The 1,153,433-nt window shown below is 36.8% G+C and overlaps 5 protein-coding genes across 33 annotated transcripts in view; 2 read left to right on the top strand and 3 right to left on the bottom strand.

The window, feature by feature from the left end:
* Positions 1 to 143,783, top strand: part of LRMDA (leucine rich melanocyte differentiation associated) — a 688,525-nt gene extending 544,742 nt beyond the window's left edge. For both annotated transcript variants that reach the window (XM_074907186.1, XM_074907185.1), the window contains 2 exons: positions 33,609 to 33,693; positions 141,626 to 143,783. In XM_074907186.1, the coding sequence (XP_074763287.1) occupies positions 33,609 to 33,693; positions 141,626 to 141,705 (165 nt within the window). In that variant the 3' untranslated portion in view covers positions 141,706 to 143,783. The remainder of the gene's footprint in view (positions 1 to 33,608; positions 33,694 to 141,625) is intronic.
* A 129,522-nt stretch (positions 143,784 to 273,305) lies between these two features.
* Positions 273,306 to 805,913, bottom strand: KCNMA1 (potassium calcium-activated channel subfamily M alpha 1). 25 transcript variants are annotated; one of them, XM_074907159.1, is made up of 31 exons: positions 805,281 to 805,913; positions 804,392 to 804,606; positions 657,350 to 657,514; positions 535,998 to 536,059; positions 471,573 to 471,666; positions 471,028 to 471,139; positions 446,692 to 446,767; positions 441,416 to 441,491; positions 439,546 to 439,716; positions 437,595 to 437,686; positions 423,855 to 423,965; positions 421,866 to 421,971; positions 420,245 to 420,327; positions 417,973 to 418,042; positions 416,003 to 416,158; positions 403,997 to 404,106; positions 394,239 to 394,307; positions 381,739 to 381,825; positions 377,559 to 377,635; positions 367,964 to 368,137; positions 340,980 to 341,073; positions 329,054 to 329,177; positions 325,940 to 326,164; positions 322,547 to 322,739; positions 297,978 to 298,091; positions 294,582 to 294,712; positions 285,998 to 286,192; positions 284,308 to 284,426; positions 282,353 to 282,577; positions 280,144 to 280,172; positions 273,306 to 274,627 (listed from the first exon to the last, which is right to left on the bottom strand). In XM_074907159.1, the coding sequence occupies exons 2-31, from the start codon at positions 804,572 to 804,574 to the stop codon at positions 274,473 to 274,475; spliced, it is 3,678 nt and encodes a 1,225-aa protein (XP_074763260.1). In that variant the 5' UTR covers positions 804,575 to 804,606; positions 805,281 to 805,913; the 3' UTR covers positions 273,306 to 274,472. The 25 variants fall into 25 exon arrangements, with proteins under 25 accessions (XP_074763260.1, XP_074763259.1, XP_074763257.1 ...); XM_074907173.1 differs by lacking the exons at positions 280,144 to 280,172; positions 367,964 to 368,137; positions 437,595 to 437,686; positions 805,281 to 805,913 and adding exons at positions 297,191 to 297,274; positions 374,046 to 374,054; positions 390,190 to 390,201; positions 437,790 to 437,881 and having other exon boundaries at positions 274,486 to 274,627; positions 804,392 to 804,858; XM_074907158.1 differs by lacking the exons at positions 437,595 to 437,686; positions 805,281 to 805,913 and adding an exon at positions 437,790 to 437,881 and having other exon boundaries at positions 273,306 to 274,624; positions 804,392 to 804,858.
* A 67,869-nt stretch (positions 805,914 to 873,782) lies between these two features.
* Positions 873,783 to 985,840, bottom strand: DLG5 (discs large MAGUK scaffold protein 5). Of its 2 annotated transcripts, XM_074907154.1 has the most exons (33): positions 985,198 to 985,840; positions 942,727 to 942,795; positions 930,654 to 930,819; positions 925,377 to 925,520; positions 922,606 to 922,789; positions 918,890 to 919,149; positions 914,818 to 915,130; positions 910,762 to 910,992; positions 908,545 to 908,729; positions 907,741 to 907,866; positions 906,892 to 907,024; positions 903,884 to 904,011; positions 903,123 to 903,298; positions 902,479 to 902,582; positions 901,667 to 901,759; positions 899,735 to 900,754; positions 896,076 to 896,214; positions 894,183 to 894,330; positions 893,538 to 893,659; positions 892,833 to 892,922; positions 891,397 to 891,565; positions 887,357 to 887,519; positions 886,259 to 886,392; positions 885,534 to 885,698; positions 884,996 to 885,179; positions 883,888 to 884,036; positions 883,409 to 883,579; positions 882,118 to 882,314; positions 881,245 to 881,388; positions 880,925 to 881,052; positions 879,988 to 880,097; positions 878,102 to 878,211; positions 873,783 to 875,746 (listed from the first exon to the last, which is right to left on the bottom strand). In XM_074907154.1, exons 1-33 carry the CDS (start codon positions 985,496 to 985,498, stop codon positions 875,643 to 875,645), a joined length of 6,060 nt encoding a protein of 2,019 aa, XP_074763255.1. In that variant the 5' UTR covers positions 985,499 to 985,840; the 3' UTR covers positions 873,783 to 875,642. The 2 variants fall into 2 exon arrangements, with proteins under 2 accessions (XP_074763255.1, XP_074763256.1); XM_074907155.1 differs by lacking the exon at positions 910,762 to 910,992 and having other exon boundaries at positions 894,183 to 894,327.
* A 16,668-nt stretch (positions 985,841 to 1,002,508) lies between these two features.
* On the bottom strand, positions 1,002,509 to 1,040,369 carry POLR3A (RNA polymerase III subunit A). 2 transcript variants are annotated; one of them, XM_074907152.1, is made up of 32 exons: positions 1,040,235 to 1,040,369; positions 1,039,598 to 1,039,733; positions 1,038,950 to 1,039,087; positions 1,038,239 to 1,038,410; positions 1,036,761 to 1,036,915; positions 1,035,563 to 1,035,802; positions 1,034,400 to 1,034,562; positions 1,034,068 to 1,034,204; positions 1,033,415 to 1,033,518; positions 1,032,580 to 1,032,721; positions 1,031,902 to 1,032,042; positions 1,030,612 to 1,030,681; positions 1,029,795 to 1,029,922; positions 1,028,169 to 1,028,307; positions 1,026,082 to 1,026,246; positions 1,025,650 to 1,025,822; positions 1,024,854 to 1,024,965; positions 1,023,623 to 1,023,741; positions 1,022,126 to 1,022,263; positions 1,020,336 to 1,020,506; positions 1,019,412 to 1,019,525; positions 1,018,199 to 1,018,234; positions 1,014,704 to 1,014,790; positions 1,014,536 to 1,014,618; positions 1,012,256 to 1,012,426; positions 1,011,568 to 1,011,661; positions 1,011,365 to 1,011,457; positions 1,010,756 to 1,010,920; positions 1,009,804 to 1,009,968; positions 1,009,354 to 1,009,485; positions 1,007,856 to 1,007,988; positions 1,002,509 to 1,004,476 (listed from the first exon to the last, which is right to left on the bottom strand). In XM_074907152.1, exons 1-32 carry the CDS (start codon positions 1,040,276 to 1,040,278, stop codon positions 1,004,328 to 1,004,330), a joined length of 4,209 nt encoding a protein of 1,402 aa, XP_074763253.1. In that variant the 5' UTR covers positions 1,040,279 to 1,040,369; the 3' UTR covers positions 1,002,509 to 1,004,327. The 2 variants fall into 2 exon arrangements, with proteins under 2 accessions (XP_074763253.1, XP_074763254.1); XM_074907153.1 differs by lacking the exon at positions 1,018,199 to 1,018,234.
* Positions 1,040,370 to 1,040,929: 560 nt separating this feature from the next.
* RPS24 (ribosomal protein S24) lies at positions 1,040,930 to 1,046,949 on the top strand. Of its 2 annotated transcripts, XM_074907149.1 has the most exons (7): positions 1,040,930 to 1,041,000; positions 1,041,727 to 1,041,792; positions 1,042,120 to 1,042,329; positions 1,042,808 to 1,042,918; positions 1,043,801 to 1,043,818; positions 1,045,875 to 1,045,911; positions 1,046,748 to 1,046,949. In XM_074907149.1, exons 1-5 carry the CDS (start codon positions 1,040,998 to 1,041,000, stop codon positions 1,043,804 to 1,043,806), a joined length of 396 nt encoding a protein of 131 aa, XP_074763250.1. In that variant the 5' UTR covers positions 1,040,930 to 1,040,997; the 3' UTR covers positions 1,043,807 to 1,043,818; positions 1,045,875 to 1,045,911; positions 1,046,748 to 1,046,949. The 2 variants fall into 2 exon arrangements, with proteins under 2 accessions (XP_074763250.1, XP_074763252.1); XM_074907151.1 differs by lacking the exon at positions 1,043,801 to 1,043,818.
* The last annotated feature ends 106,484 nt before the right edge of the window (positions 1,046,950 to 1,153,433 follow it).

Raw genomic sequence — 1,153,433 nt, 5'->3', positions numbered from 1 at the left:
CTATCCACATTTAAATACAGTGTTTTAGAGGAAACTCGCGTATTTTTAAGGAGCGAATTTCATAGTCCTGTGAAGCTTCTGTAATTGTATGAGGTTTATTTCTGTCCCCAGATGTCAGCAATCAAAATCTGCATAAATATATTTTGTGTAAATCTGTTGGCAGCTGCTCTCCAGTCAGGTTCCTCAAGATATTAGACCGTCTTTGAGTTTATGACAAAGTTAAAAATTATTCATTAAACTGACCTGCAGTATATTCAGTAACTGTAAAATTGCCTTGCAGTTCTATTTGGTTTGTAGATGTGATCACGAGTAAATTTTTAACTTAATTAATTGGCCGTTTCTGTTGACAAGAAATTTATGTGGTAATAATTTGCTCGAAATAGATGCCGACTGTAGGAAATGAGATATCCATCATAGGCTTGTGTTCCACCAGCTGCACAGTGGCTATTATGAAAGTATTTCAGGCTGCGACGACCCCACTGTTTGTGCAGTCAGGATTATATATACCCACGATCCATTGCCTGCCTGAGAGGCGCTCATGGAGGTCTATGATAACAAAGACTTTGTGATTTATGGCTTGCTGTGAAAGCAGAGCTTGATGAGATTAAACAATTTCATAGCACAAGTGTTTCTTAAGACCTGATTTGTAGTTGCAAGCTGATGGTAAATCACATTTATATATCTGAAAGCATGCTCAGCAGAGGAGTGCAATTACAGTTTAAGACAGCTACTTTTTATTTAATTTTTATCCTGGTTTTGTCTCTTTTATATCCCCTTCGTCTGCAAACCATTCACCTTCACAAGTCCTTTCTTGGTTAGAAGGCCAGAGACTGAAGTCACTAGTGTTCTTCCTGTGTTGTGTGCAAAAAAGAAAAAAACATAAATCTTTGAGTCGTTTCAGAGTAGCTTTTACTGGTTCATCTTGGCTGAACTGGATTACTGGGTTCAGCTACAGTTCTTGATTTGTTATCATGTTCAAAAACAAGCACACTTTTAGGCAATTTCTAATCACACACATTTAAATTTTAATTACAATGGTTAAAATATAGAAAAGTAAAAGAAAACAGTTGTAGCATCTTGTACTTTGTATTTTATATCTAATCCTTTTTTCTTATACAAAATAGAAACCAAGACTATTTCTAGTAATATCAACCTGGTTTGAGTTTGATTAGATATTGGCATTATCAGTGACACCTTTGCTATGCTTCAGAAGCAGCTCCTGCTAAATATTGCAGCAAAGCTGTTTGCATCAGTATTAAACCATGATTTGTGGGGATGCGTACTTCAAAAACAAAATCAAATGCTTATGATTCACTTGGCTTAGATGGATAAGTTTATTACTCTTTTGATGCTAGATCAGATTGGAGTCCAACATGAAATCCCCAATAAAACTGAATGTTTTCAGCTGTTGCTACAAAAATACTTCCATGTTGGTAAACACATTAAAATGAGAAAAGTAGAATAAGCCACAGAGTGAGTTATCATTCAAACTCTTTCTCCATTTGCTGTTATAGTAGAAGACCTAGATTCTCAATATGCCAGATATCTCCTGTGGGGCTCTGAGCAGCTCCTCAGCTCCCATCTGTTCTCCCCAAAGGCACTCATCATCTCTAGTAGGCAGGCCAAGGTTAGTTTTTTTATTGAGAGAGGTGGTGAAGAGAAGTTTTTCATAATTCAGTTTCTGCATTCTGTAATCTTTTGTTTATGCATCATATTCCTTGGAATAAATTTCTGTACCACAGATAAAAACAATAATCCTATTACAGGATCAAATAGAGGGAGAAGACCTAATTTCAGGATGGTATTATTCTTTAAATTTCTTTATAATAACTCAGCACTAAAACCTTGTAAGGCACTTGAGAGGTAAATGCATGCTTTTACAGATGTTTGGATGTTAGAAATCCTAATGATGAGAAGTATAACTTAGGCATATGTTTTATGGTCAGTTTTTCACACCCGTTTCTCATCACAGACAGTCCACTTGGAATTAGCTGTCGGAATGATAGAAACTGAGATGTCTTTGCCATATCATCTAGAAAGCTTAAAAAAGAAAGTGGCTTACAAGGAATATTACATTAATTTGAATGGTTTTTTTCACAAATTTTTAACTGAATTTCCAAGTTTAAAATTTTAGCGAGGTGATAAATTGCTGGAAAATGCACAAAACCTGAATGGATGTATTTCAAAATTAAATCCTCTATTCAATATCCCACCTCTCAAGGTATTAATTGTGAAATAATAGAATGGAAGACCATGTTCATGGAATGGTTACTCTTTCACATTGCTGTGATAAGGTTTTGAAAGCATGTGAGATTTTATCCAAACTTATTTGAAATAAAAAGCTCAATTTTGTGGATTTTGGGTAAGCCCCATGATGATTCTTATCCAAAGTTGTAAACTTTATTGAGAAAACAAAACCTCGTGGCATCACAGTTAAACCAATGCCTGCTTATCATATGCAGTTACTGAGATTACGAATCCATTTTGCCCCAGATGATGACAAATTTATTCTAAATAAGACAGTATAGTCAGCAAAATGGGATTTATAATAAACTGTGCATTCAAGCTGTAGGAAAAAACAATTTCATAGAGAAAAAAGATGGGCAACTTGCCACCAGTGCTCTTTTTTTTATCAGGTACTAAGTACCACATTCTACCTTCTCTCTCATCAATGGGAAAAAGATGGGAAATGTACTGAAATACCTTGTAGGATGTTTGCTATTTCCCATGCAATGGGCAGTCACTGGAGAATAATCAAGATTAGCTCTTGAGGTGAAATGCCTCTTGCAACCAAAGTGAATTACCGGCCCTCTTGCTAGTCATTTTTGCCAAGATCCCCCCGGCTCCGAGTTACCTTTCCTAGAGAAAGGCAGTGGGCATTGTGTGAACTCGGCTGGCAGCCAGTCACCACACAACCAGTCACTTACCTTTTCCCACCCTTTTCCCATTCCTCCTGCCCTCCCCCCCCCCCCCACCCCCCCCCCCCCCCCCGTGTAAAATAGGGGAGGGACAAAAAGGGAGAATTTGTAGATTGAAAAAAAAAACAGGTTAGTCATAACAAAGTTAGTGTAACAAGTTTAGTGTATAACAAAGCAACAGTAACAATAGGAAGTCTGAACAGGTAACACAGTGTGGTTGCCTACCACCTGGCGACCAGCATGCAGCCTGCCTCCAGCAGTGATCCTAACAGAAACAAAGATCCCACTTCACCAACTGGAAGCAGATATGAGAGAAAACCCGCCTCCTTAGTATACTGAGCATAATGTCACATGATATGGAATACTCCAGTGGCCAATCTGGGCCTGGACCTCCAGCTGTTCTCCCTCCCGGCTCAAGGAAAGTAAGCTCTATACTGGCTGAAACCAGGACAACCAGAATGTGCCATAAGGGTTGGAAGACCTAATGTAAATGATACTATACAAGGTGTAGTTAAAGAAAGAAAAAGGAATGCTTGGCTTCTGCTGATGTTAGGCAGATGCCTTGGGTTGGTTCAGGCTGTACAACACATCTGCAATTGAGATGATCTCTTTATGTCCAGGTCTGACACTCCCATTTCATTTTATGATTACAGAAAACATGTTATGAAAAGGCTGCTCAGTGCTGCACATATTTGTTGCCTACGGGAAAAAAATTTAATCTATTTTATCCTCTTAAATTTAGGCTAGTCCACTTCCAGTTACCCTTTTCAAAGCATCTGACATAATAAAAAATACACTCAACATGCATCTGTCCTTTAGAAGTTGAATTTTGGCAAGAATTTGATGGTTTAGGACAGAAGAATTCTAATTTTTTTGATATAGGCATTAGTGTTTCCTTGACTAGTGTTCTGACAGATTGTGGTATCAGACAACTATGCTTTTTGGAGAAAACTCTGTGTGTGTGTGTGTGTGTGTGCGTGTGTGCGTATTCTGGAGGGCTTTCTTGCATTCGTGTCTGTTCTTATTATTAATATGTCTGCCAAGAACTGTGGCCAAGAGTATATAAAGATTTCTTTGGACATTTTTCTGGTGATTGGTGATTGTACTAATTTGAGTCTCTGAATTATTTACTTGCATAGTTTTTAAAGCCACACTACAGTGTTATTCTCAGTCATAAGGATTAAGAAAAAATGTTGTAGGTGTAATGCTACAAGCAGGTGCAGTGTCACATCTGACAAAATAAATTTTTCCAAGCTCCAAATGGTAAACATTAGTATAAACCAAATTTGCAGAACGGGAGGTAACAATATGGTTCCAATATAATTCTGAGTTTCAAGAACTATTCCATTTTGCAAATCTTAACACTTTCTTGTGCCTCAGTTTTTATGGCTGTAAGAATGACTTAAGAAATTCTTACTTGTGGAAAATTATTTCTGGATTTTTTTAATCTCTCTACATGTTGAAACCTTTTTTCTCTTTTTGATTTTCTTTTTTATTATTTGTTCTTTTTTTTCTCTCTCTCTCTCTCTTCCTTTCTTCCATTTTCCTTTTTTCTTTCCTTTTTTATTTGTTTCTTTTTACTTTTATTCTTCTATTTTTTTCCCTTTCTTTTTTCTTCTCTGCTCTTATCTTCTATCTAATTATGAGTTAATTATCAGATTTAGTTCACTTTTTTTTTTTCTGAATGGGTTTTAAACAAAGCAATGTGTTCAGGTAGGCTTTAGCATGCAGAGACAAAGTTTTCTTCTTTGAAGTGAATAGTAGCCTCAACATAGTGTATCACAGCAAAGAAACCATGTAAAAAACATGGCAGAGCCTTGAAAGAACTGGGAACCCAGAAAAACCTGAAGCCCAGATGGTAAAGGAGTGTGTTTGGCAGGAGCTGTGTAGATTTCTTGTCTTTTGAAGTCAATATCATCCTAATATTCCTTAAGAGTAAGCTAATACATTTGACCAGACATGCTAGAACATATCAGTTCTCTTAAGTGCAGGAGAAAGTGATTCCATTCTTTTTGCCTTTCTCTGAGGTAAATAAAAATAATGTTGTGTGGTATAGCTAGAAAACTGGGATATAGTTATGTTAAAAAGGATGTGTTCTGGCTAGATTTCATAATTTTTAATTCATTTTTTACTTACATATTTTTGAAACATAAACCAGTAATGTTTGCAGCATGCTGATGCTTTGGTCTTGACTGATTTATTACTGTTCATGAGTTATGAACCTTGGTGACAGTATTTGAAATAGTTTATATTTAGCTAATCATGAACATTAAAAACATTAAAGAATGAAATCTGTTTCTGTTGGATTCAATGGCAAAACTTGCGGTATTTCACTCCTAAAATTAAACAAAAAGTAGAAAAAGCAAAAAGTTGGGAAAGCTGTGCCTGGTAGTAGGGTAAATTGAAGAGGTAAGTCTCTTGGTTTTTGTATACTTAGAGACTGTGGTCCTATTAGAGAATATGTTTGCATGGTGTGTGTAGATCATGTATATACACAAAGTGACAAGCAATCTTGTATAGATGAACTGAGTATTCCAAAGACAAGACTGACAAATGCTGGAATGGGGAACAGATGTGCGGAGAGATGAAACAGTGAGTGTGAGGCTAGCAGGAATGCCAGGAGTGGAACGTAAGACTCTGCATCAAGTCACCAGTGGGTCTACTACTAGACAACACACTGCTGTGTCGTGCCTTTCCTGTCGTTTTTCAAACAAATACTGGTTTACCTTGTTGGATGTTCTAAGACTATGCTACCATTGAAAGAATTGGTCCTCTTCTCTACCCATGTTTTTGGCTAATGACTCTACAGTGGGTCAGTTTAGTTTGTTGACCTGATGGAAAATTAACCTTCTTATTTATGTATTACTTTTCTTAGCAAACTTTCAGAATGCTCAGAGAGGTGATTCAACATGTTACGTGCAAAATGCATTTCAGGCATGACGGGGAGGGAAGAAAAACTTTTTTTCTTGCTGACAATACATCTTAACTGGCTTAATCCAATTGTGAAATTGCATTTTTTTTAGCACAAAGCATCATTGTGCATCTCTAGCATGACAGTGACTGTCCAGTACAAACTTCTAGCTCATAATAAATGCAATGTAATTTGATTTAGATCAGCTGTTTTCTGTTCTAGATTAAGTTGACTCAAATTTCTTCACACTGACTGTGTGTTGAGCTTGCCCATTGACAGTTATGGGAATACTGGTGATGCTCCCTAATTTATTAACTCATAAATTTGATCATGTGCCAAAGCCAAAGGGGGGGAGTGAATTGCAATATATTTTATTGATAAAATTCAAATCTTGTTTGACAGTGTAGATAAAGAAAAACATAAGTAAGCACAGAAATTATTTTCATGTACATAGGCAACTAAATTTGTGTAAATAGCATACTATTGCAAGGAGAGAGAATAATATAATTTGAAAAGTCCATCTGTCTTTTGTTATTAAAGTTGGCATCAAAATGTGCAGTGTTGGATGTTCATTAAATATTTTTGTTATTTGGAAAACAAGAGTTTAGGAAATATAAGGTTTAAAAATCTTTGATTTCTTTTACTATTTCACATTCATTGTGTGAAATACTAAGGCTGACTTAAAGCTTACAATGAAAGGAAACAAGACCTCATTTTCAGTGATATAATAGTAAATGAATGAGCATCGTTACAAATCTGAAGTTCTCTTCTGTCTCAGGATTAATGTTACATTTTCTACATCTGGCTTTGTCTCTCTTTTCCTTAAGTTCTTAGAACAAATAATACATGCACTTCATCTTTAACTTCAGATAATCAGAGTTACCGACACCTGGGATAATGTGATGAGCAATGTAAATTTTATACACATATAGTCATAATAATTTAGAATGTCATCTTAATCTATTTATGATCGGCTAATGACTGAAATGTTTTACCATTGTGTGGGATATTTTATAACTGAAGTTTTAATGGGTGAATCAGTAACACCTGGCTGTCTGGAATGCTTTTCTTTTCCCCCTGTTAGACGTTTAAATACATCTCTGGAAGGCCCAAGGGGTGTGATGTGACATATAAGCTCTTAAAAGGAGGAAAATTAGTTCTTGATACAATAATGATCAGTGGGATGAACGTTTGCATACTTAGCATTAATGCTGTTAAATGTAAGACTTTGATTAAGACTCTTCAGAAGGTGCATTTTTTTCTTCCTCTCTTTTAATGGCCTTTCTAGTTTCACTTTGTGAAATTGCAAAAGGAGCTGATGTTTTTGCTTCTGCCTGTGGAGGAATCCTGAATCTTTTTATAGCCTTTTCTCTCTTAGTGCCATTGTCTATGTTTTCTTCTCAAACCATCTATAACACCAGCAGAGCTTCTTAGCTGGTAAGCATATTAGACACCTATGTGCAAATAATGCAAGAATACAAATTCAGTGAGACACTGCTCCTAGCAGAGTATTTAGTATTGCATTCTTAAATCCAAAAATATCATTCTAGTGGTAATCCACTTTCTATTATTGTAAGAAAACAGTGTATTTGTAACTTTTTATTTCTTCCTCTTCTTCCTCATAAATGTTATGAGGAAACATAACATATTATGCATATTATGCATAAGTGTACATACATATATACTCGTGCTAACTTTATTTTCTTGCTTTAGAGTGCCTTCTGGGTAGACGTAACTGTTATTTCTACAAGAGAATACTGAGGGTCTCAGCAGTCTTTTTACTTAGTGGTAAGAACTTTTTTTTTAAAAAAACATGTGTCTCATATATAAATTTCCAGTTAAGTAGTTAGTCTTCTCAGGCATTTTGATATTGCAGAGTCAGCCCTATAACTATAAAGTAAGAAATAGTGGCATTCTTCTAAGACTGTAGCCACTGTAGTAAACAGGAAGATTTGGAGGGGAAGAACTGTGCTGTAAATAACACAAGAGTTATTAAATTTTGGGAATAAAGGTATACTTTGAGAAATAAGAAGGAAACTTTTTTATTGTATTCTATACTGTTATTTTTTCAGAGAATACTCTAAAATACAATTGCATTGTGTGCCAGATCCATCAAGGGAGAAAATTGCTTTAAAATGTGGGTGGATTGTCTTGCTCATATATGTTTTGGGAGGAGATTTGTGGTCTTTTGGACCTTCTGTTAGGCAAACGAATGGATGACAAGGAATACCTAGTTTCTAGAACTGTTGGCACCTTCCTTGTCTCATTTCGTTGTTCAGGTGAAATATTTGAGAAGTGGGCATCCAGCTTTGTCTCAAGTTCTCTGGTCTGTGATAGATTTGGACTCTGTATAGTTAAGTGCCTTATGTATTTAGAAATGTGATTTAATGGAGACAATTAGATGATTTCTACCATATTTTTCTTCATGTTTTGTGGAGAAGTTTCATGGTACACTTTTGATCCTCTCTATTCACTTCTTCCATAGAATGACCCCCTAATTACCCCTCTAATTACTTTTAAGGGAAAAGTATCTAAACAGAGCAATTTGCTGTGAAAAATCTGCTCTTACGAGTCTAATATATATAAGCGTTATATCTGCTTGATTTCCACATGCCTCAATGTTGTTCATACTCATTACTGTGGCAGTACTTTCCTGTTCCTTCTCTTCCCTGCTGTTGAAGAGATGGTCTCCAGTTTGGAATAGAAATGAAGTGGACTTTTGATTTGTAGAAACTCTCAGGTGCATATTTCTCAGATAGAGAAAAAAGATGTCTGATGTACATTTCAAAAGCAATTTTGACAAAAATATTTTTAGGTACCGGTTATCTAAGAGTACATGAGCACCCAAGTGAGGCTGTCCAACATCACTGGTTACCTTCAGTGTAAGACACTGAGATACTGGATTTTGACTCATCTGTTTCTAAGTATTAGATTGCTAAATGCAATGGAAGGGATAGGGTGGCCATGTGATTATTTTCCTTTGTTCTTGCTTCATGGGATAGATTTTCTAGGAATCTGACAATTTGTGGCTACTTTATGACAGTTACAAGTCCTGGGATGTTAAGAAAGGCTGACAATTTTAATTCCTCTTGTGATGTCTCCTGTTGGTGTCTGTCACCTTAAGTGTTTTTATATGTACAACACTTAATTTTAAGGTTCAACATGTGTTATAAATAAAATAGATGTGCTTCCAGTGTACTGATTTATAATGATCAGCAAAGAAAGTTAGGCTTTTAATCTTTTCTGTAAAGTAATGAAAATAACATTTCTTCTTCTTTTAATCATATTTCTTTGGAAGCACTACCTCTGATCACTGCAAATAGGTAGTGAATTTTCATCTTTAGTTAAATGATAAGAGAAATAGAACACTTCACATGAGTCTGGAAGGCCAATGTATTATGTATCTGTGATGCATGGAACTTGCATGGCCCTTTTCTTAATGGATTTCAAAGCACTTTGCAAGGCTGATTAGGAATCCAGAAACACCACAACCAGGTAAGCATTAAATTCCTTAATTTACAGAAATAATTTAGTGATTCTACAGAAAGATTTAGTAGTAAGCTAGAGACAGAAACCAGATATTCCGTTATATTAAGGCTCCTGCTAACCAACAGACATTTGCTTTCTAGTGAGATGCTGAAACAGTTGCGTTCCACTTTGCACAGAAAACTTATGTCCACAAGATACTGCATGTATGCCCTCAGGCTCTCACAGTTGCATGTTTATTTTCAGAATCAGCCTCCAAACACATATAAGGGAATAATTTGATCCTTTTCCAAATCAAACTCAACATGCAACATTTAATATTTTTAATAGTTTAATGTGCAAATAACTATACAGATGTTGTTTTTCCAGTCTTCTTTATTATTGAGTTAGGCTTTGTTTCTGAGTCTCAATTCAAATTGTAAACAAATTATTTCTGCATATGGATCAACGTAAATTTAATAAACTTTATTAAAATTTTATATTAGAACCAAGATACTTTTTTCTGTATCATGGTATTTTCTACCTACATTAGAATGATGAATATAATTTAAATATAAGGGCCTTTGTTTTGCTGTTAATAGTTAAAGTATCAAAAAACCTGTGGATGGCATCATACAACAGCTAGCAAGTATTGCTTCTGGTTATTGAATTATTTATGCAACTACATTCAAATAAATGAATGATTTTTAAATGTTCTTAATTTCTGATCATTAAATGTTATTTTAATTTTCTTTTTTGAATGTTTTAATACATATCTGGTAATTTAAGGAATTTTGACATCGTATCTTTTGTATTCAAAGTGTATTCAAATAGTTTACAGCTAATTAGAAAGTAAACAGTAGGATAGCTCAGCAAAACAATTAAGTCTGTGCTCAAATTCCAGCAGGTTCTCCTGATGTGAAATAATGCTATCAGTTTTTAGATTTTTGCCTTCTGGCTGGTACTGTTTCTGTTTATGTCTTGTACAAGGGCCTTTCAGACACTCATGGGGGAAACTCCTTCTAGCTATTGGTTCTTGTCAAAACAGCTCCTCGCAGAGTGTCTTTACATCTTTCCAGGAGCATTCCCTAGCTCCCAGGTACCCCTACAGAAATCTTGAACTGCAGGTGCCCCAGGGTTGCCTGCAACACTGCTTTTGTTGAGTTTCTCTTCATCAGATTCATAATGCCTTCAGGGAAGGTGGAAATTCAAATCAGTTACACTCTGATTTACTTATTCCCCAACATCAGGTTGTCTTACTAGTAAAACAAAGATCTGTATTAAGCAAAATTTAAGGCTAAGCATTTAGGTACCATGCTGGAAATGAAGTGTATAAGTGGTGCTAGTAAAACCTTCCCTTTCTCCTATATCATAGTCTGTCCTTAGCTTCTGAACACTATTCTCACCATTACCAAGAAGTTCCCAGGTGAATCCAGTCAAGGCTCTTCCTCAGGTACACACTCATCTTTCTTAAACATGCTATTTTCTGCCTTGTCCCTAAAGCTAAGTTGGATCACTCTACTTTCCAAATTCTCCCCATCTTCTCTTTTATCCTAATGACTGTTTCTACTTCATATATCACTGTGGCCATGATGAGTCATTTTCCTACTGTCTTTAGGAGTTTAGGCCTTAAGTGGAGGTGTAGATGCTTTAAACATCTCTTAGTAAAAACGGAACTGTTTTATTCTGGATGCTTTGTGACTATGAGTTCTTTGTTCATAGCTTTACTATGTCCTTGTTTATCACAAAATCTGGACAGTCTTTCAGGACCAGTTGAGGCCTGCCGGCATAGTCCTATTAAATCCGATGCAAAACATCAGTTAAACATATAATCTTGTCATGTTCTTGATGTCTAGACAGACAGCTTCTAATGCATACGGATAATAGGTGTGGCAGCAAGTTGCTTTGCCACATGCTTCAGCAAGACAGTTCCTTCTTCCCCCTGTGTTTATTAAGGTTTCTGTTTTGCAATGATCATAAAGCACATAGGTAAATGTTGTCAAGAAGCTGTATCCAAACAGGCCTTATTTACAGTAGTATTTTAGCAGAATGCTTCTTTTCAAAAGGATCGACAAAGGATTAAAGGTTCTATATTTTCTAACACCTTTGCAGCTAAAACCTGTCTAACTTTGGTTAGACCAGTGTGAAGGTAAAGTTTTGACCTGAATACAGATCTTTTCTTCAAGTTGAAAAGCAGTTGAGAATTCTTTTTAACCTGTTGAAAATCTATGATGTAGTCTTAAATGATTGAGGACAAACTTTTAAAACTGCAATTATATTCTACTAAAACTTAAAATTCTTTAGGAAAGGCATATTCCCAATCTCCTCACTTGTCTTTTATTCATGTAGTATCAGACATAATACTTGCATTTAGGTGCCTGATTTTGTTAGGTGCCCATAATAGATTTTCCAAGAATGGGCTATTCCCTTTGTAGGTTGCATTCCAGACAGACATGCAAGATTGAAGAGAGAAAGGAACTGTTGTATTCTGCTACATGATCAAAATTTAAACACAAGAAGTACAGGTTTGTGCCCTTTCATTTAAATGGAGTGCTGTTGTCTACTAGATTTTAAAAATAATGAATGGAAGTTTGATGCTCTTTTTGGGTTAAGAAGTACAAGATACTGACTTTTATGATGGGAGGGATCTTGCTGCTATGTTGAATTAATGGACTGAAGAATAAATAAAGAAGAATTTAAAATTCTAGGGTTTAGTGCATGTACTTAGAGTGAAGAGAAGGTTTGCAACGTATGGATACTAGCAAGTCATCAAATATCAGACCCTAGACTGTCAGCTAGAAAATAAATGGAGAGCTGTGGAGTGCATTTTTTCTACCATGTCACTCAACTGAGATGATGTATGCTTCATAGTGGCTGAGAGCTACATCCCCCTTCACCTTTCTTCTCTTCCTCCAACATCTGTTTATCATGTATCTTAAAATGTATTTGTCTCTGCACGTAGAATAATACTGGGCAGCTATGAAAGTTATGAAAGTGTGGCATTGTTATTCTGTTATCTACAAAACAGATGAAACATAGGTTGCAGAGAAAAATAACAGAATAAACTAGGGAACCTAAAAAACCCTTTTACCTAGGATAGTATGCTAAAATTCACATGGAATGATCTGTAAAATGAGTAAGAAGTCTTTAGCCCAGAAGCTGGCTTTGTCCTTAAAACCTTTTGACCTTCCTCACAGAGCTAGTTCCAGTTCTTTATTCTATGAAATAGCCACACGTGACAGAGAAATCCATTAATTTTTCATTAGTTTCAACATCAGTACTGAGAAAAATATTAAACACTGACATGAATGCATAGGGCTGAGGATCACTGCCTTATGTCTCTTATGTTTAGATATCACTTGTGTTTTCTGCAACATGAATGATGAACATTTTTATTAGGTTCAAGCTATGTAACTAGCACTTTGCTGATCACTTATTGTTTTAATTTCATCTACATGAGATGAACCTTTCTGAGCTAGTTTGGTTTATATTGTATTTATCCCTTTTGCTGTGACTGTAAAGTTTCTATCATTTTTAGAAAAATTCATTATGTATTTAATGGCTGAAGCACTCATTAGGAATGGAGGGTAAGGCAACGCTGAGTTTAAAATTAATGGAATTGTTTATTGCAGTTTTACCTTTGTGTTACCTGAAGCAGAGAATATTTTTGGTTTGTTTTGTTTTCGTTTTAAGTCCTCTCATCCACAAAGAATGGGGATTAGCCTTTGGCTAAAATAGTGCTTTCAGGCCCTTTCAGCGTTCAGTAACTGTTTACTTATCTAGGTATAAATGGGTAAAAACACAGTTAAAGCTCCCAGCTGCAAGGTCAGCTACCTTTTTAAAATTCAGCCTCATGAGCTCCACTCATTTGAGGGCTTGCTGGTATGAGCCATTAACTGCCTGTTGCATGTAACCTTCCCTTGTCTTACACAGAGCTGCACACGAACCTCTGGTACTGTACAACAGACCCTCGGTTCATGCTATGTGAGAAACAAAAGCAGTTTAGCTTGTGATCAGTGATCATATGATCCATTTACAGGGTGCAAGCTCAGTCAAGTAGAACTAGTAAATCATTAAAAATTCACTCAACACCATTCCTGCGGAGTAGAACATCACAATAATATCATTTTCTCAAAGTTGCCAGTCCAACACTATTAGCAGCCTTGACTGGTGTAGCAACAAGCTTTTCAAATCATAAACACTTTAAAAATTATAAAATCCATTGTAAAACACAGATATTAGTTAAAATCTATAACAAGTGGGGAAAAAAAATAATTCTTGGACTAAAATTGTCTCTGTGGAAGCTGAAACACTGGGACATCCACACTATAACATGACAGTAGCTTCTATGACTGTTGCATCAGGCCTACTTCAGGAAAATTCTTAAACTCACCTCAGTTCAGAATATCATGTAAGCATATGGTTAAATGCTGGCCTGGACAAGAAAGCTATGTGGAGTTCTCCAGCCCTGACCAAATGGTTTCTGTATGTTTTACCAAATGTTATGCAAAGTTTATTGCCTTTCTCTCTCTTTTTTTTTTTTTTTTTTTTTTTAATTTTTGCAATGCATGATCTGGAATTAACATTTTTTCTTGGTTTTGTTAGCTTGGTTAATTTTTCTTTAAGTGTGGTTATTTCAGAAAGCAGCTTCTGTGCATGAAAAAAATAACATTTTCATCAGTCTTCTAATGTTTCAGTTATTCTGGGAAATGTATTTTGGAGCTGTATTAACTAGTGATAGATGGACTTTGCTGGTTTAATTCCTCTTAGATGAGTATCCAGCATTCAGAAACATGTCCAGTGCTCCTTGTTCTGTGAAAATGGAAAAGTCTGCCTTTAAGATTCATTCACTAAAAAACTGCAAGAGTTTTTAAAACAAGCAGCTTCTTTGTAGATGGAAATGGAGAGAAAGGGAGTGGATAAGGTAATGTTTTAATATTAAAAGTAAGTAGGAAGTACAAGCAGTAGTCAAGTACATTCTACAAGATGAGAAACCAGTAGATGAGTATTTGTTTCATTGAAAGGCTTCTGCCTATTACAGCTTCTTTTTCTCAATGAATCTGAGCCTGATGAAAGAGGTTCTGTACAAGTAGTAATGGTGGTGTGTGATGATTGCCTTTTTATTTTAAATAGGTGAGCTGGAAATAGATTATTTTCTGTCTCCTGGTAGATTTCTGATGTTCCTGTATTTGTGGCTGTTGATTTCAGAGAGGGGTGACTGTGGTTACAGTAAAATATAACTTGGAACTATGTTGAAATGTGTAACAGGCTTTTATCAACCTCAGATGAAAATTGGAGTTAAATTGTTCATACATTAAGTACTATGTTTATAGCAACCATTACCTGGTTGTTTCTCTTCTTTCAACATTATATCGATAGACTAACAAATTAATTGAGAAAGCATCTGTATTAGCTTCTTTCACTAGTACAGAAGAACACTTAGTAGTTCAGTTTCAGAGATGCTTTATACAGAAAAAGAAAATAATTTTAATAACCACAGAGCAATTTGAAAAATAGGACGTTGAAGAAAATAAGATACAGAAGAATTTTATATGTATAGTAACATTTTACACAGCAAAACAAGATAAAGGATGGAAGAGTCTTAATAAAGCTAACATCTTAACCAACCTAGGATATATAATTTTTTCTCTTATACTGATGTACTCGAAGTTCTGCTACGTATAAATGCCTAAACCTCTGTGTTTTAACATGGGAATAATTTGCTGAATGATGCAACAGTATAAACTTAATTCCTCTGGTGTTTCAGTAGGAAATTAATGAGGTGATGCTAGCCTCCACGTGTCTACCTGCAAGTGAAAAGCCTATGTCTTTCTGATCTTCTTTAGCCAAAACACATAGAAGTGAGACTGCTAAAAAGTTACCATCTGTTGGGTGCTTCTCTTGGGGAGCAATGTGAAATAGCAAATGTTGGGCATTTTATTTGATACATAACTGGATGTTTCTCAGGTACTCTTTGTGATGATGGCACTGCAAGAAACAAAATAACATTAAAAGCAGAAATTCAGTATGTATAACTATGGAAACTACTGGGGACATTTTTCCTTTCCTACCCTAGGAAATTGTATTGCCTTGCCCTATTAACATGTAATCTTCTGCCTGTGGAATCAACAGGAGCTTTGACTTCAGTTTTTTGAGTTAACATTCACTATTAAGTGAGACAGTTATTGAAGGCACAATTTAATAATATATTTTGCAGTGGAAAGTGCAGTTTTATTGCAGTAATAAAGTATTTCTGAGTAATAAAATCACTGTATCTAAAGTGCCAGATTCAGTGAAAAAAAAAAAAAAAAAGTGTCCTTTAGCACAAAGATGCTTCAATGAGAGAAAATAAGTGAACTCCAGATGCAGTAGTTGTACTTTAAGGAAATGAGCAGTTTCAGTTTTTGAAATAATGCTGTTGGAGCAATTGTTTTGTAAAATGTTTAGTGCATTGGTTTGTTTCTAATAATTTAAAGTTATGAGTAATAGAAAATGAGTTCTGACATGAATAGTTAAAATATGTAATCTTCTTTTACTTTGATACTTTATGCAGCCTATAGATACAATATTAACAAAAAAAGTCATGCCAGGAGGTAGGTGCTGAGACCGAAGTCCAATGCTGAAACAACAGAATGTTATGAATGATCGTTTTTTAGCATTTCTTCCAAAAGTTCTAAAATAAGTGTAACTGGAGATAAATCTTTCATTGAAATCTGAATGTCTGAAGATATTTGCTGTGATATTTATTTCTGTTATTCCACGCATGAAGCTGGATAACTGGAGCAGAGGAGTCAGAGATATGAAAGCTGGCTCTGTTCATTTTGTTTCATTATGGTCTGAGAATTTATGGTTACAGAACAATTAACTCAGTGTTCTAGAAAGTAGACCTAAATGTTAGATTCTCTACCACAACCCCCTTCATCCATTTCTGTATTAATAGATAAAAAACCCTCAAACAATCAAAAACAGGCAGATAAGCATTTTTGAGTATAATTTATGTAAATTCATAGAGACACAACTTGCAGAATTTATTTCCCCTCCTCCCCCCAAACTAGTACTGCCAACAGATGCCATAGCAATGGCATATTTTCTGTTACTATGTAAGAGACTTATATTTGGGCTATGATCTTGAGGCACTTGTCAGAATGGAAGAAAGTGGTCAGAATATGATGTGCTGGTCTTGTGGAGAGTACAGAATTGAAATACATTTTGCATCAGGATTGTGTTAAAGTCTACTATGAGAAGTTCGCAGACACACTTACCAATGTGAAACTGAGAGAGCAGAGTATCACCTCTTCATTTGTGAGGCTACCAGTCGTGCTTCAGATGAGTATGTAAATTCTGACCCTATGCAAACAAGGAAAAAAAAAAATCAAACATTGATGGAAATGGAATTGCCCTTTGTAAAGCTAAGGTGATGTAGGAAATGTAACTTCTAAGGAATATATGACTCATGTTCAAACAATGGGAAGGACTCTTAAATGCTGCTGTGCCTTAAGAAACCACTGTCAATGCAGAATTGCAGACAGTGACAGATCTTTATATTTGCTCGGTTAGCTGAGTTTTAAACTCACAGTATCTCTATTGATCACACAGAAACAGTAGTTTAGGAAAAAGTCTATTTATGTAAGTACAGTAGAATAATTTTGGATCATTTTCATTTTATGCCGCTGTTTTGTGCACTTGGTTGTACTCCAGGTATGAATGCAAGCAGCTCTTGAAATTATCCATTGTATAACCCAGGCTTATTTTCTCTTCCTGTTTAATCTCAGTTCCATAGTAGTTTTACTTTGTTTGAAGTAATTCTGAGTTGTCTGCTTGTGGTATCAGTATTGTTTCTACCCAGTTTTGTATATTCAGGGTCGGGTAAAGGAAAATATTCTTTCCACTCCCTCTACCCACCCAGTTTAATGATCCATGCTTATATCCATAATTTTCAGGTTTCCTTTGATATTTCTACTATTATAAAATGAGGATACCTCCAACTTCTGTGAACAATATTACAATTCACAATGCATTTGTTACATTCTGTAAATGTGTATGCTTCTTCTGAAAGTGTCTTCTTATTGACAGGTGGCAGATTAAACTGCTGTTGAAAAGTAAGAGGCACAGATGAGAACAGGAATGGGAGAAGGATGTCTTGTTCCTTTAGTCCATGTTCTGTTTGGTCAGTGCAAGCTGTGAGCTTCAGTACTGATAACAATTACTTTAATCTGGTTTTGTAATCTAATTAAGCAAATATGGCATACATTTTTTTTGTTTTGTTTCAGAGGCTAGAATAGTACAAATTCAACATGGCATATGTTCAGTGAGTTAAGTACCAGTGAACATGTTTTATATTGATAAAGTGAGATCAGTTCTTTACCTGGTACTGTGTAACCTGTTTATTAGTGAGATAAAACAAAATAATTAGATTTTAGTACATGCATCTGGTACTCCTATAACGTATCAAGTATGAGGAGAAATTTTCATATTATCATTGTAATTTTTGGTGGTACAACTGCTACTAGAACACCATGTGTAGATTTGGAGAAGCCTGTGTTTCTAGAAAGTTGCTGGGAGGCTGAAGAGAGAACTGAGGTGGACAAGGCAAGTGATTTCTTAGGAGACTGGATAATATAAGTTATGGTGAGAAGTTCCAAGAAATTCTGTCTATCTTGGGTAGCCAAAGGGGTGTTAGGAGGAGAGTTCATCAGAATATGTCAATAGCATCGCCTGAAGTGAACAGCGATATGAGGAATAAGATTCAGAACTTCCATCTAATTGGCAGTGGATATGAAAAGAACAAGCTGTTGTAACTGAAGTTTACACACCCAGGGTAGAAAAAAAGAAGAATTTTAATGGCAATGCTGATTTGTTGGAACAGATTTCCTAGAATTGTGACAGACTGTACATAGATGGCAGTTTCTTAGCCAAGACTGGAAGTGCTCAGTACATGTCAGCCATGTAAGTAACCACAGTAACAGCTGAAACCAGAAAAAGTTCAACAGTCCTATAAATGAACAGTTACTCTGTCTTACAAAAGCCCTCCCCTCATCCCTAAATTGTAGTATGTCCTGAAGTTATGCAAATTTGGGGAATAGTTTCTAGAGCCGAGAGATAGACTTTGTCAAGTGCTTTCTGGATTTTATGGATAGGAACCAATAGTTAGAACATTTCTTCATAGAAATGTCTCTCAGACAGAACCCAATGCATTTTAGGACAGTATTCATTAACTCCATCACCTCAAAAAAGAAAAAGTTCTCACATACCAGTATTTCATGGCCAGTCTGAACTCCAAAAACCCACACACAGAGCTTGGAAACAGACTTTTGAGATAAAACAACTCCTCTGCTATTTTTTCTCTCCTCTCATACAGGGTGAAGGTATCTTCCAAATATAAAAATGGACATAATTTATTAATAAGTTCAAGAAAAATAATTATAAAATTAGTTAGGTTAAGTATGTTATGGAGCTCATCTACCATTTGTTGTACATTTCTGATATATAAATATGGACAAGAAGTCTCAGGCAGCTCTGAACTACTTTATGTAGGACATTATTTTAGATAGCGTTAAGAAATCCTAAATCATTAGCACTGCAACAGTGTTTTTTGTGTACTCTACTTTTGCCTTTGTGTTTTTTGTTTTTAACAAATTGTATTTTCTGTGGCTATTTCTGACTGCCTCCTCCTTTCAGAGTGTCTAGTATCTCCCACTGTTTTTAGTTTATTTTGATTCGATAAAAACTATGTAAATAGACTGATGCGATACTGCTCATTGGGCACTGTAGTTTAATGCTTTTGTGAGAGTTCTTATCTGTCGTTACTTCATTTATGAAGATCCTGAAATTCCTGTTCCTGTGGTTAATCATTCCCATCAGAGTTTATTTTCTAAGCAGATGCTTTACAAATTAATAATATATTGGTTAATCACATGATTTATATCCCTCAAATTTCTATATTTGTATTGTATTATGTTGTGGTAGTCATAAGGCCTAAATGCTCTTTCCTTTAGAGCTCAGCTTTTAAATTGTCTGTAACTTTGCCTTCTTTTGGCTATCCACTGTGGAAACAAATCTGGACATAAACACTCTTTTAAAATCGTCAGCTTTCAAGATGGTTTTAGATATTGACAGGTGGTAGCTGAAAAGCCAAAAGGGAGAGGCAAAGTGTGACTTTCATATATGCTGAGTCTTCTGTCTAGGAAAGAAGAAGTCACAGAAGAGGGAAATCTTACTTTATAAACATATGAACAGTTCATCCTGCCAGCTGTCAGGGCATGAGAAGGACTCCAGTTCTTCTAATTGAGTTCCAGATATGAAACCCTTCAGAAGATATTTTTTTCTGCCTCTTGCTCCCTCCACATCCCCACACCTTGCCAAGTTTATCTTCAGTCAGGTCATCAACTCTGTAAAGGAAGACAGAAGGAGGAACAGAGACAAAAGCAGAAATCTGTTCTGTATTTTTCCTTTCTTTTTTTTCTGAAGATGCTGTTGGTGAGTATTTCTAATTGGAACAACACTAGCTTCATCCTTGCCTCCTCTCTGCTTCCTGTGAGCATGATCAATTAAATATTATTTTTCATGTATCTGGAAAAAGCTCCTTTAAAGTTTGCCATTGTAGACCAGTGCTCCTATTCCTATCTTATTGTGTGATGGATTTGATGCAGTGGACTTCCTCTTGTATTACCATGATGATACAGCTCAAAACTATGAGGCAGTAGGTCTTTTTTTTTGCAAATCTGTCAGTGTTTTTTCAGTTTGCTCATGACTAAAAGTACTTTAAAATCCCTTTGGACATTTGACAAATACAGCAAATTGCACATACAAACTAATTCAGAAAAATTATCCCTAGAAATACTGGGATTGATGTCATGTTTGAACTACTCTTATGACATTTTCCAACTGGAGTTTCTGGAGTTTTGTTTTGTTTTGTTTTGTTTGTTGGTTGGGGGGGGGGGGGGCGGTGGCTTAACATCATTTTATACCCTCTAGTATGTCCTGAAGGAAATGATGCTTCTGTAGGTTAGCACCCACAGTAAGCAGTACCAACACTAGCTTTAAAATTCAAACCTTTCATTAGACTACCTTTTCACTGGCAGCTTTCCTTATATTCTGAAATCCTTAAAAAGACACTGTAGAACATGAAGCTATCACATAAAGTTGATTTTATGTTTTCCCAGTCTCAAACTACTTAGTGCAAATAAAATTTTGTGCCAGTCAGCCCAAGATGTGTTACAGCACTGTTAAAGCCCAGCCTTTTAATTACAAATGTTTTGCACTGTTTGTGTGATGCACAGATTTCCTGGAAATAGGTTTCCTTTGGCAGTATGTAGTTTTACAGTACAGTCAACAGAATGTTGTGGAATAACAATTATGGGAATAAGGAGAATGCACAAGCTATTGGAGTGAATGCTTTAATGCTGATGCATTTTTTCTGATGAAAGCAACTCAGATAAGAGGATATTCAAGTTATTGTAGCAATTAGTTTTTCTAAGATGTCTATCTATATGAAATGTTTCGTGGTAGGGAAAAAAACACAACTCTAGTAGAATACAAAGTTTATTACATTTCTAGACTACATTATCCTTGTCAGCTGGATTAAAGCATTCTCCTAGTTTCTGTCTTATATTACCATAACAAGTGAGGAAATAATGTAGTGTTGTTACACAGAGCAGCTTATAAATTTTGACATAAGTGTGAGAGAAATCACTTGAAATGTGAAGCAACCAAGAGGAATAATTAGGAACAGCAGAATGATCTCAGTAATATGACAACAGTTTCTAAAGCACCCCACAGGATTGAAATCATCAGGTCTGCTTGACCTATATCTTTAATAATACAGCTCATTGCCCTTGTATTGAAGCTAGAGGGTAGGACAAAGTGTAAGCTTTATCATGTTTTAGGAGAAATTGCAAAAAGTTTATTTATTAACACAGCACAAAATGGCCCATTTCTATGATTACCAAACAGGAAAGCAAGTTGGGCCACAGTTCACCACACAGAACACTTTATAGTCAGGCTTGGCTGGCAAAAAGTATTATGTAACACTCAAATAAGATAAATGGCTGCATTGGCAGTGGAAATAACCTTCTGTTTAATTAGAAAATAAGAGCTATATGGGACAATAAAAATGGTTACTGCTGCCCTCAGTCAGTGTTTAATAAATATGATAGTGCTGAAGATAATACTAAGTGTTATTTATTTCCGTAATATCATGGTCTCTGTAATTGTTCATGTTCTTGATAGTTACCCTGCATGTAGAATGAGTCCATTTCACATTTTCTTTGTTTAATTCTTAAAAAAGAAAGAGGATTTTTTTAAACTGTTTTTAGGAGCCAAAGATGTGTGATCAAAGTTCATTCGCCTCTCAGTGGTGCTGTAACTGAACTACTGGTTTTCTTGAACATGATTATGCTTTGAAACTAATTTTTTCATACATTTCAAGCTGGATTGTCTATCTGTCTTGAATATGTCTCTATGTCTGTGAGATGAGAATATTCAAATTTTTAGCTGTCCATTTTATCATGGCTGTATTTATGACTAGTGTATTTCTAAGGTCTGATTTTAGCATTGGTTTACCATCCTTTGGCTTCATTTGGAGTTTTAAGCACTAAACTTGTACAAATCAAGTCCTGCAGGGCATGGTGTGGAAGACTGATGATTTCAATGAAAGCTTCTCTCTAAAGGGAATAGTTTTTACTAGTAAATCAAGCATCAAAGTGTGGTGTGTGTATATGTATCAAAAGTTTCCTTCCTCTGTAGAGCATGTTTATTCGATATGGACACTGTTCCTGGTTTCACATATTTAGGAATGTACATGTATTTATCAAAAGCAGGGCATGGGATGCATTTTGCAATATCCTTTTAACAGGCTTTTGTATCCCAGCCCTATTGCTTTTGGTCACAATCTTTTTATTTTGTATCTACAGTAAGTACAGCGATTTGGAAAAGATATCAAAGACTTTGCTTGGTTTTATCCAAGGGGAAAATTCAGAAGATGTTTCATTAACTAGTTTTAACCCTTCCTTCTTCCCCTACTTCCCCCCCACACCCTGCCCCTGTATGTCAAGAGGCAAACCAAACCAAACCAAACCCCCTTTTCTTCACACAATTCACTTTAAGCTTCAAAATCCTCCAAAATCCCCAATCTCCTTTTGCAGTCTGGTTCCCACTCTCCAGATTTCCTCATCTCCCTCTGAAAGAAAAAAGCTCTTCTTTAAGGGACTGATAGGTTGTACAGCGATGCTTAGCAACAACATTCCTGTGCCTTAAGTAGCTGCAAGCCCCTAGCTGAACCCTTTGATGTGACTGTCAGGGCAGATTTATTTTGTTTTAGCACATTGTCTACTTGTCCAGATGTATCAGGAGATAAAAAGGAGTCATGTTTACACTCTTTCTGGGAGGGGAAGGTGGAGGAGGAGATGTAATTAAATTGCATTTTTGATGAATCTCTGAGAGATCGGGATGAAGAACAGAGGAATTGGCTTGAATATATAGAGGAAACCCAGTCGCCTGCCCCAACACCTGACATTGTAGGAAAATGAAGTGTAAAGCTATAGCACAATGTGTTGATTTGGTTCTGCTGAAGCCTTTGACTTTGTGTTTTCTCATATGCTGGTAGTTCATGAGAGTCCAGAAAGGCCTATTAGAAAGTAGTGGTTATGCACCATAGACTCTTTCCTCTGTGTGTTATTCAATAGATTTATTTGTCCAGGTTGAAAATAACTGTGTTTTTCTCTAGAATGTTAATTTATGGATCACATACCCCAGAACTTCTGGCTGTGGTAGGTGGCTGTCAATCAAATAGTTAAAAAATTTTTTTAAAAAAATGAGCCTTAGTGATCTTGGATAAACAGGCGTGCAGTGTAAGGCAGGCCTTCCTGAATTCTCCCAGAGAACAAATACCACAGATAAATCCATTTTTGTTTATTTGCTTTTAACTTGCACATTTAGCAACACCATTCTGAGCTCTATTAATAACCTGCGGTGTGCAGTGACAAGTCTGATTCCAGCAGTCAGTATGCTGTGGGTATGCCAAGTGAATAAAATGCTAGTTTTAATCTGTTACAAAAGTTACTCTATTTGCATTTTAAATAGGTTACACTACAGCACCCCCTTCTGCTGACTAAGTAGTGTGACAAGAGGTTTTAGCTGCAATTCAGTTTCATTCCCACAGGACAGAATGGAGATGCCTTGAAAGCATTTTTGACTTTCCAGTTTCTTAATTCCTGTGCCTATTAAGCAAGAAGATCAGTGCAACTCAACAGAAGTCATTAAACTACTGATATAATTTTTAGGATCTAGCTTTAATTTTTGTGGCATTGTCTGTGCTTCTGAAAAAACGAAGCATGCAGGGGACGGCAGAAGGAATAACAAAGCAAAGTAAACCTCTAACATTGCAAGCACTTATGCTTGGTCAATGAGACATATATGCAGTTCTGCATTTCTCTGAATATTTGCAATTTATGATATTACGTTACTAATTTAATTTATGGAACAGTCTCAGAGGTTCCTATCCAAAAAAAGCAATTTACCTTGCTGAATCTGTCTGCCTTCGCTTTTCAAGAATCTATGGACATCAGATTGGAAAAAAACTGTATTTCAAAATACAGGTCTATGAAAAGTAAGAAGTTACTGTATTGTATGTAATGTGTATTTGAGTTCTGCATCTGTGTTTATATGTAGTTTGTATACTGTTGCTATGTGGCAGCATAGCATAAATCTCAGCAATTACTCTAATAGTGTTATTTTCTAGTTGTGATATAATTAGTTGAAAAATATTGCAGGGAAAGACTGAAGTCGACTTGGAATCTAATACATTATTAGCGTACTTCCCTTACATTAACTTCCTTATGCTTTTGCACCTCCTGTTGAAGTTGTAATATCTAAAAACTCAGTATTGTTCTTTCATTCCTTCAGGGCTGTTGGACAATGAGTGAAATGCAATAAATGGCATGTTTGAGCACTGATGTGGCAAAAACTTAGGAAAAGGTTAGCATCTGCTAGCATCTAGAAGTTCATTTGAGGTTGGCTTTACAAGACAATTCAAAGGATAGTTGTCTATGACAACTCAAAATTCTCTAGCAAATGTTGCAGAGTTTTCTGAGTTGAGGTATGACAGGCTTATTACTTTTTTTTTTTTTTTTCTTGCATTTTGTTTAACTAGCATGTAAGCCCATTGGATCCTGCATACTCTAATTGTAAAGAAGGTAGCATGTGTGTTCCCAGAAGATGAAGAAATTAAAGATGTTGGTAAAGAAATGCAAGATAAAATGTATACTTGTTGCTTGGATGCTTTCCCAAACTCAGAACGGAAGTCAAGGCCAGGAGATTTTCCTTTATTGTTTTATACTTTTGGGGGTCTTTAGATTTCCTGATTTTCATTAATACCAGTCTAAGAGAAAAAAAATCAAAAATCTATTGTAAGGACGAGTATGATTTAGCAACTTTGAATTTATTTTGTAGTGTGATTTTAAAGGAATTTATTCTTATTTTAAAAGTAACATTAAGTTTTACAGTGAATAGATTGTTGGATTATATTAATGGGTATTCCTTTCATTCACTATTGTGTTGCTAGAATGTTTAAGTGCTCCTTTAGAGACAGATCCTGTTATCTACCATAATGCAAGATACTGAGCCAGTTGAGCAGTAAAGTTTATCTCATCACAAGTGAAAATATTAGAATCTGGTATATGATTAGGGCGAGGTGATAATAGTGAAGTTACTTTCCTTCAAGTCATTAAACTGAACTGAGTGATCAACAGAACCTTTTGCATCCTTCTACTTTTAAATGTAGGTAGCTAAGATACGCTTTTTAAAAAGATACAAGGCAAATGCCATGCAATAAGTAACTTTTTTTTTTTTTTCCTGAGATTGAAAAAAATAGTATTAAGAAGATGCTAAAATTCTTGCCTTTTGAGTGATATTAAGTTGAAAAAGAATAGTCCTGGAAGTCAAAAAACCTAATGGGTGTTTTTGTATGCTATGTGTTACAGTAGAACAAATCAATTCAGGCTCCTTAGATGCAGTCATTGCCTTGTGATTATATTTGTATAAAGTCTTGGAGCCTTTGATCAAAGAAAAGCATTTGTGATGAGGTCTAATCCAAGCTCTTTAAGGTGTTTAACTTGTGCGGGAGGCAGAAGAGGTTGATAAAAGCTGGGATTTAAATTTAGTTTTGCTGAACTTTTGTTTTGAAAGGATTTCTGTTATACACTGCTTCCTTTTCCATACAGAAGATGGATCATTGAGTAAACCTAAAAGGGAAAGAGGATATGGGAGGAAATGGGTGGGGACTTGGAATTAATCTTCTGAAGAAAAATGTTTGATCAGTGGGTAGGAGAGGATGAAAACCTCTGATGTTGACAGCAGGCAACTTTCTGGATAGTGTGTGATTGACAGCTTTGATGCTCAAGTGGGGAGCGAGTGTCCAGCCGTGCTCAGGCATCCTCTGTCTGTGGGTGGTAGTGTTAATAATGTGGCAACTGGAAAGATTAATTGTGGACAAGCAGCAGGATTACGAGGAGGGCTTCACAGGTCTAAAAGGAACAGTGGTAGGAAGGCCTCTGATCTGTCAGCCCAAAAGGAAATTAGTTAGGGCAGGCTGGAGCAGGCTTTAAAAAAGGGAGGGAGGGAAAAGGGGGAAGATGGAGTAATGGGAGAAGGGAAGCATTTAGGATATTAAAGCAGAATGAAGAGGATATTGGAAAAGGTCATAAGGGGATGGGCTGATGTTCTTGAAAGACCTTAATACGCCACATCCTCTTACAGTACATGCTGAGTTCATCTTGTTTTGCAGGGAACCTCAAAGTGACATTTGTAGTGGATAGACCTACAACGTTAGGTAAAACCTATTACTTGTTTTCAAAATGAACCTGTGAATAAACTCAAACTGCAAATATTCAAATATATCTAAATGCAAAATATATAGGATGGAGTTTACTTCAGCTGTTTCTGCAAGTTACGAGCTGCTGTGTGTTTTACTTCCCACCCTTTTTGGTAGAAGTAGGGATTTTGCCAATAAATTCTGAGTTACCATTAAAGAGGCCATTCATCATGCTTACTAATGTTATTAATCAAGATACACCACAGTACTCTTAAAATGAGATCATTTTGATAAATCATGTATGACATGAAAAGACTTTATTCCTTTTAAGTGCAATTTAGACTGTAATTTTTTTACTCATTTATGATTCATGGGAGAAACATGGATAAAATTCCCTTGCACATTTACACCTTATCTTCAGTAATAATTCAAAACTGCTCTTAGATGAAAATTCAAGGTCTGATTCACCAAAGCTGAATGCCAGCTCATTATTTTCTGGCATTCAGTAGTCCAAAAATAATGTCCATACATTAGGTGCTTTTCACAATAGTTGAATTTGGCTGCACACCAGACATATCGATTACACTCAATTAAGCCTAAATGCATAAGAATTATCTGATGTTCATTTACATTTTTGATCCAGTTGCACCCTGCTTTCAACCTTGCAATTTAACATTAAGTGAAAAGCAAAAGGTAAATTCAAGTGAGAAGTGATATTCTCTCTTATATGAGAATAAGGGAGATATATTCTGAAATGCTTTGAATCTTCTTAAGCTCCACTACTTCTGTTAAAGAAGCAAAATTCTCTTGCTTTTCTTGTTAAAGGTTATTAGAATTGGAAGGCCAACCAAAATATAAGATCACTGTTCTCCTTGTCTTCCTGTTACTACAGTAATTTGGCCTACTCTATTAATAGCATCACATACGAAAATAGGCTGCTAAAATGTCCAGAATGAATATTTGCTAAGTTCAACATCACAGTCTTGATTATAGCCGAAACACTTGTGTTATTTATTAAATTTAAAAATGTCAGAAATGGGTTGCAGCATTTTTTGCTAACATAGGTATAAGTATTAGATACATTTTTGTTTATTCCTGTGTTTAGAAATACAAAAAGGAAGTGTCTAATTTGGAAAGCGGAGCCATTTAAATTTTACTGTTTCTCAAACCACGATTCAAAGAGAATTGGCTTTTCTGAATTACAGTCCCCCCTTCTTTGAGCAGCTGAAATTATTTGAAAGAATGTGTGTGGTTGCTAAAAATAGCAGACCATTTGTGTTTTTGAACGATTGGTCTCTACAAATTTGTTTCGCTGCAGCAGATGTACAGTATATCCTGATACTACACAGGATGTTCCCTTACTAGTACCATCCAAGTATGGGGGTTTTTATTCCTTGAAAAGTGAAATTGGGGGTTAAACATATGAAACTTTTATGTTTAGTCTAATTAGTTTCCCAGACCCTTGAGAGCCAGTGTGTGGCTGACTTATTTTTTTTCTAAATGTTACAAAGTTGTGGGTTTTTTTTTTCCCTTCACACTTTACTTTGTATTTATACCAGGAAAACAATTTTCACTTCCACATCATACTAAAAGCTATGCATCACAGACTTAGAAGGTCAGAGTCCTGATGATTTTTTAAAAGTTATTATTGTGAGTATTAGATTAGTAGGTAAAAAAATCATAAAACCCCAAAAAATCCCTTATCCTACCAATAACTGCCCTTAAGTTCCTTTCTTGTCTCATAAATTCTCTTTATTAGTAATGAGAAAAAACCTTGGGAAAAAGACCCCTCATAATTTCCCTAGGAAATTCTTTCTAATGAGATACTTTTATAAAAATAAATTAAAATGGCATATTAGTTCAGAGTAATCAAATTATGTTTGTCCTTATTGACTGGTTAAACTACTACTTTTAATTTTCTTGAAAATAGCTGCTGATGAAAGAAAGTGGTTCAGATCTTTGCAACATTTGGCAAAATGTGAGGACAGTTTAAGGCATGAGATTGAGACAAAAGTGGGTGGAAACCTTTTCCTTCCCTCCTTCCCTCCTTCCCTCCTTCCCTCCCACCTTCCATCCAAAACTCATCTTCTTTGTTCTCTTTTTCAGTACTGTATTCAAATGTCTGAAACCAAATTTGAAAATAAATCACTATTGCTATGCCAGGTTAGGAGGTCTTCTCAGTAAGCCTACAGAGATCAGGAAAGTTGTGATAACACCATGCATTTATTTCCTCCCCTCCCCCTTAATTAGAGTGACTCTAATTTATACTGGAAGTTTAGGAAAGGCAACTGCTAACTTGTAGTTAACTATGCTTGGCTGTGAAGCAGGAGAACTGGGAAATCCGATTTCATCAAGGACAGCTATCTCTCCACATAAGCATGCCATGCCAGCTGTTGGTTTTCCAGAACATAACAATGTGTTGGGATGGGTCACAAACTTTGGCTGGCCCATTCGAGACTTCTAGCCTAGTTCACATCTAGGGAGAAGAAAGACAGACCTTTTGTAGCCTGACATATACAAGTGGTGCTGTCAGGTCCTGCTTTTGCCTATTTTCTAGCCTCCTCCTTTATCCCTTTCTTTCACTGGCTGTATGGTTCCTGAGTTCATAGAAAAGCAAATACATTATAAATAATGCTGTTTTTCCCCAACCATTCTCTAGGACAGAATGGTTAAAGACTTGGTGTATTGTTGTTTCCTGTAATATTTTCTGCAATCACAAGCTCACATTGAAATCGGAGCCCTATTGTGCTTGGTACTCTGCAAACTCGTGGGAAGAAGCGGTCGCTCTAAAGCAGTGTTTTGATACTCTCTGCAAACATGTAATAAATTCAACCCAAAATGAATGCATTTAAATCTTTTTCTGTTATTAGGCAGACTGTTTACCTCATTTCAAATTTATGCACGATTTTAATATAGATATTTAATCTGTAAACAATTAATTTCTAGTTAGTTATCTCTAAAATTTTGGGGAAAAAAGTCTTGAGGAGGAGTTCCATGGAAAGTTCCTGTACGTTTTATCACAAATGTGAACAAGTCAAGATGGTCCAATATACTTCTTAATATTTCTTAATATTATAATAAGCCATGTATCTGTTAAAATATGATTGATTTTAAGCATTGAGTGCATTTGAGACAGAATAAGCTTATCAGGAAAATATTACCGTTTAGTTACATAAAAGGAAAAGTTTTTCTAAAGCAAGTATGAGTTGATCCTTTAAGTTGGAACTATACCACAGATTGTCCCATTAATCATATACCTTTCTGGAGAAATGTTTTTGTCAGTTTAAAAAATGGATGATGCAGTGATTTCCTTCATTCTTAATTGTAGTTTCCCTGTGGATATATTAAAAATCTTTTGAAATAAATCATACTTTCTTACTAAATCCAAGTTTTGCATCTGATAATGTGATATGTACCATTGGGCTGATCACTGCAATGTCACAATATTGTTTTCCATTTTTTATTTGAATGTAAATCACCAAATGAGAAGCAACAAGCTTTCAAGTTGCTAAGGTCATTTCTCTGTGACCTTACTACTAGATGACTTTGACAAGTGTTAAAACTGTGATGAATGAAAATAAACAACAGTATCACAGAAAACAAGTTTTCTTGATAGTTATGGGTCATACTTAGAGAAGGAGTATCATGCTGACCCCAAGAAATTTGCCTCTTCATCAGTTCCCTGAAAAAAAATGACTCACACTCTGAAATGCTGGAGATCTGAGATATTCCCAGACTAGATGAGAAACATGTTGCAAAGGAGAAATCCCAAGCACTTAAAATCTTTCTAAGGTAACACACAAGAGAATACTTAGTCTATGCCTTGAGCTCTATAATAAATAATAGTTTCTTAATTATTTTGGGTTTTGCTACCACATCTCATTCTGCACTCTACCGTCTCTCTTTTGGATGATATTTTGGTCAAGCTAAGATTTCTCTTTGTGATGTCCCCTGAAAATATTTTGGAATTAAATGTATTCGGCTAAGGAAATCTTCGTTTGTATGTATATGTGTGTATTGAAATAATTTTACTTACCATAAATGCACTGTATATCTGTTGAACCCTTGTCAGGAATGTGCCAACGTGCTGCTGGTCTTCCTGTATTGTAAAATTCATCAAGTATAATACATTAATGGCTACTACAGTTACTGGTGTCTATAGGTGTGTAAATAATTAGTGACATGCCTTAGAAATAAGGGTAAATATTAGTAGAGAAATACTAGGTTACAAATACAAGCTATGTGACACAAATAGAGGAATATCAATGGGTATTAATGCCAATATAGCCTAATATCAAGCCATATCTTACTCATCAACAAAACCTAAAATTGCCTAAGCAATAACCATTGCTTTACTTAAAATTACTCAAAGTTTATATTTTGGAGGGGTTTTTTGGTTGGGTTTTTTGTAGTTGTTTTTTTTTTTCCTCCTGAAGTTTCTACAGTATGTGTAATTTTGATGAATATGGTTTGAAAATACGGTACTCTTTTGTAGTCTTGTCTATTTAGTATCAAGTACAACAATTCTCGGCTTGGACAAAACTTGCAAATTAATATGAAGACAGAGACACTGCAATTTAGCAAGAGTTTGGTTATGTGCATAAGCTGTGAGTAGTCTTGCCTTTATTGGCCTTGTAACTTTTATACCTTATTCTATGATATACTGCAAAACTTGGATGACTTTTACACTTGCAAGAACACAAGTTTCTCCAGTAATAATTCTGTTAGAATTTCTTTACTGACCTCTTCCTATAAAACTGAAGCTACCTTTTTAACCAGCTTCCCTCAAATTTGTATTTGTAGTTACTTTCCACTGCAACAATCTGATGCATATGTCACAAACACTTGAAGACATAACTGTCATTTGTCAATACTGTCACTATCAAAATCTTCCTATGAATATTAAGACTAATACAATCTATACAAATCTCTTTGGAAAATGGCTTAGGGTCAAACGTCAGTATGTGGTGGGGAAAACAAATAGTTGTTTTTCTGCTGGTTCACAGGCTTACTCAGAAATGTGATTCAGAACTCCAGCTAGTGTTTGTGCAAAGCAACTTGATGATATTCCATAGAATTAAAGTTGCTCCAACTGAATATTTAGCTAAAAGGTAATGAAAACTGTTCTATATTTGACAGGGAATTATATACTGCACATGAAATAACAGCAAAACACCAATAAACAAACCTTCCCATTCTTGCTTTTCCTAAAATTGGAAATAAAGCTAAATTGCTCCTTCACTCCAATATCCTTTTTAGAAGCTCTTGAATTTTGCTCACTCAGTGGTATATTGCTGAAAAGGCAAAGCCTCTTCCAGTAATTTTAGGAAAACCTATCATCAAGCTGTCAGCAGTCTAAATTGAGATTAAAAGTACCAAAGAGAATCCTTCACTATTATCAGAGTCCCAAATAAGTACACTTGAATAGGCAGATAACATCTAGAGTGTACAGTTTGAGACCACTTATTCCTCCATCTTTTGGAGTGTTTTACCAGGATGAAGTCTAATGTTAAATAGTTAGTGACATTCTTCTTCTTGTTAAGACAAGAAGAACTCAGCCCAAAGAAAACAAATAGTTGTGAACTATTCTTGGATGCCTGTTCTTGGAATTCTCTTCAGTTGTCACATTGCTGGGTGTTAGGAGCATCTATCTCATCTTCTGAGATGTTATGTGCCCTCAGTTCATATTGGTCCTCAGAGGGAAGATTTCCAGTCCAGCGTAGATTAAGCTGCATGTTTAAAGTTCACTAAAATCAAAGTATTATTCACTCTAGCTGAAGGTGAGAGTTGTGTCTATAGCATTACCTCTCTGAAAAGGAGATACCCTGAAAAGGGTGTATTATCACTGGTGAATCAGCAGAGGCAGGTTTTTCTAGGTTTTTATTCATATATTCATATCTGATAAGTAGCATCCTTGCTGTTAAGGCAAAACTATCTCTATTAAAATAGATGTTTGTTTTGATGAAATTGATAGCTGGTCACCAGAACAAAAGCTTAATGTACTTACCTCTTAACATTTTAATATACTATCATCTAGGAGTTCAACAGCTATGACAGAAGATTTCTAAGTTACAGCCTTTAACAAACTATTACCATGATTAATTTTCATTACTATAAATTTCTGATTGTTGTTCTCAGGTTTAGTCTGGCAATTAAGATTTGAATTAGTATTGAAGTTTTTTTTCTTCTCCAAAATACTATAGTCCTATTTTATACTTTTATCTTAACCAGACATTGTAAATCTGGTTTTGAATTAATTTCAATTTTAAAAATTATAAATTTTGAGGATATGATTAATTATAAAATAAGAAGTAAGATTGAGGTAGATTCCTTTGATTGACATTTGCAGTTTATAAACCAATATATCATTAAGGAACAATTGCATAGAAAATAGCAATTATTTTTTCAAGACTCCCTCTTGTAAATTATCATGAGATTCAAGAAATAGTTTAACTTCTGTATTTATTTTCTATTAGAAATTACCATGTAACTTTTAGTGAACACTGCCCTTTGTGTCTTCCATTAAAACCCATCATTTTTTTTATGCATGTTGCAATGGGTGGATTGTAAACACTGCAGAGCTAACTCTATCCCTGAACGTGTTATCAATCCATCTAACTTTAACTGAATTTTAAAAACTGTGATAATGACTAATATTCAGCAACAAGATCCTTTATTTTCATATCTCCTCTTAACAGTGCAACACTGTTGCTCTATAAAAAATAAGATGGTAAATGTGACTTGGGTTTACATTGCTCTTTTCTTTAGAGGAAACATCCAACTGGATGAAGATTAGTTTATCGCAAACTATAGCTCCACAGTCTAATCTTTTAAAATTGGAATCATAGAATCTTGAAATTTTTATGATGGGGAAAGATTTGGGTTTCCTTTCCTCTCCCTTAACATTTTGCTTTTAAGGATTCTGAGCAAGTTGTCTTGGTACTTACTTCTTCAAATGTATTAGACTTCTGATGTGGGTTTTTAGTGTTTATTATTAATAATTCTATATACTTGTCTGCTTTCTTGCATTATAGGCAATATAATTTTTAAGAGATTCCTTCATTTAGGTCACAGGACAGGGGAATGGCAGAATAATTTTTTAGTTTGTTTTTGAAAAGTATGGTATCTTATCCTAGTGTTCTATTTTCTGACTCCTTTCTTACATGTGGACTTAGTCATAATTTCCTTTGTGTAAATATTAATCTGTCACACCAAGAAGAACATTTTTAACATTGCCCAGAGTTTTCCTGATAAAGAAGGAAATTTTTTGAAGCTGTGAGCTGTATGAAAATATTCTTTTAGTAATGATACCTAAGATCATTCTTAACTCTTGTGAGTACAGCTACATTGAAGGATTGCAGGCAGTCTTAAAAACAAATTAATCCTCCACAGCTGGTGACTCTGTGCACTTGTAACTAAGTTATAGCACTCGTCCTTCAGGTGCATCCTCTTTGTGTAGTCACTGACTTTCACTCAGAGTACTGATAATATTTGTTTTATCACACAGGCCTCTGGTGACACTGCCTCCACCTCTCCAGAGATACACTATACACCTCTGCCTTTGGGATCAAGGGACCTTACCAATCACAGAGGTATGAACTAGACTTTTATTGGTATGAACTGCTGGAACGTGGTAAGCTTTGCTGTAAGGCCTTCTCCGTACTGGTTCCTGCTCTATTGTGTTACAGATAAAACTGTGCCTTTCAAGTACTAGATGAGAAAACCATACCTGTCATGACTAGAGATTTTAACTCGTATTAAATAGGATTTAAAGGCAGTCTATTGGGAAAGCAAGTAAATGTGTGGATAATAATATTCAGTGATATGTTTTGTATGTATGAGAGAAAAATGTAAAGAGATTAGAGTACTTCAGTATTGCTATGATTACATACAGCATTGGTAATTTTGAGAGAATTTGTAAACTTTCTAATATTTTCAGAGAGAGAGCTTTTTTGCAGTTTAAAAATTTAGGGCTATAATTTTGAAATGTTAACACACTTTCATTGCACTAAAAAGGGAATCTTCTTTGTTTTTCAACATTAAAGGTACATCAGCATTCAATTTCCTCTTTCACCAATCCTTAGAACTTAAAAAGCACCTTGGGCAAATTCTCTAATTCCTTTTCATACCTGTAGAGCAAAAGTTCAGTGAACAGGTGAAAAACTGAAGCAGTTGGGAAGGGTGAATTCCAAGCTATTTCACCTTTGTTCTAAAAGGGAGAAATTTATAAAGCTTGCAGCATTTTTCAGCTTTAAGCCAGAGCAACAATACTCTTATTTATTGCCCATGTTGCACTTGCAAATCACTTGTGCGGAGGCAGGTTCTGCATAGGATACCAGAATCAAAGTCAGTATTACATTTATGAATTGATAGGACCTTAGTTTTACTGTGTGTTCAAATTCTGCAGCACTGCAGAAGATTGAGGCAACATTAGTAGCATACCTTGTTACTTGAAACCTTCTGAAAGAATCAGGCAGGCAATGCAACTGAATGAGGATCCATGATACAGGTGGGAAGGATGAGGAAAGGAACTGATTAGACTTTGATTTGTTACAGCCTATATCACTGTCGTTGTGCCAGGGCTAAAGATGGGTGTGAAGCTAATACATCCTGGTCTTGGTGTAAATTGATATGGTGCACTGGAAATCAGACGTCCTGAAAGTGCTGTAGTGCATTGCATTCTGACACTGAGCTCATATGGTAACTGATACTTTTTAAAGAGAAAGGACCAGACCAAAATCCTGAATTTGAGCACACACCTGGTCTTCAGAGGTTAAAAAAAAAAAAAAACAAATGAAAATAATCGCAACCCACTGCCTCCATAATTCCCAAGATATGTGTTGTGGCTTTGATTTTTAGGCCAGCATATTTGCTTTGAGATTGGATTTCTGGTGTTGGATTAAATGGATAGGGTCTACTAAGGCAATATGTAGAATGACAGAATGTTGTAAGTGCCCAAGTTCTATAAAAATACATGAAAAGTACCATTAAAAGCCAGGTATCCTCAGATTTATTTATTTAGATGATAGTGAATGAGAAGTGTGGCTTCATGGCTTATTTTGGAATCTGTCTTGATGAAAGAAATGCCAGAAGTATTCAGCATTAAAAGTTGTGTGCCTGAACTGATCTCTCTTGCAACAAAGCAATTGTGTGGCTCTAGTCATCTCTGCAGACGTGTCCATGTGGGTGTCTATTTAGAGCTGGAGCTTACCAGGTTCAAAGTACCACTGTCTTTGCTAGGGCTTGGGAATGCCCACTCTCTTACTTTGAAAAGGAAAATTATATTCCTTAAATTATCAACTTTTTACCCTTAGCTGTTCACATAATTCTTTATTACTTCTGTCTTTACTCTTCCCAGAACTATTCTGCTTTGCATGCTAAACATGTGCTAAAAAGTTCATTGATGATTAAGCACAGTTATAAATAAAGTGAATGGAGAAGAGAGTGTCATCCAAAAAAAGGGTAAAATTGGCCCTAAAAAGACTTTGTTATCATGATCTATTAAGTATTATATATATATATATATATATATATATATATAAAAGATATATTCACAAGGAAATAATTAAGAAAACTTACAAAAATTCCAGGTGTTGTAAATAAAGCTTGGAACAACCTGCTAGCAGGGCCCATTAACTCAACCAACTTCTTTTATACAAAGAAAAATCTCTAAGTTCACAAGCCCATAAAAGATTAATTGGAGTCAATAGAAAAATCTCCAAGAAAGGAATTAAATACTTAAACATGCTATTTTAGGTTCTGAATATCTTCATTTTTTATTCCTTCACTGAATTCTTTCAGTGTTGTAAAAAATGATTGAATCAACTGTTGCATATGTAAATATTGGCAGTTCTCAATGCAAGCTGGAAAGAAGAATGCTGTAAGTTTGCGAGTGCTTTTATTTGTCCCTGGAGAAACTTGTTTACCAGAATCTGAAAGTCTGGCAAATGGTTTGGTACAGCTTTAAATTGATTTTGCGGGGATTGGGCGGGGAAGCAGAAGCAAGCTGAATATTTTCATTGTGATTTCAGTCAGAAATCTTACTTGGACATTTCTTACTCTATTTAGCTATGAATTTTGCAGGGAGAGCAAAAGCATGTGTTGCACCATGCATCTTATAGCCTTCATCTTTATGCATACAGTATATTATTTCCAGACAGGATCTAGTCTTTTTAGGTTGACTCCATATTTTTTACAGACAATGTTCGGGAATTGTAAAAATCTCTTTCTCATTTTCAGAGCCCACAGAAAGAGCATATGACAGTGTGGAATCAGTGTGGAATGATAGAAAATAATCACTGTAAATATTCTTGAGTGTATATATAATAACATGAGACACACATTTTTAAGCTTTAGAAAATTTCTCCCCATCTCGGGAAGATTTTTTTCCCTTAAATTACATTGTTTAGACCCACTTTTCTAAGTTGAACCTTTACTCAGTCCCACTAAGCATATTTTTTATCAAAAAATGTATTGTCCTTCTATGCAAGTTTTAGAGACCTGACAAAAATATAACTTGATTCTTTGAGATCTAATTGCTCTCCCATTAGGCAAGCCTTCCAAAGTGGTAAATTTATAGCTAGCTTTATTTTTGTTTTGATTCCAAAGAAACGATGCCTTCCTTGATCTTTGTTAAACTAACATTTTGTATTTCATTTTATATGGATTTAGACACCAGTGATTTACTTGTGTGAAATTTGTACAATTCACTTATTGGGGTAAAACAAGTCAGTTTAAAGACGTGTCCTATTGTTGTACAATGTGCTTCATTTATTTTTAAGTTCTGTTGTTTGTGTAGTTTTTATTTTCAAATTTTCCAGTGAAACAAGATAAAATGGGCCCCAACTTTGTTTCTGCTTGTCCAGGTGTACCTTTACAGGAAAAAAAAAAAACAGTTATTGTTTTTTTAAATAGAAATGGCCATAGTCCCAATACAGAAAAGTAATGAAATGTAGTGCATTTTAGTAGCAATTTGCTCCAAAAATCTGGTTTGTTTATGTATTTTTTCTTAAGTGGTTTGTCTCACAGAATCACAGAACCGTCTAGGTTGGAAAAGACCTTGAAGATCATCCAGTCCAACCATTAACCTAACACTGACACCTTGCAACTACACCATATTCCTAAATGCTGTGTTAACCCCACTCTTAGACACCTCCAGGCATGAGGACTCCACCACCTCCCTGGGCAGCCCATTCCAATGCCCAACAGCCTGTTCTGTAAAGAAATGCTTCCTAACTTCTAGTCTAAACCTTCCCTGGTGCAACGAGGCTATTACCTCTTGTCCTATTGCTTATTACTTGGTTAAAGAGACTCATCCCCAGCTCTCTGCACCCTCCTTTCAGGTAGCTGTAGAGGGTGATGAGGTCTCCCCTCAGCCTCCTCTTCTCCAGACTAAACACCCCCAGTTCCCTCAGCCGCTCCACGTACGACCTGTGCTCCAGACCCTGCACCAGCTTCGTTGCCCTTCTCTGGACACGCTCGAGTCATTCAATGTCCTTCTTGTAGTGAGGGGCCCAAAACTGAACACAGGAATCGAGGTGCGGCCTCACCAGTGCCGAGTACAGGGGCAAGATCCCTTCCCTGTCCCTGCTGGCCACGCTATTGCTGACACAAGCCAGGATGCCATTGGCCTTCTTGGCCACCTGGGCACACTGCTGGCTCCTGTTCAGCCGGCTGTCAATCAACACCCCCAGGTCCCTCTCTGACTGGCAGCTCTCCAGCCACTCCTCCCCAAGCCTGTAGCTCTGCTGGGGGTTGTTGTGGCCCAAGGGCAGCCCCCGGCATTTGGCCTTATTGAAACTCCTCCAGTTGGCCTCAGCCCGTGGCTCCAGCCTGTCCAGGTCTCTCTGCAGAGCCTCCCTACCCTCGAGCAGATCAACACTCCCACCCAATTTGGTGTCATCTGCAAACTGACTGAGGGTGCACTCGATCCCCTCGTCCAGATCATCAATAAAGATGTTAAACAGGAGTGGCCCCAAAACTGAGCCCTGGGGGACACCGCTTGTGACCGGCCACCAACTGGATTTAACTCCATTCACCACAACTCTCTGGGCCCGGTCATCCAGCCAGTTTTTTACCCAGCAAAGCGTGTGCCCATCCAAGATGTGAGCAGCCAGTTTCGCCAGGAGAATGCTGTAGGAAACAGTGTCAAAGGCCTTGCTTAAGTCAAGGTAAAAAACGCCCACAGCCCTTCCCTCATCCAATAAGCAGGTCACCCTGTTGTAGAAGGAGATCAGGTTTGTGAAGCAGGACCTGCCTTTCATAAACCCATGCTGACTGGGCCTGAGCATCTGGTTGTCCCACATGTGTTGCGTGATGGTGCTCAGGATGAGCTGCTCCATCAGTTTCCCGGGCACCGAAGTCAAGCTGACAGGCCTGTAATTTCCTGGATCATCCTTCCGACCCTTCTTATAGATGGGCATCACGCTGGCCAATTTCCAATCTGTCGGGACCTCCCCAGTCAGCCAGGACTGCTGGTAAATGCTGGAAAGTGGCTTGGCGAGCACCCCAGCCAGCTCCTTCAGCACCCTCGGGTGTATCCCATCTGGTCCCATAGATCTGTGTGTGTCTGTGTGATGCAGCAGGTCACTGACTGTCTCCTCCTGGATTGTATGGGTGTTGTTCTCCCAGTCTCTGTCTCCTATGTGAGGAGGCTGGATTCCCTCAGTGCAACTAGTCTTGTTATTAAAGACTGAGGCAAAGAAGGCATTAAGCACCTCAGCCTTTTCCTCATCACTTGTTACCATGTTTCCTCCTGTGTCTAGCAGGGGATGGAGGCTCTCTCTGATCTTTCTTTTGCTGTTGAAGTACTTATAGAAACATTTCTTGTTATCCTTGATTGCTGAAGCCAGATTAATTTCCAGCTGGGCTTTAACCCTCCTGATTTCCACCCTGCATAGCCTCACAGCCTCTCTGTAATCACTGTGTGTGGCTAGCTCCTTTTTCCAAAGGCTGTAAACTCTCCTTTTCTCCCTAAACTGCAGCCAAAGCTCCCTGTTCAGCCAGGGTGGCCTTCTCTGGCATTGGCTTCTCTTAGAGCACCTGGGGACCACCTGCTCCTGTGCCATTAACACTTCATTCTTAAAAAAAAGTGTCCAGACTTCCTGGGCCCCTATGATCTTCAGGACTGTCTCCCAAGGGATTCTGTCCAGCAGGTGCCTAAACAGGTCAAGGTCAGCCCTTTGGAAGTCCAGGATGTCAGTTCTGCTGCCCCCTCTCCTGGCCTCTCTAAGAATAGACAATTCTATTATTTCATGATCGCTGTGCCCTAGTCGGCCTCCAACCACCACATCATTCACCAGTCCTTCTCTGTTCACAAAGAGGAGATCCAGCAGGTCACCTTCTCTGGTCAGTTCACTCACCAGCTGTGTCAGGAAGTTCTCTCCCACACATTCCAGAAATCTCCAGGACTGGTCCCGCCCTGCTGTGTTGTATTTCCATCAGATGTCTGAGTGGTTAAAGTCTCCCACAAGAACAAGGGCAAGCAATTGTGAGATTTCTCCTAAGTGCCTGTAGAATATTTCATCCATGTTTCTGTCCTGGTTGGGTGGCCTAGAGTAGACTCCTACTACATCATCTGCCCTGTTGGCCTTCCCCCTGATTCTAACACAAAGACGCCCCATGCTGTCTTCACTATACTTGTGTTTGAAGCAATCATAACAGTCCCTAACATACAGCACCCCCCACCACCTCTCCTTCCTTGTCTATCCCTCCTAAAGAGCTTGTAGCCATAAACTGGCGCACTCCAGTCATGAGAGACATCCCACCATGTTTCTGTGATAGCCACTACATCATAATTTTGCTGCTGCATCATGGCTTCAAGCCCCTCCTGTTTGTTACCCATGCTGTGTGCATTGGTATACATGCACTTCAGATGGGCTGATGTCCCCAGCACCTTTTTGCATTTAGAGGTCCTAAGTCTAGCCTGACCTTTCACAGGTGTTACCATGGTCAGTGATCCATCAATATCACTTGCATCTTTGTTTTGCTGCATTTCTCTATCCCTTGCCTCCACTGAGATGGCAGGGTGGGTGTCATTGCTGTCACAACAGCCCACAAACTCTGGTAACCTACCCTGGGGCTTATGTCTGGGAGTTCCAGTTTTGTCCCCTTCCCCCTTCAAATCTAGTTTAAAGCTCTCTCAATAAGCCCAGCTAACTCCTGCTCCAAGATCCCTTTTCCCCTCTGGGACAGGTGCATCCTGTATACAGGATTTGGCACCCTGTATAGCAACCTATGATTGAAAAATTCAAAGCCCTGCTGCTAACACCAGTCTTGGAGCCACAAGTTCATCTGCTGACTTCTCCTGTAATCATCCTCATCCATCCCTACAACTCAAGGGATGGAGGAGAGCATTATTTGTGCCTCTGACACCTTAACCAGTTTCCTCAAGGCCCTGAAATATCTCTTTATTGATACAGGGCTTCTCCTGATAATATTGTTGCTACCTCTCAAAAAAAACAAGAGAGAGTATTAGTCCTTAGGTCTCACTGGAGTGGGGAGTTTTACGGTGAGGTCCTTTACCCAGGCCCCAGGAAGGCAGAAAACTTCCCTATGAAGTGGGTCCAGTCTGCATATGGGGCATGCGACACTCCTTAGAATGGAGTCACCCATTACCATGACCTTTCTGTGGTTCTTTTTAGAATTGGTTTTAATACATGGTCTAGAGAGACCTGACCTTGGTGGTACATTTTTGTTCCTTATTGACAGTTGATTAACTGCATGCATACAAAATCTTGAAATAGAGCTTTTGGTTCTCAACATAGTTGAAACTGATGGAAAAAGAAATTTTAAAATTGTAATAATGCAATTTTAAGGATAATTTGCTTGATATGTGGAAAAAAGCTTCCCATCCTCCACTCCCCTCAGATTGTATATTCCTTTTTCTTAAAGGCATCTTTGGTAAGGAAGTTCCTTTGTTATGTGTAAGCATTCAAACTAAATTGCCTTCTAAAAAGAACAGTGCTTTCCAGTTGGTGGGGAAAATAGTAATTTATCATTCTCTTTCTTGAGAAGCAATATTACTAAATCATGACTATCATGAAAATCTGTTTTTCCATATTAAAAAAAGTGCTGGATGCCCTTTGTATAAACAGTTATTTTATAACATTGTCTATTACCTGATTTACTTGAAAACCTATTCATTTGCCAAAGCCATTTGGTTTCCAGTAACATTTTACAAATTACTTCTTTTCTTGCACTCTTGCTTCTGGGAACAACCAGTGGTAAGTCTGTCCCATAGCTTACTGGTAAAAGGAAGAAGAAGCAGTTTCCATTAAAAACTAAGCCTGTATTTATGTAAGTAGTTTTTAGAGCCCTTAGCTTGGATTTATGCCAAGGTTTAATAGTTCCAATCTATTCTGGCTTGTAAGAACTTCCTGAACAAATCCACTGTCCTGTTTTGGTGTCTATTCTGTTAATTATCCAAGTGTTCTGGTATGCACAGACATTACATTTTCTCATTTTATATTTGAATGATGAGTGCCCAAATTGTTATTTATTCTACCAATATGCTTGAGTCAACCGATAGACACATTTTCTTATTTTTTGAAACAAGTCTAATCTGAGTTTGAAACTCATAAACTGAGCTCAGAAGCAATGGCCAGAAATCCAGGGACAGAGTACTTTTAAGCTTCCTATTAACCCTCTGAAGGTAATATGATAAAACATTTTTGAACAAAGGAAAAGAGAGGCTCCTTCTGTTCTCAGTTTCTCTTTTTGTCTGATAGGATTGTGCTGGACATTCGTTTTGGCATGAAGATCTTTCCAAACTTTCCCATTCCTAAGCAAGCAAAAGCATGTAGGCATATAATCTGTTAGACACTTGAATTTGATCTGTCTGCTTGTTTTCTATAATCTTTATACGGTGCTGCTGTACTCAGAGTGTTTGGCATATTAAATTTTCAGTAATGACTGGTATGACTATATGGAATGCATTCTGATTGATTTTTAGGGTGTACCATACATAAAATCCAACTACTATCTTTGTAGGAATTGAGATATGCACTAGGTCAAGGTAGAGTGTACTTTAGAATGCACAGCAATCATTTAGCCATCCATTTGTGCTGGAATTTACAATCCAGTAGATGTCAAAGAACATCTATTCTACTTTCAAAATTTGGTGTTGGAGGAAAAAGATAGAATTTTTGGAGAGCCAGAGAGAGTAATGTAATTTATGTGATGCATGAAAGCCCCAAACTATCCTCTGGGGATTTACTTGTTCTACCTCAATTTGCTCAGCCTGCTCATACTTTAGAAATTAACATTCTCAGGTTCATCTGGAACTAATAATGTCTATTGATCTTTCAAGAATTTAGTCTAGTATTTTAAGATAATACTTTAAACTTTCTGAAGTAAAATTATAAAATTGACACACGCTTCTTAATGATAAATGTTAATACCAAAAGTTCTTATTTTTGAAGGCTTTTAACTCCATACACATTCATTATGAAAAGCCATGCTGTCTTTATATCACAGACATAAAAGGAAAAGGAAATTGGTTTGCATGAAAACTTACTTCCTGAAAACTTACTTCCAGAAAGATAATTAACCTGTTTATATTATGATTGCAGTCTTCTCTGTTGTTATTGACACTGTTGGTAGGTCCTTGTATTTTCAAGCCAGAGGCTTATTTAGAGTTTAAAGTTGATGGCTAGGAAAGTCACAAAGCAATTTATGTAGCTAGTTATCATAATTAGTTAGTTTTCTTAATGTGAAATGCACTTTATGCTTATCCGTTGATTTTTCTGTTTATCTGCAGCAGCTCATTGTAAGCTGTCCAAAAAGAGAACAATAATAAAAAAACCTGCAGGTAGTACTTTATTGTTTAGTTAATCTAAGGAATCTTAAACAAATTTTTAACAAATGGTGCCTGATATGTCTGTAAGAAGTATTTGCTTTAATTTGTCTAACAACTAAGAATAGGATGAATGAGAACTGCAAGCAGATGCAATGTATGGAAGTTCTGTATCAAGCAGAGGTGCTGTCAATAGTGAGAAATTTTCTTTGTTGGTTTACATGAGGTGTCCTTTGTAAATGTAATAGTTTTTAAGCTGCATGATGTTGTGATGAATGATAAACTGCATACCTCTTAGGCCAGGATCTTCTGACCATGAGATGAATAACCTTTACAACAAACAAACAAACAAAGTTCACAGTAACATGGGATAGACAAGATCATATTTTCCAGGGGCAGGAACTCTCAAAAATAATCTGTGACATATCCTATTAATGCTAGGAAATATGTCCCAACAGTGAGTTGTGCTGTGCTCATGACAGCCTTAAGGGGAGTGGGTGGAAATCCTCATCTTTTGTCATGGTGGGAGAAGATTAAAATAAGGAGTCTGTTATTGGCGGGGGAGGGGGAAGGAAAATATAAATATCTCATTTGGCTTGCCTTTATAAAATGAGAAAGTGGGTTCTAGTCCTTTGGTTCATGTGTCAGTTTGGGAAATTGACGTTAATGGAAGCACGAGACATGAGAGAAGCATGGAAAGCTAAGCGATGGCAAAGATGAGTGCCAATGTGAGATAACACTTGGTTAAGAAAAGATTTTGTTTTCCTGTCTTAGTTTTCCTTAGTTAATGGAGTTTGAAAGAAAAAAATCTTTCAGAGGTGGATTGGAGTCCTTGTGGTTTGGAGGTGTGAGAAAGTAATGTCAGATGTTTAAAAAAAGTCTGTTGTGAGTTGTTTTGGTGCAGCTGAGAGAAAAGCAGTCCAAGCCTTTCTCATAGCCACTGCTGGATGTCCCCTGCTTATGCTTGTAGACCTGTCAAATCTTCCACTTGGAGATGAGATGAACATTACTGACTCATGTCTGTTTCTTCAGTGGTGCAGCTAATTTCATGCTTCTTTGATTTTTCTCTTCCAAGCTGCACTCTAGTTTACTGTCTCCTCAGCTTTTCTAAAATGGTTGCTTTGGGGGGAGAAGAATAGGTAGAAGGGATGAGTGAAACAATGTAGGTGGGAGGAAATGCTAAAAGGCATGTTTCCTTACACTGGCTTACTGCCATGAAATGCTTTCATCTGATAACAGAAGCCCACCTGTATTGGTATTTGCTCCAAGTCTGCAAATGCATCAGACATCTGTCCCAGTTGTGTGAATTAACACACAGTCAAAAAATGTTGCCTTTCAAAGGAATTGAGAGGTCCGGTACACATACACATGATCCATTCAGCTCTCAGCCATGGAGTGATTTATCACTAGGCAGTAATGAAAGAGCAGATTAAAGAGGGTTTCATGTAGTACCTCTCCTGAGCCCTAATCTCTTTGTTTACTGGAGTGGAACGACCATGGTGGTCTTTTGCGGACCAGTTTACCTCACTTGGTCAGTAGTGATAGTCTCTGCCAATGCCTGCATGTTTCTTTGTAAAGCACAAAGACTTTCTCATATGTGGAATAAATTGTGGCTGGATTTGAGTGTGACCTTGACCAATATGGTTCAAGAAATACATTATCTGGATCATTGGGTTCATGTTCTTGTCACTTATAGGGTGAACACTTTCTTGTCTGTGTATACAAGGAATGTTGGATTTAAATCAGGAGACTGTAGATTATTACAACTTCAGCACTAAAAAGTACTGTTATCTTGTATATTGCAATGATGAGAGCAGCTAGTCATGTGAAACTTGGGTGGGGTGAATAAGTTAGGGATGATATATAAAGTGACTTGCAGTTTTGTGCAAAGACTTTCCTGATGGTCAGAAAAGTTAAGATTCGGTTTTAATTGGCAACATATTTTAATTTGTGAGGCTTCTTTGTGTTCTGTGGTTTGAAAGTGAATCCAAGGGGTGTGACCAAGTTGACCAGAAGTGAGTTTTAGGAGGATCACTTTCCTGGCGCACTATGTCTCTGTGGGAATAAAATACAGTTGCTTCTTTGCAGCAGGACTTTAAAAGACAAAACAAGAGTAATTAAGTGGGTAATCAAGTTTAGATTAAAATTTTAATAAATGTCTAAGGAGTTGGGCACAAATTTCCAATTCTGCATCTAATGGGAATAAGGAGTCTAAGTCTCAGGCAACTTTTCAAAATCGTCAACATTTTTTTTCCAAATATTACCAAGACTCATTTTTCCGCAGTGCACATTCCCCAATCTGACTGTTGAAAACCTGACCATTTTCCATATTTTTGTCACTATTCCCATAATTTCTGAGGTTTTCATTGCAATGTTTCCCATATTTGCCAAAAGTAACCTATCAGCCTAGGCCCCAGTCACCCATACAAGTGTCACATCAGAGGGAATATGATTAATGAGGAAAAAACTGTAACTTCATATTTTTGGGTAGACTAGAAAGTGTCTGATATTTCACAACATAGCTCATTTTGTCATGCTGGCAGTAAGAAACTCAAGCTCCAAGCAGTGTGACTATAAAGTGGCAGAAAAACATAGAAAACATTGGCTTCTCTAAGTGGAAACTTGGGATCCAAAACCATAAACCTATCTAAAATCTTCTTTAGGTATGTAGGAGAACTAATGATGCAATGAGTCTGCAACTGGCAATTTAAAAAAAAAAAAAAAAAAGTCTAGTAAATTTGCCATTGGCCTTAACAATCCTTCACAATAAAGAAGTCCAGTCATGAGCTGCGGTATTATAACCCTTCTAGAGAAATCAGGTTCAAAGCACATACAGTGCTGTGTAAATACAGTCTCCTGAGAGATCCCCATGTTTAGTTAGCACTCCAGCCTAGCCTGTTTTTGCAGGAGTCCTCCAATTTTATCTTTCAGGCATTTTTACAGCCTCATTGGAACAAATAAACAAACATCTGGAATCATGTGGTATATTTAATTAAAAACTTTTTGTTTGGCCAGAAATAGTAAAATCATGAAAAATTGCCTGTCTCCAGCTCAGAAAGGCCAAATGATGAAGCTGTTGGCTACAGACAGTTTTACAATGTACTGAAATTCATACATATGCACACCTGCTACAAGCCCCCCCCCCCCCCCTTTATTTTGATTCATAACCATTAATGACTGTTTAGTGCACAGATTGTAACCCTTGTTTAAATGGGAATTTACTGTTTTTAATAACATACAGACACGTGTTGCTATATTCCATACAGCCTGTACTGTTCTGTAGTACACAGACAGTATAAAGCTTTATACCATTGGTTAGAAAAAAATAATCTTTACAGTACATGTTCCATTTGAGTATTCTGTCTTATGAGTGTGCTTTAATGCCAGAGGCAGTAGATATCTGCCCCATGCTAAGAGTCTGTGTATCAAATATTGCAAATGTGAAAGATGGTGTTTTCTCATTAAAATTAATCTGTAATGAAAATGTAAATTTTCATTGTTTCATTTAATGCGTTTTTTTGAGCAAAATTTCAGGACATTCTTGGTGCTTTTGCAGATGAAACTGCTTGCTGTCATCTGAGATATTACTGTATGGTCACAAAATATTCTACAGACCAGGATTATTATTTATGAAAAGTAATTTGCCTAATGGACTGCTACCATTTTGGATGCAAAAATATAGGCCTTTGAATATATGGGACATAAAAGATTATTTTTGAGTTTGTACATTTCAGTTTCTAAACAGCTGAACCTTCTCTGAGAAAAAAAACCTACATGCACACAAAAGTACTACTGCATCTGAATATTGTTCACAATTCTTCATATTGCTTATGATTGAAATAATTTGGACATACTGTTTTGAGTTGTATTTCTCTGAGGATTTAAACTACTGAGCAAGATAGGATTCTTACGTGACCTTGGCCACTGTCCTGTGGTTAATGTTACTGAGTTGAATGAAGAGGACATGGGTGTCATTAGAAACAAAGTACTAATTCCCACATAGTGAATACATGTAGAACCCTACTTTAAGATTTGGAGGGGCAAAGGAATTTCCTGCACAGTCAGAAGGGCAGCTATCTGCACAACAGCAATGAAACTATTTTATCGCCTTGTGTGTTGGTTCTTTATAGTGCACGCAACTTGCTATAACATAGTTACACGTTTTGGAAGAAATGTTTCTTCCAAACTATGAACACCCACAAAGATGCAATGTATTTTGCATTTGTTTATTCAGTGTCTGCGCTGTGCTAGTATTTGGTGAATGTTCCTTTCTTTAATTTTGTCTTCAGGAAAGACAGGGGTATCTTTCATTGTATATTATTATGCATGAAGAGAAAGCTGTCAAGATTTGATAGGATACAAATATCTGTATTGATGATCTAATGATATGTTTGTTGATCAAAGTTCCTTCCAGAGCTCTGAAAGCAAATGTTAAGTAGGTTGACAACTTCCCTTTTCCCCGTTTTTGTGGTATTTTTGTGGTCTGTTAGTAGCCTCAGTGTCAGAAAAGCAAATGATAGGAAGTACTGTGACATTGTTCATTAGCTTTGTATGCCCTTAAGCAGAAAGATCACACCTGGGGAGAAGAAGGGGAGGAGACAGAGAGGTAAACAATAAGTATAAACAAGTGAAATTGTTTTGTGTCCCTTATCAAACAGAGGATGACTGATGCTTTTGTTGATGTTCATTGTGTTGCCTTTTACAGTTTGAGAGATTTTGAAAGTTATTTCTATTTATACAGGATGAAATTATTTTACTGCATGATTGACAACATTGGTATGTTTTCTAAGACCCTTTTAAGAAAGCTTGTCTGTGACTCTAAAGTGCTTAGTAAACCTAGGCAACCACCTGAAAGACCCCCCACCTGTGGCTGCATAAACTGAAATGAAGAATGGAAAATAACCTATTGAGTATGCACTTTCCCACCTACTGAGAGCAAAATGCAATGCAGTGCAATTTTAGTACTTGCGTGCCACTGGGAAAAATAGACTCCTAAAATCACATAGTGAAGCACTGGAAAAATTCAGCGAATTTGTACTAAGCGCTATGTTATAAAACCTAAGGAACCGTAAGCTTTGCTTCTCAAGTGAAACAGATTTGTATTGCAGTTCTGTTAGAATGCCTACCAAATGTAATGATGATATTCAGCACAGTAGTCTGAAGAAATGTAAGGCTAGTGAATAAGAGTCCTTTCACAGAAATTCTGTGCAGAGGATGATGCCAGCAATCCTTGTGATGTCTACTTAAAGACCAAGCAAGACTGCAATCCCAGGATTTATTTTCTTTTGCTCAGCGTTGGGTGACGTACAGAGAGATGGAAAGAGCATGTGACCCAAGCTAGTTCTTTCAAAACAATTTGTGGTAGTAGACAAGGCTTCTTAAAATTAATAGAGAACTAATCATGTCTTTTCTGAGTGGAGTTAGGATATGCGTGTACCAAAATTACAGGGCTACCATGACAATGTGCTGGATTTCTTTGCATTAGCTTAGCTTCCTCACCATGAGCTGCTGCAGTAGTGGCAACTGCAGTAGCGTTTAGGACTGTATTTAGTCAGACATGTACTTAGGAAAACTGCATCTATCCCATTTCTACCACTTCCTCATAGGAGGAAAGCAACTCCCAGACAGTATTTTTCCTGAACTGTGAGTGGGAGCAGCCTGTCTTAACAGTCATTTTTGTTTTCATTAAATCAAAGGAGCAGGCTCAATGGAAATAATCCCTTGGGCCCTGGTGGAAAAGCTAGAATCTATCTTCAAGTAAAAAGGTTGGCAAAGAGCCCCCCTCCAAATCAACCAAATGCACCCCACCACCCCTCCCAAACTCACCCAATTAATTAAGTTGTCAGATTGTCTCCTTCTTAGAGGAGGTGAATCATAAATTCCATGAGGTGGAAAAAAGAGAGCAACTTTATAATAGATAGATTAAATATAAACTATTGGATCATTCAGACGTAATTGGGTGCTGTCTAATGCCAACCATTACTGATGTAAAGTACATGATGTGTCAAGAAAAAGAAATACCAGGTGAAATTACACTAAGGTAAAAAGGAGATATATAGGCATCCATTCAGCTGCTAATTGTGGATGTAAAGTTCGCCTCTACCCTGTAATCTGATGCTAGATAACAATGACAGTAGAAACGTGTAGAATAGCTGAAGGAGTCCCTCTCCTAACTGTTAATCATCGCACTACTTTCTTTTCACTTTTGTTCCGCTCTGTCATAATAAAAAGTAATCCCTTTACCAAGGTGAATTTAATAATAAAGTAAAAGAGAAGCTGTCAGCTAAATTATTTTTTTGTGTTGAAAAATGTGTTTGCTATAAAGGAGTATAATGGCTCTATTCAGTGGTCCCACAAATGTGCAGAATTAGAACATTAAGAGATGCTATGAAGGAGAAAGTGCTTGAAATGTTGTTGATGTCTGTAAATTTTCTTATTCTGCCAACCCTTATGTGCTTTTTTTCCACTGTCTGAATGTTTAGGGAAGATAGCTGTTCAGATCTGGACAAAGTGAACCAGTTAAAATAGATTGTGAGACTTGTAAATGGCATTCATTTGGGAGGTTTAGGAAAGAGGCAGAAGAAGTTCCCATGAGAAACTAAAATATGAATTGCAGTTAGATAAATAAAAAGTGTAAAGTGCAGGTATGTTCTGCAGAGTGCAGAGAAAACTTGGAAGCATTCTAGTGGTTACTTGGTCAGTGAGAATAGATACTAGCTTGCTGTGGCTGATACGGTAGCTAAAAATGCACTGAGCAGGAGATCTGTGTAAGAAAAGTCACAAGCAGGAAAGCCGGAATGCACCTGTAACCATAAATCATCCATCCCCTATAGAGACAGTATTTTGATGACAGATTAATATTTAGGATCTAAAATCATTCCTTGACAACATGCCCCTAAAGAAACTATGGTGATTCAGCAGGGAGTCGAATCTTACTGTCATTCTTTTTTTCACTACCACAGGCAGGAAAGGTGAAGCATTAATACTGCTACTGTGAAGTTCTGGAGGTTGTTCAGGATTTGATTTAGGGTATGTGAGAGACCAAACATAGAGGTATTCTGCCAAAATTTTAGAAGGTGCCCATTTCTAAATTAGCTAAAAAAGTTGTGCACTACTTCAGTCCCATGTAGCCAGTTTGGGAAAGCAAACAGTATCTGATGCATAAAATGAGGTCCTGAGAGTAAGGAACCCAGTTTTAAAATCTGTTTAACTATTTTGGTTGGTGTTATAGGAGTTATTAACAATTTAAACAAACTTATTCTGATAACACTGAGTTTTAACTGGTTCCTTCTTCAGAAAATACATTTAAGTAAATAAAGGTGCAACAGCAAGTTCTAATAACTATGATATGTGAAGCTCAAACTCACTTTACCGTTTATTCTAAGTATTTTTAAGTATGGTGATGGAGCAAAGAGTGAAATACAAGCCAAAAACCAAAATAGGGGTGGTCAAGCTAACATTTATACTTTTTAATTAAAAGATTTAGTGCATTCCTTATCTTAAGTTTTTACTTGTTTTGTTATTGTTTTTTCTTCAGAGATTTGGAAGATTTTTCTGAAGTTGCAAAGCAAATTGTGTAATACCAGTTTGTAGGTATTTTGAAATACCCTAATTTATGGATTTTGAGAATTTTTTTTTCAAAATACTATTCTATTATTTCTTAATTTTTAAAAGTCTGATTTTTGTTTCTTGTTGATTCCCAGATTCATAAGCTTAATAGAGAAGATTTTTCAGTCAGTCTAGGGGATGGTTTTTCTGATCTATAGTGGAAGCATATATGTTAGTACAAGAAGGGAATCTCTAGGCAGTTTCTCTCCCTGGCTGTAGTTAAATTTGCAGAAGATTATGGGGAGGAGATCCATACACATACTAGGTATCTCTATGCTTTAAACCAACTACCTGCAGGACTTTTAGCCATGCACATATGGCTGGATATATGATGAGGCTTTTCAGATTTTCAGCCAAGTCTTCATTTACAGGGTAATGAAATGTTGAGGGAGGGGTGGAAACGAGATACATACACATGTAGAGATTATGATGTCATATGTAGTGAGGTATTGCTGTGTTGATACTTCTCATAAATTCATTCCAAAACAATTGCTGAGCAATATTTGTGTTAAAATCTTTGAGGATGAGAGGTGCTATGTATGCATACGTGTAATATCCTCTGTATTACCCATTGTCTGCTGAGCTTCTGAGGAAAGTGCCTTCATCTCCATAGAGCTTCCCTGCCTACTCACTAAACTACAGCTGTATTCCTTACTGCTAAGCTCAGGCATCTTGGGAACAAATTTATGTCAGTGGAAGCATCTAAATATTCTTTCCCCTATAGGTAAAATGTAGTTGAGCATCACAGCTAAACAATATGTCAGTTTTGTGTTGCATCCTAGAGCCTAACCCCAAGTAGCTTAAAAGTTTGTTGACAATATAGCAGGAGAGTAACTCCAAGAAGAACTTCTTCATAAGTGTGAACATTTCCTGTAGTGTCTACATAGATACTAGGAAACTTTTATCTGAATATTGATCTTCAGTTTTTTTATTTTGTTTCCCAAGCTCTACATGGAAACAGAATAAAGGGAAGCTTATGGGTAAATTCTACCCAAGACATATGCATGATTTCTGCTCCTCTTTTAAAGTAGTTTAAATGTTTTGATTGGTCATCATCAATACTAATATTTTGGTGATTCTTGATTTGGCTATAGTCTTGGAGATGCCTAAGAACAGCTTGATGAGTTTAACCTCTCTAATGAGAGCTTGATAGATAATGTTTAAATTAGAAGAGGGAGGGGGGCAGTGTGAAATAGATCATATTGTAATTTCAGTAATCAAATGCACTGAAATATGTAATTGAAAAGATAGTTATGAATCTTAAATCTTAGGATGGCTGTCATTTCTTTTAGTCTATGAACAATGACAATCATAATTTGAAGATGAAATACGGTCAGAGCTTCTGTCTCCTTGACAATCACTGCAATATTTAGACAAAAAAGTGCACTCTCATAGATTTCATTAGTCAAACTCATGCTTTTTACCTTTTCCCTCATGTAACTCTAATACCCTGTGAGAAGCCTAGACAAGCAGAATTGAGTGTTATCTCATACAGACATAAAAGAAATTACATATGACTATGTAAAGCCAGAGAAATTTTAAGGATGATCCCAGAATTTGCTTGTATGACCCAGGAAATAATAGGGTTGCATTTGAAGAGTTTCAGTTTGCTTTTAAGCAATTACAAAACCTCCTCTAACTGATTTAAAGCCTCCCTCTACATTTTCCTGTGCATGTTGCATAGATGAATTAAGTTTTTTAAGATCATTTTTTCATATGTTGTTCCCTTGATACTTAATAAAGAAAAGTTAAAAAAAAAAAAAAGAAAAAAGAGAAAAACTAGCAGCACTGGGAAAGGCTTGAAGAGCAACTTTGGCTAACGAGCTAGAGAGAGTGAAGAGATTCTGATTAAGAAAGCAATCTGCATTTATGAAGTATCTTGTATGTAGAGTGTCTCTGGGCACTTACAATGCAATAATCTGTGGAGCTTGGCTAAGCAAGTGAAAAAGCTTGAAAGAATGGGAATTTTGAAAGCAGGGAAAGAAGGGAGCTTGATCTAATGTCATAAGGCAGGGAGCTTTGGAGCCTTGGGGCACAATTAACAAAGGGTCTGGCACCTGCCGTCTCCAGTCTTTGTTTAGAGAAAGATTTAGGAATTCTGCTCATGGATTGATGGATTGTGTTTCCTTTTCTTGACTTCAACCCACCATGGCTCAGAATCTATCTGAATACCTGTGTGGTAATAACACATCATATGCATCCTTGACTCAAGAGTATTAGGGAAGGGTTGCTTACTGAAGCTCATGAGAGAATTCCTCTTTTTTTGTCATGCCCCCCCCCCCTTTTTTTTTTTTTTTCCCCTGCTCTTTTTAACATCAGAAAGGTGATTTTAAGAGGAAACAGGCACAGGGGATTTTTGCTGCTTTTAACTGTAGGATTATTGCAGAATTTACCTAGTTTCATTTTATTTATTTATTTTTATCTGCTACTGACGTAGATGGTATGTCTACTGAAAGGTCAATGCTGGCCACTACTGTTTCTTACTAAAACACAGGAAGAACTTTAATTACATATATTCTTCTTTGGAGGGAAGTTGAGGGGTCTGGGTACTACTAAGTTTCCTTTACTGTTCTTGAGGATGTTAAGCTTTTTCCTTTTGAATGTATAAATGAGCAGTTTTCTCTTACAGCAATATTGTCACCTTATTTGAGTATAATGAAATCTTTTATGGGCCCATTGTCAAGCTTGTGTAGCAAGAAGTTATCCATGGCCCAGTGAATTTACTTAGTTAAATGGGCAAGATAGGCAGTGAATTAAAAAAAAAAATGCTGTTTTCCTTACTTTTATATTTTAGAAGGTGAGGCAGAAAGCACTGTGTACAGTGGGTAAGCCAAAATGGTTGTGGCACTGTAGGGACTTAAGTATCCTAATTCTTGGTCCATGGATTTAATAATGAGAACACCCCATCCAGTATGAATTTTTACAACAAATGCACACATGCTGTTTAGATAATTTTAACAGTATGTCCTTTATCACTGCTGTCTACAGAGTGCTTGTTTTCATGGTACTGAGTTAGTTCTCCTGTCGGGATCATTCTGACTTTCCCATATCACTTCTATTTTTGCAATTTGGCAATGTATTTGTACATCTTTTAAAACTTCCTACAGGATAGAATGAACATATTGAGCATGATCAGAAGCACTGCATAGTCATGGTAGCTTGTGTAGTTCAAAACATAGTTAATGCTGATGAATAAATCTCATGAAGTATAAAAAAATAACAGAAACAGGTGGGAGGGGATATAGACAGGCAGGTGAAAGTTAACAATGCTGAGCATCTGACATCATTATCCTCCTGAATATGTCAAAGAGCCTTCAATGCAGATAGGCTACAATTTTCAAAGTAGCCTATGGAGGATAGTTTCTTCTAAATCATATAGATCTTTGTAGGAGAATTTCATCTGTAGTGTGTTGTTGGGGCTTTTTGGTGATGTACAACTTGCATTTTAATAAATGGTTTTCATTTGCATATATTATATACTGCTGTTAAAAAGACATTTTACAAAAGCATCCCTCTTTTTGTAACAGCCTTTCTTTTCAGCAATTACAAAACACAGTTTCAGGAAAGGAGCAATACCATATCATTTAGTCTGTTCAAACCCAGTTTTCTCTAAAGGTATTGTGAGGAGAGTGACAGCAGCCCAACTCAGATTTAATGGGTAGATGATGAGCAAGTCAAGGGCTTTTTCATCAAAGCACAAGTTTTTTCCTGTCCAGTAAACCCAAAAATTGAAATGATCCACACTATACTTTTCTGAGTTGTTCACAAAAATAATTAAGTGTTATGTGATCACTTCTGATGCTGTGTCATTTCTTTGCTGAAGCTGATGCTATTATGGCTATAAACTACTATAGCGTAACAGCTGTTTATCAAAATATTCATGAAAATTTTCTGTGACAGGAGAAATGGGCATACTTGTAATACTGTTTCCATGGAGAAAGATGCATGTGCTTAGATTTAGTCAAAATTATGGCATACTGTTCTAAACTTGACAGAACTAGTTCAGCACATAATCCATAATAAAATAGGAACTGTGGTGTTTAAACACTAATTCAGTGCATATCGGTTTGTATGCAAAGACTCTGTTTAAGATATTGCAAAACAGGTTTTCTTAGTAAATGCTACCCAAGTTATGGCATATATCCCAGTGCTGGGATATAAGTAAGGTCTTTATCTGGGATCCAAGCTATGGTCCCATGGTTTGCTGTCCCTGCCCAGTGTAACAGCTAGTGGATGTTACATGCATTTTTGATTGATGAGGTACTGAGGAGGATTTTGAAACCTGAAAAACCATATTATTATAAAGATTACAGAACAGTGGGAAATGGAGCCAGGAATGTACCTATAATTTAGGGTAAAGAGTAATAATGAGTGCCCATAAAAATAAATAACCATGATGTTAAATAGACTGCAGATCATTTGCACCTTGAGGCTTTTCTCAGATTTTGTGCCAGTAAAGAAATGTGGTAATAAGCCCTCATGTTTTTAGCCAAAAGGGTTTCTTATGAACAAATTTTATTTGTTTTAAGTAATTTGAATAGTCCCAGAAGAATTTAGGAGCATGAAGGGGACAAGAGGAGGAAGATGAAGGTAGAAGTCATAAAAAGCTTGCGCTACTTTGAAGAAATACTTTATGTTCAGATTGTCTTTGATATTTTTTTTATATCTCCTTTGACTCTTTCGTTGCTGATAATGCCATTCTGAAATCTGCTCTGAGCAGTTGTAATTATTTGAGTTCTGTTCAATGTGAAATAGTTTTTGATCACTGTAAACATGCAAAAGGAATCTGTGTGGTTGCTGGCCAATTCTTATAACAATCTTGAAAGTTGTCTCCTAGCTTGTCCTTGTCAGTCAAAAAGAAAAATGTTTTGTGTCTTCCTTCTCTTAGAGACATGTTCTTGCATGTGGGTACTTTGGGATACAGAGTGACGATTAGCTTTTCCTATATTCGCAAGTGTATGAGAAAGTGTAAGATCAGCTTTCATAGCTGAGGAATTAAAAGCTTCTGATCAACGTGTGGCCTAATTATTGTTTATGTTTTATCACAGAATTTGCCTGATAAAAATTGCCACACCGCTGATTTTTAAATAACATTCATTCATGTCAATATTTATTCACAGTACATGTAATCAGATTTGTTTATAATGTAGTAGGGTCTGTATGTGCCAATCAACATAGGAACCACATTTTGCAGCTTCCTTTCTTTTAATTCCTGGAGTTTCATAGAATTTGTAAGTTAGTCATGTGTTTAACATTGCAGATAAGTAATTTTCATCTTCTGTACACATTCAGGCAGTTTACAAATCACATGGTTGTCATACTGTTGTGTAAGAATTTTTGTGGACATCTTTCTGTCTGACTGAATTTATTGAGCCACAGTGAAAGGAAATTTGGAAAGCAGCATGTTTTAGTAACATGTTGTTAGTTCAGTGAGAGGTGGAATGGTCAACAGCTTTCTCCATACTTCCAGTTCCCAAAGCAAAAAGGAAATTTATCCTCTCCATTGAGATATAAACTAGTTTATTTTTGGTCATTTATCTGAAAAGTTGATGCTCAGCACAGTAATTCATCAAACATTTTTTGTGAAGTGTATCTGGCAGGGCTTCTTGGCATCAGCCTTTGAAATTCTGAGTTCCTGCATCCTCTGGGAACAGAATGACTCTCTTCTTATTGCACATCTGGAAGGAATGTTGCTGCCTTTTGTTTCAACGGGGAGAGTTTGTTAGGATAGTCATTTAACTTCTCTAAACTGTGTGCTAGTATCTTCAAATTTTTGAAGACGAGAGGAAAAATGCTATTATTTATAAAATATATTCATATTGCAATTTCTAATTGTAAACCTTGAAATGATAATTATTGCACAAGAATAACAATGGGAGCATAAATATAGTGGGAAAGATTTGATTTATTGTTATCATTAAAGATTTCACTAACTATATTAGTACTTTAGTGGGCCTTTCATTAGCTGTGAGAGGCTAAATTCTGTGGGTATATTTATTTAATGTAATGTGTATTTTGTTATTTAACCTCATCAGGCATTTTGGTTAAACAAAGATGCTTACTTCTGCTGAATATAATTGTCATTTTTAATGATCTAGAAAGCTTAGTAACACTTCAGACCATTAAAAAAAAAAAATAATTGTAAAGTTAAGATATTTTTTAACAGTAAATTTAACTATTGGGGAAAATACCCCACCCAGGATTCAATTCTACAGCCTTGTCTGAATAACAAGAAAAGTCTTAATTCCTTGTTGCAAAAAATCAGTTGTGAATGTTTATGCTTAATTATTTAAATTATTCCAATTTAAAAAATCTGAATTCAGTTTACTAATGTAAGCACCATCTAAATGTTAATTCTTCTTACTGTGAAGGTTGGGGGGGGCGTTATTTAATACATTACATTACTTACCCTAGTCCAGCAAAACATCTGAACTGGCACTTAAATTCCATTATGTGCTTTTGTCTTTTGCTGAATATGGACAGTTTTAAGCACATGCCTAAAAGACTTATTGAATGAAAGACTATTTATTGGAACAGGGGTTAATGCTGTTTGCAAGCTTTGTTACTAAAAATCTAGAAAAGATTGAATTTGGTTTAATATATCAATGAAAAATGGTACAAGGCAGAATGCCAACAGGAGATGTATTAATAACCCATAAACCTGTGGTGGCCAACTAATTTGGGACATTATAGGAAATCTTGGCTTTATGCTGGCCAATATTTCTAATGTGAGTTTCCATCAATAAGTGCAGGATATACTAAGATGGGTTATTAATCTCCAAGGAAGAAACTAAAATTCAGAGATCTGATTTCTCTTCAGGAAGAACTTTTCTTTTAGGCATTAAATTTAATCCAGTGTATTAAAAACAAACAAACAAAAAAAGGAGTTCTATATTGTTATTGTAGACTCCATCAGAATGTTTTCATGTTACTAATTGGTGGCAAAATGTGAGTAATCTTTCATAAGAGAGAGTCCTTTTCCTTCTATTTCTGATTCAGCCTCCTACATCTCTCCATTCCTGACTGGAAGCCTTTGCATAATGATCTAATATGTATTCATTACTACAACTAAAAGGAAGCATCATGATGCATGTACACACTGTATTATCAGTCTTCCTTCTTGCCACTGCACTACCATAATTAAGTTGTCTATGGTACAAGGAATTTTGCAATAGGAAATGCAACATTTTCAACAATATACTGAGAAGCAGAATCCAAATATAAATCAATTAGAAGAGTTAGTGGACATTTATGATCTCACAGTCTTTACTGTCCTTGGCAGATGTGTTTGTTCCTTGTGGCTTGCCAGCAGAGTTTCCTATATTGGCTGCTAAAATTTGGATGTGATGAAATATCTCGTGTGGATGGTATTTGTTTTGAAATGAACACAGTGAGCTTTTAGGCTGAATAATAAGTTAGATTTGATTTCAAAATTCCATGAATGATTTTTTTTTTAAGTAAAAATATTTTGGAGTAAATTTCAACTTGTTGTTTGATGGGAATGTCATATGTTCACCTTTCTCATAAAATTTCCACAATATTGGTCTCAGTTGTCATATGAACAACTGTTCCCATGTTCTATATCCATTGTGGAATATTCATGTTGAGATAATTCATGCTATTTCACCTGTAGTCTTGTATGCTATTATTGTTTCCACAGCATGGATTTATCTTGGTTAAGATATCTAACTGCATGAAGATGTGCTGCTTTACTAATATTAACGTCTTAAAATTTATCCCTTAGACTATAATATGTGAATACATTCACCTTCAATAAACATGTTTGAAAGGATAAATTTTATCTATGGTTTCACATTCCTTCTCCATGAAACCTGTGAAACAGATTGAAGGTTTCCTCCCATTGTTTCACTTAATCAAGTGAATTAGAGTATTACACAGACCTGTTGGTTTGGTTGTTTGTTTGGGTTTTTTTCTTTGGTCTAACAAAGACAGAAGAAAAGCTTAATGCTTCTGTCTCATCTCTTTGGACCCTGACACTGTATCCTGGATTTTCCCTATCTGTTTCAAATTACACTGTTTTTAATCTAGGAAGATTTGGAAACAGCACCAAAGTGATATGGAATGTGATCTGACAGGGGTCAGAAACTGTCCCTGTGGAACTGTATCCATTAGGTCATCCCTCTGAGACTTAGATTGCCAGGCTCTTAGTCTCTCTCTGAACATTTTGCCTTTGCTGACTCATCTGAATTTAATAATTCTGTCCTCAATATTAGTTTGCTGTCAATGCATCAACATGAAGAATATAGCAAATATATTGACTGTTTTGAGAAGAATATGAAATCAACAGCTTTATAGTAGTCCTTTTAGACTGCAAATTCTCATTCAACACCTTGGTCACTATGGATTCCATGACCACTGATCTCTTACAAGAGACTAACTAATATTTTGATTCTATTCCACATTACTGAAAATAAAAGATTTTCAGAGAACACTGCATCGTTTCGTAGAAATTGCCTTTTCACTTGTGTGAAAGCTTATTAGAAGCTTGCTGATACATGCACTGGAGTGAAAATTGATGATGTCACAAAATATTTCTATATAGTTTTGTTAATTTATCCTTGGGCTTCCCCCTTGCTGTCCCAAAGTTTTCTTTTAGTGGATTCTACAGTGCTAATCTCCTTGAAATTTAGCGATTATTGCACGCAAAGTAGGTATTAAGTGTGCCATTACAGAAAGGATTATCACCTTCTATCATCTATCTGAGCAGGTGCTATGACTAGCACTTTTGTTTTCAGAGAACAGACAAATGAGGCATTTCTACTTTCAAATCATACTGCAGTGACCACCACTAGAAAGTGAGGAGGAACTTTCTGTGAGCTTCTGCAGGCACCAGAACAGAGATACATAATCCAGGGGTGGATTATGCTCTTTCCACCATTCATACTTACAAGAAGCAAATGGAAAACCAGGGTGATTAAGGATGATGTTTATTACCAGTTGTTTTTGTTCTTGATCTGTATATATCTCATCAAAGAAATTATATACCTTTCCCTGCTTGATCTGAAACAGATAGCAAAATCTACGGTAAAGACAGTGTGATACATTTCCTTGTGAATGGAACAGTGCTTATTCCATTAAATTTATTGAGTTTTATGTTTCCAACAGGGTTACCCAAATGATGCCTTCAGCCATAGGTGGCCTGCTAGAGTGGTTTGTCCATCCTCAGCTCTGTTTCTCGCTGCTTCCTTTCTCAGGAGCTCCCTCCAATGCTGGCATGGAGTATACTGTAGCCCTGATGAACTGTTCTGGGAGTGACAGCCTGTTCCTGGATAGTCTTTTCCCATGAGCCCTTCAGGAATGGGCAAAGACTTAGCTGTGTAAATGTGCTATAAAGTTAATACTTAAAGTCTGGACCTGCTGCTCATGTACAGATCAACTTGCTGTACTGTGTATGGTCTAGTCACTTGACAGAGAACTTGATCAAGCTAGGGCTAATAGCTGCCACAGAAAATCTGGATGTGTACTCCTGGTTTACGGAGTGGATGAAAGCTGAACTTTCTAGGAATATATTTATTGTTCTCATTTTCCACCTTAAATTGAAAATTCTGATGTAGTTTTTGAAATTTTAAAAAAGTATTTATGATTTAATTATAGAAAGTTCTTAAAACAGTAAATACAATAAAATCAAGATTAGTAGAAATAAAAATGTAAACAATGTAATTAATAAATGGTAAAACTTGAATTTGGAATAAAACATTTAAAAATTTATATCGAACTTTTTGAGCTGTTGGTTTGCTAATATTTTCCTGCAAAAATTCTGAGGTTATAATCCAAGCTTTTGAAGGGATCTTTTCCAGTGTTGAAAATACCCTAGGTATGTAAGAACTTTATTGTACCCAGGCATCATTGAATCTAAAGTTCTTGACTTTACAGTAAAAAAAAACCCACAAACAAACAAACAAAAAACCAAAACCAAACAACTCCCCAAAAAAACCTTTTTAACCACCGTTTGAGCATTCATTTGGCTTTATGTTTTTGGTATAAGGACAATCTTAAAGTTATTTCTAAGTTGCAGTACCAATGTTTACAATTTGCTTTTGCTTTTACTTCCTTAAGGGTACAGCAGTAAGATTACAGTAAGTGGTGTTTACACCATTTATTGGTTACAGTAGTAAGTACACTATGAAAGGAAATTATATTTATATTGGATTTTATAGTAGTTAATAAACATAATTTATGTTTATAACACTCAAGAAATTAGTACTACTGATGGTGTATTTTGTACTGAAACAGAGAAGTGATGAAGTTTTGCCTCATACACTGTTCCAGACACGGTGCTCAGTTCTAGTCCAGCAAAGACTTTGTTAAAGAACCTTTAGGTCATGGTGAAACAGTGAGTGAAAATTAACCCTCAGCTTTAAGCGCTAAGCTGTGTTCTTGTGTATGTTTCTGGTTTTGTTTCTTCTGTTGTTATTAGTTTGTTTTTCCCTAGGATTTGTGTGTGTGTGTGTGTGTGTGGTCTAAACTATTATCATAGTTCTGTTGTGTAGTTAATTCAGTCATTCATTACTCTGGATTTTTAGGGAACTGCTAGAGGGATTGATTGAACATGAAGTGATCAAATATTAGTGAAAGTCTTACAGCAGATAATTCAGTAATGGAATGTGTTATCTGCAAGTAGAAAAAAAGAGTTCTATATTTCTTTTTTTCTTCCACTTTCAAGTAATGATGCCTATAAAAGATGCAATGTATTGAGCATTTCATAAGATATTCAGAAGTCTATTTATAAAGTATAACAGTTTGGATACTAAAAGTTAGATTGGATTTTGAAGCAAATGAAATAGCACAGATCTTTACAATAAGATAAAAATGTAAATTTTATAGAAGAGCATCAATACAAACATTGATCTCCTGTCCCTTTGTAGTCTAGTAATTGCTGAGGAAAAAGCGTCTTCCCATTTGGATTACAGCTTTCACTGGCATGTTGTAATCACTGGAACAGGGTAATGACTTAATCTCCCTAAGGAGTTATCCCATTGTATTTTTCTGAGAGATATTAGGTATTTACCCACATGGTGTACACTGTGAAATTCGAATTGAGCAATGAAAGAGTTGGGGTTCAGTTCTCTACTACCTTCTGCTGGACACAATTCTCAGTACAACATTACATATAAAGAATGAAGATATGTGCTGCCTGCTGGAATGCTTGAATATCATTCTGATGAACATGAATTGAACGTGGATTGCATGTTGACTTCTTCACTTGGATCCAAACAAAAAGTAGAAATAAATGATGGGAACATGAATGGATCATCTTGTGAAATCCCAGATGTTGCCTAAATTTTCTGCACACTTGTCCTTTCCCATATGCCTATTTCAGTATTTCTGTCTGCCAGAGTAGTGCAGACTTACCATTTTAAAGTTATAGGCCCTTTGGATTTGTCCCACAACCTTTTGTCTTGATGGCATTTGCTTAGTTTGGTTCTGTAGATCTGCTTCTCTGTTTATCTTTGCCAGACCCTGTACTAATTTTATCCCTTTTATACCTTAGCATCCTAATCCTTAGTGCAAGATTTGAGTGATGCTAGGTGCTTCTTATGATTTTTTTGTTGAGGATGGGGAAAAAGTATTTATGAGGACGTAGGGGAACTGAACAGGATAAAAATATGATTACTCTTTAAAACAATGCAAGTTAAAATTGTAGAAGAAAGTGAATGGTTTAAATAGATTAACAGAGACAAACCTAGAATGTGTATGTATATGTCATGGCATCCACTGATATATGTGAGAGTGAACAGGACTGGAAAATAAAGGCAGATGTGTTGGAGACTGGACATGTGTAACCCCTATATTACCCTTCATAAGTGTCTCTGAGAGATCTGAATGTTGTAGTAACTCAAGTAACTTGTTTGAAAGATATCTGTAGGCTGTTAGGAGTTCAATATATGGTAATGAAAATGGTCAGATGTTTAAAAAAATTGCCTTTGCACAAAAAGGAGAGTTAAATACAAGACACAATATATCTTTGCTAAGCAACAGGAAGAGCATTGGTTGATTAGGAGGCAATAATTAAATACTGTATATATAAGCAAGGACATAGAAGAATCATCCACATCTTTCAGGACTGATGAATAGCTGAACAGTAGAATGGAATGAGCAAAGATAAAATTAATATCCAGAAACATACGGGGAATAAGGAAAAAAATAAAATAAAAAAAAAAAAAAAAGAAGGCAGGGCCTACCAGAGAGAACTGTTGAAGAAAGGTGAAAATAACGTGTATCACTGGCCAAAAAATTCTGTAACTGCCTAGTAAAAGGAGACGGAATTATCACTGGGATGATTGTCTGTGGTATGTACAATGAGGAAATTGAGAGAAATTGAGTGAAGTAAAGGCAGAAGCCGATTACTGGGAAAAGCTGCAATGTTATTACCTGCAGAAAAGCCTTCTAAATTTAGTTACAGAACCTTTACATTGAAATGGACTTTAGCCAGCAAAGGTCAATATGTAAGGGAGAGGGAATTTAGAGTTAACCACTTAGATGCCTGAGACATTACAGAGAGAAGTTTTGAGAAATTTTTTGTACTTCCTATCTTGTTTGGCTAAACAATGAAAAGAAACCAGGAATACCTTTTCAATCCACAAGAATGAAATAAATGTTGGTGAAAATGTTGATAGCTGAAAAGATTTTATTCACCTTTCACGCAGTTTACAAAACTTTGGGTTATGTCCCTAGAAGATTTTTCTCTTTCATTTTTTTATTTTTAAAAAAATTAATTAAAAGTGCCCTCTGCTTGGTTGAGCTGCATTTGACATTTTTAGGTGTCATCAATTGGAGTGAACAGAAGGTTTGCCCTTTTTTCTATTAGAAACATTGGCGTGAGAAAATTAAGACAAATTTTATACCAAAACTTGATTTTGTACCTTTGGATAAGTGGAAGTTTTATTCTCAGATAGTTGAAGTTTATGTGACTTTTTATCTGCTTTTATTATTGTCTTTGCTATAACCCCTCAGATTTTCCAGTCTGATTTAATCTATCTTTAATAAATCATGACACAGTGACAAAATATGAATTGAGTTATCAAAGTATGTCATAATTTCTGTCATGGCCATTGCAATCTTTGTGCTTTGTCTGGATGAAGATGGAATTGTAAGGATAAAAACAAACCAACCAAAAAATCCCCCAAAACCAAGCAACAAAAAAACATGCTCCAAAGGCTTCTTTGGAAAACTCAGGACATCTAGTTACTCATCAGCAAATTGTTCTGAAGCTGTGTATCTGGTAAAATGCAGTAAAGAGACTTTTGCTGAATTTTTTTTTTTTTTTTAATATCTCTTTCTATGAAGAGAAATTTTGATGAATCCAAACTTTTGTTGTTGTTGTTGCAATCAGGTTTTCTCTAAATATACTCTGCCCTGCAGGTCAAAATGATTTACTTCTATATTTTGGACATCTGAGTTTTATTCTACTGTTGCCAGTGTGTTTTCAGTTGTGCCAAAACTGAGCAGGTCTGTGTTTCCTTTGTAACATCAATATGAAGACATTTATCATCAAGATTTATCATGGGACAGCCAGCCAGATGGTTTGGTATTTTAAAGGTGAACTGTTTCAGTCTTGATTAGCTCATGTGATCTTTTAGTTAAAGAAAACTCTATCAGCTGCTCACTGGAAAGGCTTTTTTTTTTTTTTTTTTTTTTTTTATTTTCCCCCCTCCTGTTTTAGTAATGCGGAAAACTTTAATATAATGGCAGATGTGGCATAGATTGTCATGTTAGAAAGGAAACCCAGTCATAACCCATTCTACTGATTGCATTCCAATTATAATATGACCTCCTGTTGCTTTTCGTTGAAGAAGCATTCATTTCAGACACATGCTGATAAACAACATAAACAATAAATGACCCTTTAGAAGGGGCAATTGCAAAAATCAAATTTGGAATTTTTGCTCATACCAAAGGCATTTCTTTTGCCAAGTCTGTAGTATTAGGCCAGAAGGAATGCATTTCATTATACAGAGGCCAGACTTATTGGGAACAAAGCCCTGTGAGCTTTGAAATGTTTTCATTCAAACTATATTCAGTTTTTAAGTCATTATCAATTGTTATATAGAATAGCTAGTGTAAAGCACTGAGGAGACAAGTGAAAGACTAGACTCTTGTCCATTTTCGTACTAAAGTTCGAAGAATCTTCAGCTGTTTGTGTGTTTTGGTCCCTATTGCTAATGAAGATGAGCATGAGCATGCTTATTTGACCCTTTTGGAAATCTCAAGAGAAGTCTACTTCCCATGAGATTTCTTGTGCTTCCTGGTGCTTGTCAAAGTGGAAGTGTCATGACAGTATCTGTTCCTATAGCACTTTTGTACTTCTGATTCTGGTCTTTGTGTGACTAAACAATACAGAGGCAAGAAGAGATGCAGGTATTTCTTCCTTTGCATCTGAATTACTTGATAGAATTTTCAGAGTTTGTGCATGACCTGAAAATCAACTGAGGCAAGGTTTACAATGACAGGTAATACTTTTCATTAGAGCAACTGATGTAGAAGAAATGTTTAAACTTTGGAAATAAATGCCCTTCTCCAGGTTTGTTGTCAGGCCACAAAACTTATCTGTTTAATCAACTGACAGAAATAAATAAAATAGACAAGGTCTGGGAGGAAGAGCAAGCTTGAAGAAGGGAATATGTGCCCAAAAGCTTGATAACTCTTTTCTCTACATTAGTTTCTCTAATAAAAGGTATTACCTCTTGCTGCAAATGATACCTTGCCTAGATCCTTACAGTCACATCTGCAACCACACTACTTTTACAGCAGGCGATGGTGACATTTAGGTGAAAGATCAAATCTAATTGTTTCTCCCTGTTACTCCTTCTGCTCTTGATTTTACCTGTTTCATTGTTTCCTAATTTTCCATTCTAATTCTGGTGTTCTCAAAATCTGTTGTATACTACAATTTAGCAGCCTTGCAATATCTCTGACACACTTCACAGTGGAAATGGGACTGTTGACTTGAGTGGCTTTTTCTATAGCATGATCCCAGATTAGAGATAGAAGGAAAGGAAGTATGAAGTCCCAACTGATGTCTAAAATGAGCTGTTGTGGCTTTAAGGGTATTCTTTCTTTTTTATATCCAACAATTGCATTTACAGAATCCTAATAAATGGTATCAGACAGATAGTGAAGATAATCTGGCAGCAGACAAATTTTTAGTGTCTTTATGGGTGATTTTTCTTTTTCTTTTTTTCATTATTTGTCTTTAGAGTTGAGACTGCATTTCAATTAAAAACTCCTCTTTTACCTGCCACCACCTCTGCTTGGAAAGTATATCAACAAGCAGATTGATAGATTCTGCAGTTGTCACTCTTTATTCAACATTTCCAGCCTTGGATACCATTGATAATATACAAAGGCACTAAGAAATTTTGGGCCCAAAACACCTGAGCAGTAACCTTTCCCACTTACTGTCTTGTGCTTTGTTTGCAAAGTAGCTGAAGTCCATGGGATTTGTCCTGCTCACTTTTGCATTTTTCAGTTCTTTCTCAGTTAGAAGCATTTGCCATGCAAGGTTTGACTGCATTCAAGTTGGAGTTTGTTTGTTCTAGGTATATCACTCTTGGTCGCTTTTAAGAGTAGTTCACTTCCCATTAGAATCTTGTTTCAAATCAGAGTGTTGCTTTTCATTTCACTATCTCTTTTTGACAATATTTGTCCAGTTGCAGCCATACAGTCTTCAAATAATTGGTTCCCAAGCCTCACTATTTTTTTTTTCTGATTTCACAAGAAATTTGTCACTTGAACTGTGTCTCAACTAGTCTATGAGATTGCAACATTGCACACAGACATAGTCTGTTATACACAGTTGACTGAAATTAAATCTGTTCATAATCAAAATTACTTCATAACTCTCCAAACTGCTTAAGGCCTTCTTATAAATTCTGTGGTCTTGGGAAGTGAAGTTAGACTGTATGTATAATATGTTGATGGATCGGAACCAGCATAAGACTGATTATTCAGAAAAATGCATATTGCTTGTTTTTTAACAAATATGGAAGGAATGATAATACATTCATATAGGTTGGCTGTGTATATTTAAATAAAGTCAAAGCTTCCTTCCAACTTTAATACTTTAATATTCAAGGATTTTTTTTTTTTTTTTTTTTTCCCCAAAAGGAAGGCATTCTTCTTCTGTATATATCAGTGGTGGATAGTTAAATGTCTTTTGGGAATTGCAAAGTGAATTATCAGATTATTTTGTGCTTCAAAGCAAAAATTTCTTATTCAATGAAAATAAGAAATGTGTTGATAAATGTCTACTGTAGGTTTAAGTTTTAACTTTTTGTCAGATTGCAAAACAAGAGACAGAAAAGAATGCTTTATTGAAATAGTTTTCACTGTTGGTAAGTCAGAAGTAGAAAAGTTTATTTTATTGACACCTCCATACTGTTTACATGTATTAAGTCTCATGGGCTACATCTTGGTTATCAATCCTGCTTCAGTAGCAGATACTTCTTTTAAATGATGTTCAAATCATTTTACACTTAGGACCAGGATCTTAATTTCACATTAAAAAAAAAAAAAAACACCTCAATTTTTTACATGTCTGTTTCCTGTTGAGAATAATTGGAAAACTTTCTGCATTGTTGAGCCAAGATAGAGTACTATGGAGCACAGTACTGAAAAGTCTTAAAATCTACACTCCAACTTCTTTACTCATCTAATACTTGTGTTTTTCTTTCTGATATTACTTCTTTAACAGGAGGAGTTCTGTCAAATTTTTATGGAAAAGTCTTTCATTTAGAAAAGAACGATGGAATCTTAATTCTAATTTTAGTAATTTAAGACCCTGTTCTGTGCAATGTTGCAGCTCACTCTGTAGATTTAAAAAATTGTGATGTTTGCCAATTTCAGTAACTGATACACGTATTCCTGTCAGATTATTTAGAAGTCAAACAGGAATGTAGTATGCACAGCTTTGTCTTGTGATGATAGTGTAGCAAAGCAGGGATGCAGCAATGCCTCCTGCAGGGTATATTAGAGGTGAGTTTGGCATGCAAAGAGTAATCAGGAATATCACACTAGATAATCATGTCAGATATCTATATTTAATACATTTTAAGAAAGTATCAAGTAATATTCTATTTCCAAGGATCTCTTAATTATTCCTTTGTGTCAGCTTGTATCAGTATGTGTGTGTATAAATAAAAGAATGATGGAAAATAAGTTAGAAGGAATGGAAAACTAATGATTCAAGAAATCACATAGCATCAGATAATTCTATTTTGAAATCACAGCAGTAGCACCCAGAGGCATAAACTCCCCAAACTGTTAGTAAGAAACCCCTTTGATATATCCAGTGCTACAGAAGCCTGAAGGCACTCTTTTTTTATTAGTGCCTAATGTTTCCTGAAAGAAACATTTAGCAGACATTAAAATATATATATACCTGTTTAATTTTATAATCCAGTTTCTTTGACACTCATTCACTGATGCTTTATCTTGCTACTTGGCTTTAATGTTCGGTATTATCTTTACAGCTTTGAGTATTTCAGGATTCCCTAATGGATTGATACATGTAATTTAGGCAAGCAATTTTTATCCTGTCTTCAAGACTGTCTTTTACTTTCACCTTTCCATGCACCTTTTTACACACCCCTTTCCTACCTACTGGGCTAAGTGAAAGCCTGGGAAGCCTATATCCACATTTCTCAGCCAAGTCTCTAATATTTGCAGGGGTATTTATCTTCAGCTGTAGATGGTTTTACTAAACTCCCTTTCCTCTCTCTCATCTAGTCCCATGACACGAAGATGAATTAGTTTGTGTTTTGACAAAATGTTCCTCATGCCTTTTCAGCCTTTTCTCTGCCATCACATTTATGCAGAAATATGTAGTCTAGGTTTGTCATTTAGAAATTCAGTTGGTCTTAAGAGTCTTAGACTCATAACATTCTGGTCACCACTAAGTATAGAAGTGGAGGAACAAATTAAATGGACAGACATTACTGAACTACACCTTCTGAAGAATCAGCTGTTGTTCCTAATGAATTAGGCCCTCCTCTAGCTTTTCCTAAAATAAGATTCATAAGTGTAAGCTCTCTATACAGGAAAATATCTCTTCAGAAGTGATAAATGAGCCAATGCTTTCATCCTACTGAAGTAAGACAAGCACAGTTTTCTGGCAGACTGGATAGAGGGTTGGTATCTCAGTTTTCAGAAAAGTTTTGTTTGGACTGGGCTAACTAAACTGAAGAAATGTTGTTGGGAAGGGACCAGTTCTGCTTACACTAATATCTCCATCAAAGAGAGAGGTTTGTAGCCCTTTTCCTGAAAAGGACAGAATTTATTGCCCTGAAATTGAATATTGAATATGTGGGCATGACAGGAAGGATGAGGTTCAGGGAGAGTCACTCCTGAGGTTTCAGAAACTGGCAAGAGTTCCTCTTTTTTTCCCATCTGCTTTAAAATGAAGACATCTTGGAATACAATAGAAATATTCTCACCTACTTTATCACTCATTCAAATTGTGTCAGTTCATCAAAGAGAGTTTTGATTACATGCCTCCTTCCCTTGTCCTTTGGAAGATTAAGGGATAAATATTTGGATTGTGATAAAGTTCCTGAAAATGAAGTTGGTCCTGACAGAAAAGCACAATGCAACTTTTGTATGGAAAAACTGGGGTAAGATATCATTTTAATTTGAGAGGACAACTCACTTCAGTTTAAGAATTTGATTGGCTAATAAGTTTTGACAATCAATGTCACTTCAAGAAGATTCAGATGAATGAATTCCAGTGGTCAGATCTAACAGCTGACTCCAAAATACTGTAACTTTGCCTAGTAATGGATTGATTTGAACCAGGAGGGGGGGGGGGGGGGGGGGGGCGGGGAAGGTATGTAATTATGTGGTTAACCTTAGCACTTAGGTTTTCTTTTGTCTTTGCAAAGCTAGTAATTTAAGGTGATCAGAACAGCCAAAAGCCTCAGATTTTCCTTTTTTCATTCTTGTAAACATCTGATTAATGATGGAACTCAATGAATTACAAAATAAAAAAGTCAAGCTGGTAGATTTAGTTTAGAGTCGCATGTGTTATTTATTTAAAAATTGGATTGCACTGGAAAACTGACTCTGTGGGCAAAGGAAATATTGGTGGATGGGTCAGAAAAGGAGATGTATAACTGTATATTTGTTTCTATTAATCCGAGTTATTGAAAAAGAGAAAGGATCATGTTTTTGCAACTGGAAGCTGAATAGGCAGGGAAGAAGCAGCTTGATTCTAGCGCACTTCCTTTAAGCTGCTGCAGTAATTCTGTGTGTCAGTTGTTGGTCCTGCATATCTGACTTACACATACTTTTGTGAGGTAGCTGTTCATTCAAGCTTTACATTTGTATAGAAAAGTTGTTTTACGTGGGTGCAGAAAAATATGATAAATGCTTTTCTTGGTCTCTACTCCTTTTTAGATTTGACTTTGGAACTGTTGTGGTCAGTCTGTGACAAGGTAAATAGGTATATTTTACAGCAATCTGAGGAACAATCCAGAAGCAATCTACATCTTCAGATTTTGGCAAGAGGGGGTGTTATCAGTTTCATTCCCAATATTTTCTTCATTACTGTTTGATTATTCGTTTTTAAGATCACTTTCTTTTCCTGCTGTAAGTTTATTTGAATTTTATTACAATTCCCTACTAGTTTGTGTAAGGCAAACTCATGAAATAGGTACATGGCCCATGAAGCCATGACAAAAGGGATCATTAAAATCGAAATCATAAAGGTTGATAATATTTGCTGGACAAATTTTTAATAAACAAAATAATTTAATAGACAAAATAATTAATTTAATAGGTCACTAAAACAATGTCTCTATTTGTTATTTATTTCTTATGGCTTTTGGTTTCCCTAGCCTTTTCCCAAAACATTATATCCTCATTTAACATTCTCTCTAACAAATGGTGACTTGGAAAATCATCTGAAGGGAGGAGTTATTGCCAGAAGGATTCCAAAAATACAAACTGGTGAAACTATTTGAGGTAACTGTCATAGCTCAGAGCTTAGAATTTACCTCTAAAGTTCTTTTGAGCTCTTTGAAGTCAATGAAGAGTTTTGCTATTGACTTTATGGATTAGTCAATTGGTCTGTGTTTCCACAGAGTGGAAATGGCAGAAATTTGTTACTATTTTTAGTTTGGTTTATTTGCAACACTTTCTTGATAAGCTATAACTGACATTACTGATTGACATACTAATTTTTCATATTTCTAGTAAAAGAATTTAGATTCAAGCTGTAATTTGGACAACTTTGTGCTATTGTTGGGCCTTCGAAAGTGTTATGACATATCCCCTTAGTTCCCCCTCTCTCCTATGCCATATTAGTAACTTTTCTCTTTGGAAGTCTGTATTTGCAGAGGTATGTCTAGCTAGCAGGCAAGTTTTAAGTAAGATTTGGCTGAAAACTTAATTTCAACAAATAACTCTTATTGAGAACTGTGTGTTTTCCACAGTGATGTTTTTAATAGCTCTGTGTGTGTCTGTGATGGGGTGGATAAGGAAAGTGGGGTAAACCAAAATATATATTAAGGTATGTTGGAACAGTGCCACGTGGAAATTGTAATTTGGTTCCCTCATGTCCTCATTCTCTTTGGTCTATGAGTCTCAGATGGACTAGAAATCTATTTTATAGACACATTTCTCTCCTTTGCAAGTCAGTACTGTGTCAATAAAATAATACTTTTTCAATTCATTGGCAATTAAAAATAATTTAACAACTTGGAAAATTTCAAAACTGCTTTAAATCAATATTGGAAATAGTTAAACAATAGTGATACAAAACTTTGTGTTTTTTTCAAGATTTATTTCAGTGTGTATCCCTCTTTTTACCAAATTTAATTCAAACAGACGCATTTACAAAACACTTTAGTGACAGTAAGTTACTATTTTATTGCCAAAGGAGTTTTCTGTCAAAAGTTTTGTTTGGCATTGAGCACTATATCCTGGTGATACTTACAACAATTAATTTTATAGAAAAGAAATATTAGGAAATGTATTGAAAAAAAAAGCTGTGCCTTACTCATCTCTTAGATTTTAGTATTGAAAAGGAGAGCAAAAGACCAAGTTGTTTGTGGTTTTTTACAGCACCAGTACATTGTTCTGTACTTATGGTGTATTAATCATCACTTCGTAGCTGATGTTACAGAAAAGTCTCATGTCAAATGCTGAATTTTGCTATCATCAAATTTTAAATCCTATGTAAGAGTAGCTGATAATTTCTTTAGAGGCAGAAGGTGAAAGTTTGGCTTTTTTTTTTTTCCCCGTAATCACCTTAAGGAGAAGATTAGAGACTATCCAATATTCTCTAAGTATATTTTGAAAACACTTGTATTTTGCACAGTATCCCTGCATGTACAGCTAAACAAGGAATTATTTATTTACTACTTTTCCCCCACTGTAGATTAAACCGTAAATTTTTTATAACTGGGATAGGCTTATACATTCTGTACCTAAACAGTATTCCCAGTTTGTTTCTTGTTGACATGTTCTTGCCAACTTCCAAAACTTCTTTGTAAAGATTATCTGTGTTACCAGAAGAACATGATGAAGAGCCTTTGTTGCATGTTTCATTCAGTATTCAATACTGAATATTTCATTCACTAATTGTATTTTATATTATCTAATGTAAGTGCTAGGAATCTATGGAAGCAATTGTATCTTTTTTACCTTGTTTTGTACTATAAGTTTCCTGTTCATTTACTTGTCTTTTTGGTCATTCCCTTATCATTGCTTCTTTGTCTTCAAAATTGAATGCACAATATGGGAATCTCATTTCCCCTTTTGGTTACTTCTCTTAATTGTCATTCTATTTTTTAATTGTGTTTTCTGAGGAGTGTCCCAGTTCCGTGTCTTCTATCGTTGATATTATCAATATCATGTTGTCCACATTAATTACTGCTAGGTGGAAAACACCTAGTCATGTGTACCTCACATTTTGTAACTTGAATTAGGTGCCTTGCAATCCATAGCTCAGAAATATATTGAGCTGATATCATGTGCCTGGCCCTGTTAGTTTCAAAGCAACTTTTGGCAATAAAAATGTTTTGTGGTTTTGAGCATGACATTGACATTTGTTTTCCCTTAGTTCTTGTTCCATTTCCTTGATAAAAAGCCTTTGATGCCCAAGACGGTGACCTTTTCCTTCATATTTCCATAAACTGAGTATTCACATAGTTGCTTAAGAAATTACATGTGTAGCTCGTCTGTTCACAGTCTGCTTTTACGTCTCTGCTTTGCCTGAGTTTCGGTGGCTCTGTTTTCCCTGCTTGCATGTTAGGGTCTCTCGATGTCAGTCATATCTCAGTTACCAGAAGCTTGCAGGACAGTGGGAAGTTTTAAATTAACCACTCACTTTAAAACGTAGAATTTTACAGCTGTCACACAAGACATTTTTTCTCTCTTTCATAGTTTAATGGCTCACTACGTGACTGGTTTCTCATCATTGGAATAACTGCCAGTCTGCCAGCTATTGCTGTACTATTCTAGGGTTGGGGTTTCTTTTCCTCTGCTGGGTTTTGATTACTTCACTGTCTCCTTTGTGTCGCTGGAATCTAACCTCATCAAAAGATGGTTTTAACCATGAACGTTATTCTTAGAGAGAGACAGGGCCTAACATCTTCCTATTTGTATCTGCAGTCATATTCCAAGAACATTTTATACCCCTTTGCTGAAACAGAGGTGAACATGTGAATCAAATTCTTTCACGCTGTGGGAGGTGTTAAATACAAAATCATATTAGCTTTATACATGCCTACCCAACTTCAGATGGGATTCTTTCAGAAGCAAAACACAGTAGACATAGTTAGCAAGATGTAAACTTATAAAAAAGATTGGCAGACTAAGTTATTGTTAAAAGGGTGGCATAATATCTGACACATCATAGTTTGTAAAACTTACTACATTTGGAAAAAAGAAAAGATATTTTTAATAGTGCACTTACCAGTGCAGTGAACTTTTTATTTTTTTTTAAAGGGTAGAGTGTTAATATGTTATGGATAACCTTTTTTTGACAGGAGAACAATTTCAGTAAATTAGATAACTAAAACCACCTAGATGTGAGGTCTGAGCCTGGCAATATCACTGAAGTTGCATGTATATGCCTATGTTGAATCTCACTGTAGGCAAACAATGGTGCAAAGAGTTACCGAGATGCAAGATGTTATCTGGTGTTGGGATCCATTAGTTGGGATGGCTTCTATACCCTCCTTCAAACAAGAAAAATGCAGACCCTTGTACAGCATGATTTGTCATAGAATCATTGTGTCATACTGATTAGGGTTTTTATAAAATAAGAGATGCTCCCATAACAAGCATACAATATTGTTTACTTTAGGGCTCTAGCAATTCTGGAACTATTGCAAGAGATGCAAGAGAGAAGTTTGTGTTTCCCACGTCAGAGGTAGACATGAATAAAACTTAACAAAAAGTTGAAATAAAAAAATTAATTTAATAAACTAGAGGGTTTTTTTCAAAAAAACACGAAGACCCAAAAGAATCCTCAAGCAGACTGCTACTGGTTCAGTGTAGTAATTTATAGTTATTATTTATCTAAAGACACAAGAGATGCATTACTTTTTGGCTGTTCTCCCTTTTAATGTAAGGGAACGGTCAGTAAAAGATTAGGAATTGCATTTGCAACAGTCATCCTGGAGCAGAAATGGACTATGTCTAAGTGCCAGGTGACAGAGTATTAGTAGGCATTACATAGAGTAAGGAGGTTTATTGGGAAAAGGAAGCTGCTACAGAGAAAAGAAAGATGACAACTGATTTATTTTGCAAAATGAGAGGCTTGGAACACCATTGTAATGTACTTTTCTCAGTTTCACTGAAGACTTACATGGTTTTGGACATGTAGAAAATACTGTGGCAGTGTATAGTAGCTGTGTTCAAATTTTGGACTATCTTTCAGTTTGCCGTGTTTATGTATATGTGTAGATACACTTTTGGGGGGTGATGGAAGGGCAGGAAAAATGTGATTTAAGTCTTACAAGTGAAAAGGACTGTATTACTGTGAATTAGTCTTTGGTTTCTTGAAGAGTTAAGTACATCCAAATGGAAATAGAGTTGAGTTCAGAAATTCTCACAGCTTGCTTGCTTGCTTATGAAGAGTGTATGAAATAACATGTATAAAACATTAAACAATAGAAGTAATAGCCTCTAAGGGAAAGGGAATTATTTTCTTTTGAAACCATGATGTCATGGTCTTACCTCACCTTTAGTTTCAGCCAAGCAAATAATGCGTACTGAGCTCTCTATCATGTACCATTATAATTAGCTCTGTCAGGTCTTAGCCCTGCAACCCTCATGCAGATAATATGATAATATGTCTTCATAACCAAGTGACCTTACATGCACAATATTTCTCCCCTTATGAAGATTGCATGTCAATAAAGTAATTGAGTCTCAGAGGCTGCAGCGAGTAGAGATTTAGATGATTGGACTTTCAGGGCAGTGATGTATGACCGTTATTATTCTACTTGTCAGAGCGCTGCATACAAGCAAGGATGGTCAGAAGATGACAGGGATGAAAGGTTGTGTTTCATTAAAAAAAATATTGCTGTTAATCACCACTTTATTCTTTTCAAAGTCATGGAGGAAAGAAACTCCTTTTTCATTTTAGCTCTGGTTAAGAATTTAAACATGAACACGTAGCAGGCTGTCAGAGCCCAGTTATCCTATCCAGCTTCATTATTGCTTAATTAGGGAAATAAATTATTATTTCAGTTAATAAAATACAACAAAATGCTAGACACTGAGACCACCTGTATACTTTTATCTCATCTTTTTAAATTAACATTAAATGCATCATGCTAAGCTTTAAATCACATTTTGCCTACAGCTTTAAGTAATTATAACAAGTGCTATGAAGCTGGTACAAAATCAAACCATACTGAATTCAACTATTTTTGCTTGTACTAATTTGTTTGGACAGTTGCAGTGCTTGAAATATTTATATTTCCATCCTTTGTAAAAGCAAATATTTTTTTTCTCACCAAGCTGTTTTGTAGCTGTAAATTTATCTTATGATATCATAACAGCTGGAAACTTGTAGCTTGACAAGGTTTTGTTTCATATTTAAACAGCTCAGAAATTATGTTTGAAACATAGTATATTTCTTTCTCTCTGTGAGACTTCTCTCATTTTGTTGCACATTATCTTGGAAGTATCTGCAATATATTTTAAGCCACATTATTTATGCAATCATTTAGTTAATAATTCCTAATGATTTATATATGCAGCAGACCTTTCTTACATGCATAAAAGAAAAAAGAGTAAAAAGCCCAAAATAGTATTTACTGACGAGTGCTATATAATGAAATACGGATGTAGGTTTTGGAAGGCTGATGAGCAAAGAAGCTTGACAGTGCTTTTAGTGAGTGGAAAATCCTAATAGAAGTACATCTTTTCTGAAGAACTAGTTTCAGAAGTCTTTAAATCTTCACAGTTAAGAAACTGACTGAGATATAGTAGCTTTGATAGAGAAAGAGCTTATCAGATGATTTTTGGCTATACATAGTAAACCAATAATTTATTAACTAAAATTAGCCACTGCATCTTTTCAACACTGACTCCCACAAGGACAATTTTATAAGCACAAACAACAAAAAGAGAATGAAATCTTTGTATGAAAACTGAAAAAAAAAGTCAAGTTCTTTTACTCCTGAACACATTTTTAATCTAGCATGTAATTATAAAGATGCAGCGTCAAGTTTGCTCACAACACTCATCTTTACTATTATTAACGATTTTTGAACAGTAATGCTCCATGTGATGAAGGCCCCATTGTTCTATGCACTGTATGAAAAGTGATATTCTCTGTTACAATATAAAATGGATATTTAAGTAAGAAAATACAATCTCCCAAAATTAAAATTATTTAATATCTGTATTACCATGGTGTTGGTTAGTGGCAATCAGGAAGACAAGCCTCAGTCTCCTGAGTTCTCCGTTACATAAGCTGACTGGTTCTTCTTACCTTCTTCCTGTATATATGTGTAGCATTAAGGGTACAACTAATGGTAAACCAAGCAAAATTAATTCTTCATACTTAAAGTTGGTGTCTCTTGACAGAGGTTTTCTTGAGTCAAATTGCTATACCGTTGTCAGCCACAGCATTAACAAGAATGTTAGTTGCTTTCACTGATGTGGCTGTAGAACAAAGCAAAGTCCTGAAGCATTCAAAGCACACAGGGGTCATTAAGAAACTGTAGGGGAACGATGAATTTACCAAGACTAACTTAAACAGCAGTGCAAAAAGAAGACTTAATACACCATTGTATTTTTATATGTCCTTTTAGATAAGGCAAGTAGACCGATACCTTCCAGTCAAATGGAAGACTGACATGAGTGATCTGACTCCTCTATCAATGTGACATCTGACTCGCTGTTAACAGTTATTGGTGTTGATAGGCACACCCCACACAGAGAGCCAAATGCAGTTGTTTTGATCCCTTGTTCTTTTATTTCTATCCGTTCTCCCTGTTTTCTGTCACAATGTCATGTTGAATCATTGTTCAGTGGCACATGCAGGACCTCTCAAGTACTGAGGTATCAGACTTCAGGAACCACATTGAAATGAATATAATAATGAGAACCAGAAGGCAGCACAAACACACTTCTCGGGGAAGGAGGCAGCTAGTAAGTGTTGTTAGTGGATTATGAGGAGAAGAACCAGAGGTACATCCTGTGGACAATCAGGTGTAGACTGGCTTGTCTCAGGGTCCAGTTACAGGCACACTGAGAGATCAGTGCTGATGTCTGTCACATCATACACATCAAGATGCTTATTTGAGAAAACAGAATAGTCAGTGGTTATCTTGTAATAAACCCTGGTATGAAGAACAGCACTATATAAAAAATAGAGAAAAAAAGAAAAAAGTACTGCGCTTTTTAGATTTCTAGGTATGTCTTGCTAAGTGAGCTTTCTATATTCTTTTGAAAGGGAACGGATCTATATCTTCCTCCCCTTGTTGTTTTTACTAGGCTTATTACCCCTACAATTCCAAACTGTCTAGATCTGTACATATGTATTCAACATACTTATATAATGTGTGTTCTTTTCTCACACTGTTTAGGCATTTAGTTGGGACTCAGTTTTCAGATCAATAAATGGTGCTTTCTGTGTATGCCTTTTTGGAGGGTAGATAACAAATTTGCTTTCTGATTTTGTAAGCTTTTAGCTGGAACTTTGGATACTTGTTCCATTTTGTCCCAGTCAAAAAGTTTGACAAGGATGAGGAGTTTGAGTAATATTCCAGCTATAGCCTATTTCTGTATGTGTTGATGTGTATATATACATGCTTGCACGACAATAGTTCTATTTACAGCAATAGCAACAGCAATGATTGATGTGGCCTAATTGTTTCCATTTGCTTATATGACATTTTTGGCTTTATGAGATAATTTAGTGCCTTATTTCTGTCCACATGAGAAGGTTCTTTCAGTATTATTTTCTTTGCTAATACTTAATGATACCATTGTTTTTCACGTTTTCAGATTCATGCAGTCCAAAACTATTCAGATTGGCTTGATGTTCTGTACCTCACAGGCCTTGCATTTCACATAATTGTCCCTTAACTACACTCAGTAAGTTGTATTTGCTAATGCCTATCTTCCACAAGGCTTGATTCAAAACTGTAGGCTCCACTGATTTACCTGATGGTCTGTTCAAGCTGTTAATCACCACGTGGTAAAAAAATGTGTCTAATTTTGTCTGGCTTCTACTGTCAGCCTTGAGAGCTCCTTTTGTAATACTAATACTGAATATTAGCGCTTTAATATTTAGTATTTTGTCCTTGTGTGTGGTAGCTATGTAGTGTAATGAAATAGCCTCCCAGTCATTATTTCTAAAAACTGAAAGTCTTTTACTGTTTAAACCCCTCACTCTAAGGTATTTTCTCCAGTTCTTAAGTATGGATTGTGGCTCCTTTCATCACCTTTTCTGATTTTTCAACGCACTTTAAAAAAAATCTGGCCATCAGAACTTTTTGTACTACTCTAGTCTCACAAATGAACTGAACTAAAATAATTTTCCATGCATACTGTTTCTGTATTAATTTTCTCTTTAACCCGCAAAGTAAAAACAATTACTTTAACCCATCTTGTTTCAACATCATGTTAGGACTGTCTGTTGAATTGCTTGCCCACCATGTTCCTTCTCCCTAAAATATTTTCAAAGGCTCTGCTTTGTGTTATACAGTCTCACATTTTATGGATATGGCTAGTCCTTAAATCCCTGGTAAAACACCCTTAGATGATGATGGCACATTGATGACTGGCATTTCAGCCAATTTCTAATGTATTTAACTTTTATTGCTAATGCAAGGTATGAATTTAGAATTAGTTATTTGTTACAAAGTGAATTTGTATCTCCCTTTTTCTTTTCCACCAAAATTGAAACCATTTATTGCTAGTGACTTGGACAAGGATCTTTACTGTTTGTAAATCAGTCTCTACCAGGTGCTTCCAACACCACTGAAACCTGCGAGGTATTCTGTGCCCAGGCAGAAGTAGGAAGAGGTGGGATGTTTGCATAATGCAATCATAGTGTTCATTCACCTACCTTCTAGAAGTGCCTAAAGGTTGTGCCAGGAGGCTAGATAGGTTGTACTGGGGCAGAAAGTGAGAACACCCTTGAAGCCGTTTTTTCCTCCTGCCTCATCTTAATTTTGAGAAAGTGTATAATGAGAATCTGCCTTGCTTTGTCTCTAGCAGCATGTATCTTTCCTTATAAATATGAACTGTACCACCTTTCCTTAAATTATGAATATATTTATCTGTTTTTCCTTAATGTAACAGCTCTTTCTTCCAATCCTTTCTGCTTCTTTTAACTTGAACTTGCAGCCTGTCTTGGGTTTAGTCTTTAATATAATTAGTTTGTAACAGAAATAAAAATGATTGGTGGCTCACCAATGTTTTCTTCATACCCATCTGTTTTCTTTTCTGCCTTTTAGTAGTGGGGAAAGAATGCAGTCTTTCATTAAATCTAGCACAACTCAAAGGTCACTTTTAATTTGCATTTTGAAAAAGAAACTATAAAAATTAATCAAATACTCTTGGCCTAGGCACAGACAAGTCTAGGGACAAAATGTCTTAACTCTGTTGTTTGTCTTTCTGAGATAAAGTCAATTTACTTATAGATCATTTTGCTTTGTAATCCCAATCTCAACGTCACTGACTTTTACATTTTAGGAGTTATAATTACATGCAGAAGTATTTGTAGTTTTCAAGATTGTGTCAGGAAGTGTGCTTTATAGTTATTTAATATCAGAGAGATATTATCTGTATGATCCAAAAGTGTTCCACTTAGGATACCTTTTAAGTGTCCCTTCTAGAAGACAGTGGAGACCTTGCAAAACTGAACAACTTCTACATGATGATGATCTTGAATGGAAAAAGACTAGCTGGGGAAGTTTTTTCCATTTCCATATTTATTTCTTCCTCTAAGTTTTGCTAAGAATATCATAATTTGTATTTAAAGTCTCTTTACAACTATCATGGAGGTTACCAAAAGAATGATTTCCAAAAACATTGAAAGTAGTGACATTTTACTAATCATCTGGTAGTTAAACTATCTGAATTATGGAATGACATCCGTAGGACAGGACAAGACACTGAACAATTCTTTCTTCAACAAGAGGATACTGGCTGCCTAGTGTGTATCTGGATTTTTATTTTTGAGTATGTCTTTCACTAACATATCATCTTCTGGCCAATTCTTAATATGGGTAAAAAACAGCTGCTGAAAGGGTCATGCTGGACTGACCAGCTGAAAATATCCACAGGAAACCTCTAGATTTTACCAAAGAAAAGTTGTAGTTTTCTTCATCTGTGTCAGTTTCGCATAAGCCCAGTCACCATCTTTTTTGTGTGACTCAGCATTAGAATTCAACCATTGACCAGGAGCATTTTTTGGTGGCTCTGACATATTTTGTCAATCAGGGTATGCCCGTGTAGTTAACAGGTGTTGACTGAAATTCAGTACTCTTTTTAAATCAACCTAAGTGCTATTTTTTAAGTAGTTAACTATGTTAAAAGCTAAATAACATTTTTTAATAGTTAACAGTGGAGATACAATTCAGTTTTTTAAGGTGTTATTGGTGTTTTGTGTCCATCCATGTGGGTTTTGTTCCTCGCTTCCCAAGTACTTCTGGGGTTTAGAAAGAAATAAAACACAAATTACTTCCTTTTAAAATATTAGTCTTTAACTTGTTTTTCTACAGGTTGTCTTTGATACCTGCCAGAATAAAAAGCTTTCTCCAACTAGAAGTCTTCGGCTTTTTGACCCAACCTCCAGCACAGCAGAACAAAGCACAAGTACAAAGATATTTTAACAACTGAGTACATGTAGCTTCTGTTTAAATTAACGGCTGGGCGTAAAGTACTCTGGTAGCCAAAGGAAAAGTAGCAGGCTTTGGAGAGTGGGGGTGAAGTGTTTCTTCACAAAGCTGATGCTGTTTGCAGAAACAGCAACTTGGATCCAGACTGTTTCCTCCTTAAACCTGGAGATATGAACAGCAGGGTTATCTTAGTTTATGAGGATTGTGGGTTTTGTTTCATTTATCAATACCTGAGGATAGTGCTAATAAACATTAACAAGAGGATGAATATGATATTAGGTTACAAGTTTTAAGCAGATTAATTGCAAGTGAAAATCAGAAGAAATAAATCTTATTTTATGTAGTAATATTTTACAATACAGGGCTCTTTCAGACAAGAACAATAAAGTGCAAGATTTTGGAATTAGAAGTATGTGTCAGCAATCAGTGTTTCCTCATTGGGTTTGTGATACTTTTGTATCTGTTCTTTACACCAATGAGAGTTCCAAATTATTCAGTTAAAACACTAGTATATATTCAGCTAATTGTATGTGTAAAAAACCAAAACCAAACTAACAAAACTAAAAAACCCAAACAAAACCAAAAAACAACCAAACAAGACATGATAAAATTTGGTGCTGGTTTACAGTAGAGGAAAAAAATGCAGACTGCTACCAGTTCCTGAAGGTATCTGAATTTCTGAATGTGACTGAAACTTAAAAGGAGTATTTAAAAAATATATATAATAATTAGTTAATTGTTTAAAAGGGATTTGAGAAACAGTTTGGCTTCTAAGAAAGTGTAAATAAATTAACTCTGCTAAGGAAATCTGAAGGTATTAGTTTATAATCCTGTCAGGGTTGGAAAGGGGTCAGTCTCCAGAACAGAGAAAAATTTGACCAAGTTGAAATATAGTTTCAGTTGTGTTATGTACATGGGAAAAGTGCAGCAAACTATTTTTAGTTAATCTTCTGGTGCTGTGTATTCAATCTAATGAATGCTTACTTCTTTAAAGTCAGTGATGTGACTTGGATGAGATGATGACATTTTTCATGATTTCTCTCTTCCTAACTAGCTAGGCTCTTGCAACCTAATTTATAAGGTGTGAAAGTTTTCTGTCTGATGTGTATTTTGGATGTCCAAAAATGTAACATTTTTTTGTCCTTTATTCTACCTCATTGCCCCATCTTTTCCTTTCCATAATATTTCATTTGAAAAGTCAATAGTGGGAATGATTCCCAGCCAGCAGGGGTGTGGCAAACAGTTTTCTCAGACAATATTCTGTCTCATAATAATGCTTGTGATATCCTATATGGCTAGGTATATTGCAGTTGACCCTCCTTACTATAGAATAAGCACATGGTAAAGATGAGAGGACTCTGTATTTGATGTTGTAAAATCAGGAGAACATAACATGGCAACCCATATATCAGGTCTTGTAATTCACCTCAGAGATAACACAGTGTATCTTTTCTTGCTGTTGGAAATTTGTAGAAAATTAGAACTCTGAGCAAATGGACTGTCTGGGAAACTGTATTTGAAAATCTGAATTTTGAAATTTAATGCAGTGAATTCCATATACTTACTTATAATACAAATATAAAAATATATTAATATATAAGCAGAAGAGGTAAAAACAAAAACATGCTATCCTAACAAAACAATCCACTGCAAAGGTGACTGCTTCCTTAGTTGTTTTCACTTCCTAAAATATCTTTGACAAGAAGACTTAACTTTATAGACCTTTCTAGCTATCATAATTTGAAAATAGTGTTGCATTTTTATTATTCATATCTGCTATGTAAAGAAATACCAAAATCTAAGAAGCAAAGGACTTTCCTAAGATAGAAACCTGACATTGTTTACTGTTCTGTAGCTAATGACAGGTTACTACCTTGACAAAGAATTATATTAATAAATGTCTTCAACTGGGAAACTCAATCTGAGACAACACACTGAAAGGACCTGTAGGAAGGGGGATATGAATCAGGATTATCATCCAGAATTCAGGAAAGGAAGGAGAGACCTAAAATGACCTGACATACCTGTCAAAGGGAAGCTGTATCACTTGAGGGCTGATGCTCCAGTCTCCATGCCACACATTCTTCTGTGCTCCACCTACCTGGAATACAGACAGGACTTTTCACAGAACCAGTCAGTGTGTGACAAATGTTTATTAGGCTTAGGTAGCTAATAGGTCTGATGCCTCATGGACTATTTCTATTCTTGTGTTTCAACTAAGTCATTCTGCATTCAGATGAACATCTGTGTAGACTGCTGTCATTCAGGATTTTGAAGAATGCTACCTTTCTTTGACAGTTTGTTTTGGTAGCAATGGAGCACAGGGGTTTTTTTGGACCTATTTTCAGCAGCCTAAGGCTAGAAAGCTCAATTTTTCAACAAGATTGTTCACTGGAAAGAAAAGGCCACATGATCTTGGTGACAACTTGAAGACTGTTGTCTCAGTAACTAGTGATAGGACTCTGTTACAGATAGTTCAGTGCTAGCAAGAAACTGCTCCTTTTTAAAACTGTGATGCTATGATAGCAAGATTGTAAAACCAGGATAGCACTAGAGAAGAATATATTAAAAGAATTATAAAGTGTGATCTCGTGTGCTACACTCTCATGTTAGAAACTGTTCCTGAGAGTGCAAGAAATGTTATCTGTGATTGACACTAAATTACTTGTAATGAGTTCTAGTCTTACTTTTGCTATCCAGACATAGGACAATATATCTGAGTCTTTGTTTACTCTTTTAACTGAAGTGAAAAGCTTCATATGGGAGACCTGAAATGGACATTTGTTTAGTAAACAGGTAAGAAATAACTGAGAGGTGGTTCTGGAAAACAATAGGTCATTTTATTGCTGTTGCTGGAGCTGTAAAACAAACAATAGTTTCAGGTGTTGTGAAAAGTTAAAAGAAATTTAGAGATTTCTATTATCTAGTTCAGGTTCATCAAAAATACTGACTAAAAATGCATGTTAACAATCAACTTTTCTTAGTTTTTACCTAAATAAAATCCTAGCATCCAATAAACATTTGGACATTTGGGTGTCTCTTTTTATTATTCAGTGTTTATTCCTAATCGATCTTGGCTGATTAGAAGCATAGCGTCCTTAGCCAGAGATGACAGTCCTCTATTAAATGCTTTTTATAATAGTGGAGTCAAGAGTTAATGCTATAATTTTATCTATTTCAGAGCACTGATTACTTCAGCAACTTGGGGAGAGATTTGCCTGACCCAGGACTTCTCTGGCTTTCAGTGTTTCTTTGCTTAAGAAAAAGTCAGTAATTGTAGTCTTGTATATGCTTTCTGGGAAGTTGCAGCCAAGAAGATTAGTACTGGCCTTCATATAGGAACAATAAGATGGTCATCATAATTACTGATATTTCTTTTCGGTTACATGAATCTTTATAATTCTTGTTCTGTTGTTGTCTTTCTCAACTCCTTCTTATTCTATCTTGAAGTCACTTTTGTCTGATGATCATACTGCCTGTTGTTACTTCAACACTTTTTTTTTTTTAAGTTACTTCTCTCTTCTGAAACATTGCTTATGGTGCCACCTGAGACTGTCATGATCTTTCATGACCAGTGACCACCTGGCTTCAGAGATGAGCAGAACAGTGATGTCAAAACATTAACAACACTGCGCTAGCCCAGTTATTTGTTTAAAACAAATCCCAACACCTGAATTCCTGATCAGGGAGAAAAATTACAATTTCTGTAAATGGTGTATATTATCCATGTGTAATAATGAGAAGAGTTCTCTAAAATTTTGTTGGAATTGCTAAACTGCTGCACATATCATATGGAGCACAAGTGATTTTAAAAAATGCCCCTGTACAACCGATGGTAAACCTCATCTCTTTCACCATAGTATTGCTGTCATTTTAGTCTGGCCTAAATGGTTTTAGTTCATTATTTAGCTTTAACAGGAGGTTCCTGATGTCTGCATTGTAAGACTGCTGCTTGTGTATACTGCTGTAGCATTACTAAGACCCATGAATTAATTTGTCCACCAAATCAGTATCATCATATCTACTAAGGATGTGTAAGTTCACACTCTATAGAAGCATTGACAACACTACAGGAAATGAAAGGTCATATCAAACTGAATATCAACAGCAGCTTAATAGGGTTTGACAAAATAGAATAATTACCTGAAATATGATTTTGACACTATTTCAAAATTGATGAAGAGATCTTTAACCCTGAGATCTTGAAGCTAACCCCAAAACTTTTAAAACAAAATTATACCCTCTCCCCCACACCCAAAAAACCTCTTATGTAGGATTCTTTCCTTTATATTACAATTTCAGAAAGAAATCTATATTCAGGTTAATTTTAAAATTTTTCTTAAAAAGCAGGAAACTTACACAGGTATGTCAGAAAAATTATGTCTTCATTCCAGCAGCTGGTGGTTAAAGACAAACAGACTTGGAAAAGAGTAGGATTTACAGTGTTACTGTTTCAGATATACAGCCATATGACTGACTTAGAAACATTAATGTGTGGGTTCATTGACAAATTTCATAGAATATTTCTATTTAAATATCAGGTTATAAAAACACAAACAAACCATGCATTCCTAGTTTGTATAAATAAGAAAGTGGTTAGTTTGATTGTGGGTTTGTTGGGGTTTTTTGTTGGTTTTTATTTTTTTTCCACATAATGTGAGCTTAAATTTCTGCATATAAATAAAATTAAGCTTTTAGAAACCATAGCAATATAGCTGGAATTCTGAAATTCAGAGTTTAAAATAGTGGTATCATAGTAATCAGTTTTGTGTTTAACATATCTTGAAATAATCATCTTTGCCTTTTATCCTTAGCTGAAATTTTTTAATGACCTTGTTTTCACAGGAAACTAAAATCCCATCAACTTCCGATAAGACTTAGGATGTACAGTGCATTGGAAAATGGAACCAATCGAAAAATACCTTGACAGATTCAAACATTTTTTTTCCTCATGCCCTCCTGGGGATTGGATGAGGTTGGATTTCTTTTTACATAATCAATGATATTTTAGGATACATAAATAGAACAGTAAAGCATGCTTACTGGAGATGTTTACTAGTCTTGTGTCACTGACCTTCAGCATAACATTGGAGCTGCTTTATTTTGAACCCTGAAAATAAGCTTGCCGATATCAGGCATTCTAAACTGCAGCTGCTTTTTTTTTTTTTTTTTTCCTCTTAGGTAAGCAAGCAGCTGCAGAATTGAAATGTTGCAAAGAAATTTACTTGTGCAAGCATTTTAGGAGTTACTGATATTCTTACCAGCCACTGAGGCTCACATAGACAAGCTAGTCTTATGCTGTTGAATACCAGAAGATTACCTGACTGCTGACGATCATTTTAGGTTATGGCAGGAGGAGATTAGCTCAAATTTATAACAGCTCACATTTTCCATTTTTTTTCTCGGTTTTCAGAGTGGCATGGAAATTGTATTTGTGAATCCCTGGGGACTCTCACACTGGTGTCAGTTTTCAGATTTTCCCAGATACATCTAAATGTAGACATAAAATGTAATGGAATGAAATTGAAAAAAATATCTGTTTCTTGATTCTTTATTACTGAAGAGTTAAGAAAGCAATTCCTCAGGCTATTACACAAATCTTAAACTGGGAATAAATGTTAGGATTAAGTCAGATTGTTTAAGATTCTTTTGCCTGTGTATGTCTTTAAAAAATCATATCAGAAATATAGCAGACACATGCGCTTTGATCATTTTTTAAAGGTTGTACCCCAATAATAATTTGGATTAAATATTTATTTCAAGACCAATTTTATAACAATAGCTAACTGTATTATACACATAAGGTGTCAAAGAATCTTTCATCACCTCACACATTCAGCAGCTCTTTATCCACCTCAGTATTAACAGCTAGTGAGCAAAATATATTGAAAAAAAAGAAAAATTAGAAATTAGGAAATAGTAATTTTAAATTGGAAGTATACAGGAATATGCTGAATTAAGCAAATAAGTGACATAAATTTATTTCTGTGCTATGTTACATATAAAAACTGTGCATTAAAATGGAACTGGTTATCCTTCTTGGAAAGTACTGTGTAAGTGGTACGTAGTATCAGTACATAATACAAAACATGTCAGGTACTTTCTCTAGCTTTCTCCTTGTATGTCCCTATGGAAGCTAATATTGTAAACACAGATAATGCTGCTGCCTCTGAATTGAAGCATTAATAACGACAAAAAAGCATTTCAAAAGTTTGAAGTGAAGGTTGACTCAAATTTCATTTTTCCAGTATTTGGAATCAGTCAAAATAAAGAATTGTTTTTTCCAAATACTCCTGGTCTTTATGCTGAGTTGCATATACACATGCTTGCTTCTGAACTTTGGAAATTTTTATCTTCAGATACTGAAGTTTCTTAGAAATTTTAACGTATATCTGAAACTATAAAAAGAGAAAGCTTTTATAATTCTTAAAATTAACATTGGAATGTATATTGAACTCAATTTAAGATATGTTGGAGAAGCCAAAGGGAAGGAAAAGGATCTTTATAATGTCAGTGGTATTTCATCAGATTTCAGCTGGCCAAAAGTTGGAAAAGTTTTGGGACTTGTACATGTGGAGGTTCAGAACAGATAAAAGAAATATTTTACTATATAGCAATCTCTTAAAAAACACCAGAAGCTTGCTGAAATAGAGAGAAAAAGTGCCAACAAAGTAATTACATTATTATTTTTATGTATCTCACTTGATGAAGAGAAATTTCTCATACACGATTTAAATAGTTCCCAAGAAAATTGTTTTGATGAGTGGCCACATTATACCTTTATATTTTTTATAGGGCTTCTGGTGTATAGGTGAAGTCAAGTGGGGAGCATCCTGGGTGACCAATCTAGAGCAGATTACAATGTCTCTCCTATCCTTTCTTTTCCTTGTCCTGGCCCTCAGTCAAAACTTCACTTTATCCCACTTGTAAGAGACGAATCTTCCCATAATCCACTTTCTTCCCTCAACCTCCCCAATATAGTCCTGCAACAGGGCTCATAATTTAGTCCACATATATGTATGTATCTTTCCTTTTTTTTTTTTTTATTTTGTAGTGTCTCTTGTAATGTCTTAAGCTGTGTAGAAATTGATTGATTTTTCCTGGGAAGTCTGGACTAATATTTGACAGCTGTATCTTGGAAATGCATCTGAACTTGCTGGCTTATGTTATAGCTTAAAGTGATCTACTGCATTCGATTTTTTGAAAGGTGCTACAAGAAACGGTTTGACAAATAATTCCTTATAGCAGGGTAATTAACAGAAGAAACTTTTACATTCTTCTAAATAGCACTATTACTATCCTAATTTAAAGATGCTGACCTTACTTCTAAACTATGTGTATGCTCTTCAGTGCCTTTAGTAGGATATGTCAAATACTAAAACTCCGTCAGTAGATAGGTGTGTGTTATTTACAAGTTCCCAGATGTAAGAAACATACTTGCCCAGTTCAATCCTTATAATATTTTGAAATGTGCCTGTTCTTCTAAAATTTAGATGTTACTTTATAGTAAATAAAAAAATTACTGACGGAAATATTAACATTATTATTATTACTTACATTTCATGTTTTACAGTTAAGCCACCATGATTAGACTGTTGTGCCAGTATGTAGCTGAATCTGTGAAAACTTTTTTTGATACTTGCATAGCACAAAGTGGTGACAGTAACTGTAGTTCAGGTTCTGTTATACGTGGATTTTCAGTTACTCATAACTGAAATATTTACTGGGTGATTTTTTTAGTTACATTTTCCCCAAAGGTGAGCATTTTATTAAAATGAAAATTTAAAAAATGCTCAGTAACATGGATGGGTAAAGAATTTGAGATATAAAAAGAGGAGTAATGCAAGGTACAGAATGAAAATTCTTTTTCTTAAGCAGAACACCTTTCGAGTTCTAAAGTTGGTTTGTATTTGATTTACTACATCCTGAAAATTATCATTCAAGTCTCAGATCTTTGTGCTGGATTTCAAAAAGCATTTGTATGAAATCTTATGTCAAGGAGGGTTTAACCTGAGTTCACATGCCTATGCTATTTCATAAACTTGCTAGAAATTTGTGCTTAATCATTTAGTGCATGTCAGTTTGCAACCCTCTTTGGGTGTGGGGTAAGCCAGACGACTCTCCAAGGACAGGAATTCTGTAAGAGGAATTAGCTTGAATCTGAACTTTGTTTTGATGGGGGTCAAGATGGAATAGGGTTGCCTTAAATCATATGGAACTGCAAACACAAGCCTGCTCTTAGATTCAATAAAAGGAGTGTATATAGATTAATATTAGGGACTATTTACATTTCTAAAACTGAACTTGCAGTTTAAACTGTATTAAGGAAAAGACTGGAATTATTATTTTTATTTTTAAATTGCATTTGTGTGAAAACTTCCCTTTGGATTTCAAAACTTAAGTCACCTGTGCAAACAGACAGTAACAACTCAATTCTCATTAATTTCAACAAAGGACAGGTTTTGTAGCAGTCTGTTATGGATATTTCAATTGCCTTTTCTCAGAAATCCTTTAAGTATGTAACCCTTACAATAAGGATGTTAGATGCGTGTACGTACTTAACTACCTGGTAAAAATTATCCAAGACCTATAATAACTTCAGGCAAGATGCTTATTCCTATGATCCTTGATCTTTGCCACACAGTACATGTCTGTATTTGATCTAATCTAATGTGTTGGACCAATCATTCCTTTTTCTTATGAACGAGAAGAGCTTCAAAGTCTTGGAGAGTGCAATTTATGTTTTAAATTTTGAAAATAAACAAAATGAAGAGTTCCCTATCAAAAATACTTTAAAGATTATGTTAATGTTTCACTTTTTATCTAAAAAAGGCTTTATCATTTAATTGTTCAAGTAGGAAGGGCTATATTAAAAATAATAATCTCAATTTTCTGCTTTTGCATATACTCATGAAAGACATGAAAGATCTGAGAATATTGTACAAGTTAGATTCAAGACAAAAGTATTTACTAAATAACTTGGAATGCATTGTAAAAAGTACAGTGAAGTCCTTTCACTTAAAATTACACCAATGTCTAAGTCTTCTCAACTTGAAGGGCAGATTTATGTGATCTGCACAGAGATTCTTTTCTGACATGTGCTAATAACGTTCATGGCTTTTTTTCAGAAAATCTAAACAAAACAGACTATAGCTTTTTTAGACTGAGTAGTAAAGAGATTTTATATCTGTATTTGTTACTTCAAATGAATTAATTCTTTGTTTGTTCATAAGATCATGATCTACATGAACACTAGTAACAAAACTTAGTAGATACTTTCTTCTACACAGTGTCTAGAGATCACTGTTACCTGTCAGTAAAAAAAAAAGTAGCAAATGCAAGTAGCAAATATTTTCTTAATATATTATTATTGTTAAATATAATTTAAATAATTAAAGGTTTATTTAAGTACTTGTATTACATATTATTTAGTATGTTAACAACATAAAGAAAAAGTTTATGTGAAGTAGCTGGAAAGTAACTTAAATAGTATTCAGATGATGTGCAGTATTATCAGAGAAATAATGTGGTACCGTTTGACCAAGAGGTATGAAATCAGTTGGTCTGAGCACACAGAATGGCATTAAAATTTCAGGCAGGGAGCATTAATTTCCCTTTTCCTCTTTTTTAATATTTTCAGAGTTTTCACTATTTATGTGATCTATCCACACGTTGAGTGGAAGTCCTCATTTGGAACTGACTTCAGTTTTCATTGCATTCCAACAGTTTTGTACTTTTTAGCCAGAAATAGGGAAAATGAAAATGTCTGCATGTAACTCTCAATTATATAGTTTCTTGGTATTTTTAGGACTTTAAGGTGTGTAATGGCTAGTTATAAATTTGCAATTTGGATTAAGTGACTATTAATATCAAAAGGGTCACAGATCTTGATGGGCTGAGCTAATTTAAGCATCTTAAAGTTTTTACATCTGAAAATTATTTTAAATGTCTAAAAGTTTTAACAGTGGTCAAATTTCTGGTGTATATTGCATAATTTACTAGTGCTAATACTAAATATATGTACTGCTCTCAGTCTTTATGCTTGTTTTCCTATATCAGTAATAGGTGGGGCATAAAAGAACTTGAATCAAATTAGCATTTTTATCTGTTTAAGCAAGTTTTTCATATAGCTTCACTATCAGGATTCTGCTTGTTTCATATCCATAGTAAACTCTCTTTCTCATCACAGCTAGTTTTATTTAGCTTATTTCAATCAATCCTCTTTATTTTAAAAAGATTTCTTGTTTTGTTTTAAATAGTGAGATTTCTCCTCATTATTTATACAACATTGCCATGGTTTTGATGTAACTTTGTATAGTACTCATTATACACAGTTTTGAAACTTGCTTTAATTACTTCCAAAACTGGTGATTTTGATGATGTGTTTTCTAGTAGCCACCGGAGTTGCTTTTAGCCAGGGCTGTAGCCTTTAGCATCTTGCTGTCTCAGCTATTCAGAAAAGCTAAGAATATTGAACAAGCACATTGTTTTTAATATCAATTCTATTCTCATCTGTTCATGGTAGAACTGAGTCAAAAGTGTTATTATTTCTGCTTATTCTAGTAAGTCCTTTGCATCTTCTTATTTAGCTGAGTTGGTGGTTTCACTTTCCCCTCCAGCTCTACAGTTTTTGGTCCTTGTTCCCTTCTGGATATCTGACACTGGTCAAAATTTCATAGCACCAAGAAGTTAATTTTTAAAATCTGAGTGAACGTTACTATTTTGATATTTTTATGTGTATTTTATCTGTCTCTTTTATACAATGTTGTTTGGGTGCTTAAAGAGTGTATGTAGACTTGGATCTTGAAAATTACCAGCAGCCTATAAAGTTGATTATATGAATAATACTGCTCAATTCATATACTTCTAGTGCAGCATAGATGCAAGGGCTGGTAAGATTCATTCTAAGGTGTTCACTAATAACTAAAAGCTGTATTCATGCAGCTGGAGGCTGATATGGACCCTGGTAATTAATCTGCTACATATTCATACTACAACATCCATACCTTATTCCTAATACTGCGTCTTATGGTGCTGTATTTTTTTCATTTTTTCAATTAGCTGGCACTCTTCTGGCTGATGGAGTAAGAACAAGATGCGTTGTCACCTCAGCATCTTTTTCATTATAGCCATTAGTATCCTGAGCAACTGCCACGATAGTTTTTGCCATCAGACTTGGGGGCAGGAAGAGAGCAGAGCCAATTTTGGGTGGGGAGGTGTTTTACTATAAAGGTCTCGTAGGTAACTTTCTATGGCTGTGTTCTGTTTGTAACTATCTATATTTCAGGTCAAGACTCCTCCTTTCCTGTGAGGAATCCAAATGAACCTGGCACTTCAGTATTTACCACTTCTGTCAGTATTGGTAAATACCTAAGTCCCCCTGATTTGCAAAGTGCAATATCCTGTGTGCTTTGTAGCTGTGTTAGAAACAACAGAAATACTTCTGTATAATTAGCTTTATATAGAATGTGTGTGAGGAAAAGAGAATAGTTGCCTTAGTTATATACTGATCTCTCATGCCTGGTCCTTAAAGCTTACCCACAGTGTTACTGCTACAGTAGCACTTGCTTTTTTTCCCTTTCTTGCCAATAGAGTTATGAGATGCTGTATCAAGGAAGTGCTTTTTCCTTTTTCTCTGTCAGGTCATCTTCATCTACTGTGGTCATGTTAGAAAGCCTTTGCTGTCTCAAAGGACAATTACTTCTTTTCTCTTTATTTCAAGGCCTTTATCCAGCTCAGACTGGTAAATTAGTACAAAGTGCTTGCTCAGAACAAAACCAGAATGATGTGATTTTATTAAATGGGGTTTGCAAAGGCTACCGTAAAAGCGAGGAATGATTTTCAGTCACTTCTGGACTGTGTTCAAGTTCATGTCCCTGAGAGAGCTTAGAAGAGCTGCAAGCACTAATTGTTTGTTTAATGATTTGGCCACCTTTATAAAAACTGCAAAACTAAGTTTTTCATTACTACTTTGGGTTATTGCTCTAAAACCTCTGCATTATACAGTTAATCATAAATCTTGAGTCTATTTTTGATGGTACTTTTTGATATTTCCTAGTACTTTCACAGCCATCCACAATTGTCATTAAAATAATGAATATGTTAGTAAAGATACAAGCCAAGAATAAAACATAACTGATGGGTGATCGCAATGACTGATTTTACAGTCTTGTTTTTGATTAAAAACATAATGTTTCATGTAATGCTAGTAAATATTCATACTATTACCTACTGTAAATTGCAATTTTCTTAACCTGTATCCCCAGGATTTTAACAGTGGAACATCTGTTTTATTTTGAGAGAAATATGATAAGCATCTGTTTGCATGGAGGATGTGAATGAAACCAGACCACGTTTGTTTGCAGTGTTATGGATTATCTGGTCTTACACTGTTTATGAATAAATCATGCAGGATGGATATTGCTGGTAACCACCACAGTATGTTTTATACTTGGTTTGAAACATAAATTTATGTATTTGTGATTTTTCCTGTAGACACTCAAAAAATTTATGTTTTAAATAAAGAAGCAGCCTGTTGCATTTCTAGGCCAGTATTTAAGCTCATGAATACCAGAAATTCTTTTAAGCTAAGCCATGCCCACTCTTGTTATTATGTATGAGAATATAGCCTGAGTCTTAAAAACAAAGAAAAAAAAAAATCAAATCTGCAATTCATGAAAAAAAATACCATAATATGTTTTATTATTTGAGAAGTAGTCTGCTCTCATGTAACTGGATTGTGGTCTAACGTACATGTGGATAGAGTAATATTTGCATGTGTAGCCTGGAAGTCACATCCTGCAAACCTCCATGCCTAGCTGTGGTACTTTTTGTCATGAATCCTTTGTATAGATTTCAAAATATTTCATATTCAAGGGAGTAGGTGGCTGTACAAACCTTTTTGTGTTCAAAACAATGGGGAGATGCTCAGGTTTGAACAGGCCAGTAGTTTGTGGTTTTGAGTTATGTCCACTTGTCCAACAGTATCTGTGCTAATGTGTTGAAGGAGTTCAGACTGCCTTTGGTCCCAGCTGTCAAACTAACAGGATCTGTTGGTTCTGCAGTATGAAAAGATGTGTTCTACAGGACAGTTTATGGGCTGATTTTATACTTAGCCCACCAATGTCATATGGATGCTTTGGTATTGTTGCTCTATCACTTCTGATATTCCTTAGAGCCACTGCTGCTGGGCTCAGTGCTTTCAGAATACCTTTACAAAGGCAACCTAGTGAAGCCTTAATATAACTTGTAAGAATATGTAAATCTTTTGGTGCATATGTAGGCTTAAGTCCAGCATGCATGAAGGATTCCAGTGGAGAAAGTAGATCAACACTCTAGACCTAATGCTAACCACTGGCTTTGTGAAATGTGGACACCGAGTTCAATGCTTAACTGTTAGCTTCACTAGCTGCAAGATGATTTAAGGCAACTGCTGCTTCTCAGCAGTTAATTACTGTCTTTCCTTTGGTGTGTTGGGTGTAACTTTGTGTGGATGATATGGTACATATTAAGATGTCAAATATTAGCACAAATTTGGTGTGTTAGCATGAATGCTGGAATGGGTTTGGGATTGAGTAAAATCTCTTAACCATGTATGCACACCCTTTAATCTTAGCCACTGATTCACCTCTTCAGCTACTTGACTAGAACTGGAGATGAAACACATATTTCAATTAGGCAAGTGTGCAAAACCTAGTGCAATATTCCTCTAACATTATAAGCTGGATCCAGATTTCTTTATCCTGTATTTCAGTGACATGAAAATACATTGCTCTTCTGGGGAGGCTAAAGTTAAAAAGCCAAGTGAAATAAGTTATTCATGTATACAGGAGATGGGAAAAGAGGGTTTGACTGAAAAATTGGTAGGGGGAGGGAGATACTGGATAACTTCATATCATGTTCCCTTTTACGTTTTTTAATCAGTTAAAACAAAAGGCCTTCCTTCCCCAATAACTCCAGCTCTTAAAATAAGATGAATCCTTGCTGTAAAGGGCCAGTGGAGATTTCCTTTTATGGGAACACTTGTTGATGTAAAGTGACTGGGGTCAATGTTGAGGTCAGGAGGATCTTTTTCTCTTCTGCCATGGCTTCCTAACAGCGGGAGAAAGGGAGGTAAGGTAGAATTTTACCGTGCTGTGTCAGTTCACAATTGATTTAAGATTCCTAGAGGAACGTGTACTAGAGAAACAGCATAGAAAATACTTATGTTCTGACAGCTTCTGCAAGAGCAGAATAAAAACTCTCTGTGCTGCATCTTTCCTGTGCAGCAGCCCAGCTCAGTTGCTGAGAGGATCAAGCCAGCTATTTTGAGATTTTTTTCTTAAAAGCTGGTGTTTAGATATAAACAAGTGCTTAAATTATATCAGTTTGGATAATACACAATAATTACTATAAAGTGGAAGTCTTCAGAAAGGTGTCAAATATCTGTGATTTAAACTATGTTTTTTGAAACGTTCCTACATATTTGTTGTTTGGGAATAGGGGTAGGAGCAAATAAAGTAATCTAAGAAAACATTACAGACTTCTTTGTTTACTTGTGTATACCACTTAATTAAGCTGGTTGTTTAGAAGTTTAGTATGACTTTTGCTGCTCTGTACTTAACATTTTGACAATACTGTTGCTTTTTAGCTATGATAACTACAGACTTGGGGAGGGAAGGGAAAGGGTAGGTTATATTGGACTTGCCAAAAGAGTTCCCTAACAGTGACCTTCAAAACATTTTAGTCAGACTCTTGAAAAATGTGTCTTTAAATTCCTAAGAGTTAAAACTAGTGCACTTGGAAAACTTAGGAAAGTTTAGTCCTAAAGCATTTCTAGTGAAAGCAAATAATTCCTTGTTACCACATGATTCAAGAAGTTGAGGTTTAATGAGGAGCACTAAACTGAACAGGAATTGACAATATTGGAACTTCTTCCTTCCCAGAGGAGTCTTGAAAGGACAAAGTGCAGAGACTATGTTACAGCAGAGAAGAAAGATTATTGACTGTGGTTGAATACTGAATGGGACAGACTAATCAGCAGCAAATCTTGCTTTGCTAGAAAGGTCACATCTATTTTCTCTGTCATGTTTTTCCATTGGTATTACAAGTACTTTTTTTTTTCTTTCAAATCCTTAGGGGGGGGGGAAAAAAAAAGTGTAGGGTAATTACATTTCCAGTACTTTAATTTAGACCAAAAATCAAGTCCTGGAACAGAAAACTTCCCAATGTATACATCTACTTTTGGAAAAGTTATTTCATGAAAATCAAAACTTTCGGTCAGCAGATCAAGTTTTTGACTCATGATGTTTGAAGTAGCAGAGGTGACACCTTAAGCTCTTAAAGTGTAACTGCTAAAGCAATTATAGAAGAGTATTAATGTGATGAGAAGAAAGATCTGCTCTCATGCAAGCCAGTTTGTATGAGTTGATAAGAATAAGGAAAATTCCAATAACATTTAACATTAAAAATTGGTTTTGAAGTAGAGATGTGATTTAGCCATCTATATTTTTTATATTATAGATATAAAATATTTATAATATATTACGGTTTACAATGTATATTTTTATATATATATATTTTATAATACATGAAAATAACCCTGATTAAAAAAGGCCTTTTATTAATGGAATAACTTTTCAATTAAGTTCATATTACAGATGCAAATGCGTGGTGAGATACAATTTGATACTAAGTAAAAGAAACACCCACACAGATGAGATACTCTTCTGTTCCTATGATAGTTCTTGTCTTGGTTTGTATTTTCAAGAGCTTCTTTTGTTGTTATGATTGACATTTTTCTCTCCTCTTGGATCTGTTGTTGTAACTGAGACATTCAGCTGAAGATGTTTGCTTAGTATCCTGTGGGATAGTGGAAGTTTGACACTGTATGTGTATTTTTTTACTCTCTTTAGAGCCTATCTGTCTTTATTCTTGCTATTTCTATGGTAGTTTTGTGATGGGACATGTTCACTTTTCCCTCTTGTGTAGGCCATAACTCTCCTACCTGGAGGGAATGGAGTAATGACAAGGAGCTGTGTGTTATTTCAGTGCTGCTTGTTCTAATTCTTCCTTTCAGGAGTCTCTGGCAAATGTACTGGAGTAGAACACTTGAGGCAGAAAGTCTCCAGACAGGTTGTGAATGCTTGAAAGCATTTATTCACATGTTGGACAAAGAGTCTGACAGCTCATGATTATGTCTGTGATGACTTAATTGCAAGCGTAGAATCCCTTATCCATAAAGTCAGTTAACACCATATTAATCATAGACTTATAAGTATGGAGGTGCTTAAGTCCAGAGAGAGAGGGTTATGGTTGGGTTGGTAATATCACCTGTGGTAGCACTCATCTGCACCATAAGGGAGGCATGGAGGTGAGCTTTTTTTAAACTCTCTAGGGTTTAACAACAACCCAAAACACAGAACAAAGCACCACCTCCCAGAGTTTAACAGCAACCCAAAACGCTCTCTCACTCACCTAACAAGTGAGGGCTCTCAACCTTGAGGACCTTCTCAGAGCAGCCCAAGTCACCTCCAGGAGATTACGTGGGCAGCGTTCCGACCCAAAGGGAGAGTCCTTGACCGCAGCATGTTGCTCCAGGGAACGAGCTCCAAATGGCTCCCCCCAGGGACTCCATCTATACCCAGGCCCAAACTGACCTGTGGTCAAGAGCGGTTCCCATTAGCCAAAGGCCCCAACTACCACGAAGCTCCAAGAACAAAGGCAATTAGGAGCTGCTATACTTCAGCAGCCGAGAGGCCCTGTTTTCATTAAGCAGGTGCAGCTGCCACACAAGTTAGTACAATATGGTTGAAACAAGGTGAGTGAACTTCATGTAGGCCTTGGCAGTCCCTTGCAAACAGGGAGAAAATGGGCGTTTCCTATAAAAATACATCAGAATGGGGAAGAATTTTGCATGATCAACCCTCCTATCCCTTTTTTTTAGCTTATTGTATTGCTTCCAGAAAGGATTATTGTTTGTGTCCGACACCCAGGTCATGTTCAGGACATATTTGAAACCTGAATGCCAGGAAAGGTTTATGAGAAGATAATATGGATTTTATTGAGTTCTAGGTTAAAGTTCAGACTGATAAAATAAATCTTAACAGTCAAAGCCATATTATCTAATATTCAGTACTGTTTGTATTTCCAGTACTGTCAGTCTTGAGACTCTACTATGTTTTTTACTTACACATAAACATTTAGATAAACATTAAGGAACTTACTGATTTTCTATACACAGAATGATTTATTGATACTTCTCTCAGATTTCATAATATTCATTTACTAATAGCTCCATTGATTTGTTTTCATCAAAGAAACCCCCAAACAACAAAAAACAAACCATCCAAAACCTGAGGGAACTGAAGATGTTCTTTTTCCATGTATGGGCAGAAACATGTATTTAGAGCTAACAGGAACACAGGTAGCAGTAAACCAGAGTACTCTGTTCTGAACACAAAGCCACAATCACCGCTAGGTGCATTCCTGTGAAGAGTCAGCAGGAATCTGTGTGCAATGTTACCATAGGCTGCACTGATGTCTTTGCAATTTAATTGTTCATATTTGAAGGAACATTTAACCTCCTTTGGGACTGTATGCTTAAAGGAGACTGATATGAGTTTAGGGTTTGGTGGTTTTTGTGTGTGTGTAGGCAGGCTCACCTGCCTGGGCAGAACTCTATTAATGTATCTCGGATTTTGGGCAAGTTCTGCCACCCCCCTTTCTGTAACAACTCACAGAAGCTTGTAATATAGGTTCCCCCACATCAAGGCAGCTGCTTCATGAAAGAAGTGGAAGTTGCAGCTTTCCAACCATGAAGACTCCATTTTAAAACATTTTCATCCTGCATTTAATCTTTAGTATATTGAATAAAAATACAACTGCATTGTTACCTAAATCAGCACAGCAATGGCCCATTGTTTGTTACAATGTCTTAGGATGATTTATTTATTTAGATAACATATGTTAAATACAGCATTTCTGAACTTGCCTTTTTGTATTTACTTGGCAGACAAAATAATAATATTTAAACATTGAATTTCCTTTTGTTGCTATCTCAAAACTTCATCAAGGAGACAGTGGAGCTGAAAGCTTCAAAACTATGAAAGTTTTTAACCTCAGGTGCATGAGTTAACTCATCTGCACTCATGGAATGCAATGAGTTCAAGGAGACATAAAACTGAGCGTGTACTTCACAGTTTTCAGAATTCAGGCTAAATTGTGTTCTGAAGTAGTGTTTGTCCTTTAAAGGTAACAAACTGGAGAAGAGAGTTCCACTGGCTGTTAAGTTCCTGCAAGTCAATATTTTGTTCCTAATATTAAAAAGAGTGTATGTGTTTTAATATTGGGACCAAAGTAGCAGTAAAAATCTCATTACTGTCTCTCACAGAATGTACTGACTTCTGTTGCATTGTGTGATCAGTAGTAGCATGGAACTTAAGTGGAGCATTTTAAGTGGAGCTGTTAGTACTGTATCACTCTGTTCCACAATGCAAAACCTAATTAGTGCGTTCAAAGAAGCGTTAAATAGATTTCATGCTGTTTAATAAAGGCATTACGTGTTTTTGTCTATTGCAAAACATTAGAGGAAACGTTCATAGGGCATGTTTCAGCTGCCTCTTTCACAATTAAGGTGTAGTTTTACATTGTATCTGCCTCAGGAAGGCTCAGTAACTTTTCTGCTCATCAAATCTTTCCTCTCAATGTTATGCTCTATTTGTTTTGGTGTTCTTGCATAATAGTATTGAAAAAGACTCTTAATGAACGTCTTTGTTAGTCATTTCAAATTGGGGGGACAGCTCTTAGCGCCAGAATGTATCAGGCTGTCATGACTTGAGGTTCAGTAATTCTTTTTTGGTGCTGATTTTTAACTAGTAACTGAGAAGGAAGAGTTTACTTTGTGACATCTGTAGCCTGAACCTTTTCATTCTTGTGAGTTCTCATTAAAATGTGAGATTTCTTCCCGAGGGTCACCATTACTGTCAGGTTTACACAGCCCTAATGGTGACGTTTTGTTTCTGATTTCATCCCTTAGCTGGCCTTGTCTGGCCTAAAGTGTCTGAAGTGCAGACCTTCTAGACTATATATGCGGAAGTTCAAAAGGAGAAAAATACCACCTTAGGGAAGGGTAGAAAGGCTTCTTGAATTCAGCCAAATCTTGCCTTGTTGTATGTGAACCTATAAAACTATCTAAGCAGCTCATTAAGGAATATCTCATTGCATCTAGCTAATCTGTTGCCTGCCTGTTGGCAAGGTCTCCATTTGATTTTTTTTTTTCTTTTTTTTTTTTTTTCTCTTTGTTGGTTTCTCTGTGGCTTTAGCTCAGTTTCTTCAGATGAGCTTAAGTGATCTGGTTTTGGGGTTTTATTAGAAGGTTTGTATGAAATGTTATAAATTACTCATCTAACATGTTTTGCAAAACATTTCTAAGACTTTGCAAATTGTACTGAGTTAATCTTCATGACATGTATTTTATCTAGCTTCATGGCAGTGTGAATTGATGTGAAGAACATTGCTGATAGAGCTGTGAACTGAATCTAGAGCTTCGGTTTCCCCTAGCCCACTGTAGACATTTGATCAGGATTTAGTGATACATGAACATAACTATCATAATATAACTTCTACTTAGAGTATTTTGAGAACAGGTACTTGCCAGCCCAATACTTACCTGGAAAGCAGCTAAAGCTGAACCACAGCACTTCAAGATTAAAATGCTGTGGGAACTGTTCCATCATTATGCTCTCAGCTGTTGATGTAATATATAAATTTGCTCATGCAGCATTTTGCTGCATCTTGTTCAACTCATCAGCATAAAATAGGTCTGAATTTTGCAACAGTCTTTGTTCATAGCTAGCACAACTTCCCATCTTGGAGTTGCCAGCTCTTTAAACGTATGTTGTTGCAGGAATACTGAAACAGCTAGCTGCTTCCAGAAACACTGAAAACATAATAAAGGGGAACATAAGAAAACACTTAATCAAGTCCAGAGACAACCTGTGTCCTTATGTTGTTACTTTGTGTGAGACTACAAAACCACACAAGTAGGAGTGTGATCTGAAGGTCACAGAGTGCAGTGAATTTTCCAAATGTTATACAATTAAAGAAACACCTGTGTCCCAGCCAAATAACTTCATGCTGATCTGCTGTGAAAATGTTATGCTTAATAACCCTAAAAATGTCTAATTTCTTATGCCTGGTGGAGGTTGCAAACAGAGCAACAGTATATAAAAAGTTAGAGACATTAGTTCAAGATGTCTTAAAGGGTCTCTTAAGATTGATTTACTAGTGTCCCAGTGTGTGTTTCTTAGTTTCTTGCAATGTGCAATTATGTTTAGCACACTTCAGATCAGACAAAATGGGATTTAAAACTGGCAATGATTTATGAAGACTTAAATTCTACTCTTGAACTCCTGATGCTCTTAAACCAACAGAGGTTTTAAAGGTCACATATCCTTTTCTAAGGAGAAAGCAAAAAATCCATAGTGCTTGATGTTATTCATGCTCTCACTTTGCACTAAAGAGAGTGCTGTTGATCAGTCATCTGAATGTTATAGGTTCATATTGGGAGGGAAGAAAATTGGTGCCAAATTTCAGACTTTCTTGGGGGCATGTAAACTTTTCTATACGGGAGGAAGGAAAGAAGAGAAAGGAGGGATGACATTGTTAACATTTCAGAACTATGAAAAATCTGTAGAAAGTTGAAGAGAAATTCTGCATTAGTGAAATAAGATTCCAATAGGAGTGGAATACATTGAAAAACAAGACAAACAGGACAAGTGAAAAGGCAGGACTCATCAGCTGGATGGATATTTTTCTGTCTCTGTTACTTACATATTTCTTTGAAATCTTCCCCACTGAGTGCCGAACTACTGACTACTAGGTTGTGCCTCCAAGCAGATGAGGGCATAGCAATAAAAGGTGTGGTGACAGTTCTTTATTCATAGTCATTTCATCTCAAGGTGCATGTATCTGTGCATGTTATAGGTGTAGAGACTTATTTTGCTATTACTGACCCCATTCAAAATTTTAAAGCAGATTCATAAGCATACATTGACAAAGGATACTTCTGATTTCACAACTGAGAAGTTTTGCCGATGACCGATAACAGCGCTAGTTTGAGGAGAAATGCAGATCTACCTGCTTCCCTCCCCCAATCTGGAACATATCCTCTCTGTTATTAAATTCAGAAAACATTGTTAATTATCTGCATAATTGTAAATTACTAAATTATATAGACTAGGTACTTTGTGGGAAGTCATGGAATGACTGATCCGGGCTAATTAGTTGTTTTCATTCAGTCTTTGGTTGCTCTTGACTGTAACTGAAAACCACAGTGATATAATGCTTGCTAACTGGAAATTATTAAAAGAGTGAAGGCCATAAGCCAGTGAGTAATGGTGATATTCAGATATTTTTATCTCTGAACCTGCACATCACCTGCTTAAGAAAAACAGTAATAGATCATCTTATGTTTGAAAGGTCAGAGGTTCAAATAGCTCCAAAGACAGTTTTACAGTCATTACTAGTTCCTAAAATGTGTGGTCTGGAATAAAGGCCTGTTGGAAGATAAATGGTGGTGGTATTGAATAGGGCAAGTAGAAGGAAACACACAAAAAAAGTCAGGTGGGTCCCAGATCCTGAGCAGTGAAGATACCTTTGAGATTCACTGGTATTCTCTGTAGAAGTAGTCCCCTGTCTTTATAGATCACAAATAGAATGAGGACCTGTGGGATTAGTCATTTACCAAAATTATATGGAACTGTGAAGATGAAGGCAGCATCCTTGTTTGGACCAGAAAACACGTGCATGTACACACTGCACTCTGCAAAGCGCAGATGATTCATTTGTGAAATTACTCATGGCATTAGTAATTACACAAGTAGCCTACTTCCACACAGTCTGAAGTTTCTTGTGGGTCCTCTTGAGTAGCTTCTGAGAGGAGCATGCTGAGTTATACATTTCTGAAGTTGCAAAGGTAGGAATAGCAGTGGTGTCTGAGGACTCTGTTAGCCAGAAAAAGCTTGTTGGGTATCTAAGAGCAAGAAAAAGACCTGCAGGAATCCACTGCTGCATATGTCATTAGCCATATTAAAATAGACAGTCCTTAGAACTAGGAAAATTCAGTATGCCCCCTATCCTCTCCAGACAATTTGCCAAATCCTCCAGTTGTGCTGCTCTTTCAGTGATCTGCTCTTCTCTAAGTAAAGAAGACAGAGCAGTGGGATCTGAACAACTGGCCCCTTTTACCAGTTCTAATTTTTTCTCAAAATCTGGATCTTTACTGACCATTACTACCCAAATACTAACTTGTTTTTGAGTCATCTCAGATTTAGATATTCTCACCCAAGATATTTTTTACTCTCACTATATTTTTTGGTTTATGCATTGTAGGAATTTGAGATCACTGTGAATATACCTGCTTTAAATTCATAGTGATACAGATTGCACTTACAATTTAGCTGTGATTTGCAATTCTTGCTTTTTTAATTTTGAAACTCTTTGGCCTAGCTTATTTGACTGTCTTCCTTGAGTATGGAAATGTATGAAACTTCAACTCTCTGCTGCTGTCATCATGTTCTTCCTCTTTTTTTTTTTTTTTTTTCTGTCAACATGCTTCAAAGTACATACCAAAGTTCTGAGGTCATTAGGGATATCCATAATGTGGATGTGTTATATCAATTCAGTACATATCTCATATGGCTTCCTCCTGTGGGAGGCCTCTTCTAGACTGCTCTTCCTAATCAAGATGTGGGATTTATGTCCAAACCAGAAGATAGTTTAAATCAGTTTGATATTTTCTTTTTATATTCCCTCCTCTGACAGTTGATAGGCAACCATGTCTTGCCTTGCATCTGAATGATGCCATACCTGCTTCTTTCTGATTTATTCTGGAATTTTCTCTCATGGAAGATATCAATATTATAGTTTATGTTCTCAGGTGGACTGAACACAGATCTTAGGATATTTAAATCCTTTCTAAAATAGAGGTTTTGTCCTTTACAGCCATAATAGGCTGAAAATAGAGAAAGTGCAAATAAATGGTGTTCAGGAAGAGGGAGTATATTTCTGGGTTTAGTAGGGTGAATAAAGTGGTTTCTGTACTCCAAATGTATTCCTCCAGTAATAATTACATCAGTTGTTAACAGGTCCTAAATTCCTCCCCCCCCCCCCCCCCCCATCCCTTTAGACACCTAAACAAGCAGGCTGATTTTTAGAGATGAGGTATGCAGCAGTTCTTAGTCAGTTTGGCTATGTCATTGAAAATTGCTGGACACCAAAACAAGGATTTAATATCTTATTTATAAGCACTCATTTTTGCGGTGTTGCCTAACAAAGAATAAATAAAATATTTGCAAATTAGTAGTTGCTCAAAAACCAAACAGACTTTGAGTACATCAGGAATAATACAAAGCTGAACACTTCAGCAAAATGAATATGGTGACTAGTTTTAGTGTTTGAGAGCACTTAGATCAAAGCAGTATCTGCAGTAACATTGTTTCTGCTGTGGTTGGAATAGGAAGTGATTTTGTGATGTGTTTACACACCTTTATGTGATAACTCTGTGTGAATGTTGGCTCTTCAGTGAAGATCACCGTAATCTACTCCACCAGTCCTATTTAGCAAAAACTAATATAACCCCCGTGCTGGTTCTTTTATACCCATTAAAGGAGTAGTTCTAGTTTTTGCACAGTGAATTCATGCATCTGTTCTATGATGTTCTGAAATGGACCTTGGATCTTGAGGTCTTGAAAGTTTTATTCAGAGTGTATTTTTTACATGATGTACTTGCTGCTTGGAGGACAGTTATGATTTATGACACCCAGAGATTTTGGTCTATTGTAGCATTCATGTAGGAAGTAAAGGGCACTGGTAATAGCAACAGAAGGGAAAGAAGTACTGGGGAGAGAAATATCAGGAAAAGAGAAATTTTCCACTTCTGAGGCTGGGGTTTATTATTTCAGTATTGGATATTAGCAAGGACACTTTCAAAATTATGCCAAAGTGTCTGTTTAAGAAAGTGGTTATTAAAGAATAATGGATAATCAAACATTGGTGGCTTCATGCTTTTGGCTGAGATACTGTGTACTAATGCATGAAAGCAAATCTTAGATGCCACCATGTTTTTGAACCAAGCACAAAAAGTGTGGTTTGCCTGCAAAGAAACCTTGATTTTTTCCAATGTACAGAGTTATAGGCAGGGCTGGTACATGCATATATATGCCACTGTTACAGAAACCAGAATGTTGAAGCCATAAGGAAAACCATTTTTAATGCCCTATAAATTTGTAAAGACTGACTGTTTTCAGTTCTATTATTACTTTCTAAAACTTGGGATAGATGATTAAAAATTCACATGATAAAATAATACATCATACTCTTTTCATTTTTCTCTAGGAATACCATGTATTTTTGACACAGATTTAGTAATTTCTGTTTTAAGAATAGCATGTTTGCAAAAATTTGCTTTCCAACTACTGTAATTGAGATTTGCAGTTTAAAATTTTGATAGATGCTAATATGGTCTACATGACCTCTAAGGGAGAGCTTCTTACTCTTTGTAGGCTTTTATTTATTAATTTGAAAAAGAATACTGCAGTAATCTTGCACATTTTGTATTCTGTTTCAGATGCTAGTGATAAGCTAGGGCTTTTTATCCAACCAAATAAATTGATAAATACAGCTGGTTCAGAGCGTTTACATAATCTTTCCAATGTCAACAGTCATTTAAATTATCCTAAATTTATATTGAATCTCCAAAATCCAATTACCAGCTAATAATAATTGTCAGTTTTACTCTAAACCTTTAATGATAGGTCACAAAGGATGTTGTACCAGAAGGATTAAATCGTTGTAGACTGTAGCTATGCCCAGCCTTAAATTACTAACCTCTTATCTCATGGTAACAGAGCTACTATATGTTTTGTCACCATTTTTGCTAAATAGAATAAATGTCACCAAAATTAATTTCATCTTTCTTAAATTAGCTTCTTAGTGTGATTTCTCACTTGAGTCAAAATTTATTTCTTGAAGAATTTAATTTCCTTCTTAATCTATTTTATTTGAGCAAAAGGAGGAAGAACATTCAAGAACAAATGCCTTTTAAATCATTCTGTGGCTAATTTTGAAATTCACCCATCATTAATAATTGCTGACCCCTGCAGGACTGAGTTTTTTAAGTCACTGTATACTTAAAATCAAACTAGTTCTGCTTTGTTCATCCTGGCTGTATTCAAGGTACTAAAAGATAAAAGGGGATAAATCCTGCTTGTAAGAAAAGGTAGTACTTAATCATATGAATACAAGATTTCCCATGTGATGGATGATCCAAGGGAATGTTGTAATTAGATGGCTTAGTTTAGTTGCATTTATTAGTTTTTAATCATATTAAGGACACATGCAAGTAAAGGAAAATATATTTAATGTAAAGAACAGTATAGTTGGAAATACTGCCTTGAAAAGAAGGCATTGAGAGTCGGCATTGTCATACAATATAGTGGCAGCATTTTCTATCTTAATTGCTGGCATTCTTAGAAAATATTTCCAATGAAATGTGCATTTTAGAATAATTTAAAAATGCAGCTATTGGCTTTTTATTACATTTCCTATTCTTTTGGGTTTGATGAGCTCAGACAAAAACTTTCTATAAAGTTACAGTGTAATAGTTCTTATAAAGAAAAGAGATTGAAGGCATGGAGCAATTGAAAAGGGGAGAATTCTAAAGATAAACCTGAAGTGACAAGCTCTGTCTGAAATTATCAGCTGGTGATATAAATACACAGCAAAATGGGGGGGGGGAGGATTTCTAATGCTCATAAATAAAATCTATTTGAAAATGTTGACAGTTAGAGGGAGTATATTGGCTGGAATAGTAAAATCTATTAAATGGCTATGATTTTCTTTTGAAAACATGTTTCTGTTCAAGAATCTATAGCATGAAGCACTTGGATGATTAGTACAAAATAAAAGTAATTTCTTCTGTCAGCTGCACATGATTATCAAGTTTTTGTAAACTTAGTTATTAGAGAAGAATATATCCAAAATCTGATTAAATATTAGTGCCAGCAGGGCAGAAAATTAAACAGAGCATACACATTAATAATCTATTAAATGTTCTATCAACTTTGAACAGCTGTAGCAGTTGTAATCAGGCATTTCTTTGTGGTATCCTACAGATTTGTATAGGACTTGGAAGTCACTACCAGATTGTTGCAGTGGGTGGGAAGTCAGAAGTGTCTGTCACTCTTCTGATCATGGAGGTGATCTGTGTAGGAAAATATTGCTTTTGTGTTCAGCAGAGCTGTCATCTCCACTTTTATTTGAGGTGTTGATAGGTATCTGTATCATGGCACTGTATCTGTACTATGATATTTGTCTTTAAAATGGTTGAAGTATGACCTCAGAGAAGAGCATTTGAAAATCATTAGAACCTATGCAGAATTATGGCAACTGTTACTACCTTGCCATTTCTAAAAGAGAAATTATACCAGTCAGGTTGTTAAAATGGTAGGTTGGTTTGCAAACAGAAATATATTCTGAGGAAATGAGCTTTTCATTCTTTCATAGAAAGTGTATGATACCCACTAGCCAAAATAATTGAAAACAGAAATATGGATAGTCTCCAAAAGAATAGAATTAATTGTGAATTCTTGAGTTAAAGTAGGAAACCAAATGATTGATAATTTTAGTGCTTTTGAGAAGGCATTATAGGGACTATAAAGGGTGCATTTGTATTGGTAACCAATCCTGTGCATGATGGGGAACTGCACCAAGAAAAATGAAGTAAGCTAGTGAAGGACCTTGATGACCACATGCTTCCCAAAGCATAATGTAAAAGTACTCAGAATGCTTTCCCTGGTTCAGACAAGCTCCCTACCGGCCCAATATTCTCTCTTTAAGTGTTCCTAAAAGCAGATGTCTGGAGAGCAACTGAGCAAGTATATATGATACTTCCCCTTAGTACTCTTCCAGCATTTTACTTTTTTCAGCTAAGTTTGTTTACTACCCTGTAACAGATCTCCAGTCTCCCTTGGAGTTCATATAAGGTTCTATGTCAAGCAGCCTCTGTCAAGGAATTTCACAGGTCTATACTTGTTATGCAAAGAGCCATATCTTTTCGTTTTGAACCAGTTTCCCACCACTTTCTCTTGATGAGACCCATCTCTTGATCTGGAAAAGACAGTTGAAACTTAGTATTTCCTAACCCATTTTTAAATCATCTACCATTCTGTAGGTCTTCAGTAATTTTAAGCCCAAACCTAGTATGGCAAGATTTCTGTGTGTTGATCATTAAGCAAAACTGAACATGTGTATGCCTGGGTTTTTGACAAACTTAGTATATATGTCTGTGAACATACTTTATATGACATAACCCTATATGTACAATTCCAAAAAAAGGTTTTAATTTATTACATCTTTTGTTTGTTCGTTGCTTGTTCTATTCCAGACTGTATTTATATGAAGTGGGCTGTGATCCTAGAGTACCGTCTCCAGAATAAGTAATTGATCTGAATCAGTCTCTACAATCGCTTGTATTGCATGTGGTAGAAAGACGGGCTCTTTCATTAGTCAGTCACTATTTGCTCTCAAGTCCTCCTTCCCCTGTCTTTATATAAAAACAACAATGCAACAGCTACCACAAACAGATTCTGAAAATGGACCGAGGTTTCTCCTTTTTGTAAATGCCCTTTCTTTTTTGTGGGGTGGGGGGTGGGGGGGTATTGTTTTGGTATACCCTTAGAGTTTGTTTGTTTATGTGGGGTTTTTGTTTGGTTTTGTTTGTTTGTTTGTATTAATTAAGGTTTGTTTGCTTTGTTTCTGATTAATAGAAATGGAAGGGGACAGTATAACTTTGGAAAAACTGAAGTCTAATATTTATGAAACCACAGAAGTCTGTGTTGGAGTGAGAACCTAGAAAGGGTACAAAAAACCAAGTTTGGGAATAGAGCAGCAGGTTGAAGTTCTAACTATAATTTATGCCTGAGAGCCAAGATATAGCAGAGTTTTGCAAATAGTTCATGATAACTAATAATATGTTTCTTACATATTCTATAACATATTCAAAAGAGTAATTTTCCAAAATATATCTCTGTTCTAGTTTAATGAAACATTTTGATTTATTAGGAAGTGTTTACTGTGCTCTGATTGTTGTAAATAATCATACTAATTTGGACAATCCTAAATGTTTTCTTCCAAATTCCAATTGTAACTAGGTTTAGTTATAGTCACATTCAGTTAAAAATCATTTTTGTCAGATTTGAGTGCATATTTCTAACCTAGGACATGTTCTGGACTGAGTTATGTGGCATCATTTCTAATAGCTTTTACAGTGACCATGACTAATCCTTATTATATTAGCCATCTACCCTTTGTTTCTTTTTAGTCTTTCCTTTGAGTTGGTTTTCTGTTCATCCTTATACTGGCTAGATTATAAAGGAAAAAGATTGTTCTGTTTTGGCCTTAAAAATCCAAGTGTATTTCTTTCTCTCATCTTTTCACTTAGTAGGAGTACAATTTACTGCACAATGGCACAATCCCAAATGTCTGTGCTGTTCAATGAACTCAAATTAGGATTAAAGATTGTCAATTTTATTCTAAAAAGCAATGCTAGGGTAATACTGGCCATCTACCAAAGCTGTACAGGCTTGAAAAATTTTGCTGAATGTGCACAGAACTCCATTCAAGCATGGGCAGTTCACACTGGCAAAGGTCAACTCTCTTTCTCATTCTGCAAGGCCTCTAATTTTTCATCATTAGTGTCTTTAAAGATTGCTAGGGGGGATTTCACAGGAGATAAGGGGTGAACACTGGTTTGTAGTATGATGGCATAAGAGCTAGGTGTCAGGGAATATCTGGAGATGGAGGAGGATGTGGTGAAAAATTGGAGCATTACATTCTTGCCTATAGAAAACTGGGCTTTTCACAGAATAACGTATGTAAAGTCCATGCTGGTACGATCATATATGTACATTTCTCATTGCTTGGCTATATGAATATATGCAACAAACATGGGAGTTATTCAGTTTGAGGGTGAGAAAGTAGGGAAATTAATTGTGTGGTAATAAAGAAATAAAATATGTTGTGAAACTCTCAGCCTCACGAGCTGGGCGATGGGGAGGGGAAGCAGAATGACATCAGCACAGTTGAATAGGAGGTGGTCAGAGACCTGCTGCATCACTTGGATGCACACAAGTCTGTGGAACCAGATGGGTTACACCCAAGGCTGCTTAAGGAGTTGGCAGATGTGCTCGCCAAGCTGCTCTCCATGATTTACCTGGTCATGGCTAAATGGGGAGGGCCCATTGGACTGGAGGGTGGCAAATGTAACACCCATCTACAAGAGAGGCAGAAAGGATGATCCAGGAAACTATAGACCTGTCAGTCTGACCTCGGTACCAGGGAAGGTCATGGAGCAGGTCATCTTGAGTGCCATTAAAAGTCATATAATGGACAGCCAGGGGATCAGGCCCAGTCAGCATGGGTTTATGAAAGGCAGGTCCTGCCTCACAAACCTGATCTCCTCCTACAACAGGGTGACCAGCATGAGGACGATGAGGGAAAGGCTGTGGATGTTGTTTACCTTGACTTTTGTAAGGCCTTTGACACCATTTCCCACAGCATTCCCCTGGTAAAACTGGCTGCTCACAGCTTGGATGGGCACACACTTTGCTTGGTGTCCCCCAAGGCTCAGTTTTGGGGCCACTCCTGTTTAACATCTTTATTGATGATCTGGACGAGGGGATGGAGTGCACCCTCAGTCAGTTTGCAGATGACACCAAGTTGGGTGGGAGTGTTGATCTGCTCGAGGGTAGGGAGGCTCTGCAGAGAGACCTGGACAGGCTGGAGCCATGGGCTGAGGCCAACTGGAGGAGTTTCAATAAGTCCAAATGCCGGGGGCTGCCCTTGGGCAGCGCTACAGGCTTGGGGAGGAGTGGCTGGAGAGCTGCCAGTCAGAGAGGGACCTGGGGGTGCTGATTGACAGCCGGCTGAACAGGAGCCAGCAGTGTGCCCAGGTGGCCAAGGCCAATGACATCCTGGCTTGTGTCAGCAATAGCGTGGCCAGCAGGGACAGGGAAGGGATCTTACCCCTATACTCGGCACTGGTGAGGCCGCCCCTCGATTCCTGTGTTCAGTTTTGGGCCCCTCACCACAAAAAGGACACTGAATGACTCGAGCGTGTCCAGAGAAGGGCAACGAAGCTGGTGCAGGGTCTGGAGCACAGGTCGTACGGGGAGCGGCTGAGGGAACTGGGGGTGTTTAGTCTGGAGAAGAGGAGGCTGAGGGGAGACCTCATCGCCCTCTACAGCTACCTGAAAGGAGGTTGCAGAGAGCTGGGGATGAGTCTCTTTAACCAAGGAATAAGCGATAGGACAAGAGGTAATGGCCTCAAGCTGCTCCAGGGAAGGTTTAGACTGGGTATTAGGAAGCATTTCTTTACAGAACGGGTTGTTGGGCATTGGAATGGGCTGCCCAGGGAGGGGGTGGATTCCCCATCCCTGGATGTGTTTAAGAGTGGGGTCGACATAGCACTGAGGGATCTGGTGTAGTTGGGAACGGTCAGTGTTAGGTTAATGGTTGGACTGGATGTTCTTCAAGGTCTTTTCCAACCTTGACTATTCTGTGATTCTGTAAGGAAACAGGACCAAACCCAAGTACTCAAGAGTGAATGTTACATCGCATATTGTTATGCAATACACAAGTTGTAGCAAATAGCAATAACTGACTCCTTACTGCAGGTTTTCTGTTTTTACTTCCTCCCCACAGATAAAGTAGTGTTACACTGTGCTGAGATGCCTTCTTACTTTTAGGTGGGAGTTATTTCGTATCACACTGAGTTATGTTCTATTTGAGTTCTTGACCTTTTCATGTCAAGGATGTAATGGAAACCTTTCCTCCATTATCTTTTATAGTGATATGGCTATGTAAACATGGATATATCTCTCTAGAGGAGAGACAGCCTATGACAACAGACAGGATTTTTCTAAATCTAGGCACAGCATCTCCTTGAACAATATAAGCTAATTCTGTGGTGTGATGGTCACTACAGAAACATCTGCACTGGTTTGCAATGTTACAAATTATGTGCAAAGTCAGAAGGTTAATCTGCATCACAGCTAAACTGGAAGAGGTTAGCTAAACTCACTGTTGAAGATTTTGCAAATTCAGTCAGCTGACTTCATAGTGGAGCAGATGATGGGTCTTGCACAGGCTGTTCCACTAGTTCAGATGTAATGATAGTGACCCTCAGCAGAGGATGTCAAAAGCAGTTAGAAACTGAAATGGGGATTAGCATCCTAAATAGTCACAGGTTTATCTGTAGTGGCCATTTGTCATGGCTTGCAGGGTTGATAGATTCAGCAACAAAACTACATTGTAGAATTCAGTGTTGTCCTGAATGTGGAACATCATCAAATGGTCTACTTCTTTGCACTGACCCTGTGCATGTATGCAGAGATAGCTACGAACATTTGTTTTCAACAATAGGCAAAATCTGAAATATTGGACGAAAGGGCTTGTAGGGAATATCTCAGTTGAGCTACTCACCAAAGTTCACTAACAGATATCTCAAATCTTGATATTCCAAGCCCATTGCCACAGTGCTAAGTATGTCAAAATCTGCTCAACTTCTAAAAGCAGTTTAGCTGCATTCAAATGAAACAGCAACAAAACTAAAAGCTCTTCTCCACTGACAGATTGACTAGTTTAGGTGAATGTCAAAACTGCTGCTTTTTCTGTAATAGCATAATGACCTGAATCTCCCTTATAGTCTGTTGCAAGAGGTAGCTATGCTTCCCTTCACTTTTCCAGTGGGTATTGTGTCTATTGTTGTTTTCTTTTATATGGTGCTTATGACTTCTCCAGGAAAAAGGAAATGTGAAAAGAGATACAGTCACATTTTTTGAGTCTGCATTTGTGTCATTAATCAGAATATATTTCCTTCTGACCCTGGGGCTTGGTGATTGCAGGTGACTCCTCACTCTCTCAAGCTGCATCCATATATCTCCTTTCTAGACATAATGAAGGAAACATGATATTCATGGTACATTCTGTTTCTTCCTTTGAATGTGTGTAGGCTATGGGCAAATCTTTGCTTCCTTCTCTGCTTGCTATTTCCAGCAGCAAAGTAATATACTAACTTGAAAGGCAGAAGGACATGATGTGTCCCCACCCTAGCAAGTAGTACAGGGAAACCTTCTCTGTGCACCAGCTATTCCCTCCATGTGGTAATAAAATAGTTTCTACTGCCATTAAATCATTCAAAGAGAAATCAGAGGAGTAGAACTGTGTTCTTTTTATAAGGCCCCATGCCTCATGTAACTGGTTCCCAAGTCCTTAGCCACATCCAGTGTAGTTTCAGTCCACCTGTAATTCTGACCAGAGCCAGATCAGTTATGCTTAGTGAAGTAGAATCTACTGTGTGAAAAATGAGAAACCGTATGACAATAGACATCTCTTTCTTGCAGTGCTGAAAGTTTTTATTTGGCTTACAAAATTTTGAATAGAAGTTTAACAGGCTTGGGGTGGGTAGGGGGTGTGTATAGCTTCACTGGATGCAGTAATTAAATACAATGCTGACTGGCTGCTGAATTTGAAGAGGCTTAGATAATATGATGTCTTTTCAGTTCTTACACAGACGAGATTTACTATGTATGTATTATAAATATATGATTTATAAACCTCATTGACTTCATTAGTCCCTAGGGGCTTCACTCTTGTTAGCCTGGAAATGCCTGTTAAATTTTAAAATTTTCATTTATTTATTTATTTTAAATTATGACTTCATTACAGTGAAAACATGGCTCCAGATCCTTGCATCATGTAAATCAGCCAAATCTTGTGTCTAACCCCAGCTGAAGATCCAGGCTGTAAATTGCCAACTTATCCTTTCCAGTTGCATCTTCCAGTCCCAAAGGCTGGCCCTAGTGTTAGAAACATCCTCGTACTAATATAAAAGGGCATTTCAGTAACTCGTTTTGAGTGGCTTCTCCTAGTTAAAGCAAGAGTCTTTCAATGTGCCTAAGATTTAGTCAAATACATGTATGAGATGTAACGCAGTAAATTACTTCAAAGGACGTAATAGTAGTAAGATGTTTAAAAATAACATGCAAAACTGCTGAAAACTGGGATTGCAAAAACTGTGAATGCCAAGTAAATTAGGTTTCAGTCTGTCTCATTTTTTTTCATGGTAAAATGAGCTTCGTTTTCATAGTTTTCTATGGCAGTGCAGTTAATCTGAAGAGCATTTCATAAAAGTTGCTCAAGGTAAAACAGAAAAATGGCTTCACTAAAGTTGTCAAATTCCACTTAATGAGGGTTTGGGTTTTTTTGGTGTTGTTTTTGTTTTGTTTTGGTTTTTTAATGCTCCATTATTCAAATTCAAAACCTTATTGAGATTATTGTTGGATTTTGGCAGTTGTACCAGCTGTTGGGGGTTTGCTTTTCATAACAGGTTTCTTTTTCTTTCTCTATTTTAAGATATTGAAAAACCCTTCTACCTAATCTTTTACACAAAATCCCAAACAGTTTTATTTGTAGTTGCCAAAAGTAGGTTCCTAATGTCATCTTAATTAGAAACATGTGGTGAAAAAAGAGGAAACTTTTAAGCTGACACTATTTCTGAGTTAAAATCTGGCATACCCTTTCTACTGACAAGCCTGACAACTGCAGCAGCAATCACCTCATCAAATCTCTCCGTTGTGTCTCTCCTGGTTTTTGGCATCCTTCCTGTCTAAATTTTTATCAGATGAGTGCTTTTTTTCTTGGCAAGTATTTTAAATACCTTCTTGTTGCTTTATCTCTGCACCGTCACCCTTTGCCCTTAATGTCATTTCTCACATGTAAGACTGTGGCAGAATTTGAAACAAATTAGAAACGTAGATTCAAAAACCAGTTTTTCCTCTTGGCTCACTAGTCTTTCTCCCCACACTTTTTAAACTCCAACATGTCACAGATACCACGGGAACACCCAGTTTTTAAGATTAATTTTTGATGCTTTAAATCCTCAGCGCTGCATCTACCTTTTTTCAGTTATGGTGTGTCCTGTGTTGCTTTTCTTTATCTTGCTTCTTTGCACCATTGAAAGGTTTTCAGCTGGTGATATCTGCATCTTTAATCCCGAGTTTTGGAAATACTCAGCAGGCTATGTCAGAATAAGAATCTTTAGGTATAGATGCTTTAGACCACAGCCAGGCTAGATACAGCTGTAGCTTTTCTCAAAGCTGGGCTAGAATAGACTTTCTTGGAAGAATTCTGGTATTTCCTCTTCTTGTTGCTGTGATTGCAAAGTTGATTCTGAATTTGAAATTCAGATGAAAGCAATAAAAATGTTTTTGGGGAAAGTTATCAAATCGTTTCTTTCTTCAAAGAAATACATAAATATTGGATGACGTTTGCAAGCTGAATTCATATGAATAAGGATAATTTTAACGTGTCTGAAGAAAGTTCTTGTTTATGCTACAAGAATTTTTTTTATCCTACAATGTTTTTGCGAAAGATAAGCAAAGTGCTGAATCTCAAATGACATTTTTAAGTCAGTAAAGGATAAGTAGAATTCTGTTTTCTCCTTTATATACAGTTTAAAAAGGAAAAATCAGTTTCATGGAAGCAGAATCCTATTGGCCTTTTATTTCCCATTTGAGGTGTATGGTTTGTCAGACTCTTAGAATTTATGGTTCAACACTCAGCCTAAGTTGAGACTGCTTTTTGTAGCTTAGATGGGAAAAAAAAAAAAAAAGAATAAAAATAGAAGAAAGAAAGGTAAGAAAAAAATTAAAACAGTTTTTGAGCCTTAAACAAATTTGTGGTTCCCACAGTAGTGTTATGAAGGCAACCTTATTTTGTAATAACCTGATTTAAGAATTTTTATAGAGTTAACCTATCAGCAAAACAGATTTTGACTACAAGGGTATGGACAAGTAATGTGGGCTTTTGTGGTCTGAGCCTTAGATTCAAATATGCAGTCTACAATGTAGATAAAATGTCTTGTGTGAAAAATGCAATGCATAGGCACAATTAGCAATCATTGACCAATATACTATGGACAGGAGTCTTTAGAAGAAAAAACATTGTCACTAGTACTATATTCAATATAGTACTAGAAAGATGTTAAAAACTTCTCTGATGCCTTTATATCATATAACTTTTGTGACCAAAGGGCTATTTGATGTTAAACAGTCTGACTCTGCAAGTCTTCATTAAGTTCCAGTTGCTGCCCCACCAAGTTTTTGTGAGACTGTTGCATTAATGTAAAAAGTGAGATACAACTGCCATGAAATGAGTTTTAACCCTGAATAGGTACAATAAAATTAGCGACAGTACAGACAGGTCTAATTGCTGATGTCAAGGATAGCCTCTGTGGGCAAGGGTCCATGTCCAGTAATTTCTGCCCAGTAATGAGAGTTGGTACCAATGGTTGTTGATGTGTCTGCAAAACTGAATCAATTTCTCATAGAAACCATATCAACATTGCAAAATCCTATTTAGAAGCTGCTAGATTGCCATTAGGTTTTCATGTAGTTATTCTTACATTACTAAACAGTAGTATTAAAGCAATTGAACTCAGTGATGAAAGTTGCTTGCTCTAATTCCCAACTATTTCTCTATTGTTAAATTGGTCCTTCTTATGCACAGTTGTTCAGAAAACTATTTCTCCCATTTCAAAGGAGAAATTAAAGTTTTGATTAAAAAGAGGTAATTTATTTACCAAATTCAATTTTATTTGATACTGGCATCTTCATTCTGTAGGATTATAGTAAATAATAATTATTTGATGTCTGAGGTGGGGTCTGTTTTGAGTTGTGCTCTGTTTTGAAATTAAATTTTTGAAGATGCTGTGTTACAATAGAAATTAGGCTTCTTTGCTTGCAAAAAGTAAAATGAGGTGTTCAAGCTGGAAAAAAACAATATTCAAGTTATTCAGCCACTTTTTCAAAAGTACTTTTAAAGCAAAAAACTGTAAAATATAAGTTGTGCTGTTCTAAATCTGCTTTCAGAGGGCATAGTACATCATAACACCTCTTCATAATTTGTGAATCTGTACTGCCGTGCTGTCATTTTATGGGTGTTCTTGAAGTGTGCAAAATGCTGCCTAAGAATATGTCTTCTGTGGGCCCCAGGTTGTCCGTTTGTCCCCTCCACTGTATGGGAAAGGAGTGGAGGAGAAGCTAAGTGTGCTTTAAGATGTAATCCATTCTATTGAAGTAAAGTATTCCTTTGGTGTGTTGTGATTCTGACCTGTGTCATACTTGAAGGTTAAGTTTTTCAAAATGTGAGCCTGAAATGAATATTGCACAATTGTATTTTCAAAAAATAATATGGTAGCTCTCACTGAGAACACTGTAAGCTGCTGAATGTTCAGCAAATGAAACCCCTCTTCAGGGTGCCATGAACAGGCAATAAACTTCAAATGTTTTTGAGTTTGAGTAATGGAGCATTAAGGAAACATACTAATTAAGGTAAATTTGGCAATTTTATTGGAGCCAGTTTTCTGATTTCTATAGTTGATGAAGAACAGTGTAAGCTGCTGGACACAGAGCATTTTGAGATGCTGGCTGCTTCTTTTCATTGCCTAATGGGACTTAAGCTCTTCTGAATATCCAGCCACAGCTGTAGCGCTAAGTCCTTTTGAAAACCCCAGCTGTAAATCCCAACTTAGGCAACTAATGAAGTGGGCTCATTTTCCAATGCCAGCATCAACCCCCTGTGAAGGCAGTAGAAGCAGCTAACTGCAGGGTTCATTTCTATAGGTATATTTCTAAACTCTCGGGGCAGGCATTCTTAAAGTGGCTAAGCACTAGGCTCTAAGAAGACGACCAATGTGGCTCAAGCTTTTAAGAGCAAGAGAACAATGATCAGGTGCATAAGTGACTAAAAGTCTCTAACTGTTTTCATTAGTGAAGTTGCCTAAGCATTTAATGTTCTGCTGCTGCACATGTCAGCAGAGGTTGCCATTTTGACTGTGTTGAGGCTTTGATAGCTGAGCCCTCCCTTGGCCTCTGTGATTTGCAGATTCCAAGTTTCTTGAGAGTACATGTCAAAGTGGGCAGCATGCAATTCAGTGTAGGTCATGGCAGTCACACACACATTCACTCCCAAACACCAGGCAGGAGGATACTGGCACGCTAGGCACTGGGTTGGAGTGTATTCTGAATGTCTGGAATAGAAATAGGATTTTCCTCTACCTCTCCAGTGCTACCTGACAATTTTCATCTTCCTCTCTCGCACTGTGATCTCTAAGAATCTGAGATATCTCTCTCGCTTATGTTGTGGGTCACAGCACTCGCTGATGTGCCCCGTTGTCCTGATTTCAGCTAGTGCACCCAGGCCGCACACCAACTGGAGGGATATGTTCCCCGTGGAGAACCGTGGGGCTCAGGCTTGTCCCACCAGAGGCTGCATAGCAGCTTCTTGCCTAGATGGTCAGGGAAATGGAGCAGAGACTTGTTTCTTTCCAGTACAGAGATGTGGGGAGGGGACCAGCACTGCAGTATATTGCAGAACACAGGTTGAGCCTCTGGATATATATTTTTCGTTATAATCGTGTTATAGTGATCTTAGGTGTTAGATGTTAACACAAGAAGGTGTAATGGTTCCCGTTGTTGGCAGTTTAATATCTTTATAGGTTTAGGCCTATGTGTGATTTTTTTTTTTTTTTTTTTTTTTTCTCGAGGACCTATATTAGCAAAAAGTAGGATTTAGGTACTCTTGTAAACGTCATCATAAAATACTTCAAATTCATTTTAAAATATAATCATATGAACATTTATAATATTTTCTTTGACACCCATGGTATAATATGCAGTTGTTTTAGTAAATCATGTTACAGAAGAGTAATCAACCATTAAAATGCGTACGATCTTGCTTCATAGTGTAAAGCCTTCCTACAATTGCACTCCCAAAGGGTGGTTTGCATCACAGTGCCATGTTACTTAACAAGCAAAAATATTTTTGAATGCTTTGTATATGACAACCAAGGCTTTAACGGAACTGTCGCATGGAAATGAGGATGAATGGTAACTCTTCAGTCTGTTAACAATGTTATTTGTAGTTATTTTCCAGTCTTACGTAGAACATGTGCTGCAAGGCAAAGGCCATGGCACCAGTGGACCATCAACCTTCTTTTGAATTTCCAACTCTTTCATTTTGAAACTCAATTTTGATGTAACTTAATTTGGCATGTAACTATGTGAAGAAAAAGTTACAATCTTATGTGTTAATAGAAGAAAGTGTTATGACTTTAGATGCTGATTTATTACAAGGTTTTGTGGAATAGCAAGTCAAAGCTCTTAAAGCCTTTGTTCAAAGGGATTGCTTAATACAAGGATTTAAGATCAAATGTACTTCTTTTCCAGTATAAGGTAATGCTGATTTGTAGAATCACGGCACAGAAAAAATATTATAACAATAATGTTGTTGGAAGAAGGTTAAGCACATCTTTATGAAAAACCAACATCACACGAGCAGTCTTATGACTGGTATTGTTCTCTTGTTGCATTGTAGCATGTGCAACATCCAGGTCACTGCCAGTGCAAACCAGACAAGCTTAAGCTGCGATGAGTGATACTGAAGGGGGGCAGGGTAAGGGGGACTGTGTGTGTGGATCTGGATTGTCTCAAACTCAGACCCCAAGCAGAGATCCTGTGCTGGCAAATACAGAGAGAGTCTGTGGGGAAACTCTGCAACTGAAGTCTGCAGGGAATGGGAAAGAGTAGTTCCAGATAGGCCACCTTGACAAAGGTATTAGGTGTAGCAGGACATGCTGGTGTTGTGAACACATTGACAGTTATGAGCTTTTTAAGCAAATGTTTCTCATTTCTTTTTTCTCTTTGTTAGTTAAGTTGAATTGGGTGGCTGGTGCTGAAACAATTTAATCCTTGTCTACAAAGCAATTTATTGCAAGTTATTGCATCCTATTGAAATTGATTGCTTTATTGTTTTTGGCGTGTTCTGTGCTTTTTCTCTTAGAAATTTCATTTTGCAAATGTAGTAATAATATTTTACATGTGTAGAGTGCCTTTCATCACAAAATACTTCACAAACTAGATAGAATTTTTGCAGTCATTTGTTTGAAAGGGACTTATGCTGGTATCAGGACACATAGCTATCTTTGCCCATGCTGAAGCTTTATCATGCTATCTATTTTCTTGTAACCTATATTGTCACTGTGCAATAAATAGCCAACTTCCATTCCTGACTCAGATGCATTTACTGCTGTGACTCAAAAACTATAATACTTGCTGGGTAGGAAAGCAGTTTCAATTACACTGGCTGCCATCCTGTTTGCCTGATTGGCCACAAAACTAAGGAAAAAAAAAAAAAAAGTGTAAGAAAGAACTCGAGACCTAAACAAATGTGGTTTTAAGTCTTGTTATTTTCTTTTTGTGCATTGTTTTAGGTGAGTATAATTTTTAAAAGTGTTACTGATCCAGATCCTGTGTTTATTTGACCAACGTTCGTTGGTTTTAAAATTTGCATTTGTCTTATATTTGTTTTATTGTGTGCTATGGCCTAAAGCTAAGACACAGTATTAATAAAGTTGACCAGCTAAAAGTAAGGGCACAAGATTCTTGCTCTGTGGTAAGCTGGCCTTAAATTTGAGTAAATCCTTGGAAGTTCTATTGCATTCAGTGAAAGAACTGAATTAATCTAAACTGAACTGCACACAACCTTTTTAAAAATTAAATCTGCTATATATATGGGTAATACTACTCTTATATATTCAGCCTCTGTTACTTACTTTAATTCAGTGGATTTTTCACTGTCTCCACATAACTTCCCTGTAAAAGGAAAGGCTAATCTACTGGTTCAGACAAAAGGCTTAGGCTCAGCTGATGTGTGTTCTGTTTCCTTTTTGTCATGTTCTTGCTTTTTTTTTTTCTCCATCTGTAAAAAGGAGATGACAGCACTTCACTGCCTTGTGATTATATAAGAATAAATACATTGATTGTGAGATGTTCGAAATGATTGGGCCAAGTATGTAACTATGCCAATTTATATAGAGAGTTGTTTTCAAATTAGAAGTTGGGATATTTTGTCTTGGACAAGTGTGGAGAAACAGATTAGCTATCTTGCTCAAAGTATTTAGTACTGAAATGGTTAATGAAACATATATATACAGGCAATGTTTAGGTTTCAGCGTTAACACCCTATTGAGATGATTGAAAATAGTTCACATCTTGCTGAACTGTCATTTTGAGCTGTCTGCCAATTTAAGAACATATTGCTGCCTCAGTTAACATATGGTTCGAGTTGATACAGTTTTCTCTGCAAGCATGAGAGCTAGACACATCATTATATGAAAATGAAAACAAATGGCTGAGTCCTGAGCTCGATGCTTTAGGCCCCCCTGGTGTAAGCACGAGTTCAAAGCCACCTAGTCTTCCCATTTGGAGATTTCTGAAGCATGAGAGAGTCAGGGTGCAATGGTGAGCCACAGTAGACTGCTGCTATGCCACAGAGCTGTGGCACACAGCCTGTAAGGGATGTTCTCAGGAAAGCAGTTTTACAGTGTGGGCACAATGGCAAATGATCCCCTGGGTTGCTGTACCTAATCTGTCAATATTTAATTAGATCCTGGGATTGGTGAGCCTCCCTTTGGGATTTCTACTCCTTTTTGTATCACTGGTGTTGCAAATAAGTTATGCTGGACACATTAAACAACTGAACCCCAAGCTCTTGCTGCATTTTGACTGTGCTGTACTGTAAGTTAATACTATCAAATAGAAAAGTAAAGGTGAAAATTTCTAAGGAAACACTCTCTTTAGTGAGAACTGTGAGATAGCTTTTGATATCTGCAGAAATAAGATTTAAAACTTTTCCACTGAAATTGTTCAGGTTCTAGGACACCTGCAATTGTTTTGCATACTGTCTAAGATATTCTTTCTGATGTGATAGAAACTCCATGGTTGTGCTACAATTTGCTTTGCTTAATTTAAGTTACAGTTTTAGCACTGTATCTTTTTTCTACTTAGTCTAGGTAAATTTTGTGATATTTCCAACTCGTTAGCCATGTATTTTCATTGCTGAGGTTCCTGGTATGCCTCCTGTCATAGTAGAAAATTAATTCACTACAACAAATTATATTTAAATTTTTTTGAAGGTCTAACTAAAGCTGACAAAACCAAAACAAAATAAAAAGTTGAAGCTGAGATTTCATCTCTTCCTTGTGCAGTGGGACAAGATGCAGCCCAGAGTGACTCAGGTTATGTGTACAGCATAAAAATAACCAGATTTGGATAAATGGACTTTTTTCCTTGTACATGTGGCTTTGTAACTGGCTCACTTCCCAACATTCTTTTTGACTCAATTTTCAGATTCAAAGGGATCCAAATGCCTGACCAAAACTCATTTAATTTTCTCCTGCCTATTAGAAGTAAGTATCTGTGCAAAATAAACTTGGGTTTGCTTGTGGGATTGATGAACCATAATGAATCTTTAGATTAACTCAGTCTAAATTTCAAGCATGTAATAAAACACGAAAACATATCCAAAAGTCACTTTGACTATATTCTTGTGTTTCTGGTAATCTCTTTTTAGGTCACTTACTTTTGGTCATTTACAAGCCAGTCAACTGACAGAGATATGCAGTTTAGCAATCCTACCTGCAGATAGCCTATATATGTACTGTATACAAATCGCAGAGGCATGCCACCAAATGGCAGATTTTTGCCTGATAAGATAATGGCAGGGCAGCATTTATTTCTTTGGAGATACATTGCTGGAGGATATAGGCCAAAAATCTTTTGCTGCTCCACAGGTCAGATTGTTCAGACACATCGTCATCTCCAGTGTGTTCCTTGGACTTGATTAGAGCCTTCTGCTCCATGCTGTGCCTTAGCAGAGCGTCCTGCAGTGAGATCACAACTCGCTCACGCTGTAAAGAGGCCAGGCTGGACTGTGCAGGCAGGTTGAGCATGGCACTAGCCTTACATTGTGAGGTTTACAATAAACAGGGCAACACATTTATAACACATGTTTTGTCATTCACACATATAATGTTTGCCTTTTCTAAATCTTTGCGGAAAATCTTTATTTGGCCAAGTTGGCAAGCCATCTTCCACAATTTCAGGGCTATGATTTTGATTGTCGTCTTCAGTCCCACAAACTTTTTGAAGCAACATGCTTGTGTAACTAATTGTATTGGTTCTTTTGCACCCATGCTATGGCTGGAATTATGCCGGATTGGGTGCTTTCTCCAGGGTTCTCTTCCCCCAGGTTGATATTCAACAGCAAGCTGATCACTGATATTATAAGCAAATTGTCTCATTCTTCCTTGTTTTCAAAGGTATGCATAAATCCACATTTTAAAATGGCAGCAAAGCGACTGTTGCTGTTATGGAGAGATCATTGCGTCCTAAATGATGTATTAGGCCTGTGTGGAGATTTCTCTGTTACAGGGTGCTATTATGCTTATGTTCCTGTCTGCAACAGGGAACTTGTCAGATTTGTCTTATATGAGATCTTCATTTTTGGAATCTATATTACTGCCATTAGGCTTAATGACTCTAATGCCCTACCAGTATGTGTTTACCTAGCACAGTGACAATACTCTATTTATAGGTAGCGAAGAGGAAAGAAACCAGGATGCATTTCATTGATCTTTCTATGTTGTAAATGTAAAATTCATGTGCATTTTTGTTTGCTTTATAGCTGTTCTCTTCCCTTTTCCTTATTTAATATGCACTTCATACTGTGCCAAGGGGTCAGTAGGGCAAATCAAGGAGCCAGATGGCTTACTGCTACCCTAAGGAAACATACCAATATTTAGCTGGGCATTTTACCAAATAAAGGCAGGACTGGAATCCACAATAAATGTGAGAGTTGGTTAAAACTGCATCCTTTTCTTAGATTCACAGCTACAACCTCCTTGAGGCATAAGCTTTTTATACTTCACTGCTGCTTTCTAGCTTTCTCCAAGTAACTGCATCTTACAAGATATTAGAGGGGGGTGAAACTCATTTTATTTATGGCCTTTGCACAGAAACAAGTTTAAGTTATTTTAATCTGACTGAAATAAGAAACCATAATCCATGGATGAAAAGACAGTGGACAAACTCAGTTAAATCCCTAGTACCCTGAGGATGTATATTTTGTCCATTTCTGGTTTTTATGTTCCCTTTTTTTCTGCTGTTATTCTCAACTTTAACTTTTGAAAAGCCAAGCAGTTTAAGTGGCCGGGCCTGGGGAGCTTATTTGTATGCAGCACAAATTTCAGGATCTGTTCCCAAGCCTGTGCAGAGTGAAAAATGGCCTGCATTTTCTTGATAGCCCATGTGGTTGTAAAGAATAAATGGCTAATGAATTACAGATGAACATTGACGCAAATTAATCTTCCTGATGTCCCTGGGTTATATGGCAGCCATTTAAAAGTTTAATCAATACACTAAAGTTGAAAACATGCAGGCACTGCAGTTGTTTGGATGTAATAAACATCAGAGGGAAACGGGAGGCTTGTACCCAGTCCATGTATCATAATGACAGGTATTTATGTTTAATGGACTAAATATTTTTTATTGGAAGAGAGCAAATGTCAGCTTAACTTTGTAAGCCCTGCATTCAACTTTCCTTTGAGGTTGGTGAGAGACGTCTGACATGTCATTGAAAATGAAATGTAAAAAAACCAATTGAGACAAAGCGAGGATAAGGAGCTGTTTTGCCGACGAGATGTTGCTTTAATGCTCTGCAACTATTCATTAAATAAAATGTAAACTCTACCATTTCAAACGTTGCAGTAAAATGGTTTACTAGGGCAGACTTTTAATGGTTATTAGGGAAAACAAGAGCCAACTGCTGCCAAATATTCTTTTCTGGGAAACATTTTATTTGAAAAGTCTTTTCCTGAGTTACAATTTCAGAAGATTTATAATTATGGACCAGTCATCCCCCCCTCCCCCTTTCCTTTCTGAGACAAAGAAAAACAGAAAAATAACTTTCAGAATATCCATTCGATGGTCCTTTTTTTCCCCTTTGAACAGAGTAATAGCTTTATATAAGCTTCCCAGAGGGTTAGATATTAATTGCACTTGAAGTCAATAAATTTTAGAGCCATATGTGTCCAGGACTTACCCATCATTGCTATAAATGGGGAAGGAGTCTATACAAGACTGTCAGATTCACCAGGCCTGCACAGTTGCTTGGCTATGTGAAATACACATGGATTTATTTTCTTTAGGTAAAGAAAAATGGTGTCATATAATTTGGTCTTAAGACAAGCTTCTTCTGTGTTGAACAAAAAACTCTAATAAATGGAAGAAAAGGGAAAGATCATGTTTTACTATTTCTGCAATCTGTTTTAGCACCCCATTTGTTGGCTGATCTTGCCTGAATGGACCCTTGATGGTCTAGAGTGGTCTCATGAAGCTTCTGGTAATGTATACTGTGGAACCACTGTATGAGGCAGGCAATTTTATTTAACAATTTTATTTTGTCTCAGCATTTCCTTGTTATGTGGCATCAGGTTCTATTTCAGATAAGGTGGCTACTAATACTGTGAATAAAGCCAGATTTGGCTAAATAATGTTGTAGATCAGTAGTGTCATGTTTATAAGAAATCATATGCTGCTTCCTGATAATAAAACAATGTTGAAGAAGCATCTGAAAACGTTGCTCTTGTCTACTCTCTGGATGATGAACTATTTCAATTTTTGAGCAAGACCATAAATAAATATGTGTTTACGCCATGAAAAGTAAAAGAATCAAATTAGTACATTGGCCAGACAGTCTGTGAAGGCTGAAGAACTCATAGTGTAGCACAAGACTGAAATAATGGAAAAATGGCCCTTTTTTCCCCTCTTTTGCTGGCCCTGTGTCACTTGTCCCAAACAGAGTAGCTTGCTACTCTCAATGACCCTATATGGCCTAATCTGATGATGCTTCCAGATATGCTACTTGCTCCTGATCTTACATCCTCAGTAGGGAGTAGGTTTCTCCTTCCGTTGTGTGACCACACTGTGCTATGGCTAAGATTTACCTGGAATGCAGTGCAAGGCAACTGAGCCATGACATACTGTTTCATGGCCATTAGAAATGGTCTATTGAGTAGTTCTGAGTTGACTTCAGTGTGACTGGTCAATGGGAAGGTTGGAGCCTTATTATTGTCATAATGAAGAACCAAAGACTTAGAAGCAGGGTTGCAGTGTCCTGCTAAATTAAGTTACAGTTTGGTTCAGTTTCAAAAATTGTCTTCTGTTTCATAAAGCTCAAAAGCAATAAGCTTTAGTGGCATGTGAAGTAAAGCATCAGGTATCTACAGCAAAACATTAATAAGATTACACCAGACAGAGGTGGTACTAGTAGAAAATTGGAGGTAGAGTGGGTGACATTAGATTAATTCTCTCTTTCAGATGGAAAACTCTCTTTTCAGCAACTATTCATAACAAAATATGAAGTCCTCTGTAAAATGGCATGTTATGGAGTGTAAGCTGCCACTATCCAGCATGCTACTCCCACAGCAGAACACATAACAGGTTATTTTCTTGGTCAATCTAATATATTATTTGACTAAACTACTCCGAGTTAGATTTTTACAAGAAGAAGCTTGAATTTCAGAAAAAGAAATCCCTTTTACTGTGGTTTCTGAATATTTAAATTCTGTAGAGAGGCTGTTGCTACGTATTATAAGCTTAATGGATAAAATACAGAAATTCAATTAAAAAAAAATCCTCTGTAAAAGATTTAAAGCAAAAAGCAGAAAATGTGAGAACTCTGATACTTCACGTTTGAAGTGAGGTTCAACTTCATTGAGAGAAAGTATCTAAGGATGTATGAAAAAATATTGTCAAATGACAGAATTATTAGCGACTAAACATGGCTTTTTGAGAGCACTTTTCTTTCTGTTCAAAAGTTGCGTGGGTGTATATATGTACTTAAGTACAGCAGCCTCATACAACTGTCTAGAAGATTTACCAGCCCAGACACACAAATCTACCTGCTCACCCTTTGCCTTAGTGACGATGAAAAAATTTAATGGTGTTTTATCTGTCCATCAAAAAAATTGCCTTTGACTACTGGCTGGATAATGTTTTGCAAGGCTGATGCTTACTGTGCATTTAAGTACATATTTGTTTTCCATTTTTTCCTACATAATACCAGTGCAATAAAAATACACTGTATGTCTGTCATATACTCAAATTCTTTAAATAGCAATACAAAACTATTAATGTAAAATAGTTTTAATCTAAGTGAAAAAGAAGATAGGGAATGATGATTTGGCAAAGTACCTGTTTTTTTTTCCCATGTTTATTTTTAATTCCTCAGGAAGATGAATGTGATGTTAAAGGGTGAAAGCAGTTTGAAAATTATGCCGGTTGCAGCCTTCTTGAACTGGGACCCACAGCCCTGACAGCTATTACAAAATGAAGTAACTTTTGGTTCTGATTTTGTATAATGACTGTATGACAAAAAAAAGTTTACTTCTACATTATCCTGCAGGTGTAACTCTGCTGTCTGTCAGTTTATTCCATCTTTTATTTTGACGAAGAGAGAACATTAGTGAGAAAAAAAAAATTCTCCTCATCAAAAACCTTAACAGGAAAGAGAAAAGTCTCAAGACAATGTCATGTATTGTTGGTTATTTGTGATGGTTAGAAGAATTATCTGAAAACAAAGAAGTCTTTCACAATGGATCTAAAACACAAAAGCTTTAATAACATTTACATCTGTGTATCATCCATGTCTCCAAATGCAAGTCATGAATAACACATAAACCAGAGTATATAGGGAACAGAAGTGCTAGCACATCATTTAAAATCCAACACACCCCATCGTCAGTGGAATCAAATACACAGCAGGAATGGTTCCAGTTGATAGACATACAATGAAGTCATTGAAAATGAAAACATATTAATTATGTTCCTAAAGGTTAAGATAGTAATGGCTGAATTCTGTAATCCTGTTTTAATATTACTGCCCAAAATCCATGCAGGAAAAGTGTGTACCATTTCAAAAATTGTGGAAAATTTTAGTCACCCTTGTTTGTGTGACATCCACGACTGACTCCATAGCATGGAGAGTAGCAGGGTGAAGAGCAGGAAGTGCAAGACAAAGACAAAAACCAGGGAGAATTATCAACAAAAAAACCATGTTCTTGGTCCAGACAAGCCACTTGCACTACATGAGCTAATTGTAAGGATAGACCATTTCTAAACTGCAGCTGTTATGTGCTTAAGCAAACCCTGCTGGGAGCACTGCTTTGTAGAATACCTCTGCTAGCACAGACACACAGAGAACCCTTCAATAGAGGAATTCAAAGTGCTGTGTTTAAGGGAAACCTTGTCTGCTTCCAAATTTTCCTGAGCTTACTACAAGATGTGATCCTAGCTTGTCATTCTGACACAGGTTTCCCTTAAATGTTTTCTATTTTGATTATCTTTTTGCCTATGTTAAATCAAAACAACCGAGGCCGAAGGCTGTGTACATGTGTTGGAAAATGAGTAAGGGGGGGACTGAGGGGGAATGCTCAGGTTGTGTGACAGAAAACGATAGGTGTCACAAAAAGCCACAAAACACCTAGTTTGGTTGTGGTCATTTTAATTGTATAACATTTTTCGTTTGTTTGTCCCTGAGGATTAGTAACATCACTCATACGGTAGTTAATTTTAGATTTCTCTACTGTTTTCTTCTCCTTCCCCAAATCCTCATCCATGCATCTCTGACACAAGGCCATTGCACCTGGGTTTCTAACTATATTAACTCCATTGTGCTGGTGTGCTGAGTGCCCCTGATCCTTAATATCTTTATGTTAAAATCCAAATCCTCCCAACAGCAATTGTCTGCTTTCAATGCACTTTAAAACTCTCAGCTCTTGGGAATGATGTTTCCATGAGGGTTGAATGTAATTAAAAAATAATAATAGGTACTCTGTCTTATTTTCAGTGAGTGATGCTTAAGTCCTTGCTGTTGTTGCTGCATGTGTTTATTATATTGGGGCTCTTCCTTCAGTGTACTTGATGCAAGGTATTTCCAAATTTGAGCCTTTGGACTTTAAATGTTGTACTGCTTCTTCTGTTCCTCATTCACTACAGATTATGTATAATTGATGACCTGCATTTACAGACATGGGTGGTATACAGATGTAAATGTTATTATAGCTTTTATATTTTATGTTCTCTCTGAAAGATCATTTTGTCTTTGAATAATACTCCTGTTCAGATTTTGGGGGGTTTATCTCTAAAAGAGAATATGAAATGGATATTGCACATCGTATATTTCTTAAAAGTAATTTGGAATTTTAGGGTATGGGATTGGTGGTGACTGATACACTGCCTGGATGAGATATATCCCTTTGAAAATAACAGCGCCAGTACATGCCTGCATCTGTCTAACCTCATAATTCACTTTCACATTGGGTTATGGATGTCTGCATTCAGTGAGTCTATCTTCCCTTTAGGTATTATTTCAGCCCTTTGAGATAATAAGGAAAGTTTAATTGCGTTGTTAATTGATTTTTTGCACAACATTATTACCTTGATTGATTGCAGAGTTGATGAAAATGTTAGACACAGGCAGTGTAAAGTATCGGCCCAGTAAGGAGTGGGAGCCTTGTGGAGAATAGATAACCTTGATGTTAAGAGCTATATCCTTCAGATATGTCTTCCCTTGACATATTGATGGCCCTTGAAAAGGGAAAAGCTGATTGTATGCAGAATGCAATCATTAAACTCACTTCAGCTGGCTGTTGATTAATTTGTTTTTTCCTGAAGGATCTAGTTAAAGAGAAGGCCTCACTAGCATCAACAGCAGCCATTTTCCAAGCTTCAGATTATTCTTAACCCTCTCCTAGAGGAAAGAAAAATGATACTGTCTTGGTTTAGACAGGCAAATTGTCTGAAAACATTCAGTCCAACTGCAATTTGGGGATTATAACACTCACTTTACCCCGTTAACTACTGCTTCCTCTATGACCTCTCCTCCCCCTGCCTTCAGTATTCAGCTTCGCCACAGCCAGCAGAAAGTCACGTTTGATGTTTTCTGAGTAAGGCCAGTGTCTGTTCTCAGCAGAGATGCCAACAGGGATGTCAAGCTTGTTTTGCCCAAAGACTGAAATACTTCAATAGCACATAGCTGCTTCCCAGGAGCCTCTCTGAAAAGACCAGAGGTTTCACTGCACACACATAAGTTGTTAAGCTTTCCTTACCCCTGGAAAGATCTTTCTTATATAAATTTTTGTTATTGATTTTGAGATCTTTGAGGTCTTCAGTAGGGAAGTTGTGAGTGCAAAGGATGCTGTGGAGTCGGTGTGTCCAGTGCTTACTCCTTCACGACAGAAACTGTTCAGTGCTTCCCCAGGATTAAGAGCAGCACTCATGTACCCTGCTGTTGGATATGTTTAACCAAACAGGGGCTGTATGTGACTAGCTTTCCCACTGAGAATTCATGATAGTCTAATCCTGGACTACCTGCTACCTTTAGAGCACTTTCTGTTTTAATACCACCCACTCTGAGAGTGAAGGTAAAGACTATTACCTGTAAGAGCCATTGCCTAAATGTTCTTCCTGTGGCAGATGGGGCTTCCTTGGCTGAGAAACATTCTCTGGATTGAGGGACAGCTTCTGCCTTAAGCATTTATTTCATTTGTATCAGCAAATGACCCAAGACATCTAAAATATTTATGCAGCTTTAACCAAGCAATTGAATGTCTCAGAAACAGAAGGGGGGGGGGGGGTGTTTATCCTTCAGTTAACCATTTAAAGGATATTTGGTAAAGTAGTAGGTAGCGCGTTATTTCTTCCTGTATAGTTTGGTAGTCTCAAAGACAGTCACCATTAATTTGTGCTTGTGAGTGATACAGTGATCAGTGTTGCTTGATTGTTTGGCCAGATGTGTTTTATTAGGTCCAGTGTGCATTTGCCAGTTGGCTCCTTTTTAATACGGGGACATGTAAACTTATGACATAGTCAAGTCTGACAAATTTGAACCAGCCAAATAAGTGAGTAATATTTCAATCTGTCAAAGCAGGTGAATACTGATTAACTGACACACTCCAAAAGCTCTCACCAATATCCATGCTCCAGTGGAAAACGTTTGCTAAGCATAATACTTGTTAGAAAGTCTTTGGTGCTTTGACTAAACTTTAATGACTCTGACCCTAATGGAGGGGTTTTAGTATGCCTCTCTTGAGCTATTTGTTAGCCCCCTATCTTTTATCTTTAGCAAAAGCTTCCACAGAGGCTAAAAGTGCACTTATAAACTATGTTCTGCTGTCCACTGTGATTTAACCTTCAGCCTCCTTCTCATTATCATGTTTTTAAGAGAATGCTGAGGAAGGGGGACAACAGTTGAGGATAGGGAACAATGACAATGGTTTGGCATTCGGTACTGGAGGCAGTCAGTGTTTGGGAGCTATACTATGGCTGGTAAATATTTAGCAATAGCAGATGGTGTTATATGCAGTATAGCATAGAACAAAATTCTGCCAAGAGGCAGACCCAGTCTTAGTCCAGAGAACTAGATGTTTGCTGAACACTTTGGGTGTTTGGATCCAGATGCATTTCTGATTTCCTTTGGTGCTGTATTGTGGATGAAAAACTTACTGTGACCCAGAAAGGAGCACTTGCAGCTCAGAAAGCCGACTGTATCCTGGGCTGCATCAGGAGAAGTGTGGCCATCAGGTCAAGGGAGGTGATTCTTCCACTCTACTCTGTTCTCATGAGACTCCACCTGCAGTGCTGTGTCCAGATCTGGGGCCCCCAATGTAAGAAAGACATGAGCCTTCTCGAGCGAGTCCAGAGGAGGCAATGAAGATGATCAGGGGGCTGGAGCACCTCCCTTATGAGGACAGGCTGAGAGAGTTGGGGTTGTTCAGCCTGGAGAAGAGAAGGCTTCAGGGACACCTTATAGCGGCCTTCCAGTACTTAAAGGGGGCTACAGGAAAGATGGGGAGGGACTTTTTATCAGGGAGTGTAGGGATAGGATGAGGGATTGCAGTTTTAAACTGAAAGAGGGTAGATTTAGATTAGATATCAGAAAGACATTCTTCAATGTGAAGGTATTAAGACACTGGCACAGGTTGCCCAGAGCAGCTGTGGCTGCCCTCTCCCTGTCAGTGTTCAGGCCAGGTTGGACGGGGCTTTGAGCAACCTGGTCTAGTGGAAGGTGTCCCTGCCCATGGCCAGGGGGTTGGAACAAGATGATATTTAATGTTCTTTCCAACCCAAACCATTCTGTGATTCTGTAACTATTAAAGAGAGAAAGGAGCTCAGGAGCTCATCATTTGTGTGGAGTCAGGATGTGTCTTACGAAGTGCTAAATGCCTTCAGCTTCCACTGGAAATCAAGGGATTCCAGGACCTTGTAGTATCAGCTTCTTAAAAAAAGCTTGGTTTTTCATTAGGAAAAATCACAGCGATCTTATTATTAGCAATTAGTTAAATGTTTCTTTTGTTTCTGAGGAAGGGTTTGTGGAAAGGAGCAAGTAATGGCATGCAAAGAAAGTTCCCTTAACTGTATCATAATGTGACAGCAGCACTTTTTCATTATGTTCTTTAATTTTATTTGAGATACTTTCTTTTCCAGCTTTAAAATAAAAAGCAACTTGTCTTTATTTCAGATGACTCTCTTGAGAAATTTCAAACCAGTTGAGCCAGACTGAATTTTGTATGGCGCTTTTTTTTTTTTCCTAATGTGAACTCCTCCAGCAGGAACAAATTTGAGATCCAAAAGCAAGTTTTACTCATGAGATGAGCCAAATTTATGTCTAAACTCTCCAGAAGGGCCCTGCTGCTCAAATTTTTTTCGCATAAGAATTTGTAATTTTATTGGAATGCTTGCAGATTTTCCAAATAATTATTCCAAAACTTTGTTTTCTGCCCCATAAATCATGGTACATTTGTTTAATTCTATCACAGCTACTAAAAGAGCTTATTTCCCTCTTTTTTTACCCTCACATTTTACTGCTAATGCAATCTGTGCATGGTTAAGGTTTGTGAAGTACAATATAATTATACTCACTTTCTGTTTTCTTAATGACCCTGTCATTCTTTATGGTTTAACTCCATTGCTGATTAATATAAGTATTATTGTTAGAATATAGCCCAAAGTATAGAGCAGCCTACAGAAATGCCATTTTTGCATATGTTAGCCAAATTAACTGAAAATCTTCTAAGTTTATATGGTGATTGTATGCTGAACAGCTAGACTTTAATATCTGGTAGGGATGGGATTTTACAAACACCTTTTCCTTCACCATTCTGAATATATTAAAAGTGTCTCATGTCAATTCAGTGATCATACTGTTGCGTTATCAAAAGTAACAGAAAAATCATTCAAAACAATGTTAGAATTTATGATGCAAATGTGAGAGAGTAACAAGTGCCACCGCAGCTGCAGTGGAAGCCTGTTGTGTAGACGGACAGTCACCCACCCACCTCACCACACCCCCCAACATTTTGAGCCTTTTGTTTAGACCACTACCCATTGACATCCTTTTGTAGACATCTGCATACACAAACTGATGCTCACTAAGCTTAGTCCACCAGAAGTCAGGCTCCCGGGCAAAAGACTGAAAGCAGAGGTTGTATAAATATAGGCTTTGATCATGACAGAACAAGAAATTGGCTGCAAAACTAATAAACAGTATTGCTTTAATTGTCATATTGGAATATTTAGTGTGCTGGCGTGGTCCGTTTTTTACACAAATGCATGCTGCCCTCTAGTGCTGATGCTCTCGGTTTGAAGCTGCTTGGCGGGAGGGAGACTGGGGGAGATAGGTCGGTTTTGGCAGGGAGTGGCTTTTTGCCTGGTTTCTAAAATTGCTAGTCCAGTTTGAGATATTTGATCATTAATAGAAAGCTATTAAGCTCTTGTGACATTGCTTTAGAGATGAAGGGTATTTAACAGATGTAACCTGACTTGCATTGGATATTTACAGTAATTTGTTCTGCCTTTACTACTTTTAATTAGACCATATATGAGAGAAAGAGATATATGGAGTGTTTTAAAAGACTGAAAAAACTGTGGATCTATACATTTTTTCCTCAATCTCCTTCAAGGGTATTCAATATCCAAATTTGAGCATCAGTTAATTCATAATATCTGGCATGCTGATGCTTTCTGTGCATTTGGGTTTCTTTGACTGCAGTACCTAGCTGACTATGCAATTTATGTGTCTGAGTAATTAAAAAAAATCTGGTTTAAAATTTCAACATAGCCAACAGAAATATTTTGTCGTGAAGTCGGCATGAATTCCATATGTGGCATTATTTCAGAATGCAAAAATGGTAAAGATGCACTGAAGAAACAAAAGCATTTGGGTTCTCTGTTTGGTGCTTTTTACTTCATTTTCACTAGAGAGAGACATCCCCCCACCACAACATATTTCTCTGATGATGGTTACAATAAGCATGGAAAGATTCCAAAGAAATCCCCAGCATAGGACCTTAAATTGTAACGATGATACCCAGAGGAGTACAGAACTGGTTAATGATTTAAAGTATTATGCCCTAAATGCTCCTATTTTAGCCAACAGTAGAGAATCTGTAGGCAGTACATGGCCAGATCAAAGCTGATCATGTCAATGTCATTCAAGGAGGGAGAGATACCCTCCTTTCCCCCTTCTCTCCCCCTTACCCTTTTTTTAAACAAAGTATGACATCTGAGGAACAGTGTGTTGATTGTTCCACTGCCAGGATACGCATAATGGAAACATTAGCTCCAAGATAACTTTTAATCTGTCAGGCTAATGGCTCCTTAATGTGTAGAGGGCTTTAAATGTATGTCAGCCAGGGCTGTATAAAGTAATATAGTTTGTAGCCTGAATGGATCTAGATGACTCCACACCATGACACAATATGGTTTATTATTAAGTATCAGCTCATCAGCTTATTCCCACGGACTTGGACAAGCTTCTCAATTTTCCAGTAACAGATTATGTGAGAAAAAGCTTGCGGTGCATTTTTTTCTTTCCTCTTTTTTTTCCCTTTTTTTTTTTTCCTTTCCAAATTACAAGTTTCATCCCCAGCTGCACTGGGAGCCCTGAAGTGTATTTACAGCAGGCTGCACTTTATCACACATCAGCTTGACTGCTAGTTTACACTGAACATTTATGCAGCTCCCTTGGCCCTGGATGCAAACTTCACATCTTTGTGTTCCTATCACCTCCACTGCAAATTTTTCCAACATCCTCTCCCTGTTGACTGCTTTCCTTCCCTCCCCTACTTTCACTTCCCCACATACTCCCCTTTTTCTCCTCCCCCCACCCCGCCTTCCTACAAACAGACCAGTGAGGCTTGACATGGCACAGTACTTGTCTGTGCAGGATACTTGCAATAATTCACTTAGTTGGCCTGCTCTGATTCCTCTCAGCTCTAGTTAAGGTGTATAATTCCAATGCTTTTGCTGTAGACTGGATACAGATTTGATTTTGTGCCTTTCAGTTATTTCCGTCTGAAAGACTAGTTCATGCCCCATGCTGTAGGGTGTCCAGAGGAAAATGTTACCACTATTTGGCCTCCCTGTGCAGGTTGCAGAGCAAAGAGGTAATTCATCTCACCTGAATGTGAAGGTTACCTTCTTTAGTGTTGTTACCCACAGAGGGAGGAGAGAATCAGGATCAGCAGTTTGTTTCTGAAGGAATGTACTCCTCCTCCAGGAAATCTACAATGGACCACATTCCCTAATTCATGGGGACCTCTTTGGGAGTGTTTGGGATCCGTGGTGTGGGAATTCTGCTTTAGCTACAGTGAGTTCCATCCTCAGCCTTCTCAAACACAATCTCATCCCTTTATGCACAGATAGTTTTGGAGGAATTGTGTGTATTTTGTTTCCATTTAGTGTTTCTATCTGCTTTAAAATAAATTAATTAGTTTATAACATAAGGGAAGTTAATTGCGCGTTTGTTATTTGAACATTTTTGAGTATTTTATGACACTATTTTATCTTCTAAGTGATCTTCTCAGATTCCTGTGTCAGAGAGTTCATGGGCTGGATCATATTCAGTAAAAATAATTGTTCTGTTCCACCAAAAGTCAACATTAAGTACAAAAAGACTGTCTATCATTCACTCCCTTCTTGTCCTCTAAGTTTATAGTTTTAAATTTTTTTATTAAATTTGGTCCATTTTACAGAACATGGACTAACATAATGAGTGTTCTTTCCACATTTGTCCCTAACAAATCTCAAAAATTAAGAATTTCTTGTTTCTAATTGGTCAAACTATTGTTTATAAAAATGTATTTCTACATAAACAATTATGAAGGCCAACTATAAATAAGTAAATGTCTGCAAGTTAAAGCAGATGAATGAACCTTAGAAGACTGAGTGACTTGGACAAACTCAACATTTTGGGGAAAAAAAAAAAAAAAAGTTGGGGTTTATTGCATTTGTAAAGTATCTCCCTGATGTTACAGCCACAAGACTCAGTAGAACTAAAAGTGCACTACTTGAGCCCAAGTAAACTTTCTGTTTATTCTTCCTTTTTCCTTTCATTGCCCCCCTTCTCTCTCCCCTCCCTGCTCTCTTCTCCCATCATGTCCCAGGCCCCCACTCTTGCCTGCTGTGAAGCTTTGCATGTATCTGTGCTTCCCAAATTTCAAGCTGATTTAGCTGAATGTCAGACTAATGTTTTTGTGGGTTAGGTTTGGGTTTGGTTGGTTTGGGGTTTTTTTCTGCTGTGTTTTGGGGGCTTTTAAATTATTTATTGAGGATTACAAAGCAAATATTTTGAAGGAGCATGTTTGGAAACCTTTTGATACTTTTTACAAAATTCAGTTGTTTGAATGTTCTTAATGGTGAATATATGGTGAATATAAAATAGCACAGGTACAATTAGATGCAGTGATTTATTTTTTAAACTAAAATGACTGTGAATATATACACTTTCATTCTCCTGATTTAACAGAAAAAAATAACCAGAAGGTTCCACTGAAGGTGAGAGTATTAGGCTCCTAGTTTCTTGAAAAATATCTAGTACTTCATTTCTCAGAAAGTCAATAGAACTGAAAATAAGAGTAGACAACTAGATAAAGTTTTTAGAATTTCTATGAAGATAAATATAAAGTGAAAAATTACTGAACTCCTGTACAGAAGGATTTTTTTTTTGTTTGTTTTTAAACAGCTTTACTTATTCCTTAGATTAAAAAGTTTTTAAGAGTTTTAAATTAATTCACCTGATGGAGGTGTTTAGCCTACATCAGTAGCATTGCAGACTTGAAACTGTAGATAGGTATTTATTCTCCTCTAAATGCTGTAGGTAGGGAATTCTTTTCCTTTAAAGGAAGTTTATTTTAATATTTAAGGGAATTTTGCAACTTCTGTTCATTAATTGTAGAATATGCCCAAGTGCCTATAAAAAAATGATAACGGTATTGATATTTCATCCTGACGGGTCTCAAAACAATTTACAGATTGGTAGTATAACCACACTGAAATGCACCCAGCTTCTTGGTGGAACATGGCAGCTGTTTAATAGCCCATAGCAAAACTATACAACAGCAGGTTGTGGAAAAAGAGATGAATATGGATCAAATACAAATTGGCAGTGGAGGATTTAGATACCGTACTCAAAGTTAGATGAAGTGGAATTCCACTAGAATATTGAATCTGTGGATGAAGTGCTGTAGTTTATCTGACCACAGTTCCTAGTATGAGGACCTGTGGTTAGCCAGTGCAAAAGACAAGCAGAGGACTGTATGCTGAAATGTAATCCCTGATGTATACTGTAGACCACTGTGTTTGACAAACAAATTTAATTGTGAAAACTTTGCTGTTTACACTTGCAGAGAGGTTTATTAAAAACATTTGATGTTAAAATGGATGCCTGAGGGGTAGCTTGGGCAGATGTAGCAATAGGTTTTGATGGGGGTGACAAAAGTTTTGACTACTCTAGTTTTAGTAATTACTTTTTAAAGAAAACGGAATGCTACTGGAGAAGGCCATGTTGCTAACAGCTGCACCAGCTGTGATGGCTGAGAGGTGGTTTTTTATAGATGTAGAGCATTTATTTGGTAGGAAAAAGAGCAAACCAAGAAAGGCATCAAGATGCTACCAGATAAAAATTGTCTGAGGTCACTGTTGGCCTGAGCTGAATTTTGACCTGTGACTGAGGCTGTAAGATCTATAGGTCCTGCACATCCCATTGTAGCTTCTTTTTACCATTTTCCATATAATACAAGGAGATCTGCAAACTTTTTTTGAGTGTTTTGAATATTTTTTGAACGTGTATGGAGCTCCAATTGCACCATAGCTCTCTGCAACACATGCCAAATTTAAAAGGAGCAAACATGACTTGAACAATTTTTCATGTGCTTTAGTATGCATGTATGTATGTATTTATTTATTCGGATAATTGGGTTTTCCCTCAGCTAAGGAAAAGCTGATGTTGCTGACATTACAATGTGTTTGTGAAGAAAGACTGATACCACAACACATGCAAGGAACTGCAAGGTCATTACTTACCCAGCATAATTAGAACATCCATTGCGAAGGGGGAAAACATTTAAATGATAAAGAGTGAATTTAAAAATTATTCTTCCCAATGCATTTTTTTCATAATTATAGTTTTAACAGCTTGTGGTGATGGTAGAAGCAACTACTTAAGAAAAATTAGAAGCCTCATTCACAGAAGATGATCCCTCAAGAGACTTTGTGTTGTCATTTCTTAAGAACCATGAGCAGAAACCTCATTCAGGATGCTGTGTGTTGTTTTGATGTATAGGAGGTATACTTAGCTTATTATGGCCAATGCTGGATATTTTAATTAAAAAACACTACAACAGCCACAGATGTATTGTTTCCCCCTTATTCCTCCCCTTCTTTGTGTGCAAAACCACAAGCATACTCCTGCCCCTGAACTTCAAGGAATAAATGCCATAGCAGACAGTCAGGAGAGAAGCAGTAGATTTCTAAAATTCATGTGTGAAGTATATTTGCATCAAAATTCTCATTGCAGCACACAAGCCTTTTGTAGTTCTCCAAGTACTCTGTGGTCTCCAAAGGGAGGTGGTAAATGGAGAGGAAAAAGAAAACAAAAAAACCCGACAAGTCACCACATTTAATTTATGAGCAAGATTATTGTTTTACAAATAACCTTCATGATAAATAAAGTCTCATGGCAACATTTTCAACCGTGCTTTTATCGAGACTTTCTGAGCGGTGTGTGTAATATGCCTGGCAATCGAATCACAGTTGTGTGCCTGGGTAGGGAATCTCTGCAGAGACAACACTTCCTTAATTTAAACAATTGTAGGCTGCAGGAGTTCAAAAATTTCAGCTGACTTTAACTGTCACTAGCCCAAGCACCTTTATCCCCAGGCGAGCAGCAGCAGCTGGATTTCATTTCCTGCTGCCAGAGTGTCCGACATCTTTGCTGAACATCCCAGGAACTGAGTGTCTTTACTTTAAGGATTTTATTCAAGGTGACAGCTCCTCACACTTTAGCGTTCAGATCACCTCAAGTAGCTGAGATATCAGTGAAAATGAGAGCACTTCTTCAGCAAACTCCAAATTTAGAGTGACTGAGGTTATCCTTAGGCCTCTAGACCCAGCCTCCATGACAGTACAGGCCTGCCAGTAACTTTAAAACTACAGTGGAGTTTGTAATGATGTCTAGGGAGAAATATTCTGCTGGAGCAGTGGAGGATACTCTAAGCGATAGGAAATGATGTCAGATTTAGTTAGGGCTGGAAACAGCGTTAGAATATACTTGGCATAATATGGCACCGGTATCTCTGTCAGCATCTCTGTTTTCTGTCACTGCACACAATCCCAGGCCTGTCTGTAGTCCTGACAGTGTCTTTTCAGATCAGGTTATTGCCAACTCAGAGACTGGCTCAGCACAGCACCATACAGCCCCCTTTGTTTGAAGTCTGCCCTTTTGTCATTAATGCACTTGATGTCTATTTAAATCTGATGGTGAATGCAGTATCTGTTTTCCTGTCAAGAGATCATTGACAATATTAATACCTCATGTCCTTGCCTCATTTTCTAAGCACTGACACCTAGCTACAGTCTCCAGCATTCATCAAACAGCACTCTCTCACCAGCATCTCTATAAACAGTCTTGCTTCCAGTCCTTAAGAAATGCAGCAGACCTCAAACAAGACTTTTATCAATGCCAGTGAGAAAGGAGTCTGAAGAATGCCATTAATAAACCGTTCGTATCCTTTACATTTAGAGCTCTAAATGGCCTTGTTACCAACCTAATGCCTGCTGCAATTTGACTTAGAATATCATCTGTTTAGGGGGAAAAAAACTTGCTTTTCATTAGGCTCATGTTCAGGAATGATAATATCATCCCTTGAATGTGGAAAACTGCTCCACTAGTAAAATTAGTGAAATTTAAATTATTGAAAAAATCTCCATGGAGGGAGGGAAAAAGGATCAGGCACTGCACCACATAGTCCCCATTTGTGTTATCCTGAAGAGGAATGTGTTTTTCACAACAAATGACAGTCCTATCATTTTTTTTTTTTCTTTCCCCATAGGAATGTGTCACTATCATGATGTCTTTAAAAGGAAAAAGAAGAGCATGGGTTAACATTAATCTTGCACAGTCCATGCCTTTCAAGGCTTTATTTTCTTACCTGATATACCATGTTGTACTGGAAAAAAAGATGCAGAATATAAAAGCTTGCATACTTAATTGATATTGCAGGTTGGCACAGTATTTGCTATGTGAGTACTTGAAAGCTAAAACAGGAATGAATTGAGGATCGGCTCCTCCCCCATCTTTACTCTTTATGTAAGGCAGTGTTTGCCTCATTTGGGTTAGGTTATGTTTGCCCTTATGGGTGAGCTAGGTACTTCAGTGACTGCTTCAGTGACATTCCCAAGGTAGAGGAGACACTTTCACCTTCCTTCCATGCATGGGAGATGATTTTGACTACACGTGCCTGGGGGCACAAAGAACAATTCTGCTTGTAAAATTTAACATCTTTGAGGACGTTCACAGGTGGGATGTGACTGTGAATGTATGCTTTCACATACCACTTAGTGCCACCAGAGGGGATGCTTTTGAATAAGATAGTGAGATCTGCAGGTATGTGTGTCTCACCTGTAACAATTACGACTTCCTTGGGCATCTTGCCACCTGTACCCACTGAGAATAATGTGCCTTGTCTCCCAAAAGCAGTGTTCTGCTAATTTTTTTGAAAGCATTCTCCATGTACTGATATTTAGCATAATTTATAATTGTGTATTGCTCATGGGATGTTGTTTGGAGACGTATTTTGGAAATGTTTTTATTAAATGTTTATTTGTATGTCTGGGAAAAACACTGGAGTCTGTAGGACTAATGGTTAAGGAAGTCCCAAGTTCTAGCCCATGTCTGTCGATGCCTTCCTGTGTGGATTTCAGCTGGTCACTTCAGTTCTCTATACTGCAAAGCAGGGATGGCTTTAGATATTTGCAGGGTGACTTTGTGAAGGTTTGAAAGGTTTTCCTGGATCTACATTAAACTAACTACGTGCTGCTTTTTTCTTTTTGGTTTTAATGATCAGGAAAACCCTGTAAACATGTGGGAGATTACCAAGATTACAAAATGTAACTTCAACCCAGACTTTCTGGTTTTCAAAAGCAGAAGTAGTACTGTGATTTGAAATACAGTGTATGATGTTTCAGTGTTATGTCATGCCATTTTTGAAGACACTTGTGGATGTATGTTTAACAGCATAGGTCGTGCAGGTTATTTGAACACGTTTTCCCAGTGGATTCAAAACTGCCAGTTGAAATGGTAATACTGAATATTTCAACTACACAAACTTTCTTTTGCAGGACAAGATAAAACTATTTCCTCCCCTACTTCAAATTTCTCTAGTTATTTGCTTATTTGCATATTATGCCACTGCTGTCCTAACTGTAATTAATTTTCTTTTTATTGTAGGCATTTTGGGAAAATGCCGTTACATTTACTATGGAAAACATTCTGAAGGCAACCGATTCATCCGAGATGACCAGCTATAAAACACAGCATTGTGCATCTTCAATCCATCCACATAAGAAGCACAAATTGCATCTAAATTTTAAGCATGTAACTAAAGTCCTCTAGTGCCTTCTGCTGACTTTGCCAAGCCTGTCAAGATCATCTTTCTATCTTAGTCTGAGTAGTCACATAGAGATTGACATGATTGCCTTTAAGCAGGTCCCATTCACCAGTGTGACAGACAGCTGCAGCCAAGCACCCAGTCTGACAGGAGCACCGTGATGGATTGCCTGGTCCAATTGCTGCTCACAGAAGAGCAGGGGTCACACCTGGGGCTGCAGTGAGCATGCTCTGTCAGTCGGCGCCTTAGCAAAAGCACCCCGTTTAATCTCCAGCTTGCCTGTTGAGTGAAAGTGGCTGGTGATATCAAAGTGTTTATAAAGAGAAAGGCTATAACTTCAGATGAAAAAGCCCTTATCTGTTTTGTTTGGGGTTTCCCCCCCCCCCCCGTGAATTAAGTGCTTGTGTTTCTATCATCTCGTACATACTTACACAAATCCTTTCACAGTGGTTTTATTGGTTTGGTGTGTGTGAGTCCTGCCCCAAAATGGATTATTTTTTCTTTCAACAGGGAAAAAAATATATCCTGAAAATATTTCAGTCATGCAAAGTATCATCAATTTGTATAGTTGTTTATATGCAGAGAAAAAGGATTTAAGCAATTTTGCAGACAAACAAAATTTCCTAATTCTTAAATTACATCTCAGCATTTACTAACTATGACCTTCAAAAAAGTGATCATTTTTTAATGCTGTAGAATCCTGGCATAGCTTAACTGAGGGCTTGGAAGAAGCCCTCAGTTCTGATACTGACAGTGTGTATTATTTCTGGTTTATTGAACAAGATATTTTTAACTTTTGCAGAGATTACATTTAGAATTAAATGCTTAAATTTGGAAAGAAAAACATACTTAAAAGGAGTGATTTAAAATAAAATTGCCACCAGATGGGTATGATTATTCAGAGGGGGGAAAGAAGTCAATAAAAGTAACTGGTGGAATTAACATAATTAACAGCTTTACTAGTATGTTATAGAGATGAGTTCTGATTAATCCCTTTTGATGTCAATGTAAGAAGTTCTATTGTCAAATTTTCGGTGGAAAAAATAAAAAAGCATGGCATATTTTCTGCTTTTCAGATAAACAGGTTGGACATATTTAGAATCATGAAGTTGTTCCTGTGAAAAAAAGTCCCAGTACTTCATGCATATATAGTGTTAAGTGCTACTAGATATAATTGGATTGACCAAGGAATATGCAAAAATTCTGACCTCTGGGCTGTTCCAAACTCATGCATATTGGTCCCAGTTGAGAGCCATCACTGGCTGTTCTTGGCTTGTTTGAAATTACTTGGTGGCATTTATTCGCTTTCCCGGTTGAAAAATCAGTTTTTAGAAGTTGCCTACTTTTGAAGGCCGTTACCAGCTAGAGTTGCAGGTGGAAGTGAGCTGGATGTTGAAGCCAATCATGAAAGCAGGTTGGACCAATGAAAAAGAATGAGACACTGGCCGAGTGACAAAGGGAAAGCTTACTGCTGCTGAGCATTTTAGGCCTTACTCAATAAATGGAAGCCTTCACTCACTCTTTAACAGATACATAGAATCAGTGATGAACATAGAACAATCCAGTTCACAACACCTCTTGTTCAAATTGAGATCTGAGCTGTTTGCCATACAAATTGGTGTCTGAAAAGCACGTTTTGGCCACTTGTAACATCTCTGCTAATGTCATACATGGCTACAAATGAAATGACAATTCACATTAGAAGTCCTAGGAGATATTAGATAAAGGAATACTACATGCCTCTTTTTGTAATCAAAAATACAATTAGAAATATTTAGGGCACTTGTCATCTCTCTTGGTTACCAAAATAGCAGTCCTAGTTTGTTCCTATCATACTGTCTGTTTTGAAGCCTCCACACATTTTGGTCATGGCATATTACAGGCAGCAGAGTTCTGAATAGGGATGTTTAGAATAACCTAATGTCACTTTCAGTCTAGCTGCATGTATGTTCTTGTCTTTATAAAGGCTTTAACCCTGCCTCAAACAATAAACAGCACTTGCAAACTGACCTCATGATTTTTCCATCTTTATTTTGCTTGTTTACTTTTCCTAATGTCAAAACCATTTGTATCATTTCAGGAGTGTTTTCTTCTCAGCAAAGCTTTGGAGGCAAAAATATTTTTGGAATGAGATGTGATCAAAGCCTTACCATTTTGATTTTTGTTTTCACTCAGGAGATTATATACCTATAGTTAAATATGGTAAAGCCCTAATTAAAATTTGCTCAAAGGGGATTCACACTAAATGTCACTGATTCTGGAAAATCAAAAGGATAATCTATGAATACTTATTTTATTTTGATACTATGTATTATGATGCTATTTAAAAAGAAGCATGGATGTTTATTACTGGTTTTGCTAACATTTTTTTTTTAATATGCAGAGCATTTTATTTTCAGATGTCTTCTGCTGAATTACTGTTTAAAGAGATGACAAACTTTTCAAACCTGGGACTTCTATCTATACTTGGTTCTTTCGTCAGTGGGAAGTGTGCCTGGATTTCTTAACTGAACTGTATCATTTAGGATGATAGTTGCAGTAAAGTAATCTACGAGATTCCACTCTCTCTCCTTTACTCCCCCTTCTCCATATATGACACATCTTTCCCTCTCAAGATTAACTAGGCTGTTAAAAAATTTGCCTACAAAGCTATAAGGATGTTAAAATGTGTATCTTTCCAAGGAACCACCGCATTCCTAGTCCTTTGTGTTGTGACAAGAAAAATTTTGGCCAGCCATGTTTCTTGACAGTTAACAAGGTTTGAGATCCAAGGTGTGCTTGACTAAGTAATCTTCAAATGCTACAAATGGGATTTTTTAAATATCCAAACTCTTCAGTCTTATGTTCAGTCTTGTGATGATTAGTACTTTGGCTTTTAGCAGACATCACATGTGTTCACAAATGAAGACCAAGAAGCAAATGGTTTTACTAGGAGCTGCCTGTAGTAGCTTAGTGCATTCCTAACTTATGTACTGAAATGTTAATTCCCAACCTTTTAATTAAATATAAGGAAAAATCCAAACTATAATATTGAAGTGAAATATTAAAGATAAATGACCTTCAGTGAAAATCCTACTGTTATGGATACACAGACCTAACTTTAGAGCAAACTGGCTCTAATTGGACATGTTGCATTGATAAATGATTTATAGGATTGTTGAAGGTATGTCACCACTGAAACCACTTTTTTCTCCTTTGTTAGGGTGACTCTTACAATACTTATTCTAGTATTTGCTTTACTCAAACCGTGCATCCCTTTGAAGTCAATGTTGTTATTTATGAGAGTTAGGGTTACTACTATTGGAAGATTGGTGTGCAGTTCCCTTTTTAATATATTTGTTTTTTTGAGCAGAGCATTATATGATTACTGAATGTTCAATTCTCACATCTTCTCTGCAGGTGAAAAATCACTCTGTGTTGGTCTAATGTTGCTCTCATTTAAGTCAGAAGAAAGAAACAAACCTGTCTTGTGCTTTTGAAAATTCTTTCTGTAAATTACAGGGTTCGCTTGCTGCCAGTTGATGTATTAATATTTTTTAATATTCTGCCCAGTATGAGTATGTTGGGAAATGTTTACCCTCAGCAGAACTTTGCTAGATGCAGCCTTTATGGTGAGGTTTGGAATCAGCCCATTTTATAGTGACTCGCACTGCGTCTTGCTACATATTTCTTCTTTATGTGGTATGATAGTTGGTACACAAGTCTCTGCTTGCCCGGTTCAGGAAAGTTTATTCTCTTTACTCGGTGTGTCTTTCTGCTTTGTTAAATGGTTGACATGTGAAAGAAAGAGATGAAATTCACCTTTCCACAGGTGTAAGCATATAGCCAAGTTTGAGGTTGTATGTTTGACACTAGATTTCTAAGTATCCATTTTCAGTTTCAGTCTTGGGAATCTGACAGTCAGTCAGGTGATATGAAGTTAGGGGTCTTGCATGGCTTGCTAGATGTTGTCCTCTGTTCCTAAAGATCTCTAGCTGTGTCCTTGTCTGCTTCAATTGCCATGTCATTGTTCTGCAAGTGATGGCATGAAACAGGTAAATGCTTCCCTTTTATTTTTAAAGTGAAATTTTTGCTTCACTGCTTGTAGTTTAACAACTGAAATGCATAGTTTGCTTTTTCAGTGGTTTTATATGTATAGCTGGTAACTGTTACATCTCACTAGCTAGTCTTTTTCTGCTATTTAGTTAAAATCTGTTTTCTGCATTCCTTTCTACTCCTAGTAACGGCAATAAACCAAAAAAACAAGATATGATTGTGAGAAAACAGCCATCTAAAGACGTTACTGAGGGACAATGCCTATGCTAACAATTGTGTGACAGGTGAGTATTGTTATACAAAAACACATCTTGAAGGAGGGAGATGTCTTCTGGTTTGGAGCCTTCTTGGAGTCAGACCATGATTGTGAACAACTGATAAAGCCTTGAATTTCCTTATGCCACTCTAGCAGTGTAGGTGGTTAGAGAATGTTGTCTTACCTAAAATGAATTAATGTTCATTTTACTTATAATATTATCTGAATAACCTACCAAGATCTTGGGTTATATGAAAGTTAGGCCCAAGAAAAATGGCTTCTTCCAATCATTTATAACCTGTTCTTAAGAAGTCTTAAGGGTATTTTCTTTGGCATTTGTTAAGTGAGAATGTTCAGGATATACTCAGCACTCCTACTTCATCAAAGTTGGTTGAATTAATATATTTTCCATATGCAGTACTAAAGCAGCTGAATCTTTCTAAAGGTTACCTTTTAGGTTAGGTGACTCTGATGGACTTGCCTCTGGTGTTGTTGTCAACCTGAAGCTGACCCTTTCTTGGAGTTGCTGACAATTAGATTAAGGTTTCAGATCAGGATTTTCACAAGCCTTCAAGGAGCAGATATTTTTAAGGAAAGCTAAGTCATGGTCATGGCACATTCACAAAGTATCATCATCATCTCAGCATCCTCAGCATTTTAAGGGAACAACATGTTGGAAAATATGTTTAGTTCTAGGTTAGTTGTGTTGATAGGTTTTAATGTAAAATATATTCAATGTTATCACATTATAAGTAATGCTTAGGCTGTGAGAGCAAGTTTCTAAATGTGTTCAAAACATCCTCCCAGCACAAGTTTAAATTTTCTTGCAAATATTTTGCATTCTGATTGAAAGTTTTGCCACTAATCAAAAATGAAACTGTAAAGTCAAGGGGTTTTAAAATTAGTTATATCTTAATCCAGAAGTTTTTGAACAGATCATCTCACCTCTTATCCACAATTACATAGATCCTCTTAGAACAGAAACACATCCTTATGGAATTACAGTTTTATAGTAAAATATATAGAAAAGGAATCTGTTTGGAGATGTCAGTATTAAATGTAAGTTTTAATTCAGTATTATATTTGGAAATAGAGAGGAGCTTCATGGGATTTCTTCAGATCATGCTCTGGAGAAAATCAGGGACAGAAGAGTGCAGCTTAAGAAATTCTACATTACTTTTACATTTGAATGGGGAAAACCAAATAAAGAATACCGAGGTAGCTGAAATGGATATAGCTGGCATAATTTTTATCGGTAATTGCCTTCCTACTTTTAAATTAACACTATTCATTCAATTGAGTATTTAAGATTCAATATAGGGAAAACAAAGAAAGAAGATTTCTGAAGACAATCTGCTTATTCATTTTATAGGCTTCTCTGATTTTATAAGACCTTTGAAACAATGTGTGCACTCAATTATCTAGCATTCAGTGTATCTACTGAGTAAGCAGACAGTTGTGGACTTCAGGGAATTTTCAAACACACGTGCTGTTCAACCTTAGCAATTTTCTTTTACCTAGAAATTGTTTTCAGAAATTCCCATATAATGAAATTTCTGTTTGAGTTGATAGCTGTAAATGAGGGCACAGTTGCTTCATTTCCTTTTGACTATAAGCCAAATTCATCCCTGGTGGAACTCCATTGATTTAACTCTACTTGAGCTAAGCTACACTGGGGATGAATTTGGCCCAGCTTGAGATTTTTTTTATTCATCTTTTCTTTAATTTCCTTTAGCTTAGTAGTCGATTTAGGGCTAGTCAGAGGATTACAATGCAAGAGAGGGGAAAAGCAAAACTTCTCTGCTCTAGAGTCATTTCCTTTTTAATACTCTACTGATTTAACTGTGACTTGTAATGTGTTTCAGGTAGCCAAATTTCAACATCAATTTTGGAAGAAAGTTCTCCATACTTTGAGTCTCCTTCCTTGGCTACCTCCCAAACCACCAAATCACCACCTACTATACAATGCACATATTATAAAAGGCAATGGAAATGTCAGTGCACTGGGAAATTATTTGGATAAACTGCAGTTATCAACTGATGCCTGATATGGTTAGCTTGAGCTCCACTGAATACAAACCTCTTTGGCTATTACTTCAGATGATGGTGGAGCTGCAAGACCTCAACATCTGTAGTGCCTAACGTATCTTCTGCCCGGCTACTGCTTGCTGTACTCGGGTTTCTGGGAGTCTTGGGTGATTTCTGTCCATGTCATGCTCATGACAATTTTTTTTTTTTTTTTTTTTTTTTGTAAGTTTTGGTTATTGTGGGTTCACACCCAATAATTTTCAAGTTTAGCAAAAGCTGAAAGCATCATTCAGCCAAAACCACTATTGAGATGTGTGTGGTTTTCATCTGAAACTGTAAATCCACTACATTAACTGAGAGGTTAGGAAACCTGGCCTGAATGTCAAACCTCTAGCAGCTCTCCCAAATGAGGCTAGTTCTGGGTTTCATTATGGAAGGTTTGCACAGCTCTAGCTAAGCCCTCATTTTCCACTTTCAGATAACTGCTTTTTCAGCTGTATTTGAGGCTTAAGAGTAAAAAAAGAAAACTACCAGCTGTTAATGTTAATCACAAGTTTATATCATAAGCACATTCTGACTCTTATCCTCTTTCCATTCAGTGGCAAAGCTTTCAACATCAACAGCAGTAGGAGCAAATACCACAAAATATAGGAATGCACACCCAGTCTGAAAAATTAGAGGTCTGCCTCCCCCAACACTGCCTTAAACTAACAAAGCCAGGAATAGGATGCTGTACCTTCAAATGTTTTATTCCATTTGCACATTCACTTTACACCAAAAAGTACTTAGTGACAATACAGAAGCAAGCACAAGTTTCAGCTTCACGCTGGAATGGTTCACATTTTCTTGTAGGGCATCAAAATACACATCAAAGTAGGGCCTTGACAAAGGAATCTAAATATATGATAAAAAGAACAAGTGTCTATCACCCATGCTAAGAAAGAAACCCAGATTTGTTAGTTTTGAAGCAGCTGCTGGCTGATAAATTTCTGGTGCCTTAAACAGTGGAAACATTCTGTTATCTGTCAAAATGGAAATTAATATTATTTTACAGAATTTTAATCTATTCCAAAAGTAATTATATTTAAGCATTTAGTGCGGTCTGATGGGTTTGATTTGTGTTTTGTCTCAAATAAAAACATGAAGGATTTGGTCCATAAACCATTCTGCTACATTTGCCATTTGGGTTTTAAGGCTTACTAAATTCACATTTTACCTAACTGGAAGGCCAGCTTCACTGAAATTTTTGAAATTGGAATAAATGCTCTAGACGTACAGACTGTGTAATGAATGTTTTACAGGAAGATATAAAAGTAGATTTCAGGACTATGAGACAAGATAGGTGGTTTCAGTTTCTGCCTGTTTCAGTGGTTTACTTTTAAAAGTTACTAAAATAAAAATATATGTCCTAGTTTCCCTATTGGAATAATATAGCTAATATAACCTTACCTGAGAGGATGCTGAGGCTTAATTAACTAAAGCATTCCCATCTCTGTTGCAATAACATACTAAAACAATTGTGTTCTAACTCCATTTATATTTTTACAAAATGCTATATTTAAAACCTTTTTTTCCCCTATCTTTAGTAAAACTAAATCCTCAATAAATGTCACTGTTAATGCCATTGTTGAAATTAATCCTTAAGGGCATTCCAACATAAAATACAATTATAACATGCGGTGGACGGAGGAAGCAAGCAGTCGATTCAATGTGAATGATAGAACAGGCTTCAACTTTATTAAAAGAAATCACACCTTATATAAGCACTCCATAATAATCATGCATACTACTCGCAAATCTATTGGATACATCTAAAAAGTTACATTATAATATCCCAACCCCTTGTGGCATTTCAGGTATGTCACAACATCCTCCTTCCTCTGGCTTACTTTCTTTCCCAAGGTCGTTTACCATCATAATCAAGGCCGTTGTGTACCTCAGTTTCTCCCTTTGTTAGCATAACAGTCCTTTGTTAGCATAACTGTGCCCTGAATCTCCTTCCATGTTAGCATAACTGTACCCTGGGTTTTTTCCTTTGTTTACATCAGATGGCTGTAATCAGCTCCTGCACAGACCCATGACCTTGTTCTGCAAGCCATTCTCCAGCAATAACAGTTGTACCTTTTTGGAGCAGTTTGAATTTGAGGCCACACTATGCCATATTTTCTGAAAGTTATTTTCATGTATCCCTCCTGCTCATGTGTTTGAAAAAGTATCTGTAAGTGCTGAAAGCTGTGGCTATGTTTTCTTGTTTAATCATGGCTGTGTCATGATTGCATAAATTGTAGTAGTTCTTGGCTAGAATGCAAATGCAGAATGCTACCTTTTATGAGAAGCCTCATCTCCTACTAGTAGGCTACCTCTCCTCATTCCCATGGAGAAGAAAGGTAGCGTCACGAAAGATCTGGGAATCTTGTTTATCCTTAACTAACCATAGCAGTGTAATTGAGGATAATAAATATATTCTGGCCCTTCCTACCTTTTTCTCTGCTACTCAGTCACTGATTTCCTAATTATATGGAATACTGAAGTAAATTCTTAACTGTGTGCAGTGATTGTTCTGGTTATATGATTCTATGATTTGTTTGGTATTAACTTTTTCATTTAGCCTTCAGTGCAGCAAAGAAAAAGGTGATTAGAGAAGCATTTGTTTTTAGCGTAACTTACCTGGAGTTTAATATGTTTGGAATTATGGCCTTTCATCTGGCAATGACATAAATGGTGAATCAGTGCCTCAGAGGAAAACCAAAACATAAACACTGGAGGCTCTGAATGTTGGGATTGAATGCACGGTGTGTTGGGTACCCAGCGAAGGCTGGACACAGCACTGAGGACTGGAACGCTCACCCATCCAGAGGGACAGTGGCTGCATTTTATTGGCAATTTTGGCAATGCCCTCTGCAACATCTCAGGTTACCCTCTGCTAAATGAGCATCTTCCATCTGAGCCCAACTTTCTCCATAGGCAGGTGTAAATAGGCAGAATGCTTCCCCTAAAAAGCAATTGATCCCTCTAGGACTAGCAGGTAATGGATACATATATGTTATATCCTCAAAAAACAAAATTAAACTGCATATTTGCATGTATGAGCAAGCTCATGTGCCATCATTGCATTTCTCTTCTTATGTTTTTAAAAATAAATTTAATAAGGAATCCAAATAATTATTTAAAGAAGACAATTTTTTTTAAAGTCTAACCACTAGTCAAATCCAGCTGAAACGTAGCCAATTGAAATGGGCAAAGAGAGCCCTAGAGTAAAATTACACAGTGTTTAACTGTGTGAAACATGTCTGACTGCCCTTACACAGTCACAAATAACTCTAGGAGAATCTAAAGAAACTGACGCTTCCCAGTGACAAGGAAAAAATATTACTATTGATTATAACAATTAAACCCAAAGGTAAAATGTTGTAGTCAAGGAGACCAGAGTTTTAGTCTTTTTTAAAAAAATAAAAATAAAAATTGAAAGACTAAGAAAACTCAGTCTGATCTTAAAAATTACATGTATTTCTTTTAAATAAATGATAATGATACAAGGCTGCTCCCTCCTTCTTCTGAACTGTGTTTTCAACTCCTTGAATCCCGCCCTGAGCCCCCTTAGTGTCCATTAGCAGATCCATTTTCTACCCTTAAACTGTGTATTCTTATCAAAATGTTAATTCTTCCAAGCCTTGAAAAAACCACCCCAATACACTGTGTATTTTATATGCCAAATTATTCCACTTTAATGGAAAAAGAACAGAAATGTTAAGGAATTCATGTGTATCTGAGTTGTGCACATCAATCTTCTAAGGCAGCACATAACAAAGGTCAGAAATAGCCTAGCGCTGTGTTTTGTGTAGCTCATCATTCTATGAGAAAATGTGCCCAAGTTCCCCCTAAAACATTGTTTTCAAGCATGGTTACTACTGAATGTATTTCTAATGACAAGTTTTATTTGTCTGTATTTTGATATGTTTAGGGGAAACTCCGGCTGACAGTTAGAGGAGGCAGGAAGAGGGAACCACAACAAGTTCCACCCAAACACAAAATGTCATCTCTTCCCTAGCTAGGATATAGAAGCATCCTGATGAAAAAAAGAGCAGACATTTAAAAGTTTCTGACATGTGTCACAGATGTAGCCATTGAGCTACTGTTCCTGATGTAGCTCAAAATGACAGCATCCAAGCCATTGGAACTGGCTGCAGGACATTCAAAGTTTGGTGTGTGTCGCATTTAATCCTTGTCATGGCACATCTAGAGAATAAAAAAGACAAATGGACACAGGCAGTACTGATAGTTCAAAAAACTTAAAATAAAACTTCCCAGTCTAATTGCTATTATCAAGTTGTGCTAACATTTACCAGCCACCAAGTAGACAGACAGGAGGTCAGCAACATTTTTCTGCAATTTTCCCCCAAGTCAGAAGGGTAAGTCTTTCATGCTTTCTCTAAGGGTGACCCAAATGCATGAACTGTTTACTCAGAAATAGCACTGACTTGCCAAAGATACTCCCTAATAATCAAAACATATAAAGACAAAAAGGCTCCAGTCACTGGTGAAGCATGGCCCATGTTATTTATTTAGACTGGCTTAGGACCCAGCTAATAATGACAACTGTTGTACCAAAAAGTTGATAATTTATTGACTGTACTACCTCTGGATATTTTACAACCTTCATTTCTGATTATATCCTTGTAAAATTGAGGTGTAGGCATCATAAAATAACAGTCTTTTTGAGTTACCATGCTGGCATCTCCTTTAAAGTAGTGTGTCTTTTAATGCTGGCCCAAAAAGTTTGTGTAAATAAAACTGAATGTCTGCAGTGGCTCAAGGACTGCAGCACAGATAACTTGAATCAAGAGCTTCGTATCCAGGTTTCCAGAGAATTTATAGTCAGCAGCCCATTAGCTTGTCATTGATTGCAGGGGATGGTCTTCATCTAACTTACAGTTTAACATAGGGGATACTTTTCTATTTAGCAGCCTGGCAGGTGAATACGGAGGATTCAATTTTAGCATTTTCCAGATACAATCAGACTTTGATAATGTGAATCCCCTGGCAAGTTGAAGTAGAAAAAAAAAACACTTTTGTATTAAAAAGTCAGTGGTAGCTACAGGCTATTGGACTAGTTTCTACTTAAATCTTTTGGCTACCTAGGCATAGTGATAAATCAAGCATGGGTTTAACAGTATGTTAAAGTAGACTTGTAAGACATCCACAACATTATAGACATTAGGGTGGTGGAAGGGAAGGTTCGATGAAGGAACGTGTTTAAGATACACATTTTTGTACAGTTTTATTAGAGGGTTGACAAATATATTTGTTACTACCCATCTATCCATCACATTACTGGGAAGGAATGTTGTATTGTTTTGTCATCTGAAGTTCAAAAGTATTTTTAAAATGCCTTTTTTCTCTTTATCTTTGCATCCAACAGCAGAGCCAAAATCTTGAAAACATTGTAAAAAACCATATGTCGGTATATTTCTATCCTAGGTCAAACATATGAAAATAATATATCCCAAAAGACCCCTTTTTTTTTCTCTCCTGTAAAACATAGCTTCAGGAGAAGTCAAATTAGTGTGCTAACTTAGACCTGAACTCTGAATGTTTTGAGGTTTTCCCCTTGACAACCTTAATACTAGCTACACTGACATTCAAACTTGGTTGACTTGGTTGCCCTCTGGAAGAAAAAGATGCTCAGAATTGGACATCTCTATTTCACATGATTTCTTATGCCTTGGAGGGTATGCTCATGAGGTATTTGCCTGGTTAACCTCTTTCTGTGTCTAAATTAGAGAATGGTGAGGCTCATAGTTCAGTGGGGATGTTGTAGAAAGCGCCAGTGTTGCTGAGGGACAGGACAAGTATCTGCTGCCTTACCCACAGAGATTTTCTGTGTAGGGCAGATAGTCCCCCACAGTACCAGTGACAGGAAAACAGGTTAGCTTGAAGGTCTGTCCTTTCTGCATGTGACAGGTAAATTGGAGCTCTCATTGACTCCAAAATTCTCCTCCTGGAAGAACTGTAGTTGAGGTCTGCGAGGATAGCACAGGAAAATCCAAGTAATGTATCTTTCTTAATGGCACCTCCCAGAGGAAATAGTCTCAGACATGTTTCAGCTGGGTCTGACTAACAGCATAAATGTAAATCAGTACTGTTCTGTGACAAGTCAAGTTGCATCTTGAGATGCAAATCGTATCCCTTTGTCCCCATTTACAGTGGCACAAGGTGGTTCCATTGCTGGTAGAGAGTGACATTTTAAATTGTTTTGCCCAGGCTATGGACCATTTCTGTGTTGTGGAGATTGATGCACAAAAGACTCAAAATGGGAAAATGTGGTGTAAGCTGAGATGGTAGATTCTTTGCTTTTTGGTGATACTGTAAAGTCCTCCTGTTAAGCTGCTTGGATTGTGGAAATGTGGCTGTACATCTACCTCCTGCAACAAAAGCTTTTTAATGCATTATGTTCCTACGCACAGGAAGATTAGAAAGTAACAACAGAAAAGTAAACTAGTAAGAAGAGGTAGAAGGAAAGTAGACATAGAAGTAGAAGGAAAAAGGCAGGAGCAATGCCTCATTCTTTTACAGTAATGACAGTGATGAACAGTATAAAAGGACATAGTGGGTGGAAAAAAAAAATTTAAAAGTTTTTATAATATTGGTGGCTATACTTGGCATAAATCATGTGTGTTTCATGACCTTTGGTAATAACTGGATTCCATGGACAGAGTTAAGATTGTGGCAGAAAGCCTATTCCAAAGTTTCTTTCTTCATTGTGCATCATCTTTGTGTTGATGAGCTCTCATCTCAAAGAAACTAGACTAAAGTGCAGGAGAGGAATTCTTCATTCAAGTTATCATGTTGGAATCTATCCACTCATTTTTGTGTCATTGCAGAACATGTTTGCATATTTGGTTCATTATTTCTCTCTGCAACAGAAATTCAGTTTTCTTTTCTGCCAGATAGTTCTAGAGGATTTATGTAAGCTAGGCATTTCCCATTTGCTTTAATGGGAGCTACCCCACACTGTACAATAGATCGGTGGCAGATAAGATACGATAAGTCAAGAGACCCCTAGAGAGCAATGTTGATTTTAAATATTTTTCTTCTGCTATAATAACTTTCATAGTATCCTATGCATTATGAAATGCCTGATTGAATTAATTTGCTACCTTGTAAAAGAAAGCCATAATTATTATTATTAAGTGTAATTAACTGTACATCTGATCACTGTGAAGAGCAGAAAAAGACCAATATAGCATGAAAACACTTTAATATCATAAGCAAATCATAATGGTCCATTTGTATTTTTCTTGTTAAATATGCATACGCTAAATTATTTGATTTAATGTGTTGAGCTATGTTGCACTTTGCTTATCCGATGTTGATTACAAAGACCCAATCCTTTCAAGGAACATTTTTGGCTCAAGACCTATTTTAATGGCAGCCTGAGGGAAGGAATGAAAACAAAGAACACTGTAAAGTTTTTTGGGGCCACTCCATAATGTCCACCATTTCCTAGACTTGTACTTTCTAGTAAAAATATTTTAAATAACTTCATGTATTTAATATGTAGAGTCAAGAATTCCAGTGGTAAAACTAGTTCAACAGAGATTCAGTTGGAAAACAGTCTTTGCTAGGGAAGAGGAAGGAAAATAATCTTGTGCTATACAGCAGCAAGTCACAACATTGTCAACCAGATCCTCTAGGTTAATGGAACAGCCTTAACTGCAGGTCCAGCGTGCAGTTAGTAGTTTTACTGGTCTGTTGAGGACACTTGATACCAGTGCCAGTTGTCTTGCTACTGAAAAAAAGGAGAGTTCTGAAGTTTTTGTGGCCTTCAAGATGTCAGCCTTAGAAAAAGCTTCTCCCCTTTAAGCCCCAGACATTAAGATGGGCCAAAGCTTGAAAGGTTTCCTAAAACTAAATAAAATGGACTGGATCTTTTTTGGTTTGGGATTTAAGCATTTTCGTCTGCATTGATTAGAGTCTAAATTCAATGAGATTGTTTGGGGAACGAGCTAATTAATGAGAGAAGATTTCAGGATTTGGCACTTTTGTAGTAATGTCACAGACTTAATGGGATTATTGACCAGGGGAAGAGGTTGCAGGACCTCACCATAGGCAGTTTATGTAAAAGAATCCATTTGACTTGCCTCTGAACTGAAACCACTGTAATGATTTGCCTCCTTTTCTGGTCAGGTGCCACCTCTTTTTTTGCAGTACTATTATAGCAGCATTATTTGTAGTATTTTCTGCTTCGGTCAGAGTATCACTGATTCCCAGAAATGTCAAATGTCCAGTTTCCCTTGAGATCTGGTAGTGATGCAGCTAAGGTTTGGGGTGCTCTGTTTTGGTTTATTTCTGTAACAGTCACTCCAGTAAGGGGCAGTAGCAGTTACAAAAATGTTTCAGTGAGGAACATCTGGAGGGTCACTAGTGGGAAATTTGTCGACAAATTGGTAAGCACCTTACTGTGGTGCTGGAACTTTTCCTGTGCTCTCTCAGAGGTCGGTTACCTTTTTTTAATATAATAAAGGACAAAATAGTTAAATACATCACAGTTTTGCCAATAATAGGTGTTGGTGTATAAGTCTAAGTGGCAGTCAGACTGCCCAGGTTATTGATTTTACTGTCTAATGGCTAAAAGAGATGTTATCTTGATTAATTAGAAGTCAAAAACAAATGCATCTTGCTTCTGTTAGATCTCCTGGCATTTGCTTTCTTTTTTCCTTCACTCACCAATGTTGTTGTACATGTACCTTTAAAATGCTTTAAACTAAAAAGCTATCAAGGTCAGCAGTATACAAACCCTAGTGACTTTATTTCAGCTGTCAATGAGTCCTTAAAGCATACACTGATTTTGGTGGTGGAAGGTACTCTTTTAAAGGATAAGGCTATTCATTTAATCTCAACAAATGAAAATCCAGTAGGCTATTATTCTTAGTGTTTTTGAAGTAACTTATCACCTCATTATGTTATTGGGTAGAAATGCTGACATGCTATCTGACTATTACTTTATATATTTACTGTTGGTTTTATGGGAAAACATATTTTTCTCTTTTCGAGAATTTAATATTATGCAAAGATGTTTAGTGCTTAATGTGAATAAGCTTTATAAAGACCACTGCATTAGTAAAACAAAAAAATAGACAATTTTCTATCAGCTACTCTGAATTATGATCAGTAAGATGATAGAAAAAAAATGATAGATGATAGGAGGAAAAAAGTCTGGGGTTAGTCAGCAATAACAAAACCTGTAGAGGTACAATGTATCATATTAACAATCACTTCCTGATATTTTCAGAATGCCAAGCACTAAGTAAAAAAAAAAAGGACTCTTGCTCCATTTATAAACAGTTTACATCTCATAGTTTACTTCAAGCACATGAGTAGTCATCTGGTTTTACTGTAGTTTTATTTGTGTTTAATATGAGCATGATCTAGAACTAAAATTACCTTACAAAGTATACAGAAATATAATATATGGCACATGCTGTTGTGAATCAAAGCGAAATTGCCATGTTTTCATTTTATAACTTTAGAATAGATCCTTGTTGTCACAACTGGCCTGATTCTGACAATTGTCAAAAATACTGGGGACACCTTTAGTATCTTTTAAAAATCTTGGGAATCTCATAAACGTAGTAGCTTTCTGCTCACAATAACGTGTAATGTGTTATAGAAAAACAAAGCACTGACACGAACTTTGCTGCATCATCTACTGAGCAGATGGTTTACATGACTTTCTCCTTACTTTCTCCATAATATTTTAGTTTACGGTTCATCTGTTTATCGGGTTCTCGGTTCTCTCTAGGTCTTGTTGTCATGAAAGATAGTGTCTAATGAAAGATGGCCTACAGCACTGCACAATTTATAGGTGTGGAGTGGTTTAAGTAGCCAATTTGTAAAGCTTCAGACTCAATTTATGTGCTGCTTTTCCTGTGGACTTTACATAGAAAAAGTGTAAAATCCACAAGACTTCTACTCAGCGACAACCCCCACTTTGCTTGGCCACTTGGTGTTCACAAAGAAAACCCCAGGAGCCTGTTCAGTCCAAACAAGGAACTGCAAGTGTTTTCTGAAATAAGGATTTAAAAGGACAGGATGTAAATCAAGGCAGCCCTGTGGTCATTTTAATTGGCATTCTTACCATTTATGCAGGTCCATGCAACTTCTTACTGTGCTGTTGAATAAAATGAGAAGTTACCACAGCAACTGCAACATCCATGACCATTTTTGACTATAGGCCTGCTGAAATATTGACCTCAATTTTACTTAGTTGAAATTCACAGTACAATTTCAGTAAATTGAGTGCTCCTGATAGTTGTCAGATTGAGTGCACTGGATAGTGGGTTTAGGTAGTGGTAAGATTAGCTATCTTGCATTGTACTGCCACCAGAATACCTTGCCTCTGATCTGAAAGAGCTTACTCTAGGCAGGGGTACAATTCAGTATTTGATTTTTGTTTGGTGACTACCTGTGAGGGGTTCTCTGCTAGTACCAGTTGTAATGCTGAACCCTGTTCTGTAAAAACTGGACTTAAATTCACTCTATATCAGCTGTATGTAGTATATATATATGGTATGTATATGGGTGTTTCCATCCAGAAGAGAGATTGCTATGTTACCAGCCACCACATCCATTTTGAATGCTTCAACAGACAAGGAACTGAACTGAGAGCAAGTGATACTGAGGAGTGCATACCTAAATTGGTGTTGTGATCATCATCATCTTTATTACTCTGGCCTCTATGTGAGTGGCACCCAAATCTGTTAAGAATTAACAGACTGTCACAGCATAGGTGTTCCAGGGTCTAATCTTTAAAATAAAGAAGCAAAAAACTAAACAAAACCTAGAGATGCTTAAAACACTTATGGTTCCAAATAAAATATTAAATATATATATATATATATTTCTATATATATAAAGAATATTGAAAAATGGAAAAGAGCAACTGGCCTTGGGTTAGGTGGTGCGTAAGAGTTTACATCAGCTCACTTCATGGCACAATGATGCAGGGGCCCTGAGCAGGTGAACATCCAGGGCACCAGTCTGCTTTAATGTGATCCTGAGCTCTGATGGAGGTGAGAATGTCGTGTTGACCCGGTTCTTTCTTTTCCTTTGGCATTTACCCTTATTTCCAGGATGGCTACCTCCTCACTGCAGTACTCCTGAGCAGTACTCCAAAGGAACATTTTTTTTCTGGGCAATGTCATTCTCCATTTGTGGAATGAAGGGAAATAAAAGCTGTAAAATATTGATTCTGGAAGTTTACATGAGGGAAATACAAAGTCTTTCTTCTGAGCCCTGGAATGGCTGTCAGAGGCCTGCCTCAGCTGTTAAGAAGGGCCTGGCTAATGCAGTCAGGTTTGCTCTGTCTGCCATGGCTTTGAGTGACAGCTATGGCCCAGTGCACATCCACTGAAAACTAGCATCAGGGAATGACATACCGTTTGATAACATAAGATGCTTAGGTTTTTTGGCTCAAGTGAGATGTTCAGAGCTAATAGCCCTGTGAGCAGAGTTTCAGCTGTGATCTGTACCTTGAGATATCGGTTGTGTCTGGCTCAGGAAAAAGGGGAAAGAATGAAAGCTTATTTCTAGAAAGGTTTCCGATGAGCAGCATTTGTCATTGAAGGGGAAGATGGGTATAATTAGCTTGTCAGTCTAGTTTGGGCTGAGCTGGCTTTCTGTGGTAAGAAAGATGGACTAACTGCCAGAAGAGCTGACAGGCAGTCGATAATGCAGCAATTAATGTCATAAATAATTCTGGAACCAATTATATCAAAATGGACTCCAAGCTTTAAAAAGGAACAGAATTCCCTTATTCTTCCTGCTAACAGCAAGAAGCAGCTTTCATTTTTCTCTGTAATTACTTTTCATTGTATAGAGCAATAAAGTAGGGCTTTTCTGTCCATATTTAAAACTTGTCTTTCTTGCCTTCCCCCACCTCCTAAACACTCTTTACCCCATAGAACAAGGTTGTTACAGCAGATCTTCACCGAGGTGAATGTATAATCTTTTCACATGGCTATTACATGATAATTTCTGCTGCACCTAAATGACTAAGAGCCGAGTTTTCTCAAATATTATGGGCAATGACAGCAGAAAGGACCAGACAATGGCATTTGGAAATAAAGACATTTGTGAAATAAATTGATTTGTCTTATTATTTTAAAGGTTGCTCTGACTTGCTTACACTGAAGTTATTGATTTTTTTCTCCCCTCCCGTTGTACAGTTACAGCTACGGAATCTGAGCCAAGCTATTCCCATTATGCTGCAAACACAATTCAGAACAGCCCCGCAAGTTAATGGGCATTCCCGTACAAAAGACACCGAGTTACAAACACTCTCTAGAGTGATATTCTCCTTAGTGGTTTCTCCATGTGCTGTAATACAGGTGTAGATAACACAAAGCCTGTACTGACAAAACCCCGCAGTACTACTTTTGCTAATGGTCTTTTCTGTAGTCTCATCTGCTGTTTTTGTTGGGTTTTTTTTTAAATGGACTGTAGAAGTAGTAAAGTACTGTAGCATTCATTCACAGCTTTGTTCAGAGCCTGATAAACATTTCCAACTTTTCAACTATGGTGGCATTTACTCCTGGGAGGTTGGGGAAAACAGTTCATGAAGTTCCCACTGTTTTAAAACCAGAAACATCTGTTGGTGTCACATGCAGTTTGTTGGCTGGGTCCAGGAGTAAAGAAATCCTGCATCTGATCAGCTCTCTCCTTAGCAGTAGGTGTCAGTATGGTGAGTAGTAATTACAACAGAGAGTTTTAGCGGACACACCATAATTAGGGCAGCTAACAAAAACATATAAACACTGACATTTACCATACTTAAAACCAGAAACACGTCTGCTCTGTCTGTACATTGTTTCAGACCATGACAATAGAGCCATAACTAGTTTCATCAAGCTTTCAAGGAACGAAGGCTTTCAGGTTTTGGATATATAGCTCACTGTTTTAGCAGGAAGAATGGGAGAAAGAGTGAGACGATCTGTGGTATGCAAAGCCCAGTGCAGCAGAGCAGAGGTGGGAGAGCTGGGTTCCCTTCCAAGCCGTGCTACAGGGGTGCTGCTGAGTGACTGCAGGGAAATGGGTGTGTCTGTCATCACAGCTTCCCCAGCCAGAGGGATGGACATCCAACGCTCACCTTGCGAAGGCGATGTGCTTATGAATGCGTTTAAGGTCTTTTTAAGCACTTGGAGATTGTCTGTACGAAAGGGCAATGGAAAGTCAGTATTACTGAGAGGAAAGACCATCTGTTTCACGTCTCATTAAGAAATATATCGTGTTTCTACTCTGCAGCCCAGTAAGGCCTGAAAACAAGAAACTGTGTTTAAACAATACTACCTCAGTTAAACTACAGGGTATATAAATTAAACTCAGGTTTTGTCCAAATGACCCACTTTATACAGCTCACAGGAGTTGTTACAAAAGGTAGCAGTAAGATTTTGGCAGAATCTTTGCAGGTCAGCTCTGTAGCCCTTCAGTTGTCTTGCTGTCATCATTTTCTTTGCTATGCTTCTGCATTTCTAGTGAAAGCACTTCACTGTCCTCATGATTCAGATCATTCAGTGCACTGTATTTTCAACAGAAAGGAGGTTTCAATGCTTTCCGTCTACTCATGATTTCAAGCATAAAGGTAAAAGCAGTTTGATCTAGTCTGAAAAGAGTGATCTAGCAGGTAGATTTTTGTCTATTTTGTCTGCAGACCTATGGACCTCCATTCTTGGGAAATTCAGTTCCATGGTGAAGTGGACTTTATAAACAAGCCAAATGATTTAGCATGAAATGGCAAATTAAATGAGTTTAATTTACCCACCATCATCTGTGATGTTACCCCAACAATTCAGCTTTTTTATTCTGTCAATATCATTTATGCTACTGTAGGAAACTTACGGCTATGTAATGACTATGCTTGCAACAACTAACAGATTTCCAGTTCATCAGGAAGGTGAGTTGTCAATTAATAAATATTACCTAAGACTTCTAGTATCATCACTTGTTCTTCCAACAAAAATACAGTTGTTTTAATTTATTATTAAATATTTTTAAATGATCATTTTTATTAGTTATATATTAATGATTTCTAAAGAAAGAAATTAAAATTCTATGAGATATTTCATAGTCCTGAAAGGCAAATACAGGGTAAACTAATGGCACTACTTAGATACTGCTGCTCCTTTATCCTCTAAATGCCTGAAAATAGCTTTTTGCACAGGTGAAGTGCAGAATCCAATGGCTTTAGCACCTTGGTTTAGCTCAAGATGGGAGATATTATCTAGTTTTATTCTGTGTGTCAGGATGTTATGGGTTTTTATCTGTTGCTTGAAGCTGCACACTAAAATTCCAAGCTCTTATGGCTATTTACTACTGAGACCATTGAAATTGTACATACTCGTTATAACTTAATGACTTCGGGCTGATAATACAATAATGACTAGGTTTTCATCGTGAACTGATTTAAGCATTCCTTTGGATTATCCTTGGGGTATTCAAAAGCACAGTGCCTTATGTCTGAAACAAATGCAGGAGCAGTGGTGTTAGTGTCGTAACACAACAGAGAAACAGGAAGGTGGGAAAGAGGCAAGAATTCGACTTCAGTAGGTAGATTAAAGAGGCTCACAGACATCAATATAATTGATGTGATATTCAGTTACTTCTTTTTTTAAATATCTGACTAATTTACATAATCACATAAATTTTTAAACACAGTCCTCCTCTTTCCTTTAGGTCTAATTAGCTGCCATTCACATCAGAGTTGAGTTTCCTCAGACCCTCTTTTGCTGCATCACTGTTTGCATTTCTTAGATCTAACTTGTCAGAAGGGCCCAGCATGTCCAAACAATGACAGATTTTTCTGATGTTCAGTTCTCTATCATGCAGCTAATTAAGAAGCCAGGATGATGGTGGGCAGAGGATGGAAGGGGCAGGGGAGGATTGATGAAAAAAAGTCTTACTTCAGCACATTTAGATCTCTGAAATCTGGTTGTACATATCACAGACGTTAATTCTGGGGGTTTGAAAACCTGGCCTTCATTAGGTACTTAAGTTGGAACTGAGGAACTAATATTGTTCTCTTTGGAGCATGAGCTCAGAGGGCAGTGACTTTTCACGTGAGCTCATACAGCATTGTTTCTGAAGGGATTTTTCTGAATGACTTTAATAGAAACAATAAATAATACAGCATGAGTGCACAGGATATGAGTTTCTCTCTAGCACTCTTGTTATTGAGAGGAGTGTTTTATCTTCTACAGCGTCTCCAGCAGCCAGACTAACATACATTTAGTTTTAAAGCTTCTATCATACTTTATGGTTTTGGTAGATAGGTGTGCTTAAAAATGTTTTGATTCTCGGTATATATTTTCTTTACTTTTCTGAATCTTTCTAGATCAGTTCTTGAAACTGCAGGAAACAGATCAAGGAAAAGGGGGAATAGAGAACAGGTTAATTGAGAGCATGATAGTTACTAAAATCAGTAAAACCTAGTATGTACCATAATGTGAGCAGGTTGATGAACCTATCTTTGGCTAAAAAGAGAAGGAAAATAAGTCTTGATGAAGAAAAAGGAAATTGGGGCAGGTGGGTAGAGTCCTGTCTACGGCAGCATATAGGGACCATTGTCTACCAAAATACCAGACTTCGTAACAGCTAAGTTATGGGGGATGATGCTACCACTTCTGTTGGTGCTGATCATGTAGTCAGCATAGAGAGATGAAGGATTCATATTATTAAATGCTGCAATTGGTTTTATTTTACACAATTATTGAGTAAAGAGAATGGACATCTAAGTTAGTCTTATTACAAGATTACAAATCCTCGTCAAAACTTTGCTCTTGGAGTTATTTTTGGATTTTTAATAACTTTGACTTTCTTGATTGTTGAAGGAAATCTTAAAAATTTACCAGTCATGTGCCCCTTTACAAGATCCCTTCTAATGCTGCTACAGAAGTTATACATTTTTAATGTTTTGATTTTTGAAGAAGAGTGACTCACCACAACTTGAATTCTTGGAATCAGCAGTCATACATTTCTCTGGATGAGAAATAATGTCAGCTTGGATGAAAGATGAAAAAGATGTGGTCTTAGGAAAATCTTGAATCTGCTACTTTCAGGTAAGACCCAGTTGTGAAGCTACACTGGGACTCAGAGAGATCATACCTTCCAGAATTGAAAAAAAAGACAGCACAGTCAAAAGGTATACAAAGAAATGCAAGAGAGTGATGCTGAGACTGTCTTTTCTCATTAAAAGTAAAATCTGTTGATAATATAGTGCTAGCTAGCTTTCTCTCAGGAGAACAGCTTGCATGCTGTTCTTCTAAATGGAAGAATAGTAAAGTCACTAAAAGAATTAGGGCACCCTAAGAATATAATGATGTTATCTCATCCAGTTCCTCTTCAGAATGGAGGGTAGAAGGGTATTAAGTTACTACCCAGAGTATTTAAACATTTTCCTTTCAGGGACTTTTGCAGGATTAATGCAGATATCCAGTAATAAATTTGAATTTCACCCATGTTTTCTCCTGAGGTGCCTTTTTTTCTTGGCAGACTCCAGATGAGGTTAATTGCTCTTGATTCAACATTAACAGGATTAAGTTTTCTCTCCTCCTGCTGATGGGGTTCAGTTTCTTTCCTTTGGTTAATGTGTTGAACACCAATCCACCTCCCTCTCCCTTTACGCTTTCCAGTAAGTAACTATGTTGAAATACATAAGACAATAAGAGAATACACTGCATAATCAAGAATAAAAAATAATATTATCTACCACAGTAAATCATAGCCAAACAACACAGTTATAATAGAAATACCTTTTCTATGTCTGATCCACTAACACATACTTAGTCAGATAACAACTTATTCTTGGAGAGAGTGCCCTGGTTTTGATTTATTTCTGAGTGTAAGTAAATATGAAAAGGCTGCCAAATCTGCCTATATAAATCTCAGCTATCTCAATATGTCATGTATGAGGGAAGTGAAAAATTAAGAAAGTGTTTCTGTCCTAATAGGGTATGGAGACAAAAGGTTCTGCTTTTAATACTTCTTAGAGATGCTATTTCTCTGGTTGATACCTGGGAAGAATTAAAGTGGAGCTGGAAAAAATACATACATATATTGTGCCAAATTCTAGACTTATTTTTGCTGATGTAAATCTGGAGCAGATCCACTAAAGTCTCTGGAATTAGTCTGACTTTGTCCCAGTGTAGCTGACAGCAAACTGAAAGCCTTTCAAATTAAATAATGGTTAAATCTCAGCGTTGTTAAGATTTTTCATTTTGGTTATAGTGGCCATTGTTTGTTTGAACAAATGGAACTAAAAGAAATCATCTGACCATACTTATATACAAGTGAGAATAGAAAGAAGACTGGGCCAATGTGAAAATCAAGGGTAAGAAAATAGTTTCCAAAACCATTGTTTGCATATGTGTATTCTTGTCTGGCAACACCACACAACACTTAAGGGTCCATTTAGACAGGAAAGAAAGAGGAGGCATGCAGGGCTGAATTATGCCACTTTAACTCAAGTATTAAGTAGTATCATAATCCAGGCATAAATCCTGCTACTTTGTGAATTCTCACCCATGGACTTTATATTTCTCTCTTTTAACTCAGTGAACATAGTTGGAGTTATTCCTGACTTGTACCAGGGTGGTGAATGTCAGAATTAGTCCCTCTGTCTCCTGTGTGGGTTAGTGAACCCGATGCTGTGTGTGACAGTGTGTGAATTAGCCTGAAGTACTTACTGAGCCTCAGTCCATCTGGGATTCAAAGGTAGTTTGTTACCTCCGAGGTGGGGGGTTATAGTTGAATGTGTCATCCTACTCAAATTCATTAGATGAAAAGTGAGTATCATCTTACATTACATAAGTTCAGCTGGAATGTATACAATGTCAGCAGTATGGGAGAAGAAAACATGTGTTGAATACATCTAGTGTGTCTTGGGTCTCTGAAGGTCACTCCACTAAAGTAATATATAGTGCTAGTGTTAGTGGCTCAAGGTCAAGTCAGCTTGCTTTTCATAATGCATAAACCTGAAGCTTGCTCAGACACCAATCATCTGACCTAAACCTTGGAACAAATATTTTACTAAGTAAATCAGTGAGCATGCTGGCATTTCTATTAACCTTCAATGCACTGGTGACAGAAAATGAATAATGATAAATAATAACTCAGGCCTGTAAATCATGCTTAGCATCAGAGGAAAAAAAAAAAAAAAAAAACGAAAAAGAAAAAAAAGGAAAAGGTCTGGTGTACTACCATCTGCTAAACTGGATGAGCCTGTAGGGAGAAACCCACAATAAAAGGAAACATGCTCTCCCTCCCACAGCAGTACCCTGGTCTTAAAAGTTGGGGGTGGGATGGAGGGGGCATTGCAGAGACTGTTGAAGGAACACTTGAAAGTAAAAAGCTGAATGTACACAAACTGCAGGGAGTCAGTGTAAGAAGTGCTCAGTTACACAAGGTGGTAGGGTTGTTTAGCAAGCCTTGAAATGGATGAACTCTTTCCTTGTCCTCCTCTCCCACTGTCTGACCGTCAACAGCTGTCTGATTGTAAACGGAAGATAGCAGACCTACAGCAATTTACCAGGGTTGAGGAGCTGCTTGTTTTTCTTCTCCAGTACTCTTCCTTTTTTTTTTTTCTTCTGTTTTTCCCCTTTCAGTTGTTTTGCTATTGGTTAGGGTCACCGTAGCCACACAATGGCCCTAAAAAAATTAAGCCCATAAAGTAGGAAGAACTGAAACATATTTAGGTACGTCTTCTACCCTATGCTACTTTAGAATGTTTCGTCTTCATTCATAAGTGCTCTGTTTCTCACATCCTTTGGATTTTTAGTCAGTCTAATTTTAGATAATACAAATCTGAACATCTGTTTATTATAGTTACAAGGAGGGTTTTTCCTAGCCATGTTGTTTAAATCATTTGCACTTCACAGATTTGCTCAGAATCTTTTTTTTTCTTTCTGAACTACTTTTGATTAAAAAAAATAAGTGCTGATGAATCAGTGGTTCAAACTACTTTCCTACACTTTTTTGTTCATGCCTCCTATGACAGTAACCTCCACAATAGCATATTAGTTTTCAGAATGAATGGTACAATACATACACCATGATGTGAGTAAATTTGCCTTCGTGAAAATGTATTAAATAGCTCTATTTACTACCTCTTTTTGGAAACCTATTTTCCTGTCAGATATCGTTAATCGTATTGATATCAGTTGCCAAAGGTAACTCTTGCTATCAGCATTTAAACTGTTTTATCTCTACTGTTTGGTTTGTAACTGAGCTGCTGCTGAGTGAACGGCAAAAGTTGCATCTCTGTTCCTGAGACAAACTTTATTTACCTACACAGATGCAATATTAATGTAGCCTAATTTCATATGTGAATGAAAAAATCATTCAGTCGTTGACAGATTTTTTTGCTAGAAGTATTTTTAGATGTCTCAGTTTTCTTTCACCTGCATAGGTGGTAATGCATGTAGAAAATATTGAATGCGGTTATCAGTTTGCTTTGTTTGCTTTTGTTTCTAAATATTTTGCTATCACAACATATTATAGGCCACCTATTTTTCTGTAGATCAGTTTCTGCATGTCTGAAAATTTTACTTGTAGCATTGAGACATGCCAAAACACACCACTACCACTTCAGGTTATGGATGGAAGCTAGAAAAGGTTGCATTAAAGGTATGATGGTATATTCACCAAGAAGTGGGGACATCAGTAGGAGTGACTAGAAGATGACTCGCAGCACGATGGAAAGAGTAAAACACTAGATAAGAACATATGCTATACAGCTCCAGCTACACATAGTGGGAAGGCAAGCTGCACCAGGTCCTGAGCATGCCACACGTGAAAAGATAAAACTTTAAAAACAACCTTTGCATAACTGAAGTGAAATTGGCTTTGAAGCAAGTGTTGTAGGTTTATATCAACTATAACATAGTAGGTTAGTCATCATATGTCCATTGGCATATATAAACCCTTATTTGATTCTCATGACTCATATGCTATGGAAAACAATAAAGTATGGCAAGTCCAGTATTTCTGGCATTGCCAAAGTTTAAAACCAATTTGAGCAAGGGCTTTAACATAAAAAAATTAAGTGAAAAAGAGTGCTATAAACCAGCCTCCTCATGCCAAACTCCAAGTAAGTGGAATGAACAATAATCAAATTCTAAACTTCGGCTAAAATGTTTTATTAAAGGTCTGTTTTGTGAAAAATGTCAGAACCTCAGAAAAAGACATCAACAGATTATTTCACTGAAATTAATGTGTGGACACTGCTTTCAAGAGAAAACTTATTATCCTGAGAAATAATGTAGAATTAGCAGCTGCATTAATATACTTGCATTTCACAGATCTCTTTAGGAAAAATTAGCCTTATCCCAAAGGGACCATCACTAAACATAATTTATTCTGTCCTTTGCTACATCCCGACTTGTCCCTGAGAAAGCATTGCCCATTAAGCAAAAGTAAGCTTAGCTTGTATACGCTAGGTGTCTGATGTTGACCATTTCCAGTAAAAGACTGACAAATTCGTTTTCAAGTCTCAGCATCCTGTAATGGAATTAGTAATGTAAACCTTAGCATCTTTATCCTCATATTTTTCTGAACAGAATAGAAATAATCTAACCAAGACTGAACAAGCTCTTAAAAAGAGTAATAAAACAAGTCAGGAATAAGATTTTATTTTATTTGTCCTTAATTTAGATAGGCCTCATTCCTGAGGTTGTTCACTGCTGTCGTGGTTTGATCTTGACTATCAGTCAACCACCATGCAGCCAGTTGCCCACTCTCCCCTCATCCAGTAAATGGAGGAAGACAGTGGGGGGACACAAGGAAAACTTGTAGGTTGAGATAAAAAAAACCCCAACCAAACAGTTTAGTGATTGTAATAAAACAAAACAGTAGCAATAATAGATAGTACAAACAGGTAATGTGCAATGCAATTCAACACCCACTGACAGATACCCAGACCACTCCTGGCCAGTGATCCCGACATAATGAAGATCCCACTGTTGCAAAGACCAGAAGTGAGATAGAACCTGCCTCCTTATATACTGAGCATAATGTCACATGATATGGAATATTCCAGTGACTAATCCAGGCCAGGCACTCCGCCTGTGCTCCCTCGCAACTCAAGAAAAGTTGACTGTATCATAGCCAAAATCTGGATCAGGTGCTCTGGCCGGCTCCCTCCCAGCTCAAGAAAATTAACTATCCAAACTGAAACCAGGACATCTATGTCAGGGATATTTTTTTTATTCTCTTTTGTGCCTGAAATTAACTATGGCTGAAAATAATAATTCAATTAATATACCATCAACAATAGGTAGATTTATATTTGTCTTAATAGTAATACCTAAAATCCAGAGACTTTTTGCCTATTAGTTCATTTCAAGTGGTGAAAATAAATTAATAGATATCATCTGCTTCTTACAAATTAAGAAGCTAAAATATAAAGAGTTCAAGTGGTTTATCCAAGGTTTCACAGCAAATCCATACTAGAAACATAAATTATTCTTTCTGTTAGCTGCAAACTGTAATGAAGAATTGAAGATATTGTAAAAGTAGAATCCCAGTTTGCTTAGCTAGGAAGTACTTAACCTTATATCTGTGGTATATTTTTCTTTTTGACCCAGTTGTTGTCAGTTCTATGCATTTACACACATACCACCGATAAAAAACAAAACAAACAAACAAACAAAAAACCCCCACATGAATACAAGTCGAAATAATCATGCACAAATGAGCACTCTGACCTTCTTTTTAAGCTTTAGAGGAAATTTCCCTTACCAGCTGTAGGAAGAGAAGGGGAAAAAAATCCTTAATATTTACTAACTGCTTTACAATGGGACAACTCTATCAATTTAAAAATGATACTCTGTAGTTAAGATCTGGTGTGTATCTTTAGCCATTTGGATTTCTATTGAAAGCAAGGACAGTTTACTGAGCAGAGTTTTTGGGCATGTGATGATTACTTACCCAACTTATTGAAATCTTAATACAAAGCTATTTTTTAAAAATATCATTTAACTGTAAGCATGCACACAGCAGGGCTAGGGTGAGAGGCTGGAGCATATACGGGTAGGCTTGCATGCATACAGGTATCTGTGATTTGGTAGTGGACCTATCCAGAGTTATGTGCTCCTCATCACATAATTGGAGACCTAAGTGTTATTGAGCATTGCTAATGGGAGAGAAAAAAACTGGTTCTTTAAATATAACCATCCCCTTTCCCAGTAAATTTGCCTTAGTGTGTGTACATGTGTGTAATGAAAAAGAAAGTTATGATTAGAGTAGGGCACAGCATCTTTTGTCTTCTTGTGAAAATCATGTTATATATGGAAAACCTTCTAATAACTAACCATTACCATTTTCATCTCTATAAGCAGAACTGCTTACCAGTTCTGAGGAGTTCATAAAAAGAGCCCAAAGATTTTGCTGGAAATACATTTTGAGTTGGGAGAGCAGTGAAAAAAAACAGAAGTTTTCAGAAAAATATTAAACTCCTAATTATGAAGGACCAGCATATTGTTTTTTCCTCTGGTGCCACCTTTTCAAAAACTTATTTTCTGAAAAGAATGTGTATGTGAAGATGGTGCTACATAAAGGAGCTGCTCTTTTTTTTCCCCCAAATTGCCTCCTCTCTCCAAATTTGGCTTTATAACTATTATTATCACTATTTTTTTGGTTTTTTAACATGGATTTTCAAATCCCCAAAGTAAGTTTCTTTGTGCATCAAACTGTTCAAAATACAATACACTTACAAGAAAATATAATATACTTACAAGGAAGACAAATATTTGTTTCATAACTGAGACAGGCTAAACTGGTTTGGAGTATGTTTACCTCGTGATTTGATACTGACAAAACCCATTATTTTTTACATGATACTTGTGCATATCTCTCTTTAAAGAATTCAGTAGTGTTGATGTTTGCGTAATAATTGTTGCACAAAATACCTGTCTCTGCACCCCAAAAATTGATTTTTCCAAATATGAGAGTCATGCACTGGGTTTAATATTAGATCAGAAGAGAAAATAAGTGTCTTCTGATGTTGTGTCTACCTAGTTTACACATCTGAAAATTCCCAGGGTAATAATATATATTTTATCATCTAGAACATCTACGCACTCTCTGAACAGGATATGGAGAAGGCTGAGGTACTCAATGACTTTTTTTGCCTCAGTCATCATCAGCAAGGGCTCCAGCCACACTGCCTGAGAAGCAGAAGTTAAAGGCAGGGAGTGGGAGAAGGAAAAACTGCCTACTGCAGGAGAAGTTCAAGTCTGAAACCATCTAAGGAAACTGAAGGTGCATAGGATCTGATGAGATGCATCTGCGTGTTCTGAGGGAACTAGCAGATGAAGTGGCTAAGCCAATATCCATCACATTTGAGAAGTCATGGCAGTCCAGTGAAGTTTCTGCTGACTGGAAAAAGGGGCAACATAACCTCCTTTTTTAAAAAGGGAAATATATAAGACCTGAAGAAGAACTACAGGACAGTCAGTATTACCTCTGTGCCCAGCAAGATCATGGAGCATATCCTCCTGGAAACTCTACTAGGGCACATGGAAAATAAGGAGGTGACTGGTAACAGCCAACATGGCTACACTAAGGGCAAATTATGCCTGACAGATTTGGTGTCCTATGATGGGGCTACAACCCTCCCTGGTGGACAAGGGAGGAGCAGCTGACATCATCCACCTGGACTTGTGCAAAGCTAACACTGTCATGTATGACATCCTTGTCTCTAAATTGGAGAGACATGGATTTGATGGATGGACCACTCAGTGGATAAGGAATTGGCTGGATGGTCACACTCAAAAGAGTTGCAGTCAATGGCTCAATGTCCAATGGAGATCAGTGACGAGTGGCGTTCCTCAGGGGTCATTGCTGGGACCACATAACATCTTTGTTTGGAGACACAGACAGTGGGTTTGAGTGCACCCTCAGCAAGTTTTCTGATGATGTGAAGCTGTGTGATATGGTCAATACGCTGGAGGGAAGAGATGCCATGCAGAGGGACCCTGACAGGCTTGAGAGCTAGGCTCATGAAAACCTTATGAAATTCAACAAGACCAAGTGCAAGGTCCTGCACATGGGTTGAAGCAATCCCAAGCACAAATACAGGCTGGGTGATGAGTGGATTGAGAGCAGCTCTGTGGATAAGGATTTTGGAGTAGTAGCAGATGGAAAATGACAATGAGCCAGCAATGTGCACTGGCAGCCCAGAAAGCCAAACGTTTCCTGGGCTGCATCAAGAGAAGAGTGGCCAGCAGGTCGAGGGAGGTGATTCTCCCCCTCTACTCTGTTCTCATGAGACTCCACCTGCAGTGCTGTGTCCAGATCTGGGGCCCCCAACATAAGAAGGACACAGACATGCTTGAGAAAGTCCAGAGGTGGGTCATGAAGATGATCAGAGGCCTGGAGCACCTCCCCTATGAGGACAGGCTGAGAGAGTTGGGGTTGTTCAGTCTGGAGAAGAGAAGGCTCCAGGGACACCTTATAGCAATCTTCCAGTACTTAAAGGCGACTACAGGAAAGGTGGGGAGGGACTCGTTATCAGGGAGTGTAGGGATAGGACAAGGGGTAATGGTTTTAAATTGAAAGATGATAGATTTAGATTAAATATAAGGAAGATATTTTTCACAGTGAGGTTGGTAAGACACTGGAACGGAGAAGCTGTGGCTGCCCCCTCCCTGGCAGTGTTCAAGGCCAGGCTGGACGGGGCTTTGAGCAACCTGGTCTAGTGGAAGGTGTCCCTGCCCAGGGCAGGGGGGTTGGAGCTAGATGGTCTTTAATGTTCTTTCCAACACAAACCATTCTATGATTCTGTAACTCTCAAAATAATATGTCAAGTACCCAAGCCTCAGTAGGCCCTGATCCACCTGAATGTTAGCTGGAATTTTCTGAAAGTACCTTCATTAAAATTAAACAGTGGCAGCTTCTTTTGCATTGTTGAATCTGTGTGACTGATAGCCCTGATATTTGTGTCACAAATAAATGATTGGCTCTTCAACTATTTCACATGTCCTTACAGGCAGACAAATATGATATATGGCATTGACAGAAATCTCAATGAACATAATCATGATATCACAATATATCATGTTACACTAGTATATGTTCAGGTTATATAATTTACCATCAGTGGTGTGAGGATTAACGGGGCTAAATTATATGGATGCTGCATAGAACAGTTTGGGGGCATTATGCTGATGCTTTGGACTTTAAAATGTTAATATTGCAAATGAAAAGTATACTTTGTATATCATAAATCTAAATGTCTATTCTTCCTCTGTGCTCAATAAATACACTTCTCATCAACTTTTAATTATGCTGTTTGCATTATTCTGTCCTGAAGAGGATAACACTCTGTAAATCATCCACTTCTAATGTACACTACAGCATAAGTTTAGTTAATTAAACCATATATTTTATTAGTACTTGCACTTCCATCTTGTAAAACTGCTGGGGAAAAATAATACAGAGAGGTTTTAATTTATTGTGGCTGAATTTAAGATGGCATTAGAAAAGTTTAACAGGGTTAGATGTGCATATTACTGTTGCCTGGTAGTTTACTTATGAATATCCAGCTTCAAAAACTTATTGTTTACCTATTGCTACAAGAGGGAGAATCTTCATGAACAAGTTGACTTTCCCACAGAACCATCTGAGTGTATTTAATGGTTGGTATTATCAGAACTGAATCAGGTATATGCTCATCCATTTACATAATTTGTTATGTTAATTTGCCAAAGAGAGATTTCTCTTGTGATGACATTCACAGTTAGTGAAATTAGGAGATCCTTTCTATTCTTCTTACTTTGGAGTTTCCCCTTTTTTATTGGACTGAGGGCCACCTCCTGTTTTTAAAGGCACAGTTTTCAGAACAGAATCATTTTATGGTCCAATATAGATGCCAGAACAGTGGAGAGTCACTCCCAGGAGAGAGGATCCCAGGAGATTCCATGGTACATATGAAAAGTAGTAATAAAACTTTGTGTGACATTAGCATAATTTCATGAGAAATGTAAACACTTGCCATAGCAGCTATAACTCTCTGAGGATTAAAACCAGCTTTGGGCAGAGTCCCTAGTATTTTCTGTTCAGATGTAAAAAAAAAATAAATATATATATATATATATATATGCAGTTTTTGAACTTCTAGGTACAAGTGCCCAGAGAGAAGTTTTGACTTCAAGAAACTGTTTCTGGTTGACATAAAGACACTATCATACTGCCAAAGATGATTTTAAACTAAATCTCCTGAATGACCTGGCACTTACTGCTACAGCTTGAACATCTTTGTTCACATGAGTTGTAATTAAAACTCCTAATTTACTTGCACTTGAATTTGATAAGGACTTTAGTACTAGGTTGCTCAACTCTGTTTAATGACTATTGTCTATATTGACATGTAGGATGGTTTAAATTAAGGATTAAGCCAAATGAAAGAGGTTCCTTTTCCACTCATCATTCTACAGCACCATGCCCTAAAGAAAAAAAATTAAAGGAGCAACCTTGCAAAAAAAGTGGGAGTTGAGGAGGCTTATTTTTTGATATCACTTCATAGTTGATACAGTCATTTTAAGTCAGACCGTTTTTTTCTTTATGTTTGACTTCCACACATAGAAAAGGGGCTCAATATTAGTGTAAAGTATATTAGGACAGGGAACCAATTCTATTCTTTTTTTTTTTCTCTTTTGACACAACTGCCTCAACATGTTTTGTCATGTGGTAAGTCATGACCTAGCACCACTGATTAAAGCACAGTGACATTAGCTGGTCTCTTCCATGTTTGTTTGATTTTTGCACAAAGTTACATATTTTTAGTTTATATAGTGGCATGAAAGCACGAGGACATAAAAGGGAAAAAAACTATGGTTGCTAGACAGCAAAAGCACTTAGAAAACTGGTGAGTTTTAGGGGAGATTTTAAATGCTTATAAGGAACTGCAACGCCATACAAATACTGGTGGGATATAAGTTTGATTCAGTCTAAAACAGCATAGGAAGATTCCTTCGTTAGGAACAACAAAAGCTTGTTTTTTCTTTTAACTACTGCTGAGGCAGTTAAGCACCCCATATGTTTTTTATACTCCTCAGGGTGCCTGTGTTTTATTGATGGAGTGGACTCTTCTCTAACCTCACTGTACACTGTGGCTAACATCAGGCTGGCCTGGAGCTCTGAATCAGCATGCCAGACTTTAAACACAAGCAGCAATGCTGCAGCTTGCTGCAGACTATGACATTTACTCGCATTATTATCACCAGCCAGAGAGTGTCACAGGAGGGAGAAACTGCTCTTTCTTCCGACTGCGGGGGGGTGGGCACTGTGCCCCCTGAGGCAGATGTTGCCTCTGTAATGGATGCCAGATGACCAGGGCTGCTCTGTGATATTCTCCAGTCACTGAGCACCTACAGCTTTGATTTTGTGTGCATAGGGTTGGTGTGTTGGGGTCTATGATCCTGAAGCAGCAGCTGTGGGCTGAAGAAAGCTGATGATTGGAAAAGAACCTCTGCAAAGCGGCTCCACTTCCTCTCTCTCATCAATATTTACAAGCCTCCGTTTCATCTTCAGGGGTGTTTTAAATATGTTTTTCATGTATTTCCTTCTGCAGACTGCAATTAATTGAAATGCTTCAAGGAAAGTGGTTTCTTTCATAAAGTCACTAGGATGTCTTGAAATGTCAGTTTTGCTCTGAGTGAGGACAGTGGGAAACATCTGACTGGGCCATGGTCACGCCATGTCAATAAGCCCCACAGATCATCACATACAGAGATTGCCAGGCTTCACTCTGAATACAAGTGCTTAAACACTAAGATTTTCTCTCTATCTGTCCTACACACACATATGAGCACATTCTTTATTCGTATCAGCAGAGCTGGGATTTGGGAAGCTGAGGAAAGTGAGACTGAAGAGTTAAATTCTAACGGGGATTGCAGGGCCTCAGCTGGAGAATCTCCACAAGCTTGGAGCAATCAAATGCAGCTGAGGCCAATTTAAAACAAAACAACAACAACAACAAAAAATCTGCCTGTTCTCAAGGCAGGACTAAATGGGGATTTGCAGAACTGTTCTCAGAACAATAGGTCTAACTGTATAAAAGACAGGATTGAAACTTACCCCTTTTTAAGCACATTAAGATAGGTGGAGAGTAGGATGTCTGCTGTGCAAGTGTGTGTGAGTAAGAACTGGGTATTTGTTTGGATAAGAAACCCAGAAATAAACATGTAACATTCATTGTTTAATCAGAGTACCAGCTGATACTTCTTACAGCAGTTATTTCCTGACCTGCCATAAAACCTGAAGGATGGGGGAAAAGACAGTATCTGTCCTTTTTTTTTTCAAAATACGAAGTTTCTCTGACCATTGAAAGCTCTCTTGTTTTATATAATGCTTGTTCAAGATGTTGAAGTTCAGATTTATTTTTCTAAATTTTCTAATTATATTTCCTGTAAAATTTTGCAAGTGACTGAGAATTGTATTCTATTCTTATGAACAGTTACTGTATTTAGGATTTGAGCTTTGATAGGTTGATGTGGATACACATTTATTTTCTTCTGTGAAGTATATCTACTAGAATTAGCGTATGGTTAAGTGCCTTTTAATCCTCAATGCTATACTTATTTAAAATTCGCCATTTCTGCTTGCACTAATGTCAATAGACTGATTTGTTAGGTTTAAGAAAAGCGTGCAGTAAATCTTAACGCTAAATTTTAACTGGTTCTTTCAGCAGTTTGAAAAAAATTTTTGACCTTTGGGGGGGGGGGGGGGTATGGGACGGGATGACACACTTAGGATTTTTACATTTGTTTCACTTTTTCTCTCTTCCAGGTAGGATAAAATAAGTCTCAAGTGATTATATTATCAATTGTATCACACTACCTTACACTATCTTAAAATGCCCTGCTTATATCTGGTGTCACTGTAGAAGAGAATTCAAATTCAAATATCATGGTAGTTGTACTTAACAGAAATCTGCAATTTGCATTCCATCTTTCTTTTTTTTTTTTTTTTTTTTTTAAGGAAAACCTCATGCTATAGTCATTCAGAGCTTTCTGAAGCTTTGTTTTTTCCTTAGAAGATAGCCTAGATTTTATTCTTTAATGTCATTCCTGATTTATTGAATGTCCATGTTTCCCTGGATAGTACCATCTTTTGAGTTATACATCATCAGAGTGACTCATTCTGATGATGTATTGCATTAATACATCATCAAAGCGCCTTGCTCTGCTGTTGCACTAATGATATGTTAGTATAATACATCATCAGAGTGAACTGCACTGATGATGTATTACTTGGATGATGATGGCATTCTGTGAAGAAAAGGTTGAGGAGCAGGTTCAATACAGCCACAGGAGAAAAATTAGTCAATGCAGAGTATAACTGTTTCCCTGGTAGTGATGCTGATGCTAAATTAGCACCATAGCCCCTGATCTGTACCCTTGCAGAAATACCGCGACATGCATTATCCCCGAAAGAGGAATGAATTCAGAACACTCAGCTAAAGGATTTTACAGAAGATAGGAGAGGTGTAACTATACATATTACGGCAAAGCTAAAGGTTATACATATAGCTATAATTACTGGCTACCAAGAGATCCAATGAATCAAACAGGGCCAAAATAGGACCAAAGTCTATATATGTTCAGAAGCTACCTGTCGGAAAACAGGACACACAGGAAGACAGAGATATAAGGGCTATAAAAATGCTGTCTGAATTGAATTGTCTGAAATAGCTGCTGTTTAGAAACCTCTAACAAGAATATTAAATATTCTGAGGCATCTAGGAAGGCTATGCCGTGGTATTTTTTTTTTTTAATTTTTAATTACGTACTTGTTTTAGTCATGCCATGTCAGAATAGCAGACAGAACATGTCACTTCCTCAGTGCTGTGTAGTCTCTCTTGAGCTCCATGTACACTCAGTAATAGATAACATTTCCAAGTTTGGTGTGCACAGCTGGTATACATATAAATTAAAAGGGGTCAAAAGTTTTGGTCTTCAAATTGCTTAAAATTGTCTTTGTCAGAGACTAGAAGGAGAAAATTGTGTATGTTTATGTATGGTTGAAAATACTCTTGCAAAGTTGGACTATATTATGCTGGTATCTTTCTAAAAGTGACATTTTATATAAATCACACTTAATTTTTTTTATATATATGTACATATATATCTGTTCAGGTTTTTGTTTATTTGGAGGGTTTTTTCTACGAAATTACATTTTCTCTTTATTCTTTTTGTTTAATTAGGAATATTGAGTTATTGACTTTTTCACTGCTGGGGTTGTCCAACTTCAGAGAGGGCAGTTCCTTTTTTCCTAATTCTGACAGTGTTAGAAGGTGCTGGAGCAGCTACTTTCTGACTTCACTTTCCGGACAGGTGGAGGCAAAAACAGTGTTAAAATGAAAGTGGCAAAGGCTGTAGAAAACAGACAGAAGATATTATACCTGGATGTATTTATTTAATACAAGGGTCAGGCTGTGACATACTTTTCTGAATGAGAACAAAGTATAACACAAAACAGGTTGTGGCATTGTGTTCACGTCCCTCCAGACCTCGCCTTCCCATTTTCTCCCTCATTCTGCTAACTCCTAATTTCCTCTTTAATTATTTTTCATCTTCCTTCATTCCTTTTCAGCTGCTTTGCAGTATGCCACCCGGGCTTTGTGCCCCACCATTCCCTGTGCACTGTTTCCACCCAGAGCAGAGCCTGGGTGGGCCTTTCTCTGTGATGTGAGGGAGCACACAGGGCCCATAGGGCCCTCTTCCTTCATGGGAGAGTCTGTCCACAGCCTGGTGCTACTCTCCTTGCCCCAGAAACATACTTAGGCTGCGCTGGCAACATGTTCAGCTCCCAGGCCGGGTAACTTTCATCTCTGAAACTGTGGGAGAAATTTCCTTTGTAATCATGGATTCCCCTCATATCATCATACAGGTGATTCCCACACTCACCATCACCTTCATAGTCTCCTTCTTTATGCCAGACAAAAAAGAAATAAAGTGACTAGCACTGCTTTTGTCTATCCAGGCAGCTTTGAAGAGTGGTAAAGCAGTGAGGTTGGGCAAGCATTCCACTGAGGTGCGCAGCAGTGTGCCATGCCTCCTGACAGAGTGAAGAAGAACACTCTTGCCTGTCTCAGCAGTGTCCTTACAAAACTATTTGAGGACTCCTGTTCTTGTCTGGTTCACACTGTGTAACATAAACTTCCAAACCAGCTTTTCTTTCTTCCATTTCTCTCCGGATCATGTCTTCCACAGCTTGAAGACAGACAGGGCAAGACTGGCTTAAGATACACTTTTGTTTTCTCTCTCTCTTTTTCCTTTTATTCTCCTCTTCCTTTCCTTCTATCTCATTTGTTTCCTGCTTCTGCTCCAGCTCTTTCTTTGTATAGATGATTGCTTTAAACTTGAATTATGTAGTCAAGATACACTTTAGATATGAGTTAGCTTTTAAAATAAACCATATTGTACCAGCTCTTAAAAAGCCACAATACTTTCTGGCAATATTCACAAGATATTTATCAATGCAGCAAGTCATTGTTTCTCATTACTTTCAAATATTGCTAGGCTCTGCTCTCAGGGACTGAAACCACCGTTTCAAGCTTTTATTTGGAAATGAATGTATCAGGGCTACTCAATATTTCTGTCACTACTGCAGGTATTTTCAGAACAGCTCTCTGTTCTGATCCTTTACTGTCTCTTCATAAGAAACATAATAATAGAAAAGATTTTTTTAAAAAATCAGGAAATTAATGAACTAATTTTGTGTCCACAGATTTCTGATGTTACTGTTAGACAAAAGAAATTCGATAGTGTTCCATAAAATGCAGCAGAAACAGCTGAAATATTTTAAAAATTATGTTTTCAGTAATATTTTCAGCATTCAGATTTAGTATCTGATTTGTCATATTCCATTTGTGGAGTTGCACTAAAGTCGGATGATATTGCAAACACTGAGGCTTATTTAAGAAAACTGCAGATGCCATGAAAAGTAATGAAGTTCCCACTAAATATGTATAAAATATTACAAACCTTTTTCCTGAACCTGTTTGCTTAACTTCCATATCCTAATTAGTGGTAATGACTTTTAATAATATAAAAACTAGAACATGCCCTTTGGGTCTAGACAAGCTAAGCTTTAGTTTTTAATGTGCCTCATGATATTTTGTATCATCTAAGACTATTCCATAACACAGGACAAAATAAGATGTTCTAATTTTTTATAAAGAAAGCTTGCTTTCTTTAAGATAGAAACTGCCAATTGCAGAAATACACACGTTCATAATTTATAAACAATAAACACTCCTTCTGGGAGGCTGACACGTAGTTCCTTTTCTGCTCAAGGTCTAAACTGTGAATGAGAAATGATGTGAAAGTTATGGATCGTATGGCTAAGGGACCTGGCAGGGTTTGAAGTGATATTGGTGCCAATTCAAATCCATGTTAGAGTCCATTAGTATAGGCCAGTTCAAAGACATAATACAACTTACTGGAAGTGACTATATCAATGAAATGTAAAGTGAAATATATATAGTAGTCTTATTGCCATGTGGTAATGACAGAACATCATCTGAGGCTTTTCTCATTCCTGCCTTTAATGTCACTGTAGAGAAGCAGATAAGCAGTTACTTGTGCATCTGGATTTCAAATGGTTCAAACTTCAGTTAGCTTTATGTTTATAAGGTCAAAGCTGCATAAAATTAACCTTTTGGGGAAAAATGGGGGTGGGGGGTGGTTAGGCATCAGACATGCCATATCTGGTAAACTTTGAGCCTGCAACTGGCCCTTCTGAAGCAGTTTGATTTCCTTCTCCAGCCTCCTCTGCCCTGGCTTGCTTGCAGCTGTAGCTTGAGATTGCCTCTAGTGTTGTCTCCTCTGTCTCCTGCTTTCCCTGCCGGCACAAAGGGGATATCATGTTTGAAATTGGTACCCCGGTCTGCCTTATGTCATGTGAACATCATGCTCAGGCTTTTTATGTGAGTAGAGGGCTGTTTTTCCTGTGCTAGAAATCCCAACACTTTTTTCTTCCCACTCCTTGGGGGGTGGGACGTGCTAACCATTCGGGTTTTTCTACTTGGCTTTATCCATGTAGAAAGTAGTCAGATCTGTGGGGGGAAGCCCTTCTTTTTAAAATGTTTATACTTCTATCAAGTGGTCAGCATGTCACACTGCTCTCATAGCCTTCCTGGACATGAACACTTGCAAAGCTGTGCTGTTAGAGGTCTGTTGTAGCAAGAAACAATGCTCTCAAATTATTCTGAGATGGTTGGGTTTAGGTAGGCTTTAGCATTTTCTTGCCTACTCTGAGAGTTTTCCTGGGTATATTTCCTATAGCCTATTGCTACACTCTAGCGGTATATGTACTTGACCTGGTTTTCTGACACCACACAAAACATGTTCATCTCCTCAGGGAAAATATGTACAGTTTACTGAAGTTCGTATATTTAATGAATTATTTTTAAGTGTTGACTTTAAGTGAATTAAGAATCTGAACATTACTGCTCATTTGCAGTTTACCATCTCTATGCAGAATCTGTATATCTTTCAGATGCAGCATCTGCTACACTCCCACTTCTGTAACCTAATCTCCTCTTCCTGTTTAATTTATGTACTGGAATTGTAATTCTCCATTGATTTAAAATCAAAAAGCCCATTGATTTTCGTCATTTCTCTGTTTCAGAAATGGTTTGTTACATTGACTAAAGGCCTGAGCTGAAGCTCACTGAAGTCAATGGAAGTCTTTCACCTGACTCTCAACAAGCACTGGATCAAATTCTAAAATACAATGCTTTCTACTAAAAACAAAACAGCAAAACTTTTTCAGATCATGAGTAGAAGAGTGCTGTAGTGAGAAAACCAAATTCATGTGTACACACGCATTTGCCCTCAGGAATGTTCCCCTAGAATTGCAGACAACAGTATAATAAATCAATTATCTGATTAAAACCAAAATAATTAATATGCAATTTTGACAGATGTCAGGTCAATTAACATGTAAATATTCATAAACCACCTGACAAATTGCACATATGCAAGAAGAAATCTTTAAACGTGAACATCCCACTGTGTTTGCTGAACATAAGGGCAGAATGTTTCTAATTTGGTTGGGGAAAATATAAATATGTATTTCAAAATAATTTTGGTTTTGTTTATCAAATACACATTCCCAAGAGTGAACAATGAGCTGTGATGTGTATAAATAAATAAAGTCTTTATGTATCTCTGCAGTCCAAAAATTAAAATGTTTACTTAAAATTGGCAGACCTAATATAAATCTGAGAGTCATTCAAGTTATGATAACATTAAAAAAATATATACTTGTTCAGTTAAGAAGCTGCAGTTGTTCATGAAGCTAACTAGTTTCACTAGTTAATTACTTATTAGTTAGCAACCTGAGTTAATTGGTATTCCCCCATCAATCATTAATTTTTTTCATTCACTGATCACTTTGTTCAATTGTTAATTCATTGCGTATTAACCATCCATAACCAGATTTATACATTCACTGCTTTTAAGGTAACCTACACAAATTAATTTTCTGAGTTAATTATTAGTTAATTCCCTTGATAATTATTCACTAGCTCAATTATTTTCTACTTTACAATCATTATCTAATCTTCAGTTAATAATTGTATAAACTCTTTTCTCTGTTAATTTTTAACTCGACACCCCTTATTAACCATTAAATAACCCTATAACTAACATATCTGTTCCAAACCTGTTTACTTATATCTGGGCTAGTCTCATTGCCATGTAGTAGTAAATTAACCCTGCATTTGCCAACTCTGCTTAATATAACAGGCCAATGTCTGAGCTGGATTAAATTATGTCTTCTTTACTAATGACTATCCTGCTGTCAGGATGAAAGAGCTGCTTAGGAATGAGTGATATTCTGTTTTCAGATGAAACATGGACATAGTGATTTCTATGACACTTCTTGTCTCTTCTTTACAGAATGAAGATTTCCCCCAGCTTTGCCATAGCTGCAAAGGAGACTTCACACCTGTGTCTATTAAATCCAATAGCAAGAATTTTATTCAGTCAGAGATAAATTGCTTAAGAAAATGTGGCAAGATGGATGACTAGGATAAGCATTGTGAAATCTCCAGGGAAAAAAAAGCTTAATGACAACTCTTCTGTAGACACTTTTTTCAACATGGCAGAGAAGGGTAACTCTTGTGAGTAATTAAATCCCTTTTTCTCCTAATTTAACAAATTCTGTGACTGTTTGGCTGGAGACCCAGCCCTGCTTGGAGATGTACTGATGATGATTTCTTCATCTACACACTATGGATCTCATATAAACAGATATAACTAGAACTGGTTAGTTTCCCTATTAAGACATTTCTCTAAGAATACAGAATCTTTTCTAAGAAAGTAGCTGAAAAAAATGTAGGTTTTACACTGTAGAAGATATAGGCCATAGCAAAAAGTAATACAAAAGCCCGTAGAGAGAAAATAAATGCTAGGTATCTGTGAGGTACCTAATCTTGTGAAGCAATCAGTTGGATTGGTGTAATATAAAAAGTTTTGTTGTTTTTCTTTAATAATTTTCCACTCCATAAACACTTTCCCCGTGTTTTCTTCTAATTTCTTGTAGAAAATAATGTTGCAATTACATTTTCTGTACAGGGATAGATTCTGTGAAGGGTTGAATGTTTTTCTTCTAACTCTGTGCATAGATTCAGACTGCTACTGAGAATATATCTTAAATGTTATTTTGAAATCTATTATTTAACATTTTATTTGAGACCTTTTAATCAAGCTTTTGAAAACTGTAAATTATTCCATGGAGTGTAAGTAGAGGTTTAGCTAAGAAGAAAGCAAGCAGAAAATAAGTCTGACGTCTTCCAATACCACTTTTGGGTTGCATAATCTGTCTCCCTGACAAAATTGATGCATTTTGAATTTTCTTTTGGAAAGGTGGGCATTTGAAAATAAAAGTTAAGTTGACTTCTTAACAGTGACATTGTAGATTCATTGAGGTTTCAAAACACTGGCATTTATATTAAATTTTTTTCTTTAATTTTTTTTTTTTTTTTTTTTTTACCAAAAGAATGTATTTCAAATGGGCTAAACATGATTTCCTAAAATAAAAAGAAAATTACTGCTTTCAGAGTTGGTGACTGAATGAGAAGACAGAGTGCAGCAGAGAATAAATTGAAGCATATTATGTGTTAAACGCAGTTGCTTGAAAATTATTTTTTTAATTTTTTCAGTATTTTCATATTATGCCAGCTGAATTTTTGCAGAAAACCAGAAGAAATTCTATTGGTTGCCAGTAATTTAATCTATTTATACATATATTTATATATAAGTTTAAAAAAAACCTTAGAAGTGCCTATCTATATATTAGCGAGGGTGAGATCGAGATGCATTTTCTTTTCCTCCACAAAACTGAAAACAAAAATACCTCCATAGTGTTTATAGCCACTTTGATGTCAAAAGCAACTATTGTAAAATTTAAAAAATCTGATTTTGAACACAACTTTTCTGTTTCTTTGGGAAAGTACAGTGGAATCATGATGTGTTGTCATGATGTATGTTCAGAGCAGAATATGTTCTTATGGTTTCACCCTTTGAGTGAATTTAAGTATAATAAGCTTTTAGACTTCTCAGTGTTAGGCTTTGCAAAGCAGTGATTTCATTCCTTGGTTTGTTTACATTAGTATCTAAATAATGATGTGGACCCGATTTTCTCCTCTTTCATAGTACCTAGTGTAATAAACAATACCTTGTTTCAGTCAGCTGAAAAAAGAAATGAAGAAAAAAAGAAAAAGAAAAGAAAAAGTACTACAGCTGAAAAAAGAAATGAAAAGGTTAAGTGTGAGACGTAATATATCTGAGTTAACAAAAAGAAAAAAAGAGGAAACACTAGGTACATAAAATGATGTTCTAGAGGACCAAACTGTTTTGTTAAAAGGAAAGTACACTCCAAGTTAGCAGTGTTGTTTTATTAGTATCAGTTTGCTGAGTTTCTACACACAGAGACTAGAAATGTTTTCTCAATATGCATGGCTGAATCTCTGGTCTTTGATTGAGAATGAGTGTGTGACTAATTTATATAGCAAAGGGGTGACGGCAGATAGCAATTTCCTTGCCCTTTAAATTTTCTGTATGAGAGTTCAGAGAGGGTGTCTGGGTAAATGAGAAAGGGAATCGTTAGCAGTTCTCAACACAGAAATGATTTAAACCTTTTTGCATTAAGAATTGGGGCAATGGTGTCTGTTTGCTTCAGTTGAGTTAAATAAGATAATTATATTGTACTTTATTTACTTTTGATTATTAAAACCTATTCCTAAATTATCCAGGGAAAGCTTTTCAAAAGGGGCTAAGTGACTGAGCATGAAGTACTCCTGGATAACCTAAATACTTAAAAAAACCCCCAAACCTGCTGTGACTTTCCTTACTTATAAAGCACTACTCTGCAGTTTCTTAAGATGCTAAAAGTTGTGTTATATAGCAATTTGACAGTCTTATCTGGTGCTGGCCTTTCTTTCCATAACAACTGGCTGATCTGAATGTATCATGGTATATACCTTCAACATCCAGCAACAGTTCCATCCATATCATCTGGGTGTTTGTTACATAGATCTTTTAAATGTTCAGAAGAGAAATCCCCATATGTCTACATGTTAACTATGACTTCACCTCAGTGCCAGGTATCTCTTGGCATTGAAGAAAGACAGTTACAGAAGCTCTAAAATCATGCATGTGATTAAGTGCAGATCTAATAACTATGCAAGAAATTACTTTCATGGGCTTAAAGACACTTCTTTTTGAAGGTAAAACAAACCACGAAATTAGATGACAACAAGGTTGAGATTTATACATTAAATCCCTTCCAAGCAAAGCTTACAGTCAGAAGAAAACTGTCTTAAGATACTCAATATGACTAGCAGAATATTAAAAAAAAAAAAAAAAAAAAAAAAAGAATGTTAGAGATGTGAGGACCTAGCATAAAAGGGAAAAGAAACCACCCTAAACAAGTCAGAAGCTACTTTTGAAATACAGCCTTCGGTTATGAAGATAAATCCATAAACAACCCCTACTGGCAAAAAGGAGCTATTTAAACATTTTTGTAAAAGGGAATAAAAACAGGGAAAGTGAATAAACAGCTGAAAATCCGAAGAGGTGGGTGAATTCCATCTGTGACCAAATGCATCAAAGGGCAAACTAAAACCAAGCTGCTAAAGTTAAAACAAGTTTGGTAAGTCAATAGTTTGTTGCATTCATTCTTTTGTTATTTGCAAGTTGTCTGCAAGCAGTTCCTTCAATCTTTTACCATGCAATTTTCTTAAAGCAGTGTTTTGATTTTCTAGTGAACCCAGCTTTTCCTACAAACTCTTGTTTCAAGTTTTTGTAATATATTTTTGATGTTGTCAAGTTATCTGACTCCATGGAAAAAGCTTAACACTTGGACAAGACTGTACTGGATCTGCACCTGTCATGAAAGAAAATGCTATGAAACTCTTTTCAAGGGCAATAGGAGAAATTAATTTTCAGATAAGCATTTCTTCTTACTAGCTGTTTTTTCAGGACCAACTTGCTCTTTCTACTGCTTCTTTACAACTCAAACTTATCTGTCACTACTTCAGTTTCTTTCCTCTGGTAATGAATCTCCCCACACCATCCTAAAATGTGCTTTGTACTAAGATATGGCATTTCTAGACTAATGAATCTCATCACAGCTTTGATGGCGTAGACTGAGTGCTCATAGTGTGTTATTCTTTCTTTACAGATTCTTTTCCCTTACATGATGTAAGGCATAAAACAGTTTTCCCAATATGTATTGGAAAATATAGCCTTAATGTATTGGGCTTGTTCTCCAGGTTCAAGGAGATGGACAAAGTGGCATTTCAGTATTGTCACAGGCAAGGATTATAGCTAAAATGAGGAACTAGGACTATCCAAATCCATGTTACTCATCCCTTTCTAAATCATGTTTGTTTCTGATAACAGGTTTGTCTAGGATGCTATTGCACTAAATTGTGGAATGTATATAGCCATCTGTAGTTAAAATATCTAGTAATACTTTCAGTTCCTCAATTCAGTGTTGGTAGGCTTTATGAGTAGTTTAGGAATCAATAATTTGTTTATCTCACTATTTATTGCTTCATTTAATAGTTGACAAAAGATATATCATAAAAGCTAAGTCCAAGTGAAATAATTTTATATAATTATTAATTATATATATGTAATTACTGTATATATTATTTAGGTGTCTTACATACAGATTTCTGTTGGCTATACATGGAAGCAGGCTCAGAATTACACTTTTTTTCATATTTGGTCTGTCTAAATTCTTATAGCTACAATGGAATAAAGAGCACTAAACTTTGGTGTAACTGATGACATATTACCTTGTTAATTAGCTGCATTTGGAATAGAGGATTTTTATGAAACTGAGTACATATACCTGCTGATAGCAAGACTGAAAGTATTCAGCTTCTAAGCTGTATCACTTCAGTAAGAATAGGAGAGGTAGGGGCCTATTACACTAGAAGGCTTTTGTATATGAAGTCATGGTCAGATAGGTAAAACAAAATTCCCAGCACCAGCAGCTAGACATGAAAGTCTGAAAGAAAAGACATTGTGTATTATTACTCTGACTGAAGTTTGTTACAAACCAAAGTGTAGAAAAATATATTTTTGTATTAAGTGGAATTGTTTTGATAATTAGGCCATTATTTACTTTTCTTTTTCGGCATGTTTGAGAAAACTAATTAGACAAACACTGTTGATGATTTTTTAAAGATTTTTAAATGGTTCAAGTAAAAACTAAATATAGAGATTAATCTGCAAGCTGCATTTATTAAAGACTGGTAACACTACATTTTGTTATTATGAGATATGGAAGTAGAAGAGATAGTATGTTTCACTTTGGATTGCAAGTCTGAGAGCCAGACTTGAGTTTAAAGATGCTGTTAGTTAATCCAGTTGTAAATGGGTATCTGATCTTCTGGGTTTAGGAGTTCCAGGTAGACCAATACTATCCATTCTTGATACACTCTTCCTTCATGTACCTTTGGGTACAATGACCAATGCTATTTTTAACAAGATCAAAGCAATACTGAAATGGCTGGATAGCATGAAATTATATACATTTCCCAAATATTTCCCCGAAAATTATTTTCTTGGGGGGAAGAAAACATGTTCACTGAAATTAAAGTATACTTTAATTTAATTCTTTGTAAGGTAGAATACTGATTTACTGCTTTAAAGAAGTGGCAGTTTCACAGATGCAGCTCTTAAAAATAGCCAAACTAAAATTGTCCTTGGTTTTTTTTGTTTGGTTGGGTTTTGATTTTTTGTTTTTCTTACAATATAAAAATTTTGAATAGTTTTATTAAAATTAAAGGATTTAAAAAATATAAACTGGAGTTTATATTTCAATATTCTTCTCGCATACTTTAGTCCAACTTTTTTTTTTTTTTTTTACCTTTTTAGGGAAAAAAAAGTCTGCCTAACCTGAAACAGATCGTTTTGTCTGTACAGGATCTTGTGTAGATTTGATTAACACTACACTGTCAAGTCTTCAGGGTCAGGGCAGATTGTATTAGAAGCATGACAAGTAGTTAATGAATTTGCATTGACTAATCCATACAAAGCTAAAGATTTTTCTGTCAGCATTAATGTTCAAAAAGAGTAGGACACACTATTTGATACATTATCTTACACTGAATCATACTATTATTGGACATAAGATTAAGGAACTATGGTATTTTGTCTCCTTCCATAGATATACAACTGTTTTTTGCTGTGACACTGATGTATAGTCATTGCATTAAGAATTCATTTAATCATCAGTAATGTCCTGTTGTAATTTCTCTGTATATGATATGTGTACTTGCAGTAACTGGATAAGTACCGAGCCTTACAAACATTCACTTTATAATAGCTCCTGCTGTGTAGCTATTCAGAATGCAGCATGGAGTCAGATGTATGTTCCAAATTTTGATCTATGCCTTCAGTTTGAACTGAACTGTCAGAAGACCTGGTGATGAAACATATTTTAAGCTTTCAGATGCTGTCTAGATATATTGTGATCAAAAGAGTTGCTGTTTCTTAAAAATTTAGTGGCCTAAGTGAAATGAATACTTGGTGATCCTGTGATATTTCAGGAGGCAGAATTTGGTGCAAATAATTGCTGGAATGCTTTTTCCAGGGAAACTAGACATGCTAGTCTTGTCAAAATGGTAAGAAGAGATAGGGTAAACCCTTGGTTCTGAAGAGGAGAAAGGGATTAAGAAAGATGTTTTATCAAGTTTTGAATAACGTTTCAGAGACTATGCAAAATAAGGAAGTGAAGTGTAGCACCCTTCTCATAAGGGGTGTCCATTTAAATGCCAATAAAGAAATTACAGTCCACAGTAATGGCAATAAATGCATGAAGGGAGCACAAGAGGGCAGAAATAAGACAAGTTATTATTTTTTAACAGTTTGGGGGTTTTTTTTAGTTTTTAAAAGGTGAATGTTTTGTTTAAGACTAAAGCACATAAATGGTTGACAAACTGAGGCACTCATCAGGTCTAATGCTGCACCCTTATTGCCATTTGTGCCAGTTATAACAGGACAGTGGAAAAAAAATATAATTAATTTTTATTAAATATGGTTATTTAAAAAAAAAGTTATGCAAATTATTAGTTGACATCTTCAGTAGATCCTGTTGTCCATGTCATACATAGGAATGTCTATGTAAACAAAGCAAAATTCCCAAATAATTAAACAAAGTGATTATTGTATTCAAAATATGTTCAAATTAAATATCAAGGCAAAACATATTTCTTAGCAAGGAAACAGGTGATTTGGTTGGCTTTTTGGTTAAATTTAGAAAGTAATATCTTGATCATTCTTTAAAAATATTTCTTACGGAAAACATAAATGATATAGATTGCATTAACATTCAGAATAAAGTCTTTGCTTTTATGATAGCTAAATGAAAAAGGTAGTTCAGTTCTCAGTAATGGTCAAAAAGAATAGAATATTAGGATTTACTAGGGGAATATAATAAAGCAAATTAGGAAATTATAATCCTGCTGTACAAATCCAAGGTGTGCCTGCATTTTTAGCACCATATTCAGCGCTGATTATTCCAATTTAAAGAAGATGAAGTAGAATTAGCGAAACTTCAGGAAAAAAACCACATTCAACATGGATGATGTAAGGGATTTCCATGTGAGCTAAAAATGTCCATGTGAGCTAAAAACTAAACTGAGTTTAGAATTTTCAATCTGGAATGAGAGAAATGAAGAGATGTTCAGAGAGAATATGAAAAAAGCTTGTCAAATTGTTCCAGACATAGAAAGATGAATAATTATTCACTCTCCCCTCCAATATGAAACCAAAGTTGCATCAAGTGAAAGTAATGGTACAAACAAAAATTGTTTCTTTTCCCAAAGCAAACAAACTGTGGAACTTCTTTGCCATGGGCCATTGTGACTACTTAAACTGCATATGGCTTTTAAAAACTACCTGATAAGGAAGAAATTAAAGTTCTTAAGTGCTATGAAGTCCAAAGATTATGCCTCTAGCTCAGGGATTTGTTGGAGCTTAGATGAGTGTGAAGGAAAGGTGTTCATGTGCTTTGCATTATTTTGTGAGAACGGGTAGTAGATGGAAGTTATTTGATTGCGAGTCCAGTTCTCTCCCTCTGACATCTAAAAGAGTAAGTTCAGATCTTATGAAAGAATATCTGTAATTAAGTCCTCTTGTTTTTCCCTTTTAGGAGGTAGCTACAACTTTTAGTTCAACTAGTTGAGTTGCTTTTTGGGAAATGTTTTGTTGTCTGAGGCCTGAGTCTAGTTTACTGCATATATGAAGTCATTGCACAGGAAATGTCTGGCAACGTCTGAAAAGCTTCAGTAGGCTCAGTGATGCTTAAAAGTATCCAGAAGAATAATATGATAATATAAAGGCTAAAAATTAGTTCATGAATAATATTCGCCTATAAGATAAGAGCAATGGAAGGTTGTAAATTAATATTTAAGGCACATCATTCAAAAGTGGAGGATGCTAAATATGATTTACCTTGCTAGTAAAGCTGTTGGCTGTGTGGATTACATTCATCATTATCACTTATTATAGCCATCTCAAGATGAATGTCACAGGCTGACACCAACCATTTGGTTCCTGAGGTGAATATGATCGTATGCTTCTTATAAATAGTACTCATTCATGTCTCCAGCCTTCTTATTTTTGATCAGCTCCCTGTTCTAAATACCAGTTGCCTACTTCCATACCACATGGTACATCATAGTGCATTTAAATATTGTATTTAAGTGCTTTCACAGCTGCTGCAGCATTTTTATCTCTGTAACTCAGATAAATCAAATAATAACTATCTCTTCAGACAGAACTTCACCACTTCCATTGCTCAAGAGCCTCCTTAGACTCTATTATATCTGTGTGCTCCTCATTTTCCCATTCGAGACCATGCAACTCATCCATACCAAATGTTGTCTCTCTTTATACACTCAAAATGTTAGAGAGTTGGGTTTTTTTGTTTCTCCCAATTGTGTGTATATTTTGCAAAATTATTGTTTGTGCACCTCTTTTGTTCTCTGTTTTGCCTTTGACTTTTTGAGTTTGGTGGGTTTGATATTCAATTAATATTGTTTGCAAATTGGAAATGTCACAGAGTAGTGGTTTAAAACTTATTTAAAATAATTTCACAGGTTAATTCTTGGAGCAAGTGCAAGGAGAATGAACTTCGCCTATGGAATTTAGAAGAGCTATCATTTGGTTTCATTCAGAAATCTTGAGTATTCTTCCTTTGCTAAGATGTCCTTCCTAAAATTCTGTAACAATTTCTTTGATGAGAACAGAAAAAAATGTATAAGAAGTGTTGTGCTTCAGAAGAGCACTACAGATAATATTGCTATTTGCATTCTTTTAAGACATATATGAAATTGAGGCAAATGAGATAATGGTAATGGTGCCCCATTAAACTTCTAGGAACTGTGAGGGGAAGGAACATTCAGAAGTGTAGTGGTGGCAACAGTTTTAAGTGCTTTATTAAGGAAGTGATGCACTACTTAGCTTTGCCATCAGATTCAGAAAGATTTCTGTGTTTAACCCATTAAATACTGTATTTTTTTACATAAATCTCTGTTGTAGATATCTGTGTTTTGAACATACTTGATTTCCAGCTATATAAGAGATGTCGTTGGTGAATAATCACTTAAGTGGGAGATCATATCCATGCCTTAGTCTAGTATGGTATGACATGCTGCGTACTGGCACACAGAGAGAATGAAATCAGAAACATTATACGATTGTGCCCTGTTGTGTGCCACACACTGGTACTAGTGATGAAGGCTGTAGTTACCATGGCCTGGCCTATACCCTCCATACCTGCCCTATTAAAAGCTCTCTGTAGTTTAAAACGTTTACTCTGTGTCAGCCAATGTCTGTTATGAGGTACAGACTGTTTATGATTTTGTATTAATAAACATGGCAAAATCTCCCATACGGAAAGCTGTTACCACATGCTTTAAAGACGAATATGTATTCATACTGCTTATACTGTTTGACTTTTTCTTCCTCTAGTTAATCAAGCAGCAAGAAAATGAGGAAGTCTGGGTTAGGTGTCATGAAACTGTAAAAATACAAACAAAAACTCCTTTGGCAGGTTACTTCCCACTACCAGGTATGGTGCAGTGGAAGGAAAGATTCCTGCTTGCTTCACAGCTCTTGTCTGCAGCTGCCTTACTGCTCAAGGTGATCAATAACTGTTTAGCCCCACAGATCGATGGTTGTAACACAGTTTGTAAACATAGGGACAGATGACTGTGGACATTTTAAGTTCTTATTAGATCTAATTTAAATAGGGAGAGGTAATGCAATTCTACTCAGAACTGCATTTGTTCTCTAGTTTCAGTCATTGCAATCACTTGTCAGTTGGCCCTTCAGTATGAGTCATGGCAAAATTGTAGAAATGCAGAATGCAATCAGCTGGGGTTCAGTAAATAAAAAGCCCCACATTATCATGCCTTGTATCTTTGCAGGTTGCTTTGCCATTAGGAAAAATACCTTTACTAGAAAGGTAGTGCAGTGCTGAAACAGACAATGAACAGAGCTTCGAGATCTGCTTGAAGGCTTTTAGCAATTGCCTAGACAAAGGTACAGCTGACCTAATCTACTACTTGCAGTAGTCTGCCTTGCAAAGAAGCATAGAAAGTTCTTGTAATGGAAGCAGTAGGGTTCATCAACACAAAAATTTTAGAAACCTCCCTAAAATCTTTTGTTGCTGGTCTGCCTTAGTAGCTGCACACAGTGGCAAATTAGTGCTATAGAGGTTTAGGTCTGTTGTACAGTGAAGTAAACTACAAACTTGTCATAATGCGTAATGAGTTTCAGAATGATTCAATACTGCAGAGTTACTCTGCGTTGTGGTGTTCTCATGAAGCTGTGTGCTTGCTTAGTAGGCCTCTGGGGGGTTTGGAAGTGTGCATTTGGCAACACAGATGACGTGAAAGAACAGGCATGTAGGAAGAAGTTACTAGGTCCTTTAAAAGGTAATGGATGTTTCTTTTCTGTTTTCAAGCTTATACCAAATAAGTATTCTCACTGTCACCAAAATCCGGGATAAAAATAACTTATCGACACCAATTTGATGCAGATAAGCAGACACTTCTTTATTGATGGCCGGACGTGTAGGGGAGTGCTCTCACCAACAACACGTGCCAGGCACCAGAATCATACACCTTAGATAGAACGTACTCATACATATTCATTGTCTTCATACATAAGCACACAACTTCCAAGAAATCATTAACATATTCTTCTCCTATTTCCGATTCTGCGCAGTAGAGATTAGAAACGTCTAGAAATGGGTCTGGGGTGTAATGGGAGGAGGTGGTCCATGTGTCGGTGGTCGCGATCTCCCCCTGCCGGAATTACCTTTTGCTTAAGGACACAGTTTTCTTGGCAGGTACCTGCAAGCTGTTATGGTTACTTGCCTCAGTTCCCATTAATCCTGGACCCTGACAACTACTTGCATTCTTGTAGTCCTATGTATGTATTATAAATCAGTTTACAAATCACCTCATGTTTTGTTACCTAGGTTCTAACCGTTCCTACTAAACAATTATGACCAATCCCTTCAGCCTTGGTACAGGGCTGTACAGGGGATTTTAGAGTAGCTGTCGGTTGCTAGATTAAAAATACAATAAAATAAATGATTTTTACTAAAATATCCCTTAATTCTATACTTATATTAAAATCAAACACAATTTAATTTCAGTTGATAATAAAATCAGTAACATAATCTTGTTAAAGAGTAACTGATACTGTCTTGGCTGGTACAATACCGATCTTTTAAAAGTTTTACATTATAAGTACCTGTGCGCTTGTGTAAGTGCAGGCATGCACACACATGTGTAAAATGTACTGGAATATTTTCTGTCAAGATTCCCACCAGAAGAAAGCATTAGAGCTACCACTGAATGTGAGTCTGGGCTGGATAACCTCCAAAGATCTAAAATCAGTCTCTGTGTCACTCTTCAGGAAGAGCTGAATTCTGTCAGACTAGAATTAATTGAAGACTGTTTTAAGGTCAGAGTCAGGCAATTCTATAGGTATTTTTAACCATTCTAACACATTAACAAGCAACAGTTTGCACACTAAGAATTCTTGTTTTTCTTAGGGATTTATTTAGCTAATGAGTCTCCACACTTGCAACCAAGTGGCATTGATGAAGCAAGTATATGGCTGTCTACATTTTTGAGATTTAAAGTTTTCTAAGGAGTTCAGAGTAGGCACTACTCTTTATGTTTACATGGCCCATAATTAGTGTCTCCCAGCACTGTTATTTTAGTAAATGAAAAAATGTAGATAATTTTTGCAACACAACTTCTGTAATGCTGTAACTAAGTATCCAGGAAAAAAAAAAAAAAAAAAAGAAAAGAATCATATCTTCATGGTATGACAATAAAGCTACTCAGGATCAAATTCCAGAAATTTTCTTGATGCAAATGGGTATAGTGATGAATAATTCATAGATATATGTATATCTATAAATATATATATATATATTTAAAATTATGGGTTACCAGGCTTTTTTCATAGTTCAATGAAGCTCTTATTTTAAAAATATATAGCACCATTGTCAGTACTAGTTCATTAATAACATCAAAGAGTGGGCTAATTTCTGTTGGCTCAAACTCTTCTTAGTCAGAAGGATTTAGAAAAAAAAGCTCTTGATACGTTTTTGTATTTCACTTTGCTTTTAAGAAGTTTTATTTCTAGTATTTATATAATGACTTACAGAGGAACTTTGAATCTCCTATATTCACTAGCACGGCAGAGAGAATACATACTAAGATATTGGTAGAAAATAATTAAGTGGATTTCACCACTTGACATCAAACTGTAATGAATCTAGCAAAAATTCCATTGTAGATCTTATTAGATTTTAGATACATCATGGCTTATATTCAAGAGAATACAAGAGGATTTCATAACAATGTTGTAAGAGGAAGCTGTGTTATTAGGACAAGAAATTTTAAAGTGAATGTTTATTTGTGTGGGCTTGCAGCATTATTTTAATGTCTAAAACTGTGGGGTTTTTTTCAGAGATAACTGATTGTGCCTGCTTACACTATGTTTTAATTGTGTGTCCTTTCCTTTCCTTGCACACTGTGGAAAATACGGTATTGCTAATCTAGGCTGAGATTTTTCTGCTGTGTATAACTTGTCATACTTAATGTGAGTGAACCAATGCAAAAGAAAGATGTTTTAATTGCGTGCTTCTTTCCTGATGAGATTTCAATTCCAGAAGTGTATCAAAGTCAGAATCCCAAATGCTTAAATTCACTGCCTCTTGCTTTGTGTACTGTTTCATGTAACTATAAAAAAGAAGATTCAATTTTCTTTTCATTAGACTTAGATTATTAAACTCTAATTGACTTCGGAAGGTTTTAGGCATATGTACAGAATGAAGGCAAACCAAGAAAAAAGTGAAAAGATTTATTTTTCTACTAGATGTCTATACTATTAATATGTATGTGAATTTATAGCTTTACATACAAAGTGGTGAACTTGTAACTCAGATGGGTTGTTCTGGTACTGTCTGAATAGTGATTCAAAGGGGAATGCATTTCTTTCGGTCCATCGAGGGAGTTTGCTGCTGCTCTTCATCAGCTCACACAAACTGCCAAAGCCAATGTCTGCCTTGCCCTCCCTATATCTAATGCACTTTCTTTATAAACTCTGGGGATTACACTAAGCTTTTATAACTGGCAGCATGGCATAGAAAGGGAGGAAGGCAAAGGGAGAAAAAAAGATATTAAATTTCTTACTAAGACACAAGGACCATCGTTCATCATCAGAGCTGTCCTTGTGAAATGGTGATCCTTCTAGCAGCCCTTGGAAAGTCATACTTTGCCACTAAATGGAAAACAACAATTATGCTGTGATAGATGTTAAAGATTACAGTATTTCTTATTCTCAATTTTTACAGTTTCAAATAAATGTCTCCCTTGTTTCCTGCTGTCTTACTACTCCCAAAGAATACATTCACGTGAGTGAAAAAATCCTTATGAATGCTCACAAATTTGCTAAACTATTTGTGTTATGTCTTTTTCTACTATCATGAGAAGTTAATATTTCATATTAATATTTCAATATTTCAATATTTTAGTCATTTCATCAATGACTAAAACCTTCTCGGAAAAAGTAAAGTATCTCTATTATATTTTCCACATAGAGACCAATTGTTACAGCTCCTGCTATTCACCCACAATTATTTAGCCCATCCTATTCCTTTGAATTTTTTCTGCTTGAATTTATTGACTGCTCAAGGAAAAAATCATCAGGATGTAGACATCTGATTACCTTAGGTTTAGTTTTCAGGTCCTGCATATATTTTTGAGGGACTAGACTAAAGTCATAGATGGGTATAGGCTGTGTGCTATAGTTATTTATTAATCCTTAGATGAATCCTTCCTAGACTGGTATTGAGACCCCTAAGTAAGATCTCTAAATTCTATATTGAATGCATGGAAAAAGTTAGGAATTTCACTGTGGCACCTATAGCAGATACCCCACTGAGTGGGAACACAAGTGGGAACACTAGGAAATTCAGAAGAAAGGAGTGCCTGACTTATATGGAGATATGCCCCTCCATAAGGACTATACATATCTTCATAAAGATATGCGTATCTCCATAAGGAATGTAGAGTCTTAAATCCTGTCTGGGTTAAGGAGGAAGAATATGCCTTTAAAATTATATGCATCCCACTCCTTCCACTTCCACGTAGCCTACTGGTTCTTTGACAGAATCTCCCGGTCCTTAGTCCTGCATAGGATTTTCTAGCCTGTAGGTACCTTCCTGGCCTTAGGGATACACCATCCATTTTGCATAAAAGAATTACAGATTCACTGGTGAAATCAGTGAGTTCCTTTAGCCCTGAAGCTTAATGATAATGTGGCAGAAGTCTGTGTAAGGTGTAAAGTTTCAGTTTCAGCCTTCTTCAGGGACTATCCTGTACTGTGGGAAGGTGAGGAAGTTTTTCTTTGCTGATTGTTATGAAAAGTATTCAGTTATGAAAAACTAAAAAAACCCCATGGATGGAAGCCTTGATGGCTCTCTTCTGATTAATTTGTTAAGCTCCACAAACCAAAGAACTTGTGATACAACCAATGACTCTAAAAATACATTTTTTCCCTCAAGGAGATCCCCTTTGTAAGTGTGATCTACAGAGCAAGTCAGCTATCAGATTTTTGCATCCTAATTATTCCATGGGTTCAGATGAATTGACTGTAGCTGCAGTGCTGGTAGTTTGCAATTAGTCTATGTGCATTTATAAAATCATAGTATATTGAAAACAATATACTTACACCATATTTGAAGCTTTGTCCTGTTTTTTGTTGGGTTTTTTTATTTTTAATGGCCTCTGTTAACATCTCATAACAGACTTTTAAACAAAGATCAGAAAATGTATAATGACATAGAATTAGGATCACTGTGAGAGTGCTACATAGTTTTATAATTTCAGTGCTTTACACCAGTATAACCAGGTTGGTGTCAATGGGGTGTCTCCTGATTTACATTGCTGAAAGACAGAAGACTCATTTCATATGAAAATAAATTTCACACGCTACTTCTCACTTTCCTGTTACTGCTGTTTATTTGATGTGGTATCCCATCTTTTTCAGTAATTTTAAAATTTCTCCTTCTTTCATCCCTACACATGCATTTATCAATAGATGTCTCATTTATTCAGAGACACTGGGAAAATAGCTAGAAGACTTCTATTCCTAAAAGACCCATTTCCCTTTCCCACAAACAGTTAAAAACACAAGCAAAGAATGAGTGAGAATAAAATGTTAAAAAGTATGTACAGATGTAGCTCTATAATGGTCTCTCAATGTTTCCAAGGTAATGGAGCTGTTAGATCCACATCAGATCATGCTTCCTTATGAGTAGCCAGTACAGTTTGTCTGTTGCTATGAGATCATGTATTGGGAATTCTTTTAATACAGATTTTTTTTTTAAGTCTGTATTGCTGCCTAGATTTCTATTTCTTCTTACCTAGTAAGCAACATCCATTTTCCCCTTGTATTGCAGATTCCTTCTGCTTACTTTATTGACTTCATGCCTTTATCAGAATCAGCACAGCTTTTAACGTAACTAGTAAGCTTGTCATTAGGGACTTGATGGAAGACTTGCTCAAATTGTAAATAAATTATACTTTATGTACAGCCATTATCATCTTTCCCTAGGGGTTACAATGGCTCCAAGCTTTTGTGGTATAGACCATATCCCTTTAGGCAAGATATCCCTTCAGGATATTTCCCTTCAGGCATGATATGCTGGTTGTAGGCATTACAATATTACTGTGATTATTCTCTAAATTGCCTCTCATTACTGTACATTTTCTTTGCTTTTCTCATTATACATGTAAACATTGGGTGTCTGTTGTGTTTTCAGTCATCCTATCATTCAACTCTTTAATACACATCTCAGTGATTTTTGATGGATTAAAAAAACACTAAAAACTGTGTTTCTAGCCATGTATGCTAAGTTTAAAATACAGGGAAATCAGAATATGTTTTGTTATTTAATTTAGTGTCTTTAGGTAACTAATTAGCTGCACTAGCATATTAAAAGGTATCTTTATGGCTCTGTTGGGAAGTATTACAAAAGAGGCCTTGCTCTACATCTTGATTGTCAACTGACCTGGGCTCTGTCAAAGAGAAGTGAATTCCAGAGGTGAAGGGCTTTTGCTGAGCATTTCCTGTCGACATCCCCTGACATTTATGTTTAGGGACTCAAGTGTTGCAGCTGACCTCAGCTGTCGTGGTGGAACACAAGGGGAGAAGTAGGCTACTTAATTACAGTCACTCAAAACCTTACCAATGTTTAACAAGTTCTCTGTTAGGATTCCCATTGGGTTACACGATTTCATGGACATGAACACTATTGTCTGTTACATCACATCCTATGGGAGCATATGAGGATTTATTATAGAGAGTAAAATTTGTATGACAGCATCTTAAGCTGACATATTCAGAAAGTTTTTATGACCTTAATAACTTCATTTGTAGTTCTTTTTAATGTAAGAGTTATGCTTCTAGTGCACACATGTAACAGATACATTTCTGTCAGTACCAGTCTGTAATTTTGCCAGTTTTTAACAGAATTCTTGAAGTTTCACAGAAATTTTAGTCTCCATTTAAAAAACCTTATTTTTTCAATGGCTATAGCAGTACAAAGACCATTTATGAGCGTCAAGTGTTCCTCTTTTCATCACTTTTTATAAGCTCATAGGTTAATCTTCATTTCAGCAATCTTTTTCCTCCCTCCCTCCCTCCCTCCCTCTCCACATATAATGTATGTTTCCACAGAAGACATTACCCTTGTATTTGAATTTGTGCTCCAAAGAACTCATGAAAACAGATTCTCAGATAGGTTTCCTCTTCCTTTGGAGGAGTCTGGGTTTTATAAAATTCACTGGAACTACCATTTTTCCATGAAGTAGAATTAACAAAATAGTTGCTGCTGTACACTGTTGTTTGTTGTTTGGGTTTGTTTTGGGTTTTTTTGTTTGTTTTTTTTTTTTTTCTCCAGTGCTTGATAGTGTTGAAATTTCTCAGGAGTATTAGTCATACTTTCAGGAAGAATCCTAGCACCATGTGGAATTTCAACATTTTTGTTCTAATGCTGACTGAGTCCCACTTTTGATGTCAGACCATGCAGCTCATATCAGCAGTGATGGTCATGAACACAGGGTCCAAACTGACCCATGAGATAGTACCACAGCTCTCTGAACTATTTCAGTAGCTGATGGAGTGTCTCCTCTAAGCAAAGCTGTAAGTTGTGAAGGATGACAATACCTTTGATGATCATTAGAGATTTCTTTGTGGTTTCCCTTTATTTTTTGCTTATTAGTTTATATTACCTTTATGCGGTTATATCCAGGTTGTTGACAGGCTAAATTATGTCATAATGAGAATGTCAGAATACATTAGGTATGACTTTTCCACCTTCTTTCAGTGAAGCAACAAATCTTTGCTTTTGAACCTTAAGGTGTATTCTGCCAGGACAAAAGAAATGTTTGCTTCCGTCCTCATGATTCTTAAAGACCAATTTTTGAGGTGTTTGAAGTGGCTACATGTAGAATCTTACTAGCTTTTATTTGAAAATATGTATTTAGTATGTCATTTAGGTGAAATATCTAGTTGAAGAGACCTTTCAGTCTCTGCCTGGTTCTGTCACTACCATCTAGAGGAAATTTTGTTTGTCACATGGACACATACAGGATAAGAAACTAAGGTCACTTATCTTACCATAAGCTGGTTCTTTGAGAGGTTGCAGTATCTATAGCTCCTCAGTTCTGCCCTCATTGTGAGCCTTTGAGTGTTGTGGTGTTAGCAAGGAGCTCCGAATTGAGACAGAACTGTGAAAAAGTAAAGAATAGTAAAGGCTCTTGATGCCTTCATGTGGAACTTAATAGATTTAAGCAAATGTATAGTTCTGAAGAACACTATTAGTTTTAAAAACAGCCTTTCTCCCAGTCAGGCCTTTTGTTCTCTTTTGAGTCACAATTTTCATGGAATTTGCAAGAACATTTGTAAGGATTGTCAAACTTAATTTACGTGGCCAAAAATTCAGATGTCACTCTTGGGGGACTGAGGTCTTGCTCACAGAAGAAACATGCCCTGTGAGATGTGCTTAATGATTGCAACATCGAAAAGGGCCTGAAATGACAATGTAAGATTTGCAGGGGGTTTTGTTCATTCTCTAGAAACCCTGATAAGATATAGACCTTCCTCCTAGTTTTTCTAACTGGCCATTTCTTGGTACTTCTGAGCATAATTTCATTTCAGTTCCTGAAGGTTTTTGAATTTGTGGCAGCGCTTCAGCATCAATGTGGCTTTGCTGCAGGTAGAAGATGCTTGGTCCTAGCTTTAGCTTGACATACATGAATGATTATGCTAATAATTTTAGGCTGATGTTTTGTCTTGTTAGTTAGCTTTTTTTGGGGAGCCTCCTAAAAACATATTCTACAATTTTAAAAAAATTAAAAGTCACTTTAAAAAAAATGTGCTACTTGTTGCTAAAACCTATTTGCTTTCAGTATAGAGGACCCTGCTAAAAGGGATTATTAAATATTTACATGCACATATACAGTTATATATGTGTGTATAAAGGAAATAATTGTTTAGAAAACTTGTTCTGGGACTTTAAGGTACAAACTGATATGTTCAGAATAGAAGTCTAGATTTGGGATTTCTGAAGCAATAATATACCCCAATTTATTTTTGCTAAGAGTATTTAAACCTTCAAAGTCAGTTCAAGGTTTTAAAGAGAGCATGTGCTAATTTCCTCAAACTCTGCTTTCAAAATTAAGCACTTTTACTTTACATTGAACAACTAATTCTAGATTTTGGGAGCAGAGGTCTGAGGTTTTAGTCTCTCTAACCTTTTCTTTTGGTAAGATAGGATATCATCCTTAAAGTATTGGTTGTGTCTTTGGAAGAATTATGTCCTACAGATTATTATTATTATTATTATTATTATTATTATTATTATTATTATTATTATTTAAATAGTAGCACTGCTTGAACAAGAACTTTAAATATGCATGCTAAGAGACACATTTTCAAAAGATTCTTCTCTAACAGGGATTCTTTAAAGCTTCCTTTGTTTTTTAGTTTGTTTGATCTATGATGGATAGTTTAGTAATAATTTTAACCTTTATACACAAACGTCAGGAAAGGTATATGTCTTTTCTCACTAATTCTTCTAGTTGGTGTTTCAAATTAAAATTAAAATATTGTCTGATACACTGATATACTGATAGAGACAGTAATTGTCATCACTGATGATTGTGAACTACCCAGAAGAGTTCCTGCCTAACAGTCAGGAAGTGACTCAATTTTGATGTTATCTATGCTTGTTAAAAACCTGAAAGAAATGCCTCTTTATTGTCTTTTACGATCTATATGGTATCACAAACACAAATTTTTGTCTTCTAGGAGCTAGTGCTCCAAGAATATATATGGAAAATATAAGTTAAATTTAAGAAAATCAGCTTTGTTTTTTCAGTTGGTGGAATTTTAGTTTGTTTGCCTTTCCCCATTACCCCTCTCCTTTTAGATTCGTCTGCCATCATGTCAGATTTAATTTGAGATCATTTTACCTCATTATTTTTTGGCTAACTTGGAGTTTCAATCATCATATAAAATGAGAGCTCTTAGTCACATTTCAGAATTAACATATAAAATCCTGTCTTTACCTCAATGTTCCTTCTTATGCATGCATGCACTGTCAGATTAGAAAGTAATTCAAGATTAGTGAAACATGGTCAGGTTGATTAACAACCAACAATTAAATCATTCCCCAGTGAAAAACCTTAATACTTTTTAATTCTTACTATTGGGTTGTATAAATCTAGTATCTATTACACAGGCTGCCACTAGAGACACAGGGGAGAATAGTATTAGCTGTACTTTGTCAAACTCCAGCAGAGAATGCTGGAACACAATGGGCAGTATACCTGTAAATGTCTATGATTTTATCCAGGGAATATTTTATGAAAAAAAAAATCAAAATAGTAATATATTATTAACTATATCAATGAAAATTTCATGCTATAATGGTAAATTTGTACTTAACTAACAAATTTTTACTTTGCTTGAAAGCAAACTTCACAGGTTTATTGTTGGGTATGTGCTTTACCCAATTATGTAAAATAATGAGCACCGACATGAACTTTTTGGGCAACGTAAACTAATCAAAGTGAGTGCAATTGTCAACTGGTGTAGAGAAATGTACATCATAAAATCTAATGTTGAAAGAATTAAAATAATCACTACACATATGACGACATATGATACACCACTAATAAGTTATTTAGAGCACAGAATGAAATCTTCAGGAGGAAGTCCAAGATTCTGTATATTTTCAGTCTAAGGCTTGCTCTCACTGTGAATGTTACTGGGAATTCACTCTTAAAATGCTGTCTGCTCCTATTTGAGGTTGTGTGAGTGAGCAACTGTTTAAAATTTTTGATGACTGTTGAATAAAACCAGAATCAAGTCCTGAAATATTTAAATGGGTATTTAAATATTTTCTAACTTGTGCAATTACAGTTCAAAGCCTGCTAGATTTGAGACATAGCAAGTCCTCCCTCACAGGCAGCACAGCCAGCATTGTGTCAGCACTGCAAACTTTCCTGTCTGATCTGTCAACCTCTGGAGGGCACGATGCTCAGCAGCTGATAAATTGCTCTACGCTGAAACCAAAATTATGGGTTCTAATGAACCTCAGAAATGCTGCTGTCTTTGAAATGTGACTCCCTGTCCAGTGAGAAGTGGGCTGTTTCCACAATATTGAACAGCTACTGGATGATAATGACCTTCAATAGCTACAGCTTGGGGCTAGATTTGAGTTTGATACTAAAAGGTGAAAAGCTTTCAAACTCAGTACCAGTCCCTTGAGCTATTTAGTCCTTCCAATGACTTATTTTGTGGTAAATATAAATCCCCTTTGTCCTCATCATGCTTGTTACTCTGCAGCAGGCTTTGTACAGGCTTTGTATCATATCTTTATGGTATATTTTCTGCAGATTTGAACCCTATTCTATTCTCATTCACATCTTCTGGAAAAAAGAAAAAAAACCAATAGTGCTCTTGGAATGAGGATTTGTTTCAAAGTCCACCAACATCAATTAACTTTGGCTTAGATGGGCTTTGAGGCTTCAGTGAAAAGAATTTGGGCAGCTGAGTATTTCTTTGTCCTTTTCCTCAGTGCAATCCACAGCTCAGACTCAGTGGTGTGGTGCATATTTCTCAGAACTCTAACTGGTTAAAGTCAACTCCACTGTGTTGCCAATGTTGTGAGCAAAAGTACATCTTTAAAACAATAATCTCTCAGTTTTACTAACAGCTCTGACTTTCTCTTTAACATATATAAAAGATTCTGCCCAGGATTCTTTCCCCCTTGTAACTTCTGTATTCTTCTTGATTGAGTAGGTCAGTAATGTAAACTGATAAACTGCTGAGAAACATGATGTGAAGGTGAAGACTTTCATCAAGCTCATCAGTTTAGAATGGCCTCAGGTGAAAAGCATGTACACCTACATGCTTACACCTTTGCTTTATTTTGACTACTTGTTAAACATTTTCATGATAGCTACAAAATAATAAGGTACATACTATGCCCCTGCATTTTGGGGTACACTATGCATTCACAGGAAAAGCTACAGATCTAAAGCATCTTTAAAGCAAGTGATGTTTGTATGGAATGTATCCTTTCCATACATGGACTATCACCTGTGTAGGCTGGCAAGTATAGCATAAGTTTTCTCCTTTGAACATTTCCTTCACTTTTTTTTTTTTTTTAAACCTGTATGGCTGATTATTACTGTATTTAGACCATACTTTGTCTTTGCACATTTACTCACTTAAAATAGTGTACTTTTACGAATAGATTCATTCAGATCCGTTCAAACAAAACTTGGCTTGATATACATATTTACATTGTACTTGATTGTAAAGACCCTAGTAAATTGCAAGCATTATCAAACTAAGAATATAAAACATAAAACCTTGTGTGCCTTTGTTGTTGTACTTTAATTCTATTAATCGCCCTAGGTAAAGATTAGCCGCTGTTGTCAATTTAATTCAGCTTCAAACAAAGCAGCAAGGTCATTTTTTTTTTTTTTTTTAAAAAAAAAACCAAACAGGATTGAGTTGTCATGTAGTTCTAATAGGCAGCACAGGGAATCATTAGTCCATCTCAGCTCCCTGACTGATAGGCATTTCACTTCAGTCATCTGACTGAGCACTAGTGGCCCCGTACTATTGACACCATGTCAGAGCTGAGAGAAGATGCCTTAATCGGCTCAGACACTCTCTGCATTGATTTGACAAGCTGCTGTAATGACCTTCTTGTTTTTCTGAAGGATTAGTGTTTATCCGGGGAGGTGCTGTTGAGCGCCTGTGCTGCATTGTCATGGAAACTATTATTGTTGCATCTTGATCCCATTAATGCTGTGGTGTGTGACACTGATATCAGACACTAAATTTTTCAATGAAGTACATTCCACCTCAATACTAATCATTGACCATTCATTAGGCTTACAAAATTTGCAGCTAGTTCTACATAGCTTGGACAACAGGAATTAAAGGGCTATGTCTGTTGAGGGCACTTTCCTGCCTTGTTTGGCTATTTTTTGATGCCCAGGTAGCTTCTTTACTTCGAAGGAAGAAAGTGCCACTGCTTATTTTGATTGTTTGCTTTCTTTTCTAATTTTTGCTCTTTGACTTAGGTAGCTTGCCAGTAATTTGGGGTGCTTCTGGATGGAGACAGAAATAAGATGGGAACAAAAAAACCTCTCATACTTGAGACATATATATCCATCAAAGAAAAACAGTATTTTGGGGAGGAGAGGATTAGGTTCTAACAGGTTAGTCTGTAAGACATGATAGCTGATTTCTTGGAAAAGAAAGTCTAGCAGGCTCTCTTGCAGGATAGATCTAATGGTTAAGCTGCAACAGAAGTGGTTGTTCTGACAAATTTGAGCAATTTCCTGTACATCGATTTGTGATGAGAATAAAAGAAAATCCCAAAGTTTTTTACGTGAGAATAATCTTTCATACACGGCTTAGTAATTGGGAAATATTGTTTGAAAACATGTCGATAGAAGATGAGCTCTTAGGTAGTGGTCATGAACTGTGAATGAAAGAATGATGCTATAGAAGTAGCACTTTAGGAAAAGGGGCTTTTATTTGAAAATTAAGAATTATTTCAGTTTTATTCTTCGCTCTTCATCTTACATGTTGCAAGGCTACCTAGGCTTAGGACCTGTTATATCTTAAGGTAGCTGACTGAATGAAATATTGAAATCAGTATCTAGCTTCAGTAACACCACCTATCATTTTTCTCCATTCAATCCAATACACAATCAGTCAGTCAGCAGCTAATTGTTCAGGTTATTGACAGATGTGTCTTATTGACTTCCTTGTTTAACCTAATGAATAATGAAACGCCTTTCACAATATTGGAGAAAGAACTGAGTAATATTTCCCACACCATGCAATCAGTTTTCATCTGATCACACAGCCATTAATATTTCTGCTTTGATTCTAAGTTTTCTTGGCAAGGTATTGTCACAGTTTCTTAGCACTTCATTGCACAGTACAGTATACTGAATGCTCTTTGCGACATTCTCCTTTGAGAAAGATGTGCAAAAATCACAGTTTTTGAAGGATTTGCTTTTCAAAACACAAACTAGGAAGGTTTTCCAGTAACATCATCTGGAACCAAAAATACAAACATCTAAGGTTTTTTCTGTTGGCTCTTTCAAATGCTGTACTAAGGTCAAAGTTGGTTATGATTACATTTCCCTTTCTATGGAGAGGAATAAATCCTTCACAAGTATGAAATGTCCCAGAATCTTTTGAGAAGAGCTGTTCTTGGGAGGCAGAATACAAATGGCATTTATAGTTATTTCTTGGTGGCCTCTGGGGTAATTCTTAACATGGGAAATATTCTCTTCGTGTTAAGAAAATTCTTTGGTTTCATGTCTGCTCTTTACTTGAGCCACGCTAAGATTATAAAATGAGTTCTGGTTTAGCAAATACTTGTCAGGTTCAGATTCTGAGCTTTTGCTTGCTTGAAACTTCCTAATCCTCCACTGCTACAATGAAAATTCTGGATAGCAATAATTTAGCAAATGCATCTTGAAGTGAGTAAGCTCTGGAACTAGCCAGAGTCTGAGACTATAAGGAAGCACTGACTTCATTGCTTGACTTTCAAAGGTACAGATGTGTTCTTGGTTTCATTACACAGAAAAAAATCATCAGATTGCGGGGAAAAAAAAAAAAAAAAAAGTTCCTCTATCTTCTGCATTCAGCCCAGTATACAAGCAGTTGCTTGCTACACAAAAGAGAAAATTGAGTCCAGAAATTCTTCCTACCCTAATTCAAGCAAACCTGCCATTCTCTATGCCACACACACTTACTTAGTGAAAATACAGCCTTCTGTTGTCAACATGAAATAACCAGGCATAAATAAATATAATTAGTAGTATTCCATATTTTAAAATTCTTTAGGGGTTTATTTCATGCATTTAGAAATGTATTTATGTGTGAGATATATACATATTTCATGTATTAAATGTGTTTCTATACAGTGAATCAGACAGGAAAAGACAAGAATATGTACTATGTTGAAGTAGATTATGCGCAGTTCAGTTAAATAAATATTAAAATTACAGACTCCAGAAAAGATTCACTGTAAAACTGCTAGTAGACAGTATGTTGTCTGCTATATCCATATTGCATTACCTGCAATTCAAATTAAAGACTGAATGAATGTGGGATTATTATATCACTTTAAATTGAAACATATTTCAAAGTGATAGCTCAGCGTAATTGAAGAATACCTATATGGATCAGAATGTTGATTTAGCCAAGAGGGATACTGCATGCAGCCAAAGTAGCACTTAATGACATTGAAATTAGCAGTGTAATCAACTTCTTTTTTTTTTTTTTTTTTAAGACACTCTTGAATGAGACCCTTTAGGCTAAAATAGAATATTGAGGCTCAAATTTTTTTGCTTGCCTATCTACCAAAATTTGCCTTCATTTTGTTCAGGAGCTGAAGTGGATGTTTTTACAATTGGAAGAAGCTTTTCCTGAATGCTAATTTTGTGAGACTTTGAAAGTAAAGGCATTTTTAAGGCCTTTTCTGTCTGTCAAGACAAAGCAGCATGCCCCTAACTCTAACTTGCTGTTCAACCACTCAGTATGTTTGTTCCTATTTAAACCATTCAGTAGAGTTGTATAACAGGCTCATCCTGGAACTACTTTGAGGTGGCATGGTTCTGCCCTAGTATATTAAAGGACTTTGTCATAATCTAAACCTAGTTTAACCAACTAATGAATAAGTTCTCTTGCTTTACTCATTGAGCCCCTTCTTGGAGAGTTGGCTCCTATATTTGGCTAGAGTACCTGGATTTGGAACTACCAGATTTCTACTGCAATTTTAAAGCAAATAACTGTTATGACTCGTGTTCTGTGGAAAGACTAGGTCATGACAACTAAGCACTAATCTTTTGGAACTCCATACTTTATAAATTATCTCCAAAAACTAACAACTGAAACTTCAGGATGGATCTGCTGAGGAGGTACAAGGTCTGGGAAAACAGAAAGACAAAGTTGTCTATTGAGCTTCCTTATTCTATTGTTGTATTTCTGCCCTTCATACAATCTTGCTGTTACTACAGTTTAAAATTATGTTTAAAAAGCACTGGTGAAGCATTTGATATTATTAGGTACAAAGTGCGAACTTTAAGGTTAGGCTGACACAAAGATAACTTGACACCTCACATAAAGACAAACTGCAAGTAGACGAGCTGCTGCCTTGAATCTGAATAAGTCTGAAAGATGAGAAGATGATTCTTCCTACAATCAAGCTGTGAACTTGTCTCGACTGAGCATGAATTGCAAATCTTTTTTTTTGAGGCATGAGTCAGCTCTTGTATTGATTCTGTGTTTCACTTGCCATGTCTCAGCTCTTGTAAAGGTCTGCTTTACCTTGGAACAGTCTTAGAAGACTGTTGTTATGCCATGCATTCATGAGGCTGTTCCATCTCCCCTGCTGACCTTTTAAAGTGTAATCAGCCATAAGACGTGCCAGGTTTTGTGCCATTATAAAAATGGTGAGAATGGAAAATAGGCCACTAGATACTAAGGTGTTTCTGTTTGGGATGAGATGTATTAGACCATATCTGCAGTAAGACTGTTAGAGGCTAGGTTTATACAAAGAACTTGTAAATGTAGAATGGTGAATGAGTTTTTACGGGAACAGCAGTGGGCTACTTATTGTAATTTCAGTGTCTGTTTGAGATGATTATATTTGTCTATAATATGTAATTTCACAGGGCCAGAATATTCAACATGAAGCCGCAGAAAACACAACAGAGATTTTACAAAATAAATCCCTCTTGTGATATGTCAAATTTGCATTAGCTGCAATATCTAGTCCAAATTTGAACAGCTGTTTGTTGCTGGCCAAACACTGTAACCTTTTTTTTGCGGTGAGACTTCAATAGTCACTAGATTTCTGCTTTCTCCTGAATACAATATACTTGCTTGTTGAAATCAGTACCTCCACATTTTCAACTAGATGTTCCAATTGCCAGTCTCACAGCATTGAAAGATTCCTTATACCAAGATTAAAATTTTTTGCAGTATTTTATAATATATGAGATACAAATTGTGATTTGTGTTGCACACAAAGTATCTAATTTACTAGGTTCTGAATTTTCTTTTATGAGGTTCCCTCTTGTTTCTCATAGCAGGGTATTAAATATTCTCAAATTGAAATCTGATCAGTTTTCATTTTGCTGTTTGTAATCAAGTATCCTGTAGCTATCCCACTTTTCCAAGCCAAATAACTATTAATTTTTCCAGTTTTCAATAGATGTAGGTTCCATCATGCTTCTCAAAAGCTCTGTTTCCCTTTTGTGGATCTTTTCAATTCCACTCTATTGTACTTCTGATGAAGTAAAAATATACAATACTTTATATGAAGGCATCTTACTGTGCAGCACAAAGAGGCCTCAGGTCTTCTAAACAATTTCATTAGGCTTTTATTATTATTATTATTACATATTAACTGCACTTCATCTAGTAGTCACACAAAATAAGAATTTCCCACAGATGTTTCTGTTGAAGGCAATTGGGAAAGAATAAATCTGTTAGCAGTTAGGTGGAGCTCCTAGAGAGTAAGAACACAAGCAATTATTCCTCTGAATATTTTGTTGAAAATGTAACTTTGCTGGCACACTTAAAGCATTTGTTTAGCTAAGGGGAGTTGGACAGGGAGTTGGCTTTTTTTGTTTGTTTCGTTGTTTTTTTTTAAGGAGAGGATATAAATAAATTATTGTTTGTGGCTCTAGCAGACCTGCCATAATTAACATTGCAGTGGGAAATCATTTTAGGCAGCCACAGGGAAGAGACTTAAGTCTCCCTGTGTCTTTTGACAGCAAACAGTTTCATTGCATAACTATTCATAGCAATAAGTAATTGTTACTTTACAGACTTTATTTTTGCCTCTTTGTTTAAAATGATACTTTTTTTCATTCCCAAGTTTTTTGATTCCTTTAGTACACTTGATATTTTCCCTTAGCTGCAATTTTCCATTATGTAAAGGAACAGCACAAGCCGTATTTCATTACAAATCTGTAGAATTTTGCTTCCAGAATCTGGGCTCATACACTTATGACACTGCTCCTCAAGGTACTTTTCATATGTTATTAGGATGAATACCCTCGTTGTTTTTCTTTCAGTAGAACACATCACAAACTCTTTAGTCTTTTCCTGCATTTGATTATTTAAATCTAGGCTATGACTATACCAAAAGATGTCCAGAAAGTAAGCAGGAATACACTCATGAAACAGCAGTTGTGCTGTGGTAGTCACCAGCATGCATGGTGGGTGTGACACAGCTCATGACCTGGGTGATGGAGGCAGGTGACAATGTATTTGGGGTTTAGCAGGACATCCACAGTCCTGGCTGTGGCTACAGAGTAGGGAAGCACATGTGATTCCTCACCTTAAGGTAACACTTTTACATATGATACCTTTGCTTCTTCAAGGAGGCCTTAAAGTATTCTTGGTAGAATAACCTTTCAGGTTGCCAAGGTAAATCCTTTTGAAACCAATAGTTGGTATAATTCTTTGGCAGCATTCCTGGCTTGACTTTCCTCTCTTGTGTCAGTGTGAACAACTAACAGGCACATCAAACTCAAGAACAAGTTTGGGCTGTTTCCATCCATATTTTACTACCTTTATTTGCATGCTTTTGAGAAGTTGCAAATTTTTTGATGTTGTCTCATTCCACCCTTTTACAAGATGCTTTCTAAGGTTATTAAATCATATCCTACATATGGTGAGATTGTGGGTGGTTTTTCTTCCTTTAGCAATATGTCTAAATAATACTATTTGATTTATTATTTTAAATGCCTCATTAGTACATTGATCTGTTTCTTTAGCAACTTTTCCATTTTGTTTGTTTCTGTGTTTGCTATTGAATTGTCTGGTCTTTGTAAGATATTAGAACTTTGAGGAAAAGAATATGGTATTTTCTGCTCTCTTTCAAAGTCTCTTCTTAAGAATATTTCCAATGCCTCTTAATATTCTAAATTTCTTAAGAACAAACTTGCTTAGATTAACTACATGTAGTTTTGCTAACACACTTTGGCAGTGCTTTGAATTTTTTGTGATGAGAGAATATATTTGGTGACTTTTCTTTAGCTATGTCTATGTACCACACAATCAGAGAACAGATATTTTCTTATAATTTTGTGATGGGCCTTTTACATTTTCTGTTGGGATGCCACTGCCTTTAGAATTTTTCTGTGTATGCTACCACAGAGCAGAGAGTCATACACCTGTCAGCAGGGAAAGGAAAAGAGCCTTTGATGATACCGCAGCTTACAGTTCATCGCATTGTGTCACAGAAAATGTTATTTATTGATTGTGCTGGCACTGGCAGTAAATGGACCTAAGTCTGTTTTACATCACTGATGAGAATGAGTATCTCGTAACTTTTGATGCACACTCTGACTTCAAAGGACTTCTCCTTATCACCTTCCTCCATTTAAACCAAACACATATTTTTCTATTTCATTATGTGAACATGAATTAATACAGAGAAGAAATAAGAGAAGTAATTTTTGCATATTTTTTCAACATGCAAGTTTTCTTTGATTTCTTAGTAAAAATTAACAATTAAAAATTCCATTTCATCTGTGAACTCTGTTATAGATTGTATTATTCACTCAATTGACTGAAATGGTTAAGACGATTACCATCTGTGATCTAAACATATGTTTATATTGGAATGCAGAAAGTATTTTATTATTAATGCCTTCTTATAAATCCAACTCTCATTTAGATGACAATCATTTCACTTTATGACAACCAGAATGTGTTCCAGTTCTTGCTTGTGTTTGATCATTGTGTGCAAGTTGCAGATTAATTGAAAATGTCTTTGAATAAGGCATACAGGTGTGCATTAATCTTGCATTTTCCTAGGTAGATTACATGTCCATGATAGATGTAAAATCATACACTAAAATATTCATATCAAGTTTATGTAAAGGACTGTGAAATATTGTATCTTAATCAAGAAAAAACAAAACAAAACATTTAGTTTGCAGTAGTTGGAGTAACAGTTCATGAATGTGATTTCTCAAAACTGTGGAGAGCCCATTGTCATTTATTTAAACAAATATTCAGTCAAGCAGAATTATTGGAGGGGTTTTGATGCATAAGGACCAACAAGCGGTCTCTAGTCTCAATCTTGTTTCATCTTTACTTTCAATCAATTTACAAATGCATCTTCAAGGCTAGATGGATTTTATACTACTATAGTTTCAATTTCTGGGTGTCTGCCATGCTAATATATTGGTTCATTTAAAAGAAGTCAAGCAGAGTTAGTACAATTTACAGGACATTTCCTGGCCCCTTTTTCTGATACCTTTGCATTATTGTAGAAAACTAAAGAGACTGGGAAACTGCATATTTCTTATAGTGGTTGGAAATCTCTCCAGCTGGCAATAGGTGGAGCCAATGGTGTTTTGTTGCCCTGCCAACATCTCTGAAGCTCTCTGGTCAAGAGTGACACAGGAAGAAAGACGGTGCACGGATGGGATCATCATGCTCATGCCTAACTGAATGTTCCTTTTGGAGCACAAGCATTTAATAAATGCTTGGTGAGTCCTTAAAGGTCCTAGGCTGTACTGGAGCTTGATACTGCATTTTCATTACTTTCAGAAGTTTGTTTTTGCTGTAAGTAATGAATCCTTTCTTTATCATTCATCCCTAAAAGATTTGCCAGTTCTTTCTTTATTACAAATCCTGCAATTGCTCATATTTAGAAAGATGCTGTATTTTAGGTTCAATATTGTGTGTTCTGTAGTTGTCCCTTCCCCTCTAATGAACTCCAGAATTATCACAAAGCTATGCCCCATGAATAATGTATATAGACCAATTAAATGAAACTGCTGTATTAGTTCTCATGGGATGTATTTGATGGAAACAACAATCTTGAAGGCAATGGCACTATGCTTTGACACCTGAAGCTAATCACTTGTAATGTTTTAAACCCTATGAATTTATACCTCTTGTTTTCAAGTAAACTTATTTATTGTAATTTTAAATTATGAGTGTCTGAATTGATTTCTTTGCATTCTCTGAGGCTGTAAAATAATTTACATTGCCAAATTTCAATGAAGTGTAGTGGGCCTGACTAATGCTGGATTAACTTGGGAAGTAGGAGTCCAACTGAAAGATTCCAGCTGTGAAAAGACACATTGATTTGATATCTGCTTTTCAATAAAAGTAATGTCTTGAAAACAATAGGCTCTTAAAGTTTTACTGAAGTTGCTGCAATCATGGCAGATGAGGAAAACTCTGTGAACAGGACTCCATTGCTGGCTGCAAAGTGCTAGAGATGTGTAAAGCTCCATCAGCCATATAACTGGAAGAGTAACGTGAGCATAGGTGTTGAGACATCCAATTCACTACAGCCTTGTCAGCTCTGCTCCAAAAACAGTACAGAAAGAAATCACTGCTGCCAATGGGTCTTCCAGTTCTGAGCAGGTGAATCTATTCAGCATAGCCTTGCTTAACTGTTCAGATTCCCAAGCTGCTTGGAACTATGATCTTCATGAGCTTAAAATTGATAATCCACAAAATCGGTTTGTTCTCTCAAGAAGACATCTTGACATGAAAACCTGAAATTCAGTTTGCTTATAGTTATTAAACCACATATGGTGCTTTTTAGATCAGCCAATGGACAGAATAGTCCAAGGTGTGATTTTCAAAAGTGCTTAAGGCACTTAGGAGTATAACTGACACTAAAAGTCTATGGGATTTACACTCTTACATGCCTCTGGCACTTGATTTAAAAAATCCAATTTCAGTAGATAGTACTCTGGGCTGTTCTGTTAAGTTCTGTTGATTCAGCTACAACTTGCTGTTATGGACCTGCCTGTTTCAGCCCTCTCTGCAACTCTCATCCTATCTTGGCCTATTTAGGCAGGCATTTTCAATGACCCAGTGGAGTTCTACCATGCAATGGAATGTCCATATCTCCCTGCGTCTTTCTTTTGAAGTGATCAGCTTCGGACTGCAGTTTCCTAAAGTGAAAACTATGTCTCAGAATATGTTTATGATGGGCATAGCATGGACCAGGGTTTTGATTGTGGCATCTGAATAAAGCTACAGTTCAAACAACAATATTGCCTTTCTTCACATGATTAAGATGCTTTGATTGCTCTGTCATTATGAAGACTTTTATTTTCTTTTATGAAATCATTTTAATTTCAACTAACAATGTTTTTTATTCTAACATTTTTTGTGTTTCAAGTCTCATTACCATACTAATGGTCTGGATTCATAGTCATATGGAGAAATAACTCTCACTTGGGCATGTTCACTTTATGTGAACACATAAAGGCATATAGAGTATTTCACCTCTAGGTCACTACCTTGATTTTGGCTCCAAGATTATTGACAGAATATAATTATCATCTGACAGTTCTGTGTTGGCCTATGTGAAAACCATTGATTCCAGCCTATGTGGTCATGTTGCAAAAAAATCCCAGCTTCCTGTGCTGCTCTGAGAATACACTTAACCTTGAAATAGAGATATATTAAGATACTTTGGAGAATTGCTTCCATCACTGCATAACAGTTTCAGCATTCAGCAGATGATCAATATGTGTTTGACATAATATACCCATTACATCAATTTTTAGAAGAACTAAACAGGAACTCCTTTGTGGAATAATTAACTGAATATAACTGAAATATTGGCTGAGAAACTCAAAAATGGAGGAGGAAAAAAATGAAAAAAAATCCCCAACTTTGTTCATTTGTATACTTCCCTAAAAGAAGTCTGTCATAAGAAACTGCTCAATCCAGCTATGACCCACATACATGCTCAGTTTCCTTTGTCCAGATTTTTCATGAAACATGAAAAATATTTGTGCATAATTTCAGCATATTAAGATAAGGAGTAGGTCTTATTTCTTCTCAGAATAGGAGGAGATGTCATTACTTCACACAGATCCTAGAGCATCCAGAAATCCTCTGAAGCCCTACACCCAATGTTTGGGGCATAGCTATGTCTTGCACTTAAAAGCAGAAGCGTTGCATATGCAAAGTTTTTTCAAGTGGCTCAGAACTCTTGTTTATTTTTCTTCTTCACAAGCACCCAGCCTTAAATTAAAAGCAGTTCTGTAAACACTAGCATTAAGAGAATATTAAATATTTGAGTCTCCTTGTTAATTGCACTTTTGATTAATCTTTTCCTTGAGGTTGGCACCCACAGGATCAATTTTGTTAACATCTGGAGAAATTTTAAAGGGATATATAAAATAAGCCAGTAATATCAATGACGTTGTTAGGAGAAGCTTGCTGGAACTGAGCACTAGCAAAGGGGAGTTCTGGAGTCTCTCTTTTTGTAGATACTTTCTTAAATGAAGGAGACACAGCTAGTGTCTCAACATTTAGATGAGTCACTGTGTCACTATCATCCTTTTAAGAAAAGGAAAGTTGTAAGGATTCAGGTGCAGAAGAACTACATTTATTGCTTCCTTCTTCAAAAGACGTGAAGACTATATTATTCAAGGAATTAGCAGTTAACTTTATTTTCAAGTCAATAAGTTGCTATCAAATCATCAAGCTACTCTATTGCATATTATCTGCTGTTTATGGCTTTTTTGTGGTGGAGCATAAGTCTATTTTTCCCCCAATTTTCTTTACTGGCAAGGCCAACAGAAGGGCATTTATGTTTACATTATGTTTACATTCAAATTATATATCAAATCATGAAGGATATACAGCCAAGCACAAAGCACATGCTTTAGTGTATAAACTGTACCATTGCACTGTATTCTCATTGAACATCACATACTGCCATTACTTTCCATTTTGAAAGAAATGTGTACTTTTATTTTATGTTGACAGTTTATTTCACACTCCATTTTGTCAGAATTCTAACGCTGCTTCAGGTCTGCCTATAGATTATTGTTATTGATATTACAGCTTTGCTGATCAGAAACTTTTTTCCCACCAATTAACTTTTTTCAAAACTCAGAAAAGATAAATACAGTAATTACATGTAATAAAGTCTTGTGTAATGAAGCAAGAATTTTAAGATTAATAAATAGCTGAATGTGAGCCTGATAGCCTGTTTAATTAATCACTAAACTGTGGAACCACTACAATTCATATGTCAATCCAGTCTCTTTTATGGAAGTGATTTGAATCAGTTCCTAATGAAATTGAGAAATTCAGAAGCAGCTTTCTGACTTTCAAGTGACAGGGCTCATATTTAACTCAAGAAATGTGACAGTTAATGACAACATAAAAGTACTGTGAATTATTTGCCAGATCATGTGAGAATTACAGCATCAACCTATTGAAATAGCTCATAGCCGATCAGTGTGAAAATAAACAGTCGTAATGACATATTTAGAAATCTATGATGCTTCTTAAAATATGATAGAGTCTGCCTGAAACAAACCAAGGATATAATCTTACAAGTATATCAATAATGTTTCAGAAATTCTACTTTGCCACATAGACATATCTACTCTTACTACTGTTAAAACTGTAATCCTTTAGAAATTATCATTATCTTTATCAAATCAATTACTTTTTAAACTGCCAAAGTAGTTTCATGGCTAAGTCTTCTTTTTTAATGTAATTAACATGTTTAGTCTTACTCAGTTACCTGAATTTAAAGGATTCTACTGTTAAATTTGTTTCCTTAACTTTGCACTTCCAGCCACATTTTAATTAATTAAAACTTCATCTGGATATAAAGAGATGGTTATTGTGTGTTAATGAAATATCAGTGGAAAGTGCACTAATCAATAATTAATTAAGGTGTATATCAGACAATATCGCTATATAATTAACTGAAAATCATATAACACATGCATATTTAAATTTTCATTCATAGGTCTGTTAAAAATTTTAGATCATGCTGTTTTATGGATTTACATGAGATGTATAAAATTAAAGTCAAAGAGATTCTGAAATACACCTTAAATGCAGTCCTGGATCATTTTGATAGTCATGTAGCAAATTTAGGCAATTGAAGCCACACTAAGAATGAGAGTGTGTCTTACTGAAAATGAGAGAAAAATCTGCAGCAGACTTCTTTTAATGTTTGAGAGTCAGATATGTAAAGAACACGGAGATGAAGTTACATGTAAGAAAACATATGCTATACTTGAAAAATGTGCCTTAGAAAAGATTACGAATAATGGAATTATTTTTGCAATCCCACAGCTAAAGTGGAATCATCTCAGTAACATGTTGATTCAGCCAACCTACTTATTAAAGAATATATTAGAATAATATTGAAGTTATCTCATTTGCTCATTGTGAATGATTTTTTAAATGACAATTTACCAATGAGTCTGCTCTTTAAAGGTGCTGCTTATTTGATACATTTGCTAAATTTTTAAATTCTAAATGAATAGTAATCTTCCTGTTTCCTCTATGTTCAAAATTCACTGCAGTTTGTGTTATTAATCATTGTTTGACCTAACAGGGACTATTATAGCAAGATATTTCAAATCCATAAAGTTTATAATTAAAAAGACAATCTCCTCCTTGGATATCCTAATCATATTTTATCTACGAGATGTTCACCACAAAAGCTTGACTTTATGGAGGACTTTTAAATTTGGGGTAGAAATATGACTCTCAGACCAAGAGCCTCTAAGTTAAAACTTTATTATTGTGCATTAACAATTGCTAATGAAGAGTTGTACTAGGTTAAGTAATTGTCATGAGAAATAGTTGTGTTTTTTGTAATGGAGCCCAGTCATAGTTAGCAGATGAAAGATTGAGAGATTCATGATGATGAATGTCTTCTATACAAACTGCAGCCATTTTGGATCCACTAAGTTGTGTTAATGTGCATGTTCTTCTTCTCTTTAAGTGAAGCACACTATCTGTTCTGTTGGTTTTGTTTATTTGGAGACCTCCAGCAATCTTGGAAGCATTCAGTTGTCCTCAAGCATGAATGAGAATGAATTTTTTTTTTTTTTTCCAGACTTCTATGCAAAAAAAGCATAGCAAGAAAGAATCTATTCAGTTCAAGCTACTGGTGGTTGGTTCAGGCTATATATGCTTCAGAGAAAGGTGGATATGGAAGGCCAGAGTTTCCTACTGTAACAGATTACAGGTGTCAGAACATTCTATCTGTTATTTCAGAGGGAGCATTTCTAAGTGAGAGTAGGCAGTGTGTACTGTAAGATGTCTCACATTTTTATTTCATTGCTTTTACAATTTGTGCAAAGTGTGTTAGCTGGCAAGGCTACTGCAGAAGCAGAAGTCTTGACACTTGCCAAAATTTTCAGTGGACTTTTTTTCTTCTACTGTATTCAAATATCTCCAAACCTGTTTCTTTGTTTGATGGGGTTTTGTTTTGTGTTTGTTTTGTTTTGAGTTTTTTTGTTAGAAATTAAAAACTGTAGCCCAGTAAATATCATGTTGGCATTGCTTGTTACAGGCCACAGACTTTGTGTTACCTCACAACAGAGACCTTGGGAGATGTCAGGACCTTGCTGGATTTATTTGACCACCCTGGAGAATTATTTTAGCTAGTAACAGCTTATCTAAGCATTGGGTGATTATTTTTCTGATTTGTTTTAGATTTGGCCTAGCACAAGATAATTTGTTTTTAATTATTATTATTATTGTATATATTTATGTATCTGATAGACAGCAATAGCAAATAATTATTCTATGTAGGATGAACCATCTGTGACCCTAGAACAAAATGGAGCATGGAAGAATCTTGACTCAGAAGGTGCATCTTCACCAGGAGACTGAGCATAACAAGAAAGCACAGATACTGGCTTGGAATGATGACAGGGCTGTAAGTCACTCACCAGCTAGTTGTCATTGAAGGAATGCACCTTTGGGAGAATGCAACCAATTTTAGGGATAACAAATGGAACAACGAACTTCATAATCAAAACTATATAAATAAATAAATAAATAAATAGTAAATTCAGATGTAATGTGAAGTTTCTAGCCGATGAATAAAGAGGAAGGTATGACAATATTTTAGGAAAAAAATTACCAAGTCAGTCTTAGAATGAGGAGGAAAAAATTGTCAATATCAATATCATGCCCCTCACAGCAAAGAGGTAAAAAAACCACCTACCATCAACATCTTCTATTGGAGAAGCTGGTAACATCAAAATCCTGCCATAATACACTCTGCTGACATAAAACCTCAACTTCAGGATATGGAAGAGTAAGTATGATAGCAGAGAAAGGAATAGATATGAGGAGTGTGTATAATAATTTCAACTGTAATATTATTATTATTAAGATTTATTCTGTAATACTGTTATTTACTTTATTTTTTCCTATCCTTTTCTGTAATAAACTTGAGCTAATGTTAATTCTTTAATTAGACTGTTATTATTTTAGTTACACTATTAATTCTTGTCTTCATATGCAAAGCAAATTGCCTTTTTGCCCATAACAAGATTTGTGAGTGTAACAACTGAAAAAAAAAGGCTATATCAAACTCTGAAAAAATAAAAACTCTCCTGAATGTCAGTGATGTCTCCTGCAAGATGGAATCTGGATATCTTATGCCTTACCCAAACTCTCCAAACTTCCATGAGGCTTCGTGGCAACAGAACTGGAAATAGATTTACACTTGCACTGATCCGAGACTAAATATATTGGCTCAGTTCCATGAGCAGCAATACTTCAATTTAGATCCCTTTCAGTCAAATCTAATAATTTTATTTCAAATGTCAAGGTTTTGGTTTATTTCCTTTTTTTTTTTTTTTCATTTTGAATCATAAATATTTACAGGGCTTTTGATTTTCAGTGGAAAATTACCTTTCAGGGGAATCATTTTGGTAAATTCTTTTTTTCTGCTTTTTAAAAAAAAAACTGTCAGAAAATAGCCCAGTCAGTTCTACGAACAGTATAATGTTCTTATATAAAACTAAACCATACTGCAACATACACAAGTAATACATACAAGTCCTTACCAGTAAACAAATGAGCTGAAATAGTTTTTAAAGAGGTAGTTGGAGGTAGCTTAAGTAGTTGTCCCAAGAATTAGCTCAGTCCTGTTTTATAAGGAAAGCACGTCACAGGATGTTAAATTTATGGTCTCAGAGTAAAATTTAAAAAAAAAAAAATTATCTCAAGGAAGAATAAAGGTGATATTTATTTTTATGTCTTATGGATCATATCTTTTGTCTCAGGAAAAACTGCAAGCATATGGTAAGAAGTAAAAAATTTTGACATCACAGGAGTTTAAAATGAAATTTTAATTATACCTGTTTGGTATTATGAAATAAGTACATGCCACTCTGAAATGCTGGGGTTTCAACCCCAAGCCCCAAATGAAGGTTGACATGTGGGTGATTCCCGCAGCCCTTCACAAAGGGGGGTGAGTTTACCTTTAAGCTTCCCTCCAGGGTGCGGCCGGCCTTGCAGGGAGAGCCATGAGGTAAACGAGCCCCGGGAGTCCCGCATTAAGTAAACAAAGGTCAGGTGTCCCACTTGGGGATAAAAGCTGGGACCGCTTGCAGGAAGGGGCAGTGTCTGTCTGTGAGGTGGATGCACTGTGCAGAGTTCTGTGCTGGAGAAGGGCCTCCTGCCTCCCTGGAACTGGGCTCCAGTCAGGTCTGGCTTTTGTAAAGGTGGGCTGTGTAGAGATTCAGTATGTGGCTTCCTTGGTCTTATGTATTTGGCTTGTTGACTCAGTTGTCTCCTGTCCCTTCTATGGGAGACTTCATGTCACCATTTATTCCACCCGTTGTTGGGGTCAGTGGGATTGATGTTGATTATGTATAATCTGACTTGTTTGTACCCCCAGTGCTCACCCATGTACTGACCCTTTTGTATCAAATACAATTTGGTTATTGGTTCATCTTTATGCTGGCTGTGTCCTTTAGGCTAGGCCTAATAATTGGCAAAACACACTCATGTCATCTATTGTACAGATGAGATTGTTTTTTTCAGCTGAGTTCAGGTTTCACATGTAAAAAGGGAGAGTTTTCAAAGGTTAATTTACCTCTTTCTGAAAGAATTGTTTAAGATGTAGCAAGAATAAATTGTCCTCAGCAGATCACTTTATATCTCAGTTTTAGAGGGAGACTTGATAACTAGATTACAGTTGTTGGCTAATTTCAGATGGCCTATATTAGGTGAGATGAATTTTCACCTATATTGCTTGCATATTCAGTGTACAGATAGAAGTAATTTAAGTTAATAACAGATGGGATTTTTTTAGAAGCTATTTCATGTCAATACAATAGCTTGAACATTAGCTTATAAAATTATTCACCTTAATTCTCTGGCCAACTGCTGTGAATCAGTAGACCCATTAATTACAGGATTTTTTTTACATGTTTAGCAATACAGTTTTTTGGATTGGGTTTGTAAAGCACTATTCTCTATAAGCATTTATTAATAAGTGTTATAATATTTTAAAGGGATGCTATTTACATAGAGATGTCATAGTCACATGCTTATACTGCGAAAAATGTATAAACCTATTTTAATCCTAGTGAGAGGAAAGATTGCAAGCTTTCTGTTTCAAAATGTTGTATATTAATTATACATTACTTATACAATATGGGTTTTTTTAATAAAATACCTGAGAAATTTCTCACACAACTACTCTCCACTTTGTTAAATCACAAGTTACAAACGCTGCTCAGTACTTTTCAGGAATCTGTTAATCACAGTAATAGGTAAGACTGTTTCTTAAATACATATTCAGAATATCAGATTCCTGTTCAGCTTTTAAGTTAGAATATACTAGTCCTCTCTTGGTATCTGACCTGTTATGTAAAGTGGAAAGTAACACTGGAAATTCTAGTGGTGTGAGATGTAACTTCACAGCTGAAGTTGAAAAACTTACCCAGAGACCTGTGCCTGGCTGGTTTTCTGATGTCTGCTCAAGCTCATGTCAGCTCCTCTAAAGCCCAGGTGTGATCTCACAACATGGGATGGCGAAGACTCCATTCAAAACTGAAAGCTTTTTCTTCTTGACAGGTCTGCTGATTGACTGAGCCTCCAGTCACAGCCATCTCCTTGCAAACACAGAGACTCTGGTAAGTTCCCACCTGGGCAGGGAAATCTTCCCAAGGAGTCACACTCCCAACTTGAAGAGTCCTGATAGCCTAGATCCAGGGTTGTCCTCAATATCAAATACTTCCTGCATTTTGAGAATGTAGGTCTCCTGCTCATCTCTGTTAAAACGTCAACTTGTCTATTTCAGGTCTTCATTCAGTTGTAATTACATCTGGTTTACATACAGGTTGATTTTCAAATTGAAATACAGAGGGTTTCCCCTGCAATGTGTCTCAACATGCTACAAATACTGCCTTGGTACCAAAAAAAAGTCTTCCTATCACTACAGAGACAGTAAGCTTTGAGCACTCATTGTTTCACAATGTCCCTTGGTGAGAGAGGGAACTCAGATGTCACCATTCATTTGATAGTAATTTCATGACTGCCTGAGCTGAATACAGACATGTCTGTCACCTTCTCAAAATCACATTTAACACAGCGAAAGGATATATACATGTGACTTAATTACTCCAGGAAGCTACATCCAGAGAAGATTGGGCAGTTCCTTTCAGAAGAAGGAATGGGGCAGGCAGACAAGCTGCATCCTCACAGAATCCTCAGAAAACTGTATATAATAATTGTCAAAATAAAACCAAACACCATCCCCACCCCCAGTAAGAATACAAAATACCTCATGCATTTTTTTCCCCCTATGTGTTTTCCTGTAGACCTCTATCCTGGGATCTAGTGTTGGGGTAATTATCTGTAGAGAAACTGTTTTGCATTCTTTCACTGCTGATGCTGGACATGAAAACATAACACTAGCATAACTTTTCTTCCATACCCAAGTAAACTAAATTTATTCTCTGAGATAAAACAAGGCAGAAAATCTAGGGCATCTTATTGCCATGCTTTGTAGCAAGTGGAGTGTCACACTGCTCTTGTTGACCCATATCAGAAAAGACAGGCTTTTGCACCAGTCTTAAGATTTGTTTGTGTTTAGCTGTTTCTCATTAAGCTCATATGGTATAACTCAAATGCTATAAAAATAATGACTGATAGATGGTGTTTCTTGTTCTTCATGACAAAACAGCATCCCTGTTCATTCTTCTTTTTCAGGGCTTGATGATCCACTTAAGCTTTGTTTCTAAACTTGTCCTCCTTTTGCTTCTCATCCCAGGAAGAGACTAGTCCTTTTAAAGTATTGTGCAGAAATGTGGAAAAAAATGTTCAAGGAGGATGAAAAAATTACAATTTGTTCTCATAATGTCTCAGATTCTATTTTTCTATAAGACAAATATTTTCTGGTAAAGAACTAACATACCATGTCATACACAGTTCCTCATGAGACCTTGGTATAGTTAAGGTTTTTAATGCTCATTGACACAACACAAAAGGGTCTTCCCAGTCAGGACAGCCCATTTGTTAACACAAATAGACAAATGTCATCTTGTAGCTCTAGCACGAGAGGGTGATGTGGCTAGATCTGTCCAGACTCTCCATTTAAACTCCCAGTTCATATTACATCCTGGGCAGTTCTGAGATGACAGGCATATTTCCATTCCTGGTGCCAAAGCAATATATCTTAACTGCTCTGTTATGATGCTTTTTATAATAAAGATAGTACCAAATATAAATTACTGCAGAGAACTTCTAAGGGCTATGGGGGAAAAAAGATATTCTTCAATTTTCTTACTTTTCAAGCCTAAGGATGGTGACATGACATTAGTCCAATTTACTAGGTATAAAACTGAATTAAATCAATGCTTGAACCTTTCCTTGAATATACATCAAATTCAGTTCATCTACCATTATTGAAAGTATCACATTTAAGTCTTAATAATTCTTTACACTAGAGTGCTATTAATGTCATCATTATTATTATACTTCCCTATCTTTGATATATTATAGCTGTTAGAATTCAAGTACAAAAATCAATGGGAAATTTGCATTTGCTATAAAATATTCTAATATATCACAATTAATTTCCTTCCCTGAATTATGTTAATTTTCTTCTTCCCCACATGGGAAGAAACCCCTATTGCATTCTTGACTAGATTTAGACCCAAAGCTGGTTCCCTGGAGTGCAAATCTTTGATAAAAATTCCATACTTTCTTTTCTTCTGTCTTTTGTACACATAGCACAGTGAGAAATATTAAATGAAAGGTTTTGGTTGACCAACAGTTTTTGAATACAGAAGACATCTGGTCTTCCTTGAAATAAAAAAACCCTCCCTCAGTCCTTGCCCATGGGCAGTTAAGCCGTACATATGCAATTTCAAGATTAAAAGCAAGTACTAAAAATCCACTCGTGATTGACTGCTTAACAGTTTATACACATCTAAATAAATATTTTTGACATGCAGTTTTCTTTCAGTTATTTAAAAAATTAACTTATCTCCTCTTCCTAGCTTGAGAACTTCTCATCTCCAAAAGTCCTAGAAACAATTCTTTATTGAGTTCTTTTAGATAATTGATCAGTTATTGTTTGAGGACCTACATTCCTCAGTGAAAAATTGAATGTTTGACTTATCATCAAGCAAATTCCTTTAATCTGTTGACAATCAACATCATACTAATAATTGCTGGCTTTACCAAACCTTTCCCCAAATGTCAGAGTAACAGAGTTTGCATCAGTTACCACCATTTACACTGTTTAATGTAAGTTTTAGTTATCTCTATTTTTCACTTTCTCCTATGATTTTTGCTTAAGGAATCCATCTTTCCACCTTGTTCCTCACATCTGACTGAAGCTGTGGTCATTTCAGTTTAAAACACTGTTTCAAATTCACCAAAATATTTATGGCCAGCACTTTTTCTCTCCTCCAATTTTCCTCACACAGATGAATCTCATAGTGCATGGTCATGAACCCTGGTCAGCCTAGGACCTTGAAAGAGGTATATGTAGCAAAGCAAAGTGATCCATCGAAAATAACAGTTCAGTGACAGGTCTATAAGAACAGGGCTTTAGTCTAAAGGTTTAGTCTGGTTATTTATCTGCCTCTTTGCCCATTTTTAACAGCTTATTTACTTGATTATAAGGCTACCACCAACAACAGAAAAGACTTACTATGCTGACATCTCCTCAAATACTAAGTTTCTTCTGAATTGACCGCCAGAAAATGTTTGGGTTTTTTCCCCCACTGGCTTACAGTTAGTATAAGAACATTTTCTAGTGCAATTTGTTAGTTCTTTTTTTGTACACTGGATCCAGGGAAATTTTATAAAAGACTGGTGAAACGTCACCACATCTCTCACTTTAGAAATCGATTTGCAGTTCAGCTCAGGTTATGAAGGCAAAATACAGGACAAAGTGGCTCTTCTGACTGCAGCCAAAACATATGAGGGAAAATCTAGTTCTTTAAACATGTAGTTTTACTGGAATCTGTTTTCTTGGTATGTTGCTTTTGTAAAACTATCATTTACAGAGAGTCACAGGTTCAGAGGCTAGTTAACACAGGAACTGTTTGGCGAGGTTCTGAGTGGTCCAGTGTTACAGTACAGAAATAGTTAGGTCATGGATTACAGGGATTATGTGGTTTTTTCACTTCTCTGACCTCATTTAGTACTTTTTTCCTTAGCAAATAACAGATAACTATGGAATAATTAATCTTTCTCTGGAATTACTAGCAATTATATTTTTGAAAAAGAGTAGTGATTGTTAGCAACCTACAGGGAACAAATAAAAATTCTTGTGTACTTAACCTATACGTCTGTACTTAAAAGGAAATATATTAGACAAATAACAAAAAGACACGGCTTTCTATTAAGTGGTTGTCTATGAGTATCCTTGCGTGTATCTGAAGTTTATTAAAATGAGTCTTTTGGTGGCAGCTTGATACAGTTCAAACAAACCCTGGCTGGGTAGGTGATAAAAGGACTGGCGATTTCATCCTTGTTTGAATTAGTTTGCCTCTAGTTAGTGAGTGATCCTCAACCTCACTTACACACAGTGCAATGGTGTTTTCTCAGAGCTCCACGTGTCTGTGTTTGCAACATACTTAGTGTGCTCAGGGTTATCCTTTGAGTGTTCAAGTGGCAATAGACTTATTCAAACAGTACTCAGGAAAGAGCATGAGAAATGTGTAAGGTAGTCTGTGAAATATGAAGGTGATGGTGTGTTTTCAACTGTTTTGATAATTTGACTCCAAAATACATTAAAGAGCTGTAAACAAAAGGTAACTCCAAGCCACAGCACACCAGCAGCACTAGTACTGCCTTGTTCTAGGGAATTCTGAACCATTTAAAAAAAGATTTTACTGGCTGAAACAGACTTTTCATAGACATGAAACTGGTTTGATAGCAAGACTTACTAGTACAGAGTTAGGTGTATTGCATTTAGTCATTTGGTTGTGATATCTTAGAATACCACAGTAGCAGATCTGGTGAGAAATATGTTCGTTAAAGTTGGATTTCAGTCAACTACTACTTCATTTTGAAAGATATTCACTAGATGCATTGACTAGAAAATTGCAGCAGTTGAAGCTTTTGCATTAGAGTTTGAGATGTCAACTACATTCACAATCCATGTTTCAAAGAATACAACTGCTGTTAACAAACGAGATGTTTCTTATTATTCATGTTTTCAATCATCTTTTAACTTTTGGGTGGAAATGAGATATCTGTGATTCTTTATTCCCAGGGGCATCAGATTGGTTGTGAGAGACTGTGGCAACACTGTGGGAGGTGCCCAAAGACATATTTTGGTCAAAAAATAAGAGCATGAGACTGAAGAAATTAATGAAACATATTTTCATTTCTGATGGAAAAGTACTTCTGGAGGTATCATCTTCTGTCCTTGTTTCTTCTGTTGATACATAGTACACATGCAAAGGGCAATACAATTGCATTGGTGCTGCACTACTAGCATGTTAGCAGTTTCTTAAGCAGGTGCAATGCCAATATTAATCAGCAAGATGATGGGGAAGATACATCATTCTAATCTAAAATCAGCCTTAATGGTCCCTTGCTTATGGCAGAAATTTTATTAACTATTGGTTTCTATATGTGTATAATGTATATATTATAAAAAAATGTGGGAAATTTCTGTCTGCTGCCCAATTGTTTAAAAAGAGCTAGTTAAGACCTCTGCACACTAAAGGTTGATTTTCAGTTGGTTTTGAAACTGCGGAAGTTCCATAGAGCTGGAAGAACACTTCTCTTTAGAAAGTGTGAAGAGGATGAAACATACTGTCAGACCTAACACTGATCTTGGGGAAATAAGGTTTCTGTTGATGTAGGACTTGATTAAATTTAAAGACTGTAGTGCAGATCAACAGTTTTTGATGAAAAACCCTGAGAACAAAAGGGGTAACTTCTATAAGAGGAATATTGAATGAGAAAGGGAAAATCTTCTCTGTATACTAATGCATCTGCTTCTGGAATGTATGTCTGAACTTGATGTCAGTTAAGAAGAAAACAGAAAAACTGGAGAACCTAAAAAGAAGTGTTAGACAAATGATTAAAGGTTTAGAAAATATGCTTTATGGTAAATGAGTCTGTTTAGTTTACAAGAAAATGGCTAAAGGTCTGTCTGATATCACTTGCAAGTATATCCACAACGAGTTTGGCAGGAGTTGCAATGTTGCTGAATTCTTTAGAACTTCAGCTCTGATCAGAACAGATTCTCCTATGTAGACTAACTGCACAAGTATAATGAAACCACTGAACATGAATTTTGACCGATTTTTTTAAATAATTAATAGTATTTACTCAGACCATCATGTATTTTTTGTAGTGAAAATTAAAATCTTTTCCCAAATTGTGAAATGTGAAAATTAATTTAGGGAAGTCTCAGAGAAAGGTCTGCAGTCAGTGTGGGAAGCTGGTGACATCATCAGGATCCAGAAGATGTAAAGCTGTAAGGATAGTGAAACCGTCAATATGCACTGGCTCAGTTTGGAATTGCTATTGCTCTCCTCTAAACCTAGAAAGTAACTGGTTGTATTTTGGGATTCTTCTTCCTCTTTCATGACTCATCATCCCACATTACTTGGATAGTTGAGAAGTTGTTTCTTGAGTTTTCCACTAGATTTTGTTTTGTATAGTACATCCATGTATTAATTGTCTTGGATAATCAGGCAGCAAAGTTTGAAGTATGTCTCTGTTTCTGTACTACATACATGTGGACCGAATTCTGTGATAGATCATGCTCAATGACTGTGCTTGGTTGTCCAGGAAGTGGCTGTTTTTGAATTGCCAATATTATCTTGAAGAAACATGTCTTGTTCAGTTCAGAACCAGGTAGCTTATCTCACCTCTGAGACTGCACATCAACCTGAGGCCTGAAGTGAAATGACTTCAGCACTATCAGATCAATTTCCTGTGAACAGTTCACATCACAATACCAGTGCATATAATTCAGCTGGCTTTGGCAGTTTGCTTAGGAAAGAGCTAGGTCTACATTTGCAGGAACACTGAATTATTTCTTCTCTCTGGAGACAGAGAGTCAGAAAAGATCCCTTCAGGTCAGGGTTGAGGACTCAAAAGGAAACCAGCAATGAGGCAGCTAAATTTTACTTCAGTATTTTGGGCATTCAACACTTTTCAAGGCTAAAACAGTAAAGATCAAGAGGCTAATCTTCTCAAAAACAGATGATCATAGAAACTAATGTGATACATCCACAGGTGACATGTGGCTTCCTGATTATCCTACTTAAAAATTAGTCTTTTCTTTTCTTGGCAAATAGTAGCATTTATTCTGAGTATCCACAGATGTGATTGATTAGCTCAAGAGTTTTGTTTTGATTTTCTTTTTTAGACAGAAATGTATTGCCCTTCACGAACTTATTTCATAATAAAGACATACTGGACTATTTTTGATACTAACATTCATGTAGTAATACAGGTAATATATTGTTTTCCTTTATTACTGACAAGTTTTACTTTCTGCAGCAATAAAAAGTAGCTTTAGCAGTACGTCTGTCAAAATATTTACTTCCTAGGCCAACCAAATTTAATAGCATCTGCTTAGTGTTTTAATTTCTAAGTTATCAATACCAGAGGAAAGCAGATGACAGTAAAACAGTACAATATGCATCTCAAAAGTTACAGCAAAATAACAATTTCAATTTGGGGCGCATCTTGGGGTATCTCCTTAAACGTGTGCAAATAATAAGTCAAATTAAGATAGTGATCTTAATGCTTGCAGGTCTGATGTACCTAAGTGCTACATTTCCTTAAGATAAACACTGATGTTAGTGCAGCACTTTTCAGTGACTGTTTTTAATTTCAATCAGTTTGGTAGGTATTGACAGTTGTCAGATGGAATGGTTTTGTTTGGTTTTAAACCTCAGGTGCCATGAGTTGCTCTCAGACTATAAATAGCCACATAAAATGTCCCTAAAATTTGTAACAGTTTCCACTCTGTTCGTCAAGCTTTACAGAGAGACTAAGGACTGAACAAGTTTGAGGAAACTAAACTTTTTTCTCTCTATCTCCTTTTTTCAGGTAAGCATGAAAAGGCTGGTGAAGGGGAATGTTTTGCTAGGTTAGTTAAAACTCTTCTAGAACTGTCATCTCTACCCTCTACTGTGAACAAGAGGAGAACCTCTCTTTTGTACTGGGGCATACTTGGTATTTTTCAGCAGCTTTAAATGTAATTAGCATATGGGGTAAGTCTATGCGAGAGGGGGAGGAATGAAAAGAAGTAAAAAAAATTTTAAATGGCAGATATGTTGTATGAAGGAAGCATTTTAGATGTGAGATGGTTAGAATTATTTTACTAAGCCCCCACCCACCTCATACCCCTGTTGTTATTATCAGCTCTGAGGTTGGCTATATCCAGTCTTCTTTCACTTACCCACATACATTGTGTTCCCCATGGAGCTTTTTATCTTGTAAAAATGACATTTTCAGGGATATGACTGTAGAGGCTAAAATGCTGATTACCTAGCATTAACCATTTCTGGAAATACCAGTCTCTAAAGCTGTTAGTTCTCTGGTGTGCATATAATACGCACAGAGAGGGACGGACTGATAGGGTGTGTGGGAGTTCATGGGACAGAGGAGGAAGAAATAGTACATATTTATTCTGGCCATTTTGGCACTGATTTATCCTTTTGTGGTCACATTTTTAAAATATTGTTGACTTCCCACTCCAGTTCATTAATCAAAGGAGTTGTCCTCATTTGGTGGTGCTCTCCACTGATTTCATTAATACGTAATGAAATTTCCCCTTATGCCTTTATTGTCAATGTTTCTAAGCACATCTGCAGCGAAGGCTTTATACCATCAGTCTGGAATCCCACTTCTCTCTCAGCTGCTTCTCTCCATATTGATGGCATACAGGATAAACAGAACAAGTTAATTTGTAATCTTAGACAGAAAATGATAGCTGCACTGTTTCTGTCATTGAGCACTCCACCAGTTTAAACAGCTGATTAGTCAGCTTCTGTGGAATCGATCTGAATCAGTTCCACCTGCGTGCACCCACCAGGAGCCACTTTATTGTAAATCAATCATTCTGAAAACATCTCACAAAGGGGCCAGTCCTCACTAACAAGCCATCAATTTAAACTGTCTGTCTGGAGCACTCTAGAAATTAGAAGTGCAACAAACATTTATTCTAAAATTATGGAGAAGTTGTGGTGTTTTGGCTTGGTTTGTTTGTTTTTTAAACCACAGCCTGTAAGTATTTGGTGTTGATTTTCTTGCTTTTTTAAAAAATTAATTTTATTCATCAGGTCACTTTTCAGACATCCCAAAAGTGTGGGTGCTTTCTCATAGGAAAAAAAAAACAACAATAGGTTGGGCATTTTAACAACAATGGATGGAATGGATGGCCTTTATTACTAGAAGGCAACGTTAACAGTAACTCAGAGACTTTATATCCTGCCCTTGTGCCCCTTGGGTGTTAAGATCGATCCCCAGAGTCAGAGAAGTTCTCCTTATTCTTTGACATGATGAATTGCTGAATTTTGTCTGTGCAGAGAGTGGGTCTTCTAGCTGGCAGTGGTTGGAGAAGCTGCCCCGGGGGGAAATACAGATATATGGCTTGGTCTCCAAACTCTTCCTTTAAGACACTTCATACTACCCTAAATAAAAGAGAGTGGAGAAGGTATATTCTGAGTTTTTTTTTTTTTATTGGCCTGTCTAGGTATTTCACTTATGTCAATAAAAAAGCTGAGAGAATCATGTTTTCAGGTTGAGTGCATTGTTTAGAATCTCTGGAGCCTTATTCAGCTTGAGAAAAAAATATGGCAGCACATAGTTTGCAAGGTGTAGTGCAAAATACTGCATAGGATATTATGCTGTGTAATTACACATTGCCATATGATTGTATTGTCAACACTGTGTCTGATTACAAGATAATTGCTTAGTTACTAGTTTTGATGCAGAGCCTCTCAGAGACTTACATATTAAACAAGTGTCCCACTCTTGGAAATGCAGTCAAAATAAAAGTTCAGTGAGACTTCCTGTGATTGTATGAAACTAATTTTGTATTTGGATTCTGCTGGGCCTGATCTATGATTAACCTTGGCTGAAATCCTCTCATTTATTGTAAGATACTTTGGTGAGACAGCTCTTATCAAAGAGTATTCACAGCAAATTGGAGCTTCAGCTTCTCCCTCTTGAAGGGCTTGATTGTGAGGGGGTTTCATATGTTTAATATGGCTGCACGTCTCCTTATCTTCCAGACCACATGTGACTTCTGCAGTTAGTCTCTCTAACCAGCCTTGCTTATTTTGAAAAAAGTGATAAATATGGTCAAGGCAACATCACCTAGTAAACCATATTATCTTTTGACTCTTTGACTATATGAATATCCCCCCCAAATGTACCATGTTGCTATTAAAAACTGGGGTGTCAGGAATTTGGGTGACATGTCTCTTACATGTACTTTGCTAACAGCCATTTGTGTGTCAACCACATGTCACTGAGTGGATGGGCTGTGCCTCCAGATTAAAGCTGGAGAACATGGCAATGCTCCCTTCCCCTTCCTGAGCACAAATTCTGCCTTTCCTTGCCTACTGGTGTCATGTTGTTTGGGAAGCCTCTTCCTTCTATGTTGCAGAAATTCCCTTCAGCAATCTGTTGGAAAGGAGATGAGTGAAAAGCTGTGCATCTGCCTTCCCTGAACCTTGCCTCCCTCTGGCTTTTAGGCCACAGAGGGCAAACCATATGAAAATGCAGTAATCATGTCCTTAGGTGTTGCACTCAAGATGCTCTGAAACTGTGGCAGGATGTGTCTGATGCTATTTTCAGGTAGAGCTGGTCTAGCTGTTTGCTGAGTCTGTAAAGGTGCTCTGTTTAAATGACTTCCTCTAGTATGACAGGCTTGTGCTACACAAGCAAGATGACTGCTGTTTGGTCTTATCAGTCAACTCATATTTTCACACAAGTAATATTTTTGTCACTGTTGGCCATGATTTCTATTTAATTCATTTTGTACTATCTGATCATCAGCAAAATCCCTTAGCTCATTTGTCATCATGATATTTATAATGACAGGTTTTGAGCCAAGTATGAGTACTGGATAGATAGAAACTGTGCAAGAATGGTTATGGTTTCCTGGAAGGGGAATTATTTCAACCCAGAGATGGAAAAAGAAGAAAAGTAATTCTCCTACACCTAGTTAGGAAGATAATTGATTTCTGTATGTGTATTATTTACTGTCTGCCCACTCCTTTCACAGAATTATGCTGTATATCCTTATTCCAGTTCCATGGACCACCATCAGGGTGTGGATCTTTACTTCTACCTCATCCTCCTGTGGCCGCTGAAAATTCCCCACAAGCCAGTAAACTGTGGATGCAGTCAATGTAAATCTTCATGACCACAGTAGCAGATTTCAACACCTCAGAATCATGAAAACCTGGATATTCCATCAACATTATTGAAAAGATAGACTGTATTATCCAGTGAGGCAAATATACTTACAGAAAATGTAAGTTAAATCATATATGCACCATAATGATTTTAAATAGTAAAAAAACAAAAACAAAAACAAAACAAAACTCCCCAAAACTAACAGATAATAAAAACTTCTAAGTACCAGAAGGATGAGGCTTCTTTAAATACCTGATTATGTTACCCTGATTCTTTGTGCAAATGTTTTCAGAAGAAAAGTCTAAGAATTAAAATATATAGTTCTACTGGATACTAAAAATGATAACTTTAGAGGCCCTGATGTTCTGGCTTGTAAGATGATATCATGCTATAGACACCTGGTCTGTGACTAGGGCTCCCAGGATCTACAACAACAGAAATAATAACACATTATTATATATGACTAAGTTTTTCAGCTCACAAAAGTAATACTACCAATAATCTTACCAAATTCTGTGCTTTCTTTAATATAGTTGCCTACTCTCTGGCACTGAGTTTTGTGTCCTGTCTGTGCAGGATATAGCTTTACAAATTTGGTTCCTTACTACTATTTTGATATGACAATCCTGATGATTTTAAGTGAGTACTCACCTGATCCTGTGTGTGGAATGCCTCACTATTGACACCTGATGATCATAATGAAAGCTGTAGACATAGGGAAGAAGGAGATTTACAAAGCAAGGACTTGTCTGTACATAGTAATCCCAAGGTAAATGAAACAGGAAAAAAGGTAGGGGACAGGTATGCAGCTCAAACTCAGTACAGCAGAAACATAAGCAAACTAGTTTTAAGCAGGGCAATTCTGATTCTGAAAGTGCAGTACAGGTTAGAGAAAGTTAAGCTATGTACATAAGCATGGGCTTACTAAGGTGATGGCATAAAGTAGCAGAACACTGATGTATTAATGAAACCCTGGCAGACTAGTTTATTCAGCTCTGGTATCCTACTGGACGTCGCACAAGATAAGAATGTATGATGGGCTGTTATTGGTAGTTTTGCAAATTATCTTTGGCATGTTGTGTGAGTTATGTAGTGATTGCTGGGTGCTTATAAGGATTTTCTTTCTCCTTGAGCTCTTTACAATAAGGCAAATGCTTAAATGAACAATGCATTTCAGTATCTCTTTCCTGAGTTATTTTTGGCTAATTAGGACTTCTTTCCTCTGTGTCCTTTATCTGTTGGTGTTGAGTGCTTTGCACTATTTCATAACTGTTAGTACATTTTTTACTACTGTTGCTGCTAGTTAGCAGGAATGTTATACATTGATATTATTGGACTGAATGCTCAGAGGGTACAAGAGGGTATAAGTATAAATTTTTTTTTGTTAATGACAGCAAATTCTAGAATGTTTAAACTGGAAAATGAAGAATAGGAAAAGTGCAACATAGTTACTTTCAGATCATTTCATTACCACAGGATGCTGATTTATAATAAACCACAGTTTTAATGACTGCATTAAACTGATTCTGAATTGTAAATGCAACAGTTGAAAATATAATGAAAATTAGAACTATTTTGTGATGAAAAAATATTTTAATTGCAAGAGATGTCATTAAGTTACTGAGGGAGATTGTTGATATCTGTAGGCATCTAGCTCATGGTAGTTACTTCTGAAAATGATTTTCAAAATATCTAATCTCTAGATATCTAATAATATCTAATCTCTAGATACTGTAGTCTGACCCTAGTGGCTGTCTTACTGTGTTTCAGTGAGCTTCAGGATGAAATGGGACAACTGAAAACACGGTGTAATATGAAAAGCCATCTATCTTCCCTTCCCCATCAAATAGTTGATGCATTATGGATTATTTTTCATGCTTTTGATCAGGAAACAAGTAAGGAGGTGACAGGCAAAGACACAATAATGTGTGTGAAGGGGCAGTGTGATTTTATTGAGTATAACAAATTGCTTTTTCTTTGGGACCCTGGTATGCAAGATCCCACAGTGGGATGTGCATGTTGGCAGCCTGAGACTGTGCAGGTATCTCCTGAGATGTCAGAGTTCCCTGGCATGAGATGGTGACTTTCCTAATATAAAGCAAAGCCCTGGGCATATCTGCCATTCAGCAGCTGCCAGAGTCTGGAAGAGCTGCATTAACCAAAAAAAAAAAAGAAGCTCAGAAGTGCAAGGAATTGCATTGCAGGTACAGTGAAGGTTATTAGTATGATGATAGCTTTGCACAAGGGATCAAAGGGCTGAAAAATGAAAACAGCTCCATCTGTTCTTGCCAAAAGGAACCTGAGTAGAAAATTACTAATTTCTTACTGTATTTAGCATTCAAGGTATATGTTCCCTTGGTCAGCTTGCTCAGATTTCCAATATAAAAAAGAGGCTTTAGTGAAACAATGCAACACTGTCATAATTTTAATCCATACTTACCCATATTGTTTCCTAAATCATTGGTTAGAACACTTTCTGTTGTAGCTCACCCACACTCTAACTGCATATGTAGTATAGCATGCATATGTAGTGTCGCATTGAAAGTGGCTCCACTAAATGTCATTTGGGGCTTCATATTTATTATTTTGCAGTGTCAATTTTGGTCAGTTTGCAAGTGAAATAAACCATATTTACTTTAAATGCCAATTCTGCAAATTCAACTTGGGAACTGGGAATAACAGTTTCTTTTTGGAACTGTGTTTTGACTGTGGCAATAAAAGTTGAGAATTGGCAGAAATTTCTATACCTCAGTTGAAGCAATTCTCTGGTCCAAAGTCTAAATAGAGAACATATTTCAAAATAGTATGGATTATGCGTGAACTAAAAAGGATTGTGCTGCAGTCACTCTGGTATTTCAGAGCCAGTTGAGCTACAATAATAAAAAGTGCTAAAATGCATTTGTACCAGTCAAGTGAGCAGGTCTAAACTAGGATATGCATGCAAGAAGAGATAAGCAAATTCTGTTCTGTTACTTTAAGTCTTTATTATTCCATTGATTTAAACTGAATTTCTGAGAACTTAGCCAGTGTAACTGTGATCATATTCAAGTCTGTGAAGTAAATCTCAGCATTGATGTGAATGATGATCTAAACTACACTACTTGTTCATTTATAATGTCTTTTTGATCAACCAACACTTGATGAACTTCTTATCAATGCTGTTTCACATCCTGATACATTTTGGCCAAGACTACTGCCTAATATATGTAGCCATTTATCCCAGGCCACATTTTAACAAAATTAATTTCAAGTGGGACATTTCAACCTCCTTTTTTGCAGTGTAATCTAACAGTGTTCTGTGATGTAACGGAAGTCAGAACAAAGGCTGAAGGGCAGCGAGAATTAAAGCAGATAAAGATGATAGGATAGGGAATAAGATAAAAAGACTGAAATCTGCTTAATTGTAAAAAAGCACCAAATGGTGTCTTTTCTGTCATATCCTTTGCTTATATTGGAAATCCAAATGTAATATGTATCTCTGATGGAGACCATCATTGAAGCACTTCGATTTGTTTATTTGAGAAAAGTTTGGGTTTTCTCAGGTCTCAGCCAGTAATTTTTTGGATGAGATGGATCGCTTGCTGAATTAGAAAGCAAAGAAACAGAACCAATCTTGGGAAGCTTTGTACTTCTGTTATTTACTGATATGATATTATTACTGGACTAAATACAGAGCTGTGTGTAAAGAGGAATAACTCTCTGCTTAGGCATCCAGTCCAACATAGCACTCTACAAAAGACTATTAATTACAAAATATATTGGTCTCACTAGCAAGAACAACAAGACTGATCAATCCTCAGCAACGAAAAATCAGATGGTCTAAAATCTAGTATGACAACAATGTATAGTTTGGGACCTAAGAAATGCAATGACAATAACAATAAAAATCCCCATTTATGGGGCACTTTATCAAACATCTCAAGGCACCACACAATAAAAACATAAGAAAATGAGAACAAACAGAGCTGTGGGCTTGACTGAAGGGAAATCATTGATCCTTATTCCTAAAAGCATAATGAAAAAAATGTTTCATCTCTTAAGGTCTAGCAGTTAAAAATCTGTTTCAGAGGCCTAGTACTAATATCCTAGAGACTATTTATTTTCTTACCCATTCTAGATTTGTTCTGTGATGGCATAGAATAGGGTGCTGGAAACAGTAGATTGAAACTCATTTAGAGAGTAGAGATACTGCCTTCTAGTCGAAAAGATTATTAATGACTAAAGAAATAATGCCTTAAATTTGAGGAATAGTGCAAGAATTTAGCTCAGATAATTTCTGATCGTTTATTTTTTTCTGTCCTTTTTTGATGTCCTGCCTTCTGTCTTTGCTTCAGATTGATGCAAGTGACTCTACTATATGGCTGTAACAAGTCACAAAACAGTCCTGTCCTTTTTTCTGCTTTTCCAGACCTCAGTTCCCTTCTGTTGATACTGGGATTCCTGTCCTGCTGCATGATGCAATTATGCCTGTAAACCCAACTACACAGCTTTTTTGTCCATTCTTCATATGCAAGAGTAGGCATACCAGAGACTGCCAGTTTTCCCCTTTGAAGATATGCTAGGTAAAGACACTTAAATATAGAAAATTTCATCATTAATGACTAATTCCACTGCCCACCAGCATATGAGTTCAAAGGAAAATATTCTATTAGTCATTTTTGGAAATCTCTTATAATTGAGTGAAGCACATATTACCCAAGGAGGCTTTCAACAGTAAAGATTAATATATGGAAACCAGGGGTTTGTTGATGCTTTGTGTTTCTGTATCAAAAACAAATATCGTTAGCTAAAAAATTTAAACCAAAAATGTACACAGAGTTTGTATGCAGTCACTTTCTGAATAAGAAGATAAATTATATATATGTACAAGGCAAGTAAACTCCTTCAGCCAGGCTCTGAGTAGATATATTTAACATTTGAATAAATCTTCATATGAAATGTTGTTTTCCCCCTCAAATTTCAATTTTCATAATTTGATAGTGACATATCTTTGAAAAGTATTTACTGTAATACTGCGGGCCAAGCTGTCAGTGATGATTCTAATTTGAGTAGTTCTTACTGCCCAGAAGAGTTGAAAGATTCCTTTCAGAAGACTTAAAAGAACTATAAACAGTTATGCATTTTGGAAAGGAAAATCTGTTATCATCAGCATTCTTTGCTTGGGCATCTTTGATTGGGTCCTTGGGGATTTTGTGGACTTTGGTGGCAGGGGGGCGGGGGTGTGGAATCACAGAATCATCTAGGTTGGAAAGGACCTTGAAGATCACCTAGTCCAACCATTAACCTAACACTGACCATTCCCAACTACACCATATCCCTCAGTGCTATGTCTACCCCACTCTTAAACGCCTCCAGGCATGAGGACTCCACCACCAACCTGGGCAGCCCATTCCAACACCCAACAACCTGTTCTGTAAAGAAATGCTTCCTAACATCTAGTCTAAACCTTCCCTGGTGCAACTTGAGGCCATTACCTCTTGTCCTATTGCTTATTACTTGGTTAATGAGGCTCATCCCCAGCTCTCTGCAGCCTCCTTTCAGGTAGCTGTAGAGGGTGATGAGGTCTCCCCTCAGCCTCCTCTTCTCCAGACTAAACAACCCCAGTTCCCTCAGCCGCTCCTTGTACAACCTGTGCTCCAGACCCTGCACCAGCTTCGTTGCCCTTCTCTGGACACGCTCGAGTCATTCAATGTCCTTTTGTAGTGAGGGGCCCAAAACTGAACACAGGAATCGAGGTGCGGCCTCACCAGTGCCGAGTACAGGGGCAAGATCCCTTCCCTGTCCCTGCTGGCCACGCTATTGCTGACACAAGCCAGGATGCCATTGGCCTTCTTGGCCACCTGGGCACACTGCTGGCTCCTGTTCAGCCGGCTGTCAGTCAACACCCACAGGTCCCTCTCTGACTGGCAGCTCTCCAGCCACTCCTCCCCAAGCCTGTAGCGCTGCTGGGGGTTGTTGTGGCCCAAGGGCAGCCCCCGGCATTTGGCCTTATTGAAACTCCTCCAGTTGGCCTCAGCCCGTGGCTCCAGCCTGTCCAGGTCTCTCTGCAGAGCCTCCCTACCCTCGAGCAGATCAACACTCCCACCCAATTGGTGTCATCTGCAAACTGACTGAGGGTGCACTCGATCCCCTCGTCCAGATCATCAATAAAGATGTTAAACAGGAGTGGCCCCAAAACTGAGCCCTGGGGGACACCACTCGTGACCGGCTGCCAACTGGATTTAACTCCGTTCACCACAACTCTTTGGGCCCAGCCATGCAGCCAGTTTTTTACCCACCAAAGCGTGTGCCCATCCAAGATGGGAGCAGCCAGTTTTGCCAGGAGAATGCTGTAGGAAATGGTGTCAAAGGCCTTGCTGAAGTCAAGGTAAACAACATCCACAGCCCTTCCCTAATCCAATAATCATGTCGCCCTGTCGTAGAAGGAGATCAGGTTTGTGAAGCAGGACCTGCCTTTCATAAACCCATGCTGACTGGGCCTGAGCATCTGGTTGTCCCACATGTGTTGTGTGATGATGCTCAGGATGAGCTGCTCCATCAGCTTCCTGGGCACCGAAGTCAAGCTGACAGGCCTGTAATTTCCTGGATCATCCTTCCGACCCTTCTTATAGATGGGTGTCACATTGGCCAATTTCCAATCTGTCGGAACCTCCCCGGTCAGCAAGGACCACTGGTAAATGATGGGAAATGGCTTGGCAAGCACCCCAGCCAGCTCCTTCAGCACCCTCCGGTGTATCCCATCTGGTCCCATAGATCTGTGTGTGTCTGTGTGATGCAGCAGGTCACTGACTGTCTCCTCCTGGATTGCAGGGGGGTTGTTCTCCCAGTCTCTGTCTTCTGGCTGAGGAGGCTGGATTCCCTCAGTACAACTAGTCTTGTTATTAAAGACTGAGGCAAAGAAGGCATTAAGCACCTCAGCCTTCTCTTCATCACTTGTTACCATGTTTCCTCCTGTGTCTAGCAGGGAAAGGAGGCTCTCCCTGGTCTTTCTTTTGTTACTTACATAGAAACATTTCTTGTTGTCCTTGATTGCTGAAGCCAGATTAATTTCTAGCTGAGCTTTAGACCTCCTGATGGATGGGATGGTTGAGTCTTTTTGTTGTTGTTCCTTAAAAGCCTTTAAGGATTTTTTAATCAAGCGGGTTTTTTTTCCTAAGAAAATCTTGCATTTTGAAGCCACAGCTGCTCATGCTAGCTGGTTTTATTTACATTTAAGGATACCCCCTCACAAATCCAATGGGATAATAATAATGATGATCAGGATAATGACATAATAAGGATAATATTGTGTAAAGAATTTTTTTTTTAAATTTCAGTTAGTTGTGATTTTAAAGTTGAAGTTTTATGCAAATAAACTAATAGATAGAATCTACCACCAGTAGTGCTACAAGATATTATTGCTATTGGAGGTCTTCTGTGGGTGCCCTATGATAATTGCTAGAAAGTATACACCAATATCTGTTGTGAGAAAGAACCCTGAATGGGCTTCACAGTAATTATTTAATTATTTGGAGTGTGAAGTCATGAATAATGAATCTCCACTTAATATAGAATATGACTGATTTTTATTTTTTTTTTCACATTTCTGAATGTGTAATCCTTTCCACTGGTTTTACTGGTTCCACTGATAAGGAAAAACATGAGCCATAAAGTCCTGAAAAGTGTGACAGAACAAATAATTGATGCTAATTCTGAGCCTAAGATAGCATTTATTTTATTGCCACTGATGTCTAGGAGGAGCAATTCTGTGTTTGGACAGAAAGCAAATACAGTTTCTGGACATCTAAGTCTGTCCTATTCATGCATTTACACAGTGTGGACACTGTCTCACCAGGAGCTGATGCAACCATACCCTCTATCCATGGCTCAGAACTCTGAAATAGATACGCTGTAAGGTATCAGAATGAAGCTAGAATGAAGCTCTGATGAGTAGTATTTCCAGGGCGGCAGTAGAAACAGTTATAGGGTTTCCTGCAATAGCAAATTAAGACCAGTGAAAAAATATACACTGACAGCTGAATTCATTCAAGTTTATAAATTTTACAAGAAAAGTATTTGGAGTCCCTTGGCAATGACCCCATCTTCCCTTCAGGCAACCAAGACCCTGTTTCCTTGATAGGTAGCAACTGCTGGAATAGTCATCAAAGCTTTCTTGGTTCAAAGCCTGCGCTTCATGAACTTTAGTACCATGAAAAACAAAGAATGGGCCAGACAAAATTGGCAGGACACTGAGTCCAGAGACTGCCACAGACTTTTATGGGTCCTGGTCACACAAAATCAGCCCAACTAAAACTGAATCAAGTGTTTCCTGAGGCTGAAGGTCAGCAGATGTAGCTTACATCTCATCTGTGATTCCAGTGCATCTGGAGAAGCCTGTATGCTGACAAACTGCTACAAGCTTCCTCTGTGCCTATCCCTCAGATGTAGCATGGGTTGGCAACCTATGGCCACCAACCTTTTAAATGGTTCAGGTGGCTGTCTCAGTGCTGAACTGATTGACAAAGAAGCTGCAGGAGTCTCTGCCGGTTCCATAAAAAAAAAAAAAAAAAAAAGACAACACTCATTTCCATGCTCAGTGGAATGTCTAATGTCAACTATTAGGTGCAATGAATAAGCAATAATCTCAAAAGAGCTTTCCATCAGTATCCTTTTTCTCAGGTTCAGCAATCATTGACATTTCTCCCATGATTGCTTGAACAGTCTGCTACCTTCAGTTATCTTTATTTGTATGAACCCAGACGCTGCGTAGAAAATATGCTGGGTGAACAAAGACATCTGTGAAGTCATCACCAGTGACGAGTTTCATCAAATTGATCAGTCCAAACTGCATTAACTCTGTTGTGTGAATTCTATCTGAGAAGCACAGTTCAATCCTAGAAACTGTTCACTAGAAACAGAAGACAGATGATTCTCCAGGCAAACAGTCCAGAAGAAGAAGCTGGTCATCTGCACAAAGAGTTCATTCTCTTGTTCAACAATAGAGAAAACATTCATACGAAAAAACCTATAAATAGGTTTGACTTCTCCAAATTTGAAAATAAATTTCACTTCTGTAGATAGTATAGGCACTTGCAAAAGAGCAAATCTGTTTTACTAACGGTAATGAACAAACGTGCTTTTTTCTCAAGACAGTTTAATCTCTAAGCTATTAATTTTTAAAAAACATTGTTTTACTCAAAGCATATTGTAAAATACTAAAATTTGTGGCTTTGGACAAGATTGTAATAAGCTTCTGTAAAAAAGTGGTTGAATTTTATCTAATTTGAAGTCTAAGGAAAACTAGAAAGAAACAGATTCCTGAATGTATTTTGCAGCAGTTGCAAACATTAATTTAATTCATTAAACATTCATTAACATTCATTAAATACCCTCCCTGGAATATTAGTCACCATCAAGAAATACTATGCTGACTGTGTACTGATAGTTGGAAATTTTACCTCTGGATAGACTATAGAGATTACAATAGGTTTTCCTTACTTTTTTTGATCCAAATACACTGATATGAACAAACTTCTATTAACTTTAGTAACTTGTTAAAGGAAATTTCCTTTCAGATCTCTGGAACCATTCTCTAGTTCTGAATAACTGCAGAAGTTTTATAGAGGTTTGTCTAGGCTAACTGATAGGGCATACTCAGAACAGTGGCAAGCATAGTAAGGGGTGCTCTCAGGTTCTTGCTGAGGCAGAATGATGATGAAGGAGAGCAGATCCTGGTCCACCCAGATGTCTTCTTATGCTTATCAATGGTGAATCCAAAATACTGACAAGACAACATCCAACCTGCATAGACATAAAATATCAGCTATTTTAGATATGATAATTTTTTTTTTTCTAATTTGCACTAGAAAAATCAGTGCTTCACTGAGGAAAATGTTATATGGTAAAATTCAGTTTGGCAAAGTTCAGTGAGGCAGAACTCCTACTCTAAACTTTCAGTCCTACTTTGCATTCTTTTCTTATATGTCTACAACTAATGTATTTTTTTGTAGGTCCCATGTTATCACTTTGTAGGACCATCAAAAAAAAAGACCATTTTTGTCCCAGTGGGTTGTGCAAACATGCAGTATTTCTTTTTGCAGTCGTTCATACCCTGCCATGGTAGTCACACTGATCTGACAGGTTGGAGAAAACATCAAAAATTTTCTCTCTCTTAGAATTAATTGTTAGAATTACCATATCTAATATTGTTAGAATTAAGAAATCTAATATTGTTCATATTTAAAGATTACATTGTCAGATACCTTTCTGTTTTGGGCTTGAAATAGACCATGTGCTATATAGTACATGCAATGGCTTAATCACAAGTCCTTTCCATTAATGACAGTTTAAATATGAAAGAATCCAAGGACTTTCTGCCCCAAAAGAGAGCTGTCACATGTACAGGTTGAGAAATCTAAATTTTAATAATCCTCTATTTTGAAAGGTAAAGGCCCTCTAATGACTGATTTTAATTAAAAAGCCTTCTAATTAAAACTTTATTAATGTTCTATTTTAACACACATCCTTTTCTATATAAGATCTTTTTAATGACAGTGAAACATATATGCAATGTTTATGTTTTAATACCATTTTTAAATGAGAAAGTTATTAAAACATGAGTCATGTTGCAGCTAATAAAAAATGCGAGGAATCATAGAAGCAAAAGCCCAGTCAGAAAGCTGTGACAGAAATATTTATTATGTGATACTATTAAATGAATCACAGGGATGAATCTTTTACTTCTTTACCAAGGCCTATACAGGAAGAATGAGATTCTGACTAGATACATATGCTCCATGGGACTGCATTTGCATTTGAGTCTTACATAAAAACTGTATCTTAACATGCTTCAAGGAACTGACTATTATAGTTCAACAAATTGACTACCAATGCAATGAATGAGTTGTGAATTAATAAATTGCTGTTTGTTTGTACCATTGATAGAACATTTAAAGAGAGGAAACCGAAGGAGTAGATACTGTGGTACGTGACACACCTGTGAGAACAGCCTCCCCTAGTTTGGGGTTTGAAAGCCATGGGGACAGACTATGGTGCATGTGGGTGGAGCAAGGAGGACAGAGGAATGGGAAGCTGAAGTAGCTAAGAATCCTTTGAACTAACTCTCATCATTTTTCTAGCTTTAGTTAATAGCAGGAGGTGTCACCATTGGCACCAGTATACAAGAACCAATAAGGGGAAAGAAGGAAGGGTGTGCACCAATAGGGAATTTTTATTTTTTTTTAATGCACAGGTTCGTCAAAACCTGGCAGCCTGCAGTGATGGGAAAGATACATAATACGATAAAGCTTGGTAACCGGCATGTGTGATTGAACAAACCAATGAAGAGATAACATTTGAAAGCTTTACAGCTTGGAAAGCTGTTAGCAAGCTGGTGTCCCCTTCATCATTTTTAATTTTACTTTTACTGCCCTTCATTTGCTTTGACGGGTTGATGTTGCCATGGTGCAGTTGAAATTCTCATAAAAGTGCTGTTACCCTTTCAAGATGGCTATTTTTTCCTAGGGTTTATACCACATTTTATAGTTATGTCAGAAGGTTTACTTGGTTTATGAATTCTCCAAGCTCCGAGACTGCTTTAAAAACTCGGTTGCAGTTCAGCTTTTGCCTTTTAATTTGTGAGATTTAACAACCACTACATCAGTGTATTATATGCCTACATAATTAGAAAACTCATTTTAAATGTATCCTTTTGTAAATAAGGGTAAATAAAATTTCAGCTTGTCCCTCACTACTTTGATCTGTACTTTCTTTTTAAAAAAAAAAAAAAAGGCATTTTTTCTGACTAAAGCTATGTAGTTCCTTTTTATACTAATGCTCCAACTTTTAAATTATTTATCTCATGTAGGAATATAATTTTAAAAGGTCTTTCTACTCCCTGTAAAATACCATATCCAGTGTTCATTGAGATACTCTCATGCTTGCAGTGGAAGTTGATTCATGTCAGATGTGAATTGGTCCCATGGCGCTTTTGCAATCACAATTAATTTCCCCTTTGCTTGCTCTGTAGCAATTCAGGTTAAGGATCTATGAAGAGAAACTCTTCTCAATGGTTTTGTGAGTTGAGCTTTTTGAAATATGGGGGTTTTTTTAAGAAAATTACATGTTTTGATAAACCTGAAAGCCTGTTAGTCATTAAGAACTGTGCTACATGACCCCTACTCATGGTGAAGAACAGACCAACTTCACAACTTGGGTGGAACTTTGGGCTGGGAGAGGATGGAAAGAACAAGAAGAGGCTTTTCTAGACTTTACATTAAAGTATAGAAAAATTGTTCAGGAAAGATATGCCCTGTAAGGGCAGATGGTGAGATTTGTTCATTAAATACCATTTCAGTTATTGTTTTGTAAGAAAAAAAATGAATTTAATAAGTGCACTGTAGCTAGCTTTCACAGGAATACTGATGCTAAAGGAAGGAAAGAAAGTTTCAGATAGAACTCTATTGAATTGGTATTTATTGCCTTCAGTGGAATTAGAAGCAAAAATTAGAAGCTCCAATTCTGCTGTCTCTTCCAAAAATCCCTCCTATAAGGCTCTGGGAAAGATATTAAGCAGTGTCATTAAAGGCAGCACAGACTAATCCAGATATGAATGCAAGTTGCACCTGGACATAACTTTTGAATCATCAAAATTTTCAATCTGCTCAGACCCGGTTTGGTCCAATTTCTCACACTAACATAAAATTAAATGAGCAAACAACACTTAAATGTGAAGTCAGTGTTGACAAGCAAACAGAGTAAGACCTAGAAATAGTATTAGATACATCAATTCTTGTAAGTACCTTGCTGGAACAATCTATTGAAGAGCAATAATTAGGCATAATTTCATGATGCTTTGGGAAAAAAAAATAATCTTAGATATCTACACCTAAGGAGATCTACATTGTAGTCTAATTCTAACAGGAACAGCTACTATTAGTGCCTTTCACAGCTTTGCTTTTATTTCCTTTCACTTACTTATTTTACACTATAGTGTACTTACCAGTACTGTCATATATATATTATATTTGTGCATAGCACAAAGACTGTTTCCTTACATAGACTGAGTTGTATCCTCTAAGCAACAGAACTCAGCTAGTTTTTCTGGGATTTATTATGCATTGAAGTAGTTTACCCCAAATTTGAATTATACATTTAAAACTCTGGAATTTAGAAGAAAACTTCTCTGAAAAACAGATTAGAAAATCACATTGAGTCATCCAGCTATAGATTTGGTCAGCTCATCTGAAAAATGAACTTATATTTTCTCCCCTTTGCACTTGTAATTTAGGAAGGAGTGAAAAGGAAGTGAAAAAGAAATGTTCTTGATTCAGAGGTATTATTACAGCATGAAGTGGGTTTTTTCCTCCTAAGTTAATAGGTTTGATCCCATCACCCTTGCCAGAGTCCCATGCAGCTCTATGTTGTTATTTTATTTCAGCTGAACAACAGTTTAAATGTCATTGTAATCATGATCTGTCCTTAAAATCGTATCATTTTGTTTTGGTCTCTTGTTAAATATTTTCCTCCTTAAATGCCTTTTCATTCAACTAAAAGACGTAATGGTAACCACAGCACAGCTGAAAAACAATTCACTGTATCAGTCACAGACTCTCATAATGGAGCACCTTAATAAGAGCAAGTTCTGTACTTCTTGAAGGCACAAGATAAATTAGGTTCATAGTCCATTATTTGAACAAGGGTATCTGACTTATGGCAAATCTATCTGAAAGAGTACTGTAGAATTGTATTTTATCTTTAAGAAATGTGTTTTCTAAAAGTAAGATATTTACTTCTGTTGCAGTAAAGGATTTAAACAGAAGAATTTCTCTCTAATGTTTGTTGAATCATACTAGAATGATGAGGTAGAACAGAGCCATACATCAAACAACCAATGTGAAAAACTTAGCACTGTATTTTATTTCAGGAGAGAAGGCTGAGCGCAGAATGCCCAATGGTTTTGCCAAGAGCACGGTCTCTCTTCCTTATTTACCAAACTATATATACAATGAAGAAGGTGACAGCACTCTTAAACTTTTTCTAGTGATGAAATTTATGGATGTGCACACTTACTTTTTCTTTTGCAAAAAACATCCAACAACAGTGCTGGAGACTGCATTTCTCTAGCTCTGTAGAATAGCTATAATGTAAAGAGAAGTGAGACAGTTGGTGGGTTTTTTTCTGTAGATGCCCTATCAGTTTGTCCTCTTTGTCAAGTAGAGAGTTGAGAACGGGTGAAAAGAGAAATCTGTCTTTCTTCCCAAGCCTATTTTTTGGGGCTTTTCCTTGCTGTGTAGTACAACTAACAAGTACCAAAGGTAGTATTTTCTCTAGTGGACATTTTCTAATGAGTCTTCTACCTTAAGCATTGAACTCACATCAAGAACTCAGTTTTTGGGTGCCTGTCAGGCATCACTGGAGAACTACTAGGTCTAATATGACCTAGAAGGAACTCAGACTTACAGTTTAACATCTGAGAAATGGTATGATGCACTGAAATTTCCTGTAAAAGTTCCTTTGGTTTTGGCTCAAATAACACTGTCAGATTCAATCTTCTCATGTAAACACTTGCTCCTAATCTTTACCAGAAGTGTCAAGAGGTCAGCTAATCCTTTCCTGATATTTTTTGATCTATGACTAGGATACAGATAAGATTTGAGCCAATCAGTTCCTCATTATACAAACTTTCTTAAGGTATAAATGGAAAAGAGGCTTATGTGATTTTTGATACTGTCTTACCAACCTCTTCATTCAACGGCCTCAGTGTCCTTGGCTGCCATTTTGAACTCCTACTCCTGTAGTAGGGCTATTTCACTTAGAATAAATAGATGAGATAATGAGATATCAGGTAAAAAATATGTGTTTATTTTAAGGATGTAGCTCACCGTTCTTGCTACCTTATCTACTGCTGTAATTCTGTGTACAATTTTACTTTTTAAATACTGAGCAAGTCAACTGTGCTCAATCACTCACAGTCTTCTTGGTCCTAGTGGGTAGACATTCTGTAGACTGAGTGCCTAGTCAGTGAAGTAAAGTGGAGACTTAGGAATAAAATCAAGGTGCGTCAGTAAACCCTGGCTGCAAATGTGTCTACTAGAAGTAGGGTTTCATGATCATCACACTCTTAACAGGGGTTAAGTTCAGTGGTACAGTTTCTCCCTGTCATGGATATAGAGTGCTTCCCTAACCAGGTGGAGATAACAGACGACTTAAGTCCTTCTGGTAAAGCAGCTTTGATTCAGAGTATGTAATGTTGTAGGGACTGACAGTGATTATTGGAAAATCTGCAACAGAAATGATGTATGTGGAAGCAGGGTGCAGGAAGACTGAGAACACCCTTATAGCTGTTAAGGGTCTCCCAGCTGTTAAGGGTCCATAGCTATTGGGTGCCTTTCTCCTTTTTCTCTCTTGCATAAGGAAACAAAATTCAGCACTTTCCTAAATGCTGGGCCAAATGCTGTTCTGCTATCACAGCTGCAACATTGCGTTCTGTTTCCTTTGAGTTGCAGACACAGATTTCTGGCCTAAAGATCTGTAAGTGAAATCAGGAGGGCTGTGCATTAATGTATAATTATTGCTGTTGTTGCAAGACATCTGACATTTATGAAGCTGCTTTGGGAACAGGCTTCCTAAATTGTGAGAATAATTAACTCCTTCCCTTCTTGAGACTTTTGATTTGCATATGGCACTCCTCCCTCTAGTATTCCTCTATGCTTTCAGTGCCTCCTGGGTCAAGCTTTCTGTCTTCTGTGTGCTTTCTAGTGGTTCAGGATGGCAATACCCAGCTAACACATCTTCTGAGAGATTCTCACTCTTTTGGGACTTTTGTTATGTAGGCTTGTGGTAAGTTCATCTTCCTGGCTTTTAAAAATACATTTTTACTACCAAGATTTCAGCTGAATTTCTGGACTGTCCCATGTCCTGAGAGACAGACACATCTTAGTCTGTGCAAACTAAAATAAACATGAGATTTGGGGTGAAAAAAATTTTTTTTGAACAGATGAAAGAGATTCTGATGTCTCTTGCATTGCAGCATGAGGAACAACAGTTCTAAATTGAACATGACCATTAGATACATCATGGTTTGCAGTTACAATAATGAGTTTGTCTGTAAGGTACATGGCAAATTTCATGGAGAACCCTCTTGAATACCTGTCCAAGACAGTGCCCAAGGTGCAAGGAAGATCTCCATAAATATTGCAGACTAATATCTAAAGTAGTACTCCTACTGGAATGTAGACTTTCATTACATTTACTCATGGTGATAGAGACACTTTCCATGATGTGGAAATGTTACCAAAAATTATATCAATTTTGAGTGTTTATTGTTACTTTTTGGGTAACCCTTTTCTCAGAAGGGACTAAGAGTCCTGTTGTTTTAGCACATTTTTATATTGAAAAGTGATGTGGTTGACATGACATTACTTCTGCAACCAAATATTTTAAAATACTAAAACATCTACTGGCATCCAATATCAATAATATGATCAAACACAAAAGAAAATATGTGGTATCATGATGGGAATAGAGGCAATATTACTGCCAGAAAAAAAAAATATTGTCGGGGAAAAAAAATCACTAGTGTTGATTTTCCTTCAAAAACTTAACAAACAGCGTTATATTTGCCATACTGATGATACAGACCTCATCTTATGCTTTAATAGCAATCATAAATGGCAAGATTAGGATCACAGCAACATCTGAACATAGGGTCAGCTCTGCTAGATCTAGCTTTCTGTTTAACGTGCACATGCACAATTGCTAATGTAGTGGACCTCTGATCTAGAGGTTTATACACTGGAAATAATAATGCTAGATAGTGTTTGCTTGTTTGCCTAAAATATATGCTTCTCTTGATTGAGACAGTGATAGAGATTTTTGGGATTATCAGTGTTCAGGTGTACAAATGTTTGTTTTGCATGATTTTGCTAGGCTGCTCTAAATGAAGAATAGGTTACCCCGAACAATAAATAGGAGGAAATTGTCCTGTTTAATTTTTGAATCTGAAGTCATTACATTTCTGAATCCTGGGGTAGTAATTTTGTTCTCAGCTTTTCCTCTCCAACCTTTATTGTATTTTGAAGTGTCCGTGCCTGATTTTACATCCAAGGCTTTCCAAGATTGGAGTTTGGGGATCTGGGGAGTGTGCTTCTGGTGAAGATTTTTTTTTAAGGAAATTTATCATGAATAGCTGGGTGGATTCTGGTGCAGCTGAAGTGTCTGATATCAAGGCAGATGACATTGCTTGAAAATGATGGCCAGGAAATCCAAGTACATTGCAAATCACTCAGCTGCAGTCTTGGAATAAGAGCACTGCAGAGCTGATGTATGGACTGATGTTGCCATTTAATGTGGTTTCCCAGCAAACCTTTCATAAAATTCATGACTGTAGCTGACCTCTGTTACTGTGTTCCTCTTAGGGGGAAAAAAACCCAAACCTATAACCCAGCTTTCTACAGCAGTGCACTGAAAAGTGATGTGTGATGTGAAGCAAGGTGAGGAGAATCATGTTCACTTCAGCACAGACGCTAGAGGTGAGCCTGTAGTCAAACAGTTGATTAAATGTCACAGCATATTCGACAGTCTTCCAGACTGACAAGGTTCTATTCTGACCAGCTTCAAATTAGGAGACTGATTCACATTTTCTACCAGCTTTACTCTATTGCCAGTGTTGCTTTACTCCTATGAAAGCAAAAGCAGAATTGGCCATCAGATGCCAGCAGGAAACACCCAGCTTCTTTTATGTTATTATTACCTCAAAATATGAGACAAGTTATTAGATATAGGTATGCGGCTTCTGGTTTATGTGTGGCTGGGAGTGTTGATGTTTCCTGAAATCAGCAATTCTGGTCTTTTCTAGAAGGTCTTGGCTTCTTGTGTAAAAACTGGTGCACTATTTTTCACTTCCACTATAGTTTACAGTTTGCTGATGCTGTATGTTAAGTTAATGAATGCCACAGCAAGCTGAATCTGAGGCAAAAGGACTGGCTGACATGGTCATGTCTGAGCCACTCTCAGAGAGAGTGAAAAGCAGTGCAGATGGGGGAAAATGCAATAGCTAGAGGTGCTCAGGTACCATGAAAATGTGAAAAGAAGCAAATTGTATTTAGTCAGACAGATGGCATATTTAAAAGGGAGGGGAGACATGCTGAAGAAGCACTTGTTCTCTTCCTGCCTGTGTAAAATGGTAAATCAAAATGCACCTCTCATTCCTATTTCCCTCTCTTCAACTTCCCACCCTTCTCAGAGTACCTCTTTGAATTATGAGAGCTGAAAAGGCATAGTGTTTCGTATGTAAGAAGATTCACATATTTTAGGAAATGGAAAATTAACAGTTACCAGTACATACCTTTGTCATTATTACCAGCTAAAAATAATTTAGCCCTTCCATTCCCTCAGTTCAAATTAATAAACAAATGTGTGCATAAAGCTTTTGCCCATGTGTGAATCTCTATCCTCCTGATCAAAATGATTTGGTAATACAAATTGAGGGTACTATATGTCTCCTGATCACTTGTGTGATCTTGATACTCACACTATCTATCAATAAAGCATGTCACATTGTACTTGCTTCTCTAGGAAGGTGATGTATTAGTCTCTAAAGGTCTCTGGCACAGTTGAGAGCAACTGCTTTCTTCTCCCTAACTCCACCTTATCTCTTACAGTGCGTGTGTGTGTGTGTGTGCGCATGTGTGTATAATGAGGGACTTAAGGCAGGAAGATTTAGAAAATAACATGTTTCCTTAGAGGAAAGGAATATCTCTTGTTCTAGTTCAGTGATGAATAGCATAGGGTTTGCTTATTGAACAATGTGACTAAATTTTTTTCAGATTAGCTACCAAAACTCTTTTCCCCAGTAGTGATTTAGTAACATGTGGTAGCAACTGCAAGTCAAAGCTTCCACGGTTCCATCCCATTTCTAGCCAAAACAAGCTGTATGTATAGTAATACCGTGAAACAGTGTAAAAGAAAAATTACAATTAATTTTTTTAATTCTAGTTCTCTCTGGGATATATAGTCCCTGACTGTTGTTTTATTTACTCCATAGTTATTCTTGTTTTGTAGCTATTTCCTTTAGCTGTAGCTCTGGGGTCAGTCTAAGGACAAGATGTTGCTTTCAGAGATGAGTTGTGAACAGTAGTAAGTAGGCTGTATAAATGCTTCTTTTCCTCTGTGTCATTCTGAAAACCTAGCTTGGGGAAGAAAAAAGTCTCATTCAGCTCAGAATTCAGGTCCTGAATTCAGATTTTGAGGTTGACATCATTCCTTTGATGCCTTTGAGTATATTAAAACAGAATAGTTGCAAGGTGATCCAAAGCCATGTCCATGTAAGTTGTAATTCTCCAGGTTGAGACTGTTTTTTGTAGCCGCTAAAATGTACAGGATTTTTTTTTTTTTTTAATAATTATTTTGCTAGATTATTTTTTCAATAATTTCATGTCATTGTTTCTATTTTTAAAACAATGTCTTGATTCATAAACAGTGTTACAGACCTTGCATCATGCTGTAATCATCTGCACTTTGCTAGGGCATTAATACAAGTGTAATGGCTACTGTTCTAAATATTTGTTCCATGAGGGCAGAGGATTTTAACATCCAGTCAGAACAACTGATTAATAGAAACGGAAAGAATAGTAGTACCACACTCAGCTCTTATTTCTCTTTCTTCTTCCAGACACTATAAATGCGCTGGTGGTGCTAAATGCCCTCATTCATAAGTGAGTACAGTAAAGATTAGTCTTTAATTATTTCTGGCATATGTCCTTTAAATTCAAAGCCTGTAAATCGCAATGGGCAAAGGGTAATATGTCTTAACAGGTTACACCTCCCAAAGGATTTGTTGATTGACATCAAAATTGTTTCCCCTCCCTGTCTTCTGACTGACAGAATGGCAGGTGTGAAGTGATGGCAGTGTGCTGTAATAATGTGTCAAAAGACCTTAAATCAAGACTAATGTGGCTTCAATGATAAGCTCCCAAACGTTTGTATGGCAAAAAATGGAACTGTAGAGCAGATTCATCTTGGGACTATTACATCTTTGCACTTTCTAAAAGCACTTTTTAGTTAGGGTCCTTGGATGATTATGGGACACAGGTTTTAGCAGTATTTCTTCTTACAAAGTCATTGTGAGAAGAAAAACATTTCTGTGCTTGCTACTATGAAGAACTTACATCTAGTAGGTTTTTTGCACAGTAATCTTTTAATATAAATGTAATCCAGAACCAAAAATAGATAAAAATATACTTGTTTCAGCAGCTACTGATGGCCACTCCTTTGAAGAAAACTCAACATTTAATGCTTGAAGAAACAGTAGAAAGGCAGTGAGCATAAATAAGAGTGGCTACACAGAGAGACACTTCCATTCATGTAAGCCACCTCTGCTGTGCAGTTTTATACAGAATTTTCTGACCTACAGGGAAAACTGAACTCGGAGTTGATAGGATAATGAGTCATTAAATCTCCATTTTATTGTACAAGAGTGGGTCTTTGCATGAATAAATATAAAAAAATGAACAAAATATGCAGAAGTTGCTGAAGTCCAGTCAAATGGTTATACAAAAAAGACAGACTCTGTGTAAGGAGTCCAGCAGTGTTCTGAATTTTGCCCTAAGGGGCAGACAGATGTTATCTAACCTTCCCAAAGTTTCAGATCAGGCCCTTATTCCTCAATTTCTGTATTTAGGGATACTCCTCTTCCCCCCCCCCCCCCCCCCCCCCCCCCCCCCAAGGAGAGACGGGGAGGAAATTCAGGGAAAAAACCAACAACTTGTGCGTTGAGATAAGAACAGTTGAATGACTGAAATAGAAGAAAAATATTAAATAACAGTCATAATAATAATAGTAATGAAAAGGAAGATAACAAAAAGAAAGAGAATTAAAACCTAAGAAAGACAAGTGATGCACAATGCAATTGCTCACCACACACTGACTGATGCCCAGCCTGAGCAGCAATCAGCACCTCCAGGCCAACTGCCCTCAGTTTATATACATCCTATGGTATGGAGTATTCCTTTGGCTAGTTAGGGTCAGCTATCCTGGCCACACTCCCTCCAAACTTCTTGTGCACCTCTTCACTGGCAGTGCATGGGAAACTGAAAAATCCTTGACATTGTATAAACACCACTTAGCAACAACTAAAACATCAGCGTGTTATCAATATTACGCTCATACTAGGTCCAAAATTCGGCACTGTAACAGCTACTAGAAAGAAAATTAACTCTGTCCCAGCCAAAACCAGAGCAGAATATCAAATGCAAATTTTTGTGTACAAAACTCAGAATGCTTTTACACGTTGTTGCAGTGTCTTTCAGGACAAGAGATTTTGCATTTGTTGTACAGGTTTAGCCAGAATGTTATGAATTTTAATGAGGAAAAAATGGCAGTCCTGTTGATTATTTCTGTTCTTTGGAAAGCAATTTTTGTGCATTAAAACTGTAGGGCATTTTAATGTAATCATTATCCAGAGAACTTCATGCTGAAAATTCATAGAAAGTCTGCAACTGGACTTTTGGTGTTGTCTATTTAAGTAAAAGCTTTTCTGTATTAAAAAACATAAATATATATATTACTTATATATATAAACAAACAGGAAAATCATTTTACAATAGGTAGAAGGCATGGGTGTGGGAAGACAGATTTTTCCTTTAAGTTTACTACTCAGCATTTACACAGGATGATAACGGTGGATGGTAAACCACCACTGTTTCACAAATGGTGTGAATGGTGTGATGAGCACAATCCCGTTGGAAGTGAACTAATGTTATAGTAATACCGTGTCAGTGTGGGGAGCATATGAAGGTTAAATTAGAAACTGAGTATGAAACACCACACAGGCAAATTATTGCTTTGGCCTTAGACAACATTCACTACGGGTAGGAGATGAACCATGTTGGCAGGGCAGTTGGGAGAAACTACCAATAATTCCTCGTGTGCCATTCCTGACCTGTGAGAAAACAGAGGTTTTAGGTTACCAGGGGTCTCTGAATAAATTAAATCAAAGATAAAACAATTTAAGATCTTTACTTAATGCTTTTATGTGTGGCCTCTTATTTCAGGTTCAATTATCTGCTTAGTGACAATTAGCTAGGTCAAGAGGCACAGGAGGGCAGGTCTTTATGGAGAATTGAAAGGAGTTGTATATTTCTTGGAGACAGCATTGTTCGGGGGTGTTTCCCAGCAGGTCTATATGGAAATCTTTTAATTAGTTCTCAGTAATATGATGATAGATACTGGAAAGAAAGAAGGACTTGTATGATAATACTGCATTCTGGGATAGTAAAAACCCTTACCACTCTGTGGTTTTTGGAAATGCTCAGAAAAGACTTCTGTTGCAACTCCAACTGCCTGCTTTGGTACTTATTCCTGATGAAACAGGTATAAAAAATTGGGATAGAAGATAAGCTAACTCAGGCAAAAAATAATAAATAAATAAAGTAAAATCAAATAACAAAACAAAAGGAAGCCGAGGCAGTCTTGTTACAATACAAGTGTAGATCAGTTTAAGAAAAAAAAATTACACCAAAAATTTTTACTGACAGCAAAGTAATGATCATGACAACTTTGGAGAAACCTGCTCTACTCACCTTTCAGAGCACAATGGGGAGCTATTTCTGACAAAGGGGCGTCTATGCATAGAAAGATAAAAGAGCTGTTTCCAACTTTTATACAGTAACATGAATTAGATTGGACTTCTGGAAGGGGGAGGAAAGGGTCTGTGGTCATGGACATAAATTAACACAAAGCAGAATGCAAAATTAAGACTTCATAAAAATTGTTGCACAAGTAAGTTCACTTGAAAGTAAGAGTATTAAACAAAAAAAACCCCTTATTAGTATGTCCTAGTGCTTCTTCAATACTACAGCTGACAACTGGTCTAGAAAGTGAAGAAAGTGTTGGCAAAGAACTAAATTGTGTCACTACTGCTGAAGAAGGTACATGGAAGCATCTATTTATTTGAAGAAATAAATTGTTTCATTCTCAGTCTTCATAAACAATTCTTCATATAGCGTGAAGACATGTCTGGCAAGACACAATATAATACTAACAAATACTGCCAGACTGATTGCTCCATTTGCATCATCCACCCACAGTTTGTTTCCAGTTTTCATTTCATATAACTACATTTTAAAGATGACCTCACCCTAAGCTCACAGTCACTCTTCATCTCCCCAGCTTCCCAGCCACAGAATCAACATGTATTTAATCATTATTTTTTAACAACCCCTCACTTAATTCCCTCCTCCTTATCCCAAAGCAAGGCCTAGAAAGTAAGCTGCTATTGCCCCCTTCATTCCTTCCTCCTCTGCAATCACCCTTTACTAAACCCACGCTCCGAGCTTCATAATTTCAGCTGCTTACATATAATAGTCCTAACTAAAGTAACTACTGCCAAAAGTGACTCCAACAGTCCCAGACTCTAACAGAATTCCAGCCCCTGCCCCAGGGGCTTACAACAAAATTTTCATTCTGTGTTGCTAGTTTCTGTTTTCTCTCTTCTACATCAAGCAACCAAATTTCCTTCCTGTTTGATAGCCTGTGTGAAATGGCATACTAATTTCATTTTGTATATATTTATACATACATATATGTCTCAATAAACATATGTATGGTCCACTTTGTTCTGGTTTACTTGGCAATCTGGACACAAGTAGTGAATGCTGCTCGTAATTTATTTCCATTGCTGAAGAGGGTAACAAGAACTGGAAGGGTGTCAATCATTCTCCTACCTATCACAACTTTGAGATAAATAATTTTTAAAAACCCAACAAAGCAAAAAACCACTAGATAATCACTGAAGTTGGCAGTGCACTGTATTTAAATGTACATAGCCTCTCTGTACCTCTAAAATTCCCCACCCTGTGACCCACTTTCATGGAAGTATTACGGTTCCCTGGCTGAGATCAAAATCTGATTCACAGTACTGATTTTCAAGTTAGATTTCTCAAATATGTCTACAATCAATAAATGACAAGGCCACCAGCGCACAAAACAAAGCACAGCAACATACAGTCAGTATACACTATTCAAATAGCAGTAAGCTGCTAAAGGCCATGGAAGAACATTTTCTTTTCACCATTAATCACCGCTTAAACTGAAAAATGGGGTTTGAAAACTTTTTTTTCTTTTCAATTTTTTTTCCATTCCTTTATTTATCTTTTTAACTAAGTCCTCCTTACCATGTTTGTGGAATAGCAATAATAATTGAAAAATAGATCTGTTAAAAATAATTGGTCTTTTTCCCAAAGAAACTTTTTTTTTTTTCCTTTTTTTGGGGGGGTGGGATGGGTGGGTGGGGAATGTGTGTGTGAGAAAACTGTTGGGATTTTTTTTTTTATTGCTTATTTTTGGTATAAAACACTGTGAAAACATGCACTATAGTGAAGTCTCTATCCTCCACCAAAGCAGCCATTACAGGAAATATTTCCATTGGCAAAGTTGGAAAAATATGACAATATTACTAAACCTAATTTTTTCTCTGAAGCTTTACTTAACCCTCAGGCCATAAATTGAGTCACTGACTTGAGAAATGGACCCTTTTAATAAGTCTTTTAACTACACATATTAATGAAACCTATACAAATGGTGTCCCTGCCACTATGTTGGTTGCATGTGTGTTTATGTATACTACGAAAGCAAAAGAAATATTTTTCATTCTTAGATATTTATTGTTCTATGGTAATTTCCAAACAGCACTGGAATATAAACAGACAATTCTTTCTCTTTAAGAACTGTAGTTTGCCAGCTTTCTTCTTTACGTGACTGATGACCACCAGGAGGGGCTTCACAGCAGCTTGGTTTATTACTAGATCCAGAAAGTATGTGGTTTTGGCTACAAGGACAGTGTGTGCTTTTTAAGGTACATTTGCCTTTATTTGACTCGTTCATTCATGTGTTTGTTTGTTTCTTTAAAGACAACTTGCATCTCTGACCTCTGACACTAGCTAACCTATGCTGTAGGCTCTGCAAACAGAAATTTCCTACGTCCAGGCATTCATTTTGCATTACTTAAATCCCTGCATGTTACTTTTGTCCACCCTCCTAATTCCAGTGAATTTTGTGATTTATAAAATCAGGCTGTTTCAAATATGAATAAATCTGTATGTCAAACCCACCCTCTTCCCCACAAATACAAATCTGAATATGAATGTCAGGACCTATGCACATGCCTAGTTTTTGTATGAGAGCATTCTGTCTATCTGGAGAAGTGATTTGACTTCTCTGTATTGCATTAGACCACTGTCATTAACGATAGAGGTGTCATTTTGATGTGATCTGTGAGGCAGTAGAGGCTTTGAAGTTGAAAGATAGAATAGACATGGATAAATTGTGCTCTGAGTATGCTGCTATTGCACCATTATTGCTGGCAATTATTTCACCAAGTGACACATCTGATAAAAAGTCATTCGCCTTGCTATGGAAAGAAACCACAGTTTGCAGAAGCACATGGTAGATCTGTTGATTTTTGAGCTTGACAAAAAGCTCATTAGTTTTGGCCTGATCATTCTGCACCAGTCCTGAAATCTTTTGCGTTTTTTCCCCCCACTCCTTGTATTTTCAGTTGGTTTCCTTTTCTGAGATATCACTTTTGCTTTTCTGTTTTAATGTTTGGCCATTTAATCTCTCTTCTCCACACTGCTTTCCCCAACACATCCCTTCCTAATGATGTTCATATGCCACCCCCTTCTCTCATCCCTTCCTTAACTGTCTTGAACAATGTTTATTTCTCTGTTGGTCTTGTCAAGTGGGATTTTTACAACTTTTTTTTTTTTTTTTTAATCTGCAGAGCACGTGAAATCTAACTTCTCCAAATACATAGCAGCGGATTCAAGGTAATTAAATTTAAGGATAGTTTTAAGTTAAACATGGAATACAGATTCGTTCCTTCAGCTATGCCCCATGGGCTGAGTTCTTAAGTGAATTCATATTGTGGGCCTCCACCTAAATAAATACTTTAAATAAGGGGAGGCATGTAGAGCTACTACCAAAATTCCCATAGGAATTTTTTTATATTGATTCCTTGGATGATGATATGTCTGTGATGGAGAAAAGGGATCAGGAGCATGCAAGCAGGAATTCTTTAAATAAACTGTGTGATCAAGAAAAAGGTAAATGAAAGTACATCTTTAAGTGTGTAGGGTAACGAGGAGATAAAGGGCTATAATTTATCAATTTATCATCAGATGTTTTTATCTGACTAGCAAAAAAAAAAAAAAAAAAAGCCAGTGGATGTGTAGCAAAAGAACAATTACTTTCTTAGAGGATGAACCATATGTTACTTGTCACATTAAAGGATTCTGGGCAAACCACTCTAAAGCACAAGTTTTGAGGAACAGAGGCATGGATTGTATAGCAGTATCATAGGGTTTAGAGGTTCTTCCTATTTCTAAACTGAAGAACACAAGCTAATGTTCTGTTCTTCAATTATTCTATTTTCCTGAATAGGTGAGCTGTAAAAGAAGGTAGACTCAAGCCATCAAAAAGGTCGTTCATCCCGTCATATCAGAACTGGTCTTCCATAAAGGGATCACACAGTATGTGGCATAGATTCATTCACCTAAACTCAAGTGTCTCAGACATCCAGTTACATTAGGCTCCCTTCATAGATAAACTGATCCTCATCTTCAAAAGGCAGTTAGTATTAAATAACTGCTGTTTGCTGAGATAAGCATGGTCCATGTGCTTACTAAGCATGCTGAAGGTATTATGCAATGAGACGATGGTAGAGTCCATTGTGGGAAAGCAACTACAGCTTTGGAGCATGCTCTGTTGAGACTTGGACACAGCAATAGGTCATTGTTCAACAACATAAGCTTTACCAGGATTGTGCTACTCAGTCTGGAGGATTTAAATCTTCAAAGCTTTACAGACAGTATTATTTTTGCTCTAAATTAATGGTTTCGGTCTAATCCCTATAATTATGTCTTCACAGCATTTATAGCCAAGGGATAGGTGATTTAACTGGCTGGAGAGTCTCAGTCCCACTAGGAATAGGCCTCTAGGTCAGAGGTGTATTTAATGAGAGAACTGCTGGAGGATGATGAGCCAGCTGATCCTGCAGCCTCTAACAGCACTCAGTTGATTACAAGGGACTCTATAGAAAAAGAATTCCAGATAATAAGTATGCAAATCATGCTGCAGATAGAACTATTATCATGACTGAGAGCACTTTTGTTTGCTTTGGACGGGGCCAGATGTATCAAAGCCCAGCCCACCTATAAACTCTCCAGTGGTCACTGTGTAGCACACCACAGTGTTTGAGAAGGGCAATAGGAATAAAGTTCGCATCCATTTCTTCCGGGATCATATCCTGTGCTAGCTGAAGGTGGAACAAATCCTGTTTTGTAAAGAGCGTCTCTGATCAGTATTCTTCAGGTGTATCCTAGTAGTGGAAAGTAGTAATACAAGTATTAAAATTACAACATACAATTAAGCTACATGATATAGGGGATAAAACTAAGCATGTTCTGCTGCTAGTACTTGGTACTATTTGCATTAGAAGAGCATGTTGTATTGAGGCATGTCATACCCCAAACCTTTTCATTCTGAAAGGGATGTCCAGGTGTATCTTGGATATTTCTAACAAAGGTGGAAGAAAAGCATTCTTTTAAGTTTATAACAAGTATAGATTTTTACATTGTTTATAGACAGAGTTTTGATTTGTTAGTTGCAAGCAAAGGGTGTGAGGCTGATAATTGACTAGAACAAAGAATATAAACTAGAAAGGACAATAATCCTTTACTTAGAGCTTCTGCTGCAACCAGCAAGCAGTTGGTTTCATCCTGGGTAGAGCAATGGTTTTCAGTGAGATTCAAGATATCCAAGAAGCATTACAAAGCCCAGCCTGCTGATTTCGCTACAAAACACCCTGCAGGCATTCAAGCACACATTAACAGAACTATTTCTTGAAAGTCCAGCTGCAACAAATTGAACAAATGGGTGTAAGGAGTTTCATTGCTTGGTGTTATGATATTCCCTGTAAATTCTTTGGACAGAGTCCAGACACGAGGAAGCATCTGCAGAACCTGAAGAAACTGATCCAACACTGCAGGAAAAGGTGAATGCTGAAGCAATCAATGAATTTAAAAGGGTTTCTTTGTCACACTTGCCACCCATGCAAATGACTGAATTACCCAGCTACCCAAACCTCTACCCAGCTCCAAATCATCTCTTATTAAGCCTCTCCAGCTCCACTGTCAGGTGTAATTGCCCACACATCTAAGCATCAATTCTTCTCCTTTCAGGTTTCCCAGTCAGTCCATGAGTTTTTAAATAACTTAATAATCTTAATAATCTGCTTAGATTTGATTATGTAAAATGCTGTTTGTCAAGAAGTAATTCATCAGTGTGAGAGACTATATGGTAGCCTAACTTGATGACTTTCTGAGTTTCCCAAAATTCCACTGTCTTGCACATTTTTATTGTTTCTCCATTGCAGCTATGTCCATATACAGGATGATGAAAGGATGGGAGTTTGCATTACCTGACTAGAATATTGCAGAAAAAGCGATGAAGTTTGCACATTGTGAAAAGACAGAACAGAGATGGCTGATCACGTGCAGTGGGAGGATAGGAAATTAATTTTACAGCACACTTTAGAAAGTATATCATAAGGAATGATATCTTTGAAGCAATCTCCTCCTCAGTGGGAAAATATTATATGTATGTGCAAATTATGGCCTTTCTTGGCTTTAACTGGTATCACCAAAGTTATCTTCGAAGTAAAGGAAACAGTGCCATTTCCATGAATTGCAAACATTAAAACACTATGGTATTGCCTTTTAAAAACCTTTGCATTTAAGATGCAAGCCTGGGGTGGAGGACTACCTAATTTAGCCTGCACACGTGGATTATGCACGCTACATGTAAAGTCTTTGATCCATGATAAAATGAACGTTTACTCATTTGCTTTGCACTGTCCCTTGAGATATTTCAAAATATATATTGTATTGTATCTGCCATTTAACTAGAAGAGTTTGCTGGATAACACTTGAATGAGTGCACTGAAGAAAATAGATATGTTCCCAGTTTCTCAAAAATCAGAAGTTTCAAATACGATATATTATTTTACAAGTCTTTACTGTGGTTTGATTTGCAAATCTCTGTGGAGAGTCTAAGGAGACAAAGGTGTTGGAAATAAGAGTTTCTTTATCCAAGCAGGAAAAGGAAGTGGAAGCTAAATAAAGTCGGGGAAAAAAAGGTGGTCTGGTGTGTTCATCTCTCTCCAACACATTCACTGGGACACTTTAAGCTCAGTCTCCCACTGACTGTAAGATCTTTTTGACAGAGACTGAAAGTGTCTGGTTACTGTACAATAGTGTCTAGTTTCTGGAAATAAACGAGAAAGTAAAACCAGGCAAACTGCACCCAGATGTAGATGAAAATTTTTGCATAATAGATGTTCTGGAACAAAAAAAAAAAAAAGTGTTTTCAGGGAGAAAGTTATTTCAAGAGTTCAGTCAAGCACATATAACTAAAAATCATGCTTAGGACCTAGATGAATTGCAGAAACACTACATACTTCAAGCCTTCATGGACAAATAATTAGTTTTTTCTGACTTAACCAAGACTGCACAAAATCTTTGCCAGTGAAATCTGTCTATGTTATTTCCCGTTTTGTTATATTTGGATATTGTTTAGTATTTGCCCCTGATCTTCTTTTCCTGTTTTCTTTCACAGCTAGAGTTTATTAGATACATAATGCCTATTTGGAAGGCTTAGGTCTTTCTGCTAGGTAGTCAGGGACAGTGAACTCTCTTGCTGTATAAATGAATAAAGATCACATAGAACCATTAAAGAACGCTGGAAAATTAATTTTGAGCAACTGACTTAATAACAGCCTGTGTATGGCAGCACAGCTGCATTTTAAGAATAAGCACTGACTTTAAAATGGAGTTCCTCCTTAGAAAGAAGCTATGAGACAGAGGCTGGACAGGAGACTATCACATTCTGTATTTTCTCCTTTTGGTCCCTTGATAGGAATAGTAAGTGGTTTCAATCCCCTGTCAGTCACTGTTCTTGAAGGGGATGAGAAGGGAGGGAAGAGCCAGGATCAAAACCTGCATAGTCATGGTTATCCATGAGAGAGCCAGAAAACAGCCAGCCAGGTAGCAAGCAAGCCCAGAAAAGGGCTCTGGGTGAGAAACCATGCTGTTGATTTGGGCCCAGAGCCTCCCACCTTTCATCCACTCTATGCCCTGAGCGAGATGCCTCACATCCCATCTTGCTTAGGACAATTCTAGGCTGGTGTGTGTTTTGCTTTTGTCCAGGAATAATTTACCTCTTGCACTGTAGGACAACAGAGGTCCCATTGAATATGAGTAGCAGGATTTGCTCATGTCCTTTGTCTGCCTGGCACATAGCTTTTGAGGAAATAACATGTCAAGCCTTCTGAGGCTATTCAGATACTTTATTGCAAGTTATATCACAGCTCTTGTGTACATCTACAAAAGATGTCCATGGTCCAGGAAAATATAATATTGTTAACTTTTTGAAAGCAGTGCATCATGTCACAAAATTTTCATCCATACCTCTGTCATTAACTGAGTCCTATTTCACTGTTGCTGACAAAATTTGTGAGCTTGCAAAGATGAAAGTTGGAATGGCTGTAGTGCACCGTTAATTGGTTAAGGACTCACTTAATAAAACCTTTGATTACCGTTCCCTTAATCCTGGAAATATGACTGAACATCCTCTATCTTTGATAGATCTTTGAGAGATTTACAGTCTTTCTTAAAATAGTTTGGGTTTTGGTTTTATTTTTTTTTCTAAGGGCTGCTGTTGAAGCAAATGGTGGGGTTGTGGTAAGTGAAGGAGGACCAGAAAGAGGCTCATTTTTTGTGTGTGTGTGTATTTTGTATTGCTATAGATTATGGCTATTGTTTGATCTTGTCTTTGGGCTGCGAGGCAAAGGTTCGTCTCACAGCTATCCTGCCCCCTCAATGCCACTCCTTCAATGCACAAAGTTATGCTTATGAAATCACCTCCCTAGCTTGAGCCATATATTCACAATTAAAATAAGTAACAAAATTTATCACAGAATCATAGAATGGTTTGGGATGAAAAGGACCATCTAAGGATCATCTAATTCCAAACCCCTGCCATGGGCAGGGACACCTTCCACTAGACCAGGTTGCTCAAAGTCCCGTCCAGCCTGGCCTTGAACACTGCCAGGGAGGGGGCAGCCACTGCTGCTCTGGGCAGCCTGTTCCAGTGTCTCACCATCCTCACTGTAAAGAATGTTTTCCTTATATCTAAGCTAAATCTTCTCTCTTTCAGTTGAAAAATATTACCCTTTGTTCTATCACTACAATCCCTGATAAAGAGTCCCTCCCCACATTTCCTGTGAGTCCCCTTTAAGTACTGGAAGACCGCTATAAGGTCTCCCCAGAGCCTTCTCTTCTCTAACTCTCTCAGCCTGTCCTTGTAATGGAGGTGCTCCAGCCCCCCGATCATCTTCATGGCCTTCCTCTGGGGCTACTCAAGCATGTCTGTGTCCTTCTTATGTTGGAGGCCCCAGAGCTGAACACAGCTCATGAGAACAAAGTAGAGGGGGAGAATCACCTTCCTTGACCTGATAGTCATAGTTCTCTTGATGCAGCCCAGGATACAGTTGGCTTTCTGGGCTGTGAGTGCCCGTTCTGCATCATGTTTTGCTTCTTGTTAACCAACAACCCCTGAGTCTTTCTCCGCAGGGCTGCTCTCAATCCATTCTCTGCCCAGCCTGTATTTGTGCATGGGATTGCTTTGACCCATGTGCAGGACCTTGCACTTGGACTTGCTGAACTTCATGAGGTTTGCATGGGCCCACATCTCAAATCTGTCAAGGTCTCTCTGGATGGCACTTCCCTTCCCTTCAGCATGTCAACGTAACATGGTGTCACTGGTGAAGTTGCTGAGGGTGCACTCAATCCCACAGTCTGTGTCACCAACAAAGATGTTAAACAGTGCTGGTGCCAACACTGAGCCCTGAGGAACATCACTTCTCACTGATCTCCACTTGGACATGGTCTCCACTTGAGTTACTCCACTGGTCTCCACCCAAGCCATTAACCACAATCTTTGAGTGCAACCATCCACCCAATTTCTTATCCACTGAGTGGTCCATCCATCAAATCCATGTCTCTCCAATTTAGAGACAAGGATGTCATGCTGGACAGTGTCAGAAGATTTGCACAAGTCCAGGTGGATGACATCAGTTGCTCCTCCCTTGTCCACCAGTGCTATAACCCCATCACAGAAGGCCACCAAATTATCAGGCACAATTTGCCCTTAGTGAAGCCATGTTGGCTGTCACCAATCACCATATTTTCCATGTGCCTTATCATAGTTTCAAGTAGGATCTGCTCCCTGATCTTGCCACAAAGTGAAGGTGACTGGCCTATAGTTGTCTAGCACTTTCTTTTTTCCTTTTATTAAAATGGGGGTTATGTTTGCTGCATACAACAATAAATTAAATTTATAATGAATAATATATATAGTATAATATATATACTATACGATAAAGTAGTAATGTGAGAGTAGCAGGACTGCCTCATAGTCCAGAAAAGGTGTGAGCAGCCTGTTCATTCAACTATATCATTTTGGGGAACTGCATAGGGTGCTGCTCAATCTAACCTTTGTACTGACGGGCTGGAGTACTAGAGTAGGGCTGTAGATACATAAAACAACAGTTTCTTAATTTAGCTGTTCAATGGCTGAGTTTAAGTGGGTTTTGGCAAGAAGATATGCCATCTAGGAGTCAAGACCCTACAATACTAGTAGGTGGTGACATATTTGCATAAAGATACTTGTCCAAATGCACACACATATATTCATGGATGACTGTGTATGGATAAATACCTCTTTTGTGATATGGCTCCTTGTGCTGGGAGCAGCCACCTGACGATTAAACCTGGGATGAAGAATGATCTTCCCATCTTAAAATGGGGACCTGTTCATGGTGACTTATATGGCTGTTCCTCACTTCCTTGTAATCATTCTCCTTCAGCAACTAGAAGTCAATCTTAGTAGGCAGTGCCTGCCACCACGAAGGGGTGAGGCCAAGGAGTAGCACCCTGCCCCGGTGCCGGCCAGGCCCGCGCTCCCCTCGCGCGCGCTGAGGGGGCACAGCCGGGGGGCGGGTCCTGACCGGCCATTGGCCCGTCCCGCGTCACGTGAGGCCGCGGCTCGGCCTGGAGGCGGGCGCGCCCCGCCGGGCCGTGCGGGGGTCGCGGGGGGTGTCCGGGCCGGCGGGGCGGGGCTGGGGCCGGGCCCGGGCCCTGCGCCGCTCGCCCTTCGCTGGGACGGTACTGCACTTGGCCCGGTTTGGACTGCTGTCGTTACTGCTGGTTTTGCTAGTAAAGTTTTGTTATTTAACCTACAGATTTCTTTTTTTCCTGTCCCTCCCCTATTTCACCTGGAGGGGGGGAAGTAAACAACTAGCGCGTGGCCATTCCCACCGGCCGAGTTCAGACCACAGTCTCCATGCAGATTTACTAACACAGAGTAGTCCTTTCACTGAACTGTTGTAGAAAGACATCACGGCTTTTATGGTCCATAAACTCCCTTCGCCAGTACCTAAGCATGATTTTGACAGGTGTCCTCAGTAAGGTACACTCAGTTTGCTTCACTGGTGCTGAGCCTGTTTGTTAGAGTTCTCCATAGTCTTGCACAAATACTGTTGTGTGTGTATTTTATTTTTTTTCCTCCCTCAAAATACTCTATTTTCTTAGAAAACACCAGTGTAACCATTTTATATCAGGTTCTTTACGCTATTTACCCCTGAGTGAGGACCAATTATGTATGTGTATTTTGGAGGGTTTGGGGATGCTTAAGTCTTTTGCAGTGCTCTTCATTCCAAGATTCAGAATCAAACAAGGTTTATCACACTGCGGCTGATTATAAATCAGTGTGGTGATGATGCTGCACAGAAGATTAACGATGTCAATTTTGAAGACAAGATTATTTTAGATAGCAGAAGGCAAGCCACATGAATACAATTGTATAGACTGCAAAAGGAGACAAAGTTTAGCTTAAACTTAAAAACATACAGTTGCATGTAGGAGTATATCTAGATCCTGTGTTCCAAATCTTGCAAATAACTTTTAAATGTGCTCATCATGAGAGATTCAAAAGTCTTTGGACTGCTTAGCAAAATTATCAATCCATCATAACCTGGCCTATCAGAGCTAAAAATGGCATGAGATGTTCTGTTCAACCACGTAAACTAGCTAAACTGGACCAGATTATAATTGCACTTGACCACATAACTGGTATTAGGGTTATGTTTGTTGTTACTGTGGAATCATTCACTTATAGCCCTCATAGCATCCTCCATGGCAGCTGCTATCATTAAGGAGGGGCTGATTCTGGAGAGTGAACAAGAAAGAAAGACAACTGGGTTTGTCTTAGTTCAAAGTATTCGTAGCATTGGTTTTGTGAATAATGTATTATTCGTGACTTGGTGATATGTGTTGCATAACTTTATGGGACACAGCCTGTCTTGAGAAAAAAGAAAACACAGCAATCTCTCCTTCTTTTAGAACACAAATACATAAATTTTAATCTGAGAAAAATACAAAATGAAACCATGTACAAGTTATGTACAAACCCTTTTTACAGGACAATATATTTATCACTGGATATTACATATGACAAAGTCAGGTAGATCATTTCTGAGCACCAGCGTTTGTTCTCTCTCACCAACCCAAAATGGTAAAAAGTAAAATGATAAAGTCATACTCCTTTTTCTTTATGAGCTTTTAAGATGATAGCTGGTTCTCAGTGTACCCCCCCATCCCTACTCCTAAATTATAACTAAATAGACACATGTAGCCATCAAAATATATTGCGTATATGTATTTGCATGTCTGTGTGTCTTTTTTGAAGGACAAAAAAAAATCAAACTTCAGCCTTGAACTCTATAGAAATGCAAAAGTTAAAGTTATATCAACTTTTCTTTTTTGGGGAGCAGAGGTTAGATAATTTGCATTGACTAAGCGTGTGTGTTCCAAGCTATTCCATGCCAGAAGCGGCATTTTTTAATTGCTGCTTAAGGAAAACTTGAGATAACTTCTGCTCACCTTTTCATGTGGTTCCTGTTAGTTATTGTCCAGTCAACAAAGTGCTCATATGCCAAATTTTTGGTTTCTGAAAAACCTATTTTTTCTATTACATGTATTCAACTGCGTATATGTTGTGTTGTTTTGGGGGTTTTTTTAAGTTACAAAGCTCTCTAAAATGTATTGACTTAAGCAGTAAGAAGCTTTCTCTCAACCTCACTAAGGCTCTAATTTGATGCAGCATTACTGTGTTTAGCTTCTTAAGTTGGATGATGTTCTAAATTAGACCCCTTCTCATTTTGCCAGTTAACAGTAGAACACTATTATATAAAACAGATACATTAGACCAGTAGTCCTATTTATTAACTTCAGTGGAATTTACTTGGTTATAGACTACTGCATGTTATAGACTATACAGTTTCAATGTGGCTGCATGTTCTATAGCAGAGAATATCTGTGCAGAATAGATACATTATTTATATAAATATAGCTTTGGTAAATGCTGGGGCAGAACTGTCAATGTTATAGGCCTATGTAACATCCTAGGCAGTGTCCACAGCAGAACAGCTACTCCAGTCCTTTTATTATTTCTGATGGGGGCTTTCCCCACACCTACTAGTATTGCTCTACGAAAGTACTACAAATATTACATCTGCTAACTGAATATTAGGAGACCTGGTGTGCATACATATTGAATTTAAAAAAAAACCCATATCATTCGCTAAGCCTGGGATTGTTTGTATACCCTTAGAATTAAAAAATAAAAAATTAAAATTAAATAAGTGCTTGTTCATATTTTGGGGATATTGGTGGTTCAGATGGTAGGGAGAGAAAAACAAAAGAAGAAATATAAAGAAAGAACTCTCCTTTCCTCTTAATTTTTCTATGCATCTGCCATTGACTTTGACAGATATTACCAGGCCAATCCACTATAACACAGGAAAAGGTTGCTGTTTTCACTTTGTCTTGTTCATCGCCTTTCACATACTAAGTTATTTTGTTTCAGCACATTAAAAACAAGAACTGAAAGGTGAGACACACACTTCTTTTGGTGCTAAAGAAATGTACAACGATAACAGCTTTAAAAACAAAATACCTCTCCTTCCAAACACAGTATGTATTCTTCTCAAATACATAAGGATCCTGAAGCCCTTATGACCTTGTTTAAGCACCTACTCTGCATTTAACTTTGAGCCCACATGAGTCAGCTAGAACAGGGCGGTTGCTAGCATGTTTATGGATTCACCGGTGCATGACCAAGCAGTGAAAACATGCTTAATTCCTCATTTTTAAATTACTGCTTTTTTTTGTTATGCATTAGTTTATGCAGCCAGTTATTGCAGTAGTGATTAGATGTAGTTTACACAGGCACAACAAAACTAGTACTCTCTGAATGAGAACATGTTATTATACTTTCCTCTTCTCTTACTCTGTGGAAAGTTCAAGAAATGCAAATCTTCCTTACACTGGCCAAAAACTCCAACAATCACCTCCACCACCACCCAACAACCTGTAATAAAAGGCTACAGATAATACTTTTGTCGTGTCTCTTGTACATTACATGCAAATTAATTCTACCCTTGTCCACATTTGGCCGAGGCCAATTAAGGCTTTTCATATCCGTGCTGCCTGATACATTGGGTGGTCTTTTTCTTTAAAATTCAAAAATAGGGGAAAAAAATTCTTTAGTATGGCTAAACCTGGCTTCTTGTACAGCCCCAGCTGCTACAACAGCCTGTAAGCTGCTGAAGACTCATCTTTCAAGACATCCGTGTGGCTTAATAAGGCTACACAGAATCCTCATTATCCTGAAGCTCATGGCCTTCACCTTGCAAAGCAGTACTGGCTTTCCCATCAAAGATGAATTGGAAATAGCCACATTACAGTTGTTACAGGACCTTGATGTGTCGTGTCCTTCTCACCTCCTGCTGTCTCTGTACCTATGCTCCTGGCTCTTGGGCTAGTAGGCCTTGCAGGGTCCCTTTGTGTTACAGGTGAAGTAACAATGTTGTCTATGTATAACTAACTGATCAAGCCCTAGATCAAGGGGTTTGTACTTTCTGCCACAAATGCTTACTACTATTTGGCCATCAATGCTGATTTGAAAGAAGAAGCACTGTTAAAACAGTGGTGACAAAGTTTTTGAAAAGTACAAGGAAATGTTTGCATCTTTTTTTTTTCCCCTGTTAATAACTACATGCTATACTTGTCATCTTACAAGCAACACTAAAAGACAGTCACATTGAGGCCTTAAAAATTGCATTTAGACTCTGAATATCTTCTTATCTTTACATCTTAACTTTTGCTGTGCCTGAGACTTGGCACCCAAACAACATCCTATCAGAGGACGGTTTTATCCTTTCATCTTAGTGCTCATGGGCTTCATGAGATAAATTAAAATAATAGCCACAAGATAGAGAGACAGCAGACTTCCTGGCTTTGTGGAAGCACGTGTGTGGGTGTGAGGAGGGGCCAGGACGACATGCCTGCTTCAGCACTCAGAGAGGTTTGTGCATACTGTCAGCGCACCACCAGTATAACTAGCAGGAACGGCTGCTTTTTGGTCAAACCAGGAGGAAATATTCCTCCATGTGCTAGTCTGTAAAAGTCACATAGTTTCTTTTTCGGCATGTCTTTCTTCACCCCACCCCCACACAAAATAATGACCACCTTCTTGTGATGACTGTGTATCAAACACATACATGCCCCCATATATATGCATGGATATATCCACACACACACACATATATATAGGTGTGTATATGTGGCCATGCATATATGCAGACACACAGACACACTCTCTCTCTCTCTCCATGAGTTACCAAAAAAAAGAGAAATTGTTTTGCCTATACTAATTGTGCATGCAGTTAATGGAAAAGCTGAATTTTTTTATTTTTTTTTTTTTCCCCTCCCCTTTTGCTGTCTTTTGAAAGAGGACTGCTGACGAAGAAGTCCTGGACACAACTGAGGACTAAGAATTATTAATAAAAATATAAAACTTATTTCTACACCACTCATCATGTGGTCTGTCAGCTGTCACTTAAGCCACTTTCTCAGACACTTCCCTTGATGTAGCTTCATATATCCAAATATTGGTGGTGGCTTTATAGTTGTTAATGGCTGAATGTCAAAGATCTCCAAACAGGTTTTCTACATGTTCCTTCATCTAATTGCCAGAAGTCGGTCCTGCATCTTTGATCATCAAAAAGAGGAGTGAGAAAAGATTATTGATTGCTCTTAGTTTTTCTATAAATGGGAAATGCAAAACAGTAACTATGCCTGTGTCTCTCTGCCTTGCTTGCTCTCTACAAGTATTGTTCTTTCTATCTGTTGTTACACATGGAACTATCTGTTCTGGGAGAGAGTGTGAGTGTATTCAAATCTTTATGTACAGTTAGCAGCATGATATTTTTGGGTGTGACAGTTAAACTGGACAGAGACATGCACAAACCTTAGCTGTGTAGGAGTGTTGTATTTGATTCATTAGTATGCTTTATCCAGTGAATGCTCACTTCTGAAGGAAGGGCACTCAGAAATGGCACTATATATGATAAAGTATGATAGAATGTTCCATGCTCTACACCAGCCTTCCAAGAAAAAAAAAAAACAAAACCAAACATGTATGCTTGGTGAAGTTGAACACAAATTTCAAAAATTCTCCCGTAGTCAGGACCAGCTTTTTTCACTCTGGTTATAATATGAATGCAGTTCATAAATGAAAAAGGAGCACTGACTTCAAAGAAAAGGCTTCACATGACCCAGCGCAGAAACTGGATGTAGATTATAATGTGTTGCGAGCTGAAGCAGCATAGATTGGAAGAACGCACCAGACTCACCTTCTGTTTGGGGACTGTGAAATGAATTAAACATGGTCTAAATAACAATGAAAAACTGCATAAATTGTCTTGTTACTTTGTAGGAGAGTGAAATATTTTAAATAATCCAATTTTACAGATATTGTATTAACAATTCTTGTTATTGTCTTTAAATAGCTAGTCTACAAAATGTAACAACGAAGTAGTCACAGTCCAAGAATTCACTCCAGAATAAAGCCTCATAGGTGTTAGTATGGTTATATTTGTACTGCAGCCAGTGGACAAACATTAAAGCTGAGATAGTTTAGCTTAAATGTTGGATTATATAGTGGACATAATTGTTTTCACAGTAAATTAATTTGCTTTGTATTTGTTTGATTCACTGATATTTCTCTAATGATAAAAGTACCACAGTATGTTTTATTGTGGTGTTTAACAATTCTGCAAAATTACAAAGCCTAAAGTTAACTTGCACAATGAAAATTTTCTGATGACTGGGTCCTATGTTTTTGTTTTAATCCTTATTAGCACAGCCTTTTCCTTTTTTTATTTTTATTTTTCTTCATACAATTGTGTCAGATGTTGCTAATTTGAGATAGAGTTACTAAATCATTTAGAACATCAAATGCTTTGGTGGATAGATATGCAACATCACATTTTTGTCTGATGGCTCTAAAGCTTGTTAGCAACTTTGTGAAACTGTTAACACAAAAGGCACCCATCAAAGGCCTTTTGTGAGTTACCATAATAAATACATTCATTACTTTTATTTTGATTTGGTTATTACTGTACTTTTATGTGTGGTATCCCAGCAAAGTCAAAATAAACTAAAGAAAAAAAAAAAAAGCAACTGCTAAAATAAGATGTTGTTTGGTACAGGAATTAACCGAGAACAGCGTGTTGTGAGATTATAGAGCTGAGGCTAAAGCATTTTTTATCCTGATCTGAACTCACTGGAAGGAGATTCAGTATGCCTTTTACCAAAGTGTAAAGATCTGGAGCTAAACCTCTGTACATACTAGGAAGAATCCGAACCAAATAAACAAGACTGATGCATGGCCATCAGCACTGCTGAAGTAAAAACCCTACAAAATATGGCAGATGAGAAGGTTTATAACTTATGATTTCATGCACTATTTATGCACTCTGGATTAAAGCACTGTAATACATGGCAAAAGAAGAGGCATTACCAAGCTTGCCTTTCTGAAACTAGCAACTGCTGATGGCTAATGGGAAGTGGAGTGGAATTGCCAGATTTGTCATTTATAGCAAGTGCTGCCTGCGAGCACCTTATCTGCACGGCCCTCGGTTTAGGGTAGTGATATTCACTAAACCAGTGTTGCAGAAGGTTAGCAAGGATGCTGGGCTTCTCTGTGTGTGTGTGTGAGCACACGTGCATGCTTGGGGGGGCACACACAGTGTGTGTGTGTGTTACTGGACCTTAACACAACTGGCAATTAAGATGATCTGTATATGGTAATAAAACAATGAATATTTCAGAAGAATGTTACATGTACAAAAATATGACTTTCAACTTTGAAAATAAATAAGTTCAGTTTATTAAGAGCTGGTGTCAATGCTGAACAAAATACACATCCTCCAGTAAAGAAACATTTTGGTGAACTGGTCTTTTTTTTTTTTTTCCTTCTTTTTTTTTTTTTTGATTTACTAAAATACAAGTTGGACCTTTTTTTTTCTTTTTGTAAATATATCATTTGTCTCCCTTAATTACATATCTTTATAACTGTGACCATCATTCTCCTTTAAGCCAAAGACTGAGGTTTGTTTATTTTAAATTCTTAGGAGTCTGGCCACATATGCAGGGTTTTTTTTTTTTTAAGGGAAAATACTTGACAATGAAAAAAAAGAAAAATAGATTTTTTTTCTAATAAATAAAAATAATTTAAAATGCTAGAGGCTATACATGACTAATTTTGATTATGTTCATTTATAAATTAAATAGTTTCCAAAATACATGGAAGCAATATTGAAGGCAGACAAACAAAGATCTGTCTACTTTATTTTCCCATTAAGCTTGCCCTTCTTAACTTCTCCATCAGTGGTTCAGCATGTAAGAGGAATAAATGTCACATCACCATTCATGAAGTTTGTCACGCTTTAGAAAAATAGTTCTGGCCTCGAAGGAGTCAACATTCATCTTCAACTTCTCTGATTGGTGGTATCAAGCTGCTTGTTGATTTGTACTGATTGATCTGATTGGCCATGTGAGTGCTCATGGGCTTGATTTGAATGTTTCTGGGATAGGCATTATCCGGCTCATCTGTAAACCATTTCTTTTCTGCTAAGGAGCAAAATGGGTAGAGACAGAATAAGGAGGGAAAATGAGAGTTTTAATTAGTGAAGCACATATACAAATAAACATTAAAAAAATATGAGGGGGGAGCAGTCAGTAAAGTTTATAGAAAAAAGGCAATCAATAGAAGGTGGCTTTGACTAATTAGTAGCAGTGCATCATGTTAAATTAATACCCCTGAAAATACTTTTCATGAAAGGAGGATGACATGTTTGCAGATTTGATAGTATAAGCTAAAGAAAACGATATACTGGTTTGCTTGTTGAATGTAAGAGAGCTCTTTTTTCTTCATGCTCAGGTGAACACCCTCTGATTCATTTATTGAAAAAATGATAAAAATAAAAGGCTGAACTGAAAAGCCAGGGAGAGCAGATGGGATAAGGGTAATGGAGAAACGAGCATGTGAGTCCATATTTAGCCTCGGTGTGGTCACTAGCACTGGCTCAGAAATGATGCAGGAGAATGTAAAGAACTTCTGCAGTTGGTGCCAGAATAAATAGGGCTTGCATTCATGCTGCCAGATGGCTGCGTTCCTGCACGGGATGGCCATTATATTGCTATTTAGCAACCTGGCTGTTTGGGAGGTGCTGAACTCTCCAGTTTGGGAAGGAGTATGGAACATACCTGAGGCTGCAGATGACTGTAGTAGGGGCTCAATTAATACTGAATGGCTTGATAGGGATATGTGACAGCAAGGCAAAGGACTTAAAGGAATATTACTGGGGAAGCTGTTCCTTTTAGATCTTCAGGCAGTGTTTCTCTCCATGAACAGATTAATTTTATGGTACTGATTTAAGGTGGGCTGGGCGCAATGTGGGAGACAGTGAGGATGCTGAGAGGCTGTAGCATTGCAGCCATTCACTAGCTGATTATGATTGTAACCACTATATTGCATAGTTCATCTGTGGACAAAAACTTCTCAAAATTCACCAAAAAAAAATTCTTAAGGTCCTTAGAAAGCAATTGCTACTATAATTTCTTAATGAAAGGTGTGCAACTTTACAAGATAGGTCTATTCAAAGACTTAGAAACTGCTAGTCTCTGAGTGGCTTATGACCATTAGGTGTTTGTGCTTTGACAAGCATCTGTGAACATGAGGTCTCCATTCTCAAGCCTCCTTCCCCAAATTCCAGAGGCTGGTTTGCAGAGCAGTGAGCACAGATGGTTCAGGGGATGGGATTCTGCAACTGGGGCATTTTCATTATTACATGCAAGGTTTAATGTGTGCCACATCAGAGCTGCTGTTCTTACATGTATGAGATGTACAATATAATTTCAAAGGGGAACCCAAAATGCTTCAGAAGCTTTAGTGTCTCACATAAATACAAACTGCCACTTTTTTTTTTTTTTTTTTACCACTGAAATGCTGATGCATTTGGGCTGGAATCAGGGCAGGACTGGAAGGAGTGCTCATTTTAAATAAATAAAAAAATGAAAATAAGCAAAGCAAAATCCACCTCGGAAACCCAAGGACTGAGCATAAAAGTTGGAAGAACAGGAAGAATAAAGGACAAATATCTGGGCATAAATGCATAAAAATAAGTAACCGACTTTGAAGTTAGGCCTCTAAAGAATTGGATTGATTTCCAGAATTACTGGACTGCTCTGTCACTTTTGAGAATATGAAATTTAGACACTTATACTTAATATGGATTTTAAGCATCTACATGCAACACTCCCACTCCCCAACAACAAACTGCAAACGCGTGAATGTTTAATCCATCTCTTTTTTTTTTCAGATATATTTGTTATCTGTGCTTATGCTTTTTAGAAAATTTAAATTGAAAAAAGGGCTTGTATTAATTGTTAGTGGCTTATTAATGAAGGTAAACAGAACTACTGCATTATTTTTCTTGTCATTTTCTAAAATGTATTTTACTTCTTTTCAAAATACCGTACTCATTTCTAATCAGGGTAAATAGTTCCCTGCCCCCTTAAAGTTGCCAGAGTCTGAACAATGTTCAGTCTCCCATCTCTCTCTCTCTTACCTATTATAATTAAGTTCCCTTTGATTTGAACAGATTGGACGATAGGAATTCATAATGTTACATCCTGCACACTGAAGCTAACTGATTAAGTGCTTTAAATTATTCTTCCTGACAGAATGATAAAGTTACAATCTGTTCAGAGATGATCTACAGCTTGCCAGGCTCCTACTGCTTCTTTCTACATTCATTTATCTTTTTGTCAAGCAGTTAAAAAAAAAAAAAAAAAAAAAAAATCAGCCTCAATTCCATAGATCTTTTAAAGTCATCAGAACATCTGAATTATTAATGAGACTTTAAGGGAATGGTTCCTGATGGGGGCTGGTTTAAGAAAGGTTGTAGAAAAAAAAAATCTGGGAATGTGTACACATCAAAATAATTTCAGCTCCATTTAAAAAACCATTTAGTTCAAGTGTGACACATGAACCATTATGCATTTGTGGAAACCAATTTTATGTGATCTACGATTAAACTAACCTTTCAGAGAGGTGTAAAGTGTGATGGTTATCATGTTTTAAAAGCCTTGCAAGATCACATAAACAATTTCAAACTAACAGTTTTTTAATGGTTTGTGTTTAAAATGATTTTGAGGCAAGTTAAGCACTGTGAATTTTTATCTCTACCTTCTTTTTAACATAAGGTGCAGAAACTTTCCTTACAAACAGATCTTGGTACAACTTAATTCAACCTCATAGCAAAAAAGGGGAGAACTGTGAGAGTGCTTAGGATCAGAGATGAACTGCACTGTGCTTCTCAACCGCCAGTGTAAAGCATTCCCATCTCCCTTGCTTTCCCTGGAATTTTCAAAACAAGGCAATTATTTATACATTAATCTTTACAATAAAACTCATATCCAGGGAGCTAATCTTTTAAAAAAATGCACCATCAAGTCTCTTTTTGCCTTTACCTGGCAAGTGATAAATGCAGAAAATAAATAATAAATGCAGAAACTGGTAGATTCTAATTTCTTTTTTGCCAGTGCTGGAATCTTGATCCAGGCATTATTATCTCCAGCATCAAATGCTTGGACCCAGCTTTTTACCTTTCCTGTTCCTTGTCTGCTGTTAAAATTGTCTTTGACCACATAACGATGAATCTCCTGTGAAAGTCCATCAACCTCTATACTTACCTTTGAAATGTGAGCTTGACACTTGTCATCTTTACTCTTGGGCACTAAGGTTCGGCTCCCAGTTACTAATGTCCTTGAATCCCTTACACACTTATCAATCTTTTTGTTATGCTCTCAGTATCACTCTGATATATCTTTCAAAGTCTTAGCACAAATTTTAACATATCTTAAACAACTTACTCTTTCCTTTAAATCACTCCAGAAAACCCTTTTTAAAGTCTTTATATATTGTTATATTCACCAACTGTTTTTTAGCTTTCTGTCATGTTCAGTCTGTTTCTCTTCCTTTTGGCATATGCATACTAAGCCTTACCATATGTGTTTCTGTGTTACAGTGAGAACAGGCATAGTTTTCTATTTTATTTTTGTAAGATCTCAAGCGAATCCCTGATCTTCCTACACTGTTTGATGGGGGGGTTTTTTTGAAGCATAACTTGAGAGATGTTGGAACAGCTCAGTAACTTCATGTATCAGAAAGCAGAAATAATTTACTTTCCTCTCAAACACCTGCATTTGCAATGGGCATCCTAGAGGGTCCATGAAGTTCTAAAGGCTTCATGCTCTTATAACAAATAAATAAAAATTAACATCTTGTGTAAGATGGTTCCCTGCAGCATAAAAATAAATAAATAATTTAGGTAAAATGATTAAAATACAGATTTCTTCAGTTTGTGTGAAACTCAAGCAATTCTCTGTCAGATTTGTTGTTCTGGTGCTCTAAAATTTTTGTCATTACCTCTGGACAGAGTAATCACATTTGAATAAATTTCACTCTGAAACACCCTCTCTTCTGAGCAGAGGCAAAGAAAGCACTAGTTAAACATGACACAAAGATTTACTAAATCTCTATTCCTACCATAGTCCCAGGTTACCTTACAATTGTTTTAAACATGCTTTTCTTTTTCTTTTGTGACATTTGTAGTTTCAAATGAATCTGTATGTGTGTGTTTGTGTGTCTTCCCCCCCCCCCCCCCCCCGCTCCACATAGGCACCTTGTTTATAGCTAAGCTGAAAATTCTCCTGTGCAATTTCTTCCTATATGAAAAAAAAAAAAAAAAAGAAAGTTTCTTCACCCACCTGCTCAGCAATTCTCTGGCAGACAAATATTTTACAAGTAGCAGCAGCAAGTAATTTGTAGGCAGAGAAAAACTATTCTTATTTTTTGTGAAGGTCTTTATTTTGGTTCAAGGTAACTAAAGTTTTGGACAAAAAAAGCTATGCTGGACTTGCTCTTGATGATTTTTCGGTTTTTAAACCAGCAAAAGTCATACTTTTGACAATGGGAATTTCACTGGAAAATGCCTGACTGCCAGTTTAAGCCAGTGAGAACCCATGCCAAGAACTTGAAGGTTTGCTACGTGCTATTTTGTATTCACACTCAGATCAATAAACTTACTAAGAACCTAGTTTCCATTGTCAAAACCATTCTGGGACTTAAGTAACTGGCAGGACCTCCATTTAAAGCTCTAAAATATCATCTCTTGACATTGGTGCTGCTTTTCCACTTTCAGAAACTAACAAGGGTAGTTACTAAGAATGTTTGACTTGGGATATGTTTCTGAAGAGGAGATTTCCTGTTACTTTTCATTATCAAAAATTTTAATAATGCAACATAGTTGATTTAAACATTCCTCTACTTGTAATGGCCAGCCTCCTAACTTCGTTAGTATACTCATATAAGCATCTATATTAGATAGTCTTCTTCTATTGCTCACAAAGTAGACAAGTTGCTTCTCTAATGTACACTGCTTATATTCTTTCTATTTGAGATGTGCAGTTATACAAATACTATTTTTTTTTTATAAAATCATTATGTAGTATGTGACAAGTGGCTTCATATTAACACCCTTCCTTCCTCTGCTAAATGGAAAACAGATAAAACATTAATGGAAAAGCATTTTGGTGTCAAAGCCATTAACATTCTTCCAAAATGCATAACTGCTCTTGACTATCTTGAGTCAATATTGCCAACATAAAAAGATGCTCATGAACATACACAGGGGACAGGAAAGTAGGGATGGGAAGGGAGGAAAGGAATTGGAATGAAGAATGGGAAATTAAAGTAATATCTGCACTAGGGTAGGCATCTTCATTGAGCAGGAACCTGAGTTTTTACAAAAGGACACGTGCAATTAGAAAGGCAAGCAGATGAGAGGATAAAAAAATAAAACAAGAGTTGAGCAACAGCAGCAGCAGCAGCCAGCTTTACTTCTGGTTTGGAGGGAAAAGGCAAAAGAAAACCAACAAAACAACCAATCAAACAAACAAACCAATAACTGAAAAAAGTTTGTAACTATTTTTTTTTAATTTCACAAGTTTTCACAAGGACAAAGTTATAGAAGGAAACCCACAGCAGTTGCTAGGTCATGCAGAACCATTAATTGTCATACCTTGGCCCATTCTATTCATCCTTGTTGCACTTTAGAAAAAGAAGTAAGCTATGTAAGTTTTACAATGCTTTTAAACTGTCATATTTCCTGTTGAGCACTTTAACTGGCACATCCTTGTAGTAATAAATATTCTTAGGGCAAAACATGATAACTTTCTTTGCAAAAAGAAACGCATGAATTTGTCTTTATGATGAAGAGCAACTGTAATAGACTCATTTTTTAGAGGGGCATCCGTAATTTGTAACGTATTTCACTGATAGGACTTACAGCTGCATTTAAATGCACATACATATATATACTGTATTCCAATCATTATGCTTAACACTGCACAGTGGTACTCTATGTAGCCCACTTATACGGTTCCAGGTTTGTCAGTAAAAGTGCTTGGCTTCATTGTCAATTCACACAGCAAGCAAATTTTCAAAATTATCATGCTTGGGGAAGGGGAAGGTAGAAAACAACACTAACCATAAAAGCACCTTGTCTGGGTTGGCAGTTACAATGCTAATCACTCCCACATCCAAATATTTATTTTCTGTCTGCATGCTTTCTTGCTGAATAGCCAGGGATGTTGGTATGTGTTTCTGGCCTCTCTATCCTGGGAAACTCTTCATACCTCCTAGAACTAGTTCTATATATCAAAAGCTTGGCATTTGAAATTAGGAAAAAAGACAAACTTGAAGTATCATTTCAATGGCTGTCTAAGATAGGTTCCTTTCCACTACTTTATTTAATTCCCTGCCACAATTTTGGCTAGGTGTGTGATTGGTGAGAATCTGCAACAACTAAACTCTGGCAAATGCCTAGAACATGATGCCTCAGCACAGTGTTTCCACCCCAGCCCTCTTGCTCTGCTCATCATCTGTCTAGGGCACAGCACCTTTTCTTCTCAAATGAAAGAGACCTTAACGACACTCAGTTGCCTTCCCCTATATTCTTGTGTACTGACACGCACCTGTTGAAAAGAACCAGCTAGAACATGGAGCAGGATTTCTGGAGGATCTTCGCATATTAGGACTCTCATTGGAAGATTTATACCACCACTCTAACATGGAAAACTTAAACTACCATCTGGGGAAAGGAACAAAGTCTCTTGAGATCTGATACTTAAGCATAGAAAAATGCTTGCTCTTTTCTGAACATTATTTATTCTGTACATAAGGTGACTAATTCACCTTTTAGAGACGTAAAAGTCCCAGGAAGGCAGCTTTTAATGACTTACATCCAATATTTATGATACATATGGCTTTTTATCCCAAATGTCAAAAGTGAAAGAAAATATAGCGATTCATGTGGCAGTATAAATAGACAGAATAATAATTTAATATGCAATTAGACTCTTTCTAAACTTAAATTAAACCACTGGAGTTTTACAACTCCATGCCCAGACAATTTCAGTGTTAAAGGGAAAAGACACTATCTCCAAAAGACTAGTATTTTAGAGAAAGTCCTTAAACAAGCAGAAAAGTCCCTGATGTTGCTTTGGTATAGAGCAGGTGCGTAGCAATAATCTATACAAAGCGTAAGCCCTATACAATATATGCTCTGAGTGTGAAAAATCAGTAGGGATTTTTTTTGGTTGTGGGTTTGGTTTTTTTTTTGGTTTTTTTGTGGGGTTTTTGTGTGTGTGTGTTTTTTTTTTTTTTTTTCCATTTTTGTTGTTTTGTTTTATTTTGGTTTGGTTTTGTTTTTTGTTTTTGTTTTTTTTTTTTTTTTAAAATGGGTTAGTTTTATGATCTTCAAATAAATGTAGCAACTACTGTAAATATGAATATAAAAAAAATTACCACAACATACATCAACACTTCTGCACTAAGTGACTTTCTTTGCGTAACTCTGACATCAAGAGCAAGTGTTTATGTTAAATATACTCTATTTTCTGATATGTAGAGTAACTGCAGTGTTATTTATGTTTTCAGTGTGCCTATGGGTTTAGAATTTTTTTTTCTCCCCTAGCATCATAAATAACTTTTGGTCCGTCTGCTTTGTTGCTGTTGTGCTTAAGGGTTTTATGGTGGTGAAATAAAAATGACAATCACATGCACACTGTCATACATATGCAAAATATGTATACAAAAAGGGAGAACTCCATGGGAAAACAGTGAACATTACTGCTGGAAACATTAACTGGGGATAATGGGTGGTGAATGCAAGTTTCACACACAGTGGGAGCAGGTACACATATCAAAGTCTATCTTCCTGCACATACTTCTGTTTTTCCCGGGAATCCCTGGTCTTGGTGCGGTTCGGTCGGTTTGCTGTTGATGGGATGGAGTGAACTGATGAGCTCTTCTTGCTGGAAGAATAGGAGGAATGGGAGGAATGAGAAAGACTGGCCCGGGACTGGCCAGCGTTGTGGTCAAATTGCATCAAACAGAAGATCAAGTCCGTCGGCACAAGCTCAAATTCATATGGTGGGTTTGTGATAACATAACTGGAAAGAAAGAAAGAAAGAAAGAAAGAATGGAAGAAAGGAAGAAAGAAAGAAAAAAAGGAAAAAAAGAAAGATAGATTAGATTTGTGCTAAAAAAATTTCTTCTGGAGTTTTTTCTCATGAGCATTTATTCAGATTTTTGCATTTCTATTTCCTTCAGTGTGTACCTAATTTTAGCTCACATGATACCTGTTATGATTTAGGACCTTCTTATGTCAGATATCACTTTTTTAATGTTTTTTGTTGCACTGTCTAAGTAGGATGTTCTTTAAGTGAATCATGTCATGATTTTTCAGAGAAGACACCATACAAATCACCCTCCTTTCTCTAGCTGCATGGTAATGCAATGACTAGCAAACATTTACATATTGACAAAAACCAGTAACATATCCACCAGCAACGGTATTTAAAAGGATGTCTGAAAAGCATGGAGAGGAGGAAAATACATACTTACTATATATTTATTAAATATTTAAATACTGCCAATAGAGCAAGGGATGTAATTATTTGTTTGGATTGTGATGCTACATAAAATAAGTTAAGAAAAATATATCAGCAAATTTGAAGTGACATTAATTCATTCCGCATATACATTCATGGCCTGAAAGAGCATTCATAAAGAGAAATCTGCACATCCAAGAAAACAACATTGCTAAGTATACATCCCAGGCCTGAAATAAAAACTCTATCCAATTTCAAGACTCCTCACCTTCAACTAACCCCTTTTCAGGGTAGGAAGGACTTATAGACCCTGCTGCTAAATTTTTTCATGCATGTAAAAAACGTATTTCAGCAAGGCAATAGGCATTTTCTGTCCAAGCAACAAATGAATAAAAATTGATCATGAAGCTCACAACTTCTTTTTGAATTAATTCAGTCCTCATAAGAAATCTGGTTTAGCTGCCTCAGGGACATGAGTCACTTCTTAATCCAAGAAAGAATCCCAGGTATAGCAATTACAGTGTAAATCTAAACTGAAAATATTTTTTTCTACCCAATTTGTCCAAATCCTTACAAAAGAAACCACTTTGGTCGGCTGAAGGGTTGTTTTAATGCCATGTTCACCCAATAATGATACTTCTTGTGGAGAATGAACCAGTGGTAGATTTGTGATAGTTCTGGTATTGGTATGTGTGTACTTCTAGTAGGCACTTAATTAAGACACATTTCAAGTAAGCTGCTAAATGGCTTTCAGTTTGCAAAGATGGAAATGTGTCTGCTCTATTTGAAGCACTGAGGTCAGCCTTGGTGCTACTGAAATAAAAATGCAGCCTACCAGAGAAGGGTTTTAATTTACAGGAAGAAATTATGGTTAGATATAGATGGTACCAATGGGAACCCCAGATGAGTATTTTTTGAGCATCCAGAAAGAAGAAAGTCTAGCTACTATAATCTAAATTATTATCCTGTAACTTACAGCTGACTGATATAAGCAAACTGAAGTCCTTCCCTTGTATGCAAGCAGTGGATCATCATAAATCAAAGAAGAGAAAGATATGTTCTGAAAATTTACTTTAAAGATTTTTTGTTAAAAGTATCTGAAAACTTATGTAATGATATCCAGCCTAAGATTTAAACTCAGCCGAGTCATCATAAAGTCCTCAAAGAGGTAGCTTTTGTGGCAAAGTTATGTACAAAATGGAGAAAACTCTTTTTAAAATTTATTACAGGTGCTGGGATCTTCCTCGCTGAGAAGACTGAAGAATAGTGTTCTAAAAGACTAGACTTACCGTTTAGTGCATTGGCTGGGAGTACTTAGATGTGCGTCCCTTAATCGATAAATTCCAAAGCAAAGCATATTGTATGTTTTCAGTGCTTTACAAAATAGATCTCCATAACAACCTCCATCCTAGGAGAAAGAAAGAAGAGGGGATAAAAAAAAAAAAAAGAAAAAAGAGAGAGAACAGTACATTTGTTTCCTTTCTTTTCTCTGTTAACACAGTGTCAGGGAACAGGCTTTTCAGTATGAGCCTGTATAAAAAGGACAATGTATAGGCAGCATGTTGTTTGCCATGAATGAGAATCTTTTACCGAAGGAAATTAATAATCTAAATGTTTTATTTCAAATAAGTAATTATGTAAATTGATCATTAGTTTGGAGAGCCTTGGTCCATTAAATGATGGTAAACTGAGAAAAGTGAGTGATTTGCTTTAAGCTGGAAATATAAATTTTGCTATCAAACAATTCATATTCTACAAATTACATTAACTGTGGTATTAAAACTGTTAGTATTTTTGACCCTTTTTTGGCAGTAGCCATACTGTCACCTAGACAAATAAATTCACTGGGAAGCACAATAGAAATCTGATTTCTGAGGGGTTAAAAGGACAGTAAGATATTTCCTACTATAAAACAATGATGAAATATATTCCATTTTTCATAAACAATATAAATATTTTGATTAACAAAAAACCGTTTCTATTTCATAATTTGTATATCTAAAATTTTGATTCTTAAGTAATGATGAGTGTTAATGCATTCTGTCTGCCTTCACTGATGTAGAGCAATTGAGGCTTTGGCAAATAGCATTTGAAGGATTGTACTGCTTGTTTTATTTGTGAAAATGTTACGCCGTATGCCCAAGTGTTCTGATGAGCTGTTAGTCTCAACTGTGAATGTACTTCTACATGAACTGAAAGTCTGTTTACTTCTGTCTGTGTACTTTCATCGCCCTTAATCCTTAAACTGGGATTCTCTGTCATTTCTGTGAAGAAAGTTGCTCCATTGTTTTTGAACAGAGCTGGTGAACACAAGAATAATTTAAGAAATACCAAATCCTACATCATCAGCAAAGCGAAGTGGGTGCTTTGGAATTCACCCCAAGATTACAAGATTTGGTCCAGAAAACATTTCTAGATACTGCTTTATCCAAATGTACCGTTTTCTAAAAATGGCTTGTTTATATGGTTTGGGGTTTTAGTGGAGTCAAAATGTCAGAAAATTAGGATTTCCCAAGAATTTTAGTTCATCCAGAAATAAGAGAAAAACCTTATAGCTTTGTTTTCAAGCTAATAAGTGTATGTTAAGCAAGGAAGCATATTTTAAGTATGGAAGCTCCATGGAAAGACTAAATAAGCTTATCAAAGCCCAACAAAGGTATACATATTGGTCATGTTTACAATGGATTATTGTTAAGAATAGAGTGAGCTCATGCATCTCTTTAGCTGACAACTAAGAAGAGCCACGGGATTTTCTGTATGAAATATCCAAGACAAGGAGTCTGAGAAGTCATATAGCTTCTTGAAAAGGGTAAAAGCAAACCTGTCATCCTGTGCTGTAAATTGTCAAATGATCCAAAAGCTGTATTAAATTAAATAATGGAAATTACACGCCAATTAAGATAGCTTTATAATTCAGTCTGAGAGAAAACAAATAGACTGCAAACCAGCCTTGGTCCTACATTTCCTTCATGATCTTACCCCTAGGTCTGCAAATGGCCCATCATACAAAGCCAACTGAGCAACTCGACACCTGTCCCTGTTTGCAAGTGTCTGGGGTGTGCTGTAACCTCCTCTCAATGCGTTTTCCTCGGCAATCAGTGCTTCGAGCTCTGGTGTGGCTCCTCCTGTTACCAATGTCCGTATCAGTGTGAGGATATTGTCATTGAAGTATGTCTGCAGAGATAAAAGAAAGCTCTTTAAGCAAACACCATTAAAGTCACAACTGAAGACATCCAAATTACAACTTTTCTGGGTTTCTGCTGTTTAAAGTTCTTGGCTGTCTCTTCAAATAATTTTATATAGGAAGTGAAAAGACAGCAGCCTCCAATTACTCTATTTTCTTTTATCCCATTAGACTCCTATACTATATCCTTCCTTTAAAACACCAATTCAGGCCGATTTTTATTAAAGTACAAAAATTTGAATGATTTATGTTTCCTATAATTGGTGTTAGTAGTGATGCAATGACTGCTTTCCTTCTTATCGCCTTCATGTCTAATAATGGGCTTTAGGACATGTAATTGTAAAATTCAGACCACATTTAAAGCTTACACAAGCTAGATTGCCTTTTTACTCTTGTCACCAATTCGTTGGGGAGCTGCCTTTGTGCTGCAAATGTCATTACTTATTACTGTGGCTGGACTCTAGCAGTCTAACCAGTGTATTGTACTAAACATCTTATTACGAGACTTGACAGTGTTCAGACATAAGCATGTATCAATTAAACATCTTGAATTCATTCCAGATAAATGTATGATGAGTTTAGGATCCTGGTGGTCCTTTTAAAAAACTCTAGGGTATAGGGTAAGTGTGGTTTATTAGGGAAGATTTACTCCATACTGACATTTTGCCAGCATCTGTAGCATTGCTGGTCTGTCAGGCAAACAATGGGTATTTAAATATTAATTTAATGCCAGATGAATGACTTTCAAGTTCTCTTAAAAGTATACTGGTATAGTTCAGAGATACTCTGCAATGCAATGTACTGGGTGAAAAGTAATGTTGAACAAAAATAAGAGTCCCCATCACTTACAATGTCACTAATATCCATGTTTTCAGAAGTGTTGCAAGCATGGGGGACATACAAGAAGAAAATGAGCTCACTGTAGAGTACACAGGATAGACATTACTGGAATTGTGAATTCTATTACTAGATTTGTGACTTTTATTGAATTTAGGACTTGGAAAAATTGTCTGTAATCCAATCAAGTGAAAATGAATACTGAATTTCCAAACACTGCTTGTTATCCAAAGATAATACTTTTAAAATAATACTTTTAAATGAAATTCATTGCTCTATCCAAATAAAGTAACTGTATTTAATACATGGGTAAACTGAGGTACAGGTTGAAATATTTTATCCTGAGATCAAAAAGCAGAACTGGCTTCCTATCCATGTTACTTTGATATTCTTTCTTTGTATAATGAAACTTCAGTTTTATTGTTCACTTGAGATGACAGATAAAACAGAAGAAAATTAATTCTATGCAGCAACGTTTTTCACAGTTACACTAAAGTTTCATAACTTCAAGCTTCTCTGCTTATTTATATAGGCATATATACCATTCACCTGTTGATTAAATTGAGAGGAACATACTGTTATCGTTATACATGCCCTAAAGTTAAATATTTGCATCCCATCAACTCCAATTATTTTAAATTAGCTTTGGTAAGGCACTACATATTTTGAATACAAAGTGTACTGTAAAGAGTTGTCTGTCATTAACAGGGGTTCAGGAAGATTCAGTTAGCCTAAATCAACAGCTAATCTCAAACCAGCTCTTACATATGTGGAGGCACTCAAACCTTTCTTAACATATAGAAAAATCAATGTGACCCCTTGCAGGAATGGAAGTCTGGAGTGATTACATGATGTTTAGTAGGAATTGCTGTAGTGAGAGAGAGAAGACATTCAGGCATGATTGTTTATTCTTCAGTTATTTCTTCCTTGATGTCCCTGAGGTGAGAATCAGAGTTGCCCTCTTTGGCAACTCTTCCCACTGTGTTATACCTTTCCAACATGGAAGTACTCAGAATAAAAAAAAATGGCATTAATTTTAGTCTCTTTTCTTATCATTTGGTATACTATATACCACTCAGAACTAAAATAATTGGCACAATTCTCTTCCTCCTGCAGTTAGGCAACAGTGTCACTTGACACCAGTTTCATGGATATAAAGCCAAATACTGCCACATCTAGAGGTTGGAGGCACTGCAATTGTAGAAGCTGAAAAAGCCCTTTTAGTAAAAATGTGCTTCAACATATTCTGTATGGCACTTTAAGCACTTATCTTCACAGAAGCATACCATTTTCAGCAATAGTGTCTTTTCTTATGCCTTCCCCACTTTAATTCAGCATTTTTGACTCCCTTTTCTTCTTTAAGTAGTGATACATAGTATTATTCAAAAATTCTATTATCAGTGTTACATCTCTAAGTCAAGATAGAAGAACATGAAACAAAAGTAAAGCATATACTTTATTGGTAGATTTGTCAGGTCTGGTTTACAATGAGGCCAACTATGGTAAGAAATGTTCACCTGCTTTAACCCTGATGGATGCTGCTCTCTGTGTAAAATAGCCTGTTTGTGTAGACTGCTGAGTTGCAGGGATTGGTAAAACATGCAAAAATTGTACTAATAATTTTATTACTCTTTAGGAGGTATCATTAGGCCAGCCTTTGCTGGTTTCAAACTCTCTCTCTGTAATTCAAATTAGAGCAACTATATCCAGAATCCAAAATTTAAACATTATATATTCTCTTAGCTCATCTGCATTTTGTACTGTGCAAGTGCACAATGACCCCTTATTGTAAATTCAGTTGTAGCTCACTAGAGCATGATCTACTAAGAAATTATACTGTGGCCATATTGCTCCTTTTACTACAGATCTCATACTAAACTGAGAAATAAAAGCATTGGTAAAATAATGTATGAAGTCAGGCACCTGTCACAAATTCATTAATACAAATAAAAGAGAACAAAATAAAATAATCACCCTCTACACCAACACCAGTGCAATTAAGAAGTAATGGGCCCGATTCTGACTTATGTGCCAACTGGAGTTAACTCTGGGAGCCATACACTACTATGAAACTGATGCAAATGAGAAAAGAATCAGGTCTATTCTCCATGGAACAGAACGCTGTCACTGGAGAAAGGCCTCCCACTGCTAGACAAATGTTAAAGCGAAGCTAAGACACTTATTAGCAAAGGAGGCAACATTTATCTTGGAACAATGGCTTAATTTGGGTTTCACGCCATGACCAATGTGGATGTCACCATTTAATCAGATGGATGAGCATGGCCAAGTGATGGGTTTTGTGGTTTTTGCCATCAATGAGTGAAAAGATTCCAACTTTCAAGGCAGACTGCTCTGGCATTGCAACCATCAGAAAATGCCCAACCATAACTAAGAAAGGATGGGTGAATAGGAAGCTGTAACTTGTCACCTTCTGCTAAACAGGGTTGCTTTCTCCTGTACTAATATATTTCACACTCCTCAAGACAAACCTGTCTGTCCATGCTTTCAACTCTCACAAAAATCAGACTCCTCTCATTACCTCTTTCGTACTGCGGGACACTGAAAAGCTGAAGTAGCTGATATCCATTTCCTTTGGAATAGTAATACACTGAAATTAATTTCAGAGTGATCTTCTACTTGCTCAGTGGGAGGGTGCATGGCCTGGATATGCCAGTACTTATAAGAAACTGATCTACAGAATGTCTTTGGAAAGGTGGTGCTGTACTTAAAAGTAACAAGACACTTTCCAGTGATGGTAGTGAATCCCTTTTGTTGACTGTAAAATCATAACTGAAGAAATACTTGTTTGCTACTGCCGTTAACTGAACACACACTGGACATCTGTATGACATCCCTATAATTGTCATCCAGATTGAGAACATTAAATAGATGTAGTCTAAACACAGAAAAAAGGAAATGAATGCATCATAGACACCGAAACTAGGTAAATAGCAAGGAAATTCCGACATAGATATCTGAGCTAGTAGTGCCACCTAGCCTATGTTCCAGAACTGTAGTGCAGCTCTTTCAAACATTTCAGGCATGCCTTCCCGTTTGTTGAATCATTTTTTAAAGTATAATTACCAGAGTGCTTATGTTTTGAAGTTAATGCTGTCAAGCCTTTTAAACTAATTGGTCTTTTACAGAAAATTTAACTGAAAATTAGCACATCTTTTAATAACATTGCTTTAATAGCACTTTGCCTTTCATTTAAAATTACTCAAAAATTGTCATTTTCCAAGTAATATCTGCCATTTTTTTTGTGTTTTCTAGTGTTTTTATATGGATTTCTTTTAAGAAGACTCCTCCAGTTTTTAACACTGCTCTCAAACAAATATTTTAACTTGCTTTACTTTTTCAGTTTGAGGAATCTTGTTCAATGAATAAGATATATCGAAATCTGAGGAATGACTGAGCTAACATCAGTAAATTGTAACAAAAATAAAAAGGCCTCTGAGACAGAATCAACAGCAGAAAAATAATAGTGTTTCACAGTCTGAAAAAGTCTACTGACTCTCAAAATATTGTCCAAATTTAAAGAAGTTTGGGACACTGGGTTACAAGATGCTGCTTGCTAATCCCCTGAATAGACTTGCATAAAAAATAGTCTTGCGTTTCAAAATGCCCATGACATAGATTAGAAAAGTTTATTTTCTGTGTAAATAAGACTTTGAGGATCCCTGAGGGAGAACTCCTGAGTAAGCAGTATAAAAGTTATTTTTAACTGTTTTAACCATTGTCTTCCATTCTGTGCTTTTGTTTATATGAGGAAAAAGTAGAATTTAGTATTATAGAACAAAAATCAAGACATGAAGTTCTAGAAGAAGGAAATAAATTCCAGGATATTGAATGTTAAATGGTATAATCTGTTCCTAGAGATCCTTGCCTCTAACGGTACCACTTGGACAGTGTATCAAGTCTACTGTCAGCAGTATGTATGGGAGGGATGCAACCTGCCAGAACTTTTGTAGTTCTCATATCTTCAGCACCAAAAGGAGTAACAGAGAAGCTCTGGCTCTCAGGCCAGCTGTTGAAACCTTTGAAGGTACTACGTGTTGATAAAACTGGTTTCCTTGCATGCACAAGATTTTCTGGAATATCTCAACAAGACCCAGAAAAGGGAAAAGTACTTCTCAAAAATTTGCTTCTCTTAAGCTATCCTGTGTCATGTAACTTTCTTACAGCTGAAGATAATATTTTTACAAAACATCTACATTATCTAAAAGGTGCTGCCAATCCCATGGTTTTTAGCCACATTCAATTTGGCTGAGAGCACATGAGCATGTGCTTTGCTTTTCAGGAGCAGCGCCACCTTGAGACTGACAGGCTACATATATTCTTTCCCTGGGCTTGCATATGTTATGACAAAACAAATATTAATATATCATTCAAGTCTCTGATGGCAGTAGATGTCTCTTCAAAGACATAATAATGATTAGCTGGCATGATTTAACAATAGCCACTGCCACACTTAAAACATGAACCATGCCTAGAGTCTTCACAGAGTACAATAATGCACTTTAACTGAAGCCTGGAGAGACCACTGTTACCAACTCATAAAAAAGACAATGCAGTTTTTGAGCTCATTATTGTCTTCTGAGCAATGATCTTCAAACTACCACACTGTGAACCACAGGCTTGTGGAATATATTGCCTTTGCAGCAGAGGGCAAACTGTGTGTAGATAGCCTGTAGATAGCATTTTGAAAGGTAAACTTCATTAAACCTTTTATCTTTGAAGTAAGAAAATAACAGACAATTTCAAATCTAAAATATCTAATATGTCATTTTATAGGAAATAATGCTAAACTAGCAGAACGTAATGAACTTCAGCATTCAGATTTGAATAAGAAAGTGACAACACATTTTCTAATCTGTATGAGCAGGGTTTAGTCCACTACTTTTATATTAATAAAATTATATAAAATAAAATATTAATTCAATGCTGATAAATACTATTGAATTATCACTATTCAATAACTGAATACTTTAACAAATTATTTTAAATATATTTTGTACCTCTTTATATATATATATATATATATATGTATGCTTCAAATTACCTGCAGGTCAGAAAGAATACAGCATGTGTGGGTTTTATTCTACTCTCTAATCTTTCTTATACCTGTTTTACTACAAAACCGCACTACTGTGAGAAGACATTCAATATTAATGGAGCAGTTCATACATTGTATGTTTGTATTGTAGACCATACAAGGAATTTGCCTTCCAGAGATATCAACAGAGATCATAAATTGGAACTTTTCTATAAAAATCAAGCAATAAAAAATCCTGAATCATTAAATGGATCTAATAGTGAGCTATATCCTTGTCTCAAAGTGAGCTGGTACAGGCCAGCACAGTGTGAATTACTTCCTTGTTACAGAATTCCTGTGCAATTAATAGGATGAAAGGATGACTGTAGATCTCACCATTTAGTTAGGATTTTGGGTTTAGTTTGCCAGTACTGGCTTGAAGTAAGACAGAAGAAATAGAAGCTGGTCCCTAAAAACAAGTGTACTCTAGAAATAAAAAAAACCCCAACAAACCAAGAGATAATATACTGCAAGTAGATTAGATTGTGAGACGCTCTTTTCCTTGGAGAAGAAGTGAAAGGAGAATACATCCTTCCCATGAGAACAGGGATAGTGAAGGGAAAACATCTCACACATCTTACACTTTCTGAAGGGTCAGGAGGAATTGTACTTTTCAAACTCTTTACTAGGCCTTTGAGGAATAAAAGAGGAAATAATGCTGCCACCGGTCAGCAAAGGGGTGAAAGGAAAGACAGGATGGTGAACAATTCTAAGTGACTGAATCCTTGGCTTGTCTTCTTGATCAGTATTTTTCCTAAGTTAGACTCTTCTGCTCTTGTTATCACATTTACTTCTCTGGCTTCAGGCTGCACTGTCCCTGACATATAATATGACCACTTAGATGTGAAAATGTTTGAAAAAAAGACTCTTGAAGAAAGGAATTGCAGAAGCAGAGAGGCATGTTGTCAAAAACCGTAAGTTAATAAAAGCTAGCAATAACTAAAAATATTGTGAGGATTATATGATGAGTTCCAAGTAAAAATTTCTGAACAGTCATGGTCCATGTGTTTCTTATTGCTTCATTATTATTTACATGACATACCTTTGCACAAGACAGCAATAGTGTCCACAACATTTTGCTCTCTTTTGTGGTGATGCCAGTGGCAATCAGAAGAATTAACCCTCCTTTTCCCATGATTCTGGAAGTGCCCTACTAAACAGTTAATTCTGGGACACTGATTTAGATAATCATGTGAGTAGATACACAGCTCTTGCCATAACAATTTGGAGCCTTAATGCTAAATTATTCCCATTTATAATGTGAAAATACATAGAGATTTTAATTAGAGAAGGTACAGAGGTACAGACTTTAAGTGTGCTCTGAATTTGTCGCCTCTGCAAAATATGGCAAATAACTTTCAAAACAAGTATTTTCAGAGTTTATTGCAAACTCCTAGGCTGCATTAGAATATAATGTTAACAGTGTAGAGTGATATTATTAATCTGTGGATGGAACATATGAGGAACAAATCAGGGAATAAAAATATGAAATACAGACATATAAATATGAAATGTGAATAAAATATTAACTAATCCGGATCACTGTGCATTTTTCTTTAAAGCAAAAAGCTTCATACTGAGTTTAGGGAAGGTCACATTTGGCTCCTTTAAGGAAATCCATTTGCTCATTTCTAATATTACTTGGTGTTTATAACAGATGATTCCCAGCACTATAGAACTTTATTCCATGGGGAGCTCAGAAAGACTGCTCAGATTTGAAAAAGGTTATGTCTTTGCTTCATCCAGCAGAGCTTAAGGTCACTCTGAAAGACATGCAGCTCACACAGAGCAAGACTGGTCTGAATAAACAGCCAGTATGAAGCAAGGGAGGATGAAATGAAGTATGACCAAGGTGTTTGCTTCAAAACAATACTATGACTATGACCAAAAACCCTAATGTAGACATAACCAAAGGCCATCATCTGTAGTTTCTGGCATGCACTTATGTTTTGATTCACAAAACAACTCATGTGAAAAAGAGATGATGACCTCTCTTCACACAAGTAGAGTTCATGTGATGCCTTTCGTATAGTTCTGTCAGTGTCCCCCAGTGCTCATACTCAGAGCATTGTTCATGGCTAAGAAAATTAAAAGCTTAAAACATGGTTGATGCTGTCTGACATAAACAGCGAGCATAGGGACCGACACACTGAATTTGGGTCTGGGTTTCAGGAGGGAGATACAATATTTTTTTGAAATTATTATCCTTAAAGCCTGACATGAGACTCTTTGCTTTTAAAACTCTGGACTTATGGTAGTCCTAGATATCTCAGTTGTTTTAAGGTCTCTGTGTCCAACTAAAAAATAACCTAATTTAGGTCTGAAAGTCTCTTGACATCTAAGAGAAAAGTGTCTACTCCTGACTACCCGTGGAAAAGGGACTACGCTTTTATCCTCTTTCATGATAAGTCTGATGGAAGGGAATGAAAAAGGTTTTGTTTGCTTACTGCGCTCATGAGAGAGTCCAGCACACTGACAGCAAATGCGGTTCCACATGCAAAGGGCTGCGTGAGATACAATTCTGTGTCTGGATCATCATCATCATCTTGGTCCAAGAACTGAACATTTGAATCATTTACTGAAAATAATAATAATAATAATAAAATCACAAGGTGTTTCTGGGTCACCAGCATGTGACCTTACACATTAGACAGTCAGAAAGAAAAAGAAACGGCATGTCTGGAAACACAGACTTGTGTCTTTGATGTCACTGAAAATGAAATCAAGATGGATGTGAAAATGTGCATTTAAAAATATCTGTTGATCATTATCTTGCTTGTAAGAGGTGACACTCTCACTTTTGAGAGGTGACTATCACTTTGTTGTAAAAGTAGCTCCGTGGCACCAGCTGCCTGCACTCAAAATGACATACATGATGCTCTTTTATATATTGAAACAATCTTGGTATTGGTCAGGTGAGGCTGTATGCATGTACAGTGAAATGTTATTACAAGATACCAAGACAGAACGCCACTGTAAAATAAAGGCTGTCCATAAAACTCTGATATAGCCCACAGGCATCTGTTAGACGTGCTGCTGTGATTCTTACTGGAGTGGTGTTAATGCACTTACAGCTCTAAAGAGGATAAACTGTCCTTTTAACATGCATCTATCTGAATGAATGAGCAATACTCCAGCTATTCTCTTGCAGCGCACGGCCTTTTGTTCAAATATTTGTCTCCATAACTTCACTTCCTTAGCCACAAATTCTGTATTAGCCAGTGTGAAGAAGAATCTGCATCAGGCTGTTTTAAAGAAAAAGCCCAAATAAAGTAATATTTGTCATTTAGACTTTCTCTGGCATTTCATTGTCACAGTTAAGTTCTCTGCTTCCACCTCATTCCACTAAAAATAGTTTCCTTGAGATCAGTGTATTAAGTGGATCATATCTCATGAAGGACTTCATTTCCATATTAGTCCTCCTCTGACTAATGCTTAGCTATGCCATCAAAATACGCTTTAACTTACTAAATGACTTACTAAATGACAAATTAATTTCAGTTCCCATGCAAGGAAGGGAAATTAAAACTTTTTCAGCATTTGAAACTGTACACATTGACAATGTCCCTAATCCCCATGTGAAATGCATCTCCTGAATCAACCCAGTGAGCTTTGAAAACAACGTAAGAGTTGCGTTAACTTGATTGGGTTTTGGCTCTGGACTTCTTAGGTTAGAAATTCTGCTTGCTGTTCTGATCTTGCTTCCTATATAGTTTCATTTTCCATCCACTCTTCTTCCAACCTGTATATACTACTATGCTTGCCATGCTTAGCTTGCAAAACATAACTATAGATGAAGTCTCACAACACCTGCCTGAAAGAGATGAGAATTGTTATCCTCCATTGAGAGCCCTGTTGAGGCATGATCATTCAGCCAGTACCTGAGCTGAAGTAAGATTTAAAAATCCTGCCTTCCCACTCCCTGATGTAACTATGAAAACATAACACCTCAGTGTTATAAGCAGAGAAGTGCTCTGCCCTGGGAGTCAGAAGAATTTCATCCTAGCAAACACCAATATCCACAATATTCTTTCTTTGTACAATGGCTCTCAATTTATTCTCCAGATTCTTGAGCAAAATAGTACTTGAAAGCCTGATGTATCATTTCAAAATGTACTTTTTGAAGAGCTTGTGCCTTAGTTTAATTTGCTAGTTGAGAGCAAGCACTATTGACAATAGTATTCTTTTTCCACTTACATCTGGCAGACTAATATCTGACTTTGACACCACCTTGCTAGCCGTGCATGGTGTCAGTTTCCAAGGTACAACAAATCTAACATGAATTCTGCAAGTGTGGTTTTTCCTCCATATGTTTATCATCCTGATGCAAGTTAGCATGATAGGATTTCTACAAAAAGCCTCTGGACTAGGTGAGGTAGGCTCAATGTGTGGTGCTGCACCATAGGAAATGCTCATCAAATACTGCTTGCAAAAGCTGGTGAGAGCTCTATTGAAAGAGAGCACCGCAGAAGCTTGGCTGCTGTTTTACAGCTTCAAAACCTGAGCTTCTGAGAAAAGTCCTACTCTGCAAAATAAAAAACCAAGTAGCTTAAGGGAAAGTATGATGCTGTTTGTTTGTGGTGGGTTTTTTTTTTGTTTTGTTTTTTCTGGTATCTTTTATTTCTTCTTGGATTTCCTGTGAGAACCGCTAAGGCATGTTCAGCAAATTGACAACAGGCTGAAATAACAAGAAGAGAAAGAGCAAGAGAAAGAGAGAGAGAAAAGGAGAGAAAAATTGGTGGGGGGAGGAAAGGCCCGGGAGGTGGGGACCCAGGCCAAAGAAAATGAATTGGTGAGAAGGTGCTATGAAAACAGCCGGCAGGTCAGGCGAGTGTGATCAAAGGTTTACTGATGCTGCGTGAAAAAAAAAATCATTAAGAAAGGCCAGAACGAGACAGTCAATTTCAACCAGAACCACAAATAAAACACATTCAAAGCAGTGCTATGAGGGTAGCCCCTCTGATACAGCCAGATAAATAAAGAAAAAGCTGATGACAGTAAGAACAACAACAACAGAAAGTAAGACAGTGATGTGAAGGAAAAAGGCACTTCTTACCCAGTTCAGTTATCATTAGAATGTGGGTTCCACTGTTTTTTTCCTGACTGATTGAAACCAAAGGCAGAAGTTTGCCAGGCTTAGCTAATAAGTAAAGTATTTAGGGGGAAAAGAAAGTACAGAAAGAGAATAAAGTAAGGGAAAAAGACAAGTAAGGCTCTAAAAAATAAAACTGAAAAAAGAAATAAAAGGACAAAGGACCACAAATCAAGTTTGTATTTGCCATGAAAAAAACAGAACAGCTTCTGCACTTCACATCACACCACTTGACAACATAAATACCCACAGCTAGAGTGGAAATCAGAGCCTGGTTACCTACCATCATCATATTCTCAGGAGTAAAATGTCTCATATTATTATACAGAGTTTGGTTACACATGATTAAACAGTTCTGGATCATGAAGAAATAAACAAATGGCCTCTTACTATTGATGAAATTAACAGGAAATGTCTGCTCATACTTACTGTGATTTTTTCTTTTCTAACCTTAGCCCAAAGACCCCTGCTTATTTGTTACACTATGTAAAAAGCATCTTGTTTGATAGAGTGTTTATTTAACAAAATGGAGAAAACTCAAAGGAAAGAGAAATATATTTCAGTTACTCAAATAAAGGGAAACAACTGTTACTAATCTTTCTTTAGAGAGAGCAATTCAAAACAGTTATCAGAAGAGAAAACATAGCACTCTAACATACAGTATAGGTAATTTTCCTGAGACTGCATAACAAGGGAATTGGGAAAAAGATATGGGAACGTACATGAAAGGATAAACTTTAGCTTTCCTTACCTAGCTCTGTTATAATAGGGATGTTGGCTCCTGTTGTAATCGAGGGTTGACGTAACAGGCCATGGACTGGACTGTTGTCTGGAGATGACCTATCCATCCCAGGGGGTGTAAAGCCTAAAAGAAAACAAAAAAAAAGAAAAAAAAAAGTTTACATGGCACAAATTATACAAAAGTCCCCACCATCAGGGAATTCTCTATTCATTTTTTTCCCCAGAAAAGAATAGTAAAAAAAAATTGTCATTTAAAAAAAAAAAGAATTAATTTTCAACAATTATTTCTTAAAAGCATAATCATTCACAAATATGCAGGTCATTTCTACTGTAAGATATTTGGTAGATAATGGAGAAAATGAAATTTATTTTGTTATCCTAGGTAGCCTTTGCATCCAAACATGCAAAATGGGAAGAGTATTGCTTACTTAAATATAAATAAACACCTAAAGACTTCAGGTTAGAGAGGTTTAATTTTTGTCCTCTTAGTATCTCAAATAAATCTGAAAAAAAACCCCTTTCCTTAAACCTCAATTAACATTTTAAAGAGTATTTTTTGTAAACAGTAGTACAACCACAAGGAACAAATTGCTTCCATTAGCAGGTTTTAGGTTTGATCAACATTCAGGATTTAAAATTTTCTAACTGTTTTCCAGGAGCAATACAACCCACACAAAGTTGTTTTGGGTTTTTTTTGTCATTTCAGGTGTATCATTCATAATATGCATTTTTAAGAGTGTTACAATTATAGTTATACTGGGATGAAAGGGTGCATTCTAAGAAAAAAAAAAGATAGGATGGAAGGAAGAAGACACAGGTTTTCAAACGGTATGTAAGAGGAATGCTTGAAAAGAAACTAGAGAGTTTTATACCTTTGGGGATGTAAAGGAAATAAAGGTGGGAGGAAACATATTGGCAGGCACTCAAAGAAAAAAAAAATCTAGAGAGCAGCAAGGTTCACATCTAAAAAGTATTAATCAGACTGATTCTCTACGCAGTTTAAAATGGAGCTCTTGACACTAAGCATTTTATTTATTTATTTATTTTAAAAAAACTACCCAGGAAGAGCCTTTTGGAGTTCAGTTATAAGTACTGAAAAAAAGGCAGTTAAAAAGCCTATGCAACAGTTGGACTGGAAATTCATAGTTGAGATTAAGGCATTCCACCTCCCTTGTCCATTAAAGCTGCAGAAAGCATAGGAATGTTCATTTAATGTCATTAATGCAGAAGTGATGGTGAAGCCAGAGTTTGACTTAAGGGTTTCATGTAGACCAATATCAAGGCAGCATTTTTAGGAAAATATTTGATTGAGCCAAGCTCACTTTAAAACATATATTTCTGAGAAAACATTCAATTTTTTGTCACATTATGCCCAAGTTCTTTGACTTTACACTTGACATCCAGGGACAGTCTTTTGATCCTCTGTCATTACTGGTCTGAACTAGTTTTGAATTCTCCATATACTGATTCTAAATTAATCACACCCAAATTAATTCCTAACATAACTTCACTACCTTCTTGCAGTGTGGAAACTGTTTGACTGTGTTGAATTCATACTTCTAAATTCAGTAGCAGATCAATGATGATATATTATCTACTTATCTTTCTTCAGTTTGGAGACTAATCTACAAACCAGGAAATCTCTAAAATAAACTGTATTTGTTAACATGTCGTAACAGTTTTACATTGTCTGAGGGATTTATGGTGCTTTTCCAGTGATAATTACCATCACTCTTAAACTATGCCTAAAGAAGACAAACTATAAGGACCACTAGACTCGGACTTCTTGATTTAATGGGATTTAAATTTTTATTTGATATTCAGTTCATTTCTCCCTATGTTTTTTCTATATCACATATAGAATATATAGGTAATAAAACTAGAATCACTGAAAAGAGACTTACTTAGCCCTCCAGAAGGTACCCATATGAATTTCCTTCTGACTATCACATGAAAGCTAGATACAACATGAAGATTTTAAGGACAGGATAAGTAAAAAGGGAGTGAAAAGTTTGTGAAGAAATTCCTTAGGAGAAAAGAAGTGAACGTGGTATCTTCAACAGGCTTGCAAGACAAAAACATCGCCATAGGCAAACCTAAGACAGCAAAGCAATTCTATTTGATGTTACCAGTGCACAGAAAATCTTTAGAAAGCAGATTTCTTAGAGACAATCGGAAATGTGGGCAATGTTAAGTCGGTCATTTAATACTACTCATGCTGAAACTAATTCAATAAGACTGGCATGGTGACAGTGAGTTGCATTCCCAAGTTGTGTTGGTTTGCAGATGTTTCCTTGAGTCTGGCCCTGTGACTGATAGACATATTGGCTCTTTGAATGCTTACTTCTGCAGAGACTAGGATTTCTCAAACTCACAAAGTGAGTCTAACAGACATGAGTTGCAGGTAATCCTGACATTCTTACAACAGCAGGAAAATTAAAGTGGGACTCCAAATAGAGGGACTGCTATCTGAGGACAGGTGGATATTAGTGTGACACCTCCTTGTGCAGCAGGCTTCAGTGTTTAAATTTTGCATTCTGTTATGCTACAGGAAAGGCAAGACACAGCTTTTGTCAGAGCACATTAAAAAAAGCTCAAGTAGCTGTAGACTCCTTGACCAGTTAAGGTGGCAGACCCAGATGGGTCCTCTGCAGAATTACAAGTCAAAATGGCAGCAGCAAGATACACTCATCTGAGAGTAGAGAAAACTAATCTTGTTCCCATGCACCATAGAGGTTGTTCTGCTGGAAGCATCACTAGAGGCCTGCTTTCCTCTTTTTCCTGAAGGTTTGTCTCTCCCCATCTCAGGATGCACTCCCTAAAACATCTTTTAGTGAATCAGGTTCTTCAGATAGTAAGAGCACATGAGTATTTCCCTTCTAGCTAAAAGCAAATTGAAGAAAGTTGGCATAACTGCATCTAAATGTATAAGTCCTTCTTGCCCTCCCTTTACTGCAATGTGCACACACACAGAGGCATGCACACGCATACTCTCCATCAAAGGCTATTTGTAGCCACCTCTCTCTAACCCTTAAATATTTTTCTTCCTAGGATGGTGTTAGAAGATTGAAGTAAATGTGGCATTTCTGTTAGACATGGACTGTCAAGGAGCTCTGTAATTGCACACTGCACACATAGTGCATTCAGTCTGAAATGCAGGAAGCATGTTAAAGGGATTTTGTTTTCTCCTTGAATGAAAAATAGACTCATGTTTTAATATTTTTCATCCTATAGCCTTGGAAGATGTGAGAAATATCTATTTTAGTTTAATTTTCTTGTCCATGCTTAATTTAGACATCTCTACAAATTCACTTTTAAAAAATATAAACATCTTGGAATATTTTCAGGAAAAGGAAAATTGGAATACTTAGGGATTTTGTATGCCCATGTTTGGAGTCACAAGGCATCATATAGCCTCAGGCCACATTCCTGCACCCAAATCGCAATGTAAATTCTATACATAGGCTATTTTTTTCCTTCAGAAGAGAGGAAAAAAAAATGCAGGAAAACTAACCTGCTTTATCAGAACTTTCATTTAAAGGCATGAAAAACTACAAGTGACAGCTGTGCAGATTCAGTGAATATGACATTTCTGAATTTCTTCAACTTGACGAGTAAACACCTTAAATCGGTAATGCTATATGCATAATACATGACCTGTACTTTGACATCCATCATCAAATGCTGACTTGAGAAAATACAGGTTTGTACGTCAAGGAATAGCACCCATAAAGCAGGGAGAAATTCAGGTCACAGGGTATTAGGAAATCTCTATTTCGTTACAGAAGCTGAAACAAGCTAAGGCATCAGATTTAAGATCCATTTTCAGCTGTGAAAAGATTCAATTCCTCTGCACAGAGCATTCATTTAGAAATGACATGCTTTCCTCACAGCCTCTTTTCATTTTCCTTTTCATATTCCATTTTCTCCTTCAGTCCCCAAATCTTGTTCCATTAACGCTCATCAAAATCGCAAAACAGGGCTGATAGTCGTGATCTTCTTATAACCACAGTGTCTCCTTGTTCAACAAACAACTGAGGGAGCTGTGGCTACAATTGCTTAGCAGGATCAACTCCTAAAATAAAAGTCACATGGCCTGTGCAAGCCTGAGCACAGTCCCTGCACGAGGAAATACAGTAACAGTGGGGGGCTTCTGGAGGAGGTAAGGTGCAGCACAATCATATCAGTTCCTGCAGCCACACTGCATCCAGTACTAAATTGCTGTACTGGGTGAGTGGATTGCCTTTGCATCACTTAGGTTTGGGGTTTTTTGTGCTTTTTCTCCTCACTTATTAAACTGTATTTACCTCAACCCATGAGGTTTTTTTCACTTTTGCCTTTCTGCTTCTCTCCTCCATCCCACTGGGGGGAAGTGAGAAAGAGACTGGGTAGGGGCTTAGTTATCAGCCAGGGTCAATCCACCTCCATTGGCTATAGTGATAACCACCATAACATCAAACTGAGAAAACGGTTTAGACTTCAACAAGAGGTAGCAAGCCTTTGTCCTACTCTGAAGAAACATGCTGACAAACAGTGGATTAAATAGATCATGCCTCTGAGAAGAACACAGGCTCTGGGCTCCTAACATGACCAAAATCAGTGAGGACTGTCAGTTGGGAGCCACTTCTTCCCTCCTGGCCTCCTGCTTTGAGAGGCAGGGACTCCTGTGCCCTATCTCAGCTACCTGCTCTGAAGGAGTTTGAGCCTCCTGTAGTTCTCTGCAGAAAGCAGAGGTTCAATGTCTTGACTCTGCACAAAAAAGTATGTCCCAGCTCCCTCTGGGATACTACTGCTCACACAAGCAGGTGAAACAGCCAAACAATTATATTAGAGGCAAGATCCTACCTCTTTAAGATATCCTCATCTTTGTGGAAGGAGAACCTTGGGCAAACTTCCTCCCCACAAGGAGGCAATCTCTTTTTTCTAAGAGTTACTGAGGATCCAGGTGCTGCCCCGCTCAGAGCTCAGCAGGGCCAGCTGGCTGTCCTTGTCTCTTACAAAACACCACCTACAAAGGAATGAGCAGCACTGGGCTTCTGTGAGAGCTGTGCCTCCTGAGCCAAGCTGATCCATGGTCCCCTCAGGAACTCAGGGAGCACTAAATGTGGCTCAGCAGTAACATGCAGGTATTCTGGGAGCCACAGTGGCACTGTGATGAAGTTCAAAATTAAAGAATGCTGGCATGCTTAACAGTGACTTCTGCCCACTGAAAGCACCAGCAATAATTATAATTTGCCCTGCTTACATATTGTTTGGAGCAACTGCCCTGATGGCCAAGTGATCTGATTGTGCTGGCCATAAACTCCCATGCAGTTCACTTGACTGAGTAATGTCCTATGAAATGCAGGAAGGTTTACTCTAGATAGCAGTAAATATAACAGTTTGCTGAGGGTCCAGTAAAGTTTACTGGGGTTTTAATATAGAAACAAACTTGGCTCTTGAATGTGCATTGCTTCTGTTCCACTGACTTCACTGAGACCCAGATGGGCATATTCTCAAACCTGATTTTGATGTTACATTTATAAAATATCTTTTGTTCTAAAGGACCATAATGGATCCTTTATGATCCTATTTCCCTTTCCCCTGCCCCTTTCTTCTTTGCCTCCCTTCCCCTTCAAAGATGTATGTTTTACTAAACTGGGACTCTATGCAGACAGAATGCAGTTTCCCAAACTGAAAATCCACTTGACAGACCTAAAGGTTGTGGCCTTGTCATTAAAGTGCCATGTAAATTGCTAGTACCTTTTAAATAATGCTATTCTAGGGAAAGGTGCCATGGGATTCACTGGATAACGTGTGCACTAATGTCTTCAAAAATATAATTTTAAAAGCACATATATACTATTAAATAGCTCTGGCTCATCTAAGAAGCATGAAACAACAATCATATTTTGAGCATATTTGAATAACACACAGGTGGTGAACTGTCAAACATGCCCCAACAAGTTATCATGCAGAAATATGGAACAAGGATTTTCATTAAGCAGAGCCAGCCAAAGAGAAATAATTCTCTTACAAAAGGACCTCAGAGCTATATCCCTTTGCTACTGTTTGCTGACAATGTCCATTAATATTCCAGTGAATTCAATTGAATGATAGACTATACCTGTTATTCTCCAAAGTACCACCACTTGGGTATACCTGGAAAGTTCAGCAGCAGTCATGCAGCTAAAGAGCTGCTGACATTCATGGGAATCTGTTACAGCATTCAGTTTAGAAACAATTCTATCTTCAATGTCCCTTGTGGTCCGAGACAGAGAGTTGTACTTTGGCCTCAAAATGTGGAAATCCTTACCTCTGGTTTCAGTTCTTACTTTTACTGTAATTTGTGCTTGAAGATCTAATAATTTCTTGGAGATGATCTCTAAAGTTCTGGAAAAGGAGAATATGGGGCAGCAGATGTGACTGCAAAAGCTTCCAGCTCTCTCAGAGACTGCAGCACCTTCAGAGATGCCCTGGGCCCAAACATAGGCTAGGTTAACTCCACAGAGAGTGAAGGGTGAAGAAGAATAGCTTTCTCGATTGTAACAACCCTCCAATGCTTTGGGAGTGGAACAACTCCTGGAGCACTGAATGCTGAGAGACACTGTTACAGAGAACAAGCTGTCATCTTCCTCCCAAGAAAGTGCTCTTCTCCAACATCTCTTTGTACACATACTGTTGAATTACAGAAACTTATTGTGAACATGTCCAAATCAAAGCTCTAATGAAAGTACAGGAAAGTGAGATCAATGTTAGTTTTTGTTCCCCAAAGCATGAGAACTGTTCTTGGGTGGGTTAGTGGTCCCATATCCTGAAAGTGTAAAGGGTTTATAGGTCTACTGGTCCTTGTGCTGCTCTAGTGAGGCAGGATTAAGCTCTAAAAACAAAGGTTGAGAAGGATTGGATTTTCATCATCTTGAGGTCTTGCATTGAATGATACCATACTGTTTCCATTTTCAATTTTGAACATCATAATACGTTAAAAGTAGAATTATATTTTAAGCATAGTGCATAATTATGCATAACTTCACAGGGCTTTATTTACAGGTATTTACATGTGTCTTTTCCCAGTTTAAGTGTCATTCTGAGTTTCACCATCAAACACACACACAAATAATGAAGTCTATCTGAAACTGCCTGTTTTGTTTGTAGGTTTGGGTTTTTTTTCACAAAATCTTACAAGTTAATTAGCCAAGCCATAGCACTTCCAAGGTTCACCAGAAGCTTACACAAACCCAAAGCTGCCAAAACAAGTAGGCTTTCTTTACTAATGCTTTGCAGAGCATAGAGTTGATCTCTCCTTGCTGCTTTGCTCACTTTAAGAGTGATAATACATAGTTACTAGCCATAGCAATTCCTTCATGTCTGCTAGAATGGAAACTTTATTTCTCTGCACAGTAAATATTGCTGGCCAGTAGTAGTCTGACAAGAACTTCTCATTCTTAGAGGAATCAAGTACAATTTTACTGAATTTCTTTTTATATCTGGTAAAGGGAAAACAAAATTGAGTATCACGGTTCTGAGTCTTCATCCTTATTTTTTCAGTGGTATAGTACTTTTGTAAAGCTCTAAGCAAATTTTTGCCTAGGTTACTGATTTCTTTGGTGTGACATATCCTTTTTGTTTTGTTTTGTTTTTTAGACAATAAAGCCAAGGTTGAACTAGAACTCCTGTTACACAATGCAGCCATCTTGTTTTATACACATCTGTCTTGGGAACATAAAATGTACTCCAGGAGTATATCAGCGACTTCTTATTCAGTCTCTGGTGCATAAGCAAACAATTCCAAAAGTGTAAAACTTAGGAAAATATTTTCATCTTTAAAGCAGTGGAAAGATTAAATCACAGAAACCTGTAAGGGCCATGAAGACAGGCATAATGGTTACAGCCAAAGCAAACCAGGATAATTGCTTGGGGTTTTTAGGCTATCAAGAAGGGAAATTAAATATTAAACTTGAGACACTCTGCAGGTTCTCTACTGTGCAACAAGAAGAAGGGACAGGCCATCAGGTGTTTATCACCTGATAGCACCATCTTGTAACTATCTTTAAGCATCTATTTTCTAAGCCATCCTCAGAAACAGAGGAATGATTGGATAATTCTCTAATTGAAAACACCTGGGACAACACACAGTAAAATACAAAGGATTTCTAGAATGCAGAGGACAACTGTTTTCAAACTACTTACCCTATTGCATGGGATGTGTTCAGTTTAATTAAATGCTCTGCTTTTATAAATTGGTCAGAGAATATTTTAACTCCTTCCAATATACCATGTGCCTTGGATTTGTAAAATTCGTGTTTTGTTTTGTAATTGTAATGTCATTCTTGGTTTTCCATCCGCTTTTTCCCCCTTTTCACTGTTGTCATGAACCTGTTTTTCCAAATCCTACTCCTGTTGGGAAAGAATTTAGTTTTTTCACATTGTTCTCCTAGTGGAAATTTATCTCTTGGTGGCAAGTGACTATTCATTCTTTCTCATGATTGCCCCTCAAGGTATAGCACCTACTCCTAATACTACTGACCAGGTGCTAGAGTAGTTTGGCTACTTCTGAAAGGCTTTTTTTTTCATTTGCTTTTACTTATTTTGTTCAGAAGGAACCACTTTACAAATAATTGGTAAGAGAGAGAAGAAATAGTAACATGTATTCATTCAGCAATTATTATGGGATACTTAAATTCATAATAACATCAGAAATTATAATTCTTGTAGGTTTTAGCCAATTTCATTACAAACTTTATTTTTTAATTATCCCTAATCTCCATTTACCATTTAATATTTTTCTACACTAGGTACTTCTAGGGCACAAAATTGGTAGCACAAAAGTGTAGCACAGGTTTATAGCTAAAAGAATTTAGTATAAAATAATGCCAAATTCATTTTGGTTTAATAATTAATCAACCTTGCATACTTAGACCTCAGGCAAAAATAAATAAATATGCTGAATGAAACTTATCAAATCAATTAAGCTACACTACCTAGTTCAGAGACACAGGTATTCAATAACTACAAATTAAATGGAAAGCTCACCATTAAAAAAAGATATAAAGGAATGTTATGTGAGATGCTACATTATATCATTATATCCTACACTGTATCAAATAAAGTAAATTTTTCCTCACTGAAAAAGGAAGAGCAAAGCCAGATGTCATACCAAGCAATCAATAAAAATGTTTTGATAAATAAAAGTAACAATGTGGTCCAACACATGATTGGCAACTACTGAAACAAGAATTAAACAAATTTCCCATTGCTTCTTATGGGAAAATTATGCAGATTAGAATTTGATTAGGTTTATATCATGAGACTCAATTTGGACTTTTAATCTATTAAACTCCAATAAATGAGGCATCCGAATAGCTCCCCTGAGCAGCAACAGTATAACCACAGCAGTCATTTTTTGCAGTATGTATTCTGACAATTTCTTTAGCAGATCATTACATGTCTTTAAGTACAATTACTTTCTAACTTCTACAAAAATTTCAGGTGTATGCAGTGAGGAAATGGATCCATACAAAACGCTTAAACAGACATTTTGTGATAATCAACATCTGTCACTGTTCTAGCAATATTGTTTTTCCATCAACTTGGACTTACAGTCGACTTCATGGTTTATGTGGGCTAAATAGTGCCAGCAGACTTGTAAATTACTCAAGCTGGAACTGAGCTGGAAATCTACAGTAAAATGTCATTAAGTTCTCTATAGGCTGGGTCAAAACTAAAATCCCACATTCAAGGCTGTCTTGGGGATCAAATATTTAACTGTGAAGGCTAAGGCCTCATTTTATCAAAGAAATCTGAACTGGATTCCCAGAGCTGAGCTCTGAGACAGGTTGGATTCAGATCAAGACCACCTGTAATTTATCTAGCAGGTATGCTCCACAGGCCTCCTGCACATTTCCTGCAGTTTAACCTATTCGCAAGTATCCAAAAGCTCCTCTCCTGTCTTACTCCACGTTGTAAAGAGGTGACTTTTGGCAAAGCCTGCTGACTTAGAGAGCGTATTGTGACCATGTCCAATCCTGCCAGATTTCACCAAATCCTGTCATAACTTTTTAGTGGACAGGTTGTAATAAAAGCACATAGTCAAATGTCAGTATGCAGTTGATCCCCGAGGTTAAATTTGTAGTTTAAAAACTTCAGGGTTTGATTAAATGCTCAGAGTAAAGGAATGTGGATTTTGTCTTCCTGTGTGAATATATTTTTAAAAATGAGAGTCTTAACAGAGAATTTCCTTCTGGTATTCATACTTTCAGAATGCCACTACAGAGATTCTTTGCAAGTCAATATTTTTTAACAGAACTCCAAATTGAACACCATAAATAGGGGGAAAAAAAAAAAAATCAGTCATGCTCTTTGTCACCCAAATACTGCCTTCTGTAACATAGCTTCAGAGTGGCATGTCTGTTAAATACATCTTCATAGATATCATGCATGAAAATGAGTATCAAGTTGTTCTGAACTATGCCAGTCTGCATAATATTAACCCAACCAACTTTTCCATAGAAAGCACAATAAATCACTCCCACCCGTGTGCAGCTAACACTGTGGGGAATGATAATTGCCTAAGGAGTATTTGTATATTTCTTCAAACAAAACCCCTCTGGTCCAAAAAGGTAGCTTACTACAGCCCTGTTGTGGTTTAATCTAAACCTTGCAAACAACATATGGTGCCCAATTGAAATGGGAATAAGGAAACACCATCCTAGGGTTTGGAGTATATTTTCAAAATACATATATCATCCCATCAGCACAGTAAGTTGCACTTCAGAAATATTGGTATTACTGGCCAGTATGAAAACTGATCCCTGCCATGCACAATAAGGAAGGTAAGGACCTCCAGAAAGCACCTCCATTAACATAAATGTCAACCCTCTGATACTGAAGTTCAGAGGAATGGGTAACACATCACACCAGCTTTATACTCTGTTCAACTTGGTATATTATCCCTATTTTATATGTCACATATACAGTATGCTGCATTCTATTCTGGTTTCAATATAGGTCTACCAAATACTGATATTGTCTAATTTATTGCAATTGCTTTTGACTCTGGAAATAAACAGTGAAGATTTCCTTTTCTTTCTACTCCTCTTTTTTCACATTAAAAAAATCATCTCACTAGAAATTGCACAGTTATGGAATCAGGATGAATCTGAAGTAGCTCTCTAATTGCATATGCTTGGATGATGTACCAGTTGCAATATATTAGCTACTACTAATACCTAAGGTTGTGTAGACACAACTGCCTGAAGAACAGCAGTGATACTACTGGCAGTACCCAATCTGCAAAGTTTGGGAACCTCTGCTTCAGCCAGCAGATCCAGAGTCAAGAAGACAGAAAGCAACTTATGCCTCTCATGGCCATTCCAGGGGGAAGAATATCCAAAGCATATAGTTGAGAGTGTAAATAAACAACTAATTTGTTCAAATGTATCAAGAAAAAAGGAAAAGTATACTCAAAACCAGTGAGATACTGCCTGCTGTTAAGAAAAGATGAATTTTCCATTGCTAAGTTTGCACTATTTTGGCTCACAGTCTTTCCCCTCTTAGTGAATATTAATCTTAGAAAGAAAAGTAATTCATTATCAGCATAGAATGACTCATATTATTTTATTAGAGCTTTTGCTAAAATCTTTAAGGGTTTTGCCTGCCTCTCATAGTTCAAATGTATTTTTATATTTAATAAGTGTCTCTATACCAGCTCCATATTTATTCTATTTATATGGGATCCAAACCCCATTACATGAGCAACCAAGCTGGTAAAGAAAATGATAACAGTAAAATGTAATGTGGTATTCTTTAAGTAGTGAAAATTAGATGGAAACCATAAAATATATGCCATGGTATCCAGTGCACAGCACAGTCATACTGAAAATTTCCATCAAGCAAGGTTGTTTTTTTGGTAGTTTTCGGTATTATATTGACTATTTAATGTCATTCATGCATCTAAATACTACTCTTGGATTTAAAAATGGCATAATCTCTTTAAACACTTACTACATTAAACTTTCCTATCCATTATTATTTACTGGAGAGTTAAATGTTTTGATAAAAATAAAATGCTTACTTCCCTACTTGCTTGAATTTCATTAGTACCAATATCAGTGGAAATAGCTGTCCTTTCAACTAAGGGTTTTGAATATTTCTGAGAGTCTTTAGTCTTTTTCTTGTTATTTTATAGGATTCTAAGAAGAAATACTCAAGTTACAATGTGGATTTTTGTAGCTTGTGAGGTAGTTTAAGAAGTTTGAATCTGTGGTTTTGGGCAGGGCCAATTTGAACTATAAATCTGTAGATAAATTTTAAGACCTATTTACATTTGACACTGTAATGTACATTGCTTAAAATAAAAAATTAAGATATATTCTAAATTTTAAGAAGCACCCTCTTTGTCTGTCTAATTCAGTCTACAGCTGTCTCGCTCAAAATGGAAGATATGTCCAGAGAGACAAGAATTTACATTGCCACTCAAGAACTGATGTGAAGATTTAATCAAAGAGTTAATAATAAAGTTTTCAAATGTTGAGAGACCTGGGAGACACAAAGGTAACGCACTTCTCGAGCAAATAAGCAGAATCTCTTCCTTCTCTTCCCCACCCTTTTTTTTCCTGACAGACTTCCCACTGTTTATCAAAGGGTAGCTCCTGCTTTCCACATGACGGAAATCTTACTGAGAAATGAATCAAGAGAGAGTACTAGTTTTGGAGGAAAAGCTCAGGAGGGCATTTCTGTCCCCTGCCTCCCTTCACTAATCAATCCCCAGTCCATCCTCTCATGAACACCTGGACGTAAACACTCTAGGTCCTTTCCACATAGCTAGCTATCAACTTTGTCTCTACTGTTGGACAAGAAGAAAGATGAAGACATTTGTACCCTCCCATGAATTTTAGGTCTCACTCTAGGCTCATCAGCACCTAATAATGAAATTTTAAAACAAAAAGTCTGCAATTTGCATTAGTTTTTAGTAAAATTACTGAAGGTGCTAGACACTAAAAAACCAAGAGGAGTTGAGAACGGAAACATTACTTTACATGCCACATGTCTGGCTAAGGAAATGATGTAAATAAGACTTCAAATCTGTGTTTAAAAACTCCATGAATGTCATACTTCAAGGATTTTTCTTCCAAGATTTTGTGGCAAAATCCCTTTTTTATGGACTCTAAAGAAGATTTTGTTGCAAGGAGCAGGCAATGAAATCAACTAGGATGTAAAGAGTATCTGAGATTTATCTGTTTGCTTAGGCACATTTATTAAACTGGAGGTAAGGCTGCTAAATTAGAGGTATATGGAAAAATCTTTTTGATATTTGTCCTCTTGGAAAGAGTTCAGCAAAACATTATTTTAAACAGCTTGTCAAACACTGATTTCAAGCCAGAGTAGATTAGATCAATCAATTCAATAGATTTATTTTTTTTTATATATAGCTGAATTTATTTCTGAAAAGTCTGAAGTTACTGTTCTAGAAAGACATCTTCTTCATACATAAAAAGTTAGAATGGGAACAATTCACAAATTATTGAGGGTTTATAACATATAGTTTCTACAATACACAGCTTAATATGCTAAATAAAATGGTCCGAGTACTTTTTCTGAATTTAATTTTGTTACAACACAAACTGTTTTTGAGCAAGCTCACACTTGTGACTAATGGAACATTTGTTCTTAAGAATACCTCCTATAACTGTAGTGTTATTAATCCAATCCATCTGTCTTCAAGCAAACAAGAAACAATTCCACCATTTTCTCAGTCCCCACATGCCGCTGTCTGATTTCAGTGGAATCTCTCTTCTTTTTTCTCAGGAGTTATTTAAAGAATGTCTGGCTATCTCACTTGCAGACTCATTTCTAAGTCACAGAACAAGCAGACTAACATGAATTTAACAGAAATAGGAAGTCCTATGATGACATCCAATAACATTATAATCCTGCCTATGCATTTAAGCAAAAAATCTGTGAAGTCAAACTTAGAGAAAATATATATGCTGTTACACTGTAGAGATACTCTGCCTTTCATTGCTAACCAGTCATCATGTTCCTGTATTAGTATTAAGAGCATCTGACATTTAAAGTTGAACACAAAATTTAAACCATCAACAAAACCTCAAATCAACATGAAAGGTCCAAACTTTCATAGAATCTACATTAAAGTTCTAAGCAAAGTTTGCAAAAGATCAGGGATTCCTCTGACATTGCAGAAATTTTGTATAATCTTGTATCTAAATAAGTCAGTATGAAATTCCCAGTAACCACAATCTTACTGAGGTGTTTGAATATAAATAAATCACAATAACTATTCAAGAACAAAGTTTACACTTCTTCCTTCAATAAAAATTCCTACCATACCATTTGAAAAATTCATAGATCTACTTTTTCAAGTTTGGTTTGTTCAGATGTTAAAAAGAAAAGCTGCAAAAATACATTATCAGCACAGCAGTATTGATTCTCAAATGAAGGTCATACTTCAGTTCAGCCTGCATATCCAACTCTGCAGATGCTGAAAGTTTTAAAAGGTTCTTGATAACCAGAAGCTACCAAGTTTTTAGAGACTGCCTATTACGGAAAGTCTTGGCTGCCTCAAATTTAACCATGTCAAACTTAAAAATCAACAGGTCTGTCTTGTAAAAGAATGCCAAGTATTTTGTAAGTTTTATCCTAAAGCTAAGTTCTGCAACATGCTAGCAGGTGTTAGATTCTTCTCTTCTACAGTGGATATCACAGACTAGTGTTTAACTGGAAAAAACAAAAATCTAGCTTTCTCCTGTAACTTTAGTAGACTGGTGGAATCTGCTAGATATTGATACTTTATATCTCTTCTATACTAAATAAACGCTGACATTGATCTCTGAATTCACATATGTCCTTTAAAAAAAAACCCAACCACCTTTATGAATATAAATAACCATTTATTAAACAAACAATACGTACTGAAGCAAAGAAGGATACCAGAATCACGCTCACGAGGCTGCCTGCTTTGGTATATAACTTTCAAACTATCTTGTAATCCTGTAATATATTATCTATATGTTCCATTTTCTTGAAGTTATCTTCACAATCAAGATGCTATCACAAGTATCACGGGCATTGGAACTATTTTTAATTTTCATTTAAATAGCAATTAAAGAAAGACAATGGATACACAAGATAATAAAGTAAGTGATTAGCAGCATGCAAATGACATAGGCTTAATGATAATAACCTGTTCTATTCTCCACAGGGCCTGTCGAGAGAAATCCTTCCTACATGTGGTTGTGCAGCTAATGTGCCTCAGTCTACAATTACAACATTGCTGACACCATTAACCACTGAAACAACATCACTTCATGAAATCCTTGTTGTCTCATTAAAATGCAAAGGGTCAGGTAATTTACCAGAATTGTGTGTCTACTTTTGTTGTGGGTAATTAGCAAGTGTTACCCAGCATGGACTCCTACTGCGAAATAGTGAAACTCTGAAATATTAAAAAGATAATATTTTTTTTTCATTTGATGAGAATTTGAAAGATTCAAAATTATAACCTCGATACTCCTTTGTATTCAGGGGGCCATGAAATACAGACCTTTCATACATTTGATGTCACAAGATTTTATGGTTGGTTATTTTAGAAACTAAACTTCAAATTTAAAAAAAATTAGGCTTGTATAATTGGATCTAGACATATATCTCCTTCCGCAATTAAGAACTTTTTAAAAATACAGAGAAGCAAAACACCTTACAGTTTCTTAAAGACTTAAAACCCAAATGGTTTCTTCAGAAATACTTTTTTTAAAGTTAAAGCACAAAGATTGGTGCAGTACATTCTAATACCCATGTTCCCTTTCTTCTTGCTAATTGAAGTCCCATATCATCATTTAAAGCAACCTTGATAACATTCACTATTGGCTCACATCTTGTCAGGGAGCAAGAACGGTCTCATTCTTTAAATGGAAGTTTTGGAACATAAACCACATTCCAATAAAAGTGAACAGAAAATTATTAATTCATTAAACTACTTTGGTATCTTGTGCTATATATAATATTTATATTCCAACTACTGTAAAATATGCTTTAATATCTTTAGGCAACTATAAGAACTTAAATATTTATAAAATGGCTAAAGATAAAGTATAGCTCTCTTATTCCTACATACAGATGATGTAAGGCATGCAATCAAAGACAATAACACTTTCAACCCATTTGTCATCTTAAAGGAGCCTTTCAACTTCAGATCCCTTGTGTGCAATCTACATAAGAGTTGTTGCCTACATAGGCAACTCCAGAGGAGTTTGCTCCTTAAAAACTACCAAGAGTGCTATACTTCACATAAAACAGGGTTTTCTGAAAATGGAGACAAAACTATAAATTTGCAGGCAAAACAGCTCCAAGTGGGGCTTCAAAATACTGCTGTATTTATCTCTGGGACATCTGGGAACAGGAAGCATTTTGATTTAATATTTCATAACATAGAGGCAATTGCTTCCTTGCCTGGTGTATAATTAATGCTCATAAAAAGAGCACGGTTTTTTTATTCCTCAACATCAGAAATGCACAAAAAAGTACACCTTCATAATAGGGGGTTTGCTTTCAACATGTTGAACAGCAAATAATAATAAAATAGAGTCACCATGAATTTATAACAGTCTTGGGATGGTTAAATATATTTATAGTTTAAGTGTGAAATCATGTGCTTGATGTACTACTGTACTATCTACCTCCTTTGCCTGGTTTTATCTTTCCCTGGCTGAAGCAGAAGGTATCTTGAAAGCAGAGCAGAAAGAGGAAATTGTGAAAGCTTGAATGTATTTGGACTAGGACATTACAGCATTTTCTCAAATACATGGAAACTGTCAAAGAAACGTGTCTCTCCAGCTATTCCCCAACACATTTTTAGTTTATAAGCAGCATAACTGAAAACCTCTTTTCTTAATAGTTTTTCTCTCTTCCTAGGAAAACTTGGAGAGACGAGACAGTAAACTGTTCACGTGTACAAGTTCCGGCAGCTAATGTTAGTGTCCAACTGCGAAGAAAATACAAGAAGTGCAAATGATGCTTGATTTTTCTGTCAAGGGTTTCTTGTGGAGGTTGGAAGGCTGGCAAGGTCCTAACATAGACGGCTTCTATAGCACAGGAAACAACGTGAACAGCCTCTTCCACCCAGGATCTTTAGTTTATTTAAGTCCAAATCTTGCAAAGACTTGCACATAATCTAACTTTACACAGGTGGATAGTTTCATTGAAGTCAGAGAGATTTACTAACCTGTATAACATTGAGCACATAATTTAAGTTTCAGAACAAGCAAGGCATCAGACTGCACACTTGCCAGGGCAAAGGCCATATTTTATTCTTGTATATATCAGGACTGTGACAACAAGCTCTTAATACCATCTAGAGCTCCAGTGTGCTACCATAAAATAAATAACAAGTATCAGCTGATCCATCTAGTTCAGCAGGATAAGAAATTATGTGCATGTTGCAAAAAGGTAATACTAAATTATTTATCACAGTGACCTAATCTTCAAAAATTGTATTTTTTTGTGAGCAAAAGATGATGTGGGACATGTGCTTGGAAGTTAGGATACCCTTATCTCATTTTTCAGTTATTAACTCCATTACTTAGGATGGTCAGACTTTGGTTTGAAAAATAATTGTGAAACTACACTAACATAAACATGTCAAAATTCAGTTAGTTAAACAATAATCAACCAATCAAGTAGAAAATTCTGTTAATTGTATTACTATTTTTGTCATTTACAACTGATTCTAGCAAAAATCCAAGGAGCATTCAGAAATACACAACATAAAACCATCCTTACTCAGGTGTAACCCCTGCACTAAACTATGAATCCCAACAAACCCATAACCTTGCTGTAAATGCAAAATATGTGCCATTTTTGCAAATGTGACTGGTAGGATTAATATCATCTAGGAGAACATTTTTCAAAACATCTTTGTGATTTAGGAAATTATGAGCTATCTTTAAGTATAAAAAGCATTCTGCAGCCTACATTGCATTGATTTGCAAAGACACACAGGAATCTTAAGTGTTGAAAAGATTAAAGTTAGTGTCATAGCTCACTTTGACACTTGAAAAAATTTACCACAAGTCTTTCAATTTTTACCATCACTATTAATTATTTTTACTAATACTCTACATTTGATATTCTGCATTTACTTACATGTTTTCTTAAGGAGGTTAAGTAACTCAAATTCTGTAATTATTTAGTTGGCTTAAGTAGAGTTTGATTTTTCTGTATTTGAAATTAAGGCTCTTTATTTCTACATTTTCATGTAATATGGCAAATTAAGCATAGGAAACAGTGCTGGAGTTAACACAGAATGCTGAATTCCGTAACAGCCTAAAAAGCAGCTGCACCTATGATTATCAAACTCTATATTCTGAAATTTTCACTTTAGAACTTTAACTTATGACTATAAAATAATAGAAATAAGACTCAACATTTACAAAAAAAATCCTCCTTCAGAAATAAAACTATTACTTTACAACAAACATCTCTAACAGCATTACAATACAGTTATATCTGAAAGTGACAAAATATCTTTCCTAACCAAGCATTTCAGACAGTATTTATCCTTTCCCCTTGTTTAAGAATTTTCTCTAATTTCCAGTCCTGATAATACTATTGTTCACTCTCTTTTTCTAACATTTCAAAGATAAAACAATCAAGAATTATTGATTGGTAGAGGTGAAAAAGAATATATTATCTACAAACACAATGGAATGTAGATCTCAAATCTGCTTAATAGGAAATTTCTTGCAGCAGGTTGTGAAACCAAATTAATGAAAAATTGCAATAATTTAAGAACTACTCAACAGATTGTGAAATAAATGTAAAGAAACTGAGTGGCTAACTGTTTTTGTCCTTTCAACTGAAGTTTAAGCCAGCTTCATCATAAAAAATTATGATGAAGCCAGAAGTGATTTTTAAAGGAACTGGATCAAATAATAACTGAACTTGTACAATGTTTTTTCAGCTTGTGCAATCTGTTACACTTGAAGTCAGTGTGTAAAATTCTGTGTATGTTTACTTGATTTTATAGGATTTTCCCCGGAAGAATCCTGCCATGATGCATGAGACGTATTACCCAGGAGTTCATCCCCTCTTTATTTTTTTCTCTTTATTCTTTCTTGTTGGAGGATCTATAACAAGAACTGTAAATGAAGGCCCTAAAAGATCTCTTATGTGTTGAAATAGTGTTCCTAGGGAAAATTCTCATAAGTTGAAGTCATTCAGAAAACAGCTACAATTGTTACTATGCTGAAATACATCTACCCTGCTGTACTGTGATCTGTCTTGTAATGTCCATAGAAAAATTATTACTATATAGCCTCCCTTTTCTGTACTTTAGGCCTGCTTGGAGCCAGAATATTGCTTTTCTTTATTGTATAGTAAGTGTTTTTTAATGAAATGTACCGATCTTGTTATATAGGACTCAAAATAAGATCTAAATCACTATCCAATAAAAGAAAATTATTGAGTTGGATATCTAAAGTTACTACCCAGAGGCTACTCTGGTACAGTATTTATAAATCGCTAAATGGTTAAGTATAATTGTCTGTCTGGTTTTTGGGAAGAAAGCCAAACTTTTAGTTACAACTGAAGAAAAATGTTTTTTGTTGGGTCCTGTTCATCTGGTGGGTAAAACAAAAAGTAAAACTCCCACAGTGTAAGTCTCTAAAAGAAAATACAAGAAGCACGAAAAACTAAATGGTAACTGTCAATAGATGGTACTTGAAGAAGAAAGGATGGAAAGGTCAACAGAATGAAGGAAAGGAGAATTACCGGAACTCTCCCAGCATAACTGCCACTGCACACCCCCTCCCAGACTCAACCTTCCTAGGTGCTCTGGAAAAACGATATGATGAGGGAGCACAAATGCTTAATATGGTCTAAAATTCTTTGGTCTTCTCTCCAAAATGCTTCTTGATAGAATAATCTCACTTTGTATTTGAGGGGACAGAATGAGAATCAGGAAGGATAAAAGGACAATAAAAACAAATCTCCAATACCTGACAGTGTTCTTTTTTTCTCCACCACAAACATACCTCTTTGAAAACCTTTCTAGGAAGACAATCAGTCAACATCTGTAAGTAGAACTGCAAGATAAAAACAGGACTTCCCTTGTCACAAATAAGACATCTGACTGAGTTTATGAGTCATTTTGTGCAGAGGTGGGCCAAACTCCAGCTTTACAGCGTTTTGTACCTCAGAAGCTGAGATATCTTCATGACAATGATAATTTGCTACAGCTCTTCAGTGGGATACACTTTGGCCTTTCTGTCCTTGGAATCTAGATCTCCCAAAGGCAAAAAACCTGCCCTGCTGATTTCCAAAAGCTCATTTTCAGGACATCAGAGTCTGTTCCCCTAACCTCCAGTGACCCTAAAGATTTGCCCAGTCAGCTTTGAATCATTCAATGTAGACAGCCATGATAATGCTTTTAACATGAGAGCTTTCAACAACACGGGTCCAATTTGAAAGTTTCTTGTTTGAGTTGGATTACACAATTTATGGAAAGGAGACTCGCAAATCCTTCCAAAACAGCTAGTAAGTTTTTCCTTCTAAGGAAGACACCTTGTTTCCATTCACGTTACTGTATGGTCATATGTTTGGTCATACAGAGACAGCTGATAACGAACACAGACTTGACAACATAGTTTGCTGTTACCTGCTCTGAGTACTCCAGGGTCCTTTGTAGCTCTGCTCTAGAGTATTATTTTTCCTGTGCCTAGGAACTGTGAGCTATGTTTTCCTTCTTCAGAAGGTCAAGGCAGAACACTGGTTGTTTAAGATACAATTCTGGCAGCACCAGTTGGACCAGAGGACAAAAGTGTTGTTGCACCAGATAATTAATGTTACCCAGTCCAAAAGCCTGGGAATATTTTAATACTATAAGGAGATACTAGGAAGTCTTTGTTCCTGCATGAGAACTGCTGTGTGCTTATTAAGTTAATCTTGAACTAATAATGAGAAGATCGTTTATTGATATAAACCAAAGGAATTCTGTAGACTTTCTTTCAGCAGTTAACTGAATCCATTGAAAATTAACGGACCTAATGTTACAGAACTTTCCCTATCAGGAAGCCTTGCTGTCCTATGTCCACCCTCCTGTTCCTTCTACAAGGCCTTTCCTCTCAGATTGCAGCCAGGTTCAGTTGTTGGTGCAGTGCTATGTCCCTGGTTGGAAAGGGCATGTTTGGATGGATACAGAAGGTTGACTAGTGATGAATGTTTATATGCCTAGGACTGGGATTCAATTCGGTGTTGAAGTAAGAGATGAAGGTGAGGCTCTGGGGAAAAGGAAATGAATACTTTTTCTGCTATCAGCTTAGAACAAAGGAGTTATAGATACGGCATTGTACTTCATCACTGGCCAATGATTATGGTTTATCTGATGATTAAGTAAATTTGCATCCTGCTTTTTATGGTGCACTTCTTGTACTGGTGTCATCTTTTGTCTGATGCTGGAGTGAAACAATCACAGCTAAAAACTGGAAAGATCTTTGTGCATTCAATAACCTATCATTTAAATTACTGTAATTTTTTTCTTTTTCAGAGGCATAAACATAAATTATACATCAGGTTTCATATGAGATTCCACTGCTTAGCGACTACAGAATTATACTATCTTATTACATAGAATACCAAAGGTTAGATTACACTGTTATTTCCCTCACCAAAAATCTCACAGTTTAGCCCATATGTTTCTCAGGCTGTTCACATATTTTGTTTTGTTTCTACTTATTTCAACACCTTGTCACAGCTCAGCTGACATTCTTCCACACACCCAGCTTTTCTAATGTCAGTGTTCCCTATGATCAGTAATAGAGTCACATAAAAGAGCAGCACAGAACACTTTCAAAGGATGGTATTGGATGAGGAGAGTCTTAACTCAAAATCCTACTTTCAGATCTAGAAAAATTCAGACTGGCAATACTTAAGGCTTGGAGCAGCTAATGTGTTAAGGACAGATAAGTATGTCAAATAACAAACAAATGTTTAAGCAAAAGTAAAATGACAACTCGCTCTGTAAATAAAGGTACTTAATTGCCAGTAAGAAGCTGTGAGGTGGTTTTAGTAGGCTGTTTGTTGACCAGCAAAAGTTGAATCATCTGGTTTATGTAATTGATGATAGTTGTGTCCACCATATGTTAAAGCTGCATTTCCTAGACAAAAACGTCACACTGGATATAATTTCCAGTAAAGTTTGTGCTATCTACTGATCTAATTGCTTCTGACAGTCTAACTATTGTATTCAAGGTCTTTCAAGAAAATTTACTGTACTGAAAGTAATGCAACCAATTCAGAAATTGTAGATACCATAACAGAAAATTTACAGAGAAGATATTATTTTCTGAAGCAACTGGTTTTAGAAGAACCCTTCCCTAGTCAGTGCTCCCAAGTAAAACAGACTGCTGGTTATCTGCTTTATTGTTATGCCCTGTTTCCACAGAAAAGCTTCAGAAAGAGTCATACTTTTTTTTGTTTTGTTTGTTTGCTTGTTTGTTTTAACATGCACACTGATATTTACCTGAAGAAATGTCCAAAATTTCTAAGTATGTGCTAACCTGTTGTGAATCTGCTTCTCTGCAGATTCTGTTACACTGAATAGGGCTGATGGGATTTTGACCATGGCCCCATTCCACACTTCAATGACCTATAGGGCATATGCTGTAGCAGCAAACTGGATATTATAAAATCATAGAACAATTTGGGCTGGAAGGGACATCAGAGGGTCTCTAGTCTGACTCCCTGCTCAAAGTAGAGTCAGCTATGAGGTCAGATCAGGTTCTTTGGGGCTTTATGCAGTCAGGTCTTAAATACCTCCAAGGAGAGAGTAAAAAATGACGGATGTCCATCTGGTGCACAGGACTGTTTATCGCTATGTTTTTCCATCCTTATTCAGGGATGGTCCAAGATACAGTGTAGTTCCAGAAGTAAAATACAACAGCTAAGTGTTGGAAATATCACTAACCTCTGAGCAAAGGCAGAAGAAGGAAGTTCTCTCAGATTGCCCATGCTCAAGAACAGGAAGGAAGGGAGGAAAGGGGTAAGACAAACAGATTCAATTTCTTTATTTTAATTACGTGCGTGATAGGAAACTGAGAGAGACCACCAAAGAATAGACAACAGCCTGGTAGTGAAAGCACACATTTGGTTTGGAGATACAAGATTTCAAATCCTGGGTCTAAATCAGGAAAACAAGGAACTCCATGCCTGTTTTCCACTTCTGCAATGAGTTTCCTAATCATGACTATAAGTTATCATAGTTTGAGCAAGTCAGTCTCACAAACTTTTAAGGGAAGAACTCTAAAATATTTGGGGTTGTATTGCTTCCAGGCCACAGATTTGAAACTTCAAACACCTATGGGATTGAAAAAACACTTCCTTCCTCTTCTCTAAATCTACTTATTATCCAGAGATCTATCCAACCTGACTGAAAATTTAAAACTTTTATCTAACCTGACTTTGAAAATTAAAACTTATAGTTTCCTGGTATGATTCAATTCCAGTATTAGATTCCACAGGTTTATTGCTGATTCTAAGAATTTTCCATGCTGAAGATACTTCCATATTCAAGAAGTTACACCCCTACCTCTGATTTTAGACTCATAATTCCTATTTCCTGATTAGAGCGTAAAGAGGAAAACCTGAACTTAATCTTAGTTCTTACAGTCCTTGAGGGAAAAAGGGAAAACTATCTCTAGGTCAGTCTCACAGGATAATTGCAGACCAAAGCACTATCCTTTCTATATCTACATTTACAGCAGCGCTAGATCCAGAGGGAATATTTACTGCAGCACTTAATAAGTTTATCAAAGGTAGGACTTCAGCCGCATAAGCTGCAAGACCCTTCAGGGATAGGAAGATGATTGTTTTTACAGTGATGGTCTTTGCCAGGGCACTACGAATGATTTGCAGCTGCTTTGCACAGGCACAGTTGGTGTAAAATAGACTTTGGCTACTTATGAATAAGTCCCCTACTCTCAGTAAAGACTGAAGCATTTTGTTCATTGTCCTTAAATGGGATGAGCACATGTCAAACCATGAGAAGAAATCAGCTCTAAGTTCATTCTAAGTGGCTTTTTGAGCAAGAAGGCACAGGAACTGTAAAGAAAATTTAAAATTCCTGTTATTTTTCTTTTACTTTTTGGTTTGTATTACTCAACTCTTTTACTCTGCAGTTGCAATGTGCTTTAAGTAAAAAAGAAATCTTGTTATACAGAAGCTTCAAGTATTCATTCCAAAATGAGTATGAGTTAGCCTTGGCTATGTAACAGCAACTGCCTGGGTAAGAAAGCCACAGAGCAGGGATGTGGGTGAGAAAGCAATGATTTTATATTTGGTTTTGGAAAATTTGAAAATGAAAAAACCTTCCCGTTTCACATTCATTCATTTTACCTCTGTAAGATGTGCTTTGTGATGTAGCAGAGAAACAACGTGACTGTCCCTTTAAAAGCCATCATAACAATCAGCAGGTTTAACTGTCAAGCAAGCTGATGTAGGGCTCTTTGAATTACTGAGTGAGGGATATTCTTCCTGCCAGGTCCTGTCCCCTGTAGGCACTGCAGAGAAGTATTATAGGGCAGTCCTTACCTTGGGAATTAGCCTGCAAGACCCCAATGCTGTCATCAAACTGCATAGATTTGATGTTGAGTGACGCCAAGATGCATTCCTTGTCCTGCAGCGAAGCATCATCAATATTATTCTGATTGGCTGACAGGATAACGCACATGTCGCAGAGGTTGATGTTGACAGCCCTTAAATCAGCCCGACTTAATGGCGTACCCTTCGGCACAGAGAAAAAAAAAAAAGGGGGGGGGGGGCAGGAGAGGGGAAAAAAAAAGAAAAATAAATTAAAGATTGAGAAGGAGCTTTGGGAAATTATTTAACAAGTATCTTTTTTTATGCCGTGACATTAAGCTTGTCTAACTATGTGCCAGGGAATAGGAGATGTCTGCTAATCTAAAGGGTAGTTGGTGCTGATGGCAGCATTTTAGGTTCAGTCTCAATACTCAGTCAAGCTATTACTAACAAACAAGAAACAGGAATAATGCCAGCATTCTACATCTCATCGGTGACTTGAAATTGTCTTGATTTAAGTTGCTATTCTGGCAACCTCTGGCTCTCTGAATATAACAAGGGGTGTGTTTTAAATGTCTATTTATCTGCTACCAAGTCACAATGGTCTTGGGCAAAAGAAGAGCAATTTAAACAGGAAAGCATTATGTGTCCTACACATTTGAAATGCAGTAAGGACAAAGCTATTTTTTTCTACCTGAAGCAATACACAAAAAAGGTTAATCCTTTTCAATGCATGTTTTTGGTGCTTCTAGAAGGAAAACACACTGGTCTCCAAAGTTGTGTGATTAAACCCTTTGAAACAGAAACAAGACTTTATCCTAATGGGCACAACTCATGCAACATTCCCTGCTTCCACAATTCTCAATCAGGGAATGCAATAATTAAAATAAAATCTTGTGGTAGTCTGTGGGTTTTTTTCATAATTAAGACAACCGAGATATGACGCTTAACCTATTATGTTTTGTTTAAAGATAACACTTGCCTTTCACATCCAATAGTCCACATCTCTCGTTATGCAATATTAAATCTGTCACAGAGGCTGCAAGGTCCGGGAAAAAAAAGATTTTTTTATGGAAACTAGATTCTGCTCTGCTGCCTCACATGGTTTGGTACCCAGAGACCCTAATGATGATGAGGAGACTAAGCTGTCCCCTTGTCACACAGCGACTTTCATAAAACCAAGTCAAGACCCTACTCTTCCATCTCCTGATCACTCATGGTGAACGCCTCCTGAGCTCCACTGAGAATATTCAATGCAAAAGTGATTTAAAATGCACAAAGTGAAGGCAGAGCTCAATTCACATTCAGTGATTGCCACCTAGTTTCAGATACCAGTCTGACTATTCCATGTTACTCTCAATAATTTGAGGCATGAAACCTTGTGGAAAACAGTATATATGAGATGATTAAGTTACAACGTGCTCCAAAGTTAGGATATGATTATTCCTGCCACCTTAATCCTGCCCTTTGTGTCAGTACTGTTGCACCAAGTGAAGCAGGATTCCTGTGGGGAAAAATAATATGCAATCATGTAATTAATTAAAGGCTTACTCCTAATGATTTTATGCAAAGGGACAGAATTAAGGCTGCCTGAGGATATTTAAAATTGGCATTTGCCTACTTTTTAAAAGTTTACTCAGCAGCTTAAATGCCTCTTTTAATACAGACTTCAAATGAAATTTCCACTTGTTTTTTTTTTAAACCAGAACAAATGTTTTTATGTTCAGCTGCAGCCACATCCCCATCAAATACCAGCAGCAAGTTTTACGTCGTGAACCAAAGCACAGAGAAGTTGGAAATTAGTTTGAGTGGCCTCCCTTTAACATGATTCCTACCAATATGATCTCAGAACATTTAGTAGAATTTTAAATTAGTATAATTAGATCAGAATAATGCTGATATTTTAAAATTTATATCACCATTTTGAATCATAGGCTGAAAAAAAGAAAAAGCAAAAGCGGTAATGAAGTCTGTGTGGTCTTCAGCACACTTGATTACTGTATAAGATACAGTTCCTTTACATATTCTGTATTTTTAAAGGTGCATTAACTATTTAAAGTGTTTAAGTTGAAATTAGCCCAAAACGGCTCTAAATTTGGGTATAAACTGGGGAATGCAAAGTTAGTGTACATTTGCTCAATGCCTCTTCAGAATTCAGAATTGAATCTTTACAAATATGCTAATAATGGATACACATTCTATTCTGGTTAGTAGTAGCTGGATTTTATTCTGCTCCATAGTTCAACATTATTATTAATTTAATTCTGATTCTTTAGTTTTTAGCCTTCACAGTGATGAATTAAAAGGGATTGGAATCAAAAGGAGGATATTAAATGACAAAATCTCACATTGACACCATTTTTGTGACAGCAGAGAATCTTGTGACACCATCTGTTGGATAAGTTTACAGAAAAAAGCCAAAGGCTAACACTAAAACTGAATTTACCGTAACAAAGACCTACAGCTTGAATTAAACAAAAAGTGAAGGCAATCTTTCCATTCTGTAGCTATTTTCCCAATTATTCAGTCTAGGTTACATCTATCATTGATTTATTTAACTGCTGAAATGTAATTACTAAGAAGTGGTAAATTAATAATTGTTCATTCTGATAAAAAAATCCAAACTAACTTTACTCCATTCTCTTTTGTACTTACACCATAGGCTTTTTTCCCTCCTGCCTACATGTTTGTGGGTCATTTATAGCTATGACCACCTAGGATCACTAGCTTGGAGGTCTTTATTTGTTTGTCCTGGAGCTCGTGTTTCTATGTTCTGGGCACATGAGTGAATGATAATGATATTTAGGAGAAAAAGGATCTCTGAATTGTGGTTGAATTGGTTGTCCCTACTACAGTCAATAGGAGCTTTTCATTGATTTCAAAAGGGTCAGGGTTTTGCTGCATTTCCATACATGAGTACAGCAGGACTCTGAACTGAAATGCTATGGCAGTGTTCCTTATAAAGTAGGCCAGCCTACAGGAAGTTTTATGACAATAGATAGATATTATGTAGATAAAGTAACAATAATTTTTTTCAAAGGTTTTGTGGGTAAAAATACAAAAATGATGTCATAAATAACTACCGTTATTCTGTCAGTGAAATCACAACATCAGAAGTGGCTACATGCAGTGCACTACAGTGAATGTTCGATATATAACACAGCTGATATATTTGATAGCTGCTGAAATTCACCCGATGAGGATGATGAGGAACCAAACACTGCAGCAAATATCTTCTAATAAGGTCTCACAGGGCTCTGTTTTCATAGACACAGTAAAGGGAAAATCTAAGTCCTCAGGCCTATAAGTAGACAAAAGTAAAAAAGCCTAAGATCAAAGTCAATACGAATCTGTCCAGTTGGTGTCCTAAATAACAAAGTATCAATAATATGGCTTTGGACTTACAGGCAAGATTGAAACCTTGGGGAAGTTATGCAGTGTCTCCCATTCCCTTCTCAGGTATTCAAGTGAACCCACAAACACAATGTGCTTGAGTTCATGGTAGTGAAAGTTGCTGGCTCGTAACGGCATCACTAAATTTCTTAATCCAATCAAAGCAGATTTAACATCCCCAAATATGCAAACGACTACATGCCCACTTAAAACTGTCATCGCTGCTTCACTTCGAGTCTAAAAAAAAAAAAACACAACAAAAAGACAAGGTAGAAATTAAACGAAGGGAAGCTTAAATCATAAATTGAGTTTTAAACCAGGAAAAACACGACTTTCAATATTGTTCATGCACAAAGAAGTGGTTTGATAATAGCTGTTCATTTTAACCTTATTTATCCTTCATTAAATGTGCTCAGCAGAAGAAAATTTCATTCTCATTTGCAAATCCTTCTGTGTTTGGGAAGACACTGTACTGGACCAAATTCTAGTCCTGTGTATGTCTCTACACATGTGGGTTAAAACTCTAGTTACAATCAAAGTACTATGGGTTTAGCTAAGAACAGAATTTGAACTACTATGCATTTAGCCATTAGAAGGATCATAGAAAAGCGGTGCAAAACCACGCCTTAGTTGATGAATCACTGGTGGGTTGTTTTCAGGACCAGTCTGAAAAGGAAGATTTGGTCTTAGTAGGACTTCGTGGTATTACACAGATCTTGTGAATTGAGGCCCATATTCGCTTATAGTCAAAATTCTTATTTTAGGACAAGTTGCTACTACCCTGAAAAGCAATCAAAGAACACTCTACACTGCTCTGCTTTACAATGGATGTCCACCATATTCCACAGAGCTTCTCTCAGTAAGAAAAAACTGGTGTGCACAATCATGACTAATACTAACTTTTCAGGCCCACTGGACTTCCTGAGTTGTTGAATAGATACAAGGAAAAAAGTATCATGGAGAACATTTGAATGATGTTCAGAATTATCTTCTTGTCTCAGTGACAAGAATAAATTTTTGCACTAATTTCGTTGGTGGTAATGTCAGTTGAGCAGGCAACTCAAACACCAAGTAAATAAAGTCATTAGGAAACAATGACCTTCATTTCTGGAGCCAGTATTAGCATTATTGCGCTCCGTCAAGTAGCTGCAGATCCACTGTTATATTGCCAAGAAGTTCTACACTCAGTACCATTACATAGAAGTTTTGCCAATGAATAAAACTAAGACAGATGTGAACTGCAAAATTTTCCCCTCATTTATCCATAGTGTATGTCCTTTTTCTAAATTAAGCAAGCATGACAATGTGCAGTACAGATTGGAATATGCAGCAGAGGTGTTCACTATGTAATAAGAATGGGAACTCTGATTAGAAGTTTTCTCATAAGTTAAAAAATACATGAGCTTTCAATTTCTCTGAGGCAATTACACTGATTTTCATCCAACAATACCAGGAAAGTGGTCTCGGCCCTTCAAACAGCAGAAGACATGAACGAATGCTCAAATGAGGCATGTGAGTTGCCCCATGCCTCTGCCTATGGAATACTCAGACTTTACAAGACAGAGACCAAGTCTGGAAAGAAATTATGTAAAAAATGTCACTCTATAGCCATTGATCTGTATATAGCCACGTCTATTTGTCTGTAGTCAAAAAAAGTTATTACTTGATACTGCTAGAGACTTTCAGAGTCAAAAGAAGACCTTGGGCAAAAAAATGAATTCTTTTCTGATGGAGGCATCATCAAGTATAAATTAGAAGACAACCTGGGAAATATCATCTTCAAATTATGTACTAATTTGTACTTGTGTGGTCTCTAAGGACAGTGTTAAATTTGCATGGATATGGATGGAGACATAAGACATGGACTGTGAATTTGAAAAGGTGTAGGGAAGCATTTTGCTGGCAATCTTTATTGGTGATGATGCATGAAGCAGAAATAACCTGGCCAGACTTAGATTCACAGGCCAGTAGGGGGAAAACTTGACATGGCATCACCAAGAGAGGATAAATGAGGCACTCCACCATTTTTGAGGAAACACTTCAGAGACAACATGTAAAGTTTGTTGGCTATAATGTGTTCAGAACATGAAGGCAGATTTCTATCTCTATTACAAAGTACTGTACATCAAGGCTGCCCCTCCTTACCGGCTGAATACCTATAAATGCATACTACTTAAAGCTGTTCAGCCAAACTCTGTGTCACAGCTCAGTTTCTAGAATTTGGAATGTACTTGCTTGACTGTTTAAACACCGATATTGCAATTCCAGGCAATGTCACAGTTATTACAGAAACCCCTGAGAAGTGGAGACAAGCTTTTAACCCCTGATTGCTAGAATAAACCAGGGCTGTCACCGTTGTCGGCTACACCATGCCACAGTGCAGGAAAATCTAAGAGAGCAGGCTCAGGAAAAGCTTTATGAAGTGTGACAAAGTGAAGATCCACCAGGGAGTTCATTTCAAATATCACCAGTTTTGCATATGAGATCTGGAGTTAGTTACTTGTTACTCTTAGGTATGAGTACATAAACACAAGTGGCACAAACTTTTACTGAGCAAAATAGACTGTGATGGGCCTTCTAATTATTTTTAATGACTTAAGTCAGTTTGATGGTTTCTCCAGTTAAACAAACAAAACAAACATAGACAAGGCTCACTGCAACATGCTAGAAAGGCAGAGTAGTAGCACTACTTACTCTAGCCTATTTGGGCATCTTGAAATGTTGAAAATTGAGAGAAAAGTTCTAAGAGAGCAAAATTCCCATCAATAAATAAGAGAGAATGCAAAGCAACACTTGCTTGTAATAAAATCATTACTGTCTTGTGTAAAGAGATAAATGGAGTATGTAAACTTAAATATTTCCAGCCTTAATTCTCTAAAGATTTAAAGCAAATACGCAAATTGCAGCTTATGAAAATCTCTATTTTGGACCAATTTTTTTTGTTGCATGTGGCATACAGATTTATGTAATAATAGTTCTTTAAAACAACATGCTAGCTTTAATTTCACCATGCTGTGTTTCCAATTTCAATATGCTGGATTTAATGACAGGAGATACTAATTTATTAATCCAGTAGACATGAGTTCTAACTGAAGTTTTCAAACACAACTTATCATCAATACCTACCAAAATGACCTTTTCAATATCCTTAGCTGGACACCAATGAAACATCCCTGTAGAGTCATATTTTTTCACATTGGCATCCATATTGTCAATCTGCTCATTGCCAGGAATTAACAAAGGGTCATGCCTGGGGAAAAACAAGTTGAGGACAACGTAAGTGGAAAATATTATGAATTATGGATGGAAGATATCCCAAGAGCTGTGTACAAAGAGGGATAAAAGTAAAAAAAAGAAATGAACTTTCACTTTAACATGCTCTCAATGCAGGCACTTATAAACGAAAGCTGAAGAGAAAAAAGTTAATTTTATAATTTTGGATGCATTTTCAAACATTTTCTATACTCTTTATACACCAATAACTATTTAATTTTAAACAGGGCTTTCTGACACCATCACATACATAGAAGTTTTTTCCTTTCTGTCCCACCCCTCCAAAATAAATATCGGAGTTGCTATTAGCATCTGCAATGAAGTAGAAGTGATAGGAACAGAGCCCCATGCTGACTGACTGGCATAAGTATGGAAAGCCAATTACTTGCTTTTACCACATACAACTTCTGACGTGATGCTCTTCGCAGTAAAAGCTTTAACAGGCTGCACTTTAAATATTTTAGCAATTTGCCCAATCATATTTTGCTTTCCCAAACTGAAGCCCTTTAAAGATTCAACAGTATGTCATTTTAGAGCAGACTGACTAACAAATGCCCACATCTGGAATACATGATTTTAATACCAAACAACAATGTCCATTTTCTCTGACAACTCTACCTGTGATAACCTTCTAAGTGCTTTTGCAGCAAGATTTTAAAGCACAGAGCTTCTCAAAGAAAAAGCATATAAAACACATATTAATCTACTTGCTCTCCAGCTATGTAGTTACATCTAAGCATAGACATGTACAGTTCTTTAATTTGTAAGCGAAAATCAAACATTAAGCTAAGTACTAAGTGACTCCAACAGTCTCAGATGGTAGTGAGGATCCCTAAGTAATTGCATTATACAACAGCATTAGGAGGACCATGTTTATGAGTCACAGGGAAAACCGGCCCTAAAATCTTAAATTCAAGGAGGGAACAGAGATTTGTCTGCCAAAACTACAGTCTTTAGATTTTTGTCCTGAATCGTTGAAATATCCTGATACAGAATTGTAACATTTCAAAGAAGAAAATATTTTCAGTGTACGAATATGGTAAGTACTCTGACACAGGTGGCCAAATTTTAAAGCAGTTTGCCTTCTGAAGCCTGTTAAAGAAATGCTCATATTGTCTCAACTCTCAAAACTGGGAAGTTTACTGCTTTTAAAGCATATGAGCCAGCAGACTGTGGTAAGAACCTGTCTTCTGCACTGTCTACTAAAGCAGACTTTGAATACTGCATATGATATAGGCTAATTTACCCTGAATATAGTACGGTAAGTTACCACGCTTATAACAGTTATGCTTACATGCCTAAGAAAGGTATAATCTCTAATTACATCAGGGTGAAATTTGTGTAATTTTACAGACACTGTATATATCCATTGGAATCAGTGGAAAATTTTCATTCATTTCCTCAATCAGGGTCAACCCCACAGAAAGTGGCTTAAAAGAATTTAAGAAACTATTAATACAATATTCCATTTAAACCAGAATCTTTTGATGCTTTAAGAAAAAACAGTGTACTACATGGCAAAGGCATAAATCAGAATCATCTGGAAAAAGAAACACTATGTTTTCAAATTTTTTTACCTTCACTCAACAGAAATACAGTTCAGTGCATCTCACTGTCAACCCACTGGCAGCAGAGGAGTCTCTAGGGGACTGCTTGGAGTCTCTGATCCTACTCCAAGTTTAATAATGAAAGGCCTTGCATAAGTGTGCTCCCTCTTTTGCGGGAAGCAGAGTAGACTTCTTGGTGCAAAAGAGGTACCAAAGGGGTGGGATTTATTTGTTTGTTTATTTATTTATTTATTTCTAGAAAAATATCTAGACTCTGCATTCTCTTCTCCATTCATCACTGAGCTGCAGCCATGGTAGTTTTGGCTGAGAGCTGCAATGCTGTTCATAGGGCATTCCTTGCAGCTCATAGTTTCATGTGGTACAGTAAGGTCTGCAACCATGGATACAATTCCATTTGAAGGTTGTACTAATGTTTCAACATTTAGTGGTGCTCTGTCCTAGCTATTTTTTTCTGATAGAATGTGTTAGCTATGTGTTTCAAAATAAGAAAGTTTGCCAAAAGGTTAGGCATCTTCAGGAGCTTCCACAGATAAATGTTTTGCTTTCTGTTGTTTTGGGGTTTTTTTCCCCAAACTTTCACAAAAAATTTCTCCATGAGCTTTCCTACTAGAGAACTGAAACAAAATCAAAGTTCACTGATCAAATCATCTCCTTTTCCTTTCAGAAATCAGATGCATATAGGAAGAAATTTTCTTTTTCCCTTTCCCTTCATCAGAGAAAATATACTAAATCAATTTGTAAAAAATGCCACATTCTAATTTTCTAAACAGTGTTTCTTTTCTGCTCTGAGATTTAAAAATAAATAGATCACGTGAAGCTTTCACACAAATGAGTAACAATACTTTAATCCCAGTCACAGAAATGTTACAAAATGAAAGGAATTTTGTAACAAAGTAGGTGATAACAGATATCTGAAATCAAATTGTGGTCAAATGCCTTGAGGTCTGAGGCATTTTTTAGACTGTGGGTGCTTAAAGCCTAGCATAGATATCTTTTGTGTAAGGGTCTTGCATCCTAAAAGGGAATATTCAAAGTAGCTTGTGCCAAAGATTTATTAGAAATTTACCTCAATACTGCTTTTTCTAGTTATCTTAGGTTTAAACAGGACTGTGTTATGGAAGGGACAAAGAATGTGAATCATCAGATATAACTCCCTATTGAAGTTTTAGGTAACAAAATGTGATTTTTTTTTTTAATATATTTGTAAACCTATACATTTGCAATATGATAAACAGTTTGGATCCTCTGCTTCACTGCTTGCAGTACATCAAGTGGGAGCCTTAAAAGAAGCAAACAGGATGGGACACACCACAAGAAAGTATGCTGCTAATAGATGCTATTGTACTACTTTTACTCTAGAAGAATGGATTATTGCCTGAGAAGAAAACTGATAAAACTAGCCATGCTTTGTGTTTCAGAAGCTGGGGGTTTTTACATATAACTGTGTTTATTAAATTTAAATCTTGTGGGCTAAGCTATTATTTTAATCTCTCTTTAATCAATGATTTTTCATTCTCAGCAAAGCGATCCTTGAAGATGTCTGCGGAGGCTGAAAACTGTTTACTACTAAGATTCAACTTTATCCTCAGATGTTAGAAGATATGCTGGTTTATGTACTTAAAAACTGAATTGTTGAAAGATCCTTGGACTTTCTTTTTTTTCTTTTTTTTTTTTTTTCAATGGTCATTTTATGAAGCAATACGGAAATAAAATAGTATTACTACCTTGAACATAATCGTTCTTGTTAATCTGATGTTCTAAACCTGTTTTGCAAATACTAAAAATTAATTAAGAGAGACACCAGAGGCCGAGGCTGTCAAATCTGCCTAAAGTGTTTGGACACCCTCTTCCCATTAAAATTTATATTACACAGAGCATTACAGTTGTCCTTACAGCCAAATCACGGACTGAATGTTTCTAGAACTTCTCTGCCCCCCTCACCCTTGAAGATGGCCCTGTCATGCCATGCTTGAGTCACATTGGTAGGTTACTGTGGAGATGCCTGTATTAGTGCTGCAGCTATTATGTTCTCCAGGGCTGCAAAGTCATCTACTTGAAAAACTAAAATTATAGGAAGAAAACCACCTTCTACCAATTAAAAACCACAGTGTTTGTTTTAACTGAGATGTTGGCTTTTAGGGCTTGCAATCACCAAAGCATTTGATCATTCAGCTAGGAAAAGACAGGCATGTATAGCATGCATGGGAGAAAAGGAGTGAAAGTTAAAATTTCCTTCATCCATAACACCATTTTAAAAATAGCTTCTCTGGTTCTCTGGCAGATATTACTTACACATGACTTAAAATGAAGAGGAAAATGCCATCTTTTCAAGGTTTTGAAGAGCATATAATGCCACTTATATCAATTAAACTTGAAAACAACGCTAAATGCCATGCTACAGATGCAACCCCAAAAAGCCTGCCTGGAAGACAACAGCCTAAAGCTAAACCATAAATCCCACTTCCAGCAAACCTATTAGGAGGAAGTCAACATTACATTTTAAAGAGCACTGCTTTCCTAGCACACATTTATAACTGCTGCAAACTTATTGACTTGGAGTTTTTGAGTCTGGAACTTTGAATAATGACTGGGGATACCCAGAACTGAAAAGACCATTGGGGCCAAACGGCTGCCTCACTAAATGACTATTGTTTAGCATAGCCTTGCATTCTGTCACCTTTGTCTTAACCCTGTTGCTATCATTCATATGCAATTGAGCATTAGAACAACATACCTCACTGATCTGCAGTGGAACTGCTCCATATGTTGAGAACCAGGAACAAGAATACCGTATGACCACTAGGGACCCTGGTGTTGTTTGAAAATAAACTCTAATCTGTTAGTCTTTTGAACATCAGTAAAACACTGGCTACTTTTTATTCTGCTCCCTAGTAAGATTCTCATATGAAATCAATGGCAGAACACCCCTGGGAACAAGCCCTGTGTTTGTTAAAGTCTGCAGTTAAGCCTTTCTCAGGTAGATATAACATATCTCTTATGGGATTTTTCCCACAAAAAGATGTTTAGCAGTCTCCTGCTCAAGATTCAGGGTCTTGAAACTCACTCTGTGCGTGGTCCAGGAATTGAGTTTTCCTCCCTGACTTTGTATGTGGATGTGTGTTTGCGAGTGTATGCACACACATACTTAATTTTAGGAGGAAGGAGAGGTTTTGCTGAAGGTAAAATAGGAATAGAAGACACACTAGAGAATGTCTCATGCCTTTGAAATTTCTCCTACAACTACCCTAACAAATTGTGGCAATTAACATGCTGTTAGTGTTAAGATGTATGCAGCCAGTGCAGGTGCTAATAATTGAAAAAGCATTTAGAGCTTTTACACCCTGGCTGAATATTTCATGATGTGCTGCATGTTTCACTATTTACTCAGTGGGCCCCTGTCACTTCAATCTTCTCTGACTGCTTTGACTGGTGCTATAAAGCTCAACCAAGATAGAGTGACAGCTTGTCACTGGCAAATTCCACTGACTCCAGCAGCTCGCTGGGACTAGCTGTGAAGGTTGTCACGACATTCTGATGGAATTCAGCAAATGTTTTGTGACTAATACACCCAACATTTGTCGGCTACCATTAGCCATTGCCTGTGACCTTCTGCAGTCTGTGTGGATGGCATTAAGTTGTAATGAGAATTTGTTGCCTGTGTATGTTACACTAATGACACTCTCTTACCGATCTTTCCTTTCACAGGTTAATCAGCAATGAAATTTGTAAGGATTCAGTGCCCAGATGCACCAGGTTTTAGAGAAGAAAACTTGGTGCAACAAGAGAAAGGAAACCTGCAGTTTTACCATTAAATGCTTTCACTGTCATATTCAGAAGCTATCCTAATATTGGCTATAATCTCACACTGCCTGACTTTTTCTCTAAATCTACAAAGAATATGTCTAATACAGTGGCTGGTACCTAGTGCCCTGTGCTAGTTTATGGGCTGAATTACAATGCTAAGAATACTAACAATTATCTTTCTTTCCCTCTTGCTCTGCCCTGATGTCACTGACATTTTTTTATCCTCAGAAGCCTTACTGAAGAGTTCACGTTAATTTATCAAGTCTACTAAGGACACTGCTGTAGAATTGTTTACTGTAAGAATCTTGATCAGTAAAGTATCTTGATACTTCAGGACATGTTCAGAATACACTATTGAAGTATGAATCCTCTCACACAGAAAAGTAACACAATAGTTAAATTTTAGACTTTAATGTGAGGGGGAGACATAGTCAATGTGTCTTCTGGTTTTAGTATTTCCCATTTGTATCTACGCAAGCTGCAGAACTACCAATCTTTGAGGGGTAGGAGAATGTACCTGAAAAAATAATTTTTCCTTTGTAAAACAATGAACTCACAGTTAAGTGGCATCATAAAACACAGGAATGTTTTTTGCTACACAAATGAAGTATGTAGCTTTAATATCTTGTGATAAAAACTACCGCTTTTGCAAGTCAAAGTTTATGAGAACGTTATCATTTTCTTTAAACCCAGTTTAAAGCTAAAGAGTCTTTTCTTTCCATTGCCTTGATCTGAGTGGATTTTATGTTCACCTGAACTTTATAAAAATGCCTGTTGATTTTTTCGGCTGGAAAAGTCTCATTTTCTTTCCTGACGCTCCTCTCTCATTTCAAAAAGAACTTGTGCAACATTTCAGAGTACTCAAAAAAAAACCTGATACCGTTCTTATTCCTACGGTTTATTACACAACTACCAGTGATAGCAACAGTCAGAGGGCTAACATATACTCCCCCCTATCATTCAAACCATGTCACTCTATAACCTTATTAAAAACAGGTCTAAAATAAGTATGGCACTGGAACAGGTTGCCCAGAGCAGCTGTGGCTGCCCCCTCCCTGGCAGTGTTCAAGGCCAGGCTGGACGGGGCTTTGAGCAACCTGGTCCAGTGGAAGGTGTTCCTGCCCATGGCAGAGGGTTGGAGCTAGATGGTCTTTAAGGTCTCCTCCAACCCAAACCATTTTATGATTTTATGATAACATAGCAATTACTGAGCTACTCTTGCTGCTCACATTGGTTGTAGTGAACTTGTAAAACAAAATCAGGATGTGCTATTGAATACCTGCTGTATTGCAGCTTAGTTATCATTGCATATTAGCACTGCATAAAGTCAGCCTTGTAAATCCTTAACAAAGGATGTAAATTTTAGAGCACATGATGGAAGTCTCCCAGGCTGAGAAACATAAATACAAACCATTATTATGTTTAATCAGAGAGTTTTCACCTCGTCAAACCTTACTTCATGCCTGGTTTAGGGGAGCCAGGGAAAAGGATCAGATTGAACTTACTTTACCAGTTTTTGCCAGACAAATGTTCCCCTCTAGACCTCCCATCACTTTTTTTTTTTTTAGTTCCAATGAGAAAACTCACAGTTTCAGCCCACGGAAGGGCAGCACTACAGTGGCAGGGGCAATACAAATTCATCCTGAGTGGCGCTAGCAGAAATGTGTGTGTGCACTTGAGTGTATGTAGCTGGGTGAGTGGATGAGGGGATAAATGTGCACAGCCATTGTTCAATTACTTAGAATATTGTATTCAACTTTACAAAAAAAAGACAGGAGGTTTCCTGCTCAACTTCAGATAAATAATTTTATTAGGTTTCTGAAAACATATACCAAAAAGCTGATTTTTTTCGTGTCATTTAACTGGATCTTGACAGTCTCTGAGCAAGTTTTATGGTTTGGCTGGGAATTATTTTAGATCCTTGATCAAGAAAAATCCTCAGGCTTATGAAATTCTCCTTGGCAACAAACTGAAAATCCAGTGTCCTCTGATGCCTCTGATTCTTATGTGATCAGGGACACTAATGATAATGACCCTTTGCTGAGTATGCTACTTGTCTAGAGGCCTATGTCAACTACACTACTACATTCAGAGTGGACAGGGACAAACTATTTGTTTGCTCTTCAGGCCCCTTGGGCCCTGTCATATGCTATTTGTTCTTGCATTAAGAGGTAGTTTGACTCAGCTGGGCTGACATTTCCTTCAAGTCAGTGTATTCCACTCATGCAGTAGCAGCTACCAAAGCATTAAGTACAGAATTGAGCCCCAGAAACAATCCTTTTAAGTGGCTTTTTTGATTCATATCCAGGGCTTTTCATATTTTTACTGGTCATTCTGGAATCCAAAATGACACTTTTTTTTTTTTTTTTTTTAAACAACTAGCTTTGCTATTTGATAATTTAAGTGAAATAAGCCTCCTCATATTTAACATGGCTGTTCGTCAATAACATGCATCAAAACATGTAACTGTGAGATGATGAACAGGTGACTTGCTATCTCTGCATGAAACCCAAGGCATCAAATGGTTCTATGTCTCCATCTGATGAAGGAGACCTGATATATGATTAGTCTGCTACTCACAGTTTCCTTCATTTTCCTTCCACTTCCTATTTAAATTTTACTTTTTATTGCAACAGGATGTTCTTGTGTTCACATCTCCACAGATGTATCTGGTTTTTCCTGTGAGAGTTTATTTTTAGATAATACCCATGTTCTTGTGGGTTTAATGGGACAGACTTCTGTTGATGTAAACCATATAGAAATAACCATGACAATGCAGAGTATTTTTCTAGTTAGTTTGCATTTGTAGCAATAGTTAGAATTCAAATAATTTGTTTCTGATTGATTAGATTCTTCCACTATTGCATCAGTATGATTCTGCTCATGTCATCTGATGCGATACAGGGTTCAGTTAGAACAGTGACTTTCTAAATGTGAATCTAGACCAATCGTATACAAAGAACATCTGTACGTCTACCATTTATTTATTTCAGTCAGTAATTTATTGACATTTAGAGACAATAACATCAAAAAGATGACACTGATAAGATGTCTTTAATCTATCCGGATCATATTTGGTAATATACCTTTCTATTTACATGTGAGTAAATCTCAAAAATTCCCACTTTCTGACCAGGTCTAAATAAGTACCTGTCAGACCTCTTGTCATGAATTCCCAGGGAATCCCTATGATATAGCTTCTGTCATCTGTTCTACTCCAGTGAGAGCAGAAGTCATAAAGTTTTATCTTATGGTGTAATACCCTCTTCCCTGATTTGCCCCAGCCACTGTGGAAATCTAAAATCTACACAGCATCATCAACATTGTCTTAACTGTAGGGCCGCTCAGAAAGTGATTCTAAAGTTACAACTCTGATTATAATTTATAAACCAACTTTTCACATATTCCTCCTTTACATGCTCCAGACTTCTTGTGCTCCAGACCCTCCCTAGATCCATGACCATAGCTGAGGAAAAGCCTGCAAAGTAGCCAGCTGTTTCTGTGGGAGGGCCAGGGGTGAAGCTGGATTTGAAAAGGAACTTTTAAAATAAATTTAGGAAAAATATTGCAAAGATAAATATCAGCTACAGACATGACAGTGCTTTAGCCGATTTACATCTCGTGTACTTTTAGCTGACATACCCTAAAGTTTTCTGGGCAGGAAAGCAAGTACCTGTCACTTTAGGTAATTTACGAGGATACAAAATAGCAGATAATGCAGCCCACCTTTGTTTATCGAAAAGGAGAAGAGCATTTGGCCATTACACACAAAGCTTAACAGAGTTCTCTTCTGATTCAATCCACTTTGTCTTATTTAGCACCTTGAACCAAAGTTAAGTCAGTGTAGATAAAGGGTAAGACAAAGAGACAGTTGGGTCTGGGGAGAGGCTGAGAGTGCCAACACAGTGCTGGAGAATAAATTTAGCAGCGAGGGAGAAGAGGAAGAAAACAATGTCTGGATTTGGAAGCCTGGCAAGTTCTCCATTCACTGCTCGACCTGTGTTTAGCAATTCTGATGTGCTACTGAGCAGACAGCTCAGGCTCAGGACGACTACTCTCCCTCAGTCCCTCTTCAGCAGGCAATGAAAGCAGGCTCTACTTTGAAAATCTTCCCCCATCATGCAAACTGACACAGGCATGCTTTTCAAAAACCCACAGCCAATCTGTTGATCATTACTTATTTACAAAGGCCTTCGGGCAGAAAGTCCTGTAAAAACCATACTTGATACGGTATACACTAGCTTTTTCTGCTTGTGGAAAAAAGTACCCCTAAGGCTACCTCAAACCATCACTTTCTATTGCACATAAAATGTACCATGTAACACTAAAGTATTTAATATATATGGTATAATATATCTACAGGAAAGGCATTTGTGTAGAAGTATGTTACCCTGTATTTGGTAATTTGATGTTTTGCTGAAGGCTATGACTTGAAAAAGCCTGCACCTAGTACAGAGGACCTGTCATCTCAGTACCCAAGAGCCAATAGAATAAAGAAGTACCCTTAAGCAGCAAAACTTTGACACAGCTTTGAAGCATATGAAAACAGTATAACTCCCCAGAATTATTATTACTCAAGATCAAAGAAATGAGGCTTACTTTACATAGCAAACAGGGACAGTGTGCTTGGCTCCAAATGTTTCAGCTCTTTCTCTGTCTCTTTTTATTTCTGCTTCCCCAAATTAGGATTGGGGGTGGGGGAGGGGGTGGGTAATCTCCCACATGTTTAAAACTTCAAGTGGTTAAAACTATTAGCACCGTATAAGAAGACTGTCCAAAGGTAAGTAAATTGAAAATGATGCTGGGATGACAACTGGCACCATAAAAATGAGAGGCTTGCCAGTATGCTCATTTTATTCTTCCTCATAAACTGTAAACAAGCATGTAAATCAGTGTCATATGGGCAACGCTGAGCTAACAGGAAGGCAGAGAACTTTTAATGATACATTTAACAGGAATAGATGGTCAACAGGAAAAAAAAAAAAAGCCACAGCTGGGCGCATTTTCCTCTGTAAATCAATCTCACTTTGGTTCTATAGTCTAAACAGAGATGAAGACAACCTGCAGAAGTTACATCCTTGAATATGCCCTATATTGCAGTAACAATAAGCAAATATAGATGCTTCTGTAACTGGTCAAAGAAATTTCCAGTCTACTGACTGAAATACAAAGAGGAATACCTAGCTGTATCTAGAATTGCTAAAGCAATAGAATAATTGTCAACAGTAGAAGTCATGAGTGATTTTACATATGAGAAGAACTATATATTCGTATTATTTTTTTTCACTTAACCTCTGTGACTGCAGAAGAGTTACACTTATACATACACCCTAAGCCCAAACTGCATGAATGAGTCTGTTTACATACGTAAATAAGTTTACATTTTTCAGGGTGTATATATATATATATATATATGTAGTGTAAAAACTCTGCTATGGTATTTAGTTCTGGATACAATTATGGACTGAGGTTCTAGACCTGCTACTTTAGATATGCAAAACCAGATCAGGATTAGCCTCCTTGTAGAGAAAACTCCACATCTACTATTTGATCCTGTTCTGACTGACTTGAGCAGGCAGAAGCTGCAGCAGAGTGAGACAGAATGCAAAAGCCATATTATTTTAATAGATTCCAATTTCTTTTTTGCATTTCTACTTTTAACAAATCTCTTAGAGGTAATTTGTCATATGGAAGGAAACTACATAGTTATACAAAAGCGTACTGGTGTAAAACAATGTACGCAATAGCAACAGGGAAAAATATCACTAACAAGATGATGTTTTCATCACCCAGTTTTAGAGTATATACTACCCTCTTAAAAATCCTCGTATTTCATAATTAATGTGCTTTTAGCCTGAGTAAAACTGCATTAGTTTTAAACTTTGCTTTGGCAAGTACATAGATTATTAGACTTTCTTTATCAGTCTAAATCAATTAACAGAAATTTGATTTCAATCGACAGGATAAAAGGAAGGTAATATTCAGGTTCATTTTTGATTGTGATGATACATCTCACATATGGCCTTAAGTACAGAAAACAGTACTCAGAGGGAATCCAACAAAAAGAGAACTGCCTGAGGCAAACTAACCACATGACTTCCCCTGATTGGTTAGTGCTATCATTAGTGCCACTGCTGTTTAAGAACTACACACGGACAGGACAGGGTGACAGCTAAGACTTTAAAGCCTATGTATTTTTCAAACAGCTTTTCAAACTGTTTTTCATGACAGAATTTTTTTCAGCTCTATCATTAACTGCTGACAAGCTGACAGAATAAATACTTCAGCCTTTCAGAAACCATCTAACAATCTTTTTTTTCCACCCCTTCCCCTTATTTGATGTGGGGGGAGGAGAAGAGGAAGGAAGGAAGAAAGGAGATGAAGAGATGAGTGTCTTACAGTCTTACCTCATCAGTTTGGGTGAGGAGTTGGGTGAATTTCTCATGCCTCCGTTTCGCTGCTTTTTTTTGGGTGATAGTGTCGACGGCTGCTCATCTTCAACTGGAAATATAAGGAACTCATGAGATTAAGTTCTGCTTTAAGTGCAATAAGAAAATACAAGTGAGTAGCAAAGAACACACACTCTATGTCCATTCACGCACTGATACTTCATTCCTAACATAGGCCCAACAGTAATAAAAATCAAATACATGTTAGTCGAAGAGATTGGTTTGAAGGAGAAGCAGGGAAGAATACCAGGGTTTTGAACACAGGCGTTCAAATTGGTTTCATACTTCAAAAACAAAGGAAGGGAACCGCATTCGGGTTATTCTTAAGAGTTATTTTCAGTTAATCTGTGCTACAGAAAAGTAGAATTAGTGCTCTGCTATATTCCCAGAAAAATAAAGTACTATTTGCAATACCAACATAACAGCTGCCAGCCTGCTTTTACTAGGGAACTAGACACCAGTTGGTTCTTGCTCCTCACATGCCAAACAACAGAGTCTTCATGAAGAGATGTAAAATATTCAATGCCTTGATGTTCAATGATTCAGTTAGTCAGGAATGTGAACGCAGCCTGCCATTGTGTACAGACCTCCAGCACAAGTCAGACCTCATTGCTCTACCCTTCTCACAAAAGGGAGTTTTAACAAGAGTGAACAGAATGAGGTTGAATGGAAGTGGGGACACAATACCTGTATAACAGAGGATGCATGTGTTAAGCAATCTTTTAATGAGGATGAGGTGCATTTTCAATGACAGATCAATTTCCAGATGTAAAATCACTTACAGTTTTGCCAATCATAAACTACTGCTGGATAACCTGTATCACAATACGTATTGCTTAAACAAGTGCAGCTGCCTAATAACTCGTCTATAAGAATTAACCATCATCTTTACTGTTTCAGGATTGTTACTGCACTTGATAATCTGTGCATAAGGTTTACATGTGCTACCAAAGGGAATTATCTTATGCCAGGAAACTGTTACTTTAAAGCTAAAAGGAAGGTGATTAGCAGTAGTAGTAGATGTATTAGAAGAGCTTAATACACATTAGCAGTGCACAAGCAGAGGCTGGAAAAAAAAATCTATTTGCAACAAGCTACAAAGGAAAAACAACAAAAACTGGATATGTCAGCTGCCCTAGACTTATCTGGGTAGAAAGTAAGCAATATCCTTCTGCTATAACCCTCTTCTGGCACTATTTTATTACAGATTGCATTCTAGCCTGTCATGTCTGTCTGTTTGCCCAAGTCTGCTGTGGAACTTCATTTTGCCTTGGTCAAGATGGAAGGACTGGGCCCTGAAAAGACAGATATGCTGTCTTTTTAAATGACCTGGCATCACCTAACACATCAAGGGAATCAAAACAAAAGAAAGCATTGCAAAAGAAAAACAAACAAACAAACAAGTTAACCCCAGAATGAATGCCCCAAAGAGTGGTGTAAAAAGTAGTACTTAAATCAGAGCAATGACTGTGTAATAATGATTTATTTCACTAACTTCACTTCCTTTTCTTCTTGGGCAGCATCCCCAAGGACAAAGCCATTTCCCACTCATTCGACTTTTTTTCCAAGTCAGAGTCCTGTAGTGGAAATGCCTATTGATGATTAGTCAGGTATCATTATTTGTTTGGCTGAGAGATAAATAAGCCCATAGGAAATTCTAAAAAATATGCAAATTAAAACTTTATTTCTGTGACAGTTTGTTCAGATTAAACTAGATTACTTCAGCGTTTAGCTATTTGTGACATGAATATGCACAGAATTATTTTGCTAGTAATATCTTTCTATTTCTTATTATAACAAAGTGCAAGTATGTGTGCATTTCAGAACACCCTCTGCAAATCATGCTCTTGGAAATGGCCTAGTCTTGTTTTAAACATGTCTATCAAAAAGTTATTTGCATGCTTTTCCACACAGACAATAGGTTGCTTTCAAGAAATGCACTATGCTCTCTCTTATTCTTCATGGGATATAAATACTCAGTTCCAATCTGATGAATCCACCACTTAAAAGATCAAAGGAACAAGAACCATGCAGAATGTTCTGTCCAGAAACCAGCTACAACTGATATGTTTTGCTCTCTTGGTAGTAAAAATTCTAAAGTTCACTTAATTTAATCTGCTACCATGGGGTTACAAAATGTCAAGAGATTCAGTACTGCACTGTAAGTAAAGTGCATTGTTATGCTATTTTAACAGTTTAAGGAACATATATAGGCATCAGGACCATGTGCAAAATCTTACATTAACAGAAGCCAACTGTATATCATATTATAGCCAAAATATTTTTATAAGAAAACACTATCAAAAAAGTACTTTTCCAAGTTTTCAGCTAGCTAATAAGACTCCTGTCTGATCCTTTCAGATACTGAAAGTTAGTGCAATAAGGATCTTTTGTACTATACGGTCCAACATTTGTGCTCTCCACCACTGCCAGGTAATGTTACTCTACTGTCCAATTAAAAACCAAAGTCTTACTAGTAATCATCTGGAATAATAATTTCTAGAACTAGATTTCTAGCAGTCTGCACTTATTTTTGGTCTATTTTTTAATCTATAATAAATAAGCTTCCTCTTTTGATATGTGCTTGTCATATTCAAACTGTGCTACTGTCACCAATTGCCAGGAAAGTCCAAGGTTAATGTGGTTCACTAGTTAATACATGTTAGCAAAGCTTTCTGAGGGATCTCAATTTGTTGGTAAAGCAATGCCTTGTTTAAGCAAGGAAGCCATTTATTCTCATTGCAGCAATGAAAGGCGATCTATCTTAATCATATCACATTCAAAGAAGATTTTGCTTTCAATTAAAACTGTGCATAGAGTTTACAGGGCATGTGCAGTTTAGAAACACAGCTCCATAAGAACTGGGGAAAGGAATCCATGAAGCTGAAATATGTGAATAGTATACAATGGACACCATTACCTTCGTTCCCAAAAGTGTTGCAGTGATAACTCACAAGTGGCTTCTTAGTAGTAAGTAGGATATAAAACGTATTTAATTATTAACCTTCAGATACTCTTATCAATTTCCTGCACATTTAAAGAAATAAAACTAGCAAAATTTTTAGTAAAGCCATAAAATATCATTTTAGTTTCATGGTTCATCTGTCTACATTAATTTAAAAGGGAATCTTAAATTTGCTTGTTCTTATGAAAGACAACCATATTTGAATAATGGGGTGTGATATATGACAACTCAAATCTGATGTTATCTGTTTGACCTAGTGCTTTTATTAATGAGAATGAGTCCCTATTTTTAGTATTTTTGATGTGTTTATGCTACAGGATTTGTATTAAAATAGTCATATTATATTATACAGACTTTTTTTACCAGTTTTCAGGAAAACAGCAAATAAATTCAAGAATTCAACACAGAATTTTATATAATCAGAACTCAATCCAGCCTCTACATTCTAATAAAATTCAAGAGCTGGTTTGCACATCCCTAAGCATAACACTTACTGTTGTACAGAACCCATTGCTCACTTGTCTAATAGGCAGAGAGTCTAACAGTTTTGCAGTTCAGGAAGACTCAGTGCTAGAAAAATGTCAGGTGAGTCTAATGAGACTTCAGATGCTCTGGTTCATGCTGGAGTTTAATTTAAAGTTACACTGATGGTTTAACATGTTTGCTTATTCTTGAGTAAAGAGAATTCATTATTTCAATGACATAACCTCCAGACAATGTTCCATGAATTGATTTAAGATGTGCTGGTAATTTTAACAGCCTAAATGTGGAGCTGAACATCTGTAACAACATACTACTTGACTGTTATCCTAATCTTTTAAGCAAAATAAAGGGAATGTCTTTCAGAAACACTGGACAAGTTCATAACTTTTTTTCTTTGTTATTTTGTTACTGTTCTTTAAATAAATCTGTCTCCTTCACTGCCTCTCCCAGGTCACTAGCAGAACAGTTTACAGACACTGTTTTTTAGATCCCAAAAAGAGCTGGAATTTGAAGTAACACCTATGTTACTGGACGTCACATGAATTGGAATACCTGGTAAACTCATTCTCCTAGCAAGTAAATGCTTCAGAGCAAATAAAACATATGAAAGGCAAAGCACAAACCACCCAGAAACATTAGTTGACTAGCTATCTCGATTAACTTATTAATGACCACATCTGGAGAAACCCACATCTGTAAGCACTTAACAGAGCATTAGTAATGTCATAGTCGCATTGAAAACAGACTGCAAAACCATGCACAAACCAATCTGTATTGCCTCATACATCCAACTATGGGGCTACCTACGGAGATCTTGGTTCAACCCAGGCTTTTGGGAGTGGTAGAGGTATTTTACAGGCAAGCTGAGTGCCCTTTGCAATCTACAGTATGTAGATTTTCCTTGTTCAACAGAACTCAATAAGTTAAGGTGCAGTAGCGAGGGGTTGTTGGGTAGGAAGAGGCTCCCTTTACGATTATTAACAAGTGAAACAGGTTCCGGGATTCCTTCAGTGGACTTGGCACCAACCAATGCATTAGTAGTTGCATTCTTGAATTGATACGAACATTTGGGGTAACTTGATCTAGCTGCATTCTTTACTTCTAAATAATAAGAAAAAAATTAAATTAATGTCTTTGTATTAAAAATTATTTCAAACCACAGGCATGAATCAATTTTGATATTATGTGGAATTACAGACTTTAAAGCTTAAAGTATTTATACCTGCAGCTTTCTTAAGGTGTTTTTGTTTTTGTTTTTGTTTTCTAAAAATGGCTTTTTATAAAAGAATTCTTATAAAAGGATTATTTCACAATATTATCATCTTTAAGCAATAATCCCATCCTAGGGTAAGTGTGTCTGAGGCAACACTTATTTCCCACATGTTGATAAAGGCTTTGAGATTTACTAGCTGTGGAAGATGTTTATTCCTTTGAATCTACTGAAAATGACAGGGGAGGTAGAGCACTCTGCTGCTATTAAAATAAATAAGAAATCATAGAAAAAAGTAAGGTCAACACTTAAAAATTGTGCAAGCATACTTATGGAATTAAACTGATGTTTAGGAACCTGCATAGAAGTTCTTAGGTATTCAGAAGTGCTATATACTGTAAATTTCAGGAGGCCATACATAGCACCTCTGAAAAGAAAGCTGATTTAATTTCCTAAATAAGTATTTAGTTTGAAACTGTGTTTCTTAGCATTCAATTTCTAATATATCAAAGCTAATTAAACAAAACTCACATATTAATACTTATAACAAATGCTATCCTCTGTAAAAGAGAATAATAAAATGTTTTTCTGGTAAAAATATGCCGTAATGATCTTCTCCTAATGCTTGTTTCATTCTGAATAAATATATTATACTCTCTAATATACAGAAGGTATATTACTGAGCCACTAAGATCTTATATTCTGTTATGTATTATGAGGTGAGGAGGTTAGGTAGAGAGTAGTTTATGGACTGATAATCTTGCAGCATTACTTCCATATGTTTCAATTGCCTTAAAGTTTCCATGGAAAACTCTGAGTAGACAGTAGCTCCAAATTATCTAGGAGGTCAGCATGTTTTCTGGCATCTTTGTCTAGTTTACCATCAGCTAGAAACACTATCTGGTAACAGGAAAGACACATAAATAGCATCCACGTTTGCCCTTTGTGTTCAGCTACAAAATCTGTCTCTCACAAAAAAGGTGATTATATGTAAATTACAAGAGTCATTTGAGTGTACTTTTTAACAAGGTTCAACTAATTGTTAACAAAGCATCCATTTCTACTCAATGACCTCTGAATTGATGGCTTGCTACTACTCTGACTGAGGTGGATAGACAAATCAACGAGAACAGAACTAGAGTCTAAATCACAATGTTATTCTGGACTTTGCTAATAGTAGTAACGTGTAAAGTATAATGATGATAATGCATACTCATGAGAGTTCACATAGATTTTAAGTCATTGGAGGATAGCATGTATCTTTGATTAGCAAAACTCCCACAAAAAATGCGGTCTATCATATTGGGTATATTACTTGAAAATTAGCAATCTTATCTCAGAGTTACCGTGTTTTTGTCAAATCTTGTACTTCTATCTTTGATATTCCTCCAGTGAAACAATTTTCAGATGATAAAATATATCTGCAGAACCTATCTCCCTACACAAGTCACTGATCAAGCACGTATTTGAACACTTCAAAATGCATCAATTCAGTTCTATTTTTAAACTACAGACAGTAATATTAGAAATAATCTTTATAAATCTACATGTGTGCATCGAAGTAACATCACGTACAGTGGAAGATGATCAAAATTGATTAGTAATGCCTCCAATCATGCTGTTTAAGAAACTTCATAACCTTTTTACAGTCTCTTCTGGAGTTCAAGTTTCAGATACCAGACCTGACTATTTAAGACTAAACTTCCATAACAGTGTATGTCTTATGGCATATTCCATGAAGACATAAGCAAGCTTTCCCAAGATTTTGTGCTTGCACTGCATGAACCAGAACTAAAATACCTTATCTTTCAGTATGGCTTAACACCTTGAGCCTTGCATCATATTTAACAGCATCACATGATCTTCAGCACGAAGGCAGACTGAGCTGCTTAAAACATATTCTACTTCCTCTTATTTTCAACAGTGTAGATAGGTACTACCATTGAAAAGCAAAACATTAAACAATGGGGATAACAGAACTGCATTTCTTTGTCAAAATATTCCAGATTTAAAAGTTCTGAGTTTCATGCCATGACCTCTAACCTCCTGCCTCTGACAAAAGCTCAGCTGTTTCAGATGAAAATGGAAGAAGTCCCACAGTGGATGACTATGAAACAGCTTGTTCATAGGACAAGTTTTTTTTCTGACTCTAACAGTTTGTAGCTCATGTCTTTTTACTCTATCTTGAAAAGCAAAGATTAGAGTATAATATCAGAATAACCTATCTTTGGTAGAGATAATTATCTCTTTCTCCATTTTTTACCCCAGAAGAGTCAAACTGGTTATTTTTAGTATAAATAGCCTGTCAAGTTGTACATGCACACTGTGCCACAAACACGAGCACAACAGGATAGATGTGGAACTACATGTGCAAGCACAGCGGTGCAATTTTGAATACAAAATATTACTGTTCTCTTAGATTAAGCAGTATTATATGATCAGGTGAGAAACACAGGCCATCATGGTCACTTCTGAATATACATACTATAATGTGCAGAACCTAAACCACATGTTTTGCATAGCATCCTGTTGTTCAGCAAAGGCAGTTTCTTTTTATTAATAATTTAAAAAAAAAACGATTTCAGTGCTTGCACCGCTATGTGGGCTGATTTCCATAGGAAATGTATCTGTGAAATAAAGATTGCTTTTAATTATATGGAACTAAATGCATCCTTACATACTGTCAGTGTCTCACTACATTTGGCAACCAAACTGTTGGACTGGGGTAATTTGCTGTACTACTGTGCAATGTTAAACCACAACCTCCAAATCCACAAGAGTTCTCTTCCAAGTATCTGATGAGTTTAGTACCAGCAAGTCTACTAAGAGAGAACTTTTTTCTAGTCATAGTTAGATTAGTTTATCTAATATGACATATTCCTTTATTTTCAATGCAAATGGGCACACGACAAGCATGCTGCCTCCATTGTTTATTAGAAGTATTCAGGACACTTGCCATGTATCCATGAGGCATTGTTATTGTTAATTTAGAGACACATACTGGTGGTCATTTTGAGAGCAAATTCTGAATAGCTTTTTAGAATGGCAAACAATAAGGAAGCAGATAAGAGTACAGTAAGAAATTGCATGTTTTCTGTAGTACTTTCTAGTTGCACCCCGGGTGAACACTACCTGCTTTTGGTAAATACTGTACAGAACTTGCCCAAGAAACCTGTCAACATTAGACAGGTAAAAAGTAATGTCTATAAAATGTGAGATATTAATACAATTTATGTAAAGGTATTTAGAAGCTGCATACATTCCTATTCCTTCCCTCAACCCTCAAGAACTCCCTTTCAAACTCAATGAATATATACTCGCCTACAGACTGCATTAGGGAATCATCCCTGTTTCTATTTCTATACATTTTATTTATTATAATGAAGATAATTTGAAATGCAATCTGCAACTCCCTGAACATTTTTTAAACAACCAGTGTAGTTAATCTAATGCCTATGGCAATCTCTATTTATTCTTTGCAAGCATACACTTGCCATAACTTAAAACTAGGCAGAGCTTTAATTTAAATGTAACAAGGCAGAATACCAGTACAGTGCTTTTGACAAAATGGCTGAAACTGGCTTCAGCATGATTTGCCTGGAAGGGAAGATGAAAATGTGTTCTAAAGGAGAAAAAATATCCTGACCAAAACCAGACATTCTAAACAACCACCACCGATACCCACTGCCCCTTTCCTCCCCCATGTCTATGAGCTGCTAGGCTTTCAGCACTGTGTTTTGCCAGACACTAGCACAGTGTTTTCCTTCACAGAGAGCCATCAGCCAGAGCTGTCACTTGCAGATACTTCATTTTTGTTTCAGTCTAATTCATACTGTGCCCCCTTAATCTCTGTAGTGAGTCACTGTACGGATATGCCAGATCCAGCACTAGCAGTATAGTGTTTTTAACAGTTAAACTACCTTGGTTTGAAAAAATATTTTATTTTCCCCCCCAACTTAACTGTTCTCTTTCTCCTAAGCATCTTCCCAGATGACCTCCGAAGGAGCAATCACTGTTCTGCAATCTGTCACGTCTTCGGTAAAGCTCAGCTTTCATGTAGTGGGTGAAGACTGCAGCTCTGTATTACTCAATGCAAATAATCAATATGTTGATTGAGCTTTTGGCTACCAGAGTTCTTTGATGGGACTGACAGTGAGCATGACTTCCCTCTTTCAATGACAAGCCTGTTTAGACTTTGCTACCTACCACTCTGTGAATCAGGCAACTGAAAATACCCACAGCAATTCCTCAAACTGTCAGCTATTGCTGTGATTCCACCCAGCACCCCCTGTACAAGACAACAGATTAACCATTAGGCTAGATATGTTGAAAATATACAGCTTCAACCTTTCCCTAGCTAGCTCAGAGCGATGTATAGATGATTATTTCAACCGTCAGCTGCCGCATAGACTTAAACCCCTGCACAATAACTCCTGGATTCATCTGCCCCTTGTCAAACTCACACAGCTTTAGTTTGAGCATACATAGTGTGGCAGTTTCACTGCGGATCTAGAATAATCCAGACGGCTGCTGTCTCTTTGTTAACAGGAAGCTAAAATGATGAGTTTGTAATGCATTTCTTATCAAAGGTAGTTTCAGAAAAGAAAATGTGGCCAATCAGTTGGCGTTGGAATTTAGCATAGTATTGAAATGTGGTTTAATTGGAACATTTGTTATTTGTTAGGAAAAAAATGTTATTCTTCCCCTTTAAAAGTCACTTTATGCATATGAGCTATTTGTTTTACAAATTTACTAGATTTTCTGATGGTAACCAACGTAACAATATAATTGACTAGAAAGTACAATGCGATGGTGCTTGATGAGATACAAGAATGTTAATTTTAGAAACTGCAGAGCAGTGTGTGCTGGGTGGCTGAAATGGCAATTCAACAGGACTGCTGTTTTGGTTTCTATGTGCATTACAAGCTCAGGAAATTTATTGCATTTAATTGCTTTTTTTATACAAAGTGAAACAGATGCTGCATATCTCTACACACTAGTGCCATTAGAAAAGCAGGTGAGGCTCACTGGCTTTCCGTTCCAGTGTATGCCATCTGAAACAGGTAAGAAAACATCAAGATCTGACAATGTCAGGAATGCATCATTTCAGAACATCTTACAAATACTGAATGGTGCTTACATGAGACATTCTCTTTGAAACACTGCAGCCCAAGAAACATCTTTCTTTCTTTTTCTTTGTTTGTCCGGGCTTGCACCTTTTGTCTAAAGACACAGAAAACTGAATGACAAATGCATTGGTTTTTTGGTTTGTTTTTTCTTTTTTTCCTATTGGTATCCAATGCTTAAGTTTTATATTAATAATACATGGTCTTTCAGTCTTAATCCTCCTCACATGTAAAGGATTGAAACTCAGCTACAGATATATTCCTCACCTTTGCTTTTTCCTTGAATGCTGTAAAAAGGCAGTTAATAGAAAATGTGGAATATTGCTAGGCTGGATTCTGTTATGTATTCTAGATAGCTGCTCTGATATTACGTGAAACCATGACAAACTTTAAGTTCCTGAACTTTTAGCATTACATGTGTATATAGAATGAAAGATAGACTGCAAATGTGTTTGGAAACCCCGCAAACTTTTAATGTGAATCTTTTGGTGAAAAAAATCCAGGGTATGGTTTTACACTACTAATTTATTTTTAGGGGTAGAGGAACCCCCTCAGGTTACTGTAGAACTTTGATATATTTTTTTTTTTCTTTTCTCCTTCAGTTTAATTCAAGAGCATAATTATTACAAATGCTTTACAGAAATACCGGTTGTTATCACCTCTCTATTACTACAACTTCACCAAGCAAAGAAGTAGTCTAAGGCTGTTCAAATTGTTGTTGATCTAAAAAGTCCATTGAAGTCAGAGAAAACACACTGACTTCAGTGGACTTTAGATCAGGAGTTGTTCATATCTCATGCTTCAGGGTGCAAGCTGAATTGTAACTGGGGCAGGAAGAACGCCTTTCCCATATATACCGCATTTTACAATTGGCTCACGCAATTTAAAGAAGAAAGGCTTCAGATTTCATGGACCTGGTTTCTTGTTCCTATACAGAAGTATATACACAATGTGATATTACTTGTATGTAACAACCATCTCACCTTTCCCCTGATAAATGTGCACAGTAGAAAAAAGCTACTTTATTTAATTCCTAATCAATTTCTATTTAGACTAAGTTATAGGTGCACTGAACCTTGAACATCTCTTCTGATTCAGATTTTAGTATTCCCTCATACATTTCTCTTGATTTTCAGTCTCTATTCTCCATTGCCTTCTCAATTTATGATTCACTCTGTAATTGTTTATTCAAGTCATTATATTGTTATTGGAAAACTGTCAAATGAAAATTTAGGAAAAAAGCATCAGTGGACTTTTTTTCTGCTGTCCATTTTATTGTCCAATTGACTTCACCACATGTTGCACCCATACAGAATACTATTTGGGTAAAGTTTATTTTGGGAAAGGGTGAAGAGTGTCTAAACTGTAGAACAAATTAGAACATGATCTGTGTTCATGGAGGTCTGTTCTCCAGACAAACCCCGAAGTGAAGGCAATTGACTTTTGTCTTTTGAGAGTGCACTTTGAAGAATAAGGAAGCTCCAAGTGTAAATATTCTCCAAGTTACATTTTAAATTATGTTATTTTATTATGACAAGCTGGTCTGCTATCTGAACTCTGAGGAAGAGCAACAGCAAAACGCTACCCCTTGTGTGTCAGAAAAGAGCTGTTCAGACTCTGTGTCCTACTGTGTCACAAGCAGCTCTGATGTCCAATTTTAGAGCTCCAGCTGCTGCATCTAGCAGAAGCAAAGTACAAAAGGATTGCTCAAAGCCACATGTTAACTTTTTAATAGACTACCTGATGATCCCACAGCTACAAACTGAGGACTGGGAATCTCTTGACTGGGATTTAGTTCTACCACTGATCTGTTACACAGCCTTGGTTTGCTCACTTGCAGTTAATTGCTTTTTAATGGACTTCCTTACTTAGAGCTCTTGCTAAGACTCAAGTGACCAAATTATCTGAAAATGTGGCTGTTATTCACTAATTTTCTCAGACCTACCAAGTATAAGATGGTGAGGTTGCTATCGCTGTTTGAAAAGTACACATGGAATACATTCTGTAAAAACATACCACGTGTATGTCTGATAAGAGTAAATTCTTATTACAGTGTTTGTGGTTTTAGATATGAAAATGTATCTTTTTAACACCAAGTAACTGTAACATATTTTTTATTTTTATGTTTCTATTGTTGTCATAGACTATCTTTGTCTCAATACATAGCAATCCAAAGTCTATTGTCCTTTGTCCTATGGCCTCAGAGTGGATTTTGACAACAACTGTAAGGGACACAGAGGGAGCATTAGTGAGGGTGGACTGCAATTGTGTAGTCCTGCCAAACTGTAGGAGGAATTTCTCTTGTTATTACAAAGTAAAGAAAGTTTCCCCTTTGTGATTGAAAGCACTCACAATCTGATCAGTCCCTGCTAAAACCAGTGAAGTTCTCTATGTAGACAAAAAATAATCTCCCATTGAAAAAAAAAATTTTTGAAAGGCCACTCACCATTGTACCTATTAACACTGCTGTTTACACTCCTTCAGCTCCATTAAATTCAGTGGGAAAATATACAGTGCCTAGAAGTAACTAAAGGAAAAAGTAAGCACAGGAGTCCTTGGTGATTGCTCTGCTCCTTGTGATTAGAAATCTTGTATTTACTGCTCAGATTGTGCTTCTCAGGAAGAGTATTTCAGTGCACAGCAAAGAGATAGCTATATGCTGACTTCTTTGGAGAAGTACTCCACAAATTTTAGCTAGGTCTTGATGCAACTGTTTCCCTCCTGAGAACATTACGAAGCGTAGATTTCATCCGGCAGAAATCTAATTAGAATTATTACTTTGTTTTCCAGTTCAAAGTGCCAATTTATCTCAACAACTTAAAAATACCCATTTCCAGTGTAATTCCAACCTGCATGTCCTGAAATTTGAAACTGAAATAACCTTTTCTCTATGCTGCTCATGAAAAGTTTAAAAATAAATTTGTAATGAAGGTTTTTTCATTAACACATTCCTGAAGAAGACATACTAGGTCCCTCCACCCATTTACCTGCCAGTACAGCAATGCTCAGTAAAGATTTTCATAATATAAGTATAGAACTTCTTATAAATCTAGCAAACCGTATTTTTAAATTCTAAGATTATTTTTTGATTCTTCCTCTGCTCCCCAGTGAGTTGTCTTACTTCTGGAACACACTATTTAGAAGATATTGTTCATTTTGGGTTTTTTTACTAGATGGTTAACATGCCACCAATAAATAGGATTTTGTTTTTACTTTTTAAACTTCTCTACCATTGAATTTCTTTCCCCTTTTCACTGTTGTTTACCCTTGTACAAAAGGGTGTAAAAGTGTCTGTGTCTCTGAAAATGAAGAACTGAAATCTTGACATTTAACCCTGGCCTTCTTATTGTCAGTCTTATCTGGCTTTCATCCACATCAGTGGAAAATCTTTCATTTATCAAATGTTAATAGAACCAGGCTCAGTAATCCCCAATACTCTTTCAGGTTCAGTTGTAATATTCCTCTGGGATGGAGGTTGTCACATGACTGTTACTTGTGAGTTCATAATACCATTTTCTTATGTAAACTGAATATAAACTGCTGTGCATGTTTACATACACGCTAGTTTGATATACAAGTGCGTACACTGTATATACTTATATGGAAACACTTCTATACAATTAAAACATGCCATCTGAAATATTAGAAGTTGGGTGTTTTTTTTAATAAAATTACTTCCTCACAAAAGTAATACATAAGTTCTTGGAGTCTGTTCAGTCACTACTTATTTCTAAGCCAGCACTACCACCTGCTGGTTACACGGAGTTTCAAGCCTCAGTGCTGGTTTTTTGTCTTCAAATCTATGTGTAAGTATAGAACAGTATTTCTCAGCTGCTCTTATACACAGAAATTTATTGCCAGAAGACAGATTTTTAGCACATTGGTTGCAGTTTAACAGTACTCTATTACCCGAAGTACGGCTTTCATAAAAGCAGGGAATGGTAATTGCTGACAAATCAATTCTCATATGCAAAGTACTGTATGTCACAAGGTAAACATACAAATTAATCAAAGAGATTGAACTTGTTGTACTAAAGAGTCTATTATTACATGTGCTGGTTTTATTACTTACAGATATACAGTTAAATACACTTCATGACACTACGAAATCAGTATAATTTTTTTCTAAGTGGTCCCTACTTTGTTGAGTACTAGAACGTACTCCATTCTTGCAAAACTATGTTTTTCTCTGTACAAACGTATCCAAAAATCAGTATTACCCGGTAAATATACTAATATAAAACCCAACCAAGATACAAATAACTTAAGCCTATATCTACATAATAATAGCAAAACCAACAATAGCAGAAATGAAGATGGAATATAATTCATTGCTATGGAAAGTTAGGGAAATATAACACATTATTTCTAGGTAAACAATGGGAAACAAAAAAAGTAAACACAAAAATAATAATAATAATAGTTTAAAAAAAAAAAAAAAAGGAAATATGATGTCTACCTTTGACTGCATCTGCAAAAAAACCCACAAAAAATTTAATACATTTCTGCCAAAGTATGCAGTAGTTTGGCTGAAATAGATTGCTATAGGGAAGTAAGGGCTGGCAATTTCATAAGGGTAGAAAATAAATCATAAAGCTAAGAAATCCAGTGGTGATAAATAATAACTATGTCACTTACAACAGTGTTTTGATCCCTAACAGAAAGAGTACACCAAAGAATGGATGTATTTAACAAGGGTCATATTTTTCAAATAAACATAAATAGGATCAAAATACCCCCATACAAAATAATTTAAAAATGACTGTTATAAATTCCCTATGATTATTTCTCTAATATACAAAAATACTGCACTGGTAACACTGAAATACATGCAGCTGTTAGGGTTGAACTATTCAGAATTATTGTGAGAAGGAAATACATGTCATCTCACATTCACTTCATGTGAAATAAACTATAACAATATAAAAGTATTCAGACTAACAACCAAGAAAGAAAGCAAATAATACTGAATCTACCAAACTAAATTGATAGTCAGCTTAAAAAAAAAAAAAAAAAAAAAAAAAGTTTTGTCCTTTTATTTTTCACTTTGTTACTAAACCTACATAGATATGTCAAGCTTTCTTAGTTCACGACAAGGATCAGGCTGATCACCCAAAGAAATCACAGCCCATGACGAGGAAGAGCTTTAGATAGAAAACTTCTTCGAAGGTTTCTTCAAAACTTCGTTGTGTCACATACTTCTGGTATTATTAACCAAACCCTGATGAGGATATGGACATTACCAGAGAAAGTGAACTAGCCTAACAGCAGCACCCTCACTGTCAGTACACAATGCACTGAAACAAGAGCAGAGGAAAGAAGCAATGGAGAATTTTTGCGAGAGGATTGTCGAAGTGTTGAATTAGGCACTTGGGTTGCTTAGCTATGTCCTGCAGAACACTTGGTGTGCTCAGTGTTATATCAAGGAAATACTTCGTGTGTATAAAATTAAATACAGATGATGTTCATTTTCAAAGCAGGTAGCATGATAAGGAGGAAAGAAGACTGATAAAGAAAAAAAAAAGAAAAGAAAATTCTGCAGAAAACCATGGAACTGTCAGAATTTGTCATAATATCAAATATCACACCAATTTCACAACGAAGTCCACAATCACCTGGAGGAGGAAGAACTCTCTCCAACAAAGAGAAAATTGATATAGATTTCATAAGATTTACAGGTCAGTTACTACCCTGAAAGTAACTATATGAACTACAAATGCCACAGGATGTCAATATATTTGGAAATAGTGTTGCTGCCAGATGTTATGAGAGTCAGATACTGAAAGCATCCAGAAATCCAGTGCTCAGGGGACACTGACAGCTGTCAAGAAAGTCATCTTCCAAAAGCAAATTGCTTGGAGCTCTACTTCTGAGGATTTTATTTTGTCTTGCTTGAGGAGAAAGAAGAGGGCAGACAAAAGACTCATATGCTAAAGGCAAATTAAAAACAAATGCATATTTTGACATATTTTATATTCCTCATGGGCAGAACTTAAGGATACTGCTGAGGAAATTTATGGGACCCAAGGGACAACTTCAGGATATTTCTTGAGGAGTATGTGGGCCTTGAGTATTGAGGCTGAATATATGTAAGCCTAAAGATACAATTCTAGCATTCCCTCAAGCTACAATTTCAGATGCAAAACAAGAGCTTAGCTATCTATTTAGCAGGAGAAATACCAGTAAAACTGTGGATGAATGAGGTGCAGCATTCAGAGATTCAATCAGCCAAACAAAAAGACCGTTAATGCTTGATCAGCTACTAGACACAATAGCACTAGAAATCCTGAACTGAAAGAGTATGCATTTTCATTCAAGTAGGAGATAATATTTTCAGGAATTATTCAGAAAAGGAAGAAAGAAAAATAAAGGTTCCAGAGATCATGCTATAACAAAAAATAATGTGGTGGTGATCACAGGGGAGATCTGAAACAAAATTTCAAATAAACTCATGCTTGAAAAGAGGCAAATTTAGGTGTAGGGAGTTCTAAGAATGGCAGAATTACACAGTAATCGCATACTGAAGTGTACAGATATGGCACAGAACTCATACAACACACAGAAGGATTTGGTACCAATGGGTTAAAATAAAGCCAGTTCCTGCTCTTACAGAATTTCAGACTGGCATAATATCAGACCAGTTTAGACTATGCAATCACAGATCCTTGGCTTGAGTCTTCCCTGTCACTGAAAATTGTGTGCTCATTTGCTTCTCTTCCAAATATAACCAAAGTCTTTTGCTGAGTCATATACCTCTCCAGAGTCTAAGATGCCTGTAAGTTGGACTGCTTGTGTGGAAGGATCCTGTCAAATAACTACGATTACATTACTGATCCCAGTCTCTGCAGATCCTTGCAGTACAATTATCACCACAGAATTCGTGCTGTGACTAACATCTGTACCAAATCTGCTGTTCTCTTCTCTTTTCTCCTTTGTCTGAATGAAGAACTCAATAAATTATATCTTGTTACCCAGGGCAGTGAGATCAAAATATACACAATGAAATTCTTTATAGATAGAGATATATAAATATTAGTTTTTTCCTTGAGTAATTCTTCTATGGAACATGAGCTCTTGGTGCAAAAAATACAGATTTTAAGAACTATGGAAAAATGTAGATCTTTACCAAATGAAAACTGATTTAATTTTCAGCAGATTTTTTTAACATAAAATGAAACAAAAAATATATTTTAATGTCTCAATTTGCACAAAATTTGTTCAACAATTAAAATTCAATTTGAATAACACTCTGAAAATGTGCAATCTCACACAATAGGATAAATATTTTTCTGTGGACTATCAAAAGCAGTTCTTAGCATCCAAGAGTTAGTAAAATGTATTTTGCTATTTTGTTGCTTGCCCTGACATTCAAAAGCTTATTGGCTTTGTTCAGAACCAAGTAAAAGCAGTATTTCATGTCAAAAGCAAGACAAGATGCAAAAATGGCTATGAGTCCAATTCTATTAGTGAGAAATATTAACATGTTATCTGAAAATTTGGAAAATATTTCCCTTATGCTGTAAAGGACACCATGTAGTGCAAGTCAGAAAAGTACATCCTGTTCTATTCAGTGGGTTATATCACTTCTTTTCACCCTTCTGCTACCTCATCATGTGTATTATATTCATTTTCACACCCCGCAATTCTGAATAAATACAGTATCGCTTCTTTGCTGCCATCCATCTTGTGACTGACTGATCACAGAGAACCTGACAGTCCTGTTTTGGTAGATCTGGAATAAATTTAATAAAGATAAATCTAGAATAAAAAAAATCACTGGACAAATGCCTGTTAATGAAACATGCTATCAGTCTGCAATCATGGATTTTACCTGATGTTACTCATGGAACATAAACAAGCATCTTCTCTAGATAAGGCTCAAAACTTGCAAATGGTTTTCTTCTTTGCTAGAAGAATCTTAGTTCTATTGGCTGATGAAACTTTATCAGCTAGGCAGATGTTTATCTTGACTTCTAAGTTGTTGTTCATATGTCACAACTTCTATTTTTACTAAAAGTCCAAGCAATATTTCCCATATGGGACCATGTAAATACTACAGAAGAGGGGCTAGTTGTAGAATCTAGGTGTACCATCTAAATTGCTAGATGGTACACCTACTAGTCCACTCTGACAAGAGTCTGCTCAAGAACAGAACCTCCATTTCTTGTTGCCAGTCTTCCTCCATATCATAACTATGGTGATGTAAAATCTCTCTTCATATTGTCAGAGATGCCATGTCAGACAACACGTAACACCACTGAGTTAGAGTGAAGATAATGTCAGGAACATGGGAATGGAGAAATAGTGCAAGCAAGATATTTTATGCAAGAATGAATACAGGAAATTCCATGACAAAGATCAAAGACACTATAATGATTTTTTGAATTTCCTTCAGCAGTTCTTAACAGTAAACAACATTTGCTTTCCTATTAAAATTCAGAAGCAACTAGAAACTGCAGATAATTTTAATTTTTTTTCCCAGAAATTTAAAAAGAGATCCTTCTCTGCTGATGCAGCTAAACAGAAGCTATTCATGCCCTCTTAGACAGTGTTCCATGTCAAAACCTCCTTAAATTAGACAACAAGGCAGTTCTGCTAATTTTACCATTCTTCCTTTCTGTCACGTACCCCGTTTCACTTTCCTTTCCTCCTTGCCATGTATCTATGACCTCATTCAGCAAAGATCAGAAGACATGAAAATTGGCCTCTGCAGGGGAATCACTATGTCTAAAGAACACCCAGGTTTATATTCAATATTTCAAAATGTAAGGATCTCAAGGCACTTCTCATCACAACATGTAATATAATATATTAAGAATACAGTATTCTCAGTCTCAGGTGGAAAAAGAACTATATTCATGTAGTAAATCAGTGGCACAGTCAAGACTGGGATCTTTGCCTTGTGTCATTTTTGTTTCACATTTGCCTAGGTAGAATTTCCAGTCAAACTAAAATGTCCACATATATTCTTAACGAGATGATACTGGCCACATCTTACACAGTAATAACACTTTTTCCACCCTTCCTTTTCTGAATAATTGTACTGTGCTAATAGGGTTGGAGAAGTATCAGAGAAGCATGTGTGTGTGAGGTTTCCCAAGTCATTTATAGTAAGTGAACCACAGCATTACAACATTCAGTAATATGTAAAGTATCACAAGAAAGCTACATCACTGCATTCGAAAAAGGAATACTAACAGAAGCTGGTAATTAGTTTCAAACAGTAAAAGTACAACACCTGAACTTTAACCTGTTTTAAAGTATATTATCAACATCTTTAAGATCTTACATACTAAAATATATGATTTTTTAAAAACAAATTAAAACTTAAATTGCAGGATGGGTGCTTGCTTTGTGGCACTGTGAGAACCACATATGGAGTTATGTGACAACAATCTCCTCATTTCATGTAGCACGTAAAAAACTCATGAAGTTATGTATCCTAGCATATACAAATACCTGTAAAGTTTCTAGGTAGTCCGAGAAAATAAGATGACCCAGAAAAAATTGTCTTGCAAGTTGCCTCTGGCTTCCAGGCTGAATCACTCTGCTGGACCTACACTGAACTTGATAAAATCCAAAGATCTCTAGTTCTAAATTAATAGACTCTCCTAGCTTAGAGTAAGCATTAGGCTGGCTTCCTCTGGCCCCCAGTTCTAGTAGTATGAATGACACAGTATGTACATTAGTGGTCACACTAGAACTAATGTGACTACTTAACTGATTAAAGGTATGCATATATTAAATATGCGAGGGGTCTCAATGGAATAACCAGATGGTGGAAGCACTGTGCTTGATTTTTTCCTTCTTTCTCCTGTTTTTACATCAAAATGCATCAAACCCAATAATATTCCCATACACAATGTAAACCAAGCACACTATAACTTGGTTTGGAAGGCTTTTATTCTAGTTTTTTTTTAATAATAAACTGTATTCCACTTCATATGTTCATACTACATGTTGGTCTGCTATGTATTTCAGTAAGCACCTCCTTCTATATATTACAATAACTTCAGATCACATGAAATGTAGAAGACCTAGGCTAGAGGACACCTTTTTCTATGAATCTGAAGGACAATATTCCAAGTCTATGAACATATTTTTTCCCAGAATTATGAAAGGAGTCAACCAATAAGGATATGGAATGAAAAAAAAATAATACAAGGGTGTGAGAAGTGCAGGATTTATGAATCAACTCTTCATTTTAGTTTGGAAGCAATTTGAAAAGAACACAAATTACATGTCAAAATGTATCTGTGATTAGCATAAGCTGATAGCTTTCTACTGTTATTGGTTCAATATTAATTTGAGAACTTGCCCGATAACATCAACACAAATTAGCTAAGACTCAAAATGGCAATCAACTTGGGGGACCTATCCTGAAAGGTGGTACTAACAACTTCCCAGCATCAATGAGCTTCTGAATCCTGCAGCTGTTTTTAAAAGCTTTCTCCCAAAGGCACATTTAGAACGGAATTAAATGCAACTTTGACTTAATTAACGTTTTAAATGATAATGAGTACAATGTAGATTCAGAGACAGCATTTACATTGTGTTATAAAACTGATAAAAATTTAATAACTCTTTGTTAATAAGTTATGTCTCTCCAGACCCATAAAGCCTAAGGCAGTTGGTGCTGTAGTCTAGGGTCTAATCCAGGTTCTTAATGCAGGTGGTATAAGGAAGAAGGAGAGTGACTTGACACTTGACATTTGCTCTAAGCCTGCTCTGGATCAAGCCACTGCTTGTTCATAAATACTTTATTTCATACAGTAAAGGTCAGAATTTGGGCTCAAGGCAGGGCTATGACAGAAATGCTCAAGCTGAAATCGAGCCAGCTCTGGCATCTGTCGCTTGAAATAGCTCAGAAACAGTAGAGAAGGAGACGTAACCGGCTAGCATCTGTCCCACACCAAGGAGATAACAGGAAGAATCTGCTGCCTGGTGGTAAGAAACTGTCATAGTGAGTTTCATGACAACCAGCCACACTCAGGAACTAGAAATGCAAACATAATTTCCATGTCACCTTGCATAAGACCGTCTGCTAAATTCACTCCACAGGATGCAGACAGCATCTTTTCTATCTTGTCCGCAACAAAGCAAGCCACTCACTAGTCTCTTCCCTGTGACCCTGCTAAGAATCACTACTCAAGGTAAAGGCCTAAAGGTATTAAATGCAGACTTCTTGATCTCTCCCTCCCCCACCTTCCCAATTCTTGAAAAGATTTGCTGCTAAACTTAGCAGTGCTCCATCCCATGATGATGTGAGAGTTCACCTCCTTGTTACAGACATCACAAACTGGGAGAGCTCTCTTTCATCAGTCTAGTGGTATATGCAGCATCATAAAACTCACCTGAAAAAGCATGTATTTCATTATTTATATTTTCTGGTCATGAGTAATGAGTCAGATTGTCTTACTTCTACCATTCTACCATCTGAAAAGGGACAGCTTGGTTTGGTGGGGTTGTTTTGTTTTTCTTCTACTCTTGCATTTCTACATGTCACTATTCAACTATATGGCTCATATAAAAAGAAAGTTGAATAATTTAGCAGCACTCATGTTCCATTAAAATATAGAACAGTAAAAGGGATTAATTTCTGAAGTGTTAAGAGTCGAACCACATACTCGAAATCACCTATTGTAAAATACTGTTTCATGACACTTTTTCTCCCCCTCTGTAATGAGTGTCATCTATTCAGTGTTTGAAAAGGAAATACAAAAGTCTCAGTGCACATGAAAAAAAAAAGATGGAATAGATACTTGGGGTCTTGGGAGGGCATATACCAGCCCACTCTGATCACTGCATTTCTCTCTATGTTAGCAACGTAGAAAAACATACAGTGCCATCAAGGAGTATCACCTGAAGGTCAGCACATCAAGAGTGAGAGAAAGGCAGACAAATCAAAGGGTTGATTCAAGGAAACTACTGTTCCAGCAAGCAGTTCTTAAATGCTAGTGAAGACTGTGATTGCATGTATTGAGACAATTCATCCTATCTTCTTTAGTGGAAACACCTTCATGCATCTTTTTACAATTGCCACAAGGAGAAGATGAAAGAAAGTAGGTTAGCCAGAATTGCAAATATAAACTAATCTTGAAAGGGGAAGAGTAGTTCAGAAACTTTCATTCTCAGAAAAGCAGATCTCATGGTGTCTGGCTTCTGATTTGCCAGTACCACAGGCTATGAAGCTGGCTGCAAATATGGCAAATCTCTAGCATGTACGAGCATTGACTTCCTGTCAGTGGCTACACCATGAGAATCTCTGTAGAACAGAACACGGATTTCCCATATTGGTATTTTCTTTTTCAATTATTCCACTGTCTGGTTTTATATGCTTCAAAACCTCATTGGCCCGTTTTGGTAACAGTAGTTTCTTAACAATAGTTCATTCTGAGAAGGTGGCTAAGGAAGCTGGTGTTCTTCAGTACCCAGTAGCAACACAGACTACAATAAAATGTACATGCCTTTTTTTTTTTTTTTTTTTTTTCCTAGCTGTATTGGACTTGTATCTTAACTGAATTAGCCAAGATAGTATTTTCTCTGCAAAATTGAACACTAAAATATACACAGGCATCCATTTTTACATTATTTTCAGTAGTTTGAAAGGGGACACATGCAGTCTTGCAGAGGTATATAAAAGAAATATCACAGCCATGTCAATTCTCAGGAACACAATCCTGAATGCATGGAACTGGTGTAACTGATATAAAAATCTGTCACCCTAAAAGAAAGAATATTTTAAACTTGTTTTACATAAATCAATATACCACCCAACAGCATGTTTCACACAGTTATTATTTATATTCTCTGTGGGTTTGAATCAACAGGAATTTATTTGGCACTGTGTCTCATTCTAATGTCCCATTTTTATTAATCTAATTTTAAAAAAAACCCAACAGGCAACACAATATAATGCTGTATCATTCTCCAGTATACAGAGGTGGGGTCATTCCATAGAAGTGAGCTGTAAAAAACATAATCTGATAATAATCACTTGCTTATGACCTTATGATGTCACCCCCGAGGGGCAACATTTGTCCTCCCTTTCTAAGTAGACTCAATTGCTTATTTACTTCTTCAATTTCTTCTTCCTCAAAGCATTAAAGGTGTGCTATTGGCTTTTTGTGCAGGACAAAGATGAGACAGTGTGACCACAGAGGGATCGGTGGCTTATATTTAAGAGATGTTTTCCTTGACCTAACATGTTAAACCACATTGCCAGACATAGCTTCAGTACAGTGTACCAACCTTGGTTCAACAACTATCCTTATTCAAGCTACCCAAAATGTTCATCTGATCTTGCAGAATGTAATTTTAGGTCCTTTGAGAAAGACTCAGCAGCTAACTTGTCTGTTTAGCATAAACCACGTGATGGCACTAGAAGACCAGCTAGAACATACAGTTCTAAACTGGGCTTGGCACACAGGTAGGTACATGCTTTGGCTACTTTCAGAACTTAAGCTTTCTCCAGCTTGTCTTAGCATGGTCTGTCTTTCCACATAAGATGGCTAGGAATTTGGGCTGAACCCTGAATTAAAAATATAGTGATAATTAGTCTTGTCGTTTGTCTCTGTAGATCCCTGATATTCACCAAAGTCAAAGTCTATTAGAACTATCAGAGCATGCCAAAGCATGTTTTCTCACAAGCTGAATTAGATATGCCTGGGCCTAGTATCAAGAATGCCCTTGGAATTTTAGTTTCCCATGGCAGTGGGCACAGCAACAAGTTTAGAAAAGGTTTCCTTTTGGAACTTGAACTTTTGACGTCCCTGAGAAGCACAGCTGTATGGTGATACAGAAACACAGAAATCAAATGGTTCAGGTTAAGATTCTGTCTGTATCAATTAATCATACGCATGGTACTCCCCAAGATTTGGCACAGACCTAAGCAGAACAAGACACTTATTAGTAACATAATTTCTTTGTATAAACCACGCCAGGTTTTCCAGTGGCTACGTGCCTCTCTTCACTCTAATTCACTTGAGTCTCCAGTGGGAAAAATGCCTGGACCATTTGACTGCTGTTCATGTAACAATTTACCAAAAGCAGCTAAACCTGAAAAGGTGTAGAGACACAAAATAACTTAAATTCTATTTCCTTATGTTTAGAAAGATCATATTATTTTCTTTTTTTTTTCCCCAGACAACTGCCTATAAACTCAAAAGCCATTTTAATGTAATTATATTTAATCAAAATATGATTTTCATTTGCTGGAAGTACATGCAACAATATAATAACAGAGAAACTTATTCACAGTGGAAAATATACTGCAAGTGTTACTTTCTCTACATATTACACAATTAGTACACTAAATCCTGTGTACATCATTGAATATATAAACTGATTATCTTCTACGCGACATCAGATTTTTACAAACAGTATTAATTCTCACAAAAGCTACTCATTGTTTCAAGAAGTTTAATACAATGCTCTGTGATTTTATTTACCTTGAAAAAAAGCCTGCTTTTATAACCAAAAGTAAAAAAGGAAAGAAAGAAAGAAAGAAAGAAAGAAAGAAAGAAAGAAAGAAAGAAAGAAAGAAAGAAAGAAAGAAAGAAAGAAAGAAAGAAAGAAAGAAAGAAATGCATTAAGCAATTGTAGAAGCAAACCAACCCAACTGGGGCACCATGACCAAAGCAAGCCCTGTAATAGTATAATGACCTTTAATGAGTGTCTGGGGAAACAATACAGTCCTAGCATAAAAGACAAAGGGCAAAACCCATCATGGCTCCACTGACGCTAATTCAAAATGATTTTCAGAACAACTAAAGAATGTAAGAGAGGTAATCTGATCCACCAATCTGACCTCACTTTGATTCTGGGGCCCTACTGCTGCCATTTCTAATTGTCAAACACTCTACATTTCACATCTGCTCATATTTAATGAAAAGCTGACTCTCACTGCCATTTTTTGAGTTAACTAGGTCTGTCAAGATGGGCATCATACGACCCCTGTGCACTGCAAAGAAAACACACTGATTTCTATTGAAGCCCTGCCAGTGAAACATTGCATGTGTGTATATATATATATATATATTTAATTGGAAAAGAAAGGCTTATGCTGCTTTACAAAGAGTGTGAATTGGTATTGATTTTCCTACTTGCTATTAACGGCCAAAGGTGACTAGTCTCACAAGGGGAAGTGTGAGATCTCTTTTGATTTGATGGAGTGATGAAGAGGGGAAAAGGCCTTTGAAAGATAGGATGCTAAAAATCCTCAAAGCTGTCAATATCACTTATCCTTCAAAACAGAACATAGATCTAACGTGTTTCCCAAAATTATTAGGGTTTTTTTTTGCTGGAAATAATACCATTATTGTGGAGGTTTTTGTCTCAGCAGGCAACACAATCAAAAATGTTTACTTTATCTGCCTCTGTAGAGTCTTAAGGGAACTTGAAAGTTACAGTAAACCTACAAATTATGTTTTTTTCTTTCTTTGCCAAACAGTGTTAATGGCAGAAATTTTCCCCATTTGTGAGGGACATATTAATTTAGACTGGTCTGGCTGCTGTTAACACCAGCACCAGGATTCAAGTACATATTCTCTGTGCTAGTCTGTATCAATGGAAACTATACCAGGCACTGTGCTATTGAGGCTGTTGGCTGTGTAAGTAACACTGCCTATAGTAACTCTTAATCTAGGAAGGTTTCTTGTTCACTTCTCTCAACAAAATACATTTTGCTGTGTTTTACTCTGATAAAGGTCTCTTTAAAAGATAAAAACTTCTTTAACTTAGAATAGGACTTAAAACTGGCAACCATCTCCCCTGAGGTGATACATGAGTTGCAACCAAGTAGATAAAAGGGACATTCAGAGTGCTTATACACCTACACAGAGAAAAGATTTCTGTTAAAATCTCTAGAAAATCCTGCTAGAATCAGTTTAATTGGCACAGTCTTCAGAGAGAAAATGCTAACAAAAATTGTATTATTATCATATACTCCACATCTGTGTCTGGAAAAATACTTCAAATGTCAAAAGAGTTAAAGAAAGTCATTAACCCCTTGGACTATGCACTGCAATACACATATAGTATCAAAAGGCACCCAGATGCATAATCTACTAACTATATTATAATCTTAGTAGTGGAATGCATCTTTATCTATGATGACTTGTAATGTAAAGCAGACATGCTTCCTGATCAAAACTCCTAATACTCCTTATAGGATCTATCTGAATAATTTTATAGTTCTTCTTTGCCATTTGGGTGGGGAAAGGAAAACAGTTCCTGTCCCAAGACATACTTTTGCCTGTTATGAATGTCTAAAGAGGATAAGAAAATTTAAAAAAAAAAAATCACTATTTTAATTAAAAATCTTCCTCAATTGTTGACAGCACACTGATAAAGCAAGCCTTGGAATCCCTACCGTTGGCCCAAAGAATTAATGGCTATGCAGAATTTTTCTAAGTTCTCTGTCTTCTTGCTCTCAACTCTCATCTCTCAAAAGAGCTCTTGGGGTATATTCCAAAATGGTACTGTCCTATGGGACAGATTCCACAGTTAATTTCAAAAAGTTTGCATCAGAAAGTTTGCACCAGGCTAGCCCTTCTAGAAAAGCACTACAAAAAGTACAACCATTTTTATCTTCTGCAGTTTCAGTATTAGATGGAAAGTCCTCTCTTATGGCGACTGAAGGGCTACAAACAAAATTAAAGATAATAACAGCAACAGTACAGAACAGAATGCCAGCCACTATGGTTTAGCTATTAAGTTGTATCATGTATATTTATTCACTGCCTATTGCATGCTGCTCTAGTGCTAGCACTATTAAAGCTGTCTGCTTAGCACCAGTCATAGATTTAGACAAAGGCCTGTTCCTCCAGTGAAGTACTTCTTGTTTAATTAATGACAATTTATATTGTATGAATTAAATAAAAAAAAGTCACCAAACTGCATTACTACGTTCTTGCATGCTATTGCAAGAGCATGCTTCATAAAGAGCACACAAAGCAAAATAATGAATTACATTTTTCATATTAAAAATAAATTAAAACAGAAATATAAATACAGAGCTGTATCAAAATTTGGGTTTGACTTTTTAAAAAAGCATCAGCCCAGTAAAACTCACAGAACTACAATGTACAACACAAGACGGGGATGATACCACAGACACCACAGACATGGAACAGCATGTGTTGGTGTTAAAACTTACAGGCACGTAAACTGGTGGAGCAATCATTAACAGAGACAGAAGAAAGTGGGAAGGCTCTCTCAAGGGTGTCCATGTTACTATGTACACTGCCTGACATGCAAGAGCAGTCACGCTCAGAGCGTCCGCAATCAAAACAACATGCCAGTTTCATTCTCTTGTAGATGGACATCTTGGCTATAACCATGTATTGGATGGGAGGAGAGGAAGAGCAGCAGGTTAATGGCAAGGTTATATATATAACAAGGCAGCTGGAAGGTAATTTAAGGGATTTAATACAGGCCTTAGTTTATGTTAACAGTCTTGACCCAGGAAAAAAAAAATGCAATGAGATTATTGATAACACTTGGCTGTACATTAAAAGTAGGGCAAAAGATAAATTGCTCTTTATTTCTATTCAGTCTTATAGGGTGACCGCAGACATGGGGAAGAATTACTGTTTACAGTTGAGTGTTTAGATCAAAAAAGAACATAGTAAAAGCAGAGAATCCTAAGAATATATTTTTCCCTTGGCACAATTAATACTACTGGGATAAAATGAAAAGAAAAATCTGAAGTTGCTAATCCATTAGATATTTTTGGCCCATCCTCCTTCCTGTAAAAATCAAAGACTTTTATATATCTCTATATATATGTATGTATACACTCACAGAAACACACATACACATATATTCTTACATACACACATTCACACACACATATACATTATACACATACATACATATATATACATATATAAAAATATATTTATTCTTAAACATAGGCTAAGAATTTCTTTGTATTACACTGTGCCAGGGAACTCCTTTAATGCAATAAATTACACATTACTAAAGAGTTACAAGATGTTAATAAAATTTTCTGAAAAATTTACTTCATTTACATTGTATCTTCAGGAATTCAAATTTTCTTGACAGAATACCAAAATTTGCCCATATAAGAGACACAACTAATAATGGTAAATATGCTTGACATTAAAATCAGTTCACAAATAAGGCATCACCAAAAGCACACAGAGCATTGGTCCACTGAAACATGTTGAACCAATCATTGGCATGTTTTCTGCTCTGGATTTAAAGGTAGATTGAGGATCTAATAACTGAATGTACAATTAGGGGCTAATTCAAAAAGGAATGCCACAGTAGAATAGAATATCATATCCTTTAGACATCTGAATGTCCTTGTTATATATTTATAGAAATACACAGCATCCTATTTTGTAAATACATGTGTAATTACCATTGTGCAATTTTGTATGTTACCTGAATTACAGTATGTTTAAGTCTGAAGAAATGCAAAGGCAACTTAGATTGTTTCACATGCTGCACTGAACCAACACTTTTGGTAATGGTTTAGATTGAACTGACTCAATTATACTAAAAACAAAACAGAACACTGACAGGCAAAAACAAAACCTTAAAAGCAAATGCAGAAAAAAGGTAATGTTTCTCTGGCCTGTACCTTCCATTTAGAATGTCTTTTTTGCATTATGATAATGACTTTTTTTTTTTTTTTTTTTTTTCCAGTTTCTTAATGCCACAGTCACCAGGGAAGAGGGATAGAAATCACTCAAATGGGTCAAGTCCTGTTCTAAGGCCTTGATGACTTGCCATACAGTATACTTGTCAAGCAAGGGTAACATTATGATTGTGGAAAACAGGCATTGAGGGAGATGAATGAGTGATCTCTTCAGCAGCGACTCCATTCCTCTAAAACTTTGCTCACATGACTAATGCCATGTTCTTTTAGCATCCTAGTAGAGTTATCTTACAGCTGTTCAGAAAGTCATCATGCAGCATCAGGCTTGTTCATTGCATGGTACATCATTCCTCAGAGCTTGGCTTTTAGTAAGAAGGTTTCCACTGCAGCTTTTGATGCATACACATTCAAACTACACAGAAAATTCAAAACAGCATTTGTTTTCCCATGGTTTCCCTCTGTCTAACTCTTCCCAACACATTCTTTGAAATTGAAAAGTTGGGCAGAAAAAGTGAAATATGTTACCAAAAATGTGGAAGTCTTTCCATTATGTCTATTTTATTATTTTCACTTTAAGGAAATGAAAGAAAAATAAAGGGCATTTGTGAGACACACTAACAGTAGGTGAGGTAAAAGGCAGGCCCATTTTGTTTTAATTATAGCTGTTTTGAAGAACTTTTTCTAATCAAATGCCGTAGCAAAACACATTGCTCAGAAATTCTCAACTGCTATGTCATTGGTTAGTAACAGTCCCTGGTTTTCATTTACTTGCAGCCATGTCTTGTCAACAGTGAATAATAGGATAGGACACATCTATGAAAATTAAAAGAAATCATCCTTAAGAGCAAAGAGGGTTGGGAAGGAAAACTTTTTGTACCATTTTCATCGGACTTAACCAATGAAGTGGGAAATTTAAGCCCTTCCCTTCAAGAGGGGAAGGACTCCATTGTGCTTCTCAAAAGCAATACCCTTTCAGGGACTGTTTTTAACTATTATTATCAGTTGTTCTGGAGATCATGCATCATTTTAATATTTCACATCATTAACATGCAGGAAACAGGCTTGGACCTGAAAATATAAGTAGCAGAAAGGACTTGCTATAAGGGTTTCAACCAGTATATAAGCTACTGCATATCAGAGCAATACATTTTGGAAAGAAAACATGCTGTTACTCTTCATTCCTTTTATACAGTCATTGTTACAGTCATACCGAATACAATACTTATTTTCTTTTAAATAAAACAAAACATGGATTATTAGTAGGGATGACTAGTGACAAGATCAAAGACAAGACAGAAATTATTTTAAATGGTTCAGCCACACACATACCATTTCCTACAAAACTTCCATAAACATTAACAAAAAATGGGAATCATCAAGAGAGACAGGGGGACCTTAAGAACAGCCTCTGGGTGGGTGATAATTTCATCTGACACCTGTAGCACCTCCGTAAGAATCAACTCATTTCTATTCATAGAAATGTTATGGATGTTGAATAGAACTCTTATTTGCAACTAGTGGAAATGTAAGTTGGGACATAAAGGAAATTACTTCCCTATTTTCAACTGAATAATAAATGGATAAAAAGGAAGAACAGATCCTTCTACTTAGTATGATGACAATACCACAGCATTTGTAAAATGAATTAGTAAAAATATGAGGGGAAGTTATCATGGACATGGAAATCAGACTACTTAAATAATTTACTGGCAAAACAAGGCATATATGAACTCATAATTTTCTGATTTGTGAAGAGCAAAAGGAAAGCAAAATTTCTCTCTATTATTTATAAAGTAAAGAACTACTTTTAAAAACTTTTTTTGTTGCAATTTTTCTCAGAAGGCAATAGCCTTCCATTCTAACAAGGAATGTGCCTTAGATGTCTAAGCTTCTAGCAGTAGCTTGCTTTCTGATCTCAAAAACTCAGAAAGTCCAGTCAAAATTTCTATATTGTCTGGATCTGAGACTTAGAGTTCACAAACAGTAATGGGAAATATTTCCAGCTGCAAAAATAACCAAAAGAAACTGCAGATTATTCTCTACCTAAGATGTCAAGGAACAGCTCCTTTTTTTTTAAAGCAAGCAGAACAAAGTACCCCTTCATCTTTGCTGTTTCGTTGTTGTTGTTGTTGTTTTGTTTAAACCATACAGGCTACCCAATCCTCGATTCCACCCATCTAGTAATTTTCCTTGTGACCTCAACGGTAACAAAAAGTGGATCTACGAGGACATCTAGTGGATCTCTATGAGATAACAGCTGGTTAAGAACTGGAAGTTTCTTGACCAGTAAATGGTAAAAAAAGGTCTCACTACACTTAAGAATTGAAATGCATGCAGTGACATTTCAATTAATCAAGTGCTTATGATCCACACTACGAGTAAAACAACAGCAGCATTAAAGGACGACCAAAGTGATCTGATCACCTTTTAACATTGCTGGTTAGCATCATGAGACTCAAATATTGAAAGGACTTCCCCCAGAACAATTTCAGTTTCCTAAAAAATACAGCAGCATATCTTAAACTGTTTGTGAGAATTTATTTTCTCTTCACATAACAGGCAAAGATATCTCTCCATTATTTAATTTTTATAGAACATCTTCAAGACCACCAAGTCAGCTTGTTCACTATCTTGCAATTTTTGCAATCGAGGACAACTGGTCAGTTGTTTGCTATAATTCAGATCGTGCTGTTCTTTGCCAAAACTGTAGAAACAGCAGGTGACCTGAGTGGACATTTTGCCCTATTTTATTAGCTATAAGAATGACTCACAGGTTGTAAAGTAATGGTACATTTATAGACCAATTCATTTTAATTTACAGATTGATCATGACCTTTCCTTCATTACCTTAAAGAAGACTCTCAGCCAGTGTACTCTCAAAGCTAACTGCATTTCTGAAAAAAAATGAAGCTATTGGGAAAATGGAAAAAACCAAGTCAAAGCTATTTTATTTTCTTTTAAAATATTTTTTAATACTCTCTTAACATGAAGAGCTCTTTTATTTGTTTATTTATTACTATTTAAACTAATATCTCTGGTCCAGAAAGGCCTCAACACAGAATCAAATTTTAAATAAATATGTTGCTTCAAATAAAGCCAAATTACTTCTAGTATTTTGCCTCGAAGTCAATAGGATTCATCATTTTATCCATAGAAATTAGTTTCTTTCTGGTTTATTACTAAGTATTGATTCTTACCATGCTGACCTGTTTCACAATGTGCTTTTCTGTGCATCTTTCTGCTACATCATTCTATTGGCTGAAAATAGATCTTTGGAGAAATTTTGGTTCTCTGAATGCTTTCTATCACAACAGGATCTCAATCCTTTAGTGCAGTTTGCAGTCTGCGTAAGATAAATATTAAATAATGATAATCATAATGAAGGCCATGACAATTCCAAGATGACTAGCACTTTATCATGTGACTCTGGGAATGTCAACTTTTCCTTGATTCTTTGCAAGATGCTGTTGTGTGTACAGCTGAGAGAGGAAAACATATCTCAATCCTGGCTAAGATCTGAAGTGTTATCACACAATAAATACAGAACATCTGGTAATATGTTGAAAAAGTCACATAGCCTCACTTATTTAGAATAGTTGCAGCTATTCAGTATGGTTAGGAGCCTCAGTCTATTACAGTAATGCGTCGCTTCAACTACAAAATATCTGATCCCTCTTACTGTTTGAAAGAACAAGCCCATATAATTCCAACACTGCCCTATAACCAGTACATTTGTTTGCAGTGCTTGTATTTCTAAGCACCAAATTCTTTCCATGTCCCAAATGCTGTGTTTATTTTAATTATTATGACTGTACACACTAAAAGTGGCTGACAAGAGCCTTCACAGATTCCATACACTTTAAAGTAGTATGACTGAGATTGACATGAAATGGTCTATAAAGTTCATATTCTATATATAATAATAAGGTAAAACTTCACAGCTTAGGTCCTGAAAAGTCAGTGTGGCTCTATTCATGTGATTGATTTCAAAATAAGCAAGCTGGGGAAAATAATCACTGTAGCTTGTTTCCTATTGAAGATATCTGTAGTTTTATACATTAAAAACATATTTAATTCATTGTCTGGTTTTCCCCCCATCTTTTTTTTTTTTTTTTCTGATGAGGAGAAAGGAGTTGGATAAGGACAGTAAAAGACTGCTGTGTTACTCTTTGTGTCAGGTATGCAATGGAAAAGAGAAAGTACAAAAAAATTGAACACCGGTCTGACAATTAATTGCGCTTAACCAGGCAAACAGTGCTATAGTGGTAATTACCCCAGCCTAACCACTATCCCTATAAATTCATGAGATATGTCTAGAATCATTTCAAGGAAATGCTACTGCCAAGATCTCATTTTCAAATAGGAATTAAAAAAACAAGGTTGTGGAAAAAAAGGGCCAAAAAGGTGGAAGAGGGGAAAACTGCTGTATTTTCTTCAACGTCACCCTAATCTCCATGGGTGTAAACGATGAGAAACTTGTGGGTATGACGTCACTGCTACATGCAACATAAATAAAGAAAAGAACCAAAATACTGAACAAAAATACTCTCTGCTAGAGAAAGACAGGTTGGACCGCACTCTGGGCTACAGGGAACCCATTTTTACTCACAATAGATCACTATCAGTGTGCAGTTAAAATATAGTAGGGGCCGTGTTCCAAGGCAGCAAGAGGAAAAATAAATCAAAAGTTTGTCAATTGTCATAGATTACATGAAATTCCTTCAAACACATCAATGTACACATGATATGTCCCCTCTGGGGTTCAACCCCCACTATTCACAGCAAGCACTGTCACTGGAAAAAATATATAGAGAATTAGACCATAGCTGTTGCACAAAATGAAAGAAACAGGAAGAGTAGGTCATCCAGTTTTGAGATTTCATCCCAATGTGGCTGCATTTTATATAAATATATACATGTATTTGGCCCCTTGCTGCAAAAACTACAGTTAAATAGAACAGGAAAGAGATTGAAACATAAAAAAAATATTAACAATCTGTGAATAAAATTTCCACACAAGCATTTCTCTGGACAATGTGACATCAGCATTCATATGTTATCAGGGAGTGGGATGGGTAAAGAGAAAGGGATGGCAAAGAAACTGCAAAAGGAAAGCGAGGTTACTTTAATTATCCTTAGCCTTGTGGAAACATACTGATCTGCCCTGAATTATTAATATTAGGCCTAACAGATTTGGAAAAATGGCTATGTAGGTCAGACTTAGGTTTAGACCCCAACAATACCACAAGCTAATGTTCAGACAGTATCTAAATTGATGTGCAACCTCAGATGCATTATTAAAGAATGTGGTTTTCAAGTGTCACAGGAAGCTGTATTAATTAATGCCACCATAATTAAGTTTTCTATGTAAAGATACTCTTTCACATATAATTTACCTGAATGTGTAAATATTTTTACATACAACCTTTAATTTCATCTTACACATTTTCTGCATTCAGCTGCCTCTAATTGCTATGTTACTTGCTAATTAAAATATGTATTTATCATATAGGACTATATATACATATGTGCGACTACTTGCAGTGTCTTTGAAACTCAAAAAGACATATCAGCTGTTGACAGATCAGTTGACAGTTTCCTAATTCAATAGAGAAAGAGTTTTCTTAATTTATGTTTTACTTTGGTTAAACTGCATTTTTAAGACCATTGATTTGTGTAGCTTACAGATGGATAACATAGTTAAGATTTTTCAAAAGTAATTAGTGATTTGAAAGCTAAAGCTAAGATATTTTATGTAAATAATGACTGCACTAAAGACTTACCTTTAAAAGCAAAAATCAGGTCTCATAAAAGGGATCTCAAGATTGTCATCAAAATTTGAGAGACCAAAAATCACTAATTACTGTTGAAATTTTTCATTTCTCCTTTTTTTCCCGATTGACAGAACTTTAAAAGCAAAGCAATTTTTATTCCTAATAGTTGTGAGCATGCTCTTCAGTGGAAGCTGTTCTCAGCTGTACTGAGCTGCCAGCTATCATGGTATCTGTGACTGTATGTGTGTGTATGTAGGAAAGGAGAAGTGAGAGGGCAGATGGGGGGAGAGGGAGAGGGAAAATAATGAAAGCGAAATTTAAGAGTTTACTCTCACTGACGATTTTTTCTTTTCTTTTTCACCTGACTCAGAGGATTCCCATCTTAGTATTCAGTGCTCACTGCAGCAGCTCTGACAGCCACCTCCTAACAGCATCATCTTCACTAATGCCATCATTTTGTTTCTTCATCTGTTCAACACCTTTTTATAGGACTGATATGTAGAACCATGCCATTTGGAACATTTGCTAGTGCTACACCCAGATGCTGTCAGTCACGTCTCCATGGTCCCACTGATGGTAATATATCCATTGTGTTGGCTAGGTCACATATACTTGTTTCCTCCCTGGTTTCCCAGTACTGAGGATGTTACATTGATTCCTATTAATGTATAATAAAGAGCTCTTGACCTTTAGACTGTGAATTCCTATCTTCTAACAGATTTCAATGAAGAGTGTAGATCTCACACTAAAATGACAGATCTTTGGGATTTTTTATTTTTTTTTTTATCAGCACATGTATAAAAAGCATACACTATGTGAAGGAAGAGTAGAGAAGAAAATACAAACAAAATAGGTCTTTTTTTGACAGAATCAGATGTAATTAAACAGGTAACACATTTCTCTTTAACTGTTGGGTAATATGGAAAAAAGATTGGGCTTGAGAGTTACAGGCACCCCCAGGCATCTGTAACTGGCTTTACCAGAACTTACTCAGCAGCCTCATTGGCTTTGGCAGCAGTTCAAAGGTCACATTCTCACATGGATAAACTGTTCTTGAACAATTTTTTTCCAATATGTTAGGCAATGCATACATTCCTTCCACATCAGGCATGCTTTCCATGTGCTTTGCTCTCCTTGTGGCTACTGGGAGATAAATACCATTTTCTGTCAGTGTTTCAGCTGCTTTCTCTCAATTACACTACTTTGCTCCAAACTCCTGTTTTCTGTGGGGAGAGGAGTTTCTCTGAAAACTCCAGTGACATGTTTTTTTCTTTTTTTTAATTAAGCTATTTTTTAATTCATCAATTTCAGGCACCCCTTAAAGGCAGAGAATGTCCACTTGAGGCTTTCTTCCATCCTTTGAGACAGTGCACTGGTAACGCTACAACTGGAGCTATAAAGAGTTTTTCCTTTTTAAAAGTAAGGGTAAAATATACATGATAGAACTCTTCTGAGATCTTTCAATTTACCTAATCAGTATTTTTGAACTTAATGAACTTTTTTATAGCAGAATATCATGGAATGCACATAAATATTCAGATATCCATTGAGAAATGGATCCCTAAACTCTTCTGACATCAGTATTACAAATACGCATGGGTCAAACACATCTTTGGCCAAAATGTGGTTGTGATAGTTCCTGCAAAAAGTCCTTTCAAGTTATATATAGATAAAATGCTAATTTTTATATATTTATAAAAATACAGATGCAAAGTCTGATCTCAGTTCCAAAACTTAATTATTTCTTCATTCCAAATAATTTGAAGAGCAGACCTAAGAACTTAACCAAATATTAGCGTTACAGCTATGGAATCTTCTAAAAGGATGTATGTAAAAGGCATTAATATTGAATTTCTTCCACATAATCTCTTCCTCCAGTAAAACGGATTGTTTATTTCAATAATAATTTATTTCAATAGTTATATGATGGCATATTATTCCCTAGTTTCTTCTTTTACAGAATCATCTTCAGTAAGATAGACAAAAGTTCTTTAATTTACAGAAAACTGTTGAAATTACTGGATTTCTGCATGTTATGAATGACAGCAGAACTTCACTGTTAGCTCATTCTTAATTCAGAAATTTGATCTAGCTTGATTTAATTCTTCAGGTTTTGTTAGCTTTGAACCCTAATGGACTTTTTAACAAAAAAACAGGTGTGAGTGGTGTCAAATGTAATAAAAATATAAGGACCTCAGAAATGCAAATAGCACTTACTATGTTGCTGTGCATTTATTTCTTGGCTTTTTTGTACCACTGTGTAAAACATGTAAACACATGTACCGATAGTCTTCAAGGCTGAACAGTTCATGAAAAGGAGATGAGGGAGTGATAGAAATATTACTTACGCCGTTTGCAGCCACACTTTTTTATCCTTTTGGGATCTGTGATGTCATCATGACAGGCCTTGCAGTAAAAAAATGCCCTAGAGAGACAGAATGAAAAAATTGACACATTTCTTAATCTATATAAATTAAATTACTCCCACATTTCCTCTTGTTGCAGTGCCAAATTAATGAAACATGCCAGCACTAATTTTTTTTAGTCTTTGAAAAGGTTTAGACATTTGAAGTAGGAAATATTTGCTACAAGACCATTAATTTCAAACATGACTCCAAATTAGTGGTTCTTCTAAAACACTTTTATTTGAAAAGTTATTGGGAGAAAGGATTGTAATTATGACACTGCATCAGTTCATTTGTCTTTCATCTTAGAAAAAAAGAGCATCCAATGAATTTTGTCATGAAACTATATATATATCATGAATTCTCTCTTCTTATCAGATGTACCAGATTTTATTTTTTTTTTTTGAAGACTGTCTAGCCAATTTTTCAGCCTGGTCACAAGTAGAACTTCATTTTGGACACAATGAGAGATTGCAATGAGATCAATGTGACTGTAAAATCAGATATGCTATTTACAAAAAACCCCAAACAAACAAACAAAACAACAGAAAGGAAAATCCACTCAAAATAAGTTCCTAAAGGAACATATAAATGAAAGAACTGAAATAATCTTGATTCAGACTATTTTTTTGTCCTTCATATCTGAATAAAGCAGAACTGTTTTGGTTTTGAACAGACAAAAGACAAAATTTGAAACAAAAATATGCAATTAACAAGGTGAACCATTTAGTTTCCATTTAATTTTTTTCCTTATGAACTTCTACTCTTGTATCAAATGGCTCACCACTAGGTGAAGCACAAGGAGAATTAAGGAAGTGAGAAGGGTAAACATTTGACTTTCTGTAAGATTAAAACAAAATTCCAAGTTAACAAATACACATCAGACTGCCCACAGGAGACTTTAATCATGCCTTTCATGTCAACATCTCATGTAAGGCTGTGACACATTTCATGAGGATCACACAGCTGGCCTCTAGCTGGACAGTTACGGTTTACCAGGATTCTTGCTGGCATAACAAATTAGACATACTTTTTAACCTGCTGAAATCTCCCTGTACTTATCCATATATCAGGTCCGTGCCTATCTTCCCAACCCTCTCTCATTGCATACTTCTCAATACAAATTGGCAGTAAGAACCAAAGCTGCCACTTTGCAACCACCCATGGATTTTGCCGATAGTACTGGATAGTTGGATTGCTACAACAGTAGGGAGGTCACTGGAACAGAACAATCTACAGTCCAAAATATAAAAAGAAAAATAAACAATATTAATACACAGCCTCTGAATAAACACAGCCTTTGGCAGTTCAGCTAGGAAGATCGCTACCAATTCTTCTTACATTAATTAGACAGTGTCCACAACAGGTAGAACTATATTAAAGAAAATGTTCAGAAATGTGAACCAGATCCCTAATTCAAACAGTTACAAATTTATCTAAGTTATTGTTACACCTCTGAATAATGGCCCTGGTAGTTAAGTGGCCCATCATGAGAAAGGTAGCAGGTCTAGAATATGAGATATGGACCAGAGAATACAAATTTAAATTTGCAGTAAGACCTCACTGAATATTATTAACATTTCTAAAATCAAGATAGCATGCAAGCTACTGCTCGATAAATCCTAAATGTAGCAGACTTAATTTCTCTAAGAAACTTACAGGAAGATTACTCTGTTTCAGACTGTGAAATTGTCTTATGATATCCAAGAAACAAAATGAAAATGCCTTCTCTGAGCATTTGTATACTTTGATAAAGAAAGTTTCTGGTTTTCAAACTATTCACCTCCCACTAAAATGAAAACAAACTGCCTCAAAGGAAACGAGAGTAAAATATTTTTCAAACCATGAGTTGATGTCAAGACATAAGCAAGGAGAAAACTGCCTCCAACTTTTACAATTTCTCCTCAATCCAGCTGTAAGCCCCTGCATTGAACAAGAATTCACTATCACAAATATTCCCTCACAAAACTTCATTACACTAATTGGACATTTCTAGAGATCTTGTTTCTGAAGGCCACTGCAGGACAACTGTCCCAAAGAGTACCTTTGTATAAAGGCAAGATCAAACACATAAAGTGACTGCTGTAGTAAAATTGTCTTTCTATATAATTGGGTTGAATTAAGTGGATTTCTGACATTAGTAATAACATGTAAATGAATAAATAATAATAAAGATGTAATTCATACATACAGTTCGTATTCTATTTAAACACTCAGAATTTTACATTAAGCTATTTACCTAGGCATGATTATTTCTAGGTATAATTGTTTCTAATGTGAAACTATTGTTTTAAAAATGCAAATATAATTCTAGCAAGAAGAGTAACTGAATATTGCATGTTATATTTCATTGTGAAACATATATTTCATAAATATGAATAGCTTTAGCTTAAAGGAGCTGAAATTTCTCCATTAGCATGTAACACAAAACCAGAATAATTTAATCTGAATTTCAGGTATATAACATGTTTAGTTTTACTTTATTAAAATATCCCTCCAAAAGACCTAAATTTTAGTACATTTTTCTGACCCTGATTCATAGCTCAAAAGGGTGATATCAACACTTTTACATCATTGGCTTTGTTAGTTGAAACACATCTGATAAACGTTTGCTTTGCACAGAACAGTTAAGAAAAGTGGTAAGGGTAGGCAGCATGTTTCTAAACTTCTGCAAAAATCAAGACAGAATTGGGAAATTTGTTTCAGCTTGCTATTAGATAACACATGCTAGATAAATGATGGGTAAAATTTCTCTTAAAAACATTAAGAACCAACAACTTCCTGTTAAAAATGCTATGCCAGGTAATTTTTAGTTACAGTATGAAATAGTTTCATAGGAGAGTGTAAAATGCTTTATAAATGAAAAAAAGCTAGCACCTCAGTAAAGGAATGTGAAGATAGTTCTGTATATTCACCTGGAGAAAAGCACCAGATAGGAAAAGACCTATATGCTGAAAGGTAGCGTACCTGAGTCAGTGTTGTACATAAATACTCCAAAAATGGTGCTAGAAATATAAGAGGATGGGAGCACTGCTGTGCTGTTCTGTATGTTTCACCTAGCCTAAAACTATCTTAGCTCTTTCAATGAAATTTGAATTCAAGTTCTCAGTGATTTCACTGTTAATGACGTTTTAACTTTCTTTAAATATTAATGGCAAACATGCATTGCTTAAATATTATTTTCAGGGTCATTTCATCATAAACATTTTGGGACTTAGTAAATGTTATCATTTGAATATTTTATCATTCTAACTATAGGATTTAATTAAAATATCTAACTCAAGGAGAACATCAAGTAAAACTCTGATTCTTGATACCATGACTTACAACAAAAATACAAACTATGAGGAAGCACTCAGCTGCAAATATTCTTTTTTTTTTTTTTTAAAAAAAATCTTACAGACATGGAATAATTATTCCTTTTGAGAATTATTTTCTCAGATTGCTCTTAATCCTTATATAATATTATAATCCTAACAAACAAGAGTACACATTTGGTCCTAAACACAACACCATAAACACCCTTTTCATTCAAGCCAAATCTAACACAGTCAAGTACAATGAACCTGCGAATTTGTCTATAATGGTTAGGATATACTGCACTGTTGTAGTTTGATTTATTATTATGAGGCCATAGAGTATGTAATTCCAGTAAAGAAAAACGACAAGAACATAAATATTATTACGCTAATGCAATTACAGAATGAATACAGTAGCTCGCTTACATCAAATATTTGCTAAAGTCTATGTAAATAAGAACTACTCTAAACCTGAAACTTGGACAAAACTGCAATCCCTGTCCTCACTCAAAGTAATTCCACTGAGAAAAATTAGTTATAGAAAAATCAGATCAAAATATTTTACATTTTCTAATAGGACTCAGAAAAAAAGCTTCTTCATGTCTTTTCACATCTCCTGTAAAATTATTCCATTTCCTTGATATTTAGGACTGTAGTTAAGAAAATGGCATTCACATATGGTTGATTCACTAGAGTACCAACTCAATTCCCCCTGAGAATCTTTAAACAGATAATAATTAAAATTAGGTGAGGTGTTTACATGTAAAGAAAAAACAAATTAAATACTATATGTTTAAATTTAAGGATAAAAATATATTAATTACCTTTTTACTTCTTTGGCATCACTTGCAATGAAGAATCCTAAAGTACCTTCTTGAATCTTGACATGGTTTCCAGGATTGATTAATATACTGCTCAGTGAAACAAAAACAAAAACAACAAAACCATCATTTAAATTACTTTTACCCAAGTGTTCCAAAATAGCTTTATTTGGTTCTGTTATAGGGGACCCACTAGTTAGGAAAGGCTGCAAGGAAATTTTAAGCCATTCTTCCTTGAAATTTTCAATGAAATAACAGTTTCACATGCTTTTTACAAAAGCTTAAGTTTGAGACAGTCACATGCCTCTGCCTATAATCACATCATTTAAGTGTTTACAACTGTTTACTTGTGGTTTTTTGCATTAAATACAGACTATACAAAATAACAGAGCCTCTCAGAAACATGATGTGTGAAGCTGAGCATTTCAGCTTTCTTATTCTGTCAGGCAAAGTGGTGAAAATTTCACAAAATGGTGAAAAGGGAAGAACCAGCAACCACCACTCAATAACAATACAAAATATCATTTATGAAGCTAAACCCTTTGATGCAAATTTTTGCCAATTTCTAGTGAAACAGAACATTAATGGGACCCCTATCTGGACATATAATGTTATTGTTTAAAATAATAAATACACATACACTCAAGGGGAATGGTACAAGACAACCAGTCATGACAGCGGAAAAAACATAAAATTAATAGAAAATTTTTAAAACACTGCTATGCAGCCATGGAAGAACAAAAATAACCCAACCACAGTGACAAAATACCCTCAGCTAAATTTGGTGAAGAAAATTATAAACTGCTATCAAGAAGTGAGACACTCCATGTCTCTCTACAAAATACCTTTCTTATTTTCATAATAATTTAACATTAGATTTTAGGTAAGGCACTTTGCAAAGCACCATGATAAATTATGAATATAAAGACAGATGCAAATATATTATCCAGTGAGTTTTATTAATGCACAATACAATTAAGTTTCTGACTTGCTAAAACTTAATTAAACTTATCATAACTTATCTCTTTTTTGTCTTTTATTAAAGCTGCCTTTGTAAGTTAAAATATAGTAATGGCACACATGTAATTTACAGTAGATAAGACTATCAGTAATTTAAACACTTGTGGATTTAGCAAAAATTGGTTTTGGGAAACAATATATATACAAAAATAAATAAAGCATATTTCTGAACAGACATACATTACTAAAATTTGAAGGCCAAAAATCTTATTGATAGGAAGGAAAATGGGTCTCAGCAGATCTCTTATTCAAGATGCTATTTATTATCTATACATTAGTCATAAATTAGAGTGACAAAAAATATACCTGGAATCTTTATAATGAGCACACTGTTTTGTGTGATTACACATGCCCACAGGGCCCTATGAAAAGAGTATGGAGGCTGAAAAATAAAGTGCTCATGAGTTAAGAATGAAAAGGTTGGTCATGCAGTCATTATTCAGTACCTGTTATGTAGACATTATGATACAATTCTTAATTTAATAGCCACAAACTACTTTTTTCTCACAATCTGTAATTTCATTCAGTGGTGGTTTACTGCCAGTACTCTAGGCATGGCTTCATGTAGTTTATCTTTCTTTAAAATCAGCATCATATTTCTTACATGTTTTTCTGAAGTGTTCATCACTATAGCATTCAAAAGATTCACAAATACATTATTTATTTTACAAGAACGAAGATATAGTATTACCCCATTTTACAGATGAAAGATTAAATCGCTATGAGATACAGTAGCTATTAATTTGGGATGCCTACAGGCCATTTTTTATCAGTATTTAGCATTGCCTAGCTCCATATACACCTTCTAGGGACTCTTCCTGTACGTAAGGATGCTCAGTGTTTCCAAAACGCCAGCCTCTGTTTCCCAAAATAATAAACACTTAATCAGAGGTCATCTGTAAAAGGTTTGGTTTAAATTATTAGCTTACTCTCACACAGACATTCTGTGGCAGAGGCTGGAACAGAAATTGAATCTCAGAGAAAGCATCTACCCAGATATCTTTCCCTTTTCCTTCATTCACAGTTTCAAGCTTTGCAACAAAAAGGAGAGGAGAACTACAGAAAATGGAAGTCACCACCACAGAAAGCAGGTTCATCTCCACAGCACACTTCAGTACTAACGCAAAAAATGAAATGTGATGGTGTAAAGAACACCTACATTATGCACTCAGATAGATGGGATGCACAGCTAAATTTCATATCTGGTATTTCTTTATTATTATTTATTATGGCAAATAACCTTCCAAAGTCTTTCTGCCGAAATTTTCTATCATGTTCGTAACTGCATCTGTGTTTCAGTCTCCACCTTTCTTCTTCCCTGTCTGCTAGTCCTTAATCTGCCATTATGCTGATAATTTAGCTGTTAAACTCAAAAATCTTCTACAGATGCTAGTCTCGTTTATTTCTACTATACTGTTCCTTCTAAAATATGCAAAGACTTGTACTATGGTTGGGGTTGGTTATTTTTCTTTTGTACAAATGGGTACTGCTCTGTCAGAAAAATACTTTTTTTGCCCATTTCATTCTTTGCCCTTAATCGTGGAAGCATTACAGCTTTTCAGTGAAAATAGATAAACACATTTCTTTACATAGATCCACTTTTTTTTTTTCCCCCCTCATCCCATTCTTGGAGATAGATAAACCAGGCCCAAACATTAAAAAAATACTACCAAAAGCGCAACAACTCGAACTCCACAAGCTGAGGTAACCAGTAGATACATAAATGTTCACTACCCCTCACAAATTTAAAATTTGACAAAGTAATAAGCAAATTAAGAGTTCTTTTAAGAGGCAGTGAGCATAATCTTAAATTAGAAGTAACTGGCTTAATTTAGGTTGTAATGTATTGTAAGCATGATTTTGTATCTCAGGGTTTTCTGAGACACGTTAAATCAATTCAGATGGGTTGGTGTATAGACTTTATTTTTGTCAGATCTTATACTTAATTCACATATACTTCTTTTCACAAATACAATGAATTTATAGCCACAAAATATAGATGTGATAGCAGTTAATGCAGTATGACCCCAGCAGCAAAATCTTCTGTTGGGAATAAAAATTAATTTGCCCTATTACTGCTATTCATGAAGAATTACAGCAAAGGCTCATAAAACTTTGGGTTTATATATACACTGATATTTAAACGGAGCAAAACCATGAGCAATTTCTACTGAGTCTATGTGGATTTATTAAATATGCTGCTTATTAAAGCAGCAATTGAATTATTTCTTAAGAGACCTGTAGTGTCATTAGCTAAAGTTATGCTTTGATAAGCACTCACCCTAATATGTCCAGCAGGGAAATGTTTTGAATTAAAAGAATAGAATATAGGGAACAAAGAGGACACAGAAAAATAAAACAGGGTTATGAGCATACCAAGAATAATGCATCCATCAGTTATTTAGAGATGCATGTATCTGTTTAAGCATGAAAATATGCATATATACTCCTACAGTTGAGAAGATAAGTACATGGCAAAGTAAATTGGAGTTTTAAGAGAGAAAGCTTTAGGTAATGTCACATTTTTATGTATCTCCAAGTCTGGAGAGTTTTCCAGATATAGGAAGATGTAGGAAAAGGGGAAAAAGGACAGAAAGTCATTATGTTTAATAGCAATACATATAGCTAATTTATATGCATTCTGTGCTAAACATTGGAAAAAATTATTTTGAAAATGACACCCCCCCATTTTTCCAAATATACATTTTATCATAAAATATAATTTTACTTTTTTATGTCCTAAATCAGCTCATTAAATCAACCAAGGGATGCCAAATACTTTAAAAGCTTCTAAGATCTTGATAAAATTTTATAATTTTATAACATTTCTAGTTTAGGTTACCTCAGAAACTAATCAAGTAATAGCAAGCTCAAAAAACTTTTAGTCATAATTTCCTTAATAATTCCAGTTCCAGAAATACATTCCTCAGGACAAAGTTTTTCATGACAGAGGTCACATGTCAGTGCAAAAAAAAAAATATCTTTTGATTTGCTTGTTCCTTCACACATGAACATTTTACAACACATGGCAATTGCAGCCACGTAAATTGAATATGTGTAAATAAAATACAATTTAGCGTGTTTAACGGGAATGCAATGTACTTCACCAGCATGAATTTAGGAGAAGCCAGTTCCGTTACTCTATGATATACAATAATTTGTAAGCCACTTGTGGAATTGAATATGCAGTTTGGAAACCTCTGCTTCACATTTATCTAACATCTAGCAAAACTTAGTCCATTTGTTAAACAAGATTCACTTGGTGACTAGATGCAAAATCATGTATCTAAGAGCAGTGAAAATGTCACAGATTGCAAATGTGGAAATCATCCTTGAATTCAGTTGTACTCGCAGGAATCACAGAATGTATCACAGAATGGTTTGGTTTGGAAGGGACCTTTAAAGGTATCTAGTTCCAACCCCATTGTCATGATCAGGGATATGTTCCCCTAGAACAGATTGCTCAAAGCCCCATCTAACTGGATATTGAACACTTAAAGCTTAGGAAAGAACCAGGAACAATAGTTATCTATACAGTTGAAACTGAGTTCCCAGAATGACTGAAAGATAAGCAGGTGAAGCACTAATGGGAATTCGTGCACATTTGAAATGCACAGTTCAAAAAAAAAAAAAAAAAAAAATCAAATGTGGTCAGAAAAATTCTACATAAATGCTTATGGATCTCTTTACATAGATTGTTCAATGAAAAGTTAAGATAGGACATGATTATTTGTATATGTTGGTAGAGAATAGATATCTGTTAGTAACTTTGTGTTAATATTGATCAATTTAATCACTCGTTGGATTATATCTTTCTGATGTTTTAAGTATACATGCTGCCTTTAGTAAAATACAGATAACATGTAAATATCTGTTTGTCCACTCTTACTTACCTGAAAATACCTCAGAACATAAGCATTGCTCAATACCTTTTTAGTAGTGCATGGTTGAGTGACTGCACAATACAACAATATTGTGACTTAGAGAAAGATACCATATTATGTCTTTTCTTAAAGCATTAAAAGTAAGCTAAGGTTTTGATTACTAATTGTGGGTCTTCCATGTTTTGCTGAACTTAAAGATATTTGATGGAGAACCTGATAGTTTGGAAGTTTGAACTGTAGGATAATTTGAGAACTGACACTTTGTAGCAGGACTAATTCCCTCCAACTATTTAAATTTTTCACTTATTTCTGCTGTTGGGTGATGTTTATTTGTCTCCTGCTTTCAAATATCATATATGTTGGACTAAAATTATGTTTCTTGGGTTGAAAAAGCATTAGAAAGTTTGATGTATGATATCTTTTCAAGTTACGAGAATATATAAAACATTATTTCTAATAAGTTTTCAGTATACAAAAATATCAGTAGGAGATGAAAAATATTTCCTGTAGCTTTCTATAATATTCAGCTATCTTCTATGTCAACCACACGGAAAGAACAACCAATCAGCTTTAGAGTCTGAACAATCATTAAACTGTATGTATTTACTGGTAGGCCGCTTGCTAAGTGGCATGAATCAACAATTTGCTCTGCACAGCTTGAAACTGAGTAGGCTTCCATTTCTGCTGAACTTGTAAACTGATGTAACTTTGAACTCTTAACGCAGACATAGCATCTGTACAGTAGATGACTCTCAGATTTGTATAACCGTCAGTCTTTGAGAAAAAATGAGGGATCTTATTATGATGGAAGAGGTGCTGTAAAGGTCTTAAAACTGAGCTGACAATGGCATGCGAAGATGCCCAGTAAGTACAGCAGAGAAAACAGGCAATGGTAACATTTTAGCAGTGCTATATGAAGACTGAAAACTGTAAGATATAGATAAGGTCAGTCAGTAAAGACGTACACTGGAAGAGTTCTTTTAAGAATTGTCCTTGTCAGCAGTCTCAGTTATGTACTATTCTTGTTTATTCTTACTTTCAAGGCTACATTTTAGACAGCGCTAAAAGTGGGATTCATCTCATCTGTCTTGGAATGGAAGCTGCTTTCAAGAACTGTCTCCCTCTTCCTTGCAATCATGGACTAAGTCTGAATAACTAAAAGATCAGACATCTAATGTTTTGACTGATAAAGTTAGGTGAGATGAATGCCATTATTGGTGACCAATTGAACAGTTCATCCCTGGATCAAGAAAACTTGTCTGATTCAGTAACACTGCTCTTTTTTTTTATGTCAGATTTATGGCTACCCTTGTAATTGCCATCACCCTTGTCTAAGAAAAGATCAATTGTTGAATTAAGTAAAACACAAATGTCAAAATTTTGACTAAACAAAGGACAAAAGTTGTAACAACTTGTTTTAAACTTTGTGGTAGATGTACTGTACCATTCCCCATGTGACCGAAACAGTACCAATATAATCTAGTAATCAGGAAGATATAATATTGCTTATGTACTATTAAAACATTATGTAAAACAAGAATATGTGGTATTACTGACCATAGCTACCACATTTTAAAATAAAACCAGCTATTATTCTTGTTTCATGCCATGCCCAGATGAAATGCACCACTATTAGCATAACGACCTTTTCAAATGTACCATGTCATTCACACAACTATAGAATTAGAATTACAAAATTAGTTTGATACAGTATTTTTTGTTTCAGGGTATGTTTTGAAGTGGAGTGTGAGGGTAGGTGCACAAATCCCACAGTGGGAGTTGGGTGCATACCAGCTTCACACTGACTGCAATTCATAAGTATTGCTTCTTTCTTCTGGGCTCTATCATTGACATTAATTCAGATCCATATTGCTTTACACAGAAAAATCCAGTAAGACACTAAAAAGAATACAAGGCAAAAGACACAGTGCACATTACATGCTACAGTATATTAAAGCTTAATTACTACAAGCATATAAAAGGTTGCTCCCAGGAGTTAATTTCTTTACAACAGCAACTACTACGTCATGGTCTACAGGATGTGCATGAAGATTTTATTGGGGCATAGTCCAAACTAGTTCAATGGTGCTGGTGAATTCAGTACACTTTGAAACAATTAAATTATTCCTTCTGGTTCCAGAAGTGATTGATTATCAGTACAACGAAGCAGCACAATATACTTTATTCTGGGAGCAAGCAACTTCACTTGGTACAACACTTCTCCATATTGCTCATCATGCCAGCATTAACATGCCTTCACCACAAGGTAATATATACTTAAAAGCAAGAAGCGAATTAGAGGTGCAACAACTGCAGATCCTTGAAGATGCTAAGTGTTGCAGTAACTTCTCTGCAGTTGGATCATATCAATAATGCCAAACTGACAGGAAGCTACCTCTCTTTTAACACATCTACTCAGAAACCACAGGAGAATAAGACTAAAAATTAAATAAATATAACACATACAACACAGGCAACAGAACAGACATGGAAAGTAAAGTTTGAAGAGTATGATAAGGAAGGAAACTGAAATGTCTGGACAATGAGAATGGATCTCCAAAGAGTGCCACTGACAGTCAGACAGACTGCTATAAGCAATTAGAAAAACAAAGCTGGGAGGGGGAAGAGAGATGAGCAGAGGAGAGGATATGGAAGAGCATGCCTTATTTACTGCATCCAAACCAACAGCAGGAAGATAGAATGTAGACTAGAGAGGGGCTCACAGCATGGTATGCCAGAAGAAAATGCAAAGCATGCCATCCCAAAGAAAAACCCAAACTGAGAAACAAATACATTTGGTAATATCTTCATAAATGAGCTTAATAAATGTCATTAAAATGAATGTGACATATAGTACAAACTATCCATGACACTTTCACTGGAACAGTACAATAGCTTTAATGAGTACTGTACTGTGAATAACTTGGCTCAAAACAGAACCAGCAATGTAAAGAATCAGGTATTTGATTGTTATTAATGGAAGGTGAGACTATTGTACATGAGCTACTGTATTGTAAGACACATTTTGAAGGAAGACTCTGGGGAAAGGACATCAATGAAGGTGTGAATATGGAGACAATATGGCAGCACAAGGGCTGGTAGAGACGAAATATACATCATCACGATACAGTGCAAATGAAAAAAGAGGAGAGGAGATGTTAACAGTAAAGTCTGCTTTTCAAATGCAACAATCTGATACACCAATGACTCCCCAAGGGGAAAAGAAAAAGCCTAAAAAACTTATACTGTTTTATTTTGTACTTCCTGCAAAGAAGTTAGTGCGTGAGTCACAAGAACCAATGGAGAGACAGAACGCTATTCTCTCTCCTCTTTGAGAGTGGGGGCTCATATATAAATATACACACAGATATATATATATATACACACACACAGAGATTAATATGTATATACGTATATATGTGTGTGTATATACAGAGAAAGATAGACAAAGATGTTATCTTCCTGTGTTCTTGGCAAGGAATTAGTCCTGAAGTTAGAAGGAGTGGAGGTAGGATTGAGGTTGGAAGGAAAGGTAACGAAGAGGGCATACCGCTTTCGGCTTCTGCAAACGACAAGAAAAAAATTTCAAATCAAACACTTTGATAAGAAATCAACTGACACCAAAGCAAAAGCAAAAAAACCCTTTATTTAAAAATCTTCAAGGCTCAAAGGTTTTTCTGCTAAGAATGAGAACAAATATATGGATAGACAAAGAGAAATTTAACAAGAGGACTAAACGTGGGGTGCAGGAGGGAAGAATACTGGTTAGGCTTTCCTTCTTGCTTACTCATGTGGAAAAAAAAATACAGGGGAAAAGGAAGGCAAAATTATCTCTAAAAAAGATTTCAGATGAGGAGTTTGAATATCTGCATTTTTAACTATTTTTTGCTATCCAGCAAGCTCTGCTGGGACATTTTCACGTTGATGTTCTCCAAGTTCCTTTAGCATTTTTTCTACAGAAAAAACAAAACCTATCTACAAATGAACTAAGATAGACCATTTTTTTAAGCTGAATTATTTGGCTTGCATCAGAGATACAAAAACTTATTTAAGTGCTTCCTGCTCTTAATAACTCATTATAATATTCTCAGATACTAATTAGAGATGAAAGAATGGCTAACTCATATTCTGACCTGGAACTACTAAAGCGCAGACCTTAGTAACTGGTCAGAAACCCACTAAATTCAGTCACATTTTGTAAACTCAGATTTCTTTGATAACTGAGCAGTGATTTAAACATCATTAAATATATAAAAGTAAAGGTAAAAACCAAATAATCTATTCATGGCTATTTTAATTAATCTTTAAGATACCTTGATGAGAAACAGTTGACTAAAAAGCTAAACAGACTATAAATTACCCATTATTTGAAAATGAGTATGTATTTATTGCATTTATGACTATACTGCGTACATTTAGGCTTGAAAATGTTTAAATTCTGCTTTTAAGCAAACTTGTAAAATAATAAACTTGTACGTTTATATTAGCTTGGATAGAGTTCTGATGATTTATAATTACTATTGATCTCAAATTTCCTATGGTAGAATTAACAGAATTTGGTTGTACATCAGAAAGCTTTGGAAAACCAGCATCTAGGAGAATGCCTGGGGGGAAAAAAAAAAAAAAAAAAGTGCACAGGTAAACGAGTATTTATGCTATCCCATACGTAATGAAGACATTAACAAAAAGTCAATGAAAATTTTGCCATTGACTTAAAATGGTACTAGGATTTATCCCTAACACTGAGGTGAAAATTTAAAGAGGGAATTAGGAAATCTAGAACATCCTCACGTTACCACTTTTGAGAGCTGTACACACTTCTAAATTCACTTTGCACTGCTTTAGCTCTGAGTGCTAAGTGATGAAAGCAGATGAAGCTAATCTTAAAAGGAAACTCCCTGTGTAAGTAACAAATCAGATATATAATTCACATATATAGATATTCTGACTAATTAAAAAAAATTGAACAGGTGGGATTAAGATCTTCTCATCTCTTAAGCAGAAAGAATGGTTTGAAAATTTCCTCTGCTCCTGAAAATACTGGTCCTAGACCTCTCTCAGCTAGGGCAGAAAATACTAGCTCATAATAAAAGGGTTCCACCTAGACGGCACCAAACTTTTATTTATATTTATCATTGTTTTTCTAAACTGTAAACTGTGTAAATCCTCTCAACAGTTTTCCAGATATGAATCTAAACTATAATCATAAAATGAATCAGCACAGATCTACTGTTGTTCACTCTCATATGAGTGAAAGCTAAAAAAGCATGATAATCTTCACCTTTATGAAGAAATAGTAATGAAGAACTTGAGATATGAAGTAGAATAAAATATTTCTGAAGTCAACATCAACAACCATAATTGGTAAATGACAAATTTATCTTGTTCAAAACCAGCTTGCACTTGTAAACCATGTTACTCTAATTTTTATCTTAATTGCCCATCTTTTCATTTAGTAAGATACAAGGAAATGCAAGTATGCCTAAGAAGTGAGAAGCTGAGGTTTTGTTCCATTACCTTTCTGGTTAGACTGAAAGGTACCAGCTCAGAAAACCACAAATATGTACTTAACATATTTGGATTGAAGAGCACAGGAACGAGTAGAACAGTAAAGATACACTGCAGGTAGCTTGTGATTAATTTAATAGTGACTATAAAATTATCACTGGTTAATGAAGTCAGCAGATATTACTGTGGATCAGGTTTATAAAGAAAATGTGCATATCTAGCTTACATGCTCTCCTCTTGTGTATGTATGTATTCATAAAATCCAGCTGTTAACATCCCTTTGTTAGTATTGTTTTCTACATTTTTAGGCTCTTTTTTTTTCCTACCAAATTAATTAATTGTGAACGGTTACCTGCGTGGCTTTAATTAAGAACGGATATATGATTGTATCACATTGTGTTACTTTTTGTGGGATCCTCTGCATCACCTTGTGATTAAGAACTCAATTCAACTCCCACTGAAGTTAGTGGAAAGAATGACATAGAAGCCATCAATTATCTGTTATTACCAAAAAAGATTGTAATATTAGCACATAAAGTAAATTTTACTTAGATAAATGACAACTGAAGTAATGACAACCTAATGTTGGGCAATAATTCTTCAGAGAACCAAAAAACCCCAAATATTTTCTAATATTGGAAATACAAAAACTGTTAAACAGTTCTACTGCTGTTACTATCATATTTTTCTTTTTTTCTAGGAAGAGATTAAACTGTTCACACAGAAAGGAATAATAAATCATTTGCTTTATACTAGCTAATAGGGAATGAGATCATTCAATGGAAAAGTATTTTAAGAGCCCATGGCAGTTGGAATCATTAAAAACAATCTGATATTTCAAAAAAAATTATCTCTTAATCAGCATAGTGTGGACAAAACCAATATCCAATAGCACATACACCACTTAATATATCACTTCAGAACATAGAAAAGAATCAAGCAAAACCAACCATAGGGCATGGAAATACTCTTAAAAACAGTTACAACATTGTATTTTCTGTGTCAAGTGCCCCACATAGATTTTATAGGTATTTTTAATAAAGAAAACTTACAACATTTAATAATAAACATTAAAACAAACTTTTAAAACATCAGAAATTGTGGCATGAACTCAAACGACAGAATTGGTTCACCTGTGAGGAGAAGCAATTGCTCACTAAGGTTTTAGGTAATTAGAGGCCACAAATAAGATGAACCAATATCTATTGTTCCAAATTTACTAAAGTAGTACAGAAAATAATTTTTCACAGAGGAAAATACAATTCAGCTCAGAGTCAGTATTGTCATTATACGCCCCTCCACATGTTGCAGAGTCCATTTATATCATTTTTGTTATACGAAAATGAATGTTGTGTAAAGCATTGATGGACAAGTTGATAGAAGAATGACTCCAAAGTTCACTTGGATTTTTATGAATTTTTCTACAAAAACTCCACAAGAAATGCTTGTTTTCCTGTCTGTGAATCTGTACTAATAATAATGATTTTTTTTTTTTCTTTGCTTGAGGAAAGGTGTCAGCCAGTTGGTAACTTCAAGGCTAAATTAATCTTTTCCAGTTTTATTATGTTACTCCTATATGTAAGTTCTGTCAGAGCAGATATCATATAAAACCTACACTTATCCTATATTTATTTATCCCCTACACTATCTAAACTGGTTCTTCCAAATTCATTTAAATTAAATTATTATTTTGAGAAAACATGTAGCCATAACAAGTTTGCATATCACATCTGTTTTCCACTTTTCCATTTTCAGTAAAATAAGTTGGATCTCCATTTAAAAGTGATAGACTATGAACGAAAATATTGTAAGTTTTTGTTTAAGTAAAAAATAATTTTACTTCTGGAGATGGCACATATGTATCTCTGTCCGCCCACCTTCTGCTAAGTGTTCTGACTTGAAATAATTTTAGAGAAGAAGAACAGGAGAGAAATAAAAGCCCATATGAAATGGTGTAATGTGATGGCATGCTAATTATACTCTGAAATGTTTCAAAAGTATAAGAATAGCTACGTTCACTCTGGAAGAAAAGCAGGCAAAATTTCTGACAGTGCATTCCAGAACTTGAAAATTTGTAGGCATTGGACATACCTGCTTTCTCGTTTTTCCGACTTGTATTCTATGGCTATCATTAAGAGCTTTAGTTTCGCAAACACCAGTCTGCAGGAAAAGAAGAGGCCAAAAGTCAGTCCTTTTTCACAAGTAACATCACACAGGTAGAGATGGCTGCGGGGTATATAGTTTCTTTGAGAATTTACACTAAGACCTTTTCCCATCTTTTCAGATAGGTATACACAGAACATATATTAAGATTTTTCTATTTTGAACATGATGAATATTTTCCTAAATATATATAAACTGACAAGTTGAGAACAGTAGCAAAAGTACCAACTCACTATGTTACTAAGTCTACTTAAGCAATAGTAACAAAGGTCATGATACACAACATAAGATTTAATTTGGCTATAGTGGATGTCTTGAGAAAATTTTTCAAACCTTTGCTGGAATTCAGCCATATGTTGATCATAGTGTGCATTCCTTAGAAAACACATATGTAGTGAACTAAAATGAGAGTGCCCTATTAATGTCAATATTTGCCAATAAATGTCACAGAGGAATGGCATGACTAGAAGTAATTACTGATCAAGGTATAGAAAGTATTTTCTGATACTATAATACACAGGGCTTTTTAAATAACTAGAAACCATTTGCCAATTTTATCACTGAAGTGATATATGCAAATTCAATGCTCCTTGTCTCCTCTTCAACAAATTTGTCACGTATTATTCTAAGGCTCACCTTTCAACTAGATGGCTGCCATCTTCTATATCATGCACTAACTTTTCCAGTTCAGTCCAGTCCAGTGTTCAGTGCTTCTTCACAAACTTCCTTACTTCAGTGTTACTAATATTTTTGCATATATTTCAATAATAATTTTTTCCTTAAGCCAATGAAGCAATATTCTGCATACTTTTCATCAGTCACACACTTAGCAGAAAACATGGAAGTGGCTGCTGAACTAATAATATTCCATTTCTATAAAATGTTTCAGAAATCACTGTGAACAGTTAATTTCTGCTATTTCTTCAGGATAAGAGAATAATTAGAGATAAGCATGGATGTAGGGATTCTGACAGTGCTAAGGCAATAGGCTGAATATCACATAAGGATATATACAATAACATTTCCTTTGCATTGTCTTAAATTTTGCAATGTAAAACTTGAGCATATTTTTTCTTCAGAAGTTTTCCTTTTAAAGGATTGTAAAAGTACCACTGTAGTCTTCTTATCTGGTAAGGCAGGTGGTATCTCAGTATTGGGAAGTAACACAAAAAGAAAGCCAGGGGCAAAATGAATTTAACTTTTTTTCAGAATGAATTAGAAGTCTTATTCTACCTCCAGAATTCCAGCCAGTGTCAGAAATGGGCAGACAAAATCCTGATAGTTACTGAATTCTTGATTAGCCCATCACCTCCCACAATATTAACAGGTAAATGAAGCCTGACTATCAGCATCAAAAGAAGAAAATATATTAAAAAAAGAAGAGATAAGCATAATACTACCCTAATATTTGGCATCAGTACCTCATTCTCATATACAGATTTACTAAAAATATTTAAGTAGTAAAACAGGTTTACATGCACTTGGCCATGCAGTTAAAATTAGGATTAATACATTTTACCATTTAAACTGTATTGTGCAAATGTACTTCCATATGATTAAAATGAGAAAGATCTTACACCTGCTTTTTTTCCACAGAAACATAAAGAACCTTGTAATAAAAAGTGAGAATACTTTTTATCTCGAATTATTACATAGAAGTCCACAAGAATTGTCAATGACATTACTCGAGGCATTCATTTCTATTTTACTTTCAACTGCCAGCATCACCTGCAAACTACTGATGAACACAGGTGGTCATGAAGGAAGGCTCTTAAGAATTTGAATCTGTTTCTGTCTAGCCAGAGAGAAATAAATTGGTTTTGACATTAAATCCTCCTTTACTGGTAAGACTATTCTTGGCATAAATTAACCATAGATACCTGCTGTATTATTTGCATGTGAAAGTACTGGGATATTTAGAATGTAAAGAAATTATCATTCTTTCTGAGCAGTTACTACCTTAGGTATTTATTAATTATTAATTTTTGTACCAAACACTAACAAAAGGACATTAATTAGAAATCTACTGGAAGAATGTTTTTTCTTTTCAAAGAAATTTTTTAACTAAAATTTTGTACACCATAAATAATTCACTTTTTTCCTCAGGGTCAGTTAGAACATTTTTTGCTGAACTACATTTGACAAAGGAATAGGTAGTCTCATCAGGAGAGAAAAAATATTTGCAACTACTTCCATACAGTACAGTTCAGTTGCAGTTAGCAAAAGTATTTTGATATAGGATAGATCATATTGTTATCTACCTAATGAAAAATACATGGAAGAATATAATTCCTGATAAAAAGTAGTATCTTAAGATGAGCAAATTACAATATCAGAATTATTTCATAAATATATTATTTTTGTCTTCTTTTCAAACTAATTTTTATGCACATTGCATCTAGTGGTTTCTTTGGTGCTTGTTAGTATCTGTATTTCTTAGGAGCTGGAAGTATGAGAATATCAGGTACTTTTATGGAGCAGCAGTGTCTAAAACCAGTACAGTCAATGAGGTTTGTATGTTGGAACAGAAATTATCATAATATATAGATATATAATAATCCACATATCTCTTTTAAAGGTTTGTTAATGTCAGGCTTAGCTAATTTCCAGTCATGTCAAAATGTCAAAAGCATCGGAACCTTCTGCTTTTAACCCATAGCTGGGTTCTTCCAGGTGCTCAGCATTCATGTATTGGTCAGGCAAGGAAAAAAATTTAACCAACTACTCCAATAGCAGAATTTCACGTAACTATTAAAAAATTTAGAAGTAAGCACTGATGTAAGTGGTTCTCTGATCAAGTGTAAAGTGCCAAGTTTGTTATCAAGAGGTCTTGCTAAAATATTTGAGATGTATTTTACAGGTGTCTTGCTAGATCATTACATGCATTTCTACTATTGCAGTAGAATTGCTGGATCTTAAGTATGCTACAGGACAGATTATGACAGAAATTCAAGGGGGAACTAGAAATTAAGAGATGCTAAGAAATAGAAAGCCACTAGCTGAAATCTATCACATGCGTAATACAGAAGGCACTGGTGGTCGTGTTACCAGTACTGGAAAATTTGCTCAAAAAGTAAGAGTACTTAACTACTATCACAGTTATTTCCACTTACGATACTGTTTATCTTACATGACTGTTGACATTATTTACACCTCAGAAAGACAGTAAACATTTCAAGCATTCTGTGAAAGGTTAAGAAACCCTAACAGGCCAGCTCAGAAACATAGAAGAAAGAAAAAAATATAGCTGTGCCATATGTATGTGTAATCATGCAGGTGTTTCAAGATCTGTGATTGCTATGTTTCCTACATTGACATGGAGCAGAAATAACCACTAAAATCATGGAATCATTAATTTAATGAAAAGTGAACAATGCCAGTGAGGAGTTTAGTTTACGAGACAGGATTTGGTTAAGCAGGCAGTTCCACATCAGATTAGAATTTTAACTGTAGTCTCAGCCCTGAAGAGACACAGAGATACTACATATTCAAGGTATGGTTTCTGGTCTAATTCCATTTGACCAAGAAAATGAAACACAATTAAATTTTATATTTTGCAAGTTATGAATCACTGGCTACAAAGCAATACTCATTGCCAGATTCAGTGCATGAAAAACATTGTTCATGCTTACTGTCGGAATGCACTTTTTAGTTTCTTTAGTCAGTCAGGAACCAATAGATGTACTGGAGAGAGATTTGAAACTGATGAAAAGTTTTACATACAAACAATGCCTGAAGCACCTGCATGGCAACATTCTAAATGTATGTGAATACCATATATAGAAGTTTTGATCTCTTTTATTTTGCTTTGTTAAATCACAATATGAGGCTATTTTATCCTTGAAGGTTCATCATGAGAAGTATCTGGAAAAGTTTATTGTCCCTCAACCTTTAAACGATATGGTTGAAGGTTACAGTTGACTAGCTTCCTGTCTCCAACAGGGTAATAGATGGGTGTGGGGGGGAAGCTATCAGCCCTGGCATGTGCAGAAGCTGAGCATTTGGAATGGGTCTTTAAGCACCTATTCTACAGACCTAATAAATTTTTTAGCAATATTTTTGTTGAATACCACTTATATATGGCTGTGGACAAGGCATTTTTTCTTTTTCTTAGGAGAGATCTTCTGGGATCATCCAAAGATCAAAGGAAAAAGCCTTCTATTAAATTCTGTAAGATTGAATTGTAAATAATTAAGTTAAAATAATAAAAAACCATACTGTGTGGGCTAAGTTTTGCATAAATCAATCAAAAAAGTTAAAGTACTCTTTAAATCTATCACAGTGGAAAAAATACCTCCCAGACTGTAACACTACTAGGCTAATGAGAAATTCATGGTAGCAGGAAAAGTAGATATCAAGAAGGAGTAGAGAATATCAGTGTACCTTTTAATACAAAAGCGTACAGAGAATATGGGTGAACTCTGACAAAGATCATGCTCTTTTCTAGTGGGTTCATGAGTCACTATATAAATAATATAAGAGTGTGTGGAGCGACTTTTGTCACTCATGTTAACATGACATACAACACTCATAATGACGTATATTACTCTCTATATACAGTACTTCATATAAATTAATTATTTGTACCAGATTAAGTCAGTGGCTGTGTGAGAGACGAGAAACCAGGCCTGTGAGAAACTAAGACAAACAACCTGGGAAAGCAAAAGTTGAGGCTGATTGAAGAAATGCCTCAAACACTCGCAAGACAAAACTGACTCACAGGGTGCATTCTGTGGAGGCCGAAGCTGATAAAGCTGCCCGATGTAGCTGCGGGAGAGAGCCCTGTGGAGACAGGACGGCTCTCCTCTGGGGCACCTGGGCAAATTTCAAGGGCCATGTGTCCGGTGAATGAACTTTGCTTCATTATCCATGAAATACATATTGAAGTTAACACCCCTCAATATGCTAATGAGGGCTGACATGATCATGCTAATTACATCATCCCATGAAACACCTTACCCCTCCCTGTACATGGGATACGTAGCTATGTGGGTTGACCTAGGGGACGGACCCAAGTAAAGTGGGTATAAATCAAAGGGGGGAAGAAAGGGCTTGTGGTCTCTGCCCCTCTCCCTGCCCCCCCTCTGCCCCCCGGCCGTCTGGAGAGAGCAGTGAAGCGAAGAAGATGGATGCCAGAAAAAATTCGGCCACCTCCTGGAACCCTCGCTGGTGGGATCAGTGCAGGAACCCAGACCGGTGATCTGTATTCCCCCATTCCCTCTCCCTCTTTTCCTTTTTTCATTAAGAAATGTAAGGCATATTATATTGCTCGCCACAACTTGCTATATACTGAGCCAATTATCGTGTGTTCAATTAGTATATTGTAGGTAGTTAATAAATGCTTGAACTTGGAGACTTGTTGTCCGCTCCAATTGGGGATTTGCGAATCTGAGTCACTTGTCCCCCTCGTCTGAGCGGGACGTGGCAGGCTGCTGACAAGACCAAGCGCAGGTGAGCAAATAAATTTGCTGATTACTGTACTGGATACCATTATCATTATTAGGATGGTAGGGAGAACGTGAGCTGAATATGTAACAGTTTTTGGTTGCTGACCTGTCAGTCTATTAGGAAGACACTGAAGGTAAGAAATGTCAATGCAGAACTCTACATTGCTTTTTTTCTGTATTCCCACATCAAATATTATCTTGGTTTACAAGATGGTTGCTGATGTGAAATACAACTGAAGTGCTGTGAAGTGTGGTGGAGTACATCCTACTCCAATCCATACTTGCCTAAGGAGTTTCATAAATATTGGTCTTTCATTACTTTTGTGAACTCTTACCCCGCTAAACAAAACTTTCATTCCACTGTTCTTTCTGGTTCCCATTAAAGCTGATCATGTTGGAATAAGAAGACTAAATAAGGATATTGTTCCTATAAGAGCTCTACTGAAGGTTTTAAGCACAAATAAATCATGCTTCCATTATAAACATGGGTATTGATAGTTTTCTAGGTATGAACAGGAAATACAGCTGCGACATATAAAGAGTTTTGAATTAATAAACCAAAACTTGTCCAGTAATTACTAACCTACTAATTACTGTTTGCACCAAATGTAGTAAAATTCAGGTTATCCAAAACCATGGTGTAAGCATTGGTAAGGGTACCATAAGCCTCCATACTTTAAACACATTGAAGAAGAACAAACTGTGGGAAGCTGTAAGTCCTCTGTGATGATCTATGACACTTTTCTATTGAAGCAGCCTTCTCATACTTGTGAAAAAGTTGCTGTCCACTGAGATGAAATTAGAGAGCACAGTGGGACCTTACAACATCTGTTTTCATGTGTTGGCTCTTTCTATCTCACAGGTGTGCCTGAGGAGTCTAGTACATATTTATTGGCTGGGTAGAGGCAGTGGGGGTGGCCAACCTTTTGCTGGGGGGGACCCAGAGGAGAGTCTCTGAGAGTGCTCGGAGGAAAGTGTAAAATATAGAGTCTCAGGCAGAATCAGGTGGAGTCCAATTTTAATCACATTCAGAAGATGGAAAGCTTCATTCATAGAGTCATGTCAGTCTAGAGGCTGTCTTTTGGCCTGGCCACTACCTAAACTGAGCTTATGTTTGTTGAGTCTAAAATTTGACACATCTGCAATGTTGAATAAAATCATAGGTTCAGGAAAAAGCTCTTAATTTAACAGGTATGGACTGATCCAGCGTCACTGCTTCTGAGAGGAAGAAATCTGTACTGGTCATATTTTGTGTAGCCTGTCTCAAGAGTCCAAAAGTGCCTCAGATTTATCTCACCCTTGGAGACAAGTCAGAAATCTAGTTGAAGAGAATGATCCAAAGACAGAAGCAAGAACTTGACGGTTACAGATAGTCCATGCTGTCCTTGCTCTGTGAAAGACTAGCTTAATTTGGAGTCACTCTAAGACTAGGAAGTGTTACTCCTATGAATATATCCAGAAAATAAATAATCTGTTGTGGAGCTAGGAGAGAATGCAGACCAGTGCTGAGTGTTGCCTACTTGTCTAACTTAGTTCTCCTTTGTCAGGACAGTGGAGTTCCTAAGACTTCTGTGATTAGCTCTCCAAATGGTCTGTTATAAAAACATGCAAAAAACTTCATGAGTAATGTGGGAATATATGCCATAGCTATAAACCACGCAACAATATGCTGCACAAATACAGACGTAATGACATCTCTAAAACTTTGGCTTTTATTAAAACATGGCTATGACATTTGATTGAATGAGTGACTTCAAAAACAGAACCAACAGCAAATGGGCCCAATTTAACATATATTAAGAGAAGTGGGCAACCTTCATATGCTGTTTCCACTGCTAGGTCAAGTGTGAAACCATAGATGTGCTAGCCTCACTAGGAAAATTTTTGAGTGGAGAATGGTGGGCTTAAAACCTGGGCAAAGATTAGCTGTGTATTAGTAAATATTAGAAGGCTCACTAGAAGACTGTGCACTAGTGGGGGGACAGTTTGGATAGTTTACTCTTCAGTCAGCATCATCCACACCCGGTCCAACAATATCCAAGTGCACAGAAGGATAGGAATTATATTCAAGTACTGGAAATACATTGTTGGGAATATGCTCACACAATACACACACATATAATCAGTGTTATGTGCAGACTGATGTTAACTTCTATTTCGATTCAATTCTTCACCTTGATGTTGACATCAAGAGGTTGAAATTCTTCAAAAATATTGACTGTCCCATCCCCACTGAAAGAGGAGATGTTTCTGCACTCTCTTTATGTTTGTTATCCAGATTGCATGGCAGCCTATTTACCAAAGAATCACATTTGTAGACTGGCAATCAAGACCAATAAGCAGAGGAAGCAGCACATGTCATTTAGTTTCAGTGTTTTAAAATGTCATTGACTGCATTAATTTTAAAAGCTAAATTACAAAAATATGTTCTCAAAGTCTATATATTTTGGGCATAGTTGATCACACTAGCCTGTTTTTTAAATAAAAACTTTTAAATAAAATACTGCCTGGATTTTATTTCCCCTTCACAAAACAATGCAATGGACTTTTTACTGTCCTTCAGTTCTTCTGGAAATTGAATAGCCAATTTTTAAAGCAATGAAAACACCTATGCACCAGACTCATTAATATGTAACACTACATTTTAATTTTCAAGGTGCTTTAATTAACCTGAATATAATAGAGTTATTAAACTGTTGGAAAATTTGAGATATGTCTTTTTTTTTTTTTAAATTTAAACTAAGAAACACAGTTAATTAAGCCTCCAGATAATGAAATGTTTGAGGAGAGATCCAAAGTTTAGACATGTTTTGAAATCTCAATAAATGCCCTTTCTTTGTTGATTATTTAATCTCAACTCTACCAGCACAGTTACATGAATGTCAGCTTTATGTCAAATACAGTCTCAGTCACATGTTTCTAAGAACTCACATAGAAACTCAAATATGTTTGACAATGGTCTGGCATGGAAATTTAGTTTTCATGATTTTAGTTAGTGTAAACAGCATGAATTACCATTAATTCTGAATGTAATGCAAATTTCTACTTCAATATACCCAGACAAAGTTTTGTGATTATAGTAATAATCATTTTCTCTCAATAACCTAGTCACAGCTGTTAACACAGTGGAGGGATGGGTTGTGAGCCCCTTTAATTTACTAGCAAATTGAAGACTGGCCTCTCTCCTGTAATACTTACATCCCAGAAAAAGACAGATTTTTAAATGTATAACATTTGGCTAAGAGTTGTTGCTCCCTCATACTTATGCCACAACCTATGTTTACGCTACTGTGAAAAGCAGAAATGGTGGGAGAAGTGAGAGGAGTTGAAGCACAATCATTCTCCTTTACATAGGAGATTATATCTTCTTGCTCTGTTTTCTGCTCTAAGAATGGAGTCTGCAGAAGTTTTTCCATGTTATCTAGCTAGACAGCAAACTCTTCAGAGTAGGGTCTGTTTCTTTTCAAACATTCAAACAGTTCCTAGCAAAAGCTGTCCACAGTCTTTGTTGTGATCTTTTGATATGGCTGTAATGAAGAACAATGCCAACAGAGGAGGAAACATGACTGTGCTAAACTGTCCTGACTACGTTTGTGGCCACAGTATTTATCATAGAATCCTTGTGCATATAAATCTCTCATTCACAAAATCATTCTAGGACAAATATAAGGATTTTCAGTCTCTAAAAATAAAGTTGTAGCATGGCTTATGCTATATGCTTCGAATACTCCTTTCTCATTACAGAATAGACATATTTTTTCTGACATATTTCACTTGTGAAAAGTGTTTGCAACCAGTTCCACAGAGCTCTGGATGCCACACTGCTTATATGACTCCACTACATCTGTTTAAATTAATGAATAGTTTCCTTGGAATGGGACATATGCCAAGACTGTGACGCAGACAACCACTACTCAAAGAATGGGAATCATCAGAATAAACAATAGGACAGCACTTATGAGTAAATAACTCAATTTAAATGGATTGCTGATGAATTTGTTCAACACTGAAAACATTTATGCTTTCATTTACAATCACTTAATTCTAAATCTCTTCTGAAAACAGGCATTACGATGTTTCTTCTATGCAATGATTACTTTAATGTTTATTTTATTGGATCCCATCTGATGTAGTAACATTAGGACTGTAGCAGTGTGAAAAGGTCTCCTGCCAAAACCTTAGGTTTCACTTGAGAGAAGGCAAATACTTATATATATATTAATATGTATTTCTACTTACTCACAAACTGCAGGGAAGGACAAACCCACAAAGGCACTAGACAGATATTCTGTATACATTTCATTTGCAACTCCTTCCAGGTAGTACTTCTGCCACGTATCCTCCTCAATCTAAAACAAAGAAACACAGATGCAGATTTCTGAGTAAAACCAAAAGCTCTCTTTAAAATTTACAAGCAACTTCTTAAACTTGAATCAAATTTTAAGAAATAAGACACTAGACAATTAATATTGCTTATTTTCACAGGGTTTCCTGAAGTGTCAAAAAAAAAGTGTCTGTGTACTCAGTAAATCAAGTATCCTATGTAAAAATAATACACTTAATTCTTGGCAAGCGCATTTGGCATAAGGTGAAATAAGGTTGTACAGAGCTTGAGAAATAATGTTTCTCAATGATCTCTTTCAGAAAATTCTCTAGTGAAATGGTTGCATTATATTGTTATTTCAGTCTCTCTAACAATGTTACAAATATTTTCACCTCATTTATGAGTTGATCAGCAGTCAAAATTTATTATTTAAATTTTTTTTTTCTTCTCTGAATCTGTAACTAACAAGCAAATTATAATAATAAGAAACATATACTGAAACAATTTCTTAGTGGTCATCAGTGCTTTAGGACAACAACTGAAGAAAAACTTTACCGATAAATTCAGAGATCTTTTACTGTTGAAGGTATGAAGGAAACCAAGTCAGAGGTGCTACAGGACCACCATCAAAAGCTCAACAGATTTGGCTAAGCAGAAGTTTCTAGTGATATCTGATAAGTGCATGCAATCCCATCTAGCTTCCAGCTGCTGCCCTGGGGTCCATGGATGTCATATATTTGTAAAGCTTATGTCTCAGAGACTCTGTAAGGTCTTCCGATTAGCATCAAACATCTATATTAAGGTAAGTGGATCAAGTCTCTTAGTGTCTATCAGCGGGAATAACACTATAATTCATGAGAGCAAATACAAAGCTAGCTGTTATGACTGGAAATACTGCATATTCTGAAGCTTTTCACTGTTGAAATCCCAGGTCTCTGTACTGTAATTTGTGACATCATACAAAGTTTCTTTGAGATTTGACTGTCATTCCCAATGAAACCTTCCTAGGCAAACTAAAGAAACCACCACAGGCAAGCAGCTTGAAATATCTAAGGCTTCGCATGATACAGTTGCTTCCCTATTTATTACATCACATTAAAAAAGAGCAAAAATTTCAACCACAGTGGGACATTCCTGTGTGTAATTATCTCTTTGGCCTTATTCACTATTGTGCTATATAATCGTGTGAACTGAGAAATACATATTTGCAAGAATTATACACAGCACAAAAAAATGTATGATAATACAGTATATATAAAATTAGCAAGAAACATGTCAATTACAGCAGACTAACAAAAACAATGCGATATATTTATTTTTCTCACATTACCACATTTACATTGACCAGAGTCTACCTGACTAGATAGCAAATAGGAAACAAGTAAAAGGCAGAGAGAGCTGGAATTTTAATTTTCTTAAAAAAAGCACATGATTTTCAGATCATGGAAATACTTATCTTGTAATTTAGTTTATGTCTAAAAACTATATTTTATTCTTTGCAAAAAAATAAACACATTATTAGTTCCACTGTTTAGGTAGCCCCATGATGGTCTTAATCTTACAGAGCAGATAGTGAGACAGTATTGAGTTCAGATACGAAGGCCAAAATATTGACATAATAAGGAAGTAGTTGTTGGTTTTTTTAACTTTTGGTAGAGATTTGCAAAGCTATCAGAAAGGATTTGGACAACTATATATCTCTTAAATATTTCATAAGTTGTCTTTTTCTGATATCCCCAGCTTCTCCCGAAGCTCAGTCTACACTGTGTAAAGAAACAATACTAATTCTGCAGGAAACAGAGCGGCAGCCAGGCCCAATTAAGTGGTGGAAAGGATGCCTGTGAAACATCCTCATAAATTACTGCAGGTAAGGCTCAAGTGCTTTCATCTACATTGCTTATCTTGCTTGTCTAAAGTCCTAGAGTCAGTGTAATGGCAACCAGCTAAGTATGAGCCAGTTGGGGTTTTTTTACATAGAGACCTGTCAGCATTTCAGAAATTCTTATCAAAGAATTCAGTCCAATAAGATAAACAAATTATTACTGCTTTGAAATGTTGTTCAGCTACATTACTGCCCACTATATCAAATGCCTTGGATAATGTCCAGTCAATGATTTTAATGATATGAAATGCCTTATGGCAGCAAAACATAGGCCCAGATGTTCTTTATGGTAAAAGCATTTTGGTATGTTTGAAGGAGCATGGGGTTTGTTATGAACATATATAATCCAAACAGCAATATAAATGTACATCTCTGTCAGTATTCACAGAAATAAATTATTACATGGGATTTAAGTGATTTGGGTAAAGGTGTCCAAATTAATTTTTTCAGCTACTCAGCAATAAATCAAATTGAGAAAAGCATCTTTAAGCAACGATTTATCTCTGTGTCAAACTACAGTTGTTTTAAAACAGCATTAAAGCAAGAGGTTGTTGCATAACATGTAGAGATTAAAGGAAATCTCACCATGTAAATTCAAAACAGGATAAAAATCTAAGTTGGGAAAAATGAAAGCGCATACTCTAATCACCAGAAAGTCCAGGTCTGTGACCCACAACATACTCTATGCATTTACAATGTAACCAGCAACTGGTTTTTGGCCTCTTAAAATTAAAAATGAAATCATGCCTACAAGAATATAATTCAATACTTTTTTTTTTCTGGATATTAATTCTTATTTTTTCTTTAACTGGTTTGTTTATATCATTGTTTCATTAGGTTTGCTTCTTATTATTCTACTCTAAATTATGCTTCTAAACAAGGTATAATCAGACGAAAACATATAGTGTTTAACAAAACATTTAAGTAATTTATATTTTTATATTTTGAACTAAATCTTTAGGAACTTTCAAAATCTTACATGCTTTAGGAAATAAAATTGTATGAGCACAAACTGTAAAAGTAAACTACATTTTAAAAACAAAAGCTATAACTGTTGCAGAGTACCATTCATTCCCCAAGAGTCTACAACGAATTTTTCATGTTCCTTCTTACACACTTTTAAACACTTAATATTTTCTAAAAGGCTTATAGTTCTGTGTTCCATCTTCTTACTCCAGTTCCAAATCACAAAGCTCACAAAACCCTATGAAGTAAGAATTCTATAGAAACGCATTGATGTTTCTCTTCCTACTCCTTTTTTTCACTCTTTTTGAGCACTGTCTTCATCCCTGCTCCCCCTACCCACAGTTCCCTAAGTCTCTGGCATTGACTCTGCCTCTTTGTTTCTCTTCTCTACCATATCATTACCTAACATCACCCACAATATCAACAGAACTGTTTCTCTAGGCTAATGTCCTGTATATCTTACTTTCTATTTCCTTCTGAACTTCTTTATTCAAATGGAAATGTCAGGCTGCCTAGCTAACATGTACTAGAGGATGCAGAGCCACCAACTAATAGTGCTTTAACTGATAGAGTTCTTTATCTTAGTTCCCCATCAGCAGTGTTTCTACCTCCTCTTTCAAACTCCTCTTTTAGGCTTATAATGTGGTTATCTTCTTTGCCTTCTTCAACTCAGTCACTTATTCTATGCTTAAATCATACAGACTTCTTGTCTTCCCACTAATCAGGATAATCTGTGAAAAAATGTCTAAATCATATCAGAAAAAATCCACTTTTAAAAGCTTTAAGAAACACAAAGACCAATTCCATGTTGAACTAGCAATTTATGGATAGCCAGTACCAAAAAAGTGAGAGACGCAGTACTGTCATACCTACTAAACTCAGTGAGTAAAACCTGGATTATATTATTCGTTACCAGGAATTAAAGCAACAGCCCATTAAAAGGCTTCAGAAAGGGAATTACAAATGAGCCTCTATGCTTGAAGAAGAACATGTCAGAAGTGCAGGGCCCTAGCAGCATATATGAGCTACAGCTCTGATAATTGTTTAACTTCAAGAAGCATTTTCATTCCATGTCCACACGTGGCTTGTATTGAAATGCTATAATCATAATAATGCTGAGCTTTTCAAACTCTTTTACAACTTAAAAGCACTTCTTCCCTTAATAGCCTGATCCACAGCTCATTTAAACCACTCAGACCTTCTCTACTGTTTCAGACATGCTTAGGATCATTGTCTGAACAGCACTAAGCAGAAGAAAAGGACAGTGTGTTTTGACATAATGATCTGAGTAAGAAAAAATAAAATACATTTCAGATTATATGGTTAGATTATTAAATAACATTTATATTATTATATATTAAATAATACTATTGCTTTTTATTATATTACAATACATTATAGTATAATATAACTTTCATTGAAATTTGGTGTGACACAAATCTCGGACAAACAATTTTCCAATATTAAAAATAATTTGAATCCCGCAGTTATTTTGACAAGTATTTTATACGTTTGCATTTTTATCCGACAGGCTGACTACTAATTTGGGATTCACCACTCTTTCCCCCATGTTAAACTAGTCAAAAGGCACTCTTTCAAAAGAATGTTCTAAAGAACAGAAGGATTGGAAACTTTAAGAAAACAGTGAAATATAAATGACAATGAATTTATTTCTTTTAAATTTTCTTCTGCTGTTGATAGGCTGCCAAGTAACCAGTAACTTTAGTTCTGGAGAAGTAAACAACTGAAAGAATAAATTGCAGTATGGAGATGTTCCAAATCATACACTCCCTGACAAGTGGGCTGCAAACAATCAAGAGAAATTTCTTCCACAGAAATTGTTTCTCCATTCAGAGACCATGTGGGATGCTAAAAGGGATTTGCATTGTATTCTTCTTCACCACACAGAGAGAAGCTGTATCACATTTTTTTATAACCCTTTTATTTATGCGAAGCTTGCAAATGTTGCTGATCAGCAACTCTTTATATACAGAAAACATAAAGTGCAGGCTTGATAAAAAATAAGAGTAATGATAGCAAGGACATGTTTGTAACTTATGGTCTATTTTGTGGCTTTTTCTTAGATTGACACCACCTGGGGTTGGAAAAAAATATACAAATACATTACGTGTTTCTGCTTTCTTCCCTTGCTTTCTTTTCTTTAGGCAGATGGTTTTGATTTGGAGGAAGGAACTGCAGATCAGACCTATAGTTAAGTACTCACCCTTAGTCAAGGACCAAGAAAGGACTGGAAAAAACCAAACTCATTCACAAAGCAGTGATCAAGCTTCAAAGATACTGATTAGTGCTAAATCAATCTTCATGAAGTGATCGGAATGTTTGATATGCTCTGTTAAGATACCGTGAAATGTTGATTAATGAATTTAAAGAATTGCTGATATTTGGGATGCTATACAATGTTATAACATAATGCTAATAACAGACTAAAGATTATTTTTGCATTTTATCTCTGCTTGAACCATGATGTTTTCCCTGTGATTTCAAAGAGAAAGATGTTTGCATGCTTGGTATTTCTTGAAAGGCGGTACCTGCTGGTCTGCTAGAAATGAAAAGACTATTAAAAATGTCTGGTGTTCAATATTTCTTTCCTAATTCCTCGAGTCTTGCAGTTACCCTGAGTTTTAATAGAGCAATATTCCACAGATAAACGTAATCTGTTTCTCCCATAATCCATGTCAGTGAGGTACTAATTTCAAAATCCTTCTTTGAAAAAGAACTTCCCCTGCATGATCATAAAGAGAAGTCTTTGCAGGATATTCTGTTATTTTTATCCCTGAAGTTAAATGACTAACATACTTCAGGCTGATACTGCAGCAACATAAGTAAGTGTAACACTAGAAAGATAGTAAGACAGCACAATTAGTGGTTGATTCAGCCACAAGGAATCATTCACTCTCTTCTACTGGTGACTGCACTATAATAAGAATACACTTATTAAGAATAAGTACATAGCATTTTCTTTTGACTTTGATGTTAATTCATAGCAAACATTATCACAGGATGCTGTGTTGGTACAAAAAGAAGTAATTTTTTTTCTTCAGAGACCTTACAAACTGAAGAGGAAATTTTAGCAAAGGAACAAACAGTTAAATTATTCCAACCTCAGCTAAGAAGAAAGGTAAAAAGAGTTTAGACAACTGTTGGACCTCACATAGAATCTGCCATATCACCACAGTGACTTGAATCTGTATCTTCCAAGTTCCTCTCTAGTACTGTAAGCACATGATTACCTTTCCCTGACTAGGTTACACCACAATTCTGTCTCCTGAATAGTCATAAAACAAATCACTCACTAATTCAATAGCCTATATAAAGAATAGCTGGAAAATGACATAGTGTATCCCAAGAGAAGAAATCTAATTTTCATCTGGATCTTTTTTTAAGTCACAATGCTCCTCTGCTCTGCTCTATCTGTATATAGATACAATGTTGTTATCAGCAAATATATTTACATAACACAAACCATTTCCTAGTGAGACAAGGTGACAGAGATACAAAAAACCAATATACATCTTGCAACCACACCCATTAGTAGTACCAGGAAAAAAAATTAAACCCTTAATATATCCAGCCCTACACCCTGGCAGTGTAATTATCAGGAGCTCTGTAGCCCCAACTGATCTATCTTGTTCATAGCATTTGGTTCTCAGTGTAATTATGTTAACAGTTACATGAAAGAGACTGAGTATATCTGAACCTGATAATGCTATATAATCTCATCTGTCAAGATCTAAGTCTCACTATCAACACAGAGAAATAACGCTAGAGTTGTAGTGTGACCTAGGATCTTTTTATTAAGGTAGTGACACAATGAAAATTCCTTTATAGCACAGTGGAAGCAGCTGTAAAGTCTGCTCGCTAGCATTGAATAAACTCAGCTCATCACCACGAAGGAAAGAGCACAAAACAGTAAAAAGCCTTTGAGAATAATTTCAGATGTTTGGAAGAAGGTCATCCATTTGATATTTTAGACATATTCTTACTTTGATAAACAGCCTTATCTAATGAAATAATAAAAATCCCCCCAAAAGTACAGTAAATTAAATGAGTTAAATCTATTCATTATCTCTCCAGAATAGCACTTGAATATTTTAGTTCTGTTGTTAAAATGATTTGGCTTTATTCTAATGGCCTATTTTTTTGGTTCAGCATGTGTCCCACTATGGAGTATTTTGTCTAAGAGCATGTAACTCAGAAATTCTGAATGGTCTTCACCAAATTATAAGGTTTGTATCAAAAGATTAAATAAAGTGTTGTGTAAACTACATGAAAGTTGTTACCTATTTCTGTTCTAAAATACATATAAAATTTTTCCCTTTGAAGATGCCTAGAAGGCCATGTAGAGAAATGTTTTACAAAAAATTCCTAGAAAATAAACATCTTCACTAAGACAATTTTCTTGAGTCTTTGCCAAGCTGTTTTCATCTACTTTCATCTAACACAGGGACTCCTGCCTTCCTCTAGGCTCAGAACGCTTCCAGGGCTTCATGACATTTAATTTTAAAATTCTCTTCTCCATAGCATTGTGGGTATTTTATAACAACACAGATGAGAATAAAAAGAAAGTACACACAGAATATTCTTGATTGGTAGTTGAAAATAAGTTGTACTTTGAAAGCAATGTATTTTAAACATTTCGTCACATTCACCTGTAATGCCCTTTCAGTCCACCTAAATTGCTGGTGTGAATGTCTGGTTTTATTATGCCTTTAGATATGGATATCAAAATCTGACAGAGAAGTAATTGGCTGAAAGCAGTTCACACATTCTCAGCAAAGAGTGAATTCTTAGATTTACAGCCTTATAATTGAATTTCCTTAAGCACTATAAATTATCCAGTACCTCTTTACTCAATTCCATTATCTGCTTAAATCAAAGGTAACAAGTATTCTTAGTGTTATAAAAATTTTACAACCTCAGACAACTATTCTCACAGTTCTTTCTGTATGCAAGAACTTTTTAAAATTATTATGAAAAAAGTATGTTTTATAAAACATCAAATATGTAAATTAATATTAGCTCTAATTTCAGTAAGACATACGTGCATTTTTTCATTGTTCATACTAATGTAGATTTTTATTCATTAATTAGAGTTTTATTCAGTACTTTAATCATAATGCAAATGATAGATTGGTGTTGATCTATTTGAATGATTGAAAATGCATCCCACGGTAGACTTTGGTCCAAGACAAGTATTAGTCTTATCTCAAGGACTGATCATATTTGTAAAAAGCTAACAGTTTTCAACCACAACAGTTTTCAATTCCTAGACTTGATTAAAAATATTACATTCAGGCAGACTTTTTAGAGAATAAATGCCTTTGGTAACAGGCTAGATTAATATTTGGGGTAGATCCTGTGAGGTAAGTAGATCAGGTAATCAGTTTATTACGCAGTCTCCTCAAGAATGTGACAATAAACCAGAAAGTTGCAATTCCTCCCCAAACTCCTTTTAAAATTCTCCTTCATTTGAAGGAACTCATTGTTCATAAACTAGTGTCATAAAAGAGTCCAAGGCTGCCCAAGTGGCCAAAAATAAATAGCAACACAGTTGATGTGATCCATCAGTGTATGTAAGCACCTGATAGATGTAAATCTGTGTGGCTTTATTACATCTCTCTTTCAGTCTGCACGAGAAAGGAATGTAGTGGGAGAAGTATGCACTGCATATGTGTGGGTGTGAGCAAGAGCTGCCAAAAGAACCCACAGAACATTTCTGCTCTCAAAATAGCTTAGAGGAGAATTGAAACTGCTCTAGATCATTCTTCAGATCTGGAATGAAGTGTACCATCTTACCAATAGAGTAAACACAAAGTAATTTGTGGACTCGTGTTATGCTCACAGACCACATTCCACATTTTATTAATTTACACGAGAATACTAACTCATATTGGCTTGCATGGTTGAATACAGGGACAAAATTTGACCACCCTTACCTTTTATTCCATTTACTTATTTTTGCAGTATTTTTCATATGGGTAGACTTTTGGTATACATTTGCTAATCAAAACAATACAGAAATTGCAGTACAGTATACTATTGCCATTTTTTTCTGAGACTACGTAAGTAATAAAAAGTCACAATTACTTTTATTAATACAGCTCTATAACAGTGTGCTATAAAAAGACTGGATTATTGAAATACAGTTTACAGGTGTAAAGTTATTTTTTCCTTAACTTATCATTTGTTTACAATCTATCTTTCTTCCTTTAAATGTTTACGGAACCTTAATCTTTTTGAGCTGATTTCCTTTTTGTTCAGTTTGGTGCCAAAGAGAACATAAAAGATTCCATATGAGATTACATTGCTAAAACCAAAAGGAAAATATTAGGAAAAAATATAATATTTTGAGGTTTCCTAGTTTGTTTACCTCTAATATTGGGCAGACTGTTTACACAAATCATTTTGCTGTAAAGTAACACTTAATGAGTTAAATGTGTGCAATGTCACCATCAATCATATTCATTAGTGTTTGACTGACCAAACAGTTATGACACATTAAATCACTTTCTAATCACGTTATGAAGGAGGAGGAACAAACACACATTTCAAGCTTTCTCTTAAACATAGAGAAGTTTCAGTACATTTTCCTGGAAATCTCGCAACTCGTGGAGACTCCACTAATGTTTGCCCAAGGAATTTATGAAAATCTGACAGTACTTAAGTTCAGTGCTCTGAATGAAAAGGGGTGGAAGTTTTCCAGGGAATGGACACCTTTCTTTTCATTAGAGTCCTCTTTAACAATTCCAACCAATGTAGTTTGCTCTTCTACAATACACTGTTGATTCACAGCCACCACTCAGTAATAGTTTTCTCTTTCAAATACAGGTTTAGAGTGAGAACGCTTGAAAAAAGAACATCCGTTCAGGTAAATAAAGAAACAAACCTTTTGTTGTTGCCAGCTGAGTTGGATTTTCATGAAGAAATGTTTCAGTTCTTCTTATGTTTATTTTGCTTTAGATTTTAATATATTCAGAGATCTTTGGAAACTGTATGCATTTTACTTGCCTGGATGATTAATTTTTAGTTAAATGGCAGATATCTTTTAAATTAGTACTAAAGGAGTCTTGCATTGTCCCAATGCACTATTTTATGACATTTTTTCTCTCACTGCCACCTAAAGATGACATCTGAAGTAACACAAGTTAAGGTATGTCTGCACACTATTCTAACTGTATGTGATCACAGATACAAGAGCAAAACTGACATAGAAAGCTTCCTTGAAATCGAATTCATTGCTATTTTTAAGCTTATTCTGTATATATAGAAATACTCTGATGTAATCTGAGTAGTGCCTTGCAGAGCTGAGCCTTCAGCTTAAAACTGTTCATCAGTGAGGTAGTCCATTCTGTCACTGTGCAAAATTATAATATCTTATAAAACAAGAAAATATAGTATTGAAAGTGGGTAAAATAATGGCATAAGTGGTTAGATATATTCTCTGTAAAGATGCTACCTTTACATTTGTAGTTTTTGACTTGTCTAAACTTTTTAACTACAAATCCAGGCCATAAATGTGTGTGTGTCTAGTACAGTTCCCCATAATCAGACATTTGTACACTTTATCACTTTCTGAATCTCTCCATTTTCTCACTGCAAGTTTAAATTCAGTAGTAAAATAACCTGAATTAAGGCTGGGGCTTCTGAAGATACCCATATATTTGGATCTCCTTGAGAGAAAATTGTTCCCTTCTGATTTTGGAAAGACAGAAGTTGAGCAAAAGTTTCATGTCTACTTTTGATGTCAAGAGCAAGGTTGACTCAGTAATTTGGATATATTAGTGTGACTGTTACAAAGGTTTGAGATTCCTGAGAGTCTTGGGTTACCACAGCAGGCAGGAGTGAGGGAGACCAAAATAACCAGCAAAAAGAATGAAATTCATAAGATACATAGTCTTCTTCTGGGATATAAGTAGAAAGGATTAATATCAAAGGGACCATATCCTGATGAGTCATAGATAGTTCCCAAGTTTGGCTTTACTGAAGTTAAAGATTATTTTTTTTTCAAACATGAATAAAAATGTAAACATCATAACTGCAGACAGTAAACTACAGAGTCCAGGCCTTGTTTATATATTGAAACCTGGCTCTTTTTTTTGACTATATGTGATAGTCTGGAACATTTTTGACACACAGGAGTCTGCTGCCTCCAAAGGATACCTTAATAAGAATTTCAGGCCTTCATAAGAACTAAATAAAGACTCAGTGTCCTGCACCGACATGTGCATCTCTAGGAGAACAGCCCTGGCTTTCTCATCTGAGAACATTAGGCTTTTTTTTTTTCTTACTTGGACAATGGAGTTGTAGTGGACCATGGCCCACCTTATACTCCCGTTGTTTCCCATTCCATTAATAACACTCATGGGATTGGGAACTGACCATCCTTTATGTTTGAAATTAGTGTCCAAGAAAGGCACGAAAGGAAGCACAGATTGCTGCAATCAAGGCCTTGGTCCAGTGAACTAGTACAGCTGCTGTAGAAGTCTAGTAATGGCTGCATTAAAATTTGACATTTACGTCCAAAAGAGCTCTTTGACTGAGAAGAAATAAATACAAGAATGATGTTGTAGGAAGTTCAGGCTTCAGTTCCAACACATGTTCCTTATTTACTCTCATAGTCAGAGGTCCAATAACCACTTGATGTGAAAGACTAAAATGATGAGTCTTTTTTCCTAGGCACTTTGTTGCTATACAGGACATACATTAATCATATTTTTGTTTTAGCAGCAGGGGCTTTTTTCATAGATAAACATGTGGTTTGTCTAAAAGCAAAACACACCAACAGAAATATCTCCCTAGAAATGGGTGATGCTTTGAAAAATAGTTAAAGGCCAAACATTTTATGAATAAAAATAAAAACATAACTTGATAGAACCTGGCTCATTGCCCGGTTTGCAGCAGAGAACTTTTGTATGGACGTGTGTACTGTTTTTTTTTTTCTTACAAAATCTGTTAATATGTTCCTATCTGTTTCATATTTGAGTCATGTTCTCTACTCAACTCTGACAAACTTAATTGCAGACTAATACATTATAATGAGACAAGACATTACCTTTATGAATGACCTCATAGAGAAGAGGTTGGCTAACATTGTTGAAAGGCCCGGTGCCAGGCAGCTCTGGGCTATGAAGCCCAGCTTGAGCTCAGCAAGACAGATTGCATCATCCCCTTCTTTCCAGTTCCAGCTTGGGATATTTAGCAGATGGGCCTGGGAAACAAACAAACAAACAAACAAAATACCCCATAGGTTAAGCACCAGAAATACTTCCTCAAATACAGTACTATTGAAGGAGATAGCAGTAAATTATTTTCTTTGTTACTGGCTTGATTTTTTCTGAGTAGTCAGAAGCACTTCAAGTATTTTAGAATTTAATTCTATGCAAAGAAATGTTCCAATCTTACCTATTATAGATAAAATCTTACATTTCTCAAGCCATATTCTGGCTGTGACACTCTGCCATGTCCATCCTCAAACCTGAACGAAACACGGAATGTTGTGAAGTTTTCCTTCCCTTCTGTATATTCCTTTTACAGCACTCTGAGCTACTCTCTGACTCATAAGGCATATACATAATATACAGGAATCAAATATAACTTAGAATACAACTTGTGTGAAGCTGCAACCTTTATCAGACATTGTCACTTAATACAGTAAACTCAACATCTTCTGTCCTTTCTATTTCATTCCTTCCACCCCAAAGGATAGCATGTAGTGAAAATCCAAACTTTTTCCCAAGACTGCTATTTGTAAGGACAGAATAAAGAAAACAGCTGATCAAGACACAGATCCAGTATTGACACGGATCAGTTAGGTAATAATATTGTTCAGTTGCTGGCATAACTCTATCAGATTCTTTTTTCCATCTACCTGTACATTTGCATAGACATAAGGAAACACAGAGGCCTTTCTGCTTGTTTCCCTTCATAAGTTAATATCACAGTTCAGTGCTTTGATAACAGATCTTGAGGACACATTAATTGGAAATACAAAGGACAAATGCAGTATTTAAAAGACCTTCTCCCCTCAACCTGTATCGAGAGAAACATCTCAATTTTATTATATAAGAAGACAGGCTCCTTCCATTCATATATGGGAAGAGCGCATCACAAGCAACAGTAACTGCTCTTGTTCTAGACAAAGGTTACAGCTGTAAGGAGTTGCTAGTTGCCAGTAGTCAAAGTTTCTAAGTACCAGAATTGCTGTGTATTTCATTGAATGAAGTCTACCTAGCCAAGGTTTCTCTCCAATGCTGGCAGTGTTTGATGCTTTTCATGCTTTTAGAAATAATAAAAGATGCAGATCACATATGAGTAGTCTGTCCTCTGATATATTCTTCCTAGCCCAGTTAACTAGTATTTTATGGACTTCCTCATCTCAGTATTAAATTAATTGACCTCACTGCCACAGATTTACCGTAAAAAAATTGCCAAATTCCTTTCCAAAGTGGATTTATAATTTTGATCTCCACAATATTTTTATCAATAAATTCCACAACGGCATTATGTTTTACATGAAAAAATAATTTTATTTATTTTGTAGCTGTTATTTGGCAATTTCAGGTCTACATTGTCATGCAAGAAACTAAAAAATCACAATAAATCTCCAATAACACAATACTACTATGCTGCTTTTTTTTAATTTTAAGTATCCACAAAGAATTGACTTCAGATGACTTGCCTAGGGGCCACCAATTCACCTTGGGTAGTTCTAGTGTAATAAGCTGAGCAAAACTTATAGAAGCTGAGCAGTTAAAAGCTCGTCTGGAATCAACAGCAACTATGGACACTATAGGTTTGAGAATTAGACCCTAGGCAATTAATAAATATCAGGATTTTGATAAGGTCCCTTGCATATATAAATAAACTGAATTACCTTGCAACTGGATTACATGACAAAGCTTATTAGGATGTTTTTGTTTGGAAAGAAAAATGCTTACTATTACTGGAGCTAGAAAAATTGTGTATGAGTGAATATATATAGCAAAAAGATCTGGGGAGAGATGCTGTTGGTTGTCACATTACCTTATTGTGATACTGCAACATCTGAGTGATAATTCTTATCTTCGGATGATAATTCTTTATTGAAATAACTCTAAAAATAAAAGAAAAAGCAATTAAAATAAGTTTTAGCTGATAGGACATTTAGATAATGTATCTTAATACCTCTACTTTACTGTGTTGTTAAATCCCACAATTAAATCTGTACCCCCTTATTCATCTAGCTGTAAAGCATACTGATTGAAATCAGACCTATGCAAGATTTACATTTAGTCAAATTCAGTTAATAACCATCGACTAATACTACAGAACATTAAACTTCAGGAATTATTCAGCCGAATGGTTTGCTCTTACAGAATTTGCAGAAAAAGAAATTTATTTAGCAGATACTGTTCAGATACTGTTCTCATTTTGTTAGGCAAATAACACACTTGCAATTATTATGTCATCTTCGGTGATTATCTTCACATCTTTGAACCAACACAATGGATCAAGTTTTTTAATATGTCTGAAAGAATGCCTTTCTTTCTGTCCCATCACATATTATTTATTTATAGTTGCTAGACATTCATCATATTCAAACACCTTGAATTTTTATGGATTATTTCAAAGCTTGATATTGAAAATGATATCTGAATGCTGAATTTATAAAATATGTAGCTACTTCCATAATCTGCAGATTTCCTGAACTCTTAATTATTTAGTGAGCCTAAAATATACTCAGCTGTGGTCAGATTAAGTGGCTGAAAAGAAAAATGTTTGAGAAATGAGTGGATTGATAACATGATATGAAGAGAGGAATATACAATTTAAAAATGAAAAAAAGCATTGAACAGATAAAAAAAGTCCAAAAAATCAGTTTTGCATACACAAACTAAAGGTAGATAAAAGAAGATAAACCAATCAGAAAACCCGCTGAATTGTTATGGAAACATCAGTCTCATAAGACTCAATGCCATAACTGTTTATAGGTTTATTGTAGAAAGTATATTGCAAACTGCTCGTCTGGCTTGCGCTTTGAAGCATATCAAAGCTAGAGCATGAAACAAAAAAAAAAGTTGAATACGTGATTTTAATTTATGTTCTCTTTTGGAAGGAGCAAACAAGTCTTCCTTCTAATTTTCCATTTCTTGCTGAATTATTTAATTAAACATTCAATGTTGTTGAATTAAATTCATTTAAATGTGAGAAAACACAAGAGAATTCCACGTTCAAAATAACACTTTTGCATTAAGTTACATTAAATGTATTACATCTATTAAGAATGCACTAATCTACAACTGGAATATTTTTTATGTATTTATGCAATTAATGTCAAAATAAAGTTTCTCACATTGCAACTCAAAAGCATATTTGGAAAATGAAATTAGGCATAGTTAAGCCCTGCACCTTCCACAGACAGCCAGACCTCTTGCGCACAGTGAACTTTTTCCAGAGGAGACATGGTGTAGTTGAGGATTGTCAGAGTTAGGCTAATGGTTGGACTAGGTGATCTTCAAGGTCTTTTCCAACCTAGATGATTCTGTGATTCTGTGATTTTAGTTTTTAAATGGAGAGACTGGTCTCATTAAAACTAGGGTTGTATGAACAAAAGACAAACAATGGAATGGCTTAGGTTTGTTGTAACTCTAGCTGCCATCTACTGACTGACTCTTACATCTCCTTCCTTCACAGAATAGAAGGGGGAAGGCAGGACAAGATCTGGTGGTCCCTAATGTGGTAAGTGCCTTGTCAATCAAAATAAGCGATATTCGGTCTTCAGTGTAAAACAGAAGGATGCAGCTAGGAGAACATTACCATCATGAAGTGTATGCCTTGCTATCCCCTGACCAGCACAATTACTTGTAGGAGCAGATGTATCAAGGAGCAATCAGGTATGAAATGATTAAGGGTGATTCTGTCCCATCATTAACAGCAGCCCATGCAGTACATGCGCTCAAGCAAGATACTGTTGCAACAACGTAACTGCATTCCCTTTCCCCTCATTTCTAAAGACAAACCCTAGGTCTTGCAAAATGACTACAAGTACCAAAGCTTGTGTTCCAAGTGTCTCTTCTGACACACTCTGAAGCAGCTAAATTAAAATTTTAGGTAGAAATTTAGGGTATCCTCATCTCTGAACTTTTTAGACAATCTTGTAATTTGTCCCATAGGAAAAAAAAATAAAAATCCTGCAATGTTCTTCAAGTGCAACAGATCAGCAATAAAGCTCCCTGTGGGTATAGCCTATTTGCACACCAGAAGCTAGTTAATCAGAGTTAAGAACCAAAAACCTCTTAAAAACTAATGAGTTTACCTCATAATATTGGAGGCATCTTCAGCATCTGGGTCAGCACAGTATTTATTGGCAAGGATTAGGCACGCATCAGCTGACTCTATCTGAGACACCAAAGAAAAAGCAAACATAATCAGCACCATCTCTTTCCAGCTATTCTTTCAATATAAAGCATTAGGGAATGTAACACTGCCATCATGATTGTGAATGTCAGTTCTTAATACTGCTGATGCTACAAGGAGTTAGTGTGAGTTATGTGAGTGATTATAACAGTTCTCATATATACCTAGCAATTTCTTGAAACTTGCTTATGATGCTCAGACCAAGTCAGTAGTTTAACTATTGACTCTTAGATTGTATCAGCTCAGGCACAAAGGTGTAATGGACATATCTTTTGCAACCAGATACTGAAATTTAGACTCATAAATCCATAGGAAGTTCCTGTTACATCAGTACAGTGCTCCCGCAAGTCCTGCAGCTTTGTTTGGGAATATAAATACTTTCCTGTTAGAGACAGGAAGAGGTGGCTGAACTGATGATTTCGAATCTGAGCACCAGTTTTAGAAAGCATGAGGAGGAGAATGATCTGTTCACAGGTCCTCTGTGTTCACACAATCCTTAGCTCTATTTAACTCAAAGTGGATGACAAGAGTATTTCCCAGTGTATACAGCAATACGTCAACACAAAGAAGGGTGGAATAGAGAACACAAAATACCAACACACAATTTTATAGTCATAATTAGAATTTGTTCTAATGAACTGGAACAGTGTGTATTGGGTTACAAAAGGTTAACCAATTTCTGCAGCCAAAATGAACAAAAGTCATGATTAGTACTCCAGAAAGTGTTAACATTGCACTAAAATATTATTGGCTTAAGTAGCCAGTTTACATTCAATTTAAAAAAAAAAAAGAAAAGAAAAGAAAAGAAAAGAAAAGAAAAGAAAAGAAAAGAAAAGAAAAGAAAAGAAAAGAAAAGAAAAGAAAAGAAAAGAAAAGAAAAGAAAAGAAAAGAAAAGAAAAGAAAAGAAAAGAAAAGAAAAGAAAAGAAAAGCATAAAAGAGTTAATGCTGTATCTGACAGCTTGTCATCTTTATTTTTTTTACGTTTAACCATCATGCTTTGCTTTAAGAGTACAAACTAATTTACTATAGAGAATTCTAGACCATAAAGCCATCTCATTTTAGCTACCAAAGATCTTAAGATTTTAAGATTAAGGGGTTTTTTTTAATAGGATTCTAGACAATAGAAAAAGTGTTTTACATGTGAAAAATTATTTTCTAATCGTTCTCATGAAGGTAAAACAATAGAATTTTAAGCAATAAAACAATGTTCTATTACATCAAACTAATGTAAAATAGACTCTTGAACTAAGTCCCAGTGAAAAATTCATAGAGAGTTCAGTGGAATGGCAGACAATGTATCTTAAGTCACAGAGTTACTGTAGCTTTGAAGATCTAAAAATACAAGGAAAAGAAGGTTTATAAGATTAGATACTATAATTTCTTAGGCAAAGTAATAGAGATGGAAAAACAATCTTTTGGGGTTACATGAAGGAGAGCTGCACATTTTTTTTCCAAATAATGCAATTAGTAATTTTTAAAAAGTCAATTAGCAGGAGAAAAGAACAACAGAGCTGTTACCTTCACTCTCGCCAGGTCATGGGGATTAAGGACTGAACCCTGATAAAATTCCACCTGAGTGAAGTGTCGTTTAAAAAGAGCTTCCAGCTCAAGGTTAGGAGAGATACTGCATTGGGAAGAAAAAGAAAACACAAGTACAAATGAGAATTCAGTTTCCATAACTGCCCCATTTCCTTAATTTATAATCCAACCAATTTATTTATTTTAGGTATTCAGACTTCTGCTGATGCTTTTCCTGTGGTGTGGAAACAGTGTGAAGTACTTAAAAGACAAATGCTCTACTGCTTTCACTTCTGTCTACAGTGCTTCCAGCCCACTTCACTGTGCTACTCTGCACATTCACCATTTTTCTGTTTCTCACAGAGGTCAGTCCAGAAGAATTGGTGCCAACACCTGAAAACATTCTCACACAGCATTCTCCACAGAAGTTGTCTAGTAAAAGAATCACCCTCTGCATGTCCCTGTCATTCTTAAAACAGCTAATTGCATCAAATGAAAGAGCTCAATGCAGTTTTTCACTAAAAGCGGTAAAAGGAACCCTATACAGACCCTGTGGCCTCTCTACATTTTAACATAATTATGCTGTGACTTTCTGCCTCTTTTCATTTTGCCATAAACAAAAAAAAATTATATGGATCACAATCTATTATATAATGCAGCACCAACCTTGTAAATACTTTTTCTGATGCCACTCATCAAAAAAGAAGGGATTTAATAGCTAAAGAGTAAGCGCATGAGATATTTGTCATGCCAGATGGCAAATCTAGTAAAAAAACCAGATACATGCAAATATTTGTCTGTGAAGGTACAGAAGAAAGCAGGCACAAACAAGTAGCCAGGTCTGAACTCCTACATGTGTGTATGTAGTTTCCTGATTCCTATCACTGTGCATTTTCACTAGGGAACTCTGGATCTCTACATTCCTCTCACATTCAATTCTTATTATTACATAGAGAGAGAAAATAATCAATGTCTAGTTCAATTTAAAAGAACTAGATTAAAAAAAAAATGTGCAGGTGCTGCTGATTCTTAGTTTTTCAGCTTCCTTTACTGAATCATCACAAATTATTCTTAAACTTTTAAATATTTTTTTTGACAAGAATAAAAGTGCATAACTTGCTTCTAAATGCAAAAATATGACTCATTCATAGCTTGCAACACTTGTAAACAGATGCCATTCCAGGCACAAAAGACCTTGCATAGTGTCTCTCTACCACAAGGCTATAGCTAGCAGCTTCTTCCATAGGCACCTTATTTGATGTTGTATTACATTTAATGCAGAATAGTTACATATAACGTAAACCAGCAACTGCCTTAAGGCAGCTTTTCAAATCCACCACAAGAAAAATGCAAGAGGCTATGTGTGTGCAGGTATGTATATATGGGTAACAGAGCCATGCTAATTACCACCATGACAAGAATTTCTTTTTCTTTTTCACTATATCTGTAAAGTGATGTATCTCATTTATATTAAAGCTAAATCTGCACCTATATTTTTCTTTTTGTAAATATTTTGCAATATGAAACAAGCTTTTTTTCCTTAAGTAATCAAAGGTTAAAATGTGTTTTCAGGTAGCATAAGTTTATATGACACAGTATTTTTCACTAATTTTACTGATTTTAACAATTTTGATATTTTCACAAGAAATATTTGCCACTAAAGAAAATTCTCATATCTATTTATTAGTATTTCAATATTTTTTATTTCATAATTTCATTTCCACTTCAAGTATGTGTTTAGTGATCTACCTCACAAACGACATGACTGGGTCTGAAGTGTGCTTGAAACACATATACTTAGCAATGGATTTAAAAAAATTCCAGAAACAACTCTGTTTTCAAAATACATTGTTAATAAATGTATTTGCAAACATTAATTTTAAGGTTAGTTTAATCTTGAAAGATCCTCTGTCTTCCCAAAAAAAGACAAGTCTTAATTTAATGAGGTTTTGTAACAGTTGATAAGACTAATGTTGAAAGATTACTCACTTATGCAGAAAGACGATTTCTACGTTGACATCATCCCTATCCTTGTGCAGGAAGTCCTTCAGGAAGTTGGACACACTTTCAAGTGTTATGTGACCACAGACAACTATGTGCCTGTTACAGAAAAATCACGAGTTAATCTTGCAAAGCAAACAAGAAAGCAGAGAAGGAAACGATAATTTATTGGCCAAAAAAGAGTATTAGTGTCTTCTTGATGTTCCTCTAGATCCTATTTCATGAAGTCAGAAAGGAAAACCTCAGTTCAAAAAAAGATGCTTTGCAATTGCAGATACATATACACTCTCACCTGCAAAGACTACTAATAGTAAACCATTTGGTCAAGTTCTATCACACATTTAACAGTAAGTGGCATCATTTATATATATGTTTATACACTGTATTAACCAGTTCCCTTCAAAGTCATATTTCTTTATTTTATACATCTTTCTCCACATCTTCATCTCCTCTACTGAGATTTACTGCTTAAATTTTTGGTTTATGACATGAGACAGAAAATCTCCCTAAAATGATTCAGTATTTTTCCATAGTTGAAAGCAGACACCTAAGCCAATAAAGGCAGTGCAAAGCCTGGTAATTATAGGCCCTAAGCTGTAAAAAAGAAATCTTTTTCCTACCAGAACTCCTACAAGGAGTATACTTTACAATAAGGAATCATTTGTTGCACCATTGCAACAGATGGCTTAGAAAATCAAAGTTTGAACAGACTGTGATGTCAGAAACACTTCTACTGCTCCACATTTCCATTACTAGATGTAGCTGACCATGTAAGATGGAAGTACAATATGCTACACACACATTATTGAATTCTACAGCTTAAATTGAGATGCTGAAGGAGAGGAAAACGCACTCTTCATGACTTAAGGGATCTTTGCTCCTCTATTATTGTAAAGCAAAGCCCAAAAATTTGTGATTAGAATATCCTCCACTGTTTCACAATTTCTCTCACGGAATAAAATCAATCCCAGCTTCCATTACTGTCATGAGTTTAAGACAGATAGTGATTTTGATATGCCTATTGCTAACACTTCCAATAACTACACTGCTCACAGCAGTCAGGATGAGGGACAAGGTGGTATAGATACAATTCCTGAATTAACAGAAAGTCAACTTCATTAGAGTCATATAGTCTACGCACAAGCGCTACAAACACAATTTCACAAACTTATTTGGCACTTCAAATGCCAAATGTGAAAGTAAAGTAATTTCAAGGGTAAGAGGTAGACCACCCAGGTCTAACCCACTTATAATTGTTCTGTGGAAAACTCGGCAATGCAGAAACGTCATTGGCTGGAAACAACAAATAATAGGTGGCACCAATGATTAATTATGTAGTGGGTTATAATAGAAGTCTGTTCTTGCTTCATAATTTGATGCCTCATAAAATATGTGAAAAGTGTGTACAACTCATTGGAAAAGGGATAAATATGCAGAACAAAGAATAAATCAGTAATATGCATCATGAACTGAACAGTATCACCATCTTGTACTGTTACTTTTGCAGTGGTTCAGATGGTGACTAGAAAAACGAAACACATTAAACTATTATACCAGTCCAGCACATTCTTATGATATTGTTCTACTAGTACCACTTTAATAAATAGCACAGCAGAGAGTTTTAAAGCTTTATTTAGAAATATGATAAACTCCAACACTCCTTCTGCATAAGTTCTTAGTGAAGTGACAGCACCAGGACTCAGATGTAACTTTAGAAACAGCAGTAGTCAAAACCTTCAATGCTTTCATTCTTTTTAACAGGCAAGGAATATATGGTTATATGAGACTCAGATCATGCTGGGTTATATTAAACATAGGACACAATACTATGAACTTTTATTGCTAAACTAGCTACACAGAGTGTCCTCTTTGGCTTCAGTAACATTTTGCTCAATTTTAACCTAAGTTTTTGGTGCAGTAAGTGTACAGAGCACTGAGTTCTCAGATTTGAAATGCTTAAAAACACAAAAATCCCTGCATTACAGCTTTCCTGTTTTATGAGGCGGTAAACACAATGTCAGAAAGAAAAGACATAAAATATATTAGCTCATCCTTTTTTGGTGTAAGGGGTCCTTAAGAGGTTTCTTCTGAGACCTTTGCAGCTTGGCAGAGTTTGCAGGACACTCTATACAGGATAAAACGATGCCTGTATTCCCCTCTTCAGAAGCACTCTTCCTCAGTTTCCCTAGTGGTCAATTGCCAGAGCTGCCAGCACTATGCATGCATGTGTTATTACGCTCTGTTAGGTCAGGATAATAACCTTCAACACAGAAGGGTAAAATAAGACTTCAAGAGCTGAGATTCACCCCCCCACCAAATGGATGGATCTCCATCCAATATATCAATGTAAATGGAAAACCTCAAGAAAGTTCCAATTCTGAAGAGATGTTTTAAAACTTAGTGGTTTATTAGCTCTAATTCTGAACAGACTGTTTGATACATTATGTTACACTAACATATTGGAAAGTTCCAGCTGTCTAGTGGTATTCAGAACTCTTTTCCTGACTGTAAACCCATCTAGCATCAAAAACCACAAAGACCCAAGAAAATGATAAAGCAGCTAAAAATATTCATTTGTATTCCTTATGGTGACTGTACACATTTGCTATGATGACTAATTTTAAACTATGGGTATTATTTTCTTCAAATGTTTCCAACTATTTCTAATTAAGAAATTGAACTTTCCATTTGTGTAGTTGATGCATTATTTTTAATAACAGAATTAATTTCTTCTTGTAGGCAACTGCTTTGTACAGATCCTATGCTGTTAGCTTTAGCAGGGTCTCTTCCTGAATGCTCTTGCACAGAATATTTTCTTCCTTCCTGGGAGATTTCACTTCATATGTTTCTCTTCTGACATTAATTAGAGTCTGCATTTTAAAAATATGAGTAAACTGAAGAGAAAAACTACAAGCCAGATAGAGTGTGATTACTCTACTGCAGAATAAATGTTAATTGGATCATAAGATTACAAGATAATTCAGGTTGGAAAAGACCTCCAGAGGTTATCTACTCCAAAAACCTCCCACCAAAAGCAGATGCATTTGGTACAATAATTCGATCCTGTTATGGTTCTCATTCAGTAGGGTTTCACAGCAATTTGCTCCAGTGAAAATAAAATATTTGGCTGTCAAATTCTCTTGCATCTGAACATCAGGACTGAGTTTTTGGAAGTGTCAGAAGGTATCTGCACCACAGTTTCATTTTAGCACTCTGATCTGGGGCTGGACATGATCCATTCTTCTCTTCTCTGTTGTTTTTCCATAGTGCAAGAGAGTGTCCTGAGCAGTGATTGCAACAAACCCTCCTACTTTTCAGTGTTTTCTGATGAGATACTTACATTAATTTTTGGTTGAAAACTCCCCACAAAAAAATCTCTTTTTAAAATAAATTACATTTTTCTTAGAAGTAGAAGAAATTGGAAACAGATTTCCTACTTGCCTGGAAAGAGTTATTAGGTACATTATTTAAGAAAATTTAGAAAGCTTATATTGTTCCAATCAGTCCTGTATAAGATTTGAAGATTGTAACTTCCTCTGCTTGTTCCAGTAACCATTCCCTTTCCATGTACCAGACATTTTTTTTCCATGCACCAAGTTTAAGCAAAGCAAACATACTGGACATCTTTTGCTTTGAGCTAGAGTTAGTTGGTAGGAAAATATTGTATTAATAATTTGGGGTCAACAGAAGTGTTCGACCCTTTTGTTTATGAAAAATCTCAAAACTATTACAGTATTCAGCTAAATTATTATGATTTACTTTTTTTTGGTTTGTTTTTCATTCTTTCAAAACAAAATTTAGAAATTCCCTTACAATACTAAATACTAAAAACCCCACAATTCAGGAATGTAGACATTTTTATTGCTGATAAGTATTCAGGTTTCTGTTAAGTAATAGTTGTCATTGGTATCATGTTATCAGGGGTGAAACTGGTTTAATATACCAATGGGAATCCATATTACATGATTGTGATGCTTCAAAATTAATCTTTTACAGGGAAACAAAAGCTTACCAGGAGCCATATTCTATCAACCAATAAAGCCACACTAATCCATTCTCTCCCATATGTACTTAGCATTTGCAAAATTAATTACTGTGAGAAATATGAAAAATTAGTACAGTTCTACACAGTTGATTTCACCTGTGATTCTACACAGTTGAAATTCTCTTCAGTACCTAATTTTTTTCCACTCAAGTATTGACATAATGACACATTTGCTAAAAATACAATAGCTTCTTATAAAGTAAACAAAAATGGTGTTAAAAGGTCCACAGCTACCACAGACACAAACAGCTTCAGGAAGAAAAAAATGAAATAAGCAAAATCTAAAATATCCAGAATTCTGATATGGGATAATTGAGAACATACACTTAATCCATGTAAATAGCACTGTAAATGAAAACAGATCCACTGTGAATAGGTTCCTTCAAAAAGGATCTTTGCATCGTTCTTTGTTCAGAGGACACAATACAAAAGACAAATCTTTTGCCTGTTTATTTTGAAAGAAATCATATCCATTTTATTGGAACAAATATAAAGAACTTGAAAAAAGCCACTCTAATCTGTCATAATAAATCAAAGATAGTAAATACGAAATTCTGTTTAGCCTTCAGTTGAATACAAGGTATTCACTTGTCAAGTAACTAAATGAAGTGTGACACATATTGATCTAGATGTCTCTATAAAACTATAATATTTATATCAAATACATATGCTCAAATGTCTTCATGGCCTTTGTGCTTAGTGTTCTGATCATGCCTTCATCTATCAACCATCTAAATACTTTGTATACCAGTAGCAGGCTATGGTTGAAGTAAACAGGTTCTTGTAAAGTCTAATCCTCAACAAAGGATGTGTCTCAGTCACTTTTTTTGGTTAAGAAAAGTCAATAAATGCCAACAGAGACTGTACGTACGGTCTTCTTGTTTATCTATTAGTGGTATGCATTCTTTAAATATTCCAGTTTACAATATGTTTCTAGCTGCTCATGCTTTTCATAATTTACTTAACATTATTCCAGACACTACTAATTTGGTTCCATTAAATCAAAGCTTTATGCATGTGTTCATGTGTCTCTCTTATTCAGTTAAACACATGCCTTATTTTAATATAAACTACTCTCTCAGACAAACAGAGTAATACGTGCTGTACAGTCATGATTTCATGTTTTTCTTTTTTTATAGAAAACTTGAATCCAAGGATGGTCCTCTAAGGACCACTTATTTAACCAATGCATATAGTGAGCCAGAATAACGTTACAGTATTTTAAGCATTAAAAAAACTTGCCTATGTATTGCATATATGACAAAAGCAAAGACTGAGAACCATTTATCTATAACAGACCCTTCTGGACCGAAAAAAAGACACATCAGGTTGGTTTTTAAAAAACAGTTCTAGCCGGTATGAAACTAAAGTGTAACTCCCAAACTTATCTTTTTGCATTAGTCATTTATATCTGTGCAGATATGAAAATACTCTGAAAATCAAGACAAGATACAAAAATACTCTGAAATCAAGACATGATATTGTTTTTAAAATTCACCTGTAAGCTATTTTCTCATCTGATTCTCCAATCAGGCTGTAGAAATCTAGTACAGAGGCAAGAAATAAAAAATACTCAAGAATATAGCAAACTATCTGTCAAGTATGTAGCATCCCAGCAACTTTATTTTAACATTTGTTCTCCTGTTTGTTGGAAAGCAGATTTTCATTATGCTCTTTGCTCCTGGAGGATTAAAAATTTCAAAAGGATTGAAGTTACAGAGAAGCCAAAAGCACTGACTTTCAAATATGTATCAACATTAAGTGTATAAAATAATTTGACTACACTGGGACTAGCGATGGGATTGCAGTATATGAGAACATCTGAGGTACCTTTAACTTCTCTAAATTGGACCTTATAGCTTCAGCTACCAACTATTTGGGAACCAGAGTGAACTTATGCAGCCTGTACTAAAGCTGTTGTGGTTAATTCTGACAGAAACTATCTGTTCTTTCCAACAGGTTCCACCCTCTTTGAAATCTCTTTTATATTTTGAGTGAAGAAAAGGAGTTAGTTAATAGCATAAAATGCTCAGAGCTACATTGTATATGGTATACAGTACAGATAAATGGAATGGCACTGGATCATATGTCAGATGGACATAAAAGGGAAATCATTAATGTCAGGCATTTGAAAGGTACCACTGATGCGGATATTAATTTACTTTGTGACCGATATAAGTATGTAAAATTACGACTCAGGAAGGAATTGTTTCACACTCTTTCAAACATGAAATTGGTAATGTGTGACAAACAGTCACACACAAGACCCTAATTAGTTGTGAATTATCACAGCTATGGAACTACATCAAGTGCATTGACACAAATCCAGGTTTCAGTCTTGCTCAGTGAATATTGGTGGTGTGTCACTGGCAACCTTTAAATATTAGAAATTGTTTCTAAAGAGCATGGAAATAGTACAGAAGAAATCACTTACACAGGTCCTCAAATATTTTATGCCTACCTAAATGAGATTTCTACTAGAGAACAGGCTGATAGAGTGCATTTCGGATACTTTAAACCTGGATAAATAGCACACTCCTTTGTTTAAACTGCATATTAGAGCTCACATCTAAGTTGTTAGCAATAGCATGCTATCATAAGTGATTCGCTGTGAGCTGCTTTGTTTATTTCAACTTCCTTGCTCAGTTACAGCTAAATGAGTTTATCTTACATTTTTATGATCTAAAGAATCGTGCAACACTTATCTATAAAGCAAGTTAAGAAATAAAAGTTAATATTCCTTGCTTGATGCATACCTCTGAAGTATAATAAAAAGAAAGCACAGTAATTTGTTTCTTCCATGGTCTGGATTAGTTAACAGGCTTCCACTGTAGCTTAAACTAAAGGATGAATATTCATCCTTTCATTTAGTCTTGATGATAATATTCTCTAGAGTATTTCTGCTTTCGTAAAAAATACCACAACTTTTAAGCACAACATGACTATATCACTGTAAGACATAAGTGAATAATTTAGTATAAATAGAAGTAAAAACTGTTAAATGTATGGCATGCACAAGGAGTTCATACTAGAAAGCTTACAATAAAATACAGGAGTAAACTACATCTCCAGCATTAGCATCTCAGTTGCAAACAGACCTTAACCTACTGTTCTAACCCCTCCAAACCCCGGGCTTCCTTCTTGTGAAAATTTGTGCAGCAGATATCACACATACAAGACACCCTGTTACTCCTTTTGAAATCAATTGAAAATATCTTCCCTTAAATAAATTTCTCCCTATGTTCCCACCATTACTCATTTTTAAATTGCCTTATGCATTTTTTAAATGCTCAATGAGTCAAAAAATAATTAAGTCATTTGTAAGGAATGCAGGAGCCAGCAAAAGCTTTAAGATTTTCGAGCATTTCGTTCATGACCAGAGCCAATGCATTTCTTTTTATAGAAATCATCCCAAAATGTCATGACTAATTTTCTGCAACAGAATCTGAGTGAAAACAAAAACTCATAATTCATGAAAACTTGCTGATCAATTCAACACTTCTGCCATCTCACATTGCACTCCCTGGAATGTCCACACTTAAAGTCATGGCCTGTATATTTTGCAACATATGGTAGATCAGCAGATGTATAAACCAGATTCTGTCTTTCTTGGGTCAAAATTTGTACAGCAACAACTGCTATTTTGATGCCAAAGCCTTTTTTTTTTTTTATTTTTTTTTTTTTAATTTAAGTTTAGGCAGAGAGAAGGAAAAGTTGAAATTTAAAAAATTTTAACTAGAAATATAAAAGTAGTGCTGTTATTGTAGGAATGGAACGTGATTTGAGACCTAGAATACGTTTTTTTAAAGTTGTAAAACTGTTATATGTCACTTCCCACATTTCCTTTCTTACTTTCATGAGAATGGATATAGTCTAATAAGCATGCAAAACTGGAAAAAAAACCCCGAGTTTGTCCTGTTAGTTCTATCTATCAGTCTACTTAACACTCATCAGATTTTCTTTATTACTAAGGGAGACTTCATTTGAAACAGTGGGCTTAGTAGAATGGCTAGCAGATGGGAAATAAAGACACCCCTGGGGATCATAATGCAATCCATGTCACATTCTCTTATTACATTCTCATCCCACTGGAAAATAATATCTTACATATTGTATCAAATTATTTAATAGAATAATATGTCACTTTCTTTGGAGTTATGCCTCTTATTACTGCAGCAAATGAGTCTTTGCCAAAGTATTTGGATAAACCTTAATTTTTAAATTTTTTTTTTAAATTTTAAATCAAATTAAAATGTCTAATGAGTCCAAGATGGCCTGTCAACTTAAATTATCTCTTTGTCTTTCTGTTTACCATATCTATCTGTCTACAGTTTTTATTTTTCTCTGTGAAGTTTAGTTATTGAATCCCATGTTTCCTTCTGGAAGGAATCTCTAACAGATGATTATTCCTGTTGATATGTTGATGATTTGCTAATTTATGGCTTGTAAATTTAAGAAATCTGAAGAAATCTCTGGGAAGCAGAGCATATCATGAGAGAAGAGAAACAAGACATTTTAATAGCTTATACAGTAAAGAACTGTGATTTCAGTAAAATACAAGTTTTAATCTTATATATTAACTACGGCAATGCCTCTGGATCTTTTTTTTTTAATCTTTTGAAAATTTAACAAACTTTATAAAAATATTTACTATTGGGAAAAGGTAAGCAGTTTGTATATACACATAATAATAATCATCATCATCATCATACACATCCCTCTCTGCCAATATCTTATTCATGTGAAGCTGTATTCTACTTGCTGCTCTCAAAGAATTTCCATTGGATTTGATAGCAGTTTTGCATGAAAAAATGCAAAAAGAATTTAGTCCATAGAATTAAGAAGTCAATAATTCAATGTAAAGACTTAAAAATCATTAAATATTGTGGGTGTAGGGATATTAATATATAAATATTAGGGTGTAGGGAACCAGCTGCTGGTTTCAAAATTATTAAGAAAGACGGCTAAGTGGAAATATCTTTAACACTCAAGTTATATGCCATTTTAGTTTGTAAATGATGATAAGATGTCAAACAAAAAAGCATAAAAATTCCCCTGCTTATATATATAAAATTAGGTATTTTTTTCTAAAGTCTAATCTACAGACTTTTTATAAGACTGTAATTAAAGGTCATATTTTTTCCTTCTCCACCCATCTAGCTTTTATCTTGAGTTACACCTAGCTTTTATCTCTAGCATTTGTATCCAGTATTTTGTTATTACAAACTACTTTATATGTTCACAAGAATACTAGTTTGTCACTAATTTTCTTTATGAAATTATCTGAATATAATTTCTTTCAAGTATATGCTTTTGTTAGTTATTTCTTTGTGGTCTAGTAAGTTTCACATTTTAGTGAGATATGTCCTGTATAATTTTGCAGATGGTTTTCAGTGTGATAACATAATGCTTAATGATGAAGAAATTAATGAGCTAATCTTCATTACAAATTTGTCTGCATTTCTAAAGCATTTCTCATCTTCAGAAAGTATAAATTTGACTCGGATAAATCTCACAAAAACTCTGTCAGGTAGTCACTAGTTTATTAATAATAAAAATACACCAACTGTTCTACAGAGAAAGTAAGTTGTGTTGCTACCTACTTCTACAGAAATCAGCAGAACATTAGTTAATATGTAAAGAATATGATGTGCAATAACTGTTTTGCACAAAGTACTTCCCAAAACTTAAAATCTTGTACTACAGAAATAATCCAGGGAAATGCACAGGAAGGAGAAACAGCATTGACTGAATTGCTCATGTGAATGAATATGTAGGACTCAATGTGGAAAATACTGGAAGCCACACCACTGTTATCCCAAGATACCTCTTAGCAGTTTTAGAAAATATTTTTTTACAGTTCTGATTGCTTCTCATGCCTGAATTTTATGTCCCAGTTACATTTTAGTTTTATATATATATATCCACATTTACTTAATATCAACTAGTTTTTGTCTTTGTAACTACACTCTGGTTTTCTCTGTCTCATTTGTATTTAGTGGTGACTACAGCAAGAAGCAACTGTTTGTTTGAGTATAACTAAACTAAGAAGGCCAGTTTTTCTTGTCTGCTGCCCACCTGATTCTGGTGTATCAGGGTACATAATAAAAACATTACAGAGTCTTCTGATGAGCTGATCTGAAACACTAGAAAACAGCTGTTTAGCAGTTATCTCAGCACCTATAGAGCAGATCTCACTGCTTACAAATCTGAAATTCAAGACAAGGATTGTTACCTTTTTTTGCAACTTCTAATTTTGTTTTGCACTAGGACAAGAGGTAATGGCCTGAAGCTGCACCAATGAAGGTTTAGACTGGATAGTAGGAAGCATTTCTTTACAGAGCGGGTTGTTAGGCATTGGAATGGGCTGCCCAGGGAGGTGGTGGAGTCCCCATCCCTGGAGGTGTTTAAGAGTGGGGTCGACATAGCACTGAGGGATATGGTGTAGTTGGGAACTGTCAGTGTTAGGTTAATGGTTGGACTGGATGATCTTCAAAATCTTTTCCAACCTAGATGATTCTGTGATTCTGTAATTGTGCTAACATCATTACCCTACTCATCATGAAATGTGTATGTTTGGTCTTGGTCACATTTTGTATAGATATATTGGGATGCATTTTGGTATCTATGCAACAGTGTGCACTGTTGTCTATTTAACAGATGAAACTTCAATCAAAGATGATAATAGAATTCCTGCTTTGTATTCTAGGAGACCTTACAAGTCTCATTACAGAACTATATTACAAAGCAGAAACTATAAATTAAGTTTAAGATTCCCTGTGGACTTTTGTAACAAAACTACCTAGTATCTAGTAAATTTAACCAATGATAATTGCATACTCCCTACAAACTACTTCTGTTTTCCAACTCTGTATGTATGTGTTTCACCTAAGAGAGAAGTAAGATTCCTTATTCCTGCAAAATGATTCCTATATATATAGTTTGAGTCCTTTGGGGACTTTACTGGCTGAAAAGCGAAATTAAATGTGAGATCAAACTTGCTGGTGTGTTGCTTATCTTCTTTAGTAAGTGGCATTTGTAGAAATAATTTTTATGCATATAGTCTAGATTCTTCAATAGTTACAATTCTATAGCAAGGCTCTCCTTAGTATTAAAGTGATGTAGTAAAATCCTCAAAACATACGTAATCATATGTTAATTTGCCACCTAAATATTTCATAATCATATAGAAGCATGTTATTCCACAGACATAGTTCATGAGACAACATGTATAAACATATATATAAATGCTACAACATGGAGTCCATGTATTTATCTGTTTTGGAGAAAAGTATACACATTTGCTATTTTAAGATTTGAAACTACCTCTTTCAACAAAATATGGCTGCTTTCATTTTGTACATGTATTTAATTTTATCTGGAAACTTTCTGACGTTAGGACTAGAACAACTGTAGTTTCTCATTATCTTTGCTGCCAGAATCTATGCTTGGTTGCTCAACTAAAGACCTTATATTGCTAATTACTACCACATGCCCATATCCCAAGCAAAGGAAAACTTATTGGTTCTGACAATCCATTCTCTCAACACTGAATTCCAAATGAAAACTTAAATTTTAGCCAAACATAACATTTCATCAATCTTGTTCTACTGACTGAAAAAGCAACATCAAACAAGGGGTGCTAATGGCTTTTGACTGTGCAGTTCCCAAGCTTAGATTCTCTGATGAAAGGCCCACATGAGCAAAGGACATCTTTAAACTACTTAGTAATTAATAATTCAACCAGAAAACAATGCATAAAGTAAATCAAACACTCTGTATGCTGATGACAGTGCTGAGTTTCAAATGACAAGTTACATGGGCAGTAGAGATCAGCAGAGAAAGCACTGACAACAGAGTGAGCTAAAGACAAACAGATAGTGCATAGAAATAAAGTCAAAATAAAAGGTGAAAAAATAAAATTGAGCATGCCCCAAAGCTAGCAGAAGCCTGTAATCCGGAGATGAGCTTTTCAGGATGTGGGGTTCTGACTGAAGATCAGGTACAAGTTCAGAGACATCTGAGCAATGCTGGGTACTAGTGACAGTGTAGAAGGGGAAGACAACCTCTGTACGGAAAATAGGTTTTAATCATATTCCCTTCTCTTATAACTCTTTTGGAGCCTCAAAAACAGAGCTGTAAGCTGTGTTTGAAAACCTTCTCTCTGAGAAACCAAGTTTAAATACAAATATGAAACTTAGTAGGCCTCTGTCACAAAGAAACATGCTGGGACATTAATGATACTACTCCAGATAGAGAAATAAGTTAAGATATTTTGCTTAATTAATGCCAATAAATTAAGGCATTTAGTGAATTATGCAAGTTTTCAACATTAATGGTTACAGTAAAAAACCCAACTTTGGACATTTGAGGTTATCTCAAAAAAATATTGAAGTCTTCAATCCTGTCACCTAATTGCTTGAATATTATTGAACTTACAATAGTATAAGCTATAACTAAAGAACAACAAAAAAAATGGATTTCTCTACCCAGTGATGTAAAACAGTACTCCAGAATCAGCTCTCTGGGACATTTACAGTCTTCCTACTCTACAGAGAGGAGAAACAACTTGATAAAATCATAACCCACATTTACAAAATAATGTATGGTGATGATTTGAAAGGAATAAAGAAAAAAACATATTTTCTTAAAGTAAGGAGAGGGACAATTAATTACATGCATTGCTTGCAGTCCCTTCTTTATATTATATGGAAGGGATTCCATAAGACTAGGCTTTTAGGGCAAATATATTGCTACCAGTGAATGTCACAACGATATGTAATGAAACAAAAGATGGCAACACTGAAGGTGATATAGAGAAGAAACTACTATATCACCAAGTACATCTAGTGCATTAAAGGCTATACCCCAGCAGGTCTAGATGCTGGGAATGCCAGAAAAAGCTGGTTTTAACTTGGTCAAGAAAACAAGCAGGCTTTCAATAGAAACGTAATGAGCTAATGTGGTCCAATAAAATTTAACTTTTGCTAACAGATAACGTAAAAAATAGTAATTTTTATGGACTTGTTTTTTTCCATACTTTATTGTTACTAAAGCCTATTACTTCCTGCTCTTTGGATAGGTTCTATACACTGTGTCGAAGAGAATCACTTTAAAATCAATCTCTAGTCATAGATCCTAAAATCATGAGTGTGACATTCATATGAAGTCAGAAGGAGCTGCATGAGATCTGAATCTGCTGTCTTAACAATGAGAAACGGCACTATCAGACTTATGACAAAGTCTAATGGAATAACCCAATCAACATAAATCTCATGTTTGGCACTCCAGTAAACCCATTTTCTAAAGAACAGAGTTGTTTGAAAATCACGTGAATTGTCATTGCCACTTATTTAAAAGATGACCACATGATAATCTGATGCCCAAAACTCTGAACTGTCAAGTCAACCTTGTTCTAGAAGCTAACCGCATATGCAATAGCAGCATTTTTTTTTACAAGATATGTCAGTGTAGTCTTAGTGGTATCCCGGTTCTCTTTAAGTAGGCAAAAAATGTTGTGACTTGTACCATAGCATAGCCCAGGTCTCGAATTATAGTGTGACAACTCTTCAGTGGTAACATCTGATGTCAAAGCACACAGCCTTATAAACTGTGAGTCAGCTGTTACCACCTTCAGCGGCTCTTTAAAGTCACACAACCACACCTGGTCTTTTTTGACTTACTTTCTGCCTCGGGTTGAGTTAAAAGTCCCGCCGTATTTCTTCCGATTAAGGATGAGAGCAGCAATTTCTGGCACGTAGCGAGCAAACATTGCCTACATGCATGAAACAAAAACACAAAAAAAAAAAAAAAAAGAAAATGGCATGCAGAGAGTGTTCTACTGCAGCAGAGGCAGCAGAGCCTCTTGGGATACTTACTTTCTTCCACTAACCGCACTATAGGAACCACCATATTTCTTGCGGTTTCCTATTAACTCTATGATTTCAGGGACGTAGCTGGCAAACATGGCCTAAGAAGAAGATAGGAGACAGAAGAAAAGACTAAAAAGAGAGGCCAAAGAAGGGGGAATGACGAATATTTTCAGAAGATATGTATTTTTAAGATCTGAAAATGCAAAAGAATTAGATCTATGAAGTTGTTTCAAAAGAAAATTTAAAAAATGTAAAAGTTCTTATCAAAGAAAACAAGAGGGGTCAATGTAAAATTTGGTCTTGGAGAAGGTGCACACCTTATAAATTAAGAAAATGATCAAAAGAGGAAAAATAGGCATATTTTTCACAACAAAACAAGAACGAAATTAATTCAAACTGGTATCTAAAAAAATACAGTTTTATGTCTAATTCTTCCTGAAGAGAGGAGGGAAAAAGACCTATACAACCTCTACTGCAAAAACCAAAACCAAATATTATCATTACTGTTACATTTCTACTTTAAAAGAGATTTCTACTTTAAAAGAGACCCCATTATTAGGGTTCAAAAGAAGAAAAAACCAAGATGGAATCAGGGGTTATTCCTCTGTCAAGAAACAAAAAAGTCACCCCCCCCGCACCCTAAAAAAAACTTTTCCAAAAGTTTGTTTTTTAAAGGACTGGAATAATGTGATAGAAAAAAGGTTTTGAGGAGAAAATAAAAATTATTCTGCCATGTTTTGTCCAACAAACATCTTCCTTGTGGCTGGATACTTCGAAGAGCTACTGCCAGCTGACATGGTCTTTGCCTTTGTATGTCAAAAATATAGATGGGAATGCATATATTTATGGTCATATATATACTCATATATATGTATCTGTGTGTGTCTCATATGACATTGATAACATCAGTTATATACATATCACCTCTGTAAGATGTATGTACATGTGAAATCAATATATGAGAGTAAAGTAACAATACATATGTATGTTTGCACACAATATATTGTGAGCCATCCATAAAGCACTTACCTCGCACAGTGCAACTATTAAAATAAACCTTGCTGGGTTAGAGAATAACATTGCAACAGGTCCCATAATATCACTAACACAGATAAATAATAGAAAAGTTGACATGAAACGATTAGTAACTTTAGTGCTATGTACATACAGGACAAAGAACATGAGAATTTGCTGATATAAAAGGATACTGGCTATGGTCATGTGATAAATTGTGAGTTAAAACTGTGCTACATGACATGAAAGGATGTTTGAAATTAAAGAGAATGTGGTTTGCCATCATCTGGATCAGGCAAGCTGCTCTTTAAGGCAGTCCAAAGCCACAGTGTTTGTTGGAATTCTGGGAAGGAACACAGAAGGGTGGGTAGTACTTCTGAAACCGCAAAGTGCCTTTAAGTATCAATAACAGCCTCAAAAAATGCACTACAGTAAGTCACTAGAAAGTAAAGGACTACAAATAACATTTAAAGTTGAAATATTAAGGCACTCCATGTATTCACATGGATTACTCATTTAAATAGATTAGAAAAATTCTGACTACTAAACTAATTTGACAAGCTTTGCCAAAATATTTATCTGTAGAAAAAAATGGCATGTATTAAAACATTTTAAAGTTTTATAATTAATTTTAATTCAGTAAACCAGATATTATTATTTCTTTAATTACAGCACTGAGATATAAAGGATCAAGTATTAAGGTGGCAATAATAATAATAATAATAATAATAATAATAATAGTTTTTACCAATCCCCCAAGGATGAAAAAGACCATAAAAAGGCGACCAAGGGTTGTTTTTGCATAAACATCTCCATAGCCAACAGTGGACATTGTAACCATCAGTAAATAAACACATTCCCAATATGTTAGGGGTTGATTATTTTGGAAATTTTCCCATGGATCCCCTGAGTTCTCCACCTAAAATATACAAGAAAACATATAATGAATTAATAGAGTTGTGCCCTATTGATATATCTCTGTGTGTGTCTGTGTGTGTATAATTTGGCACATAATATAAACTCTGGATCCTTTTCTGTGATTTATTTTGAAAACTACAGAACCCAACCCTGTCCCAATTATAGCATTTTGCCAGTATGCACAGCCTTGCTGCTCATACTATTTATGGAGAGTATCTTTTCCATTCACCATTAAATAATATAACTTATTATGGCAACTAGGTAAATTCATTTTATAGCAATTTGTTCAGAACTTTTTCAGAGTGCATCTTACTTGTAATGCAATTATACTTCTTAATGTTTTTGTTTTAAAGCATTATGTAGCTATTAAAGGCATATTAGTGTCATGTTGAGTTCAGTGATATATTATTACTTTTCCAAGAAGCCAGTTACTCTATGTGACAAAGTTATAAATTTATCAGTGGGAAAGGTGCATTCCCTCTAAAATTTGTTCCACAGTAAAAAGTGTGAAGTTTGAGGATTCCTACAGTAGAATAGAGAAATATATGCTGAAAAGTAAAAAAACCCAAACAAACAAACAAACCCCACCCCCCAATATCCAAGCCCTAAAAAATACCATCCCCTCCCTCCTGATGTAATTTTGTAAAGATTTTGTTTTATGTTGTTCAAAAATAGAAAAAGGTAATGTTTCTATGATAAAAATGTTATATTAGCTCAGAGGAGTGTAAAAATGTGGTCATCCGTGAATGAGAAGTATATAATAAATGAAAACATCCAAAATTTCAGTGTATCTTTATAAGAGTGAAAATTAAATGACTATCTGGCATAACAAGAATATAAACATTCTGAATTTGATCTATATACCTGGATGCAGCTCAAGGTAATTCAGGTGAAGCCAATTAAATTGCTCTGGAGTAACAACACTATCATTAAATTAAAATATTAGTTAAAAGCATTTCTGAATAACTTACTACTAGCAGCTTGACATCTTCCTGATTCTAAGCTGATCATAAAATGTAAAGAACAATCACTTAATCATATGTCCCAAACAAATCAGTAAATGTTTAAAATGTTTAAAAGACACAATTGACATCTACCTATCATATATGCCTATTTACATTTATGAAATCATATGTACTTCTATACTAACTATCTTATATTCTTCAGGTACTGTTAAGTGCCGAATAAAAATCTATTACAAAAATTTATGTTATCAATGACTGAAAGCTACATCAAACAATTTGAAATTTGAAAACAAAAGAGAAGGAAATAATCTCTAAAAAATTGCTACCGGAATGTTAGCAATCCTTCTACTTCTCGTGGAAATATAGAAGTGCTTTCTTCTGGCACAACCATTTATTTCCCAGGACCTCGGTGTCATTTCAGCTCTGCCAGCCCCTTCCAGGAAGCACGCTGGGTAGTTATTTAGGAAACATTGCCACCTACTGGTAAATTTGTAATCAGTCAAGATGTTGCATCAGTCTAAGTCTCATATTTTATTGATAAGGTTAATGACTTACTATTCAGAATTAGTTTTGAGTAGAAGACTAAATCTCGTGAAACTGTGATGTCTTTTTTTATTGTAACCTATAGCTGTGTTAAGGGACTGTCCAGAGCAAGGCAATTTCAGGTAATAAAGTAGCCCATAGAGAAGATGATCCATGAGACAAAGTCGATGAAGTATTTTCAAATACACTTACCAAATGTATGAACCCAGCTGCTGTCAGCCACGTGCTGATAAATATAGAGCACAGATTCACTAGCTTGATGGAATTACTGAAAAAAAAGAAAATGCAACAACAAACAGGAACTTAGACTGGAATTCAGCACACATTTTTAATATGTACCTGTATACAACTACACACTTCAGACTGAAAGAGTCTGATGATGATTTCTGAAGAGAAGCACGGTCCCTAAAAAACTTAATCAAAATCCTTCACAAAGTATATTTTATACTGTCTTTGCATAGTTCACATTTGCATAATTTAGATAGCTTGAAAGAAAAATTCCAATGCATTTGAGAGCAGAAAGACAAATGTGAACCTTAGCTACATCTGTACTCATAATCAAACAAATAGAAAGAAATAATGCTTTTTCACAAATAATTTTGTTGCTTCTCAGTACACTCACCTTCTCATTTTTCATTGCTATACACCTCAGCAATTAGTTACATGTAAATATTCTGGTACCCTGGGATACATCCATGCACGTCCAATGAATTAAACTAAGCAATACCAATTAATATTAGCCACTGAACACTGCATTTACACAAATTAACTTCATTTTTCTAATTATTTCATTTTTCATACGCTTCTTCTATACTTATTGTGCTTTTGACCCCAGACCTGTGGAGGCTTTAAAAATTAACAGCAAGAGGATGTTTTTGTTGCATACTCACCACATATTAACGCTTGCATACATGACCACAGGGCAAGACTATTTTCCTACAGTTATAGCAAACAATTAATAAACTATTGCAGCCAATCTGTAAATATCATGCTGTTCTTGTGAACAAATTATGATTCCCAAATCAAATAACAAAAAAATAAGTATTTTACAGTTTCTGTGTGAAGTCTTGAGTAATTTTCACATTATTTTGTTTGCATGAACTCCTATGGCCTTCTTTGTGGGAATTCATATGGAGCTACAGTATTCCATATTTCACATACACACTGTCTAAAGAAACAAAAACAAACCCCCTGAAAATGCAACAAAAAACAATTGAAACCTGCCAGTCAAACTCTGAGTAGTAGGTTCCCTATTCTAGCCAGAAGTGATTTTGAAGCAAGAACCTCACTCAGTTCAGCAGGAAAATACCATACTTAAAATCTTGTGGAAGAAATAGAAGTGAATCTCACTCCCTCTCTTCTTAAAAAAACCCCTACGATTTCAAAAGCTAGGAAAGATACTCAACAAATACACAAAGAACTTAAGTCCCTGTATTACTATGTCTAAATAATCTTACCTAGTCATGGAACTGTATTGGAGATAGCTCTCCTTTGTTTTTGAAAACACTTCTAAATAACAATAATGCCTCTGAAAAATCACACACATCCCAAAGCAATACATTCCAAAAGAATAAAAAATAGAGAAAAAAATCACTACCAGTGTTAGCAGTAGTTGTTTTACAGTAGAATTAACTAATACTTCTGTTTATAACTACTTTAAGGACAATGAAATGCGTTATTTTCTAAACAAAGTTAAGAAATGAACCTGGAAAATCAGACCAGCTCCATTAAAAATATTTTTAAGAGTTACAGTTAATGAAGTGGGCATCTTCAGGTACTAGGAAAAAAATACAATTGGGTAATATGACAAATGCTGTAATGAATACTGTACTCATAAATCAGATCATATACCAGCAGTTCTGCAATTAATTAGCGTTCACCTACATCAACACATACTCCCTATTTCTCTCTTAAGGTATGGCTGATTAGGGTTCATAGTTTGTTGGTGATAACGAGCACCCAGTCATAGCACAGGACCCTAACCAATAGGTTCCTAGATTAAACAACATCATAGAAATCATGCTGATGCAAAGCTCCATTATGAACGGCTAAACATCACCTGTCACCTGAACTTAGAACAGGAGAGGCTCCTGATACAATGTGTCAGTTGGTCCGCACATATTATTGTAATACAAGTAAATGACAGCAGACAGAGTAACTATTTACCTGACTTGTTTGGTACATTTTATTTTTGCTGATTTATTAAACATTGTACCTTATCCCTCCTCTATTAACTACTCCCTGTGTTTCTGCCAGAATCTAAATATAGATGAAAGATTAGTCACAAACATTTTCCTCCTCTTCAAGCTCTTTCCAACATCTGTGCAAAATCCCTTACTGTGAGCCCTGCTAAGCCTCTGTAGATTTGTTGAAAAATGTTAGAAAACAGTGAAAGAGAGAAAATTTCAGCTGAACACCACACAATTCATTCTATTTCATAAAACACAGTAACAGAAAACATTGAGTTAAATACATTTAATTTCAAACTAGAAAAAAAATAGATCCTTGGCAGACTATCATCTTTTATACACTGATGTACATTTTTGCTTTGCCTTATCTATTCAAATATAATTAATAATTTTTTCAGATATTCTAATAACTATCTAACACTCCCACACTAAGTTGCTAGTCTTCTCTCTGCCTCTATTTTTATGTTTAGCTTCTTCCTTTGATTTCCAGTGTTGGAGCGGCCCTTCTGCCCACTTTGTAAATAATGTATGCTCCTTTAACCATCCTATCTAATCTAATTCTAGAAGTAATTTCAATTTATAGGTTAGAGTAAACTTTATTCTCTACGGGGGAAAAGAAGAAAAGAAGGACAGAATTTCTTCTCTAATTGCATCAAGTATAAAAAATACAGCAGTGCCCTTTATACTCTATTCATCTTGTCAGTAGTTAGCTGTAATAACAAGTAATGCCAAGCACACTGAAATGCCTCTAGTCATATTAGTTTCATATTTTTTTTCATATAAACACATATAACCTCAAGCAGAGAACACTTCTAACTTCTGCAAAATTTTTAAATAATAAAAATGTTAGGATTTTTTCCTATACTATCATTTCAGAGCTAGTAGTGAAATAATGAATTTGCTATCTCAGTTTAACAGTTCAGTTCTGTCATTAATCCTTGGTCTTAATGTTCACAAACAAATTATGAAGTTTAAACTGTCATTAAAACCTTAAAAGTGCATTGCAAGAAATGCTAAAATTTCTTAACTCTAGAAGTTTTTTAACCATTCCTGAGCAAAACAACATTGCAGTAGCTGGTCAAAAGCAGTTCAGTATAATAGTTTAAGGAAACAATAACAGTTTAAAGCCACTGTACATAACTGAAATCACTGCTTGAATTTAGGGAAGTAAATTTTATTTAATTAAAAATAAATTTATTGAGACTATTAGTTTAACTGCTTTAACTCTTGCAAAAATACTAAAGATTGTCCATTAAACACAAGTGCTCAGCACACTGTGGGTTTTTTTGGGGTTTTTTTGTTTGCTTTTTTTTTTTGAGAAAGACTAATAATGCAGAAATAGAAATTCTAAATTTAAAAGTATTTTGGTACTGTAACAGAAAAAGCATACCCACCACTTGAACCATAGTTCTTGCCTGTGGTACTTAAGAACATGCTGAAAGTATGAAAATTCTCACTGAAGTTAGCACTAACAGTAATAAATGAATTATCTAATTTTTTGCTTTCTAGAAGCTAAATTGATGTAAGACAATAAATAAAAACCAAGGCACTCACATGGTCAAATGTATGTCACTCCTAACTAAAAAACTTTCCTAAAATAAATTACATTCTGTTCACTTGTTTTAATTTGACTCATCCACTTTCTACAAAATGATTTTTTGTGAACATTGATAGTATCCAAATTACTTAGTTCATTTCAGGTTATTAAGTAAGATATAAAAGACAGCTGACATGTCTTTCAATTGAAGAACTAGCAACAGGGAGAGACAGAAAAAATTAGTTTGAGGCACTGACAGTTTTTAAATAAATGGTGTTAGTGATGAATTGCTGGGGATTAATCAGCTGAGCAAATTGAAACAGTCATATAAGGAAGCTCTGCTTTACAGCCTTTCTAATAATCAACATTTGAGGTTTACAGATATTTGAACATCCATATAAATAATCACAGAGATTGGGATATCTGATCTAAGAGTAAATTTTGCACCAGAGAAATGCTATTTAAATTGAAAAAGCCAATTCTGAATACACTGAATGTGATTAATGTAGCATCCCTTCATTTATGGATCTGGAGGTTTACAAATCCACTGCTCCTGAAGGAACCTTTCGCCCTTATCCAAAATCATTTGAATTTATGGAGCTTCTCCACTGACTGCCATTTCTTTTGGTGAGGTCTTTCTGTGTGGTAAATACAAACTCATCCTGTATTCTCTGCTCCTGCACTAATTACTCTCCATTACCGTTCTGGTAGTATTCTAAACTATTGGACTACATCTTCACTGCACATTCTTTGATGTCTTTATTTGACAAGAACAGGATTCCTTACACACACAGAGCTAAAGACAGATAGCATGGCAGTTTTACAGTAGAGAATTGTTTCAAGGTTAAGCGTTGAAGAAACAGCTGTCTACCCTGAGTGTGTACAAATCTCAAGGATCTATTGCCACATCACTACTAACTAAGATAACAAGTAAATGGAGTTAATTGCATATAGAGCCCTCACACATGCATTATCAACTGGTGGAAGAAGCATAGGATTTCAGAATGAAACTGAGTTTACAGTAATTATTGGAACTTGGGTTCAATACTTCAGGGACATTTTAGGGAATGATGGAAGACAATGCATCTTCAACTGTGAGGCATGAGAAGGTTCCTTTTCATTTCCTTCAAAGTGATCTTTTGTTCAAAGTTGTGCTGCTTCTGCACAACTTTCATGTATTAATAGCCCAAAGAATCAATGCAAGCCAGAAGGTTTCTTAGGAGTATTTGAATTATTCTTTGAAATAATTGATAGTGGACACAATATAAAGATAGCTCAGTGTAAAATCAATTTTAATATGTTTTTGATGTGACGATGGATTTTCAGTTCAAAAAATCTGAAATATAGCCGCAATTATTATTTCTCAAAATGCTTTTAAACCGTATTCTGTTGAATTAATTTTGATTTCTGTTTTTCCAGGGCAGCAGAATATGGACTGAATATGTGGCAAGAAGCAATGTTTAATCAGCTCAGAGCTCTGTAATTCATTCTGCTTTTAATTTATCAGCACACAGTCCTTCTCAGATATTTCAAATGTCACAACACATCAACTAAAACCTACTGATCACTAAGCAAAAGATGCTGACACTGATAAATCATTCATCAGCAGAAAAAGGTTTGAAGAACAAGTAACAAGAGGTGTTTTTCAGAAGAGAAAATGATATATTACTAGGACCACAAACCTAAGACATTTATGTTCCATCACCCATGCAACTAACTCAGTATGTAAGAAAAGGTCTTACCTTGTTTTAAGGATATTCAGAAACTGCAAAATTTCTGAAAACTGTATCAGTCTAAGGGCTCTTAAAAATCTTAAACCTGCAGTTAAAAAAAAAAAAAAAGAGCTCTAGTAAAGAATAATTGAAATTATAACATTTCACTTATAATGACAGTGATCAATTAAATCAACACAGGTAGCATACAAAATGTCAAATACCTTTGAAATGTTTTTCCATATTTAATGGTTCCAATATCCTATTTCCTTAATAGCTGAAATATCCTACCAGAAAGCCTTAGTTTATGTAGGAAGCCATGGGAAGAGACATACAGGCTAAGGGGAAAAAACCTCACTGAGGTTCTATTGGTATTTCTAGTGCAATGTGCTTCTCTTCCAGGCAAAGACACATACATATCTGAAATTCCTCAGTCCTCCAACCTCCCATGTTACTTCATGAAAAATAAGAGATTATGGGCAATAAATTTTATAACCTGGGTAAAGTAGACAGTATATATATACCCGATTAAATTGGTATATCTTAATGATGTAAAATCTTTTATTGTAACAATGCTCCCTATCTCCACCCTAATTTCAAAAAACTCAAGGAGGAGAACAGAGAAACAATACATTCTCTCTTAAAAATTACAAATCTACTATAATTCTTTCCCTCAGACTATAACTATAGGAATAGATTGCACTTTGGCTATTAAAGAAGTAACTATTTTTACACAGAAATAGCACTTTTGTGTTGAAATCAGGTTGCTTGAATAGCAATTGCCAGACAACTACAAAGCCAGCGAGACACACACACACAAAGCATGTGGAAGAGAAAATACAGTAGAAGATTAAAGGCTTAAATTATTAAAAGAGATTTATGCTGATAGTAATAATTTGGCTGTAGATCTTTGGCATATGAATAAAAGTACATTGTGTATTATATACATGCACAGCTTATAAAATTAAAATAAGGCTTTAAGGATAACTTTTATTAGATAGTATAGCCAGGAGTTACATAAAAGTTGTGTAACATGGTAGTGTGAGTTAGATCCAGGGCAGCTTGTTCTCATACATCTTTTTTATTGACATTTATTTTTACCCAATTCCAGTGCTATAAACCACTTTTGTGAAAATCATTATGGATTAAGTTTTGCATTTGCTACAGCCTACTATTTTAAAGAACTCCCTTCCGAGATTAAAAAAAAAAAAAAAAAAAAAAAGTGGAGAGATTGCCTGAACTATAAATAGAACTGGCTTGTAGTTGTAAAAGGTTACAATCACCTTGTAATTGCTGTATCTTGTCTAGGACATTACTTGTGGGGCTGCGTTTTATAGGTAAATTAATTATTACATAGAAAGGATCAAATTTTGATATTCAGAAACCTCAGTGTATTACCTACTTTGTGTGGTTCAACTATGAAGAACAAGTATGAAATTAAAATCACAGTATTCCTTATCATGATGGCAAATGAATTCTTTCCAGTATTCTACACTTTTCAAGCCCCAAACATATCTGTTATTAGATTCCTATACAGGTAATTTTATATGATTTTCATAGAATCATAGAATAGTTTGGAAGTGATCTTTAATGGTCATCTATTCCAACCACAACCACAGCCACAACTCTCTCAGCCTTTCTTCATGGGTGTTAAATCCCTCTGATCATTTTTCTGACCCTCCTCTGGAACTGCTCCAAGAGGTCCAAGTCCTTCCTGTGCTGAGGGCTCCAGAGATGAACACAGTACTGCAGGTTAGGTTCAAAGGGGCAGAATAACCTCCCTCAACCTGCTGGCCATGCCTCTCGATGCAGTCAAGGATATGGTTGACCTTCTGGGCTGCAAGCACACATTGCCAGCTCATGTCCAGCTTTTCATCCACCAGTAACCCCAAGTCCTTCTCTGCAGGGCTGCTCTCAATCCCTTCATCCTGCAGCCTGTATTGATACCAAGGCTTGACTGTGAACTCGGGTGCAGGACCTTACACTTGGTCTTGTTGAACCTCATGAGGTTCATACAGGCCTACTTCTCCAGCTTGTCCACATCCCTCTGGATAGCATCCTATCCCTCAGGGATGTCAATCACACCACTCCGCTTGGTGTCATCTTCAAACTTGTTGAGGGTGCACTAAATCTTACTGTTTATGTAATTGATGAAGATATTAAGCAGTACTGGTCCCAATATGAAGCCCTGAAGGACACCACTTGTCACTGATCTCCATCTGGACATTGAGCCATTGACCACTACCCTCTGGATGCAACCATCCAACCAATTCCTCATCCACTGAACAGTCCATTCATGAAATCCATCTCTCTCCAATTTAGAGAGAAGGATGGTGTGGGGGACTGTGTCAAAGGCCTTACAGAACTCCAGACAGACAACATCCATAGCTCTTCCATTGTCCACTGATGGGGTCATTCCATCACAGAAGGCCACTAGGTCAGTCAGGCAGGACTTGTCCTTGGTGAAGCGATGCTGGCTCTATCAAATCACTTCCCTATCCTCCATGTGTCTTAGCATAGCTTCTAGGAGGATCTGTTCCACGATCCTCCCAGGCACAGAGGTGAGGCTGACAGGTTGGTAGTTCCCTGTATCCTCCACTCTACATTTCCTGTCACCAGCAACTTCACCTGACTGCCAAGAGATGGGTATTCCAGAATAGTGTAAAAAAAGAACTCTGAAAACTTCTGAACAAAACACATAAAAGGACTGGGACAATGTCAGGGCTGCAGCTGGTAGGTTTGAGTAACCTTGTTTCCAGGTACTCACAGTATCCTGCTCTTGGGGACTGAGCATAGAAGCATCAGTCAGTTCAGTGTCTGCAAGTGAAACCCGCTATGTCTGCAGTGTTTACTCCCCATAACACTATTAACACAAAGAGTCAATCAGCCAGAACAACTCCACTTAGTAGGGACAAATTACACTGTACAATGCACCAGTGAACACACGTTCCCAGTAGGTTATACCATGGACACATTGTGTGGTCTATTGGCAACATCCACTAATACAAGCTGAACTGAAACAAGGGAGAAGTGGAATTCCCATTCCTGAATACTTATTTCTAAAGTTTGACTGTGAAAGAGGTAAGAGGCTCAGTCTTTGAATGAATCTGTTTGGCACTCTACAACAATTAATAGCATTGATTGCTTGACCCTCTAGTAAACTACATTCATTTTGAAAGACTGCAGCTAATGCAGAAATTTCAGCCTTGTTCTTCGAACAGAATACAAAAAGCTGCTGCTGAGAATAAACTGTAAGCAGAATATTCACATGAAATAAGTTTTCCTCTAAATGTATGATTATTTATATCACCTTGAGCTTAGCAAAGGGATGATGAATCAACTGAATAATTCCCAGAGGAAAAGTCCCCAAAGCACTTCATTCTGGTGCTGGTACTAATGACATGCAGAAGTGGGCTTGCAATAATACATGCATCTGTAAACTGATGGCACAGTAATCCTCACAGCAATAACCTTGTTGCAATGAGACTGTTGCGTCTAACTCAAGAGTAACTATTGACAAAGTGTCTGTAAAAGACAGCCTGTCTCTGAAAACTAATCATATATCATCAGTAACACAATGCGCCATGCTATGCTCTCTCACTCTTTCCAAATCAAATTTGACTCACAACCAAGTTGTTACCTCTTCCAGGCCCACCAACACACCAAGAGTAGAAATTTTTGCTATTTGTTTATGCATCACTAGCAAGCAAAATTCTCTAATAGAAGCACTAACAAAAATTCCCATTTTTCCAAAGCTGTCTCAGCTACATATACAAATGTGTACTTATCTCTTTCCTTAGCAATATTTGGGAATGTATTTTATACATGTGGGGAAGAATAATTTCTTTTAATATGATATAATTACAAAACTTTTACATTTAAATCATATAATCAATAGATGAGATAGAGTAAGTTTCTTACGTATTACAGTAAAGTCTATTCTAATTTTGCACACTTCATAGGATCCTCCCTGCTAAAATTAACTGCAAACTGTTCAGGAAGTACTCGCTGTTTTGTCACCATCGTGTCACTCAACTTTTTCTTGGCCAGAGGTTTTATATTGGAATTTTCTTATGGGATCTGACTAGAATAGGAAATCTTCTATATTACCTGCTATATTATAAATCTTCCATATTACTGTTTATACAAAAAACAAGTATCAAAAGATTTAATTTACTGGAAAAAACTCTCTAATCATAATATATATATATTAGTATATATACATATATACATATAAAATGAAGGGCCTCTTCAGTTTGTCAGTCTTCTGATTTTAAATGGATGACTAAAGTATGCTTTCTGAGCTGGAGTTTATTTCACCTGCAACGCCCAGAACAAAACTAAAAGATTCAGAGATTTCTAGACCAGAAAAAACTTTTATGATTATCAAACAAGATTCCTTTAGCAATATGAGACAAAGAATAATAGTCAATAGTTTCTGCATCTAGGACAGTAATTTGAGTTCTAGGTATGATGATTCAAATGAACCTCCAAGTATACCACAGGATTATTTTCTTACTGTGAAAGTATTTATTTAGCTACCTGCATTGCCTGTACAGCCAATGGACCATTTTCAAAGTTCACTGAAAATGTAAAATATAGGTGTAATATGTTCTATTATTTTTACTAGGTAATTTCCTGGATAACATGTGTGGTGTAATTTTATTTCAGATTCTGAGTGTTCACCCTGGATCTGAAAACAAAACAAAACAAAAAAACAAACCAACAACCACACAACAAAAAAACCCCAAGAACTATGCCTCATTCACAAAGATCAAATGCCTACTTCCTGAAATTCTATATGCTGAATTTATACATGAAAATATGACACATCCACAACTTCCAGGCCAATTTTGAAGGGTCACTAAGGGAGGCTAAATACTGTCCAAAAACCTGAAATCAGTCTCAGATATTACAGAAACAATGTCGCAATTACGTGCAACAGGAAACAATATACTATGTTGAAATACAGAGCTAGATTTAAAAAAAAGTATTTTTATTCATTTCACTACATATTTGTTTGGTTCTGTGAGGTGAGGTGCAAATACTCGCCAGCTATTGCTGACTCTTTACTAAGGACCCAGTAAAATCAATGCTTTAGACTAGAATATAAACATGACCAGTTCACTACATGCCAGTAGCAGTACAATTAGAGTAGAAAATTATTTTCTCTATACAGTTCATAGGAAAACAAACAACATTATTTTAATCTTTATTTGTCTTTACAGTCTTAAAGGTGCTGAAATATGGTATTTTCCTGACTATCAGAGAGTTTTGCAGTTTCTCTGCTGAACTGATGCTTTCCATTGGATTAATCTACAGCAGCCATCAGGATTACCCGTAGGTTACAAACCCCCACAAAAAGAAAATTTACTATTTTAAATCTATAAAGGGAAAGAGGAGGAAACCATAACTACACATTTGTCTTTAATGAGATTCTAAAAAATAGAAGCAGGAATTAGGATATTTCTCATTCAACATGACAGGTCAGTGTACTAGAACAGCATCAAGTATTACATTATTTCTCATCAGTGAGATACATAATCCCTTTCTTATTGCCCTATGTTGTTTTTTTGTTTTTTTTTTTTCTTGCTTATTTATCAGTAGCATATCCAAAATACTGATATAAGGATTCAATATACAGAGATTCTATATACCATTTTTATTCCTGACAAACCATTCACCCATTCAGCAGAATGGTATCTTCGTCAAACCTATCAATGGCTATTTCTACCCTATATTTCATTAAGACCGTATGGTTTACTGAAGACTGAACAAACCAGAATCCATATTTAGGAAATCAGAACCTTTTCTGAGACACACATTATGGAGGGGTAATTTTTAGGATGAAGAAATAATCCTATCCTGAATGCCTTCACACACTGCAGCTGAGTAACCTGAGATTCCAGTCCCTATATATAGGTTTGAAAATGAAAGCTCAAACAATGAGACAAGAAGAAATAGCATGGGCAGAAAATACTCTGCCATTTTTGGAAGCAACACAGCCAAAATATTTTTATACCTTTCCCTGCTTCTGTTATGCATGTGTACAAGAAGGGAAAACAGTCCACAGCCTGAAAAAATCAATACCCTATGAACCAGGACAGTAAAACTGCATCAAGTTCAGAATCTGCATAAGTTGTATACTAATTGTATTCAAACAACGCTGTATCAAAGACTTGTTAATAAATCTCTCTGCTGCACATGCCTTTAACTTATTTTTACACCTGTTAAAATAATAACAGCAGTTTATAAATAATTTCTTAATAATTTCACCATTGCAGAATATTACATTCCACCCTTCAATAAAGACTGGATTACTTGACTCTAGGTGAATACTGAATGTGATACTAGCACATTATAGCATGTGAGTTTGGGGAGAAATTTTTCCTACAAAGCAACTGAAATACTGTAGTGCCATTTTGAAGTTGAAAAATTAAATATAATATCTTTTTTAAAGAGAATATCACTAGCACCAGAGACAGAGTCACAAACAACAGTTCTGAAGAAAAAGTTTAGAGAGACCTTACCCCAGTATGAGCCAACCCTATAACAAGACACCAAGGAGTTTTGAAAAGTATGTTGTTCTTCCTTTTCAGGGATATTATGTCCAGCTTTGACACGATACCCATTTTGGAACAATTCTCCAAGAGATTTTTTACGTCTTCTAGTACTTTTATAAGTTTCTGTATGCGTGCCCCCAGAAGTGTTGTGGTAGACTAAAATCTTGCTGGAAATCATGACTATTTATCCTCAGCTTCAGGAGAACTGCACGTAAATCCAGTCTTCAGTCACAACATCCACCAATAGTGAAGACAGTCATATATTTACCCTTGTTTCTGCTAATTCAGTATCAACATGAAGAGACAGCTTCAGAGTTCTTTCTTTAACAGAACTTCTCTTTGGAAGCAAATGTGTTTAACTGGACACAGGATAATGCGAAGTTCACCTTTACATGTTGTTAACAAAAGATAATTCAGTATAATCTAGTCCACTTGTTAGCATTAAACAGAATTATTTCAAATACAAAACTCAGCCTCACAAAACAGACTAAGAGTATCACAAACTGGACACACAAAACAAATAATAGAAGCAGGCAGGCAGTGCAGATGTTCCTCTGATCCGTGATGTATTAAAGCTTAAAAGCCATCTTCTATCCGGATATTACCACATAAGCTTCTTTCAGATACACCAAAGAACCACACTCATTGATCCAAAATCCACAAATATGATGCCGTTCACTTAGAATGAACAGGTACTCTCATAAAGAACATAGTTCTCATAGCTCATGAACATAAAAGAAATTGTTTATTGTTGTATTATTTTCTTTGGCAACTTTACATATCTCTCTTCTGGTTAAAGCTAGTATGCAGATGGTAAAGGTTACATAATCAGCAAACTCTCACTGGATTTATCCCAGATGAAATTAAAAAACCCAAATAAACACAACTTTTATCTAATCCCAGTTAATGACAGCTATATTACTGCAGGAAAAAAACCCAACAATTTTGCCATCAAGGAAGAGTACAAAGAATAGAGTACATTAGTTCTTTCAAGCAGACTGGCTCTGTGAATACTCATAAATCTGAATTGTTGTTCAGTCAGCTACCATCTCATTCAAATAGAAAAAGCTCTTTAAAATAAAATGTGTGAGATATTACCTTCCATGATATATGATATGCTTTCTTAGTCAACTTTCCTGCTTTGAGCATAACATACAAACTTCATCTTGAAAAGCTATCTTCATTTCGAGGAATATGCTTATCATTCCTATTTTTTGTCCCCAGAGCAGCTACAAAGATGTATATGCCAAAAATATATCAATGCCATCTGGAGTACAATGCAAAGCAGATAAAATTAGACTGCACCATGTGCTTATAGGAAATGTACAGGATCTCAAAGTATTTTGGAAATGTTATTAAAGGGTGACAATGCTAAAAAAAGAAATGGGGAGAACACACAAATTTCTGTATTTCAAGTAATACGCAGTGAGTAAATCAAAGGCAAACCACTTTTGTGATTCCTTTACACTGTAACCTTTACACTATGTTCTTACAAACAACCTTGTCAGTGTTCCCACTGGTCACAGTAGTAAAGTTCCACTAAGTCTAGTGATTCTTTACATATGCATGCAGACATATATATGTATCTGTCAGAGCCTGAATCACTCCTCTCAAATTGGAAAGGTTTGAACCAGGTAGTACTTATCTATGTTACTAATGACATCTTGTACAACTCAAACTGAAAGAACACTCTATTTACTTTTTACCATATAAGGCGTATTATTTTTCTTTCTTTTTGTATTTCATCTTGAAGAGTATTACAATCCTGTTATTATCTAATTTTAAACCGATCATTAGCGTACTTTGTACCTAGTACAGCAAATGTTTGGGTGTAGAATCCATTTACCTTGCCAGTCTGGAACATCTCTAAAATAAAACAGTACCCAAGCAAAAACTAGAAAGAGCCAAGCTGTTCAGTTTATGTAACCTATATTTTGGTTTTAGTAATTTGACAGTATTTCTTTAACCATCTCAGCGCTCTGGCATAGCCAGATGTTTATCAGTTTTCTCCCTTTTTCTGTCAGTGCACTGCTAAATCTGCTGCATACATCAAAATCTTAAAACATGCAATAAATGATGAAAGATGGAAATAAATCTAGAATAAATCTGTTCTACAAGTAAAAAAAAATATGAACCTAAATTTCACCAGCAGCAGGATGATGACATACTGAGAAGCACTATTCAGCACCAGAGAGCCACACAAAGATGTTTGCATTATTTTTCTGTGCAGACATTTCTGCTTTCCAAGGGAATGGAATTTTGTTCTACAATCTGATTACATAAGTCAGCTTACTGTTTTCATTGAGAGTACAGTTCTCTGTTATCTATATTATCTATCTATTACTAGGCCAAATTTTTCATATTAAATGTAAAATTAGATTACAGAAAATTATTCTCTATAGGCTAAATTATTTTTTCTTCAGTTGTCAAGAAAACTGCCTTTTAGTTATCACATCATCTAACTCAGATGACCACCCGAATGAAGTCTAATTAAGCAGATGAAGACGATGCCATTAGGAAAATAGTACTGTTTCCAGTATTTATGTACTTTTTCCTCTCCCTGTGAAGGACACAGTTGACAGTCTCCTGGTCTGAGGTAGACTTAAAACTCCCAAATTCCATGTTATTAGAAACATCAGAGATGTGTGCAGTCTTTTCTGAAGTATTTACTCCAAACTAATCAACATTAATTCTATTCTAAGGAGCTCTAGGATGACTTGCTAAAACTTACTGTACCTTTAATGAACCCAAACTATTTAAAGTATGTTATGAGTGAAGTTTCCTGTATTTTTAGCAAAAGTATATCCTTGCAGCGTATCATTCAGTGACCCTTCCTGAAATCACCATAAAAATGGATTGCTATACTTATGGAAGCATTGCTACAATTAAATGACAACTTGCTTTCAAAATCCATCCAAATGTGCAACTATTAATCTCACATATGCAGGAGAAGAAAGCAAGAAAGCACTCTGCATCTGAGCTTCGGCTATGCAGAAACTTGGTGCTTGCTATATCAACTTCCAGGAGAAGTCTTGAACAGATCTTTGACATAGACAACAAATACTGGGTAGAAGCCAGCATCAAATTATTGTCCTCCTAAGCACAGGTTAGACAGGGATGACTGATTTGCTGTGGTTCTGTAGGATACTATCTACTTACAGTTGTGCCCAAAAGCACAATCTAGAAAAAACATCAAACACAAGGAAACCTGACAATGAGAAATCTGCTGTAGAGAAAAATAATTTTGTTATATTCGGTGACCATTCTCTCCTTGAAAATTACTTTTTAATTTATTTTACAGTAAGGCAACACAGAAGGTTCCACATGTTATCTTTCATCTCTTTCAGGTTGCTACTTCTGAAACTACAGTGTAAAAGTCATTGTATTACAAGAAAAAAACTGTAAGATTTTCATTGGTCCTATTTCAAAAAGGATAAAAGTATAAAAAAAATAACCTGGTGTGTCTGAATATAAGGACTATACAAGCTGGTCAACAACTACTTTTTGGTACAGCTTTGTAGCATTGCCTACAGGTTCTGACAAATCTAGAACAATCTAATGTTCATTCTGCCAAGCACTTACTGCTCATTAATCTCACTAAACGATTTAGAAGGTAAATTTACAGTCCAAACGTGTTCCTGAAGAAATGCATGTAGTTGCATTATTTAATCTCCCGGTCTCAAAGTCTAAAGATACTAAACCATTTTCAGAAAGCTTGGCACTAGCAATAGCAAAAAAAGTCACTAGGTATGTAAACATTTAACTTTGCTGCTTTATACCACTTCAGGCAATGACTATGTCATATTTCATAAGACAAGCAGAGATATACTCAGTACAGAATGAATAGCAGATCTTTACATAAAATCAGACTGTACTGTCTTGTAAGCATCATATTTTATAAAGGAAGTATTATCCCACCAAACTGGTGGTGGTGTCATTTTTAATGAAAGGCTGAAAGCATGAAGGGAAGGATAAACATTATTCATACATACCTCATGGAAGAAAGAGCCAGGGAGAAAATATATTTATTAATCTCTCATTTTTCTATTTTATTAATCTCTCATTTTTCTATTTTCTTTACCTTACAGTTGCGTAATCCTTTCTAGATACTGAATTCCATATTTTAAAAGGATGTAAAATATGCCTTAATTCTTTGATTTCTGGAGAATAAAATAATTGGACAGTTTACTGATGATGCTACTAAAGTCAAGATGACCCTTGAAATAAAAGGTTACACCTCAGCAATCTATCCTTGCAGAGAGGTGGCACTGAAGGTTGGAAACTTGGAATTTGTTTTTTAAAGTGCTGTTACAACTCAATATACTTTCTGAAGAATGACAAGTTGGCATCTTGTATAATTTTCCCTGGCATTCATCAGGAACAAATTGCACTAAAATCAGGAAAATGCTATTCTAAGAGGCTGTAACCATGGGGCAGGACAAATGATAAGAGCAAAGCCAAAGGAAGGACAAAGGCCATATCTAAAGCCTGATTCATGCTGCAAGACATTGGTTTAAAAAAAGACTTTCAATTCTGCCTGTCTTTGCTCCTGTGAGTCACAAGGCCCAGGCCACAACTGCCAAAGAAACAATGAGCATACTATGAAATTAAGACTTGAAAAGAAGTCAAATATATCAGTTCTAATCAAATGGTATGATACAATGCATCCTAGCCACTGAACGTTCTTTAGCTTTTGAATTGAACAAAGAAAATATTTAAGGAATAGATATGAGCAGATACATACAGATATACTAATTATGAAAAAACAGTTACGAAAATGATACACCACGAAATTCTGTATGTGATTACCATTCAAGTACAAAAAAAATTTCCATTTTCTGATCAGATGGATGCCAAACTTCATAAAATATTTATGCCTTCCAAAGAGAAGTGATGCCCTTTTACTCAGCATAGAGAATGATTCCTGGCACCTGGTGTAAAATTATATTGTAATAACAACAAGCAATACTTCATACCAGCAGTCAAATTAAGAATTTAGGGATAAAATTTCATAGAAATCTAAGATTATGGTGTTTTAACTGCTTTTTGGAAATATAGCTGTCATGTAATCAAAGAGATGTGGTAAATGGAGTTAAATCCGGTTGGCAGCTGGTCACGAGTGGTGTCCCCCAGGGCTCAGTTTTGGGGCCACTCCTGTTTAACATCTTTATTGATGATCTGGACGAGGGGATCGAGTGCACCCTCAGTCAGTTTGCAGATGACACCAAGTTGGGTGGGAGTGTTGATCTGCTCGAGGGTAGGGAGGCTCTGCAGAGAGATCTGGACAGGCTGGAGCCATGGGCTGAGGCCAACTGTAGGAGTTTCAATAAGGCCAAATGCCGGGGGCTGCCCTTGGGCCACAACAACCCCCAGCAGCGCTACAGGCTTGGGGAGGAGTGGCTGGAGAGCTGCCAGTCAGAGAGGGACCTGGGGGTGTTGACTGACAGCCGGCTGAACAGGAGCCAGCAGTGTGCCCAGGTGGCCAAGAAGGCCAATGGCATCCTGGCTTGTGTCAGCAATAGCGTGGCCAGCAGGGACAGGGAAGGGATCTTACCCCTGTACTCGGCACTGGTGAGGCCGCCCCTCGATTCCTGTGTTCAGTTTTGGGCCCCTCACTACAAAAAGGACATTGAATGACTCGAGCGTGTCCAGAGAAGGGCAACGAAGCTGGTGCAGGGTCTGGAGCACAGGTCATAGGAGGAGCGGCTGAGGGAACTGGGGGTGTTTAGTCTGGAGAAGAGGAGGCTGAGGGGACACCTCATCGCCCTCTACAGCTACCTGAAAGGAGGGTGCAGAGAGCTGGGGATGAGTCTCTTTAACCAAGTAACAAGTGATAGGACGGAAGGTTTAGACTGGGTATTAGGAAGCATTTGTTTACAGAACAGGTTGTTAGGTGTTGGAATGGGCTGCCCAGGGGTGGTGGAGTCCCCATCCCTGGAGGTGTTTAAGAGTGGGGTCGACGTAGCGCTGAGGGATGTGGTGTAGTTGGGAACAGTCAGTGCTAGGTTAGTGGTTGGACTGGATGATCTTCAGAGTCTTTTGCAACTTTGATGATACTGTGATATAGGTCATACACCACTTATCAGTATCCCTCATTTCACCCCATGCCAGTACTAAAATACAGTCTTCACCAATTCACCTTAAACACAAAGTCAGAGAATTGCAAGTGTCATTTAATCACTGACACTGAATCAAGAATAAATCCAGTAAAGGGAGTATAATTTAAAAATCCTCTCTTCAAATTCATGTCAGACAGAAAATCTGTCTGTGATCTACTTACTGAGAAGCAAATTCTCCGGGAGTTTCAAGTGCACACATATCCTTGCACTAATATTATAGGCCAATGTTACCAAATAACTAAGAACAGACAGGGAAAACTTCTATGGACTATCAAAGTAGATTAGAACCAGTGCCTGGAAAAGTGGGTGCCTACTTTTCCTAGAAGATGCCATTCTTCCAAATCTATGAATCATTTGCTATTTTCCACTGAATGCAACATATTTCTTATACAATCCACCCTGAATGCAATTGTATATCATTTTCTTTAGATGAATTTCCAAAGTTAGAGTGAGCATCAGGGAACCCAGATGAACCTATCCTGATTTGTTCTTATTTTTTAGATGTCTCTGATTTTACAGTGCTGATATCTACACTTGAAACAATGAAGAATCCAAACTCAGTGTTAATGTGGAATTTCACAGAAAATAAAAGCTGTGATGACACTATTTTCTTTATAAATTATCCTATCTCATTTGAATTTATATGTGCAATGTTTTGCATGTAGAGAGTCAGATGTACATTAACTGCCACACCGTCATGATATATACCGCCTGCCATCTAACCACTATAAAAATAACTTTTTCTTGAGTTAGCATTGTCCTAACCACATATTTAGCCATTACTAAACACTTCATTGACTTTAATATCTAAATTTTAGATTAAATGATATAAAAAATATTTATACATTGTATATATACAAATTTTAATAACAGTTATGTTAATTTATTACATAACTAATCACTTAAGTACATAATTTAAAAAGTGAACTTCTAAATAACATTGTATCTATTACTTAAGCAGCCTTTACATAACAGAATATTGGTAAGAACCCTACAGGATTTAGAATTTCAGTAATAGCCATAGAAGTCAGATGTTGAATAGGAAAGAGTTGCCAAGGTTGAATTTTGAAAAATGAATAAATAGGAAAGTTGCAAAAGGCATTCAAATCGTATTAGGATTTTGTGTTTATCTGACTGTGATTATTTCTTCTTCTTTCACAATGCTGAAGAGTCATTACATCCTTGAACTTTACTGACTCACTTGAGCAAAAACATCCCAGATCAGAATTAAGTAGAAGTAAGCAAACCAACATAATGTGAAAATAATATTCACTCCGACATCACCACACAGTGTCAGTGCTATACACGGACACTAACATTACAGTTAGCTCATAGCAATAAGGGACCTTTCTGCTAGGCTATGGAGGTATGCAACCACATCCCTTAAGTCTATAATCAACTGAACGTATTTTACATCTTCAAGCACATGACACTTTGAACAACCATGGGCTGCAGTGTGGATGAATGAGATTGGCGTTAACTGTTGCATGCACAGTGGTTGAAAAGGAACCAGTGTATCTGTAGTGCAGCACGAGCACACCCCCACACAAAAACTCCTACAGTTCTGAAGGAAAATGTTTCACACAGTAAGGATTGGTTAAAGAAAAACATAACCAGCAACTAAGAAGACAATAAAGCTGATAGCTTATTTATGATGAGCATCAGAGTAACTCGGTGATAATGGAGAAATATCCACTGTAGAGTTTGGAGTACCTTGGCAATACCATAACATAGTCGACTCTACCATTTCGCTCTCAAGTCATCTTTGCTTATGAGGGACTACAACATTTTTCTTTTGATTATGGAGATTATTGTCTCCAGATATCCTGACTTGAATGCAAAACCTCTTGAAACTGAACTTGACATTTAAGATACTACGTGGCTGATTCTTTTCTGTTAAACATACACAGTGATGCTACAGTATTATTATTTTTAATAAAAACAGCACTCTGCAGGGTAATGCTGAACAAAATGCTGTGTACTACACGTTCCCCTGCACACCACCTGCCTTACTTTACAGATGCTGATTTAAAAAGAAGGAAAAATAATTATAAGTCACCTATAACTGGAACAAGAAGATGGCATTTAAAAAAAAAAAAAAGTTTTGTATACTAGAAGTTTTGAAGAAAAACACACTTTTCTAAGTTTAGATGCTATTTTTAAATTAAAATATGCATTATCCTGGTTTTGATCTTTATCTGCCATCTGCTGTATTTTTACTAGCAACAAACAAAATGGCTGATAAAGTCAAATAGGCTGCTTTTCCAATATTTCAGCTTTTGAGCTGATGTAGCAGCTAGGGAGATTTCATAAGAAAGCCTAGTATTGTCAAATGCCTGTGTAATTTTGAAGACAAGATAAGCTTAGATAGTTGGCACCTAAAAAACACCAAGCAAATTCAGATTCTTTGGCTTCATATCCCTTTATACATATCAAATCAGAGAAGTAAAATCGTTGGATCGATTTAGAGCAATATGTTTCCTAACTAACATAATCCCATATAAAATTTGCAAACACGATTTTTTCAAGAACAATTAACAACTAAATGCCTGAATGAAAGAATTGCACTCCAAAGTTTAGTAGCAGCTTATTTAACACTGCTCCATATTAAAAAGTTCCCTGAACTGAAGAAACTGGGAAAAGCAGCAGAAAGATCCAAAAGCATGCACCTATAATGAACAAGGAAATACTGCCTTCTGAGCATCGTTAGTTTTATTGGCAAAGACCTTCTGGCAATCCATCAGGTACACCACTGCAGTGCAAGTAGTTATGGAAGGTCAATAACATCAGAGACATTTCTGTGATGCAGAGAAATGTCCTTCCACTTATGGACTGGATTTTCTCTGCTGTGTTTCTATTATTGTTTTATAATTTAGAATTTCAGATAGTACAATAATTAACACTGCTGAAGGTGATAACAAGGTAAATGAATGCTAAATGTCTGGGGGTCGGCAGTGAATCAAAAATAGCCCCTGCATAATGTAAACACGGATACTATAAATACAGAAGTACTAGAGAAACTTAGGCATTAAAAATATTGATGTGAAACAAGTGGCAAGAAGTGGCAGACTATGAAAGATACTGTTTTCTTGATTGAAGTCAATACCGTATGAAACCCTGCCAAATGGTATAAATATCCTGCAGTTCAAAACCTCAGAAAAAGCCTTTAAACTTTAGCTGGAAGAACACTTATCTCTATATCCCAAATTTTTCTTCTCTGCATGGCACCTGACTTTGTATGGCAAATTATTGTAATTGCAAAAATTGAATAGTAGATCAAGGAACAGACTGAGGAGAAACGTAGCATTGTTGCAAACTGTTATCGAACCATTACTTGTGAAATGCTACATAAGCAGCAAGGTCAGAATTTTGCTCATATTGATACCTGAAGCACAGAAGCGCAAGAAGTAATCTTACCTAATTGCAATGGGGTTTTTGTCCGTTAGGTGACGGTCTAGCAGTGCATCTAAATAAACATATTAATGAAGTTTCCCTTTTGAGTTGGGAATTATAATAAGAGAGAAAATCTTAATCAAATGCTCTCGACTTTTCTTAGATTCACCTATATAAAGTCAAGCAAAGGAACTGCCAAAAGATTACTGAAAAGATATGAATGATCTGCTTTATCTAAACCTCCAGTTTCAGTTGAGTACCTAAATTCATTCAGAGCTCTCTGACATTCATCAAGAACAGACACTATATGAACTTCCTGAAGTCTCATATGGAATTCCTAACTTCTTCCTAGTGAGATCCCAACTATCTTTGCATCAGTTTGTATCAATTACAGTCTCAACAGGATTTGTTTATGATTAATTCAGTCTTGCAAAAAGGTCAAGAGGAATGTGGCTAGGTTAGGTTTTTTTTTAAATTACTTAAACTGCAAATGTATCTTTTCTTAATTCCATATTAACCAAGCCTCATGCACCACAGAGCACACTAGACAACTGGTGCTGAATTAATGAGCTACATGGACATTCCAACACATTTACTCCACGGTTTAGAGTATAAAAGAGATCCTTTAAGCTGCGTTACAGAAATTAGATGCTTAGAAATACAAAATGACCAAAAACGGTCACCAGAATTTATGAAACTTATGTTAAAATTACCAGAATATAAACACTTGTGTTCTAGGTATAAGGACTTCTAGTTTGGGGCTTATACCTAGAACATAGTAATTATATAGTAATTATATTACTATATAATATATAAAATATATTATACATATAAAAAATTCAAAGTTGAGAAGATCACACCCTGCAACAACATTACTCAGATTCCATGTATTAAAAAAAACCCCAGTTACCAAGAAACCAGTGACAGAAGGTATCAGGGGGAAAAAACTACTGGATAATGTATAACGAATATATTGAATTCCTACAAGGTACTGCACAAGTTAACATACTATTTTGGAGAAATGAAATTTGATTTTCAACTGGTCTTTCAGCTGACTTTTAAAGATAAAATCCAATTAGTTAAAATAATAATAAAAACAATTTTTTTCTCTCATATTACCATTCAGGAAACTGTGCAGGTTAGTTACATGCTGTAAGTAGCTCAGGATAATTTGGAAAGCATCTGTCTAATGATAATGCAATGATCTTTTTGGACACTACAAGTAGCATTTTTAAATGTACCTCATGTAAAGGAATACAAATGCCAGCAGACAGCATAAGTGAACTATGGGTTCCCTAAGTAGTTTGAAGGAAAGCATTTTTTTCTTTTAGAACATTATTCCACATTCTATTAAAGACAAAACTGTACAGCTTGGATAGATTTCATTTGAGCAGAAGGGACTTAATCACTGTCTAAAAGACCATGGAAACCATTAGAGAACACAAGAACAGTCATAAAGTAATTAAATTGATAATAAAAAGCAGGATAAAAAGAAAACATTAGAGTATTTTTTCCACATAATATCCAAATGTTGAGAACACATTTTGATTAGACAGAAAGGTATATGGAGAAGAAGATTATATAGTATCTTACCAAAAAATGCAAAATGTTTGGTTACTAAGAGCAATGTCAGTGATTTATTTTTCAGCATAAAACCCATATACTTGATATTACCATCCCGTTACTATCCTAGGGGAGTATGACTGAATGAAATATGAGTGAAAAAGTCAAAAGCAGTTATTATAAACTACTTAAAATTTAGCAGTCTATCTATTCCACAATGACATTCTGTGTTTCTGAATCTCTAAATTTGGCATACTATGATCATGAACTTTTATGGATGGATGTCCAGAAAAAAACATGAAATAGAATATGGATCAATGATATCAACAGACAATTCAGTTTACACCATGGAAATGTCTATCTGAAAAATGTAAGCTGAAGAATATTAATATACCTTTAGAAGTTCTAGATATTACAACCACGAAAGATATTAAAACCACAAAAGGGAGGGTTGTCTATATGATTTGATCTTGGCAGACAAGGGAAAAGCAATTATGGAATTTAAATTTAGGCTGTTTAAATGAAAATACTGATTACATTTACTATTCATGGGAAAAAAAAACCCAACCACAAAACAAAACAAAAAATCCACCACCCAAACCCCAGAAGTCCAAAACAGTAATATATATTTTGTATTTAAAAACATCAAATTCCAAAAAGAAGAATGAGTTTATGAACTATGTTAATAAATCATGGACTTACTGCATTGCAAATAAAAGACATTTTAATTGTAGCATTCTATCACTAGCAGCATGGTGGACATTTCAGTAATAATTGAGAACAGGCAGAAATTTCCCATATATATTTATTTTATAACTGAGAAAAAGCCAATCACATAATGATGGCATACTTGTCTTCCTAATGTGACTAAGGAGAACACTAATAAACACATTCAATAGTTTTAAAAACTCACTCTGTGGACTACCTTATGTTGGTTTTCAGTGAGTCTGGCACATGTAGTTTATGGAAGTTCCAGAAATATTTAAGAAAGGTAATGTTGTTTCCATATGTTTAAAAGAAGTTACCATATGATTATCAATCAATCTTCAACAAAAGAAAGAATTCTTCTACAAAGTAAATAAGTGGTCAAGATAGAGAATTGTATTTATGTATGCATTTTAGAAAAACATCCTATCACATTAGCTTTTCCATTAAATAACATGTTTGAGTGATAAAGCTATAAATACTGATGTAATTTACTCAGCATTGCCATGTCACTCAATAAACTGACCAAGAACCATTAAGTCTTGAAATGAAACTGGCATGTCTTCCCTGGGAGTCTTGTTGGGGATGTGTCCTTGTCCCTAGGTTATTTAATACTTCTATTAATATTCCGGAGGAAAAGTAAAATTCACACTAATCTATTAATATTCCGGAGGAAAAGTAAAATTCACACTAATAAAGTTAACCAATGCTACTAGAGGATGTCATGTTTGATAATGAAGAGCACAAGCTAGCGACAAGCAAAATTCAGGATCATGTGTAAAGCAGGATAGCAACAAACTATATGCATTTGTTTATAAGTAATTACAAACTCAAGACTGGATTTTTTTTTCCACTAAAGTTGCATTCTTGTGCAATCAAGTTTCTCTTCTCAGAAGAAGAAAAGATGCAAGAGGTCAAAGTAGGCCAGATAAACTAGGAAGCACTTTTATTTAAAGCAATATAACGGGTATCAGCTATGATAGTAACTTGCAATAGCTCCTCAACATCTAGAGAGTATGATTACTCTGGGGCTAAGCCTCCCTCTCTTTCACACAGCAAAATATCAAAGTACACCCCTACCTATGGCCTCTCCCAATCAGAGCAGAATAGAAAATGGAATGAATTTAGGATCAGTTTTCTATGCAGTGTTAAGTACCACTCAAAGACAGTCATAGACTGGGAACAGAGAACTGTGTAAATTATCTGGTTTACTTTGAATTCAGAGGTGTAGGGAACAAAGCACATTTTCTCTGAATGTCAGCTAGACAACAGGAACTAATGACACTTGAGACTAATATGGTCCTTGTGTTTTTCCTCTGCTTCACTGTCTTTTTGCTATCTTGTCTGACTTCTCATTAGTGGAGGAGAAAGGAAGGGAAACCTATTTTCCCAACTGCATGCAACAATATTCATAAGATTTGTCACGAATGTTATGACACAGGCGTATTTGTCACAAAGTTACCTTTTGCTATTAATATTGTAACAACTCAAAAGTCTGTTGTATCACTTTAACTGGTACCCTCTCAAAACATACATATTCTGTGAAAACTGAACTAAGGTATTTAGAAGAAAGCAAAAAATCATCTTCAAAATAATACAAATGTGATACATAAATCACCAAGCAGATTAAGTATCAGAACTATTTTCATTAAATTCATTTTGATACCTGATATAAAGTATTGGAAGTGTACAAAGAAATGTTACTGCACAGAAAAGTAGTGCGTATGCATACATACAAAAAACAATTCTCCTAGGAAATTTTGCAGAATTTAGCTTCCATCATATCTAAAATAACTTCTAATGTAAGTAAAACGACACAAAATGCTTTAAAGCTATATGAAATACACTAGCTTTTTAAGAAATATTGTAGAATTTGGATGTGTATTCAAACTTTTCACCAATAGATGGCAAAAATGCACAATACTTAACTAACCAAATCATTGCAAATGATTGCAGATTTAAGGTGTTAAGAAGGATAGTTCTGAGACCTGTCAATGCATCAAAAGACAGTAAATGATTATAAAGTTTTGGAGCTTATAATTCCTCTTTCACACTGGTAGCCCCACAATTCAGTGGTACTGCTCTAAATTCTACTAAAATGTATGTTTTCCAAAAGGAATAACATGTTCTGCAGATCTGAATATGGTTTCAGTTTGAGCTGTTCTGTAGAAGTTATGTCCAAAAAGTCTACAGGGTATTGAAGCAAATGTTTTCATGTCACAGATTTTTAAACTAAAGCTTCATCTTGAAGCACACTTGCTGGATGACCAGAAGGCATTCACACCATCAGCTTAGCTATCTTATTAGGACACACTGCTTTTTCTCCAGAGCCATCCATCTCTTTCCGCAGAGGGCAACCAATTTCATTCTCTGACTCACAAAAATAGCTGAATGTCTACCAGAGATGCTGGATATGGTCTTGTCAGACCAGGAATTGATACTGAGACCACAAGGCTCATCCAAAATTAATTGAGATTGTCTGTAACAGTACCTGGACAGAATTTGAGCAAGGACTGGAAAAAAGGATATCCTCTTTTCTATAACTGTGCTCTTCACCATACAAAGAGATTTGTTCTCTATGCTACGCATGTGTCTACGTTTACATTTGTTGCCTGCTTTTCCCCACTGTAAATCTTGAATTATTTTCTGAAAAAACAGCATGGCTTCACAACAGTCTAGACTAGAAGGGATGTCAGGGAGGAAGGAATGATGGAAAAATATTCCTGATAATAGAATCTATTAGGAAACCAACACTTCTACTGCTTGAAATTTTGTACAGTAGAATAGATGAAGCCCATGGTCAAAAAAAGGAAATTGATTGTTTAATAGACCTTTTATATCTTTAATTTCTGTGATTCAATAATATAAGACACTATCAAATCCATATATTAGGCTTTATTTAAATCATTGTAGTTCTAAGGCTGATTGTTCCTCATTCACATGTCCTCGTAAATGTGAAACCAAAATCGTATTTCACATGCTTAATCTTCTTCTCACAATACCCTCCTGTCAAGGCAATTTATTCCAATACAGTCTGCTCATAAAATTGGGAAGTAATATTTCATATTGCTGAAATATGAAAATTTCATTCATATACAGCATTTTGAGATACAAAAATACATTTTATGAACAACCGAACACAGAAGAGTTAGCAGGAAAAGTGGAAGGCTTCACATACTAAGAGTTACATAATAGCGGAATGGTAGCATTTCTGAACTAGCATAAGAAAAGGAGAAAACACACTGGCTTTCCACTATAGTACATCAAAAGAAGATACATTCAGACCACAGGTACTCTGCTATACTTCACATCTTTCTATGAGCATTTAGTGTTCCGAAGGCAAAGCTTATTTTTGATTTAGGATGGTTTAGATTTTTAAAATACTGTTTAATCTGTGTGTTTGTACTTACTTCATTGTCAGCTAACTAAACCTGATAATAAACAGACTCTTGTGAAATTGGGAATTCAGGGATCCACATTCTGATGACTTGAATTCTGTCTAGTACTTAGATGAACTCATCACAGATGACTGACATGAATCAATAAATAAATAAACTGGAAAGACCCTGATGCATAATACATTCCAGACTAGGTAATGTATTTGGGCTCCTAAATGATCTTGACATTTAAGGCATACAAAAGAATACTGCTTAATCAGTAACAAATTCTTAAAACATGCAACAAATTACTGAGATACACTGAAATCTGAACCTGTTAAATGATTTTCACATTGCTTAACAATAAGCAGTCCCTATTTACTTGCCTCACTAAAAGGCTAACCTTCCTGTGTATCCTGTTTCCACAGGGACACTTCATGAAGAAAACAGAACTTTCATGTTCCATGTTCACCTTCCACACAAGGATATCTCAATTAGAAAATTTATATAAAATGTGAAGTAGGCATCTAACTTGAAACTGTAAATAATATGGTCCCAACACCCTCCCTTTCCCTCCATTTACACAGTCAGTCCTGCTACTGCATTACCTACAAGTATGTCTGAAGTATTTGAGCTCACCAGGCAGAGTAAATTTTGCCATCTCTTTAAAAGGAACAGACAATCCTCATTAAAACACATCAGTGTCTGTGCTTAAAAAAATCTTTCATCACAGCATCTCAAATTAATAACTTGCTGATCTAAATTACAGCTATGTCAGGGACCCCAATAATTCACATTTTTTGAATTAGTGAATTATTTCACTAAGGACGATTTTCCCTAAAGTGAAAACCCCTGTGGAATAAACACAGTGGAAGAGGTGCAAAGCTCAAACTCTGTAAATATGTCACTCCTATGATGACTACATTAAAAAAAAATAATTTCTGTATCTCAGCAGGTCATAAATGTCTCAGGAGGATTCCATGAGAACAGGTAGAGTAGGACTATAAACAAGAAATCAAGAGAAAGTGACATTGGTGTAATTAAGACTGATGGATATCCTTTCAACCCTATCGATAAATATAAGTACAACACTTTGGCTGCAAAATGGCATAGATCTTGTAAAAACTATCCAGCAGAAACTGCTAAATGGGCAAACTCTCATTACCCCTGTTGGTACTGCTAGTTAGATTGCTGTGTCACCATGAGTCAGTCAATCCTGCAGTCACTTTCACAAAGAATATTAATCTCAAATAATTATCTCTTTGTCTCATTTCCCATATTTTGTGGTTTTGCTATTTTCTTATTTCATATTCCTTTTCTATGGAACCTGTGATTCTGATTTTTGCTCTTAGACAGGCTTAATCTCCAATGATTTCAATCTCAAAGTTCTGGGAAACTGATAGGTCACATTCAGTGTGAAAATACATCCCTTTAATTCACATAATGCAAAGAATCTGGTACTGAGTTATAGCTAGTGAACTCAGCAATTTTCTTTTAATCATAAGCTTACATACCTTCTTTTTTTATTCGCTTTCTTATCATAATATGGAACTCTGTGACATTTTCTCCTCCAAAAAGCATTACTTAGTTTTACATACATGAAAGAAGTGTGTGATGAAGGCATTAATCATATGAGTATCTGTAGTGATCTTTTCTGGGTGTTTTAGTGCTTTCTTCTTTGGCATACAAAGAAACACTGACATGTATAGTATGAACTCTAATGCAGTTATACATTTATTAATCTCTTTCAATACAACAGTAATTCATCAATAATTTTTGCATCTTTGCATTCCTGTATGAAGTTGAAAATATTATAATACTAGACAAGATCCTGTGGTGTATTTAACTTTCCATGTGAAACATTTAAAATGAGCATCCCTTCAGTTTTCAGGGACAATGAGTGTCTGTATTTCTGGAGAAATGGATTGTCAAATGGTGAGGTTTCATACATCGTCTAAAGACATAGCATTCACAAAATATGCCACTTTTAGGAAGTCTTCCCTGATTAAAAACTCCCAAATTCTGAAGTTGATTTTACTTGACTAGAGTAAATATAAAATTTGTATAAGAAACTTCATATCCCACATTATGGGTGTTCTTCAGTTGATTTATTTTGTCTGCTCTGCTTCATTTTGTATTCCCTTTTATGTGTGGCATATTCTTTTCTAATGCATTCCTAGCAGTCCTATACAAATGTAAGTCCAGTAAGTGTCTAAAGAAATCTTTAAGATTTATTGTTTCAGTGGATCTAAAATTTAACCATATTGGCTCAAAATGTGAAGAAAATTTCTTGATTTCATTCTTGACAATGATTCATGGCAATCCAGTTCAATGACTAAATGGTCCGGATCACCTGTTCAGTTTGTAACTTGAGGGAATTACATCAAATTCACTGTTTTACAAAAAAAGCTTCATGTTACACAGTACTTCCAAGATGGAGTTCACCACCACTTAAGAGTAGGAGATTGTATTAATGAATCAAGAATAAAATGGACTTAGTAAGGGCTTTTTCTGACATAACACACCTATCTGGTGAAACTGTAACATTCTTCTACTTACACGACACCGTAAGATAAAGAAATTCTCCATCAAAATGTGCAAAATTTAAGTATTTTTATAACAGCTATTAAAAGGAAATTTACTTACCAAGCCAACTTCTGTTCAAATATACTGACACAAACACTGGAGGGACCGTGAAGAAATCTACTACTGAGTTAACTTCTAGCCAAAACCATAGCTTGTCATTGGCGGCTATGAACTGGGAAAAAAAAAAAAAAAAAAAAAAAAAAAGAGGGGGGGTATGTAAGAATCGGATTATGCTCATAGTGGTTGCAAGTATGGGCAATTTTTTCCATTCTAAAATATTAAACTCCAAAGTTAGTGGAGAAGGAACCGAAGTTTTAGGTCAGTTCAGACAAAACAGCATGTCTCACCGGAAAGTAGTCTGTATTGTGCATTGCATAATAACCACACTGGGATTAAAATGAAAGGTCTAACTAAAGAGACAGATCAGTTATACGATGAGTTGCATTATCTGTGCTAAAAACCATTTCAAATCAAATCCTTTGCTCATTTTAGAAATTAGCTTAATTTTGTCCAGCCATTGTAAAGTCAGGCTGTATTCAAAGAATCTCCCTATGTAATAGCTGTATTCACTCCCTGACTCACACTATCAAAGACACACTACTTACACGCAAGCCGAAGTAGAGTAGGAAGAACACGTTGAAAGCCATGTCGATCTGTAATGTGAAATCTTTGTAGAAATTCTGGCAGGATTCTATTGGGCTATTTGAAAGAAAAAGAAATCAGAGTAAATTGCTAGTATATGAGTTTCTACTCTGGTGAGATTTTTATGCATTTCATTAAAGACCTTGATTCAGAAATACACTTTCTGTTTTCCAGTCGTTTACAAGATACAAGCAAGCATTTCAAGTGAATTATTTCATTCATTCAGTTAGTCATTCATACAGTCTTTATATTCACCTGTTCAGGTAATAATTGAGAATTAACATGCAGATACCTTTAAGAAAGGACAAGCAGGAGAATACCTCAGGATTCCTTAACCCCACATTAACCCTTAAAGAACTGACTTCTTTCTATAGGAGACATACCTATGATACTTTAGGAACAAACCTGACAAGCACACAGCTACAGTGAAACATTACATGTTTTTAATTCATGTCATAATATAAAACCTTAAAAAGAAGGTAGTTGCTTAGGAATACATTACCCATTAGCAACCTGGAGTACTTAGTCTTGTTGAATCCCTTGTTTAAAAGAAGTTGGGTTTGTTTTGTTTTGTTTTTTCCTTTTTTTCACTTCTTTTTTGTGTATGGCTATTTAATGTACTTTATGTACAGTACTATGAACTGAGTGGAAAAGCAGCATAGCCCACTGGGAAAATTAAATAAAATAAATTGAGGAATTTGAAGCAGTACTCTAAGGGTTAATTTCTGCATGCAGGTTAATTAAAATACCTTTCTGTGTGTCAGGCAGCCATTGCAAATTCTAGCTTATTATATTATGCTTTATTTAACAGTGGGTAAGGTCCAAAGCATACTCTATACAAACTGGTACTTTATAGATATACTTTTATCTAAGGAAGGAGGTAACTTCCACAAGTATGATTAGTGATTTATTTGTGAGATTTCTAAAATAGGTTGGTGAAGCCACAGAACAATGTTGAAGTCACAGACCAAAGTGAAAGTAATGTCCCAATATATGCAAATGTATATACTATATACACATAAAGTCTCACCATATATACATATATATACACACACATATATTGCAAATGATCATGTATTCATCACAGCTGTAATAAAGTGGAAAACTAGAATGTAGATCATTTGTTCATTTGGAGCCCTAGAAAACATCCTTTTAGGAAGAAGAAATTCTTTGGCTTCCCAGGTGAAATAAATCACTGAATGTGAACACAATACCAGTTAGCATAGCGGTAGCTCTGCAAATATAATGCTAGACTGCTCAACAAGCAAGATTCTATGCGTTATGAATGTCGGTTACCTAATTTAAGGCATAAAGGAAATTACCTGGGCTACCAGGTCATTACACATGCAGCCAAATTTTCCATTCCTTGTATACATTACAGGTCAAACAAGTTAAGTACAGCATGCCCTCTCCCGTCTTTAGATGCATGAATGTATACAGCACAATTCTCCTTGATGTACAATATCTTTATATTTTAAGAAGCTTTAGCGTTATAGGAAATTATACTAAAGTGCTTTTTGAAAAGCTGTTTGCAAAGACATTGAAGTTATGAAACATTTCTGTTATAGTTCAAATAAAATTGATTTAGAAAAGCAGACAGAAGGGAAGAGAAGCCAAATGTTAACACAGAGGACAGAAGACAGCACCTCATACTTCACAAATACATCTTTAGCTACAAAAACATTGGATGTAATCTGAGAACCCAACAGGATCGTTATCAAGAGCAAAGATTTTGTCAAAGTAAGATAGGCTACACACTGAGTCACCATGCACCCTATCAACAGAAATCACAGCAGAAGCAGCATGAACAACCCGGCACCAACACAGATCTGGGCTTGGAATCTTAATCCCAGGTTAGGTTCCTGTAAAAGCTGCAGAAATTCACTGAAGCTAATGGAATTGCACGGATTCATAACTAGGATAACCAGGAACAAGCTTCATTATCTTCCTTTTAACAGTTATTTGTTACTTGCCATAATCGTTAGATAAGGTCAGCTGAGGTTGCAGCTAACGGCTGTACTTTTGTTCTATTGTGCTTTGCAAAAACCTACAAGATCTTACAAATTAGCTAATGCATAATACATCTTCATCTTGTTTGAAAAACTCTTAGTACAGTGGACAACAATCCTGATTTGGGACTTTTGTTGACCTAATACCAGAACTACTACTTCTGCTAGTCATATCCCTAAGGCATCCTTCATTACAGATATAATTTCTCTTTCAATTTCTATGGTATTAATTTCAAAGACAAACACAATGTCCTTTTCTTTTTATTTTGAATTATGATTTTGTCAGAAAGGCATGCCCCTAAGGCTAAAGAAATTATTATTTATACTCACAGAATTGATTATACAAAATTTTAAATTTTCCAAATTAGAATTTGGTGATATTCTTCAGTTTGAATTTTTTGTTTTCTTCAGTACCTCACATCTGAGCTGAGAGAAAAATATGGCTACCAATGTTTATCATTGCACCAGTCTGATGCAGAAAGAAAGCCAATTTGAAACTCTTCTTTATATGGTTTCCCTAAAATAGAAGTGCTATAGCTCTTAAGAGTTCTAGACAGTAGTGTGCTGGGGTATCCAGAAGTAATAACATATTCCCTGTTTTAAATTAAAATCAGATTGCTTGTCCTATGGGATTTCACCCCTTTAGGTCAGCAAAAGTTTCACCTTCGAAGGAGGCAACAGACTGTTAGAAATGCTTTTATAACTCTTCCATGTAAGTGTACTTCATTGTAAGTGTGGTTTAATGCATCTATACCATTAAAAACCAGGAGAAACTACACTAAAATCAATGGAATAACATTATACTAACAATGATAGGAAAGATAACTGGATCAAAATTACAGTAGGGATGTAACTAAATATTTATGTGCACTTTGAAAGAGCGTCTTTAATTTGCTACACAAAAATTGAAAAAAAATCTGCTGTAGCCATGACTTCTTGTGTTTTGAAAAGAAAAACGCATAGCACCAATTTTACTTAACATAGGGATATCCTGCTGATAATCTATCAAGGACTATAATTCCCTTTTCTCCTGCCATCTCTTTACGTAATAAACTAAATGCTACAAGCAATGCCTGGGCTACACAAGCACGATTTGAAAGACTTCTTCAGGTCAACCTTTATAAACTAAATGCTACAAGCAATGCCTGGGCTACACAAGCACGATTTGAAAGACTTCTTCAGGTCAACCTTTATATCGTTATCATTTACTGCAGCTGTGTGGTCTATGCTACAATTTAATATAAATCACATCTAGAGAAATAACAGCGGGCTTAGTTTGCCTAATCTGCAGTAAAGACAGAAGCTTATTTGATTTTTCAGGCATAGAATGACTCTAGACTCTTAGAACACTGTTAATTCTCTTCCTTCCTCTCCTGCTCTTTAAACACTGCTATTCCTTTCAGTTTCACATTATCTGTATTTATTTGTCTTATTACTACAGTATTTTTGTAGCAATGCTAGTAGTTATAAAGCCCAGTTATACAGGTATCACAGACGTAAACTACTTCAGTGAGCAAGAGAAGTAACAAAATTATTCGAGTTTAACTTTACACAGATGGGGCAAAATTTTGACAAAGTGTTCCCAGCCTCCTTAAACCTTTTTCACAATCAACACTGAAGCCGACACCCTACATGACACTTTTATCACAACCGAACAAATGAATTAACCCCTTGCCACTCCAATTCAAAACAATTTACTTCTGTTTAAATAACTACTTTTTTTGTCACAAGTTTAGTTCATGTATTTATTTTTCTCACTTATTTCTGGTTTATTTGAAATGCTCCTAAGAATTTGAAAGGGTTCTACTGGGATTATTTTTTAAATAGTCATAGAATGTGTGGGAGAGGGTATAAAATAGTATGCATTTTAATGTTTTCTGAAATTATTTGATTCATATTTGAAATATGAAACTTCCCACAGAAGAAGCCTTCATAGAATATTTCCAGGATTCTGCAATTGCAACAGAGTTGAAAATATCTTGAGTGTTTTTTCCTCTATCATTTCAACTTTTGATGAGAGTTGTAAAGCCCATTTCCAACTTCAGATCAAAGCCTTGGTATGACATACCAATCTATGTCACAGTGCTATCACTACCATTATGACCACACAGAAGTAAGGGGAAGAAATTCTACATTCATTCAGACTTAAAGCCAACTTTGTAATCACAGTGACATCAATCTGGATGATTTTACATAAAACCTAGCCCACAATAATGGGACAGGTTGTGCACACCCAATAATAACTACCCAATATGCAATTTACAGTTCTTTCTGTGTAAGGAAGTGGACTTGTATTTTTAGCATATGTCATGTCAGTCTGCTCCTAATTTTTTTTTGCCCCTTCCCCCCCCTTTTTTTTTTTAAATGACAAGGCTTGCAAAGACTAAGATGGATGACATTTTTTATCTATGTATAGTTATATACCAAAATGCAAAAGGTTAATTTTAAGACATATTGATCTAGTTACATTTTGCCAAGTGATTTGAAGATAAGAAGTTTTTTTTAAAACATTCATAAACCACCACAAAAGAAAAAGATTTCTCCTTTTAAGTTCAGGAAAGTACTGATGTTAATATCACACCAGGTGCTTCATATTTGGAACGTTAAGAAGTTATTGAAACTTTTAGAAATTCAGAGAATTGTCTTAATTTACAATTCTTATTTTTGGAAGCAAAGTTGTCTTCTGAATGGTGAAGAAAAAGCTAAATCCATTATTAAAATTAGATAAAATATATTTTAATTCTTAATAGTAATTACGTAAAATTTAAAATTGAAAAAGTTGTAACTAAAAAAACTGTTACAAACTTAATGTGCCTAAGAAAGAAATACAGCAACCTGATAATATGAAAAATTAGGAAGCTTTTAATTTCCTTTGTTCATGATAGTTTCTAGATTGCACAGCAGTACATTATATGAAAAAAATCAGTAAAATGTGCTTCTTCTATCAGAAGGAATGTCCATTGATGAGAGTGAATTTTAAAATCAAATTTTAATTATATACAGAAATACCTGTAGAGGCTGCCAAAACATAATCAACATTAATGAATAAATGAAACCACTCAATCTTTAAAAGTTTTTTAGTATCTCAGAATTTCAAGATATTCCATTCATTTCTCACTTTCAAACTGTATTTAAATTCAATTAACATGTATTAATTTGGGCATGTAATTTTCTTAGTTTATAAAACTATCTGCAGTGGTCTTTTTATTTTTTCAAACTATTTTGTTTTACTGGAAGCTCGTTGTAATACTGAACTCCCTCCAATTTATTTACAGAACAAGTCCAATTTTATGGAGTAAAAAATAAGTTTGGCACAAATTTGATAAGAGTGTCCGTTTATACTCTTTCAGTATATATTTTTACCAGTACAGAAAAAAAATAGCTAAGGGGGTTATGGTTAGGCTTTTTAACAGTGTTTCAGTAATGTAGTACTAAAGTAAAACAAAGGGGAAAGCGAGATGTATCATTTAGTAAAAGTTCGTTCAATGTAGAATGCTTTTTTTTCCTTTAACTATGATTTAGTTGTACAACTCAGAAGGGAATAAGCAGTTAAAATCGTCTTTACTGAATCAGGCATGAACATATAGAAAAATTATAAACACGGATGCCTATCAAGTGTCAGCCTAGTGAAACAAATACTGTTACTAAAATAAATCAGCAAGACTAAGTAAAAATAAAAGGTGTCAAACCTCACAGAGTGATGGAGAGCATAACCTTTTTTTTATTACTTCATATGGCTTTCATTTATTAACTATGTTAGTCTCACAGTAAGAAAACAATAAGTATTCTTTTGCAGTATGTGTACTCATCGTCTAAATGCAAGACGCCTTGGTAAATGACTAAATTTAGAAAGCCTTTAAGTCATAACATCAATAAGTTCATTAATTTTTTGATGGCAAATGTCTTCGAAATTACTTCATTTTCCCTTGACATGATGTGGTCTGCCACCAGGAAGTTTTGCTACTAGCATTTTCAGTTAGCACTGCAGGATATGCAGGAAGAGTTAAGTTGTGTTTCCTTCCCAAAAAGGAAGAACAATGCTTTAGTGAAGGCAAGGGGAAGACCCACTTTGCTCATAGCAGAAATGCAGCATAATCTGCTGTCACAGCCTCACATCTTGGGATCCAGAAAACTCCATGGGATCATTACATCCCTATTTTCCAAGAAGTTTTGTGTACCTGGAGCTAGTGAGTGAAGGGGAAACAATCCCTTTCTGGCTGAACTGCCAAACAATGTGAAATGAAGCTAACTTCCAAGATTTCTTAAACTATTGCTTAATCTACACTTTATAAATTGCAAGCACCTCAAGGGAACCGCTTTTCAGAAAAAAACAGGAACAATGCAAATACCTGTCCTAATTTCCCTTTCCTAATTTCTATCACATTTTATGTTAATCTTTAAAATCTGACAGACTACAAGCTGGCATTAGAATACTACCCTTCTATATCCAACCTAATTAAAAAATGCATCATGACTCATCTGTTTTGCAGATGGTTTCTTCAACTAATTACTTCTACGTTATCTCCCTGGTGCACTGGGGAACCTTGACAAGCTTTTAGACTAATTTGGGATTAAATTAACAGGTTTCCTCATCCTCCTTCAAAAAAATCCACTGTCAGAAGAAATAAGCAAAACCAAAACCCCTAATAAATTGGTACAAAAGCAAAAAGTAAAGATTTTGCTAAGAATCAGAGCCAGAGACACATTGTTTTTCCTTATGAATCTTTTACTCTTCTGGATCATGTGATAAAGAATGTGACATAAAAGTTGTTGTGGTTTTTTTCCTTTGAATTTTAACTTGTTTTAATGTAAAATTAATTCAGTTTAGAAACTGAGATCGAAAAGGACTTTCCAGTGGGAAAGAAAGAGGAGCTCTTAATTTCAATTTCTGTCACATCCATGTACAAAATTAAGAGCCAAATTAAGTTGATACAACTGCAGAATAAAGATATACTTTTCTGAAGCCCATCTTGGATGTAAGATTTTGCCTGGCATAACTAATGACTTTTACAGAACTATTTGTAACTAACAACATACCAAGTGACAGAGTCAAGTAACATTGCTAGTACTTATTTTACCTAAATGAACTGATACGACCTGGTAAATTTCAGTATAATATTGTCAGTTTTCACATTTTGTTTTCAAGTTTTCCATTAATTTTAAGTACATCATGATTCTTCATAGACTGCCCCAGTAAAACATAAGCCAATCTACCACAGAACTCAAGCAAAATCAAATTCTCATATTCCTCAGCCCAAACACAAAATTGCATACATGTATGATAACAAGAAACTTTTACTTTTATATTTATATAAACTTATACTTCTATATTTAATTGCTGGGATATACAGAAAATACACACATTGAAATTTCTCACTCTGTAAATAGCATATTTCTTAATTTGATCAGGGTCTATGTACATTCACTTGTGTCTGCAGCATATGTCTTCTCTAATTACCGACTTTCACAAACAAAAGCTGAAGGAAGATTCCTGCAGAACAGCTAAACCAGAAACTCAGTGCTAAAACAGGCATAAGTAAATGGCCCAGGGTTAATCTCCATAACTCTTCTAACTTCTTTCAGCAGTGTACAGAAAACAGCATGTGCTTTCTTGCAAAAGACACCATTAAGATCTTCATCCTACCTAAGATACTAAAAGGTTTGCACTTGAAAAGGTTTGTTGAGAACCACATAGGTAAAGTAGGAAGAGTTTATTATTTTATTTTACATTAGATTTAATTGCTTGCCATAAGCTGAGAACACTGGCAACTGCAAATCTTATTACATTACCTTGACAAAGCAATCTCCCTGATGACAAGCCAATTCTAAGAGAATGACAGAGTAACAATGCCAGGGATAACATTTTTAATCAAAGGTTTTTGTGTGAGATTACTAACATATTAAAGAGAAAAATACCAGTGTACTGTTTCAACTACCACTATATTATATTACCTTTTTTTTGACATTTAATAGGCCATTTTGGTGATATCTAGTATGTTGACTGCACTATACAAAGATTTTGTTAAACTGCACACCCTATTTACTGAAGTTGACAATCTTGCATGATTGTTCTTCATAAGACCCCTAAATCTTGCATGTTTGTTCTTCATAAGACCCCTTTCTATTACTTCTTGTCTAATTATTATTTAATTGTTCTTTAATATTCTTTATCAAAGTGTACCAAGGAGTAATAAGCTGCTGTAGCTGTTTACTCCAAAGAACAGAAAATAATTGGTGACATGAAATACAAGCATGTCACATGATGCTGCAAAAAGAATACTAATCCATTTTCCATGTTCACATTGAATTGAACAAATGGAAATAGATCAAGTTAGTGAGAAGTGTATCAGAAGTGTAAAACTTTTTCCATTAAAACGTATAGTTAAACACTGGAATAGGTTCTTCAGGGAGAATGGTTAATGTCAGATATTTAAAACAGTGGTAAATACTTTTCAGCCTTTGATATATGGACCACTTACAGTCCTTGCATTTGCAAATGTCAACAGAATGATCTACACATGTGGTATTTCTAAAACTTCCTCTGTCTGTAGCAGAGCATTTACAAACCATTGATCTTTTAGATGTCTGAATAAGCTTATGTATAGCCACTCTTACCTTGTAGCAGAAGCAATAGTGTCTTCCTGAGATTCCTTCTTGCTCTAGCTTATGTGATTCTGTTTTGCAGCTGCTGTCTTTTAAAATTACCCAAAGGTGCTTTTCACATTTGCTATCCACTTTCCTCAAAGTTTTCAACAGCCCACCATCATCAGTTTCCAGCTCCAGCTACTCCTCCATCTAAGTGACTTCTATTATTCTTCTATTCTGTTGATACTGTTGTCCAACTTCTAAAATTCTCCCCCATCTTCCTCACTCTTTGAAAAATCACAGTCTTCAAAAATGAGAATGATGTCTACCTATCCTATTTGATTCCAAAATAAGATTATTAATCATTAATCAGCTCTAATTTTCTGCTTGATATGCATAACAGATTACTCCAGTTGACTTTGAGTATTCTTTCCATATGTTTCTTGCTTGCTTAGATACTGTAATTAAAAAACCTTAATCTTGTCCTATGAAATTTTATCTAAATTCAGCCATCCTAACTGAAAATGACAAGCTAACAGATAAATCAGACTGTTAAAATATTTCCAGTTCATTCAGCTGCCTTTTCTGGAATTCCCTCCTGTGATACTTTAATGAAAATATCTGGCTAGTTTTTACCAAGTTTTTACCAAGTAGTAATAAACTTGAACCTAAGTTATATTATTTAATGTCAGTGAATAATGTAATTGAGCAATTAAAATCAGAAGTACTACAAAGTTGTAGAAACTTGACATTACATTACTGGATAAGCTTTTTTGGTCAGTCTTTCTAGTGCATTATTATGCAAATCTATTATTATCCATAAAAAGCTATCCATATTGTGTTAATGGCAATCCTAAAGCAGCCCTAATACACAGCTACACCAGGAAGGAAATATTGTTTCATATTTCAAATGAAGGCATAACTGTAAACATGAACCATGTACATTCCTTCAAAAAATCTGCATAAAACTAGAATATATATTAGTTCCAAACAAATTTTCATAATTTCAGAGTCTCTCTCTCATTTCTCATGAGGACCTTTTAGCTTTACCTATCCCATCAGCATAAGGGTCCTTTTAAGCACCTTAGTCATTCAATACCTAAAATATATTTAGGGTGCCATAGGTCATGCAACACAGCTACTCCCAGTCCAAACGATTACACATGTAGTATCCTTACAAATTATTACAAGGTAGTCTGTATTTGTATACTTATTCCACTTTACTAGGAATAATGGACAGGTGAGTTGAAGTAAAAAAACTTCCAACTACCAAGAGTAACCATCTGAGATCTTTGAATACATCTTGAGCACCACAGTGTATCTGTTTAAATTCCTCTGCCTTAAACCAACTGCAGGCATAATCCAGTAAAAACATTCATGCCTAGTATATATAAATACTTTTAACATTTCTATCTATCATTCCTTTCTATCAGTTTCCCTTTATCTTTCCCTGCACTCCTAGAGAGTCTTTATAGCACACAACTTTTTTAAGTAAAACACATGTACACAATTTCTCTACCCTTAACACTCCTCCACTGTGGCTTACTTTCCACATGCATATAACAGCAATCTAATAAATTTTCCTACTTAGTAATTTTCATCACAGCTGTTCCAGCTGTGAAATCTGATTATTTACCAGGACCATCTTAAGAGCAAATTACCATATTCTTAAGGCAAAATATTGATTCTATGAAAGACTCACTAAATAGCCATATTTACTTTGCAAAATAATAGAGTTTAAAAAAAACAAATTTAAAAAAATAATTCAACTCTATCCTAGTTCAACTTTTCAGAAAAGAACACTAGCCAGAAGCCTGAGTGACAGTCTCAATCACAATGGCTTTTCTAAATGGAAAAGGCAAAGCCCTTTTTAGGCAGAATAGAAACACTATGCCTTTCTTTTTTAGCAGTCACTTTATTTCCAGTAACAAATGGTATAAGGTATTGCCAACACCTGTACAAGTTGCTCAAATCAATTATCACAAGCCTGATACAAAACTACTTTGCATCAATGTAAGAGGAGGATTATAACGATGTTAGAAAATAATATATAGTCGCCCTTTTTTTCTAACACCATCTCAAAACGGCTGGCACTGTATCACCCAACACCTTTTTATCCTGGCTACTGTGTCTGGGATGTGAAGTGAGGCTTATATACTGAGCTACTGGAAAGTCCAAAGGACTGCTGTAATAATCCATTTTGCACTGGTTTCAGGAGGAAGAACTTCATGTTGCCATATAGATATATATCTGATCAGTTTTACAGTCCTAAAAGAATTTTCCTTCATTATAAGAAAAAACCCCAAAACAGGAACTGTCATTATGTGGAATATAGGCATAACGTAAATAAAAATCCTAAATAATGTTCTCAGGACAGCACTGTATCAGCATGCGGGTGGCATGATAACAATTGTGGAAATTACTATCCTTTTTTATTGTTTTGAATATATTTCCTGTTTTCAGTTACCTGTTTAAAAGTACACACAGCATATTTCAGGTTTATGTATGTGTTCACAATTATGATTTTTCAAACTTTATAACATTTTATATTATAGGCCCTCAAATGTATGGGATTAATAAAGTTTATTCACCAAGCTGAATATTAATTTGCAATCTGTAAATTAATTTTAACTCCCCCAAAAATGCACAAAATGTAACCTCTGAACACATACACTCAACACCTGCACTGATCAACAGCCCTAAAAACTGTGTTCAGACATGTTTCAAGTCACTTTCCAAAGTGCTGTTTCACCATTTTATCAGGAAACAATAGGATTAGCATTAAATCATATCATCTATTGTGCTGATGAAAGATTTATTTGAGCACATTTAAGAACATATGAATAACAAGTTGCATTGGATAGTCACAATATCGTTTGTAAAAGAAACAGAACACTGTTATAACTCTTCCTATGAAATTTAATTTTAGTTGTGTTTTGTAAATCATTACATTTTACATGATTTTTCAGGTTATTTAATATTATAAAAAAAAATTGCACTTGAAAATTCTTCCCAACTTCTGATTTTAATAAATGATTATGTATAATCTTACCTCTTTTCACTGTCACTTGCTGTTAAACTTGACAGCAGGGAAAAGTTTATCTTTCTGAACACTACTGGCACCATTCAGTCGTTGTCACAACAGAATAGTTAGTACACTCTTTCTTTCCCACATCTTGAACACACTGCAATTGTCTACCTAGTCAGTAAACTACTGTAATATGCTGGAAATTTTAAATATACAGATCTGATACTTATGATGTCCTATTCATTCTATAAAAGCTTAACTAAAGAAATTAATAAACATAATTTACATTTGCTCAAACTTTCTAATCTTAAGGGTTTTTTAAATTCCCGTTCATGCACTTAATGCTCTAGACTGCATTCAGTGTATACACCATTATGGTAAGCACGTTGGCATGCACAGGCAATACAAGAATAGAGTATAATTAATCCCATAGACAACCAAAAAAAGGTGAAGTTGCATCATGCAATGAAACCACAGCTTGGCCTGGGCTGCCATGCAGAAAAAAACCTACATCAATGAGTCTGCTGTACGGCTCCTAGGTAAGAGTTGATATGAAAGAGGCGAGTTATTTCAGCAATGAAGTCACAGGCTGAGAATGTTTATACTACTGTAAGCAAAATACTGTACATAGCACCAGTATTACTCAGGGGGGAGGGAAAGATGCTTGTAGAGGAGGACAAAAAGAATAAGAAAGAGAAGGGGGAGGAGGAATTATAAATTACAGTAACAAGTCTGAAATCTAATCGGTACTTTTTAATAAGCATTTTGTTATTTCATTCCAAGTAATCTCATCTGAGCTTTCAAAGCAAACCTGAATTTTCAATGTATTTTGCAAAAAATCAGTGGATGAAATAATGAGATACAGGGTAATTTCAAAATGTCCATACTGTTCAGTAACTGATGAGTAAGATAACAAACACACAGATACGTAGAGGTGAATTTTTCAGTACAGTGCACAGGATCTAAACCACACAACTTCTGCTAATGTGAATGCATAATGTAGTTGACTGAATGAATATGGGTAATATAAGGGATGCATTTATATGAGTGATTTATTCAGCCACTTTCTGCTGCTTTTCTAGCAAAAGGCATCTTTCTGCTGAATAAAGCAGGGGTTTTTTTTTTCAGAAATTGTAGTAATTCTGAATTGCCTTTACCTTACTCACCTTCACAGTTGTTCTGAATGCAAAAATGTGACCTTAATAATAGGGTGACCTCCTAGCCTGTTTTAAAGCTTGTACATTAGGCCCAGTACTTCATAACCTGATTCCAGTAAACTCAGAAAGAAATAGTTGACCAGGTAATTTATTTTAATGCAACAATCACATAAGAGATCCTACCCTGTGATGAAAGAAGTGTGATGCTGTAACACTGTAACATATTATGATGTGTGTTCCATTACAAAAAGATTTGTTCCATGTTTTTCAATAGATGTGCTGTTTTCAAACAATTTTTCATAATAACCCTTAATTGTAGATGGTCATTCTGTTTTTATCACAGTTCCCAAATATATCAGTTAATTATGCAGGGCAGCAATTCAGGGAATACCAAAAATAGTTTTATCAAGAAAAATAAGATTTCACTTATTGTATAAAGTTTTTAATAGAAACTATTGCTGTTCCAGTTGTAGAACAATTGCTTTTGTTGTCTGTTTTTTTTACACTGATAACTTTTTGAAGTATTAAACCTTTTTTTTTTTAGCAAACTGCCACAGGAATTTGGAACAAAATAAAATCAGCTTGATTGACAGTAGAAATTATTTTCTGTCCTCTTGAAATTGCTCAGATTTGCAGAAAAAACCTGTCAGCAACTTCTGAATTTGACAGGTTAAAAAAAAAAAAAAAATTACACTTTCCAGTTATAAAACTTTCAATTGTACTATTCTTAAATAGTGAACTACACACTCCTTTTCCAGACAAACACTTCCATCCTTTTCACAGGGATGGAACTTAACAGCTATGACTTGCACCACTTTTGGCCCCTATGTGCTATTTAACAAGGCTGGTAGGATGTTTCATTGCTTGTTTACTAAATATGTGAACATTCTAGGGTATACAGGTATGCACTCACAAACTGTTGCACTGTGCACACGAATGTTATCAACTAAGAAAAAGGTTACTGAGTCAAGATAGATTTAAGCACTGATGACAAAAGCCAGAAATTTAGGAAATTATTTAAGACAAGCTGATGAGGAACCCAAAAATTTAGGAACTGAACTTTCAGACTTCACCCAAATAAGTACTGTACAGTCAGTAATAGGAATCATGGCATACACAGTATGTACTATAACATATCTATGTATGTTACAACATACATAAGTTGTACATAAGTTATGTTGTTACAGAACATAAATGATACATATTATGTATGCAAACTTTCCCACTGTTGTGGAAATAAAATCTTTTCTTACTTGACAAACGTTGATGTAGCACAATGAAAACTGTCTTTATATTTATTCTTAATAAAAACAATACACAGGTAATTTTTCTTCTAGGCATGATAGAAAAGTCCTCAAGACACAGACAGAACATAGAGCTGGTCTTAGTTCTACAAATCTCATCACTCTGAATATGAACATGACAATGTAAAAACAAAGTAAGAATTTCTAATCACTATGAAGGATACAGTACTGTTGAAACTAAATGACCATAGCTATCAAATTTAACTAAATTGCTGGGATATTTTGCCCTGATGTTCAATTCTTTCCAATCCCTGAATATAAAATTCCTTCTAATAAATCAATTACTGGCAAAGTTTAGTCTGGCAAAAGAGGGCATCTGATTCTAGGCTTCTGTTTTCTCCTAGGCATACTATGATGCGCAAGAAATCAGATGGCTCAAATTAGAGTCTCAACATTGTAAATATTTCTGCTTATATACTCCATGGATTTCAGACAGATTATTCACGTACAGAGTTAAGCACACTGGATGGAGCTTTGCATATAGAGTGACCAAAAATACCACTAAAATCTTTAACTCACAGATGTATCATAAAATTAACTGATGCAACACACTCACTAAAGAAAGCTGTTGTATTCAGTGACTTTTTGTCTAACCTCTTCTGAACACTTGCATGAACAAAGATTTCAAATCTCTAGATATCTTGTTTCAATGCTTCATAGCTCTTACAAAAGAAAAGCCTAATCATTATTAGTATCAATAATTAATAACAACCTTTAATCTTTATTATTCTTATTACGGATCTGTATTAGAGTTTTCCCTTTGAAGTTAGAGAGAAATTTCTAATGTGCTGATATCCTGGCCTTCACTTAATTTCAGTACATCTAAGCTTTCAGAATCTAAAAAAAAACCCCACTGCATTAGCAAGCTCTTGTCATTTTTTTGCTTGCTTGCTAAAACTACAGGTTGATATTTTTAAGAAATCTAATGATAGAAGCTCCTGAGTGCTTTCAAAAAATTTCATTCATTACATAATCCATACTCTAGGAAACGTATATGAATGTGTCAATATCTTTCTATACAGTGTCTTTTTCTAAGCACACTGTATTGACGGTTCATAAATTCAGTTCCTCGTTCTTTGTCAGATGTGCTGTCAAAGTGAAATCACAGTTCAACAACGGTACAATAGACATAATTAAACATTCATCCTTATTTTCCTAAACCTAAAAAGGAACAAAGACAAAACATTAAAGATCAGTAGATTTAAAGTTAAAGATTTTTATCAGTGAGACTGATAAATATTTACTATGTAAAGTGATACATACTGCTTCAAGAAAATTTGACAAAACACACCTATACATTTAATAAAAAGTATAAGTGGCTAGGAAAAATAGTCAAGAGAAAATTTCATTAATATTGCACTAGTATTCACTGAAAATTAGCTTACTCGTGAAATGATGTTAGAAAAAATAGCAGACTACGGATAATTGATTTTCCCTATGGTGGAAGCACTTAAGCCTGACAAAATGAAGATTTGTAACAGTGGTGCAATAAGCAACCTGCACTTCTAACATAAAAATAATCCATTAACCATTATTATTGCATTTTCATTATATCACATGATATAATAGAAATAAAATTATTGTAAACCATCACTGTCATAGGAGTGAATTTGGAATATACGTAGCCAGCAAAGGAGGTCACTATCTGTTCTCTCTATATTCCATAATACAGAGTAGACTGTTACTCTTTAATTAGAATCTATCAAATTATTTTAACTGTGAAGTGGAAAGCTAAAATGATTAAAAAATTAATAACATAACTGAAAAAAACAAAGACTTACTCGATGGTTATTTTTTCAAAATATGAAATCTAATTTTTATTCTGATATTCTACACTATCAGTATAAAATTCTATGTTACAGAATTCTGTATCTATCTATATATGTTCTAGAATTCTATATCCATATATTCTGTATCTATAATTCAGTTCTGCGGCTGTGGAAATCATAATATGAAATTTAAAAAATAATTTATCATTTGACCATATAGGAAGTAATACTAACACTAGAGCCACAGGAATCAGTTGCAATTACATACACTAGACTGAAGCTAGGAAAGAATAAAAGTGGAAAAAAAGCAGATACAAACTTACAGATGTAGAAATTTCATGCTGTAGATCATGCACTATAAAGATTACTGAAAACAATCTAATCTGTCTCTCCCGATAGCAAAATGATTGCAAACCTGACAAAACTAAAAAGAAAACAAGTGTAAAAACAGTCAAAGAGGCTGATTCAATTGGAAACGCATAATTAGTTACTTAACTTTGAAGCACAATGTATACTGAAGAAAATACTTGCAAAAAATGACAATAAGCCACCTAGGAAACCTTGATATCATGTGTTTAATGTAATAAATACCACATTACGAAAATGTGAAGTCAAATCAGTAAATAAAATTGCTGAATTAAATATTCCGCAAAGCTGTGTGCTAACATAATTGTTACTGTCTATATGACCCCTTTAAGTCTTTGGACTTAGTTTCTTTTAACCAGGCAGGTGAGTTAGTAAGTTTGAATAACACTTCTAAATTACTTAAGTTGTACATAAGCAAGTCACTGGAACTACAGGGTGACTGAGTTAATATCTGATAAACCATGGTGATTTGAACAATTACATTGCCACTGCATTTTAGTTACAAAATCAAATGCAATGCACTGGAGTACAAATTTTCCCTAGGTGGCCAATCTTACTCAAGTCACATCAGACATTCATGCCTATGACAGAGCTGGTCTACAGAAAAAGCTTTCTTTCCCATGAACTAACAGTGCCTTGAGATAGATACTGTGCTAAAACAGTTCTCAGTGAGTGTACTTGGTAGTCATCCTTTCACATACAACAGTAGAGTAACACCAGCCTGTCCTGATTCCTGTAGCTGTGTATCTTACCTCTTTTCCCCCACCTCCATCAAGACCATTCTGTTTGCTTTCCAGAACTCACTCTCTTCCCAGACAGTCTTTCTCACACAAAGAAAAAAAAAAGAAAACAACCAAAACCCACCCCAAACACAACCACCAAAAAACCCTCCCTAATTCTCTAATTCTTCCTATAAACACCATTTAAAAATAACACTACAGTTTGTCCCTGTCTATCAAGATTTTCTCCGTAATGGGATTCTTTACTCTTTTGTAATTATTTTGACAGGACTTGCTTCTCCTCGTTGCTGTAGAAGGTGAAAGGACTCACATGCAGGTTAATTAACAGAAAGACATTAAGAGGAGGCAAGACCTAGATGCCTTCTGACCAGGAAATTGCAGTTGCCTTGGATCTACTGAAAAGTTACACCTGGTCAAGAGCATTCGTGTCTGTTATGAAAGGGCAAACTGTTCACTTTTGCTTCCTGCAGGACAACTCTATTTTTCTTGCCTGCATTCTGTACTTAGCCTTGCTTCTGCTCCCGTTGCCATGTCAAACTGGAGGGAAAAATACACTGTTTCGTCTTTTACTAAAAACTGGAAAAAAACCCTAACTCCCAGTTTGTAACACTTGCATCAGTGCTTCCATGTAAGTGAATTACACAACAAATATTACCAGCTGTTAAATTAAAGCAAGGGCAAAAACCTCTGGCTCTGCAGAATATGTGTTTGGGTGCACAACCACTGCACAGGTGTTGAATTTTTAATTTATGAAAGATGGTACCGAATACAATGAAAGATGAATAATTTTTTCTAAGTCAACATTGCAAAAGAGAATTAAAAAAATAAGTAAAATCATTTTATATCCTCTTGAAGAAGCATATCTGCATAAACACACCTGGCAAGGTAGAGCACTGATAGAACCTGGAAGCTTAGAGATACCAAGGGGAAAAGAAGGACACAGCACGTGACATCAGAACCCAAGGGCTGAGCTTCCAAATTCTTGTCTAGTCAAGGGTTTAGGGAAGCTCAGGAAAAGGAACAGATGTGAACTGTAAGCTAAAACTTATTCATGGAGATAACATTAATTTTTACTAGAACATGATTTAGTAGGGTTCTATATTGCTGACTGGGAATAACATAAAGACTATTAATAGAATACTCAAAACACCTTTAATCCCAAAGGGCTTGTCTAGACAGAAACAGGAAGAATGTAAGTTAAAATCTATTGGAGAACTAGGAAGAGCAGTGTCCCAGGAATTCTGGGAAAAGCAAGTGTAGCATAATAGTAGATAATGCAGTAAGGACCAAAATATACACTTACTGATTTATCCCTGATGATGGCTGTAAAGAACATGTTTTTATTCAATACCTGCTTATCTAAAAAAAGTGTACTGCAGTGACCATTAGCCAAACTCACTAGTATGATGGAAGATTCATCAGGATTCTGCTTTATGGAACAGTTGGATCCTTAAGTATTCTTTCTAACGTAAGGCTTTAAGTTACAAACCATGTATGACAAACTTTTGCACAGTATTATTGATTAGCATGTTAGCACGCCCACCATCCTATCACTGCTGCAAAATCCTAGACCAACTGGTCTACGTGTAAAGCAGATTTATGAAAATTTGTGTGGGTAGATCTATTTTCATGATGACACTGCCCAAGGATGTTTTTTAACAAACATGTCAGATTGACAGACCTAAAATTCTGAGTTGAATAAGAGCTGGGGAAGAGTTGCAGCTAATTGAAAAAAATTTACACAACAGTTATATTAAGAAATAAATATGCCAACAAAACCTGAAACAAAATTCCACTATTTAGAATTATTTATAATTCCTTTTGCTAGAGCTGCTGAAAACTAAAATTCTCATACTTATGTGAAGTTAGGCATTTGACTCCAAAGCACTATCATCTGTGGGCTGAACTTTCATATTACATCAAATTCAGCAGCAGTTCTGAGTGATCAGTACTTCTGTAAACTAGAACATTAAAATATTGGACTCAGATGCTTATTTTTGAATACTAAATTTTTAAAATTTAGCACTGGAAATTACCATAGGTAACAATTATTTGTGTATTATAATTTGAGGGGCTTTTTACTTCTACTGCTCTAGAAAATTATGCAAGCATTTGAATCACTTCATCACATCATCACAAGCAATAAAAAACCTCACCTAGGAGAAAATATGTGAAGCCTGTTTTTTGTATGTTCACCTAATGCTGCAGTAGTAAAAGTCCCTGCTATCTGTGTAGCAACAGAATCCATGCATCTACATCTAGTTCATGGAGTGGTAATTCTTTCACTTATGACTCTAAGTTAATTCTCTACATTCTTTATTATCTATTTGGCACACCCAACAAAAGACAGAATTAGCATTTTGAATACTGAGGAAAATCAGTATTCAAACTCATTGGCCACATAATCATCAAGCCATCAGTACTGTAAATCTTGGCACTAGCTGAATAAAAGTAATTAGACTAGCCTTATAAGTCCATAAGGGCTTCCCTCCCTTCTTGTTGCTCGTTTCGATGGAGCACGGACTATGAGAACCAATATTCTGTAATTCTTTCTACCTCTTCTAGCAGCTTGCATGCATCCCTGAGCCCTTAAGATGGGCTACATTTATCATACACAATGGCAGTAACATATTGGAGGTTATAAATTATTACAACTTCACTGACAGACATGCTTTTACATTCATACTAAGTCTGACGGTGAATTATGGCCTTAGGAAAAACAAGGAGTTGAAAGACATGTTCCCAACTGATTGTGACACTACCTCAGTTCCATACCAGTAAATAAACATATAGATATGGAACTACCTCTGTGCTTCCGTAAGTATCAAGGCTTGCAGTTTCATGTACTTTGAAAAGCTATACTAGATCTATTCAACCAATATTTTTGGTTTATGTATATTTATTTCTTCCCTTTCCCAAAATGCATTCATATTACTAATGTAGTTCTGGACCAAAAGAAAAGTTAAAAGTATATTAAACTCCTTCCTCTGATCAATTTTTTTGAGAAAAAGAGAAAATATTTCATGTCAGCATATTCAAATACATCCACAGCTAAAATAATCTGTGCACCATCAAACTATGAAAACTTTTTCATTTACTAGAGTGGTATAATAATTTTGCTTTGATACAGACTGGCCATAAGCCACAATGACTGATATATCACAGAATGGTTTGGGTTGGAAGGGATCTTAAAGACTGTCTCGTTCCAACCCCCTTGCCATGGGCAGGAACACCTTCCACTAGCCCAGGTTGTGCAAAGCCCCATCCTGCCTGGCCTTGAACACTGCCAGGGAGGGGGCAGCCACAGCTTCTCTGGGCAACCTGTGCTAATGCCTCAGCACCCTCACAGTGAAGAACTCCTTTCTTATACCTAATTTACAGTTTAAATCTGTTACCCCTTGTCCTAATGCTACATGCCCTTGTAATTGTTGATGCCTTTCTCTCTTTCTGATAACATGATCAGTCATAATGAGCATCGTAACAATTTTGTTATGTCAAAGTGTATATTGTACAGTAATTGAGAATCAACATATTTTGGGGTTTTCGTACAAATGTCTTCTATTACTTTCATTTTGGATGAACAGCAAAAACTAGACACTCCATAAGAAAGAAATCACTGTATTATTTCTCTGTAAAAGGGTCTCTATCTTTAGGCTCATATGTATTTAAAAAATCTAATCCCTTTCTGCCCAGCCATTTTCCACTGCATATTATGAGTGCACAGGGACAGATATAAACTTCATTTTAAGAGAAACAAAGGAAAGACTTGAAGCCAATGTAGTTGGCAGGGGAATAAAACAGCATATGAGGTACCTACAATTACTTAAAATATGTTGCAACTTTTTTTTATATTAACTACATTTCAAGTTCATGATGTTCCTATAAATTACATTATAGAATTACATTATAGTGTTGCCTTCCAATTTAATGTAAGAAACTATACAAAATGTTTATGGACATACTAATGGACTACCTTTTTTGATAATATGTTAATATAACATTATGAGATTATTAATCAAGATGATTGATGATTTTCATGGTATTTTATATGAGGGATTTCTCTAATTAATTTCCTCAATCCATTTGACAAAAGTTTAAATCTGTTGAACTGAAGATACTCACTGTAGCTCATTTTTCCTCATTTCTGTTACTTTGTGAGAAGGCAGATGGAAGTGTGTAAAAGGTGGCTTGATAGTGTGTTGCAGTTTTTATGATGAGCATACTCCATCTAGATTGACTTGCATGGAAATTTCACACGCATTAATAAGATCACAAATATGGATATTAGTATTTGCAAAAACAGTAATGTATGAATAGTAAATATGCATCAGAAGACATGTATGTAAAATAAAAAATTATACATATGCTTTAAAAGGTCATTTATATATCTGAAACACAAATTGAAATAAATTTGAGCTACATTAGAACACTGACCAGTTTAGTCCTGCCTATATGCACTACCCTTGCATGATATGTACTTACCACACAGTGGAGTGTGGAGTGACTAAACAAAAGGTAAAGCATTTTAAGAAGCTAAATCAGAGCAAGAAACAAAACAGTATATTTATCTGAAATCTAAATTTACTGGGTTACCCTAGACATGGAAATGAGCAGAGCAGGTTGGGAGGTAAAGTGTTCCCACTTTAATTTTTACTAGCGGAGTTAATAAAAAAAAACCACAAACCCACAAACTTTTAGAAGGCAGAAGCTCAACTTCTGTACAGTTCCTGCCTTTAAATATTCTATCCTGAGAAGGGAAGTGAACTTAGATATCTAAGTTCTATGTAGATGCTTCCATGACATACAGATTGTCATTGTTCTTTAAACAGGTATATCCAGAAAAAGTAGTAGGATTCCAAGATAAACATTCAATGGGAAACTCTTAATTAATTAATTTAGCTGGACATCTTGTACACCACAAGCTATTGAGCTTTACCAGCTAACTTCTGAAGGGAGTAAAATATTGGCATTTTAACTGAAGTATAATTTATGTTTTGATAATGTGCATGTTTCAGGGAAAAAAAAAATCACTCCCAACATGAACATAAACAGAGATGAAAAGTCCTCATTTTCTCTTGATAGAATACTTCAGTGGGCAGTCAATCATGCTATTAATATTTTACGCCTTATTTTCCATTTGAATTTGTCCAGCATCAGCTTCAGGGTATTAATTCTTCTCAGGCCTTCATTATATTAAACAGTCTTTTACTTTCTTCCACAAAGATACTTACTACACTATAACCAAACCACACATCAATCCTCTCCTCAATAAACCAAAGTGATTAAGCTCTTTAAACCTGCTACTCCAAGGAATTTTCTCCTGACACTGTTTCCTATCCTCTCCACTATTCATTTTTGTGTGTCCCTACAGAGCGAGTATCTGCAGTCTCCAATATATGCTTCCACAGAATGGAGATAATAAACCTATGTAACTTGAAACATGGCAAATTTCCACCCTGAACCTTTCCTTTTCTTAAAAGAAAGAAGATAGGCTTAAAAATAAAAAGAATACAGGCATTCAGTTATCCAGTATAAAGGTACTCAGGGTCATGACAGCTCCATATTTGATAGAATACTGCACACAATAAATCTCTTGTACAATTAGACTGCTTACCTGGCAGACCTACATCAATCCCCTTGGGCACAAAATTAGATTGAAACTGTTTCTACATTTTCTCCTTATATGTCTGCAATGATATAACTAACTACAAATATCATCATTTGATCTGGGAAAAAGCATTATCTTTTCCCCTTTTGTTACCTAGAGTTCAGCTCAACTGTTCTTTTCTGTACTGAAGTTTGGGTGAAAAACTGGATGTAATACTTCATTATATGCAGGTGGCACTTGCTTTTTCCTTTAGAAGTGTATGAAAGTTCTCTATGGAAGTATGACTAGCACTTCCATAGAGCTCATCCATAAGCCTGATTTTAGTTTTCATACGAAATTTAATCTAAACTTACAGGCAAATAATACCCATATGATACCAAGACTTAAAAATACAGGAAGGCACTTAATCACCCGTCTTGCAATAAGAAATCTGTGTCTGATATTGTACTTTCTGAACTCTGAAAGTAGTAATAAAGGTTTTCCTCCTTCCTCAGTAGAGATGAAATCTTTATTGTTGCAACCAATTGTTAGTTTTCAATAAAGGAAGACAGACTGGGTTTTATATCTGGTAACTGATTTGACAACATCGATCCTGGCAAATTGTAATCAATACAAATTCAGAAAGGAAAAAAAGAAAAGGAAGTCGCAAAGATAATCAGTGAAGTAGTTCAGGGTGCTATAGCAGTTTGTTGCCATCACCATGCATCTTAACCTAGAATTTATTATGTGTAAAGGCTGAGCCCCAGTATGAATTACGCACCTAAAAGCTAACTCAAACTTCTGCCTGGTTGTCAATTTCTCAGAAACCTAATATCCACAAGAAAATCTGATCATAATTTGCTATGCCTCATTTCTGAATAAGACACTGGTATAAAAAGTAATATGGTAACTTCATCACCCACATTTGCTTTTTTGCTTTCTCTGAACCATCTAAATGATACAAAGGAACAGAAAAGGGTAGAGTTCATCAAGAGATAGTCTGCATTCATCTGATAATATTAAAAAACTTTGAAAAATATATGAGTAAAACACCCCGAAATTTTTTTTACTGTTGTATTTTTTATAATGAAGAGACCCTTTGGTCACTTCTTCTGAAAAGGTAGAAAGCTCTCATTACAGGCTAATGCTCCTCTCAATTTGTCATAGTCACAACTTTAGTTGAAAATCAGGTTGTTTGTAAGCTTTCTCTCTTCACTTTGAGTTCCTTCTTTATAGAGTTAAGGGACACAATTTTGTCAGTCATTCATGCACTGCAAATCACTTTTAGATTTATTTCATTCTAAGCTAGATTATGTGACTTCTTGGAGGGGAAATCAGTGGCAGGAAGTTGGAGGGAAAATTCGACTATACAATAAAGTCCTGATAGCTTTAAGGCCCTTATAGATGTGCTTAATAAAGATAATAATATCCTAGAGACTGTTGAAACCAATATTAAATCTTGTAATATCTGAACATTTAGATACCTTTTTTTTTAAAAAAAAATTGCCTTTGGAGATAGCATGAGGAAATGTGCTTGAACCATCTTTCCAGATGGTTTAAACATTTCCTGTGAATCTTAAATTCTTTTCTCTGATTTTTGCTCTGCCAGTTACAAATAGATAATGCTGGCTGACAGTCACAGCAAGCCCTATAGAGGCCCAAACATAAAGCAGACTTTAATCTTAGATGACTCTTCAGTTTAACATGACCCTCATTTCAAGGAACAGACATGAAAGTGAAGAGGTTTAGAAAGACTTAAGGGCATTAAGGACACCCCCAAATCCTATATACTTTCCTTCCTTCTCTTCACATATATGTGTTTCAGCCAGCAAATGACTAATTCCCAGCTGGAGTACCAGCTTCCTTGTATCTGTTGGGAATTAAGACCTAGCTGCATATGAACTTCATAACTACTAGTTGTATACATATGACAGTGCAGACAGAAAAATTAAAGAGTTCTGTGGTCTCTTCAGCAGAAAGCTGCTTTCTTCATCACTCGAACCAAATTGCTTGGAAGCATATAAACTATCTAGAGTCAGAAGAGGTAGAAGATGAACCCAAGTAAATGAGAGAAGTACTGCTGACTCCTTCCTACTCCCAACAACATTTTTGAGAAATGATGAGAGTAGGGGGTAGACGGGCTGCAAAGCTTTCTTTAAAAGCAAAAAAGCATGATTCCTTTCCCCATTTTGTCAGCAAGATCCTACTCAGAGAGTCTGTGTCATGCTGCCCACAGTGACACCATGCTATGGCAACAGTTATACTTCCCTCATTCCCCTCAGCAGAGCAACAACTCCTTAGAAAGTGGGGAAGTGCAGTGGGGGTAAGTCTGTCTATTAATTGTTCTGCTTGAGCTAGGATGACACTGAGTTTTCAAAACTTGTCTTGTGAAACTGATATCCTTATCAATGTATCAGGACAGTGGTGGCAGCAATTAGTATCTCCCAACTCCACATTACCACTTGCTGTTTTTCATTTGGGTTATGAGCTTCAGATCTTTGCCCAAATCAGTAGTTTGAAAAAGGAATAAAGTTTATTTATTTTAACAAACCACCATTGAACCTGTCTCCTCCTCAACTAAAATATCTTTTTAAGAATTTGTTATGATCAGGACAAAGATTTATATAAATACCTAAGCACCTGCATGGAATTTTACTAGCCACATGCTGTGAAGTTAAAGCTCAGAATATTAATTTGCTTAGCAGGGCTGCTGTTATGCTAAGGACTATTTTCATTGTGTGTTACCACATTTTGTGGCATGGAAATGTTTCCCTAGATAATTTTGTTTCTATGCAAGTAACTGCTCCTTCGGAAAAAGCTTTTTAAAGTACTATATATGCATTTGTATGCACTTCACAGACTTTCTTCATACTGTATCACCTACTTGTTACCCTCAGTGAATGCCAAAAAGAATATAACTCGAAGACTGCTTTTCAAAATCTTGAGAAAAAGCAATCTTCAGTGTAACGTCTGCCAATTTCAAGATCTAAAACTCAGGGAATGAAAAATCTGTCTTTAAATAAAAGTTGGCAGCCTGTCAAATATACTTTTTTTTTTTTTTTACCCCATTTTTGTGGTATTTCTTTCCCAGTAACCTGTAGCTGTTTGCTTGTTTAGTAAAACTTTAGACGATTTTTTTCTTCCTGTCCTCTCTCAGTCCTGGAGGCATTCAACATTGGTCTTTTTTTCACTTGTTTACGCACAGAAAAGAGGAAAGTTGCAGATGTTCATCAGGTACTAGCCTTTGAGTGAGACACTTATGATATTAGTCTCAACAGACTTTGTTCTTGTGCAGGCAAGTAATTTATTTTCATTTATGTCCTGCCTGAGAGGTTATTCCACTGATTAATCTACGCAGGCTGGTCCATTCTCATCTCTCCAAACCTGCTGAAACAAACTGTTAGTGACACTCCTAATCAATACAAAAGAATTCTGATTTACGTTTTACTGTTTAGTCACTTACATGCAAAAACTCCCTTCCTCCATAAACCTGTTTTACCTATGTAGCAACCAGAGTCAGAAAAATTTCCTTCTGGAGTATTAATCAAACTCACCCACATATCAATGATTATTGAGCTTTGGTGCAAAACTTGCAGAACGCGGTCAGTATCCTGTTCACTCTTGTCCTATTGGGTGGCATCATCCCATCGCAACCCCTTGTTTCCCATTTACTGATAGATTGTTTAGTTAACAAGCACAGACTTTGTCTACTATGCAAAAATGTTTTGTGCTTCACAGCTAATTAATACAATTATGATGACAGATAATGAAAAAAATCATCTCAACAGTTCTTTTAATACAGCTTGTTCCTGTCAATAGCGACCATCTATAAGGCAAACGAACTCCTAGAAATTGGTACAGACTTTGCTTTGTGTTCTGTAAATTTTCTTCTGATTTTTCAACAAACATATGAGAAAGACACTATTTTAGAAGGGTAGCCATTACTGGTCTTCAACCAACTTTATAAAATAATTAATACAAAAAGGGAATTTTGCCTGACTTCCATGATAACAGCAGGAATTCACCCCAACAGCTTAATCCACTAACACTAATGCAGTTTGCAAAATTGCACAGGTAAGGCAATTGAGGGGGGAGAACAGTGGACATCTTCTGAACAAGACAGACATGTGAAGAAAACTTTTTTGACTGGAAGTAAAAACCTAAACCTATATAGCTTTATGTACCAGTGAAGAAAAACAGTCCATTAAACACACCGACTCAAAGGAGACAGAAAATGGTTTTCATAATTCCTCTGTCTTCCGCATGGTTTCTGAGAGATTTTTTCAAGACCAAGTAGAATAAAGGAAGACACACCAAAAGAACCGTTGTTAATATATTAGGTAGAGCTGCCACACTCTCAACTTTTGATTCTTTAAATGTTCTTTTGACTCTTGACTCTTTCCTGGATTGAGAAATTCTCTCTTGACTCTTACTGATTCTTTAAAAGTTCTTTTGAAACTCAGCTTCACAAACTGGGAAGGGGAGGGAGTAAATATTCCAATGCACTGTGTGACCATAATACCTTAGTGTGACATTCAATATAAGCACCATGAACAATATTTTTACAGTTTAAACAATCTTCTTTCACAACTCACTGGCTCCATAATAGATACCAGGTAAGTCTAACATTTAAGAGTTAGGAGGGGCTCAGCCATGTTAAATGTTACAATTTTCTTTAAATTATAGGGTATAACCTGTTTTAATGCCATTTATGGCACCAATTACAAATTTTGTGAGGGAGCATGTCTATTTGTTAAAAGAACCTGTTGACCAGTCTGCTGTAAAATTTTCCATATTTCCCTCCCACAACATAATTCCTCCCCCTCCCAAATAACTGGAAGATTATTATTTTAACTGGGTACTAAACAGCCATGACAACAGCTGAGACAGTTGTCAGAGAAAAATCATGGTTCTTGTGCCAGCTCCCAGAACAGCATGCTTGTTAGTTATGGCTTTGTAAATTCTCTCACATACAATATCCGAACAACTTGAGAAGAAATTCCATGATTTCTCATTGCAAACATGTACTATAAGCTTAAGGTACTTAACATTTAATACACTGATAAAAAAAGCTTATCTCCTAATGACAGATAAAAAAGCTACAGGTTCTTTCAAAAGCAATAGTCCTAACTGTCATGCTATAAACTCACCAGGATTCAGTTCTGCCTACACTTCCACTTACCAAGATCCAAAATCTTGGAGAAATCTGGTATTGAGTACACAGAAAATAAGATTCTAAGAATATTTAATCTTCATATTTTGCACTTACATGAACACAAAGAATCTTATCTTTTGCTGATTAACTAGCAGGTACTATTAACATACCTCTTAATAACTGAACTGGAAACTGGGGTCTTTTTAGCAATAACTGCCTACAGAGAAACGCACACTAATTTAGTGGACACCATAACTACATTTTCTTTTCAGATGTAACTCCCACTGTATTCACCATTTCGTTATCACACTGCATCACAGGAATTTTTCACCTGTTGTTGCCAAAAGGGGATCTCTTGGAAGTTATTGTCACATGGCCACAGATGTGCCCAACTGGCAGTTTCTTCATAGTCAAATTGCCTATGACCTCTACTTATAAACTGTACTTGCTTGAGCAGTACTAAAACAAACCAAAATAAATATTCAGGAAGCTAAAGGTTACAGCCTGGGCTAGAAGATTCTGCAGTCCCAATGACTTAGCAAGAGACACTAGTCTGACCATTGGTCAGGACTCGCAGATCATAACCTGATGTCTTTAATGGGTTTATGTTCTGAGCAAGACTCTTAAGCTCATATAGACCAACAAATATTGCTTTTCTTCCCTTCCTGCACATCCAAAATATTACTATGAATGCCAAGGAATTAGTTTCTACTATCATCTAAAGTAATTAATATATCACTTTATGTTGATTTTCAGTTAGGAATGAAGAAGAACAGTTTTACCAACTCAAGGAAAAGCAAAAGCAGAGCAAAAGCCCTTAAAAGAGTGATTCTCCTTCATCTGTTTTCAAAATTCTGATTCCAAAACTGGTACCCACACCTTTGGCAATGTAAGTTATGCATACTATCTTCCTCTACCCTGTTCCTCTGTCGTTCCCAACTCTAGTATTGGCAGAAATAGATTAAAAGAGCAAAGAAAATGAACCAAGTCTACTAGCAAATTCAATTCAATTTTGGGGGACAAATGATATCCCTCCAATGTTTGATAGTCCCTTCTGCCTTTGCTGGTGATAATCTTAATTGTTCTCTTGGTGAACTCCCATTTGCCTTTCCCTTCTGCACAAAAAAAAAAAAAAAAGAGGGAACTGAGTGAGTTTCTATCAGGAAATACACAATCTGAGAACAGAAGCTTCTATTGGTGGCAGGTGAGGCCTGCGGCCCACAATTACCAGCTGGAGCTGCAACTGCAATGTCACAAGAAAATCAGCCAGAAATTCCTGAGCTAGCAGCAGCTGTTGAAGAGATTGTGAGCAACTTCCAAAAAGGGACAGAAAGTTGTGGGAGTCCCAAATATTTTGGGAGATCTGGCAAGTAAGACAATAATCATTATATGTGTTAAGCCAGAGCTCTTGATCCAAAAAGAATGTGTGGCATATTGGCCAAAATGAATAAGCTTAGTGATCTTAATTTATTTTGCATGGGTCACATCATTTAGGGAAGTGGTATGTCAATTTTTTTCTTTCCCCTTTCTGCTTGTCTTTCTGTCTCTTCTGTACACCCATATATTTTTGACTATACTTCTGGGTTTGGTAGAGAAGAAATGACTTCCTCATTTTTTATGTAGCACACAGAGAGATTTTAAAAGTTAAGATGCATAGACCTCAGGCTTACCACTAGCAGTAATAACAACAATCTTAAAATCCATATGATGCATTTTGTAATCACACTAACTGATGCTGGGATGATCAACATGTTATATGGACACTGAAAATTTACTGTCTTTTCTACCAGAGATTTTCCAAACACCACTAGCTTGCAGTACTGATGCTGTATTACTATTATCTTAAAAAAGAGTACATTTCCTATGTTTGTCAATCAAAAACCTTTCTTACACACATGTAAATCCAAATCTGAACTATGAAGAATTATCCGAGCTACAATATTCATTCAAAACAGTAGTTTTGCTATGGGACATGTTAAACCATCATGGATAATACACTTGAGTTTGTCTAGTACTAAACAAAAAAAACCCCAACAACCTGAGGATATGAAACTTTAAAACAGAACACCAATTCTGTGGGTAAGACAAATGAATATACTGTGTTTTCCTTTCCTCAAATCATTTTGCCTGTGCCTACTCTCCTCCAGCTGTAAAACTGGGTTTATAGGTTTGGGGTTGCATGGGGTTTTTTTTGTTTTCCTTCCATTTGTCATTCATCTTACCCTATGCTCATATCATATTCCATATTTTACCTTGCAGTTGTTCAAAAGCCAATTAGAACCTTGATCTTGTGGACTTACAGTGTCTACTGTCACATAAGTGCAGTACAGCAGGAAAAGATGACTATCAGTCTTCTCCCTGAATGCCATAGAAATCTTTGGGGTTACATGAAAACCCTGCTGTATTTTGGTGTACAAGCCCACAATTTCCTGAGTTCAAGATCTCAGATTTTCAATATAAATGCTTAGTGTTGAAGCAAACTGTACTGACTACAGTTTATTTGTTCAACTAATGTAATCGCACTACATCTTTGTGAAAGTCCGAATTATTATATATTAGCAGGTACCCTACTTGCATGGAATCATATTATTATGACATGTAATAATGTGGTAAAAAAAAAAAATCACTGGTGAGCTCTGTGAGGATAAAAAAACCCCACCATACTGTGTGCCTCGTCGGTAGCACACATAAGCGCACCACCCAGGAAATGTAACATTTTTACCTACAACTTAAAGGTATGCTTAAAGGAAGAACTGGGAAGCAAACTGGAGAGGAAGACAAACTACAAGATTTAATACAGTTTGGATTAACCATTTCAAAGGAAGCAATTATTTTAATTTAAGATCTCCCTGACTTGTGAATACTGCCAAAGTTCATGTTTTAACTGCTTTCAGTTTAACTGCTCCACAGATTCTCTAGCAAATCTCAAGCAGAGTGCTCTGGTGCCTCTTTACATGTTCAGCTTTAAACCGATCACCAGATTTTGAAACAGAAGGCTTTCATTTGGGTTTTTTCCCTCCCTCAGCTGAGGAATTGCTGCTGGGAATTGCTGCCAAGCTCTCTAGTTATTTCCTGGGATTGGCTGGGAATTTAATCTGATTTTTATTTTATTTATTTTAGTTATCATTGAGAAGTGTCTAAACATTCAAAACACGTTTGTATCACTGTTGTGTCACAAAAGCAGACGAATGGCTTATCTGAATACTGGTCTGTGAAACACCAGGGCCCTGAGCACCCCAGTAGGCCTTCAAGGCCTGGGACAGCCTTGTGGGATGCCCTGCCTGGGCCCGGGCCACGCTCCCAGTGTGGAAGCCCCATCCCGCGCTGACCACTGGGGAACAGTGAGGGCAGCTGCTCCCTGGGAGTAACCAACCATCAGGCTGGTCACTACACAGGGCTGGCCGGGCCCTCACCCACAGCAGGACCCTCCTGAAGTGCCGTCGGCCTGGGCTAATGCAGCAAGATGCTGCCAGAAATGGGTCCCACCAAGGGTCCTGATCCTCAGGAGAAGGGGAAGGCAGGGAGGAGATCTGGGTGGACCCCAGAAAACCCCATCTAAAGCTGGGAAACTGGCTGGGGCAGTACCCCCAGAGTCTGGCTAGGGCTGAGTGTAAGTAGCCTCCTGGGTCAGGGATGGGGGGAGGCCCCTGGGCAGCCTGTCAGGGCCATTAAGGCCTGTTGATGCCAGAATGAAATTTCTTCTAGGCCAAAACCTAGCAAAGTGAATAATTAACCCTGTGGAATTTTTAACCCTATGGGAAATTTTAATGGCTGAGATCCAAAGGAATTTTTTTGATGGAAATATTATCACAGGCTCATGTATAGGAGGTTGGCCAGGAGCTGCAAGATTATGAATTGCTGCTTTTACTTTTAAGTAAAAGCTGCAAAGTATTATTTTTAAAATTGATTTCTTAATCTGTCTTCCCCAGTAACTGCCCTCAACTTCTGAACTAAAAATTCATTTACAGGGCTTTAAGCAGTGGAAAAAAAGGAAAACAAAAACACAGTGAGATGGAACAAACTCAAAATGAGCATTTACCTGCATTATTTTATTTTGTAATCACTACCTAGTGTTATTTCCCATTAAAGGAAAAAAGCAATTACAAAAATGTGTATCATTAAGAAAATGCCATTCCTACAATATATCCTATGCACTCTGAAGGCACTGGCAAACATACACCTGTAGTTTGATCACACATAAAAACTAATAAAAAAGAAGAGGAATTGCATTTTCCCAATCTGTCTTGTAATATAAAGCTACTTTGTTCTGTCTCCGGGGAAGTCCACTATTACAGCAATGTCATTCTCATGCGGTTTACATATGAGTGCATTTTTACAAAATGTATTTATACAAATATTAGCAAAAGTTATTCTAATATTGAAAGACAATAATATGAAAGAAAGTCAGGGTAAAATGCTAAATGGTACTTTGATAACAGAGAAAAGCAATGTGAATACACGTAGGAATAAAATATTCTGAACTCAGTTTACAAAAGTCCTGGAGTGACTACCAGACTGCAGAAATTATGTCATGGTTTTCTTGGGAAAACACTGACAAAAGGTCACAGGTCCACTGTTTGTTACACAGAAAAGAATGACATTTCATAACAATGCTGGCTCTACAGATTTAAATGCTAGACTTAAGAAAATTAAAATTTAAAACTAATATTAACATAGGTGCAGAAAAACATACAGATTTTTAGCATTTTTTAAAATATCTTAATTTGTGAATCTTGATAGAACCTTACCTAGGTTTAACCTCTAAATGGCAAGCACTGAAATGAAACTCACAGAAAGCAACTTCTCAGATGTGTTTCCTGAAACACCTACAGCTTTTAGCCCTCCAAGCAGTCTGATCTTTAACTATAATTTTTAGCAGCATACTCCTACTTTTAGGGTCAAACACATCATTACCAACATGTGTCAGTAGATATCAATTACAAAGAGATTAGTTAACAGTTGGAGCATCTTTCCTTTTTTTGTCAACTTTTTCCCTTATTAGCATTTTACATATTAGGATTGCCCAAAAGCTTAGAGGGTGATGGACCATCACAGTGACAGTTTACTGAAGTTGTGGAATAACTGAGTTCTCTTGATAACAAAGTTTTCAGTGCCAGCCAGTGAGCTAATGGAAGCCTCAAAGGTTCCCTGAGAACGAAAGGACACACATCACCATTATTACAGTAGACAGCTTTGCTATAAATCCATAGCTTTGAAGTTCTCACTGTAAAACATCTGCCCTTAAGTCAGCAGTCAAAAATCCTTCAGCTCTCCACCCACAAACTCCTCAGTCAGCCTTGTCAAGTTACCTATATTTTGACACCCTACAGAGACTAATAGAGATTTCCAAGCCTGCCATGTAATAGAATCTGAGTTGCTGGCAGCCACAACTGCCTTCACATGCCATGTCTTTCTGATCTCTGCTGGGAACAATACTTTAAGTGTCAACAGACGTCATCATGTATAATGTGTCAAGAGGAGCCAATGCATGTATTCTACAGTTGACAGATTTCCTTCCAAAGATATATAGCACATACATTATGCAGGCAGGTCCATTATAGCTATTCTGACACTGGAATTGCACTAGCTACTTTGGAAGTTTGGTTCAGTGTTCACTTTTAAATTGAACTGATTCAACTTGCTTCTGGAAAGGAGTTTGATTTAAAAAAAAAAAAAAAAAAAAAAGCGGGAAAAAAAAAAGCCCCTAAAATAGACCACTGACAGTTCCTTCCTACCTGTCCATGAATATATCACAATTCTTTGGCAGCTGGAGATGATGACCTCTTGTATCCCTGGCTAGATGCTTCAGCGGTTTAACCATAGTGTTAAGGTTAAACCACCAAAGCTCACAGCAAACTGTGAAATCCATCCTATGCTACACTATAGCACTTGCAAACATGTAAGAAAATGTTCCAGTATGACTTCCAGACCACAGAAATTGGACTTCAAGATATAGTGGGTGTTTGCAGATTAGAAACATCTGTGTGCCCTACCCATACATATATAAAATGCACAGAAATTCTGTTTCATTTAAACAAATGTGTTCATCTACTTCTGTTATGAATAGAACCAATAACTCCAATTTATTTAATAATTGTTTAAATATAATTAGTACTAAATTTGCATATATGCCAGACCACAAGTGGTCAACATTGCATTAAGTGATCACAGTCTGAGATGCTCAAGTCAGGAAGCGAATACACTGAATCCATCAAAAATTATAAGAGGCCCTAGCCAGTACTGTTTTTAAACGTACACAGCTATTTGGCCAGCTGAATTCAGATCACTTAGTATGGTCAGATTTTTTCTTTTCAGAATGTAGCAGTTCTCTGAAAATATCCTATTCACATAAAATAAAGATATTCCCACCAGAGCAGAATTATTCACTGTTCCCCTATATATGGATGATTCCACTCTCCGATACAATTATAAAATTAAATTTTTAGAGGCCACATCTGCCAAAAGGAACAGTTCACAAATAAACTCTAGTCTACAGTTTGATACACAATTAATTACTTAACCAGTTCTCTGATGTAATTTGTCAAAGACTGCCTAAAAACAGTTTTGAGAAACTGAGGAATGATGAATGGTAACTTTTTGACAAGTACTTCCATGAGCAAAGAGTTTTCAGTCTTGACATGACTTACCAGTATTATTATGATTTAAGAATAGATGTTGATCTTATTTTAAATTACATACACTTTACATACAAAGAATGGCACTGCATTACACTCTAAATAAGAGGACTTAAGAAAACTATTACCATGCTAAATAATGATTCATTAATGTGCATTTTAAGGGATTCATGTTTCCACCAGCATTGCTTAAAGCAGTGAAGCAAAAGCAAAAAATCTAACAAAATACATATTTTTTACATATTTTATGAGATTGCAGAATACTGTTCAATTCACCAGTAAGGTTCTTCAAGGGATAAAACATATTCTTCGCTAAAAATAATTATTACAAATTAACATTTTTTAAAAAAAAAAAGTCATAATACACATATGAAGGGCTACTGTGAATAAAAAAATAATGAAAGAACACGCGCTTGACTGAATATATAGAAGATCAGCATTTGGCCAAATCCTGTTAATATTTGGAGGCCATTTGGTGATCACTTTGAAGCTAATTAAGAAATACCAGTGTTTCTAAGGAAAATAAACCCATCAAGCTCAGCAGTCCCTTTGGCAGCATTGCAAATACAATAAATGACTGGCTAGGTCATTATGCTGCCTCCGTCTTACACTAGAGAGAGACCATTAAGGTATGCATATAAACCGGTGGATCTGTCTGTATGAGCTGGAATGCGTATTGCACTTCTGTTATATTCATTCTGGCACTTTTCATAAGTGACAGACACATGTATTTTCAATTTCAATGACTAAAATTATTACACAATAACTGGATAAATAAGTAGATATAATTCAATATCTCTTTCAATCATTAAATAGAGAAAATTGAAACATTTAGACAAAGTCCTATAAAAATGGGAGTTACATGCCAAATGCTTATGTGAATTCTTATTTCATGCATCCATAAAATTAATGCCATTCAAATACTTTTGAAAAAAGGGACATTTAGCTCAGTCAGACAGCTGCCATCTTAGAAAAAACAAGAAAGAGGCATAAGTAGAACACTTGAAAATACACAGCCTGTATAATAACATTAAAAAATAAAATGAACTTGCATAATTACTTTAGCCAGCAAACATATCTGCAGTACCACGTTCTTAGTATGAATTTATTAATTAAATATATATACATAATTACCTATTCTGACAGCTGCTATGCAAAGTCTTGTGGAAAGCACCTAATTATAGCAGTTTTGACTCTCAACTATATTGTTACACTGCTTATATTAGGAAAGGAGAGATAAAAAATATTTCCATGAATTTTAAGGTCTTGTAGCTCTGAAGAATTTAGTTTTTACTCTTGTTACATGTGATTTCACTTAAATTGTAACTACTGAAGTGATTACATGTTTTCACTGAATTGCTTTAAAGCAGGAATCATAAAAAAATCTCACACATGCCAGAATCCGCTTAAGGTTCACATCCTTTTTGCTTTTGTCTATAACCAGGTTTTGGTACTCTGAAATGGTAAATATTCTTCAATATTAAAATTAGTTTTAGAGAACTAATTTGATTACTAATGCATTTATATATTCTAGTCACCAATTAAGTATCTTTCAACTGCTTCACACATTTGTTTGGAAGGCTCCAGACAGCTTCAAATTAAACTCGACTAGGAGAAATGTATCACTTTCCTTCAGTTTGGAAGTGTTTGGGAACAGTAGGAAGTGCTGGGAAAATCAAAACAAGTATCAGATCATGAAAGTGGTCTGGGAAAGACAGCTTGGGAATGGGAACTCTGTATTGGAAAATACTGGGAGGTACTGGACATTTTGGGCCATTTGACATCCAACCTTGGTCACTACAGCCTGCTTCTCTTACAACATATTCTGACTTGGGTGTAAGTACAAGGATTTTATCTGATTCCTCTGCTCCTTCCTTTTTCCTCTTAGAAAATATGTAGCCCTCATCAACTGAAAATTGAAAAATCAAAAAGGAAAATAACACATTTTGTTTAAGTCCTTTTTTCTTCACTCACATCCTGACAGTAAATCTTTCACAGTTCTAATGAAGAAAGTGAACATTATGTATTATTTAGTATGTTTTTCTGATGGTGACAAGGCTTACCATATTAAAAAGAGACAGGAAAAAAAAGGATCTTCTTTAGGCAAGAAACAGATCAAGTTTATTGAAATGTAAGAGCACAACTTAATTTCAATTAGCAAAAACCTGCAAATTCTTGTAGCAGTCTAACAGTTTAGGAAAAGAAACACCACAAAACTGAATTATTTTTTGATATAAAGCCTCAAAGGAAATTATTATTATACTTCTATAAATAAGTATTTAACATTTCTATAGCAGCAGCACACTGTGGTGCACTAAGTAGCCCCAAAGGACATAGTAGCAATTTTGGATAGTAAAGGAAAATTCCCATAGCTCACTTACCAAAGCTTACATAAACATTGGTTTGTGGTCTGGTTAGATTTTTTGTCTTCTGATGCTACCGCTAACATACACGAGTTTTGTGGTTTTGCTATACTGTAAATCCAGTTTAGTTAAGATAACGACAACACTGAAAAGAATAAAAATTTGTTTACATTACAAAATGAGTATTTTTAGCTCAAATTAAAGTCACTTGGGTTACGAAATAAGCAGCATGGATGTTGGCTTTATACAGAGATCAATCGACTAGGAAAGAACTGGAAGATGCTGGTTTACATCCTTAATCACTATAACTTTAAGAAAATACTTTTTAAAAGGTTTCTAAACCCCTGCTGAGCTAAACCATAGTTATAGCTTCTTGAAAAGCTCTTTCTGCTGTTCATAGAATTTATAAAAAGTACTTGACTATTAGACTGAGTCAAGTCCTCTAATGCTTTAATGTGTAGAACAGGTTATAGCATGACTAACATCAACAGTGTCTCTGAGACCTGAAGTCAAAGCACTCTCTAGAGAATTTTGGTAACTGTAACAAATACTAAAATTGCACCACAGAAAAGAGTCTTCAGGAAAAAGGATACAGAAAAGCATCTACTCGCTTCATACACTAGTATGCCAAATGATGCTGACTTCCTCCCCAGCCATAATTACTAGTTTCGAGTTGTAGGCTGCACTCTTTATTTATATATAAAATTCAAATACACAGTGGAAAGACTAAGAGCTGGTGGGGAGTAGTTGCTAGTCTTTTCTGGGCTAGTGCAAAGAGGTAAAAGGATCCGCTTCTCACACTACTGGCAATACATAAATTAACAGGCAGTGTACAATCAACACTAGATCACCACTTACTCTTCTTAAACTGTGGGATTAGCATTATATATATGCATCCCCTTTTGAAATACCTTTTCTTCTCGGACTTTCTGATTAAATTGTGGGTCTATGCATTTGCCCGAATACAGTGGACTGAATTTCTCCTTTTCCTCTCTCTGTTTCTGTTGGCCTCTGACAGCCCTGTATGTCTCACACAGAACATGTCAGGGCATATCTTGTTTCTGTTGCATCTAATGTACAATCTCTCCATCCAACCTTCACCTCTCCCCATAACGCCTTTTCAGACATACAAATTTAAAGAATTTATTTCTGTCTTTAATGTGTTTCTACCTTAGTTACTTTGAACTGACTCTGAATTTATGTTAGAGAATCCCTTCTGACTTACATCGTGACCGTGTCATGATTCCTTCCACATGTTGTATGGGATCTATTTCAGACTCAACAAGTTCAGGTGGTCTCCCTTTGTGTTAACAGACATCAGTCTCCTGAATCAGATTAAGGTCCACATAGGGTATATTCCATTCTATCAGCATTTGATGTAAAAGCCTAAAGCCTACATCAGACACCGAGTGGGGGTTGGAAAAGATCTGGCAGCTGGCATGAGTGGGAGTAAGCAGCCTAAGGACAGTGTGCAAAATGCAGCAATGAATGACACTTCCATTTTTACCAGAAACTGAGCCTGGGTTTGCTAGAGAATCCAATCTGCTGCTTAAAATTATATTTCTAACCTGCAGTTCTTTCTTATTGCTACTATTGCACCGATATTAATTGAAATTCAGCACAAATAGGGCTCATTAATACCTGGAAAGGAGGGCAAGTTGTCACCCTAAAGAGTTTTATCATTTCTCCCCCTTTTGATTGAGGTCTTAATCTGATTTAGAGCTGAGTGGCTGTGAATCTTCCTTGCCTTACTTGTGTTCAGCGGTTACCTATAGAATGCATGAGATTGTAAATGTAAACACATGTATGCATACACACACACATCTAGAGAAAAGACAGTATCTTTATGTCTGAAAATTTTAGTTTAATTTAAATTGCCAGTGGAAAAAAAAAACATTAATATATATTTTATATTTCAGATGGCAATACTTCAAGTAGCATAACATATATATTGATATTAAACATCTATTAAATGAACTTGCAGTAAGGGAAAAAATTTGCTACTAAGCAAAGGTCTGTTCATGCAGTATCTAGCATCCAAGCTTCTAAGGTGCCGATAGTCTTCAATTCCTATTGATCTGAATAAAATCAGAACCATACAATATTCCTTTCGTATTATTTGAGGGAGTGTTTGCAAAGAAAATGATTGGTTCTGTGTCTGTGATTACTACAGATAACTAATTAAGGGAATAATATTTTATAATTCAAAACATTAACTCCAAATTATGATAAGCAGACATCAGAATTATTTGCCTATTATTGCAAGGTCTTCCTGGTGCCATTTCATTTTGGTTTAAACGCATCTTTAGTTAATCTCTCTTAAAAACATGATAAAAATACATCTGTGAAATATCTAAGCATAGCTGGGTGTAGATTTTGGTTTTGTACACATGGATCTTATCTGAACGATTTTCAGATGTATTTGTTGTCCTCTCATTATCATCTCTACATGTAGCAGTATCCTTAGCTGTTAAAACACACATTTCAGGACAGACCTGTTCCAATTTTATATTGAAAGTAATTTCTTAGTACGAAAATAACTTATCAATGCTGTTCCATCTAAAATAATTCAATTTTTATCACTGCTAGGAGGAAAAGTGGTAAAAGACAGCAGGTAATCTACAACATGACCACTAGGGGTCATTCATTTTACACAAATATTTCAGTACAGTGAAGCGTTTACTGTTTTGAGTAGGAATATTATTTTTAATAGAATTAATTATTTCTAAAGAGAACACTCAGAGATTAATATCCACTGTGTTCTCTAATTTTAAATACTAAGTGGGGAAAAATTAATACTACATTCTTCAAAGAGCAAGCCAGAATAATATCAAGAAACTGAAAAAACAGACACATCATTTAATACCTATATAGAAGAAAAAACATCCCGCCTTTCATAGACTTTTTATTATGTTTTTAAGGGGACAAACAGGAAATTGTAACTTCTCTGACATGGATTATGGAATACAAAACATTGTGAACTCTGATTTACCTTGTATGATTTACTTGTTCTTTTATCAAATTGTCTGCAGTTCCTCTAAGCACTATATAGAAGTCTCAATGAGAACAGAGATGAATGCTAATATTGAGAGAAAACCAAACATTTGAGTCATTAAATTGTATGTGCTAAATAAAACCCAATGTAGTCCTTAGAAGCATAAATCATATATACTTGTTTGCCAGTCAACTGTAAATATGACTTAAAAATCAAACTGCACTTTAAAAATAAAACAAATGCAACATGCTCACCAAAGGTTCAAAAAAATTATAGTAAGAAAATAAACAATAGGTACCTGCACCTAACATTGCACATCCAAACTTTTTAGAACTTCAGGAAGAACTTCATTTTATCTTAAATATAAGCTTTATTTATATACAAATTTATATGTACTCATAGTTAATAAAATGAAGCATACAAAAACTCTGAGGTTTTTTCAGTAAGAAAATATCAATCATATGATGACTAATGACTAGACAGACATAATAAAATTTTAATTTTAAAACTCTAAAATTCTGTCCAGCATAATATTGACACTAGATATTTTGGCTACTAATTTCAGATCAAGAAATCACATTCTTACAGAGAAAGACTGGGCCTCCACTTCAGTTTATATTCTGACTCATTACTAGCTCATATTTATCACTCCTCATTCTCTCCCAGGCATACCTACTCTCTTTTCTATAGGCACACTCTTATTACTATTAAGAGGACATAAACAAATTCACCATTAAGATAATAATATATTCAAGAAAGTTCCACATCTATAAAATGATAGGGCTTATAAACTATTCTAACACATTACCACTTAAGCATAATAAACCTAACAGTGACAAAAACCCAAACTCCAGTCCAGTCAACTATATACATCCCACAGCTTTAAGACTACTCCTTTCTCTCCCATCTTCAACATTCCAAAGTGAATTTTGCTACAGATTTTTTTTTTCAGCCATCTGCAAACTCTGAAATCTCATCAGGCATATTAGACTTGTCAAGATAACTTCTTCCTTTGACAAAAGAGGAGGAAGTTCATACAGTAATACACCCAGTAATCAAACATGAATATTGCACAGTGGAAAGAATAAATCCCTGTCTTTCTTCACATCTCCTGGTGTTTTAAATTTCATTGGTTTTAGTCAATTAAGTTGAGGTGCTTATTTTAGAAGTTAATATATATTATTTGCTTTAGAAGCAAATAATTTCTTCTGGGGAAAAAAACCAAAACAAACAAACAAACAAACAAACAAAACCAGTCAATAACATCTCTATAAGGTATCCTCAACAGAAATCATCCCAACAACATGAACGCCTCTTACACTTTATTCAGTGATAACAGTGATTGCCTCAGTGACTTAACTCTTTCAATAATTTTTATGTGAATGCACTAGAATCTAATAATAAAACATGATGTACATCTTTTTGTTCACTAAGTTATTACTAAGTCTTCTAAATAATTTGAATTTTTGTCCTAAAACTGCATAATGATCTGCCAATTTATTTAATTTTTGAAAAATCAAGGTCATGAGGGACATGCATATGAACAGCACTAAGAAAAAATGAAAAAGCACAGATCTCCATAAAAAGAAATTGTACCTGCCAGGATATTCTTTATCAAGTGGAAAATGCCTGAAGTTTGATAAAGAAATTAGAAAAGAAGAGCATGAGGTTGCTTAATCTCAGTTTTTAAATAAAATATACAACTTGCCCCAAAGTTTATCATAGTGTAAATCTGGTTATATTTACAGTGCTTCAGAAAGAAATGGAGCAACCTCAGAGTTCAGACATCTTCAAAATATTTTGCTCTGTGTAGTGTCAGTTTGGCACAGTTTAGAATTGAATTGAGTGGAAAAATATTTTATGCAATAAGGATACAACTAAATACTGTTGAGTAGCTAGTTAAATGAGATGTACTACTCTGGGACCCACTCAGTACACTGAATTGGCCTAGCCAATTCAATTTGTCAACTATCTATAAATCTCACTTTCAGTAAAATGGCATCTTCTTTCCTCTTCTGCATAAAACAATGTATCAGCCAGTGACAACTGAAGAAATTCCATGACAAAAGTTTTGAGTTTTATAAAGTTACAAGGAAAAAAAAGTGCTGTATTCTATCGCTTATGGAGCACAGAATTTAGATTAACAGTCTCATAATCCAACTCACAAACACCAACTTCGATGTGATCATAATCATCAACACAGGGCACAATACGAGACAACTCATCTGAGCGTTAGTACCATCATGGACCATCTTGATAGCACCTTGTTGCCAATTCATACAAAAATTTCTATTGCAGAGAAAACAGGCAAGCAAGAAATCATCACACCAAGCCAATAAAATAAAATATCTTGCTATGACTTTTCTGAATTCTGTGTCTAAAAATATGTAATGGATACATTCTGCTGTGATCACCAACAGCTTCCCCTAATCTAATACCGAGATGGAAATCCTGTCCTATGAGGGTTGGCACACTAACCGCAGTGTGTCTAACACTGCAGCTTGAACCAGTTTAAAGTCCAGAGGAATCGGTATTACTGGAACTCAAAGCTTATCTTCAGCTGTCTGAAAAAGGCATCCTTCAACTAGGACTTTGAAATTCACTATTACTTGGCCTACTAAGACCAAAGCACAGGGGAAAAATGAATGATTATTCAGGTAATCTACAGGAATTCACCTTTTCCTAACCCACAGAAGATCCTACCCCTCCCCCCCAAATCATTAGTTTTGGCAAAAGTGAAGCAAGTACATTGCATTTTGAACTTGAGTTACATAGAAACAAGTCTATGGTCAGACAAAGTTTATACGATGCCTGATAGGGCAGGAACCCTGGATCCTGGACTGCTGGAGCCACAAAACAGTGGATGCACAGGCTAGCTAACTCGCTAATGAGTTAATGCATGCCACTGCAACACTGCCAGTGGGGTTCCTATGCCATTGTTACTGAAACTTTTACCTCCCTTTCCACAGGAAAACCTCCTGGGAAACACAGATGTGTAAACAACATCTGTCTCACCTCTGGAGTGAATCCAAGCTACTGCAGACTCTCCTGGTGCCATGAATCTGCAACTAGCACCATAGGGATGTAACAAGTAAATCAAACCTATTTTTATTTAAGTACCTGGATGATTACATATCTAGTTGATATGCAGTGTTTTGCCAAGCAAAACATCTTGTCTTAACTAAACATTATAAATTTGTTATTTTTCCCCATGCTTTTCAACCTGAAAAATCTAGTGTCCATATATAAGAGAGATCATACATTACACTTAGACTTAGGCACACAGAGTAAAAACAACTCAATAAAAATATGATATAAAGCACACCGCAGGTTGTTTCATGTAACCTATTGATACCATATTAAAAACTATTCATGTAGATGAATAGTTTCTAGGTTTCAAACCACACAGAGATGAAGTTTCACATCTCTGCAAAATCAGCCATGGAGAATTCAATGTAGCAAAGTCTCCCCTTAAGCTGATCTACCAGATGTGTTAATTTCTTCATTTCTGAAAAGGAATTCATCATTAATGTAAGATGTCTGAGATAACCTGTAAATACTTCATCACTGATGCTGACATGAACACTTATCAGCTATTTGTCATTGATACAACGTATGTCTGTAAATAAGATGTAAAAGCTACATGTAAATACATAAATGATAGTCATATTTGGGATAGATAAGTTTTCTATGAGATTCTTATTCACTCGATGCACCTCATGTAAATTATATCTGTATAGATAGTCAATCTGTTGTAGATTACTTACCTGAATTTTGATTTTACCTAAATTAATTTTTCAAGTGACATATTCCTGACATTGCTGGGTCTGGAAAATTTAAGTCCTTTGTTACTTTATAGAAGAAAAGACTAGCCATTACTCATTTTCCAAAAAACAAGAAGCTTCAGATAATCAAGGTCACATACTTATGTCATTAATTCTAAAGTATCAGATGAGGCAGACAGAGGATGATTAAGAAAAAGAAGAAATCAGACGGAAAAAAAAACCAACCCTATAAAAATTATGTCCAAACTCCTATTTTTTTTGATAAGGAAATACAAAAAACAACCATATGGTTGAATACAGGGGAAGGAGGGGGACACAGGGCGACATCTGGCAGAAACCAATAAACATCAGTTTTTAAAGAAATGTACATATTTGTTACAGACATTTCTCTCAAGTTTTCAAGACATCAGAAAAATCTTTTTTATGTCCCCCCTTTCCTGTCTCTTTATTCTTTGTAATGTAATATTTCAGGTGACAATGTAGCACTAGCAATTACTAGTGACAGCTGTCGATGTTACTGCATAGTACTTGCAGCAAGATCTGAAAATACTTTCACACTTCTTTTTTGTATTAATTGTCTTAGAGACTGAAATCAAGGGAAGTTTCATATCACTACAAAAACAGAATAGGAAGCAACAAAGGATATGCAATGCAGAGTCATGATGAGGAATATAAAATAGACTCCCTTGAGTTCTTTGGGAAGTCCCAGCATTATTAGTGCCTGAGTAATCAGAGGAAAGGGAACTTTGGGTTCATTGACTCACAGCAAGGTGTTCCAGTGATTCATTTTTTTTTCTTCTGTTCCCATTTTTAATCTAATTATTAAAACACCAAACACAATAATTTCTGTATTGACATAACTTTATTGCTTAATTACAATTTCCTAATTGCAACATATCTTTTTTTATGTTGTGTCTTTTCATTCAGCAACATCAAACTACAGAAATGAGTAAGTCTCACTTTAAGCTCTCACTGCATTACAGAACCTAAGACACAGAAATTAGGTTTTTTTCAACTCTCAGATCCCATATCAGGACTGAGGTGCAGAATTTAGATATCCCACAATGAAGTCTCACAGTCTTATCCTATTTACCTTATCTCCCAATTACAATATGAATAGTCATAAAAATCCAGAAAAAAAAAATAAAATCAGAACAAACCAACCCACTCATGCACCAGGGCTGGAAGCTAGATTTTCTGGCATAACTTTTTCAGTAAAGTCAATAGAAGCTACAGATATTTGGCAGCTCCAAAAAACGGGCTGTAAGCAGCCTGCACATGGTAATAACAATAAACTACAGTCCAGATCTCTGGGTTTTCTGTGACTCACTACCAGGCTGGGAATAGTAAAATAGGATTGATATCATACCACAAATAATCCTACAAAATCTCATTAAGTACATTCAACCAAGATGTGAAAATCATTTGAGCAAAGGTGGCCTTAATTTCAAGTAATAGTGTCAGTTTCTGGCTCTGTCTCGAAACTATGTCATATGGTCTTAAAACAAAAAAAATAGCTGTGAATCTGGTCAACAAAGTAACAACAGATGAGAGTCTTAAAAATATAAACAAAAAAGTGATTCTATGAATCTTTATTAAGAGAAGCTATGGTATTTTACAAGTGATGAAAAGCTGTTTATCCTACTGTCAAAGCCATAATTGTGAGAGTCAACAAGAAAGTGTGGAAAGTGTGATGATTAAGGGGGAAATGACAGCATCAAGGTGTGCTGATTTTCACCATGCTAATGAGGTACTAAAAACTATTTCCTATATCCTACCAATATTTTCTTATGATCTGGTAGTTTCTTCTCACCTTATAGTAGAAGGGGTCTGGAAGGTCCTACAATGTATTTACATTAGCATTTTAGCTTGAATCAAAACCACGTTTTTGAAGTTTATCTCCTGACTGTGCCTACCTATGGGATTTTAGTTTCTATTGAAGAATAGTGTCAGAGCACACAAAGCAGATTCCTTTATGATGAATCTAGGTAGAAGGATGTGCTCCAGGGACACACCTAACAGCCCGCAATTGCTAAGGAGTCTTCACTCCCTGGGAGCCAACTAGACTTAGTCTGAACTCCCTTCAAGGTACAGTGTGGACACAGGGTCCTTAACACTAACTATTTTAGTCAAAGAACAAGTACTACTTCTGGACAACTACTTGTTAATGTAGAGACAGCTTTTGTTTTCATGTCTCCAGTTTCCTTTTTTTATTTATAGACAAGTGATTTCTTATTCTGACAAGCATCACTTAAAAGGTCAGGCATTAGAATCGGATTCATTGGCCATTTATTCCCGATGTACATTATGCAACATTTTTGGCTTAGTAAAGTTGCGCCAAAATTGCACAGGTATGAGAGAAGAATTAAACAGACTTTCTCCTAAATTCCCCGATACCATTAAAATCCTATTTAATCCTATTTAATCCCATTAATCCCTTCAATGCTTATCCAGTACCCTTGTTCTCCTTTGTGCCGATGAATCTGCCATACACTCTTGTCTCTGAAGTGGATGATATAAAGATTCACTGAAGAAAGGGGATTTGCATCTGATGCAGTCCTGGCTATCCTTACACAGATGCTACCACATCCATTGACACAGAATATAGAGCTGCTATGATGAGCCAGAGGAAAACAAAAAAGGAAAAAAGGCTTCAAAAAATTATCTTGCTAAAAAGCTGGGAAAGTTCATTCTTAAATATGAAACTGAAAAGAAATAATCAACTACACAAAATCAATTTAATCCCTTGTTGATTTTCACTGACGTTTATAAATTACATCAAAAAAAGGAGTCTGTTTTGCAGACAATTCACTTTCAATGTGATAAGAAAAAAATATGCTAATAAATTACTAACAGAAAAGCTGTTATGCAAAGAGGGAACCTTTTCTACCTCAGTATGTCTTCCAATACATGGTCTCACTAAATGGCATGTGTTTCATGGAGAAGGTCACCAACATATATGTAGAATAGTAAGTTTGCTTATTCTACAGTTCTGGCAGCATAACTCATCAAAATATCATTTAGAATTAATTTGTAAAAGCTTTAGTGTTAATGATACTGCAAGAAAGAAAGAATACAGACTGATTTGCAAATCTTAGTTTCCAGATGATCAGACAGAGAATCTGCATTTTGTTTTTGAAAAAAAAAACACCCCAAAACCAAACAACCTAACTTTGGGGTTGAAGTCCATTACAGATAGGCATATGACATCAAATTTTCTGAATAATTACCCTTTATAATCTGTTTTAAGGAATACTTATTCCATCTGCATTTTATTAGTGTGCTTCAGTGCTACCATACTTACCTAATAACAGCATCACTGCATAAAACCCTTCATCTCTGTTTCAAAGCCAGCTAATCCTACACACCATCATTTAAAATATTAGGTTGACAGAAAACAGAAACAAGTGCCTCCCTCCTGCTTAAGGAATTGAGTAGTTATGTGGAATATAGACTCATTTCCATTTATGTTCTGGAAAATATATCCTGACAGTATTCACAACCCTGTGACTTAGCAACAGTGTTTGGAAAAAAAACCAAACACCAAACCCAACAAAAACCACCACACCAAAAAACCACACACACCCCATACCACACATAATCCAAACAATACTGTTTATATTCACTTGTCTGCATCCCATATTATATTCAGTCATCACTTGTATGAAATTATATCTTTCTGAAGTTTAATAAAACATAATTTATTTACAGATTATACAGGCAAGCAGTATAAAATAGCCTGAATTTACGGATCATATTTTCTGATTTATATGACTATGAATTTATTCTAAAAACAAAATCCGTATCAAAGAATAATAATGCCACTTGCTAATGGTTTACAGACTGGATACTACTATTCTGTACTTTTCTCCTTTACAGACTTTTACAAGCAGACACAAACTAATGCTACTGCAGTGAAACTGTCGAGGAAAAACAGAAACTTTTTTTTTTTAATTCTATTCATTAAAGTCTTTGTATCTTTTTCTTCATGCTGAGTACATCACAGAAGTTGTGAGAGAAACTGAGAGAACAAAGATTATATAAGCAGCTACAGCAAACTACTGTGCTGATCTACACACACATTCAGATCAATTCAAGTTTTAAGACTACGTCTTCAGAAACGGGATTTCCATACATACACACAGAAAAAGTATTATGTAATATGTGATAACCTACACATGTAATATATCAGAATGTATATAGCTATCACTGAAGACAGGTTGAATCAGTTTGAAAGAAACTGAATCCTGGGCTTCAGTTCAAACAATAAACAGCTTCTACAATGTGGACTAAAAGAAAAGTTTTCTCAAAACTAAGAGCATGATATTGTTTTTGTTTTGGCTAAGTTGGCAGCAGTAAAAACAGAGTACTACATTAACTTTGCCTTTCATAAATAGCTATCATACAAATAGCTATCGTGCCTTTCATAGATAACCAGAGCAGAACAAGAAAATGTAGTTTTCACTGAAATTAAGTAATCACTGAAATACTGATACACAGTAGTATTCAATTTGGACTGTAAAATGCTTGAACTGAAATGTTAGAAATAAAATGGAAATGCCAAAGAGTTCCGACAAAAAAGCTGATACAACGATTCAGTCTAAAAATTTGTACTATTTTAAGAAACTGAAAATAAGCTTAGTCAATTCATTTAATATATATATATAAAAAAAAAAGGGGGGGGGGGGGGAATGATGTAATTTGCACATGCCTAGAGACACCTCTACAAAATATTACCGTAGAATGATCACTAACAGGAAATAAAGGGGGTAAGTGGCCAAATGTCTGCACTGAAAGTTAATGTATATTTTTAACAGCAAGGTCCAGTTAGCCACTGCAATTAGTCCTCTAAGTAAATGGGAGACTTGGTATCACATCCCATCTTTAAAATGAAGTCTGAATATCTTTCTGATCAGAAGATACTCGTTTAAAGCAAAATACTGTAGGAAATGCTTTATTATGAAATGTGACAAAACGATCACAATAGGCGTTTTGGCTTAAATCCTAAAACCAGTGGTATTTCACAATCACATTTAGCCTTCTTCGTGGTCTACAGACACAGTAATTAAAAAAAAAAAATAATTAAGAAATCCTTAACCTAAGATATCACAATATCTTCATATGCATTTAAACATTAAATGAAAAATGTGAAACATGCCACAATTTTCTAATAGGCAAGCAATCATCAATAGTGGTCAGAAGGAATTTAATTCTTAGCTTTATTTATTCTTTATAAAATTTTCAAAATCAGTAAACAATAAATTCCATTTCAGCTGATGTTTCCTCCAGTTAGAGTCCACAGTTCAAAGAAACTCCCCTAAAATTGAAAATTGAAAATTCCTTTGATTTTCTCCTCTTTTATTCTACTGTTTTTCTTAATTTTAACGGTTTGCAACATTTCAAATCTACAGTAAAACTGTAATACTGTAAAAGTGTTACAGGGCTTTATATGGAGTGACTGATAATATTGGATTGCTACTCAGAAAAGGTGATTTTTAATATTTTTTTTTTATTCTGATACAAGTTTATGGATCCTAATTACCTCTCACTTGAATTTTATGATGATAAATTAATGCATGTCACTGAACACAAATTTCAGATATAAGGTGAGGAAAATTAAGGTGAAAAGTTACCAAAGAGCTTTACAAGACTTTTTAAAGCATTATTCAGAAACATTATGTGAAGAATGGATTTTCTTCACATGAATGGATTAAATAATAGTATACTGACTGTTAAATTCAGTATTGCCTTCTATTTTCAAAAATCTAAGTTATCTAAGAGTGTTTTGACTAGTATGACTGTGAATAGCAGAAATAGTTACAATAAGTGGACTTTTACTCAGAATGAATACTGTTTAATAGTATAAATAATATCAAAACATATTTCATAGACTCAATGTAATTTTATTCTTATAATTCCATTTTCTCACAGAAATAGAAACTGAGATACCTTTGTTGAAAAATTATAATCTTTTTCAGTAGAGATGGAGTATAATGAATAGAAATGTACATAATTACATGTAAATAGAGAATTCCGTTGTTTTGAGAAAACATTAAATTTAAAAGGCTATCAAGAACAACATATGTGGCTGATGCAGTATCTTTTAGGGCTATTAGCATCAGATTGTCAGACTCAAATTATCTAATGAATCTTAGAGGTATCAAACTGTCTTTAGCAAATTTCTGCAATTTCTGAATTATAAGAATTAATTATTTTATGGATGTTGCAAAGAAACCAACTTGAATAGAATCTACTATTTCTAGTGCCTATCAAGGTACAGATCCTGTGAGAAAAACAAGTCTGTAAATCTCCAGAAAAAACATTGCATTGAAACAGTTCTATGTGCCATGAAATTGTTCAACACAAGTGGCTGGCCCTCATTTTTGAGGCCAAATAATTTCCCCATCTGTACCAGATGAATAAATATGCCACAAGCTATACAATTTTGTTACAGAACTGTCTGCCCCACTCCTTCTAATTGCACCAGGTCTGATAAAAGCAATAAAAAGTTTATGAGTGTTAAAGTGAGCAAGACCTACTACAATGCAACAAACTGCCTTTTTTATTATTAATCATATTTGTATTTTATGCTCTCTATATATTATTGAGGCTTATATAGGGTACCCTATCACATGTACCTTCTGCTGAATACAGCTGATCATTTGATCACTGTTCTCTTGCAGCACTCTTTCTGTGCATATTTCAAGGGCCTCACAAATAAAAGGATATAATATTGTAATGCTCCATTACAGCTTTTCTTCTGTACATACTAATCAGATCTTACAGTTCCCTTTGTGAAGCTGGAGTTCTATCAGGTCTCAGCAATGGGTTTTAAAAAAGGATTTAAAAAAAAAAAAAAAAAAAAGAGAAGGGTGGGATAGCGATGTTCATTAAATTGCACCAGCTATCTAAAAAAGGCTCAAAATGTCAGCAAAGTACAGGGAAGGGGGGGAAGCATGCAAGTATCTATGTTTACGTATACGGGATTTCCTTTTCCTTTTTTTCAGTGTTGTTGGAATCCAGCTCTGGTATTTTTTGAAGAGATAACTTTTTTTAGGTCCTAGTTGCTTAATTAACATGGCATAGTTGGCCCCATGACTCTGTCAGAAATGACATACACGTCAAAAGTGGAAGAGGTGTCCTTGCTGCAAGGAATTCTATTTTTAAGCAGAAATGACTCATCAACTACTGGGGTGTCCCAAAAGCTAGTTTGTCAAGCTGTCAGGAGAAAAGGGAGGGCAAAAAGGAAGAGAGGTCACATTTTTATTTGTATCTGCAGCTTAAAAAGCAGAGGGTAAGACATTGATTCCACATTCAACTCCACTCTGAAAGACAATCTTCTATACAAGCCATGTTTTGATAACAGCTACATGGTATCTGGTATTTTTAAAACACCAAGTTATCTCCTCTTTTATATTAGATAGATTTGTGATTTTGCCCAGTGGTGAGCACGAATGCTGTTAATTCAGTGTGCACAACTAATCTCTCTAGAGGGACAGCAAGTAGAGGAAAGCACGAGTATTTCCAGATTGTCAGATGCTTTGAGATGAAACAAAAACCACAGAGATTCATTTGAAAAAAGAGGAAAAGGATGAAAACTAAAGAAAGGTTCTAACCAGAGTATCAATTATGTACTGGTGTTCTTTTTAAAAGAATTTAAAATGTAATTTAAGAATATGTTCCCACAGCAATACTGGAAACAGATCGTGTAGCATGGTATGAGTTTGTAAAAACAGAGAATTAAAACTGAGCATGCCATAAATGTGATCTATACAGTTTCATTACACAAACTGACCTCCAAATTACTTCATAGAGTAGGTGAAAATAAACACAGGACAGATTTCCTGACAACTTATTCCCAGTGAAAGCTACTGGGATCTAAGCTGCAACTAAATGCTAGTCTAAATTTTTTATCCATGTTTCTTAAACTCAGATCCAGGTCATTATCAAAAGTATGTGTATCTAATTATAATGGTGCCAATAAACTTATTACCTTACTTATTACCACAGGAATGAGAAACTGGGAAGATCTATTGCAACGATTTTTTCAGCACATGGAAACACCACACAATTACTCCCTGAAGCACATTCTTCAGACTAATTTCGTGTGTTCAAGGGAGGGACATTTCATATTACTACCTATGGCAGACAAGGAAAATTCTAGCAGTAGCATCGGTCGTTACCTTGAATAAGAAAATAAATTGATATACATGGTTAGAAATTAAAAAAGGACACTGGTTCTGGAGTATTGAGTTAACAGGTACTTTTACCACTCTGGTTTCACTGGCCTCACAGACATATGAGTTCATGAAGAGATACAAATTGAGTATGGGATCAAAACTAATGCAAGATTTATGCAAGCAGGCAGCAGAAGATAAACTACGGAACTTAAAACATATTTTAGAAATATGGTTTTCCAGACATGCGTGATTATGCCTGACATCTGCTCTGAACCTTCGGGTAAAAGACTTCTCTTACTCTTGCACAAATCAAACTTTGAGATCCTTCCCTACAAAAACTAATGGGATTTAGAGCATACAGGGACAATCTTCCCAAAACAGAGCTAGAAAGCAAAAAAACCTGCCAGGAATCAACTAGAAGCAGCTATCGATTTGCAGTCCTTTTTCACCCAGATGTTTAACCTGATGCCTTTTGATTTCTCAGTACACAAAAGCAGGAACAATTATTTGGGAAAGAAAGATGCAGTTTGGCACACAAGAGTGTTGAATACCAGACAGTGGTATTTATGCCCTTTATCAATGAGCGCTTGCTTGGAAAAAAATTGCCAGGTGGGGCAACAGTTTGCTATAGTCTTGGTCAAGCCATACCCCTTTAAGCATCTCAGGTATCCCACAAAAAGCTTAACAGCATCCAAAACCAAACCAAAACCAAACAAAAAAAACCTAAAAAAAACAAACAAACAAACAAAAAAAAAATCTTAAATAAAGCCTCTGGATTAAAAAAAAAAAAAAAAACCAAACCAAAAAAAACCAAACCCACAACTATTTCTCACTGATCAGATACACAAAAAGACAAAACTCCTATCTGAGTAACTGCGACCTTGAACTGCAGAGCAACATGTTATGAAAGGAAAGTCTGGACCAGAAAGGATCACACATTTTCCCTGTGCTTGGATCCATTTCAGTCTATTAAGAGACTATAATCATAAACAATAAACTGTGTTATGAAAGGTGAGGGTGTTAAATGTTAACCTTTTATCAAGAGTATTTTTTTAGGCAACAAAAATTTTGTAAGATTGAAATCCTATAAATACTCTTGATGCTCTGCAGGCTTAGATCCTCAGGACAACAAAGTGGTCTTCATTTCCTTTCAGTGTCTTAGGCCACATAGTCACCTTAATGTTACTGAAGACAAAATAATCAGAGAGTTCAACATCCTACCAACCAGAGTATCATCAAGTATATCTACAACTGAGATACCAGGTGTTTTATTTTCTTCAAAGCTCATTTTGTAGGAAATTCCACAAACATTCTAGGTTATCTTTTCCAATATTTCTCCACTATCACAGCTATCATACTTTCCTAAGTTCCAAACTAAATCTGAAAAGCTGTGCATTATACAGATTTTACAGTTTCTCCAAACACCATGAAGATGGGTAACCTTTGGTTACCCTTCCATTTACATACTCGAATGGTGCCATGTCTGCCCTCCCTATATCACAAGGTGGAGGGTTTTTTCCTCTCTCCAAGCTAAACAAATCCTTTTACAACAACCACTCCTCATTCCTTTAACTTATCTGTCACAAGAAGTTTCCTAAACTTTTCATCTCTCCTGTTTTTCTCCAAACTCTCTCATTAGTTTGTCTATGTATTTCTGATACAGTGGTGCAGAAAAAGAAGCATGCTTTGAGGCCTTACCAAAGCTTAAGCTATTCTACTGATGCTAGTCTAGAAATTTCACTGCTGTGAAATTTTTCTTTTCTTCTGCAAAAAATACAAAGCCAGGTTTTGCTGTAAAATCCTGCTCCTTTGAAAAAGCCTTGTTATGTAAATATAGCTAACAGGCTGTTCAAATTAGACAATACTTAATTCAGAGCTGAGTTTACTCCATCCTTAAAAGAGAGGGCAACACGTCGTGCTCTCCTGCAAACATGACAGTGATATGGATTTTTGTCCATATCAAAACCAAATTTCTGATTATTCATTAGAAATTGGAGAAAGAAAAAGTAATGGGAAAGTGCTTAAGAAAACATTATCAAATTTCATCTAGCCCTTAAAAAAAGGATTTTATTCTTCAATTACATTGCTCTCATTTGTGCAGCTAATATTCCAAGAGATGTTGAAAATTTAAACTGTAGAGGAATTGACTCATGAAAAATGAGGGCTTAGTTTCTTGAAGATCAAACTCTTAAGCCTGTTATGTTCAGTGTAAACACTTTAATTCAAGTGACAAATATTTACGTAGAGGCCTATCCAGCAACATTTTAATACAAATAAAAACACAAAATATCACTGCATGTATAAAGTTTTGTTATTTAAAATTACTGACTTATTTTTGGAATAACAAATTGATACAAGCTTGAACTTCAGTGATTCCTTACCATGCAACTGGCTGCAGCTGGAAAGCAGCTTTGCAGAAAAAGACCAGAGGATCCTGATGTGCAAGTTGACTATAAACCAGCAATGTGCCCTCGTAGTAATGAAGGTCAGTAGCATCCCAGGCTGCATTAGGAAATGTGTCTCCAGCATGGAGACACAGACATACAGGGTTGAGACCAGTGAAGGGCCAAAAAGATGATTAAGGGACTGGAGCACTGTCATAGGAGGACAGCTGAAAGATCTGGGACTGTTCTGTCTGGAAAAGAGAAGGCTCAGCACAATCTTATCAACACGTATAAATACCTGATGGAGCCTCCTTTAGAATAAAGAAAATGCAGCCAGACTCTTCTCAGTGATACCCAATGGCAGGACAAGAGGAAATGGCATTAGCTGAAATACATGGAATTCCAAATAAACATGAGGAAAACCGCCACATTCCACTGTGAGAGTGATCAAACACCAGAACAGGATGCCCAGAGACACTGTAATGTCCATCCTTGGAGATATTCAAAACCCTACTGGACACAGTCCTCAGCAACCTGCTCTAGGTAACGCTGTTAGAAGCAGGAGGGTTGGACTAAGCAATCTTTTGAGGTCCCTTACAATCTCAGCAACTCAGAGATTCTGCATCATGGCAACTGAAATAAAGTTACATGTTGAAATATAAGCTGGTTAGTAAAATACTGAAAACACACCAAATAGCAGATGATAACTGTTTGTTTACAGGGCTGCATATACAAAACAGATGTGATTCATGCCACAAGTTAATTTATTAATTTCTCTCTTTTTTAGATGTTTTCCAGAAAGTTCAACATTACTGAAATATTTTACAAGGCCTAATACTTCAGAAAATTTATCCCATTGCAATTTATCACATCATCAAGGTTGCGTATCAGTATTAATAAGGATTTCTGTATAATACCAAGAAGTAAAAACAGTAATCAAAAATTTTTCCAGATCTTAGCCAATTATACTTTTTTTTCCATTTTATCTGAAACTCATTCACAGTATTTCTCATTTCATTAATCTGCAACAATTAATTTTGACCATTGAGCAAACACAATCTACTGGAATTGATTAATAGAAACTTCATTGCATTGTTTGTCTGGAGAAAACAGGATATTTCCATATTGCCTACCCAGTGATTATGTATAGCTAGTGAAAATCATCATAATCCAGTGTTGTTTGATTAATATGATAAACACATGCAGAGGAATTAACTTTTCTTTCTGATTATAACCTAGCTGAAGAATACTAGAAAGTTTTAAGAAGTTTTACAATCTTCCTCAACTCCTAAGTAGATTGGAAGAATTATTCAGGTAGCTTTTTTACAAATTTTATCTGCATATAATTTAACAAATTGAAGCTTTCTGAACATGTCAGAGAATAAATGTAAACACTGAGCTAAGAGATGGACAGCACACAAAACACGCATCTGATTTCTACAGGTATGCCTCACTATATCCAACTTTTTTAACAATTCAAGAAAGGTAACACCCATAATGATTGGTTGCTGTATCTCAAGGGATAGAGGTCTACCAATAAACTTAGAAAACATACAATCACACCTAATCCCTTTGTCCTAGACAGCTAAGCATACACAACACATGAAGGATAATTATCTGGGGTGTTTTGCCCCCACTGTGGCTTGTTTCTTTTGGTTTTTGCCTTATAACAATCCAGCACTTATAATAATCCAAGACATCCAGTTGTTGCTGGATTTCACTCATAATTAACAACATCTGTGCCTAAAAAAGGCCTTCCATCTTTCTAATATTCAATTGCCTGCAGAGGCAATGCACTGTATTGCATACCCACCTGGCTTCAACTGTAGCATGCTATTATGAAAACAATGAATCTTAGCTATGGACAATTTCCCATGAAACTTTGCAGAGCAATGAAGAAAATTAACATTCATTGTTACAAATAATAATTTCTTCTGCAAATCACTTAAAGCAACGCTCAGTTATGTCTTACAAACACAGTAAAGATAATATTAGCTCTTATGAGTGAAAATCTCAGTTTAAAGCATGCTGACAGAGTCTTTATAAACCATACATTTTGTCATTTACCAAGAATCAGCAGTATGTACAGCTGAAGTTACATTTCTGAAATAACAGTAAAAACCAAGTAACTTTAAAGTAATAACTCAAGAGAAGTTAATTTATGTATTTACCTAAATTTTCTTTACATCAGAAAATGACACCTATCACTCAGTTTGACTGCTGAGCAGTTAATAAAAGTAAGTTGTTTTTAGGAATCAAATCTTTATTTTTCCCTCTTTTTGTAAAGGAGTGGGGGCAGAATAAATTAACCTGGATTTACTTCATCATGGGACAAAATTTATCAGCTCACAGAAATGGCCAGAAATTGCTGCAGTATTAGCAAAATTAAAATTAACAAATAAGTTAAAATTGACAAGGAGACAGACTGCAGGGCACCATGGGGGATTTGGATAGTCTGTATGAGACTGTATCATTTCCCAAGAATTTTCATTATGGAAGGAATATTACTGTTTTAATCTACTTGCCAAGATAGAGACCGTTGTAATTTTAGTAATTTGAGCAATGGTAAATATCACCTAACAACATTTGCTTGAACCAGATCCTGGAATTTAAAGTCAGCTTCTTCATCTCTATTCATGCATCGTGAAAAAAACGTTTATATATTAACTCTAACGTGTACTTAAAAGTATGAAGAAATACTCCAGAGGCCACTTAGTGTGGGTTAATGAGTGCAGTAAGACAAAGAAGAGTTTTATAACCATAACTATAATATTTTTGCATGAGTAAATTTCACTATAAGTAGGAAGGGTTGACACAAAGCATGGTGTTGTTCAAGCCCTGCCTGATTCCTCAAATATCAAGACTGAAATGCTAAATAGAACCTGTACACACTCAAAATACTGGTAAATCCAATACTTAAGAGCATAGGAGCCTGAACTGCAAGGGATGTCCTCAGCTAAATGATACAGCTCTAAAAGTGTTTACTGGAGCAGAAAACAGCATACTTTTAAAACTGTAAGACATATAAAGGTAAAAGTAAAATACAATTCACAGCACTTTAAAAAAATGAATTAAACTGAAACCTGACTCTTATAATAAAATTTATTACAATATTTAGTGAAATAACAAAATCAAAGATCAGAACACTGAACTTTCTCCAAGAACTGTATTTCTGATCAACTTAATTTCAACTTAATTTTTTTATAAATCAGGCCACTGGGATTCACTCAAAATTCAGATGTAGCAGCATGAAATCGTTCCGGTTTGCAACTGAAACCTCAATCGATTTTTCCCCTAAGGGCCATGAAACTGAGAAAAAGTCATCAAAATGTTTTGTGGATTGGTCCAGGTGATGTGGAAAAGCTGACTGATTTATAATGAAAATATGAGATTGGTATCTAAAAATGCTTGATTTTTGGTGTTTACACTGACTGACTGAGCTATTCAGTTAAACTTCATACCTCAGAAATACCTGTAAAACAGACAAAGAAATGAGAAAAATGTGAATTCTCTTGGGCTGTGAAAGTCTGTATCTGTAACAGATTTAAATAATTGGAGTATTTCTATAGAACATTTTGCTGCACTAAATCAAATGTCTTTCAGAAAACAGTAGCAGCAGTAGCAAACAAGCAGCAAAGCCAAACACAGAACACAATCACAACTTATCCTCATATATTTGCACAAAATAAGAGTTCATAAGGCCTTGAAATAAAGTGCCACTTAAGAAAAAAAGGTATTTTCCTAGTAAAACATTCCTAAAGAACTTGCTAATGACACTTTTTTCCTTGTGCTGTCACATGGGAAATTCTTCATATACAATATTTATTTCCAATGCACCCTTCCTAATCTGTTCCCATACAATGGTAAAAAAATAGTGTGAATCTTCCAAAACAAGAAACCAGACTTTTCATTTCACGTTATTTTGTTAAGCAATTTCTAGTATAGCATCTCTGACATGTGTGTTTCCAGCTAATATTGCTATTAAGCATGTAGGCAGCAAACACTTGCCTTGCTCTAAAGAATAAAGACAAGGCCAAAAAAATGAACTGAAAAGCACCACAGGAGACAGATGAAGTTCAAGAAAACTGTATTCCAGGAGGGAACAACAATCCTTTCTAAAAGTCATCCATATATAGAACAGAACACAATACCCCACCTGGAGTACTGCATCCAGCTCTGGGGCCCCCAATATAAGAAGGACGTGGATGTGTTGGAGCGAGTCCAGAGGAAGCCATGAGGATCATCAGGGGGCTGGAGCACCTCCCTTATGAGGACAGGCTGAGAGAGTTGGGGTTGTTCATCCTGGAGAAGAGAAGGATCTGGGGAGACCTTATAGCGGCCTTCCAGTACTTAAAGGGGGCTACAGGAAAGATGGGGAGGGACTTTTATCAGGGAGTGTAGGGATAGGATGAGGGATTGCAGTTTTAAACTGAAAGAGGGTAGATTTAGATTAGATATCGGAAAGACATTCTTTACTGTGAGGGTGTTGAGACACTGGCACAGGTTGCCCAGAGCAGCTGTGGCTACCCCCTCCCTGGCAGTGTTCAAGGCCAGGCTGGATGGGGCTTTGCGCAACCTGGTCTAGTGGAAGGTGTCCCTTGGAACTAGATGACCTTTAAAGTCTTTTTCAACCAAAACCATTCTATGATTCTATGAACACAATTAATGTGTCAAGAAGTGAGAGTGCATTTTTATGCAGTCAAATATGTATGTGTGTACTTTTATACATATATATATATATATATATATATGTATTTTTAAAAGCTGGACAAAAGAATTAATAATGACTAGCCAGAATGCCAGCAGTTAAACTGCAGACATGAAAAAGTAGCTTAACAATTAAAGATGTTTTTTCTTTATTCTTATAAAATTATTTGATTAATTTTTGAAATTAACTGTGGTTCACTGTCAAAGAACAGTATCTCAATAAACTCTATCCTAGAACAGTGCTGTAAAGATAATTCATCTGATCAATTAAAACTGTGTTTTAAAATGCATTATCCTATATTCTTCAGAGATTAGTTCACAATTAAGGCAATCCCGAATAGGCTAAACTCTCACACTCCCACAGAGCATGATCAGTGTCAATCAAACCTTAGTTTGTGGTGGCTAAAAGTACATCTTTTTGTTTTCTCTTCTGTCACAGCATTGATGAAAAGGGCAAAGAGGAGGATATACATTTTTTGACAGTTTTAGAAACCTGGAGAGCTGTAAGGAAATCCTAGAATAGACACATTTGCAAAAAGCACTAAGCTCATTTTTAAAAATTAGTTTAGAAGTCAAGCTAAGAATCTGAATAAGGGCCCTTTCCTTATGTTATACTTAAGACAAACTTGTAGTTTTACATTTGGGCAGTATTCGGGTTCCCTGGATATCAGATCTAGAAAAATTGGATTTTATACAATCAGTATGCAAAAGGTACAAGTACTTCTGAAATCTTCTCAGATATGCAAAGATATAGAACATTTAAAAAGTAGAGTTGCCTATAAGTTTAACTCTTTTATTTTCCACATACATAAAGAAATAAAGCTGTCTGATTAAGAATTCAACATTTGAGAACAAGCTCAGGGTTCAGCATGAACCTATACATACATACGTATATTTGTATAAATCTTCCTATTCACAGTGACACTATTATTCTTAGATCCAGCTGTTTTACACTTATTGCCAGGTGGCACTTTTATGCAGAATTCTAATCAAATACAATATGGGACACGATACTGGAAAAAAATCAGCTATTCAGGAATAACTACACTGATGCCTTTGAAAAGACAAACTCCAAAAAACATATGCAAGTAGAATGTATAAGAGAGGTTATGAGAGTTTTTATGTTTTCATCTTGCCACTGATGGGCTCTATTATTTCTACAGTGACATCAGTTTTTTAGTGGGGGGACTACAGTAAATGAGGTAAACTTCAAGAGACAGGACAGCAATAACTAGTCATTAGAAAGCAAGCTCCTTGACGCAAAAAAAAAAAATAAAATAAAAAAATAAAATATTATGTGCCTGAAAACAATAGCTTTTATCTATGGTTCCATATTACATTGCATCACACCCCAGAAGAGAAAACAGAATGAGAGTAGGAAAGGATATTCACATTGTAAACACTTTCCATGCTATTGCCATTACAAGAAATAGAAAACTGGAGCCCTGAGTTACCAGTTTAGCAGGAAATTGAGTTCTCTGCTAGTGGCTTTACTGACCATGCCTAAAGATGACCATGGCAAAGAAACGTTATTCTCTACTCTGCTGGAGTCACTAATTCAGTATGATATGCAGAGGTCAGGATGAAAAATGGAAATGAAAATAAGCAATTCCTCTTTAATGCTGATGCAAATAAAACTCAGAGAAGTACTTCTATATGTATTTGTTAAAACACCTTTTACATGCAGAAAAATAAACAGAACTGGACACAGGAAGAAGGAATTTTGTAAAAACTACTTACAAAAAAGCATGAAAAATGAAAAAGTACTGGCAGACATCAAGCTCTCTATCCTACTGCAGCACACTGAGCAGAGTCTAGAAAACCATCTAAAAAGTGCATATCATATCAAATTTTCCTCTTAGGAATGAAGGATAATTCTATTATTTCCTTACCTTGAAAATTATATTATGGCAAATTTTAAAGAAACATAAATTGGGAAAGAACCATCATTAGGATATATGATGCTATTCTGTACTAAAGAAGATCACTTTCTTAATCAAAACTCTTCTAGGCGACTGCTTATGACTACTTTGAATGCTCAGCTTTTAATCAAACTAAGAATGGAAGACAGACATTAAAGTGAACGAATCTCTAAAAATAAAAATGTAATAATTTGGTTATTTGTTACCTAAAGATTAAAATAACTACACAGGTGATATTATAATATCTCTTCAGCAAATGTTTCACATTTAACTGCTATTCACACTATTGAAAAATACTATTCTCCAAGAAAACAGTATTTTATGAATGAGATTCTATAAATAAATGAAGGGGTCTAGTCCTTATTACTAAATGAAACATTTCCTACCAGTATATGACTGGATTTAATGGACAGAGATGACAAGCTAGTAATTTCTCTGCTAAATAAATTCCAAGTTTAAGGACTGAAATCTTCCATTAGTTGCTACCATGCATCACTGAAAGTGTACATATTCACTTTAAAGGTTAATATTCTATATAAGTCTTGTGGTACTAGGAGACAAAGATTCAACCTGGTGGCTTGTAAAAAGTAGATGCATTGAATAAACAACAGAATAATCTTAATGAAGGGTATTGGAATAATCCCTATAGTTTTCAAAATTAATAACCTTCATTCTTTCCACCAAGAATTATTATTTTTGTGATTTTTGTCTAGATCTTTTCTTAAAAGGTGAGTTAAGTACTGCTTCTTACTGAGAAAAGTCAATTCAGATTAATGCAGATGTATTGCATCACAACTCTGCCCATGATTTGTAATGGAGTATGGTGCAGATTGTGCCAGAACCAGAATTAGTACAGACTTATTTTACAGAAGCACAAAGCTGCTTAACTGGTTCTGCTGAGATGTAGGACTAACTGGTAAGGAGGACACTATGTTGATGAAGCTGCATAGTTTCTGACCTCAGAGATCCCCAAATTTCATTGCATGGACATGCCATTTCATGTGGTACTAGTCTGTTGAGAGTGATGAACTGAGTAGCATAGTTTACCCTTCTCTCACAGCTTTGACAGCATTCATTTTGCATCCAGTCACCTTCCCTATATAGCAGAGGGAGCAATGGCTAGTATCTCCAGTATGAGCCTTACTGACTTCCTCAGTGTCTTCCACTGGAACTAATCATGACACACATCCTTGCCTGACAAAAGTCAGTGGTCTCTCCACTCTTCCCTTTCTTCACTAAGAAAGTGGTGGTGTTATTCCCATCTTCCTTGATGCTCCTTATGTATGAAGTCATGTAGGATTCCTTTGTGGACATACCTGCCATTGCATTTTCAAACCTACTGACAGATTGTCTTGGATACACAGATCACTGGCATTTTGTTTTAGACAAATGCTTACACTAGTACTCTTCACCTTTGTATTGAAGGCATGACTTTTGTCACTCTATGTGCATAAGATCAAATGACAGCTAAGTGTCCATGGCACAGGCAGAATACAACAGTTACATAACGCATTGTCGAAGGAAAGTACACAATGATACATGTCACTATCTGTCTGGTGTGAGCACTAGGTCCTGTTTGTCTCCACTGCTCCTGGACAAGCCATAGTCTCAGTTGTTCCAGTTGTTTGGTTGAGGACATCACAAGCATTCCTCTCACCCTACCTTATTTCCTGTTTGACTGAAATCTAAAAGGAATTACTTTTACTAATCATGCACTTGAGGATCTTAAATAGACTGATATATCACTATATTTGATTCCACACTGCTGAAATAGGTGTCATGTCAGCTGCTAATACAGAATAAAGCAGAATTTTTCACTTCACAGATATACCTGGGAAGTTTCTAATCTGAGTTAAACTACTAATGAGTAAAGACAGACATATGTGTGAAAAGAAAGTAGGGTAAGAGAGAAGAAGGAAAAAACAAAGTGAAAGTGTGTGAGTACATTAACTTGAGGCTGCTGAATTTAAACTGCAGTTGGGAGTTAAACATGTGCTGAAAACCCAGAGAAACCTACAGTTAAAACACTTTTCTATCCCCATTGACAGAGTAGCCAATATGCTGGTAGCAGTACATGGATTAGGTGGCCCACAGAAAGTTTAAGCACCCCAGAGAAATCTCACATGTTTTGCTCTCCTTGAGGAAGACAATCAAGCAAAGGCTTCTAAAACACAGTGCCTAAAAATCATTATAGAACCCATTAGTTTCATGAAAGACAATTGCCCTGACAAATAACTCTATTTTGTCAGTCTGAAATTGAAACCTAAGTGGAAACAGGTTTTATTCTATTTGACACTTTTGACTTGGATATGGATGGAACCCACAAGCTTTGCCATTGTGCTTTAAAAGGTTTCTAAAAAGATCTTCGGAAAAGCACCACCTTATGTGCTTCAGTGATGACACATTAAAGAAAAGTTTGCTAAAATTAATGAGAACACTCACCAAAATGTTAAGGAAAAACTATTGTACTCACTTCAGGGAGCTCAAGATAGAACTTGAGTTTCCCCACTACTTGGCTCCTCTCCACAAAGAAAATCTCTACCTTAGTTATTTGTGTTATGCTTGACACATGTAAGCTACAAAGGTATGGCTTGAGACTCACACAATACAGAGCTGATCCACATATCCAAGAATGCCTTTTCCTGGTGCTACCACATATCTAAATATCAGTACGTACATATTTCAACAGTAAAATGTCTGATTTTCTGAGTCACATAAGGATTATTTTAGAACATAACCACTGCCATTACAGACAGTGAAGCTGGCTCACATAGAGTAACTCCAGAATACTATCTTAACTGCTGCAAGCCTAAAACTAGTTTGGGGAAAAGCAGCAAATATGTAGTCCTAGAGCTCTAAAATGCTATTGATACTTCAGAATATCATACTCCCAAAATAATTATTCAACACAATAATATTCTATTAAGTCCCTTTTTACTGTTCTCTTCTGTGTTAAGCTACCAATTTGTCTGTTACACCACTGGCAGTTTGATATGAAAACAGTCCAGCCTGATATGAAAACAGGGGTGGAGTATGAATGACATCAAAGAGAGGATGTTCCTAGTTACACTGGTTTGTATCAAACCACCACATATCTCAAAAGGTCAGGATGAAACCTTCTATTGCCTGGCCAGAACTACAACACTATATTACAATGTTGGTGTAAATCTAAAAAATGTTGAGATGCTTTGCAGATTTTTACTGGCTCACCTTATCTTGGGAGAAATCTATCAAATCCAGGAGTTGAAAATCTGAACAGATATGCAAGATATAATGCTCATACTGCCTAATTCATTCAGTTTTTCAGAAGTGTTCCTGTCAGTCTCCTAAGATGCTTTTTTTTCTCCTGCAAACTGTAAATTTTTGCCAAATACTCTACTCCTCTGTATGCCTTATCCCAGTTTTGAATTTGAAAGATTCTATGTATGCCAAATGAACATAAAAAGTATAATTTTGCAACAGTATGCATAATCTCAACATACAAAATTAGGTTTTCCTCTATTCACTCCACAGATCCAATGTTACTGTGTTCAATCTATTTTATATATGATCTTTTTCCCATTCTTGAGTTATTTTGGTAGACCGTGCACTAGTAAAAAGTTCTTTGCACTCAGGCAATGAGATCAAGTGCGGATTTGAAGTAGATGAAAGAAGCAATTTAAAGATGTATAATTGCTGCACAAAAGGAGGGAAAGGAAAATGTACTAGAATACTCACTTTGACGAATCTATGAAGTATATTACAAGAGCACCAATACTAAGGGCGAAGACTAAGACAACCTACAAAAGAAAAGAAAAGAGTCATAAGTTAACAGTGATGAAGCGAAACATTTATTCTTTTACACATACAAAAAAGACAAGGAAAATAAATCATGAACTAGTATTTTTATATTTCAGCTGTCATTTTCTTGAGAAAACAATACCTTCTTGAATCTCAAATTCTATATATTATCATAGAATGCTTTCTTGTATTGAAAAAGAGACACAAACAAGTTGCATCCCAGCTCAGAGAAACTCAGTATACAATTAGGTCCCAGATTCTAACCTCTGCTAAACTATATTCTTTCATTTCAAATGGCGACAATCCTACTGCACTATACTACACTATAGCTTTACCTACTACACTATAGCTTTATCATACCTGTGCTTCAGGACTGCAGTAAGTTTCTGCTCATTGGTAGGTAAACAAAGAGTGATGACAGATGAGACTGAATTTCCATTTATATGCATGGTTGTGAAATCCACAGGGTAATTGTAAGACTATGTAAAAAATATGTATTTACTCTGCAGTCCTGTCCACTGAGAATATAGTTAACTTTCAAACAGGTTAAAACAATAGCTTGATGCAGCAGGTCCTGATAAAATAAACAGATACCTCAGGCACCTTGCAGTCCCAATGTTTCCCCCCCTTTAAATCTGTTGAAGTTATTGAACCAATAATTTTGTTTGGTCTAGCATCCAGCCCTTATTAACAAGGTAGAACTTGCTTTTCTGGCTAGTGCATCAGAAGCTGGATTAATCACATCTCCATCTGTCTCTTTTTTTTTTTTCTGGACATAAAGCCAATACAATTGTCTGTTCTACTGGCTCCCAAAGATTCTCCAATATTGTGGGAATATTTAGCTTCACATTCTACCCAAAGTAGGTCTGCATCTACACAGGGGAGCACAACTGAAATTTCTGCATTCAAATTTTGGTTTGAGGAATCATGAAGTACACGATAGTTTGTGTACCCATTGCAACTTAGATTTCCAATACCTTACTCTAGGTTTCTGTCTCTTGAAGATTACCATCCACTGGGTAATCCGGAATCTGAAAACATGAACCCAATAAGCTATTTTTTATATCTTAGACTGCAATTCTTCTGGAAGAAATCAGAAAAGATTCCTGACTGCTGCACTGATAGGAAACAGATGGAAAATTATGTCTCCTGTAACTCATCTGATCTGCTGGTCTACAGAATCAAAACAAAATGTCCCATAGTCTTCTAGCAGGCATGTCTCAACTAGCTGCTTAGAAGTAATGTCCCTTAAAATAAACCCAGAGAACTGATTGCTCAGAATTGGGTACACCAGGGTACTAAGGGGACATGCAGCTCTTCAAACTGCCAGTTAAAATACTTCTTAGGTCAGAAGTGGCTAAAATTTAAGCCATTATCTAAACAACTTCATGTGTGAAACAAACTAGTGGTGTCATCCAGTTCTGACTGAGCAGGTTTATTAATCTGAATGAATACTATAACTAATGCATACTACCACCACTACTGCTACTTTCGCTGACAATCTCAGCTGTTCAAGCAACAAATGAGCACTGAAACAAAAATTTCTTCATTAAATACAGGCTTCAGACCTCTTTCTGAAGCTGTCATTTTAGGAAGGAGCCTGACAGTCATAGTGCAAGCAATACAAGGGAACATGTAATGTGTTAATTCTAAGAAGACTTACTGAATTACTGAGTTTAGGTCTAGATTCAGATTACAGTCTTTGCTAGATTGTCATTGGAGATAATACATATTTTCACTGAAATAGAGGTATGAATAGAGACAGACTGATACCCTAAATTTACCCCAACTAGAATCTAAGGGAGGAAAAAAGCATACATGTATGTGAACTATTGCCTTTTTTGTTAACCAGGCCATGGGGAGAAGCTTGCCTACTCTGTTTATTATTCCAGTGCATTTGGCACAATATTGCTATTGCTACACATCTATTATAACTCCTTTCTTTCTGGAAGGAAAGAATCTTTTAATTTATAATAACTTACTATTTGTTTAAGATTGAGAAATGTGAAGTCATATGCTAGCAGCTACACTGACTAAGCACTTAGTATCAAGTTAAAAATCAACACCAATCTGATTAAAGAGGGAGAAAAACATGGAATAGTTACTGTGTATCATTAAATTTAAAAAAAAAAAAAAAAAAAAATCCAGCCACAGAATTCAACAAAAGTGTACAAAGCCTTTTTGAGGCAGGAGTCAGAGAAGCTGCAGATAAAATCCGCTTAAAGAAAACTAAAAATGTTTTGCTCTCCACTGCTAGCAAGATGCTCCAGAAGAGCTTTGACTGCTCTGTTGCAGTCAAACTGCAATCAAATTTTATGCATCCATATTAAGGACAGAAAATTAAAACCCAAAACCAAACAAACACAACAACAACCAACAAAAAAACCCAAACCCAAACACCTAGTAATTTTAATAAGGGTGTAGCAACATAATAAAACTGCAGGAAGCTATAGGCATTGAGGAAAGACTCTCAGAATTAAGCCTTGACAACCGTAAAGGGGATCAGCACACCTTCCAGGACCGGACCTCTGTAACGAGTGACAGTGATAATCCAACTGGTGGCACTGTTTCTCCTGCAACTGCAGTGAACTAATGTCCTGGCGCTGTTGAAGAAACATGGGAAAATGGAAAGGCTGTTCACATTAGAGAGGAGGGCTACAGTTAGTAGAACCACAGTGAGTAATGTAAGTAAGGAATCTAGGGCAGGAACTGCAGTCTCTCCCTTACCCGGTAATGAACGTTCTGTGGAACACGAAACAGAACTCACTGACATTTCAAAGGCGAATTCTTCCTTATACAATATTGAACTATCCAACATCATTAATACAAAATACCAGAGAATTCAAGAGGTAAAGCAGGAAATAAAAAAGGAATAGCTGTCTATTGTTATAATCCTCTCAACATTAAGTATTAAAATAAGAAGTACACAGTGAAAAGAAAAAACTTTTGGAATCCTGTAACCCCTTACACTTCAGGTCACCAGAGTCCTTATTTTATTATTTGATGACAATCTGTTGTGTATTGATCTTCAGAAATGTCTGTCTGAAACTTTCACTATCCTAAGGTTAAATTTTCAAGCCTGCTGTACTGCTTAAAATATATTAAGTTATTAATTTTTAATATTTTTAGAATTTCACTTAATTTTAAGTTCTATATCCATACAGTAAATTCTGTTAATGCGGTACTCAGCTTTTTCATATGATGCTTTAAAAAAAAAAAAAAACCAAAAAAAAAACCCCAGCTCTATTAGCTTTTATATTTCAAATTACTTAAGGAGAATACAAATTATTTCTTGTGACCATAAAGCTGTATCTTCAAAGATCCACTAATTTTTGAACACTAATGTTTTCATTAGTCCGATGTCAATAGCCTGAGGTTTCAACCTACTTTGAATGAAAATGTACATAGTTTAAATATAAAAACCAAACTTCCTTTAACCATAAAAATGGAAATCAATTTTATTTTTTTCATAGACAAACAGAATTTACTTGTCTGAATTTATTAGGAATAAAAACCTACATTTCTAAGGATACACCATCTGCAAATTCCATTTCAGATGTAGGAATTACTTAATCCTTGTTTGGCAATTCCAGCATTAATTTTCAGACTCTAGGATATGTACCAGCATCTGTGCAATTATTGCAGTTTAACAAAAGTAAGACTTGAGCAAGTCTAGACCACAGAAGAGCCAAAATGGCTTACTTAAATTGATGTCTCATTAATTGATACCCTATATGCAAACAACAAAATTCAGAGAGCATTCCATGTAGGCAAAGCCATAAGTGGTAAGAAATTATGCACCACAGCTGATATAAACATCTGTGCAATTAATATCTCTTAGATTACTATAAATACAAATTAAGTAAATACTATTTACTATAACACAATATAGATTCTTGCTCTAAAAATCTGTTATCACTTTTTTTTTTTTTTTGGTAGCACTTCATTAAGATGTTTTTATTAATATTAACTTTGGACATATCACAGTGAACTAAAGCAGCTGCATGATGTTAATTATACAATTCATATTGGTTTGTCCAACAAAATGGTCTTCAGAACTTTGTAATTTGTCAAGAAAAATAAAATGTTATATATAGAGAGATATTTATAGCAATCGACAGCAAATTTCTGTTTACAGACTTTTTACCCACTATAATCTGATACCCTGGAGGAAGGCAGCAGTGAGGATCTCTAAAATCAATCAGCAGAAGCTAGTACCACGTTCTGGATGGAACTGTACACTGACTTTTCTCTGGGCTTAAACACATTGCCCTGCCTCCATTCCTTCTGCTTTTTACCGGGACCCTCCCAGGGCAATGTATAAATAACTAAAACAACAAAGGCAAAAGTACAAAATATCTACCATCTACTCTATGAGGTCATTGTACTTCAGTCAGGTTTGCAAGATCATATTTCTTACTAACGAAATGTTCTCTTAATATCTTCCAGAAAAACTGCATACAAGGCAGCTTCAACTATCTAACCATGCGCCAGTAGTTGTGAGCCACCTTGCAAGAGCAAACCAGGAAATGCCAGAAAATGGAGGTTGAAGTGGGTGAATAGAAGAAAGATAAAGTTATAAAGTAATAAAAAGACAAAATAAAATTCTATCCTGTTCCTACCAGCACTAAATAATAAAAAGTTCAAACAAGGATTCTAAGAAACTGGGAAATTTCCTGTTGTTTACCTTTTATTCACAAATATAAGGAAAGAGATTTACAAGTCAATATACTCCCTGTATCAGAGCCATGCTTGATGGAACATAATACTGTGAAGAAGAAGCAGTGATATATGCATTGGTTCTCATGCAAGTACAAAGTGAAAATTCTACAGTCAGCACCTGCTGTTGATGACAGGATACATGCTAACAGCTATGAATCTTAAGGGATGTGTCTGCTAGGTAGTGTGCTAGCTAGTAGATGTGTCTCAGTGCCTTACTGATCCTGCCATTTTGCATGCAGAAGAGGAGGCAGGTGGTGCAGGTGAAAAAGAAAAACAACAAACCAACCCCAAATCCACACTTCTACTCCTTCTTTCACACTTTGAATGTCAGCTAGGATTTAACATCCAATTCCATAGAAGGAACTAAGCATCTCCAAGCTAGACAGGGAGCAACTCCATCCTTCAGGGAAGTCAGAAAAGGTTCAAGAGCAACAGCTCTGAAGAGCCTTTACTAACACTTAGTTTTGAGCCTGAAGCAATTAAAGTAATAAATACAAGCTCTGAAACTTTGATAAAACTTCTCAGAAACACCGATTTGAAAATGTTTGCATGCAAGTTATTCCTTTTAAATTACATTTTATGCTTTTTTATTTTGTTTACCTTTATTACACAACAAGGATTTAACTAAAAAAGTTAATTAACTATAAAGCCAACAGTACCTAAATTAGTCATCAACACGCATTTAAAAGAATACTGAAAACTCTGGCAGCTTTATGAGGTTTTGCACTATATAAATTTTCCCCCTCAGCAAAGCTTGCATAGACTTATCATTTACCACGAAAAGTTGATCCAAAAGAGGAGGTGAAGGGGAGTGAGAAATTACTATTTGATAAACCACTAGGCAGTAAGGTCTCGGTGTAATTCTCTAGGAAAATGCATAGCAAGGATTTAATTTTTAAAATAAAAGTCAGTAGTAAAGTAGGTCAGCATAGCTCTCGATGATGATCATGAGCAAGAAGACTTGGTTATTATCCCTAGTTCTGCCACTCATATGGTATGTGACCTAAGCATATTACTTGACCTCTCCAGGCTTCCAATTCTCCCTCTTGCTTTCAACTGGCAAGGATACTGCATGTCAACTCATTAGGGCAACATCTGTCTTTCATTACAGGTGTTTGCAATGGATCTAGCACAGCTGAGACCTCTACTGCTGTCACAATAATAAAAAGCCTGAGAAAGACACTATGTAACATTGTCACACCACTCTCTATGAGAGCAAAGGGACTTTATTATTTATTAAAGCATTTTATTTAAATGGAAAGGCATCACTATCACTTTGTAAAATAAACTTCTTGTTTATCTTTCTGGAATTACATTTTTGGTCCCATTAAGCTACTACCCGTTATAGTATGGTTTTAATTTATTGCTGACACTAAAATTATATATTTATTGTAAATATATCTTAAAATACACAGTTCATATTTAATGCATCTCTTTTTACAGACTTCTGTAACAGTGATATGAAATATAGCAACAAAATTGCTGGGAGAGAAAACAGATACAGTAGATACAGAAGAGTTACCAAAAAGAGAAAAATTAGCCACATGTTCAGTTCCCACATATTGAACTTATGCATCAGAACAGTAACTTGAGTATTATCTGAAAGGTACAAGTAAAATGCATGGTGACAGCCTAAATCACTGTGAGCTTACCTAACTATTCATAAATGCAGTAAGCAATTAAGGTAACAGGTCACTGTGAGTAGATTACATGACATCTCTGAATAAAACCACACAAAACAGAATTAGGAAATTCCGCCTGTCTGCCATCAGCTGCACTTCATTTCTTATCCAGTGAAAAATCAACTTTCTCACATACACTTTAACAGACTACCTCTCATTTGAGCAGACTGTTTGAAATTAAGAAGAGTCATTCTTATTAAAGGGTTGCTGTGGAATCAAAATTTAGGAATTATTAAGAGTAAAACATCAGATTCAGAAATATGAAAAATCAAAGCAGGAAATAAACCAAAGAAAATTACTATCTTAATGTATTTTTGTTTGCCACACACATTCCCAATCCCATTTGAGGAAGAATTTTAAAACAGAAAATATCTTTTCTATGTCCTGTTCTGTGCATGTTTCTAATACTTGTTGATAGTTCAGCTTTATTTTCCTTTCTTTATACAAAGTGATTTTTTTCTGTCAACTTTCCACTGACATACCAACAATAAAATTAAAATTTCTGTTCAATCCATAAATTTGATAAGACTGAGATTTTCTAATTAGTGAAAAAATACAAGACAAAAAGACCCATCTGTTAACAGTGCTCTGTATCTTGAAGTTAATTAGGTTTGCTGGGAGAGTGCCTGACAATATGACCAATTAAAGTGTTTGCAACTTTTCCAATTCAGTATTTAATTTCATTAGTCAAAAAAATAGCAGCACTTTCTATCACAATGTGCCCCTTTCTAGAGCTAAATGCATAGCATTATATATATGTAAATATGTATGTATGTACATACATATAAACTGTTTGTTTGTTTTTCCCTCCAGCCTAATAGATCCTTCCTTCTGATTATCTAGCAGTCATCCAAATCACCTCCCATTAAGGTCAACAAAAAAAAATTCACCCTTTGTATATTGGTAAAAGCATATCACCCTGATTGCCAGTGGCTGCATGACTGGCTCTACAGTCACACTGAGCAGAGGAGTTACATTATGAACAGTTATCTAGAAAATATTCTTCCACTTATCAACGTTCTCATTTTCAAGTTCCTCACAGACTGACTGTAGATAAGGACCTACAAAAATACCAATTTAGGGAAATGAGTAACTGACCCATCGAATGATCAAATCAGGCTAACTGAAAAGAAAACTAGTTCAACCACAAAACCGCGCAAAGGCAAAAGAACCCAGCTCTAGAGCATGGTCTTCCTACCATAAGTAACACAGCAGGAGAGCAGCATCATAATGATGCTTGATTACGCACAGTCCGTCCCCAGTAGTAGGCTGGGGGAAAGCCTCTGCTTACTTGTCATGCCCTGAAATGCAGTAGTACATGGTAATATTTACTTTTTCTATGTCCCTATGTTTCAGTTGTGACAGAAGACTTTTTATCTCCAGATGAAGAATTGGAACCAAATAACTTCAGATGGAATCTTTGTTTTAATAATACCTCTGGATAAAGAAAGTGATCAAGATAAGCAAGGTGAAGAAGCAAGCACAGACTCTTGCACTTTCTGGTACAGTGACTACAGAAGAAAATCTCCACCTGTGCATGGAACATCTTGAAAAGAACAAAAGTGCAGTAAATTTTGGAAAGAATAAAAGAGACAAGACATTGCCCTAAAATCATAAAAAGAATCTGTGTAATTGGAAAATAATCTAACTACAGTGGTTCAACATCAGGGAAATTAATCACCTGAAACAAAGAGGAAATCAAATAAGGTGTATACCTGTAAAAAGTAATAATTTGCCAACAGTTAACCCACCCCTGTATCTGGAATACCACAATACAGAACTGAAAATTAGATTTAAAAAAAAGTAATATATATATATATATTAGCAAATACCATCTTTTTAAATTAAGCAATTTTCTATTTAAGTGGTATTTGTTTAAAACAAAAATAAACCCAAACCCAAGCAAACTAATTTCAGAGCTAATTTCACTCTTTAATTCAGTATACTGTACTCCTCACAGGTTCCCATCAGCAATCTGTTAATTGAACAACATAAGACCATCCCTTTAAGTGTTCAAGGCCAGGCTGGACGGGGCTTTGAGGAACCTGCTCTAGTGGAAGGTGTCCCTGCCCATTGCAGGGGGGTTGGAACGAGATGATCTTTAAGGTTCCTCTCAAACTATTCTATGATTCCATGATTCTGTAAGAGAACATCCAAGAAAATGTCAAGGAAAAAGTAAGATGCAAACCAAAGAATGGTGGTAAAAATTCCATAAAATAATAACATAATAAAGAAAATGCTGTGTCTTTTAAATGTTGAAATCAGAAATAGATTTCTGGAGATAAGGGTTCGGGGTAAAAAACACTATCAAGTGCTCTTAGGAACAAATAAAGTTGCAAATGTGGACCTTCTCAGAACTTAGGCCTGATCCTGCAATCCATAGTGTGTTGTTACAGTATTATACATAGAAACACTGCTCCTAAAGGAACTTCAACTTTATTACCATGTCATAAGAAATGACTAAAGGGAACAAAATTTCTTTGTGCATAGATCACTTCAAGGATTACATTTAATGAAATAATTTACCTTACACATTCAAATTAATGCTAGATCGTATGGGAGATAAAAGGAATCCTCACATTCATCAGTCATTTGGACATTAGTGTGTCATGCAACCTACACGAGAGACAGTCACATCAGTAAGTGTTGAAAGAGGAATTAGAATGGACTAATTAAAAGAGGTTACATCCTCTTGCTAAGGTTTTATGATTGAGTGGGTTGGGTAAATTAATTTACTCGGATTTGTTGTTACTATTCCTAAATTTTCAAATAGCAAAACTCCACAAACACAGAAAAAATTACCTCCTTTTTCACTTGTTTAGGTTCTGAGTCACAAGGACTCACACGTACAGCAAAGGGGGATGCAGCTGTGGAATTATTCCGTAAAAAAACGGAAAGCACCTGGCTTCAGTAAAACCTAGTGAAATTCCATTCAAGAAAAAGACTGAATGAAGAAGAAATGGTCAAATAACTCAGCATACAAAAAAGCATGAATTGCTTGTCAAGGAGTGTACTTTAAAACAGTATGAAAACAAGACACAGTCTTCAGAAGGGAAAAGAATCACTTCTAAATGCATCTGATTAACTGCAAGAACAGTTTTCTGGTGCACTACTCAACATTACAGCTCTCATCTTCCACTTAGCATTACCTAATGTGGTGGGTTTTTCTTAAATCTTTTGTAATATAAAGATAATTTCTGGAATTGTAATATTTTCGCTTCTGTTTCCAGAACAAAGGTAGAGTATAACAACTGCTGATACCTGCAAATGAATGAAGCCTTGTGTTCATTGCTCAAGTTCTACTATGTCTAGGAAAATCCATAGCTCTTTCACAGTCTTCTAAAGAGAGGTAGCCATCAACATGACTTTTTAACAGGGACTATACCTTCAGAGATTTGCATGAGGATTTGCAGGAGCGTGCTGTAGCTCAAGTCATATTGTCTACTCACTGATTAGGCAGATTACTGTCAACTACATCAGAAGCTTTCTTGTGGCAATTAAATAAAATATCAAACTCTGAACACTGGGGAGCAAAATCAATGTGAGGAAACCATACTAAATAGGAAGGAGAAAAACTATTGTTGATGGAGTTTAACAACACAGTATTTTTGAAAGTCACCTTTGTAAGCACGTTTTTCCTCCTTTTTCTCCGGCATTGTTTGTCCTTCAGTCATTTTGCCAAAATTGATAGCATTGACTGATAGCCACAGGAAAACATCTCTCATACCCATCTGCTTTGAAGACTGAAAAACTACTTTTTTGATCATTAGGAATAAATCTAAACTTACTTCATCACCCAGCTTTATATGAGAATTTGTGAAAACAAAAAGCTGCCTTAATGTACAAAATAAAACAAGAGAGAGAGCAAGTCTGAGCAGTGACTGTCAATTGTAGCACTAAGTTTTAGTTATTGTACAGACTTAAGATGTCTGATAATTTTATACAAGAGCATATACCTCAACTTATCTGAAAACAGAAAATAAACCAGCATAATATTTTTACAGGGTCTACTTTGAAACATAATTCTAATCAGAACTTTAATCTCCCATGGCAACGTAAATATAAACAATGTGAGCTCTTTTGGTTTTAGACAAATTTGAACTGAGAAGCCTGCCAATTAACTGACACAGTCATTAATCATAAGATATGGTATCTCTACATAATTAGATAATAAAGTTTAGCGATTTCACTGGAGCAGCTAAACCTAAAGCAAACAAATGTTCAGGGTTGTGGTGTTCTTGGTTTATGGGGAAGCATTCACCCATGGTAAGAAAGCCATTTTCATTGAGCTTTGAAGTAAATGGAACAAATGTCAATATTATGGTTTCTGCTCCTTCAAAAAACATGAGCATAAATTTTCCTTCTATCTTATGTAAAATCTGCAGAAGTATAGTTATATGCCTCTACAGGTGAAATCTTGATTCACAATTTGGTGCAAGGCTGCACTAGTACATGGAGGTTTCCTCACACCACTATTTCAGAGAAAGGCACGGAAGCACTGATCTCATCAATTATAGGCACTGGTGATTTCCATACTGTCATCATCAAGGAAATGCTGATGGTACGTTGTGAGTATTGTTAATCTGGAATTATGATGCAACATCACATACCAAATTATGAGAAAGTCACATGAGGTATGAAATGGAATCAATGATTTCCAACTATCACTAAAGACCAATTCAGAAAACAAATGATATAGCAAGCAGTGATGCAGACAATGATGTAGCAAGCAAAAGTAAAAAGTTATTTTTACACAACAAACCTTTACGTGTGAATATTTTCTGGTTTTTGAGGGATAAGAGAGCAGTTTCTCTGTAAGGATGCAAAGACTGATTTATTCAGCAAACTCCTTTCCTGCAGATGAGTTTTTGTGTGTTGCTATGTGGCTATAATTCTAAAACTGAAAGCTTTTTTATGAGCCTTTTTAATGTTGTTTAAAGATAAAATTATATAATCATATGATTAAAGGCTGGCAGAACCTACTTCCAGTGTATCTCTCTAATAGTCTTGTTTACTACCCTTGTTTTTAAAAAACATACAGCAATGACCACTAAATCTGGCCTTGAAACCAACTGTTACCTCAGGTGGCCTTTTCGCTTGCTAGGGATAACACTATGTCAGGTCCTTTAACTTTCACCCTCTGGTGGTGTGGCTTTTGTTGTTCTTTTTACATAACATGGAGAGTTTAATTTAAAGATAGCTTTTCACAGTCATCCCTTCTTCTGGGTCCACAGTCTTTGCATCTTTACCTGGCTTTGCCAGCTTATGGTATCTCCTAACAGCACCCTTATTCTCCTACAGATGCCATCTTAAGGGTGGAGACCTAAAAAACTGCCTGTCTTCATGCATGCTTTATACTGTCTCCTGTGAAGGTCTAGGACTGTAAGAGTACTGAGTTTCATTCATGAGTGGTCTTCTTCACAGACATAAAAAACAGAGGGTGGAGAATGAGGAACATACAACTTCAGCCTATGTTCTGTCTCATAACTGTCAGTTGGTAAAGAGTCTTTCCCTTTTTCTGAATGTTTGCTTCAGCCTGGCTATATTCTGAGGAGCTACAAGAGCATTTATTCTGAAAAATACCGAGACCCGAAATTGGACAAACCACCAGGTAATCACATACCTATCCTGACCAAAGAGCTCCATGTTCTTTATGTTAGTATGCAATTTTAGTTCACATTTTAAAATATCATGGGATGGGCAGAATTTTGAAGTACATACTGAGTTTTAAGGACTTTTAAGTGTTGCAAGACAAAAATTCTATCTTGCATGTACTACATAAAATCTAGCAGCAAACTTCATAAAAAACAAAGGGTTTTTCTCTGAATGAGTAGTGCAAAATCTGACTGAGATTCTGGCCAGGAAAATTATGCCACTGAAGTATAAATCTTCTTCTTTCTCTCTCTCTCTTTTTTTTTTTCTTAATGTGCTTTCCTTCCCTCCCTCCTGAAACATTATTTACAATTGATCTCTTATACAGATTCAGCCCTATGTCGCTTTATTCAAAAAATGTTTTATTTTAAAATAGGTCACCTTTCTAGAATCTATTCTAGAGCAGAAAATTTGAAAGCCAAATGTGGGGAAATTACCTCTTTAACACGTTTTTTAGCTGTAACAACAGTTTAGTCTGGGAAGAGAAGTTTCTCTCTCCCAGCTGCAGGCCCAGCTCCTTTCCTCCACTGCGCTGTACCACCAGACCCACTTCCTTGATGCTCAGCCTCCCCTAAAGACACTGCTGTGCTCTTTTGGTGAACAGTGGAGGAAAATGTGGCAGGTGAAAGAAAAGGAGCACCAGTGGTGGGTGGGCTATTTGTTTTTGTATAAAACCAAAATCCCATCAATCCCTGGGCTCTTCCAATGACCTCCCTCCTCCACTGAACCAACTCGCTGTATCTACACCACCCTTGCACAAGACCAAAAAATGGAGAAAAAAACAAAACAAAACAAAAAAACAAACAAGAAGATAATCAAATGTAGTCCAATAACACTTAAAAAATGTTTATACCAAATCTGCAAATGAGAAATATTTATAGTCTGGAGATGACACTGCACAAGAACAAACACTATCAAGTCCTAATACTAACAATTTATTTTCTGAACACCTTGGCTGACATGCTTTGTCTCTGACTCCCAGACAGAGGTAGAAGAAAGAGCTTTCAGCATTCACAGTTTCAAACATTAAACTAAAATTTCTTTTGTTAACTGTCTAAAACCTCAGAATGCCTCTCTGATCAAAACAATCTTACAACAAAGACCTGTGTAAAAGCATGCCAAGGCAACTGAACACTGCTGACTCAGAAAGGAAGTCCACCTACTGATTCATTAACATGACTGCCAGCAGCACTGATGTAGTCCTTGGAGATCTCTTGTTCAAGCAGTTTCTCAATTCACAGTTTGGTTTCTTACCGTGGATCCAGGTATATTCAACACCAGAAAAACCAGACATCCACATCTACTTACATACCTGATTTTAAAACTGCATCTTTTTCTTAACTACAAGAGCCATAGTAGGATGTCACTTATAACAAGAACACGCTGCAGGGCTGTTCCATGATGTAAAACACAGCCAGGAGGACAGAATGGGTGACACAGAGTTCCCACTGACAAGGCAACCCTGAGACAGGCACTTTGCCACTGACAATGGAGTTATAAACTGCACATTAACAGAGCAAGCTATCTTATTTTTGTTCCAGTTCCTTGGTGGATTAGAAGTAAATGTCCACTGTACTGAATACACACAGCACCTGTTTAGATTGTGTTGACTTTGACTGCTTTATATGTGTTCCCAGAACAAAGCCCTTTGTGTGACTCAACAGAACTTAAGCACAGTCCCTTGGAGGTAATTAATTATATGAAAAAATAAAATACCGAACTAAACTAGTTGAATATCAGCTTATTACTAATTTAAACTTATGAAACGTTTTTTATGGGAAAAGTAAAACAACAATTAAATAGATGCATAAAGATAACATAGGCAAACCCCATCTTCCTCTCCTTATCCAAAAAGAAGGCTGCAAAAAATCAAGACCTCCGATGCCCTTCAAAAATGTAACATTTTATAAGAATCATACACTTCTAAAGCAAAGACTTTCTTGTATAGAAATATAACAGGCATCAGATAAAAATTTCCTCCCAATTGCCCCAGAATTCTAAATTTATATCTAAACCTTCATTTAACAGTGTAACAATTTTAATTTCTCATTAAAGGTTTTTTGATTCCCTGCAAACAATAGGAGTCGGTATATTCACTTATGTTCAGTTCATGTTTTGAAAAGGTTTCTTCAAGACCATAGAGGCTATAAACTTACTGTGTTAAAACTAGAGTTTGGGGAGAGCATTCTGATACCCAGGAAAGAAACTAAAATTGACAGTGCCCATTTCAAAAAGGAGCTTTTTTCTTTTGGAATTTTATTTAAAAATTCCTGCATTTTTTTCTTCCTGCAATACAAGAGGTACTGCGTGATCAAAGCTCAAATCCATTTAAAATTATAAAATTCTCAGTCTGTTAGTTTGAAAAAACTACTTTTTTATATTAAGGTGCCAAGATTCTTGAAGGAGCTCTTCTAGCAGTTGTAAAAGCAGATGAGTGTGCCTAAGTTACTGTGTTTGAGAAAGCCATAAATTCTTCATAAACAAAGATATCTTGGAGCTACTGCATTTACATCTCCTTTCAACAAAAGGATTAAATGCAGATTAGGAGCATTTAAACTAAATTCTTATCAAGAGGTTTGATGAACTTGCAGAAACATTTCCCTCCTCCATAAACTCCTAGGAACACTACAGCTGACCAATATCATCATAACTATGTTCAGTAAAATAAGTATAATTATTAAAGAAAAACAAACAAATTAAACTAATCTCTTACGTGTTACTTGCAGTCCACTCTTGACAGTACCACTTACTGGTAGTTTATTATGAGTCTTGCTAAACTGTATCAGTTTTGTCTGTCATTTCAGTTTATGTTTCTCTGTCCAGAGACATGATAACATAAACATCTTAGAGTTCATAAAAAAAAAAAAAACAAAAACAAACTAAAAACCAAAACCCAACCATCACCACAATTTTTTACAGCCCATCTAGTTATAAATCAGAAGGTAATAAAATTTAACCACAGTAAATCATTTTAATGGTTGAAATACATGAGTTTAATGTGGAGAATCCTCACTGTTTTAAAAATGTATTATTTTGAGGATAATTTGAATATAGACTTAGGCCTGGAAAATGCTTTGGAATCTGTGTTATTCACAATATTGTTTATTACACGTTAAAAAGATCGTGAACTGGAACATCATCACCTGCTTTTACAGGATTGTTTAGTCTTCATAGTGCAGTCTATTCAATAATTTTAAAACAAAGCAGACATTTTAAAACTATAAAATCCTCTGGAAAAATTACCACATTCAAAATTTACCACCAGATGAACTGTGTGCTAAATTTATAGCAACATCTACATCCTCCCACCACAGTAAATTATTGGCAAATGGCTGCAGTTTTTTGCAACACTTGAATAAAGAATAACAATATATACTGTAATAATAAGGTACAATGAAATTTAGGATATCTAAAACCTAACAATAATGTCAAACTCTTCACGATAAAAACAATTGTCAAAATATATTGCTTCACATGATCCATATCTTTCTAAAGAGGTCAATGACCCAAAAAATGAGAAGAATAAGCACAAAGATATGTCAGGTTGCAGTGCTAAATTTGTACTTCTCATAAATACCAAAAAATGAAGAATGCTTTAATACATATGAATGTATATGATGACTGTATATGATCAACTGGTCCTCCTGGAAATTTTCAGACGAAAGAGGTTGTTTTGCTGATTAAGGATACCAATTAAACCCAGACACCAGAGTGAAAAGAGTAGGCATATTTTACTGGTGATAACCAAATAATGTAACAGTGTAATACAGAAAACATGCAGTAAGAAAAAGCAGAATAGTGCACTTAAAGCAGCAAACGGGAAAATAAGGGTAATGCCTTAAATCATTACTACACGAAAGAGAGAGAATGGAGATGAAGAAAAATACATCACCACTTGCATATATTATCATCATCCAGATCTGCAGTGGCTGGGCAGCCCCGGTTACAGCGAGGGTTTGGAGAGCCTGTCCCGGCAAGGGGGAAATCCTACACGGTGCGTCCACCCATAGGTGAGGCTGCCAAAGTCGCGGTGAGTGGGCCCAGCCCTATATACCAGAGATCGACAGGCCAGAATAGCTGGCACCTTTGTTTTGAGCAGAAAATTTCTGGTTTCATTCTCCTGTTGGATTCCACCCAAAGCCTGGACAGGGCTCGGGGTGGGGGGGAGACCAAGGGAGTTTCTAACAAGGAAGATTCTAACAAGTTTCTAACAAGTTGTTTCTAACTACTTGAATTCTCAGCCTTGAACAAGGCTAAACAAGGGAAGGTGGATACATTCTCTCCTCACTACTGATTATATTTTGTCTAAGCTGCATTCTTTCACTAGTGAGTTTACATACTTTGTTAACAATTACATGCTAAGTTAGCAGCTTCAGCTTGGGGCCTGTTGTGCAGGCTTCAGTACTTCAATGCTTTAGCACTTTTTACCTCAGCATAAGAGAGTTGTTATAACTTAGTACAATACCTACTAGCACAATGGTTTCACTTATAAAATATACAGGATTCATCTACAGGTCAACTCTAGCTTGGGCCAGTTGTCCAAGCCTTAGCACTTCAGAGGTTTGTTTATGTTAAAAAGAATTATATTTCAAGAAAAAAAAAAATCAATTAAGACTTCAGGGGAAGCATACATATAGAGATAAGAATTTCATCAGAGATGCAAAGTCCATCTGTTTCAGAACAGCCAATGGTCAGTGGGAAGCGTATTTACCTAAGATGCATGAGACTTTTGCTATTGTTGTTTAAATCAGATTAGGGTGTTAAATCTCAGTCTTCGAACATGAGAACCTCCACTGCATCTCTCTCAGTTCTGCTCATCTGAGATGTTCTATTTTGTGTAAATAATTAAATATCCTTTGGACAAGGAACATGCCACATCTCCCACAAGCAAGTTAAATGTTATAATTAGTCTGCTCCTAAGAGTTCTTCTTACAGTCTCCTATCTCAGTCACTCTCCTCTCTCAGTCTCTCCTTTTAATCTTGAATTATTATTTTCAAGTGATATCGTTTATCACAAAGCATATTGAAAATTTTGCAGAACTGGTCAACTCTTTACTACAGACATTCTAGCTTCTTACCTTTTTGGTTGTTGGGTTGGGGTTTTTTTGCTCCACAGACAACATTTAGCTTAGGACATTTTTTACTTATTTACTGCTTAGAGTTACTATGAAACTGATCTGTGGAGAGATACATCCCTAGGGACAGTGCAAAGGTAACTTCTTACAATTAGTCTATTATTAGATAGGGGGAGTTGCATAATTCAGGTGTAAACATCAGTAGGGACTGCTGTGAATTTCACGTGTTACAGTCTTGTGCAAGATATGAGTTTTATCAAGTCATTTACACCTTTGGTCAAAAATGTCTGAACATATTTAGTATACCTGCTTTAAGGACTCAAGATGCATTAAAAGACAGTTCTGTTTCAGGGAAGCTAATGCTGAGCCTTAGGTGTCCTGACTTTAAGGCCACATTCTGGATTTCAAACCACCTCTATCCACATGTATGAAAGGAAAGATTATGTTTTGCTTCTCTGATAAATTTCTGAACTAACATTACTAGTTTGTTTAAATTCAGTTTTCAAATATATGTGAATGTATACCTACTTTACTCTTTCATAAATGTAGATCTTTATGCAATCTCTTATTTTGATGAAGTTAGATAACAACCAGCAAAGAGTAATTTGTGGTCACTATGTAAAAGATGACAGGAAGAAACAGTTATTTTCTTTTTTTAAAGTTGCCAGTTCTGCTCATTTATCTGGTTTTGGCAATGAACCATACTAAATTCTGCCAAGGAAAATATAAGCCCTGACATTGTGCTGAAGCTAGCAAATTATGTAGGACTTTATTTCATGAAAGGAAATTGCAACAAAACTGCCAAAAACCAACAGTGATCCATTTACCCATCAAAAGACAGTCAGTTTAAGCCCAGCTCAATTTACTGTGCAACAAATTGAGGAGTCTAATGCCTTCAGCATTAAGCTTTGATAAGTAGTTGTCCATTTTAATTAGATTTGTGCAAACTGTGTTATTTGGCTGGTTACAGGGTTTGAATTTTTGTGTTTTCTTTACACAATCAAATTTATTTTATGATGTATCTCTACCAACAAAAGAGATTTATTAAGTAAATCAAATCGCTTGAGACAAAATTCTTGGAGTGTCAAATTTGACATTAAATTTTATAATCCAAAGAATAGCACAGTACCTTCACCACTCAATAACCTCCTTTTCTGACACTTCAATAGAGTTTCTACAAGGAAAGAGAAGGGGGGGGGGGAAAAAAAAAAAAAAAAAAAAGCAGTTTCACACCACAGAAAATCAAAATTAAAGGGGAAAAAAGGGGCCTGTAGTGATGGGACAAAGCATAAGTTTTAAACTGAAAGAGGGTAGATGTAGATTAGATATAAGGAAGAAATCCCTTACTGTGAGGGTGGTGAGACACTGGAACAAGCTGCCCAAAGAACTTGTGGCTGCCACCTCCCTGGCAGTGTTCAAGGCCAGGCAGGATGGAGCTTTGAGCAACCTGGTCCAGTGGAAGGTGTTCCTGCCCATGGCAGGGGGGTTGGAACTACATGAACTTAAAAGTTTCCTTCCAACACAAACCATCCTGTGAGTCTACGATTCTAAATGTTCATTATCTTCCATTAGTTATAAAGCCACAGTAATTTAAAAAAAAAAGCTTTACTATTCCAGTTAGCTACTAAATCTGTCCCAAGAACCAAGATAAAAGCACAGCAAGCAGAGGTCTAAAATCAGTCATTTTATCATAATAACTTTAAATCATTTTAATTTGGTCTTGTTTTGGGTTTGTTTTGGTTTTTTTTTTTTTTTTAATTCTTCTTCAAGGACAGTGAGTATGCCTTTTTATGGAGAAGTAAGAGCACATGAAAATTTACTCCTCTGTCCTTTATCTTTATCCAGCCAACTGCTGATCCTCAGCTTCAGCGGAATCTAGATTTCTCAGTTTCACTGTACAGCATTACTGATGGCAAAGATTTTTTCAGAATGCAATAAATCACATTAATAACTAATACATTCTAAATAGATGAAGTAAATAATATGGTATTAAAATAAGCAAAGGAAAATAAAGGCTGACTATCAGCTAAACAATAAGTTCTATTGATCTGCACATAGAATCTAAAGTGAATCGATGCTACTCCCATTATAAGTACCTTCAGCTTGAAACAAACTAATTTTTGCTTATGTAAACCAGATACTTGCAGTCTAAATACTTTAGAGAAGTTCTATCAGAGAGTCAAAGAACATGTATGTGTGGGAGTAGCAACATGATTAGCTAGCGCACGACTGAGACCTGGCTAACAAAAGTTTTCCTTCAATGGCCCAACAAATTAAAGGTACACCAAACTATTGGTTGTTAATTCATGTGTCCCCCAGTAGCACCAGATTTTACACAGAACTCATGCTTTCTATTATATGTGGTTTTGGTTTTCATTTAATTCATGAAAATAGTGTGGACATTTTTACCTAGGAAGTATATTTAATAAACTATAAGCTGCATTTTAATATATATATATATATATACACAAATAAAATTGGCTCAACAAAGTATCTTAAAATAACATGTTATGGCTAGCAATATGCCACAGTAATAGAAAGGTAGACTAGAACAACCAAACTCTCTGTCTCTCTGGTGCTATAAAGGCCAGATGTTTAAGGTCAGTAACAAATTCAGTTTAGGTTTTTTAAAAGGAAGCAGGACCTCCATATTAATCATTTCCCATTTCAACAATCCTGACACTACAAAAATGCTTGGCAAAGTTAGTATCTGAGCTCCAGTCTTTAACAGCAATGATTCAGTTATAGGATTTTCTCATTTTGTATTGAAGCTTTTAAACACTGTGGCCAGATCAATGTCCATAGATTTGATGCTCACTCGGTATTCTGATACATGCACAAACTAGAAAAGAAGAACGCACATTACACAAGTGCATTACTATCCCTTTGTCACAGGAAAAAAACGAGAAGTTATTACTCTGTGATGCCAAAGTGTTTTAAGTATATGAATAGCATTTTCTCATGTTGACATAGACTGAAAGTACCAGAATTTCATAATCTTAGTTTTGTTTATTCTGTATTTGTTCATGACCTCAAAATATTGCCTCTAGCAGACTGATAAAAAGCTCAGGCCTTCATATTTTTTACAATGATAGAAAACATTTTAATGGACAAAAGCTCTTGCCTTCAACTAAAGCAAATGAAGCTGCTTGACTGTGATGCAGAATTCAAAGGAGAATCTGAAATACGGCTTTCAAGAATGCTCTGATACAGTAGTGGAAAACACAATCATTCAGGGAATTTTCAGATTCCCAAGCTAAGATTCTACATGCCAGTTTAGGATCTAGATGGCTATAAAACTGTATTGGGCTTGTGTGGCAAGGTTTTGGTAGCAGGGAGCGGAGAGAACTACAGGGGTGGCTTCTGTGAAGAACTGCTAGAAGTGTCACCAATGTCTGATAGAGCTGCTGGCCAAGGTTGAGCTCATCAGCAGCAGTGGTAGTGCCTCTGTGATAACATATTGAAGGGAGAAAAACTGCTGCACAACTGCAGCCAGGAAAGAGCAGTGAGAATATGTGAAAGAAACAACTCTTCAGACACCAAGGCCAGCGAAGAAGGAGGGGAGGAGGTGCTCCAGTCGCCAGAACAGATATTCCCCTGCAGCCCATGGTGAAGACCATGGTGAAAGAGGTTCTCCATCTGCAGCCCATGGAGGTTAGTGGTGGAGCAGATATCCACCTGCAGCCCATGATGGACCCCACAATGGAGCACGTGGATGTGCCTGAAGGAGTCTGTGACTAAGTGGGAAGCCCATGCTGGAGCAGGCTCCTGGCAGGATCTGTGAATCTATGGGGGACCCATGCTGGAGCAGTTCATGAAGAACTGCGGCCTGTAGGAAGGACTCACATTGGATAAGTTTGTGAAGGGCTGTGTCCCATGGGAGGGACCCCTATGCTGGAGCAGGGTAAGAGTATGAGGAGTCCTTTCCCTGAGGAATGAGGAGCAGCAGAAAGAACAGGTGATGAACTGACTGCAACCTCCATTCACTGTCCCCCTGCACCACTGGAGGGTAAGAGGTAGAACAAACTGGGAGCAAAGTTGAGTCCTGGAAGAAGGAAGGGGTGGGGAGAAGGTGTTTTAAAATTTAGTTTTTATTTCTCATTACCCTACTCTGATTTGATTGGCAATAAATTAAATTGATTTCCCTAAGTCAAGTCTGTTTTGCCCGTGATGGTAATTACTAAGTGATCTCCCTGTCCTTACCTCAACCTATAAGCCTTTCATTGTATTTTCTCTCTCCTGTCCAGTTGAGGATGGGGAGTAATAGAGCAGCTTGGTGGCCTCCTGCCATCCAGCCAAGGTCAACCCACCACAAAAACATGGAACAAGTCCATTCCCTAGCATTTACCTCCACTTCTGTGAGATGGTGATCTTCCAGTATCTAAATCTCCGAGTTCTTGAAGATGCTTTCTTGTATTTTAATTCTAGATGTCTTTCTCTAGCACAAGGCAGAACATTCTCTCTAATGTATTATTCAGTTCTCCATAAATAAAAATTCTGTTTAAACATTATAGGTACTAGAGGTTCAGTATCACAAGAAACTGCAGTTTTGAAGCTAAATTTCTAACTGCATAGTTGGGTGGCCCTAATGGAACGAGATAGATTTCTCTGTGCTTTAGATCCACTGCCTTCTTTGTGGCACAGGAGGAAGGCTGTGTCTGGGGAAGGGCAGGAAGCAAAGCACAGTCAGAGCTAAACAAAAAGTTATGGAATATACCCAGTGTATACATTAATTTCTATTTAGCTTTAAAATCCCACACCTCTTTAGATTTTTCTATTTATAGCATGCACATTTTCTTCACACTATTTCTTTCACACCATGTGGGCTGACACAGTTGAAAAGTAGGCCATGAATAGGGCACTTCAAAAATTGTTCTGGCACTTTGTTTAAAAAGCCAGGTTGTTCTCTGCTGATCCTCGTGCAGCAAGATGTGTTTTGAATCTGTGACCTATTACATTTGAACTTCCTGCTGAAAGACCACAATTAACCTAGATTGTGTGAAAACTGAACTTGTCTTAAAAATGTAAAAGTGTTTTCAAAAAAGATTAGCTTTATGCTTATTTCGAATTTCTCTGCCCATTGTATGTTTGGCTAAAATTCACTTCAATTTCAATTTCCACTTCAAGTAATGAACTTGAGAGAACCTGGATTACCTTTTTCCCGTACCAAATCAAACTGCAGTTTGAACCAACAATTCACACTCATCCAGCTTCACTATCCCATTTTTCAGTGGTATGACAACTTCAAGATCTTTAATTTTAATGATCAACAGTCAGCTTTTTAATGTCACTGCAATAAAGTTGCATTCGCCATGAGCTTGAGAGCTCCTTTAGTTGCAATGTCACAGACTCTAGTTTACAATACATCCATGTGTATTTTAATACACCATATTAAAGCAACTTGCCACTCATTACCAATCAATCAAAAGTGAATTTAACCAAATCCCTTCTTTTTTTTCAGTTAAATTATACTGCGTGTTTTCACTGATATTTTTGTATGATTTCTTGGAGCTACAATTTGGTGAAGCCTGTAAAGATGAGTGCTATGACAATAATAAATATAAAACAGACACAGACAAAAAGTTTCAAGTTTGGATGCTGAAGACGATGGAAAGTGTGTATGTTCAGCAGTGTCAAAATGAGACACTCGTTCTGATATCTTAACAGATTAATCTCCCAAATATCTAAAAATCTGGTTCACACAAACAGAGAGCAAAAAATAACATTCAACAGCACTTAAAACACTTGAAAAAATGAATGAAAAAATGTTAGTATTTATATGCTATTTTTTCCACTTAGGATTAAAGACAGACAGACTTGCTGGTATCACTCAGTTCAGGAAGCTTATTTACACCATGGTTAAAGGTAAATCTTACATCATAAAGTATTGTCATTTTGCATTCAACAACTGGATAAACTGGTTTTGTCCAGTATTTTTTTTCTTCAAAAAATACAAATTTGGTGTAACCAAAGTTATGAACATTGTATATATTTTTCTTCACTATTTGGAGTAGAAAATAATCAGTCTTTTATTTCAGAAACTATGGTATTCTAATAGATAAATGTTACTCTACAAGTAAGAAAATTATTTATTGCTTTGTGCAAAATCTAAAATAGTATCAAATGCAACTTTAATTGCATCAACTTGTCAGATGGCACAAAAATAACCTGGCCTGTTATCTATTTCCATCAGTCTAATTATTCTTTTACAGCCTCTACTTTGTTTCAAAATGCAGCTGCTTCTACTGTTAAAGTATTATCCGTTTGGAAATATATCTTCCTCTCAAGGGCCTTGCTGATTTACCAACTAGCAACAACTTACTTCCTCGGTGAGTTTCTAGTTTGCAAAGGTACTCATTAAAATTCACATTTTTAAGTGTTTACTGCTTTGTTCCCAAAGCAAACACTGGAAAGTGCTGTTGGGGGAAGAAAAATAAATAAACCTTCCAAAGAATGTTATGAATAAGTAACAAAACAGAAAGTACATTATCAGGTTTGGCTCACTGTTCTTAGCTCCAATATGGTGTCACGGCATAACAAGGCAATTAATGTATAATGCATTAGTAGTAAAAGGATCACTTTCCATTATGTGAATGAAACCATATCTACATTCTGTCCCAGTGTATGCCTTTTTATGAACTCCGCACAGGGGCAAAGAGAAACTAATTTTGTTTGATTTTGTGATGTTTGGAGTGACACTGAAGTTTCAATTCCTATGAGAGATCTGACTTGAATGAATAGCCAACTGTATCTTTGTTGTAATGTAATGCCCCTATCAAGCAGTATCTTAAACATACACTAGCAAGTGTTTTCTAAACCTTTATGAAATCTAAAAACCAAAAATATTTACTGAATTTTACCCCATATCAACAAAATTCACTTTTAGCAACTTTCTTGTCATCTAAATTACATTCCATGAGCTAGAAAGAAGAGGCAGCCCATTCTCTATTGTCTGTTCCATTTATATTTTTTCTATCAGATTCTGTTTGCCTTTCTTTTATTGCCTTACATTCTCTCAGTTTTTCCACAGACATTTTTTTCTTCCTGAAAGATGTTCTTCAGACTTTTAGGTAAGAAAGTTCTGTGCTCTGTGTATATAGATCACCTTAAATAGGTATGTCTGGGCTGTGTGGCATGACTAGGGACAGAATCTGAATTTGACAGTGTGGAGTTGTCACCTGGCTCTCTGCTTCCCCACTGACTGTTAACTGGCCATAACTGCTTGTGGCAAACGTGTTTGTTCTGCCTTTCACAACAGAGCTTCCACACAGGAAACACCTCCCACCCACAGTAATTATGTGGGTAGATACACTTATCTGGTCAGTGACGGCACACAGATATATACTAGCCCTGGACTGAGAAGTGGTACACATGCATGTACATGCATGGCTATCTGGAGCATAGGCATGGCTAAACCAAGTCTGCACTGCTGTGGCCCACAGGGCTAGGAGAAACAGAGTCAGGAAAGCAGGACCTGAATGCATGAACATAGTGACATAAGGCAAGGAAGGAAGGAAATCCAGGTGCAATTTGGGTGGAAGAGTAGTTTTAGGGTCCTAACTTAAGGATGTGGAGATGTGCAATATGATGATGAGGAAAATAGGTGAATTCCCTAGTAGTTTGTGGGAGAAGGGTTTGGATAAGAGAATAAGATGTTCCCTGCAAATGACATTTGATAACCCTTATTTCAAATTATTCTGAAATTCAGGAAGTCAAGCTGCCAAGTCTTCTGCTCTTCAGCCATCACTGGCTACACTAAAATGACCTTCTCAGGTGAACTGCTTCTTTATCATCTGTTACAATGCTTCCCAATAAAATTTCATAGCAGAGAGTCTGCAAAAACAATGACAAAAGCCCAAGGAAGCAAATAAGCTACAACTGCGTAGAATCACTAATACATGGGATGGGCAAGTGGAATGATAGGTATCTGGAATAGGACATATCACACTAGGGTTTGAGACCCGAATGCAGTTATGGACCCTTAAAGCATTTGGATTACCACAGATACATCCTGACCTCAGAACAATAAAAAAACTTCGGCTTTTCATAAACAGCTTGTCAACAGCTGACAGCCTACTCAAAAAACACTATTTACAAAAATCTCAGCGCAGTCTCTTCTAGTTCCTAATACAAATGATCTAAGCACTACTCAGTTTCAGTCTCTGTGCAGGGCTGTCTGAATATATAGGACTTCTTATTCCACTATTATTCAAAATACCAGAGGATAAGGATTATTTTATTGAACATACTCAAGACACAAAATAAACTTTAAATCAAAGAAGTTTCCATTAACTTTAAAAAAGGTAAAACAGGCTGCAAGTGCTTGATTTGCAAGGTATTAAAGCCCAAACTAGTTTAAGACTCGAGACAAAATTGTGTTTTGAATTTTAACCAATCTGTTTATCATGTGCTCTACTCTTTAAAGGACAGATATATTCTTTTGTACAGGCTCTCAGTCTTCACAAAACCCTGGGGGAAGTTTATTACTAATAAAGCCTGGTACTTGGTATGTGCTAATATTTGGGTGTACCTGGTAGAATAGCTCTGAAAAGTTTTTCCCACAAAATAATTTGTTAGCCTTAGCAAGAACAAAGTAACTTCAAGATAGGTATCAAGAATGCATTCCCTTCCATTTCCAGCAAACATCCCACTCTGGAAGATTTTGATATCTACGTGTCCTGACAGACAGCAAAGTGTCACCTGAATTTGCAAATATAACAGTGTCAAATAGACATGGTGATAGATACAGCATCTCATCTTCTATTTAGAGCAGGCTAAATCCGCATGTTTTAGCAACAGTGAGAAATAAACACATTTTCTTTAAGGAAAACTTTACCTGGAGGCCTGGTTTAATTGATTATGAGGCAGTAAAGAGTGGATGTTTTGTAAGAACTTGATTAAATGAAAGCTGGTTTTCTGTTTTGGTACACAGAGATCCAGTTGCTTTAAAACAAAGTCCATGTAAATGAGGCATCAGCATAATCTCCTTGGGGCATGTCTAAACCTCCCAAGATCCCCGATATTGCAGCCTGCAAACTGGAGGAGACAAAAATTTGCCATTATCTTTGTATCAAAACATCTTTTAGTGCTTTGCCAAATCAGGTGAGCGTTTCTTTGATCAGTCTGAAATTATTAGCAAAGACAATGGTTATATTAGTATAGCTTTTTTGTTACTGTTAATTAACTGTAGACAGGTGTTTAATTCAGGTATGCTCTTATATCAGCCTTTACAAAATAAGATCCTAATTAATAACAACTAAGTAGGACATATTAATTTTCAGGATATGTTAATAATCTAGACCCTATCCAAGGCCATATCCAATCCAACTTCATATAGCTAAACTGCTTTACTTGATTTAGATGACAGCAACTCCATGGTACAGAACACAAAAACTTCCCAAGGAACTAGATAAATAGTCAGGCATCAGTATATTAAGCTTCATCTGCCCTTTCTATACTGCCAGAAGTTCCTTCACCTGGTTTTCATAAAATTAGCTTTGATACTCCAATAGTACCAATTATACTTTAAAGAACAGATCTGATTCATTCTGTCTTGAAAATAACATCTGTGCTGTGCTAATGGACATGTAACACACGTGTACAATATTCTATCAGTGTTATCCAAACTGAGTAACGGCAATGTGTCTCACTGGGTTTACAGGGTAAATTAAAAGCAACAAAGAGTATTGCTCAAACAACTGGTAAAGACTATCACCCTTCTTCTTAAATACTACTTTATATACCAAATTTCTCACTGAAACAGAAAGAATTATTTGGAAGATACTGTGTGACCTGAATGGGGATAGGTGTGTATGTGGGGTTTTTTAACACAAACTTGCATAAAGTTTACACAAAAAGCTACTCAACCTACATGAATATCCTAAATGGATGTTCACTGCAAAGTTGTACAGTTTTGTCACCCAAAAGACATTAAAAATAAGAGTAAATAAGAGTAATAATATCGAAGTGACAGTGAGAAATACAATTGTTTTAGAAAAAAAAAAGATGCTACAGTATTTAAAACTCTGTATTAACATGCCCTAATACATATCTGTACCTCGAAGCACTGTAACATGAATGTCTACCAAAACCTCAGTTCTAATCATACACTTGCCTCCAGCATTTCTGTTCTATTGTGTTTTTTCATCTATTAGTGGAAAAGATGTCTGCCAGAATATAAATAAAAGTCGCTATTTGCTTCTTGATTGACATTACTTTGACTCCAATTTAAATCTGTTTTGGTAATCCATCTTACTGCTTGTAGGAGGAGCAGTGGACACTGATTTAATGTGGTCTAATAACTTCCAGAGCAGAAAGAGAACAATTATGATTCCAGAGATAACAATTGATGACACACAGCTTTGAGTCATCATGGCTCCCTATGTATGTTGTTTCTCCCATTTTCAATCTCATCTGTTGAAAAAAGTTTCTCTTTATTGAGCTATTCATGTCACTGGAATTCCATGAAAATTCATCATATGGTATTCATACTGAGTTTAAGAAATCATAAAAAAATCAAGGTTTTTTTAAGAATATATCGTACAATATGCCATAGCACAAAAAAGGACATACTGAGACCATGTTGTGCTTAACTATGAGATGAGCTAGCTAATGGGATTAACAGAGATTTACAGCCTTTCATTTAAAGGACAGTTTGACAATAAGCAAAGTTATCACATAAGACTTGTTCAACAAAGCATAATATATTTCTTAACAAATACCCATTCCACATCTACTTACAGTGTAAATATTACCCTCTCCTTTGCTAAAACTTTTGAGAAGCTAAATGAGGATGGGGACTGAAATGTCTGCCTCGGAAATTGCTTCTCCTGTATATCCAGAGAAGTGGACAATCACATAGCCTAAATTAGCTCCTCAGTTTCCAGGTGCTTCAATCTATTTTAATTTATGGACCTTAGAAGAACAATTGATCAAAACAAACTTCCAATATACTTCCAAGTATTACATTTAGATATATTCTAAACAAAACCATAAAACTTATTTGTGCATGTATTTCAAGAAAAATGTACTCTTGCAGACTTACAGATTGGCGAAACCAATCTGAATTTCTAAGCCTTTGCTTCTCACCTTTATTACTTTTTTTTTTGTTGAGATTCAGCCAATTAGAAATGTGTTTTCTTAACTGAGGTGAAGTTTGTGGGTTTATTTCATTTTAGAGGGGTAGAAGAATCCTTGCAGAAGTGTGTCTCTATGAACAATATGATGTCGATTCTGTGTTCCCTTTAATTGGTATCTCTTTCCTTCTGTGTTCTTTTTTCAAAATCTCCTGTGGCTTTTTTCCACTCACCCTACTATGTTTTCCACTGATTTCTTTTCCTCTGCCTCCAACCCACACCTCAACTTCAACTTCTGACAAGAGAATTTTAAGTCATTAATCGCCGATTCAGATTTCCATACTCACAACATTCAACTGTATTGAACAATTCATTCAGCCATATTGCATTATGAACTAAATGAAGGAAAAAATTAGCACAATTGGAATAATGGAGCACCTTAGCTTTCCAGAGTTTGATAATTTCACTTGATACATAAACATGCTGAAGGGATAAACATACATTAATCAGGATTGGAATTGCCATCTAATCACAATCTTTTTTTGTTGTGAATTTGTAGACATTTACATTAAGAGGATCAGAATACATATAATAAGAATGACACACGAGTGATCAGGCACTTATTGCATTGTGCTTACTTTTCAAACACGGAAATATTGTTTGAAATGCAAAATTTCACCAGGAAACTGAATACCATCCTAACATGTCCACTGCCAGTCATTAAGAAAAAAATTTCCGTCAGAGGTCAGTGCAACACTGGAACGGTTTTCCCAGAGAGATTATGGAATCTCTGTCCTTGAAGGCTTTCAAGTCTTACTTAAATAAAACCACAACGGACTTAATCTCTTTGGTAGTTCACCACTACAAGAATTCATTCATTTAAAAACTTTACCAAGTTCTCTAAGTTATATGTTAAAATAACATGTTGGGGAGTGCCCAACTGAAGGGGTATGAACAGCTCACAATGGTCAAAGTTAACCTAGGGAGTAAACTAAAGTTCATTTTCTTATGCAGTTTCAGTCTGCATCTCTTTTATATCAGAACTATGACATTATTTTATTTTACCAAAATTGCAAAATAAAAAGACATGATAAACCAAATTGCACAGTCAGTTAACTGCAGAATAGAATATCCTTATTTTAGATAAGATGATGATAAAAGTTAAAAAACATAAAAGAAAGTAATTACTTTTATGAAAAACTGAACAAAACCAGCATATATTTTATAACATAAATTTGAATCCTGAGACTAAGAGAACTATCAGTATGATACAAGTAGAAACTGAAATGACTGGAAAATAAAATGCAGCAAGTTCAATTCACTACCCTACAGATGAACTACAAAATGAAACAAAAATATAATGGCTGACAATTAAGATCTAGGGTTTTTTATTGAAGTATTTTATCAAATTCCTTTCAAGGTAATGATAATAATATGGGTGGTTTGATATTTTCAAATTGCATGATGTTGCTTCTCATAGTAATATTCCCTTAAAATGAAGGAGTTTGGTAGTTAGAATGATCACAAACATAAAGCTATTTTAATTTCAAATAGTTTTTTCAGCTGGAGGCTCTAAGGTCTTTGTTCTTATAAACAGACCTTGACCTAAATATTCTGAGATTAGACAAACCCTTAAAGAGATACAGCTAAAAGCATTACCTGCAGAGGATTAGACAAGTAGTCACGTTTCATACCAAACTATGACCTTCATGTAACACAAATGTCATGATCATTTAGGAAAGGTATCTTTACAAGGAAAACAGCACTCCTCTCAACCAGTTTTCTCTAAACTGGGTGGCTCAGAACAGTTGAGTTCATTCAGTAAGTGCCATACATAATCAGAACGTGTATTATTAAACTTTGCAATACTTCATTCCACTGAATGGAAAGCTAGACAAACACTCAGGATTGTATTCTCTCCTTAATGTATATGTAACTTTTGTCATTGCTAATGAAGCCTAATTATACTCATTAGTCCTACTCAACACTTCTTATTCAACCTATTGATTGCAATAGGACTTGTGCTTTAGTGTGCAGCACCAACTAAAGCCCACGCAAAAAAATCACCTTATCTCCATATTATTAGATTTTTGTTCATCTTCCAAACATTGCTTTTTATTTAGAGGTTGGAAAATGGCAAATATAATCTGACCTAAAAAAATCAGGAAACAGATTTAAATTTAATAATATTTATTTAAATTTAATAATTTTCTCTCTGTTGCCTGTTGTATCCTGTTAAATGAAGCCAGGAAAATATCACATTCATTTTTCCATGGATTAACTGCATCATTTTAGAGCATCAGTCTTTTGCTGGACACATACACAGAAAAGAAGCAGCATAATCACCTTGCTTCAAACAAAGTTAATTTATTGTGAAAAGGTGCAGAAAACAATCATTTGATGGATAGTATGTTGAATAGGGCACAAGGATAAATAAACTATAATGCAAAGCAGTGGTAAGATAGGGAAGAAGAGGAGAAAATAGTTTATGATGAGAAAGTACTAAGCTTTAGCCAGGTTGCAGGTTTCCCTAGTGTATTACAGAAAGAAAAGTTACTACCACTATGAAATCACTTTGAAAATGAAATTGTTTTTTAAAATAAGGCTGTTGAGGACTTGGCAATTTTAATACAAAGTTAAACTAATTTTTTTACTTGTTGGCCATTTCACTTCATATTAATGAGGCTACACCATTGAAAATTTATCAACTGTAACTAGGGACTGCGCATTCCATGTTTCCCTAGCATCCTCATTTGTTGCTGAACCGGGATCCACAATCTGAGCTTTGATTTGTTTAACTACCATTGCATTTATTCTGTAAAGGTAAAACAGTACAGTATTATCTGCCTCGCACAACGCGAGACAATAGCTTGAAGAAATGCAAGGGGTCAAAACTATCTCGGAGCTTGTAAACAATTTTATTCCACAAATATAGGATTATGTATAGGATTTTTTAATCAGAAGCCAATAATTCACATTATGATGAAGTCAAGTCCATCAACATTTTGTTTTCTGTTTCTTCTATTTCATTTAACTCCAACTTCCCAATCATTACACCCCAGTGCACACTTCTGGCATTAGCCCTCAGAGGTATAGCAGGAGGTTATCAAGGAGACAGAACAACAGTGATGGGAATCAAAAGAATAATCTATATAAAATAATAAATATAGTTGCTTAGGAAATAATGCGGTCACTTGAGCACAGAGAGACAGAAAGAAGTTGTGAATGTGACTGTAAATTTCCATCCTTTGTCCCTTTGTTCTAAGTGGAGATCAAGGATACCACTGTAAGAACTGAAGAATGGTAGAATGATAAGCAGAGCCAAGATTTTTTGCAATTATAATATTTTCCTGGGTACATTTTTATTATACTTATAACATGGACTATAGAGAAAGACACTCTATGACAATAAAATAAGCTAAAATAAATAGTCAGAAAAATTAGGGGTAACTGAGTAAATTCATCTTCTTCAATATCAAAGTTGCTATTTGCATATGATAAAATTATAGAAAATATTTGAGATGTCAAAATTTTCATGAAGTTAAAAGAAAAATGTACAATTATTCAATAGCTTTTTCTGACTCAAGTTCCATCCAATTTCAAACACCTCTATACACTTAAAATACTTTCTGGGCTTGGTAAAGCTTTTACCAGAGTCCCATGGTCATAGTAAATCACCTAACTAAATGGGAATACACATGCCAACCCCAGAGTTGGCATAAGCAGAAGCACCTCCATTAACACCAGTTATATTGTGCCTACTTTCACTACAGTGCTTTGGGCCTTGAGAGTCCAAAGCTTTAGGGATCTTCTATAATGAAAAGCTCTTACAACATTTTAATAAATTAACATATTCTAACATTTAAATAGCAAGCAGTGATACAACTAACCATTTATCTTCTCCTCAGAACTCCAGTGACACTACAGTAAAGGTGTTCTCTAAGCAAGAATGTGCTCCACGTGTTGCACATAGGCATTGGCACCATCAGCATGCTTGTTTGTCAGGTGGACTTCCTGCCAAGATTTCTACAAATTGACTGAATTTAGAATACTACTAGGATTTTTTTATATATATTACCATGCATTTTTGATACAACACATTTTTTGTGATAATATATGAATGATATAAAACTAGTATTTTGCTCGGTTCTGTAACAGGTTCAAGCTAAAATATCACATACAGACTTCAAAAGTTTTTTAAAAACAACTTGGTGTGAGAGCTTTCTCATCCCATTATCACGAATGGCAGATGATTCTCAGTCCTGCTTCAGGAATGGGACTTAGAGCAGCATGGCAACATTGCCTGGGCAGCTGAAAATGGCATACACCTTCTTCGTCTTTGCTTTTTTTTTTTTTTTTTCCCAGAGTCAGACAATCTTAGTTAGTCTTGAGTGAAACAGAGAAAACTCATACCATTAATCTCAGAATAATGTCTGTTTTGGAAAATATTAATTAACTGAAAAGCACCAATTATCTTATTTGGCCTGAAGGAAAAGATAAATGTAAAGTAATGCCTAATTCTATAATCTGATTCCATTAAAATAACAAAATGAATTTGAGGGGTTGGATTATTTGCCTTTTTTATTACAACAAAACAAAACAAAACAACCAAAACCAAAACAACAAAACAACACTAAAAAGCAAAACAGGAATGCCATTGTTTTCTAGTGGACTTAACTATTTACTTTCTCCAAAAATAAGACTCATTTATATTGTGGCCTTTGGAAACTATACTCATAGGTTAGACTCCTAGGCTGTTAAAGACGATATTATTAGCCTATCAGGTTAAGGACTGCAAAATGTTAGTTAAGGGGGTACTGCATCATAGCAAATGCACATACCCTGCTGTGCTCTTTGGCTGGTCTCTGCTGAAACAGCCTGTGCCTGGCTATGTACTTCATGGATCCAGACCCTGATCCTGACTCACAGACCTGACTTTTCCCAGCTTCACCTCAGACCTGCCTCATAGCTTGTCTGGGAATCTGAACCCTTGGCTGAACATGGTTACAGTTGCTAAACCTACTCTGTTCTTGTTGCAGTACCATAGGATGATGCCATGATTGGTGAGGGCATGGCCCTGCCTGCCTGCCATCCTCAGCTCACTTTTGCTATGTGGCAGCTGGCTCTGTTGTTCCCTGACACAAGCTGCTGAGCTTGTAACAAGACAAAATGGAAGCTAAAAGTTCTGCACTTAATGGGCACATACAGGGAAAAAAATAACTGAGATATGCCTACAACAATCCACAGCCCAACTCTGATTCTGACAGCAAAAGATCTAATTGAACAGGAAACTTATAACACTCTAGAAAGTCATATCCATGATTCCCAACTTCAATGATCAGGTAAATTGTGGGTATAAAGGTGTTTGTTCCTTCCTATCTGTAAGACATATCACTGACGACTTTTTCTTAATAGGTACGGTTCTAATCTGAAAAAGAAATATGATGCATGGGCCTTCAGATTATTCTTGTTTTAAACAGATTTTTTTAAAATAAACTTTGCATATTCCCAGCCCCAGGAACAGGCTTGAAAGTGCAACTCAACCACAGAGTTTCAGAAGAAAACCAAAAGCAAGTGTTTACAGACTTTGCCTGAGATGCTGAGAAACCTGTCCAATTTCAGCTGCATTTCTAGGAACTTAGTAACTTGGGAAGGCAAGTGAAATTTTTGCATAAACAAAACACTATTTAGGAAGCCTTTCCATCAGTGATGTCTTACTGGACGTTGTACAGGTAAGCGCTCTGTCATTTACACAAAGCAAAGGGAAGATTTTTGGTTTGTCTCCTCAACCTATTTTGCTCTCTTTTACTCAAGTGAATATAGAAACAACAACAGCTAATTTGTAGCCATAAACTGAGAAATTTGTTAAGCAAGACTGACCATAGTAAGTACTTGAGAGAAACAAATATCATTAAAAAATTTTAACAAAAAATACCCAAATTTTACACAGTACAAAGCTATCATTAATTTTCTTCAGAACATACCACTGAGGGCACAGATTTCCTTTTCTTTATTCCTTTTATATTTCCTCTTACCTTTGACCTACTGAATATGTATTTAATTTTTAAAATGTCACAAGCTGGCATATGAATTTATTACATGATCATGTGACATGGTCAACATTGCAAAAGATACTCATTTTACAAATGTACTGTCTGGCAAACAAAATTGAACATTTTAAGATTACCCTTCCCAAATGTACAAGGCTCACAAATCAGGTATCAATTATTAAAAGACTTTGTTTTAAAATCAAATTTAGTGTTCTTTTTAGTCATCTTCTGGTGTGAATTATCTACAGATCCTGGTTTTAGGCTTGGCCATGAGATTATTTAATATAACTTTAATTATCTTTAATGTCTTAAGATGAAAAAAATTAATAGACACATGATAAAATTGCCATATTTTTAACAGTTGTGGATGGCTTTTCTACAAATATGTATTTAAGTATAGCCTCCTTTAGTAAAACATTTTGATATTAAAACAATCCATCATTCATATATCCTAAAAGATCAGGTCTTGAAAGGTGAATACAATTCTTTACTATGATCAAAGATGATTTAAGGCTAACATGTAAAGCTCTAAAATGTAGGAAAATTATTAGAGGCCAATAAAGATGGATGAAATGAGACTTCAATTCTTGGGGACAACAGAAGTGCCAGAAACAGCAGAGCTATGTTAGTATTTGTTAATAACATAAACTGAATAGTCTTTAGTTTTATTACCAGCAGTCAGCAAAACCCTTAGGGCATCATTTTTTCTAACACATTTCACAGTAAACTGTTTAAAAGATATGTGATGTGTCATTCATTTTTAAAGGGTATATTTTATAATATTATTGTAGTTCAAGACAAAACTCACAAAATCATTAGCCCAGCTTCATTACCCTCTTTCACTCTATCTGTTCAGAGACACATAAGAGGTCAAGGACCCGGCTTATAAAATAAATCATATGAAAATCAAATGCAACCAGCTAGCCAAAATGTCATGCTTCCAACACTGCAAATTATGAGACTGTAAAAAAAAAAAAAAAAAATTTCAAGGGAAACATAGTTACAAGACAATTTGTTTTCTGTGTAGTAAAACAAATTACTATGGAATGTAAAAAAAATAGGGTTTTTTTCTCAGTAGATTGTTCTAATTACTTGAAAGCTATTCAGCTATTTCACAAGTTTCCATAGGAAATCTCGATATCTAGACAGAAAAAAAGGATTATTATGATGGTATCTATTCACTCATCTAATCTTTTAGGAGAGCTGCAATCAGAGATCATAAGCTCTGCAGATAAAGAACCAAGTTTTTATGGTATGTTTATAGGCTGTCTTTTGCAAAATGTGCAAAGCATAAACTATTACTGTATTTTAAATAATATAAAATAGTGACAGCTAGAGACTTGACAGTGCTGTGTGCATTTTCTCCCTGTAATATTCCTGCCTTACAAGGTGCTAGGGCTTCTGGCAAGGTATCTTCCACTGCACTGCATATTTGTGATTAAATACTACCCTTACTTTTGTTCCACTGCTAACACTTCCTTTCCCCCAGTGAATCTAAGCTCATTACAATCCATTCAGCACTTCTGCCATGACATTCATAAGGTGATTTGTCAACACTGCGACATGACTATATAAAAGAAATGGATGCAAGGTCCCAGACACCAGTCTGATTAATGAGGAGAATGAAGTGTAATGAGAATTTCTAGTGGCTAATGTAGCAGCAAGAAAGAATCAAAAATAAAAAAAGACTCTTCTGGTACAGACTGCTTCATATCAAAATATGTCAATACTTGTCTAAATCTGTGAACCTGTCTAAATCAATGACAGTGAAATAGTTCTAAATCATGCCGAAGTTACATGATTAAGAAAACAAAACAAATTTAAACATTTATTTTGAATTGTGCTAAAGCAGTGCCAAACATTTGAGGCTGTCCACTCAGAGTCTACAGAGATGATTGGCTGTTTTTATTGGCAAAATTTGGCTTTTCCTTCTCAGCAGAATGAAGTTGGGATCAGAAATATCACTCAACAGTGGACACAGATAAATAAGGAAAGCTAACTGGAGATTTTCTACTATGAGGAAACTTGGGATACAATGGCATCTAATTTTAAGACATGATGAAACACAATGCATGTTCAATGTATTGGCATGAACTGAGACACTCAGAAGTGGTAACAAATTCACAGCTTCTGTCTGAGGTTGTTTTCCCCTTCTGTCAGACTACCAGCAATTACCTTGCATATCCCAGTAGATAAACAAGAAAACACTTAAACCTACTGTATTGAGTCTGGCTGAACTGGAATCGGTTTTCCCCTATAGCAGCCCTCACGGTGCTGTGGTTTATGCTGGGAGCTGCAGGGTGTTGATAGCACCCTGGTGTTGTGGCTGCTGCTGAGCAGTGCTTACACAGCACCAAGGTTCTTTCTGATATTTTCCCCAGTGGGACGGGGTGGGCAAGATCTTGGGAGGGGACACAGCCAGGACAGCTGACCCAAACCGACCAAAGGGATATTCCATACCATATGACGTCTGCTCAGTATAAAGCCGGGAGAAAGGAGGAAGGGGGTGGGGTCACCCTTGGTCCTCCGAGGCAACTACTACGCGTATTGGAGCCCTGCTTCCTGAGAAGGCCCGACATCGCCTCTTCATGGGAAGTAGAGAATAAATCTGTTTGCTTTTGCTTCCGCGCGCGGACTTTTGCTTTGCTTTGCTTATATTAAAACTGCTTTTGTTTCACCCACAAGGGTTAGTTTATCTTCTTTCCCCTCTTTACCCTGTTGAGAAAACAAAGGGAAGGGGGGGGGAAGTGATAGAGCGACTTGGTGGATACCTGGCATTTAGCCAGAGTCAAACCATCACACCTACATTCCTGCATTTACTGGAGTTAACTAAGCACTGAAAATTGAGGGCTAAAAATTTTGAGAAATTTGCACACTATGTATGTAGTCACAGAAGGTTGAATGCAGAAGTATAGAAGAAATTAGAGTAAAAAGGCAAGTCAATCAATAGTAAGACTTATTAAGTGTACTTTAATATTCAGTAGAGGTCACTGATCATCAGTTGGGTGTAATATTCAGTAGAGGTCACTGATAACCAGTTGGGTGTAACCTATACTGAGTGAGCTACTGGACTGTCAAGAGATTCTGACCTTCAGATTGCTTCTTCAGAAAAGGCTGTATTGTTCCTGAAAAGCATAGTGTCTGGCTAGCTCACTACTTTGAAGACAAAATGTAATGATCTGCAATACACATTACTGAAGTAATTTTTGTTCTTTTATCACCTGACTTACCGGCTAAATTCAGTGTTCAAGTTACTGGCCTAGTTCAGTGTTCTGAACTGAGAAAAAAAGCATTACAAAATCATATACAGACCAAATATACACATTTCTTTCTTTTACAAAGATGGTATATCCTCACTAATTGTGGCCAAAAGGTGAGTATTTGATACCGTTCTCACTTTGAATTAAAATTTTAAAAACTTTGACCTTGGAAACTTCTTTTGCTAAAGTTAATAATATATTTATGTTTTTCAAACACTTTCATTTATTCAAGGCTTATATTTTTAAGATGTCTCAGGTGACAAATCAGAACATGTAAAGGCTCTTGCTCTTAAATGACCACCAAAGTAAGAAACTTACTCTTGCTTTCTTCATGTTTTTTTTTTTAGCATCTCCTCAGTCTCATGGTATTTGAAGGAGCAGTTTACCTTTCCAGTGAAGGTTTCTCTTAGAATTAACTGAGCTAGGTGCTGCCTTAACGATCTCCTTTAAAAATTCCATCCAAACACATTATGTATCCAGCAGGACTACAGTCTTACTAATTGTTTTGGAAATTCTGGATAATAAGCATAACTCAAGCTCACATTCCTTCCCAATCTTATTTTTAGTTCTGTTACCAGTGGAATAAGACATTATGTTGACTATTGTATGGCCAGTCTATATTCTTCCAAAACCTCCTCTTCTGTTTCTAAGTTCAAATATGACAAAGCAATTAAGATCTCAAAATTATTAGTATCTTGTATTCTTGATAATCAGTATCTGGAGAGAGTGTAGCAATCCTACTAGTGCTCTTTCTGAGGAAACAGCAATAGAGCTGACCTTTTAGCTGCTTTTATGCATAGGGCAATAGGGAGTGGCTAGCCAGGCCATGAGCACACACCTAATTCCAGCCCACAACAGTATGTCATCTGTGATCCTGATAGGCCGCACAACTGAAAGAAACAAATTTAAGAAGGATTTTAGGACATGGGGAAAAGAGGGAAGGGATAGCACTGAGACTATTATATGGAATAGGTAAATTTATGGAAGAGGTAACTACTGTGAAAGTTTCACTGACATGGAAAAAAATAAGTTAAGTTTTGGGTCAAAAGGGGAGCAGGAAGGTCGTGAGGATACTGTAGTGAGATGGGTATTACAGATGCACCGTAGGAACCATGTTTCACCAGATCCGTCAGTTGCACAATGAATAATAATGAAATATCACTTTGAGTAACAACAAAACTTACATATGCACACACACTGTACATTAGACATAACAACTCAGAAGCCGATCACTCAGATACACACTGAGGTCTCACAGGTGTTGGTTAATCGGATGAAAAGAGTTAAGAATCCTTCCTAGAGCAAAGTCAGTACTAATGACTAAATTTTTGTGAGGGAAAGCATAGGATGAAAATTTAAGTTTTACGATTTCAAAACGAAAAGTATACAGAGATATATGAAAGGTATTTCAGACTACATCTCCTTCAGGATTAAGAAAACAAACAGAAAATTAGATGGGGTCATCATGTCAGTGGCAGAGAAAACAAACAGCTGATCTTGAGAGACACTGATAATCTAGAAATCATGCCTGTGCTTTTAAACTAGGATAGAAATCTCCACACCAAGTATGCTATCAGTCAGCTGCACTTGTTTTAGCTTTAATATTATTGAATAGCACAGATGTGGACAATTTGGCTCATCATCTTACTTAAAAAATAAATTGGGATAGCTGCAGAAATCTGTCTTGATACTGTGCCCAACGCAACGTCACATTTCACAGAGATTCCTCAAGGCAAACAAGAACAGGTTGCCCTACTATGACTCAGGCATCTTTTGAATCATACCTGCTATTATAAATTGGCTTGGAGAGCATCTTTATATGCTATTTTTTTGTGCTTTTGGAATTACTAGCCATTGCTGCTTTCAAATTCCAGCCTTCTGTCTCAACAACTAAATCAAAATATATTAAACAGTTAATCTGTTCCATACATATGGAGATATGTATTCTCTATGCATACATGTATGTATTTTCACATTTGAGAAAAAATCAACTGAAGAAAAAAAAAATTCAGGAGAAAAGTAAACCATAACGGAGAAGTTTTAAACAATTCCCTCCCAAGGTAATCTTTACAAATTAAATACCAGAAAATTCAAATGCCTATCTCTTGCAATAAACTGAACATCCATGTATTATATATAAGCTCCAGGAAACAGGTGCACATGCCTGGATTTACTAGAAATGCAACACTGTTGGGTTGTAGTTGCTTCAGTCATTTAACTGTACTCCACTACAGAGTGACTTCACATATATGCCACTGTGAGAGACTGAAATGTCCTATGACTGTCTCAAAGCTTGCTTGTGTCTGTGCAAACCTCCAAGAGAAGCTGCTGTGGCCTGTGAATTGGTCTGGGGGATGCTGCCCAGAGAAGAGGGAGTGTATTGAAGGATGCACTCTCAGCTTCTTGGCCATTGCATTGTCCGGACTCTTTACATAAACCTCAGATGGGCAGACATGGACTGAGCTCCACCCTGGAGCCATTTGTGGCTCTATTGTGTAGGGCAGACCTCATGCCTGCATTGCTAATGAACTGATAAGAGGCAAACGTTCCTGCCCTTGAAGCCGGATGCAACAAAACCTGTTGGACCAGAGGGATAAAACTAAAGGTGAACAGATATGCTGATCAGCTGGTAGGATGAACTTAAAAGGGCAGCAGAAAATCCTGCTCTTTGTGCATCTACCATCGAAGCCTTATCTGTGCATCTACCATCGAGGCCAGATCTGTGTGCACCCACCACCGAAGAACTTAAGACTGAGGACCAATGGGACGCTGCTGGATCCATGGTGCTGACTATTTTTGCAGACCTATCCTGCATCTTTGTTTATTTCTGCCTTTTCCTTCTATTCTGTCCTATCACTACCCCTCTTCACTTTTTTAATAATAAAAACCTATTTTGGGTATATTGCATTTGACCTCGTTTGTGTCTTATTCTTACTCTGGGGATCGTATCGAAACCTCCCCCGACACTATTGGGACAGCCACTGATACAAAATCACACAGAACTAATAATACAGCCTTCATCCAAAATACGTAATATAGGTCCCTTAATGATACACATACTATTTTAACTACTCTTTTGGTTACATTGATTGAAGCCTTTTGATTTTTCTCTCTTTTAGTGGTCTAGAAACAATTAGCAATCAATTTCACAACCAAACCATTGACATGTGGAATAACGACTTTACAACCAGTAAGGTTATAAAGAAGGATCGCTCCTCCACAAACATGCACATCTTGCAGTGAAAAGTAGCTCCTTTCTATAGTGTAAAACGTTTACATATTCATTATAATCACGAGAATAGGGAGAGATATTACAATTAGTTTTGAGAATTCATTATCATAAATCCCACCCCAAGTCCCTCCCCGTTGCATCTGTGCAGTGGTTCCTGGTGGTCTTGGGCGGGGGTCTTCAGGATGAAGACTGAAGATGCCTCCTCTTCCTCTCGTGACTTTTCACCCAATTAGGTCTTTTCAGCATGTCAATTTAGAATTCCTTATCTTGGGACTCAGTAGTTGCAGCTCCTCCCACATCTCAAGATCCCAGGCTGCTGAGAGCTTATCCTCCTGAGAACCCACCCTGCTGAGAGCCCTGCATCTATTTTGTTAAAGTTTCTCACTTCACCATATATATGTGTATGTGTCTGCAAAAGGGAAGAGCAAGGTAAAACTCTTACTGACATACAATCCCTCTCTTTTCACATTTCTTTGCTTTACAACCAGAATTCGCATTACTGAAAGTGATGTGGTTGCCAGAAACATCCTTTTCTCAGTGCTGCTCTGGCTTATCATACTTTGTTCTGAAACAACCTTAGTTCCATGAAATTGTAACTTCCTCTAAAAACTCTTTCATCGATGCAGTCTGTGTACCACCCTCTTTTATATCTTCCTCATCTGCCTTAGAAGTTCTGAGGTACAGTCAGGCAATGTGTTCAAAAGACAGCAAAAGTTTCAAAAGGCCTGAAAATATAGCATAAAGTACACTCCTCCCTCCCCATTAGCTTCTCCTTGCATGATGCAACACCTGAATTGGCTAATACACTGTTTACATTTAAGAAATAATGATTTGATTTTGAGCCCAATATGCTCAATAGAAGTCTTTCCACTGATGTCATTTGGCTTTGGATCAGGTCCTAAACTGACAGAGGTCATTAAATTGTTCTCTCGTTCCTTGTTTTTTCTCTGCCAGTCACTTCAGTTCCACTATGATGCCATAGCATCAATCATAAAAAATGGATTGACTCTCTACATAGTCATATTAACAATCCCTGATAGCCAACAGAAATATTCAACTGTATAGCCAAGAGAAATATTTAAGTGTATAGATATTCATTTTTCAGTACATTTCAGTTAGTGCCACATCTTGGTTTAGTCAGCTAGCACCAGTGAGATCATTTTTGGCTCTTCAACTGCAATTTAGAAATTTGGAAATTAACAGTTTTGAACTCCATTAAGAATTTCAAGTCTAGAATGAACCATTTTGCGACATCCCTTACCCATTCAAAACACCTCTTAAATCCTAGCTTAGAAATGTCAAGTCTTATAATGCATAGCTCTATTTATATGCAAATTTTTACATTAAAAAAGGGTGAATTCTTTAATTTTGTTTGGTTTCCTCTGAACGATTTCCTTCTTTTATGCTTTTGTTCTTATCTTTATGCAGTGGTTTTCTTTTTGCCCAACACACCCTTTTTATCTGGGTGCTCAAGACCAAAGCAATAGCAACAAAGTACTTCAGAGAATTTGGGAACATTGAATACAAACTGCACTCTCACCAACCCTCAGGGAACAAGGTACCTTTAAAATGTATTTTATCTTAGAACAGAGATTATATAACACCTTTAAATGACAGTAGTGTTAACGTTTATAAAGTTTCTAAAATCTATTCCACAGAAAGAGCAATTTAGTGATCCGGGAGGTTTGAATAAATCACAAGCAATTAAAACCGGGAGTGAGGCAGATTGTAGATCTGTCTTCATTTCAAACCCCTGTAAGCTCAGCACTGGGCCTTCCAAGACTCTACATGATCCAGAAATAAATCCTGCTATATAGGTTACAGTGAAACATGAGAGCACACTGGAAAAGAAACACTGCTTTGTGGAAAGCAATGCCCAGAAGAGCTTCAGGCTCTAAAGAACTAATAAATGTGGCCTCCTGTAGAAGCTATTCTGCTAACCATTTCTTCCCCTAGTGCATCTGTCTGGTTCACTATATACCATGAAATGGGTTAGAAAGTTCATTATGTCTGGTTAGATAAGCTAGTGCTGAGTGGAAAATATTACCAGCTGAAAAAAGAATAAGGGGGAGAGGGAGGGGGAACCTCCCTGATTCTTCTGAAAGTATCCTATAGTTCTCTTTTTAGATTTTCTTTCTATTTCCCTCAGAGGCAGTAAGAACTGAAGATAGTTACGGATTATCAGAATCCTTCCAACATTTCAAAGACTTAAGTATGTGAGTAGACTCCAACACAAAAGCAGTTCTTGATTTCTCCATGCACTACAGAAAGCGGCGATAACCTGTCTGATACTCCTTTTAAATGACTGTATGGGCATTACACTGGATATTCAATTTGCTAAGAAAGTAGTGAAGCTACTTTAAAACAAAAAAGAAAAAATATTTAAGTCTTTTAGGACTTGTGGGGCATATCATTGCAAAGTAAATCAGTCAACAAACAATTTAGTCACAAAACAACAAAGAGATGATCCCAGGTGCCTGCACATATGACACTGGCCTGAGGTGTTATCTTCTAAGCACAGTAATATGGAGTCTTATTTTTGAGAGGCTATTATACTAAAGAATGGGCACCTTCAGAAAGCACACATATATTTACTTTACTAAGAATATCAATTACAGAACAATGAGCTCTCTAAACTTAAGTAAATAAATAAATCATTTTGGCTAGATTCCATTTTACATTTAGCACAAATAAGTCCAAGGCTGATTCTCCTTCCAGTCAGATGTGTCTGCCAGGCTCCATGCAGTAGGAAAATGCTGCTATAATGAGCAATGCAGGAAAACTAAAATGACATTTAAACCAAAGCTTCCTATTACTAATTACTATATTGCATTTTTAGTAAATTAAGAAATGTGCATTTTATTAAATTCAGCCCAAGTAATTTAAAAAAAAGGATCCAATGCTATCTTTCTTACTCTGACAAGTTGCCAGTAGTTCCTCTTAATGGTAATGAAAATGTAGTACCTTGAATGACACATGCTGTCCTCCTCAGTGTTATGTTTCACTTTGACAAGTTACTTCAGTCATTTGTGGGTTTTATTACTAAAATCATCTCTACTGTACTCCTGAAGCATCTGATTTGAACGATGTTAATGTGATGTGATAAGGTGGGAGCAGACTGGCAAGGGGGAATACCTCCCAGACTTACTTCCTGTTTTCACATTGTGTTACAAAGAAATATTAATGCAAAATAAATAATCATTTTCTTATTCATAACAGCTAACTTCCTGAATGCAAAACAGGGAATGTTTCAAAATAAAACTGGTTAAAGGCTGCTTCTGAATTTTAAGCATATAAAAATTATTGAAATATCACTTCATTTAGAGACTATTACCCGATTAAGAGATTTTTAAAATTATAAAGGGTATATAAGTCTTATTATTAACTGACAGCCAAACACACAAAAGTACACACATATGTCCACATGAAATTGGATTTCAGTATCAAAAGGACCAGGTTTTTCAAGAGCATTTAACAACTTAACTCTGATAGAAATAAATAGGTTTCAAATGCCTAAATACTTTTAAAAAACTAAACAAAAGACATTTTACCTTTCTTTTTATCTACTAGCTCATAAATTACGTTTACCACTAGTAAATATATAACTATTTAATGACAATCTATTTTCCCAAAAGTAAAAATGTGCCAAAAATTTCATAGAAGGCTCTAATTCAGCATGCTGGTAGACTTTTTCAAAGTGCAACCAGAATTACTTTTATAATTAGATTATCCCCACCATATATTGAGCCTCTCAGCAAAAAATTCATTGGAAAAACAAGGAACAAGGCTGAGTGTCAAAGTACCAAGTTCTATAGAGAGTGCTTGATGGCTCCCTCCATGAAAACAGCTTTAGCAGAATCTGAATAGAAAGTGAGGGAGAGCTGCAAATGCTAATCACATACATAGTTGGATAAGAAAGAATTTCAGTATTTAAACAAGATGACCATAAATGAAGTTAGAAATAAAGACACCCTAATTAGTATTTTCATATTTAAAAATTTTTACAATTTCTTTGTGTTTTTTTCTAATACTTATGAAGAGATCAGCCTTGCCAAAAGTGGTAACATCACTGTTGCCAGCTCGAGGATTTTTGAAGCTCAAGGCAAACTGAAATCTGTCTGTCTAGGACAGCCTAAAAATAATTCACACAATAAAAAGCTCCAATAAACATTTCACTGCCTCTAGCAATCACCTGCTCTGCCCATATGTGGTCACTGAAAATCTAGTATAAACCTTACCTTCACTAGTCATTATTCATAGATAAAAGCAATCTCTGATTTTTAAATTGCATGGCCGGTATATAGAGAAAGCAAATTATGTTAAATCTCCTTCACTAAGCTCATATTCCTGCCTTCATCTGAGGCAGTGCTTTACCCTTTGGAGCACACTGTAGAAATATTAGTATTACACTGGACATTATCTTAATTGTATGATCTGGATACAAAATTCACAGAAAACTATTGTCAGTTTCTACCAAAACAGAATGATGGAGGGAGAAGAATGGAGAAATTACAAAGATAAATGTTTCTTCACTTTCATTACATTACAACATCAAAGAGAATTTACTTTATAGTGCTGGCTCAAGCACCTCGCGATTCGATGTACCACAAGCTCTGACATGCAAATAATGATTTCTTGGAGGCTTTAAAACATGTCCATGGATAATTCAAATTACTTGCATTCTGTGGATGCCTAATCCCTTAAAGTATCTCCTTAAAATTCTAATTTTATATTAGTCCACAGAACATAAACCATTACAAAGTTTATTTTCACCAAGTTTCTGCCTCTTCATGTTAGGCAGTATAATGCGTTTTTATGGCTTGTTACATTCATCTGCCTAGCATTGTGGCATACAGTTCATTGAATATTTTAGGTTCCCATTATATCGAGATGGTTTTTCAAGCATCAACAACTTCAATGTAATTAAAAGACTGCTAGAACATAGCAGATGGATTCAATTCTTAAGTGTAATAAAATCCAAGAAATCAGGGAAAGACAGAGTGTGAGAGAAAGAGAGAGAGAGAGGAAGAAAGAAGGCAGCCTAATCCCTAGCAATAAATGTTCAAAGTTTTGGAATCTGCAATCATTGCAAAAAGTGAGTTGATCCAGTGTTAAAGACACTGGTCATTCCATATGACCATATAAGAGGCATACAGAACAAGAATAATTGGGGAACTTAATCATACTGTAAAATGAGTTTTGCCTCTACTACTAATTCAACAACTCTGCAAAAAAACTGAAAATGGGAAACATTCCACCTTCAAAATTTTCACTTATTCTTAAGAATGAAGCAAATGAATGATGGCAAATGAAACTTTGCTCATAAAACACAGTGACCACCTGCATCTAATCTTTGATTAAGTAATAGTGCTCAACCTTTTTGCTAGCATCCTCACATATCATGAAAATTATGAAAACCAGAGCTGGTTGGAAGCAGTTACCAAGCAGTGTACACCGCCAGTGTCCTTACTACATTTGTATTGTGATATGAGGCCTTCAGTCTTCTTGGATGTCAATCTCATGCTCTTCTCTAGAATTACATTCACTTAAAAAGGAAAAAAAAGGATGCAAAATAATATGATGTCTGCATCTAGCTTCCTGATGTCAAATATGTACATAATTATATACATCACTAAAGATCTTTGTCAATACAACACTATAAGTAAAAGTAAGTATCTGTGAATTTCTTCTTTATCACAGATTGAAATAAAATGTCCATACTGTCCACGTGCAGAACAGAACAAGGAGCCCAGACTTATTCATGAGTTTTGAATGCCAAGTGTCTCTTTGCACATCATGGAAAGAACATCAGACCTATTAATGAAATGCATGATGTCAGCTTCTGTGTCTGGATGCTGTAAAAGGATGCAAAACATCCTGACACTGTATTTAATTTGACGGGGCTTACTATATCGGGAGGTTTTGATGTCTCAGTGGGAGCCTGGGGACATTTCTGTCAAACCAAGAAGCAAAGATTGTCCTGTGAAGGGAGCCCTGTCAAGTTCTTTTGCATCTTCCACAGTAAATTTTTCTCCATGCTGTTCATACTTGGAGAGTCCATGTGCTTACTTCAGTTTCAGATCCACATCTTCAAGTTGTCAGTTATTTGAAACAAATTCCCCCTATTATTCCTTTCCATCAAATCAAACTGAAGCTAAATAGTAACGCAATCACCTCCGTGCTATGCTTTCTGGTTAGAATCAGCACCATCAGACCAATTGTTCCTATTTACTAGTTCCTCATTTCTATTTACTGAAAACAAACAAAAGGAGTAGTCTCTGCCTCCTCAACAACAGTGAAATTACTGACCCATCCTCCTTATATGTAGCTGCACATTTATACACTTCTGCTTACCAAAAGTTTATTGATCTCATGCAAATCACATCAAAATACACTATACAAGAAAACCTATATATTCAGTGCAGCAAACAAATCCATTCTGACCCAGAAAAAATAATGCTGCTTGTAGCGTAACTCTACAATTTGCAAAATCCATTTGCCAGCTTAATTTGGTTCAGATAAACTGTGAAGGGAGGGAAAACAAGATGGAAATCAAGATTTCTGAGGTTGGCATTCAAATAAGATTTTACAACCATTCATTAAACTGTTTTACCTCAATCCAGCAGAAATTGAAAGAAAGGTAGAATGCCTTCCAGAGTCACAAGAATCAAATACAAAAAAAGGCAGAAATAAAAATAAATAACTGTAACTGTACCCTTAGTCTCTTTGAACATCATGTTATTCACACATAATAAAGAATTGCATAACAGTTTTTAGTAGTTTGCTATCATAACAGGTGTTCAGACATTTTTGGGTAAACGGATATTTTAGTCACACACATTTGTAGGGTTTTTTGTTGTATGCATTAGAATCCCAGTCCTTACTCATTTTTACAGACCAAGAAACTAATTAATTCAAATTAAGGTGTTTTTTTTTTCTGAATAAAAATTTCAGGCCTAGATCCATTAGGAAGGACAATTACTATTCTGTATGAATACCCCTGCCATTGGTCTCTTATAGTCAGATCTCTATTTTCTCTTTTTATTATTCTTAGATACTGGTTGTTCTACAGTATGAACATGGAAATGGATAGGTATTTTCTCTTGTAAACATAACAGAATCTGAGTACTAATCAGTGGATTTAGAAATTACTCTAACATTCAGAAGTTTGTCAATGGGCTGCTGGTGGTGCTCTACTTCACTAACATATAACAAAGAAAAATTGAAACTTCTATTGCTACTGCCAATTAGAACAAGAAAAAGCTGAAATCTTGTTTGGAAGTTCTGGGTCCTTGGAAAATTAAGCCCCTAAGATTAAGACAAGCAAAGAAAAACTGAGGTACTCCGCATTACCAGGTGCTTTTAGTCTCTATCATGATTTACGTACCAAAAAACCAGAACTATAGTTAACTGCACTGCATTAAATCTGTATCGTTGAGAGTCTCCAGATCGGTTCCGAAAGCTCTTCCCAAGCAGTAAAAATTAAGGTCTTAGGGGAAAGTTTCTGACAGGAAGAGTTCTGTCAGTTTGTCTTTGGCATGCTTAAAGCTTGTAAACTGCTTTCAATGGAGCTGTTTAGCATTATCTACCAAATAGCTGGAAGATCATTTCCATTTTAAAAATGGTATCAAATACCATAATTTTCCATTTTTGGCCCACATTTTAAGTTAAAAGAATCAGGTATTCAATTAAGCTTCATTAACAAAGATATACATGAAAAATACCTATTCCAGAAAATACAAAATTCATCACCAGCCAGCCTTCAAAGTATAGATGAAACTCAGGACATCTATGTTTCATTGACTTCTATAAACACAAATTTCTCTGCCTGATGGACAGGTGATACTGCAATGTTGCCTTCACTTGCGATATTGTAACAAGATAAAAATAACTTGGTTTATTGTAATGAATTCTGATGACAAACATTCAAGCTAAAAAGTAAAGACAGACATATTTGTCCTACAGCTCAATTCCTACGGACATATTTAATCTGAAAATCCTAAAAGTCCACATTACATATAATCTAGTTATGTGTAATTTCTTAAGCAATATTCAAAGATTAGACTTCACATTAATCAGTACCTGTAAACAGAGCTTGTTTATGCACCCATATTTCCAGGCACATTATATACTTTGTGATAAACAAAAAGTGTAGGGTGACGCTAGTATTCAATAGTACAGAAGCTTCACTGCAGAAGAGCTAAAAGGTTTGAGGAAATAAAAGTGACCATAAAAGCATCTGAAGTCCCAAATCATCCTAAGTACTGGAAAATCACCTGACAGCACATTACATGAAAGATGCTTTATTTGCCTGGAAATGCTATGACAATACTTTTCTCATGCCAAAAGCACATACTGATGACAAAGATTATGGCTTGATTTTGATAGCAAGGTTAAATGGAAACTGTCAGAATAGGCTATCTGGAAAAATTTTTAGTATGTTTAATATGGGAATACATAACTATAGAATGGTTTGGGTTGGAAGGAATCTTAAAGATCATCTAGTTCCAAGCCCCTGGCCATGGGCAGGAACACCTTCCACTAGACCAGGCTGCTCAAAGTCCCGTCCAGCCTGGCCTGAACACTGACAGGGAGGGGGCAGCCACAACTTTTCTGGGCAACCTGTGCCAGTGTCTCATCACCCTCACAGTAAAGAATTTCTTCCTTCTATCTAATCTAAATCTACCCACTTTCAGTAGAAAATCATTACCCCTCATCCTATCACTACAATCCCTATAACGAGTCCCTCCCCATCTCTCCTGTAGCCCCCTTTAAGTACTGGAAGGCTGCTATAAAGTCTTCCCAGAACCTTCTCTTCTCCAGGCTGAACAACCCCAACTCTCTCAGCCTGTCCTCGTAAGGGAGGTGCTCCAGCCTCCTGACCATCTTCGCAGCTTCCTCTGGACTCATTCAAGCACGTCTCTGTCCTTATACTGGGGGTCTCAAGCTGGATATAGGACTCCATGTGGGGTCTCCCAAGAACAGAATAGAGGGGGAGAATCACCTCCCTGAACCTGTTGACCACACTTATATCAATGCAGCCCAGTTGTCTTTCTGAGCTGCGAGTGCACATTGCTGGCTCACAGTCAGTTTTCCATCCGCTATTACTCCCAAGTCCTTTTCCACAGGGCTGCTCTCAATCCACTCATTGCCCAGCCTGTACTTGTGCTTGGGATTTCCTCGACCCATGTGCAAGATCTTGCACTTGGCCTTGTTGAACTTCATGAGGTTTGCAGGGGCCCACCTCTCCAGCCTGTCACAGTCCCTCTGGATAGCACATCCTTTCTCTCCACTGTGTTGACCACACCACAGAGCTTGGTGTCATTAGTGAACTTGCTGAGGGTGCCTCAATCCCACCGTCCATATCACCAACAAAGATGTTAAACAGCGCTGGTCCCAACACCAGCTCCTGAGGAACGCCACTCGTCACTGCTCTCAATTGGACATCGAGCCATTGGCCACAACACTTCTGAGTGCGACCATCCAGTCAATTCCTTATCCACCAACTGGTCCATCCATCAAATCCATTCCTCTCCAATTTAGACAAGGATGTTGTGCAGGTCAGTGTAAGAAGCTTTGCACAAGTCCAGGTAGATGAAATCAGTTGTTCTTCCCTTATCCAGCAGTGCTGTAGCCCCGCTGTAGGAGGCCACCAAATTTGTCAGACACGATTTGCCCATAGTGAAGCCCTGTTGGCTGTCACTATTTTCCATGTGCCCCAGCAGAGTTTCCAGGAGGATCTGCTCCATGATCTTGCTGGGCACAGACATGAGACTGACTGACCGGTAGCTCCTCAGGTCTTTTTTTTTTTTCCCCATTTTAAAAGTGGGGGTTACATTTCTCCATTTCCAGTCAGCAGGAACTTCACTGGACTGCCACAACTTCTCAGATACATCTTTAATATCTTCATTGATGATCTAGACAAGGGGATCGAGTGCACCCACAGTCAGTTTGCAGATGACACCAGGTTGGGTGGGAGTGTTGATCTGCTCGAGGGTAGGGAGGCTCTGCAGAGAGACCTGGACAGGCTGGAGCCACGGGCTGAGGCCAACTGGAGGAGTTTCAATAAGGCCAAACGCCGGGGGCTGCACTTGGGCCACAACAACCCCCAGCAGCGCTACAGGCTTGGGGAGGAGTGGCTGGAGAGCTGCCAGTCAGAGAGGGACCTGGGGGTGCTGATTGACAGCCGGCTGAACAGGAGCCAGCAGTGTGCCCAGGGGGCCATGAAGGCCAATGGCATCCTGGCTTGTGTCAGCAATAGCGTGGCCAGCAGGGACAGGGAAGGGATCTTACCCCTGTACTCAGCACTGGTGAGGCCACACCTTGATTCCTGTGTTCAGTTTTGGGCCCCTCACCACAAAAAGGACATTGAATGACTCGAGTGTGTCCAGAGAAGGGCAACGGAGCTGCTGCAGGGTCTGGAGCACAGGTCATACGAGGAGCGGCTGAGGGAACTGGGGTTGTTTAGTCTGGAGAAAAGGAAGCTGAGGGGAGACCTTATCACCCTCTACAGCTCCCTGAAAGGAGGTTGCAGAGAGCTGGGGATGAGTCTCTTTAACCAAGTAATAAGCGATAGGACAAGAGGTAATGGCCTCAAGTTGTGCCAGGGAAGGTTTAGACTGGATATTAGGAGTATATCTCTCCAGAACAGGTTGTGAGGAGTCCCCATCCCTGGAGGTGTTTCAGAATCACATTGACATAGCACTGAGGGATATGGTGTAGCTGGGAACTGTCAGTGTTAGGTTAATGGTTGGACTGGATGATCTTCAAGGTCTTTTCCAACCTAGATGATTCTGTGATTCTGTAATACAAGGGATAGTGGCTTAGCCACTTCATCCACCAGTTCTCCCAGAACCCACAGGTGCATCTCATCAGGTCCTATGGACTTGTGTACCTTCAAGTTCCTTAGATAGTCTCAAACCTGATCTCCTAGAGTGGGCAGTTCTCCCTTCTCTTAGTCCCCTCTACCTTCTGCATTTTGGATGGTGTGGCTGGAGCTTTTTGCCAGTGAAGACTGAGACAAAAATGTCGCTCACTACCTCAGCCTTCTCCATATCCCAGGTGACCAAGACTCCTTTTTCCTTCCAGAGAGGGTACACATTTTCCCTAGTCTTCCTTTTGACACCCAAGTACCTGGAAAGCGTTCTTGTTTCCTGTGACGTCCCTGGCCAGATGTAATTCTACCAGGGCTTTGGCCTTCCTAACCTTGTCCCTGGCTACCCAGGTATTCCTGACAGACTACCTGTCCTTGCTTCCACCTTCTATAGGCTTTGTTTTTAAGTTTTGAGCTTGTCCAGGAGCTCCTTGTTCATCCATGCAGGCCTCCTGGTGTTCTTACCTGACTTCCTCATTGTCAGAACGCATCAGTCCTGAGCTTGGAGGAGGTGATCCTTCAATATTAACCAGCTTTCATGGGCCCCTCTTCCCTCCAGAGCTTTATCCTGTATTACCCTGGCAAGCAGATCCCTGAAGAGACTAAAGTCTGCTCTCCTGAAGTTCAGGGTATTGGATCTGCTTCATACCCTCCTCATTGCCCTAAGGACCTTGAACTCCACCATTTCATGGTCACTGCAGCCAAGGCTGTCCTTAAGCTTCACACTCCACACAAACACCTCCTAGTTGGTGGGAACAAGGTCCAGCACAGCACCTCTCCTCATTGTCTTCTCTATCACTTGGAGAAGGAAGTTATCAATGCATTCCAGGAACCTCCTGGACTGCTTATGCACTGCAGTGTTGTCCCTTCAACAGATATCAGGGAGGTTGAAGTCCCTCATGAGGACCAGGACTTGTGAGCATGAGGCTGCTCCTGTACCTCCTATACTAAATATGGAACTACCAGGACATCACAGAATATCTCGATTTGAAAGAGACCTGTAAGGATCATTGAGTCCAATGCCTTGATCCTTACAGGACTGCCTAAAACTAAATCATACAACTAAGAGCATTGTCCAGATGCTCCTTGAACTCAGAGAGGCTTGGTGCCATGACCACTTCCCTGGGGAGCCTGTGCCAGTGACCAAGCACCCTCTCAGTGAAGAACCTTTTCCTAACATCCAGCTTGAACTTCCCCTGACACAGCTTCATTCCATTTCCTCGTGTCCACTGGTCACCAAAGAGGAGATGAGCACCTCCCCATCTGCTGCCTTCTGTGAGGAAGTTGTAGACTGCAACAAGGTCACCCCTCAGCCTTCTCTTCTCCAGGCTGAACAAACCGAGTGACATGAGCTGTCCCTCATAAGTCTTACCCTCGAGACCTCTCATCCTTTTGGTTGCTCTCCTCTGGACACACTCACACTCTAAAAATTTGATGTTCTTCTGGTATTGAAGTGCCCAAAACTACACACAGTAGTTGAGGTGGGTATGCACCAGTGCATTGTAAAGTGGGACACTGACCTCCCTCAACCGGGCAGCTATGCTGTGCTTGATGCACCCCAGGACACAGTTGGCCCTCTGGCTGCCAGAGCGCACATACTCAACTTGTCACTAACCCAGACGCACAGGATCTTCTTCCTCGGGGCTACTCACCAATTTGTATGCATAACCAAGATTACCCTGTCCCAGGTGGAGAATCCAGCAACCGCCCTTGTTAAATTTCTTAAGGTTGGTGATTGCCCAGCTCTAGTCTATCCAGATCTCACTGTAGGGCCTCTTTACCCTCGAGAGTCTTCACAGCTCCTCCTAGGTCAGTATTATCAGCAGACTTCATGTACATTCAATTCCTGTTTCCAGATAATTTGTAAAAAAGTGAAAGAGCACTGGCCTTAAAACTGAGCCCTGGGGAACCCCACTGGTGCCTGGCTGCCAGCCTCATGTAACCCCATTTAGTGTAACTCTGAGCCCGACCCATCAGCCAATTGTTCAATCAATGTATTATGGACTTTTCTAGCTGCATGATGGACATTTTGTCCTGAAGGATACTGTGAGGGACAGTATCAAAAGCTTTGCTAAAATCAAAAAATCAGCTTCAAAAATCAACATCAACTTTAATAAGCCAGTCATCTAACTAAAATCACCTCTGTACCACTTCATCATTTCAAGCTATGGTATTATTCTCCAAACAGGATAACAAGAACAGGATACAGCCTATCAAAGAATTATGAGAGCTTTATCAAAGTGCCTTCTTCACGGTATATGGAAAGCAAATCACAAGCTACAATTTATTGTCACAATTGGCTTCCTGATGCAAATAAAAATCTGCTCTGAGTAGGGAATGAGCTTGAGACCACTGGTTTAATTACAGAGCTGATTATCACACTGGCAAAATCCATCTGCAAGGAGATTCAGGAAGAAGACACTGTCAAAGTAATTTAACGCATTAAACTTTTAAAGCACTTCTCATATAATATTCAATATACAGAAAGATGAAATGTGTTTTCTTTTTATGCAGTCTTTTCGTTTATCAGTAGATTAACTCTACTTTTCAATGCAAACAAAACAAGAAAAAATAGACAACTCAATTGTGTGTGAATCATTACACATCAAAACCTGGCAAAGAAGAACAAAAGTAATTGCATAAAAGACATTATTACAATTCAAAGGCCTGACTGTAACACTTGCAAAACAACTGATGATGATAAATAAATTTTAATTTCTAAAAGCTGCACATACTATCACAAAAAAGTTTCTAAATGGAGATGGAAAAAAGACCTTAAGGAATTTTAACAATTCTGAAATACATCTCAGACTTAAAATTAAGACTAAGCAAATAACAGTAATAATAAAAATCTTTTAGAAGTGCTTTTATGTATTTAAATGCCACTTTTGAAAACCTAAACTGAAAGAGAAGGATAAAGTTAAAGAGGGTTTTATTTGTGTTGCCTATAAAAACCAGTACAATTCTAAGCTTCTTATATGAAGAAATAATATTCTTTAACAACTAAAGAACATATGGACAACAGCAGAGGAACTAACCATATCTTACAGGGTCTAAACAATGAAAGAAATAATAGTATAAAATTGAGAAAAGGTAAATTGTGGCTAATTAGCTATCTAAAATTATTTCCTACTATTGAATTCTAATAAGGCTGCAGAAACCTGGCAAATTCTTCATCTCTTAAAGAGAAGTACTAAAAGATGTAGGGTGATGAACCATATTTACAAGGCTGCATCTCTTCCAGTTACAGACACAAAGTTTATGAGAATAACCAGGGAATTAAATTTATGAATATATAATACACAAGGGTTTGTGGAAAATGGTCTTCTTCCTTAAAACTCCATGAAGTGAGAAGTAATGAAAAATCACTATTGCCATATCAATATGGCATCAATAGCGCATTAGGATATGATCTGGATGCTTTCTACACACAGCACTGGAAAACCGAGCTCTACTAAAATTCATGTATGTTGATATGGATAACCAACAGATTATCTGGGAAAGACATTTAATATATCAATAACATACAACATATTGACATGTAGGTGACAGAATGAAAATTATTATCAAGTAGAGTCCCTCTTCAACTTGGATAACTTGAGACTGCATATTATCCACATTCTTACTTTCAGGAACAGAATTTCTTTCTCAAAATTTTTTGAGTTATTACATTTTACCCACAGGAAGTATGATATACCAAAGGATAGCAAAATATTATAAGGTACAGTGCACAGCTAATTAAATCATTCTATAAAAAGTGAATGAATTCTTAAAAGCTGCCCAACTCTGATTTATTGTATACAGCCACTCCATCATGATTAGTGAATGGTTTTAAAAATTTGTTAGTAATTCAATGCAAAACTACATGGTTTTTTTAATATTATTTTCCCTGCATTTTGTAGGCAGAAAGATTTACTCCCTGGAATGCTAAGAAAGCAAGAATTAAGTTTATTATAGGAAATGTTTATAATTGTTCCTAGAGTTCTTCACTGGATTTGTCACTAACGTACAAATAGCTCTTCCCCATTTGAAAGATAATTCCTTCATCCTTCTAAACTTTAAGGTAGGTCTCTTCTTTCTAGAAAATATGGTATAAAATAATTTGTATCAATAATTAGAAAATTATTTGATAACTATATGCTAACTAGAGCACTAAATCACAGTAATATGCATGAAAAAGTAACCAAACAAACAGTGAACCTGATATTTGTGTTTGTGATGGAGGTCACACAATTGCAAATCTAAACTTGGCCAACTGGTCCTCCACAGCATGGGGAGCATTATTATATTGAAATATCTACTGAAGAGCTTTTTGGTTTGAATTTAACATGACCTCGATGTCATGAAAGAGCTAATGCCATTACGCATGTAAATCAATGTGTTGATGGGGATGTCCTGAGAAATTTCCAGTGTGAATAACTGTATTCTTTCTCTTCTCATCTTTGACAGATGCTTAGTATTGCTTTGTGGCCTTACTAGCTGCCAGAGCTAGCTACAAATCGTTGGAAACCTGAACATTAAGGGGAAGCTACTTCATACATGCAAATGTTATGATATTCATGAAAAACACCAAGATACTTTTTTAGTATAAAATTATTATTCATGATCGTAGATAAATTAAAACACTACAAATTACATTTTTGTAATAGCTTCCTAGTTAATTTCATGTTAGTATCTTCTTTTGGAAGACATTCTTCACTTTTTGTGAATAATTTTTCCTTTGAGAAAATCAAAGTAGAAGAAAAGTAATTTTTAGGAATGCAGATCTCTGAATTGAATTTTTAGCTTCAAAACTATTTTATTAACAGAGGAGTGATTTTTTTTCCCCCCAAAGAGAGGAAAAGATATTCTACAGACATGGCTGTCATTTCTGAGAGTGTCATTCAAGCCTGCTAGATTAATTAGTGTTCAGAAGTCACTCAGTCATGTAAAAATCCAAACCAACTGAAGCATCAAATAAGTAATAGGACCACCATTAATGATTCTTCAGCACAGACTGCAACAACAGCGTAAGTGTAGGAAGTGAGCTAATACCTTTTAGCCTAGAGAATTAACTGCTTTACAGGGATTGCATCAACATTTAAGACACTGAGTAAAATCTTATCTTTTCTTGACTTTTTTTTTTTGCATTGCTGCTTGCAGACGAGACTTGAATTTAACTAGCACATGCCACAGAAACTATGAGAAATTTTAAGTGAATGAAACAGTTAAAAAAGAAAGATGAATTAGAAACTTTCCAAAGTTATAATGCAAAACTTGTTTGAACTTGATATCCTCCTCTCCATAACAAAATTTGATGCTGTAATTTAGTATATTTAAAGATATTTAGATTTAATTTTAATAAAAAACTAGAACAGTAAAATATAAAGATGAAACCAGTACCTAGACTAAATAAAAAATAATTGGATATTTTAGAGCTATAATGTCATTCAATTTGCAGACAGCTTCAGAAGCGCACTGTTTTTCACCACTAAAATTAAGTGAGACTGAGGACAGATGTGCACGAAACTGTATAAAGTCATTTCAGCTATGCTTATCATACAACCAAATATTCCTAAGTGTGTGTGGTTTTCCACCCAACACTGACACATGGGCAGATTTTCTTATATTTGATCATTTGTCTGATATTTGAGATGTGCAGATAAAACAGAAAGAACCTACTCTGTCCACTCCTCCTACATGATCAGATCAATGCTTTGCCTTGGGCTTTGAGCATGAACAGGAACAAAAAGTGAGTCAAACAAAAAGGTGTGGGCTTGGAGCACAGCAGGCTGCCATCCCGCAGTGAGCTCTGCCTCCACCAGCTGCATTAGCTTCTTGAAGTTGCAGCACATTTGTCCAGATTGCCATCACTGAAAAAGCTTTTTTCCATGAACCAAGTTACTAGAGTGAACGTTCAGTTGTTATTCAGTCCCAAAATAGCACATCCATCTGCTGAAACAAGTGTATAATTAAAAGATTTATTGTTACATAAGCTATATATTCCATACTGTTCCCTCATCAATTTTGGAAGGTGTTAAACCAAATTCCCTTCTGGGGCTTCCCTTCTGTGTAATTTAGAACAACTCACGATTGAGCCCATTATTTGGGTATTAACAAACATAACACACTGAGAGGCTGTGTCTAAACTATCATGAAGAAACAATTCAGCTGCCAAAGGGCCCACTGGTCATTATGACCTGAACCATCCAGTTCATCCTTGGACACCTCCAATCTAGATTGCAAGTCACCACTTCTGTCTTTGCATCTTCAAAAAGGATCTGAGGTTGAGGACAAGGCTAGTTCTTAAGGCTACAACACTCAGTCCAGATGCCAAACTCCCCTCTGTATTAGGATTCCTCTCCACTATTTTTGATTTCCCAGTTCTTGAGCTCTTCCATGTTTTTTTCTCTGTCAAAAATATCATAGTCCAAACCACAGTGATAGAACTGAGACTACACAGTTTCAAACAGTTCTTGCAAGAACTTATAAACTCATTTGATTGTTTATACTTAAATTTCAAGTTCATTATATGATTTTTTTTTTACAATTCAACTAGAGGTCAGCACCCTGATACCATTATGTCTCCTAGCATCAGTTCAAAACACAGATTCATAGAATGCTGCTTGCCCTCTTTCCAGTTCTTAATGGTGTGCTGAAGTAATCGCACAACTCAATCATGCTCTAGAGACTTCAAATCAGATGTTAATGCAATATGAAACTACAAGAAACTGCTGAGAGAAGCCATCTCAGAGGCAAGAAACAAAATAACTCGCAATAAGTGGATGCTTATACTTTTATTGAATTCTAGGTACATACAATGATATTGTCTTGGCATACAATCTTGTAGTACTGCCCAGCTAAAGTAAACATTAACCATAAAAAAGTATTTTTAGATGGTAACAGAAACTGTAATCCAAGATCTAGAAAAAGTTCAAGATATAAACTTATCCATTACAGAATTCTGAAAAATAGCTCTATTGCACATGTTTTCATAATCTAGAAAGTACAGACTACAAAAAAGGAAGCTAATAATATGTATTGCTTTGTAAAATTATATATTTTTAACTACCAAATGCTAATTAAAATTACATTAGTTAATTAATGTCTGATTTCATCTGCAATTTTGAATACAGCGTACTTCAAGCGAGGAGATGGTTCAGAAAGGTTCTAGTATCCATACTAAGACTTCAACATCTGACTAGGCAAGTTTGATCTGATGACATGAATCTATAATACTAATTTGGGCTTTCACTGGATTACAGAGCTGAGGGTTAATAGCCAGTAGGACAACTATAATAACTCTACAAGAGCACATACAACACAACACTTATTGAGGCCCTATTCTATTTTTCTAAGCCATCTCAGAACTCTGGTTTGCTTCTCTTTCAAACACAAAAGAACTTATAAACTAAAAAAAAGAACCCTTTATGCAGATTAAAATAAATAATAATGAGATATATTGTAATGCTTGTATCTCTGCCAACAGACTATAATTTTCCCTGTTATCACTGATTACTAGAACAACCTGTATTCAAAACGTTTTTTTGTAGTTTTCGTATTTCATGCTTATGTTGGCAATAGGATAAAAGTTACTACGTTTGAATTAAAATTTATTTAGAGAATAAGAGTTATGCTAGTATTTAATAAAATTTATGGTTGCTTATGTTCCAGGAACAGCTGCACATTTAGAAGAGAAGCTATGAATGCAACATAGAAGATTATATGGACTGAAATCTGCTAAACAGTGGAATAGTTCACATGCTAGTTCTTCAAGACTCTGTATTTTTCAGATGGTTTTCAATAATGGCAATCACTGAAATACCTAACAAAGAAAAATTCTAGAAATCAGAAGAGAAGTTTATCATTCTTTCTATCAAAACAAATTTGACTTCTATAAGGCACTCCACTATATTTTACAAGCTAAGGTAAGCTTTGTCTTGCATCTAAATTTGCAAGGGCAAAAGCAGAAATTTATCAAGTATGTTCCTTCACCCCAGGTAAGACAAGTGCTTCTATGACATTTGACAAAATTAACATTTATTTATATTGCTCATAGGACTACACATTATTAATCAGCTTTTCACAGCCAAAATCCTGTGCCTTACATAAGTGATGCATAACACTTTTCCCTAGAGAAGCCACTGTTCTCAATAAACAAAGAATCCAGGGAAGTCTGTAGCATTTCATAAATATATTACTATAAAATATATGTAAATATATTTTGATACTTTGAGGTAGTCACCAGATTATGGTGTTTTTATTGATGTAAATAAATTTATTTGAAAAGAATTCTGTAGGTTGTCAACTTAGTAATTTTTTCTTTATTATTTAACCAAGAAATCATTAGCAGTTTTTTGGTACTAATTCCTTGATTGACATAATGGCTGATGTAATAATTTCATGTACCATCCACTTACTAGCATATCAAACAATATCAACTAATATGTTACCATAGCATAACTGCAGGGGAGAGAGAAGAGGAGAAACAACAAAAGTTGTCTTAACTACATTTTCCTAAAAATAAATTGATACAATAGTAGATGTAGATGCTATGGATTTAAATTCTACAGATTTGTTTAATTCAACTCCCTCATTCTGAAATGAGGACATGTTAACTATTTTGCTTCTTTTACTGTCACACAGTGAGTATTATGCCAAATTCTCTTGGGAATTGAGACACGCATTATACATATATTTCCTAGGACTGGAACAGATAGCTAGCTCTTAACCACTGCAAAAAACCTTCCAAATGAAAATCACCTTCCAAATAAAAATATACTCTTCTCATTAATAACACTTTTTACCCTTACCTGTAATTTTCCAGTGGCAGCATGTTTTCAAAAGGGTCAAAACACAGTTACTGTATCTAATTCAAAAGCTTTTGTGCAAGTATGTATGCTCTAAATCCAGAACTATCCAGATAATCCATGCAAGCTTTATCCATTACACATTCCTGCTCAAGAACTTGGAGCTGACTTACAGAGAGTAACTATGGACTGCAGGACTAATCCTGTATAGGATTCAGATATATCTACAGTGAATGCCTTAAACACTTAAGTAAAACTAATCTAAAATGTTACAAAATTTGTGTTTCTTAGCTTCAAACACTCTGGAGTCTCAGCTACTATTAAGAGACTCCTGAGTCTCTGCAGCATTTCTATTTTGTATGAGCAATTAACCAAAACGCATCAGGTGATTATATCAAAATACATAGGCTATGAAGGCATCACTCCTTTCACATATGAGATTGTAGAATGGTTTGGGTTGGAAGGAGCCTTAAAGATCATCTAGTTCCAAGGGACACGTTACACTAGAGCAGGTTGCTCAAAGCCCCATCCAACCTGGCCTTGAACACTGCCAGGGAGAGGGCAGCCACAGCTGCTCTGGGCAGCCTGTTGCAGTATCTCATCACTGTCACAGTAAAGAGCTTCTTCCTTCTATCTAATCTAAATCTACCCTCTTTCAGTTGAAAATCATTACCCCTCATCCTATCACTACACTCCCAAATAATGAGTCCCTCTCTATCTTGCCTGTACTTAAAGCCCCCTTTAAGTACTGGAAGGCCACTATAAAGTCTCCACATAGCCTTCTCTTCTCCAGGCTGAACAACCCCAACTCTCTCAGCCTGTCCTCGTAAGGGAGGTGCTCCAGCCCCCTGACCATCTCTGTGGTCTCCTCTGGACTCATTCAAGCACATCTCTGTCCTCATACTGGGAGTCTCAAGCTGGACATAGGACTCCATGTGGGGTCTCCCAAGAACAGAGTAGAGGGGGAGAATCACCTCCTTCATTCTGCTGGCCACACTTCTCTTAATGCAGCTGAGGATTATTTTGCCAATTATTAGGCCTAGCATAAAGGACACAGCCAGCACAAAGATGAACCAATAACCAAATTGTATTTGATACAAAAGGGTCAGTACATGGGCGAGTGCTGGGGGTACAAACAAGTCAATCAGATTATACACAATCAACACCAATCCCACTGACCCCAACAATGACACCACACAACCAACAATGGGTGGAATAAATGGTGACATGAAGTCTCCCATAGAAGGGACAGGAGACAACCAAGTCAACAAACCAAATACATAAGACCAAGGAAGCCACATACTGAATCTCTACACAGCCCACCTTTACAAAAACCAGACCTGACTGGAGCCCAGCCCCAGGGAGGCAGGAGGGCCTTCCCCAACTGGGAACTCTGCACAGTGCATCCACCTCACAGACAGACACTGCCCCTTCCTGCAAGTGGTCCCAGCTTTTATCCCTAAGTGGGACACCTGACCTTTGTTTACTTAATGCGGGACTCCCAGGGCTCATTTACCTCATGGCTCTCCCTGCAAGGCCGGCCACACCCTGGAGGGAAGCCTAAAGGTAAACTCACCCCCCCTTTGTGAAGGGCTGGGGGAATCACCCACATGTCAACCTTCATTTGGGGCTTGGGGTTGAAACCCCAGCATTTCAAGGATACAGTTGTCCTTCTGGGCTGTGAGCACATATCACTGGCTCACAGTCAATTTTCCATCTACTAACAACCCCAGGTCCACAGACTGCTCTCAATCTGCTCATTGCCCAGCCTGTATCTCCTTGGGTTGCCCTGACCCATGTGCAGGACCTTGCACTTGGCCTTGTTGAACTTCATGAGGTTTGCACAGGCCCATGTCTCAAGCCTGGACAGAAGCAGTTAAGAAAATTATTTCATTTTTCTGGAACATGGATATTAATTATACTAGAGGCATTTTTCTAACACTCTACCACAGTGATGCTAGGGCAGGGTGAGGTTGGGGTATCTGTAGTTAAGTAAATCTCTGAATGAATGAGTATATTTAGTTTTTAGGATTCTTCTACAGTTAAGATTATCACTTTACAGACAACATCTGAAGCACCTGGAAGGACAAAGGAAAGACAGAGCACAGAGCAGGGCTAAACAGTGTGAAAACCAGAGAGAAATATTTTTGGATAGATACTAAACTGCACGCTAGACTTGGATTAATGGGGAAATAATAGTAAAGCCTCTGAGAAAATGTTAAGTAATCAAGGAGTTTGTCAAGGGGAAAAAAAAAAAAAAAAGTTAGGTAAAGGAGGGAGAGAGCACACCAGGAATCATCCACAATCCTTCTGACACATCCTTCTTTCAGTCCTACACTCTGCCTTTGCACCAGCAATTCCACATTAAATTTAAGTATCCTACTTACTTTATATAGCCTCTGTTACCATAGTATCTAACCACCAGTTACATGAAACAGCAGGTTCCACAAGGTAAGAAAATGCCTTAACATATATTAGAGAGGGGGTAAGACACATAGAGGGGTTAAGTGCCTTGCCCAAGGTCACTTACAAAGCCCACAGCAAAGGAAGAAATGTGTCACATAAATTTCACACTATTGTATTGTGTTGGACCATCTCTCCATTTTAAATGTAAATGGATGATCAGTGAACAAATACTAAGGATGCTAAGCTTCTGATCAATCTTTCTGTTAGAGTTGTCCCTTCAATTAACATAAAATTGAAACCTTAAGAATTCTGACCCCAGGTATCAGAATATGTTGGGGGGAAAAAAAAAAAAAAAAAGAAAGAACATTAAAAGGAGAAACAGTATTTCTTGCATAAGAACCCAAGTAAAATCCAATTACAAGGGAAAGTAGTGCTGTATGAGAAATACAATGCATTGTCATTACCTGTCAGCAATAGTCCATTTTGAAAGAAACATCTTCTTGATAACAGTTGATTTTTCACTTTTCAGAAGACCTGGGATTTTTACGGAAGACTGAAGTAAAATAGTGACAATTTAAGGTGGAAGGTCTACATAGAAACATCTGTGAGGAGAAAATTTAGGCTGGCTTTCCTTGCATACAGGCTATCAACATGCCATCAGTCAAGGAAAGGAAAGAGTCTATTTTCTGAATTTATACAAAAGTTGACCAGAGATTATATAGCAAAATATTTATGTAATTTCTTCCTTGACAAAATCTACATATTCTCCAAATGGAACACTGAGATGTTGGATGAAGTTCAGCCATTTAATAAGTGAGTGTATGGAAACAATTAACTAGAAAAAATATAACCAAAGCCCCATACTGACAATACATTCATTTAGTAGTTCACCAAAAAATTAAGAAAAATTATATTTGGCAGATCTCTCCCTTGAGCAAGGATGTAGCTTGGGTCACAAAGGGAAGGCTTCTGCCTCACTGCTTGCAAATGCAGGAACAGTGAAAGGAGGAAGCATCTCTTGCCAGCTCAGCATAGGTATCATCCAGCAGGTTTGGGAAGAATGTCAGGAAGGACTGAATGATTTTTCTGTCTGTACTTCCTTCAAGACCCTCTAACTAGCAAAGCACTTCAACTTTCCACACTTCTATTTCTTTCAAACTGTTCAACTGACTGTCTTGTCTATTTAGAGCAGAGATTGTTCCTTATTATTACATTTTTCTCTAGTTTCTATCTGGCAACAGTGTCAGGTGGGACTTTTGAGAAGAAACATAGTATTAATGCAGAAGTTAACACAGCAATGAGTTATTTAAATATGCCGGTGATTTGCCATCAAAATACATGTTTATCACCCAATGAACTACCACACTGAATCAATACAGTATGACCAGCAATACGAACCATGATGTTTCTCTGATTGTACCTGATGCATGGCAGCTTTCATTTCTTGATATGCCCTGAACAGATTTTTTTTTTCTTAGGTAAAAGTTTCCCCCAGTACGTACAAAGTCCTCATACACATGAAGCTTTGATAAACAGATCTGGATCTCTTCTAACTAGGCAAAGGGAATTTTAAAAAGCTACAGGAGTAGATGCTGACACAGACAGAAACACAAAATAATTTGTTTGATCTATTCAATAGGCAGATGTTGCCATTGGAGTCAACCGCTATGTCCTAACACCTTGAAATGGTGTGAATGAGAAGCAAATTGAAATAAATATAGAAATGGCCATCATTAAAGTTAGCAAAGCAAGGATTCTGTGGCAGGAATAGGAATATCAATAGTATTGTCAAGGCCTGAATAAAAACTTCTTGTGTTTGGATATAGATGTCCCAATGACAGCAGACGTGCTAAAAGTATCTGAACAAACAAAACTCCTCTTGGCTCCCAGCTGATTTTTTAAGTGTTTTCCTAATGGGAAAAATATTGCTCTCATATTCTTGACCCTCATGAATTCTCATGACAGAGAACAGACAGATATAAGATTAATCAAGCTTACAAGGTAAACTGAGAAAACTGATGATGCAAATCATACTTACATTACAACAAATATAAAGAGCATGCATATAAAATATCCACAAAAAGTGCTGTCATAAATGTTAAGAATTTAGCAAGCCAATAAAACATTAACCCTTGTCAAACTTAAATATCTTCTATTTTTAAGCATTAATTTGGCTGCAAATGGCTGTCATCCCTAATCCAAGTACTGTGCTTGTAACAGATGTTGCTTTAATAAAGTGATCTGTGCCGGAGATGCTTATTAAACTGCACACAACAACACAGGATTTACTGCTCCAATGCTCATCCTCTTTGATTTCAGCTTCTGCTCCTCTCAGTGGAAACTTTCTATTAGGCTGGCAAAAGCAGATTTCAAAACACAGTGCAACAGGCTTTGGCAAACCACCGAGGGAGTAGTTTAAAGGATAACATAGTGCAAGGCATGGACATCATAACAGGCAGGATCCCCAAAGCAGTTCGAATATATTGCTTTTAACATCTACTTCGTGCCAGTTGTTTAGCTATCACGTCAGTTACCAAGGACTAGCAGACCTATTTTGGAGCACTGCTTATAAATACATTCAAATGAACTGACAGTAATCAATAATTCCATTGACAAAGTGGATGGGAGGACATGTTTATTCTTTCCTTCAACCACCAGCTGTGCTTGCCATTTCACACCTAGCAACAGGATTGGAAGACCGTATTTCACAGCCCCAACAGACCTAAGGACACGGCAGGATTAAGTAGACTGTACACAAGGAAAACCCAGTATCTGTTCCTGGACAACTCAGCATCTGTTCTGGTCCTCTGTAAAGGCTTTATTTTTAACAGAATTTTAAAGTGACATAAAATATTACCTTTAAAAAAGAGTGGAGCACTTATTGTTAGATCATGAGAATTCACAGAATCAACTCCTGATCATGCTGCTATCTCCTAACATAACCCTGCAAATTCTTAGTTTGGTGGATTACACTTTGGATATTCTCCCTTTATTGTTGAGGGGGTTTCAATATTCTATGCAGGTATAAGTTCTGAAATGGAAGCTCATTCTAGCACTTTTTGGTTAAGTGTTGTAAAACACTGTTCTCAGAAATCTGCACAACTGAGAAATCCCAAAAATTTTATAAACAAGCATCAGAAAATACATTGCACATATATCTGCTTGCCATCTAAAGTAGTTTCCATTTTGGTCTGATATGTAGAAATAATAACAATACTGAGGGAACAACACATAACTACCAATATTCAAAAAAAATGAACATACTTCCCGCTGAGGTACCTTCTAATAGTTGAAGATGGACTCATGTAACACCAAAAAGATTGGGATTTTCTGATTTAGATTTGATCTCTTTTAAACACTATCACTGATTAAAGGATCAGGAAAGCTGAGGTGGGGGGATTCTTTTTTTCCCTTAGTATATAATATGCACAGATACACCAAAACAGATAAGGCAAGCCTATATAAATTTTAAGTTAATAATTTAGAGAAGTTATAATTATTTTTTTAAAAATTTATGCATACTGTCTTTGCCTTTCGCCCGTTGTTGCTGTCCTGTTCACAAAATTAATGTACAAATTAAGATTTCTTTTCTCTTAAAAATAGGCCTAGGTAAACAAACAGGACATTTGGGTAACTGAAGTGGCTCTGCTGTGTATTAACAATATAAACATCATTGCTATTGAATTTAGAACTATCTAAATTCAATAGCTTCAAACAGCTGCTGGGTAATGTTAAAAAAAAAAAAAAAAAGGAATCAGCTAAATCCCAGCTGAGTGACAAGAGTTAAGGCTTTCATTTTGCTTGATCTTTCAGACAGATAAGCATTGAAATAAGTGCTCTGTGTTTGGTTAAGTGTTTTTGTTACTTATCCTTACTAAAGGAAACACCTGCAAGATCAGCCATTTCTATACTCTGTTTTATTCAAATTCTAGAGGTTATGGAGTAACTTCTGACATTCTGAAGAGGGTTCAGCAGTCACAGGAGGTTATTCCTCAATTCCAGCTGCTAAATCGCACTGTAAAATAGACTAATATTAAAATATAATCTTTCCTTTTAATACTTGCTAAGAGTTAGCATGGGTGGCCAATGGAGTAAGTTCCACAGGTCCACGGTTGCTCATAGGACATTTGACAGATTTACAGGACAATCTATAGAAAATTGTGCAATCCTCGGAAGTTTGAAAAACCCTAATCTAAATCAATTTCAGTTTCCAAACAGCAAACTTCACCATCTGCGTAAACTCTATTCCCTTTTATAGCATCAATGACAGTTTGCAATCCCAATTAAGTATTGTCTTCCAGATCTTAAACCAATGCTCCAACCATCATGCTGTAAGAAAAATACAAGCAGTCTCTCTCTTGCCAGAGAAAAATTTTCCCAAAGCAAATATATGTTCACAAATGCTTATGCACCATACAAAAATCTGACCAGCTCTAACATACCAACACCATGACATGTTTTTGTGCCTCTAATTTCTACACTTAGGTTAAAGAAATCTCACAAGAATGTTAGAGAAGCTTGTTTCTTACACTAGGAAGAATACATAACTTGAAAAGTTCTCCAACTGGTTTATCATTTGTATGAGCCAACATTTACATTTTCTTTAGTTAGTCCCAGTACCACATTTTTTGTTTTTGTAGGGTTTGTTGTGCATTTGTTTTGTTTATTTTCAAATCTGAACACTTTTAAAAACTTATAAACACAGTAAAACCAAGTTGTAAACAATTAACAAATAGGAAAAATTACTGGAATTTCTGCTAAGTAACAACAGAAATACACTAAACAGTTTTTTATTTGCTAATTATTTCCAGCTAATCATCTTGTAGACTGTTTTCACATTTAGTTCTATGGCTAGGCAAAAAAAAAAACAACAAAACCAAACCAAACCAAACCAAAAAAAAAAAACCCACACAACTAAAAATACAGAAAAAATACCACTTTTTTTCAGTTTAGTCATGGTCACTGACACACACTGGTGTGACAGTTCAGCTTGTCAGTCAGAAAAATAATTTTTGGTATAAACCTGCACAGGGTACATTTACATCTGTATAGAGAACACATCATCTTACCTGGTTTTATAGTAAACTGCTTTTTGTAGATAGACTGACCTGTATTCTAAGCTATAGTTATAAATGGAGAATCCGAAGTTTAAACAGATCTTTTTCCCCTTCCAGTGGGCTATTCAGCAAAATACATACATGGCCAATACTTACTTAATATAAGTAGGGTTTGGGTTTTTTTAAGTACTGCTGAGTTATCACTTCAAATTAATTTCATCCAAAATCAATTTCAGCATGCAATTTTTTTTTTCACTTTTTCAAATATAGGTTTCACTTTTTTACTATAGTGTTTGCACATATTTTTAACTGAGAAAGACTTAACATCATCACCAGCACCTCTTGTCACAAACTTGGGCAGGCAATCACATAGTTTCCTGTTCTTTCCCAGTTAGATCAAAGGTGTTTACATTTGAATGGATGTTTCAGTAAGAGAGTATGTAAACTCTAAAAGATTTTTTAAATCTGGATATTGTTAGGAGGAATGAAACAATAGCCAAGGCTTGATGACTTCACATTTGAAAACAGAATTGAAACTACTAGATTTATTCTATATGAACTTGAGAACTATCAGGACAGAGGACATATGCTGAGCTGGTGACTCAGAAGAAAAGTGAAAAGCAGGATGTGAAGAACTGCCACTGTGAGTTTCACACACACAGAATTGCACACACAGAATTGTCTATGTTAAAAAAGACCTTGAAGATCATCCAGTCCAACCACTAACCTAGCACTGACAGTTCCCAACTACACCATATCCCTCAGCGCTATGTCTACCCCACTCTTAAACGCCTCCAGGGATGGGGACTCCACCACCTCCCTGGGCAGCCCATTCCAACACCCAACAACCTGTTCTGTAAAGAAATGCTTCCTAATACCCAGTCTAAACCTTCCCTGGAGCAGCTTGAGGCCATTAATTCTTGTCCTGTTGCTTATTACTTTTTTAAAGAGACTCATCCCCAGTTCTCTGCAACCTCATTTAGGTAGTTGTAGAGGACAATGAGGTCTCCCCTCAGCCTCCTTTTCTCCAGACTAAACAACTCCAGTTCCCTCAGCCGCTCCTCATAGGACATGTGCTCCAGACCCTGCACCAGCTTCGTTGCCCTTCTCTGGACACGCTCGAGTCATTCAATGTCCTTTTTGTAGTGAGGGGCCCAAAACTGAACACAGGAATCAGGTGTGGCCTCACCAGTGCTGAGTACAGGGGTAAGATCCCTTCCCTGTCCCTGCTGGCCACGCTATTGCTGACACAAGCCAGGATGCCATTGGCCTTCTTGGCCACCTGGGCACACTGCTGGCTCCTGTTCAGCCGGCTGTCAATCAGCACCCCCAGGCCCCTCTCTGACTGGCAGCTCTCCAGCCACTCCTCCCCAAGCCTGTAGCGCTGCTGGGGGCTGTTGTGGCCCAAGGGCAGCCCCCGGCATTTGGCCTTATTGAAACTCCTCCAGTTGGCCTCAGCCCATGGCTCCAGCCTGTCCAGGTCTCTCTGCAGAGCCTCCCTACCCTCGAGCAGATCAACACTCCCACCCAGCTTGGTGTCATCTGCAAACTGACTGAGGGTGCACTCGATCCCCTCGTCTAGATCATCAATAAAGATGTTAAACAGGAGTGGCCCCAAATCCGAGCCCTGGGGGACACCACTCGTGATGGGCCACCAGCTGGATTTAACTCCGTTCACCACAACTCTCTGGGCCTGGCCATCCAGACAGTTTTTTACCCAGCAAAACGTGTGCCCATCCAAGCCTCGAGCAGCCAGTTTTGCCAGGAGAATGCTGTGGGAAACGGTTTCAAAGGCCTTACTGAAGTCAATATAGACAACAACCACAGCCCTTCCCTCATCCAATAAGCAGGTCGCCATGTTGTAGAAGGAGATCAGGTTTGTGAAGCAGGACCTGCCTTTCATAAACCCATGCTGACTGTGCCTGATCCCCTGGTTGTCTATTATATGACTTTTTTTTATGTGAGTTTCCTACATTATGTAGTCTGACTATCCAATCTTACAATTCAATCTACTTTAAAAGCTGAACACTTGTATTTCCTAAATCTACTACATATCCTGGAAATGGCAAAAATGGGATTAGGTGACATTTTTACCAGTTGTGAAGTCTAAGCTATCTATTCAGACAGCATTCTGGAAGAGGTCTGAAATATGGATACTTACATACAAACTAAAATTAATAATTTCTAAAATAGTGCATCTTTAAAACCCCACAAAACCATAAATTGCTTAAACAGCCAAGTTTACATAAATACCCAAATTTCACTCAACTTTATACAGAATCTTGGAGACAACTGAAGAACCGGAATATTCTACCTAAAAATTAGTTAGAATGCTTGCAATCAATACTGAAAATCAGTCTCACCTCTACATTTAAATTGAATTTCTGTGAAAACAACCCACAATTCACAGTGAAAATTAAAGCTAATTAAAAGTCTATGAAAAAGATTAAATTAGAATATTAACTTTATAATAAAAAAATCTAAATTTTAGAAAGCTGTCATTTTTAAGCTTAACCAAGTTTAAAGCATTTAACAGATTATATGGAATTCACAGCAATTTCAGTTATAATTTCCCTTCAATATTTCCACAAGACAGAAAAGAGGAAGCAAGGATATGAACCGGCAGTCAGGAAATTAACTCTCAAACCCAAAAAGTTCTCCCTTATAAATAATATCTACTTCCTAGGAATATAGTAACTTGATGCAATAGCTCAGGTTGTTTGCCTCAGAATTCACAAAATAAAATCCTTTATTTTACTCATACATTTGAAGGCTTGGTACTGTCTTGTCAACCCAGTATTGAATTGGGGCAAAATAAAATCTAAAAATGTTAAAATCTTTGAATCTCCACCACCAAAAGTGTACGATTATATTGGTTCTCAAAACTGTGAAAGCTCAGCATTATCCTTTGTTTTGCTAGTCCCTTCTTTGTAAATTGAGCACTTTAAATGTGACAAGTATGTATAATCGTGTCTGGGGTGGTTTTTGTTTAAAGTTTTGCCTTGGTTTTAACTTAAAAGTTCCCTAAACAACATTTACCTTGAGAAACTAATACAAAAATAAAAATGTACTGAAACAGTTAAATTACTGCATTGTCATCTGTAACAAAAAGATATTTAAGGTAATCTTAAACCAGCTTTTCTCTACACCTGTGACACGGAATTGAATGAAAAACAGGATACATGTAAAACAACTGGCATACTCTTTCTCTACACTTCACAAAATATTTCATACATAACACATCATAAGTGAGATTTAAAAACAGATAATGTAGTTTTGACTTTTATTTTAAAAAATGTTTTCAATACTGCCTTTGTTTCTAAAGTTGCAAATATCAAAACTTCCTGGATCATACAAACATTCAAAGCTAAAAGGAACTGTCCATGCAAATCAACTAAGTAGCTATGCAAATCCTATCCCAGTACATATCTGCATACAGTTTTCAACTTCTGTTTCTCTAAGTTACAGGGATGATACTCTTCTCATCCTCTCTAATGGAAGAACGTGCAGGTGTTATCAGGCCTCTTAGGCTGAGAGTTTCTCCACTTCTAAATAAAAATGAATACATACGAAATTGTTCACACTATTTTTCCTGTTCCTTTATATGACTTATGGTTATTGGATTATAAAAAGTAAAAAAAATTCAAAACTTTTGTGAGGTAGGAGCATGGTGCTGCTTATTTGGCCACAAAATTACAAGACTTAAAATAAAAATCAGCATGTACCTAATTCTTGGCAGCAAAACTAAAAATTCTTTTGTATTTTTAAATTACAAGTGGTGAAGGGAAAACAAAAAAAAAAAGAGCCCATTGTATTTTAACTCCATTTGGAGGTCAACATCTGTGATGTTCAAAACAAACAGATACCAACATTTGAATTTCTAATCACTCTAGGATGGAGAAATATAAACAAAGGAACAACTATTTTTGCTTCTGATGATATTATTTTCCATGGCAAATATGGCTCATTATTTTCCCTCAAATTTAAAATTGTTTTCCTCAAACTTAAAAAGTTAAGATTACAAAAATATGTATGGGCCAACAAAGAGTTTTCCAGTTTACATAGTAAATTAGCAACTAAATACTGATATGAAATATCAATACATATTAACACGAAGAAAACTTCCAAAATCAGTCACAATCTCATAAAGCATAAGACTGACTACGAAGAGCCTGAACATGTGAAAAAGATGGCAAACGAATCTCATGGTACTGTGTCAGAAGAATTACAATACTGTGACACTATTTCTTTCGCTAAAAATACTATGGATTGAATTGTTCCATAAATAGTAGGAACATTCTGGGGGAAAGTGTCATTTACTAGCACCCAAAAGGTCAGATTAACTGCATCCAGCTTTCCAATTTTCGAGCATAATCAAATCCCAAGACCCAAAAAATTGCATGCTATCATTTAATTCTGTTTAGTTCTATCTATGGAAAAGGTATCTCCATCAAACTGACATTTCCAAAACAAATAAAAGCCCTTACATTTCCTGCTGTCTACAGTTAAAATCACTCTTCTCTGGTGAGAGAACTTCATCATGTTTTATCCAATACATGTATAGGCATCTTCCAGCAGAAATATTATACCTCAGCAAAGGATCCTAAATTTCTTTTTTCTTAGAGGCTACCACAGTGTATCTGAAGTAAACTACTATATGTCAAGGGAAATAAGAAAAACAGTATTATCATGACTAACTCAATGTACCTGCTGTTTAGAAGTCTCCATTCTCACTGAAAAATTAGATTATCTGATGAGTTTAAAATATGTACACATTTAGCCATTCAGAAAAAATGCTAAGAGAAGTACAGTGCTTTTTGTAGGTTGACTAAAAACCTCACAGATTTTCAGAATTTGTTCTGAGAAGATGGTTGAAGCAGTAAATTTAAAATTAAATAATAAAAATCATGTCAGCAACTTCCTCCTACAGGGATACTGAAATTTGTAATTTATGCTTTCTATATGAATACTGAATTTACAATTTACAAAAGCAAGGCACATTAGAAAGATAATTTTAAAACCTCACCTTACTTTCCTTGCATTGTTGAGGAATGCTGTGATATTTTTAGCATTAAATGCCAAAATAAATTATTTCAGGAATACAAAATAGAGGTTGGAAGTTTCTTATACCTGAGACACAGGTCTCTTAGGTGACATACTGAGATGCATGATATTTTCAGGGACAACAGGTACAGAAAGGCAACAGGTAAAGATTCATCTCTACCTGATTCTGATTCTCAGACCTGATTCTGTCTAATGAAAATCTGGAAACCATTCTAATTAGAGAAAGCCCTAGCATTAACATATTTTCTCTTTTTTTAAGATGAAAGCACTGAAAATCAGTGGTACTCTCATCTTATATTTTTGCTTTCCTGTTTTGGAAATTATTTAAGATTTTAAAAGTCAAATGATGAACATGTTGACACGTCGTCTAGAGGGATATATTTCTTTCTTTCCACAAGATTCTTCCAATTTTCCCACTCTGTTGTGTGATGAATTGCAGTTGTTCTGTAACCAGTAATATAAAAAGACATCATAAAGTAAAAACTGATACAACAGGACTTCTAAGATGTCCTGCAAAAATTGAACTGAACTTGTAAAAAAGTCACCTATAACCAATGTTTCCTCTTCCATACAAGTAATATCTTTCAGAGAGCAGTAACTCATCCTTCACCTTTCATCAGCTTCTAGAGATGATGAGATTTATTCCACAATATATCATAAGAGTAGAGTTAGAGATTAAAAGGTAGAGGTAAAACTTATACTAAAGATCTTCTCTGTTTATGTAAAGCATGTTATGGCTAACAAAGTTACTCATGCATTTATATGTTTTTGAAACTGAAGGCATATAAATGATGTAATCTCCCTTCCAAATTAAGTCTGTTTTTCTGAATATCTCTCCATGACAGACACTGGTTCTCACATGATTTTCTTTCTCTTTCTGCCAATATCTGAGGCTTTTATCCTCTCACTATTGTTCTCTACCTTAACTTCTGAGATCATCCTTGGCTTTTTCCTTTACACCTCCAGGTGCTCAACCACATTAGAGTTCAGCAATGCTTTCCCCCTCTCAAAAGCATAAATCATCACATACATTCACTTAATTAAGAGTCAGCAACGTCCGCTAGAGTATTCAGGAAGAACTGCAGTCAGAATTCAGACACGTGTACTAAAACGGGAATAAGAACATTCCTACTTGAATTCCAATTAGTTAATCAATTTAAAAAAAAAAAAAAAATCTAAGATGGGGAGTGGAAGCAGAATGAGGTCAACATAATTAAAGAGAAAGTGGTCAGAGACCTGCTGCACCACTTGGATACACACAAGTCTGTGGGACCGGATAGGTTACACCCAAGGGTGCTGAAAGAGTTGGCAGATGTGCTCGCCAAGCTGCTTTCCATGATTTACCTGAAGTCACGGCTAACTGGGGAGGTCCCACTGGACTGGAGGGTGGCAAATGTAACACCCATCTGCAGGAGAGGCAGAAAGGATGATCCAGGAAACTACAGACCTGTCAGCCTAACCTCGGTACCAGGGAAGGTCATGGAGCAGGTCATCTTGGATGCCATTAGAAGTCATATAATGGACAGCCAGGGGATCAGGCCCAGTCAGCATGGGCTTATGAAAGGCAGGTCCTGCCTGACAAACCTGATCTCCTTCTATGACAAGATGACCCAACTATTGGATGAGGGAAAAGCTGTGGATGTTGTCTACCTGGATTTTTGAAAAGCATTTGACACAGTTCCCCATGGAATTCTTATAGAAAAACTGGCTGCTCATGGCCTGGATGAGCGAATGGTCTGCTGGGTCAAGCACTGGCTGGATGGACGGTCCCAGAGAGTGGTGGTCAGTGGAGCTAAATCCAGCTGGTGGCCAGTCACAAGTGGTGTTCCTCAGGGCTCAGTGTTGGGACTATTTCTGTTTAACATCTTTATTGATGATCTTATAAGGACATAGAGTGTATCATCAGTAAGTCTGCAGATGACACCAAGTTAAGCAGGAGTGTCAACCTGCGTGAAGATAGGGAGGCTCTACAGAGAGTCTTGGATAGATTGGATCGGTGGGACAACGTTAACAGGATGAGCTTCAACAAGGCCAAGTGCCAGGTCCTACACTTGGGCCACAACAACCCCAGGCATCACTAAAGGCTTGGGGAGGTGTGGCTGGAGCTCTCTGGAAGAGAAGGATCTGGGGTTTCTAATTGACAAGCAGCTGAACATGAGCCAGCAGTGTGCCCAGGTGGCCAAGAAAGCCAACGGCATCCTGGCTTGTATTAGTGTGACCAGCAGAAGTAGGGAGGTGACAGTCCCCCTGTACTCTGCACTGCTGAGACCACACCTGGAGTATTGTGTCCAGTTTGGGGCACCTCAATACGAGAGAGATATCGAGGTGCTGGAGCGAGTGCAGAGGAGGGCAACAAAGCTGGTAAAGGGCCTGGAGAATAAATACTATGAGGAGCGACTGAAATGACTGTTTAGTTTGAGGAGGAGAAGGCTGAGGGGAGACCTCATCACTCTCTACCTGAAAGGACATTGTAGAGAGTTTGGTGCTGTCTCTTCTCACAGGTAATTAGCAACAGAACAAGAGGGAATGGCTTTAAACTGCAACAGGGGAGGTTCTGACTGGACATTAGGAAAAATTTTTCACACAAAGAGTGGTCAGACAGTGGAATAGGCTGCAGGGAGGTGGTGGAGTCACCATCCCTGGATGTGTTTAAGGGTCTTTGGATGAGATGTTGGGGGATATGGTGTAGGGGAGAACTTTGCAGAGTAGGGCTGATGGTTGGACTCAGTGATCCCAAGGGTCTTTTTCCAACTGAATGATTCTGTGATTCTGTGAACTTACAAAGCTGTATCTAGTTTACGGTGGCATGAGGGTAAAAAAAAAAAGAGTTTGATTTCAAGTTCAAGTAAGTTTTGAGTTTAAGAACTAAGTCCCAAGATAATTAATTCTCAATAGGAATTCATTACTACTTGTAAATGAACTCATCTATTCACTATCTTTTCAATGACAAAGGTTCTTGATACATAAATTCTCAACTCAACCTCAGTTCGATCACGTCAGACTCTCACCTCCCCTCAAACTGAAAACGAGGTATTCATTTGGAAAACCTACTAATAGAAAAATGACCTTCTAGTCAAAATTACTGTCTTCTTACTCAGTAGAATTTTTTGTTCACTTGAATTTACAATGGAGAATTTCCTAAGTTAACGCTTCGCTGACACTTTAATATTAGTATACTACAACTTTACATTTGCTTCACACAATTCACATACCTTAGGTTTAACTAACAGGTAAAATCAGAAGTATATTAAACAAGGAAAGGACCATGCCATTAATCAGGTTAGGTTAGTGATCGGTTTCATATCTCCCTCAGTCATTATTTTATGCCTGACAACATCAAAGCCTTCAGGAGAAATTTTAGAAACAACAGAGGAATACCTAACCTTTAAAAATACTTCCTTTTTACCTCAGGCAGCTAGCAGTTGTTCTCTATGGCTGTTTTTTGCTTCTACATGCCTTACATTTCTGCTAAATCTTTTTTTCAGGTGATGTGGTCAGAACTATTCTGAGAGTACAGCACCAATATGTAGAGTATCCAATCTGGCACAATTTAACTAAGCTTTGGGAGAAGTTCTCACTTATGTTATACACAGAAAAGGGTTTTTTGAAAGCTTCTTGGTGGAATTGCTGTATTCTAAACTTGCTTTATGCCTTCTACATTGAAATCAGTACAGAAGAGGTTACATTAGTCAAAACAGGTTTACTCATTCCACGGGCTCTAATCTTCATGTGATTAGAAACAGAAATTCAAAACCCAGCCCAGTTTCTGAGAACTTTTACACACAAAACTTGTCTTATCAAGGGTGGTTCTAAACTATGCGTCACTATTAGTTTTACTTTTCTGGCATTTTTGTATGCCTCATAAGGGATATTATCTAAAATTTCCAGCTCTTACTAAAGGACATTGCCCTGATTGACTCTAATATGAAGCTAGATAATAATTCATTACCATGTTACTAAAATGCTTGTTAGTATGCAGCTTAACAAAGATATTTGGCTTATCTGGCTCTCCACAAGGAACACCACTCTTCCTTTAAATTAATGATAAAGATAGACATGAAAGAGTGAATTATCTAAGGAAGCCTGCTTTAGTATCAGAGTTTTTGATAAATCTTGTCTTACCAGTATGTTCAACAGTGTCCAGCATAGTCCCAAAGCAGTCTCTCCTTACAGGCCTTTTTAGCAATTACTGCCCGAAATCTTCAGAAAGAATAGCAATATTAGCAATGTCTACCCTTCCCCAAGTTAACTGTTATATCTGATGATTTGCATGTGTATACCAGTGTGTCAAAACTGGAACACTCCTCCCTTAGAAATAATATAGCCATAATGCTGGATTAAATAAAATCACTTTTTTATATCTATGCTGGTTTTGGCTGGGGTAGAGTTCATTTTCTTCCTAGTAGCTGGTATGGGGCAGTGTTTTGTATTTCTGCTGAAAACAGTGTTGGTAACACCAAGATGTTTTTATTACTGTTGAGCAGAGCTTATACAGCTCAAGGCCTTTCCTGCCTCTCACCCCACCCCACCAGAGAGGAGTCTGGGGGTGCACGAGAAGCTGGGAGGGGACACAGCCAGGACAGCTGACCCCAGCTGAGCACAGGGATCTCCCAGACCATACAGCATCATGCTCAGCAGATAAAGCTGGGGGGGGGAGAAGAAAGAAGGGAACATTCAGAGTTAATGATGTTTGTCTTCCCAAGTCACTGTTATGTGTGATGGAGCCTGGCTTTCTTTGAGATGGCTGAACGCCTTCCTGCAGATGGGAAGTGGTGAATTAATTCCTTGTTTTGCTTTGCTCATGTGCATGGCTTTTGCTTTCCCTGTTAAACTGTCTTTATGTCAACCCACAAATTTTCTAACTTTTACCCTTCTGATTCTTTCCCCCATCCCACCAGGGCAGAGTGACTGGCCAGCTGGGTGGTGCTTAGTTGCCAGCAGGGAATATAACTGTTATATCATCATGGTTTAAGACAAACATTTGGAAAGTGAGTAACATTCTGAAAAAGTAGTTAACTTTCAGAGAGAATGTATGTGCATTTCAGAGAAATGTACTTTCCAAACTTACATGCGCTCTAATGTTCTACTGAAATATGCACGACAACCTCTTTGCACTGTGCCAGTGACCAAGGACTAACGAGGCAGGGACCAAACTGTAGCACTCATTCAGTAACAAGTAGCAATACGAAATTGAGCTTCTTCTAAAACACTGAAATACTGCTAATGAAGGATGAATTCTGCTTCCAATTACAATTTATGCTGTGACTTTTTAATGCAATCTTTAGTGCACTACCCTATGGACTAATATAGGATCTCTAGCATGCTCCTGGTGAGATGTTGTTAAAGGATATCCTCACATTAACCAGTAATGAGGGACATTCTCAGATCATATAGAAGAAATTTATTTATTTTGAGGGATCTGCAAAGTGCTGGTGCTTTAAGTCATAAAACCAAACCAAATAATTGACAGTACTTCATAATATAAGCCAAAAAATGATGATATCATAGCAATAGGGAACTGCTTCTTTTGTAAGCAATCTGAAAATGAGAAGAGAGTGGTTTTGTGCTGTTAGGAACACTTGCACCAGTTGCAAGCCAGCAATTCCTAAAATTGAGTCCTAGGAGTTAGATTATTTTCAACTATAAGGGCTAGACACTTCCTGGTTTACATATAAGACTAGAAAATGTAAAATACAGAGTTGGCAACACTTTTGGCCAGTCCTCAAAAACTGTTTTGCAGCAGCTTTGAAAAGGAAAAGGGAATCTCTTTAAACCCTCCCTTCCTCAAATATCCTCATTCTCAGTAGTAATCTCAGCTGCCAACTAATCACAAAATCATCCCACTGTATAAAGCAGTAGGAAATGAACATACATATATATTCAGAAAGTCTGTGGGAAAGAATTAATCAGGATTAGTTCTCCTAACTTGAACATACTTTTTGCTGGTTTCTTCTATATTTTTACTCCTGCTTTATCTCACTCCGGACAGGTTTTACACAGCATTAATCTTTCACCCCACAAAGACATGAAGCCGTACAACAGTAACAATTTATGTTGCTAATTGCTGGTGGCTTTCGAATTTTAAGTGGTGGGCTTTTTTCTGTTTTTCTGTGGGACACCTCATGAGATCTGATCAGGTTATTAATACTTCAAACCATAATTCTCTGTCAGCCTACCAGTAACTTTACTTTCTCCACTAATAAAAACCTAACACTACTAATAAAATATCCCCCTCGGTTGGAGGCTATCAAATGTTCTGGGGTCTTGGGCTTCATCTAAGTTTTGCACATGACTCAACTTATGCTAATGCATTCAGAGTTCAGGTGCATACCTATAAGGGACAATTTTACTCATTCCTTACAAGAACCTTTATTAGTGTACATATAAATCAAGTTCTCTGATGACAAATGACTATGCATACATGTGATCACCCCTCAAGTTTATCAACAACATAAACACTGACTAGAGATGTCACAGATCATATTCCTATACCCAAATTCATCAGAAAACATCGGAACAATTTTGTTTCCTAGAAACATAGGGCTAAAACATACTGTAGATGTCCTGTCGCAGGCAGAAGTCATCACTGAAGAACTCTGCAGTTCAAGAATATGAGTAGAGCATTATAATGCAAACATTAAAGCAAGAAAAAGATAAAGAGAAATTTTGCTACAATTTCTGTATTAACACGACAGGCATTAAAAATAAAACACAGTTCATATGTAGGACAAAAAGGGCCAAAGGAGAGGAAAAATTTTAAAAATAAAAAAGGAGATACATTCTTGATTTGAATTATGCTATAAACTAAGGCTTTCCAAAATAGTGCTAATTTACTTTTCCATTTTTTCTTTAACTGAAAATTCATAAAAGAAAATTCACTCTCTTTCCAAGACACTTTATTTGCTTCTGATTTTTTCCTTTTCCAAGTTTATACACAAACACACAGTGAATATAAGCACATATATTCACATATAAACAGGTAACCAGGACACCTAGCAATTGAGAAAAAAAAATAATCATGAAACTATTCTGTATAGATGAGTGTGTATCTTTGGGCAATGCAAAAGCATGATGTGATTAAATTCTCCCTGTGAAGCTAACCTATTGGAAAAAATATTACTTTCAGTAGCAAAATTATACTCTTGCAGAGAATGGAATTAATTTTCTTTGTCAGGTTTAGTTATAGAGGTTTTATTCCCTTGTCTTCAGATTTATATTACAGTCTTGCAAAGATTACATAGGTAAGTCAATAGCACAGTTAGAGAATTCAAAGGATTTTTGAGCTTAGATATACACTAAGTACTGGCACCATTTCTCTGATGTATAAATGATTAAATATTATGAGGGTTAGAAAAGGGTGGTAAAGGCACATAACTCAAAAGTTTAATGCTCTTAGGTCTCAATCATGACGCATTTCTGTTTTGTTATCTGTCATGCTACATGTCTGCATTAGTTATCTGGTATTCTCTCGAAGAAAAGAGTGCTTTGAGGCTGTATTTATAGAAGCAAGGGATTTTACACCTTCAAGTTAACCTACCAAAGAGGCTCTTAAACGTTCTGCAAATAAATGAAAATGTTTAAAAGAACTATAGAGATTTAATTACTGAAAGGACTGAAATTCTAGCATTTAATTTTAGAATAATTATATGAGAATAAAAAGACAACTATGCAAACTAAAATATGTCTGATTATTAGAAGGTGAGAGACAATAGTTAAAAATCTCAGATTTTTGGAAGACAAATACATTTATTTTGGTAGTCCTAGATAATACCTAGGCAATCTATTTTCCTCATTATATTAATGCAGGACTGAAAAGAGCTAGCAAGAATAAAAGTGTAGTTACTAAGCATATCCTGTATAGCTACCTTTTGCAGCATCAACTGTTCTTAAGATAATCAAAAGCTTGAAATTACTAAAAAGCTATAATAACCTTAACTTTAAAACTTTTACCTTCTTTCTATACTAGGCATGGAAACTAGAAATTACAAAAAATTGGAATTGCTGGATCATCTAGTTGAACATCAACTTATTGCCTTTAACTGTACAAATGCTAACCCTAAGAAGCAGTGGGGAAATTTCAGGATTTTTCTCAGTGCGGCAGGTGCACCTGCACAATCAAGTGTAGCAGCTCCTAATTGCTTTTGTTCTTGGGGCTTCACAGTAGTTGGGGCCTTCGGCCAATGGGAGCCACTCTTGACCACAGGTCAGATTGGGCCTGGGTATAGATGGAGTCCCTGGGGGGAGCCATTTGGAGCTCGTCCCCTGGAGCAGCACGCTGTGGTCAAGGACTCTCCCTTTGGGTCGGAACGCTGCCCACGTAATCTCCTGGAGGTGACTTGGGCTGCTCTGAGAAGGTCCTCAACGTTGAGAGCCCTCACTTGTTAGGTGAGCGAGAAAGCATTTTGGGTTGTCATTAAACCGTAAGGAATTGTTCTTTGTTATGCATTTTGGGTTGTCCTTAAATCCTAGGAAGTTGTTATGTTCTCCTCTCACAGACATTCAAACCTGTAATTTGCAGAGGGCTAGTTGAGAGCCTCCGTAACATTCAGTCTAACAAGAAACAGCATTTACTGGAATGATGCATTATGCCAGCGATAAACTTTAACTGGAAAACTGAGAAAAGTTCTTATCGAAAATCATTTTTGCAGCATGCCATAGGAAGTGAAACAGGGTACAGTGACATGTGAGAAAGCAATAAAACATTTTTCAAGGGTGTTGAAAGCAAAAGTGTGAAATTCTTTTCAATTTACTGACCTCCCAGCTGCCAGAGTAGACATGATGTGGTGCCTTTAAGGACCACAAAAAGGCCACAAAGCTGTATCCTGTGACCATCACACTCACATGTATTCATCTAGAATGTAGTCCATATGTATATTTTAGATCACCATGAAAGAAATCAGGCAAGATCTAGGATTTCCTGTCTTATCAAACATAGCACACTTTAACGCCCCATGCTAATGTAGAACGACAAAGATGTTGGTTGAGTTTTGGCTTTGGGTGTGCTGGGTTTTTGTGTTTTGGGGTTTTTTTTCAGTGGTGTGGGGAAGAGTGTCATATTAAATGAAAATTCATACTTGGGGAATGTATATGAAAAAACCTGCTATGTTTCCCAACACTGATCATAGTAAACCATAGCAGAACAAATGCATCCTTACCTTTACAGGTTTAAAACAACAAATTCCCCTAAAACCCCACTAGAAGTCTCTGGGACACAATAGTAATTTTCTGCCACAGTCCACAATCACCTCCTGATTTGATAGAAAGGTTGGTCTCATCCGTTGCACTAATTTGCAGTGTTTATAACTTTTTTTCTTTCTCTTCCACCACCTACTCCCTCATTTACTGGGCAAGTGTAGTTAGGGTTACGTATCTTTAGATGACAAAAGCAACTGTTGACACAATGATATCTATACATGACTACATGTAACAGATGTTCCAATCATCAGCACCAAAATTCCAAACTGGTCTCTAGCCATACTATTACATTTCTTATTCAATTATTACAAAAAGTATTCAATAAAAACACAACACTTCTGTGCAAGCATTCAGTCTTTGCTCCCCAAATTAAAAATAATGTTACCATCTGCCAAATTTCTTGGTCTGCCTCTACATACGTTCTCATATGAGATGCTTACTGCAGATCAAGCCTAGTTTAATATATTCAACAAAGGGCTAAAGCAACTGAGCCACAGGTGACATTCTGTTCAGCAAAATAAAAAGCTTCAGTTCCTCCAAACTAAAATGCTAAACTGGCTCAGTTTTCTAAATTTCATATCTGAATTCAAGCCACATTCTCTTTCACAGAATCACAGAATCATCTAGGTTGGAAAGGACCCTGGAGATCACCTAGTCCAACCATTCGCCTAGCACATTCCCACCTACAGCATATCCTTAAGCTCCAAATCGACCCTCCTCTTGAACACCTCCAGGGATGGGGGACGCCACCACCTCCCTGGGCAGCCCATTCCAACAACCCATTCTGTAAAGAAATGCTTCCTAATATCGAGTCTGAACTTTCCCTGGCGCAACTTGAGGCCATTCCCTCTTGTCCTGTCACTTTCTACTAGGCTAAAGAGGCTCAAACCCAGCTCTCTGCAGCTTCCTTTCAGGTAGTTGTAGAGGGTGATAAGGTCTCCCCTCAGCCTCCTCTTCTCCAGACTAAACAACCCCAGTTCCCTCAGCTGCTCCTCATACGACCTGTGCTCCAGACCCTGCACCAGCTTCGTTGCCCTTCTCTGGACACGCTCGAGTCATTCAATGTCCTTTTTGTAGTGAGGGGCCCAAAACTGAACACAGGAATCGAGGGGCGGCCTCACCAGTGCTGAGTACAGGGTAAGATCCCTTCCCTGTCCCTGCTGGCCACGCTATTGCTGACACAAGCCAGGATGCCATTGGCCTTCATGGCCACCTGGGCACACTGCTGGCTCCTGTTCAGCCGGCTGTCAGTCAACACCCCCAGGTCCCTCTCTGACTGGCAGCTCTCCAGCCACTCCTCCCCAAGCCTGTAGCGCTGCTGGGGGTTGTTGTGGCCCAAGGGCAGCCCCCGGCATTTGGCCTTATTGAAACTCCTCCAGTTGGCCTCAGCCCGTGGCTCCAGCCTGTCCAGGTCTCTCTGCAGAGCCTCCCTGCCCTCGAGCAGATCAACACTCCCACCCAACTTGGTGTCATCTGCAAACTGACTGAGGGTGCACTCGATTCCCTCGTCCAGATCATCAATAAAGATGTTAAACAGGAGTGGCCCCAAAACTGAGCCCTGGGGGACACCACTCGTGATGGGCCACCAGCTGGATTTAACTCCGTTCACCACAACTCTCTGGGCCCGGCCATCCAGCCAGTTTTTTACCCAGCAAAGCGTGCGAATGTCCAGACTTCGAGCAGTCATTTTTGCCAGGAGAATGCTGTGGGAAACAGTATCAGAAGCCTTGCTAAAGTCAATGTAAACAACATCCACAGCCCTTCCCTCATCCAATAAGCAGGCCACTCTGTCATAGAAGGAGATCAGGTTTATCAAGCAGGACCTGTCTTTCATAAACCCATGCTGACTGGGCCTGAGCATCTGGTTGTCCCGCATGTGTTGTATGGTGGTCTTTAGGATGAGCTGCTCCATCAGCTTCCCGGGCACCAAAGTCAAGCTGACAGGCCTGTAATTTCCCAGATCATCCTTCTGACCCTTCTTATAGATGGGCGTCACATTGGCCAATTTCCAATCAGTCGGGACCTCCCTGGTCAGCCAGGACTGCTGGTAAATGATAGAAAGTGGCCTGGCGAGCACCCCAGCCAGCTCCTTCAGCACTCTCCCCATCGGGTCCCATAGACTTGTGTATGTCTATGTGATGCAGCAGGTCACTGAATATCTCCTGGATTGCAGGGGGGTCATTCTCCCCGTCTCTGTATTCTGGCTGTGGAGGCTGGATTTCATCAATACAACTAACCTTGCTATTAAAGACTGAGGCAAAGAAGGCATTAAGCACCTCAGCCTTCTCCTCATCACTTGTTACCAAATTTCCTCCTGCATCTAGCAGGGGATGGAGACTCTCCCAGGACTTTCTTTTGCTACTGACATACTCACAGAAACTTTTCTTGTTATCCTTGATTGCAGAGGCCAAATTAATTTCCAGTTGGGCTTTAGCCCTTCTGATTTCCACCCTGCACAGCCTCACAGCCTCTCTGTAATCACTGTGTGTGGCTAGCCCCTTCTTCCAAAGGCTGTAAACTCTCCTTTTCTCCCTGAGTTGCAGCCAAAGCTCCCTGTTCAGCCAGGGTGGTCTTATCTGGTATCGGCTTCTCTTAGAGCACCTCGGGACCGCCTGCTCCTGTGTCATTAACACTTCATTCTTAAAGAGCACCCAGCCTTCCTGGACCCCTATACCCTTCAGGAGAGTCTCCCAGGGGATCCTTTCAAGCAGGTGCCTAAACAAGACAGTCAGCCCTTCTGGAGTCCAGGATGTCAGTCCTGCTTAGCTCTCTCATGACTTCTCTAAGAATAGAGAACTCTATTATTTCATGACTGCTGTGCCCTAGGCGGCCTCCAACCTCCACGTCATCCACCAGCCCTTCTCTGTTCACAAAGACGAGATCCAGCAGGGCACCTTCTCTGGTCGGTTTACTCACCAGCTGCGTCAGGAAGTTGTCTCCCACACATTCTAGGAATCTCCGGGCTGGTCTCGTTCTGCCGTGTTGTATTTCCAGCAGATGTCTGGGAAGTTAAAGTTGCCCACAAGAAAAAGGGCAAGCGATCATGAGATTTCACCTAAGTGCCTATAAAATATCTCATCCATCTCTCTGTCCTGATTGGGTGGCCTATAGTAGACTCCTACTACAACATCTGGCCTGTTGGCCTTCTCCCTGATTCTAACGCAAAGACACTCAACCCTGTCTTCAGTACACCTGTGCTCGAAGCAATCCTAACAGTCCTTAACATACAGAGCCACCCCAGCACCTGTCCTTTCCTGTCTGTCCTTCCTAAAGAGCTTGTACCCATCAATTGGCACGCTCCAGTCATGGGAGACATCCCACCATGTTTCTATAATAGCAACAACATTGTAATTTTCCTGTTTCATCATGGCTACAAGCTCCTCATTTGCTAACCATGCTGTGTGCATTGGTATAGATGCACTTCAGATGGGCCGATGTTTTGCCCCTTTCCTCCTTCAAATCTAGTTTAAAGCTCTGTCAATGAGCCCAGCTAACTCCTGCCCCAAAATCCCCTTCCCTCTCTGGGACAGGTGCATCCCGTCTAATGTCAAAAGATCAGGTGCCCTGTATACCAACCAATGACTGAGGAATCCAAAGCCCTGATGGTAACACCAGTCTTGGAGCCACCCATTCATCTGCTGAATTCTCCTGTAATCTTCCTCATCCATCCCCCCAACCAAAGGGATGGAAGAGAACACAATTTGTGCCTCGAACCCCTTAAGCAGTTTTCCCAAGGACCAGAAGTCTCTCTTCATTGCTTTAGGCCTTCTCCTGGTAATGTCATCACTACCTACCTGAAAAACCAGGAGAGGGTAGTAATCCTTCGGTCTCACTAGGGTAGGGAGTGTTGCTGTGAGGTCCTTGATGCGGGCCCCAGGGAGGCAGCAGACTTCCCTATGAAGCGGGTCTGGTCTGCATATGGGGCCTTCGACACCCCTCAGAGTGGAGTCACCCACTACAATGACTCTTCTGGGGTTCTTTTCAGAGCTGGTTTTAATAGCTGGTCTGAAGTGACCTGGCCTTGGTGAACCTTGGTCTTCTTCGTTTGTCCTATTTTCTTCCTCCTTCTCTTCTTTGTTCAAAAGTTCCAGGGCCCTGAATCTGTTGTGAAGGGGCACCATGGAGGATGATGGAGGTGGGGAGAGGATTTTCCTGCCTCCCTGAGCAGGGACCTGTTTCCAGCCTCCCTCGTCTCTTAGGGCCCCTCCTTCTGCCTGATAGCAGGAGGATGAGGGATTACCTGCCTCGTTTGGAGCTTCCATTATCTCCTGTTGCTTCAGGGGTGCTAGGGTGTTACTCCACCAGTCAATTTCCTGTTCACACTCCCTAATACTTCTTAATCTCTCAACCTCTTCCTTGAGTTCCGCTACCAGGCTGAGTAGGTCATCCAGCTGATGGCAGCGCACATGGGTGCTGTCCCTGCTGTCCTCCAGCAGGACCGACAGGCTTAGGCACTCCCTGCAGCCCAAGACCTGAACCTCTGCATGTTTGCATGGCAGCTCCATCTGGGTCACCACGTTCATTCTGGTGGGGGTTTTGATGTGAGTGGAGACCATGGTTCAGTCTACTCGTGGAGGACCGTAAAGGGGCTAGCTTGGATTAAGTTCAGGAACCCGGAGAGCATTTTTGTTCAGATGTACTGCATATATTGAACTTGTTTACCTATATGGATATTTTTATTTTATTCTTTAAGTCATGTTCTAATACTGACCTAGTTTTACACAACAGGAACTCCACTGAAAGCAATTAAATTAATTCAGATTTATAGTGCCACAACATGCAAGGAAGAGCAGATTCTCAGCTCTTGAAAGGATCATGAAATTTAAAATATCCATCTTAATACAACAAATATATTCCATGTGATACAGATGTGTGTGTAGAAAATGCTGAGGTCTGAGTGCCTCTAATTGTTCTATAATGACGTAGCACTACTCACTTGAAAACAGAGGATTCTTTAAAAAGCCATGTTATTTACATGATGAAAGGCTGATGTGAATTTTAGCTGCAATAACTGGAGACCCAAATTATCATATCAGAAGAACAGCCTTCTCTATATATACCTCTGTTTAATCAGTTTATGAGTCATGTTGGAACACCAGGCAATGATCTTCCAGTTGTTGAAAGGTTTTGGTCTGTGTTGCAACCCAACAGAAATTACAGGAATGACAGCAGTTACAGTAGGCTAACAGCAACTTATAGAGGTACACAGGTACAGATTTCTCATATGGGGACTAATGCAGCATTAGTTTCTCATTAGCTACAGCTTTCTGTTCCCACATCACGCCACCTACGTGAGGCTGCTGTACAGTGCTGCAGCTTTCCCATGGAACTCTAAAGCATTATGATTTAGGGACTTCCAAAAAAGTTCAAATGCTGTTTTACATATTACATGGAAATATCAACTTCCAGGATGTTATTTCTAGAAATCCTTGCTTCATAAGATTTTAAGGTGGAATTTCCATATCAAATCCAAAACAATATATTCCAGCCATGCTGAATAAAGTAGTTTGATTTCACTGGCTTTTGCCAGCATTGAAAACAGGGAAACACTAAGATTTTTATTGCTTCTGGAAAAGCAAGATTCTGCAAGATTGCAGAATCATTTAATACAGTTTTCCCTGAGGGCTGTGAGTAAACAAGCATCAAGAGAATGAACAAATAGAAATAATACAACAACTACATACTATCACAGCAAGATAATGAAACAAACATTGTAAACTCTCCAAAAGTTACAAAGAGAGACTTCCCATAATTAACAAAATGTCAAATAAGTTAAATCTACATCAATTATTTAGATCCAAGGGTATACAGAATTAAGATTCTTTTCTAATTCATGTAATTTATAATGTTTTTTGTAAAGGAAAGGGGTGAATGTGGCGTTAGCAATATATAAACAAGACTAATCAGACTACAGTCAAAATTAATTTAATAGGACTCCTGTGTAAATCCCAGTACAAGTTGTATGGCTAGCAATATTTTCCCATGCATCTTTGTTTTGTACCACAAGGGTGACAAATGATAGTGATGTCTACTTCTAACATTTTTTCATAAAAAGTGGAAAAAAGGATTTTCATTAAACAAGAAAACACCTTAGGGTTTTCCCTCTTTCTTCATTTGCCAGCTACCTCGGAAATAGTTAAATAAACTGAGCTAAACTACAACTTAGTTGGAGTCACTCCAACTTGATAAATGATACTTAACATGAACATAATCTATTGAAGACTAAAGACGAGAGGTATTACCAGGTACGTCACAGACTGAAGTCTATCCTCTTAATATCATTGCATCTTACATTTTGCTTAGAGTGAAATTAGGTGGTGTTCCTTCTGATTGACGGGAATAAATAGTCTAAAATAATTTATATAATTTTGACAACTGAGACTTGTCTGAATATTTGGGCATGTTCAGACATGACTACAAAGGTGCAAGTGGTTTCGCCATGACTCTATCTATACTTCAAGGCACATCATCTTGAAAGGCTTTAGATACATTTTTAGGCACATGATGACAACAATATATTCTTCTTGGTTGAACTTATTTAAGAGGGAATGGGAAATGTTTGGTTCCCATGTGGCACCATGTGCAAACAGTGGGCTTTGAAGTAAAATAGACCTTCAGCTATTAAATATATTCTTTCACATGTGAGAGAGTTTTTAGTCCTATCCAAGTAAGTTATGCTACCCAATGATGAGACTATGATGAAATACCAACTTCTACCTACAGCAATGGATACCCTTCTATACATTAGTCCATATTTTTTTAAGCTAGAAGTTTCTTAATATATGTTGTATTATTTAACCATGTGGAAGCCATGCTGTTCTAGGTCCTACATCATACCAACCTTCCCCCATAAACGTTTTACAGTTCAGACAAGCAAGAAAACAAAGTTGAAGGTGAAAGTCAGCAGCAATTTCCACTTAACAAATGGGAAACTAAGGCCAAAGAAGATCACTGTTTGATGTTGCGTAGCAATCAGTGGCGGAGTCACTCCCAATTCGCAGCCTTAAGCCACATATGTATTCTTTGTATATGTAATAGATACACACAGATATTCTTCTAATACGTCTATATAAACACATACATAAGCATACACATATATACATATTCCCTCAGTGAGATACTAACATATCCTGTCTTGATGTTGTCACTTCCTAATCAAGAATTTCAGTACAGTACCTATTATTTCCTTTTACATCTTAAAAGCAGTTACTTCAGCTTTGATAATCAAAAGAATCAAGCCGAATTTACTTTCACCACAGCAAGCTGCAAGATCTCGATGAACTGAGCATAATGGGAAAACTCCCTGTCAACTCAGAAACTTAACAAATTTTTAATGCTAATCAGGAATTGAAAACACAATATACAGGATAAACTTAATTTTAAGAATCTTATTAAGGGTTTACTTTTAATTCTGCCTTCCTTCTCTAATATTAAGAATAATTCATAAACTGCCCGAAAATATTTAAAATTTGTCTATCTAGAAAAAAGGTAGAATACAGGAGCTGGAACTGATATGGTGCTCCAGCTGTTCATAAAATAAATAAGGTGTATTATTTAAATGAGTTCCACTGAAGATGTGAAATCACACTGGAAAGGAAAGTAAGTGATATATTCTAATTGCATAGGCATAGGACTCTCTAAATTAGTCCAAACAGGAAGAAATGCATGCATGTCTTAAAGGCTTCCAATATCACCTGCATGCAGTCCAAAAAAATCATCATGGAATTAGAACAGAGATTGCATTTGTATTTTTTAATGAACTATTTTCAGTTGGCTCATCCCCCTTTTCCATACCCCTGAGAAGTGGATGGGATCAAAAAGCAACAGGGGCCAGACATGACAAGTTTTACTGCGCAACCGGCTGTGAGCCTTGCAAAGGTCTCGCAGGATCAGTGAGGCTCAGTGATGTGGGTGGTGGCTCTGTCAGCAGAGCACAATGAATGGGTGTTGGGGGAGGCAGCGGGCCTGTCGAATGCCTAACAGAGAGAAAACAGTTTGACCTTGACCAGCTTGTTATGTACCCCTGAGCAGCTGGAAAAGTCCTGGAGGAGTACTGTGTCAGCCTGAGAAAGGAACTGGAGATAAGAAGAAAGAAGAAAAATCCTGTGTTTGTCAGATACCCGAACAGTGGGGGATTTTAAGAATAAGTAGCCAATAAAGTAGTAGACAAACAGCCATGTAACCAATAAGAATGATGTATGGATAAAAGAATAAAGTATATAAGAGATGAGGGAACAATAAAGATGGCTATTCTGCTGCAAAAAAAGTTGTCGTGTCCATCTCTACCATGACAACTGGTGACCCCGACGTGATCAAGCCGACATGATCGAGCTGACGTGATCGCAACAAAGACGGGATCGGAGAAATTTTGTGGAGCTGCAGGTCGAGGTGCAGCAGGGACGGAGCCCGATGTAGCTGAGAGCAGAGGGATTCTGCCTGGGCCGGACCTGAATTTTGACACCTGATAAGGTGAGCCACCGGGAACGGGACTGTAGTTATGGGGCAACAAATAACTAAAGAAGAAGAAAAGATATTGACCACATGGAAAACCCTGCTAAAGAAAAAAGGTGTTAAAACCACCAAGTGGAGTTTAAAAAGGATTTTGATATGGATCAAAAGGCAAGGATTTGAAGCTACGGCAGCCACTGCATTCAGTGTGACTGCCTGGCAAGAATTAGGACATAAACTTAGGGTTGCAATTTCTAAAGGGTCAAAAGAAGCAGCAGAATTGGCTACTACTTGGCAACTATTAAGTGAGACTCTAAAGGGATGGAAGGCGGAGAGTGAGAAAAAAGACAATAGAAATAGCAAATGTAAAAGACAACGGGGAAGGAATAAGCAGTGCTAACACTAGAAAGTCGGCTGTTGCAGGAAGAAAACCCCTTACGGGAAAAATAAGATTGCAGCCCCGATCTCACTCAGCCTTCTCCTCCTCCTCCTCTAAATGATTTACAGGGTGGCGATTGGCATATGGCATCAGGGGGTGAAGCAGTAGAACGGGTGACCCCTTTGGCACCCCCCAAGGAGGGGGAAGAACTGACCGAGGAGAGCAGTGCAGAGCAGGAGAGTGAGAGTGATAATGAGAGTGATGAAGAAGGAGAATTAAGTGCCGCTATGCAAACTTTGTACCTCTCTGATAAACCCACACCAAAAACAGCAGGGGGAGCCCGTCCTAAAAGTAGACCGCGGTCGAGGGTGAGGGGATTGTATGAGGACTCTGATGAGGAAGCACAAGATGAGTTGTTTCCTCCACAAAGACCAAATGAGCAGAAAGCCCCTCAGGCAGTGCCCCCTCCACCTCCAATCGTGAAGCCCTCTGTTCCACCAGATCCCTCTGATGAGGAAAAAGCCCTGTGCACTTTGCTTATCTGGTGCAAAAGGAATGGGGTCCCTGCTGATGCACTGTCTGCTTTTGATCTCAAAACATGGAAAGAGGCGGGGATCGCCTTATTTGAGGCGGCCGTAATGAAGAATGCCATCGCTGTGTCACCTTCAACTGCATGGCAACTGGTACATCAACCCCTGAAAGAGATAAAAAGTGATCAGACTGCCGTGGCAGCTGCAGCCGATGCCATGTCACCTAGTGGGTCCGATTCTCAGATGGATCCTACAGTTGTAGCTGAAACAACTCCAGAAAAGCCGCCAGCCCCTTCCACACGTCCACTACCTGCTGATAAGAACGGCATTTTCCTGTTATTAAAGAACTACAGAAACGCATTAATGAGGACGGACTTAAAAACTCATTTACAACAAGTATACTGGAGGCAATCGCTCACGGCTATACTCAGCATTCACGCCCACCACCTGCAAGTGCGGAGTCCGTGGCGGCGGCCCCGGGCCTCCCCGAGCCCCCGCCACAGGGCTACCACCTGCGGCCTCTGGCACCGCGCTCTCAGCTCACGCCCGCCTCCCACCCCGAACATCAAAAGCAGCAGGTTTTACAGCAGGTGTGACACTGTGATGCACTGTCCCTCGTCTGCCAACACCACATAATCAACAAGCAATGGCTTTATATACTCTTAACGGTGTTTTGCTGTTTGTAGTATTTGTCATTTTATGTTGTGTGAGTAACGTGTAAGAGGCCTCTTCGTATGGTTGTGTGGTTGTGTGATTGTTTTGTGTGTGTGAGGCGCAGCCCAGCTGCAGCTGCGCAGTGCGGAGTTCTCTGCCCCGCGGTTCCGTTATCCCACCAGGGAAGCGGCTGGGGACGAACAAAGCGCAGGGCAGACTCTGTACGGGGGGTAGTGCAGGATGAGTGAACATTCCTTAGTACAGAGCCCTAGTGCTCACCTGCTGGGTCATGGGTGCTGCCTGTTTATTCATGCTCAGTGTTTTAAGTGGCACAGGTGAAAAATCTCTTCTAGCAGGAGGCATTAATTCTGTTTTAATCGTTGTCTTGATTTTAGGTGTGTACTCTGTGGGGAGAGTGCACCTTTGTACCATCTACCTGAGGGGAATATTGTCAGCTTACTTGGGTAGCATTTTAAGGTAAAGTAGACGAAACAGGAAGCAGCCAGAGTGGGAGAACAGTCAAAAAGAGTCCCCTAGGCTGTATTTTAGAACACTGAAAGAAGGTAAGGGGACCTCCAAGCACAAGTATAAATAAAAAGACATTGTTAAGGTTCCACTTGATGCGAAAGGACCTATCGGACGAGGATTGAGCACGCTACTAATCAGGAGATCTAGCATCATTTTGAATGGATTAATTGTGCATGTGAGGATTATTGATGCTGATTTTACTGGACAAACTTGTGCTATGATTTCTACTCCTTACCCACCAGTAACCATTCCAAAAGACACCTGCATTGCTCAACTGGTACCTTTTTTGAGTTGTGTTCCTAAACCAGAAGAACAGTTGTGACATGATGGAGGATTCGGCTCCACAGGACCTTCGCAAGTCTTTTCGTCACAGACTGTTTCATCATCAAGACCACAGATGACCTGTACACTATGCAACAGAGGACAATCGCCAGCGATAGTAACACTCACTGGACTTCTGGACATGGGAGCTGATGTAACTATTATATCTCATTATTCCTGGCCATCTACCTGGCCAACAGAAAATATGGGAACGGCACTAGTAGGACTGTGAGGGTTGATGCAAGCAGGAGTAGCAGCTGTGCCAATTCTGACCACCAACCCTGAGGGTCAACAGGCGATGGTCAAACCCCATATGATGACAGCTCCCTCCCCCCCCTCCCCCTCATCTGTGGGGAAGGGACTACTTGTTGCAGTGAGGAGTGAAAATTACTATGGTTTTTTTGATGGGGGTCACTGTGTTGCAGGGTGTAAAACAACCCACACTTGCATTAACCTGGTTAACAACCCTATGTGGGTGGATCAGTGGCCCCTGCCAATTGAAAAATTAAAGCCCCTGCAGGAATTGGTGGTAGAACAGCTGGCTGCTGGACATATTGAACCTTCTCATAGCCCATGGAATACCTCAGTGTTTGGAATAAAAAAAAAAAAAAAAAAAGCCTTCTTTAAATCATGTGGAACCTTCAAACACGTATCAATGGAAGGTTTTACCACAAGGCATGAAAAATTCGCCAACAATTTGTCAATGGTTTGTAGCACAAGCTTTGTCACCTGTAAGGGAAAAATTTCATAAAAGTTATTGTTACCATTACATGGATGACATTCTGTTAGCATCAAACAGCAAGGAGCAGTTGAACGACATAGAGAATTTGGCCAGAGATTCATTACAACAATATGGATTGGTTATTACCTCTGAAAAGGTACAAAAGGTAGAATCCTGGAAATATTTGGGAACGACAGTTACAAGCAAGTAGGTTGTGCCCCAACCTGTGAAACACAACCCTGAAGTTAAAACATTCAATGATGTACAGAAACTGGTGGTTTCTTTCTCAAATAGATCTGCCGCAATTAGTACAATTCTTTGTACTAATTGACAAAATTGTGCCATTTGGTGCTTTGGTGCAGTGGAATCCTGAGTGGGATGACCCATTACATATTTTAGAATGGAAGAGTTTATCATTCCCGCCATGAAAAACTGCTCCTGGATTGTTTGAACTTATTGCTGATGTAATCATAAAAGCCAGAAAACGATGTTTAGAACTAACAGGGCATGATCCAGCTACGATTGTTTTACCTGTTCAAAATTGGTATTTTGACTGGTGTCCGGCAAATAATTTTGGGCTACAAGCGGCCATGGCGGGTTTTCCAGGACAGATATCGTATCATCTACCATTGCACCCGCTACTGAAATTTGGTGAAGAAATACCATTTGGTCGGAAAAATTTAAGCCAGCTGGAACCTGTGACAGGCCCCACTGTCTTTACAGATGGCTCAGGAAAAACAGGTAAAGCAGTAGTAGTATGGTATGACAACAACAACTGGAACAACTAAGTAGTATATCAAAAAAGTTCTCCACAAGTAGTAGAGCTGTGTGCAATGGCTGTTGTTTTTTCCATTTTTTCTACTCCCATAAATATTGTAACTGACTCAGCATATTGTAGCTAACTTAGTTTCTTGACTAGACAAAGTACTTCAGATTATGTCAGACAATCAATATGCTTTTAGAACTCTAGAAGAGTTTTCAGCTACGAACAAAACCTTATTTTATCATGCACATTCATAGTCATACTACCTTACCAGGGTGTTATACGGAAGGTAATGCCAGAGCGGATGCTCTTGTTTCTGCTATGGCCCTGAGTACTGTTCCTAACATAAAGCAACAAGCTGTATTATCACATCAATTTTTTCATCAAAGTTTTCGAGCTTTACGACACCAGTTTAGCTTGTCCCATACTGAAACTCACTCTATTGTAGCTGCTTGCCCTAATTATCAAGGAACTCACAACAGTGTATTTTAGTACTAATCCCAGAGGTATGTAGGCCTTACAGATTTGGCAAGCTGATGTTACTCATATAAATAAGTTTAGTCGTCAGAAATATGTTCATGTTTCTATTGATACTTATTCTCATGCTTTGGTAACAACAGCACATAATGGAAAAGCAAGAAAAGATGTGATTTGACATTTGCAGAAAGCTTTTACTATGCTTGGGGTACCACACCAAATTAAAACGGACGATGGCCCAGCATATGTTTCAAAGAAAGTTCAAACATTTTTTAATCTGTGGGGTATTACTCATGTTACAGGTATTTGTCAATCCCCAACAGGACAAGCAATTGTTGAGCGTGCACATGGTACGCTGAAGCAGCAGCTTCAAAAACAAAAAGGGGGAATGGTTGGGGAACCACTACAGACATGTTTAGACAAAGCAGTTTATGTTCTTTACTTTCTCCATTATGGAGATAATTCTTCTTTGCCACCTCTTTTTCAACACTTCTCTTTTTTCAAAACAGAAGTTGCAAAAGGGCATCAAACTACATGTTAAAGATTTAGTTACTGGCCAGTGGAGTGGACCATGTGACTTATTAACTTGGGAAAGAGGTTATGCTTGTGTTTCCACAGGTCACAGCCCCCGATGGTTACCAGCAAGGTGTGTGCGACCACATCTGACGCATAAGAGGCAGCTTTTGTTGGACACTCAGGAGCCGGTTGTGGGTGCTGTGGATGCCCCTGTGACGACAGTCTGCGGTCTTTTTAACTGATCATTTAAACAGAATGTATGGGTAACGCTTGCTACTGCAAAACAACAAAATAAACTATCTCTGTTCTTAATCAGACTATGGTTGCCAACTCTTTTAAGAGAAAATGCTAACAGGAATTGCAACTCCTTAATCATAGTTATTAATAAGGATGAAATGCTATAAGAATGTGTGTTTTCAACTTACTTTGTTTAGCAATATCAAGAATTAAGAACTCAAGTGTTTAACCTTATTAGAAACTTCTTTGGTTTTCCCCCTTGAGTGGTGGCCAGGCTCTGGGTGGAACCCAACAGGAGGATGAAATGAGATGTTTCTGTGCAAAGAAAATTGCCAGTTATTCTGGCCTGTTGATTAGAGGCTGGACCTGCTTGCAGCGATGTTGGATGTCTCACCTACGGATGGATGCATCACGTAGAATTTCCAGCTTATAAGGAAAGGTACTCTAAATCCTCGCTGCAACCAGGGTTCCACAGCAACTGCAGATCATTTGGAATCAATCCATAAGAGCATAGAACAGTTAAAAGATGGTGTTAAGCGTTTAACAGAAGATGATGGCTTAGATTGGCTGACAAGGATGTTTAAAGGTTGGGGGCTGTCTGGATGGTTGATATCTCTGGTCAAAACTGTAGGGGTAGTTTTCCTGATCATAATAACTGTGCTTTTAATGTTGCCATGTCTCATCAGTCTCCTGCAAAGGGCCCTGCAGAAGACTGCCAATGCAATATTCTTAGCACAAATACAAAAACAGGGAATTGTTGGGGGAGGCAGTGGGCCTGTCGAATGCCTAACAGAGAGAAAACAGTTTGACCTTGACCAGCTTGTTATGTACCCCTGAGCAGCTGGAAAAGTCCTGGAGGAGTACTGTGTCAGCCTGAGAAAGGAACTGGAGATAAGAAGAAAGAAGAAAAATCCTGTGTTTGTCAGATACCCGAACAGTGGGGGATTTTAAGAATAGTAGCCAATAAAGTAGTAGACAAACAGCCATGTAACCAATAAGAATGATGTATGGATAAAAGAATAAAGTATATAAGAGATGGGGGAACAATAAAGATGGTTTTTCTGCTGCAAAAAAGTTGTCGTGTCCGTCTCTACCGCGACAAATGGGCACATAGACAAGCCCAGACAAATAAGCTTAGGCTTTTCCTCCTGCAGCCATTACTTAGTCTTTAGTAAGCCATCAAGTATTGCCACTCTAGCAAGTCCAACCAACCACCTTTCCTCATGACATCTTCAGCATGTCCATATCCAACTGAGACAAGGAACAATATTTCAGATGTTTAAAAATGTTCAAATTTCTTTAAGCCTCCTTGTTCAGTCCAAAAAATAGACAAGAAGTTGTACAGTTATCCAGCTTCACAGATAAAACTTCTTAATGCATTTCAGTCCAGAGGGTTGTATATGCAATTTTTAAAAAAAGATATAAGTTGAACGATTTTTTTTAAAGGGAAAAAAAAATAATAAAGAGATGAGTCATAAAAAAGAAACAATATAAAAACTGTGTCATGCAGCTTAAAGAAATATAAAACTGAATAAGATAAAATGTAACAAAGACTGGGACTCACCTGACAGTAAAAAATTGTCTGAAAAGTATGAACAGATAGAGAAGAATGAAATGTTAGAATTACACTTCTTGCAGCAAAGCAAATGCTATGTTGGAAAACTTGGAAAGCATGACCAGAGAAGTACTGTCATTAGATATCTGATGGGAATTTAGATTAGAAGAAAGGGAATAACTGTGCAAATGCAAGGTACTAGGACTTAATGACTAAATAACTTGTTTTAACACAAATCTGCAATCCTTTTGCAATGCAACATTTCTGTCAAAGTTCTCATTATTTTCCTTTTACACTTGTAACAGAACTCTCTGCATACAATGAAGTATTTGAATATGTGGTTAAAGAAACAAGCACACAGTATTCTCACCAGGTACCATCAATAATTTCCTTAATGCATAGGATTTACAGTAGAGGTAATCTTCCGACTTCAGTCATCTGAAGGGACTACCACTAAATCAAATGTTGAGAAGATCTAAGGACATAAAGAGTTATCAAATACCTAAACTTTATTACAAAAATAATTTCAAATTTTCCAAGCCTGTCAATCAAAATTAATTCTGTACAACTGAAAAAAAAGAACTCAAATAAAATAAACCTTAGTGTAGATAGACAGGTTTTTCTAATTAGGGGTTATTCTAAATATACTGCTAAAAATTACTTAACTGGAATCTAAATACTATAGTTGAAATTGATTCTTTCAAATTCCTTGTTATTAAAGACTCCATGACATTTATTATTTGCATATAAAATATAAGTTTGAAATATATTTCACTGTAATTTTTAGCCACTGAAATTTGGTAGGGAGTTTTTTGTTCTTTATGTATCAGAATATATTAGACACCTTTATTCAATTTCTGAGTACTAATCACTTTGCCTCACCACTGTAGGCAGAGAGCTATCCAGAAGTACCTCTGATAATCACTGCTGAAAATGAAGGTATTGATATTAAATGAACCCGGCCCCTCCTCCTAGCTATGTTGTCAGTGTTTCAGACTGCATACATGGTATAACCTTTAGAGCTAATATTAGACTACTGAAAAACTAAGTGACAAGTTGCCAAGATTTTGGGAAATTTCTGTTACTTATTTAGAACAGATACGTTGTCAAAGGTTCCTGCAAATTGCACAAATTATCATCCTGCCACACAGAACGATAATGGAACTACTGTTGAACAACATTAAACACAGTAAAAACTAAAAAATAACACATAAATCTAGTGTTCCATAACATTTACTGTTATATTATTGCTTTTACAACCTTAATTTGTCTTTTTCAACTTATTATTAAAATATTCTACTTCATTAGAAAATCACATACCACCTTTTGTAAATTCTGTCCGAGTTCAGGAGACAAACAGTATGCTGCTACTGCACCAAGGCTAGGTAATGAAAGCCATTCTAAAGAATGCATTCATGCTTCATCTGTTATTAAAACTTTAATGTTGGGTAGTAAACACAGCAGATGTTCTGCACAGAAAAACTCAGTTCAAACTGTCAGTGTCCCCGGATTTTAAACAAATTGAAAGTGACTTTCAACTTTTCAACTGAAACCAAAAAGTGATTTTAGAAGTTGTAACAATCTGAAGACTTTTAGGATATTTTTGCACACATACAATTTGTGATGTAATCAATGTTTTAGCTCTATGTACTGTTAAACATGATAGAAGAAATGTAAAGATAAAAAGATATAAAACCTCTAAATCTGCTTCATAACAAGGTATAGGCAATATATAAATTTCTTAGCCCGCAAACAAAATTCAGAACCTGAGGATTACAAGCCCATCCCTCTGCTGCAGCCTATTACATTACAGAATTATCTCCCTAAAGACATGCAGGTGTTTGATCAGCTGGGAGACTTGAACCGTACTAAAGAAGCCAGTGTCTAATCAGTACAGAGCATGTAGACAGGTATGACAGCATAGAGTAATGCTGTTATCACTATCTGTACGTCTATATTGATGAATCCATTAAGTGCCCTGATCAATCTCTCTCTTCTGGGGATTTTTTGTGTTTTGATTTGTTTTACCAGTGGTACTATTTTAACTGTGTCCAATATTAAAGCTGGTGTAATCTATGCATCATTACAACACAGGATGTCAAACTAAAGAAGACATTAAAAATGCCTTTTTATGATAAGAAAAGTCATTTAACAGTTCTTCCACTTAAATTTTCACACGTGAAGGGAAAAAAATGTACACAATCCTCCTGCAATAAATGCCAACAAACTGGAAACCTGAATGAGGTGAAAACTCCATCAAGGGACAAATGAAGAATTATGTCTGGATTACAGAGTTCTGCTACAATGCTAAACACTAGACTGCTGAAAGATAGCTTTGTTTAATAGTGAGATCAGTACAAAGACTTCTGCAGAAAGAAGAAACTAACTGAAGACATTTACTTCACAATTTTTTTAATTATCATGAAACTTTTCCAAGAAGGCCAGGATTTCTTCCGAGGGAATAGTTACATTATATTTACAGTTTTCAGGAATTACCCATTGTTGCACTAAATATCTAGAGATGTCTAAACAAATTCTTATGCAACTTTATATATTAAAAGATACAAAAAGCTACTTAGTAATTCTATGGTCAGATGTAGAGTTCACAGAAAATACATATTTTCAGAGAACAAGTCCTTTTCGAAGTTGGTAAGTGGTTCCAACAGATGGAAAAGACCATTAATATTTCTGTCATTGTCTTCAACCACAGTATGTCAGCTAAACCAGGCACTAAATCTCATCATCCTTTCTTTACCAGGTCAGAAGAAGAAACATCCCTAGATCATCCTCCATTCAGTTTTCCCTTTCAGTAGAGTCAGCAGAAGTCAAATGACATTGTTCTCACCCTTCTTCAAAACACACCTTGCAAAACTTTCTAGTAAAGGGGCATTGTAACTGAATAAAATATTTTGTAGCTCTTGAAGAATGTGCATTTATCAAAAGAACATCTCTCTTCACATTAAAACTAGACTGCAACTTCAAGTCCAGAACCTGGTTTCCTGTTATGGAATTCTAGGGAAGTGCAGTCAGGACCACAGCCTCCACATTCACATACATACAATACAGGAGGTGAAAGCTATTTCTCTCCACTTCCACTGTATTTAATTCAGCATTAAAATATTATCTGCTAAAAACACACAATGAGATAAATAAAGGACTGTCACCACAGCAAAAACTAGGGGAACAGAACCAAGCCAAAGAGTATTGCAAAGCAAACATCACAATCTCCATTATTCAATCATTACATTCAAACTTACTGTACAGCACCTCTGTCCATTGACTTCTCACAACACAGCACAAAATTAATTGTGCAATGGTAGGTTTGAAAACCTGACAGATAACCTTGGAATTCCTACACTTCATAACAACTATTGCTTAAAATCCCTACTAAAGAGCTACATTATTTACAAGTAGCACTAAGCTCACTTTAAATTTTCAAGGACATAAGCACAGAGAATAAAACTCTTAAAGCACTCAGCAGGATGATGCAGAAAGGTCAACTATGAAAGTATATTCATACAGATCTGCTTTAATGGCTCATATTCCAAAGTTTTTAAAAGTCTTTTGGTTTAGTTGTGGGGGTTTTTTGATTTGGTTTGGGGGTTGCTTGTTTTTGTTTTGGTTTGGCTTTTTTTACAACTTTTTAGAACACAATTGATTTTTATATTTCAAGACCTGCCTAAGAAATTACTTAGGCAGTTAGAATATCAGTACTTTTTGCTTATTTAAACCTTATTAGTTTTTTTTCACACACACAAAAAAAAGGAACCACATCTATGTTATGCAATAATATCACTCTTCTCTTCCAAACAAAGGTAAAACAAGAGTTTCTTGATACAATCTGACAGAACAGGCCAGACATGCTATTTAGAAGTAACACCATTTGAAGGCAGGTTACATTTCTGAAAAGGCTAGGAGAAAACACTTTATGATAAATTGTCTGGACTACAGATCCTGATGTTTCCCCTTGTCCAAGTCAGCTTCATGTGAAATCAATCATGAACTAGCTACACAATATTCATCTGAGACAATACTAATTATTTGCAAGTTATTCGGCTGCCATGCAAAGCCGGAAAGGGGGTATCACAGATTTTATTTTTCAGATCTATGTCTCCTTCAAAATGAAAGGAACTCTTAACTCCCTTTTCCTCCATATTACAAGACAAACAACCAGAATTTGATATTTCTCCCAATTAGCAGAACTTGGCTAAGTAGTTTTACCAACTGACGTTGACCCTTAGTAGGAGTTAAATGATTAAATGCAGAGTCGTGAGCTTCTGAAACTGGTGCTCTGTGGTTGTCATCCAACTGAACAATACACAGTGGATTACTGTAAATGGTGGCACATAACCATATAAAATGTTGCTAGCTCCATCTAGAAGCAATTCTCCAGGTTATGTCTTATGTACACATTAATTCAGATGAAGTAGTGTTACATACCTGTCAAGGTTATGCCACTTCTGTTCTGTGGCATTTTACATCAGTGCAAATTAAATTTCCAATTACAATTAACTGAAATCATTATGATGTCAAGATATTTCATAATATTAACAGTGGATTGAGAGTAATTTCATGTTACTATTACAAAATACTTCCCAAAAGAAACGTTGTGCAATTTACTATGTTAATTAATACATTGCCAGATGTATTGATTTTAAAAGAAAATGTTGACACTAATATAATTCTTTCCTTATAAAATGTTATTACCTTTTGCAGAAGACTGGTTTAACCTAGTTAAATATGTGGGACTCTAGCACAGTAGGACAAGCAACAAAACATAATTTTCATTTTGCTTTTCTAACTACCATTAATAAAGCTGAAAAATGCCTCCCACACAAGAAAGTCTTTATTTCTAACTGATGTCTCTATTCAGTTAAATACTACAAGATTTCGTTACTGTAATGGTCACATTAAAAACACTGTTTTGTATAACTACAAAAAGAAAATATTTTGAGGAAAGAAAAAAACTCAAGCATCAAGCTTTGCATTACAACTTCCCTTGGCCTTGTTTTATTAGACAGCAGTACTAAATCTCTACACAGCTGTGTTAAAAAGTTTTCTAGAAAAAGCTCATCTATAGACCAATAGATAATACACCATGCAGTCACAGAAATTAGGCAATATTTCATACAAGACTTGCATTTTTTCAACAGTTCTCATAGAAAACTGGATGTGTCAATAGACATAATAAATTTTTTGACACTGAAATTGTAAGACTAAAATTAATCTTTATTTATTATCTAATATTGATTTATCCATGCTAGTTTAAGGGTAATCAGTATCGTAATAAAGTGAAACATCCTTATTGTTCTATGTTGACTCCTATGAGATATGAAACAGAAAAATTATGTGCAAGATGTAAATCATTAAAGCCATTCCAAAAGCACTTCCTTCCTGTGATTCCATGTCAGTGCTTTTAACAGTTTTAAATGAAAAGCAACACCCTGCTTTCAACTCATTATTCATAAACACAGAAGGAATTACTTTAAAATTTGATTATTTGCTACAAAGTTTTCTAAAATGGAGAAACTTCAAAGTAATGTTTATCAATCCAAGTAAATTTGCTGTTGAGTGTTTTATTATCAAATTAATAACTGCATTACAGAAATGCAGAGCCATCATAATCTATGCAATATATGTATATGATTGGAAAATAAAGAAATCTAGTAATCTGTGTAACAGTAAGACAGTCAAAAAGAAATGAAGCTATCAGATTCTGCATTAAAATAAGGTATCTTTGTCTCACTGTAGTGCAAATAAGCAAGTACTACTTCGGAACACTAACCAAATCTCACCCTTATACTTTAAAACCTATGCATACAGTTTAAATAATTTAATATTACGGCTAAATCCTGCTCCCAGTGAAATCACCAGAAGACATACAGAATCATGAGTTTGTGTTTCCTTTGCTTTCTTTTGAGAATATGCTTACTGAAATACTATTTTGTCCTTGGGAATAACTATCACACTGATCTATTTCCATATAACAGATTTGTACATTTAATGGACCTTCAGTTCAGCAGTCTATAGGCAGAAAGCGCCCTATTAGATAATTATATGAGAAACAATATTCTAAAATTTACTGGTTCTCATTACCTTCCTACAAAAATGGGAAAAAGGAACAGTTCGCTATTTATTTCATGTCATTTACCAAGGAAAACGGGGGAAAAAAAAAAAAAAAAAAAAAAAAAAAAAAGGCAGGGCATCCAGAATGAGATACAATTAAGGCTTGGGAATGAAAATACAATTCTGTAGTCATACACATGAGAAAAGACCTCACTGATAAGTTTCAAAATTTTTACTAAAGTTTCTGGCATCATCACCTTGAAACTCATACATACTCAGTCTGCAAATAAGAGCATTCCAAAACTGAAAAGGTGTCTAGAAAACTGGAAGTACTATGGAGACCCATTTTAAAACCAGAATGTCTCCAAACACATAAGAGGTTGCTTCAGCAAAATTTTTGCTCAATCTGTAACTATTACTACCATTAAATATGAATTGTATGTGCATATCTGGTCCTGCCAAGGGGAAAGGTTGACAGGGGGAGTTCTGACAGGATTTCATTTCTATTCAAAAGCATCTGACCTTGAGCCTAGAAGTTCCCTGAAGGATTGTGGCAGGCAAGTATTTCTGCTTTGTTTTGGTTTGATCCTAGACTATTCTAAGAAACATCCCATAATTAGTTTTACATTAACAATATGCCTGCACATATATTAGTCTTTAAATTTCTTGTAAAGCAGCAGGTGTCTCTAGTTCTGATAAAGTTTTATTTGGCTCTCCGACAGGAACAGGCTCTTCCAAATGTGTTGTTTTCATCCTTGAAAATAGCAGACTACATCTGTCCTCAATTAAACCAGTGTAAATGTGGATTGACTACACTAATGTCAAATAAATTACAATGATATGGACAAGACCAGAATTTGACCCAGAAGCTAGAAACAAATGGAACTTTGTGTTTTAAAATGCTTTTAGTCTTACCGTTCCTTAGATTTTTTTTCCTTCTGACCTAGTTTTTGACATTTTCATAATGAACCATACTACACATTTTTAATCAGAATCAGTAAGCAGGGAAAGACAGTTCAAGTAACACATTTTGTCAATAATTCTGTAAGCTAAATTATGGGGTTTAGATTTTTTTTCTTTCTGCTAGCAAATAAAGACATGTTTTTTGTTTTTACAATACTTGACTGTTTCAATGGCACTTTGAACTAACCGCTTATCATAGTTGTCACTCAATCATCCCTGTCACCTTTTTCTACATGAAGATTTTACAATTAAAATGGATTACTTCAAAACAAAAAAAAGCAAGCACCAAAACATTCTAAGTTTTTTTATTATATTGAGCAAAATATCTTTTCTCCTATGTTCAAAACACTTATCTTCTAGTCTAAAAAGCAGAAAACATTAAAAAATGGAGAAAATAAATACTTTGCTCCTAGTACAAGATGAAAGATAAAGCAGTAGAACTAATTATACACATTCATGTTTAATCAAGGTTTCCCACGTGAAACTTATGTTTTAGCTGAATTCCTTCTGGTCAGTTATTTGTTTTTATGCAGTGTTAAACCATTTTTTCACATGTCTCAATCTGAAACTAATCCAGCATCCAAGACCAATAAAGGAGGATCGGGAGGCACTTACTGTCTTCCTTTGTTATCACATCTTTTAATGTCTAAACCAGAATTCTTGGACCTAATTTTTACTTTGTTAGAGAAATTGAAGGACTTTATATTATTCACAAGAATAAAATTGTAGAAAATTTATTATTTTAGGAAATAAAAGGCATACACATAGCCTTCTGAAGGTGTAAGAGAAGCAAAGGTGCTCTGCTTTGTTTTTAACCTGAGAGATGAAAGCAAGTCAGCTTCTCATTTTTTATTGTTTGTTTCTATTTTTGAGTAAAGCACAGGAGATTACACGGCATTTCAGGCTAACAAATCTCATAAACAAACTGCACCTTAAAGTGCCTTTTGTTGTCCTTACAGAGTCTGCCAGTGTATAAAACTCCTTTGCCTGCCTCCCTCCACACACCTACTGAGGTCTTGGAAAAAGTAAAATAGACACTATCCAGCTCCTGCACTTTATTGCCTTTCAGTTGAAGACAACTCTGATTATCTCCTTTAGTGGACTAGGATCTGCAAAAAGTTTACTTGACAAGCAGATCCCTTTCTCTTCTCTATCAGCTCTTCTAGACTGGAGACAGCCTAACATTTATAAAATTATGCTTTTTGTGGAGCATGTTTAAAACAACAATCTTTCCTGCTAATTTACTTATCTGTTATTTAAGATAAGAAAAAGAAGTTAAATCACCAATTTTAGAATAAAAGTGAAATAGTTAATCTGACACAGAAACATAGTTCCTCATCTGAAACAGAATCCTTGACTGATCATTGAAACCCCCTAGTCTGGTAATATCAGACACATTCAATACAAAAAGAAAATATGGTCAAGATCAGAGAACAAGAAGTACGGAGAGTTTTGAAAGTTTAAGAATAAAGCTGCTGAACCAATAACAAAAAATATTAAGTTCCTCATTTGCAATAAATGCGAGAACTGGTTAGTTCATCTTATTGTACTTAAAGTTGTAATTGTCACATCAAAAGAAACAGAAGAGCATACATTACTTTAGCACCAAGTGAAGTGGCTGAAACACTCATTAAGATAAGAACAATGTGTAAGTCCAGAGAAACAACCTCCAGAACTCCCATAAAGTAAACACAGGGCTTTGCAAATGCCTAACACAATTCTCTCTATAGAGTATTTTAATAGCAACTATATATTAAATCCTCATACAGTTCATGCTGCCATTGCTTGCTGAATCCAACAATATCAAATGGTGATGCCTAATCTACTGCAAAGAGATCAATTAATAAAAAAACCAACACACACACACAAAAACCCCAGCAACCCCTTTTCCCCCCCTAAAAAAACCTCCACCAAAACCCACACCACTTGAAACTGATTACAGTTCCACATACTTTTAAAAATCTTCCCCTCGATTTTTCTTCTGGGCAAGAAAAACAGCATGAATATACTCCACTGTAATACATTACAGTATGGTAAGTGTTGAAAACTGTTTACAGTTTAACCTCTCAATGGTCTCAAAATTCCATTGGTCAAACAAATCTGCATTTCAACAATGCCTTAAACTGTTTTTTCTATGCTTTCTCTGTTACTGAGGAACTTCCTGACAATAATGGCAAAACACTGAAGTCACAAAGGAATAAATGAGGTCCCTGAATTGTGTAACAAGTCTGAGGGGTTAAAAAGTTATTTCATATCAACAAACAAAAATGGAAACCTTATTTAAACCTTCTAGTGGCTAGATGCAGTTCATTAATTAACTTCATTGGGTTTTAGAATCATTTCCATGTCTAACAGGTTGCTAATAGGTTCATTTTTATAGAAGTCATGAGGGTTTACCCAGTGGGAATCTAAACACGTGTGCAGTAAAACAAAACCATCAATTATCTGATCTCTTTATACATAGCTCTATTTAATGTACTGTATTTTATTTCATATTGACATTGTTTTTTTAGAAAAAGAGTGCTATTCCTCATAACCTAACCTTGAAAACCATATCGTGATGCCTGAATTGCAGTGAAAACACTTCTTGCTAATTATAGTACGTATCTTCAAAGTATTTGTATTCTATATAAACATAAATTTATATAAACACCTGAATAACACTGAAATGTCAATACTTGTGCCAAGTCAGATGTTGCTGTATTAAACCTTATCTGAAACAATATGGGAAAGAGGATTCCTACGTACTCATCACTGTACCTGTAAATGAGACCTAATAGGAGGTAATAAAGCTGTTAACAATCAGCATGATAATCTGAAATTGCAACAAAGATTTATTTTTCCAAGCTTTTTCACATATTCCTATTCCCCAAATAATCAGAAAGACAACAGAGAATTCCTTTATAAGTGCAAGCATCTAATGTCAACATTCTTAACTATACTAGATAAGACAAAGCTGAAGTCTCTCTCAATCCAGTGTTTACTTTGTGGCAAACCAATATTTTTCAAACTTCAGCTTCTGCTTATTCCTGTAATTCCATATCAGTGAATTAACTCATGTGATTGATTCTCAACTAGTAATATAATTTAAGTTCTATAAAAAACAGGTTTAACATTTTTTACCATGAGGTACATTCTTTTAATGTAAATAAAGAAAGATCTCACATAGGCAGGCTTTTAATTTGTAGAAGTAAAAAAGTGGTTTTGGATATGCAACAGATCTGCATCATTAAAAAATAGGTCTTTCATATCAAGAGCCATCAGCTATAGAGAGACCACGAACAACTAGTGTTGATGCCCAAGGCTCTTTCCAAAAGAGAATACATAATGAGTCCAGTGGACTGAATGGCAAGGAAAAATTCAGATTGTTTATCTGTCTGCACCTATCAGGGCCAAAACAGATAAAAAAACAAATCTGCAGAACAAAAACACTAAAGAAGAGAGTCTGCATAGTAACAAAGTATTTTGATATATGAATATGCCATCTTCAGTTGCAAAAAATGGAAGCAAAAATATTTAATATATAGATATATGTGTGTATAGATATATGTATTTATATAAACAGGACACAATATGTGTTTCATAATACTAGATGGATTTAACTACATAGGAGAAATGTATTTTGGACCTGAAAATGTGCATTGGAAGAATTAATAAAAAATAACTAAATAAATTCCTGATTTCAATACTTTTTAAAGTCACGGGTAATTATTTTTAATCCTAGCTTGCACAGAAACAAAGGGAGAATAACAAGTTCAGTTACATGTTCAAAATCACCCAAGTTACTATTATAGCTGAAAACTGAAATCATGTCAAACTTCCAGTTCTGTGATGCATTTACAGAATCACACTGCTCACATTTTTCCAGGGTGACAGAAAATTATTAGGAAATTAAAAGTTACTTTTATGGACCACCTCTTGTATGTCCTCTAGCTGATACTTCAAAGGACATTTTTCTGCCCAACTAACTCCTCAAGTGTATTTAAGACAGTGAGTGACAATCTCTTCCCATCTGGAAACCCCTAAAAATTTTCTATTGTACTTACAAACACCAAACAGCAAGTGTAAACCTATAAACTTCTGGTTTTGTTTTACTTTTCACAGTCTTCTACAACAGCAAACTGAAAACCATCAAAGAATTCACCCAAAACAACTTTGTAATATTTACCATAAAACAAGGCAAATCTGAAAAAGTAATCTATAGGGAAACTTAACTACAACAATATTCTAGAGCTTGATAGAAAAGTATCTTAGAGGTTTCTCAGACATCTTTCCGTTAGCGTGACATGCAAACTTTTTGTGTTCAACATTTATGTTGCTGTTTTGTAATATGGAAAAACTTCTGATTTGCATGTACTTCACTTGGTTTTATAAGATTTCAGAATCCTTTAAGTATAGCAGAAAGGGACTATAAAACCTAGTCTGACAGTGCACTTTGATCACATTCACTGAAACAAATCCTTAGGCATAAGCATCAATGACAAAATTTGCTCAGGCCTTTGTTGAGAAGAAAAAAAAATTGCAGTCTTGAAAAAAAAAAAAAAGTAAGCAAACTGCTAGCATATTCAGTAAAGATCCTGCTGAATTCATCTTTTCATACCTGCGCTGGGTTCCCATACATAATACTATGCCAGGCTTTTGAGAGGTAGGAGAATGTGACAGTTCAGCTTTGTTTAAATTGCTTAGAGCAGAAAGAATTCTCTGATTTCACTAAAACAACAGAGTTGATTGTGCCAGGTTCTGTTTACATATACACAGTGGCTAAACTGTAGCATGGAGTAAAAATGGTAGCATGCAACACTATCCAGACAGTCTAATGACTCCCAAAATGCATAAAGATCAACTGCTCTAACGGCACACTGTTGATTCTTCTAGTTCAAAACTCTCCATGTAAGGTTTAACCTTACAGTATTTGAGCTGGATAGATTTAAAAATCAAAAACAAGGCAAAGTCACAAGGCCAGACTTCCTTTTCCTGAGGAACAGATTAGAAAAAGGACAAATTATAAAATTCAACAGCTCACAAAGATGTTGCAAACATTTTGCATTGACGCTAAAACGCAGACAATGTACTCTTGCTTGTTACCAAGACACACAGCTATACTTCATCAAGGTGCATTCAGTACCTTCACAGAATGGTGTAAGATTAAATATAATGGCTGACAATAACAAAGAAAATAGTGCATCTCTATGCAAAAGCTTAGCATTCTGCTGTCCTATGCATCAGATTCATGCAGTATCACATGTCGATATCACAACAATCAGATGGCTCACTATATCTACTCATCGCTAAAGAAGTAATTTTTGCAAGATTTTACCCTGACAGGCATAAATTTCTTACCCTGGCAGGAACAGATTTTTCCTTTTAACAGTATGTAGGAGTAGCACGGTTTCCAATGAGGACTGTAGGCATCTGACAGAACTGGATGGTTTAGTTTGCATGCAGTGAAGGGTATCTGTCTATGCAAGGCAGGACCAGGTTCCACATGTCACCATAGTTCCTAATGTAGTATCCCATACTAAGCAGTAACAACTACACTGTGTTTGAAATCAATTTTTTTGAAGTTTGGACTAGAAATAGAGGAAGAATCAGATTATATTTCCTTTTCCATTCTATACCTACCCTGCCTCAGTTAAGTTAGTTTTTTGAGCCCCTCTCCATGATCACAGTCAGTGGTTCTATAGCTCATTAGAAGGCATGGAATTACATTGCAGAAATTTCCTTTTCACCTAGCTATGCTGAATAGAAGCAATCTCCACAAGACTGAAAGAAGCAGCAAGACTGCTTCAAACTTCTGAAAAGTCCTGTCCCTTCCCCTTTTAAGAAAATATTAAAAGCTCTTTCCTTTTCTCCCACCTTCACTACTCAAACATTTCTCCTATCCTCATCCCAAAAATGAAGGGAAGTGTCTCAGGATGAAGACTCTTCTTAGGAAGGAGGGAGCAGGACCAGTCAGGGCAGACATGCCTGTTTCCCCCTTAAACGCATGGCATTTTGCTATAGACTTTTAGATGACCCTAAGAGTTTTCAGCTTCTAGGTGAAACACATGGAACAGGCAATTAATAGTCCCTGATTTTTACTTTGAATTCACAATGTCTTCATCCTACTTTCTACCATTAGATTTCCTGCTTCCTTCTCAGAAAGATGAGAAGGTTGTGTACTATTATTTCAGACTGAATCAAGCCTTCTGAACCTTAACAATAAGGAGAATCATTAAAAAAAAAGTATTTAGAGAATATGTCAAATTAGGCTTATGATTCCTGCACATCAATAGCTGGCATTTTAACTGATTCTGACTGAATGGCATACCATTCTGTCAGCAGCAGGACAGATATGAGACTTCAGGAAAAGTGGGACTTTCAGCCACTTTAGTGGTAAACTGTGAAGTTGTCTCTGCTGCAGCACTGGAAGCTGAAACAAAGCATTGATTACAACAGAGAGGAATCTCCTGTGCCAAAGCAATACATATTTACGGAAGCACATAAACCCACTGAAACCAAACAGAACATGACGAGAACATTTCTTAGGAAAGTTGTACATCATTCAACTATCAAACAACAGCTTAAAAAAACCCCCAAACACTGAATAATTAAGAAGCAAAAGGAAAATTATTTTTATAGACAATATTTTGTATGGAAACTAACTATTACTTTCTGTTAAACACTAAAATGGAGATTTTTCATTTACTTTTTTTTAAACCACAGAGGATTTCATTCCATTTACCCCACACTTCAGAACAAATCATTGATGGCAGAGCTGCACAAAAACATACACAGAATTATCCTTAAAAATATGCATTATCACATCAGTTTTTTGATTACAATAACAATTCTATCAAATACATTAAATGTAAAGAAAAAAATATTAAACAAACAATATTATCAACTGCATTATCACAGCAGCCCTCTGCATGGGAACAGCGTAAATACCATAAGGGGAAGCCATCTGTCTCCTCTGGCGAGCTTTGCAAATATGCTTCATTTGCAACAGTTGTGTCCATATCTTTTGCTTGGCATCTGGCTATTTTCAGTGGCCCATAGGTGGAAGGTAAATTTCCTCTGCACCATGCTCTTACCATGAAGATGCAACAGAGCATTATCAGAAGGAACACTTGTGCATTTATGCACTTTCCTTCTAGATGTATCTAAGAAAGAAGTATCAAGGACTTTTCCTAACTTATGTTTGACATTAATATAGTGATACAGTCTTACAGATATTTTTCAATAAAGATCTGTATAGCAGGTCAACCTCTACAACAGTAGACTCCCTAAGCCAGTTTTGCTATAAATGTCGAATACTAACCATGTTCTTGACTTTCTCCAAATAACCGTACCATTCAAAACAACACAACATGATTTTAAAATGTATTTCCTCTTCTTCATTTTAATGATATAATGTCACAGATACCTAATTTAGGGAAAAAAAAAAAAAAAAAAAGTGGTAGATGTCAAAGATATTAGAGAGTATATTTATTTCCACTGTCACACATTTTATAATAATAGTAAAAGTCACACACTTTATAACAACATCAGAATGGATTCTACAAGGGTGGTCAGTGACCTAGAGGTCACGGAAGTCACTGCAGCACAGTGGAAAGTTTCTGAAGATTACCTTACAGCAGGTAACTCCCACTGCAGGCAGCTATAAACTGACTGAAACACCACAGAAACAAGGTAGATTGGACTACACTGAGATATGACATGCAAAAAGAAGGCTTTTAAAAATGAGCAATTTTAACTAAGATAAACATTTATTAATTGTGTGATGCATACACTTCATTTTCTATTTCTTCACTTTCTGAGCAATTCAAATGCAAGGTTTTAAGTCCAATTAAGCCCAGTTCTCAGTATAGTTCATATCATTCTTTTATGAAACATACTGTTTATCCTTTTCTTGATTTGATTTTAGCATGTGCCTCTACCTTATGCTCACCTAACCCATCTCCACATAGCAGTACTTAAAGCTAGTAAAATCAAAGAGAAAAAATACTGTTTGATTTGCCATAGACTTCATGGGAGACTTAACCGAAAAGAAAGTTTAAGATTGGCATATATTATCATAAAAGGAAGCTGATGAAGGAAAAATTTAAGTTGGCTACCTTTCTTCCCACAGTACAACGTCATAGCTGATAGTAATTTCCTGGTCGTAGATATTGCCTCGTACTGAGAAACTAGGTTGTTCTTGGTTTTATTATTTTAATTTAACTACCACATTTTTTTTAATTTTTTTTTTTTATGAAACAAGATCCACTGAAATTACAGCAGTTTCAAAAAAACACAAGGTGGCTATCTTAAAGGTGTAGTGACAACCAGAAATGCTACAGGTACATTGCTGAATTGAATGGTCCAGTGCTAAAGAAATAGGTACCCTAAAAGAACTTTCTCTCCCACAGGACCGTGAGCAGAAGCCCAACCTCTGAACCAAAGCAGAAACCCTGAAAAACAATCCTTAGTATTGTCAATAATAAATAAATATTCAGAAAAAGAAAATGCATAAATGGAACTTAAACTAGCTGCAGTTACCATAGAAACCAGCAAGACTTACTCATTACTTCCTACTTTATTCTAATCATTCAGTATCTCATGAACTCAAATGGAGAAGCATTGTTCCCATTCCTATGGAAACCCTGGAAATAGCCCACATCATTGTCACAGGAGATTAAAGCAATCTAGAACACATCTTTTGGATTAATTTATGTGCTGCCAAGGCCTATGAAAGATTAAAAATAACTAAACAGACAAAGTCCATTTCTCAATAGAGGAGCAGAATCCAAACTATTCTCTATGAACAGTAGGTAAGTAACGAACGTAGGCAAGCAGTTTATAATCCGTGAACAACTGCGATGAACAGATCTGTACACTTACACTGACACACTGAAAGGTACAGTCTCAGCAGCTTTGTGTACTGTCTTTATACAAATGCCCTAATTTGCTAAGACCTTTAGTCCTTATGACATTTCCCTTATTTGTTGACCAGGGTGAGGAAAGAGGAACTTTTATACAGGTGTAATAGTATATAATCTAAAAAGCATACACAACTCTTTCTATCTCAGAAGGCCTAAAAAACCCCACAAAACCCATAAAACTATCTGCTACACACAGACTCAGAAATACACATAGTTAAATAAACAAGACTGATGAATATTTGAATGACTATGTATTACAGGTAAGATGTTTCCCCATCACTCCCTTCTGACTCGATGTCTCCTTTTTCCACTTTATTAATCCAAAGATGTAGAGTGAGTAAACTTTTGATCTAGCCATTAGAAGGTATGAATGCAAGCCATAAAAAATGCCTCCCCAGAGCCAGTTCAGTCAACTATCTAGCACAGAGACAGATCTCTAACCATGTTAATGTGAGCTGCTTTTTAGAACAGGAAAGAGTATAACTTTCTGTAGTCCATTCCACTCATACAGTCTTTGGAATACATATGTTGGAAGAGTACCCCTTGCTATACTCTGTAATAGCTGTTTGATATCTGTTGCCCATTTGTTCAATCCATTTTTTGAATCTGCTGACACTGTCTTCATAGCCATCCTTTACAAAAAATAAAAAAAATTGTAAAAATCCAGAAGTTCACTGATCCTCATATTAAAAAATACTTTTTAAAAATCTCTCTTAAGTTGATCTCTAACAATTTTCATAAGTCACCCTTGCTTTTAGCATCTGGTTAATAACAGTTTGGCATAGATTGTCCACAAACTTACTTTGTGAACGCTGACCTTATCCCATACCAGCCTTTTCTTCACACTTAAAACTCCCAGCAACTTTTACCTTGTAAAGCAGCTGTTTCACATCCTTATTGCTTTTGTTCTATTTCTCTGTTCATTCTGTCACTCTTAAGATAGAAAAATAAGGACTTCACACAGTACTCAAGATGTGAGTACATAAATATTTTTTTAAGTAGCAAAAGTACATCACCTGTCTTGTATTTAAAAATGACCAGATTCAGTCAGTTATTTCAGAGAACTATCCACAATAATGCCAAATTCTCTCCTCAGCTCTATCCACCAGTTCTGGCTTCAGGATCATGTAAGAGTGGTTTAGAATTTTTTCCCCTCAATTGTATTGCTCTACTTGTACACAAACTGAAGTTCATCTGCCACATATTTGCTGTCATGGGTATGAGTACGCTACTAATTTCCGCACTTTAAGGTCATCATCAAGTCCTTTGTGTTTTTTTTACTTTCTTCATCCCTTAAATAAAAATAGTCATCTCCCTTAAGAGACAGTCATATACTTAATTTATTAACAGCTACTTACTCTGTCATCCTCAGGAACATGTAGAAAGGCAAATTAAAGGTTAATGTGACCACTTACAACTTACAATCATTATAATGTTTCTGAAGTGTTTAGCAGTCCCAAATGGTCAGGTAAAATCTCATTTTTATGCTAGGAATTGGAAACAGATTGAGTACTGAGTAGGAAAAAAACAGTATGACAGTAAACCTTGTACTGAAACTTTAGTGTATCTTCTGAAATCTTTCAACAACATTGCTTTAACTTCTATGAATTATTTTACTTGCTTATTAAAACAAGTTTTGATATGGGTCTTGGTTCAATGAATACATTAAAAAATAAAACAAATCCAGTTATCCAAGAAGGCATATGCTTCACTGCTGAAAAACTAATGTCAGGTTTGGATTTCTAAAAGTCTTGGGATTATGAGTACAAAAGACAAAATCACTGAAGAATACATTACATTTGTGTTGTAAAGTCAATTAATAGATTTTATTCTAAATTAAGTCCCATTCAGATTAACTGCATACTAAGAACACAACAGATGCTAAGAAAAAAACCCCATTGTTAATTCCACAAGATATGTTCAGGATGATAGGGTCCCACAGTGGAAAGAAAAAGACAGACCAAAATTTACAAGAGCTTTGTTTATCCTTGAGAAAGCTTGTTAAAACTACATATTCAAATTCCAAGATGTTACATACTCAAGGTTGCTCAAGGTTTCTCTTTCTGCTTTGCAAATCTATCAAAATAGATGATATTGTCAAGAATGCTGTCAAAAAATCTGTATGTATACCAAACGTACCTGTCCTCTCCAAATACATACCTGTCAGGGATACCAAATTATCCATTGAGCACCTATTCTCATTAAAGTCATGAGACAGCTGCTACTGCCTTTGGAAGTAGGGAGAAACCCCACATAATTTCTGTGCTGCTAAATTTCACTTTGGCTGCTAGGCAACTGTAACTTATTGCAAGAGGTGGTGGGGCTCTCTTCCCTCTCAATGTTAAAAGAATCTGAATCCTCTACTTCAGGGGGAAAAAAAAAAGCAAAAAAAGCAGCAAGAGCAAATCAAGCTGTTTACATTTTTTTTTCCAGGAAATTCTACTATACTTACTTATATATTTAAAAATCTACTGGTTTTCCTTACTTGTGTTTTTTCAAAATACTCCACCACCTCTCAAGCAATTCACCTGAATACAAACTTAAAAGAAAAAAACCAACACCAGTACTTTTAATTCCATTGCTTCATGTGTTTTCTTCCCCTCTAGGGTATTCTTATTTGATATAATTTTAAATTAATCTCATCTTTATGGCATATTTATGGACAAAACCTATGTCTTATCGAAGTAAAAATAATCAACTGACACTTAAGAATGTTTGAGCAAGAGCACTGAAAATTAGTTGCATTTCAGTACCACATATATTTATAATCAAACTGTGATCATTATAAACAAATTAGAAAACCTGAAGGCTTACATTTTTATAAAGTCACAGAAAGATGTCACTCATTTCCCTGAATAAGCAGTGAAGGCTTCTAGCATTTTTAACATGTTTTTCAGAAGTCCAGTCAAGGATTTAAATCTTTCCATAGTAAACATTTAGCACTCTCTATTCACTGGATGGTCTTCAATTCAGACTTTTAATGGCATTTTACAATTTTGACACCAATTACTCAGAAACTGTAATGTGTAGTCCTTGCAGAATGAGACCCACTGCCAAGCAGAGTCCCAAGTCTCAAGTTAGTCCCAAGTTTTATGACTAACCTCAAAATTTGCTCTATCTTGCCAAAACATTTTTAAGACTTGTAGGACAGTCAGAGACGAGGAAAAAAAAGAAAACTGCTAGATTTTTTGCATAGATGGAAGAGAATGTAGCAACAATTATGCATTCCAACCAAACTATGTTACAGAAAATTTCTATTCATTTTAAATCTATACTGGGGAACATATAGTCACTTTTTACTTTAAGAATGCACCTACATATACCACTTCCTCATCTTTAGGTTTTTAAATGTAGTCAGTAAGTATTAAGAACATTAAGAAAGCAACCTAAATAATCTTCTAATTAAATAACTTACTAATAAAAAACTTAATTAAATACTACTGCCACCAATTGCCAGACTGTCTTTTCTCCCGCCACCCCAAAGGGCTTTTCTTCTCTTCCTTTCAAGGCTGCCAATCTAACAGATATTTTCATCATGCAGTAATTAAAATCCAAAGACTTATACACTCCATCTTAACACAAATTTGGCTGTTTCTGACTACTTTTCCGTTAGGTACTGTGAGAGTCAAAACCACCACATGGTGCTTAGCACAAGCTAAGGAATGCCCATATCTCTGCTATGCGTTTAACAGGTCGTGTTAAAAATGGAACAAAACCAAATTTGCTCCACCATTTTATCTCCTGGATTTGCACTTCAAATAATAATTTTCCTTTCTTTGTCAGTTTAAAGGAGAGTCCACATTCAACTGTGTCCTATATTGAACTATTGTTGAAGTATGATTTTCAACAATATATGTATGATTTTCCCTTGTAAAGTAAACACTTTACCTAATTAAGAAAGTCTTTTTCTTCTTATTCAAATGATTAAAAAATATTAATTTCAGGAAGCAAAATCAGTTCATAAACACCTTTAATTTCCTGCTTCTTCAGATTAATTTTTAATGTGTCTGATCCTTCTTTGAGAAATCCACCTCAGGAATTTATGTCTTACCACATCCATCATCTACAGCACTTTAAAGTAAATCAGTATTCCCCTGAATGGATTTTATGCAAACTGTTACCATTCACTGTTATGCCACTCAACATTAATTGCAGACAGGACTGCATAGGTTCAATTAGTATGTTCTTAAACCATGTGCTTATGCAATTTAATATGGACGTATTTTTAAACAGTATGTAAAAGTCTCATCTACATTCTCTTTAAGAGCAAAAGCCACATTTGCAAAGATTGCGCCACCAAGAACATGAAGTCTAGTCAAACTTCTAAAACCTAAAGAATGAGGAGAAAAGGATATTCTGAGCACACAATGGTAGGCACCATGTCTAGCTCTCAGTTTTGTACACTACTTCAGAAAAACAAAAAGGGTTTCCAACTTAAAGACATTCTGGATCACTCTCTACAAACAACTCCCTCCAAAGCCTGCCCTTCAGATGAAACTGCATAGTGTGAATATTCCTTTTTGCATAAACCATTTCTGAAATGTCAAGTGTAGAATTTAGCTCCTTAAGCAGTAAGAATGTCTAGTTCTATTTCAGTACTTTATCTCTACAATATTCACATGAACTACTAAATCAACTGCAATATTAGCACGATTCCATGTACATGCCACTTCTATGTCTATTCCATCAAATCCTGCTGTCTTTAACAGACAAGAGTTACACTATGAGAAACTCAGTTGACATAATGATAAAACAAGTGATGGAGAAATGCTTGGAAAATTTAGTGGTTTAATTATTTAGCAAGTAAATTTCCCATAAGTTTCTCACGTTTCTTCCCATAACAAAAAAAGAAAAAAAAATACCTCTTTTTAACAAAATGTACTAAAGTACTCCTAGAGACTGAAAGAACAGAAATCCATTTCCTAATGGTTCTGTGTTGGGATTAATACATAAACACTGTGAGGAGCATGAAACTGGGGAAAATCCTACCTCATGTAACCAAGAGCTAAAGATACAAGTGGAGATGTTAATAGGACATATTTGAGACACTATCCTTTCTGATAAACCTACTCTTAGATACTCATATGATGAGGGACTAACATACTAAGAAATGACACAATGCAAGCATTTCATATTGAAGAACCAAACATTAACTGACCACTTCAATGGAGCAATGCATGGAACTAGCAGCACCAATTCTTTTGTACACCCAAAAAGTAAGAAAGAATAGGTGTAAACAATACTGACTTTTATATACGAGCACCAGTATGAAAAGCTTTAGTGCCAGAGAGTTAATTCTGCCAGTGATCAGAATCACTTCCACAGAGAATGTGTGAAAGTTATTCTGTATACAGAGATTAATTTGCACAATACCCGTATCTTTGGCTTCACCTAGTTAGCTTTAACATGTACATGTAAAAAATACTGCCAAAATTTAAATTACAAGCCTGATTTTTTTCCACAAGTCACAGCAAACACCACTGGCAAGCCCAGATATCCATCACAAATAGGTTTTACAGAGTTCCAGATACTTTTAAAAGGTTGATTGATTTTTATTTGAAACAGAACATTTAATTGAAGTCAAAAGCAAAATATTTCAAGGTTTGAGAAGGCTTTAATTACTTTTTTTGTACAGTCTTTAAACGTAATTCTTCCTCTTTTATTAATGGAATGGGAAGGGAAAAGACTAAGAACACTATTTTGGGGGTTTTTTGCTTTTATTTCAGTTACAGAACTCTTCCTTCTCCCACATCCACCAACTAATTAAATGATTTTAAGACAACTAGTGTGGAGGGGAATCACCTCTTTCAAAGATTTCAGTGCCACTGTGTTTGTCAGGAATGGATTAAAATATTTCACTGTCTCCAATGACCCAGATCATGAATAAGAGGACATCCTTTACCTTCCAGTTAGATGCATTGAAATACACAACTTGGAAATTTTTTTTTCCAAAATAATTTTCAAACTAAAAAAAAAACCACAAAGTTTTCAACTACTTCTACATCTACAATATAAAAATGTACTAAAATTCCTTTAGCCGCAGATATCTCATACAATTTTGATTTCATAGCACCGTAAAGCCACAATTCTTTCTTCTTCAGGGGAAAAAAAAAAACAATTCCACACTTTGATTCAGAAATATAATAGCTGGCAGAAATAGGCTGTGTTAAGTTAGTAAAAATTCATGAGTAAGTCATAATATTTTCAAACAATATACTTTGATAAAAATAGTGACTTGACTTAGTTGCAACCTATATCTACAAATAATGTGAATATTCTCACTAGCAAAAACATTCATTGAATCAGTTAACCTTTAGCAAATATAACCATAAAGTAAAATTTAAATGAACAGTTGGTGTTCATACTGGAAATGGCCCTCCAGAAATTATCAATTCAAACCCTGAAATTGATGAGTGCTATATTAAAATAAATGCACCTTATTTTCTAAACTGAACAAAACTAACTAACAGACTCCATATATTGCTACTTTATTTCTCAGACGGTTAGTCATATTGATGAGCTCAGATGTGTACTTATACCTTGACAAGAATATAAATATACTGTCAGAAATAATCTGACCGAATTATGTTGGCCAGCTGTCTACAAAAAATTCTGGAAATACACAAGTCCCTTATAAAATGCAGTGCTAAACTGCAAGTACAAAAAAAAACACTCCAGAAGAAATAAAAGGTCATCAAATGGAACTGAGTAAGTTCAGCTAGTATCCTGAATAAAAATACTTAGTAAAATTATGGTTTAGGTTGTGGTCTTGATTGTTGATTTGCATTTGTGATCACATATACCCCAATTAACACAACACAGGCCAATTTCTGATTGCATAGCTAGTGACATAGCATTCTGGATTTGGATGATTTCTAGCCTTAACACTTAAATTGGAACAAGCAGCATGGCTCTAAGACTTGTCATTTTTAATGCTGAAGATATCAGGAAAACATGAAAAAGATCAATATAATGCTTTTCATAAGACGATCAATATGTCAGCTTCACATAGAAGACATAGTGCTAAAAGCAGCAATGGAATGTGCTTTCAAGCTATTGATAAAAGTCATCATTTAACATAAGCAAATGAGCAAAAGGTATTTTTAGGAAAAAATAATCATAGTATTATTGCAGAACTAAAAAAGACAGCAGCAATTGAGCCACCCTGGTTTTTTACTGTAAAAGACTTGATAGGGAAGTGCAATTTCTTTTCCTCCCTTCCCTATCCCACCCAAATAATTACTCCACAGACCGTAACTGACTCTTAACCAAAGTAAACAATTAAGGATACAAATTCTGTTTCCACTTTTAATCCAAGCTAATTACAAAATGGTATTTAAATCGCTTCAGCCGTTAGCTTATAAGTACATGCATTCTAACATGGAAACTAATGAAAATCACACAGGAGACACCTTTTCATGAGGCGGCCTCCACAGAAAACACTTGGCAATGAAGTATGAGTTGACAAGGCTATAAAATGTTCAAATAAAGTGAAAACTATAAATTTTTTCAGTAGAACTTCAAAGTATGTCTTATCAATATCTGATTTGTGGCTCTATTTGATATATAACTGTTCACATTTGAAGGATTTCCTATGTTAATAAAGAAAAAGATCAAGAGAACATAAAAGCATTACTAGTCTATTGAAAGTATCAGAAACCTCACTGCATGACCAGTTCAAACTTGTCTGTGCTTTACAGCTCAGACCACTATACACATTGGTAACACTGTGCTTATTGTCTAAGCTGGTTACCCATTTTGCTAGCACATGTTTACTTCCAGACAAAATAGGCCTATAGTTTTACCACATAATATGAAATTACTAAACTCATTGTTTGTAGCACAATTCAAAATTACAGTGCCACATTACGGAAATAGGCTGAGCGGTGGTCTGCAAGTCTGTTTTTCTTACTTGCTCTGTCTGCTTCTCTCTTGCAGTGGAAATTAGTCTGCTATTTTACTTCCAAAGAGAAAATTGTTATTGACTCAGTGCTGATGCAACAAACCAATAAAAAATCCTCCACTAATGCTGAGACACAGTATTTGTTTAAAAATGTTCTTTAAAATAAAATAGAAAATCACAGAAAACTTACAAGTACTCTGCCAGTTAATGTCTGGGCAGATATCATGACTCCTGCCCAATCCTTCACGGAGGTCATCCATCCCACTTCTGCTGCCACATTCTCCTCTTTTTCATCTGTTGGTTTGCAGGCCCCATCTGCCTGTGTATCTCCACCACCATTGATCTTCTGGGCCTCCTACAAAGTAAGTATTTGAGTTAGTTAATGTTCAGCAACTTGACAGTGAAAGAGTGCATATGAGGATAAGAAGTGCTATGAAAAAAGCAAGTCAGTCTTTCTGGCAGATGAAATGAAGCACCTACTTGGCCATCTCTCTTTAGAAATAAGAGAAATAGAAATGTTCTGCAAGGTACCAGACTAACAACTAGATAATAATACTCTCCTTGACAATACAACTTAAAAACATATATTTGGTATCAAATATGTAATATATTCCTTCCCTATAAGAGCAGTATAATTGCCAAAAGCTATGTATGCAATTATAGAGCTATATATAAATGAGTTTGACAGACAAACACTGAAGGACCTTTTGATGTAACAGTTCAAAACAAAGAGTACCAGGTGTGAACATAATTTATGTACAATTTTAATTTACTGTCACTAGAATTAATTATCCAAGTAAGCCTTCACTGAGAAGCATGATGTAACAAGACAATAATTACCAAGTGCGAGGGGAACAAAATACACTATAGAGAATCTGCAGGGAGCTGCCATGTTATCAGTGAACCAGTGTTTCAATGAAAGTGTTTAATATATCACAGGAATTCTTCTGTCAGTAAGTGGCTCTCGTAGAATGGAGAGCTGGAAATTAAAGAGGACCCTCAGCTGCGCTAAGCTGCCTGATGAGTCACATGCACTGGAATTCATATCAGTCTCTCACGGATGCTGCAGTAAGGATGTCATGCTCTGTAACTGCCTGCTATGTGCTACAGTCATGGATGCTGCACAAAAATCAAGGGAAATGACAGGAAAATCCAGCCTGGATTGTACAGCATTTAAAACATATCATATGCAAAGTGCCATGAGTACGCCTTTCGTGACAGCATAATACTGATTACTTCCTGTACACTTGAAAAGTTATACAAAAGAAGCATAGGGGAGGCAGCAAAATTCAGTGCTGAGGCAAGTAGTGAGAACCTGAACTGCACCCACAGATCTACGTTAGTGCTTCAAGCACTCTGTGCAGACCAACAGCTTGAAAGATCCTGTTTATAGATGACCTGCCCATAGATCACTAAGCAGGAAATCAATTGCCATTAATCCCCTTTGGGATATCCATTATACAAAAAAAAGATGTTTGATGGCGGTTTAGTGATTATTACTACAGTAGGAATACTACACTATCACAGTCAAGACGCATAGCTTCGACAGCCTTGAGGACACAGATGGACATAGAGGTAACAGCACTTCCTGAGAGCACTACAGAACTAATAAAGCAGTTGCATGGAATCTGTCAGCAAAGGACAGTAGACCAGCTGTCCTAAAGATATAATATGGAGGCCAACGGTTGCTTTTAGAGAATCTCAGTACTGCAACTTAATTAGCTAATCAGATTCTTCTCTGTTAGTCTCTTTTCTGAAATGCGGGCTCTATCTTCTTACTAGCAATTACAGTACAGTGCATGATGCGGCTACTGATAATAACAAATCATTGAGAGTTACAACAGTAATTCAGTACTTCCTAAGCAAATAACCAGACAGAAGATAAAAGCTACTTCGTATTTGCGTAACTGGACCTCATTCCTGACGAACTGTGGACACAGTGAATCAGATGTTTTGCACTCAGCACTGAAAGACATAAACTGTATTGCACACTCACAGAGCACAACCTACAGAAATGAGCTCATTGCTTAGGACAGTGACATGTGGTATAGCATAATGCATTTCCAGGAGAGTAACACTTGGCTAGGGACAATCTGTGACTCATATCATCACCAAGCCATACAGATCACTCCCAAAGAAATGCTTAGATCACCATCACTGTTTTGATTATAAACCAGGAAAGAGAAACCTAGCATGATTTTTGAGTGAACAGTGTCACTGTATATACCAGACATTGTAGTAAAACAAACTATTCAGGTTTTGGCAACCTAAACCCATCTCCAAGGCCCTGGGGGCACTCACAGGCCTCACTGGCCCTAGCTGCTCTCCCCGAGGGTCTCCCCTGTCCCTGCCTGTGGCCCAGGACATCATTTCAGCCCAGCCCAGGGCCACCAGCTCCCCACAGCCCTGTCCCACCCAGCCGTGGGCTCTGCTGAGCCAGGCCCCACCAGTCCAGTCAGCCCACAGCTTCTTCCCCTCACCGGGCCTGATCCTTACCCTCACCCACAGGTTGACATCCCAGCCTGGCCCCAGCCTGGGCCCCAAGGCGGTTCCTGATGCCCTGGGGCTAGGGCTGCCCCGGCCGGGCCTGCCCTGCTCCCTGGACGGTGGGACAGGGCCTTGACTGCCAGGTCCTCAGGGACACCCAGCCCCACAGTGCCCTGACAGCTACTGCCCAGTTAAAAATTACAGGTGCCATTTATTTCTCTCTTCCCACCAGTTCGTTTGCCTTTTGTAACTATTAGAGCTTTATCTTTCAGATTGCAAACTCTATGTGCCAGATTTTACTGCATGGTCCTCTTCTGCACAGCATAGTGGGCTTTTATACTCTGTACAAGCTTATACTGAATAAAAGTATTAATGTGGTTTTATAGTAAAAGAAGTGTAATTATCTCTTCCTCTCAGAAAACTGAGATGGTGATTGTCTAACTCAGTCACCAGAGAAGTCATGGACAGAGCAAGGATGAAACCACAGACTTTCTTGATTTTTCCACACAGCACCCCTATTTAAAATGTCAAGGATGCACACCTTGCTAAAAACATTCATAATTACGGATTTCGGTATAGAAAGTCACACAACTTTCTATACTAAATAAAAAGAGTTTAATGGAAAAGTCCATTTTATGGTAGTCAACTTGAAAGTATTAATCTTAGAAAATTCTATTATTGTCTACATACTCCTTCCTTACCTAAAACATTGTGTTAATATATCAAACAGAATTTTAAAGATTTGATTATTCATAGGATTATTAAAGCTACCTAACACTCAATAAAACAGTAGAAATTTGACTTCACTGAAGGAGAAAGGTAGCTTTTTTTATTTCCAAAAGGTTCTAATACCCTACAGTTCTTTTTGCTGTATACATTTTTGGTTAGAAATAGAATAAAGCAGTAAGATGTAACAGACTTAATTTGGTATTTGACTCTCTGAAGGTATTAAAGTCTGTAATACATTTCAATGGCTGTATTTCTGCATGTATACCACTTATTTCACCTCTATTAAAATCTCCCACCCATATTATTTCTTAATTAAAATGTAAGTAAAACAGTCATCTCCTGCCACGTATCATTTGGGCCCATGATCAGCTACATACCAAACCAAACTCTTACAATTATTGTAGCTACAGTTAATATGCAGGTTGCTGTTATGTAATATTTGTATTCAATTGGTATATTTTACATTTTTCACCTTCATGGATAGTTTCTTAGCTTGCTTAATTGGCAGTTAAGTATTAAGAAAAGTTTATTCCCAAGTCATTATGCAACTGTGCAGAGATCACTGAAGGAGATTTAAACACTGCTTTCATTTACACTGTGTACAAATCAGTTCTGCTGATTAACTGCATAGTCCCCTTCCATTGATAGTTCTTCACCACAAAGCACCGAGTAACCAACACCACAATCTGAAGAAGGTGCTTAAAAAAAAATAACCTGACAGTGACACTAACTGTTTATTTATTTACAAGCTCAGAAGCTATAAGTAAGGTAATATCATCTTTATCCACTCTACTTACCTACCTGTTGTTTCACAAAGTGTTCGTTCTTTTAATTACTTGATGACAGGAACATTTAGGTAGATTAAGTGAGAAACAGCATCTTTTGTGAAATATATATTTCCTGAACTTAATGACAAATGGAAGAGAATCAGGACTCACTGTTCTGCCATTGGTTTGTCACAGACCTGGACGAGAAACTTCAAAGCTTTGCCTTATATTTTCAACAATAAAAATTGCTTCTCGAGGTTTGAGCTAAGAGGGAGACTGAGAACCATGCAGTCACTCACTTCACCTCCCCCCCAGCACTGAGAAGGAGGAAATAAAGAAAAAGGCTCAGGAAACTGAGATAAGTACAGGGAGAGATGATCCATCCATTAAGGCAAAGGCAAAAGACAGACTCATTAGGGAAAGAACGGAAAATTTAATACAGACACTAATACCACCACCATCCTGTAACAGAGGAAGAGCGTGAGAATCATTACCACCTCCTGAAAGCACCTTCCCTCATCCCTCGCTTCTTCCCGGGCCAGCTTTGCTCCTGATATCTCTGCCTCCTCCCCGCCAGTGGCACAGGGGGCAGGGAATGAGGGCTGCGGTCAGTCCTGACGCTTCCTCCACCTCGGGGAGGGGGAACTTCTGGCATTCCTCCCCTGCTCCAGCCTGGTCCCCCTCTCACAGGAGACAGTCCTCCACAAACCAGCTCCGACATGAGTCACTCCCACAGGCGTGTGGGTCACCCCCACGTGCTGCAATCCTCCCAGTGCTGAACGACAACAGCGGGGGCTTCTTCCCACGGGGTCCCGGCCTCCTTTGGACACAGCCACCTGGGTCGGTGTGGGGCCCCCACAGACTGCAAATGGGCATCTGCCACAGCACAGACCCCCATGGGGGCCAGGGAGGGGCCCTGCTATCCTACCGTGGGATACAGGGGGGCTCTACACTGGTGCACCTCCCCCCTTTCCTCCTCTGTCCTTCCACTACCTCAGCATTCACACAGATGTTTCCCTCACAACTTCTCTTCACAATCCCCCAACTCCTCCCAGGTTCCTCTTCTTAAATACGTTACCACAGAGGCACAGCTAAGTGACTGCCCGGCCTTGGTGTGAAGGTGGGTCTGACTTGGAGCCGGGGGAGCTTTGAGAAGATTCTCACAGGGAGCCACTGCTGTAGTCCCCTCCCCTGCTACCAAAAGCCCCTGCCACTCATTCAAACCAGGACATTGGTTTATATTACACGTTAAACACAGTTTATATTACACAAGCTTAAACACAGAAACTACCTTAAGAAAACAAACTTCAAAAGGGAAAAGACACTTAAAGCCAATTTTCAGTTTTGACAATGTAGTCCTGCCTGCTTCACTTTACCTCTCTCTAGAATATTTGTACAAACATCAAACTACTGGACAGACACACCATTCAACACAGGGCTCCACAAAATAAAACCCAGAAAATTATTCTGAAAACTTAAAACATCATCTGAGAATAATTTGTCTCTTTATAAGCACTAAAGAAACAGGACACTATGAAGACAACCTGATAAGCACTGTCTGAAGTACGGTCCTGAAAAAAAACTCGGTCTCTTGTTAAGATATGTTAGAAAACATAGGCAGGCAATGTAAGGGAAAAGAACTGAGTTAAAGTCTGGTGAAACAAAGAAAAGGACTTCTGATATTCCTGCTTACCAAATATTTAAGCAGTATGAATAGGACAGAAAAAACATTAAGTATGAACTGTAACAAGAATACAGGGCATCAAGTCATTCCCACATCACACAAGAGGAAGCAGTACACTCAATTTAAGCAGATTTTTAAAATAGTAATATGAATGGAGTGAATCAAGTATCAGCCTTGGAATTCCATCCTAGGGAACATGAGATAAGGGCTACCAAATTAAAAGTTGCACCTGGTTTGAAGTATGCAGTAATAACACAGTGATAAAATATAGTTTGGGGAAGATAGGGAAGGGCTGCTTTCAATAATGATACCAGCAACTTGCAATTTTATCTCTATTAACTGCCCCTCAATTAACAGCTGTTTGTTCCCAGAGCCTGCATTTTAAGAAATGTTTTGTATCAGATCAACAACACTTTCATACTGGCCACTCTTATACATCAGAAATCTATGTTTATGTTCCTTTCCTTTTCATTCATCTGTTTCCTCAAAGCCACCAACAGATGCTATTCGAAGAGGAATAATTTTGCATAGGACTATTTCTCCTTTCTGTTAGGTGAAACCCTAAAACACTGAGTTTAAAAGAATTAGACCTCTATCAATAATTCAATCACATGCCCTTAGATACATTCTCTCACCATTTTGATAACTCCAAACAGGGGTCTTAAATGTATATAAAACCATAATATTTTGCTGCATTCTCAGCAGCTGGGCAATATACAGTGTACATCAAGACATCAGTTACATACTAAATAATTGCCACAACAGATGTTTTCCATTAGATATAGTTACCATCTGTAGTCTTCATCTTAATAGCTACTAAGTACCAGTTCATCCAGTGCTAAGAGCAAGCAAAACAAAACACCATGATGCAGTTCACCTGTTCTACTGCAGTTTTAGCAAACACAGGATTGCACTGGAATATTAATAAACAAAGGAGATGGGAATGTGAGAAATAGCACTGGAGACTTAGAAACCTTTTTGAAAAGAGTCAGTGTTGTAAGAGAGAGAAAGCAAAGGCTAGACTAACTAAATGTGAGCTAGAAGGTACTCCCTATAAACTGGCTCATCCACTTCATTTCATTGAATATTAGGTTCTTAGTCAATATTAGGTTACACTGACGTCACTTATCACACTGTAGCTCCGGTTTGGCTAGTTTCAAGGTATTAATAATTGATACCCAGAAAAACATTATTCCTTTCACTGAATAAAAGGCAACAGAATGATCTGTGGAAAACATGGCTGATGAGATAGCCAAGCATTTTCTCTCATAAAATATTCACAAGCAGTTTAAGACTGAGATGGTAAACTCCTGTGAGACAACTACAGAAATTCTGAAAAATTTACTTTCTGTGCTGACCAAAAAAAATCCTTCACAGTGAAGAGTCCAGGTTCCAAGACCAAATATAATTTCTCTTTTTCCAGTGACCAGATTCTCTGTTGCATTTGTGCATACCTTCAGTAATCCTGAGAGCTTTTTTTTTCCTGTGCCCTTCACATTTCCAGCATGGGTTATCTGTGTAAAATCCCCTTTTCATGTCATTGTTTTGACTGATAAAAACTCCTGCAGTAGAGGAATTAACTCTAAAACCTTGACCCGAGAGGCAAGGCAAACTAGATTAGTAAAATACAGTGTTTCAGCCACAATCCCACAAACAGCATAACAGTCTGTCAAAATACGGGTTCTTGGGTATGGTTCTCACTTAAAGAATATGAAACAGCAGACACCTACGTTATTTGAAATTAAAAAATATATATATATATAAAAAGACTCCGTACAAAGTTTAAAAATTTCTACACATTAATGGAGGTGTTATGATGTAACACCTCCACTGATGTAAAACAGGATTTCTGAATAACTGGAAAGCTGGCTGAGTGACTTCCATACCAACTTAAGAACTGGGAGACATGCTGCAGTCTGTTCTGCCACCAAATTTTTAAAGTCCTCATCCATGCTATCTAGTCTCTTCATGTCTTCACAGCTGTAGAACAAGTAATGGTAGTTTCCATTGCACAGAAATCTTATCAAGATATATATATTTAGGATTTTAAGAGTTTCAGTATTACACAAATGGCAGGCAATGCAGGCATAGTGTAGGAAATCATAAAGTAAGACACACTAATAACATACCAGTAAAGACTGTTAAACTAGTTATACAATTAAACATACAAGCTTTGACTATAACTTCAGAAGTTTATGTGAATAATTTCATTTATATTGATTCACAAAAATAAATCCTTAAATCTTCCTTTGTTACTTCTGATTGTATATCAGACCACATTTACAGAAATAAATAACTAGTCAACTTGCCATAAAACTACATAAAAAGCTAAGTTACTGTATGCAATTCATAAATAAACAAATAAAAACAGTGTAAGTCACTGATGTACAAGTTAGGCGTAGTCACAGAAAATATTTCACAAATTGTCAACCTTACATCTAGTCTATATCCATAAATATATTTTCCTTTTCTACAGTCCACAGAGCATTTCTTATTAATTTCCTTTAAGATGAATAAAGCATTATTGCATTAAAATATTCCCTAAAGACCCTGTTCAATTAGAAAGCAGCAGACAAAAGGGCAAAACAAGCATTTCATTTTATTAATGGGGACACTAAGTTTAAGTCAAAGGAGATGTGTCATTCTTCTACATACTGTAGAAAAAGGTACATAGGCAGATTAGACAATTAACTATGTAAAACAGAATATTAGTCTTTAACTGTCTTTTCTGTGCTTCAAACATTATACTGAAACCATTCTTTCAAAATGTATTTTAGAAAGAACTGTGAAGTAGCCACACCAGATCATTAAACTTTAAATATCATGGAAATTAAATTTGTAAAAATATATGAAGCAATATCAGATGGGACTGTTATCAAAACTATAGAAAGGGAAGTGATCCTTAATGTAAAAGCACAGAGGATGGTATAAAGGTGCATGCAGAATCACAGAATCATCTAGGTTGGAAAAGACCTTGAAGATCATCCAGTCCAACCATTAACCTAACACTGACAGTTCCCAACTACACCATATCCCTCAGCGCTATGTCGACCCCACTCTTAAACCCCACCAGGGATGGGGAATCCACCACTGCCCTGGGCAGCCCATTCCAACACCTAACAACCTGTTCTGTAAAGAAATGCTTCCTAATACCCAGTCTAAACCTTCCCTGGAGCAACTTGAGGCCATTACCTCTTGTCCTATCGCTTATTACTTGGTGTCCTGGTTCAGCTAGGATAGAGTCAAGTTTTTTCCCCAGCACAGAGAGAGGGGGAAGGGATCTCCAGCCGGGTTATTCATACCATGCTGACGTCAGGTCCAGGGGCAGAGCCTTTTTACTTTCGTTTCTGGTTTTGGGGGTTGCCATACATGCGGCGGGCTTGCTCCTTGACCATTTAGCGGTATTTCTCTGTATATCTTTTGTCTTGTTCAATGTTATTGCTGTTTATTGTTATTATCATTGCTACTGTTGTTGTTCAGATTGTTCTATCACTCTGTTGTATTAAATTTCTTCTTATTTTACCCCGGGGTTTGTGCCTCACTTCCAGCCCGACCGGCCGCAGGTGGGGGAGGGGGAACGGCAACGTGCTCTCCGATCCCGGCAGGAGCTAAACCTGCACACTTGGTTAAAGAGGCTCATCCCCAGCTCTCTGCATCCTCCTTTCAGGGAGCTGTAGAGGGCGATGAGGTCTCCCCTCAGCCTCCTCTTCTCCAGACTAAACACCCCCAGTTCCCTCAGCCGCTCCTCCTATGACCTGTGCTCCAGACCCTGCACCAGCTTCGTTGCCCTTCTCTGGACACGCTCGAGTCATTCAATGTCCTTTTTGTAGTGAGAGGCCCAAAACTGAACACAGGAATCGAGGTGCGGCCTCACCAGTGCCAAGTACAGGGGTAAGATCCCTTCCCTGTCCCTGCTGGCCACGCTATTGCTGACACAAGCCAGGATGCCATTGGCCTTCTCGGCCCCCTGGGCACACTGCTGGCTCCTGTTCAGCCGGCTGTCAATCAGCACCCCCAGGCCCCTCTCTGACTGGCAGCTCTCCAGCCACTCCTCCCCAAGCCTGTAGCACTGGTGGGGGCTGTTGTGGCCCAAGGGCATCCCCCGGCATTTGGCCCTATTGAAACTCCTCCAGCTGGCCTCAGCCCATGGCTCCAGCCTGTCCAGGTCTCTCTGCAGAGCCTCCCTGCCCTCGAGCAGATCAACACTCCCACCCAACTTGGTGTCACCTACAAACTGACTGAGGGTGCACTCCATCCACTCCTCTAGATCATCAATAAAGTTGTTAAACAGGAGTGGCCCCAAATCCGAGCCCTGGGGGACACCACTTGTGACCGGCCACCAACTGGATTTAACTCCGTTCACCACAACACTTTGGGCCTGGCCATCCAGACAGTTTTTTACCCAGTTTTCTGTTATCCTCCCTTTTTTTTCCCTAATAGAAGGCAAATCAAAGAAGCATACAATTGAAAAGAGAATTGGTACAGACATTATCACAAAATGAACACTGCCAAATTTCCAACACCCTATTAATTAGGATTAATTCAGGAGAAATTTCTTTCTGTCACAGATGACAAAACAGTTTAAATATCAATAATTCAACAAAAACTTGTTACAAGCAATAAAAAACACATTTCATTTATTGTCTCCATGCTTAACTTACTTTTAACTGACTCTCTAACCCAGAAGTCTCAAAGCACTTCATGAATGTGAGGAAAAAGGTCTTAAAAAATGAGAGAAAAAAGCAATAAATCATGGGGAAAGTACCTATACTTGCTTATCTTGATTACAGGAAGTCCTTTAGCTGATTAGTTGCAATTTTGTTGTTGTTAACATTAAGTAATAAGCAACTCCAATTCATGTTTTCTAACCATCACCTCTTGGTACTTTTTTTACTACTGTGAAAGGATGAAAAATACATTGAAAAATAACATATTTGATTTTTTCCGATTTTAAGAAAATAATTACCAGTAAATCTTTTATGATCTATATGATCTAAATTATGTGCTTTTACATTAAATTATTAGCTTTTATATAATAACTATCTGGTAGAAGCTGAAATAAGAAAACTGCTAAAAGAACTACTCTCTGCCAGGAATATTCAACATTAAAATAGGTCATTAAAAAGTTCCCAAAGCAAAAGATACATACCAATACAATGCACAAAGTAAGTATCAAACTCCTTTGTCAGTGAAACTGAACTTCACATTATCTTTCCAGATGCATATTTTTCTCCATCCTCCTCAATTACAGAAGGCTTTTATCTATTAGGAAACAGTATACTTTCTTTCATTTTATTAACTTCATAGTACTTTCTTGCTTGTGGTATCAGAGATATCAGAGAGAAAAAGATTGGACGGCAGAAGGAAATTCTTCCCCTCTTCTCTGTATTACAGAACTGTAATGCAGCTAGCACCAGTGGCTAAAGCTGGTGCTCAGAACCAGTTCTCTGATGCCCAAAAATCACTAAAGACTCCATGGACTAAGAAAGGCAATACACAGCTTAAGGGACAGAGTCTCTAAACACAAGGTACCATAACTTCTCCAAAACCGGGATCTTGGTACTTGCATAATGGAATTAACTACTCATTTCCTTGAATTGCAGAACAACTTGGTGACAGGAATTTTAGGTCTTCATTTGATACAAATCAAACATCTTCATGTGGGAGGAATGGACTTAAACACTAGTGGTTTCTATTTTACACAAAATAGTAAATTATTACTATTGTGAGGGAGTATAGGCAACCTTCTTCAATGCTGAGCCTGTCAAACACAATTTATTTGCATTAACATTTTTACAAAGAGATTTATGATTTTTCAGAAGGCAACAGGATAAGAGTTTTAGAGGCAATAGGATAAAAGATGAAGGAGGAAGGTGGTGGGACAAAAATAACTGAGCGACTCATAAATATAACTATTTGGTAATATCACAAAACACATGGATCGATGATCAGTTGAAGAATGACATAGAATGATTCTATTATCTGCCAACCTGGACAAACCAGTCATATTTGAGGCCTTTTCTGAATCAAGGGTAATATATAATATTTATGCTTACTGTAACAAAATTATAAAGGAAATCACAATTAATTACAGGCAGCTCCCTGTAGGATATAAAATTGTATCTAAGCTTTTACTGACATAGGAAATTAAGCTCCAGTGTGCAGCACAAATTATCTGAAGAGCAGCAGGTCAGCCCGTCAGCCAATGAGTAATTGAAAATATTTAATAGCGTACAACACTTCTCACCTCAGAGATTACAAGTTAATGCAGCTTTCAGATTGGAATAACTTGGGGGGGGGAGGGGGAGGGAGTAAGACTCAAAGAGCACACAAATGTGCAGGAATCTAGAGGAAAGAAACACAGCTCTGATTTTCAAAAAATATTGAAACAGCAGTTTTAATTTTAGAACAACAGTTTCAATTATTACTTTGAAATAATTATATTAAACTAAGTATTGCCCCCTAAAGGACCAGTTATGTCACATTGTAAGAAATGCACAAATGCTATTATTTAATCAGGTAGCTATGACCTCATTCATTACACACTGCTATGGAAACAATTTTGTGTAATCTGAATCCCACGACTCCTTTGCATAAATGATTAAGTAGACAAAATTTTTTAAACGTAAAAGAAGAAAAATTCCTTGCAGATAAATTTCTTTTAAGTAACGTACTTCATTTTGGTTCACTTCCCAGACACTAAATATCAGCATCCAAATCATCCAAAGTCAGTACTTCTAGACGACAAATACAGCAGCTGGTACATTTATGATGCAAAGAAACATACATAGTTCTGCAAATTCATAGATACTGACTACAATCTAAGGCAGAGAGTAAGGAAAGCTAGATTTTTGCTTGACTCACATACTGTAGCTCCATTGTTATTTATGTCATACAGAACGAGAACAAGCTCAGTGGATTCTCTTTGACATTCTTAACCTCATAATTTTAAATAACAGGAATAACTTTAACTGGCACAGAGATCATATCCTCTTGTGGGTGTACAAGTGATGCACTGCTAGGAGTTGATGCATGACTGTGACATTGAACATAGCCTTTGCAAGGAATCAGAAGTTGGACTATTGGAAAATAAAGATACGTGGTGTCCATTCTTGGCTCTCATAACACAAATATCTAAGTCTTTTTGCTCATGGCAGGATTGACTCTGTCTATACCAAAACTTGTAGATGAAGCTTGTACTTTGATGGGTCATCATCTAAATGAGAACAGCAACCCTTTGAAGTTCCTCAGAGGCCTGAATTGTTAGAAGCATCCCTGGCAGAGTTTCATTAGTAGCAGAGGGCAGGTGGAGCGCTTAAAGGCAGATATTGCTCTGTCTCATGAGTCTGCAGTATTTGGCTTCAATATTTAGCAAACAAAAAAATACTGCATATGTCACAAAAACATGTTATCTCTATATGCTCACTCTGTCTATAAATTATGCATTATACAGCATACAGTTATTGTCCACTGATCAGGAAAGATAATGAACAGAGGTGACATGATAAGTCAATATAAATTTTTAGCTCTTTTTCTAAGATTAAATAATAGTAAGAAAGAAATTAAAGGATAACAGTTGTTAAATCATCACAGAGCGTTGATTTTTAATTTGCTCAACCTTCAGGGGAGCAGAAGAAGTTGACAATGATCAGGAATAAAGTTAATGTTACTATGGAAATTTCAATCTTGAAAAGAGGTGGAAATCGACCATGCCCTTTGTTTGTATCTTGCAATTTTTGTAATAATCTGGTATCTTTATTACAGGGCCTAGAACTCCTTATTTTAAAAAAAAAAAAAAAAAGCTATATAAATTATTCTGGTAAAGAGTCTGCAGCAGCATAAAGATCAAACAGCTCATCAAAGCAAGCTGTCATACTTTACACTATTCACAAGCTGTGTTTTACAGAATCTACTCAGCAGCTTGAAGCTTTAGATTCTTTCTCCAATTACAGTGCTGCAGAATTACCTCATACAGCTTCCCAAGAGGCAGGTGCCCCCCCTAATTTATCTGTGAATGAGATTCATTGACAATCCCATCCAAGTATCACATGAAGTTAAAAATTTTACCTTTACTACTTGTTAAAAGAAAAAGAGGCTTAATTAAGCCCTAGTAAAAAAAAAAAAAAAAAAAACCAAACCACCACAAAAACAAACAAGTAATGTTTCATAGATCAGTAATTCACATCTTCCAAGTATGTGACTCTATTCAGTAACAAGACACTGGAGTAATACATATAACTAGAGGATGCATTTGAGAAGTGCACTTTGAGTAATAAATATTGCTCTGTGTTTCAGATTCCGCTTGTGGAAATCATGAGAAAAAGGGCATGAACTGTAAGATCAGCTTTATTTTCTAGTTTAAAAGTATGATTTTTATCTTCACAATCTAGTTTCACAAGAGAAATGAGATCTACAGCTTATGAAAGCAGAAGACATACATAACATGATGCCCATTTTGTCTGCAGATACATAGCTCTAAGGAGAATATTCAAGGATAATTTTCTTCCTGGTTACTCTCTAAAGCCTCGCTGTCACCACAGGATGCACTGCGCATAATTCAAGTGCTTGATTTTATTAATGCTTGTAAAGTGCTCAATATACTAAAAGTCATGTGTAATACTTAAGTAGTTTTATTTTCGATTCCTGATGAATGCCCATATTGGCAACCATTACTGCCTTGTTTTACTAGCTAAAAGCATCTAGTGGTCCTCAACCTAGGTTGCAAAAGATTTCCACTGAATAAAATTCATTTCCTGTGAAGAAGGAAGCTTCTTCCTTAAGACTAATTCATATATCAGGTTTTTGTACGGTGCTGTTTTAATAAAACTTGACTTCAAATTGATTTTAAAGGGCACTGTGGAAAACATCTCCTTGTTACTGACTAGATTGACAGAAAGAGCTGTAAAAATTCAAATTTTAATTCAGTACTAATTTTTTTCAGGACTCAAAAATGATAAAACAATTTTGTTTCCTCTAAAAACCCACCACTATTGTTATATGAGTTTAAGGTGGAGTTTCAGTTCCACAGAAATCTTTTCATGTACTGACTTCTGCTCATGCAGATAACCTAAGGAGCAACAGAAAGCTATAAGCTATAAACTAAGCAAACTTTCCAAACTCTAATTCCATTTTTATAAAGCAAAGTGTTTTACACAAAGTTTCAAGCAATTACCCAAAACAGAGGCTAGGGTAAAAAAAAGACACCCAGCAAATTAGTAACTGAGATATTTTCCTTTCTATCAGCTTCCTTCCTAGAGCTATTAGTTTTGTCCATCACATGCACCAACAAACTGACAAAACTTTAGTGCCTCTACAGGTCAGAAAGTGATCATTGTGAGTTGCTATTCAAATACACACCACATCATTAATTCTCCTGCTCTATGATCTCCAGCAACATCTTTGCAGGTATGGTGCTAAATGCAGTTTCCCTCTTGTCTCTCAAATTTATGAAAGCAGACAAAACTCAAACAGAAAGGGGAAGAGAATGACTGGGGCCTCACAGTCCCAGCTCTCAGATCTCTCACCAGAAACATCCTGGGTGTGTTTCCCACTATGCTGGGCTACAGCAGCTACTAGGGTATGAAATCAAACCCTGTGAAAGTCTGTAATGTCTTTTTTAAACATAGTAACAACCAAAAGAAAAAGAAAAGGAGCTTGAATTTTGCTACTAGCCATCAATCTAGGTACTACCATCTCTGTAGGGATTATAGTGTAGAAAAAAGAGATTTTAAATGTTGTGAAGCACCATATGAAGCTGAGTTCACAACAATACCACTTTGTCCAGAACTATGGAAGTACAGAGGTCAAGCTAATGGTTCCTCTGACTAGGTCTGGGTTGATGGCAAGTTGAATATGAGTCATCTGTGTGCCCCAGGGTGCATCAAGAACAGCATAGCTGCCCGGTTGAGGGAGGTCAGTGTCCCACTTTACAATGCACTGGTGCATACCCACCTCAACTACTGTGTGCAATTTTGGGTGCTTCAATACCAGAAGGACATCAAATTATTAGAGTGTGAGTGTGTCCAGAGGAGGGCAACCAAAAGGGTGAAAGGTCTCGAGGGTAAGACTTATGAGGGACAGCTCATGTCACTCGGTTTGTTCAGCCTGGAGAAGAGAAGGCTGAGGGGTGACCTTGTTGCAGTCTACAACTTCCTTAGAGAAGACAGCAGATCTCCTCTTTGGTGACCAGTGAATGGACACAGGGAACTGGAACGAAGCTGTGTCGGAGGAAGTTCAGGCTGGACATTAGGAAAAGGTTCTTCACTGAGAGGGTGCTTGGTCACTGGCACAGGCTCCCCAGGGAAGTGGTCATGGCACCAAGCCTCTCTGAGTTCAAGGAGAATCTGGACAATGCTCTTAGTTGTATGATTTAGTTTTAGGTAGTCCTGTGAGAAGCAGGGAACTGGACTCAGTGACCCTTATGGGTCCCTTCCAGCTTGAAATATTCTAAGATTCTATGACTCACCTCCTTCAGTCTTCAGTCTAAACCTGTCTTTTTCTAAATCTAACATTTCTTAAACCTTTCTAATCCTGCTCTCCTTATACACCCATGACCTCTGACCCTGTTAAGATATTTATCCTAGCACAGTAGTGACTGATAAAGAAGCCTCTGAGCTTTCAATTAATTCAGCAGAAAGATAAAAATATGCTAAGAGACAAGATTTATGATCTAAGCCATTTATTCATGAGATGAGGAGGTATCATCATTCTTAATTTTGTACTTACTATTTGCTTGATTTGGGGGTGAGTTATTATATTTTGAGGTTTTCTCTTTTTTTCTCTTCCCACCTCCCTGTTCAATACATAATAGTTTGTCATTTGGTGTCTGCAAGTTTGGCACAGAGCCTCCACTTTCTTTCTGAGCATCTTCTACTATTGACATTGATTGTGGTGGCACCGACTACTGCAAAGACGCTCAACAGCAGCACACACCCTTCTGCATGAAAATCTGCCAGCCTCCTGAGGTGACAGAAGATGTTTTTGTTATTCCTCATGTCCCGTAGGAGCCAATATTAAACCAGGGAAGGAGCCAAAAACTGAAAGCAAGACTGACAGCAGAAATATTATGGTCCAGTGGGTACTGAGGTCACCATTTAACTAAACAAGGCATTCATTGGAGGATACACAATAAATTACCAAAACAGTTACAGAGCCTTTCAGTTTGTAGGAATGATTTATATTTTTTTTGCTAGAAAAAAATAAAAATATAATTCTAATAAAAAAATACCATTAGGCAGGGTCTAAATCCAGTAGCATGTTTGAGAAGGCTACTGAAACTTGGACACTGGAATAACAAAAGCTACCAGATACAGTAATCACACATCAGAAGGAGGATGAAAGTTGCATTGTTTTGACTGTTTAATTGTAAAAGCAAGCATATGGGAATGGCTGAAACAAATATGCAGACACAGTTTGCTAATATACAGTTTATAGGAATTAGGGAGAAAACAGAATTTCTGAAAATTACATAAATTCACATTTAGATTTTTATCAATATGGATTTTACTTGCAGTCTGCTTCATTATTATTTCTGAAAAAAAAATGTTTTGCTTATAAAATTTAGACACAGAATTTAAAACTCAGGCTTCATATTGACAGGCAAGATATCCTCTCAGTGAGACCAGAATTCAAATTCTGTCATAAAAGGAAACTTGAACGGCACAGGAATTCTCAGAGGTTAGTAGTCACATGTTTTTAGTTTATGTGGTGAAGTTATCTTTTTCTGAATATACATTTAATATCAGCACAGAAAATTTTTTTAACATGTTTTTTGAAACAATGACAATTACAAGAAGAAATTAAAACTGAACTCACGTACACTCAATATAGTGACTATTTTAATTCATACAGAAATTATACATCACTTTCTTAGTAGTTCTAAAGGACAAAATGAAGAAAGTCTCATTCACTGTGGAATTTTTTCAAGCCACAAAAACTTCAATGCCAGTAAGCTTCTAACAGGTCATCAAACAATTTTATTATAAAAGCAAACTGAAGCATGTCTGGAGTTTTTTTCCTATTAAAAAAGGACACATACATCTTTCATTTTCATATGGCGCTTTCCACATATTCTATTCAGTTCAGCTTTACCTTCATTTTCAAAAGTACTTAAAAAACCCTTTAAGACAGACTCAAATATGGCTAAAAGAATTGAAGGAAATATAACCAATCAATGCCCACAAATTTGTGTTAGAAGTAAGCAAGCTTCCCATCACAGGTGAAATTACTAACTACATTACATGACTAACTTCACCTCATAGGGAGTATCAGAAGTGTGAATACAAACCTTCTTCCTGGCTACCAAATTAATGCAAAGGCCATACTAACAATTAAGTCACATCAAGGAAAGGACCAATTTTTTGCAAAGAGTTTACAGACCTTTTAACAATTAATTCTAGGTTATTATAACATGGCTTTGAGTCTGCTTCCTGACATCTTAGACATCCAGCGTCTCCATGATGGTGGCATCAATGGCTTGCTGTGCTCCAGACCCTGGAGCTCAGAAGGATGCTTTCATTACTCAGAGACCTAGTAACAGTGATATTTAGTAAAATGATCATCAGTCACCAAAAAAAAAAAAAAAAAAAAATTAAAAAATGTATGATTTTCTGCTGTGCTCTGCACTCCCTGTAATCAGCGAGTTCTGCTGGAATCCAAGTGGGGGAAATTTTTCATCAGCGTAGTCATATCAATTATGAGAATGTCAGCCCTGTTGGAAGCCAGACTCAAACTGTTGTTAAATAGGCTGTTTATGAGATGGCTGAAGCAAAACAGTAAAAAAGTATAAAAATAAATGGAATACTTAAAAGGAAAAGTAAGGTTAGAACTATATACAATTTACATGCAAGTCCCAGGTCGCTGTAACAAAACTTTTCCCTCCCTCATTCCTTAAATGGGAGTTTGGGGTTGTGCTGTTCTTATAATTAACTCACTCCCTCACATACACACACACCCTCCAGATATTTTTGAAAATCCTGATACATGAACTATGTTTGATAACACTCTCATCTACTGAAATGCTTTTTTCATCCACCTTTGCTGCTAACCACCAGTGCACAAAACTGACAAAAGAAAATCTAGTTGATGCTGTTGCCAGTTGTACGGATCATGACAGACCATTACATCAAACAGAAGCAAAATATTTGTACCAAAATCACCTTGGGACTTCTATTAAGCCTGAAATTAGTAAACACCAGTTCTGTATGTGGTAACTGATAACTAAACAAACACGAAATGACCAATTTTGAGAAGATATTCTTACTGAATCAACATGTCTTGCTAAGAGTGCTTATACTAAAAAACTCCCCTCCCCCAAAATACCATGGTACTGTCTAGGATGAAGAGAGATTCTAGCACAGACCTACTAACATGCTAGATACTAGAACTGAGTTCCTTGAGAGACAACAAAGCCATTTGAGTGTCTCTCCAATTACAGGCATATATTAATATCCATGTTGTAACAAAACTATCTCAGAAAACAGATTTGTTCATGTTACTGGTATTTTTGTCCAAATATATTCAGATATACAATGTAATCTCTGATAAATCTGAATCTTTCACAAACTCCTCTGGAACTATAAAAACAGCAGAGATCCCTGAAGAACTAAATACAGCTTCCCCAAAAAATGAATGCTTTCACTTTTATGAAAGCATGAGTATTTATCTCTAGAGCATCGTGTCAGTACTTCCTCTTCTCCCATGTCTCTTTGCTATCAAAATGTAGCTTGTTAAAATATCAGCTTTACTTACATGTGATGATATAACACTGCCATCAGATGAGTTACAGGACATCTAATAAAAGCTAAAATCCTGATTATTAGAACGTAAAGGCTAGCAACCTAGTTAGTAGTACAAGAAAAACAGGTTTCTGTTGCTGGGCTTGGTTTGGGCTTTTGTAAACTAAAGAAATTCCAAGTCAGTGACCTAGATAATAAAGGCATATTAATTTATAAGAGCTAAGGATCTGGGCCAGCAAATATAAAGACACATTCCCTCCAGGATAGGAAAAAGCATATGGTTCTATAAATGACTCCATATGACTTCCATATAGCTTTATAAATTATCTTTTCCTTACCTATGTTGTATTTGATCCAATTATCTGCTATCTTTTTACTGTCCGTATATTATTATATTCCAAAACCACTCACCACATAGAAAGCTTGCGTTCTTTAATTTGTTCAGTTTTAATATTTCACAAAGGAACTGGTATATTCTTTCTCTGGTGTTTCCAGAGTCAAAATACTTCAAATTAGTAAGTACGCACTGGTTTATGGCCACAGATCAATCATTAAGCTCACTTAGCCTATGGACTCAGTTTGGGAACAGAAATTCATCTGCTAATTATGAAAGTAATCTCTGTAGTTCTGGAAAATAGTGCCATGCATTGACCACTAGCCTATGTTACTTCTGCAAGATGACTGTAAACGAAGAGTCTTTGGTTTTGTATACACATATTTAAGAGTTCTGTGACCAAAACAGATGAAGACAGATTTCAGTTACAAAGAACAGAAAATAAAAATATTCCTGAAGACAGTCAGCTACTTATCACATAGAGCACCTGTTTAAAATATTAGAATAACAATCTTACTACAACCTGTATGGAAGACTTTCACAAGTCTCATGACCAATTTTCATCAACTGTTATTTGGCAGCTTTTTCACAGAATTGTCTAGGTTGGAAAAGACCTTGAAGATCATCCAGTTCAACCATTAACCTAACACTGACAGTTCCCAAACACACCATATCCCTCAGCGCTATGTCAACCCCACTCTTAAACACCTCCAGGGATGGGGACTCCACCACTGCCCTGGGCAGCCGATTCCAATGCCCAACAACCCCTTCTGTAAAGAAATCCTTCCTAATATCTAATCTAAACGTTCCCTGGAGTAACTTGAGGCCATTACCTCTTGTCCTATCGCTTATTACTTGGTTAAAGAGACTCATCCCCAGCTCTCTGCAACCTCCTTTCAGGTAGCTGTAGAGGGCGATGAGGTCTCCCCTCAGCCTCCTTTTCTCCAGACTAAACACCCCCAGTTCCCTCAGCTGCTCCTCATATGACCTGTGCTCCAGACCCTGCACCAGCTTTGTTGCCCTTCTCTGGACACGCTCGAGTCATTCAATGTCCTTTTTGTAGTGAGGGGCCCAAAACTGAACAGTCATTGAGGTGTGGCCTCACCAGTGCCGAGTACAGGGGTAAGATCCCTTCCCTGTCCCTGCTGGCCACGCTATTGCTGACACAAGCCAGGATGTCATTGGCCTTCTTGACCCCCTGGGCACACTGCTGGCTCCTGTTCAGCCGGCTGTCAATCAGCACCCCCAGGTCCCTCTCTGACTGGCAGCTCTCCAGCCTCTCCTCCCCAAGCCTGTAGCGCTGCTGGGGGTTGTTGTGGCCCAAGGGCAGCCCCCAGCATTTGGCCTTATTTAAACTCCTACAGTTGGCCTCAGTCAATGGCTCCAGCCTGTCCAGGTCTCTCTGCAGAGCCTCCCTACCCTCGAGCAGATCAACACTCCCACCCAACTTGGTGTCATCTGCAAACTGACTGAGGGTGCACTCGATTCCCTTGTCCAGATCATCAATAAAGATGTTAAACAAGAGTGGCCCCAAATCCGAGCCCTGTGGGACACCACTCGTGATGGGCCACCAGCTGGATTTAACTCCGTTCACCACAACTCTCTGGGCCCGGCCATCCAGCCAGTTTTTTACCCAGCAAAGCGTGCGAATGTCCAAACTTCAAGCAGTCATTTTTGCCAGGAGAATGCTGTTGGAAACAGTGTCAGAAGCCTTGCTAAAGTCAATGTAAACAACATCCACAGCCCTTCCCTCATCCAATAAGCAGGCCACTCTGTCATAGAAGGAGATCACATTTGTCAAGCAGGACCTGTCTTTCATAAACCCATGCTGACTGGGCCTGAGCATCTGGTTGTCCCACATGTGTTGTATGGTGGTGTTTAGGATGAGCTGCTCCATCAGCTTCCCGGGCACCAAAGTCAAGCTGACAGGCCTGTAATTTCCTGGATCATCCTTCCGACCCTTCTTGTAGATGGGTGTCACATTGGCCAATTTCCAATCTGTCGGGTCCTCCCCGGTCAGCCAGGACCACTGGTAAATGATGGAAAGTGGCTTGGTGAGCACCCCAGCCAGCTCCTTCAGCACCCTCCGGTGTATCCCATCTGGTCCCATAGATCTGCGTGTGTCTGTGTGATGCAGCAGGTCACTGACTGTCTCCTCCTGGAATGTGGGGCGGTTGCTCTCCCCGTCTTTGGCTTCTGGCTGAGGAGGCTGGATTCCCTCAGTACAACTAGACTTGTTATTAAAGACTGAGGCAAAGAACGCATTAAGCACCTCAGTCTTTTCCTCATCACTTGTTACCATGTTTCCTCCCATGTGTAGCAGGGAAAGGAGGCTCTTCCTGGTCTCTTTTGCTGATGACATATAGAAACATCTCTTGTCATTTCTCAATTCAAGGGCAGATAGATTGCTATCAGCACAAACAAGAATAAATAACTTGACTTAATACTTTCAGGGAAGACTTGTTGGGCTTTCCTAGGGGGTTGCGAATTTCACTTTAAATAAAGAAATAAAGGCCTTTACCTAGATCACAAATAGTAGTTCAACATTAGTTACTACCTGTAACTAATGAAACGAAACTTTAAAAAATTAAAATTATTTAAGTATATGTATTGTAGGAAGATACTTTCATAAAACACAAACAACTTGGAGAGTGTGGCCTCTACGACACACTACTTTCTGTAAATATCCTTATTGTCTCATGCGAATATTCTAAAATTCACAAACAAGATAGGTTGTTGACTACAGTATTTGTTTGCTCTTTCAAAACAACAAAAACCATTTGTGCACAAGTTTGAAATTCAAAGACAGTGTTCTGAACTGGAATTCCTTCAGGTCAAGTCTATTTGTTTTAAAGCTAGAAAATACAAAATTCAAATTCATTATTTAAGCCTGGCTTTAAGTCAGATTATTCAGCTAATCGTTAAAACAGTCTTAGTAACCATGCGAAAACTTTATAAAAGGGTAAGGGATAAAAATTTCTCACTTGAGGTACTGAGTTAGTTGCATGACAACTTCTGCCTGTGTATTCACCTTTACTTCACCCAACATGCATCAAGATAGCTTCAGAAGAGAAATAATGGAATAAAAGGGAAGAAAATTATCTATTTTTTTGTCTTTGAATTTTGCTGCCTACATCAGTCTTTGAACACATTAACAGGAAAGACAAAGAAATATAATTTATTCAGTGCGGTAGTGCTTGTTCAGGGAATAAACTAAGAGTTTCATTCCACAAGGATATTAATTCAACATTTCTTGTAGAGTACTAAAAGGGAACCTGAAAGTTATAGGAAATCTTTAAAAATAATATCTTACTTGGCACTCTCAGAATTCCTTGGGACATGAATCAATAGTAAAAATTACTTTTTGTACATTGTCTATGTTCAAGTGTACCATGAAATAGCTTTGAAAATTTAGTGGTTTTCTGCTAAAATGTAAGCTTAGATAGCAAGGAATCTGTTAAACAGCTTCAGCAAATACCAAGATCTCTCCTGCAATGAGGGTTTTTTTCGGTTTGGATCAGTTCAAATACAGCTTAATGCACATGGAAGGAACCATTAATTTAATTAGGTAGTACTACCTGTTTAAAGTGTTATTGAAGTTTGAAACTTTTATCTCAGTGTCTTCTAAGGGAACTCTAATACAGCATATGACAAGACAAAATTCAGCTACTTATAATTGTTAAAAAAATCCTACAGTTTTGCAAGCACAAGGAAATATTTTGCCTATTAAAATTTACTTGGCAGTAGAGTGAATTGTCTGTTCCCCAGATTTATTTTGTCTTAGAAATACAAATGTAGTGGTGTCTTCTACTGTAGGTTTCAAGTAATTGTGGCGATTCTTTTATTTAAGTAAAGCATTTATTCTTCTAGATTTTACAGACTATTGCAAGTCTGAATACACTTAACAGAGAAATGTCCACTGCTCTGGAGAGAGAGGAAGTCTGTGCGTTGCAACAACAGCATAAATTGAAGGTTATTTTCTGATAAAAATACTGGTGTTTTTGCACACTTTAACAAGTACCATTCCCCTTATGCCATGTCTAACACAATCATTTGAATGTGAGTGTAGAGATCACATCAATGATTTTTACATTTATTAGTATGCTGGCATTTGCTGCTGGATGTAAGTTAAAAACATTATGACACATAAGCCAATAATGTTTGATTACTGTCTCTGGATTTCCCAGTGCTACTTTGTGGTTTGCTTGTTTGTTTGTTTGTTTTCTTTTTTTGTTGGGGTGTTGGTTTTGTTTGGTTGCATTTTTCTTAAGTCAACAAAGTACAGTGAAAAAATTAGAAGATTTATTTTATAGCATGCTTTCTGTGTACAAATGAACTGATAAAAGAATATCTGCATCACTAGGGGTTAAAGGAAAGAGAAGTTGAGAATGGATACCTCTCCCTTTTCTCTAGCAGAAGTAAAAGGAAACTTTTTCCTTAGCTCGGATAAATCTGTTCCACTCTCAACTCCAGTCCCTGTGACTCCCCTTACACCTTGATTTGTGCTGTGACTTCTCCTCCACCTTCCAGTAATCTAAAACGACAAGCAATGGCTCATTTACTAAATCTGTATTGCTAATTTACACTCCAGAACCTTATAGACATTTTTACCATGCAATATTAATGTCAAGTGATCAATTATGTAAGCATAATTTTACATGTAAGACTTTTTATTATTATTCCATACAAATATTTAAATGTTTTTACCACAAATATGTATATATATTAATTTTAAAATTAAAAAAGAGAAAATATTTTAAAACCTTCAATAAGCTTCTAATTAGTAATGATCTATTATTAACAAGATTTACTTGTTTCACAAAAAAGTTTCTATTCACTATAGCAGGGCTGAAAATAGAATAACTAGTTTTACCATCACACTCTTTTTTGACAACACTGAGAAAATTACAATACGTTTGCCTATTTATATTTGTTTCTAGAATGAAAATACAGCTCATTTGTGTTTAAACAAGTGATGATCAAATTACTTCAGAAGAGAAATGATGGTGAGTCAAATCAGGTAACAATTTAAGACTTATGATTTCATTCAACTAGTCACAAGCAGAGCAAACAACAAAAAAATCAGTCAGCACTAATCAAAAAAAATTAAATCCAAAGAAATGTTACTTGAAGACAGTAGCAAAATCTACTTATAATAATGTATTTAAAATATCAAATAAAGTGTCTCTGAGCTCGGACAACTGAAAAACCTCTCCTGATGAAGACATGCAAATATGTAAAAAATGAATTATCACATCCTCAGACACTTTCATGTCTGAGTTAAAGGGAGCAAATAAAGTTAACTAGCTAGTACAAGTTCATCAGATTGTAATCAGAAGCATTATTCATTATCTAGTTACTGAGTATTATCTTAAAATCGATAACATATACCATAACAATACACAAATAACAATTCAAAAGCACAAAACCACCAAAAAATACGTAGCAAATTAACATGTACAAAAATAAATACAGATCAGGAACAATTTTTTTCGAATTGCTCATGATTTAATTCCTTCTTAATTGAAGGACAAATTAAAAAAAACAAAAAAACCAAAAAAACCCCAAACCTAGTGATAGCTATCTGTGACTTAAAACACCGAGAGAATCTGTTATGTGACTTTAGTTTGGTTGGTTCAAAATGCAAGAGCTTTAAAATATATCAAAGAAGTCTTTAGCATGATAGAGGGAATAGAAACATTTTTATTTCATAGCAAATAACAATTTTCCTACATACACTCACCTAAATCTATTTTTAAAGAAAGATCAGATGCTACAGCCTATTTAAGATTAAGAGAAGCATTTCTGTAGTTTTAAGAAGCCTTCCAATTAGCCCTCTGCTATGTATAGTTTCCTTCCCCAGTCAGGAACAGGTAACCAGAAGAACTGGACACTTTGCTGAGATAGATCTAATCTTTTCTTTAATTTTGGACTATGAGAAAGTAAAGCGTTCACTCTTTCAGAACACAACTTCATGCCTACATAAGGGTGTGTTCTCCTGCTAGCATCAATGGACAGCTGAAAATGCTAACTAAATATTGATACCATAAGTTGTTACAGTACCATTCACCCAGCCACTACTGGGTGAATCAGTTCTGGTCTATGATCAATTCTGGAAGAACGATTTTACATTCAGGGTAATCAGCTGCCAAGAAACTGACACTTTTGAAGCAGTACAACTAACTAAAATCTGCCTAAGCAAGTAATATGATCTTTTGTGTGAGATGGATGAGAAAAAACAAGATTCTGAGGATTCTGTAATTTTACTAACAGGAATGGGAACAGTAGCCTTGGGATCCAGAAAACATACGTATGTGCAGAGCACTTTTCTTCAACCTCTTAGGACAATGCATTCTGTTCTCAGCTGTCCAATTTTTTACGTGCTCAGTTCATTTAACTTTTCCAAAAATAGAAGACAGAGTACATCTGGAGACAAAATAAGCTTAAAGACACACTACTGTGTTTTCAACTAAACATTAGTTTTCTGTATGTGGGAAGCTGTATTCAGTCTGTGTCGAGAAACCAAAAAAAGTAGTGAAGTTCGCTAATTCATCCTAGGTTATATACCTCTACAAAAGAAATAACAATACAATTTAGATTTCTTTTTCCCTCTAAAGGACAAACAACAAAAGATAACATGAGAAATACTTCAGAGCCTGATTTTGTTCTCTAGGTACATAAATAGGTTCATATAAAATCTTATTCTTACCTAAGAATAAAAATGTATTACAAATATTTCCTTGACACACAGAAAAATAGAAATTATAATATCATATTGTAAAGGAGGAGACTACACTACCAAAATAACACATAAATAGGAATGAAACTGACAATTTCCTCATACATGATTAAAAAAGACAAAGCAAAAATATCATACAATATAAGACAGAGTTACATTTTTTTAAAATAAATGTTTTACATTTACTACTATGTATTTGCCAAACTATTCACAGTAGGGACATTCTGTAATGCCTAACCACAACACCCTGAAACTAATGAGAGTTCACTCATAGAATCAGATTTTGATGCTGTCAGAGAAGTAATAAACATAAAAGTATCTACTATATTATAGTATTCCCCCTACAACAGAAATCACTACCTACATTAACATCTTTAGTATAAATTAGCTAAAGACTACCTACATTAACACCATTAATATCAACTGAATACCAAAAATCATTAATTTTCACACAGTTGCTTCTCGCAAAGTAATTCACTAACACAATTTGTGAGTCTCACTCTAACCTACTACCAAGAAGCATTTGGAGAACAGAAAGCTAAACAGGTAAGGAACAGGATGAGGACTCTGAGGTCTGACAAGCTGCATTCATTAGAAGTGAAGCACAATTTTGGGGAGAAATTAAGATGGTAATTCTCCAGCCTCAGTTACATCATTTGCACACTTGAGATTGATTAGTTACATTGCCTGGAAGTGAAGAGTTTTCATATTATGATCATCATAAACATTTCTAAAATATTTCACAGCTAGGACTGAAGACAATATAAATATCTAATTTTTGTTTATATATCTTGATATTATTACAATATCAAGACAATTACAATATTACATTATCAAATACAACATTACAATATCAAAACATCTCACAGACTTCAGAATTCACTCAGAACACTGAGAGCCTTGAAATATTTGCCTTCAGATTATTTAGACAAAGCAGGGAAGTGTTATTTGACCCATTTTTCCAATTTTAAAAAGTGGGTACAGAGAAACTGAAAGTCATGCAAAAAGCCTGTAAGGAAATACAGATCTGAAATCCCATGGTATGTTTAAAGCTATTGCACTAATGAATGGAATAATCTTCCACTTTCATGTGGTGTATGTAAGTAGAATCCTTTGCCTTGCTAAATAAGTCATACATAGACTTGAACTTACTTTTGAGAAATCTTTCGTAAGTCCTTGAGGTCATCTTTTCAAAACAACCTCATGTTACTTGATGTATACATAAAATACATTCTTTATCAACTGGGTCCTTTGACAATTTCCTATTCTAATTAGTTTCCATTGGGCTAAAAAACATAGTACTTCTGAAGACTATAAATTTAGCCCATGTCCTTATTTTTTTTTCCCCCTTCCCTAAAGAGAAAGGGTCATCATAAAATTCAAGCTAGTTCCTAACCAAGTTTTGGCAGTGTTTTTGTAAGACATTGTCTCATGGTAAGAATCACTGCAGCAAAGCTGCCATTTAGAAAACAGATTACCAATTTAATTCTTTGATTAATTCCTTGCGTCTGTTACCAGCAACTCAAACTCTGAATGTAATAAAATAAGAGCAGATGGACAGCTCCCAGATACAGCAAAACTGCACAAAGCCAGGACAGTAGCTTCATCCACACACTAATCCTTGACTTTTAAGACCAAAAAAAAGTTGTTCTTGCTATGAGCAGATCCATTTTCACACAAGTAACATTTTTTAGGATAAGTGTATCTGAAAGTATTCTCAGTCAGAAAATTAAACTGGCTACTTCAGTTCACGTTTAAGAAACTCCTGCATACAGTGGCTGATATCAATCTGGATTCCTGCCTGCCATGCCAAGGACTATGCTTCATTCTTTTCTATCTAGAGAACTATTACTACAGACTGTGAAGAAAAAAATCAGTCTTATGGATGACAGAGTAAAAAACTTTGCATTTCAAACATGAATTTATTTTTCCATGCAGAGTTTTAGAAAGCAGAAGCTAACAATTGAAGTAAATACAGAATACTGCAGCATTTTTCTTCAGAGACTTGTAGTGTCTACAAAAGCAACATCCTCTCACTTTAAGGAGACCAACTTAATGGCTGAAAACCATAAAAAAGTAGTTTGTGGTTTATTCTTTTTGGTGAGGGAGCAAGAGGTGAACATTAGACTAAAGATAATTAGGAGCAATAACTGCTTCCATCTGCTATGATTTCTGAATATCAAGATCCTATCTTATGCCTCAGCATTGCTAATATCCACTATTCAGTAAGCTGAACGATCACTGTATTAACCAGTACTGTAACCAGTTAAGCACGTTAACCACTGGATTGCAGGTGATATGTCCAATCCTTAATGCATGCCAAGAAAAGCATATGTAACCATGGCAAATATAAAAATCTTTTTGAGCGTTTTTGAAACATTATTCTGGAGTTCAAACGGTACGAAGAAGTTTTTTAACAGCTACTAAGTTAACAGCAACAAATAAAAGCCTACACGGAAATTTCCAAACATTCCTTTGATAACAAATCATCTCATATTTAGCAGCAACACTTTTGAAATGTATGTCTGCAAAACAGACATGGCTGTTCACGGAAGCTCTACTACTGAGTACTTTCATATTTCTTAAATCAATATACCTTGAAGAACAGCTCTATGAACATCAGATTACATATGTCTTTAAGTTCTTACTATGTTAATTAGGACTCAACTTTTTCATTATTATTATATTCAAATATTCTTTAGATTTCTCGGGGTTTTTTCCTACTGGATTAAATTAAGAATACAAGGTATTTACATGAGACTGAGTTACAGACACTGAAATCTGGTTCACTGAATTCAGTAGTCATTTAGAAAATTATTGAACAAAAGGATTTTATTTGGGGGTTTTTTTTTATAGGTTTGTTTTTTTTTTTCCCCTTTGCAGCTAGCATTGTTGTTCCACTTACTGATAGCTACTTTGTTTTAAAAAAAATGAAATCCTAAGATCTGTGAGGGGACAATAAAGAATGTCTTAATACGGTAAAAACATGAGGAGCCATTTCAATACACATTTTTAGACAACAAACAACAACTTGTTTGAATTTCATTCTGTAAAATGACTCTAAAGGTTTTCAGGATATAGAGAATTCTCTCCCAAAGTAGTGTTATACTCTTTTAGCATTTTCAAAACACACTTCTGAGTTATATTTCATATCTATATTCATCAGCCATAAAGGCAAAAATATGTGACTCAAATAATAAAAATCAATGAATATTAACCCTTCAGCCTTTTTCTTTTTTTCATTTTTTTTTAATGGAAAAATAAATTATGCTATTTGGAACCTATAAAATTGATATAACTGTGACAGTGATTCTACTTCATTTTCTCTCTGATGAGCAATTCAGTGACCTATAACGAAACAAATTACAAAAAAGTCTACACAAGTGCATCTACTCTTTAAAATTCCCTCTTCTATAATTAGCTGTACTTTTACTTTTTTCTGAACAGATTTTCACATCAAGGATCATTTTTATAGTAAAATATGTATATATAAAACTTTTGCTAACATTTTTAAATTGTCCCAGTAGTTGTGATAAATTACTATATAGTTATAGTAAATATAGTAGTTATAGTTGGGAATCTATCACTTCACTAAGTTCTTAAAAATGTACCATGACAATTCTGATCTCCATTAATAAAGGATCTTCAGAATTTGATTCAAAAGAAATGCAAGCTGAAGGTCATAAAAAGCTTCATCTGAAAAAGAGGAACTTGATATGAAAGTATGTGATAAATGCATCGATACATACTTATCTACCAAAAGAAAAATATTTAACTCATTTTTCTTAAAGAATATGAAACAGTCCTTCATACAGGATGAACAAAAGCCCAAAGGCTAGAGCAGCTGGATTTTATTGATCAAGCATCACCACATCTTCCGTCCAGTTTCAATTTGCTTAGATAACAGATGTTCTGTGATAACTGAATACAGATACTTGTGTAGAAAAGAGCAGGAAGGAAGCAATTTCCTACTCAGTCTGATTGCACCCTGGGGGATTTGGTTTGTGTAGTAAAGAAAATATTGATCTAGAAGTCTTAAGCAGTTGTGTATCACTGATAAAGCTTCTGCATCTCCACAGCCTGAACAAGAGAAAAGTAAAAATCTCTCTCTCACACACAGAAATGCAAGTGTCTACTAATCAAAACCTTATAAAATATAAGGTTTAGAAAACAACCTTAAATTTACAATGTTTAAATATTGTTTTCAGAAATATTAATACCAGTTATCTTTGCCCTGTCCTTTAAATTACATAATTTTTGTATTTGTATCAAACTTTACACCTATATAGTAGATTAGTTATAAAAATCAAATTGTTTTGGTCTCACATCATTCAGTGGAAAAACCTAAACCTTGATGCTGTAGATGCTATGAATTTGCTTGGGTTGAGTAAGAAACTGAACAAATTTATGGAAGAGAACTCAACCATGAGTTGCTTAATGCACACCAAATATATTCGGCTCAGAAAAATCACTCAAGTTGCAAACAGCTGAAAGTCTGGAGAGGAACAGGAGGGCTGAGTACACACACCAGCTTTACCTAAATATTCTTCTATAGGTATCTGGGTTTGGCGACTATTTGCAAAAGAATATTTGGCTATATGGGTCTTTGATACAAACCTGTTCACTATGTTCTTTACTCATAAAAGGTAATTATTTACTTAGATTATTGAAAATAATGTTCTGTTTTTTTCAGCTAAATTCAAAAGAAAAAGTGGGGCAAACAAACCCTCGTAAAGAAGTTAAAAGCATGGAATTGGTAAATCTAAAAGGATTACAATCACCCAATCATAATGCATACATACAAAGTTTGTGTCAAAAATTGCAAGTTACAAACATGGTTGTGTCAAGGCATATGCTCCTATCTTACAGGTAGAAGTAAGAAGTGCTAAAGAAAAAAAGGCAAAATATCAAGTAAATCTGGTCACTTAAAGCCTATGAACAAAATCTAGTCTGTATACCTTTGTGTTTTCATTTGCTTTTTTATGTCTTGGGAAAAAAAGATACAGAATGGAAATACCTATGCCTGACTACCTTAAAAAGACATGGGAAACATGTGCATTGAATCTTGTTTTTTTCATTTACCATTCTTCACATGCTCCTTTTTAACTGTCCTTAGACAAACTTTAGGGGAAACATTCTAATTAACTTTGTTTTAGAAAGGCTGAAATAGAAAGTGTTATTCTGTAATTGAGGGACAGCTGGCCGTTACTGTGATAATGATATGTCAGATGAAGATCTTTTCCACTGGAATATGTTGCTACCACTGATTCTAGGTTAAATTCCCAGAATTAAAACCCCATTCATAAGGATTTGAGAGCCTGAGCTTAAGACTTGTCCTCCATATGTGCCTGTTCTCACAGAACAGTGGATGCTACTTCATAACTGCCCACAAGAGCAAACAAACAGAACAAAAACATGGCTACAGGGAGCATCTTTAAACTATAAATGGTTACTAACTGAGATAGAGTGCATGCTGTGTACCTTATTAACAGTCTAGCAAAATGGCTGTGACTGGAAAAATGCCAAAAGCCTTAAGATTTCCTTACTTAATATATAACATTTGGGCAATACAACAATCTCTTAGGCAATTTTTATGCCGCTGGCCATCATTTATTTATTTTTTAAGTATTACTGTATAACAGTGTTTTTGCAATAAAAAGTAAGCCTTTTCTTTACCCATCATTACAATTTTCTACTGACTTAATTTTAACAGGAGACATCAAAAGGAGAATGGACTCAAACTGGAGTTTTTAACCTATTTTGATACTTTATAAAATCCAACAGTGCATAAGAAGACTATATTTGTAGTTCACAGTGTACATGATCATAAACTATACTTTTCATACATCTGAAAACACAGCAAACTCCAGTCCTGACCTAAATGCAGTTCACACTGTGTAACTGAAGACCACAAGACAGCGCTCATGAGCTTTAGTCTCAAATACAGAATGAAATTTCTGAATGGTTTTCTCTAACACATACACAAATGAAGATCCATGTTGGAGTAAAAATTCCATCTGATTTTAACAGGAGTTAATGTGTTTTAGTCTGCAGTACACAAACACCACATGTTTACCATTCACTACAGATACTACATGCATCATATTGCCCACTAAAGTTACAAGGCTAAGTAGCTGCTGCAGGCTAGAATAATCCTTCCTTTTCAGCAAATGAATTTTGTTTACCACCTTTGCTGCTCAGTGAGTGAAATAACATCGTTTAGAGCTGGAAATGCAATAGAATCAGTAGATAAATTCTGTGGATCCATGCAGCTAATTGTTTTGCTTTTGGCTATGGCATATGTATTACTTGACTGCTAATTTCACACTCTGATACTGCTTCTTTATAGCAGCAGATGAGAAACTGAAGCTCTAGTACCCTGTTCAAATAGGTTAATAAATATGTATTTCACCCCTTTGCAATATGTTTGACATACTCCTCACCCACTGTTATGCTTCCCTTTTATGGAGTCTGAAACAGTCCCCTATTTTAGCTCTCACTCTTGCCATTGTCAAGCCAAATTTATATATGTTCTTGACTTATTCAGTATGTGAAAAAGGAATTGTAATTATCCCATTTTCAGAAATCCTCTTACAAATTTGTTTTGTCCACAGAGTACTTAGGTTTGAGGTGGGAGTACACACTGCTGTACAATTCTAAAAAACTTCAAGAGAGTAACAGCAGCACATCTCCTTGCAGACTAATAAACACTCACAAAATCATACTATTACATGTGCATGACTGAATTTACGAATTTAAACTGAGATTAAGATTCCTTCTAGGAACAGCAAGTATTACTGCCTTAGTTAATTCAGACCTACCTGGCTCTAAGGACTGTCTGAGTCAAAGATCCAGCACTGCAGCATAGCCTGAGTGGCTGAAAATACTGAAGCTTTGGCTGGTCCCTGAATTATTTGAACACCCAGAAGCTAAACCAAGACTTCTAATGTTAACCTTTAAAAGAAGTAAAAGATGACCAAGAATACTGAAATCTATCATATTCACGATAAATAACTAATAGTGGAATAAAAGAATGATAATAAAAAAGGAATGGTTGTGATATCAAGAACAAATGGGATGAAACCGAAAAGCAAGTCCAAGGAGACAAATCCTGCTGGTCTAATTCAAATACATATTTATTTCCACTGAAACACTACAATAAGATTGTATGTTCTTACGCCACTGATATATCAGAATTGATAATATTTTATTTGTAAAAGAACCCATAACTGTTGCATCCCATATTTTTAAGTTGAAATGCCTTCCCTATTTTTTTCTCAGGTTTTTTGGTTTGATTTTTAATTAAGGAGAGTAATTAAAAGCCAGACAGTAAACAGAAGATGGAAAACAAGAAACAAAAATTAGGAGAACTGAGGCACTCCAGACAAGTCAAAAATGAGACAACTTGGAATGAATAAATATTTAGTATACTCACATATGAAATCTAAGAAATGCAAAAAAAACCCCTCATGTAAGCAAACTTTCAAGTTCATACTTATTTATGAATTTAGCTTATATATATATATACACACATACATTTATATACATAAAAATAAACACACACATACATGACAAGCATACAATTTTAGATCCTGGGCAACACAAATCTGGTTTCCTATAGAACTAATCTTCATCATTGCCTAGCAACCAGAGCTATTTTTATGTCAAACTGTAATAATTCAGCATTTCAGCTGTCTTTACTGAGATTTGAAAGCGGGAGAGATCACTTAAATCCTATTTCTTCCCATTTGTCCCTCCAATACTCTGACATTTGAACTTCTCAAAACCAAAAATCACTCCTTCACAGAATACAAGTTAGGACAACTTCAGCATATAAAGCACAAGTATGAGGAAAATTCTGAGTGACAGAAAAGGACACCATTCAGCAAACACTCCTTTCATTCCATGTATGGGTATGGTTTACGGTAAATTATATTTCCTATTTTCAGAACCCTCTGTAGGTTCTTATGCAACAATACAAGGTCTGTGCAGCCAATGCTATGTAATGATGTGTAGCACAATTGGTTCTTGTTTTAAGGGCTAAGTCATAACAGTACAATCTAGGACATAAAAGGTATTTTACTGCACGTTATAAAATGTTGTATTGTATTTTAATTGCAAAATTCACTAGAAGAAAATAATGAATACTATTATCCTGGGGTTTTGTACAAACAAGTTACCTGAAATTGAAATTCCCTTGCAAGAATTATAACACAAACATGATTGAGGAGAGGTTGGGAGTCTAAAGCCAAAAATCAGGTATACGGCTTTCCCAAATCCAAAGCCTGTTTCTGTCAATAAAAAAGGCTAGATATATTATGTGAGAATAACATCTCTGAAGGAAAAAAGGAAGACATGAAAGACGGGTTATTAAAAGACTTTGTCCTGAATATTCAAATTGCTTGGGCTATCCTGAAGATAATCTTCCATATCTTCTTGAACATCTCAATTCAGGATTGTTTTGTTTGGTTTTTTTTTTAACATGTCTTATGGTTTACTCTTTGAAAAATCAGAATACAAAAGACTAGAAACACATTTTTTTATTTTAAGTGAAGGATGAAATTCTAATGCATCCACATAGCATCAGAATGTAAAGATGTCTCTATCGCAGTTCTCATGATGAAAAATAAGAGCTGGTAACATTATGTAATCTGATAATGCACAAGACTGAAATCCCTGAGGAAAAGATGAACCAAAATATAGCTTTTACCTACAATTTTCCACAAATAATACATAAAGGCAAGAAATCTACAGAAACTCACACCAAAACATTCTTCTAGCAAGGTTTCCACTACCAACCAAATAATATGCTTCGGTCACAGTGCACAACCATCTTCTATACTGTCTTCAGGTTAGGAATATGAAAACTAGCACAAAAAAAACCTCAGAGGTTCCTCTTAGAAAAGCATTATCGCTGTTTCGGAAGCATGGAAAATGGAACACAAGGAAGTTCAGACCCTTCCCAGTGACACTGACTTTAGGGTAACTGAGTTCCAGTGATGGTTTCCTAGACTGGAAACTACCTAATTTCTTTAAGATGTACCGTACTACCTTTCAAAAATGTGAGTGGTTAGAAGATGCACAGAACAGAATCAGGAGCATTCGGCTAATGTTAATTTACCGATTAATTTTTCCTATTTATTTAAATTCACGTATGTTTGGAGATAAATCAAAAAGCAGTTGCAATTGTTTCTTAACTATGAAATGCACAAAGTATTCACTATGTAGAAACTGACCAACTCCAGATCTTTTATTTTTTAAACAAATCGGCTTAGGTAAGGTAGCTTTACCCAACTGTTTCTTTTGGAACTTCAGTTCTTTCTGTGGCACTTCAAGGTAAGTGTTGTTCGATGGAAAACACGATGAAGCCCAGGAAGCACATTTAGTCACATTTCAGGAAATAAATTATAATTCCTTAGAAAAAAAATCTACGTATCTATATAAAAGCCAAAAATGAGAGTATAATTTGATCATTTAAATATTTTCGTCCTCCAGTATGATGGGTCTGTGCTAGCTTCACTCCTAAATATTTAATTTACTAAATATTAACACAGTATTCATTAAAATAAGTAAAGGGTATTAAGATATCATATTCTTGATACTTATATAAAAATCACCTGTAAAAAACAGCACAGAAATACAATTCAGAGACTAGGACAAGGAGCCAAAGAAAACACAGACAAACCATTCCTAATTAGAATTTCAGTTGACATGGGCAACACCAACTTCGTATGCTACACGGCAGGCAGTATTCGATTTTCTTTCCTAAAGTGAAAATGCATCAAACGTTATGTGTACCAACTGTGTTTGAGATCTCCAAGCATGATCAGGGCTTCTGAAAATTGAGGCAATGTAAACGTATATTATTACTTATCCCTTAAGAAGAGTTTCAAAAACACAAAACAAACAAGTGAGAGCCCCAGCAAGTGTAACTCCCTCACAGAAGGAAACTGTCACAGCCTACGAATAATTCACATACAAACATTCCCCATTCACTAGACTATGCTATTTCTTCCAGCTTTTGCTTTTCTATTCTGCTTATTAGCAAAATTACGGTGGAAAGCTGGAACAACTTTTTCTTAATTGGGCTATTATTACAACACTTGCTTCCCCTCCCCCCCCCCCTTTTTTTAAGATTCACCATAAAAGTCATGTCCAAAAGTTCAGATCTCTAAAATATGACATCCATGCAGGTGCATATATATGTATTAAAAACATTTAAAATATAGCTTGCCACACAGACAGAGGCAAAGAAGTCTAATGATACAACAAAGTTTTTTCCTGGCTCAGATACTCAGTAGCCACATGTTATTAAAATTAGTTTGTATACCTCCTAATGTAAAAAGTTTGCTTTAGAAGCATTGGGTGTTATTATAATTGCAAATTACTACATCTTAATTTGGCTCTGTTCTTTCAACAGTCAACAAAAAAGATAAAATATCCTCGAACTATGTATTTGCCAAAGATATGTCCTAGTTTTCAGCTTATTCAAATCTGGATTTCTATTACATATATTTTCTAGAACATTATTGTGTGTGTGAAAATGGCAATGTAAACGAGGAGTAATGACAATAAAACTTTAGAAGAAATAAATACCCACATGCAGCAGAAGCCCAGTGTCTTTAGAAGTCAAGTGGGTAAAATAAGTTCCAACAGGTCTATAAACCTTCTGGCCTCAGTAATCTTTATTTTATAAAATAATCTCATAATATCAGTAACAAGGAATAACTGTATTAATTGTTTGCGGGTTGTTTTTTTTTTCTTGTACTCCTCCTATGTTCCCCTTTTGAATTCCAGTCTAGCTAGGCAATGAAATGATAATTTCATTCTTCACTCGTAATATTAAGGAGTGTAAAGTCTTTGGCTACAGTACTGACCAAGAGATATAGTCGTATATCATTCTTAAATCTGGCTATAAAAAGAACAGAGGGATGTTCTTCAATGACGCAACAGAGAACTATTTGATAAATATAATATTAAAAAAAAATTGCTTCAACATATAATAAACTGAACAACATTGATTATTGCATTTGATAGCTTCAATATTAAAAAAAAAAAAAAAAATAACATCTACACATTTTAACATTTTTTTTAAGATGCTTGTCATTCAAGCCTGTACAGCCTATGAAAACTAGGTCAGGCCATGTAACTTCATCCAGCTAATTCTGTTTTTCTCTTTTCATTCAGTTTTCATTCTTTTGTGGCTTCAACCCAAGGAAATATTACTTCAAGGAATAAATCAGAACTGTGTAGTTTGATTTATTTTTTTTTTAACTCTGTATGTTTGGCTTAAGAACAAGCCAACTTAAGCCCAAAAGACACAAGATGAGGTTCATAGTAAACAGGGGTTTCTGAAGGAGAATAAGAATAAAAATATAAGGTTACTAGCATTCTCCTCATGAAAAAAGAAAAAAGGATGCTAAGAAAGATTAGAGTACTTGTCTCGCAACTGTGCAGCTAATGTTACAGCAGCAGGGGCAAACTTCCACATTTTCATAGTCAGAACTTTCCATCAGGAAGAACTGTAATGAATAAGAGCTGACAATAGGAGTTTTAGGAGTTACTTCTTAAGTATTTGAAGGAAATTTAAAAGACAACAAAACAACTTTCCCATGATGGATAGTTACAGCATGGCATCCTCTACAGTTAACTTTGCCCATGTTCTTGTTATTACCTTGATTTCTACCAAAAAAAGATCCATGGGTATAAAATAAATGTAAACTATTATGTACCTTTCACTGTAAGTGCAATTTATTTTACAGAACACAACAGAAATGAAAACTTTCCTTACTGTTAGTCACAGTTAAATTACTACTCAATTCAGAAATGCAACATGTAAACCTCTTGATTCACAAGGTTTAATTAATGAACATTTATTGCAAGTTAAATAAATGGTACAACTAGAGATAAACCAGACAATGTTATATGGGTCATCCATCACCAAAAAAAGCTGCACTGAACACTTACTCACTTTTCAAATTTGTTATTTATGAAATGCTTTCTAAAATTATTTCTAAAAAAAATCCTCTGTAAGAAGTTTGAATGCTGATGTTAGATTGGCCAAAACAAAAGATACCTACCAAAAAAAACACTCACCCCAACTTGAGACACCCAGATTCAACCATGTGTTCTCCCAGACTAATATATGATTTAGAACACATTTGCTTTTGACAATTGCTCTCCTCAAAACAATCAATATGGCATGCCTTTTTCTTAATACTTCACAAAAAAAAATAATAGAAAGCTTTCTGTTTTGAATCAGAAGTCTTGTGCAAAGTGTAAGGTATTATAGAAGTGGAGTATTATAACAATTTTTCATTAAATTGTTGCTTATCAAACTCTGGGAGGTTTGGGTTTTTTTCCCTTTCATATTTGCCTAACATAAGCTTGCTTTCCACTGAAAGAACAAGAAATCCTTATTTCTGGATTTCTAATAATCAACGGAATATCCTCAAAAAAAGTTTGGTGTTTTTTTAATTTTAAAAAGAATTACCTGGACAAATTCAACAGTTTAAGGCAAATATTATGTTAACACTTTTAAACCCTATTAACTGCACTATCTTCATCAGAATTTTACTCCATGTATAAACTGACTGGGTAAGCTGATGTAACACATCATCTTAAGTCAAGAATATGTCTTTTTCACAACAAAACTGTGTCTAAGGAGTGTTTCAGTTTCAAGACTATCACCATTTACTGATGTAACAAAAGGACCTGGTTTCCAAGCCATAGGGCGTTTCACAGCCATTTCTACCGGAGCAGCACTGAAGACTGATCTTCTAAGGTGCAGTTATTTTATGGCCCATTAAAACTGACATTGTGTAAAGCATGAATCTAACTCACAAGAAGCTCAGAATGCTGGGTGAAATACACTCAAGTGTTCTACAGTGAGCATCATTAGTGCTTTATCACTTTCAGTGGAATGGTAAACTTCATTTTCTTTAGCTCCCTAAGATTACCTTGATATCAGATAAAACTTGAGGATAAGAGAACTAAAGTTTGGATTATTTCAGAGATGATAGACTTGGTCCGTTATATAGTTCTGCTACTATAATGCCATAAATGCATTATCAGCTCAAAGTTTCAAAACACACACCATTAGAGGTATACTAAACTTTTTGAATTTTTATCTGTAATGTCTCAAATGGTCTAGTTTTCCAGAAATGGAAAGAGCTAAGCATATACCTTCTGGGGAAAAAAAAAAAAAAAAAAAATATTGTCATCAATTACTAAAGAAAAATTGAGGTATTTGTCTCAAGTATCTCAAGACTGCTGCTCACACAACCAGAAGTAACAAGGCAAAAGTAAGATAGAATAGTCATCTAACTATCATGGCAGAATTTCTGACAGTGTGAGACACGGATTGAGATGAAACAGTCATTTTAGTGACTGAGTGGAAATCAGTCTTTTAAAACTAACCCAACAGAATGTTAAAAATCAAAATACAGAAAGAAACTCTCCTACATTTTCACAGTATAGAGATGGAAAAATTTATTCTTGACTATGCCATAGAGAAGTAAACTCTACAACACTTATGCAGAATAAATATGCACCATAGCTGTTAAATACCTAGAAATGTAACTGAACTCTATAAAAATTTAGAAGTTGTATGCAACTTTATAAAGCGATAAATGAAATGCACAACTGAATTGTAAGCATGAGCATTAACCTAGAATTGCAGGTTAATTTCATATATTAAAAGTAACAGAAGAAATTGTTATTAGGATCAGTGAGAATGTATTTGGGTTGAACAATGCTATCGTAAAGTGTACTGAAGTTAATTTCTGGTCATCTTACTCTGATATTTCTAACTACAGAATAAATTATATATGTTCCACAATAAATAAATAACAGTGCTTATTCACCAAGCAGTATGTGCATCTGTATTGTCCGCATAAACTAGGGCAAATGGCAAATAAGAAAGCAAGTCAGGGGAGTTTTAATTGGCATCCCGCTGAGATCTTGGCTTCTGTAATTCAGAAGCTCCAAAAAACCTTTTTTCCTCCAAATAAATATTTCAAGGGAGACAGGATCAAAGCCCCTTCCATTTTGCAGGTATCTCATAGCTTTCATCCTAAGTACATATAAAAATAGTTAGAAATTATATTCTGAAATGGCAGCCCGAATAACTATTCCTCAGAAAAGGGCTAAGAGTGGAACCATCTAATCCAATTAGAGAAACCTGGTGATATGACTGGCAAGCTCTAGAGAATCAAATCCATAGCAAACATCCACAGAGACAAATTAGGGTGCAAGTTAGGGAAATGTGAATTTTTAGAGACTATGATCTTGAAGTAAGACCTCAAATGGAAAATACTCACAGTATCAGTGTTCTCTCCCTCCTTGACTCCTCAGTCTAAACACCTAATCTAGGAATTTCAGGAAAACAGGTTCTTGGAAAACTCTTGTCCTTCTTGCACAGGAAGAAGAAAGGATGTGGAATATTGCCTCTCCAGTGATTGCACTACATAGACATATCCATGGACAACACCCAGTGTTTGTGTTCCTTAGTTCATTATCAACTCACGTATTCTAGTTGTAGGTAATTCTTAGTCACAGACGGACTGCTTCTGTAATATACTGTCTGTCTGCTTAGCAAGTAGCTTCACTTGTTATTCAGAGCTCTAGTACAAGATCTTTTTCAGAAAGTTAATGGAGAATCATTAATACAGCTGGATGAATACACAGACTTCCTAATATATGCATTTTATTCGTTCAACTTCAGCCAAAACAGCAAGCTCCCTGCAGAAGCATTAGAACAAGTTGGTTTTGTTGAACCAAACATTATAGAAAATGATCAGATTATAAGCAGTATTTTTGTTGTATTTTTTAAAAAAAGAAAACAGAATCTGCCTTTAGCCACAAAAAAGCAGATGGTCAAACTGGTTATGAGGACCAAAGTTTTCTGTGCCTTAGAAAGGTGGTCAGGATCACACATATTTGAGCCTGTCCCTGCAGTTCTCCTCTTGTCAGCATACGCAGATCAATACCAAATGTCAGGAAGCTGTCCTTACTTTGTGATGAGTAAAATAACTCTATGGATATTTCAACAATACTGTTTATGCAGAGGCTGACTGTGGAATCATAAAAACTTTGCCCCTTGTCTGTTACATTTGTAGAGTTTTTACATTAGAATAATTGCATTGATTTTGTACAAGGAAAGAAGATTTTTGGTTTCTTCACCTCACAGTAAAATTCACATGGAACTGATAACAACTCACTAAATCTGAACTAAATAAATAGTAGGGATAATTTATTACCACAGAAAGGCGTAAATGCAGGCATTAAACTCTCAGTAATGGTAGGCTTAACAGGGTTTCATGTCATGTCCTGTCAGTATTATGATATGCATCATTTACTTACACAGATTAGCTGTGTCTAATTAAAAAAATAATAATCATACATTGATTTTGAAAATTATTTTTCAAGTCAGTGAGCACTGCGGTAATATACAACAATACAGATTATATGAGGATTAAAGGAAGCAATGAAAGTTATAAACTAGAATGACAAAGTATCTAGAGGAATGGGATGAGCTCCCTGCTAAGTCTCTTTAAATGGAACAATATTTGAAATTAATTCTGTTGTAAATAAGTAGTTACATTCATAATTGTCATCTACATCGCCATAGCACTGTCACTTTGCATATAAAAACACATGTATTTTATGGCATTTCCATGCAGGAACTGAAATGCTGTATACCCTCATAACAGCTAATGTTTCTATAATGCTGAGCCTTTTACAGCCAGAAGGGTAAAGTGTTCTCCAGCAAGAGTCAATGTTTCAGGAAATAGCACATAAAGCTGGTGGTCTCATATCTCCAAATAAATTCAAATAAATCATACAAAGTAAATGGAACAAAGGTTACCCTTAGTGCTCAGAAATCACTTTCATTATGAAATTGAAAAGCATATGAAAATAACCTCGTTCAAAAAGTTTCATCATATCAAAGATATGGTCAAGGTGTTAAAGGATCAAGAATCCCTTACAGTGGCAACCTTAAACCACCAAGTACAGCTTACTTACTGGCCCATGTCCCATTAGACACTGGTTTTATATGAAAAAGATGTCTGGAGACTGAGAGAGATTAAAGACAAATCTGACTCAGAATTTTGTAATCGAGCATATAGAAGAGAGAGCTATTCTTTTTGCCCTACCAGAGCCCAACAATTGCTATACTGAAGGAGGCTGTGAAGAGAAACTCTAGCTAGCAGAAAGGCTTTTAGCCAACCTGGGAAAGAACAAAAGATGAATCTCTCAGAAGGGATGATAGTGTTTTAAGGTACATAGTTTTTAAACCTTTTGAAAGTAAAATGTCCATGGATAAGTTAGTTTGTGTCTCTTGACTGCTACTCATGTTGTCCATGAAATGACCAGATTAGAAAACAAATTCTAAGAGATGGTGCAGATGAAGCATGTTCATGATAAGCATACCACTAAACAGTGATGCTGTTAGTAAGTTTAGTTTGGCTAATGCTAAAAGTGAGACATTTCCCTCCCTAAATCAGCTCTGTTTCCCCTGCCTTCCTTCCTTCATATTACCCTTTCTGTTCTCTTAATATCACTATAAATCACAATTACTTCAATTCTTTAGGGACAATACAATTCTTTTCAGTTACTTATTAGCTGCTTCTTAGCAAAATAGTTTTAGACTTATTTTTCTTAAGTTCCTTTGATTTTCCATTAGGAGAAATCAAAGCATTTCATTATGGCTTTATTTCACTTTAATTGTAATATTTAAAAACATAGAGTGACTAAATCATTGCTTATACTTCATAAAAAATGAATTGCTATTCTTCCTATTTAACACAGTATTTCACAAGACAAAATTGTATCACATATCCTGAAAATTTGCAATTAACATTATATACTGTGAGCATCCTGATCCAAAAAAAGGAATCAGACCAAGGAAGTGAAACTGACTTGAAATAATAATTTGGAAGTTATAAAATATCTCATTTTTTCATACATAAAGGTTTCAGATTTTCTTAAGCAAAAGGGAGATTTACTAAGTACTTTTTAAGGTTACTAATACCAATTGCTTTAGTATTGACTCAGTGGTAAATCACAGACTTGTTGAGCAAGAAAATAGGAAAATAATACTCGGGGAAAAGATAAAAAAATACTCTGGAAAAAGAAATTAGATAAAGAAAAAGAGCAGGGCAATCAAAATATATTGGCAGCATCCCCAAAAGTACTGGCAGAGAGTAGTTGTGTGTTCATAACACCTGGAAATACCTGGACAGGGAAGGTCACTGGCAGGCTGCCCAGCTACCAAAAGTGATCATCACCACTGTCAGAAATAGAGTTCTGTCTTATAATAACATCCCATAGAGTGACTCAATGTTTTCTGAAACTACATATTGGAGACATAAAAAATGTTTTCCCTTAGAGGTTAAGAAACTATTTATATATTGGGTCACTTTAACATGGGACTTGTCCTCTTGTTAAAACTATGTGTTAGCAGAAAGAAATGAGGTTATGAAATAGAAAAAAACAGTAGCATTGTCTATACATTTTAGTAAAGACATGTTCACTGGTAACAAAAGGAGAAGGTGGCTTTTGATTCTTAGGCCAAGGCTAAGAATATTTTTTTCCTTTCTGTAGTATATGAAATCAAAGTAACCACAAAATAACATATATTGACTGATCAATATTTGCCCCTCCTGGCAAGGATCTACCTTTCAGAAACTTCTCTGCATTTGAGGATTTCATAAATACTCATCATACTAGTTCTTGATTAAAGTAAAATAATTAAAAATTGTAAGGAAAATAAACTAACCTTAATCTACACATTATTTACAATGTTTTCACCATTTTCAGGCTCATTTGGATAAAAATCCCTCCCACCATCTTTTTTTTTTTTTTTTTAATTAATTTAGCTGTGTCCAGATTTGGTCACAGTGAATCAGTCAGTGAATTGGGTTCGTTCCTCAGTTCTGGCTTCTGACAACCACAGCAATCATAACATCCTTACTGCCAGCCACCCAGTATCTTTCTCATCAATCTTATCTTTAGCTGTCAAGGAGAGAATGGGAACATAAAGCACAGCTCTGTAGAAGCCCAGATAAAGCTTATCAGTGACTTAAATTTTACAGGAAAAATAAAATTATAAAAAAATAAATAAAATTTAAAAAAAAAAATTAAAAAAATAGTTTTAAAAAAAAAAAAAAAAACCACAAAAAAAACCCCCACCACCCAGGGAGATATATCTACCTCAAGAGGCCTGTTGGTGGCAATTAACATCTTCTTTTAAAGTCACCAAAATCATTCTATAAAGATTTCCAAAGGACAGTCTACTGTTACAAGCAAATGAAGAGCTTTATTCAAGTTTAAATTTCACCTCAGGGATATAAAAATTCCCCTGCACACATGCCATTTGTGCAGTCTATAGTATATGCAAATTAACTTGTTCTAAGGAGTTGTTATCAGATAACTATTTGCAGGAGCAAATTGGAAGCAATGTATCCACTATCAATTACTCACCCAAATATCTGATAAATTCTATTTATTTGGGTCATAAGGAAGGCCTCCATTACCATATGACTCTACAGGTAGTCATAAATGTTTCTTTACAAAACTGCAACAAGATCACAGTATCACTCAATTGCAAACGAGTCACCGATCCACAGAGATTTCCCCAGTGTCAAACATGAAGCCTGCGATATGACAGGGGTTTTAACTGAGGTCTCCCATGTCCCATACTGTAATGAAACTGGTACTTTTCTCATCTTTCACATTTTGCTTTTAACAAGAACAAGTAAAATTAAATAACACTAAATGCAAAATAAGCACTTAAGTTGTGCAAGTAATAGAGATACATGATTAGGGAAAAAGAATGCTTTCTTGCTCCAGAGATACTAAGCAACAGGGACTATTTCAAACATAATTCTCTTTCAAACTGCATAGACTTTTAAAGTTTGCCCATTCTGCAAGGTCTAGCAAGTAGGAAAATCAAACAAGCAGGAAATACTGTAATCATGTTTTAGTCTAATAACATGCAGGTTGCATAGTGAAGACACCAGCATTTTTCCAGGGAAAATGCTGCTCAGTATGCACCAACTTCCTTGTTCTGGAGTTTCATCCGTTTTTACCGCTTTACTTGATAGCCTCAAAGGTTTTTAAGTAATTCAGAATGAGTTTTCTAGAACTACTAGAGATTAGTTTAACTCAGTAAATACAGAATTTAGTGTCTGCTTTATTGCTGACACCATTTTGAGTTAAACAAACAATAAGCTGTTCTGAAAATTCTGTTTCCTGAAGGTAAAATATGTAAACCTCCCATCCTTGTCCTTTAAGATCCATATCTGTGGGCCTTTAGTGGTTTGGGTTTTTTCTAATAACAGAACAAGAAAATAAGCTTACATCCTCCTGTACTAATTTTCTTAATGTTCCACTTAGAGGGAAAAGCTCTGGAGTACACAGTTCAATCAATGAGCAATTTTAGCACTTCTCTGCAGTGACTACACAACACAAGGGGTTTGATGGCTATAACTTTTTCCAGTAAACACCAGAACTCAATTGCTTTCTATCTTTCATCATTCTGTGTATGGTCATATTTATATATACACACACCAAAGATTTCCACATCTTTTCATGTGTCAAAATTTCTTTTTCATACGCATTAAACAAAATACACAGTAAGTGTAGCACCCTTATACAAGATCCAAAATCTGAACTGTAAGTACCCTGTGGGAAATATTGCTGCAGGACAAACATTCATTCATTATAAAAACTGATTAAATTTTTCCTTCTTAAAGCCTTAAGGTTATTTTCAGATTCTCCCTTATCAGAATTGGGTCACCTTTACTTCCTGCCCCACTCCCCACTCCCCTGAATACATCATTTACTAGCATTAATTATATTAATTTAAAATAAATTCAAATAATCAGAGCATGAGGAAAAGTATTCCAGCAGTACAAGGACTGCCTCTGGAAACATCAAGGGGATTAGAATCCAGCAGGAGACAAACTAAACCCTGTCTTCTTAAATACCAAATAGAAATCCATATGGACTTTCAGGACAGAAAATACAATGCTGACTGTTATCTATCTATACTCACTCCTTTCTTGCCAATTGTCTTATTAATAAACGTTGACAAAAATAATCTACAATATCAACTGTCATAAACTTCCATGGGAGGAAATTTCCTTTTGGTCCATTCTGCATCCTGATCTCCCATCAGACACGTGACATTTCACATACAGAAGTCAGTATCTGTGTAGTTGCGGATTTTGATACAGTCCTTGTCCTGAAGTATATTTATTCTAATAAGGGTGAAGACCAGCGGTGTAGCTGTTAACGCACATAAAGATACAGCCTGGTAACTAATTTTGCCTGCTCAGTCTGTAACTACTACACTGTTGCCACTCTAAAACACCAACAGACATTCCAGGCAGCATGCCACCCATTCAGATGATATACTTTGTTTGGACATAGTTGGACGGTACACAAGGCAACAGTACACCATGAACAAAAGATACTAGAAAAACAAGCTGTTATGTTTTAGGCATAGTTCTTGAAGCAGGGGGTGAATCACAGCCCATCCTATGGCCTCTCCCGGGTCAACCAAGAATTAAAAAGGGAAGACACATGAGGCAGGCCCACCTGAAGAGAATAAATACACGGGTTTGGGGCAAGGGGAGAAACTTTAATTTGCCTGTCCATTTTGTAACCAAAATTGGGAACACAGGACAGAATGATAAAGGAGTAAGCAGTTGGTAAGAAAGAAACCAGCAGCTGGAAACCCACTGCTAAGACCTGAGGTCTCAAAAAAACCCAAAAACCAAACCAAACCAAATCAACCAACCAACCAACCAAACAAACAAACAAACCAACCAACCAAACAGAACCCTATGCAGCCAGCATGGCAAGAAGTTTCAACACTTTCATTTGCCTGTAACTTCTGAGAAGGTAGCTGATGTAGACGGAGGGGGAAGAGAAAGCAGAAAAGTGATAGCATTAAGGACTACAGAAAAATAGTATCAGTTCTGCCAGTGATGAGCAATTAATAGAACAAAGGAGTGCAATCATACTAAAACTATTTCCTAATTAAAATAATTATATTAGCTGGCCTTTAAGGAGATATATTTATAGCAAGTGTGACAAGCTATTAAGGATTCAATTTAGATCAGAAGTCTCAAATTATGCCTTTAGGTATGGGGGGAAAGTGAGCTGCAGGCAAGCACTATAACTCATCTCGCATTAGAGTAATTTGTCTCTGGCAAGGGACATTAACTGAAATTATTCTGCTAAGATCAGAATTCAAATAACTTGTGTGTATGTGGACACATACGTAGATTGCAAAGCCTGATACATTAAACTACTGAAGTAGTTGTCAAATGGCACTTGATTTATAGTATTTATGTCAATTTTTTTTATACAAATATCACCTTTTAAAATTCTTATGTTTTTTGATTTGTTTCTTCATTTTAAAATAATTTATATTCAGTATCTATGAAACCCTACAAGGTTCTAATGGTTGTATTTTTCCTATATTTAAATATTACTAAAGACATCCAGAGTCTCTCACATCTGAGAAATTTATGAAGATTCTGTGTACTGTCAAAATGTCCAGAACCAGCATATTAAGACTGAAACCTCCACACTGATGTATATAAAAGGCTGAGACTTTTAGAGGTGAGCGAGGAATACAAGCAGGAACAAAAATTTTTCCAAGTTCTTGATTTTCATTGCCAAATGCAGCAGAACTCTTGTTTAGAGTGGCAGGTCAAGATCAAGTAACAGGCATCCCACAGTCAGACTGTGAAATCAGTAGTTTGGACTGGCGCTCTCTGAACAAAAATATTCTGTTACTACAAAATCCTTCTCCTGACATGCAGACTCCTCATCAGGTTAGTCTTAAAGAAAAAATACACTTTGTATTGTATAGAAAGGTCTCCTGGAACTAGATCAAAGGTATTGAAGGTACACATCAAAAGCTTATTGCCATCAACACTGAGCAGAAAAAGTGGTTTACATCACTCAAACCTGGTAGACTATACATGTATACTGCAATTACTGCAATCCATAGAAGAAATAATTAATTTTTTTTAATCATTAATTTAATCAAGAAGTACAATAACATGTAGAAAAATAATGTATATTATGAATTCAAGGAAAAGCAACTTTTTTTAAACTAGGTATTTTTAAACTAGGCTGTTATCCAACAGCATTTCTCATCCAGCACAGGTTTTTTTCTCATTAGATTTCCAATGCTTGTCTGCTCCATAATCCTAAACCCTTGCCTCTGTACTACTGAAGGCCATTTGATTCACCTTTTTGATCCCATTTCATTCCCCAGATGCTGTTATTTCCTCTGTAAGTCCTGATTGCTATCCCCTCCAAGTGCTGATGTACATTTCTGCCTCAGCATTATTGCTATCTACAGTGATATATTGATGAAATTAATTTTGTCCCCTGAGCACAGTAGCACATTAATAATCTGGAGATTACTTTAGTATGCCAGGGTTCCCTTTAGCAATGTGGAAAACTCATTTGCTACTATGGGCAACAAAAAAGAGTTTTGCTGATAGCAGGACTAAATAGGATAATACAGAATACTGAACTTGTTCATATCAATTGGTAAATTGGCAATTAATAGACATCGTCCTCCTAAGGAGACCAGCACATTAGGCCACTAAAAATTCAATAATCTACTTCGTAGTTCAGCATGGAAAAGCCATAAAGAGCTACAAAAATGTTTTTCTTCCTATTTTTTTTTTTTTTATTAGAAGCAATGGGCATTCACAAATCCTCATTTTTATAACAGAAAACAGAATGGACAGGGATGGCAACACCCCTAGGACTCCAAAAGTTTTATTCTATGTTTCTTTGTGATCTTCATCAAAAAAAGGAAAAAAAGAAACCAAAACCATAATTTCAGTTAACTACTAAGTGGATGGAATTAATAACTAGACACATCTGACAAATTCACCACTGGATCAGGCAGCAGGAAAAGGTGCAGCAGTTCTGCTTTGAAGGACCAAAACTTTCCTGTTCTTACAATGGCCTGCATTACTTGTTGTTAAAACAGTACCATGTGAATATTACCTGCTATCTCCTTTTTAAAAAATTGTGTATGTTACCTTAGCTTGGTATCTTAGCCATTTACCTCTTATATCTTCTATGATGTAGGTAATTTCATAGTGATAAAACATGCCAGACAACATGGTAACAGTCTTGTTCCCATTTACATCAATACCCAAAAAGCTAGCACTAACTTTTAATCTACTTTCTCCATATTATCTGCAGAAGAGTTACCTAATAAGCCATGGGTAACCTAGGTTTAGCTCACAGTAGTTTTCACATGCACCTTAGCCTATGAAAAATGCACCTAGAAGGAATGAGAAAAATAATTTCTACTACATCCCATTTTAGTGACTTTTTGTGGACAACACAAAGAATACAGACAGTTGTGGTTCAGCTGGCTCTAATACGGAAGTTCATATACTAAGAACTCAATGGTCAGCACCAAATTGCTCCATACAAGTCATAACAAAAACATAAGATAGGCTATATATTCTCTGAAGGTGTATCTGCTAGACTGAATAATGAGATTATAAAAGATGACAGTTTTGAAATACCTATATTTAACTGTTTAAATTCATTATAAAGCAATTATCCATTTAAAGTGTACATATGATCAGATTTACTTTTTCATGGTGCTCTTAAACTCTAAAAGTGTTACTATGCACTTGATAGAGCTATTAGTGCACCACTGTCATGAAATTAACTCCACTTAAATCAACAATCTGCTAACATAACAGTACACATGCAGCAGTATAAAAACAATTGCATCATGGGTCCTTGAATTTTAAAGCATTGAATAATTCAATAGCACATATTCTAAAACCAAAATATTTTTAAATTGTAATACCTCATCCCTGAGTAATGTAAACGTTTCCCATATTGCTTTTCAAATACTACACTGAACACAAGAATAGTAACAATGACCTGTACTGACAGTATTTAAGTTCTAATTTAGAAGGACCTGATCTAAGAAAGAGTATGCATATCCTCCATACAGTTACATCAGAAAGACTGAGAGCTCTGAGGTTATTATAACAATCCAAAAGCACTTTATTCTACAGTACTGGAATGAATTCTTAAGTCCCTCCATTTTGTTTAATCTAAGCAAAGAATTAATTTTAGATTTGCACAGTTCATTCATCAGACTGAATTAAATTTTTGATAAGCCATAGTTAAATTTTTCATAACATATGATCTGCAGTATAATAGCCCTTCTACTTGCTTGTCCTATGCCTTCCCCATTTCCATGCCATCAGCCAGACTGAAGGGCCTAAGCACTGGAGAAAAAGAAGTATCAGCTACTTTAAAATACTGAATATCAGAATATTCATAAAGCTTCAGGTTGACTACGAATAGTCACAAAGTAGTAAGTCAGCACATACTATATTCTTATTAGAATCAAAATGGTGGAATCCAGGAATCAAACTTCCTTAACAGTATATCCAGATTTAATTTTGAGGGTCTCTCCTACCAAAGACAGTCCCAGAATATCACAGGAACCCCTTTTTACAGGCACGTTTGGTCATGCATTTTTGCATGAAATGCTTATTTCATCAAGACTAAACATTTAGGAAAACTACCTTAGTTTTTCTGAACTTTCTCCACAAAACAACCTTCTAACCTTTGTCTTCTACTGTTTCAGCTTTTTAACTTCTGAAAAGTCCTGCAGTCTTTGTTCCCAAGACACCCACGGTAACACTGATTGCACTGGAACCAAGCGTCCTGCTAAAGGGTTCGTGACTCCCAGTAGCCCTGTCAACCAAATCTCTCCTACGAAGTCAACCCTTCTTTAATTTACTACAAATAAGTTAATATGGTATGCAAAAATGTAACTGGACTGATGGAATGTATATGGATAAAAATATCAAAATAAATAAATAAAAACTCCCAATTCAAACAAATTTGTATTCTTGAATGTGGTATTTGTTCCAGCTACTCCCAAAATAGACTTCTTACTTGGTGATAGGAAAAGGAAGCAGAGGTAAGTGTGTCTGATTTTTTCTGATGAGCTTCCAGATTCACTAGCATCCATTCTCATTCAATTTGCTCACATGCTCAAAAAGCACTTTTTTTAAATTCATGTAGTCAACAGGGATTTACATTTTATTTTAAATGTAATGCCGTATTAATAAAATATCAAAAACTAATTTTAAATACCAGCTCCCCCAAAATCTTTCATAGAATCATTCATGCTGGCAAGCACCTCAGAAGGTCACCTCGTCCAAACTCCTGCTCAAAACAGGGACAATACTGACAGGTTGCTTTGGACTTCGTGCCATCAGGCCTTCAAACATCACTCCCTCCCCTGGACAGTGTTCCCTCTCTCTATTTCTCCAGAAATTCTTGTCAGAATATACAGTAGAATATGCAGTAGCTGCTGACTTCTTTAAGAAGTAGAAAACTTAACACAATCATTTTTTCATTCTGTCTCAATCTATCACAAAGCTAATGGGAGGATCTACTTACATTCTAAATTCATAAACTTCTGGATTCATTTTAGTAGTTAATAGGAAGAAAAACAGTATTTCACTGGTCCATGTTGTTAATGGAATTTAAAAATAATCTCCTTATAGTCTTCTCACTAAACTAGCAACTGTTTTTTTCTGTTTTCTTTAGTCTGTGATAAAGCTAAAGGAAAAGAACCAACAATTTTATGTGTCCAAATCTGTGAACAATTAGGATAATGTGCAGATTTCACAATAAAATAAATATATACCATGTTAGTCTCCAATACACAAAGCCTGCCATACTGGAGCAGTATTTATATCTGAATGTAGATAGACTATGTTCCATAGAAGTAAAACTGAACCATTACTAAAAAACAACTTTGGTACTACTCATTCCTCAACATCACCAAAAAACCCAGCATAGTCACAAAAAATTCAGCCTATCCTGTATTATACAAATATACATATTTCATAAACATTTTTGTACAAACTTTCAAAAAGGCACTATTAATATATGTCCCCCCTGGCAGGAGATTTTTGGTAGCAGGGGAGGGGGATCCATATGAGCCCCCTGTGAGAAGTTTCTCAAAGGTCCCCCAGCTCCAAGTCAGACCCACCTTCACACCAAGGCCGGGCAGTCACTTAGCTGTGCCTCTGTGGTAACGTATTTAAGAAGAGGAACCTGGGAGGAGTTGGGGGATTGTGAAGAGAAGTTGTGAGGGAAACATCTGTGTGAATGCTGAGGTAGTGGAAGGACAGAGGAGGAAAGGGGGGAGGTGCACCAGTGTAGAGCCCCCCTGTATCCCACGGTAGGATAGCAGGGCCCCTCCCTGGCCCCCATGGGGGTCTGTGCTGTGGCAGATGCCCATTTGCAGCCTGTGGGGGCCCCACACCGACCCAGGTGACTGTGTCCAAAGGAGGCCGGGACCCCGTGGGAAGAAGCCCCCGCTGTTGTCGTTCAGCACTGGGAGGATTGCAGCACGTGGCGGTGACCCACACGCCTGTGGGAGTGACTCATGTCGGAGCTGGTTTGTGGAGGACTGTCTCCTGTGAGAGAGGGACCAGGCTGGAGCAGGGGAGGAATGCCAGAAGTTCCCCCTCCCCGCGGTGGAGGAAGCGTCAGGACTGACCGCAGCCCTCATTCCCTGGCCCCTGTGCCACTGGCGGGAAGGAGGCAGAGATATCAGGAGCAAAGCTGGCCCGGGAAGAAGCGAGGGATGGGGGAAGGTGCTTTCAGGAGGTGGTAATGATTCTCACGCTCTTCCTCTGTTACAGGATGGTGGTGGTATTAGTGTCTGTATTAAATTTTCCGTTCTTATTTCTTTCCCTAATGAGTCTGTCTTTTGCCTTTGCCTTAATGGATGATGTCATCCTTCACTGTCCTTATTTCCATTTCCTTGGTCTTTTGTTTCCCTCCTTCTCAGTGCTGGGGGGGATGTGGAGTGAGTGGCTGCATGGTGCTGTTTCCCTCTGAAGTCAGACCACAACAAGATAGAGTTAATTCCCCTTGGCTATAATTTTCTAATAAATCATCCAGTTACACATTCTACCTTCAAAAATAGATGAGCATGTCTGTCATTGTCCTACCCATCCCAACATTTTAAAAAACACATGAATTACATTTGAAAAATACAGTATGCCATACTACCGATTTTTGACTTCTACTCAGAACTGACATACTTTATAGACATCATCATAGAATTGTAAGAGCAAACTTCACTCAAAACATGCAAATCCAGATCCGGAACCCATCTTTCCTTAAATTTGAACTGTTGGACTGTAACTTTTTGATGTTAGCCACCTGTTTGAAGTTCACCAAAGTTTAAGAGATATTTTCATATATTCCAAGCTAAACAGATTTTAAATTTATATATCCTCTGTTTTGGCCAGTTAGCAACACTACATTGCTGACCTACTTAAAATGTGCCTTTTAAAAAAATGGGGAAAAACCTTTTTAAATAAAACACTGTTCAGATAGAAGTATGAACCATGCCTTCCCCCTCCCACCCCCTTCATCGTTATGTTTGTATAAAAAGAAAATTAAGTAATTTTAGAGCTCTTCTGCATAAATTTGTGAATGCCAGCACAGTTATTGGGATTTAATTCAACAGAAATCTGTTTGAGAAAAAGAGCCATCCAGAATGAAGACTGCTCAAGACAATAGCAACTAGAATTGCAGGGGGACAATGTCAGAATCATTAGATTTTGTTAGTTTTGAACCCAGATCAACTAAATCTATGCATTTTATTTGGGCTAAGACAAAAAACTAACAAAAAAAAAAACCATGCAGAAGAATAACAGTGCCATTTCTTACGACTCAAAAGAAAAAAAATATGTTTTCCTTGTGGGAATGACTGTACTCAAGTACCCACTGAAAACGCACATATCTATGAAGCAGGCAAAGCTCTGATTGGCATTCAGATGATATCAGACATCCTTTAAAAATATTCCTTTAAACACATTCCTTTAAAAATAATTAATCTGTAATGGATTTGTTTCTAGTAATTAGAATACTTAAGGAACATCTTATCACTGAATACCAGTAAACAAACACCTAGAGAAAAGAATTGCAGATGTTCATATTCGCTCAGGTCAGCAATGTGAACCAAGACATTATCCTCATATTTAACATACAGGATGATGGTATTTTTCACCCACTGACATAGCAGGAACAAAAAACCCAAGGCCCCTAAAAGACAAAAAGAAACCCTTCCCCTCAACAAAATAAAAAATCCAAATGCAACAAGAGAAAATAACAAAACAAAACAAACCCACCCACAGTTCAACTATTCCTACAAACTTCTTGTACCTCGTAACAAAGTATGAAGAAAGACCTGTTATATAATTTATTTATTTGAGGCTTAAGAACAGAATTAGAGAGTAAGGTAAAATAGATATTCTTACTTCTTTTTTTCAGAAGATATCCCGTAAATGAATCTTTAAATTTGCTATACACAGAGCATTTCTGCATATAGTATTTCAACAGCTAGGCGTGCATCTAAACAATGTCCTTCCTAAAACTGCCTGCATCCATTGAAAGTGTCCCAGCAAATCTTTCTCCACACTCTCAAGGTGGGAAGTAGAAAAACATCCCCAGGCACTGATGGAGCAGTTAAGCCTTGGAACAGAGGTTGAAATGACACTAAGACTCAGCAGCATTTTCACTGGGGCAGTGCAGTCTGTGGTTTGCATATCAGTGTCAGATAAGGCTGACACTGTTTGGTACATCCAAAAAAAACCAGAAGAGCATAGCAATGGCTCAAATTTACACAATTTTAATCCCATATAAATCCACAATAGGCCCCATGCCTATTGGTTCTTACTGGTTGGCTTCAGGCTTCCAAAGGCATGTAGTCAGTAGGAAACATTAGACAAAAGGACTTAGGTGGAATTAGGTGGCATTTAGGCTGGTCGAATCTGGGCCACACTATGCTATCCTGTTTCTGAAAGCCCTGAACAGTGACACTATATTTTGACCAACAAATAAGTAACACATGGATTACTAGAAAAGAACCGCATCTTAGTAATGCATCATACCAAGATCTTAGCACATACAATCAATGTCTAGTTTTGATATATATCTTCAATTCAGTCTCTACAACCACATTGGGTTTCCAGTATTTCATGGCCTGTAGTCCAGTGGGATATGAAAGAAACATCAAATTCATAAAGTGGTTTTTTCCTCATTGATTTAGCCTATGTGTAACACCACCAAAAACTGCTACCTGTGAGATTCTGCTAGTTTTCACCCTCTTGTTTTGCTTAAATAAAGGATTCTATCTGAACTGTTATTGCTGAATTACTACAATAACTTAAAAAGGCATCAAATAGAGTCAAGGAAAATCAATGATGACTCTCCAAGAGTGCCAAGAGCAAAAACTATGTGCAGTCTCATATCACTACAATCAAACATTTATCCTACCCCTATTTAAATCAATTAGTATAAAACATTTTATATATATATCTATGTCCAAATAAATTAGAAATTATGCAAAATGTTAAAAGGAATTTGATTAAGTTTCATTTTAATCTTTATATTACACTCCCTTCTACTTTTGCTTCTCTGCTTCCTAGCCAGGTTATGGTCTAAAGCGATACACAGAGATAAAAATTTATTTTCAGATCTGTTCCCACTTAAATGCAACTCCTAATCATGAAATTGTTTTTTCATAATAATAAAGACAATCAGAGCTGAAAAACTAGTCCAAAAACTCTTCCAAAACTCTAAGTCAAAACAGCCTGTTTCTCTGGTCATTCACACTTGAAGTGTGATAAATCTGTCTTTTAGGAACTTGCATGAGGAAAGGTTGGAGATTTAACAGTCATGGTCTAGTGGAATGGTCTCCAAAGTGGGGTGTTCAAGACAATCCACCGGGGTATAGGAAGAAAATATTAGAACTTCAGTAGTACATGTATAGAATTCATAAATAAAGATGCATATATTGGGGATGCATGCTCAGAAATTGTTTTTTACTGATAGGGGTGCACAATCAAAGACTTTTGGAGACCACTACCCTAGATGATTCTCCAAGTGGGGGATGGTATTTAGATGCTCTTCCTCAAATAACTCAGTGGCAAAAAAAGCAAGAATCTGCCTTCACACTAGGTATGCGCAGATCTCCTAAGCTTTCTGGGCAAAAGACTTCACTAAAAAAAGAGCCAAGCATTCTTAATCAGGTTACAAGGACATTTCCATTAAAATGCTTTTAATTACTATGAAGTAGGTAGTAATTACAACATCCACAGTACCTTTTTTCTTTTTCTTTTAACACTTCTACTGGGCTTTCCCAAATTTGAAACCTATCCAGGTTTACCACATTCAATAATAAACACTCCATAGTATAGATGCTGTTGTTTTCTACAGCATTTTATATCAACCAAACTACAGGAAAAGGTTTCAGAATGGTATGATTGAAAAGCCACATCACAGACACCTGAAATACTTTTGTGTCAATTTTATTGTATTACTTGCAGAGAAAGTATCACCAGCCTCTTCTAATCTACTGCAACTGAATTTGGGATTAGAATTATTTAAACTTAAATTTAAATTTATTGCAAGACTTTAACTTCCCAGACATCTGCTGGAAATACAACACAGCAGAGCGGGACCAGTCCTGGAGATTCCTGGAATGTGTAGGAGATAACTTCCTAACACAGCTGGTGAGTGAACTGACCAGAGAAGGTGCCCTGCTGGATCTCCTCTTTGTGAACAGAGAAGGACTGGTGGATGATGTGATGGTTGGAGGCCGCCTAGGGCACAGCGATCATAATAGAGTTCTCTATTCTTAGAGAGGCCAGGAGAGGGGGCAGCAGAACTGACATCCTGGACTTCCAAAGGGCTGACTTTGACCTGTTTAGGCACCTGCTGGACAGGATCCCTTGGGAGACGGTCCTGAAGATGGCAGGGGCCCAGGAAAGCTGGACACTCTTTAAGAATGAAGTGTTAACGGCACAGGAGCAGGCAGTCCCCAGGTGTTCTAAGAGAAGCCAATGCCACAGAAGGCCACCCTGGCTGAACAGGGAGCTTTGGCTGCAACTCAGGGAGAGAAAGAGATTTTACAGCCTTTGGAAGAAGGGGCTAGCCACACACAGTGATTACAAAGAGGCTGTGAGGCTATGCAGGGCAGAAATCAGGAGGTCTAAAGCCCAGCTAGAAAGTAATCTGGTTTCAGCACTCAAAAGTAACAAGAAATGTTTCTGTAAGTACTCCAACAGCAAAAGAAAGATGAGAGAGAGCCTCCTTTCCCTGCTAGACATGGGAGGAAACATGGTAACAATTGATGAGGAAAAGGCTGAGGTGCTTAATGCGTTCTTTGCCTCAGTCTTTAATAACAAGACTAGTTGTACTGAGGGAATCCAGCCTCCTCACCCAGGAGACAGAGACTGGGAAAAGAACCCCCCTGCAATCCAGGAGACATTCAGTGACCTGCTGCATCACACAGACACACGCAGATCTATGGGACCCGATGGGATACCCCTGAGAGTGCTGAAGGAGCTGGCTGGGGTGCTCGCCAAGCCACTTTCCAGCATTTACCAGCAGTCCTGGCTGACTGGGGAGGTCCCGACAGATTGGAAATTGGCCAGCGTGATGCCCATCTATAAGAAGGGTCGGAAGGATGATCCAGGAAATTACAGGCCTGTCAGCTTGACTTCGGTGCCCGGGAAGCTGATGGAGCAGCTCATCCTGAGCATCATCACACAACACATGTGGGACAACCAGATGCTCAGGCCCAGTCAGCATGGGTTTGTGAAAGGAGGTCCTGCTTCACAAACCTGATCTCCTTCTACGTCAGGGCAACCTGATTATGGGATGAGGGAAGGGCTGTGGTTGTTGTCTATATTGACTTCAGTAAGGCCTTTGACACAGTTTCCCACAGCATTCTCCTGACAAAACTGGCTGCTCGAGGCTTAGATAGGGACACGATTTGCTGGGTAAAAAAAATGGCTGGATGGCCGGGATCAAAGAGTTCTGGTGAACGGAGTTAAATCCAGTTGTCAGCCAGTCACAAGTGGTGTCCCCCAGGGCTCAGATTTGGGGCCACTCCTGTTTAACATCTTTATTGATGATCTGGACGAGGGGATGGAGTGCACCCTCAGTCAGTTTGCAGATGACACCAAGTTGGGTGGGAGTGTTGATCTGCTCGAGGGTAGGGAGGCTCTGCAGAGAGACCTGGACAGGCTGGAGCCATTGGCTGAGGCCAGCTGGAGGAGTTTCAATAAGGCCAAATGCCGGGGGCTGCCCTTGGGCCACAACAACCCCCAGCAGCGCTACAGGCTTGGGGAGGAGTGGCTGGAGAGCTGCCAGTCAGAGAGGGACCTGGGGGTGCTGATTGACAGATGGCTGAACAGGAGCCAGCAGTGTGCCCAGGTGGCCAAGAAGGCCAATGGCATCCTGGCTTGTGTCAGCAATAGCGTGGCCAGCAGGGACAGGGAAGGGATCTTACCCCTGTAGTAGGCACTGGTGAGGCCGCACCTCAATGACTGTTCAGTTTTGGGCCCCTCACTACAAAAAGGACATTGAATGACTCAAGTGTGTTCAGAGAAGGGCAACAAAGCTGGTGCAGGGTCTGGAGCACAGGTCGTACGAGAAGTGGCTGAGGGAACTGGGGTTGTTTAATCTGAAGAAGAGGGGGCTGAGGGGAGACCTCATCGCCCTCTACAGCTACCTGAAAGGAGGGTGCAGAGAGCTGGGGATGAGTCTCTTTAACCAAGTAATAAGTGACAGGACAAGAGGTAATGGCCTCAAGTTGCACCAGGGAAGGTTTAGACTGGGTATTAGGAAGCATTTCTTTACAGAATGATTTGTTAGGTGTTAGAATGGGCTGCCCAGGGAGGTGGTGGAGTCCCCACCCCTGGAGGCGTTTGAGAGTGGGGTCGACATAGCGCTGAGGGATATGGTGTAGTTGGGAACTGTCAGTGTTAGGTTAATGGTTGGACTGGATGATCTTCAAGGTCTTTTCAACCTTGATGATTCTGTGATTCTGTGAAAGCAGAGCATGTATTAATGGGCACTGTTACCCTTACATCTGTATCATTTTGTGCTTTTGCAAAGATTTATTTTCAAAGCAGAGAGAAGTTATCTGTTATTTTCCCCTATGCAGATTGTCGAATTTAAAAGTCAAGAACAGAAACAGTTTAAATGCCTTTAAGAAACATTAAAATGACATTAAAACAAAATATATGGCTCTGAATAGACAGTACAATTAGAAGAATTTTTAAAGCAGCATTAGGGATATTGAATAATCCTTCTAACTACTCTGTATGTATCAATACCATACTTAAACCTTTAGCTTATACAGCACAAACAGAATAATTTTACTCCTTAGGATAAAGTAAGGTCAACTCAGAAGAGGAAATCTTACCATATGACAAAATTCCATAAGCTCAACACTAAACCTCAGGTCTTAAAACCAGAGCATACTGAAATACAGTGCACTAAAAAACAGGATTAAAGTAAATATACGTTCTGAAGATACCTCAGCTGATCTCCCTACTACTTCTTAAAAATAGTTCTAGTTTTACAAGCTAAGAACAATAATCTCTCCTTTGCTCAAGCTCCCTCTATAGTGGAAAAGTAGATGAAGCTTCCAAAACTGATAGGTGACTTGAGCAGTTAGCAAATGAAAGAACACAGGCCATATGTGAAATACCTCATCAAAAACCCATGGATTTAGAGAATAGTTCGGATTATAAAAGGAAAGGGGATAGAGCAACTTCTATATTTGACTGTTTTTAAGCTTAGATACATGGTTTCTCTGAATCTTCCACAACAGACTGAGCACAAGAGTCATTTGAAGGACACACTAGAAACCAGTAGAGATGTTAACCTTTCAGTCATTAGTGTGGATCCAGTTAGCATCGTTAAGTATTTAGTAGCTCGAGATATTAAATAAATCTCAATAGCTAATCAGTCTAGGCCAGAGAGAACAATATGCATTTTTGCTGTACACCTCAGCAGAAAGGCCAAGAACCAGAGGGATGAAGAAATGTAATGATCTTCAGAGAGCCTCAGAAGCTATCTTTACAGTCCAGCTTGACATGCCTTCAAGATCACTCGAAGAATGAAATGCAGGGGCATGATGCTCTACTCTGGCTTTCTGTTTGTTAAGCAGCCTTGTTGGTCTTACTTCGCCCCATTCTGCCAGCTAATTATGCCTTATAAGAGCAGCAAGCAATTTCCTATGCCATATATTCACACTCCATTAGTCTTCACAGCAAACGACTGGTAGACAGCATTCTTAAGAAATAATTGCTCTAAATCTTACTCTCAAAGGAAAGTGGAATCTTGATATCATCTGGAACACTATTTAACAACTATTTCTTTGAATGTGCTAACAAGCAGACAGTAACCTGATAGGTATAAGTGGCTTTTGATGACACTGTTTAATTTTCTAGAGACAAGGTAGGACACAGAGGATGGCAGGTTGTGCACTTCGCACTTACTAAGTAATGGATACCATCAATCAATAGTGGCTACACCTTTCTTTTTAATTAGTCCAAGTAGCTGGGATATCAGACATGACACAAAATGAGTTACAGGTGGGAGAAGGATCACATTAACACTCACACTGTTGAAAACTTCAAGCTTTTTGTTTTAGCAAGAGACTGTCTGCACCCGATAATGCAGAAGGATCTGTTGCCACAGTTGACAGTGCATGCAATAGTGACTACCCCATCGCTTGTACTGATTTTTGATTACTGGCCAAGTAAGCAGTCAGACTGCATTTCCACCCTTCTGCCTTTGCTTCATTAGTTTAACGGTCCCCTTAACAAAGGGCATAAAAACATGAATCTTGGTGCATGATCCATACAATCATCAAATGACCTAAGAAGTCAAAAAAACATTTAAAACTTTAAAATTCCAGTCAAGTATTTAAACATGACCATGACCTGAGTTTTAGTACTCTGACAACCCTCCAGCTACAGGCAAAAGTATAGGAGAGTATTTTCCATTTAGTACCTTAGCACACTCATCCTCTGTGACTGACACATAGTGTATTCTCTCACACACACACATCAGCAGCATTTACATTAAGTCTATCTAAATGAAGAAAACACTGATAAAAAAATATGTTTTCCACTTCTGCTTCTCACTGAAATTCCTATAACATGTTTTTTCAAGACGTTTCAGGTTTATATAGAGACAAGACAAATGCAAAGATGCGAACTTCCTCAGACCTAGGGAATTAGCTATGAACAAACAGGTCACTGACTTTTAATTCTGGTTAAACTTGCTGTATTGTCTCAAACTACATTTTAACCTCTGTTACCCCAGGCATAAGAAACGCTTCAAAAAAGTGCAGATGTAAACAGATCTATGGCTACAATGCTGTTAGTTACACAAGGAACTGCAGCTTGTGTAGGTTCTGTAAGAAACTGATGCTGAACCATGCAAAGTTTATTTCCTCATGGAAGGTTGTTCAGGTGCAGGTAAATTGCCTTTCTTAATTATTCCTAAATAATGTTTTTTCTATTGGTATTTTCAAGCAAAAATGCATTCTAAAGAAAAGCATCCTATAACTAAACATTGTTCAAACTCTGGAGAGTGGATTTTCAACCAAATTTCTGTTTTAGAGTTCTGTTATTACACAAAACAATGTTGGCTCATACTAAATACTCAAGTTTACCATGATTTGGTAATACAATAATCACAATAAAGATAACAGTAGTGTATAAGAGAGATTCTAAATGGCATTTTAAAATGTAGTATGTACTGAAAAATTGTGCCTGATGGCACACTAGAACATAATCAACATTTTGCAGGGCTATGGTTCTCTGCCAACAGCTAGATATAACTCTGACAAATGCACACTCAGTCTTAGGCGTACTGCCTTCGGCTAAAACAGATATAGGTTAACACATAGCAAATTAAAGCAGCCAAGCAGAAATCATTCCAGAAGTTAAAATAAATCGGTAATTAAGTGACACTTTTCAGAAATATAATTTTAGTTCTCATTTCCTTTTTTCTAAATACTTTGCTGGCTGTTATTTTGAGACAGCTATTAACCGCTAGGTTATTTTTAATGTCCTGCATGTGACAGATGTCTGTGAAATAAAAGGCAGCTGAAGGACAATAAACTCCTTCTCCAGGATGGTTTTTACATCCAATGTTACTGTGAGGATCAACCCCAAATATCCTCCAATAACCTCAGAAATCACACTGACAACTTTCATACAAATAGCTATTTAAGAACACTGTTCTTCCTATCACTAAAGCAAGCCTATATGTGCAGGATGTTTAACCTCAGAGAAGGAAACATGGTTAGCTAGCCTGAAAATGCACTAGGAATGGGATCTTAGTTGAAATTGAGATGGGGACAAGGAAACTGGAGTTAAATGGCACCGTAGAGACGGAAATCAGTAACTGCTTTTGCTGCTAGCATCATTAAAATGACAAGAAGGACCACCAAGCAAGTCAACAGTTCCTGAGCAAGTTGCCAGACACTAAGTAATTGCTATGGAAAAAGTGAGGAAAAGGGAAAAGAGAGAAAAGGAGATACAGAAAAATCTCTGTAGTAGAAGATATCCTTAAAACAGTAGTAAAGAGTTGTTATTGATTATATTCTGGGTCATTGTAAGAATTAAAAATTTTTCTATAATATAGTATCAAACTAGGTCTGCAAGGTGTACACATTTCTAAAGATACCAGATAAATTTAGCACTTAAATAATGTGATCAGACAGGAACAACATAGTCACTGTCTCTTTGATCCAGGGAAAACAAAAAAAAAATCTTTAGACCACTCAAGATAAAATAGTGGATACTTTACTTGAAATCCTTAGAAGATAAGTAATAACTAACCTTGTGAGGTTGAGACAGAAGATCCCTTTCTCAACATTTGGGCCTGGTAGTAACTAAAATTTGAAATCTTCCATTACATACTAGGGAGTATGTTTGCACAACCATGCAGAAGTTCATACTTCTCTGAAAGGCTCTTCAGTTACACTGGTACCACAGCCTTAGTCACATTTGGGTTGCAATGAAAGGATAGCTAAGGTGTGATGCAAAACAAAATCCATCACTACTTTTTTTTCCAAGTAGGTTACATCAGTCCTTTAGGATGTTGCTGAGGCAGAATGCATAACAACAGGTGCCAGAGAAATCCATCTGTACTCCTTGGAAATGCCAAAACACACAGAACTGGAAAATGTTGCTGCAGACAGTCTCAGGTCAAAAATGACCGCAGAAGACAAGTAAACCACCAGCCAAGGAATCTAGTAATTTATGGCAGCAGTTCTGTTCTTGTCCCAATTAGAAATAAAAGGCAAAGTTTCACAATATCACTACTTGCCTGGTATTCATTATTATACCAATGTTTACAAGATACAAGTCAGATATTATTACAGTAGTTTTGCCTATGATCTAGCACACAAAGTCACTGTATTGGAGAGACAGACAAGACAGACAGAAGTTCTAAATTTCACTTGGATTCGGATATATGAAAGAGATCAGAGACTTACTATCAACATAAACATGAATGTGCAAATGCTACCTTAGAAACTGCTGCTGCTTTTGATTCTGATCAGACAAAACTAATTCAATGCCATTTTCCTGTGGATCACTTTCATTAGACTGTGACACAACATGGAGTTCAAAATCAGACTTTATGCATCTGGAACCCAAAGCATCTGAAGACTTCCTGCTGCACATATTGAGGATAATTGGGAGGAGGAGTTTACTAAGCCTTCAATGAGTTGTCATCGGTCTGCTAAACAGATTAGCAACTATCAGAAATTTAAGACACTTATTGAGAGTTTAGTGACTAATTTCACTATTCACTTATTGACCCCGATTCTTGTGGGCTTTGCACAGCAACCCATTATCTTTAAGTCACTGTCTTTTATTCATTCATTTCTAATTAAAATCCAAACAAGTTGCTCAACCACAGCAAATCAGCTCACATTGCAACAGGTATACAGCTGTTGTACTTTAGAATGTCCTCAACTTTCAGAAAACAGAAAAAACAAGCACGTGTTAACACAGAGGCATTCCTAATATCACAAAATGACAGTAAGGATCTTCTGTCATTTAATAAGTCACTTTTCTCAATAAAACTTGGCAAATATAAAACTGGAACCACAAGTCTTCTCAGTCAGAGATTAAGAACACTCATTTTTTGCAGCTGGATACAGTATCCTAGAAAAGTAGTTTTGTCTGTATTAATATGTAAACTTGAAGGTGGCAGTCTCTACATATTTCATCAACACACCACAATCTTACATGAATCCTGTAGATTTAACAAGACAGACTGAGAAGTGTTGAATAGAATTCTGGACAAAATTAGAATTGTATTTTTGCCTCAAGCAGACTACCTTACTTCTTCAGCACAACTGCTCCTTCTACTGCTTTCTAGTGATTATTTAATTATAAATTCTATGTGCAATTCACCTTAGTTTTGGAACCTCTAAAGTAGAATGTCAGTTGAAGATGGAAGAACATGATCTGAATCCTAATGACTGTTCAGGTCACAGTTTAGGCTTTGGTTAAGAAAAATACTGCAGATTTATAAAAAGGTCTGAAAACTCCTCATTCATGAAGAATAAAATATAAATAACACGTTTCTCCAACATTTTCTCATTTGAAGTGGAAGAGATAAGTGAACGTGTGACCACACAGCAAGAATTTCTGAATTCCACTCTAGTCTGATATGATGTCCTTTAGTAAACATCTACATCTATGTAGTCAAGACACTATTTCTTACTTGATTTTTTTTTTTTTTTTGTAAAACAGATTGACCCTGTTGAACTAAAAAAGAACACATTGCTGGTGAGTAAGCATAAATTCTCCATTTATATGATGCTTTTAAGACAGAAATAGCTAGGTAATGTGTCCTCAGATTAAAGTTTTAACACAACAAGAAAACAGCTTTCTTTGTAAGGATGTTCATGTGAAGTAAAGCTGCGTAAGAGTCACAATGCACAATGACTTACATTCCACCTTTTCTATTTTGGAAGAGCCTCAAGGATATGGCAAGAGAATTAAGCAATTAGCTGTTTCTACTTTGGTCCCTCACATATTTATACTTTCTTCCTCCTTGTGCAAGAGTATGAAGTTAATTGCTGCCACAGTTTTGATCTAGTAGGAGTTGTATCTTTAGTGCAGCAGGACCTAAATATTATCTCCATATCTCAGAACGCTATAAATAGTTCTTGATATTTCTTAACTGCTATGCAAAACTATGGAGGACTCTTGGAAGGTTTGTATGGCCCTCACTGCAGAGTCCCTTCTCAGAGTCTCCTTTGCTGAAGTTCAGTCCCACAGTAATGGCTGTTCATACAGCACAGCTTTACAGTCCAAAATTTTACATTTTCTTCCCTATAAAAGCTTCTCCCTTGCCCCTCCATCAAAAAAAAAAAAAAAAAAAAAAAAATTACTACTGATTTCTGCTTTTTCTGGCATTTCAGCAGCACTTTGGGACTTTCCTTCTTTCTGACCTTTCTACTTTTTTTTATTTGGTTCTCTGTTAGGTAGGTAGATCCCCAAAGTTTTTCTACTATTGGTAAAAATTCAATAGAGTCTATCAATATTCCCTCAGTTCTGACGTTGAAATTTCCTTCAATTTAAGTTCCCTTTTTTAGCTTTAGAAAGAAGACAGAGATTACATTTAATAATGCATCAAGACAATACAACATATTTTTCGTATGTACATACTTGTTGATTTCCTTTACATAACTACCTTTACAGCAATTGTTTTATTTTAAAAATCAACTCTGCAAGAGAAGGCTGCCTTATGATGCCTTTAGCTTTTTCTTAGAAATTGACTAAATAAAGTACTTCCTTGCTAATATGAAGGAACTCAGTATATACTTCTACAAGATCTGAGGTTGCCAATAAAATACAGTCCAATTAAATACAGGACCAAGGTGCATGTTCTTTAGGAAAATGATAATATTCTGAAAAAACCCTGAAAATACTTTTTCTTAGTATTTCTATCCATTAGCACACACCTCTGTTTTTCACTTCCAAACTGTACACTTGGTTTTGGGGTCAGGAGAGTGTTTTGTTTTATGCGGCAAGGGAAGTAAAAGAAAAATGTAAAATTATCTAAGGCGCTATAAGCAGCTAAAGACGATTAAAAGCATCTAATGCCAAAAGATGCTTTCAATGTTTTCAATCTGTTTAAAGGAGGAGGGGGAAGGAAAAAAAAAAAAAAACACCGTAACAAAAATGTTGAAGAAAAACAAACAGCCTTGGTGATACAATGAATCAGGAGGCATACTGATGTAAGTTTTAAAAGGGGACATTTGGGAACAAGGATATGAAAACTCAGATTAGCTTTCAGGGTGATACACACACTGGTTATGTGAAGTTATCAGGTGCATAATTTGTGCATAATCACTCTTAGTGATGGATGGTTACAGCCCTGGACTTGCTTCGGCAGTTGTTTCTAATAGTGTAGCTGAAAAGAGAGAGGTGGGGGAAAGTAAAACAGGCAACCAAATTCTGTAAGAGAATGGCTGCAATCACAAGCATGTACAGCAAGGCACCCCAAAGCACAAATACAAAAATAAGCCTGGCCCATGGACCTTCCAGTGTAAGACCTTTCCGCACTGACATAAATTTATCTTTTACCATAATGTTACTGAGCTTCCAAATGTAGTATTAAGCATAGAGAGCGCTGCCTTTGGAAAGGCATTTGCTTGAATTATCACATTTATATTACACTGTCTTGATTAACATTCTCAGTTGTACTGTCCTAGTTATTTTTCTCCTATCTAGGTGTATCTGGTTAATTTTGGCAAAAATACAAAAAAAAATATTCATACCTGTAACAGGTATTTAAGATTAGGAATAAATGCATCTTGTGGTTATAATTTCCTAAAATTATACACCAACCTTAGGAGTCTACTGGAGAGGAGCTAGTATTGCATACTCTGTGTGTTAAAACAGAACAGCACTGATTGCCTCTATTTTATTTCTCCCCTATTATTCTATTATTTTCTCAGGGAAACGCTGGAAGATTAAAACATTAAACAAATACTGCTAAGGTTTTACAGAACAGGTTTTTCTTTAGTACTTGGGAAAAAAACCCTACACCTTTTTTTAATATCATTTTTAATATTTATTTCATAAGGACATTCTGTTGTGTTGGTAGACAGGAGCAGAGCTTCATTATAAAACAATAATGCTATTCTCTGATCCAGTCTAACAAGATATTCCATGCCAGTGATCATTCAAAACCTACTACACACACCAAAATAAACACTGGCAATTTTCTACAAGGAATCTAAATTAAAGGGCCTTTGACAGCTTTTGAAGTTGTGCCTTTAACCGCTCTCAAGTATCCGTTCACTACTCACCACCTATCTTGCATTACTGACAAGATTCTGGAGCCAAAGCATCCCAGTTCTCTGTACTGCCTACAGATTTATCAAATAAACCACATGATGTCTCAGGAATGCAGTTGAAGCCACCAGTATTTCTGGTGCTTGTAACTGAATAACTAAGTGATGGACATTAGTTTGTGTAGATGGTTAGGAAGACAAATTACTGTACTGGGTCTGGCTGAGTGGGAATTAGTTTTCCCCTATAGGAGCCCTCACAGTGCTGTGTTTTATGCTGGGAGCTGGCAGGGTGTTGATAGCACCCTGGTGTTGTGGCTGCTGCTGAGCAGTGCTTACACAGCACCAAGGCTCTTTCTGACATTTCCCCCAGTAGGATGGGGTGGGCAAGATCTTGGGAGGGGACACAACAAGGACAGCTGACCCAAACTGACCAAAGGGTTATTCCAGACCACATGACGTCTGCTCAGTATAAAGCTGGGAGAAAGGAGGAAGGGGGTGGGGGCACCCTTGGTCCTCCGAGGCAACCACTACACGTATTGGAGCCCTGCTTCCTGAGAGGGCCCCACATCCCCTCTTCATGGGAAGTAGAGAATATCTGTTCTCTTTTTTTTTGCTTCCGCGCGCAGACCTTTACCTCACTTTGCTTATATTAAAACTGCTTTTGTTTTACCCACAAGCGTTGGCCTATCTTATTTTCTTTCCCCTCTTTGCCCTGTTGAGAAAACAAGGGGAAAGGGGGAGAAGTGATAGAGCGACTTGGTGGGTACCTGGCATTTAGCCAAGGTCAAACCACCACAATTACCTATCACAGGGGACAAAACAGAAGCTTGAGGGAAACCAAGGCAACTGTTCAGGTTATGTTCTGTCCTTAAATGGCTTGAAATTAATTTTAAGCCAGAACTATAGCAGACATTTTTAAGACCTTCCACAAGATTAGAATCAATATGACTGACTGAAGTAGATTAAATGCTCCTTTGTTCTTGGTGCACTATTACCTTAGAGTCACTTTAAATGAACATGTCATTGTTATTTCCACAGGACTGGAGGACTGAAATCCACACTTCCCCCGTTCCAACTTTACTTGTGACGACTTCTGTACTTACTGATAAGTAACTATGTAAAAGCCAAATGACCTACAGCACCCTAGATGTAAGACCATACAGCAACTGTATATTGCCCCAACATAGAGCTCAGCTGCAGAAAACAGCCATCTTTCAGAACAAAATTAAACTGATGTTTAAGTCTCTGAGTTCAGTGGAAACAAAAATAGCATTTCAGATGTTTTTCTGTATCACTGTTACAGTTAGTCTAAACAAATTCAAAATGTTATTGGACAATTCCCATCAGTAAACAGCATCAAAGTAATGCAGGACTGATGGGTCTACTGATCATTTGGCAGTCAAGAATCTCTTCTACTCTAACAGAATTTCACAAGGAAATAAGACTTCATTACATCTTTTTTGGAATTTCAGCACAAATAGCCCAGAAAGAGCTAGATTAATTTGTTTTTTAAAAACATTGCCCAATTTCTAAATTAATCTGGAATGTTTTCCTAGCTAAGTAAATCATCTTCTTTCCCCTGTTACTTCTGCAGTTATTGCATATTGTTCACTGACTAGCTAGTCAGTGACTTTTACTTACAACAGTAAACTTCTGGATTATTTCAAAGTCAAACCAGTGAAATGTAAAGTTATTTTTACGCCTGTATTGAATTGTTCATTATCTATCTGACATTCTGAGATTAATTAAGGACACACAGCCAAGGTAAATTTTCCTCATTAGAACAGTATCTGTAGAGTTTGTGATGACTTCTTACAAGCTTGAAACCGAAAACTGCTTCTTCAATGAAAAAGTTGTTTTCTCTACCTAAACCTCACAAAATACAGTACTTTGCTAGACTGCTGGAATTGAATGCATTTCTATTGATAAAAACAGCATGAAAGCATTTCTAAGTGAAAGAGAAGTGAACAGTTATTTTGATGACTCGGAAAAAATGCTAGAAAAAAAGGTATGCATAAATTAGACAAGGTCAATGCTGGGCAACCTTCTTTTTAATTCTCTGGACACCAATATTTACATACCTCAACAATCAGAAGTGAAATCATTATTCATTATGATAAAATTGTTACTGTGAAGAATTATCATTATTACCACAATTAATTTTTTAAGGAAAGGGTAGTTCCAATTCAAATAAAGCATTTCAATTCATCTTTTAAATGAGGAACGTGGAAAAATGTCTGTTTAAAGGGATACAGAAATCCATGTTGAAACTCATGTTAGCAGCGTGACATTCACTGGATAGGTCTAAAGTTAGAAGAGTAAACAAATTTTACCCTTTTAAAACACCATCACAGCTTTATCTTTTTTTGTCAGGTGAAAAACATGTAAAGAAAGATATCACGATCTTATTTATCCACTTCCTATTTCAAACACCATTAAAATGCCAGTTTCTAAGCTGTGTTTTTCTTTTCCAGTAATTCTTAATTTTTCTCTGGTTAGTACTACAGCCATCCAATACCACGCACTGATAAGAAACATAGTAACAGAGAAATCAATCAGCAATGCTCACTGAAGTAGTGGGGGTTCAGATGGATTTTACCATTGATAAACACTGTACCCTAGACAAGAGAAACTGTACCCTTACTTTACCCTCACTGCAACTGTTCAACAATTTCTACCAAAACACATAGGTATTAAACATTCCTGGAACTATTATTTGCTGCTCACACCAGTGCTGAAGGCTTACAGCACCTGCCATTCTGGATGCCATCTTCTCATGCAGTAGTGAATTCTGGACTGTGTGGTGTCACCTTACCCATTATTTGGAAAGCTCTGCTTCAGAAGACCAAAGAAACATTTGAGAAAATGGCCGCAATTACAACACAAAATTGTTATAAAATCTATTAAAAAACAAAACCAAACAACACAGCTTTTAGATTCATGTTTGTTCCCCACTCTGTACTGCTCAATCATTAGCATATTCATATTTTCTGGATCGTGTTATCAAAATCTACATAACAGAGATGAACTCCCTCACACAGCAAATACGTGTGAACATCTCTTAGCAACAACCGGTCATGAGCCAGCAAGGAAACTTAACAGTGATCCCACTTAAAACATCCCACTTATGCATACCAAATGATAATGCCATCAGTAAAAATCCAAACTGTTCACTAAAGCAGCATGCTCTTGAATGCTTGAAATTAAATCTTCCCCACAGAAGCCAGACACCAGAAGGAGCTGTGCTTTGTCCTTGACAGCTATTCCAAGAACACTTGCAAGGAAACAGTAATGTGTGCTCCTATCCCCAACTGTTCCAGTTCCAAAATCTTTCACATTCAGGCACTGCTTAAAATTCACTATGCAGATAATGTGCCTATATTACCATCATCAGAGAAATAAAGGAAGAGAAAGATGGAAACCATTAACATTTTTCTGTGTTACCTCAATCACATGAAAAAGTAATTTTGCCAGACTAATATAGGTACCACAGCATTAAAACTCAGACTTCCCAACTGGCCTCCATACAGATAGCCTGAAAAATAAGAGTGAGCTTGATGTCAGCAGCCTCCTAATTGCATGTATAATAGCAAGGGTAACTATCACAATGATATTAAGGTTTTTAACTCAGGCCAACTTCATGTATTCCTCTAACTGAATGGAGGGCTCCAGGAAAAAAAAATAAAATCTGATCTCCCAGTAAACACAGTCTTCTCTCTTTCTTGCCTCACCATTTTTTGCCTGATACCCTTTAAGGTAATCAGAGAAATACTTATAGGTGTAACTCTTCCACTTTGCCATCGTGAAGAGTTCATTGCTATGATGGACACTCGTGTCAAGGAAGGTGATCCTCTCATAAGTCAGGTCACATTTATACGCATACATATTGTGAATTATGCACATACTTTGTTTTCTGGTATTTATCTTGGTCAGAGTGCACATGGCACCTAATTCCACTTACTGGAGTTACACTGAATTTTATTTATTATTTTTAAATGAAACTTTTCATTTTACTGTAGGCTACAGAACATGCTTAGCTATGTAGCATACTTCTCAAAGGGTTGTTATATTATATATTGGGTCAAAGGCAATTAAATATTCACAAATCTATTTGGGGTAGGTGGGAAGAGAACACTGCCATTTTAAGGATTAATCAAGATGAGTGAACTAGTTCAGAAAGCTGGATAAAAATAAAGCCTGACCTGACTCTGTGCAATATACAGACCACATGTGAGAGGAGAGGAAGCAGAATTAACTTTAGAGGAGTAAACTTTCCCCAAACAAGGTAATAATAAGACAAACGCCATAGATGCTGTGTTGAGGAAAGGAGAGATGCAAATGTAAGGGGAAAGACAACAAAAATACAAGCAATGCCTTCATTAAATTCAGTCCAATTTCTTCAAATAGATCTTTAACACAGGCAGCAAGTTTCAATTGACTGCAATGTCTGGAAGAGGGATACTAACTGCCTGTTACCAAACTAACTGCTTGTAGTAAACAAAAAGGCATAGAAAAAGATACTGAAAAATATTTTCAAGTACTTTCTGAACAGAACTTTCAAGTCAAAGAAACACATTCTCAGAGAGAGACATCTTCACTCCAAATCATGTGTTACAGTTTTTAGGAAAATGCACTACACACTTCCTTTAATATAGCAGTTAGCATTTACATTAAGTGGAAAAACTAAAACCATCTCAGCTCATTAAGTTTTCTATAACATCCAATATCATCTGAAATATTCTCTCTCCATGTTTTTGTCATCTTTTATTTGACCTTGCGTCAAACACATATATGCATTTTTCATTTTAAATTCTTCAATACACAGAGACTTGTTTGAATTACAATAGATTCACTGAAAATTATATTGCCATTCAGCTAGCTGTGACAAAAATAACTGTCAGAATTACTATCTAGGGGAAGCAGCCCCCCACTAAGGTTAGGACCATTATCTCTGCCAGATACTTTATTCAAAATCATCCAGCTTCAGTGTGGATTGTATAGCTTCATCACTTTTTTGTACTAACACATCTCAGATTGAGTAAAAAGGAAATTGTTCTTAAACATTCAGCACAAAATGATCAAAATATGTAGCAGCTTATCAATTCAATCCTTTTATATTCATTTTAAGCATATACCATAAAAGTCTCTGAAATTGTAAATATTAGTTCTAAAACTACTAGTTGGTATGTTTTTACCTGTTACCAGGCACTGAACTATTCAACAGAGAAGTTATTAACCATTCTCTTCCATATACTGAAAGGCCACTTATACATTACTCATACCTCAGGAACTCAGAATTCCTCAGCTGATTTCTCAATGATGGCTCAAGCAAAATTATTTGTTTGCTGGCTCGTTGAACAGGACATTTATTGTCCAGATGTGATTTTATGAAGCCATATATCAATAAGCTGTGAGTAGTTTCAATTAAGTGCTCTAAGTAATAAATTTATACGTATTAATGAGCTATGCGCAGTCTCTGTAAATAACTCAAGATAAAGCAATGACTGTATGCTGAATAGCAAGAAAGTACAATGTATAGCTACATATAAGATACATAAGTTACTTCAACCATCTTAATATTTTAAAATAATTTATATAGAAAAAAAAGAATAAAACATATTTCTTTCTGATCTCATTTTGATTTAGTTCTCAGACGTAGCATTTTGCTGTCAGGTCATTCTACCAGTTTCAAGAATCTTAATAGGCAATTACGAAAACAATCTTCAGATGAAGTATAGCTGCATTTTACTGCAATCCTGATTTCAACGTCATACACCTTGCATGAAACTTTGCAAATTAAGTCTTTTGCTTTACTAAAGCAGAATTCTGTTTTGACCTTTATTTATGTCTAAGACAGAGTGGCTTAAGTGAAGCCAGAATACAAAGCACACTACCAATATGTCTCAGTGATAATGAAACCAGTTGAAGTGTGGGGTTGGGCAATACCTTGGGGGACCTACAACCCAAGTCAGGTTTTAAGAATTCAGGAGACATACACCTCCTGCCTAGCTGCGAGAGCAAGTTAGAGGCTCGGTGTCACTAGGTGCTGGCTTCTGGAATGAGAGTGCCCCAACAAGGACTCAGCAGTGCGGAGGGTTCACAGTCCCAAACATCTTCCAGATCATCCCACAGTCAAACTGGGACATTTGCTGTGAGAGGTCAGCAGCGAATAAACAAGGGGAAGGAGCATCCCTCAAAATAAGTAAGTAAATAAAATTAACGAACACTGACAGAAAGGCACTGGGAATTCTCCACCTATATTGCATCTTGTGATTCATTTCACATCCATATGAAATGGAGAAAATAAGTGTGTTCTTCTGAATTATGATGGCCCATTTTTGTGACACGAGGCTACATTATTAGTAATCCTGTGGAGAGAGAAATTTGTGTATAGCACTGGGAGAAGACTTACTAACAGTGAATCACCTATCTGCTGATCAGGTATCTTGGGGACCACTCGAAACTAAAGACGGTAAGTGACACCACAGACTCAGGTTGGCCGCCATGGGTACAGCATTCTACAAGACTTCAAAGAGCTTCTCACTTGAAATCTGTCATAATGCCAAGAGCACTAAATGTTCACAGACTGGAAGAGAAACTATACAGAAAGAAATCGTGTTGAAGCCAGAGGGATACTTTCAGACAAAAATCCCTTACCGATATTCTAATCTAATAAAATTTTGCAATTTATTTATTCTGTTCTAGACAATTAAAAACATTTCAGATGCATAATATAACAGAATGTAGTTACAGAATAAGGCAGAAGCCACTCTCTTCTGATACAACTAGTAATTATGTATGCCATTTGTTATTATACAGCTGAACTGACTCAAAGCACTGTATTAGCCCTCATACTGCAGCCCCTTTTACTTAGAAAATTGCCAGCTTCAGTATACTCCCGCATTGCAACAAGCATGCCATGAAATGGCTGTGATTCACAGATGGTGCCAGCAGAGATCTATCCATTCTCATCTTTAGTCATTCTGCAGGCAGGGAAATGCATTAGCTGCAGAGTACCCACCTCCTGGAGCTCCAGCCGCAGCAGCTCTATTTTGTTTTGCCATAGACAAACGCCTTACTTGCCCGTGCCTACCTCTTTAGTCTGAAGATGCATTCTGCTTTCACTGCACACAAAATCCCTCACGCGTTGCTGACACTGCAGCACTTTAAAAATCTACATATTAAGCCACTTACACCTTCCTCAGTCTGCAAGCCAGTTCTCACTTACAGGCAAGCTCTATGCAGACATCAAGAGCACAGTTTGACCCTAATATTGCTCCAAACCTGGTAGAACTTCAGGTTTTCTACCATGTAACTATTTCTATAGGTGGTATCTTTGTGTAACACAGAAACCATTATACACACAACAGAATCAGAACTTTCGTTTTCTGAAGGTAACAGAATGAAATATTTCAGTATATCTAACAGTGAACATTTTTAAAGTAGCCATCCAACAATATGTAAGCAAAAACTACTAACCACACTTGATACCATTAGCATATGGTTCCATCTCTATTTAAAAATTTGAGTATCCCCCAAAGTTTGAAAGTAATTTTGTATTATGCTGGAGGAACAAAATTTATTGGTCTCCTGGCTGGCACCATTCTAGTAAACATCCCATCCTTACTTTCTTTTCATGATTAACTCCCTACATTTCCAAAGATAGTCATAAGCATTAACCTAGACAACTAGAAATACCAGGTATCTTTAACAGAAATCAGGACAAATATTCCCACAGCACTGAGCATTGGGTTAACGTAGTGGCTAAACAGGGGAGAAACAGAGAAAATACTCAAAAGTACTTAGCTAGTTCAGTGTAAAAGAGGCCCAGGACACACTGCTGAGACAACAGCAAGATCTGTAAGTCTATGACCGGCCACTAAAATCAACACTGACAAGTGATGTGAAAAAGCAGAGTCCTTAACATGATATGCCAGGGAAGCCTTGCTGCTGAAGCCCAGCAGTAAAGCAGCTTTGTCAGTGCAGCTGGTGGTCAGTACAGAACACAGCTATGCAGTACAACTGCATCTGCTTTATTACTGTTTTGCCAGTGAAGCATACCAAAACCCTAGAAGGCTAAAACGTTTCTGTTCTAGATGTGACCCAACATACAGAAATTGTATCTTTCAGATCTTGTCAAAGTACCAATACACATTAACAGGAGCACAGCCAAGTTTCCCAGTGTTTGCACAAAACTCAGGATAAACTAAGCTATGTCTACGTGCACCCTCTCTCCTCTCTTCACTTGTGCAAAACTGCTGTTTACCCATGTTAAAAACTACCAAGGGGCTCATACATATCCACATTGAACAAACTAAATTCAGTACAAATATAAAGCTAGTTCTGCTACACTTACCATTTAACAATGCAAAAATAACACCTGTTCCTCCAAGGAAAAAATGTGTTTGCTCATAAATTCTGCTTGCTGTCTTTGAAACTGGGACAAGTGACCCTCCACCGTTACCCGTCTCCATCCCTTAACTGCCAATGCTGTCACACGGCTACAATCTTCAGCAGTGACAGGCAATGTTTTGCTGAACTGAGTATCTGAACTCACTATGATTTCTGTCTAAGTTGAGACTTTAAATTTTGAATTTCACTTCACAGAACAAAGATAAATGCATACACAGCCACAAAACAGCATGTATATGTATACACACACACTCAAATATGGTACAGAAAAAACACTAACCTGCTCTGAACAGTTGCTTGATGACTGGAAACAGTAATCCAAGGTTATATGGAATGTGTTACCACTGTTAGAATCTGTAGGGTTTATAATAAATATGAAGAACTGCAATGGTTACTTCACCTTAACCTTCCTTCCACCTCACCATGAAATATTTTAAGCTTCAGAGAGAAAAATGATGGAAGATTAGAGGCCACAGTTCTAACATCTTGTACAGTCTTCTTAACTGTCCCTTACCACAAAACCTGCTTACACTTCTGCATTTATAAGAATTAAATAGCTTAAGGACCATCTCCACAAACAGAAATATGAAAGAGGAAGTATTTTTATTATCTTGTCAACATCAGAAAAAGTCAAGAAAACCCAATTATGTGACGCTAACACTTACTATCTATTGGAAGTTTGTCTACTAGCCATGCCCAACTGCTTGTAATCATTTTTATATTTTTAATAATTCTAACAGACATAGGTTTTAACATTTATGATCTGAAAACTATGCGATTCATACAGCTAAAAATTCACTGCATAAATGAAAGACATAAATTCACAGAACAGCTGAAAAAAAAGTGTAACAATTCTGCTTCATTTACACTTTTCTGAAGAGTTTGACTCTGAAATAGTCTAGGGAGATCCTGTTTTTCGTTGTTACTCTTAACCTCAAGAACTTTTATTTCTTTATAAACTAAAATACTAGCCATTGTTACTGAGCACTACGTTAACTGAAAAAAAAAAAAAAAACCCAACAGAAAACTTCTGAACTACATTCAGAAAGGAGTTTGCACAAAAGGCTCTTTAAAGTGGTTTGGCATGTGTATGTTCACCTGAGCACCACAGGTAACTACTGTTTTGTAAATGACTACATATTGCCTTCTGCAAGCAAACAGGAAGCTTAGCACTCCTAATGTTGTATTGCAGTCCAAGGGAATATTTCAATTCAAACCCTATTTTTCCTACAAAAAAATGTTTTAACTAATTTAGCGCTACAAATTGTATGTGATACACACATGAAAGGATGTAGATAGATTAAACTTTTCTTGAATAATATTTTCCTTTGCAATTATCTGCAAAAGCATAACTTTTGCCTACTAAAGGACTAGGAATAAATTTAGAGGCCATTGTCCTGGTTCAGCTAGGATAGGGTTAAGTTTCCCCAGCAGAGAGAGAGGGGAAGGGATCTCCAGCAGGTTATTCATACCATGATGACTTCAGGTCTAGCCACGGGAGCGTGGGACCTTTTCCCTTTGTAGCTTTGGTCGCAGGAAGCACTGGGCTGTCCGTAACCACTGCAGAATTTCTCTGTATATCTTTTGTCTTTTTCACTGTTATTGCTGTTTATTGTTGTTACCATTGCTACTGTTGTTGTTCAGATTGTTTTATAACACTGTTGTATTAAATTTCTTCTTATTTTACCCCGGGGTTTGTGCCTCACTTCCAGCCCGACCGGCTGCGGGTGGGGGAAGGGCAAGAGCAACATGGTCTCCGGTCCTGGCAGGGCCTAAACCAGCACAGCCTTTCTGGCGCACCAACGTGGGATACGAATTGGGTTGAAATAAGAATCAAAAAGGGACAGACCCTGACCACAGTGTGTTAGAGCAATCTGTGGAGTGTAATTTTTCTGTTTGTATTCGTACTGCGTAATAATGTTTGCAGTGCTGGCCCACTTGCTTGCGTGGTGGGGCTGGATTAAGCATTATATCCAGTATATGATCCCAGTGCTGGTGTTTGTTGTTGGTGGAAAATGTATAAAGGGTCTTATGTTGTTATACGGGCTACTGACTGCTTATAATGCCTTTGTATCGCTGGGGGGGGAGCCGGTACCTGTTTGCTGTTTGGGCTTTTGTTAGGGGTCTCATCCCCTCTATGGGAGAGCCAGGGGAAGAGATCCTCTCAGTTTTTGAGAGTTTCAATTATCCTTGGAGCCTGCAGGCCAGTGTGATTGTGGCACAGTGCAAGCTGAATGTCTGTCTGATTTCGGTTTTGGCCATGCGGCACTTGTCTAACAATAGCAGTACGCGGAAACCTGCCCCAAGGTCAGATAATTGCGAGTGGCAAGGGGTGTGGGAAAAGATGGGCAAAGGCCTGAGTCGGTGGGCACCTCCAATGCTTCGGAATTTCACTCCCGAACAAATGCAGAGCCCTGAAAAACTGATGGAGTGCTTAGAAAGAGTGTGTTACCAAGCTGGCAAAACCCAGGAGACACAAATCACTGCAGTGTGTTAGGGACTTGCCCATGACTACCGTGTCCTCTTTAATACCACTCACTGCCCTCAAGGAGGAGAAAAGGGCTGCAGGATCTGAGAGTGAAGTTACTGGTACAGTATCTGGGTTGGAGGAACAGGCAGAACCAGTCTCAGTCGCCTCCACCAGTACAGTGACTGAGCCAGAGAGCCAGCCAGTGCCGGTATCAGTCACCCCAATACAGAAAACAAAATATACCAGAAAGTCAGCTCGCAAAGTGAGGGATGGGGATGAGCCAGGCCCAGCACGAGAACAGAGGAAGGGCCAGAGGTGATCGTCCGATCTCTATCCCGGACTGAGCTGCGAGATATGCGGAGAGATTTCAGCGGCCTGGGAGGCAAGCAGATTTGTACCTGGCTGCTCCGATGCTGGGACAATGGAGCCAGTGCTTTTGAAATGGAGGGGAGAGAGGCCAAGCTGCTGGGATCTTTGGCCAAGGATGCTGGCATTGATAGGGCAATAGGGAAACAGACTCAAACCCTCAGCCTTTGGAGGCGACTCCTGCTCAGTGTAAGGGAGAGGCACCCCTACAAGGATGATATCCTATGTCAACTAAGCAAATGGACCAACACTGAGAAAGGCATCCAGAACCTCAGGGAACCGGCTGTGTTTGATATGATCTATGGTGATCTGAATGACGAGCAGTCACCCATGGACCCAGATCAGGCCCCCTTGCACACACCTGATGTGGCAAAAGTTCCTGAAGAGTGCACCAGAAGCACACTCTAAAGCATTGGCAATAGTGTCCTGGTGGACAGACACCCACACTCTAACAGTGGATGGAGTGGTTGGAAAGCTCTGGCAATATGAAGGAAATCTCCCTTCATCTCAACATTCCCTGGTTTCAGCTGTGGAGGAACTGTCTCAGAGGGTCCAGAAAGTAGAAGAGGACATGTCCTACATCCCACCTGCACAGATTGATGTCTCAGCCATTAGAAGTAAACGTTTCCCCACCCAAGAGAAAGGCAGCAGAAGGCACACACCACGAGGCACCCTGTGGTTTTTCCTCTGCGACCATGGAGAAAACATGAGGAGGTGGGATGGACAGCCCACTGCCACCCTAGCTGCACGAGTAGAGCAGTTGAAAGGGAAGACCATCATGAAAGCAGAGTCCTCCAAAAAAAGCGCAGCTCCAGTGTCCAGTCGGAAATCCCTCAGACAGAATAGAATGGCCAACGTTATGTCTGACCCTCTTGAGGGGACCAGTAAATCATTCTTACAAGAAGTGAGTGATGATGAGCAGGATTAGAGGGGCCCTGCCTCCAGCCAGGTAGAGGAAAGGGATAATTGGATTTACTGGACAGTGTGGATCCGATGGCCTGGTACGTCAGACCCACAAGAGTATAAGGCTTTGGTGCACCCTGACCATCGAGCTACAGTGGGGTTGAATCCATCTGCATCTCCGGAGTGACAGGGGGATCCCAACAGCTGACCCTACTGGAAGCTGAAGTGAGCCTGACTGGGAGGGACTGGCATAAGCACCCCATTGTGACTGGCCCAGATGCCCCGTGCATCCTGGGCATAGACTATCTCAGGAGAGGGTACTTCAGAGACCCAAAAGGGTACCGGTGGGCTTTTGGTGTAGCTGCCCTGGAGGAGGTTGAACAGTTGCCACCTTACCCAGCCTCTCAGAGGATCCCTCAATGGTGGGGCGGCTTAAGGTTGAGGAGCAGCGAGTGCCGATTGCTACCAGGACGGTGCACCGGCGGCAGTACTGCACCAACCGAGATTCCCTGGTCCCCATCCATCAGCTGATCCGTCAACTAGAAAGCCAGAAGGTGATCAGCAAAACTCACTCACCCTTCAACAGCCCTCTATGGCCAGTGAGAAAGCCTAATGGCGAATGGAGGCTAACTGTGGACTACCGTGGCCTGAATGAAGTTACGCCAGCAATGGGTGCTGCAGTGCCGGACATGCTCGAGCTCCAGTATGAACTGGAGTCGAAGGCAGCCAAGCGGTACGCCACGACTGACATTGCTAACGCGTTCTTCTCCATTCTGATAGCGCCAGAGTGCAGGCCACAGTTTGCGTTCACTTGGAGAGACATCCAGTACACCTGGAATCGATTGCCCCAGGGGTGGAACCACAGCTCCACCATTTGCCATGGACTGGTCCTTACTGCACTGGAGAAAAGTGGGGCTCCAGAACACCTGCAGTACATTGATGACATCATTGTATGGGGGGGACACAGCCAAGGAAGTCTTTGAGAAAGGGAAGAAGATAATTTAAATCCTCTTGAAGGCTGGCTTTGCCATTAAGCAAAAGACAGTTAAGGGGCCTGCAAGGGAAAATTCAGTTCCTAGGAATAAACTGGCAAGATAGGCGTCGCCACATCCCAATGGAGATGATAAACAAGGTAACAGCCATGGGCCCACCAACCTCTAAAAAGTAGACTCAGTCTTTCCTGGGCGCTGTGGGGTTCTGGAAGATATACATCCCGAACTACAGCCTGATTGTGAGCCCTCTCTACCACGTAACCCGTAAGAAGAACGATTTTGAATGGGGCCCTGAGCAACAACAATCCTTTGAACAGATTAAACGGGAGATTGCCCAAGCAGTAGCCCTCGGGCCAGTCCGGGAAGGGCAGGAGGTTAAGAACATGTTCTACACCGCAGCCGGGGAGAATGGCCCTACCTGGAGTCTCTGGCAGAGAGCACCTGGGGAAACCCGAGGCCAACCTCTAGTCTTTTGGAGCTGGGGATACAAAGGTTCTGAAGCTAATTATACACTAACTGAGAAGGAGATACTGGAAGCATACGAATGAGTTTGGGCTGCCTCAGAAGTGGTCAGCACTGAAACACAGCTCCTCCTGGAACCCCGACTGCCGGTGCTGGGGTGGATGTTCAAAGGAAAGGCTTCCACCACACATGCAACAAGATGCCACGTGGAGAAAATGGATTGCAGTGATAACACAACGGGCTCGAACAGGGAACCCCAGCCGCCCAGGGATGTTAGAGGTGATTACGAATCGGCCAGAGAGCAAAGATTCCGGGACGTCACCAGAACAGGAGATGATACGTGCTAAGGAGGCCCCACCATATAACGAGCTGTCGGATGAGGAGAAGCGATATGCCCTGTTCACTGATGGGTCTTGTCGCAGTGTGGGAAAACATCGATGATGGAAGGCTGCTGTATGGAGTCCCACACGACGGGTCACTGAACTGCTGAGGGACAGGGTGAATCGAGCCAGTTTGCAGAGGTGAAAGCCATCCAGTTTGCTTTGGATATTGCTGAGTGGGAAAAGTGGCCAAGGCTCTACCTCTACACCGACTCGTGGGCAGTGGCAAATACCCTGTGGAAATGGTTGCAGCAATGGAAGTAGAACAACTGGCAACGTAAGGGTAAAACCATCTGGGCTGCTGAAGTATGGCAGGACATTGCAGCCCGTGTGGAAAACCTTGTTGTGAAGGTGCGCCATGTGGATGCCCATGTACCCAAGAGTCGGGCCACTGATGAACATCGACACAACCAGCAGGCAGACCAAGCTGCTAAGATTAGAGTGGTTCAGGTGGACTTGGACTGGCAGCGCAAAGGTGAACTGTTCATAGCCCGGTGGGCCCATGAGACCTCGGGCCACCAAGGTAGAGATGCAACATACAGGTGGGCTCGAGATTGAGGGGTGGACCTCACCATTGACACCATTGCAGAGATCATCCACAGATGTGAGACATGTGCTGCAATCAAACATGCCAAGCGGGTGAAGCCCCAGCGAAACGGAGAGCGATGGCTGAAATATAGATATGGAGAGGCCTGGCAGATCGACTACATCACACTGCCACAGACCCGCCACAGGAAGCCCCACGTGCTCACAATGGTGGAAGTAACCATTGGATGGCTGGAAACCTACCCAGCACCCCACGAGACCACCCGGAACACCATCCTGGGCCTTGAAACCCCAGTCCTGTGGCGACACGGCACCACAGAGAGAATTGAGTCAGACAACGGGACCCACTTCCAAAACAACCTCATAAATGCCTGGGCAGAAGAACACAGCATCGAGTGGGTCTACCATGTCCCCTACCACGAACCAGCCTCTGGGAAGATCGAGCGCTACAATGGACTGTTAAAAACCACATTGAAAGCACTGGGAGGTGGGACCTTCAAAGACCGGGACATGCATCTAGCAAAGGCCACCTGGCTAGTCAACACAAGAGGATCTGCCAGTCGAGCTGGCCCGGCTCAGTCAAAACCTCCATGTGCTGTAGATGGGGATAAAGTCCCTGTGGTGCACATGAGGAATATATTGGGAAAAATGGTCTGGTTTAGTCCTGCGCCAGGCAAAGGTAAAGGCAAACCCATCCACAGGATTGCTTTTGCCCAAGGACCTGGGTGCACCTGGTGGGTGATGCAGGACAATGGAGACGTCCGATGCGTACCACAGGGGGACTTGATTCTGGGTGAGAACATGCCGTGAATTATGCTGTGCCTTTGTAAATTGTTGTTTTGTTATTGTTAACTGCTAAATGGCAGCTGGACATGACGCAGATAGTATAGAATAAAGGGGTGGATTATGTCCTGGTTCAGCTAGGATAGGGTTAAGTTTCCCCAGCAGAGAGAGAGGGGAAGGGATCTCCAGCCGGGTTATTCATACCATGCTGACGTCAGGTCCAGGCACGGGAGCGCGGGAACTTTTTCCTTTGTAGCTTTGGTCGCAGGAAGCACTGGGCTGTCCGTAACCATTTGCAGTATTTCTCTGTATATCTTTTGTCTTTTTCACTGTTATTCTGTTTATTATTGTTACCATTGCTACTGTTGTTGTTCAGATTGTTTATCACACTGTTGTATTAAATTTCTTCTTATTTTAGCCCGGGGTCTGCGCTTAACTTCCAGCCTGACCGGCTGAGGGTGGGGGAGGGGCAATGGCAACATGGTCTCTGGTCCCGGCAGGGCTTAAACCAACACAGCCATACTTCTGCAAGTTTTGTTTCTAGTACAATGACTGTGTAGTCTATGTTTATAAACAAGTTAAATCACTAACTCTAAAAAGGAAGCAAAACTCTTGCTTATTACATCCATGAGTCCCAAATTGAAATTTCACATACAAAGGTCTTGCTGTGCAACATGCAGTATCAATACCAGAAAGCATCACATCTATGATGACCTTCCCAAAGACAAGCTGGAAATTTTAATTCACTTGTAAATTCTATGTGGGCCTAACATGGTGCAGTAACAGTATTTTTTTTCCTGAAAGCCAGTAACGATAAATAAAATAAGCTTGAAAACCAAATTGCAACAAACTAAATATTTTTGTCTGTTTTCTGTTGTTCCAGTTTCTCTGCATTTCCACATGCACGCGATTGTGAGTTCAAAACTGGAGCCACTCCACTTTCTTCCAGCTAGTGTGCATACCACATAATATTGCTCATGCAGATCATGAAACCTAAAATTTAAAAATGAGCTAAAAATTACCTTTTGTTTTTCTTTCCAGTCTCTTCAACCACAACCTACACTGAATAAGGTGAAGTCATCACTGTACAGTATCACACATTCTGCATCCCTTGAGCAGCAAGTTCTGCAGTATGCAGAGATTCAGGAAAATAAAGGTGAGACACGGAAAGAGAATAGGGAGGCAGCAACTCAGCATCAAGAGATCTGTAGTATGGTGCCATAAAAACAAGATGATATTTATTGCTGGAGCAGGCTCATGACAATCTACTGTCCCTGACCACTGTCTGCAGAGCTCACAACAGCTTATAATTGGCATCTATTCTCAGCCACAGAGCAAACACACAGTTATTTTGAGATAGTTAAAACAAAAAGTCAACAACTAAAAACTTCCACCATTTAACACTTTCCTATATAACCTGGGATAATAAAACTGTTTATAACTTTTCCTTCCTCATTTATTTCTCTACTCTTACTAAATACTTTAATAAATTCTCAGGCAAGGTCTATGCCTATCAAAATACTAGACATGCAGGCTATTCCTTGTACTTCTTCCTGTTCTGTGGCCTAGAATGAGAAATATTTTTTGTGCTGTTCTTCCCTAGAGCCAGCAAAGTACTGCTGGAGGTAGAAATATGCTTCCAGTTGTGCAAGGTGGTGTATAGACCAGGTCTAGGCGTGATCTTCCCTGAGCATCCAGAATGCTTGGAAAAAACACTGCCAAATGAGTTTGGAGGGAATTTGGTATTTAATTAGTGACTTGGTAATTCTAAATATTGGGGGGTGGGGGGGGTGTGTGTTTAATTTTTTATTTATTTTAAATAAGAGAAGGGATGAAAAGTGAAATATCTCACCCACTACCATCTGACTATAGGGCTAGTCAGGGCAAAATCCCTCCTTCAACAGAACCAAAAGATACTTTTTCACTCCTCTTACAACAAAATTAGGTTTTCTATAGAATCATAGAATGGAATTATAGAATCATTTAGGTTAGAAAACAACTTTAACATCAAGTCCAACCATAAACCTAACACTGCCAAGTCCACCACTAAGTCATGTCCCTAAGCTCCACATCTAGACATCTTTTAAATACCTCCAGGGATGGTGACTCAACCACTTCCCTGGGCAGCCTGTTCCAATGCTTGATAACCATTTCAGTGAAGAAACTTTTCCTAATATCCAATCTAAATCACCCCTGGAACAACTTGAGGCCATCTCCTCTTGTCCAGTCACTTGTTACCTGGGAAAAGTGCCCAACATCCACCTCGCTACCACGTCCCTTCAAGTAGTTGTAGAGGGTGATAAAGTGTCCCCTGAGCCTCCTTTTTTCCAGGCTGAAAAAATCCAGTTCTCTCAGCTGCTGCTCCTAAGACTTGCGCTCTAGACCCTTCACCAGCTCTGTTACCCTTCTTTGGATGTGCCCCAGCACCTCAGTGTCTTTCCTGTAGTGAAGGGCCCAAAACTGAACACAAGTGTTCAAGGTGCAGCCTCACCAGTGCCAAGTACAGGAGTAAAGATCCCTTCCCTGTCCCTGCTGGCCACGCTATTGCTGACACAAGCCAGGATGCCATTGGCCTTCTTCGCCACCTGGGCACACTGCTGGCTCATGTTCAGCCAGCTGTCAGTCAACACCCCCAGGTCCTTTTCCACCAGGCAGCTTCCCAGCCACTCTTCCCCAAGCCTGTAGTGCTGCTGAGGGCTGTTGTGACCCATGTGCAGAACCTGGCACTGAGACTTATCAAACCTCATACAATTGGCATTGGCCCATCAATACAGCCTGTCCAGATCCCTCTGTAGAGCCTTCCTATGCTCAGGCAGATTAACGCTCCCACCCAATGTGGTGTCATCTGCAAACTGACTGAGGGGGCACTCAATCCCCTCATCCAGATCATTGATAAAGTTACTAAATAGAACTGGCCCTAATAACAAACACTAGGGAACATTTGTGACCAGTAGCCAGCTGGATTTAACTCTATCGCAATTCTTTGGGCCTGGCCATCCAGACAGTTTTTTACCCAGCAAAGAATACACATCTGTTTTACTGGTTTATTTTCCTTAGTCCTCTGACACTGCAATCTAGAAGTCTGTACTCCTTTGAAATTATTCTTGATTTTCATCTTTTAGAAAGACATTATTTATTTGATTTCTCAAACAAAAGAATTATTACATTAAAATCCACTGCACCAATGTCATTTAAGTCAAACAGTGACACCAGAAGCTGTTATTCTGGATGAGATCAGAATGTCCATCCAGTTCTATATACCATTACTGACATATTACATAAGCCATCAAAATGTTTCAGGGAGAACAGACTTTTTTGGACTTGAACCTCAGTCTGACCTTAAGCCCCAAAATAAATTGTTTAGTATCATAGAAGTATTCTGTCAGTATTAAGTCAAACTAAGAATCTAAGACTCCACAGTGCTGTTTTGACAGTGGCCAGTATATGATTTTTAGAGAAAGAAGAATGAGTAAGAGCAGGATAGGATGATCTTTCCCTGGCATACTGTCCTAGCCTCTGGCTGTCAGCAGGTTAATAGCTTCCAAATCTAGAAATAATCTCTAGCTTCCTTCTTTAATAGCCATCAATGTTTGAGCATTTTGTCTTATCCTTTTTAAGCCAATTGCATACATGTTATATACATGCTTTCCATATATAATGCAGTATGTAATTTGCATACAAATGTATACACACACAAATTTATCTCAATTTTATGATCACTGTATATTAATGTATATTTTACTTATTTGATTATCTAATTTGCACTGCTTTCAAAGAAAACTAATCCTGTCAGAAACTCTTTGCCTGCAGAGGCAAAGATACAGCGCTGTTTTTAAGGGGGAGACAGACAGTAAACTTCCTTTCTGTCACTCATACAGGTACGATCCTGGATTATATCCTGGATCTTTTACATTCTTAACCAGTGTCTTAACAGAGTTCTGTTGTACCACGAAAAGGAATACAAAGACAACAGAAAAAATAGAAGATGCCATCAAAAAAACCCTACCAGCTTCTGTCCACTGAATTTGTAACTGACAGGGTGTTAAGAAAGAAGAAAAAAAAAAAAGTGGTTCATACAAGTTTCAGTCTTCAAGCTACTAGTGACAAATAACAGATCAAACAAATAAGGAAAAATTCGGAGTAGAATTTACCTCTCTGAGCAGTGTGAAAGTTACGCAGCCCATCATTCATTTGGACTTGTGAAATGTGGAGAGGTCTGAATCTTAAAAGTCGTTCTCTTAAAGTAAAGGATGAAATAGTGCATGATAAACCAACTTGTCAGGAATCCTTTTATAGCTTTTCCAACTGGAAATTAGCAGATTCTCAAGGAACAGCACAAGAAAAACAGTTATGTCTGATATGCTTTGTCTCTAAGTCAGAAGAAACTAGTCTGAAAAGCCTATTTACAATCATTAAGAGATTTATTAAAAGGAGACAGGGAAAGATTCCTTCTAATTGCTGCAAACTAACTACACAGGAGAGAAAAACAGATTATTATTTATAGGAGAAAAAACAAGGCCAACAGTAAGAACTGATACAATTGACATTCATAATTGCCCACAGGGGGAAGATACTACATCTTTTCCTGAAGGGGTTTCAGAGCATGTTATATAATAAAACTGAAATAAAAATTCTGACACCTACACTAAATTGAACAAAATACATTCTAAATTTAGTATGAACCCAAGAAAGATTTTTGGTACAAACCATAGCCCATTTTTTCTATTAAGTGAATAAGCCACTGTTTTAGCCTTTGCTGTAAGATACAACATTTTGATATGAAGTTTCCTGTTTCAGTTAAATTCATTAGAATTACCCAGGTGATGAATAATGGCTTAGTGAATGACTAAGGTTTTAACAAATAGTTTCTGTCGATAACAATTACAAAAGGGGAAGTACTAACAAGGAACTTAACATTTCAGCAATTACTATACTTGCTAAACACAAGAGCAGGAAAAAAAGCCAGCTTCTGGCCTTGGGTATGTATAGATCTCCCTATGAAATCACTATCAGCTACTTCTATTTATTTAAGGTGAAATCTGGTGCTGGCAGAAAGCCACCCTTAACGCTGTCATCCATTTCTGTGAAATCTGCGCCTAGGAAAACTCTAGGTTAAAGCAGTTTATGAATTAGGACACAGCTCGTAACCAACACTAAAAAAAAATCCTCTTTTCTTCGTAACACCATGATTGTATTTGATGATGAGGTTAACTCCCCTCTGCCCTCTCAAGGTTCATTTAACTGGAAGAGTTCAGAGGGAGTGAAAAGTGGAGTGCAAGCACCGAGCCCAGGCACTGGTTCTCATCCATTCCCCCACGCCTGTGAGCCCCCTGTCACACAAGGCAGGAGCCACAAACCCTTCTACACTTCTGCAAAGGAGGCATGGGCAGTATTGTTAGGCCATGCTGGTTTTACTCTCACCTCTGAAATCTATAACTGCCTTTTCTCCATCTTTCTCTGAACACTCAGCAGAGGTTTGGAGAGAATAATTATGGCTTTTTGCCTTTTTTTGTTTTGAGCTAATCTCCACCTGCCTGGCTACAACATGACTGGTTATACTAAACCATGCTGGATTTCCAACTACCAGTATGTTGTAGATTCCAAAACAGGGTTGTCCTCACACAACTGGTATATCTTTAAACATTTCCTAAATCTTTTAGTTTTGCAGAGTAGTTTTGTTACACATTAAACATGCATTACATCTTATCAGCAGTACCTTCCGTAGCCCTCTCTTGTTTCCAGAGGAATAGAAGAGGGAGGAAAAATATCAAACATCAGCTAAATCTGTGCAGACACAGTACAAATCCAAGCTAGATTTTTCTTGTTACCAGCTAAAAGTGTTTAAGTAACAGATACTTACTACATTAAGAAACCTTTTCTTCCATCAAAACACTGACAAATGAGGTACACAGCTCTTGCAAATGATAAGCAAAAGGCTTCCTCAGAAGAAGCAGTAGTTAATAACAGTTGATGGAACTGCTGTCTATAGACAGGACAGTGTGTAGGAAACTACATGGTATGGTAATGATTCATATCAAAGTGTTCACCATGCTTTAAAAGCTGAGAAACAAATACTCTTGAAATATGAAAGGTAAGGAGGATTTCATCCTTATTCTTAGAAGCTTTATTTTCAATATTAGTTCAATAATCCTAATTGCTGTGAATTAAAATCTGTGTTTATACAGATAAACACAGTAAAAAGGAAGAAATCCTTTCTTCCAATCTAAGTTTCTACTGTTGGATACTGAACAGGTTACATATTAACAAAGTCCAACTTCCTCTTTTAGCCAACAATCCTGAAGTTCTGTAAACACAAAGAATGTTTTAAGCTTTACTATTAATAGGTGGTTCTTCATTGTGCTCTTCACAACTCAGAAGACCAGAAAATTCTCCAAAGGGTCATATTGCCTAAACTGAGGAAAAGACATTTGAAGTAACAAGGGCCTAACTTATATTTCACTGAAATGGTCCTCTCCAGTTTTTAACCCAGTCTTTTATCTACATGTAGGAAACCAAAGAACCCTAGATTTGCAGGGTTTTTTCCATAAATTAAGAAGGACCTTTCTGTACAAATCCCCTTACTTCATTTTATTCTGGCCTCCCTAGAATTTTCTTCAAGCCTATTTGGTACCCCTACTTCTTCCATTTTCTGGATCATCCCCTTTCTCTTTCAGTACTTTATCTTCTGAAGGGCCACTGCAGCAGCTCATTTTTCAGTCTCTTCCCCCCCTCCCTCATCCTCCTGACAGCCACTACATTTTACAATTATAATTTAATGTCTGGACTGTTATGGCATGATTTATTGATACACAACTACAATTTTACTGTAATTCAGGGCTAAAGGTGTACTTAAGCCTCTAATTTATAATCTGTACCTCTCAAGCTGTATGACTTGCCACTCAAACCTGGTTTATGAGCTGTATGGCCAAAAAAAAAAAAAAAAAGGAGTGCAAGAGAGAGCATTAAATAATATTTCATGCAGACATTTACAAGGTATCTTAAAGTACACAGATAATAATAAAACCCATTGCAAAAGACTTACATTAAAAAAAAATGATTCTGCAAGTATTTCTCTAGTAATCTATGCACCCAAAAATGAATGAGATGCTGTATTCAGAAGAAAATTAATTTAACATCAGGAGTTTGACAGGAGATTTCACAACTTCACTTTCAAACAGACACACAAATTGTCTGGAAGACAACAGAATGTCCTATGATGTGAAACTTTTTTTTTTTCAGTTTGATCATAGTGCTCATCCAGCATATAAAACCAGGTCAGCCTCTGCCACCTGGATACGTCAACCAACAGGCCAGAAAAAGTGTAACTGTCCAAGTGTAACTGATAGTCTTTAGAATTTTTTTCTGTGTTACATGAAATAGCTATAGCAGGAAATAAATTCAGGATTATTTGTGGCACCTACTTTGTCAGGCCCTTTGAGTGCCATTTACTGAGATTCCAACAATACCTTTTTCACCTAATTTTTTAAAAACCTTTGCAGTATCTCTCAACAATTACTCTAATGTAGTCCATTACCATACAGGGACTTCTGGCAGGAGAGCCAAACTGGCATAAAGTTTATTTCTCTATGCCAAACCTGCAATTTACTAAAGGGTCATGCTAAGTCTCCAGGAGGTTTGAAAGGACTAAATCTTTTTATTCCCCAGATGGCATTACTAGACAGCTGTGTTCTCTCCATTTGCCTTGTAACTTAAATTGCAAAGTCTAAAAATATTTCTTAATAATTTTCTAGTGAGCTAGTAATAACTAGGAACTTTTAGCAATGGCTGAAAACACAGATAAAAAACTAGATCAAAGATAAAAATTAATGTGCCAATTGATATGCAGAAAACAAAATATCAAACAAAAATAACTAGTATGCTGATGACTAAGGAGTGATGCTATCTCAAGGATTCAGAAACAGTTCAGAGTCTGCTCCCTAAAACTGGTCAGTACAAATCCAGACCAGGTAATAAGAGCAGTTTAAAATTAGCTTTTTTTCTGATAAGTGAAACAGTGCTGACACTGAAATCACAGCTGAAACTTTATTAGTGCCATCCTCAGAGAAACCCACGTTTGAATAACCACAGAAATTGTTCACGATATTAAAATATGAACTCTGAAAGAGCATAAAGACATGTATGGGTGTGAGGGAAGACTGTAACTGAATAAATCTGGAGAGTCAGGTCTCCAAGACCATCAAAACTGGTCCACTGCCAAAGTAATAAATTGACTTAAAAAGGGATAAAATAAACTCAGGCTATGAGCACTTAATATAACTTCCAGCACCAATACTGTATGCTACATCAAAGAATAAATGTCTCAAAAACCTGTGGAGAAACATCACCCGCTATAGCTCCTCAACCCCTTGTACAGTGGGAGGACCTTCTTACTTTTATGAGAAAAATGCATTTAATGGGGAGAAGTTTAAACACTATTTTTCCTGTAGCAATAGCAACGTGGGTTTTCAAAATAATTGCTTGCTATTCATTGGAAGCTAACTGAACATACACCCTTCAAAGCCCCACATATCCAGTAAGAAACTGGAGATAGAAATGAAGGAAGAAAAATATCCTTGTGAGTCTGCATTAGCATATAAGCACACAGGCATTTACAACATAAGCTTTTTCCCTGTATAGCAATAAAAACACAAATAAAAAACAAGTTTCCCAAGAAGGCTCTGAACAGTAGCAAGTGAAAGGTAAGTACATGAAGTCCAAAAATAAACGTACTAATAATTTTTTTTCAGTTTTTAATGCAGAAAAAATTCTCTGAAAGATCTTGTTTTATGCTGAAGAAAATTTGATTTTAAGAAAACTTTTAACATCAACATCTCACTAAAAATAAGGTTTTAGGATTAAACAGATACAGTAGTATGATTTAAATAAAAATCAAAGTATTTTTAACTTTAAATTGAGGATCTTCTCTTCCAAAAAATATTCTGCTTTGTGGACTTAATTCCAATAACACATAATTAAGTGTCTGATTGGTGAACAGCACAGTTCTTGACTTGATTGACTTGACATTCCATTGCAATTCCTAATTTCATTTTATGACCAATCATTCCTACTATTTTAATTGAAACTTCAAAGTCAGATCAACCTTTACAGAACAAGCTCTTGAGTCTGACTGAGTCTTTGACCACATTGATGAGTGATGCCATTTAATTACTGCAGAATTCCTTTACACATATTTTAAACAAAAGCTATTTTGTGGTTTTGCTAATGTTGGTTACATATTATATAGGCTGCCGCTGACACTGCTATGTCTGTCAAGGTCTTGAAAACACGTAACTGCTGATATGGTTATAACAGAAGAATTATGAATTACTGATGTATTTCTAATTCTCTTGTAATGCATACAATATGAAATAAATGCCTATGGTACTGGATTATTTTGAGCCTTCTTCCTGTGTCCTTTTCTTTTTTCTTTGAAACTATTTTGCATTTTAAAAATTGAGTTTCTACAAGACATTGGCAAGTTCCCCACCTTTCTGTACCTGGAGATGACTCTTTGTGAAATAGGTTAGACTTATCTTCATTTTGCAAATAGACAAAATAAAAACCACAAAGAGATCAAAGAAATTCGTACTTTAGAATGACGTAAGGAAACATAAACCACGTTGCTTTAAATTGCTTCTAACATTTTCCCAGTATCTGCTTCAAAACTTCATACAAAAAGTTTATTATTAACAGCTTCCAGTGAAAAATGTTGCTGCTTCCCAGGGCTCTTCAGACGTGATGTTCTAATAGAGAAGCCCAGAGAAGCTTTTTCACTCTTATGGATCCTCTCTTTCCATATATCCCCATACAAATAATTTAAAAATATATTTTATTTTCCTCTTACAGATGCTCAGTAAAGTTTATCAACCTACCCCAAACAAACATTATTTTATTCTACACTTGTCTTTTTGTGGAACTCAAAACTAATATCCCATTCACTCTAGTAAAACATCTCTTTGCTGCTTTCATTTTCATAAGTTTATAACACATGTTGAGGAGAACAAATGCATATAATGCTTTTGCTGAAGTAGAACATCATCTGCACAAACTCCTGGAAACAACTGGCCCACTTAACTACAGGAACTTTGTTCTTCCAGAAAAGTATCTGGTTTACTTACTACTGTTATCATAGTTCTGGAAGGAGAAAAAATAAAAAAAAAAATTAAAAAAAAAAATCACAAAAACAGCCCAACATAAAGGCATATGTATTTTAATGATCACTCTGTAATAGTGAAATAGTGTATGTTTATTGCCAACATCCTATTACCTTCAAGAAAATAAGGTTGCCTCTGAGGAAAAATCATCTTTAACTGAAGGATCAACACTAATCCGTTTATGATGTGTGCACTGAAATTTGTACATGGTGTACTCTGTGAACGCACCATAGAAAACCTGACAGTGTTTCAGAGCTTTTTAATAGAGAAAACACATCATAAACCTATGAAACCTTGTTGTGTACCATAGAGGTAGAGTAAAAATTGTTTACTGCTACTTAAGGAATGGATCTACCAGACTGATTAGAGAAGCTTCTGCCCTCTATAGATAATCTCCAAACTCCCTCTTGTCCCTACTTGAGAACAAGAGGGAGGACTGCAAGAGGGACAAATCTATTATTTCATGTTAGCCAGACTTCTTCCTCCTTTGCCACACTAAGTGCCTTCTGCTAAACAGGGACTGGAAAAATGAGGATTGGGCACAAAAATGGAGAAGGGTAGTAATTAGAAAAATACTTGAAATGAAATTTCGGCAGAAGTAGGACTCTCAAAGGACTCTGCTTTGGCCCAATTCCGTTACCTTTTACTTCAGGAAAACCCAGGTTAGGTCAATGCTGTAAAATCTGAAGTGTCAACACTTAACATTACTGAACATGTCTTCATCTTTTATTGTTATTTCCTTATTTTAAAAGTTTTCTCTATGCTCCTGACATACTGCTACTACTTCCCCGTTTAGTGGACTGCTGTAGTTCTAGTGATGACAGAGCAAGTTATCTGGGAGTTGCAACACATTCTCAACACTGATCAACTATGAACACAGGTCAGACCCTTCCCACTGAAATTACTGAATCACAGTTACGAAACCACTTGGTTTTGTTCTGGCAACAGATTGTAAAGGGCAGTAACTTTCAAGTCTCCTCTATTATACCTGCTTTTTCAATTCCTAATGTACCAGTACTTTCCAAGCATCTCAGAAGTGAAAGCAAAAGAGTATGAGATACACCCTTATCATTTTGCTTTGGGTTATACTAAAGCCACCATGAGCCACAGCTGAACTTCCTACAGCTACTAGAAATGCTCTTGGAGACCAGCCAAGGGCATTAACTGCAGGGTTCGGTCTCTAATGGCAGCAGTGAGAACTACATTTCATTGACATCAAGGCACCTCTGAGGTATCATCTGATGCATGGTCTGTTCTTTAGTCCCAATTTGTATGTTTTCACTTCCAACACATTATTTATAACAGAATGAGAAATTCTTTCTTCAGTTGAATTACTTGCCTCTGGCAAGTTTTTCTTGATGACATTTACTCATTTTTAATTAGATACTCAAATGTTTGTCTGTGGTCTGTCTGGCACCACCACTGATGGGCAGGGGAAAAGAAAGGAAGAGAGTAATAAAGACAGACATTGTTTTTTGTTAACATCATTTTGTTTCCATAATACTTTTCAATTAAAGAGTCAAACAGGAGCTCTAACCCTGAGCTAACTTACATACAGGTCCGAGTGTTGCTCTTCATAGTGACATCTAGAATTGTGAAGGAAATGCTGTCTTTTAAAAAGGATCTTCTACTAGACTAACACAGATTTTAATTTTTTTTAAAAAACAACTTGGTCAGACAAAATAAATGGCTATTCCTCCAGTCTCACAGGCCTCTTCCAGAAATTGCTAACAATTGCTGTTATTAAGGAGCTAAGAGAGAAAGCATCATCCAAGGTCTGGAGATAGCTCTACTAGATTTAAAAACCTCAACATATATAAGCGCTGCAGTCAAATAAAGAACTGCCTGTACTATATATGTATCTGTGAAACTTTATTTCTCCAGGACAGATGTTTTTCTTATTATGAAATATATATGTCTCATTCTCTATTTCTTGCACAGATTGCTTTTACCAAAATGCTTAAAACAGCACAGGAAGAGTGAAGTTAATTTCAAATGAATTGTGCTTTTATGCATCTAAAGTAATGTTTTATTATTGGAGATACAGTTACCAACCTCTTTGGATATCTTTTCAGAGTCTCTCTCAACTACTTTGATTCTGTCAAGACTCCAGCATTTCCGGTAACCTTTCAACTAACACCTTCAGAGGGTAAGAGGTATTGTTTAAGGCTAACATTTTGGTTCCTTGAAAGATGGATGAGACTCAGTTCATGGTTTCTAGACCTTTCCCTAGCATACAGATTTTGCAAAACCTATCTCAAAAATTATTTCACTAGTGATCACTAGAACTGCATTCCTGACATTATTCCAACAAATAAATTCCCTATTATTATTATTCTTCCTCTCTTTCTTCAGATATGTGTTACTCTATCTTTCAATTGTTTGCAAGGTCCTGTTTTACAATAGCCTGTTCAACAGCTGAAACCGAAGAAAACACAACTCAAATTTAAGTTTCTCAAAAACAACGAAATAAACATAAAATGCACCATAATGTCACCATCCAGCTGTATAACAGAAGAGAAAACATTTTCCATCAAAACCTCCAAAACCAAAAAAGCACAGGCTGGAATTACCACCCTTATCAACCTATCTACAACAGGCATAAATTCCCAACAGGTTAATTTGGCCAGATAGATGGGGCTTAACTTTTATATTTCAAGACAGCAGGGCCCTACTTCACTAGACAAGAAGATCTCATCTTACCATGCTATCAGTTTGTCCACTTTTCTCAGGTTTGTATATTATATAAAATGATTAAATGAGGTTCTTTACATCCCTTCACACAAACCTACACCTCAGTGTGCATTTGCAAATGATAGTCTTCCATGGAAATCAAACTGGAACATGCTGCATAAGGAGGTATTGCTCTTCACGTGGTTTAAGTAACAGATCTTGAACATTTAACTGCAGATTCTTTATTTACATTTAACATAAGAATCTCTAATCTTGAAAAAATAGATTTTGCCATAGATAAAAGTCAGTTTCAGTATGATTCTTGAAAACATAGAACAAGATATGAAAGAAAGATTATGAATATTGGATAAATATCGGGTATATACTTTGAGGTAGTAGCAACTCCATATTACACTGATGTCTATCAGAAATACACCGTTAGGATCTACTAAGCTGTAGTGTGGATGAACAACATGTACAAAATGCAGCCTATGCCCACTGTTTTGTCACTGAATTAGTCACCAGCAATTCCTTGTGCAGTGCTTCTGAAGTTTCCCACACTGTGGTATATTTTCAGAGCTTTCTGAGTCATTGGACCAGGAAGGAGACACTCCTGGGTACATTATCTCCCTGAAAAAAATGTCAAGTCACACTAAACAGTATTTATCATTATAAAGTACATGCTTCCCACTGGAACCCAAATACAGTTTCAGAGGAAGAAGCCAAGAGAAGGAGGGCAGAGGAAGGAAAAAAGCAGTCCCTCGCAGTCCCTCAACTCTGACCATAGAAAATTTAAATATGACAGCACAGATATTTGTGTTACTATTTTGAATACAGTTCAATCCATCCTTCTGTAGCACATTTCCAGAAAATCCCACAAGTACCAATTAAGCTGTTCTGTTTTTATTATTTTCAGCTGATACAAACTGGAAAACTGGCACTTGGGCTAGATTATACCACCTTTGGCCATGCTAAGTAATATCTCATCCTTGAACAGTTTTATTTGATATAATTTGATTTAACGAGGGCTTAACGAGTATTAAAGTATTATTCAATGAAACTAAGAGTATGAAATTAAACTTCTAATTCTATTTTTGTGTGCTGTTTGCAAATCTGCTCCAAGTCACATGAAAGTAGATTTACTCTTCTCATGGAAATCAAGTGCTCCAGTAAAATGGCTTATTAGGTAGAGGTGCAACTTCAAGAGAAAAGAATGATGACCATGCAAGTGAAATGTCAAGTGCACAGGGAGCTTCCACTACTCAATAACACATTCCCTTTACTCACGACAGACCTAACAAGTTATTTGCTGGTATTCTACAAACTTGTAAGAAAAACTGGAGTTAATCACATAGGCTGCAGAACCTAACCATGGATACATACTGGAATAGTCAAGCAGTCTCTGCACCCACACCTGGATACCATCTTACAGGTGTATACAATATATACAAAGTAAAAAAGCACATCTGTAAAAAAGTCCAGTCAAAACCTTGAAGTATTTCTCATCAAACCCTAATCAAATAAAATTCTGTAAGTTTACCTGCAATTTTAATTTTTATTGGTTTGGCTTATTTTTATTTCAGCTTGTTTATAGACACTATTTTTGTTATTCACCATAGTAAACAACGGGTTTTTTACCAATAAGTTTTCTTTATCAATAGACACCAGTCTTTTGCTCCCAGAAAGAAATTGTGAGCTGATTCTTTATAGAGTGAGATACGTTAGTGTCTAAGACAAAGGTAATTCAATGTTCTTGTCTTCCCAAATATTAACTTTGTACACTATGAGAAAAAACATAATTCGGACAATATTCAAAAACCACAATTAAGTTCCAGTATTTTCATATAAGACAAAATATCTTCTCCTGAAAGGTCAGCACTACTTTTCCTTGTAGCACCTCCATTCCCACCAGCTTACCATTCAAATACCAATCCAGTCTAAAAATCAAAAACCTTTAAAGAACCAAGTATCACTACAAATATATCTCTGAAGCACATGATTTAATCTAATAGAAAAACTAGACAACCTCTCCACTCACTGCGTTTCGAAGAGAAGCAGTCATAGCCATGATGAGTCATGCTGGTTTATCAATGATGTTCCAGATCAAGCCATCTCATTTTTCGTAGGGCTTAAAGGATTTTGAGTAGGCATTGGAATGCTTAATGGCAAATATATTAACCTAAATTAACTTAAATTAACATAAGTAAAACTAAGCCGTCATGCTACTGGTAAACAGAACTGGAAAGAGTGATAAACAATGTGAAGGAGTTTTCTATCAGTAGGCCAGAGAGACCAAAGAAGAGTAAAATATATCTATCAGCAGCATGTGTACTAGTATACCTTAAAATAATAATAATAAAACAAAAGCTCTCTAGGATTTTGAACTTAGCTATAAGATTCAGAAGAATTATACTGTATAGCTGTGTTTTCTTTATATGTTATTTATATTTAACTCTTTTTCTTATATAGAATTTTATTAACAAGCTTTTACGCTTAATTGTTTGGGGGGGGAGGTGAGTTCGCTGAATTTTTCCTTTGTGTTTGAGTATCAAAACTGGAACTAAAAATAAGGTTTTCCTCATGACGTAAGGACAAAGTAAAACAAAACTAAGAAGTTGCCAAGGTTAAAAAAAACAAACATCCAATCAGCAAGTCCATCTCAATGAGAGTTAGGATGACTCCAGGACCCTTTCCACGACTAATTTCCTTTGACTATGATTCCTATTTTTCTTTCCTGCTTATGACTCATTTACGTGGATGAGTCTATGCGCTAAATAAGGCTTTGCTACTCTATGAATGTGTTTATCTCCTCCTTTCTAGAATTCTGCATATATTGTTACAGTTTCTCCTCTACACCCCATAATTATTTAAGTCACATGTTTCTAGGTAATGCCATATAAAGCTTTAGTAGGATTCTGGACAGAGACCAAAGACTTCATGGTATGCACTGCAGTAGACTGTCCAAAGCTTTATGTTAAAATAAGATAGCTCCAGTAAAATAATAGCTATTTTGTCTGTGTATACTGCAACCTCTTTATTAAAATAAACAGCCCAAACCACATGAAGAGAAAAGGAAGCCCAGCTTCGCACATTACTCTGTAGTCAGGGAGACAGTGGCAGTAACAACCAGGAAGTGAGAAAATGCATGAATGACAGCCTCCCACCTCAAGAAAACCAGCACTGACTGACCTTTGAGATGCTTCAAGTTATTGGTTGTACCTTTGGAGTACTGTAACCCTAAAAGGCTCCATATAGTTATAATTATAAACTACTTCAAAATGAGTAAATTCATATTCATACTGTTAGAAGTGCAGACACACATGCATCTGGGATGCTTCCTAGCAAAGTGCTGAAAGTTAGTCTGTACACACATCAGCCAAATAATTTAGACTTGAACAATTCTCCTGTTTATCAATACCAGTCACTGGTGTCTCCCTGCCAGGTATATATCTGCAAGGAAAAAATGCTGATGACATGATGAATAACTACTGGCACACCAGATCTTTTCAAACCATATTCCATAGGCCTTATCTACCTACAGAAAACACTACAGAACAGGTAACAAAATCTTAATTATTTTTAAGGAGTAGCTCCCTTGCCTTTGTACCTTATAATGAGGATTTCTTGCACAAACTGCATATTTATGTTAATCTAAACTACACAAATCAATGTTGTTTTGATAAGGAAAAGACCACAGCTGTAGATCACAAGGGGAGCACATCAGAGCTAAATGCTTCCACAGGTAAATGAGGAAAATAAACTTCAGTGATAAATTTGCACAGACACTGGGAGTAAAATCCTCATTATTGTATTCTCAGCAGCTATCAATCCTTGTCAGTGATAGGGATACAATTTAACCTTACAAAAGAGATTTCAAAACAATGTATTTTGCTGACTATCACAATATTAATCAAGCAGAGACAGTAAAGCTCTAGACATATGTATTGTCATTATAGAGGTATAAAAGGTGGTAAACCCAAAATAAGACACTGACTTATGGAGCAGATAGCTCTGGGGTGAGTCTTGCCTATGATTAAATCATTCCAGATCATGCATTTTCTATAAAGGTTATTAAACTAACAATCCAATACTATATACAATCTTTAGCCCTTATCATTAAAAGCACTCTTCTCCAGACTTCAGACAGAATTATCTGCATTAATAATCTTTCTATACCTATTTTTAATATGATCTGCTATCCTAAGTTATCTTAGGCTCCAATCCTTAGACACAGGTATCAAACCCAGAACTTCTCTCTATGGAGAGTTCTACATATGTATTTATTTTTTTAAAATGAGATTTTGTTTCATATCAAGTGTGGGACAGAAGCTAATGCAAAGCTGGAAAGCAGACCTTGAAGCAGACCTCACAGCCCAGCAAGTTCCAGGGTTCCCAGAGCCACGACAGGGACACCAGGAGGACTGCAACTCTCAGCCCAGAGCAACAGGTGCTGGAAAACTGAAACACTTCAGAGCCCTGACAATCTGACAAGAAAGAAGGCATATGTTTCTAAAAGTCATCCCATCTTCCAGGGGATGCTTGTCAAGACAGACACATTTCAGTTTTGACAAAATGCCATTTTGCGACCAAAAGAACACATTTCATTGGAGCACTCCTGGTGAGCTTTGTTCAAGGTAAAATAGATCCATCAGAAGTAGTTTAAATGAAACAAGTACCATATTAATTGCTAGGCTAACAACTTGCTCATTCAGGTCCAGAAATACCAGTCATGTCAATTTACTCTTAGCAAGAAGTACAAGAAGGTCAGAAAACCCCCGTGCATGCCAGTCACTTGACAAAAACATTGTGTACTGCATGAGGAACATGATTACTCCTACTGGAGTCACCACCACGCTCTCATGAAGTAATCAGGTGTTTCACTGGCCCTCTCAAAACCACATTATGCAAGGGTCTCTATGGCCTTCCATGAATTACCTTTGCCATACTTCACAGAAATATCACTGCGTAAGTCACTGGGAGACTAACCACCTCTGTCAGGGCACCTCAGTGACTCAGTCTGTCAGGCATAGGACTTGCAAGGACAAAAACTGGTATTTCTTTTTGCTGTGGGTTTGTAAGGATTTTTTTTGAGGGGAATGGTTAACATAGCATACTTAAGGTATCATTTACCACATTTGTACATTCGTTTAGGTCAGTAAACTTCAGCAAATTATTCCTGATTTTACACTAAAATTGGGTTTATACCAGAACCTTGTATCTGCTCTTGTCAAGTCTGCAAGACACTGAATAAACCCCCTCTGAGAGTTTTTCCACAAATTTTCCTGCAGCAGTGCCCTACAGATGTCAAATCATTTTAAGTTATTACTAATCAACTTAAAAACATGATGTTGCAAAATAAAGCAACTACCTTTTCTAATGATTTCCATAAATTCAAGATGACTCCTTGACCTTTTCTTATTTTTCAAACCAATTAGGTTTTTTCTGTCAGCCAAAATTTTATCCTGGGACAAAGAGCAATAATTATTATAAATAAATTTAAACATATTTATTATTATAAAGTATATTTGTACATGCTTTAATATTTCCCATCCTGATTACATTATATGTCCTATGCTGACCTCATTCTTCTCCTCTTGTTGCAGCTTTATGAGAAAAAAATAAGTTTTCATATTGAATTTGCCGTTTTTTTGATACACATCTTCACTAAGTAAGCCCTCACATGTTTCTCTCCTGAAATATAAGGTGCTATGTTCCATCTCCTTGCTTTTCCACCTAGCACTTTAGCCAGCAATCTATTTACGTTATTTCTCATGCTCAAGAATTTTTTTACAGCAATACAAGTAATTAAACTTTTCTCTAATTTGCAGGAGCTGATACCTACTGAGTTCTGAAATCTTAAAGACAGTAAATAAACAGGCCCTTTCAGCATGCTAAAGGACATCAATAGCATAAGACCGCATATCTCTTGCGCAAAACAACAAGAAGAAACAAGAGTTGACTGGAAGGGGGATCCCACTATATTGGCACTGCCAGAGCAGGGCAACCCTGCCTCTTCATATCATTAATCTTACATTCACCTGCCCTTGTTCTACAGTAGGCATAGACAGAAGCCAGCAGAGCCTTGTAATTTAACTGCTGCCCAAATTCTTTGCCAACTAGATATGAAAATGGAGTTTAACTGATTTCAAGTTCCATAGGCTGCTATGAGGAAAAAAAAAAAAGAAAAAAGAAAAATCCGTGTATCCATGTAGAGCATTACATATTCAAGTTGTAACTACACACTGGCACTAACTTGATAGTAGGAAGTCTAAGAAATTCAGATGGATTAAAGGGATATCATACTACTTCCTTTTATTAGTGAAAACTATTTAGTTCATACTGCCTAAAGGGTTATGATTTCAAAATGTTACCCAAGATTTCACTTTCATGATTTATTTTTCATAAAATTTAAATGCATCATTTTGAAGGCTTTTTTGTTTCAGGTTTTCTAATCAGGTTTTAGTGTCTGTTCTCTGAAACACCACTTCTGTTTAGAATACTTGTGCATTGAATTTCTCTGTTGAAGTGAACTTAAGACTTCTGTGATAAACCTCTAATTTTTTTAACCTGATATTAGAATGAAATATATGTATACACACAATATATACACATATACAGTTCATGAACGTAAGTTTCTCTAAGAGCAAAAATCTAGGTTCATTTTCCTGACTTCGCATTCACTAGGACAGGCAATACAAAGGCTAACCTAACTTCTTCTGACCTGTTAACAAGACCTCCTTTTTTCCACACACATTATGTATTCCACGCTAATTAAGAAAGTTAAGCTGCACTCTGTGTAAGGCAGTCTGCTCAGCTTGAGAATAGGAGCTGCACTTCATCTCCTCTCCAATCAATAATCCATAAACTGGGGTTGAATGTGCAGGCCATTTGCCAGTTCGCTGTAGCCAAGTTCTCATCTTTTCTAAGCCTTTCCTTTTCTTTCATGGTTCAATCAGCTCCCCCCAAAGGAAACATTTCTAACCAACAAAAAACCCATTTCTTGGTACTCTAGTTTGTCACTTATTTCCCCACAAACCAACATTTTTCACATGTAGCCAATCCAGATTTTAATGAAGCCTGGAAAAAAAACTGCATCAAGATGCGTGTTCAGCCTTCCACCAGAAAGGAACAGGTCCACTGTGAAATGTAGTAGTACATTGTGTGAAGTTTTAGGTTTTAAGTTTCAAAACCATTAAATCTATGAAGGTTTATGTAATTGCAAACTTTCAACTTTAATGGTATTCATTATGTATACAATGCACACACAAAAAAACGCTGTATACAAATTCCTGTGCCTTCAACTTTACGTTAAAATTTATTTTTATTTACTTTAGCTAATTTACCACTATACAGGTAAATTTTGAAAGTTTTCTTTTAAAGCATCATTTGAGCATGCTTGACTTTTAAACCCTAGTATCCCTGAAACTATTATAGTTTGCTTTAATTAACCACTCAGGCTAGTGAAACCTTTTCCAACGACCTCAGAATTTACAGACAGGTATGCAGAAGTAGTTTTTTGGGGTTCTTTTTTAACAAAACTGGTAGAAAACCACAGAAAGCAGTAGAATGGTATCATAACAATGATACCTACAGCCAAGAACATAAGAGTGCAAGCTATTGGTCTCTCAGGTTAACTAACATTAAGCACATAATATTTTGTTTCATGTAAATGAGTTTTCTTGCGCTTGTCTGTTGTTGAATTATAATCATTCAATTGTTTGAATGAAATTTATGTAGTTCAATTATGGACACATGTTACCATGTAGTTATTTTAAACTTTTCAGGAATTCTAATTTTTCTCCCTTAGGAAGGTAAAAAAACCCCCTCACAATCTTTAATAAAGAAGATACCTAGGACAGATTTTTGTTCCCTACTTGCTATTTGGTACAGATATAACTGGAATGAAACCAGAAAACTATACTCATAAAAGTGTAAGGACACCATGAAGTTAACACATAAATCTATACCTCCTATATAAGCAAATCTCTTCAATACAAGAGATTCCACTCTTCTGTGGGAGATGGAAGTGTTCTCTGTGTACACCCAATGCATTAGCTAGTGATAGTCTGAATTTTAATTGATACTTGATCTTTTCAATTTACACTAAGATAAAAAAAAGAACACATGGGGGCAAGGAACAGTCTTGGAAGTCTTAGCTTTAAATCTTTAATTTTGAAAAGTGTTCTTTCAGCTGCAGTGACAAAACTAAAGCTATCTTTGATTTTAAATTATTTGTCAGCTCCTATGCTCTAGTAAATATTATATCTGAAAAAAAAAAAAAAAGATTCATTTCAGGGTTATAAATTCTCTCAGAGCGTTTCAGTGAATAGTATTTCCACTGAAGAGCTGCTTTTTGGCAGGATTCTTGCTTTCAGGTTTACCCATGCACCCCAGTTAAGTAAAATATATAAACAGAAAGGTGGCTTCCAGATTTGTGATCTATTGTAATAAGATACGTACATTAAGAAACTAGCAGAGTAGGTGGCAGTCAGGTGACACACAAAATGGCATTAAAGGTTATGTGTGTATTTTTTTTAAAAAAAGGCCAACTCCTGCTGTAATGATGAAAAAAATTAAATCTTTAATGATGATAAATTATGTTTTTCATAAGGAAAATAAGAAAATAAAATTTGATTAAAATAAGTTTCATACAAAAAAATCTATACAAAACTGTATTTTTTCTAATTTTTTTCCCAAAGATAAACATTTTAAAAGAAAGCCACACGTTCCCCTTTACCTTCAGTCTGTCACAAGCTCAACCTGTGACAGAAATTCCCATTTTCAGCTGAAACACTGGTGGGGTCAGGGGAACAAGGGATCTTCCCATTTTCTCAGGTCTCAAGACACCCTGCTGATATTTAAGGCTGCACTAAGGATAATATCCAAAGGAATGTTTTGGATTGCAATATAAATGCACAGCAGAATGCACATCTCTGTGGGGCAAACAGCAAGTCTGTCAACATCTGCTGCAGAGAACCTTACTGTGGGTAAAGGAGCTCCACAGACACTCTTGCCCCAGGATGTAAGTTAAAACTATTAAAATTCATAAGGCACAATACAAGAACGAAAATAAATGAAGAGGGACAATAGTAATGCTAGGAAAAGAGATCAGGTTTTACATTTTTCCAATTGAGTTCATGCTCACAATTCTAAAACACTTGCCACCAAACAAGTCATACATACTTCTGGCAAACAGACGTTGCCTTTAGGACACTACTTCTATTTTTAATTTCTAGGGCATTGTTCTATCCCATGTGCAGGCAAGGAGGTGGAAATTCCTTAAATGAAAGTCTACTGAAGACTAAAGCCATTCAGCATTAAAGTAATTTCTGACTGTAGCAAGGAGACTATATAGGTTTTGCTGAGAAATAACAGTCCCTGCATAAGAGCTGGAAGCAGTCATCTGCTATTACAAACCTGTCCATAACACCAAACTCAACTTGCTGTATTTTACAAAGTAATATCATGATGTAATTTAACTGCTGCGGTTGCATGGTGCATAACGGTATCTGGACTGTAATTGTACATGATGCAGCACCTATTTGGATAACACAGCCACAGTACTGGATGATGAAATATTGCACTACCTCTTCTCTTCAACATTACTTAAAAATATGGGACTGGGACAAGGGAGATCGATTCCCCTTTAAACTGGAGCTGACACAAGGAGAAAAACAGTTTAGAAGATTTGATTCAGTGATCAACAACATATTTCAAATGTAATCATTAAAGGGACTCTGCTGGGACAGCAAAACATATGCTTTATTTCCCCTTCCTGGCTGCTCCTGAATTGCCATCTGTACGTGAGAAGAGATGCTGAAATCCAGTGCAAAAGGGAGAAAACCCACCAAATTTAAAATAACAAAGTTTTATTGAAAAATAAATGTTTAGCCTTTCACCAAATGATGCCTTATGCACACAGAGAATTTTCTGACCTGCCCTGGGGGTGGGCACAGCCCCCTGTCTGGGTGAGGGGCAGTTAGAGGAACACAGGGAGCAGGTAACATCAGCAGGGTTCAGAAACCACTTGCTCCACGCCAGCTGGGTGCTGCTTCCAAAATCAGCAAGGGCAGCTTCACCTTACAGGAAAACTCCTGCCAGTCCCTTCAGCCCAACGGTCCAGAAACTTCACACAGCCAGAAGCACTTCTTGCCACAAGAAAACTGGGAAATATTTTTGAAAGTTTCCAGTTCCAAGGGGCATTTCTGGAGCAACCAGCTGCTGGGAGGAAATACACCTACCCGTGACAGATACAGAGCCCAATACAACTTCAAGGAAATCCAAAGTCCAAGCAAGCATTTTGTCATCCTGTTCTCAGTTAAAACACCTCTACAAAATTTATCTTAATCCCTTTACAAAGTAGACAGATCTTCTTTTAACTACTTTTTTAAAAATATATTGGGAGATTTTTTTTCTCTACCAAAGACTTTATGTAATAAAGCTTCAAATAAAATCAGAGCAACGTTTCATTAGCTGCTGTAAAACAAAAAATCTACTACCTCAGAGCCTTCACTGAACACTGGTCTATTAAAAATCTCAGGCAAAAAGCCAAATTCTGGATTTGTGAATATATATGTGCCTCTCACCAACTTCACTGTGAGCCATATGAGTGGATCTGAAAGCTAAAGTTGGCTCTAATTCATGTTTTAAGCCTAATGAACAATTAATAATCAAATTATTTGCTCCACTTTTGACTTTATTTTTAATAACACATATTAACAGCAAGATTAGGTAAAAGAAGTGGAGCACAAACAGAAATTCCCAATACACAACTCCTCACACTGATCTTAAGTATCTCTGGTAAAGTCAAAGAAGTAGACAAATTTTGGACAAAAAATAATCATAAGAAAAAATCAGTAACCCTATATATTTTCTGTTCTGTGCCAGATATAATTTAAAATGTGTATTTATTGCATGTAAGAATAAGTAATACAAGCAATACACCTGGCTTCAGTTGAGGTCTGTTTTACTTAACCGCACAGAAAGATCTATTAGAGAAGTGTCCCATCATCCAGAAGAACGGGGCAGAAGAGTGAGAGTGATTGACAGTAAAGTAGTAGGGAAAGTAGAAAAAAAGCACATGAGGGTCAGATGGAACAAGAGCAACCTGATCAGTGCAAGGGAGAGACAAAACAGCAGTACCAGATGCAACTCAATTCTCTGAACCAAGGACATGAAACTGGATTTCTCATATTATTGGTACATCACAATTTGACTCCCTTAAATCTGCTTTAGATCTATCTATACACACACACTTGTCTAACAAGACAACTACACTGCTAGAAACTGCCACAGAAACCAGTTATAAGCATGGGGTTGGGACTGCTGTGATGCAGACTGTGATCTGAATTGGGATTGCATGCTCTCTGTCCTGGAAGGATAAAAATCCACCTATATTCTTTTTAATGCAAATATCATAACTGCACTTCCATTAAATAGTTTCAGTAAAAGTCAATATTGTGGTTTATCCAACCTATCATTCCTGTTATTTGCTTGTTGTTTGTTAAACTAGATCAATAACATTTCTCTAATTTATTGCAACTTTTGTATTAAACCTGATAAAGTGCTGCACTACTGCATCCACATTCATCTTAACAGGTAGCTTCAAATCACTAACATTGATTTCTAAATAAATATGCTTTAAATCACTCACCATTTAATGTCCCCTTGAGGAAGTTTTTGCCCATTTAAACACAATTATTCCTGATTAATTTATAGAAACTAATTTAATTGAATAAGCAATGAGAGTTTCTTCTCCCAGTTGGATAAAAAAACCCAAAATATGCATGTGTCCCTTGAGAAGATGTAATAAAATGAAAATATTTATAAGCTAGGGACTTTCCATTTTGGTGTACATAGCAGAAAGGAGCATTTCAGAAACTACTGCACCTTTGCATTCCTTATGTAATACAAAGAAAAACTCTGCTGGTGACACTACTATTACAGAAAATACTTAATTGAAGATCAGTAGAACAAGATCCCAGAACCAGTCAAACCTTTGACACAGAGTGGCATCATCTTTCCTTGAAAGCAAAACATTAACCAAATGGCATATTCCTTCCTCATCAGCACCAAAAGCCAGCTGAAAGCCAAAGCTCCCAACAAAATAAAAACAGCTTTTACAATACGGATCAAAAGCAGTCTCTTCCTTGATTTCAACAGTACTCCACAGCCAAGGCAAATACAACCAAACAGATCTGACTGCTGCCATGGATTCTGCTTCATAACTGTATTTACAAAAGTGAACTTGATGGAAGTTGTTAAAAAGATAAGAACTACTAAAACAGTGTTCCAATATAGCTAAAACACACTGGAAAAAGATAGCCCCTTTAAAATGACAACTTGACAATCTGCTGCACCAGATGGAAAAAAAAAGAGAGGACACAACCCATTTGCCAACCTTGTTTTCTAACTGATCTATACCTGGTTGTTTCTCAAGTTGAAACAAGCCTCCACATTCCCACTAGTGTCTTGTAACTGGATATAAGTCATCATCTTATGGGAAAGCAAGGTTCCCTCTTTACCACAGTTTTTCCTGGCTGGCCTTCCTGCTGTCAGCATCTCTAATTCTTACCTTTCCAGCTATCTCCCTGTTCCCCCTCTTGTACTCCTGAAGCTTTCTGCACCTGAACAAGCTCATTGCTCCCAGAGGACAAGAGTCTCCCCTTCCCTCAATGGGGCTGTTCGATCTAACCCAGAGTATCACAGGCTGGACTGCACAAAATAGCTGTCTGTCTGCTTGCCTGCCTACCCTACCCAACATAGAATACATGTAGCAAACTGTAAACAGACATAAATGGTATTTCTACCATCTGTTACCAAAGATACTTACATTTCTACAGTCAACTGTCCTTACTTAACTTAAAATGACCTGCTTAGCTCCAATTAACTCTTCATGTGTTGAGTAACAGTGATTGAGAAACTACTTCCCGTTCCCAATGAGAACATTGAGTTTTGTATTTTTACAGAAAATACGAAGCTTTCCAAAAACTAAGGCTAAATATTTTAGTCTGAAAAAATAAAATATTCATTTTGAAGGAAATAGCTAAGAAATATATCCAGAAATAACCATTTGCACCATTTCCCCCTGCTTTTCCCTCCTCCAAGTTGGGAAGGTTTTTAATGGTGGTAGATCCTATGTGGCTTTTACTGTCTTTACTAAACAACCCCAACTTTTTTTTCCCGCCTATTATCTCATACTAACACTCCTGACCTTCCTAACTGGACCCATCACCTCCTATCACCAGCCAGGACTCCCATCACCTGCAACCACACACCCCTGCATCCTCATTCCTGCCCCAAGGCTGTCAGGCTGGCTCCTGCCCCAAGGGCTTGGCTGACAGCACCAGTACCACACACCTCTCCCTGAGCAAGCCTCACTGCTTCCAAATGGTGAAGACCTGCACTCCACACGCAACCCCACCCCCAGGTTTTGCCTGCCCCTCACATGGATATGCATCCAGTTAGCTTAAAATCACCTCTGCCAGGTACTGATGGGAGCATAATTATGACAACCTGGAGTTCAACATGGGCTCCAAATCCTGCCTAAAAGGAGTGGCTAGCCCAAGCAGAGCTGTGTGTTGCCACAGCTACACTGTTATTACTTAAACTATCTAGTTTAGTTAGCAACACTCTTCTCCACCAGCTCCAGTCCCACCTCTGACTGCTGTGGAGACACACAGTCTGATTATTCAAAACACACAGGTCTCCCACAAGGAGTAATTTTCACAGGGTCTACAAAAATATGCAGTTCAGATCCTTCTTTCCTCCCCACCCAGCTACCAAAGCAGCAGTCATTTCCTTAAAAACGCCCTACTGAATTTCTAAAGATGGTGTGCATGTATAAATAGAAGTGGCTTGGCATGATGAGAACCCAGGGAGTAAATTGGTTCCGTTCAACTTGCAACACAAAAACAGTCAAACTGAAGAGAAGGACAGAAACCTATATTCAAAATTACTTCCAAACTATGGAGGAGATACTCCAATGACAAACTTACAAAATAATCAGCAATCATGAGAGGGTTGTTGGGTTTTTTTCAAATGCAGAGTGAGGCAGTTCATTCCCAAAGGTCAAAAGAAGTTAGCTGCCTACCTTCTATCATGGAAAACTACTTGATCAGGCCAGGGGCTATTTTTGTAACTCGTAACTTCCATGTAAAGCAATTATCTGGTCCATAGGTCTAGCTCCCTTTTACTAATTTTACCCATCTTTAAAAACTCTATTTAAAATGTAATGTTTTAAAAAATTTCACAATCCCCAACACTGCAAAAATCTATTAGGAGACCCAAATAAGAGGCTAGGACACTGCTGAAATATTAACTTGCAAGTAATTTATTTAACTAGTTAGAGAATTTTATCTACTAGTAATTTTATCTTTGATCCCATAGCTATTCATAAGCACAAGTCCACCCTTCAAGTTCTATTATGGTAAACAATTAGACTCTCTACAGAATACTATTGAGGGATGTTAGTATTTTAGAAAATTAAGAAGTGAGGGGGGAATTCTTTCTGAAAACAAAGCTAGACCTGCTGATCCTTAGAAAGTTCAAAACCTACATAAAAACTGCACAGCATGAACTGTAGAGGCTAAAGAGTGACTGCTGTATCATGCAGCAGGGATGGGTGTGCCTCCCTGACGGTACTCTTACAGAGCCGTGTCTCTTCCCTCAGCCCTTTCGTGTTTAAACATACGATGCCCTATTAATTTTCCCTGTACATATTTGTACAACATGTTTTGTAATACAGGATGCTGAAACACAGCCAATATTTACACAGTTTTTATGTCTGCCTCTGCAGAACAGGAGCTGATAAGCTACTTTTTGTTTCAGGTTTTGTTACTTTTAATTTCACACAGTGCTGATAAAACTAATCTATATGCCATGCAAGGAGCTAGGTCAGATAACAAGAAAAAAACCTTCAGCTGTGGCAGCATTATATAAGTATTTGATGATGCATTTTGTCTCAGCTGGTCTCCTGCCAGACTGGTAATGTTCCTGTCTCAGGTGACCTGCGTAAAGGCACCAAAGATTTAGGGATGGATGTGCACAAGAAAGTATCCCCTAATCACTGCAGTGGGTTTGCTGTACAGTGTGAATACTTACCTTGTTAGTCAAGTGGATTTCTTCCTCAACAGGTAAACGTGATGAAGCTGAGAAACTAGGAGCAGAAAAGGCAATACAACCTCTTAACCAGAATATTATAACAAATTCAAGTGAAAGGTACAGTCACCATGCTCAGGTTCACTATGTCACCCTCAGTATCACAGGGCAGGTCTTAAAATTGCAGAAAATAATTTATACTATTTTCACTCACAAGCCTGGATGTTCTAGTTTTGCCTCAAGAAAATTTTCTAGCTTGTCATAAAAGTTTGAAAGTGGCATACTATTAGAGATAGGTTGATATCTAAGCAACACCATTTCTGCCTTTTAAAAACCTTCCTACTTTGACTTCAAGACATAGGCACTTATAAGTCATATTCTTTACCTTTTTTAATACTTTTTAAAATATTCATGTCTTTTTAGTCACACTATCATCATCACTCTGAGCTCAAATTCCAGCAGCAACTATACATTAGCCACACGGCACACTCCCATCATTTTTTGCAAACAGATTTCCCATTTTTATTGTTTTACTGCTTCTAACAAAGGAGGGTCAGCACTTTTTCAAAGCAGACTCCATTTTTTATTGTAAATGGGCATCTGGCAGTGTCTAAATTAATCTGGACATCAACCTTCTCCACCAGAGTCAATTCTAGACAGGAACAAAGCAGACAAACTGCACTGGACAGAAAACACATGGGAGCACAGAAACAGTCATGACTGACTGCCTGACCCTGCAAAGCCAGGCTGCTACTGCCGTCTGTTATTGTGACAAAAAGGTTCAAGTACAGAGGGCAGCAGCTATTGCTGAGAAGAGCCATGAAGCAGGAGCCACTGCTTAATCCTGCTCTTTTGCTAGCACCAGCAGCACTAGCCCACTCTTACCTGCCCTTTCCACCTCTTTCCTCACCACCAGCACAAACCACCAAGTCCTGAACATCTCTGGCCTTTCATCCCTGGGACAGCAAGCCCTGAATCACAATATCCAAGTGCCAGGATTGAGGTAGTGTCTTCTCTTCCTTGACCTGGTCTCTCAGACCTTTTTTTTTTTTATAATCCACTTTCTTTTTTCTTGCCCCTTAATTTATTCTCTTCTAAACAAGTCCACTCAAAAACTCAGAGTGGCAATAACATATCACTTGCCTGCTGATCTGTTAGATCTCTTCCTTTATGTTGTGCCTGCCTATGGTCTGTAAACCACTTGGGGCAGACTGACATGTAACGTTAATCATTAATATTAGACTATCACTTCACAACTCCCATAAAAATGCTGCTGCTATCACATTTCATATAAGTATTTATATACACATACATATTTTACCTTAAATGGAATCAGACAATACAAGCAGAGATGCTTTCAAACCTGTTTTCTTGATAGCAGCCATTTTGGTTTTCCAAATTACCTTCCTTTCTTCTACAATTCAGATCAGCTTTTCCCATTTTTGCATAAAGATGATCTTACCTTTGGGTTCAAGTGGTACTGATTCATAAGATGCACAAAAAATAGGCCCCTGGAAGTGATCTTCAAGAATATTATTTCTGACTTCATTGTCTCCTGATATTCAGGCATTAGCATTTATTTAAGTGTTGTTGTGCTAAAGGTTGCCAGTGGTTGTTAGCTCTTCAGAAGGCTGACACTGCTGCTGTGATAGGCATGTAAAACGTAAAAGATGCTAAAGCTGGCTGCATTTTTGGACAAGTTTCTGTTATTTCAAGCACTCCATTATTATTAGCTAAAACCAAGTCCTAGTATTCTAACACTTACTAAATATTCCTTGATGAGGTACATTTGTGTAACAATATCATTTCAGGCTGTGTGTTTCTGTCCTGCCATACATTATCTATGGGACTGATTGTGCCAGCTGAATTCCTTAGTGGTGCCTGATCAGAAAAGGGCAAAGGCTGCCAAGGCAGTTTTTGACTGGCAGACAACTATGCAAGGGAACCAATCTCAGAGCAAGCACTAATTACTGTGACAGAGGCTTTACCTCTCAGAACACAGTGAAAAAAGATGAGCTTGACAGACAACTAGGAATCCTGCTCTTCTAATCAACCCTGATCTTCTAATCAATGCAAGAGTCGGGACAAGTTCATCGTCAAAATATGCCTCCTCTCAACAGCCATATGGAAGAGACCAGGTTTGGACAGCTAATCTGTCTTATTCTCAATAGAACTACTTTACAAATAACTCACACTGAAAAATTCAGATCACTGTATGCTGCTCATGTTAGCTGCTCAAGCATAGTCTTTCAGAAGTTATCTAGAGTTAGCCTTTTGTTGATCAGTAATAATCCACTGTCAGAGCAATCATGCATGTAAAGAAATGCTGTATTCTTAAGAACAAACTTAAGACAACCATGACAGCACAAAGGGTCTTCTATGGCCACTATGCTAGAGAGTAACTTCACTTCCACAGCCACTCCATCAGTGAAAGTGGACCTAACACTCCTTTACAATAACTGGAGAAAGTCTGAAGTTGTGAGGCAGTCATTTTATACTTGCATGTTATAATCTAGAGGGGCTTAATGATCTAGAGCATCCAGTCTGGCAATCTCACCTTGCTGCACTGGTGACATCTGGGTAATTATCTTCAATTTCCTTGAAGTCATGATTGTGTGATAGTCTCTGGTTTAATTTAAATAAAATTTTAAAATGAAAAAATAAAAACACTTTTACATCTTTATAACTTCAGGGAAAACAAAACAAAAAACCATAAAAGCCTTAAACATGTGAAACATTAACCAAAAAATCAAAAAGTATTTTGAAGAAGCTGTGAGGCATCCTGCACTCTGCTTCTCAAGGTAACCTGCAGAAAGTCAGCCACGTAATATTAAAAAAACTTGATCCAAAGGTTTAAACAAATTAACCAGCATGTTTTAGATTTCTGTTTTCAAAGGCTGGCACTGATCAGTGCTTCAAGCACACAGCATTACTCCCATCCATGACCAGTTCTTTGACAGCACAGCCATTAAATGAACCACACTTGCTCTAAATCCACAACCTGCTTTTCTCTGATTAATATTTAGAAAATTCATTTTGAAGTAATCAAATCCTCATCACATCTTTCTTTTACAAGCATCCATTCCTTTTTCTCGCATTCATAGGTAGCTCACATTCATACCTGTTCTTTCATAAGCATCCCACAAGTACAAATCGTGTATTTTGTACTTGACAGTGATGAGTCTACTACAAGGCACACTCGTAACAGCAGGGATACAGACTGTTGCATCATACTGTTTATATTGTTTTAAGTGCATTTAACACAGACAGCTTCTTAGATCTATTAATTCTTTAAAGGATATATTATATGCATGACAGTTCTACTGTGTAGTTTCCTCCTTCTTAAACAAAGCCACATGCCGGTGTGGCTATAAACTTAATTTTGTGTTTTCTTTGTTGGGCTGGTGGAGGGTTTACTCATTCTGAATCATTACTTCATTCTTTTTTCACTGTTTTCATTACATCCCATGCTGAAATACTAGCAGGACTAACACCAGTGACCTGCATACACTCAAGTATCTCCAAAAGTATTCTTAAGTTAGCTTTATTATTACATTACATCTAAGGATGAAGAGAAGACATTTCACAGCAGCATTGGTAAATAACTTAAGATTCCTGACTTGTACTCCAGTGCCACAATGTACTGCAAGGAACAGCATCACTAGCGAAACAGAAGGGCCCTGCTGCAATCAGACTTATGTAGCATCAAAGCAGTATCCAAAGGACAACCAGTTTGATCTGATATGTGGACTCAAAGCAACTTAAAACACAGTGAAATTAAAGGAACTCATCTGTTAATTCAGCTCTTCCAGTGAAGGCATGCTGAACTATTTAAGTAGTTTCTTTTTAAAGGGGCATTTTTTTTAGAAGTGGTTTTACTCAGACTTTTGGCCAACTTTAGAATCACTGATTCTCAGTCACTGGCTGAGGAAAAAAAAATATATAGCAGGGACTGTGGAGAAGCTCCCGTGTCCCAAATTACACTGTACCCTCAAGAACTAAGTTAGTGCAGTGAAAAGATGGGGATGGCATTTGCACTGGTGGCAAACATCCTATTTATAGAATCCTAAATTAGCATATTTGGGATATAATTATAGAACAGAAGGCTCTGGGGACACTTTATATCAGCCTTCCAGTACCTAAGGGGGGCCTACAAGAAAGCTGGAAAGGGACTTTTTACAAGGGCATGTAGTGACAGGACAAGGCATAATGCTTTAAACTGAAAGGGGGTAGATTTAGTTTAGATGGAAGGAAAAGTTATTCACAGCGAGGGTGGTAAAGCACTGGAACAGGTCACTCAGAGCAGTTGTGGCTGCCCCCTCCCTGGCAGTGTTCAAGGCCAGGCTGGACGGGACTTTGAGCAATCTGGTCCAGTGGAAGGTGTCCCTGCCCATGGCAGGGGGGTTGGAGCTAGGTGACCTTTAAGGTCCCTTCCAACCCAAACCATTCTGTGATTCTATGATTTAAAGTTGCACTTTGAATAAAACTAAATTAAATTATTAGAGTTAAAAGGACAAAACTGAACACTCCTTATTGAGATAAAATTCAAAACAACATTAGACACTACATTTTGCCTGAAACTGTTAGATAAATTTGTTCTTTTGAGTTTGTAAAATTTTTCCCGTCTTGTGCATCATTCCCTTTTTCAGATCTGCAACACCAATGAAAAAGTACTCATGCTCTAAAAAAAAAAACCAACCCAAAAAAACCCCACAATTCGGTACTTTGTAAATATGAACAGGATTAAATTACCAGTTCAAATCTAGCAGCTACAAGTGAGAATCATTATCTGGCATCTGCCACTTAGCAGCCTGTGATATATACAAGTAGATTTACTGTGGTCCTAGATGGAAATGTGCCCACAAAGAAAATGCGTCACATAAACGGTGATACTTTTGTCTTCCAATACGCCAGTCTAGTACCTGCACTGAAGCCCATGGAAGAACACAAAACTACAAAACCCCATTCCTGAAACAAAGAACTCCCATCACTTCTCTTAAAAATAAATAAATGGTTATTTCACAGAAGACTTGCAAGTGTCACTGAAAATAACTACATGCCAGGGTTACTAAAAAGCACATGTCAGTATTTCCCTCCTTCCCTTCTTTTTTAAGGGCTTTTCATTTGACCTTCATTTATATATGTGTGCATGTACATAAAAGTGTCATGGTTTGTTTTTTTCAATTAGAGTTTATACAACCAGAATGTAAACATGAACTTACCAGTTGCTCATGATGAGTTTCAACCAGCACTAACTTTCAAAAAAGCTTTCCTATCAGTTTACATCGGCACAGAAACAAAGCTAAAAGCTTGTACGCTGCAATCCCAATTCACTGCAAAGTAGTGGAAAAAAAAAATTAAAATATCAGTAAATAAAATTTATTGCTCTATATGTCATTGAAAGTGTAAAAATATTACCTCCATTCTTCCATTCTCTGTTGGAGAGGTATTATTTCTCAAAAAATTATTTGAAAACAATACATATATATAGGTGAGAGAAATATATATGGTGATGTTCACACATACCCATCCTGTGATTTTTTACTTCTATTTCCAGAAAATAAACCATTTTCTTCTGCTATATATATGATATAGAGCTGGAGACTTATTATGCTAGCCATTCAAAAAGGCAGCAGAGGTATTTTAAACAAGCTCATGAAAATTCAAAAAAGTTGAGCTGTGATCATTGAAAGAGAGGATCAAAGGGAAAGAGGCATTTCAATTTGCTCATTTGTTTGTTGGTCTGTTTTTTTAAAAATACAAACACAAGTTGTCTTTATTCTGTACAACTATGTTTAAAAAAAGCAAAACAGAAACAACCCTTTTTTTTTCTTCAGCTTTCACTTCCCCAAAACATTCAAAAGATGTTTAAGCATTGTGTCACTGAAGCCCACTTCAGAGGAAACTAAGGAAGCTTAATAGGACTAGCTCTTGCCTGTATAAAAAGGAATATCCTATATAAGGCATTTTTAAATTAAGTAATGCATATCTATAACTTGCTCATATATATTTTATATATGTCAGCATATATGCATAAGCACAGATAAAGTGAGCATATACATGTGTGTATGCTATGCTCGTATCACCACCCTCATAAGAGCACTTACTTAAGAGGCACTACTTTTCTATGAAACAGCTGAAACAAAAGTTCCACATTTGCAGAATCACCTCAAGTAAGTGTACAATAAAGGAATTCTGTTTGTCTCCCATTCCCTCATTTTGCAGCAAACACGTGCCATGAGAGCAGGTCCATTTATTCTAAAGTTTAATGCACTTGCCAGACATGAGGAGAGCCAGAAACTCTCTACTAATTATTTTGGCTAAGTGTTTCAAACCAGAATCAGCTTACACAAGCACACAGGTGCTGAAAGAGCTGGAAGCATTACCCAGCTGCCTCTGAAACAGGTGACTTTCAAGATGAAAGGGGCTTCTATCCAAGTGATGCAGAGCAGTATTTGGCACATTGCACACATACAAGAGAATCACCACTACTGTCATGTAGATACTGAGATCGCTTTTATTAGAACATATTAAGGACAATTCCACCTTTTCCTCATAAAACAAATATTGCATAGCATCCACAGGTTTTCTAGTAAATTATAATCATATAATCTTTTCATTTAATAAGGCCTATTAAATTTTAACAATAATTAATCGACATATTTGATGTTTCACACATCCAAGACATTCCATCTCACTATAAGGAAAACCCCGAAACTCTCTTAGTTTCTTTTACCTAAAGGGGCTAACTTCCATCAGCATGCCATTTAACAAACTATAGGAAAGCTCCCTTGGAAAATGAAAAAAGTGTCAGTATTGTCACTCATTAAGAGGCAAGTCCAGTATATACCTCAGACAACTCTTCTAGAAGTGTATCAAGAGCAGATTTTAACTATGTCTACAAATTAAGAATCTGGAAACCACCATGAAGAAAGACAGGAAAGAGACAGAAAGCAATCCTCTTAGAGCTCTTGTTAAGAATGGAAGATTCTTAGCACTGAATAGGACAGTTGAGAAGCAACAGTATTAGGGAAGCAATACTGCTGCCCTATGAAGTAGAAATGACACATGAGGAAGTTGGACGCATGTATTTATCTGGCCAATTCTAGCTTTACTTGGGAAATTCTTGTACTCAAGTCTCGTTTTGATTTTGATACAGATTTATGTGAGCATTACATCATTTGATATTACACTTATATAATTTTTATCACTTATACTAAAATCTCTTAGAGCAAAAATGTAGATATCATCTTTGATTTATTCCTCTAAATAAACAGATAAAATGCAGAACTTGCCTTCCCACCCGCCCACCCCCACCCCTCCTTCAAAAGGTCAGTAAGTCACACTCTTACATTTCCACAGCACCTTACACACCAAAATCTCAAATTATAAACTTCAAGTGTTATCCATCTTGCAGAAAAGCCTTCTACATGCAGGAACCTGGACAAATAGATACTACACCTTTTTAAAAGTCTTAAGAATTAAAGAGCAAAATACTGTGCGTCTTACAAGTACATTCTTGTGGCTGGACAGAATAACATAGCCAGGTTTAAAACACTGGCCCAGAACCTTACAATCTGTTCTATAGAGAGGTGTTGATTTTTACTAGCTGAGGTTTTTCATTACCAATACTCATCCCACAAGCATTAAGACAGGCACACAGACTTTTGGTGGAGTTTTTGGTGATTCACCACCACATACATACTTTCCACTCAGAAATGTTTGTTGGCGGGGCTCTTGTGACTCACCTCCAACGCACTTTCTTCCCCATCATCATGGTCCCTTGGTGGGGTGTTGGTGATTCATTAATGCACAGCCAGTCAGTTTGCCAGATGACTGCATTGTGACTTCTGCTTGCTGAGTGAATTAGAAGTATTCTTCCACACCAGTTTGTATCTCTAGAGTAGGTGAGCTCTGAAGACAGAACTGTTCCACTACTATTTCCATAAACCCAGTCCTTCCTAGTTTTGCCTTGTCCTATTTCTCGGTGTCAGTGAAACACCTGTCCTTGGTGTTTAATTCCTCATTTTCCATATGGTCAGGTAACTACAGGTAACTAAGAAAATGAACACTTCAGAAAACTACCATCACTGTGAAGCCACTTCCAGGCAGACCATTAGGCTGAATCCCAGTACCAGGAACAGAGTATCTTAGCTGTACCATTAAAGTTAATGAACGCCGAAATCCAGCAGTGCACACTTTGTGCTCACTAACTGTAGACTTATCCCTAGCACAGATTATTCTTAGTTGTCTACTAGAGAATAACTCTACTGTTGAACAACAGGAAGGAATTTTGAGAGAGAGACCAGGATACTTTTTAATCAAAAAACCAAATCATCCAAAAAAACCCACACACAAATCCCACAGGCAGCAAACTCCCAGAAAGTTCTGCAAAAAGCTGTCCTGAAAGAAAACCAGAAATAACTGAAGAGGCACAAGCATGGTGCATACCTACAGACCACTTGAAAATGTACAAATCCAGAAAGTGCTGCCCATACACTACCCCAATGCGTATTTGCACATAACAAGAACTGTTGTTTGTAACTGGTACCGCTGCTGTTACGGAGGATGTTCTTCACTATCCCACCCTCCACACTCAAGGTCCAAGATTTGTGATTTTGTCCAATCAACTGAAGATATAAAAGGTGATGAAAAGTCCAGAAAGGAAAGAAAAAATAGGCCTGTAGTCACAGATGTGTGGGAAGGTTGTGTATACAGGGAAAAATTTTCAGAATATTTTTAGGACTCTGAATTATTAGTAGAAATCACTTTCTCCCTTGGTATCCTGTCACAACAAACTTTCCCCTTGTTCTGTGTTTCCAAATGACCTTCATACAGAATAATTTAAATGCATAGTTATTAGCTATTTAAGTTCTTTCAAAAAATGCTCTTGGTTATTATTACATATAAAATACTCTTATTTTTATCTCAGTTGTAAAAGTGACATATAAATCAAATCTCTAACGCCCTGTTCTACATTCTGCTGTACTTGAGGTTACAATCAGTCATCAGTACTCTCCTTGTTCCTTGCTCATTTATGCCATGAAAAGAAGTCTAAACAGGTAGCACATTCTGTGTTGCTTAGACAAGACTTACAGTTCAGTTACAGATTTAACAGAATGTCCTCAAAAAGAGTTATGTCATATCGCTTTGGTTGTGGTCCTCCTTATATGTCCTTTCACAAGAAATTGATACTATTCAAAGTAATTTAAGAATATCATTTCTTTCCCATCATCTACCAATCACATCTTAGATTAGCTATTACTTCTACATATTTATATATAAAAATATCTCTGGCTCTGAAATGCTACAACTCTTTCTCTTAAAAACTTCCCATTTATTTCCAAAAAGTAGGCTGGCCTACAAAATCAGACAGAAATGCATACTGTCTGAAAAAATTCCTGTACTGTTACTTCCATGATTTTTGGAAAATTAGTTTATGTAGAAGTAGCTCATATTTTTGCTATTACTGTTTATTTTCTTTAAAAAAAAGAGACTCATAGCAATAGCAAAATGATTATGCTGTATGTTGCAAATTACACTATCACTTTGAAACAGGAAAATGCATAGGCATATAGGAAGAAAAGACCCTTGCATTTGTTTTTGTATGTTTTGGGTGCTGTGATCATGGTGGTTTCTACAGTGTAAAGCCTTATATCCAGATTAGCATCCCTATAACCAACCATTACACCTTGGAGAATATATGTATCAGTGACTGCGGACAGTAGAAGAGTTGTCAGCAGTATAACCACAAAGATGTATGACCACAATTAAAACCCCACATCACACACCCCTGTAACTACAATAAGCTGCAACTGGAAAAATATACAGAAATAAACGGTCCATAGGAAATACAGAGCAAAAACTTGTGCAGCTCGCTGTCTCCAAAACACAGTAATAACCAGCACTTCTCTGCACACCCTCTGACTCAAACTGAGATCTAATGGAAAAGGATGAATAAAACAAGTACCCACCTCAAGTGTAATCAGGAAGCAAGCTATGAATTCTCAATCAATTACTCAAACTTTACCAGGATGTGAGTCCACAGCCTCCTCAAGCTTTTGCCAGAGTGGATGTGGTTTTCCAGTTGCGTAGATGAGTAAATGCTCAAAGCTGTTAGTCCGTCCCATACAAACACATTTTGTTTACATTTAGATCCAAGGGATAACACTCAAGAGGCTGCATTCATACAGAATGCATCGTGACAAATTAATCCAGAGTTGGAGGCAGCATGGCTTTACCTTCAGGCCTGTTGAGAAGACTCCTTTCCACCCTCCTGCAACTAGCAGGCACGTTACAACAATCCACAGCAAGAGAAAGTGAGTGGAGCCTTATAACACCAACAGCAAGTACTCACAACCCAACGGCAACACCGACAGCATACCTGAATCCTGACTAGTGCCATTTTAAATGTTGCAGGTTAGCCTTTCCAGCATGCAACTGCTACCTGATCAAAAGGTTTTACATATACATATAATCAAATGCAAAAGAATGACAGAAAAACAAGAACACCATTAGAACACTACAAATTTCTCCCTAGATGGTACTAAGAAAGTTGTGCTTCATCTGCACATATTCTAGTGTCAGATATGTACAAAGACAAAAAAATAAGTCTGTAATACCTGCATACTTACAGAAAAAAGTTAGACAGACCTGACTATATAGAGCACATGCATATCCCACAAAGCAACACATCCAAGACCACACAGCATCTGTTTTTCCTTTTTACCCCTGCCACGCAATTACTCAGCTTCCAGAGTCATACCTCATGTATGAAACCTGGTAAATTTTAACTGACATTTTAAAAATAAGGTTTCTAATTATTGCTCCTGCAACTTTTATGACATTACATTCTGAAAGCACAAATAAGACGAAGATAAGAACCTATTCAAGGAAAGATAAACTATTTGCATGCATTAATAGTCAAATGTAGCTATAGAGTCTCACTGGTGATTTATTGCATATAAATTAAAAGTTCTACATAATTTTTACTTTATCCTGAATACATAATTACAAAAGCTTAAACAATTCATTTTAAAGTATAAAATGCATTTATGTACTTTGTAAATGCCTCTTCCCCTGAATAAAACAGTGAATATTTTTACATTAGCTTTATTCCATTTCCATCTACTTATTTCATATTTTGTACCTACAGAAACATTTTAGGCCAGAATTCCTTAGCCTGGATTACACAAGAACCTCCATGAAGCATATGAGATTACCATTTAGCGAACATACAACCAGGCTATACCGGCACTACAAAAAAAAGCAGGCCTGTAACACCTGTAACTTTGTTTTCATACCTTTGCCCAGTGTATCTTTTGTTATGACAGCTGCAAAATCACCCCATTACTCAGCCCTCTCCTCCCTGCTCAGCATTACGTCCCTGTTTGCGTTTTCGCACATATCCATTCAACACATGCCCCGATACACTGGCAAATCCTGAAGATCCGTATTAGCTGTGGCACAAGTATTTTTTTTTCCTCCCTTCCCTCAGATCAGGCTCATAGCAGCCCGCTGCTTTCCTCTTCTAATATTACCAGTACTAGCCTGCATCCACAACATCACTCATTTCAGGTACTGCACCTTTCATCACCAAATCTACCTTGCATCACTACAAACTGTCTTCTTGTGCACTAGCAGAGGTCTGGCATTGATCACACTCCCCTTATTAGATGTCCACACATTGTCTTCATACAGGTTTTTCTCCCTGCAATTGCCTTTAGCTATTGGATAGTTTAAGTCAGGAAGAGTCATTAAAAGAACTGGCACAAGCACCCAATATATCCTCTCCTGACAGGAGAACCAATCATAGTATCGTTTCTGAGTTTGGGCTTTAGCAATAGAAGTTAAATAATTTCAAAAGTTAAGAAGGATAAAATGGGAAGGATTTTAAAGTAGAAAATACAGAGCAACTAAAAAAGGGGACAGGGGACGAGAGGGATCTTCACATAAAGAGCAGCCTAAAGAGAGTAATGTTGTACTAATACAATTGGGAAATGAAACTTTCAGTATCATTTAACCTGTGTTATAAGCAGTACATTTATTTCCTCACAACTTCATAAGCTAAATGGGCAATTTCAGAGCCACATTTTAAAATAACTCAAAATGGTTTAGAACATTAATTATCAGCTGTGTAAATCCTGTCTCCTGCCATTCTTCTGATCACTCCAACAGGAAATGCCACTCTGTTAGCTGACACTTCTGCTTAACAAATGTGAAACTGCATTGACAGCAGACTAGTCAGTGCAAATCTCCAACTCAGGGCTCTTCTGCCGTTTCAACAAATGCCCAAGGACTAGGGCAAAAAGGAATCAAACCAAAGGTAAAAATAATTATTTCTTTTCCCTGCTGTTACAAAAATCTCATTCCAAAACTGGGATTTCATCCTAAAACTGGTCTGATATGCTTTAGTGCCTACAAAATTAACATCTTCACATGGATGCGTGCATATCCTACACCATCTTAAGTGCAAGATCAGAGAGAGAATTCTCTTCCAATACACAAACATCCACACAATGTATTTGCCTGCAAGAATTTCATGATCCTCAAGAAAAAAACCTATGGAATTATGTCTACTTGAACGTTTCTCTAAAATTTGATGATTTACATTCTTCTTTCCATGCTTTAGGTTTAACTTTTTTATTCTTTATATGTTTGAGTTACTCCTCATTTGTCATATTACACATTTTGCCTCTAACTAAAAAAAAAATATTTGAATCTCAAGATGGATAGCATGTCAGAGAAGACTTTATTTAGTATTTACCTTTATACTGCACTGATTAATTGAGTTCAGTCCTGTTGGGCAACATGGTTCCTGGCACCTGCCCTTTAGATAGAGTCTCTATGGTCATAAGCATCTTTCCTGAATATAAGAGATAGTGAGACATAGAGCGATTCTTAAACTCCCCCATCAGTTGTATTTCACTTGCTGTAGTTCTAATTTCTTTAAAATGTCTCCCTAAGAGTCACTTTTTTACTTATGTAATACAAAACAATATATAAAACATTTAAGTGAAAGCACAAAACCTTAAATGAAAAAAAGGCTTAAGAAGGGTGACTATGCACCACAGTCAGTTATGCAGTCAACATGTACAGTAGCAGCTTTGCTAATGTTCAAAGACAGACTATCTCTTTATAGTGGCATTGTACAAGTGCATAACATTTAGATAAATGGGAAAAGGCATATTCTACTTAAATCTTTTTAAGAAAACTTGGGAAATGTGCATTTTGTGAACCATCTACCAACACTTTCAGACTTGGAAAATATCACCAACAAAATTTGTAAAGAAGAGTTGAAAAGGTTGTACTTCCCTCAACAATTTCTACTTAAGAATCAAAACTTAGCAGACAAGTATTCATATAGCATTTAAACATCTAGACAATCTGGAAACAGAGAGACTCACATAAGCCTGCAGGCTGCAAGTGTTTCACATTGGAATTGACATTAACTTAAAACACAATGTAAGTGAATATATCACAGTGGCAATAAGGAAGCCAGCTTTTCACATCTCCTCTCTTGATGTCCACCAGCTTCGTCTCTGTTGTTAGTTATGATGAGTACAGAATGTGCACGTGGTTCAGAGAAAAGGAATACCCTTCTATGTTCCTGCAGGGAAGTCATAAGCCTGGGTTTCTAAGATCATTAAAAAGTAATTAACAGGAATAACACCACAGTTCATTTACTAGACATTATCTGCCATAACTTTTTATCTTCCTACATAAAGCTGGCAAAAAGTCCAATTAAGATGCTGTTAAAAATACAGAAAGGAATACTGAACAATGCCAATAAGTGATCAAACTCCACAGACCTTGTGTTTTGTTAACCTTGCTTGTGAAAAGTTACACTTCTAGGTCTCTCAGAAGCCAGAAAGAAGCTACCCTTCATAGCCAGGTTTACCAGAGTAAAGTGACAACATTTAATATATTTTGTAGACCTTTGTTAGGAATTTCTAAGATACATCCCTCAAAGTAAAAACTCTGAGAAAGTTAGAAAACTGGTTGAAACAAAACACAAGGGGAGACAAAATGAAAAACAATTGCAATGATAGTGTCAGAATTGTTTGGATTCCATTTCAAAACCAGAAAGAATTCAAAAACAACCATACAATCCATGCTTATCTTAGATCACCAAACACAGTCCCAAATAGATGACAGTTTTTGGCTAAGGCTTAAATTACCATACAACCTTGTGCACAATAAACCAGATAATCCAGGAGTTTCTGCATTATAGTTGTACCTATATCCTGAAAGTCTTTAACATTAAGACTGCGCTTTCCCAGGTATGGGTCCAAGCTGTTTTCATCCATGCTGGACCACATGAAACCATTACAGTAGACGGTACACTTCATTTAGGTAGTGCCAGCTGTCACACGGGCAGCATCACAGGACAGCTCCCTGAATTGGACACAGCTATGGCAGAACCCACTGCCCAACATGCTCCATTCACAGAAGGAGTGAAAACCAACAGAAATACCCTATGCGTACCTTTAGGCTTTTTACTATCAAGATATTCCTGCAGGAGTGGAAATTTCCTGCAATAACGAATGTTGGTCACTAATAGACTAGTCAAAACATGCTTAACATCTTGAATCAGATTCCTATTTGAGGTGGGTGTGTTTTGAACAAATTAAAGACCAGTCCAGGCACTCAGACCTCAGACTTCTTGTTTTTTCAATGTAACCATGTGTGGTCTCAGAGCTTCACTCTCATTTAAGTGAGCCCCTTGTCCTCTCATTAAGTCTGAAGAGGGTAAAAAAAAAAAAAATGGCCAAATGTCTCAAGATGAGTTCACAATTTGACAACATTCAGCTTATGTAATACTACCACCTCCTCTAATTAAGACTGAATTTTCCCCCCACTTAAGCAACTTCAGTTCCCCACTGCACTATCATCTCAGCCTGACTGAATACAGAAAAATCCATCTGAAGTTTATCAGAAGAAATAGTTTGAGTTACACTGAGTGCCACAATTTAACTGTCTCAGACTGGGTATGGTTTTTGAATGACTCAATAAATGAGCTGTAAAGAGATACCAGCTTTTAAATTTATATCTGTTATCTCACACATTAATAATGAATGAAACAATAATACACCATTTTGCTATCCCACTAAAACCAGTGCTAAAAGCTGTAACTGTTCATCCATGAAGGCACACTGTTCTGCGAAAGATATTGATGGAAGCACACATTTTCATGTTCTTTTGTACATGCAAAGATTTTGTTATGTTGGACTACAGATGTTAGAAACACCAATATTTTATCTTTTGGTCTCCACAGCACAGCAGATGCCACCACACCAGAAGTATTACTATGGAGGAATTGCATTAGTCAGCTGGTTTAGTAAAGCTGAGATAGCTGCAGGTAGGAGCACCAATATACTCTGGCATCACAGACATTTCTCTTCTTTCAATTTCCTATATTCTTGCCTTCTTTCCTAAAGCTTGAATAAAACTAAGCAATTTTCTTCATTCTTTTACCTTGGAATTTACACAGGTCATTTGTATTTAGAAAGTTCTTCAAAAAAGCAAACAAAAAATATCCTACTTGTACTGTTGCCCTTTCAAAGGTTATAAAAGTGTAATTTAAAAAGTTTGATTTTTTTCTTTGATTACATGATTTCAGCTTCCATTTTTACAAAGTAAATCTGGTTCCTGTGGTGGACCTTGCATTATCCTCATTTTACTACATATATATTTCCTCTAGTATCCCAGGCCTGTCTTAAAAAGTGGAACTTTCACAGCAGTCCACTAGCCTTCATACATTCTGAAGAAACATAAATGGCAAACTATTTAAAGAACTGTTTTTCTAACACCAGACAGAAGTATTTTGACTTTGGATAGAATGCAAAATTCCCACTAAAGTCAGTAAAATAAGTGTTTGGATGATAAACCAAGACCAATAATGACATACCACAATCTTTTCCTATTTACGTTGGATAAAAAGACTTCACTGAACACTGACCAAGCAAATGTAAAAAGAGTCCTTTTTCTAGCAACAACCTTCCTACAGTCTGTCCAAGTCTCCCACCCTCTTGACTGCAATTAATCATCCTGAATGATTTGGTACCTGATGGGTTTTTGTTTTTTTTTCCCCTCTCTGCTCCTCATCTTTTAGGACAAACTCCTCTAATGAAAACACTCTACCTCATGAAGCTTCATAGCTGCTATTCTTCAATTCTTTTCTACTGAAGTTTCCATCTCTTCCTTCTACAGACAGCAAGAAGAAAAGCTGCTGAATTTCTCTGTATGTTGCAATTTACCTTTCTATAAATGAGGCCTGCGATTAATTTTATTCCTGATATTATTGGGTTTCCTGATATTCTGGATATTGTTGGGTTTACTGAAGCCTGAAGGATATTTTCAGGCTATTCTTTGTACCCTTTCAGAACTCTGCTTTTCCTTCCCAAGCTAGAGCACTCTGCACCCTCCCACACAACTCCTGTATCCCTCCATTTTCTGGGATGTCCGATAGATACATTCTTTGACCAAGTACTTTCACACCCTGCTGCTAAAGCATAACCCCCTGGATCTCAGTTTTCTGTAGGCAGGTTTTTCTTGTTCTCTCCTCTCAAAGTTGCACAATACACACATTCAGAAGAGCAGACACAGGAAAAGTAAGGAATAAATGTCATCTTGTGCAAACAGACAAAGGAGGCCTCCATAGAAACTGAAGGGGCAGAGTTTATGGGATGACAGACGGGTGAAGAATGTTTTGTAGGCTCTCACATGGTGTGATATTTTTCAACTTTTTAGGTTCCAAAACTCAATTTCCCATGAAAATACAGAATTGGCTTATTTTCTAGGTTCATGCACAACTCTCAGTAATTATGTATGTGCATTCATGTTTGAGATTATTGTAATTTTGAGCTTCTTGCCAAATTTTATTTTGGGTAAACACCTTTGAGTACCTGAAGCCAAATCTGTGTTAAGCATAAGTTTCCTCTTTCTTTCCTGGAGTGCCTTCATGTGCTCTTACACAGCTGCTACGTTCCACTTAACTGATGACTGATTTTTTCACAATCATACACATTTTTCCTGAGATCTATTGTTGTCCAGCTCTAACTTCCTATTCCTATGTAACACACTGAAATTTTAGCAATTGCTATTGCATTACACAAGAATGTTTTATATCTGTATTTTATAGTGATCCTAGAACAACTAATCAAACAACTACTGTTTGATATTTCTTAGCAGGGACTCTCTCGAACAAAAAAAAGGAATAAAAATATAGCTACTCAAAATCTGAGACATCTCTCCTAAACTTATGGGACACATCTTCCTGCTTCAGGAAGAATGTTCTTTAAAGGAAAATAAAGAAAAACAGGAAATTATCAGAGCTCAATCTGAAATCTAAAAAAAAAAATTCAGCATCATATAACCCTATATTACCCTCTGGGATCTGAATGTAGCTAAAAATAAAATACTGAGCTACAGTATTTCTGGTAGTATAGAATGCCAGTCCCTGTAAGGCATATTTAGTACTTCTGTTTGTGGTTTGCTTTGGTGGGTTTATTTTTTTTCCTCCTTTAATTATTCATCTCTGCAGAAAATTTCCATTAGTCCAAAATTCTCTTTAAAATGAAGATTTCATCTCTGGAAACAGTCTACTCAGGGGATCACAAAATCCCTGGCATTCTTGGGTTTTTAAACTCATTAACCTCCTTACAACTGTTATCAGGGGACTTTCAATACTTAAATAACTAAATAACTAACACTTTCAAATGCTGGAATGTCATCGATGACAATGAATGGCTTTGGACCTGTAGCATTGGAAAGCTGCCAGTTCTGGCCAAGGATTTGCTGAGTTTATGTTGAATTCTTGGACTGGATTCTAAATCCCTGTATTTGGATTTCAGGCTTTGGCACTGACCCATCTGTATCCCTAACAGCAATAAATTATGCAGTTAACTGACAACAGTTTCAATACAAACCAAGAGTTGTCAGAGCACAATGGAACAAGCATTTCAGTCCTCATCAGATAAAAAATAGTTAAGTACAAGCTCAGATTTGATTTGACTAAGAATACCTGCTAGATGCATTTTTTAAAAGGTAACACTTCTGAACCTACAGAATATTATTTCTCTTCAGCAATGAGGAAGATACCTCTATTAACCTTTACCACCCCAACACAGAGGGCCACTGCATGACTCCTCTACTGAAACCTGCACAGAGCTCAACTTGAGAACTGTTGGAGAAAGCATTGTTATAAAAATTAGACTTATTTTAAGTCTGTATTATAAGACTTCATATCAAAGTGTCAGGAGAAACCCTACTGAGTAACGACTGAAGAAATAAAAAAAATTAGAAACCCTGCAACTTTTTAGACAAAGTAATATACAGGCTTCTAAGGAAGATACACCCAAGTCTTGACAACACCCTTCAGTCCTGCAGGCAGCTATCACTTTATTCAATTCCTATACAATGCATGCATTATATGGAACGAGCTTACCCCATGGTTCCAACAGCATTAGAAGAATACCAGAGGGTACACAAAACACATGCTGGCTCTAAGTAGCATATTATAACATTACTTTGAGAATGTACCAGCTCTGTGTAATATTAATCCAAAATAATCCAAAGACAACATACTAGAAGAAGGTATTTGTACAAAGCCACAGAAAGCTCTTCCTTACAAAAGGAACAGAGCACAGGGTGAAGAGAGGAAAAGGCTGGGTAACTGAATTGATGTTTGGCTGCACAAACAGTAGGGATTTTAAGTCTATGATGATAGAAGTATTTCACTGGAAAATGACTCGAAGAATGAAGTGTTTAGCCACTAAAACAAAAATAAAACTGCTAGGAAGTGGTGAACAAAGGCAATACAGAGCATCTTTTTATATGGCATCTCTTAATGCACTGTAATTTAGATGAAGGATAAAAGCAAACTAAAAAGAAATACTAAATCTCTACTAATAAAGTCCTCTGAATGGTTTTGCCTGTACATTTACCAGTTACATTTCTATAAATGCCACACACAAAGATCCCAACTCAGAGAGCACTGTGGAGCAAAATCTCAAAAAGTATCCAGGAATAAAAGTCACTCCAGGTAATGCTATCAAAAGTTGAGTTTTTCAGTAGCAATTGACTATGTGGACATTTTGGAAAACTTCACTCTGGATTGCTAAGAAACAGCAGTTTCCAAGAAGCACTTACACAGTACATACTTCCAATGTCATTATTCACAGGCTGTGATAAAATAGTACACTACTTTTTCTTCCATGCAACCACATGTAGAAGTTTTAAGAAACTGCTGTTTTATATGAAACAGCCAAAACCTATTTGTTGATAACTTCTAAAATCGATTTCCTGTTACTCAACTGCACCAAGAGAGAAAGCATTAGTTTTTTCATATGTATCTGTGCTGCTACTATCAGCATGTAAAATTATTATAGGAATTTGGTTGGCCTCCATTTTTTACCACGAAAGGATAAAGTAGCAAACTTCTGTTTTAAACATTATCTTTTAACCATTATCTTATCTCTATATTTTAAGTACCTACAGCACCAAATGTTTACTTCTTAAATTCTATAGTAACAGAGTTTCTTCCAAACAGGATAAAAGGATCACGTTGTACAGCACCAAGGTAATCAGAAAGCCATGTGGAAAAATTAAAGAGCAGTTAAGGTGTAATTTCTTGCTAAAACGGATCACTCATAGCTCCAGCTGAAGTCAGACTGCAGACATCACAGCACTCTTAGAAGCCCAAGACTTCAGAGCTCCTTTAAGCCACAGGGCACTGCTTATTTCTGCTACACTGATCAATCAGTAAGCCTCCTTTCTGGCCTAAATCTATTTCTGGTCTAACTCAGGTCAGACCAAGATGCTCTGTGAAGTACTCATAAGGCTTATAAGAGGGCAACAGAAAAAGAGATACTTAATTTTCTTGGGGGGAGGAATAAAATAAGACATATCTTCAAAGTAAGACTGCTACAAGTATATTATGATTTAATATATCATGCATTCTCCAACTCAACTGACCAACATCATGGAGTACCAAAGTTTTGGGTAACATTAAGCATTAGCCTGCTATATATATTGCAAATAACTATTTCAGACTTCTCTTTGCAAAGTAGAATATCGTCAATCTATTTTTCATATAAACATATAGAAACAGCATCAAACCTTCTCTGACTTCTGGCAGTCAGTCTTGCCAAAATTCTGCCACTAACTGGGAACTATGAATTATACTTGATACAGCAACAGGCCTCCCTGTTTTAACTTTCACCCCTAGAGAAAAAAAAAAGTAATTTCCAAACATGGAATGATAGTCTCTTTAAAATTTATTGCCATATATACCTCATTCTGTGTTGAGAGCGTAGACTTCAGATGAGATGAAAGAAAACAGCATTAAAAAAAAAAATCTAAGTCCACAAACACTGCACTGAAGAATTAAGTGAACTCTCTAACATATCACTGGGCACACCAATTAAAAAAACAGCATAGAAATGGACTTGAAGGGCATGAATGCACCAAGCACTTAAAAAAAGTTATGTAATATTCAACATTTTCTTTTCACTGTCTTCTCACAGACCAGCTACTTCGATGATTTATATTGCTCTCATCCTGCCACTTCTTTCTTTCATTCCAGTCTTGAAAAGCTGTGTTAAATTTCCCAAGGGTTCATCATTCAGTAAGTACACCTGTTACAACATCCCTATGTGTCTCTGCTATAATAGCTGTTTCAACAAATAAACCACATAAAATTCTTAACAAATCTACAATTATATGGAAACAGAAGCAACATATTAAATGGCTGACCACAGCTTTTACAGTCATTTAGCTGCTAAAACTTTCCTTACTGTCATCTAATCAATTGATTTGCGGGAGTTGATAGAATTTATCATACTTCTACAAGTGAGAAACATACTTAATTGTCTATTCTTACATGCTTTCCACAATCTATTACAGACATTAAAATGAGCATAACACAGTTATTCTAACAGAACAACACACTGTAAAAATGTCTAACTTTGGTGTAATTGTTCATAAAATATTTGGTCACATTTTTATATATATTAAAATATGTATTTCACAGATACATATTTATATAGCCATATCCTAGGAATGGAAACATCCAGAAAATACAGCTGGGGAAGAGAGGTGTATTGATGTATTGCATAGACTTTTAAGATCAACAGATTAACTTCTAGTAAGGAAAAGAACTCCCAAAAACTGTAAGAGACTTGTCAAAATAAGATTCCTGAAATAAGAATGTGAATCAAGCTATTAAATGGCTTTGCTTTTGACTTAACAATATGAAATAAAAGACTAAAGTCAAATATTTATTTCCTGTCAAAAGAGGAAAAAAAAGGGAAGAGTTTCAATATCATCTTTTCTCTTCCCCCCAGTTAATAAAATCCAGTTAAACTGACAGTTTTACAAGTATTCCAATTTTGGCAGAACTGTATTTTTCTGAAAATTATTTATCAAAAATGGAATTCAATCCTCTCCACTATGAAAAGAAAACCTTACAAACCACACAGAATCTTTCATTTGAGAGTTGGAATTTCAAATGAAACGAACGAGACAAGCTCCTTCCAAACTTCATGTGAAATATTCTTGTGGTTTGTTGGGGTTTTTTAAACTTAAAAAAAAAGGTGAAACTTAAGCAGCAACAGATAAAAGCACAAAGGATGCTTAAAAGATTGACAGGCTAGGGTGGAATTTGACTTAAACGCAGGTAGTGAAATTTTTTTAAGTTGGATAAAGATCTAGCCACTAAGCTCCTAAATTCACTGAAAGTTCTATAGCCTACTTTCTCTACTTGTTTTAAAGTCATGTCAAAAGGCCCAGGCACCTGCCCTGCCCTCATGAAATACAGTTCCCCAACGATCATGCATTAGAAGTCTTCTGACACATGCTCCATAACATAGGCAATGACAGAAATCACATCTAACTGGTGCCATAATAAAACCAGAATGTGTGCTAAGGAGCCCTGCCAAACTGCAAACCCTGTACTGCAAACAGACACTGTGCTTTAATCTTTTCACTGCTGCTTCTTTTCTAATCTAATTCACTACTACTCAGCATTTATACTTTCTTATCTTTTGCATGCCTCCCAAATCAGGCAATACAATTCAATTTTTTACATTCCTATTCCCAGTGATGCAATGACTACATTTAAAGTATTGCAGAGAACTTAAAGAACAAGTTAATTTTGGCAACAAAAATGCCTACATAGAGATTTTGTATTCTTTTTACATTCTTACACAATCAGAAATTTGGGGGCAAAATTTTTAATGTGGATAATAGCTTTCCAAATTTTAGACAGGTACACTATTTTGACTTTGTTTCATTCTGTTTCAAATGATGTCAACCCATTTATTTTCAAGCAAACCCACAGAGAGAATTTTATGTTGTTTACAGGATGGATCAAATATATTTTTCTTATTAATAATGAAAAAATATTTTCTTTTCAGCAATGCAACAGAAACAAGCATTTTAAACTATCACATTAACCCTCCGACTTAAAAACCATTACTCAAATAGCCTAACACCAACATTAGTCTTCTGCTTGTGATGTGTCACAAATTACATTATGTGTTATATAATGCACTATATGTTTATTCTGGCTCAGATTCTTTCACCTGTTCTCCCCTGGCATTGCTAGAACTACCAGATGGGTCCATTTTATATTTAATAAATTTACCCCATCTCCCAGGATTTCAAAGAAGTAAAGCACTGACAAGAACCCTAGTTCTTTCCTTTCTTGGATATAGAAAAAGTATCTAGACACAGAGAGATTTGCCTTTTAAGAACAGAATACAGCATTCATAAATATCTGGGGAGAACACATGTTGTTCAAAGCAGCTAAAAATAGTACAATCAACAAGCATATGTTTAACTGGAAACCTTCCTAGATTCTGAGGTAACATTATTCTTTAAATTCAGTGTGGATATGACACTCAAAAACTGGATTTTTTAATGGCAATGGAGCAGGCATATTCAGTGTCTGCACATAGATAAAAGTGAACAGCACACACTACATACTGAACTAGACTGATTCTCGTCTTCATTCCCTGTATCGTGTTACTTTCCTATTCTTACAAGTTCCTCAACACACTACAGCTAAAATTCAATTTCACCCAAAATCAAGCATTTTTGAAAATTCCTTTTGTTCTCTGCTTACGTAAAAAATAAATCCTCAAGAAGGGAACTTAATACAGCAAGCAAGTTTTAACCACCTGTAGTTCTTTAAAAATAGTAACTGCTCTAGCGGACTTGCAAACCATGCTCCCTTCATAAATTTAACAAATGGGGTGAGTGGATGTACATTAATGAAATCATCTTGATCACTAGGTTACTTTATATGGACTGGGGCAAACCAGCTCTTTACAACCCTCTCTCTGGCTTTCTCCTTATTATCTGCTTTCGGATCATAAGATTCATGAGGCAGAGGATCACCCCTTTGTCAAAGCTGGTAATAGGATCTGGCGTAATTAATCCTGCAAACCATGGGCCTCTGAATACTACAATAATAAAAACAGTGCAGATAGACCATTTAAGTTGCTAAGTCCAATTCTGAACAAACAGCGCTCCTTGTATAGAGTGGAACATTTTTAAAAAATAGCCTAGAGCCCTAGTAGTGAATTTTCCCACTTTCAGAAAATACTACAAAAACCACAAGCCTTTCAGCCCTCTAAATGTAACTTAAATAGTGCAGAAGCATTGACACACAGTACAGGAATGGATTTTACTTCAAACACATCAATATGAAACACAAACCAGCTTACAAAGGGTGCTGCCACCTCTCCAAAGCCCGTCTCCATAATGGATACACTAAATCTCTCCTGACATTAAATTTTTTTAATAAAATTTTTGCTTCAAGTGTCACACAACTACACAAGAATCACAGGTTTTCAACCTTCAGAAGTCTGTTGACATGCTTAAAGAGCATCAACTCAAAACTACATAACCTAATCTGAAGCCGAAGGACAGGAAACAAATAGAAACAGCCTATAATTCAGATCTAAAGAATCTATTTTTAAATAGTCTACATCAAGGTAGCATTTTCTACAGGATCTGTATTTTAATTGAAAATAATTGCATTTTAAATTTTTTAATGAAAAGAACGATCTAATACTTTAGCTCAACATTATATTCTTCTGAATTATTAGAAACGAGCCCAATTAACCAAAACAAGATGGCCATGTAAAAGCAGATATCCAGGAGCCAACATCAATCTAATTACAGGGATGAAGAAACCTCTATTTTCACTGATATTAATGGCCAAAACACTGCTATGGTCTTACAATACATAATTTGTTTTGAGATTAGAGTGAACTGTCATTGCCATCAGCTCTCAGAGCACATTTTTATTTACCTATAACTGTTACAGCCATCAATTTTAGAAGTCATGGGCATCATGCTTTTTCTACAGAAGTTACACAATAGCTTACGCTTACATACCATTTAGAATACAAAGAGTACTTTACAAACCAACAAAAACTACAGTCTTACATTCACTGCTGAATACAATCCATTCCCAAGACCAAAACTATTTGTCACAAGGAAAGGAAAATTCAACCTGAGAAATATAGTTATTAAAAAGCCTGCATTTAAACTGGTTTCTCTACTTCTTGTTCATAAACATTTTTTTTACTGGGAAAACATAAATATGCAAGATTTAAATACACAATAACATAAATACACAACCTTTAAAAGTCCAATAATACTGCCAGAAGCTTTTCTAGAACTTTTACCTTTAATTGAAGCTATCGTTACCTTTCTCTCCACTTCTAATAAATGTTTTGAAAACAGAACCTCTGTAGCTCAAGCTCTCAGTGACAGGAAAAGCACCCTGAAAAGCATGCAGGCACCAAGCTCTATCACCTGTTGTCTCAAACTAGATCAAATAAGCAACAACAGCTTTAAACAAACTGTCCAAAACCCATCTATTTCCCATCAGCCAGGACAAGTAGTAATACCTTTATCCATACAGACTTCATACAGTCACCAAAATTCTCAGACCAAGTAAAAAAAAAAAAAAACACAAAAAACCCAATAATTTAGAATAGTTATACTGACATTAATCAATAGTTCTGTCACAGCCCAACACCTGTGACATTTTAAGGCAGTAAAATGCCATCCAAAGTCTCAGTCTTCACATCAGCCTTGCCAGCCTGCTGGTTGACCGGCCCCTCCCCAGCAGCCAGGCAGCCGGCCAGGGCCAGTACAGGCAGGGCACAAAGAGAAAGCCCATGATCACAAGCTTAATGCTGAAGTCAGAGCTATGGCATAATAAAATAAAGAGCGCTCTGGAAGAACAATTGTAGGAAGGTATACATACATTGTATGCTGGTTCAAAACAAACACAAAAAAAGCATACCAAAAGCATACCAAAAAAGCAAAAGAAGCATACCAAAAAAAGCTTTTCGGGGATTTTCCCTAAAAACATAACTAACCTTTCCAAAGAGAAAGATACAATAAAAGAACCTAAGAGCTCCATGTGCTCTGTACTTCAGCATTTATACCCTCAAGACTAATCTAGCCCAGCAGTGGGAATTGCATGTCCTTACCAGGTGGAATAGACCAGGTAGGCTCCTGGAGCTCATCTTCCTACACAATCTCACCTGAAGGGAATCCACCTAACCACTCTGAAAAAAGAGTTTACTTGCAAAAGTGCATTCCCCATCCAACTAAAATGTGGAATTGAACCAAACCATATTCACCAAAGAACATAATGACATTAATATTTAGGATGCTAATAATGAACTGACTTCACTTTTAAAATTTCCCAGTATTCAACTTTTACCTACGAAATCCTTTCTGCTCAGTAAAAATTTCTAAAAACACTTATAAGGGTTTAGGATCTGGAGCTGCTTACCACCTGCCAGTCACAGCCTGTCCTCAACACAGTGCAGGCACCTCACAGCGAGTCTCCTCCCAGACTTTAAAGTTTGGATTTATTAGCACTGTCAAACCATCACCTCAGGATGGTAAGTTCAGTCTTAGAAGACTAAATAAAAAACACTGCTGCCCCAAAACACTTAACCTGCTCTGATGAATTCAGCTTGTTTTTTTAAAAAGTGGTAAGTTATGTAACTTAGCTTCAACAGGCATCAGGTCAGATCAGGTATGGTTTGCACCACCTCTGCTTCATACCAAATCATAAAGTAGATATGAACTGCATAATATGGCTCAGACAGCTTCACAGAAATAATCATGCAATCAGCTATATCTCTAAACCAAATTGGTATTCCCCTGTCATTTCAAGAGCATACTCATGCAGCACAATTAAGTGCTGAATAACAGCCTAGAACTTTATCCACCATCATTTTGTACTGTATCAAATCATATCATCCCCCACCCTCCAGCACACCCACCCACACCCCCTAAATCAACTTACTATGTGATGTGACCCACCTCTTAACAAGACTCAGCAAATACCCTGGCTTATCACTAGGGAAGGATTTTAGCAATTAGTAACTCAGCAGGTTTATTCTCTTACTGCACCTGATGCAAATCTGGAGTTTTTTCTACAGTATCCTTGAGATGTTACAGGCAGAAACATTAACTATTTCAAAATGGAATATTCTATATCTTTGTGTATAAAAAGCAAACAGACAAATGTATGAAATTCTGGGTTTAATTTGTTGTTTAAAAAATAAGCAAGCATTTCACCCTAGAGGCAGAACTATTTGCCACCTCTACAAATTATGAATATACATTCTCTTGCTCAACCACTTTTTAATAAGACAGGAAAGTTTCTAAAGATAGTTTCCGTAATCAGTTATAAGGATATATTTTACTATTGTACACAACTGGCATAGCAGCAAGATTAAGATCTATTCACTTTAAGCCATTAGCAGTTCTCACTTTAAAGAACACAAACCCAAAGACAAATAATTGCATGGACAGTTAATAAAGGCAAAAGTTTATGAACAGCTTTATTAAAGCAACTGTAGTCATAGAAATAATATGTTCTGATTACCCTCCCCAATTCAACATGGGAGCACAAAAATTTAATTTTAACTTATTTCCAAGAACAATCAGCTTGAAATAAATATTTTTGATTCAGGGTGTGTATCAATCTCTTAGGTAAAAGAAAATTAAAAGTAGAGTACCAGATGTTAACGCAAGAGACGCTGATGCTTTAAAGAGCTTTAAAAGAATGTGTAACTTTACAGACATTGTAGTACCTTCTTCTATGTTTATATACAGAGAAGAGAAGCCAGGTAAAGACTACTCAGGTGCAGAATATGATGTGTAATGTCAACATAAAAAAAAAAAGAAAAAAGGTACCTGGATTTTAGCTGTTGACAGCTGGATTTTAGCATTGACAAACATTTAAATAAGGAAATAACTTTTCAAGAACAGTTAACACCTCTTTCTGAAACCATCTGAAATCATCACTGACTCCGAAAACAAACTCCTTATTCAGATCTTAAGTACAAATTTTGGTGTCTAAAGAGCTGTTTTGTGCAAGTGTTGACGTTTCACATATTAACCTAAATAACTGCTATAGAAGTTTTTTTTTAATTATGCATAACTTAAGAACAAACATAATGCCATCAATTGGAAATCAGAAAAATCAAATGTTTTCTTTTGCTCCTGGAATCGCATCATTTAGCTGGCAACTTAAAGATATCAAGGTCTTCCTACAATACATATCATTTAAGTTAACATCAAAATTTTATCACTTCAATCATACAGGCAGAGTCAAAGCTCCACACTTTGGACAGCATTTTCTACTTTCAGTAAATTAACTTTATTATATCCTAGGGATATATTCCAGCAAAGCAACTAAAATTATTTTTACAAATATCAAAACTGTTAAGTTCTTAGGGTTGGGGTTTTTTAGGAACAACAGATCTATAATAAAAATTCTGCTCTTGTGACTCATGAAATGACAACACTATAATTTCCACGTGTAAGGCAGAGTCAAAGGAGGGAAACCAGCATTTAGTCAGGTAAAATTTTATATGGCCTTAAACCAAAAAACAGACCCTCTCTCAATCAGACACCATTCCTTAAGCGTATAATCCATGTCTCTCAAAAAAAAAAAAAAGCACAACATAACAAATGGTGGCTATAACCTTATCCTGAAGACAGCAGAAAAATCACATTACCATAAAGGACACAAGGAAACAAGTATGCATTATAGCTGAGAGCCTTAAGTGATATAAAAATAATGCAAGCATAAAAGCAGCAGTTCACTGTTTCTGACACTGAAGGAATCAGAAATCTTTGGATATAAATGTATTGGGAATAGAAGAAAACTAACACAAAAAGCTGGACAAACTTCCCACATAACAAAAACAATTTATCAGAAATGTATAATGAAAGCATTAAAAAATTCCCTGATGAGGAAAGATGTTTGCACCGCATATAGACAGACCCTGCAATATTTTCTACTAACAAGGCTGTTCTTGTGACTAAAAGGACAAGGAAAAAGGAGGCGTTTTTCCTTCAGTCCTTAAAACCCAAGTTGAATTTATTGGCTTCCTTATGAAACAATATTTATAGTACAATAACCTAGAAAGTGTAAAAACATCACACAACATCTGCCTGTTGATCAGCAAACTCACTTTTAAAAAAGTGATGTCAAATCACTTGCAGCCAAAGGATTCACCATATCTGAAAGCATCTGAGTGCTCTACATCAACTATGACCATTATAGGTCAAAGAAGTTAGTAACCTGTTTCAAGTAATTTCCATCCAGCAGAACATCTATGCATAATCACAACTGAGTTTAGCACAGTTCATACTAGAAAAAATCACAAGATGCTTAAACAAAGAACCACTCTAATATATTTCACTTCATTTTTGTAATATTAAGGTCACCATTTCCAAATAGTTTTTTAAAAGGACACATCTGTAATAATGTTTCCCGTACACTTAAAATAGAAAATTAATCCAACACCAGCAGTGCTAGAGTTAATTTCACTAATAATATCAAATTTAAAGTCAGTTACTTTTTTTAGTTTAGTAAGAGCTAAACCATTACATAAAAATGTAAAAGATACCATGAAAAGTGAATATAAAAAGAAAGAAACTGCCAAATATTCAGTCACCATTTGCTTGGACAAAGGGGAACAAAACTGTATCACAAATTTATTCCTGCGTATATAAAGAGCAATAAATGCAACGCAGGAGACCTGTACCTAACAGTTATAGAGTAACAAGCCACTGAAATTCCGGCCCAGCTGTTGTGTTACAGTTGTTGATGATGTTACAGTACTTCTCAACACTCTTCTGGCCTGGTGATGAGATTTGGGGTTTCTTCTCCACTATATGTTAGCAGTTCTGACATCTAAGTTCGGTAGTGAAGCTAAGAACGTGCAAATGGATGTGCAGGACTCAGGGCTGCAGGTGCACATGCATCTCTGTCCCGCAGGTGATCCGTGGGGCAGGGGACTTTCGCCAGTTCCACTAAATGCACACCTACTGCGGTTCAAAAAAAAGAGCCAGTATTTACTGTTGCCCATCAGCTTGCAGGAGAGACACTATGACAGGATATTATCAGCAGTTCAGGCACTTAGATTTTGATTTCCAAGGGGGGCCTGGCAGAAGGTGTAAGTCTTGTCTGGAATGGAAACATACCTTGTGTGATTTTTAAATATTATGTTTCTAATATTGAAATCCCAGACATAATGGCCACAAGACTAGTAAATACACCTCGCTACAAAAAAAAGAAAAAAGCTTTTAAAAGCTTAAAATGTTAACATAAGAACCATTTAAAAAAAAATATCGGAATCATCTAGAACACTGTGAACATCTAGGCCTGAGTCCAAAACCACTGAAGTTATTAGGACTGTCTCCCTCTATTTCAACAGGCTTTGGATAACGCTCTCCGTTTCTGTAACTCTCAAACAAATACATGCAATATATCATCTCAAAGCAAACTGAACTCAACACATTTCAGCGACAGCACATTCGTTTAAACAGAACCATGCATACTATATATGGGAATAAAGTGTTCCTCTCAAAGACGCAAACCCGATGTATTCTCAGGCTATAAATACCATCAGTATTCAAAATGGGCCCTTCCTGACCAATACATCTCTGACAAGCACAGAAGATAGGTATCTATCTTCCTTTCTCATTTATTCATCCAGCTATGTTATTGGTAAAAGCACTAACAAACTTCTGCTGCATTTCCACCTTCTGCTGTCACCCAAGATGACCTATGTGCCACAGACAAAGTGCTCATACATACAAGCCATGAGATCTCATCTGGAATTTGTGTACTGAGCCTGTGCAAAGTTGAAATAAATGTCAGTCTAGTCTTGTGATCTAACAGAGTTTTGCACTCACTTCCCAGGCTGAGTGGAAGAGTCAGGCACTGCAACCCTACAAGGAGCAGGTAGTTGGTATTCCTTATGGGTCCCTTCCAACTTGAGATATTCTATGATTCTGTGGTTCTAAGCCTTCAAACGTGTAGCAGCATATTAACTCATTACAGAAACACAGCATTTTATGATAGCTTTTTAAAGTGCAGTCCCTTTCCTTTCGTCACTGAAATGCTATGTGGGGGAGAAAAATAATTTTTAACTATTAACACCCACACATAATGTTTCACCAATCTTTTCCTTAGAAAACCTCCACAAGCTGTATTCACAGTTTCCTTCTCAGACTTCTGATAAGTCAATAATTTTCATACATGTAAAATACATAATTTTATGCAATGTGACTAAGTATGTTTAATAGAACATAAAGGATACCTCATCCCCTAATTTTGTCTAGATATAGTCTGTCTCACCAGGCTCTTGGGAACTGCTGCCCTACAAACTCACACTTCAGAATGCCTCACCGCTGCTGAACTACAGCCTGATCTTGAGGAATTGTTACCAGCCCACCCTGAAATTCACATAAACTTTTGTGAATCTGAGTTGGATTCCACAGAATAGCAAAGCCAGTCCCTGAAGGAACACTGACCATGTCCCTGTATTTTGCCTGCTGACTAGATACTACTGATTTTTAGGATTTGTCCCAAGAAGGACACCCAGTGACTAAGATTCACAATCCACTTTCTTGCAACAGTACAAGATAGACATGTACCGTCAGTGCTGTTTTCAATTATAATCATTAGACTGTGTCCCTGAAAAGATCATACTTAGGACTAGTGCACTCTGAATTTTCAGCTATGAACTGCCCTCATTCTGCATTCAGAAATCCCACTGCATCAAAACTGTGTACATAGATCACTGTTATTTAAAAGCTTTTGTTCCCTATTAGAGGCATTTCTTCTATTGAGCTAAACTGGAAAAAAACTGTGAAATCTAATGGTTTCCAACCAGACTTTACAGATGTGCAACCGTGTGAGAGTTGCAAATTCTTTCTGAGAGCAGATTTTCTACTTAAACAAATGTGTTGCAAAGCCTTGAAAATAAGTATGATACTACATCAAAATAAAATTTTGGTCGAGATTGTTTGGTTTACAGCTTAAATCCTTGTCTATACATTTTCTTTTCTTCATGTATAATCAATTTTAGCATGCGTTTATAAAATCTGAAATCCATTAGGAGCTCCAGAGAGCCGCAAGTGTCACTTTCACAGAGTGGAAAACAGCAGCACACAGCTCTCCATACCGGTTGTCTTTTTCACTTGTAGGAACACCATCTGCAAAGAGCTGTGAGAACCTTTTCTTTCAGTCCTTGACCTCTCCACCATGTCTACCTTTCAATTGGCAACCTGTCCAGCAGGATCCTCACGGAGTAATTACAAGGAGACCACCTGACAGAAAGGAGCAACAGAGTGCCTCGAGCCAGGCCACACGTGACTAAAAAGTGAAATGTGTTACAGTCCACTCTTAATCCCTTGAGCCTTCCAATTGTTCATATGCTTCTGCTCCGTACATCTTTGAGAGAGTCAAGGTGAGGTTTCCATATAGAGATTTAAATTAAGGGATCTCCTGCCTTATGTGTCCACACACGCCTTGCAATGTACTCTCATACTTTTCTCAGTATATAATGTCTTGTTTTGAGTTTGTTTCTTTAATTTTGAGAGGTTTATGAAGGTGTTGCTAGGAAATCCACAAATCTAGCTATATGAGAGCCAGTTTGGTAGAAATACTTCTTTTAGGGAACACTTAAATTTTTCCACTTACGTATTTTCTCAGGCCTTAGAAGTCTGAGTGAAAATTCTGAACTTTTTAAAGACTTCTGAAAATACTGCACCTTGAGCAAAAAGTGAATTTTTCAGTTCAAAACAAATGGTAATGTTTCTTGGTTGCTACTGACCAATCTAGCACTGTTTAATTTATTAAATTTCAAAAATACGTTGACCAATATCAAAGACAACTATTATGCCTAGTAATTCCAGGCTAGCAACTGCTATCTATAATCATAATGTAATTTCATTTTATATGTGTATAAGTCCTGAGACGTAGGGAGGAAAATCTCTTCAAAACAGTGAAATCACTCCAACAGGAGCATAGCAAGAAAGATACATTCTACCTGCTAGAGCCCTGAAGGCATAAGGTACATAAGGAGTACATTCTTTGGGGAACTAAGGAACAGTGATATAGAGGATCCAGTATCACACTGTTCGAGAGGGTCAAATTTCACTTCATCCTGCACTGGCCAACTTCAGGAGCCAGCTGTGCCCCAAACTTGTGCTCTCTCACTCCACAGCTCCTTCTTCTTAAGGGTTTGTTCAAAGCCAAAACATAGTATAAGTTAATGACAGGAGAAAATGCCCTTCCGGAGCTCAGAAAATGCAGTAGCAGACCTATATAATCAAAAGAACTACAGACTGTATAATATGCATTCAGCCAGCATGTGTACTGTGATCCTTACCATGCGTATTTATTTTATTTTATTTTATTTTTCTGTTAGTTCCAGAAACAAGAGCAACTAATGGTGTCAGAGTCCAGCCCACCAAATTTCAACCTCACATCCTACTTTTAATAGACAAACATGAGCTGGTCAAGGGACAAAGAAAAAGCAAAGAGCAGACAAGTTCTTTAACAATATTGAAGTACTCCTAAAAATGTAGATATAAACACTGAAGAGAAAAGCAGCATTCGTTAAGTCTCTGCTATATGACTGTAGAGATTTTGGAAGAATTACATATAAAATTATATACTGTATTAAAATAAAGGAATACAAGGGCTTCAGTTGTAATCACTCAGACAATACATGAAACACTGACAACGCAGGTCAAGATTTACATTTTTCTTTTAGACAGATTTTTTAAAAAGTCATCTCAGAAAGCAAGTGTGAGGCGTAAAAACCCTAAAACTTCAGCAATTATTTTTAGTACATGATTAATATTAATGTTCTATTCATATACAATAACACAAATTGGATATGGAATTTTAAGGGGCCACGTTTATCATTCTGTTACCAGAAGTCTTCATCTTCTTGACTTACAGTATCTTGAATTTCTTATCTCCATTAAAAAACAAACAAACAACTGTAGTGAAATTTCATACCACAGTGTTAAACTGTACTGTTTATAATTGGTTTTAAATTCCAAGCTTAAATTGAATGAGTTAAGGAGGGGGGGGGGGGGGGGGGAACAAACAAAAAAACCCCCACCACATTCTAAATCCTTATATGCAGCCATTAAAGTGTTACATCCCCAAAACAAGTTGACAATCACTGACAAATCTGAGCAATACAATGTTGTGTTTAGAATACAGCAGGAAAAAAAATTGAAACTTTCTACAGTTCCTTGCAATAACATATATGGATATGGGTGTTAGCACAGTAAGTGTGAATTATTCACACATGTATGGAATTATTCAATAAGAAGCCACAGAAAATAGACGTGATAAAGATTTCTTTTAGCTCACTCGCTGGGACCACTCTTTATGTAGATAGTGTGATGACAGTGGATAACCCAACTCTGCTACAACCTGCAGAGCAGCAGAAGAGGCAGCACAGGGAAGGAAAGGTTCTAACACGCAGAAAACTTCTTCAGTCCCACAGTAGGAGGAGCTACTTCTTGTAAAATTGCTTTTGCTAGCAGGTCCAATATAGTCGACATAGCATACATATGCATTCACATTTTTCACCTGCAGCCTTGACAGCCTTTCCCCAGTTACCATGAAGCACAAAGCCTGTGTTTGACAACAGCAAAGTTTATGAGATTTCCAGTTGTCACTTCAACTTTCTATCTTAAATACTAGAAAAGTGTTTTGTAGTAACTAGTTACTTCTTACACACACAGAATTCCCTCCAATTCCCCATTTTAGCATGTAAGGAATGTAGGATCAGCCCTTGAAAGTTCTTCTTCATCAGAAGAACTTGAAAAGCCTTACAAGTGGAACAAATACAATCTAAAAAGATACATATATCTCCCCCTACTTGCAGAGTCCTTTATCCTCCTGCCCCAGGGACTGATACTCATGGACATAGATACTTCAGGTCTCAAACACAAAATAAATTCAGATCTTATAACCTGACATAGCCACAGTATGTCAAATCATTCAGACTGGAAGTGTTGGAATCCCTCAATTATACCTGTTATTTAGCGAACTGATGCATTGCACCTAAGAAGTTTTAAAGACAATTTGGATATACCTTTCTCTACTGGATAAGAGATGAATGATCTGCTTTAACTGACGATGTCCCAACAATGGACTATAAGACCAACAATACCCACCAAGACACTATGCGTAAGAAGTCTGTGCACAAGACACTAACTTTTCATTCTCTCAAGAAGCACAGGGTGATAACCTGTAGGATTTTCTTTTTCAAGATGCCGGATAGTCCATGCAGATTTGCATCATCATGTGGAGAGAAAAATGCCAAACCCACATAGAAGAAACTGAAGGTAAGCCTTAACTACCCACCCATTCTTGAAAATTGCCTTTCACTGTTGTAGAAAATGGTACTTTACAAGACACTCTTACTATCAAGTTCATTTGAGCTTTGTCATCAAGGCTAACACCTCTCTAAGAAAGTTCAGGTTAGGTATTGAACAAAATCAAAAATGCTTACAGAGAAGTGATACTGCCTGGTAGGTTTCCTGAAGCTTAAGGTTGAGTTAAAAGCTTTTATTTATTTCTTATCTCTAGAAGTCACTTCTGTAGATAGGCCAAGTTCACTGTAACTGTTCTACTCCCAACTGGAATGCAAAGGTTTGTTTAGGCAACTCAAACTGGACGCCTACCTGGCTAAACCCAAATACACAAACAAGTGCTGGAACTTCTCACACTCTTAACTTTGTTTCTGGTTTCTCCTAAGCGTTAGACCCTTCGTACAGCTGAGTTATGTGCTGTATCAAGTGTGTTTAGGGGGGAGGGGACGGGAGAAAGGGGAAGACTGCTCACTGTACGTCAAAGCAAGCCAGCAACCTAGCAACCATATATTAAAAGGTGTGTGTGTTTTTGTGGGTGTCTGTGTGCCAGGAATAACTGAAGCAGATATTATTCCATTTGTAATCCAAAAAATGTGAAAAGGGAAGGGGAGAAACTCCAGCTGCTGGTCTATTTTGGGGTCTGTCAAAATCCACTTTCACAAATACGGAGTCTTAACACTTTCTATTCCATTTGTCTTAAACAAAAATGAAAGTCTGGACCTGAGCAAGTTCTTGGCTTTGGTTTGAAAAAGAGACCCTTCAAACCAGGAGCTGACCTTACTTCACATACTACACTTTCTTCCAACCGGTAATACACAAAAATCAAAGGGGCAGAGAGGTTGCCCCAAAGATTTCGCACTTAGGTTAAAAGAACACTGATCTAGTGTGTTACTTCTGAATGCACTAAATACCTCTAGATAGCTACAATTTATCAAAAAGAAGCCTTAAGGATTCTCGAGGAGTGGAACTAGGTTTAAGAAGACTTACTTGAGTGAAAAGTTTACCTTTTCAATTTTGCCACAGTTTCTCATTCCACAAGAGAACCGAGAGTTGAGATCAGCAAAAACACAGTCCCGGGCCACCATCGCTGGCGGTCCCGGGGGTGCCTATCAACTTCCGAGCCGCACCGCACCGTCCCACCAAGCCAGCGGCTGCCTGGCCACGCGGGAGAGCCGACACCAGGTGTAACTCTGGTGCCACCAGCTGAAAACGAGTGTGTCCCTGTGTGGGGCGGGAGAGAGAGGGGGGGACAGGGGAGCACGTCTCAAGGCAGCACCCCACACCTCACCCCTCCAGCCACGCTCCCCACGTTGCGGGTCCCGCCAGCCCGTGGCCACCCTACCAGCCAGCGCGCTGCCTTCCGGCGGCCCTCCGGCCCCTCCGCCAGTGCCCTCGCCCAGGTGTCCTGGTCTGCCAGGCCGGGCTCCCACCGCTCCTCCTCACCGCCGCCACCGCACCACACCATCACCGGCACCGGGAGGGGAAGGGGAGGGGGAGTTACCTTGGTTTTGACCCCGCAGTGGCAGCAGACAGTCCACAGGTACTTGAGGGTCCTCCACAGCAGGATGATAAACAGTCCCCCAAAGAAAGTGACCATGGATGAGGCGAGGAAAGCCCACCACATGCGCTGTCCGCGGCTATCGCAGGGCACCTCCATGGTCACCGGGATGATGAGCGCATCCATCTTGGGCACATTGACGGGGGAGGAGGACGAGTCTGTGTTGAGATTGTTGGCGTTGATATTGTTACTCATTCTAATGCCGCCGCCGCCGCCGCCGCCGCTGCCATTTGCCATAGCTAACAGCGAGCCGGGCGCGCAGGGGCTGCCGAGAGCTCCTCCCGCCGCCAGCGCCCCCCAAAAAACCCATCACCAGCCATATTGCTGCTGCTGCCGCTGCCGCCGCCGCCGCCGCTCAGCGGAAAAATAAAAATACTACTAATAATAAAAATAAAAAAAAAAAAAAGGCAAAACAAACGAACAAACAAACCAAACAAAAGAAGATGAAGAAAAGCGACCGCACAATCCCTGGGTCCCTCTCGGGAGCCGACAGGCCGGTGAATTCCGAGCGTCCTCCTTGTACGGCGAGAATAATATTTAAAAAAAAAAAAAATTAAAAATAATAACAAAAAGGTAGTCTCCTCCTCAGATTCCCACCCCTTCCTTCTCCCGCATACACAGCCCCCACCCCGCCCACCCCCAAAAAAATCATTCACCACCACCACCACAAACTGATGCCTCGGAGCGTCTCTCCAAGATACCCAGCGCTGCAACCCCGCTGGCCGCAGCGGGGATCCCTCAGCCGCCGCCGCGGATCTTCCTGGAGGTGGTCTGTTATTATTGTTATTAGTCTTTAACTTGTTATTAGCGATACTCAGTCCCCCCCGCGCACCCTCCTCCTCCTCCTCTTCCAAGTCCAGCCCCTTCCTCTCCTCTTCCCCCCTCGGTGCCGGCAGCAGCCTCCTGTGGCTCCTAATTCATCCTCCGCTGGCCCATCTGTGCGTGCGCTGCCGCTGCCGCCGCCTCCTCGCCCATCCTTCAGGAGCTCCCTCCAGGGCCCCGGCTGTCGCTCAGGCTGTTGCTCCCACACGCGCAGAGGCGCCGCCGCCGCCGGCTCCCCGCCCCTCCCGCGCTGCAGCGGGGGACGCGACGGCTCCGCAGCCGCGGCCCTGCGCGGGGCGCGGGAAGGGCCTGGCGGGGAGGGGGTGCCCGGCCGGTCCGGGACGCCGCGCTGCCGCCGCTGCCGCCGGGGGTGAGGGCGCCAGCTCAGGCGGGCTCCCGGCGCCCCATGGGCAGCGCCGAGCGGCGGCGCCGCGCTCCCCGCCCCGCGGCCGATCGGTACCGCTCGCGGGGCCGCCGAGGCAGCGAGCAACCGCTCCGCAGGGCGGCGAGGGGCCGGGGGGGGCAGGCCGAGGCGCCTCACAGGTGGTGGCGAGGCGGTGCCGGGCCGCGCCGGGGAGCTGCGGGTCCAACAAGTCGCGCCGGCCCGGGCGGGCCCATCGCCGCCGCGCAGCGCTCTCCGCCACCGCGGTGGGGCGGGGGCAGGCGGCGGCGGCCCCCCCGCGCGCGGCCGTGCGCGGAGCCGGTTTGGCGGATGTCATGACGCAGCGGCGAACGCACGGCGCGGCCCCGGCCCCGGCCCCCGCCGGTCCCCCCCGTGCCCATCTTCCCCACCCCGACCCGCCGCCCCATCGACATGGCGAGCGCGGCCCCTGCGGCGGCGAAGGCGCCCTCGGGGGTGGCCGGGCGCGGGGGGGCGCCGGGCGGGGGGCGGCTGAGTTGCAGCAGCAGGTGCTCGGAGATTGGGGGGGCAGCGGAGCGGGTGCTGGTTTGGAAACGCGGTGAGGGAGCGTGAAATAAACATCGGGGACCGCGGCGGGGGGCCTCCCGCTGCGGGCCTTCTTGGCGTGTCTTTAATGGACACGGGGAAACACTGCAAACGCTCCGCAGGTTGCTGCCTATCCGAGAACATTCCTGAAATTAACCCCTAGAAATACAAACAGCAATTTAAAATTACACACTGGAGGGGGAAGGCGGGGGGGGGGGGGGGATCCGGCAAGAAAATCGGGGTAGTTTTATCCTGCTCTTTTTCCAATTCCTGTTGAAAAGCAGAGGAATTTATATATATATTCCTTTATATTTTTATGTAAATCAAAATTTCCGTTTGGCACATGGTCCACTCGGTTGTCTGCACAAAGTATTATGCAGATCCTCTTGACATCTTTCCAAGGGTAAAGTACAATAGCCTGTGTGATTTCCCTATCTGATCTAGTCATTATAGATGCACAGAGTCACCATTATGAAATAGTGATCTCTTAACCTTTACTCATAGTAGTTCCTGTTTCTGCATCTGCCATGGGTTGGTTTGTTTTCTACTCAAGTGATGGTAATGGTATTTTTTGAGTTCTCAAAGCTTTTTATGGGGCTCTCTAACCCTCTCACTTGCACTTTTTTATTCAATAACACCACCATTTGTCTAACTTAGTGAGCTTCTGATGTCTCACTCCATTCTGTTCCTTCAAGAGAGGGCTTTCTTTTTAATAGAGTCATCTGAATAGAGAAAGCATTAGACAACAATATCGAGGTATATAAAAGTGAGAAAATCCTGTATCCCGGAGGAAAATGGATAGTTGTTAACATGGTGCTCCTGAAGCAGCCCGTTCCCAGGATGCTGGGAATTAAGTGGAGGATTCTAGATGCAGGAAACAAGCGAGATTGAAAAGAAACCACATGTCACAGCTGCCACATGCAGCCCCATGCTGCCACAGCTGCTGCCACCTGCTATGTCTCATTACCAACCCTCCTCACAGCTAGAAAGCCACCTGGGCCACAAAGCATTGTCATGACAGGATCACACACCTTGGGACCCAGGCTCAGAACCTGGTCCTGATGGTCATTTGCTCTGCGTCCATGGGTTGCTGTCCAAGGAGCACCCTTTTCACAGCTGCAGGCATACCTACAGATCCCTTGATCCATCAGCAATCACCAGGAGCGGAGCAAGGGGAAAAGCATCATAACAGAGCCACTCAATGTCTGATCTTCAGAAGTGCCAGGTACTTATAGATGCTCTTACAGCTAATGGAAACCACAAACCCTGTGCACCTCGAAAGACCTGGGCAATGAACAGCAGCATATCCCAAGGAAGGCTGTTGCACTGTGGAGTTTGTCCTGTATTCTGGTCTGGTAAACAGCAAGGGCTGCGTCTCTGAAGACAGTAATATGGCACACGCCTTCTCTTGCTGTTGTTTGAGGAGGCCCAGAAGATTTGACACAGAGGCCGCAGTCTGAAAATCTGTTTTCTCACTTTATACATTCGGAAGGTATGAGTTTAAAAGTATTTATTTGACCTGGGTAGCTTTGCAGCTGAGTGCTGCAGACACTGGTTTCATAAGCACTCCAGATGCAAACAGGACCAGTAGGCATTTCTAAAATAGTATCGCCGTAATACTGTACCCACAAATACAAAGGTTGGTCCTAAAGAAAAATTCAGACTAAAGCAAACCAAGTGCACGTCAGGATATAGGCTATATAGGATATAGGCTATATTAAAATAATTTGAACATGTTTACACAACATTTACACACAGATCTGGGCAAGGGTAGGAGATCTATTGTGATCCCTTGTAAAAAGATGATTTCAAGTTCTGCTGCTCAAAAACTATTCGTAAACCAAACAACACATACATTAGGAGTTCTAGTTTATAAATTTCACACTATATATCCAGGGAAAACCCTTTCCTGTTATCTGTATAAACAAACCTCCTCTTATTTATACAAATGGGTCTCAGTTCTACAAATATTTACAATGAAACTCATACAAAGGTAAACTCATTGATACCAGCTGGTGAGACTTAAATTACCAGTGAAAAGTTTGCTTAATAGGCATTATCTGCTAAAGACAAAGCATATATAGGCTAACTTTGTATTTTGTTCACCAATTCATAGACAGAGATACAAATGATACTTGAATGAGTATCACTCAAGTACCATCTGAGTTTACTTCTTTGTGAATAAGGGCTTGCTTTCTAGTGCAGGTCTTATAAAGTGGAGTTTGGAAAATCACACCAGGGCTGCAGGCTTCATTTACTGAGGCAACAACTGCATTTCGCGTTGCATTCAGACCAAACAAGGTTTTCCAGCTCCATGTCCTAGAGACATCTATGCCGAGCAAACACAAAACTTACGCCTTTTAGATTTCAGGTTAGTGTTCTATTTCATATTTCAACACAAGAGCTCAAAATTTACTTATTTAACTGAGTACGATTTCCAGAACCTAACAAACGCTGTGTGTATCTGTGTTTTTCTTGTTGCTACCATATAGCATAGTCTGGGACACAATCATGCCAGCTCGCCATAAATCCAGTGGGTTTGGCTCCAGAGAGCAGTATTTTAGCAGCAAAGAAATGATTCCTCTTTATGTAAAACAGTTCCCTCTTGTGGATATTCTCTGTACAGTATCACAAAGTATTTAAAATATTCATCAAACCTGGATCTTTGCGATTAAAAACCTCCTCTTCATTCAGCAATGTTCTCAACACACAGGACAATCTTGGTTTTAGCAATTAAATACACAAGTAAGGAAGAACAAGCTATTGCATTTAAGCAGATGTAATTTACCTGCAAAATTACTGATTGTCAACAACAAATTATTTAAGTGCAATAACCACAACAAATTAAATAAAGTTGCATAACTGTACCTGTATGAGTCAAGTATAAACCACAGTGGGTATTTTATCTTGTTTATATGAGAAAACCTTTTGCACATTCCAATAAAGAAAACCATGATGAACAAAGAAGGAAAATATATGCTCTATAACAAAAAGAAGCAATAACATCAAAGCAGTCAGGATTTACAAGGATCCATGTACTAAGTACTGAAGACAGAGGAACTCTTCAGAATGATAAATCTTTCAGTTAAAACTAAAGAGTTCAAGCGAGTAAGTGGTACGGCTTCACTGGTAACACAATATTGTATCACGGGTTAATTTGGCGTGACAGCTCAAAAAAAACATATGAATGGAGTAACAGTGTAAGATTTGTATGTTCTCTAGATGATGACTATATTATACATATAATGTTTTTTTTCTTAAGAAATGAAATGTGAGAGAATAAACATACACTCCCCAGTTTTACCAAAAGGCATTTGGTCTAACAGTCTGAGGAAATGATAGAAAACAGTTGCATGTTATTATCTTGAGGAAAATTATATTAAAAAATGTTAAAAGCCTTTATATACCCATATACCATAAACTTGTTTGCCACAACTTGTTTGTTTAATGATTATATATAAAACTTTCCCATTTCATTAAAGGTACAGGCTAAATGTTGAACAAGCAGCAATGACGACTTCAGGTACAATATTAATTGAGCCGTATTATATCCTCTGAGGTCTGTAAATGCATTTAATAAATAATTACCTTCTCTAAAGGTAAATACGTTTCCAAGGTAAAAAAGTCAATGTTCCAACAGTCAGGTATGTATTTATTCTCTGCAACACCAGACTTCAGGTTGCTATGCAAACAATCCCTTATAGGATGTGCTGGTTTTACCTTGTGTGATAGTTCCAATAGCATAAATAATTACTATTTGTGACCAACAGCTTCCTCCTTTACATTTTTGTTGTCTCTGTGGAACATGCTGTTGGCTTTTATGTAACGTCAGTAGTTGTGGCAGAGCAAGAACTTACACACAGAAGTACAATAAAATAATAATAAAAACTGTTTACCAGTCAAGGGACTAGATCTCTACTCCTGAGGTCAGTGGGGCATTTGGTCTTGACTTGATGGAGACACAGTATCAACCAGACTTTACATATAATTACAGATGTCTCGCATAATTAACTCTCAGCCTCACTTTAATACTGTTCCTTACTATTCCTTTGTCCTGGGAGAAGGATGAAAAATAATACATTCATTCTGGAAATAAAATCATGTCATGAAATAATTCTGAGAAATTTTTGTTGTAATGCAAAAATATTTGCTCTCTGAGACACTGAGGAAGATCCCATGCTGATGTAAAACACACATAAGCATGGATCTGCTGTCCTTGTCTTGAAGACTCTAAAGAGGAAATATTTGCAGGAGGTGATACTAATATGCATATAAGAGTAATGTGGCTGCATATAACTAATCATTGGTCATATGCAAATGTTAGTGTTTGTTCTTTTCATAGAATTTAGTCAAACTATTTCAGTGCATATTAATTGAAAATCCTGTTTAGCTTATTTTGCATCTACACAATCCCTGTTCAAAGACTGAAGTACATATTTAGCATGATAATATATTGCACTCTATAACACCTTCTTATCAAAGCACTTTGCAAATATGAATACATTCAACTTCATCACATCTCTCCGTAACAGTATATGTGAGCACTATTCTTGGCAGCGAGGTTACGTAACAATTTTCTTGAATTAGTTAAAACTTTCGCATTGAAATATATTTTGGCACTTAACCCTGGCAAAATCCTCCAGCTGGCAGGACAAAGACATGCCTCAGCAGAATGCTTTAATGGGTCACCCAGTCATTCAGAGTGATCATCTGCAGAGTACTGGAACCCTTGCACTCAATCCAGCCAAATAAAATATTAAAGAAAATCCCTTGTTCATGTTAATCCATGTGGTATGAATAGAAATGTAATACAAATTGCACTGCAAACATAGAGTATTTTTTTTTTTACTTTTTTATAAGGCGATTCTTGGATATCCTTGTATTTTGTTTAATAGTTAGACCTAAGAGTACTTCCTTGTCCTCATTTTCCTCTCACAAAATAGCCTGCATCACACAGTACTTGGTTAGATGTGATATTTCTTGCCAGTAGGACCACTTCTTATTGGTAAATGAGTATGATTTATGCATTAAAGGAATGTTAAGAAGACATGACTAGCATCTGAAAAAAGATGACAGCAGAAATGATGACTTCAGGTACAATATTAATTGAGCCATATTATATCCTCTGAGGTCTGTAAATGCATTTAATAAATATCAATCCACACCCTTAAAAGCACTCTTGACTCCTGCAAATCAGAGCCTGTGTACTACTGTTTGTCCTAATGATTTTTCCTTCCAGTCAGGGATTTTATTCTCTCACAGGAGAGAATAAAGTAGGAAGATATCAGGGCTATTCTGGAGACAGAATAGTAGCAACCACTATTAAAACACAGGTAGGCTAACAAAGGAGATTAGAAATAGCCGTTAAACAATGCACCAAAACAATGCCCAAAATAAATCAAATTTAAAAAAAGACCTTTAAGCTCTCTTAAACTATTAGTTCCCCTTTTTATGGGTGGGCCTTGACGTCCATCCAAACCATAGCAAGAAGCAGCAAACCCTTCACTCTATACTGAATGATAATGAGAAAACAGAGAAATAAGTTATGTGAAGTGATGTGGAAACAACCACCCAGAAACGGGTAAAAACTTTGCTCTGTGTTGATTTTGCTGGACTGTATCAAATCAGGACAGCAACATCACCCTGCAATGTGCAATGCCAGAACTTCCTTCTGCACCACTTTGCAACTTTATTTTGTGGAAGTAGCTCTCCAGTTCTTTGTATAAATATTGACATCCTACATATATCTTTGTATAAATATTGGTCCTTCCAGATCAGCCCAGTAACTTCTAATGGAGTAATACAGCAAATATTATAGTAGTACAGCAAATATTTAAGTCCTCTATGTGCCACTATCATGAAAACACAAATCAGTGTGAGTGTGTCACCCATACCTTTGTGCAGTTTCCAACAGTGGGTTTCCCACTGTGGCTATGACTACTAGCTACAAACAAAACATTCCAGAACTACTATGGGATTGGCATAGTGATCAAAAGACCAATGCTAATTTTTTTAAATGTCATTAATTTGGAGGACTAAATGGTTATTGTCTCATCTTCTAATATTTTTCTATTCATTTTACTTGACATCTTGCATACTAGAAGCCCATAGGCCAGGTAGCTTTATTTAATTGCTTTTAGGAACCATTTGGCTTTGAGTTTAGACCCTTATAAGACATGACTAAAAGGGAAGAGAGGGAAAGGAAGTTTCACTGTAAAATATATGTCTAAAGATGCCTGTCTGCACTGGGCAATTCTCTTTTAAGTCCAGCACATAACTTTGCCACATGGCACTTGCAGAGAAACTGCTGTCAGAATCGGAGCCCCTCCAATGGCAGCACTGCCAGTCATTCCTGAAACCAGCTACCAGCCATAACGTACTGTAGGGCTCCAAAGTCTATGGTGTACAATTTTAAAAAATTTCTTGGGGACCAAAGTAATAGTAGCAGGACTGTACTGCTGCTCTGCTCCTATTAGGTCAATAGAAATTTTCATAGAAGTCAGCTAATTGTGAAAAACAAAGAAAAATGTAAAGATGTATGTGAATTGAAACCAGTCACTGAGAAAAACAGCTCTGAACGCTAGCTAAGTTAATGTCCAGCAGGTGTAAATCTGCGTAACACTGAAAAATCAGACAGCAGGCATACTAAAACCATTAAGGGGTGACCATATGTTTACAAGCAGCCACTCCATTTATTTGCAGCTCATTGTGACACTTACACTTTGTTCTCCCCAGGATATATTCACATGTAGGAGCTTGGTGTTTATTTTTGAGAATAACCTCAACATGATTTCAGGAAGAGCAGAATTTGCAATGATCTGCTTTACTTTCTTGTCTCTCACGCTTGTCTGGAACTGCATACCTGAGAACTGGAAATTTACAACTGAGAATAAATTAGAGCAGAAATAGATCAGGACCACTTTCATTATCAAACATTAGCCCATACAGTAAGGTTTGAAAAGCTGAATCTCAACATAATCAGAAGACGCTCTTTGTCATCCCACTATGTAAGCATATATCCACCAAAGAGCTTTTCCAACAGGAGGAAGAGATAAAATCCAGTTAACGCACAATCTTGCAAAATGCTGAGCATTCCTGCTTTGATCCAACAAAGCATTTAAACAGGTGTCTAATGTTATGCACAAGTAATCTCACAGAATCCTGTAACCAAGTCACATGTTTAAAATTAAGCATGTATTTTAGGTCCTGGGTGACAAGGCTCAGCACCTTGTATGATTAAGTGACTTGTAAACTGAAGAGGTTATGTAGGAGTCATGTCCTTAATTGCTTGCTGACTTCATCAGTGCTTATATCTTACCAAGATTTTATTTGCTAATATGCAATATAAAGGTGACCTTTATTTCCAGAGTGAATAGAGCTCTCAGGTTCCCTTTCCTCTTTGGAACTATACATTATTCAATTAACAAAATAATGAAAAAATAATACCCAACTTAGTCACAATTTTGGAAGGATCAGTGATTAACTGACATTATTTTTTATTCCTGATAAAAGATGAACCTCTGGGATACTATTCTAAGGACATAATATTCTGTTTTCTCACTGATAGATCCAGATATGTCCTCTCACAAGTCAATGGTGCTGCTAAGGATCAAATATATACCACTAGTCACAGATACGTGTCAAATATCAGAGCTCTGCTAATGCAGCAGTCTTATATGTGGTACTAAGCCTGCAGCAGGTTGTAAAACAAAATACCTTCAGGCTGAATTGAAACTAATTGAAGTCAAGGCCACAATGAATGGCTGCCTTAAAAAGGTAGTATTTTCCAACAGAGCTTACCAACAAAATTTACCAACAGGCAACCAACAAAATGAAACTCCAGTTATGACCTTCAGCTACAAGCTCTGGGCGATACAATAACAGTGGAACGATGCTTTATTAACTGAATAGTCTCATATGCTGCATCTACTCATATTCATGGCATTAATTTAATTTGATCTGTGGGCAGATGTTAATTTCTGTTTCTGGACATAAGCTAATTGCTATTCAACTTATGGTTGGAACTTAGATATGTTATTTCGGAAGAGGTATCGATTGTGTCTTATGCAGTAGGTGCAGTTTTGCCTTCGAATACAACTCTGTAACTGCATCAGTGAAAGATACATGTGGATATCTAATAATAATTTACATGTGCATATCTAATAATAGTTAGACACAGGCTAATTTGTAATGAGTGTAGCAACATCTTTGGGGGAAAGCATAATAAAGCATCTATTTTCATAAACGTTCACAGGTGGATATCCTGCAGATAATTTTTAATTATTAATTAACATGCAGTATTAGGAAATAGAATACTAAATTGTATTTAAATGTAAGACATATTAATCACAAACCTTCCACCTAGTCACCACCTCAGTCAAGTCTCATTCAAAGTCTCTGACAATAAACTCTTGTGTATTATATTACCTTACCTCACATAACAGGTTTTCCCAGCATCTCTTTTACTAGAAAGAAGTTCACGGCTATACATGTGGTAATACATCATTGCTCATCTAACTTCAGTATGTGAGAAACAAATATATACAGTCTGTTGACAACTGTGGTGTTAGAATGCTTTTGATTTTTACATAGATTTTTTTTTTTGCAAGTTTTATACTAGTTAGACATGATCTGTTTTTCATGAAAGTATGGCTATTGCTAAATGAGTATTATAAAGTATTACTCAGTATTATCAACATTTACTAAGCTTGTAATAATCAAGACTTCCCCCCCCCCCCTCTGAATTTCTACAGTGTTGTATTTCAAGTATTTTCTTTTTGTATCAAGAAATGGGTAACCTAGAACTTTTTATGGTCTATAAACTGATGAAGCTCTATAAGCATCTATGTCTCTTAGGATCAAGACAGGTGAAATGCAAAAATGAGTAGGGTGTTTATCACCCACAATTAAAAAGACAACATTTTAAGTGCTAGAGAACCCTACAGCCATACTAAGATTCTATACTATAGAATCATCAGTACTGAAGTGGTATGAGTATGGTCCTGGAGGAGCTCTAGTGGGGTGATATTCATTCTAATTTAAAACAAGAAAAATTAAATCAGAATTTTAGGGATGCTTATACTCCCTCTCATAGACAAAACAGGCTCACTGCTAACTTGCTTTCCTAGGAGGAAACTCACCTTCCTTATCTAAAAATACTTTCATAGAACATTTTCTGTTTTGTTTGCGGAAAGATTCAGCTTTTTAGAGACAGGCAATCATGAGCAAATTATTTACTAACTACAACAGAGCAATAGGACAATGAAAGTTTGTCAAGAGCAGGTTAATATTAATATGAATAAATACTGTTTTAATAGCCAGTATTTAGACAATACACTTGGTTCACCGTGCATCAGGTTAGTGCCCTTGTAGTAACAGCACTGTCAACTAATTAAGACATGTTTAAATCCTGATTGATGTGTCAATGCAACACACTTCTGTGTGCATTGCAAGAATCATAAAGTAATAGATTTAACCAGTTTTTATCATCATCAATAAAGTGAAAGACATAACCTAGGTCATGCTAAACTTTCTTTTAAAAAAGAGGGTTTCCACTGCCTTTTTTCTGGGATGGTATGGCAACTGCTTTCTAACACCAACTAAAACATACAGCCAACCTTCTTCAGTGGTTTGCCTTCCCTTTTGCAAAAGAAATCCTGCCTTCCCCTAATAAATTTGGTATTAGCCATTTTGAAATATGGTGTGTGATCTCTCCAGTCTTCTCTGGATTAACACCAGGTTTCAGGACATACCAAAGGTAGAGCTATTTCTTCTTTGCACAATCAGATCAGATTTGCTTTACCTTGTTCAGCTTGCTCCAGCTTCTTCAAAACTCATGTGTTACCTGGTTCTCACCTGAGACTGACACTTCTGCGGTATAGAAACATCTTTTCTCACCATCCCAGTCTAAGTATAATAAAAGTATCCTAGTTCTGTAGCTTGTTAAACCCTCCTAGATGAAAGATGAGATCCTTACGAACTCAAGATACTGAGGATAAAATGTCCTATACTGAGGATAAACTGTATGTTAGGAGTCAGTGCTTTTCAATGCTTCTACAGTGTGACGACATTTCTAGACTTGGCCCTACTGAGTGGGAATACACCAGGCAACAGCCAGACAGGTGCTCCATGATGGAAACAGAGACTGAAGGCAAAAAGATATTCAAGTCTGAGTTAAATTTTTGAGTAGCTGGTTACAAAGGAAATGCATGGTGCAGGTTCAGTTATACCCAGATTTTTTTTTCTGGTTAATCCAGTTTGAATATTCAGGCTGGCTTCCTATTAAATTTAGATCCATTGGATGTGCACACACATTTCCTGTTATATTTTCCTCATGATGCCCAATATCTCTTGTATAATGTGTACATGTTCTTGAAAACTAGACAGAGGCGTTTAAATCTTTTCTAAACCAGGCAATGTAACTATTACTAGAAAGTACTACAGATGGCTGACTAATTGAACCATGGAAAGTATTATCACACCATTTCTGAATTTAGAGCTCATTATTCAAGTTCAATCTCATTTCATTACTGTTATAATTCCATACAAAATTAAAGTGAGTTTCAAATTTACACATCTGCGTGAGGTTATTTTGCAGTCTTCTGAACTATCTCATTTCCAGCCAGTCCTACCAGACCAGTGAAGATGATTGTTTATTTATTTGCCTATTTTCTGAGGGTTTGGGGTTGTATCTTAGTTATTAGAGCAGAAGCCCTAAAGCCAAGATGCGTATGCAGCAATGTCTCTGTGACCTTGAGCGAGTCACATGTACTCCATGGGTTTCATGTTTACTTCTGTACAAAGAGTATTGTGGGGGTTAATATTTCTACAGCCCTTTCAGAGCTTTAGATGAAAGGCACTGCAAAAGCTCAAAGCATAACTTATTAATAATATATATGTACATATCTTTCTAGTTTATGTCTCAGGTGTCCAGCATGGGGATATTTATTTGTGCAAAACTGTGGGTCTTCTCCAATAAACAGACTATAGCAGCTACTTATTTAAAGTTCTTTTGCACCAGATTAACTGAATGCCTGAGAGAATGATACTAGGTCACCTTCTTAAAATGGCCTGAATACCAGCAGAAGATTAAGAAATGGTGGGAGCAACTATATTTTGTTACACTGAAAGCATTACAAGCAAAGTGTGTATGAGCATAGTGACATTCAGTGACAGATTGAATTGCATTATGATAAACTAAAAATGGCAGAGAGACTCAGTCCTTTGGAATAATAACTCTTGAAGATTTTCCATTTTGATAATCAGTTGATTGACAGGGGGAGTTACAATAAGAAAATGGCTATGACTGTTAGTTTGGAAAAAAGCTGCCTTGTGATCTAACATAGTTTCACCCTTACAGCGATAGCATTATGATCTGCAGCTCTGCTGTTTTTTCATTAATGCTGGATCATTTTATTAAAAATTACCTAATCCTTAACTTTCCCAGCAGTGGCACAAGAGTAGCTGTAACCAAATACTCATCTCATTTATCATACCAAATCATACGTGATATAGGAACACAAACTACCTTCCATCTGGCCAGGATACTTAGAGTGCTAGCCTATAACTGTTGCTGTGGCTTTATTTAAGATCACATGTGATCTTAAAATATAATTGGAGTTCTGAGATTCTCAAGGCCTTAATACCATCCTTTTATGCATCTTGTCTTTCCTCCTGTAGTATTGCAATGAAGAACTGATCATGGGGGTTACTTTAGTAGCATTTATAGAAACATACATCAGAGAGAAGTCTTTGGTGCTGTATTAGTATAGGGGAAACAAGGAGAGGAATGGAAAACACCCAGGGGCAGACAAAGCTGCCATTGGCAGCTTTAGAAGTTGAGAAACAAACATGAGACAATATAGTGCAAAGAAAGACAGGCTGAAAAGACAAAAACTTCACTGAGTTTTTATGTTTGTACAGCAGGTTACTTTTCCATAGTTTTTGGCTGGTTTCCTACCTGAACAAAAATGTTTGTAAAGTATAATCTGAAGCATTTCTCTAGTGAAGGTTCAGCAAGCACCAGTTTGTTGATAATGTATCATTTTATTTGAGTGATATGTCTAACTGATATAGCATAAGTTATATTACTGGACTATTAAGCATGAGAATTTTCACTCTATTAAATTTCTAATATGCCTATGTGTGTATTTTATGGGGTTTTTAATGAAAGACATGAATGCAATTAAATCTTCACTTAAAGTGTTGCAGTTTTAATATATTACAGGATAAATTCCCAGCCTTATATTTCACACTAAATGACAGCTTTTTGGGTTGGTTTTGTTTTTTTTTTTTAATTCGGCTTTTGTGAAAGAAAGGTGAGGGGTGAGAATAAAATTCCTAAATGGTCACTATCAATGTAGAAAGGGAAATGTTTTTTCTCCAGGCGCAATAACATCCAGCTGAGAAGGAAATCTACTTTGTTGGTATACCGTGAGCAAGTCAGTCAGTCACCAGTAGCTAGAGGCCAGGTCACAGTGGTCTACAGCAATCCTGCTGCAGGACTCTATCTCTAATGGAGAATGTACATGGACAAAGGTACAAATTGCATCACCAGCAACAGCTGGGTGAAATAGGATTTAACCTCTTATTGGAACCAGATGGTGGGCTATTAGAAATAGTCTAAAGCTGCCCTGGAGACGCAGGAACAGGCTTTAGACATGCTGCAGCAGACAGGAATGGAAAGCAAGCATTAGTGTGAAGACTTTGTAGGATGAACATGTTGAGGCACTCATTCCTAATGTCTCCCTACCTCTATTATAAATTTTAAGGGCCATGAGCAGAGGAGAAAGATACAAATTGTAGAAACAGATGGAGAGTCAGTGAGGCATGGAAATACAGGTGCTATATGAACAGATGGAGTGAAGGGAAAAAAAAGACAGGAAGAATGCTGAGAGTCAGTGGACTGCATATCTCTGGATGCACAAAATTTTGCAGGTGTATAACAGTTCAGATTTGGAGGGGGATTCAGAAATTAATTACATCACTTTATTTCACATAGCTCACTCCTCCCCACTAGGGACACTACACTAGTTTCTTTCATTCCCCACGTGCATTAAAACAAGTTGACTTGTCCTTCAATACATCTGACTGCCAGAAGTTTTTAAAAAAGTTATCTTGTGGAAGGGCAGACCTAAATCAATATCAGTAACTAAAAGCCCTTATCTCCTTAATATCATGGCATGCCATTTTCCCAGCTCTGGACCACATTAATTTACAGATCGATGTTAAACACAGTGGCAAAGATGGAATGCTCTTGCTTTCAATCCCAAGGGTGACAGTATCACTGTCCTAAAAGATGGTGCCAGTAGAGGTATTCAATTTGGTTAACCATCTGATAAACTTAGGCTGCATTCACCAAATGCTAAATCCAACGTCACCTTCCAATTACACAGACAAGCACAATCTCACTGTCTGACATTAATTACACCAGTTTCCCTTTTGTAGTAAAAGGACAAAAGACAGCTGTTATTTATCCCAAAAAGAGTTGTTTGATGATTTATAAAACTGTGAGGTAAATTAAATTCAAAGTTACAGTACATTTCCTCCCTACCTTTGCTGATTCAGCACAGGGAAATGTCATTACAAATGACAACACTCTGTAGCAGAACTGGCTCTGTGAAAGCTGTAAGGTTTAGCCTAACAGGAGTCCTTGCTGGTAGCAGTTTGGGGTTGACAACTAGGTTCACTGGAAATCTTCTGATTGACAGATTCAAACTTATACTCACCGCACCCAAGCTTAGCCAGAGAGGCAGTCTCTCAGCAGCAGCTGGACACAGGGTTGAAGCCTTTAGTGTTTTGTGATTAACCATTCAACTGTGATTAAAATGCATGCATCCTGAGGGCTCACTTTTGAACTACCCTGCTTGGAGGAATTTACATTTGTAAACGAGGCACAGCATTTACTTCCATTTATCATTATACTTCCTTTCATTACTTTTTGGAAAGCAAGGACTTAGTATTCCAGACATTACTTGCTGGGTATCATTGATCACAAAGCTCTCGGCTGCTCTATTTTGAAGAGAGTCTCTGCTTCTTTCCTGCAACAGCATGTCTATTTGAAAAATAGGATTGCTAGGAAAGATTATTTAGCATTTTCTCATTATATCCAGAAGTTAGAAGGGGAAATATCTGTTAGGTCAAGTAGTCTATCCTCTTTCAAGAACAAGACTTCTCCCTTCCACACATTTTACAATGTAAGCTTTGCAGGACATACATTGGCTTGGTTGAGAGCATCCTCTGTGGGAGGAATGGGCTCCATTTTGAAAGATTACTTTTGGAGCTCCAACAGAGATACTGGATTCTGGGTTCATAATTTCAACTTTCATGTCTTGTCCACAGCAACACTTTCATGCAAACCGCAGATACCACCCTAAACACTGACATTAAGCAATGTCAATGCTCAGGACTTTTCTGGCATGTGATCATAAGGAATGTGAACGTACACAAATGCAGCAGGATAGACTGAGATCCCAAAGCTGCATCCTCAGGGGTGCCATTGCACTCATTTTCTGCATGTTTTTTGAGTCACTCTGTATAACCCTTTGGTTGGCCTTTGATTCAATTTTGTTACCTCAGTTTAGTTAGCTTGAGTTATCACTGATTTATACATCAGTGTTTCATCATAAAATCAGAATGATATCATAGAGGTCTGCCAACTGGATGAGGAACCAAGTTGAATGCTTATTAGATTTTGAAGGCAATATTAAATAGACTACTGTTTTAGCAGATTTATGCAAGCCATGTAGCCCTACTACAATAGTATGTCTCATAAACTATTAGCTGTGGGAACACTGCAGGATCAGGCATACATTAAGCAGATTAGAAGCAAATAAGAGGTGGCAAAAGACAATAGCAGCCATTAAAGGAAACATCACAAGATCTGTTGGACAGAGTCAACACTCTTAATGTGGAATCACTCGTACAAAATTGAGGATTTGAGCTTGCTGCAGTGATACTCAAAGCAAGAGAGAGAAGAAAACTGTCACAGACTACCTTGAGAAACAGTGAATAATTCAAGGCAAACAACCACCAGTGCCACAGAGCACTCCTGTTCTGAAAAAGCCTTTCTAGCAAAGTATCTGAAAGACGTTTGTATACTGAGACAATAAAATAGCAAGTTCTGACAATTTACACAATTATTGTTTTTACAGTTGCAAAATCCTTTTTTGTTTGGCTAAGATATTTAAAGGAATTTGTTCTTTGACATATCCAATACATTCAAGAGCTGAAATCTTAGGCAAAAAATTTACTTACAGTATTAAATCAGTTATCCTATAGATAGGAGAAAAGAGACTTTACCATCTAACCTGTTTTTAAAATCTCTTTTGGCCTAATTCCAGATGCTTGTTCTTATATGGTCCAAGAAGCAAAGGGAGTAAACTCAGAGGAACAAAATTGTTCAGAAATTTTTTCCACTTCTGCACAAACACACACAAGAAAATGTATCGAGTCTACAGTCACTAGCATGACAGATGCACCCAAGTTCTTGTTGACATTGGCAGCCTTACAGGGGCAATCTGTATATAAGGACAACATGTTCTTAAGCAACTCCTCCTAATGAGGTAGGCGTACAGATTAGTTCCTTTAATATCTCTGGCATGAAGTCTTGTGGTTTTTGCTTATGAACTGAGCACTGCAGAATTATTGGAGGACAATACTGAATAATAGTAATAATATAATTTGTTAGCAGGTTGATGAAAGGCCCTGAAATAGATCCCTGGAATCTTCCTATCCATAGAATACAATATTTTTTTCCCCCAACTGGAGACAAAGCAAGTTAATAGAAGGCTCAAAAAAGCCCTTATCATAAACACTTTACCATTTTCCATGAGCATGAAACTACAAAGGGGAAATCATACAGAGTGTTAAAAACTATTATAATTTAAGCATGCCATATAAAGCATTAAAATATGCATCTACTACTCTTAGGAAAGGATGTTCACTAGAAAAAATTATTTAATTTCAGGCCTGCCCATTCTTTACATATTTAATTCAACGAAATAATGGGTTTATTTTAGTAGGTAAAACTAATACATGAAAACAAAGACACACTAAACATCCTTCATTTATTGGTTGAATGCATCAAAGCTGACATGTCATCAGAAACAATGTAATCCTATATTAATGGATGTGGTCCGAATAGCCTCTGTTATGATACTATGACAGCGATGTGAACTGTAAGTCCTGTTGATTAACTCCAAGAGGAAGAGCCATGCAATATAAAAGAAATGGCTTTTAAATATCTCCTACCCTGCTTACAGTGGTAGAATGAAACAGGCTCGTGGGAACACCTGACTACAAATTCAAATTCAAGGAAAACTGGGGCAATTTTTTTCCCTACGAAAAACTGAAAATGCTTTCTGGGTCATTAACTGCTGATTAACCCATTCTTCATCCCTAGGGCTCTTATACATGCTTCTTATCTCTGTTTTATGTGAGGGAACAATTACCCAATAAAATGACACCTACTTCTCTCTTCCTTTCCCTTTCCCTCAATAGCTTCTATTAACCTTAGCAATTCTTTATCTCAGATATAGGTGAAGATTTCTTCCTTAAATCATACTGATATAGATACTGTATCTAGATATGTTATGTATTTGTATTTGTATTATTATGGGACTTGGATGTCCTAATCAGGATCAGTCTCATTGAACTGGATGCTGTAATGCTTTGTAACTACCATCCATCAAAAAAACCCTCTATTTTGCATTTTACAGGGTTACTTATTAAAGTGGATACCTTAAAAATAATGCTTGATGGACCTGATGAAATAAAGTCATATAGGTTTTTAACTGTTACATTTTCTATTACGTTTGTCATTGTCGTATCTGACTCATAAACAGTTAAGGTACAGGATCTAATTTGTCTGCAGTGTTTGTAGTCGTTTATTCCCTGACAATGAGTTTAAAATAAACCTGATATGGTAGCATTATTTTCGCTAGTGGCAATAAAAGTGACACCTGAAAAGGTAGTTCTGCTTCATCTAGTCTTCTAAATAATTAATCGAATAAGAAAGAATAACCATCCTCATTGTACAGACCAAGAACTCAGCCAGAGATATGACGTTACATGCTCAAAGCCTCCCTGTAAGGCAACCTTAAAACCAGAAACAGAACAAATGAGCCTCTGTACAACTGCAATGCCTGTGCAATTCTGTTCAAACAGAGGCTAGAGTCTGGAGATCAGCCACAGAAGGAAAAAACTGGTATGAGTATGATTGCCCAAAAACTTTCTGGAACTCAATTCCATCTAACAAATACGTACCATGGTAACGCAGTGGATCTTCTGTATTTTCACACCAAAATAGGATGTGGAGACCTCACCGCAGGTCAGCCTTTTGATTTTCAAGCACCCTGTGTAGATGTGCAAACCTGCAGCTCAGTTATGAATGAACTGATGGACAAAGTGTTTTGTTTAGTTTTGGTAATTTTAGTTGCTAATAACAGTGAAGACAGTGGTTATCTTTCAGCATATAGAGTAAAACATCGTTTCTTTTCATAATGTGCAGCAGAATCAGATCAGCTCTATTAAGATTATTCTTTCCACAACTCATGGATCAGCCATTTATATTTTCATAATTTCACATGAATTAAATGATCATAATTTTAGTCATTATTTTAAGCAGCTCTGTCCTTTTCAATACCTATTGCATTCAGCTCAAAACTTCACTATGTTACAGTTTCTTTGAAGACAATTCTTCCACATGTGTCTCCTTCCACTTAATAATAAACATAGGTTTAGTTTGATCCTTCAACCCCATGTCTGAATGAACAGGAGAGCCCCCAATGGGATGATCCATGTTAACACTACAATAACTTAAACTGTGTTATTCATACGCTTCTTGGCATTAAGAGAGACATTACCATGTGCTTGGGGCAGTCATAAGATCAACTAGGTATTTCAGTCTATGTGACATGAATAGACTTCACCAAAATGAGAGAAATGCCAGAGTTATAAAAGGCAGAGCATAAATGTCGTGTTTATTTTGTGCTTCAGGCTCATTAGACCTAATTATCTGTCAAACCAATTAGCCCAAACAGACATGCCAAAATCCTCCATGTAAGACCAGCTCAAGTACACGAGCCAAGGACTGGGGAACTCCACGGCTGCTCGGTGTGACCAGTCCCTTTCACCTCCTTAGTACAGCAGCAGGAACAGTAACCTGAACACCTGTTTTTCAAATGGATGAGGAAAGCATACAGCATATAGCAATGACAGCTTGAACTTCATGTAATACAGAGAGAGCCGTTGCTGAGTCAGCCTCAATGATCTGCAAATTGCTATATATTGCATTTCATTTTATTACCTCCTATTTATTGCAAGACATCCTGGTAGCTAAAGGGAAGGGACAGAATTTACCCTGCATTTATTCCTCAGCTGAGAACCAGCACAGGGTTTGTGTTTCCCTTAAACTCTCAAAACAAGGATTAAGTGTGACTTGACTGCTGTTGGCCCAGGCTGGTCTTTTAGAGAGATGTGAAATTCATCTAGTCTGATCATATCAAAAATATTTTAGTCTCCTTTTCCAACTGGTATTAAAACTAACTTTTGCAGAATGAACCTTTTGCAAGAACAGCTGCACTAGAAGTAGGAAGGGAAACAGGTGGAGAACCCTTGAATTTTACAAACTGTTTTAAGCTCTCCCAAGGCTTGGAACTGTTTTAGGGTGATTGTGCTTGTCCCATTTTTAAAGCTGCTCTGGTTTTTGGCCTTTATTAGATTTCTGTATCGTGCATTTTGTTATATTTATCTGTATTGAGACTATATTTCAATTATATTCCCCTTCCTAAAAAAGTAAAATTCTAAAATTAAAATTATTAACTCTGTACTATTATTTTAAGTATAGCATCTTTCTAAATAAAATTCTTGTACTCATTTATCATATCATAATAGAAGCAGCTAGTCATATCTTTTGCAGGATATGAGCATACCAATATGCTTTTTTTAGATGGTGTTTGTTTATTCCCTAAAGCTAAGAAGAGTTGGAGGCTAGGTCTTGAAGTCCTCATTTAATATTTCAGGTAAAATCAGAACGGTAACATAGATAGCCCTGAAGATGAAAAGTATCTATCTAAAGGTGGTTCAAGGGGAAGTTGCTATGACAATGGCTTCTGAACAGAGTAAAAAAATAAAAAAAAAAAACACTTTCTTATCAGAAGGAAAGTATGATACAGGAGTGAAGGTCATTCTGAAACTAGACCCCCTACATCAAAGTTTTCAATCAGACCCTTGCACTAGAGCTTTCAGTAAAGCTCTAACAGAGCTTTTGTGAATCCAAGCCTCACTGTGACCCCCAACATCTGTAGAAAAGTATGAGACGTATTCTCTTGCTCACAGCTAGAAAATAATGAGACAGCTAGGTAACCTACACAAAATTACAGAATCAAGTGCAAGCTAAGCAGTTGAGAATACCAGTTCTCAATTCCATTCATAGATACCTAATTTTAACAGCTTTCTATGTGCTGCATTGGCCTATTTTGCTGTGTAGAAGAGGTACACACATGCTGGTCTGCACCCATTACTGAGACAAGTCAACTTGCAATGTCAGGGCTCCTCTAACATCTCACCAGCATGACACGCCTGCTATGCATCACACCGAACATGTGAGCTGTTAATTGCCACAGCGCAAGATTTCCCTTGGAGGAGAATTCCCATGGTGAGATTTGTCTGCAGAACCTATTCTGCGCTTTTTAAGAGACAGCTGTTGCAGCAGATGACAAAATCTGAAAACAAATTGAGACAAGCATGTCTTCGACATGTGGAACTGCTGTTTTAGAAATGCCATCTATAACTTTTAAGTTATGACATGGTATTTTTTAAATAAGTTATGTTTATGTTTAGTTTGTCATCAATTCTTTGTTGCAACTTATCTTTAGTTTTTCGTATAGAAGCTCAAATAAGCTTAATATAAAATTAAGATATGCATATATTCACATATATTTTGAATATGTCATGAAAAAAATTTTATTTAGCTATTGAAATGTTCTTTCCATCAACACCATTTTTATCCCCTTTTCAAGAAATCCAAAATGGCATATGATGAATATTCACCTCTGTACCAAGTACAGTTATCCATTGGCTGAATTTTACAACATGTATAATTCTTCTACTCTGAATAGTTTTTACACTGAAGATTTTTTTTTTCCTAGAAACATGTCATCTCATGACAACCTCGTCAGGAAACAGATTATTTTCTTCCAAGTTTCTGTGTTATAATATAATATAATATAATATAATATAATATAATATGTAATCTTTATATTTTTTATATAAATAACATATATTTTACATATAATTCTGTGAGTTTTCCTCAGACTTCCATTTTCTTAATCAATAGTGTGTCATACCTGATATTAACCTTTTAAATGGGGAATACCTATAAAGAATTCTAACCTCTTTGAAGATGGCATCAGAAAATAGAAATGTTTCTCTAAACAGCATATTATTCCCCTGTTGTCCTTAAACTACATTAGAACCTCTCATTTCCTCACATCTGGTTGTTTCTGGATCTCTCGTTCCTCCCAGTGTTGGTTCCACAATGTAAAAAATAAATAATTTGTAGTCTTTAAGATCTCATTTTTTGATATCCGAATTCTAAATGAGCAAAAATAGTTAATGAGTAAAACAGGTATTGATGCTTCTTGTAAGTAGGTTATTAGATTTGTCATTTTTTCACTAGTGATTTCTTTAAGAAAAGGAGACCATAAACCGTCTTCACTTTTCAGAAGTTCAACCAAGATGAAAAGACAAAATTTTCAACAGAGATCAGACTCCAGCATCTCCCACTGAAAACAAGTCTAATCTCAAATTTAGGAGCACTAGTTTTCTAAATTTTCCTAAAATAACTTAAAAATTCATATGAATTAGATACTTTGAGCTCTGGAATTAATCAAATGCATAAACACACAGCAATCAATTGTAATTACAAGTTGCAAAAATGAATTTTGTCTTAAATATATTCTATAAGCATCAGTTAATTTGTATAGTTGTATAATGATTTTAAACTCTTATAGCAAGGGGCTGTTTCCCTTACAGTGTCTGGCATATTTTAATCACAAATGCAACCAAGTGAATAACAGTAGTGCTAACACAAGAAAGAAAATAAATCAACAACTTTTTAAACTTTCTTGTTTCTTTAAGCCCTGCAAAACTGTCCTTTTTCATGCAAAGAGGGAGTATTTTTCATCATTCATAACTATACATAATGCTTACAAGTGAAGCACAGACATTTGTTTATATCTTTTTAAACATTCAGTTTCTATGTGAACATATTTTATCTTTAAACTTACCAAAACTAATAAAAATTATGGAGACACTCAGACAAACTTTTAGCCTAATACACATTTTAGTACTGCTTTAGATAGAAACAAACATAACAACAAAGGAAATAATATTTTGCATTAAAAGGTAACTGTCTTTGTGGAACCATCCATCAGACTAGAATCACTTTGTGCCAAATGATATGCCAGACAAGGTTTGCAATGTCCAGAGAGTAAAATGAAATGCAATCCCAAGCAGAGTCCTTAACAAGCTAGACTGTGGTCACAGTGGTCTTACTCGCCTACAAATAAAAAATGCTTTTGCTTATTTTAGACTGTTTTCAGATCTTGATCCACTGATTTAATTTCATTTAAACATTGATTAGTTTCCTTGCTTAATAGGAATGGAAATCACATCCTGGATTCTTCTGGCTTTCAAATTTTGTTAACCTAATATTCTAGATATTTGCTAAAAGATGGGTTTCACTTTTGATTCAGCCTGTGCAGTTTCACAAAGACAAAAAAAGGATTTTGATTAATTTTACATAGTGTATAATTTAAATTTAATCTGTGCAGATTTAGGGATTGCATTTCCTTGCTAATAGGTGATAGATCGGCTGTTATCACATGGTGTAAGCAGTGTTGACAGGTCTGCTCGTAACAGAGAACGGGGATGGCCCTGAAATTCTTGATACGCTACTCTCCACTTCTGCATCATTCTGCCCTGTGAGCAAAGCTCTGAGTGGGAACAACAGGCCTCCTCACATGCTGTCATCATTTGTTCTCCCTTCAGTGGCTGCACTTAGGAAAAAACATAGCTGCAGCACTGGCGCACAATAGAGCTGTGCAGGATAAAGAAAAGGCAGCCCCAGCCTGGCTGTGGCTGGCCAGAGTCACCCAAGCTCTCAGGCAAAGATCTTGCCCCTGGCTACTTTATCTCCTAGTCTTTGCAGTCAGCTTCCTCCTCCCCTGTGTAAGCAAAGAAGAGACAGTATTTCTTTGCCAGGCAGGCAATTACTGCTTTCAGCCACATGGCTTTCTCTCAGCTATCGGCTGCATTATCTTCAAAAAAGGATAGTGTCAGAAAAATTTATGTACCGAGTTTAGGCTTAGTCTTCCATTCACAACATAAGCCATAAATACTGGAAAACATGTCTCAGGTTAATGACAAAGAGCTCCACTTAGAGCAATTGCTCAAAATGTGCTCCCAATGACTTTATTTGACAGCCTACATCACAAAATTATTTATCTTAATCACTGTCTAGAAAGAATGGTTTTCTATTGTAAATATAAAGCATTTCCCTATTTCTTCAAGAGAATTTGTGAATTAACCTTCCCTTACCTCTGTTCCTTCTGTGGTCAATGTTAGAATAGTATCCAAAGCAGACAAATTCCCTTTCCTGCGTTAATTTGCTCAACTGATTGCCAAGAAATGTTGTTCTCAGCTGGTAATGTAAGGAAAACATTACTGTGTCTAGAAGACAGAAAGTATGACCAGACAGAATCTATTGCTTTATAAAGGTGCCTGCTCCTCAAAAGGCATTTCAACAGTTGAATGCTTTAAAAAAATCTCAGTAACGCAGTGACATCTGACCTATGTGGTTCCCATTACTTGACATACCACAGCATAAAATATAACAGCAAATGATGGAGTATAGTGCTGAGTAGAAAAAACAACCCATGTGCTGTAGGAAGAGTCTGGAGCATTTTGGCTGACTCGGTTAACTCCACCTATTACAAGCTTTTTAATTAGGTCCAGTTGTTACAAGGGTAAAATGTGCATGAAGTCTGATGGCCACTTTCTACTAACTGACCAAAACCCCAACCTTGCAAGCTTGAAGTGATTTGACATATACGTTTTCATACTGACCTCACTAACAGTAATGTTATCCAGCCTCACAGATTTTTCTTAAGAAAAACTTGGAAGTTCTTAGCATTATTGGTATGAATGTCTTAATTTCTGCCTTCCTTCTTATTTTAAATACTACTGCAGTATAGGAAAAACTTCTGAAATACAGTTTTCAAGCAAATTTCTTTCTAAATTGACTTACAACAAGTGTGAAGAGCTGTTTGATATCTGTAGTAAATGAGCTCTTTTGATAACTGAAAAGATGCAGCACTGGTCTTCCTGGAGGGATATTCCCTACAAAAGACAGTCCTCTAAGACCATTTCACTCAAAGTTCTCTTTTGAAACAGGCAACAAAGATTTTTTTTTTTCTTTCATTAGGAAATAAACTTTAACCACATCATCTCACAGAGCACCTCAGACTTTAAACTCCTGAGTCAGTGATGTCAAATCTTCAGAAATAAGGGTTAGACCAGAGTGGAAGCAATGATTGAGAATGACATTTTCTGCATCCCATCACCACATCCCTTCAGGTCAGCCAATGCAAGCTTATGACCTAGACCATCTGCTGTAGGAGAAAAGCTGGCTCACTTATAAGCCTCACTTATTCTCCCACTCCAAAGGAAGGGGGCAGCTGAAGATGGGTCTTAGCAAGCCAGCACTGCACTTCTCTGGAAAAGCTACAAAAAACCATGTTCCTGTAAAAGGTGGTGAGAGAGTAAAACTGTCTGTTCAACTGAAGGAGTAGGAACTGTGTGCCACCGTCATACTCAGTCTTGGATTTTTACCACATACTTGCAGAGGATAGTTCAGCTCTGGTGCACTGCCTGCTCTTCCAGAAGGGAAGACTTTAATCCTATTATCCTGTGGAGCCAGCTACGTTCTGGCAAGAGTCATTACAGTCTTATCTGTGATTAGCAATCTCCTCCACTGAGCCTGCTTACTCTCCCTACAGCAAAACAAAAACTTTCTCTCTCAGGGTTTCTTGTGTCATAAAAAATAGAGCTGAAAACACCGTACTCGGTCATTTTGTACATTCAGGTAGTGTTCTATGCAGTGAGTTTGAGCTTCTCTGCACAATGCAATTTCAGTCTCTAAGACATCTGTTCCTCAAGTAATGGATCTAATTGAAAAAAAAGGCCATTTCTCCTTTAGTCTTTACAAGGACATATGAGTGCATTCCTCCTCTAGAAAATAGAAGTTAATGGTTCTCTCTTTTCAGAGGTACATTTGATTATTCATTTTATATGTTTGAAAAGGGTTGTGTGCATAGTCTGAGATGTAATACTTGATTTCTAGGCCCCTGTCAAAAACAGCATTTAAGATCATTAGACATTTTCATTCAATAAAGGATAAAAAGGGAGAGCCCTAATGGACACCCTGTCACATCTTATCCATCTTTAAAAAAGTACATCTTTCATAGTAAACCCAGAGCCTCTAAAATACAAGATGCCTCATTGCCCTTAGCTTTGCTTTTGGCTGAGCAAACTGAAGTCATTCAGATTCTACAGATACTATTCACAGTACCTTAAAAAGTGAAATCTCAGCCGTGGAACACCTGCCAAGAGAAAAGAATAAAATAATACAAGGGAAGACTGTGTAAAGTGAATCAAACGCCTTAAATCCCTGAATTATTATTAACTGACAGATTTAGATTTCATTTTTGCTAGAAAAATTTCAGACATTAGGGACACTTTATCATTAGCAACAGAGCAGAAAAGAAAATGTAGTGACTTTTACTGTATATCCTATTTGAAACAAACCAGATGCTTTAACCAAAAACTATTCTCAAATTAGAACTACAAATCAGTATAGTCAAGACAGATTACTGGAGAGTTTGCCAACTTAATGTCTCAGAGAAAAAGTTAGAACTTTAACTTTTCCTAATAACAGTAATTTCTCATGAAGAAGCTAGGTTGGCCAAGCAGGTCTCTCAAAATTATATGGGTTGAACCATGAGAAGAGACAGACCATGGTATGACTAAAGGTTCTTCTGTGACTGGAACATTTGAGGGGGAAAACATTTCAATGAAAATGGCAGAAAGTAAATAATTAACTTTGGGTTTTTTTCTGTTTCTTTTTACCTTTTCTATTTATTTAATCTTTCCCTCATAGAAAAGAGCATGGAGAAAAAGAAAGAAAACACCTTTAAAAGCACCCACCCAACAAAATCAGGGTTTGGGAAAAATTGTGTCCCCTCTGTAGCTCTACTTATATGGAATCCAGCAATATTTTCTAACAATTACAGTGACTGCTCATGTGTAAAGCACCTACATCATGGGGTTCCTTTCTCACTAGTAAGCCACCTGAAGGAAGTTAATGGGAATAACAGGAGGAGGGTAAGGATAGGGAAGTAATTCCATGGGTAGCAGGACTAGCAAAGCTTCATCCTGCAATGTCTCCTTCTGTCAGAGCACTAGCAGGGTCTCCCCACCTTTCTAGCCCTATATTTTTGCTTGATCTGTAGAAAATACATTTTCTTAAAGGTTTTATTTACTTCTGTCAAATGAGGATGAAATCATACAGCTATTTTAAAAGTGATTTGAGAGAGACAGCTATTGCAGGAAACAGACACAGCATAGTAAATCATCTTTCTTTAGGGAACTGGGCTATAAAAAACCTAGGTGGACGGTGAATGACAGTACATTTTCTGCAAACCAGAAGGCTGTGAGACACCAATAACTGTTTATATGTGGAGCTTTGAAATTAAAATGCACAAGCAAAAGTTTGAAGGCTAATGCAACATTTTCCAAAATACATATGAAGAATTTTATAAAAGAGTTCATGCTATTCTGACAGTCCATCTTGCTGACAGCAACTTTAAATTGAATGGAAAAAGTAATCTAATTGTTTAACACCAACTATACAGTAGCCAGAAGCAAGGAGGACACACATGTAAAGGATTGAGCTACAAGAGTCACACAGGCTAAAGCTTGTGTTTTCTTTATGGCCTTGATGTTGTCCTGTAGCAACGTTTTCAAACAATGACACTTTTCATGCCTTTTCTCTGTCCCCTTAACCATCTTGGCCATTTAGACTGTAAAGTACCATGATTCTAAAGTTACAGGCATACTTCTGGATCTGTGCTCTATTTGCTGGCTCTCATGCTTCCTTCTAATTAGGCAAGGTTTTTAACAGAGAGTTACAAATCTTAAAGCCCTACTTAGATTTTCATGTTAGTGAAAAAAAATAAATTTAAAAGGATTAAAGATCTTACAAATAGTTATTTTACATGAAGGTAAAAGTGATGAATAATTCAAAAGCAGAATTCAAGCGTGGTCATACCCTGGTTGCACTTAATAATAGCCAGGAATAACAGTAATCATCAAGGGTCTTTGAACCTGCCTATAGAGTTTTTCTCCTTCAATCCTATAAAACTTACATTCATATTTTATTTTCTATTCTCTGCATTATATTTTTTGGTTTTCACTCTCATCATTATACAACTAAAAAATTCGTATATTTATTTTTCCTCTTCCACTAAAAAATATGACAAGATAAGGAGAAGGAAGGGGTTTTTATTTACTTTGGGGTTAGGCCAGAACATGTTTCTCTGGCCTTCTGCTTGGGAGGTGCATCTTCAGGAAATAACAGGATTGTCTTTTTCTTCATGTTTTCATTTGTAATGTATCCCTCAAGCTTTATCTTCTTACTCATTTTTTCTGTTTAGTGCTTTCTTTCTTTCTCTGCTCTCTCACAGAGAGAGGGAAAGATGCTGATTTATTCCAGAACAGTTATCAAACAGCTCCAAAAGTAGGCATCGGTATAGTGAAGCTGAATAAAAAAGCTATAGTGTCGTCCTGGTTCAGCTAGGATAGGGTTAAGTTTCCCCAGCAGAGAGAGAGAGGGAAGTGATCTCCAGCCGGGTTATTCATACCATGCTGGCATCAGGTCCAGGGGCGGAACCTTTTTACTTTGCTCTTTGGTAGGCTTGATGGCAGGAACCTGTTCTGTGACCATTTTGCGGTATTTCTCTGTATATCGTTTGTCTTGTTCACTATTATTGCTGTTTATTGTTGTTATCATTGCTACTGTTGTTGTTCAGATTGTTTATCACACTGTTGTATTAAATTTCTTCTTATTTTACCCCGGGGTTTGTGCCTCACTTCCAGCCTGACCGGCTGAGGGTGGGGGAGAGGCAACAACAACGTGCTCTCCGGTGCCGGTAGGGCTTAAACCATTACAAGTGTACTTTAAAAGGAAGACATTAGCTGAAAGGTAATGAAGAATACTTCATTGGTAATAAGAAACCCATTCCTGGGACCTTATACATATAACAAAAGAACAGCTAAAGGATAGAGTGCCCTATAACAGATGGATATATAGGACAGGACTACTATATAGCTCAGTCTCTGAATTGTCACTTCGATCAAACCTGACTTAAGGAAATAAAGTGCTTGAATGCCTGCACAAATGTTGCTATCATCATGGAATAAAGAAAAAAGAGGCTTTGAAAATAGAGGCTATGGAAGGAGCTGGTTGAGTAAAACAGCCAGGCCACAGGAGTTCAAGGCAGGATGCCAAGCTGGGATAAGACCCTGCCCTACAACGCTTTATACCAATCATATCACCAGATGTTAATAAAAAAAGAGAAAGGGTCAGTTTCTACAATATAGGCCACTTCTGTGGCTAAGATTCTGTATAACATAACGCTTTTCCTCTCCCTTTCAACTTGATTTGTTAAATAAATGAATAATTGAACTGTGAAACATGGCAGAAGGATATTAAAGGCTATTAGCATATGAAATGGGCTGTCTGCTGGTGTATTTCTACCATGTAGCAAAAAGCTACGTAGTTCACTCTTATTCCACTTCCTTCTTAGTCACATCAATATGTTCCAGTTATACGTGTATAGACACATGTTGCAAGGTTACAAGCTGGTCCAAAGGCAGACCTAAGTAAAGCACTGTGTTGGTTTAGGACCTGCCGGGACTGGAGACCACGTTGCCGTTGCCCCTCTCCCACTCTCAGCCGGTCAGGCTGGAAGTGAGGCACAAACCCCGGGGTAAAATAAGAAGAAATTTAATACAACAGTGTGATAAAACAATCTGAACAACAACAGTAGCAATGATAACAACAGTAAACAGTAATAACAGTAAGCAAGATAAAAGATATACAGAGAAATACCGCAATAGTTTCAGAACAAACCCACCGTGAGTTCCCTGCCACCAAAGCCACAAAGGAAAAAGTTCCAGCAATCCTGCGCTTGGACTTGAGGATTTGACGTCAGCATGGTATGAATAACCCGGCTGGAGATCCCTTCCCCCTCTCTCTCTGCTGGGGAAACTTAACCCTATCCTAGCTGAACCAGGACAAGCAGCAACCCAAATGGCTTCCTGTACTGCTGGGTATTGGTCTGGCTCTGATCTGAGTTCCACTTACCCACATTCTGCTGGGAAAAGCTCTGGAGACCTGCTGACAGATTGTGCTGCACACAGATTATCCAGGCCAAACAGAGAAAAGTTGAAGTTCTCACAAAGGCACCAACCATGAATGAACTTTGAGGACTCTGCTGCTTGGCATAAGTCTAGCAAAGCTTACCATTTCACACCACCACCACAGCTGAGTCTAGCTTTGAGATCAAGCTAAAACTCACACAATGAATTAGAAGAAACATAATGGTAGAGTTCTGTTCTTCCCCTTTCACAGCTCTGAATGTGGTAAGGCATGGGAGCCATGTCTAGACACAAGGGCATCCAGACTCAAAATCTGTGACTTGACTTGGCTCTTGGTTACCAGGTTCCCCTTTTCTTCCTTTCATTCTGAGGCTGAGACAGGCAGGAAGCCAGCAGTACTCCACAAAATCTGGATAGCACTTTGTACTTTTTGGTAGTAACTGCTTTAGTGCTTCATAAACTTCTATACAGATTAAAAAGAAAATGCAAATTGAGATTAATGAATAAAATGGCTTTTTTTTTTTTTTTTTCCTGTAGAATTATTTTCTTTCTAGCTTCTTTAGCCTGAGGAATTGTTTTTTGCCAGAGGATGGACACTCTTCAACTGCAGTTCTGTACCATGAAAATAATAATCATTCAGACTAAAATAAAAGTTTGTATTTTCTAAACTGTGGCAAAATCTCTCTGAGATATGTTCCTGCTGATAGATTCTGTTGCTCTACCAGCAAAGGAGACGATGCTACAGCTCAACAGCTACAACTCACTGCAGCTACCAACAATACTTTAGTCTATGGCCTTACCACAACAGAGAAAGCTCCTGGGTCTCTACAGAGTTGAGTCAGTCAGAAGCCATCCAGAGGTACATGCTGTTCCAAAACTTTCTGTTTGCCCTGCAGTACAAATATATAATCTAGCACTCCCTGAAGCTCCTTGGAATCCATAAACTGCTCACTGTAAAGACAGCACTGTTTTACCTTTTTCTGGGTAGTATTTCGCATTCTACTTAGCCTTTGAGAATTCTGTGTGTAAAAGCATCAAAACATAAACTGCTTACAGGGAAAACAGGGTAATAAATTCAAACAGAATACAGGTACAGATTTACATGAATCAAAAGCACCTTACAAAATATTGAGCAAGGAAACCATGGTGAATTACAAAGGTTCTAGAAAAACTGAAAATCAAAGAGGAAGTTGGTTTACTCTGTGAAGTCAGATAAAGAACTAGCAATACAGCTTGTTTTGCACTACTCTGTTTCCATTTCACATTCTCTTTGTTGACATATGTGTGTGTATATATATTACACATGCACACATCCGTGAAACAGCTGAGATTTTTCCAGATTCAGCTGAACAATGCTTATTTATTTCATCATTCTAATCTCTTGCACTGTGCCAACATTTGCTATTGGAATATCTGGAAGGAAAATTTCCAAAAATACAGTAACGTGTCAGTGACACATGTCAACAAAACTTTGTAACTGGTAACATTGATATATATTGTGTGGTATATCTAAGGAACAAAAGGTTCTTTCTCATCTTCCACGAACTCTTTACTTACCTGAGTTTGAAGAAAATGAGAAGAAATAAGAGCACAAATGAGGAAAGAGGAAGGTATCAACTGAATTTGCAGTCTGTTGGAGATCCTAATTGCCCTAACGGCCACTTCGTCCCTTCCTCTTGGCATCAGTAATCAAATGGCTGCATGGCTCAGGTCTCATATTCTCTAATTTGTAACATGGTGTATTTGACATCTACCCAGCACTGTTCTGCTACCGTGCTATCAGATTTATGGAGTCTACCACCATCTACAAATTGCCCATTCATACATCTCTTGCTTAGCCCTTTCCTTCTTGTTAGGATGCACTGGGCTTTTTTTAATTGGAGATGATATATTTTAACATTTGCAATAGTAGTAGGTAATTATACGTTTCTTTCTTCCCCTCTCCTGGAATACAGCTGCTTTGGGAGTTTGTTCCTTTGCCTGAAGTTGAAAGATTTAGTATAACTCACATTCTCAACACTTTGTTTGGGATGTAAACTGTGAATCTTACCCTTTACATGTCAGAAATACAGATTTACTGAGCTATAGAATCATCAGAGTATATCAAAAGTTGCACCATTCCACCAATCTATCATATTGCTTTAGTCCCTTTACTTTGGATTAAAGTTATTCCTTCTAACTTTTCACTCATAAGGCTATGTACACAGTGAATTACTGTAGAACAATTTAGGGGAGGGATTACCTGAGAGCATCCAACACTCCTGTGTTCATGCCAGTCATGCCTGTTCTACATTCCCTGTAGCTCATTTGCATGCATGAAACTTGTGCTGTAGGTTAATGCAAGTGTTCACCCAGCTAAGTTCAGCTTCTGCTAGCCATGTAGATGCTGCCGACTAATTCAGCTAGAAAACTTGTCCAGGAAGCTAAATAAGTATTCAGGCTGTGAGCCCACACTGAGCTCCAGTCTGCCACAGCTATGTTGATAGCAGTATTTAATTTTTCTAGATTAAAGCTAGTTTCTTCGTCTGTGTTAGATGAAGTCATGACAGCATTGGTACTGTTCTTGGGGACATATGGAGAATAGAAATACAGGACTGTAGGGCACTGTGTGTGCATGACCCAAGCCAGGTCTCCCAGTTTCAGGCAACCGTGAAGTAGATAGATGTCTCTCTAGTTCAGAAAAAGTCACACAATAAATATTCCACACCTATGGCACAGGTCACTGAACAGCACCATAGAGGTACCATAGTAAAAGACAGAGTCTCAGTCACAATGTGCCTTATGAAGGAAACAGGAGGGGTCAAGGGAAATCACACCTAGAGCTTAATAAATAAATAAAATTTGTAAACAACTTTAGGCAGTGTTTGTGCAGAGAGGGAGATGGAAACCTACAGTGGAACTTAGCGGCCTGATCTGGGCCCTCCCCACCTTGAGTGAAGAAAATTGCTTGACAAAGAGAACAGGTTCTTACCTACAAATGAGAGTACAGGTTAGTAAGAAAGGAATTTAAGTTAGATGTCTAACTTCTTAGTTCCTGGGGCTGACAGTATTTGACAGTTTTCTGGTAAATTGCATCTGCATCTCTGCTGAGATTATCTGGGATGAAGCAAAACCTTGGTGAGACTCAGGACCCGCGTTTATTTCAGTTTTGAGTGTGTTTATATTCAGCATAGATATGCTATCTTAAAAATAATAATAACAAAAATCTCTAGACTACTTACCAAAGACAGTTTGTGCCCATATATGTGATCCTGTGTCATAACAGCTCAGGCTCTGCTCTGAGTCTTAATGAAGCTCATGTGATATCGGTTATAAATGGGAACCCTGCAGAGCAAGTGACATAGTGTATCTGAGAAGGAGTTATAAAAAAATATGCTAATTCTGAAAATAAGATTCTTGGAAGGAAATTTGAATGTGTTGATGGAACTCTGCAGAAAGCAACATATTCTATCACAGAGACCTCACTGTTGCCAAAAATCTCTTTTTACCCATCTTAAATGATTACTTTATATATATGCAGAACTGGTATGTGCTTTTACAAAAAGAAAATTCTCTCTTAGCAGTGTTCACATGCTCTTGGGGATGCAGAATGTTTAATCAGCCATTAAGTTATACAGCTTTTCAGATGTCTCTTTATCTCCCAAATTCTGATGACTGAAACATGTTTAGAACAAGAACAGCTAAAATTGTAAAGACTTGTGCCTTTTGAAAAGTCATGGCTAATAATAGTTTTTTTAAATGAGCTCCTTGGTACTCTGTATCCCCTAGAGGGCTGGTGGGAGGAAGGGATTACATGCATTTCTTGTTGCTCCCTTCAGTTCCTCATTCTACTTCTGAAATCTCTTCTATACCTTTCTGAACTACCTGTTGTGAAAAAAACAATGGAAAATTGAAGCCCTTTGTGCATTTGTCAGTTTCATCTCAACACATTTGCAAAAATAGTATATTTTGGAAACTACCCATCCGAATAGTTCCTGTGAACAAAAGTGCTATCCATTTCTTGCTTTTTTTTCTCAGGTCTCTTTTTCCTCCCTTGACTGAAAATAGAAGAATGGCTGAAATTTTTCAATTCAAACAGTTTTGTTCAGAAAATTTTAGCTAATCATTCAAGAAGAATTTTTTCAAGAATGCTTATTTTATACAGGTTAGTCTGATTTTGTATGTAAATGGAATGTCTTCTAACATTCATATGAATGTCTTTCTAAAGCATTGCTCTAGTATTTCATGTTACCTATAGTTTCTGTTCTTCAAATTTTCTCCACCATGAGCTAGGATTCCTCATTGAGCTATGTGTCTGTGCAGTGGCCAAGACTCCCTATCAAGTGGAGACCATGGTGTGCAACCACAGATTTAATTTATCCAATATCAGCTGTACAAAAAGCACACAAATTCATTTCAAGATGGAAATAGAGCCGGTTTAATCCAAAATACTACATGAGTAATTTCCTGTGGTTTTCATTAACACTCACAATCTAAATTTTCTTATTGTTCATATGCCAATTGAGATGTAGTGTGGTAAAATTATTCAGTATAGATGCTGTGATATGTAGCAATTTATGTGATAACATTTCAGTTCTTTCATAAACAAGTACAAACCTTTAAACACACTAAAGACCAGTGACTAATAACTGTTCACGAACTAAAGCACACGTCTAAGTGATGTAGTTAAAATTGTGGTAGCAGCTTATATCTCTGTTCTAGGGCTTCCAAATTTGCAGAATTGAACCAGTAGTGTTGCCCCTAGAGACATTACGTTATACAGTGCTGAGAAAGTGAAATATAAAATCGTGAAAAAATCCAGACATCAATCCAAAAGCCAACAACAATCTTGTTAATTTCTTCAGTTGCTTTAGCAGCTAACATATTTCTGCCAGAAATGAAGCCTCCCCCGCATTTTCTCCATGAAGATACTGCTAATTAATGTCAGAGCAACACAGCGAACATGCATTTCTATTACCTAAAATATTTGACCACAAATACTTCCTGCTCCTTTTTAACATAATAAACATCAGAAAAAAATGTATTGGATTTCTTTCCTTTATGCTATTCAAATGAAGATGAAGAGTAACATAAACTGCAAACACAGAGTGGGGAATAATCCCACCATGTCAATTAAATTGACAGTGTATGGAAAAATGTTGGTGAATTCACTGTGTATTTCATTTTACAGCCATTTCAGCTTCAATGATATATCTGAGAAAGATTCTTATGCCTACAAGAGGTTTTTCCAGAAGAAAACATTTATTATAGTTGTCTTGACAACATGAGCTCTGTGGAAATATAAATCAGAGCTTAAGAAGGTTTTGTTCTTAAACCTGAAATAAAACAGAAGAAAAATAATACAACCAGATGAGGAGAACTTCATGATCTGATCTCTATTAAATGCATGAAATGACCAGATCCGTTGCATGTTAAAGTACTCCACCTTGCTTCATGCTGATGAAGCTTTGAGTTGAGTACAGTCTTAGACAGGAGCCAGAAGCAAGGCACTGAGAAAGATGTGAGCAAGCTGCATGGAGCCCGCATTATAACATCAAGTAAGATAACAGGCTTAAAGGAACAGGACACTTGACAAAGTCAGAAGCAATTCAGAATAGAAAATAGAAGACTGAAGAGGCTCATGGTTGTGATTTTTCAAAACCTTAAATATTGTGATAAAAAGAACAGTTATTAATTGTTCCACATGGCCATCGAGATCGCAGCCTTGAGAAGCGATACAGGGAAAGAGTAAAAAATTCACCTTAAATGAAGCAAAATTTTAAGCTGTTTATTAATGAATGTCTTTAAAGGATGTAACAAGTTACTTGGAAAACCTCTCAATATCATTAGTAATTTTTAAGCACAGACTAAACAAGAGTTTGCTTATTTATCCTTGTACAGTTGCAAAGAAATTGCTTCAAAGGTTTACAAAAATGTAAAATATTCTATCCCACCACCATTTTTTTAACTAGAAAAAAAAGCAATCCCTTCCTCTCATACACTGGTTGAGCGTAACATGAAGCTGGGTGTTTTTAGTGATGCCACTCATGTGACAGATGGGCCTGGGCACAGCTCCACCTGAGCAGGCACACTGCCTGTCCTAGAGAAGTTGCTGCTGCCATCATTCCCTTCATATTAAAATTTATTGAGAAACGTGAACTTCAAATTGGGAATCAAAGTCTAATAATCTTTATTCTCCTGTTATTTTAACTAAAAGGCACATCTAGTAGCAACTGCAAAGGGAGAACAGAGATCATGTGTGACCCTGAGGAAACAGCTTGGCCTTCAAGACTTGCCCTGCTCCCACCACTAGCTTTGGTCTAATACCACATAGGAAATATGTTGTGAAATTCAAAGAGGTAGCTGAAACATTTCTAGCTAAACAGCATGTAAACCTAATTCTGACAGGAGACACAGAAGAAAGTACTAAACTATCCAAAAGACAAATTCACTAACCAGTGATTTCAGCCTGGATCCAGATTTCAAGTCAATTTTGTTTGAACTTTCCCAAGACCCCAGCCGTAGCATGTCATGTAAAGATCTTAACTTCTGTTCATCTTTCTGGACAGTAGCAATAGTACCGTTCTAGCTTGGCACCAGTCTAGCAAGGGCAAATACATTTCTTTCTTCAGTCAGCAATCACTAGTAAAATGGCACAGGAAATAATCAATTAAAACTAACCTGACACCAACCAGAAATCACTCAGATTGAACAGGATAAATACCATTTCTATTATTTTATTAATGCTGTTACATTTAAAAATAAAATGAGATCTAAAAGGAAAAAAAAGGGGTAGTAGTCAAAGACTAAAGTTACTCTAACTCAGTGTGAACTTCAAAAATGTCACTAGCACTTTTTTCAGAACTTTTGTCCTTTCTTAATCTCAAACTCATCTCATAGCTAATGTTCTCAAAACACTCCCAAGGACACTGATAGATGAAACTTAACACAGAAGCAGTGTCTCTGGATAGAAATCACTCAATGTCCCAGTAAGACATTTCTGTTCTATGTCAGAGGAAGGCTCAAAACATTCTGATTTTCACAAACTCTTAACTTGTTTCTGTAAAGATAAAGAAAAAAAAAATTAAAAAAAAAAATTAAAAAGTGTCTCCCTGCATTTTTCTTTATTGTTCTTTCCTCTTTACCACATGTTAACCTAGTATGTAGTAAATCACCTCTGTGTGCTAGGGCAGACATGCAGTGCACATCTGTGATCCTGAAACTTGCTCTTGTCTTCATTTCAGATGTAGTGAGGGACAGTAACATCAGCTACAGGAAATGTTTTGAGTTTTTTGTTGTGCTACATATCACATAGTACTGCTCAGTAAAGAGAAAACTGCTCCCAAGTGTAGGGGGAGGCGCTCGGAAGATCTCGCGATGTACGGGAAAAACAGAGGCACATGAAAAGATCTCGTGATGCACGGAAAGAACAGGGAACTAAAGATCTCGCGATGTACAGAAAGGGGTATATAAAGCAATTGCGCAGTTAATAAACCGAACAGATAGCATCCACCATATTGGCGTTTGTGCTTTCTTTCCCGCGGAGGTTAACCTCCTGCAAGGGTTAGCTGTGATCTGAGCGCCACACCCCTGTGGCTAAGCAGATGGAAAAAAACAGCTAATGCCTTACCACTACACCCAAGTACAACCCATTTGGCAGATCAAAGTATAAAAAAGCAGGTGACATAAGGGCACTTACTGAAGCTCTATAAGGCAAGAAAGGGTTCTCCTATATGAAAATATTTTTTTCAGGAAGCTGACATACTTTAAGGTCATCCACTGATCTAAGTCTGACTGTTGTATGCTCACTGGTTAAGAATTTGCCTTGGTTAAACTTGATAAATTTAATTTTTCTTGAGGCTGCTATTATCTTTCATTCTTCTGTGTTGATCATAACTATCTGTGGAACTTAAAACCTGTGATGCACTTATCTTCAATACATCCCAGTGAAACAAAAAAAAAAAGAGTCCAATTTTTCCCCTTTTACTGATGGGTGACAGAGACAAAAGACCCTTATCATTGTACCTAGGATCCCAGGAAAACTGGCAGAGTGAGGAAAAGAGCTCCACTCTTCCAAATTTCAATCTGCCATGTAAAACCTCACTGCATAAAAGTCTTACCTCTTTTATTTCTTTCTTATTTACTATGCCAATTTACAATCTGAAAGTGACTCTTGATAGCAACAGTAAAAGAGCAGGGGAAATGAAACCTAAGATGTGTTTAGAGCTTCTTGATATACGAGAACCTTCCTCCTTATTTGTATGGGGATGGGTTGCAGTGTCAGCAAAGTTTCATAATTTTGAATCAAACTGGTCTGTATTTGGAGCCGCTCTTTTGACTAGCTTCAGTACCTTATCCAGTGTGAGTCTGGGCATCTTTGGGATGATCCTATTTGAGTCTAAACAAAGAACAGCAAATTGGCTACTTGTTGCTGGATCATGCAGATATTCTCAAACATGCTGCAAGACTTTGGTTTGTTTCTCATTTCAAAGGTGGAAGAGGGTACACTTACATGATATAAGTAAGAAGCAAAATGATGTTTAACTTTCAGTTGGAGAAGACAGATGCTGAATTTTCACAATTGCCTGCAATAATGTGTTTTCAAAAGATTATAGTCTAAAAGCTGCTCTTTCACTTGCCATATTGTCCCCAGAGCCAGGTTTTGCTCATGTCAAGGTTGAGTGATCTCAATATCTGAAATGGCAGCATGATGACAAGCACAGAAGAGAAGGAGAAATAAAAGTACTTGCTCTCTATTTCAATCTCTTTTCATTTGGTGCTTGCTGCTGATGCCATTGCAGCTGAAAGCATTATATTTCTGGTGCAGAACCTCTGTCTAGAGACTCAGAGCTGGTAGTTTAAAGAAAAAAAAAAAAAGTTCACTATTCCTCTGATTTTTAAGAGATGCTTCTCCTTTCCTAATGGAATCCAGTGCAACCTTTTTGGAGGATGTTCCATGCATGGAAAGATATGGCAACTATGAAAAGAACTTTAAATTTCTTTACTCCAAACTTTACTCTAGGTGTTAAAAAAAAAAAAAAAAAAAATAAGGCAGAATATGTATGCATTCTGGAGCATCAAAACAGCTGCAGGCATATGAGACTAGATCCTATACTGATATTAAGGTTGTGAAGTAAGCATCAGCTAGCTATGAGAATATCTAAGAAGAGGAGGTAGAAGAAACCAGCTGTTTTAACAAGATGGTTATACCATACTTTTTTTGGCTGACTGGGGTTTCTCTCCAATTAGTATGCCTCAGTTAATATTTTTTTCTTTTAAAACCCATTTAAACATCACACTATAATACATGACAAAAAAACTCAGGCCTCACAGTTTGAAAATATCATTGGAAGTGCTGTTTTCATAATGCTGCTTCTTATAATTGGAAGCAAAATAAAGACTGTATTAGTTACTATTTGGGGTTAGTGCAAATGCATTCATTTTGAGATTAAAGTAGTGTTTTCTAAACTTCTGTGATTTTACCAAGTGACATCTTATTCTTGAAAGCCTTCACAAAGTATAATGTGGTGTGATAGTTATAATTAACTGGAATTAAAATGCAAAACTACAATGCCATTCTCCAGCTAGGGAAACAGGTGCTTAAATGATTTCTCCATTCTTTCTTTTTCTGATTTTTATCTATAAATTCTTTCCTTAGGCCTTAGAGATTCTGTAAACTTCAATGATAGTATTTCCAAGTGTAAGCATATTAAGAGACATTTTAAAATTCTTTACAGCTGCTGATTGACTTGCTTTCCTAAAAGCAGAGGCTATTTAAATCCAGAATTTAGCATACAGTGTTCTGAAGTTCAGATTTTACTTTTTTGCTATGTCAGCACATGAAATGCTACATAATTTTAAGAGGTCTTAAAAAAACCCTCTATTCTTGTATATATAAAACTAGATTGTCTGAACTAGGGAATAGCTTTAGTATAGATAACTGCTTTTCTCAGGTCTTCATCTGTAAGTTATGAGAGATAGTATTCATTTTATCTCAGTGACAGTAGCAAGACAAATTAATATTAACGCATAGTCGAGATATTTTAAGGATGAGTCCATAGAAAAAGACCATGAGGTAAGTGGATATGTTGCTACTTGCCATCACAATAAGGCAGCAGTAAAGGTGCAGTAAATACCGTAAAGAAAAAATATATCCTAAATAATTTTTCATTATTGCTTGTCTATTGAGGAAATTCACCATGAAATAAGCAATTTCTATTATAAACTGATTTTGGACAGGTCTGTTGACTGGTCTGTCTCAAAGCAAATGCTAAGACCCACAAAACAAAAGCGGGACAACATTCCCCTGTCTGGCTACAGCCTGTTCTTAAAAACTACACCATTAGCAAACTTCTAGGCATGAAGAGGTCACACTGAGGTTTTGCTCAAAAAGGCCAAAGTAGAAGTGGGCTCTTGTGGAGAATACATAGAAGTAGGAAAACAAGAACATACCATATTAAGATTACCATGAAACTCTGCTTCCCTATATATCTACATTGAGCTGGCATATCAATGCAGCCTACCAAATATTTTGTCAAAATAGGTTATACTATTACAGCTCTACTACACATTTTTGTAGGAATGGATTTCAAGAAGTGTTCTGTTTGAGACACATCAAACTAAGTTCTTCAAACCTATTATAGATACTACTTCTTGGTGTGGTTAATTAATGAGGGGTGGGGGGAATTAACTTTTTACCCTCAGTCATTTTTGTTGCAAATACATTCATTAAAAAAAAAATCACAGAAATTAGATTTAATGATGGGATACACCTCTCCCCCTTCCTTCCCTCCTTCCCCCAAATCCTATGAGAATTAGTCTTTGCTCCACCTGATTTATCGAGTTAATGTTCACATGGACTGTAGTTCTGGCAAACAGGTCAAAAATTTAATATTTGAGAGAACTGTTGTAAAAAGTTGAAAAACTTTCATTGTTTTGGATACTTCAGTAGTGGCATCTAATTATGCCACAACAAGACTTTATTGATTTCAAAGGAATTCGGGATCATGCCTACTGGGAATAATGTTTTCCTGATAATTATACTATGTAAAAAAATAGTATGAAATGATGAATTAGAGGTTTTGTTAATGCTCTGTAAAACAATGGCACCTTTGAATGTGAAATGAACTCAAAATTTAAAATAAAATATAAAAAACTTAATAACTTTCCAAACTTCTAATATATTCTAAATATATTATAAACTACATAACATTTACCCCTTATATTCTAATATATACTATATTCCAATACATTCTAAATATAATTAAGACATATCTATAGCTCGAGAAATTTTGCTCACCAGATGTGATTGTGTCTTGATAAAAATACATATGCTACTATGCAAAGAAGCCTCTTGTTGAAATATTGTTGGAATAATAATGTACACAAAAAAATTAGCATAAGCGCTGTTCTTATTATAGCTAATAGCCAAACCTCATTCATTACAACAGAAGCTCTTTTCAGTGAGCATTTCTGCTTACTTTTACTGCAGGCCAAATTATACCTCTGTAATCTCTGGAACCCTTAGTATTTTCCATTGCCACATCAACAGCTGTCAGCAAGTGCTCAGCCTTTTTTCAAGCACATGAGACTGCTGATGTCCCCAGCCGGCTTGGTCCACAAGGTCACATCTGAAATACGCACGTTCTGCTGTTTGAATTGTCGTCTCCCTCCTACCTAATAACTAATCTCAGCACAGATTTATACCAACTCAAATGAAAGATGCACGTAACAGAGTTATTTAGGTGGAAATCTCTCTGCAGATACTAATTTTATAAATAGGATATCTATTTAATAAAGATAAGTGACAAGCTTATTTTAGCTAAATGAAGATAATTACCAAAATACAAAATAATAATATAGTCACCAGTTTAAACTAGATGATGTTTGTGTTAAACCATGCTTCCTGTTAATTTGATTCAAATCTGAACGGGCTGCCCAGGGAGATGGTGGAGTCCCCATCCCTGGTGGTGTTTAAGACTGGGGTCAACATAGCGCTGAGGGATATGGTGTAGCTGGGAACTGTCAGTGTTAGGTTAATGGTTGGACTGGATGATCTTCAAGGTCTTTTCCAACCTTGATGATTCTGTGATTCTGCGTTTATACTAGATATTATGTAAGGGCATAGGACAGCAGATTACTCTTCTCTATACATAGATAAACAGTGCATGTTGTTTTCAATTTGTCTTTTTTAAAAAAAAAAAAAACCAAAACTAAAGATGCTTAAATTATTGTTACTTTTGCTTTGTATGAGTATGAAGAATGGGATTTTATGTTGGTTCATGTGTAGATACTGAACTCTAAAACCTCCTATCTGTCAGCACCAGTTCCCTTCCAGAAGTGCAAATTTCCCCCTTTTCATGGTCACTCAGTCAGGGAAGATAACCACAGTATTATTGTTCATGTAACCAAACACGGTCATACACAAAACAGAACATATTTTGAAAATTTTAATAGGTCCTAGAATAAAAAATGTAAGAAGACTTTAAAAATCACTTCCCTTCAGGTGTTCCTGAATTGGAAAGCTCCTAATCTTCTAAATAACAGCATGTAATAAATATTTACATAAGTTTATAGGGGCATTTTCATTTGATCATCACCATCTGATGGATATAGATGTACAGCCCACATCCTGTTTCAGTTTGTGGTCTGGGTTGAAGTGTTTTAAGGAAAGATGCAAGGAGCTATCTACATACATGGGAAGTTATGTCGAAAAAAATGCCTATAATGCTTATTACTTTCCAGGCTCTGACAGACTTTTGGCCATAAAGATCAGTATTTCTCATTTAGATAGCCCTGTCCCAGGAAGGCACTGATTATGGCAAATTCTTCCTCTCCTTGCTAAGTTATTTCCTCCATTTCTGTGATAAAGTTTCTTTTAATTTGTTTTCCTGAGTGAAATTGCCAAAAATTTGCCTTTTTTTACTGGCACTTCAGCTTCTTCTGTTTCTCAGTTGAAGAGAACAATAAGTTCATTACTACAATGAAGTGATATAGTATATGGTCTTTCTTCAGCCCACACCATCTGCAGATATGGGTCATCGTTTATAATAATGCCAGCTGGAGATGCTGAAGGTACCATTAACCAAAGAGGGGAAAAACTCAACAAAGCTGCAAAACACAACCATAAAGATATATTCGTTGTTATTATTGTTCAGTCTCTTTTAATAAGATATGTGTTCAGTGTGCCAAGCCAGGACAAGGATATACACAAACTCCAGCTACCTTGGAAAGAATCTCTTATCAGTAACAAAGACATTCACAGCTTTACCAGTGAAGTCTTTAATGTACCTTGTACAAAGACTTTTAAAATTGTTTGTAACCAGATAGAGAGTTCAAGCTATTACAAATTAACAAGGCCGCTGACATAAAGTATGCAGGCAGTTATTTTAGTACATGGATGGCTATATTTCTCACATACAGTATGTAAACATGATAGCTGCTCTTTTCTTTTTGATGGCCATGTGTAATTCTCATGAGCATTATTAAGTATGCAGAGCAGCATGTAAACTTGTTGGATTAAGTTTGCAAAGGACTGGGCTCTCAGTGTTTTATTATTAAGGGATATGCTTTGTACAATTTTGTATTTACCTGCCTGGTTTTCTTCCCATTCCATTAGGTGTTTCTGCAGAACCTAGAAAACGGTGCTCAGTTATCTGCTGTCTCATTGAAATAAGAGCAAGAAGCCTTGGGGATGCATGATGCGGGAAGCCCACTTGTGGAGTTTATTAGGTCCACAATAATGTTAGCACGTAGTGACACGTACATATATGAAATTGGTATGAGAGGAATTCTGTGACCAGAGTGGGATGAAAGTTTATCACAAAAGCAGTTTTCCTGTCAGAAATGTTGCTTTGAGAAGTGGTTAATGAGATAAATTCACTCAGTTCCTGACACAAAAAAAAAGTTAAAGAACTAAATTACTGCAGGAAATAATGGTTTGACAGAAGCAACTTGTTTCACAGTTGTGAAATTGTAAAATACACAGAATGTGTATTTTAATTTTTAATGTGTTCTAGTTTTGATGTTTCATTACTTTTGATGTACTCTCTAGACAGTATCCTCCCTCCTATAGGAGCAACAAGTTGGTGATATGAAAGATCGCTGTCCAGAAAAGGGTTTCCTTCCCCATATATTTCTTACCAAGAACTAATGGCTTAACATCTGTTTGATTTGGAGGTGCATGTAGTTCATATTCAACCATCACTAATGGACTTCTGCTCCAAAGGTCCATTTGCAAAACCAAGCATGCTCTTCACCCCCACAAATCCTGAATGGATACACAAGTGTAACATTTTTGCTGTATTATAAATACTTTATTTTGTTTGCTTGAAACAAAAAAATCTCTTAGGATGGCTCTTATCTCTTCTTTTGAGATATGGGATAATTTATTTCTGTTCATGTTCTCTATATCATTCACAAATTCAGGGCGCTCACTACTCCCTCACAGATTTCTCTTGTTCATTTTGTGTCTCGGTAGTTACACACCTCTTATCATCCTTATTGGAACTAGAAAGCTTTTATATATCCTTTCATGAGGCTGAGGGCCAATGACAAGGTACTGAAGACTGTTTTCCATTGAAGTGTACAGTAAATGTTTATTTATTTTATTTCCTTATTTACCTTTTTAACTACAATAAACATTAGACTGTTCAAAAAGTATTCAGAAAGGTGGTGATAGCTAAGAAGTCCGCACACCCAGAGTTAAACTGTTAGATATTAATCACATTAGCTACACACACATATATTTCATTTCCCTTTATATATTGCTTTGTGTTTGCCATCCTACAACTCCCTGTAGTTAGTTTTTGAGTCAATCACCTCAAATAACTTTGGTGACCCCACTTCTCTCTTTTATAGATAACATAGGAATATGCTACTGGCAACCTCCTTCTGGTGGAAAAACAAACACTTAGTCCTCCCCTTTGTTTTCTGTTATTTGGCTCTTAATTTGGCTGCTATTTGGCTATTAAAACTGCCCCTACAGGCCTCACAAAGGACCTTCTTTGATGCTCTCTGAAAACCCTAGTATACACTAATAATTTAGCATCCTTACCTCATGAGGTCTTTAACAGTGTTAATGAATACCAAAGCGTAAGGTACTGACATATCTTTTACCAAGGTTCTCTCACCTCTTCTCTAGTACATTATAGCTAGCCATGTGTCTACTAATTGTGTTCTTTATTACAGTTTCTACTAATTTGCTTAGTATGCAAGTCAGACTTACAGTCAACTTGCAATCATCCCTGGATCCAAGCTGTAGACCCAGCCTGTGTGCCTCTGGTAACATTTTTGAGGAACATGTAACATACCACATTACTACATAAGCAATTTCATATTTACATCTTTTTAAACATGAAAGTAAATCATCTCAGATCATGGCACTTTTTACGACTGAGACTGGGTTTTTTTGTAAAAACCACTTCTTTTATGGCTTCTTCAGATTATGATATATCTGATTAATGCCTGGTTTAAAAAAAAAAAATAAATCACCAACAAGTACTGCCAGAAGAACTTATTTGATCACCTTCTCCCTGAATACTGATGTAACAAACACATTTAGCTTTTCAGCAATGGTGTTTATCTTCCCTGAGTGCTCCTTTTATATCTGGCTCAAGAGTGTGCTCCAAACAACTCTCTCAAAATCTTCCTAGGTTCTGATACAATAAAACCATATTTTATTACTAGTTTTCATATCTCTAACAAGATGCTCCAGTTTTATCTTTAACTAGCAAAAGGTTAGGCTTATTCATGGTTGCTTGCTTGGAAATACTTTCTACTTTGAAAGACTTTTTGTTTTTTAATTTCTTAATTACTTCCTTTACACTGCTGTGTGATCATGTTGGCTTTTGAAGGTCATTAAAATAAATGCTACTGCAGTGGATTTGTTGCCTTTATATGCTTTATATATATGTATTTATATAAAGTATATATATTATAATATACTATATGTGTTAGATCTTGAACTAGTACATCTCATTTCAAAACGGCAAGTCACAGAATAGTATGGAATGCCACATCCTCCATTATGCTCATCACACCACTTAGGTAAAATGTCATAATATGGCATGAAATAGTGCATTGTTTTATTTTTAATACATACAACATTTTATTTTATTAAAAAGACTAAGAGAGGCCATTATGTGATAGAGGTTGACATCTCTTATCTGATTTATTGGATAGCCTGTGATACAAATGAACACCAAATACAATGAAGCCATTTAATACTAGGAAGAAGAAAAACAGATCAGCATTCAGTGTACTAATTAGAGGAGCAGCTATTTTCTGGATATGCCTCTTAGCCTGGAATCATTTTCCTAGGATATTGAAAACAGATGCTCTTTTAATTAGAAGCAGAAAATCTGAGTTTCAGCTAGCAACACCCAAGAGTACACTTGACTGTAGTAGAGATAAAACACAAACTTTACATGAGTTCTACTACCTTCTGTTATGTAAATGTCTGCTTATGTATACATCTGCTAGACGGCATCAGATGGGTTAAAATATGTGCCTCTCCATGTGGCTGTGACAGTCTCCCCTTCACAGAGGAGGGACTACTAGTCAATAAAATAGCATGAGCTCCTTTTTCTTTAACATCAGTGGTTGAGACCTGTAGCTTTCTAAGCAGAGGATCCTGCATTCTATCCCCAGTTCTGTCTATATGCAATTTAGTTGCCATCTACAACTATATATATAGAACCAGATTTATTACTATGGGTATGTTACCAAGAGAGCAGATCCAGCCTGATAAAAAGAAAAATATTAATTCCATTGAGTTCAAAAACATCTCCTGTAGTCCGTTTATCCTTCTCTGTCTTTTATAGCAGTGATAGATGTTTAAAAAACACCTAAACCAGAATAAATCTCAGCAAAGAACAGAAAATGAAATGTGACCTCTCAAAAATTTTAGCTTTACAAAACCAAAAATAAAATAGCACCACATTGCGAATGACGACTTCATACACACAACCCATATGATCAGCACGGGTCATTCCATGCCTAAATGTGGACATCAAGAATGAGAAGGAAAAAGCACAGCCTTGTTTACAATACTGTCTCTTGAAGTTCGGGCAGCCATCCCCCCAAAAATAGCCAGCAAGACACAGCAAGAAGCAGGGCCTGGACCTTTTGGCTCTACATAAGGTAAAAGTTAACTATAGAATTTTTATTCTTTCATAGTGTAGGGTTGTCCATAACAACATCATTAAGACAATTCTTACCTGCTGTGTTGTTCTGACTGCCTAAAGTTGCATCCTGTTCAGCAAGCATTTCTAAAGGCAGAAATATCCTAACATTTAAACTTTTCCTTGGTTAAAGTCATAGCTGGAAGCTGAGAAGTGTGTAAGAGGTACCCTGTTGGCTTAAAATGACACAATCATTCATGAGACTTGCCTAAACTGAGCCAATGAGCTAGTATCTTAACTACTCTGAAAGCCCTAGAATCACTGATGTCTATCAAAGACATCGTTAGCTCCGATAAAAGGAAAAGACAACTCCTCCTTAAGCTCTTTTGGTTAAACAATGATAGGAGGAAAAAGAACTAATGGAGTAGAGCTTTAATTGGCTCACCAATGCTAATAACATCTGTGTTAATTAGCTGACTCAATACAGTCTCATTGGATTTGAATAAAAAAGGTTGGGGTATTTAGATTGTACTGCCATATTGAACATATGTACAATATCCAGACTAGCTTGCAGAGTTTGGCCCTCAGCAGATCACAGGACATCTGAATGCAGACTGTAACTGCTTGTTACTATAGAGAGGACTGTGTGGGAGTCAAGCTGTAGAGTTTTAAATAGGTTTTAAGACCTAGAAGAAAGCCTGAGTCAACTGCAGAGAATAAGGAGAGTATAGGGAAAGAAAACTGATATAGTTAGATGCATAAGCAGATTGGCAAGACTTTTGACAGTTGCTGTTTTCCGTAGAGTCTCAGCTTTTATAATTAATGGACTAAGGATACTGATTTCATTTAATATTAAAATATTTCTAGCTCTTGATCAGGTCATTTCAACATTAAATTTGTAACAGCCTCTCTGAATTTACACATCAGTTAGTGAAAGTAGCGAATCCTTTACTGAGGGGGAAAAGAGTTCAGGAGACGTGTCATTTATACAATTTAGTCACTGAAAGCTAAAACTTTCTTATTGTAAATATGGTCTTGTTTTGAGAGTCACATGGAAGGGTAACCAGCAAGGTTGTGGAGGGCAGAAGGCTAAATGGGAAAAAGATAATACTGTGTTTTCCTTCTGTTGTAGTTGTCTTGGTACACAGCGTATAAAAGCTAGCTTCAAATTACATAGTGTCACCCAAAGAGAATCTAGAAATCATGGTAGTTGAGGCTAGAGATTGGAGGGTGCACTGTAGCCGTGTCTTGCTGTTGTACACCAAGACAATGAGGTGTTCTTCCCAAGGAACGATTTGATCTTTTCTATTGTAAAAATCTCTTTTAGAATTCAGATAAATGAGTGGCAAATATATCTGCGGTCTCTTGCTGATCCCTACTACATCTCTAAGGATCCTCAAACACTTTGTAAATATGAATTCATTCATTTGCACCCAGGAGTTGCAAAACCAGCCTTATACCTACATTACAACAGAATAAATGGTGGTTTGGGCATACCATGTGACAAGCTCAAGGTCACACAGCAAAGGAGAAGCACATCTTGGAATAAACAAGGACAAGCCTATAATTCCTGGTCCCTCTTGGCTGGCATTCTTTCCTATTCCTATGCTTGAGTCTGATGACTGTACAGCACTGTAAATACCAGCTAGTCCTTCAGCACAGAAGGACAGGGTTTGCTTTAATGCTATTTTTAGTTAAGCAGATCCCACTTTTAAATCTGCAACGCCTTCATTTTCAATATCGTGATTATGTTTAATGTTCCATAGGAAGATGAGGGGATTAGTATGAATCAGAAAGCACAATGCAGCGTAGGCAGTACCACACTGCCTTCTGAAACACCAGCACAGAGCAAGCAGAAGCTTCAGTGGGGGCTTTACACGAGGAGAAGGCATTAGGCAGCTGGACATGTCAGCTGGGTGCCTCATCAGGCAGCTGGTGCGAGTGAAAGGTCAAGAGCACATTTAGTGTTTAGTGAATTTGTAAATTACTAATTATTCAGTTCACTAAGCAAGGCACGCTCATTGCATAAGCGTGATATTCCCCCTCCTATCAAGTCTAAGTGCATATGGAAGAGTAGGAATTCTCAGCTATATTTTGATAGATGGAAGTCATTAAAATGCTATAATAAAGGGCATAAAGAGCTATAATGGGTAGGTCACTAGTAAGTCTAAGCACACTTCCATGTTTGTCAGAGAACAGGTGTAGAAGATAAAGTCCTGCTGTGCACTGAAAAAAGCAGTACTCTGTCTCCACAGAGAGCTTGGGAGTAGCCTTGCTACCTTGCTACCAGAAGAGGGTAAGATGTGGTATCTGTGTCTGTGGGAAGCAGTGGCCAAGGAAAAATTAGAAAAAGGGCCTTCATTCACATTCACAGCTTTCAGCTGTGGGAAACAAAGAGAGTAGCTGGAGAGACCATCTGAGCCAGGGAGATTTTAGAGGTACTGATCAACAGAAGCTGTGGTAACTATGGTGCAAGAAAGGAAGCAAGGAAACAGTCCACAACCTGACAATCAGAAAAAAAAATTATACAGTGGGCCTTGAACCAAAAAGAGGTTTGTTCTTCCTGTCCTGTGTCTCTCAGCAATAGAGATGGTTTTGGAAATAAACTATTCAAGAATTAGTAAGAAAGAGACCTGAGATGGAGTATACCATCATCATGACTTGGGAAATCACTGCATTTTTTTTGCCCTTGGATGCCTTTTAGTCTATGTATATTGGGGCAGGCATAAATAAGACTGATCAACAGTCAAAGATGGCTGATGTAAGGGTGCTTCACTGTGGAGGATGTGAAGGTGGTAGTTTCAAGGAAAGGAAAACTTGGTCAGAATATATCCAGCCCTTAGCTTGTAGTCCCTTACACTAAGTGGTCAAATATGATGTCTTCCTCTCCAGAAGTCTATCCTTGTACAGGGAAATATCTGCCACAAGAAACAAAACATGGTACTTCTGGAATGAATAGGGTTAAAGGATGCAGTCACACTCTACCCAGTCTTTGGTTGCTGCAATATCTACCAAGACCCTTTAGGAAAAGAGAAAAAGATTAACCCTCAAAAAAAGTCAATGTAAAGTCAATGTTCGGCATATAGGAATGGAAATAAGGGTCAACTGTAGCAGATCAATGAGACTGTGTGTCTTCCAGAATGTTGGAAAAACAAAAGCAAACACTCCAGATGGGAGAGATGGACTTAAAAACAAAACAAAACCCTAAAATGCTTACTTCAGTGGAAAAAAACAACCCAGTGATGAAAAGCAGCCATTAAATCCAACTGAGAGACTATGAATAAACTGTATTTTTTCAGAAAAAATTCTATCCTGACACACTTCCAAGCAAGTCACTCAATCTACACATTTCACTAGAAGTCAGACTTTATAGACAGTGTTCAGACACTGGAAGCAGGGGAAGTGAAGTGGTGCATTCATGAGAGGGAGGTGAAGAGTACTCTGCTAGGTATGGCAAAAAGAGCTGGGTTTTATGACGGCAACTTTCATTTTTTTATTCTGGCTGTGCATCACAAAGGTAATATACACCTGAGATGAGGTGGATTTGAAATTACAACACTATGTGGCTTTTTCCTTATTTTTTCTTTTGGTATTTTTAGAGTTGGACTCCTTTAAAACAGACTTCCATGAAAAGAGGCAGTTCAAGATTTTTTCAATCACAGTTTGATTTGCAGACCCTGCATTACCCTAAAATGCATGAAATTGCCCCATATATTTTAAAAGATCAATTTCAAAAGTAAGAGGCACTACCAGCTTCTCAAAGCTCTTCATGCTGCTCAAGACCCAGCAGATAGATGCTTACACCAAGGCTCTGCCAAAGAGTATTTCAGTCTTGCTGCATATGTATAATGCATATACAAATACTGTTTTAGAGTATATGTGAAGCCGCTCCTCTAAGCCTTCTCAATATAATTTATGATGTGCATCTCTGAGTTTTTTGTAGGTGCTGTTGCAAGTTATGATCTCATGTCAATACCTGGTTCCTACCATGGCTCTATGGTAGGTAACATCAGTGAAGTTTGAACAGCTCTGAAGGACTGGAGCTTTTAAGAACACTTGAAAAACTCCATCAGTCACAATGACATGCTGAATAGTACATACACAGTGCTTTGAAACTGTTGCTCATACTAAATGATAGTATACTCCAGGTGTAGCTTCACAGAGGTCAGTGGGGCATTAACTCGGTATGGGAGTCAATTTTTAAGTGACTTGAAGAAAGAGGAGGGAGGGCAGTGGCTCACATGCTAATTAGAGAAAAGTTTTCTTTTAACTGTTACTTTAAAAGCTGTCAGATCATAAAAGAAATAATTTTCCCATGAAATGACTAAAGAGAACTATGGGACAAATTAAACGGGCAGAATTACTGTGGAATATAATGCAAACAGCAGAGGCAGAAAGGCAGGCAACTATATTCCACATGCAAGTATGGCTAGAAACTGCCTCTTTCTTGTTTTCATCTTCTCCCAACCAGAAAAGGGACATACAGAGATCCAGAGAAAATCTAGGCAGAGATAAACATCACTCTTAGCATGCAGTTTCCATATACCCCCTCAGTTTGAGCAGTATCATGACTCCCTTGTGCATTTCACCTTTGTTCCTTTCTGAAATAAATTTCATCTCAGTTTGCCTTTTGAGCTTAATAGAATAATCCAGAAGTGACAATTAAAAGTGAAAAGCTGATTTAGAGATCCTCAGACTGTTGAGTAACATGATTGTGGATCTTTAGTTGTTGGAAGGAGCAGCAAAACTTATTAAGTTGCAATGATTTTAGCACATCTTTCCAGCAAATTATATATACCTGCTATAGTTTTGCTCTGTTTTCTACTGAGGAACATCGGCCACTTTCCTCACAGACTGGAAGCTGCTTTTGGAAAAGAAGGGCAACAGTGAGATTCAGAGTTTGCAGGAACTGCTAGCGACCCTCTTTGCTGTTTTGTCAGTGCCTCTGCTACACTGCCTCTGCCTCACCCATCCCCAAGCTCAGCTTTCAAAGGTCCATTAGAAATCAAGTGCAAAATAATTACTGCAAGTGCTTGGCTCCAGATCTAACTCAGAAAGTGCTAAGTCATCAGCTCTACAAGCCATGAATTGTCAGTTCTGGTCAGTCTCAATGAAAAAATATGAAAACCACAGCTCCTTGAAAGCACATCTAGACATAGCTTAAATCCAGTCCAATTAAAATAAAAACACATGATGAAAATGTGTAATGGTTTGTGGTGCCTTTACACAAATGGGGAAACAGATAAGCATGGCTTTGAGACTGAGCAGTGCCCATGTCATCCTGGGTATGTTGGTTACAATGTAAACCTGGTCTGAGAAGTGGGGAAGATTTTATAGTGGAACTTTTCCATATTCATAAGATAAAGGTAATCTTAAACAGTTTCCCTTTCAGAGTTCCATTCCCCCTCTCTTTGTGCCCGACTACAAGGAAAAAGTAACATTTAGACATAGAACTAACGATCTAGTAGATAAACGCGCTAGAAAAAGTTATTTTGTTTATGAATTGCCATTGAACATTTTTTGATTCTCACATTTACTAATATTCTCTAAGTAATTTCTGCAGTAAGTTTTTGGCCTGAGGACTGACCAATTTAAATTTTTTTGAAACCTTAGACTTGCAGAGCACTTGATAAATAGCTCATGTGAGCTGTTTGCATTATTTTGAGTGAAACCAGGCTCCTTTTGCAAATAGTTGTGTCTTAGAGTTCAACATTTGCCTTCTTTAAATACTCTACTTCTATTTGTCTAAGATTAGCTGTTTCACAAACATTCTCTGTGCCACAGATTTCTTCAAGCCTCTTTGCTAAAATATTGTTAAAACGAGAATACTGCTCATAGATAAAACTCTCCATTTTCTTAAGAGACAAAATGTACTTTCAGTTATTTGTCCAGCTGTGTTAATAGGATATTAATCGAGCAATTAAGGAACCTTTATCCAGTTATTGTGCAGACTCCAGTACTCTTTTATTTAAGCACCTTGCAATCTTATCCAGAAAATGTTTCTATGAGGAAAGGATGTACCAATGCTCCTATTTTATAGCCTAAAAGCAAGGCCTGGAGAGGCTATACAGCCTTTTAGGGATCACCCACAGCTTTTGACAGAAAGGAAAACACAACCACAGACTCCATTGGAATATCTCTTCTTTCCTGAGGGAAAAGAAAAACTGTTTACTAATTGATCCTCCCCAACCAGCATCACTTGTGGTTTTTTTTGGTTTTTGGTGTTTTTTTTGGTTTTTTTCAAAAATAACCATATAAACAGATTGCAAATGGTAAGCACAGCCAGACCAAAATCTTGGGTCAAAATCATCAAAATGGAAGCAGCTAAAAAACCAGATTTGTCATGCTCCGTATTTCAAAGTTTGGTCAAAACTCTTAAACATGGACTATAGTGTCTTACGTTCATTATATACAAATACTTGAATGGGCTAATAAGAGGAGCCAGGAACACCCTCCTGACACTTCGTAAGTCTGATGGCTAGGTATAATCAGGCACAGAAGCTGTGGGCCTCTGGGTGACAACTGCCCAGAGTGGAAAACAAAACCTGGATAGGACACAGTGCTTTAGGAAAGGCAGATGCTTCAAAAGGAGTGTTCAAACATGAAAAAGGGAACTGTTTAAAGCTAGTCAGTAAAAAAGAAAAAATGCTAAATTTTGTGGGTGAACTAAACTCTTTGTTGGAGTTAAGTCCTTGTGTTCTGCAGGGCCCTGTTTACTCATCTTCAGCACAAGCCTGAAGTATTGTCCTCAGCCCCTCCCCACCCCAGGCTGAACTCTTTAACTGTCGTTTGAAAGGACTGAGCAGGTCTTGCTGTTTTTCCATTAAAACAAGGCTGCTAAGGTAGAAGAGGAAGTCATGTTTCCTGTGCCATGCCAATTAAGGATTCTCTTCCTGAAAATGGGAGACCTGGGTCCTGTAAGGATCCAACGGGGGTGAGGTGGGGTGGGTGTCGAAGCTGCATCTCCCCTTCCCTGTAAGGTTGCAGGGTAATAGCTGAGAAGGGTCTGCAGAAAGGAACAGACAAATAACAGCATTTTGAATGGCAGAGAGCACTGATGCTGTCAGAGTCTTTAAAGAATATTCCAGGCATGAGTCTTTGTTTTAGTCTCTCTGACACTTTGTCTAGTTTCTGAATCCCAGTGGTACTGAGGTAGGATGTATTTTGGCACACCATTAAAAGTCCCAAACTATTGTGAAAGATTTACTTAGATAACTTTCCATAAAAAATGCAAGAGTCTTTACAAGGATCCCATTTACTTCTAACTTTGAAGTTAAAAAAATCACAAATGCTTTAACTAGCTAAATATTTATAATAGCTTGTCTTCTGCATGCAATGCATAACGCCTTCTAAGTACTTTAACAATCTAGAAATAGAGAAACATTCAAAGCTGAGAGCGCCATATTTGGGGTGAAAAATGGAAGTTGTTTAAAAACACCACCATCAGTTAGCAGAAAAATTACGTATTATGATATATGGGCTATTTTAAGTCAAGTAAGCTGTAAAGGATTATAGTTAGAATTTGGCCAGAATATCAAGCCAGGATATCTTACTTGCAGAAGAGAACAGCTGTTAGTAATACAGGTAAATAAGCAATCGGAGCCCTCCAAAGACAGAGACATCTGCACCTATGGCCATCCTGGAGCCTGAGCTCAGGAGTGACCTGTGTACCGCACTTCTAGTGCTCCTTCCTGCAGTGTCCTGGGTTTCCTGGTGAGGAAGCATTCCCTGAAATAAACATTTACTGTCCAAAATTACATGCAAGGTGCCCAAGGCATGCAGAGTTATTGTATTAATTTGTTTTGCAAAGCCCTTGTAACATGGATGCCCTTCATTTACTGTAGGATTTTCCTCACTCAAGCAGCAATGCTCACTTTTCTACCATTTTGATTTCTGCCCTGACCACCACAGACCTTTGATAGCCAGATTTCCACAGGCAAACTGCCAGTATAACAACAATGTCAACAGGTGAAAGCCCTGGGCTCTTTCCAATGCATACCTACATCTTATGCAGATATAAAACATCTTTATGACAAGTTCATGATGCTCGTAGAAACAGTCAAAAGATGTGTATTCCAGTGATGCTACCACTGTCAATACTGTCAGTTGACAGTGGTTGGCAGGAAAGCTTACCACTTGCAGACCTGACCTCAACTTTCATTGCTTTAGGTACTCTTCAAAAACCAACTCCCACTTTCTCCTATGTCACAAAATGATATTTTCTTTATTGGGAAAGCCTGAAGGGGCACATATTTGCTCTGCAACCAATAAATTTATATTTAGAGGCAAAACTTTGGATAGACAGACATACAGCTAATTGCCTTAAGTGCTTGAAAGTTTGCACTAAATAAATTTTTATATATTTCATTAGCCCGTTTTCTGCAGCTTAGCCATTTAAAATTGTCATGTGTATCTGCAAAATGCAAAATTTTATTCCCTATAAATCAGAAATTGCATTGTGGCACTTGCACCCTTTATTTTTCCATGCTTTTAACGTCTGTTTGCTAAATGCAGTATTTTTATTCGCTGAAATTTCATGACAGATGGTGGGTGCAGACTGATAGCAAGGCATTTTCACAAGGGATGAAAATGCATTTGACCATTCTTTTAGGCTTCCAGAGAACTCAAACCAGCAAGGCAGAGCAGGGAGAAGAGCAGGGGGAACTGCTGCTTCCCTCATGTCACATTGCTACTGAGACTCAGGTAGGTGCTGCAAAGCACATAACATTCTGTGACCAACAAAATAACACACTATTTTATGTCTCAATTGCTGTTTCAGCAGCTCCAGACCATCCCCTTTCACCAGATAGACATGCTATCTAAAAGTTGTTACATTAATATTTTCTTCCATGTACAGCAGTTCTATAATTTACCTATTTGGGCTGCACAGGGGCCACAAATGAGATCACAGTCTTTTTCTTCAAGGTGTTATACAAAATTATAGATCAAAAGCTACAGACTGAAATCAAGAAGACTGGCAAGGAAATGTAAGTGGTATTATTCTTCACCCAAGTGAGACAGAATGTCACCCCTTTGGGGTGAGTCTACACAGTCTAGATGGCCCAGGAAGAAAATGCTTTAAAGAAGATTAAGAAGATATATAGAACTGGGGCGAAGTTTCTCAAGTTGGAGTAACTGTATACCAGTTCAAGATTATTATAACCATAATATTTTCATCTTTTCCCTTCAAGTCTGCTGAGATTTTCACGGTATATCTAATGTCAAACCAGACTGACTTGCCTAGGATTATAAAAGAAAGTCACCATTTCCCAGAAATGGGAGACAATTTTCTGAGTCCCCACCTAATAGCTTATCGTCATTTGCTTCCTTATTTCTGCATCTTCCAACACCACAATACATTGAATGCAACCTTGGCTTTGAATAGAAATGTATCAGTAATACACAGCAGGAACAACAGTCTGTAAGCTACTATCCTTCCTCCTCCTAGTCATAATACACCTCAAGAGCTTCAAAAAGGATGGAAGTAACTATTTCAAAACCACATGGTTGATAGGAGAATCTCCCATTATATAAATATGCTATATATATACAGCTATAGGTGAGCATTTTTTTTTGGAGGCATACACCTGACAGCTCTTGCAATCTTCATCCTAAACTAGTGTAGCTTCAGGTGTACTTATTCACGTAAGTCTCAGTACATTCACTGAATCTCAGTTAAAACAGAAAGGCAGCACTATGCCAAAAGGAGATGTTCTGAACTGTTCTCAGCTGGGAGTCTCATTTTATGCAGCTTACAGAAAGGCTTCTGAAAAACAGCAGATTAATGCAAAACACAAACGGTAACTGAACAGGATACAATGAGACTGTTCTCACAAACCTCTCATCAATAAACATCATAAAAGACTTGCGTCAAGAAATAATACTCCATCTACCAATATACGCAAACCATAGCAAATAATGAAAACATAAATAGGAGAGCAATAAGGAAGACAGGCATGGAGTACAAATGATATCACTGAAACACAAATAAAGCAGCAAGGTTACCGGTGAAAACAGAAGTATTTTCTATAAGGGAAGTTGTGAACATCTTTCTGCTACAAGAGAGATTAGTACTGAACTAAGAGTAAAGCACCTAGATTCATTCTTTTATCAAGATGCTGGAGTTAAGAGAACTAAGTCTTTTGAGTTTGCAAAGAGTCACATGGGAAGAAGATTTGTATTTATTTTTAATTTAAGTTGTTGTACATCTTGCATTGCAATATGAATGCTCTCATCAGAATTCAAGGAACTTTTGTTTCTGCACGTAACTCACTTCAAACGGCCTCTGTTCTTGAATGAGTGTATCCATCCTGTCGATTTTGGTTTGAGTAATCAACCTTAATTTCACCTGACTAGATTAACTGTCTGAAGCACCTCTATACAGACTGGCAGCAAATGAGAAAAGGAATAGATGTACCGAAGATGAAGAAAAGAATAAGACAAGACTATAAGGCTCATTTTATTTTGTGCTGCAGGCAAGGCTTGCCTCTAAAGGTATTAACTAAGTACAAATACAGTCTTAAATTCATCCCAGAAATGCAGAAACCACATTTACACAGAAAATGAATAAACTAGCATTCCCATGAAAAACATATTAAGAAATTAAGTTAAAGATAAAAAAATTGAATGTATTTATTCTTGAGTTCTTAGACACATTTTCTTTAATTAGAAGCAAGCATCCACATAAGAAATGCAACCTTGTAACTTTTAATAGCTGAAGCATAATCAGTTTTGATGGAAACTCCAGATTACATGCTCTCATCTCTTGACCTTGGAGTCACCATGTTTCTCTCTAGCTGTAACCTTGTACTAGGGGGGCAAAGACTTTGTAGGGAATGTCAGTAAATACAGGCACTCTAATATCCTTTGTATTGACACAAGTGCCACAGGTCAGAATCTGTGTTGAAGGCTGCTGCACACCAGCAGCGGGGCAACTGGCACTTCTCCTTTCTTAGAAACAAAGGATTGACCACAGAAGTTCAATGGGGTGCACCCCCCATTTTCAAGCACAGTGGGGGAGCACTGGAGAGTTGACCCTATAGTGACCTCCATAGCATCATGCAGCTCCTAGTAATGGAATCACTTCTGTCATTGAATAAAGGGGGCGGGGTAGGGGTGTGTGTGAGATATTGCTACTTAGTACTTGTTCAAAATCGAGAGTGTAATTTCACTGCATTTCGGCTCTCCTGTATGTAAAACTAGAACTACCGAGAGGCTGCATAACAAAGACTAATCTTCCAGTACCAAATCGTGGTAGATCAGAACAAACGCCATTAACAAACTAAGCACTCAGGTGGTCCAGACCTTTCTCCTTCAAATTGCTCCCTTTGTTTTACAAGTGTCACAAAAGGAAAAAGCAAACAGTCTAAAAGAAAAACGCTTACATCTTGTTGGAGAGGGGGATTTGTATCTGTCCTTCACCAGGTTTAAAACTGATTGATGACTCCTCCAACTCTGGCTAGAGGCCATAGCAATATCCATCATATGGACTGCCCAGCTCTATAGTATAAACTCAGCTTTACATCAAAAACAAAGAAATGAAAAAAATACCCACAAACCCAAGAACACAGAATTTATCTTTCATCAGTCTCTCTGCATTTAAAAAAAAAAAAAAAATTTAATCACATTTGTACCCCTACTTCAGCATTCCTCAAAGGTGAGAATTGTCCAGATGCTAAACAATGACTAAACGCAGCAACAAATTTTGCCTCTGAGCTGCAGAAGAAACTCTGTTGCCATCAGTGGCACTAGAGCAAGAGTTCAAACTCCATTCTGGAAGACCAGAAGAAACAGGAGAAATGATGTGAGGAGTAAACTCAGAAATGCTGATTGTGAGATACTGAAATGCTATTTCCTGAAGTAATTATTTGCCTCAGTGAGTGCACCGAAATCAGCAGCACTAAGGTAGTTTGACACTTCACACAGCATCATGTAGCACAGTTCTCCTGTTAAGCTACATAGAGTAACATGCCTCTCTATGGCATCATTCAGAGTCACTTTTTTAAAATCCCATAGAATTTCTTAAAAGTTGGTCTCTTTATTTGCCTCTCAACTTCCTATCTGTAAAACAGGATACAGTTTCCTATCTGTAAGACATGTGTAAAAAGATGTTAAGCCCATAAAAATATCCCTGTCTTCTTCTGGGATAAAACACAGGCTCTTCCAAGAATTGAAGGCACTAAAAAAAAAAAATTGCCCCTGCAATCACATCTGGTAACGTGGTGCTCTGCCTCTCACAGACCACTTCATTTTTGAAGGGTTTTATTATTTTCCTGTTTGAAGTAAAAGCTAACCATTCACTGACCTTCATGCACCATTCCCTCTTTATATTGCTAGGTTTTGTACAAGTACAAACACGTAAGCCACTTGTAAAATCCAGGTAATTAAAAGAGTTTTACAGGATATCCACACTGTCAAAGCAAATGAAAAAATAAAGGTTAGCAAATAAGGGCTCTGGGGCCTCCAGCAGCGTGAGGAGAGAAGCAAGAAACACAGCCGGAGTCTCAGTCCCTTAAAAAACAGCAACCCAAAACGTGCAGAGTGAGCATGCAACAGGCAGAGTTGGACCCCAGCCATGCTCATACTCACGCCAAAGAGGGATTTTTTTTCTTATGCCCTTTGATGATAGAGGTTAGCACTGGCAACAGGGCACAGATCACTTCAAAACCTTTACACAGAGGTGTCTGTAACTTGAATAAAGAAATTTAGAAGTGAAAGGTCACAGCCCAATGCACGGATCGCAAAAGGAAAGACAAGTAGCAAGTTCTCATGAGGCACGGGGACAATTTGCATATGCTGCATACAAGACAGCAACACATGGCAGAGGAGTTTGTTGACACGTTAATGACTGTATTACTTACATTGGTGCCTAAACAAAAGAAAGATGCAATCTGTTTTTTTTCTCAAGTACGAGAAAGTTCTGTACATCTAACTTTGGAAGATGGTACCTAAAAATCTGCATCTGTCAGTGGGAAAAAATGCTGTTACCACTGAATTCTGGACCTTACAAATTTTAAGTCAGAATAACTACATTATATCGATATTATTAGATTCTACTATTATTAGATAATTATGAGATATTATAGATAATTATTAGATTATATTATTTCAAATACTTATGTCTTAGAGGGCTTCCTCCACAAATATGTATGAATATACCATAAAAGACTGTAGAGAGGTCTGAGTATGTCATAAAAAGAAAACGCTACTTAAGCTGTATGTATGTTTCCATAGTGAGAAAGGCATTGTACCTGTGAAGTCTTATCCATCAGTGACCTCCTGCTATGAAAGCCTTGTCAAATCAGCGTATCAGATATTTAGGGTAAAACTTCCTGATACTCTGATTACTCAAAATTCTCAATAAATAAAACTTAACTTTATGCTTCTGGCAGAAGCATTTATAACATGAGATGACTCAGTTTCTGTTCTTCTTCCTACAGCAAGGGGTAAAGTGTCTATTTTAGTGAGACAAGGACAGAGACACAAAAAAAACCATCAAACTTTGCTCACGAGTCACAAAACACTTTCTAATTATCAGCAAATTCTAAACACTTAATTATGAACACAGGGGGATGCTAAAGAGTTTTCAGGACTTATATCTGACATTTTGATCTGATGCCATTGCATCTTACTCAAGTTAAAAGCAGAGGCAGTTTTAGTGAACTTCTATTATGCCTGCATTCTATAAACACCTAAGGATTTTCCTTCCAGAGAAAGAGTGCAATTTAACAGCCTTTGACTCTAAGAAAAAACAAAATATAACAGTAGATTTTAGAGGTTTGAGGAAGTCGCCTTGATTTTTCATTTAAGAAAATCACATGGTTTCGAAGAAGGAGCTTTACCTACGATAAAAGAGCCCATGAATCCTCACAAATTTTCATACAGAGTTATCTTCTGGAAAAACAATTACTAATGAAGAAAAACCATCTGCAGTCCATAAATTAGAACTAGCTAAATGTCCATTGGAAAATATTTATTTGACTAAACAAAAGTACTGTCTGCAGCCCTCTGCGTTTAAAGCCAATTTCCCTGCTTATGTATTCACGAATAGGTGGAAAATAACTTTGCACAGGCTATACACATTGAGTTACTCAGCATAAACTGTCACAAAGGCTTTCCATTTTAAGTCATACCTTTTATAAGTAGGACTTGACACTGAGCCAGTCAGCCTGATGTGCTCTCATGCTTTTTGCATACTTTAGAGACTAGATTATTATTGTCTGGTCTCAACTAAAGGTCTGTGGCCATACAAGGCTTAGTATGCCTTCATCAATTTAAAGTGATTGCTACAAAATAGCCCATAATAGGTGTTTGGATTTAACACACTAGAAATGTTGGATTTACAGATAAGAAGTATGCAATACTTTTCAATCCCTTCAGAATGACCATTATCTGAACTCCCATTAATTGTGCATTATAGACTGCAACATACACTATTTTAAGATGCAGTCACTTTGTTTTTTCATGCCATGTGTGGCAGCCATTGATTTACAGTCATCACTAAGTCTGCAAGTTTTCACCATTGATTTTGCTAATACTTTCTGTCTTATGAAAGACATTGTCATAGAAAACATTCTTTTACTTTAACCTAAACATGATTGTCTGGTTTGATTCTTTGGTTATTGAAGGTTTTTATGATTTACAAAAAACAAGAGAAGAATTTTCTGCCAAGCTTGTGACCTTGAGGATGACACTTTAAAACTCTGCTCTTAATCTTGGAAGAAAAAACAATCAGTGCTATATGCAGCATAAAACGACTGTAAACGAGATGTTGTAGCTATAAAAATGAGTGTCAGAGATAATGTTTGATGTGTCAGTTTGCATCAAGGGAGAGTTTCTTGCATTTTAAAAGAACACTTTGATAAATGCAAGCCATCTTCCATGTATTATTGTTTCTGCTGAAAAAATAATTTTTAGCATCTTTTTGCCATCTGTTGTAGTTTTTGTACTGGCCATATTATTATAAAATACTAGGAAAAGAAAGATTTAGACTCTTTCACATACCAGAAATATTTTTTTCCTGTTACATTCTGTACTACATGCAGTAAAAATCCCTAAACCGAATTTTAATGATGAGTAATTATACAGTATAACTCCTGTTTTGAGTAAAAGGTCCTTTCTTTTTCAGAAATTACCCAATGTTTTCCCGAAAATAGTGAATACCAAGAAATGATGAAATAGAACAACAGCCTTCCTTTTGCTGAGACTTAATGCCTCATCTCAATGATTATCAAATGAAAAATTCCATTCCAATTCACTTACATTTCCACATATAACTTTCAGGCTCAAAACACCTTTTTAAGGTAGGTATATTAAAAAAAAAAATCAAACACAAGGCTAAATAATTGAAAACCTGAACATCAGGGTTAGGTTTTTTTTTATGTGACCCATCAGCTTCATTCTAAACAATTTTGTCATTCTTCTGTTTCACACTGACTAACAAACTATATATTGGTTATTTACTTATCAGTAGTAGCACTGATTTTCAGGAGTGTTCTTGGTGTGCATGGTATCTGCAGAATTAGATTTTTTAAAAAAACAGAGCAAACAAAAGAGAAAACAAACCACCACACTCAGAAAGCACAGGAATATATACTCAAATGGGAATCCCAAATTGCTAACTTTCCCTCACCCCCTACTGCACTGAGGAATAGGCCACTTTTGTTTGGAGTGACTATAGACCCATGAAATCACACCATCAAGCAGAACAACTCAATGGTTTATGATGGAACAAACCCTTATTTAAAAAAAACCACATCCAGTAAGTAGCAAGGGGCAACAAAAAGCCATAAAAAAAAAAAAAAAAAAAATCACTGAAATACATCACATCTACATCTAGGATACTTGAAATTTGTCTCTGGATTACAGACCTTCTTTAAGAATTCAATGGAAAAATAACAAGCCATCTCTGTTTTAAAGAGCAAGATAAGATTGTGTCAGAGCTAGGAGCTTTCTGTAAATAGACTCTTCCTTGTCCAGTAAATTTCATTGTTCTGTGCTACGAGAAAGAAGCTCTGTTCCTTTACCAAGGCTATTATTCTTAATGCCTTGAAAGCAACATTTCCATTTGCTCATGTGATAGGTAAAACTCTGGCTAACCAAAGTAGCTTCATTCAATCTAGAAAAGGTACAGAGAAGAGGTAGCAGGAATGAAGAACCTATCATTTGAGTCTAAGAGGTAAGTTTGTTTAGGCTAGTAAAACAAAAGCTGAAAGTGCTCTGCATCATGAAGTACATATACTAAGACAGAGAAGTTAAAATAGTATTTTCATAAGAACAAGTATTAAGGTGCCACACAGATGCATTTGGTCTGGACATCAGATGATTTCTAAAAATAAGGGAGTTAAGATATTGAAAGTCTCATTATCAGAGCACTGAGAGCAAGAAAAAAATATTAATTTTAAACTCTAGCTTAATTGTTTCACAAAAGGATTCTGAGTAGTTCTTGCTGCAGGTAAGAGAACTGAAAAGGATTTTAAGGGCCCATGATTTCCAATATCCAACACTGATTTGCTGCTGTTCTTGTTCTTTCCATCATATTGTGTATTACAGACTGCCTACATCTTCAAATGACTGACAGCATAGAGGGTGTAAAATAAAAATTGGGCTTTAGTGCAAGAGTAGGGTGAGAAATAAACAAGAGAAATATGGCTACTTCTAGTGAGTTCCAGCATTTCAGAACTCTTTATAAACTGACCTCTTATAATTTCAGCAACATAATAAATTATAGCAAAAAAGGTTAAAATTAGAAAAATGATAGTTTATTTCTAGTGAAGGTCAAGCACCATTTGTGGATCTCAGTAATCAAGTAGGAAGTCAGTTCAGCTATACCTCTGCATACCTTACCAGTGTTGTGTTATCACAGAATCAGAACAGTGCAGAGTGAAATCCAAATTGATTCAAAGACTGCAGCCTCTGTAAAGCCAGCAAAGGTCATAGGATCCTAAGGCAGGTGTGTGTACTTTCTCAAGTTGTGTTCTGTTGCTTACCAAGTAGGTTCTTTTACAAACGTACTGCTGACACTGATGGAAATGTAGTAAGGCATCACTTTCAGTAACTGTGGACATGGAATCCTTGTTAAAACATTATCTGAAATTGCAGGCTGCTGAATGCTGGAGTGGGTCAGCCGCTGCTGTTCACTAGATCATCAACAGTGAGTATAACAAGTGTTTAGAATCAAATCAGTAATTAATACACAACTGCACAGTATGCTTTATGAAACAGACTTTACATAATGTGCCAAAATACTTTAGTATTAGGTAACAGGGTGAGGATGAGAGAGATTAGGTTGCATCAGCAATGGAAAAAATATCTCTGAGATTTTAGATGTGCAACGAGTTGAGGAGCAATGACACAAGTGAAGCATGAAGCAAGGAAATGGGGCAAACAGGAAGGCTGCACTTGATGGGAGACACCTTGAAAGATTTATCTACTAATGGTAGCAAGACTAAAAAGCAAAGGGAAACTAAAGCTGAATAGAACAGTAAAAGAAGGGTAAGGCTTGTGATGTATCCATAATACAGTTCTCACATAACTAGAAGCTCACTCCTACTCTGAGAAAAATTTCATGAAGCACTTACCAAAACTACACATGTATGTATGATTACATAGCAGAAAAGAGACAACTGAAAGGAAAAATGCATCAGCAATTGCTGATCAGAAACCCCATTTGAGCTCCAGAAGGCACAGAACTGCTAGTGCAGAGCCAGGACTGGAAGCATCTTGCTAGGGTTAAATCATGCAAAGACTGAAGCATTATGAAGTATCCCATGAAGGAGCACAGTTGTGGACTGAAGCCAGTGCAGCCTCACCATTTCATTACTCCACGCTGTCAGGAGACAGCTCTGATCATGTCCTGCACAGGACAACAGAGCAGTGTCAGCATCAGCGAGGAATTCAACTGTCTTGGAGTTCAAATGTTCCCAGCTCTGAGGGAAACTCTGCCATGTAAGGCCAAGAGGAGGCAGAGGATATGCAATTGATTTTCACAACTTCATCTGAATTACTTTGCAGCTGTAAAATATTCACTGGCACAAAATATGTGGTAACACCCTGAAAAATTATTTATAAATAATTGAACTGCAAATCAGTCAGAGCAGGTCTCAACAGATGACACTATAATTGCAGCTATTAACCACACATTTTTTACTGCAGTACGAGTCAGGGTATAAGAGTATGAGTATTCATTTGAATGTTAGAAACACATTTGCAGCCAGAAGCTCTGCAAAGCCACACATTTCAGCCAATCCCAGATATAAGTGACACACACTTGCCACCATGGGACCGACCTAAAGGGTTGCTGAGTACATGCAGCTTCTATCACTGATCTAGAATTCAGCTACATGTGTTGGGTTTCTTCACTAATTGCACTTACTCATCTTTGCATCACAAAACTACTTGTTACTATAATGATGCAACCAATTGCTACCACTCTCAAATCATATCTTCACAGCTGAGAATAAGTTTCTATCTCTTACCTCAGGATCTCTTGGTTGACTCCACTGGAGTTATCCTCTCAAAATGCTATAACAGTTATTTTCATCACAGAACTGTAAGACTCACAGTTGTGTTTAGACCCCTGGCACATACTTCGATGACGCAATGCATTTTCAGCCTTTTATTGCTTATACTAGCCAAACATCAGACAAGCTCGAAAACTAAAACCTTAAGTTTGTCACAGGTGGGCTACAAATATTGTCTTTATTATGTTAAAGAACTAGATGATTTGAGCATCTGAATGCTAAACTAAGGCAGATTTGGCAAATGAAGGAATTATGATTATTTTAATGATGGGCATTATTGCTAATGAGATAAGATTAATCTGCAGCAAAACCAGATGCAAAAGTTGTGGGAAAAGGATCACTTTCTCTGAATATCAAAGTCACCATCTTCAGAAAGCAGATCATCCCCTGTCTTTGGAGTAAGGGCATAGAGAAGATTACACAAGAAATGTCATTCACATTTGCACTGAAAAAACTTTAAAAGAAAAAAGCCATTGCAAATATAATGAAATTTTATCGAGAAACGGATTTTTTTTTTAAGCTGTTGAAAATATTTAATGTCTTGACAGACTTGTTTCCAATTTAGGAGACATCAGTGTATTGTTAAATATGCAGTATGTACATGGATTAAGAGTAAATTGCTGTCTTTGTTTTCTGAACTTTTAATAGACCTTTAGAAGATGGGAAGGACACAACATTGTATGAAAGGCCAAACTGGACATTTAAGAAGTGGGGTTTGAGGCCCCGGGGAGCGGGTTGCTTTGTTTTGTGGGTTGGGGTGGGGTGGGCACACTATTTTGGTTGTTTGTTTTTCTTAAGTAGGAGAAGTAGTATTCTAGCTCTTGGACATTATACTGTGAACAAGTGAAGGAAAGGGTCATAAGTCAAGATAGGGTCATAAACCAAAATAGCATGTCTCTGACAGCTTCCTTAGCCACTGGTGTTATTTCCTTCAATATGACAAGACACAGAAAATAACCCAGTGAACATGCGCATTTAGCATATAATGTAGTGTTAATAAAACACAGCAATGACAGATAATTCACTACAATATGAAGTGACTAGGTTACATCGTACAAAGATTTTGGTGATTTGCTTCTTAAAACAATTAGATCTCTACCATTTTCCCTTCTACATTTACAGAAAAAAGACTCATATTTTAAAAATTTGCATGTAAAAATCATCTGGAATGTCACATTTTACACGTAGGGGAAAAGAAACTCACTGCACCTTTAACAGGTCCATTCTGTAGAAGAAAATTAATTACAAACGCTGATTTGAATGGGATCTACTGAAATCAGAATACTTTTAAAAACAGTGACAAATATTTAAGTTAAATATAAAATAAACATAAAATATACAAAAATTCAAAACATCTTCTGTACTGGAGGTCTACAAGATAACTTCGAGTTTTGAATTCTTTTAGTCACAGTATGCTTTTTATGCACAGTTTACTTCAAGAAAAGGATTAATCTAGACAACTTTAAATAAAAGTTACAACATTCATTTAAAATTGTTTATAAGGTAATAACCATTCTTATGAAAGCTTGTAAGGAATTGTTTGTTAAAACAGAGTTGAACAATCCCAAGTTAGGCTAGTATGTTTTACTTAAGTAATAGGATCCCCTAATTCACCTGGGGTTTGAATTCTTATTCATATCATTTGGGTTGTGCTAGAAAACCATCTCTTTGAATACTGAGAGAGAAAGAAGCCAAATTGAATAGTTGAAAAGTTTGCTACCAACTGTTCATCAAAACCACATTTTTTTCAAAAGGTGACAAATACCAAGATATTTTCTAAGCAAAATGACAAAGAATTAAGATTGAAAAAAACCAAAACCCCTCTTTAAAAACAACTAAATGAATAAGAAACCCTTACATGCACTGTCACAGCAGCTGTAAGAAAATTTACAGGGAGAGGACAAGCACCTTTTTTTATATAGTTCAGTTTCTACTGCAGGCCTGGGACCTTTTCTAGTTGTTGCACAACACCTAAGTCTGCCTTGCTGGGTATCTGTCTTTTTCACAGCGGTCTCTTTAGTTTCCAAGCCAGTGAGCATTTTCTCAGTGTCAGTGTATTTTAAAAGAAACTGTCCATTGTGAAATGGAGGCATAGAATCTTAGAAATGACATGGAGCCTTAAACAGAAATCTAGAAAAGATTACAAGACTGTACTTAACCATGAATACATTCATACAAGATGCAACTAGGAAAGCTGTTCATGACTGCTTAAAGCAATGTTTGCATTTGCTAAAAGGGATTGTGATATGGCCTCCTAATTTATCAGACACTGAAAAAGGACCCTTGTCTGAGGTGGAGAGATTGGCAGCTGTTGGAGTGTAATTCTGGATCTTGCAAACAAACACCTGCCCTGCAATTCACATCAGCGTGAACAGAATGCAAAGGTTTGAAAGCAAACAGAACATTAACATTAACAGCATTAACAACAGGTCATATGTATGGGCTGCAGTACCTTCAGCCATTTTATGTCATTTTAACTATGGAGAAATTAAGTCAAAAGATGCTGATTTCTAGCTAACTCCTTACCTGCAGCCATACATGCTGCATGGTAGCTTATAAGAATAAGCGTGAAATTTTCAGACATTTTTTATCTACCTATTACTTTTAATCTATTTTTAAAATACATATTACTTTTAATCTATTTTTAAAATACAGAACTGTATTTAAACATTTGGACAAAGTTATTCTTTTCAGAACAATGGCCAAATTTAGCTACAGCATTTAGTATTATAAAATAAAATGGTGTACTGGGAAACTCTTCATGTAAGCTAAAGGAATCTTTCTAGTGTTTAATCAAGACTTCAATTGCACTTCCTTGTGATCAGAAGATATTCAAGGTATGGCTGTTACTGACCTGCCAGAACCTGCTTATTCTCATTTTCTTCATCCTCTGTTAGAAGTTAGCACCATGGTGGGTTTTTCCAAGAAAAGCAGATAAGTTGCAAGTACTGTCTTATGACTGAAGTCTATAACAAGGTAGGCAGATTACAAGAAAACTGACCATCCACCAATCCAGTTCATGCTATTTAGCATCTGAGAATAAAGCAACTAATGAAGCAGAAAAGTTAACATGCAACTATTACTTTCCCCAAGCTTTCAGAAAACACAGTGAACAGAAGAGGCTGCTCTGTCTGAAGTATAAAAACTGAGTCACGGACTTCTATAATGTGCCTCTAAGTTAGTGATTCATGTCTTTGCCTATTAGGTTTCCTCTGTTTTCCAGTGACTCTCTTGAAAATCACAGTGATAGACCTGTTCTCCAGTTAAAGCCTCCATCCAATCAATTGCATTTCTCTTGAAATCCTTAACACCACTGGACCAGAATGTTAACAGTATGTTAACACAACCAACATCTCACTTGTGTTCTGCAGTTTTTGAGCATCTTTGGTATTTACATATGCAAGGCTGGGCAAAAACACAAAACCAAAACTTGTTCCTCTCAAGATGGGTGCTTGAACTTTTATGTGCCAATTTTAGCCAGAAAATAAAAGCTTATATGAGGGATCAACTAAATACAGTCAAGTAAAACATTAGCTATATGCACCTTTTACACACAAGTCAAGTTATAGAAATTGACCTTTATTTAGTAATCAGTTTCTTTAACCTTTTTTTTTTTTGATACAAAGTGACATTTTCATTTTAATACAGAAAATCCATGTCAGAACAGTACCTGTCTGTTTCAGTTGTACCACTGGAGTCTACTCTAACCTCAAACTTTAAAAAACAAACAAAAAATAAGATAAACAAAAAACAACTGCTGTCCCTCACCATGAGAAGTACTTTGACTAGTAAGTCATCCATACCATTTCCTATTTTTAAATTTTTATATATACAGTATTCTAATAGTATGGTATAATACTATATAAAATACTATATATTATCATTCAGAATACTCTATATAGTATATAACTATATAAATACTATATAAGGTATTTTGAAGTAGAGATTAGCATCTGTAAAACAGAATTTAAATTTAGGACCAGATCTTTGAAGAACTGTGCAAGAAGAATCCCTTTTTTTAATTAAAAAAGCTGCAAACAGAAGCAAAACTAAAACCTGTAGTGTAAAACTAGAAACCCTACATAATGAAATGTTAGGAACAGTGTCCGAGAAGCAGTTCTACTCAAATGATATTTTAAAAACAAAATATAGTACCCAAGACACATGGCACAAGAGACAGAAGAGACAGGTACAAAACCTGTGTTAGGAACACAGAGTCAGAAGTGCAAAAAACCAAAAAGGGAACTGATACAATGGAGTTTGGTACAATAGGTAAGTAAGTACTGCAACCAAGACTAAACGATCACTTATTTTTTGACAGTGAAAACAAAATTTAGTATCTTTCTACAGGCTTTTAATCAAAGCCCTAAAACTGTGTCCGCTCTTAAATAAAAACAATCTATGTGAATGCTACACACTGAAGTACAAAGCTTAAGAATTACCCTGCAAAATTGCACTGACATAAGCTTTCCATATTTACAGTATCTAAAAGTGACAGAACACAGCATGCTAGGCCTAGCTTATGACTCTTCCCCAACAGTACTTAATCCAGGCCCAACAACCAAAAATTATTTCTCAACACATTAAGCTCGGATTGTTCAGATATATTATGACGTTTAAATATTAGATTCATGCATAAAACAAGAAACAATATCTTTGACAGACAAGCGTTGACAGGATACAAACAGTGGTCTGCCCTGTAGAGGAGTGTACTTCCAACTGAGCTTACTCCCAAGACGTACCAATTCAATCCCACGTTATTACTTGGTTGTCAAGTCAACAATGTCCTTAGAAATGGTCAAAATTGCAATTTAGAGTCACACTGCGCATAAGCAATTTGCTCATATTCAGAAATTTCACTCTGTTTTGGAGAGTTACCTCATTAAATGAAAGGACACAGAGTTAAAAAAACAAACAAAAAACCAAAACAAAACAACCCCAAAAAAAGACATTCAAGTAAACAGCAACAACCAAATACTTTGAAAAGGTTTTTGTAAACTTGTCATTCTACAGGGTTTTGCAGCATTGTTAAATTCATTACTCATGGACAAGTACACACAGGTCTCAGCCCCTCATGAACACCTGTCACGTGCACATGTACAACGTAAGGGACAAGCTCGGTGATCTTCCCCTTCCCACATGCCTCGTCAGGTCCTTGTGTGTTCAGTGTTATCATTCCCCTTCATGAAACAGAAATCACTTATGAATAACTTTATAATAAAGACAGAAATGGACAGTCTGTTGGATAGAAAGTTAGTTGGTTATTTACATCTGCAAAGTAGTTTCACAGCGAAATAAATCTACAGTGGGCCAGCTGGAATCCACAGGACTTTGTTCTGTTCTTGATCGACAGTTGTCATAATCTGAGTGCAAATGCTTGAAAGGGCTCCTCCATGGACAATGCCTGGAGAAAAAGAAACCCCCCCCATAAATGAGACTGGAACAGTTATGAGGAATTAAAAAGAGCAGTCCTTCACTTTTCTGCAAAATCTTTATCACCAGATCAGAATTAATCTACCCGATTCAGTATTTGCCAGATGCATGACTGTTAAAACAAGAAAAATAATAAACGGAGCAAAGAGGTCAAACATTCAATATAGTTTCCTCTTCTAGCTCTTAAAACAGCCTAAGGAAGTAATAGAAATGATGGCTATAATCAACTAAGACAACTGTTTTGTTAGAGGCTTCCATGTAGTATTTTCAGAGGCATCAGGTGGCAAAGTTTAAGTCTGAAGATGGTCAGAACCTGCTCTAATAAAACTTCTCTGTTCAGCATTGATGTTAAGAATTTTTTATTTATGTGACAGTATACATAGAGACTATAGCTGTGGCAGCTAGACACTATTTAAAAATATTAAAAGTAAATTATTAAGCAGCTCACAAATTGATGAGCTAAATAAAACAACAGCAGTTGCTACACCAATTCTTACTGTCAACTACATTCAAGGAACAAAAAGGCCAACACCAAGCAACTACCTGAAAATCAATTTCAAAGATAAAGGAACACCTTGCATTCTACTCTTGCTAAACTTAACAGTCATAAAGAGTAAAATGCCAACACGGACACAGGAGAGGAGAATTTATTCGCTTAAAACTTAAAAAGTGAGGAACTTACTGACTTGAGAAATACATCAGCAAAGCTTCTGGCCTCAGCTACCACTAATGGTAAAAAAATTATGGAAGGTCTTAAGTAATTTCCATTTTTGAAAAGAGATCATCTGATCTCACTAAAAATATTACTTGACCCTGCAGTATATACTACAGTTAATGATGTCAGGTGAGTTTGAATACAGAACACAACAAATGACAGTGTCTATGAAAGTGACAAATGGCAGCGAGGAAGTGATTCAGATTACACACCATGCTCACAACTTGGTACAGGAAACAAAGCCAACTTGAAAGGATCATTAGTCAAAAAATGTACTTCATGAAGCAGTCACAGAGCTCGGGTCTATGAGAGTGTGTCACATAGCTTCATGAGGAAGCTACCATGTTCAACATGCCTATCTACAGGCTTATTTTATGCACAACATTGTCATTTCAACAAGCTTGAATGTCAATACAGTTTAAACACCAATCCTCTGACTACCAGCATCTGGAAATGTTGATGACAGCTGGAGTCCACTGCACTTGGCACGACCAGAGGGAGGCCCTTCCCACAGGGTATGTGGAAAAATACAGATAGGACTCCCTTGGACTCAGTGCTACTTTAACTATCAGGGTGAAATTAAAATACAACAAATGACTTAACAAGGAGCAAGAGATAACATCCAATCTGGCCATGCGCATTTCAAGCTCTGTGAAGGTTTAAGTATGTACTATTTAAATGAACATTTGCATGGCTATTACATGCAGGTAACTGATTCTGTTGAGAACATGCAGCTTCTCTCAGGATGTGCTAAGATAGCTCTTCACTAAATACATTCCCCTTCCCTTCCCTGCACTTGGCAAGGTATGCCTCAAAGCATTTCTGTAGGAATCCCATTGTTTGGGGTATGAAAGTTGGGTTTTGGCTGGTACAGTGTTGGTTTTTTGATTTTGTTTTGGTTTTTTCTTTTCAAGTTTTCTTGACATCCACATCGAGATAGCTAGAATTTTATCTCCATTCTTTTCAATGTATGTGGAACCATATGCAAATATACTCTGAAATAAGCAGAAACAGTCTTCACAGTTTTCTTTCTCTGCTAAAAATGCAGTACTAACAACAATCCAAGATTCATATAATATACTTCATGATGTTAAAAAGGCCTCTGAAGTTGAACTTCATTATTGAAAATTACAACACAGGCTCAAGAAGCCTCTGACAATTTTTTTTTCTTTCTCAAAAGATGTAAAGTATGTCTCACAAATCAATCATTAATTCACACTACAGGGTTTTGTTGTTGTTTGGTTCTGGTTTATTTTTTCAATTACAAACCAGCTTCAATTCCTTATATGGTTTATAAAACTGACAACACTGTGTCAAATTATCTTGACCATACTTCCAATACTACTGGCTTGTAATAACACTTTTCCAGAATCTCTTGAGGTCAGAATATTCATAAAATGCTAAGGTAAGACATATAAAAGCAAGGGGTAGTACTGATTTCTTGATATTTCCTCTCCCAGTAAAACAAAACATCAGAATATGAGTTCACCAAAAGGGAAGGCAGAGAAAAAAAAAAAGTGCTCTTTGAAAGAACATCAGATCTTTTGAATTATGGTGTAAATGGATTCAATTGCCACTGTGTTCCTAGTGAAATATTGATTAAATACTAACCTGTAAAGTACTTGCTATACTCTTGTTCTATTTTTTGAGCTGTCTCAAACTGTTCTTTGGAATGTTTTTGTGTAACTTTGTCCCTCAGGAAGATTGGGTCTTTTTGCTCTCTGCAAAAAAAAAGAAAGAAAAAGAAGAAAGACCTTGTATAAAAGTATTTTTAGTTTTTCTAATGGACTTGAAATTACCACCTCCAGTTGGGTGAATGTGAAAGGCTAATTAATTTGCAAGCATAGTCTTGTACATAGAGTGCCATCTACTGTGTTTCAGCGGTATCAGCATAGTCATAAGGATCACTTTACTGATAACAAATTTATTTGCTATCAGGCCAAGACAGTATTTCTTTAAAGTCTCAGAGAATGGGAGAGGCTTGAAGAAGAAAATATAATTTTTTCAGTTCATGTGAATCGGATCATCATCTCATACACACTCCAGTACTCCCTACACAAAGCTGGGCTCAAGTACCACTCTTTTAAGGTTCTAAGTGTTGAGGCAAATAGAATATTTCTTTGTCATCTTATATATGACAATTTTTTGAGATAACTGTTTTACCATTATACAAACTGTTGGAAATAAAATTAAAAAAAAGAGAAATATAAATGGTAAAAAAAAAAAGCTTCATTCCAATCAAGGCTTGTAACACTCTCCTCCAAATCAGACTTCGGGCACCCAGCAGGGGATTTCTTTAAAAGAAAGCAGAATTTATAGTCAACTAGTAAGGTCATATAAATATGTATTGAAATAATATAAGTATAGGTTATTACAGCAGCGAGAAGCACAATTTTATTTTATAAATTAAAAAAATCACTACTAATCTATCACTGCTGCGAATGCCAATAGAACCTGTATTACATCAAAAAGGCTGTTTGGAAAAACCTTTGGTGCTCATAACAGGCACAGACAACGTGCCACTGCATTTTGATGACCGCTAGAAATCCTTGATTGTCTAGTTCAATTGCTTTCTGTCACTTTCCAAAAAAAATGAAACAGCTGTAATGGTCACCATTCCATTTCCAAAGGGGCTGAAGACATGACAGTTCCATTTATCACCGAAGTGTGTGATCCTACAGTGATAATGAAATACACCAGATTTCTTTATGCCTTGCTTCTACTTGAAAGTGGTGATGCTTATCTTCTTTATTAAATAGACAGTCATCAAATTCACCCACAAATCAAGAATATAAGAAGTCTTCAACTTTCAAAATGAAGATAGCACAAACAGAAGATCTCTCAACAAAACTTTCTTAATACTTACTTACGTTGGGAGATTATGTCACTTCTTGCCAAATCAATCTACCAAAATGTGTGAAGGCTTACTCAAACATTAGGGGAGGGACTGGGATTTCTAATTCCTGTGTTCTGTTCCTGGCTATATTTGAGCAGGAACTTTGCAATTACTGAAGGAGCACAGCCCAAGAAGACCACAGTATATACACCCCATGGCAAAAAGGGACTTCCCTTGCTGTTTTCACTGGAGAATGAAGGTGGGAAAGCAGAGGTTATGAATCAGTTGGCACTGCATCCACACACTTGGCCCTGCTGAGAAGATGAAGAATAGCTCTTTGTCACGATCACCACTTAATCCTCAATGGATCTCACCCATAATCTGTTTTATGGTTTAGTACAAAGGCCAGCAGGAAAGATCTGAGTGCCTCCGGGAGTACGCACAGTTTAGTCTACATAGTTAGATTTCTCTGAAGGATTCACTTAATTGTCATGCAACCAAAATGAAGTTAAGACCATTTACCTCACAGCAGTTTTTATAAGGATTAATTTCCACATTTGAAAGAGATTTAAGATTACTAGGATGAAAGAAAAAAATAGAGGTAACAAGCTTATTTTAAGCTAAAATAAATGCCCCTGAACTATAACACTCACAGACTTACTTGATTTGTTTAGCATTTTTGTAGCGAATAAAAATTACAATAGGGTAGATATGAACACTGTGGAGCCGTTCGATGGCATGAGGAGCGATATCAAGCAGACAATGGCAATCCTAAGATCAAAGGCAAATGCAAAACACAGATTCAGTTAAAGAGCACAAGCACACATGCAAATCCCCCATTTCTTCCCCTACTTAAACCATAGGAATCCAATATAATTTTGCTACACATTTAGCATCTTGGGGCTACTGAGCAATTTGTACCCAAAGGATTTACAATAAAAAACAGAAGATGAAAAACTGCAAGAAATTTCATTCTTAGTACCAAAAGCATAGATTGATAGAAATAAAAGTATTTGAGGAACTAATGAAATGAAAACTCATTTAAAAATGTTAATGAAATGAAAACTCATTAAAAAAATCATAAAATACATGCAATACATTTCTCCAAATTTAAGTATTTTCTCTTTCAGAAGTCATAAGCAAACAGAAGCATTAAAGTAATAAGACTTCTGTGTGGTTTGACAAAAAACTATAAGCAATGTACAAATTTTAATTAACATCTGTCTCCAGGAGTATTATGATGTTTATGTTCTATATGACTGCATTAAATGAAATTAAATGAAATAGTTAAGAAAACTAAATCCTTGTTTGGGGGGTTGTGGGGTGGAATCTGTGAAATCTAAGAAGATACATTCTAATTTTATTTGAAAATACTGTAAAAGAATATGGACATTCCTAGTTTCTACAATGGTGAGCTTGAATAATCTTTAAACAGTTACATGCCAAAGAGAGGTAAATTTTATTTTACTCAGCAGCCTGGGGAACAAGTCTCTGAATGCCTTAAAGGAGGACAACCTTAACATGATTTCCATCCCCCAACATAGTATGACCATATATTGCAAGTTGTACAAAGAACTATAGCATTAGAAGTGACACACCTTTTCGGTTATCTCTTTTATTGAAGCCACAGTTGTCACATCAAAATGTCCACTCCTCCGTTTATAATCGATAAACAGACAATCCTTCACGCCCCGTTCAATGGCTTGTTGGGAAGCTTTCATAACCTCTGTTTCACAGAACAAGAAGAGATCCACTTTAATTATTATTCCTTAGGCATAGAACAAGGCTAACGAAACAGTGTCTGCAAATTCAGATCCTTGGGGGTTCTTCCATGTTTGCCTATCATTTAGTTCTCCTATATAGAGGTTACTATCGTGTATTCTAAGCAAGAATAAATTGGTTATATTTGCATACTTACCAAGAGGACATCTGCAAAATTTTCCAGGGGATTCTTTGACCAACATGTCTTTCACAGCATCAAGTAAAGGTCCTAGAATAAGGACAGGCCTAGGAGAGGTACAGTCCACTTTCTGTACACGCTGATATGCCAGACTTGCAGAATCTACAAACACAGAATATTTACTTTTAAAAGTATAAATTACTTTCTTGGCATTCCTCAGATAAGGAGAAGCACCCTATCAGTAATTATGAAAACAACTCCCTTGCAAGGGATAAAGGCCTTGAAAAGTACAAAAAATGCGCACTAGCCATTAATGCAATTTTCCACTTGACAGCCTAAAATTGAAACTTCTCAAATTGAACCTGGTGCTTCTCCCCCCCAACCCTCAACCAAACTTTAAAACCAAGCATTCCTATTTTTTCCTGAAAATGTAAACAAGACATGATATTTGGTTTCTCTGGTTTGGTTTGTTGATCTCTTCCAGGTAAGCATCTTCCAAGGAAGTAAGCAATGTGATTTTTGTAGATGAGGGAAGAAAGTAGAAGTGAAGATTTTTGAGTGGTGCCCAGGATTTCTGTCTAGACTAGGTGACCTGGACAGAAATTAAACAGTTGAAAGGAAGATCAAAACCCTGCATCAAAAAGCAATCTCCCTCTGCAAATGAAACATTCATGCTAACAGATCTAGGAATAAATTACAAAAAAAAATTTAAACACTCTGGCTTGGTATTTAATACAAAAAAGTGTTCTTATTAAAGGCACTGTATGTGATGGGACATATGATCACCATTTGTATTCAGAAAGCAACATTATTCATTGTGTCATGCTGCAGCTGTTTAAAATGAGAGAGAAGGAAAGGCAACTCCCTTCCCAGTATAACAAAGGTACTTGCCATCTAAGAAAGGAATTGAATCTGTACTGATTGTATCAAGGGCCAGCAAATCCTTCCCATCTTTGGAACCACTTCGCTTGTGTTTATGCTTTCTTCTGAAGAATGACCTCCGTGCTGCCGCTGACAATGTCTTAGATGAGCTGTTTTCATCTTTAGCCTCAGACATGCTGTGTCTCCTGTAGAATTCCTGATCCATCCTATAATGAAACAGGCTAAATGGTTGGTATTTAAACTTTTAAAAGTTTTTCTACAAACAATATCACCGCTGCTTCTGGAACACACTGGAAATTCTTATCTCAGCCATCAGCCTGAGTATCTTCATCACAGAAGATTAATCAGAAATAAACAAGTAATAAGCATCTGAAAACCCCATACATTGTTTTCTCAGAATTCTTACAATATAAATAGCAGCATGCCCACTCTGACAGGCAGGGCAAAATTCTCAAGGCAGAAGCAGCTGTAAGCACATACTTGCCAGTAAAGTCAGCCTTGGACAGAAGCAAAGATCACATTCTTTCTAGGAAGTTGCACGTTGTACTCATTCTTACAAATAACTTATTAGCAATCCAAAATAACAGTTTTATTTTATATGAGCACAAATACTTTGGAAGTTGTTTTTACCAACTTCAAGTAACAAGTCTATCAGTGATGTGTACGGGTCCATACATATATATATATATATGGTACTTCGACACCTTACACATAGTACCATTGTCCCACCGTCAGGATGACTTTTGAGTTATGATATGGAGAGAAGACTATTAGAAGAAAAGGAAAGCAGAAAACCAGTAATCTTGAAATGAAAAAAATACTTTAATCACTGAGTGATAACTAATGTTATTTCAGTAATAATGTAAAAATTTTAGTTCCTGCATACTCCTCTTAACTGGTATACCAAAATTACAAGATTGTGGTGGATACAGAGTCTTCTAACAACACTGCTGTCCACAGATAACTAAAACAACTGATGCTTTCCAAGAACAATTGTGATAAGCTTGGATTCCAGGCTATTCTTTGCTGTGGTTACTCTCACTTTTGTTATTGAATTATCTATGATAATACTGGTCTGTGTATCATTTCCATTTCTAGTTTACTATTTAGTAGCATTAAAAACAACTTGATAGAGCAACGCATTTAATTCCATGTTATTAAAATATGTAATCCCTAAAATTACATGTCTAGGAATTACTATCTCCCAGAAAGAATAGAAGCAAACAAGCCTTTTATACCACATCTCACTTGTCAGACTTTTAAAGACTATAAAATAAATACTGTAACTGAGATCACTCACATATATTTACTTGGAATCTGTCCTCTTTCCAGCTTCTGAGCATTCTCATCTAGTTGCCAAGCCATCCAGCAACCAAAGTTTCCCTGTGGTAGAGTGTCATCAACATACAAAATGTCATCCTTCTTAAAGCTTAAATCCTGTTCCACCTCTGCCAGACGGTCATAAAGTGCTCTGGAAAGGAAGACATAAATAGGCTCTGCAACTGATCTCCATCAACTCAAGGGAAGACTATGCATACTTATTTTGAAAAAAGTTAACAGATTCGTGGCACACTAAGTTTTAAGAGCACACAAGTTTACAGCAAAACATGCAGACTTAATATGCTACAGATTGTGTACTCACTGTCAGAGACTAGCTGGGATAAATTATTAAACCCTGAATTTGAAAAATGGGGTAAAACTGATGTACTATCTCTCTCACAATGGTCAGCATATTATCCTAACAGCCTTACGCTGTCATTACCAGTCACGCTCAAATACCTGATATAGAATCCATCTCCAGGAAGCTCTTTTATCTTATTAAACTCTTCTATTCTGTATTGAGTCTTTATTTTTATGTTTTCTCCAGGCTTCAACATTTCAAGATAAGCTTCCTCAGCTGTTTTATTTCGCATATCAATGGACCCATACTGCAAAACACAAAGCCTTAGGTGTGAAATTGTATCTTAACAGGCAATAGAAGTAGGTGCGCTTGAAAAACATGCAAAATGAGTCTGTTTTTCCCACTGGCAAGCCCTGTATATAAGTAAATCTTGCCACCTAACTCTAGTACAGCTTGCACCTTAAGATGTCTAGCAGGAGACAGACATGGGGGTGGTAAACAAAATACTCAAGTGAACACAGCAGACGTGCACTGTGAGACAGAGTCTGCACTTTTTAAAATAGTTTTCGAAGTGTAAACTGAGAATCATAAAATTCACACTGGAAAGAAATTAATATTTTTAAGGAAAGCAAGTGGTCTGAGGGAAGTCAGAAACACAACTGCAAAGCAAAATCTCCATCTGGATACTGGAGGCGCAATGGGAGAATCTCAGTGCTCAGTCTCAATGCTCAGTTGTATCTGAGAAGCTCATAAACACGTATGCGTTTATCACCTTAATAGTCCTAACCAAGCAGATAAATATTCTCACTTCAGATACAGAAAGCAGAGTCAAAGATATATTACATGGTTTCCCTTGAACTCTCATTAGAATTTCATAGTAGTAAGATCAACATTATTCTCTGTTTTGCAACATTTCATATCCTTGCCTTTCACCTATGTACAGAAATTGGATTCAAGGCTTCATATTTAGATGAAGAGAGCAGGTGTTCATAATTCCAAGTGGATATACATTAGTCCTTCCAACTTGTAGGGAACTTGTGGTCTCCACAGTGGTAGTTTTCCAGGTCCACATCATTCAGCTCTTCCCGTGTTGCAGCCAGAATGAAGGTCATGCATTCTCACCATTCTTATCTGGGTTTTGTGGGAGGAACTCAAGATTCACAGAACATCTCCCATTGTGAGACAGCACGATTCTTTGAACAACTCCCTCTTTATACCACCCTAGACATTTTGCCAGTATGATGCAGACTTTTCTTAATAGCTTACCTCAAGTATCATGTCACCCAACACTAGTCCATCAGGTCCTTTTGCTGGGCTATCATCATCTACATCTGAGACAAATATTCCATAGAGGTTTCCGCCACATATCTGGATCCCAAGATCCACTTGGGATTTTTTAACAACAACAGTTCTAGGTTCAAGAGTCCTTTTGCTTGTGTCCACAGGGCCCCTTTTTAGAGGGAAAAAAACCCACATGTATTCCAATTTAAAAACTTGCATTACGTACAATCAACTAGTCATCTGAAGAATATATATTGACATAATTATTATTCAAAATGTCACCTACAGACACAGTCTTTTAAGATGAACATCATGCTTCTTGCAGAACTAATTTTGTAGTAAACGTTCTTCACTCGTCTTTCAAAACCAGTCTGAAGACATGTACATTTATCCTGGGGTTCACTTAACTTCTCTGACTTATTTCAACCAGACACAGCATTCAAAGCACCACACTTTGTTTTTAACACCCTTCACATTCACCCTGATAATTTTTTGTCCTTAAGGCAAAAAATTTAGTCTCTACCTTAAGGAATTCCGGGGACTTGTAGTTGGTGTGGTTTGTTTGGATGGGGGCGTCATTGTTCCTTCATCCTGTTCACTCACAGTATCAATTACAGAATGACTGTCAGGTGTTGCGGCTCCACTGCCTTGAGGGGTGGAATGATTACTCACAGGTTCTAGGCGAGAACTAAGGGGGGGGGGGAAAGACTGGTGAGTTAGTGTTTTACCAATGCCAAATATTTTCCACACAAAGTTTTTCATTTGGCCGTAAATCAAGTATAAAGTAAGAAAAAAAAAAAAACTAAAACCCCTACCAGCACGCCAAATAACATATGTTCACCATAAGTCTAAGAACGATAAAGCTCAGTTTTGAAGTGTGGTCATGCATGAAAACAGGATGGATAATTTCACTAGGTCACTTGCCTTCTCTAATTAGTTTTTGGAAGCTTCAACTATAAAAAAATTTGAAGTACTAGAATCTCAAAAGCCTAGGAAAAAATCATCTTTGCTTTTAGTTTAATGCATCTAAGGATTATGCCCAAATAAGATAGAAAATATAGTAAAGCATCAAGCATTTTTCTTTTCTTTTTGACAAGCATGTATTCACATATTACTTTTCTAAGCAAACACACCTGTCAGCACAAATTTGTACAGGTAATGCGTTTGCAAACAGCAACATAAGTTATCTACTAGCTAAATAACTGCATGGACCAGCAAGTAGCTTTTTCAAAGTCTAGCCGGCCTCACCTTGATCGTGAATGATTGCCAAGCTGATACATATGTGGGTTATACTGAGCCAGAATAGTAATTGTGTCGCACTGCTGTCCAATGATTAGTCGAGCCTGTTGCTCTGTAGCATTTCTCAAATTTATTCCGTTGAACTATGAAAAAAATGCAAAAAGCAGGATGTCAAGTTTTCAGACAGAAACTAGCAAAATCATTCTTTCAGTCTCCTGATTAGTTTAATGTCTAAATGCTGACTTATTTCCACTGGGGTATATAGGAGAATGGAAATGCTGCTATACAATGATTCTTAGGGTTTACTCCTTGGAAGGAATCACTGTAATTTTAAAATACTTGGTAACCTGAGCATGAGTTCAAAAATATTTTTACTATTGAAAGACATATGTATGCTGAGCTGTATTATGATTTGATATCACTGATTAAATACAAGTTGGTTCAGATCACCGATCTGAAGAAATTCAGGATTTAAAGGTAAATTCAGATCCATGATCCATTTAGGCCCATTGTAGTATCATCCACACATTGCGCAACAGAAGATGCTTTAATATACACAAGCATGAACAAATCTAACTTTTACAAAACAGCTCTGTACTTTACAAAATGCTCCTCCACATGTTTATTTAATATAGTAGGCAAAAACATGACTGTAGCTAATCTAAAGCCTACCCGAGTATTTTTTAAATCAGGTACCTCAGGTAAGGATATGCCACAGCAACAGCAGCATGAAACTTAGTACAAGCCAGCCGCTTGAATATTTACTTATTTTATTGGGCAGAGTATGGTGTTAGGACTATATTTCACTAGGTTTTAAGTACAGAAACTAGCTAGCTTAAAATCTAATTTATTCATATATAAAATTAAAATTTAATTATATCTATGTAAGATGCAATTCAGATCTGTTATCAAAAGGCATTATTTTATGATAAAGCCTGACGAAAAGTCACAACAATCACAATTACTGGAATATTACAATAGAGAGTATCCTTTGCTACATCTCACAGCACACAACCTTTCACAAGATAGTCTTTCGAGGAAGGCAGTTACGGCTGGAGTCATATGAATTGATTTATTAAGCCACAGGAATAGTAAGCAAACAATTACCTCTAGTAACTGATCACCATACTCAAGGCCAGCTTGATGGGCAATGCTCCCACCTGTTACTTTAGAGACAAATATTCCACCATTTTCTCCGCTCACAATGGAAATCCCTAGAGGCTCAGAACCCTTCTGCACTTTAACATGACGTGGCTCTTCCATGTAGGGCCTTTTAGAGGAGATAGTTAAAACTGATTTGGACAAAATTGCACTTGAACCATCACAATGTCAAAGTTACATGCAATACTTTATGTCTGTCTGAACTGTAATAATAAAATAGGTTTAAACAGTTACTTAAAAAAATTACTGCCAACTTTCTTAACTGCATTCAACATGCAACATACAGTGGCAGAATTAAATGTAAACTGAGTACACAACTGCTCTAAAACATTATGGTAAATATGAATTATAAATAGTATGGTGGTGAAGTTGGTAGGAAAGAAGCTTCCAGATGCATATTATATAAAAGTAACTGCAGCACTGTATATAGTATGTCATTTACAAACCATATTCCAGAAAGGTATGTTACAAATATAAATGCTGGGAGTCTTTAATGCCAGTGAAAATAAACATCATAAATAATAAGGTGGTAAACCAAAGGACAACAATGCACAAATATCAGATTTCATATTTGTATGGAGGGAAACATAAATTAGTAATGAAAATTAAGCAGTTGCAAACTCAAGCCATTAGGACAGCAATTTGCATGGTAGCATTACAATTACCATGCAAATTCTCCTCAGAGCAATTATCCAAACATGTGAAATAGCACAAAGTGCGCAATACTGCTCGAGAAGGACAACCTTATATCAGGCCAACCTCAAACTCCTTAGTGATGAGAACCTAGGCCTAGGAGCCACAGGGATTCTCAGAAAAGACCTATTACGGAACAGATATCTGAAAGATGTAGAAGATTTGAGAAGAAAAGAACACTTAGATAACGACACACAGTAGTGAGACACTAGTAAGTATACCAAGAGAATGGCTTACACAAAAGAAAAGCCCGATACATTCCCCTTTCCTCCCCCACATAGTTAGGATGTATCCACCTGTACAAACAGGGCTGGTCTCTTCATGGTGTGTATAAACAAACAGTAGCCTCCTAAAAGGTGCTGGTTCATATTACTATGAACTCAGTAACACCTAAATAGCAAAAGGCATCACCTTGTTGAGGATGTTGAGCTCATTATGAATGAAGCAGTTTAGTACCAGGTGTTGTGTATTTTTTATTTTAGTAGCATCATACTACATTTGACATGTATTAATTTGAATGTTTTCTTTCCTAATACTTCATTATATTGTAAAGACATTCTCTAAATTGAGCCAACTGTTTAAAATATTTTAATGGTGCTGTTCAGAGACCAGATGAATTAACTGGACTTCACTCACTGCTATTTATGTGAGCCAGGTTGAGGAAAGTTATTTTTGGAAAGAGTAGGATTTGGGGCTGAGGGCAGAGGACATAATTTCATAAATTATATTATTGCCACAGTCTTTGAAGGTAACTATTTGGTACCCTTCTGCAGCAGAGGCATAAGAGGTTGCCAGCTTATTAATGCATAAAAGAACAGAACTGTCTTCTGATATGAATGCAACTCTGGAACCCAATAATTTTAAAACATCAACATCACTTTTAGAGGTAATGCCCTCAGAACTTGTCTATTAATATAATGGAGATAAGGTAGGGTTACTACCAGCAAACTTAAACTCAAGATATTCTAGAAAGAATGTGGGCTTAACTAAACTGTGCTGACCCCAAGAAAACTGTAATTTACGAACAACTTGTTTTACACATTATGAGTATGTAAACCATGATGTGAACTGAAGCTTCTTAATACCAAAACATTTATCAAGGCATGCTACCTCATTAAAAAGTAAAATTACATCTTTTTGAACTTGATTTATTGTGCCTTTCTGCTTTTCCATCTACCGTGTCATTTTAAAATTTGGTTTCTTTGTTCTGGATTGGAACAAGAAAGAATCAAAACTCGTACAAATTGCACAGGATCGTATCTTAGAATTCTGGTAACTACAAAATGAAAGATAACTACTAAATGCATGCATTAGAGAATCAATAATAAAGTAAACCAGAATTACAACATTAAAAAGGTGTCTTACTTGATAAGCAGTGTTATTAAAATCAAGTGAAGTGCACTTTTCTGTAACATTCAGACTGCCTGCCAGAATCACTAAACACTGATGAGAAAAGTCTTAATTGATCAGATCTTTTAATTTTTATTTAAATTGAAATCAACAGAACAAACAGAAACACTGATTATTTTTTTTTTATATGCATCATTATTATTGTTATCTGAAGAAAGGCCAAGTGAGTTACTTCTATTTTGTGGGGATCAGAAAGAATTATATGACCAAATAACTATTTAAAATGCTATCTACGCATCTTCAAATGTTTTCTTAGGATAGACTTAAATTAGCTACTTTCCTAAATTAAGAACTGTTTGTGTGTGCTAGTTTTTTGGTTTGCTTTAAAAAAATAATTAAAAACCCAAATAAAAAAACCCTGCAAACCCATAACTCTGAATTATATTCTTTTTTAGAAAGCCAATTCAGACTACAGTTTACACATACGCTCAGCAAGAGTGAAGGAGCTGGAACCTGACTGTACTTCAATCACCTATTTAACATTAACAGAAATTGTTATTCCCCAGCCATCAGAACACATATCTTGTGCTCAGAGATACAAAGTTACAGGGGTGTCAAAAACCTAGCTTTTTCAGCTAAACTTTATACATCATTAGTCATGTGAAAGAGAAAAGATATTCTGACTTTGAATTTGCAAGTGACAATTAGAGGAACGTTTATACGAGAAAACAAATTGAACATACCAAGTACAGAAGTCACACGAAGTAAGAAAGAATGAAAAGTCACAAAAAACTCTTTACATTCCCTCTTGAAGAAACACTGTCCTTCATACACAATACACATTCTAGAGTTACTACAATGACTTAGTTACCGATTCTTTAAACAAGACCAAAATTTCATAGAGCATTTTATTAATAACTTTTATTACTACAGAAAACTTAGAATACATAATATCCTTATTACTTTATCATTCACATTTTTAATGGCCAATCCTTTTACATAAATCAAGCAATACAAAGGGGTCTTGAAGTCTCCATAAATGTAATCTATTCCAACACATCATAGGTCCTTTACACTGCCAGAATGGCATTCGGCTGCCTTACTGGAAGTAAAAGCCTGATTCAGATTTGTGTCTTACTTTCAATGCTTTGAATTCATGCAAACTTTTTTCACATATTCAGTCTAGTCAGATCATGATAAAATGAAATCAGATGTCCAAGACTGATACCATAAGCAATGTATCTTGAAAGCATTCATCATGAGATACAGAAAGTCATTAAAGCACAAAGCTCATGCTTTCAAGAAATCTATCATATCAGGTTCAAATTCTGCAAGCAGCTACACGTATACTTAATGCTACTTCTAGGAGTGGTGCAGGTGCAGCCAAAGGGATCAGTCACAGTAGTAAAACTGCATCTGTACATATGTTCTTGCACAGTTATGCCCTCAATTTTTCATGTTATCAGGCTAAACTGAATCAAGGCACAGTGCTTAGAGCACATATTTTACAATGCTAAGGCACCTGATATTTAGCTAATCAGATGTTGCTAGGTCTTTATTTAGTTTTCTGGAGTACTGAACAAGCCTATTGTAAACAAGCATCTGAGGTAGTTCTGCTGAAGGGATGTATGCCAATTTAGACTGCACTTGTTTGGTGTGGCCATTATTCTAACATGGAAGAAATAAAAACCTAATGAAATTCCTTAATTTTCTAAACTCAAGAATCTACTCTTCAGTTTTGAAGAAAAAAAAAGCCACACGAAGATCTCTTACATACTTTGTAAAGAAAAGAAGAACATTGACTAACAGGACCTGAGATGCACCTCTGTGCCTACATATTTGTCATTTAAATTAAATGTTCACATTCCTTCAGCCCAATAAACAAACATACAAAATTCCTTCAAACACATTTGTATTAAAAACAAGTAATGTGGAGACCTTACCTATCTTTTCTACGTTCTCCAACAGATACTGGGCTAATGGAAATTCTAGGTAATGTAGAAAGGGAGTTCTGAGACTGGCTGCTGGCAAAGGAAGATGTTTCCAAGTTAAGAGGTGACTGTGGAGGAGTTATCAAGCTGGGACTGCTACATTCAGAGTGTGACAACGAGCCTGTGGAAAATCAACAGTTGAGTCTTAGTATCCTGCATCTGACATCATTTAGAGATCTACAGAGACACAGTAAAAGACACCGTACACATTTGAGACAAGAAAGAGGACCCACTGTTCGCTAGCACTCTATTAACGAGACCAGGTAACTAATCTCAGATGGTGCAAACATACTGTCCTTAATGACTATATGTCAAATCTGTCCCCTGTAAGCATGCAACTTAAGAGTTAGTCTGCAAGTACACAACAATTGCCATTCTCAGTGAGAGGAGGTTACAGACAAGCTATACCATATGCATGTCTAAAACACTAAGCAATGCAAAGTTAAAGAAAAAAATAATAAAAACCAGGAAAGGAGAAGTAAAAGAAAAACTAAATACATAGGTTTATTTTCAAATAAAATATTTATGTACAGCCCTTTCCTCTGGGTAGGAGATATATTATGAAACACCTGAAAACACCAAAAAAACCCCAGCATGAATCATACACAGAGACAGGAAAGCTCTGCAATTTCAAACAAGCTTGACATGACTTTGTTTCTCTTCCCTGGTTGTACCCTCCCTGAGTAATTCACTGGACAAGTGCCCTGACAGAAACATTCCATTTTCTTCCTCTGAAAAAGCTACAGAAAATATATCTCAAATAACTAATCACAAATTAAAGCCGTCTGTAAGAACTGTATTTGCCCCATTAGGAAAACTGCCACATACAATCCATTAAGGCTACCGAACATTTGGCCAATGATGGCAGCAAACAGTTGCTGTTTACTGTCATCAAGCTCTGAAATCTACAGCTCTCCAGCACTCCAAATGGTATTTGTATCATGTCTTTAAATATCCTCCACCAAGCAATTTTGAGCAAAGTACTAAAATATTTACACTGCTCTTCAAAACAGAATTTTAAAACAGTAATACAATAATATTCAAAATAATATATTTTAAGAATCAAAAAATAATGCATGTCGTCTCACTTAAACCTTTTAAGACATCATTCTAGAAGAAAACTACTGTAAAACATACAGCAATGCTTATTCTTACTTTTTTTGTGCATTTCTTTCTTAGCGTGCCACGTCCTTGAGTCAACTAACAGAAAAATCAACTGCCATTAGAAAGTTTCTTTTTTTTACCTTTCTGTAGCAAAATGCAAATTTTATAACTTTAATAAAACTGTCATATTTGGATTTTAGTGCAACCTGATTTAACAACTGCAAAGGCTTCAGATTGGTAATACTGAAAATAGTATAACTAAGATTACTTATTAAATAGTTCACCTCTGTCAGAGCCCATCATGGACCTTGGATATCTTGGTGTTAAAGGGATCTTAATTCGTTCTGTTCTGTATTGCAAGTTACTTGAAGAACCTATTTTTACAACAAGAAAATGTTATGACAAAAGTTAAAGCAACTACACCGAACAAAAAAGTACGCTGCAATTCTACTTTTTCAATGAGTATTCAAATGGCCTTTGGTCATTGGTCAGTGCTACAAAGCATGCATTGGCTTTAATATTACTGGGATAGGCATAAACAATATTACATGTCAATCAAGTAAACATAAAAGTTTAATTTATCTTCCAACAATATAATTTACATTAGGCCATTAGTCATCCTTGATCTTTAGGTCTGGAGGTTCTCTCCTTTTCTTCTCTACACCTCACTGAACCTCAGAAATACTTTGGCTGTGCCTCCCATCTCAATAAGGGTACTTTCAAACAGTAACAGGCATGGAAAAAAAGAATCACTCACGTACACACACAGAGCATTTTAAAGAGACTGTAAAGAATGAATTAAACACAGCTACTTTCAGGAAACACCTTTAGTCATAAAACCACAAAAAATTAAGCAAAGAACACAGGAAGCCTTCAGGCTTCACTAGCTATGACAATCTCATAATGCATGTACTTAAGGAATTTTCCATTTGTTCTTTGTCTCCAACATAAAGGAGTCCCACAGGAAATAAATCAGAAAAGCTAGTTACCAAGTCTTGCACTGGATGGTAATGAATTTGAGCCATGAGATGCTCTTGTACGTGTATTTTCAGAGTAGTCATTGGAGTGTTTATGACTTAGGTCCAAGCTCAGGCGACCTTGGTGCTGGGAACTACATAAAAAAAAAAAAAAAACAAACAACCAAAAAAAGGAGAATAGGGCAACAGTTAGAACTGGGCAAAGCACCTCAGCAAACTGGCCAACAAAAAAGCTTTGGTTATCCATGAGTTACTGAATAAATGTAATGTTCCCTTCCTTCCCACTTCCAAATTGTCCCATCATTTTCTGAATTAAGAGAAGTCAAAGGGAAAAATATCCTAGAGCGCTACAAAAAACAGGAAGGCTTTATTTGTTTTGGCAAGAACAAGAAAAGTACATTAGAAATTAGTTCATTAAAAAAATTAATTTCTTTGTCAATATCAGCCAGTGGAGTAGAGGGAAACCTAATCCATCATTTAAGGAAAGACATGAAAGCAAGTGGCACATAACTTCTACACAATAAAGGTTTTGAGAACCCTGGATCAAACTAACACACAACAGTAGCTTGTTTCACTCTGCACTGTATAGGACAACTACTAGAAGCAATTTCATCGTAATAGAAACAAAAACATAAGGAGATATAAATTTCAAAACACCTGGGATGCAGATGCTGATGGCATATTTGGCTGGCCACTGATGGGCAATTGCTGGTGTGAACTCTATGGCTCCAGGCAGTATAGATTGGATTTCTCATGACAGCAGTTACTGCAGGGCATGGTGCTAAGCTTCTTGGTACTGTACCTGCTTAAGATTATAAAAACATATTCTTATCAGCATTAGCTTAGAAACTACAGATTTAGAATATATTTAAATACTTATATAATTATGTATTGTAACATTTACATGTATGAACATGTATCTATAGATAATAATAATTATTATACAGAAAAATACATTATTAAGCACCATGTGACACCTTTTTAGTACATGCATATTTTAAATCTGGTTTATAATAGAGTGGATCATATTACCAAAAATGTAGTCATTTGCAGTGTGTCATTTTAATATGTACTGATAACAACATTTTCTCTGTTTTCAAGTATTAAAACTTTTTTATACAGGAACGCAAGTTTTTATTTGGTACTTGAACTGACTGCAGCTGATTCTTGTTCCCCTTCTGTTGCCTCAAAGACTCCCACTTCTAGTGTGTCCTGTGACCTTATAGTATTTCAATATTTATTTATGAAACTTATTATTCAAGGTGTTAAGTTCACCCATCCTTCAGTACTCAACCAAAGCCTATCTTACCAATTTCCTCTTCAATGAGTTGGTAGCACAGATTACAGTAGCAAAAGCTTGTTCCCATTTCAAGACATATAATTGTATTGTTTAATGTAGGTTTGAATTGGTTGGGTTACTAAGCAAAGGTATCATAAGATAAAACTTACGAGAAACAGTACCTTCTAATACTTTTTCTAGTATTATTAAAACAGAAAGAAAGAAAGAAAAAAGAAATCAAAGAGCAAAAGCTTCTTTGATCTGAGCTACTCTTGAGAACATCTACATTCTGAAAATTAATGGCGACTACAAGGTTTGAAGCTATCCGTTGTTCCAGATACACAAGTCATTACCTCCTTTATGGTCTCCAGTAAAAATAGTGTCTTTCACTATTTCTAGAATGTGCAGGAGTTCAGGGCTTTCCAAAGAACTGGGGGTAAAGTCATAAAAATCAATATTCTCTTGATTTGAAAACCAAGTTTCATATGCAACTGCTGAAAGTAGCTATACTAAGACAAAACATCTAGCAACAACTTTACCAAATGCTTCTTGACTAGTTCAAAGCAACTAGGCATATGATACCCTAATTAGCTCCTGAAGCACTCCATTTAGTCAGCGCCTATATAAAACTTCCTAATATGAACTTCAATACCAACAACTGTTTGATCAACAGGGACAACATACTAACTGTTTTCTGTTCTACCTGATTATATTGTTTTCTGTGTGAGCTGCTTCTGAGTTCCCTCCTTGGCAGCTTAGTATCTCAAACACACTGGAATTTAATCTTTAATTTAAATTAAGATCACAACCAGTTTGGGCACTCAACTTGAGATACTCCAAGTATATAATTTCCAATAGGTAGAACTTAATACATTGCACTTCTTGGAAGTATTTCAGAAGTTAAGTAGCTAAAGCTTGGGACACCTTCATTTACTGTTTGCTTTCGAAAATATCAGAAATCTTACTTGTCTCCCTAATGGATAAGCTTCACCTTGTTCATCATTAATGTATTCTAAACTCCTCTGCACAGAGGCTGATGAAACACAAATTCTTCAGACAGGAGTTGCTCAGTTTTCTTAAGTGTTCTTAAACAGGTTTCACTTCTTTACAGTCCAAAACTGAGCAGACCATGTTCAGATTACAACAGACCATGGAAATATTTTGTGAGTCATGTTTGTTCTGTGCTTCTCATGACTCATCCCCAATATTGTCCAACATGGACAAATTCCTTGAGGTATTCCTAGAAAGTAACTACGAGTTCTGCCACTTACCTGCTGACATGCTGCCAGCATATAAGGCGGCAGTCACAAAGCCATCGCTGTGCCTAGCAGACCGTTTTGGTGAATATGGTGCCCATTCCTGTAGCTCTGGAGACAGATGCTCCTCACTAGCTGGAGCATACTTCAGCACCTACAAAACCACAGAAGTTTGATTACAGGAAGCTGGAGATTCAGAAGAAAAAACAATGGAATAGGTAAAAATTTGTAGCCAATAAGCACCTCCAAACTTTCTAATATCTGTTCAAGAATGTGCTCAACATCACAGTGCTTGTTACACGTTTATCTTTCACTGATTCACTACTACCCCTTCCTCCTCCATTTTGCTTCGCTATTCCTTTTTATTATTAGGTAATCTTTTTAGGCCACTGTTTGCAACTTAACTGATATACTTCCCTTCACGATAAAACACCCATCATTTAGGTAACATTTCTCCTTCAAATTACTGCTTTCACAGGACATTTCAACTTTTATTTCAGTCATTATTGCAAGCGATTCCTAAAGAAGACCTGGCTTACAAGATGAAGTGTTTTTCTCTCAGACTATTTTCAGATACATGTGGAGCAACCTTTCCAACAGAGCAATTCAGGTTTTGGAACCACAACAACTACCTATTCTGTACATAACGAGTAGACGCTGGTGACGTAAGAAACATAAGAATAGCTCAGATACTAACAGTGATGCTAGAGAAACCCAAGTTCAGGGCCTAGCAAGCAGAGTTTACACGTTCGACACGTACAACACAAATCATGACTCTGAAGTTTGTAATAAGTGAAGAATAATTACTGAAAAGGTACTTACAGTTTTTATGATACCGGTATTTTAATTAAATTAAGAGTTACTGAGAGCACAAAGACTCTAAAATGCAGAGGTAGCTTCTTAGAACCAATACTTGATCACTACCATGGGTGCAAGTGTACCATCTAACACTCAGGGATTTAAGTTCTCTTAAGTTTATCAACTCATCAAAGTACACAAACTTACTGTGTATATACACCACTAAGGAAACTGATAGCACCCAATATGGCTACAAATTCAACTACACTGCATGTTCTATACACATATTTTTGATATTATAAACCTTACTTCAGGAATTAATACATGCAGACTGGACACTACTATCACACAACCTGATGTAGTTGAAATGCACAAAGATGATTCCACCAGAGAGAAATTTTCAGAGTGAATGGTGCCCACATTTTGAGGCACAATATCACTTCTGCTCTTCAGTCAACAACTTTAGAGTTACAGAGCTCTGCCTATTTTCTGGAAGGATGGGGGAGAAATTAAAGGGGGGGGGGGGGGGGAAATTCACAGAACCTAGTCCTAATTTAACCCTCGAAATGTAAATTAACTAATACATCCAGTAACCTTAAAAAACAAAAATTATGATTTTATAATTCTATTATACAATTTTCTTCCTCACCTCAAATCACAACTTATATATCTGCATTATCACCTGGGCAGTATGTAGAACCAACCATAATGTGTCCTTGCCTATCCTTTCTGTTCTCTTAAATAGTAAGTGACAAAAAGACCCCCTCTGTTCCAGCCAATGAATTTGTTACATGTAAGTCCCTACCTACATGTGTCCTTGTTACAGTTGGAAGCTCTTCACTCACTGTATAAATATTACAGATATAACCAGGACATTATATATGCTCATGATAATGCATTATAATGAAGAATGGGACTATCAGTGCTAAGGAATCAACCTGCTATTCCATGTAAAGCAAACATTCCATTTTCAAATGTGTTTAATAGCTTGACCTTGTTTTTTTATTATACATGTGCCAAAAGATGACATCAGAATATGCCTTCCTTCACTTCTTGCAGTGCAGTTCTTGATGAAAAACTGTGACCTTTCTCTTAGCCATACTGGTCTTCAGACCTGTGCAGAATAGATCTGCTGATTTCAGCTACAAAACTAAAATCTTATGCTTTTCCGACATTTTCTGTGTGGGTTTTGGTTAGGATGGAGTTAATGTTCTTCATAGTAGCTAGTACTGGGCTATGTTTTGGATTTGTACAGGAAACAGTGTTGATAACAGCTATGATTTTGTTACTGTTGAGCAGAACTCACACAGCTCAAGGCCTTTCCTGCCTCTCACCCCAACCCTCTAGCGAGGAGTCTGGGGGTGCACGAGATGGGAGGGGACACAGCCAGGACAGCTGACCCCAGCTGAGCACAGGGATCTCCCAGACCATACAGCATCATGCTCAGCAGACAAAGCTGGGGGAAAGTTTGGCTGGGGGCCGCTGCTCAGGGACTGACTGGGCATCAGTCAGTTGGTGGTGAGCAGTTGTTTTCATTTTCATCACTTGTCTTTCTTGGGTTTTATTTCTCTCTGTTATCTTGCTTTTCATTACCATTTATTATCTTCATTATTAAACTGTTTTTAACTCAACCCACGAGTTTTCTCACTTTCACCCTTCCAATTCTCTTCCCCCATCCCATTGTGGGGAGCGAGCAAGAGCTTGCGCCGTGCTTAGTGGCTGGGGTTAAACCACAACAATAATGCAGAATTTACTGGACACTTCTATAAAGAAAGGCTTAAAGTTCTCCATAACTATTTTGCAAAAAAAATGTAGGGAAAGCAGATGGAATACAATGGAAGCAGCCAAAAAGAAGAAAACAAAATTGTAGTTGTTCTCTTATACCAGTATTTTTGCAGAACATGGCTCTAAACCTTGTACTCCTTCCAATTCAGCTCTACTGTCTGCATTGCTTCTAAAACTCCATAAAGACAGTGGGATTATCTAGGTATAAACAAGTATGGACAAAGAATATGATATTCTAAGTCATTATGATATGATTATATATAGGCAAAAATAACACTTTTTGAAACTTCAGATTTTAATCGGGGAAAAAAAAAGTAATTGCATCTGCCACCTGAGCAAGTCTGAGGCAGGTGGACCTGAAAAACCACATTATTGATTATGCCACTTTATATATTGTAGTCATCTAAATAGGTTCGTCTTCCTAGACAGCATAAAATTTTTCTTCACCTACTCTGGTAAGACATTACCCACAATCTCTACAGCAGGATTGTTTATTCTAACAAATTATACTCTCATTTTGAATGGTATTATTAAACTGTATTCTCAAAAACACACCATCTTTACAGTGTAATGTGCCTAACACCCTATGAATTTCAAATTATATTTACAAAATTAGAGACACATAGAAAGACTTACAAAAAAGCAACACTGCGAATAGTGTACATTTTTCTATTAATCTGTAGTGAGCTAGGCAACCAATCTGACTTTCATAAAACTTAGAAGGCCTTATTTTCAGTTTTTCTAAAGCTGCCCCTCTGCTTTTTTCTTTTTTTCAGGTTGTCAAAAGCAGACAAGGAAGAGCCCATATCTTACAACAAGCAGCATTAAAACCGAAGATATGGCTGCTAAGCAGAACTCTATCATTCTGTTTGTCAGCTCCCACTGTCTGCTAAATACCGCAACTCCATTAACTAGTTTTCTATTTTGTGATACTGCAAAGCTCCAGCTGAGTCTGGGGTAGCTTCTCAGGGGACCTGGATTTTGAGAACGGGCTGTGCTTCTCCTGTTATAATATGTAACTGGGCACCCAAACCCACTTTTAAAATACACCAAATTTTCTAGTTTTGTGCTTCAATAGACCAAGCTTCTACCTGAAGCGTAGGATTAGGAATGGGCATAGGGGTCATTTTATGCCTCAGAGCAGGAGCTGATTTTGGCCTTGGTCTTTTAATCTCTGGCTCTTCAACTCTTTGAAAGCCAATGTCATCTTCACAGGATTTCCTTGAAGAGAGATGAGTACAGTCAATTCCCTCCTCCCGATAATAATGCCCAGCATTTCTGCTGCGCCCCTTGAGAGTAGCAGAGTCCTGCTTAAGTGCCAAAGAAACTGGAGCCTGTGCAGTGGCTGGGCTGGTGGGTGGTGATCCAGTTGTTACTGTAGACTCTGATGCAGAGCTTGCCTGCTGTTTATGTTTAAATTTGATAGAGTCACTTCTCTTAGGAGGAGTTGGAGGAGTTGAAGCCACTTCAGCTTTTGATGGTTGAGGTGAATGGCCTGTCACCTGATTAGGGGAAAGGTACTCCAGTTTGGGAGGAGTTGGTGGTCTTTTGAAAGTATCAGGATCAAAGATAGATTTCCTTTGTTTTGGCTTTTTGTACACAGAGAACTTTTCTGTTTCTGTTGCTGGGATATTAACCATAACTTTTGGCCAGGTACCACCACTATGCTTAGTTCCATTTCCTTTATCAAATGTGGTCTCAACCATTATACAGTCAGCTCCTGTAGGTTCATAAGGAAGCCTCCTGTTGTCCAAGTCAACAGCTCCATAGCCTCGGTCCCCATATGTCTCTGGGCTGAAAGAGCTGAGACTGTGTTCTGAATTACTGTGGCAACTGTGCACTGTGTTCCTATGAGAGTCTACTCGTAATGTGCTATTAGGAAAAGGTTTGTGATCGCAAAATGAACTGCCGCCCTGATCACTCTGGTCCTTCTTGCCATCCATGATGTCTGGATTGAAAATGTCAGTCTGGGTTGAGCTGTTGAGTTTCAGATTTCTTTTATTTTGGGCTTGTATCTCTGATGCATGAACCCTACAGTTTGATATTTTTTCTGAATCCTTCAGGTTTTCAAATATATTTTGACCACTCCAAGATGAACTCTGAGGAAAAACCTAAAACAAAAACCACACATGATCACCTTATTATTATGGATTATTTCTGTTTAGTATGAGGCATATTCTAGCCTCCTTGATTTACCTGTACCTGAATATACACCAAGACATGTATAGATACAGTTGGGAAAGGTTTAATAAAATCTTACACATTCAAAGCACAGAACATCAGATGAAAAAAAGCTAGAAATTTTTTGAAATTTTCAGAACAATTCCAGAATAGCAACTCCATGTAGTGGCAGAAGCACTGAACTGACTGAGAAGTGACCTGCATTCCACTTCTACCTCTTAAGTGATGTTAGAGTAAGTCATCTTTCATTGTCCATTTCCCCTCAAACATTTAATCTTTTTACTTTCTTAAAACCTCAAGCTCTGGAGCTGGAATTATCACTCACAAAGCCCAGGTGACAGTCTCAGCATAATGGGATTCTAAACTCAATAAGCAGAACAGAATAGTACTTTTATAGCAACGACCCTGAAAAAGAAAGCCTTGTACTTAATCCTCAGGATAGCCAGAGTCCAGTTTTCTGCACAACTCCTTCCTGACTAAAAGCAAACCTTTCTGTTGTCAGAAGGCAGTTTATCTTTCATGTACAAAACTGCCGCAGCTCTGAAGCGGAAACCAAGAAGAAAGAAACAATTGTGCTAGGAGTCATTTCATGTGACTAGCAAACAAGTAGAAAGTAGTAAGAACAATAAGTAAGTTTTATTTCCTACCAGATACCACCATAGTCTTACATTGGAAATAACTGCAGAGTGAGTTAACCACCAGTGAAATGCATCCAGATGGTCTTATTTTTAGCAGAGATTTTTCCATGATGATATATTTATTTTTTTATATATTCTTCCCCGAACAACTAAAATAATTATGTATAAGTTCAAGAAAATTCTGCCAATTTAGCTTCTACTCACCTTCATCAGTGACAGCGTAAGGGAATCTCTACAGTTCCGTAGCAAAGCTTCACATTCAGTAAGCGACTTATTATCTAGTGCAATGCCATTGATCTACACAGAAAAAAAACACAACAGGTATCTGTAAATCAAAGGTGTGGAGCATCTTAGGGTAGCATCTCTGAGACAGGGAAAAACGTTAGTTTTATATGCATACGTGACTGAAACCTGGTTGACCTTTTCTGTTTTTTTCCATTCTCCACTAAAAAATCGAGCCTCCTACCTACAATTTTGCTATTCCTCCTAGAGATACAGTGTAACAACACTTGTTTCACTACAGTAGCCTCTGTGCATTTGTACATCAACAGTAACCACCTTCTGTTTCACAGGAGTTCAATAACTCAGGTCGTTTAAGGCTGCAAACACCCACAGGGAAAAATTCCATCCCCTCCAGAAGGATGACATTCGTGATATTATAATTTAAAAGACAAGAAACCTTTCACTGAACCAAGAGATGACTTTTGGAACTGACCTTTCACATTCAGTATTAAAAAAAAAAATAAATCACAAGTATCATTATGTGTAAGCCAAATGTGAAGTCAGTGTCTCTGTCAAAAATTCTTATCAGATCTAACCTCAGCAAACAACCTGCACATTATATTAATCACTCAGCCTACAAGCACATTAATTTAAAGTAAATATTTAGTGAATATACAAAAAGGGTATAACACAGTGAAAGTAAAAAATTGGAAAGTGTGGCATCTTAAAGAGTAGCATCAATGGTAACACTTATAAATAAATTAAAAAAAGGAGAATGCATTCTTAAAACTTACAGCAATTATTCTATCTCCCACAGTAAGGGAACCCTCTTTGGCAGCTGCGCTTCCAGGCACAACAGCAGCAACAAATACTCCATTTTCTAGACTGACCCCGCTATCTGAAATTCACACACACACACACAAAAAAAATATGAATTTACTCCTGCAATTCAGATACCTTGCTCAAACAACATCTCTGACCTGCATGCATGAGAAATCAATCTAACTACCAAACCAACTGAACTTCAATTTCTAAAAACCCTTTTAAAGAAATAAGAACACAGGGGCGGGGGTAAAATAGAGATTTTAGATATCCTAAAATTTAATATAATCACACAAAGCTGGGGTGACTGATGGGTTTAACAGTCTTGTTTAGACTCCCAGTAACACTCCAGACAGGCAGCTAACTAGAACTAAGTATTAAAAGAAAACAAGCAACCTAAAACCCACCCAAGAACAAAACAAAGAAAACCTGTATTTACAGAATAAAGCTATCAGCAATATTAGCAGTTCTTCGTTTGTTAAGAACAATTAATGAAAATCCCTAAGTAACAGTTTAAGTGGGATTTAAGCAGAGACCCAGAACATGTACTTTCATATCAATCCGTTTTTGGCTGAACAAACACGTACCATTTATATACATCCTTTACAGCCATTACCTTTATGTCCAGAAACATTGATGTGAAGAGGTGTTATCACTCGCCCACCTAAGGACTTCCTTCTTCGAACCACCATATTAATAACACCTCCTCCATTTAGAACAGCTTTTATAACTTGCTTTTTATCCTTATTAATAAGATCCACATCATTTATCTTCAGCAACCAATCATTCACTCTGACAGATAAACAGAAATTAGCAGATCAGTGTTATATTAGCATACTTTGCTGGACACAGCACATGAATAACAGTCAGGAAAATGGATGCAAAAGAGCTGATCTCATACACTAGTCTTAATTATCTTGAGTTCTCCATTCCTGAAAAAGCATTTAATAGCAGCTAAGTGAAAACCAGGACTTCCAGTCTGCACTTCACTAGCAAAAGTATATCCTCAAGTCTACTAAATGACTACTCCTTATTTACAAGCAACTCTGTGGACAGAGGAGAGTTATTAAAAAACTCCTATGAACACTAAGAACAGGAGCAAGTTTCAAATTATCCCTTGCTCTACTCTCCTTTCCCCTTGCCCTCCCCCAATATCTCACCCTCACGTCTTTCCCAAAATTTAAAGAAATAGATCAAAGTCTGGGGAGATAATAAACAGAGGTGATACACAAACAAAAGAACATTTCAAGTCCTGTGAGTTTTAAGAGATGAGTCAAACAGTGTTTAATGGGAAAAACTGAAGACAATTTACAATATGCTTCTATTTAGTTTATTATGATTAGCAAAAGGCAAGTATCCTCCAAAGTCAAACCCTACCTTAATCGACCATCAGCGATACTTCCTTTGTCTACTTTGGTAACAAAGATCCCGCAATCTCCGGGGAGGTATGGTTCATTCACACCTTCTGCCACATCAAAACCAAGTGCTTTCAAGTCCATATCATCCTAATAAATATTAACAAGTGTCTTAACTGCACTGGCAACCATTGTGCTGCTGTCTTAGCAAGAAGCATTACTGTACATTTGTACTACACACTTATATTTACAGGGTACCTGTTCTAGGCAAGTTTTTATATTTTGTACTTCAACATACAACCTCCCAATTCCATTAGTTATTAGGCACCCTCTGGCATTAGAACAATCCTTCTCTCTCAGATTAAGGCTAAAATAATGCAGAAGTGGAACTTCACCAAAGAGGAACAGGAAAGCAGAATGTGATAAAGTACATTCAGACACATATAACCTGTTTTAAGTTATGACGCTGGATGTGCAATGAAAGAACAAGAACATGCTCCCTAACAATATGCATTACTTGGGGAAAAAACCAATTGTAAAGGTAAGGAAACAGCATTGTGTCTTAGTGATGAGCTCAAAGACATCCGCTTTGATATGGCTAGAGACCAGAAGTAAAAAGGAAATAAAGCTCTAACATTATGGGGCACTATTTCTAAATACAGATTAGAGGTGATATTCTGCCAATCCTGGCCCAAAACAGATCATCCTCAATGTGAAAAGTGATAAACACCTTTAACAAATCAGTCATTGAACCAAACTCGGAAATTTTAATTTAGTGTTTGCTTTGGTAAATGGCAAGGTCACTGTAAATAAAAAATCTGGTTAAAGAAAATAAACTGAGACCAGCTGATCACAAACTGATTTATTTGGCTATTGTCAGTGTTAAATAGTATATTTATAAAACTTAGAGAACTCTACTTGAAATCAGCTGGACCAATCACCTCAGCATACTGAAGGGATACTTGAAATTTGAAATCTAACATGCAAAAATTAAATAAAGCTTAAATCAGACATGTAAGGCATGGTTCTAGACATGGTTCAATGACCCTTAAAAACAGAAGTCCATAAAGTCTTCAAGGAGTGCAAAAGATGCCTGATAAAAGCTGAAGATAAAACATCAAAAAATATTAATATTTAACAGAAATTAAATTGAGCTAAACCTGCCAAAACCATACTACAACCCTTAAGATTTTTCCAAACGTTCTGTGTAAGAAAAAAATTCAAAGGGAAGAGCATGGGGCTGCCATAAGATAAAGATTGAGTAGAAATCACAGTATCACTGCACAGCCTCAGAGCTGAAAAATGAGGATTATTTCTCTCAGTTTTGAGCCGAGTGATTATGTAGAACATGAGCTTAGGCAGGCAGGTAAAGTTGAAGCACAAATAAAAGGATTTAAATGTATTCAAATCTATAATCTCCATCCTAGAATTCAAATGCTGATAGGTCAGGAAGGATTTTCCCATACACCTAAAGGCTGGCACAATATTATTGCCAGAATTTGATAGCAGCAAGTGTAATCCCTATGTTTAGGAAAAGGAAATGTATATTCAAATGACAAAGTCTATGTATTTGATCTCAGTAATGCAAACATTTAGAATAATCTTTGAAGTAAAGATTACCTAAGTAACTGCGCATGAATGGAATATTCATCAGGCTGCAATGTTTACTGCAAGTACAGCATATGCTAGACTTGCTAACTAATTTTCCAGACAATGGAAAAGCAATGCTTTTAGTTATCAGTTAAAATGGAGAAGATGGCAATGCACAAAATCTGATTATGAAGATGCTGGTCAAAAGAGATAAAAAAAGCAGAAAGAATTTACAGATAGTGGTCCTGATGGATCAGCATTGGTACTCACTTCATATAGTCTTTCCAATCTATGTATTTCAACATATAATAATAATAAATAATATTTTTAGTGTCAAAAAATTAGTGATTAGTGAAAAAATAGCATGTTAGTGATTTTGTTGGGATGCACTGTCAGAACACAGACAGACTGGAAGAGCACAATAAAAGATGACCCCAAATATTGCAGTAAAATAAAAGGGATTTAATTTGACAGCATCAAATCACAAGCTCTGTCATTCAGGAAAGAAAGGAATTCTGGTATATGCAGCAGCTGTTATAAATTAAACACAATCTGGAAGACCACCTGTGTGTTCTATGGGGTCAAAAAAATTACTATTAGCAAACAATGATGTGCCAGCCAAAAATTTCAAACAGAACAGCATACAAGACTTGCATACAAAAGAGTGAAATAAAATTCGACTACAATGAAGAAAAATAAAAGTAAATAGAAAAAAGTACTACTAGGATAATGAAAGGATGCAGAGGTTATCTGGAAAGCCAAACATAAGAATTTTATTTAATATGCTGAAATGGAAAAGGGATTTAACTTTCTCTACAGACAAGCAAAAGAGTTTAGCATCATCTTTCATCCCAGACTTTAAGCTGAAGGGCAATGTTGCCCTGAAATATATGTTCATCATGAATAAATACTTCTAATACTTCAAAATTTCTAATCAAACCTGAGCAAAAGTAGGAGAAATAACTTCATGTAAAAGCTTAACTATTTTATGCATGTATTATTAAGTGATGTTGCTTATAACAGTAGAGGACTTGTCTCTCCAATGTCAGTGTTTCCATCACATCTTAAGTTTTAGCTGCCTTAGCACTGCCATTTCTGCAATGAATCACTAACTTTAAGAATACTAAATGCTTAACGTAAAACATTTCTTTATAGTGCGTGGACCTGGATACCCTGCAAGATCAGACTGAGGAACTTATTTTTTTTTTTATAATTCATCAAAATAAAAGCTTGTGCATAACTGCTTGGTTTTGCCAACTATTTCCATGTAGACATTACCACACTTGCTGCGTGTTTGTGTGGTTCCTTGCACAACAATAATAAAGAACTAAAGAAAATACAGACAAGAGTTATTTCTAATCATATCGAGTATCAGGATGTTACAGTTGACTTCAAAGCTATCCACTATATAAGATAATCCAGTTCGTGATTTTGACTTACTCTGTCTTTTTCAAATTCTACCACTTCTGTTTCCCATTCCAAAGAATCTGTGTCTATGGCTGAGTCATGGGAACTATGGGCCATCAACTGGCGGAATCTGGCCTCCTTTTCTAACTGATTCTCCATCTTCTCCCTAGGAAAAGAAAATAATTATTTATTTAGAAGGTTTGTCTGTGTCTATAAACTGATACATAATGTTTTTGTCATGAGATCCTTTATATTTTGTTCTCTAAACCAAAAATGTGCCAAAATGCCACATGCTTCCATCTTTCCAATACTCTTGGGCTGCTATCAAATTTCCTTTTCTATATATTGTCCTAACATATTTTTTGCATTATTTTTTACATGATTGAAGTGCACAACTATGTTTCTAACATGACTCAAAATGCATTTAATTTACCCACAGATAAGCTGCGCCAGTATGCTCAGGACAAGTGGGGCATGATAAATATTGACAGTAAAACCTCTTCCACAATGTACTGAGATGATGTATGATGCACACCTTCCTTGCATTCATAAACCAGTGAGAATACAGTTCAGAGGAACTATAAACTGCAGTTAATCCAACTTCAGTGTAGAATCCCATATTGTTTAAGTGTATCTCCACAGTACAAAGCTTAGAATATGTCTCACTAATATGATGAAAAGGTTAAGGTAGTAAGACTTAAGATCCTGTCCATCACAATAATTTCCACAATAACTAAAAATATAGGCAGTGTTTTCACACAGAATATCATGAATATCTGCTGCCTACAGCTATAAAAATACATGGTTCACTAGCAAACACAGCTAAGAAACCAAAGTTTTTGGCACAAACTTTCATGCAGTTTGATCATTTATCTAACATACTTCAGTTCCTTCAGTTCACGAACAGCATCATTCTTCTGCTTTCTCATGTCATCCAGATTGCGAAGAGCTTCAGCCAAGTCACTCACAGCCCGGTCTCTCTCCCTCCTTAAGTTGTCACACAAAGTCCTTCAAAAGCAAATAAGTTTCAATTCAGTTACCTAAAACCCTATCAAAGTAACAAACTAGTTTTACCACATTGTATAATTAATACAAAATTTTAAAAAGCAGTTTCAAAAGATCTTGCTCTAAAAAAAAAAAAAAGTATAAGGAAGAAAAAAATTACATATGTAAGGTTTTAAGGAAAAGCTTGTCAAGTTAACAGAACATTTTTTCAACTCCTCCAAAACTTTATTTCTACTTATCTTCTTCCATCTAGCAGAAAATAAATTATTATTTTCCCTCAGTTCCTTACATATGATTAGCAGAGAATATGTTGGGTAATGTTTGCAAAATGTCCCCACAAGTAAAGAATTATTTGCAGGACTAATCTTAATATATCTAATCCTGCAGCATCATTAGGTATATCATGCCTAAAAATGCATAATTTGTTGTTCCTACATAGCAATGCTGTTAGGCTCTACTAGAGACATATTATGGGCATGAAAACACAGACAAAGCGAAGTATCTTGTAAGGCACCCTCAAGTTTAAAATAGAAATACTAAAAAAACCCCCAAAAGCTGCACTGTGACAGCTAATGCAGAAGTTGAAGAAAGTGTGAGCAAAACCCAGCAAGCCCTAGAATTGCATCAACTGCACACAAGGTGTTATAAAGATCACTTGTGTACCATCTAGGATTTGTTTACCGTATACTTTCCCTTTCTGCAACAATCTTATCCCGCTCTTGAAAGGCCCAATCTCTCCTACACTTGGCTACTTCTGCTTCCTGGACAGCTTCTTTTAGTTCTTGTGACATTGCCTCATATTGTTTCCGAAGCATTTCAATTTCTTTGTTTGCTCTTTCTATGTCTAGGGTAGCAGAATCTTGTATCTAGGAATTAAGAAACATAGGTAAGTATTGCAAGCACAATTTTTAGGTAAGTATGCACAAACAGCTTTTACTGTATGCGTGTTGCCCAATGTATTCAATTCTCATGTTTTCATGAAACATGTTCATTTATCTTAAAGGCAACTTCAGGGGAAAAACAAAAAATAAAGCCTTCTGTAATATATTTCACCCAGTAGCACACAAGTTTGTGCGAATATAATCTATGTGAATAAGAATCCTCACTTCAAAATAACATCAGTGAACATTTTGTATTCCAGGGATGACATTTCATGCTTCTATCTTGTTCTGCTTAGCAGACAAAAAATATTCAAGGATATTTAGAAATCAGATGTGCTATTTATTATACACAGTTACACTACCGATTTCCTACATTAGTGTCTGTCATTTACCCTGGGACAACTAAATGTACACATTCATAACACAGACTTGTGATTCACACAGGTCCCTTAACTCCAAATCAGAGCAACGGAATTCCAAAAAAGTTTTGACTGTTTAGCATTTTAGATAATAATTACTTTCTTCTTAAATTAACTTGTTCCTCAAACATTCTCTATGCTGAACAAGAGAAATGGTGAAAAGAGCAAGACAAATATGCAAAGAATACTCCAAGCTTGCAGCACAACAAATACAACCCAACTACAACAGTACAGCCCACCACAAGCACTGAAGACCATGGGCTTACAAACAAATGTGTGCCTAATTTCAAGAATAAAATTAAATCTAATGAATCTGACTAGACTTGTCATTTGATTAAATTTTGGAGGAATGTTTTTAAGACCTGAATGTATCTGTATCAAAGAGAGACTATTAAGTCACAATTAATACACTTTAAAGCCTTTTTTTTTCCCCGAGTTATAATTATATTCAAAAATAAAAAAGCACTGAACCTTAAACCCCAGATATAAATTCTCACCGCAACATTAAAAAATAAAAATGGCAACAAATATGACCAGAGGCTATGAAGAGTCATGTCTGGCCTTTTAATTGTCTCTTTCATTTCCAAGGATCACTTTCTTCTCTTCCAGTCCACTGGCAGGAAAAAGACAATCAAAAATCCCACTCAGATCAACAAAGCAGACATATTTTAAATATCTGTTGTGATCTGGAATCTGCCAAAGGTGAGCATCTGACCAGGTCCGTTGCTAAGTCACAGCAAAGTTCACCCAATTTTATCACTTCCTTGATAAAAGCACAAGTTTCCAAAATCCCACTGGTTTGGCCATGAAGAACGGAAGACAATGAAAGATTTATTTCCGGTACAACTGAAAACATCGTTTAATTGCTTCCCCACACACTCACTCAGACTTGGCAAATCATCATGACAGGCAAGACTAAAAACTTTTTTTGTACCGCTAAAGGGTTGGTATTCAATGAAAAGAGAGTACAAGTTTAATGAAAACAACCCAAAATACATAGTTCATATTCTTGAACTGTTTCATGCACATAAAAGTTGTGATACTATGCACTGTCACACTAGATTATATGTAAGCATTTGCTGTTGTATGTGAAATGATACTCAGTATCACACACAAGACAACAGCATCAGTAAGTGTGCAGAACTGTAAGAATGTTACTACCCACACAGAGACATAAAGTGTCAGAATAGCATATTTATACTAAGAATGTGTACCTATCAGAAAATTTACAATTACACTTAACTTTCTTTACGAAGTATTAGAAATGGCTAACAGCCCGAGCAGGTCACAGGCATGAACAACATGTTACAGATGGCAACCTACCAGCAGGTAATAAACTGCCTAGCCACCTACTGGATCACAGTATTTCGTTTGTCATTTATTTTTACAAACAGAAACTTAATATGAAGCATGACTATTTCTTTCAAATAAGAAGTTCTGTCACTATTTCTTGAAGAATGTACGTGCATTTATATGTAGGTATTAGAATTACTTGGGGAAAAGGGGAAATACACCCAGTGTACCCAGACTAATCTCTTGGAAATTACTGACCCTTTGAAGCTAAGAAAGAAAAGGGCATCTGTGAAAACTTGCAATACCTGACGGGCTTGATAATATTCCCTTAGTAGATGATCTCTCTGGATGATAGCTTCTGTCCTCTCTTTCCTGGCAACATCTCTCTCTTCTTTCACTGTCTCTATATCCTTGCAAGCTTGGTCAAGTTCCTTCTGGGCCTCAGCTTTGTCTTTCACTTCATGACAGTATTTTTCCAGCAGTTCATTCCTCTCACAAATGGCTCGATCTCTTTCCACTAGAGCTGAGTTTAATTCCTAAAACAAGATCCATTGTTCACAGTAGGTTAAGTACAGAAGGGAACAGTTCATCTTTTCAACTGGAAACACATTGACACCTTAAAAGCCTGGATAGTTCTGAAAAATGGGAGCACAACAGGACTGTGCTCACATTACATATGAGTAAGTAATATCAAAGAATATCAAATGTAGTATTAAAGATATCACACCATTACATTAGCACAGCGCTAATGTCAAAAGTAAGCAAGAACCTGGGAGCACTCACAGTTTTGAGGAACCATAATCAGGGAAGGTTATTAACCAGTCAAGACCTGGTGTTTTAAAAAAAGGCTTTAAATATGGCAAACGGTAAGAATACATTGCAAATTTTAAGTAACTGTCTCGATTTTATAGGACTGAAATAATTTAGACAACCAAGCCACATAAGTATCTTACAGCTTCCTCATAAGTTTTAAAGGGACAATGAAGTCATATTCCAGTAAGATACCAATTTGAAAACTGAAGAATGTTCAAAGTTAAAACTACAGTATGCCATAAAGCAGAATGACAGTACATCTCACCAAATATGAAATTCAAATACATGATAATGAAAAAAAGAGAGTCAAACGTAGCTCTAAAATACAATCTGTCCTTTTAAAATAGTTTCAGCTAGACTTCCTATTGGAAGAAAGAGGCATTGAAACAGTTTAATTTCATGCCACTAAAATTTCAGATGGTCCAGCTTTCTAAAAGCAGTCACCCAATAGCTACAAAGAAGTCCATCTACATACAGACTCTCTTACCTGGAAACTACTGATGTTTTGATCTCAAGATTACCAGAGATAGCTGACATGTCAAAAGTAAAAGACAGAAAGGGTCCAAATATTTAAGGATACAAAGACACCATGTTGTAAACTGACTTTTATTCTATTTTGCTTTACAGTTTGCAAGAAATAAAATTGAGTACTTAAAGCATGGATGACAACTGCATTTTGCTGTACTAACATAATAGATGCATCTAATTAAGGCTAGTTAGACTGTTAAAACAGTTCTGTTGACGATATTGAGAGATATTTTTTCTGTAGAGTAACAGACAAGCACTAGAATTAATTACACACTCTGTGAACTTTAAACATACCACTGAATGTCAATTACCAGAGCTCTCAAGTTTTTTTCAACATGAGTAAGAGCTTCCATTGCACAGTACCTCTGAAGAGAGAAATCCCTAACTCATCTGGTAGTGCAGACAAGTTTTAGTAATGGAAACAACAACTGGCACAGCTTAACTATAGTCTGTATGAAATGTACATTCAAATGTGTGTATAAAACACAAAAATATTAAGCCTTTTCCCACATGCAGCTGAAAGTCATCAAGTATGAAGGCAGAGGAAAAGCTCTTAGCAAGCCCTTCATTAAACAAGAATTTACAGTACTTTAAGGTGATGGGAAAAAACCACATATTGTCACAGTTTATTCCAGCATGCTCGATATAAACTATCTGAATAAGAGCAGCCATTGCCTCTAGTGGTCAGTAGTAAAATTTCACCTCTGTCTTTTTCCTGTGACATTTGCACAAACTTACATGAAAACACGAGGCAATGTGTCATTTGGCCCTGACTAGAACAGCTTCTGTTTGGAAACATTACAGTGGTTTTGACAGAAGAACAATTCTGAATTTGTGAAAAATTCTTATGTTTGAAGGAAGTTCTCACATCTGAATATAGTGTGGTAAGGATACAATACAGGATAAAATACAACAGGTCTATTGGACAGAGGGGAAAGCTGACTACCACTGAGATGAAACACAACATTCTAAGTATTTGCTGGAGCACAAGATTATGCCAAACAAAAACACCACTGCGGAAAATAGAGGGGGAAACTTACAACGTCTAATCCCTAGCTTTGAGCAGCCAAACTCATGGGAACTTAATCCAAACTGTCCGTAGTTCAAAATTCTGAGATTTCTTCTGTCATCTCTAAATGCAGACAATTAGTACATTTTGGATATAAATTAATCCATTATGTATGGGCATGTGTGACCAATAAAGCTTAAATATCTAACTAGGAGATTGACTGACTGACCTCATCCGTAACTTGCTCATGGTATAATGCTTAAAAATCAACCTCTTCTCCATTTCATTTGCTTCTGCATTTCTTTGGAACACAAACTACAAGCTTCAGGGAAGAAACTACATTTAAAATAACCTAAATAGAATAAGTGCTATCAGTCAGTGGGTGCTATATAACAGGGCACTTAAAGCTGCTATACGTCACAAGGAAAGTGAAGATCATTAAGTTACATTTTGGCAAGCACCAGACCAGCTATTCACCGACATAGGGGCATCTTTCAGGATATTATTTTAAGTAAATGTATCAATTGATCAAGAGGTTTTTTCAGCCTTTAAAACATTTCCCTTGCCAGAACTAGAAAAATCTCTTACGCACTGAATGCAGCTGCAGTGACCCAGTACTATGTGACACAGGAACATACCTGCTCACAGTCAGAAGAGCCACAGCTACAGGAAAGGATAACAGGAACAAAAAAAAGCTCACAGTACTGCTATTTAGCACATTATAGAAAGAGTCATGACTGCTTTCTGATTGGCCAGTTCCGGGCGTGAAGAAAAATACAGGTCTGTGCCCTGCCAGCGTCTCACTCACCAATCCTAGGCTCTTTCTGGTTCTTATTAAAATAACCTTCAGGTCACCTAGGTAGAAGGAATACCCATGTATTTAAAAGTTTAATTTCCTGCCCCTTAAAGCACTTTGGCAAGTTACTCATAATGCCACAATGACAGGTATATCAAATTGAAGCAGTACAACTCATTGTGGCTATTTCCATCAGTATTCCTTATTAGTTACCCTGATTCCACTGAAATCGACAGACATTTCTGTTGGCTTAGTGGCTTTGATGATATTAGAACAGATATTAAAACCTCACTCACTGTAAAAGCTAAACTACATAGCTGACAAATACACAGAGTTGGAAACTATGAATTCTTAAAAATCAAAGTTAGTTATCTCTAAAAGCTCTAATGCCGTATGTCACAATCTACATTATGTCCGCAACAATGGTGTTATTTTTAAAAAGCTCCACATTCTAATTTTTCCTGAAGATCATTTTTACAAATGTAATGCTGTGAAAAAAGTAAAATGAGATTTATAGGCAATGGAATACATTTGCTTGTACCTATTTCATGCTAAATGAAGTATTTCTAAACCAAAGGGTCAAGTGAATGCATGTCAGCTGAAATGAAACCGAGCAGCAAATCGTGTTTTGGAAATCCTCACAGCATCATTATAGCATTTCAAGAACATATCGCTGAATAAAACAAAGTTCTGGTTTCACACACTTTAAGGCATGCCTGAGTTCTACTGAAAGATCTTCAAAATATCCTCCTTAACTTAAAGGCAGAAGGAGGGCAAATAAGTAAGAACATGCATGTCAGCACAGGCTTTGCATAAATATTTGAGACTACGTTATTATGTACCGTCTTAAGTCACAGTAGATAGTATCCAGTGGTTCCTGTAGAGGTTAGAAGTTAAAAATAATGAATATTTAGAGCTATATTGTTACAGAGAATATTACTTGAGAAGGCACAGAAGACCAACGCAGTAAAGCAAGAATTTATAATCAGCAGAACAGAATTAAGTCGAGTGAATATCAAATTTCAACTGACAGGTACTCTATTCAAACACGGAAGCTTAATAAATGGATAGTAAAAAGGACAGCTATAGGAAAACAGCAGCACAGAATTTCCTCTTTGCAGCACACTCCTATTTTCCATTAATAAGTCATACGTTTCTGATTCTAGCATCAATGTATACTCATTTCCCTTCCCCATCAAAACAACAGGTTAGTACCTGTCTTAAAGCTTCCATCTCTTCACTAGCCACTCGCTTCTCAGAAGTGGTGTTTTTCAGTTTGGACTCTGCAAGCTCCAGCTCTGTTTGAAGTTTATCTACCTCCTTGATTACTTGATCTCTCTCACTCATTATGAGGCGGTATTCATTGAAAACTGAATCCCTTTCTTCCTTGTATTTTTCTGCATCCTTTGCTGCTTTTAGCTGCATTGTCTTGAACCTTGTCACCTCCGACTGTAATCGCTCCATCTCTCTCTGCAACTCTTTGTTTTGCGCTGTGGCGTTGCTTAGTTCCTGCTGTACTGATTCAAATCTAAAAACAAGTAGAAACACCAGTAAGATATTTGTTCCTCATTTTCCTTTTTCATACATCAAGGATTTAGCTGGATAACCAAATGTATCCATTGGTAAAACACAACTGCAGAGGACTTCTTAGACAATTTACTCTGAGTACTGCAAAATAAAACTTAGACCAATTATTGCTTTAGGAGTATTAGCGAACCTTCAGAAATATTACAGAACAACTTTAAGGAACTGAAACATTAAAACGGTTAGAAATTATTTAGGAGTAGTTTAATTATTAAAAGTAAATTTCTAACAAATTATTCTAAAAGGAATGCAAAATGTTACCATTACTGAACAGTACAAGTTTAACTTTATTTACTGCACTTGAGCTCTGCTCATCTTAGAAATTAATTCCTTCTCCCAGCATACACTCTCAGGCATGTGGGAAGGAAGGGAAACAAATGCAGAAATTGGAAAAAAAGAGAGTAACTTCCACATGCCCAAATATGCCACAAGGTTGGTAATGGATAGGTCAGAGGAGAAAAAAAAGTGGGCTTACAGTAAAAATGCAGACAATGGAACTAAAACCAGGTACTATTTGTTTTCATTAGTAGGTCATCCAGTACAACTGAAATGCAAAATATCTTAGCATTTTAAAAAATTACTTTTGACAGTTAACACAGATGAAAACATATGTATTTTATCAATACAACCTACTAAAGTATAGCACAATCAAAAAAAAAGGTTTAATTTAATTTATAAGTAGTAACATTTCTGTTTATATTGACAAGGCATTCTTAAAAGTAGGACTATAATTCCATACAGAAGTTCACAATTAGGTCTGAAAAGGAACTTCTCCTGAGAGCAGAGTTTTACCACAACTGGACACTAAGATTTCCTTAAGTGTCTTTTCCAAAACTCACAGGTAAATGCCACTGATGGAAACACAGTACCTAACCTGCTGGACTTCTAGGCTTATCCAAATTTCAGGTGCCCACAAACCTCTGGCAGACTTTGTGCTCTCTCTCTCTCACGCACACACATCCCTCACGCTATTTAAAAGTGCAATTTCTTGTCTAATGCAGCATGTTGCCTGACCTTTCCTGAAAGAGCTGTAAAATCAATTTCAAATATTTCCTCAAAAGCCTCAGTGTATTCAAAGCATTGCCATAGCTTTACTGAAGCATCTGCCAGTAATTTCAAAACCATCACCCTGTTCCTTTCAGGCAATTCTTCAGTTTAAGATATCACTGGTCTGGCAGTATAGAAGACCTAACATTACAATCTTAATTTCTTTTTTATTTTCAGAACTGTGAGCACGAAGGTAAGAAGAATATACTATAGGAGAAGTACAAGAATGTCAGACTACATTTAACTATGACAAACCACCTCATTGCCATGAGAGAACCCACAGTACATTTGAAAATTATTTGGGGGGTCAAATCAGGAAGAACACTGTGAAGATACAGGGGAGAGTGAAGGAGAAAAAATTTAAGACCATGTTTGCTAAGCAAAAAAAATATCACAGGTAAGAAGGAAACAATCCTAAAAACCAAAACAACCAAACCACAACAAGCATATGGAAGTGATCAGAGGGAGAAAGGAAAGCCTGTACCATAGAAGGACATTCTTATTCAATAGTGATAACTGAAGAAACCTGAAAGCAAAGTTCCAGCTGAAACACCTAGGTTCTGCTTGATCTTGCATTGCCTCCTAAGGAGGAAATACAGGCAGCTGGATCACATTTTCACAGATGCCTTCTGCAGAGATAGTCCATTTCTAACAGCTGTTGTGAAAGGGAATAGCAGGGTTGGATGGGTCAGCAGCAGGTTCGGTTTATAAGGAGCAACCAGTACTAAAAAAAACCCTCACCAGGACTACCTGCTTTGTCTTCAATGCAATTGCAAACTATGAACAGATCTGTCTGAATGCCATAGCCCACATTCAAAATGCAGAGACACGCGTGTAGGCTAAGGTTTAGCACAGGAATTATATAGCCAGTATAGCTAATTTGTAATCTGCAAACTATTCACTAACTAAATCATCTTGGTAGCATTCGTATGCCTGTGTTATTGTGACAATGTTCCAGATAAAAGAAAAAAGGCTCAGCACTTCTCTGATATTTAAGACCAAAGAGTAATTTAAAATTAAACTACAGCTATCAGTAGAGTCTTGCTCTTTCTGCTATCTTTAAAACCTATTTAAACTGTGTTTACACTTGGTGTTAATTTAGAAAAAAAAAAAAAATCAGTGCTGCAATTTATGACCCATTCATCCTCAAACTACAAGTTTGTTAAATCTTATATTCTGAGAAGTATACACATCTGAAAGGCATTTTAAAAAGTTTTTGTTAGTCATCCACAGAAATATAGTTTTGCTTATGAAGAAAGGGTATAAACATAAGACAAATAAAGGTTTCTAGAAATACAAACAAGTAAAATAGAAGTCCAGACCCAAAACCAAGTGAATAAAATGCAAAAATTCCTGAAGTTCAGTTATATTAATTCAGTTGGATCACTGGTTCACAGAAATGTGAATATCTTCATTAGATTCTTAAAACCAACCTCTGCTCAGTATCAAACCACACCTTCCTCTAAAGAAGGTGACCTAAATCACAAGGCCATAATCAAATACGTTAAGCTTCTGCATGTATCAGCATGGTTGCAGTATTTCTGTAGCATATATGAGGCTTTCCCTCACTTCCAGGAACCTATGACAGTTTAAATTACATAACTTCTTCTCGTATTACTCATATTCTCCTATAACCTAATTGGATGTATCACAACTATGTACATGCTATTCATGTGTACATTGTTATCTATGCTCAATCTCACCTTTTTGAATTAATAACTCTATAAAGGTGAAAAAAAACCCGGGTTTTGGCTTTGGTCTGTGGGAGTTGTATATTATCCCTAACTTATGTCAGTGAAAACATTCTCAACACGCCCACGGATGCTCTTTGCAGTCCTTGTGTATGTTAGTCTTCTTCCTATCCCAAATGGGTAACTGTATCTTACTGTATGCTTAGTATCTTATTATACTGTAGGCTTAGTATCGAGAGGAGTGGAGAGAAGTTACGTGTGGTGTGACATACTATCTGTGCCCTTCTGTTTTGGCACTTGTGCTGCTTGTAGCATCAGCGCCTGCTCAGTGAAGCAAGACTCCCAGACATCTGCATCCAGTGAATTCTGCTGCTGGTCCGAAGCTCTGTCTCCGAGTCCCACACAGTCTGCAATTCTAGTATCATGAAAAGTTAACTTATGCTTGAGAACACCTTCATTTGCCAAACACCTTTTAGGAATTATAGCCTCTTACTACCTTGTTTTTTGTACTTAAAGAAAGATATATATGTTCATGTGCTCACCACCCATTGAAGAGTTTCTTTGGAACACAAAGCCTGAGGTTTAACAAAATTTTGTTGGAATTTGACTCCTGTGTCTACAAATGAGAACAAATAAACATAGCTTGAAAGGCAGAATATCCCTTTCTCACATGAGCTAAACAATAGTTAAAATTCTTCATACAATGCCAAAACCCTGAGAAATCCTTTTCTCAAGAAAAAGCACCATTTCTCAAAATAAACTTCCCCATCACACCTCCTAGGACCTTCCAGAAAATCTTATACAGAAACACATGCTTATTCATCAGACAGAGGTAACATACACTACAAAAGAAAGTTCAAAAAAATAGTTACTAAAGTATTTGTGACTCTGTAACAGAGAAAATGCTAATTAGAATTGCTACTGCCTTCACAGAATACCTGAAGGGTATCAAAACCTGATTATACCTTCTAAGAGAGGATGAATATTGCTGCTGAAAGTGTATTGCTGTGTCCCTTTGCTTCATTAACGTGTCAATCTGTTTCTGAAGACGTCTGTTTTCCTCCTCAGCCTGTTCTAGGCGGCTCAGATCTGTATTGTGACTTGCGATCTTCTCATTGTACCGTTTCCTTAGGGCATCATAATCCTTCTTCACACCCTCTAGCTTGTCCATTGCTGTATCGTAAAGTTTATTTAATATCTCTGATGAACCATTTTGTTTCATAACCTAAAAAGATGTCAGAAACTCTATTAATAAACTCAAGTTTTTATCATTCCAATAAATTTGATTCAAAATATATATAAAAACAATATTAGAGCAAAACTATACTAATCAGTTTTATTAATCATTCTTTTTAATGACTAAGGAAACACTGAGCCTCTTCTAAGCATTACCTCTGCTTAATGTTAACTGGGTAAAAAAATCTGCTTTATCACAACTTAGAGTGCACAAGTTTATGAAAATCTCTAATGGTAATTGCTACCAACAACTATTAAACCCACGTTGTTTTAGAAGCACTCTGTGGTTTTAGCAAGAGGTAATCGTTACTAGATGACCAAGATGATGGCAGTAATTTTGGAATGCCACCACAAGGTGGCATTCATGACAGGTTGTCTGTATCCTCCATGAACAAATTAAATAACTTAAAACTTCAAGAGAATAAAATCTACCCTAAATATGTTATACATGCAGGCATATAACCTAATATTCATACAATATTTCATCTGAGAACTACCCACAGAGGTTTGTGTTTCAAAAGCTATTCATGAAATAGGAACTGGAAAAAAACATCTAAACATGAATAAAGTTTGACCTGAGTCTTAGTTTCAAATTATTATCCATTGACAAAAATCTTGTAAATAGCAACGTTGATTATAAATGAAAAGCAACAACAACAGAAAGCCCCTCACGTGCTTCAGCAATCTAGTCCTCCTTTCTCAGAAGGCAAAAAAAAGTCAAAGTGCCTGAAATGAGGCCTTAGCTCCCCCACACCTTTTTCTTTTTAAATTTTGGGTTTTTTTCTAGTTTGGTCTTTTAAACTGAAATTTGGCCTTGATGGAGCAGTGGGAAGAAACAGGAATGCTCTATTATAGAGAGGTGCCAGGAATTTATACAATCTTAACATTAGCCTACAAAAGTATGTCCTTAACTATCTGAAAATAAAAAGTATTAAAAACTGAGAACGAAAAAAAGACAGAAAATATGAGTTCTATAAAAAGTTGAAACCAAACACTTAACAACTACCTTACATGCACAAATTGGCTCCTCATCTTCTTTTGTGTCTTATATTCAGAGTAAGGACCAGTTCCTGAACATGGAAGAACCTGGATGCCTGCAGACCAAAAGGAAAGGCGACCAAAAGAGACTGCCTGCTCTTTGCCAGCTACTCACTGCCCATTGGTAGCAGATAGCAACCATCACTGTCAGGAAACCACTTCTCTATGCAGGCAAAATAAGAGAGACCAAGTTCTTCAGCCTGACACTGGTCTCCTTTAACTAACCAAGATACATAAAAGCAGCGAGTTACTGTTCATAAAACGGTCCTGGAACAAGGCTGCACTTTGGTGAGAGTCTCATTGGCATGGCTATTTCCACATACATCCCTATCCTCAGTGGATTCAGCAGCATAACCCACGCAGAGTGGACCTATGAGTTGCTAGCATGCATCAGTGAACCATTTCAGATAAGATAAACATACGATAAACTGGAAGCATATCTAAAGTGTAAATATAGGTTGATTTAAACTCACTTGAGAGCCATTTAACTGAAGACTACTTCCCAGAACATTTTGAGAACAGGTCTGATAAGCAAGTATTTGAGAATCCAAACAGGAACAAACCACTTCTCACTGTCTAAAGCATATAAGGAATGTCTTTTTGCTGAAAATATACTAAATAAAGAAGGATGAATACACTAGAAACTGGATGGAATTCAGCATGAACTTGCTAACAGAGATTTGACAGAGGAAGACAGAAATGACATAAACAGGAAGCAGTGTAATAAGGAAGGTGTCCCATTCAAAATCCAGTCTGAAAAAAAGTAAATAGTCCCAGCTGGACCAAGGAACACAGCCATAGCAACAAGAAACTTCATATGAAAGCAGCAGAAACTTAAGCTGGTCAGCTGCTACACAGCAAATCCATGACAATCCCACATGAAGAGTAAGTCGATCAAACATTTTTGCTCTCTGAGGCCACAAAGATGTGTTTTGCTATGGCCTGACAATGAAACAACACATCAGAAGGATCAGCAAGAGTTAGACTAATTCAGATGAGAAATGACAGACAAGCGAGGACTTCTGGCACCCCTTCAAGACATCATGATTCACTCTGACATGCTGAGAAATGGAGTTACACAACTTTCTCACCGAGAGTCACAGACATAGTTCTCTTTAAATGTTTAATCGTGATGTTGACATGAGACTGAATTTCTTTAAATAAATACTGATACTACAGCCTCCTCCTGTGCCACCAGATAATTTCAAACTTCAGGACAGAACTTTGAAATAAATATTCTTCTCTTGGAGGTTTTTTATCCCTGTTTTGCAGACTGCAAAACTAAGGCACAGCTATAAATTAAGCTATTTCCCCAGGTTTATACAGCAAAACATTTCTGCTATCTTCCAAACCAAGCTACTAAACCATTTTGCATCAGAACTCTCAGGTTAGAATCAAAAGGAAATACAAATCCTCACTCCTCTTTGCACTAGCCCTCAAGCACCCCCTAAAGCACTGTTCAGCACATCCAACTTGCTTTGACCTTTGCCCCTCCTACCCTAGCAAATAATTATTTTTGTTTGCATAGGTTTTGCTTCTGAAGCCTAATGTTTGACCTGCAAGTTTGCCCTATGAATCAGCCTACACACAGTTAACCGAGATACTCTGTTTAACCATTCCACATGTTGCTGTAACTATTCTAACTAAATGATCAGGTTTTTTCATAGGTGAACCATGAACCCGACATTATCTCCTCATTATTGCTCCTCACTCTTACTTTTCTTTCTTCACAATGTGTGAAAAACATTGAACAGGCCTGGAGACAGCCTGTTATATACATTTCCGAAATGTCCCCCTCTGAGTACTGAAAAGCTTGTCTTTTTTTGTTTCAAGTTCAAAAATCTTAATCAACCTGTAGCTTTGTTCTAATTGAATAGCATCTCTAAACCTAAATAAACAAACTTAGCTCTGTCACTCCCCTAACAGTGTCACTCAAATAACTTTAAACAAAACAAAATCAAATCTCTGTCACTCATTTTTTTACTGCGATTCTTTCCAAAAAATACAAGCATAGCATGCAAGTTTAAAGCTAGTCCTGTCCCATAAAATACCTTAGGAAAACAATCACCTTTTTAATCACTTTGCAACTTCAAGCTGGGTTTTTGATGCCTCTCCACACACTTAAAAATATATCATGCATATACAATCTTCCTCATGTACATTTTTTCCTTAAATTTCTTAATACTACTTAATATTCTATATCCCTTTCTTTTTTCCAGCTAGACAAAGAAAATTAATTAGTATCCAAGATCTCATTTTCTCCCCTGGTGCTGTAAAATGTAAGGTGGATTGTAGAATCAGTAAGACAAAAAAGGCAGCAACAGTACACAATTGGTTTTATTGACTTCTTTATAGAAGGAACAATTCGTGATCTCTTCCAGCACATAGACTATAAACTGTAGCTTACCTGCTGCTGCTGGCTGCGCAGGTCTGTTATCTCTTTCTGATCCTCATCATGAAGTCTCTTCATTTCCTCACATGACTGCTGGAGATGATTATGTTCTCGCACCAACTGTGTGTTTTTCCTCTTCAAGGTATCCATGTCCTCCTTCAGCTGTGACTGGTCACTCAGCAGTCTACTGTGCAATGTGCTGTCATGACATACAAAAAATGCTCTTAGCAGCCAACTTGACAGGACAAAGTCCTGGACTAATTCATTTCAAGTTTCCTACCAAGAAAGCAGGTCAAACTAACCAGTTCTGCATATTTGAGTATTCCAAGCACCAGGAAAAAAAACCCAAACAACAAACAAACAGGACCATAAGTATGAAAATATGCTGAAGTACAAAATACTGTTAAACCGCCTCAGAAGAGATGATGGATTTATGCCATCTATCTATGCCATTTCACAGCCATTTTAAAAGCAAGCATATAGACAAACAGAAACAGTGTAATACGAGCAAAAAATTATCCTAGAGACAACAGGAATTATCCCACTAAAACCTCCCCTTTCTCTCAGGCCCCTCAGCTGGGCAGCAGCTAACCAAAATACAACTAAATTTTTTTGTAGTTTTCATCTGTATGCTATTATTTAAAAAAAAAAAAAACCTAACAAACAAAAATCCCCAAACAAAAAACCCCAACAAAACCAACTAAAACACACTATGTATGTTTCAACTACATACAAGCAGGTAAAAAGTTGTCAAAATTACTCCAAACTTCATTATGCAAGCATAAACAACTGAGAGCCACATGAGGAGGCTTATCATTCAGATTATAATTCAAGGTGGCAGTCCAAAATTAGGCCAGACCACTGCTGAAAGAGCAGAAAAATCAACTGAATGCATTTTACTACTGAAAATCAAATAAAGAGTGACAATTTGTTACTGACAAGTATTTTTGTTGTTCAACAGAATGATTCAAACTGGAGTCTCACACCTGCTGGTAAAATGTTCAAAGTCCATCTTTATTTAAAAAAAACCACAAAACAATGAATAGAACCAATTTACATTTTAAGATATTTTATATTCCTTCCTTATGAAGTGAAAAAACATGTCCTGTACAATGACTCAAAGCATTAAAACCTTTCCTTAAAATTAGAACAATCTGCTACAAAAAAATAAAGCCTTTGACAGATTATATTCACACAATTAAACACACATAATCTCTGCATGTAGGTTATTAATCTGCTGAGTTTTGTTGGAATGGTAACTTTTTTTAAAAAGCATGGGGTTTTAAGAATTACTGCAGGAAAATAACATTTGAATAGTGTATTCGACTCAATTCCTTTCTTCACCCTGAGAATTACTCACAGGATGAACAGGAGTTGCATGCATGGATTTCAACATGTTTTGTGATGTTTTGGGCACCTAACTCTAACAGTGAGTTTCAGCCTCCCTGAAGTTTTAAGTAGAAAACTTAATTATTGAAATCCAATTACATAAATTCTTATAACAAAAAGAATTACCTCTGAATCAATTAAAATTTGCTATACTTTCTTCTGACCAGATAATTTTAGTCTGTAGGAAGTGCAAATGCAAGGGTTTTGCTTGTATATACGCATCATTTTGCAGAAGCCTAAATTGTTCATCTCTGAGGAATATGCTTATCTTCTTGTTACACTTGAGTATTTTAGTCAGTCACTCTACCTTTTAAAACTTAGAGGTTTTCTCCTGATATGAGAGGGTAAATCCCTTTATACTATCACAAAAATACTGAAATAAACGGTGTAACACAGTATGGTTTCAGGCACTATAGAACTTCTGAATAAGGTGAGCAAAACACTAATTTTTTTAGGATAAAGAATACAAGTGTTTCACATCAGCTTTCTATGGACATTGGTAATTCAGCTCTGAAAAACATCCATCTACAATGTATAGAACACTAATGCTTTGTACAGAATTCACTAGCAAATGAAAATGCTTAAAATCCTCAAATGAAACTAGGAATGAAGTTGTTCATAAAGAAGCCACACAACTTGCTGCATCTGCACCTGTTGACAACCTTTAATACTGTTTTCAGGCTTTGGAAGAAGAACTTAAGAAAACAGTACTTACCTTTAAAGGCTTGAAGAGCTGTGGGTGAAAATGTTATGTAAGAACTAGCAGCCCCCAATAAAAACAGATGCTGTCATTAAATACTAGTCATACTTAATAGTATATATTTAAGTGAAATTAACTTCAAACCAAAAATTTATCGCATTTCTATTTCTAAGATGTTTTCCCTTCAAGCAAAAACCCCCATGTTCCTATTTGCATCAACAACTGATTTTTAAGCAGAAATACATGCTAGGAATATTCACCATTTTCTTCCTATTTTATTGCATTTTCATAAAAGCTTGCAATTGTTCTAAATCTGAGTTAAAATTTACACAAACCAGCATGAGAGCTATCACAAGCTATTAGAGTAAGACATGACATTCTCTCTAATTGTATTCTGCCCTCCAATCTGACAGTAAAACTATTGGATTATTATTGCAAGTCGGCAACCATGCTTTCCTTGCCAGTGTCCCATCAAGACATAAGGGATTTCTATCTCAAATTCCTCAAAGTAAAACAAGTAATCCATACTTTATCATTTCCAATGGGCCAGAAGTGTTTTATCTGATGCAGGAAAACATTAATCTTGCCATTAAAGTGGAAAAACGGAATTTAAAAACTATGATTACTATGTTCTAATACTTCATGATCTAGCACAGACTGGTAAACTCTTACAGTGTACAGCTTTACTAATACTTACTGATAAAAGTCTGCCTCTTTTGCTGCTTCTTCACACCTTTTTAGTGTCTTTGTGTGTTGATTCTGCAGAGACTGTAGGTCTGACATGGCCTTCATGCACTGAATTTTCAGTCTTTCATAATCATGATTTGGTTTTGGACTAGGCCTATCATGGAAGAAGAATATGAAGTCAAACATCAGCTGCTAAAGAAAATGCAAAGTCTGGGAAATTACTATCCGGTCAAACAATAATATCACACAACTGTCGATATTTAGGTTATATTATGCTTTAACTTAAATACTTTGCATTAAGATGTGACCACAAGTAAAAAAATCACTGACTTTAACCTGTATTAGTTTTATAATGAGATGTAACATCTAATAATCTATCACTGACACAGCCAAAATAGTACTGAGCAAGCATGTACCTCTCTTTTGAGCAGCAGTATTATCACAGATAAGAACTGTCACTTGATAGAAGAACAAGTGCTACAATGTCAAAACTCTCAAAGAAAAAGCACAGAGCTGAAGAGAGAGTGGGGCTGAGGTTGCCAGAGTCAAGTGGGGGTGCATGGAGACCTGAGCTAGGAAAAAATTATCCATCTAGGCAGCAGGTGGAGGACCTTGTCTATAGGTCTCTAGGAAAATCAGGGTCAGGGTGGAGAGAAAGACCTCTGATGGGACACCAAACAAATGTCTCTGTGCTGGCAGAATTCGACCAGTTTGACTAATCCAGCATTGAATTTAAATAATTTGACCAAGTTATGCTACTGAATTATATATTTGATTGAGTGTTACCATATTTTAAACTATTATAAGTGAATGACAAAACATGTCAGAACATATTTCAATAAGATAACCCAAACTCGGTCCAAATAATTATTAGGACTCTACAATATAATATAATCTCCAATAAACAATTTTCAGTAAATTGAACAAAGTGGAAGCCAAAGTCAGTCAAAAGAAAAATTGGATTGGGATGACTGAGAGAATAGAAATTTTCTAAAATAATCTCCCTTGTTATGCAATTGACCAACACAGATTATGTCTAAAATCTATGGTCCCTGATCATGATACCTTTATTTATTTATTTATTAGAAAAATCATCAATCACGCTAGAACTGAAATTAGCAGGATTATGCCTCCTGGTTTTGAAGCACTAAGCTTCTAAAGGAGACTCTAAATTGAACTCTTCCTCCTCTGCACGGTCACAAAATTTTTGCACCCTTGAATTTTGTAGTTTTAAAATCAAACTTCTGACAGCTGTCCCTATGTCGTCTCCTCGGTCTCTTATAACTCCATGGACAATAAAAAAAGCAAAACCAAAGCAAAAATAAAACAATTGCTTTCTAATTTAACTCTGTTTATCCTCATATCAGATTTGCTCCGCTGCTGCACAGATCACCCTTTCTCCCTCCCACCTCACTCTCTCCCAACAGGCTTCGCTGTAAGCGCAGCCTGAAAAGCAATCAGAATTCTCTGCTTCATACAAAACCAGCCACACGGATCCTGGAACTGAAATGCAGCTGCCAACTGAATCAAAATGAAGATGGTTTCATACTACTGCATCAGTGAGAGCTGCTGAAAAAAAAAAAAAAAACAAAAACCCAGCCACATTGATTCACAGACTTTTAGGGAGTGTGTGTACAATATGAAGGTGCTTTTTAGAAACCCAGTTGCATTTGGGTTGCTGAATAGTAAGGCCTTCAGTTGTACCTCCTCTTTTTCTCCCTTCTCCAGAAAAATGCTTCTGGGGAAAACAAAGACAAAAAAACCCTTTCTTGACTGACAGGCTTTAGCTACAACTAAAGTCAAAGTCAAAAAGGAGCCAAATACTCAAGTCACATTCACAGGGATATCTCCTAGGTTTTCTTTTTAATTCACTTTTTGGTGGTGCCAAAAGTAGTAGTACATTATTCATACGGTGTTATGGATATATAACCACAACCACTGCAGTGGTCTTTTAAAAGACAAACTTAGCTATCACAAGTAAAACTCAATTTGAAATGTTCACACCCTTGAGAGAATCACTAAAAACCCAAGTATTCATTTAACTTAGACTTTAGGGTGATATTATTGAAAGTGAACACCATCTGTCCACCACACTTATTAAAATGACAACATTAATTGAAGCACAGTGTAACTCTCAGTTAAAGTGTTAACCTTACTGAGACCCATTAACACATGTTCATATTAAACCTGTAATCATGAATTCATATTTGACTGAAACATTTCTATGTATGAATTTTTACTAAAGGATAACTATTAGGTAAGTCTCAAAGCTATGGTGAGAATTTGTTCTACAAGTCTTAACATCAACCATCTATATTTCATATATTGCTGAAGTAACACTAGCACTATTCTAAAGACAAAAAAAAAATTCCTATAAACATATTGATACCATGTAGGTAACTACAGAAGTGCACGTATCTACACAATGAGGAAGGAAGAACAATGCCAGCAGTAACATCCTGTGTCCTAGCTCATCTACATGAAGTAAAAAACCACCTGGATAGCCAAGGCTGTATGGTTCCACAGTGCTGTTCCAAGGGTTTTGTCTCAGCAAGAAAAACAGGGATACACACAGGAGGAATATTAGAAGTCAAAAACCCAAACTGCCATACAAAGCAGTCCATTCAAACACATGTAGTGGTTGACTCTTGTTTAAGTAAGACCACCACAGTTTTATGCTGAAATGCCTCACAAGATACAGAAAACTCTGATAAAGGAGAGGTGTCAGTTACTATTTCGGAAGCATTGTTTCAAATGTTAATAAAATTTAAAATGCTAGTGTCAAAGGTCCAACTGTTTTTTTGATGCTGATACTTACTTAATGACTCTAAAAATCCTTTGTATTCCAGTGGAATTACCCTGAGCATAAATCAAGGCCACAGTGAGACTGACATTTATATGTATCTGATGCTAACATAAGAGCTAACGCCAATGGCACATTCAACTTTTTGGGCAATGCCTACCCAACAACTTGAAAGTGTTAAAATTTACCATTGCAATTCCACCAACAACAATTACAGATTACACATAAAACAGCCTCTTTTCAAAGGCAGTTTTCAAGAGTTTTATTTGTATTGAAGTTCTCTTCTACTACTACATAAGTAGTAAGAATAGCAAGTTTAAGTCTATAAATTTAAGAGTGCTCATGGTGCACTTATTTGGTCAAATCTTCGCTGAATCACCACAACACATGCATGCATACAGTTACTGTCAAGTGACACAAGTACAGCATGAGCAATCCTACTCCTGACCAGCAGGATGACACATGTTTATCTGATCCAGCACATCACAATTCACTTCTGTGGCTCCTCTTCCACTGCTCCAGACTTAGTCAACACTTGCTTTGGCAAACAACTCTCGGTTTTGCAACTGCCAGCCTTCACAGCCAGCGCAGCCCAGCCTACAAATGTGTTGCTAGCTGAAACCACTTTGAAGGACACCATTGCAACATGTCAAGATTTGCCTCTACACCACCTGTGTTTGGTACAGCCATGGTTAAAGCAGCATCTGCTGCAAGAAAGCAAAAGCCCTTTCTGGGTAGTAAAAGTCACCATCTAAATAATCATCTTCCAGGTTTCACACTTCAGAATAACAGTTTGCAATGTCTGGGCTTTGACTCCTGGAAGCTGAAGATTAGTTTTATATGAGGAAAGAATGCAAAATAAAGTTAAAAAACCACCAGCAAGCTTTCAAAAAACATAGATGTGGATGTGAGTAGTTGCTTTTATACTGAAGGAAAAAAAATCAACTAAGAATTTCATTCACTTCCCACTCAAATATTTGGACGGCAGCATCCTCCATCTAACAAATACTGTCCAAGCACCGCCCAAATACAATGCTTATTTTGATGAGTTATTCTTTAAGCTGTAAACATTTATATTTTCCACAATCCTACACTGGCAGCAAAAGACTGATTTGACAATTAAAGAGAAAAAACTAGGGCTGTCTATAGGACAGCTCATCAGAACTTTATTGATAGCATCCTGGATTATGGAGAACATTGTTGTAAACTATAAAATCCTCAAAGCCTAAGATCTAGTGACTTCAAATAAGAAATCCCTCTGTATAATTAAGTAACTGGAAGGTATGCAAAATATATTAACACTTGACAACCTCCCATACCCACAATGCTTGGAGACCTTCAGATAGAACACAGTGATCAAAGTAGCCCTCAGAACTCATGGGTGGAGGAAGAGGGCATTAAGTTGAGTAACTAAGGAGTGAATAAAATGCCCAGATTCTCTCAAGTCCAGCTCACTAGTTCAAATCCTGACCTTATCTCACAAGCACGAAAAGTTTAATTAACGACCAGACCACCTTCAGATAGAGCTGATGAAGTAACAAACAACAATAAAACACTGAAGTTCAGAGAAGTCGTGCATCATGGCAGCACTGCCAAAAATCTATTCTTTCCTATTATTTCTGATTCAGTGGCAGACAATTTTTTCCAAGGTTCAAAAAGATTCTTACACGTGCTTACTGTAGACAAAAAAATACCTGCTCAGTGTGTCCCAAGTCACATTTATAAACATCAGCCCTCTAAAATAAACCAATTCTGTATCCTACCCAATAAACCCCTAACTACAATTAACTCATACTCTCCCTGAGTACTACCTTCCTCATAACTTATCAATCCTCAAATTAGAATGTGGCATAAGGCTGCTGGCCATTAACTGACTTAGAACATGTGTTATTTTCATTTGGCAGCACCATAACTTCTCAGTGGATGAGAGTTCCTTACCCTCAATATGTTAATACTACACAGTCCCCCAATATATCAGAAAGTCCAGCTCGTCAAAAACACTTAGTTCCCTCCAAAGATGACCAAACTCCTCTCTGCAGAGGCACAGGAATAGCAGAGAATTTTTTTCCTCTCTTAATTTCTGTCATCCAGCCAAGTATTCTGAGCTATTTTCCTTTTTCCTCACTTGCTTTCAAAACAGCAAATGCTTCAGCCACTGTCTTCTTTCTCTTCCCACAACATAACTCAGGAAGCCTAAACAAATAGCCTGCTTTCTTCTCTCAACATATACATGAGCCCTACTCCCCCTCATTCCCACAGCAAAATTACTGGAGAAAGTGGGAATCTGTCACAAGATGTTCAACAGGCAGCTCTGTAACCTGGATGTGGTCATCGATGTAGACACACATCACCAGGACACAGGTAAGTTACAAGCAACATATATACATCACAATATTCTTGCTGCTTTACAAGCAAGCAGAAGCCAAGACACTTGAAATCATTACCAAGGACTAAATTAAAATTTTACATTTCCTTTATTTTTACCTGCAGTCATCAAAAGTTGATCCAGGAGATGAAAGTGCAAGTCGCTTGCGCAGCTCATCCCTCTCTCGAGTTACCTGACGGAGCTGATACAATATTGTCTCTAGCTTCTCACTCATCTGTCTTGTATCTATTACAGGTGGTGGAGATGATGCTTTACCAGTCGTACCTGACCGAGAGACAGATAATTGGCAGTCAGATAACTCCTCAAAAGAACAATACGACTTCACTAAGGAAGTTAACACTAATTTTAAAAATCCTGTATTTTGGGGTTCAGAATTCTATTCAAAAATGAAACAAGTCATGGAAGTTTTCACCAGTCAGTTGACACAAGAATAACTCCAGGCAGAAAGGCCTTATGTGTGTTGCAAGGTAAGTTTGCATGAGTAGCTTCCTTGATTACTCCTGAACTTAGAAATTGCCTGTAAGGCAAGGCAAGTTGTGGTTCACAATTGCAAAGACCACAGTGACAGAAGTCATAGGTACAAAGTTATTACCAATAAAGAACGATGTGCTTGCTTCTAAGAAAAAAAAATTCCACCCACATCAACTTACCCCAGTGACAGCAGAAAAACTGTTACAGCACAGGGGCTCTTTTCCAACTGCCAACATTTCTTTTGAATGTAATTCTATGCTTTCACATGTCACAATTTATCATGCTTTCACATGTGCAACTTACCAACCCAGTACGCAAAGTTAAAGATTCAACTTGCCAATAAATGATGAGAAAAAGGCTTCATTTTTAACAACACTGGCTAAAACTAGCACATTACAATCACTGCAACTGGACTACACATCAAATTTCCTCTAAGGGGCAGTCATACATTAAAGAGTTTTGTGGAACCTTTTCATTCTCAGCTTTCTTAATATCAGAGAGGAATGATCATGCCTATTGTCAAAGAGCTACACCAACACAAAGAGATCTTCTGCCTGAGAGATGAGAGTCTGATACATTGTTTCACAACATGCTGACAATTAATTCAACTATAATTTTCATTCTGCTCATTTTAATCCCAGACACAAAAACTAACTCAAAGATACAGGTCACAGATGTGAAAATTAAAGGCCTAAATGTATATAGGAGATTGTTATTTTCTACCTAAAAGACAAATTCTAGAAATAGTTTGCATAATTATACAGCTGAAACAAGTTGATGACATACATATTAACTTGTTAGGATGTACCTTTATTACGCCTTTTCCTAAAATGAAGAAACAAAAGATACGATAGTAAAATAATGCTCACTGACAACTGCTTTTTGAAAGAAAGAATTTCAAACGAAGTTATTTCTTGTGATTAAATACTAACGAGTTGCAGGGATTGGCTTTTTATCTTTAAACCCAGTTCAGGAAAGTATTACAGAATACTAAAACTCCCTCCAGCTTTCAAGAAGAACTACCTGTGCTTTAAAGCTGCCACAACCAGAGTAACTGCAGCATCAGGGTTATCATACATACAGCATCTAAAATAAAAGGAACCCTGTTCTCATTCCTTTCAGCTGTTACTCTAATTCAGCAAATGAGAGTTTATGAGCACAGATTGTTCTTTTAATCTAACTATTGCTTAATAAGTGAACTGAAGAAAAAAAAACAACACAGGAACAGCTTGCATTCTGTAGAAAGACACAAACTTGCATCGCTCAAAAGTCTCAATGGAGGCTGCATTTCGGCTTTCTCCTACTAGTTTGATTCATTCCTCCATCCAGATGAAGCCCCTTCATCCACAAGGGCTAAGATCTCACACTTTTAAAATACAGTTATCCTTTCTTTTTCTAAAATAAGAATCATTCTATGTAATTTTTAAGGCAAGGTTATATAGGAACCAGTAATAATACAAATGCACTATCCTAGGCTCATGATATAGGGAATAAATACAGAAAAAAACAAATGGACAGATGAAAAAAGTTAGAATACATATTCATTTGGAATAGTTTGGACACATCAATGAGCAGGGAATTTCATAAATAAGTGAAAAGGTAAAGGCAGACAAACCTAATTCAGGTACTGACAGGCTGCATGGTCTTGGGTAAATTCAGTGGCAACCTACATATCTTCCTACTTGAGCTGACACATCAGAACATTCGCAACACTAAAAAAGTCCCCTTCTCATCCTTACAGAGAAGTTCAAAAGTTTATCTGTCATTCTGAGGCTGCTTGTGAACACAACAGATTAATAGGATGCAAGGGGCACTAGAAGAAGGAGGAGATAAATCAGGAAGGCTGGTGGGCTTCACATGGAGGAAAGGGCATTGGATTAACAATAGTCCATCACTAATATCAGTGTTAAACCCAGCAGCAGTCCCATGGACAGTGACTGCTACAGAAGTCCTACACAATCATGCAACAGCTGCTCTAGGAATATAAAACACAGCAGTAGGAGACAAGAATTATACATCTGCTTCTCCACCTCTTTTCCCCCCAAAGCTTTGACAGCATCCCCGTGACAATCTGAGGAGAACATTTGTGCACGCAGTCCCAAAACTGTGCCAAGCAAGACAAGACTGCTTTAAATAAAGATAAGCTAATTAAGCCCTAGGAAAGAAGCTTTCTTGACTAATGTGAAGCCATTTGTCTTACTACCAAAACCGGTTATTATTGACACTTTTTACCAATACATCAACAAGTACTTTCATCTCAAATGCAATTATGTTGTTGTCAATGCCTAATATCAGCCAAGAGATGTATGCCTTTTAAGTGCTATAAAAACAGAGATCAATATGCTCTAGATATTCTCCTTCTTACCCTTAAAAGAAGCCCAAAAAGTTTATGTTTGCTTGATTTACTAATAACCTTACATTTTCATTAGTTGTACAAAAGGTCTCATAAATGTTAAATCAGATTTGTATATCTTAAAAACCCCCAACAAACAGGAATCAAAATATTTCAGTAAACTCCTCCTTCATCAGAAAAATTTGATATTCTTCATTTCCTTTAAAGGGACTTTTATACTTGAATGCTAAAAGCCTTTTACTGCATCTGACATCCTGATGCAGTAGAAGGGAAGTAACCTGTGCTTCCAGCTTTGTATTTTTTTTTTCCCATGTGACTGCACACTTTACACAACAGTACTTCCTTTCTGTACTTTAACCAGTCAAACTGGTCTTAAAATGTACAAGCCTAAAGGCTAAATCTCCATTATCCAAATTATGCCACCTTTCAGCAACTCATCTGCTTTCTCAGACAACCTGGATTTGTGGAAACGTATTTACTGCACATCCTGCCAAGTGCAACTCATTCACCTGCTTCTGTAAGCCTCACTACTCACTCTTCACATGAGCTGCACTTGGGCTCTGAGTACGCAGCCATATGGAAGTCACCTCCCTGGTCAGCCTCCAGGTAGGTGTGCTTCACCAGCTCCTGAAACAGCAGTCAGCAGGGATGTACCGTGTGGGCAAAACGCATTTTGCCCATAATGCTGTAGATGTATTAAGTCCTGAGTATGCATTGCCTTAATCTAAAGCAAGATTTTGCAGGAATTCCATCATACATTGCATAAAAGAAAAGCTTTAAAAAGAGAAGCTGGAGCAACCATATCTTTCATAATTATAGTCCAAATGCTGGACTTTGCAGAAACCATGAAGATCCATTACTGTAATACATACTAAATAGAATTCTTGATGATTACTCTAATCATCAATGATGGAAGAGATAATACAGCCACACAGAAAGCATTGCTCAGTTAGCTCTGTACTTGGGGATGGGGTAGCAACTTTTTGGAAAAAAAAGAAAAGATAACATTGTAAGAGAAACACAGCTGGGAAACTGGGAAACTTAACTTGACCGAGATGTACCATAATGATGAATCAATATAATGTTGAGGTGGGAAAATGGGTACCAATGCATAAACAGCTACTTTTAAGAAATGCTATTAACATATTTTTAATAAACTCATTAACCTGAGAAATACACTTGTATGACAGGTTCAACTAATTCAAAAGGCAATCTGTCACAAGCTAAAGGAATGCCTGAATTTTACAATAATTTTCTTTAACTCATAAATTCGGGCTAGTTCTTGCTTGCAAACAAACAGGAGACTATTCATTGTACAGTCAAGCCTTCTTCAGTGCTTTCTTTCATAAAAAATAAAATCAACAAGGATGTTCAAAATACTATTTCTTTATGGCCTTGTAAATCATGGGAAAAAAAAAATTATAAAGACTTGCAAGGTGTATTGCAAAACACGATCAACAGGGTTTCCTCCCCCAGCTCAGGAAGGGGTGGGGAGTAAAGACTTATGCCTGCTGTAGGAAAATGCATGCTAAAATATTTACTTTATTTCAATAATTTATGAGAACTAGAACAGGATTACATATCAGAAGTTACGTTCAGATACATTTCTTCACATGTATCTTCTGAAGTGGTCTTGAAATAGCAGAGACCACAAAACAGAAGAATTGCATGCAGGTGAAATAAAACAGGAGTAAAACCAAGCAGCAATACATTGAGGAAAGGAAACTGGAAAGTAAAATAACAAATTGTGGAAACAGTTTCATCTGACAGACAGAAAACCTAACAGGTTATGAAAGCAGTGAGGATCATGTAACATGCAAGGACAAAAGAATGAGTAGCACTTTGATATTTGTTTTAATGCAGAATATAACAAGCAAAACAAACCCACCAGCATGTAACACAAACTTTCAACTTCAGCAAGTTTAAGACTTCAGAAAGAACTGAACAGTGGTCCTAGAAAGATCAACGTGAAAGGAAATCTACAACCTAATACTCAAAAATAGCAAGGAGGGGGAAAAGAGGGCAGATAAGTTAATTCAAAAAGTCCTTGCAGAACTTTGCTGAGCTAAAATACAATGGAGAGTAAAACCTGTTACCACGACAAAGGAAAATACAGCTGAAGTTCCTGTGTTTGAACATTCAGGAGCTCCCTGGTGGGAAAGCTCCAACCCTACATTTGTCAGGCTTACAACCATCCACTGAAAGCATAACCTAGTCAAAAGTATCCAATTTGAACCCAAGGGGTACAATGACTAGGGTCAACCGCTGCACACCAACCAAGGGGATGAGACTCCACCAGTGCTTGTTCCTTCACATCATCTTCAGAGGAGCTGCGAGCATCATCTCACCATACTGTTTTTATAGCCCCAAAAGACGACTGCTGACACCAAAAGGATTTCCTGAATGCACAGGCTGGTAAAAGGCCCCAGGGAGTAGTGAAAGACACCGTGTTCCAGACATGCTGTCTGCAGTGCAGGAGATGGATATTCACACACACTGTATTTCCATTCAAATCATTATAGACCGACCAAATCTTTGGAAATTCATCCAGATCTGACTAATGTTACGAAGATATTATAGCAAACAAAATACCATGAAATGTTCAGCTCTTCATCAGTGGTTCTCAAGCCCTATCTATGCAGAACCCTTAAGAGACAAAAGTAGTAACTCAAACAGATTCATTATACAAAACGTTTAAAAAACCAAACCAAACCAAAACAAAACACCCCATCAAACAAACCTACCCAAACAAAAGCCAAAAAAGGCCAATGCCCCTCCTCCAAGATTGCATCAATATACATCAGCAAAGTTAACTTTTCTGTTGTTACTGTTGTGGGTTTTTTTAGAACAGGGTACCAAATCCACTGAGTAATTCTTGGGTACCTCTGAAGTGACAGAAGTTAAGAGAACACTCTGCATGACTACATGTCAACCCATAGCTGCCTGAAAATGGATGCCATCAAAGTCAGTGATAATACTAAAGCTATTCAGAGTGCTTATTACTTAAAAGATGGTTATTAATGCACACACCAACAATTAGGTAAAGAGATTAAGGATTAATCCTAGGGGTATCTACATGATTCATAAATAGGGTAAAATAAAAGGAGATTGAAGTTACTTTAAGTTTGTGCAAGAGAGTTTATTTCCTAAGTTAAAAGTCTTGTTTCCAATAAATTAAACAGATACTACTCAGATCAAATGAGAAAAAAATTACTTAGAAAATAAATCTACAAAAAGAGGTTTAATTCAATCATTGAGGCCAAATTTTACAGGAAAATTACTTCTGAATAGACAGACTGATGGGCGAGGAGGTAGAATATAGAAGGCAATCACTGCAGTACAGAAAACAATTCTGATGTGCTGTACTGGTAGTGTTCCTAGAACTTCTCATTCATTTGTTGCCTTTCAGCAGGTGTAATACTGTCACTTTTTCCTCTGTCAGTATTCGTTGACTGTTCAGGTATCTTTACCAAATAAAAATTTTGTGTTTGTGTCAGTAAAAAAAGCAAGAAATATAACAAGAGATTCCTATAAGATGGGGGGCGGGGGGGAACGACGACACACGGAGGACAGTATAAATCAATCACTTTCAGTCTAGGAAGGAGTGTTTATCTTTGACTGACAGAGTATCATAAACCACACCTACATCTGAACACTTCCCATGAATAGTGAAAACAATTTCTTTGTTATATACAGCTGTAGAAATAAACTGAAATCACAACAACATAAAAGGACAGTTGTCAAAATGGCCAACATGAAAATGGGGAATGAAAGACTACACATTGTCAGGAAGGAACTATCATCTGATGAGAAGGGGGTAACATTTGCTTTGGAGTAAGAATTAAGGCTCTCAGATTAAGTTATTTGAATTGCAATTAGTGGAAAACTATTTGTAAGTAGCCTGTCAGGCTGATAAACCCACGAAGTGTTAAGCAAGGAAATAATGTCAGTTGAAGTCAAAGTTGGACAAGCTTGGTGGGGACAGATATAAGACCACCTGATGGCTAAAAGAAAAAGTCATAAAATTGTCGTGCCAGTGGTGATGTTTGTTACAGACTGTTAAGTAAATTCCCACAGGAAAAGATAGCACAGTGCTATGAACAGTAAAGAGCAAGAAAAACCACTTATGTCTAAAAAGGTGATACCATTTGCAAAGAATTGAACAGCAGGAACAATAAAAGTCTGTTAAAAGTAATAATATGCTATGTGGAATGAAGAGGATACCAGAGTGACAGCTGTAATCAAAACAATGCAAATAGATCCTGCTGCAGAAAGAAGGAAATTATACATGTGGAAAAACGGAAGGCCTTCTGCGTTTCAAAAATCCTCTCATTAGGATCTTACCATATTTTCAAAGAATGGAATAGTATGTAATGCCTTTATGTTAAAAGCTCATAATGAAAAAGCATAATGGAAGCTATCCTCTGAGCCATAGCCTGACTCCTGCACGCAATATGCTCATTTCCGTTAAAAAAATGTTAAAAAACCCAAACCAAACCAAAGAAACCCCTGTGCATTGAGGAGGAGAGTAAGAATCACATTTTTAAAGCACTGGAGGAAAACTCTGAAGTTTCATTATGGTACTAGAGTAGATTAAAAAAATGGCTTGATTCCAGAAACTATAATCCTGTCATAGCATCATATTGCTTAGGTCAGTATGTGTTCCTGGAGGCTCTAAATGCAGTACTGTGTATCAAAAGTCTTGAAACACACCATGTAAGTCAATTTACAGAGGCTTTTTTAGGCATCATGGGCCAGAACAATAACTTACCTGGCTATTGTCAAAAGGAAGAAAGGAGCTTGATTTTGGAAGAAAAGAGCAAGGAAAGTAAAAAATAAAAAAGATGGAAATTTGGAGTAGATAACTGAGGAAGGCACCGGAACTAACAAGGGCACTGTGTTACTATTTCCCATAGCACACCAATTTGATGATTTCAAGCTGAAGCACTATATAAGCAGGGTGATATTTGGCTGTATTGTATCATCTGCAGATAATCTTTTAGAACACAGGCCTTCCATCTTTTCTTAGATATACAGAAAATTATCTGCTGGGATACAGAAAGAACATCTAGTCCAACACTCCTGTTTAAGGAGGAGCAGCTAGAGCCAGGTGACCAGGACTGTCGTTTAAGTTCAATTTAGTGTTTAGTGAGCATTTATCTTCAAAATTATAAATATCAAATGACTGAGTGCACTATACAAATTGGCTTTTTTTTTTTTTTTTTTTTTTTTTTAAAAGGGGGTCTTTATTCTCTGTTCTCTTCTTCCGCATTATCATGACTGGTCAAGTAGGAGACTAGCCAGCAACTGTCATGTATAGCTATGTTACTGGTTTCTATCCAATTCCTAAGTGACACTGTTCTGTGCTTGGCAGGCCAGGCACTGAATCTCCATAAATAATTATTCTGATGTCAGAGATGCAGGATTGTAGCTCCATATAGAGAGTCTGCCCAGCATGGGGAGTGGGCAGATGAAGGATGCTTTTATTTACACATAAAAATCTTTGTTGTTAGCCAAGAGCAAAGAGAAAGAAAATATGGAAAGAACACGATGATTTAACAAGGATTTGTTCCTTTGGGGGAAAGAAGGTGGGGCTGAAGCACAATGGTAGGATGCAAGGATTACAGAAGTTTATATTGTACCTCTTTTGGAAATTAACAGCAAATATTTGCCCTCAGTACCATCAAAACTACCTATTTTACATGCACATCATAAACTTTATTAATACACAGGCATGAAAAGGAAGGAAGACTAAGGAAAAAAATAAAATATTGACATCTAAACCAATTTTGAATGGTAAGGAAAATACACAAGAACAACCTGTAAAGAGCAATGACCTGTCATATTCTGTATTTTTATTTACATACAGATACAAAAGAAAAAATGTAGATACACCTATGGACAAGGCAGACAAACTCACAAAGAGGAGTTTCTTCTCCAAGGTTGCTACCCTGGCTGCTACACAGGTGGGAAAACTGGCTTCCCCTCAACTGCTTATTCTACCACATGCACATGAGGCTGGAAGCTCATTCTTGTTGCATCTCTCATGCCCTGCAAGTCCATCTAGGGAGGGAAAGAGAATAAAAGCTTGCATGATATCACAGTAGTCAGGATAGACTAACCCTAAACTCTTCCCTGAGTCACATTATGCAAGTTATATCACTCCTTGCTCTCCTCTTATTAGGGCTACAACGTTATTGAAGACTTAGAGAACCCCAGCATATCCAGTTGTTTCCCGTACAGAAGCTGCTCCATAATTGTTCACCCCTGCTGCTACTCTCCAAGCTTGCTGCCTTCTTATCTTTCAATGGAAGAATCAGAACTGCAAATACACCCGACTTGGGCACACCACTGGTTCATACAGTAATAAAATCGTGTTCTCTCATCCTTCCCTTTTCCTTTCCAAATCCGAACAACATGTTTTATTTATTTGACTGAGACTGAGCCCATACTTCCTTAGAACTACCTTTCAAGAACAGTCATCTTAGTACTATTTAAATCTAGTTCTCATATCAGGGTCTTCTGGAAAATAAGCCCACCGTTATATGCATCACGTTCATAAATTAACTCATACATAAATTAACTCAAACATATAGAATCATCTCAATTTCACAACATCCTGGCTTACTTGGAAGTATTTCAGAAAAAGATTGTTTAGTTAAGAATGCTGGCAGCAGAAACCACCTTGAACAATAGCTAGGGTGATTAAGGTTGGGAAGAAACGATGAAGCACACTGACATATCCTTCTCTAGCTACTTTTATGAACTATGGAGTCCAAAGACTACAAATAAAACATTGTATAATCTCTCCTAGTTCAAAAAGGCTAAGATTCACTCTGCTTCTTTATCTGGACTTAATTAGTGGCCCCAATACCTTTCTCATTTCTTCTGAAAGGTCAAATGCGTAAATGTGTTTCTGAGCTACTTGACAAACAGAAGCTAGACCAGAAATAAAATTTTTTAAAATCTTAATGAAAATCAGTATTTTAAACTCGAGAACAGTAACATAGATCCCTTTTCTGCCCCATGAGGAAGGTCCATGTGAGTGGGGAAATGAAATATTCCTTTATATACATGTGTGTGTACATATAACTATCAAACTAAACATATTCCAAGCTTACACTGTCTCCAAACCATAAACTATTTACCTTTTTTCACTGATGCATTAATTTCACAGGCTGAACTTATAATTTCCACTCCAAAGAATTTCTCTTGTGAAAATGTATTCCAGTGAGATGGGGACAGAGCAGAGGGGAGATGTATGTTAAATTTCTGAAATGCTATAGCAACCCAGTATTTGTTGGGATTTCATTCAAATAAGTATATGAAGCCTTTGGGGAGCTGGCATGCAAACAGTTTCAGTTATGATGGTTTGTCATTCAACAAATCAGACACTATTAATCTGACTGCAGCTTTGAAGTGACTTGCTAACATGTCTATTAGGATATGTTGGTTATTAAGAAATTTTGCTATTGATATTAGATCACATTAAAAATATTGTATCTTGCAGAACAAGATGTGAGGTAAAGAAAATGATTGAGGAAAAAAGATACTCATTAATAACAAGTCTATAATAAGACTATAAAACAAACATGCCAGCTTTAAACAAAGAATTCCCCTGGCCATTAATGTATTAAATATTAAATACCTAACTTCAATCATTTGAATAAAAAACTACGGAGAATACTAAATCACAAGTTTTCTTTAATAACAGGTCATTTAATTTTTAAGTTATAAATATCTTTAATCACTGCACACACCAAAGGCATAAAACATTTCCAAGGACAGCCCTTTAGGTAAAATACTCAGATCAGGGTTCAGTATGAACTTCAATGTTTTAAAACATGAACAAAACATAGCTTGAAAAGAATTCGGTTCCGACTCATACATGGCAATAATGGATGTCTCAAAAGTAACATAATAAATTCTAAATAAGCGTCCAGAAACAGGAATCCCACACCTGCATAAGGTACTATGCCATAGAAAAATAATAAAATAGAGGCCATGTATCTGTAGCTTGCAAGTGGTCACTGTTAAAGCAAAAATTCTTTGTAATGGCAAACAGTAGCTGTTCATCTAGCTACCTTTACTTTCAAATTTATAAAAGGTCAGATACAGTCATTCCCAGTTACAAAAACTGGAGGAAAAAAAAAAAAGGTTTAAGTGTATCTTTCCTTTTGACAATCAGGAACGCAGAACTAGAAAGGACCACCTGCATCTTCTCCTATCTCAGGCATCACTTCATCCAATTATTTCACAAACTTAGCGCAATTCAGCTTAGAAGAACTTCCCTCTTCGGCAGTCTTTTTGGAGTCTCGTTGTCCTAAAAATTTAGGAACTTTTTTCTTCCTATTTACAGCATCAATTTATTTACAGCAAATTAAAACATACCCTTCCTTTAGGTAATAGCACAGAACTGTGATCTTGATAAAAATCAAACTAACATGTCACATCTTCCTGTATTTTCAGCAAATAGTTCAGCCAACCCTAAAATCTTGTTCCTGCATGCTGAAGTTAAAAGTTCAACTCAATGACTGCAACAGATGTCTACCCACATCCTTAAACAGACAACTGACTTGCCTGGTGCTGTCACAGAAGTTTACAGATGCTCGACACAACACTAGAACTTTAAATATGCAAGAGCCTACATTCCCTATCCAAGGCAAATAACTTTTACAGAGATTTCACAATAGAAGTTACTTGTATGAGTAAAGAAGAGGAACACTGACAGCTAACAGTTATTCCAAGATCACCTTGTTGTTAGAAGTGTTTTGCCCACAATTCTTATACCTCTATTATATATTTTTTTTTTTGAGTATTTTGTTTTTCTCAGCGACTTGAAAAACAGAGAAAATTAAGTAATTCATTGCATGCAGGAGAAAAATGGGTTAAAGTTTGCAGCCACCTTCAAAAGTTTAAAAGGCTATGACCTTGGCTAATAATGTATTTCTATGATGTTTTTGACTCCAACTACAATTTTCACATCTACATAAATATATACATACACATGTGGATGTCTATATATTTTTATATGCATAGACTTGTATGAGCCTGATGTTGCCATTTTTACATCATTTTGCTAAGTAAATCAAAGTGTAGTTACCTCATTTAATGTGTGCAAATGTAACCAATTTTATTGGCAACAACTACATACAGCCATGAAACTTGCACTACACAAAATGGGCACACTTTTTCCCAGTGAAGAAGCATGTTTAAAACTTACAGTTCAACTTCTTTGATTTTATGACTGGAATTCCTCTACCCTTCCCAAAGGCAACCTTAAAAACTTCTTCTTCCAGCTCACAAAAGATATAGTCATCAAGCTGTAAGATAAACACTTTACTCACCAATGCTACTCAGAGAACTGCTGCTTTCAGAATCAGAAGGCATTATGGACAGCACACTGTAAGTCGACCCTAAAATTAGAAAAATAAAGTCCATATTACTTTTTTCCTTTTCCTGTCCCCAAACCAAGCTACCCATTCATTTTCTTGATACTGTAGATGTCAAACACACTACATTAGAGAAAACACACGTCACTAACACATAATCTAATAGGAAAAGTATAATTTGTAAATTAACATTGCACTGTGCACCAAGCAGAAAATAATTTTGGATGAAATGGTAAAAACGAGTTCAGCAAAATATTGAACTAATACAGTTCCTATTACATTGTGTAACTGATTTATATTCTCATCCTCCAACTTTCTTCAGACTTAGAAATTTAATTTCATTAGTAAATAAATTTTGCTTGCGTCCATTTGCAAATTTCTGTATCCGACCTTAAAAGCAAGGACCTACAGAGCTATCTGCTAATACTGATGACAGTAAGTTTCTTCATGTATGAATAGATCACCAGTCAGAGGCACCTTTTATTTTAGTTATTTTAGAAGTATGCTAGATTTTACTTACCAGAAGAACTAGAAAAACAGGTCCTACTTCAAAACCTTACAAACTAAACAGCTCCACCGTCTCTCACAAACAGAATAAGCATGCCGCAGTAAAGACAGGGAGTTATTACGTGCAAAAGCGATTTGAAATCTGGTCCCTTTTCAGCACCAGCCAGAACATGAGACCTGTCTTCACAACAGCCATGCTCCAAGACAGTTTCAGTAATTTCAGGAGCTGCCTTTCCTATAGTCCACTTTCTTATGTTTCAGTATTTGTTTCTTCCAGTCTCTTTGCAATCAAGAAATAAAAGCTGAGAAGCATTGTGATATTAAATGCATGGATCTACCTTTGAAACAGGTTAAAGAAAGGACAGACTTGAAAATAAGAAAGAAGTCCTGGTTTTTGCTCATCTCCTATGCTTCTTACTAGGAAAAGACATGACATCTGTAATCACCATGGTGTTAACTGAAGGAAAGACAAGATGTGATAAAATGAGTTTCTTAACAACATCAACAATATAAAGAAAAGTGAATTGAAAAAAACAAACACATTTAGGGCCCTATCTTCAGCTAGCAGAAGTGACACAGACCCAACTTCAAGGGGGTGTGTTTATTTATCTTGACAAAAAAATTAGGCTCCTATATTTGATAAAATAAGTGATATCTGGGCAAAAGCAAATTTAAACAAGTATTTGAATGTAAGAAAAACTCCCTCCAAGCAAATTCTCCAGTTTTACTAGTAGACATCGCAGAAAATAAGTACCAAAAAAGGAACGGAATCTTGAAGCAGACTGTTTAAGCTGACAAATCCCTGTGAAAAATTATCAAAATATATTGGTGACAAGTAATTCTAGTTTATTGTATGGCATACAAGTTGGGATTTTTGTTCTAATTTTTAAATAAAACATACAACAAGCATGCCAATGACACACTGGCTTCAGAAAAAAATCTGCACATTTTTGCTTCCATTTCATACATTTTCACATAACAATTTGTGTTCCTATTTCATTAACGCTTATTAAAAGCAAAATAATTTCTTCATTAAATAAAACCAAATTCTCTGCATAGTCCAAACTCATATGATTTGCAGTACTTCTTGTAGCTTGGACTAGAAGAATTAGAATCGTAAGGGAAACTGAAAAACATAAATCAATATATTAAACAAAGTAGGAAATCTTTATGATAGACGATGTGTACTGAGATTGTATCAAAACTGCATGGGACTCAAAACACAACAGAATCTCGTGCCAGGAAGTGACACTTCATTTCACTTGGCAATTTAAGGCAAAATTGCCCAGTTCCTCTAAAAGATTACATAGGAGTCTCATACCTAAGCAAATTTTTATGATTGTTAGCTGCATTCACTTCTTTTTAAGAGTGGAATAAGAAAAGACTCCAACTCTCATCTTGGTTGATCTTCCTTTTATTTATCTTCAGGAAGCACTGATCCTCTCTGCTTTCTTTTCCTGTCTTAAAAGCCAGAGCCAGGACTCAAAATGAGTTAGATTCTGCTCCCTGGAATAGATAGAAAACTTCTGTGAAGCTGACTTCATCAATGGAGACATGTGACTCTCCCCAGAAATGTCTGTAAAACATTAGATCAGATTTTAAATGCAAGATCCAGCATGCATAGCATGTTATCACAAGAAAGCGTACAACTCTGAAGAGGCGAGGAATCGTCTGACTCATTCATAATTCTTCACTTCTAATGAAAAAAAAACCTTTAAAAAAAAGAAAATCTAGTAGCATTTGTTTGGCTTCCAAGGCTGTGGGTATGTTTGGTTTTGGTTTGTTTTTAAACTACAGAGGACATGAGACCATTATCTGAACACATGCCATGCCCGTCATCAGAAGCAGTATTAGTAACCATCAGAAACAATAACCAGAGGACTCTACATAGCTTTCACAATATTAAAATTCATCTTCAGGTAGTGGACTGATGCACATCCACGTATTCAGTTCAGGCTAAAGTATCATTGTACTTTACGTATTCTGCTTGATCAAACTAGCAATACCTCAGTATTACTGGAGAATGCTCCAAGATAGCGTTTCCCCACTCTATAGGATGTCTCCTCACATAACTGAAAACACTCAAAATCACCCAACACGAATTCAGATACAGGCAAAAAGTCAAGGCAAAAGGCAGAATCTAGTTTCTACAACCAAAGGTACTATAACACCCTGTTTATTCATGAGCTATACAACCACAGCATTTTAAGAAATTTGTTGCAAAACCACCTGCCCTAAGCAATTTTCCATTTTATTTCAAATTCTTAAAACTTTCTGACTGTCCATGTTGTCAAATTGCACAAAAAATAAGATCAGAACACAAACCCAACAAGAAGCCACGACTAATTTTTTAGGTTAAATGTTGAAAGTGCTTCACACCTAAGGGTTTACATGCCTTTCACCACACTTTTCCAAATATGTGTCTTGCATATTTTTCCACTAGTATTCACCTCACATACCAAAGTACGTTGGTATAAAAACTTGCTATATTTGATTTCAGTTCAGTGACTTGTAACAATTGCTGACATATTCTTTAAGTTCAAAATTACAACTTGAAATGACAGGATTCCGAGAAACACAGTAGATACTACTCATACTTAATTTAAATGAAAAAAAAAAAAGTGTGACTTGTCTTTTAAAGGTACACATTTGTACAGAGAGGAAAAGGAGCACAGGCATCCTGTCTGCATGGCAGACTTGCTTTTGAGGCATTTCTTTTTTGCTCATCGAGATTAAAGCTTTGAATCAGTTCCTGGCTGTATTAAACAGCTTCGGCAGAGCACAGGGATTTAGAAAATGCAACGCTATATAATTGAGAATATTAAGAATTCCATTTCCTCCTACTTTCAACAATTAGTGCAAGTCAAATTTCCTTAAGTTGTTACTGTCTTTATTAGTCAGATCACATGAAGACCACTTTTAAAACTCACAAATTGAGGAAAAGATCTAGTCGCTTAAGTATGGAAGCCACCTCCAAGGACAGCTGAGGAACTGTATTCTAGTTTGCCTCCATCTTTCACACAATGTCTACACAGAAACAGTGATAGCTATTTTCCTTGTTAAGACAGACAATGATGGTGGAGCGGGGAAAAAAAAAAAGTTATGTCTTAAGACACCAACTGTCTAACCAAGTAATTTCCTCATCAGCAATGCCAAATCTAGATTGATGGAATTAAATTATTAGCACAAATTAAAACAGAGCCTTTTTCTCTTCTGTCTTTCTGAAGTTGGACTTGTGAATCACCATGTAACACTAGGCGTCACCTGTACTTCAAGGAGAGACTAAAAAAGACAAGCCAGATAATCTCTAAGTAAAACCTCCAAAACAAGCTTGCACTTGGTACCTTCTGTAAGAAAGCAGCACAAAGGATAAAGTAAAATATCTTCTAGGACTAAATGCTAAATTATTGAATGACTTCTGAGAAAAACACATTGTGTTCCAACCTCATTATTTGGAGATAAGTTGAATATCAGGATTGCTACAGCTGCACAGAACCTCCTCAATCCTCTTTCACACAAATACATGTACATACACAGGCTCTGCTCATGGCTCTAAAGCATAGTGTATTCAAGGGGGCTGTAGTGGCAAATAAAGACACAAGGCATCGGCTTTCCAAAATTCACTGCGCGCACACTTTCAGTGAATTTATTTATTTGTTCAAAATATACCTTTTACTCTCAAATATTTACAAAATTTTATCTATAATAAAAATGAAAGCAGATTATTTCATCTTCCAAAATTTGCTATGTTAACTAAATTACTATGTAGGAATAAGAAAAATTACTCCCTCAGATACACACCTTCAGCTCAGGGCCAAAGAGGCAGGTATACTGAATCTGTTTCAGTCTGTGAAGAACCAGGGTTTAATCCAAGGAGCGTTAGATGTTTCATCCCACAAGATGGGGTGTGCTCTGGTCTTAGGGGCACAGTTCTTGGCACGGCACCAATCTTTAAGGCTTGCATTACCATTCGCAGTAAGGCTGACCCCTAAATTAAGCATGTTTCCTAAACAGAAACACTTAGCTCATTGTAGACCTGAGCCTAGAAGGAGCACTTTGCCTGCACAAATTTCTTTTGCTACATCTCTGCTTTTAAGGGTGACATTAAACAACTCTATGTGCTCCTCTGCTGCAAATTTCCATTGTTAATTAAACTCTGCTCTTTCTCCCCCTCCCTTCCCGGTACAGTGACTGCCAGCTGATTCAACTTCTTGTCAGCAAATGATTTTTCTGATGGAGGTCCAACACACCGGATGAGAGGGCAGCATGACAAACATTTGTTTATCCACATCTCTGCACCAAACCAAACTGACTTTGGCAGTGCTCCTACTTTCTGTGGGGGAGCCAAAAAGTTTAATTTAAACTGGAAATGACCCAGATTACACTGTTCTCATTGCCTTTATAACAAAATTGCCCAAGCAGCTTAAGATCACATGGATCTGTCATGCTCTATCTCTGAAGCTATTCTTTTCTTGGCAGCCTATGCAGTCAGGTTTGTCAGAAAACATAAGACACAGTCATTCCTTGCTAGTTGTGTGGTGTTCAGATGCTAAATTCTGACCTCACACAAAACCTTCAAGTGGGTATTTGCTTCCACCCATGTCATATTTATTTCAGATGTTTCACAGTCATTTACCTTTAATGATATCACAGAATCATTCAGGTTGGAAGAGACCCTTGGGATCACTGAGTCCAACCATCAGCCCTACTCTGCAAAGTTCTCCCCTACACCATATCCCCCAACATCTTATCCAAACGACCGTTAAACACATCCAGGGATGGTGACTCCACCACCTCCCTGGGCAGCCTATTCCGCTGTCTGACCACTCTCTGTTAAAAATTTCTTCCTAATGTCTAGTCTAATCCACCTCTGTTGCAATTTAAAGCCATTCCCTCTTGTTCTATCGCTAGTATCTGTGAGGAGAGACCAGCACTAACCTCTCTACAATGACCTTTCAGGGAGTTGTAGAGAGTGATGAGGTCTCCCCTCAGCCTTCTCCTCCTCAAACTAAACAGTCCCAGCTCCTTCAATCTCTCCTCATAGAATTTATCCTCCAGGCCCTTCACCAGCTTCGTTGCCCTCCTCTGCACTCACTCCAGCACCTTGAGATCTCTCTCGTATTGAGGTGCCCCAAACTGGACACAATACTCAAGGTGTGGCCTCAGCAGTGCAGAGTACAGGGGGACTATCACCTCCCTACTTCTGCTGGTCATACTATTTCTAATACAAGCCAGGATGCCGTTGGTATTCTTGGCCACCTGGGCACACTGCTGGCTCATGTTCAGCTGCTTGTCAATTAGAACCCCCAGATCCTTCTCTTCAAGACAGCTCCAGCCACACCTCCCCAAGCCTGTAGCCATGCATGGGGTTGCTGTGGTGCAAGTGCAGGACCTGGCACTTGGCCTTGTTGAATAAATAACTCCAAGAACAAAGGTACAAACTTAGCAGTAAAGGTAAAGCAGTAGCAACGTATCATACCAGCAGAAGATTGCTGTCTCTTTCCCATCTGCTTTTAAACATGGCTTTATTACTTATTCTGCACACTTACATTTCCTTAATACTGTGCCCTGCAGCATAAAATCCTCTTTTTTTTAGGACAGCATGAAAACTAAATTAACATTAAAGTGTTTTTATAAATTTTTAGGTGCTTGATTTTTTAAATTTTTATTTCCCAGATGTCTCAGTCTAACAGCTTCACAGAGACAGTGAAGGTCAGTAAGTCTATTTTCCTTTTACAATAGGGAAAGCATTTTACAACAACCTATTCATGAAATATTAATATATTAATATTAAAGTGTGATTTTGGAAAAGATAAGATACATTAGTGCTTAAGCCATCTTTCAATTCTAAGCGATTAAAACTCTTGTTAAGGACAGAACACACTTGAACAAGGACTTTGGCACCTTTCCCTGAAACATTTAGTAGAAACCAGCACTGGTGACAGAGTAACAAGTCAGGCTGATTCTGATTTAGTATGACAATTTCTGTGCAGGTTCAGATTCAGAAAAATTAAGTAACCTGCTGGAAGGCAGAGACATCAGTAAAGAAGCCCTGTGTTCAGATGATTAAATTACTAGTTGTCTGTCATACAGTCAAGCATAGCAATTAATCTTCAGCTGTTAAAAACAACACCAGACATTAATATCTTTAAAATTTTTATTTTCTTAGCAACATCTGTTTAAAATGCTTCACAGTAGAATAAACCCATGGATCAATATTTCTAAATATGTACTCCTAAGTGTACCCTCATTGATATATTTTTTTCTTTAGCCAGGAAGCAATACAGTGAGTTATACTGAAAAGAATTTACAAAGTACCTTTAAGAGAAATCTAAGTCACTAGACTATTATGCATCATACTACAATGTGAATTATGAAAGGAAGCAGACATTGGTGCCTTCAATAAACAGAGCAGAAAAGTGGCAATGAGAAAGATAAGAGGAAAGGGCAAGAAAGAAGAAAACAAGGTAGTCCATGTTTCTACATTACTCCTTTATCATTAGGACAAACTTGCTGCTGTCCACATAGGTTATTAGCGTTATTTGTTCTTGTTTACTGAATTCTGAGAATTGGGTCAAATCATGCTCTTTTAACACAAAGAAGCACAAAAAAGACTAAAAATTTTTAGATCTGAATTTACATAGCTTGAATCACAAAACACACATTATAATGGTGCTTCATCATTCAAGCTATTTTGCCATGGACATGGTGCTCTAATAGTGCCTTAAAGAGATGGGACAGAAGCCATTTTTAAGAGCCAAATTACCATGAAGCTTTATTAGCAGGATAGAAGCTATTACCAACTGGTAATTGGAAGCAAAGAGGTACAAAAACTTTTTACTACTTAAAAAACAAAACCACACCCTAGGTCAGCTATATCAGATCAGCTAGAAATAATACCTCTTGGTATCTTTCAATCTTTCATTTTTTTCTTTGCAATTTATAAAATTACTAATTTAATCTCTAGAAGTCTGTGAAACCACATCAGAAGTGACTAAATATATCTGCTGGAGCAGTAGGACCAAAAATACTATCATAATTGCTGCTGCTATTACTTATTCAAGAAGTCCTGCAGCAGTTCAGGTTCTTGACCAGAAACAACCACTTTAACCTTTGTATTTTTGTTTTTTGACTGGGATGGCTTTTAACTCTGCTTTAGTGAGTGCATTTTGTGTTGACAAGTCATATGTCTCCAACACTCCATTTCAGCTGAGAACTGCAACAGAAAATGACCATGCTCGTACAGCCCTGAATTTCCATAAGGTAGTGCAGTGAAATGGGTGATGAGTTTTCAACAGTTATTTTAAGGCTAACAGCAACATACTTAGCTACTTTGAAAATATCAGTATGCAAATTTATATTACTGAGATTGTGGCAAAAGAAAAACTTTTAGTTTGTAGAGCTGCATGCACTGCCTTCACTGCTAACTTTCTTACAAGAGATGCCTATTTTTGTAGGATGACACTCAAAAAGCAGAAAAAAAGAATAAATGGCTCCAGATTCTTTAGCCTCAGCATTTAGTACAGATAGGAAAAAGCTGTATTTAAAGTCAAGTCTTAGTAAAACCGCAGTGCAGGTAGGTGAAACAAACTGTCACGTGTTTAAACTCATGTGGATATAGGCAGTCCTTGCATTATTATCAGTGCAGCAGTGCTGTTTTCTGTTCTACAAGCAAGATGTGGTACTATAGTTGACTACCTTATCAAATACAAAAATAATTTTTATGAATTAATTTTAACATAGCTCCTTTAACAATGCCAATTAACCTATTCTAGGAAACCCCATCTCTGTTCCACTGGTAAAAAACCTAGTTTATCCATTCTTTTTTTCTCACTTCTAGCCATCAGGGACATTACATTTGTTTCGATTATGTATGATAAGCCAAAGAAAAGGAAAAAAAAAAAAAGGAGAAAAAACAACAGCATTTTACTTTTTTAACAAGCTTCCTGCAATCTCAAACTCTGTTTCTCTTAAAGTTATCTTCTTAATCTAGATTACTTACTAATAAGAGCATATAATGAATTTCGTTTATTAGGCAGAGAGATGTAAATTCTCATTAAACCTTACAGATGACTAAAATGTGGTAGAGGATGTTCACCAATCCCTTTCCCTCTAGGAAAGGAAATTGGATAACCTGGGGCCTAAATCCACTTGGCAAGCACATGCTCCTTCACCACTCTATCTGCACAGCAACCATCAAAATGTCATCCTGACTCTTCGCTGGATATTCCAGGTATTGCTGAAGGGCCCAAGGCTTCTTCAGCCGGGCAGTGCAGTGATGGTAGTCACCAGAAAGCATCAGGTCTTCAGGGACCCACATAATCTTGAGTACAGTGCTCTTTGTCCCTACAACCATTGACAAGATGCCATATCCAACAGGGAGCAGCTACAGGTTCATCTTCCTGTACACACGTGGCAGTTAAAGCACATCAGCATATCACCCATCTATCTCACCCAGGGAGCATCCATAAACTTCACTTTTTATTCTCTATATCAGTGCTCAAAGCACATCCCAAATCTGCCTACCCTTACACCTAACCTGATCCCTGATACCTATTCCTCAACACTGTTCAAATAGATTGTGGTAACTCAGACTCACCTATTTCTAAAAAGTTTCTCATCTGCCCTGTATCTAATGATTGGTTTTCATCTGCAGATATTTAGAAATTGTCATTCTTGGTGCCACTACTGAGACCTTCTGGTCCATTTTCTAAGTTTTATTGCCAAGTATAGAGCAGATAAGAAGTTAAGGCATCTTGGCAAAGAAGTTAAGGAATTGTCCAAGTATATTGTTCTTGCTATGAATAGTCTCTATCCACAGGAACACATACTTCAAACCTGCTGAAGCTGATACTGACTGTTTAAGCTCTTCTGTGTTGTAAATGCATGGTACGTGAAGGACTAACTGGGCAGCTCTAGATATCAACACTAAATCAGCAGAGACATGATCTGGATGACTCCTAGACTGTAATTGAAGGGTGGTATGGCTCATTACAACTGAAGAAAAAAATATTGTGAAATATGACAAGTCACCCAGAAAAATCCATCCCAATCCCCTTTAATGCTGGGGTACAAAATTTTTAAAAACATCACTAAGTTGAGAGTTGAGGGACAATTCTTTAAAAAAAAATGAAGTATTACACATCCATTTTTATTCCAAAGGAAAAAGGGATAGACCGATGATACACCCAGTCACATCACTGTTTGGACTAGGACAGACACCTCTTAAAATATCCTTCCCCTTCATTATGCTTTAACAGAAATAGTACTCCAGATAATAATATATTCACATCTATTTTTCCTAGCACAGTAACCAGTTCTTAATGTCTGAAGAAAGATTTGCTGGGTGTCCATTTTCTTACGCAGCACTCCTTCCAAGGAAAGCTCACTTTGCAAAGTTATTTCCATATCTGGAGGCAATTCTTTACATCAAGCTATATTCCATACGCTTTGCAAGTATCCTCAGATTTCTGAAGTATGACAACATCTGACATATGCAACTGGCCCTAGAAGATTTAAGTGAAAGGAAATTATGTTCAGAAAATACCCACATGCAATGCAGTCAAAAGCAAGAAACTGTTGTGGGATGAAGGTGGTAACTACTAGATCCCTACAAACGCATTCTCAATCAGCAACACTTGCATTACTAAGTTTGCAATGATGACAATTAAGAAATTCAAACTTTCTTTAGTTCACACAGCTATACACAGAGCTTTATAGAATACTATTTCGTCAAATAACTGTACAGTCAGGTAACATGAATGGCAAATAAAATTTTAAAAATAGCATTATTAACTCTACAACTAAATGCTATATTTAAATTTTAATTTAATTTTTGGAATTAAATCAAAGTAACTACTTCATTATGTTTGTAAAGAGGCCATGTCAAAGAAACCTACGTGGAAGAACAAAGGAAAGAGCAACTACAGGTATTCAAAACTGACATTCAGAAGACTAGAAATCTACCAGGTAACAAGGAAAGCAAGCATTAATTCCTCACAATAAGCCTCTTAATGCATCCAGTCCTTTCATTAACTAACTGTATCTTGCAACTGGGTATTTCTTCTGCAGAAGCAGCAGGGGGCACGCCTGGAAGTGCAGGTGATGAGAGCGTCCATCACGTGCCTAACCTGAGCTTTTTTCTAGCAATTCAAACTTCGTCCATAACAAACAAGTAGTATGGTTCAAACTGCTTTTAGTACAAGTCATGAAGAACACACATGTACCTACACCCATCCATAAATGTAGTTTAAATATGACCTAATCTGCTTCAGTGCTAATGGTACAGTTAAGGCCACGTATCTTTCCTACTCCACAGAAACTTTTAAACAAGGACAAAGGGGTTTAACAGTTCTAGCTTACTGCTACACAGCAGGAGAGTTAGGCACACAAGGAAGAAAGCAACCTCAACACAAACACAACCACAATCACACCAATGGGTTGTGCTATTTACAGCTCAGGAAAAAAAAAGGCCACATTTAGGCTAGTCCTTTGTGATACCAAGCACAGAAGTAACATACCAAAGTCCAAAGGCTTTTTCCCCTCTCGCTGTACTATCTACCTTTTCTAAACTCACCCATGTACAAGTTAATCTCGTAAAGCTCTCTTCTCTGAATATACTTCTGATTCCTAAGCCCTAGCATATTGACAAGGACCAAACTTCTTTTTCTAACAAGAAACAAAATAGTTGGAATGCTCTTCTCAAAAAGCAGCTCCTGTTACCGTTCAAGACCTAAACCAGCAACTGATTGAAGGAGTTATGGTTACTTAATATGTCCTCATATGCTCTTCTCCATATTAAATGCTATAAATCATAATTAATTAGGAAAACTTATGAGCCCCCTTTTTCTGCAACTTAGAAACCAGCTCACATCTAATGCTCTTAAGGATTGCAAGAGATACAGTCATCTAAACTCAGACTATGTGGGAGTCAATACTCAACACACCTCCTTTGAAATTCAAGTAGCATTATGAGATTTGACTGTTTCAAACCAGCTAGCTCTAGAAAAAATGATTCACGTTACTTGGTATGAAACCTGGCATAACGCTCAAGTAACCTCCTTTCAACCTTGAAAGTAGACGCATACTCCCCAACTAAGCCCTAAAAAATGAACTCCCCTTATATTGCTCTTTGTAGCATGCTTCAAAATTCAGTCTCTAAAGTATCCCCCCTTCAGAGAAAACAGCAGAAAAAAACATGCCAAGATGGTTTCATTAAGGCAGGCCAGAGAAGGGCTTTAAATACAGCTTTATGCTGTTACAATGGAAAAAAACTACATGTACTTTCATACAGAAGAGGGCTTGTATCCAAGCTGCTATCTTTCTGTTTACAGTGATTGTTACTTGAAACAATAATAGAAAAGGCATATCTAAGCTAAGTCATTTATTTGAAGATTCCTTGTCTCCTTGGTGAGTTTATTTTTTGCCCAACACTACATTTAAGAAAGCAAAAGTAAGAAAAAAAAAAACTCTCCAAAGTACCATAGAGCAGGAAATCCTGCTGCCAGCAGTAATTCCATATTAAACATATATATATATTTATTCTGTAGGCACAGAGTCCAAGATTCTGTTCAGTGAGAGAGATGTAGGTCTCCGTTACCTACAGATTTCAGGCCTAAGTCCTCTTCAGTATATCTGCAATTAGAGGAAGATCATTAGAACTGGTGAATGCTACTAGCACACTGCCAGTGCTGCAGACATAAAAAAATGTTGAATCCATTGCAGAGTGAGTGAGGCCCCTCTCCAAAACTGGACATATTGGAGCAAATATTCTGTGTGCATCTATACAGGATCTTTCCAGAAACGTACAAGTTTTCACAAAGGTAATAGCTTAACCAGACAACTTTTAAAAGTGCCAAGCACTGATAGGACCTCAGAAGAGGGGGTGGAGAAATTAACAGTATCGTTTAAGAATAGATTTGAACCACAGACTGCATTTTTCAGAAAACAAACACACAGATATGAAAAAGAAACCGCACCTATGCCCTCATTTAAACAATGCAATTAAGTATGTCCTTAAGTGCTCTCCTGTATTGAGTCTGTTACCTATGAACTATTTACAAAAATGATTCCTTGCAGAAATCCCCAGGGGTAAACTTCATGCCTCTTCTGGTTACAGCTGCACCACCCACAGGAACTTTCATCCCTCCCTAGAAGTAACCTTCAGCTGTGATAATGGCAGCAACAGGCTGATAACCTCCTCCACTGGCACAGACACTGCCAGAGTGTGTATGAGCAGCCCTGTCGCTGACACACAAACAGGGAAACATTGCTTAAGTTTCCTAATAGTAAAAGTAACACGTGTAACTACATACAACCAAAAAGTTGTATATATATATACCAGGGTGCTCATGCATACAACTGCCCACTCTACCTGGGAGCTAAAGCAAAGAATGCTGGAAAAAAAAAGGAACTCATCTGGAAGCAATTATGGCACACATTCCTCTCTCTCTCTCCCTCGTTGCTTCCTCTGCAGGGCATGAATGCTACTAGTTTTCCTTCTCTCATGGTCATGGCAGGGCAAGGAGGAGACAGTGTCCTCAAGCCTCTGCTGTGGCTTGACAGAGGGATGAGGCAGACTTGCCTCGACACATGGTACTTTGCAGTGCTGAAGGAGTTTGTTTGCTTAGACACAGATATTCTTAGGGAATCCTTCTGGCCTCATCTTTTATGTAATTCCTTGAAGACTGGCCCTGTTTGGAGACTAAATCAATTTTAGAGTCTAGAGAGGATTTTTCCTACATAGTAAGGGTATCAACATGCTAGATGAGCCTCTTAGACTTTTCAAGATTATTATTTTGGGAGAAAGCAACTGCATCTGCTGCAGGCTCTAGCAAGTCACAGAGTGGCTAATGACTTAAAAGGTCATAGCTAAGCCATTTTGAAGTCAGTATGTCTGGGTTACCAAGCAAGCAACTGCAGTAAGCATACAAAGAACTTGAGGCGCTAGTGACAGCCAGGCAGATATTAGTAGGGGGAAGATTTTCATAAGCCAAATATTCACCATAAGATCAATTATAAGGAGAAAAAAAATGCCCACAACAGAGGCACTCAAACGCTATTGGCTGCATCAATTCTGGAAAAAGTTTTAAAGCTTACTGCACTGACGATGTATCTACAAAAGACTGAAATCACACTCCTACCAGCAAACGGTAGCATTAGAGCTACATGAGAGTGCACGCTGAGCTTAATGGAGTGCAGCACACCTCCCTGGAGTCTGCAGAACAGACACAGGCTAAAAATTCAGCAAATGCATTTAATGTCCGACATGCTACTCCAAATGCAGATACAATGCCCTAGTCCACTCAGACAGTGACAGGAGAGAATACAAAAGAAAACAAGACTACGACACTGAAGAAGTAGAACATGGCATATTGGACAGCACAGGTCAGAGCTGCTGAGGGGAAATAGTGGCCTCCTACCCAAGAGGGGTGACCAAGCCAATAAATGAGACAAGACCTGTCCTGCTTGGAAAGTCACCTGCCTGTCAGAGCTGGGATTTCCCCTCAGTCTTCTCTCACCTGTATGTATCAGAGTAGCACAGCAGATGATAATGCTGCCTCCCTATCAGTACCACTTGTCAGACAAGAAGGTTCAGTGAGGACAACTTTAACGTTACAGTTCAGCTACCGGTGCCAGCACAGACATGCCTTAAATAAGCATTCCAGGTGGTCTGGAGTAGCAGATAGACCTCATTACACTTTGCAACCTCTTTATTTAACCATATAAACATCCACATTTTATTGTTCGCATACCAGCAACAGAAGAGGCAGTAAAAACTGTGCCTCCATAGGCAGCCTTGAAACAGGCTTTGTTGTGGAGTTGTGAATAGCAGGCTTTGGCACCTCTTCTCCACTTTAAGCCTCTGGTGAACCTGCCTTCTTTAGATATTCCTCCTTGAATAGGTTCTGAAGATAGTGGGGATGTTCCTAAAGGAGATGGTAACTGACAGCAGCTGCCATCACAATCAAGTGTTTCATTTTGTTTCTCATTTCAACAGCAGCCATGAGAGTAGCAATGAAGTCAAGGGTGTACAGGGGACAGAAACAGAATGAGAATAGCAGTGGGTTAAAAAACAACAACAACAAAAAACCAACAAACAACAAAGAAAAAAGGAAAAAGGAAAGAAAAAGAGAGATCCATCGCATCCATTTTTTTCCTCACATACACACAGCTTTCTTTATAAAACACTGACATATGGTTAAGCACTGATTAAATCGTTATCAAAAGCATGCAATTCCTATAGAGTAAGAAAATACTTTCCTTCCCCAAAACCCAAAAGACCCCAGCTGAGATGAATTAGCATGCTACTGCACCAATAACCACCAAATGTTTGAAACACATTACAATGAAAACCAGATTTAACTAGTCTATAATATGAAAAAGTGCTTAGGTATAGTGCACAGGTTGAGACGGATCACTGTTTAGAACCAGAGGATTAAAATCTACCATCATGATTCACAGCAGTCTTTGATATGGCCAATCTTTTCCACAAGATATTTTCACCATTTTTTTATTTATTCTTGCATAGTACTGCATCATCTCATGTTGTTACAGAAGTATTTTTATTCTATATTTCCACTAGATAATTCAAGATATTTACATTAAGAATATTAAGAACTAAGAATATTCAAGATATTTACATTACAGACAACCAAGTTACAATTAAAATTTTTCCATATCCATCTGTTCTTATGTTGCTGTGGGATTTTAATGTTAAGAATACATGGTTGGAAAAAAAAAAAAAAAATCAGTAAACTGAAGTATGTAAAAGCAAATAGATGACTGGAGCTCAACTCAACAGTTCCATCTTTTTTAATCATTCTGTAGACCACACATTCCTCAAGGGAAATACTATATCTTCTCTTTCCTGGTTAGTATCTTCTAAAAATTAACATTTTGAGTACATTTGAATATTTGTCAGAAACAAGTGTGACTATCAGTTTTGATTCATTAGAAAGTGGTTCACATTTCAAAATTCACAATGCAACAAATTCCAAAAGGGTTTTAATTTGTATGAAAGCATATATACATCTCTTCCTTTCATAAATAACATCAGTGGAAAACTTCAGAGAAAACTTAAATTCTTTGACTGAAAAGAAGGCTGATAGCATGTGGCTCTTTAAATCACTGCTTTCCCTTCCTATGTTACACTTTATCCTACTGGCAAAACAAATCCTCCAACTTCTCACTTGAAGGGCTAAATTTGCTTTATAATTAGTAATACTTATGCTGATTGTGTTTTACTTAAAATGCCATGAACCTTCCACAAATATTTAATAAATCAGTACTTTACAAAAAAATGCACAGAATGGAGATAATTGGGAAAAAAAAAAAAAAGGAGAGAAAAGAAATCCAAGCTACTGTAAAGATCCCTAAAAACAAAAAATGAAAATTTGTTTTCAACCAGAGGAAATCTTTAAGTCTTTATAGACTTTCAGATAGGTCCAGATTTTTTTGATCAAGGGCAAAGTCAGGTAACATGCATGCTACTACTGTCAGTATGAGGACAATGGGATAAAACAAAGATTTAATCCAGAAAGCACTAATTTTTTATCACATTCTCTGTATGTGTCCAGTGATATATCCTGACAGGTGCAACTTTGGAGATAGGTCACCTTCCCTTATTTTTTAGTATCATAAAGCATGCTTTTCTCCATCCCCTAGACAAATCAGAGGGAAGGGATTCAATGCACAAATGCAAATTAACACTTGGGAAAACAAACAAAGCCCCACATAAACTCTCTCCACCCACTTAACAATAGTTGCCTAACAAAGTCCCCTTGCACTATAAACAAATACAAGCATCAGAATCCTATAATATAATAAATAATACAATAAAGTTGCTATATTTAGTTATTAAGTATTACTAGTAGGAAAAAGAAGAGTGTAAATTGAGGGAGAGTTGCTCATGTCTCTGCTCAGTCTAGATAAACTCCCTGTGCTACCCAACCACTTAATCAGAAAATGAAGCTGGTGACTGGCCACCAGCTCCACAAGTATAAAACACAGGAGATAACTGTTCAATCTTTGCAACTATCCAACATAAACTGGGCAGAAGCATCCTCCCAGGCATACAGGAGAGGCTTTACAATTCAAAAGTGAGTTCAAGTTGCACCCAAGATGATCTGGAACCTGTTTCATTTTAAAAACATCAGTTTCCCAATGAAAAAGCACAGCCTCGACTGTTTTTGGTGATACCACCCAGGAGCAATTGATACATGGAAAGGGGAGCCATGAGGAAAGTTTTGAAAAATGAAACCTTGAGTATCTGAGCTACTGTGGCCCTTTAGAGAGGTGAGCAACATCCCTGTACTGGAAACCTGTACTAGGGAAGTATGTTTTATTAAACAAGACAAAGAAAGTGTCCCACCTGGTTACAGCACTTACCACCTTCCCACTACTTTTAGGCTGAAACCCTGTAAGCATTCCTAAAAGTGCAAATACTAACCACTACTATTAATCACTTCATATTTGGACACAGTAGATCAGCATCATCTTGTTTTCAAGACAAGAGGATTCTAGTCATGACTCACATGCTTTTAAAATGTAATCTCCCTAGTTCCTCAACTCGCCATAAGAAGGGAGAATATTTGTACAGATTAAATGCCCACCCACTGATTTCTGCCTGCATGGCAAGTATGTGCCCTCTGGCCAGCAAGGTTCAGAATTCATCAGAAACAACATGCTGGCAGATTTGAACTTGGGACGATTTCTCCCACACACACATGCAATTGCACATCTATCACCCACACAAATTAACAGCAGATACAAATAAAAGCAACATCCAGAAAGTAAGCAGCAGTGATAATGAGCAGCTAAAGAGAACAGAAGACTCAATATTTCAAAGAAATGCTGAAGATAAACATTCGAACAGAAAGTCTGCAGATCAAACAACTGGTCCATTGTGTTTTACTGGCACATGTAGAGAGGCACTGGAATTTGCTTTGTGTTTTGAAAAGTACAGTGGATCTTATGAACCATTCCCCTCCCATTAGATAGGCAAGAAAAACAACTAGTAGAACTAGTAGAAACAGTATAAGGAAATCCATGCTGGCATCAGCAAAGTTATTCTTGGTCCATTAGGACACTGGAATACAATGGAAAGAGGTAACCATGCTCCTTCATGTTCCCCCACTAGTAGGAATCAGAGCCCCAAGGAACCTGCTAGCCCTGTACTATTCTCAACCCTCCTAAGTGGGGTGGCTCCTGTCTCCCCTTTGTATCTCACTGCAGAAACAGATCTAGACCTAGCTCTTCATCCTCTTTAATCTGCTTTCCAATACATTGCTTATAACTTATTATGCATTAACTTATAAATTAAGGCAACTTCTTTCATTTTCTAACTGTTTAATTTTTGTCTGTTTTAGCAAGAAAAAGGTAAGAATTTTCATCACTGTGGGGAGGGGGAGCTCTTATGATTAGTATTTTTTGAGAAAATAAGAAAAGCTGCATTCTGAAAGCAAACAGATGAATTTTTACAGGACCAGAAAGTCCCTGCCATGGCCCTTGGCTCTAAACACACACGATAGTCTTTCAAAACATCCATCATCTTATCAATATTCCTGTTTCCTACACAGAAATTTACTATTCTGTTTCCAAAACTAGAGACCATTCCTGTATCTTCTATTTCCCAAGAAATGAGGGAAGGAAAACACTTCCACACTTTTCTCTACTTTCTCTTCAAATACTGTATCTGCACATTGTATGTTCATAAAGCGGAAAAACTGAAGTCTTAAATGATAACAAGTGACAACACTGTTAACATAATTAGTAAGACAGGTGGATTGCTTATTTAATTCAATTCACCAAGGTATGTTTTACATGATGAGTTAAACAGATATAACTTGGAACATCATTTTTTTGTTGCAAGTCTTAGCACAGGACAGTAAGAGTTGGTGGATTAACTTCTTTTAAAAAAAAAGTTAGTGACCCTGCTGATACATGTAAGTAAGATTAGTTTTAAGCTTACCTACCCAAAACTATGTCAAAAAAACTACCATTTCCCTATTCCAAACCTCTGTTTGTTGCAAGATCTTAAGCCATCTGCAGTAGCCTACATTTAGAATATGAATACACATCCAGTGATGACTGAAAGCATTATTACTGTCTTTAAATTTTCAGATTAAAATATCTGGTAGAACACAGTATGTCCATTAATTGTACACTACACATCTATTGTTGTTCCCACAAACAATGAAAATAAAGAAGATTGATAACTGATGGTTTTAGACAGCTAGAGTTATTAGCCAGCAATATTCTATATGAAAAAAAAAGTAGAAATCAACCTTAAGAATTGTTAAATTACTGGGCATTTTCCCCAAAATTAATGGGAAGCAGAAGGCTTTCTGAGAAACTGTCAGCACAGTAGTATCATTCACAGCGGCTCCAATGGTAAAGCTTTGGAAGACCAGAAATATCCATAAAACACTGCATTGTTGTGAGCGATGCAGACATGGAAGAGGAGGATTTAAAAAAAAAAAAAAAGAATGGGGGAATAGACTATTTGCAATTCAGTATGATAAATAAACAGCAGGAACATGTCTGGAGAAAATCCTGTGGTGTGCTAGGAAATGTTCACCTATCAAGGAGCAACACCAATGCTATCACATTAACACCAATGCTATCGCATTCTTCAGTGTTGTGCTCCCTATGCCAAACACGCAGGGCACTTGAAGGAACCTCCTGTATCCCTGTGACTATCAGGTATAATCACAGATAGCCTCAAGTGTCATGAAACTAGAGAAAAGAATGAGGGTAGGAGGAATAAGTGGCAAAGTTTTCTTGACTGTGCACTCTGAACTGTGGTACAGCACAAGAGCTCTCCTGAGGTCACTGTGACCACTGACCTCATCTTGACAGCCTAGTCTGAAACAGAGCGCTCTCAACTTCACATATCCACAACAAGAAGCAGGTACAGGACAAGAAAAACCCAGAAAATAAATCACAGCCATGTAAGGCACAATAAACCTCTAAACAGAAAACTGATATCTTTTCCATGTATTTTGGCTAACACATACTAAGGTAAAACCTAGGCAATAAAACAATTTAAAAAACAAAAATTAATGTTAGCACATAGGCTTTTTTCAACTAAAAACCTTTCAGCAACCTCAAAGCAAAAAAATCCTGGATAGTACAACCTACAGTTGCAATTTAGCATCCATATGATTTCCACAGGTGTAGTCAAACAACATTCAAGCTGTAACAGCATGTTTCAAGGGGAAGAAGATGTATGAGCCACAAGTCCTAAAGAACAAACCACAACCTGAACTTTAGAAAGTCCTGTTGCCTCTGTGTTTAGTTGTGAGTGGCAGGAAAGCTGTCAGCATGGCTTGTATACACACACATAAAAAAGAAAACCGTAATGCTAAAACCCGCTCTGCTACCAAGACAGAAGAACCAATATGGCATTATTGTGGTTGTTAAAAAGACAGGCCTAGAATATTGTGCTTAGTGTCGAATAAAAATACTACAAAGGAATGAATGTAGCAAAAATTTTATAAGGAAGAGCTTTGAGAGTACTTTTAGTCTGCTGGAGAACAGAATGAAATTGAGCACCTGGAGAAACCTTTGCTATAGCTGGAACCAATGTTCATTTGTCTTGATATTCCCATGTCTGCTCAGACAGCAAACAGTTCCACCAGAGGGGGTGTCAATTGCCAATTACTAGACTAAAAGACAAATGTATATTTTAACATTTCAGCTTTTACCAAATCCATGAACATGATAATCTAAAACATAGCAAAAGTAAAGTTTATTTCTGCCATAAGATGCAAGTCGCATAATTTAAGTGCAACGTCAGTGAAGCACACAGTAAAGCCCAGCATTCTTCACACTGTCCCAGGACTCTGTCCTGACATTTGCCTGTGGACTGAAAAAGCAGCTGCTGACTGTTCAAATCTTAGTCTTCACACAAAGGCAACTGTGATCCCCATTCTGCTTATTTTTCCTCAAAACAGCCAGAAGACCTCTTTGACAGGAGGCATACCACCATCTCAGCACAGTCCCAGTAGAAGACAACTGCAGTGCACCACCTAACTCTTATTTTCATCCTTAGTGGCTTCTTTCTTTGTGAGGAATAAGAAGTTGATATGTATGAAATGATATTCATCTTTTCAAAACTTAGCACCATGTTAATTTATTGCAATTTGCTCATTCTGAAATCTGTTCTCACTACTAAAATACTACGCTAACCATTGCACAAGTAAAAGGACTAAGAATGGGTATTATTTAGGCTTCATACCCTCAGTAAATAATGCTTAAACATAATCTCCTTCATCTGAATGTCTTGCAGTGGTATACATTACAAATAGATGAGCCTAACAACCCGTGTGTGGTGGGGGTATGTACAAAAAGGCCCTGGAAAATATTTCAACATCAGCTATACATCTCACTTCTCTCATTAAAAGTATTTTTTAAAATAAGCTCAGTTATGAAAGAGAGTTTCATAAAAATCAACAGCTCCAAACTGCAGCCCCATGTATGTCTTCAATCAACCAGGTGTTCTAGACCAGCATGGCAAGCTTCAAAATTAACACTTTCAGCTGGGCCCCATTTGACACACACTGTGCAGAACCAACATTGTGACAATACAGTAATTTCTACAGGAAAAGCTATGTACTAATGCCCCTCACTCCAGCCAAAATACAGACTGTGGCATGTCCAAAAGACAGCAATTTCCATACAATTCCACAGCTGCAAACTCAAAACTTTGTCAGAAACACCACCACCAATACAAACCCTCCCATGGAATTTCCAGAAGAAGTTCCACAAGACCTTTAAAATGGAGAATGAAAAAAATCTGGGGTGGGGGTGGTGTAGGTACAGAAATGAAAACACTATGAGGATGGGACAAGCAAGACCTCTCTTTACATAAAAGTCACTTGTAGAAAGCCCTGGTTGTCAAAAGCCAGGTTTGTAATGCCTTGTTCTTTCTGTCTCAGCTGCTAGTAAGCCTATATCCCCTACACATGATTATAAATGGAGGAAGGTATAAATTGATATGTCACACTTGCACATCCAGAACTTCAACATCACACTTTGAAGGACCTTTCCTTTCTATCAAACTATGATTTCAGTATGAGACACATGCAGACCAATGATGTTCTTGAAAATTTTTCAATGAGCCATTTTAGCTATTGCCAGTCTGTTCCCAGAAGTCACTTAATAGTTTGTCTCTAGAAAAGCTGACTGTGTAGGAACAATGTAAGATCTGAAGATATGTACCAGGATTGCCTGCTACAGGTTCTGTACAAAGTTAAAAAGGTAGTACGGATCAAGAAGAAATTACTCCACAGCACATACATATGCCTATAAAACATGTGTCCTATGTGGGGGGGAGAAACAAAAAAAACCCCCACTTTTCTTTAATGGAAAAAAGAATTCTCTTCCACCGTGTGTGGCTTTTAATCAGTCACCAAAAAACCAACCACAGGAAGGCTGTATGGTTGGGACATCAGCTGAAGAGCTTCCCTTGCTACTGAACACTGAAAGAGGGAAGTGGGTTATGACACTGACACAAACCAACCACCACAAAAGCCCGATTTTGGTCTCAGAATGTTTCACTTCTTCACACTGCACAATTCTTAACAGGTTCCATGTAAGACAATGGCTGGACTGGACATCAGACTGTTTGATTTACCAGTAAAAATGTTTTTCATTTTTGGTGAATGAATTTTGTCAATTTATTTCAATTTCTTTTTGCTTTTAAACAGCAACTTTCTGTATTTCACAGCCAAACTACTGCAAAGAATGGCTGAAATACATCAATCTGCTGTTCCAGATGCAGATCAATGCTATAATCAAATCCCTCAGCAGGAGAGAGCAGTAGCATAGAGCAATCATAAAAGGAAGAAAGAAACATTACTCCAAATTTTTCAAGTCCTTCTTCCATTTCCTTTCCAAAACCAAGCTGAAAGCCAGAAGAACAGCTGACAAAGAGCCCAGAGCTACTCAGCACCGATGCAACCACTCAAATTTCCAATACCTTTCAGTGCAGCTCTGCAGTAATGCATTTCTGCATCTGCTCTCTTCCAACTCATTTTCCATCTGAACTCTAAAGATTACATGTTGATCATACAGATGGCGTCTCATATATGCCGTTCCCAAACCCTCCCAACCAGCAAAGCTCTGTCATTATCACATTGCTAGTGTCGTCTTTATCAAGTCTGTGTTCCACAAACAGGTCTCTGATTAAAAGTCAGACATTTGCTTAATAACCATAGTCATTATCACCTGGTTTCAGGTGCTGCCTGAATTACACTTGATTTTCATGATTTTTACTATGTTATAGCAATAGTGTATTTCTTGCACTCTTCAGCATTGCTTTTAGGATAAGTGAGACCAGCAAGCAAGTGCTCATAAAATGAAATAAGCCTTAAACTTGAGTTAATGCAAGCTTGAAAGGAAAAAAATCAGAATAACAAACTATCAAAAAAAAGCACAAGGAAAGTGTTATTAGAAGCAGCCATACTACTTTTCCAAGCATTATACATGGGCCAACATATACTCTATGCATATGTATCTAACAAACTATTTAGCTTAGTCTGTGTGATTTAAAAACATAAGATAATGCGGGGGGGGGGGGGGGGGAGCTGAAGAAATTAGTTACTTACACTGAACAACCCAGTATTACTGGTATTCTATTAGTCAAGCTACAGAATGTATTTATATTAAAGTGGCAAGAAGGTATGAAATTAACACTAACAATCCTAGGAGCAATGTCTGAATAAATGTGACACAAATTCATGTATTGCATGCAAATCAGTTTAGATACAGTTTCAAAATACTTGATATGCTTCCTGGCATTGTGATATTGTTATAAAGCAACATCTCCATAACAACCCAAATTACTGGTTTTCCAAATCCTTGGAATCATAAGACAGTGTGCATGTATCAACATTTTTGTTTAAAATTTTATTCTCAATACTAGGACATTTATCCACACAGCTCTGAAGAAGGCATACTAAAATTTTAACTATAAAAAAGTAAAAGTCCTTGTCCAAGAGTTGCTGAAGAGAAGCAGTTAAACAAAACAAAACAATCCTCCTAGTAAGCTTTTACAAAATTCTTCACTGGTGTAAGCTAAAACGTAAGTAGAATAGCTGTGAGAACACACACTGCAAAGTCTAAGTCTGCTAAACCACCCAGGAAATACTGTCATACTTCAGGCACCACAAGCTGTGTACGTAGCACAGAGCAGACACCTTCACAGCCAAAACCAAACAAAACACACCACAGATACCCCTCGGACTTTGCGCTACTAGTGGAAACATAACCCAAACTGCAGGCTTTACTGAAGCACAAGTCAACAGGAGGCTGGCCAGCAGGTTCCCCAGGCCTTAAGCAGCCCAACCAGCCTGGCGCATAACAAAGGGCTGTTGTTCTAAGCCAGCACCAGGGCGGCAGCTGAACCAGTTGGCCCAGTACCCTACCACGGTCTGCGGGACATCAAAGGCTGGCTGTGACCTGAGAGACAATTAGGATGTGTTGGTGTAGAGTTACAAAGTTCTAAGAGGTCAGTCACAGATAAATTTTAGTACTGCAGTATAACCCCTTTATAAAGTAGTATTATTGGCTTCTTTGCGAACCTAGCTTTCAGATTCCCCCAAAATCTGGGGAAATAACTGCAACACCATTTTTTTCCCTGCATAAGGCTTACTGCAAAATTGAAGTGCAATTCTTGAGATGAGCTAATTAGTTTTAACATACATATAATTTTAGTTTGTAAAGGATAGATACCATGGGTCTTTCTGTTAAAGATCCAGGCACCAACAACTTCCTGCTGAGGAAGGGGGTGAGCAGCTGTGAAGTAATTGGCAAAGACAAAAATCACTCCCTATTGCCAAAGACACTCAAGCTACAGCAATAAAACACAATATTCCCTTCAAAAAGTATAATCAGAACAAAGTAATGCTGCTCAGTTTTGTACTTACACTATAAACAACAATTCAAGACATATATCCTTACAAAGAAACCTAGTTGTGCTTTCTTCTCTGTTAAAGTCAACAGCATCTATCCCACCACACAGCACTGCCCTTCTCATCAGCAAAAATCCCATGGTGCTGTCCCAGAAGGACTGTTCCTCTCTCAGCAATGCTGCTTCCCATGACACAACTTTCCCTTTTAGCCACCAGCTCCAAATGTGTGTGCAAAACTACTAAAGACAGACTTCAAGAAAGCAAATATAGGGCCAAGATGTCAAAACACCTCTATGCCATACCAGTCTTTTAATCAAATAAAGAGAAAACAGTTCATAGACAATCCAGTAGTAAAAAAATCAGATCAGATTTCTTACTTCTGCACTAAATCTTAGCATGGCTCCAGTAAAACCAAAGACCACTCACTAATCAGAGATTAGCTCGAGTCAGTTACTCCAGACAGTCACATAATCGTCACACAGTTTTATGGCAAGCCTTCACGCAATCCTGTACTAGGGGGTTCACAGCGATCACCTCTGGCCAGCTGTGAAACACCCCGAATATCAGAACTTTATTTTCCTTCTGTGGCATAACACAGACCTTATATAGATTGCTACCAAATGTCAAAATGAATGAGAACTTGGTGTTATGAATGGCATTTTAAACAAAACAAATAGGAAAACAAACTTGTTAACACAATCAGTATACAAACCTGCATATTTGCATATTTTCACAATCTACATGTCTTGGGGTAAAAAGCAACTTCTGTTTCCTAATTTTTAAGGGAACATGAAAAATTATTATCCTATGATTCAGGTGCTTAATACGAAGTTTCAAATAAAAATACAGATACTCTGAGGTTTGAAAAATATTTTTGTGCTTTTCCTTCAGTCCAGCATCTTCTCTCACGTCTAAGATCACTCCCCTGTAGGATCTTCAACAAGAGCAAGAAAACACCAAGCTAGGGCATTTAACTTCCAAATGCTGCCAAACTGGAATGCAACTGTCACTATGAGAAACAATTTTGTTTGCAAATTATCATATTAGGAATTCAGGCACTGGTTTAACAACATTAGGGTCATACTTAATCATCTTAAGTCATGCAAGCAGCAATATTATTATAAAACCCAAGAGAGGATGCGTTCTCTTGCTTAAGAGGAGCATATGCTTATGTACCGTGTTAAAACAACTGAACCTTTTAAATGATGCTGTTAAAAGAAGGTCTTTAGAACGTCCTCCCTTTTTTCTCCTCCCCCTCCTCCCCCCCTCCCCTTTTTTTTTTTTAAGATATGAGTGGTTATCTTACTGAAAGTCACTTCACCTGAAAAAAAGCTACTGGGCCCAAAATACTTTACAGATTTTTAAAAATAATGTTCTAAAGTTACATTGTAGCACTTGAGATTAAATTAATGGAAATAAGAGATGTGTGTTTTCCTTCTTTTTCTCCTCTTACTCAAATCATTAAAACAGAATTTCTGTTTCAGACTTCACAGGATTGCATCCTGACAGTTCCCAGAATAAATGTTAACTCGTGCACACTTAATTAAATACTTCCAAATCCCAGCTTTTAGAAACAGATCCATTTCAGACAGGACACCACCAGAACATAAGAGTTAAACACAACAACTCTAGCATCATAGTTCAACCATAGTATTGTATTTCAAGAACTGAACTACCCATTTCTAAAAAATGTGGTATAGAAAAAAAAGTGATTAATTACACTATGTAAAATATTATACAAGCAACTCAAAGGGATTTAGTATATTCATATCAATATCAGAGCTGTGTTCAACAGCAGTAAATCTCAAAACATAGAAAAGCACTTGCTTTTTCCTACTAATTAAAAAGACAAAGAGTAATAAGCAAGATGAAAGAAGCCAAGAGTAAGATGAAGAGAGAAATAAACCAGATGGCATGGGAATATATTTATATATACTCAAGTTATTCCTATATTATGAAAAAAAAAAAGAGATAAAAATGTTTTCATTTGCCCTATAATCAGTGTTCTTTTAGAAAAGAATTTTCAGATAGTTTTATGTGATGTGGATTGTGAATTCTAATTAAGATATAGCTGCAAGCCAGGATCCACCATCATACAATTAATCTTAAATCCAACCTCTAGCTGAGCAGGGTACAGATGGATTTAGACAGATGTAATTACAAAGTCCATCAGCAGAAGCCACTGGCAGAGGTTGCAGGCTTTCCTGTACTTCTTTGTACTGGCTAAGCTATTTTTGTCAAAATATACCAGGATTACATGGCTACTGTGATACAATAACAGCAGTTTAATATTAGCTTTAGTTTGCATTATGTATTTTATAACACTAATTTTGAAAATCATGACAATTGCACTCCCATTTCTGTGGGCCGCACTAACATAACGCTGGAATAGGTATTGCATTCCCAGCTTCGTTTCTGTCCTTTGGGGTGAACTCTCTCCTCTGATTCAAACCTCTCTAAAAATGTATTTTAGCACTGTTCTGAACCTGTAAAGTGGGAATCACTGGTGAAAAAACATAATTTTGAACATAAATTTTAAGAAAAATAAGATGTAACATGGCAAGTCATTTATTTTTTGTAATGCATAATCTGTTCGCTCTGTCATAGTAGTCACATTCACATATTAGTCTCCTCTGAATGGCAGAAAGCCTTTCCAAGTGTCTTCAACTTGCTACTGTCACTATAATCAGTGCATTCATGGAAATCAGCAATTTTTGCCAATTTTGAGAAAAGACAAAAATACCATTCAAGTAAACTGACATCCTTACACTCAGAGGACAAAAATTTTGCAATCCCATGTCTAAACACAGTATAGCAACTATAACTTCACTATACTCCCGTAATTTCCCATTTTATTACAGCATCAGCATTGAAGGGCAATATCCAGTACCAAGACATATGACATCTAGTTTGACATTTTCCATTAACAGTAAACCCACGAACATGCTTTCTTCTTAGTGTCTGAAAACAATATTAAGATTTCACATTCTAAATGTTAATACTTTTCCATTTCAGATCTGTAAATGGCATTTGAGCACAGTAAAAAAAGAATATCTTTGTATAATGCAGTTAATTCACATTCCATCATATGTGAACCATTTGCATATCTGAAAGTAGCAGCAAAGACTATCATTAAATCTGTACTAACCATTTTACCATGGTTATCCCACCCAAGCTGGGTAAGTCAACTACACCTCCCATGCACAGCAAAGGGCTTTTTGTGTGAGTTTTACACAATAGTTGAAAAAGTAGTCACAAAATGGAAGTCAAATCTGGTAAAGGGTTCAGGGGCAAATTCTCAACTTCAGGATCATGAACTGACAAATTTAAGAACATGCTAGAGTTAGGGTATTCATACATATTTTCAATTATGAATCACTGAATATCTGGCCATGCCCAAGCCCTGGACTTCAGCTTAACTACCATCCTGACCTTGAATTTCGTGTTCATACTGGTGTGCCAAACACAGATGTATTTATTAATAGAGTGGCAACAACTACAACAGTACTGGTGAAAAAAGTTTTTTTAAAGATTTCTTGTAAGTGGCAAGAAATTCTTCACGCAAACTCTAATAGTGAGGACCATCTCAGCTAACTTCATTGACTTTGTATCGTTGCAAACAGTGAATGCTCACAATCGCCACTGCAGAGGAAGTTCAAAAAGTTTGCTCTCACTTCTCTCAGCCACCCACCTCACCTCACAGCCCTACATCTTTGCGAAGCTCATCATCACTCCATCCATGCTACAAAGCAGACAGACCCCAAGCCGAGGCTGGCTGGAGCATTGTCCTCTGACCCAGAGCTCCTGGAGCACTTGAACTGCAAAGTAGGTTGAAAACAGTGTAAAATCCTATCCCCAACCCAACCCTATGAAAAGTCACCTAGCTCTGCAAACAAGCTCAAGGCTTAAGCAACACATATAATTGCCTGTGATCTGTTTTCTTTCCCTTACAGAACTCCTCCTGATTTTCATGCAATTTCATGTGATGAGTTACCTCATACTTCATTAACAATACATTATTCACATCCTGCTCTGAATACACATCATTTTCCTTCTTCTTTGTGGCACAAGTCATCAAGTCCTTCAGAGGTGGTCATTCCATTAACAGCATTCTCACATTTACCTCCACAATGTTTATTCCCAATTTCCACCCTAGGAAACTAAGGCAGAGCAATTAACATCAGTAACGCTGGATATTCAGCTTAAACATCCACAAAATGGCTGAAATTAATACATAGGAGGCAGCTGGCAAAGAAAGCTTCTCTCTAAAAGGCCACTTTTTAGGAGCATTATTTGAAGCTGAAATTGTTTTTTATACTAGCATGAAATGAGCATTCTTAGCTTAAGCATTAGCAGATCCACTCTTAACACAGAGCTGTTTAGAACACCTAGAATAGCAGCTTTTCCCTGTGATGCCACTTCCAGCCAAAAATGCAAATATCCACTATATCTGATAGAAACAACAGAATTAAACTTTCAAGAAGTCAAATTTACTTTATTTAAACCCTGTTCTTAATCTGAGAAAAGTTATAGGGAACATTATATTTTTTTTTTTCATTATTTTCATCAGGCTAATTAACCCATGGTTAATGAAAACTAGCCTTTGGGTAATTCCTGTTTAGAAAGAATTCTGTAATTTTCTCCAGGCTGATATAAAATTAAGATAAAAAAAAACCAGCAACATGTCTGCTTTGAAGTAAGTTTTTTCTAAAAAAAAAAAAAAAAAAAAAAATCGTAAGTTCAGTAAGAATTGTGATATGAGTAAGCATTTTGACAAACCCAAATTTTATGTTCAGAAGGCTGCAGACATATATATTTAAGATGCACTTATTAAAACACCCACAAACCACAAAAAAGTTGGAACAGAAAGACTAACTCCCCCAATTCCCTTTTGTCCAGCATAATAAAAGAACTCAAGAATAATTTTATTTCTTTAAAAACTTTTTTTAAAAAAATCTTTTCAGGAAATGCCTAGCCACTGGTGTACCTTGCAATCCAATAGCCAAACACAGATGATTTGTTACACATGCTACTCCTATTTATTACTTATATTTACAAATGCTCAGAACAACTTTTCTAGCGAGAGTTAAAAACACTGAACATCTTTGTTTTATGCAATTTCTTCAAATCAAAACTTATTTAATTTTGAAAAAAGAATAACTGATCTTTATTCCTTTTGAGTCTCACTGAAAAAGTTGTCCTTATCATAAGGATATTTCTTAAGGGAATGCAGTTATTTGTCCTATTAGGCACTTTCTTACAAGTTTATCTTCTGCAAAGGAAAAGTAGGGATCACAGAAGTGGCTCCTATGTTCTTTGGTTTATAGTGCTATACAAAACCTTACCATAAATATATGCTCTAAGATCACACTGCTGAGAGGGGTGGGCAGAACAACATAAAAAAATACATTTAGATTAAAATTGTGTAGCATTAAACAAGATCAAAGAAACCACTTAAAACAGTATACTCCATTCCATTGCCTTTTAAGAGGTACAGGTTTGCGTGTGAATAGTGCATACACATAACAAGCCCCCTAACACCACCGTCATGAAAGGATACAAGCGCTCAGTCGGGAAAGCCGAGAAACCTATCTTCACAATACACCACATGTGAACTGAAAAACACATGAGGACAGCAGAAAACCATGAACAGAGATTAGCCAGCCAAATGAGACTCCCCTCCACAAACTAACAAAGTTCTGTTGAAATCATTGAGAACATTAAGCACACTTTCAGCAAGTTTCTGAAACAGATCTAGAAAATAAAGCATTTATAATACTAAGAACTCCACATAAAATAGAGATACTTTCCAACGTCTGACACTAGTTAGAATTAAATCAAAGGCAAAGGTCTCACCATCTCATCTTCAAAGTCAGAAATCCTAAAGCCCCAATGATCCAAAGTTGTCACCTCTCACTGGCATAAGACCAGGTAATTATTCCCCAAAATTGTAAAGCTCTAACCATGCCACATTTATTATCTTTCACAAGCTATTATTTCACCATAATGTGCTATAAAATGGTTTTAGTGGTTACTGTGGGTTTGCATCATACACAATAATGATAACGTATGCAGTCATACTTCAGCAAAACCTTAATTTGGTTGCTTTTCTTTTTTCTTTATTGTTCTCTTAAATGCATTACAGGAATGAGCCAAATTCTTTTGATACTAGGGAACTGGTCTTTTAAAGTCTCCTTCAATAAAAAAATCTACTTTCAATATAAAGGTTTTTTTTCTGCCAAAACAGTGTTTCTTGTTACAAAAGCAGCACATCATAAAAATTTTGATGCATAAATGTACACATATAAATGTATCTGATGACACGAATTCACAGAACATTTTATGTGGATTCCCTGCATCAGCTACTACTACCCTCAGATACAATCTGGCCCACGTGCCCGTGAGAAAGCTAAACAGATTTAGAACAAAACCAATAAACTCGACACTGTATTGTTGCAATGCAGACTTGCAGAAGAAGAAAAAAGAACCTAACTTTCCAGAGAAGCTGAGCAACACACAGTGTAGCACCCTGAAATTCCTTACAAAGGAGCACACTGTATAACACAGTATGCACAGTAAACTGCTTATCACTGTGGCCAGGTAGTAATAGCCATGCTGCAATCCCTCCAGTTTCACCAGTTTGCCTTTACCTTCTGGTTATCACTGGAAAGGAGGAAATCAGGGGTCCCAAAAAGAGTGTAAATTCAATACCAAAACCATACTAACAACCTGTCTTTTTGCAGCACTTAATTTGCTATACTTGGCTTGAAAATTAAATTGAGATTTAATTCTAGACGATATAATGGGATACTCCCTGACAAATAAAATTTTTTGCAAGTCATGTATGCACAGCATAACACTGAAGATCGATACAGAGATAGAAAAACAGTTCAGTATTTACACATTGTGGTTTTTTCCACTCCAGTACACATTACACACAGGTTTCAGCCAAACAACGCTGTACAGCACAGGACTGCCACCAAACTTGCCAGATGTAGATTTCAGAGAATCACAGAATGGTTTGGGTGAGAAGGGACCTTAAAGATCATCTAGTTCCAACCCCATTTCCTTGGTGTATTTACTGATTTTCCTATTAGTACCAATACTCTTGGTATCCTACCAAGTCCTAAAAACCTGAGGCAGAAAGTATGTCTGATCTCTGTATCCAAAACCACTTCTCAGCTTTATCAAGGAACATTCTCCTGCTCGGTCAAAACACTGCTCTGCTACTTGCAGCAAAGCAGTCCACAAAATACTCCTGACTACTGCAAAGATGCCAGAAAAACAAGAAAGGTTCATGAACCAGGGTAACAGATGAATATATTCAACTCATGAGCTAGCATGGTGTACCTTAAAGTGCTGGCCTACACATTTTCAAGGCCAGTGATTTACAAAAATAACTACTAAGTATCTCAAAGTTCATGTCTGCAGTCTATACCCAAGTCAGCCTCGTGTTACTCAATGGGGGGGTGCAGGTCCAACCCATTAAGGCAGACTAATCAGACCCTTAACCTAAAGAAGTAGACAAGGTATCTTACAGAAAGCATCCTTTCCTAATAAGCCCTAATGGCAACTAGAAGCCTTAGATACTTAGATTTCTCCAGAAAAAGAAGGCTAAGGCTGCCTGTGCACAGAGCAGCAAAGGAAAGTTGTTACAGCATATATAAATAGAGAGGAAACAAACAGGCAGTCTGAGCATCCTAAGGACCACTGCCACAGAAAGCAGAAAAGGGGCTGAACAATAAAGTTATATATTTAATATTCCTTTCTGTTAAAAGGGGAAAAAAATACCAACACTTCAAGGTACAAACCATATGACTAAAAGTAAGTTCCCTCTTGACAATATCTCTTTTTCAATTTTGAGGGAGTTTAGTACTGCTCTTTGTGATTTTATTATTTCTAAAATTCGAGTTGTACCTATATAGCTCATTTGGAGTCTAGTCCAACTCAAGAACTACACAACGGAGCAGCTGACAACAACAAGCTAATCACAGAATCATCTAGGTTGAAAAGGACCCTGGAGATCATCTAGTCCAACCATTCACCTAGCACAGTTCCCACCTACAGCATATCCTTAAGCTCCAAATCGACCCTACTCTTGAACACCTTCAGGGATGGGGACTCCACCACCTCCCTGGGCAGCCCATTCCAACGCCTAACAACCCCTTCTGGAAAGAAATGCTTCCTAATATCTAGTCTGAACTTTCCCTGGTGCCACTTGAGGCCATTACCTCTTGTCCTGTCGCTTTCTACTAGGCTAAAGAGGCTCAAACCCAGCTCTCTGCAGCTTCCTTTCAGGTAGTTGTCGAGGGTGATAAGGTCTCCCCTCAGCCTCCTCTTCTCCAGACTAAACAACCCCAGTTCCCTCAGCCGGTCCTCATAGGACATGTGTTCCAGACCCTTCACCAGCTTTGTAGCCCTTCTCTGCACATGTTCAAGTAACTCTATGTCCTTTTTGTAGTGAGGGGCCCAAATTGAACACAGTCATTGAGGTGCGGCCTCACCAGCGCCAAGTACAGGGGCAAGATCCCTTCCCTGTCCCTGCTGGCCACACTAATCCTGACACAAGCCAGAATGCCACTGGCCTTCTTGGCCACCTGGGCACACTGCTGGCTCCTGTTCAGCCGGCTGTCAATCAACACCCCCAGGTCCCTCTTTGACTGGCAGCTCTCCAGCCACTCCTCCCCAAGCCTGTAGCGCTGCTGGGGGTTGTTGTGGCCCAAGTGCAGACCCCGGCATTTGGCCTTATTGAATCTCATGCAGTTGGCCTCAGCCCATCACTCCAGTCTATCCAGATCTCTCTGCAGAGCCTCCCTACCCTCGAGAAGATCAACACTCCTGCCCAAGTTGGTGTCGTCTGCAAATTTACTGAGGGTACACTCAATCTCCTCATCCAGATCATCAATAAAGATAAATCAATTACAAGGGAAAGCTTACTGTTGTTTAAGGCTGGTTTGGGGGGGTGGTGTGGTGTGGTGTGTTTGTTTTTAAGACTTTTATATACTTTTAACCACACCTACTTGAGTCAAATGGCCTTTAACAAACTGAAAGAGCAAATCTGTTAAAAACGCAACACGCGTGATCTTCAACTACAGGTTAAGCAAGCTCTCAACATGACTCTTTCTCATAAAAGCATTCAGAAGGGAACAAACAGACTGGACATTGATGATTATTTTAAAGATTAAGAAGTGAAGTTAATATCTGAATATTTTCACTGTGGTGATGAATACAGCCTCAAAGAGAACCTTTAGATAATCTGATCTCACCACCATTAAAAACATACTCACTTGCACACCACCTGAAAAACAGAACATCATCATGATATGCAAAGGAGACTCCCTCAAAAATCACTGCAAATATTCACAAGATCTATGAAGAGTTTAAGAGAACTTTAATAACTATGTAACAAGAAGCTTTCCTAAGAGAAGTCACTAAAACCACATCTGCCAATCTCCTGTCAACTTCTAGAAGCCCTCCCAACAACTCAATCAAAGCCCCTTTCAGCAAGATCATGAGGAAGATGACTGAAATTATCTGTGCTCCGAAAGAGCAAGATCACATGGTTACCCAAGTCTCAAAACTGTCTCTTCCTAGAGTTATTTTTCCACAAAAGCATACAATAGGAGAAAGGTATCTACAAGAACAACAAATACAAAGAAGAAACAGAAACAATAAAGGAAAGATAGTTTTATGCTTATTAAAATAATATCTGAACATCTATGTAGCAATTTAGCAGCTGTACTTGGTAATTTTCACAAGGGTATTTACCACACCAGCTTTATTTCCCCAATCCAAAAGTTCTGATGCTTTTAAAGAAAACCATACATATAAACACACCTGCCAGCATGGCTGTCTCAGAAAGAAAGAATAGGACATAGTTCTCCTGCACCAAATGAGTCCAGACTACATTTAAAAATCAATCCTCAAGGAAAATACCCCCCTTCCTGGACTACAGCTATGCTTTCCCCACACAAACTCCCATTTTGAGCACTACTAAGAAGCAAACAGCCATCAGCCTCACTTTCTGAGGCCAAGCGTACAAGCAGTGCTTTACTCAAGATATTGTCTAATCCAGAGAGCTTAGTATGCAAGGCCTGGATCCTGCCAACACTTGCACATACCTAACCTGATGCCTATGAATGGGGATTACTCACATGCTGAAAGGTAAGTACATGAATAATAAGCATGTTCATGAATCCGCAATTATGCGAAGGTAGAATAAAAAGCCAAGGTGAAAGGAGAGGGGGCACAAGAGCCAAAAAAGTCCTCACAAGGCATGAATAATTGTAAGAGTGAATGTTTCCAACTGGATTTTTAGGAAAGCTAACTTAGAAATAAGTTCAAAGAACATTGGCTTTGAGGGTTTGGGAGTGGGGAGGAGGGCCATTTCTTGGTTTATCATCCAAATACACAAAAAATTGTCAACCATGTAAAAAGACTGCCAAAAAACAGTCCTTAAGACTGCCCCTCTTTACCCAAGCCTCCCAACTGTCCAGCTGAAAGACTTAATGTACATTCTTGCTTGCTTGCTTTCTCTGGCTACAGGCTAGTTGCATGCCTGGAAAGCTTCTGAATCAGGGCAATATGGTATATTTAAAACTCAATTCCTTTATCGGCCAACTCAAAAAACCCCCTATGTCTGAAATACAAACAGCAGCTCTCCAGAACAAACTAAACAATGCTATGAACAAGCAAACTGCTGAGCAACTCGACCCAGGAATTGTGAAATTAGAGACTTCAGAAGTTGTGAAGAAGGTGGGGATTATATATAGAGAGAGAATAGCCTGCTCTTAACTTCCTCTAGGACCAGTTCAGGTAAGAAGGGCCTTCCAGTTCTAGTAAATTATTCTGTATTGCCCAGTAATCATACATTGTCAAGAAAAATATCCTGAAGTGTTCACCCCAAGTGGCCAAGTATTTCCATCAGCTTCTTTCAAGATCCATCAATTCTAGGTACCCAGTTTGCTATCACCAGCTTCTCAAGCCTGCAAATGGTGCCCTGTGGAGATCAGACTCTTGCACAACAGCTTACAACAGAAATTCCCAAATTTAACCTTCTTTCTTAGTTACAACAGCAAGGGATGCTGGTATTACCACCTGTCACCATCAACACACCTGCTAGTGCACCACAACCTACGGCAAGCATACAAATATACGAGTTATGCAGCAAACATTGTACTCTAGTATTTGGAGCTGGTTTCTAACCTACTGTACCATGGGTCTCCTTCAATATTTTAGTAATTCTATATTGCACTGACAAGAATTAATATACCAAAGTAATACTGAGAACTCAAAATTATGACCCTTTTGGATGAGACAGGCTCCAACATTCAAGATGCACTAACAACTTTCTCAGGGGACAGCACCCTCTTTTATGCATTTATTAGAAAAGTATTGGTTAGCCTCAAGACAAAGCTCAGTCAGTATGACGTTTCCAGCTCCTACATTGGAATGACTCAGTTCTAAATTACTACCTTTCACACTAAAGCAGCCAATTACTTGCATCTTGAAGGTCACAAATAATGTTTCAGCACTGACTACTCAATATAACCTCTAAAGTCAGAAACCTAGATGCCTCAACTTCATTACTACAGCTCTTTTCATACAGTGATATATGCACGAACAAGTTTTGCCATCTCAGTCAATACTATGAGCACTTTACATAAGGAAATGTTTTTGGATTATTATATGTACAGCATTTTAAGATTGCTTATTAAAAAAACAAACAAACAAACAAACCCAAACAGGAACTGCCTCACACTGTAACACCCAAAACATGCTGGGGACTGAACAGCTCTGAAAGATGAAACCTCTGTCCTTCAAATTTTACAGCATAAGAATTGTTAGAAAAAAGTGAAAAGTAGAAGGAATTAATCAAGACTTACTGATATCTTTCTAATGACCAGGGTTTTGAATAAGGAATTGTAGTGCTATAAAATAATAATTGAAATAACAATTAGGACTGAATGGAGAAAGATAAAGAGAGTTAACAGGAGCAAGGGAAGCAAACTGAAAGAAACAAAGGGGGAAAAAAAGTGGTTAAAGCAAGCAGCAGAGGAAAACAATTTAAAAAGAATACTTTGCTCAAGTTGCAAGCAGCTAACAGAACTGGAAAGCCCCAAGTTACTACCCATGTGGTGGCTGTGGTCTTCACTATCTAGACCAAAGGTCCAAAAAAACTCACTGCAGCCAACATTGGTTAAAGCTACAATGAGACTGAGAACAGTAGTTAAATCAAGCTAAAGAGATGTAACCTCCAAGGTAGACAATCTTTAACAAATAAAAAAGGAGATAGTTACAGAAAACTGTCAGCTTTTCATACTGATCATGTCAGTGAAAGTGAAGTGAAATTTCTGGTACTATTTCAGGATACTCACGGAAATAATTCCAAAATGTACATCTCCTCCTTTCTGTAATTTTCTAAGACACAAAGTCCTGCATGTGTCCAAAGGAGCTCAACAGCTGTACGTACTGATACCACAAAAAAATTATTGTTCATTTTATTATACACTGATGAAAACTGTCACCATGAGTTTACTGTGTCATCTTTCTTTTCACCCTTCCCCCTGAGCACAGCAAAACTACACTACAAGAACTACCACCCTTGGGATCCGTGAACTACTAAAACACGCATTTCCTTCTTTGGGATTGAGAGCGTGCTTTCATTCACTTACTATTAGATATTTCATAGGGAATACCCCTCCAGACACTTGTCAGAAACTTCCTGCCTTTTTTTTAGCCTGACAATTCCAAGAGATACCACAAATCTGAGACCATCAGAAGACCCATGTACCGAAAAACAAGCACTGGGTATTTTATCAAATTTAATTACTACTCAGCACTGCTGAAAGCCTGTACTTCTCCTAGTGTTACTTCTAAATGGAGCCTGCTTTTTCATCTGCACAATTTAAGAAATCCTATAACAAGGCTTGAGAAGCTACCCAGGGAACTAATAACAGGTCTGGAAAAACCCAGACATACTGCTCTACTTCTCCCACTCTTCAATTTTCAGTGACGGAAGGGAGTGTAAATTGTACTTAATTGAAAAATAGTCAGTTCAGTCCTTGAGTCAGTAAATTATGCTTTTACAATTTCTCCTCATTCTCCCCTCTCTCCTTTCCCAGGAAAGGCACATTTCCAGCATTATTCCTCATCTTCCCTGAGCGCTTCTACCATCATCTTCCCCTACCTCACCCCATAGTCTACCAAGTCCCCCTTTCTTCTCACTTGCTCCTACAGGACACCATAAATCCACCTCCACATCTCACAGCCTTCCTCCATACAGTCTCTCAGCTCCTCGCTTGCTCAAGTACTTGCTCCTGCTCATGAGCTCCTCTCACTAGCCACCAGTCAATGTTTTGTGGAGACTGGTCAACCCTTTGTGGAGGACAGGGAAGAGCAGGCACAACGCGGAGGCCCCAGAACCAGCCCAGAGCAGTCACACTCCCAGCTCCTTAGGGATAGCCCTGGAATTAAGGCATTTCTTGTGGGTCTCTAGGGTGCTGCCAGCAAGAGAAGTGGGGCCCTGCTCTCCATCTCCTCAATTCATATACAGAGCTTGCCTTTTGTGTTTTTTAAATATACCGAAAGACCTTGCAATATTTAAAAGCAAACTTTGCGACTTCAAATCAGATACAATTCCTTTTTTAAAAAGCAGAGGGAGGAAGTTGATATAATCCCTCTAAAAAGCTATAAAAGTTTGAATTCTAACTTTTTCCTACTCCTATAAATGCCCACATTTACTTTTTGCACTGGAAATTAACACTTGCTCTCTGACCAAAGACAATTAGAAAAACAAGTTTTATTAAATAATAGGGGAAAACTTTCAAAGCCAATCTACAACCATGTTCCTTCTTTCCTTCTTGCCCTCTTAAAGACCTTTATAAAAATGCAATTTGGAATTTTAAACTTTGAAGTTTTAAAACTTAAATTCCGATTTTAAAACTGTTAAATGAAACACCTCTGAAGCCTAACATGCTCTGCTTTTAAAATCCAAAATGGTGCTAAATACTTCCAGTAAAAAAGCCATTATGTTATGCTTAAGCTTACAGATGCACACTCACTGGTCGCAGCTGTAGGGTACAGAAAAGTAGGAGACCAACTGCCAAAATAAAAGAAGCTGTGAACCTAGGCATTTAATAGTTGTGAAACCAGCAGCAAAGCTTTTTAAGAATCTACTCTACTTGTGGATAAAGCATTAAGAGTGCCTTTGTAGCCCCACAAGTTCATCTCAAAAATTAATTCCAAGATTGACAACCAAACCCGTCTTTTCCCCACTTTTTAGTGTCACAACAATGTAAGTATAAAGCTCTACATTATCTGAAGCAGTCTAAAGCCTACATAGTCTAATTAGATTTCTGTTTTAGTCCTTAATTACATTTAAAGCGAAATACATCTTTAATAGTACTTGTCACAATGAAGTATCTTCCACTGTATTCTTGTCTTAAACATATTTTAGGTCACAAAATTCACACTGTATCAACTATAAGAATGAAATATTATCTGCTTAGCAAGATATCTAAGAGATAACTGAATGCTCAGTAGTCATTTATTTCCACATTAGAAGGGATATGTTATTTCACCAGGATACAGGATTTTTCACATGCATATGGAGATAATTTGCAGATCAAGTATTTAATAATAAACCATCAGTTCAACCCAAAATAAATAAATAAAAGCACTTGACACACTACTTAAAGAATTAGTCCCTGTGCAAAACACTAGGAGATTTTAAATCAGCCAAACAGTCACTTTCACATAGAGCCAATTTCTCACAGAAACATTTACACAAAAGTGTAATGTAGTAATCAAAGGTCTTACTCACGGAAGGACTGGTGTCTCTAAACATGACTAAGTGAAACAGCAAATCGCACTTTGTTTTGCTTCTGCTTTGACAGAAGGTAGTTTCCGGTTAGATTTTGCCCTGTTTACTAACACTGTTAGGCACACTATTCTCAAATTAGAAATAAAAGAAGCTTAAAAATATACATTTTATTGGAGAAACTGTGATCTCTAAACCACTATACAGATTGAGATTTAAAACGAGCAATTAGAAGCTACTTTGGAAGACAAATGAATGTTCTACATTCTGCAAAGTGAACATTCTACAAAGAAAAGAAAGCTCCTTGTAACATAAAGACAGAGTTATCTATACTCAAAGTTTTTCAGCAGTTACTAGGACCTCAGTTATTTTCCTTTAGCAATGAGACCAACTGTTTACTTCCCTCTGTGTTGTGTAGATACTTATAAAAGTGTCAGCTCTACATTGTGCAGGCAGCCACAAGAACCACTGGTATAAGTAACAGCCTGAGTTTCCAAGTTTACATATCACCTTTAAAGTCCAATAGGAGGTGGTATTTAAAATGCGAAGGAAGAAAACACAAAGTAAAACATCAAATTGTACACATCGCGGATATTAAGATGGAAGGAGAATCACTCGTGTGCATGTAGTGAGCAGACTGTATGCTGAATTCTGCAACTTTGAACAAAATTATGTTGCTGATTACCTTCCCATTTCCCTCACAAAAAACACCACATTGAAAAAATAAATTAGCAAACACTACTACAAGAAGTTATTGGTTATAAATAATTTTCATCTCCCTAACAAGCTTCCTCTTCCAAGCAATACTAGAATTAAGTGTACCACTGTAAACTTTCATTTTTTCATATACTAATGGTAATTTTAAAAATTAATTCAGCTGGATAGGTTCAATTAAAGGGATGTTTAAGATATGTATTTTTTGCCTTTATGAATACAGGCATTTTACATAATATACACTAAGGACTGTTTTACTGGTATTCTAAATACAGAATCCAAAATTTCCCTTTGCCATGGTGTTTACAGTTTGCCGATACACCCAAAGAACAAAAAGCAATCTGACTATCAGCCTTCAACATACCCAGTGAAAAGGAGTAAAAGTCCTAAATGGCATGAGAAGAGCAGATGGGTGGTCAGGCTTCCTGCAGGGATATATTAGAGTAAAACCCAATTACATCTGAATACAGGTTCAAACAAGAACCCTTCTACTGCAGTTACCCTCAAACATTAACTCTTTGCATAACACATCCAAGACAAATCCGCTCATAGACCAGGATTTTTTAGAGGCATACGAGCAGCCTCATGGCTAGTTACCATGACACCTCCTCAGGAGAGTAAAGTTGGAATACATACAACAGTGGACAGCTCAGGTCCTTTACCCTCCTATGTGCATGATGTTCTCAAGCTCATTATTGTTTGCTATCTCCTGTGAACCAATTTGTAACCATGTTTATCACAAGGGAAACAAAACCGTAATTCTCAAAGTTAGCTCTTTATTACTACTGATAAATGAAAGCAATAAAATTTTAAAACCCATCACATCAGGGGAACGTCCTTTCCTTCACAGATGTTAAATTAACTCAGATTATCCTCATGAACGCATTCAGTCAAGGAGGATCTAGTTATTTTGCCCATCAAACTACTTTTCCCTTGAGAGCTCAGTGTTGCAAAACATTTTGCAGTTCCAACTTGTATTTTAAAAATAAAGAGTGTTACTATATCCGACATCTACTTCATTTCTCCCTGTCATTCATGTTTTATACCTTTGTTTTTAAGGCTGGGAAATGCTCGTAGCCCCATACCAGAAGGCATCTTCTCAACAAGACAAGACCAAGCACGAATCTAAATCATACAAAAACATCATGGGTTCCATTCTGAAAGGCAGTGAGTGCCCTCATCTCCCATTGATGTCAGACCACATAATGTTAGAAGTGTTGAGGTCTATTGTTCAGTCCAGTTTTCCCCATCCTGTGAGGTCTTGCCATATATTCATTACAAAAGGCCATACACTGTAACAGTGTTATAAAACAAAATGCAAGACCCCCACGCATTTTTTTTGTGTTTACCAAACTCCTAGCATCAACAACGTAATTGAAGGAAGGGCAGAGTATACAGTGCAACTGCACATGCATGCACCGTTTTCCAGACGCAGGCAGCTCTTAAAAGGTTTTATTTTCTTAAAGAAATCAAATAGTTTATAAGATCCAGGAAGCCCTCCCAATTCCCAGATCTGGAAACAAAACTAAGAAGACACACACACTGGAATACCTCCACAGGGCTTCAACAACTGCATATTCTTTATCTGTACTCTATAATACAGAATTACCATTTACATCAATTGAAATATTTCTCAACTAGAAACACAGCGGCATTTGCAAGGCCCTGTATAATTATTATCAGCAAAACTTTTTTTATTATTATTATTTTAAAGCCTGGTATTATCCACGTAAAAGCAGACTGTGGCTTGTTTTGGAGAGGGGAGAGTAGGGGAAGACCTGTGGGTCAAAACCCAACTTAGTTAAGACAGAGGTTTACACTCAAATCCTTCTTGCCTGGATTTGCAGTTAAATCAATTGTTTTCCTACTGTAGCCACCAAGGAAAGTTACAACAATATAGCCCCAAACAAACATATGTTTGTCCAGAGAAAACCACAGTATTTATTGAAACGCACATCTGCTGGAGTCCTGCCAGCCAGCCGATTCCAGCAGACTGGCTGCAGGGGGAAGGTTCAGTTTTTCCCGGTCAAGAAGCGACTGTTGAACACCACCGGCGGCCCCAGAGGAGCTCGGGGGAGGAAAACCCCTTCGGGTACGTTTTCCCTAGCCCCCGCCGCACCCGGCTTAAGGGGTGGGAGCAGCAGCAAGAACCAGGCTGGAGTGACTTCTTCTAAGGCAGCGTACAGCATCCCCGGCACCTCTTGGGGACCAGCACCAGCGCGCCCGCCAGTACGATCGGGAGCCCAAAACAAGACTCGAGAGCCCAAGTGCAAACACGGCAGAGTTACCTCCCCCGCGCCCCGCAGCCGTCCCACTCCCTTCCCACCTTCAGGAGGGGGGGCCCGAGGGGCCCGCGGTGCCCGGCCGCTCCCCTGCCCCAGCGGGGGTGGGCGGGGGCAGCCGCTGCCGCCCTCCTCCTCCTCGGCCGCCACCGCCCCGGGCCCGCGCCCCCCCGGCCCCACTCACCGGCCGTCTCGGCCGCCGCCGGCGCCCCCGCCACGCCGTTCAGGTAGAGGATGGAGAGCAGGTGGGGCTGCGTCTTCTCCAGGGCCACCCGCAGGTCCTGGAAGTGGTCCCGCTCCTTGGCCAGCAGCAGGGCGATGAGCAGCTCGGCCTTCCCGCCGCCCGCCGCCTCCAGGTCGCGCAGGTCGCGGGGGCCGAGGGCGCCGGCGGCCTCCAGCAGCTCCACCACCTTGTCCACCTCGGTCATGGCCTGCGCCAGGCTCTGGCGGCACTGGGCGAGCAGCTCCTTGTGCTTGGGCTCCATGGCCGCGGCAGGCCGCCGCCGGCCAAACTTCGCCCGCCGGGGCCGCGCGCCGCCGCCCCCCGGCCCCGCCGCTCCGCCACCGCCACCCCCGGGGGCGCGCGGGCCGAGGCGGGGCGCAGCCGGCCGCCCTCCTCCGGCAGCCGGCCGCTCCGCAGCGGCCCCCGCCGAAACTTCGTCCGGGAAAGAGGCGCGGAGCTCGGGCAGGACCTGGGCCGAGGGCGGCTTTGCCTCCTTCTCCGGGCCGGGAGCCGCCGCCGCGCTCCCCCTCAGGCAGGCGGGGGGCGAGCCGCCAGCAGGGACGGCCGCTCCTCTTCCTCCAGCTGGCGCCCCGCTCGCCTCCTTTCCGCGCCCCCCGGGCGGCGAAACAACTTCTCCTCCTCCTCCTCCTCCTCCTCCTCCTCCTCCTCTCCCCTGCCCCCGGGCGGCGGACCGCCGGGCGCCCGAGCTGCGGGAAGGACCGCCGCCACCTCCCGGGCACCCGCCACCCCCCGGCGGGGCAGCCCAGACAACTTCTCTGCTCCGCTCGCTATACAGGCCACACGGCCGCGGGGCTGGGGGGGAGAGACGGCTTCAGCTCCAAGCGCCTCCTTTCATTCGCGGGCGCACGCAGCCATATTGGTTGCACAAGGCTGCCGCCTGCGCCCAGACGGAGCTGCGGCAGCGCACCGCCCGCTCCGCGCCTCCCGCCGACGCGCCGCAGCGGCAGGCTCTCGACCGGCCCGGCCGCCGCCCGCCGTCAGTCAGAGGCTCCCCGCCGGGCCCTGCGGGGCGCGGAGGCGGGGCGCCGGCACCCGGGCGGGGCGGGCCGGGCCCAGCCGGTGGGGAAGGGCCCCTGTCGCGTCGCGTCGCGTCCCGTCCTGTCCCCGCCAGCAGTGCGGAGCGGCCTGCGGGAGGTTCCCCCTGCTCCCCCCTCCGGGCAAGCGGGGCTTCGCGGGGCAGGAGGGGGTGACCCGCGCCGCTGTCTCGGCGGCGAGACAAAGGCTGCGCGGCGGGGCGGCGCGGCTCCTCCCCGGCGGCGGCCGGTTCCTCCGCCTTGGCGGGCCGGGGCCGGGGCCCTCTCCCGGCTGGGGAGCCCCGCGGGCTCGGCCGCCGGCTGAGCGTGCTCGCGGAAGCGCTGCCGGGCCGGGGGAGGCGGGGGGCGCACCGGGCGGCCGCTTCCCACGCCGAGATTTATTTCGTCCTAAGACGGGAGGAGCAAAACGTCAAAGTAACAGCAGACCGGTCGGGGCTTTGTCCATTAGAATTTACAAAGCCGAAAGTTTTCGAACAAAAGGTCTAAACATTAGGAATACCTGTTGGCTCATCTTTCCCCCCAAACGTAGTTTCATCAGCGTTTTGTAAATAAGCAGAGACCGGGTAATTTACCAACAGAGTACAGGTATCTCCGCACTCAGCAGCGGAAAGTAACTACTTAGCAAAGAAAAAGGAGAATAACAACCTTTCTGTCTGAAAGGGAACAGCCTGCTAACATCACTTGCACGGAATGGCACCTGAATTTGCAAGCAGCTAGGGGAACACTGCAGAATGACAACAAGCAATTATAATCTTAAATTCACGTGTATACGAAAGACTTGTAGGTATGTTTCTCACATCCTGCAAAAATAATGGTGGCTGTAATGACACGGAAAGAGCATTACTACTATTTGTGTTAACCTTGTTACATCTAGCAGCAACTGAAATTTTCTGAAAGCTGCCTGTCGACACACTTGTATGCTTTAATTAGTGTCCAGACAGCTGGACTCAGTGACGTACAAAGGGAAGCAATTGTTCCCAATAATTTTCTGTTAACACGCCCTTTTGGAGAATTCAGGTGCTGAACTCAGTTTCAAGTCACATTATGTAGTTGAACAAATGATGATGACGATGGTGATGTCTCATACGTGAAAAGAGCCTTGGTTACACACATAATCATGGTATTGTATTCTGCTGCTATTAGTGGAGGCAGATACAGAATAAAGGCATTTAGGGATTTTTTTCAACCTTAAAAGCCGTTATTTAAAACAATACTTGAAAGTGTGGCATCATTTTGAAATTAGTTTTTTCATGTTTGGTCCATAGTTACTTAGGCTCTTGTAGAGTCATTTCTTCTAGTTTTGCATCCATGGTTCTCTAAGCATCATGGTTCTTTACTAGACAAAATACGCGAAGATTAGTTTTGCTGGCTAATGACCGATGTTGTAAATTCCTGCAAACTGTGTTCTTTCTAGACAATTTAAATTTATCAGAAAATCTGCCTATTTCTCTCCAATAAGATGGGCAAAGTTTAGCCAGTAAAGTGACTGTACATTCCAGAAATACTACTTAACACTGGTATGCATTAATTATTGTCTTCAACTCAGCAAAATTAAGTTGAAAGAGAACAGAGTGAAAAGCTACCAGTAAGAAGTGAAACATGCCTCGTGTCACCCAGTGCAGTGCTAAAGCAGGCACAGCTCGCAGCCGGCGCCCAGGCAGTCCCCTTCTGAGCCTGCAACAGGACAGGGGGCAAGTAAGCGCAACTGAAGACTTGCATGAGGCAAGTGCACAAGAAGACTGAACGAGATTGCACAAATTGAAGTATTTCCTAGATTTTAAGACTTCCTAATCTCAGCACTCCTTTACAATATTATTTTATCATGTATGTGCTCATACAGTTTCCTGTTAAGAAAAGTAAACAAACCACCACAGTTCATTACAAGGCGTTATGATGTCATTCTTTAGATCCATGCAGCAGTCCTCCTCTACTTGAAATAATGAAGTACGATCTTGGTTTTCGTCCTCTGCCTGACTCGGCACTCCAATATGTTTTCTTCAGCAGAGGTTGCAGGAACACAGGAATGGCATCGTTCAAGCAGGGCATAATTTGGGTATCTTGAGTCCCATTCCAAAGTCTAGAAGGAGGCGTGTCTCAGCAAGCACTTGCTCTGGACTAGATTTACTCCTGCCTTTCCCAAATGTGTGTCCTTTGCCTTCTCTTCCAAATAAAACATCAGTCTTCTCATCCTGCAATGCCTGCCTCACCTTTTGCTTGCAGATCCACATCTCCCATTGCCATTGCTCAGATAGTGCCACATAGCAGGTAAATCCCTGTCATATCAGGTTTCTTTCTAGCAGTGCAGTTTCTATCTCATCATCATATCTGAGTCTTTTACAATCCATTTTTCTTGCAGATGGCAAGTCTTCTTTGCTCTCAAATAAATTTCTCTTTTTCATTGGTCCAGCTGGCAGTCAGGTGCTTGCATAAGAAAGGGACCCTTCTGTTACCTCATTTGCTTGACTCAGTATAGACCTTCCCCAGAAAGTGCAGGGAAAGTCTTCATAAGATTTAGCATGTATGTCATCTTTGAAGACTCAAACTGTCAAATGTATGGAAATGTATTATGCCAAAAGTTCATGAAGTCACTAAAATTTAGATTGTCACAGTACTCCAGAATATGCAGACCTACTGCCAAAATAAGAAGCAAAATCAATTTTCGATTAGTTCCTTACTCCCCCTCTCCAAAAGAAAAAAAAAAACCAAAAACAACAACAACAAAAAACCCACACAAACAAACAAACAAAAAAAAAACAAAAACAAAACCAAAAACAGGCAGGCAAACCCCTTTGGTTCTCCTGCCAAGTTTTCAGAAAAATAATATATCTTTGGAATAAATATTCAGAGCTAAAATCTAAGCTAATCAAAGACAGATGCCTGAAATGAATTAAAGTCTACAAGCTGCACAGATGCAAGAGTCAACCAGGTGTTTATTGGAGTACCAAAAGGAAGGCAGGCTTTTTGTTTGTTTAAACGATATAAAAGGAAGGGGTTTTTTTAAAAAAATGTAATTAAATATGGAGATCTGACACTGGATGTCATGGGTGCTTCTGTAAAATTGGATTCAAACCACAACTTGACAAATTAAGAGAAAAAGAAGACCAGTAGATTTTTCTAAGCTTTGGAAAAGCTTTCCAAATCTTTTTTCTTTTTTTTTTTTTATTTTTTTTTTTTGTTAAGGTTTGAAAACTAGGCTATTGAGGATGTAGGCTTTGGGCATTAGAAAAACACACTTTCTGAGTGAGCATATTAGGCAAAACATTTGGGGCACAAGATGGAGACATGGAGGCAGAAATTGGGGTTTATTTTTATTCAATTTTGTATCTTCTTTTCAAGAAAGAAAATGTGAAAAACTGGTGTTGCCATGTAGAAATTAAGTCTTTCAAATACAGGTTTAAGAAATTATCAGACCTTGAGAATGATTTTCAAAAACAGCAATCAGAATTTGAAAAATCAAGTTGAGTGTTTGCTTGGTATGCGTCTGAAAAACCTCCCTCTGTAGATTTAAGATGGGAGCAGCAAAGTACTTTTAAGTACTTGTATTGCAGAATTTTCTGTTGGGAGGACAGGATCATCCACAGCACAAGCATTAGGTTTCAGCAAGCCACAGTCCTGCAGCTGGAGACTGTTTTTGTTATAAGTCCATATAACTCTGTGTAGTATTAGAAATCCCAGAAAATTCCACAATATTAACTACATATTAAAAAAAAAAAAAAACAAAAACAAACCAAAAAACATGCAACCCTTTGAAAATATCAAGATCAGAGTCAAGAGCAGTAAGAGCAGGATTCAACTTTTAGTAGAAGATTTTGTTCCTGTAATTGCCAATAAACCTTTTTTATTATGCAATAATCATCATGCTTGTGTATGAAAATTCAGCACATTTCCTGAAATACAATGTTGTAACATACATTCATATTAGAAACAAAAAAGATATTAAAATTCATGTAATCCAGCGCACAGTTGTCACTGTAAAAGTCTATCTTCCCATACAGACCCAAGAGAGGCTGAAACCAAGAAGACTCTGAACATCGTGACAATCAAGTGGGAAAGGGAAAGGGAAAGGGAAAGGGAAAGGGAAAGGGAAAGGGAAAGGGAAAGGGAAAGGGAAAGGGAAAGGGAAAGGGAAAGGGAAAGGGAAAGGGAAAGGGAAAGGGAAAGGGAAAGGGAAAGGGAAAGGGAAAGGGGAGAGTGGAGGGAAGAGGAAGAAGAGAAAAAGAAAGCAGAGAAAGAGAAACAGAAAAGAAAAGCCTACCTGCTTTCAAGATGGATTTCAATAAGATGGTACAAAATACTGCACCTGCAATGGCAGGGACCACACCCATTGACTCTCCCAGTGTCTTGCAAAATCTTTGTTTCCAAAAGCTGTTAGGTGATGAGATTTATATTCTACATTGGTCATCCACATACTGAGTGACATTATTGTATTATTTTAGCTTGGTCTTCTCTGATAAGGCACCCTTTAGAAACATCTGGGCTTTAAAACTGATTTCTTACACTCACTTTAACAGGACTTTATAAGACAATAGTATTCTGAGCAAAAAACCCTTGTCACTCCTTCTCAGATACTTCCTCCTCCGCATCTACCTCCTCAATATCATCAATCTGAACCAGTCAGAAATTCTAAGGGCCAAAACCAGAGGATTTTCTTTAGGATTAGGAACTTTTTTTTACTATTTTTAAATACATGGGAGACATTTTATTTGGTTTTTGGTTTTGTAGCCCTTAGGATACAGATCTTCAAGGTTCACTGGCAGCCATGTATGCTAGAAACAGTTTTGTAATGAAAGCTAAGCTTCTCATGTAATCATATGATTCAAGCAACGAAGGGTTTAGTGAAAAATATTGAGGGATTTACAGTAAGTTAATGGAAGCTGACAACACTGTGTGGATCCTGGGAAGGAAGATTATACAATCTCCAAGACAGGTATATGAAAAATACAAGTGATCATCAAGTTAAGATTGGAGCTGTCTAGATACAAAATAAACACCATAGAAATTTTGTAATAGGTGTTATATGAAACATTAGCAGCTAAGCAGTTCTCAACAGAAGCTTATTTTTTTCAGATTGATGTAACTGATAGAGAATTAATTAGCATTTTCAGGACAGGAAGGTGCCGGTCTAATGGGCCAGCAGATCAAAAGATGTAATTTACCCATAAAAAGGAAATAAAAGCCAAACCTAATGTGAGTAGTCTTGGCACTGCCCAGGCAAAATGTTTCTATCTCACCTCCAGGAATGGGCTATGCCCATAAATCCTGAGGTCCTCAGCACTTCTGCTGAAGCTGCAGACTGAGGGTGCTGCTGCTGGACTCTCACAGAAGCACAAGAATCATTTATCTTTCTAAAAATGCATAACCGTGAACTTCAGGCAATGGTTTAGCTCTTTCTAAAGTGAGCTCCTATGACATACAGTATGAAGAAAAGCAGACCAGAGGATTATATCACTTTTTTCTCCTGTAGCTTTAAAACCTATTGGTCATTTCATCTTGCAGTGCACTAAGCAGTTTTCAGATAGATAGTAATTATTTTGGCCTGTTCCCACTCTGGGCAGGAGCTGAACTGATAATTCAAATTAAAATGAAAATCAGATAGTTATTTCGGTCAGCTTCAACAGAAAGAAAACACCCTGTCTGCTGAAAGTTTTAAATTTCCTGGCGCTGCTGAAAAAGCAAATTAAAAAAAAAAAAAGTTTTACTTAAGCAACTAAAGATTTGCCTGTTAAAAGAGCCAGACAAGGCCTTCCTCTAGGACAGAATACCTGTCAGGGAGGGTGTGTGTTTGCTTATTTTGGGAGGGAGAAGAAAAGAGTAGGTAAATTGGCTCCTCCTGGACCTGCAAATACACAATCATTTCTGTTTCTCAGACAACTGCTTCCAAAACCAGGCAGCAAAAGAAAACCTGCAATACTACTGAGGCACATCAGCAGTGATCCTACAGGGCTGTAAGAATTTTTGCTTTTGTAGAGAAGGCACCCTGCAAGCTCATCCCAAGTACCCGTCTATTTAGCACAGAACTGGAGGATAGTTTAATTTTCTTTGGGAGACTGGGCTGACTTGTGATGTGGTTAACTTCTATAAGTGAGCAGATGTTAAACAGCCCCTTTAAAAGCTGTTGCTTGCAGTTTGTTATTGGTTTAGTTTCTAGGTCAGTTTTTAAGTGAAGACAAAAGAGGCTATTTACACCAATCATTTGCTTTTACTTCTTTTAGCACTAATGGGTATATTCAAGCATCCTAAGCTTGTCTGCCCTAAGCATCCCTGCCTAACTTCTATAAACAAGCCATGCACAAGCTGGGAATTCATAAGAAGAAAATCCAAACTACAGCTGAAGGAGGTAGACAAATGTAGTAGTAAGGACTCTAGAGTAAGCTTTGGCACAGTTTCACTGTCTTCAGTGTTTTTCTGTCAGCAATGAGCATTTTCAAACTGGATTTGAATCTAAAGGCTCCTGAAAAAGGAAAGGTATTTTCTTATGTTCTGTTTCGTATTTGAAGCCTTGGATAAGGCTTCACATATGTATTTTATATATATATATTTTACATTACATATGTATATTTTACATTACACATGTACTTCTAATAGTAAGTAGTTCCCCAGCAAGAGTTTGAGTTGAATATTTCTCAGTTACAAGGTAAGTTTTTTGAGTGTCTCCAAGTCAATGAAAGGACATAGGGATTAATCCAAGACTCTTTGTGTATAACAGTGATCCTCCCTTTGATTTTAAATGGCTTTGGTTCACATGTCTTGCTCATTATCTACCAAAATACACACATTTTATTCTACCATTGGAAAATTTTGTATGTTGAAAAAAAAAAAAACAAACAAAAAACCACAACAAAGCCAGAGAAAAAGAGAAATTGTTTTGATAGAATATAATTCCCATCAGACATTAGCGCGATGAGTATAGAGAGAGCAAAAAAACCACTTCATCATGCCTATCAGGCAGAAATGACAAAGCAGAACTTCAGAAAGGCTGAGGGGCAGAATGCTTGCAGAGCCACAGGAAGCATCCTGAGACACACAAAACACACACTTTTACAGGGCATGGGGCAGTGCTTTAACTGACGTTCCTGCTGCTAAATAGAAGCTGATCATACTTGAAAGCTCCAAGGCAGTCTAGATCTCTCTAGTTCAAGCCCAGAGAACTTCATGAGAAAACAGAGAGGTATGCATGCAACTGTGGTTCTCTCTGTTTCCCTAGATACTGCGCAACACCTGTCTTTTCACACAGTCCTGAAGAGATAGTCCCACAGCTCATCTGTTTTGCAATGCCTAAACTAAGGGGGGAACAGAAGTGGCAACCCAGCTCCTGAAAAAAAAACAGTACCCAGCAGATCTGCATATGAGAATAGACCTATTCTCAGATTTGGTTAGACTCCAAAAGCTTATCATGCACGGAGGCAGATGAGCAGGATTGTGGGGAACGTTCAGCTGGAGGGGATTATTATTGCTTCATAATGAAATGCTCTAGCATTCTGAATTAATCTGTTTTACGATATAGGAGAAGTATTTCTAGTGTTCTTTCATTAACTGGGCAGAGTTTTACAGATCTTTGTGAAACAAGGCAAACGTAGATGGTCAGGAGGTTGAAAAATATGCTGGTCTTTAAGGAGATCCTGTGTGTCATACCCATAGCTAAGACTTTAACTGCTATTTGACAGTGATACACTGATTTCTGTTTACATAAATACTGCATAAATTCCATATGTTTTTGATTTGAGAAGAAATTTTTATTTTTAACATTGCAGGATGTTCCTTGAGCAGGAGGGGGAAATTATTTTTGTAGGAAGTAAACACAAGACTGGGATTACAGTGCGAATAAAGTCAAAGAGAAACCCTTGTACAACTTGCTCTAGACAATTTTCTCAGTCAAAGCAGACTATGGGCCAAGATACAGCTAAAGACTGAGGAGTGTTTATCATGACAAAAATACCGGACTTAACTAAAATCAGTTCTGAAAACAGTAACTAACATGAAATGAAGTAACTCTTAAATTACACTCTAATTCAGAAGGCAAAAGGAATATAGTCTCTGTGCCAGTCTACATGCCTTGGCAGGAATGGGAAAGCCATCAGAGACCTCCAGAATGAAATAATGTCTCAGCTTGGCACAGTGGCAGCTGCATTACCAGCTTCCACAAAGTTTCGTTATCCAGTTTAAACTGAGCTACAAATCTTCAACACATCTGCATTTTTCCCCTCATAAAACAAATGTAAAAATTTAAACTGAGCATTTCAAGCTGACTAGTATTTTTTAAAGAAAAATGCCATAAAAGTAATTTAGATTTAAATTATAAATGCCAAGGGTTTTCAGAACTGAACAACAACAAACACCGCCACCCCCCCCTCCCAAAACAAACAGAAAATCCCCATCTTGATACTAAATGGAAAAGAACATATACAGCATGGCCCAGAATAAGCAGAAACATCTGAGACAAAGTCCTGAGCATCATGGAAACCTTTAAAAAGGATTTAGGTTAAAATGTTTCTTTCTGGATCAAGTCTGCAGCAATGATGTTTAGAGAAGTGTTGTGCAATTGTTTGAAACTTAGAAAGATTCATTAACTGGTAGGAGTTTGATGGGTAGAAATATTTAATATAATGCATATATCAAAGCTCATCCAGTTCTGCCAAGTTAAAATTCTCTAATTGGTTTCCAGGGGACTTGGATTAAGTCCAAATTTGGTAATAAAAATACTCTGCAAAAGAATAACTGAAATAAAAAGTCTCAAAGTCTGCTAGGTATTCCATGAAGGATAAATACACTTCATCAGCAAGGCAAGCCAAATATTTTCCCTTTTACCATAGGCTATTTGTACTGCTAGAATTTTTTTCCCTTAACTCATCTTCAGAGCTGCCACTCTCCCCCTCCAAGAACATTAATGGCAGCAAAGAGCTTCACTACTCTGCCCTCTGCTCTTACTGCTGCAGTCAGTGTCTGCCTTGCAGCTGACTTCAAGAACAGCAACTTCTAGCTTTTTTTCGCTTTCTTTGGAAGATGAAAGAATAAAAATAACTATACATGGCAGATGCTAATCACATTGTTTAATCCACACATCCTGGCAATAAAAACCTAGGAAGATAAGTGTGTACCATTTACTAAGTCTTCTGTATAGTAAGTTTTCACAAGCACAGTCCACTCACCTTGATAATTCTATTATCTCCTCTCAACAACCATGTTGCTAAGAAGATACTATTATCATTTAATAGTCTTTAATAGATTGAATCTAAAGTACAAAGAGCCTAAAGATTTCCCCAGGTCATACAAGTGTGTAACAGCAACAGTTAACTGATTTTACATGTGCCAACTACATACCAAGGTGCTGTACTGATCATTGCTTCTCATTTTTCTTCCCAGCGGAATACATAAAAACACAATCAAGGGAAACAACGTTGGTGTCAGGAAAGTGGGAAGGACCAGAAACAGGCTAAAGAGAGAAGTGGGGAATTAAATAGGTGAATACAGTTTTCAGTGCTGACAAAGAGCAAGGATGCTTTTCATTTCAGTTAAGGGTACGAATACTTCTCCTTATATAATAAGGTAATTTTTTTTCAAAAGTTATTTGACCATAACTACAATTTTGATGGCAGCTTCCACATCCAGATGTGCTGAGGAGATGTTTTTACTTGAGTGGTTTAATTATCCTCTAGGCAAAAGTTCACAGTAACCTTGCATGACTGTGTTGAAGCCAGCCAGTGGCTCAGTATGGTTGATATAGCACTGCTGCAGGGAAGTGGTGTCACCAGCAGTGACAATCACTATGGGCCCAGAAGAGAGGAATCTGTGTGAGAAACAAGGACAAGGAGAAAGAAGTAACTATAAAGGGAAACTAGAAAATGCACAGCAGTGGCATAAATCAGAAGAACTAAATAACTTCTATAAAATGGAAGTTTAAAGGAAGCATCTGATGTAACTGGAAAATATCTGCGTGAGCTGAAAATCTGGAAGAATGGACTAAGTTGTTGTGTAGGTGTGGTGGCTTAACCCCAGCTGGCAACTAAGCACCACCCAGCTGCTCACTCACTCCCTCCCTCCCGGTGGGATGGGGGAAAGAATCAGAAGGGTAAAAGTGACATAACTTGTGGGTTGCAATAAAGACAGTTTAATAGGGAAAGCAAAAGCAAATCAAAACAAGGAATTCATTCACCACTTCCCACCAGCAAGCAGGGGTTCAGCCATCAACAGGAAAGCCGGGCTCCATCACACATAACAAGTACTTGGGAAGACAAACGCCATCACTCTGAATGTCCCCCCCTTCCTTCTTCCCCCAGCTTTATCTGCTGAGCATGATGCTGTATGGTCTGGGAGATCCCTGTGCTCAGCTGGGATCAGCTGTCCTGGCTGTGTCCCCTCCCAGCTTCTCGTGCACCCCCAGACTCCTCTCTGGCGGGGTGGGGTGAGAGGCAGGAAAGGCCTTGGCTTCTTTGTAAACTCTGCTCAGATGTAACAAAAACATCGCAGTGTTACCAACACTGTTCCCAGTACAAATCCAAAGCCCCATACTAGTTACTAGGAAGAAAAGTAACTCCATCCCAGCAAAAACCTGCACAGTGGTCTTGTCAAGGTACCTACACATGCAGCAAACATTTGCACATCATTGCACTGGAAAAATGCAGGGGTCAGGGTAGAGGAAGGAGCGAGATGTGTCATTCCTTCTGGTGTGTGCATGAAAGAGATCCCCTACCCAATGTTCCCTTCAACAAGTCACACAATATCACTGCTGGCGCATCAAGCCTGCACCATGATATGGCCAAGGCCATCCTTGTCACTCCAAAACCAATCAGCAGTTTCCAACAGAAATGCTGTGAATCAGCCCGAGTCAAAGAACCCCCTGTCTGTGCCTGTGTATTGCTCAGGGTTTCATTCTGTAGAAAAGGGGACTTTAAGAAGCAACTCCTATTTCAAGTAACAGAAGAGAAAATAGTATTGCAGATTACGAATGGGAATGAATCACACCATGCTGCTAACCACTTCTTCTCAGAAACCAACAAAACCCTGAATAAGTCAAATAATTTTTAAGTCCCATTTACACCTAATTCTGGCATTTTCTGGGACTCCTAAAGTTTACAAGCATAGCCTCACTATTGCTTTTGCATTTCTTGGCAATTAATTTTATTTTGCTTTTAAAAATCTGCATAATTTAAAAGGGGTGCATGCAGATAAAATTCCCATATGTATTGAAAGATTAACCAACCAACACCCACTTTCACAAAAAGGAGAATAAAATGCCTGTGGTTAATAAACCCAGATACCTACTGCTTTTATAACAGCTTCATTTCTGGTCAACAATGTCTCCAACTGACAAAAGATAGCCATCACGGAGGAGAAAGGAACTTGGTATGAAGTCCTGTGGGGTGCCCCAGCATCATGTGGATCATAAAAGCCGCAGCCACAGAGGCACCTGCACGTCCTCTTTTATCCATAGACTAAAACTCCTCAGCAATATCCAGCTTTGAAATCAAGAACATCATACGACTGTAATGGCAGACATTTACTGCAAATAGTCCTCATCTTTTAACAACAAAATCTACATAGAATAGCTTTCATTTTCAAACTTCAGTGAATTATCCATCTGATCTTCACAGATGTTGTAGCCTCTTTTCTAGTGGAAGATGCAACACTAGGAATTTAATTGATGTGATTTCTGTTATCTTGGCCCAGTAGTAGGGCTTATGTATTATTAAAAACTCCTCAAACAAGGTTTTTCTAGGAATACTTCTGATGTAACTACAAGTATGGGCACCAAAAGACAGACTCCTATTTGTCCCCCAATTACAGATATAATCTTCCACGTGGACTGTACCCAACATGCACAGCAGTTTTTACACTTAACTGGAGTGTATTACTGTAGTTAGGGAGCTGTAGTTGTGCACAGCTGGTTGAAAGAATATTATAAAAAAAAAAAAAAAAAAAGATGGAAATAATTCAGAATTATTACTTGTTATTAATAGTAATTTAATGAATTAATAATGATTTAAATATCAGTTGTCACGGCCAGTGACAGTAATCTCCAGGTCAAATCACAAAATCTTAGTTCTCAGAAATACATATCCTTTTCCCAGCTATTTCCATCACTTCACTGGGACTCCTTGTAGAGATTATGAATATCTGTGTCTCTTTACCCAACTGGCACCTTTCTGTTTTCCCCCTAAACAGTTATGAACTTCTGTTCTACTCTGCTTCCATATCCCCTTGCTTATCTTTGCATTCCTATCTTGTCTGCTTTCTTCCCTCTATGCTCAACACCTGCAGAAACCACCGTATTCCTGTGCAATATCAGCCACACCTATCATTGCTTCCAAAAGGACCATGCAATTATTCCTAATCTTTCAGGTTTGGACTCACAGGACAGACTCTTTGAATTAAGGAATACCTTTTACCATCTGATGCACACAGAGGGTTTACATATAACTAGAAGAAACTGCAGTGGTGAAGACAACACTGTATTTAAAGATCATGGCCGACAGAATCCCTAAGCACAGCCAGTCTGTGCTAAATTCTTGCTCAGAAGACCACTGTGAATTGAGTTACACATACAATAGGAACTAACAAAGCAGCAGGCATCGCCGTAGCTTTCAGACATTAAAGTGGAAGTCATCTTTTATAAATCTTGCTGTTTTCAGCTGTTTGTATACAGAGAAGACCACCTGTTTCATATTATTTTCAGTCCTAACGGTTGGTCTCTTGCCTCTCTCAGAATCTCCTTCAAGTGTTTTTAATAGACCCTTGCTTTGGGGTTCTGCAGCAGCTGAAGAATGTGAGATGCTACCCAGTGAGCTGCCAGGACTTTATGCTTCAGGGAAGTTCTCGGACCTATATTTAAGTGCTCACTATAGAGAATGAATACAGATTGTAACAGTCACTACTGCATGGAGAATTCTGCAACAAAAGACTTGTCACCTTTCACAGTCCAGATACACTGCTCTCCCACTTGCCAGAAGCAGCTTGCTGTGTTCCTTTAGGAATAACTGCAGCTTTCTACTTAAGTGCTACATTTTTGTTTATTTAAGTGACATGGGGAAAAAGATAAGCATGTCCTTACTAATTAATGAAAAAGCATGTCTGGACCGTTTTCTCCTTCTCAGGAAAATGAATTCCCTTAATCTCCTTCCTCATATATATGATTTTAACAGGTAACCTTCCTTCTCATAGTTGTATTTCAGCTCTTAATATTGCAAAACCCATTTCTAATAGAAAAAATAAATAATTGCTACCCAAACATCTTTTCCAAAAACAAAAGGCTGCTCTCTAGTGGAAGATGATGATACGATCTAATTTCATTAGAAGGAATGTTTTAAAATTGTCATTCTATCAGTTACAGAAAACCATAATTCATTTTCACAAGCACTGACATAAAAGAGTAGTAGGGCTAGTTTGTTTTATTTCAGTCTTTCAGATTGTCCTGTGAGATTTTGGTATTTATTCTTAAAAATAATTTTGCTATGCATTTACATCAATACTGTAATCATATCTAAACAACCTGCCAAATATTTGTGCATGAAAATATTAACACATTTTCTAATTTGATCCCTTTCATTTTTTATGTTCTTAGACATTAAAATACAGGCTAATTTTTCTTATTTTCTTATGTTTTTCCCACATATTTAATTACTGACAGACTTTTTTACGTCTGAATACATAACTTTAGCTAACCATTTTGAAGACAGATGATTCAGTTATATTCACAGAAGAATTTAGGCAAATACGCAGATACTATGAAAATCTTTATCCTGTTTGCTAGGGGTTTCTAAAGACATTCCTGTCTGCAAGCACAGCAATACCAAATAGAGGTACTACCTGGTGCAGTGGTTACTTTAGCTTATATTGAAATAGTGACAAGTGGTCAGACATCAGGGAGTATTTGTCCTGAAGGAACCTAATTTTATCCTATTTGTAGTTAATTTATAAAATACAGGATTAATTTGCTTTCCTTTTTTTTTTTTTTTTTTTTTTTTTTTAAAGCATAGATAAAGCAAGAATATAGCCCTCCATACAAAATTCAAGTTATGGACCAAAGCAGCAGTTCATTTATTCCCAGCTTCCCATATTCACAACAGGAAACCTATATAGCACATGCTTCTGTTTCCTTACCTCTCTGTAGATAAGAGACTTGTGTAACGTAGTTTCCTGATAAACATACTAAATACTTTTTTTTTAAATGAAGTGCATTAAAAAAAAAAAAGTTATCTCTGCTTAGTGCCTTACTAATTAACTACAATTTTTGCCTGTATACTTCTTCCACCTTCAGTACTCTTCCCATCAAATAAAAATACCATGGGGAAAGAACGGTGATTTGTCAAAGGATATAGGTTTAACAGTCACAGACTGCTAATTAGTGCAAACCTCACCTGTAAAAATTATAATCCCGTCAAGTCTGTATCTAGCCTTTTGTCAAAATTATATAGGCTATATACCTTGTAGAAAAACGTATTATACAGGCTTGCAAAAGCATTCTAGCTTAACTTCAACCACCAGCAACTGAAGCCGCGTACCTACCCACACAGCCCTGTCCACCTCCAGAGCAAATAGCTATGGCCCCTGGACATGTGCTTCTTTCCTCAATGTTCTTCGCTGCATCTTGCCATCCATACAGCGGTCACAGAAATGGATTTCATAGCAGATACCTAACTCTCCTGCAACACTTTCAGGAAGCAGAGCTTTACCTGACTTCTCCATTTGATTCTCCGTTGTCGTCTCCCCCTTCACCTACACATCTGTTCATGTTCTGCTCTGTTCCCATCACTGAAAAGCTGCAGCCCTCACTGCCAACGTCAGCTGATCCCTTGGTATGAGCAGTTACTGCGGCCTTCTGCCTTCTGTCAGGCCTCCAGGCTTTTCCAGCTGTGTTGTCACCAGACTAGCAGGTCACTTTCTATGTTCCAATCAGAGGGACCAAAGGTGGAGTTTCATTTGATTGTTTTTAGTGCAAAGAGAGACATACAGAAGCTCTTTCCATCTCCAAGTATCTACTGGTATGTTTTTGAAGTAATTATTCAGCTATTCCTGTTGTTAGACAAAAAGAAAAGCGGAGATGGAAGGGGGTTTTTTGACCCATTACAAAAAATCCAGAACTATCTCTCTTGAAAGAATGCAAATTAACAACATAATCTCAAGTAAATGACAACGCAGGTAAGACAGAAAACTGTTTTCAAGTTTTAGTGCAAGTCACACAGTATTTTCAGTAGACCTCACTGGTGGGAAAAAAACTAATCAAGGATCAGTTGATAAATAATGACTTATCGAGGAGTTTCTAAGCCTGACAAGGAAGTTTACATTTGTTTTAAAACAGATGAAAAAATACAGAGAAAATTAGAAATCGGGGTATGGATATTCATAATTAGTGAATATTGCTAGCGAATATGAATATATATATATATATATATAAATGAATCGGGGTTCCCATCTCAGGCCTCCCACTGGCAGCTGGCCTTGCCGCCTGCCCACTGCACCACTGGCTACACATGTCACACTGGAGATTCTTCAGCAGCCCTACCATGCTGAACTCGGCGCCTATGTTCCACAGGACCTGGACAATGGTTAAGATTTTAACAGCTATGAAAGATATTGAAAGATAATACCAAATTGATCCCCGTAATCTAAATACTAGAAATTTTAGCATTAACTTCACAGATGTTTTTACTGTAATACTGTGCATACTATAGTACACAAACGATTCTGACACATCATCAATGAGACAGTGATGTTTTTCCATGTAAAGACACATTGGCTGTCGAGGATGTTCTGTTCTAGGGCTTCTGCTGTTGCATGGTAATTTTCTGGAAATAATTTATTGAAAATTTAAATTGAAATGTAAATTTCAGGAAATCTCAAACTTCTATTTCTTTGACCATTAAAACTGACACGTAAAAAAAGCTGCTTATGAGGGAAATCCAACTGATTTGATTATGGACTGTACAGAAAGCCCAAACAATAATTATTAGTTCAGAACTCTTGTAAACAATCTATTTTTGTCTGAAATACTTATGATGAAGTATATAGCCTGCCCAGAGGGCAAGATGTGCTTATATTTATTTTAAGCAAGATAGGCTTTATATTATATATTCATTTAGGTTGCAAATACCTGAGAGTTAAGCTCAAATAATTTTCAACTGTCTTAACTAAGAAAATGAGGGAGATGGAGGTTAGGTCATTCGTAAATTAATCATGCACAAATATAATGCATCAATAAACAAACACAAAGTTTTACATTTTCTTTATCTCTGCCTCTTTTTATTGTCATATTAAAGACAACAAGAACATATGTAATTTACTGAATACTTTTAACACATACAAGAGAATAAACCCACCATTTAAATAGCTGCATTTCACTGTATTTACCAAAAGAAAAAAAAAATAAAAGGTTACTTATCCCAGCACAACTCCACCCACTTACATCTTCAGAAGAATCTTTATTCACAAAAATACCAGTAGAATTTCCCATGATAAAATGAAGTACTTACTCACAAGAAAGGTTTATGGGCTTTCTCTCCATTTGGCCCCTACCTGTCTTATACTTACGTCTTTAAAACAGAAACAGAGTTAGACTTCTATACAGACAAATCACTATGTGGTAATCTCACTGAGATCACAAAGAAAATCTATATTTATTCTGAAATTTCTACTGTTAAAAGGGAGATAGCAAAATATATATGGTTTTTAGAGCAGATACTAAATGCATTACATTCTCAATCTTTACCCTGCCAAAATCTAGGCAGAAGTATATCTTAGTATCACACTGAAAATACAAAACAATTTGAGAATAGCTATGTCGAATTTCACATCATGTCTTCTCTGTATGGATATCTAAAAAAACCCCAAACAGTGGCACCTTAAGATTTAAAACAACAGGTTTACAGTCTCTGAATGTAGCCTTACAGTTTTCTCTTGGTTGCTACATGAAGACAAAGTGCAGCAGCAACTTGTTCATTTTCAAACACAAAATCATTCAGGCAGCCTGCTTTTACTTCATGAGTGCACAACTTCAGCTTTTTTTCTCCATTTCTCTCCAACCTTGACTCATGTTAGGAGCACACTGAATATCCAAACAATGGTGAAAAGAAAACATGAAGATACTTCCCCTCCATAGCACCAGAGTAAATTTAAACATACTACACTGAAATAATTTAAAATCTGTATTCATTCTGAAAACTGATTTAGTGGGTCCAAGATTAAAGTATTACCAAATTATTTCATGGCAATGCATGAAAACAGCTTCCCTTTCCACTTCTACTTTACATATTAAAATAAAACTAGATTATTCAGATCATACTGATCAATTATGAAACTTTCCAAAAACTAAGACTACTGTAAATTACAGATTCCAGCAGTATAACAACTGCTGTAATATGAAAAGGTATTTATAATTTGTAATGTTCTTGTAACAGTTTTCTCAGAATTTAGGAACAGCTTTATAATCTGAAGCTTCTTGCAGGTACATCCCAAAGTCTGGGGAGGAAAACCATTTACTGGAAAATAACATGGGATAAAAGAAAAACAACTAAAAAAACCCGTAAGACCAAACGTTTCAAACACTTTCAACAGCACTCCTGAAATTTAACTCAGTATGAATGAATCAGACTGAGTTCTAGCTTTCTGAAGCCTCTGTTCTTAACAGCTACAGACTGACCCTTGCAGCTCCTGTTGAAAGGACACTTCCAAATGCACTCTGTCCAAGCTCACAGAACTCTCTTGCAGTTTTGGTTTTATTAAGCACATCTGCATACACATGTATAATACTGAATTAATAAAAACTTCCACCCATTAACAGAAAGATCTAATTCTATCGCATGAAAAATAAAATTTTATCAGCTGAAATCCACTTGAAATTTATTTCCACTCTCTGGTGCAGAGAAGCTTCTCCTTTCAGGGTCTGCAGTAACAACAGGCAGTACACAATTAGGCAGTTCTTTTGATAGTATTTAACTTACCAATTCACAGTGATTGAGACACACAGAACTGATAATACATATTTCTTAATCTAAATGATGTTTTCTTGCTATTTCTTGTTCTGCTATCTTGTATTATGTCCAAGTGCTATGTAACAATGGGAATATGAAATTCATTATTATCAAATATCAGTGGCCTCCTAGGAGGGGTTGATTCTTTGTCTGCTTTGTGCAACAGTTTAAAAAGTCCTGTTCCAATATTCATTGGAATTCCCATGATGATGCACTCAGAAACACCTAGGAAAAAAAACAAACCTGTTGAACATCTGAAGAGTAAGGATTTATAAACCTGTTTTCATTCTGTATGCATTGCCTATCAAATCTCCTTGAACCCCACATGTAAAGACCAAGGTCTCATCACTAGATAAATGTTATGGTCATCAGGTAAGTTATTTAATTTCTAAATGGGAAAAATTCAACCCAACCAAAACACCTTTTCTAGTAATGAAAGAGCTTCAGAAGGAGAAGACATGTTCCACTCGGTGCCAATAGCAGAAGATGCAAAGAAAAGTTACTTCGTGTTCATTCTCTGACTCAGCACACTAAGACTTTGGTAAAATCTGGCCAAGTTCCCTTGAAAACCCTGCAATCTCCCAATGAAAGAGGAATACCATTATTTTAGCTATACCACTTTTTGCCTTTACATGATTCGAAAAGTGCTTGCTTTGAGTTGAAAGATTTAATCTGTCCCAACTGTTTTTGACACCTATAACATTTTCGCAGCAATGTGCCAGCACATTTATATTCCATATCTACTGATGTATACAACTTTTCCAAAGAATGTTCCACATTAAAAGCAAGTTATCAGATACCAGTGGTTTTTTTCCTCAGCATACTGTTATGATCTGAATGAAGAGTATTGTCCTTCACGGAAATGTTTAAGAAAGTAACAATAAATAGCTGTACCTTTGAATGCAGAAAGGATGAAAAACATTTACTTAACATTCTAGCAAGATTTGATTGGTAATTTCAATACATATGAATGAAGATTCTCTATTTTTGCTCTTAGACCATTACTGCATTTCTACTATGTATTGGCTAACATCATGCACAACCACCTTTCAACCCGAGCCAACCACTGAACCATGGAAACTCATTTAGATTTTGGGAATCCTTCTCCCTTTGCAATACTTCCACGTATACAACCAGAAGCCTTCCTCCCCACCTCCCTTTTGCCTCAAGGACAAAGTAATAGTTTGCAGCATCTGACAGCAGTCACGTAAAGCAGGAAACATTTGAACAGAACATGCTGCTGTAAGAACCAAGTGTATGTTAACATCTATTCAGATTAATGTATACTAGAGGCCAATGACAATCATATGGGACGGGTAAAGATAATGCTGGTGGTGGTGGCAGAACTGCCAGGGCAGCACGCTCTACTCTAATGACCATCCAAGCCTCCTCCAGTGCAATGTCTTGTATAACAACACCACCAGTTATAATCTGGTGCAGATCTAGGCATCTGGCTGACAGCTATGAACTGCTGCTCTCATTTCCAGCTGGAAGCAGTTAGGTAGAGATGCAGCCAGTCATACTGATCTTACTGCAGTTTATTTTTGACACTTCTCTTCCAGACCACCTCCTTGTAAATGAATGTCACAGCAGTGATCTGTAGCTCTCAGTTCCCACTCTGAAGTTAGACGTGAGGTGCTGTTGGCTGCTTTTGGGAAGGGCACAGAAAGGTAAATTGACTGTATCTCTAAGCGGTGACTCGCAGACAGTAGCACTTCCCGCTGATCCTGCTTCCAGCCTCCAGTGGATGCTGCTGGAACTGGATGTACTCCTCTGCCCACTGAAAGGTGGCATCACCAGTTCTCAAAAGAAAATACTTGTCTTTCTGTAGGTAACGTGGGAATCAGCTGTTGCCCATTTTCTTGGGGCAGGGGTGCGGGGGAAGCACCTTTCAAGACAAAAGGGATTCAAAGGCCACATGGTCTAAAACTACACCCATACATTCAGAAGCACTGATTTGCAATGCCATTCAGTTCAGCACCTATAGTTGATTTTGGGTACATACTCATTTTTCTTGGCAACATTTACAATTTTTTCCTGCTCTGGAGATGCAAAACCATGAGTGTGTAAGAGACTCTTTTCATAGCAATTCAAAGAGATAACTAGTGATGGCCACGTCATACAAGCAAGCCAGTATCATCTCTACCTTTTTGGAAGTCAGACAACAATTTTCTGTTTTGTCCACTCCATTTCCTTATTTGAACTAAAACATGTATATAGAAGGCAACATGAAAAGATCTTTGGTTTCCACATTATTCAGAACAAGATTTTACCAGCTCAGAGAGGACTTTTCTTTTCCTTACTGTCCAGAATGGAATGGGTCTCCCATAGGATCTCGGTTTTAATCATGGGCAAAAAATTATAATTAAAAAAAAAGAAAACCCCACTCACATGGAATGCTGGACAGAAAGCGGCAGAGTTCTTAAAATGCAAATAGTAATACAAAGGTTTCTAACAGATTCTAGTGATTCAGTTAATATACTGTCCACAAAACACTGTTTAAAATTGACGACGACATCTAAGACCACCTAAAAATACATACAGACTAGTAAACTTTAAAGTATCTATTCATATCTTCATACTTCATTAGCACCCAGAAACTCCAAATGAGCAGTTAAAGCTCCAGGATGGTAGTAGACCTTACATAAACAGATGAAGAGAGTGAAACTTGCTTGACTTTTCCTTTTCTCTCTTTAACCTACTAGATGTAGACTGGTTAACAAATCATTCCAAAATTTATGTATCTTGAATGAAATCTGGGAGGAATAGGGGCCATGGAGTTTAAAAAAAATTCAATTCCAAATATTAGAGTAGGTAGAAATGTAAAATTAAGAGACAAACAGAATGACAAAACTAATCTGATTGAATATTGTGTTTGGCTGTATGTACATATGCACGTATACATATTGTTAAACTTGTTTCATAAATTCAGTGAGAAGATGATTCAGTGGATGTGAACTTTAAAAGAACAGATGCATTTAAAAATAAGTTTCTCAGGACAAGGATCTTCCCCCTTCTGTTAATGAATGAGTACTGTTAAACAAGGCTTCTAATAAAAAAAAAAAACAAACAAACATAATTTGTATCTATTTACATCAGAATTCAACTGGAGAGGTCAAGAACTCTGCCTGTTCATTTTCAGTTACAACTGACAAATTACATAAGCGACCATTATACACAGTATGATATTCAGCTATGCTACCAGAGCAGGAATGAAAACAAAACCTAATTACTAGACTCCTTAATCAGCTCTAGGTGTTGAAGATACACAAACTGTCAAAACTGAAAAAACAGAACTACTGATAGCAGGACAAATTTCCTGGTGCTGCACTGAGCTGTGTGGCAAGAAACAAAACCAAATTACTAAAAGTCTACTTTAAGAAACATACAACAAACATCCAACTGACTTAAAGATCTCTGATTGAGAAGTAGAGAAACATCCACCAAACTCCTAGGACTGAGAAGCATGAATTAGCCTCTGACCTGAAGTTTTTCACATGTAAGCTGAAAAGAAATCTTAACAAGGGCAAAAATCCAGTGCTTTGAAGCGGTTTACAAATACTGGATAAGGACCACAAACTGCAACAGAATTTGCAACACCTACCACAAACAGAATCCTTCTGTCCAAAGTAGGCAGCATCAAAGAGGTGGTCTGCAGTCTTTTCAAAAGAAGCCAGCATCAACACACTTTCCTTCATTTTTGCCAGTCCAAACCTAGTAATTCCCAGAACTTCACCCTTGATTGATGGAAAAACCCGAAGAAAGACTATCATAATAGTGGCTGGAGGTCAGTTATGTTTGCTGAAGAAGCAAATTAAGTGAACAACAGAAATGTAGTTTTTATTCTAACAGACATGAAACAAGTAAAATAGCATTGTCATAATGTGCTGATTTAAACATCCTGAAGGTTAATGGCTTGGTAATAATCAATATTTAAATAAACCAGAAGTGATTATTCATACACAACAGAAGCTCTCATAAATGCGTTTTGGGTTTTTTGGGGTTGTTGTTGTTTTGGGGTTTTGGTTTTTTTTAGGCAAGAATATTGGAAAAATTGAAAGAAATGTGGCCATGAGAAAAACTCACTATTATAAATCAGTTGCTGAGCTCCAAACTTGAGTGGGGTCTGAAAGCACTACGCTGAAGCTACTGCCTATTATCTACTGATAAATCTGACTTCAGCTGCCAGAAGTCTAAGATGCTATGAAGATGTAATGAAGATATTACATTTTCATTTTTTTCCCCCTCCAGAAAAAAGTAATTAGCTCTTTAAACTAACTTGGGTTATTTCTGCCTCAGTTTCTAATAAACATCCTGATTATAACAGACTGTGCACAGAAGTGCAAGTCAGAAGTACAGACAAAAGAATCTCTGCTAGGAGCCCAACAAGTGTAAAACACTGCACTCTGATGCCCTTTTTCACTATTGTGTTGCAGCTCCACACAGCCAGTACTGGGGACTGACGCAGCTCAGTACAACAAAGCCCTACAGTTTTGGGAGAGGTCAGAATTCCTTCATTCATTTTACCCAAAATAAACACATGCACTCTGGCAGGCAAAGTGGAAAATCTTACTTCACTAAGTGTACTCAAATCTAACTATGATTGGATATAAAGGAAAGAAAGTCAATCAATAAAGAACAGATACAATTTTCTACTAACAAGTACTGTAAGACTGTTCATACTCTAAATGTAATCTGATTCTATTTGTAATGTCTGTATTCTTTGACTCTTATAAAGAGTGCAGCTGCTATGAACCACCCCATGTGATTTTCTGCACAGCAAGCCTTAAATTGCATGCATGGTTACCCAAACAGTTGGTTTTCATACCACAATTTTTAGGATTCCTATTTCCAATACAAAATTATGACTCCCTACTCATTATATCAACTTGTTGTCTGTCAAAATAGACTTTATCCTCCCTACCCTCAGGAACTAGATTAAGCATTTTGTTTGATAGACAAACAACAGTATTTGGTCAGTATGACCTACAGTTCTCTATAACTGATTTCCATCTCCATAGCTCACCCATCCTTTTCAAACATGGTAAAATTAATTTCTATAAACAGGCCAATGCAATGTCTAGAAAAAAGATAATACAAACCTTGTAAGTCATTAGATCAGACAGCAACATAACATGTCTCCTGTCAATGCTCATACCATGGTTCACCATTGTATACTGAATCTCATTGATAATGGTTGTCCTAGCAGCTTCAATTCCTAGTGTCTTCTCTACCTATACAAGAAATTACTTTAGATTAATGAAGAGCCAAATGCTTGCAGCATGTATATTCCTGGAACAAATACCGTCTGATGTCAGATAATACTCCATTACTACCCTTTTGCATTTCTCAGTTTAAAAAATATTTATAGAAAAAGCTTTTTTGAAGTGAACAGTGCTGCCAGTCAAATTATTCTCTTACGTTAATGCATTCTGACAACTATTAATGAAATCAGGCTCGATTAGATATCAACTGCTGCATCTGAACACAAACAAGCACTTGTAACAAAGATGCTAAGGGGAAAAAACCTACAGTGCCCATTTGAACATTACCTCGTAAGTGTTGTTAGAGGATGTTTTTGTTCCCTTCACTCCATGAGTAGCCATGACAGCTCGCAGATTATCACCTTCAACTAGAAGTTTGTATTTTTCCTTTCCACTTTGTTCATCAATATGAATGACAGCTCGGGAAACCTCTGGTATACCTTGCACTACAACCTTCACAAAAAAACCCAAACAACTTAGTAACTTGGATGTGTATAGTAATGCTGTATAAAAGGGTAATCCTTCCTGGCATTCAAACCTATTTAGAAGCTCTGGTCTTTGGGGTAAATACTCAATTAAAATACATATGAAACAAGATACACTAGTGCAAATGTGACATTCACACTGTACTATAAACCTTACTCACTACCTAAATTTTGCATTTTATGTCAGATATCCTCACACTCAGGCTTGGGTCACTGAATGGCAGTAGATCTGCACAACTGAAAGGGCATCCTGCCAATAACAACATTCACTTATCACTGTTTTTAAATCTGAAATAAGACAGTCTCACAGAATCACAGAATCACCTAGGTTAGAAGACGACCTTGAAGATCATCTAGTCCAACCATTAGCCTAACACTGACCATTCTCAACTACACCATATCCCTCAGTGCTATGTCTCCTCACATCTGCAAAAATGCCAGATACTGTCATGTACTTCAATTCTAGATGCAGCTGGAAGAAGATATATTTCATACAATGTCTGCACTCTGAATGGTTCAGTAAAATGTTGAAGGAAAGTATCAAGGCTTCAGTTTTATATATAAAGATTAGTAATGGAGGCTTAGTTTCAACTGTAAAGCAGCAGCATCAATCAGTAGCACAATCTAAGAGTTCTGGGTTCAGACTATCTTCACTGTCAGTACTGACAAGAATTATTTTATCTTCCCACCACAGAACCCCAAATTGCTATTACCGATTACCTCCCACAACAGCATGAGACAGTCCTTGTTTTTACCTTTGGCAGTTCTTCCTTCAGGGACTGCAATACGTAATACATTGAACTCTTGCTATTTTCACGAGGGGTCACACATACAACTGCTTCTCCATGGACAGCAACATCCCCAGGCTTTACTCTGAGCTTTGATACGCAAATAGAGTAGCGCACAGTCTCTGCATTCACCTGTGGCAAAAGTCAGCCAGGAAACGTCAAGGTATCTCTCTTAGCTTATATAAATCTGCTCAAATACATGCAGTGGTCTTTCAAAGGAATATAAAAAAGTGTAACAAAGAAAAAACATAAAAATTGTTACTCTTATAATTTGCATGAAATACTCTCTTGGGCTGAGGGTACCGGCCTGTTACCTAATGGACAGAATTTGCATCCTTGTATTTAACAAGCCACCAAGAAATTAATGTATGTTCTTTCATTTCCAAACAAAGAAAAAATTATTTACTTTACAAGGAAAAAAAAGGGGGAAAAATCCAGATGTGACGTAGTCACAGGACATCCTTTGTTCACTCTTTTTTTAACTTCCACTGGTCTAATTTCTGTTCCTTAGGCAGGATTAAGAGACCCTTTGGAATTTGCCCAAGGCATATTCTGCATAAGAATTGAACGACTCACCTCTAATCTCAGTAGTCTAATGCGCTCTAGAGACAGCTTCACTAGGATAAAGCAATCATCTGGAAGAAACACTTCCTCAATATATTCTGAAATCTTTAAGAGATAAGGACAAAATATTTAGCATGGGAAAGTGGTTAAAATGCCCCACAGCAACTGGCTAATGTTTACATTTAAAGTATTAGCAATAATACAATTTTTCCTACCTCTCCTAATAAAGTTTTTTCAATTCTTCCTTTAACCAGACGGGCAAAATCAGGATCATCATCTTTGTCCAACTGTGCTGTTATAATAGGGGTGCTACAAAGAATAAACACACACAAAAAAAAGTTAGAACATTGCTCATCTAGATTACAGATGGCAATGTGAATTACAGCTTGCCTTATGGCAATGATCTCTTCATCTAAAGTAGTATTTTATAAGACTGAGACTCCTTCAGCTTAGTCAGGTACATTTAAGAAAATTACTGCTCATGTACTTCAGACTAGTAAAAACAAGTACACACAGATTATAACACAGCAAACTAGTGGCTATATTCATGGTGTACACTATTCTAGTATTATTTAAGTGACTTCATGGATACCTAGGAACAGATATGCTTCAACTATTGCTAAACACCAGAAAGTTTCACAATACACAAGAGACACCTAACAGAATATTAAACTTAGTAAGTAATCACTTTACCTCATTTGATTTTCAGAAAAATAAAACTTATCTCTTCTCTGGTCCTAAGTATCACTTAGTTAGACAGACATTACATTTTTTTGTGTTCTGATATTCCATGGATTCAATGTTGTCTAGTATATTACTGAGAACACTAGCACATACTGCAAAATTATCCATCAGGTTTCATTTAAGCAAATGGAAAAAACCAAAACAAAACAACATTAGTACCTAATAGCCTTTGAAGCATTAATGATTTCTTTGATTCTTGGCACACCCAAAGTGATATTCATTGAAGCAACGCCAGCAAAATGGAAAGTCTTCAGAGTCATCTGTGTGCCAGGCTCACCAATACTCTGTGCACAAAGAGCTCCTACTGCAGAACCAGGCTCCATCTGTGCCCTGACAAAGAAATTCTCTCATTAAAAAACACAGAAAAAGACATAGAACTCAAGAAGGCATAAAATCCTAAGGAGCAAAGACAGAAACTTTTCTGGTAGATATATGAGAAGCTTGTTTATATATATATTTTAATAGACGAACAGGAGAGAGGTTAAAAGGTTAGCAATACTCCAGACACTGATTTCATGCAAGGCAAGAAGATGCCCTGTATACAGGCATTCCAAAAATCAAAGGGAATCTGTAGCACCAAATAAAACTATTGTACTCTTCCTCCTAAGCATTAAGCAGTAGATTCAGGATTCCCCATTGAGGGAAATTCCATATGCCAATATTTCCAAAACTTCCCTTTATATGTTTAAGCATGAAACACCTTTATTAAATCTTCTTTAAGAAATGATTATGCGCATTACTTTTTAATCAGAATAAAATCCAGGTATTTATGCCTTCTTATTTTCACCCTATTCAAAAGCCCTATACTGATGATCTACTTTCATCACAAGTTATGCATGTAATGTACTCATTCCCACATTTGCCCCTTTCTAAAATTTCTGTACTTTGAGAACTGGTTGTCCTTACAGGTCAAAAAAAACAAACGAAGACCACTATACGATGAGATCTCAGATTGAGACGTGAGCGGTAGTTAACGTTCTCCCCTACAGTTTTGTTCAGATCCTGCAGTTCACATTCTTCAGCTTGCACAGAGTGTAATATGATCTGCTTTTCTAGAGCAAATACAGGGGAAGTTCAGACTGGACATCAGGAAAAAAATTTTAACAGAAAGAGTGGCCAGACAGTGGAATAGGCTGCCCAGGGAGGGGGTGGAGTCACCATCCCTGGATGTGTTTAAGGGTCGTTTGGATGAGATGTTGGGGGATATGGTGTAGGGGAGAACTTTGCAGAGTAGGGCTGATGGCTGGACTCGATGATCCCAAGGGTCTCTTCCAACCTGAACGATTCTGTGATTCTGAAATATAACCTCTGAACTTAAGGCACAATAACACTTCCTACATCAATCTAACTTGTAGCAGCTTCTTGCATTTTCCTTGATGAGCTCTTACCAAGTAAAAATGCTGTCTGATAGTGATTTAGCTTGTAATAAAGGACTTAATTCTGGGTAGCTGTAAAACAAAATTGTTTAAATTGAGTTTTTTTTTTTCACTATTATTTGGAGAACTCTTTGCATTCACGTCATATCTACCCAAAACCTGCTGAAATCCCAGCTGAGAGATTTCTCCTGGTAAAATGACAGTAGTCTATAAAACAAAAACAATCATCACAGCAATTACATCCTTTCCAACTGTACTGTCTTTCATTTGTCAGATCAGCATAATATAGTATGCAAAAACAGCCTACTACAGTAAAATAGACAATTAATGTTTAAGAGCACTTAAGACAAACTTGAGTAATCCTAATAACAGAGCAGAAAACTGGTAATTGATTTTAAATAGTTAGGTTAAGAATTTAACATATATATGCATTTTCTAGAAAAAGAAAAAAGTAATAGTAAACAAATGATGCAGGTGAGTGTGAGGCCACAAAGTAGATGTCACCAATGGCTGTACGCCAATGAACAAATCCAAGCAGTCTTAAGTAAATGAAACAATTCTCAATGGATAATAAGAGATGAAAATATCCACACTACCACTATCTTGTTAGAGACCAAGAATAGCAAACAAAAGGCTCCTACAAGTGCATAACAGATTCACAAAGTGTGAAGTTACTGTATAGAACAGACTACGTAGATCAAGAATAACCATCATGATTCATATGGATTTGAAACTGATCTATTCAGACACTGTTTTGCATGGATTCTTTGGAGGTTTGGAACAACCTCCTGCAAGAGGGGGAGGAAGTGAACATGTCTGCATTAACAAGCCCACCTATAGATGGCAATGCCTTTTTTTCTGGCATTCTACCTTTGTCTTGCAATGTTTATATAATCGGGGCCAACTGTTTCTTACTCTTGATTTGTACTACATTCAGAACAGAATCAACCTTCATACAGTAAAACCAGCAAAATACACTCCTAGATTGCAAACAGAGCAATAAATTCTGAATTGGGGGCAGGAGGGGGATAAATTGAGAGAAAATAACAGGCTAAACACTTACCTCATGTATTTGTCCCTGCAAGTCTCTAGAAACTTCTCTAGTTGTGTTGGAGTAATCCTATCCAACTGATAGAGAACTCGAGGCTGAAATGAGAATAGAACAGTTGGAAAAGAAATAGCTTATGAAGGTTGCAAATAACTACATAATTATCCCCTTGAAATTGTTTACCTCTGTTGTGCCATTGTCATTAATGCCGTACTTGTCCCTAGTTTTTTTTATCTTCTCGGAAACACCTTTGATGAATTTTTTAATTTCCTGAAATTACATTAAAACAACAGTAAGCAAAGACATGGTCTTTATATAGAAGTTTTCAGCAGTAAGCTATTTGCTTATTGCTCCTAATGGAATGTTTAATAAATTAACAATACACAATATGAAGAGAGTGACATCAAAATTTAGACACACACATACACTAGAATTTAGCAAACCAGATTCACTCTTGTGTAACCACAAATTAGTAGCAGTACATGAGGAATATGGTCGACGCTGAATCAAAGCATCCTTCCTTAGCACACACTGAAAACTTAAAAAAACTTTGACTTTGGTTGATCCTTTCTTCTCACCCATCATTTACTGAAATGGATTCTACCATGAAAAAAAAAAAAAAAAAAAAAATCTCAAAATTCTTATTTTCTCTATATACCAACACAAACACATTCTCAGTCATTTATCAGTATTCAAAAGAACTCAAAGCGGAAAGACTGCTCTGGCATGAGAGGAAATATATAAAGAACACTTGCTGGATACATTTCAGAGATTTAATATGTACTTTATTTGGGGGAAAAAAACCTCTCAAAATAGATATCAGGTCTTGCAGATAATTGCATTTAACATGTAGCAGTACCTAAGCCTTTCACTCTCTTAACAGGTTTCCCCAAAAGTAGTTCTAGCTGTCTTTACTAGAACATAAACAATACTATCAGAAAAATACCAACGTTTCTATGAAACATCATTTGAGCATTAGACTTTGAATATAGATATGTACACTAGAAGTCATGAAATACAAGGTCCACGATTAAACTGTTCCTTGAAAGTGGACTCAGTGCAAGTCACTACCATCAGACAGGCTTATCAAAACCAAAATATAAACAAAAAGCAAGACAAAATCCTTCCCATCTACTTCAACAGTGATTTAAAAAAACCTCCATGGAGGAGTGAGTAGTTTGATTTCTAGAGTTCTTTTAAACCCATTCCACCTGTCTGACAATGAGGATGATGATTACATAGTATCAGCAATTCTTCACTCAGTACTGGACTCCTTCCAACCAATGCAGTAGTCAGGCACTGAAAATTACTTGCAGGTTTGGTGAGGTTTTTTTTGGTTTGGTTTGTTGTTTTTTGGTTCTTTTGTTGCTTTTGTTGGGGGGGTTTTTGTGTTGTGGGTTTTTTTGTTTTTTTTACAACTGCACTCATAAATCTTTACCAAATTATAACCTAACTATTACAACCTAACACAATCCTCAGATTTTCAAAACATTTTTTCTGGTATTCAAGGTATTTTCAGACAATACAGTATTTTCTGTGAATACCAGAACAAAGTTCAAATGAAAGAACCGACAACGTAAGTGTGCTGCTGGAACGGATGCTTCAAGTTGTTTCCCCACTTGGATGACAACAGGATGCACTCACACATTTCTGCCCCTTTTGCCCTGCAGTAAGTCATATTAATTCATAAATGAAATATTTTGCCATTTTAGAAGTTTTTGACCCTGAAATCTTTGCATAAAATTGATAATTTGATTTATTTCCTAAAAATTAGTGTTACGTAATAATGTGTTATTAGAAAAAAATTGATCTTCTTATTACAAGTGCATTAAAAAAAGAATATTGCAGGACGCAGTAAACTGCCCAGAATATTTGATCTAGAGAAACAACCAAAACATTCAGGAGAGATTTTTAAAGTAATTCTATCTTGAAAGATGCTTTTTTTGTGGAGGAGCAGGAAGGGAGGAGTGGAAGGGGAAGGCAGCAGAAGATGTAATGTTAACTTCTCCCTCTAGAACACTGAAGACTAAGTTCTTTTAAACGTTCGCTTATTCACATAAAACCAGGAGACAGTAATAATAAAACACACCACCACCTCCTCAAAAGAAATTGTCATACTGGCTGAAGATTTAGTCATGTGGTCATATGGAGAAAGGTCAGACTTAAGACCAAAACAGCATAGGACTGCAAATAGCACCATGGCTAACTATTTATTGTCAACTTTTCCTCTCTGACAGTCCCTCAGTACAAACATACTTTTAAAAAAATGAAATCTCCAGCATACTAAATTGTTACATATGATTCTGAATTGTAAAAATAAATTACTGAAACGATACATTATTTCCATGCACTAGACTGAAAAAGTGTGAGAAATAAAAGATAAATCTCTTAAGAGATTTATTTTTCTTCGTTGAAAGTTTTATTCATGCAGAAGAACTAAAAGAGGAAGTTACTTATTCCTCTCAACTTTCAACTATCTGTTGGCAGTTTACCCAAACTATGGATCAATTTATGCTACAAATAGAAGGAAAACGTAGCCCACTCTTTGCTGAGCCTGTCTCTATGGAGCTATCATCTTCAGTGCAACTGTCCTCTACGAGCACAACTATGTGACTTCCAGACTGAGCTCAAAAGACCAATGGGTCTTTCACATAGTCAAACCCATAAAGTCTTTTAGTCTGGACCTGTTTAACAAAAAGGCACCTAACTTAGTAAATTCTGGCTCAACATGAACCTTATCTGCTCCTACAGAGCCAATGTTTAGTCAAAATTGCAGTCCAGAGTATAAAGCCTGGTCAATCTGGTGTTTGCATCATGTTTCCCAGCACTTAAGCTAGTGGGATCATTTATATACATGAAGCACTGCTAATACAAGAATCCTCACAGTTAAGAAGCCCTCTGAAATGCAGAGTGGTACAGACAATCCCACAAGATTCAGCACTAATCCATTCAAGTCCAGGAAGATCCATCAGGTCAGCTCTACATGCGCCAGCACTGACTGGCTGTGTGCCGAGTCTCTTACATGTTTGCACTGCACTCCCCAGAACTCATATTCTATCATCTCAGAAAAAACAGAAAAATGATTTTTTTTTTTAAATTGTAAGGGTTTCTAAGACTTCCCCAATTGCAATACGAAAGTAAAAATTTACCTTCACCTGTATTCTGATATACTCAAATACCTTAAAATATTAACACAACTGAAACTGTGCCAGACTACAATCTGCTTTTTCATCAGTTGAATTCCCTCCAGTGAGGGCAGAGTGCAGGCCGAATGAACGCCAGCCTGTTTGAAAAAGGCTATTTAGACTTCTGGACAAGAGTGGATAAGCCTGTTATAGGAACCTCCTAGTAAAATAACAGCAGTTAGAATTATCTCTGTCCTGGAACGGAAAAGTAGAGGAAGGGATAGGAAAACATCAGAAAAACATGCTAATATCCCTAAAAGAAAGCTTCCTCAAATCCCTAAAATCCTCAAATTTAAGTACGGGGAACAATTTATGAGTCATGGTTTTCACCATTAAAAGGAATTGTGTAAATTACTGTGTTGAACATCTACATTATAATTTAACCAGCAGTAATGTATATATGCTAGTCAGTTACTTTAGCACTATACACACATCTTTAGCTAAAAAGCACTAACATTAATGCTCACACAGTGCACACACATGCTACAATTACCTCATTATATTTTTCATAACCTGTCTCAGTTAATGTCTTCAAGGATGAACAGAAAAAGAAAAGGAAAGAAGAAAATGTAACAGTATCTGAAACTTAAAAATCTTAAGTTAAACTAATTACCATTAAGGTGATGTAGCCATTTTTGTGCTTCTGAAATTAAAGGCAATTATCTAGATATGATATGATTAAAAAGATGTACACCTCAAAGAGCAGCTTTATCTCCAAACTCTGACAGTAGTATATTGCATATTTTTTTCCTTCAGAGAGGCAGTTAAGATTTACAGCATATTTCAGGTATGGATATAATAATTTTTTCAACTCTCCTCTAGCAACAGAATTGCAAATCAGGTTTATAAAACTGACCTATTAAAAAGAAACCCTTCAAAAGCACTTCTCATCACTGACAGTTATCAGAAGGTTCATCAAGCTTTACATGTCCCCAGGCAAGTTAATTCTATAGGTTCTTTCACTGTCTCCCAAAGTAGTCTTAAGTGTGGCTGCTCTCATAAACATTTACACTGCTTAATACTCTTTCAAACAAATTGATTTTTACAATTCAATGTGCAAGCAGTCATGTGAACATTCACTCATCCTCAAAAGACAAGTAAGTACTCCCCATTAGATAAGCCCCCTCCAGCAAAGGGCTTCATGTGGTAAGTTTTTTGCTGGATTAGTATCATAAGAAAGCAAGGTAAATAGGTGTAAGTGTATTGCTGGTGTTTCTACTACAGGAAAACAAACAGATGAGTAAAACCAGCTACCCTGGAAAGTTGGTAATATCAAAACATGCATAATAACAGTATACTCAGTAGTTTCTTAGAGAGAGTCAGTATGTAATATTTCATTTCTGATGTCCCAGGGGAAGCACATAATTACTGTACCATCCTACTGTGGAGAGAAAGTCCAGCAAGATATCTCAGATCAGCAGCACCTTCCACTCAAAAAAAAAAGAAAAAACCCACTACATTTTTCTCCTGTTTCTAAAACTCCTGTGGTGAACATGAAAAACTATTATAACAAGAATTAAAATTGCTAGTCCTCCCTCCCCATCCCCTAAATGTACAGAAATATATTACTGAACAAACTACTACTCCTGCTACCAATGCATAAAATTAAGCCATTGCTCCTACAGATTGGCAAAACCATTTTATTTCGTTCCCTTGATTTATATGGAAAAGCTAATCATAGTGTGATAAGGAAGTGACACAGTTACCTGCAGAAAACTGTCTCGGCAGCAAAGAAATTCATTCTTCTTCATGATGGACTCAGAAGTTAACACCAATTCATTTTTACTCAGGGCTGGTTCACTTCGGCATGGATATACAGCCTTAAGAGGAAAAAAATTATTTCTTCACACAAACCATCTGCACAAAGACTTCATTGTAAAGACACCAAATATAAATACATACAAGTGATTAACATGGATTAACAGCATTCTTTAGTTTGGGGTTTTTTTTTTACTATATAGTATCAGACTATTGTGAAGAGTAGGCTCACATACCCTTCTACTTATTTACATAAACCTGAAGGTATACACACACACACACTTTTCTAATTCTATCAATTTATTACACTCACATTAAAGAAATCTGAAGAGTCAGTTCCGCAAAAGGCTTTTATTTTTGGGTGGGAGCGGGGGGAAGGGGGTGGGTACGGTAGAACAACCAACAAACCACAAAGCCGAAACCAAACCGTTCTTCAAACATCACAGTAAGTCCAGAGTTATTCAACAACACATTAGGCCTCTGACCTGAGAAGCAGTTCAACACAGAAGAATGTGCATGTCTTGATTTAATAAGGAATTACTTTGTGTTATACAAGTCCATTCTAGCACCCAACTAAGCCAGTAGCAATTTATTTAGTGAGATGGATATTAGGCCCTAGAACTATTCCTAAGCACTGAACAAAATTCTATTTTTCACATCTTATATACAGTTTGGTCCTAGGTGCTCTGTTCTATTGTAAAAAAATCTGTAACATTTAGCATACATAATACTGAAAAACTGACCAGGACTACCCAAAAAGATATTTAAAAATAAATTCTTTAACTGAAACAGTTATCCCCATAATTTAGTACTTCCTCCTACATGCTTAATCGTCTTTTCACACTTCCAACAAAGATTTCAGTAATCCTTACTCTGATATTGTCTAGAACTCGTTTGAATTCCAGCGGTTCATCCTTCCCTTCCATGGCTGCAGGATCCAAGCCATCTCCTCCATAAATAAACTGTATAATGTCACCAGTAGAACTTCTGACTGTCAAATCATACTGTGAGCAAAGATCTTCAAGTGATTTTACCAGCCGCCTCTGAAGTTAAAAAAAAAAAAAAAAAAAAAAAAAGTGCAAGGAAAGTAAATGGGATCTTTTAAAAAGTAGCTATTGATTGGGATTACAAAAAGTATAGAAACTGAACTCAGGAAATAAATCTGACACAGTGATTAGCAGGCATGAAAACCTATACGTCATACATTATCCCTAGGGCTTTACTGTACATTCCCCAGAATGTGAAAGCCAGCAATAATATAATTTAAAGCAACAATACAATTCTCCACATTTAGAAATTCTATGACATAGGAAACCTAAGCTACAAGAATCTGTTACAGTCTGAGGAATTTGTTGTGGTTTTTTTTTAACAGAATATTCATATTCTTCCAATTAGGTTTATTTCTCAAGGGATACAACACTTCTTGCATATGGAAGCAAAACCAGTCAACAATTATTTTCACTGACAAAAAACAAAGAACTCATCTGTCAAATCCAGTAGGTGCTATTTTTCTACCAGTGTTAGCTACTTCTCCTTGATTAATTCATTATATTGGGAAATCCCTTTAATACCATCTTCCTTTCTCCATCCCCCAAAAAGAAGGCATGCTATGAAGTATTAGTGGTTAAAAGCATTTTTACTTGAAAGATGGACTTCATTGTTTTACGGAAGTAAATTAGCTCACTAAAGAATATAAATGGGTAATCTTTTTCATTGAGAAGAAAAAAGGGAAGTTGAAATAAATGTTGAGATTTAAAAAAAATTTCCAAAGCCCAAGTACTACAATTTATTCATTCAGGCTAAGTTTTCAGATTTCTTGTTATATTTACATGCATTTCTATATACTTACACACATGTAAACATTATTCCATTAGTTTAGGACACAAATGGTCTAATTAGTCACCCACACCAACAGGAACTGATTTCAGTCTTTGTAGAGTTACTTGCATACCTCTGAATGTATCCCCAGCCCCAAATTATCTTGGCTTTTTTTCTGCCTGTTACACTGGGAAGAAGACTGTACTTAAAAAACTACTCAAATATTTTCACTGAAGTCTTAAGACTGCTCACAATAGCAAGAAGCTTTGTTGGAGGGACATTTCTTTTCACAGCAGATAGAGCCAAAGACACTAACACCTTACAGAACTTGATATGGCCAAGGGGCCTGTGACCTAAAGAGGAGAGATACTGAAAGGGAGCTTTAGCCATATTCCTGTCATGCAGACAATCTTTTTTTTAAATAAATCAAGGATTTGTGGTTTCTGCTTCTCATTGTTGATATACCATAAACACTCGCAACTCAAATATATGTTATAATGTATGGAAAAAACATCCATCATTCACATGGGTTTTCAGAACACACAATATGTAGAAAGTAGCCCTCGATAATTCCATAGAGCAAGGGCTTTTATTGCCCATATTCCAGAGGAAACAGCTTAGCACAAGCATCTTACTGTACCATTGCCAGAGGTCTGGTTTATAAACCTTAAGTCTACAGGAGCAGAGTCATGTATTCCACAGTATAAATTACTCTGTTACATTAGAAAGGGTCACACATACACATAACGTATGTACTTCTCTCCCACCCCTCACCTCAACATGCATCTAAGAAATCTCCTCCTTTCACAAGGCTGGTAAAATCCCCCAGTCCACTGACAGTTACCTGCATATATCCAGTTTCGGCTGTTTTTACAGCTGTATCAACCAGACCTTCTCGACCAGCCATTGTATGAAAAAAAAATTCAGTGGGAGTCAACCCAGAATAGAAGCTATTAGCAACAAAGCCTTTTGCTGCTGGGAGCTACAGAGAAGAGCAGGGTAAAAAAGGTTAAAATTCAATGTATATTCTGTATGCATGTTACAGAAAAAAACATTGCATGTCGTCTAAATTATTTCAGATAGTTAGCCAATGCATACACAAACACAGAGGAATCATCTCAGCTGCATTTAGCTTTGAAGTTCAACGTTTGCATTTTAGATCTGAAAAAGGCTTCAAAACAGTTGCCTAGGTCTTCCAAACTAATCTAACAGACTTTTTTTCTCTTTCTACAAGTCTCGTCATGCTTCTAGCCACTCTTTGCAAACACTACACCAACTTCTAACAATTCAGCCTCTCTTAAAGTTGCCAACATTGAAAGGGTGATAAGAATGTTCAATTTGCCACAGTATAACAAAGATATTTGCAGTGCTGAAGACTAAGGAATCCAGAAAAAATGTGAGTGGATGTATATACAGAACTAATTCTTTCAAATGGTTTGCTCTCACCGCTAAGAAGAGTTCTTGCCACTTGAACTTTATGCAGGCACCCCTTTAAGTAACACCAAACTGCCTCCATGATCACCCAGAACCATGTATAGCCTACAAAGAGGTTCATCTTAGAAGATAACTTTTTGATGTTATTTGAGAGGTAGTGCTTTCTAAATCATTAAAACAGCTATAGTTAAATTGTAACTTTTTCCATCTCACCTAATCCATTAAGTATTTTTTCTTCTTTAATTTATTCAATAAAGATTTTTATATTATAGAACTCGGAAGTGGAAATTTGGACATTTAATGACAAATGCATGTGTCATGGCTACCAACTGACATGACCTACCTAGCACACTAACAAGATTGATGTCTGGTGCCCATAACCTTCTCTACCAATTGTTAGGTTTCAGATAGCATTTTAAAATAAAATCTGATCTGATTGAATTGTATTAACTAGTACATAAGACTCCTTATTGATTCATATAGAACAAAACTCAAACACAGAACATTCAGAGTAGCCCATAATATTTGTCTATCCTAGTGGAAACCCAAATGGTTTATCTGGTATGTTTTACCTGTCTAAAGATACCAATACCCACCCAGAAGTTGTACTAGAAAGTCTTAGTTTAAATTATTTTCAGGACTTTTAAGAGAACCAAAAAGGTATCATCAGACTTACTTTACTAAATTAGAAAGGCCTAAGCAAAGCTTAGCTGTAAAAAAGTCAAGCTAACTAGACATCCTATGGCAATACTCCCAAATCACATTGAAAACATTTTACATTCACCATATGTGATCCTTTTCCTTCACTATGTTATGATAATACATCCTATCCTGTGTCTTTTTTAAAATGGTTTAAGGCAACTTCTTTCATCCTTCTTCACAGTGTATTGTAAATGTGTGGAATTACCTTAGAATGCTTCTCAAAGTGAGGCAAGGATCTATTCTCAAATCCATCAGGAACTCGGGACCCACTGATAGCCTGTTGACCTACACAAGCAATCATCTGGGATATATTAATGAAGGAGCCTGGGAAGGGGTGGGGGGGGGTGAGAAGAAAAAAAAAAAACCACCTCACTTACAAATGCGGAATATCAGTGCTCCTCTAATAGATATTCACTTTTACGAAGAACTATTATTTAGCTTTGTAATTCATCAAAATTGTTTTGCTTCACAATTTGTAAAAAATGCATTTACAATTGCAAGTTAAAGAAGCTTTTCTGTTACTTGTCCTGTAAATTTCAGCATTTATGCAGAGACTGGCAACTAGTTTAATCTACAATACAGCTAACAACTCCTTTTAAAATCTTTTTCTTTGCATTATAGACATTCATTTGACTACAGTCCTTACATTCTCCTGTTTCTTATTATAGATTCTGTTTTATACAACCCATGATCTTAACCTACATATTTTACTTCACAATTTCTTCTATAAACATATTTTAAGAGTATTTTTCATGAAGGGTTCAGTGTCTGCCGAGATTCCTAGAACAAGTTAAGTCCCAAAGAATTAAGTCAGTAACTCAGAAGTTTTATTTGGTGAACATCTTTGCACACAATGCCCCCCTTCCCACTTGATATATTCTCTTTTTTCAGTTTCAGTATATATATAGAAAACGTCACCCTGAGGCCTTCCACAGTTTTTTAGAGATAGATAATGGCAAAAGCTTAAGTGATTTCTTCAGATTCTCATAGGAAACAAAGGAAAGCTGAGATAAGAATTTGAGTATAAAACAAGTATTTACTACACAGCTGATCCTTCAGAAACAAAGCAGTGAAGATGGCTGAAATATTAGTTCCAATTCTTAATACATAATTTCCAGTTGATTTTTTAATGTGATATATACACTTCAACATGAAAACTTCTTACTGATCAACTATTTCAATTCTTAGGAACACTTAAGAGTTCCAACAGGATGTCTTTTTAACTTGTACTAAAAATCTGAAGATGCAAAAATGAGCAAGTCAGCTTGATTTTAATTAATCAACCTGTACTTATTGAGACGAGTCACTTCAAATCTACACAACATGAATTTAATACCTCACAATTGACTGTATAAAATAGGTTATGAGACAGAGCAAGTAATTTTGAGAACAGTGACAGAGCAAACAATGTACTTCCAAAGCTTAGCTATCCCTACCTTTAGAACCACAGAGCGCCATGATAAGGGGACTGTTACTCTTGTCTAGTTCTCTGAGACAGGCACTGCCAGCATGATCTCTGATAACAGAGAGTTCTTTAAGGATTAAGGCCTGAAATCCAAGATTTCACAAATTCAGCGTTTGTTAAAAATCCCATGCACAAACAGTACTCAATCACTTGCCACTTTCTTTTCCTTTCTACTCTTTTTTTTAAAGGTTAAAAACTAGACATTGACTGGCCTAGAAGACAAATGAATAAAACCATTAAAGAGTGTTCTTCAGCTGACTTCATTAAGTCTCTATCTGTAAACTTTCAGGCAACATTCACTGGTCTTCATCAAAATTTCTACAGAAAAAAACAACATAACCAAAGTCCACTTAACTTTTGCCCCAATAAGGGGCAAGAAAATACTTGAATACCAACAGATCTATAACTAAAGGAATGTTCTGCTTCTTGGATTAGGTTCTTTACTGTTACTGTTCTTTATTAATTTAGCAAATTTTGATAAATGCAATTAACTGCATTCCAATTACCCATGTAATTTTATTCTCTTGGACGTCACCAGAATACATCAGGGAGGGAGGGAGGGAGGATCTCAGTTGTTTAGTATTTCGCTAACATTTTTAAATGCATAACATTAAGGCTAGACAGAGTCAGCTAAAGTTGCGTACCTAAGGACCGTATTTACATGTATTTTTAGGCTTCAGAAGACAACTTTCAACTTCACAATTTACATGAATATATTAATGAAATCTCTACTCTAAGCATATAGTGATTTAAATTAAAAATTTTACCTCTAGTGTCTCTTCTGCAGTACAACCAGGCTGCTGCTGTAGCTTGCCAGTGTTCAGAGCTTCAATATACTCATCACATTTCTTATAGCCAGCATTCAGGAGCTCATACTTAGCTTTTAGCAGGCCCTGCCCAGGAGTTACATCACCAATTCCAATTGAAAAGCCACGGTTAGCTATTATTAAAAAAAAAAAAAAAAGACATCTCAATCTCCTACCGAGAAAACAAATTAAAACCAGGAAATATTATCATTGGGAATTTTTTTTTTTCTCTCATCATAAGCACTTCATAAGCACTATCAGTTGTTCACTGTTTCTGTCAGCTTCACAATGAGCTTATTTTTTTAAACAGTACCTCGTATTTGAAGCAAAAATCTTGCTTGATTGCTCTTTATTTCTGCTTTAAGATACTACTTTGCAAGGTAATGTACTTACAAAGATAGACAGGAGCAAGTCTCGCTAGTCGTGACATGGCATCTGCAGCTTCTACCTGCCCCCAGTCTCTCAGCAAGATGTAAAAGATGTTGTTTTTGGATCCTGAACCTAACGTTCCTTTGTCCATACTGCCACTCATTAACTCACTGTTTTGAATTGTGACATCTAGAAACAAAAAGACAAAGAATTCATCAGTTTTCCAAAACATTACCTAAACTCTAATAATCAATTATGGAGTAGGGTTTTTAAATAAAAGCTCTGTTCATGGAAAGAGCAAAACTCAGATACATACATTTAATGTATCTGCATAGGTGCATGAGTAAGTACATAAGGGAAACAGCCTACAACTTGAGTCGAAATTTTTTTCCCTTCCTCCTCAGAAAGGCAACTGTATCCAATTGAAGACTTGAGAAATGTTGTAAATAATTCTTTTTGTTACAAATCTGAAAATAAATTTCACATCATTAACCAGAATAGTCTTCAATCAATCTTATCTGTCCAGAAATAAACTCCTTAATCATGCATAATAAAACAATGTTATTCTGATATTCAGTTCAACTGAATCATCTCTGGAGGCATAGCTTAAATTTTAAAGACATGCTGGACTCAGCTGTCTCTCTAATTACAAGCATATCGTAACAACATCCATCTTGCCTGTAGGCTTGTACACACTTCCTCTTTTAGATCACTTATTTTTGCTTCATCAGGAACCTTCCATTTCAGGCACTGAATCTCCCTTACCAGCTTTAGCCTTAAAGCAATTAAAAAGTATCTTTCATACATGAAGATTAGACATATTTTCTATGAAAGCAGTATAATATATGTTAATTGTCAAATTCATTATCCATCTGTCAAAGAAGAATTGGCATATGTAGATGGAACAAATTTAAATCATTTTATGCAGAACACTGTAGATGTTTGCATACTGTACTTGATGCTCAGTATTTTCAATGTGAATTTAGGTAATCATCTGCTTGAACCAAAAGTTACTGGTCTATCATTTATTATATACAATCAAAATATGGTATCAGGATTTCTTGAGACTCTGGAGAACTTGCAGAGAACTTTCTGAAGAGAATGAGTGTTGCTTCACAAATGAAGTTTTACAGAGAACTGAACAGAGCCACCAATGAAATCCAAGAGTTCCCTGCATCATCTGATACTATCGAACTCAGAAAATAGGAATTCTTCCCATGTTTCCTAAAATTAAAAGACTGCAGAGCAAAGACGATGGCCTACATTCACATGAGTGCAAACTGCATTGCTTTGTTGCCTTTCACCCCACATACCCTGTGAGGCTGAAAAAAAAAAAAAATGTGCCGCCCTGCTTATCATCAACTTCACAACCACAGAGCAGTCCTGTCTTCTAAAGAAATCACTGACTTTGCTGTAGAGTGGATTTGAGTCCTAATAGTTAGATTCTTTCTCACTTCAACACTGCATGACAGAATTACTGTAAATGTATGGTGCCTTCCCTGGTTCCTTAACTCACACTTCTGAACAGCAATGAACCAAGCCAACCCTGCCTTTTCAAGTTCTTTTCCCGCTGTTACCACATGAATGTTAAACCAGTAACAAAGCCTTGCTCATCTCCTACAGCCTCTTCTACCCTGATGCTTTACATTCCACCTGCCACTCTGAACTCCCTAGCTGGAAGGATGTAGATGGTTTGATACCCTAAGGATTCTTATCTTACCTTCATATCCTAACTCTTTTCACTGTAACTTCTAATCCCCATGTCACTACACCCACTCAAGATACTAAATTCTTCCCTTTGCCCTCTCCACAACCACCTCCTAAACTTCTTTGCTTTTATCTCTCCCCCACCTTCAAATACTACGTTAGTATCATGACAAGCCTAGCATCATACGAAAGAAATTTTATTAAGAGTAAACACCAAAGTCTTATTTTTGGTGTTCAGTACAACTTTAACTTTTGAGAAAAACTACATAATTTTTCATTTCAAGAATACTTATGTGAAGTACTGCTTTAACTCCTACATGAGCTCAACAGCAACAAATTCAACAAAACAATAGCTACAATTTCTCTGATGGCTTCCAAAACACAGCTTTAGAAGTGTCACTCACAAGAATCATTGTAACACAGGTCTTCCCCTTTGCCACAATACTGTTTGCCCTTGGTTCGTAGATTGGCTTTTACAGGACAGTCATCACTGGGTTTGAGAATGAGGCTGAAAACCTGTTTTCCTGTCCAGAGTGTTACAGGCTTAGAGAAACAAAAGGACAAGAATTAGGATTACAGGGTTTATGATACAACTACAGTAAAACAGCAAGCAAGAATTTAATTGTAAAATTGTTTTCTATACAGAACCTTTCTATACTGAACTATATTTGCAGAAGTGCATTGTAGCATTCCTTTGAATAGGGGAGTATAATGCACCTTTACAGATAAAAAAACCACTCACTGCAGAATGGTTTCCTTTACGTAAGGATATGTGCATACGTTAACAGAAACATGCTCTGTTGCTCTCTCTTACTGTCACATTTCCTTTTCCAATTAGAAAAGAGAAAAAAAAAAAAAAGATGCTGCTGTCACTTAATTTCTCTAAGAGATTGCAACATTTATAATTCCTTCTCTACACAGTGCCTTTGGTTTAAATTTTTAGGAGGTTAAAGATTCATATAACTATGTATTCCCTTCAGCTGTAGTTAAATGTAAGTATCTGTCACAGCTACTGCTAAAATTATTCATTTGGAATGACAGAAGCAAAGAATCACTGCTCCTGGCTACTAGCAAAAGTTATAAAACTCACATTCGATATTGCCCATAAATGCTCTGACCTTGCTTTAAATCACTATTATTCACTGGTATTTCAATTTCACTTTCTGAATTTCCCTAATATTACAGTTAATATTTTGAAATTAAATAAAGGGTATATAAAAAAATGTATACACCCATACTCAGTAAGAATTTAACAAATTTGCAAGCATACAACTCTCTCCAAACCAAGACTGCTTGCCTCAAAAAACAAAATTCATCAAATACAGACACCCTTAAATGTATGCGAATGAAGGCTTAACAGAACCTAAGCTAATAAATGATACTATAGCTCTCTTCAAAGTTTGTGAAAAATACCCAAATACTCTGTCCTTCATGATAAATACTGTGTACACGATATAACAAACAAAAAACCCAACCAACCAAACCAACAAAAAAAATAATCACATAGCACTCATAGCCTTTAATCTTTAACACATTGTCAAGTTAACAGCTAAAACATACTAATTCCAGGTTTAGTATCTCCTAAATTTGGCATACTGAAACCTAGAACTGGTGAGTATTTCGGGATGTTACGTGAAAGCAGCCAAGGAATAACACAGTTTCTCCATTTTTCCCATTAGTCTGCACAGCTAGTAACAGTGACGCTACTAAGAACAACGTATCTTCTACCGCCCACCAGAATAGCTAAGTGGTATGTCTCACAGTAGCAGGATAGCAGCAAAGCTATGTCTGAATCCCGAGGGAACCCTGCGTCCAGACTGCAGCACACGAGGTTGGCTCTGTTCAGCATCGGGAACCATCAAAAAACTCTGGCATAGCTTTCACCCTGAATTCTGATCTCTGCACTTCACAAATATGAGATCTCGTACAGAACAAGAGAAAGCAAGAACTGTCTGATGAGAACATCATGCTAGGTCAAGAACACACAACAGAGAAAGTCTTGGCAACACTAAAAAAATAGTTTGACACACCTTCAGAATTGCTGGAGGTGGAAGACGAACTTTAATCTTTTCATCCTTGCCAACCAGGATAGAAGCGATAATTTGACAGGCTTTGGCTCGATCAAAAAAGGTGTCTTTTAATGTAAGAAGATAGGCACCTAGAGTGTAAAAAATGATTAACGTGACAGATTAAATTTAAAATCTATTTCATATTCAGTATCAATTATTTCCTTCTAATACTAGTTACCTACTTAATAAGCAAAATGACAAGAGTTTAGACAGCTTCAGTTGTAAATCCTTTCCAGAATTTTTTTTAATTGCTCCACACTGCAATTTCTAAAAATTCAAACCAATGCATTTCTATAATTTATTCTCTCTCTCAGACTCTATTCCATAGGTAAAAATAGAGCCTTGGCATTAATTTTTGTACACTTTCTTCCTTATATTCACTGGACATTTCCCAAAGAATTAAGGAAGCTTGAAGACATTTACTGTAGGCAAAAACTAATTTTTGATTAATGATTCAACTCCTGTACCATGATCATAAGCAGTTTACATTGTCTACCTAACACACACAAAGATCCCATTCATTTCCAGTTGGAGAAACACAGCAAAACATATGCAAAGTTAATAATAATTGCAGTTACAAAGGCAGATGGTATCAGAAGAGATTCTGAGGATGTCATTATATTTCAGACTAACAATAGCCTTACTTTCATAATGTCACTTTGACTTGTGAAAAGACAAATTTTTTAATTAATATAGAAAAAATTCTGGAAAAGAGGGAAATGATTCTGAAGGAACAACTGTTAAATCACACGGCTCTAAAATAAGCTTATATACATACCTGTGAGGAAATCTTGAATAGCAGCAATAAGAGGTTCTCCATTTCTTGGTGTTACCAAGTTTGCTTTAGTCTGTATGACAGAAGAAAAAAAAAATTACACATTTGAAGACACTGATGCTCCATGTGTTATTCAGAAGGAAACTTCTGTTTAAGACAGTTATTTTAGCAAAAATGGTTAAAACTTACTCTAAATCAAGGTACAGCTTGAAAATATAAACAGGAAAAAATAAACTAGAAGTTCCAGTTTACTACAGTCCATGCAAATCTACTGACAGTTAAGGAATAATCTGAGAATAGTTACTGGGAATTATATTTTCTATCTCCAAAGCAGAAGTCGAAATCATCTTGATGTGTTATTGCTCAAATAGAAGAGAGAAAGGGAAACAAGTCAGCTTTGAGAACTTGAGAAGGGCCAAAACAGGTTACACTCACTACAGGAAGCTACTGTAATACTGCAAATTGTGTGGTCCCTACTGATACGTAATAATCAAGTTAGCCACTTTCACTAGACCCATTTTCTTATATCTTACTCAGATGACTATTCCAGTTAATCACCCCCACCTATGCAGCACAGTTTTGCCTGAAGTGTTCACAGGCCCACACAAACCTGAATCACACACTTGTGGAGGAGGCAGGGGGTTTAAGCTTGCAAATCAGTTCAGCAAGTCAATACATGCTGCAGCCAACAGTTGTGTTGGTACATCTGAAGTAACAGTGGCATTCATCACCCTAAAGGAGCAATGTACTAGAAAATCCACAGATTGACGATGCTGACTCTCACACCACAGATCAATGTCTGCAACTATCAGATCCCTCTTTACCTACCCTCCCTTCTCCCTTTTTAACCCTGCCCTAAGAACCTACTGTCACCTACCTTCTCTGGTAAACCGCCTTCTACAGTACAAGCACACTATTGCTTGTCAGTCTGACCATCTGCAATTGCTGGGCTGACAGACCAGAAAGCAAAGTATGTACCTGTTTGGTAACTGTGCCACCCTATTTTGCTAGCAGTCACTAAGGGCAGTCAGGCAGAAACATACTAATGACACCTACTTACTTAAAACCACTGAGTTTTCCACAGATGCTAAATAGAAGTCTATTAGACTACCATTGCATAACAGTCCTAATTTATTATAAATTCCCTTTTGCAGAGTTTTCAGGCAGCTTCACAGTCACACATTACCTATACCCAGGAATCTTGATATTTCAGATTTCACATGCAAGTTAAGAAGTACAGAACGCAGCCCATCTGTCACTAGCAAAATCCCAACCTCAACGTTATCCACCTACCCCCATTAAAACAAGTGCTTCTGCTTTTGCTTCTTCTGTCTGAGGAAGGTGAAGGTTCATCTCATCTCCATCAAAGTCTGCATTGTATGGTGTACAGACACATTCATTAAATCTGAATGTCCTATGAGGTTTTACTCTAGCCTGGAAAAGAAAGTGATGCACATGCAGTCAAGCATACTAAAAGTTGAAAAGCCATGCCTGAGTGCTTCCTTGTAGGCTTTATCTTTTCTTTTTATTACAGATGCAAGTCAAAATTTCTGATTATAGGATTTAACTCAACCAGGAACTGAAAGAAATTGTACTTGGGTTATGTTACACAAATGTAGCTAATAACTTCTATTATGAAGAATTTATACAAAGCACAGAGCACAACATGCTTTGTAGAGATCACATCAACTCTATGAAAATGAAGTGCTTATGCTAGAACAGATACCGAGGTCAATTACGGCTATTAACAGAAGTGTCGAGGCAGCATACTGCCCAGTTACACATCAATTCCCATGCAAAAGCAGAACTGCAATGCATTCGTGCTTTTGTCCCCATGCGCCATTTCAGAATAAACTGCTTATTTTTGAGTGTGTAAGAGAGAAACACCAGCAAAAGTGAAACACCAGCAAAAGTAAACCACCTAATACTCAGGGATGCACCACCTGCATGTTAGGCTGTGTGTGCACTTACGATGTGAGCCATGATGCTCAGTTTATGAAGAGAGGGTTGTCGGTTGAACAGGACTATGTCACCATCTATAAGATGTCGTTCCACAATATCACCAAATTTCAGCTCCTGGGCCATCTTTTCTCGGTTTCCATATTTCAGAAATCTTATAATAACATATAACAATGGAATCAGAAGAAATAAAGTCAGAAAGATGTAAACACTGCTGAAAATAAATTCTGTGTTTATAATGCAAGTTCTTCAATTAAATGTTGGGATTATTTGTATTACAATAACTAGAAGACAAAACTGGTGTGGATTACATTATTAAGCCCTGCTGCTATTTTAAATAATTAATGTATTTGTGACATTAGTTAACAAAGCCACAGTTATTAGTACAACAAGTTAACAAAAAAGTCGATTTATAAAAACAAAGAATTTGTTTCAATTGTACCAGGCAGTATAGGGAGTTTCATTCATATACTTCTTATTACCCATAAACTGACAGCAGATTAGCTCTCCCATGAAAACAGCGAGTACAAGATGCCCAAAGCTGCCTGTTTTCATTTACCTCTGTACTACATGCTCTATTTCAAATGAGGGAGACTCAGTCATCAAAAAAAACATTATACCGCAGTTTGCTATCATTAGTATGTACACTTAAATTTAAATCCAACAGATTATTTAAAAAGAAACTGTACGCTAAACCAGAAGAGATAATGACAATTTTTTTGTTACTGTCCTTTATTAAAGATTCTAAAAATAAATTTTAATCTCTGTAGATATAACTACTTTCACACAGCAGCAAGAACAAATTGATAGGAAATAAAAAGTGAATCATTACAGATAAGCATGATACCTTTTCATCTGTGTGTGCCTTTGCTGTATGAAGTTGGCTCCAGGATGAACATCAGGACCATTACGGACAAGCTTCCTCATAAAAGTAATATTTGCTTTGTTCACCTGTTGCATAAAGACTTTAATCAGAAACAAATGAAACACATTTCAGGACCTCTTGCTTTTGCGTTTTCAAATTTTAGGCTCAACTGACAATTCCCCTCACAGCCTCCAGCAGCTGAAGGGAACAGTCAGCAAGGAACAGAGGAGGAAAATGTAAGCCAATCTTAGAGCAGAACATCAGAGTGAAATTAAATTAAAAACCTGGAAAGTAAATGCAGAAGAAAACCCAACCACTCCTTAGGCAGATACACAGCAAACATACGAAGTTATGTATGAGTTCAAAAAGTATCAAGCAAAACTATTCTCTCTTGATATGTCACTTGCTTACACCATATGCCTTCACAGTACTTGCATATATCCTATAGTACAACCCTCGTTTACCAGCAGCAACAGAATCAGCAAAGCATCACTTAATGACATTTCAAACGTAACGCAATACATTCACTCCCTTTTATAGTAAGGCTATAAGACGGGTAACTCTGAGGTCTGGTTAAAACAAACAAACAAAAATGGAAAAAGGCATAGAAAAAGTTTTGGTTCTACACTACTTACCTTTTCAGGAAAGGTTAGTATTTTAGCAACATGAATAGGCACTGCTACTTCATCTATTCTTAAGTTAGGATCAGGTGAAATGACTGTTCTGCCAGAGAAATCCACTCGCTTTCCAGACAGATTGCCTCTAAAACGACCTAACAAAAAACCAAGGGAAAACTCTTATAAAAAATTTTTCTCAAAATGTTATCTGTTAAGACAGCACATTAAAACATCTTTAAAGGTACATCACTGAAGTGCAACACAATAGTAGCAGAGAGATGCTTTGGAATAGCCAGTATTTGTGGCTTAATTTAAAGAAAAAATGTTAAAAACCAACTTTCTAGACAAACCTTGCTTTCCCTTAAGTCTCTGAACAAAACCTCTGGTCCATTTTTTAGGTGCCATGTTGAGAGGAATTCCCGAGAGCTCGCTATTAATGTACAAGGCACACTGCAGTTGAAGAAAATCCCAGTCTTCCATTATCATTTGTGTTTTGGCTCCTGATATCCTATGCTAAACAAAATAGTCATCCAGTTCAGAAAATAAATATAACACATATTAAACTAGCAAAGAATTTTTCTGATGAGTACAGCTCTTCTTTTGATAATAATTTTGAAAAACCTTCATACAGTAGAATGAAAAAGGCAAGATCACTTTACAACAGGATGCATACTGCTATAGCTTAAGGTCATTCATAAGATAACCCAGCAAAAAATTCCTTTTTGATTAGTATTGGCTTCAGACGAATGTTCACAAAACTATACATTTGTTTAAATTATATTTTTCCCAAGCCACAGAAGGTAAACTAATCTATTAATAGTTAATAGATTAGCTTAAAAGTTAACTATTAAGCCAGGAAAATCATCAGTATTTAACAATTTTTCAAATCACGGGAAAGTTAATGCTCACTTGATTTTGTCTGCCTGACAAAAGTCCAGTTTTGAAAGCCTGAAAAGTATTAATCTGGTAGAACTGTCCTTCTAAATAAATGATAAATTGTCAAATTTACTTCTAGCTTCTATTTGATAACTATGCTAACTGAAACCTGATTTCTTAAAAAAATTGGTGGAATAAAGGACAAAGATGCAATGAAGACAGAGGAAGGTCTACATGGAAAAAACCCATGGAGACAACTATTAGGTATAATGTTTTCATTATAAGTGACCACTCAAAATCTGTCAGTCATGGGAGGGGAAAAAAGAGAGCAAGAGCAGACAGAACAGGGGGGGGAGGGGGGGGGCAGGAAGGGAAGAGAAGAGTTTGTGGACCAGAACTCAAACAAAGAAAAATCTCCCATGATCCACAAGCAGATCTGTGGAAGGTCCTATACTGCCAGCAGCCAGTCAACTAGCTCCATTTGAAGTGTCTCTTGCAATAAAATGACAAATGACAGAGTAGTAAAGTACAGACTGCTTGCTAGATTGTAAGCAGTAAGACAAGTAGAACCACATGTTCAGTTCTAACCAAATCTTTTTGAAAGCAACAGTCTCAGAGAGCTTGAAGGATAACTCACCTTTTTTATTACATCATTGAGGAAAATTATCTCTGTCAGTTTCATTGTCAAGTCATCTTCGTTGGTGCCAGACTTCAAGTCACTCACCACAGAGGGTCTGATACACAGTGGAGGCACCAAGAGTCGTGTGAGGATCAAATCTGAAGGTTTACCTGCTTCTGGGTTCATTAGGAGCAGAGGGATGTCTTCTGCTGGGATTCTTTTAAAGATGTTCAACACTACCAGAGGATTCAAGTTTTCCTACAAAATCCATTGGAGAATGTGGAGAACAAGTAATCATGTAACAGTTTCAGTGCTTCCCTCCTCCCCTCATTTACTGACTTCAGAAATGACATTTTTTAAAAAGACAATTTTTCACACAAACAAACCTATGTTTTGCTTTATTTATTATGAACTAATGCTTTTAGCATCGCAGATACTAACTTGCTATATTCTTTCCTTCTTTTTTTCCCCTATACATCAGTGTTTACTTCTCATCATGCTACTCTCTCTTCTAGTTAACTGAGAGTATTTCATAGTTACTTGTCAAAGCAGCTCAATAAACCTCTTACAGCAAACTTAAAAGTACACGTTTTCATTTTATTAGTAGAAACTCACATGAATTACAGTACTTTCAAGACCATTTTACAAAACTTCTGCTCTCTCTTTTTAGTACAGCTACTGCTGTAGTATAAGAAACTCCAGATATTCACTACTTCTGTCCAAAAATGTACCCTGAAATTTGCCCAGCTTGCAAAGAGCAGAACGAAACAAAACAGCACACAAAGCTGAAGGAAACGAAAAGGTTAGATAAAATCTATCTCTCCTTCTCAACATGAAGTTCTTCTGAATAAAATAATAATTCTGTGTATTTTAATCATCTGGGAGTTACAATAAATCTACATGTACATGCAGAGTTTATATGGGTCTATTTTTTTTCTCCCTTTTCTAGCTTATGGAAGTATTTGTTATACAAAGAACATCTCTCTTCTTTACAGACAGAAAGCTATGTATCAGAACATACCAATAAACTAAATTTCTTATTTTAGCAAAGTTTGCATTATTGCAATAAATACAAACATTCTTCACAAAAAAGTGTCTTTTGGTGCATGAAAATCTTGGACCACCAAAAGGCTTACGCTGCTACATCCAAAACCTTTGAATAATCTTATATCATGCACAAAAAATAGCAGAAAATTTAAGTCATAATAGAATTCACCTGAGCTCTTCCCAGTAAGGGTTCTACTTCTTTGTTATGTTCTATGGCAGTTTCAAAGGACTGGAGAAAAGTAGATACTACTGGATCTATGACTTTCTTATTTGTCTTGTACTTTTCATGTATTATTTTCAACAAACCACACTTCTTCACAGTTCCTGCAAAGCAAATACATGTGGGTTTTTTTGTTTTTTAAACAAAAACGGTCAATAAAAAAACTCTCAAACCAAACCCCAAACTTAAAATGAGTAAGCTACAGTTCCAAAACTAGTTAAACTTTCAGTGAACACAAGAATAAAATAAAGCTTTATCAGCTTTAAGAACCAGTTTCCTAAATTCACAAAACAAGAAGAAGACAATCAGATCCTATCTCCTTGTATGGCTGACTTGGTGCACCTAGATCATGATGCAGTTTCTGAAGCTGAAAGCAGGTGGTTTAGCCCATGCTTTAATTCAGCTTAATCTCAATCACAGCAGATATCTTTTTAAACTAGAAGTTGCCACATTAAAAACAGGACTAAGATGTGCCATTTATGTATCATCCCACTGTCTTTTAAAATAATTTTGGAAGTGAATTGTCAAAAAATTCCTAGAAACATTTTCATGTCATGCAGGTAACATTATTCATAAAACTTCCACAGACTAGTACACTTTCCAAACTCAATTATTTTTACTGAAGTATGCTGACCTACCACTTAATTTGATAAATGCCTACAGTCTGTGCCCCATACATGTATATTTGGCACTTAGAATGAAACAGCTCTATTTTCCACTCTGTTGATCATTATGGTCAACAACTCACAATTTTCATGAATTAAAAACATAGTTTTAAGTTATGAATTAACCATCCAATATGAATCTGTAATACCGCAGGTCCTTTAACAGCAGTATCACTTGATCAGTGTACATGAAGAAAAGAAGTATTTTGAGAAACAAATGTGAAAATCTTATCAAGATACTCTGCCCTGAAGAACAAATTCCAGTGTAACCCAAGATCATCACAGCTCAAATACTGCCAAACTACAGAACATACCCTCCTAGAGGATAACAAGCACATCTAATCTCAAGAAAGATAATATAATGATCAAAACCAAAGATCAGTCAAAATTACAAAGACTAGAAATGCTTCTATGTTAAGATACTGATTACTGACAATAGCTTCCCATCTTTTTAACCACATGTTAAGCAGTAGTGGTTTTGGTATCATTCCAGTACCAAATATTGGTTACTGCCATGAAGAGGTATCACATGACACAAACCAAGCTACTAGGGTAATGTCTTTATGCACATAAATGAAATGTGAACAAGCACGTGCTTGACATTAAGAACACAATTATGAGATTCTCAGTAAGGGCCAGAGAGAATACTCCATTAGCCGTAGAATGAACAGGGATGTTCAAGACTTTGATGTCCATCACAGCTGCCAAGGTAAAAACCATCACAGGAGATAACCATCTCTATCTGCTAATGTCAACACTCACCATTAAAGGCACCGCAGTAAGGACAAGTGTTTTTCTTCCGGCATTTTTCAGATACTTTCTTTTTCAGTCCTCTCTTCTGAAGATACGTAAGGCCAGGTCGCTTCAGGTAATCCAAAAACTGTTTTTTTTCTTCCACTGACAGCATGATATGGCAACAGGTTTTGCAGATCATCTTAAATGTAAACACATATAAACACAGTTGTTTAACAGACACATTTAGAATTGTAATCTGCTGTAACTGAAGTTCTTCAACAGAATGCAGTTTTTCGCAATGAAATGCAATGGTCTTGGTTGAAAGACCAATTCATGTGCTGTATAATGCAGAAAAAAGGTAGATGGAAAAAAAATTACAGTCAGTGAGACAAATCCTTATCTAGATTTTGCAGGATCTTAAAAATCCACATAATGCAAACAGCTTTGATTTACTGGGATGTCCTAAAAGGCAAGTTATACTGCATACATTTAATTGAAACTACTACAGAAAATAATGGATCAAACTAATCAGTCTGAGATTACATAAAGGAAAATAAATATATTTACATCACTACTAGTATTTAAATACATTTATTTTACAAAGCACAAGATGTATAAAAATAAAATTTATAACACAATTTTATTTTGGTCTTCTCAATTACTCTTTCAAGCATCATCTTTCCTAATAATCTCCTTTTTCTGGACTACAAACTGACAACAAATCATAATTGTGTTTACCTGTAAGATGCCTATCACAGCTTTGAAGTATCCAACATGAAAACAGGGCAGTTCTAAGTCAATGTACCCATAATGTCCTAAACAATCAGCTAGATTTTTTCCACAGGTTTCACAGGGACGGTCTTTTTCACTGGTTCCCTTTGGGAAACACACAGAAAAGAGTTTTAGCTATAATCAGCTGAATACATAGAAAATACAACAGCTCTTAAACCAGTTGGCTATCCTGACAGCACACCTACAGCACTTACTCCTTTCTCCCAGCATCTGAGGCATGTCAGTAGCGTTATTTACTCCAGTCCTAAAGAAAAGCGTCTTTCACATGCAGGCCCTACTAATACTAGTGACATTAACTCAATACGGCTTTTGCAACTGATCTACAGCCCACTAACCTACAGTATGTTATATTGTAGATGGATGTCTCTGGGTCTCCCAGCAACTAGGCAGGAAAAACTTTTCTCCTGCCTCAGAAGGATGCTTTTCTGGAGTAAACAAAGGCATGAAGTAGCTGTCACTGAAACACACAATCTACACCATTCGAGACACATTTGCATGCATTTTGAAGGAGCAATAAATTTCAGTCATGCTAACCTATTTTTAACCATTTCAAGTAATTCCGCAGAAAGGGTCAGGAAAAAAAACAGTTCTCACCATGCGATGGTCAAGTACTCCATACTGCAGTGGAGAGTGATGGTTGTCCTGACTATACAAGTTTTTACTAACCACTTGAATGTGAGCTTGCTGACGCATCTCCTCTGGAGATTTCATACCAAAACAGATGTGGCTTCTAGAATGGAAATGTCACATGTCTGTACGTGCATATACAGAAATGCTTATAACTACAGGCATACATACAAATATGCATTTAAAAGCAACGCAAATGTGGCTAAGTTAATTCACAATATTGCTGAAGCGGCTTCTTTTTGCATAACTATAAAAAATACTGCTGTTTTGCGGAGACTTAGTTGTTTTATATCTAGGGGATTGATCGCCCTTCTTGCGCAATCCTACAGCCGCCCGCAACCTGCGCCAAGCTTGGGAGAGCGCAGCCTGCGCCAGCGCTTTTAAAAGTGAATTAGCTGCACCATCAGCCACCCTCCGCTTCCCTGGAAACTAAACTTCTTCCCGGGTCACACCCTAGGATTTCTGCTGCTCGCTCCCACAGCCACCGGGCCACACCGCGGCAACACCGGGTCCCTCAGTGCGGGGCGCCGCGCTGCCATGCCGTGCCCTGCCGTGCCGGCAGCGGAGCGGCCGCCCAGGACGCCACCCTGGTCGCCCCACTCACATTTTCTTGGCCACATCCGTCTCCCTGAACTGCTCCTTCACCATGGCGGCAGCGGCGGGCGCCCGGCGGCGGCCCCTCAGTCCTCAGCGCCCGCTGGCCCGCACGCGGCGGCGCAGAGCCGGCCCGCCCGGCAGCGCAGAGCGGCGCCCTCCGCCCGCAGCGCCCCCTGCCGCGACACAGCTACGGTCCTCCCGGGGCGGTCTGCCGGGCCCTCCCCTGTGAGCCGCGGGCGGCCAGACAGCGACCGCCGCCCCCAGCCCCGGGCCGCAGCTCACGGCCGTCTCTCACGCTGACTCGCAGCGCTCTGGGCGCTCACGGGCGCTCCGCGGCCGGCCACGATACCGTTACAAGCCACCCACCACCGCTCCCCCAGGTGCCAGGAGCTGTGTCGCTAAGCCCATGGCTCTGTATTTGACTTCCCCCCAGCAGCCCTGACCGAGGCCGTGGTCACCAGCAGCGGAGCGGCATAACAGGACCGACCCCGCCGCGCTGGCGCACAGTGGGGGAGCCCGCGGGGCCGAGCCTGCCAGTGCAGAGCAGCGCACCCCACGGCCACGGCCCAGCCGCAGGCAGCAGCCTCCACCTGAGGCCCATCAGGCACACGTGGGCCACACCTGCCGCCACCTTCCGGGCCCGGCTCTGGGCTGGACACCCCTAGCCGTGGCTCCGCCCCAGAGCGAAGGGCCCTTGCGCCGCTTTATGATTGGCTGCGGCGCAGCCCCTCTTCCTTTTCTCGCTCGCTGGCAGAGAGGCCGTCGCCGCCATGGTGAGTGGCCGGTGCCGGGAGCGGTAATCCGCCCTGTGCTGTCGCCATCCTGTCCTTGTGGGGCTCCCGAGCCTCTCGGTCCTGGCGGGCTAGCCTGCCCGTAGCGGGCTGTGGGGGTATGGTGGAAACTGTGGGGGGCTTGTTCTGCGGCGAGTCGGGGCTCCTGCGGCCTGGCCGCGGCGCGTCAGTGCCGGTTGGTAGGAGCGAGCGCCCGGCGTGGGCCGGGGCGTACCCTTGGCCTGCTGTGCTGCTAGTCGGCAAGAGCAGTTCTCCCCTGTGGTAGTAGCGTAGCATCTCGCCTCTGTTAAAAAGTTAAAGGGTCCCTGTGGATTATGTTCATGTCTTAGTCTTGGGGCTGTTCTTGCCTAGAAGCACTAAGGAAGCAGTAGCACAGGGAGTTGCACTGTTGTAGTGCTTGGGCTTGTAATCCGTGTATTTCATTAAATGCTGCTTTAGTTTTTCAGAATGCTGGAGACATGTATGTTGTTTCATTCTTTGAAAACTGACGACAAGTCTGTCATCAGTTGATGTGTACTCAAAAGTACATATCAAAATGTGCTTTATGGGGTTGTTATCTGTAGCCCGGGACCAGTCTGGTTAGGTTATGAGCTCACTGTGAGCATTGGAGAGACCACTGACTGTTGCCGTACTGTGCATTATTTACATATTTACTACATATGAATTATGTTTGTCTTTATTGTGGTTTTTTTGCATCTTCTCTTGCAGAATGACACAGTGACCATCAGAACCAGGAAGTTCATGACAAACAGACTGCTTCAGCGCAAGCAGATGGTAAAAGAATACAGGAAATTGCCTTTATTTGTTGGTTCTGGGCTGCAAGTGGTTTTAGCCAACCTCAGGAGTTCTGGTTGTAAGGGCTTAAGGTTTAAATGTGTTGATGCATGCTGAAAGTCAATGCTGATTGTGAAGTAGTGAGCTGTTTTGTCTTTTGAAGCAGGAAACTGTTTTGAATACTTTTGTATCAAATTAATAATACTTTCTGCTGGTAAGGTGGGTTAGTTTAAGTGTTAAACTTCTGGTGGAACTGTAGCACCTGACTGTTGTACTGGATATTGACCTTTTCTTGCTTTTATGCAACTTCCAAAAATTCCTTCTTAGGTAATTGATGTTCTTCATCCTGGGAAGGCCACAGTCCCCAAAACAGAAATCAGGGAAAAGCTGGCGAAAATGTACAAGACAACCCCTGATGTAATTTTCGTCTTTGGCTTCAGAACTCACTTTGGTGGTGGCAAGACAACAGGTTTCGGCATGATCTATGATTCTCTGGACTATGCAAAGAAAAATGAACCAAAGCACAGGCTTGCCAGGGTAGGGTGTTTCTGGTAACTTTGAAAACAATTAGGATCGGTTTGAAGTGTTCAGTGGTTCGTGGTTTACATGTACAAAAGTGTTGTGAAAGTACTGTTAGTGCATTTAGAGTTATATAAGAGGTCTTAAAATGGTATAGGCTAGCTTCTGCATTTGCAAAATAGGTTAACTTTTTAATTGTTGTTGATTATAGGGGAGTTGTGAAGGCAAAATTGACAGTGCCAGCAATGTCTAGGAGTAATAGATAATGAACCACTATGAAAGGTCTTGAAGAAGCATGGGAGAGGAGACTGATGCACATGCTACTTTAGTGCTTATATTCTGTGTTGAATAATTCATTAGTCAACTTGTCTCAATACTTAGCTAATATTTCAAATTTAAATGCTACTTGAAGTGTCTAGAAATAGTGAAACTTAAATCTAGAATTTACTATCAGTGAAACTAAGTTAAATACAGCTTTTAACTCTTTATTTAATAGCATGGCTTGTATGAAAAGAAGAAGACTTCTAGGAAGCAGCGAAAGGAGCGTAAGAACAGAATGAAGAAGGTCAGGGGCACAGCCAAGGCAAATGTTGGTGCTGGCAAGAAGGTAGGATGAGAATGTCTGTAAACTAGAGTGAGCATGTTGCCTTTGAAATGCTGATTAGAAATTTTTCAATAGAATAACATTGTTTTTCTTCCTATTTCTTTCACCTCTTCTACTGGATAACAGAAGGTAATCTGTGTGGTGTTGTATAGCTTCTTACCAGCTCCGTAGCTTAGTTTTGCTCCTTGCTGCTGCAAACTTTGCTGATACACAACATGAAACAATGCTTCTTAAGTGATTTTTTTTCCACATCTTATTTGAACTAAAGTTAAACTTTCATAAATCTAACAGTGTTGCTCTAATCTCATAACTCAGCCTTGCAATATACAAGTTAGATATTCTTAACACTTGTTACTCAGACTACTGGAATATGTAATGCTTACTCCACGAAGTTACTGTTACTAATGGTGTTTTTTATAGTGGAGATTTGGTGATGGATGTGTAGTGGCGTAGGCAGTGAGGACAGTGTGTAAATAGAAATAAGGTAGAATGCTAGCTTTATCCTGGTTTTAAGTGACTAATTCCCAAGATAGTGGGATTTTTTTCCCCTTGTGAGAGCTCCATATGCTGTGGGTGGGACTTAGACAAGCTTGTCAGGTGTGCAGCTTGGAGGGATTCAGAGTTCCTCTATCATTAAACAGAAAAACCCACAAAAACTGAGGAATAGCCTGGGTGTGAAGACAGTCATCTTAGCAGCTTTTTGTACTCTTAAAAAATACTGAGTAAGCTGTGCAGCTAAGTGGGTTTTTTCAGGTGTTTTAACAGGGGAAGATAGAGCAATGGGTTTTGATGCTTAGCTCTGTAGCTGCTTTAAGTGCTTTGATATCTTGAACTTTAGTAATCTTCACTTTTGCTTTTTTCTACTTTCTTGGAATACTCCATCAGAAATGAAGTATCTAGCAGGTACTGAAAATAAGCATGGATGTGAATTATACATCACTGAAACTCGTGTCCATCCTTTTAGTTCAAGCACTGTACTGCCTTGCATGCACACATGTTTGTTTTAAACTTGCTTCTATCCTGTAAGGGTTCAGATAACTAAATGAACTTTATTCCATGTGACTTAGAAGTAAAATTTGGCTAACAGCAAACAAGATTTCTGAAACTAGTGAAACAACATTAAAATAACCAATTCCAAATGATAAGTAATCAAAGAAACTCAGTGCTAATTGATTTTGAGGCATTGGTTCAAAACACCACAAGTTCTGAATCAAAGTAGTACAGTGCAATTGCATGTGTAACTTGACCTTTGTGTGACAGTAGTTGTGCATTTTTATGAAAAGTAAGTCACATCACAGCTTTGTGCATTTGAGATGGTGGTTGGAAATGACACAGTTATCAGTATTAAACTGTATTTAGCTATTGCGCTGCAAAATTCCAAGTTAAGCATAAACCGCAGTTTTCAATTCATGAAATTAGATTCTTCGCTTACTGTATAACAGAAGTTTTGGTTATTGTTAGATAAAAATAAATGTTGCTGCAAACTACTGGACAGGATTTGGAGCCCTTTTCCTTTCTGCTTTAATACTACACTAGTAATGAATTCCTACAATTGTTTACAGTATAACAGCACAAATTTGGTATAGCAGTAACACTAATGTACACTTCCTTGTCAGCATCAAGGAAGTAATTTAGTGTTGTTCCAGTAGTATGGATTAACTTCTTCCCTTAAAGAATTTTGCACTTGAAGGTAGTTTGTTATTGAGTGTTAATACAAAATGGTTAAATGACTGTCACTTGAATTACTAAAGCAGTCCAGTTCATAGAAATTCTCTTAAAGCATATAACCACTTTAGAAATCAAGACCAGGATTGTGTGCTGTGATAATTATATAGCAGATGTGACTTCTGTATCAAGTGCTCCTCAAACTAGTGTGCAATCTTAGTAGTAGGCAAACTGTGTTATGGATTAGAGGTGTTCTTAATGTCTTTTAAAATGATCTTTTAGTTGATAAGTATGCATGGGTTAGGTCTTATTTGTTCACCAGTTTTGTTAATCTTTGTATTGTTGCATTAGATTTCCAGAAAGCACATAAATTGTCTTTAGTTAAAACTTGGTTGAGAAGAGTTCTGTGCTGCATCACAGAAGAAAAAACTTACGAAATTCATTTGTCTTAAAGCTTTGTATTGAAAGATGCATGGTTAAACATAATGATGTGGCACATCTTTATCACAGCCATGCGGAGAAATTTTTAATAGGAGTACTGCAATATGTTTTGGAGTCCACCTACACAATCTACGAAAACTGTTTATCCTGTTTATCTCAGAAACGTGTAGGCACTCGATTCTGAGACATTGTCAGGCAAGACTGTTGTTCTAAGTTATGTACCATGTGGTTGTGAAAAATACTGAAATGGTGAATCACACTAGTTTTTCTTGAACTTTAAGTCAGGCATCAACTGTGCTAATGTCTGACTTAAAGCGTAGTTCGTGTTAATGTATTCTGTAGCTCTGTAGTTTGCTGAGCTCGCATAAAAGTTTGCAACAAATAGATGTGGTGTCCCTCACCTAGTATATGTTCAGAGCAGTGACCCATGTACCCTGGGATACCAAAATGCAAAAACTCCACCCTACCTTTTAATGACACAGATGTAGTGCTGACAGCCTTTGACATGTGAGTTTTACAAACAGATATGTTTTTTAAAAAAAATTAATCAAACAGAAGTGTGGATGGGTAGGCACTTTAAGCCATTGTAGCCTTTAGGTATAACTGCATTCTGAGTATTATTAAAGCTCTAAACAGCTATTGACAGGTCCCATTTTGAGTTTGAGGGAATGTGGGAAGTCTAAGTCTTCAGCCTCTATAGTAGTCAAAACTTTGAGGTTTTCCTATTATATTTCACTGTAGTAATTAAAAAAATATTATGAGTGTCAGAAGATAGAGCTTTGAGGCTTTTTACTACAGTAGTAGAATTTTGATGAAACTGTTCTCTTACTAATTAAAGCTTTTTCTTTTTCAGTAAATTAACATGCTTCACATGGAAAAATGGATAACAGGTATGACTTTAGAATGCTTTGTAATGGTAAACATTCAGTAGTTTGTAGTCATTGTGATGACAGAGGTCTAATGTTGATTTACACAAAGACTGTGGTACTTCTGCTGATCTAGAACCCAGTGCAAGTGTTTAAGACTGAGAGATTTAAATGTTTACTGTTGTGCTTACTACTCAGTTGATAATTTGTGACTTCCACTTACACGAAATACCTGATTAGTATAAAGACTGAAATAATAAATCAGGCATTTCAGATTTACTGTTGCTAAAGCTGTTGATTATTTAGTCTTACTGTAAACAAGGCTTACATTTTCCTTTTGTAGGTATGCTAAGGAAAGGCTAGTACACCTTGTTCTTTATTCTCTTAGATTGAAGTAATATGATTTCTATTTTGAGGACAAACTTCTGTTGTTTCCTTTTTCAAGTAAATTCCTTATAAACAAGCCTATATCCTTTTGTATAAGCCCTAGACTATATATTTGTATCTTTGCTGCAGAAACAAGTGAGTTGGATGTGCTGTGGACTGTGGTTTTATTACAGATGGTTTGAATGACTCAGTTTAAAGCAATTTATGTAGTCTGTCTGGGAGCTGATGTAGTGAGTATAATGTCTTAAACAGAAAGCTGACAGAGCAACTGTAGCTTGTTGAGGCCTTCTACAGAAATACTGTAATCTAGGCTCTCATTTATTCCCATGACATTCCTGTGAAATTTTGAACATTCTAAGAAAAGCAGTGTGGTTCACTTAACTTGTTTGAGAATCAGTTTTTCAAGCTCTATAATTGTGTGAGTGTAAAAATGGTTTTAATTGTATGGCACTGATCTATCTTTTCCTTTACAGACTACATTATTCTGTGAAGATGTAGAGGAAGAATTATTCTGGAAAGAAGCTGCTCATCTGGCTTTAACATCAAATAAACTATGTCAATAAAATGCTGGTTTGCCCTTTAGTTTTGATTTGAAAGCTACCATTTTGTAAAGTTTGTTAAATTCAACATTGGTGCACTGTTTGCACTGTATTAAAATTTTTCATAATTAACCAACTCTTGGTTTTGAGTATCGATTTGAAGTGAATTGGAGCTTTATGCAGGTAGTAGTATAACCTAATTCCAAGCATGCAGTGTGTTCATGGAGTTGGGTATGTTTTTGTCATCTGGTGTTATAACTGTGAATTGGGAAGTTCTTTCAAGATGTGCTGTTTGATTGCCTATGTTATATAGACTATGGAATATAGCTGACGGGAGAACAGAACATGTAGACAGAAATATTCAGAGCTGCATAATTCCACAGTTAAGATTCTTGCTAGTGAAGGAGTCAGAAATGACTTGTCTTTTCCTGAGTTGTGAGGACAGGCTCTGGGGTCTGTCTCTAGTCTGCAGACTGTAGTGTGCCCCTAACTTTTCATCTGGTAGTGTTAGAGGAGTCACTTAAGATTGGATTAGTGGCTGATGAGGCATGCTCTATGCTAGAAGTATGGGCATTCTGGCGGAGGTGTTTCAACTAGCAAGCAAAATAGAAGTTTTATACTTTAAATAGGACTGAGACAGAGTGGGCTGCTCTAGCAGCTGATATGATGAAGGCTCTGACTTGATAATTATTAAAGTATTTTTAAATTGTGCTACCTTTGTACTAAGGAAGCATATTGTAACACAGGTAAGGCATTTTTAGTATTTGAAGGCAAAATCAACAACCCTGTAGTTAGAATTATTAAAGTGGTTGCAGAGGGATACTGTTGTCCTAAACTTCCATAAAAAACCTGGTAAATATAGGTAAAGCACTTAATGCCTCTTCTAGTACCCTAGTGGGGTTGCTGTTGTCTGCATTCAGCAGCATCACACTTTTAGCTGTGCAGTAAACTTTCTGTACCTCATGCTATAGTGTTTCTGTCTTTATTGAGGTTAACGAATTAGTAGGCAGTTGCCCTGGTGAAAGAATACGTACTCCATTGTCTTCTAAATGTAGGTGAACTAGTGATATTGGGGGATGGTGAAACGCAGTAATTGCTTCTAAAATCGTAGTTTTGATTCTGAAGTTGTGTGGAAGTTCAAATGGGCTTTTTACTTGGCAGACAGACCTTCAAAGATAAGTATGTGCTGGATATTTTCCCCAAAGGTAAGTACATTAAATGCTGAAATTGATAAAGGGGTGTTAAAAGTGGGATTTGTGTACTTGGATATAGTATGTGCATTGGACTCCTGAGTCTGTAGATATGTTTTGAGTAGGTGACAGTAAATTTCTGACAGCTGAAAAAATTGTAAGGGATTGGGAGCAAATGTTAAGAACATAAAGCTTAGAGTTAGAACTTAAACCTGTTTTTAGAGGTAATACCTGCAGTAAACTCTGTATATCATGTTCAACATCAAAGGAGAGGAGTCATGCTTTTAAATTGAACAATCACTAGGGGGTGGTGTGAACACAGTGATACAAATACAAGGAAGACTTGTAGAGCAATTTTTCATAAAATAGGCTGAAAGGATGCTGAATTGTCCCCTGGCAGAGGTCAGCTTTGAAAATACACTTTAAAAATAGTTGTGTTTAGAATCCGAGGCTTTAAGTGATATTTTTGTTTCACTGGTTCTTTGAGTTAGATGGAAACAATGTGTTTCAAGGAAGACCATACAGTTAGTGTTTTCCAGATGTTTGCTACTTTAAAGCTCTAGAGTGCTGGAACAAAATCTTTGTTGCTCTTTTCAGGAACCTTCCTTACCTTAGTTTTAAGCAATCAGCAAAGGATCCATAAATGCTGGCATAAAGGGGTAAATATCTTGCATAGTCTTAATGTTTTGATTTTTACATAGTAAACAGTACTGTTCCAGGGGGCATGTACCTCTTGAAGCAGAACTTTGTTCTTGAGTTGGGCTAATAAAGGTTATCTCTTCAACTTTGTGGTGTCTTACATGCTATTCATTATGTGCCCATTTATGAGGTACAGTAACTTTTTGAAGCAGATGGATTGAAATATGGCACCAATCAATAAGACAACCTAATTTGATATTTGATATCCCATTTTGGTGATTTAAGATTGACAGCAAAAAATACCTACCGAATCCCTAGAACAATTGAATCTTTCCTTATTGCATGGTTAGGCTATAACCATGTATCCATACGCTTGTCTTCCAATATGAGGCATTAAGCACAAAGAATAGGCAAGGGGACAAAATGACATTGTGATCTAGAATTAACCGATCAAATCAGATCACCCTATTTGAGTTTTTCCACTATTCTGCAACATTTTACTTTGTGGCTATCCTTTTGTACCATTCCACCTGGGAAATGGCAAGCAACTGACTAGCTGTCATCTGAAATCTTGGTGCTTCAGCAGTCTGCAGACATAAGCAGCAGTTCATGTGAGATTCTGTTCTGCCAACATGTTGCCTTCATACACTACAGTCTAAGTGATGTGTAGCAGATGTTCTGTAATTCAGAAGTTTAATGCACATGTCATGCTGTTAAGTCTAGGTTAATCCCCTTTCCTGTGGGAGGTAAAACAGTTAAGTGAAAAGCATTGATGAACATCTATCTTCACTTTCTCTACTGTGCGCTGAAGGTACCCTTTTATTTCCTGCTGATCTTGGCACATTCTATCACCTATAGGTAGTAGTCTTTGTCACTGTTGCCTGCTTTTAGACTTGGCTTGGCCCTCATATCAATATCTCAAGTAGTTTATGTATTTGACCAGTCTAGAGCCCAAATTAGACTGGGAAAGATTTTTGGAGAAGGAGCTTGTAAATTAAACAATTGAGCAATCTCAAATTGATGTACATTGAAAGACTTTTCATTAACTCTACCATTTTACCACAGGAATTGTGGTGTGTTTTTTTTACGAGAGATATAATTACCATGGAAAATGTTCATCTCTTTGTAGGAAGGACTCAAAATTGTATAGGTGGACTAGTTAAGAGTAAATGAAGTCTTCCTGTGAAATACTTGAAAAGCTGTGCAGAAGCCTCAGGGTTTGACTTAATTGAAACTGGATCAACTAATCCAACTTCTTGCTGAGGTTCCACCTCTATGTTCAGTGAGATATATAAGGCACAGCCAGATAATGATGGCTTCTGTCTGAAGGAGATTGTCATCTAGAAGGCAAAGACCAAAACTACAGCAGAACAAAGAAAGATTTCCCAGGGAAGCAGAGTTAATTTGGAAGAGCAGAGATAGTATTTTGGCATCACAGAAAAAGATAACTGAAACAGATGAAAGATGGTAAAATTTGCCATCACCTGGGCATTGAGGTTATTTTGTCTAGGGAGAAGCTTCAAACAGGCTTGAGAACAAATGTTGAGAAGAAACGAAGCTGATATCAGTGGCTTGAAATAAATGAGGCATAGTATGCTACGAATACTGCAGTACCAATAGGTAGAGGCATAAAAGGGTCATGTGGGTTATTTTCATAGCAAATGTGTCATTTAAGGAATAAAGCATACAGGCCACTAGCAAATCTATTTGCAAGTCAGAAAAAATAAACATCTATTACTCTGGTCAGTTCCTGTAAAAAAAACAATTGATGTCATTAGTTTCTTACACAGGAATTAGAACATTGTCCTGTAGCAGCTGTTGATACTAGATTGATACAGTAAGTTGGAAATTTGGTTGTGAGTGCTCTCTACTCATGTGCTTCTCTTTGAGTGAAATGATATATTAACCTCTTTTTTTTTTTTTCTTTTTTTGATGGATATTTTAGTGGTGCTAAGAGACCAGATGAGAGTAGTTTGTTTTGTTTTTTTTTTCTCTGAATGCTGGCAAAGTTTCATCTGAGCAGGAAAACTTTCCAATACCAGTAGAAAATGTTTCTTTTGTTCATCATGTCCCTAACACAGTAGCAATAAGACTCAGTTATTCCTATGAATGCATTTGTTACAATGCCTCTAAGACAAAATGAAAAGGTTTAAGTAAGCTTTCACAAGCCCATGTCAGGAGTAGGCACATCCTAGTACACTAATGCTTTCGGACTCCTTTGCTTTAAACGGATTAAGTGGAAACTTAGTCTTATGTTTGTTGCTAACATTTGTGAACTCTAGTTATGTCTTAAAATTCCACAGGGGATTTTTTTTTTACCTTCCATCTGGAATTCAGTAAGGCTCCTTACTTTAGTCTTGGCTCTCTATAAAGGCTGTGGCCAACAAAAGGGCTGGAAAAGTGGCTAAAAATATCCTGTGTACTAGAAGATAATTGTGTTTTTTCCAGTTGTACTGGCCATTGGCAATCAGTGCTACTATTAATAAAAAAGCTCCATCTTCCCTTCCTGTTACTGCTGTTCATACACAGAGTTCTTAAATAAGGTCAAGTAGTGTGCTGATGCAGGAGGACATTCAGAGCATCTGTGGCTTCTCTTAACACAGTAGATGTTATATAGACAACAAAAACTGTGAGTACAGCGCTTCACTGGGGCAGATGATAACAGTGTGTACGTGTGTTCCTTGGGTTAAAATATAGCTTGTTATCTAATGAAGCTGGCCAGAAAGCAAACTGACCTGCATTAGGAGAAACATGCTTCACTGCCTTTCATGATCTGATTTCATTGTACTGGAGCTGCTACCCTGCTATCACTTTCTGTCAATTTTTGCTAGCCTGTTTGTTAAGACAGACATCATTTGTGTTGATTTGATAACAGGTTTCAATCACTGATAATAAAACTTTTCTGTGACAAATGACCTCAGATCCATATCTCCTGTACAGTATTGGCTGTAAGTAGGAAATTAGGACTGACACTTTCCTTTTTCAGTGGTTTCTGTCTCGTTTTACAGCTGATGTGAAAATCACAATGGCTCAATATTTTTAAATTAAAAGGGGGAAAAGTATACTTTAAAAATGTTGGTCATTAGTTTTTGCATAGTTTGTTTCACCGTTTTCTTTATAGTTTGATGGATCCTGCTCCAGACCAGAAGTGAAATTAAGCCTTTTCATTATTATATTTTAAAATACAAACTATTATAACTATTATAAAACTGTTAGAATTAATTTTTTAAGTATTTTTTTAATTGATTAGTTCTGGTTATTGAAGAAGTGTTGATCTAGACTCTACTTCAGGGATTTATAAAAGTAAAGACTGATGTAAGGACCTAGGATTGAGAGAAATTGCTTCATATTCACACACAAATATTAAACTTTTATGGTTTTGAGGCGTTAATTAAAATAAGACTATGTTTTGCCTAGCATTGAACTCCATAGTGTGTGTGCAGACAAACACTGAAGCACTATTCTAATGCACAAACCAAAGCAAACATGGTGAAATAAAATTGTCCAGACTCAAGGTAATGCTGAAAAGTAAACATCTGGCATTAAACATGGCGTGAGTACAATATGCATCAAAATTTTTTCCTATTTTTATTAAATATGAACGCTCACAGGTGTAAATATCTTTTAGTTGCCTTTTGTGACTGACTTGTGCTTTAAATATATATATATATATATGTGTGTGTGTGTGTCCTTTTAGTGTGGTAAATGATTGCTTTTGAAATGCTTTCTTTAAACAGTATTCTTTTGGCTCCTGGCAGTACTTCATTGGTACAGCATGTCTGGTGACCTTGATGAAAGTCTCAGTGTAGGACTAAGATGCTTTTACAGAAGCTCTATCGTGGTGTTTCACAGACCGAACATTGGAGAGTCTCCTTGGAAAAATCTATGCCAGTATTGAAGAGAAGTGCAGGCACTCGGATGGTGTTGGCAGGATGTTATCAAACATGAGGCTGGAACATTCCAGTATTCCCGCTTCACAGACAAAAAACTAGAATGATAAAGTACAAAGATATTTTTTTAAGTACCTGAGGGTTTTAAAAGCATAAGTACAAACATACTTGAGTACAAATAAATAGAATAGAGTCTTTCAGTTGGAAGGGACTTAACAATTATCATCTAGTCCAACTGCCTGACCAGTTCAGGGCTGAACCAAGATAAAGCGTGTTAAGAGCACTGTCCAAATGCCTCTTAAACACTTCAGCTGGGAGCATTACCTTTCTAGGAAGCCTGTTCAATGTCTGACCACTCAGTGATGAAATGCTTCCTAATATCCAGTCTAAACTTGCCCTAGTGCAATTTTGAACCCTCTATTAGTATAAGAATACCTCCTGTAGTAGTGGCTTCTCCCCACATCAGAAATCAAGCAAAAGTGCTGGGGAATTGAACCTCAGTATCAAAGTAATGCTCCTGTGAACTGCTGGCCCAGCTTTCTTCTCGGCAAACCAGAGATGGGACTTGCTTCTGTGGAAATGGCCTCAGTGAGAGGCTCAATGCACATGAAGCACTGAAGGCAAGAAAGCCTCAACCAGTTCCACTCTGCCTTAGTGTTCTTCTACAATGCAGTCCTAGGGTCAATAGCTGTGCAACCCTTAAACTTCAACCCAGCTACTAATCCGTGTTTGATGTTTCAGCTGGTACTGTCAGAATGATGCAATGCCCCTGCCTACAAGCAAGTAATTTTCTGCTGGGTTCAGATAGCTCATGAGATGACTTCCTTGTCTTAAAAGCTCTCTTCAGGGGTGATGAGGCTAGCTGGTAGTATTTTAACCTTTTCTACAGAAGAACTCCTGTGTCAGATGTCTTGAAAACAGATTTCCATGTCTGAAATATATTTCCAGTGGCTCATGTAGGGATTAACTTTTACTTTTGTCTGTGATAATAGACCAACATAATTTTGTACCCTTTTAGTCTCAACTCAGCTGTACCCATAACTGGCTACTTAAGTAGGGGGCACTCTTCTCTGTGGTTTACAATTCATTCAGAATGTATGTCCCTGTTTTCATTAACAAAGTTCATTACTCCATAACATAAACAATTTATACTTTAAAGTAAATGCTTTGTGTGGTCACTGCTGATTTTAATATTTTAAGAGGTAGGGGAAGGTAGTTCTTCAGTCTTCCATCTTTTGCTGTCCCCTTAAAGAAGCCTGAGATTTGTTTAACCCATGAGTCTCTGCTTAGCTAAGAGAATAGCTTCTCTTCATTCAAGCTGCCTGTTGCACATGGACCATGCTTCTTTCTGAAACCTGTCAGCCCTTTCCACTCTCTCTTAGAAAATGCTGCCTCTGTGTGGCTGTGGCACTGGTACATGCCTTAATATCATTCAGGGTATACTTCTTATCTTCATGTTTCTCATCTGCACCCCCTCTCTTTCCATCCCAGTGGTATCTCTTTGTTTCTTAGATTTGTTCTGCTTGTAGATGGTTGTTCTAGCTTTACTTTCCCATAGACTGTGTAGGAATGAACAATAATCACATAGTTTATATAAAGCAATTTATTTATCAGTCCCTTTCCTAGTGGTTGATTAATGCTCCACTGGCACCTTTGTGGGTACAAGTGCCAAAAAAAGCCTGGAGGAACCTGAAGTTGCATTCTCCAGTGTTAAGGGAAGATTGTAGAGCATTTTGTATTGGTGCCGTTCTGTGGATGAAAGAAGATACACTTCCCAGGTATATGGATCTGCCACACTTCTTCAGTCTTACATTAACCCTCTTCAGTAAAGATACAAATAATTTCTGGAGGGTTTCTCAACTTAAAAAAGCAAGCAAACAAAAAATGCCAAATGCCTAAAACAAAACCAAAAAACATTTCAGTGCCTTGCTTTTATTATATTTAGTAAATGGAGATAGAAGAGTATTACAGCAGGCACCTACCAAGTAAACACTACATACAAGGCAATTCTCAAGTATTAATTGAAGAATGGGCTTCTTAATAACTTCAGTGACAGTTACAACAACACTACAGAGAACAGATCCTCCAATCTCAGATGTGGTGATGCTTCTCTTCTGCTTTTCAGCTTAGCTCTCCAAGTACTTATCACCCCGGCATATTTTTTTTCATTAGTTTTACTACTTAAATATCTGTCTTGATGTGGTGCACAGGAGCATGTATAAAATACTTTTCATGGAGCTTGCTGACTAATCAAAATGTTTTGAGCTGTTTTCAATCTACAGAAGCTTGAAGAGAAAATGTCTTTCTTTCCAGTGAAGATGCATACAAGAAAATAGTTTAGATTCTCAAAGAAATTGTGCAAAGTAATCCTTTAGCCAGCAGAGGACTGTAGAACCACATATCATGCAGTGTTGATGCAAAAATGTTCAATCACAGAGTAAGGGGAAAACCCACGTTGCAAACCATGTAGTCAAGACAGTCTCTTAAACATGGTAAAATACGGAAGAGGAAGGGCTCAAACTTTTCTTTGTTTATCATTAAAGAATTTAATTTGCCCCAGGTTCCTTTTGTCAATGAAGATCTATGGGAATTTTGTTTACATTTTGAAGCACATTGCCAAGACAAGTACTTCATATGGCAAGTATACTGAACCTTTTGGGGGAATGACAACACTACAGAAATGGTGGTGCATTCCCTAAAGGAAAACATACTTCATTTGTAATGAACATTATGTCTGCAGAAACTAATGGCACAACCTCCTATTCAGTTTATGTAAAATAAAACAGGCCCATATGTTGCTGCTTTTAGAGTTTGAGTGTTTAAATTAAATGTTGTTTAATGAATATTCAAGCCCATTTGCTCAAAAGTTGTGCTCAGTGTAGCATCTTTTTCCTCTGTCTTCGATCTTACCTCAAGTATTATGCCATTACAAGAGGGTGCTAAAGCTAAGGCATCTGTTTCTAACTAAAACTTGGATATTAAAATGCCAAAGCAGATGAGAGGGTAAATAAAGACATACAGTAAGAGTATCATATTTTTTTTTGTTTTGTAATTAAGACTGAGAAAGGTTTGATATGCATGACACCCTTTAAGAAATGGGAACATTCACTGTGCTATTACAGCAGCTGCAGTTTGGGTACATTATAGTGGCATATTCACTCCACTCCCCACTTCATAGAGGAGTTAATTCAGCTTTTTCAGTATGTGTGGGCATGCCTGTGCTGGAATGCTTCAGCAGACTGCTTTCTAGAGACATCTGCATCTGTGTGGGGCTGCAGGCAGCTTTTAGACCTTCGTGCTTGGGTGAGGGCAGCTTGACTAGAGGCGCTCCATAAAAACTGGGTTTCACATGTTGCCAGTAACGACGTTTTACCTTTTATCATCTGTCCCCAGCTCAAAGTCAAGTAGAAATATTAGTAGGCTGGAAAAAATCCTCTAAAAGTCAGATCTGTCCTATTGACTGCCCTATTGAATGGTCTAGACTATTCAGACCTGAAATACACAGGGCATTTGTCATCAGAGGTCAGTAACTGAACTCTGAGAGGTTACTTGGAATTGGGAAGGAACCCACAACTACAAATAGGTGGTTGAATTCAGTCTTGTTGTCCATTTACTTGTGTCTATTAAGTCATGTTTTTAATTCATGAAGGTACTCTTGTGTATGTTTTTTCAACAAGACAAAACCTGAAATATGTACTTAAATGCTTTCATGAACCTTATCTCTGAGTCCAGAAACTGACAGCATTATCCTCTTTTTTTTTTTAATATCATGGAAAAAAAATCTCATTAGAAGACAGCTGGAATGTAAACACAAATCACAATAATTGGCTTTTACATATTTTCATGAGGGTTCTTCAGATGCTTGTTTTTACTGCACAAGTGCAATACTGTAGATATACAGTGAAGCCCTCTTCAGAGAATAATTGATACATGGATAAAATAATCAAAAACGTTCCCTAATGCTGTAAATCTAAATGAAGGCCAAGACTATTACATGAGAAAAACAAATGTAGAAATCCTCAAATTGTTTAAAATTATTTTCTAGAGCTTCCCTGGCCTAACTAATTCCACTGTCTCTACTGAGCTGGGTTGTTAAGTATCCATTAGTGCAACAGCAGAACAAGAAATTGCCTGCCCAAGGAGGTATCACCTGAAGATAGTTAACCTCTTCTGGGCACGTCTGTTGACATAAAAATTTACCATTTATCTGTCTCTTTCAGGGATTTCCCACTAGAAAATAAACCTCTACATAGATGAAAAAAATTAATGAAGTTAACAATATCATCACTTGTCTGCAATGTGAACTTCTGGGATGAACCACACTTTAAATTCTTCTTGTATAATACTTCAACAGGAAATTACACTATTCTGGCTTCTGTACAATAAGCAGCAAGAGACCGTCCTACCCTGAAATACTGATTTTACTTTGCATCTCAATTCTGAGCTCCTAAAAATTGCAATACATAGGAAAATCATGTTTTCTTTTAAAAACTTGGTATGATTGAGAAAGATTTAGTAGGATAATTATTTTTAAAATGTAGCTCTATGTTAGAACTTGTTTCTTATGCAATCCTCTCTGTATATTCAGTGAGTATATTTACTCACTGTAGTGAAACAATTATTTCTGGTTTTAGTGTTTAGTCTTTCTATGGAGCCAACCCAGAGGACAAAGGGAAATGAATTCTCCCTTGTACATCATCAGTGGGACTATTCAGTGCTCGCTATCAGATTCTGTTTTCTAAACCCTCTTGTGTGCACAGGGGTTACAAAAACCACTCCTAAATGTTGGGATGTTTTTGGAGTCTAACTGTACTACAAGTGAGTATATGTGTGTTTGCTGAATTTGCAGATAATCTGTTGTTTATAGCTATAGGATAAATACAATTTGAGCAATTTCGATAGGATGACTAAAGTACAGGTGGCTTGAAATCACTAGCAAATGGCTTCCCAAGTTGTCAGCATCTGACTTGAAGTTTCTAGAGCCTTCTCTCAGACAGCATCCTGGACAGTTCAGCATTCAGAATTTAGCCCACAATTCTCATTTTGTTTCCCTATGTCCCTCCTTTAGAAGGACTCCCACCCTTCACCAGTTAAAATCTGTTTAAATTGCAGAGAGCAAACACCAAAAATATATAAAAGACAAACTTTTTTCTTTCTAGCATGCTTTAAAACACACTAGCTCTTTTTTCCTCACCTTTCTTCTTGTCAGCTATAACAAACACATACTCTCCCTAAGGAGAAAACAAACACTTGCTGTGGTATGCAAACACTCTATGGATTCATGACATCGGTGCTAACATGGCTTGTTTCAGCACCAATTAAAAACCCATTCTCCTGCACCTTATATCATCTCTTTCTGGCTATCTATCCAGCTTCTCCCAGGTTTGTCATATTAATCTGGCATCCACCCTTCTGAATGCTAAAATGTGTTATTCCCCCTTTCTACAGTAGTGTGTAGGTTAAAACATTGAAATATTTTTGCATCCTCCTTAACACTGTATAGGAAAGATGAAAAAGACTGTGGAGAACAATTGTACATCATGGGTCCAGCCCTCAGGATAGGAACAATACTGATGACAGCCTGTCAAAGTGCAGAACTTGTGTTGTTGTGTGGATGAGAGTATGCAAATTAAGTATAAGGAGAAAATAAAGTCTCCAGGATGGGCAAGGGAGATTTTCCAGCAACAGAATAGCAAACGTTGTCAGAGCACTTGTGATCACAAGTCATATAGCCCTCCACTGTTGAGAGGCAGAGATGTCTCTTCTATCTCATTTACACTCCTTCCCAACTACATTATAATGCCTGAAAGAAAATAAATCTAGACAGATTCCACAAGCTACAGAACAAAGTTTTGCTTTATTAACATCTTAAAAAAGACGTTCCTTGGACACTGCTTGTGTACTGCCGGCCAGGAGTATCTGGGTGTAGACTATGAAAGTTAATACATTTCCACAATATTTTGGGTTTGTATATATGGCAAATTCACATAATTATAAAAATGGATAAATTGGTTAAAAGGCATAACCCCTTTATGTAGATGGTCTCACCTTGTTTCAGTTCACCTTCTAACAAGTTATTTTAGCTTGATTAGACAGTTAAATCAATGTTGTTTTCTGTTACAACTGAGACCTTTAGCACTATATCTAACTACTGATGTTAGTAGTAAGGCTGCAGCTGACTAGGGGAATAAGAGATATAATAATGCCTAAGTTTGTGGGATATATTTCCATACTTTACTGGAGACAGAGAACCAATATGGTGTAAAATCTGTACTTTTTTCTAGAAGACAGCCAGTAATTAGGCTATGTTTGAAGAAACCCATTCCCAGAGCTCACATAGTTGTTTTTAGGGAGGGAAGAATTCCTTTTCCACCCAGCTTTTAGGCAACACAGTGCAAATACAATAAAAAAAAAAAAAAGGTAAGCAGCACTAGGTAGAATCACTACAAAGAGGAAAGCTGATTCTCTCCAGTCCTGTCTTTTTCTGTGCTATCCCTCCCCCTTGCTTGCCCACATTGCCTTGCAGGTAGGACATTAGAAGTAGTTGTATATGAGGAATTCAGAGTAACCGGAGCACAGCATTCTTTCTTGATTTATTACTTCATTCATTAATCCATATATAAAATGCAATTTAGGACAAGGCTCAGAAACCCTCACTCTGACATGTTCTCACATACTTGATAAATGATTCCACTGGAAGAGGCTTGTAGGGCATCTGCAGTAAATTCTGCTGAGATCTATTTCTCACAACATTTTTACAGTTTCATATCAAATTAGAGGATACTTCATAGATAAGGTAAGTGATGGGATTTCTATCACTTGGATGCATGTGGAGGAGTACAAGAAACCAGCACCAGGAGAAAGCTACAGCTTCAGGACTGTCCCCTTGAAAATACTTCCCAGAATTGTTTACTTTCAGCCCAAAGTTGTTAGGAGTCATTGAGATATTTGAAGACATTGGTATGAATATTGTTTAACAGTCCAAAGGAAAAAGCACTGTAATATATGGATTCCATCTGAGTTATGCCAGGCAGAATGTGAATTCTAAATATTCATCTGGGGAGCTTAACAAACTTTTAGTATGGCAGTCACACAATTTCCACTTACGGGACCAGGATACTGACAATACTCTGTAAACTTGGAAACGACATTCCTTTGATTAGCCTAGAGAGGGGCAGTTTTTGAGAACCTTCCTCTCTCTCCAAACTGATTCCAGAATATATATCCATTACTGCACTGTCATTAGGCTTTCCTCTCCCCTTCCACTTTATTATTGATACTCTTTACTCTTTCTTATTTCTATACATAATATTCCCTTCTACTAGCTTCTTTCATTCTTCTCTAAGGCTTTTGTCAGGCTGTCCCTCCAGTTCATGCCATGTAGAAGTGAAAAAAAAAAGAACATCACTAGCAGGAATCTGTGGAAGCAACTAAGTGGGAAGGTGTTCAGTTCTCATATGCCTGCAAGTGAGAAGTATGTGCACCCAGTCAGTCAAGATAACTATAGTCATCTTACACCTTGCTTTATCAAACAAGGATGCCATGTGTGAAAAAACATTTGTGGACCTTGATTCTTCTGACACCTTGCTATCTATGATTTGTGTGCTCATTGGTAATATGCACACATATGTAGAGACATGTATACAAGTGCATGCCTGTGTTCCCATTGTTTGAGTGGCAAACAGGTCAGACAATTCCAAGCTCCCATCAATATATCAGAAAAAAAGAATATAAAGCAGTCATTCCCCTTCTATGTTCTGCTAAACTACTCCTACAAATTAGAGAACAGAATCAGTTTAGAGAAAAAGACTGTACTTGGAAACTGTTCGTTTACAGCTACACTAAAGACCTACTGTCAGCAATGGGACTTTGTGACAGGGTGAATGAAGCTTTAGCGTTTTATTTTTCAAAGAAAAGAAATTAGCAAGATTTGGTCTTGAAGAAACAATTTTAGCTCAGAACTAACAATCTGAATTGCTATCTATTTAAAATCTCAACTTGAAAAAACAGGTTTACATTGATCTTCTAGGTAAAGAAAACCTAGAAGCTCAATTTTCCCTCTTTTCTTTGGATTATATGATGTTGACAAAGTAGCAAATAAGTTAGACTCTGAATTCTAATGATTGTTTCTTTCTCTCATTCTGGCCAACCATTAAGTTCAAACACCTTTTGTCCATTTCTGAAAAAATTTAGTGCAGAATGTCTTCCTGAAGACCAGATATGAATTCAGGGATACTGGTTTCTAATAGAAACTTAACTGCAATATTACCTCTACATCTGCAGTGAACATATTATGCTGCAGATCTCAATCATGTATTTAAATTATCTGTGGATATATAGATTATTCCTGCTGAGCAAAGAAAATCTTTCTGCCACCCTTGAGTAATATTTTCTAGCCTTATTCAGCCTGAAAATATTTATCAGAAAGTCATTAGAGCTGTTTTGTTTGCATATAGCTTTCATTCCTCATATGTTAACGTCTGGACAGAATTAGTTCAATTGGTCTAATGAACGAGTAGGTCTTCTAATATTTGCTGTCTAATTAGTTTATTGGCCTACATGTAATGCGCTAGGTCTAACAGTGCAATGTGTCTAGCTAAGACCGTTCTAAAGAACTTTGTGGTCTATTTTTTTGGTATTTTAGCCCAGTACTTTTTGGAAGAGAAAGAATGGGCTAATTTCTGTATCAGTTTTCCTAAAGATTGTTAAAGCAATAAAGCATCCTAGAAAGGTGACACTCTTGTCCTATTAAACTCCCAATCAGAAAACTCTGAATCTCTTCTATCTAAAGCAATCTGGATGAATTGGATAGCATCTGAGAGAGGCTAAAATAAAGGACGACCTTTTGATTTCCAGTTGACATGTAGCAACAGAAATGTAGGACAACACAGTGAAATATATACCAAGGATCATAAAATGCTCTCTAAAAGGAGTAAGAGAACATAACAGGTGTTAGTTGTATTACTTATTAAACTACTTGAAAGTGATGAGATCTTACCAAGAAGTGCTCATATCAAAACATACAGATAAGCTATGAATGGAAACAATTAGAACAAACAGTGTTATATATAACCAAAGTAGCTCAGAATGTTTCTTACAAAGTAGAATAATAAATTCAATCATACCTTTTTTCTCCATATTTATTCTATGAAAAAAAGATAAGTAGTTTATTGAAAGACTCCTTATAGCAGGCTGAACAGCCTTACAGGTTGATCAGCATTAGCCCTAACATGAAGGGTTGTATTTAAACCCAGCTGCAGGTACTGAGGCTGCAAGAAGCCCAGCTGATGCTGCTTGCCTGTGCAGCATGCTGAGCAGGTCACTGGTGTAACACAGCTGCTATTTATGAGAGCCAGGCTCTTTATCCTCGTGGCTGCTCAGATCCGAAAGTATGGAGAAAGGAGGATCAGGAGAGGATGGCTGAACATTCTAAAGGTTCATTTCCTCTGGATAAGAAGGTAGAAGAATAGCTGCTTAACTGAGATGTGTCTGGATGCTTTGGGGATCATCAGCTTAACCTGAAACTCAAGGAAAGCAGCTTTAGGAAGTCTTGAACTAAGATGAAGATAGGAAAAACTCTGGGATCTCTGATTGAAACTTCTGGAGCTAAACTACTTTTGTTCAGCAATTGGAAATACTTAAAAGAAAGAGCAAGAAGTTAAACGTGTGAGTGAAATAGTGTTTAGCTGTCTTTAAGTAAAAAAAGAGCCATTTGACTTTAAACATGAAGTTGTCCTTTGCTGTGTCAAAAACAAATAAAAAAGAATATAGGAAGATAAAAAGAGCATGCTGTTAAATGGGCTAAAAAAGACATTAGGAAGAAATATCTAGTAATAAGGTCTCTTTTTGTAATTACTTATTAGCTCCTTAAGTTTTAAGCCAAAAGGCAGATTTATAAAAAGCTGTTCTTTAGTTCAATTGGTATTTCCAGCTAGCCTAGAAGCTAAAATTGGAATATGCAAGCAAAATGTCTTTATATTTACTCAGTGTCTGTTCTGTATGGCATATCCCACAACTTGGAGACCCTGTAGCTTTTTTTCTTCTAAGTTGTGCTTTAACTTGATGACACCATGTATAGCTGTAGAGCATGACATGAAAACATATAGTGCTATATAGCTTGGTGCATATGTGACTGTAATATTACTGGTTGCATCCCCTTTTCAGATCTGTTTCTCGGGAGTGTTGTGATTTCTGAGGCCTTCCCAAGGTTTACTACAAGATATCTGTACTTCTTTGAGGCAAACTCCTAACAACCAGGAAACTAATGATGCTTTCTAGTCCCAGTTTATTTAAACAATAACAGTTATCAAAGGCTTCTGAAGATGGATGTTGGATCATCTCTTTTATGTAATATCGTTGTCATGGGGGCTAATGTTATAGTTAGGAGCTATAATGAATACAGGAGTCTGTCCACATTGCTTGGAAGTAGGGTCTGAAAGGCAATTTGAGCATGGGACATACCAGATATTTCCATCTTGAAACACTTGCTGGGGCAATTCAGTGATCCAACCTTGAGATGAAAAGGATGTGATGAGCTGTTTCAGCCTTAGGGCCTTTTTCTTTTGTACAGCAGCATCACTGCTAATGATGCTGAATGCAACATCCCAAACAACTACTGGAAACTAAAGCAATTTGTGAAGCATCTTAGAAATGTTTGTGGAAGCCTTAGGTAGATGTGGAAAAAAACATGAAAAAGCAGCCTCTCACTATTTCAAATGTTATTTACATTCATAGTATACAAAATTGATTAGTGTGGTGTCAGAATTACTTTTGTGTGTCATGTGTTAACTGAGAAAATGCATAACTGCAATGAAAGGATGGGAGGTGTTCCTTGGGTAGCAATTTTGCTTCCTGGCTTTCAGGAAGCTATTTACATTTGCGCAGGAGAAAGGAGATAGACTTGGATTTTCATATTACTGAGTTCAAGAAGTCTTGACATTAATTATTTTAGAGTAAGTCAGTTCTCTGATTTTCTACCTTGCTAACTGCTGCTGTATTTTACAAAGGTGGTTAATATATAGTGGGTGCCTCTGCTGTCATGGGCAATAGTAGAACACTTACTGACATTCAAATAATCATTGCTATGTTTCAGGATTAACAAACCATATTATGGCAAATGTTTGCTTTTTTTTAAAAAAAAAAGTCATTTTTTACTCTCCTTGTAGCATTTCATGTAACAAATTCTGTCATGATTCACTGCTGAAAAGTTCAACCAGTGAATCAAATCCTTGTAAACAATTACATATCAGAGGGAAAGTTTTGTCCTGATGACAAAAATTTCTGAAGGTGTATGATTTCCTAAAGATGCCAGTCTGTATCATTAAGTATTTCTAATATCTTTGAAAGTCTGGTCCTATATTTCATTGTTGTAGAAATATCCACTTGTATGGTCTACCAGGGTGTCAGCATATCAGAAAGCTGTTTTGATTGCTGTACTGGTAGTATCGATTGACTATGATCAATAATAGTACAATCAAATATAGCACAAACGCTGCTTACCCTTCAGCTTTGTATCTTGCTTTTTGTAAAATGGGAATATTTCACTTTTTGAAACTGCCTTTCCTCCTCATCTAATGCTGCTGCTTTTCTCCTCAGTGGAGTTATATGTAAGCTGTGATGATGCACCTCTGAAACAAGTTTGAATCCTGCTTTGCAAACATTTATACATGTTTGTAAATTGGTCTCAACATATCCTGTTTTCTTATCTCTGAGCTCTAAGTGTTAATAGAGTAATTTCTGATCCCTTCTACTTCATCAATATACATTCACATAAATTCATGTGGCAGTTTAGAGCCAATTAAAATTTATAAGCCACAAGTAGTGAGTGAAATTCTAAGGATTAATTTACTCACTGGAGTATTAATCTGTGTAATGTAGTAGGTTATCCTTCAGTAAACTTGGCTGTATGGAGATAGTGAGATACATTTCCTTGCATGTTTTACTGTAAAAGCAGTAATTGGTCCCATTGGGCTGTTGAGCTTGAATGGTTACAGCCAGCAGTACCATCGAAGCCTTGGTATGAACCCTTGGAAAAAGAACCAAATCAACAATATGAAATCCAGTTGTGTTTATCTAGCTTGCTTTTCATACCCTGCTCAGAGATGAGGGAAAAAATAAAGCAAAATAAATAAAAATAGTTAAAACTGAAAACAAAAAGACCACCTTTGCTTTGAATATCAGGAATAATAATCTATTTTCTCTATCTCCCCCAAACTTCTCCATTTAAAGAAGAGTTTGAGAAGGGACTGGGAAAGGGAGGTAGTGATCATAAATTACTTAATACATTCAGCAGAAGGAGCTGCCTCGTCAAGGCTTGTGAGTTAGGATCTTTTTACCATTGGAAAATACAATGGATCAAGCCTACTAAATCTGACTTTTGTTAATGGGTTTTTAACTATCATTTATTCAGCTAATGGTCTTGCTGATAGGGAACAGGGACAGAAAGAGACTGTGTCTCATGAAGGGCCACAGGAAAAGCCGGTGCCTTGTGCAGTGTTTTAGTTTAGATCCTTTCCTCTCTGCTTCAAGACGTGCTTCCTCTCATCAGCTTCTGCCTTCCTCCTAAAGTTATTATCTTGTTATGGTAAACCCACCAGAATTCACATGTGTTTAAAAAAAAATTAAGTAAATAAAGCTGGAAAAAGACCACATGTGTCAAGGTAGCCTGGAAAGATAAATTATTTTCAGGGTTTTCCCTGGAAAAACCCAGTCAGGACAAGCAGGTGAATGGATAAATACACTGTAGAGACTTGTATCTTGGGAGCACTGACATTTCAAGATGAAGAGATGTGGTAAGAATTCCTCTCCTAAAGAGGCTAAGCCTACTACTCAGCCCTGGTTTTTCGCTGCTGTCAATGGCCATGGGTTGGAAAGCCAGCATCCTTCTTGTTATCTCACATTATTGGATTTATCCATCATATTCCCTCTGACAGGGATGATACTGAAAGGCCAAAACCTGCTGAATTGCCCTTATCTGGATGACATGTGAATTATCCCTGTCCAACCTCCTAGTCTAATTCTTGTGTTTGTCAGCTGATGTGAAGCAGAAATACGGGTGTAAAAAAAAAAAAAAGTTAAAACGGCTTTTTAAAGTTAATTCTATGTCAGTTGGGAAGAGAACACAAGTTCTTCTCCTGAGTGAGCCCTGCTCTGCCTCCTAGGCTGTGCATCTTTCCAAGCCCTTCTTCCCAGCCCACAAAGATAAGAGACCCTTGTTAAGGCTGTCTGACTCTAAAAACTTTTTTTAAATTATGTAAAAAAAAAAAACAAACCAAAAAAAAACCACACACCTCCCCCAAAAAACAAAACAAAACCAACACAGGTGCTTTTGGGGGAAAAAAACCCTCTAACTTCAAAAAGGTATACCAAAGAATCTGCCACTAGAAGTAGAAATAACATTTTGGGTTTTCATGTATCTGACAAAGAGTAACTTCTGTCTCAAATGCAAATGTGTTTTAAATGGTACTTTATTTCATATGCAGGTACGTAGTCTGAAGAAAACAAAACAAAAACCTGTGTGGTACATTTCAAACTAATTCATAGGAGTATGCTACCTTGTTACATACCGTATTATTTCTAAATTGCTTACACTAATTCTTTCTTGCACATTCTCTCTCTCCAATTACTCAAGCTTGTATACATTCTATTTGTGTTCACTATTTTCTAATTAACTTCTATGAGGTATTACTATTGTATTCCTACGGAGAATAACCGAAGTTGTTAAAAATTCATAAAATGCATTTAAAACACCTCTAATGGATATGCAATTGTGGGGGGAGAACAGTGATTTTGTTCTAGATTTTTAAATATCTGCCTCTATTCAACCAGTGGCATTCAGGAGATGGAGATTTGATTAGTATGGCTATGTTCTGTGGCATTATTTTCTGAGGGGGAGTCTGGTAAGAGTTGTCTTCCATAAAGCTCCCCATCATAAATACTAATGCTTGTCAGTTGTTTTTGCAATGCTCCATAATTTCTTTGTCCTTTTTTATTTTTGTTACCCAATCTCAGTCACTTTTACATTTTTTTCATACTGAGTAGCTAAAAAGGATGCTCACGTGTTTGAAATAAAAATGGCATGAAATTGTAAGTATCCAAGTGTTGTGAATATTGTGGACTTTATATCATAATTTATTCTTGTAATTGCTATAGTCACTTTGTATTTCAATGAATCATATTTTTTTTTTCTTCATGATCTGGACTGAAGTATTCCCTTTTCAAGGTTTTCCCGAGATTTTACTATATATAAACAGAACTATAAAATAAATTGCCATGAAACGAAGATTCTTGCACTTCTAACATTGGGCCTGAGCAATTGGTTGGGTTCTCCATTGGGGAGGTAACTTGATCTTCATAGGTCTTAGACTGGAGACGCTTTCACTCAGGTGTGACAAGGCCGGTTTTGGGGTAAGGGAGTGCTATTTTGAAAGCCTTAGCTGGTCTTGAAGGCCCTTAAGGGGGCTGAACAGTGCTGTCATAGCTGTGGCCGTGTCTAGCCTGTACCTCTTGGACACCAGACTGTTCCCATTCCCAGGGAGAAGCCTGGGGCTGCCCTGTTCCCTGTCTGGGGTGGTGGGACAGGCCATGCCCTGTCTGTGCCAGGGAGCCCCAGCAGCACTTGGGCTTTGCCTGAGGCTGTAAGCTTGGACCCAGTGTGACTTTGGTTTGGTAGATGCAATCAGGGTGACTAAAACAACAAACAGCTTTTAACTGAATGGGGAGAACTCCACTGGCTTAATTAGGCTTTGCATCAGCACTTCAGAGAGTTAATCCTTTTTTGTAACACAAAAATCAAAGCCTTGACCCTATTCGCTTAAATACTTAGAGATGTAAACTGCTATAACATAAGGAGCTAATAGTATTGACTGTGAAATGCATGACACACAGGCTGTGCTCCAGTCTGATACAAAGAATATCTGGAATATAGTGCATGTGCTTAGCTAGCTGCCAGGGCAAATTTAAAACTTATTCAAAGCACTGGGAGGATAAAGCAGTTTCTGATTGATTTCAAATCTGGATCTGTATCAAGAAGAGTGATAAGATTGCAGACAGATGGGGTGTTTTAAGCAGGTCAGTTAGAATTGCAGGATTACTGTGTTGAGTTTTTTTTAGTCTCATGCTGTGGTCCTTTTTGAGATATAATGGCAAAATTATGAGTTATTTGGTCTTTTTTGGTCTTTAAGTGACCTGTATACATTCATGTAAAACTCTTTAACTTCCTGTAATATAGTTGAACTACTCATAAATTATCTTTGACACCACTGTGAGGCAATGCCCTTTCCCTTCCACCCCAATGCCACTGATTTTGACTATCTCTCTGCTACTGTACCATTTCACATCCCACAAAATGCCCAGCTATTTCATGGAGAAAGTATTGAGTTCATTGATCTACAGATGCACCTTACTGAACTTCTGCAGTGTCTCTGTCTTCTGTGGGTCTCTGGTTTGATCTTTCTCTCTGCCTGTTGTAAGTTATAGCTGAAAAAGCCATTCTCTGCTGATTAAAATGCAGGATGAGCGGCTGGTATTGCTCTTGGCAAACACAGCCCTAGTCACCGGGGTGGGGAACACATGGAATAATGAGCTTTAATCCTTGTTAATAATACATATGAAACATGCAGGCCAGCCAGCCTGCCTTGGTTGTCAGAAGACCCTGATTTACAAGTCTCACCTCTTTGGAAAGAAGCGATGAAGATTGATCACTGCTTTGTATCCACTGATGTTTACTTATTTATTTTGTTCTTGATCTTTGTTCCTCATGAGCTTCATCACATGGTAGCACCTTTGTGTGGTCTATTGCATGTCAAAGTACTGACTTGACTGGCTTGTCAGGCAGTAATTTTCTTTCTTTATTTTTTAAAGGTTGTAATTCCTGTTTGTGTACTGGCTCTAAATCTGTGCTTAAATTTGTGTGAGGAGGCATTTGATGCAGGTGTCAGCCTCTGGGGGTGTGACTGTGTGTTGAGGGGAGTAACACAGCCCATTGCATGAGCCATGTGCTCACTCTACACATGGAAAACCTTGACCATAGCTGTTGATCTGTAGAAGCCGTTATCCCAGGCTGAAAAATCCTAGCTGTATTGTGGAAGAAAGAGCATAATTTACAAATATTATATATGTTTTATTTTTGACAAGAGAAATGCTATAGCTAATGTGGGGCCCTTTCACCTTGCCCTGGGCCTCATCCCAGCTGGCTCATGCCTGCCAGCCTTCTGGCTGTGGGCTGGCATCGGAGTAGCAGAGGCAAGACATACCAACGCCTGAAGCTGCGGCAATAAATTATTATCATGATGCTTTTGCTGCCGTGTCCTCTGTTGTCCTGGGAGGGAGAAGGTGCTGCATTAACCAGCTGTTTGGGTTCCTCTACTGTCCCCTGGGTCTGCCTCGCTCAGCCACTGCAGGATTGCTGTGGGGTGTGGGAGAGAAACCCACCGCAGCGCTGTCGGACTCCACGTGGTTCTGCATTCCTGTCGTTTGGCTCTTCTGCTATTCTGTGCAGGACACAAATGAAGAGGATCATACAGCCCTTTGTACTGTGATAACAATGGCTTCCAGTGTTTCACATCTACCAAAGTAATTTAAGTGTGTGCACATGGGAAAATGTATTTTATTGGAATTTTCCAGGCAGTACCCATATTATTTTGATAAAAATGTCTTTAAAAAGGCTTTTTAATGAGATTTTCCCAATATTTTCAAAGTAGTCAAGCACAGTGATCTTCAGCCTTTCCAAATGGACTGCACAAACCAATATATTTTGGTACCAAACTAGTAGTGAAGGGAAGGCCAGCTTTGTTCTTAGTACTTCTCCAAGCTAGAGCTGCTTCTGTTTATACCTGCCAGAGAGTTTAAAGGTGGTCTTATTTTACAGGCTGGGGGTCATGAACTGCTGTGCTGGATAGACCCATAACTGCTGCTATTGGTTATATTGCCTAGGCCCTAGTTTCTTAAATCACAGAAATGTCTGGCCCTCTTTATGGTTTTTCTAATTGTCTAGGTGACTTCTATTATTGATAAAACAAAGCCCCTAAATCTGGTTTAGGGAAAAAGAAGCTTCAGAAAGAATGAACTCCTGAAGATTTTCTTCTTGATGAATAATTGAATTGTATATTTAACGTGAAAAAATTACTTGGATTTGCTGCTTTGAGTCTGCATACAGTGAAGAAATTAATATATTACTGTGGAATTACTTTATTTAAAAAAAAAAACCCAAAACAAAACTTGTATGCACCAATGAATGTATTATAACTTTTACCACAAGGCCCTATATAAAGCCTTTTAAAAAATTTTTTAAAACATTGTTAATGTGTTAGATGCAGGCAGGATACACTGACATTTTTTTTAATTCCTGTTCTGCACATGAAGTAAAAGTACAAATGATATGGCTGCATTAGAATGGTAGGATACTTTGTCTTCTGTGGGGACTCAGGTATATAGCCACTGTCAGCTTACCTCTGACTTTTAAGGAGAATGGTATCATAAGGGTCTAGCATCTGTGTACATACAGAATTCACAACTGCACATAATAACCTCAGGCTCAAATATCTTGTAATTGTAACAGTTTATAAGTGCATTTGATTTGGTATGGATATGTCTGACAGAGAAACAAAGAATTCATTTACTTTTGACTTTTTTTAATGAGAAGATTCTAGAGGGCCACAATGGCAAAGTGGTAAAAGCATTTTTCTAGGGAAAACCAGGTACAGATGTAGATCCTTCTCCATGCTTCTTGTGAAGGCCAAACCCTGATGGCCACAAGCTAACACCTCTAAATTGCCACTGGGCTGCTGGCATAACATTTTCCTTTGTGCTGTAGGTTGCATGCTATGGCAAGCCTTAGTTATGCCAGCTCTCTAATACAGTTGGCTCAGGAGAAATCATATACTAGGTAAGAAGCATGTGTGTATGCTGTGGAGAGGCACACAGATAGTGAAGTCTCTGGGACAGTTTAAGCTGGTGGTTTTCAGCAGCATTAAGCATCTATATGTCAGTAGCCTCTATATTTGTGTGACTATTTACATATATGAGCTAACATCACTGTACTTCATGAGGACTTAGACTTCACAGTATTGGAATTATGAATATGCATGAGCTATACTGATGGGGAAAGGTATGAAGGATCTAGTTTTATGCAACTATGAGCCTTGTGCTCTTGACATACTCTCCACAAATAGCAATACATTTGGGTTTTGTACAAAACTTACTTTGTCTTGTTCATTGGGTACTACCTGTGACCCTTAAGGAGTCCCATGTGGAACACCTGAGTATTGTACCACTCTGAGTCCTTGCTTCTGAACTCTCAGTTGAGAAAAGGTCACAAAGATAATCTGGCATTCATCTCTCATTGACTCTTTAAACACTGAAAGATTAAGCCCTTGCCATCAAAATTGCAGTTCTTGTGTGTTGTAGTTATTGGTGAAGCTTGGGTGCAGTTTGAACTTGAAAAGTGAGATAATGGCCTTTCCTGTGCTGCCTGTTGTGTCTCCCAGTGCTAGTCATGATTTCTTTGCTAGATCCTCTGTGGATAGAATCCCAACCCCATCTGTTCTTCAAGCTGCTCCTTTATTTTTAGGTTCATGCTGTACTTGGGCCCCTTCCCCTGCAGCAGCATCACACTTTGCGCCTCTGACAATCTTAAAATATAAGAATGGTGTTACTGGTTCATACCAGGCAATGGCAACATTGTTCTTTCCCTCGCTACATGGTATGTTTTGGTGACCTTGCTTTGACAAAAGAACTGTATGCTCACATACAGATTACACTAAATTCTTCGTTTGGTCCTTATTCAAGGAAACCGAGATTCCCATCATTCAGAAGGGTTTAAATTTTGTAGTAACTTGTTAAACCCCTCTATTGTGAGCAGACATCAGTGGGCAACTAGCAATTTATTAGAAAAAATAATTTCTTGATATATTGCCAAATTTCAGGATCATATTTGTCTCCTTGCTTATTTCACTTTTGTAAATAGTGAGCACAGCATCCTGTTCTGATGCTCAGGCTATAGAGCATGTTGCATAAGGAAATAAATATTAATATTGTGAAACATAAGGATTTGTCATGTTTAGGAGACAAGCAATTGTCCAGTCTTTATCTCTGAGTGTGTATATATATCTTAAAAAAACTTTAAGGTTTCTGTAGTCATAATTCTTGGATTTATTGTTTTTGCATTATTAAAGAGGGGCCAACTAATTTTTTGGAACAACCTTAAGGAGAATGTGGCTTAGATGTTAATAGTTTTTAACTTCACATTACATGGTTTGTTAACATTAATATTTAATTTAATGGAGTCAAAAGATTAATGCCAGTGTTTATTTATAAAAAAGACAAAGATGCTGCAGGACAGCATTTAGCTTTGCTGTACTTCAAAAAATATTGCCGAGGAAAATATTCATGCTGCAATTGTACAAATATTCCTTTCCTTCCCCTTGCCCCTCTCAAAATATCTCCATTCTCTCATTCTTTATTCCTAAAAATAAGCCATAGGGTTCTAATGGGGACACTGATTAAATATTCTGCTCTGTAATTTATGCAAAAGTGAATCCCAACAGGAATCAGGGCTTCTGAAAATCTGTTGTGAAATAATTATCCTGAATGACATTGTAGAAATGGTCCATGAGGATGTTGTCAATAATACATTACATAAAATCTGTTTGAAATAAACCTTGAAAATTACATGATATTCATGGGAACCTGAAAGAATTATCAGTAAACAAATTTAATCAGCTTGATGTTATGCATACCACTCAACCTCTTATTATCTGATCATCTAGGTTTTAGAATGCTATTGGGAATTGAATGACAATTAATACTAAGATAGAGCTGTAGGAAGTCATGTGGTGGCTGCAGGACTACCTGATTCTCTTAATTTTTTGCTCATCTCTCTTCATTTGCATTCATTTCTTGCTGCCACAGAGTCTTTGGTGACATCCACTGATAGTAACCTGGCTGTTTGTTGTTGCAGTTGTTCCCTTAACAAGAAGGCACTTGTTAACGAAGAATGAACCTACTTGACAATGAAATCATTCTAATTCTTCCCACAAACTGTGAAATGGTTATACCAAAGTCTAGAAACTTCTGGTTGTGATACCCAAACTGCACTGTGACAATGGAAGCCAAACCACAAAATCAAGTGCAGCATAAACTACATACTAACTCATGTACAGATTTATTGATTCTTCTTGTGGTAAAAGTCAGGACCATGGTGAAATCCACTGCAACTAAGTTTGGAAGAGGTGGTACCTACTTCTGCTTCACTGAAGTCAGTAAGATATTTTGTCACTGACCTCACAAGAAGAAACAGGATTGGAATTTCATTCACCTGAAATCCATTTTTTCAGGCTATTGGTTACTAGATATCTACTAAGAAAGTCTTATATAGGGCAAAAAATATGCAAGAGGACTTGCTGTGAGCTTCAAAACTCCCTTTTAGTAAACAGGGAAACAGTGCAGACTTCAATGGTATGTCTTTCTTGTCTAAGGTCATTGGTCACACACATGGTAGCATGTAGGACTTAACCTTAGTATACACTTTCAGTTTCACACAAGCATTGCTTACAGGGGTTTGCTGCTTTGTGAATGTTTTTGGATGAAATCATGTGATATTAGAACTGTGCAATGATGACCTTGTTCAAGACAGTGCTTCACTTCATTCAACTTTTGAATGTTCAAGTGAGAATGCTACCAAGGAAAGCAGCGTCCTTTCACAGGGAAGCTGTAAGTTTCATTAAAAATTTTTTTTTTGGGCTGCTTTGTGTCAAGATGGCAGAAATGCAGTCAGATGCATTTTTAAAACGGATCCGGAGGATGGGGGAAATCAGCTATTATGCAATGTTTTAAATTTGTCTAATCTTTAGGCAAGTCACAATAGAAATTACTTTTGAAACTTTAAATGATGGATAGATAATGATTTGTGAAATAAAGGACAAGTACTTTATTCTTGATAATAGCAATATGTGTTCTAATAATTTTTTGGGGTCTCAAAACATTTTTCATTGTCATTAAGATCACCACAAAATGTACAGACTATCTTGTGTTTAGAAGAAGAGTGACCTAAACTTTTGAAAGAATAATTTTCTTGATGGTAGGGTTGTGAAGAAGCATAGAATGGAAAGAGAAATATCTTTTTCTATGATATATAACTGTGCTGAAGCAGGATAGTATATATTGAATGAGGCACCTGTCCATATTGCATTTCAATGCGTACCACTCCAGATGCATATTGATTGAAACAATATCTGCTCACAAACCCTTTCAGGTCTCTTATCCAGTTCTATTTTCTCATTTTCCAAGTTCAGTGGTTTTACCTTTGCATCACTGTAACTAAGTCATGGTGACTTAAAATGAAAGTTAAATGCTCAAGTAAACTTTCTACCTTTTCTTATAATTAAGAACACTAAAAAAAATAATGGCATTTTATTAATAAAAAAACAACTTCAGGCTGGAAATAAAAGAAATTATGAGGCGGAAGATGGCTTTTATTACCAAGATAAAATGCCTTAACCCCTCTCTCTGAGGGAAGATGACAGAGGCCAACCAGCTGATATCAGGAGGAGACAAGCTTTAGGTCTACTATAGCTAAAGTGATATCTGTCTTTGCTTAGCTGGGTCAGATTCGTATTAACAGAGACTGTATTTAGTGTAGTCTTGCTAATAAAAACTTTGTGCTGGTAAGCGGGGATGGAGAAGAATGGAATAGGACTGCAAGAATTTAGGACTATCATCAGAATAACTTGCTAGATTTTAATGAATTATTTTGGATTCTTTTGGAGAAGAGAGGGAAAACACATTTAGAATTAAGAATCATCTAAGCTGGGAAAACACAGTTTCGAAAAAGACAAAAATGCTAGTTTGGGTTATGAGGCTTTGATTTTACATGAATCTGTACCTAAATCAAGCAGGAAATTAGTGCTTGATTGTTTTGATTCCAAGCTATGGGTGGTCCACATGCAAGGAGTTAACTGAATTTCCTGGCAAAAGCTAAGAACTATGAACATCTTTGAATTGTTGCAGATATGTTCACAGCAAGAAGTTGCATGGAATTTACCTTCAATTGATGCATGAACTGCACCACCAAAGGCTATGCAGGAAGAAGAATCTCTAACAACTCCCTTTATCCAGGTGCTTTACTGAAACAACAGGTCAAACTCCTTTCTTTGGTGATGGGGGTTTAATTATAGGTTGGCACCTACACAGATGATAAGGACAAAATTTTCCAAGTATGACTTGGAGCATCTTTTTTATTTCTGGCTTATCTAAAGTACTGCCTACAGAAATTATGTGAAATAACGTGGTCCTATCTTGCCACCATTCAGCTTTTGTGGTGTGTTGTTAAAATCTGAGCAGTTCCCTTACATAGGAAATTAACTATGCTAAGCAATCTAAATTAACTATGCTGTCTCATGTATACTAAAATTTTAAAAAGGTATTATCTTGGCAGAAAAAATAGGTGAGGTTTTTTACTTTTTCACATGAATAGGAGAAACTGATTTTAATTCCAAATAAGATCTGTGAAGGGCTGTTTAAGCCAATATATGTAAAGTGCTCAAAACTGAAACCCCACCTATTAGACACTGTTTAGATATATCTGGTCCTGTGATTAACCTGTGTACTGTCTAGAATTGTTAGACTACACAAGCTTTGACTAGTTATTCAGACTTCCTTCTTTCTGACATTACCTTACTTGCCAGAGGCACTTTTTATTGCCTTATTAGCTTAATGAAGTTAAGACTTGGCAGCTCTGGCACAAGGGTGAGTCAGTAGAACTTATTTTGCAAGGTCATGGTTCACTATTATATGAAACCTGAGAACACGACATCCTATTGTGGTGCATTTTACACACACCTGAAATGTTTGGTTCTGCTATGGGAGGGATGTGGAAATACTGTACTGGGCAGAACAGTGTCATCTTCTAGTTTTAAAAATCAAACATGTTTCCTGAGTCTTTTTCCCTTTTTTCTTGCATTAGAAATGCTACCTTCCTCATCCACTTTTGTGCATGCTTTCTACATATGCATTTTGCCATGCAGTGAAAAGAGAGCAGAAGAAATTCAGATAGTCACAGATTTTCAGTTATTCTATTCTTCAGCTTTTCTGGACTTGACTAAAACCTTTTGTCTTCCAGTCTTTGATGCCACTTCAGTTGGCCTTCCTGCTCTGTTACCTTCTATCTGACATGCTGAAGCTTCCTCTCTCCTTTAAACTGTCATTAGTCTTTCCTGTAATTTCTCTCTGACCTTCCCTTTGGGAAATAACTGAATCCAGCAATATGTCTTCTGAGTGAATATGTCAGTTTTTCAAGGCATAACTGTCACTACCTTTAGTATTATTCAACTACAAGGCCTTTGGTCATCTTGGATCTTTATTTTTCTCTTCTGTGACTTTTCTAATTGTCATTGTCAAGATTGGACTCAGTTGAATAACTAGTAACCAGATTTTGGGTGTCCTGGGTTGCCTTAGCCTCAGAAGGGCTGTTATCTTAGTGTGCTCTGCTCATCAGCTTCCAGCCTGTGCAGCTCCTCACAGATATGCTCTGCACACCTCTGGATCTGAGAGCTCAATAACACATCAAGTGAGGTCTTGTCCCATGGGCTTTTGAGGGCAAGCTTCTGTTATGGCGGAGCTCAGACTGCAAGCCCAGGGTATGAGGGATGGATGAATCTGCCTTTTGACAAGTCAAGTTTACAGGCTGTAAGGTAGTGCTGTGACCTGGGGATATGACTGGAGTTCATCTAGTGATGCAGATTTGCTTGTTGCTTATCTAGTTCTACATGTTTCTCCAATGTGTTTGTTCTTGTTTTAATCTTATAAAACAGTATACAAAATTTTAACTGGCTTCATTCTTTACACTTTTATCAGACCAATATATTTTATAGCAGTCTTTCAGAGACCAGCTGAAACCTTTTGCTTTCACTGTGACATAGCCAGGGAAAGCATTGTCCTTTTCACACAATTTACTTGAGACACCAAAATAAAACTAATGTTCAGTCAATCATAACTGATCCATTCCAGGAAAGCTGTGGCAATCAAGCTTTTTGATGCAGGCATAAACTATTCAGAAAATCCTTTTTATTAGCAGAACTTTGAACAGAATGGCAAACCAAAATGTATGTAAATTTGTTGAAAAACTATCCACAATTACTCCACCACTTCGACAGCAGCCTGTAATGTTTCTCCATCAATTGTCCATCATTGTTTCCTCTGTTCTCTGACCCAAATGGCTTAAGTCATGGTATTATCTGTTTGCCTTAAAATAACTGCTGTAGTCCAGCTGTGAGATGACCACATCTGAGCAGTGGGTAAAAAAAGGATTTTATCTATAAATATCTGTAAACATATTTATACATACTCAATATTTGCAGTAAATGTGTATGTGTGAGTCTACATACACAAATTTAGGTAACAAATGTAAATATATACACACACAGAACCTAGTCCTATAAGCACTTACTAATGTTTCAGTTTATTGGCGAAATTAATGTGAGTAAAATCTCATGGTAGTAAAAACCGGTTTTTGAGTGAAGGCTTTCAGCATTAGTCCATGAGTTTCCAGGAAATAATGATTTTTAGGAATGTGCCAAACAAGGGAAATTCTGTGCAGTCTGTAGTACTAAGTGCAACAGTTGGCCATTGCCTCCATTATCTTGGAAACCTTTGATATATGTGTATCTCCAGTTAAAAGCAGCCACAGATAGAATAAGAATTAGGATCCTGCTCCCTCCATTTTAGTTTATGATGATTGTTGTCTAATAAATTAGAAGTAGATCCCTTGACTGTTGAAGTCATCTGAGTTTGTGGACTGCAGGCAGAATTAGTATAGCAAAGTGGACATATTTTACTCCTGGTTCACCTGGATATCTTATAAAAACAATTCTTACTGTGTCAGTTTTACCATTTTGCATTTTAATAAGAGATGGCTAAAACACATAAGTGCTGAAACAAAATACATAAATTTCTAGCATTTTTGTACTGGCACTGGTGGTAACTCTGTGAGAGCACTTTGGGGATGAGAGGTAAGTTCTCATTCGAACCTGAATGACTGTAAATACTAATAGATTTATAGTCCTGTGTCAGAATGGAATGGAGAAAATGTTTTGCTGTGGGAGAACAGAATATACTAGTGGATTCAAGTGTTACTTCAGCAAAATATAATAGTATTGGATGTGGCAATATCACAGTACTGTTTTATTGGCAATTAGATTCCAAACTGGCAGGGATGTACGAATATAAGCCTCAATTATGGGACTGTGGTGTTTTAATGCCATCTGTCAGGTTTGCTCCTTATGCCACAACATGTGTACCTTTGGAGGAAAAAAAATATTGAATAGAGGGAGTGAAGAGGTAAAGCACCTCAAACTATACTCTCATTTTTAACAAATGCTGTCATTTATGGAACTTCATCTAGTACAAATATTTACATTTGCAAATATTACCACACAAGCTGAAGGTTTCCTGGTTCATGTGATATATTATGAAGATAAGCAATATATACTGCTTGAGATTTTTTTGATCTAAGAATGCTTGCAAAACCTGATACAATAAGTGTATAAAAATGTATCCATAATTCCTCTGAAATATCGGCTGTTGTAAATAATGTCTTGTAAATCATAGAATCATTTAGGTTGGAAAAGACCTTTAAGATTGAGTTCAACTGTAAACGTAACACTGCCAAGTCTACCGCTAAACCATGTCCCTAAGTGCCACATGTACATGTTTTTAAACACCTCCAGAGATGGTGACTCAACCATTTCCCTGGGCAGCCTGTCCCAATGCTTGATAACCCTTTCAGTGAAGAAATTTTCTGTAATATCCAATCTAAACCTCCCCTGGCACAACTTGAGGACATTTTCTCTTGTCCTATTGCTTATTGAATGAATGAAATGCAGCAATCCTACCAGTATGGGGATTTTACAGATGACTCTGGAAATCCTTGCAAGAGTTTGGCCAGTTGCCAGGTTAGGTAATTGTATTATGATTATTATCACTTTATTATGGTTTTGATTATTATTTTAAGCACTTGAGAAATTTGCTACTGAACCTTTGGTAATTATTATTTTTCCACTAATGGGTGGTACTTGGACTCCCAAACAATTGTAGGACACTCTTGGGCTACTGGTTAAACAAATACAATAGTAAACTTGCTAGGATGAGGCAAGACAGGCGGAAGCAGATACAACAGCTAAGAAAGTGGGTCAAGACACACAGCATGTCTTGCCTCTAATTCCAGATCCCAGCACTGATGTGAAATCTCCAGAGCTAAACCTTAACTTCAACACTTCTTTAAAATAACCCTTATGTCAGATGTATTTTAGTATGACACAATGAAAACAAAATTAATGTCCCCTAAAAATCAGGGCTTTGTGCTTAGGGGTAAAATAAACATGTTGGAAGAAGGAACCTGTTGTGGTGTTTAGAGATGATACCAGTCTGGTTCTTCAATCTGCAACTTGGTTCTTAACCTAATAGTTTCCAAATCTTCTTTCAAGCTTGTTTTTCTTCTAGAGGTCCAAAAGCAGACACAGATAGTGTCCAGTCTTTATTAAACCCCAAAAGCTGAGGGTCCAATGTCTGATGGTTGCGATGATGAGATTTTTGCCCTATCCATGCTATTAAAGGAGGAAAGTTGTGTACCTGGGAAAGGTGTAATACAAGGAAGTAATCGCTAGCATACTATGAGATACTGTCTCTAAAACACTTACAGTCACCTTAAAAGTGTGTGATTAAATGGTATTTTTATTGTCTAGCTTGCTGTTCTGTACAAAAGGTGTCTTGGCATATAATGTGTATTATATATTCAAATATACACAGGCACACATGATGTCTGAATATATGTTGATATGATTTAATTTGAGCTGTTAGTGATGGTAAATACTTTTTAAATTCAATTAAAAACAAGCTGTATAATTAGTAGGTTTTGCTAAGGTTTTGCCCAGGATGGGGTCAGGACTCAGAAATATCGAAGGTGAAACATTCATAATGATTTCAATCTTTCTTTGAATTCACATATTATATAGATTCTCCAGATTGTTTCTCACTTCCTGAATGTGAACAGTAATTTAGATTCTTTGGCTGTGCCTTTGGGGGAAGGAATATTCTAGAGTAGATGGTGCCATTTTAAACTAGAGTAAATCAGGAGTAATTCTGAAGGCTTTCAAATGAAATATCCTTTAGCAAAAACAGTGCTTGGGTGGAGAAAGAACTAGATTACTAATGCTTGTTGCTCAGCTGTTTCTGCCTGAACAACAATCTCACGGATCTGGGTTGCTGCTTCTCTTTCTCTGCCAGGTAGTAGTAACTGGGTTTTTTGTTTGTTTTAAGAAGCAGTCTAGAGACTGCAGAACAGAGCTGGCAGTGCTATAGCTTGAAGTCTTGAGCAGTAAGAACCCACTGTCAAGCTGAAACAAGCTGAGATGGGTCAGGTTTTATAGAGTGAGGTAAAGCCAGCATGTTAAAATATGGAAATGGGATGGGGGAGCGGAATCAACAACAGTCAAAAAGACAGTCCAACAGAGAGAATATAGGAAGTGCGGGAAAATTGTATCAATGAAATGATAAGAAAACTGGTGAAGCAGAAAAACTGAAGAAAGTTAGTTATAAATAAGGAAACCTATTTAGGAAGGGAGGGGGGGGTGAATAAAAAAAGCTTAATAGATTGGATTAATTTTCTGTTCTTAGTTTCAAAATACAAATGTATTCATTGATTGGGGGTGAAGGGGACAGAATAGAGAGGGTGAGTGATGTGTTTGATTTCCAAAATAGCTTTTCACATCATTCTGTTTGTTTAACTTTGACATTGGTATTGCATATTTTCATTATTTCACACAATGCATCAAACTCTTGACTAGACAAGTAGACTGCTGCTAAGAATATTTGAAGCTTTCTTCTATATTTCCCACTAGGTTATAAGAGTTTACTATGTTTTTACCTTCAGAATTGCTTAGGAACATTTGCTTTGCAAATAACAGTGTTCTCCACTTCTCATGACTGGCTTTAGAGGAAAGTTTTTTATGAATCTAGCAGTGCTTTGGGAATCATGTGTGTGTCCCAGAATAGTGCATGCACATCTCTATGGACTTGAATAATCTCACTGAAGTTGGCAATACTATTCTGATGCTTAAAACTCTTTGGGTGTTTCAGTATCCTGTCCAGCATCTTGCTGATCTGGTATCCTGATACATTCCCACAGGTTGTTCTGATTCACCAAACAAAGAAAATTATAAGGTGAATAGCAGGGCAAAGTAGACAGTTGTCTCATATCTTGGAGTTGTCATTGTATACAGTGCTATGAGAAGAATAAATCCTTTATGAAAAGGATAGTAACATTGCTAGAGGGCCAGAAGTCTGTAATATCTGAGCAAATGAACTGGTTGAACAAGAAACTACAAAATATTTGGTAGTTGAAGTTCACTCTTGCCTCGAAAGGTCAGGTTTGATGCTTACTAATACCAACTGTTCTGGCTTTATTTTATGATAAAATCTATGCTTGGATATTTTTCTTCAGACTTCACTAAAAAAAGCTGAAAGTTTGAACTTTTCAGGTAAACATAAGCTTTCTGAATCTAATATTTCATCATAAAGTGCAAAAAAAAAAAGTGCATCTTAAAGCTGAAATATAAGCTGACAAATTGAACCACAATGTTTTTAAAATTGGTCTTGGAAATTTTTTATTTTGATCTGGATTTATGGTTTTGAACTATGGGATCTTCCAATTAAACCTGACAGGGACACTTTTTATGCATGTGTCTCACTTATCAAATAAGAAGCTTTTCAATGAAATGTGTTAATTCTGTTGCATTGTTGGCAATGTTTTTCAGTGGAATCTGAATGAGAAAGTAACTGAGAATGGCTGCTCTTTTCCCCCTCTCCATAGACATACCTGCTTGTCTGGTTTGGAGGTTCAAGTTCTGCTCTGTCTTTGACTCAAATTATTGGTAGCCTGAGGAAGGATCTGTTTGTCAACCACAGTTGTGTTAAATAAATCTTTGTCAAAGAAAAGCTGACAGACTGTAGTCTTGTGGCTAAGATCTTGCCTGGCATATATGAATAAGGTGAATTTGATTCCAGGATTGGTGTATGTACTACATCTTGATGGAAAACTCTTTTGTTGCTTGTCTACTGGTTATCCATAGATGATTCTGCCTATTCCTATTTCTGTTCTGCTTGCACAAACCTTTCAAAAGGTCCTGGAGTTGACCAAAAACTGAAGAAATTGAGTGAAAAGGGCAATTTTTGGCAAAACAGACTTACTGTTTTCACAGCTAGCCCTCCTGGCAATACTGGATTTCCTGGTTTAGAACCATGCTGGTCTTGCTTTCCCCATCACTACTGATAAATACATTGTTCCTTAGGGCCAACAACTTGTGATCTTTCATGATTATTACATTCTCCATAGAATTTTCAGAGATTATTTAGATATGGCATATAAATAATAGTAAGTCATTAATATAAATATATACATTCCACTGTAAATTTTCTAGACAAACTTTTTCTGTGGGGCTGTGAAGGTAATACTGCTTGCCTGTAAGTTATGAAACATCCCCCTGTCTCCACTGTGAAATTGCCAAGAGTGAAAAGTCAGATAATGTATAGATTTAAATAAAATGGGAAAAGGCATCAAAATTTTACAGTGGTGCAGAACAAGCTAACTTGATTTCCTCTATTTTGCAACTGCACTACCACGATAGTTGTTTCAGTGGTACTGCCCAGCAGCCAGAGGGGACAGGGGCCACAATTGAGCTGCCAGCCCAATCTACACTTTCAGGGCAAATCTGATTTGTTTGTTGTCTTGAAACTTGTACTCTAACAGTACTAAAGGAAGCTACAAATCAACTGCAGACATAGCATCTCCTGCATCCAAGTCACACCTAATTGGAGCCTAAGGTTGACTTTTGCCAAGTTCAGTCTGTCCTGAAGTAACATTTTTACCACTCAAGTGATTGAAGGCCCAGTGGTTTTTCTGTGAGCTCTAGAGGTTTTTGCCATTTCGTATAACAAGTGAGATGGCAAAACCTGGGGGAGGGTATTAAGATAGAGAAAGACAGAAAAAGCTCCAAGTAGCTCTTGACAGATGGTGCTTGAAAATGAGTATCTCTTTGGCACCATGAATGCTCCCTGAGGGGTTCTTCATTCTCCAACTCTTTCTCTTTCTTTTTTCCCTTCACTTGCTCCCTGACACTTCCCTTCATTTGCTGTAATTTAAATGAAAGCACAGAAAAGGCATATTTGGTTTTAATATGTAAAGAGCTACTCCTGGGTTTGAAGCAGCCATTTAACATGCAGGATGAGTGAAAAGAGAAATGGAGGCTGGGGCTGCTGGCTGTCAGTTCCTGCCACAGCAGTCGCTGCCATTGCTTGGCTGCTATCAAAGATTCATCAGGGGGGAAGTTGCTGCTTTGCAGACAAAAATAACAGATGGTTGTTCGTGTTTGCCTTACTCCGGGGGCCTTGCCACAATGCACGAGGTCCAAGAGAATTTGCATTACTGGGGGTGGTTGCTTTTTGTGTGTGTGTTCATGCATATTTGAACAGATTTTTTTGGTTTTGGATTTTATAAACTTGCTAATGAATTAAATGATGAACCTATAGATTTCCTGAGATGCTTACAGGATGTGTTGGTTTTGAAGTGAATTTTAATTAAATTTTCCAGTGCTCATCCACAATTTAGCACTGTTCTGTTGCAAAACAAGCTTCTTACCACAGGTGGCAGGGCATGGATGTGACTCAGAAAAAAGCTCTCCCTGCTGCCAACCCAAATAAACATGGTTCATTTTAGAAAAATATCGATCACATTTTTTTGTCTTCAGCAAACTAAATACTGTGTAGGCAAAATAAATGTCTGTTTCAGTTGAAGATAAATAGAGCAGAGTAAAATATTTCCAGTTTGAAGTCTTTTATTTTTATAGCTTTAAAGGTAAACTTACAACATTTTTTTCCTAGAAACTAACTGTTTTTGTCTGTATACAGAAGTTCTGTTATTTAAAACTTAGCATCAGACTCCTCAAAATCAGGTACCTCTCAAATACTGTATATGCCAAGAAATGTCATCTTTAGTCTTCTGTCTTCATTCTTTTCATATTATGGTTTCCTGCTAACAATGCCTCATTTGGTATTCAGACTTCTTATATAACTTAGAGTCGTTGTCAGCTATCATTGAATGTATCTCTGAAGAACTGGCATTGCAAAGAGGCAAAGCTATTAAAGTGTGTGTCCCCTGCTACTTTTCTCACTGTATTAATTTTCTCTTAAATATGTTTAAATTCTTTTCATGTCATAGGAGAGTTACAACTTTAATGACTTGCATTTCTTGTATAAGGAAAACTTCCACTTACCAGGATGGTCTGTGGTCTCTTTTTGGAGCATATGGCCAGATCTTCCCCATGCTGGTAAAGAAATAATTTCCATACATTGATCCCAGGAGGTGGATAATAGCTCTGTAAAGCCATTGTGCTCCTTTGTCCTCTGGGCTCTTGTTTTGTAAGCAGATTTGAAGAAGAACTGGGTTGATCTTTGCTTATACTATATTTGCATTGTATGAATATTGCCTTTGTGGTTCAGAAAAGTATTGTTTCTTCTGTAATGTGCAATTTGTCTTCCAGTGGTTTTGGTCCTGTTCCTGAAGCTTGTAATTGGCCACAACTACAGGATCATGATGCAAGCTGGTAATTCTAACAGTATTTAATTATCTGAGTTACCTGGCTTCTCTGCCTGGTTTAAGTATTCACATGAACTGTCTGTCTGGGGTGGGTCAGGAAGGACTTATTTCAGAAGACAAACCACCATCGAGGAGTCGAGGATTTATTTATCATTGCTGGGTGTATCTGATTATTTAAGCTGTTTGAAACTCTTTCCTTCACTTTCAGGGATACAAAGCATTTTGCAGTGCACTGATTTTGTTCTTTTCCTGTTGTTGTATTACAGACCTTACTTTTGTTATAAAAATAGCGAAGTGATGACTTGTGTCTGGTGGGACATGAGGTGCTTGTGGATTGCTCCACACTACTGATTAAGTTCATAATTCTTAGCAATAGTGCTCAGTGAGACCATGGGTTTGGCTTTGCTCTTTCCTTAGGTCTGCCTGTATAGACTCCAGCAGACAAAGAAACCATGAAACCTGTAAGAAAATGGCATGTGAAAATTGTAATGCTTGGACTTCAATTTTTGCTATGCTGTCAAGGATAGATTTAAATAGTGCATAAACATAATAAGGATATTTTTTATAAAATAAGCTGGTGTTTTGTTTGGGTTTTTTTTGGGGGTGGGGTTGTTTTGTTTTTCTGAAAGAAAACTGAAAAGAACATGAGACTCAGAGTCTCTTGAGTGGAAAACTTGATGTTCATAACTTTCTGATTCCTAGCTTACTGAATCTTTTTCCTCTGGTTACAATATTTTCATGGAGATATTTTTCCTTCATTGTCATGTGCCATGTGATAGGATTGCTGAAATATGTGAAGCATGCATTATTTCCCTGGTACAGACAGGCTGTATTTCTGAGATTTGCACGAACTAATCCTCTGTTAGGTGAATTACAGCTAGGAATGCTTGTGGATCCTGACTCATATCACCTGTTTGCCTTTAGAAACAATCACCTAGGTCTGGGAATACTTCTGAGAAAGCTGTATGGGTAATTGAGTCTAAAATCCTATACATTCTTCTTACTGGAAGCTTTTATTATGATGTGGTTTTCTTCTTCTCTTTAATAGCCAGTATGGCCTCAGATAGCCACCACTTGCTTCCTACATGGCAGAAGAGGAGGAGATAAGATGTGCAGTGGTAACTGGGTGGTGGTCAGCTTGAATTTAGGAGTGAATTTCATGCTAATGCAGTGGCTCTTCAAGCATGACTAGAAATGCATGTAAATTGAGTTAGATTCTTTAGTATGGCTGGCTGATTATCAAGTGAATTTTGCTAGATGAACTGTGTAATCAAGTCATTGTATTATAAAGCTACAAGATGTGTACTCCGTGTATAGATGTTTGGTAAATTAAAATTATTGCTGTAATTTTGAGCTCAGTAGACCTTTTAATGTTAGAAGGAGAAAGAGGCTGGCTCTCTATGGTGGTCATTTTGATGAAGGCCAAGATAATCTATCAGCAAAAGCCTTTGGGCTTTATTTTTAGATAAGCAGAATCACAGTCAACTGGTAAAATGTGTTTTGCTATGTTAGTCAAGTTTTTTGAACTCTAAACAGATAAATTAGTTGACAACATGAAATAACATAGTTGGAGGCTTGTTTGCCCAGTGATGAAATTATAGCTCTTCCTAAAAATGCTGATATACTTGGGATTTTCTTAGTAATGCTTCTCTAAACCCTGTGTCTGGCTCGCACATAGCTATGACCAAATTTAAAAACTATTATAAATGTGACTAATGGTCAGACTGATGTTTTGTAGCATCAGTGAGAGCATACTGAGTGTTGTATATATTTGAGCAGAGATTTCAACTCTGTTATCCTTTATTGCATGTAATTGTTGTTAAAAGTCAAGTATCTATCCAAAACTTAAATATTTTAGATTCTAAACCACTAGAATCTGTGATGCTTGGCTAAAAACTTTAGAAGGAAAGAATTTTTGAGAGAGCTGTTTAAAAGCTTTATATTTCAGCAAGAATTTCCTGGAAAAATACTATTTTCATTTTTATATGACAATTTACAAACTTTCCAAACTCATATACCGAGGGGAAAAAAACCTGACATCCTGAATCCAAGGAAAATTCAAGTAATCTTTAGTGTTGGTACCCATTTGATCCAAATATGAAAACTTTTAAAAAAACCCCAACCACATAGGAAAGCAGAGTTTTCAAACCTTTTTTTTTTTTTTTCTTTTTAACACTTGAACTCCCTTTGCCCCACAGCACGCAAGCACATGGGTATGGTTTAGAACTCGGACACCAAGACTTCATGCTTTTTCAGATGAGGCAAAATTTTGTTCCCTTATATAGAAACTTTCCAAGAAAAGGCCTGGAGGTTTTTTAGAGGAGTTTTTTGCCCCTAAAATACTGATTTATTATTTGTTTTTTAAATTATTTCTTTCCACTCCAGTTGGAAGACATACTAAAACCACCTGCACGTGGATAATTCTTCTTCATGCATTTAACTTCTTGATCAAAACAGTGTTGGCTGTTTTACTGTTTGAATGCTTGTAGAGTGTTTTGTGACCCTGAGATGAGAGGATATTAAGTGCAGTTTGGTGTAACTTGACCATCTACAGTGTGGTCAAGAGGATAATGCTTTGTGGTAATTGCTATATGTGTTTCATCCAGCTGGAATCAGTAACCTGGTAACTTTTAGTTAATGGCAGATGCTTCAAAGGTATGAGAAGCCCTCGAAAAGGCAGAGAGGGAATAACTTCTCAGGCAGTAGAAAGAACTCTTGTAGTGTGCTGTGCAGGAAAGCTGCTGCTTTTCAGGTTTCCTAGCAGCAAAGACTGTCTCCACCTTGTCTAGGTTTCATAAAACCATGGCCAGTTCAAACTGGGGATTTTTTCAGATATATTGAAGGTTATGAAGTAACTCCTGGACAAAAAGTTTGTGTAGATACAGTTACCTTAAGATGTGTTTTCATCTTGGAGTGTTAAAGCTATGCTGTAAATTCTCAGGTGACAGCAGTGAGAAGTGGAGATTTTCCCCTTAAAAAGATCTGGCAGCTTTTGTATCTGGATTGTTCTTTAATATGGTACAAAATGTAAGACCAGATTGGATGTTACACTGTAAGCACATGCAAATAACATTTAAATACAAATAATTGAACTAGCAGCTATGTATAATTAACTATTAGTTCAAAGCAATTTCAACCACTCATCACAAAAAAGAGGCACTTTATTCCTGTGGTAAATCAGTTTGCTCCTATAGTGTTTGATAGCTAATTTCAGTTGCTGTTTATTTTCATTGACTCTTATTATTGTTTGACCAACCTTTCCCACTAGCGAGACCTTGCGTCCTAGTGACTTCAACATCCACATCAACCCATTCATTTGTGACTCCAGATTTCCAGACAACAGCTTCTACTACCTGAGGATCTGATGCAGTCTGGGCGTGAGGGAGAAGAAGCAGAGTTTGTTTTCCCATGAGCTGGTATTGCTTTGTCAATAACAAACCTGGCAAAATGACCTTGGTACATAGCAGTCCTTTTCACCCACCTTACAGCAACATTTCAAACATTCTTGAAAGACTGATTAGGTAGATGTGTGGTCAGCTACAGGTAAACTTGAGCACAGGTAAATTTGTCTTCTATAGCTCATTCTCAGATTGTTCTCACCTTTTCTCAGCAAATACCTGTTTTTGTTCATACTCTGTCTATAAGTTTCTTTTCATATTTAGATTATATTAAGGATCTCAGATATGCTTCAGGACTGTTGTAATATGTTGCCTAGTGTGCTGTCACAAGGCGATGCAGAAGCTGCTAGAAAACCCAAATTAAAAAATCCATGACAACATGTAAGTTCTAAAATCTCTGCTAAATGCTGAAGATCACTCCCACAAGTTCTGTGAGTAAATCAAGACTGAAGCAATAAAGCATCAAATTCTTGTCAAACTGTCTTGATAAAATAGTTTTATCAAATAATTTTATGTTACAGTTGAACCTTGTAATAAAAGCTCCAGACCAGGGTTTGTCATCTTGTTTACTTGACTGCACCATAAACTTTCTGCATGTCCTTGGGAGAGTTGCTCAGTATAACCCTCTTAGTTCTCTAGTGGTGAAAATACTACTATAATTTTCCTTCTGTTCCCTGTTTCATCTATTGAGGATTGCTTCTTGAGTAGTCACTATTTCCATAGTTCAATGAATTTCTCATTCCACCTGCATCTTATATGAAATGATGTAAAATAATTTTAAAAAATCATGTCATGAAATCACATTTTCACCTGTATTTATAAGGTCTCTAAAAATATGTTGGTTTTCTGTTCCCCAACCATCCAGCTTTGTATACCACAGTTTAAAGAAAAAAAATGAAATACAAATGTATTTGTCACAATGGCATTGTGTTGCAAGCAGTTGTGTTTAATCAAGCTCTTTATCTAAAGTGAAGAAATGTATAATTATTTTTGCTTTCTCAAAGTGATGCAACTAGCGGACCATGGAAGTATGTGAACAGGTTGTAGAGAGTGTGAATAAGTTGATCTGTTCACAGAACTCAGATCAGGAAAACCAAATGTGCAGGTGTAGGAAAAGCCTTTAGTCTCCCTGTATTTGCATTTTCCAGCTTTTTAGTGCCATTGCTTCTGTCTCTTGAGGATCTTGAGAGGTGTTCAGGTGTTGGTTATAGACTGCTCTGGGTTCAGGTACCACAGAACACTGTGTTCATTCATATAATTTTGAGATAGTACTTGAGACAATATAGTCTGAGAAGTTTGCTACTTTTATTATGTTTATAACCTGAATGCATGGTGGTGAATGGGTCTGACAGGGAAAGAGTTAAAGGCTTTAACTTCCTCTCTCTAGACCACCAGATGCTTTTCAGTGTGCTAACAAGGATGGGTGGATTAGCAGGTGCTTTATTCAGGAAGGCTAATGAGGTTCATTGGCAGTTGGGGATATGAAACAGCAGGGGAGGAGTAGGAGAGATTGGGGTCTGGAAGAGAGTGATGGTGGGGTTTCTGGCTGAATAAGACTGACCAGTCTGTACTGCAGCTGCTTTTTCTTTTTTGTTCTGTGACTAATAGAAACTCTTTTTAAAATACATATTTCATTTGTATGTCACTGCTGATTAATACTGTGGAGTTCCTTCTCCTTGCTTGTGAACGCTGGTGTCTGTGGATTAATTACTTTCTCATCTCTGGACTGTAATTCTTACTGTTTCATTGCAGTTTTGTGTAACTGTATTGCCTGTGCTTGTTCTGAGCACACTCAGTAGCTGAGAGTGTCCTGAGAGAGATTGTGCCCTAAACTGCCAACTACTCACCTTAATGGGGTGGACCACAGATGGTGCAAGTTTCCCTTCCAAAGTTCCTCTGCTCCAGCTGGGCTGTCAGAGTGAGTTAACCAGATTAATTTGGTCAGTGCAGCTGAGTCAACTGTGATGTACCAAAGTTGGTGGAAGGCAGTGCACAGAATAGCTCTGCCAAATCCCTAACTGTTCAGGATCTGCCCATCCTCCGTCAAGAAAGGAAAGTTTTAAAACCTCTTACCTTTCAGAGTTGTTTGGTTTATTTTTTTCTGGAATCAAATGAAATTATTTTCACTCTCCTCCCCACCCATGTCAAAGCAGAAGTTCTTGTAAAGCACTGTGTAGATGTAGGAACTTTACTTGTAGGCAGTAAGAAAATTTAAATAATGATGGGGTCCTAAAATGTGCTGCTCTTTCAAGCTAAAATGCATACAGAAATATCTGACATCAAGAAAGATTCACTGTCTGCCTGGATTCTAGAATAAGTCTGGTATAATTATGTGTGTTTAGATTACAAGCAATATGGTCTTGAAAATCCTCTGAATGCTCTGATGTATGAGGCAGTATATGTTTTCAAAAAGTCAATGATAATAAAGATACACACTTTCTCTTCTAACTCAGCCATACATGGTTCTTTTAATTAGGCTCAGTCTGCCATATTGGAACTAAATCAATTATAGCTTTCTACCTCTTCTAACCTATAATGTCAGACTACAGACATCCAAATGGTCATGTTTGGTTATAAATGAATGGAACTTTACCGAATTTTTCCTGTTTAGAAAATAGGAAATATTTAATTGTCATTGCTAAAAGATTAAGAAAAAGGATAGTAGGTAAACCCAAGAGCAAGACTTGCCACAGGGTTGTCTGCAAAACACTATAAGCAGCTGTGTGTATGTGTATTCCCTCATTTTGTGTGTGTGTGCATATTCCCCACTATGGCTAGAAACCTGCCTGGTGATTCTGCATTTCTCTGTTCAAGGCATTGTGCAAATTGAGTGGCAGTGGGTCAGCTATCAAGTCAGTAGTATTCATAACTTTTCCAGCTTGGGATGTGTCAGATGACTTGGTTTTTTGGTTCAGATAGATATTTAAGAAATTCTCTAGGGAAAATAATATGTAGATCAAATTTGGCTTTCAAATAGTTCCTCGGGCCCAGGTCTAGGGATGAGAAGCCTTATAGAGCTTCCTGGTTACTGCTGAGATCCATAAGGTCCTCAGTTTAGTCTGAAGTCTCCAAGTTATCTATGCTAGGATTTGATTTAATAAGGGTAGCTGCTTCTGGTCTAGAGTTTATCTCAGGTGGCTCAGATTCCTGAGATGGCCCGAAAAGATGGGAGTTACGAACATGAGGGGAATAAAGATGACATGTGGCCCACCTGGTTCATGTGACTTGCACCTCTGTGCTGCATGGCAAGAAATGCATGAATATAGAAACTATGTTGACAGACAAGGTAGATGATACTAATGAAAAGTGTCAGTTCCACATCTCCAGTGCCAAGTGCATTACTGAATAATTCAGTCCCTTGTACTGTACACTTCAGTTCTCTTGGAAAGAGATTTATTAGTTGGCACAGTAATTCTGATACTGTCCTCCTCAAAGTTTGGCCATAGGAATGCAATAAAGTGTGCTCAGGAGCAGGAAAAAGATTTATAGGAGATAAAATCTACTCCATGCTCCATCTATTGTAGATTCTATGATAGATCCTAGGAGCTATTCTAGTTTACAACTGGGAAGGGAAAAAGCAAGAATGCTTTTTCAAATCAACAACTCACGCAGTGGTACTTCTTAATACATGTTACTCAGAACATGCATTCTTGTAATGAGAAATTTTTTTAGACTGTGGATAATCCTCTATCCTCAGGAGTTTTTCTTGGCATTATGTATTGCCATGAGCTCAAAATTCCACCCAGACAACTCTTCCTGTAATCTTCAAATTTTGCACTAAATTTAGGCCAGTTAACATGAGAACCCAGGTGTCTGAATGCAAAAAAACCCAAAACGAAACAAAGAACCTAGTAATTCTTCTGAAGCACAGTTGACAGTTTAAATTTACTGGGCTCCAATTTTGAAAAAAGCACAATAGCAGCTCCCACAATGGCAAGCTTCCTCATGCAAGAACTTCTAAGACCTATCAAGTCCTTCTTCCAGATGCTGAGCATCTAATGGAAGTACACTGTTTATTTTTCTGTTCAAGGCAGTTTACTGAGATCCTTTGGTATCAAGGAAGAAATCAGGGTTTGTGTTAAAGGCCTTGACTTCCTCCTCTGCTTCTTGCCATGGACTCCTTAATGTGCAGCAAATCATGGGACCCTTTTTGTACCATCTTGTGCTTGACAGATGGCTTTTCCGAGGAGCATATTCACTTAACTGTATTACAAAAGTACAGCCTGTTTCTTTAGATGGTGTTGGTGTATTGCTGTTTTGCAAAAATAATCTTAAATAGTTGAAAGTGGTGGGAGAAGACTGGTCACAAGCATCTAGAACTGCTTCACTGATTGTACTGAGATAATATATTACAGCATTTCTGTAGATATACCAAAAGTTACTCAAGTTATGGGCATGTCTTGATGCTTCAACATTTGATAACATGGGAGCAGGGATCTTTCCTCCCCATTGTGGAGCTCTGACTAATGTTTTCAAAGCACTTTGGTAGTCACAGAATGATGAGTAGATACTACGTTTGCTTGCTGCTTGATCTCATTAAAAATAATACCCATCACCTCTCTTTTCTTCCAGAAATATTTGTGTGTGTGTGTAATACTTTTGTTTTCTGCTAACGCTTTAATTTTCTTCAGTAGAAGAGGGGTGAGTGTCAAGGCTGTATGTAGTTGCTCTTTCCGTAGAAGAGGAAGAGGATTGTGGATGGGGGTAAAACAGCATTTATGATGATAACACCGTTGATATTGAAGTGATAGACTTAGTAAGCTACAAAGGAGGTGTTTTTTTCTCTCTTTAGGCTACATTTGAAAATATACACATACTCCTTTAACAAGACATTGAATTGCAGACTTCTTGCAGAGCGGTAGTAGTAGGTGGATTTGTACCCTAGGCAACAGTAGCCTGTAGGCCTGTATAGCCTGGTGGGTAACTCAACATGAGCTCCTACTGCAATGCTATTCTAACTGGGTTAGCAAGGCTACTGTTTTCTTTGTCAATAGTGATAGGCTATTACATGCAGATAGAGCCTTGTGTTCTGCTAATGGCAGCATTTTATGTATATTAGTTTCTTCAATTACTTTGATGGATTAACAACATCAGTGTCCAGATCTCTTCCAGCATTTTTTCCTATTCCTGCCTTTTAGCTGACTCCATACATCCAACTTTGAGGGTGTCCCTCTCTGACTGCATTCAGTAAACAAGTGAGGAGGTTAAATTGAGTTACTCAGGGGTTGCATTCAGCCATCTGTTCAAGTGTATCCCTGGCTCACTGAGGCACTCTTTGATTATGCAGGGTTTTGGTGGTTTTATTTTTTACTTTCAGATAAACTTTTTTTCTCATAGCAGGGATCTTTTTACACCAGGCCTTGTCATGTCTTTCCATGTTGTTACAGAACACAGTGGAAGTGCATGGTATCAAATAAAAGGGAGTTGAGGAAAAACATGAAATGGTTTTACAAACTTGAGATACAGAAGCATGGGGAAAAGTGAACAGGATCTCCCCACCCATAGATGGAAAATGACTGGGGATTGGGGAGGAGAGTTATATTCCTTAGCTGGGCTCCTTCAAGCCAAGATCAGAGTAGTGCCCCTTATGCAGGAAAGTACATTAAAGTCTCATTATATTCAATTGCTGCTGGCTGCAGAGTAGAGCAGAAGTAATCTGTTAGTTTTGAATGAGAGAGCTCAGGTATTAGAAGCAATTGAGGCACAGAAGCACAGAGCATTATCTGACCTGCTGAGAGCGAACTTGTTTCTGGTACTGAAGTGGTACATAGCTTCTTAAATGCATCCTCATGTATTTCCCCACTCTAGGGCAGTGGGTAGTTTAGACTAATCCTCAAGTACTTATCTACATGAGGACCAAGCAGCATGATAAACAATAAAGAAGCAAGGACAGCACTCTAGAGCAGTTGACATCATTTAATGACCCACATCTGTTCAAATAATTGTTGCTTTACAAGGTCAGACATCTAGGGTTCCCAAATGCATGGTTATGGAATTGGGAGCTGTATCCTGTACCATAGAGATTCTGCGGTCTCTGTAATGGATTAGTAGCTGGTAAGAGCTCTAAATGTGCTGAAATGACAAAACGTCCAATGTGAACCTTGAGCAGGTAAGAGAGGAGGAGAGCAATTAGGGATGACATTATGTCTTTGTGAACACTTTGGTACAAAATTCCATGCCAGTCCTGGAAAGCTTTGTGCTTGATTTACATTTTTAATAGGACACTGGTAGGGGGGAAGGGTGTAGAAAAGAACCTTGACGTATTTGAGGTCTGGTCTTCAGTGATGGATTTAAGAAGCATGATGTGTCTGAGTGGTCAGGAGGGTTAAGCAATATCTTGGTGGCTATGTTGTGATGCCTTCACTTGAAGGAAATCCTAGATTAGTAAATACCTTTTTAATCTAACAGGAAAAACATAATAAGCACAGATGTCTGAAAGCTGAACCCAGGAAACTTTGAATTAAATGTGAAACACAAATTTTTGCTAGGTGAAAATGATTAACTGTTGAATCAAAGTGTCAGGAGAATTGTAGAGTTTGTTTCCCTTAATTCCCTCACATTAAGACTAGAAAGTATAATTTGATCAAACAAGTTTCTAGTTTAAACATATAGGTAATTGGTTAAAATTATGTTATCTCAAGCAGGAAATTATATTACTCTGTAATGGCATTCTTTAGTTTTAATATATCTGACCAGTTGGGGAAAAAAGAAGAGAACATTTTTCTCTGTCACTGAAAAATTACATGTCATTAGAATCTGGTCTGGAGAATGAAAACATTTTCAGTTTGTTTTATTTAGCTTTTTGTTGTTAAAGAGAAACTGAGTTTCTTTATGCAAAGGCATTCCTATTTCACGAAATAATAACGTCAAGAGAAAGTGTCTTGTGTGTGCATGCATACTGTTTCTTTTATTTTGAAAACGCATTTCATGAAGCTATGTTGTAGCAGTGGATTGTTGCATATCTGATAGCTCAAAATCAGGAAGAGAGGACTGAAGCTCCTTAGAGAAAGGTGTAAGGTGTTTGTTTACCACCTACTGCTGTTCTTTTGAAACACATCTGTGAGCACAATATTCTCAAGGGATGTTTATAAAATAAGCCAGGAGCCTGTCAGCCACTCACCCTTTTCTCTGTGTTCTGGTGAATAAGTTACATTTCCTCTGTGTTTTCCTATCCCTCTTGTAAAGATAAAAATAATCTGAAATCCACAGCAATGCAGACAATTATCTGGCAGCTGGGAATCTGGCAGCCCAAGTATCCTTTTATGATGAGAATGGGCTCTGGCAAAAATCTTCACATGCTGGGGAACTCTGTTCATGCTGTCTTGCTGGAGTACTGGGAGACTCTTACATGCTTTCATCATGCAACTCCTAGATAACATTTTCTCATTATTAGAGACTCCTTCCTTAAGTCCTCAGCTTTGTGCAGAGTTTTGTAAAATGCTTCACCATGTAGGCCTTAGAGGGTTTTATTGACTCTGACTTTATGAAAGCATGCGATGAGTAAACTATTTCTACTTACATACAATTCACCAGTGCCAGTGCTTCTTTCAGGAGCTTTTCCATTTCTGCTCCAAGAATAGTCCCTGTTCTAAAGATCAATGATGGCATTTGTTCATCAGAAGTGAAAAAACTCTCTTTATAAAAAAAATAAAATAAAATGAACTATCTGATTCCAACAGACAGCTTTCAAGGCACCTCCTGCCTGATTGAAATAACAACATTCATACATGGCAGTGTATTTGAGCTTCAGAATATGAATCTGGAGATCCTTTTTCAACTCTGGGCTTAGTTACACATTGGATTCCATTTGAATTTCATTTTGTTAGTCAACTTCTAATTGAAAATTATAAAATATTGACTTAAAAAATGGTCTTTTGTAAAACAGAGCTTGACTTGGTTTCAAGCACAGTTTGTCTGCCTTACTGTAACCTGTATTATTGAAAGGTGTCATGTCCCGCTCAGACAAGGGCAACAAGTTTGTCTCTCACAAAAGGTAACAGCAAAGGAACTGTTTCCTTCATGCTAAATAAAATGGATGTAGGTGCAATTATTTACATCTAGTGTATTCTTTAAGTAAATGATAAACTTCATTGCACCTCAGATATATTCTGTAATTCACTGAGTATTTTCTGCATGCTGACCTGGGTTTCAGGGGTAAGGGAAAAAAAGAAAAGCCAACCTTGATCTAAAGTAGAAAAACTGGAACTTGCACTAAGTGGTGGTAGGGGAAGCAAATGACCCAAACGAAGAGGATTGCAGTTTCACCTGTTTGATGTCTAAGTCAGTAAATGGCTGATCTTTTAGAAACAAACAAAAAGAAACAAATAAAAAAACCCCAACCAACCAAGCAAACAACAAGAAACAAACCCCCAAAGTAAGGAAACAAAAACCCCACCACAACACAACCACGAACTGCTCCACAGAAGTGGATATTGGGCAGACCTTACTTGAGCTGGTTCCAATCTCATATGGGTCCACGTAAAACCAAGCCCAGGCAACCCCGGTGTCCTACGCGAGCCTTGGGGGCAGGAGCCAGTGTGTGCTACTGGACTTGGCTGAACGCTGGCCCACGGGCCTCACTGCTGGCAGCCCCGGGCAGGGTGAGTTGTGCATGCCGTCAGGAGCAAAAGGAGGCAGTGACAGGGGCGAGCTATGGAAGACAGGTGAGGGAACCCTCCAGGGGATGGTGCAGGCTGTCGTGGAGGCAGGACCAGAGACAGGTCCTTCTTCATGCTGTGCTGCTTGGGTGGGTGAAGGCCTGGAGTGGGCCCCGGTGCGGGGGCTGGGGTCCAGGGGGATGGTGCTTGGGGCAGAGCAGGCCTGTGGGTTCCCTCGGGGCCCTGGTGGTTGGTGGCCTCAGGGTGGTGTAAGGGTCTGCCATTGCAGTGCAGACATAGTGATACAGGTCAGCTGCGCTGCTCTAGAAGGGGCAAAAGGAGAGGGGAAACTGTGGCCTCCCCATGAGCTGGGGGGAGAGCAGGTACGATGAGCCTGCCTGGGGCTGCTTCACATCATGCCAGAGCCATGCCTGGCCTCACCTGAACCAGGCTGGATCAGTCCCTGGGCTGCCATTGACCTCTGTGGCATAAACAGTATTCATTTGATAGCAATGTCAAGCAGATAATGAGAAAACACACTCAGCTGTGTAAGTTTGATGATACTTCTTTTATGCTGTGTTAATGTGATTAAATTTTATAGAGTAAGTCATTATGAAAACTTCCATTTTGTTTTGGTTTAGGAAACAGGCACAACATGAGTAAGTAGTTTCTCAAACCCTCTTTCAGGACATCCAGTGTCCTACTACAGTTTTCTAACCTACTGGGCAAATGATAATCATAAAGGCTGCAAGCCAAAGTCCTTCCTACATCTGCAACAAAAATGTGTGTCATTGTTTGTCTGACCTTTTTAGCACAGAAATGGTTCATGAAGTGCACCCAAAGAATTAAGTTTCAACCACTGCAGATGTAAAGCTAGTCTTTTCAGTCCAAAAATCAAGGCCAATAAGAGTCTTACAGTATTGTGGATAGTGTAATGCTTTTAACTGACTTCTGAGTATTTCTGTGAGCGCATTTATTCAAGGGTTTGGTGCGATACCATGTGCATCGTGACAGCTGTGGTATGAAGCTTCATCCTGCACTTGTTGATGTCAATTTGCATGTGACAGCTAATGCCACAAGTGCCAACTAGGTGCCTATTGGACAACCAACAGTACCAGCTAGTTACTGATGCCACACTTCATGAAGCAGCTAATAACTGCATTGGTATCATAGTTTTTCACTACATTTGTTTTGTGATAATGCATTAGCAACAACAACTCACATGTAGTATTTGAAATGTCACAAATGAATACTACTTTGGAAAAGTTCTGGGACAAAACCACAGTAACATGTCACCTTTATCCTGTCACAAAAAAATCATGCAGAGTATTAAGCATTCAGCATATTGCAAGACAGAATATGAGAAATGTGACTGAAGGGTCATTAAAAAGAGTCTATCAGAGGCTTTGCAATAAATGTTGGGTGCAGGAACACACAATCAGTGGTTTTAGACCACTATATTTCAATTCTGTCATTTAGTCATGTAGGATCTTGATTTTGTGCAGCTAAAGAATTTCAGGGCTGTATTAAGGTGGTGTATCTAAACGAGGTGTTGAACATGACCTTAAGTTTTTTGCAGTCCTACTAATTTTTATTGAGGGAAAGTACTGAGGTTCACTTGTAAAGAAGCAGTGCATCAGTCTCAGGTTTGCTGGATTAGCCAGGCTCTGATGCTACTTTGCAGGTATGAATCACATCAACGTACTGTAGATAGCCCCTGATAGGGTGGATAACTGCACAATACAGGCTTCCTATTGGAGTGTGAGAAACATTGTTTCTGGGATCTTAAAAAGCTTTGGGCAAAATGTACTTGTAATCCAGACTTGGAAAAATGAGACGGTCTGATTTATAGCCTGTATGTGTACCTGCTTTCAGGTCCTATTTGTATACAGAAAATCTCCAAACAGAGTAATCGCATAGGCATGTACTAAGGATGGTGATTTGTGAGAGAACTCAAGATCCCAGACAGATTTTCCAGGAGACAATTTGGTGCTTATGTTGCTAAATTAAATATTAATTTAGAACTAGGAGTGTTCTCATGTGTAGGACTGAAAGAAAGCTTTGGCTTTCTCTGTAAGCAAAAGAGTGTATACACCATACATTTTTCCATTTGAAGATGCTACCTGAACTGGTGAATCAAATCACAGTTGTGTTGTCTGTTCATCATGCTTTGAACTGAAAGGTACTATGCAGTCTAAAAATATTCTGGTGACTCATTTTCCATAGACTAATCACGATTTCAGTATGTATAGTTGTAGCTTATTGTGTTGCTTTATTTTGTTAAGAATGCTTTACATGAATATTTAAAGTTGCAGGTGATAGCCAGTAATTTATTTTCCTTTAGTTTAAAATGTTTGTAAAAAGGCTTTTGATTTTTGTGTGGTTTTATTTGACGCGTGGTATACGAACTTCTGTTTTACTGTGTGGGGAAAATTGTATCAAAAGCGCAAAAAATTACAAGAAGGCAAGCTCTCTCAAGAGTTAATGTTGCTGAAGACTCAAAGCTTTTTATTTTTCCCCAGTACTTTGACTGTAAAATATCTAAATTGTTGGCAGTTAAATATAATGATCTTCATAAGGCTGGTCTTTTCCTGTAGCTCATTTATCCACCTAAAACATGGTGGTACTGGCAAAGGTTACTCTTCAGCCCTTATTTAGAAAGTGCATTGTCTTTCTCTTTTTTGCAAGTCAGATACAACTACTATTGCTACCTAGGCAACAGTTTAATAGTGTCTGTATCTAATACCAGAATTAGCCTGGCATACGTAAGAAATGGTTGTGAGAATCCACGGCAGCTAAAGCTCCCAGTACTTAAAGTCCTGCAATTCTAAAACAAGTGCAGTGGCGGTCTGGATCTGAAAGCGTTAACAGAAAGGAGAAAGGGATCTGTCTGCCCTCAGCTGATGTCTGTCAACTTCCCAGTGTTCACTACTATTAAGAGCACCATATTTGCACCCTCTCACCCCCAATCCCAAAAGGGCCTCAAAAGTAAGTTCCTGTCACATTGTTCCTACTGTATCTAACCTGTAATTTGCATCCATTTCATCATTGACTCTTCACATACAAGACCATTTAAGGTATGCGCATGTCAGTTTAATATTTGTTCCTGAAGAAATATTTTAATCCAAATACCTGGTGATACATGATAACTTTTAGCTGATGCCAGGGACACAGGAAGGGGGTAAATCTGCCTTTGGAACAAAATGTTAAAATGGCAACTAGTAAATGTTCCTATGGTCAGAGAGGGAATACCTTGTGTATTTGAACAGGCAGAAGTTAATCTTGCCTGTGGGCCCTGTATCTTTAACAACACGCCTGGCTACAGCACAGTCAGGACACCAACTCTGAAGTTATCAGATTGTCCTGTTAGCTGGCAGAGAATAACATTCAAGCCCAGTATACAAAATGACTTTGTAAATCAGAGAGCAGATTTTCTTGCTTAGAATTGTTGCTTCTTCACACAATGGCAATCCCCAGGGTTCCCTAGAGCCGGACCTCCTCCATATGTTCTTGCTGGCTGCAAAAGCCAGTGTTGCAGTGAGGGGGCTGTACTCGTGAATGGAGACCCAGATGGAGGGCTGGGAGGCAGAAGCTACTGTTGCAGTCAGTGTCAGTTCAGACAGAGAGAACTTGAATCAGTGGTTTTCCTGTTTTAAGACAACTCCAGCTGGTCATTTATTGTAAACACAAGCTCTAGGAATCTTGGGAGTATAAAAATCAAATGTTTTGGCATAAGAGCAGTGATGGGGTGGAACAGAGACTGGGCAGTGTGCTCATACTAGATGAAGAACTTTGACACGAAGTTTGTGGTATCACAGAGCTATTTTGATAGCATATTTGACTTACACTGAGTGTGGAACACAGTCTTTAATCTGCCTCTAGTCAGAGAAGTGCTTCTGTTGAGTACAGCAAGCACTGGAGCTGATTCCAGGATGTGGATCTAGGAAGCTGAGGTCATTCTCTACATCACAGGTTCTGAGATAAGGCATATTTCAGCACACCTGAATCTGGGAAACTTCTGAGCAACTCGATACATAGAAAAGCCTTATTTTTTTCTGACTTGACAGCATTATTTAGTGATCTGCATATAACATGCAGTTCAGTCTGTGTGAATGAATTAAACAAAACAAGCAAACCACGCCCCAAATATATCACCACTTGTGTTTTAAAATATTGCTACATAATCTATGATTTTTAAATATCTTAAAAGTTAATGTTGCATAGGAATCCAAAATGATATCATTTATTTTTCAGTTGGACAAGCTGAGCCAGAGACCATATCTGCTTCAACAGCCTGACGTGACTTAGAGGCTTACCTCTCATTCTTAAACAATAATTTAGGAGCTTAACTCCTGTTGACTTGTAACTGGATGAACTTCAACTTTGAAAGAAATTTGAATGAAAGATGTTTATTGTTTGTTCACCGCTTTATAGTAGTTCATCAGTTCATGCTTCCCAAAGTAATCTGAACTTTCTCAACTCAGTCATTTGTAGTGGCCATGCCTCTGAATCCTTCAAGAAGGAATCCCTGACTTGTCATTCCCATGCTCTAGTCACTTTGCAGTGTATATTAAGCTATGCACATTTGATATTATCAGAATATGAATAATATTCTAAGGGGTTATAAACTTCTTATTGTGTCCCTCATACAGATTTTTTGTGTAGAGGGAAGAATGTTTCAATGTACCCTAGTGCCTTTGGTGCCTTTGGTGCCTTTGGCTGAGGACTGAGAGGGAATTACTGTACTAAGAAGGGATTCGTTACTACAACATTTAAATGCAGTTTTGGTGATTTTTTTTTTTTTTAAAAAAACCCACTTCTTCGTCACTGCTTTTATTTCCTGCTGATCCTTGAAAGAATTAAGTAAAACTGTGATGTTTGAGTGCAGGCTGTGAATTGGATTTGACAGCAGAGGCTTCATTAAGTAAACTGCTTTGTAAGTGCCAGTAATGTGTTGTAACTGGGAAGATGTAAATGAAAGGTGTTTTCCAATTATTTCATCCACCACTGCATGTGAAATATGGTAAGCTTAGTCATTCCATGTGTTTCAAGTTTCTTTCTGCTCTCCTTTGCATTGTGGTTAGGGTATGTGGAAGATTTATCATCTACAACACTTTAAAATAAATGGTCCTTCTTGCAGAAACAGATATAGAATAGATCTTGAATTATCCTTCTGCTTTGCACCTTTTTCTTGACTGAATGTACAAGGTATGCAGAACCAGCCCTGTGTGATCCAACATGTTGTGTTGACCTTAGCTGGATGCCAGGTGCCCACCAAACTGCTCTATCACTCCCCAACTCCTCAACTGGGGGAGAAACATACGATGAAAGGCTTGTGGGTCAAGATAAGGACAGGGAGATCACTCGCCAATTACTGTCACGGACAAAACAGACTCAAGTCAGGGAAGCTAATTTAATTTATTGCCAATCAAATCAGAGTAGGATAATTAGAAATAATCCCAAATGTTAAAACACATTTCCCCCCCCCCCCCCCTTCTTCCAGGCTCAACTTCACTTAAAATTTCTCTACCTCCTCCCTCCCTGAGAGGCGCAGGGGGATGGGGAATGGGGATTGTGGTCAGTTCATCTCCAAATTGTCTCTGCTGCTCTGTCCTCCTCACACTTTGCCCCTGCTCTGGCATTGGGTCCCTCCCACAGGAGACAGTCCTCCATGAACTTCTCCACCATGTGTCCTTCCCACAGGCTGCAGTTCATCACAAACTGCTCTAGTGTGGGTCTCTTTCATGGGGTGCAATTCTTCAGGAACAGACTGCTCCAGCATTGGTCCCCTATGGGGTCACAAGTCCTGCCAGCAAACCTGCTCCAGCGTGGGCTCCTCTCTCTGCAGGGTCACAGGTCCTGCCAGGAGCCTGCTCCAGTGTGGACTTCCCACAGGGTCACAGTCTCCTTCAGGCATCCACCTGCTCCAGTGTGGGGCCCTCCACTGCAGGGGCACATTCTGCCTCACCATGGTCTTCACCATGGGCTGCAGAGGAATCTCTGCTCTGGCACCTGCCTCACCTCCTCCCCTCCTTCACTGACCTTGGTGTCTTTAGAGTTGTTTCTCTCACATATTCTCACTTCTCTCTGCTGGCTGCAGTTGCACAGCAGTTTTTCACCCTTCTTAAATATGTTATCCCAGAAGTGCTACCACTGTTGATGATGGCTTGGCCTTGGCCAATGGCAGGTCTCTCTTGGAGCTGGCTGGCATTGGCTTTGTCAGACATGGGGAAAGTTTCTAGCAACGTCTCACAGAAGCCACCTCTGTAGCCTCCCTGCTACCAAAACCTTGCCATGCAAACCCAATACACACATCTACAGAATGGACTCAATATGTCAAACTGGAAAGCGGGATAGTGACTTTCAGTGGATGAAGTCTGTCCAAGTCCTGAAACATGTAGGTTCAGAAAAGAAATCTAATCCTACTCTGTAAGGGCAGGCTTATGTCTGAAAATAAGAGTTTTATTTCTTTGTTTTGCTGGTTTTGTGAGGATAAAACTTTGACTTTTGGACTTGAAAGATCAGCAAGCCACTGTCAGAGCCTGTTGTGTGTGCCTGTTGATCTTGATGCTCTGCAGTCTGTGTGGCCTCTCATCTTTGAAATGGAAACTGGTGAAGCATCTTTCTCGTTTTACAAGAGTGGTGGAATATCTGCTGTAATTGATGATCTATGACATAACTTTAAAAAAACTTACTCTGCCGGAAAAGAAATCTTTTCCCTTTGAGGAGCAACATTTTGTCCAGCAGGCTTACAGAGAGTTATGAAAGTAAATAGATTTCAAATGTATTTTCTATGGAAGGGTGCTCATGGAGATTATCTTATATTTTCTGTGTTAATATGTTGGACTGAGGGTGCCTTTGGAGTCGGAAGAACTCCATCCCTTATACTCACCAATCCTGCCTGTTGCACAGTGGTCCCAAGGCTAGTTGCTTGGCCAGAAAAGTTGATGTGATATATTCCTTGATGTTAGTGCAGGTCCTCCAGTGTCTGTTATGGGTGTTCTGCCATGATTCAGGTTTGCTTTTTTGTTGAAGGTTTTATAATTTCAGTTAAAATATTTGTGATTAACATCTTGCCACTTACACCTTTAATTGTAAAAAAAAATGTATATTCCTACAGAGGTCTGTTGTCCATCCTTACCTCATGAGATGTAAATATTTTGACCCCATACAACTGTTATGCTTGTTGGTTCACTTTAGAAGATTTATGAATCAAATGTGTTAGATGCAAGCAGTAGTCACAGTGTTGCTGTGACTGCTTTGGAAATGTGTGTTCTTTTCATACCTTCAAATTGACATCATTATGTTTGTATGTGTAGGGGCAACATCTGACTAGCTGAGAAGGAAAAGAATGTAGTGTAGGTAAAGATGACAATAACATTTTAATTATTTTAAATTATTTTAGAAATTTCCTCTTATTCCTGACTCCTAATTCTTTGCATGCTCAACTCAAACTTAATTATTCCTGGATGAAAGGAAAAGAATTAAAAGCCAGAAAGGAGTAATCTCTTGGGTGAAAAAATAATCTTACTCCTTGATTTATAAACTACCAGTGCCTACATTTAATCTCAAATTATGTGAGAGAAATCTGGGAAAAATATAATAAGATGGGATGGGGAAAATTAAATAGTTGCATTCTCATGTTCAGTATTTGTAGTTAAGTGTGGCTTGACAGTGCCTTGGGTTCAATTTATTGTTTGTTCTACTGAGGGTATTGAAGGTCTACATCACTTCAGGATTGTTCTATGGGATAATCTGGCACTAACACTTTTGTTGGGGTGCTGGGACAATAAATAAATAAAATCATATGTTAACTTAGGAATTAATATTTTTATCGTTTAACCGTGTATTGTGTTATATGCAAGTTGCACACACATGTAAAATATCCATAAAACTATGTAGTGAAACAATTAAACAGGAAAAAAACCCAGAAATGCTTGCTTAACATAATAAAATAAATATTTGATCAGTAATTGATTTAAGCGTGTCTGACTAACCTTTTCATTATATTCAGTGCTTCAAGGCTATTAGACAAGTTTTCACTTGATGGCAAAGATGGTGGGAAAACATATCACTTACAGTAAGAAATAGTGCCACAGCACTGAAAAGGCAGTAGCAGCTTAGAGATTAAATTGTGTTTGTTTCCCCAACCCCCACCTCACAGCACACTCTTTTTTTAATGTGTCGCACAATGCCATTGCTCAGCCAGAGGCTAAGAGAGGGAATGTAGGTTCACTGTATACCTGCAAGAGAGCAAGAGACTGGAATGTTCCATCTTGAAAACAGCATCTGTATTATAAAGACAAGATCCTACATCTTCTGGCTCTGGTGTCCTTGTTATTTGCATCAAGGCACCAGCATGAATCAGTTCACTGCGGCAGCAGTCCAGCTGATGTGACTTGCATTATTATCAGGTACCTGATTGCAGTCTCTGGATGGATGGAGGGTTGGATGTGACTAGCATACCAATATGTGTGGTGCTGCTGCTGTGTGTGATAGTAATCTGTGATGAGGACAGAAGCCCACTCAGCCCTGCAGAAAAGTTCTTTAAGGACACAATAAAACTCTTCTGTAAAATTCTGATCATTGGTATGATTTTGTACTCTGACATACTGCCAGCTTGTCCAGAAGATGCTTTGACAAGCACGTTTAGGCTGTGTAGAACCAGGAAGGTACAGAGCTCCAGTTCTGAAATTTCAAATGTTTTCATCTGAAGGGAATTAATTTGGAATTTGAGATAAATCTGTGTAGTTCCAAGACTTAAACTAGTCCAAGCATTGGATTCCAACAGAGTATATCATGCTTTTTCTTCTCAAAACTTTTTTTTTTTTTTAATTTCCTGTTAATGCAACTCTATGACTTCACAAAATCCTGTTAATGTAGCTGTGTCGTTTAGTAAAATTTTGGGACAATGCTTATGACTTTATATGCTGTGAGAAATGATTCAAACACAGGGTCTTGACTTTCTGTTTATTGACCCAAATCTCCATCATTTTACTGTCTTCAGTATCAACCTGTTCTGGTTGCAGAACGTACAATATGATATCAAAAAAATGCCTTTCCAAACCTGACCTGACTACCAAAGCAAAAAACTTTTTTTTTTTTTTTTAAATATCTGTGAGGGATTAGTAGAATAAAAAACCCAACATAAAGTCTTTCACTTGATATTCCCTATGGGAATGAAGACAACTTGATAACAAAAAGAAACTGAAAACATCCAGAAGAGATGGAAGAAACATTCTGCTCTGAATCTGAAGACCATAGAAGATTTTCAGATATGTACAGCAACAGAGGTATGACTCAGACTCAGAAGTACAGAGATCCTCACTGTAGTAAAGTTCTGCCCTATTGGCCCTGGGGAGCCAACCAGGGAAGCATATTTGACTTCTATATCAGTCCGTCAATTACCTATTTAAATAAGAAATACCTCATTGAGCAGAGGGAAGACAATCCAAAAACTCTTCTTTACAAACCACTTGAAAACTTCCTGTGAGCTACCCAATTTGCATTGCAAAAAAACCTGGTATTTTTTGTATGACCATGTTTAAGAAATGATATTTTATATTCAGTGTGTGAAATTGTCATCTGGTAGAAGGAAATCAACTTTTTTGCTTTTTATTTTGCTCTCTTAGACTTCTGCAAGTTATTGAAATGCATCTTTTGTAATGATATGATCTAAGGCAGTTTCTTTGCTCTTTGAGTACAACAGAAGATTGTCTGGTGGCAAGTTTTCATCCTCTTTGTAGGCTGGGATTATTTTTTTTTATAATTATGTTTTTAAGTGCTATCTGGGCCAGTGTGCCCAAGAGCAGTGCTTGACCTGCTAGCCTGAGATGACAAGGAGATTCAGAATTGCTCATAAGGAGAATATGCAACATATGGCATGGATCATTTGTTTTGAAAGCTGGTAGGCAGTTCTCTAAAGGACAGTAAGGGTAGCAGATAGCATGCAGTAATGAACAAGATTCAGCCATAGCCCATTTATTATAATAAGGTGAAAAGATTGGGCTGGAAGTGGGAAGTTATCATATAGCAGTCATGCTACTAGTGTTTTTTATTGGGACGATAACAAAGTTTTTCCTGTTGTAGCAAAATTTTATTTTTCAATATTGACTTTGGTTTGCTCTCAAGTATTTTCAATTCTGCCATTTTCATGAAGTCTTTGTAGTTGCCACCTGACAAACATGACAGTGGTTGGCCTGCATTACATCAGGAAAAGGAGAAAGCAGTGATGTGAAGTTGTTTCTGGCATTTGTGTGAGATGGAAGCAGTCTGTCATGCTACCTAAATGACTGTTGTTTGGTCTGCAATATGGAGTTTGCAGATCCCTTTGAAGGTGTGTTTGTAACTTTTTTTTCTCTGATACAATTGGAATTTTTACTTTGAGAGCTGAAGCACAAGTGAGCATATCCAAAGGCTTTAGAGAAGAGGCTTTTCTCTAACAACTGTAGGATGTTGTTGCAGAATTGCATAGGTTGTAGTTTTGAGCCTGAACAAAACCCCACTTAATTTTGGAGGCATTAATTTTCAGATCTGTCTTTGAGTGCAGTTTCTTGAAGATCATGATGGCTATGTTTTTGAACTCTTCCAATTATTATTGGTACTGTATTTTGAACAGTTTAGAGAAAATCTACAGTTAAGTTCTTCTGAACAGAAGCAGAACTATTGCACCTTTTCCATGATACTGATAAAAGTATACTGTATTGTAGTGAGCTCCCAGCATCATCCATTCTGTGAACTAGCCTTTGTTAGCTGCTTTCTGATCCTTTGCTGATTTATATCTTTTTTTTTCAGCATCCCCCTTAGATGAGGCATTGGAACCTCCAGGACTTCTGGTATTGCATTCACAGTAATAAAGTGCAGGATAAAACAAAGTGAAGCTTTCACAGTAAAATGCTAATTTACATTCTAGCAGGGAAAAGAGGAATGCATATCCATTAGGGATATGAAGGAGAAAATCACATTCAGATGGAAGAAGTATTTAATTTCTGTGCATTGGACAGGACCTTATTGTATCTGTAAAAATCATCTAGCTTCTGAAGATGAGGAAGGTGTTTCAGCAGAATGTCTTATTCAAAAGTAGGCTTGGGCATTCATACACCAAAACTTACTCTTTACTTTCTCAGTTTTTACCAGATAAGTTATTTGTGACAACTTTCAATGTTTCCCTCTGGGTTGATAAAGGCAGTGTTTAAAAAAATAATAAGATCTCTGCCTTCAGGTTGCACGAAAGTACAGCCAGGGCCAGTGAAGTTTTCAAGAGATGGTCCCAAGCTTAGGCATGGATTTAACCTTGGATCTAAATTAAACTGGTAATCAGGGGCTAAGAAATACAAAATAGGTCACTGTAATTCAACCGTAAAGAACATTAAATTACATTAAGATATCAGAGAGTGTTTACACTTTTATTCACCTATGACAGTAAAAAACCAGTCTCACAAAGTCAAAAATTAATTGCTAGTCAAGTTTAATGGCAATACAAATATATTAATACATGTTTCTCTAGAAACAGAATACTGAAAAACCTGAGATGTGTTAGAGGGGAAGTAGAAGAAATAACTTGAGGTATGGAAAACTCTAACAGTGAGAAATGACAGGACTTCTAAACAGCTTAGTAGAAGGAAGGTTTAGTAGCAACTTGCTGACATTCTGTAACTGTCTATACAGCAAGAAAAGGTGGAATGCTGAAGTTGCAGAAAAACAATAGCTAGTTTGTAGCAAGACACTGGAAGCCCGTGAAGTTCAAACCATGAACTAGACATAAATTTTTAACATAAGGTATAAATAATTAGCGCAGACTTTCACAGGCACATTAAACTTTATATTACTTGGAGTATATAAATCAAAATAGTACACCTTGGTAAAAGAGACAATCCCTTTTGATGTACCTTAGTCAGGAATTACTTCAGCAAATCATGGGAAATGGAGGTTAGTGTAAGAGACTGTAATTGTCTCTTATGACCATTAATATTTCAGCCATTTATGCATAAACTGGTTTTTGATGCTCACAACTAATTCACATAAAATGATATTGTCATATCAAGTGATATTTCTGATACGCCTCAAAATATCCTGGTAAGAGTAAAGCTCTGATGTTTCAGGATTCAATACTGTGCTGGATGGAAATTTTTGACCATGGTACTCCTAATGTTGCAGTGTGGTACTGTTATTTCCACAATTTTTAGCTGCATATATTTGTACATTACCTTCCTATGTCTAAAAAAATAGTTGCTGAAATTAATATGATTAGACAAATTTTGATTTATCTAGCTAGCACAGTAACAATACCTTCTTATACCTCACTGCTCTGGTTGACAAGGAAAGAGCAAGAATTCACAAAGTAACTAAACATTTTCATTGCAAAGTCATTTTCAAGTCAATCTGGCTGCTAGGAATAGGAGGAAGGAAAAATAAGAAGTGCAATATACAAAAGGATCTTTATCTTCCTAATATTGGCTGACATGAGATTTGCAAAACAAAATCAAATCTTGTCTAATAGAAATGAAATGCATGTACAAGGAATACAACCAAGGATGAAATGGAAAGCAAATGAAGTCAATCATGTAGTTTGGTTTGTGCCTGCTAAAAACTAATGCCTTTACTTCAGAATTAGGAACAGGAGTAATCATGTTGTATGCTTACAGAATTAAGACTAAAATTATGTGGTCTGTTCATATTGGGAAAGGAAAGGGTAGAAAAGCCTCCTCAGTACTCCTCCTAAGACCTCAATGGAAGACCAGTGGAGCTTGCTCCTTATAGGGGTTCTGGCAGATTTCTGTCTGCCATCACACTTTAAACAGCTGCAGCTTTACTATGCTGTAGACATTTCTTCAGTGCATTCATGGTGTTCCTAACATAGTAGTGAACAAGGATTGTTCAGTGGTTTGGCACTTTGCAGTTTCTTTGGCTGAGAGTTGGAGATAAAAATGTGTGCACATGCTTTTTTTTGAAAAAACAAATTTCTGCAAAAAAGGTTGTTTAAGTATCTGGTTCCTATCACGTGCTTTTAGATAGAGTATAATAGACAGACAGCTCCTGAGTGTAGTCTTATATTTTCCCTTTAATTGTACAGGTTTTATTTCTGCACTAGTCAGTTCACTTTGGGGAGAGCATTCTGTCTTTCTATATATGTGTAGCATTCATGCTTGCTTTGGGCTTTTAGATGTTACTGGCCTCGACAGCAAATTTATGTGACAGCATACACATTCTGGTTTATAAAGAAATAAACCTGTTAAATTTGGCAGTATCATATTTTCAAATGTTTTAATTTCTCTGTGGCAGAAAAAAATTATTGGGTCAATTGAAATACTTATCTCTGGTTTAGATATTTTTTTTCCCCAAGTGCTTATTCTTTTATTAATACAGGTTTTTGAAGTAATCATTCAGTCAAACAGTATCTATATAATCTGTTTTGGTGTTTTCAGGTCTTCTGAATCCCACTTTTCTCGTGTAACAGTGTTAGCAGTACTGACAAAGCTGCGTGTTCTTATCTTGGCACAACTGTATCCTCTTTAAATTTCTTAGTTCTAAACAGTAATAACATGGCTATTTGTGTAGCATAACTAGAAAGAGCCAGTACAGAACAATCTCTTCAGAATGCTATTTCCTTTTTTGTGTATTGTTGTTTTCGTTGCTTTGGCTGCAGCCGCTAGCCTTTCCTTAAATCATGCATTTTAATTCCTCTTTGTGCCACACAATAAATGCAGCCAGCCCTAGGTTCTTTAGCCAAGTCGCAAGGATGAGGGAGTTTTTTCAACAATGCTTAACAGAAACTAAGTATGTCTTTGCCTTTTCTCTCTCTTCTGTTTTTCATTTTGCACCTGTGTTTCAGTGGTGTTGGATTTTTCTGGTGTATGTGGTGGCTTTGAGGTTTTTTGTGTTTGAAAACCTATTCTACTGGGCAATGTCTGCAGCCCTGAGTGGGGACTAAAGCTGGGTAGTCTCCCATACTTGCTATATTTCTGACTAATTTTTACAGATGGCTTTGTTCAGAAAACAGCAGCAGGTTGCTGTGTTTCAAAATATTGGAGTCTGACCGCTGAGCTCAAATTCATAGAATTCAATAGAAATATTAAAGCTTTCTGCATCTGGCTTTGGACTGGGAGATAAACTTTTGCAGATAAGCATTTAGTAAGAATCCCAAAGGGATTGGCCAGTAATGAATATTTGGGATCAATAAGAACAATCAAATAATGAATTAAAAATATTACCTTCAGTATTCCAGTATATTAAGCTAGGATAGTTCATGATACGGATTACTACTCAAAATAAAAATTTTATGCATCCACTTCCCTTATGGTGCTCTAGGCCTGAACTGCTCTTCACAGTATTGTTAACGTGGCCTCTTAAGGCCTCCTGGTGCTTGTGAACCAGGGTCTTAAACCCTGTGCCTTGTGTTGTAACTGAGGTTTCTTGAGGTGCAAGTAGATGCTCAATAAACAACACTTTCTGGGATACCTTACAACAGGATATCTAGATCTAATTCCATCTTGTGGCAAATTAATAAGAAATTATTGTAGTACCCTCCTTTGAAAAATCTGATCATTGGAGTTAGTTTTGGACAATGAGTTAATATGGCAGTTGGACTCTTACTTTCAAGGGGTATGAGAAGTCTCTAGATAAAGCTTACAGCTTCTGGATGGTGCAAAATAAAGAGCATACACAATGGAAAAAACCCTAGAGCTTTCTGAGTTTGCTACAGATTAAAAATCTGATGTCATCAATCGTGTCCATCCAATTCTACTCTGCTGTACTGAGTTCCTTTTTTACGAGCTAACTGCAGATCGTTAGCTCAGATCAGAGCATTTCATGGCAAGTAGATCTGAGCTAAACTAGAATTGTGTATGCATAAAAATGAATAGTCAACACAGTGGAAGAAGATCTTGGAAAGAATTAAGGAAGTCATATGGGGTAATAAATCAGGAATAGCTTAATGTTGTATGTATGTGATACATTGAAAGAAACTGAAATCTTTTCAGCAAACATTCAGGTTTTCCTTCTAAAATTCTAATACAGATAATTTTTAGTGTTCTTATTTTGAAAAGGTTATCTTTTATGTCTTAGTGATGGATAGAAATTTTGTCTGAGACTTGAGCAACCTTACAGTAGGTGGTAAACATACTTTGAAACAGAAGTAAATAACCTCAGTAGAATATACAGGATGAGAGCAAATGCCAATTTTGTTGAGTGTCAGTCCAGTGCTATCACCACAAGACCACAGAAATTCATCTTTCATGGTGTAAATAAAACAGTGGAGCAATAAGATAGGCTTTTTTTGACACATGCACATCAAGCTGAAGTGGAAACAAAGAATACTTCAGAGTTGTTTTATTGTTTATCTTGGGGAACAAATAGTTCACTGTAGAATAGAGTGAACTTCAGATAAGAGCCCTCACAGTGATACAGTATGATATAGTGTGTTATGACTTTATTTTTATAGCCTCTTTTGTGGAAATGATATCTCAAAGGCTTTATGTGGTTAGATAATACAGATATCAAGTTAAATGTTAGCAAGAAAAGAGAAATTAAGACTTCTAAGGAAAGATGAGACAATCAGTTTCCAGATGACATCAGGAAGATAGATGATAAATCAGTATGGCAGAAACTTTTTTTTCAAAAGCTTTTCCTAGATGACAGGTAGTGTGGGAAAATACCTAGTTAAAGAAAGGTGGGCAAGAAGCACATGTGTAAAACCACTGGTTAAGTTTCCTTTTGCTTTCTAGCATCTGATTTTGTGACACTTGTTTACTAAGTACTTCCACTTAGACCTAGATTTCACTGGGTTTTATTTGTACTCATTATAGTTAAATTATTCCTGATTTGTGCTGATTTGAGTGAAGTAAACTGTTAGAAGATTTTATTCATGGGCATCACTGTTCCTGGTGAATTTTACCTTTTGCTTCCCTTTCTCAGCTTTTTGGTGGATTTCCTTGCAAAACTGTCCTGGGAAAATAGTCTTCACTTGGAGTTTTTACTTTGTTGCTGGTTAACATAAACTGCAGTTTGCACCTGATACAGACTATACAATACTTCCTTACCTGTAAATTTTTTTTCTAGAAGCTTGTGCTCATCATGAAATCACACTGAATTTGGAAGGGCATCTTCAAAACTAAAGCTCGATTAAGTTGTGGGATCTGACTTGCAGAAAAGTGAAAACAGGTTAAAAAGAGGAATTTATTTACACTTCTCTTTCTTGTCCATTTAAACTGATCTCAATCAAATTGAGTACTCACAATATCAAGGCTACCGCAAACAGGGTAATAGCCTTTCAAGTTGTGTGAATGTGCAAAGTAAATGCAATGTGTGTGTGATTAGAATTTGCATAGTGTTGCCTTACATGGTGTGGCCATGTGTGATTGCAACTGTCCAGAGGTCTGTTGCTAATTTTGCTACAAAGGTGAGGTTACGTGGGGGCCCTCAGTGTCATATGCCTGTACAAGAAGTCCACTTCTTTTTTTTTTCACTAGGTAGGAACTTCCCAGAGTGCCTCTTCATAAACTCCCACCTGGAAGATAGCTGTAGGTTTCAAACAGCTGAGCAAGATTATGGTGGTTTATGCATTCATTCAGATGAAGAGACTCTAACAGACTAGTCAGGATAGCATTTGTCTGAGTACCAGGCCTGAATTACCGGCAAATTGCTGGTTAACCGCAGGGAGTCCTGGCTGCAATGACTCTGTGAGGCTCTGTAGTGATAGTATGAGCAAATATTGTGGATTCTTAACATTCAGAATTTAATACATTTCTTTTGTGTGCTCTTCACACTTGCAAATTATATGCATGTATATTTTATATAAAGATATATATACACACCTGACTTTTATTTTTACATATTAATTAAGAACACATTTTATTTTAGGTGTAGAATCCACAGAATAAGCCTACTATGTTGCAATTCCTTGTGGAGTAACAAAACCCAAAACCTAGTCTAGGAAAACATTTTAAATGCCGTATGTTCTAGATCTGGTCATTATCTGCTGCCTTACTCATTGTAATTGTTGTGTCTCTTTGACAGAGAGACCCCCAAAGATTTTCTTTTTATCTTTTATTTATTATGAAACTTTTGTTTATCATGTTTCTGTGTACTTTAGATGACCAGGAATATAAACTGATTATGTATTTCTTGGGCATACATGCAGTGTCTTGTAGACAAGAACTCTGACTGGAAGACTGTAGTTATGGCCATATTTGCTGGTCACAAGTAATAAACATCAGCTTTAACAAGGACTAATTTACTTGAAAATTATTTGTATGACAAGGCTACATCAGAGGAACGGAACAAGTGATATGCACTACCAAAAGCTGTGAGAAAGTGGTAAGGGACACTAATGAATACAAGGTAAACGGATGGATAAAATTGAGAAACATTTACATTGGAAATAGAATTTTAACTCAGATTTCTGACTCTTCTCCTGTGTTCTTAGTAATAATTGTTATTTTCTCATGAAATCAGACACACAGGTTTTGGGTCTTTTGAATGTCTTCTTTCCAGATGTTTTTGTTTATAGAGAAGTATTGTTCTCTTCAAAATATGCTCCCCTTTCATTAAAATATTTTAAGAAGATTTTCAGCAGTTTAGAAAATGTGTGTCTCCATCTTATTGATTTCCAGTACAATTTTCTACCTTGAAGAACACAATATCTATGTTTACTTTTGAGTTAGATTTGTTTTCATTGTTCCCTTAGGAGGAGTACATTAACACCTTCTGTCACTACCAGCTGGAGCATCACAGCTACCTTATAAAATGCCTTCATATTTGAAAATAATTTTTGAAAAGATTGACCACGGAAGAATTGGAATGTGCAAGGAATCTTGCTATGTTAAGGAAACTATTTCAGTGGTTTTTATTAATAGTTCTGTTGCTTAGTTTTCGCCCCTATGTCTATATAGGAATGGGATTGAATTTTTAGCTTTGGTTACTAAGCTTCCAGCTCCTGCAACTGCAGTTATTAATCAGCTGTCATGGCACACCATAAAGAAGTGGTTTTAAAAACCATGTTTGCTTTTCAGTCGAATAGTACTGGGAGGTAAAGTTGAGAGTTGTGCATAACGCATATATTTTAATGTGCCTGTGATGATGTTGCAGTCTTCAGTTTGAATTCTATTAATTCTCAAAATAAATGTCCAAGACAATTTACCAACAAAGCTGATTCTCCCCTCCCCCATTTAGTTGACTTAATTTGTGTGGCATAGCCTAATAGATTTGCCATGGCCTTATTTGAAGTTTTCTTTTATTCCTTTTTATCATTTGCTCATAAGTATAATGAAGTAACAGATAAAGACTCAAGGATTTGCTAGACATGAAAGAGTAACTTGAACAAAAAAACAAACAGGGGAAAAAAATCCACAGAAATTCCTCAAGTGTTGTCTATGCTGGGGTTTTAGTCTGCCTGTGAATTTGTGCTAGTATGATGTTTCTAAGTGCATACAGGTAAAGCTGCTGCCTCTCATGCTCTTGCATCAGTGGAGTTTCCGCCCTGCTTGAAGTTTGTGCTATGCCCCTCTGCCTAAGTACTGAGGAGACTTAAACCAGGACAAGGCTTCAGTGTAGACAAGTCCTTAACATGATACTAACGTTTTTCCCTGACACTGAATTTATGACTCCTGTCAGGAGTCATAGGAAGCTGAGAAATGAAGCAGAGAAATAAAATTCTCAGTTCACCCACAGAACAGTTTCTGCAGAGTGTAGCAGCCAGGCCCTGACATTGTGCCTCTATTGTCCTGCAACAAAAGTCAGTTCCCAGCACCTGTGCCTTGCATTTGTGGAATAAAAATGAGATTGATCATACTTTCTCACCCATTTATCTGTTAGTTTTTTGTTGTTGTTGATGAGCTTTCTTAACTTTAGACTGCGACAGAGATAAGTAAACAAGTTTTGTTTACGATGTACTAGTTCTTTGGAAACATGCTTGCATGAGCAGCAGTATTTCTTTAATGCAAGACTTTGGAATAGATGATTAATTGAAAAACAAGATCTTGGAAAAAGCTTTTCTATTCTGTACCTTACTGTCCCAGCTGCCCACTTCTTCAGTATGTGTTTTATGAGAATGATGGGACTGTGCACACTTGAACACCGTGAGGGATTCTCATATGATTTAGTGGTAGGAAGAGTGAAGCACACTCAAAGCAAGGGCGTTGTATGAAAGAAAATTATAGTCTCTGCGCTATTTTAATAGTAGAACTATGGTGTTATGCTATTACAAAGTTGTAAATCACTGTTAAAAAGCCATGGACACACATTATTTGTTATGTAGCTGTTTTTTGCTCTTGAATGCTCATTTAGGACAGAGGTGTCAAAAGATTCAGTGTGTTACTAATATAGAAACACAGTTCCTAAAATGAGATTACTGTGTTACTGCTGATTCCCAGTTCTAATTTCTTTATTAGCTATATGTTTTGCATTGCTTATAATGTTTGTTCATTTTCCTATATCTTCTCAATCCAATTCCTACTGAACAATCATTAAATTTACTAACATGTCAGTCTTGACATTAAAACTTATTTAACGGGTTGTATGTATTCAAAAATGAATATCCCATTCACTCAAATTCAGATAACGGTAGTGTTGCTGCTTCAAAATTAATCCTAGGAGCCCAGCTGGCAAAGGATATCTAGGAGAGATTAAGTCAGGGTTAAGTCTGGCTGATCTAACCTCATCTGTAGTCACTGACTGACATCCTAGTTCCACAGCCTTTGGGAGATACTGACAAGAGGGTAATCACAGAACATGTTTTGTGTGGGTGATTAAATCAAACCTTTCAATGACAGCCTTAGCAAACTAATAATGGGAGAGAAAATGGTCATCTTTTTCTTCTCATTTTACAATAAGACTCTAGATTTGAAAAGCAGAGTGTATTGTAAAAATTAAATTATTATTAAACTGTTTTTTCTCCTGCAATTTATTTCCAAGACTAAAAGCTTAGGATAGAGGTAAGAAAAATCTTTAATGACAAATGGATAGAAATGACATCAAGGTCTTCTCATCATTAAGAAATATCTATTTGGGGTTTAACTATAAATCTTCAGTGCTTCTAGGCACTTTTTAGGAATTCAGCCATTAATGTTACCTAAGCATTAATGTTTTAGCAGTTCAGAAATGTACAACCAGGTCTTAGAAATGAAGGTGTCAAATGATTCTCACCAAGGGAAAAAAACCCCACAACTCGGTGACTGAGAAACCACTAACAAACCATAAGAATACCAGGTTGCTCCATATGTCTGTTGAGTGTTTTCTGATTTCGTTAACACAGGAGATGGAGGTTTTGAGTGTTCTACCAAAATATGAGTGGGCAGTTGAAAGGATATAACTTGATTTGTTAATGTCTGATTGAATATACTTGGAATATGTTGTTCCTTTTGAACCCCTCTCTATATTAGTAACATTCATACCTTGCAGTCTGGATCATGTTGAAAATTTTAAGGTAATCTGTCAGTGTAGCACTAGCTCTGCTACAGCTCTGCTGATGCTGGGGTCAGCAAAAGACGTGAAGATAGAAGTGTTGGCACTTCTTTTAACGATCATGTTTCTTAGACCTATCTCCAGGTTTCACTGTGGTGCTGGAATTACCTTAACTAATGTACATTGCTTTATGAACTCTGCGGTTGTAGCAATAAAGCTAGTACAGCCTCAGGAAGTTTTTCTACAAAATGTCGGAGATTGAGCATGTGTGGTTTCATGTGTGTTACAGTAAGAGATGGTTTTTGTAAGTTCTGCCCACAGGGGAATTTGCTATTGTTAATACAGTTTATAATAATCTAATTAATATAGAAGAAATGCAGATGCTTCTTAGAGCAAAGCATCTAAAGAAGATGAAAACATCTTCTTTGTCATTCATGCACTTCAAACAGTTTATTTGAGGATTTTCAAAAGCTTGAGCAAACTGGAGAATTTTCAGTGTTTCATTAGTCCTTTGCTCTAGATGCCTAGACGTAATATGCTTAGTTTCAGAAAATATATTTCTGTTAGCCAGCTGTTTATCATCAGTGTGATGGAAGTCTACCCCAAATTATTGAGAGTTTATATACAGAATGTTAAATAAGCCAATCCTAGCACAGCATATAAATATAAGTAATTTTAAATGTCCAACAGACTAATAAAACCATGTTGAGGTTGTGTCTGAAATGAGTAACATATCTAATTCAGCAACCATCTTTTTGAGGTGATGATAATTGCGCGCTGGAGAACAGTCAAAATAATGAGTATGAAGATAGTATCCTTGTGCAGGGATTATTCTGTACAAAAACTCTGTTCTTGGGGCTAATTGCAGTATGGTGATAAATGATTTTACATGTCAAAGCAGGATCTAAATCATAAAGTAACTAAACAATCTCATTCTGGAGCCCTCTAAAGAGGGTGTCTGAAATGCTGAGCTGTTTGAATTAGCCAGGTATGACAACTGAAAATCAGCTTGAGTTTGGCATGTTGTATCTAAGTGATGAAGTGTGAGAGTGCTAAGTGACAGTGGTTCATATGTATTCCTAAATTTGTTTAGCACTTTTATTCCTACTCCTAAGTGTTGAATAAGTTTTGCTATCAAAACTTGTTTCTATAGATTCAGAGCCCCCCCAAAAAGGGACACTCAAGGCAAAAGTCAAAGGGCTTGATATTGATAGGGAAAGCTGGAAAGGTAATGAAAGTTAAAATAGTTATTGTACATGTTACTGTGGATAATTTGGGAGGGTCTTTTCTTCTGTTTCCCTTAAAATGGAAATATATAATCAGCACAATAATTATTTTTAAGACTTACTAATTAATTGTAATGTATAGACTTAACTGTTGGTTCCCTGATAATCTTCATTGATTTAGTGTTTAAAGGGTAAGCTAAGGATACTACAAAAGGTGTATTGTCTAGCTTGATGAACCATCATGAAGCGCTCCAGAAATAGGTTTTTCTGTGAAGTTGACTTTGTTGGCAACAAATCTTGGAATCAAATGCATTATCTAGACAGAAAAGCAGCTGTTACAATACTACAGTCCTCAGTGTTGGGAAGGACACAAACTTTGCTTCAAAGTCTTGCATTAGGGTCACATTCTTTCTTTTTTTAAAGTTCTTAACTTTCTTCCAGGTCTCATGAAAGCAAATGAATTAAAATTCTAAAGGCTGGAAAAGTATGAAATTCCCCCAAGTATGTAGAGAGGAAAAGAAATTAAAGGGTTGAGGGGAAGAGAATGTCGAGGGAGATATGCTAGAAGAGAAGAATGGCAAGTTTTGATCACAGGGAAGATAAGAAATACAAAAAAATAACCACATCTTAAGTGATCCCAGAGGGAAAGATTGGCTTCTGCTATAGAGGTACTGACTAGAACATGTTCGCCTATAATAAGCAGATAGGGCATTGTCAGAGTAGCTTGCCTATACATTATTTCAATCATATCATTCACTGCTCCCCCTAATAAATTAAATTAATAATGGTTGGCTGACATAAGCCTTGCAGCCATAAAACTTAAGATTCCCCCCTTAATAGGCAGATGAGGGACTTGCAAGCAGCATGCAGCTCATCTCCATTTTTGACCTTGTGCCTAAACAGAGACCTGCTAAAAGGAGGAAGGGAGTAGGCACTTTGGGACACTAATTCAACTTAATGCTGAGTATGATTGAAGCTGTCTCTGTAGGCCGTAAAGTATACACTCCATAAGGTCTAGGAATAATGACATGTTGTAAATTCATTTAATTTTAATTTTAAAAGCTTGCTCAAAGGTAGAATTACTAGAAGCACTTCAGCTTTAGTGTGGATCTTGGGTCTGGATTTTTTTTAAACCTACAGCCTCACCAGGCAGCAGTTAATTACAGCTCTGGCTTTAAACATCCAATAACCTGGATACAGATTTTGTGGGATCACTCAGAGCAGAAAGCATATGAATTGCTTTAGTGGTTTGTCATCTTCCTTTGTAAACTTTTCTTTTTTTTTAAAAAATGTACTGTCCTGTATACTTGCATCTCTATTGTGTGTAGTCTAAATTCTGCCCATACAATGGGTGTTCAGGGCAGTAGTAGAAAAATGAAATGTGACCCATTGTCATAGCAGGCATGTGCTTGCAGCCCATGTAATTACCTATCTCTAGCCAGGCTGAAAAACCTGTAACCTCAGAGTGAACTCTAGCCCCAGACCTCTACACTAAGAGTAGAGAAATGGCATGCTTCAGCAGTCACTTAGAATCAACACAACATCAGAGCATCCTCTCATAGGCTGCTTTCCTCCTGAAGGCACAGACTTTGGTTCTTAGTCTATATTGAAAATGCAGTTTTCTACAGATTAGCTGTCTTAAAGGGTTCCTCTAGGCTTCACAGGGCATTATTATGTTGGGTGGGTTTTTTAAACATAGAAGTATAATTTGCTATTAAAGGCACTTACGATCTCTGCTGTCTGGAAATAGCCATTCTTAGAGTCTACTAGCACCTTAGATACTGCTTATAATGCTTCGTCTCCACTAACAGAACTCTTACTCATCCCATTTCTGCTTTACTCCTGTCTTACGCAAGTCACTCTCCACTGTAGAGATATATTAATATCTTTGTTAGTAACTTTGCTTTGGTTTTGGGGAAGATGCTTATGCCTCTTTGTCTACAAGACTCAAGTGGTCATTAACTTTGACTAGTGACAAAATCTGTTTTCCCCTATAGATGATTAAACCTTTCTATTTTTTGCAGTGTTCCTAAACTAGTCTGCTCAGGAGTGAAGAGGTTAAGATACAGCAGTACAACAGTTTTACTTTGGATTTTCTGATATGATCATATGTGCAAAAAGGCATATTGTTGCATGACGCAGACAGTGTCCTTGGAAAGATATAGAAAAAGTTGTGTAGTCTGGGCCAAAAGTGGCAGAGTTTCCCTCCTCCCACCAAGGGCAAGTTTCTTGTTTCCTTCCCTGTGACAGTAATAATGCCGGTGATGTTATGAATCTGCTTTTGTCAGTTCTCTGCAATTCAGTAGGGTGTTTGCCCAAGAGAAATGATGGGACCCTACAGTTTAAGGGCATCTGGATCTTGGATGGCTCCTCCTGGTGTCTGTCTGCACTTTGACCTGATCTTCAATGAGCCACCTTTGCTTATGAAACCAGAGAGATGCCATTATCTGCTGAACTTCCATGATTTTCTCTTCATGATAATGTGAAGCAACATTGTGTTAATTTGTTGCAAGCAATAATAGAATGTCATGTGAAAGTATTTATTATTTACCTGATTTACTTCTGATTAAGCTTTTAATTAGTACTTACAGAAGCTATTTTTGTTCTAAGAATATCCGAAGAAAAACATTGCTTGAATTTTCTTGCAGCTTTACACAAGCAGACTGCACTAAATCTGATGTACAACTGTGATTACAGTTAATTGTGAACTCTGTTTAAAAGACTGAGCCATATAGTCCAAAGTCTTATGACTGGTAAATACTGAAAGTAAAAATCATAGCAGAAAATTTATGGGCAAGTGGTAGGTAACTGTACCTACTGTGGTGAGAGCTGTGAGGCTTAGATAACTCAGAGAATTAGTACTTATGTGCTTAACCTGTTTCCTGAACAGGGATTAACTTATTCATAGACTTTTGCTTTCTAAACATCCAAAGGGACTGTTATGTCACAATGAATGTAGTTTTAATGGTGGCGTATTAACATTCCTCTTAAGGAAGGACCAGGAGGCAGCTGTCTTTTAAATGTAAGAGACTCTGCAGTAAGGAAATCTGTCTGAATGTAATTCAATAGTTCTTTTACTTGTAGCACCAACCCCTGATACAAATGCACGGCAGGGAGGCAAGAGGGTATTTTTTTCTCTTACAAAACATATTCATTAAACTATTGCTTTACACTAGGGTCTTGTTGTTATACTGATAGGTCTTTCCTTAATATATTCCAAATGTAAGGTAATTTTGCATGCATTAACAGTTCTAGAATTTAAAAACAGGTATAGAATAAGTTGTTAGTCTAAACAAATCCCCGCATTTCCAATAGCTTGGGAAGGTATTCAGTCCAATCTTGCATTTAAACGGGAGCTATGCTCCTTCTCTGATTCATTAGTCTGCCCCCTGCCAGGAAATAACAGTGTATTGGCTGCTTCCTGGGGAAGGCAGTTCTCACCTACGGAGATAGAGAAGCCTTAAGAGATAGTTGGGGAGGGGGGTGTTGGTGTATGTGTCATTCTGTGTCTGCCAAGAAGTAGTTCTGGTTTTCATTAAAGGGTATTTGGAGATCTGCATGTGTCTCCTCGGTTTCACAAAAAAGAGAAAAAAAAAATCTGGTTCTCTTCTGTAAAACAATGTTAAGCTAATGATGAACAATCTAACACACCTTCTTTGTCCTAAACGCCATAATTAATTCTGTGAGTGTAATTGGAAAGATCTTTGAATATGGTTTGTTTCTTAAGGAGAAAATCCTTGTTTATCTGTTAAAAATTGGTATTGGTCCCTGTTATTGAGGCCTAACAAGAGTCAAGATAGAGCAAGTCTTTTTTTGCTGCCCCAATCCTTTTTGGATTTTTTTGGTCCTGTCTCAATAACCATGAAGAGGAAGTACACCTACATCATTCCACAGCATGTCTTTCACAGAAGTGACTCAGCAGGGATGTTCAATTCTCTCTGACCTCTGACAATCCCTTAAACTTGTGTAAAGGCAGAAAAATCTCCTAGTATGAACATTCTTGTAGTGGATTTTTATAGCTGCTACTCTACATGTTTCAAAATGGTAAATTCAGGTCTTAATTCTAAGGAGAGGATCAAGTGACAAGAGAAGTGAACTCTATACTTAACTCACAGCTACCTTCTGGAATAGTTTTTCCACAGCTTGACATTTCCCTTATTGTAAAGTGTATCAGTCCCCATGTATTAGGCTCTTTTAATTTCAGAAGCCTGCCGGGATTGACGTTTTGTAAATCCATCTACATGTGTAATCCTTTCCTATTACTTGGATAAATACTTTGACTCTCCTGCTCCAAATGAGAGAACTAGAGAAAAACGGATCAGTTCTTTCATAGCGAAGGAAAAATTCTGTCTACAGCCAGAATCAGGAATCTCTTTCTAATCTTTTGAAACTATGCAATGAGTAATAAGCATTTTTTTAGCAGAACTGAGATAGAATCAGGAAATTATTTCTTGCAAAAAACCCCAACCTATAGAGTTACAACCATAGCATTTTACTCCAGTTTAAAGGTATTTTAGATCAGGCCTGTAGCTCGGTTTTAACATGCAGACATTCTGGTCTAGTCATCCCATTGTTGCTACAGGATGTTACAAGCTTTTACCAAAAAGCTGACATAATTTACATGTGCCTGGCCTTTTAAATTGAACTTCAGAGTGGCTTTGGAGGGTACTTAAGTATATACAAGTTGCTGACTGGTGTACCAGATCTGTGTGGTAAACAAAGTTCTTTCTGTCAGTGCTTACTAATTTGTGTTTATGTAAATAAAAACTGAAAACAGTCAAATAGTGAGTTGGAGTATCTGTAAGACCATTTCCTTCACCTGTTCTTTATGCTTTGCATAATTTAAAATGTCAAATATTATAATAACAATTGTTATACCATATATTCTAAAAATCCTCTTTTTCTCAGTACTGCTTTCTACAGAGCACATGCTTACATGAACCCTACCGTAGAGAAAAATTGCAGCGACAAAGCAGACTACTTCGTGGCCTTTATAACATGATTGCACAGTTAGAATTTGTTCTCGTATCACTTTTTTTTTTTTTTTAGTAAGACTTAACAGAATAAAACCTGTAACTACTTAACATTATAGGCTTCTAATTCATGGCTAGCTTTCCTAGTGGGTACAATGGTATAAATAATAAAATATATAGTGGCAATATGCATGAGACTTGCTTCATTAGCCACATTAGTTGCAAAGGGAACAACAAAGGAACTAATTCTTAATTAAGGTTAGTGGCTTTGGTGAAGTTTTTGTTTTAACGTTTATATATCCATTTATGTTCAGATGGGATTCATCCCAGGAACAGTTACTTATATTATTATTTGCACAGTAGTAGATGGGCAGCTGAAACCTCACTTTGCTAGACTCTGGACAAGCCTATATTTGAAAAGAATTGGTGCCACAGCTGAAGAAATCCACAATCAGACCTGTCAATCTCATTTGTTAAGTATGAGGTTCAGCTGGCCCCTTTCTCCTTGCTATGTGGCACCAGTAGCTCATGCACTTGCAGTATAACCTGTAGGATGCTAGTTGGAGAGAAGTACAAGAATGTAACAGGCCAGCTGAGTTAGAGCTTTCTGGAGGACACTGGAAAAAAAAAATAAAAAGGATCGCATTGCAGGACATGTTTGCTGGCACCTGTCTGCCACCATGGTACCTCCACTGTCCTGTGCCTTAATTCAACCAGATGTGTCTGCTTCCAGTTGCTTGGCCTTAGATGGGAAGTCTTTTGTGCTGGAATTCAGGTATGCAGGGCAGGCAGCAGGGCAGGACAAGGAGTGATTCAGGTTTTAGGACACTAATCTAGGATATATGAAGCCTAGATGTAAATCCATGTGCTGTCATATCTTTCCTATAGCAAATCTGTTAAGAGTGTCTTTTGAGCTACTGGACTTCAGGCTGTTAATGTCTCTGTTCCTCTGCTTACAATATTAGCAACACCTTACTTACATGGCTAGAGTGAAGTTAAGCAAATTAAATGAATCATGTTTCAGATGTGCTTAGGAAGATCATATAAATATAAAAATGAGGATGATGTGCCAAATCTCTACAGAAAAAAAGGGGCAATGTATTCCACAACTGTCAGTATCTAGTGTCCTATACACTTGAACAGTCTGCCTGTACTTTACAGTCTTCCCAGAATTTACATATATGCTTGTTTATATGAACATGCAGCTCTGAAAATACGGATTTATTTTCCTAGATTCCTGTTTTTACCTGTATTAACATTTTATGAAACAAAATTTTTAAAATGGTAGTAGTTTGAGGAGGGATGTAATTTTTTGCTAGAGGATGAAACATTCCCTTTTTTCTTAGGAGATGTTATAAACATGAGAAAACATGAGATAAATGAAGATACAATTTTATATTTACAGTGTACAACACTCTCACCAAAAGGTGCTGCTTCTTTAGTCAACCTCCTATGCCTCAAACTGACAGTAATTAGGATTACTGTAATAAAGGGGACCCTGAAGAATATTGGAATGAAGCTTGTGCTAAAATATGCCTAAGCTTTATAGATCAGACCTAACATTTTGAATAAACTTTTGGAATGAGGAGAGTCATGGAATTTATAAAACTTCAGCTTTAAAAATGCGCTCTGGGGAGAGAACACACTTGGATATTTTGGTTTTGATTTTGATTTCTGTAAGGCAAAATACTATGGGCAAATATAGAATCTGAACTGCTGCTCTGGGAGATAAAACTGTACTACTCTGTTAAAAATTGGTTTTGCTTTTTGTACCCCACCCTGATCCCAATTTACACTTTATGAGATTCTGGTGAGAATATTCTCCTGAAACTACTCTTAACTCATGAAATGGGAAGTAAAGATTTCATAATTAAGATGTAATTTTATCACAAAAGAATTATTAAAGTCAATGTTGCGGATGTTTTTCCCTTTTATAGTAAGTTGGCTGTGTATTGGTGCACCATAGTCTGATGAGATTTCATTTCATGTGCACAGCCACATAAACTGTAAGTGGGTCTGAAGCAGCCTAGCTGATGGCTGACTTTTCCTCCTAAGAGGACACATTGCCACTGGTGCCAGATCCTCCTTAGTGAACTAGAGGAGATGTGGCAGGTGCAGTGTTCTCACCAAAGGCCTTAGAATACCTTCGCTGGCTGCCTGAAAATGGATGGATATGTCCATGCTGTCAAGTCTTGCAGTTTCTAGTGTGAGTCGCATCACAGTTATGTTTTTCAATCTATAATTTATACAATATATACTTTTCTTTTAAATATATGTTTAATATATAATTTTACTGAATTTCCTTCTAAAGTATAACTAATGTCTGGAGCCATTTATTTCTCTGTATATTTTATTTGCCATCAGCATTATCCACTTGAGTGGTTCAGTCACAAAATAGACAGAAAAACAGAGTAAATACAGGAAATGATAGCCAAATTTGCAATACCCTGAATCTACTGCCTGCATCTTTTAGGACTGCCTTTAACTTTATGGCATCAAAAGGTATACGCACGCTTTCTGGAAAAGGAAAAAAAAAAATTAAAATTATCCATGGAGTTGTTGACAAGAGTGTGCTTTGAAAAGGTCCTTGAACACTACTTAAGATATCATTGCACTTTAAAACTAAAACCACCTACCCCCACTCCCTGAAACCAGAACCTACCAGCCAGAAAAACAAACAAAATTCCTTGTCTTTTTTGGTAATTTAGCATATTTATATGGGATGTTTTCCCCAATAATAGGTACCATTGCCGGTAGTTTCTGGAATAGGGAGGTGAAACTGCAAAAATCACCACTGGCTTTACTACAGTATGCGAATTTCAGTGTACCATCTCTCTGGCTGTCTCTAACACCAGCTGCTGCTGAATTTCCACTTGTGGTAGTTCGAGTGGTTTTGGCTTTCTATTAAAACAGTGAGGCCCTGGATTCCACGGTATGTCTCTGTCCAAACATAGAAAAAATAATCCTACACTCATTTTCACATCCTATTCTATATTGAACACAAGGTTACATAATTTGTTGCTGACTTTTGGGCAGGGAGGGAGAATACCAAACTTGCTTAGTAATTCAAAGTTAATGTAAATGTATTACAGTCATAACTTCTAATATGCATATCTGTATGCTTTTAGCTTGAAGATGGGCTAACATTTTTTTGAGTGTTTTTTGTATGTGTCCATAGATACTGTGATAGTGAGGAGCTCTACATAGTTGCTGCATATTGGATTTGAGCCTTATGAGATCCCTATGTATTTTCTAGGTCATTCTGCTGAGCAGAGGAATGAGATCTTTATGTGGATTGCTACTTCCAGAGGATACACAAACATTATTGCATGGAAAACAGAAAGAAAATATGAAGAAAAAGGAGATGGCATGGTTGAGAGAAGAAAAACTGGAGTAAAAGTTGAGATAAAGGTGAGATTTATGTGAGAAAGCTTGGCATAGGGAAAGGTGAAGGGTGAGAAGAGAAATTGAAATGGTAAGAGAAAGAAAAGAATTGAGATTAAGAGGACTGAAGGGACAAGGAGGATAGAGGAAAAAAGATATGGTAGAGAGTGGATATCTAAAAGATCAAAATACCATGTTTGTGCCCAGCATTGCTATTCACAGCCCTGGACATAGAGCAGGGCAGCAGCCCTGGTGATGTGAATTTAGTTGCAATATTTAAACACTTAAGCCTTCTACTTCTCTGGTACAGGAACTGATAGCCCCATATGCAATTTTTAAATATTTGCATACCAATACTCTTAAAACATATTAAGTAGAAAGAACAGGCTTTAGAACTCAGTTTTGGTGGAGTGTTATTTTTCCAGTTCATAATCTTAGAAATAGTAAGTGTAGTTAAGAGAAGCATAGAGCCACGCAAACGATACACAAATATTCGTATTTGTAAAAGACATTTTTATTTTAGGAAAATGACTTCCTGCTTCACTCCTTCTTACTCTTGTCTTTCAGAAAAGCATCTGTTTGAGTATGTCTTCTCAAGCTGCTTTCAAGAGTCAGAAATCAAACTAGTTACTTCAGTTATTTAAAATGATCTCCTTTGACACACATAAAAGCATTTATCAGTGTTCAGTAAGTGTCGCTGTTATAACAGAAAAATAAACAGTTCATTTTCATTTTAAGACCATTCCCTGAGATATTAATCTGTAGCAACTGAATATGAGTTAGCGATTAAAATCAACTAATCAACAGTTCTAACAATACATTTCTATCTGAAAACAATCTGTCTTTATTAAATTTATTTTTTAAAATGCTATTTACTGTTAAGATGAACATTTTTAACAATTACATTTACAGTAGAAATCATAAATGTGATTTATGGCTTAAATGGTTAATTTACTGCAGCTGATGGTGCACCTTTGCCTGCCATTTACCTAAATGTAAATTTACAGGATTTAAAATTTATTTTTAACATAGCACCTCAGCACAGAGAGAAGAAAGCTCAGCCACAAACAAATCAAAATGGCAGATCTTGGGACAAAACCTGAGTATTTTCTGCCATGAGAAATCTGGAGGCAGCACACTAATTGAAGGCTTCAATTATTTCAGCCTTCTAGTTGCCTTTGATGTTTCCCGCAACGTGATTTTCCTGCTAGACTATGGACATCTCGTAGCAGCGAGCACTCAAAAAAGGAGCATGCTCTGTAGCCACTCCCTTCTCATAAGCAGACTATTGAAGGAATAAGAACATAGTATTGGGAAGGATTTTCTGATTGCCCCACCAACTAGCTGCCTAGTAACTTCAATTAACTGTACAGTGGTCAGTTAGTTGAGAAGAATCCATAGAACATCTTCTGCATGCATATATACATAAATGTATAAGAAATATACAGTTGCCATATGACACAACATTACTAAATATTATATGCTTTAAATATGTGTCTGTGTATATAAGATGTAGAAAGACAACAGGAAAGATCAGTGACCCTGTAGTGACAATGGATATGTTAATGAATTTACTAGATGATTCTCTGGATTGTAGAACTACAAAAGTAAGAACATGCAAAAAACACCCCAACCAAAACCAAAACCCCTAAAATCAAAACAAAAAAACCCCACCCCAACACCAAAACCCCAGCTCACAAACCAGCTCTGCAGTAGTCTGTGCAAACCTAATCTTGCAGGAAGAATGTTTCAGCCAAAAACCTGGTGATAAGTTAAATTGTAGCCATTAAAGGAATATGCATCTGCAGCATGTTACTGTCATTAAAAAAAATCAGTACCCAAATTCTTTCTTGTGCTGCATACAATTTCTATTTGCTCAGAGGAAGAAGGGTTTTTCCTGTTTTTCTTCTTTTACACAGGATTGAAACTATGCATTGACTGGGAAAAGTGTATCTCTCCAGGCTTCTGTAGGTGGTCAGAAGTGTCCTGATGTACAGGATTCGTAACTCCAATTATAATGAAAAAAAAAACAGTGATCTAGTTTCATTTTAGGTTTTCTCTATCAGATGGCACATCAGATACATGTGGATTCAAATATCAAGATTAAGTTTCTGTCTATGAAATTTTCCTGCACTATCATTTGGTCTCTTTCATCAATTTGAGCTCCAACTCAAAAACAATGTTAGGTTCCTTGTACCAGCTACTCTGAAAGTGTCCTCTTGCAAGACTAGTTGGAATAATAGACATGACTAAAGTATAGCTGTTTGATTCTTGATCTGTTTTAAGCAGTTTTTATACCTCCTTTATATTTAATTCTAAACACACTTCTGAAGTCAAATATTCTTTCTCAGCATTTATTTTGCTAGCAAAATAAAGCTGTGCTCTTTTAATACCTCTTTGCAGACACTTCATTTTTTTAAGCACTGTAATAGGTCCTCTTTGAATTTGTTCTCATGTAAATTCATTGTTCTTGCATAAACATGAGAAGTTTATAGAGCATTTTGAGTGACATCTTATTGAAGATTTGTAAAATAGCACTCATTTGATAGAACCTTAAGTCAAAGCATCAATCTGCATATCTCAGAGCCAACTTCATTCCTAGGTTGCGTATAAATATATGAGATAAGATCGATCCTAAAGTCTTTCTTAGGTAGCATCTAATAGTCTGTTGCATTTAGTTGTTGAATATGAATGGTTATTCTTGGAAGTGGTGCAGTGATGGTGGCAATATGGATTATGTGCAGCTGTATAGTTTTTAGGCCTCTGTTCTCTGTGATGGTAAAGGATTTAGGAGTGGTTTATGCTATGTTGAATGGTGGCTTAGTGATAATATTCAGAAGTGTTAGCAGAGATTTTTCTTGGTCTTGGTCTTGGATGTATTTGGCATGCCTCTATAAAGAGGCGTCAGTCTGTCAATTTTTCTTTCAATTTTGGGGGCTTTTAATAGGAGAGACCCCTGCTAATTTACTTTTGCCAATAGTATTTATGTTTGAATTGAGGTTGTAAAATTTATTGTAACTTGGAACTGCTTCCCTGAAATCCAGTTGCCCAGTGCAGTAAGAAATCATTTACCTTCTGTATAACCAGCAAATTTTGTCAACTTAGCTTTTCAATCGAAGTAACAATGTTTTCAACACACCCATGCAGTTTCACTCCCTTGTACACACAATAGAAAGCAGCCTTTTCTGTAAATACTCTTCAATTTTTTACTACTGTTGTTTTACAGGTGGGTGAGTGCAGGTGACTTCAGTGTGAAATGAAGGTACCAATAAACTTTTATCCCAAGGGTGAGAAACTGAGCAAAATATTTAAGATGCTTATTTCTGTATTTGTTCTATAAAGTAGGATTTAGGCACTCATAACCATTTGAGCCCTGTTGGCATGCACACTAAGCAGGAAGAGTACACAGTTGGTTTCTCTGCTGGGTTTCTATACACACACATGTATATAGGTGTATATAATTATATATTATATGCTCATGTTCAACTAGTGGTCTATCTTGGGAATTTTTATTAATTGCATTATATTAGCCCTTAACACGCCTCAGAATGTGACAGGCTGTGATAATTGTCAAGCGAGGCCTCTGACTATACTTCATATTACTCAAGCAAGGTTAAGAATGCCACCATTAATGCTTCAGTGCCTCAGTTTATCCCTCTGTAATAAGATATTAAAGCTTTCTGATTTCACAAGGATGTTGTCAGTTTTAACTCATTAATGTCTACACAATATTTTTAGCATCTTTAAATGCAAAGAACTAATCAGTGTTAAGTGTTAAAAAGTATGAGTGCTCTGGAACTGTCTAGTACTAAACTCCAAGGATGAACAGTGCAGTGTTTTCATCACATGAGTTTCCAAGGAAATAGTTTACCTGGAATTACTGTGTGTTGGGATTTATGAATGTTAATGGAATTTAATGTTAATGTTAATTTTTGTGCAAACACAATCTTTTGTGTCATGGCAGCATGAAGTTTTATACTCAGTCACAGGGCTTGAAAGAGTGCAAAGACATGGAAAGCCTGAAGGCTTAGATCTCACCTAGTGAAAGGATAGAAGAGCTTAGAGCTTCATTATTCAGAATATGAATAACTGTGCAGAGGATATTGTAACAGCCTTCAGTTCAGTATCTACCTGATTTAAAGTTCTTTTGCACAGCTAGGCAGCGTGAAGGGCTCCTTAGGGATATATGAGAATCTGGCCCTCCAGTACTTTCAGCTGATCTATCTTTTTGAGCGAAGTCAGTTCACAATACAGAAAAGCAGTGTCTTTATTTAAAATTTAAAAAAAAGAAAAAAGGGGGGGAAAAGCTATATGATAAATGTACAAGTAATTAATATGGATACTTTTTCATTACTGTCATTGCTGCTGTGGATTTTAAGTTTCACCTGTGACATGACACTTTAAGCTATAATTTCATCATGATTTAGAAAATACAAAACAATCAGCACAATCTATTTTTATAAAATTAAAAGTCGTAGAAATGTGAGTGAAAAATTAGCAATGGAAGTAACATAGAAATATCCCCGGTTCTGTTAATAACAATAATTTACATTTATATAGCATTTTTCATTCATTTTCATTCATTTCTTTCACAAGGCATTTTGTTAGCTACCAGGCTGACTTGCTTGTATTGAGGAACTTCAGTCACCTCTGAGGTACAGGTGGTGAATGCAAAGCTTTGTGGAGGTAAAACATTTGACTCCAGGTAAAGGATCCAAATGGTGAAAGGAAATGCTGAAGGCAGGAAACGCTGAAGGCTTTTCTCTGTTGTAATTAGATGGGATCTCAGTCTGATCTGTTTGGTCAACTTAATGTTTAAGCCATTTATGAAAGAGTAGAAAGCTAATTCTATCCAGATGCAGGATGAACATGTATTTTCAATCAATTTAGGTCATTTTAGTTATGTCATGGTGAAATGGATTGTATCAGCATGAGCATGAAGAAGCCTAGCTTTGTCTTTGACTTAATGTGTGACTTAAATTACACTGGCTCATGTTTTGGTGAATGGACTGTTATGCCTGTTGCTCAGGATCCTATGAAAATACTAGGAAGACTTTTACAAAGCAATTGCTTTGAAAATATCCTGCCATCTCTCATCTGAGCTGTGGCTACTTTAAAAATAAACTGTATTGTCTTTTGGGCACACTGTAGGTATGTTTTGCAGTTATTTTAAAATTCTTCCGCTAACTATTTGCCTTACTCTTATCACCACAAAATACAAATGCTCAGATTAAGGCTCCCTATGACCCTGACTATTTTAGAATTTATGGTGGGGTTTTACCTTAATTGTTTTTAAATCCTGTAGAAGCATCTTGGTAGTTCTGCTGTTGATTTCTGTGATGCATGGGTTGCAGCTGTGCAAATTGTTCCACTTCTTCAACTGCAAAACCTTTAATCTGGAACCTGTAGGAGGTTCTTGTCAGAATCTCAGTAGTAACATATCACCCTTATTAATGAGTTGTTCATAAATTACTCTCCTAAAGACTTTTACATGTGAGTGTATGTGTTGGTGTTCGTATGAGGATTTTGCTATGCAGATTGCCTATTCAGTGATCCAGGAGGCACTACAAAAGAAGATAGACACTGCAACAATAGACTATTTATATCCCTCTGATTCCAGCAGAGGTCTGTTAAATTATGTTTGTTTGTTTCTTTGTTCCTTTCTTCTCTCTATAGCTTAGTCTCTCATTTGAGTGAAGGGGTTGGCTGTGTAATATTCTGTGAATTTCAGGTAATGGAGAACAGGAACTAGAGTGTGGCTGGCAGTATTAGTCAGTTTACAGCAGGTGGCACTATTTGGTGACTTTTTGCTTCAAACTATTATTACATGAATATATTGATATATGATCATTTTTCTATTGGCTTTTTCTGGAAACACTAAATAAGGTACACAGTCTGAAGAAGTACATACATATGTGTCCTTTCTCCTAATGAACAGTAACAACGCTAGTGTACTTGCCTAAGCAGATCAAACATGTCTGTTAAAGACTGTTCTATGTTGTGCTATTAATAACGAAGGAGACCTACCTCACTGATTTTTTGGAGTGATGCTTGAACTGGGTATGATCTACTCCTGTGAAACATTCTGGAGGAGTAATAGTGTTTGACTTCTACATAGCAAGGGTTAAGTATTTTTAAAGGGCTTAGAGGTCTCTAAAAAAAATTATTATTTTTTAACATGCAGCTTTACTATAATGTTCTCTTTATTTTTGTCATCGTGTCACGAGAGCCAAAATAAAACCTGCTGTTGCTTAGATGATACCTCTGTTTATGATGGGAGATTTGTTGTTACATTGCTTTTCCAGGATAGTAACTTACACAGTAAATGCATGTTCCGTTAACCACACTGATGAATAAATATGTCTAGGTGCATGCACATATGTAGGCATTTTTAAAGTCACAGTCTACTGTTGTACTAGTTTTGCAGTGAGGAGATTTCACTTGACTGACATGGGTGTAAGTAAAACCACAACTGAGCTGATTAGATTTATATGAAAAAAATATTAATAACATTCTCAGCTTATATCATGATTAGTATGGTTGTTTAACAGCTGTAGTTAACCTAAACATGGCTGAAATACTACAGATAAATTGTTTCTCCCTTCTTAAAAAAAAAAAAAAAAAAAAAAAGATAGTGAGGGAGAGAAAGCAGTTTGCCAGCAAGCACTGGTTTCTGCCACTGCTCTTTTTCTAATGTAACAGAGTTATTTTTAGCAGCAGAAAGTGCAAAACATGTTTAAGAGAAATAGGCTGGAAAATGCGACATGCATAACCCATCTTTGTGGGTGGATGAGGTTTCTCTATCAGGGTTGCTCTGGTCTCATTTGCATCTTCTTGCTGAGTGCCATGCTCTTTTGAATTACAGATGTCTTTTGCGGCTTAGAAACCCTATCCAAGCATATCTCTACATGACTGGAAAATATATTTAAATGATATAACATACAAGCTAGTGATGTTGTTATAATCAATTCTGGGAAGAAATAATTCTTGATGTTTTGACTCAATATTTGTACTTTCTGTTTATCAACCTTAGACTAATAGCAGAGTTAGAGTGAGAAGGATGCATTTAACATGGTTTTAAAATAACTTTATATTTTGCAGAGGCAGGAAACAAGAAAGTACTTCATGTTTATTTCTAAGGATGAACAGCATATTTCTGAACAAAGCAGGGAAGGGGGACTTGAGATTTGTATTTTCTTGCTGCTTCTATTCCCAGTTCTGCCACTGGCCTCTTGGGGCAAGTGTTTTTGTTTCTGTAGGTATTGTTTGCCTTAACTTTTAATATGAGGATGGTGATTATGAACTCTTTGTTTAACCACTTATACATCTTTGGATTAAAATCTTTGCATAATGGTTTATGAATTCTCATGTGTTTTACTTGTGCCATCTGCCTGTTTGCTGGTCTGCTTATTCAAATGGAAGGACCCATACTACACCCTGAACTTTTCTTCATCTTCTCTTCAGTGTGTTCAAAATTGGGAGCTTGGATGATGCTGATTAATTGGTGATTGATTCCTCTTACATATGAGTCTCACCCAGTCATATAAACTCAAACTGTTATATTTCTGTAAGTGCAACTTTTAGCACAGAACTGCCGAAAGCATTAGATTTTTATTCCAGGATTAGCACAGAATCTGTAGAGAAAGAAGGAGAAATAATCTAAACTGTGTTTTTATGTAAAGAATAATTCTTTTACTTGAACCTTAATTATTTCAAACTTTGTTTACAAAACATCCATCTAATAACTGTGCTGAAACCATCCTTGAGTACCTGAATTCCTGATTATCTCAATGTGTGCATTGATCCCAATGACTCTGAGATAATCAAGGTTGTAAGCTTCATGCAATTTAGACACTTAGCATTTGGGATAATTCCTTATGATATCTAAATGTCTTCATCATAGAAAAAGTGTTTAAGATGTTGAAAAAGACATCATAATGTGCATATATAGCACTGATTAGCAAGACTCTGGTTTCAAACATGCAAGTTGACAAAGCTGTCTGAAAAAGTAAGGGTCTCTGGAAGAAGGACCATGGTGTGTTTTGCAGGCTGACCCAGTACCACTATCAGCTGTTGACATTCATGGGGAAAGTGATGCTTTTGTTGCCTTTCCATTAAGCAGTCCCATTTAGATGCTGTCTTGCATTTAGTGCAGTTAGCTGAAAATCAGAGGAGAAATAACAGGGGGGGGAACCTCAAACAAAACACAAAACCTAAACCTTGAAAGTTATAGTTGTTTTGTTGGGGTTTTTTTTGTTTTCGTTTTTGTTTTGTTTTTAATTCACACCATACCTCTTGTTCTAATACACAGAACATGTTTTTCTTCAAAGTGTTTTATTTTATAAGCTTTGGATGCCTTGATGCACACCCTTGCCTGTTTCTCAGGGACAGATGTTTAGATCTTGCTGTAAAGTTAGTGTCTCCAGTTGGGTGCTTAGAGATGATTTTAAAAGTGTAGGCTATTTAATGTTGACATAATACTGCATTGCTCACTGTCCCATATTTTGTTTCCTATTTTTACTGCTTTTATGAGAATATGAATGATTAAAGTTCAAAAGGATATGCACAAAGCAAATGAAATGACAGAGGTGCATTATCTTCGAGCCATTTGTAAAATAAGTGCTTTGAGGTGGTTTACAGTTTATACGGTGTTGCAAATATTGGTATGAATTTCTCTTTGCTTCTCCAGATGCTGCTTTCCAGAGACAAATATAACCTCCAATTCCCAGCACACTGATCTGTCTAAACACAATTTGACATGCGTTGCTATTAGCTTAGCACCTTATCAAATAATGTGCCCTGATAGAGATAAAAGGTTTTACAACCTTGCCGCCTTTGTTTCTGTGTGCGTTCACCCACAGAGACAGCTCTGCAGCAGCTAATAATTAACACAAAAGACAAAGACAAATCTATATGGCTCAGTGTTGGAGGCTCCAATGTGCATGTTAAGCAGTCGGGGAAGTAAAATCTACAGCAAGAGGGTCTAAAATGGGATCTTCAAGTGAGGCTTTAAAATGAATTGAAGTTGGGCTTTGTAAAGTCTCATTTTTACATGATGGAGCAGATGTCAAACTGTTGTCTGGAAATCAGCATAGTTCTGTGTGTCAGAGCATTTACTCAAATCTTCAGAGAAGCTCTTGCTGCTTTGTTAGCAGTAACCCTGTGTCACTTTGCATGCCAAGTGTAAGCAAAGTATCTGAGAATGGAATTAAGTGTGCTGAAAAAATCAACCAGGGAGACAGCATAAAATATTCACTGAACTAAAGCCTTCCTTTCTTCCTTCCTTCCTAACTTATTTAAGTTTTGTGTCTTTGTGGGTGTACACAGTTTTAAGTGGTAGCTTGGGGGACTAAGCTCAAGGCCGTGCTGGCTTTCTCTGACTTTTATTTCCATTAACATTTCAGAAGCCAGTGAGGGCCCCTCTCATTACTTTCTCGAATCATCCAACATCTTTAACCGACCTAGCATTTTAAATGTGACCTTAGCCAGACTAGATACTCCAAAACGGGACTTGTGCTGGCACATATGGCTAGGTGGTCCAGCATTATACAGGACTGTGAAGCCATTTAGCTCCCCCTTTCCTCCTTCCAAAACCTAGTCAAGTACTTCAGAAGTAAGAATCTTACTTTTAGACAGCTAAGGCACTATTTTATTGTCCCTGTTAATTGAGAGCAGCGAGATGCTTAGTAGTTTCAAAAATCAATTCAAAATTCTAGTTACATGTAGACATGTTCTGTTTTTCATCTAAGCCAGGCTTTTGGAGATATTTGATGCCATAGGGGATTTTCAGAATTGCTTGTCTGAAGGTGCTTTTGAAACTTACGAACCATACATGTTTTAAAGCTTATGAATGTCTCTCCACAGTCTGAATCTGTGTTCCTCTGAAAATTTTCTTGAGTATGAACTGAATCATGTTATTATTGTTCCTATTTTTGAAATGTGGCCTTGTATTAAAAAAAAAAAAAAAAAAAAAGATCCTTAATAGTGTTGGAAGGTGTCCATAGTGCTGAAGTGAAAGCATTTAGGGACAAGAGAAACACTAAAAAATGTGTCTTTTTTTCTAACAAAATGAATAGGAGATACTTCAGTTCATTATCATTTGTATTGCTCCACTGACTTTTAATTCATCACCCTATCAAAATAATAAAATGAAGTTGGAAGATATGAATGAGTTCATGCTCCAAATACTCAGAGAGGCAGTAGGTAGAGTAAGCTAGAGAGCAGAGTGTTACTTTGAGGTTGTTTATAGAATGGATGTTTCACTTTGAAACATTATGGTGTCACGATGATCCCAACATCCACATCAGATTTGTATTATTATAATTTGGCTGAAATTTTTAAAAGTAACCTAAGGAATTTTGATACCAAATTCCCACTGAGTTTCAGTAAGACTTTGTAGTTCTCTGGAAGTCTTTCCTATTGGTGGTATTTTTTTCCTTGAATTTTTTTTAATGCATCTCTCAAAATCTTGCTAAAGTAAATTTATGTGCTGTCACTTTGTTCCCTGACATAGCTTTCCAAAGGGATATTTTCTGCCTGGCATTTAGTGTCTGATGTCTTATGAAGCTGGTTAGAGATGTCTCATGTTATGTTCTGACTTCACTGGCAGTGGTGACAATTGGTTTTAATTCTGTGAACCAGCACAGTTTCGAGCACATTTCATGTGCAGTAGAAGTATAATGGCAGGCCAAAACCCTATTCTCTACAGGTCTGCCAAATGTACAATGGAAGCAGATTGTGCTATTGTTTATGGCCTGATTAAATCTTTGATTTTTGTTGGGTGTGTGTGCTATATGATAGCCTTAGTAGTACAGCAAATGTGCCAAACATTATAAATTCACCATCCTACCAAGGGATGTGTTTATCAGCAGGACAAGACAAAATGGTGAAAAAAATCCTTCTTCCAAGTTTCTTGTATTCTCCTGAAATAAAACTCTTTTCCCTCTCAGTTTGCTTTCTAAACCACAGAATGAGAATCAAAAGATTGCCCAGCTACCAAAACCTACATATTAGTCTTGTCTGAGTTGAAAAGTGATAGAAGGCCATATGGACATGAGTAGCTGCTCCCCTTATGATGTCTGTGCTTTTGTGCATTCAGCAGCTGTTTTTTCTCAAGTACTAAACTTGCTAGAGTGGCTTTCTCTAGTTTTTGAAATAAATTTGAGTTTCAGCCTCCCAGGATCTGTGTATTTTGCTCCTGCCTTGAGTTGTTGATTACCTTTCCTGTTTTGCTCCTTTAGTCTCTAGAAGTGATGAATTCTCATACAGTGCCTTGCTTGCATTGTGCTTCCTGAAAATATTTCTCCCCTGTTTTCTACTAGCTATGCTTTCTTTCAGTTTCTCTGTCATGCTTTTTGTGAGGCATTAGCCTAGTTACGCCTGTAGATTGGTTAGTAAGTGTCTATCCAGTGGAATCCCAACCCAAAGAGCATATAATAAAATCTAAAGTGCAGCACAGAAATCCTTCTTACAGTCCTGAATTGCAGTGAAAAGCAACACTGAGAAGAAGCCTCAGTGGTGTCTTGGAGAAAATCTCATAACAAGTGCAGGATCCCCAGGGACAGATTTGGACAAGGCAGTTACTTCATAATGCTGTTCTGTGGGGCTGAAGCTTGCATTTGGAGTTTGTAGCAGAAGATGTAGTTATAAAAGGCAAGATGATCTTAATAGGGAAAGCCCTAAGCAAAACATCCCAGATTTTACAGTCTCTTTCCATAAGCCGATGTCTGTCTGTCTTGGAGAATTTGGGGAGCTTGTATTGCTTCACAAAACTGTGCAGTTCATTGTTGCCTTTAGGTAAAAATTGTAAAGACAATAGTGTAAGCATGAGTGAAAGTAGTACTGTGATTTTGGAACTGATTCTGCTACAAGGTAGTGATGAAACTAGGTGGTCACACAAAGATTTATATTGCCTGAAATATTGTTGTGAATATTGATGTTTGGATCAATGACATTTCAGAAAACATTCGTTTTGTGGTATCTGGTATATTATCAGTTAGTGAACTATCAACTCGTGTGGCATGAAGATGGAAGCTATTTCTATACTCCTGACCCTGTAAGCACATACCCAAGCAAGTCATCAGCTAAGCGTCTGTCAGTAAAGCAACTCAGTTTTCAGTGTATGTAGTGTAAAGGGCCAAAGTAAGAGTTTTCAGACCTTGATTCTGCTTATTCTGAAGACACTGATAAAGCATTCTCATTGATGTTTTTGTTGACATTTTGCAAAGGTTTATTGGTGTATTATTTAATAAAAAATAGTGTCATGGTCCAGTGCAACAATGTCAGAGGGAAGGAAGATCCTCTCATGAGGCTGGGGTATAAGGCAGTCTGTGCACCTGTTCTTTGAGCCTGTTGGTAAAACAGAGTAAGGAAAGAAGCTAGAAAATGGCTGGAGACCTGAAAGAACTGGAGGTAGTAAGAGGCACACTGTGAGGTGGTGACACAATCTCCTTGCTTCCCAGGATCAAGGGGCTGATGAATCTGCCTCAAGCGTATAGGTGGGGAAGGTAATATTGTACTACTTTTACTCTACCAAATTTAGGCATGTTATTTGTCTATAGTGTGTTCTGATATCGATGAATACAACGTTTCTGAAATTGCTGGGGAGATAAATCTGTATCTGTATGTCCTACTGACAAAAAGAGATGGAAGAATTAGATGGGCAGGATCCAACTGGTCTGATCCTGAATCCTGTAAGAGAGCATTGAGGTGGTCTGATGACAGGCTACTGTCCTACACCTTCTCTATCTAATTTTCTTAGCTTCAAGAGCCATTGAAATTTTCCAAACTGTACAAGCAGTGAATAGAGACAAAGTGTCTGAAGCCTGACCTGCTATTATTTTCAGTCACTTCCTTTATTTGCAAAAAGAAAGCTTATAGACTAACATTCATTTTTTAATAATTTCATTAATATTCATTTAAAAGAATGTTAAGCACCTAAAATAATCTTTTATTAATATGACATATTTGTGTTTTAAGATTTTCTTTCCTATTAGCTGATGACAAACTGTGAGATTTACCATTTGTGCCATGACCAACCCAAGAACCTCCTCATCCTTCTTCCTGATTTACAGCTTGCAGAAGGAGGACAGATTAGTCACTGAGTTGTGATTTATCCTCTGACTGACCCTGCTCTGGCAACTTAGCTTTGTTTCAAGGTTTTTATTTTGTGTGTGAGGCTTTTTGGGAAGGCTGCTAGCAAGGTGTTGCATCACATTCTTATAACTCAAGCCGTTCCCTCACATAGTTTCACACTGCGAAGCAAGCTGTGCATTGGAAGCATTCAGTCCTGAGAAGATTAATAATATTAAAAACAATTTTATTTGCATTGTAACAACTTACAACTTCTGTTCAAATACTGGAGCCCTGTTGTGCTAGGCACTGTACATGTTCAATAAAAGAATAACTCTGGCATCTGATTATACATTGAGGTCATAGGTGAGTGAAAGAGCTAGAAGAAAAATACAAGATAATACAGAGTTGATAATGGCTAGTGTAACAGCAACAGTTAGAGAATGCTTGTTGCCTGAAGGGTAGCAAGTAGTAAGAACAAAAATAGAGTCTCATTACTCTGGAAGCTGCAGAATGAAATGTGAAGCAACAGTAGTATCTTTCTGTTGTCATCTCTTACAGGAAGTAGAGGTGAGAACTGATGCAGAGTAACATAATGTATTTTTTGACATCAAGTCTGTCTTGGCTAACAGCCAGAGCAAATGCATATGGGGCTGTATCCTAAACTGTTCAGGTTCCTCAGGGACCCTGAAAACATATCCCTGGAGGATTACATGTTTTTCTTACTTTGGAAAATCAAGAGAGGAAACTTCTTCTTTTATCACTCTTTTTTCTCTGAGAGAGTTGCTATGACTTTTATCTAATGAGTTTTATGGTGGATGCCCAGTGATATATTGAGCATCAAGCTTTTGACCATGTATTCATCCAGTATGCAAGCAGAGGTGAAATAATAATTAATGGTAACTCTAACTTGAATGTTCCTGCTAAGTTTTGAAAACAATTATGTTGAGAAATGAAGCTTCTGGTTAAATTATGAAAGATGTGAGCTCTGTGCAAATTTTATGATTTCTTGCATTTCAGATCAAATTAATTCATTTCTGTGAATGCTTCTCCCTTTAGTGTCTTGGAGTTCCACAGACATAGTTTTGTGACCATTTACATAATTATCTAAATGGGCAACTCTTTGTCAGCCATCATACTTTTCCCCTCAGGACCACTTGATTCTTTTTCTGCAATCTTTTGAAGTCCAGCCCATGATTTCTGGGGTGTAGGTATTGGCTTGATTAACTTCAAAGAAAAACACCACTGACTATCACATTAGCTTGCCAGTTGGCCTCCAGCAGACACTGTGATTGTGAATGGAACTGAGTAGCTTTACAGTACATATCTTTTAATTTTTTTTCAGAGCAATGGCAAAATAATTAAAGATGAAGGTTAAACAATGATATTCGAGTATATGTTAATTTGCTAGCTTATAGTATCTGCTGTAGCATTAAATGGAAAGAGGTATGGAATGACAAAATATTTTTCGTATCTGTTGTTCACTGTTTTGCTGCCACAAGAAGAATATAGAAGAATGTGGAGACATGGCAGAATTGTAACCGAATCCCTTCCCTAGGACTTCAGGAGTTTGAAATAGTGTAAGATGTGGAATGATACTATTTTTCTTTTTTTTTTTTTTTTTTTTAACTAAAACTTGAGTGACATTTAACAAACAACTCTTTGTGTCTCTGTTTTCCATGCAGTATTAAAGATACAAAGGTCAATGCAACATTTCTTTTTTTATGATGATAAAACTATAAATCATCTGTCATGTAAAATAATTTGTATAAACTGCGTCCTCTTAATGTCAGTTTATGTCAACTATATTTCTTGCTATACTAGTGTCCCTATCTTATTTTTGTAATAAGAAATCTAAAGATATCATCTGGTGCCCTGGTAGTAGATTACGAGAACTATTTAGTAATGAAGAGATATCTGTGTAATATGAAAATATTTCTTGAGATTTTTATAAAGATAGTTGAGGATTTTTATGGAAGGAGGAGACATTTTCTTGGTAGAGACCATCTCGGTATGCTGATAGGGATGATATGGTTAAATCTTAATTTTCATAATAACTCCTTTCCTGTCTTTAATTTTTGTATGCAAATGATATATACCCAAAGGTAAGCTCACTTAAAGACAATTAAATCGAAAGTTAAAGATGTGCACACTGTGAGAAAGGTTTGTTTTCCTGAGATCCAAAGCAGAGTTGCTAGTGGACAGCACTAGAATTCAGATATCCTTCTTACTGTGTCATACATAAAGACAATATGGGAAAATACATTTAGAGCGCCAAGAAACTGTATGTCTAGTGTTTGGGAGACAGTGTGTTCATGCTGATGATAAATACAGGAACATTTAGAGGAACTACGTATGTGGGACAAGAGACCTGTAGATGTTGTTGGAAGATTATTTTCTTAGCAATTAGAAAAGAATGGAATCTGAGTTAGTTATAATAGGTTACAAATTATCTAATGGTATGAACAAGTTAGATCAATGAGGTATTACAGGGCACCATTTTAGATATTTTGATGATACAGATACATCATGACTGCAACTCTTGCTAGCCTATAAATCTTTTGATATACCTCAGTTCTTTTAGAAATGCTGCCTCTTACAATGTAGTTTAATGCACCACAATCTTAAACAGTCTTCTGTACAAATAAGACTGTACATGTTATGCAATAAAACTCTGTAACTGACATATAGAATAAAAAAAGAAATGAGAAATTAAGAATTCAATACCACAGAAGCACTCATTCCAGAAACGAGGCCTAACCATAAAACACTCCAATTAATACTGAATACTGCATATTATTTGATTACAATTCAGAAAACTTTTTTGGTACGTCACAGCAGGGTGGCTTGATTTAAATCGCCAATTTTAATCATGATTTAAGTCAGCAGGCAGGAAACCTGTATTTAAATAATTAATTTTAATCTGTACTTAATTATTTTCCTAAAGAAAGTTTCAGTCCTGTTGGTGGGTATAACAATTAAAACACACTGATTTGCAGCCAGGTATAATCTTATGGTAATAATTGGTAATATTTTTTACTAACAAGGAGGGTGTATTAAAATATAGATATATGTAAGTAATTATATCACTTAGCATACATTTATTCATATTATTAATTTTTGCATTTAATGACATTAGAGAATGATGAATGATGTGTTTTGTTGTCTGCTTTGAGGATACTTTGTTACCTACGTTTTTTTCAAGAAGCGTGCCTTGCTTCCTGGATTGAAAATTAAATGATTCATTAAGTTACTTAAGGAGAAAAACCTGTAATGAGATGGATACATAGTTTTAAAAAGTACTTTCTTTAAAAGTTTGGCTTGTATTTTCAATAGAGTCACTGAACAGAAGGGGTATTAGCTGTAGGGTTTACCTAAACTCAGCACACGTTAAATTGATAGAAGTGTTTAGACCTAAATAACACACAATTTCCATTTAGTCTACCCAGTCTAAAAATTGAACTGGTGTTCAAATCTATCTTTAGATGTCCAAACGACTTTGAATGTTCTTCCTCAGGTCTGTCAGGTTTAGAGTTTGTGGTCTTCTGAATCTTCTTTATTCACAGATAGGAAGAGAACACCATCTCTCTATTTTCAACTTACAATTGGGCTTCTCAGTAATGAATTTAACCCAGTGAATAAAACATTAATGCCATTTTACATAGATTCAAGCATTAGGAACAAAAATGTGGCTTAACTATGACTGATCAGGACTGAGAGAAAAATAAAATCAGGGACACCAAGAAAACATAAGTTTTCAGAAGGACAAAGCAAAGAAAAACAAAAGGTTCCTTCAAGAAAACAGGTATTCTACAGCTCTGTGTCTCATGGCAGTGGCTAAATACACATACTAAAAAAGCTTCTAAGAAGCCATTACACCGTATTATATTAATGACCTGTGAAATAAAGACTCCTGTTTGCAAGTGACACAGTTGCATCTAAAAAATAATCATGGACACTCTGGTTAAAATAAATAAATATATGCTCTGTAGAAAATATTGTGATTGTGGTTTAATGAGTGAAGAATACTCTCTGTGAAGTCTGTAATTATGTATTTATCTCATCTGTAATTAAAGAGATTTCAAAATACGTATAACATACTGTGGAAAGTTTTAAAATAAAATACTCTCTAGTTGATGTTAGATTGGCAACTGCTAAAGCAAGGAAATAGTTTTTAAAACCATCTTTTACTGCAGCTCACACCTTTGAAGAAAAGCAATGGGCAAGCCTGTGTTACGGGCAGATGTGCTGGATTAGGTGCTGCGTGTGGTTGTAGGCTGAGCTGTGGTGTCTGTGGTGAAATGCTTCCTTTTAAGCTTTTTAGATGGTATCAGAAGAAATAATTTCTTATTGAGTTTGGCTTGGTAACAGAACAATAACTAAGTGCTTTCTAGACATTGAGATGTGCTAGGTTCTAGAGAGGCCTCCACTGACAAGGCACTAAGTTTACAGAAGTTGTGTACTTTCTCTGCAGCGATTCATTCTGGAAGAAATTCCTGCTACCAGTACCCAAGAGGAAGAGTTTGCAGCAGGGCTTACTGCCACCATCAGTAATGTCTGCATCTTCCATCTTATGATCAGCTTATTTCTCTGCAGTCTTTGTTGGCTGAAAAAAAAGTGGATCCATGACACGTATCTAACCCTTAAAGTACCAATTCTGCTGTGCAGTTCAAATGATCTCTCCCTAACTCAGTCTTAGCCCTGTGTTAACAGGTAAACAGGGCTGCCTGCATTTTTTGAGAAAAGCTGTACAGCTTGACAATAAGGAACCTCTCTTCAGGTTGGTGGGATTTACCATCCCAACAGGAAGCGTACTTTTTCCCTGTAGCAATGCATTAGGGAAAAAAAAAAAAAAAATCATCCTTCTCTGTAAGGATAACTTCATGAGAAGCCAGTCCAGCTGGTGCTGATTTGAACAGCTTTGTGAAGCGGGGAGAAAGGCAAATCTGCATTCTCTGTAGTAAGACCCTGGGAATGATCTTGACTGTCATGTCAGATGAAAATTCATGAGTCTATGCTGTCACCATGTGAGGCAGCATGATAGAATATGGTCTCATTCGCATAAATTTCTGTTTTCTTCCCCTGCCACTTGTCTTTTTAGCTATTAAACAGGGTTAAGGGCCCTCTTGTCACTGTTATTAATACAGAGAATCTACATCAAGGAGGCTTTTGCCCTTCTATTCCTTGGGAAGTTTCAATTCTAGAATTAGAAGTGAAGATGAAAGCTGAAAAAGAAAAAGAATGGAGACACAGAAAAGGGTAGATATTCGGCAGCTCTTTTTCAGGAAAGGAAACTCAAGGAGATTATACATGTAATCAGACAGTTTAGAGACACTTCTCTTCCCTGCTGATATAAGAGAGGGAAACTAGATCACCACAATAGCTTTGTGGCCTCACCATGGAGCATGTTAAAATAGGCTGCAACATAAATCCTTACCAAATGTTCTTGAAAGTTAGGGTCTTGTTGTTATTGATTTCAACAGATACATTATTCCAGTTACTGCAGGGATTTGCTCTTTAGGTTTCCTAGCCCAGGGAACTGAACTTTCACTTCAGTAGGATTACCACTAGCTCCTATAGACCTAATCAACATAAACCTTCAGCCCAGCAGGCAGGTGTCACAGTAGCAGTTCGTTTACAAGGTAAGTACGTACAAGATGTGAGAAGTTCAGAATTAGTAATGCAAGTCTTCTGTCATTTTTATCATTGGACCCTGCAGGGAGGATCTGATTAAATGGATATTCAACTCTTTGCATTAATGTGCACCCAATTTTAATTTGCATATAATTAACAGCACAAAAAGTATAATTTTATTATTTGCTGTTGGAAAGCAGATCTCTGGTAGCAAGGAACTACATGCAGTAGCTAAAGTGTAATATAAATGACTTTATCTCATACCTCTCTTTCTCTTTCTGTTTTCTGCAGCATATTAATTTCAACATCTATTTTATTTGGTATAAAATGCAACATCCAGGTTGTTTCCTGAACTAAGTTGCTCCATATGTTGCTTTGTCTTGTGGGTCTTTTATGTAAAAATAATAACTTTGTAGACCCTACCAATCTCCAAATGCCCTATGTGGTTTCACTGAGACATATTTGGAGGTAAGATGTGTGGTATAAATCCTAGCCTAGGGATCTGATTTGGATTTTAGAGGGCCTTAGTTCTGTCCACATCTTCTGACATCATCTGGGAAGTGATGGGGCAAATAAATTCACCTCTCTGCACCTTTGTTTCCCCTCTCACTGTTGCTTAGCTGGTCGATTTAGACTCTCTGGACTGGGGTTAGAATAAGAATAGCTCTGCTTACATACTCACTTGGTGGGTCTATGGCTCTTGTGGGCATAAATTGCCTCTGTAATTATTGAAAATTAAGTTCCCTACTAAAAGATTTTTATGAATCTGTAAGTTGTATTCGAATCTACATGTGAAACAAACAATTCTTTGATTTTAAACTCTAAACAGGAATTAGTGTTTCCTAGGATGAAATCTTAAACTTGTATGTTTCAGTAACATCCTAAACTACATCACTGGCATGGTGAGGCTGCTGTTGGCAAACTACTGATTTTCAGTTTTTACCCTCCTCAATCTCTTAACTGCTGCCTGCTGGAAAGTTGATGGCTGTATCCAAAAGTTTATCCTGTTTTTGCTCTGTTTTCTGTATTCTTTTTCTACAACATATTCTACTGTGGCTGTACTAGATAAAACAGATCTTTATTTCAATCTAGTATAGCAGTTGTCGTAATCTCATATTAACAGATGTGGGTTCTGCTACCTGCCAACTCATGAGCATGATGTTTCTGCCCAAAAATCATGGCCCAGAATTATGTACCATCAAGACTTCTTAAATGGACAGCTATAGTAGTGCTATAGAGTATTGTATGCTCTGCTCTTCCAGCAACCTTAGATCTATAGCAGCATTCGGAATGCTGTATTTCATTAGATTTTGCCATTTCATTTCGGTAATGTAAAATCATTTAGTATAGACATTTAGTATAGACATGTTTACATGTGAAAAGCAGCATATCATCTATGTAGTGTCGAACCTATGTGTGAACCAATATATAACACTGGTTCATAGAGTTACAAGTGTTAGGAGTCAAAGTGTTAACAGATCGGATATATTATTGTGAAATTCTGACAGATTAATTGAATTTGCTAGTAGAAAAGTCTTCTACCAGAGTTTATTGGCACTGATTTACACCAGAAAATTGAATTAGTCAGAGGGTTACATCTCTACCTAAATTTGGAGAAATGTGGCACAAAAAGTATCTTCCTATTAAATTGTATAGAAGTAGACCATCATCTAGGGAGTGAAATAATCACACAAATACATGTAATAAATGCTGATTTCTAAACTACATAGCTTTGAGGTAAATCTTACACTTTTTTTCTTAATTCCTAATTTGAACAATGCTCGTGGATGTGCATTTCCCAGGATATTTATTTTAAAGACATGAAAGAGAATAGATCTTAGTCCAATAATTAGAGGCTGGAATCAGGTGGTCCAATATTTTTCTCAGTTGACTCTGAATCAGAATATAGGTACATAAAGTTTCTTGACTTAACTCCAATATTTTGTGACTATTTCCCTATCAGAGACAAACCATCAGCCACATAAATGCTGTATGATGAGACTTGAATGTTTATAGTTTTGCAGTGTTTTGAAGGCTGAAAAGCTTTAACATGCATCCAATTTCTAGGCCGAGTTAGAACTAAAGAAGTTCTTTGAAGGGCTCAGGGTTGTTTAGCAGCTGTTGCTTTTATAATTATACCAGGAGGCTGAAGCTAATTATGGTACTGTGGTGTCAACTCTGTTCAAGTCTGGTTGAACTGATTATTTTAAGAAACATCTGTAACACCATGAAGGATTTTAACCTATTGAGGAAACGGAAATCTTAATTTGAGCTGACTCTTCCTGATTTGGATACCTAGTACATCTTTCATTCATTAGCATATTAGTCTTTGTATTCTGTTTAGTGTATCTTTCCTTGGGCCTGTGTGTGCCAGGAGAAAACTTTCTGTATTTTGTGCAGTCTATAAGCAGCAGAAGATCGCTGCTGGAAAGGAATTACAGTAATTGACTAGTGTAGTCACAAACAGTTAACTCTGTGGGAGAGGTGTTAGGGCTAAATGATGTTATAATAGTATTTCTGATCAAATAAATGATACTAGCACAACAAGATTTAGAAGTAGTTTCTGAATGACCAAGTAATAGAGGTAAGCAAGTCATAAATTAACATGTGTGTTCTCTTGGCAACAATCTGACTGTGTCATGCACTGCCAGTGGGGCTTCATCAGTGAGCAATAGGGATGACCTGAAGTGGGGGAGGCAAGTTTCAAGCTTATTGAGAAGTGACACAATGGGCATAAACTGAATTCAGGGGTTTCTCTACATGTATACGCTGAGAGTATTTACACTTTTTCATGGGCTGTGTCCTTAAAATGGATTGTTTTACCACAGGCAGGAGAGTTTTAGGGAAGCACTAAGACACAGATGATCTCAGGAATTTAGGCACTTAATTCTTATTTAAGTGATTCTAATCTTGCTGATGAGAAATCAGTAGGAGTGACACTGATTAAACTGTCATACTGTTAGTACTGTTGCTACTATGGCTTTTTCCTGAGGGAACATTCCTCACCCAGGTCCCCTCTGCCTCTTATTGGAATAATAAGGCATATTATAGACAGTGATGGCTCTATATGTATCATAGTCTGATATATATGTCCCTTTTACACATTTGTATGATCTACAGTGAATTTCTGTTGCATGGAAACATGGCTCAAGCATGTTTCTTGCACAGCTATGGATGCTGAACTTTTTTCAAACAATTGCCATGTACCTCTGTAAACTAAAGAAAGATTTCCAGTCCTGTCTATAGCTGCTCTTGGGTTGCAGCTGTGTATGGAACTGAAGGTGGAATAGAGATTTTTATTTGCAGTGGCCAGTTGTCTTCACTAACTTAATTCTCTCATCTGATGTGACTCTGTGGGGGAAACCATAACTGGACATGCTGAATGTGATGACGTTCTCTTTAGTTAGTAATGGTAGGACATTTGGAAACTTAAATACTTGAGGTTCGTCTGATTCATGATTTAGTAACTGTAATTTTAACTGAAGTGATTAATAATTGTTAATATTTAGCATATTAGAATAGTATTCAGAAAGTATTTATTTCCTGAGACACCTGGAAAGCTGTAGAATGTAACAAACACAAATTATAATGCAATAAACAAGGTAAAAATTTAAATTTGACAAAATAAACTGCATAACCCTCATATCCCTTTGTCCAGCAAGTAGTCAGGCTGGCCATAATTTATGTGCTAATATACTATTTTAATGTATCTCTGAATGAGTGATGACTAAATGATGTGATATTATTATAGTGGCTGACCAAACCAAATAAAAACATGATCATCATAAGTAATTTACATGATTACAAACAGAAGCATTAATAGAAATTTATAGGTGTACTTTTCATCTCAAAGATGAATTGTAAACTCGGAATCTGGTCTAGGCAGTAGGAAACCTTCATGGTTCCTGGAAGATGTGACTGTATGAATAGGAATTTATTTCTCTTTGCTTATATGCATGGTGCAAAAATTGGGAGTGCTTTATTCTTCAGTGATGACGGGTCAAATGACAACCATGTTCTTGAGGTTTCCTGCTCTCCTTCTGTCACATGCTGACCTATGACTCTTGGTCTTTTGTTACAGATCATAAACTTGTTAGCTTTTGGAATTATTTTGTGTGGCTTGTAGCAGATGTGAAAAGAAGGTTCTTTGGACTCTTCTGAGCAAGACAGGACATGTTTGCTTGTGGTGAAGAGCGTCCTGAGGGAATGCTCCTGGGTATACCTTCTTTAAAGTGATCTGTGACACAGGATTTTCAGAAACAGCGAAGTGATTTGGGAACATGGAAATTCTCCAGTTGAAATTGTGTTCCTTGATTCATTAGGTGCTCTTTGAAAATGTTATTCATAATGTCTGCAAATATATTTTTCATAATAACAGGTTCTTACATGTACTTTTATGTTTGAGAGCTCTTCGTTAAAATATTTCAAAATATTGTTTGTTTTACTTTTGTTTGCAGTATATAGAATATCTGCAGTTTCAGATCATGGTGGCACACAGTCTATTCAAACATGTCTGCAGCTTGATTTGGGTAAGAAAAACAATGTATTGAATTTGGACATCAGTAGAAACCAAATAGTACAAAACTGCTATGTATTAGAATAGGAGGAACATGCGATAAAGCAAGTGTAGTTTAACTGCAGAAAAAGCTCCAAAAATCTACAAATGAAATATAACTTATTTTCAGGAGCTGGCTGGGAAAAACATATTTTCTCCAATAGTGTCTATTCTAATTTACTAGAAGGAAGCTTTTACACAGTTGTTGTTGCCAAGGTAACCACTTCCTTCATATCCATGTGTTCAGCATATGTGTATCACTTTATCTCAGCTCTCAGAGGCAATATCATGGCATTGCATTTGGGAAATTATTATTATTTTTTTAAAGCACATATAAAACCTCTTAATATCTAGAAGATTCATTAAATAATCTGACTTGAGAGACTTAAATTATTCTTTTGGGGTTCTTTTATGCTTAAATTCTGAATGTTACTGAGTCTTGTTATCTCTTCAAACTCAGTGCAGAAGTAAATTTAAAAAGTAAATAATTCAGTGTCAGTATTTAACTTCAAATGAATATGTACAATGATTTATGGATTATACGTACACATAGGCATATATATAAATGGATTGTGTTTATATGTGTGTGCAGCATGGACTGACAAAAAGAAATCTAAAGAGGTCTTGCCATCTTTATCTTCCTTATGGTTGATATACTTTGGTGCTAAATTCTATTAACTGTCCAGCCACCTGGACCCACTTGAGACTGGGTCACTTAGGCCTTTAGTATCAAACAGAAATATTCATGAGAGGAGTATTTGTGATGCTGTAGTGTCTTCAGAGAAACTATTTAAGACTTGTTCCTGTGTAGCTTGCATGGTGACCAGCAAAGAAGAGTGGTTTTGCCAGTTTCAGTATTTGCTGATAATCTCCAAAGTGCTTGGCAACCGAGCTAAAGGAGACGTTAAAAAGAGGGGGGTGATGAGGTGGGAAATAGACTAAAAATTATGTCATACATAGGGATATTGCATATCTCATTTGAAATATCAACAGTATAATTTCTAGTGAAGTTCAGCAATTCCAGGTCTTAGAGACATAGTAGAACCGGGAGTATTCAGCTTTTGAAGTTTGTCCTTCTAATCTTAATTAGCCTTGCAAAAAAATCTGATATATCTAAAACTAGTGAACACATGGACATTTCTTCTTGGGTAACGTGTTTTGCATAAGATGAAAAAAAATGGTGAAGCCACTGTGAGCTGTCTTCCTATTGGCATGTGTACAAAGTTTAAATAAATACATAAAGAAGGATTGTGCTAATATATTTATGCAGATGTTTTAAATATATCTTGGATAAAATTCTCCCTGTTTTTATCACACTTGATAGTTTTGATGCTTTTAATGTTTTAAAGCTTCCAGAAAGTACTTTTTTCTTTCTTATTTATATCTCTTATTTTCACCTTAGAGTCTAAAATAAATTTTGGCTTATCTGGTGATCATTAGAGAGGAACAGATATTGATTTAACAGCCATTATATACAGTCCTTTGAGTAAGACATGAGTGAAAAACAACTGTTTGTCAATAGTAGTTGAAATATAAAACTTGGCATATTTCAAAGCCCACCTGTGTTCATTTTTAGACCTCACTCTCAGCATGTGCCATCCTTATACTTAAAAATTTTGAACTGAATCCAAAGAACATGGAAACAAATGGAAATGTTCTCATTGGATCATATTTCTATATAATTACATTGGTACCCTCTTGATGAAGAAGCTCTCTGCAAATATAAGTTTTATTAACTTATGTTTTCAGGCAAACAGCTTGGTCAATAGAGGCAGTGCAAATGACTTGTCTCTTGAAACTCCTTGTCTTCATAAGCCCATTAGATACAGTCCAGTTTTATGACTTACTGCTGCAATGTCTTAAAACTGTAGAAACTTTAAATTACTTCAGACATTTTTCTTCCCACTGGCAGAATAAATCACTAGGTCAGTGGATGTACTTTCCAGAAGTCAGATGCAAAGATCATCCACTTATGTATTACTAGTGCAACTAGAGCTTGTGAGCCTATAGATAAAGGAAAATGTATTCATTCTCACCATCACCTCTTGTTAGTACTTGATCAGGTTGCCTAGTTTAGTACCATGCTGAAGTGAAATAGAAATTGAATGCATGACTTACATCAACATAGCTTGATGTCCTCGTTCAGCTAGGATAGGGTTAAGTTTCCCCAGCAGGGAGAAGGGATCTCCAGCAGGGTTCTTCATACCATGCCGACGTCAGGTCTGGCGGGGCAGCGTGGGAAGCTTTTCCTTTGTGGCTTTTGTCGTGGGAAGCACGCGCGGCGGGCTGGCTGTGTTCACTGCGGTATTTCTCTTGTTTACTGTTATTACTGTTTATTGTTGTTATTATTGCTATTGTTGTTGTTCAGATTTGTTTATTACACTATTGTATTAAATCTTTTCTTATTTCAACCCAGGGGTTTGTGCCTAACTTCCAACCCTGACCGGCTGAGCGTGGGGGAGGGACAACGGCAACATGGTCTCCGGTCCTGGCAGAGCTTAAACCAGCACACGTGAAAAAGGATTTAAACCTGTATTTTTTGTTATTCTTCTTTTTGCATATAAAGACACACTTTTTTCATAGTTTTAAGACGTGGGTTATAGAATTAGTAGTTTTCACACAGTTTGACTTCTCTATTTTTCCTTTTCTCACTATGTATTAATGCCTCCACACTTTGTACACTTCAGACTTCCCCCTCATAATTGTTTACCCACTCCCCTCTTTGTTTCATGGTGCATGACCTCATTAAACTCACTGTTCTGTACAGACAGATGCACCTTTCATTTGATGCTTTTTATCCTTGATCTTTTGACTATTTTTATTTGTTTATATTGTGGCACACAGTACCCATCTCAGTTTGACTATCCTGTTCAGAGGAAGTCAAACTTGGCACAATGATCTTCTATATCCCTGTTGGAGAGCAGATGATGCAGGAAATAATCTTGCAGTAATAGTGCCCAAGTTCCCCCTTTGAGAAAATTGTTCCAGTTTTAGAGGAGAGCCTCTGAGGCAGGTGTGCATTGTGGAGGGCCAGGGAGCCAAACTGTTCCTATAGATACAGACTTGTAGGTAAGTGACATCTTTCAGAATCTTACCATACGTATCCCTTGGTGTGCTCTAGTTACAGTTATTTGAGTGACTGTGTAATATACAATAGAGCTTCATACTTATTTTAGCATTGACTTCCATACTCAACTTTCTTGATCTAAAAATTCAGTAGCTTGGGCCACTCTTCAAAGTACATGTTTAAACACAGGAGACAAATTATATTAGGATTATAATTTTCTGATTATAACTCTGCTTTAAACTTATTTTCATCATGTATGGTTTTATAACTTAAAGCTAATCAAGATAATTAAACAAAGGACTTTTTTTGTTCTTTTGCCAGTGTGTAGTGTACTGGCAAAATTGGGCCAGAAGTGGTTGTAAATTTGCTCTTCTATCATATACTTCAACCTTATTTCTGATAGGAATGTCATTTCCTTAGTCAGTGTGCCAGAAAAGTCACGCTGTCTTGAGATCTAGCATACACACTGAAAGCAAATTTGTATGTGTGTGCATGTGTGGAAAGACCATTTCAACAGTGTCTTCAGAACTGTTGCACTGATTCTTTTTTGACTTTCAATGTAATCTGCACTTTCACTTTCATGTACTTGTAACTTGAAGGTACTAATTTGTAATGAGCAAGTCCCCTTAAGCGAACCTCTAATGTCAGTGTGGTGTCTGTATTGGAAATGCTCCCTTCTAGCTTTCAGTTTTGTTACCATGTGCTACTGTGCACCAACATTAATTAGTAATGTGTGGGGGCTGATTTAAAGTCCAGGTGCTGAGCAAATTAAGAAGCATCAGTTCCCTGTGGTGAAGCAATAAGTCCCTGGAGTTTCTTTGTGTCCTTATGCCCAGATTCCACTCAAGTGAAATATATACTTGTATACATTTCTCTGAAAGTTGGATTTGGCTGTTTTGATGCAACACAATATGAAACTTTCCTTTGTGTTATTCCAGAGCACATACAGATTTTTAT

Source organism: Athene noctua, chromosome 5 (genome assembly GCF_965140245.1).
Source record: "Athene noctua chromosome 5, bAthNoc1.hap1.1, whole genome shotgun sequence".
NCBI classification, from domain to species: domain Eukaryota; kingdom Metazoa; phylum Chordata; class Aves; order Strigiformes; family Strigidae; genus Athene; species Athene noctua.
Note: the sequence above shows the minus strand (reverse complement) of the source record. Positions and strands in the feature narration are given on the sequence as shown.

What these genes read in the sequence shown, in the direction of transcription:
- KCNMA1 (XM_074907156.1), bottom strand. Translation starts at nt 804,685, where the DNA reads ATGGCAAATGGCAGCGGCGGCGGCGGCGGCGGCGGCATTAGAATGAGT. An exon ending in CTGAATATCCTTAAAACAAG is followed by an intron (nt 441,492 to 446,691) that starts GTAAGACCTTTT and finishes CTTTTTTTTCAG; the next exon opens with TAATTCCATCAAGCTAGTGA. An exon ending in TCCTTCCCTGCAGTTTGTGA is followed by an intron (nt 394,308 to 403,996) that starts GTAAGTAGAAAT and finishes CTTTTCCTGCAG; the next exon opens with ACTGGTGTTTGCGAAACTAA.
- DLG5 (XM_074907154.1), bottom strand. Translation starts at nt 985,498, where the DNA reads ATGGAGCCCAAGCACAAGGAGCTGCTCGCCCAGTGCCGCCAGAGCCTG. An exon ending in GCAGAAAGGGAAAGTATACG is followed by an intron (nt 907,867 to 908,544) that starts GTAAACAAATCC and finishes TTGCTTTTGAAG; the next exon opens with GACTTTGTGTGACAACTTAA. An exon ending in GGAGAACGTAGAAAAGATAG is followed by an intron (nt 887,520 to 891,396) that starts GTAAGGTCTCCA and finishes CTCCTCTAAAAG; the next exon opens with GCCCTACATGGAAGAGCCAC.
- POLR3A (XM_074907152.1), bottom strand. Translation starts at nt 1,040,278, where the DNA reads ATGGTGAAGGAGCAGTTCAGGGAGACGGATGTGGCCAAGAAAAT. An exon ending in GAGTTCTAGACAATATCAGA is followed by an intron (nt 1,019,526 to 1,020,335) that starts GTAAGGATTACT and finishes TTTCCTCTTAAG; the next exon opens with GCTGTATATCCATGCCGAAG. An exon ending in CTGATCTAATGACTTACAAG is followed by an intron (nt 1,007,989 to 1,009,353) that starts GTTTGTATTATC and finishes CCATCAATCAAG; the next exon opens with GGTGAAGTTCTGGGAATTAC.
- RPS24 (XM_074907149.1), top strand. An exon ending in TGCTTCAGCGCAAGCAGATG is followed by an intron (nt 1,041,793 to 1,042,119) that starts GTAAAAGAATAC and finishes ATTCCTTCTTAG; the next exon opens with GTAATTGATGTTCTTCATCC. An exon ending in CAAAGCACAGGCTTGCCAGG is followed by an intron (nt 1,042,330 to 1,042,807) that starts GTAGGGTGTTTC and finishes TTTATTTAATAG; the next exon opens with CATGGCTTGTATGAAAAGAA.